The sequence below is a fragment of the Lynx rufus genome, unplaced genomic scaffold, assembly GCF_022079265.1.
Source record: "Lynx rufus isolate CCGP_SWC_20201006 ecotype Redwood Valley unplaced genomic scaffold, mLynRuf1.p SCAF_8, whole genome shotgun sequence".
NCBI lineage: Eukaryota > Metazoa > Chordata > Mammalia > Carnivora > Felidae > Lynx > Lynx rufus.
Genome location: NW_025814896.1, coordinates 43,976,629 through 45,120,580, shown reverse-complemented (window position 1 = coordinate 45,120,580; position 1,143,952 = coordinate 43,976,629). Strand labels below are relative to the sequence as shown.

Genomic DNA, 1,143,952 nt, shown 5'->3' with positions numbered 1-1,143,952 from the left:
TCTCCTTTCCCAGACTTTCCCACACCCTTTCTGAGAAAAATTTCTAATGACACCAACATTGGAGAGTTTAATGTTCCAGAGGGACACTTTGGGGAATGCTGCTGACAGGAACAGCAGGCCACAAACTGATTCTCTTAACGTCTCAATATGTGTGTGTGTGTGTGTGTGTGTGTGTGTGTGTGTGTGTGTGTCTATTTCCTTCCTCCTTCTGTCTGTCCCTCCGTTCCTTCCTTTCTCCTCCTTTCTTTTCTCCTAGGGAAAATAATTTTATTAGATACTGGCCAGTATGCTCAAAACAGGCACATTAATTTTCACCCTAGGACCCTAGGAACAATATAGAGCACTCCCAACACCTCACGGCAGCCCCCATTTCACTCGCCCCTCTAAAGGTAACCATAATTCGGACTTCGATCACATAGATGATCTTGGCCAATTGTTGCACATCACATAAGTGGGATTACATAGTGTGTATGGTTTTCTTTCAAAACACAATGTTACATTGTGTGGCTTTTTGTTATTGCTGTTGTTTAGAGATGTCCTTGCAGTTTTCAATGTGCCAAGGTACCAAAGAACTTGAGCACTGCAGGGGTCTGAGACAGCTCCTCCTTCGTCAGATGAGGGAACTGAGGCCCATGAAGTGAAGTGACTTGCCTCAGGACACGTATGTTTGGTCAGAAACAGAACCTTTGGCATGTGCTTCTAGTCCAACTCCCTGACATTCCCCCTGTTTAAGTAGCTTGCAGGCTGTCTCTGTGGGTGAAGGTCCCCCTGCCCTCACGGTCCACTGGTGTTCACATTAACTGCAGTTTGACTGCTCTTAACCATCAACACTCAGATGGGTAAGGGTGCAAGGTGTGGGGTCATGCAAGGGAACTTAGAAAGATAGCAGGTGGCAGCCAAGAATCCTTACCCAGTGGCTTTCTCCTTGGTGAATTCATACCACCCTCAACTTGCAGGGGCCTCCATTAGCCCCCACAAAGCAAACCCAGATGCCCTACATTGTCCAAGCTCACTGAAACTGAAAAGAGTCCAAAATGCCAATTTATTCATTTACAATGGGAAAGTCAACAGCCAAGCAGTCTAGATGTTTCTGCAGCCCAGACAGTTAACAAACAAGTCATGTAAGCTAAATACAAGTCTGATTTCCTCTCCTTTGAGAGAACAAGGTGTGCTATCTGGCCACTTTCTTGCAGCCTTGGTATCAGGGTGGCTGAGATGAACTGGGGGCACATGTACTCTCAGCTCCAGCCTTGTGAAAATGTGAGCTCAGAATGGCAGATCTTCACATTTGCAAGGGAAGAAAACCTTGATATTTATATAACATGTCCAAAATCAGAAAGATTGGCTCAAAATTTTCTTCATACTCTGAAGATAGAAATAAATAAACATTTCTTTAAGCTGGTTTAGCCTCCACCTGTGCCATGGCAAGGCCATCCATGCACTCTGTCCTCACAGACCACCACATGGAAAGCCCAGTTATTGGAAGGTGGTTTACATGGGGCTAAGGCCAAGAACACAGTCTGTGGAATCAGAGTACCAGGGATGAGACCCAGTTTCTATCGCCTATTAGCTGTGTAACCTTGAGCCAGTTACTAAAACTCTCTGTGCCTCGGTTTTCTTATCTGTAAATCAGAGATACTATACATACTGTAAAGAGTTTTATAAATGAGTTATTATATACAAAACACTGAAAGTAGTGTTTGACATGTAGTTAAGTGCTTGGTAAATATTAGCCATATCATCATTATTACTATTGAGCATGGACATTCTCAGGATTCAAAATAGTGGACATCAAGAAGTCACTCAAAGCTCCTAAGGTCTGGGGGAACTTCATCTACTGCAGAGATTTAAAGCCAAGGAAACCAGAGATGGGTAATGCTTAGGTGGCATCTTCCCAGTTTGCCTGGGCATCTCTACATTGTTGACACCCACAGGACCAATTGATCCCCTTTGCAAAGACACATTCTTTCTTAGATAAATGAACACACCTTTAATAAAGTGGCAGCTAAATTTTAATGACCTGACAACATTTCCTTTCTAAGAGGGCTTTACATAGCCTAGCTGCTATTATGAGCTGATTTCATGTTCTTTTCTTTTTTTTTTTTTAATGTTTGAGAGAGACAGAGAAGAGTGTGAGCAGGGAGGGGCAGAAAGAGAGGGAGAGACAGAATCCAAAGCAGGCTCCAGGCTCCGAACTCAGCACAGAGCCCAATGCGTGGCTCAAACTCAGAAACTGCAAGATCATGACCTGAGCCGAAGTTGGATGCTTAACTGACTGAGCCACCCAGGTGCTCCTGACTTCATGTTCTAACTCTAATGTCAATCTTTCTTAACATTTAATTTTAAAAAATTATTTTGAAATACAGCAATGCATTCTTCATTATACCTTCTCAATGCATAATACCTTCTCACTATGAAAAACATTATATGCATATATACACATACACATACACACACACACACACACACACACATATATATACACACATATATAAAAATATGACTGAAATCATGATTGTTTTTATTGTGGCAAAATACACATAACCAAAAATTTGTCATTTTTGCCATTTTAAGTGTACCGTTCAGGGGCATGATGTAAGTTCACATTTTTGTGCAATCATCACCATTATCCATCTCCAGAACTTTTTCATCTGATATCCTGGTGTGAAATCCTTTTTTCCCAGCTGATGTCTCCTCTCTTTGGGGTTTGGCATGTGTATAATTTCAGATAGTACCTTCTACCTTAAGGGATCAAACACACACAGTACACATTGGATGGGCACCATAGACCAGTAGGAAGATAATCCATGGAGGGTGTCTCAACAGAAGGCCTTCTCACTCCAAATCTGGGAGAAGCATTACCAAGGAATAAAATGATGGTATTATCTCAAAGGAGGCAATCAGAACCTGACTGACTACCATGTGAGCAATTAAACACTCAGTAATATTTTCCACAGCCCCTGTGAATGTGAAATTAGGTGCCTCCTACAAAGACGTGACATTAGTAGAGACAACAGATTTTCATATTTGCAAATATCTTTTACCTACTTTGGGTGGAAACAGACCTTAATAATGTCTAGACTCTTGTAAAGCTAGCCATAAATGTTGTCATTCCTGGTTTTGGTTTGAACTTAAAAGCAAAACTGGAAAGAGACATCCTGTTTGTGAAACATGATGTCATAAGTTGATGCTACAAATATACAAAAAATTTGAATAAAATAAGAAAGTATAATTACAGAGCTGAGCTTTGGGGGAAAAGGAAACATGGAAAGAAGGAAGAGAGAGCAAAGGGAAATCCTCCACCCAGATGGCAATGACTTTGTGTGCAGTGGCTCAGGGAGCGATCAAATGTGATACAGGCCCTGGGGGCAAGAGTCTCAATTTCCCCCCATGGGGAGAGCAGGTGCCTCATTCAAAACTGAGAACTGAAAGTCAAACCATGTATACAACCTGGACTTTGGAGGGGCGGACCTCTCGGTAAATGAGAAGACTAAAAAAACGAACTTTACTAGCCTACGGAAGTGACAAAGAAGCTTTCTCTACTGATAGCTCTGGATAGAAAACAGAAGAAAACAAAAATGCTGTGAGGAATCCAACTCCTAGATCAAAGTAGGTGTGCACCCCAATCCACACTACCTGTGTGGTGTGCAAGTCCCCAAGAACTTCAGATAATAGACTGTGGAAGACACAATGAAATAAGTATCTTTACAATTATTAGAAATACATATAGAGAAAAGTCATGAGAACAGGTAATTATGAAAAAGAACAGAAACTTTAAAAATGGAAAATATGATCATTAAACTTTAAGCTAATTGGATGGGTTAAAAACATATTAGACAAGATTGAAGGAAATTAATGAACTGGAAGGCAGTTATGAAGAAATTATCTAGAACGAAGCACAGAGAAATAGAGAATATGGAAAGCAGTTAAGAGACATGTAAGACAGAAGAAAAAGATTATCTGTGTCTTAGAGGAATTCCATTAATGTCTTATAGGAATTCAAAAAATAAAGAAATAAAATATTGTTTGAAAATACTGGCTAATTTTTTTTTTTTTTTTTTTTTTAGAATTGATGAAAGACCTGAATCTTCAGTCTGAGCAGGAAAGTAAAAATAAATCCTGAATATATAGTAGTGGAATTACAAAACACTAAAAATAGAGAAAGCCTGAAAATGACTGGATAAAAGAGAAACTGCCTATGCAAGAATAATAATTAGACTAAGAGTATATTTCTCATCAGCAACAATAGGAGCCAGTAGTACATGGGTTGGCAAACTCCCTCTGCAAAAGGCCAGATGATATATATTTTAGGCTTCATGAGCCACATGTTCTTTGTGCAACTATGCAGCTCTGCTATTACAGCATGATAACAGCCAGAGACAATATGAACACAATATGAGCATGATTGTATTCCAATAAAATTCTACTCATGGACACTGCAGTTTGACTTTTCTATAATTTTAGTGTGTCCTAAAATATTCTTCTGGTTTTTTTCAATTGTTTAAAAATGTCTTTTAAAAAATTCTTAGCTTATGGGTCATACAAAATAGCCGATGGACTGAATTTGCCTTATGGGCTAGAGCTTCCCAACCACCAGAATAGTATCTTTAAAAAGGTAAAGATAAGCTGGGGAGCAGGGGAGAGCACCTGGATGGCTCAGTCAGTTGAGTGTCCAAGTTCAGCTCAGGTCATGATTTCATAGTTCGTGAGTTAAAGCGCCGCATCGGGCTCTCCGCTTTCAGTGCAGAGCCCACTTTGGATCTTCTGTCCCCCTACCTCTGCCCCTCCCCCACTTGCAGGCTCTCAAAAACAAACATTAAAAAAAACCCGTAAAGGTAAGGGTAGGGGCGCCTGGGTGGCTCAGCTCGTTAAGTGTCTGACTCTTGATTTCAGCTCAGGTCATCGTATCATGGTTCATGAGATGGAGCCCTGAGCTGGGCTCCATGCCGACAGCGTGGAGTATGCTTGGGATTCTCTCTCTCTCTCTGCCCCTCCTCTGGTCACACGTGTGTGCACACATGCGCATATGCACATGCAAGCAAAGGTAAAAACAGCTATTAACCTAGAATTCTATGCCTAGCTAAACAATCATTAAAAGATGGAGGTTAAAAAAAGAAAATCTACTACAGATAGAAAGAAATTACCAAAGAATCTGATTGGAAGAACTCCTATAAGATGTACTGGGAAGAATAAAATTAAAATCAGAGAGGAATGAAACGTAAGATAAAAGGCTGGAGAGAGAAAAGTAAACATGCAGGTGTATCTAAAGAATCATTGATGGCAACAAGAAAAGTAAAAATGATAAATTTTGCTTAAAAAACAAAAACTGCAGGGGCGCCCAGGGTGGCTCAGTCGGTTGGGCGTCCAACTTCTGCTCAGGTCATGATCTCGCAGTTCACGAGTCAGAGCCCTGCATCCGGCTCTGTGCTGACATCTCAGAGCCTGGAGCCTGCTTCCGATTCTGTGTCTCTCTCTCTCTGCCCACCCCACCTCCCCCACCCCCGTTCGTGCTCTGTCCCTCTGTCTCTAAATAAATAAATAAATAAATAAATAAATAAATAAATAAATAAAACATTAAAAAAAAATTAAAACAAAAAAACTGCGTTAAATTACCAGACAATAAAAACTTGTAGGATGGAAGGAGGGCAATCAGAAATAAAACATTCTAAGGTGTTTATGTCTCTGAGAGGAGGCTAGAGATGATTAACATTAAACTTTGTTAAATCAGTTATGCATAATTACAAATTGAAGGGAAATTACTTAAGGGAAACATCTTTTTGTCTTAAAAGCTATTTGTTTATTTTGTTAGGTGACTTTATTATAGTGATATAAAATCACATTCAGTTCATTTAGAATTTGAAAAGTGAGATTACTTATAAATATTTAAATAATAATGTAGGTAGTACAAAGCTATGGAAAATATTTTTATATTGGTTACAAATGACTTCAGTTTGGGAAATCAGCCTAGTTTTTTTTTTTTTTTCCAGAATCACTTCTTATAGAGGTAGACATGATTTTTCTAGATACATAAAATACACACACACATACACACACACACACACACACATATTTAAAAATATTTTTCCTAAACACCAAAGGAGACTTGCAACTGTCAAAATTTCTTAACCAATGAGTTTTTCACGCCATGAAATCACATAGAGTAATCCTAAATGCATACTACCAAGTGAAAGAAACCAATCTGGAAAGGCTACATTCTATACAACTCCAATGATATGACATTCTCGAAAAGGCAAAACTAAGGAGACAATTTTTAAAAAATCAGTGGTTGCAGGAGGCAAAGGGAGAGGGAGAGATAAATAGATGAAACACAAAAGATTTTTAGGATAGTGAAACTGTTCTTTACCATGCTATGATGGTAAATATAGGCCATTAAATCCCATAGAATCTACAACACCAAGGGTGAACCTTAATGTTAACTGTGAACTTTGGGTGATAATGATGTGTCAGTGCAGGTTCATCAGCTGTAACAAATGTACCACTCTGGTGGGGAATACTGACAGTGGGGGGAGGAGGGATGGCAGGCGTGAGAAATAGGATTCTCTGTACCTTCATCTAACTTTTCTGTGAACCTAAAACTACTGTAAAAGATAAAGTCTTTCTTTTTTTTTTTTAATTCTCAACCATTTTCTTGCATATAATTTTTCTGTTTTGAAGACAGGTCAAGAATTATACCACCTATCATTTACCGAGAACTTTACATAGATTTTGTCCTTAATGCTGATAAAATATATACTAGTATTTTAGTCTCATAGTTAAGGACATTGAGGCTAAGAGAATTTACGTAATTATGGCATTCACAGAAAATTTAAACATCTGTTTATCTGACCACAAGGATGGCTTATTTGTCAGTACTCTGATGATTCATTTTAATTTTTCCTATTATCTGGTTTTAAAATACCTTCAGTTATTTTTTATTACAAGCCTTAAAGTTTATTTGTGCACAACTGTCCAGAAAGGAAAAGGACTGGACCTCAGAGACTACAAAGCCTAGAAGGCAACGCGGCGCCGGGCTACCTAGGAACCCAGCAGCTCGCCCCCTTAGCATGCTGGTAATGGTAGTTTTCTGGCCGGCCTCTCTCCCTCCGCCCCCAAGCGTCCGGACCCGAGCTTTGTTCCCACTCCCCTTCCCTGGCGCCACGGTTCGACAGACCCACCCGTCCCGCACAGTCATCCCAGTCTCGGAGACTGATTTGGGGTGCGTCCCTGACGCCCTGAATCCCGATCCCGCTGGGTGGCCAGCGCTACCCATCTCACCTGCAACTCTGCGATGCGGTGCTCAGAGAAGGACGCTCAGCCTGGTTACCACAGAAACGAAGTTACAACTGCGTCACGACGCGTGCGGGAAGTCAAAGGTCATACCAGCTAGTTCCGCTTCCTGTTCCGGGATCCCGGTTGTTGTCAGAACGCTTTGGGGTTCCAGCCAGTCTTCCGGCCTATTTTTGGGGTCCAGGTTGGCCTGAGGTCTGCTGCTGCAGCCATGGCGGCCTCCACCGCAGCCGGGAAACAGAGGATTCCCAAAGTGGCCAAGGTAGGCGACCGCGAGGGGCTTTGTGGGAGGAGGCTCGGGAGAGGGGCTGTTCCAACCTCCGTGGGGCCTGCGGCGGGAGAGGGTGTGGTGCCAGGAGCAGGCCTACCCCGTGCGGGCCCAGGGGAAGGAGGAGGGTTCAGCCGGTGGTTGGGGGCAGGCTTTTGTCACTCCTGAGCATTCCCGAGCCGTCGTGGCCTTCGTTCTGGGAGGTGTTTTTGTTGGGGAAGGAGTGGGGTCATTTGGCAGAAATTAGTGCGCTAGGAGCTAGGAAGCTATGATCTAACGCGGGCGACGAGCAGTGCTCAAATAAGACACGAGTTAGTGTAAAATTGCAACCTTGCCAAATGCTCTGCTGCAGCGTAGAATATGCCATGGAATAGTTGTGTGAGGGGTCTGCAGAGTAAACTTTGCTGGGGAAGTGATATTTAAGCTGACACTTGATGGCTGACAAGGAGTTAGCCCAGCTGATTGTTGAAGGAAAGAGAGGGCATGCGTTGTGTAGCGGCATTAAGTTAATTAAACAATAAATTTGATGTTATCTGGTATTTCCATGGGTGGCTGATACTTAGTGCTTAATACGTGACAGGCTTTGTCCTGAGCCTTTGCAGATGCCCTCACTCTAGTCTGTTTCTCCAGCCCAGATGGCTCTCTTGAGCTTGTCCTTTACATACTCATTTAGACAATTCCCCGAGATAATGCGTATAAATCACATAGCACATTATCTGTGATTACATATGAGCTAGCATCATTTTGAGATTCTTCATGTGGCATTAAACAATTAATGTGTCTTATAATTCAATTCCATAAAATTTGATTCGTCACCAGTGGTCCAATAGAAGTATAATGTGAGCTACGTTTGTAATTTAACTTTTCCTACAGCTACACTAAACAGTTAAGGGGCACCTAGGTGGCTCAGTTGATTAAGCATCCGACTTAGCTCAGGTCATGATCTCATGGTCTATGAGTTCAAGACCCGCATTGGGCTCTGTGCTTAACAGCTCAGCTCAGAGCCTGCTTCAGATTCTGTGTCTCCCTCTCTCTGCTCCTCCCTTGCTCGCTCGCTCACTCTCTCTCAAAAATAAATAAATATTTTTAAAAAAGAAAAAAAACAGTCAAAACAGGTGACATTAACTGTGTATTATCTTTAACTCTGTATCTCCAAGATATTGCTGTTTCATGTAATCAATATGGAAAATTTACTTCGATAGTTTTGTTTTTTTTCATGCTAAGTCTTCAAAATCCAGTTTATATTTTACCCTCACAGCCCATCTCTGTTTGGACTCACTGCATTAGCTCATGGCTGTTGTGTTGGGCAGCTCTAAGACCTCAAGAAACTTACAGTCTAATGATGGGAAGTTACTGAATATTATCTTTGATTTGAAATGCCATGAAAAACCAAACGCAACTTGAGACATTATCGTTCACCTGGGGCATTAATAGAAAAATTTTTTAAATAGAGGTTGTAACACTAGATAAGATGTGGCACACATCTTGATAAAACCTCTAGTGAGAATTTTACCTAAGGAACCTCAAAGTTTATTATTATACTAATCTAAAAGGGGACACTTGGTATTCTTGCTATCTTTTCTCTTAAGACTTACCTATGGCTTTGTAATAGATCCCATGCATAAGAAAGAAAACATTGTGTTTACTTTCATAGAGAAATGAAAACATGTACAAAGAGAGCATCTGGTAATAATACTTAAAAAGTTCACACCCCCAAAAAATGTCTGTTTTCCTAACCTTGTGTGATGAGCATCTATTAAAAATGGAAACGTCTTCTGTCTTAAAAGGTGAAAAACAAAGCCCCGGCTGAGGTACAGATAACTGCCGAACAACTCTTAAGAGAAGCTAAAGAAAGAGAACTTGAGCTCCTTCCACCTCCACCTCAACAGAAGATCACAGATGAAGAAGAGTTAAATGATTACAAACTAAGGAAAAGGAAGGTCAGTCAAGGTGATACCTTCCAGTCTGTTAATAACATTGTCAGAGTTTGCAGAGTTCCTCATTGGTTAGAGAGGCAATAGCATAAGAATAGTTTATCGTTTCTAGCCCCATGAGTAGTGTGACTTCTGGTTACCAGATAATTGCATTTTGCTTAACTTTATAAAATATACCATGAATTATCTTTAAAAGTATAAAGAAATTAAATCCACCAGAGACATAATTTTTGGTAGTTTAACCAAAGAGGTGGTAGTTTAACAAGTGAAACATGTGACAGCTGTAAGGGGCTGGACTTAACCAAGGCCGCGTTGTGTACTCTACCACTTTCTGCAGTAGGATTTAAGACCTGGGAAAGAGCCATGAAAAAACTTGGGGATCTGACCTCCTTACCCTAGAATCCTCACTCTAGAGAGTAGTTTTAAACCACTAACCCTGTTGTATTTACTTACTAGTGATGTTTAAAGAGTGATGTATGAAATTTGGAGATGTTACTGAGAGGAGTGAAATAGTCAAAAACATTTTTATACTAGAAATAAGTATAGAGTATATTAAAGGATCAGTTAGTTATTATCAGTAATAAGAGAAGATATCAACAACTTTGCTAATAATTCTGTACATCTAAAGTTTTTCTCTTGGTTTGCATGTAAGACTTTAAAGAAACACTTGAGATTATAACCTTCATTATGAGTTTCTTATTTCCAAGGATTCCAGGATGTAATTTCTCCTAAATAACAACAAAATGAATAAATCTTTTTAGAATAGAATTAATGGAGTCGCCTGGGTGGCTCAGTCGATTAAGTGTCGGGCTCTTGATTTCGGCTCACGTCATGATCTCACAGTTTGTGGGATCAAGCCCCATGTCAGGCTCTCTGTTGACAGCATGGAGCCTGCTTGGGATTTTCTCTCTGTCCCCCTTCTTTCTCTCTCTCAAACAAATAAATAAACATTTTTAAAAAAGAACAGGATTAATGGACAAATGAAGATGTCATTTTTACTTATTTTTCCCTTCAATTTGACCCTTTTATCCCTTCCTCTAGACTTTTGAAGATAACATAAGAAAAAACAGAACTGTGATTAGTAACTGGATAAAATATGCACAATGGGAAGAGAGTCTAAAGGAGATTCAAAGGTAAAATTACTGAGTGTATTGTTTCATATATAAAGATGTAAGTTAAGAGACAGAAAAGAAATAGGAAAAGGTAAAGCATGAGTGAAAAAGAGTGTACCTCTGGTAGTAATTTTCTAAATTGTTCTGTGGAACCCTAGGGTCCTTTGAGGGGCCTCTGAGGCACTATGGTGGGAGAGTCCTGGGGGGACCACAGAGGAGATGCTGTAGGTGGGTGTCACCACCAGCACACACTCTACAGTCAGAGAAATGCAATTTCTTCTGCTTTCTCTGTATTCGGATTCTTTTAAATAAAAATCGTTCCTCCAAAAACTGCTGACCAACAAAATACAAGTCACCACCTGGCTCTTCCTATTGCCCAGCCTTTCTGCACTCTCCTGGCATGGCACACCCACTACCCCCGCCGTGCCTGTGTACTTGCCACTCCTGAGGACACAGTGTCTCTTTGCCCTACACTAGGCTCTTCTCTCTGCCTGGAACGAGCACCCCTCCTCGCCCACCTTGGCTTCTGGAGCTTTCCTCAACTTCTCAACTCTAGAGTTACCTATTATTTAGCCTTTTGCACTAGATATTTTTATTCTCTTTTGCTTCCTGATGTAAAGCTTGATTATAACATTTACTATATTGCATTGTAATTACATTCATGTCTGTCTTTCTCTAAGAGTCTGTAGCTTCCTGAAAACCTGTCTTTTCACTTTTATATGCCCAAAACCTGGCTCATGGTGGACACCTGATAAAATAGCAGGGCACCGCAGGTGGTTTGAAATAGTTGCCACATATGTTGTGTGTGCTACTTTGACATTCTCCAAATCTGGCTTCTTAAGGGCTCGATCCATATACGAACGTGCTTTAGATGTAGACTACCGAAATATTACACTCTGGCTGAAATATGCAGAAATGGAAATGAAGAATCGCCAGGTCAACCATGCCCGAAATATCTGGGACCGGGCCATAACAACTCTGCCTCGAGTCAACCAGTTCTGGTAGGTTTCTCATCTACTGAAGCAGCTTTTTGTAAGCTAGAAAAGTTCTGCCTTTCTGTGCATTTATTTTATTTCTGTAGTTGTAATCGTATGTATTTAGTTTACGTCCTACTTTTTCTTTAAACATTCTGTAAGTGCTTTTTCATGTCTGTAGTATGTAGTCATAATCACAATGTATAAAGCTTGTGTAATCAAAACTAAAATTTCGGTTGTAATCTTTTATATGTAAGAAATATCTTGTTGAACTAAGCAATTTTTTAAGAAAAAATTACCTTTTTTTCCTATGGTTCATCCTTGCAGATCTGTATTTTGATAAGAAACCATGTTCGATTTAGCTGTTGGGGAACATAAAGGCCTAAGTCTTCTTCACATTTAACAAAGTTAAAACTACAAATGCTGGAGATTATTTTCTTTCCCTAAGTCATTTTGACGATGACCCATATTTTTGGATGGTTTTATTAAAGGTACAAGTACACATACATGGAAGAGATGTTAGGGAACATTGCTGGCGCCCGGCAGGTATTTGAGCGCTGGATGGAGTGGCAGCCTGAGGAGCAAGCCTGGCACTCCTACATCAACTTTGAGCTACGATACAAAGAGGTGGATCGGGCCCGCACCATTTACGAGCGATATATCCTTCCAGCCAGTCCGAGTGGCGCTGTTACTGTCCTGGGTGCCACTCGTCCCATGGAGGTGCAGTCACGGTCTGGGCGCAGGGACAGTCGTTAATGTGGTCATGGTGTGGGCGCATGGACGGTCATTAACGTGGGCCGGGAATGAAAGATGCAAGTTCAGCCAGCTTCGTAAGCTACATATATATTTTCTAGAGACACAGGACAGTCAGAATAAAAGTTCGTAGTCTGGGTAATTGAGCTTTTTTCCAGTGAAACTTTGGGTTTGTTTATATTTTGGCGTTAATGCTGTGGTTCCTTGTGGAAAGTGACACACCAAGGCTCTGGCTCCTGTAGCCAGTCCTGTTTCTCCAGGGTTTTTTTCCTAGGTTTTTCTAGGGTGTTGGTCATTAGCAGCACTACCGGAGGCCCCGCCAAAGGATGGAGACCAGAGGGAAACAGAGTGTATTGCAAGAAGCTCTGCTCCGGGGCCAGCTGGATGGGTTCGAGTCCCTTCTCTGGCATGTGTTAGTGGGGCAGCCTCAGATGAGTCAGTTAACACTTCTGAACCTTGTTTTCTCTGAAACAAGAATGAAAATGAAATAGAATCTGCCAAGATTAGCTGTGTTTCAGGTTAAGATTATAATCTGTATAGGGTGGTGGGTAGCGTGTGTGCATGTGCCTGGTTTGTGTGTGGGTATGTGCATGCATGTGCGCCCGTGTACATATTTTGCTTAGGAACAGTGATTTGGTATTTGCAAATTAAGTGGTAAGAGTGACTTCGATGAACATAAATACCAGGATAAACAAAAATCTACTTTAATATATAATTTTAAGGTCTCCATTACCTCTGCACATTTTAATATCAGTTTAACGGAAGCTTTTATGACACTTGTTATGTGCCAGGCCTTGCTGGAAGCACTTTACAAATATCACCATTCAGTCCTCAGGACAGCCCTGAGCACAGGATCTACTTGAGTGTGCAGGATGGGAAATCCAGGCGGAAGTGGCTAAGCAGCGAGGTCAGGGTCTCGCAGGTGGTGGTAGAGGTGGGCTCAGAGCCCAGCCGCAGCTTCTGAGCCTTTGCTCTTAACATCATTGTCATATTTGAAGGTGTTACTACTTTGGAAGTCACGATTTCCTCAAGCAAGGTAGAAGAAAAATAGATACATCCTATTAAGAAATAAAATGGTAATTTAAAACTTTTTTAATGTCAACTACATTTCAGTTAAAAAATAAAGCAAAACCTTTCTCTTCTGACTCTAGTTAGCAGTTTTGTTTTTGTGCTTTTTTTTTCTTAATCATTAATTCAAACATTAACATTACTGAGCATATAATACAGTAGGTGCCATTCATTGAGCACATTCTTTTGGTCCAAATCTGCTAAGAGCTTTATACCCATTTCCTCCTTTAAGGCCAACAGTCATCTAGTGAGGTTGGTTGGTGGTCTTTTTCTCTATTTACAGATGATAATGCTTGAGTCTTGGACAATTTAATGACTTATTCAGGATGGCATTGATAAACAGGCTTCAGGTTTTTCACTTCTCCACACTCACTTGTACCCATTACTGAAGTACTGAATCAGCACTGGAGGAAGTCGGGTGAACAAGACACGGCCCACTCCTAGAGGTTACAGATTAGTGTTTCTTTGCCTTTGCCCATGTTTTATCAACCCTATCATTGTAGTTAGCATTGTTGGGGGTTGGGTTTGGTGGGTTTTTTTTTTTTAAGCCTCATTGTCTTGCGTGGTATTTCCTTAAGTCCCCTGAACTTGTTCTCGTGCACCCTGATGTTAAGAATTGGATCAAGTATGCCCGCTTTGAAGAAAAACATGGTTATTTTGCCCATGCACGGAAAGTGTACGAGAGAGCCGTTGAATTCTTTGGAGATGAACATATGGATGAACACCTTTATGTTGCCTTTGCCAAATTTGAAGAAAATCAGAAAGAAGTAAGTACACCTGAAGAACTCAATTACATTGCATAACAGCCTAGGAAAGATGACTTATTGTGCACGCTGAGTTCACATCCATCTTACCCTTGGAAAAAATGTTTTCAAATCTCTAAAAGAAAACAGTATATGTTTGTGGCTTAGCTGCAGATTGGGAGCCAAGCGATTATAAATCGTATTAAACTGTCCTAATTGTGTTGTGCTTTGCTTGAAAATTAAGCTTTTGTATCAATGATAATATTATGTGTAAACTGAGAATTCGTCATTTGGTCTCCACACTAAAGGGCTCTACAGGTAATAAACCTGGAAAACAAAAGCCCAGAGCGCTTAGAGAACAGAAGTTGAAGTGAAAACAAAGATTGCCCCACAAATAAGTCAGTTCTATTCTTATACATGGAAATAATTCTTTAAAGTAACTTAAATACTACAATCGAGCGAGATGCACTGAGGTCCAAATGCAGAGTCTTACACTTATTGTGATAAGGACTTCAGATCCTGTCCCAGGGTCAGTGGGAAGTGTGAAGGGTGTTAAGCAGAAGAGTGGTAGGACAGGATTTATATTCGAAGGAAAGTCTCTAGCTTATTTGTGGAGATCATATTGGGAAGAAGGTGGCAGAAGGGGAAGTGAGGAGGCTTTTGAAGTGGTCCAGGGAAGAAATGCAGATGGCTTGGGTGTAGGGAGGAAGCGAAGGGCTCTGTTGCAGAGACAGATGTGGCAGGGCTCGTTGAAGTAGTGAATGTGGGGAATGAGGAAAGGAGAAGAATCAAGGAGGACCCAGGAGGTTTGGGGCTTGAGCAAGTGCATGACCGTAGGTGTTGCTTACCAGGACTGGGAAGACAGAGGTATCCAGGTTTGGTGTGAGAAACAGGAGGTCAGTTTTGGACCTGTTTATTCTGAGATGCACGCTGACATCCGACCGACAACCTTAGGTAGACAGTATTAAATATGGAGCTCAAAGGAGAGTGCCAGTCTGTCCTGACTGAAATGAATACTCTCAACAAGAGGGAGAAGAAAAGTCTTTATTTTGGACACTTTGAGAACTCAGAATCTACCAAGCAATGTATTCTGTCATAATTACTTTCCACGTTGTGAGTAAAATGAGGATACTGTGTTGTAGAAATAATCATCCTGTCTGCTTTTAGTTTGAAAGGGTACGGGTCATCTACAAGTATGCCCTGGATAGGATTTCAAAGCAGGAGGCCCAAGAACTCTTTAAAAATTATACCATCTTCGAGAAGAAATTTGGTGATAGGCGGGGTATTGAAGACATCATTGTGAGCAAGCGAAGATTCCAGTATGAGGAAGAGGTGAAGGTGAGTGCTGGCGTGGACGCTGAACTATGTGGGTAACTATAGCAGCTACAGTAAAGCGAGGGCTAGCAAGGGAGAGCTTGCAGGAATCATGCCCTTGGTGATGTGTCCCCAGTAATTGGCAGCTGTTTCAATAGGAATAAGCAGGACTGATGGAAAAGGCCAGCAAGCACAACTCAGGTTTGCTCTGCCACTCACATGTTGATTGCTGGTTGTGCACTGTAGAACCTGAGCAGAAATTGAGAATCCATTTGGGGAGTCTGGGTGGCTCAGTTGGTTAAGCATCTGACTTCAGCTCAGGTCATGATCTCATAGTTCGTGGGTTTGTTCGAGCCCTGTGTCAGGCTCTGTGCTGACAGCTTGGAGCCTGGAGCCTGCTTTGGATTCTGTGTCTCCTTCTCTCTGCCCCTCGTCTGCTCACACCCTGACTCCCTTTCTCCCTCTCTCTCTCCTTCCCTCCCTCTCTCTCTCCCTCTTTCTCTCTCACTCACTCAAATTAAATAAACATTAAAATTGGGAATCCATTTGAACTCGTTTCTGAAGAAGGAAGACTCAGAGATTTAGCCAAACTCAGAGATTTGAGTTTTTGTACACTCCCTTTTAGCTTAACTGCTTGAACAAAAAATGTAGATAGATAAAGTTCCATTCTCATCTCTTCACATGTAATGTACTGTTTTGATTTGAATTCAAGATCGTAGCATTTTCCTTTACCGGTCTGCTGTATATCTAAAATATTTTGCTTAGTCAAATTAATTAGGATATGGCCAAACAAAAGGCTGAATCTGGTGTTAAATGAGGTCAGCAAGATATGTTCAAGATAAATGACTATTAACTGAAAAGAGCAGGTGTCACAATTGTGACCATGGTTATAATTCCACTGTAATTTTGGGACACCTGGGTGGCTCAGTCAGTTAAGCGTCCAACTCCAGGTTTCAGCTCAGGTCATGATCTCACAATCATGGGATCGAGCCCTCCTCGGGCTCCTCACTGAGAGCTCAGAGCCTGCTTGGGTTTCTGTCTCTCTTCTCTCTGCCCCTCCCTCACTCATGCTCACTCTCTCTCAAAATAAATAAATAAACTTTAATTCCCCTGTAATTTTAAATCTAGACATAATGTTATGCAGTCACATATGTAAACAAAAACATTTATAATAGGCATCTAATTATTGAATACTTACCTTGGGGCTGGTGTTTGTATATGAAAGCAACCTTGCTCTGAGACACCTGGCTAATAATCTCTCCTCTGTATTCCTTTTTCTTTTCTATTTATAAAATCTCAGTCATTTTTGTTTGTTTGTTTGTTTTAATGAGATAGGATGAGGAATCTAGAAAAACAGTTGCTAAAATATAAGAAGGCAATCTAGTGTCTTCTTTTACCCTCATGGAGTCCAGCAAGTGTAGCTCTTGGTTTGATTTTTGTTCATTAAACTTGGCATCTTTCTAGGCTAATCCACACAATTACGATGCGTGGTTTGACTACTTGCGCTTGGTGGAAAGTGATGCCGAAGCAGAAACTGTTCGAGAAGTGTATGAAAGAGCCATTGCCAATGTGCCACCCATTCAAGAGAAGCGGCACTGGAAGCGCTACATCTATCTGTGGGTCAACTATGCGCTCTATGAGGAATTGGAGGCAAAGGTAAAAAACGGAATCCCACATCAGCTGTTGATGGCTGTCTCAGCCCTGCGTGTACAGCTTGGCCACAGCTCAGCCACCGTGGGTGGTAACTGATATTTACAGTCCCAGAAACAGGAATTTAGTTTTAGGTTCTCAGCCATACAGTTACGTATTCTCTCTGTAACCTTTTAAACTCTGTATACCTGTTGTGGGCACAGGTAAGGTTTTTTTGTTGTTGTGCCGTCGTATTTTGTGTTTTAAACCTGAGGCACAAGAAGATTAGTACTTGGACTTGAAAGGGAACAATGACCCAGTCCTTAGCTTAATTTCATATCATACCCTGTATTGTCTCATCAGTAGGGATCACAGCTAGATTGCACATCTTTGTTTTTAGTAAAGATCAAGTGGGATTTTCAGAAATCAGTTGTGTAAATTAATTGGGAAAGATTAGCTTTCTACTGTGGAGACTATAAAACATCTTTGTTTCTTTGTGCTATCAGGCGAAAAGCCTTTCTACAGAGAAGCTCTCAGAGTTTGATGGCTATATTGTACTTTTGATCATAAATGATTAAATCAGAGTTTGAAAATAGCAACTTGCAAAAACATATTCAGTGTTGGGGGTATACATTTTTAATATCAGTAGAAAGTATTAGTAACAGACTTCAATATTTTGTGAAAATTTCTTATCCTAATACAGGATCCCGAGAGGACGAGACAGGTATATCAAGCTTCTTTGGAATTAATCCCTCATAAAAAGGTATGTTTGCTATAAGTGTTCTATTCCAAACTGTCAAAATCCTACTTCTGTTTCTCGCGAGTAATACTTACTGTTTGAATAGTTTGCTGTGCTAGGCTCAAGTGAGAACCGGGTATGCTCCTTGCCTCAGAAAACACCTTACAGTCTAGTTGAGAGAACAGCCTGTGTTAAGTGATGAATAATACAGATAATGTAGAAATTCATAGGAGGATGGAGGAAGATGCACATCCAGAGAGCACACAGCACGTGCAGGAAACAACAAACAGGTGTTTGTTGGCATCCGAGTGGACATAACGCATGCCTGGGTGAACACCTGGTGCATGTTTTGGAAATGGTTGAGACGTTATCTCTGCCCTACTTCCCAGCATGAGAAACAAGTAGAGATGTTGGCCGAGTTACCTTCTAGAATAGAGGTGGTGTGTTCTCTCTGCTCACCAGCATACGCACAAAACACCAGGGGCTGCAGGACCATGCAGTGCAATAAAGTACCTGGATTCCTGTTTGTAACTTTTATGAAATAAACATCCTATTTGCTTAAAAACAAGAAAACACGTCTGTCTTCGCTCTGAATATGTAGGGAAATCTAATCGCATGTGGCCTTTTATTAAATTTTTGACATACTTCAGTGTCATTGAAGTGACTCTCTTAGGTGTTTTGTGCTTTTGTTTTCTAGTTCACATTTGCCAAGATGTGGTTACTATACGCACAATTTGAAATAAGACAGAAAAATTTACCATTTGCCAGAAGAGCTTTGGTGAGTAAAGAAAGGATCGAGATGCATCATTGACTTCTATGAGAAGAAAATTAAATCTCAGTGCCTACAAGTTGGATAGTTCCTACTAAGAATGCCACAGAATTGTTCTGCCTTTATAGCCTGAGACATGTCAGAAAATGCATGGCCTTTGAAGAAGGATTGGGTGAAAATGTAAATTAATATTGGAAGCTTTATCTGTAGCTCCCAGTTACCAGCTCTTTACTCAGACTGGAAAGATCTGATCTTAGTTCACATTAGGTCTTAAATCAGCTCTTTAATAGACTGATGTGCAAAATTCAGGGGTGTTACATGCACCTTCCTCTTAACAGTTATTCTGAAGTGTCTTGATAGGATTAAATACTGTGTATAAATGCAGTTATCCTTCTACTAGCCACTCTTGCCCTGGCTGTGGGCAGCAAGGCAGATTTCATTCTATGATTACCATTTCACTTATGGGATGTTTTATCCATTTGACGTCCATATTCCCTACATGCTCCTGAGATACTAAGTAAAATCCAGAGTACTTGTGCAGACAGTTCTGAAACACTCTCTTGCTGAACAGGCCCCAATGGGCATAGGCCCTCTTGACTGGTGGGGGAAGTAGAGGGTTTCAGTTGGCCTTCTGTCAAGAACCAGTGTGGACATTGTGATACCACAGAGGGAAAGAGTGGCTTGTCATGTTCTTCTGCAACAGAGAACAGTTGTTGGGATAGGTTGGTGATGTCTGTGCACAGATTGAACCCACATATCCCAGTGATTTGGTCATTTTATTTTCCAGGGAACTTCCATAGGCAAATGCCCAAAGAACAAGTTATTTAAAGGTTACATAGAATTGGAGCTGCAGCTTCGAGAATTTGACAGATGCCGGAAGCTTTATGAGAAGTTCTTGGAATTTGGACCTGAAAATTGCACCTCTTGGATTAAGTTTGCAGAGTTAGAGACAATCCTTGGTGATATTGAGAGAGCCCGGGCAATCTATGAGTTAGCCATCAGTCAGCCACGCTTAGACATGCCGGAGGTGGGGATCTCAAGTTGAATATAATCTTGTTTTAGATACTTCTCCAGCATTGCTTTAGATAACCATCTAAATGTGTGTGCATTTCACATTATAAAGGTAAATTTACTTGTAGTCTTGTCTGCTCAGATTAGTTCTTTCTGTGTGGGAGATAGCAGAAGAAGGATGGGGGTGAGGGGACCCTCAAGTAGGATACCAGGGCCCAGAACCCCATTGTGACACCAGGATGAGTTGGGATATAATAGGGTTTGTGACTGGCTCTCTGCCTCCTTTCCTCAAACAGAAAGCTAACTAAAGGGATGGAAACAGGCAGCAGGCAGCCCCATCTGGAGAACTGGAAGTTGAGACTGCACATCCCCAGATTCTCCTAGCACAGTTTTGCCCAGATTGGGCCAGCAAAAGAAGCTGTATGTAAAGCAGGATATTCCTGGAATTACTACTGCCACTGTTCTGGCCTGCCACAGGACCTGAAATCATCCCTTCCGTATTTAAACTTGAGCCACGAGGTGGCGCCAAACCACAGCTAGCACCATGTGAATCTCCCAGGAGCCACTGAAATCACCCAGCCCTTTTATTAGTCTTGCCCTAATGTGACTCTGCATTTTATGGCTTGGGCTCCACCAGCCGCACTAGGTCAGGGCCTTATGTGTTATTGGTTCCATCGGTTGGCCTCAGCTCCCAGGCATCCAGGCCACATGTGACTACATCCTTGTTCCCTGACAGGCCGTACCTAGCAGGTGGGCTGCTGCTTACTGAATAGTTGTTGAAGTGAATTCAGACATATGAAGGAATTTACAGTGGAGGTAAGAATAGTATATCCTGGCCTAGGCATGTCCCTGGCAACGTCAGTTGTATGTGACAGGATCTTGGCAATGTCTGGGAGACTTGGCAAGTCTCTGAGCTTTTTGTGGTAAGTCCAGCATTTGAAAAACTCTGAAAGAGAATCCACAAATGAATCCAAAGCCTTTTATCTCATAATGTAGAATTGTAGCCAAATTTTGGCTTGTAAATGCCAGTATTTTTATTGTGTCCACATGCTGCCTAGTCTTTAATTGTTCATAGAAATCCTGGGTTTCTGGATGTCCTAGGTTGGAGTGGCAGTTAAGCTCAGCTTTGGCTAGGGACATGTTGCTCTTTAAATGTCAAGACTGACTAAGTTCTCTTTATTAGGTGCTTTGGAAATCATATATTGACTTTGAAATTGAGCAGGAAGAAACGGAGAGAACACGAAATCTTTACCGACGATTGCTTCAGCGAACACAGCATGTCAAGGTATCCTGCACTCTGTCGATGATCTTTGATTTTGCTTAAATCAGCAGTCCTGAAGGAGATATTTTATTTCTGTGTTTTAAGTGTTCTGTTTTGGTTTTGTTTTTAATGATTTCCTTGCTTTTAGAAGGTGCCCGTGAGTCTCAGAGGACTTTGCAATATAAAGCTTATACCAAGTCAGTATTTATACTGCATGGGAATAACTTCAGTATCACAGGATTTAATAAAAAGTTCAGCTCTTTTCAGGATTTTAAGACTCTTTCAAACTTACTCGGATATAGAAGCAGACAGCTTCAGCATTATTGAAGCATATAATCAGTGTGTTCTTTGGAATCCTATTAGTATGTTCAGATATCATTAACTAGAAATTCATGTTATTGTTACTACGTGAATGTTTTCTGGGTGACATGGTTATTAATTTGGTTCTATAATAATTTTTCATAAGGTATGGATCAGCTTTGCCCAGTTTGAGCTGTCTTCAGGGAAAGAAGGAAGTTTGACTAAATGCAGACAAATTTATGAAGAGGCTAACAAAACCATGAGAAACTGCGAAGAAAAGGAAGAGAGACTTATGTTGCTGGAATCATGGCGAAGCTTTGAAGATGAATTTGGAACAGTATCAGATAAGGAGAGAGTAGACAAACTCATGCCAGAGAAAGTCAAGAAAAGAAGAAAGGTCCAGGCTGATGATGGGGTAAGAACTGAGCCCTCGGAGCTGGTCATCTCATGTCAGATGAGCGAAAATGCATCTGACTTTGAATTTGTACTTTTATGTGCCATTTACAATGTGAGCATGGGAAGAGACAGCCTGGAGTAGAAGACAGTTGCAGTCTGGCTACCATGGAAGCAGAGAGCAGGGTGTATGGTCCACCCAAGGCTAGAGAATAGGAGACAGCTGGCAAAGACCTCTTGGAGGTGGTTGATTCCAGGAACTGCATGTAGTGTGGTATTTCTGGAACATTAAGCAGGAGGTCAGAGTGGAGGGAAATGAAATTCAACTTCTAAGTCGGACCCAATCCAGAGGCTTTGTAAACTGTAGGCAGACGCTTCTGCACAAAATGACATGCCCCAGTAGTTGGCATCTCCTGCAGGCATACTCGAGGAGCTTAGATTAGAGGAAATCTGTCGGGAGGCTGTTGTAAGCAAGTGATGGTACAGGCTGGAACTACAGTGACCTTTAGGAAGCCAAATCAGTGACTGACTGGAGATGGGCAGTAAGGACAGGGAGTCGGAATAGTGCACAGATTTATAGCTCTCACTACCAGGTAAACATGAAGTAAGTCTTTAAAAATTTAAAATCTTAGAAGACTGAAAGATGGAGGAGGAGACACAGAGTATCTTCTTGATTGACTACAGAGGAGCTGTGCTTTGATTTTTAGGATCTTCCACTGCTTTTTAGCTCTCCACGAGCTCCCCTTGCAGCAACACCAACCCCACAGCTACTCGTTCACTCCTGATCTTGCAGGCCCAGCCCTTGTTCTTGCTGTGATGGGCTTTGATGTTGTTTCATAAGATGAACATGAGATGAATTTGAACTCTGGGTTTGGCAGTGAAAATTCTCCACTTTAAAGTAACTGCAGTTGAGTATTTCAGCCATGTGTTGGCTTATCTTTTCATTGTTTTACTTTTTGTCTGTAGTCTGATGCAGGCTGGGAAGAGTACTATGATTACATCTTTCCCGAAGATGCTGCGAACCAACCCAACCTCAAGCTCCTGGCCATGGCCAAACTTTGGAAGAAACAGCAACAGGAAAAGGAGGCTGCTGAGCAAGACCCAGATAAGGACATTGATGAGAGTGAATCCTGATGTTCTTGTTCATATTGAGAAGTGTGTTACTATTTTTATAAATTAATAGTTTGGAACTGTTGTGACTCCTGTAAGTTTTTGTATATTTCACCAGTAATGAATTGATTGGAATCTTTGATAGCTACTTTTTGAATAATTTTTAAAATGCTCTTGGCTTAGGAGTTGCAAGTAATTTTTGTAACTGCTGGATTTATCAGTCCAAACATTTGTCTACATCATGCATTAGAAAATCTAATTGAGGTAATGCTTAGCATCTATTTTAGATGGACCTGCAGACTTTTGAAAGTCTTTTTCTAGTTTTCAAGTTATGTTCTACAGTAACTTGTAAGGTATGGTTTTTTCATGCTTGTCTTCATAAATATATTTCACGCACTCATCTGAAACCTGTAACTTTTTCCTGTCTTCAGAGTTACACAGACTTGAGTTCCATTCCCAGCTCTGCCACTTAGTGATAAATAACTGAACCTTTATTTTTAGTTTCTTTACTCATAAAATGAGCTTCTGCCACTCATTTTGAAGATTAAATTAGAAAAGGAATATACCTGGTACATAGTGTTAAGTGTTCATTCCAAGCCACTTTCCTAAATCCCTTCCTTCTGTCCTTGTAGAATTGAATGTGCTTGAATTTAACATCTAAACACCCTTAGCTTAACAGTGGCCATTTTTGCTACCTGCTTTTGAAAACACTAGTTGGGAAATAATTTATAGTTAGTGTATTTCTGAACAAGGGCTCTTTACCAAGAACGTTTTAGTCAGATTTCAGTTAAACTGTAATCTGTTTTCCCAAACTGGTTGAGCTCTGTATTGGCTTAAGGAACAGTAAAACGTGCTGTGAAAAAGTGTCCCCTGCTCCAATAAATTTGGGAAATCCTAGATTAAGGGTTAGGTCTTATTAATCAAATCTTTTTGTAGTTCAGCTTCCCAGAGCCTTGTAAATACTATACCTTTTGAATCCCCAGTAGCAATGCTGGCATGTTCCCCAACCTTACTGGACAAGGCAATCACGTCTGCCTAGAATACCACAATTTCTAGTATGCTATTATAGAAAGTAGCTACTGTAAAACCTGATGCATGTGATTTACCCTTGGTTTAGAACATGTGAGAAACAAGGTAGATAACCAACTATGATTCTAAAAAAGAAAAAGCAGAGATGGTAACATATTTGCGGACACATTGCTCATATCCTCAAGCAAATATGTGCCTTAATTAACTGATCTTATTTTCTTTAATCTGGCCTGATTTCTCAAGCCTGCTTTTTGTCTTGTTCAGTGCCTGAGCTATTTGACTAGAATTGTTATCTTCAAGAATATTTTGTCACCGGTAAAGGCAATTGGCAAACTTATTTACTTGTTGAATTGGGTAAACCTATTAAATTTGCAAAAATTTCACCCAAAGGAATAAAAAAAGCTAGTCTGTATATTACTAAATTTTATCTTGAAAATAAGCTAGTGTTTGAAGGGAGAGTGTAGGATTGTCAGGGTAAAAGACAAACTTGTGTTCAGCCTCACTGCTTCAGTCACTGCACCAGTGTCACCGCAGCTGCTGGGTATCAGATGGATTCTGACTATGGAGTCCTGAGGTCTACTTGGTGAGGAGGAACATTTGTGATTTTAATACCTTTGGCTAAGTGCAGAGTCAAGGGGTAAGATGAAAGCAGGTCAAAATGCTAATATAAGTGACTAGAGTCTTCCTACAATTCTTTCCTGTTTATGCTGCATGCTGTTCTTATGCTTACATAAGCTGTTAGAACATACGCTGTTCTTATGCTTCCTGTTCTTATGCTACATAAGAACAAAAATTGGTCATGTTTCCAACGTCAGCTCATAATACCACTTTCTGATTAGTGTCATGCATGAAGGAAAAAGTTACCTTCTCATGGGAGAAACATAAAAGATTCATTTCTCTTACTCTCAACTCCACCAGAGTAAGTCCTTTCAGAGGGAAAAACTGTTTAGCAATCATTTCTGTGGGGTTTTCTTTACTTCTGTTCACTGGATATTTTCAGATATTACAGCTGAAGAAAACTATACCTGGAGGTAAGTGGTTGGCCCATTACATAGTTTCATGGCCTTTAAGAATTAGAAACTGTGATGTCATTTTATATTTTGAAAAGGCAGGATTTAAGCAAAGTAGTGTGAGAGGAGACAAAAGATGTGGGGCTAACACTATCAAGTATCTGGGAAGAATTTACTATGCAATAAGAAGGATGCGTACGTACACTGGGCAGGGATTTTCACGTTTGCTTTTAAAAATATCCGACTTCAGCTCTGGTCATGATCTTGCAGTCCGTGAGTTTAAGCCCCATGTCAGGCTCTATGCTGACAGCTCAGAGCCTGGAGCCTGCTTCAGATTCTGTGTCTCCCTCTCTCTCTGCCCCTCTCCTCCTCATGCTCTGTCTCTCTCAAAAATAAACATTAAAAAAATTTTTTTAATAAAATTTTTAAAAAATAAGGCTTTATATGGAACAAAAGAAACATCATGTCCTAAATGATGGCCTTTCTCAATCCAGACTGAATTTTATAAATGACCAAGTTTCCAGAACACATTCATAGGGTCAACAATGCGTTTTATTATACATTTTAGATTTATACATTTCATATATGCTTTTAAAGCTTCAATTGACAGATAATACAAAATAAAAAATATGTATGCAGCAGTGGTTCTCAGGCACAGAATTTAGGAGGAGACTGGAGCAAGTTTTTCCCCTTAACATATAGTGAATATTATGAACCAAAATACTAAAATGTTTCCATCTGACCTAGCTGCCTTTTTGACTGAATTTTATTACAGTGAACAGCTTTAATAGTTATGATACTGCTAACTGGAAACAATAAGACTCAAATTTATAACCTGTATTTTCTTGAAATCTGCAAGACCTAAATAATTACTTTTCTCCTAATAGCGCTCCGGGATCATCTAATGAAAACAATATTGTCCATAAAATTTCTGGAGCATCAGCCTAAGAACCACTGCCCATGGTTATTCAATGTCTTCAGGCCTCACAGGATGAGGTAATGGTATGATGGATTTCTTCTCAGTGTCTCTGGAAAGTGCTTTCCTCATATCTGTTAGGAAGCAAAATTTAATGTAAATACCCAAATATCAAAATATATGAAATCTGAAGGGTATACATATGTAAAGTTCCCATAAAAGGTTTGTCCCCTAGACCCTGAGAGAAATGTATTTAAATGAGACTCTTAGTCACAAGTACTCAGCTCTTCAAACGAATGTTCTTTTGTGAGAATCTCAGTAAAATTAACATACCTGTAACAATTGATAGTAATTAATCATTGGTTAGTCAATGTAAGCTAACCAGTGATAGGTTCATAAAGGAGTTAAGGGAGATTTAAATATTAGATAATGCTCAAATTTAAAATATTAAGTCCAACAAATATTCTTTTAAATTTACTAAAATAATTATTTCAGTCTGTAGAATGAATGTAAATGTTCTGGTGGCTTCTTGGGGATACTGCCACGGAAGGGAGCTCACCATAAGCGTCCTCGTCAGGCTCCCCATTGCTGGCTGAATAGTACTCTATGACTGTCCTGTATACGCTGTAGCCCAGCTGCTTGTACATGTTGACTGCAACCTGGTTAGATACTCTTACAAAGAGATCAACAAAAAATCCACCCTTTCTTTAATTTAAAAAAAAAAAGAAAAAAAGGAAAATGTTAGAATGTGAGAAATTCTAGAAAATACTTATTTTTAAAAACAACACTTGTTTTTAGTTTGCTTTGACTACCATTCATAGAATGGTAGTAATAGAACCTTGCAGCTGATTACCTCATACCAATTTTTACTTCTGAGGATTTATGACAATTATCTCGCAGTACAAAGAGATGAGTTTCTTTTGCATACTGACATTTTAAAACCTAGATTTTCTTAAAAGACAAACTTAAAAAGCATTTTTAAGCCACAATTCTGTCTTAAATTACTGTGTATTTTATATCATAGTAATTGACATGCTCATTTTATCAACTAGCGATACAATACTTTCACCCATACGTGCAAATTAAAGATATTGAACAACAAGCACCCATGTGGCCATGGCCCAAGTGTAAATACGGGACACTGGTTGCCTGACAATGGCAGCCATGAAGCCCTCAGTTTTCTCTGTTAGTGACAGCCACCTCCTTTACCCAGAGGTTCTGACTCTTGTGCTCATTAGCTCCTTGGTTTTTGCTGTAGATTCACCACCTACTAGAGCTTTTCCTATTTTGAACTTTTATCCTTTGGTGATTTGCCTCTCAGTAAGTGGGAGTCAGCCTTGGTGTAGCTGGGATCTTATTTATCTTCCCTTTGTTTAGCATCCCATTGCATGGATGGATATATACTACAGGTTGCCCATTCCCCACAAATAATCCGGTTTTTACTATTACAAACTATGCTGCTGTATTTTTATTGTATGTCTCATGGTATAGTACAGTCTACAACTAGGGGTGTGGTCACTGGCTCATGGGGGCATCTTCAGTTGCTTTAGTTAATGCCCATTTCCCAGTCAGCTTATACTCCCAGAGGAGGGGAAGACTCCATTCCCACAGTACCAAGGCTTGGTTTATCAGACACTTTTATTTTTGAAAATCTCTTAAGTATCGCGGGGCAATTTTAATTGGCATTTCTCATTACTAATAAGGCTAACTGTATTTTTGTAGGCCATTTAGATTTCTCATTTCATACTGTCCTTACTGGTCTTTCACACATTTTTTCTCTCCCCGCCCAGCTGTAGTTCTCCATGTATTCTGAATAGTTGACATTGTATAAATGATTACTGCAAAATTTTTCCCAATTTGTGGCCTGACTTATTATATATCTTTTGATGAACAAAGTTCTTTCACTTCAATGAAGTTGCAATATGAACCTCCTTTACAGTTAGCCTTTTTATGGTTTAAGTTCTTTTTACCCTGAGGTCATGGATGAACTCTCCTCTATTATCTTAAAATGGGTAATAGTTTGCTTTTCAAATCTAGGTTTTCAATAAATCTGCAATTGTGTATTGTAAGGCAGTAGTAATCTGGGAAGATTTTTTCCCATGTGGCTATCTAATTGTGCCACCATCTTTACTGAAGTGTATCCCTTCGTTGCTGATCTTCAGTTGCCTCCTCTGAGGTATGTCAATCCATACATTCCTGCATCTGTCTGCCAGTTCTTTACACTAGTCTAAACTAGTACTCCAGCACTAACACACAGCTTACTCATTACAGCTTGATACCTGGAGGGGCAAACCCGCCCATTTTGTTGCTCAAGCAATCTTGACTCCTTCCATTCCCCTGGTAAGTTTCAGAATCAACAAGTCCCACAAAAAGGACTTGAGGTTTTGATTGCCGTTACATTGGCTCTGTGGATCAATACCAGTTTAGCCTTCCATGTTACTACAGGTGGTTCTCTCTCCACTTAGGTCATCTTTACGGTCTCTTGGTAACGTGTTAGAAAGTTCAGAGACCTCTAACAGAGCTTTTGTTAGATTCTTCCAAAGGGCTTAATGTATTGATGCCATTATAACTGGCATCTTTTCCTAAATTTTACTGTTTTTATAGAAATGAAATTGAATTTTATACTGACTATCCAACAACTTTAACTTTTATTCTAAACATTTATTTGTAGCTTCTTGTGGTTTTCTGTTTGTACAATCTTAGATGTATAAAAATAAGAGTTTTGGTTTTTCTCAGTTCTCATATATTTTTCTTGCTTTACTGTGTTGCCTAGGATTTCCAGTAAATTACCAAAAAGGGGGTAACTATAGGCATCCTTCCTTGTCCCAAATTTCAAAGAGAAAGCATTCAATGCATCATTGCTAATATTTACTACAGGTTTTTGGTAGATACTCTTTTTTTAGGTTATGAAAGTTCTCCCCTTCTATACTAACAGTTTTTAATCAATTGGATTTTATCAAAGCATTTTCTGCATTTACTGAAATAACAAATGTTCTTAATATAGTCCAACAGATTTTCACATGTTAAAAACAACCTTCCCCTGATATATCATCCTTTTTTATGAATTGCTGAATCCATTTTGCTAAGATTTTTCTGGGATTTTTGCATCTATAATGAGTGATTTTTTTTCAAATTTTCCTTCCCCATATTTGTCAGGTTTTATCATCATGGTTATTTCTAGTCTTAAAAAAAAAACCCAACACTGAAGAACGTTCCTTCTTTGTGTAAAACTGAAGTTATTTCTTAAATAGTTGGTAAAATTTACTAGAGAAGCCTAACATTCTGCAAAGATTTTTAGGTACTGATTGTAATCTGTTAAGGAAGGGGGTCTGCTTGCAACCTATTTTGGTAGACTTCTCAAACTAAGAACAGTTTTTAAAATTTTCAAAGAGTGTTTAATACATACACATACACACACATGCGATTATTAGCTGGCCTATAAAGTCTAGGTATCTATCTGGCTCAGAAAAAGTGCTGACACTTACTCTATACCCTTAATTTCTAATCATTCTAGCAGAAAGCATGTTTCAAATTTCTCATTATAGTAATGATTTGCTTCATATTCTTTCTCCTTGTACTTTTATCAATTTTCTCATTTTTACCTTGTCACCATGTACATAAAATTCGTAATTATTACATCTTCCTGATACATGAAATTTTTTACCTGTTATCCAATGACCCTTTTTTTCTCCGTTAATTATTGAAGTATGTGACTATTGTTAATTTAAGTACACCAACTGTCTTTTGGTTAGAATTTTACATGACAATTTAAAAAATTTCTTTCAATCTTCCTGTATGTTTTTTACACATATTTCCTGTAAATAGAATATAGTTCTGACAGTCTTTGTCTTTTCAATTTTATTTGGTTTTACTGTTGTAAGACGACTTTAACATGAAGTTTTCCCTTAATAAGTTTTAAATGTACATTTTTTACTATAGGTAAATGTTGTACAACAGATTACAGAGTTTATTCATCCTCTTTAGCTACAACTTTATGCTTACTGATTTTCCCCCCTGCCCCCCAGTCTCTGGCTACCACCATTCCACTCTTTGATTCTCTGAATTTACCTGTATTAAATATCTCATATAGGTGGAATCACACAGTACTTGTCTTTCTGTGACTGGCTTTACTTAGCATGTCTTCCTTTGTCTTTTAACTAATTAGTCCATTTAGTGTTGTATTTACTGATTACATCTGGATTCATAGCTACCATCTTATTTCATGCTTTTTGTTTTACCACTTTAATCTCCTTTTTCTCTCCTTATGGACTGATTTTTCTCATTCCACTTTTTCTGTTTGGAAATTATAGTTTCTGTTTTAATGTATATATTTAAAAATACATGTATGCATGTATGTGTGTATGTAGCTAGGTACACACACATACACGCACAAATCTGAACTATTCCAAAGTAATGAAGATTTAGAACCTGGAAAAGAAGGGAGCTTGGTGGTTTTCTACTCTGAGAGAGATTCTATCCCATAAATACATTAATCATATGCATAGAGTGGATAGCTAATTAGAACCCATTTCTTAACTCCTTATCTACCATACAATAATGCCAAATACTTTAACCCCATTAACAAATGTGTGTAAACTAAAAATTTTCTCTTCTTCCTTGTTCAGTCCAGGGAGAATTCTTTAACTTAAGGACTACAATTAACTTCTTTTTCAGCTAATGCTATCTCTTCCCTGAATGATCTCAAGTTCCTCTTGCCCCAAACTTGGCCCAGAGCATTTTCAGGCCATGGTTATTCCTTTAAAACTTCCCTTTATTAAGTCCATTAAGTGGAAAGCCTCAAGAGCCTTTCTCAGCAAATGTTCCCTTCCCTATATTTCCCTATATATTTCTAGGCATTAAGAGAAAAAAATAAATGGCAGCTTGACAACTGATTAAACTCGTATATACATCTTTTACCTCTTTTTTTACAATGGGAGCTGGTAGGAGTCTTTTAATTACATTACTTTTATCTCACATAATGAAGGTGTTTCACATACACAACAGGTCTTTTTTTTAAAAAGCCCTAATGCTGGCAGTCCCCAAACTGTGCTCTAAGGTGGCCCAAACTCTTAGAGGTGCTGTAGGATATTTCAGATGTTTGGGGAAAACACAGACAAATCTTTCATGTTAGACACTGGCAAACTAAACTACTAGTTTGCTATAACTCACAAATGCAGCATTACATGGTGTTACATTCCTTTTGGTGACAACGTATCTTTATGAAGCCAGGTTTTAGCAGTTCCTATGATTAAAAGAACCCAATAAAACCAGAAAATCAGTATGAAAGAAGAATGCAGGTGGTTGTGTCAAATCGGTTTCCAAGGTATGAGAAGTCCTTCAATGCTCAAAAGGCTATAGATAACCAGTTATTTAACAATGAAATAAAAATATTTTTTCTTTCAATTTGTTTATTTTTTTCCAAATAGCTACTAGGTTATCAGGCCATAAATACTTACTAAGCAGTTAGGACATATCTTAAAATTAAACTAGAGGATTTTTTTGGCCTTAGGGGCACTGTGGAAAAAAATAACTGAGACACCAAGGATGATGTTAACCGAATTCAGGAACATCTGCCACATTCTGCCACTAAAAGAAATCTTGAGAGCTAGTCTTTGCACCAATTGCCAAGCATATAAGCCTATGGTAGGTCACTCACTTTGCCTGAATCTTCCTCAGTGGCAAAACAGGGACTGTACTACTACTATGAATATTTGACTACTGAAGACTGAAAATGAAAATCCTGTGAAGTACAATATTCAGCCTGAATGGAAAAAATCTTATAAATGTTCACTATGAGAAAAATAGTCAAATTATTAAAAACCAAGATCTCACCGTTCTGAAATCTCCTCTAATAATTCCATAAGTTTTGCAGCCAAACCAAGGCGTCGAAATTCTGGGGCAACAGAGAGAGCTGTGACATGTCCATGCCATTCTTCCCTAGCTACAGAGCCTTCTGCTTTACCCATAACTGCCAACAAAAGATTGCATTCAGTAATTAAACACATGGATTTACACAAAAATACAGAATGATTGTTGGTACATTATTATTATAAAGGAAACTAATGACAAACTTTAGTTTTTAAGTAACATTGAAAGTCATCTAGCTAATGGTTATTGGTGCTTTTATCTAAATCTCACTTATAAATATAATGCTGAATCTAGTTGTAGAATGAGAATTAGAAAAAGGTTTTTTCTTCTTTAAAAAGAATAACACTAAAAACACAACTAACTGAACATACATTTTAAAAATATCTGCATTTCAGAATCGGAACATATATTTTTAAAATATCTACATTTTACGTAGGTGGGTAGGTTATGTATACACCAATAGATAATGCACAGCTCAAATTTTCACTAGTAACCTAATTCAATGAAGATGCTACCATTCCTATATTATGTACCAAACCATGTAGAAATGTAACATAAACATAGATCTAAAAAGCCTGAGACCATGTCTGTCTGGTTCAGGGCTGTATCCCCCTGGGGCCTACCTAGCACAATGCTTCAAACATAGAAGGCATCACCAAGCTGTCAAATGGTTGAAAAATAGAATTCTAGGCATCATGATTATACTTGCAATTCTGCAATCAATCTAAATCAGTTGAAACCTATACTAAAATCTCAACTGCCTATCCAAAAATGTTCTAGTGGTTGGTATTATACTTACTATAACCCATTAACTCTCCACCAGGTGCCTCTGCAACAATGAAATACTCTGGCCAGTGGGCGAGGTACTGTAAATAAAAAGGAATCCCATACTAGAGTCTTGTTAAGGAGTGTGGAAAGTAATTGACAGTAAGAAGTATTCTTAATAAAAGGAGTGTTATGAAGAAAGTTTCCTTTAAAAAATATATTATTACTTTATCCCCAGTCCTATATATGTGTAATTTTGATAACCATAACCATGTCAGTACATTAAATATTTAGGTTAGCACTAATAATTTATAACAAAATTGACTGAATATGTAACTTCAAATGTGAATGGAGACAACACCATGTAATACGAAGCAGAGAACCTGGACTCCCAAGTTCTTCTGTGTCCATACAGATCACACTGTATCTAAATCTCTGCACAGCACTTACCATCACCTGGTATTTGTTACTCTCTCCCTTTTGAATATGAATGTCATGTTCATTCCATCCCTGGTGCTTGGCACAAAGTAGATACTCAATACATTTACTTTTCCATAATTGCACTAGAAAATTAGGGATTAGTTCCTATTTTAGCTTCAGCTGTGTGACTGTGAAAATAACTTTAAAAGTTAATCATTTCTAGAGTCAACTTAACAGTTACCCTGTAGTGTTTCCCCTCCATTGACTCAAATTCTCATTTTCTGGTACTACAAATAAAAGCTGACCTAAGAGTGAATGCCTGAATAATTTGCTCATTATGTAACTCTTCAACCCTGGCGTCCTTACTGATAAGTGCTCATTCTTATATTTCTTCTTAGTGTAAGCTTGCTGATGCAATTCTGAGGGGCCACCACCAATCACATTTTTAAGTTCCCATAAAACCTGTTCAGCAATATATTCTTCAAACTTCTCTGAAGGACAGCTGTTATTTTCAGCACTCTTCAAACATAACCCTTAACACAGCAGGCCAGCCAGTCTTCTCACCATGCAGCCACTGACTCACACCATAACTGCCTCTCCTCCTGCTAGGGGAGGAGCCCAGATGCTGTTCATCAATCATGAAGACCTGGCAGATTATTTCCAAACATGGCCTCACCTGGATAATGGGACTTTTACTGTAAATTTTAGGCGTAACTAGACACATACCATGCAAGTTGATTCGCATCCTAATACTTTACCTTACTATACAGTGGAAGTTTTTCGGCCATTCAAAACAAAAAAGTTTTTTTAAACACGGAGAGGGTCTTTATTTTTTTAAACTTATTTATTTGAGAGAAAGTGCATGCAGGGGAGGAGCAGAGAAAGTGGGAAAGAGAGAATCCCAAGCAGGCTCCGAACTTCATGGAGCATGATTCAGGGCTCAATCTCATGAACACTGAAATCATGACCTAAGCCGAAATCCAGAGTTGGACACTTACCTGACTGAGCCACCCAGGCACCTCCGGAGGGGTCTTTAAAAGGTCATAATTTTTGAAATACAAATGAAATTCTTGATATTTTTGCTTTTTCACTCAACTTTGTTTCTGATATGTAGCTTTGTTGTTGCCTATACCTATAGTTAATTGTTAATAGCTGTATAGTGCTGTATAGTGTATAAGTGCTGTATAGCACTCCGCTGTGTGAACAATTTAAATATCCTCTCTTGAAAGAGACATCTGGGTTACTTTCAGTTTCTCAAAAAATCTTTTTAAATTCCTTCATGAATATAGTATAATTCATTTAACCATTTCCTCATTGTTATGTATGAATGTTATTGCAAATTTTTAATATTATAATTCTGTAACACATAACTCAGGGGTTAACAAACATTTTCTATAAAGGGAGAGATAGTTAAATATTCAAGGCCGTGTGGACCATATGCTCTCTGTTGCATCTACTCAAACTGGACAGTCTCGACAAAGCTACAGACAGGTTGTAAATTATTTGGCATGGCTGTGTCCAATAAAATTTTATTTACAAAAATAAAAATAGGCAGTGGACCACATCTGGCCTATGCACCTAGTTTGTCAATTCCTGACATAATTGACTCTACTATTATTTTCAGCTTCCGGGAAATGGAATTACTGTGTATTAATTACACTGCCAAAGCGCCTTCCAGAAAGACCGCAGCAAGCAGTTTATACTGTCACTAGCAATTTATAAAAATGTTGCTCTTACCCTCATCAGCACTGAGTTTTATCATTTCTTTAAATCCTTGATAATTTGATAGATGAAACATGGCATTAGAGGTACCTGGGTGGCTCAGATGGTTGAGCGTCCGACTTAAGCTCAGGTCATGATGTCACAGTTGGTGAGTTCCAGCCCCGCGTGAGGCTTGCTGCTGTCAGCGCAAAGCCCACTCTTCAGATCCTCTGTCCCATCCCCCTCTCTGTGCCCCTTACCTGCTCATGCATGCTCTCTCTCTCTCAGAAATGAATAAACGTTACACAGAGGACTGAGATTTAAACAACAAAACATGGCATCTCATTTTGGTTTTAATTTCCATGTCTTTTGACTGAACTGTGAGCCTGAACTGTGCCCTCTTTTGTTAAATTATCAGTCAATATTACCCTCCTACCCTGCAATGGATATGGAGTATAAGCTAGAAATCCAACTTTGTTTTAAGCCACTGAGAATGTGGGGTTGTCTGCTAATGAGACATAACCCAGAGCACCCCAACTTCACACATCTTTGCCCATTCTTCTATTGGGGAACATGGTAGATATTGCTAATTATTACCCCAGATCTTTTCTTTGTTTTAGTAACAAGCCCTAATGTAAAGCTGGGCTCATTCCCAGACTGTTACAGCTAGTAAGTGTGGCATGAAGCAAGTTCTAGTCAATGGGATACAGAAAGTCCTGTGTGGTACTTCCCAAAGGTACTCCTGAAAGGGAAGGTCTCTCTCACCTTCCCCTCTGTTGATCCTCCTGCCAGGAACATGGATGTGATGCCATTTGCTCTGGCAGCTGAGACAGGAATGCCAAGGCCACCCTGGGAGTGGTACAGTGGTTAAAATGCACAGCTGGGTCACTGGTGACTTCATGAAACCACCACAGACCACTCATCACCTCCAGACTTCATTCACATCAGAAAGTAATAACCCATCTTGCTGAAGTCACTGCTTTCTGTTGCATGGAGCCATACTTCCTACCCAGGGGCAAGGTAGGCAGTGTTGCTGCACTGCTGAAGATTTAGGAGGTCATTATACTAGCAGCTTGTCAGGCAGATTTAAGACAACTCTTGTTCCCAGTTTGTTTTTTTTAAGTGCTTTCACTATTGCTTATGTTTCCAGGACTACAAGTTTTAAAGTTTTTCTATACTCAAGCCTATTTTTTCCTTTGTTCCTCCATGTTCCTTACTCCTAGTAAGCCTTCATTTAACTTTTTTTTTTTAAAAAGGATACAGTTTCTGTAAGTGGATCCAAGTTACTAAAAGAAACAAAAGAAATGTCAATAGTAAGCAGTGTTGACAAAACCAGTTTAAATAAGACACTGAAACTGAAAACATGCACAAGGAACACAAAACATGCCAAATCCACAACTTTAAAACCAAATTTAGGGGTAAGGAGGATGGTGTAAGCTACCTAATGGCCAAACTGAGCCATCACAGCCACTATAAAGATACCTATACGTTTTCATTTAACTGTTTCTTCCTTTACAAATTACTTTCTATTTAATACATCTGATCAAAACCTTCCATTTTCTAAATGACAATAAATCATTAATGGAACTGGAGCCCAACCAGACATGTAAATCACAAACAGAAGGTAAAACCAGCTCCTGCAGCATCTGGCAGGGGTCCCTCCAGCCAGTCTCTAGGCCTTCCCTGACAACTCCTTTCTCCTTTATTCCATCCACTCAGTGTGGGCCTCTCACCACTAGGTGTTTGCTCCCCTCTCTTCTACATTCTCACCTCCTCTTCCCACCACCCCATCCCTAAACTTTTGGAGGGAGACTCCTGGATCTGACTCTGGTGCGCTCAGCACTTGTTTCTCTAGCATATCAGATCACAACAGTCCCAAATCAGCAGTTCTTACAATGTACCTATGGTCTGTCTACAAAGAGCTCTGCCCCTCACTTTCCTATTCAGTTAATGGAACCACTATTTTGCCAGACTCAAAACCAGCCACCTGAAAATCTACCTCTTGTATACCCAGTCAGATTCTTTCTTGGGACCCTTACCAATGCACTTCTCTAGGCCAGCAGTTCTCAAGCTTTTCGGTTTCAGAACCAATTTACACTCAAAAACTAATAAGGACCCCCAAAGAACTTCTGTTTATGTGGATTATATCTATGGATATTTAAATTTTTAATATTCATTTTAAAATAATAAATCAATTACATGTTAATAAAACCTTTTTTTTTTTTTTTTTTTTAACTGAAAAGTCATCCTACTTTCAAGAACAAAATTTAGGGGCACCTGGGTGGCTCAGTCGGTTAAGCATCCAACTTCGGCTCAGGTCATGATCTTGGGGTTCGTGAATTTGAGCCCCAGGTGTGCTGTGCCCACTCTGTGCTGACAGCTGGGAGCCTGAAGCAAGCCTGCTACCGGACTGTGTGTCTCCCTCTGTCTCCACCCCTCCCCCACTCATGCTCTCTCAAAAATAAACACTTAAAAAAAAATTTTTTTTAAGTACAAAATTTAGCGACAAGAGTGGCATGGTTTTAACAATTCTACAGATCTTCTTAATGTCTAGCTTAAGAGAAGGCAGATGGATTCTCACATCTGTGTCTGTATTGCTTGGTACTGCAAGTCACACAACTGGAAACTCCACTGTGCACTTGTGAGACAATGAAAAAGGCAAAAAACCCATCTTAGTGTTATCCCGAAAATCACTTTGACCCTGCAGAAGCTTGAAAAGCCCCAGCCACAGCTGATCACTGCTCCATACAGTGTGGGAATACACTCTCCCACACCTCTCAACGACTACTTTATAAGCCTCTCATCTTGCCTCAACTCTCCAAGGCCACCCCTTTCCAATCTCGGCTGCTTCCTGTTTCACACAGAGAATACACAACAGCAGGCAGAAAGCTTCACCAAGATCCCACCACCAAACCCACCCACCTGTACCTCAAGCGTCTGTGCCCCTCTCTACTCGCTCTCCTGTGACCATGCCTGGACTGCTGGTGAGCAGATCCACCTCCTCAGTGCCCAGGTTCCTGCTCCCACAGTTCTCCTCTAATCGTACACACACACTGCACATTTAGCCATCAGCAGCTCTTTACATGGCTCCTCACTCCCTCCACTTGAAATGCTCTCCTTGCTCAGCTTCTCAGACCCACTACTGGCTTTTTCTCCCAACTCACCGGGCCACCAGGTCTCCTTCGACACTTGACACCTAAGGCACCGTCCTGGAGCCTCTTTTTTCCTATCCACAGTCATTCCACCACTGATGTCACCTATCCTCTCAGTTTTTGTTTTCTGTTTTAACATTTATTTATTTAAGTCATCCCTACACCCAGCGTGGGGCTTGAACTCACAACCCCGACATCAAGAGTCACACGCTCTTCTGACTGGGCCAGTCAGGCGCCCCTAACCTCCTGGTTTTAATACCATCTACATAATGTTGCCTCCCTCCACCCAAATTTCTATGTTTAGCCCAAACTTCCCCACCTGGGTATCTCAATGCACTTTGCAGAGGAGCCCAACTCCTAGGAGAGCCTCTCCAAGATCTAGCCCAGTGACTCTGACCTCATGCTCCCACTCTCACTCTGTTCCAGCCACCCCGGCTGCCTCCTCCAGTCAGAAACAGGTACCTATGCACTTACCAATCCCTCTGCCTGGAAGTTCTCCTGCCCCCAATATCCACCGGACTCACTCCCTCATCTCCCTAGGTCTTTCTGCAGTGACACCTACCCTAAACACTTACCTAAAGCTGAATCCCCACTCACTCCCTATTTCCCTTCCCTGTTTTCATGTTTTTCTTTGGACTGAATAATAAGTTCCACAGTCGTACTTCCTTCCCCACCCCCTCCAAAATGTAAATTCCATAAAGGTAACATTGTTTTGCTTTGTTCATTGCTGTGTCTCTAGCACTAATGCACAGTAGGCATGAAGATATCTATCCAAAAATGAGTAAAACACCTGTTGAGTTAACCGCAGTGCTTCTACATCCACGGCATCTTCACTTCCTACTGCAGCACCCTCATCCAGTGATTCTCAGTGTTCTCTATGAAAGTGCCCTAATCAAAGTGTGAAGTTGGAGGACATGGGAAGAGGAGTTCCCAATGGCATATTCTGAAGGGGCCTTAACAAGCTAGACAATTCTTTGACATCTAAAGTTTTATTGTGTTTGTGCTTATTTTCTTTCTTCTATATTCATTTTCATATAAAATTAGGGCTAAGCCTCCCCAGATCTACAGTTAAAACAAGGTTTTGCCCTGTACACTCTTGAAACTTCAAGGCGCCTTGCCCCTCCCCCCAACGGCACCTCCCAGACCCAAACCTCTGCCAAGTCATCATCTCTGGGCCCTTGCCAGGACATCCTGAGTGGCTCACCTGCCTGGTATACCTCCTCTAATCGCCTCACATTCCACACAGCTCTGTGGTGAAGAGGTAGGGCTCCAGAGCACTGGCCCTTAAACAGCCAACGATTTGCATTTTCCAAGGGTTCCCTGGTGGTTGGGGACCACTCTGAAAGAACCACTGTTCTACAGCCAATCTCCTGGATTAGATTCCCTGCTTCACCCACTCCCACCACAGGGCTCTACCACCTGGGGCAACTGACTTGAACTCTCAGTACCTTAGTTGACTCATACAAAAAACGGGGATACTGAGAGCACCTTCTTCAGAGAACTGTGAGGATTACATGGGTTATTACAAGTGCCAGCACCCATCAGGCACAGCAGGAGCTCAACACAACTCACCTGAGTTACACTGCTTTGTGGGAGAGGCTCATTAGAAAATTCTTCCCAACAAACAAACAAGTCTGAACCCTCCAGCGACGGAGCAAAAGTCCAGTTTCACCAGTTCCTCTGACCGCTCAGAGAAACCCCCTACCACAGTTACACTTGTCTCTCAGTTGTCTGGCCACACTCTAGGTTTTCTCACCTTCACACCTGCTTCCTTCTCCAGAACTTCCTCATCACTGCCAATATTTTATCCATCCTTCAAGGCTCACTCCCTCTTTGAAAGGTTTCTAGCCAACTCCTCTTAACTTCTTGCCATTCTCTTGACACTTGAATCTGACCCACCCAGCTGTCTTGAAAGTGGATCTGGGATTGGTTGGTAGGTAGGTAGGTAGGTGGGTGGGTAGGTGGGCGGATGGACAGATAGATATATGAGAAAGTCAACATTAACAAAACGCTTAACTGTAGAATCCAGCAGATGTGTCTTTAGATGTTCAGGGTAAAATTCTGTCGACGTTTTAAATGTTCAGAAACTTCCACAATAAAATCTTTTCTTAAAAAAAAAAAAAATGTGCCTGCAAGTCACAGGTCCTGCCTTAACACGGACTAAAAGAAAGTACACACAGCGGGTCTCCACCAGCATGTGCCCTATGCCCCGACTCCTCACAACACAAAGTTTTCCAGGCTGGATGCGCCGCTTTGGTAACAAAACGCACAAAAACCAACCCGGACCAAGAAAGGAACGGCGGCGGTCGGTGCCATCATCACAAGTTTCACTCGGGTACTGATTAACCATCACCAGGTGGGCTGCACAACGTCCGTATTCCCAAAAAAACACTTAGCTGTTGACCTCGCAACGACCTCCGCGGCGGGCGCCTCGGTGCTGTCCGCTGCACAGAAGACGAAGCCGAGTCAGCTGGCCGGACGTTGGCTGCACACGGCAGAACCAGAGCTGGGCTCGGGCCGCTCCCCCACCTCCTACCACTCGCGCGGGAGCATCGGAACAGCCATCGCGACAGGACGCCCGCGCACTGCCCCGGCCCCAACGAGCACGCAAGGATGCAGGATGAAGTCTCAGCACCTCAGCCAAGGTCAGCGGGGAGCTCCGCACGTCCGTCCCCGCCCCGGCTCTGACCCCGCGGCCCCTAGGGAGGCGCCAATGGCGGCCGGCGGGGGTGGCTCCCGCGGGCCGCGGGCCCCGGCCCGGGAAAGGGGATGCAGCCACCAGCGTCAGCCCCGGGGGCCTCACTCACATGTTGTTGAAGCGGAACAGGTCATCGCACGTGAAAGCCCGGAGCGTGGTCATCGCGCCGCAGCCGCCGCCGAGGCCGGCTTGCCGCGAGCCCCGCCCGCCCTGCCGGTAGTCGCTTTGCGCGGGTCACCGCGGGGCGGGGCAGGGAATTGCTTCCGGGCCACGAGTTGCTTGGCAACCAAGGTGGCAACACCACTCCCTCTGGCGGCCAGCGTCTGGAATTGCAGTGTCATTCTTGTAAAGTCGCCGGGTTCTCACCTTTCGGAACCTCAAAACTACTCTGCGGGAGTGACTGAAAGAAATAGGTAGTGTGATCTCCTAGGAAGGAAACGAAAAGCTGACCGGGGCTAGGAAGCCACCACTGAAAAGCGGGGTTCAGGACCACTTGGGTGCCCGGTAATAAATGAGAAAGGAAGTGGAGCCAAATGGGAGAATTCATGCATGGTTCAGCGCTGCCTGTCCCAGTGATGTGTAATCTCAAATCTTCTACTACCACGTTTAGGAACATAAAGAGAAAGGTGAAATGAGTTGTAATAGTAGATGTTATTTTACCCAGCATATAAAAAATATTATCATTTTACATGTAATTAATAAAAAAATTATTAATGGAATGCTTTACTTTTTTGTTGTTGTTGGACTAAGTCTTTGAAATCTGGTGTGTATTTTACATTTGCAGTATATTTCAATCTGGGAGCTGAACTGAAATCGGAAATACTTGTTCTGTGTTTAGATTTCATCAAATGTATACATAAAATGTATGGTTAAAAAGCAGATTCTCATACTCAAACTGTGCCAATCATACTAAGTTTTCAAATAACCTAAAGGAATAATCAGTTTTCAAATTTAAATTTACGTTAAAGTTAAACGAAGTTAAACATTTCATTCTTCAGTAGCATAAGCTACATTTCTAGCACTCAGTAGCCTCATAGGTAGTGGCTGCCACCATATTGGATAGTACAGGTCCAAAGGCTAAGAAATGTCCTGCCTACTTATGGAGGTTCTCACCCCTCTCTCCTTTGTTAAGCAATTACTGAGTTGGTCTTGAGGGACATATTGCAGAGGTCAAACTAACCCATACCACTCCTCAATAAGTCTGAATTCCTAGGTCTTCACATCTAACTGCCCTGGAGTCCAAGGCTCCACAGGGATGCTCAGCAGCCCGCTGCCCAGACTTGTGGGCCAGGCATGGAAGGAGGAGAGCAGATGGCTGAGGAAGTAGGTAAGCCCATAAGAATGATCTCCCAGGGCACGTGGGTGGCTCAGTCCATTGAGTATCAGACTCTTGGTTTCCACTCAGGTCATGATGTCACCATTCTTTGGGCTCCATGCTGACAGCACAGAGCCTGCTTGGGATTCTCTCTCTCCCTCTCTCTCTGCCCTTACCCCATTCACACTCTCTCTCAAAATAAACAAATAAACTTAAAAAAAAAAAAAAAAAGAAAAAGAAGGGTTTCTTTCCCTAGGTCCAAGCTTATCTCCAGGCATTGTTTCCAAAAACCTCAACAATACAGGTGAGTGTAAACACACATGCAATAGTTCCTGGAGCATGCAAACTCATATCCACAGGTTCTATAAATGCACTAGGAGGGCAGAATATGAGCTCATGATCTCAGCTACTGCCTGCCAGGCATTTAAACGGGGCCATATTTTAGAGACAATTTCTTATCAGGAAAACCTAATGCACCATTTTAAATGACTGTTAAAGGATCATTTTTAGGAAAGGTAAAATTTGATTTTCAAATAAATGTAAGATGAGCACATGACAAAGATTTTAATTCACTAATTAATGAAAGAAACAGTAAGTTGTTACAACCACTTCAAAGGAGAATTTAAAGTGCACAAGGCAATCAGGAAGATGTAAAACTGGTTGATACCCACAGAGTGGTAGCCTACTGCATCTTCTGGACACACATAGTGCACTTCTGTTTCTGTGGACTAGAGTCATTGTCTTTACTATCAGTTTTCTGCAGCTTACAGAGTTAACCTTGGAAGGGTGTACCAAACACCTAGTCATCTTGTGTGTGTGTGTGTGTGTGTGTGTGTGTGTGTGTGTGTGTGATTTAACACTGCATTGAAACTAAAGAGATGACAGACTACTGTAGAAATATGGGTACTTAAAGGTTTCCTTTAAAGCTTAAGACTTTGTAAACATCGTTACTTCATTGTTTTCTGGTGTTTAAAGTTTCTGGGGGAAAAGAGTAGGCCAGCATGATTTTTGTTTTCCCTTTTGTGGGTGACTTAGTTTATGTTGGAGTGTCATTAGTCATAACACTTCCAGAAATAAAACATTCTCTTTTTTTTTTTAATATTTTTATTTATTTTTGAGACAGAGAGAACAGAGCATGAGCAGGGGAGGGGCAGAGAGAGAGGGAGACACAGAATTTGAAGCAGGCTCCAGGCTCTGATCTGTCAGCACAGAGCCCAACATGGGGCTCAAACTCACGGACTGTGAGATCATGACCTGAGCTGAAGTCAGACGCTTAACCAACTGAGCCACCCAGGCGCCCCCAGAAATAAAACATTCTTAACGGCACATACATTTTAAACCTAGTGAATCTCTGTAGCGCATGTCCTAATGCATTTCAGCAGTTTAAACGCTGAAATTTACAACAACCACCAAAAAAATCAAAGCTGGATCACTCCCACATAGCCAGTGGGAATGTAAAATGGTGCAGCCTCTCTGGAAAACAGTTTGGTGATTTCTTTAAAACCTAAATATGCAACTACCATTTAACCTGGCAATTGCACTCCTGGGTATTTATCCCAGAGAGATGAAAACTTATATTCACAAAAAAACCTGTATACAATTGTTGAAGCCAGAGTCAAAATTCTGTGTGATTCCATTTATGCGACATTCTGGAAAAGGCAGAATTATAGAAACAGAAAACAGGTCAGTGGTTGCCAGGGGCTGGGGTTGGGGGAGCAGAAGGGAATTATGGGAGAGTTTCATGGGATTGATCATTACTGAGTGTTTCTGTCAAAATTCATAGAACATACACTAAAGAGAGTGAAAATTTACTGTATGTAAGTTATATCTTAATAAACATGACTTTAAAAAAATAAAATTGATAGTTCTTACGTTATTGTCCCCACCATTTCAATAAAAAGCATGAACTACTTTAAACCCTCTCAAGTCTTACAGTTTTGGGGGGGGCTTCTAGAACATGCTGTTATTGATTTCTGCTTCAATTTTATTTTTAACATGCAGGAAAAACACTGTTTCTCCCCACATTAAAGATGACTCATAGACCTTTTTATTTATTATTTTACATTGTGTAATTCCTTTTACTGCTTAGTTAGAAAAAAAAAAAAAACTACAAGCTTTTACCACATTTTATCACAAAACATTTTCCTGCTCATTGAAACAAAACACCATGTGCTCTTCTGTAAACAGTGCTGACCCAGGTTCACATCCACCATGGCAGAATTCCACATTTAAACAAGCAAACGGCCTGGTGTTTCATCTGTTGTTGTTCCGTTTCTTTTCCTTCAGATCATGTGAAAAGGACAAAAAGCACAGTACATATATATATTTTGACAAATCCTAGGCAATGTGCTTGACAATAAAGGAACTTGGGTGGGTGGTTGCCTTCAGATAACAAATTTATTTTTTATAAAATAACTGAGCAGGGTAGATGCATTGACTCTGACCATCAGTGTAATTATGTTCGGTTTTGCTAAGCAAGTTTTACAGGTGCGCTCACCGTTCATACTAAGAGGTGACTGCAGGGTTCCATTTAAGCAAGGGACACTGCATACATCTACTCCTTACCAATACCTCACTAAAAGAAGAATTAAAAAAAATTTTTTTTCAAGATATACATCCATAAGAACAAAGAGAACGAAGGAAGAGACAATAGCCAGCGAGAACTGGCAACAAAATTATGGATGCTAATAAACTAATTTAGCAGATAGAATAAAGCCAAAAGGTCAGTGACTGCAGGAGGAAAGGCCAAGAGGCAAGGCAATTAATTCATGGGGCAGAATCTGGGGAAGCTTGGGGAAATAGACAAGTCAGGTATGAGAAAGGGAGAAGATGAGACCCTTACTCCCTGGAGAGGCACAAGAAGTTGTGTGCCTGAGTTCAGAACACAAGCATGAAGGGTGAGGGCAAGATATCCTACTGACAGTGAGGATTATTTGAAAGCTGGCATCCTGAATAATGACCCCCTGCAAACCCTTTGCCTGCTTTTCCCCCCAAATGCTGGGAGCTAAATTGACCCCAGTCGGACATTAGGGAATTTTTTTTTTGTGGGAAAACTGCCTGACCCAGGAGAAAAGTCCCAAAGATATTCACGTTTTCTCAGTCCTCTGACAAAAGGAACAGACTGCCACATAGGTACTCTAGGCCACCAATTCACAAACTCTGCCCCATATACATGATTTCCAACAAGCTTTGTGGTGCTTTATATTTAATTATGAATAGCTAAAAATCACTGAGCATTTGAAGAGAGCCTCTAACCCAAAAGACAGAGATCAAAACAATCAAACAAAAATAGAACTGGATGAACAGAAAAACACTAAACCAGATCATCTTATAATATCCACAGAGAGGTAAGAAGATACTGCATCCACAGAAAGAAAGAACAAATTGTTATAAAAATTACATCCCAAGACAAAAAAAATTCTGGGGAATTGCAAATATGTTATTATAAATAAAAAATCAATAATTGAAGCAATGCCCCCAAGTGTAAGAAATATAGACAAAGAGACAGAAAGTAAGGATCAAAGGTAAAGAAAAAGAGAGAGAGAGAGAGGCAGCTCAATCTAATAGGTCCAATATCCAAATAATAGGAATTCAAGAAAGTGAAAAAGAAAATGGAGAGGAAGAAATGGTCATTTTAAAAATATAAGAAATGTCTTCAGAATTTAAAAATATGAATTTCCAGAGTGAAAGAGACCATGGAGTTTCTTCCAATTGATTAAAAAAAACCCACAGCAAGGTACATCACTGACAATTCCAAACAGTATGGATAAAGATACAATTCTAAAAGTTTCTAAAAATATCTGGAAAGTGTAAGGAAGGTGTATTAGTTCACTTTCGCTAATTAGCGAACCACTCAAACTTAGTGACTTAAAATAATTTGTGGGTTGGTTGGGTACTTGTTCAGGTCTGAACTGGATGCATGGCCTTAGACCGCCTCACTCACATGTCTGAGACTTCCTGGAATGGTGATCTCTTGTTTTCCAGAAAACCAGTCTGTATTTGTTCACAAGGGTGATGAGAGGACTCTCAGCAGCAAGACAGGGCTAGCCCAATGCACTTTTCAAACATTTACTTGCCTCGTGTTTTTGACCAAGGTAGGTCATATGGCTGGGCCCTTGGTCAAAGTGGAAAGAGATTATCCAATGTTATAGATAAAGTGAAATACGATTCTTTGGGGGCCATTATGTCAACTATGTAAGATACACACAAGGTATACGTTGATAGAAGCAAGGATTAGAAATCAAATGGTATCAGACTTCTCAACGGCATCTCTGAAAGCCAGAAGTCAAATGAAGGAAAATGATTTCTAACCTGCAAAATTCTAAGAGACCATTTCTAACATAGAATTCTCTATCCAGCCAAACTATCAAGCACCAGTAAGGATAGAAAAGTCAGAAGAATATGTAAGGCCTCAAATATTTCACCTTTAATTCTTCCTAATTGGTGTGCTTCAAGAAGACAAAGAGGTAAGTGAAGAAACTAAGCAAAAAAAGGTGGCGGGCACACAGGCTATAGGAAATAGGATATTTAACTCTGTAGAATGGTAAGGAGAATTCCCAGGATGACATTTCACCTCAAATATTTCACCTTCAATTCTTCTGATCCTTTCCCTCGGCAATCGGCTGGCAAGGCCAAGGGAGCCCACTCTCTTCCATTTTGAACAATTCACTCCTTGGTCACCAAAAACACTTAAATATATCTTCCACGTTTTTCAAAATTGATGAGTAAGATGGCCCTCTGATGAATGCATCCTCAGGGAAGAAAATGTCTTTAAAAGAATGTTGTCTGTCCTTTCAGATAATAAAAAAGCTCATGAACTTCCTACATCATGTGCAGTGTGACTAATTAATTCTCCAGACTACATGATGATGTCTGCGTGCACACACACACACACACACACACACACAAACACACACGTCTGTGAGCAGCTGACCCAGACAGAAAGAAACCTTTCCAGTTTTTGTTCACTCTCACACAGTAAGAGGTAAAAGAAGACAACACCCAACAAAACGAGCAAAACCCACCTCATTTCCAGGCTTTCCCCACACCCTTCAGGTCTCCTCTCTTTCCTACAGAAGCAAGAACATAACATAAAACCTTGAGGTAAATCCTTATTTCCCGATCCCTGTATTTTAAACCTTCTGTGATAATGCAGGTGGTTTTAAGTGAGGTTATCCACCCCCCTTTTTTTAAGTAAGCCTCGCAGCCATTTTCTTCTCCTTTCTCCAGTCTTATAACAGCAGCACACCTACATTTGTGTAACTGTATTGGCTGCACAAATGCCATTACCCCACGTATGTCTGAAACTGATACTTCTCAATCAAAGTGCAACAGATAATCTGCAGATTCTGCCAAAATGCAGGCTCTGATTCAGCAGGTCTGGGAGGGGCTCAAGATTCACACCAAGGAGATGTAACTCTTGGCCCGGGGACTGTATTTTGCAGCCGAATGTCCAACTATCTGTGTAATGAGATTTTGCAGTTTGCCAGGTATCATGCTGGTGAAAAACCAACCTTTCCAATGTCCTAGCAAGTTCACATATATATTTACTTTTGATTGGTTAAAGAGTCTTTGTCACTTTATTGCTCTTGGCAGGTTTTCATCTTTCTGTTCAGGGTAGATGCATGTCTACTGACCGCAAAGGTGAAAGCAAGTGAGGAAGATAAAATTAACTCAGAGTGCAATCTGATAAATGAGTCCATTTTCTCATAATCTGTAGAACTGGCAAGACATGAGAATTGTGGCCAGCAGAGATAAAGAAGATCACATCAAACACCTTTTTCTTTTGGGTAAAGCATCATGCTTTTCAGCGCAATCCTGTTAAATAATTATGCGTGCTTCTATAAATATCTATATCTAAATACACAAGGGAATATAATAAACACAATAAAAAGTGGAAAAGCTGTTGAAACAATTGCTGACCAGAGTTACACTTCTACTTAAGTAATAATTTCTTTCTGGGAAGGTTTACAGCAGACTCCATGGTTGCAGAGATGGTTCCTCTCAGGATCTCACTCAGACCATGGTTGGGGAGCAGACAAAACTTGTCCTTGCAACCTCCCTTCCTCCCCTTCTCCCTTCTTGGCAAAAGTCCCCACTGGCTATGGGCCCTGTCGATACTCTTGGCCTGTAGGGAACACTGAGAAAATACTGCCAATTCATACACAGACACACACGGCCACCACCACCACACTCATCAGCAAAGACAAAGTTACAGGATGGCATTCACTCTAGTTTTAATCCTCCCACACTGGGCATCCCACCCCAGTATATTTTGCTTAAACCTTCAATACCTGTTACTGCCTTTCTTCTATTTCATAAGAAACTTGCCAGTGGGTAATAACAGAAGCAGATAAGTATGAATAAACAGTAGTGGAAAAATTTCGAAGAAGTTGCTTATCTAATGATAATAGCAACTAATATTTAATATGCTTGTGGGGTGCTGGACACTGTTCTGACTTTGCGCAGATAAATTCCTGCAGGCCCAGTGGCACTCTTGTGAGCCAAAATGCTGTTATGACCTCAGCCAGTGAGAAGTATGTGTTTGACAGTGTGTATATGTGTTTTTTAATGGATGTAAGTGGTGGATGCTTTTTAAATTTTATATACACATATAGTCATTTTTAGCTTTCTAAATTATTCTCAGTTAATATGCTAGGACTGCACTGTCCAACAGGGTAGCCACTAGCCACGTGTAGCTTTTGAACATTTGTGAAATGAACTGTGAACTGTAGAATGAGTGCAAAAGACACACAAGAGTTTGAAGACAGTGTAAAAATAAAATGCATCTTTAATATTGAAGTTAATTGTTGAGGTATGATACTTGGGATATCATGAGCTAAAATATATCACAAATCTGTTACTTAAATAAATTAGGAGTATGGTCATATATTACTATTAATTTTACCTATTTCTTTTTCCTTTTTTTTATGTGGCTACTAGAAAATTTAACATTACCTATGTGGTTTGCTTCATATTTCTATAGGATGACGCCATACTAGAAGTACCCTGTTCCATGGTCTTCTGCCGGCCGAAGAAGATCGAGAACCTGCACTTGGTTAGATGTTAGTGGCTGTAGACAAGGTCTTCATTCTCCTGGGTGTGTTTGTATCTTCAGACCTGTGTCTTGACCTAAACTGGTGTTTATCAGGCCCAACTTCACAGTACAGTCACCTTGGAAGTTTTAGTGAGAATGGCTGTCTGGGCCCCATCTGCAGAGACTCATGGTCTGGGAAGCCAGGGCATTAAGAGTTTTAAAGGCCTGCAGGTGATTTGAAGAAGCGGCCAAAGCTGGGAACCTGATCCAAATAGGACCAGTGGACCCTGAGTCCCAGTGACAGACGGGGTGGGAGGACAGCGTTTGCACTGGGGCCTCCTTCACACTCTGAGTCTCTGGTAGGAATAGGGAAGAAGCTGAGGAAAGGACATGCCCAGTCAGAGCCCGCCTGTTGGCAAAGAGCCTTGTAAATGGCTCTCATTGAAACCTACTGGAGAGAAGCCCCGCCTTCCAGAGCCGTGGTGGGGGCGGTGGGAGGAAAGGATAGGAACAGAGCTAAATGAGAGGAATTGCCTTCACTTGTGGGAGGTGAAGCTTCCCAGGGAGCTGATTACAGAGGTATAGGCCCTCCTCATCTCCATTGTACACCCCTGAGGAAAACCGTAGCCCTGAGCAGAGTCTGGCTCAGGCTCGACCACCCTGGGCTGTGGGCTCTGGACTCCTTCCCCTCCAGACTGGCGAGAGAGAGAGGGGGGCTGTGTTTGGTCAAGGGAAATTCTCAGATTCATTTCTGTAATGCAATTATAAAGGTCTGTTATGTGGAGTGTCTCAGAATTCGGGCATATTCCACTGTGGAAGAGTTTCTTACAATCCAGACAAGAAGCTGCCCCCATTCCCTGCTCAACTGCCTCACTTCTATCAAACCTGATTTTCCTGCTGGGTTGGGGGTTTGAGGGCAGACCTCGGGTACCGCTCCATTAACTCTCTAACAGATCTTTCTGAATCATTTTAAAACTTCCCGTGTCCATCTTCCTGGAAAAGCCAGTGTTTGTGTGGGAAAAGTTTGGGCCATCAGCCACCCATCCTTTGAGACAAATAGATCTTTTTCAAATAAATCCTGTTATCTGACACAACTACCAGATATTGGCCTCCTCCCTCCCACCACCTCTTCCGTTTTTCTTTCTTGTCTGCTTATGAATCTGCAATGTTATATAAATTTTTCACATCTCCAACTTGATTTGGGTTAAATAACCAATAACACTTTTGGTTTGAAATTCACCATCACAAACATGGTCTGAAAAATGATTTTTGGGAGTTTACTATCAGATATGGCCAGGTGATTAAAATAACCGTGGCCCATGTACTGTGCCATTTCTCTCTGACTTTTGAGGGGTAACCAGGCAGTGCTGTTAACAACCAGGATGCTCTCATTTCTAGTCTCTTTAAGAAGATGAAGGTAAGAGATGCCCAATGGACGCAAAGCCACATTTATGAATGAACGCATTCATGGTTAGGGTTCCTGCCTTTTGTTTTCTTATGCATCTAAAGTTGTAACTTCCACATGATACTGAACTACTTTATTAAGTTTCTATTTCTATTCTGTGTCCCTGAGGGGGGAATATTTGGCAGTGCCTACAACATTAAAAAAAAAAAGAAATCTTTTCCTCTGGCCAGCATTCAACTTTTATAACATAATTTTAGATTTGGAAATACATTATCTTCTCCCTCCACCCATCATGTATATTTTTACTCTCCCCTTATTCCTTCCAAACTTCGCCAAAATCTGTTTCCTGGCAATTTGAGAAGTGAGAATGTCTGCGTGGGGGGAAAAAAGTCAAGACACATGTTATGTTGTAATTTTAGCAGGGAAACATTGCCCAATGACAAAACCAGGGGCTGTCTTGTGATGTTTTCTTCTGCTCACACGGAACTTTTCCTGTTTTGATCTCTCTCTCATCTCACTGAAGGCTGCCTCCCATTCAGACGTTAGGGCTTGCTTTAAATCACTGTGTACTGACTTCTAAGGACAAGGAAGATGATGACCTGAATTTGGAGGGTGAGGAGGAGGGCTATATGGATTGAACTGGCCCCATGTTTAGTTCATTGTGAATATAAAAAGCAGGCAGCTCATCTAGCTGTGTAGTTCTGATCCTTAAGTATCCATCTTACTGATGGGTTAGAAAGTTCATTCGGTCAACAAGGACTGGTCAAGGACTTGCTATCTGCCAGGCACAGCTCCAAGCACCAGGAATATGGACGCAAAAAAGAGTGCCTGCCCTGTTGGTTTTGAAAGAGTGTTCAACTTTCGGACAGGGCACTTCAGAGGTCACAGAAGAATGGTGGGAGGTGTCTTCAGGGCCCTTCTGATTAACAGTGATTTTTCTCTATGTTCAACAAAGTCATGTTCTCTCCTAGATAACACTGGAAATCCTTTCAGATCGGAACACTATCTTTTCCTTCTACTCCTGGATTTTTGCCTCTTATGTGTATAGGGTTTTCTGAAAAAATGCAAACTTTGCCATTTCCTCTCCATGGATTATCTAACCACAAACACTGGTGTGCATTTCAGATTTGCATAACGTGGTGTGGTGCATAATTGTACTCTGCTCCTTGAAGAAAAAAAGGACAACTCGATATTTCAAAACTCTTCACACATGATTATCATACAGTATTACAATGTATTATGTGCAAAATTCCATTTAAAAAATCATTTACAAAAGGAAGTACAACACAGTATGTGATGAGGGTTCTAGATGGACAGCAAAAGCTAAAAAAAGGTACAAGGTACAAAGCCAACCAAATTAGATGACTACGCATCTCTACACAGTACAATCACATGTTCTGGTAACTACCTGTGTCACGTGGATACAAGACCCTCATACTTTGTGCACCCCCAAAAAAGGTTTCATAAAACATGAAGTTAACTTCACCATACATTCTTATAACACAGAAGGGCTTTTTGGTGGCATTGCAAACTCTTTTCCAAACAGCATCTTATTTAACTCAACGAAAGTCACATTACACATACATGGTTTCTGCCCACAAATAATTTGATGCTCTTAGTTTTGATTTATGTGGAAAGGGGGTAGTATTATCCTTATTTTTTTTCTCCTCATGGGGGTTTCCAAAATTATTTCCAAAAGCAAATAACATTGGATATATTTTTGCCTAATGTCACTGCGTATTTACAGTATTTTCAGCGTAAGTGGATCCTTCCATTCCCTTTTACCACTTCCTTCAAGGAGTCTGAACCAGCAGACTACATTCCTTAGTCCTTTGTCAGAGTCTGTTTTTCTCTCTCGACCTCTCTCTACATTCATTTCTCTCCTGATCCTCAGCATCACTTGGTTAAAACACAAAAGAGCACAATACCACTAAGCATGAACAAGGTAACAACAGTACATCAGATTTCCAAGGCATTCTGTGGCCAGTGTCAATAATGCATCACTTTAAGAACTCCAGCAGTCTTTCCCCACAAAAGTTGCCGAAACATCCAGTTATAGAAGAGAGACATTTTAAAAGTGAGATACTCTCAAATCCAGCAAGAGATTTCTTTTTGAAAATATTAAACGTTAAAATCACATGCATAATTATAGAATATTTTAAAGTTACAAAAATATTTTAAAAACCAATCCTGACAGTTTACCTGCAACTGCTATAAAAATTTCTATGAAATATATAAAAACACAAAGGCTCTGTGAAAGAAAGAAACAAAGGGAGAGAGAGAGAAAGGGAGAAAGAGGGAACAAAAGAGAGAAAAGGAAAGGATGGAGCCATCCACAGAACGGAGAAGCACCTGACGCACTGCATCGGACAGTCTTGTCAAATACCTGCTGTCGAATTCAAGAGAAGAGCTTATACCCTAAATGTTTATTCAGGACATATACGTACATGTGAGCCAACCTAGAACCTGGCTGGGGGTAGGTAGCAAACAAACAGTCTCAGGACACCTAAACTATCAGATGAAATTCTCCCATCTCTGAAGGAGAATCCTACCGTTTCATGAACCTCAGCTACCTTGCTTGGGCAATGTGGCTGAAGATGCCCTTGCCCAAGTCAGCCTGTGGATGGCTTAGTCACTGAACCGAGGGGTCCCCAAGGAGGTGACTGCTTTTCAAGCACAAGCACGTGGAAGCCAGAAGGCAAGGTTCCTAAACCCCCCTTTGGATGCACCACTGGGAAGTCTCACGTCTTCTATGAGGTGGTAAGATCTTCTTCCCCATTCTGGAAAATGACACCATAAGGATCATTCTTGATGCGCTTGTAGACAAAGTGGAAGATGTGGGGTTGTGGCCGGCTGTGCAGCTCAGCCTTGATTTTTTGAGGGTAAGTGTCCTCTGCCAGCTGCTGCCATGTTTCATCAACAAAGAGGAAGAGGCTGTACTCCTCAGGGTCCCCCACCTTAAACTTCTCGGCACAGAGCTGGCACACATCCTCGGTGGTGACGTAAGGTCTCACGAGGAGGGTCTTTCCCGTGCAGCCACTGTTGACCTCCTGGAATGCAACTCGGAGGTAATTCTGCAGGTGGGAAAGAGAGATGATGGAGACAAATCAGAAGAGGAAACAAGACAGAGCAATAAGCAAGCACAGTAATACTAAGGAGAGGTCTAACCTGTGAGCCGTTCTAGGCACTGGCCCATCAGGATGGTGCTGTCAGGACCTGAGGCCTCAAGTGTGAGGAGAGAGGCTGATCTGAATTTGGACAGTGGAGAGAACAACTATATGGACCGATGCACCACAAGTACAAGAAGCAGGAGGTCCAGTCAGCCCTGCTCTGATCTTTCAGTGTCCCTCATGAAGCCTGGTTAAGGAATCCCCGCTGGGTTTATTCCCAGCTTAAAGAGTAAACCAAACAGCAGAAGAGGCTGCACCAGGAGTTGGCAGGAAGAGACATTTAAAATATGTAGACACAAGAGCAGGTACTGTACTCACTTTGGACTACTTTAAAAAAATTTTTTTAAGGATTTTTTTTAAGTTTAATTTTTAGAGAAAGAGAGGGAGAGAGAGAGAGAGAGTGCGCATGAGCAGGACAGGGGCAGAGAGAGAGGAGACAGAGAATCCCAAGCAGGCTCCTCCGCACTTGCACTGTCAGTGCAGAGCCTGATGCAGGCCTTGAGCTCACGAACCTCGAAATCATGAGCCAAAATCAAGAGTCAAACGCTTAACCGACTGAGCCACCCAGGTGTCCCTGGACTACTTTTAATGAAGCCTAAGCAAAGGCAAGAATGTTACAAGGGACCACAAGATACTGCTGATGTTTAACCATTTTGCACGTCCCCAAGTGACAGTTAATTTCATGTGGTTCAACCTGATCAGAGGTTCCCAGCGGCTCCGAGAACAATGTGGAAAGGGTCAGCAGGAGGAGAATGTTCATTCTGCCACAAGGCCTTGAGGATGGCGCTGGTTAAGTGCAGGGTGCGGTTTCAGGGAAATAGAAGGGCATGCTTGCAGGCTTGGGTCTGCGAATGGCGCCAGGCACATGCCATCGTGAAGTACAGTAAACCTGTGACCTCACACAAAGCCCAGACAGGCTGTAGAGACTCCCGTGCTCATATCAGGCTCTTTGGGATCTTTCTTCAATTTTCCACTTCAGCAGGAATGAGGTTACCAGATAAAACAGAGCATGCCCAGATGGAAAACAAATGTTTCCCTTTTCTAAATCTGGCACCCCTGCTCAGGAGCAAAGGGAAGTGGGCTCTCAGCCCAGGGCCCCACATGGCTACCTTGAGGGCTTACTGGGCTGATGGAAGGAAAGGCCCTTGGGAAGGACAGGAGCTCTGCATATGGAAGATAAGTCTTGAATGTGAATACCTGAGACAACACACATGTTCCATTTTACCAACCCTCTCCTCTCCCATCCTACTGCCAACACTTGGCTCACACTCTTGGTATGCATTAACCCATGACTCCTGAAGAGAACATTTTTTTTGAAGTTTATTTATTTTTGAGAGACACAGAGACTGTGCAAGTGGGGGAGGGGCAGAGAGAGAGGAGAGAAAGAGAATCCCAAGCAGGCCCTGCAGTCAGCACAGAGACTGATGTGGGGCTCGAATTCACAACCTCAGGATCATGACCTGAGCTGAAACCAAGAGTTGGAGGCTTAGCTGACTGAGGACCCACGTGCCCCTGATGAGAACTATGTAAGGAAGTCTACACCATGCCCACTGGACCAGTGAAGAAACTGAAGCACAGAAACGCTAAGTAACTTGCCTAAGGCCACACAGCTTGTGAGTGGGAGAGCCAGTGTTCTAGCACCTTCACCACTGTGGTGTGCCATCTCTCCAATGTGAGGAGACCATTGTGTGTGTTTGTGACCCCTGATTTAGGAGTTCCAAGTGGAGCTTTGCTTCTGAGCTTTCACTTTTACCACCAAGCCAAGCACTGACAATTCCTCTCTTGGATTGTATTCTAAGAAGGTGTGCTTCTCCAAGATAAGAGAGGCCAGTGGGGAAGGGCTCTGCAGAATCTGGGGATCTCCGGGTTAGAAGCTTCAGATGGAGGGAGGAGCTGGTGGCAGGCAGGGAGATGGAAACATGAGCTTTTCTCATTTCCTCTGTTCTCCTCTTCAGAGGCTGTAGGACTGACCTTTGGAATCCTCTCAGCACCCAGCCAATATCACAGTATCCAAGAGCCTGCGTATGCTAAATCACTTAACACTAGATAGTTCTTCAACAACCCAAAGGAGTCGGGGAAGGGGACATAGTAGGCATTCTTGTTTTTTTTAGATTTGTGCACTTGGGAACCTATTTCTGAGAATATTGCTATCTTGAAGAAAAACTTGCTGATCTTGCCTTTCCACAATGGGCTGACTTTGAACCAGACATACCTCTGAGTATTTTCAGAGCATCGAAAAGACAAAAAGGCAGGAAAGGTGAATCTGGACACAGAGACTAATATACCCTGCTTGGAAATTCACCATGTGACACACAGAAACAAAACACAGGTTTTAGAATTCGGTTTGAAACTTTGAAAATACTACTCAGGGGCGCCTGGGTGGCTCAGTCGGTTGAGCGTCCAACTTCAGCTCAGGTCATGATCTCACAGTCTGTGAGTTCGAGCCCCGTGTCGGGCTCTGTGCTGACAGCTCAGAGACTGGGGCCTGTTTCAGATTCTGTGTCTTCCTCTCTCTCTGACCCTCCCCCGTTCATGCTCTGTCTCTCTCTGTCTCAAAAATAAAATAAAACGTTAAAAAAAATTAAAAAAAAAAAAGAAAATACTACTCAAAGACGGTTGCAGACTTATTCATGTCATGGACTGTGAGCAAATCAAGAGGTGTTGTATTGGGTAAAGATGTCTACAGCCTTAAGCTGCCTTTCCTCCCTGAGAAACCAGCAATTTGGGAACCCCACACTTCTGGACACCCGCTCATGGCCACAGAAAACTCTGGATGGGGATCTGGGCAGGATTGGATTCAGATGCTGACTCTGAAACTCTGGCCCCGACCGGCTGCCAATGAGGCTGTGGTGTCTTCTGTTTTCAGGTGGTGGGGAGAGAAAAAGAAAGGAGAGTGGGGAAGACATCACTGCACCTCTCCCTCTTCTCAGGGACACCAGGTCAACCGTAGTGCCTAACACCACTACTCCCAGTAGGCCAGTCTCCAGATGAAATACAGTACCCACTGCCCGTGCCAAGAGGCACAGGTCCTGTCTGCTCAGGTGCTCCACATCCATGCTGAATATTCTTGGAGAATTCTCCACTTTATCTGACTTTGTTTTCTAAAGGGCAGCAAAGCTTGGGCCAAACCCATATATAATTATTATATATATATATAATTATAATTGTATATATATATAACAATTATATATTATATATGTATATTTTTTTAATTCAAAGAAAACAGAGAAGCGAAACAACAAGGTCAGACGGTGGTTTAAAATATCCCTTTTCCACTGGATGACCTGACAAAGGGGGGAACCTCAGGCACCCCAAGCTGTGTGGGCAGTGTGAGCCAGCGCTGCCTCCCTGGAGGGCAAAGCAGCACATGGCCCCAAGTCGCCACGGCCAGCCACATACCTGAAAGTCATCCACCGAGGGGACGGACCGGTTGGCGGTTCTCCGTTTGTGCCACTGCCTCAGGGTGTCCCTGGTCTCTGAGCTGAGCAGTCTTGCGGCTTGTTCTTCTTGGAAATTCTTGATCAGAGAAAGTGCCCCATAGGCGCTTGTCAAGTAATAACCTCCTGGAAAGGGGCAGAAAGAATGAGTTCTCCAGGGGTTTATTCTCTAGTGATAACAAGTGGGGACAATGGAATCAGAGGTCATGCTTCCTATTTTCTCCATAGGCATTTCCTTGTGGGACCAGAAGCTCGCGTCCAAGAACTGCACTGAGTGACCCCGGCCTGTGCCGGCGCTAGGGGGCGCCGTCGGGCCAGGCTGACAGCGCCCCGGTTTCATTGATGGAATTTCCATTCTAATGGGTGAAACGTATAAAATCTCTAAATTATTTCAGTGCAATTGTGAAACTGCTTTGCTGGGAAAGGTCAGGGCACTGAGTCCTGATGGAGGCAGGGAGACATATGAGGGTTAGTGGGGTCGACCACTCCCAGCCAGAATCATTTACTTCACGACCAGGGGTCCACACATCTCTTGGGAATACTTACTTTTAGGCTTTTCTTTTAGGAATTAGTATTCTCTAAATTTTGAGTAAACTACACACTTTGAAAGAACTGCACAGTCTACACGTATGTTCACGATAACACGGATTCTTCACAGTAACTTTTTCTTTCCTCATTCCCCTTTTTACTTTTACTTGGGGACTAATGTAACACGACACTTAGGAAGAAATAACTCACAAGGAAAAAAGCAAGTGATGTCTCTTTAATGGTGCATTTACGAACGATTTCTTACATTTGAGGATTGTTAAAAGACTTGCAACACCGTGAGATGCCTAGAAGTGGGTTCATAGCTTTGTCCTAAACTAGAATTAGATGCTTTTGGTGGAACTTGTAAGCTCCTTGCTAGCAGACCACTAGTGGGTGCCCCATATGTGTATAAAAATTCCGTAATTAGGGATGGGTAATAAGGAGGGCACTTGTGATGAGCACTGGGTGATGCATATCAGTGATGAATCACTAAATCCCATACTTGAAGCTAATATCACACTGTATGTTAACTAACTGGAATTTAAATAAAAACTGGGAAGAAAAAGAAATAAAAATTCCCTAGCTGGGCATAGCATTAAAAAAAAATTTTTTTTTAACGTTTATTCATTATTGAGGGAGAGAGAGAGACAGAGCATGAGCAGGGGAAGGGCAGAGAGAGGGGGAGACACAGAATCTGAAGCAGGCTCCAGGCTCTGAGCTGTCAGCACAGAGCCCGACGCAGGGCTCGAATTCACAAACCGTGAGATCATGACCTGAGCCGAAGTTGGATGCCCAACCAACTGAACCACCCAGGTGTCCCTGGGCACAGCATATTTTAACTTGAGAGATAGTCTTGTCAAAATACCTATTGAATTTCTACTGTGAGCCCAAGGAGGTATATAGCAGGGGCTAGATTTGTAAGAAATGATATCTGAGTCCCTGCTTTATAGAAGTTTATGAATTTATTAAAGAAAACAGGTATTGGCAGGTTTATTCATGCAGGACTAGAAGTTAGTTGTGGTCAAATGAGTTTTGTTCATGGTCCAAAGTCAGGGTGTCTGAAGAACTCTAATGCAAGACTCTGAAGAACTCTCTCTCTGGTCAACAAGTGACAACATTCGAAATGGCAGCTGGTCCACCATCTGAGAAAGGAGCACAGTCCCCTGAAAACTGCGTTGGACATGTAACTTACAAAGAAACACACCTTTGTGGTTTTCAGGTCACTGACCGAGATATGGGGAGTTATGTTTCACTGTAGCATCATCTAGCCCCCTCTGGGTAATACAGGTCCTATGCACACAACAGGATTTTTGCTTAGGGCCCCACCACCTGAGTTTAAACTCCCTATGGAATCTCCCACATGTTGGTACAGAGTTCTGAGTAGCTGATTTTTACTAAACATTTTCCCCATGAACAAATCAGCACATGGCTGCGTGTGAAACTCGGTGGTACAGAATTCAAATGCCGCACAGAGGATTTCAACAGCAATCAGCAGGGACTTAAGCATTCGAGAAAGGCTGTGTGGAGGTGTCAGTACTGGAGCTGGGACTTGGAGGCACAGTTTTAGGCAAATTTGGGAGGGCGGGGTTTTCCTTTGGATGTCATATTTTAGACTCCGCAGCTCTGAAATGTTCAGGGCACTGAGGAGAAAAGTCAAAATGCTGGAAGCACCAAGTTGACCACACTTTGAAACATGTGGATGCAATTAGAGAAAGGGTTACATTTCAGCAAAACTCTAACTTTGCCACAAGAGCTGTGCACTCAAGAGGGATTCTAATGACGCCTTTTCTGTAAATGAAACTACCTGCTTAAACAGCAGAAAAGAGTTGTGGGATGCTGCCCCCAAAACCAAAGAGGGCTTTGGGCAGGCCACAGAGGGCTGGATTGGTAAGGTATGTCTTCCCCTCAGTCTGCAAAGCTTCAGCTCCCTGATGTGTAGGCCTGGTCTGTACCCACAGCCAACCCGACTGGGCCAGCCTGCTTTCCCCAGGAAAGAAGCCAACAAGCCCGAGACAGCTAACCAGAGGCAGGCTCTAGTTTAAGTACAAGCTCACCAGTTGCCCTATACTTTATCTGGATCCTTGGCTTTCTCTGACATATGATTCCTGGAGGTGAGGATAGCCACCTGCCCATCTGTCACCAACACGGTGCCCAGGGCAGTGCCTTGCTCTGGGGAAACACTGGGAAAGGTGGCAGGAAGTGGCTGTCTCAATCCCCAGGCCACACGATGTAAGCATATGTTTGTCCTAAGTATACACTGTCAGCAACAGAATGGTAATTTTCTGAGAGGGACTGACATGCCCTTTCCCTAAAAGCCCCAAGAGTCTGACATAGTCATTTCTAGAATTAAGCAGGATTAGAGCTCAAAACAACTAAAACTAGAAGAAAGCTCAGATATCTATGAAATTATAATGATAATGCAGAGAAGAAAAGAAAGCAGGGTATGGAGACTAATGTGTGCTCCTGTTGGTCCTCAGACAAAACCACACACTTTCCCCTCTCCCGTTAAATCCAAGGGCAGAGCAAATGAGGAAAGTTTCAGGCGGGATCTTGGTGGCTCATCATGGGATGTCTGGTTGCAGGGTAGTGAATACTAGTGGGGGGGGGGTAAATGAGGGAGAGGTTGAAAGGGATGAAAGGAGGGGCGCCTGGGTGGCTCAGTCGGTTAGGCGGCCGACTTCGGCTCAGGTCACGATCTTGCAGTCCGTGAGTTCGAGCCCCGCGTCGGGCTCTGTGTTGACTGCTCAGAGCCTGGAGCCTATTTCAGATTCTGTGTCTCCCTCTCTCTCTGACCCTCCCCCGTTCATGCTCTGTCTCTCTCTGTCTCAAAAATAAATAAATGTTAAAAAAAAAAATTTGAAAGGAGTGAAAGGGGCTCATTCATACCTCTCTGGGGTGCAGGGGCAGGATGAAAAGATATCCATCACTAATCCTGAGTCAGCACTATCCCTCGAGGGGGTGGGAAAGTGTACCCCGAGGTATGAGGTACACCTTGGCTTTCTTTTCAGGGAGGACAGACGCTCTGCAAATGCCAGTATGACACATTCCCTGCAGAATCCTATCAGCACATGGACCTTCCTACTGAAGGCCAGACTAAAACTCAGTGGAGAAAAGACTTAAAAAAATTCTGTGCAACAATTCACTACTCAGGGTCTATCTGGACTCTCACCGGGACACATGGAAATGGATTAATGGGATTCACAATGCACAGGCCCTGATTTATTCTCCTTTAAAAAAACGAATTCACATAAGAGTCCCAGTTATTTCTGCCCTTCAAGCCTGGGCACCACAATGACAAACATCCCAATTATTTCCAGGATAAAATACCTAACTGATGTGTAAGGAGAAGGAATTTCTGCGAAGACATGTTGGGGTCGGGCAGTCGCAAGAAAGAGACTGAACTGACAAGGTATGTTGAAAGCAAACTGCCCAGTTTTACTCCACTGCATTTTATGCTAACAGTGTGCCAATATAATTTGTTATAGAGAAAATAAAATCAATGCTGTTTTCATCTTGAGAACAAAATTTTTTAAAAAGATGAAAAACAAAAGGCCAGCCTTCATCCGTCTTACTGATAGAACAGCAGGATATTTTTCTGGTGGTGAAAATATTCCCTGACAAAAGTTTATACCTTCCTTCTTCCTCAAGGAAACCACTTCTTTTTAAAAATGGCATCTTTTCCTATTGAATGATATTTTTTTTAATTGCAATTAACCAATCTCGGCAAAGTATAATTATGGCCAGGTTACATTTTTAGTGGTTTTCTGACTTTTCCATATTTTCTACAATGAATATGCATTACTTTTCTAATCAGGAAAAAGTTAGCACATTCTTTTAAATCAACAAAGAAATTAAAACTATACTTAACCCTTAAGAATGCAAAAAAGCTCTCACGTGACTGCCAAGTGTGTATGGGGTTTTATCTTGGGGTGATAAAAAAACGTTTGGGGCTAAATAGTGGTGGTAGATGGCACAAGACTGTGAAGATACTAAATGCTGATGAACCATTCACAAAACAGCTAATCTGTGGCACCTGGGTGGCTCAATCAGTTAAGAATCCAACTTTGGCTCAGGTCATGATCTCGAGGTTCATGGGTTCAAGCCCCAAGGCAGGCACTGTGTTGACACCTTGGAGCCTGGAGCCCGGATCCTGCTTGGGACTCTGTGTCTCCCTCTCTCTCTGCCCCTCCCCTGCTCTCTCTCTCTCTCTCTCTCTCACTCAAAAAAAAAAAAAAAAAAACATTAAAAAATTTTAAAACAGCTAATCTAATGTTATGTGATTTTCACCTCAAGAAAAACATGAAAACAAAACTGAAAAAAGACACCCCATTTCCTCCCACATCTTCAAGCAATTGTTACCTTCTCCATGTAACAGTGATGGGTCTAAGAGCTCCATCATGTACTCAATTTCAGTGTCCAGTTCCAACATGTCACACTGAGCTATGACGTAGGTCAGGACTGGCAAAAAGTCATCAGCTCCATACATCCTCCCTGGAATCAGAAGAAAGGGGAAGATGGGAATATTTTTACCAACACTTCTTTCTTTCATATCCTACGCAGACTGCTTTTTTTAGATAGCCAAGAGTCATCTGGGGAAATGTGCTATTCATAAACAGAGGTGGGTGTTTCTGGAATCCTGTGCAGCCTGTGACCCTCCTGGCTGCTCATGTTAGAGACCAATCCTAACGCACAATTTCAGAATGAAATATCTATGAGTCAAGGAACACAAGAAAGATTTCCTCCATGCTTTCATGATATGCATCAGGTTATACAATAGAACAGAGTACCTGTAAACAGTTTAACTTTCAGCAAGTAATGTTATAAAACATTTACTAAGTATCTACTCTGTTTAATCCTTTGTGAATTCTACTGTGTTCCCTGTTATTTTCTGTGCAAATCAATCATCAACATAATGACAGGACCAAACTCGGACCAGGAACAAGCTTTGCTCTGCATTCAACATAAGCACACAGTTAATTTATTTAAATGTAAAAATTCAGTATATGTTGAATAGATACATATGATTAATATATAGCAAAAAAAAAAATGCAGTCCTTATTGCTACTTTTCATTACAAAAGTGAGTCTCAACTCAGGGTGATTGTGCCGACACCACCCAGGGGGACTTGGCATTGTCTGGAGACATTCTTCATTGTCATGAATAGAGGGTGGGGTGCAAATGACATCCGGGATGCTGAAGAACTCCATACAGGAAGCAGCCCCCACAACAGAGAATTATCCATTTTAAATGTCATTAGTGCTAAGGTTGAGACACTGTGCTTTGGAAGAACATAATCCTGTGAAGACACTATTTTTGAACTTACATAAGTGATTGTCTGAACTACAGAAAATATACTTCCTGTATGTGAACTATGTTTGCAAATTTCAGAGGTCATGTTCATATCCTATCATGACCAGCTCAGGGGCTCACATTTTAATGCCTCTGCCCAACAATGTGCAAAGCACACACACATTCCTATCTACCCAAGCAGTGGTTAATACATCCTGTGTGTTCTCTCTGCTGCTTCTCCATGAAACAATTTTACTTAGAGGAAAAGTTGATAATCATCCATGGAATTACAACAAGCTCACTGAAGCCCTGGAACTATGCACGGTCCAGTCACTAGCCATGAATATGGCTACTTCTGCATCTCGAAGAAGTAAACTGAGGAAATCTGAGGGCTTACTTTCGAACTATGTAATTCTTTTGTGAATTCAATTACATTATGTCAACTTGTAGCAAAGAAGGAAGAACCAATGAAACAGCTGTAATGAAACCACATGGTTACTGAATACTCTATGTTTGACACATGCTGGATGTAGATCATGGACACAAACCCTCATTGGCCTAAATGTAGTAATGATAAATAATTGCTAATATTTCCATCATGCTTGGGGCTACATGTGCATTGCCTCATCTAACCCCCATCTTATGAAGGACAGGGTCATATTCAGTGACAGGTATAGAAACTGCATCTTAGAAGTAGATTAAGGTAGCCAAAGCCCATAGTTAATTAACTCATTCACAGAGTGAGGACGTGAATCTGCATCCACTGCCTTGAACTAAACCTTTAACAAATTGGTATCACACAAGAATCTTGTCTCCTCAACCGCTTACTTTTCTTGGTGTTACCAATCTATTGCAAGTGACCAATTTGCCAGATACCAGCCTAATACTGTGGGCTGTTTGGTGAAATCAAGAGGTTGAAAGAAAGAGAAATTGGGAATCAGAAAGCCTGATGTGTCACTGGCCACATCGCCAGCCATGTCACTGGCCGTGGTGGGGAGTACAAGAAGCCTGGACTTCGGGTAGCCTCACCTGAGTTGTTCTCCATGACAGTGTAAATAAGCTTGCAGACCCTCAACAGCAGCATGACTTTCTTTTCCGGCGAATACATCTTCTGCATAGTCATGAATTTGACTTTGATTTTCTCCACATCCACAAAATCAGGGGTTGGGGCGAACACCCCCAGCTCCTGTGGGTTCCTCTGCCGCACAAGCTGCAGATTCTCCTTGAGCTGTTTCCACGAGCCGTCGGCCATATGGAAGTCCCTCAGCATGGCCTCCACATGCCCCTTCAGGGGCTTTAAGATGCACTTGTGCATGGCTTTTTCCAGCACCACATCTGCCAAAGAAAGTGCAGCTACTGTAACCATTGTCTGAAGGAAGAAGAAATGCAAGGTCTGCTTTCTCGGAATGGACACCTGGAACTCTGCATTGGTTATAGGGCAGACAAGTTATAACTTCATACCCACCCACCAACAAAGCTTAGCAGTGCTACTGCCCCCCACACTCCAACGTGTTTTCTGTAAAGCCAGGGAAAGCGAATCTTCCCTAATAAAGTCTTACAGTTCCTTTTGCAGGCAGTCAATACAACAAAACATATTTGTTTTAACCACTTTTACACTCCTCCTCCATGAGCACAGGTGAATATTCAAGAAGACATTCTTTTGACCCAGTCCTCCACTGATAATCCAGTTGACAGGTTAGTAAATACGTTATTTTAAAGGACAGATTTGCTAATAGGGAAGATTCAAGGGGTGCTTGAGTGGCTCAGTTGGTTGAGTGTCTGACTCTTGATTTTGGCTCAGGTCATGATCCCAGGATCGTGGGATTGAGCCCCACATCAGGTTCCATGCTGAACATGGAACCTGCTTAAGATTCTCTCTCGTTCCTTCTGCCCCTCTCCCCCACTTGCTCTCTCTCGCAAATAAAAGTAAAATAAAATAAAATAAAAATACAATACAATACAATACAATACAATACAATACAATACAATAAAAGGAAAGATTCAAGATTTCTCAAAATATTTCCTGAGGAAATAAATTCACCTAAATACATGTGTAATCTTAGATTGAATTCTGGACCAAAAATTCTTTAAATTATTTTCAGTGTTTATCTTTATTTTTGAGACAGAGAGAGACAGAGCATGAGCGGGGGAGAGGCAGGGAGACACAGAATCAGAAGTAGGCTCCAGGCTCTGAGCTGTCAGCACAGAGCCCGACTCGGGGCTCTAACTCGTCAACTGCAAGATCATGACCTCGAGCCGAAGTCGGACGCTCAGCCAACTGAGCCACCCAGGCGCCCCTGGACCAAAAATTCTTTGTCTGCTATAAAGAGCATTGGTGGGACACCAGATGAGATCTGAATAAAATCTGCAGGTTAGGTAATACTGTGAACACTCAATCTGTGTTAATTTTACTGTATTTTTGTAACAAGATGTCTCTGCTTTTAGGAAATATGCACTGAGCATTCAGGGGCAAAGGGACACCATGTCTGCAACTAACTCTGAAATGGTTCAGCGGGGGAAGGGAGGGTGTATGTGTGTGCCTGCATGTGCGTGTAAGCAAAGAGAAAGGAGAGCAAGCATGTGACAAGGCGCTAACGTGCAGGGTATTAGAGTAAAGGGTAGACATGATTTCTTTGCATTATTTTTGCAACTTTTCTGTATGTCTGACATGATTTCAAAATAAAAATTTTAAAAACGCTGAAATGTGTTTCTGGTCAGAGTTTGGAAATACCATTAGGTGTGGAAGGCGTTATTTTCCCCCTCTTTGAATGGTTGCCCAATGAAGTCGCTTTCTTGGCTGACAGTAAAATGACCATAAATCTGGAGATCCAGCCTAAAGATGATTTATACAGTAATAATCTCTCTGCTTTTGCAACATCAGTTTTCCAATCTCAAATGTTTGTACATTCTCATCAAAGCCACCTGGGTAGCCAGACTTCATTTATGAGACTTTAAGGTGATTCCATTTTGGAAGCCCAATTTCCTTATGAAATTGGAAACCATTATCTCTCTGGCATTGGGGATTCCTGACACTGGATCAAATCACACTGCATCCAAATTATCACCTATTATTAGAAATCTAGGCTGGATGCACAAACACCAAAAACAATTTTCCCATACAGAATTAGAGCTCATGATAAAGTTAATGAGCTGCTTTCCCGAGCCCAAGTTAGTTGTTGTTGTTGTTCCTCCAAGTCCATATCCTATCCAGGAGATCTTTGTTTATTTTATTTTTTTTTAAGTTTATTTATTTTGAGAGAGAGAGAGAGAGAGAGAGCACAAGCAGGGGAGGGACAGAGAGAGGGAGAGAGAATCTCAAACAGGCTCCGCACTGTCAGTGCACAGCCTGATGTGGGGCTCAAACTCACAAACTGTGAGATCATGACCTGAGCTCAGATCAAGAGTCGGATGCTTAACCAACTGCACCACCCAGGCGCCCCAGGAGATCTTTGTTTAAATGTAGAGCTTTATATATCTATAGGAATCAAGATTGAAACAAAAGAGTTTATAAAGTAAGAAGAAAAACAGAACGTTTTTACTTGACATCTGGCATTGAAACAAATTACTTGGTCTTCATTGGTTATTCTGTGTTAATAAACTTGTGTGACCTAATAGCATCTTTGACTTTACCCTAAATGACCATTACGTTGAAAAGCCGATAATAGCAATTCACACCAAGCATTCAGTTGGGCTAGGCTCTAAGTGCTTTATTTTATTAGCTCATCTAATTCTTACAACAACTCTCTTATTTTTGCATAATACTAATGTTATTTTACAAATGAGGAAGCAGAGATTTGGAGATGTCTAATGGCTTGCTTGAGGCTGCACAACTGTTTTCAACAATCACATTGCTTTCCAAAGTAAATGGCCTCTTAATTCTAAAGTTCAAGGTGCTTTATAAACATTCACCAGTTTAATCCTCTCTGTCTAAAGGTTACACAAGCCCCATTCATGGTTATAAGTGACCACCACTTTGTTAGAATGAGGTCACCAATGGGGGCAGAAGTCCTGCCAATCATTAATTGGGACGGTACATGAATATGGATAGAGGTATGATTCATAACAGCCTCAAACTGGAGACCATCCAAAGGCCCATCCCAACGGAATGGAGACCAGGATATATTCATACAGTGGAATCCAGAAAATGGAATTCAGAAACGGGAGATTTCAATCCATGAAAAAGAGCACACTGCAGCTCCAGACGCAACTGGATGAATCTCATAGATACGATGCTGTGTGAAAGAAGCCAGGCATAAAACAGTATCTCCTTTAGCATTTCACTTATATAAATTTCAAAAGCAGGCACAATGCATCTATGATGACAGAAGTCAGGATGGCAATTACTCCTAGGAATAAATGAAGCTGTGGGGGGGACCCTCTAGGGGAATGGAAATGTTCTGTTTCTGGATCTGGGTGGAGACTACATGTATGAGCTCATACGTAAAAATCTGTTGAGCTGAGCATGTAAAACTTACACATTTTATGAATGTAAGTTACAGTAACCATGTTTAAGTCAAGCCAATGGAAAACAACTGGTGACCAGCCTGAGATTTTCACCTTGAACCCCAAGGGCAACTTCTAACTTCAGGGTGAGCCTGGTCATCTCTGAGGCAGAGCATTAACACGAATCATCTACACAAGATTCTGTGCTGTTCCTGGGGGACAACAGCAGAAATACCATTACCAGTGAGTGAGAGGGACCCTTATGCAACTCATCTTTGCCACCAAGGAAGAGACACTGGTCTTTGTGCCACAGACTCCCACCCTTAGGAATAAATGGTGCTGCAGAAATCTTTTGTTAGGAGGCTTGAAACCTGGGATTCATTGCCGAGTGCCCATTCTCTTAAAATCCAAAATGAAAAGATAAAAAAAAAAAAGACCAATGTTAGTATTTTTTTAAGTACATTTTTTAGCGGCCATAGTTTAGAAATCAGACTGGTCTCTTTGCATTCTTTTCCAGGACTTTACTCCTAACTCCCACCATCCTGAAATCCTTAACAAGCATAAAGAATAGAAAAAATAAAGTCCAAATGAGACTTGGAACCCACTGGCGTCCAACGGGGAACAGGTTCTGTTCACAAAACAAGAGGGAAAAATGATTTGGGAAAACAAAAGGAACAGAAAATCTTATAGAATATGGTTAGCTCAAAAATAAAAAAAATTTAAAAAAGGAAAGAACAGATTGGTAACATCTCTCATAAATTACTACTATCTGTTGTTTTCTACTGTCTGTGGTTGTTTAAGATCCAAGAAAACAAAATCTCTTAAACCATAAGAACAAATGATACTATTCTAGATACCTCATATGCACTGTCTTTTCAAATGTTCAAACAAACCTCATGGAGGCAGGACTATTATTTGTTCATTATATATATCAGGAAACAAACCCAAAGAGCTCAATCCCACATAGCTAGCAAGAAAGGGAGCCAAGATTTGAACCCAAGGGATCTGGTTATGTCAATTGCATGTATCCACAAGCGAAGAAACGAGCATATAAACAACAATACTAGAGAACTGTTTGAGCTACAATGTTTTGAATATTCAAAACCAATTGTTAGGTGAATGATCAAAACTGGAAGCAAATTTTTGGAAAATATTTATAGACAGATCCTTTCAATTGTTCCCAAAGTTCAGGCACAAGCAGGAAATAGTAAAGAGAATGGCAGGGGCTTAGATACTCCTTGCCTTAGGGTGAGCTGATGCAGTCATTTATAGGAAGCATTCAATGTGTTAGCCTCTAGTGCTGTGAAGTGATCACTCCTCTATTAGGAATGGAAGACAGAAGCCCTGTCTCTGTTGCTTCACTCTGACCAACAGCACAGATTCCAGAGAAGGCCAGAGATCAGACAGGGAACCATCACAAGACTGGCTCATGCATCAGCTTGGTTTGAGTACTTTCTGCTTACCCACTGCTGCCTAAGGGGAAGTGAGAGTCTGGGAGGTTAAGGTAAAGTCCAGAGAAGGCACATGTCTTAGAAAGAACACTAGGAACATGAAGCCTGGCAGCCAGCCCGGCTCTATCTTTCTAAGCAACTTTGGCCAAATTGGTTCACCTCTCTGCCATTGACTCGAACTTCTGAATTGCCATCCAAATCACTGCCCATGGGAGGCAAGACAGAACTAGCACCCTGAGTGATGGCCAAAACAAAACAAAATAATAACTGACATTCTCCGGGGGATTCTAACAGTACCCAGAATCTAAACAAAATAGGTTGCAACCTATAGTTAGTTGACAAAGATAGAAGATGAGGTCACATGGCCTCTTGGTTTACTTGGTTTCTAGCATTCTGATTATTTCTTTCTTTTTTTTTTTTTTTCAACGTTTATTTATTTTTGGGACAGAGAGAGACAGAGCATGAACGGGGGAGGGGCAGAGAGAGAGGGAGACACAGAATCGGAAACAGGCTCCAGGCTCTGAGCCATCAGCCCAGAGCCCGACGCGGGGCTCGAACTCACGGACCGCGAGATCGTGACCTGGCTGAAGTCGGACGCTTAACCGACTGCGCCAGCCAGGCGCCCCCTGATTATTTATTTCTTTAAAAGGAAAGTGACAGAAAGAGAAGCTAATGTTTGAAATCTCAAATTGTGAAGTTACATATACATAATTGCCAAAGTGTGCCGAGTTTCCTCTGTGCTGTTCTTACTCCCAGGGGGCTCTATGTGTGTCCCTGTTGTAATGTTAACCCCCATCCCAGCCCCAAGAATCAGGAGCCAGTGACACCCTCATCGTGCAGATGCACAGGTGGCTTAGAAGTCAAATGACTCTCCCAGAGTCGTGGGGATGAAATGCAAGCCTGTCGCTGTTGCCAACAAGCCAGGTGGCACAACGGGCCTCCCTCCATCGAGAACGGCAAGACGAGTTTGATATTTTCTTTATGTGCTAACATATCTTCCTTTGACTGTTTAATTGGATTAAAGATTAGAGCTGACATTGACCAGGTGCTGGAGTGTTCCAAGCACTGTTACGCACTTCCTATGGATTTAAACAACTGTTTGGCTTAAATGAGTATAGAATCCGTATTTGTTTTAGCTTGGGTTCTCCCAGAAGCCAACCTTGAGACAAGGACTCAAGTATGAGTGGTTCATCTGGGAGGTGAGCCCAGGAAGCACTGGCAGCAGACAAGGGGAATGAGATGGGAGAGGAGGCAGCCAACATTATGTGCTTTATTAGTAATTGTAATCCAGTTATTACTGGGGGCAGCTGGAGCTCCACCAGCTCAACCCTGCTGGAAGTCCAAGGCATGGTGTAGAGCAAGCCTCAGGGCTGTCCCACCAGAGGGGAGGCAGCTGGGGTATTTATACACCTGTTCCTATCAGGCTCCTGGACAGCAGAGAGGGCATTAATTTCCCAGTCTTTCCAACTGCCCTGGACAAGGGCTCTGGTGGCATGAGAAAGTGTCAGGCAAAATGTCACAGGCACCAGGAGTTGGAAATCAAACAGGTAAGTGAGTGTCAGTGGGGCAGGCAGAGTGATGTCTGGTTCATGTTACATATGAAGAAACAGAGGCACAGAGATGTTAAGACATATGATCAAGTATGCACAGCTCAGCAGCAGCAGAGCTGGGACTTCAAACCCAATAGTCCAGCCTGAGCATGTGCTCTGAACCACCACATGCCTTCTGCCTTTCAGCTGAGAAATTTATCCATCCTGTCTTAGCAGAGCTGGGATGTGATGCCCCATAGCCACAAGAGAACTTGGCTAATCCTCTGTACAAACTACTCATAAAAAGCAGACCACCTGGTGTTCAAGTGTCTCTTGGGTTACATGTGAAGTCCAAATGAGCCATTTCTACTTTGTGACCTTGAGAGAAGAAGGTGACCTTTCAGGTCCTCAGCTTCCTCATCTGCAAAATGGGATCACTCACAGCCTCCCAGTGGGATTGTTGTGAGGATAAAGTGAGATCCCACTCGGTGAGCATTTCATATGCACCTGTCACCTCATAAATGGGCAAGAATCATTGGCTCCCTCTTTCCTTTTGAATGTGGCCTTGGAATAGGGACACCAGGTTTAGCGATTCATGCCCATTTGGGTTTGTTTTCTTCTGTGTTAACTGTGGTTTACTTGGTTTGAAATGAGAACCAAAAGTGCTTTGATAAATTAATTGAGAAGCTGCCTGGTTTCCTGTACATCTTTCTCTCTCTTGTGCCTTCTTACTTTTCCTCAGACCCTCCCACCCATAGGTACAAAGGCAGAAGATCTGAAGCCCCTGGGTTTTCCTGCCCTGAATTTGCTGGTGTTTTGTCACAGCCCCACTGTGTCCCCACCTAACAGCTCAAACTCACAGATAAGCTGAACATCTTGGGCAGTGGTATGTCTTTCGGAGCAAGAGGAAGTGAGAGGTGGAGAGCCCCTACAGCCCCATTTCAGATGAGGAATCATGAGGGATGAAGGGTGGATTCGGTTCATTGCTGACAGGTTCTGGTCTACTAATTGTGAAGGCCTGTGTCACACTGCTGTCCCTACTCTGCGTCTGTCTATCCAGGTCTCTGACATCCAAGCTTGTCACACTGGCCTACAGGTGTTTATGGACAGGTCTGATTTGATTGGTTGGTACTTGGGCTCCAGAGATTGTTAAAGAGTTTGACTCTTACCCTGCTTGGGATGAGTTTTCTAAAATGCTTTTCACCACCTTAAAGACTCAGGCAGCTTCCGTGGGAGCGCCCCTGCTTTGCCCTCCCTTCTTCGTTCCACGTTCTCACTGAAGACAACAGTATTGCAGCCCTCTGTGCCTCTGTGCCTCTCCACATGCTGTTCCCTGTGGCCGGTGGGCTCCTCGCCTTTCCCAACATGGATGGATTCCCGTGCAGCCTTGCCTGTCCACCTCCTCCCCACACCCTGGGTCCTTGGAGTTCTCTGTTGCCTCTACTGTGGCATAGAGCAAACTAGACCTCTCTCCTGTGAACACCAGACCTGACGGTTGGTTGTCAGGTGAGCCAGCTGCAGTCCCTAGCTAGAGGCCCACAGGTAGCAGGTACTCCAAAAGTGACTTCTGAATTGAATTGAATTCACTGAATTGAATTGAATTCACCCTTCCTTTGGGTGGCTACATGAAAATTATGCTTCTTTTCTCTTTACCCCTGCAGAATATAGGAAGCGTGACTCTGGCAATGAAGCCATCCCCCAGGTGTGGGGCAGCCAGCCCCATCCCTGCAGGGGTCTCCTGTTGCCCTGCAGGGGTGTTCTCTAATCTGGGTTTGCTTTACATATGTGAGCAATGCATGCTTCAGCCCATAAACAATAAATAATAAAGGATGTTTTATCATTTACAGGAAGGTCCCCCCAGCCCAGCAGAGATGGCACCAAAATAAAGATGGCAAGCTGTGGGGTGGTGATTCCCTTAGGTTTTTGTTCATTTTTAAAAAAAAATTTTTTTTCTTTATTTATTCTTGAGAGAGAGCAGGGTGTGAGCAGGGGAGGAGCATAGAGAGGAGACACAGAATCCGAAGCAGGCTCCAGGCTCTGAGCTGTCAGCACAGAGACGGATGTGGGGCTCAAACTCACGAACCACGAGATCATGACCTGAGCCGAAGTTGGACGCTCAACCGACTGAGCCACCCAGGTGCCCCAGGTGTTTGTTCATTTTGATGGGCTTCAAGGAAAGGCATTATGCAAAAATATAGGTAATGGTTTATGCATAGAATCTGTCCGACTGATTTCGGTACCTTCTAGTAAAGGGCCAGCAAAAACAAAAGCAGTGGAGAAGAGCCCAATCTTCCTTACTAAAAAATTCTAAATAATTGATGCAGCTCCTCTGGCCTTGGGGAGGTAGAGCTGAATTCTAACCTCATCCCTTGGGTGTGGACAGTGCTTAGTGTCCTGCTCCTGCAGAACAGAGTATGGAGGGAAGGGGAAGGGCTGGCATTTAATTTTACAGAGCAGAACTTGATCTAGGGTAAGTCTTGTGGAGAGCAGGCACCCCCTGGTAGGGTGACTTCACCACTGTGGTCTTCTTCTCTCCTCATAAAATGGCCCCAAAAGGCTGTGTAGCCACCCTGGGTGGTGTGAAAAGCTCTCCAGATGAGTTGGTTCACTCCCACTTGTACCCCCGCTTGACCTTGCTAAGCTTTTGTTTCCTCATCTCTAAAAATGAGGTTAATAAATGGGACCCCAAGGCATTAAGGGGATTTAAGGGGATTCTCTGCATAAAAGTGCTCCATAAACCCTCAAGAACCACACACCGGCGAGGGATTAGGGGGACTTTCACTTGCTTCTATTAAAAACACAGTATGCATTTAACACATACTCTTGGCCTTGACAAAAGGAGGCAGGCTATGAGTTCTGGTTTCTAAAAGGAAGCCCTGGGGCTTGGACGGTAAGTAAGAGTCTCCAAAGTGGACACCGTCCTCTGAGAGGTAAGGTGGAGCGTGCTACTGTACTGGCCTGTTCCCTGTAGACAGACTGGGTAAGCGAGGCCAGCCTGGGGGTGGGTCCCCGGATGGTGAGGGCTCAGTCTACATAGTAAGACAGCCAACCAGGGCATCCTGTTGGTGGGAGTGGAGTAGTGGAAGACATGTCCAAGCCTCAAAGATTCTGATGCCTCCATTTCAATCAATGTAGCCTCTCAAGTGTCCCCTTGTTCATGCACTCAATTACTGTAAGATTCTTTTGCCTGGTGATGTTTCCTGCCTGGGAAGTACTGATCTCTCTCTGGAAGATTCTCAAGACATAGTCAGAAAACACTCCAGCACAGACATCTCCATGAACCTTATTTTGTGATGCCATCTCAGTTCCCATGTTGCTAACGGTGGGAATTACTGAGCTATCAGTACCCCTGCACAGAGTATTATGGAGTTGGAGACTCCTGACACAGATCCTTAACTCCAGAGTTGTGACCCTTCTCTTAGTTGATATAATTAACCCAATTTTCGATGCCCTAAGGTAAAAATGTACAACAAAATATGCCCCATGGAAAAAAAGAGGTACTTCCTGCTGGGGTCTTACATTTAAACTAATTTTCAAAACTAATACAGACATTCTTTTTACATGTTGCAAGAGGTCAATCTTTCTCCTTTCTCTCTACCCTTTGCTAACTGTGTAAGGACATTCACTCCATGCAGGAGATATGGTCACATGTTCTAGATCAGAAGTCAGACTTGAGGTTCTAATCAACTTGGCATCAATATGCCACTCTGGTGGCTCTTCAACTGAAAAAGAGGGGCACCTGGGTGGCTCCATCAGTTGAGCATCTGGTTCTTGATTTTGACTCAGGTCATGATCCCAGGGTCGTGGGATTGAGCATCACATCTGGCTCCATAATAAGGGGGAGCCTGCTTAGGATTCTCTCTCTCTTCCTTTGCCCCTCTCCCTCACTTGTGCTTTCCCTCTCTAAAATAAAAGCATAAGAATTAAAATTAAAAAATTAAAAAGAGCAGATAATAACTCAAGGGCTTGAACCAAACTGTGAATTAAAAATTAAAAAAACAAGAGGCACCTGGGTGGCTCAGTTGGTTCAGCATCCAACTCTTGGTTTCAGCTCAGGTCATAACCTCATGGTTCATGAGTTCAAGTCTCACATCAGGCTCTGCACTGACAGTGTGGAGCCTGCTTGGGATTCTCTCTCTCTCTCTCTCTCTCTCTCTCTCTCTCTCTCTCTCTGCCCCTCCCCATTCACTATCTCTGTCTCTCTCAAAATAAATAATTAAACAAAATAAAAATTAAAAAACAAATCACACTAGATATTGAAGCTTGAGGGGCGCCTGGGTGGCGCAGTCGGTTAAGCGTCCGACTTCAGCCAGGTCACGATCTCGCGGTCCGTGAGTTCGAGCCCCGCATCAGGCTCTGGGCTGATGGCTTGGAGCCTGGAGCCTGTTTCCGATTCTGTGTCTCCCTCTCTCTCTGCCCCTCCCCCGTTCATGCTCTGTCTCTCTCTGTCCCAAAAATAAATAAAAAACGTTGAAAAAAAAATTTAAAAAAAAGAAGCTTGAGACAGATTCATGAAGCAAAGTAGTTGTAATTGTTTAACTCCTAGAGAGTTACTTCAAACCCCCTTTCTTATTCTGCTATGCTCACTTTTCAGTATTGTTTCTCTATTTAAAAAAAATCACATGAATATAAATTGAATTTAAAGATACTTTTTCTTCAAACAATTAAAATGCTCTTTAGAGAAAATACATGTTTTACTATATAGCAATTAAATAAAGCATAACCGTTATTGTCCTGGTTTTTTTTTTTTTTTTTTTTGTTATTGACTTAGGAATACAAACATCTGGGGTGTTTTTGTTGTTGACAGTTGGTGGTGGGTTGTTTGAATGAAATAACAAATTTGGGATTACTGAGATTTTTGGAGTTGGACACACTTTGTTTTTCTTGACACAAAACTTGAAAACAGAGGGCTTTCCCAAGATTAACGTCAAATCAGATATAAAATTTCTTTTACTTGAATAAAATCAAAATGCTAACCACAAAAATGCACCAAGTTCTGCAGAGTGGAGATTTCACGATCAGAAATTCTGAACTAATCTCTCCCATTGGTTGAAAACGACTGAAGCAAGAGTGGTACCATGTGGGAGCTCACCAATGAGGAACACATGTTGGAGTAATGAGTAATGTCATACCCTATCTACACTTGACACACCAGTAATGAGTATATCTCACTGTCAATGAAGTTACTGATCCCAGGGCTTTCTAGTAAGACCTGAAACTATGTGCACTTTTTGTTAAAGCATCTGTTTGTCCTTTCATGTACCGCTTTGTGGGGGTGGGGGAGTGAGGGTGAGTGGAGAGCTATCCAGAAGGGAAACCATATGTGGCCCTGGAATGAACAGAGACCTGACTTCCCTGGGAGCCCACCACGTCTTCCCCTCATTGGCTTCGTTCTCCAACCAGGAGAGCGAAGCTGATGTCAATCAAACAATATTTATCAAAGAACCTCTAAAAGTCAGGGCTTTTGGGTGAGAGTACTTTAAAGAGTAGTCTAAACAGGATGCAACTTTTCCATAATAGGACACAAGCATTTAGAGTGGCAGGTTGTGTGTGTGTGTGTGTGTGTGTGTGTGTGTGTGTGTTTTGAGACTGACTTATTTATCATTTTATCCTTATCTAGAAAGTGCCGACTTAAAGGGTTGGGACAAGAATATATGGATAAAGTGGCACTGGGTGAGAGCTACTTAGTGTCTTCCTTGGCTTTTCTCTAGGCAACTGAAGAACCACTCTCTGAAGAAGAGAGATTAGCAACATCTCCATATACTACGTGTATACATGCATGCATTCGTATGGTCATTTTTCACATATGAACGACAGCTCTAATTCTACATGGGTTAAGCCAGTGAAATGCCTCCTCCAGCTTCCTTGATTCTGGGATGGTCATTCTGTAAATGCAGGTTTTAAATGTAAATTCTCACCTCCTAGTTCAGAGCTATCATCTTCAGAAGTTGTGGGAAAGGAGGACAGGACCAGACTGGCATTCTTGAAAAGCCTTAGGAGTGTTAGTAGACACCTGTTCGGAACCATCTTGAGGCTTGGTATTCCAGAGATGGCATTCAAAGTGAATCCATTTGGAGTGAATACATTAAAAGTGAATTACTTTCCTCCAGTAAGTGAGATATGGTGGGAATAAGCAAACAATGGAGGAAAGATCTGGGTTGAATCCAAGCTACCCTACTTACCAGCAGTCACTACAAGTCACTTTTTACATCATGGCCTCTGCTCTTGAATTTGCAAAACATGAACAATATCTACATAAATGTACGAACCTTGATTTGGTTACAAGGCTCAAAGGAGTGATTATATTAACAAGTCTATAGTAAACCAATGAGCACTTCATTTATGACTATGTAAAACAGACAATTAGATAAGTCCATTTTTTTGTCAGAGTCCTAAACTAGTAACTTACATATTTAAAGGGATCAGTTTTCTGATCCTTAGGGTCACCTCTTTCTCTGCATTTGAACTAGTGTTGAGTTTCTCAGGTTAACCTCTGCTCTGGTTTACCTTTCTCTTAATCTTAAAAGCCCAACAACACATTTATTGTACTTTCAAAACTGAATGATGCTTTCATTGGGGAAGCAACATGTGATGAAGTTCCTGCTTTACTGCAAAAGTTTAAAAAACCAAAACAAACAAGCCAATAAAAAAGTGGGGCGGGGCGCCTGGGTGGCGCAGTCGGTTAAGCGTCCGACTTCAGCCAGGTCACGATCTTGCGGTCTGTGAGTTCGAGCCCCGCGTCGGGCTCTGGGCTGATGGCTCAGAGCCTGGAGCCTGTTTCCGATTCTGTGTCTCCCTCTCTCTCTGCCCCTCGCCCATTCATGCTCTGTCTCTCTCTGTCGCAAAAATAAATAAACGTTGAAAAAAAAAATTAAAAAAAAAAAAAGTGGGGCAATGCTTAGTTGGCCACACCCACACCTCCATACAAAATTTTAGTCTGAGCTGCCTCAACAAAGGGCTAGCCTACTCTTCCAAATGCTGCACCTGCTGGTTACTAGCTGGTGTGGCCCCTGGGACAAAGGGCTCCACCTGGCAAAGTCCTGCATTCTCCACTCCACAGGGGATGCTGGTGCCTGTTTCACCAGGGCGAGGTCAGGACACGCTTACATCACTTGGACAGAATCCTGGCTCCTATTAGAGCCTCCATAGATGTCAACATCCCTTCTTGTCATGACTTTAGATTTTAAATTAAACGCTGCATCTGTCCAGAGCAGCAAAGTGTATGTTTGTTTTTGGAGAAAATGAACGCTTGTGCTCTGGGAGCAAATATCATATCCGAACTTCACTTCAAAAGAAGCCACTGGGGACCAGTACTTTGGTTGGTGCTTACAATCTCAGCGGGAAGGAAAGAGAGGAAGGGAAGGAAGGGATGACCCTTGTTCCCTGGGGAGCCTTGTCTCTGTGGGCTGGTTGGCGCTGGGGCCACATAACTCAGGGCTGACATCAGCGCCTGCCTGGCTCCCCCCACCGGACACCCCCAGAGGAAGCTTCTCATGAAGGTTCAGAGTCCCTGTTAATATTGCATCTGAACTGGTCCCCTGAGAGGTGGGCTCTGGTGGGATGGGACAGGATGGCCTGGGTGCCTATTCTGCCTTCCCCTAGAAACCTTTTTCAGTTCCAAGCACACCACAAGGGCACATTCCTTCCAGACTCTCTCCTCAGCAACACCCAGCTCTAACCCCGCCCCATCAACCAGGCTCAAACCCCGAGAAAACAAACAAGGCTTTGATTCCTTTGTGAGAAAATCAAAGAGCTGCTGAAACTCACTTAAAGGAGAAAGAGACAGAGACAGAGACAGAGACAGAGACAGAGAGAGAGTCCACTCTCTACCACATACTGTTTACTACTTTCAACAAACAGACCCAATCAGAAAGAAGAAATCTGGGTTTAGCTTTATGAACTGCCTGGAAATAATTTGGTAGCTCTTTCGGCTGTGGCTGCCCAGTGAACGAGCCACACTGAAATTAGCCCTTTAGAAAGAATCTTCTGAAATTAATAAAGAAAAAAAAATCCTTGCAACACTCTTACCCTGGAAAAAAGATGCCTTGCCAAATTCAAATTTTTCTTGGCCAAAGTAACTATTAACAATTCAGCCCTTCGATGAGGTTATAAAGAAAATATTTCCCCTTGACTTTGGAGAAAACACCTTTCATGTGACCTCCAAATATGTTACTTATTTGAAAGGTACACAAACTTGTCTTTTTTTTTTTTTTTTCAAGTTACTCCCAAACCGTGCCACTTAAGGAATTCGCTGGCATCAGAAAGAAGCCAGCAAGGCGGTTACCCTTTTGGGAGAAGGGTGACAGGGTGGTGGTCCCAGGGGGGCTTCTGGTTGTGGGTTCTGTCGTGCTTACTGAGCTCTCACTTGTCACAAGGTGTGTTCACTGCGGACACTCCTCCAGCTGCACACCCGTGATGTCTGCACTCTTCTGAACATACACTGTACCTCAATGAAAAGTGTACTTCCCAAACAAAGCAGAAGAAAACACTCTGTCAGAAGACAGCACACATACCTTTCCAGGCATGCACTGCCTGCAGGATGCCCTTTCAGGAAACACTCAGCACACACAGCACAAGACCAGGTGGGCAATTGGACCCTCGGAAGGCAAATTCTACCCCTGAGCAGAACCGCTCTGAGGTTCCCATCAGGGGCTCCTTGAAAACTAGCCCGGCAGGTAGCAGGCAGGTAGCAGGAGTCAGGTATAAGGTGAGGTCTGCTTTGAGAAGCTCAGGTCCCATTCAAATGGGTGGAGGGGGTGGAGTGTGTTGTTTTGAACTCCAGAGAAAACTTCATCCAAGATCACTGCCATCGGACACAGTGTCCTGTGAGGTTACAGTAGTTTTATGTTTAAAAAGAAAAAAAAAGGCAAAGTGGGGACTTACCGATTTGGTCTTCGGGGATCAGCGACTCGATGGGGGGGTCCAGCTCTGAGCTCTGAGACAGATAGTTCTTCACCTGGGTCATGAACTGCCGGATGGTCTGCAGCATGTCCGTGCTGGACACGTGGCACTCCTTGTTCTCCTGCAGAAAGCTCACGTAGTCCTGCACCAGGCAGCCGAAATAGGTGCACTTGTCCCGGGACAGCTCGGCGATCCTCCTGACCATGCGCTTCTCGGGGGTCATGAAGGAGCTGAACACCCCGCTCATCTTGCGCAGCTGGGACTTGACGAGCTTGGGCAGCACGAAGGAGCTGTTCCTCTTCTTTTTGGACTTGACAGGGGGGGCCATGGTCTCCTGGTCGCTCTCCTCTTCGCAGTCCTCCAGGCTGCTGTTGGTGTCCGCCTCGTAGCCAAACAGGGGCATGCTGCGGTCGAACTCCAGCGAGTCGGAGGAGGAAGTGGAAATGCTCATGTCGCTCAGCCTCTGTCTGCCTCCATGCCACGGGGGCCGTGATTCAGGGCCGGCGGCCCTTGTGCAATCCTCCGGAGGCTCCGCAGGCGGGGCCCCACCTGGCCCGCCAGCTGTGCCCGGCCCCGGCTCCTCCGGCTCCCGCTCTTGGCCGGGACGAGGCCGGCCGCCGGTCAAGGTCTTTGCGCTGCCTTCTGCCTCGAGAAAAGAAGCCTGCTTCTTCAGCCGGGGTGGAGGGATGGGGGTTGGTTTCGTTCCAAGCAGAGCTACGTTCCCATGTTTGTTATGGTTGACTGTTTCTGGCATGCTCGCCTGGGTTTCAGTCCTGGACAGCTGAGGGCTTGTGTGGAGACTATTAATAGCGGGTGGCGGGGGCCTGGGTGGGGGGGACCGAGGCCTCTCGGTGCCATTCGCGTTGGGAGTCCTTGTGCAGGGCCGTTTCAGGCCTCCACTGAGGTCCTGGCTGTGCACTTTCAAGAAAAGAGGATTAATAAAACACAGGGCTCCGTTGGTCTGGCTGCACTCCAGCTCCGAAGGCGTCCTGGTTTTTATAGAATGCACTCCATTTATAAGGCAGAGCTGACGAGAGGCAGGACAAACACCGTCTGAGGAGAGAGGCCTATGGGGAGGTGGAGGGTTTGGGGGTTTGTTGTCAGCTGGAGAGCTCCAAAAATCTGAAAGTCATTATCAGTGAACACAAGAATGTAAATACAGTACTCTTGGGCCATTCCTTCACAAATTAAAAAAAGCACACTTGCATGACAACACACGTCTTTCAAGGGGGAGGTGCCACACTTGAGTGTTTTTTTTCTTTTTCTTTTTTGCTTGGACTGCATTCCCTTTACTGGAAAGGGTGGAAATGCTGCCAGGCCCAGCTGTGGGCTCACAGGAAGGCTCAAGGGGCTTTTCACCTTCAAAGCCCTTGAGAAATGGCTTGGCCAACATACAAAGCCAGCCCAGCCTTTGCACAGGTAAGGAAAGAAAGAATTGGAATTGTTACAGTGTAAGCCTGGAAAGGACCACGGAGCTCCCGGACACGCTTAACAAAAACTGAGTCTCCTCGCAAAGCAAGCCACCCTTCCCAATCTACTTCTCCTGGAGGTGCCCTCCGTGGAGGACCTGGCAGTTCCCCTTTAATGGGCAGGACCAGCAGCTGGGCCTGGGGGATGTTACACAATCTGCTTAGGGTTTTACACGTTCAGCATTAAAACCCCAAACAGAGGAAAAATACACTCATGGAACCCATCAGCAGAAAAAAAAAGGACAGCAGGCCGATGCAAATGCTAAGTGCAAGTTCAACCGTTTATCTTAGCGGTTAGCTGCCCGTACTCTGCAAATCCTAGCCCTTCTCACCGTGGCTTACACACCCAACACTCTTTGGCACAGTGCACATGGCTTACTGCAGCTGTCTGTATAGCCCATGTCACCTACACATGGGGCTCAGTTTTCCGCACGAATCCAGGGAGGCAGTGGTGGTGATAAATGTTACCTGCTGCTAATTTCCATTTGGAACAGGTTTATTCTCTGTCTATAGCTCTGCCTTGTGGTGTTTGCCTAAAATGTATTTTTTTTCCCCTATGGGCCCAGAATGGGTGATCATGGCAGACAGCGAGGAGGCTGACGTTGGGAGCCCTTGCCCTGCCCTCTCTGTTATAAACATACTTGATATTGTGGCCCAGTCACCTGCTCTTCCTCTCCTCTTTGTTCTGTGTCGTCCAACACAAGAGACAATGGTCACCTGTGGCTAATGAGCCAACGCAACAGAGGGCTTCAATTTTAAATCACGTCAGTCCATTTAAGTTTAAAAACAGACATGCAATTCAATCACTGGAAAACTGTTCAATCGTTTTGGAACTTGGGTATGTGAATGCAGTTTCTCAACTATAAATTTAATCAGCTCTAAATACAGATTGTGTGTTTCTGATGAAAATTTAATGCTCCAAAAGAGATAAGGATAACACAGGCTAGATTCAAACATTTAGTATGAAAAAAAGGAATGTAAAATATCTCATTAATACTTGTAAAGTATATTGATTCTATGTTGAAGTGACATTTCATATATATTACATTAACTAAAATAAATTATAAAAATTAATTTTCACCTGTGTCTTTTTCATTGTCTTTAACAGAGCTACTAGAAATTTTTAAATTACTCATTGGCTCACCTTATATGCACTTCTATTGCCCAGTTTGGGTCTTGGTGGAATGGTTTCCACCACCTTTGGGTCCTTCTTAGGCTTCTACTGACACCACTGGTAGACTTTATAAGGCATAGTACACTTAGCTTCCACATGGACTATAAACCTGGGTAGTGGGGGAGGGCAGCTATGGACATTATTAACCTTTGACCCCTCAGTGTGGAGCCTGGACTGCCACATAGCAGATCCTCCAGAAACATTTGTTGGAAAAACAAATAAATGAGGCACAGAGTTTTACAAAGTGCTGTCTCTTCCCAAAATGAATAACGTATACATTGGCCGTTACGAATTGAGTATATATTAATTGGACATCATTTGCTTCTATGGTCAGTGGCCATGGAACAAGGTGTTCTTAAATTTGTCTGTGCAGAAAGCTGACCAGGATACTTCAGTCCTTCAGGCCTGCCACAAAGTATACTCTGCACACTGACCACAGCACCAGGAGTTAAGTGGGTGGAGGTCACCAGCGAAAACTGACACCTGGTACAGGTCTTCAAGAGGCTTACAGTCTAGCTGGTTATATTAACTGAAATTCGGGAAAAGTTTTAAACCCTCTCCAAAAGGTGTGTGAAATACCATTGCAAGAGATGGCGTAACTTTTCAGAAGGGACACATCAGACAGGCCTCAGACACATGTAGCAATTCTTTCAAAAGAATCTAAGTTTGAGAAGGGAATCTGAATCTCCCTCCAGGCTTCTCATAGGCTCCAGGAGTCCCAGGAGTTGCATTTCGGAATCTCAAATTTCCATTCAAATATTATGGCCTGGTTGTCAATCTTTTGGAAGACTGAAGCCCTAAAATCTTAAGAGAATTTCCCCTTCCAATCTAGGGGGGAAACTTTTTTTTTTTTGGCAAAAGTTAAACCCACACAAATTCCTCATGGCAATGGGACGAGGAAGTGAAACTGGGTGAACTGTACATCCTGATCCATCATCAACCACTGTCCAGAAGCACGGTATTGTGTTCAGGGGCATTGGCAAAGGGGCAGGAGGGGGAAGCAAGTGTCCAGCTGGCCAGGGCAAGGATGCATGGCAGGATAAGGGACATGGCCCAGAACACCAGGACCAAAATTGAACAAGAGAGGAAGTGAGACAGATGTTAGTCTAGATGTCTGCACGGTCAAATTCCTCAAAGCACAGACGGGCCGTCAATGCCCGTGTGTTTCTCCGGAACAAAACTCATGCACGTGAGGTGTACTGTGCTATTTCCTTTTCTGTCAAGCACAGCCTTTCCCCAGCAAGATGCCACAGAAAGGAAAGACATGACCCATTTGAGAAGTTTATGTTCCATTAGGACCGGGACACTTAGGGTAGCTGAAACTCATTGATGGGAGCTGCTGGGGAGGTGTGGGGGTTACCCAGATAAACTGAGCGCTCCCCTCTGAGAGTCAGTAAAATGTCTGACTTAGAAAAAAGAATCTCAGCAGGTGTGATTCAGGGCCAAGTTTTGCCATGGAGATAGGGATTATTTTTCAACAATGTATCATCAGCCAGCCTAACACTGACTGTGTTCCATAGATTCATTCCAAGAGAGACCTGGGCAGGGGGACCCACTTACTTAGTCCCAGTTGGGCTAGTTCTTCAAGTTGAGCCTCCGTCTTGGCTGTTGAAATGGCATAAGGCAACTTCAAGGTGAACGGCAAAACGTCCCTGGTTTTTCAAAAAGAGAGTATTTGTAATTACATGTCTGCTTTCTATCTCTAGCATTTCCATCCTAGAGATGTTTTGGCTTAGACTGAAACGTCCTAAGTAGACGCTACATCATACCTCATACCTAACCAGAACTTGTCTTTACTGGTGACAGGACTGCAAGATGACTATTCTTTCCTGTAGTAACACAGTCAGGACAGGCTGAGAGATAAGGCTGCCTGGTTTCAGAATCTGTAGCGAGGACCAAATTTCCTTCCTGGGTGGCTGAAATGTATCTAGTGTTAATATCAGAATCGCTACACTGGTGGATCTTACATACATACATGTAAAACATTATACACTAACTTGTTACATGTTCTGAATACTGGGCCCCAATTCATTGGGCAGGAATGTGTCATCCTAAACCATGATTTATTATTCCAAGTCCTTACACAGGGCAGGTTTTCAACCACCGTTGGTTGGTTTTACTTTGACATCTTCTAGCTAGAGTCCATGCAACCTGCTTTCTGTGCTGAAGACAAAACTTCCTCTTGTGTTTTAAGGTAGTGCTTCCCTATCTGTAACGTGCACACGTGAATCCCTCGGAGTCTCGTTTGACTGCACACTCTGATTCAGGAGGTCTGGGTGAGGCCAGAAGTTCGGCATTTCCGCCATGCTCCCAGGTGATGTTGCTGCTGCTGCCCCGCACCAAGCGTTGAGTAGGGAAGCAAATCTAAAGGACTTCATGGAACAACCCTGCCCTCAAGCAGCACGGCACCGTGTGTAGACCACGCATTCAACATCACAGACTAACAGGCCCAACAGGAAGGAGCTGAAAGAACTTTCCAGGCCCTGGGAGAGGGTCTGGCATGCATGAAGAATAGCAAGGAGGCCATGATGCCTAGGGTGGAGTAAGTGAGGGACAAAACCTGGAGCTTCTGCCTGTATTTTGTCTACTCAAGATGTTGTGAAAATCTCCATTGAAGAGAATAACTATCCCAAACAACAAGTTGTTTACCGTAAGATTAGGCAACATTCTAACTGAATCAGATTAAATCTGGATGACTTGAGAATTTTGGAAACCCCTGAAGCTGTTGACAATGAATAACAAATTAGTAAGGTCAATGAAAAGAGCAAAATATGAATAGAATGTGATTCTTGGCATGGGCTGTAATATACTGCTCACATAAATACTAGTAATTGGCAGTCAGGAGGCTGCTCTTTCCCGAGGTGTCAAGGATGGGTCACCCCCTGCTTCCAAGGACCCTACCGTCTGCCTCCAAATGTTGTGAGTACCTTCTTCTACTTGTTCACTTGCATCTGTCGTGGATGAAGCAGGCGGAGCCTCAGGGGATGGCAGTGTTTGTTATAGCTGCTACCTGACCCCGGAGAGGTGATGACTCAGATTATAATCTTAAATGAAGATTAATGGGAAGCAGAACTTTGTAATGTCAAAGCAGCATATAAATATATGTTTCTACAGCTATACAAACTTATTAAAATCTTCTTTCTTGAGACAATTTAGAGAAAGACACATATGACGAAACCAACCTATGTTTACCTTAAGCATTTCACCTTACCCAATCCAGTACCTGGAGCCTAAACATCACATGGCTGGTTTTGGTTTTTCTTAATGGCATCTATGACAGGAAGCCACACCTGTCATTGCCTAATGGGTAGTCTTAGACTTTGATCTCCTGGAAAATTAGAGCCCTCTTCCACTGCACCAGCTAAGGGTATAACATAGCATCTCACTACCATCCCCCCTCCCCACAGGGTCACTTCCCTCTCATTAAGGAAAGGAACCCTAATTCTAAAACTTGTATAACAGAGAAAATAAAGCCATCTTAGGTATAAATGTTTCACCCAAGAGTTTTAGTACACACGTAATCTACTTTTGACCTTTGCTCTATATGTTGTATTTCTAAACGGCAGGAGACTAACTTTATTGAGCACCTCCAGTGCACCAAGCACTGTAACGCATGTGGGACCCACACAGGCCATTGGAAGAAGCTCTGATATCCCCCATTCCATGGATCAGGAGCACAGGAGAGCACAGAGGGGGAGGTCCCTGCACCCACTCACAGAGCTAATGTGGAATTAAGCAACCCGGGTGCACTGGATCCCAAAGTCTGTGGAGCTGTGCCATACAGTGGCAAAATATGGGCTCTGGCATCGAGGCAGGCCTGGGTTCAAATCCAATATTTGCTACATATTTATTGAATGACTGATTGTAGACAAGTATCTCACTCTCTGAGCCATGGTGTCTTCATGATCCTAATTTCAGGGTTGCCATGAGGATTAGAAATAATGTATATATGGTCCCTAGCACAGATATAGAAAGCCCCTGAAATTATAATCGTACTTAATAAGTAATAATTAATCATTATTATTTCCTCTAGCTCTTTGCTACTCAAAATGCAGTTGTAGGACCAGCAGCATTGGTCTCACCACCTAGAGACAGTTGGAAACACAGACCATCAGGTGCTGCCCCAGACCCCCCAAATCAGAGTCTGCATTCTAACAAGATTCCAGGTGATTCCAGTGTGCATGAAAGTTTACAAGGAAGTGCTCTCCACGACACTGATTATGACAAACTGACAGGGAGCTACTAGACATTGGTGACCAAGGTTTGCTCTCATTTATATCCGCAGCTCTAGTCTTCAGTGTGTCCCTCTGATGTGGCAAACCACATGCTGATTGATTCATGAATTCTCTAGTCTAGTGCACCTGTGCAGATGCATTCCGGGTGAATACCAGGGCTGACAATCCAACCACTTTCTCTACACATTTCAAAAACATTTGGTTAAGACTGGCTCAAATCAATTACTGATTACTAAGAACATTGACTTGGGTAAACCGAGTAACATAGAACATTAAAAGAGAAACAGAAACACCAAGAACCTTTGCATTTTGAGGGAAAAAAATAGAGAAATGAATCTCAGGTCACCCTGATCATAAAATGTCAATGTTGGGATTTTTCCATAAGCACCTTATATCGGTATCATGCTTTGTAGATTAAAGAAGGTTTTCATGTGCTTTATCTCCTTCAACCATCAAATGGCCCTGGACAGCAGGTACTCCAGCCTATTATGAACACTGAGAAGACAGATGGTATCTTTTGTGTGCTGATGCCAAATACTGTTTTATAGGTGTAATGATCTTTCATGACAGGAAAATCAACAAGCTAACTATGAAGAGTAAGCATTGGCCAACTTCACCTCTGACTAACATGTTAGTGTTGAAATTCACTTTCGGGAACTAGATGGCCTCAAACCAGTTCAGGTGTGGGTCCCTGGGGAAGGTGGGGACATCTGCACCATCCTTTTCTTTGGGCAGCAGATCTCCATCCTTGCACAGGCCAAGGGCTGTTGGTGGTGTCCCCTCATAGAGCTGTGTCCAATTCTAGATGAAATCCCCTGGTTTCTTCCTCCTGGTAATAAACCCCTGAAAGTGCTTCCCCACCTCAGGCCATTAATTATGTGGTGTTGCCAACCTGGTGACTTCTAGGGGTCAATAGCTCAGTGCCTTCCCCCGGGAGGGTCTAGTCCAACACGTACAATAAATGTCTCACATGAGAAATAACTTTACCCTTAAATTAACATAAAGGAAATGAACCCCAAATAAGCCTCTCAGTCTCAAAGTGTGATGGCTGTAAGACATGATCTTTAGAAACAACCTAGTCATGCATGCCTGTCTGTGCTCTATTGGCTGCAACAGACATACACAGAAGGCATAGAGGCCAACTGAGCTCCACTGCCTACATGGGGGCAGTGTCAATCTCTGCAGATGAAGAGTATGGATTCTTAATCACCAAAAGAATACTCAATTTGAGGACACCTGGTTGGCTCAGTCAGTTAAGTGTCAGACTCTTGATTTCAGCTCAGGTCATGATCTCACAGTTCGTAAGTGTCCATGCTGACAGCAAAGAGCCTGCTTAGGATTCTCTCTCTCCCCCTCTCTCTGCCCCTCCCCCATTCATGTGTGCATGCATATACCTTCTCTCAAAATTAAATAAATAACCGTTAAAAAGAAAAGAATAGTCAGTTTGAAAAACTATTATGGCTAGGAAGAAAAAAGAGAGAAAGACTTCAACAACTCACACACCCCCCACACTTATTAACATGGTGATTTTGGGCTTAATTACTTGTAGTCTAACACAGTTGCTTTAGTTATGAAAAGGACATGAGCACCAAATGGGCCTGTAGGACAGTGATGCAAGGTTTATGGGCTGGTTTAAGGAGCCCGTATTTCTAGAATGAACTACATCCCTTGAGGGTTTTCAGAAACAGTATCAGGGACATTTATTTATTTTTATTTTTTTCAGAGAGAGAGAGAGAAGAGGGCACGAGTGGAGACAGACAGAGAGAATCCCATGAGGGGCAGAGTCAGGGCGGGGGGAGGGAGAGAAAGACAGAGAGAAGCAGGGCTCACCTGATGCAGGGCTCGTGCTCACCCGATGCAGGACTGGAACTCATGAACTGTGAGCTCATGACCTGAGCCAAAGATGTTTAACTGACTGAACCACCCAGGCACCACACATTATCAGGGACCAGGTTTGCACCGTGGGTCCCTTTCTGTGTGTGCATGTTTGCATGTATGTACATGTATGTGTATGTGTGTTTGTTTCCCCTGCTTGCTGGGTCGAGGTGAAACGAACCATAGGGACAGTTTAAAGACACAGACATATTAATTTGGAGGGACTGGCGTAGTTATTTTGATCAGTAACTAATCCTTCCAGGGACATCTAGTCAGCGGCAAGCCTCCCAGACCCCTCCACCCTGCTTTAATCTAGAAACCCCAGGGCTGTTTATATTGCACACACCAAGCAGGCACTTGAACTCCTAAGAGGAAAGGAGGCCTTACCTGCTGATGCAGTAGAAAGCAATGAGCCGGAATAAATCTGCAAAACTGATTCCTGAGCCTTCCAGGGAAAAGGCTGGAAAAGAGAGAGTTTGGAAACCAGCTGAGTGTCCTGGAGCACTGTTCTGGGAAAGGAAAGGCCCTCTGGTGTTATCTGCTGCGTGCATAGGACCATCTCTGAGCTCTCAAACCAACTACCGTGTGGCTTATCAGATCCAGCTGTGAGGAGGATGTGTGTCAGCCAGAAACAGGCCAGTAGAGTCCACGGCCTAGAAGTTCAGCCCCTGACTCACTGGGAGCACGTGCTCCAGTGCTTGGTAAACAGACCGGCGCAGGCTCAAAGTGTACAACTATCTTTTTTTCTTTTTTAAATTCAAACACAAAGTTGGTCAGTGGGCAGGGGCCAGGGAGGCTGGAGGGAGAGGCCATTGGCACACAACAGAGCTTGGTAAACACCCAAGCCCCCACCACCCTTGACCTTCCTAGGTTGGCCCTCCTGGGACACACTCCTCTTTGCCAAAACAGGCCACCTCTGGTTAAGACACAAGGCAGCCTGGAGGAAAACAGAAGGTTCCAGCAAATTAGTTTTTAAATTCAATGTGAAAGTTTCAAAAACTCACTTACTTAGAATGCCCCCACCCACTACCACTGTCACCACCAAGGGCACAAGCCTCCTAGGGAAGATGTTCTGGCAAGATGGTGTACCATATTGCACATCTTCCAAATGGCAGGGAAGTGAGTGGATAACTTCAAATACTTGTGTATTTGCCAACCACTCCTCATGCCAGGCTGGCTGAAATGCCATTCAGACAGTCTTTCAGAAATATTCCAAACATCCTCAGCTTTGTGAAGATTTCCTCATTTCCTCAATCAGATGAGTTTTTCTCCCAATTGCCACACTTCATGTCCTCATTTATGTTGCTTGCTATTTGCTTATGTTGTATTATTTTGATTGTTTAGTATTTCTACAGCACCCCCAAAATATACCTATGCCTCTACACACATACCATGACATAGACAGAAACAAAAAAATACACACATGTGCACCACAATTTAGCAAGTTAAGTAGGAAGAAACCGATTTGGGGTGGGTTAACTTCTCTGAGCCTTGGTTTTCTCCTCTGTACAGTGGACAATAATAGTACTTTCCCTGTCTCCCCAAAGAGTAGGAGTGGAAAGGGAAATTTAAAAAATGGAGTAATTCATGTGAAAGCAGTCTATACAAATATGAGCTGGTATTTATTATTAAACCATATTGTCCAGATGTTATGACAAAATATCTATGTTTTCAGAGCAAGTCCTTCCTTTCTCAATCTACCTCCGTTCATAGAGAAGCAAGGCCCTGGCCAGGAAGGGGCCATCATGGTGAGACCAAGACCTGTGGTAATTAGTTATAGTCAGGTTAATGCTTTGCTCAGACCAGCTCTTTCAACCACTTTAAGTCCCCCAGATAGGAGTAGGGAATTGATCCGAGTCTTGACACAATAGAGAAGAAAAATCTTCAGCCAGGAGGAATCTAAGATGAACACCCAGAAAGCGGGAAAGTATAAACATTAACTGTACTTACTGTAGGGGAACAAAGAAGGGGCTTCCAGGCTAACTTATCATGCTTCACTTTGGATATTAGAAGGGATTTAAAAACCAGTTAGATCTGGGACGCCTGAGTGGCTCAGTTGGTTAAGCATTTGACCCTTGGTTTCTGCTCAGGTCATGATTTCACGGATCATGAGTTTGAGCCCTGTATTGGGATGTGTGCTGACAGTGCAGAGCCTACTTGGAATTCTCTCTCTCTCTGCCCCTATCTCGCTTGCACACACACACACTCTCTCTCTCTCAAAATAAATAAACTTAAAAAAAAATTAAAGGGCCCCTGGGTGGCTCAGTTGGTTAAGTGTCCGACTTTGGCTCAGGTCATGATCTCCCGGTTTGTGGGTTTGAGCCCCGCGTCAGGCTCTGTGCTGACAGTTTAGAGCCTGGAGCCTGCTTCAGATTCTGTGTCTCCCTCTCTTTCTGCCCCTCCCCTGCTCACGCTTTGTCTCTCTCTCAAAAAAAAATTAATAAACATTAAAAAAGATTTTTTTAATTAAAAAAAAACAGATCTATCACTTGTTGGCAAGCTGACTTGCAAAAGCCACCTCAGCATGGCATTTCTTTACTTAATATTTAATCGTCTTTAAAATGGAGGGCTTGAAATCTATCTTGTGATTACCTCCTAATGCAAATAAACTGGTATGAACTATGCACAGGTCACTGACTGTGGAAGTCTTTCGTGGCATCAGTGCCCTTGTGAAGCCTGGAGGAAAGACATTACCAGGCCCAGGTTTACAGAAGAACCTGAGGTTGACCACAAAGAGGCTGACAGGTTTCACTTCTGCTAGAAATGTGTCCTCTAGACTTCCATTAAGGCCATTTGGCTCAGTGAGACTATGAACTCCAGGTTGAGTATAATCCCTTATTTGCCCTTAAAATGACCTCAGTACCTTTGGTTTTTCAAATGCAGAGACTGAGGCTTGCTTAGGTGTAAATCAAGAAGCAAGCAAAAATCCTAGTCTCAGTCTTAACGTTTATTTATTTTTGAGAGAGAGACAGAAAATGAGTGGGAGAGGGACAGAGAGAGAGACACACACACAGAATCTGATGCAGGCTTCAGAGCCTGAGCTGACAGCACAGAGCCCGAAGCAGGGCTTGAACCCATGAGCCGTGAGATCATGACCTGAGCCAAAGTCAGGAGACTTAACCAACTGAGCCACCCAGGCACCACCACCCTGTCACCCCCAAACCATTTTCAGTCTAACTATTGAGAGAGTCAACAGGCTTCCAAACTTATTTCTCCTGGCCTTCACTCCTCAACTTGCTAACCTGTGATTTCAATGAAACCTTCCCCTTTGGAGCACAGATTCACTATGGATCCTTCCTTGGAAGTTGGCAATACATCAGCATTGTGTGTTCCCTTTTATATTTAACATGTGTCCAGGGGCACCTGGGTGGCTCAGTTGGTTAAGTGTCTGACTTCAGCTCAGGTCATGATCTCACAGTTTATGGGTTCAAGCCCTGTGTCAGGCTCTGTGCCGACAGTGTGAAGCCTGCTTGGAATTCTCTTTCTCCCTCTGTCTCTCTGCCACTACCCACCCCCTCCCGACTTGTGCTTTCTCTCTTTCTCAGGATTAAATAAATAAATAAATAAATAAATAAATAAAGTGAAACGTGTCTTCCCAAGACTTCACATTTTCAATGATTGCAGAATAGCAAAAAGAAAACCAATTCTATTGAACACCACTCTCCCTTCAAAACTTCTGCCAGTTGATTTTTTCAGAGGGCTGGATTCTGCCTCTGATTAGCTGCATTTCATAGACGACTGAACAGTGATCGTCTGGAGGGAACACATCCACTCAAGGATTATTCACAAGATGTGCAGACACGTGCTGTAGCATGAGAACCCATAAAAAGGCCGAATCGCTGCAGCCTGTCCTACAGGTTAATCATCAGCAAACCTAGGAATCAAATCCATGCTCTACTTAACTGGAAGGGGGGCAAGAAAGACAACCTGCCATATGCCAACCAGTAGGCTGCATAATTTGTACATAGGTTGTTTAATTAAACTGTTAATAGCTCTCTGATGTTATGATCACCCCAATATACTGATAAGAAAACCAAGGCTCCTAAGGTAGGCTACCTGCCCAGTCATCGAGTGAGTAAGTAACAGCACCAGGATGCAGACTCATGTCTGTCTGTCTCAAAGGGTAATCTCCTTCCACTTCCACTTGTTGGGGAGACCTGAGGCCCTCCCATCAAGCAGGACTTAGCCATCAGGTGACTACTCACTGTATGTGCTTTCCTTTATGGCAAATTCCTTGAGTGGGGCTCCAAATTCACAGGGCAGGCGAAGTGAGAGGACTTTCTTCTGCATTTTGGTAGATTTACGAACCAGGAAGATCTAGCAGAGGGAAAAGAAATTCAAGCTTAGGAAATATCTGGAAGGTCAGAACCTGGACATATGATTTCCTGCACACCTAATGTCCATGACTAGAATGACCTTCATAACGAACATGTCCTGCAAGATTCAACCCAGAATGCTCTACTGACAGCAAAAGGGACTATCAAAGAGCATACCCTAGATGACTTCCTTTGATAACTGGCTTCAAAAGAATCCTACTTTCCCTTTGACAGAACCTTCTCCATGAGGCTATGAGCCCCCTTGGTCTACAGAAGCATTTTCAGTTTGGTGATTGTTTTATAGCGCATGTTAAGTGTTCTCTAGCCCGTGTCTTATTTGGGCATCATGGTTGATGACACCCAGATTCTAAACACAGGTAACATGACTAAACCACAGGTGGTGAACTGGGAGTTCACTGACTAATTTGGCTCGTGGGTGTGTTCGTGATAGAAAATTAAATTTGTTTCTAAGAGTGAAAAAGCAGTTTTGGTTGTTTTTCACATTAAGACCAGAATTTCTAGCTTCTCTTGGAAAACAGGATGATATGGCAAGGCCAGGTATGGTGACAATTGCTGGAGATTAAAACGGCTGCCCCATTAGGGAGCAGGAAGGTGTGCTCGAGCGTCACTACAGCCAACACTGGAGCTGCAGGCCTGTTTACTCCTGACTCACCCCATTTTGTGACAGTCTCGCTCCTGGTTCTAATACTGCCTTCGGATGCATGCTTTATTTTATTTATTTATTTTAATATAATTTATTGTCAAATTGGCTAACATACAATGTGTACAGTGTGCTCTTGGTTTTGGTGGTAGATTCCCGTGATTCATCACTTACATACAACACCCAGTGCTCATCCCAACAAGTGTCCTCCTCAATGCCCATCATCCATTTCCACCCCCCCCATCAACCCTCAGTTTGTTCTCTGTATTCAAGAGTCTTTTATGGTTTGCCTCCCTCCCTCTCTGTAACTATTTTTTCCCCTTTCCTCCCCCCCATGGTTTTCTGTTAAGTTTCTCAAGTTCCATATATGAGTGAAAACATGATATCTGTCTTTCTCTGACTTATTTCACTTAGCATAATACCCGCCAGTTCCATCCACGTTGCTGCAAATGGCATGATTTCGTTCTTTCTGATTGCCAAGTAGTATTCTATTGTGTATATGAACCACATCTTCTTTATCCATTCATCAGTTGATGGACATTTAGGCTCTTTCCATAATTTGGCCATTGTTGAAACTACTGCTATAAACATTGGGGTACAAGTGCCCCTGTACATCAGCACTGCTCTATCCCTTGCGTAAATTCCTAGCAGTGCTATTGCTGGGTCATAGGGTAGATCTATTTTTAATTTTTTGAAGCACCTCCACACTGTTTTCCAGAGTGGCTGCACCAGTTAGCATTCCCACCAACAGTTTCAGATGCGTGCTTTAAACCAGCCCAAATCCCAGTGCTGATCTCGGGCCACCATCTTGGCTTCCAACACTGCAGAGGCAAGTACGCCATGTACTTCTATGCACTGCACAACTCCAGGGGGCACTGATTACCTAGGCTACAAATCAAATAGTGCTCCCTGGAGCATGCAGTGGGGCAGCCGGCTGAGTTCTGGTTCCCTTCTGTAGTACACGGTCCTTCTCCAAGGATTCTATCCTGTCTTATTTCTTTAGCCACTTCTTCCTCTGCATTTGGACACCATGGTCTCTGCTCCCTGACTACTACTACTACTATTATTATTATTATTATTATTATTATTGTTATTATTATTATTATTTAACCTTATCTTCGCTTCCTTCTGTATATCTAGTCAATAGCTCCTAAGAAACTTTATCTGGGTGGGGGGTGGGGGTTGAGAGGGTGGCTATGGGGATTGGGTGTCTTTTAAGGAGGGAGTTGGGAAGACCTTTGAGTTCTCTCTGGTCCCCCAGCACCCATGGGGAGGCAGTCATAGAATAGAATACATGTAATAGTCACTTCTGGGACTCAATGTTTCTGGGACACCCTAAAACTGAAACAGACATTTCCTAAACATTAGGGGGATTAAAAAAAGCCCAAAGCATGGCTGGGAGGGCGCTGATCATTGGTGGAATCGAAGTATTATTCTCTTGTGCAGCTGGGAATCTCCTTGAGCCTTGGGGTTCAGGGAGAGTACAACCTTATTTCCTGAATATCTGCAGCTTTAGAGCAGGGGTTGGTAAAGTTGGCTGTAGACCCAATCTATCCTGCCACCTGTTTTTGTAGATAAAGTTTTATTGAAACAAAATCCCAGTCATTCATTTATATGCTGTCGATGGGTGTGTCTGCACTACAAGGCAGGGGTTGCGAGAGATTGTGAGAGGTTGTGACAGACAGTATGGTCCACAAAGCCAAAAATATTTATACTCTGGCCCTTTACAGAAACTTTGCTAATTTCTATCATAGGAATAAGGGTGGCAGCACCCTAAGGACCCATGCCTCCATGGACAGACTTTCAAATGTCCTTTCCTCTCACACCTGCTTTTCCTTCTCTTCAGCATTCTTGCTCCTGGTGCACTGTGGCCTCTCCTAATCTGTGTTTCTCCTGTCCTCAGCCTGTCATCAGCCTGCCCCATCTCATCAGGCAGGTCCTGTCCAGGGATCAAGTAGGTGGACAGATAGAACATCCTGCCTGACTTGTTCCCCACAAAGTCTCAGCAGGAATGGACGTGCCCAACACTGGGAGGGAAGCTGGGCAGGGTAGAGAATTGTTGCCTAACAACAGGGCAACCTCCCTCTCCAGAATTTCTGTGCAGAAATGCAGGAGCAGACAACTCAACCTCCAAAAGAGGGGGCCCCACAGACGTAGGTCTGATCATACAGACCCAGATTACAGGCAACAACCTGGTGTGCTGGCCAAGGAATTTTCCACAAAGATGATCAACTATTGCGCCTAGTCACCCTGAGCATGTTCCAACAGTCCCGTCTGTTTCTGTCTGTTGAAAGAAAGACTCACTTAGAGGTCAGAAAATGGTAACAGACAGGCTCTTGCTGATAGGAAACTCAAAAGTTTGTTTTTGTGCTCAATTGCTACAATATTGTCAACCAGCTACCATGGAGTTTCTTTTTCTTGCTTCTCCATATATTTCTTAGTTTCTATCTCTTGTCATGAGTTGTTCCAAGTCTTACTTTATCTGTGACTTATTGTATTTACCTTTTTTTGGGAAGTAGACATTGTACACAGGTGACCTCCAATATAATCTCTGTGATGGTAGAAACATCCTATATTCTGCACCATCCTATATGGTAGCTTCCAGCCATCTGTGGCTAGTGAGCACTTAAAATGTGGCTAGTGCAACTGAGCAACTGAGTTTTTAAATTTAATTTAATTTTATTAATGTAAAGTTAAACAGCCACACAGGGCAAGTGGCAACCACATTGAACAGCACCAGATACACCAATCACCAAGTGACATTTTGGGGGGAACCACTATAGAGTCATGGAGTGGTCTTGATTAAGAGATTGGTATTGGGTAGGAAGTAGCAGAAGAAACATAATTGGACAGTGAGCCCCATGAGAAGCCACTGAGGAAGCCCAAAGAGAAAGAGAATTACACATCAGCAGCCAGAGTAGGCAAGTCTACGGACACAGAACTTTTGAACTTTGGGTCCCAAGTTGGATGGCTAGGTCCTGGCAGGGTTCCCAGGCTCAGAATGAAAACAGCAGGGGCAACTGAAGACCCTATAACCAGGCTCATTCTCAGTGTTGAGGCCCAAGAAGTCAGCCCAGATGCCCTGTTATCCTGCTGAGTCCTAGACCTCCCTGGGTAACTGAGCTGATGAAGACAGAAAGACAAACCATGAAGGGGCTCTTTTCCTTGGAGCTGCCTCCATACTTTCCACAATCTCCTTGCATTGCAACCCAGGTATGCACCAGACACCATGCTCCATAAAGCCTGGGAAAGAACTTTCTGGAACTCCAAGTCTTTCTCTTTAAGAAAGCAGCAGCCCTCCTTGTCTCAAACTGTTTCCTTGAGATTCTGAGTCTTACCCCTGGAGGTTGGGACCGAAGGACTTCGGCTGCCCCCTCCTCACTCAGACTCAGCTGCAGCCATATTGGGTGGGTGTGGAGAAGCCGGTCCAAAATGCTGAGTCTGTTGGAGAGGCTGTCATAGCCAGAGTCCCAGGGACAAGTCTTCACATCCTTTTCTTCAGAATAGCCATCGTCCTTGTGTCTTACCATGCTAGGAGAAAGAGAATTGGCAGGTGTCAAATGGCTGCTGCCCTGTTTCTCTGCCAAGGAGACCATTGTGCAGTCTCTAGGCTACGCCTGTCGCAGCACATACCCCATCTTTTCATCTCCACCTCACGTGTCTTCCTTCCAGCCTGAAAGCTTTCTGAGGGCAGATGCCATATTAGCTTTCACTCCGTATCTACAGTATTAAACAGAATACTCAACAGATCCAACAGACCTTCTATTTCTAACACAGTTTTCAAAAGCTTCTAAACATCCTGAATGCTGTTGGGTCTGTCTTCTGGCATAAACCATTTCACAATTTGAGCACAGAACCCTCAATGCTAAATTTCATATGGTAGCATGAGGTCCTAAAGCCCCAAAAGATTTATCATAAGCACAAGCATGACATGCTCTAAAAGCACAGACAAAAATGGGGTGCCTGGGCAGCTCAGTTGATTAAGCATCCAACTTTGGTTCAGATCATGATCTCATGGTTTGTGAGTTTGAGTCCCTCATTGGGCTCTGTGCTGACACCTTGGAGCCTGGAGCCTGCTTTGAATTCTGTGTATCCCTCTCTCTCTGCCCCTCCCCTGTTTGTGCGCTCTCTCTCTCTCTCTCTTTCTCTCTCTCAAAAATAAATAAACATTAAAAAAATTTAAAAGCAAAGATAAAACATTCACACTCACTCATGCACACTCATTTTCCACCCGAATGAATTGGATTTCATTTCTTTTCACACATCTAGGCATTTTTATTACTAATATTATTTGTAATAAAACTTCACAGTTGACGAATGCTGTGCTATTCATAAAATTATTCATACTAACATTATTCATAATTGCCATAAAGTGGAAATGGACCAAATTTCCATCAACTAATGAATGGAGAAATAAAATGTGGTATATCCATACAATGGAACTTTATTCAGCCATAATATTCATTCTTTTTTATGAATGGAGTACTGATCCGCGCTCCAAAATGGAATGAACTGTGAAGACTTCATGCTAAGTGAAAGAAGCTAGACACAAATACGGTACGATTCCATTTATACAAAATATCTAGACTAGACAAAAATAGAGAAACGGAAAGATTAGTGTTGCCTGGGATTGGGGGAAGGGATGGGATGGGTAGTGATTGCTAATAGGTATGGAGTTTCTTTTTGAAGTAAAGAAAATGTTCTGGACCAAGATGTATGGATGACTGTACAACTTTGTGAATATGCTGAAAACCACCGAATTATACACTTTAAAGTATGATATGTGAATGAAATCTCAATAAAAAGATGTCATATTGATTTCCATAGTTGCCTTGAGCCCCAACACTAATCCTGTGACTGAGTGTTTAATCCCCATGTTATGAATGAGAAAACAGAGGCTCATCCAAGAAGGTATTGGGCTGTCCAGAGTTATAAACTGCCATGAAATGGCAGAGCCAGAAATTCAAGAGGTCTGGTGTTCCTCCAACTTTGCAGGTAACAAGTAAGATCATGAACACAGGAGAGCTTTATCTATGTGGTTTCTACTGTCTGCCATCCCTTTACAAAAATTCTCTCATTTCCTGTAAAACAGCCCCAAAAGGCAGGTACCAGGAATCCAGTGTTTTTAAATAAAGGGGACAGGGAAGCCCAGACAGCTTGAGTAACTTGTACAAGGCAAGGATATGCCTCTGAGAGTGAGAAGGTAGAAATTCCAATCCAAGGGTGCTTGGCTCTGGGCTCTCTTTCCCTCTATCACGCCCTGCCTCTCAATGAGCTGGTCATCAACACCAGTCTAGGAGTGGCCAGTGGAAAATATCAGAGCTGATCACTCACATTTTAAGGGCCAAATTCAGGTTGGGGTTCAAATGGTCTTCAAACATCTAAACCCCAAGAAACCTAAATGTGTGGCCTGAATGAAGTCTTCAACATTGCGAATGATGGAGATAAAGCCACATTGTAGGCAAGAGTGAAAAAATGTGCTTTTTTGGGCATACCACTCCTAAGAGGCAGGATTGAATATAGAAGAAGCCAACCTAAGGCAATCATTTTGGGGTGAGCAGGCTCAGTAACATACCCACAAGGACAGCATGTGGGCTGGCCAGAGACTGCCATCCTAATGTCTTCTCTGCACATTCTTGACTTTGTACAGATCTAAAGAATATCATACTTCCATTCAAGATTTACATTTTGTTTCCCCAGAAAGTTTTCCTATACCTTTGCTACAACTTTCCAGATGGGAGAGTATGGGCCAAAAAAGAGCAATTTCCCATTCTGCAAATGCCATTTCAGGGCCTCCAGGTATTTTGAAGTGAATCTTTGCAGCTATAAGAACACCCTCTTCAAAATGAAGCTGGTGTTAAAATTCCTTTCACATGAGGTAAATGAGGCCACTTTAGAGCAGAGATTCTCAACGCTGGCTGAATATTAAAATCGCCTGGGGAGCTTCAACATGTTTTGATGGCCAGACTGCACCCCAGATCAAATAAATCAGACCTTTTGGGGTGGAACCCAGGAATCACAATTTAAAAAATTTCCCCAGGCAAACCCAACTTGCAGGCAAGTTTACAACCATGGCATTGGATTGGCACTGGAGCCTAAGAGAGAAATCTCCTAGGGTTTGTAAAGCTACAGATTCCTGGTTCCAGCCCCAGAGGGTCTGATTCTGTAGCTTGGGGGCTGGAGCTCTGCATTTCTAACAAGTTCCAGGAGACACTGATGCTGCAGTCTGAGGAACACTTGCTTGAGACCTAAGAGCAAAATGTGCACTTGAACCCAGATCCAATTAGGTGGGGTGGGTTTTTGGGGGAAGGGGGACTGGGGTTTGGAGGAGGGTGGTAACATGCCACTGAAAGAATTCTCCAATCCCAAATAAACCCTACATCCCTGCCATCTCGGGTTGGCAATATTTTACCAAGAGCAAATTTCTACAGTCTCTAGCACGGCAATCCTAACGCTCACATGTGCTGTGAGTAAATATGTTGGTGCTTCTATCTTCCTTAGAAGAGCACATCCTGTGATACCTCAGCTGTTCAAGAAGCTAGAGTCTTTGTTTTGACAACCAACCTCAGCCTAAAAATCTAGGGCCCAGTCAGGAAGACAGTGAATAAGATTCATGGGGCTTCATAAAGGAGCAACCATTAATTAGATCTTGTCTTTGCCTATGACTAAGCTAACACTTTTCTTTAACAGCCTTTTGAGATTTATAGTATATTATTATAAAACAGGTTGAAAGAGGGGCGCCTGGGTGGCTCAGTTGGTTAAGTGTCCAACCCCTGATTTCATCTTACGGTTCATGGGTTCAAGCCCCACGTTGGGTTCTACATTGACAGCACAGAGCCTGCTTGGAATGTTCTCTCTGCCCCTCCCCTGCTCTCTTTCTCTCTCAAAATAAAAATAAGTAAACTTAAAAAAATAAGAGAGATTAAAAGAAAGAAAGAAAAAAAGACATTAGCTTTTATCAGAGACAACATTTAGGGAAGAACTAATGTGGGAAATGTTGAATCTGCACTGCACGCTGTTGGTGTCCTGCCCAGTCCCCCTTTACAAGACCAGGTACCCATGTCCCTGCTGCCATGAGCACTGGCTGCTGAAAGCTCACAGCTTTCTCCCTTCTTCTGGGCATACCCAGAAAGTCACTTCCTCCTCAGGGAGAGACGCTCTGCTAATGACATGCTGATGCAGGTCATAGAGGAATGGCCTTCTTGCCTGTAGGCGGGACAACTCTGGGGTTGCTATTCATGTTGCAGAACTCCCTGTGGGATCAGGCTGAGGCTAGACTCCAGCTACCCCCCTATCTTTGCCTGGTTTCCTGCTCGTCCCAGACTGCACCCCTCACTCCTTCACAGGCTGCTCCTGAAACCCTGTCTCAATAAATCACAACACAAGAATCTGCATCTCAGGCTCTGCTTTTAGGGAATTCAGTCTGAAACAGAAACTGAAGATATGAATAGAAACTACTGATTCCTAAAACAGATGTCTGCCTGCATGTATCAGGGGTGGGGGTAGGGGTAAGGGGTGGGTGGGGAGGTGGCAAAGAATGAGCGGTTTATAAAAGATAAACCAGTATGATATAATCCAGGAGATTCTCATATGGCATGGTCACGGTGGGATGGCCAGCAAACAAAGACCCATCTCCTCTTTTGAGCTTTGTCTTTCTAATCTGCAAGTGGTAAATAACCTCTCCATCACAGTATAGGTATAAAACTGATGCTAACATCAGTAAGTGAAAGATTATTAGGGGACAGAACATTCACAGTCCTAAAATATTACCCCACAGATTACTTATCATGAAGAGGAAAGGTACTCTGACAATAGAGAAATCTGGGAGACACTATCTTTAAAAAAATTTTTTTTTAACTTTTATTTATTTTTTGAGACACACAGAGAGACAGAGCATGAGCTGGGGAGGAGCAGAGAGAGAGGGAGTCACAGAATCTGATGCAGGCTCCAGGCTCTGAGTTGTTAGCACAGAGCCTGATGTGGGGCTCAAATTCACGGACCACAAGATCATGACCTGAGCCGAAGTTGGACGCTTAACCGACTGAGTCACCCAGGCACCCCTGGGAGACACCATCTTAATCAAGTGATCAGCATGAACACCTCCAACAATGAGACACCTGACATCATGTGCCTCAGATGTGATACTCTGAGAAGGTACAGTACCCCCTGGGTCATCTCCCTGCCCCCAAATGTGTTCAGAATCTACACAAGAGAAAACTATCAGGCAAATCCAAAGTCAGGGATTTTCTTCAAAACCACTGACCTAAACTCCTCAAAATATCAATGTCACAAAAAAAATTTTTTTAAAGACTGTGGGATTATTATAAATAAAAGGAGAATAAAGGGACATGATAACTATTGAGTACACAGAATTGATCACATATGGCATCAATAAAAAACAGCTATAAAGAACAACTGGAGATATTTGAATAAGGGTATATAACAGATAATATTGTATTAATGTCTAATTTCCTGACTGTGGTAATTTTATTTATGTAGGAAAATGTTCTTGCTCTTAAGAGATGCAAACTGCAGAATTTAGGGTCAAAGCATGAAAATTTTGGAAAGTAAGTGTCAAATGGTCAGCACCCCATTCCCCTCCAAAAAAGGGGGGGATATAGAAATAAGGAAATTGTGGCAAAATTTCAATAATTGGTGCATTCAGGTGAACAATACTATTCTTGCCTATAATGTTTGAAATTTCTCAAAATAATAGATTAGGGAAAATATCTACCATCTCCCTGGGATTTTGAGTATAAAATTCATGTATTCAACTCTTACTACTATTTCCAAGCATCTAGGCTTGCTTTCACGGGGAGAGAGATCTCAGGTATGGATTCAGTGAGACCCACAGCCACGTGTGAAAATACTGGGCAAACCCCAGAATGCCCCACAAATGTAAGGTGCCTCTGGCAGCAGAGAACAAACTCTGGGAAACTCCTATACTATATCTTCCCTCAATCCAACTGACTGGGACCTCATGGTTCTGAAGCAGCCCAGTGGATATTACACCCACTTGGGAGACAGGACTCTCCAGCACTAGCTACATTGTGGTCACACCCAATTTAAAGCTCTTCTGAGTGTGGGATGAGAGTGCCTTTCTACTTGGCTATATTCCCTTCATTCCCAGGGCCAAGTGTTAGTAACCTAGACAGGAGCAAGAATAAATGACTCCAGAAAGCACATTCTAATGTAGGACAGGCAGAAAGACACTACGTGTAGTTTTATTAAGTTGCACAGATCTCAGATTCACCTAAGGGAAACCAATAATTTGCAGCAGAATTTCCAAATGATGTCCTTTCCTGTCTCAATCCAGAACTCCAGAGGGTGGCATAACCTATCAATGCAGCTTCTAATGACCAGGCTCCCAACCATCACATAGGAGTTGTGTTTACTTTGACTTTACAGTCCAGTCTCTTTTCAAGTAAATGACATAGAGAACAAAGCAATATATAAAGTACATAAGATTTTGATGTAGGTTGTCTCTGTGGAAAAAAATACTGGTGCAGTAAATATAGTCAACAACCTTCTATACATAAGAATCCTAATTCAGCTGTTGAATAGCAAAAATGAAGCCTAAAGGGACTAGGTACGAGGCATAATGTCAAGTTATTACTATCAACAAGGTGGTACATTTCATTTGACTAGAGGGTCTCAGCACAGGTGCAGTGTCCTCCTGGATGGCTCTGTCCTCAGGATATGGGGACAAAACAAGTATACACAAAAACCAAAAAGCTGGGGTGCCTGGGTGGCTCAGTTGTTTAAGCATCCGACTTCAGCTCAGGTCATGATCTTACAGTTTGTGAGTTCGAGCCCCGCATCAGGCTCTGTGCTGACAGCTCAGAGCCTGGAGCCTGCTTCGGATTCTGTGTCTCATTCTCTCTCTGCCCCTCCCCAACTTGTGCTCTGTCTCTCAAAGATAAATAAAAATGTAAAAAAAAAAAAAAGAAAAGCCAAACCCCCTCTGTGTGCGTTGAAAACACACCTTCATTAAGCTAAACAATTATATTTGTGAAATGGACAATTTACATCAACATCTGTTGTAAGCTATCCTTGATTATTTTTTAAAGACAAAAGCTGTTACAATTAAATACTTAAAAATGTGCTATGAATTTTTCTTTCTAAAGCAGACCGGTAGATCATAATTCAACTAAAAAGGGGATGGCTTTAGTGAATTAACAACTTCTAAAAACATCTCATAGAATCAATGGCAAGTCCTCTAGAATTAAGTAAAGCAGGCAGTGACTCTAATCGAGCAAGGCTCTCATACACCACTTCTTATGGTTCTCTCTGGCTCCCTTCTGCATTTTTGCATGTGTGAGAATGTATGCCTCTGCACAAACACTGTCCCGTCTGCCATGGAATTTGGTACGGGTGAGATCTACCTGCGTGGAAAAGCCACTCTTATATTTTGTCTAGGTACTCTGTTTTGCTTCCACTTACAGAATTAATGGGCCCTGTAAACTGGGACATCTGGAGGCATTAGATGACCAAGTCAGCAGGAGAGGTTGAAGGAAGGACTATCAGGACCTTCTAAAATACAGCTTGGCCTTTGGCTTTTGCCTGCTTCTTCTCTACTCCCCAATTCCTGGACCCAGATTCCACCCCTGGTCTCCTATATCAGGCTTTACAAGGGTATGGAAGGTGATTCTCTCTTGGCAGGGGACTCACTGCTTGCTTCCATGCCAATCCTGGTCATGCACTTAGAGCTAAGTAACCCACAAGGGCCACCTCAGGTTTGGATCTGAAGTGGTGAGTGGCAGGCTCCATCCAGGTCTTACCTGGATTTCCAGCAAAGTGCTCCCTGATAACTCAAACTTTAGGAAGACTCAATGCTCTTTCTGAAGCCTGAGCTTTGGTGGACCTTCCCAGCTTTTAAGAAAACTAATAGTTTTTCCTTGTTTACATGATGTCTAATAAACAGTCATAGAATGAATCATGACAAGTCGATGGACTTAATTATAATAACAGGATGCTGATCCCATCAATAAAACACAAGAAAATGAAAATAAACAGCAAAAGCAGAGCCTTGGCTTCCAAAGATGCTTTTGTCCAGGACTTAATTATGGCTTAAGAGTCATACTGCCTGTTTCCCTAACAAAGAGCTGTAGTCCTGCTACAAAGCAAAGAACTCAAAAACAAAACAAAACCATACTTGATGGGATAGTGTAGATTAATTCTGATACTTTACAAATTCTCTATGGCTTATTAAAATCGACAACATTTCCCAAAGAATGTTGGGTATACCAAGGCAGTCCATGGAGGCATAATTTTGAATGCCCGGTTCTTATTTTAATAGCTACATCTAGGGGCGCCTGGGTGGCGCAGTCGGTTAAGCGTCCGACTTCAGCCAGGTCACGATCTCGCGGTCCGGGAGTTCGAGCCCCGCGTCGGGCTCTGGGCTGATGGCTCAGAGCCTGGAGCCTGTTTCTGATTCTGTGTCTCCCTCTCTCTCTGCCCCTCCCCCGTTCATGCTCTGTCTCTCTCTGTCCCAAAAATAAATAAACGTTGAAAAAAAAATAGCTACATCTATTTAGTGTAGTTCCCAATTATGGCAGAGATATTAAGTTTACTTTTTTCCCCCCAATTCTTCTTATTGTGGTAAAATATACACAGCATAAAATTCACCATCTTAACCATTTTTAAATGTACAGTTCAATGGTGTTATGTAAATCCATATTGTACAACCATCACTACCATCCATCTCCAGAACTCTTTTCCTCTTGCAAAACTGAAATCTATCCCTAGTATAAAGTAACTCCCCTGACCCTGGGAAACCACCATTCTACTTTCTGTCTCTATGATTTTGGCTCCTCTAAGTACCTTACGTAAGTGGAATCATACACTATTTGTCTTTTCATGACTGGCTTACTAAGTTTACTTTTTAAAATATATGTAAAAGATCAGTAAATTTAAAGAAAAAGTGTTAGGTAAATCAAGAATAGGCAAGATAGTGCAAGAATAAGAGAAAAAAAAAATGTGGCCGCAGCAGGTGGGATTTGGGCTGAGACAATATGGACTAAAACATAAGGATATTTCCCCCATATTAATGTTTATACACCTTGCTCTTGGACTCAAGGGAAAATATGATCCCCAAAAAAGCATCTATTTGCCATTACTCAGCTCTCTCCTTGCCTGGGATCAAGCTACTCTGGAGTGCCCATTGGACACTGGCTCCAACCCCCATGTCAAAACCAAGGTCACATCCTGTCCCTTCCCCTACATCCTGCAGCTGCAAGTAATCTTTCAGCACACTCAATTCCTTAGCCCACTGTGTATGCATCTCTGGGGCACTTAGCCCATTTGACTCTGCATTATACTTATTTCTCTTACTAGCCTAGCTCTACCCCAGGCAGGCATTGACCTCATGCCTGCTGTACGCATGATGGGGGAATGGGTAGGAGGTCATCTGCAAACAACATGTCTAATCCTTGTGAGTGAGGAAGAGGAAAAGCTCAGTGGGCAACAAGAAACATCATAGACACTGGGGTCTCTCCATTAGCTTCTTTCTGGGTCCTCCATGTGTAACCTCTGATCCAGGCCTTTCCTCAGCCAGGCCCAACAATAGAATCTGGCTGCTTAGCTCCAGTTTAGGAGACAAAAGGTTCTTGTCTCTGTGTTTATCAGGAAATGGGTGGCAAAAATCACCACAGCTACCAAGATCCCTCTGGCCTTTGGCCATCTTAAGGCCTGGGTAAGAAAAGGAAGCAGCCCAAATTCTTCCAGAACAACAAATCCAAAGTGTTAGCAGCTCCTTCCTCACTGCTCATGAATTTCCTTCATTGGACAGCCCCTCCAACCTCCCACCAGCTGGCAAGGGGTGGGCTTTGGATATAAAAGCCAACACTGAGTTTTAGCTGACACCCACTGATGCAGGGCATTAGTGATACATGCTCCATTCAAGGTTCTCAAATACAGAAAGCCTTATTCCAACATGGGGAATGAGATTTAATTCCAACAAAAGAGGTTGACATGTACTAGCTGTTTGAGCACAGCTCAACAGATGGTCCCTGGCAGGTCCTCGTGGCTGGAATGTTCTCCATCGACCATTAGGGCCTAGTCCCAACCTGGACTCTGGTGCTTGCCATCCTCCACTTACAGATAGGAAAAAGAAAGGATGAAAAGCTTCTGCTCTTGACATTTCTGTATTGGCCTTTCCGTGTGTATGCTGTCTCTCAAGGGTCCTCCCTTCCTCATTCTGCCCATGTGAAGACTTCAGCCTTAACAAAGCCTCTTAACATGATGTTGCTTCAATGGGCCTCAATGGCAAGAAATGTGCAACCCGGGGCATGGCACTGCCCAAAGGCTCAGGCTTCTAGCTACATGAGGCCAATGCAGGAATCATCTGAAGAATCAAGGACCATGGGGGCACCTGGGTGGCTCAGGTGGTAGAGCATCTGACTCTTGGTTATGGCTTAGATCATGATTTCATGCTCGTGAGATCAAGCCCCACACTCTGAGTATGGAGCCTGTTTGGGATTCTCTCTCTCCCTCTCTCTCTCTCTGCTCCTCTCCCTGCTTGTGCTCTCTCTCTCTCTTTCTCTCTCTCTCAAAATAAATAAATAAACATTAAAAAAAAAAAGAGTTAAGGACCAGACTGAAGTCAGAGTCCTGCATCTACATGGTCTTTCTCTTGGAGCATTAGATCCTTGTGTATATATCAAAAGGGAAGCAAATACACCCCAAAAGCCACACCATGGCCAACATGCCAAGCTTGGTGGGAACTGAATCAAGGGCTTCCTTAATCTTTGGTGAAGAGAAGTGAGGAGTCTGTCATCAATGGTTTCTGAAAATATATTAGTAGAAGAGAGGCCTCTTATGTGGAGAGACAGAAAAAACAATTGCTTGTACTAAAAAGATCCATCTGATAAAACTTGTTGGCACAGGAACCAATTTCCGTTATACACACAGATACACACACACATATATATATACACACACATACATATACACACACATACACACACACATATATACACACACAACCCACATAGAGCAAATGAAAAATTCCCAGAAAAATCTATTTCAAAAATACCTAGTAGTTGATGTCCAATGATATCTTACTTTCAATCATTTGAAATCTAAAACATTTCTTTAGAGTCTGTGAAGCTGAATTAAACCCCTCCTCTGTAATATTTAAATCTGGAGAGAAAGGGAGGTTCAAATTGATTCTGGTTCCACACAGGGCCCTGGCTAATCTCTCAGTTGATAGAAAAATTGCCAGGGGAGCTGAGGAAATTTTACCCACCATTCAAGATGGTAAAAGTATGGGGGAGGCCTGGAGGAAGGGATATTCCTGTAAGGATCACTGTGTGTTTACCTGAGTCCAAGGGGTATTGGAGACTGTCTAGCTTAGCTCCCCACTTGAGGGAAAACACTAGAAACTGATAGAACTGGGTCCAGCTCTCTGAATCATGCCATCTCCCTAAGCATACAAGTTGATATTTTAATTCCTCGAGTCCTCTTTTTGTCCCCTAAAACTCCAAAAGGAAAAAGGCTAATATATTTTGGGTTCTGGGTTTTGTTCCCTCACACGAAGAAGGGCTGCTGCTCTCTGAGTGAGGGGGCCTGAGCTTCCTCAAAAGGATTTCTAAAAGCACATCCACAGAGGATTTTTGTGAAAAACTTCCAGGGCCTTCGGTGATTTTTCCACTCTATCTACTGAGGACTAGGAGGAAAGAATGAACAAGGCAGAAACGGGAACAAAAACACACATCTGCCTCCAGGGAGGAGGAGGGATTGCCATTTTCATAGAGGAGAAAGATCTGGTGACTTCTGTGGCCTACGAACTTCCTGTCATTGAGTCTCCAACTAGAGATGAAAAGGGCAGATATGGAGACAATACTGGCAGGGGCCTTTATTGAGTCCTGTAAAACTTAGAAACAGAAACAAAGAAACTGTTGTCCTGGCTGCTCTTGGAGTTGAAAACAGGAGAAGGAGCCAGGCGGGCTCTAAGTCTTGGCCCACTGACCTTTGACCCTGAGCAGTAGCATGCACGAGTCTTCACAGAAAGGCAAGCATTTCACGGATTTGCTGTTCTTAGTGTTTAAGTGCTTTTGGTTACACTAGTGCTATTTCATGGACTAAATCACAATTGCATTGTGACTAATAAGATATTTTGTGGTCGAATCAACTATTACCAATGTAATAGTGAGGCAAGGTCTGTAAAGGGTAAAGCATATCTAACTCTAGAGTATGCTGTTGATAAAATTATGTGCCCAAGGGTACCGTGGATTGGGAAGCCAGCCACTAAATTGGAAGGCACTGTCCCTCAACAAAAATGGAATCAATATCTAGGACACACTGTGCATTTTCAGGATGATCAGAAACCCCTTGTAAGTCTGTGAAAATCATACATGATCTGCCATTTAAATGCACAGAAAAACATTGGAGGGATACATACCAAGGAAAAGAAATACACTAGTCAACAAACAATCAAAACCAGTTCTATCTCTAGGAGTGGGTTCATGGTAATATTTTTATATTTTTCATTGTGTTTTTTTCCACAACGTACATCAAAAAAATAACTCTTACATGTTTTTTTTAAAAAACCTTCCTCAATATAATAGATATCACCAGTGTAAACAGAGTAAACAGCTGTTTGGGGAATTTCTGATCTGGAGGCTTAGCTAATTTTTTAAGGTTAATGTGGGAGCTCATCTTTCCTAAAACCACATCCTACCTGGAGTTACCTGCTTCCTCCTTCAGGTCCTGGAACATCTAGTATACTCCACTATTATATTCTCATTCCATTATATGATACTCGTTTATAATTCGTGCTCCTTGCAGGCTCTACTGTCCACGTATTTCAAATAAATAAATTATTTCAATAATAAATTTCAAGAAATTGTCTTGAAGTTGGACTTAAGTGTTGCTACACCGATAACAGTACAAGTAAAGAGTTGGTCAATCCTCATAGAATTCCTTGAAACCATATTCCAAAGACCTGGAAGTGGCTTCAAATCAAGAAACAGTTTAAGGGATTAGCAGAGGAAATGAATCAAGCTAGTCATAGCAGAATGTCTTCAATGGGCATGATAGGAAAATGTCTTACTGCAAAAACTGTTATCACTATGTGATCTCCTCTAACTATGAACAAAGCCATGACCCCAAAGCACTCCACCTGGCCTGCCTCCACTGAAGGAAAGAGTAGCTATGTCTATGGTATCACTTGGGAGTTTCAGATGAAAGGATTCTTGACTTTCAGAATGCAATCTAAACTCAAGTCAAAGAGCTTCTCTTTCCTATCTCCCATCAGATATTCTTAATGCTTATTTATTTTTAAGAGAGAGACTGAGCGCGAGTGGGAGAGGGGCAGAGAGAGAGGGACACACCGAATCCGAAGCAGGCTCCAGGCTCTGAGCTGTCAACACAGAGCCCAACATAGGGCTTGAACTCACAAACCATGAGATCATGACCTGAGCCAAAGTTAGATGCTCAACTGACTAAGCCACCTAGGCACCCCTGCCATCAGATATTCTTTAAGAATGTGAAAGGTAGGGGCACCTGGGTAGATCAGTCAGGTAAGCATCTGACTGATGCTTCATTTCTGGTCAGGTCAGTTCATGAGATGGAGACACATGTCAGGCTCCATACTGACAGTGCAGAACCTGCTTGGGATTCTCTCTCCCTCTCTCTTTGACCCTCCCCGGCTTGTGCACATGTGTACATGCATACTCTCTCTCTCAAAAAAAAAAAAAAACATTAAAAAAGAAAAGAATGTGAAAGGTAGGCACTGAAATATCCAAGAGTTAGTGGAAATGTGTGTTTACAATCCTTAGAAATAGATAATGTGTGAGAAGAAACCATAAACTTTTAAAAAATATTTATGTATGTAAGAATGTATGTTTGTAATCTCTACACCCAACATGGGACTCAAACTCATGACCTCAAGATCAAGATTCACACGTTCTTCAGACTAAGCCAGCCAGGCAACCCAAAGAATTTGATAACACCAAACACTCTTTTCATGGTACCTAAGATACTGTAAGATATACCCAATATTCTGTAGCCAAAGATTATTGTGAGCTTCCCATGTTCTGCTGAACCAGACAGGAGCTCACGGGAAAGGAGGAAAACCAACCTTTGTGACACATGTGTTCTAGAAGAGTGGCCTGTTCTCAGATGCTGTGGAACCTAAAGATGAGCCCCCAACCCTGAACTAATGGCCTATGGTACAAGGAGCATTCTAATATGGCAAAGGAGGAAATATTTATTTTGCTGGATAACAGTGCCTATGACACAGACACTGTGTGAGAAGACAAAATACAAACTAATTTCTGCATCCGATGACTTAAACTTTTTTCCTGACAACCTTGTGAATACACTCTCTGACATCTTCAGAAGAAAGCGGGTATAAATTAACGAAGAATGATCACTTTGTATGTGACTTTTCAAGAGGAAAAGATGGAAAGGAATAATATGGACTGATATCAAATTCCATGTCTGAATTCACTGTAGTTGAAAACATATATTTAAAAAGAAAAGAAAACAACGTACATTTTTTTAAAATATGGAAAATTGCATTGGATGCAGATGTAAGAATTAAAACTCCAAGTATAGTATAGCTGTATTAGATTTATGCACATACATTTTTAGTTTTATGACGCAGCAGCTAATGGTCTTGACCAAAACAATTCATGAGATGCTGAATATATCTACATGTAGGTACTGAACAAAGTAAAGCATAAAGCAAAAGAATCCGAGACACAGGGAGAAATTCATTGGCAGTTTTTTTCTGCTACAGGTTTATGATCTAAGATTATATGCAAAAATATAAATAATAAAATGTACGTACATATTTACACTTTTCTCATAATTTCTGGATTGTCTTCTGTTTTTATCTCCTTCCCCCAAATAATCCTTTCCATAGATATCATCCAATGAACTCACTGTGGGCTCAGAATGCCCCATGACTTTACCCTTGAGCTTAAACCTGTAAGAATTATAAAATGATGCCCTGCTAAAACTAAGGAGTTCCCATTCCTGACTCCCACAGAATTAACATCAGTACTTGAGTCACAGCACACAGGTATCCTTACCTGTCTTCATCCATCATGTTTCCAGAAGCTCTAAATCCACACACCCATCCAAATGGCTAAAATAAAAAAGCACTCAATACCAAGTGTAGACCAGGAGAATAGAGAATTCAGAAATCTCATATACTGTTGGTGGAAGTGTGAATGAATAGGAGGACTGGAAAATTTGGGGGCACCACTTACTGGTTTTGAATTATTTAACCATCCTACAACCCAACAATTCCACTCCTATAATCCTAACTGAGGCATGTCCCCAAAAAACATGCACAAGAATGTATAGCAGCATTATTCAAAATAGCCCCAAACTGGAAACAACTCAAATATCCATCAACAGTAGAATTGATAAGCCAATTGTGTTGGGTTCGTGCAATGGAATACTATACAAAATGTCGAACGAAAGAAGTCAGGGTTAAAAGAGCATATGCTGTATGATTCCAGTTATATGAATTTCAAAAACAGGCAAAGCTAATCTATGGCAACAGATGTCAAGAGAGTAGTTATCCTCAGGGTGCACAGCACTTCGGGGGTGCTGAGAATGTTCTGTTTCTTGATCTGGGTGCTCCTATGTAGTATGTTTACCACTGAAAATTCATCTAGCTGTGTTCTTATTTCTTTTTCTTAATCATGTTTTATTTCAGTGGAAAGGTTTTTTGATAAAGCAGCACTGAGCGAAAATGGGTTGCTCCGGATGGCCACAGAGCAGCTAGCTATGGTCACTGTTGTCAGGGGAGTTAATGCAGTGAAACGTTGGGCATGTCTTCCCCACCCTGTAAGCCACCGAGCTTCTCTTCTGACCTCGTGTTCTAACATTGGTCAAGTGGAAAAAGTGAAGGGTTGTACCAGTTACTGGCAGTCTGAACTTCTTTTGGTTTTGGTATCAATGCCACTGCATAGCGCTGGGAAGCTCAGAACTTCCTGGGGCACTTAGCCCCTTCCAGAAGAAGTCAGTGGAGGTGACCAACTGCTACACTACAATATTGGGCAGAGCTGGCCAAGGAATTTTTGAGTTCTGTGTGTTTGGTTCTGGGGTGGGGTGGGGTTGGGGGTAGAGTTTCAAGACCCAGTGATCCCCAGTGATCCATTTAGTCTGGAGTGTACCTGCAAGGTGACAATAGGAGTGAGGGAGGGAAAGGAGAGGAAGAGAGAAAACAAAGGCAACAACTGCCTTCAATGACCTGGTCCAGCCAGAACCCTCGGTATCCTGCAAAGCCAGCCTGAGCCTCATCTCATAAAGTTGCTTTGTTTGATCCCTTTATTCTACTTGAAGACAAAGGAAACTTTAGAGACTTATCTTAGCCTAGAGGTGATGGGTCCAGATGGCAATGAGGGTGGAGCACTGGCCTACATCAGGCCTGATGTACTTGCCCCCAACTGAAAATGGACTGTGAACTCATAGGGAAGGGAGAGGAAAGTACAAGGCCTTCATTTCCCCACACTCTGGTCTCTGGGCAATGAAGTGGAGAAAAAGAGGAAATAAGAAATAGCATTTAGAGAGTGCAGGAACAAGAAATCCTTGATCTCTTTCCTGGCTTCCTAGCTTCTTTTTTGGTAAAAAGCTAGCAGAGGGCACAGAGTTGATTTAATCAGATGCTCCTCTACTGGCAGACATTTACAACAGCCCATAACCCAGATATGATGGAGGAAGCATGGCTGGCACATCGTGGGAAGGTGCCCTGGTCCCTCTTCTTTGCTAGGGAGCAAGCTTAAGGCTCATCACACATTTTCAACTTCGTATTTTTTTATGCACCAGCTGGGGTCCGCTAACTGCTTTACAGGGTAATGTCTTGTTTCTGCAAGAGGCTTCTGATACTTTAATACCTATAGAATATCCAAAGGCCTGGCATTTTTCATTCATTCATTCAAATGTTTACTGAGTGTATGCTACATGCCAGACACTATTCTAGGGCACTGGAAAAAAAAAACAAAAAAAAAAACAAAAAAAACCAAAAAAAAACAAAAAAAAAAAAAACAAAAAAAAACAATGAACACAGACCAAACCTCTGCTCTCAATGAGCTTCCCTCCTCATACTGGGAGGCACAATTTAAGCAAGTGGACATATATGTCAAGTCTGTACAAGTACTATGAAAAAAAAAATAAAGTCAGCTAAGGTGACAGAAGAAATGAGGGTCCAAAGGTGAATGCTTCCTGGAGGAAGGGCATTCTCCAGGCAGAGGGAATAGTAAGTGCAAAGGCCAAGAGGTAGGAACCTTCTAGGCAAGGAGCTGGTGGGTCTGGAGCAGAGGGATGAAGAGGGCAGAGGTCGTAAGAGAAGACGGTGAGGGGATGTGAGGAGTCAGAGCCTGGAGCATCTCAAAAGACATGGCGATGATTTTGGTTTTAAATGAAAAATACTGGGGGCACCTGGGTGGCTCAGTTGGTTAAGCATCAGACTCTTGGTTTTGGCTTAGGCCGTGATCTCATGGTTTGTGACTTCGAGTCCCACATTGGGCTCTGCACTGAGCAGAGCCTGCTTGGGATTCTCTCTCTCATCCCTCTCTCTCTGCCCCTCCTGCATGCTCTTTTTCTCTTTCAAAAATAAATAAATAAACTTTAAATGAAAAATACTGAAGGGCTTTGAACAGAAGTGACATGACTTGGATCTAGGTTGACAAAAGTCAGATCCTTCTCTATGCTGCTTAGAAAACAGCCCAGGGAAGGCAGGACAGATAAAAGCCGAGGCACCGGGAAGGTGTGTCCTGCAGCGGTGCTAAGAACAAGTAGTCGGATTGGGATTCTTACAGGTAGGGCTGCCAGGGTTTGGAGACGGATGGGAGCACAGAGATGAGACGGACAGGCATGAGGGATGGCTGTGAGGCCCAAGCACCTGCAGGCATGGTCACTGGGATGGGGGAGACCAGGGAGGAAGCAGATTTATGAAAGGAAACCAAGGGCTCAGTGTTGGTCTTTGTGAGTCTGAGATGCCAGAAGTTGGGCTGAATGGACAGCTGGATGCAAATATCTGGATTTAAAAGAAGACCAATCTAGGGATCTAGGCTGGGAATCATCAGTATATGCAGGGCATCAAAGCTACAAAACTGAATGGGATTAACTATGAAATTACACTAGAGATCTCTTTTTAATAAATAAACAACATATAGTGTTCACCTGCTGCTGACATGGTACAAAGTCCTTTTGCAGCTATTAACTCACTAAATCTTTCCAGCCACCCTGAAGTCAATCTCTATTATTATCCTCATTTCACTGATGTGCACACCAAGGCACAGTGACTTTTTTTAAAAAATATTTTTAATGTTTATTCTTGTGAGAGAGAGAGAGACAGAGACAGAGAGACAGAGCATGAACAGGGGAGGGGCAGAGAGAGAGGGAGACACAGAATCCAAAGCAGTCTCCAGGCTCTGAGCTGTCAGCAGAGCCCAATGTAGGGCATGAACTCATGAACCATGAGATCGTGACCTGAGCTGAAGTCAGACACTTAACTGACTGAGCCACCCAGGTGCTCCAAGGTGCAGAGATTTTTAAGCATCTTGCTCAAGGTTAGTGGGAAAGAGAAGGGGGTGGGGAGGAGAAGAGAGGCTGAAGGCTTGAGCTCTGGGTGCTCTGGAGTTAGGAGGTGAGGGAGATGAGGAGAAACCAGCTAGGCGAACAGAAGCAGCAGCAGGCAAGATGAGAGGAAATGAGGGAGTATGGTGTCCCCAAAGCCAAGCTAAGCAAGTGTCCCTGGAAGGGAAGATAGATCAACCATGTCAGATGATGCTGATAGGTCAGGAGGTGAGAACATACCACTGGATAGGAAAATGACATCTTTACTTTCACTAACCTGGTTTTGAAATTAACCTCCTCCCATTTTGAATGCAGGCAACAAATGCCAGTGGTTCCCACAGTAGCTGAGACTCTGTCACCAACAGAAACCCCGAAACATTTTCATTGCTGGTACCTAAGTACTATTTCTGCTTATCTTGGCTTCTAGATGAAAGTAGTTCCTAGACCTTGCTATTTATTTTTATTTACTTTTTTAATGTTTAGTTATTTTTAAGAGAGAGAGAGAGAGACATAAAACAAGCAGGGGAGCGGCAGAGAGAGAGGGAGACACAGAATCTGAAGCAGGCTCCAGGCTCTGAGCTGTCAGCATAGAGGTCGACATGGGGCTCGAACCCGTGAGCCGTGAGATCATGATCTGAGCTGAAGTCAGATGCTTAACTGACTGAGCCACCCAGGTGCCCGATAGACCTTGTTATTTAATGTGTTAATAAAGAAGTACCTGTGCTATGAAAGCATGCATTTTAAGAATTCTGATCATTCTACTGCGATAGAATTGTTTTCCCTATGTCATCCTACATATTTTATTTTATTTTGTGCATTTAAAATATGATTCTGAGAAGGGGATCCATGACACACAAAAAAGTTAAAGATTTCAAGCTCACTTCAATATTAACCACAAAGAAGCAACCAAAAGCCAACACAAGTAGAGGAACAGCATTCCTCACCTAGCGCACCAGCTTGGCACTTAACCCGCCATCCAACAAACTAAGAGACCATAGACACTTCATGGTGATTGTGGCTGGGGTGGATGAGGCTATTATCACAGCTCACACTCACCGAGGATGCCACAGAGGAAGGTGACTTCAGTACATCTGTGTAGCCACTAGGATGTGCCCAGTCAAGGCCCCTGGGGTGGGGGGTGATGCTTCTTCTCTCTACAGGGTTTTCACTTGAGGTAAGGTCCTCTTTGCCCTACCTCTCTGATATCTGACCACCTTAACATCATTGGGCAAAATAGAGGAACTAACAGCAAAGTCACCACTCCACACTTCTACAAGATCTGGGAAAGACCCCAGCGCAGAAGCCACAGCCTCATTAGTCTGGCTTTTTTCCAGATCACACAGGTCACACGTTAGTAGAATGAGGGCCATACTGGAGCTTTACCTCGTAGGGTAGTTAAGAGATTCAATGAGCCGGCAGCTGTGACGCACTTACAACAGTGGCTGGCACATGGTAAACACCGTAGGCATTGTTCACCAAAGACAATCTTGCCTTTTCTCTTTCTTTCTCACTAAAAAAAGCACCAATAATAAAATGCCTCTGAAATTTCACAAATTCAGTGTTAACCAACACAGCATTCAAGAGTAAGTGACATTAATTTGTAAAACATAGCTTTTGTGGAATGCTTACAGTCATTCTCAAACTTGAAAAGAAAAACATAGAGATGTTAAAGAGTAAATGGCAGCCCAGCTCTCCCACCCCGATACCTACTGCAGTCAGACATCAAGATTCTGATGGCACCTGACATACTGTCATGTCTTCTAGCTAACCTAACATCCCTGTGCCTTACACACACGGAGGGCTGGTTTCTGCCGTTGGTGTCTGTCATCTGCAGAGTTTGGGACTATCTTGCAGTACTGCGTTTCCTGGATGTAGGACAAGTCAGCTCCTCAACCTCTCTTCTTTGCCTTTCTGTCACCAACCTGGACTTCCAATTTAATTTTTGCTCAATAATGCAAAGGGTAAAGAGAAATCCCTGGCTAAAGTTCCACAGAGTTTGGCACTATTCTGACTGTGAGGTGGAGAGTTTAAATAAAAGTCACTGTGCTTAGTTTATGTGTTTAGTTTATGGGGGAAAAAATTAGCCACCAAGGTCAAGGGAAATCATGGAATGCCAGGGTGCTGCGCAAGTAGCTTGGGCAAGTAGCTGTGGTCTACTCCCCACATTTTGTAGAGAAGGAAAGGAAATGGAGGGCATGTAGCATTTCCACAGCTATGAGGGAATACAGTTCCTCCAGAGACACAGGAGAGTTAAACCCTTCCAGCTGCAAAGTGCCTCTTTGCAAATTGCCTGCTCTCCCTGCAGTCTATGGCAGGGAACAAGTTGGGCTGGTTTGAAACTTGCCTGGGCAACCAGCACCACCTGGTTCGCCTGCAGTTGCAGGATTCCTGCCTGTCTCATGACTTGTAAGTAAAGCCTACCCCGGGGAATCTCACCCCTACACTACACCAGGCTGCCTCAACCCATTTCCTGGGAAAGAGGGGAAACCTAATAGTCTGGGCTCCAAGGCACCAAGTGTCTGTGTCATTTTGTAGTGATTATATTCTGTTACCTTTGCTAGCAATGAATGACAGCATCCAAGAGCTAAGATGAGGTTTTAGTGACCTCCTCCAACCTGCCACTGCAACCCTGGCCTCTGTACTCCCATTCTCCTGATAAAGACCACTCCCTTACAAATTACTCAGATCAGGTGCGATACGTGCACAACACATCACGATTAACCAGCATAGCAAAATGCCCCCCCTTTCCTTAATCATTTACAACCACATCCGCACTACAGTACACTGGGTCACATTTTAGGTTAATAGCTATGACAAGTGCTAGGGTTTTTTTTTTCTGACCTGAGAACGCAAAACGAGTCCATCCTCTTTAGGGCTCCCCTTTAAACCTTCTGGAGACTGACACCGGCTACACTGAATTCTATTTTGCACGCGGAGGATCCTGCTGCGTTATTGTTTCCATCACTGTGAGTAGGTGGATAGGGCAGCTAGAACTTTAGGTTTCCGGGTTCTGGTGCCAGCAGGCATTGAGAGGTTGTAAAGTTCAAGTGCCTTCGAAGTGATTAAAATAAATACACAAGTGGTTCCTAGGCCACTCCCACCTCCTACAGAGAGCTTCATCTGGAGAGGCCACCACACTCCCAGTTCCCAAACTTCTGACGAGCCGAGATGGCAGTCCTCCTAGCCGCTAGGGTTCGCTTAGCCCCCATCTGATGCCCGGCACCTGATCGTCTTGGTCACCTGTGGGCTTCGCTGGGTTCCAGGCCATTTTCCAGGCTGACATCTGTCTGCACCATCTCCTGTTTCAGTTCTCCGATCTCCGAGGCGATTGTGTCAATGAGCTATTCAAAGACAAAAATAGTGTGACGTCAACAGTGGAAGAGGCGTGCCCAGAGCCAGAGGAGCCTCTGCCACTTCAATAGCACAGAGACCACCTTTTTTTTTTTTTTTTTTTTTTTAAATCCTGGCTGTGTGAATTTCCTCTAGCCAGAGGAAAAAAATAAAGAGGGTGGGAGCAGATTTTTCTAAAATAAAAAAAAGAGGAAGAACTTAGGTTTCGGTACAGCCCTAAGAAAAAGGATATGACACCCAGTTTGGTTTCTCAACATGAATACAAAAAGGAATAAACAAATCCTGTAAAACCAGGCTTCCACATTCATTTTGTCAAAGTCAAAACTCAAGAGGAATTCCCTGCATTAAAATTTATAGAATCATGGTTCTGATTACAGAAATAAGCATATTTAAAGGACCTGTATAGTTTGTAATCAATTTCCAGACCTTAAGTTTACTACTCATCCTATTCTTTGCTTTTTATTTATTCTTTTTAATAAAGTAGACTGGGAAAAAGGAAGAGAGAGAGCTGCATGGAAAGCGCAGCGGGGGACTGGAGAGGGAAAAGTACCTTCTTCTTGCAGAAGGCTTATGTGGGCTTAGATCCTCTACCCATACACCTGGGAAGAGGCTCCAGCTGAACCTGAAGGCTGGTCTAAACTCTTGAGGCCACCTAATCAGTTATCTAACAGAATCCTTCCTGGTGCTAACTAGGCATTAAATGTGTGAGCAGCTGTTCTCACTTATTTTTAAAAATATATAGTTGTTTTTTATATAAACATTATTTATGTCATAATAGATTTATCCTTGTTTTGAAATAAGTATTTTAAAAATGTCTCCATTTTAACTCCTAATACAGCAAGTATCTGTACATATAATCCACATGAACACTAGTTCTTTGGGGTTCTCCATAATTTTTAATAGTATAAAGGGATCTAAGGACTAAAAAGTTTGACAATTGCTGTTATAGCCAAAGACAGGTATTGTCTTGCCTCAAGCAGTTTTTATCCCACCCAGACTCTGGGAGAAACTTCTTTTGAGTTTATAGGCTGTTCTAAAATGTTGACCTCATCTGTTCATTCATTAATTCAACAAACTTTTATGGGCACCCACTTCATGCCAGGTTATACAAGCACAGAATAAGGTTGGCAGTTCTGATGGAGATGATACTCTGCTGGAGCACAGACCACAGCCCTGAGCACTGAGAAGTTCCAGGATGAAAATGGAACAGGGTGATGCCATAGGGGGCAGCTAAGTGGCCACTACTCTAGCTAGGGTGGGATGGTGAGGGTAGATCTTGAGGAAGTGATGGAGACCTGAATGAGATGGGAACCATGAAAAGATCATAGGAAGACCCCTCCATACAAAGAAAGTCCCAGAGGCTTGTGGCATGTGGCATGTGGGGAGGCATGTGGCAGAGAGGCAGGCAGGGACCAGGTCTACTGGCATTCTAGATCATGTATCCATAAATTTGAGATTTCTACACTAAGAACCATCAAAGGGCTTTAGGATGGAAAGACATTTTCTTTGTTTTATGTTCTAAAAAGATCACTTTGGCTGCTGGCTAAAGATGGTTTGTAAGGACAAGAGGAGAAGCAGCAAGACCAGTTTTGAGGCAACTACAGTGATCCAGGCAAGAGTGGTCCAGCTGGCTTACAGCAAGGTGCTAGCAGTGGAATTAGAAACAAGGTGGGTGGGGGGGAACAATTTAATACAGCAATTGATAGAAGTTGACGGACTCAATGTAGGAGGGGTAAGAAGAGAAGAATCAAGGACAACTCCTATGTTTTTGGCTTGAAGAATCAGACAGATGGCAGTGCCCTTGACTGACATGGGGAAGGGTTAGGTTTGAGGAAAAAATCGAGTTGGATATTGGGTAGGTTAAGCCTTATTTGATTTTCTTATTGGCCATCAACAAATTTGGTAAGTGGCTTTTGACTGTCAGTATGGAGAGATTTACACATTTGGAAGTCATTGGCATATGTGTTAGCATTCTAAAGCCCTGTGACAGGGAAAGATTACCTGAGGGGAAAGTAGAGATAGAGAAGGGGTCCCTGCAAATAGGGACACTCTGTACACTCCCAGTATCTGGCGGTCAGAAGAAGGGAGCCAGCCAGGTCCTCCATGCTTGATCCATCCCTATTGTGTGTTCTGGGATGCAAGCGGTAGGTGAACATTCTAGAAGCACTGGGGACTTGGGAGAGAAAATGACTAGGAGATCCCTTTTACACATATCCCAGTGGCAAAAATTTAAAAGTCTGACAATCCCGGGGCACCTGGGTGGCTCAGTCAGTTAAGTGTCTGAATTCAGCTCAGGTCATGATCTCATGGTTCGTGGGTTCAAGCCCCACGTTGGGCTCTGTGCTGACAGCTCAGAGCTTGGAGCCCACTTCAGATTCTGCCTCTCTCTCTCTCTCTCTCTCTCTCTCTCTCTCTCTCTGCCCTTCCCCCAGTCACACTCTTTCAAAAATAAGTAAACATTAAAATAAATACAAGTCTGACAATCCCAAATATTTGAGAATGTGGGAAAACAGTAATTCCCCAAATGCTGCTAGAGGAGTGGGATTTGTAGAGCCACTTTGAAGAGCAATTTGGGAATGTCTGGTAGAGTCAAAGACACCCAGATTCCTAGGTATGTGCTCTAGAGAAATTCATGCCCATGGGTGCAAGGAGACCTTTATAAAAATATTTGCTGCATCATTATTTGTAAGAATACCAAATTACAAGGACTTCAGTGTCCATTAATAAGAGAATGGGTAGAATGAGGTATAGAATACTACATAGCAGTTAACGTTAATGAACCAGAGTTATCAGTATTAACACATATACAAACACAAATGCTCAAATTTTTTTCATAAAAGCAAGAAAAAAAAGTTGAAAAGGGTTATATCCAGTATAAAAAGTTTAAAACCATTCAAAACTGTACTATACTATAGTGTTTATAAATACACACATAGATAGACTACTCCAATGTGTAATATGGGGGTTATGATCTTAATCCAGGATAGTGGTCACCTCTGGAAGAGAAATGGATGGAGATGTTCACAGGTCAGGGTTTCAACCATCTGTGAGATTTTCTTTCTTTCCTTCCCCCCCACCCCCCACCCAGAGAGAGTAAGCGGGGGAAGGGGGCAGAGGGAGAGAGGGAATCTTAATCAGGCTCCATGCTCAGCTTGGAACCAGATGCAGGGCTGGATCCCACAACCCTGGGATCATGACCTGAGCCAAAATCAAGAGGCAGATGCTCAACCCATGAGCCACCCAGGTGCCCCGAGATTTTATTTCTTAAAATGAAATGGCAAAATGGTAAGATTGACAGAGCTGAATGATATGTGTTCAGCAGGATGTGTGATTTTCAGTGTGTTTATTCATAATCAAAATTATTAGGAAAATAAAAAGGGTGGATGTGTATGAAAATGGAGGGAGATGGAAGATCAGAGAAGGTGGGAGTGAGTGGGGTGATGAAGGCAGTCTGAGTGTCTGTCCTGAAGCTCCTCAATCTGGGCTGGGTCAGTGTCCCATTCTGGGCCATGGCTATGGTCCTGGACAAGAGAGTCACACACAGGAGGGTCACCCACAGTCTCAGGCAAACCTAGGAGACAGTGGTAAGTGTCCCATCCCTAGCAAAGAGGCAGGCCACTAGGCACAACCACTGTCTCCACCCTCAGTCACCTTCACAGCCACCATATTAATTTGAACGTAAAAATAGCCTTCCCCAGGAGAAGCCCTTGATCTTCTCCGACCAGATTGTTCCTCCTGATACTGGTCTTGCTGACACCTTTGGTAGCATCTCCAGACCTCCACATGCCACACTTGTTTCCTTCTCTGTCCCTGACCAAACACAAAGAACCTAGAATTTGTGGTTCTCACTTAGTAGCACTCAGATTTATCTGTAATGCAGAAGTGCAGTGACCCTAAGACACAAAGGTGGACAAGGACATAGGGTGCACTTGGCTGGGTGGCTATGGTACCCTTCCCAGCTGCATGAGGGTTTTCTCAGCCTCCACCTCTCCCCTCACCCTCGTTTCTGCCCTAGCTCATGCATCTGATGTCACAGGGGGTTGTACCTGACAAAGGGACCAGAGTTTAGCATTCCAGAGTCAAGCCAGACTCATTGAATGATCTATTTTTACACCCACCACACCCCTCCCCCAGCCAAAGTCATCCCCATTCATCTGCTCCTCCCTGAGGTCTGTCCTGGTGTCAACGATTGGATTTGAGAGCTTCCCCACATTGTTCCCAGATACGTGTGTGTGTGTGTGTGTGTGTGTGTGTGTGTGTTTAATTCCTGTAGATGCTTGATCTTATCTCATCTCTTCCCAATTTAATTCTTTGAGGACAAACACAGATAACCTGCCACCCACAAAAGGGGGGCAGTTTTCAGCTAACCTTTCCCAGGTTACAGACAATAGCAGTTTCAGCTTAAGTGCTTTATCAAAGTTGGTGTTGCTAATCAAAATTTCTGCATATCCACTTATGCAACCCAAGACCCCACCACATCTCTGTAACTGTCCAGAATTCCTACAAGATGGGGAAGGGGCTGCTTAAGCATCTGCCAAGCAAGCACTGCTCTTCACAACCCTATTTGTCTGCCCAGGATGTGTGTGGATACCCGGGAAGGTGGCCACAGAGCCAAGTGGCTACTATTCAGTGCAGTCAGAGAGGAAGACAGGACACTAGGTTCCAGGGCACGAAGCTAGGGAGACAGTGGTTCTACCAAAAATACAGCATCTGTCTCATTTCTAGAAAGCTTCAAGTTGTGAGGAAGGACCCAAACCCAAGAGACAGACACCAAAAAGCACTGGGCATCACAGAGCCTAACCTGATAAAGCCAGGGCATTGCCTGTGTTTGTTATCTACCGCAGGGAAAAAGAAAGTGTGGTGTGCCTACCTTCCCATACAGGGAGAGAGGGGGCTGCTGTAAAAGACAGAAGAGAGGAAGTCAAGCCAGGGCTTCTGTCTCTGGGTTCCTCCCTCATTCTACTCAGAACCCAAGGTACTCATATCTTCACACATGAGCATTCATGCATAACAAAGCACGGAAAGCCTAAACTGTTCACCTGGGTGATTTTCATGCTAACTGGCATTCAGGCCAAGGAGAAGAATTCAGGAAGGTCCAGGTTCTTTCCCTATGAGATCATACCCAGGGCTCTGCCGGGACTAGGCTGGGCCTGTAGCACCCCAGTTTAGAGCAGGAGCCTACACTAATTTGTACTATTCTGTAATCACTCTGGTAATCTCTCCGCAGGCAGGGACCTCATTTGAGAAGGCACACTTCAAGCAGCAGCTCTGTCCAGTTTCAAGGATGTCTAGTTGTGACAACTACCTGGTAATATGGCAGCATGGACCAGTGGTAAGTGCACCAGCTTTGGGCTCAGAAAGACCTGCCTTCAAATCCCATACTGCCCCCCTGTTGGCTATGTCCTGAACCTGTCTGAGCACACAGTTGGATCCCTGATGCTAAAGGCTTGTGCTACTGAGGGGAAGCTCTCTTGGAGGGTTAAAAACAGACAATGAGATTAAAACACTGCAACAAGCATCTAAATGCTTCCCATTTCTCGTCCTATTTAAATTCTCTCTTTTTATTAACTGTGAGCATTACCATGAAGCAGAGTGATACTAAAAAACACTTCAAATAGGCATATACACCTTCTGGCCTGGAAAGAGGCCATTTCATTACCAGAGGCAGACCTGGATCTACAAAAGAACAGTGTTTGTGGAGTCCAATCTTCCTTTGACGGCTGCCCAGAAGTCTCTAATCTCAAGATCTGCCCACTAGACGCCTATTTTCCCCGACTGGGGACAGAAGTCTTGATGCCATCCTTGCTCACACATGGGAGGCTGGGGGTGGGGGGAGGGAAAAGGGAGGGACTCCAAATCTTGTGTTCTTTCTTTTAGGGTTAGATAAAAGGAGAAAAAAAATCTGTTGAAGGCCAAGCGGAATTAAAAGGAGAAAGTGTTTATAAAGCAAGTTCTGATACAGCGCTCTTCAAATGGCAAGTAGAACTCAGGAATGTTATCGTGGTTTGAAAAGGGATGTGTTACTGATATGGAGAAGACTTGAAACCTAGGGTGTGGGAAAAGTCAAGTGTTTAGCTCTCAGCTATGGAATTTCTATTTGCCCAGTGCATCAACTTGGCCTTGGGGTGTGATGGGCCTTTACAGTCCCATCAGCCCTGTGGGATGAGACCTACCTCCAGGTCATGAAAAACCACATGACCCCAATAATCTTTCTCCTGTCTGTTTCTGCCAAGCTGGGGGAGCCTCATGGTCTGGTGGGTACATCCCATGTTGGGGCTCTTTTAGAGTAGTCTGGGGGTACCTGAGTGGCTCAGCCAGTTGAGCGTCAGACTTCGGCTCAGGTCATGATCTCACAGTTCACGAGTTCAAGCCCTGCATCGGGCTCTGTGTTGACAGCTCAGAGCCTGAAGCCTGCTTCGGATTCTGTGTCTCCATCTCTCTCTGCCCTGTCCAGGCTCATGCTCTCTCTCTCTCAAAAGTAAATAAACGTTAAAGAAAAAATTAAAAAATAAGAAATAAATAAAGTAGTCTGGAAATGGGTTCCTTATCAGCTTTCAGATGATCTTTGCCCCCAGGATCTGTCACTGTGGAAACAAACAAAATAATGAAGGGTTCTTCCTTCCATTTGCAGAGGAGTATCTAGAAAATGATGATGGAGCATCTCAAAACCCTGTCCTTTGTTTGTTTGTTTGTTTTTGTTTTCTAAACTTTATGTGTTACATCTCTCAAGGGTGTTTGCATTTATATTTTTGAAATTTAATTATAATTGCAGACATAATACATAAATAGATTCTCATTGAACAAATTATTGTAGTTAAATCTAATCTTCCCTGACCTTTAATCCTTCATCCATAATCCTTTTCACCTACCCAAAGGTAACCACTTTTATCAGTTTCTTATGTACCATTCTTGAATGGTGTCATTCTGTGCTTTTTCTATCAAATGGAATTATACCGATGTATTGTCCTATAATTCCCTTATTTCCCACAATGAAATGTAAGATTTATCCACATTGATACATGAAGCCCTAGTTCATTCGTTTTAAGTGGCAATGGTTTTCCACCCTAGGGATATACCACATGGAGATAATACATAGGATACACCCTGTAGCCATTCTATTTTGACAGACACTTGGGTCATTTCCAGTGTTTTGTGGCATAAACAGTACTCTGTTAAACATCCTTGTGTACTGTGTGAAACCGCACAGAAAATGCTGGGCTCCATTCACATACGAAGTTCTGAGATGGTGCTACATTGCTCTTCAGGTGGCTGTGCCCAGCTGTACTCCCTCTGCCATCTTTGAAAGTCTCCCCCTCACTTGTCATTGTTTCATTTTATCAAACTTTTAAACTTTGGCCAATCTGATGAATAGAAGTGACTTTTAATTGTCTCAATGTGCTTTGCTCGGGTTATATGTTTGTTGTCCATTTGTATTTCTTCCTTTGAGGAATTGCCTGTTCATTTATCTGTTGCCTATCTTGGGATTTCTTGGTTTTTCTTATTAAATTGTATGAGTTGTGAATATGCATCTCTTGTCTCAAATATTTAAAAGATTTTTCTCTCATGCTTTTTTTTGTCTTTTAATTTCCCCAAGCTTTTAATGTTGAAAGTTTTCATTATAGCTCTTGTTTATTGACCCTTGTCTAGGAAGACATTCCTTATCTTGAGGTTATAAACAGTTTCCTCTATTTTCTGCTGAGACTTACACATAGTGTTGCCAATTTCCATATAATGTACTTTTTTATTAGTAGTCCTTTCATTCATTCACACAAAATTTTATGTGTGGTATGAAATCAGGACAAGGAGGGGAGGGATAACTCTAATATGGCCGAAGCTAGGTTCCCCAAACCCCTATACCCTACACTCTGGGATGGCTATATCTGCCCCAAGGCTATATCTGCCTGCCTTCTGCAGGCCAAGGAATGTACCAGAGGGCCACCATTTAAAAATATGCCCAAAGGCTGGGGGTGGCCTATGAGGCAGGAGGTAGAACTCTGCCCTTGATTTTTTTTTATTCCAAATGGGGAGCAAATGAACTCAACAGCATTTTTGCAATGGCCCATCTTAGCCCTGCTGATTCAAAACATCCTCTAATAATAGCCAGAACCTTACCGTTTACTAAAATACAACATTTACTGTATTTTTATTCCATTTTCTATTTTGGAGTGGAAAGAAAAAAAAAATCTCCACACCACACACATGGAGAAAAAGGTAATAAGCAACCTGCCCCTGTACCCTCTTTTGAGTAAAGTGAAATGAATGATTTGATGTGTGAATAACTTTCTGTCTTTACCTCAAAGTGGAAAAGAATGGTGTCAAAAATAGAAATAATAGGTCCCAAAAAGAATCACTTGTGCAAACCCCCATGTTGGCAAACTAGGACTTAATGCCTAACCTAATTGCAGTTCCAGCCTCTCATAGGAGTGGCATTTTCAACCAGTCTGCAATTTCCTAATCAACACTAGTAATATAAACTGCAGGACAGACCTGGGCCCTTCCCCCAGAGGAAGGTGACCCAGTCTAACACAAATCTTTCTTTCATTTATGACTTCTTGTCCTCGCTCCCTTCTGCCTATGCAGGTCTTCCATTTTGTAACTGCTCCTTGGAGCTCCGTTTTACTTGCTGGACAAGACGCTGCCCCATTCATGAATCGCTGGCCAAGTAGACCTTCAAGTTTACTGAGCTGAATTGTGCCTCCTAAATATCAGTATTTAGAGGAAACCAACACAAGTGAACAGATCTAATATTTAAGAGCAGAATTTGGCTAAATGACCAACTTGGAATTCCTTTGGCTATGCAGCTTCAACAGTGCGTCCTTGAGTAAATGATGTGATTCCTTAAATTTCCTCATCTGTGGACTGAAGATACGCTAAGGTCTGCTTCTTGGAGCTGCATAAGGTTCCACTTTAAGTGAATGCAGGCAAAGCCTACAGCAGATGTACACTTTTAGTATTTGCTGGTGGGGAGCGTGCCCACCAATTTACATCACCTATCCATAACAAAAAAGTCAGAGGTCTGGTTCAGAGGGTGCTAGAAGTGTGGGGTGGGATTAAGATAGCAGGATACGTTGGCTAATTATATCTGTTGGGGGACATGGGTCTTTGTAACAATGCACCTGAGAGAGACTTCCACATGCTATGTCCCTATAGGGACTTGAATTCCATGGGGCTTCTTGGGGCCCAGAAAGCATGAGTGTCCTTAAAGTGGATAGAAACATTTGAAATCAGGAGATTCCCAGAAAACCCAGGACCTGGTGTCCTCTGTGTGCATCAGTACTTTTTGGGTACACCTCAAGATGCTGATGGACCAGGATTTCATAGCTCTTAGCCTCTTGGACCTTCCTCAGATCTGAAAACCCCTGCAAACATCAGGCAGCACAGTGGCCTCCCCTGAGACCAGTCCTTCCACCAGACGGGGCCTCTAATGCTTCCCAAAGTGGCCAGGAGAAGAGAACCTGGTCATACACAGCCATCCCCAACGTCCTTGTCAAAGCACAGCTTTCAAGTAGCTAGAACCAGCTTTGTCTGGTGCACCAAGGCCCAGAAGCACTCTCAGGGTCTATTCCTGGCCAATGCCAGATGGGTACTGAGGTATAAATGCCCCAGCTCCCTTTTCTCTGGTAAAGACAACTCAGAAGCAAGATCTACACTGTCCCCGAGTTCCCTTTGAGATGGAGCCAAAGTTTCTTCAAGGGACTTTGCTTGAAACTGGACTCTTGTCTGACCTCCTTCCCTGTCCCACTATGAGTTTCTCTTGAGAGCACTTCCTGAAAAGCCACTTCCATAAAAGTCTTTAGCTCTGGACCTGTTTCTGGAGAACATAAGACAGCCCCCAACCTTCATTCTTGGCTCCCCTCTTTCACCATTTGAGGTTGATGGTCCTGCCTGTGGGTTATTCCTGGAGCCAGAGGCTCTCTCAAATGCCCAGACCTGGATATAAATTCCACAGGGTAGGAACTATGTTTTTTTACTCACTACCATATCTTCAGAGCTCAGGCTGTCCCTGGCGCACATGAATTGTTGAATGAACAAGTGCTCTTCCTCCTCTGCCTTCCTCTTGGTAACTTCCCTGTTCATTTTCCTCCTAGATCAGGGCTAAATCAGGACATGGAGGAGGTGGAGCTCCAACCAGTCCATGCTCAGCTGGACATAGTGGGGCAGTGACTGACACAGTGGTAGCCACTAAAAGGCACTGCTCGAGATTTGTCAACTATTTACCACCAACAACCATTCATGTGGTTGCACATCCAGAACACATGGTTAGGTTGTCATGGAGCAGAAGCCATTGGCTTTAAGACATGATCCCTTCAATGACTAAGTTGTAAACTACTTCTACTAAAAAGTAACAGAGGTCCAAGTAGGCTCTACCTTGCCAGAAAATCAACAGCAAGTATGTTCAGGCTGTGAGGGCCTGGGGGGACCAGGATGGCTAGGGGCTACCAGTTCCGTGCAACTTCTAGAAAGCAAGCCCAGAGTTTTTTGGGTTTTGTTTTTCACTATATTTGAAATGATTCTACAAACACTGATATAACTTCAAATTTAGTGTATCCTTGGGGTACAGAAATTTTTCAGATATACACGGTGTCTGTAGTTCAATATGTGCAATGTGGAAACAACTTGTGGGGCTGCATCTTAAAACAGTCATTCTGCTGAGGTCCCAATTTACTTGGTCAGTTGTCTGAGGCCAGTATTGTGCTCAATTCTTCAATGACCTCAGAAGTCACACATTACTACTTGTGGCTTTGCGTTTTAAGGTTAAGTAACAAGCTAAATGGTAGAAGGGCCACAAAGAACAGAGTTTCTCTTTCCAACAGTTGGCACTGATATCTTCTGCAGCCCTGGTTAGTTTCAGCATTTGTGCTTTAAATCTGATATTGCATTTGTTTCTTTATATTTTTAAGAAATGTTTATAAAGTATGTACTAAGCATCAGGCTCTGGGTCTGCAATAGGGAAGAAAAACACAAACACAGTGAGCTCCATCAGATTTTTGATACTATAATTATAAGGCACACTCTTATTTTATATGCCACCAAAAAAAAGAGCTACCAATTAAAATTATAACACACCACTGACTATAGGATACAAATGATTTCAGACATGATAAATTTTTGAAATCAGTAAATCTTGGAATTGAAATGCACTGATCTACATCTTCATGGAGCTCAAGTTGGAGAGGCCAAAGGTTGCATGGATCAAGAAGCCTGAGGTTGTTGGTGGCTTGTTTTGCTGTCTGGTCAGTGGCAAATCTGCTGCGTGAGGACTAGCATCCTGGAGTTTGTAAAACAGGGAGTGGCGAGATGACCAGCAGGCTTGGTGTTGGGCTTCACCTGGCACCCTCACTAGGTGTGATGGCTCTCATGGAAAGCATTCTACCTTGACCATGACTGGAAGCCTGGCAAGAACAGATTCCTGCACCCTGAGCAGGTACTTTGGCCCCAGGTCCCTGGGAAACATGAAACCTGAAGCCCACTGCCATAGGAAATATGCACTAAGACCTGAGTATGGTGCCCTTCTGGCCTTCGAGCATTCAGAGGAATGCTAAGGCCAATGGAGCTTTGGTAGATTCACCACTGAGATCAACCTTCTCCATCCATCGATCAGTTCAACCACAAGTGGTTTATTCCTACAGTTAACAAAACTATGCAAAGCTTGATGCAAAAAAAAGTTGCCTTTCAAATCATAGTTGAACACTGTATACCAAGCCTACCTAAGGGTTGTCTGGAATGTCATTTTGTTTGACTCTTGTCCTTTGATTAAAGCCCAGAGTGTATAAAGTCAGATGCAGAACATGTAGAAAACTGGTAAATGGCAAATGATACTTGTTTGGCAGAAAAGATTAGGAAAAAAAAAAAAAAAAGTTTTAATTTTTTTGCCCTGGACATCTTCATCCACTTTTGTATTAGGTTTAACCATATGAAATTGCAATTGTTTGAAGGTCAAAACATTATTGAATATTAGCAGTATCAAGCTTATATCTAACCTTTCAAAGTTAGACACACAAAGCTGGCTAACAGTGGGTGTTATCACTGGTTCAACATGGGATTCTTTTGTCCAGTGACTATTAGCCAGTCTCTGACATCCAGAATTGGTTTTAACATCCTGTTGCTTTTCTCTTTAATGAGTGAAATCAATCTTTGACACACACTCACTAAGTACTTATATGAGAACTGTACAGTGGTTTTCGTTTTTGAAAATTATCTCTGAGGTTTAGGGCCATCCATCCTAAGATACTCGCCGACTGTGGGTCCCAGGACTTGTGCATGTATATGTATGTGGGTATGTTGGGCAGGGGGTCCTTAACCTCTTTGGACTTCAGTTTTCTCAAGCATTAAATAGATCAATGGATTTCTAATGCCTCTTCTGGCTCCAACTCTTGTTGATTCCTAGCTGTCCTTCTGTGCCTTTCAGAATGTAGTGGCATGAATGTTGTTGTCACATTCACTTCCCTTTTACCACTTCCACCTTCCTACTTAGCTTTACTGGGCTTTCTACAAGCACTGGAGGAGAAAGAATGACTCACCCTTTCTGGAAGCCAAGCTGAATGTATACCATCAATTTACATATGAAAACTATTGAATTCAGCACTTCTAATTCTAGGAACTGCCCCAAAGAAATAATTAGATATATATCAAAGAATGTTCTTGGCTGCATCGTTTATGATAATGAACAAGAAGTAAATGTCTAATAACAGTGGACTGGTTAAAATATGGTACAGCAATATACTGGACTACTACACGGCCATGAAAATAGTGATTATGTTACTCTTAAAACACAGAAAACAAACTGATGGTTGTCAGAGGGGAGGTGGGCGGGGAGATGGGTGGCACAGGGGAAGAGGGTTAAGAGGTACAAACTTTCAGTTGTAAAATAAAGAGGTCCTGAAGATAAAAGCACAGCATAGGAAATACAGTCAATAATATTTAATAATGTGATATATGAAGAGATGGTAACTACACTTATTGTGGTAGGCACTGAGTACTGTATAGAATTGTCAAATCACTATGCTGTACACCTGAAATAACATAACATTGTTTGTCAACTATATCTCAATAATAAATTTTAAAACAGTAATCCTGTTATATATCAATTGATATGTGCAACATACATCAATATATCAATATAGTGATAAATTAGTGAAAGAAAAGATGCAAAATGGCATGTATTCTCTGAGCCCATTTGTGCAATATATTTATCTGTGGATTTATGTACTATAAAGGAAAAACAGCAAAATTCTGGATGCCTTTGCATGTAGATACTCACAGGGCCCATTTCCAGATGGAGCATTTAGTGGTGGTAAAATATAGGTAATATTCTCTTCCTTCTTTGCATTTTGAAATTTTTCTGCAATAAGCATATTTTTTTCCATAGGAAATATAGCTATCTTAATTTTGGGAAAAATAGAAGGGAAAGAGTAATTTGAAGGGTGGAATTCACATAGAGCCTGGAGTTAACAGCACAGCAATTAGACAAGTTTTTTCTTTAACTGTTTTTAATGTTTATTATTATTTTTTTTTTTTTGAGAGAGAGACAGAATGAGAGCAGGAAGAGGCAGAGAGAGGCAGATAAAGAATCTGAAGCAGGCTCCAGGCTCCAAGCTGTCAGCACAGAGCCTAATGTGGGGCTCGAATCCAAGAACCATGAGATCATGAACTGAGCCGAAGTGGGACGCTTAACCAACTGAGCCACACAGGTGCCCCATGTTTTCTTGAGAGCACATGGACTCTGTGGTATACTACTCTGCCAATAGGTGCTGATATTTGCTAAACCTAAGTGCCCATGATATATCACCTGGCTGGTGCAAGTCTTGATAAAACAAAGGAAATAAGATGGCCTGACATTTGCCATGGTGGAGCTGTGGAATGAGGTTCCTCACTCCCTGAAGTCAGGACCTTGCCAAGTACAAGTGGCACCTCACCTATACAGTGCACCTTTTTTTTTGACAGATCTACTCAGCTACATGCCAGGCATTGACCTCAATATGGAACAGAAGGCATTCCTCATTCCAAACCATCAGTTATATATAGGGAAGTGTTCTCTCTTTCCTTCTAGTTATAAAAAATGAAGTAAGCTCTGAGCTGTAATTTTCCTATGCACCACTGCTTCTACTGAACCCACTCCAGGTACCTACTGAGTTCAAATGCACAAGCTGGGAGATGTGTTCAAATTAGCATTTCCCCAAATGTTTTTTGCCCAACAACAGCAATGTAAGATGTGAGCAGGTGGGATTTCCAAACAGGGTTACTGTCCCAGTAACACTGGAAACAGTTGATGACACTGGAATAAACATTCAATCAAACAAAGCCATCGTGTGCTCCTCAGAACCTTTAAGATGCTGGTGTGCGGGGTCGGTCCCCAGGATGATAACAGGGTGCACAGGATTCCACTACTGCCCTACGACTCTTCGCTGATGACCATTTCAGCAAAGCGGCATTCTGGAGAAACTCAAAGAAATGCTGACCTAAGGGGACACTGACATGGCCTCTGGGGACAACAACTGCTGCATGTAGAATCTCTGTCTTAATTAAAACAAAAACAAAACCAAGAAAAACCCACCAGATATGAACAGAGTATAGATCAAAGGAAACAAACTGAAGAGGAAGCATGAATCTACAACTTGCAACATGAAAGCAAGAATTTTGAAACAGACCATTAAAATCTTATTTTCTGTAAGTTGAGTATGATAATGTCTTCTGAGCACATATATTTAGTTTAGGGAAGGAAGAAGGCAGAGGGATTATGAAAAGGGAATTTGGATTTTAAGAAAATGTGAACGTCGGTCATTTCAGTCTTGTGAAGACGATTAGTAACTCTGAGGGGATGAATCACTGAGGCTTTGAAACTTGTTAAAATGCAAAGGGTTTGCTCCTGATCAGGAACTGAATCTCTGATGCACGAGTCTTCAGAGGCACCCTGACCTCATGATTTCATATAGGATATGCGTAATATGTGTAGCAGGTGTGGGTAGTGCCTTGCCCCTAACCCATGGAGGCCACCGCACCCGTAGGCTGTAATGGCTTTCTACTGCAAGCACCTAGAAGTCTCCCCCCAAGGCTTGTGGATGCTCAGAAGAGCTCAGAGCAGGATGAGACCTGGTGCATTAATACCCCAGCTTCCTCCCCATTGGAGGGACAACATGGACACTCAGTACTCAGTCTCCCAGGACCAAGAGGCTGCCTTCCCTACTTTGTCTCACTCCCCTACTCTGGTACCTGAGCCCCCTGTTGATCACCTATCAAACAGACTTCTGGCATTCACATCCTGTCTCTGAATCTGCTACTGGGGAACAGAACCAATGTTTTTCTTTTTTGCTATAAATTCAGAGCAAGACCTCACAGGCTATCTCCTCCAGCTCAAGCATTTAGGTGCCTTCAATACCCCTTACAGCCTTTGCTCCTCCCTAGTGTTCCCAGGTAATGGGTATATGGGGGAATCTTAGAGTATTCTCGAAACTCTGCTTTGGTTTAGGTCATGTGACCAGAATTGGACACAGTGTTTCAGTGCTAGCCTGGCCTCATTTCCTCTACACACACACACACACACACACACACACACACACACACACTGTGATAAAGACGCTTACAACTCTGGGGTGCCTGGGTGGCTCTGTCAGTTAAGCATCTGACTTTGGCTCAGGTCACGATCTCTCCATCCCTGAGTTTAAGCCCCGCATCGGGCTCTGTGCTGACAGCTCAGAGAGCCTAGAGCCTGTTTCAGATTCTGTGTCTCCCTTTTGCTCTCTGCCCCTCCCCTGCTCATGCTCTGGCTCTCTCTCTCAAAAATAATAAACATTAAAAAAATATTTTTTTAAAAAAAAGATGCTTTCAACTCTTATTATCATTAAGAATAAAACTAACAGAATAATATCCACCAGACTAATGTTTCTCAAACTGGAATGTGCCCACGCACCACCTGGGGAGCTTGTTAAAACGCAGGTTCTGACTCCTAGGTCTGGGGTAGGGCCTGAGATTCTGCATTTCTAACAAATTCCTCGGCTGATTGACAGCCCACACGTGGAGCAAGGTTCTAGTGGCCTGTAAGAGCCCAGAGGACAGGATCAATGCTTTTGATGTCAGTATATTCAGTATCTTACCCAACTGGCCACATAGTGGATGCCTAATATATATTGTTGAAGTAAACTCTTGCAATTGTTTTATTAATAATTCAGTTCATTAATTAAAAATTAAAAATTCAGCTGCCCAGCAGACAAGAAAACAACAACTGTTTAGTGCAAATTCGCAAAGAAAAATCTTTCTCATGGTGGGAAATTACATGCTGGGACACCAGTGATGTCAATGCACAGTATGGGTAGGTAGGTAAGTAAACTTGGAATGAGAGTCACTGTCAACTCATTTATTGGAGACCTGTTCCTATTAGAGTGCTGAGCTAAATGGAAACCAAAAGAGGTGTAAGACATTGTCCCTGGCCTAGAAAAGGCTTACAATGTGATTGGAAAGGTAAGACAGGGATAAGTAACAAGGAACACATGTCTGGTGAGTGCTCACAGACAGAAGTAATACCGACAACTTGTATTTGCTCAACATAACTCACCTGACTCTCAGTAAAGCCATTTGGATCACTAAATAGGTAGCACTGTTGTCTATGGCTAGACTTCTGTTTGGGTCCAGTTAATGAGTGTGTGGGGAAGACTTCTGGAGTTGAGTCTGGAATTTCAGAATCTGCTTTTAATGTTCAGCTTAATTTAATCATCAAGACACAATGAGTGGATGCCGGGGGCCACAGATATCCAAAGGGTGAGGAAGGAAGAGCCAAAGAGAGAGCCCTGTGGGTCCTTTGATCAATGCCACTGCCAGCCCACATCACCTGCCCCATGGCTGTAGCTGGCTGCACATCCATGCACTGGGTTCACATGCTGAGAATTATCTATTCTGATAACCAAGGGACTGATGTTTTTGACATCATATATAAACCACCAATTAGAATGAGTATCAACTAGGTTGACTGTGTGAGAATTCATCAAGCTGGATACTGATGAGAGCACCTTCTGTATTGATGTTACACTTTAATAAAAAGTTAAACATAAAATAATAAAACAAATAAAATGGTGCCATTTGAAGATTCAACAATCATGACCTCTGAAATGCAGAAGTGAGCCTGGGTTGGATCTAGAATGAGGGGAGAAGAAATTACAAAAGGTCATAACTTGGAGTGATTACCAAACATTGAAGATGGACTGTGGGCTACAGCAGTGTCATAGCCATGTTCAATTTCTTGACTTTTGTCATTTACTGTGACTATGTAGGAGGATATCCTTGCTTCTAGGAAATACACACAGAAGGGTCTAAATGGGTCTGATTTCTCCACTGCATTCTCAAATATATAAGAAAATATATGCAATTGCATATAAAGAGGCAAAATTTATATATTTATGGAATAGTTACAGATTTATACAATTGCTTGTGTATGTGTGTGCGCAGAAAGAAAGAGAGCCATCAGGCAAATGGGGCAAAGTATAAACAGCTAAGGAATCTGGAAACGGGGCAATGGGTATAGACAATTATTCTTGCAACTTCTATGGAAATTTAAAATTATATAGTACATATATATACATGAAAGCCTATTATACATACATACATGAGAGTCTGTAATATGAAGAATCTCTCGTGCTACTATTCTTGCAACTCTTCTGTAAAGTATATCAATAACCTCCCTCCTCTACCCCCAGCCCCAAGGGGAAAAAAGTTAAAACGATGCACACAAGAATGAAAACCCAGCTGCCAGGAACCACTTCCCTAATTTCTGTCAGCACATCTCCAAAGCTCACTATCACATTTTTACTGTTGGGAAATCTCTTTGGAAAGCTCAGTAAGCGATGTTCCTTGTCCTCAAACTCTGTGTTGATGTGCCCTTGGAACACAAGCCAAAGGAAGTGCTGGCTGAGGCAGTTGGCACCTCTTCCCCCCAAAGGCTGCTGGGCTGTGACACCTGGCTGAGCCATGGCCGCTGCACCTGCTGGCCGCACCCAGCAGAGCCCCCAGCACAGCCAGCACTCAGTGGCCCACCGTGGGCTGTAGTAGGCCCACTGAGCTTACTGATGAGCCCTGGAACCACATAAGCCTGGTTGGAAGGCCAGCTTGGGATCCTCCCTCCTGCAAGGGGCCCAGACTGTATTTCCTCATTTGTAAAAGGGGTAGGGGTAACTTGGTGGGAGGATGGTGGGGAAATAGCATAAAGAAGGTGCCGTGGGCATTAGAGCTCCAACCACAATCAGCCCACACCAGCAGTGCATGGGGCTGCCGCACATGTTCTTTGGTACCCACACCTGGCAGCACACACGTACACAAAAATGCTCATCTTTGATGGACCCACCCAGCACTTGGCTGTCACATTTCCAGAAAGAAAACAATCTATTTTTATTTATTTTTTAAAATATTTTCTTTATTTTTTGAGAAAGAGAGCATGAGCAGGGGACAGGCAGAGAGAGAGGGAGAGACAGAGGATCCGAAGAGGGCTCTTTGCTGACAGGCTGACAGCGGCGAGCCCCATGTGGGGTTTGAACTCATGAACCGGGAGATCATGACCTGAGCCAAAGTCAGACATTCAGCGAACTGAGCCACGCAGGTGCCCGAGAAAGGAAACAATTTAAATTTTGTCAGAGTTAACTTATGTGTCACTTGGGAAAAATAAAAAATTATTTTTAATTATGTATAAATGGTGGTGGATCAAAACTTTTCAGTATTTAGGAAACTCTAAGTGCATTTAATATGGTCTTGGGGGTCAGGCAGGAAAGGACTGTGGGGTGAGTGGAAGGGTTAGAGGAGACAGTGAAGGGGGCCCAGAGGAGATTACTGAATGGGCTGCTCTGGTGACAGGTGTATTTGTTTTATGTCCTTTGGCAGATTCCTAGCAAAAACGTGACAGCAGGCATGATGTTCCCTGTGTGTATTTTTTTCTGTCTCCCAGGCCCTAAGTCCAGCTCCTTCAAATACACTTGACCCTTGAACAACACAAGGGTGGGTGCACTGACCCCCCTGAACAATTGAAAATCCAAGTATAACTTTGGACTCCCCCAAAACTTAAACTAATTGCCTATTGTTGAGCAGAAGCCTTAACATAAACAGTCAACACATATTTTGTATTATATACTATATTCTTACAATACAGTAAGCTAGAGAAAAGAAATGTTATGAAAATCATAAGGAAGAGCAAATACATTTACAGCACTATACTATATTTTTCAAAAAACATCCACATGTAAGTGGACCCATACAGTTCAAAACTGTGTTATTCAAGGGTCAACTGTAGTAGGTACTCACAAATGACTACAAATCTCTCCAAATGGAAGATGTGGTATAAATATACAATGGAGTATTACTCAGCCATTAAAAAGAATAAAATCTTGCCATTTACAACAACATAAATTGAGCTAGAATGTATTATACTAAATGAAATAAGTCAGTCAGAGAAAGACAAATACCATATGATTTCACTCATATGTCAAATTTAAGAAACAAAATAGATGAACACATGAAAGGGGAGGAAAAAAAGAGAAAAGGAAACAAACTATAAGATGCTCTTTTTTTTTTAAGTTTATTCACTTACTTTGAGAGAGAGTGTGTGAGGGAGGGAGGGGCAGAGAGAGAGAGGGAGAGAGAGCTCACAGCATGGAGCCTGACTTGGGGCTCAATCTCAGCAACCATGAGATCACAACCTGAGCTGAAGTCAAGAGTCTAACACTTAACCGACTGAGCCACCCAGGCGCCCCACCATAAAAGACTCTTAGAGAGCAAAGTGAGGGTTGATGGGGGGAAGTGAGTGAGGAATGGGCTAGATGGGTGATGGTATTAAGGAGGGCACTTGTTATGATGAGCATTGGGTATGGTATGTAAGCGATGAATCACTGAATTCTACTCCTGAAACCAAATACTGCACTGTATGTTAACTAACTAGAATTTAAATAAAAATTTGAGAAGAAAAAAAAATACACTTTGTTAGCTTTAGCTAATGATAGCTATCACATAACCAGTGGCCTTCTTTGCAGCAAGTAGGTTCCCTCATACCATTTAATCCTCACATTGTCCTGGTGCAACAGGCAGGGACTTTTAGTGACCCCATTTTGCAGATGAAGAAACTGAAGCTCTGAGAGTTTTTTCCATGTCAAGTAGCTGGTAATGGTTGCAGGGAGGGATTGGCAGCTGGGATTCTCAGACTTACAAACCCATGACCTTTCCACAGTATTTCCCTCACTTTTTTTTTTAAGTTTTTATTTTAATCACTGGGTGCTTATCATAGTAAGTGCATTCCTATTTCACCCATCCCCCCTCACCTTCCCTCTGTTTTTTTCTCTATAGTTAAGACTCCATTTCTTTTTGTCCTTCCTTCTGTCCTTCCTTCCTCCCCTCCTTCCTTCCTTCAAAAAAAATTTTTTTACATTTATGTATTTTTGAGAAACAGAGTGAGACAAAGTGTGAGCGGGGGAGGGGCAGAGAGAGAAGGAGACACAGAATCTGAAGCAGACTCCAGGATCTGAGCAAGTGGTCAGCATGAAGCCCAATGAAGGGCTTGAACCCACGAACTGTGAGATCATGACCTGAGCCAAAGTCGGATGCTCAACTGACTGAGCCACCCAGGTGCCCCCCTCCTTCCATTAATGTAAGCTCTACACCCAACGTGGGGCTTGAACTGATGACCCTGAGATCAAGAGTGGCATGCTCTGCTGACTGAGTCAGCCATGTGCCTCAAGAGTCTGTTTCTTGGTTTGTCTCTCTCTCTTTTTCCCCATTTGTTCATTTGTTTTGTTTCTTAAATTCCATATATGAGTGAAACCACATGGTTGTCTTTCTCTGACTTACATCTCTTAGCATAATATACTGTAGATCCACCCATGTTTCTGCAAATGGCAAGATTTTATTCTTTTTGTGGCTGAATAATATTCCATTGTATATACATATAACACACCTTTATCCATTCGTCAATCAATGGACACTTGGGCTGCTCCCATATCTTGACTATTATAAGAAATGCTGCTATAAATACCCAGGAGTGCAATTGCTGGATCATAAGGCAGTTCTATTTTTAAATTTTTCATGAACTTCCATACTGTTTTCCACAGTGGCTGCACCAGTTTGCATTCCCATCAAGAGTGCAAGAGGGTTCCTTTTTCTCCACATTCTCACCAACACCCTTTGTTTCTTGTGTTTTTGATTTTAGCCTCTCTAAAACGCATGAGGTGACATCTCATTGTAGTTTTGATTTGCATTTAGGGGGCACATATCTTTGATGTACTAAAGGTAAAATTGGGCTTTATTACATCTGAAAAGGTTGACATGTGCATCCCTGGAAAGCCTCTGCTGGCTGTACCCGGGATGAACTTAGCAGCTTCCTCTCAGATCCTGGGGTTCTCCTAAAACCCGCCCCCCTCCTCTGAGAATTCAGCATTCCTGTATCTCTGTATCCTCTCTGATTCCTGGGCACTTCCTTCTCTCTGCAGATAAGTGGAGTCTGAGGCTGCTTAGTGTCCAGTTGAAGGCTTAACTGGTATGAGCTTTTCCTTGGTGAGGGCACAGGAAAACTCCTTGCTGCCTCATTGAGAGCTGCAAAGAAGCTCTGATGGTCATATCCAATGTCAGATATCAGCAGTCCCTGGTGGCCTCTGGACACACTCAGTTATGTTTTGTCCAGCTTGCTTTACCTCGGCCTGTCCTATCTTTATGGTTAAAATAGTTCCAACACTTAAACATAAAGTGTATTTCGAGCAAAAATCAGGAGATTTACAAAAAAACCCAAGTTTTGAAGTTCAAAGGTTTTTAGCTTCTTGGAAATTAGAAAAAAACTGTGTCATCCTGGTGATGTTGCCTTCTCCCATATAAGGGGAACCTAGGTGATTCAGTCGGTTGAGCGTCCACTCTTTCTTGATTTTAGCTCAGGTCATGATCTCACGGTTAGTGAGTTTGAGCCCCCCATGGGCTCTGTGTGGACAGCACAGAGTCTTCCTGGAATTCTCTCTCTTTCTCTCTCTCTCAAAATAAATTTTAAAAAAATTAAATGGGACATCTGCTCCTCAGTTCATGACAGTCTCCACCATTCCCTATTTCTTCCCAGTACTATGGTCAAATATTGTTGCTATTTATCAACTTCCGCCTGGGTTGGCTTTCCTAGTCTGCATGATCCACCTGGCCCCTGTAGGTCTCTGAGGTTGAGACCTTTGCTGTATTCATTCTAGCTGTTTCTGATGACCTATATGAGGCAGATAGTGTGATTCAGGAAAGAGAATGGGCTCTGCCCTCAGAGACCCAGCTCTTACTGGCAGTGGCGTATGTTTGTTCATTTGTAAAGTAAGTAGAGACATGGCTACCCACCCTTATGATTGCCTTTGAAGATGCAGTGACAAAATGCAATTATTTTCCAAGTCAGCAATCACCAAACTTTTTCTATAGAGAGCCAGAAAGTAAATATTTTATGATTTGCAGGCAACTCTCTCTATAGCAACTCAGCTTCCCTGTTGTGGACGGAAACAGCCATAGACAATACATAGATGGATAGGCATGGCTGTGTCCCAATTACAAAAACAGGTGCCCGACAGGTCATGGTTTGTGGACTTTGTTCTAAGTGATTGTCTCCTTCTCTCTGCTGGTCTTCTCCAGCACCCACCACAGATTTCAGGTACAGGGGTTATTTCCAAAAACATGGGGCAGGCCTAACAACAAATAGATAATAAGAGTTTGCAATCTTCCTTCCTCTCTCAGCTTCTAAGTGGGGAGTCAGCTCTATCCCAGTGTTCGCTGTGTGGTTTTGAACTAAGGGACAGAGAAGGAAAACATAAAGCTCAGGACTCCTGACAGACCAAACACTGTGCAGGATAAAGATGAAAAGGTGGGGGTGAGGCACAGAAACCTGAAGGGGACCACGAGACTCACTGAGGAGTTTTGAGAGAGTGATGTGGGGAGAGAGCTCCTGGACATATGGACAAGTGCAGGGAAGGGCTAACAAGCTGGCCATAAGTGGACTGGGTGGGAGGAGGCTTTGGGTCCTTTGAGGGAACCCAGGCAGGATCCGAGCTGCACTTCAGTTTTCTTGGTTGATGGAATGTAGACAGGGAGTTAAGACCAAGTGAGGTTTCTGAGGGTTGCATATATGTTGGATCATGGTGCTCCCTTCTTCAAAACCCATCATGGGGTCCAACAGCACTAAGAATGGAATGCCAACTCCTCACCCAGCCAGCACTCCAGTCCTCCCCGATCATCCACACAGGCAGCCCTGCCCCTCCTCCGCATCCTTCAAGCTCAGATTTCTCTAAGTATTATCTTGTTTCCCCCATCACCACACACATAGTGCCCAGGACTGGCCCTGCCACTGTAGGTGCTGGAACAATACAGGTTGAATAAATGAACAATACATGTATAATACACACATATATGCATTACATGTTTTTTTTTCATGCAGTCAGCATGTTTACTGAACACATACTATTAAACACCAGGCACTGAACTAGTCCCACATGATACCAGTTCAGGACAGCAGGTGCTAAACACACACACACACACACACACACACACACTTTTCTTGCTTTTATTTCCTTTATTTCCTTTATTTTATTTCCTTTAGTTCTGGAAGGCATGCCCCAGAGATAGTTAGGAAAACCTCAGAAATGGGTTATTTCCTAATTTACATTGCACACCACGTTTTCTCAGCCTCCACACGATGGCAATTTGGGATCAGATCATTCTTTGTTGTGGCAGCAGCCTGTGCATTGTAGGAAGCCAGCCAGTCACACCTCCAGCCACATGGTGTAACAACCAAAAATATTTCCAGAGAACCAGTGGCCTAGACTGAACTGGCTGTCCTGGACCAGAACCCCAAGTGACCTGCATCTTTGAGACATTAGCATCTCGAGAGACTCTGAAACAAGCCCAGAATCTGGAAGTGGAATGTGAAAGTAAGCAATGCTCCTGGCTGGTTCCCAAGTGAGCATCAATAAGGTACACAGAATGTCAACAAATGGATTCAACAAGGCCACTGGCCACCAGGTCTGGAACAAGGCAGAACACAGGGTGCCCAAACCACAAAAATGACTAAACGGCCCCCTCTTCCGACACTGAGTGTCAGCTGCTTTACCACAGCTACCCTGGGCTCTCTTTCTTCCTCCTGCCTTCTAGATAAAAATTATTTAGCTACTCGGTCCCCAAATTGCCCTAGCTTCCTGAAAACACTCAAATTCTCCTCAGGGTGGCCAGATAAAACACAGAGTGTCCAGTTAAATTTCAATTTTAGATAAACAATGAATAATTTTTAGCATAAGTATGTCCCCAATATTGCATCGAAAGCATTATATATTTATGCTATATCTGAAATTCAAATTCAGCTGCATGTCCTGTATTTTTCTTCCCTAAATCTGCAACCCTTCCTTCTTTAGAATTAGCCAGCACAAGCCCAAATCCTATAAGTCCCTCCCAAGTCCCTCTTACTGAGACATCCTCCACCCCCCCCCCCGGCCCCATGCTCCTTCTGGTGTGTTCTCTCTGGCTTCAGCAAGTTAGTAAACCCAATTCCGATGAAGTATGTATTCGGGGTCATCTTTGAAAAGAACAAGGCCCACTTTCTGAGTCAGGAAATCTGACTGGCGGCTATTTGAAAGGGACAGCTATGGGTGTGGAGCAGGGAAAGTCGGGTGAGCCTCACATCTCCATGAATAAGCGTCAAACACAGGGACAATGACATGGAAAGTAGGGGAAGGAGGGGAACCCGTTTCTCATTTCAGAGGTGGCCAAGGCACAGACTCAGAATTTTAAAGCCCCAAGGGTGATAGGTCCCATCTCTATGAAATGCCTTCCAAGTTAAAGCACAATCACCATGGAACCACTACAGAATCCACAAACTGTGTGACCCTGGGCAAGTTTCATAAGCTCTCCATGTCTCAGTTTTCTCCTCTGTAAAATGGGCATAATGATAACATGAGGATTAAATAAGTAAACGGGTTTAAAGTGCTTAGAACAATGCCTGGAATACTGTTTCTGAAATTAAACATAAAATCTAAAAAGTCATTGAGTAAGCAGAAAGGTTGGGTTGTGCCTATGGAGTGGCACCAAAACAGTAGTTTTCACCAAAATGCTGGGCATTTAGTAAAGGACATGTTGCTTCTGCTTGTTCTTCTGTTCCTCTGGTAAATGGCAGTGCATACCAACAGTAGAGTCTGAATTCATTTCTCCCAAGCTTTTGCTGAGGACGGGAGGGGCCCACATCTCTGATCCTTAGCACAGAGAAAATTTGAGCACCTGAGGGTAAGTGGCAACATTAGGTGTTGCAACAACCAGGGGCTCAATGGGGCAATTTTGCTTCTGTCCATTACAAAGCTCTGAGCAGCTGAGTCATCCTGCCTCTGAGGGTCTCCACTAGTGTGTCTGTGTGCAGCTGCTCTTGAGAGAGAAAATGAAACGTGGAGGTGTCTTGAGGAAGCAACAGAAAACAAAATAGAACATCGTATCAGACAGGGGCAATCATACCCACACCTGTAAAGGGGGTAATGACTGAAAGAATCAAAATACTACCTCTGAACAGATTGATGCTCACAACCCAGCTGGGAAGGTGATAGAATCCATTTTCCAGACAAGAACATGAAATCAGCTCTAGAACGCAGACATTTCCATGCTTTTTGTACCATCCTGTCTATTCATTCAAATAGAGTATGGCAGTTCCCAAACATGAATCCCCTGGCGGTCTTATTAAAACACAGATGGCTGGACACCCCTGTGTGTGAATCATGAGGTATGGGGTGGAATCCAACAATCTACATTTCTAAGAAGTTTCCAGGTGAGGCCAATGTTGGAAGCTGACACCACACCTCAAGAACTAGTAGTCGAGACTGCCTTGCTAACAAACTCTGGGCCATGCCAATGCTGCCGGTCCAGGGACCACATTTAGAGTATCAACTGCTCCCTAACCTAATACACATGCTATTAAAATAAAAACCACAGGTCCAAAATGGAGTCATTTATGTTAAGGGCCCACATCAGTAAAACCAAGACTTAATACCTAAGTTCAGTTTCAGCGACCTGTACCCCCACCCCTGGTGGATTGTAACCTTCAACTAGTCAACATGGAATTTTTCCTGGTCGGCACTAAGAAATTCACTGATGGATCCCCTGTGTTCCCCTTGGGAGGGCAACCTTGCCTGAAAAAATGGATTCTTTGCTAATAATTTCCCTTTTCCCTCCCTCTACCTTTCAAAACCTTTCCTTTGCTGCAGCTCTACAGGACCCCTTTCTATTTGCTACAATGGGATGCTGCCCAATTCATGAATCATTCAATACAACCAATTTGGTCTTTTAGATTACTCAGCTGAATTTTTATTGCTTAACAGATTTGGTGACAGATACAGGATCCGAAGGGAATGCCCTGTGGACAATGATAAACATGTTGTGGTAGCCTTGATCTTTCAGTTCATGGTGTCTCTCATGACTTCTGAAGAAGACCATGAGTAAGTTCCTCCTCTCTTTTTGTGTGGAGCTCCCGGTCCAGTACAAGGCAGATCAGTTTGAACTGGTGAAAGCTTCTGCCCAGAGCCAAGCCCCTAGCTTTTCAGACCGCCATTCCCAGGTTTTAGAGTGGAAAGCCCCAGCCCTTTCCACTTTGGGAACTGGTGGTGGTTACCAACAGGGCTTGAACTGGGTCTAATTTAAAAACCGAACTGGGTCCAGGATCTGACTGGTTCTGATCTGAGCTGGACTGGGTCCAGCAGAAGGCATGAGGTCAATAAAATTTGCTTACATGAGATCCTTTAAAATCCAAAGAGTTATGTGTCCCACCTTCCAGCACACCTGCTGACTTTATATCTAAGAACTATAGCCCTGGAAGCTATAAATACCTATAAAAATGGTAAAATCTTACTAAGCTTGTTCTGTGTCCTAATGAACTTGGATTGGTAACTGTCAGGTTGGGAACCCCAAAATAAGACTGGACAGAAGTGTGAGTTGCACCCCCATTTGAGGTTAGATTTAGCTGGACAGAAATGTGAATTAAATCCCATTTGTGGCTAGGGTCCTACCAAACTGCTGCCAGCCCTCAGGGGAATTACAACCTAGAATTACAGTGGCCATAATGGGAAACATTCCAATTAGACTAGATCATTTAAGAAGTGCACTTAGGGGCGCCTGGGTGGCGCAGTCGGTTAAGCGTCCGACTTCGGCCAGGTCACGATCTCGCGGTCCGTGAGTTCGAGCCCCGCGTCGGGCTCTGGGCTGATGGCTCAGAGCCTGGAGCCTGTTTCCGATTCTGTGTCTCCCTCTCTCTCTGCCCCTCGCCCGTTCATGCTCTGTCTCTCTCTGTCCCAAAAATAAAAATAAAAAAGAAATTAAAAAAAAAAAAAAAAAGAAGTGCACTTAAAGCAAAAGCTTCAAAATTCCAAAACTAGCTTCACTGAGTTGTTGCAAAATGCTGATAAAAAATTAAAAAGACACAAAAATTACCTAACACAAAAAGACTATAAGACTAGCTTAATTCTTACTACTTCCCTATATCCTCCTTTATTTGAGTACTCATTCTAGCTATCCTCTGTCTGAATTGCCTTTACAGGATCATAAACAAAAGTCCACCAAGGTAATGACCTTATAGATACCCCATATCTACCTTTGAAGGAGGGCCCTCTGTGAGCCCCTCCCAGAATTGATATGACTCAGATTTACTGAGGAACAGCTACATTTTCCCCATAAATAGCTAAGAGAAACCAAAACCAAAACCAAAACCACAACAATAAAACATTCCAACATAGGTGGATAGGTATCACAGTCCTTAATGTCCAAGCTACAACCCAGTTCTCTGAGAAATTAAAAGCAACTGTCCTTCTCTTACAAATCTTTACAAAACTAGAAATGTAGCTTTAGGTAATTCAAGGTTCACCTATTCCTTTTACCAATTCCAAAACCTCTCCCTTTTTTTTTTAAATCTCAAAATGTTTGTAAATTATTGGCCTTAGGAAACCAAGGTTCTTCTTGGAGGAACCTGCATCTTCCCTCTGACTTTGAGATGAAAATATTAAAAGCATAACCCTCAGTGAAGTAATTCTTATCAGAGGTTAAACAAAATGGGGAAAGATCATTTAAAATTTAGATGAATGAAAAATCCTATATCTTGTCCATAAATATTAGCAAAAAAACAAAAAACAAAAATTAGTCATCTGAGCAGGTAACCTTAGCTTATTCCATTGACCAGAAGACAGTTTGGATCCAACTTTCCTTTTTAAACTAGTGAGTTTTTAATACCATACCTGTTTCATGTCTAAACACTTTAAAACAATCACTATAAAGTCTCCCTTTATATGTTTAGGTGTGTCTATTGCAGATGTGAGACATTTTTTTACCCCTGAATGGCATTGTTAAAATTAATTTGTAAATGACTCTTTAATTGACTTAAACACAAACGCTCATAAATAAAGCATTTCTAAATCTCAGAAATACAATAGAAACTAACACAAATGTTTTTCAAGTTCATGTGATCTAGGATGATTTTCGGTAAATAAAAGCTAGTTTAACTTTGTTAATTAATAAAGACATGTCTTAGAGTTATCGACGTTGAATATAAGGCTTTTATCTCACCTTAGGTTTCCTAAGTTTGTGTTATCCCGTTACAAAATTTGCCAGCAAAAAATAACTTGAAATAATGTTTCATGAAACATTTGTCTGATGTTTCATGAAAGGTTTTGTGGGTAATCTAAACACAATTGTTAAGAATAAGTAAATTGGATAGATGTAAATAAGATGAAGTTTTTAGGTAAACTTTTAAAATAGTTACCCCAAATCTTTCTGGTAACATGGAATCTTAGTTTTGCTATGTTAAGTGATGAGTTAAGTTAAATTCATTCAATATCTACATCATTTCCAAGTAAGATAAAATAATGAAACACTAAATACCAAACAGAAGTTTATCTACTTTTGGCTTCCTTAATAGAGAGAAACTAAAAGATAAATTTGGATTCATTAGTAAACATGTTTCATGCTTTTTTTAAAAAAAATGTACTATAAAAAGCACATATTTCGGGGCACCTCAGTGGCTCAGTTGGTTAAACATCCAACTTCAGCTCAGGTCACGGTCTCACAGTCTGTGAGTTCAAGCCCCGCATTGGGCCCTGTGCTGATAGCTCAGAACCTGGAGCCTGCTTCAGATTCTGTGTCTCCTCTATCTCTGCCCCTCCCCTGCTCATGCTCTGTCTCTCTCTGTCTCAAAAATAAATTTAAAAAAATTAAAAAAAAAAAGCACATATTTCTAAAAATCATAAAAAGTATGCATTAATTTGCCAATTTATAGAATGCTAGTTTAAAAGACAGTTCACAACCATTTACTTCTTAGTTCAGGCTCCTAAGGGTTAAGAATTCTAATTGATAGATTCAGTTAAAGCTACTAAAAATAAAGGAAACATGTCTATATGCAAGAAAAGTAGGAGGTTTGCTGTCAGTAAAAGAAAGTACAAGGAAAAAACAATCTGATTGAAAATGGGCAGACATTTCTCCAAAGACAGACAGATGGCCAACAGATACATGAAAAGATGCTCAAAATCACTCATCATCAGGAAAATGCAAATCAAAACCACAATGAGATATCACCTCACACCTATCAGAATGGCTAAAATCAAAAAGACTAGAAATAACAAGTGTTGGCAAGGATGTGGCGAAAAAGGAACCCTTTAGTTCACTGTTGGTGGGAATGTGAATTGGTGCAACCACTGTGGAAAAAAGTATGGAGGTTCCCCCCCCAAAAAAAATAGAAATGCCAGATGAGGCAGTAATTCCACCATTGGGTATTTACCCGCCCCCCCCCAAGAAAAAATCCTCTAATTTAAGAAAGATAATATTCACCTTTATGTTTATTGCAGCATTATTTACAATAACCAAGATATAGAAGTAACCCAAGTGTCCATCCACAAGTGTGTGTGTGTGTGTGTATGTGTATATATATGTGTGTGTGTGTGCATATATATATGTATATGTAATGGACTATTACTCAGCCATAAAAAAGAATGAGAGCTTACTATTTGCAGCAATGTGGATGGACCTAAAGGGGTATTATGCTAAGTGAAATAAGTCAGGCAGAGAAATACAAATGTTGTATGATTTCACTTATGTGTGAAATCTAAAACAAACAAACAAACAAATAGCAGAAACAGGCCCAGCAGAAACAGCAGAGGACAAACTGATAGCTGCCAGAAAGGAGCAGGACTGGAAAAAAAAAAAAAAAAAGAAGAAGAAGATGATGAATAAGAAGGAGAAGAAGGAGGAGGAGGGGGGAGGAGGTATGAGGAATGGAAATACATTTTTGTTGAGGGAAAAAAAAGTAATTTTGTCCTAAAGTGAGGCTGGTTATTTACATAGGGAAAACTTAGGACAACATCTGAATACAGAAAAAAATGTTATAGGAGTTTTGTGGAAAGGGGCGCCTGGGTGGCTCAGTCGGTTAAACATCTGACTTCGGCTCAGGTCATGATCTCATGGTTTGTGGATTCGAGCCCTGCGTCGGGCTCTGTGCTGACAGGTCAGAGCCTGGAGCCTGCTTCGGATTCTGTGTCTTCCTCTCTCTGCTTCTCCCCATCTAGTGCTCTGTCTCTCAAAAATAAATAAAAATTTAAAAAATACTTAAAAAAGTTTTGTGGAAAAGGAATCTTTAAAAAGGAATTTTTAAATGTGATCAAGCTGGCTAAGATGAAAATATATCTAACAATGAGCTTTAATACCAAAAGTACTCTGGTACAAAATTAGAATTTGGTCTTTCTCTCTGTTAAAGGGACACAGTTTTCTTAGATTGTTGCTCTGCTTTTAATAAGGAATCGTAAACAAAGGTTTTCTTTACCTTTAACATAATTTGCTAGAAAAACAAAGATTCTGTTGTGTCTTTATCAGGTCTTTGATTACTTTGAAAAAAAAAACACCCTGAGTCTTTTCAATATTAAAAAAAAGTTAAGGCTTTTTATGACTATTTAACTCTCTGTATTTGCCTGTGAAGTCTTTGTCATTTTGGTTAAATGGATAACTATGTATTGTTTCATGGCGACCTATGATCCTATTTGGCCAATTGTCCAAACCTTTTAATATTTTTGACAAACTTCTCTAAAGTCAAATTCTAAATGAAGTCTTCTTGACCTTGAATTCACTTTGAAAATTTCCATAGAACAACTAGAATATTTCAAAGGATTTGTTCTCTCTCCTTACAAAAAGAGATGTTAAGCTAATTAGGTTTATTTCATGTGTTAAAATACAAGGGAAGCATTGTCAAATAAGTAATGATAAACCTTCTTAGGTCACATTGTGTGGGTAAATGTTATTAATACGAATGTTCCAAAACTCTGATATGTCCTCATATGATATCACTTGTCATTTATTATTTCAAGATGTGGTATGTCACAGAAGTAATCAAATTTCCTTGTCAATTCCATTATAATGAATTCTCATCAAATATTTAATAATGGGCATGTTTAAGTTTTTGTCATTTACAGTTATTGCTATAGTCAGAGGCTTTTACAAAATTCCTGCAAATGTGTTTCATCTTCAGAGAAATTCCATGGAAAGGAATCTGACTTATACCCTAGAATACAAGATAACTTTCAGATCATACAACTAAACTGGGTAAGAATTTCCAGAATGCATGGAAATAATTCAAGCAGAACAAGAAATAAACTGAGGATTCTGATTATGTTTTTATGATTTCTTGTTTAAAATATCACTGGTTTTCTATTGTGTTGCTCTTCCAGATTTTAGGAAATCCCTTTCTCTTTTCTCTCAAGTTATTAACAATTTCTTGAGATATACCTTTGTGAAGAAAGATGAAACATATACTTTCTCCCTACCTGATGCCTCCAGAATTCAAAAACTCGAGTGTTTTTTTTGTGACAAAATAATTATTTATGTAAGTTCAATGAGAACCTGTTCTTATAAAAGGACACAGTTGGAAATATTGGCTATATTACCAAGGCTCTGACTGGATTGTCACATTTGAGACAGATGTAAAAATCTTCCTGGTAACATATTTGCAAGGTTCCAGCAAAGCAGTCTTTAAAAAAACTTTCTCAATCACTATTCTCTGCTACACTTATATAAATAATCAGGCAAAGTTGAATGCAACAAGTTAGTTTTACTATTAAAAATGCGGGTAATTGCAGAGAAAATAAATTATGTTTACATTGTTATCTATATTAGATTCCAAGCTTGTTAATTTTCTTGAGGCTCTGTTATAGACCTATAATTTGGACTGGATCCTGATTTCTTCTAGTTTACTCGAAAATCCGGTTACAACTCTCCAAACTAATGTCTCCAATTTACTCCCACTCTTCTGATTTGGAATCAGTAAAAACAGAGACTGCCCTTGAATCTCCTTGGAAGGAACTAAACCAGGCCCCCCTTACTACTCAGATGGCAGCCAAACTTCAGGAACTTAAACCTTGGATATGCATCTTATAGCTAAAGAAGCCTCCACCCGACATCTGGTCCTGCACAGATGATGCAAATCTCCAATTCAAACTGACAAGGAAGAGAAGAAGCTGGCATTGAGGTAGACTCTTCCTCCCAAGACCTCAGAGCAAGACCTCATATTTTAACTAAACATAAAGCCCTTTGTTCTTCACTTTCTTCCCTTTACTCTGACACTGGCTTGGGAAGATAATGTCAGCATCTGTATCTCCCAGGACATTGCTAATGGGGTTGTGCTTTGCCTTTCAGACTGGCTGGATTTGTCATCAAAAACTCCCATCTGTCCATTAACGGTGCCACCTGAAGGGGAATGGTTTGTGCTTATAGGGTTTGTCTTTGTGATGGTTCTCATTCTCCTTGGGCCTCCTGACACATAGCTCTAAAACCCTTGGAATTTCCTAAATGATAGAAGTAATAGGAGCATCTTTTGTTATTCACTGCAAGACCCCTTGGTTCATACCTGGGTTTATAGTAATGAGATGACTGGTGGCAGGTAGCCCCTGGATAGCTTTAGAATGGGGGCTCATAGCCAGGGTAACCAACCCTGTGATTACAGAGCTGGAATTTTCAGCCCCACCCCTGACCCCACCACTGGGGAAGAAAGTGGGGCTGGGGATGGAGCTAATCACTAATGGCCTATGATTGAATCAACTGTGCCTACATAATGAGTCTCCATAAAAACTCTGAATGCAGGGGTTTGAAGAGCTTCTGATTGGTGAAGCCAAGAGAGGCACATCCCAAACTCTATGGGGACAAAAGCTCCTGTGCTCAAGACCCTTCCAGAACCTCCTCTATGTATCTCTTCATCTAGTTATTCACCTGTATCCTTTATAAGACACTGGTAATAGTAGGTGATTCGTTTCCCTGAGTTCTGGGAGCCATTCTAGGGAATTACTGTACCTAAAGAGGGGTTGTGGGAGCCACTGATTTATAGTCAGGTTGGACAGAAGTGGGGATAATCTGGGAACTCACTGCTTGTGATTGGTATCTGAAGTGGGAGCAGTCTTCTGGGAATGAGCCCTTAACCTGTGACGTCTAGACTAACTCTGTTTATTTAATGTCAGACTTGAATGCCCAGCTAGTGTCCACAGAGAATTGGGGAATAAATTGTTTGGTGTGGGAAAAGCTCACACATTTTGTGTCAGTGTGCTGTGAATGGAGACACTTTTCTTTTGGTGGTAAAAGATGTGTCCTAAATAAAGGGCCCATGTAGAACCACTCAGCCTCCAGGTTCAGGGCAATGGTGTTTGGAGACTATCCAAAAGATATGATTATCTGTATCTCAACCTATTACTTCCTGACATCCTCTCCACTCTGGGTGACTGGTGCCCATGCTGCCTGGCCCACCCACAGTGGGTCCCTGAGGTCCATCCTTCCCCTCAGGAATCCCGATTTGCCTTATTCTATCCCCTTCTCCTCAATGCACATGAACTCAAATTTCTTCTCTAAGCTGATCTCAGCTAGTGGTTCATAAAGCCCTACTTTATACTAAGTTGTGAATGACTAATGTTATCACCTGACATTCTGCCAGTTAAGTGCTACTTATTAACTCAAAATGGAATTACAGGAAGGAAGGAAGGAGAGATATTTTTGGCAAGCCATTCTCCTTTTTATAAGATAAGACAAAGCAGAAAGAAGACTCTGTATCCCAAACTAGCTCCTCCCTTGACACCTTTAACATCTGGGATAGTAGGCTCTTGGTGCCCCGTCAGCTAAACATGAGAAGCTGCTCTTGATGGTGGGAGGAGGAGTTTCTACAACTTATGATCCCTACAGACCCTGGTGACCATGGGCTGATCCAAGGCACTGTCAAGGCCTGGAGAAACTTGCTGCCTCTTTGCCTAAGTTTCCCTCAGTCCATCCATGGATGATCCTCTGTATCTCAGGGTTCAGTCAGAACTCACAGGCTCTGTCACTGCTGGATGTGAGGTCCCCAAGAGAAATAGCCGCTGGGGCCTCTGCATCCTTTGCACAACCCCCGAGCCTCCTGGGGGGTCAGGAGTGTTAGGAGACTGAACTTTCCACATTCCTGATCTTTCTTCCAGCTAACTAAGTAGGAGTTCAAACTGATAGACCCCAGATCAGAGCCTGTCCTCAGAAGCATTTTCTTCCATCCTCACTGTACTTTTAAAGGTTCTTGGGACACCTGGCTGGCTCAGTCATAGAGCATGTGACTCTTGATCTCAGGGTTGTGAATTTGAGCCCCATGTTGAGTGTAGAGATTACTTTAAAAAAATAAAATCTTTAAAATTTGAAACAAATTGGGTTTCTCTTACATAAAAATCTAGATTTCTGGCCTCTCTTGAAAAACATCAGAGGACCCAGATTCATTCTCTTGTGACAGCATCTGGCTGGAACTGAGTTAGCAGCATCCCCCTCCTGGTAGGGTCTGGTGCCCTCCCGCCAGTTGTGTTCCCACCAAAACTACCTGCCCAACACCAGACAGGCCCACTTATTCATTTCACTCCCATCATTCTGTCTGGCCCTGTAGGTTTTTGACTTTGTAACTAAACTATTTGCCTATGTCTTTGTCTCTAAGATGGCTGGCAAACTCAAGACATCCTTGTAGTCACACCTTTGAGTGATGCCCCCTTGAGTTAGGGCTGGATTACCTGACTGGCTTCTAACAAACAGAACACGGCAGAAGTAATGGGGCATCACTCTCAAGATCAGGTTATAAACAGACTCTAGCTTTTGTCTCTCTTGTTTTCTCCTATATGGCTCACCTTGGGGGGAAGCCATCTGCCTTGTCCTGAGGCCAGCCCTGTGGAGAGGGATAGACACCTGCCAAGTGAGTTTGAAGTAGGCTCTCCGTTTGATTCACCTGATGAGAATACAGCCCAGACAACAACTCGGCAGTGATCTCGTAGTGACCCAGCACCAGAGGCACTCCATTAAACAAGCCTAGGTTTCTGACCTCCAGAAACAGTGAGGTACAGACACTTGTTTTAAGTCACTAAGGTGTGGGGGCAATTAGTTATATAGCAATAGATAATAGAGCTTCAAATTTGTTGTGAAAATAGTTTTTGCTTACCATGTAAAGATGTTTGAAAGAAAATCTGTCCTGGGAAATTAGGCTCCACATACATTGGCACCTCAGTCCGTAAAACTTACACGCAAGGATTTTATCAGCCTCTGGTATTTGACTTTAGGTATCAGAGCAATATCCAAAATATCATTGTGAGGCTTTTCCATTATGAAAAAGAGTCCAGAAATTAATGCTATTAATATATCTTTGATTCCCCAGTGAACAGGAAGTTTCTCCTCTAAGGAGAAATCACCTCTAAATCAAAGTCAGAGCAAGCTTTCCCATGGTTCTATGACCTCACTGAAGAAATACACTCTTTAAAGGCACAATCCCTGGTTGGAGAAAGATGGGGACGAGGAAAGGGGAGGGTCATAGAAGAGGCAGGGAATAAGCCATTTCAGTGTTAATAAAGAACACTATTTAAAACTTGAAAATAAGGCCAAAAGGTGGGTGGGACATGTCTTTTTTGACATGTTTAATGCTATGAATTTTCCTCTGACCTCTGCTTTAAATATATGACATGGATTCTAACAGGTAGTGTTTTAATTACTTTTTAGAAATTATGTAATTCCATTTTGCCATAGTGTTCTGATTATTTTTTAGAAATTCTGTAATTCTATTTTGCATTTCCCCTTTTGCCCAAGAGTTGTTTATTAGAAGGTTTTAAAGTTTCCAGGCAGAAGAGCCCTTTTGTTTTTGAGCACTGTGCTTGAGCATTATTTAACAAAATCACCTAAAGATTATTTAATTACCTACGGGGATGTACCTATGTTTGACTTTGCTATGTGGAACTAATGAACAGCTTGGGTACTGGATGGTTACATGTCAGCCTGGAGATTTCTGTTCAAAAAAAAAAAAAAAGATTATCCCAAAGATTAGAGTTTTATTGCCTGTAGGACTTTAACCAGTTTTGATTTTTAACTTGGTAAACTTATTACAGAAGGACTTTTTAACAGGTATACACTACAGATATGACACTTGTCAAAGTGTTCTTTGAACCAGATTTATGCTGGTTTCCTGGTTTCATGCATGGGATGAATAAAGCTTTGACAGATGTTCGTTCCATATTGTATGAGAGTTATGTTTTAACTTTCTGACAATTGTATGTTGACATAATAGTCCTTTAATACTCCTTCAAATCTACATCTCCCTCCTTGGTATCCCACTGATAATGAAAACTCAGAGTTATACGTAATCCTGGAGAAATATGTGGTTGAGGGGAACCAAGGAAATCTATTTTACTTCTGATTTTGTTTTTTTTTTAAAAAAGTTCCTTAAAGCAAGTGAGAATGTGTTGCAGCCCAAAATGTAATATTTAATATCAGAAATGAATGGCCAGGGACAACTGGGTGGTTCAGTTGAGCGTCCAGCTTCAGCTCAGGTCATGATCTCATGATCTCATGGTTCATGAGCCCTGCATTGGGCTCACTGTCAGCACAGAGCCTGCTACTAATCTTCTGTCCCCCACCTCTGCCCCTCCCCCACTCACATGTCTGTGTGCGCTCTCTCTCTCTCTCTCAAAAAAATAAACATTTAAAGAAATCTTAAAAAAAAAGAAGAAGAAAGAAATGAATGGCCAAAATGTGCTAGAAAAGCTATCCAATAAAACCATGAAATCCATCGCTTTTTGAAAACACAACTGGGAACTGCTGTCTAATAATTTGATGGCATTCCTAGAAAGTCATGCCCTGGGGGACTGATATGTGTCCTGGAGGGATCTGGAGCAGATGGTGAGAGACAAGCATGTGCATCCAAAAAAGCCAATCTCTCTTCCAAAGAGACATCACTGTCCTCATGACCTCTCTGGATGGAGTTTCCTGGGAAATCCCACTGGAAGAAGGGGAAAGGGATCAGAGTGGACCCCTTGGGTGGGCTACATAGGGTAGGGTGCCTCAGGAAAAAGTCAGGTCCAGTTCCCATCAGTCCTATAGATGAACCAGTCCTGGCACTTCAGTTTACCCTGGACCTCAGTTTACCCATCTGTAACAGGAGGTGGTTTAGACAACATAAAATGTAGCCCTCCAACTGTCCAAAACGGCAGCCACCAGCCACATGTGGCAACCGAGCACTTGAAATGTGGCTAGTCTGAATTGAGATGTGCTCAGTGTAAAGTACAAACCAGATTTCAAAGTCATGGTACAAAAAAAAAAGTATATAGAATATCTGATTCATACTTTCATATCGATTACACATTTACATGACAATATTTTAGATATACTAAGTTAAATAAAACATATTATTAAAATCAATTTCACTTTTTTTTTTAAATGTGGCTACTAGAACATTTAAAATGACCCCTGTAGCTGACTTCATATTTCCAAGGGACAGCACCTCTCTAAGCCCTCTCCAGGTTTAAGCATCTGGGAAGAATTTATTTATGGAAAACAAAAGATACACCAAATACTGACGTCAGCTATGCTTTGCAACATTATTATGAATAATTATCAATATGTCATCTGCTCTGACCAAATCTCTAATCTCTATTTTGTTCTCACTGCAGGGTGTTTAGTCCTTTCTTGAGTATAGACTGGTACATGGTGCCTCCCTGGCTGTCTGGCATGTGAGGTGATGTCCATTCACTGTCCAGGGGGCATGCTAAAAGATTAAGGGTGTGGCGCTCATACCTTTGGCTTTTAAGTGTCCACAGAGCCACGTAAGGATTTGTCCAATGAAATTACTGACTAAAATGTGATTTTGGTTCCATTCATTACTTTTCAAGCCCCTGCCATCTCTGTCCACGGTCACACAATAGTGAATTGCTGTACTGGACTGTGCCTGAAAGAAATGACTCTCCACACCAAGAATAGTCTGGAAGTTTGAATGCTGGGAATCACCCAAGGTGTGCAATTGCACCACTTCTGGATGATTGAAAATCTGCCCGCAGACAGAATTTTTGAAAACAGAATAACATTTCAAATGCTGAGGAAAGACTGATAGTTAAGGGAAGGCAGTCAGGGTGAAGTGAATCATCACCTCTGGTTTATCTATTTTGTACAGTCACATTTTAGCAATCAGGTTTCTTCAAAACTAGTCACACTCTATTCTTTATGGTGCCAGAGAGCTCTCTTCTATGGCTTCTCTGAAAGGTCTGAAACATGATGCACCTGTTATCCAAACCATTCAAAATGACCAAAAAAGGATTTCTCAAACTTAGCCTCTGCTGCTGAACTGTGCCCTCAAACTTCCCAGCTGGTTTGTGAGCCCAGGCTCAGAGCATGTCCCCGCAGAAGGGAGCGGTTGGGAAACACAGGAGGGCAGGATCCCTGGAGTCCAAACGTATTTTTTTCCTGGTCATTTAAGACCAACTGTTCTCCTGTCCTGGGGGCAAAGGAGGCTGGGAAGCAGTCACTGAGAAACAGAGAACTCTACCAACTTGTACATGGCACAGGGCAGGCTCACCCAGGCACTCCTGGAAGAAATTGGATTGTTAAGTGGGCAATACACACTGGTCCTCTTCTGGAATTGTTCTCTGCCATAAGAGGCTGCCCCCTCGGGGACAAGGAAACAGCAACAAAAGGACAGAGGAAATCACTCAAGGCAGAGCTAAAGTTATGTATGAATTGAAGTTTACTTCCTGGTACCATGCTGGAGCCATAGCTAGGCCATCTACCACAATTTTATCTTCAGACAAAAATAAAGGTAGATATCAGCTCAGACCATGTGAGTTCCTTTGTCAATGGATACAGTGTGTCTATGTCAGCCTGGAAGGGTAGTTAGGAGCCTGGTGGGGAGAGGTGGAAGGTGAGGGGGAGGAGGAGGGATGGGCCAAGCCTGGAATCTGGGCACCTGCAGGTTTGGACCACAGCAGCAGACCCAAGAGGGCACAGTGGTAGGACCAGTGGAGGAAGAAGCAGGGAAAGGAGAGCCAGAAGACCTCAACTGTCAAGGTAAAGAATACAGACCAGTCCTGGGCCCAGCATAAAGCCAGAGTCTGCAAGCAGGCAAAATGGATGATGGGATGGTTTGGAAATAAACACGCCTGGTGGTAGTGCAGACACATTAAAGGCATCATCTGTAGTGCCCAGAAATGAAAGAATGAGAACAGAAATGGGAAAGTGTCTGTAGAGGAAGGAGGATGGTGGGGAGTTTGGTGACTTGAGAGGAATCTGCCAGAACTGGGCCTCTGGATGGGGGAGGGGTGTGGGTGGCTTGGAGGAAGCTTTGCTATTCAGGAAAGGAGGGATCAAAGCTAACTTTGAGTTTGTCTGCTAGTGCAGAACCACCTAGAGCTTTTCTAGCCTAGATGATGTCTTTCTTACACAAGCTCTTTCACACAATACATCCTGAAATGTATAGTAACAGGTGTTCACTTCTATATTGACGTGCAGATAACTCTGGTTGCTTTGTCCAGGGCATCACCTGCTTCCCCGTATATGTTTTAATGGACACCTTGTAGACCAGGAAGATGCATTTCTGAAAAAATTCACGATGGTGCTTCATGATGGGAAGGACTGTGGAAAATGTGTTTGTCCAGGATAGGATTTCTGTGGCCAGGCTTCCAGGATGTGATTCCACATGAATAATAACCATGGGGCACTGTCAACCACCCCAGAATGCTCAGACAATCTTCAGTAGCCAATCAAATATTCACAATACTAAACACATTACAAGTCATAAAAGAAAATAATGTTTCATGTGAGAAGTAAATGGGGCTCTGAGAATATATACCCCAATGTGGTGTTCCTGAAAAATCTTTCCTGAAGAAGTGGACTTTGAGACCTGAGGTTGACTCCATATACCTAGGGAGGTGGGGGGAGGGCTAAATTTTGGAATGACTCTTACTGCCATGCTGTGCTTCCCAAACATCAGTGATGCCCTATAACCAGACAGGACAATTTCATGAAGTGTAAGAATACTTGGTTACATTCTTGGCTCACAGATGAATTCCATACACATTTCTCAGCTATTAGGGCTCATGTGATTTTGTGTAAAGTGTAGATAATTGAAAGACAATCACCAGGCCTCTTTTTCATCATTATCTTCCCTTATTCAATTTGTATTTTCAAAATCAGAATTGCTAACCAACTGGTAAGCTTCGGTTTGTGGTTTTCTATCTATCCTGGCTCATGGAAATGACTCAGATAAGTTGCAAGACACAAAGGTGCCTTAACCCACCTGACCTGTGTCCAAAGGGCAGTTGACTTCATCCTTGCGGATAACTACATGCCTAAATTGTGAAATCATTAATAATAACTAACAATCATATTTATTTACTTAATATTATAATAACTAATACTACTCCATCATTAATTATGGAATAGTCATCATAAAGAATAATATTATCTATGAAGAAGAGAAAAGAAAGAAAAGAAGTATAAAATGTACCATTACCTTGGAGTATGTAACTTAAACAATTTAAGCTCTGGGGAAGAAAAGAAGAAGAAAAAAAAGAAAGACGATACCAAGTTAAACAGTGCAGACCTCTTGGCCAACATTTTCTTCCAGGACATGTGACGCAGGAGAGATGAGCAAGACTTGTCTTCATTGGGGTCAGGCAGGCCTCTCGCTTCTTGCCTGATTGATTCTTTCATAGGACATAGCCCAGAAATACAAGTTATCTGCTTTACCTGCTGTCCAACTGAAAAAAAATTTTTTTTCTCCCCAGGACTTCAGGACACACTGGCTACCATGAAATCAACAGGTGGTATTGAGTCCAATATGGACCCTCCCTCAGGAATTTTCAAAGGCAATTTTGACCATACTTGATTTTCTTCTTTTGCTTTGACTATAAAGTCTAACTGCTATGTAAGATTCCACCCCCCTCCCCGCCCCATATTTCCTGAGCATAAGGTGGTAATTACAGACTAACCAATAGTTAGGCTGATGTAGGCAGCGTCTTGGGTTAAGGAGGGGGGTGGGTTTGTCCCCTATACCAGGATGAAGTAAGTATCTCCACATAACACAGGATCCAGGAACTGGAGATGAGTCAGGAGCCTGGTGGGTTAGTGCCTGGTGTATAAGAGACTTGAAAAGTCCCTCGTCTGCCTCAAGTGGGTGGATGTTGTACAGCTTTATTCCAAGTTGAGTAAACGAATGAAGAACAGAGCTGGCTACATCCACATCACATAACTATGAGGACGGAGAATCGAGACCATCTGTGTCAACATAACTATTTCTTCCAGGATATTCGTACCCAGGATGTTAAGGCTTTAAACCAACAAATCACTTTGCTATTTGCTGCAGGAAATTCCTACAAGACAATTTGTCCTGGCAAACAGTTTGCTCACCTGGGAAAAGCTTGCTCATCAAACAATAGTTAACTTGCCAAGATTCTATTCAAGACCATTGTCTTGCTGAATCCACCAATCCGGAACTATTATGCCACATACTCTGCTGAAATCCGATCAATTCTCTGCTTTGGAAAATACAGCTTAAGGGACCCAAGCCCAGACCTCTGAACCCTATGAAGATGTCTCCCGTCCTCCCACTTGCACACCAGTGGGACTGTGTCCTGATGATGTCCTTCCTTACTGTGGTTGGCTTGTTGAATTTAGCTTTGCTGTATCAACAAGGCTCTTCTGATAGATTTTTATGGAGTCCAAAATTGACATAGTAAATCAGTTTAGTCTTTTGCAAATGGGAAGCATATACATGCAAGTTAATACACACTTGCAACCCATCAAGATGGGAGAATTAGTAAACATTGTCCATTTTCCTCGGTAATTAGGAGGCTCCTGTGTTATTCCTCCTTTGAGGAAAAAGATAGGATGTTTGAACACTTTCCTATGACAGATTTCAAATGCACATTTTACCTCCATTTTTTTACTCCTTTACATGATCTTGTTTTTTATACAAAGCAAAAGCCATAAGAAGGAAATGAATTCCCAAGTGCAAATTTGAAATGACCGCCAAGTCTTAATTTACAACATACACACAGAGTATATAAAATACCCATTTAGAATCTCATTAAACTAGCAAGGTAATTTCAACCCATTAACATCTATATGCATATGGAGAGTGGCACAGTTTTAATCATGCCTTGGTTCTCTCTTGCCTGATCATAAGAGGCCTCTAAGTATTTGATAAAATACACCAGCAAATAACAATCAGTCTAGGGTGAGACCCAGGAATCTGTTTTTTGTTGTTGTTGTTGTTGTTGTTCTTTAAAGAGGACCTACGTGATTCATACAGTCAAGTAAAGTGCAAAACACACTTGCCTACAGCATCGGTTGACTGGAATGCAAAATCCAGCTTCTATCATAAAACCATCCAGTTGAAAAAGGAACAGATAAAGATTGCCTCAACTGTTTTATACAGGGTTGCATCTCGCAGGCCCTAGATCCCGGGCCTGTCTGGAATCACTAGGTCACAAAAACTCCAACCTACTGTAAACCCAGTAACAGCTCGCAGCTGGGTTCAGGCAAGCTTCCCCCCACCCCCCCACCCCTCCAGAGCTGGCTCAGAACAGGCTTCACTCTGCAGCTCCTCAAGCAGCCCAGCAAAGTGAGAAAGCCTGCCCATTAGAAATCCCAATCAAGGCTTCCTTTTACCTTAAAGAAACTTCCTCGCTTGTCCAGACCGCGGGCACCCATGGTCCAAGCTGACATCTCCCCCAGCGATGCTCTATTGCACGCCCGGGACTCCTGAAGGTAGAGATATTTTTAATGGTTAGTCCAGCCTGTAGGAAATTCCTTTCTAAGCCACAGAACACTCACAACAACAGTCCTGCCAAGATCTTTTTCCGTCAACAACACAGTGCCATTTATTTCCCACCAAAGCCCTTCCATCCCCTTTCAGGCTGATTTCCTGCTCCAGACAGCTCAGTTCCTAGTCTGTGCCCCACCTCACTGCCCCACCTCCTGTTTCTCCAGCTGACGCAGAAGGTCTCTGGGACTGCGGAAAGTATAATGATTGCTTTGTATGTTTGCTTGACCTCATGCTCGAGTCCTAAAGGGACCGATATTAGATGTCACCGTAATCTGCTCTGAAGCTTATGGACTTAATGTGGCCGAACACAGAGGGACAGCAGAAGAATGAGGCCCTGCATGTCCCAGGAAATCCTGCCGGAATGAGATGAGGTCATCATCAGCTCTGCTAGCCCTCTCCCCCAGGCAAGGTCAACACAAGGGCACTGGGAATAAATCCCTTTATTTTCTCCTTAGAAATCAAAGATTGAGATGAAATCCTACGTCCCTGTTTACAGAGATAAGTTTGTATAAGAAACAACACGGAAACAGCTCCATGATAACCCAAGGGGAGGGGGGCAGTGCATTTTGGAATGCAGAGAAAAATTTAAAGGCATGATATGATTCTGAATCATAACTGTGGTCATTTCAGCTTGGAATTTCCCTCACTTGAGCATCAAAACTCGATAATCTTCCCTCTTGGCTACAAAGCCTTCAGTGTCCACTCCTAAGTAAAACACACGCACACCCAGGCAGCTGGCCTTACCCCAGCCAGCGTGCAGTGCAGACCTGGAGAGGGGGGCATCCCTAAACCTTCCTTACCCAGGGAGGCTGGGCCAGGAGCAAGTATAAAACTGTTCTCCTGCTCACAATCTCTTCTGTTTGCCATAACACGCTCAAGACAAAGCTCGTCCTGACCATCACCAACATGGTATAAGGACAATAAAGTGAAAACAGGTCACGCCACATTAAGGAATATTAAAGGGGGTTGAGCTGCAGGGGTGGGGTCGGGAGGCACCAAAGCCAAAGCCACAGTAGCTGCTGCCAATTTGCAAAAGCAATTTCATTATTGCCGGGGGGGGGGGGGGGAGGTGGGTGGGTGGGTGGGGGGGGCAGAGAGCCAATAGCACCAAAGGGACATTTCAACAAGTGGAAAAGCATAATTACTTAGCAGAGAGCTACATGTGCATTAGCAAAGAATACTTTTTGGCAAGAGGCTCATTTTGGCCTCAAGATTTGCCCCTATGTTCACATTCATAGGGGACTCTGTTGATCTGTAGAATCTCATCTATAGGAAGACAGTAACGCAGTGCTACCCATCCCTCCTTCGGGAACCCTCGCCAATTTAGTCCTCCCTCCATGGCTCCCTCTCTGTAAAGGTTCAGAGGTGCCTTCCCTGTGTTGCTTTCCACTTGCTGGGATGGAGGCGAGCATTCCAAAACCTCCTGAGAAGACGGGAGCTCTCCTTTGCAATTCTGCTGACTCTGGATCTTCAGGTTGTCAGGCTCAGCAGCTGAACGGAACCCCAGCTCCAAGGCCTTTGAAGTTCATCACTTACTAGCAAAGTCCACAGATTGGAGCGACTCCAGAATGAAAACACAGGGCTGTGTTCGGAACTAAGAGGAGACAGGGAGCCACACCGTAACCTGAGGGAGCACATGATTAACTGTTTCCATGCAGAAGCACACACGTAAAGAAAGAACACTTCCTGAAACCAAGCCTAATGTGCAATTCTTTTCCTTTCAGACGTTTTCTAGGCGAGGGATTTGACATCACGCAGCAGTTAAGGAGCTGCTGGCAAGAGCCAAGACTTCCTTCCTCATGCAGATCGAAGTCTCTTTGTTCTGTTCCTAAAATTTCCATAGACAAACCCCTTCTGATGAGCCACGACAGGCAGGGCATTTCGCCTATAGCCAGGGAGCAGTCTGGATTCCAGAAGTTTACTAGTTTAATTAGCTGCCTGAAAATTGCATGCATGCACTTCAACCTCAAGCGGTCCTCAGGGAACCATCCAGTGTAGATTCCGTGCGTGCCAGGCAGGCAGACCTATCACATTTCTTCAGGAAAATGCAGGTTGCCTCTCTCCTTCTTCAAAAAGCTCCTCCAGGAGGAAGATGACAGCAGGTGATAAGAGCAGGCTGCCAAGCAAGACCACAGGTCCTTCCAGTTGAATGAAATCCAAGCGGACAGCAGCACATCATAGATTATTCTCATTAAAAAAAAAAAAAACCATATATATATATATATATAGTTCTTAAGATCCCCCCCAAAAGTTCTGGTTTAAGTTCCTTACCATTGTAACAAGTTTCCTTCCCAAACCATAACCTCTAAGACTTTAACTCAATAAGGACAGATTGTAATACAATTTAAAATGGATAACTTCTTTCCATTCATGGCTCCTCACCCCTCCCTACCCCAAGGGGTTACACTAGCAGTTCCGTCCTAAAACCATTCCAGTAACATGCTGGACTGAAACAAAAAAGGTGCAGTAGTTTGAGAGGTTGTAAAATTCCTCCACATTTATACATTGAGAGCTTGCTCCTTTCCTGATTTCCCTGAAGGTAAAGCGGATTCTTGAAAAATGAGCCCATCGCATCCAGTGGATCTTTCCAGATGCTAGCTAAAAGCTAGAAAAAAATAAATTAAAAAAAAAAAAGATAGTGGGGGGTGGGGTGGGGTGGGGAAAAGCCCTAGTGGGACATTTGGGAGCTGCCAAGGCTTTTCAATAACACCACTAGAGGAATGTAAACGAAGCCGGCTGCTCCAGTCAGCTAAGGGACAAAGGCAGGAAGTGAGTATTCCTCTCTCACACAAACACCAGGCTCTGCCACTGGAGAGTAAACCTAGCCGTGGCTTCTCAGGTGGCCCCAAGAGCCACTGCTGAGGTGAAGGTCTGTTCTGAATTTTCAGCGTAAAGGACTCACTGAGTGGTCAGTCCAGGCTCCAGGCTCACTGTCCAGCTCGTTCAACTGAGAGCCACTGAGGACAGGCACTGAGGCACCACCACCCGGACCCTGGCTGAAGACTGGCTGCAGGGAGAGAGACACCGAGTGCCCAGCTTCCAGGCCACTGATCAGTGGGGCTCGGTTGAGCCACTGGCACTCTCGCAGCTTTTGCTCTACTTGGCCACAGGCCAGATCTTGGCAAGATGGAGGGTCCGACCGAGATGGAGGCTCCTTCCTCCCCTTCCCGCCATTTATTTAGTCAAACTACCCTTCCTATTTGTTTGCTTCAGGTCACAAGTGCAGACCCACAGGAGAAGCAGAGGGACACTTACACAGGCACCCACTACTCACAAGTCCAATTTACAAGAGACTTCTCTTATTCAAGGCATGGGTTCTCAACACCGAGCTGCTACGACAGTTAGCCACAAAAGCCTTCTAATCACTACCTCTCTTCCTCTCCTTTCTGGCAGCTGAATGAGACAAGGCGAAGTGGACTTCAGCTCTTAGTAAACAAGATCTCATTATTATAATTATTTTACAGCCAAACTGACTGAAGAAGGAGAAAATGACTCACCCCTGGGGACCTGTCAGGTCAAGGCCAATCCTGAGAAATGCACGTCACCTTTTTGCTGGTTCTTTAAGTGGCTCCAATGACGGCAGGTCTGTCTTTTGAATGCTTTTCCTCTTTACTAAGAGGTAAAAGCCAGTGGGGCGGCTCTGTGTCTGGATCCAGGGAAAGTCTCTGAATATTTCCATAATTATCTTTGTATTACCAGGGATTTTACAAGCTGGACAGAAAAACTCGATTCCAGGCTCTGGCTTGACAATTCAAATTACATGAATTTTTAAAATTTTTTTCTTTAAGCATTTTGTATCACTGTCCAGCACTGATTTTCCCTCAGTTGATAGTGAACCTTTTTTTTTTCTCTTAAGTTTTAAGATTATGCAATTTTTTCATTGAAAAGAGAAACTAGTTCATTGGAAGAAATGAGAAGCAAAGAACTGTATTCCCAGCCCTCTTACTAATAAGTGTATTTTTAAATAGAATTGGAAACAACATTCAGTACCTCAATTTTCCCAGGACTAATTTCCCAGGACTATCAAATAATTTTTTTTTTTTTTTTTTTTAATCAAGGAGCATTTCTCCACTCCTAGGACTGGCCCGACAATGGGGTTAATTGCACTGGAGGTCCACCCCTTGCATCCTTGGAAAACTGGTGCCTCCCAGAGACTCTCGCCATATCCACGCTGCATTAGCTTTGCTGGTGTGAGAGATAAGCCTAGGAATCCCCCGGGCTTACACCAATGGGTTAACAAAGCATAAAGAAATACAAAGCCATAAAATGCTCACACCCAAGTTTGGGTAAACCAGACTGGCACCCCAAGAATAGGGGGGTGCAAAGACACCCCAAGAATAGGGAGGTGCAAAGGCACTCCAAAATAGAGAGGGGGTGCAGAGCCCCCAGAATAGAGAGAGAGAGGCAAAGGCCTAAAATAGGAACAGGCGCAAAGGTGCCCAATACATAGGTATATGAAATAAACAAGATTAGATATTCAGGGGGAAGCACCCCCAATTTAGTACTGTAGCAGAAAAGCTGCTTTCACGGGAGGATAGGGCCAGGTTAGGTAAACTGGTGAATTGGACTATGGATGGCTGCGTTGCAGGCAAAACAGCCCAGAGCGGAGATGGTTAAAAAAAGAAAAGGTGCCTTGTCAACCCTCAGGTTATTTCCCCTGTCTGTCTGGTCCCTAGGCTAGCTAAGATAAACAGAGGTGCTGCCTCATGTCCGCTGTAAACAACTCTCCTCCCGACTGCCTGGCGCCCAGATTTCCTTTTGTATTAACCCAAACCCCTAACCCCGAATATCCTCAAGACCCCCTTTCCCTCAGATCCACAGTTAATGTTCACAAATTCATTGTCCCTTTGTGCACGTCCATGGCCATGTTTGTAAGCCTTCTGATCCTAATAAAAATGGGGCAAGGACCCTTATTTGGGGCTCTTGTCTTTTCCCAGACATTAGCCATCTCTCGCTTTCAATCCTGCATCCCGCTCTTTTGCTAGACAAGAGAGAACGTTAGACCCAGAGTCTACGACATGCTGGTGCCCCCATGGTGAAGGTGTGAACACTTCCACCAAGGGCAATGCACGCCACCTTGGGCAACAGGCGGGAAGCTCAGCTGTCAAGAAACTCCTCCTTTACTTGGATGGGAAACTGTCTCTGTCACCTCCCACCCATCACCCTCATTTTACTCCTTGGGCCATTCAAGGATTAGCTTCCTGCTTCTCCAGCTTGCATTTCCCTACAGACATCCCTATTTTTTCCCTAGGTAACCACTTCTCTTAAGCATGGCTCAGTCCTCAAGGCTGGTGCACTCTGCCCATCTGGAAACATGGCTGTGAAGGGAGAGAGGGTGGCTACCTCCCAGGCCAGTCTCTTTTGACATTTCAAAAGTATGTGTCTTGGGGCACCTGGGTGGCTCAGCCAGTTAAGCAACCAACTTCAGCTCAGGTCATGATCTCAAGGTTCATGGGTTCAAGCCCCACATCTGGCTCTGTGTTGACAGTTCAGCGCCTGGAGCCTGCTTCAGATTCTATGTCTCCCTCTCTCTCTATCCCTCTCCCCTCTCCCCTTGTGCTCTCTCTCTCTCTCTCAAAAATAAACTTGAAAAAAAAATTTTTTTTAAAAAAGTATGTGTCTTCTCAGGCTCCTTACTTGAAAAGCTCCACATGTTAAGTGGTAACACCCTGCAGTGATTTCACACCTACAATGAGGAAGCCTTGTAAGCCACATTAGCTCCTAAGCCAAAGGAGGCCATGGACAGGGAGCCACACACGCCAGGTCTTCCTCAGGGTTTACCTGTCAACCTGTGAGCACCTGAGCTTAGACCTTTCTTTTGTAAGCCTCTCTGGCCATGATGCTAAAAAGTATATGATGGTGAATTTTGTGTAGGTGGGTAATTTTAATTTAATAAGCTGACAGCTCTTGAGTTGAGTCAACACTGCAGATACAATAGATTAAGTGATACACTTTTTAAAAAATTTTGAATTAACTCTCTCCAGAGATGCTGAGTCAAGAATCTATGGCCATGTCGTTTATTAAAGGTGCCTTTAAGAAACACTGGTTGGGGAGGGGAAGTGATATGGGGAAGAAGGGCAGCCAATACAAAGTGCATGACCAACTACTGGGCAACTGGACTTCAACTCTTCTGGGGAGCTCTGGAAGTCAGTATAGACCATGCCCCAGAGTAGTTCCAACAGAAGCACAAGGGAGCTGAGGAAATGTCCAACTGCCCGCAGGAAGCCTTAATTCACCAGCATTTCCATCATGCCACTAGTGTGTGTAGAATGGGCTCCAGTGGCCAAAGAGAGCCTTAGGCAAAGTTGGCAGTGGAAAATCAGGCCAGCACCCATGGAAATGTTAAGTACCCAAGGGATTTGGGAAGGGCTTGACAGTGTCTGCTACAACTGGCAACTTTTTAAAAATCAGGACATTTTGCATAAAATGTAGATATGTAGCTTCTCTGGTCACACTGAGCTATCATTCCAGCATAACCCAAACTGGTTGACTCTGAGTGTTCTCTTTAGATGAGATATAATCTCTTCCAGTTCACCAGTGCCCATGGATCTGCTCACGTCATTCAGATACCCTGCTTGAGCCACCCACACCCCTTGTAGAACACCTGCCCTGCCCACATTGTGCCTGATATGCAACGTGAGTGATTCTGCCCATGTCATCCCCTCAGCTGATTGGACCAGCAAAGTTAAAATTGACCGTTCTAAGACGAAGTAGAATCCTCTACTTCAAGATTTTGAGCTGAGAGTCACAAGGTAGGTGCTCATGCCTGAGAGCTGGTTTTGGAGCCATATGGGAAACTTGATAGAAATAATGAAAATAATTTATGGGAAACATACATCCTGAGTGAGCAGATACGAGGGGCTACTGGTCCACAGTGGGCCAGGAGGGGTGAATGCACATGTGTAAAGGAGCATCTTGAGTCTTGGCCTCAGACCGCTGGCCTTATAGCTTCCACCAGGCCAAGGTTCAACTCATCTTGTATCCTGACAATAAATATTCCTTTTTTTTTTTTAGTAGTTCGGGTGGATTTATGTTCCTTTCCATCAAATATGTTTTGACCAGAATGTTTCAGAAAGACAATCATGAGTTCTCAGAAGCAAGTATAGTTTTAAAATATTTTTTAGCATCTTACCAAATGTTTAATTCAAAGATCTTAGAATAAAGCACACACCGATAAAGACAAACTCCTGTCAAACCACAGCAGAACTTAATGATGTCACATCTGATGGGGATTGATTTTTTTTAATGTTTATTTTTTTTTATTTTTTGAGAGAGAGAGAGAGAGAGAGAGAGAGAGAGAGAGAGAGAGAGAGAGACAGAGCACGAGTGGGGCAGGGGCAGAGAGAGAGGGAGACACAGAATCCAGAGCAGGCTCCAGGCTCTGAGCTGTCAGCACAGAGCCTGACGTGGGGTTCAAACCCACGAACCGCGAGATCATGATCTGAGCCAAAGTCGGACACTTAACCAACGGAGCTACCCAGGTGCCCCAATGGGGATTTTTTCGATGAATATAGGAGAGGGACACCTTTGGCCATCTAAAGGAAGATGCTTCAATTTCAGGGTGAAAAGGACAAACAAAAGGTACATTTCTACTTCTTTTATCAACACTGCAAAGTTGCATGGAAGCTTTGCTGGGTGTTTACCTCTATTTTTTTAAAATTTATGTTCCTCAGTTGAATAAAATGGAATGGATGCAGCTTTCTGCTCATGAAACAGAGTTGTGGATTGTTGTAAAGATGTTTTTACCCTGTTATTTTAATCCAGACTTTGTGTCTTCAAGGCGGTTTTAACTCAATGTTTAACACACACAAATATTTCCATTGGAATTATACCAATATTGATCATTTTCATGGAGAAAATATTTTCTGGAGCATACTTCATTAAACCATCTCAAGTCCTTGGTTAGTTTCTTACACAGTACAGTTAAACTGTTTTCAAACTTTCTTTAGTTCTTTTTAATTTTGTACCTTTTTTCTTTCTGGATATAAGAATTTAAAGCTAGTAAATATTATATGTTTTGTTCCAAAGATTTATCATCTTAGTTTTTATGCCTGGATCTATGACCCATCTCAAATTAATTTTTGTGTATGGCTTGAGGTAAGGTGTTAGGAGTCTTTATTTCTCCATACAGATACACATTTAATTTTAATTTTAAAGAAAATAGTTTTTAGAGATGAATTCTGCTCTTTGTAAACTTTACATCAAAGATGTGATTGAGCAAACAGAATTTTGTCTTCATGAAACACTACTGTGTAACATTCCTGCCCTGTAAGGTGGTGGTAATTGCTTTCATTATTTCTATCAAGTACTAAATTTTCTGTGTTAAATTTTGACTATACATTCTGCAAGATTATTCGATGAGTCTGCACATTTTTAGACAATAAAGTTTTCTTCTGCCAGTGCAATTTTTCTCAGACCAAGATTTTTTCTTTCCACTATCAAAAATTCCAAACAAATGCAATTCACCAGTCAGGTTTGGATCAATCACAAATGATGTTCAGTGAGGCTTCACCTATTTCATTATGAATTGGTTACAATACTGATATTTTGTATTTCTTAGATAATCAGTGAGAAAAGTGGAAGCAACAATCCTCAGGGACTCATAGAATACTCTGTTGCTCAGCAATCGACTACTGTCATTCCAAACTCAATGTTCTTTATTCTTCTAATTTGTTTTGTTTTGTTCACTAGCAGCTTCCGTGGTTAGGGGACCAAAGAGAAGAGCATACACACAGTCTAAATGGTTACATAATGTCCTCTTTAAGAAAGTAGTCTCGGGGGCACCTGGGTGGCTCAGTTGGTTAAGCTTCCGACTTCAGCTCAGGTCACGATCTCGCGGTTTGTGAGTTCGAAGCCTGCGTCAGGCTCTGTGCTGACAGCTCAGACCTGGAGCCTGCTTCAGATTCTGTGTCTCCCTCTCTCTCTGTCCCTCCCCAGCTCACACTCTGTCTCTCTCTCTCTGTCAAAAATAAATAAACATCATGAAAAGATGCTCAACGTCACTCCTCATCAGGGAAATACAAATCAAAACCACACTGAGATACCACCTTATGCCGGTCAGAGAAACTAAAATGAACAAATCAGAGATTGTAGATGCTGGAGAGGATGTGGAGAAATGGGAACCCTCTCGCACTGTTGGTGAAAATGCAAACTGGTGCAGCTGCTCTGGAAAACAGTGTGGAGGTTCCTCAAAAAATTAAAACTAGATCTACCCTATGACCTAGCAATAGCACTGCTAGGAATTTACGCAAGGGATACAGCAGTGTTGATGCACAGGGGCACTTGTACCCCAATGTTTATAGCAGCACTCTCAACAATAGCCAAATTATGGAAAGAGCCTAAATGTCCATCAACTGATGAATGGATAAAGAAATTGTGGTTTATATACACAATGGAATACTACTTGGCAATGAGAAAGAATGAAATCTGGCCTTTTGTAGCAACGTGGATGGAACTGGAGAGTGTGATGCTAAGTGAAATAAGTCATACAGAGAAAGACAGATGCCATATGTTTTCACTCTTATGTGGATCCTGAGAAACTTAAGACCATGGGGGAGGAGAAGGGAAAAAAAAAAGTTAGAGAGGGAGAGAACCAAACTATAAGAGATTCTTAAAAACTGAGAACAAACTGAGGGTTGATGGGAGTGGGGGAGAGGAGAAAGTGGGTGATGGGCATTGAGGAGGGCACCTGTTGGGAAGACCACTGGGTGTGGTATGGAAACGAATTTGACAATAAATTATATTTAATATAAAAAAATTTTTAAAGAAAGTAAGTCTCATGTTGTGTTCTTGTCACAATAAAATAAAATAGTCCTAGATTAAAACGTCATGACAACCACCTCTGAAGCACAAAAAGCAGGACACCATCCCTACAGAGATTAAACTAGCCCCTAGGGAATAATTGCCTAGAATTTCATGTACTAATTTGCTTCTTTTCTCTTCATTTTGATCCTGTATGTGTTGACATCTTTCCAAACTTTCCACTTCACCATTAGGATATCTACCTTCCCTTTAAACAGGGATGTGCTAGAAAATGCTGAACAACTGGCTTTCTGGGGAATAAAAGCCCCAAATTTTAGCAGTTGCCTATTTTATGGGATAAATACTCTCATCATGAATAATTTCAGGCTACCAACAGGACATCAACAAATTTGCAAAACTGATGAAAATCTAACTATCAGCTCTACTGAGTGAGGGTAGGGGTGACTCCAGTTCATGACTCATTTAATCTACCCATTCGAAACCCCAACATCTCTGAAGAGGTTGCTTTGATTTGATTCTTTTTACACTGAGGTAATACAAGATAGCAAAGTAAGAAACTAGATCTCTAGACTGAAAGCAATGCTTTAGCCATGAAACCACATTATTTGTTCCTAGTAAGACCTGAAATATGTTTGACTATCATCTCAACCAAGTTGAGTGATCCCATCAGGAAAACCTGAAGGAAGCCATATGTTCAGTCTATTATTTGAGACTCCGTAGGTTCTATTTCTTTACAGGTTGAAGAGGAGGAGAAGAAAAGATCTTCCTTTTGCCCATCAGACATTGGGGATCCCATCTGCCTTATTCAGAGGAGTAGCTCCAATACTCAACACAGTGCCTGGCACATCTGTGCTCAATAAGTGTCTCTGGGATAAGTAAGTGCATGAGATTTTACAGAGAAGGCATCAAGGCTGAAAGGAAGGGCTTTTAAGGAATGGCTTCATCAAAAGTGTAAGATAACAGGAAGAACTATAACTTCGAGAATGACAAAATAAGATATAAACTTCAAGAATGACAAGAACTGTAACTTTGAGAATGACAAGATAGCTTGCTGTCAATCCACATAACATGCTGGAAAAAAACATTCTTTATACCACTTTGAAACACAAGGACGTTTAATCCACATGTTCTTTCTGTTGTTGGATTTCTCCTATAGGGTCTATGATCTGGAGGCCTTTCCTCTCTATCATATAGAGACTCACTTTGTTCTCTGCAATTACCTAGCCAATCATGTTTCTTGGCTCTTTCATTTTTGCACAAATCAGAATTCTAGAGGTCTCCAGGTGTGTGTCCACACCATTGTATCTTCATTGGAGACCACAAAACAAACAAAAAATCCACCAGAACAGATGCAAAACTCCCAATGAAATATAACTGGCTGAGCAAATGGACTTCTCTGTGTTTGTGCATGTACCTACATCCATGTGTTATGGGCATTAGAGTCTGAAAATTCCCATCCTTGCTTTTAAGTGCATTGGAGAACAGTTGAGCCTCCTCTGGAGAATATTATCCTTCTATGCTTGCAGATTCCATGTGGGATGGTCAGCAGAAGCACAACATCCAATATCAAAATAAAAAAAAATACCACAACACCTCTATACATTGTGAATGCCCAATTACCATGTATGAATACCATCTTACAGCCAGTATCCAGAAATTATCAAGGATAATGCATAAAGAAACAGCTGCTCTCCAAAATAGTTAATATTTTATGTGTCTACAAAAGAGTTGTGGAAACTCACATAAGCTCTCATAGTAAGGCTGTCAATGATATCTGTTGCCATCACCAATGAGGTGGTTTGTGTCAGAAACAGTGCCTTTGCAGTTCAGGCATGTTTTAGTCTCTCTTGGTTGACCAACGGCATTCATGTCTTTTGCTGGGAGAGACAAGTACATATGACTGGGGCATTTTACAAATCCAATCTCATATTACTACCAAACTACCAAGTAGTTTCCGTTAGGCTCTGCAGGCTCCCTTTGAAACACAGGGTTTTCCTCACTATGGTCTACCCAAATCCTATCCTCTTGTGCAGGTGTCTGACCCATGTTTATGGCAGCCATGGTTATTATGGGGGCCAAGAGGGAAAGGGAAGCAGTTGGATTGCCCCTTTTCCATTGGGAGTATTTGAGGGTAGCACAAACACACATCTGAGGGAGACTGCTTTGGGTCATAATAATGATGATCTTGGAGTCAGACTTCTAGAAAAAGAAGATCAAAGGATGCAGGGTCAAATAAGTCTGTGGATCCACCTTAGCGGATAGTGGAGGCACTGAGCCATTGACCTTGTCTGGACTCTCATGGCTCCCAAGGGGATGCTAGGTAGGCATGAATACTTTCAGGGCCTGGGGCAAGAAGACAAATGGAGGCTGACATTATTTATGTCCGAATTTTTTTTAATTATAAATCAAGATTACAAACTGTGTTCTATTCTCTTACCAAGACAAACTGTGTTCTATTCTCTTTCCAAGGACTTGGAAGGTCGGGTTTCCATTTAAAATTTTCACTCTTGGGCCACCTGCGTGGCTCAGTCAGTTAAGCATCCGACTTCAGCTCAGGTCTTGATCTCATGGTCTGTGGGCTCGAGCCCCGCATCAGGCCCTGTGCAGACAGCTCAGAGCCTGGAACCTGCTTAGGATTCTGTGTCTCCCTCTCTCTCTGCCTCTCCCCTGCTCTTTCTCTGTCTCTCTTTCATTCCCTTTCTCTCTCTTTTTAAAGTGTTTATTTATTTTGAGAGAGAGAGAGAGTATGTGCATGCACAAGTGGAGGAGGGGCAGAGAGAGAGGGAGAGAGGAATCCCCTCTCACTCTGTCAAAAATAAATAAACATTTAAAAAATGTCTAAATATTCAGACTCTTCAGTGTTCTGTGCTGAACGGGGCACATGGGGCATCCAGAACCTACCCCATGTCACTCTTCTCTTCTCTCTTGACAGCTCTGTGGACACCCCAGCCTTCCTGTCCAACTGTCACCTCGGATTCCATCCACAAAACTTCCAGCCTGTGTGGGCTATGCCACCAGGCCTGGGGCATGCGGGCAGGGATTCCAGAGTGCTGTGCATCTGGAACAATAAGGGAAGAGAAATGCAGGGTCCAGAATGGCATAACCCCTGCCTCCATGGACCTCTTCTTCCATGGGGAGTGATGAGGCTGAGTGGGATGAAGTACATAGCCCAGGGCAGTGGCCTCTCTTGCCTAGGTCTTAGGGCAGGTTGGATCATCTTAGGGCCCATGAGAGAATAGACAAAGGTTCCACTACTGGTTTGGTTTTCTCCCATCCTCACCTGGACTTGGTTTGCAGAAGTGTAAGGTTCAGTCCCAAGTGGCCCTAGTTATACCCTGGTGGTACTGGGGAAGAGAGACAGGCTTGGATCCAACAGCCCTAAGACATCCTAATTCCTCTCGAGCTCTTAATTCCAGTTCAAGAGGCCATGCTGTCTCCTTAAAAGCATTCTGGCTATTGTACTCCTTCCTCCACCTTCTTTCCTCCTTTGGCTCTTCTAAAACACTACAGCCCCTCACTCTGGGTCTGCCATCTTGGACTCCTCCTCCAATCCTATCTCAATCCTAAACCAGCTGCCTTTCCCCTGCCAGCATCATCATCTTAGAGGTCAAAACACACTGAGTAAGCACTGAAAAACACTTCAGCCCTGTGTGTGAGATCAAGCCCCCAAATGCATGCTTGTTTTAGGTTTGAGGATGTATTATGACCTTCTCCAATCAGCTTCTACTGACCTCAAGTTACTGCAGATAATAGGAAACTGCATAACATGCCTTAGAATCACCCCAAAGCTGATTATCTTGGCAAAACAAGGTCTCCATCTTTTGGGTATCTGTAATAGGTCTCCAGCAAAAAAAGGAGACTAGAGGTTAATGCTTTTATCTCCCCGAAGACCTTACCCTCTTGCTTATTACCCTTGAAGACTAAAAAGTATTTTTGTAAAAGTCAGGAAAGATAGTTTATATCTGCTTTAATGCTGGGCCAAACCATCCTTCTCATAGTCTCCATTGGCCTAACCCAAATGGTAGGGTCTGGATATAACAGAGCTAATGCCCCATGATCATGGAGATAGTGACCCAGTTGGCATATGGCACTTTGATTTTCAAAGGGCTTTTACTTGTATATCCCTATTTTCTTTGCCTGTTAGAGCATCTTATGTTACATGGCATTTTTTTGAAGTATTTATTTATTTATTATTTATTTTTGAAGGAGAGAGAGAGCAGGGGAGGGACAGAGAGAGAATCCCAAGCAGGCTCCACACTGTCAGTATAGAGCCAGATACAGGGCTCGAACTCACATACCATGAGACCATGACCTGAGCAGAAAAGAAGAGTCAGATGCTTAAGTGACTGAGCTACCCAGGCACCCCAAATGGCACTTCTATGTACAAATGTGAGGCTCCCCTACAGCTGGAAGGTTCTATTTTTTTAATGTTTATTTATTTTTGAGAGAGAAAGCTAGAGAGCAAGCAGGGGATGGGCAGAGAAAAAGGGAGACAGAGAATCCCAAGCAGGCTCCGTGCTGCCAGCACAGAACCTAATGTGGGGCTTGAACTCAAAAACCATGACATCATGACCTGAGCTGAAACCAAGAGAAGGATGCTTAAATGACTGAGCCACCCAGGTACCCCACTTCTATTTTTTTTAAGTTTATTTATTTTGAGAGAGAAAGGGAAAGAGAGGGTGAGGAGCAGAGAGAGAGAGAGAGAGAGAGAGAGAATCCCAAGCAAACACCGCACCAGGTCTCAAATCCACGAATCGTGAGATCATGACCTGAGCCAAAACCAAAGCTTTCTCCAGGAACCAAAGGCTTTGTTTTCTCATTTAGGGCTTGAGTGTTTCCTTTTCTTTCCTGCTCCCTGTTTCTGATTAATTTCTATCCCCTTTATTAGTTCAGGGAGGTGTACAAAGAGAGTAGACAGAAGTCAAATCATTCAGTTGGCAGACTTGTGCATGATTTCTGGATTGCAGCTATGCATTTCATATGGTTCCAATTTAGAAACAAAACAAAGCAAAACAAAACCCAATCTTGAGTCTTCTTCCTGCTTTCCTACCTGTTTTTCTGAATTCCGAAATACTTGTCTACAAAAAAGTAAAGAAAGAATCACTCATTCTTGGTTTCTTCCTCTGAAATGCAGCTCTGAATATTGAATGCTGACTTTCCACTTAACATTCCTTTCCTCTGAAGTCCCGCTCCCCTCTGCTAATGAGGGCACCAGGCTTGAAAACTTGCTTGACTCGGCCCATCAATCACTGCACAGTTTTGCAGAGTCTTCTGGCCGAAATGGCTGTCATCTCCCTTCCCATTCTCCACAACCACTCAGACCTTGGGCGGCGGCCGCCTTAATGGTTTCAGCAGCTCCCTAATGTCTGTGCGCCCCCGCTGTCTGCGTCTGCTCCAATTCACGCGGCCCAAACATGCCACACCAAAGGGACCGTCCTTTCCCAGCTTCCTGCTTCCCTGCTCGCAGCACAGTTTTTAGAATTGAATATCCATATTCCTGGTTAGGTATTCAAGGTCCCTTTTTGATCTGTTTCCAATCCAATTTTCCAATCTCAGCAGTGACGTGTGTAGGTTGGCACTGCCCCCTCCAGAGCACAGATCTCAGAGATCCCACCCGAGTGGAGACAGAGAACATTCCTGACTAGCTTCGGCCTACCTTGGGTGAGTATTTTTCCAGGCATTCTGTCACTGCCCGCCACACTGCCCAACCTAGACCAGCGAGCTGAAAGTGGCCTAAATTGGCAATCCCAGGTAGGTAAGATTCTGAAGCCACATCATGCACGGTGCACCGATACTCACCAGCAATAGTGACTTGCCTCACTTTGACCCTGCTCCCTTATCTGTCAGGTGGGAGAACTCCCAGGTGCCCGCTCTACACTGTTTCCCAGGACTATCTCATGAGATTGGGCTTCAGGTGCTCCAGTGGGGGCTGGCTTATCAGTTAGTGGCTGCCTTTTCTTCTCACTTCCAAACTTGCCAACAGCATCCCCCTTACCTCCCAAAAAACTATTTGCACTTGAAGCCTTATCTCAGGGTCTGGGTACACACACCTAGTGTGGACAGCAGGATAATCATGGACAATCATGGATGGATGCAAACATGAACACACACACACACACACACACACACACACACACACACACACACCACGCAGATGAAAAACATGCACACATTTGCTAAATAACACACTTTAAGGACTGCTTTCCCTCCCCTCTCTCCTGTCCCTACTTTTCTACTGGCATTCCCTGAGATCATCTCCCAATAAATGGTATGGAATTTCTATTTCTGAGCCTGGTTCACTGCTTGTCTAAAGAATCCTGCTCAACTAGTACTGAATTTATAATTAATGGGAACATTTTTGTCAATATAAAATCCAGGAAAAAATGCATAAACATATTTTGAATAAATGTTGTGTGTCCCTGTAAACAACCACTATCCTTTGTGAACATAACTAACATTATCCAGTTAAGAGTAATGAAAAAAAGGGGCACCTGGGTGGCTCAGTTGGTTAAGTGACCAACTTTTCAGCTCAGGTCATGAGCTCACAGTTCATGAGATTGAGCCTGCATTGGGCTCCGTGCTGATAGCATGGAGCCTGCTTGGGATTCTCTCTCTCTCTCTGCCCTTCTCCTGCTCATTCATTCTCATTCTCTTCTCATTCTCTCTCTCTCTCTCTCTCTCTCTCAAAATAAATAAATAGAACTTTAAAAAGAGTAATAAAAAAATGAAAGACTTATTTTTAAATTGTTGCAAATTTCCAACAATTGAAAGACTTGTTACAGAGGGTGTGATTTTTATCGACACAAAAATCTTTCTTTCTTTTTTTTTTTCCAAAATACATTCAAAGACTAAGAAGTGTCACCAAATGATTTATCCTCTCGAGATCCCCATGCACTTTGGTCTGGCTCTGCTACCACCTGACCACAATTAAAACTTTTAAGAAACTCCTATTTTTCTCATCCTAATCCCTTGCTTGTTTCCCCGTGGTCACCAGCAATTAACCCAGCAATATAAATGGGCTCTTGAATCAGTGAGGAGCTTTCATGTTATAAATAACAGAAAATCCAATTCAAATTGATTTAAAAATAAACAGTAATGTCTCCTTACAGATTGTTCATTAACTGCGTAAGAAATGATAGTAACTGTACAGTGGAGAAACTACATAAGACCTTGACCGGATGATCAAAGTTCAGATCCCCAGTGCAGGTAGACAGATGCTACATTCGTCCTGACCTGATGCCCCAGGGATACAATGTCAGTTATAGCGTATTCCAACAGAAGGTGTGGAACCTGAATCCAGTCATAAGGAAACATCACACACTCCCCACCAACTGAGGGACACTACATAAAAAACCCAGATTCTGCACAAATATCAATGTCATGCAAGACAAAGAAAGGCTAAAAAGTGTTCCAGGTTAAAAAGACCTGAACCTCTAAAAAAACACATGATCTTTGATTGGAGAAAGAAACAAGCTATATATAGTGGCCATTATTGGGAACATTTAAAAATTAGTATCTTAGCCTGGGTGGCTCAGTCAGCTAAGTGTCCAACTTCGGCTCTGGTCATGATCTTATGGTTTGTGGATTTGAGTCCTATGTTGGGCTCCATGCTAAGTGTAGAGCCTGCTTGGGATTCTCTCTCTCCCCCTCTTTCTCTGCCTCTCCCCACTCACACTTTCTCTTTATCTTTCTCTCTCTCTCTCAAATAAGTAAAAAATTAGTATCTGTAATTTCGATCAATGACTAAGCCTCAGTCTTGGCTGATAGGACTGTGGGAACGAAGAGAACACCCCTGTTCTTAAAAACGGCATACAGAAGTAGTAAGTGGTAAAGGTGTGTGATGTATACAACCTGATCTCAGGTACTGATACAGCCAAAGGGGTGAAAAGGTACAAATTGGTGAATCTGCATGAATGGTAAACACGAGTCCTCTGAACTCTCCTTGCAATTTTTAGGAAGTTTGGCCCATTTCAAAATAAAAACTTAAAAATCACTAGGCAGTACAAGTGATTAAGGGAGGTACTGAAGTCCCACTTCATGAGGCACAGGCCAGTCCCGTGGCCCCATGATTTTGACAAGGCCCTGTTTCCCTGGCTTTCTTCTGCTTCCGGGTTCTAGCTTCCTGGGGTCAGTGCTGTCCACGCTCAGTGTGCCCCGTGGTGGAAAGACAGCAGCAGCTCCTGTCTTCACAGCCCCACACCCACATATCCAGAGATAGGTCAAGCTCCCTCGGAAGAGTGAATGAGGGTCTTCTTTCCCAGAAATGCTTCCCTCAAGATTGAGAAGCCCTTCTTGCTCTGACGCACAAAATCTAATTGGGATGAGACACCAACCCTGACATATAGGACGTGAAGTCCAAGCTCTTTGATGTAACATATACTACACAGTCTTCCCCAACCTGACTCAAACCTTTATTCCCATTTCTGGCCCCTCCCACAAACCCACTCTCATCTGCCACACCTTTGTATGTCTGTAACAGTCTCTGTTTAAAACACTCTCTACCACTCAAGACTCAGCCCAAAGATCACCTCCTCTTGTGCCACCTTCTCTGGCCCCCACCATTAAGCCTTCCCTTCTCTGGGTGCCACAGGGAACAGGCTCCCATGACATTCTAATTCCATGTTTCTATTTGTCACCCAGAGGGCCCTGCATGTTCCCTAACATTTAGAGTGTGCCCAGTATATCTATAAAACACAGACAAGCACATAACATCTGCCCTGCTAACACCATGCTTCCTTGGCCTACTGAAAATCTATGGAAAATGTATCTGTGATAGAACTTAAAATGGCACTAGACACTAAAAAGAAGTCACTACAATAAAATGTTATTCAATAAAATACATCTTAATTAGAATATTTTACTCTGTGAAAGAAAATTACCCTGTTATTCAAGCCACATGGAACCACTGAGAAGCTCATAATTTAGCCAGTACGTGGAAAGTGCATATGTTCTAATTTCCTGTTTTTCTGTGAGAGGCCACTGTTCCAGCCTGGGTCAGGCAATGCATGGTTTGTGGCCTGGCACTTCAGCAGCCCTGGCTCAGAGAAAAGACTGGCTTTATCTTGCACGGGTAAGTGGGGAAAACTCAGAAAACCCACACTGCACAAATATTACATCACCAAACAGGGGAACAACCACACTCAGCAACCATCCTGGAGGCCAAGCTTGGTGTAGGTTCCTGTCGCAGAACTTAGTTCAGCTCTTTGAGCACCAGGGTGCCTCATGCCAGACATGCAGACACTTCAGGCTGCTGATGCTGCCCTTTCCTGGGGCCACAAAAATGCTTTGCAGCTTAGAAAGCAGGCTGGCTCACCCAGCTGGCTGACATTTTCGGAGCAAACTCTGGAGCTATGGCCCAGGAAGGTCTCAATAAGCCCCCCTGGATTCATCCCTCATTTTTAGCCAAATCATGGCTCTGAAAAATCTCCCACTGCAGAGAAACCTGGATGACACCGACATAACCAGCCAGCAGAGTTACCTGCCACGTGTGCCTCCTGATATCAGGCACTGGGGAGGACACATTACTTCTGTAGCATTCCCACCAAAAGCACATAACCTGAATCCATCTGTGAGGAACATCAGACATGCCAGACTGAGGGTCACTCTACAAAAACAATAGGCCTGAAATCTTCAAAAATGTCAAGGTCTTGAAAGACAAAGAAAGGCAGAGGATCCATTTCAGATTGAAAGACTCAAAAAAGAAATGACAGCTAAATGCAACGCACGATCCTGGACTGGATGCTGAGTCCAAAAAATAAAAAGTAAACTTGCTACAAATGGCATTCTTGAGATGACTGGGGAAACTGGAATATGGACTGTAGATTAAAGTATTATTAAATGTCCTGAATTTGACAACTGTACTGTGGTGACATAAGAATATGTCCTTGTTTTAAGAAGTAAACACTGAAGTATTGAGGTACCTGCGTGGCTCAGTTGGTTAAGTGTCCAATTCTTGATCTCAGGTCAGGTCTTGATCTCATGGACATGAGTTCAAGCCCCACACTGGGCTCCATGCTGGGCATGAAGCCTACTGAAAAACAAACAAAAAACACTGAAGCACTAAGAGACATGATCCATGCAACTTCTTCTCAAACCATTTAGAAAAAGGTGTGTGTGTGTGCATGTGTGTGTGTGTGTGTGTGTGTGTGTGTGTGTGTGTGTGTATGTGTGTGTGTGTAGGGGAGAGAGAGAGAATGATAAAGTAAATGTAATAATATGTTAACAATTTACTAATCTGTATAAATGAATGGCATACTTTTGAACTATTTGCAACATTTTTTTTAAGTTTATTTATTTTCAGAGACACAGAGACAATGTGAGTGGGGAGGGGCAGAGAAAGAGGGAGACAGAGAATGCCAACAGGCTCTGCATGGAGCCTGATGTGGGGCTCAAACCCACAAAACCGTGACCTGATCTGAATCATGACCTGAGCTGAAACCAAGAGTCACATGCTTAACCGACTGAGCCACCCAGGTGCCCCTGCAACATTTATTAAGTATGGAATTGCTTCAAATTTTAAAAAGAGATTCCATTGTCTCATTATACAAAATAAAATAAAACAAGATTCTCAGCGACAGTTTAATGTTTTTGCACATTAAAACTCCCCATGAGGGCGCCTGGGTGGCGCAGTCGGTTAAGCGTCCGACTTCAGCCAGGTCATGATCTCGCGGTCCACGAGTTCGAGCCCCGCGTCGGGCTCTGGGCTGATGGCTCAGAGCCTGGAGCCTGTTTCCCATTCTGTGTCTCCCTCTCTCTCTGCCCCTCCCCCGTTCATGCTCTGTCTCTCTCTGTCCCAAAAATAAATAAACGTTGAAAAAAAAAAAAATTTTTTAAAACTCCCCATGAAACATTGGGAAATGTGTAATTACACAGAGAAGACAAGAGAAAACTTTATTCCATCACTTGTACAAAATAAGTTTAGTCTGGCAGCAAATTTGACATTAGCATTTTTTAGAGGTTTGAAATTTGATATAAAATGTATTTGTGGGTGTATGTCTTGTTAATCTGTTACGCAGTATTTAAGATCTACAACAAAGTTTAAAGATAGTATGGCACACCTCTGTACTCACAACCCCTTTAAATTCCTCACCCACCATAGCCTCTTTTCTATCTCAGGAGTCACAAAAACTCTACACTCAGTGTTCATCAGTCCCACATACCTCTCTATATGTTTGCTACATGTGTATTCTTTCATTGTATTTTTTAAAATGTAACTTTGAAAAAGAAATGTATTTATTTATTTTTTAGAGAGGGAGAGAAAGCATGTGTGAGCAGAAGGGAAGGGCAGAGGGAAAAAAGAGAGAGAATCTTAAGCAGGCTCCATGCTCAGTGGAGTGCAGCTCAGTGCAGAGCCTGGGGTTCCATCCCACGACTCTGGGATCATGACCTCAGCTGAAACCAAGAGCTGAACGCTCAACCGAGCCACCCAAATGGCCCTAGAAAAGAAAATTGAATTAAAGTTTGTGTAACCTGTGAAGCACCCTCAAGGAATATCAGGGCTCCAGGGATTATAGTTTCAGCTGATCTTTCAAGCCCTTCAGAGATACTTAGTGACCACAATTCTACATTCTTAGCATGTAATTTGAACATCATGACCACAATCCATAAAAGGTAGCAGCACACACTCAATGATGTTCTGGAACTAGAGAATACTGGCTCACAATAATGACTATATGCTTCTTCTCAACTCCACCTTCAATGACATTGCATCGGTAGATGGAAATTCATGACAGCTGGAGCATTTACACCACGTAAATAAGCAGATGTCTAGGCGTATAAAGGTGTTGTAAACACAGAAAACTGTTGCATGCACCTAGCTCCCAGGTATCTTTGATGTAAAAGGGACAAGTTAATTCAAGTTCTTCAGGTAGCCTTTCAGATACTCGAAAGGAAAGTAGAACTAAAGCTTGTTAAGATTTCATAGACCATACAGAGTGATATAGTAAACGTCAAGGTGAATCTAGATGATAATTTTTTAAAAAAACTCCCCAAATACTCAGATAGAATCATGCAAATATAATTCAGAAATTACATTCTCCCAGCAGAGAACAACTCCAAAGATTATGGCTTGATTGCCCTGTACAGTGGTGACTAGTTTTGTACCTAAATTAGGTGAGCGTATTTCAGCAGTCTTGCTTTGAACTGATCATAAATCCATATTTGTCTCCTGTAGCCTACTTTGAACTAGCCTGACCATCCTTCTGATGCCTTCCTAATGAATGAAAATAAATCTTTAAGCCAGGCTCATTATACGCCTGCAGGAGAGCTATATTTTTAAAACCCTTTAATAATAATACTTTGGCAAAAGAAACGTGGGTGGGAACGAAGGAATTTGGTCCTTTTTTCTTCTTGCCAAATTCAGTGCTGTCAGCCAAGAGGAGAAGCTTTGGAGAAGTCAGAAGGAAAGATTCAAAGCACACCATGTTGGGTGAACCGGTCGTCTTGTTTCTGAGAGCCAAGCCTCATGGTTCTCAAAATGTAACCAAGTCTGGTTGTAATAAGAACCAGGAAAATCTTAACCACAAACAGATGAATGTTTTGCCAAAAAGCCTGGTGCCTCCCTGGGCAAACCGAACTAAACAACTTTATTCAAGTTCAACTGCTAAATCCCCATTCCAGAAAAGAGGACATGAACCCAGCACACTAAACAGTGCCACCCAGGATGGTCCAAAGCCAGGGTAATGTCAATAGTAACTTTTTTGCCTATTATAAACCAGCGGGGTTCTTGCTCCTCTCCCAGGAGGTTTTTCCACATTTTTTTCTTAATGACCCCCTCCATTCAATTTTAATATTATAAATATACAGTATATTTATGTATAGGTCACAGACATCTGTAATTTGAACAGGAAGATTAAGATTTGTTGTCATTCCCCAGCACCTGACCCCAAAGCAATTTTTGCTTCCTTGGGGCCATGAGAGCCCCCAATGAGAATGCGTGTTATAAACTGACCATCATTAACTGGGCTCTCACAGGCTCATGATGGCCACACAGGGCCTCTCTTTGCAGCGTGAAGAAGACTGCTTTCCCACCCAGGAGCATCTTTGCTTTCTACCAGTTAAAAAAAACTTAACTAATGGCAGAAATGACAGTTCTGAGCATTTGCTAGATGCTAGGCACTAAATCAAGCAACAAAAATTTGCTACTCACAGTTCTGGAGGCTGGAAGTGCTAGATCAGGCTGCCAGCTAGGTTGGGAAAGGGACCTCTCCTGGTTGCAGACTTCCTGTTGTATCCTCACATAGACAACAAGGTTAGGGAGCTCTGTGGGGTTTCTTTTATAAGAGCACTAATCCCAATTGTGAGGGCTCCACTCTCATGACCTAAGCAATTCCTGAAGGCCCCATCTCCTAACACCATCACCTTAAGCAACAGGATTTCAACATACGATTTTTGAGGGGACACATCCATACCATAGCACACTGTCATAGCTTGGGTTCCCCCAGAAACAAATCCTGAGACAGGGATTCCAGAGCAGGTAATTTCTAGGAGAGATGATGCCAGGAAATGCTGGTAGGTGAATGGGGAGTGACACACAGAAGGACAGGATAGATTTCAAGCCAATTTCACTGGAGTTTAATTTCATAGGGAAACTCTTGCAAACAGCATCAAACACAAACCTTAGAGTAATCCCATCTGAAAGGTGAGGGAGCTGGGGTATTTATACACCAACACTCATCAGTCATTGATTGAGGGCTGCTCCTGCTCTCTTTTGTCAGAGATGCAAGTGCTGGGAGCCAGAAGTAAGGCTGGTAAGAACTGAACAGATAAGGCCCAAGGTACCAAACTGGGCACCACATATACAGATTCATATAATTGTCACAGCATCCAGGAGAGGTTGCCATTTGAATCAGCCTGAAATGGGGTACAAAAATGTAAAATAATGTTCTCCAAGTCAACAAGGAGTAAGTGGTAGAGATAACAGAGGACTCCAAAGGCTACATGCCTAAACCATGCTATATTTTGTACTACCCTCTCCTGGGACATCCAGGTTGCTCTTCTTGGTTTTTCCTATTCAAACAGATTCAGAAAATTGGTAAGACTCATATGAGATACAGCTCCTCCTATATGAATCCACAAGTTAGCAAGAAATGGAAGGATTTAGGGAAAAGATAATGAGTTGGATTTTGGAATTGTTGAGTTTGAGTTGCCAGGACATTCAGGAGGAAAGATCAGGATAGTATAGTATAGTAGAAGTATGGTATAGGCAGGTACATCAATGGATCTGGCTTTTAAGGATGGGTAGGAACATGCTAGAGAAACAAGTGTGGGAGTTGTCAGCACACCCATGTGTTATGGACTGAATTTTGTCCCTCAGAATTCATATATTAAAGCCCTAACCCCCAAACCTCAGAATGTGACTGTGTTTAAGAGATAGTGCCTTTAAAGAGGCTTAAACTAAGGCTGTTAGGTTGGGCCCTAATCCATCTGGTCTGATAAGAAGGTCCCTTGGGGCGCCTGGGTGGCTCAGTCAGTTGAACATCCGACTTCGGCTCAGGTCATGATCTCACAGTTTGTGAGTTTGAGCCCCACGTCAGGCTCTGTGCTGACAGCTCAGAGCCTGGAGCCTGCTTCAGATTCTGTGTCTCCCTCTCTCTCTTCCCCTTCCCTGCTCATACTCTGTCTCTCTCTGTCTCTCAAAAATGAATAAACGTTAAAAAAAAATTAAAAAAAAAAGAAGGTCCTTATAGGAAGAAGAGATTAGAGCATACAGGGAGAGACAGCAGGGATGCACGCACACAGAGGAAAGACTAAGTGAAGAGGGAGCAAGAGGACGGCCATCTGCAAACCCAGGAGAGAGGCTTCAGAAGAATCCAATCTTGCCAGAATCCTGAACTTGGACTTTCAGCTTCCAGAACTGTGAGAAGATAAATTTATGTTGTTTAAACCACCCAGTCTGTGGTGTCATGTTATTGCAGGCCTAGCAGATTTATACAACATGGTAACTGTTGTCATGGAATAGGGGGGGTCTAACTGGGAGCCAAAGGAAGGTTTTGTTTCAAAATATTGTGACTGTTCAATTGGGCCAGTGCTGCAAAGTGGGCAAGAAAGACAAGGACGGAAAGCTATCCCCTGGGTGGAGCATAGGGAAGAAATAGGAGGAAAATGGGAAAATTCGCATTTTATACATTTTTATACAACCCTATTTGATCTTCTTATTGATCTCAGGATGCAGGTATCATCTTGCCTAGTGTCCTACAGTTAATAGGTCATAGAGCCAGTATTAGAACCAGGTATGTCTGAGTCCCAAGAGTCCTCTTTTTCTACTATACCGTGCATACCTACTCTGTTCTTCAGAGGGCACGGCCGAGGGCATCTCTGCAGCCTCACCCAGCTCACCTTCTTGGATGTTGAGTGGCTACTCCCATCTTGTTCCTGCCAATTACGGTCATTTAGGAAATTCAGCTCCATTTCTGTTGTCCCAACATTTCAAGGATAAAAGACTTGGAATAGCCTGGCAGGGAGGTACATTCGCAGTATACAGCTATTCTCCCTTCCCAGGAAAACCACACAGACCCATGGCCTCCAGAGCTCATCTCCTGAGCCGTCGGGTCTCAGCTCAGCTGCTGCTACATGATCCCAATCCTACTTTGTTTGGGACATAGATTTCCGTCTCTCACAGAGTTTACAGCTGCCCACCTTCCTTCTGCATGTCCTATGCTTCCTGCTAACTCCCACTTGGCACCGGTCCCCTCTGCCTGGGCAGTGCTGTCCAGGACCTGCCAGGGTCTCATTATGACAAGAAAACCCAAACATTTACCCAGGACTGTAGGAAAACAGATGAGATCACGGAATTATTGACATTGATCTTTTTTTAGGAAAACTTATAAAAAATGGGGGGAGAGTGAGAGGATTTTGGATGGATAAATGTTATTCTAAGTGGAGGTTTTACTCCCTGAATATGGCCAAAAAAGGATTATTAAGATAATGGGTTTTGAGCACTTAGAAGAAAAATGATGGCCACCAGACATTAACATGATGTCCCTAAAACAGAAATTTGTCAACTTTTCAGTGTTTCTGGACAATAAATTAGAAGCTGTGAACATCAAAGAGTTTAATTTTAGGAAGGAGTCTGACAAGATTCTCAAAATACTCTTAGAGATACAATGTGGGCTGGAAAGCAATATAATTAATTATCTGCTCACCCAACCACAAAGTCTCTAGAATTCCTCTTTCCTTGGACCAAAAACCTAACTGTGTCGGGCCTCTTTCTGCTTCAATCTATTCTGCACATCTGCTGATTTCACCTTCCTAACTTAACCTCTGGCACATTTTGGGCTTCACCCAGATTTAGCCTGGACTGATTTCTATTCTCCCTATTCAAGAAAATACATTGACTCTGGCATGCAGCTGAACTGGCCTGAGAAACAGGTTATCAGACCAGGGGACTAAGGGATAGGCAAAGATTTCTTTAAATAGGACATAAAAAGCAAGAACCATCTCAACAATGACAACAAGAACATTTTAAAAGGATATACCATGCAAAAAAGACAAATCAGACTTCATTAACATTAAAAACTATTCAAGAAAACACATCATTAAAAAGTGAATGGACAAGTCATAGAATGGGATAAGATATTCTAAATACATACATCCAACAAAGAACCTATGGTCAGAATATATATTTTTTAAGCCTGAAAAACAATAAGAAAAAGACAAAAGAAATGTTTAAAAGGAGCAAAAGACATGAATGAGCTCTTCACTGAAGAGAAAATACACGTCTAAAGCATATGAAAAGGTGTTCAATATTGCTGTTCATCAGGAAAATGTCAACTAAAACCATAATGAGATATATCTACGTAACCAGTTGAACAGATAAAATTTCAAAGACTGTCCACATCAGGTGTTGGCAAGGATGTGGGGCAACTGGAACTCTCACACACTGCCAGTGGGAGTATAATTTGGTCCAGCTACTTCTGCAAACTGGAATATTTACTGATATCTATGCCTACCCTGTCACAAGGAATGCTACTTCACGATAAATGAGTGCATGTGTCTACAAAAAGACATAAGTACAAGAATATTCATGACAATTTAGTTCCACAATAGCTCAAACTAGAAACAACTTAAATATCCATTAACAGGAAAATGGATTAAAAAATTGTGCACATTCATAGAATGGGTAAGTACCCAGGAATTAAAAGGAACAATATTGATATTGATATATATCATAACATGAGTGAATTGCAAAAACACGTTGAGCAAAAGGAGCCAGTCACAAAAGTGTATGTATTTTATGGCATAGATCAGCCGAAGTGAATTGATGATGTCAGAATAATGGCTATTCTCGTTTGGGAGTGTTATTGACAAAGAAACTACCTGGGGTGATACAGATGCTTTCTACCTTGATCTGAGTGTTAGTTACAGTGGTGGTCTGCTACAGAGCTCTGTCTGCATAAAGTCTATGGAGATGTACATCTAAGATTTTATGTTTGCTGTATGAAAATTATATGTTAACATTTTTTTTTAAATGAGGGTGGATAGAGACTAAAATACCCCACTGTACATAAAGGCTTTAAAAAGCCAAAGAGTGGTTTCTCTTCCTGTTTCTTCATTACTAGCCACCCTGCAAATCTAGAGTTACTCCATTCATAATTCTAGTTCCATTTTTGATGACCAGTCGATAGAATGCTCTAGTGGAAAAATACTAAATTTGACAGCATCTAAGTCACCAATGATAGTAAAAGCACCATTATTTTACATACCATCTAGTAGGACAAGCATTGCCAATTAGGGGCACCTGGGTGGCACAGTCAGTTGAGCATCTGACTCTTGATCTCGGCTCGGGTCATGATCTCAGCTCAGGTCATGATCTCATAGTTTGTGAGTTCGAGCCCCACATCACGCTTTATGCTGATGGCTTGGCTCGGAGCCTGCTTGGGATTCTGTGTCTCCTTCTCTCTGCCCCTCCCCCAAATTCTCCCTCCCCCTCTCCATCTCTCTCTTTCAAAATAAGTAAACTTAAAAAAAAAGGCAGGTCACCTGGGTAGCTCACGTGGCTGAGTGTCCCACTTCGGCTCAGGTCATGATCTCACAGCTCATGAGCCCAAGCCCCACATGGAGGCTCTCTGCTGACAGCCCAGAGTATGCTTTGGTTCTTGTCTCCCTCTGTCTTTGACCCTCCTCAGCTCCTGCTTTTTCTCTGTCTCAAAAGTAAATAAAACATCAAAAAAAAAAAAAAAAGAACTGCTTGTAACTGGACATACAGCACATGAGGCACATGTTGGATGATAAAACGTAGGTGGCAATTCCACTGATTTCAGGGTTCCCAGACCTCCTTTTGTAGCCTAAGCTGTTCTTTGCAGCTCCACTTATTTTTTTTTTTTTTTTTTTTTTTTTTTTTTTTTTTTTCTTTTTTTTTTTCAACGTTTATTTTTGGGACAGAGAGAGACAGAGCATGAACGGGGGAGGGGCAGAGAGAGAGGGAGACACAGAATCAGAAACAGGCTCCAGGCTCCGAGCCATCAGCCCAGAGCCCGACGCGGGGCTCGAACTCACGGACCGCGAGATCGCGACCTGGCTGAAGTCGGACGCTTAACCGACTGCGCCACCCAGGCGCCCCAAGCAGCTCCACTTATTTACGGGACTGCCACAAACAGAAAGTAAGGTGACCACCAAGGCCAACTGGTTTCCGAGAACTCTAGATCACATCTCCCCGGAAGTGATTTATAATGTCGGCTTATGTCCCCTGTCTAGCATCCAGCCAGAGTCCACACCAATAGTGAGGGGGACACACACTATTTCTCTTCACAAATGATCACTCTGAGGAGAGACGACAACTTCCACCAAGCCACACCTGATGCACTGAGACAGTGAGCAAACCCACCCCCTCGTCTCCCAGGGTCCTCACTGTATCACTCTTTGGGTGAAAAAGAGGGATGTGCAGGTGGGAAAGAAGTTGATCATACAGGATTAACCAAATATTAATGGCCTTTGTCCTCAAAGCACATTTTTGTAGAGCTTCTGGGCTGAAAACTCATCAGGCACGAGGCTATGAACACAGCATGGACTTTTTCAGAGTACTCTGAAATTTACTTTAAAGAGAACAGTCAGCTTGTATAAAACCAAAAATAAAGGTAGGAGAAGGTTCAGGAGCAAAGAACTTGCTTCTTTCCAATAAATCACAAGGAAAAAAGAGGGAAACTTTCGATCTTTAAAACTGTATTTTCTAGCTTCGTATATTAAGCTGCACATTTTCTAGAGGCTGCTGTTTTTGAGCCATTAAGAGACTTGTATTTTAATATAAAACACAAACCCTTGCTTTTTTCTGTGCTGTGCCATTATCTGACTCTTGGCAGACTTAAAATTCTTCCTTTTAAAACTATTTCCTTTTGGAGGTCAGCTGAAGGCCTAGTTCAAGCACCACATTGATAAAACTGAACACAGGACCACTCTTAAAAGCCAGCCATTATGGGTCCCAGTAGAAAAACACTCCGTGGTGCCAGGCTTCCGAGACATCATGCCTCAAACGTGGCTTTGTGTCAACGCAGCTGTATCCACAGGCGAAAAGTTAAAAGATTTATTTAAAAATGTTTCCACTTCTGGAAGCTCTCTCTCTGTGACTTCGATGAAGCAAGGAGCAAAGCGCTAGGGGTAGAAAGACATTGTCTCAGCTACTGAACCTGTATGGAGCTCCTGTGCCCAGGCCTCAGCCCCCATCTTTTCGGCTCTCTCCTTAGATCTGAGCAGGCATGCACAAGAGCCTTGATCATTGGTCAGCATCGAGGTCCAGAAGGAAAAGTCATACTTTGCTGACTGCCTATATTTAAATGACAAAATATTAAACCCATTTATTCATTCTGCAGACAGGATGAGCTCATAGGGAAACAGAAGTTTTTGGTTTTTTGTTGTTTTTTTTTAATTGGCGAAATCTGGTGGCTTAAGCGTATGCAGCTCTAAAAGCTTAAGCTTTTGCAATCCAGTGAATTCTGTTCCCTTATGCCTCCCCAAATGGCCAGGGGCTTGACTATTGTCCCTATACAATTCTCCCAAAGGTAGCGACCGTGGTACAGAAGGAATGTTACAGTAAGACAGGAGTTACAGATGCTTGGGGGAAAAGCCAATTGTGTGGGACAACTTAATGGTTGACTACCAGTGGAAAACAGGAAAAATAGCATTGCTCTTAAAGTGGGAACAGGACTGTCACTGATTGACAAGAGCAGATACACATCTCTGGCTTTTTTAAAGTCAGCTTTTTATTGAAGCATTATATGTGCATATGGAAGAATAAACACATGACACAGAAACAGCTTGATGAACTTTCAAAAAGTTAGCATACCCATTTAACCAGCACCCAGATATGGTTTCAAGTGGGGTTCAGAGCTGATGGCCAAGAAAGAATTCTTGGGACAATCTGGTGCAAAAAGGTGATTTTATTAAAACACGGGCATAGGGGCTATGGGCAGAAAGAGCTGTACTGGGGTTGTGAAGAGTGACTGATAATATACCTTCAGGTTGGGAGGGAGTTAGGGACAGCATAAGTCTCTAAGGCATTTTGGAAACAAGGTTTCCAAGACCTTGAAGGGCTGCTGTTAGGAAAAGGTCATTTATTACTGTTTAGTAAAAACTTAGTCACAAGACACTTCAGATGTATATCCGGGGGCCATAAGCTTGGAGTATGAATGCCAACATACATCTTGGAGGAGTAGAGATAAAGGAAGTTTCCAAAGGAATTTTTATATGTTAAAGAAGACTTACAGGATCCTGGAGGTCAGGATAATGTGAAACTAAGATTGCCTTTTGCCCTTAGCAAAATGTCATCATCCAGGTAGCTGAGTTCCTAGAGGAATGTCACTCTGCCTGTCTCAAGGACTTATCAATGGGCTGTAAGTTATAAGGAAATTTAATTTTTTTCTCTGCCTTTGTTTCCCACATCAAGACCAACAAGCAGAATGCCACTAGACCCTCAGAAGCAACCCCATCTCCTCCTTCCCACTGGTCTTTATCTTCTCATCAAGCAGGAGTCAGCAAATCTATACAACTGCCTCTGCCTATTTTGGTAAATTACAATTTATTGCAACACAGCCACATGTATTCATGTACACACTGTGGTTGCTTCTGCACTAGAATGGCAGAGTGGGCGGTTACAAGAGAGACCTTATGGCCTGACGGACCTAAAATATTTACTACCTGGGCCTTTGCAGAAAAGGTTTGCAGACCCCTGTTCTAGGGTACCACTACCCACTAGAATACAATGAGGGTCACCGATGTCATTTACAAGATTCTAGCAGCCAGAATAAAAAATAAAAATAAAGAAGTAAAATTAATTTTAATATTCTATTTGCCTAATATATCTAGAATATTATCATGTTAACATGTAACCAATATAAAGAATGAGATATGTTCTCTTTTGTTCATACTGCTTCCAAATACAGTGTGCATTTTACACTTACAACACATCTCAATTTGTGCAAGCCACACTCCAGGTGCTCAACAGTCCCATGTAGACAAGGGTTACAGTGTGGGACAGCACAGTTCTAGAACACCCTCAGGCTCTCCAAAGCTGGAGCTCCAGCAACTTTACCCCTTGCTGATCCTGCCGCTAGCCTGGGTTCCTCTCCCTCAAATGCAAAGGTATTTTTCTACATCAGCTTCCCTGATTCTTTAACATGTGAAATGAAAAATTGCATTCAGAAATCGTGCAACTGTTGCTTGTAACTTATCCCTAGGACAGAAAGCACAGAAGAAATTACCTAAACTCACAGCTTCACGAGATAGAGCAGAATAAGTTGGAAGGACTCTCTGGACTTTTGTGAGGGGGGGAAAGTGATACTAACAAACAAGCTAAAAAACAAATGGCAAACAACACTTTAGATGAAGGAGGAAAGAAAAAAAAGAGGAATTGATGAGAATTGCCTTCAGAATATCTTGGGCAACTCAGCAATGTCATTATTCTAGTTAGCAAGAAAAGAAGATTGGCTGCAGGTCCAAATACTAATTCTGGTCTGCCCAGTGATACAAAAACAAAGAAACAAAAGAAAAACGGAATCGTTGCCAATATCGACAAATCCGAATTTCTGGTAACTTCTGAAAAATTACAAGGGCTGGGAACAGAGGTCCTACACCCCCCAAGTGACAAACAGTCCGCTGGATGGAACAGTAGACATCCCCTCCCCCACAGAAGGGGATGGATGTTCCCAGTTGGCCAGTCTCTGCCATTCCCAGTTGTCATACACCAGTTGTATACCTGTTTACATGCCTACCTGGGTTTGGAGCCTGTGCCGCCTGCAGTAGACATAACGTTAAGTCACCAAGACAACTGCAGAATTGTGACAGGCTAATGTTGAATGTCATAGTTACACACCATTGGCAATAGAAAAAGAATTTAGCAGAAGTAAAACCGATTACGTTTCAGCTTGTGTTCTAGTGTTTTCAGTTCACCATTGACAGGCTTTGATCCTTTAGTGTATATCTTGGTAGAATAGTTGACCCCAGATTCAGAGGCAAGCAATGTTTTTTATCCTTTAAATATCTGGGATGATGAAGTGTTTAATGGGTAGCTCCCAAGAGCACAGGACTGCAATTACAAACTGTTTCCAGTCTTACCAGCCAAACTGGAAAAATACTCCATCGACATCACTTCTGGAGTTATTCTCTCTTAAATTATTGTGGCTTTGGAACCTGACATACTTGAGGATTTAACTCTGATTGACAATCAGGAAACTAAGTTTATTCTTTCAGCATCCCCATTTAAGCTATCTGTACCCTGAATCTTGTTAATTTACCTGAACCATGTCGTACGGAAAATTATAAATGAGCCATGACACTCCATTGCAATGTTTTATGGCCCTAAAAAATGTATTCTTTATAAAGTCAACACCTTGGGGCACCTGGGTGGCTCAGGCAGTTGAGCATCTGACTTCGGCTCAGGTCATGATCTCATAGTATGTGGGCTTGAGCCCTGCATCAGGCTCTGTGCTGACAGCTCGGAGCCTGCTTCAGATTCCGTGTCTTCCTCTCTCTGCCCCTCCCCCACTCGCGCTCTGCTCTCTCTCAAAAATAAACATTAAAAAAATTTTTTATGAAGTCAACACCTTGTGTTTGAAAACATTTTGAAAACTGAAAGTGATTTTGTCAGAATAACTTTCTACTTCTAAGAAGACTAGTTCTTCTCAAAAGAAACTCAAAGAAAGTGATTCTCTTCTTTAATATTGCTTACCATTTCATTTTTTAACATGCCGGTGGGGTGTGGTAGTATGAGATTCTTGGATCAGTTGTAAGAGAAGCTGTCTTTGACTAGCTGGACAGCATAGAAGCTCTGTTAATCGAGAAGCTGTGTTGGGTTCGCTGTATAATCTAGGAAGGAGTTGCTTCCTTCCTCTGAACCTCAGTTTCCCTATATTTAAGCTATGATGAGTAGGCTGGCTTGGTGAAATCCAACTTTTTCAGTTGCAGCTCATCTCTTTTTTCAAGTGAAATTCTATGTGGAAGTTCACCAGATATGGGCAAAGCTGTCTTGGCTGAAGGGGGTGAGTGTGAGGCGCTCAGCTGGAATACCCCCTTGATCCACTCACAAGGCAGCCCTGACTGGTCTGAACACAACTGGCCAAGTGACACACTCAATCCTTTTCCAGGTGGCAGAGTATCTGAAGCAATCATTAAACTTACACTAGGGTATCCTGAAATGCCTTCCAGAACGATACAGACCGTGCTCACTCTCCTCACAAAAATGCTCCATATACCTCTGATGGGAGCCTCCACAGCCTTCGACTATGCTTTGTGCCACTCTCCCCAACTGCTTTCTGCTTTTTTGAACCTCGCTCAGTCAAGAGCCTTCTCCAGCCCTGCCTCCCTCCAGAAAGCTTTCCCAAACACTGTGCCATCCGATCCTATGTCTCCCTGGTACCCTTCTCCATTGCCAGCACTTACATCACAAGGGCCTTATTAGCAAATCGACAAACACTCCTGACAGGACCCTCCCTCGGTGGAGGGACAGAGGAGCTCCTGACAAACACCAGCTGAGTTCCATGGCCTCCTGTCATTCTGAGACCCTCGCTTTCCACATGAGGCGCAGGGTGTCCCCAAGATTTTCCAGTGTGGGAGGCTCCCAAATGTTCTGATCTTTCAATAGGTCATCTTCATCACACGATAAGCCACTTCACAATGAGGACAACTCGATCGTCTTCCAAAATAAATATGAACACTTACTGGTAGAGAAAAAGAAACTTCACCTTTATGGTTCAAATAATCATTTCATTTTTATTCCAGATGTCAGCAAAACCTATGGGCCAGCACCTGTGCCCCCAGATCCAGGTGAAGGGATGGAGTCAATTCATTTCAACAGAACTGAAAGAACAAAAGTCAACTCATGTTCAAGGTGGCAATGCCAAAAAACCTATTAAAGTCCTTTTGAAAAAGTCCTTGCCTGGTATGCATGAAAGCTTCAATATGGCCCATATGACCAAATGCCCCCAAAGAACAAAACTCTTAGGGAATGGGTGGAGCCAGAGAAGAAGAAAGTGGTACAAAATCCCATGTTGGAGATGATGGGAACTCTTTGGAATCTGACTTATGTGTCAACTCTCAACAACAAAAATACCGTAACCACATTTTAAGACTTTAAATCTGTAGGTTTCTAGAAAAAAAAGGCATCTGCTGATGGGTTACTTTGGAAAAGCCCAAGCACGGTAAGGCACCCAAGGGGACCTTGAGAAACCTGCATGGAAGGGGCTGTCTGTTGGGCCCAGGGAATGCAATTGTATGGGTTTGAGGCTTGACCACCTGCTAGCCATTCCAGATGGAGACTCTCTCCCAGCAATTCAGGGTGTGACCAGATATGTAAAAACATCTCCTTAATTTTCATAAATATTTTTGGGTTGGACTAAGGAGCACAGCAACTTAGCCTTGAAAGGAACCTATGAATGGGCTGCGTCAACAATTTTAAAACATTCCTGGAAACTGTAGGGAACGGAAGGATGGAAAGGGAATGATGATGTGTCTTTGTATATTAAAAACCTAACAAATCAGGAGTACTTATTTGCTTCATTTTGTGTCTTCCCAGACATTGCCTGCTCCCTGTTACATAGGGGAAACCCAGGCACCTTATGAAGGATGGAGAAACAACCAACTGAAAACTCATGCTCAGGTAAGCACTGCCAAGCCTGATTGCTCTCTTACAGGGGCACGGCACTAGAGGAAGAGCCATGGGGACAAAAGCCATGAGATCTGGACTCGGTCAGTTCTACTGGTAACATATCGTGTGACTTTGGACCAGGCATGTTCTCTGAGTTTCAGTGCCTTCGTTTATGAAATTTGAGGTCTTGAAATTGATGGTCTTGAAATATTATATTAGCTTGTGGTATTTTTCCCCTCCCTTGATTATAGAAATAATACACATTCATTGTAACAACACGATTCATTCAGAGGATGAATGGCAAAGGGGAAGTCCCATCACACCAGGAGAAGTGGGAGGCATGGGAGAGATGGGTGTCTGAAGCATGAAATGAAAGGCCTAGGAGAGAAGTCAGGTGTGAGGGTTGAACTAGATCCTCCAGCAGCTGACTGGAAGGATGAGACAGAATAGTGTCTCTTCAAACAATTCCTTATGGCACAGCAGACTCTGAGAAGGTTGACCAGAGGAAGAGCATTAGGCCAAGAGCCAGGAGACATGTCCTACTCCATCGCTGAACTGGTTTTGTGACTTTGAGCAGGTGACTGAACTTCCCTGAGTTTCCATTTCTTCATCTGTAACAGGTAAACAAAGCAGGGTTGGGACAGTAAAAGGGATCATGAAAGCTGTAGGCAAGCTCGAAAGCATGTGTAAGGGCCATTATTGTCAATGTCATGAGAAAGGAGGCCCCTCCCTATCCTTGCCTTTATTGTATTTCCTTCATAAGTATTAGGGCAGTTATATACTGACAAAAGGGACTCTGCACATAGCAGCTTTCCTCACCTGTTATCTTGTTCCTCCCTTGAAAATCACATGGTGGTAAGGCATAGGTTAAAGCAGACAAGGGCATAAGAACAAATGTCAGGTACATCATGAGGTGATGGGTGTAGGCACGTGCACTCAATCAGAATTGGGTCCATCCCACTGGGAAAACAATCTCATCCAACAGTTCCTGCTGGAATCCTGCTCTTAATAAACAGGTTTGTCCCACTCATGTTTAGATCAAAACTGATGGCAGAGGCCTCACAGGCCCACCAAGTTGACCAGCTTGTGTTGTCAGGTCACTGAGTGGAGTTACAGGACAAAAGGAGAAGGCTTGGGTGAGATTCCCAGGGACCTAGTTTATGGAGTGGGTGGGGTGACACCCCCAGCATCAGCCTTGAACCCAGAGCCATACCCCACCTTGGAAAAACGGATGCTGGAATGTGGGTGTGCCAAAACATGCTGGGCTATACAATCCCCCAGGCCACAGTGTCAAACCTGTCTGCAATGGACTTATCCAGGCCATCACTCTACATTTTTCCATGTTTGGGAGTGTGATTTCCCCTAGTCATAAGGGGAAAGAGACTTAATGGAAACAGCCAGCTCCAGGCCCCCGGATGATGCCCAGTGGGGAAGGGAGTGGCTACAACCACAGTCCTCCCCAAAGTCCTGTGAAATTTCCCTGCTCTTCACAACACCCACTGCCCCAAAGACCCCCATTCCCTCTTCATATTCTCCCAGCACCAAATTGCCCATTAAACGCATTCCTTCCCCCAGCACTTATTTATTCATTTAATATTTTTTTCAAAACAGAAATCCCTTTAATCTAATACACAATCATTGCAGGAAAAATTTTTTTCCGAACAGATACACATAGTAACATTCTCCATCCTGTTTCCACCCATAATTCTGCTTTTCCTGCCCCCTCACTATTTATAGTTTGGAATATATCTTTCCAAAATTATTTTTTCCCTGAATTTGGGGGATTGATGTGACACATATGCACAGGTCTTAAGTGAACAGCTCTCTATAAATTTGTAAACATGTTTACGCCTGCACACCAAGATTTAATAACTCCCTGCCTCCCAGAAGCCTCTATCTTGTCTTTTCCCAGTTACACCACCAAAGAGAACCACTATCCTGACTTCTATCCTCATATTTAGTTTTACCTGTTTGAATTGCATTTAATGCAACCATATGGTATGTACTCTTTGGGTGCCCAACTTTTCTTTTCTTTTCCTTTCCTTCTCCTTCTTTCTTTCCTTCTCTGTCTTTCTCCCTCTTCATTTTTTTTCTTTCTTAAATATACTTAAAGAGGTAGACATTATCCTTTCTATTAATTTATCCCTCTTTGCAGCATCCTTAATATATAAAATTCTCTCTCTCTCTTTCTCTCTTTCCCTCCCTCCCTGCCTCATATTTTCCCCCTAGTAGACTTGCAAGCTCTTCCATGACTCAGGGAGCCTCAGGTATCTAATGTTTAAGAGCAGCCCCAGACTCTTGTCGCTACTAGGGAACATGCCCTTTCTCTGTGAAAGGTGAAGAAGTGAAAAGTAGCAAGCTCTGCTACCTCCTATCTTGTCTGTTGACCTGGATATATGATCTCATCAGAAGCCATGCAGGTCAGAAGGCAGGGGGATAACATATTCAAAGTTCCAAAAGAAAAGCTCTGTCATCCAAGAATTCTATATCCAATAACACTGTCTTTCAAGAATTAAGGAAAAGTCAAAATACTTCCAGATAGATGAAAACTGAGAGAACTTTTGCTACCAGAACTGCCCTACAAAAACTACTAAGGGAGTCCTCTGGCTGAAATGAAAGGACACTAGATGGCCACTTGAATCCACATGAAGAAGTAATGAGCACCAGGAGAAGTAACTACATAGAAAAATGTAAAGAGCCATACAAATGTCTTTTTGTTTGAAATAGCTTTTTTCTCCTGATTTAGAAGACAATTGCATAAAACACTAATTGTAAAACTGTGTCAGTGGGTTTACAGCATAAGGATGTAATATGTCTGACAATATTAACACAGAGAAAACAGAGCTATATAGAAGCAGTTTTTACATATTACTAAAATTAAGTTGGCATTAATCCAAACTAGACTATTATAAATTAATATGTTCATTGTAATTCCCAGGACAAACATTAAGAATATAACTAAAAGAGAGAACCAAGAAGGGAGTTAAACTGGTACACTAGAAAATATCTGTTTAGGGGGTGCCTGGGTGGCTCAGTCAGTTAAGCGTCTGAATTCAGCACAGGTCATAATCTCACGGTTTGTGAGTTCAAGCCCCACATCGGGCTCTGTGCTGACAGCTCAGTGCCTAGAGCCTGCTTCAGATTCTGTGTCTCCCTCTCTCTCTCTGCCCTCCCTTGCTTGCGCTCTCCTTCTATCAAAAAATAAATAAATAATGAGCACTGGGTGTTGTATGGAAACCAATTTGACAAAAAATTTCATATAAAAAATAATTAAATAAATACATAAACATTAAAAAAATTAGAAAATATCTATTTAACACAAAGGAAGTGATGGAGGAAGAGAGAAACAAAAAGGCATAAGACATGTAGAAAACAAATAGCAAAATGACAGATGTAAATCCGACCTTACCAGTAATTACTTTAAATGTAAATGGACTAACTCCAATAAAATAGAGTGGCAGAAGAAATTCACAAATCCAAGTACAGTTGACCCTTGAACAGCACAGCTTTGGACTGTGTTGATCCATTTACACACAAATTTAAAAAAAAATAAATACAGTACAGTTCTGTAAATGTATTTTCCCTTCCTTATGATTTTCTTAATAACATTTTCTTTTCTCTAGCTTACTTTATTGTAAGAATGCAGTATCTAATACACATACAAAATATGTGTTAATTGACTATTTATGTTATCATTAAGGTCAACAGTAGTCTATTAGCAGTTAAGTTTTTGGAGAGTCAAAAGTTACAAGCAGATTATTAACTAGATGAGGGGTCAGCCCCCAACCCTCATTTTGTTTAAAGATCAATATATATGTTCTCTGTAATGACTAATTTTGTATGAAACTTGAGTGGGCAAATAAGTGCTCAGATAGCTGGCAAAGTATTATTTCTGGATGTGTCTATGTGTATACCTCCAGAAGAGATTAGTATTGGAACCAGAAGACTGAATAAAGAAGATCACCTTCACCAATGTGGGTGGGCATCAATCAATCCACTGAGGGCTTTAATAGAACAAAAAAGTGAAGGAAGAACAAATATGCTCTTCCAGTTTAAATCAAGACATTCATCGTCTCCTGCACTTAGACACTGGTACTTCTGATTCTTGGGCCTCCAGACTCAGACTTGGATTTAAACTGTTACCCCTACTCCTAGCGCCCCAGTTCTAAGGCCTTTGGACTTGGATTTACATCATTGGCTCCCCTGGTTTTCAGGCCTTCAGACTGAGACTAAATTGCACCCAGTTTTTCTGGTTTTCTACCTTGTATAGAGAAGACTATGAGACTTCTAAGCTTCTAAAATTACATGAGCCTATTCCTAAAATAATATGTGTCTATGTCTGTCTATCTATCTATCTATCTATCTATCTATCTATGTATCCCTTATTATTTCTGTTTCTCTCTGGAGAACCCTGACTAATATGCTCTCTATAAGACATGCCCTTTAGATTAAAAGACACAAATAACTTGAAAGTAAAAAAATGGAAAAAAATTGTACTATGCAAGCAGTGCCCAAAAGAAAGCTGGAGGAGCTATACTGATATTAGACAAAGTGGAATTTAAGACAAAAATTACTGCTAGAAGCAAAGAAAATTTTATAAAGATAATATGGTCAGTCCATCAAGAAGACATACAATATGCACCAAACGACAGAGCCCCAAAATACAAGTAGCAAAAAAACAGTTGCAGATTTCAATACCTACTTTTAATAAGTAGAAGAATTGGAAGATAAAAAAATAGAAGACTTGAACAACACCATGAACCAAGCAGACCTAACAGATAGCTATAGAACACTCCATCCAACAATAGCAGAATACACATTCTTCTTAAGTGCACAGTGAACATTCTCCAAGACAGATGATATCCTAGGCCATAAAAGAAGCCTCAACAAATTCAAAATTATTAAAATCGTACAAATATCTGTCCATAATAGATAAGTTAGAAATCAATTGCAGAAAGAGAATTGGGAAATTCCTATATATTAAATTGACAATTTAATTAAACAATTAAATTAAACAATACACTCAACTAACCAATGGATCAAAGAAGACATCATAAAGCAAATTAGAAAATACTTTGAGATGAATGAAAAAAACCCACAACATAATAAAACTTGTGAGATGCAGCTAAGGCAGTGCTTAGCAAGACATTTATAGCTATAAAATGGCTATATTAAAATAGATAAAAGATTTCAAATCCTAAACATAATACCTCACCTTAAGCATTTTTCTTTGAAGAGAGAGTGAGAGCACACATAAGTGGGGATGTGGCAGAGGGAGAGGGAGAAAGACAACCTTAAGCAGGCTCCATGCCAAGCACAGAGCCAGATGCAGGGCTTGATCTCCTGACCATGAGATCATGAGCGGAGCTGAAAGTTGGACGCCTAATGAAATGAGCCACACGGGCACCCCAAGAATTTTTTTAATAGCAAACTAAACCCAAAACAAGTGGAAGGAAAGAAAGAAAGATTAGAATGGAAATAAATGAATTAGAGAATAGAAAAATTGAGAACAATCAACAAAAACAAAAGTTGTTTAAGAAGATAAGTAAAATTGACAAATCTTTAGTTAGACTAAACTAGGAAAACGAAAGAAGTCTCAAATTACTAACATCAGGAATGAAAGAGGAGACTTCACCATTTACTTTACAGAAATAAAAAGAATTACAAGAGAATACTATGAACATTTACCAACAAATTAGATAACATAGCTGGAAGGACAAATTCCCAGGAAGATACAAACTACCGAAACTGACTCAAGAAGAAATAGAAAATCTGAATAGACCTATAACAAAAAGACACTGAATTAGTAAAAACAAACAACAACCCAAAACTATACACAATATAAAGCCTAGGACTTGATGACTTCGCTGATGAATTCTACTAACTTTTTAAAGAAGAATTAACACCAATCCTTCACAAACTTTTCCAAAAATAGAGGAGGAACACTCTCTAACTCATTCTAGGAGGTTGCATTATGTGATACCAATACCAGACAAAGTTATCACAAGAAAACTACAGGTCAATATCCTTTATGAATATAGCTGTAAAAATCCTCAACAAAGTAATAGCAACTATAAAACCATTTTATATTTAAAATTTTATATTTAAATATAGCAACACATAAAAGGGTTTAAATACCATGACCAAGGGGCATTCATCTCCAAAATGCAAGGTTAGTTCAACATACAAAAATCAATCAATGTACAAGTGTTGACAAGGATGTGGGAGAAAAGGGAACCCTTGTGCATTGTTGATGGCAATGTAAATTGATGCAGTCACTATGGAAAAAACTATGGATGTTCTTCAAAAAAGTGAAAAACAGAACTACCACATTATCCAGCAATCCAACTTATGGGTATATATCCAAAGGAAATGAAAACAGGATATTAAAGAGATATCTGTACTCATTGCAGAATTATTCACAATAGCCAACATAGAAACAACCTAAGTTCCATCAGTGGATGAATGGATAAAGAAGATTTTGTATGTTTATGAAAAGAAATATTAGTCATGGAAAACAGGAAATTCTGCCACTTGCAACAGCACAGACAGACCTTGAGGACATTACACTAAGTGAGATGAATGAGAAAAGGACAAATACTACATGATATCACTTATATGTGATTTCTTTAAAAAAAAAAAAAGGCCAAAGTCATAGAAACAGAGAGTACAAAAGTGGTTGCCAGAGACTGGGGATTGGAGAAATTAGGGGGAAATTTGGTAAGAGAGTATAAACTTTCAGCTATAAGATGAGTAGGATCTGAGGATCTAATATATAACACGATGACTGTGGTTGATAACACTGTATTGATAACTGAAATTTGCTAAGAGACAGAACTTAAATGTTCTCACCTCAAAAAAGAAAAAAAGATAAAATTAAGGTGATGGATGTGTTAATTAAATAGGAGGAATCCTTTCAGAATGTATACATATATCCAATCATATATGTATACTTTAAATATCTTACAGTTCTACTTATCAATTATATGACAAAAATATATGATCATCTCAAGAGATGTAGAAAAAGCAACCAACAAAATTTAATCCATGATAAAAATACTCAACAAACTCAGAATAAAAGGGGATTTCCTCAACCTCATTAAGAGCATCCATAAAAAATCCACAGCTAACAGCATACTTAATAGTGGAAGACTAAAAGTTTTCCCCTTAAGACCAAAAACAAGACAAGGATGTCTGTTCTTGCAACTTCTATCCAACATTGTAGAGGAGGTTCTAGCAAGGACAATTAGGCAATAAAAGGAAATAAAAAGCATGCAGACTGGAAAGAAAGATGTAAAACTATATTCACAGAGAACATCTTGTATATAAAAAAATCCTAAGGAATCTATAAAACAGATCAGAACCAATAAAGAAGTTTAGCAAGGTTGCAGGATAGAGTATCAATATACAGAAAGTAACTGTATTTCTATATATTAACAATTGAAATGAAGAAAACAAATCCATTTAGAATAGCATCAAAGAGAATAAACTACTTAGGAATAAACTGAACAAAAGAAGTGTAAGATTCATATGGTGAAAACTGCATAACATCCTTGAAGCAAATTTAGGAAGATGGAAACAAAAGGAAAGACAGTCCATGTTCATGGGTTGTAAGACAGTAAGATGGCCCCTACACTCTAAATTGATCTACATATTCAACACAATCCCTTTCAAAACGCTTTTTGTAGAAATCACCAAAATGCAAGGGATGCAGAATAGCCAAAACAATCTTGAAAAAGAACAAATTTGGAGGACTCAACTTTGAATTTGAAACTTCCTGGTTATGCAAAGCTACAATACAAAGTACATCTCTGATTACAGGCATATATCCAGAATTTATTTAAAAGTTTGCACAACTCTAACAATAAAAGGACAAATAAACCAATTTAAAAATGGGGAAAGGATCTGAATAAACTTTTCTCCAAAGAAGATATACAAATAGTTAATAGGCACATGAAAAGATGTTCAGTATCATTAGTCATTAGGGAAATGAAAATCCATGCCACAATGAGATACTACTTCACACCCACCAGGATGGCCACAATAAAAATGAGGTATGATAAGTGTTGCTGAGGATCTGGAGAAACTGGAACCCTCACACATTTCTGGCGGGATCGTAAAATGGTGCAAATGTTAACCAGTTTGGTAATTCCTCAAAAAATTATGCATAAAGTTCCCCTATTAATCCATCAATTCCACTCTGAGGTACATACCCAAGAGAACTGAAAACACATGGCCACACAGAAGCTGGCACAGGAATGTTGATACCAACATTATTCATAATAGCCAAAAAGAGGAAATAATCTGAATATCCATCAGTCGATGAGCGGATAAATAAAATGGGGTACAGCATCCTCCCCTCCCCCCCCATCCTTGGTTAACTTTCTGCGGTTTCAACTAACTTAAGTCTACCATGGTCTAGAAGCAGATGATCCTCCTTGTGACTTATCATCAGGTCAACAGCAGCTTAATGCTATGACACAATGCCTATGTCATTCGCCTCATTCAGCTCATCACAAAGGCATATTATCATCTCACAACATCACAAGAAGAGTGAGTACAGTACTATAAGATATTTTAAGAGAGAGACCACATTCACATAACTTTTATTACAGTACATTTCTAGAACTGTTCAATTTTATTATTGATTATTGTCACTAATCTCTTACTGTGCCTAATTTATAAATTAAACTTTATCATAGGTATGTATGTATAGAGAAAACGTAGTACATATAAAGTTCAGAACTATCCACAGTTTTAGGCATCCACTGGGAGTCTTGGAATGTATCACACATAGATAAGAGAGGACTACTGTATATTCATACAATGAAATATTATTTAGCTATAAAGAAGAATGAAGCAATAATATATGCTACAATATAGATGAACCTTCAAAAAACATTACGCAAAAGAGGACAGATACCAAAAGCCACATATTATATGATTCCATTTATATAAAGTGTCCAGAATAGGTGAATCCACAGGGGAAAATAGTAGATTAATGGTTTCCAGTGGCTGGGAGAAAAGAGGAATAGGAAGTGACTGCTATGGTTATGGGGGTTCTTTCTGGGGTGATGGAAATGTTCTGTGATTAGACAGTGGTAATGTTGCAAAACTTTGTGTATATACTGAAAACCACTAAATTGTATGCTTTCAAAAGGTGAATTTTATGACATGAGGATCATATCTCAATTTTTTGAAAGGAAAAAAAAAGTTATGGTCTTATTAAGGTCACTGGATTTGATTGAGGAAATGACTTACCCTTGACTGAGTAAATTAGGTAAGTAATCATAGCATCTATTCCCCCAGGGAATCCCTCTATTCTTCAAGACATAGAGCAAAGGCAGCTCCCTGTAGTATGATAAGACTAAGACTGACCATGCAGAATCTGGTATTTTAAAAATAAGTTAGAAGGTAGCTAGCAAAAGTTACTTCATATTAAAAGAAGAACAAAATAGCCTCCCAATGAGAGAAGGTGTGATTTTCTTCTTCTTTTTTTTAATGTTTATTTATTTTTGAGAGAGAGAGAGACAGACCATGAGGAGGGGGGGAGGGGCAGAGAAAGAGGAAGACACAGAATCTGAAGCAGGTAGGCTCCAGGCTTTGAGCTGTCAGCACAGAGCCTGACGCAAGGCTCGAATTCAAGAACCATGAGATCATGACCTGAGCCAAAGTTGGACGCTTAACCAACTGAGCCACCCAGGCGCCTCGTTGTGTGATTTTATTTTCAAAAATCTCTGAAGGTTTTTTGGCAAAACAAAGCCAAACCAAAACTTGATTTTTTGTAACGCTATTGTTTCAGTCTGCTGAATAAAGCCTTTCTTTTTCTTCCCCCAGTCCAACTCGATATACATTTCAGGTATTACAGAATTAAATATATAAATAATTAAACCAGATGAAAATATAGGCATATATCTCTCTCATCTCTGAATAGGAAAGATTGCTGTCAGCATACACTCCCTTCCATGCAAAAAAAAAAAAAAAAAAAGAATCAAAAGGAAAAGGTTGATAAATTTAATTACACTGAAAAATTAAGTATTCGTACATCAACGCACATATAAACACAATTAAAAGGCAAAGTAAAAGGATGGTTTAACATTTGTTAGGAGTTTGACAAAATACAATTAATTTATAATTAATTCAGATAAATCAATAAAAAATTCTAAAATCCCAACAGTGAAATCTGCAGAAGTTATGAACAGGAACACACACACACACAGACACACACACACACACACGTCACAGGATAGAAAAGATACGTGGTTAATTTGAAGCTGTTGAAATTTCCTACTAATAAAAATGCAAATTGAACTGACAGTGAAAAGCTGTTTCTCACTTACGAAATTAACAAAGGTTAGGGAAGAGATAATGCTAAAATTTGTTGATATCTCAGTGCCTCTATTTTCCCCTGAGGCATTTTAATTTTCTTTGAACAGTTCCTCATGGTTTTTGAGTTAAATTCATTCTCAAGCATTTCCTTTTTTGCTGCTGTTACATGTAAAGGCTTTGGACTCAGCAACCCCAGCTGGTTAAAACTCCAGCTCTGTAATTTACCGTTTGTGCACATATGTTTGTGTGCATGTTTGTATGTATATGTGTGCACGCGTAGGGTTTATGTTCAGTATTAACTTCTCTAAGGCTCAGTTTCCACATCTGTAAAATGGGGACAAATAAAGCTTTAAGAAAAATATCTGCATATGACAAGCAACAAATGGTAATAATAATGGTGGGGCGGCCATGATGCCCAATCTCTTTCCATTCCTCTAAAATGAATATCTATTGTTTGCATCTCAGGTAGACAGCAAGACCCTGAAGCAGAGTTCCAGTGAGGAGGACCCATACTTTTAGTGGGTATGTGATGTGGGTGGAGATATTAGCACCTACCATAAGGATGTGTGGATTAAATTGGCTGAAGTATGCAATGTACCATGCCTGCACTAATAACATGCAAGAGTTGTCATTATTATTATTATTATTATTATTATTATTAATTGTAAACCCTAGAGACTGCCTGCCCAACTCAGAATATTCAAGACCTGCCCTAGAGTATCCTCTTCTTAGAAATAAATTACCAGAGACACAGGTCAGCATTCCACCTCAGCTGTGTGACCCTGTGCAAGTTACTTCCTTGTGTCTCAGTTTCTGCACCTGCAAAATGGAGATGATAATAGTACTGCTCTTAGGACAGTATTGTGTTAGTCCGGGGCCTTTGAGATGTAGACACCAAGACAGGAGCAATTGTGTGAAGATTTTATTAGGGGATATGCCCGCGGGGGAGATCGGAAGGGAGTCTGGGGAGGCTGGGAGAGGCAAGGGGAAGGGTGGAGCATCCTTGACCACCGTGCAGTCTGAGGAGGTCGCCAGAGAATCATGGAGGAAGCGACAGCTGTCATAGGAGTTATGTGTCTCTTAGGAATGGGCCGGTCTTAATATCCCTGTGGGGCATGGTCCCTAGCTGGGAAATTCAGGGATGGATTACAAAGTACAGCAGTTGGCTCTTTGGCCAATCATTCCCCCTTTAGTTGGAACTCTGCCACACAAGTATAAGGATGAAATGTATCAAAACATATGAAGCCCCTGGAACATGGCCAGGAACAAAGTGAGCACAATGTAAGTGGCTGCTATTATTATTGTTATTAATTGCTTGAAACATAACCAATTAAAACCAATTAGAACCATTAGAACCAATAAGTACATTTTAAAAGTCTATGTTAAGAGTAATGTGATATAAACTATTATTATTTAACATTTTGTATGTATTTGTTTTAGCTACTGTAACAAAATTGCAGAATAAACCTTTTATATTCCTTTATCTTTCCTGGAACATCTACTGTATACACATTCTCATAGTACATGCTCAATAAATGTCTGTTGAATAAATGATGGATTCAGTTATCAGGGAAATTACACTGATAGGATCTTCAATAGTAGATAGGCTTATCCTTACTTTGGAAATAAATTCACAAAAGGTTGCCAGTCTACCCTTCCTAGGAAAACCATACCAAGTTGTTTTTCCAATACTCTATAATAAAAATTTCAAACAGAGCAAAATAGATTTTTTTTCAGTGAATACCCACAGACACACCACCTAGATTCTACCATTAACATTTTACAATGCTTGTTTTATCACCTATTTGTCCATCTATCCATCTCTCTACTCAGTCATCCATCCATCTGATTTTGGGTGCATTACAAAGAAAACTACAGACAACTATTCTTTTCCCTAAATATTTTATCATGTGTATCATTAACTAGAGCTCAAAAATTTTCCAGGTTATTTTTTCTTTTAATGTAAAATTTACACTGAGTTTTTGAATGAGTGTAACCAGTTCTGAGCACCAGGACGTCACCTGGTTGAGAGCAGTTGGCAGCTGCATACTTCTCTGGGGAATTGAATGCCCTTGGTGGATGGAGCATTTGCTTGGCACATGGCACGTTATGTGCTTCTCGCAGATGCTAACTATTGTACATTAGGGCCCCCAGGAAACAGACTCAGAGACACATTGTGCAGGTTTATTAAGGAGCACCCATGAGATAGACGCCTGTGGAATGGAAGTGGAGGAAGCAGGAGAGGCAGAGGGAGAAGTGGAGTTGAGGGACAGATGCAGCCAGCCCCACAGGGAGCTAGAATACCGGTCAGAGTTGTCCTGAGTTGGGCTGAGGTAGCTGGGTTTTGTATTCTCCCTGCCATCAGTCACTGGATGTGGGTCCCTCCAAGAATGACAATGACCTTGGACCAGGCAGGCAGCTCTCTGCAGCTGAAGCACCAAAGGGCCGACATTTAAGGCTGCCTTAAGGCTGCCTTCAGAGACACATCATACGGCAACTGCACATGCTTTATTCCACAGGAATAGGAAATTCCATCCAAACCATGTTTAGGGTCCTGGAGACTGAATTAGTGGCCTGAATAGGTTGTGATAAACATTTGTTTGTATGTTACAGCCAAAGGGAAACAATATTGCAAAGGGCTGGGATTGATGACTGATTGTTATATTATGAGGGTATTCCTCATGTGACACAGGAGAGCTCTGTATCTTGGGTAGCAGAGGGTCCTCACCAAACTGCGCAAGGATGACACGTGAGAGAGGGCGCCTGGTTGGCTCAGTTGGTTAAGCGTCATTTTGGCTCAGGTCATGATCTCACAGTCTGTGAGATAGAACCCCGGGTCAGGCTCTGCGCTGACAGTACAGAGCCTGCTTGGGAATCTCTCTCTTCCTTCCTCCTTGTTTCTGAGGCTCTCCCACAAAATAAATATATAAACTTAACAAAACAAAACAAAACAAAAAAAAGAATGACGAGTTAGAAAGGGTCCAGGAAAGGATTCCAGGGTTTTGCCATATAAGGATGAAAGGACTTGTGACCTGGCATAAAAGTTAAGGAACTAACTTGCGTTCCGAAAACCTGGTAAAATAAAATGTGAGGCTAACTAAAGACACCAGTGGTCACAGACCTTATACACAGTCATCAGGATTGGCCTTGGCTGAAAAACCGAATGATTTCACCAAAATGATATTTTTAAATGAAAAATTCATCTCCTATGGTCTGAATATTTGTGTCCCCCTAAACTCATATATTGAAAACCTAATGCCCAAGGTGATGGTATTAGCAGGTGGGAGGTGATTAGATCATTAGAGTGGAGCCCTCATAAATGGGTTTAGTGTCCTTATAAAAGAGGCTTCACAGAACTCCCTTGTGCTTCCCACCATGTAAGGATACAACAGAAGTTGGCCACCCAGAAGAGGGCCTTACCCTACTACGCTGGCACCCGATCTCAGACTTTCAGCCTCCAGAACCGTGAGAAATGAATTTCCATTATTTATAATAACTGTGGTATTACATTACAGCAGTTTGAACAGACATCATTTTGTATGCTCTCCCTTAAAACAAAAGCAAAAACAAAAACAAAAAACTAGTGCCTTCTCAAAGTGGACACTTGTCATTTGGGTATGCCCCAAATCTTTTGACCATACTCCCCACACTTTGATAATGTCTTACAGGATAATTCCCTCTTTGTGTAACATAGAATGTGAAGATAAAGTAAAATCTTCATTTCCTGGCCTCCTTGTGGCTGGGACGCAGTCACGTGACTTAGCTTCTGCCAAGCAGAAGGGCTTTTCTGGGAACTGAGTGAGGCAGGGACAGAGGCGGGGCCAGTGGCTGTGGCAGAGCTAGTGTGGCTCTGAGACAGCTGGGGAGGGAATCTCCCGATTCACCAGCTGACTGACACTTGGCAGGCTGACTCTGTTGTGTCACTCTGCAAGTCATTTGGGAAGCTCAGCCTAGAGCCCTTTTCTTGAACCCTTTTATGATTCTGAGAACTCTGTTCCTCAATATCCCTTCCTTCATAAGCCAGTTAGAGGCGATTCAGTTGTATGTATCAAAATACCTTGAACAATCCATTCCTATCACCCACAACAGCGCTAATTGGAACTTTCTAAGCCACAGCACACTTTCATCAAATACAATATTCTGTAGAAGCCCAGTAGACAAAGTAGACTATGAATGGAGTTGTGCTAATATAAGTTGTGCTAATATAAGTTGGTCTTCTTGCTCCTCCCAATTCTAGATCTCTAGGGTTACAGTGAACTCAACTATAGGAGAAAGTACAAACTCCTTAGCAAGGTTATTCCAGAGGGTCCTTCATGCACTGAAACCAACATATTTTCTTCTGTTTCATCTCTCATGATTGATGCCTTCTGTTCTACAGTCCTACCTGATTGTTCCCCATTTTCTCCATAACCAATCATCTACTTGTTCCTCTTCTGAGCATGTCTGTCATGACTGCCAGGAAAACATCCATGTGCTCTTTAAGACCCAGATCAACCATAATCTCCATGAACCTCTCACCAATGCTTCTTTTCTTCCAGCAATTGGTCATTTCACTAGTCCTTACCATTCATGGGCCTACCATTTTCTGATGTAAGTAAGTATTCTCCAGTGATGACCCCAGGTGACAAGTGATTTTTGCTGCAGCACAAATCTGAATCACTAATACACCAAGGCTGGCAAATTGCCCTGGCTTTTCCCTTCTTTCCACCCATCAGGGCTTTACATTGGCTAAACCTGGTAGGAAGCCAGTTAACAAAGGGGGCCTGAGAAAGCGTAGCTGGGCCAGTCCAGGTACAATAGAGGGCAGAGTCAGGGAGAAGCAAAACTGGATCTAGAGGGAGAGGAGGAAATGGTCGGCTCAACAGAACCTCACAGGATCATGAGTGGGCCTCATTAGAACATAACAAATGAAAGACATACTTTGTCACATTTTGCTCATAAGAAGTGGATTTTGTTCATTTGTTTTGGAGAGTCAGTAAGCTAGCAAATCTATGCAGCCATGCATGAGTTTTCATGTTGGGAAATAATGGAGATGAATGAAAAAAAAAAAAAGAAGTGCTTCTGTAATGGCGGGATACCACAGCCCCTGGCAAACACAGGAAATGAGGGATTCATTTCTGTCACAGAAATCAGGAAGAAAGATGGAAGACCGAACTGATGGGAAATACAACTGTGCACCCACATTCTCACAGTATCGTTGTGATAGAAATTGCATATGACACACCCCTGACCTACCACGCTGGCAGACTCAACCCTAAGAAGATTGAGCAAGCAGTGAGAGGCGGTACTGTTCTCATCTTACTTCCAATCAAAAGGAGGAATTGGTTGGAGAAGGGGCAGTGATGAGCACCAAGAGCAAGAATTCTCACATCATCCTTACATTCGCATCTGTTCGGAGTGAGACACCTAGTCTGGCCAGGAATTTTGTAGTTATGAGCAGAGAGTTTTAAAATGTTTACAGGTGAGTTGGGGTTTATAAAAAATGTCTTCCTTCTCATCAAGCAGGGTGAGACATCCTTGGCAATGGGGTTCTGACACCACAAACACAACTACACAGCTAGAAGGAGAAGAAACACAACAAGCTGATATGTTGGCAGACAGCTCTATAGTGAGCTCACAGCCAGAAAGGACAAAATATGGGTACAGGTCCCAGAGGCCTGGTTGAGTCCCACACTGAGGTGGATCTATGTGAATACTCTCTAGAAGCCTTAAAACCCAGGAAGGGATGTCTTTCAAATAAAACACAGCTAAATAAAACCATAAAGGAACTTTTAAAAGGTATTTTTGGAACAAGGTAAGGTTGACTGGCAGCAGAATAAAAGAGGAGCAAACGTACTCAAATCCTTGTCCACTGGAGTATTTAATACCCATAATATGAACAAATAAAGAAAGAAGTAAGACTGTAAGCCTGGGGAGAGGAAGCCAGCATTAATATGCAGGACTGAATCCTCAAGGATCTGGATATTCCATAGGCATTTCCATTTCCCAATATGGTAGGATCACATGCCAGGCTACAGTTAAAAATAAAACACACGTGAGATTATTTGTGGTCATCTTCAAGCATTCATAGGAAATTGAAGAGGGGCTGGGTCAAGGCTGGTGAATAATTTTGACCCCTGGCTTCAAAAAACAGAGAAGGCAGTGGACTCTTCCAGCTATGCAGCTGTGGGCTGGAGGGCCACCTTACTCATGAATATAGTTGGGATTATTGGCAAAATGGTTTGGCAAAGAGTTTTCATCCCCAGGGGTCAGCTTGGGTTTTCAAAGGCAAGCTGCGTCAGCTTAACCACACTTGTTATGTTTTTGGCAGGGCTATTAGACTAGGAAATTAGTAAGAACCTGTTACCAATGGGGCTGAATTTCATAAAAGGAGCCAACAAATAATGACACCTTTTGAGTAAGATAGAAATTGTGCATAAGAGGAGGACAGTGTGATAGTTAAATGCCCACACACATTGAGCCCTACTTGATGGATTGCAACAAGTGGAGCAGGCCCCAAGTCTCTCTCCAGGCCTTTCCTGTTCCGGATGTTTATTAGTAAGTTGAACTAGGATAAGGGTTGAGTGAAGGTGAAGTTGACAAATGGGTTAAAGTACAGAGAAATGTCAAATCTTCTAAGCAGTGTTTCCTGAACATCAGTCATTCATGTACTGCCCTCACGGTTCCCATTACCATGTACCACATGGGCTTAAGGACTTTCTTTAAGTTGACTCATTTTTAACTTAAATTTATATTAAAAGAATCCACGTATTTGATGTGCTAATTATATTTTACAGTATAAATTAAGTTCATAAGAATTAAAAGAAACAATGAAATAAAAGTTTAGAAAATGCTCATTTGAGTACCATCTAAGAATCTTCTGGGTTACCTCTAGCAGCATTTGTAACATGCTTTGGAAAAATAGGACCTGATGACACATTTGGGATACAAAATACAATTCAAGTGGCTGAGATAGTAGGCTCACAAAATGAAATTTGGCAGAAATAAATGTGAAATCCTGTGAGTAGGAGTACAAAACACATTGCTACAGCACGTACCAGGGGAAGGTATGGTCTACCAAGAACACATGGGTAAGGGTCTCTGGATCAAAGTTGAATGTGAGTGCCATGATGGATGTTGACATCGCCTGAATCACTGATGCCTATCCTATGTGGGCCCACTGAAAGCAGTTTCTCCGCTGAGGGAAGCCCTGCTATGAGTCCTCAGCTCTCAGCGAGAACATGGCAGTTCAGTTCATAGGGCTCAGTTTTGGTGAGCACCAACACTGGTACTCTGCCATGCTGGACTACAGTGAGAAGGGAAGCCAGGAAGTGAGAGAAGAACAGAAACCTGCCCACAAAAGGATTAGCTGAATGGCCTGGTAAGGTTCAGAGTAAAGAAAATAATAGGAAGGGGAGCTGTCTTCATAAAACTAGGCTCAACCTGCTGGGCTCAGCCTTTGACACACCTATGATCAGAGTTGCCTACAACTGAGAAGGATGTCCTGGAAAGCACAGAGCCCCTGTTTGCTGGGTAGAGCCAAGCATAGGCTGCTCAAGCATTGGAGGGGTGGGTGAGGAAGGCTTAGTCCTAGATCAGACTCTCCAGATGCAGAGCCTGAAATGGGGATTCAGATGCACACAGCCTATTGGGAGTGTCTTGTCAGGGAGTGAGGAAAACAGAGACAGCAAGTCTGTGTGAACACAGGTAAAGTCTAGCCCTAGTCCGACTCCACGGGGAGCTGTGGTAGCATGAACTAAACCATACTTATCCCACTTGAGGCATAGGGCCTCCCTTTTACATCTGTGTATCAGCCAGTCAATGGCTTGGGCTGCCCTACTGGGTATATCTTCCTGGGTAAGGAGGTTCCTCTCAGCCGAGAGCAGGTCTCTGGAGAAGGAGGCTACTGAGATGTAATTAGACTTCAACACACATGGCCTCCTGGAGAGGGGTGTACTAGCCTGGTGATCCTTGGTGGATAGCTTCTAGCCAGTGGTTTAAGAGGCTGGCCTTTGAGTGTTCCTTCCTATCAGGAAATGATTGATGACACCTGAGCTCTTGTACTTTATGTCTTGAGGTTGTTGTTTAAAAACTGCTCAAGACCATTTTTCTTCTTGGCTCCTATTGTGTCTCTGACAGCCAGAACTTGCAAACAACAACAACAACAACAACAACAACAACAACAACAACAACAAAACTCTTCCTGAAATTCTAAGAAGCTCCTACAACCATTACAAAGTCCAGGTCATGCAGGGGTAGATCCAAGTTTCACGGGGCATGAAGTTTATTCTATTTTGGAAGCCCCCTTTATATGAAAGAATACAAAATTACTAATGCAAAATGCCTGCAGGCCCCTGGAAGGGCTCTGGGCACCGGGAGGGCCTTGAAGAACACTTGAGTGTAACTACATATACCATAAATCTAGGTCTGCCTGTATTAATTTTTGCCATATACATGTAATACTGTACTGTTATTTACTTTATTTTTTTTTTTTTTTGGGACAGAGAGAGACAGAGCATGAACGGCGGAGGGGCAGAGAGAGAGGGAGACACAGAATCGGAAACAGGCTCCAGGCTCCGAGCCATCAGCCTAGAGCCTGACGCGGGGCTCGAACTCACAGACCGCGAGATCGTGACCTGGCTGAAGTCGGACGCTTAACCGACTGCGCCACCCAGCCGCCCCTGTTATTTACTTTAAAAAATCAATTCATTTAAAGACAAATCTAACTCATCCCAAGTAATAATCATGGTGATATCATAATTGGATGTGGTAGTTAATATATTTTAAATAATTTTATAATGAATCCCTATGTTCAAAAAAGATTATTTATTTTTGGTCAGTCTAAAATCAAGTTACATTCAATCAAGGGCAGACGTTCCCCACCACCCCCACCTTGATAACTGGTGGTAGGAAAGAGTCCTGAAAGCTTCCTTCTCTGCCTTAGACCTCTTCCAGGAAGGGAAGTGTCATCTGGAAGGAGGCCTAGTTCAGGGTCCCAAAGTAGGATCTTACTCAGGACCAGCTTTTAAGGGACTTTAATAACTCTGCTAATGCTTAGACTAGTCTCCGGGTGGTTGTAGCAGGGAACAAAGAAGATGTTATTACCATTCTCTTACTTGTGTTCAGAGAAGGGCAAACAGCTACTAAATGGTGAAATCGAACTTAACTCAGCCTTCAGATTTCAGAGCATAAATATTTCCACTACCTTCTGCTTTCTTACCATGTTCATTATCAGTTAGCTTTGATTTTAAGGTAAGAAATCTCCTGGCAACATCTTCTTGCTATGGCTCTGTAACTGCTAAAACAGGGATTCACTAAGAGGGATACTTTGAGCAGTTGGTCCCCCATCCCTTAGTTTCCTCAACTGTAAAATGAGTATTCAATGTAAAAATCTATGGAAAAGCACTTCTTAGCACAATGCCTGGAATATAGTAAGTCTTTAATATATGCTAGCTTTCTAATGATTATTATGAACCACTAGAAATTATTTAAAAATTTTTTTTAAGTTTGGTTTACTAAGTTGCTAGGCCAAGATAAGACGTATTTATGAAAACAGCCACCTCCTTTTACAGGACAGATTATGAAGAAATAATATGTTAAATGCATGCAAAGCACTTTTCAATTATTAAATTGAATTATTTACTTGCTGTCAAGATTATATAACCATATTAATGTATATATTAGCATGAGCAATAAAGAGTGGCCATAAATAATTAAAAATTCATTATGCTCATCCAAATAGATGTATACAGTGCTTTAGCATTTGCGATTTATAATTGTGTGTATGTCTCTCTCTTTCTCTCTCTCATTAGTGAAATTCAGCAAGCACCTATTGTGCCTGGGAGAATAAGCATCATTAGCTGAGCCATTACTAGTGCTCTAAGTTAATGTAACTCTTTTTTTTTAGTCTTTATTTAAATTCCAGTTAGTTAACATACAGTGTAATATTAGTTTCAGCTGTACAATACAGGGATTCAGCAATTCCATACATCACCCTGTGCTCATCACAGTAAATTAATATAATTTTAACACCTGACAGAATACAGGTACTTAGTGAGGATCAGGATAGGAGTAAGGATAGGACCTGAACAATAGAGTTTGAAAGATGAAATTAGGGTATCAGTTTAGAATCTATTGGAGGCTTTTAGAGTTCCTTACTTCATACAGATATGGGCTCTTCCATTTATTCCACTGATCCAGCCCCTAAAAATTCTTCCCATTCTTTGGATTCATGATAGGAAATTTATCTAAAAGCTCTGATAAAATGCAAGAAGGAAAAATGAGTGTTGCCACTTCTACTGATCAGGTCTAGGCAGTTCTCATCCTCTTTGTCAGTCCTGGAGAACTGGTCTGCCTGTCCCACACCTGTCCTGCAGCATTTCTAGCCTGCAAAGCTTCCAGGAAGCTCAGACCTCTGGGCCACATAGGTATAAAATACACTTGGGTCCACCTTAAAGGATGAAACACAGACAAGAATGGACTTTGTGGGCCTGAAGGTTCTGGAGACCATGTTCCTGGGTAGTGCAGAAACATCCTCCAAAAACACATGGGAGAAGAATGCGCCAGCTCTAATCCTGATTTTCATCTTTCCAGGTCTCACTTTCCCACCCTAGGCACTGAGAATGGGTGTATGTTGGCCCACAAGTCATTCAACCATTCTATTTAACCAGCATGAGTGGGCATCTACAATGTACCAGGCAGATAGCAGATGTATTAAAATGCTGCCCTCTGCATCAAGACACTCACAAGACCACTGCTAAAATTGAGATTTGTGACCCATGCAATAGGAACATATGGTAAGAAGTGTAAGTTCTTCTGAGGGAGACCAGAAGAACTTTACGAGGAAGGCACTCTGAGCTGAGCCTGGAAGGAGAAGTAGGCAGTGGAACGGGTTCCAGGCAGAGAGAAAAGCATGAGAAATGCCATATAGAAGTGAGAGGTGATGTGCTTTGGAGAAACTGCAAATCCAGTACTGCTATTTCTAGAGAGGGAGTATCCTGGGGAAAAGGAAGTATCCTGGGGAAGGGAAATTGAGGTTGGACAGAACAGATTATCTTGTAGGCCATGCAAACAAATTTAGGTTTGACTCTATGGGTCATCTTGAGGTACCACTGAATATTTCTTAACAGGAGAGTGACAATGTGGTGGGCCAATCAGGTGGGGGGTGGGGCTAGTACATATGTGAGACAAATATAAAGGGTGGAAGATATATACATGTGAGATCTATTTAAAGGGTACAGGATTTGATACATGTATGAGGTAGGAAGAGGAAAAAGTATCTGAGACAACATTCAGATTTCAGCTATGGGAAACTTGGGTAGAGGTGGTAAAATTTACCAAAATACAGCATCTAGAAAAATAGCAGGTGTAGTAGGAGAAACAAAACAGCTCACCTTTGGACGATCTGAGTTTGAGAAGTGGGTCCCCAAAGCTGAGATGATCAAGAGAGAGTTAGAGATACAAGTTTGGAGCTCAGACACATAGTCAGGAAGTAGAGACACTGTAGTGAGTGTGCAGCATGGCCAATGGATGAAATGGATGAAATCTGAGGTATAAAGCCAGAAGATTCCTCTAGATGAGCACTGCCCATACCGCCTGCAGCAACATTCTGGGACCAGCTCACACCATGTCCAATTAGTCCCCGAAATTAAGTTCTATGAAATGTGTAAAATGTGAAATAAATAAAAGGCTAGAGAGAATAAACATTATTTGACTCACATGGAAACAAATTCTTCCTCATCGTAAGAGCCAGAAGGGACAAGACAATTAAAACTAAACACTGCAGCAGGAATGGAAACAGAAACAAGAAGGGTTTATGAATATCAGTTTATCAGAGCTGCCCTGGATTGCTTGGTTGTTGGTGGAGGGGACCTGTCAGGTCCCCACTACCTCCAACTGCAGAATAGTGATCCATGGGGATCACCACTGAAACCACTCAATATCTTTCTAGCTCTAGGCTCATCAAAGGCACCTTTTGAAAAAGTAGTGTATTTTCCTTGGCCTTCACATTCCAAAACAGCAGGGAGTATTCCAGTTTCCCCACCAGGCACCAGCTCCCAGGGTGGAGCAGTATCTGGGCACCGTGGTTTACAGGAAACCACGCTCTGAATCCAATTAGGAGAAACAACCTATGGCCTGGGCCTCCCCTTGTGGCTGAGTTTTTGTGCCTGTGAAAGATTTCTGAGCAACGTTCAGGCTAGCTAGTTTATCCATGACATTAGCAACAAATAGGCTCTCCGGACCAACAAATATGGCTCTCTGGACTTGTCGTAAGTCGCAACATCTCAGAGTGCTGTTAGTATGAGGGGGAAGTGAAGAAAGAGATCACTGTGTGGATGGCACATGGCAGACTTCCTCTCTCCCTGACATCACAGACACTGATGATCAGGTGTGGTGATATATCCCAATGGGGTACCTCAGAACCTTTTACAACGCAGCACCCCAAGCCTTCAGGTAGAGGTTACTCCAAACTGATTCTGTCAGTGAAAAAAGTGAGGCTTTTCAAAGGCTAAGTAACCTCTCCAAGGTCTTGCAGCTGGCCAGTGTCAGAGCTGGTGTTGAACATGGCTCTCCTTGACTGTCTCAACAGCATGTCAACACTCACCTTCTAATTCCAAGTTGGAAGGTCACTATGTTCTGTATTCTCCCAGAGCTTCCAGATGATCAACATGACAGAGAAGAGTGGAATATCCAAACAAGAACTCCGTTGTCTCAGTAAGATAAAACTGGCAATACTTTTTTATAGCAAAGGTTAAGGAGTTATAGTGCTCTGTGTTCATCTAATATTTGGTCAGGATTTTTGTTTGTGTGACCCAGTTCTGATTACAGGTCAACCATGTCTAACCCTTATGTGGGTGCACTGTTTTCTGCTGTATGTCCACTTCTACTTCTCCATACTAACAGACTTATAAGAAGCCTAAGTCCTAGCAAGGCAAAAGTAGTTTCCCAGTGCTACCCAGGGCTCAGCCCAGAAATTGACTTTCTGACACCTTGCTCAGCCTATCTACCTGGTTAACCATTTTCCCCTGCTCTTCAACTGGTCTAGTTCCTTAAACTTGAAGAGGCTACTCTGATTAAAAAAAGTTAAAGAGTTCTTCTGACTGCATAGATAGCAAGCTAAGCACCCTAAGGTTAGGTGGTATTCAGATGGAGGTAAGATCACAACTGTATTTTATGGATAGGTGATTACAAGCTGTCAATCAGCAATGCTAAATGCAGGTTGAAACCTAAAGACCATAATTGATATGATTAAGGTAGGACTTTAGAAATGTCTTTGTAAGTCTGACCTACGAAGAAAAATCTTTTGGCTTGAAACTTTCTGCCATTAGACCCAAGTGGGCTAGACAAGAATATATTTGAGATAAATGAATCGGTTCCAACTTTTTCAAAACTGCATGAATATATTAAGATTCAACCCATCCACAAACACTATATGTGTGCCACAGTGCAAGGGGCTGTGACCAACTCTTAATGGCTGTTTCCTGAGACAGAAGTGTGCCTGATAATTTTCTGAACCTAATGAGGCATCTGTCTTTTGTAATATCCAACTTGCTTGTATATTACATTGTAAAAATGAAACCACAGACCCGCAAACTGACGCCCTATTACTTCCCCAAAGGAAGATGCTACAGAAACTTTAATCTTCCTCCATATGACACAGTTGTTGGAGTAGATGCTGACCACGGGCACGCAAGGTGCCTTGCTCGATGGTGACTAATCAATTTCCCAGAGGACTCTGTGGGGTAGTGAGCTCCGGAGGAAATAGATGGCAATGAATCACAGTGCTCAGGAGTGGAAAATGTAATGTGATTCCCATTAACTAAAAGAAAAGGTTGAGGGAGAAAAAAACAACTAAAAATTAAAACCACACACACACTCACACATCAGCAAATACCACGCTGAGCATGTCAGTATAACTTCTGCTTTTTCAAAGTCCAAAGAAGGCAGAAGAGGGCACATTTTCAAAACAAAGCCCAATACATCTACTTGGGGAAAAACGGAACTAGTATAGTGCATAAAGTACTTACATGAAAATAAATGGATTATTTTTAGTGAAGTTGGTATTTGTTATAAGAAAAAAGGAGCCAATATGTTATTTTTTATTCCATCACAAATAGTCCTTTAGACACCTTCTTTATTTTTTGTTGAATACTATAAAACTCTAAAATGTTAACTTTTGCTTAGAGCATACTTTATCTCTGTAGATAAAATTCCTACCTCATTACTATAAGCATTCTCTGGAGTAGCATCATTCAATTTTTCAGTAATGAGTTACCTAGGAATACAAAATAAGGGAGTAGAAGTTGGGCTCCTTAAGAATCCAATCAATAAGCAAGTAAAAAAATAAACAAACAAAAAACAAGCCTTGAAGCTGTTGAAATCAATCACTTTGAAACAATGGAAATTATTAGAAACAATGAGTAGGGCCATAGAGCTTTGATTTAACATACAAGCCAATGACTAATCCATGCGGGCACAAATTTTGAGTTTCTTTGTCGGTGCTTAACTGGATAAGTATGCATCTGAATTGGTTAGTTACAAGAAAACATGACCAAGTTTACAAAACATAAAATGGAGATCATATTTGGATAAGATTTGGTTTATTCCAGCACCAGAGATGGCCAAATAGATTTTGAAATCAGTATGAGCCAGAAACTGAACAACTTGACAGTATGAGGCAGGAAGATTTGGGGTAAGGGTCTTGAGTGGGGGGGTTGTGTGACCCCACTAGTTATTTGTTATGATCTAAGTGGTGGTATTACGAAATAAAATGTCACCTCTTTCGGAAAGTGGCACCAATCAGTGAAAAGGAGCACTGAGGTGGGAGAAGGGCAGAGGGCAGGAAGGATCACCCCTCACATACCATACACACAGGCATCTGTTCTAGGGAGCTGGGCCTCCAGGAAATAGCCTGGGTCATGCCTTCAAATGCGTTATCGTTGTCTGAATTTTCCAAGTTTGGGAGTTTTCTTGGGCCAAGCTAACTAAGTGGCTGAAATCTCCACTTTATGTTTTGTTGTGTGAACTCCTAGAAACACCTTTGTGCTCCCTTTTGCCAGTAAAAACAAAACAAAACAAGGTCAGAAACAGCATTTTGGGCTCAGATGTTTTGGTCCCTGCATCTTTCCTTTAATGCTATCATTGTTTACTTTGATCTAACTAGTAGCAAAATTTACAATTTACCAAGACTCGAAGGGATTATTAATCATTTCAAATTACCAATCAGGAAAGCATTTTATAAACACTCCTGGTTTTTTGTAATTTGTTTATCTTGTATTTCCAAATATCAAAATTCCTAACATATTAAGAAACCACGCCCCCAGATAATAAAGACTATGTTTTATTTTCCAGTTGATTTTTTTCAATATTTTTGGTTAAAAACTAGGATACAACCAAGTGATCCGATTAACCAAGTAAACATTCAAATCTACTATTTTACTGTAAATTTAGAATAACTTTTTTATTACAAAAGCAATACAAGTTTGTTATAGGAAAATTTGAAAATAAATTCTAAAATGAATAAATAGATTTAAACAATTAGATCTATTAATCCTCTGTAGTCCATCCTTCCAGAATTTTCATGACTCCATCCGTCTCTACCTCCTCACTGTATTTTGTTTCATTTTGTAATGTTTAGTATAACCTGGAATATGTTGTGTATTTACTTGCTTATATATTGTCTAATTCTCCCAGGAGTGTGAGAATCTCAGAGCGGAGGACTTTGTCACACTGGTTCACTACCAACACCCACTGGCCTCACAAAGTGTCTGATGCATTGTAGGATTTCCTAAAGATTCGATGAATGAATGAAAGAATGAATAATTGGTACGCATTAAATATTTGAAAACCTGAAAGCCATTAAGTCAAGGAGATGGCAGGCGGACCGCAGCATCTCTGTTCCATCTCATTGTTCTTTATACTCCATCTGCTATTAGGTAACTAGCCTATTCATTTCTGCTTGAACTTTGTAAATTTAGCTACAGGCATATATTTAGTTCACTTTCGTTATATGAGAAAATGTAGAAGAAGTAGCAGATATGGCAGGAAGTGAAAGAGAGGCAACTCCACAGACCCGCTGGCTGTGCACAGTGTCAACGCGGAGAAGATGTGAATGGGGGCGCCACTGGGGAACACGCTGGCGCCCTGAAGCAAGTGCCTGTGCCCATGGGCGAACCAGCTCGGCTCACTCCTCTGCTCCCCAGGTCTGAATCTATCTACATTGGCAGTAGGACACACAGCAAGTGCCTGACCTTACCATATGCGGAGGGAAAAGGCTGAGGAAGATGACCTCTGCAGGGACTGAAAAAAGAAAGATTATAACGAGCCCTTTCATGTTTTGCTTTATCCAACATCTGGACATTTTTTAAATCACCAATTTCCCATTCACAGAGAAAGTAGTTGAGGAAGTATATTTTGATTTAATAAAGATCCACTGTGTCCTAGGGGCGCCTGGGTGGCTCAGTTGGTTAAGCATCGGACTTGGCCTAAGGTCATGATCTAGGGGTCCGTGAGTTCGAGCCCCGTGTCGGGCTGACAGCTCAGAGCCTGGAGCCTGTTTCAGATTCTGTGTCTCCCTCTCTCTGACCCTCCCCCGTTCATGCTCTGTCTCTCTCTGTCTCAAAAACATAAACATTTAAACAAATTTTCAAAAATAAAAAATAAAAAAAATAAAGATCCACTGTGTCCTTACCAGACAATGACACTTCTTGGCAAAAGATCAAAAATCTGATCTCGCCCTTCCTTTAATTTCTTTTACTGAGGATGTAACACCACGAGACAATTCCTGAGTGTACCATTCTGACGGGGCATGGGGACAATGATGGGGGCAGGGATTTTTTTTTTTTAACTTTCTCTTTGGAAATAATTTTGACCTTACAGCAAAAAATTACAACAGTCCAGAACCCTTCTTAATCGATAAGAAAACAAAGAAAAATGAGAAAAGATTTGAATAGACATTTCCCCAGAGAAGATATATGAATGGCAAATAAAGTATGGCAAATAAAGTTTCATTAGGAAACGATAAAACACCATTACACTTCTATCAGAATGACTAACCTCGGGGCACTTGGGTGGCTCAGTTGCTTAAGCATCTAACTTTGGCTCAGATCATGATCTCAGTTTGTGAGTCCCAGCCCCACATTGGGCTCTCTGCTGTCAGCACAGAACCTGCTTCAGATCCTCTGCCCTTCTGTCTGCCCCTCCCCCAGACTCTCTCTCTCTCTCTCATTCTCAAAAATAAATAAATATTACAATTTTTAATTAAAAAAAAAAAGAATGACTAACCTCAGAAAGATGGACAATACCAGTTGTTGGTAAGGATATAGAAAAACTGGATCCCTCATACATTGTGGGAATGCAATAAAATGATACAGTCTCTTTGGAAAACAGTTTGGCAGTTTCTTAAAAAACTAAACATATTCTTGGGGCGCCTGGGTGGCGCAGTCGGTTAAGCGTCCGACTTCAGCCAGGTCACGATCTCGCGGTCCGTGAGTTCGAGCCCCGCGTCAGGCTCTGGGCTGATGGCTCGGAGCCTGGAGCCTGTTTCCGATTCTGTGTCTCCCTCTCTCTCTGCCCCTCCCCCGTTCATGCTCTGTCTTTCTCTGTCCCAAAAATAAATAAAAACGTTGGAAAAAAAAAAAAAACTAAACATATTCTTACCATATAACCCAGAAATTTCACTGGTTAAGTACCTACCCAAGAGAAATTAAAATATATGTCCACATAAAGACTGCATGTGGATGTTCATTACTGCATTATTCGCAATAATAAAACAAAAAACAAACCAAATTTCTATCAACTGTAGAATGGATAAACAAAAAGGTGGTATATCCATACAATGGAATACTATTCCACAGTAAAAAAGGGAACAAACTATTGACATATGCTATGATGTAAATAATTTTAATAACATACGCTAAGTGAAAGTAGTCAGACACAAAGTCCAAATATTATATGGTTCCATTTACATGAAATTTCTAGAAAATTGTATGTATTTACCCAAACACTCATATTTGTAGACTTAAAATGGGTGAATTTTATGACATGTAAATTATAAACCAATGTTTTCATGAAAGCATATTCTAGGGGCACCTAGGTGGCTTAGTTGGTTAAGCATCCAACTCTTGATTTTGGTTCAGGTCATGATCTTGCAGTTGTGGGAACTGATCCCCATCTTGGGCTCCGTGCTGAGCATGGAGTCTGCTTTGGATTCTCTCTCTCTCCCTCTGCCCCTCTCCCCCACTCTAGCTTTCTCTCTCTGTCAAATTAAAAAACAAGAAAAGGTAGCATATTCTACACATATTGTTCTGCACTGTGCTTTTTTTCTAGCCAAAACTATAACTTGAATAGAGTTTCATGTCAGCACATTAACTCTCCCTCTTTTGGTAATGGTTGTATAGTGTTTCATTGTATGTCTGTGCCAAATGTAAATAAATTAAATAACCATCCAAACGAATGCTCACCATTCAGTCTAAAGGCCTTCACGGTATTTAGCCTCTGCTGTGCTCAGTTTCAAAAGCTACAAATTCCTTCCTTCCATTCCCCCAAATCTCTGGAGTGCCCTATAGCAGATGCTAATAGCACCTCACCATGTCCCCTCAGCACCTACCACTTCCACAGCTGTCTAGGGTTTTCACAGCAAGTACCAGTGGCACTCTTTCTGAAGACTGACAGCAGCAGGCTTGACTCACCCATGAGTGGACCAGAAGACCAGTGAGTCACTGGCCCTTGAAATGTTTCTCACCAGTGATGGATGGGAATTGGTGAATAAAATACCCCAGCAACCTCACTCCTTTGTGAAGCAACTCTGAGTTGAGGTCGAATACTCTCCCAGAGCTCGCCTGCAGGATGGAGCCCCACTTGCCCACAGTGGTAATCTGCCCACTAACACAACCGCTTTCCCTTCCCTGTCTCAATTACCCACCCCCACCATCCTTCCCACCAAGAAGTGACACTTAGTAATTGGCTCACACATCCGGCACTTTCTGCTCCACCCTTGTGCATTTATAAAAACAGAAACAAACCACTAAGTTCACAGGCATTTTGATTTAGTATTAATGAAGCATATGATTTCATGGGCTAATTAGAATGCTCTATTGGGACAAAGAAGGTGCCATCGTCAAGACGTTAGCATCAAGGTCTGTGCTCACTTGATTGCTCGGCTGCTACATGGACACAGTAAAAATAACTTATGAGCATTTGCAAAGACGTTTAATCGTTCAAGGCTTAGGTTTTTTTTTCAGCAGACCTCCTTTACAGGGCCAAGAACACAACAGTCAAGCCACCCTGAGCATATGCTTTACGACTTACAACTCACAAAAAGCATAAAACGGCAAGTCTTTTCCATGCTAACTTGGAAAAAGTCCTGCAAATTTATGGCTGCAAATTCCAACCAACATAAAAGCTCTGCCTCCTCTCCTTCCAGCCAAGCTGCAGTCGTGCCAGATGAGAGAGCCAAGGCACTGAGAAAAACAGAGAAATGAGATTTTTACAGGATTCAATCCTTCTCCTGAAATGCAGGAAAATACACCCATCAATATAATTGACAATTTATTCATTCCACTTGCTGCTCTTATCTCATTCTGACAAGCTTGAGCAACTGGCAGGGGCAGATGCCATTTAGGCAGCTGCCCAGGTGGTAACAAGTTGTCACGGTGGGATGGCAGAGCTCAACAGCTCCAGACACTTTGTGAGTCCACACTGAGACTTCATCGTAGGAGATAAGGCAACAATCTCCAGCTGAGGTCTGAGACAGCAAAGAGGTTTCTGGAACCTGAGGGTGTGCAGTTTTAAAGAACCATTTCATCTCCCATTAATTAGAAATTAGAATATTGTTAAAGATTTGGGACTTTGCCCAAAGTGATAACGAAAACTGGCATTGGTAAAACTTTTAAATTTCACATTGTATTTGCACAGTTTAGCAGCTGACAGAGGAAACACAGTAGAGTGCCTTACTGATTCTAAGCCACGGCCAGTAGCAGAAGTTTCTCCAGTAAAAGCAGAATATACCTCTCTGCCTCTGACCTTGGGTTTGGCTGTGTGACTTGCTTTAGTCAATAAGGTAATATAGAAAGGTCTATTAAGAGGCCTCTTGGGTTTCCACCTGCACCCCTATGCTTCTGTCACGGTCACACACAGAGTTTCCATTGAGTACCAGCTGCCCACAAGACTGACATAGAATATGCTCAGGTGCACCAGGCCTGAGCCTAGACCTCAGCCAAGAGAGGCCAAGCCCAGCTGGACCTATGCCAGAAGCAGAGCCACCCAGCTGAGCTCAACCCAGATCAGCCAAACCCCAGCCAACTTTCAGTTGTATGAGCTAAATAAATGCTTAGTATGAATTTTCCACTGAGTTTGGGGGCGGTATGCTGCACTGTGACTGGGACAGCTAATGCGGAGAACACAGGGGAAGTACAGGAAGCCAAAGGGAGTAATGCACAATAGCTTTTTCTGGTTTCTTTCCCTGGACAAATGGGTGGCAACACACAGGATAGAGTGATGAAGTTCACAACTACTTTAAAAAGATCCCCATGATTTCTCCAAGAATACCCCAGCTTCCATGTCCTTTGGTGGGATGATTCGAAGATCTATCCTACACTGTCTCCCACAGATCCCCAGCGGGATTGAGCCCCAGTTTCTCAGTGTCACCCACTCATGGTCCATCTTGATGGCCTTACCCCTTCTCAATTCCACCCCTCTCCTTCCCTGTCTGAGCATCAATGCCCATATAAATATTTGCACATGATTCTTTTTTATATATAATTTTTTAAATGTTTATTTTTGAGAGAGAAAGAGAGACAGTGTGAGCAGGGGAGGGGCGGGGGGTGGGGGAGAGAATCTGAATCAGGCTCCAGGCTCCCAGATGGCAGTACAGAGCCTGATGCGGGGTTTGAACTCACGAACCATGAGATCATGACCTGAGCCATGCTTAATGGACTGAGCCACCCAGGTGCCCCAGCACATGAATTCTTGACTCAAGATAAGACACGGCACATTTTTACAAATAAAAACTAACATTCATCGAGCACTTGAATGTCCCAGAGACCATGATACACAGATGACTTCACTGCTTTCAGTTTTCTCCTCTGTAAAGTGGGGACAAAAACAGTGCCTCTCTACCTCTCAGGACTGTGTGAGGAAAGAATGTGTTACGTGCCTGGAACAGGACATGACTCACAGCAAGCCATAAAGAAATGTTACTATTTTCAAGCAAGACTCACTTATCTTTATTACTACCGGGCTTCTAAGCTGCATCTGCATGTTGGAAAGAACCGGGAGGACTGAGGAAAATACCTAGGAAAAAAGAATGACAAGAAGAGATAAATTCTTCACAAACCACTTTAAATTTCTCAGCCAGCTGATGGCAGCATGAGCCTTTAAACGGTGAGCAGGGAGAGCAACAGAAAGAATGAAGCATTCTCCACTGATTATATGTAATTAGTGAGACTCTGTCACATGGAGGAGAAACCCAAGAATCAGAGAAGATACAAGAGTCCAGGGGAAGACACCAGTCAGGTTGTGCTCTTGGTGTGCATGGCTAAGGCATGGGAGGCATTTCCAGAGGAACTATTTAGGATGGGCCCAGTAGTAGACTGAGGATTTTGGTCTGGTGAGCAGAGACCTAGATTTGTTCTAGACCCTTCCAAAGCACCCTCTAGGTGCCATGAAATAGGGCACTCAAGCCCAGCCCCTAGGGCCTCAGGACTCAGCTGGGGGGGTGTGGGAGGGGGGGTGGAAGGAGATGGATCACCCGGTAGGATTGAAAATGACCCACTTCTGCTTACCCAGGGGAAGGCGGGGGTCATCCCAAAGATAGCTGCTTACTTGCTCCTTGACAAATTCTCCTCTGGTGATGCCATCCCACCAGCCCTGCCCTTCTGTAGCATGCTCCTCAGACCTGGATCCAAATGAAGGCCAGGCCAAGGGAAGAGAAGGGAGTAAGCCCCATGTTCTCTGATCACACCTGCATGGGGGCCACCATTCTGTCAAACCTTCAGGCCACATTGGCATCACAGGATTCAGCCAAGTGTGCTGGAGAAGCCATTGCACAGCCCGGATTTGAACCCAGCCTTTGCCACTGCTCAACTGTGATTAAGGGCAAGCTACTTGACCTCTTAGCACTCAGTATCCCAATCTGTAAAGCAAGGATAATAATGAGCCCACCCTTACAGGGCTATTATGATGATGAAATATGACAATAAATGTTGTGGTAGTTTCAAGGGGCCAAGTGTTCATAAGCTGAAGCCTTCCTGAAATCCCATGGGAACAAAGCGATTAGGCAGACAGATCATTTGACCCTTCTTCTTCCTCTGAGGAGCCCTGCTGGCTCCCCCAAGTTAGACGTAAGAGTCACACCTTCATCACCTGCCTTCTTCTTCCTCTGAGGAGCCCTGCTGGCTCCCCCAAGTTAGACGTAAGAGTCACACCTTCATCACCTGCCACCCCCAGCTGGCAATGGGGGAAAAGAGAACAGCAAAAAAAAAAAGAAAGTCTTTACTACCAACTATTCTCCCTGTGCTCTACTATGCCCGTCCCATCTCAATCCCCCTTTTACAGAGTTAGGCAGGAGGGGAACGGACAGAATGGCCCATGGCTCTTCTATTCTCTCCCCATCTCGGCTTCTTCTTGCTGTCCTCTCTTCTCAGCCTAGTTCCATTTTTCTCGTAAATTATCAAACATACACGTGGGTTCCTTTCTACCATTCTCTATCGTAATGCTGTTAATACCCGCAGTACAATATTAGCATTTCACGTGGTATTGTGGGTTGCAAAGACAGCCACAGTTCTCCACCCTTCCTATAGGCCTGCTCTTTGCAAGACAGCTTTGCAGTTCCTCCCACCAATGGCTACAGCCTAGTTCTCTCTTCTTGAACCTGGATTGGCCTGTGACCTGCTTTGGCCAAAAGAATCTGGCAGATGCACACTGTGTCATTTCAAGCCCCAGACTCAAGAAGCCACGCATGCTCACTCTCTCGGAGCCCTAACCTGTGGGAGGATGAGAGACATGCAGAGCAGAGGGGAGCCATCCCAGGGGAGGCCACCATCACCAACCTGGCAGCTGACTGAAGATGCTCATGTCAGCCCAGCTGAGCCAGCCAGACCAGCAGAACCCCACCTCAGCTGTCAACCTGCAGAGTCCCAAACTAAAAAAAAAAAAAGCTACTATTTTAAGCTACTACATCTTGGGGCTGTTTGTTAAACATTTTTAATGTTTATTTAGTTTTGAGAGAGAGCACATCATCTGGGAAGGAGCAGAGGGAGAGAGAGAAGAGGATCTGAAGCAGGCTCTGCACTGTCAGCACAGAGCCTGATGTGGGGCTTGAACCCATGAACCATAAGATCATGACCTGAGCTGAAACCAGGAGTCAGATGCTTAACCGACTGAGCCACTCAGGCGCCCCTCGGGGTGGTTTTTTCAGGCAGCAAAAGTTAACTGATGGATTAGGCAATAAAAAATACAATTAAAGAATTAAACTTGTCTAACATTTTACATGCATTTATTTATCCTTCATCATAATAAAAAAAAAACCCTCCTATTTTGGTCCTGCTGCTGCCTCCATTATTATTGGAGCTCTGCACCTACTAAGCGTAGGGTAAAATGGTGCACATTCTGGACACTGTAGAGATAAGATTTATTCTTAGTTGTCAAGCAGCTGCAGTGGTATGTGTATGACTAGATATAAGGTGAAAGACACAAGTGCCACCATATCAATGGGCTTCCTCACAAAATGGTGGCTGGTCTCAAAGCAAGCGTTCCTAGAGAATGAGTGAGCCAGGTGCAAGCCACGTCATCTTTGATGATCTGGCTTTGAAGTCACTCAGTGTCACTCCCACCACCCTCTCTCTGTCACTGAGTTCCATCCAGACTCCAGGAGAAGGAAAGTAGACTTCTGTGCCTGAGGGAGCATGGCAAGGTTCTAAGCAATATTGTTGTGGCCATTTTGGGGAAATACGATCTGCCAGTGACATATGCTGACATCTCTCTGATGCTAACTCTCTGTCATATGGAAACCTAAGATACTATGAAAAAAAAATAGATGAAAAGCAGGGATAGGAAGGGATAGGAAGGGATAGGAAGAGAGGTTGTGGGAAATGTATGAGAAAGGAAGATAGAGAGCAGAGTAAGGCTTTTATGCTGGGATGGAGCTCCACCATCGCGATGTACTCTCAGTGAGTAACCAGCTTCTTTGTGCTCCCTGGTGGCCCATTTCTAAAATGACAACAACTGTACCTGGCTTATGGTGGTATTGTGAGAATTAAAAGGATTAATCCATTAAAGTGCTTAGAGCCTTGCCTGGCATGTATTTTGTGCTCTCATAAAGTGAGTGGCTACAGTTTATGTTTTCCTCAACCACCTTGGTGTTGGTTTGGCCCTGTGGCCAATGCATCATACACCAAATCCCTAAGAAACCTGGAAACAGGTAAGCAGCTGCCCTTGTCAGAGAAGTCACACCCATACCAGCATATCAGAGCTAGAGCACACAACCTCTCCAACTGCATTGTAGAACCTCGGAAGCCAGAAAAATCCCTGGGGTGCCATGCACTGGGTTTTATAATCTCGATATTACATACCCTTCACATCAGCATGCCTCTGTCTTCCTCTTCAGTTCAACCCCAGCCTCCCCAACATCCCGAAGGGCTTGCACATTTTATCTCTTCCAGTAGAAGTTCAGAAGTCCGGATCTCTTATCTCCATCTACAACACACAGAACTGACCATTTAGAGGGTTGGAAGCATTAAAAAAATACCATGAAAAACTGCACAGAGGATTTGCCTCACTGGTTCTGGAAGGATGCACTCATAGCTGGGAGCCCAGAAAATGGCTTTTCCTTCCTTTTCTGACACTCAGTCCTACTCCTGGGCCTAAAGAAGGACTTTCTGGGGCACCTGGGTGGCTCAGTCAGTGAAGCATAGACTCTCAATTTCAGCTCAGGTCATGATCTCATGGTTCATAGAATCTGTGTCAGGATCTGTGCTGACAGTGCAGAGCCTGCTTGGGATTCTCTCTCTCCCTCTATTTCTGCCCCTCTCCTGCTCACATTCTCTCTCTCCCCGGTCTCTAAATAAACATAAAAAAAAGGACTTTACCAGAATGTTCTTTAAATCCCTATGCCAATGCTAGAACTCCAAAATACTCTCACTTTAAAAAATGGAGCTAATTACCAACCAAGCTGTCTTCTCTTTCAGTTAAGTGTCATTTTGTTTTCTATTATCCCTTGCATCATATCAGCTTATACAGAGTCATGCAATCTTCCAGTCTGAGACTTTGAAGATGGGACCAGCCTGAATATGAAATTCCAAATTATCTCCATATCTCATTTTTTGTATCAATGCCTTAATCTTTCCAAAATCACCCAAGCACACAAATGTAGTCAAACTGCTCACAAACAAACAGAAACAAAACACAAATATTAGATCAAAGCTCAAGTCCCTTTGACCATCACCACTAACAACTGGAGCCCACATCCTCAACAGGGGTAGACACTGTTATAGTTTGGGATTAAATCTTTCCAGATCACTACTGTGCATTCAAAGATTTAATCTCTCTCTCTCTCTCTCTCTTTCTCTCTCTCTCCCACACACATACGTACACATATATATTTCTTTTCTAAATAAATGTTCATTGTGTGTCATCCTACATCCACTTATTCCATGCTCCAGATGTCCTATAAAACCCCCTACATCAGTATAAGAAGACTCTTTCTCTCTCTTTTTGTTTTTTACACTTTGATAATATTTCATAGTTTCAGCTTCTCCATCAGGCTGTGTAACTGGACAGACTCCCTTGCCAGCACGTCCTCCAGGACACTCCTGTGCAGATGCCACATGCATGTCTTCGTTCTCTGGATGTGAGTTAGGCTCTAGCCCGGAACATCCTCCCTGACCCTCTTCTCACACTTGAGAAGTTTCAGCTCTCAGGCCTCAGGGCAACACATTTGATCTTGAATCCCAGCTGTGTTTCTCAGGCAATTCACTTAACTTGGGTTCCTTCTATGTAAAGTGGGGTGACTGGAATAGCACCTACTTCAAAGGGGTGTGCTTGTAAAGTAATCCATGGAAAGCACTGGCCCATTGCAGGTTACTTAGTGAATGCTCAATAAATGTTTGCTGCTACCATTACCAATATCAATGGTCATCATCATGTTTTTTGGGTAACAATTTAAATCTCACTTTCTTTTTTAATTCAGGTTTTCCCCTGACTCTTATTTCACACTTAGATAAGATTATTGATAAATAGTCCCAATAAGTTTTAAGGGCCATTCACATCACATCACAATGTCTCCTAATCTTTGCTAATAGATATACAAGAAATAGGGAGTTAATTTACTGGCCCACTGTACTCACAGTGAGCCACACAGTCACACACAGCAAAGGAAGCCAGTGAGTTAAAAAAGGTTATCCTTATAAGGGACAGAAATTCAAGTGCTTCCTCCATTATATTATTTATATTATAATATTAAGTATGTAAACATAAAATAACTAGGTATAAATACCTGATTATCATGATCCTACATAATTATAAAACCCATATACAATTATAAGTCATGCAAGAACAAGAATGTAAACCAATACAATTAAAAGTAACAAGATTAATTTAATGTTAATTTGATGATGTCGTTTTGCTAAAACTCACTCTTTCTAACATGAATACAGCAGAGATTCATCTTCTGCTAACATAAGACTAACATAAGAGAATAAATTAACTTGCCTTAAAATTTTAAAAGAAAAATTGTAATAAGAGACAAAGAAGGATACTATAGAATCATAAAAGGAACAATCCAACAAGAAGATATAGCAGTTGTAAACATACACCCAACATGGAAGCTCTCAAATATAGAAAACAGTTAATAACAAACTAACAAAATAACAAAGGAAGTAATTAATAGTAATACAATAATAGTAAGGGACTTTAACACCCCACTTACATCAATGGATAGATCATCCAAACAGAAAATCAACAAGGAAACAGTGGCTTTGAATGACACATTGGACCAAATGGATTTAACAGATATATTCAGAACATTCAATCCTACAACAGTAGTATATACACATTTTTTTCAAGTAGGCATGGAACATTCTCCAGGATAAATCATATATTAAGCCACAAAATAAGTCTTAAAAAATTTAAAAAGATCAAAGTCATACTATGCATCGTTTCTGACCACAATGCTATGAAACTAGAAATTTCATATGAAACTATGAGAGAAAAAATCAAAAAAGAGCACAAATACATGGAGTTTAAATTGCAGGCTACTAACCAATGAATGAATGAATGGGTCAACCAAGAAATCACAGAAGACACAAAAATATTCATGGAGACAAATGAAAACAAAATAATCCAAAATCTTTGGGGTTCAGCAAGAGCTCTTTGAACAGGGAAATTTACAGCAATACAGGTCTACCTCAAGAAGCAAGAGAAGTCAACCCAACCTTAAACCTAAAGGAGCTAGAAAAACAACAAACAAAACCTAAAACCAGCAGAAGGAAGGAAATAATAAAGATTAGAGCAGAGATACATGAAACAGAAACAAACAAACAAACAAAATCAATGAAACCAGAAGCTGGCTCTTTGAAAAGATCAGCAAAATTGAAACAAAATTGAAAAATCTTTAGCCTCATTTATAAAAACAGAGAGACAGAGAGAGAGGGGGGGGGATTCAAATAAATAAGGACTCAAATAAATAAAATTAGAAATGAAAAAGAGAAAGAACAACCAACACCACAGAAATGCAAAGGATTATAAGAGAATATTATAAAAAATTATATGCCAACAAATTGGACAACCTGGAAGAAATGGATAAATTCCTAGAAACATATAACCTCCCAAAACTGAATCAGGAAGAAATATAAAATTTTAACAGACTGATTACCAGCAATGATGTTAAATCAGTAATCAAGAAACTCACAACAAATCAAAGTCCAGGACCAGATGGTTTCAAAAGGGAACCCAACATTTAAAGAAGAGTTAATACCTATCCTTCTCAAACTATTCCAAAAAATAGAAAAGAAAGGAAAGCTTCCACATTTATTCTATGAGGCCAGCATTACCCTGATATCAAAACCAGATGAAGACACCACTAAAAAAGAAAACTACAAGTCAATATCCCTGATGAACATAGATGCAAAAATTCTCAATAAAATACTAGCAAACTGAATCCAACACTATGTTAAAAAAAATCATTCACCACAATCAAGTGGGATTTATTCCCAGTTGCAAAGATGGTTCAGTATTTGGAAATCAATCAAGGTGATACATTGCATCATTAAGAGAAAAAATAAAAGCCATTTGATCATTTCAATAGGTGCAGAGAAAGCATTTGACAAAGTATAACATCCATTCATGATAAAGACCCTCAACACTCAACAAAGTAGGTTTAGAGGTAACACACCTCAACATAATAAAGGTCATTTATGAGAAACCCACAGCTAACATCATAGTTGATGGTGAAAAACTGAGAGCTTTTCCCCAATAGTCAGGAACAAGATGTCCACTCCCACCGCTGTTATTCAACATAGTATTGAAAGTCCTAGCCACAGCAATCAGACGAGAAGAAGGAATAAAAGGCATCCAAATTGGTAAGGAAGAAGTAAAGTTTTCACTATTTTCAGATGACATGACACTATATATAGAAAAGTCTGAAGACTCCACCAAAAAACTACTAGAACTGATAAATGAATTCAGTAAGGTACAAAATCAATGCATAGAATCAATGTATAGAAATCCGTCACATTTCTATACACTAATAATGAAGCAACAGAAAGAGAAATTAAGAAAACAACCCCATTTACAATTACATCAAAAATAATAAAATACCTAGGACTAAACTTAATCAAGGAGGTACTTAATCAAGACTTGTACTCTGAAAACTATAAAAAAATGATGTAAGAAATTGAAGATGACACAAAGAAATAGAAAAATATTCCATGCTGATGGACTGGAAGAACAAATATTGTTAAAATGTCCATACTAGCCAAAACAATCTATAGATTTAATGCAATCTGTATCAAAATACCCACAACATTTTTTCACAGAACTGGAAAAAACAATCCTGAAATTTGTATGGAACCACAAAAGACACAAAATAGCCAAAGCAATCTTGAAAAAGAAAAATAAAGCTGGAGGTATCACAATTCTAGATTTCAAGCTATACTATAAAGCTGTAGTAATCAAAACAGTATGGTACTGGAGTGAAACCAGACACATAGATCCATGGAATAGGATAGAAATCCCAGAAATAAACCCATATATATATGGTCACTTAATCTCTGACAGAGGCAAGAATACGCAAAGGGAAAAAGTCACTTCAACAAATGGTGTTAGGAAAACTTGACAACTACATGCAAAAGAATGAAACTGGACCACTTTCTTACACTATACACAAAAATAAATTCAAAATGTATTAAAGACTTAAGTGTGAGACTTGAAACCATAAGTATCTTAGAAGAGAGCACACGCAGCAACTTCTCTGACATAGGCCATAGCAACTTTTTTTCTAGATAGGTCTCTTGAAGCCAGGGAAACAAAAGCAAACAAACATTTGGGACTACATCAAAATAAAAAGCTTCTGCACAATAAAGGAAACAATTAAGAAAACTAAAAATGAAATGGGAGAAGATATTTGCAAATGACATATTTGAGAAAGGGTTAGTACCCAAAATATATAAAGAACTTATAAAACTCAACAACCAAAAAGCAAATAATCCATTAAAAAATAGGCAGAAGACATGAACAGATATATTTCCAAAGAAGACATAGAGATGACCAAAGACACGTGAAAAGATGCTCAACATCACTGATCATCAGGGAAATGCAAATCAAAACTACAATGAGGTATTATCTCACACCTGTCAGAATGGCTAAAATAAAAAACACAAGAGATGAGGACTGAGTAATGTATAGAATTGTTGCATCACTATACTGTACACCTGAAAATAATACAACACTGTATGTTAGCTATACTGGAATTAAAATAAAATAAAAAATAAAAAGAGGGGTGCCTGGTTGGCTCAGTGGGTAGAACATGTGACTCTTGATCTCAGAGTCATGAGTTCAAGCCCCACACTGGGAATTGAACTTACTTCACCAAGAAATAAATAAAAAGTTAAAAAAGAAATTACCTTTAAATGCAGTTTGCTGTGTGGAGAGGCTCGCAGTAGTGAGAAGCGACCCATAAACAGACCACCTGGGGAAACAGCAGACTCTGGGGGCCCATATCATGCTGACTCCAGGCTGTTCACTCACAGAGTGGAATGGTAGGTGGAATGCTCACACAATTCAAATTTTTCCAGTCTCTTTTCCACTCTCTACATTCTCCCTCCACATTTCTGTGTTCTGAACTACTGTGAAGCTTTCCTTTTTTTTTTTTTTAACCCCACTAGACCGCCCTTGTCCTTCACTTGGGGCAGACGTTATCTACGTTGTAAGACCTCTCTGCTCCTTCACCGTACTCTGCCACAATTCCAATTTGTAGGACAACTTGGTCCCAAGGCAAATTAAATAAATGCAAACCCAAAGGCAGGCATTGGAATTATTTGACAGAACTTGGCTAGAAGTCTTGGCTCTTCCAAGGCTCTTGTCCCCAGCTACACATCTAAGAAGTCTCAAACATGCTTTGGTCACACCCCAAATCAATGACAGAATACCTGAGGATTGGACCTATGCAGCCCTATTTTCAAAGTTCACTGGGAAATTCCAATGGGCAGTGAAGGTTAAGGACCAGTGATCTAGCAATTAATGGCTTTCAAACTCTTTTGACTTCTGTCCATAGTAATAAATACATTTCACATCATGACTTATACCATACACATACATACAAAACAGAAGCAAACATTTTATGAAACAATACTTAGCTCTTACATTCTGATGTTTTCTATTCCACTCACTTGTATTTAAAACTTGTATTAAAACAAGGCTGGATGTGCCCCAACTTCCGACTTCACAATCCCTTAGATGATGCCTTAGATGATCCAGAATAGTTAACTAGTAAACGCTGTCCTCAGGATAAAGATATATTTCAGAATTTGCCAAAGAGGATGTGTGAAGCCCTAAGAATAAGTCCATATTTACAGATGTCCATTTTGAAAGTTATATTTCAAATTATAATTTTGGATTTTATAATCCAAATCTTTCATTTGACAAAACAGGAAAGGTCACACTCATATGTACATTCCCTCCAGTATGCACATATGCCTGTGTATTCAACTATTTGAAAAATCTTAAAACAGTTGCATTGTGGACCCCCAAATTTACAGTTCTTTGGGCTCAATTATTATGTTGCTTCAATGTGTGTAGCTCAGGGCTGCTGGTCTTTTTTTTTCAACGTTTATTTATTTTTGGGACAGAGAGAGACAGAGCATGAACGGGGGAGGGGCAGAGAGAGAGGGAGACACAGAATGGGAAACAGGCTCCAGGCTCTGAGCCATCAGCCCAGAGCCTGACGCAGGGCTCGAACTCACGGACCGTGAGATCGTGACCTGGCTGAAGTCGGACGCTTAACCGACTGCGCCACCCAGGCGCCCATGGGCTGCTGGTCTTAATTCTTCCTTTGCTCATGCACCACGGTGCATCACACAATATGGAGCTTGAAGTAGTATTTGCATTAATACTGTTGTTCTAGCATTCTGGCATCTATTTCTAATTTTGATTTAACAAAATAATACACCAGGGAGGCTGATAAACATATCTGGCCATCTGGAGAAGGGGATATGTCGTCACTACCGTATCTTAATAGTTACCGTGCTTCTTACATCAGACTAGAGTTTTAGGTGGCTGGTGCTCTTACTACATGGGCAAAATAGAATTAAATGTTGCTGCCAATATTCACTTTTCACTAATGTTGCTGCAGCAGCAGCCCTAAGTGCTTAAGATGTTTTTTGAGCCCCTGAGGGGAAAAAAACCCACCAGGCAAAATGCTATTAGCCAGCTTCCGAAGGGGTTTTGAACTTAGAAAAATACAATTAACTTACCAAGCCCAAATAAATCTTGGAAGTATAAATATTAAACTGAATGAACAGTGGACTTATATGACATGTTATAAAATCTTACATACAGAAACGTAAAACACTAGCTACATAAAGATCATTTTTATATAAGAAAAATGTAACTGCACATTAAAAAGAGCAGCAGGCTGACTCAGGCTTCCCATCAGTCGGAGCGAAGCAGCTGGAAGGATCTGGGAAGCTGTCCCAGCATTGCTGTGTTGGTTTTACAGAGTATGCACATAAGAGGCATTTCCTCAGCAAAGGGTATCTGTTTTCACTTGGTTATTGAACTTCAACATGGTGGTGTTCCTAAGACAAATGCAAATTCATTTCAAACTTGCATTGGTTGCCTAGCAAACCAGACTTTCTCGAGGGAATACTAAAGTGTTTCTCACCTTGACAACTTTAAATCATCTTAAATTTTTTTTAATCTCATTTCTTTGTGGAGAAAAGCTAAATTTGTGAGGAAGTGTCTTGATCACAACTATTTGTTAATTAAACAAATATAGATGAAGCATCTATTAGGTGTGATTGCACTGTGGGAAATACTCATCGGAAGCTCTAAAGCCCTTATAAAATATTTAAAAACTGAAACCCTCAAGGTAAAAGCAGATTGAAGAAAACAGGCTGCCAATCAATGTTACCAAAGTTAGTTAAGTGTTAAAAGAAAACATTGTTCCATAATCCTAATGAATTGGGAAATGTGGAGTTACACAAAGTAAAACAGGTTTCTTTGTTACAAGATTTCTAGAGCCTCTATGTGAATATGATCTGGAAGGGTTATGTTCCAGTATCTCCCAACATTCTTTAACATAAGTCAATATCTCAGGATTAGGCCAGCTGTGAAAGATGGTGACCTGGAGCATGTTTTCTCTCTCTTTTCCATTTCCTTTAAAGTAACTGTGTCAGAGAAAGGCACTGTCATCTATTTCTTTAGGGGGAAGGACAGAAAGAAAAAGCTCAAAGAAAACTGTGCTGCTATTATCAGAATAAGACCCTGTATGGCTGGGATGTCTAATACAGCTGCCAATAGCCCTACATGACTACTGATGGCTTGAAATGTGGGGAGTCTGAATTGAGTTGTGCTGTAAGTAGAAAATATACACCAGGTTTTGAAGACTTAGTTTAAAAAATGTAAATCACTTCATTAAAAAATCTTTACAGGGGCGCCTGGGTGGCGCAGTCGGTTAAGCGTCCGACTTCAGCCAGGTCACGATCTCGCGGTCCGTGGGTTCGAGCCCCGCGTCGGGCTCTGGGCTGATGGCTCGGAGCCTGGAGCCTGTTTCCGATTCTGTGTCTCCCTCTCTCTCTGCCCCTCCCCCGTTCGTGCTCTGTCTCTCTCTGTCCCAAAAATAAATAAAAAACGTTGACTTGTGCGGCACACAAGTTTAAAAAAAAAAAAATCTTTACATTGCTCACATGCTGAAATGGACATATTGAATTTATTACATTATTAAAATTAATTTTACCTCATTTTTAAGAGCATTTTAAAACAAAACTACTAGAAAACTTAAAATGACATATGTGGTTCACTACTGAACAGCATTTCCTTATGGAATAGCCCTCAAAGCCTTATGGGTCACCACACCACATGGATATCCCCTTCCCCGTGGCTGGTGTGCAACACACACACACACACACACACACACACACACACACACACAGTGGCTGCTCAGCCTAAACGCCTTACCCTCTACTGCCACCTCTTGGCTATAATCCTGCCCATCCTTTAAATCCATCTCGAACTATAGCAGGCAACTGTTGACATTTATTAAGAATTGATTACATGCAAGGCATCGTGTTAAGTACATTTCATGCGACTTTCTTAAGCCATTATAGCTGCTTTCTGAAATGGACAGCATTCGATTCTCATTTTATAGCTCGTGCTCATGGTGTGCACCATCAGCTTGTCCGTGGCAAAGCCCAGATTCATCTTTGCTTCATCAATCACCACTGCCCCACCTGGTGGTCCTTGCCATCATGCCCTAAGTCCGCTCTGAGTTCCTGAACATACGTATCCCTCACTCCCTGGAATCCTTACTGCCCTTAGCTAATGCATCTTAATTTATATACCTTTTTCAGTGCATGGATTACTGCATTGTATTATAACTATTATTAATGTGTGTGATCCACATGATTCTCACTGAAGACCAAGAAGAATTTTGCTCATTTAAATCTTCATGGCAAATAACACTTTGAAACCTGTCAATATTTGATTAATGTACAGCATATTATGTATTTAAACACATCGTACACTCCTCTCACGCCGTTTACAAATGTAAATCTTGCTGTTGACGTAAGAACTGGGTATATGGATGTGGATGGCCATTACTGACAGGTGGAATTTAAAAGCAAAACAAGGGGCGCCTGGGTGGCGCAGTCGGTTAAGCGTCCGACTTCAGCCAGGTCACGATCTCGCGGTCCGTGAGTTCGAGCCCCACGTCAGGCTCTGGGCTGATGGCTCAGAGCCTGGAGCCTGTTTCCGATTCTGTGTCTCCCTCTCTCTCTGCCCCTCCCCCGTTCATGCTCTGTCTCTCTCTGTCCCAAAAATAAATAAAAAACGTTGAAAAAAATAAAAAAAAATAAAAGCAAAACAAGAGACTAGCTGGAAGTCTGGTCTCCCCTCTGGTGGGGTAAACCTCTGAAGACCTTCTCAGGGCGGTTCCTCTACAAACAGTAGTTGCTCTCTCTTTCAGCTCATACTGTCAAGCTGACCCTGTCCTCTGCTCTGGTCTCGTTCTAAAAGAGACACTCCCTCCACCTACCCCCACCATAGAACAGTGCCTGAGAAAAAAACTGATAGGGGTGGGAAAGAAGGAATTACTATAGTAATTAGGGGTAATTCCAAAACTTCAACATTTCTAGTAAGTTTAGAAGACTTCTCATCCCTTCCCCATTTGTTGTCTGAAAAGGGCACAATAAAAGCAGACTAAAGACCCCTAATTGTACTGATAAGTCATTCCAAATGCTGGTATTTGCATGAAAATAGTAACATTTCCCAACAAAACATCTCCTGGTAACAGTTCTAGGAACATCAATATTCAAAGAAATATTTTTTTGGTAATAGAAAATATAGTACCTATGAAAAACAAGGATTCAATTTGATTTATTTTTCATTCTCCTCACAAAGATTTTTGTGTTATGGAGAAAATTTAGGTTACCTCACATCACTTCAAAATGGACATACTGGTTAATTTTCCTTAACCAATAATCTGGATTTTTCCCTCAGAAGCCAGGTTGCCGGGTCCTTATGAAGTTTTCCTCACTTCAGTGTACTCACATCCAAGTGTGAGGCATGCCTTCTCTCCAGTTTGACCATTTTTTTCTCTGCAATGTTTTCTTTCAAAGGACAAGCTACAGAATTTATTGACCTTCAACAATCTAAACCTTAGCACGGGATCTCCAAATTAAATTCTTTGACCTTTGTTTAAATACATTTGATTAGGAACTCCTGGGTGGCTCAGTCAGTTAAGACTTCAGCTCAGGTCATTCTCTCACATTTTGTGAGTTCGAGCCCACTTTGGGCTCTGTGCTGACAGCTCTGAGCCTGGAGCCTGCTTCAGATTCTGTGTCTCCCTCTCTCTCTCTCTCTGCCCCTCCCCCACCCCCGTTCACACTCTGTCTCTGTCTCTCTCTCAAAAAAAAAAAAATTAAAAAAATTTAAATACATTTGATTAGACAAACCATAAGAGACTCTTAAATACAGAGAACTGAGGGTTGATGGAGGGAGGTGGGTGGGCTAAATGGGTGATGGGCATTAAGGGGACACTTGTTGGGATGAGCACTGGGTGTCATATGTAAGAGATTAATCCCTGGGTTCTAATCCTGGAACCAATACTACACTGTACAGTAACTAACTTGGATTTAAATTTAAAAAAATAACAATATTGATGAACATAAAGTAGTACTAATATGAAAAATACATTTGATTAAATGAAATAAGATCCACAAGATTATTTTGAATAATTTTCTCATCAATATGTTCACTATTTTGGAAACCCCTTATTTTCAGAAATGACTAGTATTTCTAGGAACATATATCTACCTGTAGTGATTTTTCAACCACTTTCTATTTCTATTCTGCCAATTAAAGAAAGGGGTAAGTAATTCATGTGTTTATTCAATTTTACAAACATTTGCTGGATTTTGTTCCAGGTCTAAGATGGACACTGTAGAGACACAAACAGGGTCCTGTTTTTAGATGTAAGCATCTGAAGGGGAGGCAAAGATGGGTGCAGGTTCAACTAGGGGAGCACGAGACAAGGCATTTAGTTTAGACAGAACCACCTGGCTAAAAGCAGACGTGCCAAGGCAGAGGCATGAGAATACTGGCTGGCCTTGGAGGAGAAAGGCATGAACTCAGGGGAGGGCTGCCATTGTATGATGGGAGCCACTGAAATCTGTCTGGGGGAGGGGTGCTGGAGGTGGAAGGATAACTTAGGGAAGTTAATGAAGAGCTGAGCTAGGGAACTATAACCTTGCTCAGAAAGAAGATGTCAGACACAAGAGCTCTTACACCAGATACAAGGAGGAAGCATCCATTATGGACACCAAGAGAATGAGGAAGTCAGGAGAAGGGGCTGGTGCGGGCAGGTGGATGATTTTTTTTATGTTTGGATAAGTTGAGTCTAAGTGGAGAAGTCCAACACTAGTTGAAAAGTGAATAGGGCTAAATGCATAATCTCCATCAGGACAAACAGTCCCCTCCCCCAACCCACATATGCAAATACAGAATATAAGGAAGTGGTATGACAGCTGCCCTTGTGATTGATAAAGCCAAGGTCAAATTGCCTATGTGGGAAGGAAGCAACCTGACTTGCTGGGCTTATTAAGATAGAGGAATTGCTGCTGTGAGTAGGTGTATGATTATTTCATTTTTGGATGAGATGAGTCTGAGGTTCTGGGGAAGATCCTGATTAAGAAATCCAACAGGCAGTTATAGCACTAACACAGATAAGTGGATAACTCTATGTCCAGAAAAGAGTATCCACAATGAAGGAGGTAATGGTCTCTAGAAGCCAGGTCACGTTGAAGTCTTCTATTTAATTCGGGGTACCACACTTTGGTGACAAAATTGGGGCCTCTCCAGAAGGGGAGAGAAATGAAATGTGTGGCCATGGCTTGGGGGAAAAGCTTGAAGGAGCTTTGAATGTGTGACATGAAGAAAAGGAAAAGCAGGAAAGACTTCTTCAGTCATGTGAAAGAGGAATCAGATGTGACCAGCAACAGCAAAGAGGTAGATCTAGGAACCAAAGGACAGATACTAGGGGAAAGCACATTCTAAGTCAAGGTAAGGACTCCCTGGCCAGCACTTTGGGATGGGGTGATTTCCTCATCCTTAAGGAAACTAAAGCTTAGACTATACAACAGCTCCAGAGGATGCTAGTGAGGGGGCTGAACAATATGGTGGAGAGCCCGATAACAGATGTCCCCATCAGTCCTATGACCCCATAGGAAGAGGCAGATTGGAGCAACAGATGCATGGGTAAGGGTCACTTACAGAGAGCAGACAGGTGAAGCTACAAGTAGGATGCCCAAGACACAGATTGCAGCAAGAGAAAATAAGTGAACTGGGAAAGAATCTGGTACAGAATGAGAGAAAAGAAGCTAGTGCGGACAGAAACATCATAAAAGAGTAGGAAGAAATTCAAAGACTGTCACATAACAAAAGACAAGGAAGAGGAAACGTTATTGAGGCATAGCTTATATATAGTAAAGTGCACTACTGTTAAGGTTGATATTTTTCACACCATTCCAGAAGGTTCTCTCAAGCCTTCCCTATTCAATAAGCCCAAAGAATAATCACTGTTTTGACTTGTAGCATAGATTAGATTAGCCTGTTTTTGAACTTTATATAAACAGAAGCATGCAATATGTACTCTTTAAGTCAACATTATGTCCATGAGATTCATCCATGATGTTATGTGTGAGTAGCTCATCCTTTCCCATCATTATGTAGACAATGGAAATTTCCAGCTTTTGGCTATTATGAATAAAGCTGTTATAAACAGTCTTGTACATGTGGACATAAGCACTCATTTCTGTTGGGTAATCTGCACAGTGTAATCTCTGTGTCATAGGACATATATATATTTTGCTTTAATCAATACAGCCAAACATTTTTTTCCAAAATCTTGTGCCAATATATATTTTCTCCAGCAATGTAAGAGAGTTACAATTTCTCTACATCTTCATTAACACTTTGTATGCTGTCAGTCATTTTCATTTTAGCCATCTTGGTGGGGTGTATCACGATATACTATTGTGCTATTAATTTTAATTTCTCTGGTGAGAACAGCTTTTGCTAGAGATGAGGCCATCTATGGTTGAACATCATATTATCATGTATTTGGTAACCATGGTAATGCCCTCCTTTATAAAGTGTCTGCTCAAGTCTCTTGTCCATTCTTAAAGTGGATTGCCTGATATATACACACTTCTGAATGTGAGTCCTTGGTTGGATGCATATGCAAAAGATATTGCAAATATCTTTTCAAAGTTTGTGGCTTGCTTTTTTAATTCTTTTAAGAGCATCTTTGGATCAATAAAATTCTTAATTTTTATTCAGTAAAATTTATCTAGCTTTTTCATTTATTACCAGTTCTGTTTTTAAAACTTTTTGCATACTACAAGATCCCAAAGATATTCTTGTTTTCTTCTGGAATATTAATAGTTTTAGTTTTAACATTTAAGTCTATGGTTCATCTTGAAATAATTTTTGTGTATGACACGGGGATCAAGTTTAATTTTTTTTCCTTACAAATATACAACTGACCTAGTATCAGCTATGGAAAAGACTCTCCTCTCTTCCTCTTAATTGTAGGGTAGCCTTCCGTGTAAGTCAAGTGAGTGCATATCTATAGGTCTGTCTCTGGATTCTCATTCCTTATCCATTGATCTATTATTAGACTATCCTTTTTTCAATGCTAAAATATCAATTATTTAGCTTTAGAGCAAGTCTTAAAACTAGTATGAAACTTCCAGATTTGTTGTGATTCTTAAATATTGCCTTGGATATTATAATTAGTTTTCATTCCCATTTAAATTTTGTAATCAACTTGTCAACTTATACAGGACAAAACACTGGGACTCTAATTGGAATTTCAAAGAATCTATAAGTCGTTTAAGGGACAACTGACATCTTTAAAATATTGAGCATCCCAATCCATGAACAGGGTGCATGCTTCTATTTTTTAAGATCTTAATTAATTTCTCCCAATGTTTGGTACTTTTTGGTGTGGCATTCTTGCACACCTGCTGTTAATTTTTTCCTAGGTATTTTTTATGGTATTTTTATATGGTAAACCATATATATTTTTAAACTTTTCTAATTGTTACTAGTATATTAATCTCTGAATGAGACACTTTTAATTGTTATTTTCTAATTTTAATAATTTTCATTTCTTTTTCCTTGCCTTAATGTCTGGTAAAATAGCCAGGACAATGTGGAATAAGTGATAGGATGACACGTGATATAAGATGGGAGTGACTATGGGTAGGGCATCCTTGTCTTGTTCCTTATGCTAGAGTGAAAGCATCAGGATTCTACCATTAAATGTGGCTGGTACATAACAGATCAGACTAAGGCAGTTGCCTTTTAATCCTAGTTTGCTTTCAGTATTTTAAATTTAGATGTTAAATTCTACAAAGGAATCTTGATAACTTATTTTTTTTTAATTTTTTTTTCAACGTTTTTTATTTATTTTGGGGACAGAGAGAGACAGAGCATGAACGGGGGAGGGGCAGAGAGAGAGGGAGACACAGAATCGGAAACAGGCTCCAGGCTCCGAGCCATCAGCCCAGAGCCTGACGCGGGGCTTGAACTCACGGACCGCGAGATCGTGACCTGGCTGAAGTCGGACGCTTAACCGACTGCGCTACCCAGGCGCCCCATGGATCTTGATAACTTATTTGGACATTTCAGGAAGGGAGCATAGTACTCTGTTGACTGAAGAACTGTCCCCTCTCTATTTGGGAAAGACAATCACCTTGGACAGCCACTAACCACACATCTGAGTCAGACACTTTAATCTCTGGATGGTTCTTAGTTCCTGTGTTTTATCCTCCCTTTTACTAGATCTAGGTCTCTGGATCTTAAGCTTAAAAACCTGACAGCACTGAATAATCTCTACATGCTTGACATTGTATTAGGCCATTCCCAGGTATTATCACTCAATCTTGTGACAACTTTTGTAACAACAGATGAGGCAATGAGAGCATAGTGAAATGGATTTACTGATCCATGGTCACGCTCCCATTATGCAAGGGAGCCAGCAACCAAGGCAGGCAGTCTGACTCCATTACATAGCCACTATGCCATTAGGAATCAAATCTTCTTGCCCAACTCTTTGTTTGAGGTCACTTCTCTTAATTACGGCCTAGACCATTGGACACATTTCTTCACTATATAGCCAACAGGGAAGCTACTGAACTTCATGGACTTCCTCAGAAGGCCTTCAAAATAGCAGCCATGTTCTTAATTTCTGCGTTTTTAAAGCTTTGTCCCATTTAAGAACAAAGTAAACAGTTCTCCAGCATTCTGTCCCATCACTTACTTTTGCCAAAAGCAATAGGTAAAGCTCTGCAACTACGAAAGAAAATTACCCGAAAATAACTCAACTGTTTCCCAGTGGAAACGTTAGCTTATACGCTCAATCTAGAGAGGTACATAATTCTTCTCAAAAGAGACACATTCTGTTCTATCAACTGTTTCTTTAAAAATTATCCAAAACAAAACTACTGCAAAAGGTATTAGGCATACAAAGAATCCTCATTCCTTATATATTGAGGCTTCATTCATTCTAGTTATTTAACTACATCATAATAAATCACCACAAGACATAGTGACTTAAAACAATAATCATTTTATTATCTTTTTGGTTTCTGAGGGTCTGGAATTCAGGAAGGGTTTGGCTGGGTAGTTCTGGCTGAGAGTCCTGAATGTGGTTGCAGCCAGATGTTAGCTGGAGCTGGAACAAAGAGCCTGGGGGGTGGGAGGAGAGGAGGAGGAGGAGGATGCACAGCTGGCACATTTGGAGACTGGCAGGGGATCTTTCTCTAACTTCCTATAGTTCCAGACTATTCAGTCTCTTCTCACGGACTATTTTGGGCTTCCTCACAGCGTGGTGGCCTTGGACAGGTATAACTGCTTATATGGCAGCTCAGGGCTCCAACAAGAATGTTCCAGAAAGCAAAGTTGAAACTCTGTTACCTCTTCCAAATTATCCTCAGAAGTAAGGTAGTATTTTTTTCTGCCACATTCTATTGTTACAAGTGAGACACAAATGTATCCAGATACATAGGGAAGGGATTAGATTTCTCTCTTGATGGGGAGCTAACACATGAGTTTGGGCAATGATGTAGCCATCTTTGGAAAAATACAATCTGTCCCACAGTCCCAAGTTAGCCATGTACTGCAAATGTCACATATGAGGGAGCCCATGCCATTCTCATATTTCAGATATGTAAACCAAGGGAAAGCATTTCTAAGCCACTTCTGGTTACACAGAAGAGGGGAAGAAATTATCACATCTGTTTAAACATGCAACTTTAAAGATAAACATAATATATAGGAATTACTTTGTGAACTATAAAATATGGCTTATTTTATTGTGGTCATTCATTGCAACGTGCAAATATCTCTGAAAAGCCTGTTATCTCTGAAAATCTGACATTTTATCAAGGCAGAAGAAGCTCTCCTTGGAATGTTTTATCTACTTAACAAGTACCACTTGACTTGCCCTGGGAAAGTATTTGGGTATTTCCTAGAGTTGTATTTAATGGAGAACTTGAAAAGTTAAAACTCTCAACAAGACTGGCCTCACAAAATGTTTCCCATTGCAAAAGAGTACAGTTATGGGCAAGGAATACTTGCTTTGGCCTGGAGCTCAGGAAAAGAAAGAACCATGGATGGAAAAGGCAACTTGCAAAAGATGCCAGGTTATCAGCCAGTCTGCTGTCCAATTAGCATCTGCAAATTGAAATTCTTCATCTCCTCTCCCAAGTTCAGCCAACTCCCATGCCATATCTTCCAGGGTTTTGTCCATTTTAGTTCTGATTTTTGGAATTCTTGGTTTGGGGTGTATACATATACACCTATATACATGTAAATATATATTCGTATATGTATTGCATATGTATGTATGTATGTATGTGAAAATGCTTAATCTTAGTATAATTAACGTTGGAAAACTATTGTTTTTTCTTCTGCTTTGGGGCAGGGTGTGTGTGTGTGTGTGTGTGTGTGTGTGTGTTTGTGTTTGGGGGGTGGGGGTAAGAACATTCATCCCCTGGAATGTTTTGATTCTCAAACGGTTTTCTTCTGACCACAGCTTTGCTTGCAAGTTGTCTGCTGCTTTCTGCTCCTCCTACATATTTTCTTTTCTGGACCAGCAATGAGTTGATGCAGACAAGGGACTGGGCTTGGGGTGGCTAACTAGGTTTCTTGATTCAAACACACCCTCTGCTGTTGACTTAGTGAAGTGCACTCTCCTTGGTGAATAGTGCTGCTTTTCAGAGAGGGGACAAGAGGGTCTCCTTTGATTTTGTGATTCTTTTATCTCTGTAGGTTCTTAATTTTACCCCTTTCGCTTTTCTTTCTCCACATCTCCCGGTGTCCAAGGGGTAAGTGCCCTTCCAAGGTCGCTCCTTCTGTCCTGAAGCCTCATCATTCCCAAGACTATCACTGCAGGTCCTATAGGCATTCAAGTATTTCCAGTTGGGATGGGGCTTGACTTTCTAGGGGTGATGTTGCCTGGGCTGTGTCACCACAGGCCCTCCCATCTCCTGTCCTCTTCCCCACTTGTTCTCTGCTGTCTGCCCAGCACTCCTGACACAGGTGGGCTCCAGAGCAGCTTCGCTGGACCTGGGTGTTTGTTGCTCCTTACAGGGAACTTGAAGTTTGTAGAATGATGTCTCCCAGTAATATTGAATGCATGTGCTTTTTTTTGCTTTTATTTGCTCTGTTTATTGATTTGAGTGATTTGGGGAAGAAGTTATTCAAAGTGAATTGGATCTAGGCAATCACCATTATTCTACTGCAACTCAGAGCTCTATTTTTTTTTTAATTTTTTAATGTTCATTTATTTTTGAGAGAGAAAGAGAGAGAGAGAGAGAGTGCACACGCACAAGTGGGGGAGGGGTAGAGAGAGAGGAAGACACAGAATCCGAAGCAAGCTTCAGGCTCTGAGCTGTCAGCACAGAGCCTGATGCGGGGCTCGAACTTATGAACTGTGAGATCATGACCTGAGCCTTAGTCAATGCCCAACCGACTGAACCACCCAGGTGCCCCTATGTTTACATGATAATACCATTTACTGCATTAAATATATCCACTTTACCCAAACCTGATTACTCTTCACCATACAGGAATGTCTCAGCACAATGCTATATATAACTTTGTAAACAAGGAACTCTGTAATAACTAACAAGCAAGCAAAAAAATTAACACACACAAAACTGATTGTTTAAAATACTTTCTGATGACCTAATGCATACCCAAAGCTAATTCTTATTCTTATATATCAGCAGCCATCACCAAAACAGCCAAACTTGCCCCAACTATATTGGCAAAGGGTAGAGCTCTTGACAGCACCTGCCATCCAGAATGAAACTGTAGGTAGTATAAGTCACTAGAAAAGCTGTACTTGTGTTTTAAGTTGCCTTGAGACTTTCCCATTTGCGATGCAGGTAATTCGCTGAGTTCTAGCAGAGTTTTCCTGGCTCCAGGTGCCAGCTTCAATCAGATCCATCTGGCTTTTCATTGCAGGCCCCTGCGGTAGACAGTAGAGGCCACCTGTGCCTGCTCTGGCTGAAGATTGCTCTGGCTATGGGAGCAGGCTCTTCCTAGGAGCAGAGCAAGCCTGAAGTGCTGGGAATTAATCCCCCCACGCCCCAACAGCCCTCATCTATGACTTCTGAGAGCTAGCTAGGAAGATTCAGCCGCCTCCACCCCACCTAATGGGCAGGACAACTGAGTCAGAGTTCATGCTCTGGCAAGGTTATGTTCTTATCCACAGGGCTGATTTGATTGATAATGCACCCTGGATCAGCTGCCTCCCTCCCAACTCACCTCTCTACTCCCCTACCAGTGCTTCCCAGGGCCACCCCCCAAACAAACTACTTACATTTGAATCTTTGCTCAGGGCCTGCTTCTAGGGGAACCCAGACTGAGACGGCCCCCTAGCTTGGTTGTCTTCTCCAGGCTCTCAGAGCCTCCACATAAGATGGTTCAGAGCCAGGAAGACAGCCCCAGACCAGGTCGCTGATCCAAACAGAGTAAGGAGGAGAAGGGTCTTGGGTGTAAGAGTCCAGGGATGCACAGAAGAAGGTCCTAGTGGGAGTGTGCAGGGCACAGCCTGGAGTACTCCTCGTCCCCAGGACCATGGGGCCGAGGCCAATTATTTAAAGGGACAGTGGCCATGGCCAATTATTTAAAGGGACAGTGGTGAGGTGGCCCCTCTGCATTCCATGGCCAAACCTGTGTACATAATAACATCTATGTAAATATTTGTGGATGAATGAACGAGTTGGAATTCAGTTTGAGGAAACCACACTATTGTAAACCCTGTTAAACAGGAAGGAAGTGGGAAGGTTTAACTCTTACTCTGCTATAACTTGTTGTTTCATGATGTGATAAAGAAATAAGACCACCACAATAGTGGGGGATAAGTTCAGGAATTCCCCAGGCTTACACCAATGGGTTAACAAGGCATAAAGAAATACAAAGCCATAACATGCTCACACCTGAGTTTGGGTAAACCAGACTGGCATCCCAAGTATAGGGGGGTGCAAAGGCACCCCAAGAATAGGGAGGCACAATGGTGCCAGGAATAGGGAGGTGCAAAGGTACCCCAAAATAGAGAGGGGGTGCAGAGCCCCCAAAATAGAGAGGGAGAGGCAAAGGTCTAAAATAGGAATAGGCGCAAAGGTGCCCAATACATAGGTATATGAAATACACAAGATTAGATATTCAGGGGGAAGCACCCCCAATTTAGTACTGTAGCAGAAAAGCTGCTTTCACAGGAGGATAGGGCCAGGTTAGGTAAACTGGTGAATTGGACTATGGACTATACAGGCAAAGCAGCCCAGAGCAGAGGTGGTTAGCAAAAGAAAGGGTGCCTTGTCAACCCTCAGGTTATTCCCCGTCTCATCCCCTAGGCTAGCTAAGATAAACAGAGGTGCTGCCTCATGTCTGCTGTAAACAACCTTCTTCCTGACTGCCCAGTGCCCAGATTTCGTTTTGTATTAACCAAAACCTTTAACCCCGAATATCCTCAAGACCCCCTTTCCCTCCCATCCACAAGTTAATATTCACAGATTCATCGTCCCTTTGTGCACGTCCATTGCCATGTTTGTAAGCTTTCTGATCCTAATAAAAATGGGGCAAGGACCCTTATTCGGGGCTCTTGTCTTTTTGCGGACATTAGCCATCTCTTGCTTTCAATCCTGCATCCCGCTGTTTTGCTAGACAAGAGAGAACTTTAGACCCAGAGTCTATGATACAGGATGAGTTGAATTCTGTAAAATCCCATCCTCCTTTTGCTACCATGGGAGTTCTAGACTACTGAACACTGAAGCACTGCAGCCTCTTTGCTGTGATTTTTTTAAATTTATTATTGAGAGAGAGAGAGACCAAGAGAGTGACTAGGGGAGAGGCAGAGAGAAGGAGAGACAGAATCCCAAACAGGCTCCATGATGTCAGCACAGAACTCAATGCAGGGCTCAATCCCATGAACTGTGAGATCATGACCTGAGCAGAGATAAAGAGTTGGACACTTAAACAACTGAGCCACCCAGGTGACCTTTAGCTGTGAATTCATGGTGAGGTTGCACACAGAAGTAGTGGTCATACGTGGAGGGGTGGGAATGATTTAAGGTTATCTTCTCATCCCCTCACCTTGTCACAAAGCTAGGGGGGCATTCCAGGCTTCCCTCCTGTGACAGCCCTGGAAGCTTCCATCCCAGCAGCCATGCATGTGGCAGGTCTTATGAAATACTTGTTGAGTGGCCATGAAGGAAATGCACCTCTGCACCAGCTGGGGCCCACCTTAATGATTAAGACAAGAGTGGCCAACCTGGGTCATATTTTAGAAGAAGCCAGGCAAAGCTCATCCCTTCTACAAACCAGGGAAGTATTTAGGATGCAGGAGAAAAATATAAATATTTACAGTGGGATCATTGCTTTTTTGAATTCTTGGAGAGATCAGTTAACCAAATCAACAGCTATTTTTAAACTCCATTATTTTATAATAACCACCATTTTAAAATACACATTTCATGCCTGGCATTGGATTAGGTGCTGGGCCCATGGCAAGGAACAGGCAGGCTCCATCTGGACCCTTCCTCAAGATGTTTAGTGAGAAAGATGAGCCAATCTGGTGTGATGGGGTATTTTATGAATAATTCTCCTATAGATATCTATTTTGTCTTATGTGGGCCTATGGGTTCTGGTCACATGCAGAGGCCAAATAAAGAATGGCTAACCATTTAAGCATTAAAACCCCAAGAATCAAACAAGTTTTTTACAGGGCTTGCTATTTTATTTTATTTTATTTTATTTTATTTTATTTTATTTTATTTATTTATTTATTTATTTATTTATTTATTTATTTATTTATTTATTTATTTTTGAGAAAGAGGGAGAGAGAGAATCCCAAGAAGGCTCCACACCCAGTTTGGAGCCCAATGTAGGACTCGATCCCATGACCTTGAGACCATGACCCTTGAGCTGAAGAGAGAACGCTTAACTGACTGAACCTCCCAGGTACCCTAGGGCTTTATTTAAAATGTGTTCTATCGGGGCATCTGGGTGGCTCAGTCAGTTAAGCGTCTGACTGTTGGTTTCGGCTCAGGTCATGATCTCATGGTTCATGAGTTCAAGCCCCATGTTTGGTTCTGCACTAGTGGTGCAGAGCCTGCTTGGGATTCTCTCTCTCCCTCTCTCTCTCACTCAAAATAAATAAGCTTAAAAAAATGTGTTCTATCGCCCTACCTTAGAAACCAGCCTATCGGGAGAAACATAACCTGTCTTTGATGATCTGGGTCAGCAATAACCTTTAGTGAATATGTTTTAACTATAAGTAGCATTCTAAGTGTGAGCACAGAGTTAAGGAAGATTGGCTGTAGATGAGTACCTAGAAAAAACAAAACAAAACAAAACAAAACAGCACATCATCTTCTTCTGTAGTCATCTGCCTCTGCTAAAAGCACAGTGAAGGGTATGCAGATAGATGTAAGATGACCAGGGTGTTGCAACCTTACTGCTGTTTAAACAGATCCCAAGTGTACCTGGGTGGTTGAGTCGGTTAAGCATCCAACTTCGGGTCAGGTCATGATCTCGTGGTTCATGAGTTCGAGTCCCACATCAGGCTCTGTGCTGTCAGCTCAGAGCCTGGAGCCTGCTTCAGATCCTGTATCTCCCTCTGTCTCTGCCCCTCCCCCACTGGTGCCCTGTCTTTCAAAAACGAATAAATGTTAATTAAAAAAAAAAAAAACAGATCCCCAAAGCCAGGAGGCCACTTTTCCTAACCTCCAGAAAGTCACCTAATCAAAATCATGATCAATGTTCTCTCTTGGCAATGATATAATAAGCAATTTCTACATCACTACTTACAATATAGCAGTCCCTGTGGTAGAGGTCACCAAGCCTTCCTATGTGCCTTTTATTTTGGAGGTTCTTGCATTTGGGAAGCACCCATGTAACTGGGTTCTGTCCAGCTACATATGGGTGGAAAGCAATGTATTCCACCCTCCAACATGTCGTTTAAAACCACCCCCTGCCATCCCCGGCCCCCTCTCCCCTTTTGCAATGACCCTGTAAACTGTGCCTTCCAGATGACATGCTACAAGGTGGGAACAGGCTGGTTCCCTGCGTCACCACCTGGAGGAGAACCACCAGACCCACACTGGCTAGACATTTATTTTTGTGGTAAGGTCCTGAACGTTGGAGGTTTATTGGCTCATCTCTCATAAGAAATGCAACCATCTAACCACGTTGCAGCCACTCTTCCCTCTCTATCAGGAGCAAATGTAAAATAAAATGAACAAAGGCCCTGCCCTATTCAGGACCCCTATTATCATCCTTATTGCATGGGCAAGTCATGAGAACATGTCAATCAAAGTGAAGTCTGAAGTGCATAACTCTCTCGATACTCTCCTCTGTGGCGGGGGCTGTTCTTATCCCCACTTCACATGCAAAGAAACTGAGGCTCCGAGAAGTTAGTTAATTAATTTGCCTAGAGATCCCCAGCTGTTAACTGGAGGTACCACAACTCTAGAACACATGCTTAGTCACCACACCAAACTGTCTTTCCCACTGGCCTTTGGTTTCAGCACCTGCCACCCCCTGGAGCACTGCAAACCTCACCTAACAGCACATTGATTCGTGGTGGCCTCGTGGACAGCCCTCATTCACACTGGGTCTGCTCTGCTGTAATAGAGAGCACATGCAGAGCTCTGAGCACGGCAGGACATGTGACATCCCAGCAGAAAATGAAGCAGCATCTCCCCTTGTGAGAGTATTTTCAGGGAGGCAATGCTTCTTCAAAGCCACGAATTGATGACCATTATGGGAAGCAGTCTCCACCAGAGCCCTAGGTTAGGCCTGCGTCTGGGCTATTTTAATGCTTTCTTTTTAACAGAATTCTAGGCATAGGTAGCTTTAAAGTGATGTAGCCACCTGCGTGATGGATGACATTTCTCAAGAAACATCTTTCCTATTAACAATTCATACTCTGAATCACATTATACTCAGGCCCAGAGAATCAATCAATGAGCTTTGGTGTTTTGTCCTTTTGTTTTTGTATGTTTCTAAATCGTTCAAATTGTATACAAGTGGCTATTACCTTTATAATCAGAAACAAAAGGTGTTATCTACTAATGATACAATTACTAATACAGAAGCCATAACATTGCCTCTTTAGGACAAACACCCTGACTTCCACAGTGGGCTGGTTTTGTTATGCTTTAGCAGACTTCAGATTTGGTGCATTCTTTCCCTAGAGGTACCAATAAAAAACTAAATCAATCGCATTCACTTGAGTTCTGTCCAAAATTCACTTTTGAGAATATGGTGTCGCTGGATTATCTCGCCAGTGAAGACTTTATTTTAGAAAATCTCTAAATGTTTGGGTATGTAAAAATACTCATATTTCTCATGTTTGGGTCTGAGAACACTTCTCTGAGGCTCCCTGCTTGGCTACAGTTCTGACAAGTGTGGCCCACAATGAATGGTTTTCATCCTGGGAGGAAACATGGGTCCTGGAATTTGGGATTACATTCCTTACTCAAATCCTGGCTTCCAAGTCTTTTAATCCTGGGATCCTGAGCAAGTTAATTATACCGGTCTGAGGTTCAGTTCTACTGACCCATGAACTGTGGGCCAGGCTGTACTCAGAAACAAATCTGAAAAAACAAACTGGGAGTTTCCTTGAACACTGCTCTTCAGCATCTGATTTTGCGGACTGTTTTCTTTTTTCAAATCTATCACAATCCTTCACAGTATAATAAGAAAAGCCCTTAAATGCATGCCTGGTAATACTCTGTGTGTGGTAACACTCAATAAAGATTAACTCTTGTTACTATTATTATTACTATCACTATTATTCTTATTTCTATCTGCACTTTGGATGCCTGACACACAGGATGCGACATTTGTTGAGTAGGACTGAGTGAATTTCAGTGAGAATTAAGCCAGAAATAAGACTCTCCCATCCTTGCTATAATGTCCTCCTGGGCAAGACACTGTTTCTCTAGACCTGGAATTGCAAAAAAAAAAAAAAAAAAAAAAAAAAAAATATATATATATATATATATATATATATATATATATATATATATATATATATATCAATCACCAGGTCTCCTTTTACAGCTTGGCTGTGATCCAAGTGGAGGGATCCTCCAAAATATTCCCATTAGCACCCTCACCTGATCAGCTGCATGGCATGGTTTTCTCTTTTAAGTTACTTATAATTTTCTTTTGGCTGTTTCTACCTTCTGACTTTGTAATTTTCCCCCAATCCAAGATCCAGATTCTCCACTGCTGGTCTTTGGCTGTGAAGAGAGGAGAAGGGAAACCCCTAGGGTCACAGAAAAGTCAGGAGGCCTGAGACACAATCCCAGACACGAACAGGCAATGCCTGTGGCTTCTCTGAGCCTCAGTTTCCCTTGCATCTCAAGGGGTTCTCTGAGGTCCCAGCTCTCTGAATAGATGCCCTTCCTCTAAATGTCCACAGCACACACACTGCATTGCTTGGTGTGGCCCAAACACTGGCCTCCAGGCTGGGTATTTCCTGGGTCTCTGGTCTCCCTGCCCAGCATCTGCCACGTTTGGGATTTGTCCTGGAAAGTCCCTGATGAGCTTTACAATCTGCTGCTCCTGTATGCAATCCTGGCTCTGGCACCACTTACTAATTTTGCAACTTTGGATAAGTTCACTTAACTTTTCAGAGCCTTAGTTTACCTATCTACAAAATGGAGACCATGGCACTTAATTCACAAAACTGCACAGGGACCCCAAATGGAATAAAATGGATGAAGTTCTCAACACAGTGGGAACTTACATTTTCATGTTATTCTAATCAGAAAAGCTCTATTCAACTTAATTAGACAGTTTTAAAAAGCATATCACTCTTGGGCATAAAAAGAAACACATAAACAGAAACACATAGAAAGAAACATATAAGCCAAGTTAATTGTTTAATGTCTTTAAAAAACTTCCTCACATTCAGAATCCAACCCTTCTGGAGCATTCTCGTACTGGGAGTGGTTTATGGCCAGGTTTTATTCATATGAAATCATCCTCTGTGACATCAAGAGGAAAAAGAGCATAAATGATGGGGGTTTTTCTTAACTTAAATTTTTACTTGTTTAATTTGAAAAAATTAGAAAATCATCAGTTTAAAAGTAGAGCAGCTAACACACTGGGGGCAACAAATGTCTAAAAATAACTCAGTCATAAAAGTACAAGTATACTATACAGTATCACGTATCTCAGAACAATAAATAAAAACACAAAATGTATTTCCTTCTACATCAGACTGATTTCTCCTCAGAAAGAAAACAAAAGGCAACTAATGATCTGAGGTTAAAGTCAAACATACTGTTATTCACCTCAGCAACATCTAAATAAATGACCCACACAGCACAGTGTCAGCACATAGGTAACAGCCCCAAAATGTTATGTGTGCTAGTTACAAGATCTTGGATACATACTTTTAACTTTTCTAGGACTCCCCTTCTGGAAAGGTAGGTGGTAGGATTCAATGAGGTGTAGGATGTTTCTGCTATCTAAAGCTCTTTGTCTATATAGACGCTCATGCAACTTTAATTCACCATCTTGTTTGGTCACTGAATGCTGTCCCTTTTTTATAGCACCTGGCACTGAAGCACATGCATGTAGACAATTTGTAAATTTATAAACGTCCAGAGGTAATACCCTTTGCATTTCTGAAATTAATCTCTTCTATATCAGGAGACTTTATATTTCTTCCCCAATAAATGAAAATATATTCAGGTAGATCCCATATCAGAGACATGATTTTTTTTTCTATTGTAAATATAGCTTCTGTAGCATTATTTGCCGTTCTGAGAATTTCATTAGATTCAGAGGAAAATCACACCTTGTAGAACCGGATTGTAGCACATGTTGATTGTAATTGTAGGTCTCAAGTCTCCCAACATCCAATTAAGGTTTTGTTTCTAAAAGAGTGAGATTTTACTTTTAAAAAAAGCAAAATAAAAGCCCAAGGATGTCACCAAATAGACTGTACTCCACCTGAACTCACATGGAATGAAAACTGCACCAAAGAAATGAAAGATTTTACATGACCAGGAAAATCCTCCTTATGGTAAAGAAGGTCAGTTCTCAGTCAGAAACTAATAAAGTTAGAGAAGAATATTGGTGAATGTTTCTGCTGTGAGTGAAGACAGCTCCAGTTTACTTGAGGATTTGGTTTTAAACAGTCATTTCCTGGAACCTCTAGGCTATGTGGGGTCAGATCGAATCAACAATTTATAAAAGCCTTGGGACTTCCTGATTTCAAAACTTACTACAAAGCTACAGTAATCAAAACAGTGTCATACATTTGTCTGTCCTTTATAGACCCTCAAATAGAATAAAAAGCCCAGAAATGAACCCATGCATAAACAGTGAAATGATTTTCAACAAGTGTGCCAAGACTATTCAATGGGCAAAGGATAGTCTTTTCAACAAATGGTGTTAGGAAAACTGGATATCACATGCAAAAGAATGAGGTTGGTGCTTACCTTACACCACATAACAAAAATTAACTCCAAGTGGATCAAAGACCTAAGCATAAGAGCTAGAATCACAAAACTCTTCAAAGAAAATACAAGTTGGATCTAGCAGTGAGTTCTTGGATATAACACCAAAAGCACAGGCAACAAAAGAAAAAAAAATAATAAATTGGACTACATTAAAATTAAAAACATCTGTGCCTCAAAGGACACAAGCCATAGAGTGAAAAGGCAACCCAGAGAATGGAGAAAATATTTGCAAATCATATATCTGATAAAGGATTAATATCCAAAATACAGAGAGAATGCCTATAGCCCAACAACAAAAACAAACAACTGGATTTAAAAATGGGCAAAGAACTTGAATAAATATTTCTCCAAAGAAGATACACAAATGGCCAACACACAGATGAAAAGATGCTCAACATCACTAATCACTAAGGAAATTCAAATCAAAACCACAATGAGACACCACGTCACATCCATTAGGATGATTCCTATTAAAAAACCAAAGTGGCGTGCTAGGGTGGCTCAGTCAGCTATGTGTCTGACTTCAGGTCAGGTCATGATCTCATGGCTCATGGGATCGAGCCCCACATCAGGCTCTGTACTGACAGCATGGAGCCTGCTTGGAATTCTCTCTCACCCTCTTTCTCTGCCCCTCCTCTGCTCACTCTCTCCTCAAAATAAAATAAGTAAATAAAAACCAAAATAACGAGTGTTAGTGAGGACATGGAGAAAACTGAAACCCTTGTAAACTGTTGGTAGAAATGTAAAATTATGCAAGCTGCTGTAGAAAATGGCATGGCAGTCCTCCAAAAGATTAAAAACAGAATCACCATATGACCCAATAATTCCACTTCTGGGTATGCTCTCCAAAGAAGTGAAAACCACATCTCAAAAAGGTATTTGAATACTTAGGGTCACAGCAACATCATTTACAACAGCTGAAAAGTGAAAGCACCCCAAGTGCCCATCGACGGATGAATGGATAAATAAAATGTGGCAGACACAGATATAGATATAGATATAGATATAGATATAGATATAGACATATAGATATAGATATATTGGAATATTATACAGCCTTAAAAAGGATGGATATTTTAACACCCACTACAATATGGCTGAATCCTAAGGACATTATGCTAAGTGAAATAAGCCAGTCACAATGAGACAAATACTCTATGATTCCACTTAGATGAGGAACTTAGAGTAATCTAATTCATAGAGACAGAAAGTGGGATGGTGGTTTCAAGGAGCTGGGAGAGGAGGTGGAGAATTAAGTTTAAGGAGTACAGAGTTTCAGTTTTAGAAGGTGAAGAGAGTTCTATGGATGGATGGTGGTGATGGTTGTAAAGCAATTTGAATGTTCCTTTTTTTTTTAAAGATCCTTTTTTTTTTTTTTAAGTAATGTCTACATCCAACGTGGGGCTTGAATTCACAACCCTGAGATCAAGAGTCGCATGCTCCACAGACTAAGTCAGCCAGGTGCCCCAGCAGTATGAATGTTAATGCCACTGAACCATACACTCAAAAGTGGTTAAGATGGTAAATTTTGTTATATTTTACCACTATTAAAAATAATAAAAAAAGAAAAAAACTTTAACCAATCTTTTATTTGAAATTCTTTGTTAATAAAAGATGAGAATATGGTAGTCCACTAGCAATAGGACTTTACAAATAGGGGCATCTGGGGGGCTCAGTCAGTTGAGCCTCTGACTCTTGATTTTGGCTCAGGTCATGATCCCAGGGTAATGGGACCGAGCCCTGCATCAGGCTCTGCACTGAGCATGGAGCCTGCTTAAGATTCTCTTCCTCTCTCCCTCTACCAGTCTCCCCCACTCCTGCACGTGCATGCGTGCGCTCTCTCTAAAATAAAATTTACAAATAAAAGATTGCAGGGGGACATTCCCTCCCTGACCTTCCCCTAACACCTCTGTCTTCTTCCCACACCCCTTTTCCTATGTCACCAATTAACTGCAAAGAAATTACTGGTAGAATTTAGGATGCAGAAAGGAAGAGACTTGAGAATGCCTGGTAAAGTCTTTAATGAAATATAAACATCACAGAAATACTTACTACTTAGTATTTCTATTTTAGAGGGAAACTGTAAAGCCAGATTTCCCAAGTATTTCTCTACAGCTGGGGCAGGAGCAGAGCTGGAGGCTTGGAGAACATGCGGAGGATGGGCTCCTATGCACAGAGCTCCACACTCACCTAAACAATGGTGGGTCACGTGACACAGTCGCTGTATCTGATAGATGGCTGACTTGTCTAACAAAGTGCCACAAACTGAGTGGCTTGGAACAACAGAAATCAATTGCCTCATAGTTCCGGAGGCCAGAAGTGGAAAGCTAGATGTCTGTAGGGCCAAGCTCCCTCTGAAGGCACCAGGGAAGGAACTGTTCCTTCTTTGCCTTTCCCAGCTTCTGGTGGCCACGGGCACTGTTTGGCCTGCAGACCTAGGATTCCAGTCTCTGATCCTCACAGGGCCTTCCCCCCATCTGTTTTCAGGTCACCTTCCCTACCTGCATGTCTCTGTCCAGATCCCCCCCCCCCTTTTTAATGTTTATTTATTTTTCAGAGACAGAGAGAGACAGAGCATGAGCAGGGGAGAGGCAGAGAGAGAAGGAGACACAGAATCCGAAGCAGGCTCTAGGCTTTGAGCTGTCAGCATAGAGCCTAATGTGGGGCTCGAACCCATGAACCATGAGATCATGACCTGAGCTGAAGTCAGATGCTTAACTGACCAAGCCACCCAGGTGCCCCCAGATTACCCCTTTTTATAAGAACAGCAGTCATCGGATGAGAGACCCCCCCTCATGACTTCATCCTCTTGACTGAATCTGCACAGACCCCATTTCCAAATATGGGCACATCTGCAGTACTGGGGATTACGACTCCCATAGGTCTTTTTGGTGGGGTGGGAGGGGGGCATCATTCAACCCGTAACAGGGTGTAAAGAGACTGATCACGTATCCGGGAATTGTGACCAAGGCACACAATCAGAATGGGCATGTTCAGCAGTAAATCATTAAGTTCACGGCCAGAGTGCCTGACAGGAATGTCCTGTCTCCTGCTCTGTTGTGCCAGGGCATGGAGCCCTGAGCACCCTCTCAGGAGTGGGTGAATGCCAAGCATGGTCGCTGACGGCTTAAAGACACAGGCAGGCAGAGTGGGTGGTTCCTGACCATTGATTTGGAGAAGCTCTGTCCATTCAGCCTCTTCAGCTGGTTTCAGTGACCTCCTGTTGGCCCTGGGAGGTGCTGGGGCCTCTGGAGGGGGGGTGCTAAATGAACCACAGCTTTGCCCCCTGCTGGCCTGGGGTGTGCTAGAGGCCAGAGGACAGTATTTGGGAGATGAGTAATAGAACCTCAAAATTCCTAATGTTACCATGATTGTGATCACAGTCACGGTAAAAAATAACATCATGGAGTGGGTAAAAATAAAATAAAATGATTTTCTGGAGGCATTTTCAATTCCTTCACATGCCACAGAGGCAGAAGACAAGGTGGGAATCACAACTCTTCTTGACTGAATATTCCTCTCCCATCTTCTGCAATCCGTGGCTCTAGATGCCTCACTTCTTCTCTAGTTGCAAAAATACTGCTTTTATCACTTGCTGCTCCAAGAAAAATACAATGTGCCCAGCCCACATTCCTATCTGACTTCCTTTGGAAACAGAAGTCAGGGCTGGTTCCGCAGAGCACCGTGTGTTGCCCTATGGCCCTGTCCTCTCAAGGGACCCCCAGGCTCCCCTTCCTGCTTCGGTGAACTGTGCTGGGTGCTGGGCTCAGGAAGGGAGAACTGACACTTGAGTTGGCTTAGATGCATTATGGAACCTGAGTTCAGGAACTCAAGCTTTGTCTTTACCAATTCTCTGTGAAAAAACAGAGGGAACCTGTGAAGGTCTCCAAACCCTGCCTGTGTGTGAGAGGAGTTATTCCACAGACAGAACCTAGGGTTAGAACTAAGGAATCCCCAAGGCCATGGAGACAGGTGCTTGCTGTTCAGCAGAAAGCAAGGGCATGACTGTGAGTTTTACATAAAGCTAAATTTCTTCCTTTTTAATTATATTCATTATTATAGAATATATTTTATTAGTTTATTTTTACCCACCCCGTGACATTATTTTTTACAGTCACTGTGATCATAATCACCGTATCATTAGGAATTTTGTGTGCATTTGCTCACAATTCCAGTGTGACCCTTTTATCTAAAAGGGGAAATCTAGACAGAGACATGTGGGTGGGGAAAGCGACCTGAAGACATGTAGGGGGAAGGCCCTGTGAGGATCAGAGACTGGAGTCCTAGGTCTACAGGCCAAGCAATGCCCAAGGCCACCAGTAGCTAGGAGAGGCAAGGAAGGAACAGTTTCTTCCCTGGTACCTTCAGAGGGAGCTTGGCCCTGCAGACACCTAGCTTTCCACTTCTGGCCTCCAGAACTATGAGGCAATTAATTTCTGTTGTTCCAAGCCACTCAGTTTGTGGCACTTTGTTAGGGCAGCCCTAGGAAACTAATACACCTTCATATTTCTGCATGGGGATACCTAGAAAGATATCATAGGGTAGCTGCTAAGAGCTTAGATCCTGGTATTTGATAGACCTGGCTTGAACTGTGGCTCTTCCACTTCATGCTTTGTGACCACAGATTAGTTACTTAACCTGTCTGTGCCTCAGTTTCTACAATATGAAGAAAAGAGGAAAAATTAGAATATTTCATGGATACCAGGGTATGATGCATGAGGTGATCACCTCACAGGCTTGTTAAGATTCTGATAGGAGGTCAGCAAGTGTGAACTGAGCACAGGGCTGCCACATGGGGGCACTTGGTACCCTCAGCTGATGTGATTATTAACGGGGACTTGGACCCCCGTCAGTGGAAGCTTATGACTCATGCAACATGAGCTCTGCATGGCTCCAGGGCTGGCTCTAAGGGTGCATGACCCATGTAGCCACACGGGCCCTGCGTTCACAAGAGCTCCACCCTTAGTTTAATGCTCTGCTGACACCACCTTGAAATTATTAATCATTTTTTTTGAGAGAGAGATAAAGAGAGAGGGGGGGGCATGTGAGCAGGGGAGGGGCAGAGAGAGAGAGGGAGAGGGAGAGAGAATCCCAAGCAGGCTCCACACCACCAGCACAGACCCTGATGCAGGGCTCAATCCCATGAACAGAACAGAGAGATCATGACTTGAGCTGAAACCAAGAGTCAGATGCTCAACCGACTGAGCCACCCTGGCACCCCATTATTAATTTTTAAACAAGGGGCTCCCATTTTCATTTGCACTGAGCCCACAAATTATGTAGCTGGTCCTGCCTTGCTCCACCAGCCATGCACATGGGCTGAAAAATCTATCTGTCACCAGAATTTGCAAGAGCAATTTCTCTTCAGAAGTTAAGGGACTCTCAAGAGTCTAGCTTCTTTACTAGCTTCAGAGCATTACTGTCCCCCAGTGCCATCCGTCAGACGTGGGTTGCATTTAAATTTTCAAATTTGTCTCAGACTTAATTTGAATACGACAGGTACTTAAAAAAAAAAAAAAAAAAAGCTCCCTTGAAGGATTTTTCCCAGGGTTTGGAGAAAAGGATAAAGAGGAAGGACTTTCATAGCCCATTTCCATCCTGATTCTTCGGCGTGCACCCTGGGGCCTTGCATGGTGTACCTGAGTATGAAACGTGTCCCACTGGCACTTGTAAAGGCTCCCTCAGAACAAGGCACACTTTTATTTTTAGCCCAAAGGGAGATTTTGGCCTCTTTAGCCATGCTGCCCCAGCCTTCAGGCATCTCTCTCCTTAAATGTTGCATTCAACAAATATTTATTAATAAGCATTTATATGCCAGCGCTACTCCAGGTATTGGGGAGGCAACATGGAACAAAACAGACAAAATCTGAATTTCCTCATTTATATCAGGCAAAAATAAAAGCTTGATGAAAAATAAGGCAGGGAATGTAGATGCAGTGGGTCAGGAGGGTGGGACTGAGGTTTGCTATTTTATAGGGGGTGGTCAGGACCAGCTTCTCTCAGGACATTTCAGGGGAGACCAGAAGGAAAGGAAGGGAGGGTCATGTGGGTATGTGGAAGGAGCTTTCCAAGCCAAGGAAGAGCCAGTGTGGAGGCACAGGAGGGTTTAGGCCTATTTACTAAAGCAAGGATACTGGTGTGGCTGGACTGGTGAGAGGCAGACAGGTGAGTGTGGTAAGGAGAGCCCCTGGCTCAGGGGGACTGGCAGGTTGTGAAGAAAACTGTGGATTTTACTCTGAATGAGATGGAAATTGGAGGGAAAGGAAATGTCCTGATGGCTGTGAACTTGCTAACAAAACATGGACAGGAGGCAAGAACAAAGCAAGAGATCAGTTAGGTGGACAATGCAAGACTCCAGGTGGGAGATGACAGGGACCTGGAGGTGGCAGGAGTGGGATGGTGAGAGGTGGTCAGATAGGCATCTATTTTGAAGGCAGGACTGACAGCACTGCCGATGGTCTGGATGTGGGGTGTTGGCGGGGGGTTGAGGCAGTCCAAGGTGCTAAGCATGAACACCTGGAAGAATAGTGCCATTTCCTGATGGGGACACGATGGAGAGCAGGACAAGGAGCCTGTCTGAGACATGTTCAGTTTGTGATTGTTATGAGACCACCAAGTAGAGATATCAAGAAGGCCACTGGATATGCAGCAGAGGCTGCCATTCGGGGAGACCTTCTGCACACAGCAGGTACTTAAAGCAGTGGGACTGGATGAGGTCACCTAGCACAGGTATCAGTAGGGAAGAGAAGAGGCCTAGGGACAGAGTCAGGCACTCTGATGTTTAGGGATCGAGGAAATGAGAAGAGGCTAGCAAAGGAGGCCAAGAAGGAGACCCCAATGAAATAGGAGAAGCAAGAGAAGATGTGGTCTTCATAGTCAAGTATTTGTAAGAAGGAAGGACAGGTACCTGTGTCAAATGCTGCTGGAAAATCGAAGGAGATGGGGAAGAAAAATTGATCATTGGATCTGCCAACATGGAGGTCATGGGGGACCTTGACAAGATCAGTTCAGTGGGCAATGTCTTGACGGAGTGAATGTAGGAAAGAATGCAAGGCCCTATTGTAGGGCCAAGTTGTGGAGGCAGGAGCTGGTAGTGGATGTGGGATGAAGGTAGGTTCTCCAAAGATGGGCAGAATGCTTGTGCCTGAATGGAAATCACCCAAGACAGGGGAAGGGGGAGACTTGGTGATCCAGGACAGAGAGGGGGTGATTGCTGTGTCATAGATTCTAAGTCTAAAGTTCTCTTTTGGCCAGCAAAAGAGCAGATTCAGGATTGAAAGCAAGAGATGGTTAATGTCCAGGAAAAGACAAGAGCCCCGAGTAAGGGTCCTTGCCCCATATTTATTCAGATCAGAAGGCTTACAAATGTGATGGGCATGTACAAAGAGACAAAGAAACTAGGAACATTAACTTGGGGACATGAAGGAAAAGGGGGATTTTGAAGATATACAGTGTTTGGGCTTTAGGTCAATATAAAACAAAATCCTGGTGCCAGGCAGATGGGTAGATGCTTGTCAATGGCAGACAGGAGGCGCCATGCCTGTTTATCTTTGCTAGCCTAGGGGATAAGACAGAGAGAGGGAATAACCTCAGGGTTAATAAGGCACCTTTTCTTTTGTTAACCATCTCCACTCTGGGCAGTCCATAGTCCAATTCACCAGTTTACCTAGACTGGCCCTATCCTTCTGTGAAAACAGCTTTTCTGCTGTAGTACTAAATTGGGGGTGCTTCCCACCTGAATATCTAATCTTGTTTATTTCATATACCTATGTATTGGGCACCTTTGCGCCTGTTCCTACTCTAGGCCTTTGCCTCTCCCTCTCTATTCTGGGGGTTCTGTACGCCCTATTTTGGGGTGCCTTTGCACCTCCCTATTCCTGGCACCTTTGTGCCTCCTTATTCTTGGGGTGCCAATCTGGTTTACCCAAACTTGGGTGTAAGCATTTTATGACTTTGCATTTCTTTATGCCTTGTTAACCCATTGGTGTAAGCCTGGGGGATTCCTAAGCTTATCCCCCACACTGCTGGAGTAATGTCCTTGAGAATGTGAGAGAACTTGAAACCTACTGTACAAGCAGGGGGTGGACCCCCTAGAGGAGCACAGATGTTTTATGCTTTGTGGCAGAGGTGGGGTAGCGCATGTGGGCACAGGTACAGGTCTGGTGGCAGTTTTAAGCTGGGAGTGATGGAAGTTCTGATTAATTCTAGTTTCTCAGTGAAATAAGAAGTAAAATCATCAACTGAGAGTGAGGAGGGTGTGGGAGGTTTGAGAAGGGAGGAATCCGAGTGAAATAATAATCCAAGACATATTTTTTCAAAACCTATTAATAGGTTGTGAAATTGATTTTGAAGGTTGCCCTTGGCACATTTTAAGTAAATGAAACAGGACAGGATCAGAGAAAAAGGGAAACATCACAGTGTTAGTTCCCCAATCTTTATTTCATTCCTGTATATATGGATGTGATTTTTTTTTTTATTTTTAAGTTTGTCAAAGACTGATCAGAGCAAGAGAATGGACAAGTTAATAAAAATGGAGCACCCACATCCACATCCACCTGCCTGGTGCAGGCACAGACTAGGGAAGGTGTGGCTCAGGGTTGAGTTTAGTCATGGGAGTCACTTGAGAGAGGCAGGCAAGACAGTTATGCAAAGGAAGGGTTCTACTCCCAAACCATGGGATCCCCACTGGAAAGGAGGCAGATGTAGACATGAGGCAGAGGGACAGTGACCAGGGTGCATGGTTGGTGAATTGTAGAGCATGGTAGTGGCTGAGCCAAAGCAACTCTACAAAAAAACAAGATTTCCTAATTCCTCCTCAAGACTGAGGGCAAGGCAAATTGTGTTCCTTCACCAATGTTCATTTGCAGAGGTTTTCTGTTGAATGGCTTATCATAAAATGCTTTATCAGTCAGAGAGCACTCTCCTTGTGTCTGTGTTGGGCTTTGGTATGGTGTGTAAAAAATCTGAGGTCAAATGGTATCGTATTTTGGTCACTTTTCCCAGCATTCACCAACAGGAAATTTCTCTCAAAGGCAGTTTTGTTGAATTAAATAATACTTCACCATTCCATTGTAAGTTACTTTCAGTTCAATCAACCTTCAACAACTATTCTGCTATGTTCATCAGTTATTATTTCTATTTCTAGAATGATATTTATTTTAGAAAAGCATCATAATTCTTAAGAGCTATGAAGTCTTATGTGTTTTGGTTATGTTTTCTTTTCTTTCTCTCTCTCTCTCTCTCTCTCTCTCTTTCTTTCTTTCGAGAGAGAGAGGCAAAGGGAGAGACAGAATCCCAAGCAGGCTCCACACCCAGAACACAGCCTAATTCAGGGCTTGATCTCACAGCCATGAGATCATAACCTAAGCCAAAACCAAGAGTCAGATGCTCAACCGACTGAGCCACTCAGGCACTCCTGAAGTCTTGGTTCTTACACCAGACCCCTTTCCTCTCTGGAAGAATTGAATATAGCTTTCCCTAAAAGCCTTTCACACCTTCACTATATAGTCTTTCATGGGATGTGTTAAGAATCCCTCCATACTGAGGCACCTGGGTGGCTCAGTCGGTTGAGTGTCCAACTTTGGCTCAGGTCATGATCTCGCGGTTTGTGAGTTCGAGTCCCGCGTCGGGCTCTGTGCGGACAGCTCAGAGCCTGGGGCCTGCTTCAGATTCTGTGTCTCCTCCTCTCTCTGCCCCTCCCATGCTCATGCTCTGTCTCTCTGTCTCTCAATAATAAACAAATGTTAAGAAAAAAAAAACTTAAAAAAAAAATCCCTCCATACTAAAGACGAACTAAAAGCCACAAGTTTAAATGGATTCATGGTAAAAGAGTCACTACAATGTTACACTTTTGTGCCATTCATTTTCTTTCCTTCTTATAGCTGATCATATTTTTCCTCTTGCAATTACAATTTTAATGGTTTCTTGATTCTTACACTAAATGAAAAATGTCTTAGAGAAACTAAAAGAGGGACACCTGGGTGGCTCAGTCAGTTAAGCAACTGGCTCTAGGTCAAGATCTCATGGTCGTGCCATCTTGCCCCAGTCGGGCTCTGCACTGGGTGTGGAGCCTGCTTGGGATTTTCTCTGTTCATCTCTCTCTACCTTCTCCACTCAAGCTCTCTCTCTCTCAAACTAAATAAATACACTTAAAAAAAATAAAAAACCAAAAGAGATTGATTTCTACCTCATATCAGTCATCCAAATCAGACTTTGTCAAGGTATCTCTCTTGAGATCTTGAAACACAATGCTTAAAATCTCATCAAATTCCACATGGTCCTGCCTCTTATTCTGATTTCTCTGTCTCAACCATTATTCCAGGTGTTGTATGCTCAGAAGAGCAGATGCATAGAGTTCTTACTGGTGGGACATCACTGGTGGGATCCACGTTAGATTGCAACCCCCTGGTAACAGCTTACTCCCTCTGTGAGGCTGCCTGTGATTGGCTAGTTTGAAACAAATCACATATCCCACCATCTTGTGCTTCCATTGGGGGGGCCCTGCACCCACCAGAAACAGGAGGAGGGGATGATGGTGGTTATGGGGCAGAAATGATGGAGGCAAGAGGTGCATATGCTCTCAGATGCTTATATGTATTTATAGAGGAAGAATTTGACAAATGACTGGCCTGAACAGTCAGGGGTATAGACTGCCATTACCTGACATGATTAAGAAATTCTCCTTCAGATGTTCAAATGTTCTCTTGTCTCCTCGACCCATGGTTCTCGGTGTCCTCCATTCTACACCTCATCAGTCGTCAAGGAACCAAGAGCCAATGATCGATTATAGAAACAAAGAGCTAACTATGTCCAAGAAGGACATTTACACAGTTACAAGCATCCTGTGATTACCATGAATGCTTCCAATAAGGTCTGAAGGCATAAATGTCTGCGGTAAAACTGTGGGAAATAACACTGCTGGGAAACATCTGGGATGGTCTTTGGGGGGCCAGGGTGACTGCTCACAGGCATGAAGGCATAACCCTCCTGGCAGAGGGTTAGTGAGGAACTCTTGATCCTCATCCATCACAAGAAATGAAGGGGGGCTAATTCTTCCTGACCGTCTGCCCTGCCGGCTTCTGTGAGGCTGAGAACAAGCATTCCCCAGACCCAGGCAGATGCTACCAGTGGTCTGCCCATCTCCCCTCAGACTCCTCTACCATTTTCCTGGCCTAGGCCAGCACCTGTCTCTGTGGGAGGAGGGCTTCAGGCTGACAGGACCTGCTGTGCCTGCACACAGAGTCAGCAGAAGTGCTGGGGGCGGCCCTTGGCCAAAAGCTGACCCACGCAGGGGGAGAACTACTCCAGTCGGCTGGCCTCTGTTCTAGCCACTCTGGTGGGCCCTAGCCAGTCTCCAGAACTTTCCTGTGAAGACCTCCCCTTATTTCCTGGTAGACAAAGGAGGATGAGATTCTCCTTAAATCAGAAATAAGGCACAATCCCCCACAGAGCCTGAGCATGGCTTTGTGACAGGACTGTGCTGCCAGGGCAGTAGATGATAGGTTTCCCTCCCAGACTCTCCCCATCTCTCCAGTCTGATCTTTAGGACATGACACTGTCCTCCACAGGTCCCATACACTGATTCTCATTCTTTGCACCTGACATTCCTCTATCTGAAACCCAATGATTACTAGTCGTCCACCAAATAATCCACCTTTCAGAGCTAATCCCTTCCACTGTGAATCCTTTTCTGATGCCTGGGACAAGATAAAGTGCCCCTTCTATATGCAACCAATGGCACGCTTGAATAGAAAGAGGTCACTGTGCCCTGTCCTCACCCCTGCTCTTTGATATGACTCCACCCCTAGTAGGTACCAGAGTCCTGTGAAAATTCAGTATAAGAGAAGGGGCTGGCTCAAGCCAACATTACAATGTAGACTATCTATATCCTTTACAATACATTATGGCCTAAGGTCACCCTGTACACTGTTTAGGGAAAGACATTAGCTAAAAATATTAGGCATAATTGGGGTATGAGACAGGCCCACGGGAAAGCTATGTGTAATGCCAAGTATGTGTTAAGTATGTGTCAGGACAGGAATGCAGAGAGAATGGGTAGGAGGCCCCAAGGACAGATGGCCAGGAAAAGGGAGGGACAGGTTGCTGTGGAGTATGACTGCCACTTCATACATCAGACCTCACCCTACCAAGGGGTAGAAGCTTTGAGAAAAGAACCCTACATGGATATCTTCATCAACCTGGGTGGGGGGGCCTTCCTGTCTGCTCATCTCGTTGGCCCCTCCCTCTCCTCCTCCCTCCCTCCTTCCACTCCTTTTCTGAGAAGCCACTAAACTGTTGGGGGTGGAGTCTCCTTCCTTCAGGGTGTTGATCCAGAGAAGCCTCTGAAATACATCCCCACCACCCCTGTGTTTGATTAATAAAGAGAAGGCCTAATAAAAAAGAAAACATCTTCTTTAAAAAGACAGGGCCTCTGTCTTAGTTCCCATTCAGATCCCTAAACTGCCAGGGGGAGAAACTGCATGGGAAAATAATAAAGCACTTTAATTAGGAGTTTTTGGGTTCAAATTCAGCACAAGTCTGTCTCCGGAATCAAGCACTGACCACACTGCCCTGTCCTCAGCAGCATCTGTAAACACCCCCTGCTAAGCTGGGGGGCCCGAAGGACCAGCAATTACACAGACACACCTGCATCTGCACCAGTCAGATCTCAGATCTCAGATCTCAAAGGAACTCTGAAGTCCCTGAAGTCAGCCAGGATTCCACACCTCTCAGCAGCACAGAAACCAGACACCAGAGTGGCCTGAATATGCATAACCAAGGCCTGCGGGTTGCATTCAATTTGTACTTTACTAGAGGAAGATCAAAAATTTTCATCAAGTCTTAATGTATTAGTGTCCCGGCTTAATGCAATTCCAGACAAACCCCACAGAATGAAATTTGACTGGAAGAATTAATAGCATAACCAAAAGAATTTGGAAAAAAAAAAGAAAGATGAAAGTATGGCAGATGGAGTAGGACTTTCCTGCCAAACAGTACAGATTACAGAGCTGGGGAGAGGTTGATCCATTCACCAAACGATGCTCGGTAAACTAAGAGTTAAGCTGATTCTCTTTAAATCTGTAAAATGGACACCATCAAAGTTAGAAGGAAACATAAATGGTTAGTTGTTTGAGGATGCAGAAGGGCTTCCCAGGCACAAGAACCGTTAAGGAAATCCAAAGGAAAAGTACAAGCATTTGACTCTACAAAACGCCAAAGTGTTTGTAGGACAAAAAAAAAAGTCATGAACACTCAGCACTTAGACAAGAAAAGTCTGGATAGTGAGATGAGGGGTATTGTTTGGATGCCACCTCACTCTGGTGCCATGTGTCCAAGTGACAAACCCCGTGCCTTCCAAGACACAGCTGCTGGTTTCAGCCCTGCCTGCCGGTGTGGGATCTTGGCTCATTTCTGGGGACTCAAAAGTTCCTGTGCAGCCCGACCCATGAAGGTGCCTTTTGCTTACCACAAAGAAGAAATACCTGTCTTGATTCATTTTTTAAAATATTTATTTATTTTTGAGAGACAGAGCATGAGCAGAGGAGGAGCAGAGAGAGAGGGAAACAGAATCCAAAGCAGGATCCCTCCCGGCTCTGAGTTGTCAGCACAGAGCCTGACAAGGGGCTTGAACTCATGGACCATGAGATTGTGACCTGAGTTGAAGTCAGAAGCTTAAACGACTGAGCCACTCAGGTGCCCCGTCTTGATTCATTTTTAAGAAGTATTTTTGTAATCAAAGCACAGTTAAATGCAGTTGGACATTAGCTATTTGAGAAAAAAAATAAAAACACCTCTGGTGATTTCATAATAAAGAAAAAAATGTCTTATAAAGCAAATAAAGTTTATTTAGCTTCCTATTTAAACTAGTTAAGTGTTTTGATTTTTGTATTTAGTATTCCTGACCTAGAACATGCCATCATATATGTGAAAACCAAAGTGTTTGTTTATTTCATTTACTATGTTATCCTACTCAATTAAAATAGTTAATTCATTAAAAATTGTAAAATACAGGGGCCCTGAGTGGCTCAGTCAGTTAAGCATCCAACTTCGGCTCAGGTCATGATCTCGAGGTTCATGGGATCGAGCCCCATGTCGGGCTCTGTCCTGACAACTCAGAGCCTGGAGCCTGTTTCGGATTCTGTGTCTCCCTCTCCCTCTGCTCACACCCTGCTAGTGCTCTCTCAAAAATAAATAAACATTGAAAAAAGAATATTAAAAATACTTAATGACATGGGATAGCCTGGGCCCTGACCAATCACAACAGACGCTGGCCACAAACTAGCAGGTTGAAAACTCTGGACTATCCGCTCACCGGTTCTTCCTCTTCCTTCCCTGTGTCTGGCTTCACAATCTCCATCTCTGCTCCTGGATGTGGGCTTCCTGGTTCTGCTTTGACCCCTTCCTGCTTGGCCTGTGGTCTCTCCCTGTGTAAACCAGCTTCCCTGTTTTCAGTCCCCAGCGTGCCCCAATGACACCTTGTTTCCAGCTGCTTATTGAAAATTTCTATCTTGGTAACATCCAGAACTTTTGTAGGGGCCAAGGGCAGCCCACCCTAAGATGGGCCAAGATGCCATCTTCATGGCATGAAGATTATTTTGATTTCAAAGCAATCAAACCCAGCAGATTCGAGGAAAAGCTCTTTACCTCTCCCTCAACTGCCTGTCCGTACCAGGAAGAGAGCTACTACCAGAGATGTCTCTGTACCTAAGAAACTTATCTGCATAATAGGGCAAACTCAGACCCCTAACCCTCTCCTTATCCTCATGTTGCCTGACTGTCCTTGGAATCCCAAGTCTGTGTGGATTCCCTGTATGTCATTAAATTTGATTTTTTCCTGTTAATCTGGCTCACAAGAATCCCATTTATTCGATTCAAGTCCTTAGAAGGACCTTGAAGGGCAGAGGAAGTTCTTCCTCTGCAACACTTTTAAGTTCAAAATATTAAAAATTAAAAAAAAATCACACTATTTCCCTCCCACTTTCTTCCTTGGCCGCAAATGCAGGAGTGAATACACACACACACACACACACACACACACACACGCACACACTTGATAGGTCCATTTTTCTCAAAACACTAGTTTCCTTGACTTCTGTGATACCGTCCTATTCCATTCAAATCCCAGAGACTACTTCCTTTCCATGCTTTGGAAAAATCTCCGAAAAAAATCTGGAGATAAATTCCCTCAGCACTGGAGACCCAGAAATGCGAGTAGGCAGAAGTTACTGTCTGCTTGTGGCCACGCCCCCTCTGATGTCAGTATCACCTTTCCCAAGGCTCCTCCACTAGCCTGCCAGAGTCCTCTCAATCTCTGAAATTCAAACTCTGGCTTCCCCCATTGATCTCCTGTCTTAAATGCAAAAGAGGCTGAACAGCCAGGGTTACCCATCTGTGAAAAAAGCGCAGAATAGTTGGTTGCTGGCAAACTCTTTCTTAAAAACACCAGATTTCAAACAATGGATGCCTGTGAAGTGGCCCCTGCCATCAGCAGCCCTTTGTTCCAGATCCAGTAGCTACCTTTTCAGGAGTAAATGTAGCCCTTGACCCACTACAGAATCCACACTGCCAGCTCCCAGGGAGACAAGTGAAACCTCCGGGGTGCACCTTCTCACTCAGTGGAGGTGATCAAACAAGATGTGCGCCAGCCCAAGAACCCCTACCTTGCCATCCCACATACACAGCCGCATGGGAGGCACACTCAGCGAAGGCTGGTTGACATCTGCATGAAGACATGCTCCCTAGAGCCTGTTTGCATTGTTTACTCGACTCCTTTGGTTCCCTCAAATCTGACCGAGCCCTGGAGAATGACTCCTGTTAGTCTGGCCCACAACAGCTGCAAACAAACAATTTACAAGGGGGGATTACTGTGCCTTTTTAATGTCCAGAATTTAGATTTTTTGCTGTCCTAAGCACTAATGGTCCTTGGAAACTGCCCAGATGTCAGAGGTGAACTAAAAAAACATTTGGGTGAACTAAACAATCCCCAAAGTGGACTCCTTAGAACACTGGATCCTGAAGATGCTTCATGAGAAAGAGTGTTCTGTGGCCAAATGAAGTTGGCAAACAGTCCATATTATGGCATCACCCTAAAGAGACCCAGCACACACTATAATAATAAAGGCACTAAAAAGTCCTGCAGAGGAAACCCTGTTTAACATTAGCATTTGTCCTAATGCGTTCTACCACTGTAACTCTTTAGTAATTTTTTCTTTAGTAAAGTTGCACCCTAAAACACAGCTTGGTTAAATTCTGCTGCAGACACTGCCTGGGGTGTACCTCTGAGCACAGACACCTCTAGCAACTCAGCTGTGGTTCAGGGAGATGTGTATTGAGCCTGGAGCCCTGGTCCCAGCTTTGGTGCTTTGACCTCTCCAGGCCTCTAAGTGGAATTAACAGTACTTTGGTGAAAAACAACTGAGGTATTATCTGTAAAAGCATTTTGCAAAGTGCTATAAAAATAATGATTATCTGCTAACGATATACATCTATCTACTAAGGATATACCAAGGGATACTTTCGTTCATTCTTTTCAATGTCCTGTCCCTGGTGTTGGAGGTGAGTCAGGAAGAGCTATGATCTGGCTTTTGATTTTGTTCACAGACAGTGGGCAAGTGGGGTCCACACCTGTGGTGGCCCTGACGTCTCATCAGGGAAAGGAGGAGGGAGGTCAGGGGAACCTTCCCAGCTGAAACCACCAGAACTGTGAAAGACCATTAGGAGGGCTGGACATACATTGGGGGAGGGGGTGGGTAGTGAGACCTAATACCAAGATGACATAGCCTGGGGAGTATGTGAAGAATGGGTCCCATTAAGGCTGGCCTCCCAGGGCTGCACGCCCTTGCACGTAGAAATCAGTTCTCAGTCTCCTCTATGCAGAGGAAGCAGATTCAGTCCAGTAAAGAGGTTGATTCTGGAGAACCGAACTCCTCTTTTTTTTTTTTTAATTTTTTTTAACGTTTATTTATTTTTGAGACAGAGAGAGACAGAGCATGAACGGGGGAGGGTCAGAGAGAGGGAGACACAAACTCACGGACCGTGAGATCATGACCTGAGCTGAAGTCGGCCGCTTAACCGACTGAGCCACCCACGCGCCCCCCGAACTCCTCTTTGGAGTAGGTAGTGGCCCTTGACTTTGGTGAAGGGGAGGAAAGGCCTCAAGTGAGGACAGAAGGGCTGCTGGGAAGCTCTAGTGAACAAGCACATCCCAGAGCCCCAGAGGGAGTCAAGCTCCTCCCATCCACCCCTGCAAGGGCAGCAGGTGTGGGTCATTTTAGGTCTCCTTCTCTACCTAGCTAACCTTCTCTACCTGCAGAAAGTGGCCAGACAAAAGAGGTCCTGGTTGCTTTGCTCTCATGTCCTCAGTCTCCAACTACTGAGAGCAGAGTCTGTAAACCTCATAACTCCTGTCAACCACCAGCCTTCTTCTCTAGACCCAGATGCAAGGACCCCTCACTGTCCCAGGCCCCACCTGACCCCTGACACCCTCTATAGAACTACCCTAGTACCCCAGCACAGGGAATGCAGGGGTTCTCTAGAGACACACTGGAAGCTGAGGCCAAAAGGAAAATGCACACTTCTCTATACACCTATCAAAATATCCCCCCATATTTGAGCTGGGTAAAAAGTTAATAAGAGCTCCACCGTTAAAAAAAAAAAAAAAAAAAAAAGGACTATATATAAAGCCAGCATTGCCTAATCTGTTGCAGGCCACTGTCAACCCTCATAAATCTCCAGGTGGGGACCGGACAAACTGAGGGTGACTGGAAACCACTGTTCCCATTGCACAATAATGCAGGGGCCTAACAAAAGCTGTCTTTATGTTAAATGTTGGTATTTTGTTCATCGTTGATTTTTTAAACTTTATTTTTTAAAACACTGCCTTAAAATATCTTAATTACGGAGTACTGCCAGTGTTTATTTTTGCTCACTATTCACAAAGTCCTGTCGGTGGGAGAGTGCTCTGAGATTTCCTTATTGATGACAGCACGTTCCTAAGAACCCCCAATGTGCCCGAAACCCTCAGGCCTGCAACAAAGTGCGGCTCTACGATATGCAGCCTCCTCTGCTCAATTAGGAAAACCCAAAGGATTCGAGATCTTCGAGAAGAAAGGCGCCTCTTAGGGCCCAGGGGACCGGGTCTTGCCCTGTATTTCTTGGCAACAAATCACAGGCTTTAAAGCAGAATTCTGCAAACGCTGCCGTCCCCCGACCTTGCAGGGGCGCCCGGTGCCGGGTGGGCGGACGCTGCGCGGGTGGAAGCCCAGGCCAAGGGTGGAGGCCGAGCCCAGAAGGGGGCGGAGAGGCCTGAGGGTGGGAAAGTGGCCCCGTCCCTTCCCGGCAGGAACCCCGGGCTCCTCCTCCTCCCGCAGCGCAGCCATCAATCAGCGCGACAGCCCAGCGCCCCGGGGCCAGACTCACGGACCCTCCCACGGGGTCTTGTGCCCCCGGAGGAGGAAGCCTCGGAAGGGGGCGTCTGCCCGTGCACGGAATGGGCGCACAGACTGGAGCTGCGCTGGGCACCCGGGCTGTGCGACCCCCAGTCCCGCCCGCGCTCCCAGGCACCAGGCGCACTTGACACTCCGTAGGCGGCCCGGAAGGTAGAACTCAACAAAGGTGCCCCCCCCGCCCCCTCCTTCCGCGAGCACTCACACACACGGCACCTGGAGCCACCGCGCCCGCACCCTCCGGCTGTCCCTCACCCCACCCCCGCAGAGGTCGGCTAAGGATACACCAAGACACCAACTGGACCTGCAGTCGCCTCAGGGCCCCGGAAGGTCACCCTACGCGGGTCCCGGCGTCCCACTCCCTAGCACCTCCTCCCCCACCCGTTCCCACAACCCCTCGAGGACACTCGCTCGCTCTCTCTACCCCCAGGTCCCCTGCGGAGGGGAAGACAGTGCGAGCAGCAGCAGCACCGAGGGCCTCGAACCCCGCACAGCTCCCGCCGGCACCCCGGAGCCTCCCCGGGTGCTGGGTGCGGACACCGGGGGTGGGGTCTCCGCGGCCACCGCCCCTTACCTCGCGCAGGCCCTCCCCGCAGGTCTCGGAGGCGGGGGCGAGCGGTGGCCCGCGGACTAGCGCGGGGCTGGGTTTCCCCACTGGGGCGGAGCGGGAGGTGGAGGAGGAAGAGGAGTAGGGGAGCGGAGGGGAGGGGCAGGCTTTGTGTCTGCCTCCGGCCCTCCCACGGCTCCGGCGCTAGCCATCCCCCTCCCCCAGTCACCCTCCGGCGCCCGAGGAACGGACGGGGCGGGGGTGAGATGAGGGGGCGAGGACGGCGCCTGCGCGACCCCGGGTCCGGCCGCCCCCTCCCCTCGTGCAGCGCACCCTCCGCCTCTCGGGACTTGCAGTCTAGGCGCCTGCGGGTGACCTGGAACCCTAGCTGCAATCAGGCGAGCCGAGACCGAGAAAGTTGATCTAACCCGGAGCAAACTTGGCTGGATCAGCTCCCGACGCGCCTCGGCGCCCCCGCCCTGCTCCTCTGCACTCCCCGGGGAGGACCGGAGTTCTGTTCTCGGATATTCTTCTCTGTCTCCTTTCTTTGCGCTCACTGCTGAGCAGTTCAACCGCGCGCACACCTCTCCCCCAAGCCAGCCCCGCCAGCCCCGCCAGCCGGCTGCAGACCCCGGGATCAGCGGCGCGTGCTGGGAAGCCCCTGTCGGGGAGGCACGCGTGGGCTCCGGCCCTTTGTCCTGTGCCTGGACGCGCTGCGGGGGCCCGGGTGTTTCGTTGCATCCCCGCTGGGAAGCGGGCGACCAGGGGCAGTTCCTACGTGTGCAGAGCTGCCCAGCCCCGCCCCGGCCCCAGGGAGCCAGAGTCGCGGGGAGGCGGGATGTGGTTTAGCTCAGCTCTAAGCCACCCTCGTAACGCCTGGGGATAGCGAAGAGGGCTGACGGGGAGCTGGGAGCGGCCCTGCCAGAAATCTGCAATCGTCTTTTCTTGCGAGTCAGGCCCGTCCCTGGTGAGCGGCTGTGCTTTTCCACTTGCCTGCCAAGGAGAGCACCTTTGTGGGGAAATTGCTAACAGTGTTAGAGTTACCTAAGTAGCTGGTGTCGCAAAAGGAGCCTCAGGCACCTGTTTGGGACAGAAGCAGGAAAAGGAAACAAAGTCCTTATTTTTATTCAAGGTCTGCTTCAGACAAGTAGCCAAAGAGGAGAATAGCATTGGTGTTCGTTCTTGCGATTCCTGCTTTCTAAAGATTTGTTTCATAATCAGCTCAGCTCCCAGGAAATCATTACCCACTGCACTTCTCTTAATGTTCTAAGTCACCCATTCAATAAATTATTGAGCACCTGATATGCACCAGGCACTGAGCTAATAATGTTAGCTCAGTGTTCCCAGGGGAACAAAACAGATCTCCCTGCCCTGTTGGAGCTGACATTCTGGGAAGCAGGAGCGGGAGAAAGGGTAAATTGTGAACATCAGTAAGTCACTTACCTGGAATGTTAGAAGAAGTCAGCAATAGGGGAAAAAAGAAAAAGTAAAATAAGAAGGCCAAGGAGTGCTGGTGTCTGGTGTGGAGGGTAGAATTGAATAGTGGGGTGGTCAGAGTAGGCCTGGTTGGGAAGGTGGGATTTGAGCAAGGACCTGGAGGAGGTGCATTAAGGTCAAAGGCTCTGAGGTGGTAGGTGGACACCCATGAGGGTCTGAGCAGGCGGTGACAGGATCTGATCTATATTATTGGAAGACTTAGTTTGATGCTGTATGGAGAGCCAGCTGTGCGCACAAAGTTAATTGCAAGTTAGGAGCTATTGACATACTCTAGGCTGGAGAGAAACGTTACACAGAGCAGAGTTACAGAGTGCACACATAGAGAAGTACTTGGACTCTTATTTATTTTGAAGGTAGAACTGTCAGAAATTCCTAAGAGGTTGAATATGTTGGCAAAAGGGAGAGGTGGGCCAAGGCGCACCTGGCTTCATATCTCTCCCTCTTCAGTCCCTTCTGCCCCCAAAGGATTCAATTTTATATACAAAGCTCCCCAAGTAAATATTCTCCCCCTGTCTCTGTTTCACTCAACCTCTTGAAAAGTTTCTTCATCTTGTGTACATTACCCCATGGATGGCCCTACAGGCCCAATCTGTTTTAAAACTTGGAGCTCATTTGGCTCTGTCCTCCCTCAGGAAAACCTCTTTTACTGTAGAGATGGATTTGGAGATTATTCACTCAAAACTATCTACTGAGTAGCTACTATGTGCCAAGTTCTATTGTAGGCGGTGGGGCTAGAGCAGTAAACTGAACACACAAACTGCTGTGCTCTCATGGAACTCACATTCTAATGCGGAGACAGAGACAATAAACCAGACAAGGTTGATGATACCTGCCATGGTGAAAAATTAACTCAAAAAGAGAAAGAGGGTGGTGGGGAGGCTACAATTTAAAACAGGTGGTCAGGGGCACCTGAGTGGCTCAGTTGGTTAAGCATCCTAGTCTTGATCTCTGCTCAGGTCATGATCTCACGGTTCGTGGGATCGAGCCCCAGGTCTGGCTTTGCACTGACAGTGCGGAGCCTGCTTGGGATACTCTGTCTCTCTCTGCCTCCCCTTCCTCTCTCTCTCTCTCTCTCTCTCTCAAAATAAATAAATAAACATTAAAAAAAAGAAAATTTAAAAAAATAAAAGAGGTGGTCAGAGAAAACTCCAAGAAAAAAAAAATTAAGACAAAAACTTTGGACCCTCTCATGGACTTATCTCACATTTGGCAGATTTGATTTCCTACCCCAGGGTCCTTGGAGTCTGAAGTGACCACTCCAGTCAGCTGCAGAGATCACAAGTGCTCTGGGGCATTTTGGTCAGTAGAGGACCAGCTAGCCAAAAAAATGTCACTTGTAATGAAGTTATTTTCCCTCTAAAGTAAACCAAGCAGCATTGGTTCTGCAAGCATTGCCCGGAGCTGGCAACTCAGCAATTTCTGTTCTCTGTGGTAGAAGTAGAGGTGTCTTATGCACATAAAATGACTTGAAAAGAGTGTGTGTGTGGTTTTTTTTTGTTTTTTTGTTTTTTTTTTTTTGGTCTGGGTCTGAGCTGTAGAATAACCATCATAATAATTATGGCAATTCTTTATTCATTGGTGTGCATTGGAACTGGGTGACATTACTTCGGTCCATGCCCATAGCCACCCTGGGAGTCAAGTAGAGAGTATCCCTGGATAGTTAACTAATTTCTAGTGTTAGGAATTACATAGTAGTTAGATGGTAGTTAGAACTTCCCATCTCCGTCTCCAAAGATGCAGTGCATGTAGAGGGAGGTGGGTCCTCACAGAAGAGGGTATTTGACAGGGGTACATATTTTATTTATATTCTTACTTATATATTTGTTTACTTACATCTGAAAGAAAGTCAGTGATTATCCCTGGAGTGTGGGATTATTGGGACTTTAACTTTTCAAGTTGTAGGTCTGTAAACTGAATGTTTAAGATGGCATATTACTTTGTTAATCAAAATAGCATTAATATTATATATAAAATTATATACACAGTACAAGTGTAAAGGCAAACATACATAGAATTACCTAATATTTTAGTTTTTCCTTTGACCTTATTATTTAGACCAATAAAAAATTTCCAAGTGTTGAGGTTTGTTTTTGTTCTTTAAATTTTTGTTATTAATTTCCAGATTTATTGCATGTGGACAAAGAATGTAGTTTATATAATTTCTCCTCTTTGAAATTAATAGAGGCTCTGTTTGTGACCTAGTATATGATCTATTTTGAAAATATTTCTGTATCAGAAAAGAAGGCATGTTAAACACCCCCACAACCAGTTCTATAATTAGCATATAGTAGTTGTTGAAAACTGTTTATTGGTGAACCTGAACACCAACTAACTAAATGGTAATTCATCTTTTATATTTATTCTAATTCACGATGTCATTTATTTTTACTATCTCATTTGCCAGTCTCCTAATTTATATCCTGCTTTTTCCCTACTCCCCTTCTAGGATATAATAAACTTAGGGCAGATGTGTTAAGATCTTCCATTTCAGTTGGGGTTCTGATGTTTTTCTCAGAATTTACAATTCTGGGGTGCTTGGGTAGCTCAGTTTGGTTGAGTGTCCAACTCTTGATTTCAGCTCAGGTCATGATTCCAGGGTCGTGGAATTGAGCCCTGGGTTGGGCTCTGTGCTGAGCATGGAGTCTGCTTAGGATTCTCTCTCTCCCCCTGCCCCTCTCCCCTGCTTGCTCTCTCTTGCTCTCAAAAAAAAAAAAAAAGAAAAGAAAAGAAAAAGAGGAAGAAAAAGAATTTACAATTCTTTTTACATTTACAATACAATCTATTATAATTTACAATTATTTGTATTCTAGCACTTTCATGCTAGATCCACACTGTGGATCATGTAGCTATCAGTATAATAAACCTCCTTTGCCCCATTCAATGTGCCTTGATTCATTCAGAAATTCCAATCACGACCTCTATTTTCTTTGTGTTTGCAATCAACCAATGCATTTTTGTCTATCCTCTATTTTAGACATTTCTGCATCATTTTATTGTACATGAATCCTTTTGGAGCAACATATGCCATAATTGAATTTTATTTTAAACCCACCTGGTAAATTTGGTTTAATTTCTGTCACCTTGTTTTATGCTTTTTGGATTTTATAAAACTATGCCATTGCCTAAGTTCTATGCTTTTTTTGATTAAAATAACTAAACTCTATCTCTTTATATAGTCTCCTGTATTTGAAAAGTATACTTCTTGTTTTAACCATAGTGGTTCATTCTCTAATTATTCAACACATGAATCTTAGTTATTTACTGGGTGTCAGGCACTCTTCTAAACACTGTGACTATATGATAAGACAGATAAAATCTTTCTCTCAAGGTGCTTGCCATCTAATGGAGGGGGACAAACAATAAACATACGAACACATAAAAATGAAGTATACAGGGCATGATACGTGCCATAAAAACATGCCAAAGTAATGGGAGAGTTGCTCAAGGACTTACCTTGTTTGGGTGATCAGAGAAGACATCCCTGACAAGGCTATGTGTCAGCTGAGACTAATGACAAAAGAGGGACGAGTCAGGTGAATTTCTGGGAAGAAATGTTCCAGTCTAAGTAAGAAGGAACAGCCAGAACCAAGGTGCTAAGGTGAGCTTCAAGGAGCAGGGAGGAGGCTACCAGGCTGGAGTTAGGGGCTTAGGGACAGTTGGAGAGGGTTTCAGATGGAAATGGCTCAATCTGGTTTCCATTTGTAAGTGACCAGAAAGGCATCCATGCGAGAAAAGGATGGAAGAGGGGAGACAGCAACGAATGGGAGGAGACTAGCAAGGTAGCTTTGCAGTCACTGGGCGAGGGGCTGTGAACAATGTGGAGATGGTGATTAGACAGGGACTGAGACAGAGGTAAGCAGGTGGACTCCAGGTATGCTGTTGAAAAGGCTGAGATCATGTCATTCTAGGGGCATCTGGGTGGCTCAGCTGGTTAAGCACCTGATTCCTGATTTTGGCTCAGGTCATGATCTCACGGTTTCTAGATTGAGCCCCATGTCGGGCTCCACACTGAATGTATAGCCTGCTTGGGATTCTGTCTCTCTGCCCCTCCCCTGTTTGCACACCCTCTCTCTCTCAAAATGAATAAATAATCTTAGAAAAAGAGAACACATCACTCCAAAATAATCCATTTGACATACTAATTGGAGCTAAAGGCACTTGAAAGACAAAGGAACAAGAAGTATGCTCTGACCTCCCCCTTTTTTCCTGAAAGCAGGACAATGCAGAATTCCCATGTGAAAGCCACCCTCCAGGGACCAGGAGGAAAAGCACACTGTCATCATCAGAGATGGGGAGTTGAGGCCAAGAAGAATCTGTACAGACCACCTCGTGAAAACAGCCTTCTCTTCCTTTTCAACTCCCCCTATTTCACAATCACTGCTGTTTGTTCAACCTAAATGCATACGAACATTTAGACCTAACCACTTTGGGGGCATCATTTTCCTGTGAATGCTTTTTCGTAAGTGTAAAATAGAATGTGTATGCTTTTTTCTTGTTGATCTGTCTGATATTGACTTAATTCTTCGGCCCAGCCAGAGATTCTAACAGGATAGAGGATAAGTTTGCCTCCCCTATGCTATGAAGGTAGGGCCTACTGGGTATGCTCTGCTACATATTCCTCCTGTATTACATTTGGATACAATTAGGTTACATTTTCTTTTTTTTTTTTTTCAATATATGAAATTTATTGTCAAATTGGTTTCCATACAACACCCAGTGCTCATCCCAAAAGGTGCCCTCCTCAATACCCATCAACCACCCTCCCCTCCCTCCCACCCCCCATCAAACCTCAGTTTGTTCTCAGTTTTTAAGAGTCTCTTATGCTTTGGCTCTCTCCCATTCTAACCTCTTTTTTTTTTTCCTTCCCCTCCTCCATGGGTTTCTGTTAAGTTTCTCAGGATCCACATAAGAGTGAAAACATATGGTATCTGTCTTTCTCTGTATGGCTTATTTCACTTAGCATCACACTCTCCAGTTCCATCCACGTTGCTACAAAGGGCCATATTTCGTTCTTTCTCATTGCCATGTAGTACTCCATTGTGTATATAAACCACAATTTCTTTATCCATTCATCAGTTGATGGACATTTAGGCTCTTTCCATAATTTGGCTATTGTTGAGAGTGCTGCTATGAACATTGGGGTACAAGTGCCCGTATGCATCAGTACTCCTGTATCCCTTGGGTAAATTCCTAGCAGTGCTATTGCTGGGTCATAGGGTAGGTCTATTTTTAATTTTCTGAGGACCCTCCACAGTTTTCCAGAGTGGCTGCACCAATTTGCATTCCCACCGACAGTGCAAGAGGGTTCCCGTTTCTCCACATCCTCTCCAGCATCTATAGTCTCCTGATTTGTTCACTTTGGCCACTCTGACTGGCGTGAGGTGACATCTGAGTGTGGTTTTGATTTGTATTTCAATTAGGTTACATTTTCGTTGTTCCTCCACTGCCACCAACCTATGCCAAGCCACCATCATCACTACGCTAGGCAGGAAGCTTTCTGCCTGGAATCTGGCATCCACTCCTGCCCCCTACTGGTTATCCTACACATAGCAGGTAGAATGGTGTATTTAGAAGGGAAATTGGATCCTATCACTCTCCTGCTCACTCTTCTTGCTACCCACTATTCTTAGAAGAAATCCAAAAATCTTTCCCATGGCTTGCAGAGTCCTCCCACTCTGACCCCAGCCCTCTTTAACCCCATCTCCTGCCAGTTAACTTCCAGCTTTCCCTTTGTTCCCTGAACACACTGAACCTGATCCAGCGCCAGAACCTCTGCCCTAGCTGTTTTCCCTCTGGTCCTTTGCATATCTGCACCTCTAGTACAGAATACCCTTTTGGAGACTTTATATGCCTGAAGATATTTTTATTATGTCCTCACAGTTCAGCAACAGTCTGGCTAGTTATAAAGTTCTAAGTTCACAGTTCTATTTATTAACACCTCAAAAATATAATTCCATTGAGCTTAAGATTGGTGTTGAGAAGTCTGAGGTCAATTTAAGTCTTCCTCCGTTGCGAGCAAGAAGCAAGGAAGCAAAGGCAATCTGCTTTGGTAATCTGGAAGCTTAAAAATCATAGTTTTGCCTTCAGTGTTTCTAATTCTACTATAACGGAGGGATCCAAGAATTTTTTCTTGTCTACAGTATTCTTGGTGCCCTTTATATCTGCAGACTATCATCTTTTTTTAATTCTAGGGAATTCAAGGACATTATTTAAAGTCTTTTCTCCTCTCCTTGTGGCTCTCCTATGACCTGGCTCTGCATGTTGATTTCTGTCTTCCGTTCCTTTTAACTTCCTCATCTTCCTCAGCTGCCTTCTCAGAGAGGTCCTGGATCACCTCTTCCTACACATTGGTTCTTGGGCTATATCTGTCTGTTCTTTAACCCACCTATCATTTTCTATATTAAAATAGTCTCTCACATCTAATATCCCCACTTGTTTCCTTTTCGTGTGATCCTTGATTCTTTTTTCATATGGCTAATTTCTTCCCCCACGTTCTTAATATGTTGATCATGATTATTTAAAATTTTTGGCATGACCATTTCAGTAATTCTGCTTCAGGTGGTATATGTTGTTATACTTTTGCCCTTTTGTGGCAGTTGTACTCCTCAGGCACACAATATTTTGGCCTGAGAGCCCATGACATTCTGAGGGTACTGACTATTCTAACTGTTCTGTGTATTGGAGAAAGGTCAAAGGTTAGCTCCAGGCTTTATTGCTTCTCAGGAGTTTAAGGATATGTGTACTGTTTTTCTCTTACCACATAACAAATGACCACAAATATGCTAGCTTCAAACAGCATCCATTTATCATCATGCAGTTTCCATGGGTCAAGAGTCTGGGTACAGCTTGGCTGGGTTCTGTCCCCTAGGGTCTCACAAGGCTACAATTCAGGGATCGGCCAGGGCTGTGGCCTCAGCTGAGACCTTTGAACTCTTATCCGAGTTCACTTCTAAGCTCCTGTGGTTGTTGGCAGAATTCACTTCCTTGCAGCTGCGTGACTGGGCTCTCAGTTCTGCGGAAATAAATTAAGACCAACCAACCTCTACTTTTATTAAGTAGAGGCCATCCATTCAGAGCTTGCTAAAGAAAGGGAGTTGGCCACTATTATTTGTGTTCAGTGGAGACCCAGATGCAGGTAGAGGAGTTGGAAAGATTTGTAGTGGGAAAAGGGAAGGGGCTTCAGGTCAGGTGTGCCCTGTTTGCAGCCTGTTGGCCTGGGGAAGCTGGAGGTGAGCTAACTAGCAGCCAGCGTCCTATGTGACTGGTCAGGAGTGCATATTTGGCTATCTCTGATTGGTCCCAAGGTGGAAACTGGAACAAAATTAGGAAGCTGCCAGTTATGAATCAAGTTCTGGTCATTTCGGACCAATCATTACAGGAGTTATTGGATTACTGGACCAGTTGCTAGAGATGGTAATCTGACTTCTTACAAGTCTGCCTTATAAATAGTGGTTGGCTTACTGTAAATTCTGAGTTGGTTTCCTGGACCGGATGCTGCAGGCTGTGGGCCACAGTTTTATTTCTACACTCAGTCTGGCCATTGTCCATTTCTGTGTGTGTGTGTGTGTGTGTGTGTTGCCATCGTCCATTTGTATATTCAGTCTTCCTGGAGACTGTCTGCAGCTCCCTGGCACGTGGCCCTCTCCACAGACAATTCACAACATGGCACTTTGTGTCTTCAGGGTCAGCAGAGAGTGTCCCTCACTCTAATGCACTGTGGTAAGATATAGATGATATAGATATAGATGATATAGATAGATATAGATATAGATATAGATATATGTCACAGAAATAAGAACCTGTCATATTCTATTGGCTAGAAGCAAATCACAGGTCCTGCCCAAACTGAAAAGGAGAAGATTATAGGACATAACTCCAGTATGGAGATCATGGGACATTTTGCATCCCCCATGGAGTCTTCCTACCGCGGTAGGAAAGGATGAGCCCTGTGAACAGCTCCCCAGGCCCTGAAAAACAGCTGCTGGTCTCTACCGTCTACTGGCTTCCTCCCTGCTCAGGGTTTCACCTTTAAACCAGTAGGAGAAGCAACACTGGGAGAAAGCCATTTTCCCTTTGCTATGCTTCATGGCCCTGGAGTCTAGAAGAAATGCCCTAGGACCATTGGTCCCTGTGTCCCTCTTTACACTAACTCCTCACCTTAGCAGACTTTTGTGCTGCCCTGTTAATCTCTAAAACCTGTATCCAGGCTTTGTGGCTGATTTCTGTAAGGGGCTTCCACTGCTTCCTCTGTGGGCGGCACCCTTTAGCTCCAGCCCCTGCTACATCTCTCACCTAATCCTCTTTTGGCATTAATGCTGTGTTACATGCCCGGGCAAGTGGGTGTCAGCCCTGGCTGTACGTTACAATCACTGGAGAGTTTTATACAATCCTAATGCTCTGATCTCACCCCCTACCTATTAAATTAGGGTCTCTAGAGTGGAATGAGCCATGAGCAGCTTTTTAGCTACCAGGTGATTCTAATATGTAGCCCAGGTTCTAGAAGGGTCACTGTTCTAAAATCGGCAGCCTTTAACTCAGTTCTTAGCCTTGCTGCACATTGGAATCACTGGGAAGATTTTTTAAAAAAACAAACACCGATGCTCAGGCCCCCATCTCGAGAGATCTGATGTAATTAATGTGCAGTGTGGCCAGGGCTTTGGGACTTTTAAAAGCTTCCCAGGTGATGCCAGCACACAGCTGAGGATGAGGGCCACTGATTCTATGTCCAGATATCAAGCTGCTTGCAGGGAAAGGGGCTAGTTCCTCCCCTCCTCCTGGTAAGGAAAGGGGCAGGTGCCCAGTTTCAGTGTAATTAATAAAAGGTGATGGCCAGAGCAAAAGGATCCATATTGCTTTTGTTCCAAAAGTTGAAAATAATCAAGAATGTGAATCCAAAGATCGACCAGATTCCTTGCTTTTAGGAACGTTTTCCAAACGAACCATTGAAATTTCCCTTTGCTACCACATTTTGCATGTGTTTTGATTTTATAAGCAGTATGAAGAGGCCAGTCTTCAAATCCTCTGTCTGGTAAGTCAGTTAGAGGCTCTAAAGCAGTTCCCAATTGTACAGTGAGATCACTGTAGACTGGTGTTGCCAAAGGAGACAGCCCAGAAAAGTTGAAACGTGAGCTGGAGGCTGAGCGGAGACTCAGCTAGGCTGGAGCAGAGAGAGGGACACAAGGCCAAAGGTGTGGAGCAGGAATGGTGCGCACAGCATCTGGAGCAACAGACGACATAACTCAGCAGATGTAGGAGAGGAGGGGTTGCACAGAGGACAAACCTTTGCTGACTACCTCTGGGTTAGAACTTTTTCCTCCATTATCTCTATCAGATACATTTTTACTTTTCCTTGTGCATTCTGCTCTGTATTCATAATTCAGTCTTCCACACCTTGTTTACAGGTTGATTCTAAAGTCTGAACAACAATAAACCACATTAACATCACTATAACCAGGGTTTATTCTGCAGCCTCATAATGGGCTAAGATTTACTTTCCTTCTCCATGAACCAAACGTCACCTATGACATTTAAAGGAAGATGTTTCTAGCATCAAAGTCAAATGAATCTTCTTCTTGCCCCCCTTCCATTCCTGAAAATAATGATTATGCTATATTTCAGCTGACTTCATATTTGGACCTTTATTTCCTTACATGGTTCTTTCCCTCCCAAGGTTTCTAATTTTCCCTCCCTCCCTCCTTCCTTCCTCCCTCCCTTCTTCCTTCCCTCCCTTTCCTTTTTATTTTTTATTGTTTGTGTTGTCAACAGAGCACATTTACCATCACAGATCTTCAGAAATATCCAGACTTTCAATTACACCAACTGCTCCAGGGAATCCACTTTCTCTGTGAAAACATGCTTTCAGAGACTTCCGCAGTTCTGCTCTGGTCTGAGCTGATTATTTTCTAGATCTGTTGGGAACTACAGTTCCAAGTCTCTTTCTCTCTGTACTTCTCCAGTAGGTCCACTGTTTTCTAGATCTCAGGTCCTTCTTTGTTTTTTGCCCTCATTTTATCTCAGGAAGGGCTCCGGAAGGCTAACTTTCAGAATCTGTGTATGTCTGAAGACATATTTATTTTTCCCTAGTGATTAATTGATATTTTGATTAACAGTGACAATTTAGGCTCAAAATAGTTTCTCCTCTTCAAATGAAGGCATTTGTTCATTGTGTTCTACCATCTGGCATTGTCGAAAAGAGATCTAACCAATGCCATTAGTCTGAATCTCCTTCTCCTAAAAATTGATCTGGTTTTCTTTTCCTCCGCAAAATTTTCTTTATCTTCCAATTTGTGAAATTGTGGGAATATGTCTGGGCTGGATCTTTCATTCATTGCTTTGTTTTATCCATCATTATCCCTAATCTGCTTTTGTCTTCATTAAATTTATCATTGGCTCAAATTTTCTGATGAAGGTCATACAGATCCTCTTTGTTGTCATGGATTTAATTCCTTTTGCACCCCTTTACTTTCCTTTTAGGGGGATGTGGGGAGGGGAGGGACATAAATGTGCATGATTAGTCTGCCATGTGGGACTCTACCTTCAGAAATGTTATTTGGATATTATAGGAAAGGAGGACCCTGGAATACAGAAGGTCTTGGGGGTCCTTGACTTACATCATGGGGAAACTGGCTTTCATAGTGGTCATTGGTGGCCTGAAGAAGTAACATCAGGTGTCTTTCATGTATTCTGCTCTTAAGCAAGCTATGACACCACTTTTCTAGTGAATAGAAATTATTGGAAATATTTCAAAATCTTCTGGACTGTTTCCATCAGCCCATGTTTATTCGAAGTATTAAGTGAAGGATGGAAATAGTGATTGGACAAATCTATATGTTGTGCTGTGCTCACCACAAGGGTAGACCACCTGTCACCATACAATGCTATTATAATACCATTGACTATATTCCCTATGCTGTGCCTTTCATCCCTGTGCTTATTCATTCCATAATGGAAGCCTGTACCTCCCACTGGCCTTTGCCCATTTTGCCCATCCCCGCATCCCCTCCCCTCTGGTAACATCAGCTTGTTCTCTGTATTTATGGGTGTGCTTCTGCTTTTGTTTGTTTGTTTAGTTGCTATATGAGCTCTAAGTGTCCAGTACTTCTGGAATGATGCTGGTCAGTGGACACATCTGACAATTCTTATATTCCAGTGTGCTTTGTCTTTGGCACAAAAATGCACTCTGAACCTAAAGATGATGTTACTTATCTGAATGAAGAATCAATCCAGGATGGTTCTGATTGGGCATCATGTAAGTGTAAGCCTTCTGAAGGCAAGGTGTAAATGCCTTGCTCCCTGGTAAGTCCAGACTGTGATCAGGAGGAATCAAAGGTTCCCTATGATATAGGATGATGACACCCGAAAGTAGAAGGAACTCTGCATATTCTCTTCAACAAAGTGGGAAGAGTCCAGAGTCCTTTGCTCAACATGGTATGAGATGAAAAGAAATATCTATGAGGAGATAGAGGCCCATGGACCCAAGACAGATCCATGGGATTATCACACCTCCCAGATGGCAGCACAGACCTGCCTGAATCAATGGGGAAAAAAAAAGCAGAGACAAAGAGTACATCTCAGCAGATGCCAGAGTGAATAAAAATGCCACCCTGGGCTGGATGTCTCCAGAACATAACCCCAAGGCTGCTGATTGGGGCAGTGATGGCAGAGCCTGGGATTGACTACTGCTTCGTTTCCCTCACTGGTCTCCCATGAGGACAGGTCTGGCATGCTTGTGTCTCAGAGAATCACATCTGCCAGGCTCTTCTTTTGCTGATCTCCAAAAACATGGCTAATGAAGGCAAATCACTGCTGAGGACAATGGTTCTCTCAAGGTAAAAGCCCTGTTGGGTTGATGTTTGGTGCACAGCATAGTGATAAGAGGCCATTGCACACTCCAGTAGCCACATGGTCTGTGTCTGTACTAGCCTTCCGGATGTCTGAAGGCTGAGACTGTGACCATCCCATTCATCCTGAGGTTTTGGCTACCATCCCACTCTGGTCCCAGGTTCAGCCTCTGTCCCTTCCACAGGAGCTCTGGCTGTTTATCTCTCTTGGAGGTGATGTTTCATAGGGAGAACCCTCTTCTATCTTCTGCTCACCCTCTGGCTGGGGCTCTCAGCCCACCCACGTAAGCTGCAAATGGGAGCAGAAGCTGTACAAGTCTTTGTCTCTTATATGTACCTCATCCCCATTAGACAGTATCTCCCACCCCTACCCCCAGCATTTGGTGTCTAAGTCTCATCCCATAAACCCGTGGTCAACCACTACCTCTGGCAGAATCACGGACGCATCTGTTCCTATCTTCAGGACTTGGTGGGGAGGGTTGTATATGTAGGTGCTGGGCAATGATCTTGTGGCCTTGACATCTTTACATGCCACCTGGAATGGATGTCCCATAGCAACATTGTTTCAGAGGTGGCAAAATTGGAAGAGTCCTATTTGTCCTATTTGTACTATGGCCCCACCTGGGAAAGGACACAGAGAATTTAAACAGCTCTGTGCAATTTTCCCTCATTACCAATAATTACAACTTTTTTCTATAACTGGTCAAGATCCAATCAAAGAGACCTAGTGTGCTTACAAACTTGGTATTATTTTCATGTTGCTATCTGAATCATCATGGAATTGGCTTCCTAGGGCAGCCATAACAAATGACTACAAGCTGGGTGGCTGCAAGCAACAGTTATGTACTCTGGGGGCCAGTTATGGCTCTGGGGGCCAGAAGTCCAAAAGTAATCTGGGTTGGTTGCTTCTTGGGGGCTCAAGAGAGAATCCATTCCATGACAATCTCTCAGCTTCCTGGAGACTGTTGGTAGTCCTTGGCATTTCTTGGCTTGTGGCAACATAACTCCAGCTGTGGCTCTGTGGTCACATGGCATTCTCCCTGTGTGTCTGTGTCCAAATTTCCCTCTTATCAGGACACCAGTCATTGGATTAGGGCCCACGTGAATCCAATATGGTCTCATGTTAACTTGTTAATAACTGTGAAGATTCTCTCCAAATAAGCTCACATTCATAGGTAGGACTTGAACATAGGTTTTGGGGATGGGGGTGGGTGTGTGTGTGGGGGGGAGACACAGTTGAATCAATAATTGTCAAAGTAAATTGAAAGATAATTCAGATAGTAAAATGTGATGAATCTTGTTCTTAGTGTTGAGAAATTTCCTTAGGTTTACCAATAGCCACAAACTTTTTGAATACTGGAAGACTGGTTTATGAATATTTAGATTTCTAAAAAAAAATGGAAAAATACACGCTCCCACCTCTCCCAAGCTCCTAATTAATGCATCCAAGTGGAGAGAGAGTGATAAACACAATAGTCCTTTACAATAAATGGCAAAAACAAATATAGAGAAATCATATTCGCATAAAAATGAAAAATTAGTTTATCTCTTTTAAAAAGACAAACCACAGTTTGTCTCTTATTTCGGCTTACTTTTGAGTGAAAAATTTCTTTGAGAAGATAATAATATTTGAGAATAGACTTTTACTTTCATAATTCTTTGATTTCTTTCTTTTTTTAAAACTGTAGAGTCCCCCACAAATAAAAGTAACACTAAATCACATAAGCATTTCAATTTTACACTGTTTCATGCATGTATTACACTCAGAGAGAGAACTTTTTTTAACTTTTTTAAAAATTTATTTTGAGAGAGAGAGAGGGGGCATGCACACATGAGTGGGGAGGGGCAGAGAGAGAGAAAATCCCAAGCAGGTTCCATGCTGTCAGCACAGAGCCCAACGCAGGGCTCGAACCCATGAACTGTGGGATCATGACCTGAGCTGAAGTCAAGAGCCAGACACTTAAACGACTGTGCCACCTGGGTGCCCCAGAGAGAGAAGAACTTTTAATTCAACCCAGTACAACATTCCTGTTTCATTTCTCACTGGCCCATAGAACATGCGCAGCTGAGTGTTTCCTGCTATGCTTTCTCACCGCCTTGAATGAAATGTGGGCACTGCTGAGTAGGGAAAAAGACATGTGTGCAGGTGAGAGGAATCTAGCTAGTGTTTTAAGTTCCTTTGAATTAATACCATGTTTGGGGGAAGGACTAAGGAGCATTTTAGGAAGGGGAAAGGCAATGCTTTTAATGAAAATGCTAGGACACCAGAGGAATTTCAGGCCTGTTTAGCTGAATCACTTGTGAACAGGCATGTAAAAATGAGTGATTTCAATGGAAACCAACTGGCGTTCCATGAAATTATCCAGCACTTGGAAATAAGGCCAAGAGAGGGTTAGGGTTAAGGCTAGCTTGTCCTTTCAATGCCATACATACTGCAACATTGTTCAACACATCCACTCAGGAATTCATCATGGAGTAATAATTAAGGGAATGCACCTCTGTTCAACTATTATTGATTAAAGGCTCAGAATGTTAACTCATGGGTCTTGTTTGAGAGAGGTAAATAACTTCCCTCAGACAAAAAAGATCACCATAGGTTATGGTCTGGTTGCCCTGGCGCTCGTGAGCCAGTCTTGTATCTAGCACTTTGGGTATAGCTACAAGTCCCCAGATCTACTCCCACACTTAGGACCAGCTTTACCGTCTTACTGGGTCCTCTGTTAGTGAGTTAATACTTCTTCAACCTATATTTATTCCCTTATTTTATTTTTTCAGGAGAGTAATTTTGAAAAGCTTTTGGAATAGATACTTTGACACATGTTTGGACTTTTTACCTGTACCCTCATTTTTGGCGGTGGAATATAAGAAGTTATTTGTCAAATTGCCAGTGGTGAGTTTTCTCGCGCAAGGACATTGTAGGTCCTGGGAGGAGGCCACGGATCAAATCTCCTCAAATGCTTTGCTCTTGTATGTGGGCAGAATCACATCAAATGCCAGAATAAAATACCTCATTTGTTTTCATCTTGTGCTTATTTGCAAATGAAATTCTGTAATGATAGCTTTTAAAAAATAGCTTTTGTATAAAGAGGGGAGGAGGTGAGATGAATGTTAATATCAAATAATTGAATCTGATTTCTAGGGCACTTGGGATGGTCTGAAGAGCTGTGAGAGAGGCATTTAAAACCAATTCCCAGGTGTTTAGTTTCATATTTGGATTGGGGGTAGTGAGGAAACGAGTATGGGACAGGAGGTCCCACAGGCAAGGAAAATCCAACCCTAAGGAAAGTTTAGGGGCTGTTGGTGCTAAATATCCAGATTTTGGCCTGCATAACTGCAAGTAAATGACTCTCATGAGCTGCGGAAGGACCAATTTTATTCTCGTTTACACCATGAGGACTACAGGCCACCACCAACACAACAGATGACTGTTGGTGCTCCCCTGGGTGAAGCAATCATCCCAGCCTCCCGTGCCCTGTGGGCTGAGTCATCTGAGACTCCACTTCCTGGCTGTGCTGGCTCCTGGCTTCGAACCTTACCGCTATCCAGCTGGGGCCCAATTTTCATTTCAAAAATTACAGCCTAAATGTCCTTCCGGTGGGACCTGTCCCCACACTTATTACAGAAAATTGCTGTTACATAAACCACTCTCCTCCTTGTTCTATTTTCTGCCCCTTTTTGCTAAATGCAATGACTTTGTTAGTTGAGTTTTTTTTTTAATAGCTTCAAAGGAGAAATCTCTCCTCTTGCCAGTGAAGCAAATCTTGTGGGACTTCAGAAGGTAAAAAGTAGAATCAGTACCCAATTTCATTAGAGAAAGAAGACAGGCCTGTTTAGTCAATCAGTACAATGCAGGAATTTCCAATATTAACAAGATATCTGGCAGCACATCCACTGTGAGTCCCATACCTAAAGAGTAGGGTGAATTTTTTTAATGTTTATTTATTTTTGAGAGGCAGAGAGTGAGCAAGCAGGGAAGGGACAGAGAGAGAGGGAGACACAGAATCTGAAGCAGACTCCAGGTTCTGAGCTGTCATCCAAGAGCGGGGCTTGAACCCACGAACCATGAGATCATGACCTGAGTGGAAGTCAGATGCTCAACCAACTCAGCCACCCAGGTGCCCCAAAAGAGTAGGGTGAATTTAAAGATGACATGAGATACCCCCTGAGTTAGATCTTGGCTTTCCCATTGAATTCTCTGTAGTACTCCTTTACCTTTACTCACATCCTGCCCCTCACAGCTTACTGGAACTAAAACATAACTCTTGTCCTCCAAATTTACCAATTCATCCCCAACTGCAAATGTTTTGTTCTCTATATAATCTGTGCTTATCCCCAGTTGGCAATTCTTTTTTTCAATATATATATAGAGAGAGGGGCAGGGAAGGGCAGAGAGCTAGGGGGAGAGAGAGAATCCCAAGCAGGCTCCCTGCTGATGTGGGCTTGAACTCACAAACAATGAGATCATGGTCTGAGCTGAAATCAAGAGTTGGAGGCTTAACGGACTGAGCTGCCCAGGTGCCCCTCCCAGTTGACAATTCTTATAGCATACACGGATACCAGTGACAATATAGAGGGTATTTGTGCAAATGGCTATGAGTCTTCTGGAGGGCAGAGCAGATGTCTACATGCAGAGCATCTCAAACTCGTACTTACACTTCTCAATGTTTGTACAAATCACCTGGGACCTGTTTAAACGCAGGTTCTGATTCAGAAGGTCTGGGTGGGGCCAGAGATCCTACATCTCTAATCAGCCATCAATGCTGCTGCTCCTGCTGGCCCAGCAACCAGGCTTTGAGAATGGCTGCTCTAAGGCATACCTCCTGTTTCAGGACAGCGGGACTCACAACCAAGGGCAAAGCCGAAGAGGCACCTTCTCTATTATATGGAAGAAATCATGATCTTTGTCTGCCAAGTTGGCCCCTTAATAATTTCATACCTGCTCTGACCTATACTGCAACCACTAATTATATGTGGCTCTTACAATGCAAATTAATCAAACATTTTATTCCTGGTTGCACAAGCCACCTTTCAAGTGCTCAACAGCTACATGAGTCCAACAGCTACCCTATTGGATGGCAAAGATGTAGGCCATTTCTATCCCTACAGAAAAGTTCTATCTGACAATGCTATTCCATAAGAATTCTAAAAAACTCTTTCTAGTCAAAGATGCTAATTCAAGGTCCACCGACACTTTGAGTAGCAAAAACCTATGGAATACATAGCATTTCTTTTTGGATATGCACAGTGTCACAAATCGTCTGATTATACTTCCGTGGACCCTGGTTCTGAACCATGGACACATGTAGAAACACCTGACAGTCCAAAACATGTAACCAGATAACCCCAATCAGAATTATGGGAGATGGGGGTGGGCTAGGTATGGTAGTCTTAAATGCACCCCAGGGGATTCTAACGTGGACCACGGTGAGCAGTCTCTCTCTGCCTTAGGCCGGAGTTTGATGCCATTACCTGCACTGACACACACAGTGAGGAGGGTTAGGAAAAATGCGCAACTCTCCACACAGGGAGGGTTAGGGTGTAGGGGCTGCCTCTGAACAGCCAGCAGATTCTTTGGTTCCGTCTACTCACAGATTTTTATCAGTGCCACCATTTCAGGTGACGTCTCCAACAATCAAGACTAAAGCTTTAAAAATTACTATTATTTTAAAATTCTAATAGGGACTAAGAAGCCTGGGCATCTGGCCAGTGGAATTAAGACAGAGACTGTGAGAACAAGCCCCAAGTGAAATGTACTTGGGGCGCTTTCTGTTTGCTATTATTGTGAAACCACTTCTCTTACAGAGCAGAAGCAGGATGCGGCCCAATGTCTGTACAACCTGGACCTAAAGCTGAAGACCTCGGCTCCAAAAAACACCAATAAGCTGTCCGAGTTGCCTGCCAATATCGACCAATCAGGACGAGACCCTTCCAACCAATCAGAACAAACCACTTTTCCCCTTTTCCTTACTAGCACGTGTTCCCAACCTGGGAACCTGAGTGGGAATTTTCTGTTTATACGCAGGGCGTCAGCTTTGTCTGGAGAGACCAGCCTCTCTTAGCGCTGGCTCCTTTCACCTTTCAGAGATGAGATGCAGCCCCAATAAAGCCTTTGACTTTGGGGTTCGGTCTTGTTTCTGTCATTATCAGGTCCAAGAACTGGACTCCAGTAGCAGAGTTCTCATGCAAGAAGGGATGTTTTGCAGCCATTGAGGGTAGATTGAGCATCCTTTTGACATTTCTTTGCTTCCACGGGCCCCAAACTGACACCTGCCTCGTTTACAGAAGTAGAGTAGGGGAAGTATAGTTTGTTTATGTTAACACATTTCTTACACCCATCAGTATCCCTTTAAAGATACTCTCGTGTATCCGTTGCCCCATTAACATGCCTCTCACTGGGACACAGATGGTGCTGGGCTTGGGAGGCCCATGAAAATGGTGAAAACAGTCACAGTTAACCAGTTTCATCTTTAGTTGGATTTTTCTCTCCAACTGGTGTCTACCTGGATGTCAGGGATAAATTAGGGTTACTTGTAAGGTTTTCGATTCTCTATGCTAGATGCGTGAATTAAGAAAATACATGTTGTCAAGATTTGAAAGAAAAGTGTCCTGGTTTCTGTGTTATGTTCACATGACAACATTCAGATAAATGGACAGGGAGTGTGGAAAGAACTGTATAGGAACAGCACCAATTATGACAGAGAGAGAGAGAGAGAGAGAGTTAGGCCTTTCAAATGAACTGTCATGTGTCCTGCAATAATGACACAATGAGCTGAGTCTCACAACCATGTACCCCAACACATCTCTGGAGGATCCACTCCTTTAATATTTTGTCTGGAACCCCTTAAGTCCATTCCTTGGGCAGTTGGCCATCTGCTACCACAGGAATGATCTTTTATCGGTTGAAAATACCCTGGGGACTGGACCTATTCGTACCTGTGTAACCCAGGCTTATCAATTCAAAAATAAGGCCCAAGACATGTTGAGAGCCCCTGGTCATGTGTGCTTTCCACATGTGACCTCAGCAGACTATGTGAGGCTAGTCTTCTGAGTTGCAAATCTCCCTCAGCCATTTATACCCTGTCAAGCTGGGCCATCACAAACACATTTTATGGCCCACCTCCAAAAAAATGTCCAGAGATCTCCTTAGTAAGCTGCTGATATAATATTTACTAATAGATTGTACAAATATATATATATATTTGTATATATATATATATATATATATATTACCATATATGACCAAGGTTTTCTCTGGGGGAAAACTGCCAAAATTTAGTAAGTATTGAACCAAGCACTATTTTCCCCAACGGAAAGCATGCCGGGGGTGCAGAGATAGCTATTCCCCCAGTCTCAACCCCTCCCAGCCCTAATAAGCATGTGTGGCATTAAGCACTTTTGCCTTGTGATGCTACCCGATTTTGTCATTGTGCTACATCAAAAAATGAATTGTAAGTGTAAGCACAGACAAAAAAGTGACTCTGACCTTCTGATGGTCATAAGACCTATAAGAAAATGAATAACCTATAATCACAATGATTGCACTGTTTTCTTCATTCTACTTATTGTAACTATTTATTTAAAATAGGCACTGTCCCCAGATTGACTTACATGCACAAGGGAAGTCAACTATGTGAGGAGTTCTCCAACTCTGATGTGTGTTAAAATGACCTCATTAAAGATGCCTGGCCTCCTCTCCAGGCCAGCAGACTGAGGTTGGGCACATTCCACCACCCCTACTGGAAAGTTCTGATACATGTCATGTACTCAGAACCACTCATCATGGCTTGGCTTGGCTGCCATGGCTTCCTCTAGCCCAGCAGGTCCCTGCATCCTGTGGAACTCCTTGTTCTCACAGACGGTAAATGCTTGGGAATTTTTTTCGGAGGTCCAGAACTCACACTACATTTGATGCCCAGAAAGGATAAACGTATTTCCATCTGTTGCCACAAAAAGGAGAAATGCCATTGTTCCTTTAAAATGGATGTGTTTTTAGTCTCTGAAACCCTAAAAATTCTTTCTGGGCATGACAAGGGATGAGACTTTGTCAAAGACATTTGATTTTTCTAATAGGCGCTGTCCAAATTATATACATTTAAAAAAATTCCCAACAGTAAAGATGGAATTCTAATTACAGGGGAACTGCAGTATCCAGAATAACTTGAAAACTCTTTTATTTAAAAACTCATGCCTTGGGGCGCCTGGGTGGCGCAGTCGGTTAAGCGTCCGACTTCAGCCAGGTCACGATCTCGCGGTCCGTGGGTTCGAGCCCCGCGTCGGGCTCTGGGCTGATGGCTCAGAGCCTGGAGCCTGTTTCCGATTCTGTGTCTCCCTCTCTCTCTGCCCCTCCCCCGTTCATGCTCTGTCTCTCTCTGTCTTAAAAATAAATAAACGTTGGAAAAAAAAATTAAAAAAAAAAAAAAAACTCATGCCAAGCTTGCTGTCTTTCCATAACATATATATTGATTTCAACAGGGAAATCATATTTTCTCTGGTCTAAATTAATAGAATGTCTGAGGGGCGCCTGGGTGGCTCAGTTGGTTAAGTGTCCGACTTCGGCTCAGGTCACGATCTCACAGTCTGTGGGTTCGAGCCCCATGTCTGGCTCTGTGCTAACAGTTCAGAGCCTGGAGCCTACTTTGGATTCTGTGTGTCCCTCTCTCCCTGCCCCTCCTCCACTCATGCTCTGACTCTCTCTCTCTCTCTCTCTCTCTCAAAAATCAATAAAACATTAAAAAATTTTGAATTAATAGAACTTTTGAGCTGGCAGGGACCTCACTGACCATCCAATCATGCAATCACAGTCATTTGGGAGAAATTCAGATGTCCATGTGACGGGCCAGGCCAGGACTTCTGCCCTTGGGTCTAGACCTTGCTGGCTCCTCTGAATTATGGCTTTCACAGGAAGAAGGATACTATTATGGCCACCATGTCATTATCTAGAGTTTGAGAGTTGGGTTAGAAATGTTCCCTGTTTTTAGACATGGGGATACAATGCACAGCATATGGAATGTAGTTAATAATATGTAACAACTTTTTACGATGACAGATGACAGCTATTCTTATTGTGGTGATCATTTTGTAATGTATATATAATATGTATGTATGTGTGTATATATACATTATATATATATATATATATATAAAATCACTATGTTGCATGTCTGAAATTAATTTAATATAATTTGTATGTCAGCTACAATTCAATTTTTATTTTTTTATTATTATTATTTTTTAATGTTTACTTATTTTTGAGACAGAGAGAGACAGAGCATGAATGGGGGAGGGTCAGAGAGAGGGAGACACAAATTCTGAAGCAGGCTTCAGGCTTCAAGTTGTCAGCACAGAGTCCAACGCGGGGCTCGAACTCACAGACTATGAGATCATGATCTGAGCTGAAGTCGGATGCTTAACTGAGCCACCCAGGTGCCCCTACAATTCAATTTTTAAAAAAGGAAATGTTCCCAGTTTTTATTCCATGTATCACAGAGTCTGTGGTTATGCAGGTAAACATAACCTGTGGTTATGCTTTGACTTCCCCTCCCTGTTCTGGGGTCTTCTGCTGGTGTACATCACATCATTGCTCAGTTAGCAATGAGAACCTCTGAGAAGCCCATGTCTGGCTGCCTTCAAGCCAGCAGAAGGGAGAAGTGGGGCCAGACTGTGACGTGAAGAAATGTTAGATGGGAACAGTCAGGACCATTGACAGTTGGGAAGGCCAGGGTAAGAAAGAGGAACTAGGAAGTATTTGGGATGGGTCCTGATTATTTTCCAGACCATTGAGTCACAACTGGGAACTCTCAGAAGTAATGGTGATACATGACATTGATTCCCCTGATAAGGTACAGGGGAAAGCTTACCACTCACCCTAAAAGGCTATCTTGTTCCAGGATTCATATAAAGTGTGAAACTTTCTGTGTAGCCAGTCAACCCATGTTAAAGTACTAAAGGAACATAATTTCTTTCTGAAACAAACACTAAAATAGAGTTTGAAATTTGGAATTATATTAGATTTCTTTTGGGAATAATGTAAACAATTCTGTTACCATGTCCATCCAAAGCACATTAAAAACCAGTGCCTCTGATGGATTGTTTTGTTTCATTTATAACAGAGCTTTGCCTCATTTATAACAGATGAGTGAATTTCTTGGCATGGATCTCTTTTATAGATTCAAACTTCTTGTTTTTCCTCCTAAGACATGTTGTTAATATTTAGGTGGCAGATTAAATTCTGCCTAGATGTGTAAAGAGCTGCCTCCATTACTGAGGGGTCTTTGCATTCAGGAAATGGGAAACCTCACATTCAGCTGTAATACGACACGGGCTCTCGCATTAGCCATGCTACCCTCAGGAGCATGCTTCATGATTGGTGATGCCCCTCTAGGAAGACAGCCTGACTGTGGCTTCGTAGTGCACAGATTTAGGGAGTGAAATAGAACATCTCCTTGCTTTTGGGCAGACTGCCCCCCCCCCCCCGCAAGCTGGTATAGGCTAGGCATAAAATGTTTTCTTTCTGGAAAGGAAGACTGCCCTTCTCCTTCCTTCCCCTCCTGATTATGCATACCAATATCTAAACCCACTTCCTGACTCTGTGCAAAACTTTCAGGATAGAAAAATGTGGCTTTCACCATGCCATTTTAGAGTGCAGTGTGTCCCCTGAGGTTCTTGTAGATAAGCCAAAAGCCCATGTCTGAATTAAGGTCTGGCCATAGGCACACACTAAACCTGCACCTGTCCCTCACCTGGGAGTCACAGTCATTTCCCATGTGGATGCTGACTGGGGTCACAGCCTGTGCATGCAGGTTTCTGTGCCCCAGGCAGGAGGTGTGTGGCTGGGGATGTTCTCTGGTTTCTTAGGAAAGAGTGTGAAGTGGGGGTGTGGGATTGTTTGCAGGACGGGGGGCCTTGAAGGCCAACTTTGGTGTAAACTTTTTTTTTTTTCCTGCACCATGACATCTTTGTCGGATAGATTTGCATCAAAATAACCTTTTTAGATAAGAAAGTTAGCTGTACCTGGTTGTAATGTGTGAATTGGAATTCATGTAAAGGAAATTTCTCTTGTACTTACCATTAGTTTCTCTTGTTAAAGTATATAATTAAACCTTTTTCACCTTGAACGAATTGGTCATTGCCTGCGTCCATTTCTACTGAGCTAATAACTCCACCCAGAATCTTGGCTTTCCCTCATCTCATCTTAAATCATTAACTTTGGTCTGGTTTGGTTTTATATTAAAAAAAAATTTTAATGTTTACTCATTTTGAGAGAGAGAGCGAGAGAGTGAGTGAGCACAAGTCAGGGAGGGGCAGAAAGAGAGGGAGAGAGAGAATCCCAAGCAGGCTCTGTGCTGTCAGTACAGAGCCCAACACGGGTCTTGATCTCACAAACTGTGAGATGATGACCTGAACCAAAATCAAGAGTCAGACACAAGCAACTGAGCCACCCAGGTCCCCTGATCTGTTATCTTACAAAATTTTTTAATGTTTATTTTTGAGAGAGAGACAGAGTGGGGGGGGGCAGAGAGAGAGGGAGACACAGAATCCAAAGCAGGCTCCAGGCTCCGAGCTGTCAGCACAGAGTCCAACTGACCCACAGACCATGAGATCATGACCTGAGTCGAAGTAGGATGCTTAACTGACTGAGCCACCTAGGCGCCCCAGGTTTGGTTTTAACAGTTGTTTTTGGCTGGGAACAAACATAGTATAGGATGACAGAGAATGTAGATTATGAAGAGTTGACCAAACTTCTTTTTCTACTTTCAGCCATGTGTAGATCTCAGTGGAAATAGAAAGAAAAACGAATTTTGAAAGAATGAAAGAAATAGTACATCTGTGTGTGTGTGTGTGTGTGCACATGCATGTGTTTTCCATAAGCTATATACCAGTGATATCAGTAGGGGCTGGTATAGGCTTTCTGGACAAAGGACATTATTTACACCAGTGACTCTCAAAGTGGGACTCAGACCTAGCAGTGGTAGCATCTGGGGGTTGGTGAGAAATGCAAATTCTTTGACCTACTGAACCAGAAATGTGTATTTTAATAAGTCTCCAGGTAATTCTAATGTATGCTTACATTTGGGAGACCTGGATTTTAGACAATAAGTAAATGCAGGTAAATGCATTTTCTCACACATGAAGTTGAATAGAGTAACATTTAAGCAACTGGAGGGAACAATTCAACGTGAGAAGACAATAAATTTTTACCTATTCTGGAGCTGGTTTTTCGGAAACCTGGAAAAGTTGACAAAATAAATCCCCCTGAAACTGAAGCAGCGGGCATTTTGGTTCCAGTCCATTGGTGGTTAGAGAATTGATGATGGACGGAGCATCTGAATGTATCATCCTACATCAAGCATGGAAGGGACATGAAACACCTGATTTATGCAGCAAAAAGAAAGATACAAAACTGAGTAGAGTACATTTTTTTTCTGCAAAAATTTAAAAGTATTGGTTTTCTGCTGAAAGCATCTTTGTGCACAGGTGCATCTCTTTTTAGCAATGACCTGTGGGCATGGCTCCGAATTCTTCCAAACAACTGCCAGGATCCTAAAATTTCTTGTCACACTTCATTCCAAATTTTGTATGTTTTCTGGAAGCAGTTACTGTATTAATTGCCTCAACACACCAGAAGATGTGATATCACCAAATTCAGTGTTTGATAAGTAGGGTAAGTTTGAAGTTACATAAAGATGAAATGTGATGTATGTATATATGCATACATTTATGTAAGTTAATTGTAGCAGAAAAACCCTTACATGGCATATATACTAACACTGTCTTACTTTTTTATCTTTTTACTTTAGAGAGAGACCATGCAAGCAGCAGAGAGAGGCAGAGGAAGAGAGACAGAGAGAGAGAATCTGAAGCAGGCTCCAGATCAGCAGCACCCGACATGGGGCTCGCCCGATGTGTGGCTTGATCCCACAATCCTGCTCCATCATTGTCTTAAATCTTCCCTTCCCTCCTACCTGTTGCAAAAACAAAAACCAAAACCAAAATGAGTAGTAATAACAACTATTCACTACATTAAAAATCTCAGGCCGCCTGGTCAGTTAAGTGCCCCTCTTGGTTTCAGCTCAGGTCATGATCTCACGGTTCATGGGTTTGAGCCCCACGTAGGGCTTTACACTGGTAGGGCAGAGCCTGCTAGTGTTCTCTCTTCCTCTCTCTGCCCCTCTCCCACTCGCACTGTCTCTGTCTCTCTCAAAATAAACAAATAAACTTAAAAAAAATAAAATCTCTACAATTTGATAATAGTGTTTGCTAAATTGAAGTTCAGTAAAAAATTAACAGGACTACTAGCCACACTTTATTAAGGAAATACATGTTCTGAGTGCAGCAGGGAGCCATCTGAGAGATTTTGGTGTTTTACTACTCTGCCCTGTGTTTGAAAACTAAGCAGAAAGCTCAGTGTGAAACTACTTCCGGGGGATCACATAATTTATCTTATGCATGGTGCTGATCCTCTGCTTGTCCATTGCTTCACTGCCTTTTTCAGCATCTCTTAGCGACCCACATCTCTGGAGGATGATGCAATGGACACATGGCTTTTTATTTAGAGAAATGTTGGCTGAACCCACCCCATTCCTCCTTAAGTTGTATCATAACAGACAGCTGGATATTTGGAAATTTTTCAAAGATCCACTGGATTGTTTTCACACAGAGTTTTGGTGTCAGATAGATGGTGTGTGTGTGTGTGTGTGTGTTGAGAAGACATTGCAGAAAATATACAAGTAAACGAGACTCATAAATTAGTATGAGCCTACACAAAATTCAACATGAAAATGTTCCATCTACTTCAAAATAGCCGATTGAAACGGGTCAGAATAATTGGATAATTAGCCTGGACAGTTATACTATTTTGAAAAGGTGAAGATAAATAACTCTTAGAGCATAGCCACCATCAATTTTCCACTTCTAATTTCTCCCAACAACCTGAATACTTTCATGACCAGTTAGGTAAAGCTCTAAGACTACATTTTATTACATTTATTGCAAGTTGGATGTTATTCCTACTTTATGTACCACAATTGAAAACCGTCTGGACCTTATGATTTTACCACCCCTCCCATCTCCTTCCCCCCATTTTTAAACATTCAGGCTTTTCTTTGAAGCCTGTGTACCTAAAGTGAATTCAGATTTGCTGCCTGAGATCTAGAGTCTCCAATCTCCAGCATTTCAAATTTATGACTGTAATCTATAAGAGTCTTTAGCAACAGACTTAGGAAAACATAATCCACGGACTTCACCCACCTATCCTCCAGCCAGATCTTTTTGGAGGTAGACAACAAACAGACAGACATATGCCTAAAAAAGTGCACTACCCCTAAAAACATAGGGCTGGTACTTTGCTTCGGAAGGGGGAAGAAACCATCTGGAAACTCTCAGTGCATCCAATGCCACATAAAGGGTATGTGTGCTGGCAGTGCCCCCAGCAGGCCAGGGCATGGTTGGGAATATGCTTTCCAGAAAAAAAGAGGACGTTCTGGCAGTTCCTCCCTGTGGGATCAACTACGATGTGCTGAGGAAGAAGTACAAACCAGTATCTGCCTTCCCTTGTCCTCTTGTGCACAAGAACACAGCCTGGGGAGTTAACTGAAACGAGCACACTCCAGAAAACTGCTGAGAGGGTTCTCTGGTGTTACTATCAGGTATGAGATATTGAATAAAAGTTCTTCCCTCAAACCCACCCTAACCCCTCCCAAACAAATTCCAGAACAGTGGAAGCAGTGAAAATAGCAATATGGACAATTTTGCATCATTGGAGAAGCCAGCTCATTCAGAACCACATTCGTAGTCGACAATTCAAGAAACAATCATGCACGGCAGGGATCTGGGCAGAAATAGGCTAAATGCTCATTTCCTATAGGAAACCTTCCAGTTCCTAGGTTGGCAGTCATTACAAATGGGAACTTTACCCCATACCAGGATTTTCTCTTTGAGAAATTAAGCATGGAACTATGATTTCTAAAGATTTCATAGAAAGTATGCTTAAAAGAAAAAAAAATCAAGTTTCAGACCAAATGCTGTGCTTAAGACTAAAGCGAATTGAGACCAGTATAACAAAATATTTGAAGTGAAAGTATCTTATGCTTTGTAAGCACCAATCAGAATAATGACAATACTGTCTGTGCCCAGCGTGTATTTATTAAATGCACAAATACAGTGGTAAAGCATTTTTAGATGTCAACACTCAAAACAAAGCTAAGGACCTTTTCCCTCCAACCTGGGAACATATTTTCTTAAACAGTTAAATAAAACTTGGTGCTGTGCCTTATTGGCAATTTTTTTTCTGGTTCCTATAAATGAAGTCTGTTGCTTCAGGTGGACACCTGGCTTGTTCACTAACCTTGGTCTACTTTTAGATCTGGATAATTATTTCTTGGGAGTCATGCAGGTAAGAATGTGGTGTATTACAATGATGTGTTACCCTCTCTTTTAAGGAGTTGGCTTTGGGGAAGTCTGAGTTTTCCCGGATCGAAAACTAGTACAGACAGGATGGAGAACTTGAACTGCTGAACAACTGTCGGTCATGCTGGAATCTGTTCCTCCCACTTTAGCTGCAAGAAAGAATTCCTAACATAGTGCTGCACGTATTCTACAGGATGACAGATCCTAAGCCCCCTCAAGATTTAGAGAAGACCCATGATTTGCCACTTCATACCAGAAACCTGCCATTTTGCCAGCTTTCCAGGTTGAGTCCACCCAGAAAGAGCAGAAGCACCAATACCTGGCGGCTTCCTTCCAGGCATACTGGTCAGCATAGTTAAAACAGGCAACACTCCAGGGGAGGAAGTAACGTGCGTGCCACTCAAGGAAGGATATAGAACAGAGAAGTTTATTTTACACTATCCGTCCAAGAAAACAATCTCCATAAACCAGTGCAAAATGTGCAACAGAATCAATACGTGTGTCTTAGCTCTGAGAGCCCAAATTGGTGATTTCCTCTCCCGTTCCTTCTTCGGGCAGGTGCCTCGTCGGCTGGCTAACGCTGGCCTTGGTTTGCACCATTGACAGAAACATTCAACCAATTTGTAGCAGGTTATTTTTACAATTCATACCAGAATGTGTACAAGGGACGGGGGGGAAAACCATACTGAATGAATGATAAGTGATCAGTGCTTAAAGTAAATACAGGGGGCGGCACGGGCAGGAATCCACAGTTTCAATAAATACAAGTGTAACAAGCATGGGTGGGTCTCAACTCGGTGGAATTAGTCTGCATAATAATTCAGCATCATACAAAATCTAGCAGGGCTGTTGAGCAGTGATTGGCAGCAACGTTCACAATAACTTATGCCCTTGAGCGAGTCTGCATTGAACACATTCTGCGGTTCCCAAGGTGTCAGTTCTCTGTTTCCTCCTTCCCTCGCCATCCCTCCAGGATGGGAGGGGTGGAGCTGGGGCAGCTTGGTGGAGGCGTCCCACGAGGAAGGACGCTGGCCCAAAAGCCAGCTGTCAGGGTCCAGTGTACTCAATACCGAGTGGCAAATTGGGACTTTATTGACGACGTCTGTGCAAAGTGCGCTTCTCTCCATTTTCCAAGAAACCAGTGTCTGTAGCTCCTGCACAAAAAGCAGTGGTGGCCTCTGGGTCTCTCCCTGTCACCCCGAATACCAAGTGATGAGAGCGCATCTCAGGGACTCTTGGGCTGGGAAACTTCTGGCGCTGACTTCCCGGCACCTCCAGGACGGGTGGTGTAACCGGGGCCCCTCATCAAAGGCCTCAGGCAGGCTAGAACTATTGCTTGAAAGACTAGAAGGAACCTAGTGACAAAATGATTGTCCTAATGGATATGTGGGAAGCTGTCTTCTTCCTCGAAAGCCTTGTGCCCCCTGGATGACGCCTACAGGACTTCAGGGAGGCATCCTTGCGTATGAAACGTCATGCATCTGTTCCCCGTGGCCTCGCCCAGATGTTCCTCTACTAAGCACTAAATTCATGCATGTTCCACCATGCCTGGGACTTGATCCCAGAAGACATGGCGGGGACAACCTGTGGATCATCCACTAATCCAGAGCCCGGTGAAAGATGCGAGAGAAGTTCTCCATCTCTGGAAGAAAAGGAATAAAAAGGGGAGCCCCCCAAAGTGAAACAACCTCACCCAAACCCAGTAGTAACCTAGGTATCGCCTCAAAACATAACAAAATCCCAAACACTCCCTAGCATCAATATATCCTCTCCTCTCTATTCCTTCGACAGTCTCAGGTCATAAATTAGGTTTGTCTTCCATCCAATAACTTAAAAAAGGAGGAGGGATTGTAGTAAGTTTTGCCTGGCTTGGGCCAGTTAGCAGCCAGTTTTTCTAGAATCTCAGTCACTGTTCAAAAATGGAGCTTGAAAATTCACGCGGATGTCAGAGTCTTCACACGGAGGAGGCAGGAAGGGGTGGGTGAGAGAAACCCATGGAGGAGGGGGAGCAGGGAGGGGTGGGAACAGCCTGGGCCACCAAGGCAGGAGCAGAGGCCTGTGAACAGCGCGGGAGAGCCGGATGTGCCGGCTCTGGGGGCCCGCGTGACTCGGGGTGCGGCCGGGTCTTGTATTGCACAGTAAAGAAGGACTGAGGCTCGGTGGGTGGCCAGGCGGCTCAGTGGTCCCCGCACATGGGCAAGTTCACAAAGGTGAACACGTTGAACTCTGTCATGATGGAGAAGCACAGGAACACACCGTACAGGAAAAGGCACCCGCACCCGAGCTTCTTGTCCAGCTGCCACTTGTTCAGGTGAACGCCAAACACCTGCAACACACACAGCAGGGTCAGAGGGTGCGGGAAGAGGTAGCCTTGGGCCTTGGGGTGGCCATAGCTGGGGGTAGGGCTGCCAATGGCTGATCTCGTGGAGCACTGATGGTCTCTGAGCACCCCCAAACCCATCGTTCATGTGGGAAGTCAGAACTTGGGAGATAACTTTACAAAGTCATAATGATGGGACCAATCAACACGGGCATGGTGGCCGTCACTCCTCCGCACTATTCTGTGCTGGTGGCACCTGTTCTGCCTCTTCACCCTCTTGCCCCAGGCAGCCCCTGGCCCCTGCAGACACAGCCCTGGCAGTGGAGGCCACACCTCTTCCATTCCTGCACCTAGAGGCAAGAAGGCTGTACCCCTTGCTCTTCGCTGCTCCTTATGCACTCTTTATTTTTTTCTCCTCTCAAAAAACCTAAGCTTGGAATCTAAAGTCTTCCAGCAGTCATACTCCATCTCACTCGAAGTCAACACTGCAAAACCAGTCTCTTTCGTCCTTCCCCAGAGCCCGGAGTCCTACCCACTGCCACTCCTGTCTATAGCACCTTGTCGTCCTGCCCAGCAATTTCACCATCAACCGAGAGGATCTTCCCAACACCCGTCCTACACCCAGTCTCCTGCAGCCATGCCCCGCACCTGCACTGCACCCACTAGCCACAGGTGGCCCCCCAAATTTAAATGTATATCAAATAACATTAAAAACTCCATTCCTGGAGCGCCTTAGTGGGTCAGTTGGTTGAGCATCCGACTCTTGATTTCAGCTCAGGTCATGATCTCACAGTTGTGGGGTAGAGCCCAGGGCTGGGCTTGGTGCTGAGCCCACGTGGAGGCTGCATGGGGTTCTCCCTCTCCCTCTGCCCCTCTCCAGTTCATGCACTCTTTCCCGCCTTCTCTCAAAATAAATAGACTTAAAAACTCAGTTCCTCAGTTGTACTAGCCACATTTCACGTGCTTGACATCCACACGTGGCCAGTGGCTGCTGTCCAGTGCAGGTACAGGCCAGCGGACAAGTTCTGCTGGACAGCCCTGCAGCTGAGACCTGGTGATTAGCAAGAACAGAAAGGACTCCGTGCCAAACACCTCACTCTCTGACAGCCATCTCCTCTTTCCTGCTTACTCCATCTGGTCCCTGTACTCCTACAACTCTGCAGACTCCCAGGACCCAGAATTCATTGCCACCCCCACCATTTCACTGCCCATCACCCCTCTCTCACCTTACCCTGCTTAAATTCCACCAACAATCGTTAGAACCACCCCTAAGCGCTCTTCACTGTTTACTTGTATCTCTCTAGCACTTTTGTCCTTGTATGGCTAAAACCACAGCCTTTTGGTTCAAGCCCTGCTTCCAGCTATTCCATATTGCTTCCACGCAGCTGACCCAGGCTGGAGGAAAACGCCTGGCCATGCCGAAGGGTCTCACTTTTTACGTTTGTTTTTTTTTTTTGTTGCTGTTGTTTTGCTTTTTAAATTTATTTTCAGAGAGAGGGAGGGAGGGGCAGGGAGAGAGGGGAGAGAGAGAATCCCAAGCAGGCTCCATGCTGTCACCACAAGAGCCTAATGCAGGGCTGGAACTCACAATCTGTGAGATCATGACCTGAGCCGAAACCAAGAGCCGGACGCTCAAGGGACTGAGCCATCCAGGTGCACCCGAGGTTTCTCACTTTTGTTTGTTTTTAATTTTTTTGATGTTTTTATTTATTTTTGAGACAGAGAGACAGCACGGGCTGGGGAGGGACACAGAGAGAGGGAGACAGGAACCCAAGCAGGCTCTGCTCTGACAGCAGAGATCCTGATGTGGAGTTTCAATGCACAAGCCGTGAGATAATGACCTGAGCAGAAGTTGACGCTTAATTAACTGAGCCACGCAGGTGCCCCCCTGAAGGCTCTGACTTTTAATTCAAGCCCACAAACCTTGAGTGAGCCATTTATGGCAATCATTCCACATTTCCCTAAATTCACTGTCTCTCCCTTTCCTGGATGGCTGTTTCTGACCTCTCCCCTCTTCTGAGACCCCCAATACCTTCCTTTTCCACCCTCACTCTCAGTGCATGATGATGTTCCCGTCCACAGAACTCCCACCACCAGATCCATTTGCTCACCTTCTCTCCTGCCAGTGAGGACCCGTCGCCCACGACCCTGTCCATGGCCCACTCCCCCACATGTGCACACCATCCCACCTCCCCTTACTGCTCAAGAACATGGTCCCAGAAACTGCCCCTCTTTTATTTCCATCTCCCCATCACTCCCCGGGTTACTCCAACTGGAGTACAAGAATGCTGCTAGCTCCCTCATATTAAAAAACAACTACATTTTTTCTGGATTCCCATTTCTCTCCTTTATTCACAGCAAGATGACTTCAAAGAGTTGTAAACACCATTGCATCCAATTTCTCTCCTTCCTTCCCGTTACCTTGTTCTACTCAACCTTTGGCCTTATTGCCCCATGCAGCCACCCTCAAGAGGACTGATAACTTTGTATTTCTTTTTTTCTTTTAATTTTTTAAAAATCTTTATTTATTTTTGAGAGAGTTAGAGAGAGACAGAGTGAGAGCAGGGGAGGAACAGAGAGAGAGAGGGAGACACAGAATCCGAAGCAGGCTCCAGGCTCCGAGCTGTCAGCACAGAGCCCGACGCGAGGCTTGAACCCACAAACTGTGAGATCATGATCTGAGCCGAAGTCAGACGCTTAACCGACTGAGCCACCCAGGCGTCCCCTGATAACTTTATATTTCTAAACCAAATGGCCAACACTCAGGACTCCTTTCCCATAACAGAGCCAATCACTCCCTCCACCCCGAAACACCTTCTCCCCTTAGCTTCCAGATGCCATACTCTCCTGCTTTGCCTCCCACCTCTCTGATTGCTCATTCTCTGTTCCCTTTGGTGGTTTATTGTCATCATCCTGACCTCGAACTACCAGAGGGCACCAAGACTCAGATGCTGGGCCTCTTTTCTGTCCTCACTCACCCTCTTGCTGACTGATCCAACTGCAGGGCTTTAAATATCATTGTGCCTTCAGCTTGGACGCTTCTCCTGAACTCAGACTCCTCTTTCCAATGGCTTTCTTGACCTTTCCCCTTGGGTGTCAAATAGGCAAGATAGCTCAAGAGGTTTGAAACTACTCTTCCCCTGCCCCCCCACAAACCTACTTCTCTCCAGCATTCCAGCAGCCCCATTTCAACATCCCAGGTGGTGACCAGCCCCATCTCCTACAGGTGTATACATGTAGCTGTAAGCATGCGCTCTGGTGTCAGATGGCTTGCCCCTTCATTCATTTAGTGTCAACTACCCTAGAGGTCTCAGATGTTCATCTGTATAATGGGGCTAATATAGTGGCTACATGATGGGGGCGTGATGAGCTCCAAAGGGGAAAATGTATGGAAAGCACTGAGCACAATGTGTGGCTATGACAGGTCTCATAACCCTAAGTCATACCAGACTCAAAGAAACTCCTACGCTATGGAAGAAAAATTGCATAGGTTTCCACTTTTGCGTAAGACAGTGTTTGCTTTAGTAAATCTTTGAAATTTGACTCACAGTCTGATGCCATAAATGACCTCGCCAGCTTCCTGCCTGCTCTTCTAAATTCCCATTATCAACTATATGGACATTCACATGCCAGTATAATTCAATGATGATTTCCTTGAAGATTTCAGGAAAAACCACATTGCATCTCAATGTTTTTTTTATATTTAAAAAAATGTTTTTATTTATATTTGTGAGAGAGACAGAGCAAATGGGAGAAGGGCAGAGAAAGAGAGAGAGAGGGAGACACAGAATCTGAAGCAGGCTCCAGGCTCTGAGCTGTCAGCACAGAGCCTGATTCAGGGCTTGGACTCATGAACCATGAAATCATGACCTGAGCTGAAGTCAGATGCTCAACTGACTGAGCCATCCAGGTGTCCCTCAATGTTCACTAATGTGAAAATTTAACCACATACTTGTATATGAATGGATACTTCATGTGTTGGTATGAATCTGTTTCTACCAAACATGGCAGCTGAGTTGGAATATCGTACTATACAAATAGATATGATAGCCAAGACAGTGGAATGGCATGAAAGTATACTGTCAATGAAATAATGTATTCTTAGTCTCTGAGAATTGGTCAAATCCATGGATTTATAGAGGTGCTTATTAACTTGGAACAGACAATTAATTGGAATCTACCCTTTTCTTCACTAATCCTGCAGAAAAAGTGGATCTCCCCTTTGCTTTTGATAAAATGGCTTGTGCCTGACATAAGGCAGGGCCTTGCTTCTCAGAGGTGGGCTGGTTCCGTTCAGAAAGAGGGAATGTTTTCTAGTGAGTTGCTAGGATCCACTTATAGAAGAGACAGCCACGAATGAGATGGGACATCTGGAGGCTGACTGTCCCCATCCACCAGAAGGCCAAGCCCATCTGGTGTCCAAACAAACTCTGTGGCCAAAGAACCCAAGGGTGGGGGTGGGGAGAACACAGGAACTCGAGAGGGGAATAAGCTGAAGCCCTACCGTAACAAAGACGGAGGCCAGGAGTAAGCCCACGGAGTAGATCAGTCCTCTGCTGTTTAGCCGAATCTGTAAGAAAGGATGTGCAGTTAGGCTTCCAAAAAGGCATCTGCTCTGTGCAGGAGCTCAAGCAATTCTGAGTAGCAGTCAGTGCAAATCTCTCCTCTAGGATGGCAAAGGGCAGTTTGGACAGCCTTGCTCTGGGATTGGTAGTGGGAATATCTACTTCCCTAGGACAGCTAGGGGGTGCCCTTGTGTAGTCCACTCTCAGTCCAACCCCGTCCTTCCCTCCAGGGGCAGTGCCTACTGGGCTGCAGCATGGCACTCCAATTCTCTGACGTGTGGCCTGATTCTTATTGCTCACAATACTTCCCTGTGGACCTGACCTCCAGGGAGCATTTGCTTTCCTGGCATATAGCTTTTAGGTTTACCTTTTGAGTAAATTTCCTAACATGGGTGATGGGAGCAAAATTTTGAAAAATATTACTGAAATTTTCTCTCTCTCTCTCTCTCTCTCCCTCTCTCTTCTCTCTCTCTCTTTCTTGAGAGAGAGGGAGAGAGAGCAGGGCAAAAGGGACTGAGAGAGCGAGAGAGAGAGAGAGAGAGAGAGAGAGTGAGCGAGAGAATCTTAAGCAGGCTCCATGCTCAGTTCAGAACCCCACATGGGGCTCAATCCCAGGAGCCTGAGATCATGACCTGAGCCAAAATCAAGAGTTGGATGCTCAACCAACTGAGCCACCAGGCACCCCATAAAAACTTTTTTCTCTCTTTTGCATTAGTTTGTGACCTCTTCCCAAACTTGACAGGAAGAAGTGGATAAGGGTTGTTACTGTGAGCAAGCAAAGAAGAAGAAAGAGTTAACATTCCATTTGTGATATTCATAAAAGGATTTTTGTTTTGTTTGTTTTTCAGAGTAAGACAGTGGGGTTAGCAGCCAAACACTGAAAAGAGAGAAACAATTTTTGGAATTCTTATAAAATAGCTCTGTCCACTAGAACTTTCTGCAATGATGAAAATGTCCTGTATCTGTGCTGTCCCATATGGCAGCCATTAGGCACATGTGGGCTATTGAGCCCTTGAAAGGTGGCTCATCCAACTGAACAAAAACTTTAACCTTATCTTCAACCAATTCACATTTACATTCAAAGAGCCATATATGATCAGTGGCTGTAGTAGTGGGCAGAGCAGGTAGGGAATATTTAGAGGCCGACCCAGCCAACAAAGATCATAGAATTTTTTCCATAGTGCACAGAAGATGTCCCTTCTGCCCTGACCTCAGTCAAAGGGTCATGAGGTTGGCTACCCTGAGATAGGAGGTATGCCTTAGAGCAGCTGTACTCAAAGCGTTGTCCCTGGATAGGCTCGAGCAGCATCACGTGGGAGCTTGTTAGAAATGCAGGATCTCAGGCCTCACCCAGTCCTCCTGAATCAGAAACTTTGGGGATGGGCCCATCGAGCTGTATTTTAATAAACCTCCAGGTGGTTCTGATGCATGAGAAAGTATAAGAACCACTGACTTAGAGCAAGTACAGAGGTTAAACCCACTTCTGATCTCCACGGGTTCTGGGGCTTTGACTTTGACATCTCTTTTACACCAGTTCTCTTATAAAGTCTTATCTGCATGGAGGCTGGGGACCATAGAGCCTCACCAATGTACACTGTCTTGCCGGGAGTCAAAGGCTCACCTGTGTTTACAGAAAGGAAAAGCAAGGCAGGCTGATAAGTTCATTAGAGAACAGAGAGACAGGGGACCTTCTGACAAGGTTCAAGGCATCTCTTGGTGCCCCTTTACCAGTTTATCCCTGCAGTGTAGGTATGGAAACACATGGGTATCTCTGTAGGAGGATGTGTTTGGTTTACCTTTTGGTGACAGGAAACTGCTTTCCCCAAACAGACCCTTTGTGTGGGGACCCAGGAACATAACACATCTCCTTATGCAGGTTCTGTCCCAGAGGGAATACGCTGGACTTTCTCCCCTGCCTGCACAATCCATGTGAGCCAACCATCTGCCAAACCCCAGCTGGAAATTATTCCCAGCCAATAAATGCCTTCCTAAGAGTAAAGGACTCAAAGCATATCTCTGTGACACTAAAGCAGTGGGTTGACCTGGTTAAATCAGTGTAAAAAAAAATAATGAGGGATTGGATCCATCCCAGTCCAGCTGGTAGTTCACCTTCCTGCAGACCCTCCACCTGGCTATAGATCAATTTTCCTCCTTTGATCAGCTGTGTAGGTATAACGAGGCCAATGTCCATCACAAATGCCTTGTACTGAAAAAGATTCTCTGCCCCAAAGTATTCTGTCCATACTGAACCTATGATAATGCCACATGTACCCTGGCCAGAGTTTAAGGGGAAAGGCAGGGTTTCTCAGAGCAAGATGGTAGCCCCTGTTCAGAGTGAGTAAGAGCCTGCTGGGGCTATACTCATCACAGTCCTTGGGCTGACCCTGAAACTGTGAACACTCAGAAAACCTTTTGAGCTCTTAATTTTCAACATTACATGGATTCTTTTAAGAATGTGGCCAATGCATTTTAAGCCCAGCTCACCCTTTGAGTTCCAGGGTTGAATCCTTGTCAGCAGCAAGAGTTGAGTAAAGTGATTTCCTGCCCATAGGAAACCAAGAGCCAGTGAAAGCCAAGCTCCAAGCAGGAAAATTCTCTTTGGCCAAGGCTTTTGCCTTTTCCAAATGAATAATATTCAACTAGAGCACTGGAACTTCACTCTTCCTCATTGACATAAAGTCTCAAGGAGTGGTGCTTCTAAAATTCTAAATCTGGCTCCAAAGACTAAAGACAACCAACCTTGGTGAGGTTTCTGAGTAGTTTTTTTTTTTTTTTCACATTTTCACCTTTTTCTCTGCCACATGCACCCACAGGGGTTATTTTTGCTATTTCACTAGTTAGAGACCTGCGCTCTCAAAGACTGTATTGATTCCTTGCTAGCTGAACCCCCACTTCCACATGGACACGACTGTCAGGGATTAGGGTTCCTTCAGTTGCCTCTGGGTCCAACTTGAACACTTCCCAATTACTGGAGACTATGGATGGTTTGGGGCAGGAGTTAGTCAACTACGGGCCATCGGCCGAATCTGGCCCATCGCCTGATTTTGTAGATGAAGTGTTACTGGAGCTCAGCTCGTTCCTTAGCATGCCGTCTCTGTGTCTGCCTTCATGTAGAAGTGGAAGAGCTGATAAGTTTGATAGAGACCATACGGCCCACAAGGCTTAAAATATTTCTCTTCTGGCCCTTTCCGGAAAGTTTGCTAACCCTTGGTTTAGGGCATGGGCTCCAGACCCAGTTCACCAAACCTCTTCTGAATCCCTGCTTGGTCACCCTCTTGATATATAATCATGGCAAAGTGACTTAACCTCCCCAAGCCTCAGTTTCCTGAGAAGTAAAATGGGGATAATACAATTCCCACCTAATGAGGTGGTTGTGAGAATTAATGGAATTAATCTATGTTAAAGCTTGAACAGGACCCAGTGTATAATGGGTTCTCAGTGCATCTGGGCCATTATCCTCCACTCACTCATGAGCTGCCTAATCCCTTCCCTGGCATCCCTGGCTGCTGCTTTTATAAGCTCACCACCCAGCAGTCCCCTGATCAAAGCCTCAGTAGATGTCAAACACCATGAGGGCAGGAACCATGTCTGACCTTTTCCTCTGCCTGGCACAGGGCTAAGCACAGACCACATGCTTCAATATGTAACCAATGGATGGACAATGAATCCATTTCATTGCAAAAGTGAAATGGAGCAGAGTAGACTTGTCAGAGAGAGGCTGAGAGCAGAGAGACCCTGGATGCCACTTCCAGATGGGATTCCAGAAGCAATGCATCCTGCCCAACATTCCCTGTCCCCCTTCTCCACTTCATTTTTTATGAACGTATATAGCTTATTTTGTCTACCTAACATTTTATTATGAAAGTTTTCAAGCAGTCAGAAAAATTGGAAGAATTATACCATTTTCATAGTGTTTGATAATAGTTCACAGGTGTTTTGTTTCTGGATGCAATTTCTGTATGGTGAAATTTACAAATCCTAATTGCACTGCTCAGTGTGTTTTGAGAAACACCTACAAACCGCGTAACCTAAACTGTAGTCATGATATAGAGCACTTCCATCCTTCCCAGAAAGTTCTCTTGTTCCTTCATCAGTCTCACTTAGATCAATCACCGTGTCTAAGCTTGGCCTGTCTGAGAAATTTCATATAAATGAAACCCAATAATGTGCATTCTTTTACACCAGGATTCTTTTACTCAGCATAATTTTTTTAAGATTCCTTGGTATTTTTCATTGCATTACTAGCTCACTTCTTTCATTGCATTACTAGCTCACTTCTCTTTATAACAGCATAAATATTACACAGTTTATCTAATTATTCTCCTGCTTATAGGTATCTGGGTTGCTTCCAGTTTGGGGCTATTAGGGTGCATTGTTTTCGTAGCTCACAAACAACATGAAAAGAGATCTATAGTGGTCCCTCCCACCCAGAGGAGAAGAAGGAATGAAGATCATGAAGACCTCCAGGGGCTCTGCTGGGACCCCAAACACACACACACACACACACACACACACACACACACACCACCAGCATCCTCTCTCTGTAGTTGGGCACTGGGAGCCTCTCCAAATGGGGGAGATTCACCTTCCCCACCTTGGCACACTGCTGTCTCCCCTTCCGGACCTCAGTCGGGTCAGATGGGGTGCTCACATCCTTCCCACCTCACTTCTATTCTGCCCATTGCTCCTGAAGTCCCTTCGTCTTTTCCAAGTTCACTGAGCCCTTGCTGGTCTTATCCCCCCTTGTGATGCAGATCATATCCTGACCCTGCCTGGTCTCCTTCTTACCTCCCCAACTAGTCCTGATGCTCTGAGGGTAGATGCCTGTGTCTTCAGTTTTTCCTCCTTCCACATAGCACCTAGATCTCTACCTCTCTACACACACTGTATGTTTTTTAATTTTAAAGTTTATTTCTTTATGTATTTTGAGAGAGAACGAGAACAAGTGGGGGAGGAGCAGAGAGTGAAAGGGAGAGAGAGAGAGAGAGAGAATCCCCAGCAGGCTCGGTACCGATGTAGGGCTGAGCTGAAGTGGGACGCTTAACTGACTGAGCTACCCAGTCACCCCCACACTGTACATTTAAATAAGCATCTGCTGGTGATGCTGAGCACGTGTGCATCCTTGTGTACATGTGTATGTGCACGTGTGTGCACATGCGTGGGGTGCATGTGTGCATTGGAGGCAGTGAGGTGGGGTGGCTAGGGGCAAGAGTGCATATAGAGCTGGATGAGGAGACTGACGTGGGGGTGGTTTTAAGCTGATCTTTTTAAGTAACAAAGTGAGGGGGCACCAAAATGTTTTTTTTTTTAATTGGGGCATAATTTGCATACAGTAAAGGCACAGATCTCAAGTGTACTATTGGATAAGTTTTGACAAATGCATGTACCCATGTGTGTGACATCTCAACAAGATACAAAACATTTCCATCACCCCAGTAAGTTTCCTTGAGGGCAGCAAGTTTAACTTAACCCCCTTAAAAGTAGTTTCTTGGGGTGTGCTAAGCCGGACAATAGCACGGGCCCTCCTCATCTCTGGACCACCTTTGCATAAGCCTCTGGGCTGCAGCTGTGCAGTGTTGCTCTGAATGATGGTTTCGTGCTCCCTGAGTCACAGATGCAGGGCCCATTAAGTGCAAATGCAGAAAATCTCCATGGCAATGCCCACCAGAGAGCATCCTAGGCACAACTGCCCGACATTTAACACTGTTTTTATTTCTTGCCTTCAAAATACACAAATTCATTCTCTAATTCCCTCATGGTAAATAATTATTGCAGAGGAAACAGCAGGCTAGTTGGTTCCAAAGAAAACAGGAATTTGGCCCACAAATGTGGGCCCTCAAAATGTGCATTTGTTTTCATACGGATGCACACACAAAGACCCAGTCAGACCTAGTTTTAAGCATGCACGCGGTTCAGAAAACAGTTCCCTAAATCCTACACAGTTTGGAGAGCCAACATCCCTGGCCTCAAAGATTATAACTTCCCCATATTATAGTTTAAAATCTCTCTATGGTTTGAGGTCAGCTCCACACAACCGGCAAATTCTTTGAGGAAAAATAAGAAGCCCCTGGATTCTTGCTAATTTATTATAACCTGGAACACATGTTACATGTCACTTCGCATTTTCAGATTTGGGTAATTTGAACATTTGTGCGGGTGTAGGCTCCAAATGGAGTGTCTAGCTGTGGCTTGATGTTGTAAGCTATCACTGGGTGGGAATCTCTTTCCCTGACACAATTAAATGAGGTAAAACAATGAATAAGCCTTGAGAAAAAAGGCACTTCGATGGCTGAGTCCTGTCCTTCCCAGAGTGCTGTCATGAACACAGTTGCACAGTTGCTCTCCGGAGCAAGTAGGGTGGGTTTTGTTCTCCCTGTGTAAAGACGAGGCAGCTGGCACTCTGGGAAGTTCAGCACGTGGCCAAGGTAAGATTCTGCTCACCAACTCCAGTGTGTGTGTGGTGTGGGTTTTCCCCATGCATCCAAGCATTTCTGTGACCCCCATGGGTATCCTACAATTTAACTCAGTTCTGACACTATTCACCCAGTGACCCCATCAGACGGCCCAGGTGAAGGGCTCAGTCCTACAAGACTCTCCTTCCCCCACCCCAGACACCAGTCACAAGTCCAGGTGTCACCTGTGCTTCCGAGTGACTGGCTATAGATTGGAGATTCAAAGGACGCACTGCTTGCGTTTGATTAGCTTGTTGGAGTGGCTCACAGAGCTCAGGAACACACTTCATTGACTACGTAACCAGTGTGTCCTAAAAGGGTAGAACTCAGGAGAAGCCAATTGGAGAAGATAAACAGGGCAAGGTCTGGGGAAAGGGACAGAGCTCTCTCTGAGCGCACCACTCTGCCAACCTCCACACGTTCACTAATCCGGAAGCTCCCCGAATCCCCTCCTTCTGGGTTTTTATAGAGGCTTCACTGCATAGGCAATTGGTTAAGTCCTTGGCTATTGACAACCGATTCAACCTCTGGCCTGTCTCCTCTCCCTGGAGGTCAGAGGTGGGACTGAAAATGTCAACCTTTTAATCACATGGTTGGTTCCTCTGACAACTAGCTCTCATCCTTATGTGGGGTTGGAAAGTCATCTCATTCACCTAACAGAAGACACCTTATAGTTCTTATCATTTGGGAAATTTCAGAAGCTTTAAGAGCTCTGTGCTAGAAACAGGGATGAAGATCAAACATCTATTTCTTACTATAAATCACAGTATCACACAAGGCCAGGGAGCTGAGGAGGGATCAAGTAAACACTGAGCACTGGAATTCTGACAGTAAATTTTAGACTCTTCTTTGTAGCCAGCAGGGCACAGAGAAAAAGTCAGAGTTCTCTTCATCCACTAAGAACTCTCAAAAGTGGCACCTTGGCCTTTCTTGCCTACCATTTCTGAAACTACCTTGAATGAACCATAAGAACCACAAATGCCAGTGTGGCAGATGCTAATGGGACTCCACCCCAGTGCCCCTTCTTACCATTCTGGTGGGACCGGCTGCCTCCCCATGACCAGTACCAGTGTCTGTGCCTGAGGGCTTTCCCCCCAAACCATGGAAATGCCAAGCTGCCCTGCATCAATGACTCTTGGGGCAGGCACATGAACATGAAGCCCCCCTGCCCCTTGATATTTCCTCCTAAATATGTTCCCTACCCCCTGGCGGTCTTACACATCTCCATGAATGGCACCAGAAGTTACCTTCACTTTTTCTCTTCCTCAGCCCCTCCACGCATCCATGAGAAAACCTTATTAATTCTTCTGAAAACTTTTTCTCCCTTCCTATACTCACACCACCTTAGCCCCCATCGCTAGCATCTTGTCACCAGCTCCTGGACTAGTTTTCCTCTTCTTTGCCTTCTTGTCATACATTTCCAAACAGTATCAAATATGATCTTAAAGCATAAAGTGAACGATGCCTTTACTCTGCTTGAATCCTCAGTGGCCGTTGGAACACAATTCAAACTTTCCACAACAGCCAATAAAATCTTCAGATGACCAGGCCCCTGTCTTCTCCCAACTCACCTCCCCATTAACAGATGTTTAGAAGCTGATGAGAAATCAACCACCAGGTCCTGCTGATTCTTATTCTGCAGTTTCTTCTGGCACCTTCCATTATTCTCTCACTTCACTGCTACAACTGAGGCAGAGTGGATCACTGGTCTCAGTTCCCTTCCCTTGTATTCTGTGTCCACCCCCTTTCCACAGCCTCATGGTGGGCAGAGGCATTTTTCTGCTTCTTAGATTTGGGGTTGGCCATGTGATATGCTTTAGCCAATGGGATATTAGTGGATTTAACACAAACACAGGTTTGAAGTGTACTTCCATTATTGAGATGACCTTTTGTGCTCTTCATCCTGCAAAGAATGTGCCTCAGGAAGTCAGTGGTCCAAAGAGGATGACAGACACACGGAATAACCCTGTCTGAAGCTTGGAGCCAAACCTAGATCAGCCAAACACCAGTCACCTCACAGAAGCATGAATGGAAAGTGTATGATAATGTATGTTTGCTGCTGAATTTGGGGATGGTTTGTTACACAGTGTTATGGTAGCAATAGCTAACTGATACAAACTATCCTAATCCAGGTCACTGTATTTTCTTTCCCCTGCAAATGTATCATAACTGGTCTTATCTGGCTGGCTCCGATGCTTTCTCTATATGGTAGTCAGAATCTTCTTTCTAAAATGCACATGCAATCACACCTCTCCCTCCCTCATACACTTCATTTTCTGACTGCCATGGCTCTAGCTCATTGTGTCCTTTAGCATGTGACTCCTGTATCTGGTTTCATCCCAGCCATTCATCCCTCCACTTTTCCACTTCCTGTCCCCACCCTCTACTCCCAGCCTAGGCGCTACCCTCAGGTCCTTCGGTGTGTGAACCTTTCTTGGAGCTTGGTCTTCTACAAGCTATTCCTCTTACTGGATAATCATCTCACATTCTTTACCTGCTTGGCTCCAGATAATCTCACATTTTCAGAATAAGCATCACTTCCTTACAAGCATTGGAGGTCCTTAATCCCTGCCACATACCTTAAAAAAACATCACACTTTGGGCACACATCACACTTTCTTTTGGAATTACTTGCATAACTGTCTCCTTCCAGAGGCTGCAGCTCCAGGGGCACAGGACAGTGTCTGGCTTGCTCACCAAAGCATTCCCCAATGGTGGTTACCAGCTTAGCACACAGTAAGTGTTCAGTTAATGTGTGATCAGAAAAAGAATGAGCTGGGCAGAAAGTGTAGGATAAGAATGTTTCTGATCACCAGGGCGACTGGATGGCTCAGTTGGTTGAACATCTGACTCTTGGTTTCAGCTCAGGTCATGACCTTACAGTTGTGGGATTGAGCCCTGCACTGGGCTCCATGCTCTCTCTCTGTCTCTCTCTCTTAAAAGAAATAAACTTTAAAAAATGTATTAAGAAAAGGAAAGTTTCTGATCACCTCTTCTTTTTCCCTCTAAAGTTTCTGGAGTTAGGTGGACTCCTGCTTGGAAAATAAAACAGACTCTCCTCCTATTACTTTGTGGATTCATTTTGCATTTTTAAGCCCTAACTCGGAGATCTGAGTTTTGTCCTGGTTTCCTGGAGCCTGCCTGGTGACTTTCTTAATTCTGTTAGAGCATGTGGAACAGACATTCATTGCCAAAATGGGACAAGAGGTGCTCATTTTCCAAACTTTGACTTTTAGAAATATTTATTTCAGGCACTTAGGTAGCTAGCTGGCTTCCAAGCAAACCACAAGTGCTAAGAAATGTCAAAATTTGTAAAATTGCCTTTATTCCACACTATCAAATGCCTGAAACTATGCACAAAACAGCTGTCTTGATGGTAATTATCCAATAATTATGACTTGGAAACCCCAGCAACTTGAGATGGAAACATTGCTTCAGAATTGTCAGCAGGTCCATTGTGAGGGTGGGAGAGGCCATTAAAACTCACACGGGCTTCTTGGTTCTGATATGAGAGATGCAGAGAGATATCATGGGGTTACCACTATGCTAAATGAAAGGAGGCCCCTGAGTGTCCTTCCAGAAATGAAGCCTCTCTCTCAGGAAAAACTGGAAGTGGAGAAGAGGGAAGACAAAATGCTCATGGCAAATAAACCCTTAAGTTTGCGCTTTTTTCATGAGCCTGGAAATATTTTTCCAAGCGAGTTCTGTATTGTGGCGTGAGGTTATACAGAGCCCCCATATGTGGCTGGGCATTGGGGACTGCATAGAGGGGCCTGATGAAAGCCAGGTGGGGACCCAGGGACTGAATAAATGGGGATAATCCTCATGGAAGGATCCAGAATGTTTCCTCCAACCTTTAGTTGGGAAACCACTGTAGACATATAATGAACCATAGCCTAGGGAAGCGAGGATTTTAGCTGCCACAATCACTCTGGAATGTATAGAATAGGAATCTTGGGGTGAGGAGTGGTCTTTTTCCTCCAGGTCCTTCCTTCCTACTCTTCCTTCATTCTCTTTCTTCTCTTTCTTTCTTTCTTTCTTTCTTTCTTTCCTCCCTTCCTTCCTTCCTTCCTTCCTTCCTTTTCTTTTTTCTTTTCTTCTTCTTCTTTTTTTTTTTTTTTTTTACAGAGAGAGTGCAAGCATGGAAGGAACAGAAAGAGAGGGAGAGAGGGTCCCAAGCAGGCTCTGAGAGGTCAGTGCACAGAACCCGACATGGGTCTCAAACCCATGAAACCACGAGATCATGACCTGAGCCGAAATCAAGAGCTGGACGCTGAACTGACTGAACCACCCAGGCACCCCCAGGTCCTTCTTTCTTTACGTGAAGCTTGCAGAGCTCACTTTAGCCTTATAGGCAGACCCTATTCTCCCCTTTAGCAAAGATTCAAACTCAGGGATGGATCTGGTCTAAAATCCTACCCAGCAATGTCCCTCATACCTCTGTGCCCTCAGCTGCACATGGCAGCACTGTGGCACCGTTTGCTTTGGGCGATATTCTCCTCCCTGCTGCTTTGGTCTCTGGTATTTTGCAGAGAGAAAAAAGTCTCACTGTTTTCTCTCTGCCTATTACTGGCTGTGACAATCTCTCTGAACCTTGGTAGTTTGATCTCCAGAAGAGGACTTGGGACAGCAGTGCACTTAGAATGAAACCCATTACCCCTGTAAACCTCACCCCTGCATTTCTATTGCCTGGCTTCCCTTCTATTATCAAATACAGCATGCTTCAATGCCTTGGCATTTGCAGTCCCCTCTTTCTAAAATGCTCCCCCTGCCCTTCAGATACCCAGCTCTTTTTTTTATTATTCCCTCCTCGGCATGGAACCCACCTCCCGTCCAACAAATCCAAAGTGGCACGTGCTGCCCATTCTATGATATCATTGTCTTCATAAGGCTTTTGCTCTCCCAAGTTAGTGCACTCACTAATGGACTGTCTATCTCCCCCAACCCTGGTGCATGTTCTAACGGGGAGGGTCTATTCTACCCAGTTCGTTCTGTGTTTCCAGCACTTTGCCAAGTTCTTCACACATAGCAGCTGCACAATAAGTGCTGGCTGAAGAAATAATCCTTGCCTCATTTAGCTATAGTCAGGATTAGATGAGGCCATGTGGGCACGGTGTCCCTAGAGTGCCTGGCACATAGTAGGTCAATGAATGTTAAGCTATTCTTATTGTGGTTTTCTTCCCACCCCCACCCTCCATCCCTGCTCTCTTCTCAGGTCAGGCTTTTCCTTCATTCTGTTCTGCTCACATGTCTTTCATCACCCCAGGTGGTAAAGTTTAGGATCATCTATCCATCCATCCATGCATCCATGCAGCCATGCAGCCATGCAGCCATGCAGCCATTCATCCAACAAACACTTGTCGAGCAAATTCTAAGTACCAGGCACCACCACCAGGCATGGAGGAAACAACAAATGCACAAGACGGGTACAATCCTTGCCCTAAGGGAGAACATGTGTCTGGGGGAGACTCAGACAAAGGGAAAAAAGTAAGCTATGATGGGAACTGCTCAAAAATACAGGAATGACACCTGAACCAAGCTTGGGAGATTACAGTAAACATCTAAGCCAACACCTGAAAGATGAACTGGAGAAAGACCAGAGAAGCCTCTTGTAATGGCCCTTTTACCCCTTCTGTGAGGTGCTCTGGTTCTAGATGGCTATGTTCTGGGACTCCTAGATTCTAGGAAAACAAAAAGACACAGGTTGGTTGGGCAAAATCCTGGGCCACTATTTTGGTCTACCATGACTAGGCAAAGATGTATTCTGTACAAGTGAAGTCTCCCAGAAAATTGAAGTCCACCTCTCTATAGGCCAGCAACTGTTTTTGATGAAAATATTTCATCACTTTTTCTTGATGACTCAGAATCACCACCATGAATATAAATTTTTTACCTGAGGTGAAATATGGCAAAGCTCTCAGGACCTATTGATGTATATGGAGTTTCTTGCCCCTACCATTAAGAAAATAAAATTTATTCTCTATTTAAACAAGTAAAATGTCCCACTATGTGCATGATGGTAAAGGGTGCAGTGTGAATGGCAAACACAAAGTGGACATGGTCCTACACTCAGACTCTAGTAGCAGACAGATGATGTGGGTACCTAACCATCAGGTAGGAAACAGAATGGATCAACAGGGACATGGAGAAGAGATTATTACACAATTTGCAGCATGAGGCTGTATCTGGGCAGCAAATGGAAGGGCTAGAGACCTAGGTATGTCGTCGGGACTCAGAGTATTCTTTTGCTTACAGGATTTCCTCCTTGTTGGATGCCCTCTCAATCAAAGAGATCAAACTATCTGAGTAAAATACAAAAAAAAAAAAAAAAACCCCACAGCATTTTAAAGAAAGCCACTAGGCTCTGAGGATGGTTTTGTTACTCTGTCCCTCCTTAATTCAGCTCACCCGGCTGTCCTTCCCTGCTTCTTGACCATTTACCTTTTAGTTTCTGACATAGTTAGGCTCAAAAATTTTCCTGATAAGATTTTACTACTTATAAAATACAAGATTCTAGACTACACAGTCTTAATCATATATAATCATTGGCTTCCTAATAGCCCCTAAGTTGTGAATATTACTGAAAAAGAAGTAGACATCTTTCCAAAGACATGCAGATGGCCAATAGACACATGAAAAGATGTTCAACATCACCCATTATTAGGGAAGTGCAAATCAAAACAGTAATGAGGTATCACCTCACATCTGTAGGAATGGCTAAAATCAACAAGACAAGAAATGACAAGTATTAGCAAGGAGGTGGAGAAAACGGTATCCTTGTGCATGGTTGGTGCAGCCACTGTGGAAAACAGTATTGAAGCTCTTCAAAAAAATTAAAAAATCCAAATACCACATTATCTAGCAATTCTAATATTGGATATTTATACGGAGAAAACAAGCACACTAACTTAAAAAGATATATGCACCCCTATGTTTAATGTAGTATTATTTACAATAGCCAAGACATGGAAGTAACCTAAGTGTCCATCAATAGATGAATCAGTAAGGAAGATGTAGTGTGTATATGTGTATATATATATACATGGACTGAGTAAGCCACAGGAAAAAAAGGCAGAGCATAAGAAATACAGTCAATGATACTGTAATAGCAATGTAATGGGACAGATGGTGGCTACATTTGTGGTGAACAAGGCATTATGTATAAACTTGTCAAACCATTAAGTTGTACGCCTGAAACTAAGGTAATGTTGTATGTCAACTATACTCAAATAAAAAAATAAATAAATACAAGAGGGATTCCTGGGTGGCTCAGTTGGTTAAGCGTCCAACTCTTGGATTTAGCTTGGGTCATGATATCACTGTTCATGAGTTTGAGCCCACATGGGGCTCTGCACTAGCAGTGCAGAACCTGCTTGGGATTCTCTCTCTCTCTCCCTCTCTCTAATAAGTAAATTAAAAAAAAATTAATTAAAAAAATAAAAAATAAGTTAACAAATATTTTCCTTTGAATTTTAAAAGTTCAAAATGAAATCTTTTCAACATATGGTGCTGAAACAACCATATGTCCACATTCTAAAGAATGAAGCTGCACCCCTACCTCACACCATATACAAAAATTTTGATTTCCCTGCAATTCATAAACTTTATAGATTATATTGCTGATTTTGTGCTTTCAAAAGAGAGCACTACATTGGATGTCCGTATCCTGGAAATAAAATGAAGATCTCTCTGGGATGGAGTACAGAAATAGCAGCATTTGGAAGAAAATGCAACATGACACATCTTTCTCCAGTTTTCTGAGCAAACATTTCCCCCAGGAGCACTCTCTTGTGTGCCATGCCTGTTGATCACAGAAGTGGCCTGTTTCTTCTCCTGTCTTTTCCCCTTCACTTCAGTTAAGGGTGATCTTCAACCACAGGATTAGATGTGCACAATCCCAGCAGAATGACCAAAGTGACCCAATTATGTCATGTACAGATGGAAAACATGAATTTGGACTAAAAATCTAACAGGGCCTGAATTTCTGTCTTCATGATGTCACCCTGTCACTAAAGTCAGGAACCTGAAAAGCATATGTTTTCATGAGTGTGGGTGATACTGAATGAGAATTATGTTTAATTTTCTGTTCTTTGAAGACTGTTGGGAGAATTTCAGAAGGACAGGAAAGGCGGGCAGATCATCAGGGCTCATTTATGGCAGACAATGTGCCCTGCTAAGTTGGGATTTCAGGCCTGATATCCACGTTCAGTCAGGGAGATTTCAAAGCTGATGGGGAGGAACTGGTTCATTTACAGGACGAATTCTGAGTTGTTATTGTTGTTGGTTGAAAGGCTTTGCTTTCACATTATATGATTGCACCCTCTAACCACAGTAAAGAAAAAAAATAAGCACAATGGATCTTTGGTACACTGGAAGGATTTGCGTCTCCTGCTCCTGTCTGTCAATCCCTCCCTGGAGAGAGTCCATATGGTAAAAGTCTATTATATATGGATCAGTTTTCCAGGTTATTTAGAACACCATTTCTTTTCATCTCTTTGCTGCCTGCTTTTTTTTCAAAACTATTTTATTTATTTATTTTTTTTAAGAGAGAATGCCAATGCGGGGGTGGGGGGTGCAGAGAGAGAAGGGAACAGGGGATCCAAAGCAGGCTCCATGCTGACAGCAGTGAGCCTGATGTGGGGCTTGAACTCATGAACCATGAAATCATGACCTGAGCCAAAGTCAGTTGCTCAACTGCCTAAGCCACCCTGGTGCCCCCTGCTGCCCGCTCTTTAGCCACTATTCTCTGGTCTTCACCAGAGGAAACAAAAAGCAGTTGAAATTCACACAGGTCTGAATTTTACTTCTTTACAACTCTGACAAGTGGGGAAATGCAACAGGGGCACACACCAGGTGGATCTGCTGGTGAAGTCAACAGATCCACACCCAGTGCTCTGAGCTGGGTTAAGGTGCACAGAAACCAGGCAGAGATGGGGTGCTGATGAAGATAGGCTCTAAAGACGGACCAGGAAATGAGAGACAGAGCATTGCGTTTAGCAAAGCGAGAATCTCTGGAGGGAGGGAGACACCCAAGGCTGAGTGTGACTGAGTAACGATAGAGGGTCCGTAGTAGCACTTCAGAGGAAGTTATGTTGTGCTATTCACGTTATATTCAACACTGTTTTCATGGCTCAAGTATGTACATGCCCATACTATGTGCCGCAAGGAAGCTCGCCCTCATACAGCTTCCTCTGGTCAGAATGTCAGGGTAACGCCTGTTTTAAAAAAAAAAAAAAGGGGGGCGCCTGGGTGGCGCAGTCGGTTAAGCGTCCGACTTCAGCCAGGTCACGATCTCGCGGTCCGTGGGTTCGAGCCCCGCGTCGGGCTCTGGGCTGATGGCTCAGAGCCTGGAGCCTGTTTCCGATTCTGTGTCTCCCTCTCTCTCTGCCCCTCCCCCGTTCATGCTCTGTCTCTCTCTGTCCCAAAAATAAATAAACGTTGAAAAAAAAAATTAAAAAAAAAAAAAAAAAGAATGTGAGGGTGCCATGAAGCTGTCCTCCAAATCTCAGGAATGAAACAAGGACAAATGAAAATGTAAGGAATATTGCCATTTGCAAGAAATAATTAGGCACAAATAAAGAACTTCAAGGTGTTCATATTCTTTATAACAATTCCAGCTTTGGGAAAATAGCCTCAAATGTAAATACAGTTTTATGTAGAGTTTTTTTTTTTAGATGTCTAGAATCTATAAGAGTGATTTACAGAGATGTGTGTTGCATCATTATTTATAACTGAAAATCTTGAGGCAAGATGTGTCTAACAGCAGCACGGTTAAGGAAATTTTGGTATAAGTAAAGAATATGCGGTTGCCTTTATTTTTTTATTTTTTTAAATGTTTTATTTATTTTTGAGACAGAGAGAGACAGAGCATGAGCAGGGGAGGGGCAGAGAGAGAGGGAGACACAGAATCGGAAGCAGGCTCCAGGCTCCGAGCCATCAGCCCAGAGCCCGACGCGGGGCTCGAACTCACAGACCGCGAGATTGTGACCTGAGCTGAAGTCAGACGCCTAACCGACTGAGCCACCCAGGCGCCCCTGAGGTTGCCTTTAAAGATGATGTTTCTAGTGAGCTTTTAAGGAAATCTTGATATGATGTTTGATATAATGAGGAGTATAAAAAGCAATGCACATAACTGTAGAGTGGAGTGTCAGCTATATAAACCAGTATGGAAAGGAAAATATGCTGAAATATTGAGAACTGATAGTTACAGATCATATTATGCATGATTTTTATCTCGTCCTCTGAACCTGCAGTCTCATGGGCAGCCACAAGCCACATGTGGCTGTGTAAATTGAAATGAATTAAAATGAAAAGAAAAAACTCCAAGTCTGCCCTTGAACGAGCCACATTTCAAGTTCTTAAAAAGTCTCATGGAGCTAGTGGTTACTATATTTGACAGTAAAACATACAACAGCTCCATCATTACAGAAAGTTCTACTGGGCAGACACTGCTCCAGAGTTTTCTGGCATTGGTTTCTCTAGTTTTCGATGAAGACCATGTACTATTTTGATAATCAGAAAAAAGGAAAAACAAAGTCAAATTAAGGTGACTCGACTGTAGAAAAACCCAGGAGATTGTCTGAGGAATGGCAAAAGAGAAGCAAGGTGATTTGTGATTTAAGGAAGCAGCTACTTTAATGAGAGAGATTCAATATAATCAATAATATGTTCTCAACGTGGTTACAGGAAAGATGTATTAACTGGGAGGGGGAGGGTCCACATATGACTCAGAAAAAGGAGCTCAAAGAGGCAGGATTGGTCAGTGTGCCCCAGGATGGTTGTCATGACAGGGAGAGGAGCCCTATGATACGAGCTGATGCCTCAGACAATAGCAACTCAACGGCTCCCGTAAAAGGTTGTCCATTAAATCCTCTTTCTCGTTTGGCCCCCACTCACAACCAGACACTCCAGACTTTAGAGACTGCTAGTGTCCACTGACATCTTCATTGCCTCTCCTTCCTGGATGCACAGCTAAACAAGTGTCCTGGATCCTTCTTGCATCTAGGTGGGAATGTTTGACTTATCTACACAATGGGTGGGAGCAGAGAGGACATATACGACCTTCAGTCCTCATCACAAAACCATCTGCATAATATTCCATGCCCTTGCTTTCTCTGCTTCCTGTGTGTCTACTGGAGAAGGACTCCAGGAGGGTAGAACCACAGGATGAAATAAGCCCCAATCTGAGTCTCTGTCTGAAGAGCCATGGGAGCTGCCAGGATGGAAATATCTGCAGGGGATTTGGAGGAAGAAATAAACGTTTCTTGGGCTGCCCCAGTGAAATGTTGGGGTTGTTTATGATACATATAGTAGTAGCGATACTTACTCTAACACATAAATTCTCATTTGATCTTCTATGCAGAACGTGTTAATGCAGCAGGTCTGGTTCCTTAATCCTTGCATGCCTCTAGGGGAGCCTAGAATGATGACAGATCCTCAGCCAATCCCCAAGAATGCGGTCCTTGGAATGTTCTTTGTGTTACTGATGAATGATGTTGTTTTGTGCTCCAAAAGCAATGGGGCATGCTGTACCAGCTTGTCAGGATTGTTTAGCGAGCTTTATGATGTATATCTGGGGTCTATGCTGGAATTCTGAATTTTGCTATCATGGCTGTATACTGAGCAGGAATGTGTCTACCTGACCAGCACTCCATAAAAGTCTCAGATTCCAGTGGACTGCCCTGGATAGAGATATCTCACACATGTCCGTATAGGTTGCTGCTAGAGAGAAAGCATGTCTTATGTGACCTGGTGGGGCAGGAATTGGTGCGTGCATCTGACCTCTCTGGATTTTTCCTGATGCATTTCGCTTTTCTGCTGCTTTTACTCCATATCCTTTGCTATAATAATAAACCTTGGCCACGACTAAAATCTGCTACTAAGTCCTGTAAATACTCCTGGTGAGTCACTGAACTTGTGGGTAGTCATGGGGCTCCCTAAATGCCTCCCACCCATGGGCGGTACAGTCTCTAGTTATGGAATGAAGAAGTCATGGGGATGAAAAGTACAGCATAAGAGAATATAGTCAATGCTATTGTCATAGTATTGTATGGTCATTACACTTGTGGTGAGCATAGCATGATGTATAGATTTGTCAAATCACTACTTTGTACATCTGAAACTAATGTAACATTGTGTGTCAACTATACTTAAATTAAAAAAAAAAAAAGAAAGAAACAGGGGCACCTGGGTGGTTCAGTTGGTTAAACACTGGACTTCGGCTCAGGTCATGATTGCACAGTTCGTGGATTTGAGCCCTGCATTGGGCTCTGCGCTGGCAGCTCGGAGCCTGGAGCCTGCTTCAGTTTCTGTGTCTCCCTCTCTCTCTTCTCCTCCCCTGCTTGCCCTCTCTCTCTCTTTGAAAACTAAATACACATTAAAAAAAATTTAAAAAGAAACTGTAAACAGAGGGGCCTGGGTGACCCAGTCCAGTTAAGCATCTGACTTGATTTGGGTTCAGGTCATGATCTCACAGTTCATGAGATCAAGCTCTGTGCTGGGCTCTGTGCTGACAGCATGGAGCCTGCTTAACATTCTCTCTCCCTCTCTCTCTCTCTGCCCCTCACCTTCACATGCATGCACACGGGCTCACTCTCTCTCTCTCTCAAAATAGATAAAGAAGTCTAAGGAAAAAAAGAAACACACACAAACAAAACAAAACGAAAACCAAAAACCAAACTACCTCCTACATAAGGTCTTCACCTAGGAAAACAGAACACAAATTGTCCAGAATAAGTATGCTTTCTATCTTGCACTTATATATCTTACTACCATCTGTTGACATTCTAGCACATACATCAAACTCTTGTGAATCTGGTTGATGTGAGTCTCTTCATAAGTGCCTGACTGACAACAGTGTCACTCATAAAAATCTTAGAAAGATTGTCTGGAATCCTGTGACTATCCAATTTATGATGTCCTTTCAGGGGCCAACCTGGATGACATTTCTTCAGTGTCTCTTCTACATTCATCACTTAACATGTAATAAGATGAAGCCAAGTTCAAGGGCCATGAGTGAGATAAAAACAAAGGGTGTGCAGGGATCCCATTTAGTGGTGGGGTCCAGAAAGGAATCCTGAATGAAGGGGCAATAGAGACCCCTGGAAGAAGGGACATCATTTCAAATGGGACGAGTGACAAGGTATGTGCATCTGAGGCAGAGTAGTCTTGCAGGAGGGGAAATATAGGGCATTTTCAGGGACAGTGACTCTGAGGGGTGCTAGCTTGGCTCTAAACAATGTCAGAGGTGGCAGGTAGCTTGGGAAGTATGATGTTCAGGGTACACTGTTTGGGGGCTACTGAAGAATTGGCCTTTCTTGTGGATATGTATCTGTTTACATTACAATCAGTCAAGGCTTGGTGGTCCTTATTCCTGGGCTCAAGGCCAGGAATGATTTTGAATAAGCATGACAGTCTCCAACATGCCAAGTGCATCTCTGCCTCAGGGCCTTTGCACTGACTGTTCCTTTTGCCTGGAATGCCCTGCCCTGCCCATTTCCCCATGGCTGGTTCTCTCTAGTTATTTAGATTTCATCTCCAAAAACCAGCTTCCCCCCAAGGCAATGTGGCCTCTCTCACCACATCATTACCCAATTTCACTGACAAAATAGAAGAGATCTCCACTCCTTAGAACATATTCTGCTTCTTTCCATCCCCTTATGCTTATCTTTATTCTCTGATGAAATCTCTCAGTCAACAGGTAATTTCACATGAACCAAAAACACTTTCTGTATGAATTTTTATTTCATTGCAATTGGCTGGACACACCTTCCCTAGTTGAAACGGCCATTTGTCAAACAACTTTGACGACAACCCTTGTCTGAGCCGCAGCATTTTCTGCAGGATATACAATTACTGAACAAATTTTGCAGCTAAACTAAGGTAATGCTGAGTAACACACTGAGAGAGGCACTCAGCACTGGGTTGGGTGTAAACACTTTGGAGGCATGCTACCCTTTTCTTCCTGTGTCCAGGCAAAAATCTTGAATTGTAGTTTCTCCCTCAGTCCTCAGACAGTGTCGAGGACAGTGGTGCCATCAGCAGAGGGGGAACATTTTCAAAGAATGGGAAAGAGTGCCAGACCCTCCGGGTCGCTCACCTGCAAATCTACCTGAGGTCACAATTAGCTCAGGCTTGAGAAAGAGCATGGAGGCCATCGCCTCACAGTCTGACTGTCACCAGATCCCCGACAGAGAGGGTCTATTATGTTTTGTGTCCCTTCCTTCACGAATAAAATTATTTTGCCTGTAAAACAAATACACTAGACAGGGGTTGGCAGATGATGGCCCATGGGCCAAATCTGGCCCACCTCCTGTTTTTGCATAACCCATGAGTTAAGAATGATTTTTATGCTTTTCAGTAGTTGAAAAAAATGGAAAGAATCATAGATCATGTATCATGACATATAAAAATTATATGGAATTGAAATTTCTGTTTCTATACATAAAGTTTTATTTGCACAGCCATGCTCATTCATTTACACGTTGTCTCTGGCTGCTTTCAGGCTACACAGCAGTAGGGGTGGATGGTTGTGATAGAGACTGGCCCTCAAAGCCTGACGTATCACAATCTGGCCCTTTACAGAAAAGGTTTGCCAGTTCTGTTCTTGAGTCCTGAATGTGCCCACAAGCCTGACTTTGGAAGGACTTGGATAAGAAAGAGTTCGTTTACCCCTCGATATCAGTAATACCGCATCTCCTTTGCCCTGAAAACAGTGTCCGTGTAGCCCTAGATTTAAAGAGAAATCACGGAGAAAACCCACTTACATAGGATCCATAATCCACAGCCAGGGTCTGCAGGGCCCATGGGAGACCAAGGCCAATGAGGATATCAAACACGTTGCTCCCAATGGAGTTGGACACAGCCATGTCTCCCATGCCTGCGAGGATGAGAGGTCACTTGAGTTAGAAAGGAGATCTCAGGGTAGGACAGGGAACCCCAGAGGGACTCTCCCAACCCTTTGGTCTGATAGCCAGAGACTTAGCTGGTAGGTCTGCTAGCTCATTTGCTAGGTGATTCCCTTCCCAGGCCATCACCTGTATTTTCAACAGCATATGCATTTTTAGTAGAATGGAATGGAATATGACAAGAACAGAATAGAATGAGATGCACATTCTAGTGAGCTGTTGACCTTTACTTCAAACATGACCACTGGCTAAATGGGAATGATTCCAAACACCAAATAGAGTTCCAAAGATTCTGAAACACCCTTCTAGAAAGGAATAAACTTGATAGTTCTGTTAAACCTCTCATGAGCTCACCAACCCATATATTTTAGTACCATCTCCCAACTGCTCTACCCTGTTCTCAATTCTTCTAAATAATTGAGTACTATTAAGAAAAAATAATGTGGAGTGCCGAGGTGGCTCAGTGGGTTGAGCATCTAACTCCTGATTTCTGCTCAGGTCATGATCTCATGGTTTCATGAGTTCCAGCCCCACGTTGGACTCTGCCTGCTGACAGCGTGGAGCCTGCTTGGGATTCTCTGCCTTTCTCTCTCTCTGCCCCTCCCTCGCTCATGTTCTCTCTGTCTCTGTCTCTCTCTGAATGAATGAATGAATAAATGAATGAATGAATAAATGAATGAATGAATAAATGAAATCAGCAAAATTTAGTGAGTACATCTAGAGGATACTATGCTAAGTGTTACGGCTGCACATTGTGTTTGTTGAAAACAAATGCCGTCTAGCACAAATCAGGCATATAAATTAGAGTGGTGCTAGGGAAGGGCATGGCCATCTGGAAGGGGCGTCCACCTGTGAGCTTGGTTTTGAAGGAGCGGAGGGTGGGCCATACACTGACGACTGACCTGTGGCAACCATCACCGTCAAGGGTACTGCAGCTGGGCAGACCTTACTTAGGTCATGGAGTCTGTCTTCTCTAAGCCTCAGTTTCCCTAATCCATAAAATGGGCATATGATTTTCCCTACCCCATGGAGTTGTTTAAATTAAATAAGATAACAATACCTAAACTGCTTTGCTCAGTGTGTGGCACTCAGCAAAGGTTAGCTATATTACATTTATTACTATTTTTAATAATAGAAGAATGGTAATACAACCTTCAGAAGAGGTTCTGGGTGCTACCTAGAAAACATCTCTGCCTTTCTTAAGGGTAGATCTTCTGGCTTATTTCCCTGTTCTATTGATGCCAGTTAGCTTTTTTTTTTTTAATTTTTTTTAATGTTTATTTATTTTTGAGACAGAGAGAGACAGAGCATGAATGGGGGAGGGTCAGAGAGAGAGGGAGACACAGAATCAGAAGCAGGCTCCAGGCTCTGAGCTGTCAGCACAGAGCCCGACACGGGGCTCGAACTCACGGACCATGAGATCATGACCTGAGCCGAAGTCGGACGCTTAACCGACTGAGCCACCCAGGCGCCCTGATGCCAGTTAGCTTTTTGACCAACACAGCACTGAAGTCACCCATCACCCTGGTAACTGCCATGTGGATCCCCCAAAGCTCTTCCTGCCCATAGGGAGGCCTTCCTTCCTCCCCTATCCCTGCCCCCATCTAACTGGAGGCCTCACCTTGTCTGGCCACGATGAGGCTGGCCATGCAGTCAGGCACACTGGTTCCAGCTGCCAGGAAGGTGATCCCCATGATGACATCAGGAATCCCCAGCGTGTATCCAATGATTGTGACCTGGATGAGGCAGGAAGAGGTGGTGAGCAGGGAGCCGGTGCCAGCCCGACCCACTTGTGGATCCTCTGCCTAACAGAAAAGGTTGCAGTCTGGCTAGTCTGCCCAGGGAGCAATGCCCGCTCTCTGTATCGGTGCAGAGGGCCAAGAACATTTCATGGAGCAGACCAGGACTGCAGGTCAGGGGACCAGGGTGCGGTGATGAAGCCCAAGTTTTCCAACCAAAGACTGGTGTTTTATACATGTTCCTTTCAGGCGAGGCAGCCATCTCGAGATAGGAGAAACAGTTTCTGGGAAAAGGTGATATTGGGACAGAATATTTAACCTCAGACTGGTCCTGGGAAAGAAACCCAGAATGGATGACTGCCATCCTGTGCTGGGAATTTAGGTATCTGAGTTCCGAGCTGCACAACTGGAATTCACAAGAACTTAAAGCATGGGAACAACAGCCACACTATACTCGCTTATGTTGATTGATTTAGTACTCAGACACCGTGCTAAGTGATGTTCATGAGTTTTAACTTGTTAAAGTTTCACAACAACCCTACAGGGTAGGTGCTAGATTACCTCCACTCTTCAGATGGGAAGCAGAGGCAATGCTCAAGGAACGCTGGGGACAGCCAGGCTCATCTCCACAGGCAGCACCACCATTTGCATAGAAGGGGTTAAGCCAGAAGGCAGAAACAGGTGCTACCCAGGCAGTGCCTGCATTATGCAAATGTGCCCATTCTTGGCCCCTGATTTCCAGAGGGGGGGAGGGGAAATAGGCAGGCAGTTGGAGAGGCTAGCTGTTGAGGGGCCAGTGGTAAAATGGAGGCAACTGGAAAAAGAAAGCAATTCCCGTATGTTGACCTAAGGAGAGGTCCATCCACAGGAGCGGAGATGATTAGGTCATTTCACGATGCCACCTGAGCGCCTTCACTTTCCAGAAAATTAAGAGAAATGCAAACCATGTGTTGTAAGTAGCACGCTCTCTTTTCAGCTCTACCTGGCCTCTCAGCCCCACTGTAAGAGACACGTATCCCTGACTTGGCTCCAAAGGTCACAGTTGCTCCTTCCCCATCCAAAGGTTTGGGGGATGGTAAACCGCTGGGATACCTTCTTCCTCTCAAACCAGAAAATGCACTTGATGTCCATTCAGTGCAGGACTGATTTGGGGACAGCCTTGGGGCTCTCTGTCTCCCATTCTCCAGGGAGGAAAGTGAGATGCACTTGTTCCCAGGGACCTTTTGTGAAATGGAGCTGGCCAAGCTGTGTTTCTCCCTTCTTAACCCTCAGCTAGGTCCCTGCAGGGACCGGTTTGGCTCAGTGGCATTTGGCCTGGAACAGAGCTGGGGTTCCTGCTCTTGCTAGTGTCATTATTACCAGGTTTGCGGTTTTGTCTGGAGTTTGGGGAACCGATTCTCCAGGGAGCTGGGACCAAGTCTTGTATTTCTCCTTGTGTTCTCCCTTACTCTTGGCCATTTCTCAGAACTTCTGAGAACCTCCACCAGGGTGGAAGGAAGAAAACAGGAGGGGCAACTCCAGGTCGCTTGGTAGGCTTGCAGGTTGGTGGACCTGGGAAAACCAGCTAGCACCTGGAGGTTAGGAACACCAGAACTATTCCCCAAACTCGGAACAGAGACGGCACCCAATGAATATATCAAATAAAAACATCAATGAATCCTGCATGGGGGAGAAACCCTACAAGATGTGGGTTAGAAAAAAATTATCCGCAGGGGCGCCTGGGTGGCTCAGTCAGTTAAGCATCTGACTTCAGCTCAGGTCACGATCTCGCGGTTCGTGAGTTTGAGACCCACCTTGGGCTCTGTGCTAACAGCTCAGAGCCTGAAGCCTATTTCAGATTCTCTGTCTCCCTCTTTCTGCCCCTCTTGCCTGCTCACACTCTGTCTCTGTCTCCCTCTCTCAAAAGTAAATAAACAAAAAAAAAAAATTATCTGTTGATGTTGAAGGCAAGGGATAATTTGTGAGTTAACTGTGTCAGGTTTACAAATTTGCCATGATTTCCAAAATAATCTCTTCAGAACCTTTTTTTTTTAGCCCTTGGATTTAATGTTTATTTAGTTTTGAAAGAGAGACAGAGACAGAGTAAGCGGGGGGGGGGGGCAGAGAGAGAGGGAGACACAGAATCCAAAGCAGCTCCAGGCTCTCAGATGTCAGCCCAGAGCCCGACGTGGGGCTCAGACTCACGAAATGTGAGCTCATGACCCAAGTCGAAGTTGATGCCCAACCGGCTGAGACACCTAGGCGCCCCTAGATCTTGGGTTTAATTCTCCAGAATTTACATTACAGTTCTGTCTGATGTTTGAACCAGATTAATTTAGATTTGAGCAGTTTTGTCACAGCTTTTCATCTTTGCCTAACTCTGACTGGACTAGGTTTGCTCCCCAGTTAAAAAGCAGAGTTGTAAATGGGCAATGCACTCTGGATGGTTGTGTTGCCTTGAAATGGCTTTGGGGCAGAGGCTCTTTTGAGCCCTAGCCCCACAACCAATGCCAGTCCTTGAATCATTGTTTTAGCTTCAGAAAGGACCCTTGAGTGGTCTCCGGGTCTAATGACCTTATTTACTGGTTGACAGTAAACTGAGACTCAGTTAGGGGAAGTGACTGTGACAGAGGGAATTATTACTCCCTGATTCTTCATGCCTTTCCTTCACACCCTTTGCCTTGTGGCTCTGCTGTTCTTCTGGCTAGAGTAGGCAGAGTATATTTTCCCTACTCCCATTGATGTTGGGCACAAGTCACCAGCCAAGGCCCTAGGAGGCACCTCATGTTTCCACCAGTCCTCTAGCATTCCAATGATCCATCATGAGAAGAACATTCCCCGGGTAGCCACAGGGTCCAAGGAAAATGAGCAAGCCTATGGAGTAGACATGAAACCCACCCACAGCCTGAACCAAACATAATCATGCTGTAGCTGGAAGGAGAACTGCTCGGTCGGTCAGTGCCTGCTAAGATGACTCAAACCACAGTCAACCTGTAGATATGTGAGCAGGAGAATAAATTCTTGTGGTTCTAAACCACTGAGTTTAGGGATGGTTTGTTAGGCAGTTTCCTGAGTTAATGGCTGACTGATACAGTTACTGGGCTGAAACCCCACTCCCTATTCCCCTCTGACTGGAGCACATTTTTCCCTCTAAAGAGATCTAGCAATGCTGTGGGGTCCTGAGTCTACTCACCATCCACACCATCATGTAGGAGAAGGCTGCAATCCATAACGTGGAGGAAGCAAATGTCACCATGAACCACTTTTCCCAGCGTGGCTTGTTGCAGTTGGGTACCGTGAAGTATAAGACAAAACTCAGTGGCCAGGTGAATGCCCACTTCACTGTTTCCAGTTTTCCAGCTGGGAAAATAAAAAAGGCAGAAAGCACATTAGTTAGCTTCCTCTCTCTGTTTTACCAGCCCTCCATGCTGCTTGCCCCTGACATTTACAGCCTAATTGATGGCCTGGGAAATAAGCCTTATCACGTTGTTCTTTACATAAAAGACACAAATGGCTTTCCACCAGCCATGAAACCTGGTGTTCAAAACCCAGTAGAAAAAAAAAAGGTATCCACTGCTCACCTGCTAGTTAGGCACCCAAATGACAGATATGTCACTTCTGAGCACACAGGGCTGGGAGGATGGTTTGGCAAATGGGGCCAGGTGGGAAAGGATGAGGATGATTCTCAGACACAAAGGGAGAGGAGTGTGTGGGGGTGGGGGTGAAGGTGGGGGAGGGGAGCTAGGCAGACCACCAGTCTGCCTGGGGTCTCTTCTCCCCATGATTAGATAACACAATCTTACAAGATTATAAAGTGTCAGTGGTCACAGCGCCATCTAGTGGAATTGCTCAATATTGTCTGTCAACTCACTGAAATCTTGAAAGATGGTTTGAAAGCTCTCAAAGTTGTCAAAACACTGCCTGGGGGTATCTCAAGCTGATACGAATTTGCAAATTAGTCATTGATTTCTGGCTCTCTAAATACCTGCTTTCAGGGATGAGGTGATGGATTGGCCAGTGATGACCTGATCCTATCGTCTCTGTGTTGTCTGAGCTCTGTGTTTCAGGCATACCCATAAATGCTTATTTTGGTGACTCTATTTCCATGAGTTCCTTGTCGTCTCAGATTTGACAACCATATCAGGTCTCATTTGGCCTTTATTACAATCCTGCTTAAGGGGTAATACCTCTGGTAAGAAATGCATATACTCCCTGCTCCAATGGAGATAAAAGAACATTTCCACCTTCCAGAAAGTTCCCTGAGTCTCTTTCCAGTCAATCCTCCACCCTCTGCCACCATAGATTAGTTTTTCCTGTTGTCCACCTTCAAATAAAGAAAATCACATGGTGCATGATTTTAGTCAACTTTTTTTTGAGATTCATTCGTGTGTCAGGAATTCATTCCACTTAGATTGCTGTATAGTCTTATTATACACAACTTATTATCCATCCTCCTGTGGATGGGACTTTGGGGTTGTTGCCAGTTTTGAAGTATTACAACTAACGTGGCCATGAGCATTCCTGTATACTTTTTTTGGTGGGCATGTTTTTATCTCTCTTTGGTTGAAGACCCAGGAGTAGAACTGCTGAGTCACAGGGTGGGTGTTTTTTCTAACTTTGTTAAGAAACTGTTGAGAAGTCTTCCAAAAATGATCGTCCCATTTTATACTCCCACCAGAGTTAAGGAGGTATTTTTAAAATGACACTTTGAACAGTGATTAATAAACTGCTAAATGAAATTTATTTCGTAATTTTATAACGGTATCCAGCACTTTCCCAGTTCGCTGCTACGAGATGGGAACAAATGCCACAGACACCAGGGACTGTTTGGCTGGATTTCAAAGCAAGAAAGCTGTCGGGGGATTTTTGTGAACATTTTTACAAATGCTGTAGAATCCAGAACATAGTCAGACCCTTGGATCCCAAAGGCATCCTGGAGTCCTGCGTGCTGCTAAATCCTGTGATGTAGGGATGTCAGTTACGCATCTCGGGCTCTGGGGACCCCCTCACTGGCCTTCCAGTCTTCCTGAGGCCCCTGCACAGACAGACTTGGTCCAATTTAAATACACACACCCCATCAAAGTTATAAAGAAATACAGCAATGGGAAGGGGAATGACTGCCATCTGGCTCTTTGTCATCCTTCAGAAATTCTTCAGAAAATTAAACAAAAAAAGAAATCGGAACTTATGACTGCAGGAGCTTAGAAAATGATATTAAGTAAAGCTGGAAGCAGTACATGTTAGGACCAATGAATTTTGAGTTTTCTTCTCTCAGCTGCTTTAGAAAGTTCTGACTTGACTCTGGTTAGGGCCTTATATCTAGAAAAGAGTCTTCTGTTTCATGATATAGATGCTTTCTGCGAGTTATGGCTCCACTGCAACAACAAACATACAGCAGAAATTCAATCAGTATGGGGAACCTGGGTGGCTCAGTCGGTTAAGCATCCGACTTCTGCTCAGGTCATGATCTTGTGGTTTGTGAGTTCGAGCCCTGCATCGGGCTCTGTGCTGACAGCTCAGAGCCTGGAGCCTGCTTCGGATTCTGTGTCTCCCTCTCTCTCTGCCCCATCCACCGCTCACGTTCTCTCTCTGTCTCTCAAAAATGAATAAACATTAAAAAAATTTTTTAAAATTCAATCAGTATAATCTGGAATGTAATGTAACAAATACAGCTCCTTCAGCAAACCAAGTGATACAGAAATGTGCTTTTTAAGTGATTTTGAGGAACTGCAGCAGCAAATAAGGAACATTCCTATATTTTGGTGTGTTCTTTTTCCTGTGGAAGTGTGTTTACCTACATTCACATATAAACGTTTCTATTTCTGTTAGTCAATGGTAAGGCTTTCTTCATGCAAGGATAAGAATATATGTTCAACTTATACTCTGCATAGGTGTATATGATTTACATATATGCCATATGAATTTAACCTCTATGTATATTATATGCACATATAAACACAGTGATGCATGTGCATATTTTAGCTAGCTTAAGTTTCCATTTCTAAATAAAGAGGTAAAAATGGTTTCCTTTCCTCTCTGAGTCAACAGTATTTCTGGATATTTCCCCATCTTTTCTTCCATTGCTATGTGATCCAAAGAGAGTGCCCTGGGGACAGGTTTATTCCTTCATTTAACGAATATTCATTGAATGCTCCTCTGCCAGTGTGCACCAGGTGCTGCTTCAGGTTTTAAGGATACAGCCATGAATGAAGAAAACAAAACTCTCTGTGCATGAACCCGATGTACCAGTGATCATGTGATTTCTCGGAAGTCAGCCAGCAACTGAGAGATGAAGCCAGGGGACATGAAGCGGGGCCTCTGAGCATTACAGTATCCCTTTGAGTGTGACTTGCCTCTAAAAAGCAAAGGACCTGTTCTTAAGTTATACTCCTTATTGAGTTTTTAAAGAAGCTTAATTCTATTGAGAAGAAAAAGTCATTGCTCATTATCATAGGCCTAGATTAAATATATCAATTTGTTCTAACTATACAGGCAATAAAAATGTTTTAGAATGGAAAATCTAGAAAAATTTAAACAATAATTCCACCTAGGATAAACATACTCATATTTTGGCATACTTCTATTGAGTCTTTTTTTCTGTGGAAGTATGTTTGCCTATGTAAACATTTCTATTTCTGACAGTCAATAGTAAGAATTTCTTCATGCAACAGATATGAATATATGTGCAATTTACATGTATATATATGCACATACATATATACTGTGCATAGGTGTATATAAAAACATACATACGATATGAGCTTAGCCTATACACATATTATACACACATATAAAAACAGGTATGTTAATATCTGTGCATATATAAGCATAAAACAGTATACAGATTTATATAGTATATGAATAAACATGTTAGACGTATACATTATATCAACATGTGCACACTGCACATATATGCACATGCTTATATTCATGCATGCCCATGTATGTGCACATATATGCATACACAATGTATGTGTGCACATGTACATACATCATAGATATGCCTGTATTTACATACTTCTACATAATTTCTTATTATTTTTTTTTAAATGTTTACTTATTATTGAGAGACAGAGAGACATAGAACGTGAGCAGGGGAGGAGCAGAGAGAGGGGGAGACACAGAACCTAAAGCAAGCTCCAGGCTCTGAGCTGTCAGCACAGAGCCCGACATGGGGCTCGAACCCACAAACTGTGAGATCATGACCTGAGCCGAAGTCGGTTGTCTAACCAACTGAGCCACCCAGGTGCCCCTCTACATAATTTCTTAAATACTAATTATACTCATTATAATCAAATTCTGGAGAGAAGAAAGCCCTACAGCTGTGACAGGAACAAAGACAGCCCATGCCCCTGCAAGATTACTGTGAGAAGGAGAAATGTCCTCATTGTGTGGCCAGACCTTTTTCAGGCCAAAGGAACTTAGTGCAGAGGAACTGGATGTTCCTAGACTGAGTCCTCCCAGCTCCTCGAGTGGCCTCTGTTGGCCACTGCTTGAAGGGGTCTCCCTGCCCAAGGAAGGGCCTGCTGGACACTCAGATCAAAGTTCGTGAGTCCGGGAATGGGGTTTGGACTCAGTTGGTGGAAAGGGACAGAGGATCATAATTGGACGAACCCACTCTCCGTTTCAAAGTCAGAACCTGGCTCTGAATGAGGCTCCCCTAAGGCTCAGGGGAGCTGTAAAGATCAGCCATGTGAGGGTGCTACTCCCTCACTGGCTCAGGTGTGGCCCACAGACAAGCGGCACCAGTGTCACCTGGGGGCTTGTTATAAATGCAGAATCTTGGGCCTCCCACCAGACCTTCGGAATCAGAGCCATTTTATCAAGGATGCCCAAGGTGAAGACCTTGGATTCCATTTCATGTCTTGGTAGCTCGGGCAGGGGGTGGGGGGGAGAGGGGTGGGGGCGGTGAGTAGGAAGGCCCAGGAATGAAGCAGAGATCCTGAGGAGTGGCAGGACCACGCACAGCATCCTTTCTCCTCTCATGCCTGTGCTTCCAAAGGATGTGGAGGCCCCGAAGTGGGCTTCCCGAGCCCTTGTCTACAGCCACATCTCTTAATGTACGAGGAGACAAGATGGATGATGTAGCTGGAAGCCCCAGGCCTCCTCATCTGTAACAAACCTGAGATGAGAAGGGAAGGTGAGCAACAGTTACAAGGTACCTTGAAACCTCAAGGGTTGGCCTGGCATTTATCCCATTCAGGTTAGAAACACAAACAAGTGATCCGAAGGGGGCCCCTTTGTCCTACTAAGTAACGAGGCTCAGTTGCGGAAGCCACACGTCGGTGTCACACACGTATCTTTAGTGTGAGGTAGAGGGGTGTACTTGGGGCTTCTGGGAGGCCGACATGGCCCCTTACAGAGCATTAATCAGTGAAAGACTTTAGCAAAAGTTATTTTTAGAGCTTGGTTGTGGGCTGCCAGTGGTGAACTCTGAAAGCAAAGGCCAGGCTAGACAGAATTTGAGATGTAGGCCCCCAAGAGTCTATGCCCTGACTCTCAGAACCTGTGAAGGGGGGCTGAGCTACCAGTTCCATGACTATGCTATACTATGTAGCAGAGCTGACCTCCTCACGGGGAGGTTATATAGTTGGGCCTGATCTAGGCCCCTCAAAATCTGAAGGGGAGGGCCAAGATATTAGAAGCGTGAGAAGCACCCAAAGCACCATTGCTAATTTGAAGAACACAGGCCCTCAAGGGCAGTGGGCAACCCCCAGCTGACAGCCAGCAAGGAAAGAGGACAGCCTTACAACCACAAGGAACCAGATTTTGCCAACAGTCTGCATGTGTCTGGGAATGATTGTCCCCAGGGCTTCTGGGAAGGACTAAGTCCCGTCTGCACCTCTAATATGGCCTTCGGAGCCTCTGAAACCCAGCCACACTGTTTTAAGCCACTAAATTTGTGGTGATTTGTTATGCAGCAATAGAAAATGGACATAAAAGTTCATAAGGGAGAAATAGAGGGGACTGGTCACTTCATCCTTAAAATGCTTTTGTACTGGCTGATAGGGAAGAAGGTTGCCAAGAAATATAGCCAAAGGTGGCAAAATGGGTAATGAGCCAGTATACTTTTTTTCAGTCAAGATAACCTTCTAACAAGTAATGATTTAACTCTGGCTGGGCAGTTGGGGACTTTGGGATATAGGATCTGAGTGAACAGTGTCTAGTTAATTTTGGTAAACATTTGATGAGGCTGAGATCTGAGGAGCCTTGAGGGGGCACAGGAGGGCACCTCTGGTCCAAGTTCAACTTGATGTCCCCTCACATCTGAAAATAACACAGAACTCTGAGACTCCACACCCACATGCTACCATTAAATGGCCTTTCAAGTGGGTCAAGCAATCCTTCCAGAATTCAGTCCTCCTGGAAATTCAAACATCCTGGAGAAGTTGCACACATTAATTAAGCCTCACAGATTTGACCAGGGCACTCTTTCCTAAAGCAGCCAGAAGTTTCTGGAAGGTCTGGCAAATAGGTAGAATTCTTTGGGCTTGGTCCACCCATTCCAATAATGGGTGGGGTAGGAGGACAAGGTCTCTGGAATAGCCAAGTCATTGTTGGGTAGCAGTCAGGAGAGGACAACTGCCTTGGTGGCTGGGGTCCTGGAAACTATACATGCCTTGCTCCTCCCCTTCAAGGTACCAGGGAGATTCCCGCTACCAGTGTGACTGTATGAGATTCAGCTGGGGATGGGATGCTTTTGCTAGGTCTGTATCTTGGTGGTATTTTAGGTCATGGGAAAGGAGAAACCTGTAGGGGGGTGGGTGAGGGGTAGGAAGTGAGCAGAAGAACAAAAGCCAACTGGGAAGGCTGCACATGCTCCCCTAGACTGGCCTTGGCAGGACAGCTCCCCCAGCCAAATGTAACGGGATGGGTGAAGGTGGGTGAAGAGCTTCTTCCCTTGAGTACCAAGCTGTCTCCCCAACATGGGTTGTGAGAATTTCCTCCTTAGCACCAAAAGGTCCCACAGAGCAGCTAAGAGAAGATCTTTCTCCATGAAGTGTCGACAAATTTTACATTTTGTCAAAGAACCCACATTTCAGCTAATGATCATGTGTCACCATCTTGTTCATCTCTGAACCCTCTAAAACAGAGTCTTGCCCATGGTAGAAGTTAATATAAATATTTCTATATTCATGTATAGAGATAGTTCTTTGAATTGGATGGCAAAAAGATCATCAAAGTCAAGGACATGTACTCAGTGCCCAAAAATAGCTCCCGATCCCAGCCCACACATAGGTCCTCTTACAGGGGAGGTCGAATGGTGTGTATGGTCCTTCATCATCATCTTCATCCTCCTCTTCCTCTTCATCATTCTCGTTGTTGTCATTGTCCTCATTCTCATTCTCTGTCTCGTTACCAGCCTCAGCAACAACATCATCCCTCCGAGTCCCATTCACACCTCTGTCTGGGCCACTGCTGGGCCCTGTCCCATTCTCCACGGTGTGCTTAATTGGGATTTTGATGGCCACCTCAGATTCTCCATTGGCGTAGGCCCTACTGTTTATGAGTCTTTGCCTCTGGAAAGAGAAAGTCACATTCTTACCACAGTCAGAGGGAATGTAGATCCTTACAACTAGGACACCAGCTATTAGGACCTTTTTCAGGCTGTGACAGGGAGATGCTTCCAGAAGACTCTTCAGTGAAGTCTTCAGGGATTCTTCAAAGTAATAAGCAACTCAGACAACCTCCTTCTGGGAGGAAGGATTCACATGTTATGACCCACAGGAGTTTGCAAATCCCTTTAGAGAAAATCTCCTCTTTCTCCAATGTGCCCTTCATTTCTGTCAGCGTTCTCAATTCCCTGGGCACTGCACTATTATCTTTCTTCTTTGGACTGTAGGAATCACTTGGTCCATATATAAGAAAGCCACAAAAATGTGTCTGGACTAGTGTATCAATATGGCTGCCACTCCAGAGAAAGGGTTACACAGGAGAATTCAGGTCAGAGACTACATTACTTTAAAGTAACTAGGCAACCTTGATTTAGCAACTGCTTCTGTGCAAGTTCACATCAAAGGGTTTAACCCATATGAAAGATGAAAAGAAAAAGGTAGGTAGAGGGGATAAGAAAGTTTTTCTGTATGACTGGGAGCCTGATCATATCTTTCAACACGTGGACACGTGGAGAGAAGAGCAAGAAATAGGATGTACAGCTGGTTCCATCAGCAAAGATGTTGGGAAATATCTGAGGAATATTATTGTGTTCAATGTTGAGTTTGGTATTTCTGTTTTCAGAACAAGAAATGTCCTCCCCTTCCCAAAGTCTCCCACCCTGCTCAGTGGCTAATGCAGTGTTTCCCAGATACCTCATTGATCAACATGCGACTGGCCATGGAGAGTCGGGTCTTGGGGGGGAAGTGGCTGGTGATCATGATTCGAAGTCCAGCCTCAGAGAAAGAAAGCTGGTGAGGGTAGGCTGACAGCAGCTCATCTACCATGATCACTGACGCTTTGCGGTGGAAATTGGCTAGGGAAATTAAAAACACAAAGTAAAGAAAACATTGAGGCTAGGAGCAGGAAGGAGATATTTATTTAGACTTCTTTCCCTTCGTTTTCTCCCCTTTCCTCCCCTCCTCCTCCCTCCCTCCTATCTACTCACTTATACATCCATCCATCATCCATCCATCCATCCATCCTCTCATCCACCCCTCTATCATTCCTTCATCTACCCAATCGTCCATTTATCCATCCATCCATCTACCCACCTGCCCATCCTCCCATCTACCTTTCCTCCCTCCCTCCCTCCCTTCCTTCCTTTTTTCCTTCCTTGCATCCATCCAACCATCCAACCACCCGGCCATCTATCCAAGGAAGGCTGTAGTGGGCAAAATTTAGAGAAGAGTCAAACTCTTCTTTCCATAAGGCTCTTTGATATAGCTTATTTGAAATGTCTTGAAACAATTTAAGCATCATTCACTGGCACAGTAAGAATGAGTGATAACCTAAGAGAATTCTTTTGTGTCTTCAAAGGATTTTTCTCCCTGGGCACAGGAAAGATCCCAATAAGATTTAGTAACCCTTTCTGCCTTTCAAATGTCAACAATGTTCAATGTTCTGAGCTGTTAAAAGCTGCAGAACTGACTTTAATGTCCAGTGGAGGGCTTAGTGGAGGAACAAGAACACTGCTGTAGCCCAGCCTACGAGCAGGGCTGACAAACAGGCGTAGGTGGCTGAGCTGGCCACATTACAGAGGCCCAAGGTCCAGTGGGACCCAAATTGGTACACAAGATTTGCTGACAGGCCTGATAAAAAAGTTTCACCAAGGCCCAAGTTCCCTCTCCATGAATGTGCAATCCGAGCACACAGCTCACAGGTACCTGGACGTACACTCTCCTGGTCCTCACTCCTGTTTTCCAAGCCACTAAACCATCAAATGATCTCTTGAAACACTGACTAATAGGAGGTAGCTCTTTTTGGTTCCCTAAGAGTATTCCTTTTATGGTTAAAAACTCTCCGGAAGAGATTAAATTCTGATGTGGGATGGCACTGAATACTCTAAAGTCTTTGGTTAAACATAAGTAGAGAAGTGTGTCACATAATCGATTTTCAAATTCAAATAATTACCCACAGATTTCAAACTCAGACATATATTTGAAAATAACATAGATTTTCTAATTTCTTTTTTGTTTTTCCTACAAAGCAACCATATGGGACCAAGCAGAAATAAACCCACACATTTTTGGAGGAAGTTAAAAGAAATTAAGTGAAAAACAAAACACATTCTAAGGCAAATGTAAATGACAATTTTCTATGTTCCTCTAAGAAAGAATATTATTAGGGAGCACTATCTTAGTTCTTTTAGTATATCAACTGCTTAATGAGAATGAGAATCTATTGACTACAAGAATTACTTTGTAAAAAAAAGGGGAGGGAGTAATTTACCATGTCATTTTCAGCTTGGAAACTGAGGTAATGTGGACTGAAAGTGAATTTGGATATAGTAATACACTAACAACAATTATCGCAAATGGAATATTTTACATATTTTATCTCCTCTACTCGATAAAAGGTTATCCCCGTTTGGGAGAAGAGAAAATTGAGGCCCACTTGCTTCATGGTTATACAGCCAAATTGTGACAGTCAATACCTCAAACCACCCTCTCTCCCCAGTCTTCTCTCCTATATGGTCCTGTCCTAATTCTCCCTCCCCCTTGTCACTCCCAGCAAATGTTTTGCTCAAGAACTTCAGGAAACCTTCCCAGGCAGCTCATCACCAGGTATGACTGCCCCAGGATGTAGCCAAAGGGAGGCGGGGGGGGGGGGTGGTGGTGGGGGGACCAGACCCTTCTCTCCTTTGGTCTGCTCTGGGACAGGCAGCATCCGGCCAACCCAGCCATGGTGCCCCAGGCAGCCTCCCAGCGCTCCTTCCTTGGACCCAGGCTCCACGCGGTTACCTTTCTTGAGTAGCACCACAGTTGCGTCACAATTGCTGCTGTCATCGATTTCTGCATTGTTGGCTAAGCCGTTGACCATGTTTCCAGTACCTTTCGTTCTCCTTTCGAAGCACTGATGGATGCAAGCGTTATATCTGAACAAAGTAATGAGCAGAAGGAGTCTGTCAGCGTTTGCTGCTGCCCCATTTCCCATCCCCCATCCAGTGTTGTGCGCAGCTCCCAGTCTAGGTGTGTTATTGTCATTGTTATTATTTTGTCCTCCCGTTTTCCCTGCAGAAAATGCACCCTGTCCTATTTTCCAATTTAAGGATCTATGGTAAATGAAAATAAAACCAACATTACATAAATAAATAGAGACCCACTGCTTTCTTTGCAGCCTCTTCAAGGTCAATGGAGGCACCCCAGGATTGAGGTCCCCTGCTTGCAGTCTGTGTGTGGAAGGGTCGCCATGAGGCTCAGTGGGATGGGCAAGGTCTACCTTCTTTTGGCCGTGTCTCCAGGACCCACTGCTGCAGGGACCTGCTCAGTGGGGGGAAGGAGGAAGGAGCAGGTGTCACATCCACGCTGCTACCCAGTGTGTCACAGGCTGGCTGGCACTCTAGGTCTCTGTCTGTGTTTGGTTTTCTAAAATCACAGGTTGGGATCCTGTGAATCTCTTGTTAATGCTGTATTAGGGGGCCTGGGTGGCTCAGTCGGTTAAGCATCCGATTTTGGCTCAGGTCATAATCTCATGGTTTGTGAGTTTGAGCCCCGCCTTAGGCTCTGTGCTGACAGCTCAGAGCCTGGAGCCCGCTTCGGATTCTGTGTCTCCCTCTCTCACTTCCCCTCCCCCGCTCACTCTCTGTCCCCCCCCCTCAAAAATAAATAAACATAAAAAAAAAATTTAATGCTGTGCTATAATTCCAGGTCTGATGGGCTGCTGGCTTCATAGAAAAAATTCTGGGCTATGATCCTTAGAATGACTGAGTGAAAACATTGTGCAGTTCATCTTACATGTGTGTTAAAAAAGGAAGAAGCTTATTCAAATTCCTAGCACGTTTTTGGCAGGTAAATGTTCTGGTCCCTTTATCTTTAGTATTAGAAGACCTCACCCCCCTTACCAAAGAGGAATCCTAGAAAACTCTTGGGGAAAGGGAGGGGGCATTGTTCCCAGGGTGTTGTAGGCCACTGCTGCTTTTTGCCCCGCTCGAAGACCTAAAGGCCTTGGTGGCTTATTGACCATGGGACAACCCACTGAGGTGTCTCTCCAGCTTGATCTCTGGCCTCCCAGAGGAACTGCAGCCAGGCATGGCAACTCTAAATTGCCAGCTGGCAGGCCACTCAAGCTGTATTTCCTCACACAAGCTTCTCTTCCACGCCCTTTTTGCTGCTGCAGACAGGAGGCTCTGTGGAGTACTCTTCACTGAACCTATGCTTCAGTCAGAGCAGCACTGGGTGGCTGGGCCCACTGGGATATGAGAGCTATCGTGGAATAGATGGAGGGACCCTCTGTGGCTGGACAGCCCCTTCCTGTACTCCCTGGGAGTTGCGGTTCACCCTCCATTGTGTGAGGGAGAGAACATAAAACTAGTCAAAGGTAATGGTGGTTTCTGTGAAAAGGGAACCGGGCAGGCCAATCCTAGAGCACTCTTTATAAGAGGTGGAGAACAGAACCAGAACATCACTATTTTGCAAACCTAAAGAAATGATGGAGCCAGATCCTGAGCATCAGTGGCTGCCAAAACCACAGACAGGAGACATCAATGTGCCTGTTGATGGCAGAATTCACCACCACTTGGGACACAGTCTACCTTGAACTGGATTGATGGCTGGCATATAGGAAACACAGAGGTCAGAAGAACAGGATGCACCATAGCCCCGGATGTAACCAACAACTTCCAAACTACGGGAGACTATGTAGCTAATAATCCAACTTTGTCGAAGAATAAATTGCAAGGAAAAAAAAAAACAGATGGGGGATTTGTAGATTAAAAGTTGGAGCAACTCGGGGCACCTGGGTGGCTCAGTTGGTTAAGCACTTGATTTGGGCTCAGGTCATGATCTTGTGGTTTGTGAGTTTGAGCCCCGCATCAGGCTCTGTGCTGACAGCTCAGAGCCTGGAGCCTGCTTCAGATTCTGTGTCTCCCCCTCTCTCTGCCCCTCCCATGCTTATGCTCTGTCTCTCTCTGTCTCTAATAAATGAACATTAAAAAAAATTAAAAAGAAAAAAAGGGGCACGTGGGTGGCTCAGTTGATTGGGCGGCCGACTTCACCTCAGGTCATGATCTCACGATCTGTGAATTCGAGCCTTGTGTCTGGCTCTGTGCTGACAGCTCGGAGCCTGGAGCCTGCTTCAGATTCTGTGTCTCCCTCTCTCTCTGCCCCTCCCCTGTGCATACTCTATTTCTCTCTCTCTTTCTCTTTCTCTCTCTCTCTCAAAAAAAAAAATAAACATCAAAAAAAATTTTTTAAGTTGAAACAACCAATTATAACAAGTGACATTTATTTGGATTCTGATTTTAAAAAGATTTATGAGATTAAAAGAAAAATGTAAGAAATAACATTCATGAGATCATTAAAAGTTTGAACACAGATTTGGTATTAAATACACTAAAGAAGTAGCACACACTTTCGGGTCTGATAATGACACGGTGGTTGTGTGAAAAGTGAGTCCTTTTAGAGATGTGTACTGAAATTTTTATAGATGAACTGGTATGCTGTCTGGGGCTTCAAATCATGTGGAGGGAAGGAAGTGGATAGGGGTGTGGGCTGCTGGCCATCAGGGCTGGTGATGAGCATGGGGAGTTTGTTATACTATTCTGTTGGCTTTTGTAAATATTCAAATTCTTCTTAATGAAAAGGTCTTCCCACTTTATAAACTCAAGAAGAATATCTTGTCCTACTGATAGAGCTATGGGGGAGAGGCAGTATTTCTGTCATCTTGACTCAGAATCCATAGATATACCAACTTGCAGTGCAACTGTATGTTACACATTTATTTGGATTTGGATAACAAGGTAATAACACTACATGTAGTATTGTTACGAGAGCTTTCTTGAAACCAGATATCGGTTAATAACTTAACTATGCTGTCACATTTCATCCTTACAAACAACCTTTGTGGTAGGAGGCATTATGAATCCTGTTTTGGAAGAGAAGAAACAGATTCAAGATGGCTGAATGACTTGGCCGAGGTCTTACTGCTGTGACCAGACAGAGCTGAATGTGACACCCTTGTTCTCAACCACCAAACTACACTGCCTCACCTGGGGGCCAAATCCCAAGAAGGAACCCAGATATACAGAAATCAGTCCTCACTAAGGCCAAGTATGTCTCATGCTCCCTTAAGATCTTTGTCTACTTGGCCAAACTAAAATTGCTTTTTGACCTTCACACAGAATTTTTAAAGTCATCCACCCAGGAGGCAGCTGACAACTCTAATATATGCTGTTTTTAACTGATGCTACTCAGTTTTATATTTTTAATTGAATGTTTTAAATTTTGTGCCTGCACCCTGAAGCTATTTTATTGTGGAGCGTGCAATTTTATAAATCAGATTTTATAAAACCCAATGATTAAAGCCTCTGATTGCGGATGGGGATAGCTAAAGAGCAGAGATTTCAATTTAGAACTTGGGACCAGAATTTATGCAGAAAATTCTGTGAGCACAGTAGCTGCCATTCCCCATTTTATTTGCATCCTGCTGGTTTGAGCAGCTGGAAGGTTGGTAAAGTTGAGGCATCAGCAGAAACACACCTCATTAGCTTTCACATTGGGCATAGTTTGGGGGCGAGGAGAGAAATTGTTCACAGTGTTATCTTAATGTACACAAGCCCTGCCAGCAACTCATGGGCTTTACGATGGTTCAGTAGAGGGGTGCAGTGGTCACACTATGCATGCTAGCAAAATTCCTCAACCTTCCTTCCCTTTAGACCTGCTCTGCTGTGAGCCTTCCTTATTCTGTGAAGCCCCTAGTGAATGCACAATGGGACAAACTGTCATCTAAATTCAGATTCAAAACCCAAGATCAATGTTGGGCACAGAGTAGTAACTCAGTCAATTCTTCTGGAATAACTGACTGATTCACCTTTTCAAAGGGGAAGAAAAGGACGCTTGACTCTTTGGGAACTCGAACTTAGAGCCTCAAAAAGTTAAAAAAAAAAAAGGGAGTGAAATAACCAATTTAAAAAACACTGAAGAAGATGTGTGCATTATTGAGGCCTCCTCATAGTGTCCCTGATTCCCTAATGGTTTTGCTATTTAAGAGAAAGAGGAGCAAGATGCTTTCAAAGACTTTTCTTCTGAGGTCTAGAAACTCTGGAAGGCCTGTGGGCCAACTCTGGTTTTGGGGGGAGCCCATTTAATCGGTATTTTTAAATGGAAGGTGATGAGTCGTAAAAGCACCTGATTCTTTGTCAGTTACCCCATGGTAACTCCATACCAGGATACACTAGAAATATGCTCTTCTAGTAACAAGACCCGGGTATCAGGACAGCTCCAGAGGTGAAGGCTGGACGCCATATTGAGTGGACTGACAGCAGATCGCTTACAGCCCACACTGAACATCAGCTAAGCCTGTTCCTACCTTTACTCTTAATGTGACGTTTGCCAATGGCCAGACTGATTTCTCCAAACACATCTCTCAGACACTAGTGGCCAGAATTAATTTTTGTCAGACCTCAACAGGAAAGACAACTTGACATGTCAAATTCTAGACTGCTACCTGATGTGTCCAAACTGGAAATTTCTGAACGTGTTCTACTTTCATGCCCCCTGAGAAGTAGCCACATATGCTGGGGGAAGTATGGGTTAATTTAGAATGAAAGAAACAGTTCCCAGGGGGTCCAGCAGCTGCAGCATGAAGTGTCTCTGCATTATTTATAAACTCCTCATCTCAATGGTACTTGGCAAAAAGATGAACCAGCAGGTTCACAGCTTTACCTTAGAGTAAGGGAAACACCAGCAATTTAATTCTTGATACAAAGAGTAAGCCACCCAAACTCCAGGGGAAAAAGAACATATGAAGTGGTGGTTTTAAAATACATCTGCAAATTCTTTGACGCTCCTCCTTTTAAAAGGTGAAGCGGATCCCTTGAGTGTGGGCTAGACTTACTTCTAATAAATAGAATATGGCAGAAGTGACAGTGTATGACTAGTGAGACCAGATTATAAAAGGCACTGGGGCCCTTCTAGCTCTCTCTCTTGACTCACCTGTTCCCTTGTTGTGGAGACACTCAACCAACCCCAAGGAGAGGCCTATGTGTTGAGAAACTGAGGACTCTAGCCAACAGACAGTATCAGCTCGCCAACACTGCAAGTGCGCCATTTTGCATTCCCAGTTAAGTAGGTGATGGCCACCCCAGCCAACCTCTTAACTGCAATCTCAAGGAAAACCCTGATCTAGAACTCCCAAGTTAAGTGCTCCTGGACACCTAACTCAGAAGTTGTAATCAGATAACACATCCTTCTAGTTTTAAGCCACTACATTTTGGGGTCATTTATTACCCAGCAATAGATGACTAATACAATATGAATAATGGAGGTCTGTAGATTTTTGATCCATGGTTTTACTCATCTCTTAATTAGCTCTGGTCCCATCTTCATCACCCTATATAGAAGCATAACATAGTGAGTTTTACCTCCTTTCTTGTTATGAAAGGGAGTTTAAAGCATCCCAAAGAGCCAAAAGCTAGGTTGCCGGGTCTTAAAGAGGGTGCAAGGGTTTGTCAGATCTCTCAAGTTAAACACTAAAAGCTTTGATTCCGTCATCACATGTGGGTTGGAAGAATCTTTGCTATTGCTACTAATCAAAACTTCAGTGATTCACAGCAGGTTGCTGAGGGGACCAATGAGTTTGTGACAGACTGCATTGAAAGCTGGCCAGCTAACTGCCCTCCCCTCCGTTTCCCTTTCCGCATTATCCCATAATGCTAAATGTGGGAAACAGTTTTGGAAAAGAAAACCAAGAAGACATTTTACTTACTTCATGATGACAATGTAGACAAGATACATCAGCACAAGGACTAAAGACTCCCACCTGTGTAAAACCAAGAATGGCTTGTTAAAGGAAGTCACCACAGGTGACAACACACCAGCCTGTCTCTGAAAATCCATGTGATGTCAATGGCAGTTAAACCAGGTGAGCAGGGCAAGGATAAAGTGAATGTGTGGACTGGCTACAAATATTTCCTGGTCTGTAGACATTTCTCCATTGCATACAGCTTTCAATTCACTTTCTTTTCCTTCTCTACCTAAAAGGAAAATGCTGGGGCACCTGGGTGGCGCAGTCGGTTAAGCGTCCGACTTCAGCCAGGTCACGATCTCACGGTCCGTGAGTTCGAGCCCCGCGTCGGGCTCTGGGCTGATGGCTCAGAGCCTGGAGCCTCTTTCCGATTCTGTGTCTCCCTCTCTCTGCCCCTCCCCCGTTCATGTTCTGTCTCTCTTTGTCCCAAAAATAAATAAACGTTGAAAAAAAAAATTAAAAAAAAAAAGAAAAAAAAAAAAAAGGAAAATGCTTCTTCCCCTGTCATTCACTCACCCAGAAGAGTTCTGTGAGAGCAGCAAGTCTACCATAATATTGCTGAATATAGGCCTGTATTTATAAATCTGTGCACAGCTTAATCATTCACTAAAACTATTCAGACATATTTACAAAGAGCAAACTAAAGGAATTGATAGGGGGTGACAGAGGAATTGCTGGATACAGAGGAGTAAGGCAAACAGAGACAGAGAGAGAGATGGGATGGGGGAGAGGGAGGGGAGAGAGAGAGAGGGAGACTGGGGGAGATATAGTGGGAGAAGGAAGAGACAGGGGGAGGGAGAAAGAGAAGGGGGGAGAGAGGGAGAGGGAAAAGATAGAGGGAGGGGGAAGAGAGGGAGAAGGAGGGATAGGGGGCAGGAAAAGGGAAAGAGAAAAAACCTAGGCAGGGAAGATGTCAGCAGGAAGGATAAGAATGGACAAGTGGAAAATGGTCAAGAGAAAGAAAGAAAAAAATAATGAAACCTACTGGAATGTACCTTGAGCGACCGATAATTTGAATACTCCTATTTTCTTCATTTTAGTAACTTTCCATTAAAAAACTAGGGAATTTGATTTCTAGGTTCCCCTTTAGCTGTAGAATTGAGGGAGGAATTCTGTTTTCAAGAAGAGGTTACTGGAGAATGGTCTATGAAGAAATTCTAGGTCATGCCTTTTTTTTTTTTTTTTTTTTTAAATTTTTTTTTTTCAACGTTTATTTATTTTTGGGACAGAGAGAGACAGAGCATGAACGGGGGAGGGGCAGAGAGAGAGGGAGACACAGAATCAGAAACAGGCTCCAGGCTCTGAGCCATCAGCCCAGAGCCTGACGCGGGGCTCGAACTCACGGAGCGCGAGATCGTGACCTGGCTGAAGTCGGACGCTTAACCGACTGCGCCACCCAGGCGCCCCTAGGTCATGCCTTTCTTTCCAGTTTTTCTTTTCAAGCTCCATGTCTAAAAATTGACCTTCAGGGGTGCCTTGCTGGCATAGGAGGTTAAGCATACAACTCTTGGTTTCAGCTCAGGTCATGATCTCACAGTTTCATGAGATTGAGCCCTGCACTGGGCTCTGTGCTGGCAACATGGAGTCTGCTTGGGATTCTCTCTCTGCCCCTCCCTCACTCGTGCTGTCTCTCTTATAATAAATAAACAAAAACTTTAAAAAAATTGACCCTCAGGAAATATGTGGTCAAGTGTAAAAAGGATGCACACATAAGGGTCTTTGTTGCCGTGGTGTTTATAAACACGCAATGCAGGTAAGAAGCAAGACAGTTACAAGATGGGAGCCTGGGTACACATGTTAGGACACGTATATCCACAGGGTGGGCTCCCATGCTTTGGTTCAGGATGATAACGCAAACGTGTGTGTATGTGGTATAGAAAGTGCTTTTGATGCTAGTAAGAGAAGAAATCAAGGGGTCTACACCTCTCCATCTTCTGCCACATTTCTGGGCTTCACTCTTAGTAAACCATCTTAAAGAATGCATACACTTTACTGCAGCACTGCACTTTCCCTTGGCAAATCCCTCTAATGTCCACATTCATCCATCTGTTGAAACACTTGTCCACAGCACCAGCGACCTCCATGTGCATGACTCCAGGGATGGTTCTCTGTCATCCTGTTCAATTTCCCTGCAGCATCTGAAGGCTGGGCTCTTGCCCTCCTGCATACAGCACTCTCTTCTGACTTCCGAGAGGCCACGCTCCTGGTTTTCCTCCTGTCCCCTGAACTTCTCCTTCCCTCTGCCTCCTCCACTTCCCCAGCTGAACCTCTAAATAGGGGGCCCTCTTCTCTTTTTACCTACAGGATCTCCCTAGGTGATGTCATCTGGTCCTCCTGATGTAAACACCAGCCCACACACCCACTCCACTCCTCTTCCTGGGGCTGTGCTCATATATCACTGTCGATGTATGTCCCATGTGGTGTCTCAATGCACGTCGGAACAGAATTCTTAATTCCTGCTTCCTGGCTTTGTGCTTCCCCAGACCTTGCCATCTCAGCCAACTGTACCTCTCCCTGCCCAGTCAAGCTCCAAGTCTGGAAATCAGTCTGGAGCCCTCCATTACCTTTGCCTCACATCCATCACAACCCTACATCCCAAATATTTCCTGAATTGTTGGATTCCGTCCACCCTGCTGCTACTTGCTAGTCCACCTTAACTTCAGCCTCTGAACTGGTTTCTGCGAGGCTCCTGGGTCATGTCGTTCTTCTGTTTAAAGCTCTTCAACTTCTTCCCAACAAAGTTAAGAAGAAAAAAACAAAAGCTGCCTCCCCATTCCCACCCCGCAAAACCGGTTCTTTTGCTTTTTAAATTGTTTGTGCCCCATCACACTGTGTCTGTGTTCCATCACACTGGTCTCCCTTCATTTGCACACGCCAAGTTCTTTCCTTCTCTCCAGAGCCTTTGCACTTCCTGTTCCTTATGCCAGGAATACTTTTCCCTTTATTCCTTGGCTGGCCCCTTTGATCCTGCAAATGCCAGCTGAAATGCCACCTCCTCCAACAAGTCTTCCTGTCTACGCCTCCTTTGCTTTCTATCACATGACCTTGTGGATGTTTGCTTAACAGGTGACCAGTCTGTGATTTCCATGTTGATTTATTTATTCATTACCTATTTATATGTAATGCCTGTTTCTGGCAGTCACTTCATACCACTCCTCACATCTGACCCCCACCTCAGTTATCTGGTTTTTCATCTTCCAGAGACTTAGAGCCGACCCCCTGACAGCTGACTCCCCCAAGCACATACCCCTTCCCTCCCCGGCTGCCCACTATTCTCTTCTCAGCACACAGCAGTCCTCAGCTCATCTGTGCAGGGCGAGACTTCCTTTAAAACCCACTTTCAGTTGTAAAACACCTCCTGAACATGGTTCTTACCTCATTAAAACCAGTGTATTATGTGGCATAAAGTTAATTGGGAAGAATAAGATTTTATTCACAGCCTTCATTTTGAAGGAGGAGATACCTGAGATCAGAAGGGATGCCGTATAACAGCTTGGATGCATTTTAATAGACTCGGTGAGGGTCACCAGAAAACAGACCCATGTCAACGAAATATTTCAGCTAGGCTGAATGAAGTCCAATGCTTTGTAAACAGGTATATTTATACTCTAATTCCTTTAGGCCTTTTTTTTTTTCCCCTACTCAAAACAAGCCCTTCCATTGCAGTGTTCAAGTCAAGTTCTCTTCTGTTATGTATCAGGGATGCTTGTGAGATGGGGGTTCTCTGCTCCTGCTGACATTTCAGCTTGGGTTGGTCAGTGTCCAGACTCAGGGCTCACCCAGTGCCTCCTCCATATGAAATACACCAGGCTCTCTAAGGCCTCTATGACATCCATCTGCTGTCCTCTCTGCTTTGGGGCCTGATGAAGAGTTCATTCCAGTTTAATGCATTCTAGTTTAATGCTTTTCAGAGTCCCAAGGCTCCCCACCTCCTGCCCTTGCCCCCTATCTCCAATGACCCTGTGATGACATGTCAACTGTCTCCCTTCTCTCTAGCCCAAGTTCTGTCTAGCCCAAGTTCTATCTAGCCCAAGTTCTGTCTAGCCCAAGAGAGCCTCCAGGTCAGGGCTGAGTTTGGTTTTGTGTTCAATGTCTGGTTCTGGAACAGAACCTGGCATTCAGGAGGCGTTTAGGAAACAGTTGTGGAATTGGACAGAGTCCACATGCAGACCTCTAAGGTCACAAGGCTCTTGTCTCCCGGCTTCCCCCTGGGGACACTTCTCCATCTGCCTCTCCTGACTGCAGCCTATCCACTGTCCTCTGAGGACCTGGTCTTGTGGCATGATCTCGGTTTGTTTCTTCCTTTCCCACAAACTTCCAATTTGAACCGCCTTCAACTGGCCCCTGGTTCTCCTGCCAAAGATCATTCTTTCCTGTATTGGGAGGGTTATTCCCCGTTACTCCGTATTCTCACCCAGAGGGTGAGGCCCTGCTTTCTTATGGTCCAGAACAGAGAATGCTGGTCCCAAATGCTCCACATATAGATATGCTCCAAGTCATGTCCCCTGGCTCTCCTTTCTCTCCCAAAGTTACAGCTTGAGGTTCAAAGAAGAAACAAGAATATCAACCTGAATCCTTTTGCTTTCTTATCAGGACTTCAGACTCACTGAAGACATATTCCAAATTCCTTCTGGCAATATTGTGGGCCTCACTGAGCTGTCATTATGGATTCAGGTTGATACAATGCATCTTAACTGGTGGATCTCTGATACTTTCTATTTTAACTGTAATCTTTAGGGGTAGTTCTCTGAGAAGCACCAAACATATGAAGAGCACCCTGCCTCTGGCTTGCTAACAGAACTATAGAACCCTACGAGTTGAGACAGCAAGTGGGGACTACTGGATCTGAAGGAGGGTGGTCCTACCTCCAGGATAAATAATGATTGGTCTAGGGGAGCCTGGGTGGCTCAGTTGATTAAGCGTCTGACTCTTGATTTTGGTTCAGGTCATGATCTCATGGTTTGGTTCTTGTGAGATTGAGCCCCGAGTTGGGCTCTGTGCTGACAGCTTGGAGTCTCTCCCGCAGGCATGTGCATGCGTCTCTCTCTCTCAAAAATAAATAAATAAAACATTTTAAGAAGTAATAATGATTAGTCTAGAGTTGTAATTCTATCCTGCCTGGCCACTTGTTGGTCAAGGTAGACCCAGTTGGGACCGAAGAGATGTAAGGTGGAAAAGAGTCTTCCTTCTTCCTCCTTCTTGTTGTCAGTCCGACCTGATGCCCGGAACTGCAATAGCCTTCTTGACCATTAGGAAAGGCCGAGAGAAATGCGGAGCCATCTTGGACCACCACCATCTGGGGCGCTTGTTATGCAAGAAAAATAAATCACTATTTCTTCAACACGCTTTAGCTGGCTTTCTGCTACTAAAAACCTTCTGCTTGCTACTTCTTGTCTGATTGTGACCTGCTGCAGACACTGATCCAGGAGTGGGAAAGCCGTGTACAACAGGGAAGCCTTGCCTTTGTGTATTTGTATTTGACAAGGCTCATAAAGAGTACTCTTGTTTCAGGGAGCCTGAGTGGCTCAGTCGGTTAAGCGTCCGACTTCAGCTCAGGTCATGATCTCATGGTTCATGGCTCTGACCCCCGCATCAGGTTCTGTGCTGATAGCTCAGAGCCTGGAGCCTGCTTCGGATTCTATGTCTCCCTCTCTCTCTGCCCCTCCCCTGCTCATGCTCTGTCTCTCTCATCTCTCAAAAATGAATAAACGTTAAGAAAAATTTAACAAAAGGGTACTCTTGTTTCAAAATAAACACAACTGAAATGAGTTTCCTTTTGAGGATTTGGGATGAATTGGTTACCTCCCTTGAAATCGCTAGGACATGATGGAATGTTCTACAACAAGGAATGGAATTTATCATTTAGTAATACTGAAATATTATTGTGGTCTAATTTGTACAGGTTGAAGCAGCCGGCATTAATTGAGAAATCAGAAATCAGCTCCTAGACACACCTTTTCAGCAAAGCCAATGCTTGTGTTTGGCTGGGTATGAAAAATACCCAGTATTCTGGTGGATGGTGAAAAAACACCTTAAAGTTCAATATACTTTATATTTAAACCAGGAGCTGAGATCCCTGGAAGTCTAGAAGCAGTTACGGGTCCGTGGTGTAGACTTCAATTTCTCAGCCTCACTCGTATGAAAAATGTCCTCTGTCAGCCCATCCACATAATAGCAGTCATTATGTAACAGGCGGCAGTCTGGGAATGATGCTCTGATGCCATGAGCTTCCTTGTTCTTCCCTGCAACTACTCCTGTGCACGAGTTATGATTCTAACCCAGCCCCGGCTGGAACAAAGCATGCTGGGAAATTTGCACCTCATTCATCCATGGCCTTCCTATCTCTTTACTCATGTGGGAGCATTGGTGCTGAAGCTGGGGATCTGAGGACCTCAGAATCTGGCTCTTTGGAGCAGGCCCAGGGTTCTAACCTCCTAACATCTGTAGGAGATTTGACCTTTGAATGCAGAGGAAATGATCTCTCCCTTTCTTGCTCCATACCACCTGAAATATCCTAAAAGACACTTTAAAAAAGTGTTTATTTATTTTTGAGGGGAGGGGCAGAGAAAGAGGGAGAGATAGAGAATCCCAAGCAGGCTTCGTGCTGTCCATGCAGAGCCCAACACGGGGCTCGAACTCACAAATCACGAGATCATGACCTAAATGGAAATCAAGAGTTGAATGCTTAACTGACTGAGCCACCCAGGTACCCGTATCCTAGAAGACATTCTGAGGATAAGGACCGAAACTGGCTGGTCACAAAGCCTGCCTTTGCCAGCAAAACCAGGCAGGTGTAGAAAGAGAGCTCTACTTAAGAAAAACCAACAGTAAACCACCCATGGATATCCTTTCTTAAGGTTTCTGCACAGACAGAACACACACACACACACACACACACACACAAACACAAAACAGCAGAAAAATTGCTGAGATCAACTGTGATCATAACTTGTCTGTATAGAAGCATTGTTAGCTAAGAGCAGCAACACTGAGCAACTCTTAAGCACCTACTGTTTGCTAAGGCAAAGTGGTGGTCATGCTAAATGTGCCATCAGTTTGAGAATATTTTTGCAAGTTTTCTTGTTCTGCACTTAAGGACATGGGGGGAAGAGGTCACCACTCTACTTGGCCACTACATCCAGGTGGATCCCATGAGGCGGTTCTCCCTGGCTTCTGACCTCTGACCTGAGACATCTTAATCCCAGTTAGCCTGCTCATCACAGTTTCCCAAAGAAGACCTCCTTATTTTTTATGGGTTGATATAAAGATTACGTGTCTTAAAACAAGTTTTCCTAGATGTCTTTTCCTCGCCCCTCCTGAACAGATGAGAGGGAGAGTTGGCAAAAGTATACTTAAGACCCTGGCCTGATGAATAACATTTACCATCAATGAGACAAGTTCATCTGCAACGCCCAAATTCTGAATATCAGAGATAGCCTAAGACAAAGAAATGTCACTCTGACAAAGGGCCAGTTGAAGGCTCATTTTGCTGAAGGCTCATTCTTAGCTTTAAATAATATCATGAGGGGTGCCTGGGTGGCTCAGTCAGTTAAGCATCTGACTTTGGCTCAGGTCATGATCTCGTGATTCATGAGTTTGAGCCCCGCATCGGGCTCTGTGCTGACAGCTCAGAGCCTGGAGCCTGCTTTGGATTCTGTCTCTCTCTCTCTCTGTCTGTCTGTCTCAAATACTAATAAACTTAAAAAAATAGTATCAAGGAAATTGTTTACCTACCTTCCTACAGTGCCACACTTATCTATCCCTAAAATGCTATTTCACATTTCTCTGTATCTACAGATCAAATGTTTGAAAAACATAACAGGAATGCACAACATACCCAATTTCTATTTCTATTCCAAACATATTTGACTTGTTTAGAACCCACCTGAAAAATGGGGATTTGGATAGTTGGCCCAAATGCACATGTTCCCATATATTTAATTTGGTTTAAGTTTTATATCCATCAAAAAAAAATCACTGATTTTTCATCGGCCTAAGATCATCTTGAATGTCAGGCAGAACTTTAGTGGGTTAAGGATAATGGAAGTGACTCCATCTCCATTTCCTAAGATTTACATGGTATTTGAATATGCCAATGTGGTTTGGACGCAATTTGAAAAGATTAGTCAAATCTTAACCACGACCTAGCAAATGGCTAACTGCAGAAAGGCACAGCTAAGTCATGCCATCTAACCTGGCTGATAAAGACAGTGAAGTATTAGCATCCCCAATGGAAGGCCACCGTCCCAGCCCAAGGGAAAAGGTCTCTGCTCTGTCAGAGCTAATTTAGTTTCTTTGTTGCGGTCAAATGGGTCCCAAGAAATGCTAGTTGTTCTAAGCTGCCATGACATCCCCCTTTCTTTCCTAAACCCTGACTCTGGTCTTCAATATATTTGGCTCTGTAACACAGCAAGGAGAAATTGGAGGGGAAAAAGAGGTACTTACCAGGAAACTTGTTCGTCATAAATGAACTGTAAAAAAAAAAAAAAAGAAAGAAAGAAAAAGAAAAAAAGGACAATTAGACATACACACATATGCAATGTCTGCACGCATACGCGTGCTTTATGACTGCACGTCTTCCAACCATGTAGCTGGTTTGTTGGGAATCAGGCTGGGGCTGGCCTGGAATACGACGAATCTGCAGATAAGCTTCCCTCTGTGCTGGTTTCATGTGTGGCTAATGTTAGTGGCAGGAGGTGGTGTTGGCGGACGGGGGGGGCACATTGAGGAGGAGAGAAGCAGCAGACCATCCTGTCCCTCCTGGCAATTTCTGTCCAACAGTGCAGAGAGAGGAACACATGACCCCCTGCTATGCAGAGCAAGCCGCACTGTAGAATTTTAGATCCAGAAGGGGATGGGGAAGCCTGGCAGATGCTTGCAAGCATTAGCCACTTGTGGGCCACCTGTAAGACGTCTGCATGTGCCTGTGCACTCTGTAGTACCTTTAAGCTTTTAGGCAAGCATGCAGACTTCTATGTACTCAATATTTTTTTAAGTGGACCTATTTTGTCTGTCTGTTTGTTTGTTTCCCTAAAAGAATTTACTTTCAAAGGAAACTCTGCATCACAACCAGAAGTAGAGAACCAGCTTCACTTGCCACCAGTGTGCAGAGGGTGAAAAATAAATGTGCTGACAACAGTGACTGAAAGTCTCAGCAGGGCACTGTGGGCTGCCCATGCCCTGGGCCACGGGCCTGCCCTTTTGCTAAAGGAGATAAGCAGGAGTCAGAGGCAGCTGGAAGAAATACAAGAACCAAATGGAGATTTTGCCCCGATCAGATAGTATCCAAAAGGAATATACAACAAAAATTGAATTCATTTAACCCCTAGCTCATATATCATTCCAAATCACTTCTCACTTTAGGGGAAGAAGTGGTATAATTTTGGCCCTTTGATTCTATATGGGGAAACGGAGCCACAGAGAACACAAGGAATTTTCTTGAGGGTTCACAGAGTTTGTTTTAGAACTCGGGCCTGGCTCTTAAATCTTCTTTCCATGACACTTTTATGTGCCCAAACGGTGCACTGTTGAAAACAAGTGGGAACGCCTATATTTTAGTCAAGCAGGAAGCTGAGCGTTGCTTCATAGCTTGCACTTTCCACCTTCACCAGATACGATTGCTTCTGGGTATGATCATCTCTGAGCAGGTGGCCCTCTGGAGACTCTAAGGCAGAAGAAACATCTGGGTTCAAAGTGTCAGTACTGCACAGATTTGGTAAAGTCAACAAATGACACAGGCATCGCTTCGGTCCCCAGAGATCAGAATAACCATATGTTGCGAGAGAGAGGCAGAGACGAGCAGGGGAGGGACACAGACAAGCAGGTATGGCTCAGAAGGCACATGAAAAGACCTCTCTCCAATTATCCCAAAGGCGTAAAGACAAGAGGAAAAGAAAGGGTCCTCACTTATTTGTACTCACACTTCCTGACAAGACATTGACAAAGATGTTGTCTTCAGCAGCTTTGTGACTCTTGTTATGGGATTCAACAGGTTGACATTTGCATGGAAATATCAAACCAGAATGGGAAGAGAATTAAAGAAATAAAGGAAACCATCCCGTGATCTAGGCTGGATGGTATGCAATCCATCCCTTGGAAGGCTCCCAGACCCTTTTGTATAATCACCAGCTTAAAAAAATTATTGTTGAGAAATCATGGAACAGAACAAATGATTTAAGATGGAAAATGTTTCTATTAATTGAAGTTAATTCAGTATCAGTCTCGAGTAGCACGCTGGAGCAATCAATTCATCGTCACTTAAGAGAGCACGAGACACTGGTAAAGAGTTTATTAAAGTGCCAATTTAATTTTCGCGTATCAGGGAAGGCAGGCGATACTGTATAATATAAAAGCAGCTATAATATAAAAGAAGCCCTTATTCTATGCCATGTGACGGACAGGTGGGGGCATAGATCAGTATGCCTCTAGTGATTGATTATCTCAGTGATCATAACAATGGGGAAAAATCAGAATAGGCTGAATTGTACAAAATGAGAATGGAATTTACACAGGACACAATGAATCAGGGAATAGTGGGCTCTGAACTAGATACACAATTAAGGAGCATCATGAATCCAACGTTAAGGCAGTGGCTGTGGCCAGGGAAGTTGGGGGTGGGAATGTGCTTGAGGGAGGCAGGCCAGGAAAGCGAAATGTCCATGGCCTCCCTACAAATTCTGACAAATGGTGGTGACCTGGAAGACTTCAAATAACGGATGAGGGATATCCCATCACTGACCACTGACAGCCAGGAGCCCTTAGCTACCCTGTGGCTAATGAACAAACACAGTCTGGGTTTTAATCAACTTCTTTAAGAAGATTGGGTGGGAAAATGAGAGGACTAAAAAAAAAAAATAGCAAAATAGATAAAAGGAAATAAAAGTTAGGCCTTTAAGAAAACCTACGAGGAAACAGGAAAGGAGGCGGACGGCGAGTTATGTCTCTGAGCCTTGTTGGTGGCCTCTGGATGAGGTTGAGCCACTGATCATCACACACTGAGAGGGCTGAAAGCGAGGACACGGGCACTGTTCACAGAATGTTCCTGTGGGAGAGTATGGCACTGGACCACCCTGACTCAGTGCTGGAATCGCTCTGTCTGGAAACTTACAATGACAAGGACAGGCAACTCTCCCACTCGACATTGCTGATGGTTCCAGGGAATGGATTTGTTACTCCTAACGGTTTTATTTTATTTTATATTTTATTTTATTTTAGTCTATTCTATTTTTCTTAAGGCAAATGTTGAATATCCCTCTGTATTTCCACACTCTTTCCATGGCTAAAAGAAGACGAAACCACTGCCTTGGCCCCTTACAGCGGCATTACTAGGGTAGAAAAAACCCCCGAGATCATTTATATAGGTACCTGTCTGAAACAGGAAATCACACCCCCACTCCCACCCATTCACCACTAGGTGGTGCTCACGTCCTACCCTCTGCCTGTCCATTCTGCCAAGGCAGTGAGTGGGGTTGGAAGGAAGTCAGATCAAGTACATTTCAAGGCTCCATGAAACTTCCTGGTAGGAGGGTAAGCACCTCAAAACAGACGGCTTCCTAAAGGAATCTTCAGCCAACGTTGGGGAGGCAGGACACGTTCTGAGTTGGGGACAGGCAGGTCCCTCAAGCTCATACCACCACTCAAATCCCGTGTTGCAGTCGAGGGTCCTGCTGTGTGGCCTTTGGAACTGACTCACCTTTATCCTGGTCAGGTTTCTGAAAACAAGCCTTGCTTGGGGAAGCAGCTCTTTGTGCTTTTCTGGTTGTGTTTGTGCCAGACACTGTGGCCACCCCCAGTGACCACACACGGGTGGTGCTAAGTGGCACCTGAGCCCCAGGTTTGCTGCACACGGCTGGTCAGCAGACCTGCTCTCTGACCCCAATGTGATTCATCCAAAGCTACCTTTGGCTTCACCCTTAAGTTTTCCACGTGTTCCACAGACGAGCTAAATGTGAACACACACACGCAAGAGTGATTTTGAAGAAAAAAAAAACCTCTCTTTTCCTTCAGGCCTCAGAGAAACAGTTGGGTACCATGGAAACCAGCTTTCAGTCCTGGTATCTGCTCTAGAGTTCTTCTAAGAGAGATAGGCTTACAGCAGGCAGGTGAATCCCTGGATGACATCCCAGGGAACTGCTAAGGATGTGGCACCCTCAAGCAGGGAAAACACGGGCCAGGAATCGCCCAGGTGTGTGGACAGCAGACAGCCTGGCTGGCTTCTGAGCAGAGAGGCAGGTGGCTGTCCCCACACTGCATGTCAGTCCATGGACTGGCTTACTACAAGCTGTAGCCATGGAGCAGAAGCAGCCGCTCTGAAGAGCCTGAGATTTCCGTAGCTTGCGTTACAATCACTGGCACCATTAGGATGTTCAGCAGCACATGTAATAGGAGAAAATCAACACCACTGTTGTCTTTCAAGAGACTAAAACCTTGAAAAATCTTTCCTCCCTAGATGGAAACGGAAGCTGCCCCTGCCGCCCCGACTTGTCACTCAACAGAATGGAGACGCCCTCGGGAGATGTGCCCAAATGGAGTTTTGACTTCCTCAGCTCTGGGGACTTGGGGTGCAGATGGCTTAGGCGAGGCCATCTGAGGGAAGGCCTTCTGAGGGAAGGAATCTGATGGAATGCACTGGAAAGCTGCTGTTATACACTGATATGGTTTACACTTGAAGGTTAAACAGGAGTTTCGATGTCAGGATCTCTAGCAGGTGGACGACAGTGGTGGGAGCTGAAGGAGGGTAGGAAATAAAGACTATCTAAAGGCAGGGCTTGAGCAGAACTTGCACTATGAGCAGGGCTTGAAGTATGCAGAGGCAGGATACCAGGGGAAGGAAATGGATACAGGGACAGATTTAGGATACGGGGAGGATAGTTTGCTAAACCAAAAAGGTTGGTTTGCTGGGCAGTGCGAAACCAGAGACACGTTAACTACAACTTCCAAGTTGTCTTCCTTATGAAAGAGAAGGGGGTCCTCTCTGCATCCCACAGTCTGGCTGACCCACTTCCCTGCTCCTGGAGCAGACCCAAGGAAGACGCGGCTTCCTAGTGTACCCCGACATCATTTAGAGCAGGCCCCTCCTCCTCTCAGGGGCGGGGATAATGACACAGGCCACACTTTGTATGATCATCGTTGATTTGTTTAAAGAACTTAAAATTTCTCACATTCATTCCCTGGGAGAATCTTCCAGCTTCCGTGGTTATTTCTCACTTTGCTAGAAGGGGAGCAGAGATGTAACAGGGGTACCATGAGCATAAGAGCTTCAGTGTTGCTGAACTGGAGACAGAAGAGGCAGGGAGTGCCTTGCAAGAAGGGGGCCAGGAAGGAGAGGCCTTGAGCCAGAGGGGCAGGGCCCTGGAAGCCAGTGGAGGGGTAGGGGGAAAGGACAGGCATCAACATGACTCTGACATGTCTTTTCTCTCACAGATAGGGCAACATAAGAAGATTCTGGATCAATTACAGTCAGCTGTCTTAAGGAAGGAATTCCAGGAGAAGGAAGGCAGAAGCTATTCCCTTCAGTCTAAAAATAGGAAGAAAGCACAGCCAGCACATACTTACTCTCTAATGGTGGACTGCATGGTGGGTGAGGGAAAACAGGATGATTTCAAGATGAAAAGGCAGATTTGATTGGAGGGGAAATCCAAATTCTTTTCTAGGGAGGCACAGATGTACCATCTTAGACACTTCCTCTGGCAAACCTGAGCTATTGCTGCTCCCTGACCCTGGGCAAGTCCCTGAATTTCTGGAGCCTCAGTTTTGCCATCTGTAAAATGGGACCCATGTAATTCGCTGGCCTGCATAGTCGTGAGTACTGAACTAGAAATCCTTCATTGACAGACCCAGCACTCGGTCTTGCAGTATTGAGTCTATGCTTGTTAAAACTTAGGGAAGGGGGGGCCTGGGTGGCTCAGTTGGTCAAGTGTCCGACTCTTGGTTTTGGCTCAGGTCATGATTTTATGGTTCATGGGTTCAAGCCCTGCATTGGGCTCTGTGTTGATACTGCAGAGCCTGGTTGGGAATCGCTCTCTCCCTTGCTCTCTGACACTGCCCCACTCGCTCTGTCTCTCTCAAAATAATAAATAAACTTAGATTTAAAAAGAAAAAACTTAGGAATGCCTGTGAGAATGTGCATATATTTTCTATGGATGGATTTGCTTGCTACGACTGTGCTATCCGGTATGATAAGCACTAGCCACATGTGGCTACATACGTTTAAATAGATTGAAGTTAAAATTCAGTTCCTTGGTCTCCTTAATTGCAAACCAAGAGCTCAAGAACCACCTGTGGCCTGTGGCTACACTCCTGGACAGTGCTTCCCAGGCCATCTCTGGCGGCTGGGTCAGCTAAGTGGTCTCTCTGTGTCCCCACAAAATCCCCTTGGGACAGGGGATTGCAGTCAGAAGAGAGGGAAGCGTTACCTCGAATGGGCCTCACCCCACATGCCCATGCTCAGTTGCCCCAAGGGCCCCCCCAACTGCTGCCAAGTGCTTACCGGGCCCTTCTCCAGGTAGGTGGCCTCCTGAGTCTGGATTTGTGAGCCAATGAAGTGATCTAGAACCTGTCTCTGAGGCCTATCCGCTCTCCCAAGAGGTTTCCCTTCTCTTAATGCCCACAATCTGCAATCTCAAAGCAGAGACGAAGGGTAAAAATAAAGTATTCCTTTTTAGGGCAGCTGTTAGACGGAGGATGTAATGAATCATTTGCATTTATGTAAATTACACGATTATGTAAATTACAGTAACATTTCAATAAAAGGGATGGGTGGGGCCCGCTGGAACTGGGAGAAAGTAGGGCCAGGCAGAGCTGCGCTGCTGATGGACGTCGGTTGGGGGTGGGTCACCGGCCTGGGACAGATGCAGCAGGACGGTCTGTAAGAGTTTGCAGATGCACATAAGGACATGCGCCAAGAACCCAGAATGCTTTCAGAACCTAAGAGGGGACACTTCTCTTGCAGAGAGAGACTCAAGTCATGGGGTGAGCCTCTGGGCCTTGTGCGGCTTCCCCAGGGCCTGAGGCTTCTCTATGTGGAATGTCACCAGGGCTAGAGAGAGTTGCCTGATGGGGCGGGAAAGGCAGACAGACACACACTGAATGTTTCTGATACTATAACTGCCATTGACAGTAACACATTCTTAATTTCTTCTGCTTTCTCCCTTCAAGACAACAACAAGCCAAGCAGAAAATAGCACAGAGCCAAGGTAGATGGAACCCAAATATCCAAGTGAACCCAGTCCCTGGTCTCTAAGTTAACTTTTTTTTTTTCATGTTTATTTATTTTTGAGAGAAAAGGAGAGCAAGTGGGGAAGGGGCAGAGAGAGAGGGAGACACAGAACCTGAAGCAGGCTCCATCCTCTGAGCTGTCCGCACAGAGCCCAATGCGGGATTCAAACTCACTCACCGCGAGATTATGACCTGAGCTGAAGTCAGACGCTCAACCGACTGAGCCACCCAGGCGTCCCTCTTAGTTAACTGTCTTAAGCCCTGTTGGTTTCAGTGTGTACATGCTTGTCTTGTTCCTATGTGTTTGCTTGTTGGTCTTATCCATCTCTCAAGCCAGCTTCCATTTCAGCTGCTTCAGACCCAGGTAATCATGACTGTCTGCACTCTCCTGGTCCAGCAGCACAAACGTCCCTGTGGAAGCTGTCTCTCCTGCTGTCTGGATCCAGGGCCCCACAGTTTGTCCTTGGGGCGCCTCTGAACGGGGGTCTGTAAGGCCTCTCACTGGGATGTACATAGAAATAGCCATCTGGTCCCACTTAGTCCAGACTTGCCCTCTGGGTGAACGAGCTCTTTATTGCATCCCCCCAGGGGACCAGGAGTTCTGTCTTCTGAACATTTCAGAACCATAAAGAGTGGGTAGAAGGTTAAAAAAAAAACCCTAATAGTTAAAATAAATTGTTCGGATGGTTGGTAATTATTTGTGGATAGGAGGAAGGCTTTTAAATACAGGAATTTTAAATGTCCACTGCAGGGTCCCATAGGGAACCCCATATTATATAAGGAAGGCCAGAAGGAAAGTGATTTTGTTACCATGACATTGGGGGAAACATAGAAAAAGGAGAACAGGAAACCCTGATAAAAACAGCGGGTGTGAGCAGTAGCCTGGGGCTGGGCCATGGAATAGATTTGGGGACACTGAGAAACCCTTTCTGCTAAATGCCATGCTTCTATGTATGACTGTTCTACTCCTTACGCCAGTTTTAAGACTTATGTGAAAATGACCCCAAAAATGAACAGCAGTCAGAAATCTAGACAAGTGGGCTGCCACGATGTCTTGTGTTTGAGAATCTCAACATCTCCTCTGGAAGCAATCACTGCCAGGCAGCAGAGGACTTATCCCAAGGAAATGGTGTCCAACCGCATTTGAAGTTGAGTTTCTGAGGTGAGCATGCATCAGAATCACCTGAGGGGCAGAGAAGATTGTGACCAACATTCAACTTCCTGGGCTCTCCTCCAGAACCTACTGGATTGAAATCTCAGAGTTACACCTTTTAGATAAGAATATTGGGTGTTTCCAGGGTGCACTGAAGTTGGCAGGACACCAGTAAAAGTCAGAAGAGCCAAGACTAAACGCTGAGGACTCAAGCTTTATCTCTGCCATTACTTTCTAACAGTGGAGAAATGTAATTTTTCTCAAATCGGAAAACTCCAGCCTTGACATCTGGTCTGTAAACACACAGTATAGACCTTCAGGGAATAGCAGAGAATCACTGGCTTTTGCACCTTGCGGCCAGCCATCTGAGGAAAATACAGAGCTGCGGCAGCCTGGGTATTTCAGCTGGCTCAGCTCTGTGATTCACAGCCACGCATGAGGCAGATTACTGGTTGGCCCAAAGATCCTACTCGGGTGGGCATCACCCGCAGCCCAAAGAAGCAAAACCGCTTTACATCTTTACACATCATTAGCAACAATTATATTAAAAAAAAAAATCATGGGCATGTCCCGATAAATCTGACTGAAGACAAGTTACTTCCCATCGAGTCCAGGAGGTGTCTGTACTGAGAACAGAGAAAGAAGCCAGTGTGGGCAATTCACTGTAGGAGTGCACATGCCAAGTCTGTGCCCTGGGGAAATCTCAGCCTGTACTTTCTGCCTCATCACCTCGCCTTTCTGGGAATGGTCTTCTCTTTCTGAAATGCAGCAAAATACAGAGTTGCATTCATTTGCGCTATCTCCAAGCCATGTCTCTTGAAAACAGTAACTTTCAAAACCTGTCCTAAATTACCCTACCGGCAGGTTGAGCAAATGGCACACATGATCAATGTGGGTTCCTACGTTGCAGGACAAAGCTCAAAGCTCACTGCAACGAGTGTTTGAGAAGTCTGGGCTGTGTGAACAGCAGAATCTTCTAGATTTGGGGTGATCATACCTTTCTCACAGGTAATAACTGAGAATGAGAACACAGAATCCACACATGTCTTTAAGTCTACCAACTGAAAGTTCAACAGAAGAGGCATGTCTCTAATTCCAATGCGGTGTAAATGAACTCTCTACTCTTGGTCAGATCTTTACCCTCCCGACGGTTAACGGCCCTTGGAAAGAGGTTGTAAACCCAAGATCTTCACTGTCAGGAACTGCTGTTGGCTGAAATACCTGCTTGTTCCTTGTAGAAAGCCTTGTATTAAACATCACTTTTAGCTTAATTGTAGAGATATTTACAATTAAATAACCTACAGGGAAGTGCTTTGTAGACAGGTGAGTAAACCCTTCAGTGGATCTATTCCTGTTCTGTAGGTAAGAAAACTGAGACTTGAAGAGACTTTGATTTCTCCAAGGTTATTAGAGCTAGCAAGAAGGGAGAGGACCACAATTAGAAGTCAGATGTGCTAGCTTCCATTTCAGGTCTTTCTGATTTGCCCCCCTTTCTTCTGGATGACTCAAGCTAAGGGGTCTGGATTTGTCCCCACAGGTGACATGGAGTCACAAGGGACTGGCATGTACAGGCAGCTCTGAGGACTGCCTGGGGTGAAGGAGGGGGGCTGGCAGCGATGTTACTAGTTTTAAGACTGACCTGCGATGGGCTGTGTCAGTTCAGGCCAAAGACATAAAGAGCCTCAAGTAAAATGGGCTATGAAGGGACATACTGAGGACATTTTTACAAGATGAAAATCTACAATTAAGCCAAATGGGTATATGGTGGAATTGGGAGAAAGGTCAACTTAAAGTCATTCTCAGGTTGGGTGGCTAAGAGAGAAATAGGGGCTGAAATACTAGAAAGGGGGTCCTGTCTTGGGGAAGTCATCCTAAGTTTAGAGACATGTTGGGTTTGGGACAGAAGATGTCCAGTACAGAGTGGCTTATCCGTGACTGGACCTTTGAGAGATGCCATTGCCAAGAATATAGTGTGAAGGTGTCCGCACAAAGGTGGTAATGACCATGGGCACTGTCCTGGGAGAGCATACAGAGAGGCAGAAGTAAGGTCCAAACCCAGGGACACTGACGCTGAAGAGAGTTACAGAGGAGACCATGAGAAAGTGAGAGGCAGTGGTCAGGGGATCACAGGGAAACAGCAGAGGACTCTCATGGAACCAGATAACCAGAGTCAGTCAAATCTCTTGTTGTGAGCACCAAACTATCATGCTGGGGTTCTGGGTGATCAAAGTAGCTGGAAGAAAGAAAAGCCACCTCCATGCATAGACATCCATTCGTTCATTCATCACCAGAGACCTTGAACTTACTCCATGCGGAGGAGCTGCATATAACCCCGAGTGGTGAGAAGGACGAGGAAGAGAAACAGCAAGGGACTCAGGTGAGGTGTGCATCCCACACTTACCACGATGAGCGCGACCACAGACAGCGTGTAGTAAATCGAATCCCTCAGCAGGCACCACGAGGAAAGAGCCACAACCTGAAGGAAAGGGGGAAAAGACAGTAAGAAACAGGCTATTCCACAGCACAAAGGAGAAAGCCTGGCTCCTGGTGGCTCTGGCCAGTGATAAGCTGGAAATACAACCAAGTATTTCTGTCTCCCGTGCTGGTCCCAGTCAATCTGTCCGGTGATATGAATTTACTGAAGGCCTTTGGGCATATTAGTCTGGATCTTCTGAAAGGCAGATTTCAAGGTAGGATCAAACCTGCAACAATTCTGTGAGGGGGAGACACTCATGTGAGAAAACGGGGAGGGAATCAGGGCAAAGGTAGGAGTGACCCCTGTGAAGGAGAGAGGGAAGGTCGGGGGGACGTGTTCCAGGCTGCTGGGCAGCGTGGGGAAGGCTCGGCAAAGCTGACCCAAAGACCCGTGTCTCGGGGCGCCTGGGTGGCGCAGTTGGTTAAGCGTCCAACTTCAGCCAGGTCACGATCTCGCAGTCTGTCAGTTCGAGCCCCGCGTCAGGCTCTGGGCTGATGGCTCAGAGCCTGGAGCCTGTTTCCGATTCTGTGTCTCTCTCTCTCTCTGCCCCTCTCCCGTTCATGCTCTGTCTCTCTCTGTCCCAAAAGAAAATAAATAAACGTTGAAAAAAAAAATTAAAAAAAAAAAAAAAAGACCCGTGTCTCCCAGGAACCCACCAGCCTTAGCATCCCTTATGCCAAGGGGACGTTAGAGCAACCTACTCTGTGTCCTTGTCAATGCTCAAGTGTCTGCTGCAGCCCATGCTCCTGTATACAATGAGCCCCAGGCCTGGGCAGCGGGTGCCCTTCAGAAGGGGCCTGGAAAAGCCCAGTCTGCTACCCTCTTCTCTCACCTCTATTACATGCCTGTCCTTGTCGGCACCTGACTCCTGGTTTCATCAGAATTTTTAAAACATCGATTTGCATATTTATCTAGAGAAAACATTATTCTTGGCAGTTGGGCAATGTCCCTCTAAGGATACGATGGCTCTGCTGTGGGATGAGGCCAGGAGACACACTGCTGGGGGCTACGGCAGCCCTGACCTGCTGCTCCCAGACTTCCTGCAGGAGAAGAAAGCCCCTGGGTGAGACAAAGGAGGGCAATGGAGCCGCAGCTGGGCCATGCGGAGGAGCAGCTGCGGGCAAGGGGGGGGAGCTGCAGACGCTAGGTCAGGATCCCTGTCCCGGAGGAAAAGTCATTTCTCCTTGGTAAGCCCTTCCAAGTCTCTTTTTAAGGGATGCCTGCTATTTTCTCTTTGCTTTGTGGAGCAGGTCCATTTTGACTCTCACAAAGAACCTGGGACAGTCTGGAGAGATGCGTCGGACGTGCTTCCTGGGCTGTCATTCATAGCTCCCTCCTGCCTCCCTAGACAAGTGTCAGCCACCCCATGGCCACAGGACATGTCTAGCTGCCTTTGCCCTTGGCCTCGTACGTGAATAAGGACACAGCAAACGTCAGCTGTCAGCCGGGCCAGTGACAGGCACACGCTGCACCAAAGACAATAGAAAAAGGGATTCAGGGACAGGGCCACATTTGGAGCCTCCTCTCTCCCTGACTACTGTGTCAGTCTATAAAGAAAAGATCAGGCAAAGTCAAACCAGAAAAGGATTCAAATAACATGAAAGAATGACTTAAATAGAACCATAAATGAGTAATGAGGCCAGTCTCTTTCCATGAACACATTCTTTCACTTGTTATAGGGACACTTAGGTATTTTCTGGTGCTGATTTTGCCTTATTAGGCTTTGTATTTGCAGATCTAAGTTCCAGATGATGGGGTTGTCAAGAAAAGGACTCATGCCACAGAAATCACTTCAGAACAAATGTAAAGTATTCTTTACCCCTTTAAAAAGTTTTTTTAATGTTTATTTATTCTTGAGAGAAAGAGACAGACAGAGCACGAGCAAGGGAGGGGCAGAGAGAGAGGGAGACACAGAATCTGAAGGAGGCTGCAGGCTTTGAGCTGTCAGCACAGAGCCTGACGTGGGGCTCAAACCCATGAATCTCAAGATCACGACCTGAGCTGAAGTCAAATGCTTAACCGACTGAGCCACCCAGGCACCCCTTCTTTACCCTTTTATCATCCTCTCCCCTTGTACAGTGTACCCATTAGCATCTATGCTCATCTATGGAATGCCGTACAGGGGACTGGACTGTCCATTTTCCAGCAGGTCATAAAATGTTGTGAATATCGATTCAATGTATGATGATTAGGAAAATGAACTTAAAACATGTGGCAAATATCAATTCTGAATTTCTTTAAAAAAATCACTTGGGCTTTTAGTTATAGCTCACAGATTGTGGACACATACCATGACCTTTGCTCTTTCTTGTTATAGCAGGACAAGGTAATAGTAAAGGGCTTTTTTTTTTCTTTTTTTGCAAGATAGACCCCCAAGGGAAAGAGTATATAAGAGCTGATCAGAGCAACAAAATTTTGGATACTGGAAAGCAGAACAGTGGGCCACTCAGCTAGGCCATGTGCAGAGCTCTAGAAGTGGGAAGAAAGGAGGGTCTGAAAACAGGGACACTGAAAAGCTATTTAATCATTTAATCCATAAACTTCCTCACTCACTTCAAGCAGACCAGTAGTGAGGTGAGGTACCTCCTTCACCTTAATGGAAACAGGAAACCTGGCATGAAGAACATAAGTTCCAGAAAATAGAGGAGAGAGAAAATAATCAAATGAAGTAATTAAAGAAAAATTCCCAGAAGTTATGGATGGGCATTTTCTGAGTAAAACGGCCTCCTGAGTGTTCATCACAATGGACCAAAAAAAAAAAAAAAGAGAGAAAGAGAAAGAAAAACGATGTAGGCTGAGGCATATCATTATGAGTTTTCAGAGTGCTGGCACAGAGGAAAGGTCCTAGAAACCACTAGAAAGAGAGTAATGGGATTACATACAAAGGATCAAAACCAGAATGACATTTTATTTCTCAACAAAAGCACTGAAAACTAAAAGACAATGAGTGACGCCTTTTAAAATTAGAGAGGAAAATGATTTTAGCTTGAAATTCTATGCCCGACCAAACTATTCATTAAAAGCGAGAGAAGCATAAAAATAAAAAGCTAAATTGTCTCAGAAAATTTACTTCCTGTGTACCCTTTCTCAAAGGCTGCTGGAGGATATGCCCCACCAATCACTATGCTGCACATCTAATGTACATCATTTAAAACGCACAGTTGCCTTGGGGCACCTGGGTGACTCAGTTGGCTCAGCGTCCACCTCTTGACTTTGGCTAAGGTCATGATCCTATGGTTTATGAGTTCAAGCCCCACGCCTGGCTCTGTGCTGATGGCGCAGAGCCTGCTTGGGATTCTCTGTCTCCCCCTCTCTCTCCCTAAAAATAAATTAATAAACTTAAAAAAAAACCCAAAGCAAAACACAGTTGACTCAAAAAGGTGGGAAATTGGTGCTGGTGGGATTGGACGAGAGCTATCTTTCATAATAAGCTTTCTAGAATTGGTTGCCTCTTTCAGCTCTTTGTATATATGACTTCAATAAAAATTAAAACCTAAGAAAGTATGATACAAATTACCCACTTAGATGTGCTGCAAGAAATACATCTTGCATCAGGCCTAAATGCCAACTCTAGTTGAAAAGTGGTTCATTCATCCTCCAGAACAGCTTTCAATCACCAGACCACCATCAAATTTAGCTTCAGATTCAGAGCCCACACCTGAGCAAAACCAATTTTTTTTTCTATAGAAGGGATGACCAAAAGACAAGTAAGGAGTCAAACCAGAGAAGAATTTCTTTCCGTACCCTGGAGGGAATTAATAGAGCATCGTTGATGAGTCCGTGATGTCTGTATTGAGAGCTGTGACCATGACCTCCTGTCTACCTCTACCTTACCTTCCTGTGATCACCATTCATTACCATGGCAGATATTTACCTGACACTTCCTACAAATACAGGCATTGGGAATGGTTATGTCATCCAATCCTATAGTGACTGATAAGAAGGGTCACTGTCACCCTTGATGGCCAGCAATCTGGGCAAGATGGTGCAAGTAGCAGTGGGGAAGAGCTGCGATCTGAACCTAGGAAGCCTGGGTCTCAAGCCTCTGTCCCTGCACACTCCAGCACAAGGCCTCCCTGCAGGCAGCAATGAAAGCACACACTGATTCATTACTGCCTCCCACAGAGATCTTTTCTCCATGACTTTAAGTCATTAGGTAGGTGTTTTGGAGATGGTAGCCAAAGGAGGGAAGAGCTGAAGGTGGGAGACAAAAAAGCAGTGACCACAGCTCAATTAAAAAAACCATTCTGCTTTAGGGGCACCTGGGTGGCTTGGTCGGTTGTGTCAGACTTCAGCTCAGGTCATGATCTCACTGTTGGTGGGTTCGAGCCCCACGTCGGGCTTTGTGCTGACAGCTCAGAGCCTGGAGCCTGCTTCCGGTTCTGTATCTTTCTCTCTCTCTGCCCCTCCCCCACTCTCACTCTGTCTTTCTCTGTCTCTTGAAAATAAATAAATGTTAAAAAAAATTAAAAAAAACATTCTGCTTTAAAAAGATTCAGGGCAAGTAATCAAAGCAGAAAGGAGTTGCCATAAAGACTGTAGACATGGACACAGTATAGACATATTCCAGGAGCAAGAGAGTCCGTTAAACAAACCGGAAACTCCTCTGTTTAGCTAGTTTGGTTGGTTAAAACAAACAAACACCAACGCAGCTCATTGTTCTGTGTCTGAATGTTTCACTTTTCCACAGATTGGGGGACGTGGGGTCTAAGGGGTTCCCTTTGCTTCTCGGTGAAGGGTCTTTTTTCTTTACATGGGGGTCAGCAACCATCTGACTCAGATCCTGAACATATTTATTGATAGAGAGGGACATGTTAGCACTTCTGCATCAAACTGGGAGCCTCTCTTGTCATCTGTTGGCAGGTGTCTCCCAACTCAGAGCAGGGGAGGCACCGATGAGAAGACAATGCTTCCTTAGCGCTCTGCAAAATGGCTGCAAGGAAGACTAAGAAGTCACTTTGGCGAAGAGGCTAGAACAGGGCTCCTGGGAGAAAACCAACAGTGAGTAATCCTGCCCTTGACCTCGTTAATCAATGATACAGATGGTGCAGATTACAGAAGGCCATCGCTGGCACACTCCTCCACAAATTAAAGGCAGAGGCTCTATTTCCCCTAGCTCCAGGAATCCTTCACAATTGAAATTTCATCTTGGTATTTCTTGATCATCTTTTCTATTTCTGGAGTGCATTTCACACTTTTTCTATTGAATATGCAGCTTTAGTTTCCTTTTTATAATTTCATTTAGTTTCACAGTGGCATAATGCCAAAAGAAAAAAACCCCAAAACATCACACTTCCAAAACAGAGGAAAAAACACATTCTCCTTTATTCAAATGTTGAGTGATAATCTTCTTGAATTCTGGCTCCTTCAAGGAGGTTAAAAGTTAACTAACTGTTCACAATAAAATGATATATTTTTTGTAGATGATTACTGCAAATCTACATGCAGCTGTTTATATATAGGATAACATACACACATAAAATATTTGGAGATATATGGTATAAATGTATATAATGCAATGTAATATATATGATGATTTTTTTAATGTTTATTTTTGAGAGAGACAGAGAGAGAGACAGAGAGAGAGAGAGAGCAAGCACGAGTGGGGGAGGGGCAGGTAGAGAGGGAGACACAGAATCTGAAGCAGGCTCCAGGCTCTGAGCTGTCAGCACAGAGCCTGATTTGGGGCTCAAACCCACGAACTGTGAGATCATGACCTGCGCTAGTTGGACGCTCAACTGACTGAGCCACCCAGGCGCCCCATGATGAGTTTTCTCGATGAACAGTGGAATTTGACATTGTAGACACATTTTAAAAGGCACAAACACCCTGGGCTTGTAAGTGCTTTGCCTTTTTGAAAAACGATTGAAGCAGTCGGAACAGCGTAATAGTTACACGACACAAAACATACAACGATCCTCTCAGAGAAATGTTTGTTATTTCACACAGATTTCACGGAAAAAGGATTAGAAAAATCATAACATGAGTTTTGTTCCAAGCTTTTGAGCTGACACAATTTCTACAGCCAATTCTTATCTCAGGAAAGACAGCCATACGACGTGGGGCAAGGATGGGCCTCCGGGGTGTTCCCCAAACACTCTGGGAGCACATAAAATTCACAAGCGGTGTTCAGAACAGGTGAGGGCCTGACCCGGGTTTTCCTCCCATGGGGAAGTCTTGGCACTGCTGTCTGTTCATTATTTAACTACACTTTTTTTTAATGTTTATTTTTGAGAGAGAGAGAGAAAGAGAGAGAGAGAGAGAGAGTCTCTGTTGGCAGAGGAGGGGAAGGGCAGACAGAGAGGGAGACACAGAATTCGAAGCAGGCTCCAGGCTCTGAGCTGTCAGCACAGAGCCCAAAATGGGGCTCGAACCCACGAACCATGAGATCATGACCTGAGCGGAAGTCAGATATTCAACCAACTGAGCCACCAAGGCACCCTTTAAAAAATTTTTTTTAATGTTTATTTTTGAAAGAGAGAGAGAGAGAGAGAGACAGACAGAGCATGAGTAGGGGGAGGGGCGGACAGAGAGGGAGACACAGAATCCGAAGTAGGTTCCAGGCTCTGAGCTGTCGGCACACAGCCTGACACGGTGCTCGAACCCACGAGACGTGAGATCATGACCTGAGCTGAGGTTGGATGCTTAACCGACTGAGCCACCCTCGTGCCCCTCAACTACACTTTTTAAATATTTTGATCCTGGGAAAAACCCCTGATATATAAATGACTCCTGCTTTCTGGTTTATAGTCAGAAATGGACGGTAATAATCAGGTCATGTTAAAAGACAATACCATGCTTTTGCAGAATACAGTGAACTTTGGCTTATTAATCTTCACAAATTAAAATTCACAAAATGAATTTATATTTAAAAATTCTTTTTCTAGGAAATCTCATCTTGAGTTATACTTTTAGGTGAGGAAAACAAATGAGAAGTAAACAAGCTGCCACTGGAGATCTAGTTAAATAAACATGAGGCCACACCAGGACAGGGCAGACACACAGTAATGTCTTGAACGGTCTTCATTGATTGTACTGAACAATAACCACGGACGCTCATCATGACCCAGAGCACCCAGGACTCAGAAGTGCCTTCTCAATCATCCAAAACATTAGTGCAGGAGTTTTCATGTCAAATGTAAGCTGTTACCTGGTAGGTGTTCAAAATGTGGTAGCTTAGGCTGTTCTCATACACATCAAACTTCACAAAGAGTCAGCTTTGCCTTAAGGAAGAAAATCCCAGACTTGCCGGCTGTGCTCCTGGAGCCCTTTGTCCACTCTAGGACAGGGCGTAGAGCATACATTCACCATCAGGCATTGCTGTGCCAGGTGCCGGCACCAGGTACAAGTAAATGTAGGGTATGAGGGTAATTTCACCTAACGGGGATGTGATTCCACCCAGAAATAGAGCCCGAGGCAAGGATTTGAGTTCACCAAGGTTATTTGGGAGGTGGTGGTAGGAAACATTGCTAGGGTCTGGGGAAAGTGAGGTAGATGACAGAAAGAAGACAAGGGGCAAATTACAGTAGGGGGCAACTGGGGTGCAATCCTGATTCCTGGTGGGGAGTTCTGGGAGGCCCTGGAGAACACGCTTCTCCCCTTGTCTCGCCCCAGGGCAGAGGGAGCTGGAGTATTTATCCACCCACTCCCATTGGTCATGGTTGAGGGCTGCACCCAGGACTGTTAATACCTGGTACTCCCTGTCCAGGGGCAGTGACCAAGGAGAGCCGTCAGACAGAGAAATGCAGTCAGGCTGGTGGGAACTGAAATGGAGAGGATGAGGGATCACGGGTGGGGCACCAGCCGTGTCTGCCGTATCCAAAACACGGATTTACACAATAATAATCAGGGTAAGCATTCTCTCCATCTCTCTCCCCCCAACCCGCCCCCTCTCTCTCTCTCTCTCTCTCACACACACACACACATAGTACTGTAAACTTAAAAATGCAACCCAATCCTATTTACATAAGGTTTGAAAGCACAGCATACTAACTTATGCTGGTTTTTTTTTTTTTGTTTTAAGTTTGTTTATTTATTTTTAAGTAACCTCTACCTCCAATGTGGGACTCTAACTAGTGACCGTGAGATCAAGAGTCGCATGCTTTACTGACTGTGCCAGCCAGGTGCCCCCAAAACTATGCTGTTTAAGTCTGGAATGGTGTTCCCCTTGGGCCAGGGATAGAGTCTGAAAGGGCATTCTCCTTCTTGATCAGGGTGCTGGTTACTGGGTGTGCTTGGTTGGGAAAAGTCATTGAGATGTACTGATGATATGTGCACTTTCCTGAATGTTTGTGGTACTCCAATAAAAACGCTACCCACACAAAACAAAAATGCAATTACAGTGCTAGTTATTAATATTAATGACACATATTAACTTTAATAGTAACTACTCCATCACACTTGGAGTTGGCTTATTAGTGAAGTTTCCAGGTAAGATACAGGACACAGGATACAGTTAAATATGAATTTCAGGTAACAACAAGTAATTAAAAAAATAGAAGTAGAATTTCAAATATCACCTGGGAAATATATTAAAAATATATTTATTGCTTATCTGAAATTGCAATTTAATTGGGTGACTTCTATTTTTACTTGCTATATCTGGTAATCCTCCTTATGACATTTCAGGCATTGGTTAAGATAACTACTTTGCCTTTCCTTTAAATAAGTACAAAATTGGAGGTTTAGTGAGTTTGGAATGAATATTCTTAAGGCAAAGGGAAAGCTGAATTTTTTCTATATTGTCTATCTTCTGCTGGATATTGATTGCTGTTTTATTCTGGTTGTTGGGCCTGCTCAGAGTATCTTTTTCCCTTTGTTTCTTGTTAACTGCAGTAATTGCGAATGCCAAGATGTACATTATAGTATTTTGTGGTCGTAGGAGGGATTTCTACAACACCAAGACTTTTGGCTTCTCTCAGAAATATCTGAAGACCTGGCAACCTGGGGCATTCTCACATCACTGTGGAGCCATCAGGCATGCCTTCTTTAGATAGGACATACATTCATCAGCTTAACACTGTCCCCTTGATTCTACTGCCCCAACTCCAAAGTCAAGAGTCAGCTGCCATATATTACTTTCTTTCTGCTCTTGTTCTTAGACTGACCACTTCACTCATGTATTATATTCCTGGGCTCTGCAGGAATATACATTTGTGATTCCTGACCTAAAAGAATTATTTTAATTAGTGTTGACAATACTAAAGGCACCAGCTGCCATTTCTTCACAGTACAACATTGTGTTGGAGGTCTTCAACATTTTGTGTGATGCTTGCCTTCATACCTTATGGACCCCTTTTCAGAAGTGTGTATTGAAAGATATAAAATAAATAACAAAGAATTACAAAGAAGCAGATTTCTTGAAATCTGGTTATCAAAACATTGAGATATTAGTGATATATGTGTTTCTTTATTAACAAGAGCCAGTAAGCTTCCTTATTATAAGAAGAGTTAGCCATTTCAATGTAGTGATGAGTAAGAAGAGTGACCCAAGATAATCTGCAATCTCTGTAATGTAGCATGAAGGTATCTTGTATTTCTGCTGGAGATAAAATCAGGTACTGTGACTACTACTATAGCTTGGTGCCTCATGAATAATAAAGTAAAATGTTAAACATACGTGGTCAGTAAAAATAAATAAGGATGTAATGTTTTTCTCACTCAAGTTCACAGACTCCTCTAATCTAGTTTTTGGAAACAGAAGTCCTGAGGTTCTACTCCTTCTTGGCTCCTGGCTTTTCATTATTTCCTCAGTTGTCCCTTCTGCCAGAAAGGGTGTGGGAGATGAGGGGGCTCTCAGTCCCTTCTGGGTATGCAGATGAGAACTCAGATGGAGGGGTTTGATGCTAATGGCAAAAACACTATTTGCTCAAAACCACACTCAGATATCACCTCACACCAGTCAGAGTGGCCAAAATGAACAAATCAGGAGACTATAGATGCTGGAGAGGATGTGGAGAAATGGGAACCCTCTTGCACTGTTGGTGGGAATGCAAATTGGTGCAGCCACTCTGGAAAACAGTGTGGAGGTTCCTCAAAAAATTAAAAATAGATCTACCCTATGACCCAGCAATAGCACTGCTAGGAATTTACCCAAGGGATACAGGAGTACTGATGCATAGGGGCACTTGTACCCCAATGTTTACAGCAGCACTCTCAACAATAGCCAAATTATGGAAAGAGCCAAAATGTCCATCAACTGATGAATGGATAAAGAAATTGTGGCTTATATACACAATGGAGAACTACGTGGCAATGAGAAAGAATGAAATATGGCCCTCTGTAGCAACGTGGATGGAACTGGAGAGTGTTGTGCTAAGTGAAATAAGCCATACAGAGAAAGACAGATACCATATGGTTTCACTCTTATGTGGATCCTGAGAAACTTAACAGAAACCCATGGGGGAGGGGAAGGGAAAAAAAAAAAAGAGGTTAGAGTGGGAGAGAGCCAAAGCATAAGAGACTGTTAAAAACTGAGAACAAACTGAGGGTTGATGGGGGGTGGGAGGGAGGGGAGGGTGGGTGATGGGTATTGAGGAGGGCACCTTTTGGGATGAGCACTGGGTGTTGTATGGAAACCAATTTGACAATAAATTTCACATATTGAAAAAAAAAACACTATTTGGGGCGATCTGGTGATTTCAATTATGTGTGTTTCTGTTTCAGCCATTATTGTGGAGAGAAACTTGGCTATATTTATATCATTTTCCAAGAAGAATTGAAGTGGCTCACAAATATTCATTCTTCCACCTCATCCTAGTAAGTGCAGAATGGGTGTCAGTCCTCTGGGTGAAGAGATGCTCTCCCCACAGCTTGATGCATGCCTCCTATTTACCCCAAGTGTGGTCCAGAACAGCTGCTTTGAACTGCAGCTCTCAGGCCCTGAGCTAGACCTGCTGAATCAGAATCTGCATCTTAACAAGACCCCCAGATGACCCACATTCACATTACAGTGGGAGAAGTGCTGGACCAGAGGACACAGAATTTTTTGGGTCTGGATCACACCTGTGGAACTGAAATGAAAAGAGCAGGAGGCTGGTAGGGTGGCCCTTGGCCTTCACACTGGGCAGTGGGGCTGGACTCAATGCTGTGGGCATGAGTAGTTACTTAGGATCTTCACGCCAAAGAGCAACTGTATATGTCTGAGCTGTAGCTGCAAATTAGAAGCACCCTAATGCTTCTATATATGGAATTTCTTACTTCATCAGTTTCTAGCATCAACTTTGCTGAAGATGCTGGGAGATCACCCCTTTGTATTGTCCCTTTGTAGAACCATGCTAGAGAATTCCAGCTCCCTTGTGCGCTCTCCTATTCTATCTGCTGAATAGATGGGATAAAGAATCCAAAGAAGACTGGTGCTGAATTTATTTTTATTTTATTAAAATTATTTTTAATGTTTACCCACTTTTGAGAGAGAGAGACAAGAGAGAGAGAACATGAGCAGGGGAGGGGCAGAGAGAGAGGGAGACACAGAATCTGAAGCAGGCTCCAGGCTCTGAGCTGTCAGCACAGAGCCTACATGGGGCTCAAACCCACAAACCGCGAGATCATGACCTGAGCCAAAGTCAGACGGTCAACTGACTGAGCCCAGGCACCTTGAATTTATTTTTAAATTTATACTATTTGAGGTAGCAGCCAGATATATGTAGGAAGCAGGCATCTCCTCGTTTCATTGGTCATGAAACCTAGAAGGACAGTCTCAAGCTAAAGGATCATGTCAGTGTCCCAATCTGTGATGCATCATCATAGGTAGTAGGGTCCCCAAATGCTGTGGGGCTTCTCTTCATTTGGAGTACTGATGAAAAAGGAAGTTAATACATATCATTTGAGTTCCGACATGAGATAGCGAAGACCATGTATTTGAGTTAGGCTTATGGAAGTAAGACCCTGGCTTAAATTACACAATTACAATAGTGTTTGACGTCCATAATAGTGCTACATGCAGAAGCTGATGTCCTTGCTGTCGGAAACCTGGTAGTGGAATCATGAGGGACAGGACACACCACTTCCCTCTAAACATTAAAATATTCAAGACAAAAAGGACAGAAAAACAGTAGAGCCAGCTCCCCCCACCCCCACCCCAGCTCACAGACTTAGGTATGGATTTAGAAGTGTTCCTTTCATCCCTGGAAGGATCCATGTTTCTCTGGCTTCATCAAGTTATAGAGGAGAGGCAACATGGATTATATACTTTAAAAGTTAAGATGTCTACCCACTGTTTGACAAAGAATAGGACTTTAGCAATAGCAGGAGTTAGTCTGACTTATAACAGACTATGTGTTCAAAGGAAACGTGGGAGGCCACCACCTGTGGGGGCTTTAGGTTGGGAAGGAAGCACCTGTCCCCTACTCGTGAGTGGATGCAGGGCAGTGATATTTTCATACTAAAAAAATACTGGTTGCTACGTCTGTGTGGCTCATCCGGCTGCAGTTGATCTGTCAGGCAATCTATTTTAAGCAATTTCTGTGACTCAGGGCAGGGACAGCAGGTGACGTTCATGAATTGATTCTGCAGCCAGGGCAAATTGAACCAAGAACATTTCCTTAATGAGTGCTTGGAAGATATCCCCCCCCCCACATTAAGGAAATCAAGAATTAAAACATGGTGACACCAATAACACATCCTGGCTTTATCTGTGTTAGGCAATAAAACAGAGAGCTGAGGGAACGGAGTGATCAGGGCAGCCAGTAACACCAGCCAGCCAACCAAAACCTCCTTCCCCAGGAGCTGAATAGTTCTCAGCCAAAAACATGGCAAGAGGTTATCTAAGAAGTTAGGTTAATTTTTCACTTTGCAGATGACTGTGTTAGGTGGAAGGTAGTCAGCATCTTAGCTGTTGATGGAATAAGAAATGTAATCAAAATGCAGTATGGAAAGTACAATAGTAGGGATACGTGTTTACACTGTGCAGAGGAAGCCAAGACAAGGAGTGGGTTCCAGGTGACTCCCAGGAATGGAGATCCCTGTCCCTCTGTCCGCACTTCCCTCCTGGCATTCATTCTCTGCACTTTTCAGTTTCTCCCCAGGTTAACCATTAATGTGCTGTGTGATCAGGAGCATGGCCTATGCTCTTCCTTTTCTCAGTCCTCTACCTGGAATGATAATATTTACCCACACTAGACTCTCAGCAACGTGCAAGGATTTATTTAACAATGAGAAAATCCTATAATTTGGAAGTGAAAGGGATCTTGGGCATGTGTGCATTTGAAACAAAGAGCACTTGGCAAGTTGTGGCCTTATCTGGAGCACCCTATCTCATTTCTAGGCAGGAAAAGGCCTCTGTGAGCAATTTGGAACCTTCCGGGACCAGTAGTAGGGCTGTTTCCAAAGAGGCCCTGGTACGCAGTGAAGCCCCTTCCTATAACAGTCAACGCCTTAAAATTAGTTCTTCTGTGTCAAATATTATACTAAGCACCTTATATGCCTTTTTCCTTCCGATCTTTCAATACTTTCATTTTACAGATGAGTCAACTAAGACTTAGTGAGGTTACACAATTACCTACAGTTCACAGTTTGAAAGTGATTGAATCACATCTTGAACCAGGGGTGAATACCCACAGAGCCCCCATGGTCAGCTCCTTGCAGGTGACTGGCAAGAATTATCTGCTCATAAGAATGACCTGGGTGTGTTTGACAAATACAGATTCCTGAGCTCAATCCAGACCTTCTGAATCAGACTCTCTCAGGGAGGCCTGGTTCTCAGCCTTGGCTGCCCTTTGGAATTATCTGGAAGTTTTATGAAACACTCATGCTTGAGTCCCCCCTTCAGAGATGGTGAGTTAGCTGAGCTGGGCTGTGGTTTGGCTGCTGGAATTTTTCACTCGCAGGTGATTCTAACATCCAGCAGGGGTTGACACCACTGCCCCTTCCTGCTATGACCTGTTAGGGTCACAGATGTCCAGATAATAAGAAATGAGAAACTACCCTGTGCTCCCCAGTCGCACACAGCATGGAAGAAAACCCCATTCTCTGTGTATGAGGTTTTGAGAGATGGCAATGAATTTTATATCTTCCTTATGAATATTTCAGAGTCTACACACTAGGAGTGTTGCCATTCATCACTCTGCTTATAAAGTAAATCTGTTTTAAAATCTCTTCTGGATTTATAATAAAAATTCAATTTGAGAGTCACGTCAGTGTAAAACAAGAAGTGTAGAATTGTTGGACTTAACTTCATAGCTGAAAAGACGCAAAGGCTAGGGGCTGAAGTCATCGGACGGCTTGCACACTTGTAGGACTGGTGGCTCATGTGGGCCACAGACTGAGATCTCAGCTGGGGCCACTGACCAAACTCACACATGGCCTCTCCATGTGGCAGGAGCTTCCTCGCAGTAGGGCAGCCTCAGGGCGGTCAGACACTTAAGTGGGGGCTCAGGGCTCTGAACGCAAGCGTCCCAAAAGAATAAGCAAAAGCCGTATAGTGTTTTAGGACCTGGCCTCAGGGATCATATAGCTTCATTTTACTGTCACAAGACTGACAGTGTCTAATCATTATCTGGAGCTTTTAAATTGGATAGAAGTACTGGCAGGACAATTTTAATATATTTCCCTTCCAATGAAACAAACACTTAAAGTAATAAAATGTTTAAATCAAATTTCCAAAGGGTGCATTTGGTTGCATAAATCACACACATTTATACAAATGATCTCTGATCCTGGGAGACAGAAGAAACATAAACTGAGTTTTCAGAAATGTCTTCCTACTTCCATCTGATTTTAAAGGAAAAGTCCTCTGAAATTTGTAAGTTTTGTGTAAATAAACTTTAATTTTTTCAACGTTTATTCATTTTTTGAGAGACAGAGACAGAGTGTGAGTGGGGGAGGGACAAATAGAGAGGGAGACACAGAATCCAAAGCAAGCTTCAGGCTCCGAACTGACAGCACAGAGCCCAACGTGGGGCCCGAACCCACAAACCGCAAGATCATGACCTGAGCTGAAGTCGGACGCTCAACCGACTGAGCCGCCCAGGTGCCCTGTGTAAATAAACTTTAAAACATAGAATTGATGATTATGGTTAAAAAAAAAAAAGTCATGCTGGGTGATGGGTATTAAGGAGGGCGCGCTTGTGATGAGCACTGGGTGTTGTGGGTAAGTGATGAATTACTATATTCTACACCTGAAACTAATACTGCACTGTATGTTAACTGGAATTTAAATAAAAACTTGAAAAAGAAAAAAATATCAAGCCATAAACAGGGTATGAAGGGAAGTAAAAATCTTTGGTCTCCCTGTGCTTTCCACTTACCCCATACTCCTGTCACTCACCAGAGGTAACCCTTCTTAACATTTCTTCCTTTGGTTATTTTAGTTGTCACAAAGCTACCATGAAACAGTTTGCTTCTTCCTCTAGATCTTGGTCTCTCTCGACCTCTTATTAGGAAAGGTGAGGAAACAACATTCCCACAGGCGCCACAGGGTATATAGCAGAAAGGTGAAGAACAAGGACCCAGGGCCAGAATTACGGAGTTTGAATCCAGCTCCAACAGTCAGGGGGTGTATGGCCTTGGGCAAGCTATTATTTCAAGTCTCTGCTTCAGTTTCCTCGTCTTCAAAATGGAGATAATAATAGCACTCCCGTCAAGGGTTATTACCAGGGTTAAATGCACTGATACATGTAACAGGTTTAGGACTCTGCATGGCACAATATTAAAGTCTATATGATAAGAGATAGCTACTGTTGTTTCTCTTCTACCTTCCCCTCCCTCTCCCCTGATACTTGAGTTAGTTCTTCTGGGCATTACTTTAGTGAGTTTATACCCATATTAAGAAAATTAAATAGCACATATTTAAAAAAACTAAGTAGTACTTACAGGGTCTATTAATGAAAAACAGCTGTCCCCTGCCTCAACCGTCCCACCTCCCAGAAGTATACACTTATTAATATCATTTTCCTTTTTGGTTCTTCCAGTTCTTATTTCTGTAATGCCAAATAAAGGGATCATAATAATTCTTACTAGATTTATTCACTTAGACATCATTTATTGAAAAATGAAGATTTAACTCATTTATATTACTCCCTACATCTTATACACTCCTAATGTCTGAAAGTTTTATTATTATTATTATTATTATTATTATTGATAATAAATCTTTGAAGGTTTCCTCCTCTATTTCATATTCCATTAGCTTTGGAAGTACTTCTTGATTCCATATTAGGTAGGACAAGAGTGCTCACCTTCCTGCCTGGAGCCACCTTCTTATTCCACCCTCTACTTAAGTATAACTTGATTTTTACATCGTCAACATGAAATCATTTACATTCTAATCTATCACCATCTTTCAGCTGCCAAAATTTTATTTTTTAATCATTTTTTATTGTATACTTTTAAAAGTTTTATTTACATAAGTGGTCTCTACATTCAATGTGGGGCTCAAACTCACGACCCCAAGATCAAGAATTGGATCCTCTACCAACTAAGCCAGCTAGGCACCCTGGTTGTTCATGTTTTATTTAAGGGTTGAGTGTAAATGTAGAAAAACAATAAATAGTTATATTAGAACAACTGGTAAGTGAATATTCCTCACTGTAGAGCCAAACAGCATGCTAAAAATGTAATCTCTTCTTACAGGTTTGATGTCACCACCCACTTGCTATTCAAAAGATAATGTTCTTATGTCAAGACAATATAGTTCATCTTAAACATAATGTTAAACATCATCCTTAAACAAAAAGATTCCATATTTTAGTTTGCATTGTATATTCACAATACTTTTCTTGCATAGATTTTTGTCTTGGGGTTGGAAATGACATTTTTTTCCTTGTTGGGAGACTCAACATGGGGCTTCTTCCCCGTATTATCAACATGTGAAGACACATTTTTTAAAACATGACTTGAAATTATTTCTGTTCTTCTTCTCAGAGATCTTAGAACTTTCTTTCTTTGAAAATCCGAACCATTTTCTTTTTAGACCTGCTTGCTTAGCTTGCTTTTTGGGATTTCTTCTTCTTTTTAAAAATGTTTATTTACTTTTGAAAGAGGGAGAAAGCATGAGCAGAGGAGGGGCAGAGAGAGAGAGGGGCAGAGGATCTGAAGTGGGGCTCTGTGCTGACAGCAGAGAGAGCCTGACATGGGGCTTGAACTCACGGGCAGTGAGATCATGACCTGAGCCCACGCATAACCAACTGAACCACCCAGGTGCCCCCGGGATTTCTTCTTATTGGACTTCTGCGTTAATTTTGCCAATGTCTTTTTTAGGTTTTACCCTCACTTTTCTGGAGCACATTCTTTTATTTTTTTTAATTTTTTTTAACGTTTATTTATTTTTGAGACAGAGAGAAATAGAGCATGAACAGGGAAGGGTCAGAGAGAGGGAGACACAGAATCTGAAACAGGCTCCAGGCTCTGAGCAGTCAGCACAGAGCCCGACGAGGGGCTCAAACTCACGGACCACGAAATCATGACCTGAGCCAAAGTCGGCCGCTTAACCGACTGAGCCAGCCAGGTGCCCTGGAGCACATTCTTAAGTAGCTTACTAAAAAAGAGGTTATGTGAGAGGGTAAAATCCGTGAGCTTTATTGTGCTGAAATTCATTTTTATCTTACCTCCATTTGATGGCTATAGAATTCTGGGTCTAAATTAATTATCTTTCCCAATTGACTATATCTCTGCTGTCTTCTAGCATCCAGTGTTCTCAGTTAAAGTCTGAAGTTCATCTAATTCTATCCCTTTGTACATGACCTGTTTCCTTTCTGAAAATTTTAAGATCTCTAGCCTTGATGTTTCAACATTTCATGCAGATGTTTCTAGGTATAGATGTATTTTCATTCCCTTTGCCACTGTGTCAACTCTTTTAATATGTACACTTGTATTTTCCTTCTGCTTAGAGGACATTTTCTATTATTATATATTTGTTGACTTCTCTAATTTCTGTACTCTCTTCTGAAACTCCAGCTAAATTTCATATTGGAGCCCCTGATGATTTTCCATGTTTCTTAATTTTTTCCTTCATATTTTCCATCACTTATTCTTTCTGCTTTAAAATTCACTCTTCTTATGACTCTCAAGTCTTTGTTTTGGTCATTGCCATACCAATTCTATTATTTCTGTCCTTTTCATATTTTTTTTACATTTTGGAAGTCACATTACAAATTTTTAAAAACAATTTCTTTTTTTACTGATCATTTCCTCTTCACCTCCTGCCCCCCCCCTTAGCAGCCTGTTCTGGTTTTTATGGCTTTAATATCCATGTAAAAAATCTTGAGAATATGAATTAAAAATTTCAAGTTTATTTCTATCACCTCAATTATCTTTGGTTACTTGGTGGACAGCTCTTCTGTTTATCTATTTTGATCCTTCCTTTGGGAAGTTTTCTCAAATGCCTGACAGTCTTTGGAAGCACACTCATATATAGGAACTAGTGGCTGAGTAATATGGCAACCAGCATCAGTTTTCTTTGCAGGTGTATGGGCCTGCGTCCCCGAAGTCCTCTAAATGAGAGAGCCGATTGCTGACTCTTTGAAGGCACATGGGGTGTGTAGACAGGCAAGCTTCAGTTCAGGGTGTGTGGTCAGTGTTGTAGGGCCCCCAAATGGTAAAATAAAGAGGAGATATAATACTTGAGTGTGATTTACTCGCCAACTTTCCTGCTGAGTCCCTCTACAATATTAGACATTGTAAGGGTCCAGAGATAGTTTGGACTTTTATTTCTTAGCCATAAACTCCTATAGCAGAGGTTAAAAACCTGCCTAGACAGATACTCACTTGCTTTAAAAACCATTTTTCTGGTTCTTCCTTGGGAAAGACACTGGTCAACTGATAGAGATGAGAAAGAGCCAGCTGACTCACTTGTTCTAAAGTAGAGTGGTTTTCCAACATGGTCACAAATTCTTCCTGTCATCAAAAATTGGAGATCTATATCCCCTCCTCTTGAATCCAGGTGGGCTTGTCGATACAGTAAGACAGAAGTGGTATTATATGACTTTGGAGGATAGGTCATAAGAGGCCATACAATGTCTACCTTATTTTCTGGAACACTAACCCTGAGATCCTGGAGCTACCATGAAAGTCATCTGATACCCTGAGGCTGCCAGATTGAGGAGGTCAAAGGCACATGGAGAGGCCACGTTGTAGGTGCTCCAGATAATAGTCCCAGCTGAGCCCAGCCTCAAGTTGCCCCAGTCCAGGGTTAAATGTGAGTGAAGAATCCTCCAGATGATCCCAGCCTCAGCCAGTCAAGTCACCTCTAGCCAGTCCAGAATTTCCAATGACACTGTATTTTCTTAGCATTTTCTAATATTTCCAGTATATTCTTAGACACTGTGGAGCAGAGACAAATCATCCCTGCTGTGCTCTGTCCAAATTCCTGGAGCACAGATTTAAAAGGTTGTTGTTTTACACGACTAAGTTTGGGGTGACTACTTAGACAGCAATAGATGCCTGAAGCGCAAGGATAGTCATTTAATTAATTACCCTAATTATTCTTTCTTGACCAACCTCTGCACACACCACACCTCCTGATTCTGTACTCGAAGCTCTGGGAGCTCAAGTGGACCCAGTTCTACTTTAACTCTTTTTTACACGTGGTCCGGATTGAGACTTTCTCTGCTTTGGATCAGTACAATCACATCTAATTTCCATCCTCTAGAAATTCATGAGAGTGTCTAGACCACTCTTGACATGCCTTCCTGGTCTCTGGGAAATAATAATGGATTCATTACCTCTGTGTGTCACAACTGTTATTTCAATAAACTTGTAGATGGGGGTGGGGCAATAAATGTCCCTCCTGAGAACCAACCATGATGTGGTTCAGATGAAGAGACAGATGCTCCATTCAAAAATGGGCACATTTCATAGCCAGTAATGAATTAGAAACAGGCTGTGTCTATGAGAACAAAGGCACAAATATTAAAAATGTAGTCAGATGTCTTCTTTCTAATAGCACAGGTTTTGAAATTGACAACATTAATTTTCTTTTATCTTAGGTGGATTTTTAAAAATTTTTTAAATTAATTAATTAATTTTGGGAGGGACAGAGAAAGTGTGAGTGAGGGAAGGGCAGAGAGAGAGGGAGAGAGAGAGTCCCAAGCAGGCTCTGTGCTGTTAGTGCAGAGCCCAGTGTGGGGCTCAAACTCACGAAACTGAGACTATGACCTGAGCTGAAACCAAGAGTTGGATGCTTAACCGACTGAGCCACCCAGGCACCCCTATCTTGGTTGGATTTTTAAAATTTGTCCAATATGAATCAAATATTTATTATCATGTGCTATTTGGTCCAGTCTTCATGGGATGCATAGACTCAATAGGGAAAACTAGAAATATAATCAGACAATGATTTCAATACAATACATGCTCTAATTTGTAGTTCTTTAAGTTGTACAAATTTTATACTGTATAAATCACATTATATTGCATTTATTTATACTGTATAAATAAATAAATTGTATATTATATAAATTATGTACCAGACTCTCTTTCAAACATTATGGAAGTTCTTTCACTCCTTCCTACAAATTTCTGACTTAAGTCATATCGTAACCACACCCATTTTATAGCTGAGGAGAGTGAGAACATAACAAAATTAATTGCAAGGCCAGAAAACTAGTAACTGGGAGGACTGGATTTCAAACAAAACTTGCTTGGGGGTCCATGCCCTTAATCACTCCTTTATATTACTTCCTGTCAGAATGGAAGTTGGAAGGAATATGCACTGGAACCCAACTTATGGTTTTATACAGGGAAGGAAATGTAAGATTTCAGTTTTCACATTTTACCCCTCCCCCACCAGGTTTAAAGATTCTCCCTGGCAAGTAGACGCAGGGTATATAAGCCCAACCTTGGGCAATTATGTACTACACTTCCACAAACCATGTTCTCTGCCATTCTATTCAGAAAAATCACAGTTTGGTGATCGTGGAAGGACTCTTCTACATGATACAGCCTGTTTCCTCATTTACCAGAAGAGAAACTGGAATGTTACATGAATCTGGAAATAGCTCAGAAAATATAACTAACCATAATGAACTCTGAAAAAGAGAACAACAAAGAGGGAGAGAAGGGGAGAAGGAAAGAGAGAAGGGGAGGGATAGGGCTGTCAAAGGGATAGTCAAATGTGTCCTGATTGCATAGACTCAGGGAAGAGCTGGCTCTCATCCCCTTCTCCCAAGCACTCCTAAAAACTCAGAGTACCCCAAAGATGTTTCAGGTGTGGTACTGGCCCACTTGTTCACCTAGAACTGCCATGCAACTTGCACCTTGTTTTTCCTGTCTTTTTCCAGTTCCTACATCTGCTCTTTGCAAATCCTTTTAGAAAAAGAAGTTTACTGCCTTAAAAAGGTCACTGTGCCACATTTTCTTTAACCATTCATCCATCGATGGACATTTGGGCTCTTTCAATGAGCGGGGATGGACTAGATGGGTAAGGGGCACTAAGCAATCTACTCCTGAAATCATTGTTGCACTATACGCTAACTCATTTGGATGTAAATTTAAAAAAAAAAATTAAAAGGTCACTGTGCATGGCATCGTTTCTGTCTTTAGATTTAACAAAAGTGCTGAATGTCAGCATTTAGAGGTAGGGAAAAGGGTCTTCTTGATCCTGTGAAATTCTTTATCTCCTGGGACAGTCAGCTCTGCACATGCCCAGAGTTTCCATACTTTTAAGGATCACTCCCATTAGATTCTGCCTCTCAATTCCCTCTCTCCTTTGAGAACCAAAACCAACTCAAGGTGTGTGGCAGGTATCTAGGTCTTTCTTCCAATGGAACTCCTCTTTTCCTACTTTGTTACTGAACAAAGTCTTCCATGCAGATGAAGAGATAAAAACAATTCCTTTGGGGTGAAAGCAAGAATGGGGTGGGAATTCAGAGAATGTCTATTAATGGGAGAGAGAAAGAGGGTTCCAGTCCAAAATGGCTTGCTGTAAGAGTAAGTAGTAACAAATAGAGAAGAGATAAATCAGGAATTTTGTTGATGTTCAGGTAGACATTTATGGACCTACATGAAAGAAATGTGCCATAATACTATTATGATTCCCATCTTTTCTAGTTATTCCAACTTCTTATTTCTTCACCAAAACTCCATGAGACAGGCATAAGAAGGTAATATCTCCCATATACAGATGAGGACTTTAGATCCATTTGCTAGTCATATCATTTAAGGGCCCTTGGTAAATACATAGCAGATCTTGTATTACACAGTGACCAGTTTTTTCTGGATGTTGAACAGGGAACAGCAGAAGTTAATATTCTCTGTTGCACAGTGTCTCCCAGCAAATTGTAATGCTCACTTTCTAAAGTACCAAAACTCAGGCAGAACATTTGCTGATAATTTATAAGAATTCTTTCTTAAAAGACTCTGGACAGAATGTTAGTCAGCAAATAAATACGAAAACCTATTTTAGGCTCCAGGAATGAAATGAGGAATTTAGAGGGCTTTTGAGTTTGCTGAATTTTCACAGTGGATCAGCAGAAAGTTATTTGTTCCAGGCATCCTGGTTGCTTGTGCATTATTCCGATATGTAATGTTCCATGGAGCTCTGTTCAAGAGCTCCCAGCCTCACTTTCTCATCTCCAATCTGGCCCTTTGTGGGTAAAGTGCACAGGAATATGAGAGCCAAAAAAGGTCGGCTGGCCTCAGGGCTCTGTCAATATAAACTCAAATTCGAATTTGGAGAAGACGGCCTGGAGCAGGATGTTGGATTTTTTTTTACTGATTGGTTTTTAAATAAAATTTGAAAGCTTAATTTATAGGCAACTAAATGCATACATTTTAAATGTAGAGCTCAGTGAGTTATGAACAAATCTGTGTGTCCATGTAACCACCACCCCGGTGAAGATATAGAACATTTCCATCATCCATAAAAGTGTCCCCACTTCCTTCCCATCAATCACGCCATCTATTCCCACCTGGTCAACCACTCATCTGATTTCTATCACCACAGATTAGTTTTCATTGTTCTAGAAGCTTCACAGAAATGGAATCACACAGTAGGTTTACCTCTGCATCTGCTGCTTCTGGAGCTCATCTACATTGTTGTGTGTCAATAATTTGCTCCTTTCTATTGTTGAGCAGTGTTCCTTTTGTGACCCATTGACCTGTTGATGAATATTTGGGATGTCACTGGTTCTGAGGCACTGTGATTAAAGGTGCTCTCGCCATATTGGCACAAGTCTCTTAATGGACACTGGATGAATGTTCTAGACCCACATATTGTGAGGTCCTTCATTTCTTCCTTGGAGTAAAATTTCTCTGGCAGCATGCCTGGTGCCAGCTGGGTGACTGGGGTCCATAAATGAACAACTCATTTTCTCAGTTTTTCTATGAATGATAAAACTTTGGATTTACAGGGAATGAGGAGTTACAGGGAATGAGCGAATCAAATCAAAAGTGGTCAGTGAAAATCAAAGCCAGCATTGCTGTGCTGAGAAAGGTGGCTCAGGTATGTCTTGGTAATAAGCATTTCAAAGATAAGCAGCCTCCTTTAAATAGCATATAAATACCACCGCCATGGAGCAAAAGCCTGAAAATCATCTCTTTTCAGTGGCAATACTGTCTTAGTATTTAGGAATGGCCATGCATATAAAAATAAGTAGGAACCCAAAAGGAAATGGAAGGCACAGGAAGCTTTTAAAACAATTTATAAACATGTGAACTATTTTATAACAGTTATAGAAAGGGGTAGGAGGGAGTGTTGGCCAACTTCCTTTAAAAACAATAGCAGCGGCAGCAACAGTAGCATTTTGTGGAACCGTTATGAGTGCCAGGCACCATCCTAATGGCTTTTCTCTACATGCTTTAATTCATCATGTGCCTCATTGTGATGGATGTTCGTTATAGGCTGATTTGTGTCCCCCCCCCCCGCCCCAACCAAATCTGTATGTTACAGACTTAACTCCCAGAATCTCAAAATGCAACTGTATTTGGAGAGAGGCTGGTCATGAAAGTGGTAATTATGTTAAAAAATGAGGTCATCAGAGTGGGCTCCAATACACTATGACTGGAGTCTGTATGGAAGAGAAAATCTGGACACAAACAGAGGGAAGACATGTGAAGACACAGTGAGGGGATGGCCATCTACCAGCCAAAGAGAGAGCCTTAGAAGTAACCCGCTCTGCCAATGCCTCGATTTTGGACTTCCTGCCTCCAGAAGTGCAAGAAAATACATTTCTGCTGTTTAAGGCCCCCAGGCTGTGGTGTTTTGTTAGGGTAGCCCCAGCTGACTGATGCGGGGCTGCATAATGTTTCCATTTTACAGACATGGAAAGCCAAGGATCATCATAACTTCCTAACTTGCTAACAAGCTTTGTATACCCAGTAATGGAGCCAGCTGACTGACTCAAAAGCCCATGCTTGTAAGTATTAAAGAAAAGTAATGTAAGTAAAGAAGCAATTTTTTTCTCCAGAATAAAAATAAAATGGAAGGCAGGTCCCTATCTTGTAGGAACTTACAACTCATTGTGATGGCAAACTTCTGCAACAGGAGGCAGGCCACAGGGCCCAGCTGTCAAATCTTAATGACCCAAGGAGTTGCAGGATCAGGCTAAGCATTTTTGAAAAGACTAGTCTAGGAGTGCATGCCTAGATCTGATCTAACCCACAGCACAACTGCTCTTTACCCCTTGAGGTGGCCTCAGGGGTGACATAAAGGGGCAGTTTGATAGTTTCCTGAAGAGAACAGACACACAAACCAGATTGCCTGGTGTGGCTAGCTGAGTAATGGCTAGCAGAGATGTCTACATCCTGATCTCTGGACCCTAGGGATACCTTAGCTTACATGAGAAGAGGGACTTTGCAGATACGATTGAGCTATGGATCTTGAGATGGGGAGGTTATCCTGGATTCCTGGGTGAGCCCAATGTAATCACAAGGGTGTTTATAAGAGGGAGGAATGAGGGTCAGAGAGAGTAGTAAATCTGATGACGGGAATAAGAGTTAGGAGTGACCTGAGGAAGGGCCTAAATCCAGGAATGCAAGTGATTTCTAGAAGCTGAAAGGCAAGGAATCAGAATTTCCCTTGAAGCTTCCAGAAGCTTCCAGAAGCAACACAGCCCTATGGGCACTCTAACTTCTGACCCACAGAACTGAAAGAAAATCCATTTGTGTTGTTTTAAGCCACTAAGTTTGTGAGAGTGGCAGTAGGAAATGGATATACCTGTGTCCACATGCCAGGTTCTGCTGACCTCTACCAATCCCATGCTGGCAAGTGTTCGAATCAGAGTATGGTTCAAACTGTTTTCCTGACATAAAAAATATCTGGCTTTCCTTAGGCCAACGGAGGCCCCAAAGCCCTGCATGAGGCTTTGCATAGGGAGTGGAGGGTCTTTAATGAATCTGCCACAGCTTCCAACTCTTCCAATAATCCTGTGCAGGCCCATTTGGTCCCATTTTGCAGAGAGACAAATGGAGGCTTAGAACAATGGAGAGACTTGCCACAGCTGAGAGTGACAGGGTCAGGTCCAGATCCCCATTGGCCAGAGCCTGAAGCTCACATATTTTTTTTTCAACTTTTAAAAAAGTTCTAGTAAAATACACACAACGTAAGAGTTATCATCTTATCCATTTTTAAATGTACACTTCAGTGGCACGAAGGACATTCACACTGTTGTGCAACCATCACCACCACCCATGGTCAGAACATTGTCTTTCCAAACTGAAACTCTGCTCTGTACCCATCATCCCCCATTCCTCCCCCATAGCCCCTGACAACCACCATTCTACTCCTGTCTCTATGAATTTGGCTACTCTAGGTACTTCCCACAAATGGAATCATATGGTATTTGTCATTTTGTGTCTGGCCTATTTCACTCAGCATAATGGCAAGGTTCAGCCATGTTTGAAGTCCACACTTAAAAAAAAAATTTTAATGTTTATTTTTTGAGAGAGAAAGAGAGAGAGAGAGTGGGGAAGGGGCAAAGAGAGAGAGGGAGACAGAATCCAAAGCAGGCTCCAGGCTCTGAGCTGTCAACACAGAGCCTGATGCGGGGCTTGAACCCACAGACCATGAAATCATGACCTGAGCCGAAGTTGGACTCTCAACCAACTGAGCCACCCAGGCACCCCTGACATCCACACTTCTAACCTTTGCATCATTTCCTTCATCATTTCAAGCTACCTACAGGGAAGCTTTGGCATGGCTCAGGGTGGAGGCACCCACAGTTCAAATTTACAGAAGAATTTAGGACTCATTCTTGATTATACTGTAGTACTACGTTCTGTGCTTAATATTGTGGTCAAACAGTCCCTGCACTGCCCTCAGAGAGGCTTACTAATTACAAGAGGATGAAAGAGAACTACAAAATCCTTCAAGCTCATAATTTCCACCTACGCTCCTTCTATACAAACACAGATGCCACACAGAATGATGTCCCTACCACATTCATTTCCTTAGGTCCAAAACATGACAGAGGGAGAAGCAAGAGGCATTAGTACTCTATAGACTTAAAAATAATAATAAAAAAGGGAAGAGTTGGTATGTTTTGACTTTATGTTAATCATTCCAGGATGGATGGATACACGTGTTTATGTTATTTTGCAAACCAACACAGTATTTGGTTCATCACTCACAGTATTTTTTTATACAAAATACTTAAAAATAACATATTCCACACACATGCTGACATGGTCATGGTGACTATGTTTGACATAACTGTTAATGCAATTAGTCTTTACTTCTAAGCAGCAAACACATTCCATCCATACAGTTAATTAACTCTTGGAGGGCCAGCATCCAAAGTCCCATGAGGCCATTTTCAGAGCGTCATCCAGGAAGACCCATCCCTCCTTGCTTTTCTGGTTCTGCGACACGTTTTCACCCTGGGGTATACCCCTGGGCTGGTAAGTCTTTTTACACTGCCTGACTAGATACTATAAAAATGTTTTCGGTTTAATGGAGTTTGGCTTATGTCATAGATGTGAAAATGCAATTAAATAAGAAAATGAGGTTAAATATCGCTGAAGTGAAAGAAAAAGGAAAACTGCATCCTCTTGTAAAAAAAAACAAAAAAACATACAAACAAAAAAACCTTTTAGCCAGAGAACATTTCAGGACAGTTATATTTTGTTATTCTTCTGGGATTCTGTTTCAGAACCAGAATTGGGGTCATTTTCTTTCTCAAACGGTCTCTTTGATCCTAACCTGTTATTTATTTTCATCATCAGAGTCTCTTTCAAAACAGAGCCAGAGTTACCTAGTTGGCATAAAAAGCAAAGGACCTGAGGATTCTGGAAATTGAGCAAACTCACGTCATATATTACCAGTCAACCCAGATCATTCAAGTCAAACATGGGGTCCTCATGAGTATTCTGGTAGCTTCTTCTTGTCACAAAACCTACTGCTATTAATATTATTACTGAACAAATATACCTTCAAAATCACATGCTATCTTTTATTATTTGACTTTACCTAATGCTTTTACTTCTGACCGTTTCCCTCATCTCCAGCTGGAAAACTTTACTCAAAATAGAAACTTTTCCGAGTATAAATCAAAGAGGTCTTCCACAGAATCTCATGCACATGGAGCTTCTGATTATTTCTCTCTACTCATCTATCATTTATAGTCATTTTAATGCTTTTGTTCTTTAAATTCTATACCAGAAATTAAAAGTGATTATGCACCAACTTTAAAACACTACAAGATTCCATATTCGTCTATGGATTTATCTTTACCAAACCGCTATATATTTTCATTTGCTTTCATTTGCTATTAAGCACCCTTTCATTTCAACTTGAAGGACTCCTTTTACCATTTCTTATAGGGCAGGCCTACTGATGATGAACCCTCAGCTTTTGTTTATTTGAGAGTCTTGCTTTCTCTTTGACTTTTCTTTAAGTTTATTTAGTTTGAGAAGGGTGGGAGAAGGGGCAGAAAGAGAGGAGAGAGAGAATCCCAAACAAGCTCTGCACCATCAGCACATAGCTTGATGTGGGGCTCGAGTCCATGAACTGTGAGATCATGACCTGGGCAGAAATCAAGAGTCAGCCACTTAACTGACTGAGACACCCAGGCACTCCTCTCTTTCATTTTTGAAAATAGTTTTGATAGTATTCTTAGTTGGCCATTTTATTTACTTTTGTTTCAGAACTTTGAATATATTATTCCATTCACTTCTGGCCTGCAAAATTTCTGTGGATAATTTTATGAGAGCTCCATTGTACATAATGAGTTCATTTTCTCTTGTGGATTTTAAGACTCTCTCTGTGTCTTTGCCTTTCAGTAGTTTGATTATAATGCGTATTAGTGTATGTCTCTCTAGGTGAATCCTAGCTGGAATTCTTTAAGCTTCTTGAATTTGTATGTCTATTTCCCTCCTTGAATTTGGGAAGTTTTCAGCCATTATTTATTCAAATAGGCTTTCTGCCCACTCCAACACCACCCACTGCCCCTCTGTAATCTCTGAGACTCCCAGAATGCTTGTATGTCCGCTTAATGGTTTCCCATAAGCCCCTTAGACTCTCTTCATTTTCTTTCTTCTCGTTTTTGTTCTTGTTCTTCCTTTTCTCCTCTTTCCTTCTATGACTGGATCATTTCAAATGACTTGCCTTCAAGTTTTCTGTTTCTTCTTCTTGATAGTCAGTCTGCTGTTGAGCTCCTCTAGTGAATTTTCCAATTCAGTTACTGTACTCTTCAGCAGAATTTGTATGGTTCTTTTTTAGTTTCTCTCTCTTTGTTGATATTCTCATTTTGCTCATACAGCATTTACTTGATTTCATGTAGTTGTCTGTTGTGTTCTCTTTTAGCTCATTGAGCATATTTGTGATGGTTATTTTGAATTCTCTAGATAATTCCTAGATCTCTATTTCTTTAGGGTTTGTTTCCAGAGATATATTTTGGCCCCTTAATTTGGCCATGCTTTCTTGTTTCTTTGTATGCATTGTATGCATCTTTTGTTGAGATTTGGTTATCTGAAAAGAAGAGCCACTTCTTCCAGTCTTATGGATTATCTTCACGTAGGAGAAATCTTGACCAATCAGCTCAGCTGGAGATTCAATAGGTCTCTCAAACCTTTTCTGGGTTGAGTCTTCCTAGGTTTGTGCATGTAATTTCCCAGCTGAAGAAAGGTGCCTGTTTCTACCCACCGACTTCCCTTGGTGTCTTTCTGTGGCACTGCAATCTCTCTGATTGTTGTAGCAAGTCAAGAGGCTCATCTTTGTTCTCAGTGTCCCCAGGCATCCAAAGTATGCTACTGCCTTTCCTGTCAGTGCTCTGAGTCAGGCAAGACAGAAACCATTCTTTGGAAGCACCTTGAAAAGCCACAACACTTGACATGTGTTCCATCTTTCTTCTCCCTCATGAGGGACAGGGAGTGAGATGGGAGTTTTCTCCCAATCATGCTGCATATCCTGATAATGAGATGGAACTTGGTGGGTAAGTGCAATGGACTTTTCTACATGCTCAAACGCAGCTCATTTTGGCCTTGGACTCATCTCAGGTTGCTGTAACCTCTCAACTGGCTTTTGGTGTTCTCACAAAGGCAATTATATGGTTCATATATCTGGTCCATATCCATGGGGAGGGAGTGTCTAGGGCTTCCTATTCCACCATCTTGCTAATGTCACTCTCATGCTCTCTGTATTCATCAGTGATATGAACACTTGTATTTCTGCAGGTTTTTCATTAAGATATCTGTTCATCTTGACAGCTGATTAAAATTTTTCCTTAAAGTTACTTCAATGTGCTTCTACCTGTGCTACTACAGGTCTTCTTATGAAATCCTTGCCACTTAGCATTGCTCAGTGTTTATACTTTTTCAAAAAAAAGGGACAGTAAATATTTCACAAGCCACTCAATGGAACATTCTTCTTAAGGGAAGGTAACATGGTGTTCCTTTCTCTACTAATTAATATAGTGGAACAATTAAGATGATGTTGGTCAGGCATGATTTATTCTTTCCTTTCTTGAATTTACAACTTGTTGTTCCCTTATCTATTTTATCATAATCCCCTCTCCCCAAGAATATTTAATAGTTTTCCTTCTGTACCTTTTAATTCATCTTCAACCAATATGCCAAGTAAAACACAAGAATCAGGACTCTTTTATGTCCATAGAAGGTGTAAGTGGTTTAGAGGGTTGTAAAAACAGAATGCTCAAGCATCACGTTAGACTTATGAGTACTAAAACTAAGTAAAGGATTTCTCTCTTCTTCAGAAAGCCGAAATCTTTCATGGTAGAGATACCATGGTAACAATGGGAGAGATAGACAAGAAAGTAGAAAATCCAGACATAATGGAATAACAATAACAATATTTTTACCTGTAAAAATAGGGAGATAGTGACTGGAAAGAATGGATTGTGTGCAACTTTTCAGAAAGAACACAGGTAACTGCATCTTGGTAGTAGGCATATCCTCCAATAGAATGGATCACCAAATGAGTGCCTTCATTTCCACAGACCTTTCTTAAGTGCCTTTTGTACTCACACACTGACTCTGACACTGAACTGGTTCACCTTGCCTTGCAATGAACAAGGGCTCCAATGGGCTTCACTCCTGGTCAAATTGTAGATCTCCAGTAAGCCAGGCATTTTCTGGTTGTATAACCTTGTAAGAAGAGTCTTCAATTCCCAGGAATCAACTAGCTCTCCATGACAGTCCATATTCATGTTGAAAAGGTTGGGGGAGATGATCAAATAGGCACATTGCTAGTAACTGAAATACTCAAAGCCATCTCAGAATTGGGGGACTTAGTCCATGAAAATAAATATTTTACCTCTACATCAACATTGTTTATCATTATTCCTAATGCTTGATGGTTAGAATACTCATAGGGTGGAATAAAATTCCCAGAGTAATTTTATGTAAAGTTTTTAGGTTGTAGTGTATACAGAGTGCTGGAGTTAAGGAATAACCACTTACAATGAAGCGCTAATTACTTAGGTTTAATGTCTCTTATGTTTCCCTGGGAAGACCTCTCCGAACCTAGGAGGATAGAACAAAGGAATAATCACTTACTCTTGAAATAAGTTGCATCGTTACTCTAAAGATGGATTTGATTCTGTTCAATTAGACATCATTTCTTTTTGTCACCTACTATGGACAAGTACAAAAATAGATGTTTTGGGGAAAAACATTGGAATTTCTGACTTACTCTATGTATAACTTCTGTCACAGCTTTGTCATCAGGAAAAGCAACATGAATCATATTCTTACTTTTCTTGACTTTCATGCTAGGACTTAAGCCAAGTGCTTCACTGTTCTGAGCCTCAACTTTCTCAGCTGAAATGTGAAAATAATAATCTAGCCCTCACATGCGAGTTAGAAGGTGAACATGGGAGGATGAGCAGGATAATGGCAAGTCTTACTATGGAGCGTGTGATGCTCAATACATGTCAATTTCCCTTTCATTCTGATTCTTACTGGATTAAGCGACTAAGTTGAAATATTTTACAAATCTAAGTAATATTAAAAAATAATAACTATTTACTAAAACAAATTCACTAACACCTTAAAAAGCTATGGGTGGGTGAAATAAAATGATGGAATATGAACTATTCTCACAGATAAATGGGAAGAAAGATAGAACTCAGCAAAAATGGAGAAAGGGCAGTCCAAAAGAAATTTCAACCAGATGAATAGATTCACAAATGTCTGAAATAGGAAAGTGTTGCATTAAAACTCTTGGTGGGATGAAACGGAAAACTAGTACTTCATGGAAAAGTGACATATTTTAAGGATTTACTACTTGCATTTGCTCGTGGACAACTGTTCCTGAATAAATATACTGTTATAGGGATAAATGACACAACATACGCTTGTAGTCACTTTGGCTCCCAGAAAGAATGAAGTTACAGAGACTTGGGGTTTAGTGTTATTGTTACAGCTGTTGTTGACAGCTGCAATTCCATCTCTTAGAAAAAAGCCTGACAGGTGGTACTGGCTGAGGATGGACATCCACGGGGATTGTCTTGGTAAATTCAGACACAGGGAACTGTCGGTGTCATGTTGGATTAATAACTGGCTGCTATCATAATATATCTTATAATGTCAACATTCTTTTAACGTGGTCTCATCAAGTAAGACAAGACACGCAATGACACCCCACTGCAAAGGGAGATGTGGAGGAAAGGGACACAGCCTTCTCTGAATTCTACCTGCCCCTATACTTTTCCCTCCTCAGGATGCCTCTACATAGTAAATTTTGGATGTGGAGTAAGCCTCATATTTTTATTTCCAATCATGGAATATATATGCCGGATATGTCTAATGGACTGAAAAAACACCCCCAAATTATTTGAAGCTCCTCCCATCAAGAGGCAGAAACTATTACTTGTTCCTTCTTTGAACCTGGGCTTCTTTCTTTGAGCCGTAAGATGCAGCAGAAGTGGTGGGGTACCAGCTCCAGGCCTCAGTCTCTAGAGGCCTTGGGCTTATCTTTCAGTGGGAACTCTTCCACCATCATGTGAGCAAGCCTGGGCTAGCCTGCTGGAGAAAATGAGGTGCAGCCTTCCCAGCTGGTGACATTGAACAAACCCAGCCAGGAGCAGCCCAGACCAGAAGGATCATCTCACTGAACCGAGTTCTAATTGCTGACCTATGGAATGATCAACTATATAAAATGGTTGTTGTTTTAAGCCACTAAGTTTTTCCATAGTTTCTTACACAGCAATAGAGAACTGATACTATCCAGAAATCATCCACTGAGTTAGAACTCAATGAGTATGAGCTGCATGACTGATTAACCAGCTCATTTTCTCTTCTCAAGAGCTGGAGAAAGGTTCTAGCAACGCCTCAGACTGAATTATTGGCCCTGATTCTTCATTCTGGATCCACACTCTATTCCACATAACTGTGTACTTCTTCTTATAAAAGGTAGAATGTACTTTCTTTGGATGCTGGAGTGAGAGCAGAAGTGATGGTCCATCAGTTCTAAGCCTAGAATGAAGAGTTCTGGCATATTTTACTCGCTCTATTATATTTCTGCAATCACCACGAGAATACCTTCCCTTGAGTAGCTGCTCCTGTCTCAATCTGGGTCCCAGAATAAATACATATATGAGAAATAAATGCTTATTGTTTGGTATAACTGAGATTTAGGGTATGCTTGTTACACAGCAATAGCTGACTCAAACATACAGCTTCATTTTGACACAGAGAACATGTATGAACCTCGTTCCCAGGTAAGCGAGTGTCTCAGGCACTAATCTAGGCCTAGGCTCCAGGATTCTGGGCTAACTGCCTGCAGAACAGTCACTGAGAAACTTTGGAAAAATGATCTTCAGAGGTTACATCAAGATCAAACCAAGAAGAGAGTCCTATCCAAGCATCAGAAAGAAGGGACTGGGAATCAAGGCAGATGCTAGGTAAAGAGGCCTCAAAATAAGAGCTGGAGGAAAAGCAAGTAAGTTCTTGAAGAAAAGTAATAGGAGGTGAGACCTGAAGAGATTTCATGAAGGCCTTGGCTTTTCTGAGGGAGGTCTATGTCCCAACTCCTGACAAGAGAAAGAGTTGTTAAGTCAGTTCAAAAAAGGGGGGCTTTTGTGGAGAATAAAGTATGCTCTTCAACTCCTTTTCTTCCTGAGCCACAGGGATGCAGCTGGCCACCAGGTGTTTGCACCTGTTCACCTGTTGGTAGTTAGCTCAGCCCCCCTGGGGTGATACAGGTGTGATCTCTCTTCTTAGAGACACACATTTGCTCTTCTTCTCTGGATATTCTGCTCATATTCTGGCAGGCCCATTTCCCATCCACCACTGGGTATCAAGACAATGTGTACGCTTAGCTTCCAAAACAGCTGTCCAATAGAACTTTCTGTGATGATGGAAATGGTCTACAGTCTGCACCATCCAGTATGGTAACTATTATCACCTGTGGTTACCGAGAACTTGAAACTGGTGTGATGGAGAAACTGAATTTCAAACTTCTATTCAATTTTAATTAATTAAAATTACACTTACAATTTAACTTAATTCAATTTTAAATGCGGCTAGTGGCTGCTCAACTGGGCAGAGCAACTCTAGAGGGCAGTGTGCTGGCTGACCCCACTGCATTATGAAGCTTTAATAAATATTGCTCATTAAAAAGCAAAGCCTATTGAAAGTCTAAGTCTCTGCAACAAGGACCACAGGCTTACTGTCCCTCCTGTAGCTCCAGCTTCAGAACTGAGCAAACTTCAGAACTGAGGTGCTTGCAGTCAGCACATAAAGTGATAGAGGTTAACTTTTCAGGGCCAAGAACCACTCATTCTGAGGATGGTTTTATGGCAAAAGAGTTACCATCATCAAAATAAAATGGACCCTTCCAAAATGGGCCTGTGGGTTTTTCAAGCCTCTTGGAAGAGTTCTGGAGCATGCAGCAGCCACTGACGGGAACCCCCTTCTCTTGCTTGATTAGAGATTCAGAACTCAAGTCATGACATTTGGTAGCTCCTGTTGTTTAAAAACCCAAACCAAACCAGAATGAAAAGAAAAAAAAAAATCTAACTGAACTCATCTGAACTCCTCTTTATGCTCCAGGGTTGGAAAAGAATCCAGCATGGTTGGAATGTGAAGTTTGCTTTCAGATACGCTCTTCCCCAGTTTAGGTAAAGTGTGGTACGTTGTGAAAGGCCTTCTCAGCAGTCTACGCAGACTTCAAGGACGGGAGTGAAAATGTTCTGGACCATGCTCCCTGAAACAGATTTTTCATTTTTATGCTCTTTCTGATAAGAAACTCTTCCTCAATGGCTATAAATTGTGGCTGCTGGTTTGAGGACAAGGTAAGAACTACCTTTAAGCACTGGTACCAGATCACTCAGAGACTCTCTAGACATTACCCAGGCATTTTGCCTCAGTTTCCCTCATTTGTATTCCTTTAAACCTGTACTGACTTTCAGCTACCAACAAGTGAGGCTCTTAATGGTCCCAACCCATCCCTCCAATGAGTGAGCACTCGCTCTGGTCACCATCTTGGCACATCTCAGCATCCAGCCCCCACTCCCCATCCCGCATCGAGCTCCGAAGGCTCTTCCCAATTTCCTGAAGGTTGTGGCAACAGTGCAATCCCACACTTCAGTATTCATCTTATTTTCTCATCTGGTTCTCTTTCTGTGTCCTTGACTTTGTGAATGCACAGCAGGAATTTTGCGGGGGCTGCCTCAGAGAGCTCCTGGAAACCCATCACCTCCCTGCATCTTGCTTGATGTCAGCACAAGAAGGAGCTCAATGGATGCCTGACGTTGGATGGAAGGGCATTTGCAACTAGGGATCTGGCATTTCCAGGCTTCCATGCTTCATGGGGTAATGATCTGCCACAAGCAGACCAGCGGAGAGGATGAAGGAAAGGGGGTGGAACAGGTAGTTCTGGGCAGGGTGGTAAGAGCAGAAGACTGGATACTCCCTACAGCCTTGTTCTTTATTGTGGTTTGGGGTAGAGGAGCAGCAGCGTCACTTAGGAGCTGTTAGAAATGCCAAGTCTCAGGGTGCCTGGGTGGCTCAGTCAAACATCTGACTCCCGGTTTCAGCTCAGGTCATAATCTCACAGTTTGTGAATTCCAGCCGCGCATCAGGCTCTGTGCTGATAGTGGGGAGCCTGCTTGGGATTCTCGCTCTCCTTCTCTGTCTGCCTCTCCCCCACTCATGCTGTCTCTGTGTCTCTCAAAATAAATAAACTTTGGGGGGAGGGGAAGAAATGCTGTGTCTCAGATTCTGCCTCAGACCTTCTGAATCAGGATCTGCATTTTAACTAGATTCCCAGTGATCCATATGCACATTAAAATTTAAGAAATGCTGGTCTAGAAGCAAATAGACATACCTAAGGACATGACTAAGGGATGTGAGTCCTAGTAAAAAGGAATACTTCACTTCCCTGCATGTTTGAGAACTACATATTATTCCTGAAGGGACCAGAACCAACACACTCTGAGAAAGAGTGCCAAAATCCAGTTCTTTATGTGGGTGAACAATACTAAGTATCCTGAGTTTAAAAAAAAAAAAATAAGATAAAACCCTTTACTTATATATATGGTTAAGGAAGTTAGGTCTGAGTGCTAGAGGGCACTCCTGAGGGCGCAGGTAGGGATAACTATTCAAGGAGCTAAGGGATCTAGGGGAAAATGAGCCTATTTTGAGCCTATTGGTTAGGTAATGTTAATCTCTGCAAATCTACTCAAGAGTCCCTGAAGGCCTGCTACCAGAACGGAGGAAGGTACAACTGGGCAGATGCCAACCAAGAGGTGATCCTTAAAAACTAGAAGCTTGGTAGGGGTGCCTGGGTGGCTCAGTCGGTTAAGCATCTGACTTCAGCTCAGGTCATGATCTCACAGCTAGTGAATTTGAGCCCCGCATCGGGCTCTGTGCTGACAGCTCAGAGCCTGGAGTCTGCTTCAGATTCTGTGTCTCCTTCTCTCTCTGCCCCTACCCCGCTCATGCTCTGTCTCTGTCTCTCCCTCAAAAATAAACATTAAAAAATAATTTAAAAAAATAGGAAGCTTGGTGGATTTTCGTGGGTGGGGGGATACTTAGAAATTATGTTCTTTGTCTCCTTTTATTATCTCCAGATGGTGAGAGTGAAGAGTCTGGAAAATGAACTTTCAATTGGCCGCTAAAGAAAGAGAACAGAAAATCCTAGAGGCACCTTTCAAATCAAACCCATACCAGAAAAAGACCAGCAGCTCTTAAAGTTGTACTTTTCAGTTAAGAAACCTTTTCAGAGCCAATGAAACTGTCATTCTGCAGGACACTTAGGGTAGATCCTTTGAAAATGACTCTGGGCTTTACCAACATTTACTCTGGCAGGCGTTAGGAGAGCCGGGAAGCTCAACATTCTTTCTCTATGTAACGCAGACTCAGAATAAGCTGTGGCTTCTTCCAGCTCAACAAGCGTTCTCCCTTTAGATCTCTCACGCTAGGACAGAAGCTCACATCTCACTTTTCAGGTAAGGAACGAGTGATTTACCCATTCAGTTGCTCTGTACACACAAGACAGTAGACCCAGCAATGTCCCAACAGATGGGGCCCCAACTGATTTCCTTCACTGCTGTGCTGGGTGTCCCAGTGACATCAGATGACAGCTGGTATGGACTCTGCAGCTGCCTGCCCCCCAGATGAACCTCTGCCTTGCTGTCAAAGCTTCAATGTCAAGGTTCTGGTGATATCAAGTTCTTATTCTTCCCGTCTTTCTCTCAAGAATGCCTGATCTCTCACCACCTATATGGTTTCCCATGACAGAGCACTGCAGAATGTACTGATTTTGAAGAGCTTTGAACTTGAGACATTCAAGTGCAATCATTACCTCTTCAAGCCTCCCCCAAAGAAGACTGACAGCACACAGACTCTTAAGACTTCCCAATTCGTCATTTCTTTTATCCCAAAGGGAAAAGAATCACCATTTAATCTTATTTCTAACATGCTGGAAGCTGTCCTGATGATAAAAAGATCTGCTTAACTAGTCAAGGTGACGTGGGGAGGCTTTGCAGGATTATAGCTTGGATGCATCCAGAGATCCTCAGGCTAGGAAGATTTTGATGGGATTCCCAGTTGCTGAATTAACTTTGGGGATTATGGAGTGAGTCAACCAATGGAAAAAGCTGGTCAATTCCTCTGAAAATGCAAAGGAGAACCTTTGCAGAGTATGTGTGTGTGGGGGGGTGTGGGTAGCAGAGGGGTCTTTTTGGTGGGTGTTTTTATTTCCCTGCAGAACAAAGTGCCCTAAAACCATAGTTATCCCCCCACCTTCCAGCTCTTCCTTCTTGATCAACCTTCCTCTCAGTTAAGATTTTACTTTGCCATAATTTAATTTGCACCCATAATTTATCACTTGCAAAATTTACCACAAACCAGAACTGCTCTTCTTTTAAGATTCTCAACTGTCATTGGCAATAAACAGAAGTTCCTTCTGTCAATTTCCAATAACCTAAACCCAAACCCAAACAGGGCATAGATCTCCTTATCATAGATCTGTAATCTAATGCACCAAAGGGAGGGGCCATAGCCCAGAGAAGTACCCCACACAAAGGCTGCCCAAAGTGGTTGCCTGTTAGCTAAACTGCTGCTCCAGATACGTCAGTTGCCTAACAAGTTACCCCAAAATGTGGTGGCATAAATCAACTATTCCCATGCTCACAGATCCAGGGAGACAGCTCATCTGCTCTAGCTGGCATTGTTTGGGGTGGCTTGAGGAATGGGGACTGGAATCATATGAAGACTGCTTATTCTCATGTTTGGCTTCTGGGCTGGACACATTCAAATAGTTGGAGTAGGAAAGCTGGGGCTCTTTGGGCTTCTCTTTCTATCCTTGTACGGTCCTCTAGCATGGCAGCTCAGGATCGCTGGGCTTCTTTCATGGAGTCTCAGGGCTCCAAAAGTCCATACCCTGAGAAACTGAAGCCCTATTGCCTTTTATGACCCAGTCTGGAAATCCATGCAATGTCACTTTCTTCTATTTTCTGGAATGAAGCACTAGCCATCCCACAGTGAAGGAGAAGGTAACAAGACTGTTACTTTTCGATGAGAGAAAATATAAAGGAATTTGCTGCCATGTTTTAAGCCACCACAGTTGGGCAGGACTGGCATGGGGGAGATATTCGGGTGCCACGAAGCAGTGCTGGGGAGGTGGCTAGGAGCTCTGGTCTGCCCTCATGGTCCACCCTGCCATGGTTTTACATTTTGGTTTGTGGGAATCTGAACCACTCAGCACTCCCAAAGAGTAAAAATAGATGACCACGGACCCTTTCTGATTCTGAGGACAGAGCGGGGCATGCCTTGTCCTGACAGATCGCTAGAATGAAAAGGCGGTGTCTTGAGAATCTGTTTGGCTTCCCTCTGAAATAACAATTCCTGACACTGTTCTAACTCCTACTTAATCCATAAAGTATCTACCCAGTTAATCCTCACAACAGCTCCGTGAGGTAGCCATGATCACGGTGCCCATTTTTCAGATGAAGTAACAGAGGCGCATGAGGCATAAAAAAATTCTTACTTAAGATCACCTAGGTGGTACATGGTTGTTATGGGCTGAATTGTGTCGCCAAAATTTGTGTGTTTTAGTTGTAACCCCCAGTATCTCAGAATGTGAATGAATTTGGAGATAGGGCCTTTAAAGAGATGATTAGGGAAAAAGAGGTCATACGGGTGGGCCCTAATCCAATATGATTAGTGTCCCTGTAGGAAGAGATTAGGACACAGACATGCATCCAGGGAAGACTGCGTGAAGACACAACAAGAAGATAAATGGTGATCTACAAGCCAACCTCAGAAGAAATCAACCCTGCCGGCACCTTGACCTCAGACTTCCAGCCTCCACGAGTGTGGGCAAATCGAGTTCTGTCGGTTAAGCCCCTTAGTCTGTGGTACTTTGTTCGGCAGTCCTGGCAAACTAATACATGGTGACACAGGAATCTGAACCTACGTATCCTGACTCTGGTCTACGTTCCCTCCTATTCTACTCCTGGGTCTGGAAAGTGGGGGTCTCCATCAGTGATCCTCTTCCCCAATTTCCCCCATCATTAGTAATCAATGTGGCTTAAGACAGGCTGGCATCCTCTCCTGCTCCGTGGAAATGGTAGAAGGGCAATTCAAAGCGAGGGGAAAAAAAACCCACTTGAAATGAGATTATTTAAAATAGGATGAGGGGAGTTTTAAAGCTCACTGGGATGTGGCTTGGAAGTTGGAGATCAAAAAGAGCCCCTCAGAGCGTCCCTGACTTCATTACCCTGCGGTTATATAACATGCAGCCTTGGCTGAACCAGGCACCAGAAATTCCTGCTGGGACACCCCTGCTCTTTTTTTAAGGCTCTCTTTTTACAGTTGCTGCTGTGATAGACAAGAAGTATCTGGGGCTGGTAGTGGATGCTGAGAGTATGTGGAGGGACCTCAGAACTGCCCTCCTACATTCAAGTCTTGGTTTCACCACTGTTCATCCTCCCAGACATGCCCTGAAACAAATTTTGTGGTTGATGTCCCATGTGAGTCTTCTATGTGAGAAGAAAAGGCCCCCAATGCCAAGGTCAGCTTCATTGGACATCTCAAAGCCCTGCTGCTTCAAGCCTGGGAGGCTGCTTCTGTTCTTCACTGGCTGACGACAGAGGGTGGTGGTGGGAAGAAGGGCCTGGATATATGTCCATGGCTGCCACAGTCCTGGGTGCTTGTTGTCCAACATCTCTGGGTAACACTTCCAAGTGCTCGGGGGTGTATTTTCTGCTTAACTACTGGGGGTGGGGGGCATAAATGCCTTGGCACAGAACCCACCAGGCACTCTCCATGACCCAGTCTAGATTCTCACACCTCATCAGAGTCTGGAGTCCAGATGAAGGACTGCGTCAGCTCCAGATGAGCCTGATGAAGTCAGTTTCATTTGGAGCTTTGGACTATAAGCTCCGAAGGCTGGGGCCATGTCCATCTGACCTGGCATGCAATGCTCAGCATGGGGTCTGGCAGGCCGTACGTTCCACTCAAATGTAAGCCCATGAGGACACAGGCTTCACTGGCCTTATTTGTGATAAGTAGGCACCCAATCAATACTGAAGGAAAGAGTGAGTGACAGGCCCACAGATCTCCTGTCCAAGGGGGGAAAACTCGGGGCATCTGCAGAGGTGGTTTGCTTCTTTCCCTCTTCCCCCTCCTCGAAGAGGCTCTGGGGGGAGTTCTCAGCTGTATGAGCAGCACCTTGGACTGAGCCTGGCTTGGGCTCTTGGCTAAAGAGGACATCAAGAGGAGTGTGATGCCGGCAAGGAGTGGATATCCTTACAGATGTGGCTCAACATCAATTGATCACAATTCTTAAGTGACTCCTAGGCCTTCCAGTGCCCTATGGATAATCAGACACTCTCTGGGACCCACTTCCTTGGGGGTGATTTGAACACAGAAGTTTCCTTTCAATAGCTCAGATGTCCACTGTTTAGGTGGCCTTGGCATTGGTGGGCAGGTCTAGGCCAGCTGGCTGTCTCAGGATGGACAGAAGGCCTGGGAACTGGGAGGTCGGAGCACTTGCTAAAATGTGACGAAGAACTTACCCTACTTCTGCAACACACTGTCCCTGACCGGGTGCATGTGAATGCTCAGAGGTCCTGGACAGTTCTGCTGGAACACAGGTGGTAGGCATGGAGAGGTGACACTCAAGCCCCCGTCAGGGAGGGACTTGCTGCCCAGCTGCAGGGAAGTGGACACAGGGTGGCCTCCAGCTGTCAGCTCCCCGGGCTGGCTCCGCAGTTTGAAGGCACATGCCTTCTGGGTGGCACTCATCCACTGACCGAGAGAGGCAGTGGCACATAGGCTAGCAAGTTTTGGCCCAGTGTGGGCCGTATTTGTGTCAGAACTCTTGCCGAGGCCTTGGGGAGCCTGTGTCACAGCCTGATGTCAACTTCCTCCCTCTTCCCTTCACAGGTGTTAATCCCTAAAAACATCTTGCACACGAAACTCTGCTTCAGTGTCTGCTTGCAAAAAAACCCAATCGGTGGCAGCACGTAATTAATTCATTCAAAATGTCCAGGCTCTGATTGAATTGGCCCTGGTTTTAAAATAGGACAAAAATGAAACAGAAGCCAAACTGAACGAACAACAAGAAAACCGACTGGAAAAGGAATTAAACCATTTGGTGGGAATGATCTTCTATCCCATAAAGGTCTGTGTGGGATGAAGCTAAAGACTTCATAGTCAGTGAAATTAAAGCTTAAAAGATTACAGCTTTAAAAAGGGGATCATGGCTTGGATGATGAGCAAACACGAAAGATTCACTAATCAAAACACACACGTGTACACACACACACACACACACCACCACCACCACCACCACCACCAGCAAGTTTCAATTTGGGTTGTTAGATGCTAACCCAGTGGCTCATCTGATCTTTCCTGAACACTCCTGCTGACTCAGCCCCACTACTCATGATCAGTCTTTATGTTCTTAGCAAAGTTATCCAAGTCAGGGATCTATGTGGGTAAACCGAAGCAAGGTCACAGGCAGCCACAGAGTTGGTGGCATTTTAATCAGAATCCACATGTTATCCAGAGGGGCCTCAGAGCGTGACTGCACTTCTCTGATTCTACAGTTTGCACTGGGTCTTCGGTTAATAAGAGCCTGCTGTGTACTATGTACTGGATGGGGCCTGGAAGTATAAGCGATAATGCTTGCTCTCCCAGTGCCCACGGCCAGCCTGGTGATCCAGAATACCATATGCAAAGTGGGTAAGATTAGCAGAATGGGATCAAGAGCAAGGCTTTGTGGTAAATACCAACGTGTGCATGAAGGAGCATTGACAGGCCTTTAGTGCTGAGAGAAAGCTGCCCAGGAGAGGAAGGGCTTGGGCCAAGCCCTGCAGGAAGGGCCTTCTAGGAGAAAGATACTTCATGGGCAGAAGCATACTGGTAGGTCATTTTTACTGCATATTTACTATATACCTGGTGTCATTCTAGGTACTTTACATGTATTAGTTCATGCAACTATTACAACAACCCCACAAGGTAAAAGCTATTATTATTTTTTGTTTTTTGTTTTTTTTTTAAATTTTTTTTCAACGTTTATTTATTTTTGGGACAGAGAGAGACAGAGCATGAACGGGGGAGGGGCAGAGAGAGAGGGAGACACAGAATCGGAAACAGGCTCCAGGCTCTGAGCCATCAGCCCAGAGCCGGACGCGGGGCTCGAACTCACGGACCGCGAGATCGTGACCTGGCTGAAGTCGGACGGTTAACCGACTGCGCCACCCAGGCGCCCCAAAGCTATTATTATTAATCCACCTTACAGACAAGGAAGCTGAGGCACATCAAATTTGCTCAATGTCAGGGAGCAGGTGGTAGAAATGGATTCAGTCCCCACAGTGTGATTCCAAATTCCAAGCCTTTAATCATACTCTCAATCTTTTCAAGATGCCCACCCTTACAGTTCTACAGAAATGGCAAGGAATACAAAAGCCCATTTTGCTTGACTGCAGACCCCAGTGGGGGTTACTGGACTCAAGGATGCAGACAGTATGGGTTGTAGGAGTGTCTTACAGAGCAGTCTACATTCTGGATTTAAGTCTAAATCATAAGAGAGTTTGGCTGTTAGAGAGACCTCAAGTCAAAGTCACGAGCAGGAGGAGTCCCAGGTCTACCAGAATTACTTAGTATCCGGGGGAGAAGCCTGTGGGAAGCATTGCCCTTGCCTAAATGCAGTGATGGATTTCAGAACACAGCAGCCAGGGCAGTCAATCAATTACTTTCTTGCAGTTGGGAACCTGAGAGGCACATTCTCAAGGCTGTCACCAACCCAAAGATGATCAACACTCATGGTGGGCGGCGTTGGGCCACCTGCTCCAGCCCTGTTCTCATCAGCGTTCATATCTATGAGTTGGAGGAAGACCAATCTTCCCTGGAAACTTACCAGAAATGAATTGCCTCCACCCTCATCACACTATTGAAATTGCTTATCAGATCTGTGGACACACACACCTGGGAGACAGGGGAAGCGCTGCGAGAGAGAATCACAATTTAAAAAGATGTCAGTAGCCCATGCCAAGATAAACAAGGGTGGTGTGGGAGGAATGGATGTAAGGACTTTCATACCTAAATATAGGACAGGGTGGTGCATGGGAAAAATACCTAGAGCTCAAAAGTTCTCATGAGCCAAGAAAGACAGCCAACTCCCATACAGAGCAACATGGTCTCCAGCTACCTGAAGGGGCGTTTTACATGAGCAGGAAGTGATCTCTTCCTGTGCTCAGCACTGGCTACTACTTATTACACACTTAGTGAACAGCATCCCGCAGGTCTGGATCCACTCTGGGGTGGAGATGTTGACCATGGGTGAACATCCCGAGGAGGGGCAGGTATCTTGAGGCCAAGTTCCAGAAGAGCAGCTGGGAGAACTGAGAAAGACAGGGAGGAATTCCCATTCTGAACGGAAGCCTGAGGGTCCATCTGAGATCTGGCTTCCATTACCGACTAAGCAGGAAAGAGATCTATTTTGTTTCGGCAGATGAGGCAGAAATTGCACATTGCAGGGAGGGACATTTGAGCTTAATACCATAAGGAAGCAATCTTCCAAAAATTCATATAAGGAGCACTTTGCAAAATGGTAAACGCTGTATCACTGAATGACAAGTCATTGAGTATGTATGGACTCTTGATTGTGATGTCTGTTCTTCCGTCCACTGCCAAACAGATACCAAGCACTGTTTAGGCACTGCGGATATAGCAGGAAGCAACACTGACGAACCTGCCTGCCCCTGCGACACTTGCATCCCACGCAAGGAAGGTGTATAATAAGTAAATATACAGTAATAATATAGCATGTTAATGATGATATGAATTATGGAGAAAAATAAGGCAGAGAAAGGGGATTGAGAGTTCTGGGTGGGGACATGTGTGAACTTTTCAGCACGATGACCAAGTGAGATCTAATGACAGGTGACAATTGAATAATACATGAGGGATGTGGGAGAGTGAGTGCGTGGATGTCTGGGGCAGGGGTGTTCTTGAAGGGAGGAAGGGCAGGTGCAAGGGCAGGGGTGTGGGGTGTGTTTGTGAAACAGCGGGAAGGCCAGAGAGAACAGAGTGCGGGGCAAGTTCTAGGAGATGAGGTCAGAGGGCCCTGGAGGCTACTGTTTGGCTTTCATCCCATGTGACAAGACCCTAATGGAAGGCTTATGCTGAATGGTGATATGCTCCTCCTTAGACCTTCAAATGTCATTCTAGCTGCTCTGTGGGGCACAGAGCTGGAGGGAATGAGGAAAAAAACAAGGAGGCCACCCAAGGGCCTACCCAGCAATTCTGAGGAGGGACAATGGTAGCTCGCCCAGGATGGCAGCTGGGGTGGTGGTGGTAAGAGGTAGTCAGATTCTGGATGTATTCTGCAGGAACATCCAAGAGGACTTCCTATAGTCTGGACATGGGTTATGGGGTCTGGAGTCAACCAAGGATCACTCCTAGGTTTCTTTCAGCCTCTGCTAAGATGGAGACACCATTAATTTATAAGACTGTGGGAAGAGCAGATTTGCGGGAAATCACGAGTCCAAGTTTGAGCTGTCCCACAGGTGACTGGGGGTGGGGGCCTAGGATCATCAGCATGTGGATGGTATTTAAAGCCGCAAGCCTGGAAGTGAGGGTGGAGAGAAAAGAGAACTAGTCAGGCAATGGAGCGCTCCAGGTTTTTGTCCAGTGGGAAGAGGACAACAAATCAATCAAGGAGACAGAGGAGGATCAGCGGGGAGGTGAGCCAGGGCTGTGTGGAGTCCAGACACTGAGGAGAGAAAGTCTCTCCAGGAGTGAACGGCTTGCTGCTATTACAGCAAGTAAGAAGGTTGTGAATCAGCTTTAGATTTAGCTACTTGTAGGTCACTGTGACTTTGATGAAAGCAGTTACAGGGATGCGAAGGGGCACATGCCAGACTGAGGTGGAATCAAGAATCTATTCAAGGGATACTATATGGGGAGAAAATCTGGACTGAGAAATGTCCCCTTTGAACCCTTGGATTCTAAATTCTTATCATTTTCATTTTGGATGAAGTTTTGGTTTGTGGAGGGCGGCTGAAGAGGAGTGAACTACCCCAATTCCCAAAGGTCAAAAAAGCTTTTGTAGAAGGTATGGTGTTGACCAAAGACGCAGCAGCAGTCAGGTAAATTTCCCCATGTCACTCTGTTCCTCGAGTGGCTCTATGGCAACAATCATTTGTGTATTGGCCATTCTGCCCTGGGGGGTCCTGATGGAGATATCAGGAGTCCTAGGTGAGGCATCAGACTGATCACTGTTTTCAAAGAATCTCTGAACAGACTGCAACCACTTCCTTTCCTCTCTGTTCTAAGAACCGGGTCAGTGATGGATTTAACCATACCTTAAAGATGGAAGAACAGGCAGGGACACCTGGGTGGCTCAGTCAATTAAGTGTCTGACTTCAGCTCAGGTCATGATCTCACAGTTCGTGAGTTCAAGCCCCACTCTGTCAGCACAGAGCCCGCTTCAGATCCTCTGTCCTCCTCTCTCTCTGTCCCTCCCCTGCTTGTGCGCATGCTCTCTCTAAAAAATAAATAAATTAAAAAAAAAAAGATGGGGAAATACAGCAGTATAGAATCTTGCAGTGAAGACAGGCTGGCTAAGACTGGTCTTTTATCCTAAACTTGTCCACAAACCTATTGAATTTGTAGGGTTTCTGTGTGTTGACGAGACTGGCCCCAAAGGATTCCTTCTGAAAGGGAGCCACTTAAATTTAGAGCTGTCATATGTTCTAGTTCCCCCTTCCTCCTATCCGCCTTGAAAAAGGAATTTAGTATCTGTAACTAATTTCTTCCTCCCCGAGATCAGGAGAGAGGACCCAATCCTCTCTATGTTGTGTTTCTGTGATACGATGTGTGGAAGACACAGGTAATTTCCTGACTGTATCCCATCTACATCAACCATTTCCATGCACATAGGCTGGATTCCCAACTTCCAGCATCCATGACTCTGCCAGAATATTCTTTGCTCTGCCTTCACATGGGCCAGGCTGCAAGTGCTGGGGAGTCACACCCCCAAGGAACAGCCCTCCACCAGTGACTAATGGGAGTTGGTGTGTACATACCCCCACCCTCTCATTGTTGGGGAAGAGCCCTGATGGCCTGACTTGCATGTTCCCCACCATCACCCAGTTTCCCCATGGGACTGAGTCCCAGATGTCTAGGGCAGTAACCTGCTTGGCAGCACACCAGAGGGTGCTTCCTTGTCTCCTTTGTCTGTCTCCCACTCTCCCACTCTACCAGTAGGGTTTCCTGGGGTCCAGTCCCATATATGTTACTTGCTCTTGAATCTTTGTCTGAACATCTATTTCTAGGGAATACAAAACTGGATATGGGGAAAAGGTTCCAAGATCTGGTGTCCCCAGATTCTGTGTCATTCGCCCTCATCCAGGCGGCAAGGCGTGGCTTAGGGGATGTGGGTTAGAGCCATGAAAGAATGGTGTAGGTGCCCAATCCAGCTGTACCATTCTGTCTCTAGCCAGAGTCATCTCATCTTTAAAATGAGTGGGGTAGGCTAGCGCATCTCTAAGGTCATTTTCAGTATTCACGTTCCACATCTTGAAGAAGAGAGAGAGCAACTGGAAGATCCCAATGTATGTCTGCATAAATGAAATAATATCCGGTTAAAAAAATAGAACAAAAAACAAAAAGAAAAAAAAAAAGAAAGGGGGAAAGAGGAGGACAATGGAGAGGAGGAGGAGGAAGAAGAGGAAGGAGAGAAGAAAAAAGAAAGAAAGAATAAGAAAAAAGTACCAACTTCCAGGAAAAGCAACGGATTCCAGACAGCTCGTAAAGAAAACGAACAGTTTTTCACCTGAGTTCCCTGGTATGCAATACAACACAGGCGTATTGACTCAGATGGATTCACAGTTCAAACCAAGATGAACAAGAGCTTGCTCAGTTTAATGGCAAACACCACAAAGTTCAGTTACTGTTATCTCTCCCACCAACTCACCACAATACAGAAACCCCAAAACCAAATGTTTTCTGATCTCCAAGTCCTTTTCCAGAGATAGAAACTTCTCCCATTACTTAAACATAATAAACATGGGGGAAGCCAGAAGAGGAAAAGGATGACTTTGTGTAGACTACTTGAAATGAAAGTTGCAAAGTAAAAAGGCTACGCTGAGATTTTATCTTGCAAAAATAAAATGCAGAAACCTGATGTTTCCACTCAAGATTTACATTCCAAGAGCAACCATGCCCTGCTTGCTATAATGAACGAGGGAGGAATCGAGTGTTGATTATTCCTTGGTGTAATCTCCCCATAACACAGTGGAAGACCATGAGATAACAATGCTCTTCCATGTTTATTTCCCCATAATCACAGAGAGAGCATGGGGGAAATATTCAAGGCTTTCGTCTGGTTTTCCAAGCCTCTAATGCTAGTCCTTCACTATTGGAGTCATTTTCTTTGGAAGGATATAGCACGTGTGTCTCCATCCTTGTCTTATGTTCTTCCTAGTTGTGAGATCTTCATTTACTAATGCTTTTGTGTGTGGGGTGTAAGCAATTCTCCAGCACATCAACTTCATGAGATTTGCATTTTTGTGTGACTATACACTGTCTAACAAATAGCCATAAACTGGACAAAAAGACCAATATAACAAGTGGAAAAAGAGGCTACTATTGAGCAGGGAAGGGTTCATGAGGGAGGCTCGTTTTTTTCAAGTGCTCAATTGTGTGTTTTGACAGCTCTGCTTCCCTATGCAAACTGCTTAACAGCAGGGGCTCAGATAATGAATACTGTGCATAGATCAGTGAGGATCCCTGGTTCCATTATACATTATAGTTTCTTTGTCCACCTCAAGAATATCATTCTTTTTCTTTTTAAAAGCCTTATTGTTACATTGTGATTTTATAGAGACTATAAAAGCATTCCTGAAAAATAGAGCAAGTGTTGCTAATCTGCAAAGAAAAGTTACTTAGTTATGGTTCTTCATGGAAGCATGTGTGTGGACATGAGACACCAACAAACAGCACACAGATATCAAAGGACCAGCTTTAACTTGGGTTGTAGAATAATGTATTGGGATCTTGAAAACAGTACAGTTCATCTGGCAGCTAATCATGTTGCCTTAATGGTGTATTTAAACCTCACACTGCTAATTAATAGACACGAGTTTATGTATCCTCCCTACACCCTCACCACCATAATACCATCTTCAAAGAAAGCAAAGACCAGAAAAATCCGTTTGGACAGGAAGGTATAGGAGTCTACTTGGGCTTATCATCTGCACACTTTGATAACGAAACTGAAAGAGGGCTACAGTTCAAAGAAGAGAAGATATGTCCCCCTGATGAAACCAGGGAAGGCTTCTTGTAAGAGTGGCAGCCTTGAAGAACAAAAATGACTTGCACTTTCAGAATTGGGAGATGGTGTGGAGTGAACAGAGAGAAGAAAGGAAGTTCAGCCAGAAGGAACAACACATATGTACACACTTGCCTAGAGGTAAGAGAATGAGGGAAAGACACAACAAGCTACAAATGTGGATAGAGAGACAGTCAGGAATGGGAAATTGCCACCAGGATGTGACCACACAAGACAGGCCTAACAGGCAAAAGATGATGGAGATTCAGAAAGTTTAGCCGATGTGAAAATGGACTTGAGGAAGAGAGGCTGAAGGGCAGAAGGACAGGGATAAGGGAACTCTGGAAGTCCAGATGACCAAGAGTGAAGGTCTGCACTGGATGGTGTCAAGTGACTTGAAAGGAAGGGACAGATACAAGAAATGCTGTGATGGGGGAATCAATCAGATTTGACAACAGGCTGGATGTGGAGTGTCTGCCATCTGAGGCTTAAAGTGTGAGACAGAACAGAAAGGGTGTGTACTCAACGAACTTGAAGAACTCAGATGAGATGGTGGGATGGTGAATTTTCTGTACCAACTTGACTGGACCATGGGGGTACCCAGATATTTGGTTACACATTACTTCCAGGCATGTCTGCCAGGGTGTTTCTGGATGAGACTGCCCTCCCCAATGTGGGTGGGCCTCATACAATCTATTGAAGGCCTGAAGAGAATAAAGAAATGATTCTTTCTCTCTGCCTGTCTTTGGGCCAGGACACTTGTCTCCTGCCTTTCTACTTGGACTGGAACTTACACCAATGACTTTCATGGTTCTTAGGCCTTTGGACTCAGGGCTCCAGCTTGCTTTCCCACCCTGCAGATCTTGGGGCTTCTCAGCCTCCATAATCATGTGAATCTATTCCTTATAGTAAGTCACTTTATAGACATGTGACTGTGTGTGTGTGTGTGTGTGTGTGTGTGTGTGCGCGCGCATTGGGAAGTGGGGGTGGGATAAGGAGGTGAGTTGTATCTTATAGGTTCTCAAAGAGTACCTTTGAGTTGATTCATCTTTCTGCTGGCTCCCTATAACTGTCTGGACCCACTCAACTTGTCCATCCCTCCTTCATGCCCACATGTCCAATCATTAATTCATGAAAGGGCCTGAGGGGCTGCAGTGGGGCAGGACTGACAGGTGAACCAGGTACAAAGCACAGTTTAGTCACACACCACGCACATACACACTGGAATGGCCAAAAGAGGCTGGACTCAATGCACCACAATAGGGTTCAGTTCACAGTCTGACAGTTACTAGCTGTGTGTGTGGACAAGCCACACCTCCTTCTGAATATCAGCCCACCCATCTGCCCTGATCATTGTCCTGTGGTTCATGACCTTCCCTGGCGTTCTTCTCTCTACATCCCCAGTCCTGCATTCCCTATGTCCCTCCAATCTCCCTCTTACACATGAGGGACACACAGATGCTCTCTATTTATATTTATGGACAGAGAAGAGGTTAGTTAGCATACTTCCTTGGGCTTTAAAACTTCACTGCTCAAAGTCAGATGAATAGCATTTGCAAACTAATAGTTCAGAGTCACATTTACGGAGAGGTTTTAGAGCTTCATTGGAGCTTGAAATCCATTATAAGAAATGTGTTTCTGCATTTCAGTACCAACCAATTTTTAAACACTCTGAGCTACGGAATAAAAAATAAAATCAATACCAACTGCCATTAATTCCACGGGCACTGCCTGAACCATTCCCAACCAGAATCATCTCTGCTGTAAGAAGCTCTGTTAAGTGACAGAAGTCCCCCTCCCCCATGCTGGAAGCCCTAAGCACTCAGCAGGTAGTAATTAGAACAAGACAAGTCCACACACATCAGTGAGCAGCATGTTCACGTGGAACCTAAGCAGGCAGCACACCCTCATCTGCACCGCAGAATAACTCTCAAGGGAGGAGTCTGTTGAGCATGGAGCCCTGGGCATGATGTCAAGGGCCCACTTTATCTCAGGGACAGAAAGAAACGGGGGGGGGGGGCTGGCTAGTTAGGCCAGCTCTCCTTTGCTGGGCCATTCACCATGGCCAAAGAGCAAGGCCAGTTGGGGGCATCAGGAGGCCCAAACTAAGGATGATTTCAGGCTTCAGGGACAACTACTGCCAGGCTAGGAATTCAAGCTGGGTGACAGAATGGCTTCAGAAAGTGGTCATAGCTGTTCAGAGCAAGAACAGGTGAGGGACAGCCTCTTCCTTCCACATCCCACTCTCACTGCTGCTTCCAGCCACCATTCAATGGAAGAGCTCGGAAGAAAAGCAGCCTCATAGGTAGAACTTCCTTTTTCTTTCCATAGCTATTAGGTTGTACCAGTTTTATTTTGGTGTGGCCAAGTTCAGTAGACTAATTCATGGGAAAACTGCAGCTCTGACAATTTAGTGGTTGTGAGTTGCTGGAGAAAACGATGAAAAAATCAGGTCCCTAAACAGTCTCCACAGGTGGATGTGAGAAAGCTTGTGCTGTAAAGAATATCTTTTCAAAATGAAGACAGCACGTGTTATGGTTCTGGATGAGCAAATCTGGTGATAATTCGAACAGTAGTCTGTGGAATTGGACCTGCATCTCTTAATGGCAGTCAACATAAATTGCTAAAAAATCCTAAGAATCAGTTGACATCATTTTCAGAAACTCACATGTTACTATTTATTACATTGTAGCACCAAAGCTACATTTTACAGGAAGAAAGAAAGAAAGAAAGAAAGAAAGAAAGAAAGAAAGAAGAAGAAAAGCAAAACAAAAGAGGAAAGGAAAGGAAAGGAAAGGAAAGGAAAGGAAAGGAAAGGAAAGGAGGAAAAGGGAAGGAAGGAAGGAAGGAAGGAAAAAAGGAAGGAAAGGGGAAAGGGAGGAAGGGAAGGAAGTGAGGGAGGAAGGAAGAAGTAAAGAAATGAAAAAAAGAAAAGATCTTTTTGGTGGAGAAAGCTTAGTAAAAGTTCTAATTGGAAGCAGACTATTTAGGCAGTGAATTTAAGTGATTTAAAAAATTATAGAGAAAAAAATAGAAATCAACACAGTGTGAAAGTCTAAACATGATACAGATGTGGTTGAACAGGGTGAGTATGGAGGTTTAATTAAATCTGATCAGTGAAGTGCTTCATACAGATTGTGAAATTACCTCTTTGCTTGGTCTTTGACCATTCCACACTGCTTTGGGGCTCCCCAAATCTAGGACCACTGCAGGACTGAGATGAAGTCAATGCAGTCTGTTGCTTCTACCTGGTATTACTTGTCGGTCAAAAGTCAGATGCCACAGGCAGCTGTGCAGGGAGGCAGGAGCATAGACTATTCCATAGAACAGGTGTGGGCCTGAGTGCCTGTTCGGCCACCTCCTAGCAAGTCCCTGATATCTCTGAGCCTTTGTCATGGGTCAAATGGGGACAACTTTTACCGTATTAGTTAGCTACTGCTATGTAACAAACTTGCCCCAAACGAAGCAACTAAACATAATAAACAGTTATTACCTCACAGAGTTTTTGAGGGTTCAGAATTTGGAAATGGCTCAGCTGGGTCATTCTGGATCAAGGTCTCACTAGGTTGCAGGAGAGATGTTAGTTGGGGCCAGTGTCATCTGATGACTTACAGGAGTGGAAGGAGCTGCTTCTAAAGTAGCTTAGTCATGGAGCGGGTAGGTTGGTGCTGTTGGCAGGAAGCCTCAGTGTCTCTCTCTCAACAGGGCTGCTTGAGTGTCCTCACAACATGGCTGCCTCTTTCCACAGAGCAAGTGATCCATGAGAGAAAGTGAGGCAGAAGTTATGGTGCCTTTTCTGGCCAGCTTCAGAAGCCACACACATTGCCTTTTCCACAGTATACTATTGGCTACGTGGGTGATCCTTGTTCACTATGGGAGGGGAGCCCAGAGGCCTGAATACCAGGAAATGAGATGCCATCTTAGAGGCTTGCTACTGCATTTATCAAGTATCTTCATTTTTCAAATTAGGGTAACGACACCGTAATGCTATTATGAGGAATAAACAAGAAAATGCACGTGTAGTGCCTGGCTCTTAGTGAAGGCTGTCCCCTTTCACTAGGATTTAGGCCAACGATAGTCTGGGAGAGAATAATACTATGGGGTACACTCAGTTTAGGCACCACAGGGAGAGTCTAGGAAGTAGGGGAAACTGGGCCTGAGTAGAAATCTGACTAATTACAACCCAAAAGTAATACTTGAGAGTTGGCTCGTTTTAAACTGTGAGAGGCCGTGAACAAAAGGGCCTCTCTGAAGACAGTCCCAATTTCAAATATTTCGATCCATTGTTCATAATAAACCACCAGACTGCCTAAGTGAATGCCAATACTTCAGCACCCGGATAACTTTCCAGTTTAACTCTTGCACCTGGAAGTGGCATAAACCAAGTGTCCCAATATGGGCTTGGGAGGGAGGGGAAACGGGCCCCTGAGTGGGGGAGGCAAACATCAAGGCTTGGGACTAGCTAATCAAAACGGTTCACGCGAATTTGAAGGATAAAAGGATTGGGAATATGACAAAGAGGAGAAGGTGGCTAAGGCTAATGGGTTGCACACTCTTACAGGAACAGAACAAAAGCTGGTGAGAGCTGAGGGAGAGTAGGAGGGTCACTGGGGAAATTCCTCAGAGTCAGTGATTGGGGGTTTTGAGCCAGCATCCAAAGGCAGATGTCATGGGGACTCATACTTGGGTGGCTTTAGACATGCTGCCCATGTGGTATTAAGGTGGTTTTAGAACCATCTAACACCCTGACAGACCAAGATTAACATGAAGATTTCTGATCCTTTCCACCTTCTCTGACATCTCACCAGGGAAAATGCCCCCAAGGAATTCTCTACAACACTGTCCTGACTGCAACAAACCCCTCACCAGGGCCTTTAGGAGCCGGCCCTACCTCACTCCAGACTCTCCCCCACAGCTCCCTGATCTCCAGAAGCACTGGCTTCCTTTCTCCTCCCCCAACTTGCCCCTTTGCTCCCATCTCATGATCCTTGCATGGAAGTTCTCTGCCTGGAATGTTCTAGGTGTTTATATGGCTCCTCCTTTGTACCAATCTTGCCACAGCCCCAAAGAGTCCTTTGTTTCCTGCAGCCTATGTGATGGTCCCATCCCACCCCTCACTCCCTGCTAGTCACCAAGGTGACCCTATTTTATTATCCTTGGAGCACTCCTATCTCAAACTACCTTGTTGGTTGATCGTGTGCTTGTTTACCATTGGTCTCCCCTTGACTGGAATATAAGCAGCACAAGGGCAGAGGGGCCTGTCCTGCCTTGCAGTCACTTCCCTAAGCACTAGAACTATTGCTCAGTGAAAGATCACTGATGGAGTAAGTGACTGGACTGCACTGCACTGGTGCTGTCCAGGGCTGCCCTTTGAGGGATAACGCAACTGGAGTCTCAGGCCTTCCTTGGAAATCTTTGCACAGATCTGGAATGGTGGGCATCACGCAGACCCAGAAATGACAGAGAAGGAGGCTCAGATGCTTTCATGTGCACCAGGCTCAGTGGGAACAGGGCACCAAGAACAGCTGCAGTCGGTACCCCAGGAATTCACAGCATTTTCTTGGGTTATGCACATATGTGGCTCCAAGGCTGGTGACAACACACCTAATGTCAGGATGAACAAACAATTTCATGAACGACAACCAAAGAACTGAAGGCAAAATGTGTCTGGAAACTCTGAAAGTTCCGGGACCCTTCTTTCTTCTGATGGGGAGAGGACTTTCCTTTCTAACAGTGGCTAAGTGGTTTGACACCAGTCAGCACCACCAGGCAAATGGGTATTCAGACCCCCAAAGGATCTGGTCACAAAGACAAAGTCAAGGGGCACCTGAGTGGTGTGGTTGGTTAAGTGTCCATCTGACTCTTGATTTTTGACTCAGGCCATTATCTCCTGGTTCGTGAGTTTGAACCCCACATCGGTTCTACACTGAGAGCACAGAGCCTGCTTGGGATTCTCTCTCTCCCTCTCTCTCTGCCTCACCCCTATTCACACACACTATCTTTCTCTAAAAAGAAAAAAAAACTAAAAAAAAAACCCCATATACAAAGGCAATTCAAGACTATTTGTGGAGCTCGTTAATTTCCATCTCTGGTGGAGCTTGCTTGACACGAGCATTAAAAGCCCACAAACAACCTCAGAAATACCCACTATGGACCACCCCCTTTCACACTGCTCTTTTCTTTGTAAAAGGAGAGAAATTAGGGTACCAAAGTGGGAAACATAAAAAGCCAGTATGCATCACCACCCCCCACTGAGTGACCTGGCTCAACAGCTGGGGACCTTCAGAGGGCAGATGCTATAGCTTGGCCAGGAGGGCTCGGACCAAAACCACATAGAATGTAGGGCCAGGATTCAGTAGGACCAGTGAAATCAGCCCCAATTCTGGCAAAATCAGAGCCAGAGACTTGATTACTTGTAAGGATCCTTTTGCTTCTAAATCTCTCTTGGGGTTCCCAGGGGGAGATGGCAGGGTTTGGCAGTTGTGGCTAGAGGCAAGGGGAAGCCAAGACGGCCAGAAGACGAACCTATCACCTGGGTAAAAGTCAGAGGTTTTCTGCCTCAATTTGGTTCACAACTTTGTGCAGAGAACACTGAGGCTTCTCTCAGGAAGACTCCTGTGGGCCTTCAACCTGGGCCCTGGGCCTTCACAGGTGTTATAGGCAAATCCAAGCCATCCAATGGCTCCAAAACACCTGTGTTTCCAAAAAGGAAACCAGCATCTTCACCAGGAACATCCCTGTCCCTGAGCTTTGCCTCCCTGAGTCCAGTAAGAACCCACCTGGTGGACCCTCTCCACCTTTCCTCCTTTTTCCGAAATGCAGTGGACTCCCCTAAAAGAAAGACCATAGGCCAAGGGCAGATAGGGCTGGGCCAACCAGTCAGGGGCAACTCTCATCAATGTGGGACATTGGAAGGGCAAGCCTTCTGCTGTTCTGTGCTGTGGAAGGTCACGGCACTGTAGCCATGGCAATATAAAGGGCTCTGACATCCATTCCATGCCATGCCACGTTTCAATACCTGCCATAGTCAGAGCATGTACAAATGTAGCTCAGAAGAGTCTGTTTCTGAAGCAAGACATCATCTTGGTTTTCACTCACAGTCCTCTGAGGTTGTCCATCTCAGCACTTTCTATAAGAAGTTCTAAAACAGAAAGACTTCAAGGAAACCCCATTCATGTAGACACTTCTAGACCAGAGAGAAGAGCTATCTGACATTCTGGGAGGACCTCTCTCTTCAATCGTGAGACGTGTTTTTCTACGAGCTTCTACCATGAGAGACCTCCCTGCGTTGTTTTGCTCTGCTGGTTTTTGCTCTACTGTGATTAAGGATACAAATTCTAGAACAAGACTGCCTAGTTCTGAATCCCAACTCTGTTATTCCTGGATGTGTGTTCTGGGGCAAATTTCCCCACTTTCCTCTCTGGGCTCAATTTTCTCATCTGTAAAATGAGAAAAATAATAGCTATGCCATGGGGTTGATGGAAGGATTATCTGAGTTAATATAGACATAATTTTGTATTAATTCATATGAAGTCCCAGTAAACATTAGCTGTTCATACTAAAACTGTCTTTAATTGGAAATAAAAATAGAATGTAACTGGAAGCAGAAGAATGGTATATATTGTTAAAAAGCAAAAAAGGAAATGAGGCAAAGACACTATGGGGAGCCTAGAACCCATATTTTTAGCAGCTATGTGTCACAGTGATCAGAGACAGAGCAAGGGAGTGGGAAAAAGAAGATTTACTGTATGATGACCAAGATCTTGACATGATGAAGGCCAGGGGTCTCATGCTATCTAATAACTGATCTAGCCCTGAGTCCCCCCACTGGGGACGACTGCATTCAGCATCCTAAATCTAATTTTCCATGACCCAACTGCAGCCACAGTTTGACCTTGGGGAAAAAAATTCACAAACAAATAAAGCACACCCAAGCCATTTTCTTCCCCAATTTCCTGGAGAGTGGCTGCTCATGTATATCCACTATCAGGAAAGAGAGTTCCCCTCCCTGCTGTGTAAACAGAAGCTGCCCCTTGGTTGAGTCAGGGGGAGGGAAGCCCCAGGCCAACCTCTACTCCATCTTACTTTGCCTGTAAAAGACAGACATTTGGTACATGAGCTCTCCCGTTGCCCCAAATGGTCTGCACGCTATCTGGAAAGGTTAATGATATTTTTTTTATTTCTCACTTGAAGATTCAGGCTCAGGTCCAGTCTTAAGGTTTCCATTTAAATGCAGAGTGATATTTCCCTTGCAGGAAAGAGCAGATGGATCAGGAGGGCATAAATGTCTTACTTCACATAAATAAAAGGAGAGTGGTCTGGAATAGAAAAGGTTGGACTATAAAAGTGTTTTTCTATATTAAAAAAAAAGCAGAACAAAATCTACAGAATTTTCCTTGGTTGCTTCCCCATTTTCGAGTTGCAAACTGAGTCCTAGTGACTTCGCAAGTAATGACGGGGCTTGTCGGGAACTCAGAAAAGCTGGAATAAAGATGCCCCCACGGTACCGCAGCCTAGTATGATCTGATAAAATATCCCAGCTCTCTCTGGACCCAGGGAAGTTAGGGGAAAGGAAATGATAGAGAATATGGTAGGGATTTCAAAGGTCTTATCTGGCTTCACCACATGCAAGAGCATGACTACCAGCAGTCTATGGAGCTCCCAGGTGTCAGCTGTAAATGCACAAAGAGTGAGGTTGATATGAGATGGGCAATGCCATTCAGGACTCAGGTGTCACCGCATCTGAGGTCCTAGAAGGAGCTAATCAGGGCTTTCACCTCAAGTGACCCCAAGAGGAATGGTGTCTCTGTAAGACAGCTGGGCTGGGCTGCTCAGGCTGGTTGAGAACGGCTGTTAGTGGTGAAAGCTGCCCAGCAAAGTGGCTGGTGAATAACAGATGGCTGATCAGACTTCAAATTAAAAAAAAATAAAATAAAATCTAATAATGCATTTTGGCCTCCTTACCAGGTTTCTGGACCTGACACACCAGGGTAGACTTTAGAATATGTTAGAGGATAGGCTGGCTCTTCTCTGAAAACAAACCCTCCTCATTTCTCATGATTGATTTGGACCCATTTGTATCACCAGGACCTGTTTACATGGGTCACAGCAAAAGTCCCGAGTCTTCCATGATTTAGCTCATTCTGTCATCTCCATTTCCAATTTGTCAGCAAATCCTCTTGGTGCTGTCTCCAAAAATATTCTAAATCAAACAACCTCTTCTGATCATCATTACTGCCCCCAATTCAACTCACGCCTCACCACAGGCTGCTTAACTAGATTCCCTGCCACCATCTTGTCTCCACAGGGTGCCTTTTTACTCAGGGTAGTTGGACTAAATCTCCCAAATTACAAAATAGGTCATGTTACTCTATAGCTTACAATACTCCAATGGCTTCCCACCACAATCTGCTTCCACCAGAACTCTCACTCAGCCACACTCCGCCTTCATTAGGCTCCAAACAGGCCCTTTCTCTGACCCATGAACATGTCATGCTTTTTGCTGTCTGAACACCCACTACTCTTCCCCAGATTTCCATGGAGTTTGCCTTCATGATTTGGGGTGCTTTGACACGCTTTTCCTGACCGCCCGTCATCTCCTATTCCAATGTACTTCCTTTAAGAACTTCTTGTTTTGTGCTATAACTTGATCATTTATTGGTTTACATTCTCTTTGCCTGTGTTTCCCTACTGGCCTACGAGATCTAGAAAGGCAGGAACCTGTCCAATCTTGTCTACCTCTGTATGCCCTATGCCTGTACATAATAGGCAGTGAATGGAGCCAAGAATGGAAGTCCGCATAAAATCACTGATTAGATCTCACGACTTTGTCTGAAACCCTTCCCAGAGAGTTTCTGCTGTTCCAATCCACTTTGTCTTTGAGGTACTTGGTGGCAAGTTGTGACATTCATCCCTGCATCCGTCTATCCCCCGAACACCTGTCACAGAGTTCCTGAGCGTGTTTGTGCCAACTTATGTGACACATATACCCATACATCTGATCCATATATCCATCCTCCCCCTGCCCCATGTCCAGGGCGGTGTTATCAGTCCGTCACTTACCACAGATCGACTGAGTGCTTACCATATGCAGGGGGCACCCTCAGTACCTCAAATATAGTTGGAAATAGGTGTATCCAGGCTGGACCCTCAGGGAGCTCACACCACACACCATGATTCCCCACTGGCAGAAAAGTGCTTCCCTACGGTTCTGCAGCCTCTTCATGCATCTCATGGTTGCTGGGGATGGTGGTGGTCACTGCATACACCTTTCCTGTTGCCCTTGGCATTGGTGTTTTCTTATTCTACCTTGTGAGGTTAGCAGGCCAGCCTTTTACAGTGTCCCAGGGCAAGAGCTGTCCATCTGCTTGAATGGCATGTTCCTTCTGCTCAGAGAGACTCAAATGTTCAAAACAGTGCACAGAACCAGAATCTTCATTTCAGATGATGCCATTTTCTTCATGGAGTGGAACAGAGTAGTATTTTCTCACTCCATACAATTATCAACACTTACAAAGGTGCTTTCCCTAGAAACCCCTTTCTAAATCCTTCTCTTCTCCCACCTACTCTCTGTGACCCTGAATTTGCTTTATTTTTCTTCCTAGCATTGACCACCACCTGGCATCATATGTCATCTCCTCATTTCACTACCACACCACCTAGGTACCTCAAACTCTATCACTCTATCTGTTCTCTATCTCATCTATCAACCTATTATCTTTGTTGGGTATTTAACATCCCACAGCCCACTACTAGAATGTAATTTTTTCACTAGCATCTCTTCTGTGCCTAGACCAGTGCCTGGTACATACTAGGTACTCAGTAAACATTTGTTGCAACAATGAATGAAATTACTGCCCAAAGAAAGAATATAATAAATATTTCCTCCCAGAACACAATTGATGGATTACTACCCTGACTTCAAATTCACAGATGATAATACAAAGAGACAAAACACCTTTAATTAACGTCGTTGTGCAGACAAGCTTGGGATTTTAAGTACTGGGTATTCTTGGCATCTGGGACTGGCAATGGCTCATGCCATGGACACACTGGCCACAGCTCCCTGGAACCAAAGCATAAAATCTGTTCTGTTCTGTCATAGCTCATGCAATGCCCTCTGTATATGTGTGTGGGGGAGAGGAGGTGACAAGAGCTAAGACCAGGGAGGACTCCAATGGCCACCTGGCAGAAGGCCTTCTTTGCCCCGCTGCAGATATGCTTTCATGACTTGGTAACATTGTGTTTTCTTTTATCACGGGAAGCTTTCCAGCAACTTTCTGCCTGGGGTGGAATTAGAAGGCCATGATTAGAATTCCTCACCTCCCCTAGTGCTGTCTGCAGGCTCTGGCTATGAATAAAGGGCAAGTGTCTTTAAGGGGGTCTCTGTGCCAAGTGCCGGGGTGCCTGGGCCCCCCTGGAGCTTTCATGGAGCCCAAGTGTGGGTGTACAGACCCAAGATGCTGGAGTCTGCCAGAAGAATATAAGCTCAGCAGACACCACATACACATTACATGTGGGGGTGAGGGAGCATGTGAGGGTCCCTTGAGGGCTAGTGTGGATGGCTGTAATATGGAGGGAGGGTGAGGCTCAGGCTAAATCTGCTCTCTGAGCTGGGCCAGAGAGACAACTAGTCACTTCGGTGCTGCTGCCTGGACCCCTGCAGCCCTAAAAGCCTCTCAAATTACTGGTTCTGTGACGGACATTGCCTAGCCTCTCAGAGCCTCAGTTTCCTCTTTTCTAAAAACAGTGTCCTTGGGACAGGGCTGTTGTGAGGATGAAGGGTGTTACTATAGGCAAAGTGGTGAGAACAGTGCCTGACACAGAGTAAGGACTAAAGAGAAATACTACGTAAAACAAGCATCTGCCTGTCAGACTTTTGTCTTCCCTGAATTCATCCTGAGTCAACCCCAGGTTCAGCTGCTGGTTGGGAAAAGGACCTATAAACTGTCTGCTCACAGTTTGTATCTCTTTCTGTGATGTCACTAAGGGGTAGCCTGCTCTGGTTCAATGTGGCACCAGCCCACAGGGTAGATTCCTGCTAAGAGCCCCACGTGTCCACCCCACGAAGCAGTGTGGGGGACGTCGTATCCACCTGGGCATGAGCATGAAAAGAAATGTTATTTGTGCCTAAAAGATGGACTCTCTTCATGGGGTGGTACCCAGCTGTGATGGCTGTAAGGTTCTGGTCTCCTTGTAAGTTGAAAGTCTTTGCCAACACTGAGAACAGTCCTCCCAAGGATGTAACCGGCAACCTGAAACCCCATCCCCTTTGCTCACTTTCAAGGAGCTACGTGAGACTTAATTACATGAGAGGAATGTTCAGCCCCGGCTACCAGAGACTCCCGTTTTCCTCCTCACATTTCTGGAATGATGTGTCTCAGATCTCAGTGACTGCTATGCACAGTCAGGCTGGATGAAGAGAGGTGACCTCGGCATTTTTTGCCACACACCCAAGGAGTACTATTTCTGAGTACATCTCTTGTAAACCCACATGGAAGCAACAAAATAAAATATTGCCATGATCACTTTAAATCATGTCTAATGGCCTTACTCTCTGTTGATTTGGAAATGGAAATGAATTGGACAGAACGACTCAGAGGGGAAGTCGAATGAGATGGTTAGAGGGTCCAGTGACAGAAGTGACAGTGACAGAAGAGAACAAAAACTCCAATCAAAAAATTGGGCAAAGATTTGAACAAAGTCCCCATCAAAGAAGATACGGGATGGCAAGTAAGCATGTGAAAAGATGCCCAACACCGTGACTCATCAGGAAGATGCAAATTAAAGCCAACCACACTCACCAGAATGGCTAAAACTGAAATAAAGCAAAACCAGCAACACCAAGTGCTGGTGATGATAAGGAGCATTTGGAGTCTCACATACTGCGGGGAATACAAAATGGTGCAGTCACTCTGAAAAACTGCTGGCACTTTCTTGCAAACATACTCACCACACAACCCAGCAATCCCACAACTAAGTGATCTGCCCGAAAGGAATGTGTTCACACAAAGACCCGTGATGGTCTCTGTTCACAACACAGAGACCTGTGTTCACACACAAAGACCTGTGATGGGCCTGGGCATTTTATCATTTGTGCTACACCAGCCAAGGGAAAGCAACCATTGACACAGGCTTTGTGCAGGAGACATTTATCTGCTTTGTATGATAATCAGGGTCCAAAAGCTATGTATTTGGGGTGGAACTCATCACATTCTTAGCTCTGGGGAGAAGAATAAAATGGGTGTGTGGTTCTTGATTAACCTAAGCCAACTGGTTATTCTAGTTCCTTTGCCACAGTGGCTGGTTCAGGGATGCTCAGGTGACCCAAGATGGCCCAATCAGATTTTTGCTTGATCATGCCAGGTGGAGGATGAGAGGTAGGGTGGCGGGGGAGATGTTCTCTTTCTCTCCCTGTCAATGTGGTGTGTGTATGTGAGTTGTGAAACTGCTATAGTCCTCTGCCATGAAGGATAGTCTGATGAAGGAGTCAGAGAAGGTTAGTGATAAGAGAATCACAGAAAATGGGCTGGAGCCCTGAGACTACGATGCCTGATGTCCATTTTCCTCTGTATTTTTTAGAGACACCAATAAATTCCCTTCATTTAATAGAGCAGTTAGAGGTGCTTTGTTGTGGTTGTTGTTGTTACCTGAAACTGAAAGCCTCTTAACTCAGCTAAATGTGGGTCCAAGAATAGATCTGACTTCAGGAGGACATTGCAAGGAAGCAGAACAAGCCAGAGACAGGTGTTGTAAGCCCAAGTCAAAGCTAACAAAGAGATCTGGGTTGAGGATGCAGAGGCCATCCAGATGGAGCAGTGCAGAGCTGGGTGGGTAATATTAATGGAACTCTAGGTCAGGAACAAGTGTGTGTCAAGGGAAGATTATTACCCGGCCTTGAAGGGAAAGTGGGGAATGGCCAGGGAAAAGAAATGGCCAAGAGACAGTGAGGGCAGCCAGTTACAGGACTGGGGCATCAAGGGAGGGGGACAGTTCATGCCGCCTGGGCCAACTGCCCAGTGAAGGCTGCCTTTTGCCCAAGGCCAACCTCGGTCTGAGATGTGAGCTGAGCTGAGCCTGCAGGTGGGGCGCAAGCAGGCACATCTGTTCTTCTGATTTCAGTTGGTCTCAACTAGGGCTGAGGATGTCTTCTAGCAAGCTCTTCCTGAGGCAGGTGGCCAGCAGGTGTCACTGGAAGAAACTCCTATTTTACTGGAATGTGATAGATCCAGTGACTGCTCCAGACAGACCTGACCCTACTTGTGGTGACTCCCGCCCCACAAATTTTCCTCTCCTACTCACTGAATCAAATAGTAAAGCATCCTGCCTTCAGGTGAGGCCTTCACCAGCACCCTCGAGTACTCCATGGACTACTCATTCTCCCTCGTGCACTTTCATCTCCCTTTCTAGGGTAAATGACAGACCTCCAGCCCCTGTTTTCAGGAATGTGTGTGTGTGTGTGTAGGGGGGTTTCAGCCTCAGTCCCCCAGCCCTGAGTCCCTGTTCTCAGTCGCCCAGCCTCTTGGGGAATCAGAACTGGAACATGATAAGATGTGTCGGGTTTTGTCTAGAGAACAATAAGCTAAAAACTAAGGTGCCCAGGGTAAACCAGGGTGGTCTGTGGGCTTCTCACTGTGTTTATTAGCTAGAATCCTCTGTTTTGTGAAAGTGAAAGTCAGGTGGCAGATGATGCCATCTGATTATAAGAGAAGCTTCTAGCTGAGTACTGGTTGAGCTCACCCATCCCGGACCATCACCATTGTGCTGACAGGTCCATTCTTTGCATTGCCCCCAGCTCCTACACTCCACACTTCTAAAGAACACATAAATGCTAGAAATCATCATAATAATGCAATAACAACATCTGGGAGTTTTAAGTCCTAGGCTCCCCATGAAGAGAGAGAATGGATTTTATAGGCAGCAGATCTGGGCTCCAACCACACTTCACCACCTCAAGGTAGCCTCTCCTGTACCTGGGTACCTGCTTCCTTGCTGTAAATGAGGACAATACAGTCTTAAAATGTCACAGGTGTATTTCTACGAATATTTATAAGGCACATTGTAGTGCCTGCATGCTTAAAAAATGATGGCTGGGATTGGTTTCTTTTCTTTTTGATAAACAGTTTCGATCTGGGTTTTTAATTTTTTTTTCCGTTTCTCTGCTGAAATTACCCATCCATTCATTTATTTTTCCCATCTGTCCCCATTTAAGATAGATGTTTTAAATTCTTTTCTACTAATTCTTGTATCTGTATCATCTGCAGCTTGTTTCTGCTGCTGCTTTCCGTGGTTATGAGCCCTATTCCTGCCTCCTCACAGGCTTTGGATTTTATTATTGCATCCTGGAAATTATATACAGAAGAAGGGTGAGAACTGAAGAATACTACTGATGTTTCCCCTCCCAGAAATTTCATGTCTGCTCTCACTGGTAAGCTAAAGCAAGGAGGTGATTATTCAGATCTCATTTGATGGGGACTGAGCGGTGGGCCACCTGTGGTCTGCCCTACCTCCCACCCCCAGCTTCTGAAGGAAGGGCTAGTCTCCTAGTTCTCAGGGTTGGATTTGGGATTCCTTGATTTCGGGTATTGGGAGAATGTGAGAGACGGCGAAGATAGGATGGTTTCTTTCTGCTTCTCAGTCCTGCCTTCACTTCTGTTTTCCCAGAAAATTTGGGGTGGGGTGGAGAGGACCAGTGTCCTCCGTCGAGCAAATTATTATTGTTTGTGACAGTCTTCGTATGTGACAAACTCCAGGACATCCCAGCTGTCTCCGGCACTGCCAGTAGCTCAGTTGGCTTATCTCCACCTGGCAAAGTTCTGGATCTTCACAGCCGTCTGTCCTCCCTGCATCCAGACCTGCCAGGACTCAGCTCCCTTACAAAGGGCTCCTCTCTCTGGAAAACAGTTCATCAAGTCTCTCCTGCCTCCATTATTCTCTGATATCCTATATACAAGTATGATTTTTGTATTATCCAGACTGCTTTTTGGTGTTCCCATGGGAGCTAAGGCCTTCTGCGTCCTAACTGGAAGCAGCAAGTACCTAGAATGGTAGTTGTTATTTTTAACACTAGAGGAAATTCCCTAAATGCAGGATGTCCTGGCCTTGAACTCTTCTTAATAGTCAGCCTAATGCTAAAGCTTGTGTTTCATCCAGGGGAGCCGAGAATGAGACCCTGCAGGTGGTTTATTTTTAAAGGCTTAGTCAAGTTTGTAGCAAATGCTTTATGAGTTCACTCCTGTCTCCCTACTTTTACCATTTTGGGTCCTTCTAGGGCCCAGCCTCTAGGCCTCTTAGCTTGGGGGTTCTCCCTGGGCTCCAAAGTCCATCCTGCCCATGTCCAGCAGGAGCAGTCTTTACCAACGATTGGCGGAGGTTGGTGGATAAATGCCCCAGCTCCCTCCCCCTTGGGTTGGATACCTCAGGGACCTGTGTTCTATACAGTCGTCCATTCCCCCAGAAGTAAATCCCAGCTGCTCACAGTGGTAACTTACTTGGTAACACACTTTCCTTGGCTACTTTGTCTTCTTGGTCTCACTTCCTCCTGTCTGGCATGTCCTGGGATCCTCTTTCAGATAAACTACCTGCCTTTGAATCACTGCTCAGATTCTCCTGCAGAAACCCAACTGAAGGCAAGTGTCAAGTCAAATGTGCAACCTCTGGGTGCTGCTCGGGTTTGCGCGTAGGCGCCAGCATGGACAGGGCGTTACCAGAGAAAGGTGAAATCAGCGAAGGTTAGATGGACCTCGCCGGAGAACAGCACGCACACTTCGAGAATACAAGCAGGGCTGATGCTGGAATTCTTTATTATAAACCGGAGCCATGTGCCAGCCTGGAATAACCGGAATATGAGCGTCCTAATTTGGGATGCACTTAAACTGTTTACTCTCTGTGGTTTTGTCTTTAAAGCCTAACATGCTCCGGATGGTGGATTTAAATTCATAAGTACATTGTTTCACAAAACTGGCATGAAGTTCTTGCAACACAATATGCAAAATGCATTAGTATGTTGCATCCAGAGCTTAGTGTTCTCGCTCTTATTATGTTTTGTTTTTAAATAAAGAAAACTTGTAGGACCACAGCCCTGTAAATGTCTTGTGGGGATGCCAACAACCGCTCTATAAACCACTCTCGCAGAAGCAATTTTCCTCTTGTCCCACAAAACTCCCAAAAGCACCTTAGGCGAACACCAAAGCACTGGGTATGTTTGCAAACTGCAAATACGGCAGACATTTAATTACATCGAATTCATCAGAACCCTAATTGAGACAGGAACTCAAACCTTACTGCTTAATTACTTGGATTTCAGAGGAGTAACAGACTTGGTCATGAGCAGCCCTTCAGGCCGGAATACATTAGAGAGAGGCCCACGGGCACCGGCGGGGAGTTCTCCCAGCCAAATGAAAGTGTGGAGCCACATAAATAACCATGCTAAGTGAGACCCATGACTGGATTTATTAATCAGTTCAATCCCCAATATCCAGCCCTTGCTGTAATGTTCTGCTGCACTGGCTGCATCACCTGGGAATGTTTGTTTCTCAATATGTAAGGGAATGTTCATTTCTCACAGTTTTTCTTTCCCTCCCGCTGATCAGACAGCACAGAGATGAGGACCAGTCCTCTGTGATCGTTTTTTGATCAACATCTCTTCATTTTGGTTTTCGTGTAGAAGACCTTCTCCTTGACCTTCCCTTCCTTCCCTACCTGGTATCCCATGGCTGTTCCACTAGTTAGTTGATCCCATCAACTTCTCAGCCAAATTATCACAGTGACGTAAGGTGGGATTTGGAGGTGAGGACCTCATGGCTCTTCTGAGAGCTGATAATGGTGTCTTTTATTGAGCATTTACCATGTGGGCCGACTCCTGCTTAATGATGAACATGTTAACGTTTCATCCTTATGGTGATGCTAGGTGGTAGGTGGGCTTACACCCACCCGCTCCATAGATTTGAAAACAGGCTCAGAGGAGCGAGAAAGTCACTTCTCCAAGATTTCACAGCCAGCAAATGGCAGCGTCAGGATTCAAACCCTGGCCAGTCCTGTTCCTGGGCCCACGTTCTTTCTAAAACAGAATTCTTCTCCCTCTGCAAAGACTTCAGGGACTCCACAAACTCCTGAGGAAGAGAGGTGGATTGTCTCGGCAACCTCCAAGTGGGCAGGAGACAAGAAAAAGCAGAAGGAGGTGCCAGCACCGAGAATCATCATGTGGGCTACAAGGTTGTGGTGGGTTCTTCTCTCCATGATGGTGCAGGGTTGTGAGACGAGCTTGGCAAAGACCTTCCAGAGGGAGTAAAGCGACTGATACCAGCACATGTTAAAGTTCAGGAAGCAATCTGCCTTCTAAGCAGGCATCCTAACCAAGCCAGTGATTAACTGCATTGCTAATAAATTATGAATACAAGTGAATCCAAGCCACTTCATATGTAATTAGTTGCATGGCATTTACTAGATACTTCCTAGTCACTTGTTTCATTTCTTTACGTTGCTTCTTCCCCTTTGGGCTTGCCTTTCCATCAGGCGGCAGGTACAAATGACTAATGAACTAATGACAACACGAATAACGGCCAGCCTAATGATCATACTGCTAATGGTGACAATGCTAATTAAGAGAGTGTGAATGGCAACAGCTTCTTCTGCAGGATGTGACTATTCATCTCTGGAGGGCAACAAGAAGACGGCGGACACAGACGAGATCCAGGGAAGTGCAAACAGCACTGAAGGCGTGGATGGAGACTCGTTTTTTTTGTTTTGGGTGATTTTTTTTTTTTTGCACTAACTATATTTATAAGGGGTCTAAAAAGCATCATATTGTGGGTCCACAGAATCTAAGTCAGACATGATGGATCAAAAGGATGAGAAAAAAGAACATGTCAGTCTATCAAGTTGGGGAGAGCTCAATCACCACGTGTGGACACAGCTGTCCAGGAGCTCCAGAAGTACCCTTCACTTGAGGGCTCTGGAGCTAATTCCTGATGAGATTGACGTGTCCCTCTGCCTGTCACCCACAAGCAGCAAGCCCACTAGGCAACCTGGACAAATCATTGGCACGAAATGACAGCAGTTAGAAACAGGCAGTGGAGAATAGCAATGCTGTGCCATGGGCCTCCTGCAGAGGCTCTCCAGTCTGCATTAGAGACATGGGCAGGGTGGGAGCCCCTGGCCGTCTGACTAGACAACAGAAGGGCCTCAAAAAGGGTGTGAAAGAAGGTTCAAAGGAGTGTTCCTTAGCCCTTCAAAGCAGCCCACCACCTCCAGTAGAGCCTGTGGCCCCCACAGTGAGGCAGCTGGTTAGCATCACCAAGCTCCTCAATATTGCCAGCAGAGTGCCGTCAATGGGCTTCTCGAAGGTGCTTTTCCTAGAAGATGTTTAAAGTGTGTTTGGGCAGAGCTCAGGATCGTGCTGTTCCTGAACAAAATTCCTAGGAGGGAACTAGGACAGCGAAGCTGGCAGACCCTTGGGAGCTGTGGCACTGTCCCAACTGCCAGAGAGCCTCGCACTTGGCTGACTTCTTGGGTGTCTTCCCAAGGCTTTCCAAAACAGATACCAGACCCCATGACACTCCCTGGAGTGGAACAGTCTCCAAAGATAAAATGCAGGCATGCAAAGCCCCTTGTGACGCCAAAAGCAAGCTAAGTCAACATGTAAATAAACTGCTTGATGGCTATAGCAAAACTGTCCTATGCTGTGATGACAGCAAATGGTTTTAGCAGAAAAAAAAACTATCATTTCCCGTCTCTGTCTCTCTCTCTCCCTTCCCCCACTCTTATTTACTCTATTGCCATGGAGTCAAAGCCATATCTTAAATTGTTTTAGGTCATTCCAGTTCAGATCGTGACATTCAAAATGAGTTTGACACGTTCAGATTTGTAGCCTGCACCTTCAGGCTAGTTAATTACTTATGTGGATCTGGGTGCTCTCTACTCCATCAACATGGAGACCAAATAACGGTGCCTGACACTTTCCAGTTCAAGTTGGGCCAGCCTCCTGTCATGAGACCCAACGTTACTGCTGCCCGAGACCACTGGCCCCTGTGTTGGTGGTGCTCCAGCAAGACAGGCCCGTGCCTCGCCTCCGTGCTGTCCCCTCCAACCCCATGCCACCTTCTGCTGTCAGTCTTACCTGCCCAGCAAAGAGCCCGCAGACACCAATGATGCACAGGATATTGAACACTGCAGAGCCCACGATGGTCCCAACTCCCACGTCACCCTTGGTGATGAAGACCCCTGAAAGAGACCTGATGTCAGCCTGGCTGTTGTGGCTGGTTCAATTCTGATGTGGGTGTGGGAGAGTTTTCAGAAGTGCTAGACTGTTCTCAGGGTCCACAGAAAATAGCCAAGGGGGGGAGAGAGTTTTAAAATCTGCATTAGGGACTCTTCCACAGGCCCATTGCCACAGGATCTGGGACACCTTCATGCAAAGTGAAAGCATCACTTCAAAAAAATAACAGCAAACACAGTGGGTGGGAAGGGGGTGTTCTGTTCCTTGGGGTCTTGAGATTCTTATCTCTTATTAGCCAACCCACTGGAAGGCTGTCTGTCCCCACAGCCCTTGTCCTTAAGAGAAGGCAGGGCTGAGATGTCCCTGGGTCATCACCTACCTATGACGGATGTGAACAGCTCTGGGGCCGAACTCCCTGCTGCCATGAACGTGGCTCCAGCTACATCTTCACTGAGGTGCAGGCGCTACAGAGGAGCAAGGACAAAGCATAGATGAGTCGGGATTCCCCTGGGAACAGAGGCCACCGATGACTCCCAAGGTCTCAAGCTCAGGTCCTCCCATCCATCCTGAGCTTGGTCTTTCCTGCACATCCCCTGCTGGGCCACACCTCCTCTGGCCGTCCTCCTCAAGGGGACAGGATGAGGGAGGGGGCTGCATGTTTCTGTGAGTTAAAAGCTCTTGACAAGATCTAAGAATTTCTAACCTAGAAGCCCCCAGTTCTGTGCAAGTAACAGGGGGTATAGGGTGGGCTGATGTGAGGTATGGTGGGCATCTGCCTCCTTTCTAAAGGGTATGCCACCCACCTCCCACCATGTTGCCAAGTATCCTTATTGCTTAAGAGATGGCCAAATCCACATTTTTATGCAAAAAAATTGATTTGTTTCAATACCATGCCTCTCTCGGGCTAAAATGAGGCTCATGGCAATCAGCTTGCAAGTCTTGATTCTAGAAGGATACAGCAGCTTTGGGGGTGGAGGGGTCACCCTCCTGAAACCCATCCTTCATCATTAATGCAGTCTTGAAGCCCTGAGGTAGGGAGAATGCGGGGTGGCGTTGAGGCTGGGTGGGAAGAATGATACCCTGCCAAGATGTCCTATACAATCACTGTCTGTTAATCCAAAAAGTGATTTGCAAGAAGACAAGCAAAATATATATTAGAGGCTGGTTTAGCCTTTCTGCATTCCATCATGACCCAGAATGTTAGCGGCTGGCTGTCCGTAAATAGCCAGTTCTCTCTTGGGTCCCAGCTAGGAGATGCTAGTCAGTCCCTCTTCGCACCGGCACGGACAGCTGCACTTCCCTGCTCAGCCATGGAGGGGCAGCATGGGCTCGGCCTAGGCCACTGGCTCCACTGGCCAGCAACAGGCTGCAGTAGGGGCCCTAATGGAGCACTGTGATCTGGAATCCTGGGGATCCCTCGCTCAGGACTGAACAGCTCCGCCGCACATGGGGTTCTGAGAAGAGTATAAGATGGAGGTACTGATACCTCAAGCTGAAAGGTGTGGCTGTGAGGGGTGCAGGTGAGTCCCCAAGGCAGGGAGTTCCAGAAGGTAACCTAACACAGAGCTCACGCCACGTGGTGGTCTGCCAAGACTTGCCATGAGCCTGAGCCTGGTACTGCTGTGTCCATTCCAGCTCAGAGCCCCTGCTGGGGCATTAACTGTGGAGTCCACACCTTGAGCTCACCTCCGGTTCCTGTCTCTCTCATCCACTGAGTTTGCATCTTCCTCCAGGTCTCCTTCCATCTCCCCCTCTTTTATCCCTAATTCACCTGGGCCCTGGCAACATCTCTCTGGATGCTTAGAATCATCAGCTAGGGGTGCGAGATCTTCTGCCTCTGGATGCCTCTATCCATCAAAAGCCTTCCCAGCTCCCTCCTGAGCCCTGGTAACTATTGATGCCCCAGCCTCACATTCCTCAGGATTCCCCATGTGCCGATTCCAGCCCTGGGCTCTCCTCTCTTGGTCCTGGGGCTCAGACTCTTCTTTGCACAAATCCTTCCTTGAAAGGTGTTGCCTCCAAATGTGAAAAATCCCTCCAAGGGCTGCTCCAGTACTGCTCCCTGCACAAGCCCTTTCCTGACCCCCATGGCCCAATCAAGCTCCCCCTCCCCTTTCCTCTCTCTGTACTTTTCAACTTCCCAGCACTTCCTCCAGCACTCCCGGTTTGTATCACCCTGGAGCTGCTCTGCACCCCACAGCCCGTGGATGGCAAGGGCCATGCTGTATTTCATCTCATTTCCTTCCCCAGGGGGTGTGCTTGCCAGTGCTGTGGATTTCATCTCTCCTGAGTAGAAAACATTCTGACAAGAATATGTACATTTCTAGAACAGGCTCTTAAATCTGCTATAAAAAAAAAAAAGTCATGTGGGAAAGAGACTACTCTTCTGTGCATAATGAATAGAGCGCCAAGCGGTGGTATTTCAGAGATCACAAATGACCCCAGTTACAGGTGCGCTTCCTCTCCTGCTACATAAGGTGACCTGTATTCCGGTTACATCACTTTGGACAAAGGACTTCCACACGTGCCCTCTGTCCATCTAAGATGCAACCTTATCATTTCCTTCTACTTCCACCGAATAAAGGAACCACTCCCAGGGCCCCTCCAGGGTTCCTGTGGAAAGATTCTCTTTTATTTATTTATTTATTTTATTTTTTCAGTACAAAAACCAAAGAGACTTCCAGGATGTAGAAGAAGCTACTTAAGTTATTGGTCTCAAAGTGTGGTTTCTGGACCAACAGCCTCAGCATCCACCTGGGAACTTAACAGAAATGCAACTTGTGTCCTCTGCTGCCCCCCTCCCTCCCCCCCTCCAAGAACTAATGAATCAGACACACGGGCGGGAAGGGAAGGGGAAGGATGACAAAATCTGAGAACGACATGAAGAAACGAGTCCCAGATGGGAGGTGTGTCTGGGAGAGATCCTTTCTGAAAACAGGATTCTGAATTAAAAATAAAATAAAGTGGAAAGCTTCCAGATAAAGGAAACTACATTTCAGAACAGACAAGGAAATGAAAGAGGAGAGAGAATGAAAGTGTTCTAAATACGCTGAATATCTTCTGATGAACAGGATTTAACTTGGTCTTCAACCTGGTGTTCACTGGGCTGATTTCGAACAGAGTCCCTTTCCTTTTCTCTGTGGCCAGTTCTTTCATCTTCTCGCTTTTTGGGTCTCTGCTTGGAGCATTTCTGTACATGTGCAGAGAGGAAAGGTCATGGAGGGGTGTAGATGAAGATTTAGCACACTGTGAGGACCCCACAAGAGAGAGTCATGGGAGCAGAAGGAAACTGAGGAGAGGACGATGAGGGGCACAGAGAGAGAAAGGAGGAGCAGGATTTAAAAGAGGAAAAGAAGGGGCACCGGGGTGGCTCAGCTGGTTTAGCATCTGACTCTTGATTTCAGCTCAGGTCGTAATCTCACGGTTTGGGAGTTCAAGCCCTGTATCAGGCTCTGCTCTCTCTCTCTCTCTCTCTCTCTCCCTGCCTCTCCCATGCTTGCACTCTCTTTCTCTCTCAAAATAAATAAATATGCTTTAAAAAAGTGGAAAAGAAAACAGGCAAAGTCGAACACAAATAGCACCATGAGTTGCCTCTAAAAGGAGCAGGGAGTGCTGGTCGTTTGGGTTAAAGGCCAACTACGGGTCGGTACCCTGACATTTTAAGCAGGCTGTTGGAGCTTTTGGGCTAATACTGTTCATTGCTCAGAAGCATGCTGATGCCTGGTGTTCCCCCCTCCAGGGGCGGGGGTGCCAGGAGGGTTTCCCAGGACCTTGTTGAAGGAGGCTGGAGCAACACTGTTAGATGACCTACTCAGACATGCTCAGAATACAGGGCACGTACCTCACAGATCTTTTCCAAGGAGGGGACAAAGAAGTCATCACACACAATGGCCAGTGCGTAAAACATGTACATGGCCTGGAAGAGAGGAAAAAAGGGGTTAAAGTCAGAGTCAAAGCAGAGCCACGGGGTGAGGGTCTGGACACCCTCTACATCAATAACACTCTCTGACATCATGGACTCAACATCTTACTCAAAGTACAAAAACTGTAGTGCTTGGGAGGCCCTCCATGATATCACCGCTCCTCTCTGACCTCATCATCTACCACTCTCTTCCTTGTCCACCAAATGTACTATGGATGACTGCCTCAGGGCCTTTGCACCTGCTGTTCCCTCTCCCCAAACATACTTCCCTCAGATGACCTTGGCTCATTCCATCATGTCCTTCAAGTCCCTGGTTCAATGTCAACCTAAGCAAGAGGCCTAGGACTCCCCTCCCTCCCATTTCTCTCTATTCACCTTATCCTGATTTTTCATGACATATTATATGTTAAATTAATTTGTTTATTGTATGTCTCCCTCACTAGAAGTCCACAAGGATATGAACTTTATCTGTCTTATTTGTCCCTAATACAGGGCACAGGGCCTGGCGCATAGCAGGTGCTCAAAAAATATATGTGCAATGAAGGAATAAACACATGAATACTTCTAACTGAGGTCATTCACTCTGCTGTTTCCTACAGGACAGGCTCCACAATCTTGCTTCCTGTCAGCGAAAACCAGGGAACACCCTGGAATTCTAACCTCCTGGGCATAAATCACCCATTTAACCCCAAGTTTCCTCTCTAATTGATGAAATTTTATTTGGATTCCATCATTGGTTGACCACCTAGCATCCATCCTCCACTCCTTTCTAATGAGACCCCAATTTCATCCCAATATCCACCATAACCCATGGGAAGGTGACCCCACCCTTTCCTCTAGGAGTAGAACTGACTGGCCAGTCAGTGTGCAGTATTTCCCACTGATGGCTACTGGTTCAGGAGCGGACATGTGACCTGGGCTGATCCAATGAAATTGTAGGAAAGGTTTTATGGTCCTTGCCAGTGGCATCCATTTTTCACCCTCTGGCGCTGGTTATGGGCTGGGGGTCCTGGTTGCCCCCTGGCAGCCATATTGAGGGAAATGGGACTTGAAAGGAAGTTGACCCTGAGTCAACTTCATGGCATTACCAAGTTGTTGAGCATGTGGTACTAAAGCATACCTGCCTCCAGATTTTGTAATAGAGCATTTCGGCCAGTTTGATTTGGGAGTTTTCCTGTTACTTGCAGCCCAAAGCATCAAATGGGTATAGCTGCTCATCTTTCAAGTTCCAGCATCCTCAGCAGTGACATGCTTTCATGTTTTGATCTCTCAACATCTTTTCCTTTTGAGAATTGCTCCACTGCACAGACCTCAGTCACACATTCCCCATACCCGTCAGCACAGGGCACAGACACATGACCCAGGCTAGCCACCAGGACACCCCATTCTCTGTCATGCAGTAGTGGGTGAGCAAAAGGTCTGCAAGGGGGCCAATGAGGGACTGACAGAGAAGCTGGAAGAGGAGGGCTCTCTGCTTATGAGATACAAACACTGCCTGAGTCCGGAGGCAGCTGCCATACAGAGGGAGCTTGCTGGAGAATGTAGTTCATACAGTAAGAAGCCCAACCAAGAGATGGGACAGACAGACTGACACACACACACACACAGACACACACACACAGACACACGCACAAAATGGTGTTCAATGACACCCCATGAACTCTGGACCCAGCTCACCCCTGAAATCGAGGTGGACTTTCCAATTTCATGAACTAATAACATGCCTTTTACACTTATGATGACTTGAACGGGATTTCTGTCACTTACAGCTGTCCTTCATGAAGCTTTTTGTAGCAGCCCGAGCATGAAATGATCTCTCTGGCCTCTGACTCTTGGCTGTGGCACCAATTTAGCCATCCCTCCCCCTCTTTATGAACTCATTTTTCCTTTTCACACATAGGTGTTTGGGCTCTCCAACCAGACTGTAAGATTCTAAAAAACATCTTAACACTTGATTCTGTGGAATTATCAGATGAGTGAATGAAAACATATTCATTCCAAAGTGCTGCCTATAATAAATTATCAAAACCCAACACAATATACCACAGGAGATGGGTTATATAAACCATGGTTCATCAATCGATGAAATCCTGCTAAAAGAGATGATTTAAGTCCACAGTTAATGACAAGAAAAGGCATTTACTATACACTGCTAAATGAGAAATATTATAAAATAATGTGTACAATCTTTTTTGTTATTATGTATGCGTTAAGGCATACACACACGCACACGCACACACTTGTGCAAGTATATTTGCATATAAGAGTTTGTAAGACCACACATTAAAGTAGTTTTTCCCTCTGTTGGTATGACTCTGTTTTTATAATTCCTATCTATATTTTCTGATATGTCCACCTTGAATTTGTATTTCTTGTGTGAATTTTGCAGGTGGTGGAGATTTTAGAGCAAGGACTCTGTCTTATAGTTTTCTAATCTCCAAGGAGCCTGGGATGTCTGGCATGCAGAGACACCTTAAAAATAACTTTCATTGATTGGTCTATTCATAATCTGTACGAAATTATTTGTCTGTGGATTTGGGGGGAAGAAAATGTCAATTTTTACAAAGTTAATGCTTTATTTACATCTTGTGGATGAGTCAGAATATACACTCCCAAATTTCAGTGGACTCAAACCCTCTTTTGCTGTACGGCTTGGCTGATCCAATGATGCGCAGGCTTTATCATTATCTTTGAAAGAACAGCCAAATGTAGTAATTGGAATACAGAATTGTACATTTGTGAATTAACCAAGATCTAAATAAACTGTCTCTAGCTGCCATACTCAACTCACTGAAATAGCCAAGTCCATAAACCATCTTTCTAAGACTATGTTCCAATATTACGTATCGATCCTGTCGTGAGGCTAGAAACTTCATCTAACATATTGCAAATCAACACTTGGAATGGGTTGGGAAATGAATAGGTCTTCCAGGCTCTCTGTGATTTCAAGGGTGATGGTTACTGAAAGCCACATTAGTTCTCATGCACAAGGCAGTGTGAGGCCCCTGCCTCGATCAGGCACCCTGTGTGGCAAGGCACCTCTGGACATCTGGCCTGCCACTCTGCTTAAAAGAAATTCTGCTCTAATTCCTGCCATGTTACCCACTGGAAATCAGTTTCCCACTGGAAAAGCAAACAAAATAGAACAAGGTATTGGTGGGGGGAGGTTCTGTGCATGTAGCAGAGTAGGAAGGATAAGGAAATCAGTACCTTCTGCTCATTTTTGCTGTGAACCTAAAAATGCTCTAACAATGGGTCTTCTATTACTACTACTAATAAGTTTCAAAAACTAAACAGAACAAAGGAACAAAACAAATGTATGAAGTCAACTTTTAGATGCAGGAAGCCTACTGATATTGATGGTACTATCAGTACAACTGGCCTGAGTGTTTTAGAGTGAGGCATTTTTGTATTAATTTGGCCATTCCTGTATTTCCAAAGGATATAATACTATAATTGGGGATAGTGACTAATAATAATATTATTAATTTTTGCCACTATATGTTGGGCCAGGAACTCCAGGCACGCTCACTCCAGATACTTTACAGGGACTGTCTCACATAATTTCTCTAACTCCTGTGGGAGGCAGGGTGTTACTGGCCCCAGGTCCCAGATACCTCTGAGAGTACAGTAGCGAATCCAAGGACACACAGCTAGCAAATGGCAGGCCTTGGATGTGACCCCAGTACTCTCTGAGCCTTCCTGCCGAGGCCAGTTCCACACAGAGGGAGAGTTCCTGAACTGCTGTCCAATCGACACCTTCTATGTTCACTTGGCCTACTAATAAGTTCACTTCTCCAACCATACGAGAGAGAGGGACAGTTTCAGAATCCCAGCCAGCCACCTCTGGGGGTTGCCAGTCAGAGCCACTGATGTTCTTTGTTATTTATTTTTATTTTAGAAGTTCAATTCTGATTATATAAATATACCATTTACATAAATGTATCAATGTGATCAGCATGAACAGGAGTAAACCCTAGTTACCTCTTTATTTTTAGTGGCTTCCCATTTTCCTCTATAAATAAATGGACCATCAACACTGCTACAGTGAACACCTTTACTCATATATCCTTTTGCATTTCTAGGACAGACTTCCAGATGTGGAACTGCTGGGTGACGTTCTTTTTCAGTAGTATTATTTTTACAAGGTGCACTAAAAAATACAAGACAGACTTAACCCCTCAAAAATATTCAAGGTGATCCCTGGAATGGTGGATGTGTTGCGACACACCCAGAAATCTGAGCCTCCGGCCTGGCTACAACAATCAGAACAAGCAAATGTGGGATGCTTTCCGGAAATGATGAGTGAGGGGTGTCTGCAGAGGAGAGGAGAGGAGGGGTCTGTTTCAGTTTCAACTCCAAGCTCACAGCCACAGGGCCTTCACTTCCCTTGGAACTTATCAGGGCCCTCCCGTGGGAATCTGTACGTTGGCACTGATTATGTGCTGCCTGGACCGTGAGCCATGTTTTAAGTCCATGTACCTGGCTGCTCTTCTTTTTCAGGGCAGCAGCTATGCTCTTCCCACATTCATATCCACCCAGTCTCAGGGCGGGCTTGCACAGAATGAGGGAACTGGTTTATATGAAATGAATGAGTCCAAGCAGGAGGTACCCAGAGAGTAGCTGGTGTCCCCTTTAGAAAGAGAGGTAGCCTGGAGCCTTGAAGGAAGCCCAGGATGGAGTAAAGGACCTCGTGTCAAATCCCACACTTGACACTTCCAAGTTGTGGTGACCTTGAGTGACTCTCCTGACCTCACATAGCCTTCAACATGAGACCAATCACACCATCCGCTTGAGTTAACTTATGAGAGGGAGTACTGTGGGGGGGTACACGGACACAGAGGAGCAAAGGGGCTTGGGCGTGACCAAGCACCTCACGTGACAACAATAATGCTGTGAGACTGTGCCCCAGCGGGCCTGCTGGAGGAGGACAAGAGACATGCAGAGCAGGGTCAGGAGGACAAGGGGCATGTGGAGCAGAGCCAAGTCACCCTCGTCCTAGCAGAGGCTGCCAGATATCAGTTGACAAGCAGCTAACCCCAGACATGGGTCAACGGATCCCCAGTGTTCAGCTGAACCCAAAAGACCCAGAAGCTAAAGAAACGTGTACTGTTGTATGTCACCGAGGTTTTAATTGTTGTTTTTTAAGTAGGCTCCAGACCCAATGTGGGGCTTGAACTCATGACCCTGAGATCAAAAATCGCATGCTCTACCAACTGAGCCAGCCAGGGGCCCCTGTTGCTGAGGTTTTCGGGCCATTTGTTATACAGCATCATTAGGGCAACAGGCAACAGATACAGCCAAGATGATACAAACAGCCATGGTGAAAACAACAATAATGAGAAGTAACTTCCAAGTTCTGAGTGACAATATGCGCAGCTTTTCTAGTCTCCTTGGAACTAGCCATGATCCTATGACACAGCTTGGACCAATGAGAAGAAGGCACGGATGCAACAAAGTGACCCCTTTTTTTTCTAGCTCTCAACTTGGATGTAGTGTCTAGGGCAGCAGCAGCCATCATATGACCATGAGACAACAAGCAAGAAGATACACAGCAGCACAAACGGGATGGCAGAGCTCTGAGGATGCCATTCGCGGGCTGATCCAATGTCAAGAATCATCTTTCTCTGTGCCGCTTCTTGGGTGAGAAAATGAAAAATGAACCCCCATTTGCCTCTATGGCCATTAGTCAGGTTTCCCCCACTGGTGGCCACAAGCCTTCCTATCTGATTATGGGTGGAGATATTCATTCTGCCAGGCGAGGCTAGCAAAGGGGGCCAGAGAAGTCTTCACAGAGGAAGTGGCCACTAAACTGGGATTCTGGAAGATAAATACCATCTCATCAGGTGGTTTCAAAGGCTGACTGGGACTGATAAAACCAGAGAAACGCTGGCCATAGTAAACTGTGAAGCACCTAAGGTAACAGGAAATCACCGTGGCCTGTGGCTTAATGGAGGTGAACAGGCTCTAGCTGAAATGTCAATATACATAAGCGCTTCTGAATTGTGAGGGCAAATGTCTCTGAACAGTGCGACATTAACCCTGCTGCTTTATGTGGCATCTACAGTCAGCGGTTTTCACAGACAATTTCCTTTTACTACATCATCTGCTCTCACGTTGCTGTCTTTAATTTCAATGAAGGTGGTGCTGGACAATCAATTCCTAAGGAAGATCTATAGAACTCTGGCCTTGGTGGAAATTGTTCTAAACCTCCCGGGGAATATGGTTTGAGTATTAACCAAAAAAAGATTTCCTTTTCTTTTCCCGTCTCTGTATTTTTCATAGTTTCAAGTGCTAGTTTCTTCAAGTAAACTTGGAAAATACAACAACAACAATTGTATTTCTTTTAAAAATCACCCCCCTCCCCCATCACAGCTTGAATGTAATGGCCCCATGATGTCTTGGTGGGACTGACGTACATGGTCACTTCTGGGTTCTGTCACCACTACAGTTGTAATTCTCCTGGAAATACTCACTCTCCCTAGTGACTAGAGAGGGAGACTCTGAGCTTCCAGCCAGACTAGGGTTCTGTATAAGAGGATTTGGGGGGGGAGGGCATCAGGGAAGAGGAATGTAGCAGGTGACTATGTGCCCCCTGGTCCTATCATATTCTTTAGGCCTTATTAATTTAGAACACCCCATAGTGTCTTGAACATCAGAATCTGCGTCGATTTGTTCGAAGAGCATTGATTTACCCTTACACAAAGTGGTCAAGAAGTGCTAGGGCATTATCACGCCCTGGGCACCCTCTCGCAATGACTGATGGGAGCTGGTGTATCTGTACCCCAACTCCCCTGCCCCTGGAGTGGAGAAACCACTCTGTCTCCTTGGGCTCCCCAGGTGACTAAGCTTCAGGTGCCCACACTGTTGCAAGCTTGATGACCCATCTTTTATTAGTGATCCTCCCTTCTCTGCCCCACTTCCTACTGCACTACTGATGTTTCTCTTTGCCCCTGGATAACAACTTGCATTCCAACCCTGGTCTCAGAGTATGCTTCTGGCAGAGCCCGAATTAAACCAAGAATGAAGGGGGTTAAGGAAGATCATGAAAAGAATGAAATGCAGTTTGCAGTCAAGACGGGCCACTCATAGAAACAACTGTTTTCTAAAAATCCAGAGGGACTAGTGTAAAGGCATGCAATTCGAAGACATCTATCTCAAATAAACACATTGCCAGCTACACAACTAGATAAGGGGCCAGGCTGCCCCACCCATGAAGTTCCGACTTTAGAAAGCTCTGGATGACCTACACAACTTACTGCATGAGGGACTCTGCTTCTCTCTTCCCACATCCTAATTCCCGCTCTTATGCTTCGAATTCACCAATAGAGAGTAAGCCTGTGAAACTCTAGGCATCCCATCCTCAACTCCAATGAAGACAGAGCCCCAGGTGTGTGCTCCCTCACCATGCCCCTCACTGTGTGGCTCTGGTATACCATGGACCCTCCAGAACCTCTAAGTGATAAAATCTTAGTTTTCCAAAGTTCCCTGATGGTTGTTGCCATTCCTGAGGGATGTTTTACATTCATAATAAGACCCACAAGGGTCATAAGAGACTCTTAAATATGGATAACAAACAGAGGATTACTTGGAGGGGTTGTGGGAGGGGGGATGGGCTAAATGGGTAAGGGGCATTAAGGAATTTACTCCTGAAATCATTGTTGCACTAAATGCTAACTAACTAGGATGTAAATAAAAAAAATAATTAAATAAAAATTAAAAAGAAAAAAGGCCCACAAGGGCCAGTTAGGTCACGACACTGGCTCCCACTGGGGAAATGTCTGTGAGGGCTTCCCACAGGTATCTGGGGACCAGGTGCTGCCCCAGGCACCCCTAGAGGACAGAATCACTGTCTGTAGGTTGAGACCAACACAAAACAGGAACTCTATCTGAGTCCCAACCCCAGGGTCATTTTGTCAGTTGGCACCATGAAGGTCTTTGAAACCACTGTCAACTGAAAAGGGTGAAGGTCTTTGAAACCACTGCCAACTGAAAAGGTTTCTCTTGCAGGAACTCAAATGCTAAAGGAAATGCGAATGTTAATGTATCTGCTCCATTAGCATACATCCTATAATTATGTTAGTTGAATTTCATGATGGCCAAATAGCTGATCAGTGTTCTTGGAGGTCATCGCACTGGGGTGACTACTTTGGAGCTTTGGGAATGAGACATTTGCCATCTCAGGAGAAAGATTTCAGTGGGAAAAGAACCATTGTTTCCCTGTGTGTTCTTCTCTGTCTGTCTCTCCCCATCCCTGTTACCCCAGAAGCCTCTCCCACGGTATCCACTCTGAGAGACTGGTTCCTAGGTCCCTAAGGAAGTCACTTATTTCTTTTGGTTGTCAGTTTCTCAAAAAAGTGGGGGTAATAACTGCCATTTCCCCTCAATATTTGTTAAGGGAAACTTCTGGGGGCAGGTGTATGCCCCGGTGGGGGCATATGCACACGTGGGCCTTAGAGGACTCTCACTGGGTACCAGACACACATTCTTCAATGACCTCACAATGGTACAAGATGGGACGCTGGGTTTAATCCAGCATCACTGGTGGGAACCAAGTTCAGTAACTTGGGTCAGATTACACAGTTAGTAGGTGCCGGAGGCAGGATTTAAACCCAGGGACCTGCCTCCTGAGTCCGCGCTCCTAACCACCACGTCACATGGCATCTCAGGAAGAGAGGTCTCTTCATGTAAGGAACTCCCTGCCCTTTATATAAGGAACATTTACTCCTCTAACCTGTGCCAGGTCACAAATCCCCTTCTATGGAGACCTCCTGTGAGACAGGGGTTCTTAAACTGCGGTGTCTGAACCTCTCACCCCCCCGCCCCCAGACAGTACTCAGAACAACTCAGCAATTTGTTTATCTGGATGAGAACAAATCGCATCTTTGTGTTCACTAGTCTCTGAATGAAATTCAGCATTTCCTTCCACTAAGAATACAGGCAATAAGCCACAGCAGCACTGGCAAGACCTGGGAATATGGCCCTGGTGGAAATCACAGACCTTTCATATCACATCACCTGCACTGCAGAGACCACATACACGTTTGTCACTGCTTCAAAATAGATAGTTATCAGACCTGATGCTAGAATCTGTATTTAATATATTAACAAAGAATCACTCAGGTTTCTAAACTGCTGTGTGCTTTAAAGTGTACCAGTATCATCTGGGAAATGCATACAAAATGAGGTTCCCCCAGTCCCACATCCAGAAGATCCTCTTAGCAGGCCCCTGGGTTCGGGCCTAAGGACCTGCATTTCTAATCAGCACCTGAAACAGGTGGTCCAGGTGTCCCCTGGTCTGTTTCTATGGGCCCCTAGTTGGACGCCTTGAGAGTGAGTCCAGAATAGTGTCCAGAATAGTCTAGAATAGTGAGGAGGCTTTGTGCCTCTGTCAGGGTTTGAGCAGCAAACAGAAGGCCACTCAAAAGGGTTTAACCAGAGAGAACTCTTTTTTTAACTGCAGAGAGTCTGATGAAGGGTTTCCCTGTAGTAGTACAGGCAGGGCAAGGGAACCAACAGAGAACGTAATGCACCCAGAGCCTAGCAACTCGAGAAGCTGTTCCCTCGTGGTGGCCTGAAGGTACAAGAGGAGGGGACCGAGTTGCTGCAGCCTCGTGAGTGGGGATGAGGCTCCTCACAGGGTGGAGGAAAGCAGCACTAGCCAGAGCCTGGAAAGCCAGGAGGGAGCAGGAAGGAAATGCCCGGACCTCTCTCCTGTCCCTCCCCAAAGGCACGGAATCTGGGAGATAAGGTCCTTAGAGGCTGGTCTTCTGGAGTCCAGAGTGGGGTAGAGAGAAGTAGACAAAGAAAATGGGGGTGCAGACAGAGAGTGATCACCCAGGAAAAATGGGGAGGGATGGAAAGGAGAAAGGGGAGCAACAAAGGGAGAGGGCAGCCAGAGGAGAAGAAGGAAGTGAAAAGGGGACAAAAACACGTTCTCTTAAAGTCAACCGCACTTCATCCATGAAGACATCAGCCCTTTGTTGCTCCCTTCCCCTGCTGGGGATTTAGGAAGGCTCACAATAAAAACATGTACAATAAAATAATGGTACACACAAATAAGTAAAAGGCATCAGGACATAAGACAAATAAAAATACAAGTAAGAAATCATGATCAGGAAGAAAGAGAACACATATACAGTGCCATGAACTTTTTACCCCCCAGAGACACCCAGAATTGTAGGAGGACTGGAGGTCAGGCACATTCTAGCTGGCTAGGTCTGGACCCCCATGGGGGCTCCCTGACACACCCTTTTCTGGGGTCATAGGCTGAACTGTTCCCTCGGGCTTGGGGACCACTCCCATCTCTAAGTAAGCCTTTTTTTTTTTTCTTTTTCTCAACTAAGACAGAAGAGAGCAAACCTGATTGGGGGAGCAGAAGGGCCAACTTCTCTGAAAGGGGATGGATCATTCTTTCTCCTTCTCTATCTCTATAGATGTATAATACATATTACTTATATTTGATATTTAAAAATTTAATTTTAACTTTTTTATTGTGGTAAAATATACACAACACAATGTTTACCATTTTAACCATTTTCAAAGTGTATAGTTTAAAGCCATTAAGAATACATACACTCATGGGGTGCCTGGGTGGCTTAGTCGGTTGGCTCGGGTCATGATCTCATGGTTTGTGGGTTCAAGCCCCATGTCAGGCTCTGTGCTGACAGTGTAGAGCCTACCTGTATTCATTCTCTCTCTCTCTCTCTCTCTCAATAAATAAATAAACTTAAAAAAAGAATATTCACATTCAAATTCAGATTGTTGTACAACCATTACCACCATCCATTCGAGAAATTTTTTGTCTTCGCAAACTGAACTCTGTACCCGTTAAACAGTAACTCTTCATTTCCCACCCCCACCCCCAGGCCCTGGAAACCACCATTCTATTTTCTGTCTCTATCAATTTGACTACCGTAGGTACCTCATCTAAGTGGACTAAGTATTTGTCCTTTTGTGACTGGCCTATTTCATTCAGCATAATGTACTCAAAGTTCATCCATGTTGTAGCAGGTGTCAGAATTTCTTTCCTTAAGGGGTGCCTGGGTGGCTCAGTTGGTTGAGTGTCCAACTTTGGCTCAGATCATGATCTCATGGCTTATGAGTTGGAGACCCGCGTTGGGCTCTGCACTGACAGCTCAGAGCCTGAAGCCTGCTTCAGATTCTGTGTCTCCTCTCTCTCTGCCCCTCCCCTGCTTGTGTGCTCCCTCTCTCTCTCTCTAAAATAAATAAATATTAAAAAAAGAATTTCTTTCCTTAAAAGCTGAAGAATATTCCATTGTGTACGTACATACGTATGTATGTATGTATGTATGTCTATCTATCATATTTTGTTTATCCATCAGTGGACATTTAGGTTACTCCTACCTTTTGGCTATTGTGAGTGATGCTGCTACGAACACAGGTGTATAATTGTCTATTCAAGCCACAGCTTTCAGGTTTTTTTGGGTAAATACCCAGTAACAGAACTGCTGGATCATATGGTAATTCTCTGTTTAACTTTTTGAGGAACCTCCATATTTTCCACAGCACCTACACCATTTTACATTCCCACCAACACTGCACAAGGGATCCCATTTCTTTACATCCTCACCAGCACTTGTTATTTTCTGGGGTATTTTTTGTTTGTTTCATTTTGTTTTTTGACAGCAGCCATCTGAATGTGTGTGAGGTGGTATGCGCAAGACACAGTTTTGGGTTTTGTTCGTATGTTCATTTCTGGCGAAAAAGTAAATAAAATCTCCCTGGAGCCCTGCAGTCAGGACAGGAGGCAAGTGTGAACGGAAGATGACAAGTGTTTCCTTATTCCCTTGCAACCGTTTCCCCCAGCACACACACAAACTCCATAAAGCCCATTAGTTCTTTCCAAAGAAAGAGCCTCACTTGCACAGTCATGAAGGATAATTTCCCTACGTCTATATGGACTTCCTTTCCAAATACTTCCTTTTCAAAGTCTTACCCAGAAGTCTTTGTTTAGCTTAGACAAGAACAGGCATAAAGTCAGGGCTGAGGGAAATGGCAGTGAAGGAAGGGGCAGATGCAGTGAGTGATGACGAGTTTGAGCATCTTGGTGTTGTCAGAGGCTGCTGCCTGGCACCATGGCCTCAACTGCCCACAGGGGTCCACAAGATGTAGGAATAAGTAGATGAGGTAGGGTCTGTGGCTTGCTGGACAGTGGAGTCCTATCTGAGGTGGACAGCCTGTGCTCTGCCTTGGCTAATGCTCCTTGAGGATATGTGCTCAGTGTGGCCAGAGATTCCGATTTTCTAAGAGTGAAACTACGAATCTGGACTTTAGGTAAAAATATCCTGGTTTTGAGTAATGGAAACTAATGTAGTCACTCTGGCCTCACTGCCTACTCTCTCCCTTGCTGATTCTCTGCTCCAAGCATACTGGCCTTCTAGCCCTTGCATAAATAAACCTAGGCGGCTCTGAGTCAAGGCCCTTGCATTGGCTGGCCATTCTCTCCTCAGCCATTCACGTGACTCCTTCCCTCATTTCCTTCATTCTTTGCTCAGATATCACCCTCTTGGAACCCACCTTGACCCTACAGCATGCCTCTCCAGCACCTCCCCTCTTCACCCTCCAAACTCTGTTCCACTATTTCTTTTTCCATTGTATGGATTATCTTCTAGCATGCCAAACAATTTACTTATTATGTTTATTTTACTGCCTGCCTCCTTCCTTAGAATATAGGCTCCGTGAAGATAGGGGTCTCTGCCTGTCTCATCCTCTGATGTATTCTAAGTGCCTAGAATAGGGCTGGCACATAGTACATGCTCAATTAGGTACTGAACGAATGAATGATTGAATTCAACAATTGTAAAGCACTGAGCTGACCAAATTCAACTGACAATAGTGAGAATGGTGATCTCAGGTCAGGTCCAACTGTCCATTTCTTTGATCAGGAAAATAATGCCCTGGGCAGTTAAATAACTTTTCTGCAGTTGCCCCACCATGATGGTCTGGCTTGTTCTGAAACTCCTGGCACTGGCCCAGTGGTCCAGGGTTCTTCCCACAGCATCATGCTCAAACTCAAGGTTCCCATCAGGGCTCAGATGAGGATGTATGACTCTTGTCTCTTAGGTCTTTCCTCATGTGGAAATCTAAGATAATAGGCATCATCTTTCCACCTTCTTTCCAGTTTCTTCCAGTAGACAGAAACTAACTACCTGGTGGCTGAAAGAATGAACCCATATGTGAACTTTAAGAACCCCACACCAAGGTGCACCCCCCATACCTCCAGCCTAGAGTCTGTGCTGATGACAATACCAACAACATCCAGATGGCACACCAGGGCAGAGGTTTGGGACAGTTTTGTTCACTTTTGTATCCCCTCTCTTACATCAATGCCTGACACTCTTTCTGAGATGTTTCTTGGAGGAATGCATCAATGAATGAATGAGCTCTTTCTATGGGCCGACCCTAGGCTCAGTGTGTAAAATGCATTAGCTCATTTCACCCTCCCAATAACCCACATACAGAAGTTGGCCCTATAGTATTTCTATTTTATAGAAGAGAAAACTGGGGTCTGGAGGGAATAAGAAACACATCTTATTAGCAGAGACAGTAATCACTCAAATCTATTGCTGTGTGACATCAAAGCTCCTAATCTTCATCACATGGCCTCCACTCCCAGTGGACTCCAGGAAGTAAGGATGGAAAATTCCCTACCTGCCTGGTAGCCATTCTACCCATTTAAACATGAAACTTAGTATTAAAGAGCAATCTTCCCCCAGGTAGTATCAACCAGTCCAAAGGAAAGGGTTCCTGGATATTGGCTGTGTTCACCAAAAGAAGACCCTCAGGGGAGAATCCATATACAATGGGAGACTGATAAGGTAGTAGAGGATCCATGGACAAGGAAGGAGAAGAAACCAAGGGAAGGTGTGATGCCGGATGACACCTACTCTCAGCCTCATCCTGCACAGAACTCTGGAGTAGAGGCTGCCCCACAGACTTGGCCTTGCCTTAAAACAAAGGATCTGGGCATCCATACTACTGTACCAACCAGTCATTGTGGCTATTTGCCACCCCAGAGAATGCAACTTATCAGGCACTTGCTACTCAGCGCACCCTGGTGAAGTAGGCCTAGCAGCCCAAATTCTTAAAAGGTCACAGGGGTGAACCATGAGAAGCTCATGTGTGATCCATGAGACCCAAAGGCCACAAACTTATAAAGAGGACTCAGGTTGATCTGATGGGAGTACCACCATGTCTGCTAAATGTGTGAGCAAAGTATTTGGTATTAAAGCTAAACACAGAGCTATTCACTAGATTCTATCAGAGCTTAGAGCAAGGACACCTAACCTACATTTTAGAGAGTGAGGAGAAGGTTATGGGAAGACTCTCTGGAGGAGTTGACGGTTACATCATGTCCAAAAAGCCAAGCAAAGAAGTCAGGAAAGAAGTGGCTAGACAAGGGAACAGCATGAATAAAAGCATGGTGTCACAAATAAACACAGTTTGCTTTAAAAACGACAAATTATTATTGCTGGAGTGTAGATTCTGGGTGAGAAAGCAGATGAAGAGGCTATAGAAATAGGCAAAGGGCAGTTTGGGGAGGTTCTGGTACTCTGGGCTGATATTTGCATGCATAAATGCAGACTGTCTGCCTTAAACAGGAATCACTGTTGACTCCATTAGCTGAACACTATAATGATTAAAGTGGCTTTGATGATGGCGATGATAGTAATAACAGTGATTATGATGTGATCATGGCAGGGACAATAATAATTATGGTGATAATAGTGACTGTGATGATAATATTGATGGTCAGAGTGGTGGTGATGGTGGTGGTGATGGTGATGACGATGATATGGTGATGGTGTCTTGGAGAGGTAGTGATTTGATAATGTGATGATGATGACAGTGGTGGTACGGATAGTGACTGTGATACTGATGGTGATGGTAAGGATGATGATGGTGACAGTGGTGATGCTGGTGGTGGTGATAATGTTGATGATGGTGATGCTGCTGCTGCTGATGGTGGTGGTGGTCATGGTAATGATGATGAAGATGGTGATGATGATGTCAGTGATGGTGGTGGTGATGAATGATGATGATGGTGATAATGATGGTGATGGTAATGATGATAATAAAGACAATGATGGTGGTGGTGATGAATGATGGTGATGGTGGTGTGATGGTAATGATGATAATAAAGACAATGATGGTGGTGGTGATGAATGATGGTGATGGTGATAATGATGGTGATGGTGGTGGTGATGGTAATGATGATAATAAAGACAATGATGGTGATGGTGATAATGATGGTGATGGTGGTAGTGATGGTAATGATGATAATAAAGACAATGATGGTGGTGGTGATGAATGATGGTGATGGTGATCGTCATGGTGGTGATAATGATTTGACCATGTGATGATGATGATGACAGTGGTGGTGATGATAGTGACTGTGATATGATGATGACAGAGACAATGATGATGATGACGGTGATGAAGAGACAGACAATGATGATAATTATGACTGCTGACATTTATTGAAAATTGACCATGGGCCTAGAACTGCTTTAAAGCTTAATCTCTCAGCTACACCATGAAATGGAAACTATTGTCACCCCCACTTTTCAGACAAGAAAACTGAGGCAGAGAGAATATAAGCCCAAGATCACAAAGCCAGTCCATGACTGAAAATGGACTTCAGCTGCATTTGTAGGAGTCCAATCCTAGCTGGAACTCATGGCTGTAACTCCAATTGCTTTCAGCAGCAGGAGGAGTGGTCTGAAGGCTCAGAATGCCCACTGTCTTGAAGATTTCTCAAGATATTTCTTTCTTCCTTATTTCCTCCCTTTCTTCATTTCCCATTTCTCAGTGACACCCCCACCCCACCCCTCCCTACTAAACACTAGTGGTACACTCTGTGGGAGTTCTCCAATCTCATGCGGACGCTGGTTGACACCAGGCGTGTCTGCCGATAGTGGCCTCTTTCTCTTCAGGCTTGTTTGAGAAAATGAGGACAATGACTTCTCCCCTAGAGACGTACTGTAAATATTAGAGAATTCAACTTTTCTGGAGGACTTTGAAATTTCAAAAAATTTCCCAACTCTCTGCAAGATGGTGGAAATCTTCACTTCAAGGTTGGTGATAAACCTGCTCCTTGCCTCAAAGTTTTTGTAACCAGAGCCAAGCCTTTTTGAGGAAACCACAATAGGGTAGGGATTTTCATGCCAGAGTTAGAGCTGTTTTATTGCACAACACTTTATTGCAAGACACCAGGCTGGTTAAAGTTATCAAGATATTTGCATTCTTGCCTTTCTGTCATTTTTTTGTTATTCTCTCCCCAAACAGTCTCGGGAGCTGGTGGGCACCACAACTGCCAGATAACATCAAACAGTGGAATAGCAAGCCAATCATGGGCGAGCAACCAGCACTTCCAAACACAGGATCATCCTGAGACACAGGCCATCCAAGCAGGCTCATAATCTGGCGCCTCTTCAAACCCATGTTCTTTAAATATTTATTCAACATTTATTTAGTGGAGGAGGGAGAAGAAAACTAATCTTCTATTAATATATATGTATATGTATATAAATATACATATATATATATGTACATACATATATATAGAAATTAAGCCCCTTGCTAATCCATTTCCACTGGTGCAAGCATAGCCAATGTTCTGAAAAATATTCCCCCATTCTTCCATAATCGTTATCCTTTTTTGAGTTTCTTTTGTAAAAAGAACTACTCTGAAGTAGACAACTTCTTGATGGTGAATCAAAGTTTAATATTTAATATTTAGATGATGAAACACATTTTATTCAATGTTGGTAAATACTATGAACTGTCCAATTTTAAAATTTCAGCTGGTGGGACAGTATGAGCACTTACAAAGTACATATAACAGAAAGAGAACAGCAGTGGCAAAAAGCAGGAGGATCCTTTTTATTTACACTTTAGGTGGCTGTTTGCTACAGGTGGAGGGGTTCGATTCAATTGCCTTTAGTTGTGTTATGTGGAAGCCCGAGTTAAGTGGCGCCATCTTTCCCACTTACTATAGTGATGTTCTAGTGGTCTTGGTAGATCGGCACTCCAGAGAAGGTGCTTAGATGGCCGCCTGGGCACCCAGTTGAAAGCCATGGCAATATTCCCAGGTGGGGACCACTTCCTTAACTGTATGTCTTTACTCTGTCCTATTACCAGAACTGCCCCAGTATCACAGGATGTGCTCCCAGGGTGGAAGGCAATTTCCCATGAGTGGTGAAGGGCTACATGGGGTCATCCAGCATCCACAGCCTAAGCCTGCTCATGACTGGTATAGAGAGCTAATGGTTGGATGTCTGTGGGTAGGGGGCCAGTCTGGGACTGTCTGTATAAATGAACAAAGCCAACAGGCTTGTGTGGGGCTTAAACTCTGACCTTCATTTTATTGCTTAAGATCTAGTATAGTTAATGAAGCCAGACCAAAGCTTCATATTACAGTATTTCCAGCTTCACACTTCAATGACAATCCATTAAAATTACCAGATGATTACAATGGACTTTTAATTAGGAGGTTCAGAATCTCTCTTGCCAGACAATTAGCTTAGCTGGGCACATGCACTCCTCCCCCACAGCTGACATAGGCTGCCTAGATGTTTGGGGGGATGGGGATTCCAGGGAATCCTATGTACCTGGACAACATTACAAATGACTGCTATTCTTGGGATGTCCTTCTTGTATTCTCTCCACTTGGTGTGCCCTTATAAAGCAATCAGGGCTCAGGACAAAGATGCTCTCAGACCATTCTACTAAAAATCCTCTGTGTTGTTGGAAGACCAATGTCACTGATAATGAGAAGGTCTGACTCTTGCTGCAGTTTGTAGATGCTGACACAAACTTTATGAGCTGTGGCTTCTAGGCAGAGAGCTAAAATTTAATCATGTTTTCACTTAACCTCCCCCAAGGCTCAGAAAAAGCAAGAGGCAGAGTTACAACTAAGAATCCAGGAGATCATCTAAAGGCATGTGGGTAGAGCACACTGAATCACAAGAGAGATGCATTCCCTAGAGGTTGTAAAGAGACTGAAGAACACTGGTATCTGAGTTTCTGTAGGCTCTTCCGCAACTTACAAAACAGGAATGGGAGAAATTTGGCAGCCACTAACTTCTACTCTCCTCTAACGTAAGTAAGTTGGTGGATGCTGTGATGAACCATGGTTAAAAAGCACAATTGGAGAGCCTGGGTCCATATCCGAGTTGTGTGACCTGAAGTGAGTATTTCAACCTTGTTTTCCTCATTTCCCCATTTGCAAAATAGGAAAAATAATGGTACCTATCTCATATGGTTGTTTTGAAAGTAGATAATTGACACGAAATTTTTAGCATCATGGCTGGAATGTTACAAGCATTCAGTAAATGCTGAATAATGTTATTGTTGCCAGAGGTCATTATTATTTCAATCAACTTGTTAGAAAAGTGGGCCCAACTGAACCGAAGTGGAATCAAGGAAACACAAGAAAAGATTAGCATGCTTCTTCCTCTCTTCAACTACATCTGTGGTGGCCACTTCTACGGAAACAGGCACACAGAAGTGGTTTGCTGCAAAGCCTGGTTTCCTTTTCTTCTCCTGTCTCATAAGAGCTGTTGCCCATCGGAAGAAACCTAACCCAAGCTTCACATTCCAACAAACACATGATTTAGGATTCCCCGGCGGTCAAGGGGGACGGCCAACACCATGGTAAAATCCAACCCACCCCTGGATCCGATGTTAATTACAACTGAAAAGCAGATGGTGCCTCAATCTAGGCCCATCTGTTCCCCGTCTGTGGGAAGTTTCCCTGGCGGAGAAGACAGAGCCATAGCCAACTTCTTTTTGCCCCAAGAAAGACTGGACTTTTGCATTTAAGAAAACATCTTATTATTTGTCGTGATAAGATTTTCTCTGATCTATGTAGCCACAGAAATGTTAGGTCAGACATCCAACAAGGGAAGGTCAGTGGGATGACCTCAGGACCGCAGACAACTACTCAAACTCAAGATGCCACCAAAAGTGAGACAGTCTGGAGAAAATACTTGAATATGGCTTGTCCAGGGGTTTATAAGACAAGGCTTCCTCTCACATTCAGAATTCCAGTTATTAAGTGGCTTGGATGAGGAAATTATTTGATTGGATTCTATTACTCATACTTACCCATGTTTTTAAGAACTGACAAAGAAGTGATTTTCCCTCTCCCTTTCTATTTTTTTAAAAAAATTTATTTATTTATTTTGTGAGAGAGAAAGAGAGAGAGAGAAAGAGAGAGTAGGGGAGGGGCAGAGAGAGAGGAAGAGAGAGAGAATCCCAAGCAGGCTCTGAACCACCAGCACAGAGCCCCATGTGGGGCTCAAACTCACAAACCGCGAGATCATGACCTGAGTCAAAATAGAGAGTCAGATGCTTAACCAGCCACCCTGGCACCCCTCCTCTCTCCCTTTCTAAACAGACTATATCCATTGAACAGAAGGACTGAACTTGTGGCTGCCACAAGGAATGTCAATGTCAATGTCACCATTCTGGTGTTGACTTTAAATGTACTGATACGAGCCAGTAAAGAAAGCATTACCTAAGTTCACACTGGACAGGAGATTGTGCCCTTGACTGCAGACCTAATGGCAGGTGCTGTTGAGTAGTGTTAATTCAGTGTTTAGGAAAAGCATGTGGTACATCGAGCAGATGCTATGGATTTCCCGTCTCACTTCTGACAATGAGCAACTTCAGGCACATTGGCAGCTTCCTACCCAGAGCAGCTCCCCACCTCACTTGTGGCTCCCTGCAAAGTCACCAGTGCTGGAGAACTTTCCTCAGCCTGTGAGCACATCAGCCTGAAAAGTGCCCAGGCTTTAACAACCCAGGGACCATCATCAAAAGAGAAACAGAAGGAGTCTGAGAATCAGCAACCAGCCTGCTCACCCCTGACTGGGACAATTCTGAGTCGGGGTCTGTACCATCCTCTGAGAGCCCTCACTGGGATTGAACCCCAGCTGTTCATAGTGGTAACTAGCTCTTGAATGCCCTTTTGTTGGTTCCCCTCCTCTCCCTGTCTTGCTTCCTCCAGTCCCTCACTTCTGTATCCTAAGCAGCACCTCAAATAAACTGCCTGTACCTGGTGGTATGCTGGAGCAGGGTTGTATCAGCTCACAGGGCCAATAATTAAAATTTCAGGAAATCTGAAGGCTGCCAATGTACTGGTAACTTAAAATTGGTCATGGCATAGGTATTTACACGATGGATATTGGCAAATGTTATAACTCAGGGCATTCCCCCACACCCTCAAGGAGCCACTTGTTAAATATGGAGCAGCACCCCACTGTCTCCACCCTAGATTTGTCTCAGGGTTTATTCTGAGGAGCACCCAGACTAAGAGTGTGAGTAGAAGGTGCCTCAATGAAGCCAACACATGAGCATGGTAGCAAAAGAATCAAATTTGCCATCAGGATTATAAGCATTCCTTCACTATCCAAAGGATTTATGATTCTTAGTGCACTAAATGAGTGGAAAAGAATTTATTTCTAAATTTACAGTTAAGAGAGTAGGTACAAAAAATGAATGAAAAAAATGCTAGGAGCTATTGTTGCTTGAAACTCATTCCATGAGAAAACACAGGAGAAAATCTTTGTGAGGTTGGTTACACAAAGGTTTATCAGGTAAAATATAAAAAGAAAAACAAGACAGAAAATATATTCATAAAATGAAGCACATAAAAAATAAAACTCTGCTCGTCAAAAGACACTTAAGATGACAAGGCAGGCCACAAACGGAGAAATAATTGCAAAATATACATCTGATAAAATGCTTGTATTCCACATATATAAAGAACACTCACAACTCTAAAACAAGAAATAAACAATTAAAATGGGCAAAATATTTGAGCAGACACTTCATCAAAGAAGATAAATAAAGGGGGAAGACATTCCTGACAAGATTACTAGTCATTCAGGAAATGGAAATAAAAACCACACTGAGATACTTCTGCACAATTACTAGAATGGTTGAAGCAAAAAAGACTGACAACATCCGGTGTTAGTGAAAATATGGAGCAACTGGAGCTCCCATACTTTGCTGGCAGGAATGTAAAAAGGTACAGCTTCGTTGGAAGAAAGTTTGGCAACAAACCAGGGACCATCATCTTATAAAATCCAACAAATACTTACATAAACTCCCAGGCATTTACCCCAAAGAAATGAAAACATCTTTAGACACTAACACTTTCATATAAATACTCATAGTAGCTTTATTCATAATAACCCCAAACCAGAAACAGCCCAGACGTCTACCAACTGGTAAATGGACAGGCAAATGGTACACCTGTACAATGGAGTTCTACTAGGCAATTAAAAAAGAATAAACTCCTCATACATGTAACAGATACACACAACTACAGATATGGATCTCAAATGCATTGTGTTAAGTGATGATGGTTAATAATATCCGTAATAAGACGTATCAACATCATATCCTCCTTGTATGACATTATAAATTTTTTTTTCACATTTATTTATTTTTGAGAGACAGAGACAGAGCGTGAGCAGGGAAGGGGCAGAGAGAGAAAGAGACACAGAATCTGAAGCAGGCTCCAGGCTCCAAGCTGTTAGCACAGAGCCCGATGTGGGGCTGAAGCTCATGAGTAGTGAGATCATGACCTGAGCGGAAGTCAGACACTTAACTGACTGAGCCACCCAGGTGTCCCTTGGTATGACATTATAAAGAGAATACAACATCAGTGTGGTCTTCTGCTGAATATATATACCTCAGTCAAATCATGAGAAAACAGAACACAACCCTAAATTGGCCTGGACTCTTCGAAACTGTGAAGGTCATGGGAAATAAAGATCAAGGATCTGTCATGGATTAGAGCTACTAAATACAACTAATAACATCTAGCTAGCTAATACAACTAATAACATCTATATAACATATGGGATCCTAGGTTAGAATGGAAAAACAGATCAGTGGGAAAACTGATGAGACAGATTAGTTAATAGCACTGTGCCAGGGGTGTCTGGGTGGCTCAGTTGGTTAAGTGTCTAACTCTTGGTTTCAGCTCAGGTCATGATCTCATGGTTCATGAGTTTGAGCCCCACATCAGGCTCTGCACTGACAACGCGGAGCCTTCTTAGGATTCTCCCTCTCGCCCTTTCTCTCTGCCCGTCCCCTGCTCACACTCTCTCTCTAAAAATAAATAAATAAATAAACTTAAAAAAATAGTACTGTGCCAAAGTTAATTTCTTGGGTTTGATCTCACTATGGTCATGTAAGATGTCAACATTAGGGGAAACTAGTTGAAGGGCATATGGGAAATCTCTGAACTCTTTTTGCAGTTTTTTTCCTATGGGCCTAAAATTATTTCAAAATAAAAACATTTTTGACACGGTGATTTTTTTGCATGCAAATTATACCTCAATAAAGGTGATTTAAAAATAAGCAGGTCCAAATTTCTCAAACTGTGGCCTAGAGAGTCTGATATTTCTTTGAGGGGCCTGAGATAGGGAAGTGGTTAGCATGGGGAGCTCCATCCCCATTTCTCTTCCCCATCCCCTACCTTAGGTCATGCTTCAACTCAGACAACTCCATTTTTTTTTTCTGTTACATACACATACATATATACATACACACACAAACATACATACACACATATTTATTCTGCTTATGACCTTTATTCAAAAAGGGGGATATTAGATCTGAGCTGAAATTAAGAGTCAGATGTTTAATTGACTGAGCCACCCAGGTGCCCTGGATTATATTTTCAAACATTCAATATAGGTGTGTCTTTTTTTTTTTTTTTAGAAGAAACCAATATTTAAGGAAAATAGAAGTGGGCAGGTGGTTTTAGAGATGTTGAGTTTGAGGTGGTAATGGACCCAGTGGTGAGCTAGTAAATGTTTACTATCTGACATTCTGGGGAAAAGGCCATAACAGGTAGCACTTGTCAATTTCCATGGGGTAACTATTACCACCATGGCCAATCTTAGGCTACTCAGAGAAGCCTGGAAGAGATCTTGGCTCTCATGAGCTAGGGCAAGCTGTCTCCATGCACTCCTGGATATGGCTGGGGAAGAGGGCAGGACTCATTATATTGATAAATGGGACAGAGGATCTCACAAGCATTTGGAGATGGAAGAGGCCTCTTTGCCTGTCTGATAAAATCCATAGATGAATTAAGATGTCACCATCACAGAAGAGCAAAAGAGACTGGGAAGAGAAGAGCCACAGTTTGCCCTCAGATCGTGTGAGCTCCAGACTTCCAGGTAACCCAGGAACCTGAGCCACACATGGAAGACTAATGTGCCAGAGAAGAGTGCTGCTTGCACATGCTGGTCATTTCACTGGCAGCATGTGGCAGACGCCCAAGGGGCAGCCAGACCATGGAGACAGCCTTACTCCTTGGGTCACCAGGAATGAAGGGAAGATTTTTTTTAATGGATTTTAAGAAGCGTAGGGAATATTCAGCTCCCATAAGCCATCTGTAGATCTAATGACTGTCTTGTGTTTTCTAATTTTTGACTTCCTTCTTTATAACTTTGGGTTTTGAGGTAAGGATGTAGCACAGCCCCGTCCTTGCAGTAAGAAAGAAGATGCTACACAGAGGAAGAATTACATGAATCTAGTCACTTGGGAGTCTTGGGGAAAGGTGTCCCAACTTGGTGTCACAAACACCTGTTGTAGAAGGAGGTTACACATGCTTTCTTGAGCTGCCAAGCTGAATTTGTCTTGTCTTGTCTTTTTTTTCTTTTCTTTTCTTTTCTTTTCTTTTCTTTTCTTTTCTTTTCTTTAAACACACTGGCTACTACAGCAACATTTTTATACTCTGGCTAAAACAATGCCTCCTTCACAATGTGACATAATTATTTAGAGTTTGCCGGAAGAAAACCCACACTTATTAAGTGGCTTAACTCAATGGTGAAATTATTCGGCTGACTCTGAATTCTATACCAATTTGGGTGACAGAGGCGGGGGAGAGGACAATTTAATAAGACAAACCCATTATTAACACCATGACCAATTTTCCCACTAGAATGCTTTGCCAGTAAAGAAGTTTTATTGTGGATTTTCTTGATGCCTAAGGCACACAGTAAGGGTATGAGTAACAGGTAACTTTTGATGCCCACAGTGTATCTTGTTGTGTGTCTCTGGGACTGTCAGCATTTACTCAGCTTGGTTGCTGAAATTCTTATGGGGTATATGCCATATAGAGGAGAGGGGTCCTTTACAATGCAGAGCAGTTTACAATCCCACCAGTCATTTACAGGGCAACTTTGGGGGCCTTCTATTCCCCATGACAGAATAAAGGAACTGGCTTGATGATATCCTTTCATGTACTAGCAATCTTCATTTTATAAATGAGAAACTGAGGCCTACTGAAGACAGACAGGATGTTCCCAGGGGGGGTGGAGCATATTTCCAGTGCCACTGCAGGAGAAGTGGGTCTCCTGAAATCTTTCCAGACTGCTGGCTTTTAGAATACTTCGTGGAGCAACCTGGCAAGTATCTACTATCCTAGGTTATCCACGTGTCTATTGATCTTTCCCATTATTGGAACAAACAGAAGAAGAACCATGGTCACTCTTGAACCATGAACCCAATAGATTGGAACTGGATGACAGAATTTTTCATCTATGAAGGATCGTTGGTCTCACTTTCCTTCATTTAGGAAGTGTCAAATCATCATCAGGAGTCTCTGAAGTAATTCCCTTTTGCTCCCACCAAGCTTCACAGGGATCATGCGGCATTCACTGTTAGGTGATGTCCCTTTGATAGGTGGCTTATTTATAAGCAACAGGTACATGAGTTCTTCTCCTTGGGAACAGAACAATAAGCATAGGTTTTACAGTCTTTTTCAGGGATGCTAAATTCTATTTGGGGGATGTTACTGATGTTGTTGGTGGCTGAGGCTGTGGCCAACTCCAGGATGGCTACCCCAAACTGCAAAGAATTAGAAAATCACACTTCTTTATTGAAGAGGAACAAAGGTATCTGCTTAATCCAGGCATATCTGAGAGCAGCTTTCAGCAAAACTGGACAGTGCACCTCTACATCCTCCCTGCTAACCCTCAGAACCCTCTGTTGCTATCCCAGCCTCCTTCCAAATCGGGAGGATGGCTTTGTCATCATCATCTGGGTGCAGGCCATTCTTACCTCCTTTTGGTTTCTCCACTGGCGTTTCTACTCCTTTTTCATTTGCCCAGTCCACTGCAAATGAGGGCATTCAGAAAGTCAAGATACACATTCAGAATTTGCTAATGTCTATTTGAGTTCCACCTTGCTGCCTCTGGAGCTCTTTGTGTGTTACTCTGGCTGAAGAAAAGGGCAGAATGCAACTACTATTTGAGGCCCTCCTGCTTCATGTAAGGTATCCCATTAGAGACTCTGCATGGTTTCCTGTTTAGGTTTAAAGATCACTCCCTCAAACAGACATTATTGGCAAGCACCATTTTACAGATAAGGAAACTGAGGCTCAATGAGATTATGTTCCTTGCCCAATGATCTATAGCCAGGACGTGACTTCTAAATGATTTCTACTCTCACGACATTTTCTCTCCTCCACCCTTCCTCTCCTCCCTAAATTTTGCTAGAAGCGTATCTAGAGTAGAGTCGTCCAAGAGAAATATAATGTGAGCTACATAAACAGTTTATTTACTTGTATTTTTTCCAGGATTTTCTAATGTCTATAAACAAACATTTTGAGAGACAGAGAGTGTAAGCAGAGAGGGGCAGAGAAAGGGAGAGAGAATCCCAATTAGGCTCCATGCTGCCAGCACAGAGCCGGATGTGGGGCTTGAACTCCCAAACCATGAGATCATGACCTGAGCCAAATCAAGAGTCAGATGCTTAACCGACTGAGCCACCCAGGTGCCCCAATTTCTTCCAGGTTTTTTGAGATTATCCTTGCAATCTAAAATTTTCTGCTTTTGAAGTAAAATGCTCAGTTCAAAAAAAGTAAGAAGAAACAGGTGAAAAGAATGTTAGTATGTTGTATTTAACTGAATTTACCCTCATACAATTTCAGTATGTCATTTGAATACTGAACATATGTAATTTGAATATCAGCATAAAAATACTAATATGATATGTTACATTCTTCTTTTTTATCCTAAGTGCCTGCGAGCTGATGTGTGTTCTATACTTAACAGCACATCTCAGTTTGGACTCTCACTCCAGTACTCTAGATCTAGACCCATATGGCTGGTGACTGCCATGCTGGACGGTGCACAGAGAATGCCCTATTTCCCATCTCTGGCTTATTTCTTCTTATATTACACTACTGTTGGCCCCATTCCTCTTACTTTGCACTTGACATCTCAGATTCAATTCACTCTGTGTTTTCTGAATCACTTCCTTCCTTTCCTGCGCTCTGCCTACTGGCTACTGGCTGCCTTCTGCTATTCTCATGTTGTCCACCCACCTGCACAGTCTTCTACAAAGTCACCCAAACATGCACAGGCTTGTGTGGCTCCCTGAGTGCTCCCTCTTCTTTGTACCCGAGTATTTTATTATATTTCCAAGGTGTGCATCGCTAGAGGCCTTCTAAGGAAGACCTGTCCATTCCATGCATCCACTCATGCCTCAGTCTTAGAGGCTTCACAGCATCATTTACAGGACCTAAAGTTGCCATTTCACAGTCAGCATCACTGCTCATAAACAGCTTTATCAGCGTTAGTTTCACACACCCTATCAGTCATTCTGTTATTAAATATTTACTTAGTACCCACAATGTCAAAGACACATTCTGAGGGGCTGACAGAGAAGTAAGGATTATTCCCATCTGGACTCCAGCCTCTTGAAGTTTACACAGCTGTGTTATAGAGTGGCTGTTCTACCCTTTGATGCGCAAGATTTCACATTTTCTGAGCTGAATGTCTCCCTGTCACCATGAAAGTCACCTAACTTTCTTGTGATGCCATGAGTTACCTTACAGGAACTGTAATTTATGTACCATCCTCCCATAGCTTTTAAGGTGCTCTGTCTGTACCACCCAGCACACACACAGGTGTGTGCATGTGCACACAGGTGCACAATCAGGTATATGGGCTGCCTGTTTGCTTTAAATTGTGATTTGGCAGAATAACTCTATAGATATTAGAAGAAGGAAGGAAGGGAGAAGGGAGGGAAGGGAAGGAAGAAGGAAGAAGGTTAGGTAGATAGGTAAGGCAAGCCAGTATGGGACCTTTGCAAGCTTTGATATCGTACCCCTTGGCATTTGCCTACCGTACCTCACATGACAAATTCCTGCTTACTGGGATCTATGAACCTTGTCAGGAAGCAAGATGACAAGATGACACAGGTATAGGCTGTCATCTAATCCTGTCCATTCTTTTTTTTTATTTTTAGAGAGAGAGAGAGTGCAAGCAGGGAAGGGGGACAGAGAGAAAATCAAGCAGACCCCATACTCAGCACAGAGAGCAACACGGAGCTCTATCTCACAACTCTAGACAATGACCCACGCTGAAATCAAGAGTTGGACACTCAACCAACTGAGCCATCCAGGTGTCCTAATTCTGTCTATTCTTGCTTGCAGAAGCTGACACAGGGGAGCTGGGGAGAGGGTCTCCACATTGGTGAGAACTATAGGCCAGGGAAAGTGAAGGCAGCTGAGAAAATCAAAACTGGGAGTTTCAAGAGGGGGCAGAAAGAAGAAAACCTGATCTTTTGATATGTTTAACCTCAAAGTAAAAAGTAAATGGCATCAGCTGAAATCAGATGTTTCATAATAAAATTATATTCACCCCTCGCTGCAGCCCACAGATCCAGCTGGGAAGCAGTGAAGGAATGGTTCCTGTCAAGGAAGGAAATGTCATCACTGGAGGGAAGTAGAAACACAGCCTTGATTTTCCTAAACTTCTAAGGAAACCGCCACGGTGAGGAGCAGCTATTCTCCAAAGACCTGGATGATTTGGTGTTGGAGTAAAGTCCAAGTCAGTGGAATGCCACTGTCGGTCTCTCCCCCGGCTGGGAGGCAGGTGTGTAGATGGCAACACAACAGGGATGAGTTTTACTTTCCAGGCATCAAGAGGAGCTGGTCTGTGGATATTTGGGGACGTGGAAGAAAAGCTGTTCATGTCTGTCTTCTCCTCTACTGAAGGGAGAGGTTTAGAAGCACCAGATTACCCTTCTATTCCTGGATGAAGCCTGAGAACACACTGCCCAACTGGTTTTTTCATGGAGAGAGGAATAGTCCCAGAATGCAGTAACAATGAGACATTTGAAGAAAGAAAAAAAAAGTTTCCATTAAGGTAGATGGTGAAGGAAACAGACATTAGGTGAGAGGGAACTAAATTGAAAATCACTTCCAGGCAAATACAATAAACGAGTATAAGCAAGCAAAGAAGTGAGCAACTTCTTGCACAGTCAGCAGAATCAACCTTTGGGTTTTTGTTTTCATTTCATTTCATTTCATTTCATTTCATTTCATTTCATTTCATTTTTATATTTTGGCTTTGGGAGATTTTGATATAACCTGAGCCCCGAGAATGGATCAAGCAGCTGAGGTCAGGTTGTCTGGTCCTCTAGGGAGTGAAGGGAAGGAGGAAAGAAGGAAATGAAGCCATCTCTAGGAATCGATTCTAGGGCTCATTAGGAGGTAAGCAGAGAGTGTGTCCCACAGGGTGGATGATGAGCAGAACAGCCTTGCACTGGAGTGCTTTGGTCCCCAGGAGTCAAAGGAGCAGGGCATTCCCTGGCTAACCATCACCTGTTCCTCCAATACAGGACAGTATGTGGTCTTTCAAGGGGGCTGGGAGGACACAGCACATGAGGAATAAACAAGACTCATGGCATGTCATAGAAACTCCACCAAGGAATTTATTGTTCTATGCCCATCATAAAGGCAATGGAGGGTCATATAGATGTGGGGTGGGGAAGCAGGAATGATAATTAGTTTTAAAATAATGCCACTTCTGTTTTAATTTTTGGAGATTTCATTATACACACAGACAATGGTTTCAACACCCTCTAGGTTTCTTGAAATCTTCTTATCCAAAGGTCTTGTTTTCCATCCCACCTCAGACACTCACCTCTAATAATCATACCACAGTAGATCCTGTCATTATTAATACCCACAGTCCCTGCCTCAATATCAAATTCATGCCTTCCACTCTGATCACTGCCTCCTGCCTTTCCAGTGTATTCTGTCTGACATCCCACATCCATCAATTCTTTTCTTCCAAGTACAGTCTCCATCTTGAAACCATGGCAACCAAGAAGAAGCTATGCCAAGCAGAAAGATGGAAGGGTCCTGGCACATTAATGGCACTGCCAAGACACTGCACAAGCCCTTGAAATGACTCTTCTAAACTTTTTTCCCCTTGAGAAAAATAGGCACCTGTGAGTCTAAGACACTCTTAGTTGGGTTTTCTATTCCCTGCAGCTGAACACAACGAATGATGCAGAGCCCATTTGGTCTGTGCCTTATGTAATCCTTGCCCCTCCCCACCCTTCTCATTTGCTCTCAGACCTACCTCATTGCCAACTTGGGTCGAATTTACTTACCATTCCTATCTTTATTCTAATTTGCTCTTAATTACTGCCTCTTTTTAACTTGTTCAATACAGTTCCTAAATTGGTCACAACTTTGAAGGCACTTCCTCTCTCAACCACACTTAGCAATCACCTCTCTATGCAGGTACAATAGAAGGCCAAGGACTAAATCTCTTTGTGTAAAGACAAAAGGAAAATAATATTAGCCAAGAACCTGATTTTATTCTGACATCATGCTGCTAGTCTTTGACTTAAGTTCAAAATAAAAGGTAGAAATGCATTTTCCATCTTCCTTATGTATTACACACACACACACACACACACACACACACACACACACACACCAAATCCCATTTTTCTCTAGTAGTGACTGTATTGCTACACAAGAGGGTAGAATTCCTTTCAGTTGCCAGTTGTTCATTTGTTTCACTGCATGAACTTAGGAAAGTCTTTGGAAACTGCTGCTAGTGAGTCCCTCTTACAGATCTTTCTTTTCCCCTCCTCTTTACGAGAAATGTCAAGTCTTATAAGATACAACAGAACTTAGTTCAGTGATGCTATATGTGTTTGGGGAGGATTCTCAAGTGGCACATTAGTAGAACAAAGGTTTTCTCATCTAATTTTTTTTATTCTGTTACTTTTTAAAGAGCCAAAAGGACACACACACACACACACACACACACACACACACACACACACACGAAGTAGACAAGTTAAAAGTGAGGAATAAAAGGAGATTGCTATAATTCTTAAGTTCCATCTAGAATAGCATGACAGGGGCGCCTGGGTGGCTCAGTCGGTTAAGCGTCCGACTTCAACTCAGGTCACAATCTTGCGGTCCGTGAGTTCAAGCCCCGCGTTGGGCTCTGGGCTGATGGCTCAGAGCCTGGAGCCTGCTTCCAATTCTGTGTCTCCCTCTCTCTCTGCTCCTCCCCCGTTCATGCTCTGTCTCTCTCTGTCTCAAAAATAAATAAACTTTAAAAAAATTTAGAATAGCATGACAAAAGTAACTTTCAGAAATTTGTCAAGGCTAAATATAGTAAATGCTGTCCTGGCAACTCAAAGCTTTTATTCATATTTCTCTCAAACACACCTTCCCTGATAAGAAGGCCTGACACTAGTGATAAATTTCTAATGAATTACCCAAATTTTCCAAGGTCATTATTTATAGTGTTAGGGTATGTGAAAATAAAGAACTTACATTGGAGGCCAAGTTTTCTAATTGGTGGCAAATGTACTCCTTGTAAGCACAGGGAATGTTCTAGATATGCAACACCAGGTAAGGATGAGTGCAAAAAAATCAGACTAGTTGGTGTCCCAGTCAGAGCTGAGAAGGGCTGAATGTCAGTCTGACTTGTAGGCCAGGATCACATTCTTTCATGCACAGGGCCTGAATTCATCTGCATGGTAACTGAAAAAAACATGTCAATTCAGAGGAGAAAAGAATGGGGTCAGAAGAAGAATTTTACCATGACTAAAACTGGCTGGGCATTTTTGATAATCTGGGGGCAAAAATCCTTGACTGCACCACAGCTCCCAATACTTGGTTATCTTGCTAAACTTTGCAGTGCTAACTACAAAGATGTTCTGCTTTCTGGGCTGTGTCCAGAGGAGACTTGTCTAATTAGGGAGAGGACAGAGCTACAACCAGGGCTGACGGTTATTAGAAGTCATGAATCTTCTCTTGCCCTGGCTCTGGGACACCATCAAAGGAACTGCAATTTCAGCATCTGTATGTGAGCTCAGCTCAGGGCAAGGGGAGGGTGAGGGAGGGAGTTGTTTTTGGCCTGGTCGCTCACCCAGCTGCTGGCTGAGCTGAGCATGCACATCTCGAGTGGAAAAAGGAGAGAGGGGGGATATGGCGGCAGCCATGTCCATGCAGTCACCCGTGAGATCCCCATTCATCTCATTTCATTCATTTTTTTTAACAGCCTTGCTGCATTATAATTTACATACTATAAAATTCAGCCATTGTAACTGTACAGTTTGAGGATTTTTTAGCATATTTATGCAACCATGCAACCATCACCACTGTCCAGTTTTAGGACACTTCCACCCCTCCCAGAGAAGTCCCCCCATGTCCATCTGCAGCCATTCCTCACTTCCACCCCCATCTGCAGGCAACCAGTGATCTTCCTTCTACCTCCCTAGTTTCCCTTTTTTAGAAGCTTCCCACAACTGGAATCATACAGCATCTAACCCTTTGTACCAGCTCAATGCCTGTGGGACATCCATGACACATCCTGGGGATGGCATGAGGGGTGAAACTGACTTGGTCCCTGCCATGTGGAGACCAGAGACTAGCGGGGAGAGAAATGTTAACTGAACAATCCTGCAAATAAATGTATAATTGCACATCATGATAACAGCTGTCACAGGAAAGGTACAGAGTACTACTAGTTCACGCCAACAGAGGAGGTCATCTGATCCAGGTCAGAAGAGGCTACAGAGATGAGGTAACCACTCCACTGAGATCTTAGGAAGGCATGGTGGTTAACCTTCCAAAAGAGAGAACAGACGTCTGAAGAAATGGAAGAAGTTCAGGGTTGCTGGGACCACACCATGGGGTGCAGTGGGTGGCTGGTTAGGGAAGGACCCGGGGGGATGCTGGCCTCAGCCAGATCCCATGGAGGACTCTTCTATGGTATGAATGGCACTAGGGAGCTGTCCATCCTGGTGGCAAGGTGACTGCAGAGGTCTAGGCAAGAGCCTATGGGTTAACGGGCAGAAGAGATGCACGCAGACAGAGCTAAGTGCCACTGCTTCTCACACTAATGCTGAACGCAGATTCTGATTCAGTAGATGTGGGACATGGCCAGAGATTCTGAATTCTGCCCAGTGCCTAATACCCATACTGGTGGCCCACAGAGGAAGCTTTGAGCAAAGAGCCATGACGTAGGCCAGGTGGTGATTTCATCAAAGGAGACAGTACCAGCTTTCCAGGCTTGGCACAGTAGAAGGGGCAGCTCCACTTCTCAGAGAACAGAGAGGCTGCAAAGGGGCCGGTTTGGGAGGCAAGGCTGGGATTTACTCCCATGGGCAGATGGCTTGATGTACTGTGTGACTATGTGGAGAATCAGGATTTCCAAATTGGAAAAGACCATAAAAATCACTAGTCTGCCATCCGAGAAAATGAAGGCAAACTATGCTCTCTGGGTCTCAGTCTCCATGAAGCTGCCTTGTGGGGGGTAGGAGTGGGAGTGGGGTGAGGGGCAAGGAGTGATAGGATGTGGGGAGCAGGGCTTTGGTCCTTCCAGCCAATTCTGTGATGCAATTCTATTTTACACAGTGATGAGTTTGGTTTATAACCTATTGTTAAAATAAAATAAAATTAAAAAAAAATAAAATAAAATAAAGTAAGACGGGAGCAGCAGGGAAAGGGTTTGGCATCATGTGGTATCAAGAGAATGTGGCCTGGATCAGCCACAGAAAGCTCTTTTCTCAGCTCTGATAGTCTTGGTTCCAGGTTCCCGCACAAGATCAGGGGTATAGGGAGGGTGTGGTTAAGGGTTCCTCACCAGCCACAAAATGCTCCTCCCAGCCACATCTTGGGGAAGAGAGAGGATAAGAAAGCCAGCTACCTGTTTTACGGGTTTTAAAGAATGGGGTTTACTTATGAGGAAATGAAAGCATCCTACTCATCAATCAATTTATGTCAGTAAAAGAGAAGATAGTACTGATAGTACTTAACCAGTCCTTTGTCTCCTCCAGGAACCCAAAAAGGTGATGGCTCCGAACAGGTATTGCATTTTGCTCCAACACTGCAGAAATACTCCAGACATCCTCCAGTGGGGAGCAGGTGGCCTCGTGAAAACACGGAGGGATGTGGAGGTGACAAAGCATCTCCAGCCTTGTCTCAGGGGACCCGCTAATAACATCACCACCTTCCCAGGGCCAGGAAGTGTGGCTGACCTAGATGTTTGATTCCTTTTGACTCCACATGGGAGCAAGAGTCAGAAAAGAGAAGCCCTTTTATCTAGCCTTAATTAAACACAATCTGCATAGAGGGGACAGCTCTGTACAAGCATGGAAGTGAAGCCAGCTGACTCCAGAGGGACCGTCTCTGACAGCAGGAGCTGAGAATTCACACATGCCTGTCATCCACGGGGAAACTGGGAATTCTATTCTTCCAGATCTGGTCCACCCTTGCTGTCTGAACTGCTCACTAACTCATACGCGCTCTTACAAGCACTAGAATTTCAGGTGTCCCTTTTAAGGCTTATACTGTTTTGTTTTGTTTTTTCTTTCAAGCCCCCTCTTGATGCTACTGTCAAGCCTGGATGGCTGGAATCTCAGAACGAAGACAGAGAATGGGAAAACGTCCACCTTCCATGCTGTTCTAGCCTTATGTCTCCACAGGAAGACAGCATCATGTTCCCTGCATGTTCCCGGCATCCACAGCATCATGTTCCCTGGCTGGGTTTCTATGAGGGCAAGTGCGAACTGAGCACCTCTCAGGGACCCTTGAGGAAGTGGTTCTGTGATGTCACTACTGTCCTTTGGAACTGCTTTCAGAGCCTGCAGCTTGTCCTTTCTGATGACTTCAATGCGGCAAAAGAGGTCCTTAGAGAGTGGTTTAATTTTGGCCAAAAATCCTCTGGAGGTAAAATACGTGATAAGTGGATGACCAGGTAATCACACTTGTGGTTCAAATGAAGTATGAATGTAACGTCTGGACTTTGACTTTCTATGGGGACTCATAAACTCCCAAACTCTTCACCCAACAAAAAAGAGTTCCAAAAATACTCAGGACAAGAACAACGTCAGCAGAATAAATGTGTGGCCTCCCAGGTTACCATTCTGAAGAGGGTACAATTCACGTCAATGAGAACATTCTGGAATGTATGTGAAGATAAGCCTCCTTACTCACACAGCCATCAGTTGTGTCTGAGACAGTACCGGATTTTGATGCTCAAGATTCTTCTTGCAAAGAACAGCACAATAGACTGCCACTAGAAACCTAGTTTATTTATCAATTCAACCAACATTTACCAGTTGCCAGATACCCACCAAGCATGGTGACTGATTCTTCCTAGAACACAAATGCATAGTCTCATGGTCTGTGAGGACTTCCCACTGTGAGGGGGGACAGGGAGGTTGGACTCTTTCCCCAGTGCTCCTGCAGGGAGGCTGATCGCACAGCCTCCCTTGTATTCACCTTTGCATCCCCAGCACCAGCCACTGGCTTGGTGAACATATGGAGATTTGGAGAGAGTAAATAGGGTCCTTGGAGAGGCCACGGAAGCTCTGCTCCTTTTCCCCATACCTTGCCTCGTGCACCTCTTCTATCTGTTCCTAAGTTCTGCCCTTTTAGAATAGACCAGTGATCTAGTAAGTAAGATGTTTCTCTGAGTTCTGTGAGTTGCTGTAGCACATTAATTCAGCACAAGGAGGGGGGTCTTTGGAACCTCCAATGTGTAACTGGTTAATCGGAAGCATAGAAGACACCCTGGGCTTGCACATGGTGTCTGCAGTGGGGGAGGGGCAGTCTTGCAGGACTGAGCCCTTAATCTCTGGATTCGGATGCTGTCTTTGGGTAGACAGTGTCAGAACTGAGTCAAATTGAGTTGAATTCATGGATACCCTGCTGGTGTCTGAGAATTTCTGGATGGTGTGTGGGAGCCCCCATCCCCTGGCTTCTCCCCACTTGTTGGAATTAAGTCTAGGAACCTAATGTAGCCCCAAACTCAGATTTAACCCAATCTCTAACATTCACCTTGCAGTCACAAGGAACATCAACAACAGAAAAAGTCAAATCTTTGCAGCTTCGAAAAGAAAACAGGGGTGTTTTCACCTGGAAGTACCGGTCCTGGGTTCCAACAAGTTTACCATTCCTGATGCCGGAATCCTACCGACATTTACATTCTTGGTAAGAGGAAGCCTGAAAAAGCAGGAGGCATCGTTTGCAAAAAGATGCCCAGCAGCTCATCCTGATCCCAAACACAGTGACGACTCATTCACATGTTTGCAGTACCTAATAAATACATACGTGCACAATATCCCAACTTCACAAACTCTAGGATTTCAGCACAGACTGGAGTGCAGTTCTCACGTGGACCTCAACATTCAGCACCCAGCTCCAGTGGTCTCCTGGGGCACTGCCTCGGAACCCTGCCTTCACCTTCCCTGCTGATGCCACCTTCCAGCCTGGCTGCAGGTCCGCACAGTAGGGTTGATGCTTTGTGTATATGATCCCTTGGATTCTTATTGGAATTTCCATTGGCTGGGATCCCTACCAGACTGTAAACTCTTGGTGGGCAGGACCAGAAGCTTTCCCCTCCTTCTGTCTCTGCTCCCCACCCACCAAACCCCCTGCCTTCATGCAGGCCTGGTAGCCTGCCTGTACTAGGAGCATCATGATGCACGTTGACTATTTCATTGCAGTCATGCAATGGGGACCCATGTAGGACTGACTGCACACAGCTCCTGTCCCGCAAGCCTCCCTAGAAAAGCTAAGAAATGAGGCCATGCATCCTAAAACTAATCCTGAGCCTTTGATTCCATCTGGGGGAATGGGGGAGGTCCCACATCTCTGGATCATACATTTGAATCCTTTTCCTGCAGGGCGTGTCCTAACCTAGGGATAAGCACTTCGTGGTGCTTGTGCATGAAAGTTTTATCTTGACTGCAGGAAGGAAGTGAGAAAGATAAAGGAAGGAGAGAGCTGGGTGCAGCAGGACTCCCATTTCCCAGAGAACAAAATGTGTATGGGGGTGGAGGAGGATTAGGGCAGCACCAACGTCTTCTGGAGACGTGTCCCTGGTGCACTGCCATCATCGCCATTATTACTATGATTATCTTGCACACAAGCCGTTCTTTTCCGTCCAAAAGATTTCCATCATAGATTTAGCCAAAAAGGTTCATTGTGTTGAAAGGTTTAAGCAGAATATGTTATGTTCACTATAAAGAAAGAATAGAGTAAAAAGCTGCCGTAAAAGCAGGATGTGAGCTGTAGGTGTGGGCGTTTCTTCAAGCAGCTGGAGTTCAGGCCTTCAGTGTCTCAGGTTCTCACCAAGGATGGTTTTGTGGGATTTTCCCATAAGAAGCAGGGGCTGGGCACAGGGAGGATACCAGTACTAAATCATCTGGAATTTTAAAATTACTTCAACGTTTATACATTTCAAATACATTTGCAGTGGCAGTGTTATTCAGATAGATTTTCCTTTTGTGAACGCTTGTCATTAATCTCTGGTGATTGTAACAAATGAGCTAGGACCATGCTGTAAAAGGAAGGGAGATGGAAGATGTTTCTTTCCCCCTCAGCTTCCTTTTCCATTTGTGAAAATAATTTTGGAAATAAGGCCATTCCCGCAGCACTGATGTAGAAGCAGAATGTCAGGAAATCCGCTTCGCCAGTCTTCATGCAACATTAACCACCCACTCGTAACACATGTGATGTTTACTCCTCACTTTGGCGCTGGCTTCGTCCCTCCCATACTGTTTGGAATGTATGATGTGGAGGAGTTGGTGTTACCGGCCTCTGAGAACCTTCTGGTTTCATATTTGTGTAAAGTAACAGCTTTTGTGTCTTCAAGGCAGATTACAGAATTCGTTTGCATTGAAAATGGGCACTCGAGCAGAGACAACTGTGTGGAAGGATTCAGGCTGCTTTTGGGTTGTTCCGGTTGTGCCAGAGCAGGACTCTTGCTAGGAGCACGGACAGAGTCCCCTGCTGTCCTCTTCGGGGCAGAAGGGTTCTTCCGTTAGAAGGCAAGTTCTAGAGTCTGGGGGACCCTGGTTCCAGTTCTAGCTCTGCACTGAATGTATTCCCTGAATGATGCTGGACAGGCCATCTGTCCTCTTGGAGACTTGGTTCTTCATCTGTACCAATGAGACAGACCATATGGTATACGGTGAACACCACACTCCAGGTGGCTACCCAGAGCTGGGCCAGGCAGAGAGCGTCTCTGAGCTCTGGCGTGGCTACATCCCTCATTTTACCAGCGACTCAGGGGTTTTGATTTTATGTTTCCTTTCTTATTGAGATGGAAATATATAATTGAATAGCTCAATAGATTTTTATACAGTGAATACACTTATGGAGTCAGCAATCCGATCAAGAAACAACAGACCACACAACTAGCACCCCAAAAGCCCCCTTGCAGTCACTAACCCCTAAGGCCAACCATTATCTTGACTTCTGTTTCTGTTCTTTAAGTGGAATCATATAGTCCACACTCTTGCATCTGGCTCAATAATGAATTTGTGAGATTCAGCCGCATTATTGTGAGCAGTTATAGATCAGCATGGATCATTACCACTGCGTTGAAGTGTTCTGTTATGTGAACATAGCAGAGTTTATTGATCTCTTCCATTACTGACAGGCATTTGGGTAGCTTGCAGTGTTTGCCTATTACAAATAGTGTATCCACGGACATTCTAAGTATGTGTGCCACACACATACTGTACATTTCTGTTGACAACACAGGAGTGGGATAGCTGAGTCACAGAGCAACCCCGTGTTTCCGTTCAGCTTCATTAACACTGCCAAATAGTTTCACAAAGTGACTGCATCAGTTTACATTCCCATCAGTGGAATATGAGAGTTCCAGTGGCTCCACAACCTTGTTGACACTTGGGATTGTCAGTCTTTTGTTTCCACCTTGCCAGTCGATGTGGAGGGCACTGTATAATGGTTTTAATTTGCCTTTCCTTGATGAATGATGGAATGAGCCACTTTTCATATTTCTACTGGCCATGTGAATTTCCTCTTCTATGAAAGTGCTTGTTCAAGACTTTTGTGCCTTTCCCTCTGTGGGGTTCCTATCTTTTTCTTATTGATAAACAACAGATTTTTTTTTACATATTTTGGGTTTGTATCCCTTGACAGATGGAGAGATATAGACATAGATACAGATATAAAAATTGTTGTGATTTGAAAATACCTGTAGGCTTGGGAATGTGCCACTGGGTAAAGAGGTATAAAAGGGAAATAAGAGACAAGCCTGGGAAGGGACATTAATAGGGAAGACGGATGGGAAATGAGGTTGGAACTGGATCCCCTACTGTGAATTGAACTCCTGAGCCTGGAGGAGGGCATGAACATGTTGAGGAGTAAGAGCAGTGATAGTTTAAGAAGTCTCTTCAACAGACACAATTGGGGAATTTGGTATTTTTTTTTTTTTTGTCCATGGTTAATGAAATTCTTGCTCCTAAAGTAGACACGTAACAAGAAAAAAAAATCTTGAAAATGCCAGGCAAGAAGGGAAAGGACATAAAAGGAATTAGAAAAGTGAAGAGCTGCAGAGTCAGATGAGAAATTAGAAACCTAGAAAATCTGGTATGATCTGTAAAATACAGGTGTCCCCAATCTAGCCAGAAAATAGTAAACAGTTGTACAGAGCATATGTCACATTTCCTGAGTAGCCCTGTCTCTCAGGGACTGTCTGTAAGAATGCTCCGAAAATACGATTTAGGGCAAGGAACAAAGAAGGAGAAATGGCCTCCTTGTACAAAAGGTCCAATTTTTATGAGTCCACCTCATCATTATGGGGATGAAGAATTTGGAGTGCACTAACTAAAGACAGAGACCCAGTTTCAAAATTTACAATGCAAATGAAAATACCGTTAACTTCTAATTTTGCATTAATGGAGACGAACATTAACACAGACAATCCCGAATGCTCTCATATTTGGCTCTTGAATGTGTTTTGGTATTCGCACATGAACTCAGGTGTCCAAATGCTTCAAGAAAAATGATGATTTCGCCTGATACACTTCTGATTTTGCTCCTTGCTCCTGTTCTCTGTTTCCTGCTGAGGAAGACCAGGGTTATCTCTCTATTAGCAGCTATTCTCTATTAGTGAATTCCAGCACCATGCAGTGTTTCATAGCCATCTCCCCATTGTGACCTCATAACATAGGTATTACTCTTCTTATCTTAGAGGACAGAAAACTCATCTTAGGGAGGCCACATAACAGATGCACAGTTGCACCGCTGGCCTGTGGGGGTGTGGGGGGGAGTTCCAACACAGGCCTCTTTGATGTCGGAGCCCATACTCCTTATGCTGTGCAGTCCTATCCCTCCAACTGACACCAAGGTGTGGCCTGAAATGATGGACCCCCTTGCAGTAAAATGCATGGTCCACACTGGCCTCTGGCTGCAAGTGTAAGAGGCAGCGGCCACATTCCTGGTGGTCCTTATTCATAGTAGTTATGTTCTTGAACATCACTGTGAATGCTGAATTCATGAATACTGAACAATTCCTCATACATAAAATACAGGGTTAGGTTCCTGTGAGCCCGTCACACCATTTTCATCAAATGATTAACACATAACCTTGTTTTACATATGTTTCTGTTTAAAATCACCTATTTAATACCTGCTGTCAAGTCATTAACATTGGACTCACAGACAATAGCACTGTAACTCATGCCTGAATGAAGCTTACCTAACATGCGTGTTTTCTCCGTAAGGCACATCATAGCCTTCATATGTGCTTAGGAACACTAGACAGCACTTCAGCACTGTGCTCGGAGGCAGTTTTAAACAGCAAAACCGGCAACAAAAAGCACAAAAATGCAAAAAGCCTGGCACTAAGCACACTGTGAAGGGGATGCTTGTTGACAGTGTCGGCTGAGACAAGAAGGCAGAGCGTTGCCTTGTTTGACCTCAGCTGAGAACGTGCATGTGAAGTCACCCCTCTTCATATGTCTGTGAGTGTGAATATTGATTTGGGGGTTACAAAGAAAATTTAGCAGGTAGGTGAATATGAGTATGCAAATACAGAATCTGAATCATGGGAAGCAACCATATATTTGTTGACTGATGGATGTAGGCTAAAGTATCTTCTTTATTCCACATATGAGTGAAATCATATGATATCTGTCTTTCTCTGACTTATTTCACTTGGCATAATAAACTCTAGTTGCATCCACACTGTTGCAAATGACAAGAGTTCATTCTTTTTCACTCATATGTGGAACTTGAGAAACTCAACAGATGAACATAGGGGAAGGGAAGGAAAACTAAGATAACAACAGAGAGGGAGGCAAACCAAGAGACTCTTAAATACAGAGAACAAATTCAGGGTTGCTGGAGGGGCGATGGGAGGGAGGATGGGTTAAATGGGTGATGGACATTAAGGAAGGCACTTTTCAGGATGGGCACTGGGTGTCATATGTAAGACATGAGTCACTGGGTTATACTCCTGAAGCCAAGACTAACTGTATGTTAACTAACTTGAATTTAAATTAAAAAAAATCTTTATTAAGTGCTATGAGCTAGAACAAGCAATGACCTCGTGTAAAGTACTGAACTAATCAGAGTCATGGTCACACTCTTCAGACTGCTACAGATGATGAATATAAAACTTTCTTCCAAAGAATGAAGACTTCTGAGAACACCTTTGCTCTCTGTGCACTGCACAAGCCTTTCAGCTGAGGGGTGAGAGCTCCCAGCCTCCACTGTGTGGTTAACCATGCCCTGTTTAGGTTGTTTCACTAAAGAAGGGGTGCCATTTTATCACTGGATTTTTGTCATCCAAAGGTACCATATGTGCTAATGTGCTCTCAAAGCGCTCCCCACATGATTTTCTACAAACTTCTCTGAAAGTCTATGAGCTTGGTAAGGGCAGGCAGCCACCTACTGGTTTTACCACTGGCACTCAAATGGCTTCTCCAGAGATATTCCAAGAGTCGCTCTTCCGATCCATGCTGCTTTTGAGGCTAACAAAGCAAGGGCTCCTCTGAGCAATGGCTATCTATGTAGTATTTCTCTTAGTCAACAGGAAGTACCAGGGAAGGGCCAAGGTTACAACCAGCCAACTCAATTTGGGAGTTCACTCTGGAGGACTCCATGCCTCCAACATGATGAAGAAGCCCGGGGCCATGCAGTGCTGAGGCTAGTGCCTGGTAAAGTCTCTTACTGACCAACTTCCATCCTGGCCTGTGATAAAATAAAAATCCGGAGGTGCCTGGCTGGCTCAGTCAGTTAAGCATCCGACTTTGGCTTAGGTCATGATCTCTCAGTTCATGAGTTCGAGCCCTGAGTCAGTGCAGTGTTTGCTTGGGATTCTCTCTCTCCCTCTCTCTATGCCCCTCCCTAACTCTCACAGTCTCTCTCTCTCTCAAAACTAAATAAACATTTAAAAAATTTAAAAAAAAACCCTGCCACCAGCAACCAAATCACAATGATCCCAACAGAAAGTTCTGACATTTCCACACAGACTAGCAGATTCCAAGCAATGTGTCTGACAGCACATGGACAAAACTGAACCCCAAACCCCAAAAAACCACCATCCCACCTACTGGGATCCCTCCACCTCATCTTCCTCCATCCTTCGGAGTCACGTGGCCCACGGCTAACTTCCTCGTTCGAGAGATGTTCCCAGAGCTTCTCCGGGCATGCTCTCCCTTGCTGCAGCATGCTAAAGAATCTAACTTTGTACTCCAGTGACTACAGGGATATTCCTGGTCATTTCTGATTGGTGGGCTTTGATGCCTGAGAATCATATTGTACTGGGAGAGAGAAGTTTAGATTCACCTCCAGTGGCCACATGGAGGAGTGGACTGGAGGGTGGTTTTAATCCCGTGTAATCTTCATCAGCAGCCCTTCGCTCGCGAGCACCCCACATATACATGCGATCCAGGTCTGAAACTCTTTCTTTGTTATGTGATCACAGCTTCAACAACAACCCAGCCCTGTTCTCCCAAGAAAATTGCCTCTCCAAAGACCCCAGACATTTGGAAACCTTCATTTCTCATGCTCATTTCTCCTTGGCTTAGGATTCATGGGAGCTGACCTTGTGAATAGCTTTGAACAACAGAATGTGGCTGAGGTGACGCTGTGCCAGTGGTGAGCCTAGTGCAGCTTCTGATTGCTCTCTTGGAACCCTGTCCAGCTGCCATGTAAATAAACCCAGGGTAGCCTGATAGAGGTTGAAATGCCATGTGGCCCAACTGCTTCCACAGTGCCAGCTGACAGCCCGTCAATTGCCCAAGGCCAAGCTCTCTGGCTGCTGAGAGCTGATTACACACACACACACACACACACACACACACACACACACACACGAGGAAGGTCTGTCAAGCTCAAAAGAACCACCCAGCTGAGCTCAGCCCAAATTTCTGACCAACAGAACCATGAGCTGAATAAACAGCTGTTGGTTTAAGCTACTAAAATGTGGAGTCATTTGTTATACAGTAAAAGCTGATACAACTCCATTCCTTTGAGAGCTGAGCTGAGATCAATTAATGAGCCCTGAGAGCAGTTAGTCAAAGTAGGATGCTTTGCAAACTCCTATAAAATACTTTGTGAAAAGGAGAGTTCTTTGGTCCATTTTGAAATCCCTGCTACTATACTTCCCATATGGAAAGTCGTGACCCAAACTGGCATACCTAGAGCTTGTGAGAAACCCTGCCTTTAGAAATTACACAGACAATAACTTAGCATTTCTTAAACACTCAATTAAAGAATCCTTATTTTCCACATAATACCTATGATGACCTTCCCTTCAGTAGTGTCCTAAGAAAACCATGTGGGAGACACTGCTCTAGATCAGTAAATGAACCTTGGTTTCCAGTCTGTAGACCACAGGCTCCCTGAGATGCCTGACTTATTGGAAGGGTGGGCAGGCATCCGGGCATGGAAGGTTTGAGGAGTGCTCCAATGCACTTGCTGGCTGTCAAAAAGGAGTCTCCATACTCCAAAATAGATTGGGGATCACTGGTTTCAGACCGCCTGGTTGCTTCATGGGCTTGTGCCTGTTGACGCCACGAGACTAGCCACAGAGATGACGTGAAGTGTCCCCTGGAAAGAGCTGAAACAAGACATGTGCTGGCTCCAGAAGGTGGACGAGCTGCTTGGCAGTAATTGCCAAAATTCTATATTTACAGAAAACTGGCACTTCGTAAATACCAAGCTGTGCTATTTATGTAGCTGTTTCTCATCAATATATGTGGGAATTCTGTAATTATCATGCGTGCTATTCAAAGGCTTCCGGAATCTCAGACAAATGAGGGTAAAAGATAGAGCTGGCTGAGCCCAGCAAACACCATCGGCCCTGGGCTCCCACTCTCTCACAGAACCTAGCTGCTGAGATGAGAGCAAAGGGACAGGACAGGGCTCAGGCCTGAGCTGTGACCAGAATCTCACCCAGTGGCCCCTCTCCTTGGGGTGTGGATGAGGGAGTAGTGAAGACAGACCCTAGTTACCAGGGGTCTGGACATGGAGGGGTGTGAGGCCTGTCCAAGCATCCTAGCCCACTTGGTGCTGGTCTTGAGGCTGGCTACATTCCCCCGAGAGTGTGGCCACAGGCCCCATGTCCACTCTCCAGGAACCCTGGCTTCTCTGGCAGCTTATAGGAATCAGGAGGTTGTTTCTGGGGCCATATCTAGAATACAGACTGAAAACCCTGATCAGACAATGTGTCCACTAATCAAGCCTGGGGTCCCTTCCAAACTCATCATTCAAGTCACTGTCATGGGAAGAGGGCTCCCTCTACACAGTGGCCCCCGCTCTGGAGCCTTATGGCCTGGGATCAGACTCCAGCTCTCCTACTCCTGAGCTATGTGCCCTGGGCAAGTTGCTTAATTTCTTTGTGCCTTAGTTTCCTCACCTGTGAAATGGAAGAAGTCGTATCTACATCACAGGGAGAAAGTCATCTGACCTCTCAGGGCCTTAACCTTCCATCAGCAAGATGGGAAGAACAGCCAGGTGATAAGACAAACCAATGTACATGCCGCTTGCACCTTTCATTGCTGTGTACTGCTTCCCAGTTCATGTCTTACAAGATGTCAGACTCCTAGGAGGTGAGGACTGTGCTTACCTATCCCTCCCTGTCTCTGTTCTGCACTGCTCATTTACAGAGCTCTCAGTAAATATTTCTTCATTTGATTGAGCCCGAGTTATCTATGCATGCATTGGTCTAAACATGACATAAGCAATTTGTTCCCCTGAACTAGTAACTTCTCCAGGCCTTGCTTTCCTCAGTTATAAAATGGAGAGGTGACGGACACCTAGAGAGATCAGAGGAGAGGGTGTGAGAAGACCCCAGCACACCTCTCCCCACGCAGTAGACCCCAGCCAATGCTGTGCCCCTCCTCTTTCTCTTCTTGGCTTGGGAGCAAAATGACTGGATGGCTATATGTGTATATTATGTATTCACACATGTTACATTTCTCTTTCCCCCACTTTCCCTTGGGAGCATCTTAGTAGGAGATAAGAAATTCCAAATGACTTGGTTGATTTTTTTTTTTAACTTTGGGGAAACTAGTACACCAGGACAATGCTGGGCCTAGGACGATGCAGCTGAAAAATGAAATGGGGGCACCACTGGCCCGTAAACCTGGTGGCCAGCACACAGCAGAGGAGCAAAAAACATCAGTGCCCTTTCCACTCAGGTCTCATCCTGGTGCCTGCAGCCTGGCACAGAAGTGATGTGCGTGCAGTGCAGGGAGGAGCCGGGCCACTGGCAAACTAAGTCTGGCATCATCTGGCATCATCTGGCATCTTGCCTTTTGCCATTAATATTATTTGGGGGACAGTGGCTATGTTTCTCTACAGGAGTTCTATTCCTTATATAGAGCAGCGGTGGGCCTCTGTTCTGCTCATGCTGGTCATGTGGCTTGATCTAACCCCAGAGCCATGGAGATGCACCTGTTCACTCATGACAAGAAGGCACAGAGCCTCTGAGAGTGCGTAGTTATACCCCAGTGCTGAAACTCCCAATGACTACCTGGCGACTGTTAGCTGGGCAATATCAAGATTCCTGTACGTTTCCAGAAACTCCAGCCTTCTCAGAAGGGGGCTATATCTTGGGGGAAGTCACTCGGGAGCTTTATAGATCTCAGAGTCTTTTGGGGGTGAAGGGTGGATCTTGGACCTTGAGAACGTTTTTCTCATTTAAAGTTGAAGAAGCCAAGATCCCAAACGGCAAGTGACTTACTCAACGTCCCAGAGCTGGTTATTGGTGGCTCTGGACAGAAGCTCTCCCCACCCTTGAGCCATCATGGAAATCGACAAGCTTAAGATATTGACATCTTCACCTGACCACACCATCTCTCCTTTGGTGAACAGGTCTAGTGTCATCACCCAATTACTCAAAAAATAAACAGAGAGAGCCCCTCAGCACTCAATTGATTTAAAGACACTCACAGTAGCATGGCTATCCTGTTGATGCCCAGTGAGTATGATTTCTTTGCATTTTGTTATTAGAAATATCACAACCAAAGTCCTTCTATATCCTACAGTGCAGTACACCCACTTCCCTTCCCTCTTCGTGCCCCAACTCCATGCCAACACCATCACTAAATCAAGTTATGTTAATACACTCACAGAAGAGCTTTACCCTTCCTTTCCAACAGTTTTTTTTTTTTAAATTTTAATGAGGGCCAGCTAATTTGATAAGGGATGACAAGGTAAATTATCTCTTCGGTCATGCTGAGCTCTTTCTAGTTTGAACAGATTCCTCTCTGAGCTGACTTGTCTATTTACTATAAGAAGGGAGACAAGATGATCTGCTTTTTTTGCCATTTTTGGTATAGAAAATCGGGTTCCTTTGCCAGCAGAGCAAAAATTGGAGCAGAAGTTTTAGACAGCAGGTTGTTACTGAGTATTCACAGGCGAGCAAGGATTGAGATGTGAGTGAAAACCTGCATGAAACAGCAGTACAGAGAGGGTCTGAGTGCAATCAGAGGAAGGGGATATACCCAGTTACCTAAGGGGGGATGAGCTTGAAACATTTGAAGAATGGGGTGCAGGTCTGTGGGGTTGAAGTGTGGCATGCATGGCAGGTGAGGTGAGTTTGGAGAGGTCAGAAGGGCTAGAATGCACACTCCTTATCCTCACATATGTTTTAAAGGACACCTGGACCACTATATGGAATGTGCACCTGAAGGGGAGATCCTGGTCCAGATGAGGGATGATGGTAGCCTAAATGATGACCATGCCAGCAGAGGTGGAGATGGGATGGGATGGAGACATAGGTGGAATGGTCAGGACTTGTTGATGAGTGGGGTGCAAGGGGAGGAGTCAATGCTGATTCCAGTGTTCAGCCTCAGCAACTCAATGGATGGTGGTGACAACTGCTGAGGTGGCCAAACTAAGGGATAAATAAGTTATAAAGGAGAATAAAGGTCGCTGTCTTTTAAAAACTCATAGCTCTGTTTCAAACTATATTCTGACTCCGTGTCAACCCATGCTGAATTGCCAAGGCAAACATTACACACACACACACACACACACACACACACACACACACACACCTTTATTTCTCCAGAATCCCACTTTAAGTAGTTGTGTCTAATATGTTAAAAATTATTTCCCATTGTCTTTCTAAAATGGGTAATTGTATCCATAGATGTACACAGATGTATGTGGAATGTGTCTATTCTGATGTGTTATGTGCATAGGAGCCTGGGGATAAAATTACCCTCCAGGCCCTGCCCTTTTCAGAGGAGAGTAATGGGTCTTGCCTCAAGCAACTCTGTAAAACCAGAAATAGTGATACAGTCAAATGAACTTGGGCCTGTGTCCAGGAGAGGATGAGAGGGCCCAGCAAATGCCAAAACTGCTGGTCCCATCACAGCTCCAGATGCTGAAAAGCATTACGCTAACTGCCAAAAATACATGTCTGCCTTAATCCCTGTAGTACACAGCACAAAGGAAAAGACAGTTCTCACAAGTTCAGGAAGGGAAAAAATAGATCCTCAGGCCTCCCCCTCTGCACATAAGATGAGAACAGTCAGAGTGCCAATGAAGTAGCCTACAAGACAGATTCCACGATCACCTTTGGAATCTACTCATGGGCAAGGAGCTGAGGATATGTCAGGAGAATCAATGAAAAGCATCCCAACCAAAGGATCAAGAATGAGGGCCATATTTGCATACTTGCTTTGAGATTTATAGAGGAAAAAGCATGTCACCAGGAATTTATTTGCAAACAGCTTTAGAATTGATGGGAGAAAGGTGAAGAGAACCTCAGGAAATAAAACTCTTGAAGAGAGTGCCATAGGTTGTCAAGGACACATATCTTTCCATGGCTAAAGAGTTGAATACGCGTATACCATCTTGGGCCCAGAGGGAAGAGTTGATGGTTGACAGTTTATTCCAAATGTCCTCTGAATCAGCTCCTTGGGAACTGGCTCCAAATTCCCCAACGAAACAGCTGGTAAACAGTGAAAGGGCAAGTTATCTTTGGGGATCCTTGAGATTCCTAAAAGTATAAGAACAAGAGAACAACAGTTCTGGAAAATCTTCAGGGGCCTTTGAAGAGAGCAAGAAATTCCCCAGGATTTTAGGGAAAGGGAGGATCCCAGGAGAACCCTGGTATCTGGGACAAATAGGTATTTATCATTGGGTCCCCCAGGCTGAATGCAGGGTTTAGGAAACTGAAGCTGTGTTCCCAAAGCCCCACTTTTGCTCATCCTTAACTGAACACACTTGAGTGCCTTTCACATGTGGGCACTACTTTTGGTTGTGGAAAAAATACCTTAGTAGGTCGAGGCCAACCTTTCAGGGAAAGAATTTAGCTTAATGGAGTTAGAGAACATTGTGATTATCATTAATGATGTTGTTTGTTTAGCTGCTATGTCTTTGTACAAATATTCAGAAAGGATTTTGAGTAACTGTGAAATTGTGCAACACACACATCTCTGCAAGGGATGGTCTCCCCTGCCACTGGATCTTTGTAATGCCCACGCTACCTGGGCAGCACTGACATCATGGAGAGAAAGGCAGGTCACTGAAGTAGGAGGCCTCTGGGTTTTTGCCTTAACTCACTCATTCCTGCCTCAGATGCTGGGGTATCCTGAGCATTTAACTCAGTACACTTCTCTCAGTGAAGGTCTATCTCCAAAAGACCACCTCATTATACTCAGGATTGACGAACCCCCAGAACCTTATGAAAAGATCATATTATTTTTAGTGAACAGACCCTATACTCAACAGCCAAGATACTAAGCTCATTTCATTCATTCATTTACTTACATACTACACCTTTAGCGAGCAATTCCTGCTGGCAAGCTGCCATGCTGGTGTTATGGGAACATGAAGATGACTAAAGCATGGCCCCAACTCGGCAAGAGGGGGAGAGGTAAGACACAGGTTGTAACAGAGGGCAGTTTGCATGGAGTTCCTTGGAAGATGAACAAAGTGGTAATTTAGAATATGAGACAGATTTGAGCCAATGTGAAGTCCCACTTCTCCTTATGGGGAGTAAGAGAAAGCTTCAAGGAGGATATACCATCCAGCTGAAGCTTGCAGGAGAATTGCAAGGAGACTAAAAATAATGGGAAGCTGGTCAGGAAGCAGAAGCAGGAAGGCACCTGGGATTGCTTGGCAAGTGGTGAAGAATCCATTTTTGCTAGACTATGATATACAAGTATATAGAAGAAAAGAAGAAAGACTAGAAAACTGGTTGACATATGGATGGTGGGGACACTCTGAAATAACAATAAGGACAATGACTAACAATTATGAGCACTTCCAAAGTGCCAGGCTGTGCTCTAAGCACTAAGACAGCATCTCCAAAGCAGATACTACCAATATTCTCAAGCTACAGGAAAACTAAGGCACAGAGAATTAAGTTAACTTGCCCAACGCTATTAATGTACCTAAAGAGCAGTGAGGCTGGCATTTGAACCCAGGTGGTCTGATTCTGACATCCACTGCCCCCCCCCCTCACTTCCAAGCCTTGTCAGCCCTACTAGGAAGGGACATGAGCAGGGGAGAGTTCTGAGCGAAACATGACCAGGACATGTCCCTCAAGACTGGTATGATCTGGTTGATCTGGTATGAGTGGTGCTGAATTTTGATTGAAAGGGAACAGACTGAAGCTAGGAAGACAAGTTTGATGGCCATCATCCAGACAAGAGGCGACCAGAGACTGATCCAGGGTAGAACAATGAAAGTAATATAATAGCTAACCTTTTCTTGTTCCTGTGATGTCTGAGGCACATTACCAAGCATGCTACCCACTTTCTCTTACCTGGCAACAAAACTCCTGTGAAGCAGGTGCTAGCCTCGTTCTCATACACAGATGAGGAAACTGAGGTCCTGAGTAGTAAAGGTCATGGGGGCAGTCTGTGGCAGAGTCAGGGCTTACACTCTCTACCTTCACATGAATGCTGAGAAACAGTAGAACTAACAGAACTTGTCAAGTTCAAAGTTGGAGGCAGTGCTGGAGGGAAGACTGGGAAGGGAAAAAATGCTCGGGGCTAAGAAAAGATCCTTGTGGGGAAAGAGGGAAGACACTGCACACCCCTGGGGGAGCAGTGATAGGTCTTCTTTGTGGGGGTATCAGAACTGGGTAGCTGCACACCTCACACAGTTCCCTCAGTGAAAGGGTTAACAGCTTTTTCCGCCGCCCCCAACCCAAGCAGGTTCCGACAGACTGTGGAAAGCTACAGGACAGTCTGCCAACAACCAGCCTCAGGAGTCCCCAGCCGGGTAAACTCACACAGAGGACACTTGCTGGATTCGGACTCTGAGGGTGAAGCTGGGGAGAAGAGGCAGAGAAAAGTCACTGGCTAGCATCTTCAGAGCGAGCTCAAGGGATGGGCACAGGTGCAAGTCTGCTCCTATTTGGGGTGGCTTGGCGGGTCCATCTCATGGCAGACACCGTCAGTGCCCATCCTCATCCTTGGCACTCGTTCCTGGCACAACTTCCATCTATTGACCAGGGCTTTGGAGCGGCTCAGCTCCCATGGAAGTGCAGCCCTCGGTCAGTGACTGAGAGGAGGCTGTGGTTCCCTCGCACCTCAGTTAGGGTAATCAGGGGGGCGTGTTCTCCACTGTCTGCCGTTCCTTGTGCAGTGAAGCTCCAGCCACCCTGCCCACAGTGGGTAACTGGCCTCACCACACAGCCCTTATTGTCTGACTCCCTCCTCTGCCTCCCTCTTCAGGGTGCTTCCTGGCATCATCCCCCAAAGGGAGCATCGGCCCTGAACTCCTTGTCTCAGGGTCACCTTCTGGGGGAGCCCTGTCTGAGAAATGCTTCTTGGCCACAGGAGCTCCTCTGGTACAGATCCAAGAAGGAAACTGGCTCCTCAAACTGTGGAACAGGCTGCAGATCTGGGCCCCTGGATGCAGAAGCTTCTGGGCTTTAAGGTCAGGTTTTTTGTTAAACTTGAAACTCCTATCTGGAGTCTCTGTACTACACCAGAGGCAGGGTTAGGGTGGGGAGAATGATAGATAGAGGGAATATAAAAAACTTCCCTCTGGAGAGCACTTATTCTGATGTCTTGAGGCATGATAAACAGCAGGTCTTATATGGAGGTTCTCCAGGGAACAGAATTGCCAGGAAACTACTGACAAAGATCCAAACCACTGGGCACCAACACTTAAAATACATGGGGTATTTTGTGATAAATTAGAGTACTTAATTGACTATTTTATCCGGATTGATTTGTTGAATACGTGGTAAAGACTAGTTCTTTAAGCTAGGGCATGTGATAAATCCAAATAGCAGTACCTCATGGCTTACTACGTTTTTGAACTTCTACTTTTCACAGAAAAAAACTACTACAAAATTTCAAATAGTGAACACATAAGTACTGCATACAAATTGTGACCGCTGGCAAAACCATCTCAGAGGAACACATAAATAAAATTTATTTTCCATCTAACAAAATAAGTTAAAAAACATAGACAGTGGATGGAGTGAACCAAGTAATAGATAAGGAAGACAAAGAGGAGCATACAGCAGGCTACAGGTGTCTGTCCTCCATGGGTTAATGTTAGGAATGTAAGTCACGTGCATGCTCTCTGCCATCACTGTTTGGGGCTCTTCATAAGGCCAAATTTCCTACTGTTTGCTCCAAAGTTCATTCCCCAAGCTCCTTCCGTATTGCACTGGGTTCAGGATATGAGCCACAGAGACAGGAGATCAATGCATGTCACCTCTTGCTCTGTGGATGTCTATGAGGGACTGGAGTCTCTGAATTCTGCATCTTGAATTTTAGAAAGGGACCTAATTTGCATCATAATAATGGTAGGTTATATCTATTCAATCTGTGCCTCAGAAGCAGAACTGGATACCAGGATTCCAGTGTAAGCCCTTCAGCTGGAAGAGGAGGGGGGCAGGTCCCAAAAAGCACCAACAGACAAGCAGAAAAATGAGCTGGGGAAGAGGGGCAGCTGATCAAGGTGTCATCAAGCAGGGTCCTGGATAGGCACCTAGAGCTTATTCCTGCTCTGGCCAAGTCTTGGGAGAGGGTGGAACCTGTGCTTCATACAGCCCAACTGGGGCGTGAGGGAGCGGAGCTATTTACCAATCAACCCCACTCCATCTGAGGGCTACTTCTGGGCTGTCCTGCATTCTGGTAGAATGGGCTCAGAGTTGCGGGGACTGGGAGTTGGGAGGTGGGCAGGCACACAAGTTGCAAGTGTAAGGGGGTAGAGGTAGGGTATCATCTATGCAGTGCCAGACACTCTGCCAAGAGCTTGGCACACCTGCCTTCATGTATTCCTCAGAGCAAGCTGATGAGGCAGGCAGGTGCTGAATCTATCTCCAGGGACAGAGGAGGAAACTGAGGCAAGGCAAGGCAAAGCAACTTGCCTGTGGCTATGCAGCTAATCAGTGTAAGAGCCAGGACAGGAACTCATTTGGATTTCATTCCCAGAGCATGCTCTAACCCATGTTCATGCTATGTATCCAGCTCAGGGGTCCTGGGGAATTAATCTCCCAGCAAGGACCTAATGGTTAAACCTGGGCCTTCTGAAGGGAGTCCCAGGAGCAAGGAGGGGAGGGAATAACTTAGGATCTATTGAAACATAATAATTTACTCTCTTTGTGCTAATCCTCTCTGGACGCCAGTTTTAGCTCTGTGTTGACACTGACAAATTAAGGACATGCTCAGCACTTTTCCAAGAGTAAACAGCAAATTCCACAAGCTCTTCTAATCATTCTCCTCTTGCAGGGTGAAATCCCTTAACTAAACACGTCTGCCCAGCGAATGAACTGCTGCTGGGACCTTGCTGATCAGATCATGCAGGTTCCTTTAAATTTCAACCCCCCTCCCTCACAGTAGCCTGTCTCCCAGCGCCCTGGGCCTGGCCAAATGCCAGCTACACAGAGGCCTCCCTTATGTCCCGTCTGGCTGCTCACAGGGACGGCGCTGTCTCTGAATGGATCTGGCTCTGGTCCCATGACAGGTGTTTGTAACAGGTTAATCACAGGTGAGCTGCCCTTGGAGGGCTGTAGGATGGGGAGAAGGTGAAGATTAAAACCCTACCATTTACTGAGCACCTACTGTGCACTTCCACTGGACAGATATGGAAAGTGAGGCCAGACGTTCTGTGACTTGGTCCAAAGCAAAGCCTGTGGGTGACATACCAGTGTTCTCACTCCTAATCTCGGTGTCTTTCCTCCTCAGCGAACATCCCGTTCTCCCCTGGCAATGTCTTCCCTGCATCCTGTTTGAACTGCTAAATCCAGGCTAGCCCTGAAGAGGACAGAGTAAGGGAACATCACCCCTTTGCAGGTGACCTTTTTTCCTGACCATCTCTGCTTCTTGATTTCAAGCTGACAACATGGAAAAAAAAAAAAGGAAGAAAAGGTGCTGAATCAGAACCCATCTGAAGGCCTTCTAGGGCAGTCCCTTGTCACAAGTGGCTATTTAAATATATGTTCATTAACATGAAATAAAACAAAGAATAAGTCCCTCAGTCATGCTAACCACACTTTGAGTGCTCAACAACCACACACGGGTCAGCAGCTGCCCCTACTGGACCGCATAGACAGAGAACATTTCCACCAGCATGGAAAGTTCTATTAGATAGGGCTGGTCTGTAAAAGCTGACTTGAATTTCAGAGCCATAAAAGCAAGGAGACAGACTTGGAGAGACAAAAGTCACCCCTGGGGTGGAGGTAGACCGTGAGCTTTGACACACAAAGCCGCCTCTTCAGGGGCTGGCGTGATGTGTGGGTAGTGGAAAGGGCCTTCTCCACCTCCTGCTGGTACCCTGGCCCTTCTTCCCCCGAACAACTGGCCGTTGCATCAAATAGTTTATTCTCTGGCTCTTAACGAAAGCAGTCTGGGCCCCGGGGAGAGGAGCACATCAGAGGAACTATTCCAGATATTAAAATTAAATGGCAGAGAGAACTAGAAGCTCAAGCCACAAGGAAATGACATCCTTTGGAAAGGCTCCTTCCAGATGGCTTCCTCCTCCAAGACTGACAGGGGAACCAAAGTCTGAGAGGAGTAAGGGAGCCCTTTCCACCCGGGGTGTGGGCTCTCCCCAGAAAGGACCCCCACCCAGCCTTTCCAAGAACATATCCCAATTAGCCTTTGCTTACACTCTGGGTGGAGGGGGTTTCTTGGGGATTGGGGTCTGAGAGCACAGACTCCTCCTTTGGGAGCTGCCCCACCCTCTGTACCTCCAGAAGCTTGGTGTTTTAATCATGCTGGACTGGTTAGGACCTGACCCAGGAGAGGTCAACCCATAAGCCTGCTGGTAACCCATGGTCAGGCAGGAAAAAAATGAGGGACAAAGAGGCCAGTATGGGAACAGAGATGGTGTGGCAAGGGAGGGTGGGGTGGAGATATCTAGTCATACTGACACTCAAGTTGGCTGGGAGCACTGGGAATACAGCAACATCAAGGCAATATGGAACAGACCTAGAAAAACCACAATTCCAGAGGGAGGCTGGTATTTGAATAGTCCCCCCTTCCTCACATCCCATCACTTTTCAACACCTCTATCCCCAGGGCCTTGACCAATGCCAACTGGTTTCCTCTGCCACTTTGTGGAGAGCAATGATGTCTTAATAGAACCATGAGACAAAAATGAGCAAACTCTTGAGTTTAAAAAGCAGATTGATCTGGGAATAAGAATTTGGAGGCAGGCTCACAGAGCAGGTTCCCCTGAATTCCCAGACCAGATTTAAAAGTCCCTGGGCTACATGAGGAGGAAAGAAATATAATCAGGAGCTGGAGGCTTGGGAAGACCCCCACATTCAGGATCCAGCCCCAGACACCATCATACAAGGATGCCACAGGGATTGACATTAATGGTCCTCACTGCCAGTCCTGGAGAACCTCCACATTGTGGAAGCCCCGGCTTGATGACCCAGCACAAAAATACTGCCTGTACTTCTGAAATATCACATCCTGTGTACAGCCCACCTCTTCTGAATACACATGAGCCCCTAAAATAGGCACTGGATATTGGGGAGCAGTAAAGATGGAGATGTAGATGAGGGAGTCCCCACCACTGGACAAAGTGGGCCTCAGGCAAATGGCCAGGGGACCTCCCAGTGACCAATGCATTGGGTTTGCTGCCTTGGAAAGCTTCCTGTAGCCCAGATGGTGGTTGCCCGAACACTCCACAGAGAATGAAGTCCCTTCTGTGTGCACAGAGTTGACGCCCAAGTTTCCTGTGGGGCTTCTCCAAGCATATCCATGTTTCAGCATATGAAGATGGACATCAGAAACATTCTCACTGCTGTTTCTTTCCTGGGCTGGTCCATGAATGGGTCTGAGTTGCTGGACCAGTTAAAGAGCCCAACTGCCTGCCGGACTCACTTAGCAGGAATTTGCCTTCATAAGGGCTATTCCTTCATTTCCAGGAGTGCTATACTTTATACTACCTCACACACACGCATATAGAAATACCTGTCTGCCGGAAGAGAGAAATGACATTAAAAATGTGAAAAGAAGGCTTGAACTTAGGAAGACTACTTTTGAAAGCTGACAAGGTACATGGAGGGTATTTATTTCTGCAATGGAAGTTAACTTACTAAGGACAGATTTGTTTCGAGAAAGAATTTCAAATATTGATTATTTAAAGCTTCTTTTACTAGACAAGAAAATGTATACCTTGGCTTACAATCTCCAAGATTCAACTACCTACCAACAGGAGAATTAGCAAATTTTACAAGATATTTATAAATCACAAACAAACCATGATCCTAGAAAATTATTCACTGGCTTCTCTATTTAGGGCAGGCTCCATGAGTTTATAGGGTGCAACTTTCCTCACTGACAGAGAATCTTACTTTTAGTGTCTCAATACTAGAACAGATTGGCTACAAAAGCAGGTCCTAAGACAAGTGTGTTTTCGTGGGGATATTCACTGTTGACAAAGTTATTACACCAATAATGAATTTCCACACTGGTAAGGAACCCATACATGAAGAACAGTCAAAAGGAATAGAAATATTTCTTGTAGGGCAATCCCAGGATTTAGCGTTTTTGAAATCCACAAAACCAGAAAGATCCAAGGAAAAATTGAAGCTAAAGCATTTGGAAAATTTAATCAGAAATGGCTATCTGGGGGCACCTGGGTGGCTTCATTGGTTGAGCGTCCAACTCTTGATTTTGGTTCAGGTCATGGCCTCACGGTTGTGAGATGAAGCCCCGCATCGGGCTCTGAACTGGCTATGGAGCCTGCTTAAGATTCTCTCTCTCCCTCTCCCTCTACCCCTCTGCTCCCTTCTGTCTCTCTCTCAAAAAAAAAAAAAAAAAGGAAAACGGCTGTTTGATTTCCATGAAGCTCACACAAAAGAGGAAATTATCTGCATGAAAGAAAAGAAAAAGAGAAGCACGTTGTGATAGCTAAGATTTAAAAGATTGTTTTGGGGTGTCCTCAGAACCATCCATTTCCACAGACCAGGAACCAACTGTGGCTGAAGGCTATGGGCTTTATGGGGCCCCACACGTAAAGCAAACCCATGGGGCCCAAGTGGAATGGGGAAGTTTGAGTTTGAGCACAAATGCAAAGTTCAGTCAGGTTTCAGATTAAGATCTGAAAGGACTGGGCTCCCTGGTCTAAATCCAAAATGACAGTCAGTGAATCCCAATGAAAGGACGGGCCCATGGCCCTCAACCTGAGGTAGGCTGAAGTGACAGGGCACACCTCTGGGACCCTCACCTCACTGGATGGGCAGACATTGCTCTTCAGGTGCTTACAGGCATCTGAGTGATGTTCAGTCCCCCACAGCCCTTCTCGACCTTCCTCCCCAGGCCTTCAGTATTCTCGGGATACCTGGGACTCTGGGACCCCTGTCCAAATGGCCCTGAGCCTTTCTCTCTGGCCTGCCAGGGTCTTTGTCACCTGACTAGAGTGCAGACCACACTGGGTCCTCTCTGGCCGTGCCTAACCCTACTCCCTAGGCAAGGAGGGATGACGAGATCAGGAATCTGCTTCCCCCCACTTCCAACTCTGCAGCGGAGTCACCTCGTGGCGCCTCCAGGTGCTGCTCCCCCCACAACCTTCCCTGTCCTTCACTTCTGTTCACTCCAGACCCCCTGTACTCTTGAGTCTCTACATCTTTGATCACGGATTTCCCTTTCCTGCCTGGAGTCCCTTTTCTCCCTTCGTCGGAAAATGCCAACCTACTCCAGCTCAACTGAGCCTCCCGACACTGGACGTGGACTTCTCTGTGTTCCTAAAGCACGTGGCACAGAGCATGGGCAGCACTTAGCATGGCAGGGGTTGTCCATAACGGGGTCCCCCCACAAGACAATGGCTCTGTTCAGGGTGAAGCTGTATCTTGGGGTTCTGGAGGGGTCCAGCCCAGTGCTACTGCATACAGGGGCTCAGAAATGCTTTCCAGGTGGCTGAGAGCAGGAAATCTATACTCATGTAATCATCTGGCCACCAAAATACCACAGGTCGGCCCTGGTGGTGTTTCTCTTCATATCCAGTGATGTTCATCTAACAATTCCTGAGCATTTTAAGTGTACCAGGTACCATGGTACATGAAGGGGATAAAAAGAATCTTGCATTCCTGTGCTGAACTGTGCAATTTTGTTGTTCAATGCACCAGACACTGTACAAGAGGCTTCTTCATAAGGTTTACATCCTTATATTCTTGTGGGTAGGAAAACATAAAATTTGGCCCTTGACCTCAGGGAGGGCACCAGCAGGCCCGCCGTATCATGTGCCTCTGACGCATAGAAGAGGTCCTCCTCATCCAAGCCTGGCTCCACCCTGCATGACATGCATGTGTGTGTGGACACCCCCGGCAGCAAGTTCAAGCTTCTCTACCTGGGTCTCTTCCCTCCAAGTGGCAGATCTGAGGAGGAGGCCCACACAGGCTTCAGCAGCAGGCACAGGCCATTTGAGCAGAGAATGCTGAACATCCATGTGCCTAGAGCAGGGTCATGAAGGGGTGGATGCTGACCTTGGCCCCTGGACTCCTTGCCGCTGTGATTTCTACAATGCAGGGCCCAAGGCAGGAGCTAACTGTAGTATTAGATACGAAGGGTGACAAAGCGCTAACCTGCAGGCCTGTGTCCACTCTTGCAAGGGAGTGTGTAAGGGGGATTTATCTGTTTTTGTCCTGTTTTGTCTTCATGCCCTCCCTGAGAATTGTATGATCATGGAGACAGAGGCCTTATGGGTAACCCCTGGCTCATGAAGAACAAGGTAAATGCACTCTGCTCTGCCTTTAGTTGGATTCAGAGGACCTGCGGGGGGAGATGGGGAGAAGGACTCTGCCAGCTGCAGGCGATGACACTGACCTGGGAGGATGGACACTCGCACTGTTTGTGCCAAGAGTGGAAATCTCATGCCTCAGACTTTGAGGCATCTGGGTGTTAATGGCTACAGGGGAATTCTGCATCGAACTCAGTGACTGGGGATCCTCAGCCTTGAGACAGGGGAGCCTCCTCGGTGCCTAAGGAAGCACCTGGCATCCATTTTAATTGCTCTGTGCATTTGACTCTTCTGAAAGGTAGGGAGGATTAAAAGAGTCTACTTTCTCTGGTATTTTTAGAGAATGTCTTTGCTAAAAAAAGACTTCTCATGACTTTTCTTCAAGAAAAGGGTTCTGGGGGGGGTGCAAGTGGGGAAAGACCTGAAGAGTTGATTGCTTTCACCATAAAGGGAGTCAGGCTTAGGACAGCTTCTGGGTCCAGAGAGGCTAAATATCTTGTCAGAAGTCACACACAAAGCAAGGACAGCAGAGCTGGGCTCCAGTCTGACTCCAGAGTCCAGGGGGTGCCCACTAGCCTTCTCCAGGTGTGGACTGAAAAGTAAGGTCTTTGTTCCCTCCCCTTGAGTCACGGTGGGTTTGTAACTTGCAAGACAGTCTGGTGGAAATGGTGTGTGCGACTTCCAAGGCTAGGGCATTAAAGGCCATGGGGTTTCCTCCTTCTCCAAGCCCTGGGCCACACAGAGCCATGCTGGGGAGGCCACACAGAGGTGCTGTGGTCAACATCCCAGCTGAGCCAGTCCTTTGGCCACCCCAGCCTGGACACCAGACATGAGAATGGAGAAACCCTCTTGGGAAGGGTCCTCCAGCACCAGGGGCTCTGGCCCCAGCCAGAAGCGTGGCTGCCAGCCATCTGAATTACTCCATCTCAGGCCCAGATCCTGTGGTACGACATTCCCTCCATGCCCTTTCTGAACTACTGACTCACAGAACGCATGAGCAACTAGGACGGTTATTGAGTATGTCACTAAATTTGGAGAATTTGCTTCACAGCAGTAAATAAGCAAAATGGAATCAAGAGCATTCAGGGGGAGAATGCACAGGGACAGGAAAGCACGGTGACATACCTAGTCCAGAATTTGGCCTGTGTCTTTCTGATTCTGGGGCCACTCTTAGATAGATTTTCACACACACAGCCTCCCCAAACTCTCCAAGTGGGGACAAGGAAAACCGAAGGCCTTCAATCCACTGGGTCTACTGAGGAAGAATTAGGGCGGTGGTGTCCATCAAGAACCAGAACACACTTTTATAGATCACCTACTATACGCCAGATGCTACGCCAGTGCCATTATATCTAATCCATTACCATTAGTTTAACAACTACTTTGTCCCTACCAGGTGCCAGAAACAGATCTGAGAATGAAGCCACGTATAAAACAAAGTCGCAGTTCTCCTGGAGCTTACGTGTGAGTGAGGTTGATGGGCAATAAGCAAACAATAATGACATATTATGTCTGATAGTGATCAGTGGTATGGAGGAAAAAGAAAGCCTGGTAAGAGGAAAGACAATGGCCTTTTAGAAAGGCTGGATAGGAAAGGGTTCCCAAGAGGGTGACATTTGAGCAGAGAGAGAAGCAAGGTTAAATTGCAGACAGCAAGTCTGGTTGCCCTCAGAGCCCATGGTTTGGGCTCTGATATCAAGGAAAGAATACATACAGTGTCTTCCAGCTTCCGAATCTGTGGCCTCCTATAGAGGGCACATTTAGAGCCAGTCCTCCACAGGCCTCAGGGGACGTGCACCATGTATGCAACTTACTGTCCACCCACCACCAGCCAGGCCTCCCCTCTGGACCTCCAGGCAGAGCCCCAAGAGGGGTACTTACGCAGAGCACGTGGAGAACCACCGCCCCCTGTCTTCGATCCTCGTTGGTGAAGATGTCATTGGGGAATTCGTGCAGGGCTAAAGAATGGAGAGAGAAAACCAGCTCAGAACAGATGACAATGTTTTCAGTGCTGGAGTTCTGGGATGGCATCACCAGCCCTTGTTTTCATGTGGAATCCATGAACTTGGATGAAAAAAAAATTACATCTTTATGTTCACACATCTCTTATCTGGAATTGAGTGTTTCCTTCAGATAAGAAGGTAGGCAGCAAACCACAGGAATGTGAGAAGCACCGGGGACTCTGCCCCCAACAGATATTTTCATGATACATTATACTATTATAGTCAAAGAAGCTCTCACTCATCACTTCAACATCTGGGTAGTTTGTAGACGGCCCCTTGTGATTTAGAGGGTTAATGAGGAAATACAGCAGCTACCTTCATTCAAGTTTTATTTCCTAATACTCCAACAATTTCATTTCAGTATGATCAGTTTCCTTCTGTAAGCATATATATTTTATCGCATGCATTGAAAAATGTTTTCCTGAGCAGAGGTCTGTAGGTGTCACTGCATCGCCAAGGGGGTCCATGACACATAGAGCATTACAGCCCCTGCTCTAAATTGGTCCTCATTCCCCGCCATGACTGCCTTGGCTTGCCAGGGCCTTGGACAGGTTACAACACTCTCCCTGCTTTCTCATTCCCTTTTCAAACTTGACCCACATTTGCCACTGCTGAACTGGACCATCAAGCACAGAGTGGCTCATGCCCCTCTCCCTGCTTCCAAAACTTCCCTGCTAGGAGATAAAAGCCCCAGTCTGTACACTGGCAGTTCCAAGCTGGTCTTGGCTGCTTCCCATGTGAGCTTTCTTCTCTTCTCCCGCCTTCTTACCTTTTGAGTGAATGTACTCATTCACTCAAACAATGACTGTGCAGGTACTGCACGCCAGGCTGTGCACAACAATTCGACAGCCAGCTTTGTCACATGGGCTCTCATACTCCCACCAGACAGGATAGGCTGCTGTTCCTTGAGCACACCTTGCGTTTGCTTTCTTTTTCTATCTTTATCTGCACAGATGATACCATTAGTCCGGGCTATCCCCACCCCCAACTGCTCACCCTCTCTCCCTCCTCTCATAAAATCCAATCAGCATCATGGCCAGGGCCTTCATAAGCCTCTCCTCTCTGGAGGATGTTATCAGATCAGGCTCCGTGGGAAACTGTGCACACCACACTGCCCTCGGCATCATCTTCAGCAAATGCGGCTGGCTGATGCAAGTGACCTTTCTCTCAGAGCTCCACAAGCTCTCAGTCCTTCTCTAGCTCACAGGTAGAGAAATAATCACCAATCGATGGGAAAGATGTACAACGTGACACCTGCTTGCTGCTGGTCTTATTCTGGGTTTCCCAAAAAGTAGACTCTCAGTCAAGGGTTTGGGGGTGCATAGTTTGTTTGGAGGTGACTCCTGTACACGCTGTGAATGAGGAAGGTGATGAGACCAGGGAAGGAGGGAAGCCCAAAATGGTGACATTAATGAGCAAGTGGTGACTGCTCAGGACACCTGGGACCCAGTCCTGCTGTAGACCTGGCTTCTTGAGACTGTGGCTTGTTGGCCAGGGGGTTTGCCTAAGACACAAGCCTTTAACTATCCCTTGAAAAAGTTCTCTCTGCTTCTAGGGTAGCACTGGATAAGCACATCGTGCAACTCTTGGCCAGTTGTCCAATCCTTCATGTGATGAAATGGGGGAGGCGAGGAAAGACAGGGATGTCATGATCCCCCTAAGTGATTTTCTAAACTAAAGCTGTTCCAAACAGGCTGCACTGAGTCCTCCTGATCAATGAATGGGAAAATGAGAGCAAGCCTGGAGGATTTCACCTTGAAAACCAAATGACACTACAATCTGGAAATTACCATGAGGGGACAAGGGTTCACAGATTAAGCCTGAAGTTCATCCATCTGGCCCTGGGCATTGCAAAGCCTCTAGCCACTCTACTGAGAGGCCTCTGTTCTAGCATCTTCCCTCTACAGGCCTAATGCCCCTGGCTAGCATGCTCTTGTCCAGTGAGCAGAGCTGGAGGAAGCCCTCCAGCCTGATGAGAAATGCCTCTACTTCCTGAAACCTCTCTGCTGGCAACAGTGCCCACACAGGCTGGACCTGGAGAGACCTGGCTTTTGCAGTCCCAAGTCATTTTTTTTTAATGTTTACTTATTTATTTTGAGAGAGAGAGAGAGAGAGAGAGACAGAGACAGAGACAGAGAGATGGAGAGGAAGGGGCAGAGAGAGAGGGAAAGAGAATTCAAAGCAGGCTCTGCATGGTCAGTGTGGAACCCACGTGGAGTTTGATACCATGAACCCCGAGACCATGACCTGAGTTGAAATCAAGAGCCGGACACTTAACCAACAGAGTTGTCCAGGCATCCCAGCCCCCAGTCATTTCTTGTCTGTCCTTCCTTCCCCACCCTCTGGCTCTCCCTGTGCACACAGGATGTCTTACACTCTTAAGAGATGCTTTCTAATGCTTTTCTCTTTTGAACTGAACTTTCAATGCAAGTGAATAAATTATAGTCCAAATAACTATCCCAAGGCTTTCACATTTCCGTCCCCTCCCCATGTTGTTCAGTGTGGATTGGAAATCATGAGAAATGTCCTTTTCTGTCCACCTCCTAAACCTAGGAAATTGACAACTTCCACAGGCCACCACTGGTGGTTAGGGGCACAAAGTTAAAGAGGAAAGGCCCTGCAGGGCAGGCCTCTCCCACACCCCTCTCAGCACCCAGGGCCAGAGACTTTCCAGCACTGACTGATCCCCATGTTTACCTGGACTTGCCCAGACACTGTGTCCCAATCTCTGGTTCTGAAGAAACAACAACTACCTTCGCATCTGATGTTCCTTTGTTTTGTACAGACATTTAAGTGCCCTTGGGAGGTGGGGCTTGGGATGGACTGGCTGGTGATGGACTGAGATGGGCTGATGAAGGCTCTGGTGGGCAGTGGCCATGACAAACCTGGGCAGAATGACACATTCACTGAGCACCTGCTCCTGGCAAGACCTATGCCTTGTACTTTACACCCACTATCCATTTTTGTCCTCCCAGAAAGCTATTATTGCCATTTTATAGACAAGGAACCCAAGGGACAGAGGATTAGATTCCAACTCGAAGACCCACAGCTGGAAAGCTGCAGAGCAGGGCCACCCACACAGCAAATGCAGGCCTGCTGTTTCCAGCTACTGGCATCTATTTGCAATCTCACTCTGCTAGGTGGCCTCTTCCTTCATGGGACTTCCTCCAAGTAGGGGGTCTGACCAGATCCATATTCTGCCACCACACACCAGATGGAAAAGCTAGGCTGCTTTTTTTTCCTTTACATTTCTCTATGTAGTTGCAATGGGGCTTTTCCACACTGGCCAGTTCAGGGTTTAAATGTGCCATCCTATTGCCCTTCTGCCCCCAGAGGACGAGAGACAGGACTAGTATGTAAGTTACTGTATGGATCACAACAGCCATTACCCTTGAGAAACTTTAGCCACCTGTGATGGGTGCCTTGTAAAGCAATCATGCATAGGGACCACTTATCATCAGTGAGGAGTAGAGGTGGGTACAGACGTGGGACTGAGGGGTGTTCCATCACTGACATGTCGAAGCCAGCTACTTCTTTACTTCCTGCCCTTCAGGCTTCCTATATGAGGAGTAATGTGGTTTTGAGCAAAAATGGGGCTAAGGGCAGCATGTGAGGGAATGAAGGCACTGGAGAGTTCCCACCAGTCTGCATCTACAAGGTGTCCACACTTGTGCCGGCTCTGGCCTCCCTGCTTCTCTGCTGCTTTATCCATGAGCTAACCCAGGGCCCACGGTATGACTCGATCAAGGGTACCATGTCAGTAAGTGATACACTGTGTTTTGAGTCCTGGCATTTTCCTTGGCACTCAACAAACAGCAAGTAGATGTGTAATGACCATGAATGAATGGACCCACTAGGCTTCATGTTTTGGTTGGGGAAGGGTCTTGGCAGAAGTCTAGATGCCCAGTCAACCCTGGGACCTGGTTAGAGCTCTTGGAGAAGACCGCGCTGGACGCTGTGTCCTTGGATAAGGTGACCCACAGAGCCCAGTGCTGGTTCAGGAAGGTCTGAGGCGCTGTCCGAAGTCCTGGCCAAGCAGGCCACTGTCAGACTTCCTCATGAATCTGGATGTGGCTGGCTGGTCAGCGGCAGAAATAAGGATGGGTGTGATGAGAGGCAGTGGGAAAGGCAGAAAAGAGTCAATTCAAACAACAAACAACAAACAACAACAAAATTCTTAATTGGTGGTTCACAGCAATGTGGAAAAAATAACCAGGGTAAGTATTCTCCCAGGAAGCTTCTCCTGACATGGAACCCTCTCTGGCTATTTATTCACTATTGTGCATCCATGAAAACATGTACTGGGCTGGTAATGAGATATAATAGTGATTTCAAAGAGCTAGCACACATTTTTTTTTAAGTAGCAGTGATTTCAAAGAGCTAACACACACCCAACACAGCCCAACACAGGGCTTGAACTCAAAACTGTGAGATCAAGACCTGAGCTGAGATCAAGAGTCAGATGCTTAACTGACTGAGCCACCTAGGCACCCCAAGCTCGTGCACAATTTGCAAAGAATACATAGATTTTATTTTACTCTTATAGCTGCATTGTCTTTTGACAAAAGACACAAGAAAAGATTTCTTTGAAAATCTGGGCTGGAAGCACAGGATCTCCTCTTTACCTCCACGCAATGAGCCTTCCTTTATAGTCACATATGCCTATATCTGAGGCTGTCTCAGGAGCCGACCCTGAGACAAAGATCTGAATGCCAGCAGTTTATTTGGGAGGTGATCCCATGATGGGACAGGAGGGAGATAAGTCAGAGAAGGGGCTGATAAAGTAGGCTCAGACTTGCTGGGGCCCCTCTGAGAGATAGTGTAGAATATGCCTCAGCATTGTCCATGGATGGTCATCCATCACTGTTGAAGGCTGTCCTAAACACTTTAGGGCTGAACCTTAACTCTTCTCAGCTCTACGCTGGCCAAGTCAGTGTGTTCATGGTACCAGAGAAGGCCCTAGACAGAGTCACATGTGCATCAAGAAACCATCTGCATTTGTGGTGTGGTGATGCCCAGTGTCTGCTCCAGCCTGAACGTCCCATCCCTATGATCCTCCAAGCATCTCTTGTGTAGAAACTAGAAAAGAAGAGGGAGTCTGCAAGAGTAGGAATGAGAGACCATGACTTGCTCATGCGTCACTGGCATCAGCACACAGCAGTGGGGTGTCGGGTGGAGGTAGCAGAAGAGAGGCTCTGTGCAATAGGCATAAAGGCCCAGATAGACTATTCTGGGACTTGCATTCTGAATCCAGCATGGTAAGGCCCAAACGTTAAGATTTCAACTACAGTTACCTGCATTGTAACATGTTCTTGTATTAAGCATTGATTCCACCATGTTAGAGGCTTCTTTGTTTCATTTGCAAAGGACATTACCAGATGACCTTGCCTGTAGAGAACATGACTCAGGGACAGCCCTGTCACCAGACCCACTAAGGCAGCAGCTTTGTTTGAGGGAAGCTCTTAATGTTTACTAACAATCTCATCAGCCTCTACTTATGCACTATATACACACTGTTATTTCACGAAGTGTTGCTTGCTGTGGTTCTAAAGCAGTTTGGCATGACTATTTTAATGTTAATAAGGAAGGGGTCAGCCTGGGGACAAGGAAAGGATCCTCAGTTGGGCATTTGGAAATGAATGGCTCAGTCCTAGCACTCTTCACAGTGTGGCTTTTGGCGGTGTGTGTTTTAGTCTTTCTGGGCCTCGATTTGCCTATTGGCCATCTGAACAACGGCCTGCAATTCCTCTTCACTGCTCCCTCCATATTAAGCTCAGAGTATGGTTAGTGCACATAGAAGGTGTCTTAGTAAGTGTTAGCAGGATGAAGAATGCCAAAGAAAGCAGACCCTAGGCACTGACTGGGATGGAGCACATCAGCCTTGTCCAGCTGGCCCAATGGGTTAAGAAAAGAGCAGCCAGCAGCAGCTGAGCTGGCTTCCGTGAGGCTGAGCAAACTCCCCACCTGGCCGGCACAGACTCTGAGGCCCCAAACACACCTGAGAAATGGTATTTTCAGAACAGCTGAAGCTGTCCAAGACAAGACTATACAGAGACAGGGTGGCACAGTGGACTACAAGGCTCTGCCCAGTACTTCTTGGCCTCAGTTTCCTCATCTATAAAGCAAGGTGTGGCTGCTAGTGCCTCCTGCAGAGCTAATGGCAGTGCTGATGTCATCCCATCTGTCTTCCATTTGGGTGTATTTCCTCCCACCCAAATCCAAAGAACCAAGGGCATGTCTTAGTCAAGGCGGGAACTGGAGGGTCGGCCATCTTTGGGACTCTAACATTTTCCTTGGGCTGTTGGTTAGATTTTGCATAAGGGCCCAGGGTAGAGAATCAGATCTGGGTCTGGGTTCAGATCCCACCTACATCACTCACGGGTCATCCTTTCCTCTCTCAGAGCCCCATTTCCTTCATCTGTAAAATGGGTATTTAAATGCCAGTCCTGCAGGGTGGCTGGGAAACAGTGCAGGCAACATATATGACATACCTCTCACCATCTTCCTGGGCCACCTATCGCTGTTCTTCGCAATTGTAGCAGTGATGGGATGTTGGTCTGGCCTTGGGCCAAGGACACATTTTTCCCTGGTCTTAGTAGCAAAAACCATCTACTGCCAATTCCTGCCTGCTTTGTGCTGGCATCTGTTTCTCCAGGACAGTGTACAGTCCAAGGGAGCTTCATGAATGCATGTGCCTCTAGGTACATGCTTCCGTGTTGGGGCTCTGCTGGAGCCAAATGGCCCATGTGGTGTGCTGGGAATAGCTACGCATCCAGTGGAGGGTTCCTTCGAATACCTTCAAAATCCTCAAAGTCTCTTTCTGTTCCTCTCTTTCTCTCCCCCAGTTTTCCTTTCAGTACATCTTGCCAGCCTGGGGGAGCCAGCAAAGATAAGCAGTGCTGTTCCCATAGAAACCACAGAGCCCTGACCGGAGTAGATTCCCCTTACCAAGGCAACAGCAGTCAGCCGACCTGCTTCTCCTGGCTGCTTTCCTGAGGCCCGAGTTTGATGAGTCCAAATGGAGGTTTGCAAAGGATGGGGAGTATTCTCTGTTTCGTTTGGGGGAAAAGATGCAGCAGAAACATTCATGGCATCTGGAGACATACTGATATTATGTGGATCAAATGGAGCCACCAAAGAAGACGATCCAAAACCACAGCTACCTTAACACGTCGAGTGAAAGGAATCTGGGCCGCTGCAACCATCAGAACACTGGTCTCTCATCCCAGGGCTTTTTCATGACAAACTACCTATCTTGATTGGCCTCTCAAGGGATGCCTCAAGAATTTAGGGTCCTGACATCTCTCCGGGTGCTCCGTCCCATAAAGCCTATTCTGCTCCCTCTTCCCCTGGAACATTGGGAGAACACTGTCAGCCAGCTGTAGTAATAACTGGCTTCCCATGGAGCCTTCCAGACTCATTTTGTGGACCCCTTATCCTGTGCAAGTACCCAACAAGTGGTTTTCCAGCCAAACTGCAGTCACTTGCTGCCTGAGTGTACCTTTGATTCCTACACTGTGAGCTCCCTGTGGACAGGAACCCTGCATTTTTCTCTCTCTGGGACCAGCATCCACTGGGCCAGGGTCCACGAAAGAGAAAAATAAATACCAAGTGAAGACAAGTGTAAATAAAATTAAAGGGACATTTCTCCCGGGGGGATGGGTTTAGTATAAACACAAGACAGAATTACTAAGAAATGACATTGGAAGAAACTGTTCAGTAAACTCCCAGCAACTGGGAGTGGCCACTCAGGCTGTTCACAAATGCCCTGTCTCTCCTTGTTGGGGAGACCTGGAAGGAACATACTTCTAGGTTCCCTTTAAGGTAGGTGGGGCCATGCAGCTTTCTTTGGTCAATGAAATGGGAGCAAATGGCCACTGTCACACTTCCAGGCAGGCTTTAACAGCCAGTATCTGATTCCCCACTTTGCATTTTCTTGCACATAAGTCAGGATGCATCTTCTATCAGTTTGTGTCCCTGAGCGACTGATATCAGAATCCCACCTTACTGCTACTCACATTTATACATGTAGTGTGAGTAAAACAATAACATGTTTATTCTCTTAGCCACTGAGATGTGGGGCTATTTGTCACCCAGCATAGCCAAGCCTGCTCTGAGTAATACAATAGCTAATATGGTGCTCGGCATCCCCACTGCATTCTCTACGTGAGGGCTCGCCTCAGCAATTTTTGGTTTCTTTGGTCTTCTCCACTAGACTGGGGGTAGGCAATTGAGGTTGGGGGAAATTTATTCTTCTCTTCTCTGTAACCCCAGTGCCTAGCTAGGTGCCTGGCACAGATTACTCATTTAATTAAGAGTGTTTGTTGATTAAATGAACACACATGTCATAACTGAAGGCCCTGGGACAAAATTATCCACAAAAGAATGTGTGTGAAAATGGATATATTCTCAACTTAACTTTCTAAATATTTAGTCTCTGGAAAAGTTTCAGAGACATTTTGGTGCCTTCCTCTTGCACTCAGTGAGGTTCAGCGAGCCACAAAAGTACAGAGGGGGTGGGATGTATATGGCAATGGGAGGGTGCAAAGTGTCCCAGAGAACTGCAAGCTGCTTTGAGGTCATCTTCGGAATCTGTGTCTCAACAACACTGGAAAATGTATTAACAAATCAATCATGTGCAAATAAACACACACTTATTTAGCCCTTAGCATGCTCTGGGCCAGGTACCATACTCAACCCTAGTTATACAAAAGCACTGAGGAGTCCCAAGTTGAGTGGACCAAAGTGTAGGTTGGGGGTCAGGAAACACTCAGCTCTCTCTGCAGTCATCCCAATATTTAAGGATGGAACTAATCTTTATCAAATACTGTAAATACATATTTATCATTTTGCACAGTTTATACGATTGGAATCTTTATCCTCGATTTACAGATAAGTAAACCAAGACCAAAAGAAGGCAAGTAATCAGCTCAAGTTCACACAGACAGTACTAGAGGAATTGAGATCATGATTGGGGTCTGACTTTCTAGCATGTTGATTGTTCTGTGTTAGCAAGGGCAAATTGATCTTTTTTTTCCTTGACTTTCAAGGGCACAACTTATTCCCTTTGAAAGCCAGAAACAAAGTGTGGATTTAAAGGATTGATGCATGCATGGAAAGAAGACTGTGAACAGGTCATGGTAACCAAGAGCCTCCAAATGGGACCATCAAATTGTCAATCAAAAAGATGCTACCAAGCAAATTTGCTGAGAAAGATTGTTTCAGCCAAGGCCTATGTGGTGATATTTGTTTACTACAGGCAGACAGGGTTTTGTAAGAGCCTGAAGGCCTAGACCTGAAGCCCTCCTTCACCACTTATGAATCCTGTGGCCTTGGGGGAAGTTCCTTGGCTTTTTCAATCTTAATTTCTTAATGTGCAAAATGGCAGGATGAAAACAATACCAGTTTATGTAATTATTATGAGGATTAATTGTGATGCTATTTACAAAACATGTAGTGCCTAGAATCAGGCAAGTAATTATCACAAATGATAGCTCCATTTACCTTATTAAATAGCAGAGAGGGAGACATGGAAGGGGTTTTTCCTAAGACGGCAATGCCCTGCCTACACTCCAGGGGTCCTACAACTTTTATGCAAAGCAACTACTAACACTTGCATTTCTTGGCCTGAGGACTTTTTCCAAAGCTGAGATAGGGTTCTCTGCCCAGACACTACATGCTAAAGGATTAATACTGCTCTTTCCCCCAGGCAAACCCCTCACCAAAGTCTGATGACAGATAGGTGTATAAACACCCCAGCTCCCTCACCATCTGGGTAGGAGAACTCTCATGTGTGTCCTGCACCATTTGTTAGCATTCACAGCAGGATTAAACTCCAGTTGCTCACCGTGAAAACTGGCTTTATAACTCTCTTTTGATTGGCTGCCTTCCCTTCCCGTCTCACTTCTTGACTCTCCTCCCTGGATCATTTCCCAAATAAACTTGTACTCGAATCTGCCTAAGGACCTACTACTGATGAACCCAAATTTAGACAAGGGAAGCTAAGAATTTTGCACTTTTTCACCTCTCCATTTCAACAAGGGTTAGTTTTTCCAGCAGAGGGCTCATCCATATTCAAGTGAATTCCCACCCCCCCGCCCCCAATAATGGCAACAGTTATCAATGGTCTTATTTCTATGCATTTACATGGAAACGATGCATCCTGCTTTGTTGACAGCAGTGCAGAAACACCCAGCCCCCAAATGCAGGTTGGAAGACTGTCTGCCCCTTTTTGATGGTGCTGAAGTTGGTCCAACACACCCATGAGAAGCTCCTTGATTTCCACTTCAGAGGTCTTTTTCTCATATCCATATTGGCAGAAGATTTAAAAAAAATCATCCCACAAGCTTTTCTCCTGGAAGGGAACAGACATTCTTTGCAACTAAAGAACCCCAATCATTAGTTACCATAGACTTTTGGCCTGGCAAGGCACTGAAATGTAATTTGACGAACTGGAAACATATTTCTTTATCAATAATAAAAAGCCATGGCATCAGTGTCATTCATGTCTCCCAGCCAGTAGCTACTGTGGAAAACACAGTGATCCCATGACTAATGTAGTGTTCTCAGGCCACAAACATGGCAACACATAGGAGGAGGCCTATCTGTAGGGACAAGAGCCTACAACCTGTATTTGTTGCTCATGTGGGATTACCATGGCTGTGTCGGTAATGAATCCTCATTAGAAGATATGGGAAATTTATGGTAAATAGCCCTGTGGTGTTCATGCATTTCACGGACTGCTCTGTTCTTCGAAATGGCCCTTGGTGCCAATGTCAGAGAATGTGTGGATGGATGAACTGGGGTCTGACACAGGCGTTGAATGTCTCATGCTCTCATGTCTCTTTACTGATTCAGAGAAATTCACACCAACAAGCTGATGTGCACAGAAACCCACTAAATAGCTCCTTAAGAAGATGCACATTGTTCAAAGAAATGCCCATTCCTCCTCAGCACCTTTGGAGGGGATGAAGGTGGATGAAAAAATTTTACTAGGAAAAGTGCAATTAAAACAGTTCTTTTGGGATATAATAACTTCCCATAGGAACCTACATTAGAAATTTCAGACTTCATGCATTTATTTTACAGAAGAGACTGGAGACTCCAAAATCAGTGATGTTTTTGAAAAAAAATGTTACCCCATCAAATTGCAGAGCTAGAAGTAACCTTTAGTGTTCTATTGGTCTACAGATGGAAAGGTAATAACAGAAGGATTTGGTGAGAAGCACAGTTAAAGTTTTCCTTCTGTTTTCCCTTTCAATAGCTATTTTTTTCACTTCACCAAGATGATACTCCATGATCATCAATTTCAGGGACAGAAAATAGATCTCCTCTCATGTGTTCATCAGTTGACTAGTAATGGCTGACTATTAGGCTGAGTCTTAGATGGGGTTCAGTGTGGCAGAGGATCTTGATCTATTTACAATGTCTGTCATGGTTATGGGAACAGGAGTAGGGGCATGTATGCTTCTTATTTCCCTTCACTGAAACTTTGCTGACAAAGTCCTAAAATGAAAGAATAACTAGCACTCCTTGCTCCTAGTAAAAGTGATTACTGCCATAATTTCCTTTGTTCTGCACCTCTTTTTGAGTATCACCCATTTAAATTATGTTGGGGGAATTAGAAATATCTCTTTTTTTAAAGTTTGTTTTATTTATCTTGAAAGACAGAGAGAGAAAGAGAGAAAGAGAGAAAGAGAGAGAGAGAGAGAGAGAGAGAGAGAGAGCGTGCAAGTGGGAGGTGGGCAGAGAGAGAAAGAGAGACTCAATCTCAAGCAGGCTCCACACCATCAGCACGGAGCTGACATGGGGCTCAACCTACAAACAGTGATATCATAACCTGAGCCAAAATCAAGAGTCAGATACTCAATTGACTGAGACACCCAGGCACCCCTAGACTTCTCAATACACTCTCCCAAAAACATCAAATATATTCAAGCAGATGTATTAGGTTGTTACACACTTTTAATATAATAGCTTAAAATCTTGTCTATAATAATGAAATAAATGTCAAAAAAAACCCTCACAGTTAATTGCAGGAAGAGATGTAAATAAATAGAAAAACTACTGGCTAATTCAGCTGGTAAAATACAAGCTGTATTTACTCCTCATTTAGTACTTGGCAACTTCTACCTCTCCTTGGAAGAATAATTAAGATGTTACCTGGAAGAAATCATTCTCCCTTTTATGTTACCATATATTAAATATTAGATACCTATGGTTTTGGTTCAAAACACTCAAGAATCTTCTAATTACATCTGAAACTCTTTTAAGGGTAGGGATCACTACCCTTGTTCGATCACTAAGTTTGTATATCCAAAGTCTAGATTCCAAATATGATGTCTCCATCTGAATGAAATATAAGAGAAGAATGTAATTAGTCCAAGACTAGAAGTAGTTTTCTCATATCAATTTTTCCTTCATTTCTTTTGGCCCATCATTGGGCTGTGCTGATGGCACATTATAGTTCTGAATGAAACAGACTAAATTCCTTCTGTCTTCACAATGTGCTCTGTTCTCCAAACTAGGCTTTTAAGGGTATAGATCAAGAGTAGGAACAGGGCGGATATCTTAAGAAGGCCACTGTGCTGTCTTGCAGTTAGCAGAGCAAGACTGGTTACAGTTTAGAGCAGGCAAGATTAAAGCAAAAGAATTTAGAATCTACTTGATGTGTGTCTAGTCGTTTTTGATGATATATTTGATTTCACAGATGATGCACTGAGGAGACTCTGGATTCTGTTGTCTTCCCTGGAAGAGCTGAATTTGTTCTAGTAGGACAGAAGATTACTGGAAGGTAATCTCTACTGCTGGTTTTAGGCTTTTCTCTAACAAAAGTCTGTTCTGATTATGCTCTCAATCCTGGGATGTGGTCCCCATAGGATCTGAATGGAAAGTCTGAGCCATTTACCAAGCCCCTTAAAGCACTAAGGACTTCAACTCCAGAGTCTGTCTCTCCAGAGCTGGGTGGCTCTGAAATCTCTACTCAGAAATTCCACACTTTTAGCTGTTGTGGGCCCCCCTGCTGCTCGGTGTGCCCCCAAGCATAGATAGTTCAGGGGTAAGTCAAGAATATCAAGGGAATTTCTATGTATGTTTTAGGGCTCCCTCTCCATGAATCCTCCCTTTCTGGAATGCCCTCCAATTTCTAGCTCCTCCAGGATCTAATCTCAGATTCCTCAGCCCAATAACATCACTGCTTTCCATTCCAGCTCTATCCTCCATGCACACACTACGGAGTTTCACAGGGGGAAAGCTGACAGATGTGGTTTCCTTCTTTCAAATTTCATACTCCTTCCACACCTCGGGCAGAAAATTTACAGTAAACTCAATTTACATTAAAGATTCAAAAAACTTGCTATTAGCCACATTAAGTTCCCCATGGAACTAATGTAGCCTGAAGTAACCATGCGCCCCAGTGGTAAATAAGGACCTGGGGAAAGTGAAGGTCAGTGGTGTAGACTGGCAAGACTTGATAAAGGGCTAGGAGGTAATCTAACTGCACACTAACTTCTATCTATAAACCAAGGATTGGACAAAGAGGGTCCTCAATACAGTAGGAGCTTAGGAAGAGATACTGCAGCATTCCACAGCCCTCAACTACAAATATTTCAAGGTCAAGGCAACCTAAAAAAACATCTGTGGCAGTTCTGATGTCTCTGACAGGTGATACCCGAAGGCTCAGAGGCAAGAATGTGTGTAAGGGGACAAATGATATTGGAAACCAGTTACCGCCAAGGGAATGAAATCATGTTCTACTTCTTTCAGAGTCTGGAGGTTCTCTTACATGTTTCCCGTAAGTGTCAAATTTTGACATTCTACATGAGGTTGGCAAATTGAAATTCACAGCAACAGAAGGTAGGTGTTTAATAAGTGCCTTTCAAGTCCAGACAAATTTGTGAAGCTTCAGAAATAGGAAAGAAAGGTAGGCAGCAAATAAAACTTCTGACTAAATCTGGCCATTACATCAAGCACATAAACATATTAGTGTTTAACTTTCTTAAAAGGGAGAAAAGGAAAACCCTGCTAAATTCCTGAATTTGTCATGAACAAAATAATAAGTACTACAATTTCTGTTCAAAGGAAAGAGGAAAAGTATACACGGAGGAGGAGGGAGAGGTTCCACTTTGTTCTTGCCCCTGAACCCCATCATATTCCCTGTTACAAGCCAATGACCTTTCAGTCCCCTGTCAGAATTTAGGATTTTGTGTCATTGATGGCTAGCTTATGTCTTTCTAGGTGCTTGCATGTCATTGTAGGATTGTTGTACCTGAAAACACATTGAAAGAAATCCTTAGAGAAACCAGCATAATTATTTTCAGAATAAAAATAATGCAGAGGCAACACAAATCTTATGATGCATTAACCTTAGTCATCATATCACAGAAGCCAGATGCAAATGTACATATTTACTGCATAAACCAGGACAAATCTTAAGCTCGTTTGAGAAAAGGCCAGAGAAAATGAAGACCCCCTTGCCACTCTACCATCCAAAGACTGGTTTCATATGTACTCAAAGATGCTGGTGTGCACCTCACCTGATCTGCTTGGACAGTAAGTTCGTGCAATGGGTGAGTAAAAGAACTTAATGGATTTCCAAAGGCCAAAAGAGTTCACATCATTACTTCCTTCCATCTCTTCTCATGTAAGCCCTGAATTTCAGGGCATTTCATATAGATCTAAGGACAAAAACTATGAAAATAATTCTCTTAAACATGACCCTTTTGATGTTTGAGAAACATGGTTTTGTTGTTGTTTTCAGGGAGGTATATAAATAACTTTATTATTCTAGGAGAAACTCCAATGTTTAAGTTTTCTTGTCATAGCTCAAATAAGCAGGACCAGACTGTCATGGTTATCTGCATAAAAAAATCTCCAGTCTCCTAGGTAACAGTAAGATGGGGAAACAGGCAAAGGGGCTGTTTTTCAGTCTGAAGATGGAAGCTGCAGATTCCACAGGGGTCCTGGACTGAGGAAACAAGATCCTGCCTACTTGCCTCCAAGAGGTTGGCTGTCAAGTGCCCATAGGTACAAGGGCTGGCAACAGCAGTGTTCTCTTTCCCTGAATCTATGACACAAAAGAAAATTGACTGGCTTACTCTCAGAGATTTCCAGCAAATGGTTCTTTCCAAATATACAGGGTTCCTTTGAGAAAGATTCAAGTACCAAAGGGACTCTGATTTCTTTATGATCACAGTTGCGTCCTGTAAAGGATAGCATGCTTTTCAGGGACACAGATGTGCACACAGATGTTCCCTTGTCAATTTCATTCAAGGATGCACAGTGCAGTGGTTACATTTGCCAGGCTGCTCTAACTCTGGCAGAGGATAACCAAGAAGTATACAACATAGCCTTGCCCTCATGGAGTTTATAGACCCATTGAAGAAGCCAGATCTAGGTGCACAAAAACACAAATTGAAAGATAGTAAAAGGCAGGCTATACTCCCCCCCAAACACATATATATGTGCACACACATCTATCTCTATGTGTATATACAGTTACACACATAGGTATCATATACATACTTATTGCCACCTAGTGAGTATTCCAAAAAGTAGTGGCTTAAGGCAACAAAACTTTTTTTTACTATGTCTCACATTTCTGGAGGTAAATGGCCCTTACTTGGCTACTCACGAAACTGTAATGACTTGGAGTTTGGAACTGGAAACGTGATTCCTACTCACTGCCTTTCTGGCACCTGTGCTGGGGAGTGTCAAACACCTGGGGGGCTGGAACTGCTTGGGCTCTTTGGCCTCTCTTTCTGTTTCAATGTGGTTTCTCCACATGGTCTTTCCTTGAGGTCTCTCTGGCATGAGCACTTCTCACATGGTGGCTCAGAGCTACAAGGCACAAGTTTCAAGACAGAAAACCAGAGGAGGAAGTTGTATGGTCTTTTACAATCTAGCCTGGGAAGTCACACAGAGGGTAGTTACAAAGGTATGGCAGGCTTTAAGAGGAGAGGAACAAGATTCTGGAAGAGCACACGGTCCTGGAGTTTATCACTGTGACCATTTTGGAAGATGCAATCTGCCACTACTTACCTCTATCTGAAAATGAGAATTACGTATATGGCCATATTTACAACAAATATTTATCTATATTAATATGAATCAGACATTGAATGGTACTTGGGGACAGGAAGAAAAGTACCAGCATGAGCCAGGGCAGTGAAGGCTGCATGGGTGAGTCAGATGTGTGGAGCCTTACAGAAGGAAGGGCTTACATGCCTACAGAGGAGGCATTCCAAGTGTACAGGAAGCAGAGACAAAGGTATGGAGGTGGGAAGGAGCAGAGCCATTTCCTGTTCTAATGGGGTGGGTACTGTTCAATGTGTTTCTCCTTGAATGAACAGCCAAGTTCTCCAGGGGAAAGAGTAAGAGGTACTAATGTGTTAACGTACCACCATTTCCCTTACATGATCTTTCCTAATCCTCATGGCTATCCCCAGAGCTCTGCTTTGCAGAGGGGGAAATTGAGGTCTAGCTCACAAAGCAAGAACAATCCTGGGGCCAGATCTAAGTCAAGTGCCCTTTCTTCTACACCCCAGTAGCCATGTTTTCCCCCAGGCTCAGAGAAATCAAGCACGTTCGTAAGCAAATCTAGCTTTTTGTTTTGTTTTGTTTTTCCCAAAGGAAAAGTCTTCACCCAAAATCTAAGAAAGCACATGGGATTGCATTGAATTTCATGGTGCATTAGAACCCAGAATGGGACCCAAGACTAAAATTGGCCAGTTTTTCTGATTAGCCTTTTACTAAGCCTAGGGCTAGAGAACATAACTCTGGCACGCGTTGGGATTCTGCCCCCCTGCGGGCCTTGTGGTGGATAGCTTTCTCCATCTAGGGCTTCCTATTCAGACAAAACGGATTCCTACCCCTTCTACCAAAAAGGAACTGGTTCAGAGTTCTGCCTTATTTAAATGCTGGAAATGTCTACTTGCATCTTTTTTTATATATGAAATTTATTGTCAAATTGGTTTCCATACAACACCCAGTGCTCATCCCAACAGGTGCCCTCCTCAATGCCCATCGCCCACCCTCCCCACCCTCCCACCCCCTATCAACCCTCAGTTTATTCTCAGTTCATGTGTTATAGGCTGAAAATGAACTAGGAGTAAACTCACATTCTTCTGCTATCTAAGATACATCCTGATGGAAAGCATGTTGGCAACTTTTGCAGCAACTCTACCTGTGCCCTAGAGCCCCCACTTTATCATTTGCACATTTTAAGACCATGTGATGCTGGTACCCCAGTATCTGTTTGGTGTGCTGGGACCCACAGGGGTAAAGGCAGAAAAGAGTTGCTATCAGGGTTCCCGAGAGATCCCAACTTACAACAGAGTGAGGTTTACACTGGGGGAGAACTGAGGGTTCTTCCTCCTATAAACTCCTCTGGAAGTTGCTAGAAGGAAAGTGAAGCAGTGTTCGTGTTTTAAGCCCCTAGCTGCAGATCCCTTTGCTGTTTTCCTTCTGTCCCTCCCTGACATCTGACAAGACAGCACCTAGGGCTCCCTGGAGCTAAAGTGGCTGTTGTAAGTCTCTGCTTGACACTGCATCCTTCCCCTCTCTCCTCCTTCCTTGGTCCCACCGCTCACTTTCTACTGGTTTTTCCAGGGAGCACTTTCAAAATCACTTTCGCATGAATGCTCATGCCAGGCTCAGCTTCTGAGAACCTAGGCTAGCCCAGGAACCACACAAATGCTGCTTCTTCCACAAACATTCCCTTGATCATCCCAAAGGAATCCTGCACTAAATCACCACAGAGATTGGGATCCAGACCACATGAGTGGAGGTTGGATGGTGGGCAGTGGGCAGCAACTTGTTCCCCACACCCCTGGCTATGGGTACAGCAATGCACACTCTCCCTTCAAATGACAGGGCCCCAAACAAGCCACACACATCACTCATCAGCCTGTCAGTTCCTAGGAAGTCTATTTGAGCTCAGCAGACCAGCGGTTTTTTTCTACTGAGATTCCAGCATGCCTACAGGTCCTTGCTGCATGTAGATGAGTTGGCTGGCGTTTAGGACAAAATGATACTAGATGGGACTTGCTCTGGGAAATCACTCGCGAGAAGGGGAGCAGGCCAGGCGTGAGGGAGGGAATGGAGAGCCGCAGAAACAACTACCCACGGCCAAAGTTTCCATTCCCAGTGCCAGGTGTTGGGAGCCAGGGGGGTCCCAGGGGCACGTCTGACTTGTCTGAACCAAGAGGCGGCAGCAAGACTGTCTTCTTACAGGGTTTTCACTGGTCTTGAACACATTCCAGATGTTTCTGTCTTCTCCTGTCACATCATTTTTTAAAAATTGTTTTTACCAGAAAGCTCAGATCCAAATAGTCAAAAGAATAGAATCTGTGATTTTATCTTGGTCCACTGGAAGTGGACACAGACTCAGGTGACAAGAGAAGACCCAGCCCCAAATCTGAGGTGCTGTGGAGGAGCTGGGCATTAGAACCTCATGGTACGAAAGAAAGTGGCAGCTTGGGTTGGAGAGTGGAAAAGGCTGGAATTTTTTTGTGACCATTTCCAAATAACAGTAAGGCACAAGCTTGAGAAAAAGCGAGAAGCATAAGTAATGGTCAGGGGCAAGTCTAGGCATAGTCAAAGGAGGAAAGTCTTGAAAACATCTTCCACACAAAAGGTATGGACCACACACATGTTGGCCAACCTTGCCTTTCCTTGGGGGAACTAGACTGCCATAAAATGTATGAAATCAGCTCTTTTTATGCCCTCATTTTTAACAAGCCTGGCTGAATAGCTGAGTGGCTACGTCCATGGCTGGTGGTGCTGTATGCCGGGGAAGGCAATAATGTCTGACCAGCTATGCACTAACTTAGGCATCTACTCTCCTCCCCATCCCTCTATAAAACATGTCTAAAACCTGCTAAGGTATAATGTCTTGGAAAGGGAAGTGAATCTCGCAGACTGATGAATGGTGCTATCTTGTGAAGGTAACAAAAAGCTTGTGGTTTGATCACACCCAGTCTGTGTGAAGTCAAGCAGGACAACAGGGTGATTGTGTACCACCAAAGTGGACAATTTGACGCCCGCTCAGGATTTCCTTCACCCAGGCCGGTGCACCCAGCACCCAGTGCCGAGAATGCTGTTGGCTAATGGCTCCGTGTGCCTTCTCCAGAGAATCGCTCCGGGTGAATGCCTGCTACCTCACCCTAAGTGCCTGGAAGACTAAGTCCTCACGCCAAGAGTGAGGTGTGGCCAGTGTCCTGACTCAAGTTGGGACAGCTCCGTGCTGCTATTCATGTGCTATGGTCCTGTGGGATCAGGCTGAGGCCAGTCTGCGGCTGAGAACACAGCTTTGTTGACTTATCTTCCTGCCTAATCCTGCTTCTCTTGCCCCCCCCCCCCCCGCCCCGAGAACTCTCGAGCAATAAGTCCCCTGCACAAAGATCTCTGTCTTGGGTTATCTAAGATAAACCCTTGGGCTGGATTTTGCCGGTAAGACTCCAAGGGAATGGGGCATCTCACTGAAATGGAAGAGGTACACCAGCGGGGAGAGGGGAGTCCCTGTGCACTCAGGATGCCCTGAGCAAACTCTGCCTCTTTTAATCTCTCCAAATCACTGCAGCCCAGAACTGGACCAGGGGTTCTAGCTCCTTCTGTTCCAAGTTAAGGCCCTGGGCCTGAGAAAAGTTGCTGCTCAGGCGGTATGCCCTGGAAACTGACCCACAGCATGGAACCAGATTCAGATTTGGCACCACAAAAATGATTTTCCTTCCCTCCACCCCCCCCTGCAAACATCCATGGAACAGTTAAAATTGGGTAGGATTTCCTTCCCCCAAATCTCCCTTTGAAGTTTGCAGATGGATTCTGGGAAGGTTTTATATTTTAATAAGAAATTTATTTCCCAGATGATTCTGTCACTTGGAAGGTAATGAGTTTGGATGAAACCAGGAATCCTTGTTGAGATGCCCCAAAGATTCACGTTTACAAAGCTTTCCTCGGCTAAGTTTGTAGCTCTTGAAGACAGAGCCCTATCACCACAGGAGGGCTTCTCGACTGCAGGACTCCCACCTGGAGGAGGGTACTGCTCTCCTTGAAAGATGAAAAATGCTTACAATGTTTTCCACAAGCACAGTTGATTGAGTGGGAGGGACAGCGCTTGGGCAACACCGAGGTCTAGATATTCGGATAACAAGGGCCGCATCTCTGCTGTCAGGTGAAGGCCTGGTGGCAGAGGTCACGGGCACAGACAGATGCCCATCAAAAGGAAGATCAGCAGCCTAGAGTTTTCTCTCCCTTCATGCAGATCTATGCCCCAGGCCCTGGGGAGGCTGCTAGTTCCCACCCGGAAGGAGCGTGAGCTATTTTAACTTGGAATGCAGCAAGCCAGGCCAAAGGAGCCACAGCCAAGAGATACAGTATACGGCAAGCATTTTCCCCACAAACCGTGTCTCTTGTGAGGACCCAAAGAGGCCGGCAGCACAGTGGACTGCCTGTAGCCCGTCCCTAATCAGCCACATTTCAGTGTTTTGGGAATGGAAGGGCTGGAGTCGTGGGTGAGCAGGTGGTTGGCATGGCCAGTGTGCTCCCAACACTGACTCCTGACCCCTCCCGGTGTTCCCATTTTCTTACTGGTTCCCCTGCCCCAAGAAACTTCCCAAACCTCTCCCTCTTCCCTTCCCCTATGCTCCCCACCCTTACACTCCAACAACGCTTCCCATTTCCAGATTATTTTACTCTTTTACCCTCAACCTGGTCTGGAAGAGTGCAGAAAAGAGCAAATGTTGGTGAAGGAGTGGACGCCTATTACAAAGAATGGTTTTAGTACTTGGTTTATTCATTCAACAAAAATTTTGGAATTGCTACTTTGCTCCAGGCACTGTGTTCACTAAGTAAACAGGCAATGCTTTCCCTGTTTGCTCATCTTTCTTTTTAAAATTTTTTAAATTTCATTTTATTTTTTTATTAAATTAAAAAAAATTTAAGTTTATTTATTTTCAGAGAGAGAGAGAGAGAGAGAGAGAGAGAGTGCACGTGCGTGCACGCACGAGTGGCAGAGGGCCAGAGAGACGGAGACAGAGAATCCCAAGCAGGCTGTGCATTTGTCAGCACAGAGCCTGATGTGGGGCTCAAACTCACGAAATCATGAGATCATGACCTGAGCCAAAACCAAGAGTCAGATGTTTAACCCACTGAGCCACCAAGAGCCCCCCTCTTGTTGTTTTTGCAATATATCAGTGTATCATGTGCTGCTACTTTCCATGGTTTTCAGGTCCTCCCAACTGAGATGTCAGAGATGGGATCTGAGGTGGTGACTCGGTGTGACCCAATCAGGGGACCGGAAAGAGAGTGAGTGAGATGATGACAAAGAAATAACTCCCCCCCTGTAAAGTGTCTCCAACCAGCTGGTCATCTGGTCAACTGGTACTGATTCCTGTCACCATGATGATGAGGCCAGAACCAACCATTTAATTCTGAAAGCTACCCGCCAGCCCAACCAACAACCTCAGGGTCCAGAATAATTCTCTGCCTGGGGTCAGACACTGGCAATCAAAAGCATCACACGTTATCAGAAAGATTAGGAATACTGTACTCATAACTGCTCTGCAGGCTATAGGGCTGTTGAGGTCCATCGCTGTGGCTGGACAGCACCCTATGAACAAAGCGCATGCAGCAGGAGTGCCTGGTGTTTTTTGGGGAGATGAGATGATATCGGGCCATCCAAGAACAAATTATGTCAATAGTTATATAACACTTATTTTAATGTTATGATAAAAATATCTGTGTTCGTTTATGAGAGATATATAAGAGCACCTTTAAAAATAAATTCTTTAATTCTGCATTGATAGTGTGTCAAAACCTTTTTTTGTTTCCTATGAGCACTGAAATTTACCCAAAACTGCACTGTCAGAGTATTCCCAGGTGTCTGGGTGTATATGTTTAAGCAATAGTGTTTATTGTGCAATCTTGTTCTGCTGCTATAATTTAGGAATGGATTACGAAGAGCAGTGCACATACACGATTACTGTAAATGTATGTACAGGTGCTTGTCCATGACTGCTTTTCATCTTCTCACCACAAATGAATTTTCTTGTTTGTGCACTGGAATGATTCAGGAGCAAGTGACTGTAACTGGATATATCCACAGAAAGGGACAATTAACTATCTTACAGGGAATTTTAGCACACAAATAAACTTCTAACTCTATATACTTGGGGAATCTTGTTCTCTACAAAGCTGAGAAAATTGTCATTGTGATTTAGTAAAATAAAAACAAAATTCTTGTCGGGAGTAAAAAAAAATCATTCTGGAAGTTTAAAAAGTTCAAAGTTTTAAAAGTTGAAAAATTTAAGAAAAGTGTATAAAGGGGTGCCTAGGTGGCTCAGTCGGTTGAGTGTCCATTCAGCTCAGGTCATGATCTCGCAGTTGACGAGTTCGAGCCCTGCGTCGGGCTCCGTGCTGACAGCTCAGAGTCTACAGCTTGCTTCAGATTCTGTGTCTCTCTGTCTCTGCCCCTCCCCCACTCATGCTCTGTCTCTCTCTGTCTCAAAAATAAAATAAACATTAAAAAAAGAGAAAAGTATAAAGAAAATAATTGTCCATGGCCAACATGGGATGCAAGTGGCTACCTTGACCTCAGAATATAAGGGTCAGAGGTCCACAGTGAGTGAGGTTACTACTGTGGGCATGGAAGACAGTTGGCTTAGCCAATTTGGGAACGTGGCACATGAGACAGGTGCTGCTAGGGAAGGGAACACTGAAGAGGCGTGGGGGGTATGGGGGGGAGGCAGTTGGTGGTGGTATGCCTGGCATCCAAGTACCAGGCTGGCAGTGAGGACCCATCCTCCCTAAGGAACAGCAGGGCCAAGTACATGTGCTTTGAAGGAGGATTGACATAATGGAGTTATTAATGCATGGGAAGTGGGGAAAAGGTAAAACTGAATTTTATTGAAATTCCACATTTTAAAATAGGAAAAACACGCTTTCTGCTCATTGAAAAGATAAACAAAGACAATCCAAATTTTAAAACTGGCAGTGGCATGACTGCCACTAGAGAGCGGAGGAAAGAGAATCTTTTGTCCCAGAGCCAGTCATTTCCCTATGTAACATCCGTAGATGCACATTTCTAACACCTCTGAGGGAAGGCAATGAGCAAGGGGGAGGAGATTAAGTCCCCAAATCCCCCTGTGGCAGATCCCATATTGTTTTGTGCAAAGAGCCCATGCGATCTTGTTTCCTTCAGGAAAGGGGACATGGAAAGTGGGGTGTGGAAAAACCAAATCAAGAAACAATGCTCATTTTCAACACCACTGTCTTCTGTAAAATCTTCACCCTACCCTCTAGATCTTACAGCTCTGACCATGTTAATCACTGAAACATTGTCTTTTAGCAGACTTCCAGGCTTTCTCAGTGGTTTAAATACGGTGTTCTTGGGGCATGTGGGTGGCTCAGTTGGTTAAGCATCCAACTCTTGGTTTTGGCTCAGGTCATGATCTCATGGTTCATCAGTTCGAGCCCCACTTTGGGCTCTGAGCTGGCAGCATGGAGCCTGCTTGGGATTCTCTGTCTCCCTCTCTCTCTGCCTCTCTCCCTCTCTCTCTCTCTCTCAAAATAAACATTTTTAAAAATTAAATAAGTATGATTTTCTTGGACCTTTTTTTAAAAAGTAGTTAATTATGATAGTACCTAGATATCTCTTTCCTGAGAAAACCGGTAGTTCAGTAACAAAGTCAAGGACCCTCAGGCTGATTCGCCTCTCTCTTAGGCTCTGTGGATGGAGTGAGTGTCAGGAGACATTTTTAAACTGCCAGCTTTCTCATGAGTCTGAGAAGAGTTTCTGCCCTGGGGAAGCAGACCAGGATCCACTTTCTCAATTCCCAAATGGCCACGAACTGTGCATGGGGGAGGTGCTACTCTGGGCTCAAGATTGAGTTCCATCTCACTACCATCCATAGGGACAGATGGGAGGATAGGTGGCCTTTGAGATCAAGAGGACAGTCTGAGTGAACTGGCAACTGTTCATGTGGCCAGTCTGGGGCCACTGATGATCAGGTAATGTGGTTTCTATGATCCCTGGCAGTCCTTGGAAGTTTATAAAGTTAGAAAAAAATATAGAAATTCAGAATCACATGCATACACACAAATGACAGAAACTTTATTCCCAAAGACACTTCCTACCACCTTCTACCCAAAGGTTCCAAGAGCTACTGTTGGATTCAGAAAGAAAATGGGGCAACATTAAACTCTGTTACTCAGTATGGGAAAGGGAATGGCACATTCCAGAGAGAGAGCTACCTACCACGTGTTAACATATAGGCCATCTAATAAAAAGGCCACATGTTATAAAGCACTAACACTTTTCTGGACATAATTTGATTTTTATTCCATGCTCAAAAGATAGTTTAGGACCCACAGATCCTCAGGGCCAGTATTAAACTCAACAAGTTAAAACTTACTGACAAGCACCTTGGTGCCTTTGAATAGTGATTTCTGGCTGATAGAATCCTGGAACAACACCCCACTTCTACTTTGCTTCCAAAGACACTTGACCTCCTTTGAAAAAATTAGTTGGGGAAAAATTCACAAAAGAGCAAAATCTGTAAATGTTTAGAATGTAACTACCAAAATTCAGGTGTTTACTAAATGTAAATTACTAACTGAAAACAGAGGAATTGAGCCTGTGTAGAATATATTACTATGGGGTTTACTTAATTTTCTTGAGTCATGTACTATGTAATCATGTAGTCATGATTTCTCTGCAATCATAATTAAAACAATATAAAATAAAATGCAATACTTGCTATTAAAACCTATTTAATGTTTATTTTTAGTTTTGAAAGAGTCTGCACAGGGGGGTGGGCTTGGGGAGAGGGGGACAGAGGATCTGAAGTGGGCTCCGCATGGACAGCAGAGAGCCCAATGCGGAGTTCAAATTCATGAACTATGAAATCACGACCTGAGCCTGAGTCGGACACTTAATTGACTATGCCACACAGGTGCCCAAAACCTATAATCTTAACTAAGGATTCTGAAACATTCATGTTTATGTGAGTACATACATTGAGAAAATAAAAAAGCTCACAGAGTCAATGAGTCAATCCTGTAGAGAAAGGGACCTGTGTCTTTACTTATTAGTCCCTGTGAATGGGACTGTGAGTCTAATAATTCTTCATTGCATCACAGGATGATGCAGAATAGAACCCAATCCATGAAATTCTCTAACAAAATACTGTCCTGGTTTTATCCTCCTATTTTAAGACCCCTGTATAACTTCTCCGACTAGTCCTGGGAGTGCTCAAGGCAGGAAGGAGGAGGTCCAATCAATCCTCAGAGGTGAGCAAGGAACAGAGCTGAGATTAGGGGTCCAGCTCAATGCTCCAAAGCACTTGCCCTGTGACCTGTTTGGCCCAGAGGAGGGAACTAAGCACTGCCTGAGGCCCCATGATTGCAGCTGTATCTGTGGGACAGATGCCAGAGTAAATAGGAACAGTCACATTACTCAGAGCATGCTAATTTCTCTTGCTTAGTATACGAAAGTCTTCCTTGGTGATGCCTTCCCATCCCCGTCAGTCTCTGGAGAAGGGTGTATAAGGATATAAGGGTCTGTTTTGGGCTATGATGACAATAAACATGCAGAGAAGGTTATGGATACATCCCCCAATTAAGCCTAAATTTGAAGAAGGAAATAACCCACGTATCTAGCCTCATCGGTAAAACACAAACAAAATAAAACTCTGTAGGGAATTTGACAAAAAAAAAAAAAATTGAAGCAGCAGCTAACCACAAAGAAACATCATTCTGAGAGGCGTGGAACAGAGCTTTGTGACCTCAGGGTGGTATCAGCACCTTGGGGATCAGCAAGTATTTCCAGAATTCAGTAGCTTATCTCATCCTATAAATTCACTGGGAAGTTGGTGTGGTGTACAGATCTTCATCCTTCCTCTTTTCCACTCAGTGACTGACTAGGTTTAGTGGCTGTGACTGACTCAAAATGGAACTTTTTTTTTTCTCTTAAAGTTTATTTACTTATTTTGGGAGAGACAGAGAGAGTGTGAGTGGGGGCGGGACAGGAAAAGAGGGAGAATCTCAAGCAGGCTCTACTCTGTCAGCACAGAGCACATGCGGGGCTCTATCTCACGAACCATGAGATCATGACCCGAGCCAAAATCAAGAGTCGGACACTTAAGTGACTGAGCCACCCAGGCGTCCAAAGATGGAATTGCTTGATGTCTTCCAGTACTGATGCTCAATTGTGCCACCAGCTGGATTCAGTTCTCCAGAAAGCTATGGGTTCACCATGGTGAGTCATGGGTTTCCTCTGAGCCTCAGTTTCCTCATCTACCAAATCAGGCAAAAGACATTTTCTGATTTGGAAACTGTAAAGTGCTACTGTTGGCCTCGCTATTATTACTCAGAAGTACTGATTCTGGTGCAAGGAAAACCAATCAGGTTTAGTCAAAGGGCAGTGAGGAACAAAGGAATGTTGAAAATGAAAATAATGAACTAATAAAGGAAAAGACGGAATGAAGGCAGAGTGGACAGAACCCCCCTTGTGCCTCTGGGTGGACACTAGGAGGATTCCCAGTGGCAGTGACCTCCAGGCTCGGAGACCACTTATCACATTCCCAAGCATTTAATTCAATCCAAGAGGAATATTTCTGGTATCTCCTGTGTTCCGAGCACTTGGTTCTATGGGAGATGCCAAAGGAAGGTTGTAAGAAAATAGTTAATTCTCCACATTTACCTAATGGATCTTCCAAACTCTTCTATGAAGAATGTATCCTTACTATTTTCCTCACTTCATAGATGAATAAGACTGAGGTTTAGGCACTTAAATAACTGTATTCAAGGATCTGGAGCCAGAACTCAATCCCAGGTTTGACTGATCCCAGTGTCTATACCTTTAGCCACCATCCAAAGAGGCAGTGTCCATGGCAAAGACAAACCTTGACCATGGTTGCCTCTGAGTACCAACTCTGTAACACACCTAGTCACCGCCACCTTCAAACTCCTCTGCACCATTGCCCCAGTCCCTGCACCTGTCTACACTGGACTCCTTGCAGGCAACAGAGCCCATTATCCAAAGCCCTTGATGGCTCACCCACAGGAGCTAACCCCAAATGTGGAAGGCAGCCTAGTTTGGGGAAAACAGAATGAGACAAATGGTGCTTATTCTAGCCACCTGGATGACACTCTGTCTCTCTCCCTCACCTAGAGGGAACACACCTTCTGCAGCCAACCCTTAAGCACCTCTCGGGGCCTCAGTTTCCAGGAAGCCTCTCTCTTCAGTCTTTAAGCCCATCACTGAATCTGTCCCAAGCTCCCTACTATACTCTTGGGCTTTTGCCTTCCGAGGTGACCTCAGAATAAAGCCAGAACCAGCCCTAACAGTGTGGACCCAACCTGGCCTGGTAGTTTTAAGAGGCTGGGCTCTGAGCAGAGAAAACTCCTCCCAGAGCTCCTGACGCAGCAGCTGTGTGTGCTCAGGCCGCAGGGCACTTGGCGAGGCCCCCTGACCATGCTGACCCACAGACTTCTCTCCTGCTCACGGCTGCTGCGACTGTGCGCAAAAAGGAGGCGGCTCCTTAGGGCATTTGGAACGTCATTTAACCTCAGAGGCAAGACAAACAGCTGGCTGGTACAGCTAGTAAAAACGCTACCTACCCTTAAGATCTTGCCAAAAATACTCCAAACCCTACATTTAGGTTTGGTTAAACCATACACACAAAATCCCACAAGCCACCGAAATGTGATAGCCGAATTCTGTGTCCAGCATCCTAGGCTGGTTGCCTCTAGAATTTCTTTTCCTTTTGTTTCAACTGCAAATAACTCTTTTCCCTTTTCAGTCCCCTTTCCCACTGCTTTGGAAAGCCAGGCTCGGTCAAAAGTCTGCCAGGGAGCTTTTGCTTGTTAAATGTCAACTCCTGCTGCGAGGGTAGGAGGAGAATTATTGGTGACTGCATGCAGGTGCTTCCTGGAGTCCCTAGTCAGTGGGACAGTTTGATCAATGAATCAGGACCGATCACTGGCCCTGATTTGCCTGCCCTTAGTAGTCATTAATTACAAGCAAACAAGCGAATCATTAGTAGGTAACTTCTTGCTGCAGAGCCTTGATCCTTGCAGTGGAGACAAGACGGTGTGCTGACACGTGGGTTCAACCAGAAGGCCGGGCTGGCTCTGCCATGCTTCAGAGAGGGGACGACCCCAGCAATACCACAGTGCATTGCTGTAACCCAGCACACTTACCATCTGCTAAGTTGGTTTTCACACTGAATCATAAACTCTGTGTTTCCATTTGGTGCACAGAATTTCAGAGCCTTGCACTGGCTGAGCCATGTCCTCAAACTCTGCCCAAGGGTCCTTCCTGATCTCCAAGGTCAGGGGCCGGAGGAAATACCTCAGCAGAAGAGTTCTTATTGTCCAGAACATTTCAGCAAGGTATGGGTCTGTCCTCATGGAAGGTTAAGAACAACCTCTAAATGGAAGGGAAGAAAGACTGCCCCAGGCTTGCTTCATTCATTCATTCATTCATTCATTCAAGTAACATCTGTCAAACACCTGTTATGTGCCTGCCATCTGCCAGGCACTGAGGCACAGGGAGATTAGTAGCTGACAATTTAATTTCACTAAGGAATATAAAGTTCCAACTGTGATGAGCACAGGAAGATGCTCCCTGGGACTTGAAGTACCTGTGAAGGGAGGGAGGAAGTAGGAGGGAAACAGAAAATGAGTACAGGAAAAACTGGTAAGACAGAAAGCCCAGAAAAGCTGGGGTGGGAGTGAGGGGCCCACATGTGTTGGTGCAATTCAAGAAGGATAGTGAGGCTGGAGGGGACAAAAGTAGGGGTGTGCTGAGAGAGGTGAGGTGGAGAGGGAAGTGCCAGACCACACATACCAGATGGGCCAGGTTAGAAGTGCTTCCCTGGGGCACCTGGGTGGCTCAGTCGGTTATGCATCCAACTCTTGGTTTCGGCTCAGGTCATGATCTCACGGTTGGTGAGTTGGAGCCCCGTGTCGGGCTTTGTGCTTTGCGTGGAGCCTGCTTGGGATTCTCTCTCTCCCTCTCTTGCTACCCCTCCGCCACTCATGCTCTTTCTTTCTCAAAATAAGTAAATAAGCATTAAAAAACAAAGAAGTGTTGCCTTTTATCCTTGGAGCAATGGGAAGTTATTTATGCATGTTTCAAAAGGGAGGCATGATGACTTTCAACATGTAGAAGGATCATTCTGGCCATTGTGTGGAGAGAACTGGAGGGGACAGAAGCCATGAGGCCTACAGCACAGTCCAGGAGAGAGAAAGAAGTGCTTGGCAGTCCTGTGGAGGACGTGTGGCCAGATTTGAGAGCTCATGAGGAGATACAGCCCCAGCAACTGCTAGTGGATGACACGGGGTGTGAGGCACAGAGGCTTTAGGAGACATCCAAGTTTCTGTCTTCAGCAATGGGTGGGTGCACAGAGAGAGAGTGCACCTGCGGCCTGGTCTGGGAGGAGGACCCAGTCAGGGAACAGTCAAGGGGTCAGTTTGGACGTGTGGAGTGTAGCACACTCCCTTCCCAGGAGGGGGTGTTAGCCAGGTGTAGAACTCAGAGGAGAGCTGTGAGGGCAGGGGCAAATACAACAGGCCCTAGTGCCCCCTCCAGAGAAGAAGGTCATGTGGGAAGGTCAGCTAGTGAACGCACACTGGCCATCTCTGGATGAACCGAAATTCTGCCTTGACTTTCCAGACTTCTCCAGTGAGCCCCCTTGGACATTCACCCACTATCCCACCAACCCCACTTATCCTGACTCAGACCTGCTCTGTTCTCTCCCATCTCAGAGCTACCCAGTAGGCTCTCATCCTATATCCAGGGTGAACTGGCAGGGCTACCAAATCCCCTGGCACCCAACTGAAAAATCAGAGTTGGCTCAAATTTTCCTGACCCTTGATGCCCTCACCCCAGACCCAGCTTTCTCAGCCCCTCCTCTCCATCCCTACCAGGTTCTTCTCATATTCTTCTCATCCTACCAGGATGGATTTTCAGTAAGGTCTGAAGCCAGGTCTCCTGGATTCTCATTCTAACTCCACCTCTTACCAGCTGGGCAATGTTGGGCCTCAATTTCCTCATTTAAAATTGTGACTATTACCTCCCATACTTTATACAGTTGTGTGAAGCTAAACACTAACATATATAAAGTGCTAAAACTAGTGTCCAGCACATAGTAACTGCTCAATAAACCCTAGCTATCATTTTAATATCTCTTTTCCACATACTTTGTGCACATTGACAGACAAGACGTGGCCATGTAGTACCTTCTCTTCAGAGTGCCGCCTCAACTATCTGTTTCTTCCTCTGGATTGGCCACTCCTCACAGGCAGGAGCTATTTCTCATTCATATTTGACTCCTAAGCTCCTCTTACAAAGCCTGAACCTGCTCTGTAAATGACTGCTCTGTCAGTAAATATACAGCAACAAGAGATTTTACAAGTCTGGGCACACAGTAAGTAGTGGGAAAGGCAAGCATTTCAAACATTCCTGTCAAGAACCCAAAGTATTTTCAGAGGCTTTTTATTAAACAGGGTAGTCAATACACATTTGTTGAATTCTACTGGATTCTTCTTATATTACTTAACTCAGCTGTGCTGTTTCAAAGCCTTCCAGAAGAACACCAGAGCCCCAGTGCCAGGAAAGATAGGTCTTCCACGACACAAATGTTCCTAGACAATAAATGCAACTCTCAGATTGAGTCCACTGACCCAGGGAGCTCAGGTAAGTTGACATTTCCTCTTGGGAACTTTTCCTTCTCCAACACCCACACACAATTGTGAGGTCTACAGAATGTTCTGAACTCCTCTGTGAGCAGGGGCTCAGGAGCTAAGTGGACTAGCTTTCTGACAAAGGCAGAGAACCAAATCTAGAGCTAAGGACCCTACTACCTATCAGCTAGGCAACCTACCAGGCAGTCCCTAATGAGGTAGTATAATAATGCATCTCAAACTGGGTACCATATTTTTTTTCTTTTTGAAAAAAGCAGAATTCAGGCAGCTGTGCGTCCAATGATGTAAATATAATTCCCAAGGCAAACTTGCTAAGGTGTGTGAAAATGGGTTTGGGAGGCAGAAAGACCAGTGGGGAGTAAAGCGCAGCCTTCCATGAGTAACTGTTCCATAGACTCATCAGTGATTAGAACCCTCCTCTAGTCCAAAATTTCTGAATGAGAAAATGGGCCTGAATGAGAAAAGAGGGGAAATGACTTTCCTTAGCTCACTAATCTTAAGGCCAGGCACTCATGCTCCCCGTCTCCTAGTAACTGCAACTTCTTGAGGCATGTTTGTGCAGACACCTTATCACAGTGCACTGAGCAAATTTAAGTCTGAAACAATCAACAAAAGACAAGTACGGTAATGGCACCATTAATGGCTAAAATGTTCTTGAACTTCCTTAGCCAGAGAAAGCTCTTTTTATGCACTTCCTAGTTTTGGTAACCACCATATGAGTGTGTACCACAACTGTCCTTGTTTTTCTGAGGCAAGAATTGAATCCAACAGAGTTTGGGCTGTCCACCCAAGCAAGCAGGTACAGAAGCCAAAGCCCGTTAGAATTTTCTTTGAAGATCCTCAAAGCCTGAGTGCAGCTAGTACTCGTTAATATCCCAACTGTGCACCCTGAGCCCTTACAGTCCTCATGTAAGAGCCTGAGAATCTCCACTCCAAGGCTGTCTCCCATCATGCAGTTGGGACAGTGGAACAGACTAGAGAGCTAGGGGTTAATGCCTCAGGGACAGCCCCAGCCAATGACAGGTGGGAGCTGCAGGTTAAAAACCACCTCCCAGAGCTCCCCAGTGGGACTGAACCCCACCTGGTTGTTGACACACCTTCCCTTCCCTTCTCTTCCCTTCCCTTCCCTTCCCTTCCCTTCCCTTCCCTTCCTTTCCCTTCCCTTCTTTCTGATTTCCTTCCCTTCCCATCTCACTTCCCTACTGCCCACCAGGTTTCCTGGGGTCACCTCCCAGGTTAACCTCCTGCACTTGCATCTTAGCCCAGGGTCTGCTCCTTGGGGAACCCAGGCTAAAACTTGAATAGAAATAGGAACAGTCTCTCTCCATATCTGTGAGAACAGAGAGCCCAGAAGGCATCTGAAACACATAAAAGAGATGTCAGGAAAGCCAGTCAGGAGGGGTGGTCCACAAACATAGATGTGGAACAATTACGAAGCCAAGAAGAGCTGTGTGCAAAATGGACAAGAGTGAAAGACTCTGGCAATGAGCAGTTAATCTGAGGACCTGCCTGCAGCCAGTCATTCCTGAAGAAGGTGCTGAAACCCATCAGATGTCGGCAGGAAAGGAAGCCGCGTGTGCAGTACATTAGCTGTGGAATAATGAGGCAACCCAAGCTAAGACCCTCTCTGGGCTCTGATCTCTCCACGCAAGGGTAGCCAGTCAATGAACCCAGCCTGGGCCTGTGAGAAGCATGGGAGAATGCCACACCATCCTCAGAAACCTGCAACAGGCTCCAAGAGAGCAGAGTCCTCTTGTGAAGGAGGAAACAGACGGTTCTACAGCCAGGGCATCCACAGTGCTTTGCTCCCTAAGGACACTTGGTGCTGGCAACCGAGGCCACCTGTTCCCTCAATCAGCCAACAGGAGTTGATTGTGCCAGGCACGGGGCTATGTTTGGGGACACAGATGAACTGGATTTAGTTCTCATATTCAAGATACTCATGGTTTATAGTTCCTTGTCACACAATGGGAATGACCAGGTGAGCCTGAACTGATCCATGGACAGCTCTTACAGAGCATCAAAGCTCTGGAGTAACTCACTGCCCCACTGGTGGAAATGTTCACCCTTACCCCAGCTGGGCTCAGAAACGCGGCTGGTCACGCTGAGTGCAGTCACATTTGGGGCACACTGTAGCTTTCTGAGCCTGACTTCTCAAAAAAACACAGTGAATCAAGGGCTGTGGTCCCTTCACTTCCCTCCTAAAACATCTTTGAAATTAAGGTTCAGAAATGCTTTCCAAGGAAGAAGGGGGTGTACCTGAACCCCAAGGATATTCTCCACATCAGATATAAGAAAAAATCATGGCATAAAGGATTGTGCCAGGAAGAGAGGCAGCAATACATTTTGTCAGCTGATTTACAGACCTGAATCGGGTCAGAAGGCCACTTCTGAAATAAAAAATAGAGTCCTAAAGATGCATCTGTTGTTACGGAAAATCAATAAGGCCCTGAGCCTGTACTTCATTTCTCCCAGGAGTGGGAGGAGGGGTGTGTCATTTATCAAATGCAGGAAGGCTGGGACAGGACCAGAGGCAGCCATACAAGGTCATCCCCTGGCTCCCGATTCTGACGGACAATCTCTGGATTCAGATCACTAAATGAAACCTCTACAAATAATCAAGATGACAGATGGCAATAAACGAGAATGACTGAAGACTTCTTGCTGGCCCCATGGATGGGATTCCTGAAGGCCTTCCAAGGGAGGGAATTAATACCCAGAGACCTGGGCATTCTGTTTCTCTGTAGGGTTTTTTTTTTTTTTTTTAATCCCCGCTAAAGGCTCTCTTGTGAAAATACAATCACATTCTTTCATTTACTTCCAAAACTCTCAAAGTGCAATATTAGTAGTTCAATTTCTTTTGGCATCAAGTCTAAATGGCTTTATATTACACAGATTATATATAATATGCATACAATAGAGTGTATGCAGAGTTTATACTATCTTCATGTATTAGGCTGGCAAATGGGAGAAACTGTGGGAGAAGCAAGAACATAATCAAGCCATGTGCCTTGACCGTGATGTTACGAACACTTGATTTTTAGGCATGTGGCATGTGGTACTCTCCTGACAGGCAAGGCCACCTTGGTCAAGGGGAAGCTAACCTGTTGGCTGAAAACATTCTCTGATACAACAACTATGGCACCTGTATAATTCTTAACTCTGGGTTAAGCACTGCTTTTTCCCTGCAGAGTCCTTTTAGCACAAGCATATTCTGTAGAAGAGAAACTTTGTAACTCAAAAATACTTCCAGGTAATTAATTTATCTGCTATTAAAATTCCTTTCTGTGGATTTCGCTTGCCTTCAACTGAACTGGCAATCCACTCTCTGAAGGTCCTTCCAGTTGCAAACACCTGAGTCTTTCTCCTGCATTTGTCATTCTTGCCAAAGGCAGAGACACCCACACAGGTTCAGGACAGAAGGTCTGGAATCATTTGGCCTCCTCATGCTTGCCCCAACCCATATCCAGCCAGCTTCCAAATCAAGAGGCCCATTTCCTGCCAAATTTCTTCTTTCCATAGGGTCTCCTTTACCCCAGCACCACAGGGGGCGGATCCTTGGGAGGCCCACCTGGTTGTGCCATTACACACACATGTAATGTTTCTCCAGCCAGAAACCTTCCTTTTTCAATCTTCCCTGCTCACTTCTACCCAGAGAAGAACCCTGTCTCAGCTCAACTGCCAACCGAGTGGGGGCCACAGTGCTTACCACAGTGTTCTATATACTCCATGGCTGCGTGTCCCAGTCCATGCCCCAGCAGACACCCCAGGGGCTCATCCACAGGAAGGAAATGAGCCTTCACCTGGCACTGTCATTTCTGCCTCACTCAGTTCCTAAAAAATCCTGTAAGGTGCCCGGAAGAGTCAAACAGAGAAAAGGAGGATTAACTGCTGGCATCCCTCCTCCAGGAGCTGCCTTTGGAATTCTTTGTGCTCTGGATTCCCACAACTGGACGATTACACCCCTGGTTGCTCCTTTCTCCTTGCTGTGAAGGCCACACACTCTACTGTGTTTCCCTTCTCTTCTGAAGCTACGGTCCGCAAGCATTTCCCAAGCCTTCTCCAACAGTGTATTACAGAATTTTATGTATTTTGGATAACACCCCTTTATCATATCTGTGTTTCGCAAAGATTTTCTCCCAGTCTGTGGCTTGTCTTTTTATTCCCTTAATGATGTCTTTCAACGAGTCCAAGTTTTTCATTTTAATAAAGTCCAACTTACCATCTTCTTCTTTTCATGGATCGTGCTTTTGGAGTCCTATCTGAAAAGTTAGCGCCAAACCCAAAGCCACTTAGATTTTTTTCCCATGTTATCTTCTAGGAGTTAAAGTTTTGCATTTCACATTTAGGCTTCTGTTTCACATTGCACAGCAGGAAAAGCAAAGTCATTTGCTAAGTAGTAAGAACAGCAGGACTGCCTTTTTCTGTCTTTAATCAAGACTAGGATTTGCATCCGAGGCCAGCTCAGACTTATCATTATTAACCGCTAGCATCTTGGATTTATAGCAATTGTTCCTCAAAATGAGGCTCTGGGGGCATTCACGTAACCAGCTGCAATTCCAGCAAGAAAGAGCATGGAAGGGCAGATGGTTCATACTCGCCCATCTGTGAGGGGTTTGCTTGGGTCTCGGAAAGTTGTGGGAGAACAGGGAGGGTCTTATCTATCAGTGAGACGGGACTCCAACTTGAGTCTTCCCAAGTAAGTTACCAATTTCCCCACGCACTTTGCTAAAAATCCTTCCCTTCTGCCTTGGTCAAGCCTGTTCCCTTTGTTAGAGACTAGGTTCATGTCCTGATGGCAGTTTCTGGCTGTGTACTGTGTCACACCCGTCTGTCTGGTTTAATGCTGTAGTGCTAACAAAATGTAAAACACATCTCAGTATAGATGAGGGGAAAAAATGTTCCTTCATTGCTCCTCTTCAAAATATTTTTTAGGTCTTCAGGTAAATCCAAAAATAGATCCTATAGATTTTTAAGTTAAATAGGAAAGATGATTTAAAAATAAGTTCCCATGATCTATCCAAGAACATCTACTTTAAAAAATATTTTAATATATATTCAGGTACATGTTGAATTTTTCTATATAGAGGTGTGCACCGTCAAAATCAATACCAGTTAATACATTATATTACCACTCTTTTATTGTTATTTTCTGAATAAAAGATTTGGCGTGTCTTTTAACTGGTCACTGTCAATATTTGGGAAAGCTATTGATTTCTGCATATATACCTGTGTCTGACCACTTAAAACTTTCTTACTAATTTTAAGAGATTATTGATAAGTTCTTATGATTTTCCAGGTATGCAACTAAATTATCTGAAAATCATATGCATCATTCTACTGATAATAACTATTCACCAGGACTATTTATTTACTTATTTATTTATTTATTTCACCAGGACCTTCTAAAAAGCAAGTGTGTTAGGTCACCTGGATGGCTCAGTCAGTTAAGCGTCTGACTGTTGATTTCGGCTCAGGTCATGATCTCTCTCTCTCAAAATAAATAAATAAACAAAAGCAAGTATGTAAAAATAAAAATGGTCATGGTTATAGATGTGATTTTTATGGATCATGTATGTTTCATGGTCACCCCCGAGGACTGTTGGTGTCAGAGAGAGAGTGTGTATCTCTTTAAAACATTTTTTAAATGTTTACTTATGTTTATCTAAAAAAATTTTTTTTTCAACGTTTATTTATTTTTTGGGGGGACAGAGAGAGACAAAGCATGAACAGGGGAGGGGCAGAGAGAGAGGGAGACACAGAATCGGAAACAGGCTCCAGGCTCTGAGCCATCAGCCCAGAGCCCGATGCGGGGCTCGAACTCACGGACCGCGAGATCGTGACCTGGCTGAAGTCGGACGCTTAACCGACTGCGCCACCCAGGCGCCCCTAAATGTTTACTTATGTTTAAGAGAGAGAGAGCCGGCGGGGGTGGGGGAGGGCAGAGAGAGAGGGAGGCACAGAATCTGAAGCAGGCTCCAGGCTCTGAGCTGTCAGCACAGAGCCCGAAGTGGGGTTCAAACTCATGGAGCACGAGATCATGACCTGAGCTGAAGTTGGATGCTCACCTGACTGAGCCACCCAGGTGCCCTAAGAGTCTTTTTGACATCAGGGACACCCTTCCCTTCAACATCAAAAATTTTTTTCACATGATTTTTTTTCCATGGAGTCTCATCTCTACAAAATATGGCATCGGTAGATATTCTACTATTAATCAATATTAATCTTTGCACTAAGATTACTCCTACCTGCTCATGAGAAATACTTCTTTAATGTACTGCCAACCTTAGTTAGTATTTTCTTTGGCAGGTCTGAATTTTTAATAATTTTCTTTTCGGGGTATTCTCTGTTAGAGTCTAAGATCTGGGCTATGATGAAATTCTAAGCCACTGGGAAATAAACACTACACTCCACCATTCCTGGGCTACCCTACCTAGGGGCAGTGGGAGAATCCCCTGTGGACTTGGGGGCTTTCTCAATAATCTGAAATCATGTAGCAATAATGAATTTTGCTTCAGGTCAGTGCCACTGGAGGCCACACTGGGAAATTTAGAAGTAACTGACACCAAATCCACCCCAACTTCAAAGGAAAGCTCTACTTGAGTTGCCACTGTGGCTGACAGGCTTTCTGAAGCAAGCTCCTGGGCCTGTGTTGAGTAAGACAAGTAGAAAATCTCCTCAGACAGTTTAATTAAGTTGAGTGACTTTCACTGTTCTGGAAAATAAACCAAACCATTTTGTCTATTAGCAAATATGACAATTCAGCATTCAGGCAGACTGTTGAATTAATAAAAGTTCATTTAAAAAATCCATCTTTTAATTAGAAATCTCTGCAGACCCAACCACCGAATTACAGACTGATCTGATTGGAAAGGACAGGGAGAGGTTTTTGGGGCCAAGGCCTGCACCAACCTGGTCCCTCCTGCACCACCTTGAGGGCACTTCCCCAGGCATCCACAAAGGAGCTATCAGATCCCCTGTGGAAGTGCCAACAGTTCCCCTGGAAGGTCTTGTGCGGTCTTGTAGATATTCCAAGACCTACATGGAACTTACGAGAAGGCAGTTAGTAGGGCCAGGGAGAGCTGGTTTAGATTCTGGCTTCCCAGATCCCCAGCTGCCTGGCCATGGGTGAGTGACCCTGCTGCATGAGCCTGTAAAGGTGAATAACAATAGTCCTTATGTAGGTTATCGGTCATTGTGGGATGAAAGAAGGAAGGCCAGCTGTCAGTGACTATGACTGCCACTATGCTATTATTATTTCTCTTTGGCAGACTGGAGTAGATTGTGAGTTAGCAACCTAAGGCTCTTGCCTGAGCTAACTCCATAAACTCCACAGCTCGGTTTTCTCACCTTTGTAAAACAAATAAATAATATCTCTCTATCTTGTTCTACAGCGTTCTAAGGAGTAAATGTTTTAAGGTCCTGAAGATGAAGAGAGAAAAGAAAAAGAAATGATCCCATCAGTTCTGAGAAACAATTCACTGAAGAAAATATATTCCCCAAATAGCAACTATATTGAGAATGACATGATTCTATTCCTCAGAACATAGTTTGTTTATATACTAACCCTATGAAGGTGTAGTGTGCATTCATGATTTTTTAAAGAAAGCGTTGCTTCCCTAGAAAAGGAAATTAACGCACAGAGAACTGCAAAAATATCACCTATCAACCAGCCTAAGGATGCACCAGGAGCAAGGCAGGCAGAGGTTGGTTGACTGACAACACAGGACATTTACCAAGTTGTGGGGCAAGAGCTCCTATGCTAATCCATCTGCAAGGGGTACCCAGGAAAACCCCACAAACCTAGGAAGGAGCAAACAGCTATTATAAAGCAAAGTGTCTCAGTGTTAGTGAGTTTTCCACTTCCAGTCGGTGACTGACAAACTGAATTTAATCCCTCTCTGTAAATTATGACCGCTTGGACATATACAAAAAATTAAATAAAATCCTGAAAAGTCACATGGCTATGAGGCTTCACGTGCTGCTGAATGTGTAACTATAGCAAAAGCGTAAGTAAAACCCTGCCCCACCAAGTTCAGGAGCAACATCATTGGCTCTGAAAGTGGCAAAATTCAGCTTTGGGGGGTTAGAGATGTGCGGAGAGGCTGGAAGTCTAACTCTAGTGTCAAATGCAGGAGTCCTTCATGGCCGGGCAAGCCCTTCTCACCCCACCATCAATGCAGTGACCACGGAGTGCTCCATGAAATGGCCCAAAGGCCCCTTGTACCCTCCTCAGTCTTCTTGGGGTTCTGAGGAGTGCTCCCACTCCTGCTGACACCCAGGGCCTCTCCACATGTGTGCAAGCGAAGTTGATGGGGAGACACTGTGAGGGCCTTGGGCATGAACATGCGTGCTTGGGAGGGATGGTGCACCCCCCTGTGACTGGTGACAGATGGGGAGACGGCCAGCCACAATCCCCTCCCTCCAGCAGAAAATCCTTTCATCCTTGGGAGGGCCAGATGTAGAGGCCTTGGTTCCCCCACTTAACAAGGAGACGGAGATCAGCTTTTTGAGAGACCCCCACATGGTGATTACTATTGTCACGGAGGACTGTCCTCACAGTCCTGGTGCAAGGAGCATGTATAACACCCAGAGACTCAAGAGCAGAAACAGGCACAGTGGCCTCATGCATGAAGGGAGGCAATGAGCTCTGACTTCTGGCTTGGTTTTGTTTCCTTCCCCACATATGTAAGTTACGCTGAAGCGTCATCATTGTCACCGTCATCATTAAAAATCTGTTGCAGACCTTCCTCACAAAGCCCAGGTTTCACCTCCCATCCCAGGGCAAGTGCAGCGTCTCTAGCAGGAGAAGGGGGCCATTTACACAGACTGACTATGCACTGACTTTAAACGTGTCCTCAACTTGGAAGCACCTCGTAGTATCCCAGAGCTGACCACCCATGAATTTATGATGTGCATGACAGAGGGCCCCAAGGCACACGACAGGCCATCACCTTCTGAGGACTGAATATATTTTAGAATATGTTGAAAGCTGCACCAACTCCCTAAACGCTCACCCCAGTGGCTCCTTCCAGACATTCCTGGACCCCAAATTAAGAACAACTGCCTTATACAAGAGGAATTCGTAAAGACACAGTAAGCTAAATATTTGCAAAACTGAATAATTAAAAATCTCCAAGATTACCTGGTATTTAAAGAAGTACATGGCAACTTCCTTTGTAAAGCAATAATCTCTTTGTCATGCAGAAATTTGCAAACTATTATTTTCATGTGTTACATTTTCAGTTGTTGCTCTCTTTTAAAGGAGCACTTTGAAAGTTGGGTATAGGTAGATAAACCAGCTGTATCGCTCAGTTAAAAAAATTTGGGGGGGGGGGTGCCTGGGTGGCTCCGTCAATTAAGTATCCGACTTCGCCTCAGGTTCATGGGTTCAAGCCTGCATCGGGCTCTGTGCTGACAGCTCAGAGCCTAGAGCCTGCTTCGGATCGGGTGTCTCCCCTCTCTCTCTCTCTCTGCCCCTCCCCCGCTGTCCTGGACCAGCCCCTAGAACCATATATTAAATATGCAGAAATTTTACAAGCCAAGCTCTTATTAAATTTTACTACTGTGGCATTGGCCATTGTGTGGGTAGCTACACCAAAGAAATCAGCAAAGGCTACAAATCACAAACTGGGTCTTTGTTCCATCGCAGAGAACCAAGTTACCAGGACACCTATGCCTCACTTCCTAGTTATATATGTGCAGTCAAAACCCAGAAGTGTTCACAGAGATAGCACCTGGCTTCCTGGCTTCCAGAACAAAAGCGGAAATGCATTAGCAGTGAACCCTAAGGAAGAAATTGGTGCCAAACTTGATCTAAAGGGCATATTATTTAAGGTTGAAATCTGAAATAGTTTCTGTGAATGTTTCAAGACCATATTCATGGAGTGACTGAAACAGTAAAAGACCAGGCAAATCTGGGATCTCCCATCAAGAGGGCCTCATGCTGATGCCACAATTGCAGACACTGCCAGCCACATGGCCACGTGTGGCATCAGCACAGAGGCTTCTGCTTTACTGCTTCTCCCTCCAATTCCCCAAGGATACTTTGAACCAGAAACGTCACAATAGGCAGGAATCCCTGATGTGCCCTTCAAGGCCCTGACATCTACTCTGCTGGGCCCTTCTCCTTCCCCAGACCCTGCCTGCAGTAATCACAGGCAGCATCCTACCACCTCAACTCTGCAACCTTTGTAGAACCCTCCTTCTAGAAACCCTTTCTTCTAGGAGAAATTTATGCTGCTTTGAGCTCCCATGGTGTTTTGCTGACAGGTTACCACATGTCACTTACTACATTTGCATCATGGTGTGTGTGTGTGTGTGTGTGTGTGTGTGTGTGTGTGTTCACCTCCACTAGCCTGAACCTCCCTGAATGCCTGGGGCTATGTGGGTTTCATATCATTAACATGTGAATGAAGAGTAAACCAATCAATGAACAAACGTGTGCATCTATGATCTACCTACTTCAAGTCCTGTGCAAGGCACAGGAGATACACAGTGGGTCAGTCTTTCTTTGTGTCTAATTTCTGGGATATTGTGTTGTTAATGTCAGCATTAGCCAAGAGTGGTCTTGCGCATATGTGTGTGCATGTGTGCACATATACACGTATGTGTGTGCAGAGAAGAGAGAGGAGTTCAGAGTGTGCACTTAGCACTGTGTATCTGAGCCATCATCTCCAAGACTGTGTAGTGCTCCATGTTTTAGGGTCTGAGCAAGTGCTACTCAGGAGAGAGAAGAGCCCTCTCTTCACATCTGGGCAGTGCAGCCTGGCCTGCTACTTCCAATCCACTCCCTTCTCAGAGAAGGAAAGCCAACCCTAAAATCTCACACCTGCAGTCACTGAGCTAAGACCCCTGCTCTGGGACCCACCAGACCCCCTATCTTAAATCAAACCTGGCCACTGGCAACCTATGAGCCACAGGCCAATCCACTATCATCAGCAGGTCCACAGCAGAAAGGAAAGGGATGGTGTTTGGGTTAACCTCTGTGGACAGGACATAGGACCCTAGTTTGAGTCCCTGACTATGAGACAAGACAGGTAAAGCTGGACTCTCTAAGGAGCCAAGCAGGCATAGGGTGGTGGGGCCTCTCCACACACACGCATCCAACCCTAGACTGTGTGAGTAACCTAGCTTGCCTGGTGCTCCTCAAGCAAGCATCCCTGGCTTGACTTGACAGCACCTCCAAGGTTGCAGGGAGGACATCTGTGTGGACAGACATCCCTTAACAGTATGATAGGTGTCTCTTCTGCACAGGAATACCTTTAGATTTGAGGAGGTGAAGGTGGCAAGGTGACATGCTTGGATGGGCTTGGTTTGTCAATATTCACAAACTAATGGTGTCCTTTATCAATGTAAACAGCTTGAAGTGTGCTGGGTTTTCTCAAGGCTAATGAGAGAGGCCAGGTGCAGGATGAAAAATCATGGAGGGCTAGAGCAAAAATGGCTCTAGGTCAAGGAGTGAGTACATTTACTCTTCCACATTACTTGTGAGTAAACTGAGGTGGCATCACCTGTCCACAGTCACACACGGACATACTGGCAGAACTGAGCAGGTCTTTTGGTCCCCAGATATCCCCAGGTGAATGCACTATGTGACCATGGACTTGGCCATACAGCAGTGGATGCAGGCCACATGGTGCACTCCCTGCTCAGCACCGTGAGACAGTGGCATCTTTCCAGCACTGCACGTTGGCTGGAGCAGCTGGGAGTCCTCAAGCCTGGGATGTGTTGTTCTCCAAGAAGCTTCTACAGCACACAGTAAAACACTGGCTCCAAGCCTGAACAGTGAGAAAACTTAAGCATTCCAGATAGCTTTCATTTCCATCAAAGCTCCCCAACTGGGGTTTCCAAACCATGTCTCCTCTTCCTTCTTCAACTTCCGGGTTAGTCGCTGCTTCTCCATCCTTGCTCCTGTCATTATCACAGTGACATCAACATACATGGGGATAACCATCTAGAGCCCTGACCTCTCCCCTTCCTGACCTCATTATCCCCAAGGTTCTCATTCTTTGCCCCTGCTAAGCCTTGACTCTTGTTATCATAAATGACATCTCTACATCCGACATCCTGTTTTCAAGCATCCTTTCTGACCACGCCCACAAGCTGTGTAGGCCACTTACTCTAGAACCCCAACTGTCATAAGCCCTCTTCCACTATCCATCATTTTCTGTTCTTTACTTCCCTCATTGTCCAGTAAGTCCCACTGTCTCCTTCTCATTACTCCTTTTCAAATACCCTCACCTCCTTGCCCCTCATCTCTTGTGTGGCACTGTGATAGCAAAACTTCAGACTGTGGTTTAATGCAATGCTCCACTTGCTCTGGGCCACACCCGAGCAACTTACCTGGCCAGAGAAAATGACACACCTGGGTTGGCAGGCCTCACCTTACAAGGACCACTGAAACTCAAAGCATTGACTAGGGAGCCAGGCAATTGGGCTACATTTTCTATGTAAACTTGACCCTGCTCTTTGGGGTGCTCTTCAAAAGCATCCTCTCCATAAGCTCATCACTTTGCCTCATATTCAGAAAAAAGATAAGCAATCAGGCTCTTGTCTTCCTCCACCAGATCTCTGAGGCTCCCTGTATCTACACCTGTGTTCTCCCTCACCTGCTGTGAAAGCAGAGCATCCCTGTTGCTTCAGAAGGATTGGTGAGTGTGTGTTCTGGGTACCACCCCCTCCTGGATTTTTGATATTTTTACCCCTAAAGTTCTCCCCTCTGCTCTGAAACGTCAGCTCTCCCTTTCTACTCCATCATTTCCATCAACAAACAAAGATGCTGTAGAATCTCCATCCAAAGATACCTCTTAAAAACAAATCCTTTCCCTGTTCAGCATCCTATATCCAGCTGTTTCTAAGCTCAGTTTTCAAAGAAAAACTTGTGAAAGTATAAACTCGACTTGCTAATCTTCCTCCTTGACTCACTCTTCAACTCATTCAATTCATTTCACGCCCTCCAACCACCTTCTAGAGCCGCTCTTGTCATGGCTGCTTATAGGCTCCATGGTGCAGGACACCTCACTGAGCGTCTCTCTCACCTCATGTCCCCAGTGACCACCCCTCTTTCCCTCTCTTGGCTTCTAGGACAACATACTCTTTTTTCCTTCTTCTTCTTCACTGGCCACTCCGTGGTTTCCATCACCTGTACCTCTCCTATTGGATTCCAAATGGTAACAGATCAGAGGGCTCATTCTCTAACTGAACTGTCTTTCCAGATCAGTCCATAGCTTCAAACATGGCCTATAAGCTTAAGTCTCTAAAATGGATATCTCCAGGCTTAACCTCTTGCCAGAACTCTAGGCACATCTCCATTTATGATATACACACTAACATCATTCAGATGACAGTACACTTGATATTTGTCCGCAAACCTGCCCCTTCTACTCACATCTTGATCTTCCCTGGCGTGGGAAATGTTACAACAATCCACCAAGTTGCTGAGTTGCATATTTAGGAGTTTGTCTTGCTTTTTTTTTCTGCTATCCTGTCCAAATCACCAGCAAGTTCTCTCTCTTGCACTCTCAAATAGGCTGCAAATCTGCCCTTCCTTGCCACCTTCATCACCACCTCCTCCCTGGGCCACTGAAACAGCCTCTTAATTGGTGTCCTGGCTTTTATGTTTGTCCCCCTACAATCCATCTTCCCACCCAGCAGCCAGAGTGATCTTTCAAAATGCAAATCAGGTTGTGTCACTTCTGTGCTTAGAACATGTCACACCACCCCTCTTATTTCTCTCACAGCAATTGTCACAGCCCGTGACTACCTCAATGTTTTCTTGTCTATTGTCCATCTCCTCCAACTGGAATAGAAGTTCAGGGGCCAGGAGCCCTGTCTTACTCACCACTCTGCCCAGCACAGGCTTGACCAATCATGGATAATCATTGCCATATTTCTGGGGGGGAAGAGGTCTTATAATCTAATCTCAGGTCCAGGATAGTTTTTCGTGGTCAGCAGAATCTTTGTACATTAGAAAGACGAGATGTGCTTTAAATAGGCACCAGCCCTGGCAAAAGACAGGGCACTGGGAGAACTCCATCTCTGCAGAACCTTTTATCGCCCTCAGAAACTGAAAGCCCCTAAATATAGGCCAGCCATTAAAGATTCATGAGCTCCTGCCGTGATATATCAGAGCCGTGGAAATCGGAGACTTCCATCATGGTGGACACTTTGACATTTGTTCCTAATCAGAATTCGCATATATTTTATTACTTTTTAAGGGAAGGATGACCAGGGAAATATTCCAGAAGCATAAGAGGCTTCCCCCTCAAGCAGGGATTATGCTTTGCTCTCCAATGCAAACACAGAACACCCACGAGCCACTTCCACTGAATATAGGCTGAAAAGAGAGGTGATTCTGGCTGGAGTCCCTTCCCCATGTCTCTTCAGGCATCACAGATGCTCACTGTCCTCTTTTCTGTCGTGCATTTTACTTAATCCCTGTTTAGGAGAGGTTTGCAGTGTCTTTCCTGCGGCAATGAGACCTTTTGATCAAAAGAGCTATTGTAGGGAACAGCAGTAGAGGGGATCAGCCTGAAATAATGCCATCATTTGACATTTTACAGAAATTAGGCTCAGATTTACAGTTTGGGCTCCTATATTCAAGAAAACCCAAACTTCTATATACATGGTGAGAATAGGAGGTTATACTTTCTCTAATGAATAGGATAAGAAACTTTATTTAAGGTTTACCAGCCTACTTGTAAATGGACCTTGGGCAGGTTACAAGGAAATCAAATGCAAAACAAGGCAGCTGGGGCAATTCAAAGACCACCTCAAGCAGGGGTGCTCACTCTGGGGACACAGTACATGCTCTTGGGTAGCGTTCAAAAATGTCAGTTCTTAGGCACACCAGAGAGCCTAGTTTAATTGGCCTGGGGTGGAGTCTGGGCCTCAGTTATTTTTAAAGCTCTCTGGTGATTCTACCAGACTTCTAGTTGTAGATGCAGCAGCCCAGAGGAAGTAAGATTAGATTCTATTACATTCCAGAGATGAACTGTTGAGCACAACTGGGTGGGCACAGGGTAGGTTTTCTGACCTCCGTGACAAAAGGGAACCATGCTGTGCCACACCAATTTCATTTTCTGCTAAGGGGACACTGCAAGTTGGTCTTCAGAGACAGGAGTCCCTGTTTTCCTGGAAGATCCCAGAATCAAGCATGAATTTATCACATGAACTCTATTCTACAGAATCAGTGATACAACAGGCATACCATCAACTCTGTTTGTATTTTTTATGTTTATTTTTGAGAGAGAGCAACCATGTGCATGAGCAAGGGAGGGGCAGAGAAAGGGAGAGAGAGGATCCAATGCAGGCTCTGAGCTGAAATACAGGGCTCAAACTCACGAACATGAGATCATGACCTGAGCCAAGGTTGGACACTTAATTGATTGAGCCACCCTGGTGCCCCTCAACTCCAGTTTTGGTGGGAAGTATCTTAAACACATTTCATTGCTCATTTGCTGGATTGCAGCAAACAAACAGGCATCCTAAGGGCAAGCCATGTGAGCGACAATCTTGTATTTCTGTATTTGCCTGGGGGAAAAATATTCTCAAGTCCCTTATGGGAGAATGTGTTCCAAGTGGAAGTTCTCTCCAAGGACTGGACACTGCAGATGCTTCCACAACCATTAACTCCCAGGCACCAGCTCTCCACTCTCCTGCCTTGCCTCTATGAAGGGATCCCAGAAGAACGGGAGCCAAGGAGAGCCTACTATCCACTCTTTGAAATCTACCCTTTCCTTTACATGCTCCAGGTAGGTCCAATACAGGAGCCACAGACCACATGTACTGGGTGCTGCCATAGTGAGAAGCATAGGCATACAGTATTTCCATCTCTACAGAAAGTTCTACTGGACAGAACTGCTTTGTACCCACAGTATCCTTGTCAAAGTCACTGGAGAAACACTGACTGGGGGAGAGGGAGGGAAGTGAAGGAAAATCAAATGTCTAAGTATAATCCATGACCTCCTAGGAACAGGAGAAATTATGGTGTGTTTGTGGACCTTAGTTTCTTAATCTGTATAATGGGCACACCCTCTCCTTTCTGCACCCCTCCCACTTCAACATATTTAAACCTTGCTAAAAAGGCTTAAATTCCTGAGACAAATGTCCTGTGTATGTAGAATATGCAATTATTATTGTCAAATTTTAATAACAGTATGTACTAACAAACAGCCCTTCAGAAACCAGGCCCAGGAGGAAGAATTACTAGGAACAAATGAGCAAGCACACGAGTTTGCCACGTGGTGTTCTAAACAAGACAGAGCGTCAGAGGGTCACTCCTTTCCCAATGGATTTCATGTCTCTCTTTGCCCCTGTCTTTCCGGGCACACGCTTGAATGGGCTCACATTCATACATCCACTGACAGTGCATGTGTGTATCTGTGCACAGGTGTATGTGAAGGTGTGCACCTGTTGTGAATACGGGCTCAAGGGCTCGGTGATCACCCCCACTGGCAGTGCATACGTGTGCAGGTGTATGTGTGGTATGCACACATGCATGTGAACTCCAGGCTCGGGAGCTGGGTGATCACTGAAGAGGGTGGGTAGGTCATAGACAAAGTCACAGAGCAGCTCTGAGAAGGCAGGAAAGCCCACCTCCAGCAGCCAGAGTTGGCCAGGAGGCCGGGCAGGCCCTGACAGCCCGTGTGATGAAGAACCTTTCACTGTAGCAGCAGCTTTTTACAGTTTCTATTAACCTGTAAAAAGGTCAATAGAAAACCATTAACTTCCCGATGGCCTTGGTGACAGCATGTCGCGATTTCCTTCTTGGTGTTTCACGAGTCAGGAGTGAGCATCCAGGCCTGTGGATGCTGTGTGAACAGTAAGAGTGGTCAGAGAAAGTACCAGGGCCGCCTCCCACCCCACTGGGCTGTCTCCCGGCAATTTTGGGAGAGCCCCGATGAGGCTACTGCAGCCCACGCTGAGCCCCCTCCCGACCAGACCTCCATTCAGCCAGGATGAGCCCCTCACATCCCTTCCTGTGCTTTTCTCAGCCCTCCCTGCACCCGCAGGCCACCCTTACCAGATGGATTTCCTCCTGAATTTCTCACTCTGCATGTGCAGTAGGGGAGAGGGGTTCTGTTTATGCCTCCTAGCTTCTCAGCAGGGCACTCAGGGCTGTCAGGAAGGACTCCCTGCCCTTGTGGCCTGGCTGAGCCCACCCCCATGCCCACCATGTCTGATGGTCCACACCCCTCTTCTCTATCCCTCCCCTGTTCTAATGTCTAATTCATGCTCTGCGTTCACCCGGCAGCTGTCTCAGAACAAATCATAGAAAAGACGTAAAAAGCTCTCCTGTATCTTGATATGTGCTACTCAAAAACACAATGATGAAGGATCAGTGCTTTGGTGGAGGGATCCTGGGGGTTTCTCCACACAGATATGTGAACACGCACCTTCGATGTTATTTCATCAAGATTGAAATGTTAATAATGAAGGGACTGTGGTGAATGTGTGTGTCCCGGCAAAGGACCCATGTACACCACCTCACTCGGGAAATACTGGCATCACCAGACCTGGCAACTACACTCTATCTAGCAATCTGTTGTTAAGGCAAGGTGGGTGGACAGGGAGGCAGTGGTGCTTACAACCTGGAGACACTGGCAGTGAACCAAGTGCCTCACATGAGAAGCCTACACAAATAAACACGGAGCCCCCATGCAGGGAAAGGCCACACACTTAATAAAAGCCATGGATTACTTCTCTTTGCATGGACAAGGAAAGGCACTGATAACGTATTGTGAACTGAACAAAAACACGGAGACAGCAGCCCTTAGAGACCTGGAAGGTGGTCCATCAGGGAGGATGGATCCATTATTCTCACCACTGGGAACATCATCAGTGATGTCTCCCTAATTAACAATGGAATTCTTCAAACAGAATCCCAACTCTGTCCACTGATGCTTTCTTTCCAAGGTGACAGGAAGAGGTGCCTGCTTGAAAATTAACAAGAGGGACCTTTTCAGGGAGTTGGGCACTGCTAACAAACTTGGCCTGAAGAGCTTCTCCAAACATGTTTTGGGGAATACCTGGAGTGCCTACTAGGAGTCCAGATGCCGAGGAAGGCAGCAGAAGTCCCGGGTAGTCAGGAGGCAAGTTACTCTGGGAAAAACTTGGGTGGAGCAATAAATAAGTTTGGATTTGCATGACAGAGAGAAGACTGGGCTACCTGAGGGCAGGTAACCTTGAACCTAATGACTGTGTCACTTTGGGGTGTATGAGGTTACACTGCAGTGATACACAACTCGGGATCTCCGGGGTTCAACACAGCATTTCTCATTCATGCCACATGCCCCATGTAGTTCAGCAGGAGGCTGTGCTCCTGGAAATCACTCTGGGAGGCTTCACCTCAACCCCTGCTCCCACAATCAGCCAAACAGGGAAGGAGGATGTGATGAACCACCACTGGCTCTTACAACTCCACGTGGGACAACACACAGTGCTTCTGCTGGAAACACATCACATGACCATGCCTGGCTTCAAGGGCAGGGGGATGTCATCCAAGTGCCTGGAGGAGAGGAAGACTGAGCCTCTTTGAGGAGCAGCACTAACACTACTGCAGAGGCAGGGGGCTGTGGCGAGGGGAGTACCATCATCCGCCAAGACGCAGGCTCAGTTGTGTGCAATGGGACGGCTGCAAGAAGGAAGATCATTGGAGTCAAGTACACCCTTGGTGAGTGGGGCCAAAGTGAGAGACCACATGCAGGGGAGTGTGAGGCATACAGCCCAGATGTCAGGGCAGGGCCTGAAACATCTCGCCCTCCACCAGCATGGAGGCTCAGGTTCACCTCAGGATGCAGGGCATGTAGGGGGCCCATGACCTGCTGGCTCCTTGCTGGCTCCCTGCTGTTTGCACAACTCCTCCACCCCATAGTCTGGGAGGGAAGAGCTCCTCTCTTCCTCTCTGAAGTTCAGTTATGCTGGAGGCCCCAAGACTCCCCGGCCATCCCTGATGGTTGAAAACAGTCATTTTACTACTTTTCTCTGCTTCCCACCACCTACTCTCTAGCTGATCTAGCTTCCATCAGTGACCTTGTTGGGCTCTTAATGTGCCATTGGCATATTCAGATAAATACGGACCTGGATTTCTGTTGGATCACTCAGTAACTGCTAGCAAGAAAGTATGGAGAGAAAAGAGTAGGAGTGTGACAGGGCACAAGCCCTGGGGGGGGGGGGGTGGGTAGGGAGCTGATAGCTTCCAAGGGCTTGGGCTTTTCTTGGCCTTCAAGGTTCAACTGAGAGCTGTGTCTACACGCAGCTCCTCTCTTCCCTTGGAAATGGGAACAAAGGAAGGGGACAGTTGGCACTCTCTCTCTCTCTCCCCCAGGTTCTGGGGGGTGGGGCAGGACAGGCATGCACTTCACCACCAGGCATCTGTGCAGGTGTAGGGGATCATCCTAATGCCACCAGTGCCCATGAGAACTTGCTTTCTCTGCCAACAGAGCCTTCTCTGCCTGTGTGCATGGCCAGAGAATGAACTTCGCTCAGTGAATAATGGGAGTTGGTGCATAAATACCTCCGTTCCCTTACCCTCAGGTTGCATAATGTTGAGGCATATGTTCTGCTCTGTCTCCCAGAGCCGCCCAGTGGGATCGGGCTTCAGCTATCCAAAGAGATAGCTGGCTGGATAAAGCACACTGTATTGGCTGCCTTCCTTCCCTGTCTCACTTCTCCACTCATCTGCCAGTGATTCCTAGAGTTACCTCCCAAATAAATTACGTGCATTTTCAGGGAAAGAGCAAACTCTGCTTCTGGGGAAACCCAAACTCAGACATATGAGAACTACTGGCACAGTGGTTAAGACTCCAGGCATTCGAATTGGAGCATCTGGATTCAAATCCTTGATCAGCCATTTAATATTTGTTTAACCTTCAATACTTTACTTCACCTCTTGGGGGTAAGTGGAGAAGAGCATTGGTTTTTTCCTCTTAAGGCTGCCACTAGGAATATAGGACATAGTGCAGTAAAGTACTTGGCCAAGTATCTGGCAAATAAAAAAAGTTCAAGGCATGCATATTATATGCATACAATGTATATATGTGTGTCTATGTATAATATGTGTATGTATGCATGTATATTTCCATATATGTGTATATGTGTGTATGCATTTTTTTTCCTTTCCCGTTTTTCTCCTGGTGGAGGAAATAAGACCCAAATCTTTCCGCCACACTTTAGGCAGGGGACAAGGGACTTATCCAAGACCATCCAAAAAGAGCATGGAGCGAACTGAGACTAAGCATCCCAACCTTCTTCCCGGGAAATGAACACAGTGTGAGCAGAGAAGCAGCCTCTGGAAAAGCCGGGGATGCTGAGGGCATTCCCCATGTGTGGACATCATTAGCCTCACTTCCTCCTTTTCAGGGACCTGCAGGTCTGGGTGTGGGATGAGAGGAGGTTTGTCAGTCCCTCTGTGGGCTGAGAAATGAACTTTTAGCTTGAGAACAACCAAAGTCTGGTCTTCTCTGTCATGTGATCCCACCAGGAAATGTACATCCTGCCACCCACCCACTGGAACCATCCAGGAAAGCCCATGCTATGCAGCTGTCAGCTAACCACTCATCCTTCTTTTCTTTTCCTTTCAGATAATTGAATTTCACTGGAGAGTTAGAGACTTGCAAAGAGGAACATGTAGAGGCTTTGCAGTGATCCCTCACATGGCTAACACGTGGGAGAGAGTCTAATTACCCATGATAAGCACCTGGAGGGAAAAATATCAACATAAGATGGCTTGCACTGAGCATGCTCCATCAGTCTCGCTTCAGCTGAGCAAGTGGTTAAGACACAGCAAGTGTTCAAGTCACAGCCCTGTCACTGACTCACTCAGCATCCCCCCAGCTTGTTGCCACAGGGCGGGTGGGTGTGGGGGCATTGCACACATCACACCACGGAGCATTCAGGAGAAAATTTGCTCTTTTTAAAAGGTTGCACCCGTCAGGCAGTGAAAGGACAGACTGAGCTATGTGGGAGTCCTGCCCTGACCCGGTTAGGCAGTGGGTCAATTAGGTGGGCCTAGGTGGCTGTCCAAGGTCAGCTGAGGGAGCAAGAGAGACTGGGAATCTCTGGTCAAACTTTCCACTGCACTGGCCCATGGGGTAACTCAGGTTAGAGCAGCACATCATGTCCCCTATTCCCTGGACCAAAAGCTTCCTTTCTAGTGTGGGGTGAAGGAGGAACTTAGGGTGCAGCATGTAAGGAGTCCCCTGGGGTCGAGGCAGCCATGCACTAGCACGCCCAGAGAAGAAGAGCAGCCCTAAGTGCACTTACATAACACTGAAAGCCAGCGCCCCCTTGCATTTTGTGCCCCAGAGGGGTCCCTCACCTGACCAGAGCCCCCCACTCCTGTATATCCCTGTGTTCCCAGGAGCCCTCCTTATACAGAGCGGTGGGACCAGCAACATCAGCCTCATCTAGGCTGGTTAGAGATGCAGAACCTTAGTTCCACTCCAGCCCTTCTGACTCATAATCTGCATATTAACAAGATGCCTGATGATTCCGATGTGCAAAATTAACGTCTGAGAGCTGGCAGGGCTGAGGAATGGCAGAAATTACAGGCTTGTCTGTCATTTGCTATCTCTCAGCCTTGGTGGTGCTGGGGTCCCAGTGGGGGGGATGTTATCAGTGGGAGGAAGACACTCCCCAGGTTCCCCGCATCTCTCAACTACCGGAAGATCACAAATCTACATTCAACTTCCACAGAGACATCACATTGGTTATATTAAAAGAACTAGTTATGGACCATTTATTAAATATTTAACAAAGCTCACACATTATATTTGGATAGAAGAACAACTACTTTCTAAAGTTCCATCCAGGACTAAGAGTCTACTTAATATTGCATTATGTCAATACAGTCCATGCAATAAAAATCAATAAATATTTACATGGTGTCTCAAATGTATCCAGAACTTAAAAGAACAATATGTCAGGCACATGCCCACATTCCCACACCTTCCACAACTGAAAGATATGAAGAATGGCAATGAGCAGGTTATTAATATGAGGAAATCTTAAAAGAAATCCATTTGTACTTGGCTGTCTTACCTGATGGAGCCTTAAAGGGAATGATGTTAGGGAAACTCTAAATAGGAATCTTTAAGTTACTGGTAACTATAACAAGACCAGCCTCAATGTTCAGGTTTATGATCGGTATCTCTTTAAAATATATTGGAAAAGGGGCTCACTGCTATCAGCGCAGAGCCTGCTTCGGATCCTCAGCCCCCTGCGCCCCTCTCTCTGCCACTCCCCTGCTCACACTTGCTCACTCTCTCTCTCTCTCAAAAATAAAAAAAAACATTACAAAAATAAAATGCACTGGAATGTATATACTTTTCATTAAAAGCAACTCAACTCAGTAAACCATGTTCATCACTCAATCAAGTCCAATAAGATTGATCTATCACCCACCATGCTTGCATCCTGCACCCGTGTGCTCTAAAATCTAAGGATACTCCAATGACCCCGGGCTCACACCGGAGGGGAGAAGTGAGTTCTGAGCAAGGCTGACTATCACACTATTGTTTTAACCACTCTGATGAGTGAAGGCAAGTGTGTCCCAAGCTCCCCAGTGTCTACAGCTAACAATTTTCTAGCCCATCAAGTTAAGGGACTTGATAAAGCTCACACACAAAAACTCACCAATATTTTCCACTCTCCCCACAGAATTAAATATAATTCTTATATTTCCAATATGGATGGCCACAAGATATATATTAATAACATGAAATAGACTGCTCGCTCAATCAGCAGTGAAAAACACAGTCTGAGATAAAATGTGGTATATCCATACAATGGAATATTAATCAGCCTCAGAACTGAAGGAAATCTGTCACAGGCTACGACATGAATGAACCTTGAGGACTTTATGCTAAATGAAATAAACCAGTCACAGAAAGACAAAACATAGGATCCCTCTTCTATAATGTACTTAGAGTCATCAAATTCTTAGAAAGACAGAAAGAAGAATGGTGTTTGCCAGGGTCTGGGAGGAGGAGGGGAATGAGAAATTTGTTTAATGAGGACAGAACATCAGTTTCACATGATAAAAAGAATTCTGGAGATGGAAAGTGGTGACAGTTGTACAACCAACAAGAACGTGCTTAGTGCTAGTGAACTGTACATTTAAAAAAGGGTTAGGGGCGCCTGGGTGGCTCAGCCGGTTTTAAGTGTCTGACTCTTGACTTCAGCTCAGGTCATGATCTCACAGATTGTGAGTTCGAGCCCCACATCAGGCTTTGCACGGCCAGCATGGAGCCTGGTTAGAATTCTCTTTCTCTCTCTCTCTCTCTCTCTCTCTCTCTCTCTCTGCCCCCCTCCCTCTTGCACACACACACACACACACACACACACACACTCTCTCTCTCTCTCTCTCTCTCTCAAAATAAATAAGCAGTTATTTTTTAAAAAGGGTCAATATGGCACATTTTATATATAAAAAAAAAGGTCTATGGAAATTTTTAAAAAAACAGCCTGGACTCCTGCCAAATGTAAGGCTGGAGTTGGTTAGACATAACGTTTATGTAGCTACACTGAAAGGCTATGTAGGAAGCCTCCTCTGACTTTATTCAAGTGGGACCAAGAATGGAGAGGACACTGGCAGACACACATGGACACGGTGGTGTGTGCCTGTGCGCGTGCACGTGTGTGAGAGGCAGGCCTGAAGCCACCCTTGTTACAGGATGTAGAGTAAATGAGTCCAGAACACGTCCTGACTTAGGCGGCACTGCAGCTTCCGGCCAGCCCTACCAGCGCAGGTGTGCACAAGTCACACAGAAAAGGGTAATTATGTAACTGCAGAGTGTGTATGGTCTGGATTCGGGGGAGGAAAAATCTGGAGAACAAGTCCATCGCCGTCCCCTGGATTCTCTGAGACTCCCCCGGGGGCACCTAGTCCTGAGGCTTCGCCACCTCCCAGCCTCAGAGCTGGAGTCCCCATTCCTAATTATCGTGATCCGGAGGAGGTTCCTGGAGAAGCCCCGTGGGGTTCTTTCTCTGGGGACTGCCCCACTTGCTCTCCCAGCTGACGCCCTCACCCTCCTCCAGATGGGACAACAGCCGGCCAGTCACACGCCCAGAGAGTATTTGTCCTCAACGGGGACTTGGGTCCCATGATGAATGATCCGCAGCCATCGGGATGCACAAATGTGCCCGGCTTCATAAATAGCCCAAAGAGCCAGTTTTAGGGTAGAACACTAGGAAGCTTCCCCCACTGCACTACTTCTCGAATATACCTAGATATTAATATTTCCAAGGGTAAAATTTCTCTTTTTTTAATGAACACTTCTTTAATGTTTATTTATTTTTGAAAGAAAGAGAGCATGAATGGGGAAAGGGGGGAGAGAGAGAGAGAGACAGAGAGAAAGAGAGAGAGTGGGGCCGGATGGCAGTGGATCTGAAACAGGCTCAGCGCTGACAACAGTGAGACTGATGTGGGGCTTGAACTCACGAACCGTGAGATCATGACCTAAGCCGATGTCAGATGCTCAACCCACTGACCCACCCAGGAGCCCCACCACTGACATTTTCATGGATGTTCTTCTATTCAGTGGGAGTAAATCATCTAAATTGTTAGAATACACATTTTTTTCAAACAGAATTCAATAAAGCATTTTCATTTTGAGTAAAAAAAAAAAAAATAGAGACCGTAAGTAATTTATATTAATTATAGCCAGAATTTATAGCATGCAAAAAAAAAAAGGGGAGGGGTGATTGAAAATGACCCAGTTTCATTCCTTCATTTGAAAGTTAAAGCCCAGGGAGGGACACTGATTTGCCCCAGGTCACACAGCAAATGAGGCACCAGAACCCTGCCCTCCTGTGTACAGTCCCTCTGCCTCCACCAGGGACCCTGGTCATAAATGTGAGGCTCCAAGAAGATCTGGGATTGTGCCATGAGGCTTTCCCTTGACATCCCAAGCCACATGTTGGTAAATGCTACATTATTCATTTTTTTCTTGGGGTGAGATATTTTTCTGGATGCCCTTTGCAGCGTTTCTTTTTATAGCACCAGAGAGCTCATGCAGGAGCTGTATCTGGCACACGCCTCCCCTTATATTAATCCCAAGAGAAAGCTCAGCCTCTAATATTTAAGCTTCCAAGACATTAACGGGGAGGCTCTGCACAAAGTCTCAGTGTCGTCTTCTGCGTCTGTGAACACAACACGCCTGCCAGGGTATGAGGAGTGCTACATACTCAGGCTGGTGACCAGGCATGGCACAGACTCTCAGGTCAGAGCCCCCCACTCCACCCCAACCCCCACCAAGCAGAAGTCACTGCCCCAGCCAGTCCTTGCTCCCACCAGCCTGCCTTGCCCTGTGGCCAGCGTTTGGGGTTTGTAGGTTGACAGGATTTCTGAGCCACCGCTAGCTGCAGAGGGGCAGTTTGGGAGAGAGGGTGGTTACTAAAGTGCTGGCCATCAGAAAACAGCATGGCAGGGCTTGAAAAATGCAATGCAGGCCTGCTCCTCCAGGGAATGAACACCTACCTTCTCTTGCCATAGGACGTCCTCAACAGGCTTCCTAATTGTGGGCCCAAAGCAACAGCATCCTATCATCTCTTTTCCTTCAAGGCTAAGAAAAGGTTTTACGAATAAAGATGGAGAAGAGCAGAACACGAGTCTTGGGGGACACTCCCTGCCAGGCAGTGCAGAGCACTTCCGGGGTGGGATGTATGTACTTCACCTTCCCCAGTACACTACAAACTCACTCATCTGTGTAAAAATGTGCAACATAGAGTATAGTTCCTTGTATACAATAGATGCCTACTGGCTGTAGCTTAAGGAACTGATATGTGGTGACACACTTGTCATTTTCATCTCCCAACCAAATATGGTTGTAATAATTCAGCCTCTATCTTCATCTGGGTTCCCCCAGAAACTGACCTTCAAATAAGTACTTGATTTGGGGAGTGGTCCCAGGAAGCAGCAGTAATGGAGCGGGGAAGGAAGCCAATACAGGGTGTAGTCACAAGCTTGTAACCTCGCTGGGCAACCCCACCGAGGCCGCTCTGAGAGAAGATGTTGAATCACTTTGAATTGTTCCACAAAGAGGCAGGGTAGCTGACATTTATCTGCCAACTCCTGTACATCACTGGTGAAGTTTGCTCCTGGGGCACTGATTCCCAGGCATTTTCAGCTTGCTCTATGTTCAGGCTGAGCACACACCCATGACCAACGAACACCACAAGGGAGAAAAGATGAAGAAGCCGATAGTTAATTAATCGACCCACCAATGACCCAGTGCTGTAGCAGGCTTTCCGGAAAATAAAGAACTAGAGAACCTTAGAGTCGCTGACATTTTCAGCTGCTTGCCCAGCAGCCAGCTACCCCCTCCTTTCTGCCAGGATCCCGACTTTGCTCAGGGGATGGGTTCTCATAGCCAGTCATTCCGTGTGACCCATAATGGTTCCATTCTTCCTGCAAATACTGGGCTCAGGAATAGGCTTGAGATATGAGGAGGAAGTCTTCAAGGAGGCAATAAAAGTCTCCTTGTTGATAATGAAACACAGAACAAGTGACAGGGAGGGCAGGAAGAGAGGGGGGTCTGAGAGCAATGCTATCATCTGGGTTCTTTCTATTAATGCACATCCTCAGCCATATCGGGTCAAAGGGACGTGAACAAAACCAGAAGGTACAAGCACTCTACGGAAAGTGCTCTTCAGCCAGTGTTCACCATCCCGTACTTGCGTAGCTGGTTTTGGGGCGTCCGTGTAGGACTTTGCACTTATCCCAATTAAGTTTCGTCTCCTCCATCTGCAGGCTGTGGAGACAGCCCAGGATCTTGGCTCTTGGTCACACTTTGTGGTCACTACTACAACCCTCGGGTCTCTTGCAAATGTGATAATTATGCCTTTTATGTCTTCGCTGAAATTCTTTATGGCTTGACTTTTCTAATTTGCTATTATTTGTGAAAATGTTGAACTTGCTGGAGAGTCAAGTGCAGACATGCCGTGATAGAGGACCCCTCCCCATAAGAAGAACATTAATCACATTTTTGAAGCAGTCTGTCCACCAGCTACTAACATGCCAGCTGCACTCATGCCCAGTTATCTGTCTTGCCTCCAATGGAATCATAACAGATTCTTCAAATCTCATATTGAAATCAAGACACCCCCCCATATCTACCTCACAGTTGTGAATTACCTGGAAATCCTATTACAAAACAGGAAATATAGGACCAGTGCAAAAGATTCCCTCAGTGAGCCTTTAATCCATCATGAATCAGAGGGTCAGAGGTTGGGGATCACATAACATTGATGCGTCTCCCCTCCACTGACCTGGTCACAGTCGACTCCCTAGATGGTTGGGAAGTGTGCAAGGTGGCTGCTCGGCCTCTCCCCACACTGTGTGTCCATAAATATTCAATTACATCAGAACTGTCTCTAAATCCCTGGCTTTTAGCACACTTGGTAACCTCCAGTATCTCTGCCTTTTGAACTAGGAGATTGTAATGTCACCAAGGTGGTCAGATTTCTGGAAGGAGTGATTCATTAAAACTTGGAGACAGTGGCTTATAAAGTGGAAAATGGTCCTTTCAGTGGTGTTGGCAATCCTTCCAAATTCTTGCAGTAAGTGAAGCCTCTGGGTGTAATTTTAGTCTTTTTAAAGGCATACAGGGCAGTCTACGAACACTCTCAGCCCCTCAAAGCCCTCTCCTGGGCATCTGTTTTTGATGTCCCCATTGGACAAGGACAAAAGAGGGCCTGCAAATGAGCTGGGGAGAGGCAGCAGCTCAGATGGGAATGAGAACATGCAGGAGTCCTGCATAAAGGAAAGGGGGGGCTTGGGTACATGGAGGGCAAAGGCAAGCCAGGGAGACTGGGAGCATCTAAAACAAATGTTGCAAATATGCTTCAATCAGAACTTGAATGCTTGCCACCTGTCTCCAGGCTCCTCTCTTCCACCATCAACTACTGCCTCCAACCCCAACCACTCCTCGGGTCTCCTTAGACATTAGTTTTTCATTTAAGATCAGAATCTAAGGACCTCCAAAACTTGACCAGGCTCCCAAAAGAAATCTGGTGGTGGACAGCATGCTTCTGCTGCATCAGTGCATTCTCTCCCCCAAAGGGCTGGAGCAGGGTGTGTGATCCAAGGGATCTCCCCGCAGCCCTCAACAATGCCCTCCCTGTGGATGGGCAGAGTTAAGGTGCCTTGTGGGTCCTCTCACTAAGGGTCAACTGCTGTCCTCTGCTTATTTCCTAGCCCCCACCGAGTACCTCAGTTATTCCAGTTAAGCATCCAGAGTATCCTACCTGTCTCAACATCTTCCTTCATTCGTCTGTCCACCACTTCACCTCCCCCTCCAGACAGACAGACACACACACACACACACACACACACACACACACACACACACACACCACACACCCCTCAGGTCCTACATCAGCCACCTGCTTTCCATTTCATTTTTTTTAACTCTGCCACTGACAACAGTAAATACAATTAGGACAGAAATACCGCTGGGAGCCTGATGGCCAGATAGTGGGCTCTGATGTGAATCTCTGATAAATCGTAACCCCCCTTGGAAAATTCTAACCCTGTTCTTTAAAAAGTACACCATCTCTTCCCCTTGGCGTCTCAACTGTTGGTCTGTGGCTGAAATAAACTATTGCACTTGTGGGATAAGCCCCCAAGCGTCTTATCTCTCACACGCAATGCTTCCCCAGAGCAGAGCCAGGCTTCTTTGAATTATGTTCTTGTGCTATGACGAGATGTGGTCTGGGCTCCTGAAAATAGCCACACAGAGAATCCTGTCGTATGACATGTGCACAGACTGAGGATATCAAGAAAAGCAAATAAGGGTGGGGAGGGAGGCTCTTGGTAAGTCTTTACTTTACTGGGGCTGAAAACCCATTTGAGCATTGCTAAGAAGCAAAAAAAGAAAAAAAAAAAAAAAAAGCAAAAAAACCCCAGAGCCTAAGTGTGATTTCCTTTTGAGATCTAAGATTCCAGCTGCATGACAAAGACCGTGTAGTCCACTCTTGAGGCAGGTGTGCAGGGAAGAGGGACGAGGGAAACAGCACCAGAAAGGGATGGAGTCACTAAGAAACCAGTTGAAAGCTATTTATCAGCAGCTGAAAATGCAACCTCCCCAATGACCTTGAGAATCTCCCAGTCCTACACGCATTTGGAGCCATCATTCAAAATCTCTCATGCACAGGGAGCTGCCGGCCAACCTTGCATTTGCTCTTGCAAAAGAGGGACTAGCTCCAGTGACAAAATTCTCAGGGTCGCACAAGTGACCTCTCCGTGTGCCACACAGCTGAGCTGTCACTAGCAACGAAGGAGACAAAGAGCTGTCTCTGCTCAGAGGGTCACAGAGGCTCAACACAAATGATGAATAGATCAAGTAGACACCAATTAACAAGATGACCCACCGGAGGCCAGACACAGTTTCAGGAAGCCCTCCCTGAGACATAAGATATTGAGGAAGGTCAGGGAAGCCATGCACAGTTGTACAGGATGTGCAGTGCACAAAGCCCCTAGCTGAAGAAGCCAAGCCAAGTTGGAGGAAAGAGTGTTTTTAAATATATGTGTTCAGGGGTGCCTGGGTGGCACAGTCGGTTAAGCGTCCGACTTCAGCCAGGTCATGATCTCGCGGTCCGTGAGTTCGAGCCCCGCGTCAGGCTCTGGGCTGATGGCTCAGAGCCTGGAGCCTGCTTCCGATTCTGTGTCTCCCTCTCTCTCTGCCCCTCCCCTGTTCATGCTCTGTCTCTCTCTGTCCCAAAAATAAATAAACGTTGAAAAAAAAATTTTTTTTTAAAATAAATAAATATATATGTTCATATTCCTTTAATGTTTTTGTAAATGTCATTAAGCATTACGTAACTTAAGAAAAGTATATAAATCATATGTTGATGAATTTTCACAAACTGAACACACCCAAGTAATCAGCACTTGGGTCAAGAAACAGAATACTAGCACGAACCCCGGAAGTACACTCCAAAAGACCTATATGAACCAAGGTGCCATTTGCTCACTAGGCCCAGTGACCACAGACGGTGACCAGCACAAGGGGCACCTTTTTCCAGTCTGCATAGAAGTGTTCTGTGAGCTAGTGGTATCTCAAGAAAGGTGGTCACTGACTGCAAGGACTTACCATATGGTGGGGTGGGGTGAGCACATACAGAGATGGCAACCTTCTGATACAGAACGTGACAAGTGACCGTGCACAGAGGGAGGGCTTCCTTCCTCTGTGCACACTCCTCCTTCCTACTTCCCCTTCACCTTCTCCTCCTCCCCACAGAAAGACTGTTCATTGCTCACTACAGGGCTGAGGAGATGACATCAGAATGGGAAGCAGACTGGCAAAGAGAGCAGAGAAGACGGAATGAGCGTCACTGAGAGCTGCCTTGAGTCTAGATGTTGCTGGTTGACTATCATCTGAATGTTAAAGTGAGTCCAGTTTATCGCTTAGTGGAAGGATCTTCATCATGTCATCGGAAGTGTCTCATCTGATGTCTTGTGAGCCAGAGAAAAGGCATGTGCTGTGGTCACACTAACTCGTGGGGACACAGCGCCTCTGAACCACAATGCTCTCATTTGGCACAGGTGATGAATGCTCCATGTTGGTTCTTTTCAAAGTGACACACACCTTTGCCTCCTCTCCCCAGAATGTTTATGCCTTGAAGACTGAACCCTAGAGCTTTCTGTTCCTCGGGGAAAAGGGGATGCTCAAGAAATACTGAATGAATGAATGAATGAATGAATGAATGAATGAATATGAAGGTTATAAAAAAAGAAAGGTATTGCCTTTCCCCTTATTTTCTGCTTAATGTTTCTTTTCAATAAAGTTTCAACACAGAGAGTATCTGGAAAGCTCTGCCTGCCTGGCGATGCTTCCAGGGCCAGGGTTTGAACCTCTAGCCACAGAACAGTGGTAGGAGGGCGGGGCTCACAAGAGAGCCTACAGTAGTAACATATTCCTCCCCTTTCCCCAAATCTCCAAGGTTTGAGAACATGACCGGCCAGGAAGAGGTTCTCAAGCATCTCGTCTGCCAGGCACTTTTGAGCCAGTGGAATGTGCAAGCTTGAGGACAGGGTGAGAATCAACAGCATTGGGAGGGCTGCAAGAGTTCAGGGCACGAGCTCCAGGCCCGGGCTTCTGGCTGAGCTGGGTACTATGGCTGGGAAGACCTGAGAACCTTCCATTTCCTGACCGAGGGCAAGGCTTTTTCTCAGTTCCTGACTCAAGGCCCCAGCCTGGGGCACCATCAAGGTGAGCTTCCTGAAAAGGCAGGTCATGAGCCACTGCAGCCTGGGACCAGTGGACCCTGGGCCCTTTATTTCAGCTGTGGCTTTGGGGCACATCCCGCATCTCCAGGCAGAGCCCCACCTCCAGCACCAGCATCGGCTCTCAGCCTTCTGCCTCTGGGCTTTCCCGGGCCCTAGAAGTGCGGGGGAGTGGTCCTCAGCCCCTGGGGGTGGGGGCTGGAGGAGAAGCCTCCTTGCAGCCATCCCTGCAGAGAGACAACTTCGCAGGGTGATTTGCCCAGCCTGAGCGCCATGGAGCCGCATCAGCCCCAAGCACTGCACTCAGTACTGCTCCCCTGACTGGTGCCTCCTCCTTCCTGCCCGTACACCTGCCCCTCACTCCAATTTCCTGTCATCACTCTCCTCATGAACCACATGAGTCCTTATCTCGGGCTCTGCTTTCAGGGGATCCTGGATAATCAGGGCAGACTTCCTGAATGTACCAAGCCAGGGCTGCCCACAGGGGGTGCCCAGGGACCACCACTCCCCTGTGCATTCCCTGCCCAGGAAGTGTGGCTTTCCCTCTCCATTAAGGAACTGCTGAACACTATATCGTCCACCCAAATCTAAGATAACACCATATGTAACGACACTGGAATTAAAAAATTTTTAAGCAAAAAATAAGATAAAGATATTTATCTTAAACCTGAAAAAAAAAAAAGAGAGAAAAGATTACATGTGAGGAAATGACCTCCAGGCCTTCCACTCTTGCTCCCGTCCTAATAGTTTATGGAGCATTTATGAGGTGGCAGGACTGTGCTGCGTTGCTTTGTGTGGTTTACGTGTCCAAATCCTCGACAAGTGCCTGCATGATTAGCACAGGTGTCACTTCGGGATGCCATGCTGCTAAGTGGTGGGGCCTACACTGGACCCAAAAGTGGTCTGAATCCAGCCTCATACCCTTAACCATGACCGCAGGGGCCTCGTCCAATTACTCATGGGCACAAACACAACCTTGACCTGGGGAACCATTAAAAGCTGCTTCTGGGGAGAAAAGGGCAAATAATAACCTGTCTGACACTGTGATTTCAGAGAAGTTCAGAGAAGCTATGTGCCATCCTGCCGGGGAAACATGGTATTAGGGAGGACCGGGCTTGCATCCAGGATCAGCCACATATCTTCTCTGAAACCTAAGATTTTGTTTTCATGTTGGAAAATGTGGATTATAAAGACTATTTAAAAGAGGCTGTGCTAAGTAACCATCTGTTATTTGTGCATAATAAACATCCAATACATGGCAGCTATCAGTATTGACAATGTTAATTAGTAATGCTAAAATAATCTCAAAGCACTGAGCCTGGTGCTGTGTCTAGCAGTGAGGTGAGGGTTTGGAGACTAGGCCCATCCATCCTTTCCTGTGCAGGATTTGTGGTACCCCTGGATCCTACATTTTGGGAGAAGGTGGCTGGTGCTGTGGACCTCCCCCAGGACTCAGAACCAGCTACGGTAGGAGGAGCTAAATGCACTGGTTAGTGCTGGGAGGAGAAGGGCTCGTTCTGTGCATGGAAGCATGAAATCCTGGGGTTGGAAGGGACCCAAGAAATCATGTGTCCCTACCTCCCAAACCAACATGCATTCATTCATTGATAAGCCTTTATTAAGTCCCCACTCTGTGCCAACCACTGGAGATGTAAAGGTGCATTAAATCTACTGAAGAGATTAAGTTCACTAAGGTGTCCCAAGTGCAACAGGGCTCTTCCAAGGACATGGTTGAGGGAACAAAGGAGAAAGTGGACCATCTACCACTGGGGCATCCTGGAGCAGTATCACTGAGAAATGGCCATCACCCCCAAGGGGTGTCTGAATTCCTTCAAACACCACTAGCAAATCATGCTCAGCATTGGCCCAAATACTTCCAGTGATAGTGAACCTGCCATCTTCCTGTCTCTGTATTTAAAAAAAAAAGAAAAGAAAGAAAGAAAAAAAATGCTCTTTCTTATTCAGAACAGAATTTTGCCTCCCCAAACTGCACCTGTTCAGGGAACTGGTCATACTTCTCAGGGCTCTGAAAAATAGCCTACACAGGCTTTCATTCATTCAAGTAGATGGAGCGCCACCCCAAATGCCCTTTCTCCAGACCAAACAGCGTCAGGCATCCAGTCTCACCTGCAGGACAGGGCTTTGACATCATGCCTGCCCCTCACCACTGAGCTCACCCTTCCCCTTCTGCCAGAGTGTGGCACCAAGAACAACCATGAACATCCCAGGGTGTCTATCTAGCGTGGAGGACAGTAGGATTACTCCACTCTGGTTCAGAAATCCATTCCTTTAGAAAGACATGAAATCTGAACAAGGATGATACGGACCTGAATCTCATTTGCCCCAAGGGAGCTGTGTGACCTTGAGCAAATTAGCTGGTCTCCTTCCACTCTGGATTTTGATCTATAAAGTGAGGGTGATGAGAACATAAACGCAGAGGGAGGCCATGAAAATGAGATCATGCACGCAAATGCCCAGAACAGTGCCTGTCACACGGACTGGACATAGCACTTGGCAAACATTAGCTGTTCAGTATGTGCAGTGCAGACCCAAGGAAGCTTAGAGCCACTTACAGGTGTGATGCTCTTTTTTTTTTTTTAATTTTTTTTTCAACGTTTATTTATTTTTTGGGACAGAGAGAGACAGAGCATGAACGGGGGAGGGGCAGAGAGAGAGGGAGACACAGAATCGGAAACAGGCTCCAGGCTCCGAGCCATCAGCCCAGAGCCTGACGCGGGGCTCGAACTCACGGACCGCGAGATCGTGACCTGGCTGAAGTCGGATGCTTAACCGACTGCGCCACCCAGGCGCCCCTGGGTGTGATGCTCTTAAGTCACATCTTCTCCATCCCATGCTTCTGTAGACAGGCTTTCACCGAACTAAGAACCTGACTTTATATAATTAATCTCCACCAAATTTCATCTTTTAAGATACACCCTCTTATTAAAGGCTCTCAGACCTTTGTGAATCCTGCTTCTGCTCTCACATGATTGAAGCAGCGTTGGCTGTAACTCCAGCAAAACCCATGCCCATCCACCTCACTTGCAATGTGTGGCCACATATAGGAGTCCTGACCAAGAACACATGGGCAGAAATGACAGGCACCACTTCCAGGCCTGGCACTTTCAAATCTCCCTTGTGGTCTTCCATGCTTTCTCCTTCCTCATCTGCCAGGTGGAGGGGAACACCTGAGGTCCCAGCAGATGGTGAGTTGAAGACAGAGGTCCCTAAGTCCCTGGAGATCCCAGCAGATGGTGAGTTGAAGACAGAGGTCCCTGAGTCCCTGAGTCACTGTATGGAAGAGTGCCTGCTGGATACTGCACAGGACCCTGCAAGAGTAAGAAAGGATCTTCCGTGGTATTAAGCCGCTGAAATCTGGGGTCCTACCTATCACAGCAACTACATCTATCTGAAGTAAGTGAACAAGGTAATTTCTGCCCATCCTTCCAGCTTTATGGAGTCCACAAGTGGGTGTGCATGCTTTCAGTGTCCTCATCCAAGTCACAGGGAAGATGGTAGACAAGGGAGCCCTGTAGCGAGCCTCCAGGCTTGGCCTAAGTCATCAGTCATCAAGGCCCACTTAGTGACGCAAGGTGGTATGAGCTAGTGGCAGACACTGGCAGTAGACTCTCAGCACCGTGAGCGCACACGGGGCATCTGACGCAGGCTCCGTTCACGGATTCACCTGTTTGCCACGTCCTGTTAGAACTGAACAGGATGTTAAGTTTCTCAGGATCCACATAAGAGTGAAACCATATGGTATCTGTCTTTCTCTGTATGGCTTATTTCACTTAGCATCACACTCTCCAGTTCCATCCACGTTGCTACAAAAGGCCATATTTCATTTTTTCTCATTGCCACGTAGTATTCCATTGTGTATATAAACCACAATTTCTTTATCCATTCATCAGTTGATGGACATTTAGGCTCTTTCCATAATTTGGCTATTGTTGAGAGTGCTGCTATGAACATTGGGGTACAAGTGCCCCTATGCATCAGTACTCCTGTATCCCTTGGATAAATTCCTAGCAGTGCTATTGCTGGGTCATAGGGTTGATGGGGGGTGGGAGGGAGGAGAGGGTGGGTGATGGGTATTGAGGAGGGCACCTTTTGGGATGAGCACTGGGTGTTGTATGGAAACCAAATTGACAATAAATTTCATATATTAAAAAAATAAATAAATAAAAATTAAAAAAAAAAAAAAAGAACTGAACAGGATGGACTGAAAGTCACTAAGTCCACAGAGTTCTGTGGACGTGTCCAAAGTCTGACAGCCGGTTAGTGGCTAGACTGAAGTCCTCTTGTTTTTGGCTCAGGAGATTTCCCCGTAGGCAGACATTCTGGTAGAATGAGTCAAGGTCACATAAAGGCTATTCTCCCTTCAGTCACTTGCTGCTCAAATGACTCCTCCAAGTCACCTGAATGCAGAGAGTAAGAGTAACTCCATCCTTCCCGGAGTGCTGCACCGGGACACTTGCCTCCAACAGAATGCCCAAAGAAGTGTCCCCTGGCAACAGGCTGCAGGGAGCCATCAAATCCAAGACTTGTCTAAAGGCCAACTGTGAGCCGAGAATTAACATCTTTGTCCGTATTGCTAGGAAACGAGAACTCGGTAATTATATCAGCCCTAACAAGAGCCCTGCATTTCCAGAATTTTACATGTTTTTTAATCTGTAAATATTAGCCTTCCCATTGAAGCAGCTTACTTTCAATCTCCCGTGCTTTTTCAGTGTTTAATTAAAAGGCTCCCAGCACTCATTGTATGCTGCCCTCTAAAAGTTGGCTCGAAATAAGCTTCCTTTGACACCTTCCTGAATGTTCTCAGGGGTTACTGGAGCCACACTCTCTGACAGGCAGTGTAGGGTCCTGACAGGTGAGTCAAGAGTTCTGGTGCTGGCATCAGCCACTGCTGAGTGAAGTCTGGCCAGCCTCATTTTCCATATCTGGACAACAGGGATAAAGGTAACACCACCTTCTTCACAGGGTTCTTAGAAGGATGGAACGAGATCCCAGGACCTGGCACAGATTCTTCCTTTTTTAATTTGTACATAATTACTAAATAAGCTGAGCTTTTAGCAAAGAGGCATTTTATGAGAGGTTTAGCTGGTGCTCTCAGTGGGTAGTTCACATCCCCTCAAGTTGACAAATGCAGAGCACACATGCCTGATTTCTACCTGCTGCCACCTGCACCTCTGTGCCCTAGGGCTCCTTCTGGCTGCCAGAGCCAACTTTGTCCATGGCCAGGAATTCTAGGGGCCCAGTGGATGCAGGAGCTCCTCTCCGTCACTGGCTAAGGGAGGTTGTGGTGAACATCCCGCCTCCTCATCTGTCATGTGCGCTTTGCGCTGCCTTCCATGTCCCCAGAGGGCAGGGGCTCCATTCGTCACAGTTACAACTTCCCTGAGATGTGCCTTCCCCAGAGTTCTCCCCTTCCTTGTCTCACTTTCCTGCTCCACATGCTGCATGCCAAACAAAAGACTTGTCCTTGAATCGCTGGCCCTGGACCTGCTTCTAGAAGATCCCAAACTAGGGCGGATGAACCCTGCATGGATACACATCTGTGCATTTCAGACTAGATAACTATGCATCCTGCTTCTGCTATCTTCTGTACCGACTGCTCTCCTTTTCAGAACCATGAGGTCCACACTGTTGATGTAAAACAAATTGAGGTTGTCCCCTGAGTCAGTAGAAGTAACTGGATTGGAAAGAAACCTACCACCTTCATGACAGCAGTTGTTTCTGGGAATGGTGGGCGGGGGGAGTGATTAGGACTGGTGACAAGGACAGGACACTTATATCACATGTAGTGTTGTGCCGGCTTTTATTAAAAAGAGATAAACTAAAAGGTTATTGACAAAGTTAATTCTGGTTAGTGATTACCCTGAAATGTGTTAAATTATCTTGGTACTTAACAATGTTTTTTTTAATTTTTTTAAATTATTTTTTTAAATATGAAATTTATTGTCAAATTGGTTTCTATACAACACCCAGTGCTCATCCCAAGAGGTGCCCTCCTCAGTGAACTGGAGAGTGTTATGCTAAGTGAAATAAGTCACACAGAGAAAGACAGATACCATATGTTTTCACTCTTAATGTGGATCCTGAGAAACTTAACAGAAGACCATGGGGGAGGGGAAGGGGAAAAATGTTTTGTTTTTTTTTAATTTTTTAATGCTTATTTATTTTTGAGGCGGGGAGGTGCAGAGAGAGAGAAGGAGACACAGAATCTGAAGCAGGCTCCAGGTTCTGAGCTGTCAGCACAGAGCCTGACACAGGCTCAAACTCATAAGCTGTGAGATCATGACCTGAGCTGAAGTCAGACACTTAACTGACTGAGCCACTCAGGAGCCCCTAAATATGTTTTAAGTAAAATTACAATGAATCAAAAATGTATCAAGATTTGTCGGATATGAATCAAAAATGTATCAAGATTTGTCTGATATAACAATAGCAGTGCTTAGAGGGAATTTTATAGCACTGTATACATATATTAGAAAGAAGACTCAAAATCAATAATCCAAGCTTCCACTTTAGAAAACTAGAAAAAGAAAAATTAAATCAAAAGGAAGCAGAAGGAAAGAAATAATAAAATTAGAGCAGAAATAAATTGCAAAAAAGAAGAAGAAGAAGAAGAAGAAGAAGAAGAAGAAGAAGAAGAAGAAGAAGAAGAAGAAAACTGGGCAATAGTAGAGAAAACAACAAAACCAAAATCTGGTTCTTTGAAATGATCATTAAAATTGATCAATCTGTAGCTATGTTATAAGAAAAATAGGAGAAAAGACACAAATCACTAATATCAGAAATGAAAGAGGGGCCATCACCACTGATCTTATGGACATAAGAGAATAATGAAGGGAAATCGTGAATAACCATATGGCCAGAAGTTGACAACTGAGATAAAATGGATCAATTCCTTGAATGAAAAGGTCTACCAAAGCTCACATAAGGAGAAAGATACTATCTGAATAGGCCTGTATCTATTAAAGAAATTGAACCAGTAATTAGTAATCTTCTAAAAGACAAAGCATCAGGCCCAGTTTGGTTCACTGGTGAATTATATCAAATATTTTGGGAAGAAATTATACCAATTCTCTACAATCTCTTCCAGAAAATATAAGTACACGTAATACTTACTACCTCATTCTGTAAGGCCATCATTACCCTAATACTAAACCAGACAGAGAAATTACAAGAAGGGAGAACTATAGAATATCTCTCATGAATGTACATATAAAAATTCCCAACAGAGTATTAGCAAATCTAATCTTAAAATGTATAGAAAGAATTATACATCATGACCAAGTAGGATCTATTCTAGATATGGAGGCTGGTTCACCATTTAAAAATCAATTACTGTAATCCATAATATCAACAGGTCAAAGAAGAAAAATCATATGATCTTATTAATAAATGTAGAAAAAGCATTTGACAAAAGCTAACATCCATTCATGATGAAAAAAAAAAAAAGAACCCTTAGCAAATTAGGAATAGGGTAGAACTTCCTCAACCTGGTAAAGAACAACATCTATAGCTAACATCATACTTAACATGAGAAAGCAGGTGCTTTATTAACTCTCAGCATTCCTGGCCTTTCCTAAATATGGACTAAGTCGGCTCTGCAGCCAGAGATAGCCCTCCAACAAGGAAGAGTGGGTGGCAAGGGAATATGGCCAGAGCACCCACAACCCCATGTCACATGGAGGACTTAACAGTAAAAGTAATGATGAGAAAGTAGATGCTTTTCCCCTAACATCAGGAACAAGGCAAGGATGTCTCCTCACACCATTCCTATTTAACATCATACCGGAAGAGTCCAAGCCAATGCAGTAAGACAAGAAAAATAAAGCGACTATCTTTTTCCATTGGATACTCTTTCCTGCTTTGTCGAAGATTAGTTGGCCATACATTTGAGGGTCCGTTTGTTGGTTCTCTATTCTATTCTATTGGTCTGCATCTCTGTTTCTGTGCCAATACCATACTGTCTTGATGATTACAGCTTTGTAGTACAGGCTAAAGTCTGAGATTGTAATGCCTCCAGCTTTCGTTTTCTTTTTCAACATTACTTTGGCTATTTGGGGTTTTTTGTGATCCCACACAAATTTTAGGATCATCTGTTCTAGCTCTGTGAAGCCAAGACTATACTGTATACACTGTATGTTAACTAACTTGACAATAAATAAATAAATAAATAAATAAATAAATAAATAAATAAAGTCTGCCATTAAAAACAAAAGAAACAAAATGAAACAAAAGGCATACAGATTGGGAAGAAAGAAGTAAAACTGTCTTTTTTTCATGGATTAGATGATCATCTATGTAAGAAATCCCAAAGAATCAAAAAAACAAAACTCCAGGAACTAATAAATGATGATAGCACAGTTGCAGGGCACAAAGTTCATATACAAAACTCAATTGTTCTCCTTCATGCCAGCAATACACAATTGGAATGTAAATAAAAAATACAACACCATTTATAGTATAGCACCCAAAAAAGAGAACTAAACAGGTATAAATCTAATAAAATATGTGCAAGATCTTGATTAAGAAAACTAGAGAACTCTGATGAACGAAATCCAAGAACTAAATAAATGGAGAGATATTCCATATGATGCATGGGGAGATTCAATAGTGTTAAGATGTCAGTCCTTCCCAACTCAATCTGCAGACTCACTGCAACCCCAATCAGAATCCCAGCAAATAATTTTCTGAATATCAACAAATTGATTCCAAAGTTTATACAGAGAGACAAAAGACAGAATAGTCAAAATAATACTGGAGAAGAACAAAGACAGAAGGTGGATACTACCTGACTTCATCACTTAATATAAAGCTATACTGATCAAGAAAGTATGATACTGGTGGAAAAACATTAATGGAGCAGAAAAGAGAACAGAGAAATAGACCCATGCAAATACAGTCAACTGATTTTTGATACAGGAAAAAAAGGCACTTGAATGGAGAAAGACCAGCCTTTTCACCAAAGAGTGCTGAAACTAGATATCCAAATGCAAAAAAAAAAAAAAAAAAAAAAAAAGAATACAGACACTGACATTACACGTTTCACAAAAATTAACTCAAAATGGATCATGGGCCTAAACATAAAATACAATACTATAAAAAGTTTAGAAGGGGCACCTGGGTGGCTCAGTCGGTTGAGCGTCCAACATCAGCTCAGGTCGTGAGCTTGCGGTTCGTGGAGTTCAAACCTCGCATCGGGTTCTGTGCTGACAGCTCAGAGCCTGGATCCTGCTTTGGATTCTGTGTCTCCCACTCCCTCTGTTCCTCCCCTGCTTGCACTGTCTCTCAAAAATAAATACAAGTTTTTAAAAAATTTAAAAAAACATTTAGAAGACAATGTAAGGAAAAATCTAGGTGACCTTGGGTTGGGGGATGACTTCTTAGATACAATACCAAAAGTATGATCCATGAAAGAAATAACTGATATAATGGATTTCCTTAAAATTAAAACTTCTGTTGAACAAAAGATACTGTCAAGGGAATGAGAAGACAAGCCACAGACTTGGAGAAAATATTTGCAAAAGACTATCTGATAAAAGACTTCTGCAAAATATACAAAGAGCTCTTAAAACTCAACAATAAGAAAATGAACAACCCGATTAGAAGATGGACAGGGGTCCTGAGTAAATACCTCACAAAAGAAGGTATACAAATGGCACATAAGCATAAGAAAATATGCTCAATATCCTGTATACCTATTAGAATGGCCCAAATCCAAAACACTCACAACTCTAAATTCTGGTAAGGATGTGGGGCAACAGAAACCCATTCACCGCTGGTATGAATGTGAAACTATACAGCTACTTTCGAAACAGCTTGGCAGAAAATAAAACTAAACATGTTTTTACCATGTCATCAAGCAACTATACTTCTTGGTATTTACCTTGAATGAACTGAAAACTTAAATACCTGCACATAATTGTTCTTAGCAGCTTTATCCTTAATTGTCAAAACTTGGAAGCAACCAAGATGTCTTTTAGTCGGTGAATGGAGAAACAAACCGTGGTACATCCAGATGATGGAATATTACCCAGTGACAGAAATGAGCTATTGGCAACAAGACATGGAAGAACCTTAAACACGCATTGCTAAGTGAAAAAGGCTGATCTAAGAAGGCTCCTGTATGGTTCCAACTATATGACATTCTGGAAGAGAGAACTATGGAGACAATAAAAGGATCAGTGGTTCCCCAAGGTTAGGGGGAGGGAGGGATGAACAGGCAGGGCACAGAGGATTTTTAGGGCAGGGAAACTATTCTATAGGATACTGTAATGGTGGATACATGACGCTATGCATTTGATAAAACTCATGAACCTGTACATCATCAAGAGTGAACCCTAAGATAAACTATTCAGTTTAGTTAAAAGTGCTGTTTCACTTAGCATCACACTCTCCAGTTCCATCCACGTTGCTACAAAAGGCCATATTTCATTTTTTCTCATTGCCACATAGTATTCCATTGTGTATATATACCACAATTTCTTTATCCATTCATCAGTTGATGGACATTTAGGCTCTTTCCATAATTTGGCTATTGTTGAGAGTGCTGCTATAAACATTGGGGTACAAGTGCCCCTATGCATCAGTACTCCTGTATCCCTTGGGTAAATTCCTAGCAGTGCTATTGCTGGGTCATAGGGTAAGCCATACAGAGAAAGACAGATACCATATGGTTTCACTCTTATGTGGATCCTGAGAAACTTAACAGGAACCCATGGGGGAGGGGAAGGAAAAAAAAAAAAAGAGGTTAGAGTGGGAGAGAGCCAAAGCATAAGAGACTGTTAAAAAACTGAGAACAAACTGAGGGTTGATGGGGGGTGGGAGGGAGGGGAGGGTGGGTGATGGGTATTGAGGAGGGCACCTTTTGGGATGAGCACTGGGTGTTGTATGGAAACCAATTTGTCAATAAATTTCATATAAAAAAAAAAGAGTTTCTGGAAAAAAAAAAAGTGCTGTACCATTATCTGTTCATCAGTTGTAACAAATGAACCAGTGATGCAAGATGTTAGCAGAAAGGGAAACTGGGAGGTAGAGGTCAAGAGGTGTACAGTGTTTTTCACCACTTTCTAGAAACCTAAAGCTTTAAATTTAAAGTCTATTAACTTAAACTATCTTAAATAAACATGAAGTCTATATGCATATATACATGCATACACACTTTATATTTATAAATGTATTTCTATTTCCTGGCATTCTATTTCCTGGCATTCTATTCCCTGGCATTCTTAGAAGTACGGCCTGTTGGTGAGTGAACTGAGTGGGTCCACGCCAACGTCAGCCCTACCCTGGCGTTCACTCTTTTGGTTCTGGATGCACAGGGTCCCTCACCTGGAAATGAGAGCCGTGCATCCCTAGCAGGCCATGAGGTTCCTGTGCTCGGCTGTGAGTTACTGACCATCACCACTTCCAGCTCCCGGGTGGGGATGCCAGGGTCCCGTGAGGGTGAGAAAACCAAGATCACAGCTTGTCAGCATCTGAGCTGAGATGAGAAGAGGGCTCCTACTGTGTGAGGAAGGGACAGCCCAGAAAGAGGTAAGCCTGACTCTGGCTCAGTGGGCAGCAGGAAGACTAAGGCTTCCAATTTTGATTTCAAAACTGGCCTGACCCAGGCATTACTGCACGGTCTTGTCTGAAACAGTGCTACGGGTGTGTGACATGACATCCCGATGACTGCACAGTCTCGGGCTCCAGGCTGCTTCCTGCTCAGAGAGCCAATAGCTTTGCTTTTAATGCACCCACCTAACACGCCCATCAGCCACATTTGATCAAAGTCCTGTTTGAGTCCAATGCAGCCTGAGGCTGCCACTGCCCCAGTGCTGAGTCTGCAATAGCACCCTCTCCCCTGGGGGCCTCAGACTTCACCTTCCATCCACCGTCTTCAGACAACTGGCAGAGCCCTGCACACCATCACCATTGTCTCCTTCTACCTCTTCTGATACTGATTCTTGAACTTGTCTCTGGTTGTTGAAACTCCGTAACTTCTTTAAAGAGTAACTCCGCCAGGCCTCTCCTCTGGGAACTGTTTCTGGATTTCTTTCAAGTAAATAAATCTCTTCTGTTCAGCAAGTATGGGAATGGCAATTGTGGCTGCCATTTCTCTTTCTGACCTCATGGTTTAGAAGCCAAGTTAGTGGTGCTGAAGACAGTTTGCCCTTCCCTAGGGAACCCGCAGAGCTGGGTTATTATTTTCCTCATAGCTCTGAAGCCTATAACTTTGGAGGATTACCACAAACAGAGACGTTCTAGGTCTTTAGACCCTTATGCACTTGTCTCCTCGTTCCACCGGCTCCCTCCTAGATTATAGACAAGAGACTCATCACCTAACTGGCAAATAGGTGCTCCACAGAAGTGGCAAGAGGGCAGGAGAGCAGATGGCTCTAGTAAGCTGAAAGTAAAGTATGGGGTCTGGGCTTGCCCTTAAATTTATATTTGGTGTTTCTGAGCTTTGAAATAAGTGAAATGTGCCAAACAGGAAGAAAATATGAATTCCAGAGTGATGTCTGATTTCAACGGCCAAGGAGTCACATATATTTCAGCAAAGAATATTGTCAAAGTTAGGTCTGATTCTTTTCCCTATATTTGAAGGAGGTGAAATATAATAAATCCATTGGAATATGTACTTCTTCTTGAGTAGAAATAAAACCCCTGTATCCACCAATCAGAACCCAGCCACCAACATTACCCTGCTCCAACACACATCCACCCAAAGCTGGCTAAATGCAAAACCAATGCTCCTTCAACCTTTCCCCCCTTTTCTGTTCCCCAGAGGAAGTCACCCATATCCACACAGAAAGGTCTTGTTCTTTGTCAACTCAGACCCTCAGATCAGTGAGGCATTCTGTTTAATAAGCTCTGATTAATTCAGAGATCTCTGAATCTACCCACCACACAGATCAAACCCACCAGTTATTCTGATTCTATGTAGATATAATTTACGGACAAACAAATAGGAAGAATGTAAGAGGTCTGGAAGTCCTTGGAAGGAAATGAGTTCTGATTTGCTTGGTAAATTCTGGCTATGACTAATAATTACTCTTGTGGGATTCTAAGGGGTCACTTAACATATGCCAACAAAATTTGTACAGAATTACATGGGATACAAGTCATTTGTAAGTGTTTCAGAAATACATCTCTAGGAGAGAAATACAGCCAAATCTACCTGTTTGGGGGGCACTATGCTCTTCTCCCCATATACATCTTGGTTTTTGTGGGTTTTTCTATATGGAAGAAAAAAATTAAATAAATCCAAGCAACACTACAAAGACAAAAATTTGGTACTGTACTTCTCCAGGCCTTCAGAGTAAAAGAACATTGCTTGGAATGAGTTGAGGTTTGACCCTCACACCTGGGATGGCTGCCCAGTGGGATCACACACCTTGCCTGACACAGGACAGAGTCGCAGACCTAATGGAAGCCACAGTGTGCTAAGGGGGCATCAGGCCTGCCAGCGACAGTGGACACCATGGTGGACACGCAAACAGCAGCTGAACAGGAATGTCTGTAGAGTGGAAAGGAATCCCCACTTGGAGGCAAAAGGCCCAATTTTTCAAGAAAGATTCTTTGAATTCCAGAAAGCTACAAGCAAAGGGCATTTTCACCCTGGCCGTGCTCATCTCTGAGCATGAGGAAAGTGCTCTGATCAGCCACAGCAGCAAATCACTCTGTGGTGGGGGTATGTGGGGGCAGAGGCCAAATAGTGGCTTGCTGTCTAGACTAGCTATCACCCCCAAATAGGCAATGGGTCAGGGGGAATCCAACATTGAAGGTCTCCAAGATCAGCTTTCTATATCACTCAGACAGCCACTGTACAAACCTAGCCTCCCTGAAATGAAGGCCTCCTTTTTAAAAGTCCAATTTATCCCTCCTGAAAGTAGTAAAAAGCCACTTCTTCCAACTCTGTCAGATGCCTTTTGTATGCTCAAAGGCCAGCATTTTCCTTTCACAGTGGAGTGCATGGTGCCCAGACACTGGGGACTTGCCAAGCTCAACTGACTTCTTTTCCTCAATGATCATTTCATGTTTTGAAAACACGGGGCCACTGGGTTCAACCTTGAAGCGAGGAGACTGCTCGGGGCACCAATGCCAGAGCCTTTCAGGGGAAACTCCACTGGGTCGTCTGGGAGTTAGACACGTGCCCAGAATACTGCTCTGAAAATACAGCAGGTCCCTGCACTGGCCTCATTAATGTGACTTCACTGCTGTGTGGTGAAGTGGCAGCAAGGAATTTTCTGGAATCACAACGTGAGAGGTAAGCATGGCCAACAGCTGCACCCCAAGAGCAGTATGGAGAAGGCAGAGGAGAATGAAGACAGGAAACAGAACTCACACCATACAAAGCACCATGGCCCAGCTAGTGTCCGTCCGTCAGCTATTTGGAAACCCATCTCCCCTCAGACACACCAACCATGGAGTAGGGTCATACTGTGATAATCCAGATGCCCATCGTGGACATTCAGATAAACTTGCCTAGATAACCCCCCCCCCGCAAATGAAAAGTCTGAGACACCCAGAGATCTCTGAGGGCATTACATGGGCCCAGTCATTTCTTGCTTCCTTCTGACTTCTGACTCTCAGGCTCTCATGTCTTTCCTCTATGTATCCTCTGTCCTTTATCTCCTCTCCATACTGGCCCAGCACATTTGCTTCTGATCATGTCATACAAACAAAATTCATACAAGGACAGTATTCCTCCAACATTTATTGAGTGCCCCCTGATTGCCAAGCATTGGCAATACATAGGAGAACCAACACCCACAGTCCAGAGACAAGGAACAATTAAGAAACAATTCAATAAATGACTAAAATTCACTGTAAGTGCTCTGAAGCAAGGAGGGGTCTATGGAAGAGAAGTAAAAAAGAGGCACCTGACTCATCTCATGGGCTCAGGATCAGCCTCTCAGAGGAGAGATTTCTTACACTAGGATCTGAAGGATAAAAACAGAGGCAGCTACAGTTAGTATGAAAGTGTAAGCATTATGAAAGAGGAGACATCATGTGCAAAGGCCCCGTGGTGAGTAGGCTCAGCTGTGTTCCCCAATCTTCCCTCACATACACCTTTTACCCCTATTCTTCCTTCTGAAGCCCCCCAACATCCCAATGCCAAAACTTCCTGCTGCATATTGGCAGAGAGTTATATTCTCAGTTTGTCTCATTCTGAGACACCTCCTGAGGACTATTTTTCTATATTTGCTGCTCACGTTGTTATTCTATCTACCCATCTATCTGTTCTGTCTTTTGGAACTTGAGCTCCTTCTTTTCAGGGAGACATCTCATCCCCCACCCTTCCTCTAATCCTGTCAGCCAAAAAGGGGGATGTTATCTTCTGATGTGACCCCACTCTTCTGGCTACAGTGATTGGTCAAAGGTGGACATATGGCCTAGGCTGGGCCAAAAATAGTCCCTCTCTGCCCTGGCCACGGCAACTGATGTAGCCAATCAGCACCTTTCCTTGGGGTTTTCCTAACTGGAGCTGAGAAGAGGGTTCCTTTTTAAAGGCTGGAGATAGTTGCAGGAGAAAACAAGACCAATTACAATGAGAGATGCAGCCATGCAACCACCTAGTCCCTTTGCTGCAGCAGCTGGCCACTGGCCATGAGGTTGCTGACAGCAGCCAGCTAGAACCTGAAGAGAAGAGATCCTCTGGAGAGGCCCCTGTGAGTTACCAGGGTCTCTGATCCATGCACGCTGATTTTTTTCCCCACGGAGAGCAGGGATTCTTCCCGTACTCACGTGGGACATGTCAGAGACACAAGTACCAGATAGTCATGCTACGCAGTGTTAAGAGCACGAGATGAAATTCTCCTGGATCCTTTTGCTCAGCGTTTTGAAAGGAAATCAGAGGAGACTACTCATAACCTCTGAAGAATCAGTGGTCAAACAGAAGACCCGTCAGTAGCTCAGCACCAATCCACAACTACAAGCTTCCCTTCCCCCGCCGTGTAACTTGGGGGCAGACACTGAACTTCTCAGGGCCTCGGTCTCCTCATCTGGGCAAATATAAATACTACTGTCTCAGTGTATGATGTAATAATGGTCCTCACTTCATACAGAGCACGAGGGCTCAGTGAATGTGTATGTGTCACATTCTCAGAACCACATGTGGCACACATCGCAAGTACTCAAGAAACGTTAGTTCTTATTACCTCTTTCTTTGTATCCGAACAGAGGAAGCCCTCACACCTCTCCTTAACAAGCACAAGCCAGCGTGTGTAGGAGGGAGATCTGGTATCTGAGTATGTCACTTGCTACAGGGAGTTTTAGGGGATCAAACTTAACATCTAGGTCATGATACCATTCATTCCTGGAACCAGTATGGGCGACCACTACAATGTGGTAGAATAAAACTCTTCTCTCTGCTCTAGGTTTCTCCTACAACCATTGACTTCTCCAGACGGAAGACACCCTGAAGATAAAGAAAGCTGTTCTAGACACTCATGGGGTGCATGAGAATGCTGCAGTCACCTTCAGACATCGCCTGCCAGGAGTGGGGGCTCCAACTGGGTTACCCTGTGCCTGGCGAAACGGCTCTGTAAACCAGGAGTACATTAAGCACATACTAACTGCTAACTGCCCTGAAACACCCTCAAAATGGCCAGCACCCATCTGAGGACACAACATCTAGTCAAGCAGATCATCCTGGGTTCCTAACATTTTCAGTGGGCAGATGAATCTCCTCTCAAAAGATTCCACTTTGAAATAATACTTACTGCTATAGTATCAAATATGAAAGGTGAAAATAAGCATCTTTAAATTTTATTTTTGTTTTTTATTTTTGTGAGAGTGAGTGTGAATGGAGGAGGGACAGAGAGAAAGGGAGAGAGAAAATCCCAAGCAGGCTCCGTGCTGCCAGTGCAGAGCCTGATCGGGGCTCAGTCTCACGAACCTTGAACTCATGACGTGAGCCGAAACCAAGAGTCGGACATTCAACTGACTGAGCCACCCAGGCGCCCCAAATATCTTGTTTTATTAAAATACTTTTGTACGTTGTTTGGGGTATAAACGTAAAAAATAAGTCTACAACACGGCAAGGTTTTCACGAACAGTGTCATCTGACCTTCTGGTGAAGCTACGGGGTAGGTGCTGTGGTGTTCATTTTGCAGAGGAGGAAATTCAGGTTCAAGGATGTTGACTGATGGGCCCAAATTTGTCTAGCTGGTAAGTGACTCAGCCAGGATTTGGACCTGGGCTTGCCTGACTTAGAAGTCTGTCATCTCTATATTATAGACTGTCCTAAAATAGAGACGGCAGCATCTTGTAATCATTTTTGGCAAAAATCCATTGTCAGAGTAACTGGATTAGTTGATCAAAAAGCACCTGTTGAAAGATGTGCATGTATCCCAGAGCTAGCAGCAACACAAAGGCCAGGGGACTCCTGGTGCCAGCCAAGACAACTCCAGGTTGTTATGTAGCCTCCAAAACTAAGAAGTGGAATCCCTGTATGCTGTCGGCAAGAAGGGAAGGGGTTCCTATCCTTCGGGTGTGCAGTCAGCCTTTTCCCTTCCCTGCACACATGGCTCTCTAATTAGGTAGGAGATGAGTTCCATTTTTCCTAGGAAAGAAAGGAAAAAGGTAAGTTTCTCTTGTCCCTAGCTGAGAGACTATAACATTCCTTCATTCTGTAATTAGCTAAGAACCAATAAGCACCCAGAAGTGGCTGGGCAATCCGCTGAAGGCATGCAGAGAAAAGGGAGACCATGGTAGATACTGTTGCTACACTGTAGAAATTACCAACAGCTCACCTTCCCGGCTTTCTAAGCAAATGGCAAGTTCTCCAAAACAAGGTCATTCATCACCAGTGCCAACAGTACAGACTGGGGTTCTACAGTATTCTCTATCTTATCTACCAACGGAAATGTTATTCTTGCAGCATAAATTTTCCTGGGCTTAGGCCATCTGAAAAAAAATCATCTGATTTGTTCTCATCCTGCACTTCAACTCAGAGTTGTGCTGCCTTCTCTTCTGCGGCTTGCTTAGCTGCCTGCTTCTCTGTCCAGAGCCTTCCAGAGCCCCTCAAAACTTCGTGACCAGTGGAGGCTGGTGAACACCGGGCTTGTGGACTTCTGTGGGAGAATAGGCTCTGTGATTTCTTGGTTTTAATATCCGAGAAAATGTCCCTCATAGGAGGGTTTCTGTGAACAACAGATGTAGCCGTAAATCTTTACTTGTCTTGTTTGATAAACCACAGGATTTTCAGCTTGGAGATGTGCATGAATCATGTCTTCTATTTTCTAAATTCTAATGGTTTGACATCTGGGGCCCCCACTGACCCTGGAGAGACGGCCTCTCTCAGGGGAAGCCAATTGCTAAAGTAAACACATGAGTAATGAACAGTAAATAATGAGCACACTTTTCAATGCAAACCAATCAATCCAGAGCCCACCTTCTTCACTATGCCGTCACACTCAGGGACACTCTCCACCTGCCCCAATCTGGTTCCCCGGGGCCACCAAGCACCAGACAACTAGGGACAACCCCTATTCCCCAGAGTCTACTGAAATTATTCAAACTAGCAAATCCTAAGCCTGCTTACCCTGCCTCACCCATTCCTTCCCATGGAAACCAATGTGCCCTCACCCTCTGACTCCTGATTGACCCTGAGGTTTTCTTACATGACCCCACATGGTGTGGAATGCCCCCTTCTCTCAGGAACTGTGAGGAGCAAACTGTTTTCAATGGCAATCTGCTCCTGATCTCTATGCCCTATCCTATTTACCCATTAACACATTGTGTTTATTATTTTCTAAGTTTATTTATTTATTTTGAGAGAAAGAGAGAGAGAGAGAGAGAGAGAGCACCCACAAGCAGGGAAGGGTCAGAGAGGGAGGGAGAGAGAGACAGAGATAGAGAGAGAGAGAGAGAGAGAGAGAGACAGAGAGAGAGAGAATTCCAAGCAGATTCCATGCCATCAGCACGGAGCCCGATGTGGGGCTCAAACTCACAAACGGTGAGATCATGACCTGAGCTGAAATCAAGAGTCAGATGCTTGACTTGAGCCACCAAGGTGCCCCAACACATTATATTTTAATCCAAGAAGGGAATCTCTATTAAGTCACTCTCACCAAACTCCAAGCCTTCTTCCTACAAGACACTAGAACAATTTGAGTGGCCTCATCTTCCTTTTCAGAGTGGAAAACCCAAAGGTTGTGACTGAAAAAAAGAATCAAAAAAATCAAAGATATGCAGACTCAAGCTTAATACCCTGCATATCGGAGGAAATTTACCTAAAGTGACCTAAGTTTAGTCACTGCCTGATTGAAACAAAAAAACTCGGTGCATTTTCCCCCTGGAACATTCATTAAAACCACTGCAAGCATGATTTCTGAGGATCTGGATTTTGTAACCTCATTAGTTTGTGTAAGAGCTCACTGGGATTTGACCCAGTTTCAACTCCCAAACTCTGAAAATAAAATGTAAATGTTTTCTGTATGAGGATCTGGTCACATGTCATTAGTCTACTAATCAAATACGGGGCCAACCCGCCCCACACATAACCTGAAATGATCCACATGAAGCATCCCAAGGAAAGCACGTCTTCCATTAAATCCTGAGCAGGAGCACCTTCTAGAGAGTCAGCTACTCGCACTGGATAAAATATCTGTGTCTCCACTGGAACTACCTGAAGAATGGGACTATATTCCTTCTAAAACGATTGAAGATGGAGACAATGACAACCACCACCTTTCGTCACTGAAAACCTGGAACATTCACATGGATTTAAATGCTCATAATTTACAGCACTAAATCAATGTTTTAAGATGCTTTCATGAATGCACTTTAAATAATGCACCTGGCTACTAAGAGCTGGCAAATCATTCCACTTAGTAGCTGAGGCATCACAGCTGCGAGAGTCTCTGCAGCGTCACATTACACACTCTCTACCCAGGAAAACCAGAGACCCCAGCTCCCAGATAAAGACTTCCTTTCATGTTTGTTGCTGATTTTTGCTCCCCTTAGCTTATGGATGTCTTGGGGCTTGAGATATGTGTGTAGTGGTGGAATCAGACCTTAGCTTGGAATTCTCTGTGTGGTCATTTGCCACTACTTGAATTACTGCAGCCAAGGAAAGAAAGCTCTATGGTTACCTTCAAGATGGTCACAGAAAAAGAACAAGAAATATTCAGGCACTTTTTTTTGTCTTTTATGACTGATTGAGCTTTTTTTTTTTTTAACTCTGAAATTTTCCATTGTTTATCAGGACGATCTCTAAAATTACATATAAACCCGTTTGGTTTCATTAAAATGATGTCAGGTGACTACCAATCATCTCAGGACATCAGCTTTGGGGTTAGCTTTTGCTAAAGGCTGTGTTTATATGGACATACTCAGCATTTCCTTGTCCTCCATGTGACGACCTCTACCGCCTGTCACCCTACCAGTGCCTTTCACTGACCCCAAAATGAGGATAGCGAGATTTAGGTCATTGGGGAAGTGAGAATGACAAAGTATCTCCTCTCAGACAGGGTCACTCAACCTACCTTAAACCAATAAGGTTCAAACCTGATCTGTCAAGCCCCTAAAATGAAATGATTATTATGACCGTGTGAAATATCTAAAAAAATTTTTTTAATGTTTATTTTTGAGAGAGACAGAGCATGAGCAGGGGAAGAGCAGGCAGACAGGAAGACACAGAATCTGAAGCAGGCTCCAGGAGCTGAGCTGTCAGCACAGAGCCCGATGCGGGCTCAAATTCATGGACCGCAAGATCATGACTTAAGCTGAAGTTGGACGCGTAACCAACTGAGCCACCCAGACACCCCAACCCCGTGTAATATTTAAAGCTCCCCTCACATCCAGAAAGACCTCCTTATTTCCAAACCAGGAGTGCTCTTACATAGTTTAACGCCTACGTCCTTGGTGCTGATAACAAGGGTGCCTGCATGTTGGACGTAGAGAGAAAACCCCTTGAGTTCAGACACCTTGTTAGCAAATGATGATTGGACTGAATTTATCATTATTTTTAAAGTGAACCTATTTCTTGAGTGAATTGTTGATTTTATGTTTCAAATCAGTACAAATAAAGTGGGGTCGGGGCACCTGGGTGGCTCAGTTATTTAAGTGTCCAACTTTGGCTCAGGTCATGATCTCGCGGTCCGTGGGTTTGAGCCCTGTGTTGGGCTCTGTGATGACAGCTCAGAACCTGGGGCCTGCTTCACATTCTCTTTTTCCTCTTCCCCAACTTGTGCTCTGTCTCCCTCTCTCAAAAATAAATAAACATTAAAAACAGACGTGGGGCAAAGTTTCAAATTCTTTCTCTGTCTGCTCTGCAGCCATACACCTAAAACAACCCCCACACTGACCACAGGATGATGGGATCCACAGCCACGTGAGTGGGGATACCAACGAGGCCCATCCCCAGGAGATGTGAGACTCCCTTGAAGGTCAGAGATAGCTCAGTGATTCCCTGATGGCCCTGCAGAACCTTCTCGAGGCTGCACGGCCATCCTAGAGAACACTTCTGTACAACCTTCCCTCCCCTTTCCACCTTCCTTATGGGCATTTCCCTAGGAAAGTCCTTGCATGTTTCATCACATCCTGGCATCTGCTTCTTGGAAGCTCCCATGATGGCCTTTGGATGTCTGATGGAGGCTGAGTCAAGGGTACAACCCACGGCCTCACCAGACTCATGTCAATACTCTCTTCCCACTGGCTGGCTGGTTAGTTCAAACTTTCACGGGTGTATAAAGGCTGTTTTACCTGACTCCAAAGCCCAAGGTGTTCTTTGTTTGTATTTAGCAGCAGTAGAGACTGGCCCCGGGGTCCTGAAGGCAGGCAGAGGATAACAGGACATGACCCCATGGAGATCCTACCCCTGGATCAGGGGTGAAGACAACCACAGAGACCAAGACTCAAAACAGAAAGGATGGGGCAGGGTGTGATTGTGCCTGTGTGTGTGTGTGTGTGTGTGTGCATGTGATTGCATGTGTGCACGGGCAGGAGTGTGTGTGCATGCATACATGTCTGTGCGTGCCTGTGAATGTACATGTGTGTCCATGTAATGGTGTGCATGTTATCTCCGTGTGCATGTATCTGTACATGAGTGTCTCTGTGTATGTGTGCATGCTGCATGCATGTGTGTGATCATGTGTGCAAGTGTGGGTCTGTGTGTGTGCATGCCTGTGTATACCTGTCAGTGCACATGAATGCAGGTACGGGTGTACCCATGTGTGTGGCTGTGTGTGTGTGAGAATGTGTGTATGTCCGCATGTGTGCACATGTGCAGGTATACGTGTGTGGTCACAGGCTGGAGCAGGGGCATCTCGAGGGAGCAGGGCTGCTAACACGGATCAGCTGCGTTTTTCTGCACTATTTTCCCCATTAACTCTATCCCTGAAGGCTACAGAAGTCCTGCAGTACAGGTTCTGTTTTTAATTTCCACACAAATCAATTGCGAGAATGGCCTTTTCCTCCTCCTTTCTCTGCTCCCTCCACCCCTCCTTCTTCCCTTCCCTCCACCCTTCCTTCTTCCCTTCCCTCTCTCCCTGCTTTCCTCCTTCTCACCCAATTTCCCTCCCTTCTCTGTTTCCTTTCCTTTAGTTCCAGGCCCTTGGTCTGCCTGGAGACAGCACCTGCCTGAACAGAGAACCACAGGAGAACCCCCTTTAGATTTCCTGTCTTCTCTGCTCTAACTCTCCTTCTTCTCCTTGGTGATCTCAGAAAACAGAACAAGTGTGTCTGTGGCATGTCTCTATAAAACCCTGCCAGCAGCCATTACTGCTCCAGGACCTAAACCCAAAGATGGGCTTTACCCCAGCAGGAGCCACAAGGAATCTTAGCTCAAAGGAAACAGTCAGGGGGGTGGTGGGAGGGGAGGGAGGCTCTGAAGAGGTGAGGAGGGGAGGGAGTTGGAGAAGCTTAGGGAGGAGAGGGGTGGGGGTTGGGAAGGGGTGAAGTTTGGAGAACTAGAGAAGGAGATAGAGAAGGGAGGGGTGGAAGTGGGGTGGAGACTGGAGAGGGGTAGGGAAGGGGAGAGAGTGAGGTGAGGAGGAACAGGAAGGGGAGGGGGCTTAGGGAGGGTGAAAGAGACCAAACAGAGCCTCTCCCCACCCCAGCCTCTCTCCCCAGGGGCACCCCAGGAATGCCTTCAAGCAGACAGGAGCTGTAGACTGCCTTCCTATTATTTAATCCCAGGCCCAGGCCCCCCTTTCCTCTAAACTGGGCAGAGAGGCTTTCCCTGCTGAAGCTCTGGATTAAAAATGAGACTTACTGTGAGGCAATTCTCCCTACTTTAGGGTGACATAACTTCAAAGCAGATGACGGGCTCATAATCAGCAACATGGAGGATGCCTTTTATGGGTCAGCCAGAAATGAACATGGAGTAACCACCCTGCCGCTCTCCTGTGACAGCGTACTTATGAGCCCCTGGGACGCACTGTATATAGAGGTTCTGCCAGCCCAGCACATTATTTATTTAGGAGATCGGCAGTACTTCGAAGACAGCCCTCAGTGAACCTCCCTCCTGTCAAGTAAAGGGGGCAGTATATTAAAATGACACAGTAAATTCAAGTCCAATTTCCCATCGTCTTCCACACAAACATATGGCTTTATCCTGGCCTCAAAAAAGAAAGATACAATTACATATCTCTTGAATAGGGGGTGGGGGGCCCAGAAGAGAGTAAATTAAATGCTGGGTGTATTTATTACCTTTGCACCTATTTACATGGCATTCCTTGGGTTTATTTCCTAGATTTTTCACCGTAAACAATGAGAGGTTCAGCATTATGCTGCACCATTGATTGAATAACCCTGAACCATGCGTGTCATTCCCTTTCCCCAGAAATCATTAGGTTAAATCACTGGACACTGGCATTTCTGCATGTTAAAAGTGGTCAAATGCCAGCAGCCTCCTACCGGTCTGCTCTGCACATCAGGCCTGGATTCTTTTCTTGAGAATAATAGAGGTAAAGGTGAGGACAGTGGGGGACAGCTGAGCTGCTTCCTTTTGCCCACATGGTTGGTTCACACCCTTCCTACCTTGGGTAACCTTCAGAGAAATGAAACTCTGGCTGCCCACCAGGGGGGACATGACTTCAGACTTTTTAAAAACAGTATTATATTTTCTTTTAAAGTTCTTGGGGGCAGAGAGAGGTATAAAAATATCCCTAGAGGAGAAGAAGGGAACTTGAAGATGGAAAGATGGAAAGAAAACGTCCCACGTTTGCTGCAGCTGAGAAAAGTCACAATTAGAATGGCATAACTCGTCTATCCTACACTTAACATATCTCCAAAGTGCAGATAAGGCTGTCTTGTGTTTGCAGACCACACTGCTTGTATAAAGCCTTTCCACTGTTACCACCTGGGCAAGGCAGGTAATAGCTCCATTTGTAGGGAGGAGGCAGGAGGATAAGGACGTTCTAACCTGCCCAAACCCCTATGGTCCAGAAGTGACAGCATCTGGAGTGGATAAGAACTCAGAACCCCAATCTGCAGCATCTTCCCTTCTGCCCCCCACCCTGACTTAGACTAGAGCTTGCCCACGCCATCCCCATCCACTCAGAGGAGAGAGTTCATACCTGCAATCAAACCGGAAGCTTATTTAGGTCAGCTGCAGCATATGTTTGTCAGTTCGAGGAAAAGGAATACTTCCAGAAGCCACACTTTCTCCTCATCCTCACTCTCAATGGGAATCTCCCAGCCCTTGCTATGGTGCCATGAACCCTAGTCAGGCATTTATTTTCCAGAAGTCTCTCAGAGTCCCGTGACTCCTATTTAACACACAATATTTTAACACGATTACAGACCGGGTAGCTGTGTCCAATCCCACAGGATGTTCAAGGCAGCAAACACAGGAGAACGACTGGATTCTACTGGTGTGAAAAGAGCTGTCAGAAGAAAACCAGAAGGGAACAGAAGTGGCCACTGGCAGCCAACCTTGAAGAGAGCAAACAGAAACTACAATAATCACAACCAGGCCAGGCTAATACTCATATTAATTCTACCGAGTTATTAAGAAATAACTAAGTAATGGGCCCTAGACACAGTGTAGGGAGGCAGGAAAGCATATAAGAAAGACTGCACTGGAATAAATGAAAACCAAAGGGGGGTTGTATTTTACTGTTGCTTAACTGGTGCTTGAAGGAATTTTTCAATGATTTGAGTAATTCGAGCATAAGGAGCAGAGCAATGCCCGATCCCTGACATGTTACTGCAAATACGTTGGTTTGCTGTTACATGTGTGCAGCGAACAGAGTTTTTGATAAGCTTCTAAAACAGAGTTTTTGATAAGCTTCTGGGGCTCCTGCATGGCTCAGTCGGTTGAGCATCCAACTTTGGCTCAGGTCATGATCTCACGGTTCGTGAGTTTGGGCCCCGTATCAGGCTCTGTGCTGACAGCTCAGAGCCTGGAGCCTGCTTGAGATTCTGTATCCCCCTCTCTCTCTCTGCCTCTCCCCCGCTCATGCTCTGTCTCTCTCTCTCTCTGTCAAAAATAAACATTTTAAAAAAATTAAAAATAATAAAAAATAAAAAAATAAAAATGGCCATTTATCCACTGCTACTTAAGTTGCACACGAACACACAAGGCTATACCTTTAGCCAAACGTAAAGCACCCTCTAGAAATGAAGAGCATGTTTCCTGATGGAAGATAAGGACCCCCTTTCCAGGGAACCTTTGTGGATCCCACAGGAGCTTGTTGGTGAACTGATTCCCACTGCCTTCTAGTGCTCTGAGCCTCTGGCAAATAACTTTTTTCCAAGCGAGATCTTTATTGTGCCCGGGTCAGCTGAGGACAGGCCTGTTAGAGGATGAGGACAAGGACAGGTCTACAGCGGACAGAAGCACCACAGGAATTGCTCAGGATGTCCCAGCAGCTTCATAACAAAAGCCATCACGCCTCCAACTGGGGCCAACACGCATCCACCTACCCCTGAGGGGGGCTACTAAGGTGTGTGTGGGATCTGAGAGGTCGGGAAACATCAGATCCATTTTTTCAACAGTGGTCACATTTTTATGTAATGTGCTCACTGTACTTTTCCTCATCCTCCAGGGACTCTTTCAGGTGAGGACCACTAAATCTAAGGCAGCAGGTCTGCGTGTACATCTGAGAAAGGTAAAATCGATGTGCACCATTTTCCCTGTGTGTCCAGAGGCTGGGGACACTCAGGAGTGTAGGTCCTGATCTCAGCCATGGTCATGCTTTTTACTGCCCTCTTCATACCAATGGCTCATTGCCGCCCGCCCCGCCCCACTCTGTGCTCCAGGCCTCTGCATGTCTGTTTCCCAAATGCATTCACACATGTGTGCATGCACACCCAAAGACACACACACACACTCATTCACATGCACCCACATGCACTCTCGTACATACGCGTGCACATATACATGCACGTGCATGCACATACACACACAGACACACATCTTCTTCCTCCTCCTGTTTCCTGCCTTAGTGTGGACACTGAACTGCCTTCTTACCTTAGTCTAAACACTTGGGAGTCTTTTTATTCCCTTGCTCCCCACATCCAATCAGGAGCTAAGCCCTCAGCCAGCCCCCATCTCCTTCCCCAGTCTCACTGCTACTGGTTGAGGGACCGGCCACCGCTCATCTGGACGGCCACGGTGACGTCTTATTCCCGACCTCGTTTTCTCTCCACTCCATTTTCCAACAGAATCTACTGAAAGCTCAAATGCAGTCTGTACCAAAAGAAATGTGGCAACAATTCACAAAATGACACGTGCACTTGCCCTTTAATGCAGGAATGGCACTGGCAGGAATTTACCTGGAAGATACATGTCCACAAATCAAAATCATCTGCCATGGCATTATTTGTAATACTGCAAACAACCAAGCGCCCATCCCTAGGAGATTAGTTACATAAAAATTTCCAAAAAATACATTTCTAAAAAATGCATGAAAGGTGAAAAAACTAAATTGTATTCAAATGAAGCTAATCATATACATTGGTAATATAACTGCACACACAAGTAACAAATGCAGGTACTCTGATTACACACCCTCGTAAAATACGTTCTATAGAGGAAAATAACTGCAAAGAAATCTTGCATTTTATCCAGTGAGTCTGCTGTTAGTGGTGGTGTTACCAGTATAGTAATCCAGAATGACTGTGGAAATTGTACGATAGAGCAAATAAATACATGTGTTCATATATTTGGAGACCAATATGGGGATACCAAGTGGGGAAGAAAGGACCTTGTGATGAATTGGTGTTATTTGCATATACTTGTGGGTTTTAAAAAATGAACATTTCTGGGGTACCTGGGTGGCTCAGTTGGTTAAGCATCCAACTTCACCTCAGGTCACGATCTCACAGTCTGTGAGTTTGAGCCCCGCATCGGGCTCTGTGCTGACAGCTTGGAGCCTGCAGCCTGCTTCCGATTCTGGTCTCTCTCTCTCTCTGACCCTACCCCGCTCGTGCTCTGTCTCCCTCTCTCAAAAATTAAATAAACATTAAAAAAAATACACATTCCTAGCACTCCCTTCTCAAAGGGCCTAGAAACAATGATACTGCTATAGTGTGGAGCACAGCTGGCGCCCAGGCCATGGTTTCCAATGATTACTCCTCATCAAACCAGGGCTCCTCAGAGAAGTGGTCACTTCCAAGAGTGGAACACAAAAGTACCAAGCAAGGCAGGAAGCCCAAAAGTGCTCAAGGGTCAATGGCGACCCATCAAAGACACACGGGCTAGCTTGATGGGGCTCCTACTGGCCCAGTGTGGGACAATTTGAGCATGAACGAACATAATGGCAATTTCTAACACACTGAATCAAAAAATGAATCCCCTGAGCCTAAAGTGATGATTTGTTAATAGTGGGGTGTGGTGGGGAGCTTTTCTTGAGGTAACGCCAATCTATAAATGGAGAAGGAAAAGACAGAATTGCAAAATCATCCTTAGCTATAGAGAATAAGATGTTTGTGTACAATGGACAGACCGTGGTGACAGTTTAGCCCTGCCACACGAGGACAGGTGAGCTTCTGGAAATGATGCGATGGGAAGGAGTAGTGCTTTTGCCAAAAATGTTTAACCTTAATTTAATATGACTGAACCACCATACAGATCCAACTTGAGGGACGTTCTGCTAGGTGACTGGCCTGTATGCTCAACAAATGACAATATCAAGAAACACAAAATAACAAAAGGTGGGGGACATTCTACCTTCTAAGAGACTAAAGAGCCAGTGTCCCCAAAGGCAAGGTGTTCTTGATCAAACTCCAGATGAAGACTAGAAGAGCTATAAAGTTTATTTTGGGGAAAACAGAGGAAATTGAACTATGGACTGGATGCCAGGTAACACATTCAATGTATCGCCAATGTTCAGTCCTTGGGTGTGATAATGGCATTGTGGTTATATAGGAAAATGAATGTCCTTTCTTTCTTCTTCCTTTCTTATTTGGCTATGAGGTCAATAATCTACTTTCAAAGATTCTGCAAAAAAAAAAAAATACTAATAGAGGAGGGGAAGGTCAACATGTCAGATGTTAAACTTGAGAAGCCATGTGTAAGGTAAGGGTGTACAGTTATTTACTGTACTATTCTTTCAACTTTTCTCTAGGTTTGGAAGTTTCAAAATAAAAAGTTGGAGAGAAAGACTTTCCTCAGTCACTCACACAGAGTGAAGTGTAGTCTCTGACCTAGTAAATAGTCTGGGCTGTCTGGTTTCTGCTCAGTCTCCTGGCTACATCCCTCCTCACCCCCAACCCCCAGCCCTGGCACCTTTTGCTCCAGCCATGCCACTCTGTCTGCCGTTCCTCCTTCACACCGCGCTTTTCCTCCCAGCTCCACCATGGCTCATGTGGTTCCTTGACCATTAAGGATTTCTTCTTTCCTTTTCATACTATAACTGTTTTTCCTTTAAACTCATCCCAGACGAGGCTCCTCGCTGGGCAAACGCCTAGCTTTTCCCCACCTCTCCCTCCAGGCTCTGTGCCTACCTCCATCCAATCATACACCATGGAATATTGAAAAGAACTGCGGATGTACCTGGCATCCTTCACTAAATGGTATGCTCCCCAGATAGAACTGGCTTCAAAGCGTGATTGAGCCATTGGGACCTGGCACCCTCAAACGTCTACAGGACTAACCTACTGTGGAGCTGCGTAGGGATGTCTGTGAATAGGCTGCCCTCTAAATATCAGGATTCCTGCTTCCCTGGCTGCCTGTCTTTGCTCCAACTTGGAAAGATGCGGTGTTATTAATAACAACAAAAGGAGTTCTGGAAGACCAATACCGTTCAGTGCCCATACCAAAACAGAAATTGAACCCCTGGGAGCAGAGAAAACAATTCTGCAAACCCTCCTGCTGCTTAGGCCCATTAAAAACACCTCTGGGGGGCTCCTGCTTAGCTGTTTTTTGGGAGGGGAAGCATCCTGCAAAGTTGTAAATGGCCTGGCTACATTTTTTTCTGTCCTAATTACAGCCATCTCTTTCAGACTGCATGGAGATCTTTTATCACATCGCACTTGCCCTGCTATTGGCCTTCTGTGTTTGTGGTTGGGACTGAGCAGGGGGGGCAGCAGGAAAAGCTGGAGAAAGTGTGATCTCCCCTCCTGAGTCTGGGTCCCCAACTGTTTCCTTCACATGCCATCTGGCTGCCCCGTGTTGCAGAGAGGAACAAACGTCCCCTGCTCCACTAAAGCAGCTTCGCCATGACCCAGAACATGGAACCACCCTCAGCCTGTCCAACTGGCTATGCGGCAGGGGCTGCTGGTGTGTGACCTGAGCATGGTAGGCACACAGTGTATGTGAGTTTTCTTGGGCACACAGATCCCCATTTTATTTTTTTTTTAAATTTTTTTTTCAACGTTTATTTTTTTATTTTTGGGACAGAGAGAGACAGAGCATGAACGGGGGAGGGGCAGAGAGAGAGGGAGACACAGAATCGGAAACAGGCTCCAGGCTCTGAGCCATCAGCCCAGAGCCTGACGCGGGGCTCGAACTCACGGACCGCGAGATCGTGACCTGGCTGAAGTCGGACGCTTAACCGACTGCGCCACCCAGGCGCCCCTTTTTTTTTTTTTTAATTTTTTTTTCAACGTTTATTTTTTTATTTTTGGGACAGAGAGAGACAGAGCATGAACGGGGGAGGGGCAGAGAGAGAGGGAGACACAGAATCGGAAACAGGCTCCAGGCTCTGAGCCATCAGCCCAGAGCCTGACGCGGGGAGATCCCCATTTTAGAGATGAGGAAACTGAGGCTTGGGGAGTTGAAGAGGCACAGCTAGTAAACAGGCTTTTATGTAAACAGCAAACCTCTCCAAATTGCTTAGCAATCAGTCACTAATCAATGACACTCAGGAACTCTCTTAATCCATCAGAGACCTGCAGGCAAAAGGGACTTACTCACACACCCTTCTGTTGGGTCTCATTCTCCCCCCAGCTCAGTGGTTGGAGCTTCATAAAAAAGTGAGAAATTCCTTCCTGATTGCTAAAATAATACTTGCTTGCAATAGGGACTTCCTGCTTAAGCGTTTAGAATTTTGTTATAAGCTGTGGCTTCTCATTAGAAACACCTCGAGAGGTTTTTAAAGCTCCCTGTGCCAGCACTCACTGCAGACCAATTACTTCTGTCACTTTGGAGATGGGACAGAGGCATCCACTGTTTGAAAGGTCCCCAGGTGACTGTAATATGCAGCCAAGGTTGAGATCCACAGGAAGCATTTCCCCAAAGGTGCCAGGTGAGAAGCAGAATTAGCCCGAGGGGACGGCCGCGAAAGATGCTGCCTCTTGGAAGGACTGCCTGGGTCAGAAGCCAGGCCCCTGTCAGCATGCTGAGCAGAAAAGTGTCCCCGTTTCTTTCTGGGACACATCATGTCAGAGTCACCTGTGCACAGTAATAAGTGTCTGCTCCCCCAACACATGACTCCTGCTGGACTTAGGCAAGTCTAGCCATTGTCAGCCTGTCCTCCCTTCCCGAGTTCCAGGTCCGAACCTTAGTAAGGACCCCCAATACCTATTTAGAGCAGCAGTTAGCATCGCGGCCTTGGGGCCAGGGAGGTCTGGTTCTGCTGGACTCCATTCACCCCGAAGGTCACCTGCAGAAAGCTGCCCTACAGGTTGTCGGCTCCCCAAGTCTCTCTGTTTGGGGGGGTTCTCTGGCCAGAGAGCATGCTCAGTAGGACCGGCCAGAAGCGTCAGGGAGTGAGTACCCCTAGAGCAGCCTTCAGCCACTGGGTCATTCACTCCAAATGACTGGTGGAGGAATACTGCCTCTTCCTCGTCCCTTGATGGGACAATTCCTGGAGGTCCCCAGGGGGACCAGGTCCCAGCTGCCCATGGTGGCAGCTGGCTTCCAATGCATCTTGCAAGGGTGCACCTGTCTCGCTTTCTCACTCCCTCACCGTGCCTCCTGGGATCCCTCCTTCAGGCTTGGCTGTTGGGGGACATCATGAGACTCTGAGTTAGTGTCTCTGGGCCTGGCTTGCCTCTGCCTCTAAAACCTGTGAAAGCAAAAGACGGCACTGTGCATGAGCAGCTCACTCACTGCCTGCGGTGGGGAGAGGCAGAAAAGGTCAGCTGTTGTGACTTCCCAGCCTTGAGGCTGAGCCCTCCTTTCCTGTCTCCTCTTTGTCCCTCCCCGAGTGGGTTCCAGAGGGCCTGCAGCGCTGGCCCACCTGATGGATGGACTCTGAGTTAAACCTCCAACATTCCTTCTGGGCAGGGATTCAGGAACTTTCGCTTGGAGGCACTGGGTCGCTCATTAAATGATTAAGTCACTTACAAAAACCTTTATGCCAGATCCCCAGTCCCTATGCTCAGTATAAACTGAGCCTCAGCCTAAAATATTCTGTTCCGTTTTAAATAGCCAGGAAAACGAGAAATTGGCCTTTTACTGTCTGGTTTGTGGGAATTTGTCCATACCACCTTCCAGGTGCTACTCCCAGGTACTTCCATTTGGAGGCAAAATGTGTCTGGATGTCATTCTTCTTGTGATGTCAATGACCACCAAGGATCTTAGCTCAGATCCTTCATTTCATTGGGGAATGCAACACGGTGAAGTTGTCATTTTGTTCATTCCTTTCTTGTTTGTTAGCTGAAATAGTTTCATAAAAAGAAACATCTCTTGGGGCACCTGGGTGGCTCAGTCTATTAAGCGTCCAACTTCGGCTCAGGTCATGATCTCACCATTCGTGAGTTCCAGCCCCGCATCGGGCTCTGTGCTGACAGGCTGGAGCCTGCTTTGGATTCTGTGTCTCCTTCTTTCTCTGCCCTCCCCCACTCTCATTCTGTCTCTTTCTCTCAAAAATAAATAAACATTAAAAGAATATTAAAAAAAAGAAGCAACATGTCTCATCAACTATTTGGTTACCAGAGGTACAGTTTTACAAGAAAGACAAAATAAATGCTTGTTTTTTTGTTATTTATAAGCTTTCAAAATAGTGTGTTGGTTACCTGGCATCTTCTCAAGGTGACCAATGAGATCTCCTTTCAAGTATCATTATGGACTGTGGTTCAATGGATTGCAGGCTTCATTCTAAGTGAGGCTCAGAGCATCACATTTTTGGCCAATGGGAACCTCCCAAATTGGCTTCTGAGTCAGTCCTACTGACATGACCCAAGCTGACTTCAGTCACTGCTTTGCTCTCTGGTGTAAAACAACATTCCATCTATATTATGCCTCTTGTACATTTTCTGCCCCAGACCTAGAATCAAGCACTTCTGTGGTGCTGAGTGGCTCAGTCAGTTGAGTGTCTAACTTTTGGTTTCAGCTCAAGTCATGATCTCACAGTTCATGGGTTCGAGTCCCACATGAGGCTCTGCACTGACCATGTAGAACCTGCTTGGAATTCTCTCTCTCTCCCTCTCTTTCTGCCCCTCCCCTGCTCACTCTATCAAAATAAATAAATAAGTAAATAAATAACTTAAAAAAAGAATCAAGCACTTCTGTGATTCTTTTAATGGGTAATGGTATTTAGAGATGAGAGTCTTTTTAAATTTATTATAATGTATACTCAATGGGCCCTTTCAAAGTGGGTAACTCTTATTCATGAGTTGCACATTTTCTTATAGTTCCTCTTCAATAATTTATTTTCCTTTCCCATTTTCAGGGGTGGAGGTTGGTTGTTGTTTTTGTTTGTTTTGTCTCTATAACTCACTTACCTTGATTTTAGATTTCATAGACCAGTCCTCTAATTTTCTTATCCCCCTCCTCCTCTATTCCATTTATTTTCATTTTATTCTGTTTTCTGGGAGACTTCCTCAACTTTATGTTACCACTCTTTAATTGAACTTTTGGCTTTTGCTATTATGTTTTATTTCCAGGGGTTCTTCTGTGTTCTCTGAATGTTCCTTTTTTATAGCATGCTGTTCTTGTTCCACGGTGCAATAATATCCCTCACACCCAAGGCTACTGCTTATCATTTTCTGGCTGTTTCATACGTGTGCCACATGATTTCTGTGTCCTCCAAATTCCTTTTTGTGCAGCTCTTTCACTTTGGTCTGACTTCCCCCTTCAAATATCTGATGCCTCTCTGTTCACTCATTGTTGAGTAAGGTGCTGAAGTGCTAACTCTATTTCTGTGGAAGAAGAGATGGTCTCCTTCTGGGATTCAGAGTGATCAGGCAGAGATCTAGCGATTTCTCCAGGGACTTCCAATGTCAATATTATACCATAGGTCTTTTTCTTTTCTTTTCTTTTCTTTTTTTTTTTTTTTTTAGTTCATCGGTTTCCCAAAAAAGACTCCTTCACTCCTCCAATTTCCTGCCTGAAAAGTATAACTCTTAAAAAATGAGAACAAACTGAGGGTTGATGGGGGGTGGGAGGGAGGGGAGGAGGGGTGATGGGTATTGAGGAGGGCACCTTTTGGGATGAGCATTGGGTGTTGTATGGAAACCAATTTGACAATAAATTTCATATATTGGGGAAAAAAAAGAAAAGAAAAGTATAATTCTGGCTTCCATTTCTGGGCCCCAAGCAGGCATCTTGCCAGTCAGCATGCAGATTTTCACTTGCTCCTCTCATTGCAATATGGGGCCACAACTGGCACCCTCAGCTCTGTTGACACCAGAGTCAGAATAGCTCAGGGTCAACTCAGAGACTGTACCTTCAGTCCTCTGCTGGGGCTGGTACCCTGACTGGGTGGTGCAGGAAGAGAGGATATGTGCAAGTTTACTTAATTGTTCTAATAAAGAATGAATGGATTCTTCTGTTTCTAGCCCTTCCCCAAGTCTGCACCTGCAGGGGTACCTAGCACCTTGAAGCCCGAGCTGTTCGAGAGTTCTTCAGAGTGAATCACCTGCCTTCCAGTTGGCTTCTCTCCCATTCCCATGCTCCGGGGCGAGGGCGAGTGGGCGGGCAGCCCTCTCTAGCTAAGTCAGGCACTGGTCGTCCATCCCCTCAACTGCTGGTAGAGCTGTGTTGGCCTCTCTTATCTGTGGACCATCCTTCCTCTGTTCTCTTTGAACTTGTGGGTCAATGTCTTTTTAATCTGTGTTATTATCGTGTCCACAGGTTTTGTGAGGAAACAGAGATACATGCATACACTAAAGCCATATTTAGCCAAATGTCACATCCAATCTATTTGCTATACTACTGCCAGAGGAATTCTTTACAAAACGCAATCTGATCATGTTACTTCCTTTGGCCATTCTTGGCTGTCTTCAGGATAAGATCCAATTTGTTAGTATTTAAGGTCCTTCAATGGGTCTTTTTTCTTTTCTCCCCTCTCACTTATCTCTCCTGTCCACTGTACACAAAGTTACACGCGGTTCCCTAAACACCTGACATTCTCTCCTGCTTTGAGCCTTTGTGTGTGCTTCCTCTCCAGTCTTCGTTGCCTTTCCCAACTCTTCTCATTCATTTAATCCCTGCTTGCCCTAAAAAATTAAGCATCAATGTTGCCTACTCCATACTCTTGCGGGTTCAAGATTGATGGCCCTTGCTCTGTGTTCCCATCTTAATACAATTTGAACACCGTAATTTCTACGATATCCTTCACTGACATGTCTGGCGATGGTATTTTTTTAATAACAGCCTAGCATCTTAGCATCTGCATCAGCCTGGGAGGATGACTGTGGTTGCCTCTATAGAAACAAATGGAAATACCCTCAGCCTACTAGGGATGGGGAATTGTATTCGTTTCCTGGGGCTGCTGTAACAAAGCCCACAAGTTGGGAGGCTTAAAACAAGAGAAACTTATTCTCCCACAGTTCTGGAGGCCAGAAGTCCAAAATCAAGATGTCACCAGGGCCACACTCCCTCCAGAGGCTCCAGGAGAGAATACCTCCTTGTCTTTTCCAGCTTCCAATCTCTGTCCCTGTCCTCAAATGACCTTCTCTGTGTCGGTCCAGGTGCCCTGTCCCTCTTCTCTTATAGGGATACTTGGGATGACATTTGGGGCCCACCCAGATAAGCCAGGATAATCTCTTCCTTTCAGGACCCTTAACTTAATTACCTCGTTGGCCATTCAAGGTTAATACTCATTTGCCATATGAAGGTAATATTTATGGGTGCTGAGGATTAGGCAGCATATCTTGGAGAGGGGCATTTTTCTTTTACACCCTATCCCAGGTATAATCAAGTTTTTGTAACTCTCTTTAGAGAAATACTTAATGCAAATTTCCAATTTGCTAAAGCAATACTTGACTGGAGACCAGGACATTATTCAAGTTGCAGGGCAGGTGTTATAACATGTCCTTCCTTAATAATGACTTCCCCCCGGATGCCACTGTCAGAATTGGGGGTGAAAGGGCAATCATCACTTTACTTGCCCCACTTCACCTAATCCTCAGGGGAGTCCTCTGAGGTAGAGATGATCAGCCAAGGAGGGCAGTTAAGAACACAGGCACCAGGGCCCAGCTTCCTAATTGCAATCTAGGCCCTGCCACTTACAAGCCACGAGAGCTTCAGCAAGTAATTGTGCTCACTTGTGATTTGATTTCCTCCCTTGCCACGGAGTCCACATAATGCCCACCCCATGAAGTGGGAGAGCCGAGCCCTCAACACAGAGTAAATCCGCAGCACATTATACGTTATTTTTGTTTGCGTTTACAAATGGAGAAAGCGAGGCTCAGGGGAGTTAAGGGTCACTGCCCAATTCACAGAGCTGGAGAGCCGAAATTCAAAGGGTACAAAGTTCCACCTACACGGGATGAATAAATTCTAGAGCTCTGATGTACTTCTCAGTGACTAGAGTTAATTGTCACGTGTTGCAAGCTGGACACTTTCTAAGACAGTAGATGTCCGGTGTTGTCACCCCCAACACAACGGTAAGAATATGAGGAGATGGACATGTTAGTGAGCCTGACTGCAGTAATCATGTCACTGTGTAGATGTATAGCAAAACATCATGCTTTCTACTTTAAATATACACAATTTCTATTTGAAAAAACTCACAAAGCCTGGTCTGAGAGCCCACAAATCTGTGCTTGGCTATCCTGGGGGACCACCTTTTGCATCCAGAAGGAAAGGTACAAAAGATCCAAAAACACAACAGAGCTTTGGAGGGTTTTCCTTTTAATTTAATATATTAATTGGAAGCTGAAACCATATACTCCCTTTTTCCCTCCTGGCAGTGAAATATGATGACAGAATTCACTTGACGGAGCAAATTCTCTGAAATGCCTGCAGGTTTACAACACCTCGTGCCAAGAGAAAGAAGTCCCCAGACGGGGCTCCAGAGTTCGTTCTGGAAGGCTGTTTCAATCCTAACCTTTTTTCCCAAAGCGAATTCTGAATACTTTTTAAGTTCTTTTGTTTATTTCAGGAAAAATCAATGGTATGACTGAAGCATTTGTTTCTACCTTAACTTTTTTGCAGAGATATGTGGGGAATGGCCAGGAGTCTGTAATACAATTTTGCTGCACTATATAAACAAATATAGAATTCCTTCAAGAAGAAAAAAAGGCTGACAGTAGCCTTGTTAGGCCCATCACTCAGACCGCACCATGAACCAAAGGCACAATTAGGCACAGAGTCTATCTACACAGTTCTGAAGGAGCACATCAAGGATGTGGCTGTGGGTTAGGTATTTTGCTGAACAAGGAAGGTCTAGCAGTATTGTACGTGTGTGTGCTTGCACATGTAAGCAGGTGTATGTGTGCTCACACAGGTGTGCACGTTATGTGTGTTCTAGCATACCTTCAAGTGTGTATACTCCCAATACTGCTAGGATCTTTCCACAACTTTCCACGTGTCCCTCCTGCTGGAGGACACATTACAACCAAATGTGTCTACTGAAATTTAAGTAACATTTTGTGTCAATTATACTAAAAAAAAAAAATCCCAAATGTGTCTAGACTACTAAACAGAACACACACACACACACACACACACACACACACACACACACTCCAAAGGTATTCAATGCTTTTCATTAAGTCTAAAACCCCATAAACATGTTTGTATGTATTAATAAGGTAATTGCTAAGTATTTTTAAAATAACTTAAAGTGGTTTCTAATCAAAGATTCTCATTATAAAAATAAACTAAAAATATACAAAGTAATTTAAAAAGAGATGGGGAAAAGCAATGTATAGTCAAGACTGTTTATTTTGGTTGGGTATTCAATCTGATCTTAGCTTTAGGACAGGCAAGGCAGAAAGGCCAAGGTGATCGAACACACCCTGTACTTTATAGGTCAGTCGTCCACAGATGGAGCACGTGCTGTACAATACTTATGAGGGATCACTATTATTTGCCTCTTTCTGGGAAACCTGGGGGAGACATTTAAAAGGAGCATAATAGTTCTATAATATTATCACTTTGAGATAACTGGGGTGAGGATTTGGTACTTTCCTCCACTCTCTTCCCATTTAAAAAATACAGATGAGGGGGACCTGGGTGGCTCAGTCAGTTAAGAGTCCAACTTCGGCTCATGTCATGATCTCACAGTCTGTTGAGTTTGAGCCCCGGGTCAGGCTCTGTGCTGATGGCTCAAAGCCTGGAGCTTGCTTCGGAATCTGTGTCTCCCTCTCTCTCTGCCTCTCCTCCTCTCACACTCTGTCTCTCTCAAAAAGAAATGAATATTGGGGCACCTGGATGGCTCAGTCAGTTGAGCGTCCGACTTCAGCTCAGGTCATGATCTCACCACTTGTGGGTTCGAGTCCCGCATCGGGCTCTGTGCTGTCATCTCAGAGCCTGGAGCCTGCTTCGGGTTCTGTGTCTCCCTCTCTCTCTGTCCCTCCCCTGCTCATGCTTTGTCTCTCTCTGTCTCAAAAACAAATTAATAAAAACACAAAAAAAATTTAAAAAAAAGAAATGAATATTAAAAAATTTTTTTTAAAGATGAAAACATATGTAATGGTATTTTCCTATTTTTTCTAATAGTCCTCTATCTTGAGAGTTTTTCCATGCCATGAAAAACTTGTCTCACACCTCACATTTAAGGTGAAGGTGGCTTATAGTTGGCTCTATAGTTCTTGGAACAGATCAGCCTTATTTACTGAGCTATTCTCATCACTTGGTGGACTTTGGCTCTTTTTTTTAAAGTTTGCTTATTTATTTTGAGAGAGAGAGAGAGAGCACAAGCTGAGGAGGGGAAGAAAGTGAGAGAGAATCCACTGTGTGGAACCCGATGTGGGGCTCAAACTCACAAGAGATCATAACCTGAGCCGAAACCAAGAGTCAGATGCTTAACCAGCTGAACCACCCAGGCGCTCTTTTAAATAAGTATTTAAATAAACCAAATATCCGTTATGAATCCTTTGTACGTAAACAAGCATCCACATTTCTGATGACCTCTTTGACATACATTTCTAGAAGCTGACTTCTTGGGTCAAAGGCCGTCTGCATATTTTAAACCTCCTGAGAACTATGACCAATTGTTTTCCAGAAAGTTTGTTTTTTTCCTGAGTAGCATATACCATTCTATCTCACTGCACCTTTTTCTGGACCATCATTGTAAAATCTTTGCTAATTTGATAGGGGAAATGATGTCCCCTTGCTACTTCAATTTGCATTTTGTTAAAAACCAGCCAGGCTGGACGTTTTATCATATGTTGATTTGCCATTTGCATTTCCTCTTTGGAGATTTGTTTGTCCTTTACCTGGGTATCTATTTTGGGTCTTAATGTTTTTCTTATTGATTTGCATGAATTCTTTATATATTAGGAGTATTAATCTTTTAGTTCTGTCCTATTTGTTTCAAACATTTCCCAGGTTGGTGCTGGCCAGCTAATTCTGTTAATGAGACAGCATTACGGAGAGAAGTTTTGAAGTGTTATGCAGTCAAACCTACTGGTTGCTTCTGTTAGGCTTTCGTTCAGTGCATCCACATTCTGCAATTCCAGCAGCAATCTTTACTAAAATATTCCTGTCCGAGGGAACTGTGGTAGAATGTCACAGAGACTTTCTTCCTTCTGTTCACTTGCTTCAGAACAGGAAGTTGCAAATCAAAACATAATCATTAATCTGTGTGGCAAAGGTGGATTAAGGGTAAAGTAAAAGCTGATGATTATGTGTCAGAATCCTTAACAGAAACCAGAAACAGGAGCCAGAGGAAGCAATCAGTGTAGCTGGAACCTGAACCTTCAGGTATCTTCTTGGACAGAACTCTTAAAAGACTGGCCACACCACTGGACAGCTTAAGGGCCCGCCTAGAACTTGGTGATCCTCTCCTTGAAGAAGAATTTGGAGATTTTTCTTACCCTCGAGTATTTTCTCTAATCCTTCAGCACTTTTCCATTGTCACTGAGACCAGAGAGCTCAACGAATGGTACCATTTGTTTGTTTCTACAACAAACATACATCACATTTTGGCTTCGCCCAAGATACTCCATGAGGCATCATGAACCCGTGCTCTCATTTTCCCATTTTCGTCCTTTGTTTTCAGAAAAGGGTCTGACTTATCGATACATAGCTACTTGCAAGTCCAGGCCAACTCCCCCAGCCTTAGACTTCTGGGTTTGACCTTTCTCAGTGACTAAGTAGGTGGCCAAAGGCAAAGCAGCCGAACACTACTTCAGGAGCTAACAGACTGTGGGAGTGTCCCAGAAGCACAAGGGTAGATTTCTCTAATTAGATAACTCATACCAAATGACACAGTCCCAAGGCAAGTGTCAGGTGAGAAGGCTCTTCCTCATTTAAGCCACTGTTCCAATTCTGATTACCTTTTATTTTTATCCTGTAAACACTGCAGTGTGCTTAACAGAGATAGACTGAAAAGCAGGAAGCCTACCAAGTAACATGAATTGGCCGGTTACTGGGAGTTTCATTTAGAAGCTGATCAGGTAATGATTTGCAAACCGTTACTCCACATATGGGGAAGTACAGGAGATTCGGGCTATGAGCAAAAACCCATTTCCTCCTTTCTTGCAAGATACTAAGCCAAAGGGGCATCCAAAATAAGCTTCCTATACTGTGCTGTGAGAGATCATGAAATCATTTCATCAGGACAGACTGGCCATACTGTTGCCTTTGGGTGGTTTCCCTTCTCCTCCTTCTCTTCTCTCTTCTGCCCCCTCTCCTTTTCCTCCTTCTCTTCCTCTTCCTCCTCCTCCTTTCTTTTCCAATTTGGCATTTCACTCATGAGGGAAATTCAGTGGTCACAATTTTCTTCATGATTTTATCATCCCTGTCCTATAGGAAAGTCTTCTCCATGAGCTTTCTGGCTCTGTCTTACCAGCCTAAGCCAGAGTGTTTTTCTTTGTCTGGGTCACTCCTTCTCCCTGAATAATTTCATTAGGACTTAATTTCATTAGGCTTGAAACAAAGATGCATTGGATGAATGTGAGCAAAATCACAGGCCAAATGCTCCAAATTCCTAGTTACTGGGATTGAAATCTGCCTAGTGCTATACTCAATAAAACTGAAGTTTAATACCTTCAGAAGTTTTCCCCAGTTGTTGCAGAAGGAGAGGCTATGACCTTGTGCATACTCACAGTTAAAAATATGATCAGACACAAGCACAGGGAATGGCACAGGGGTAACTACCTTCTTTAGTTCACATTGTGAATTTCTCATACCCTGGTAGGTAGGTCCCGAGATAAACACAGAGTAAGTTAGCCAAATACATAAGAAACAAAATTCCACTATTTTGGAAAAGTGTTGAGGGAAATTTCATGTCCCTATACCCAAAGCTATACTGACTGAGGGCACTGAAGGCTGCTAAAGGGGAACATTTGGGTTTTTGCTTCTCAAAACCATAACCCACAACTACTCAAACCGATGGGAAGACTGCCAAACCTTTGTGGGGGGAAGCAAATGAGATGCTCCCCAAGGGACCTCCCATTGCTCCTATGTATTTTCCTTATGCCACCTCCCACCTCAAGCTTGCTGGACTCACTCATGCATCTAAACAACACTGTTCTGACAGCCAGAGCCTTCAGCTGCTTGAAAAACCCAACCTTCTCCTTGCTGCTGGATGCCCTTGAAATATGCAGACCCTAGAATCGGGCCAAAGCTACCATCAAGCTGCTCGGTGATGGCCAAGGCAGAGTCCAAAGATATAATGACATTTCCAAAATACTGACTTTATTTCTGTCAACTAACACGACACACCTGAGGATGCTGAAGACTCATGCTAGAGAAATAAAGTGGTGTCCACATACAGAGTCACTGTTGCCCATCTTTGCTCTGCTCGAGACACTGCCCTAAACAGCAGAGAGGGAGGTGTCAACAGGACTGGAAGGGAAGGGATTCAGGAACCAGATCCACAAATGCATGGCCATTCTAAGGTCCAAGGAATACAGAGGGGAGTATGAGGCTTCTTCCTAGACTCCATCCCTGAAGGGCAGAGATGTTTCCAGGAATATCATCAATCTCAGCTCCTTTTCACAACCTAGTATGGACACACTGATTCAGGCAAATTTATTATGAACTTGTTTCTATCTTGAAGATGGTACCTTGCACAGGAAAATGTTCAATAAATATTTGCAATAAGAAGGAGTGAATTTGTGATGGAGAGATTGAGTGTTAGCTCTTGAGGTACCTTCCCCTCATGGTTCACTGCATTCTTTTATCCCTTTCAGTGTCTACAGGGCACCTACTATGTGCCCTATGATGTTCTTGGTTGTGATGTAGAGCAAAAGTGGATGTGATTCTGCCTGCTTGGAATCCACAGACCTGACTGAAACAAGGATAAAGTGGCATGCTCCCTTAAGTTTCGCCATTTTATCACTGCACGATCGGATACATACTTACTGTCTTTCATACCAAATGTTTTTCATCTTTTATGTCTGCCTTGCAGTGACCATCTCTCCTCCCACGGCTCCAACCCCGATTCCTGACTCACAGAGGGCACTCCACCTCACTACCCCAACCACCCAGCAAGCGGTATGGCCACACCTTCTTGGGTTTGGAAATCAGACCTGGGCAAGTGGCCCACTCTGCGCCTTGGTTCCCGTACCTGGAGAGGCAGGTGCGCCTCATGGGGTCTAACTAAATATTAAAATAAAACCCCCAGAAGCCTCTTCTCCCACTCACCTGCATTTCCTCTGCCCTATCTTTCTTCTGGCACATTGGCCTAAGTCCCACCTAACAGCTCAGAACGAAGCACAGCGTTTTCTGTTTCTCTTCAAATATGTCTAAGATGCACAGCAATGCAGTGACTTCCTTTTTTTCCCCTCCATTCTCTTATTCTGGGGGAGCGGCGTGCACAACCACACCATGGGTCAGTTTCTTCAAAGACATTATCTAATGTCTTTTTTTCAAGGTGGTAGGTTTATTTTTGGCCCCTCTGGGTATCACATCTCTTTGCTTCTTTGTAAGTATTTTTTTCTAGGCCCTTAACGAGGTGTTTGATAAAGTCTCCCAGCTCCTTGTAAGGCACTTCCTTTGTTCTGTGCTTCCTTTGAACATCTTTCTAACTAATACCCCTATTCTTACTATGGCCGTTCTTCTCCTAGAACTGAATATCTATGCAGTGAATTTCATCTGAATTCTGGCATTCACAAAAGCATCTATATATCTTAGTTTTCAGATCAGAGATATAATGCCTATATCACGTTCTGGAAGATGCGGAAAATTATAAGGATTAAAAATTAAAGATAACCCTAATCCTACTACCCAACGACATCCACTATTAACACTTGAGACTACCCTGTTCATACACATTTTGTGCATGTATATATATTTTTACATAACCGTGCTACTATATATAGTTTTAGGTCTTTTTTTTTTAACTTAACATAGTATCATTAGCATTTTTCTATGCTCTTAAAATTTTTCACAGCCATGATTCTATATTGTAGCCTAATATTTTATATTATGGATCTACCATTATTTATTGCATCATTTCCCAAGCTTGACACTTGGGTTGTTTCCCCTTTTTTGCTATAATTGTATAAGGAAATACATGTATTTCCCTGAAACTCTTCTCCAAACATTTGAATTTAATTGGGCTGCAATCCTTCTGAGTCAGTGTCTTACCCACAAATGTGCCCTGAAACCTTTCCAGTTTACTGGTCAGAACAGGCACAGAATGTTCTCTTTCCTCCTAGGGCATGTGTCCTGGCCAAAAGTCGCACATCCCAGTCTTCACCTGATAGGGTACGGCCTGCCTCTGGATCCCTCAGTGTCAACATCTGTGCTCACATTTTTGCTTCCTTGACCCCACTGAGTCTGGCCCCCGCTGCCCCTCTAGTCCTGCCTCCGACCCCTACCCCCTCACCTTCACACAGAGGGCCCAGGCCTTTGCACCTGCTGCTCCTCTGCCTGGAAAGGGTAACTCTCAGATCTTTGCAAGATGTCTCTTTATAACTCCGGTCCCGGCCTGCGGGTCACCTTCTCAAAGGCCTCTCTGGATCCACAATCTAAAGAAGCTGTAGGTTCCCCTCCTTGTCAGTCATTCTCAAAGATACAACTTGAGACCACTGAGTTTCTCACTCAGCACTCTCTGAAAATATCTGGCTCTTTAATGTGTTCCTCGATTATCTTCTCCCTTCTGCTAAACCCAGTTGCTCTCGTTTATTATTATGACACTTTGCTCAGAACAGTGAAGATCTATAGCAGGAGCTCAATAAATGTTTCCTGATGGATGAATGAATGAATCAATGAAAACATGAAGGCCAATCTCATTTCCTTGGTGAAATACTCTATATATGTGCCACATTATATGGATGTATTTTATAACCCAGAGAATTTCTTAAATCTTGAAAATATCCATACACGTCTGGCCCATATTTTGCTTCAAGGAATCTCTCCTGATGACATGGAAAGGAACGGAGATGCCAATTTGGGGAAAGAATGGTCATCAGACAATTGTTCATAATATTAAAAACTGAAAGTCGGGGCGCCTGGGTGGCGCAGTCGGTTGAGCGTCCGACTTCAGCCAGGTCACGATCTCGCGGTCCGTGAGTTCGAGCCCCGCGTCGGGCTCTGGGCTGATGGCTCAGAGCCTGGAGCCTGTTTCCGACTCTGTGTCTCCCTCTCTCTCTGCCCCTCCCCCGTTCATGCTCTGTCTCTCTCTGTCCCAAAAATAAATAAACATTGAAAAAAAAATTTAAAAAAAAAAAAAAAATAAAATAAAATAAAAACTGAAAGTCAATCACTATGTTGTACACCTGAAACACCTGAACCATAATACTGTATGTTAATTATATTGGAATTAAAAAAACAAACAGAAAGCAACTCTAATATAAAGAACAAAGGAGACATCGTTGTACATGTGGATCTCATATGGAAATGGTGAAATATGATGCACCTGTTAAAAACCGTATTTATACAGAATTTTTAAGGACATGAAAATGACAACAAATGCACCAAGTGTTAGTAGTTAAATCTCTGAGTGATGAAATCAGGACGACAATTTCCTTTATCCTTTTGGTGTTTTACAAATTTTAGTCAATGAGGATATGTTCCTTTTACGGATAAAGTAACAAACTAAAAATCCCCCCACCCCATGTCTGAGTTTAAAGATATTTGCACTCAATATTATCCCCCCACTTCTCTTTTTGAGTTCTCCTCCTCCACTCCTGTTCTTACATGTGGTGTTTTGCAAATGGCAGATATTTTTTAAGTGTCACAGAAAGAATGTTCCAAGATGGAACCAGTTTCACAAGGTTAGTCCTATAAAACCACTAGGATCCCTTAGAACTGGAAGCAGTCCTTACCTTTGTCCTACCCTAACCCCCACTAACACAGAAAGAAGTGTGAGGACTTATTCCTATCTCACTGACACCTTCTACTAAATTATTTTCGGGTAGTTAGGTAGCTAGGGTGCAGACACCACAAGAGAAACACACTTTGCCACTATTTGCTTGCTGAGGTATAGAAGGTTGAGCAATCAATATGGTGGGGAAAGGGAAAATTGATAACATAAAACACAGGGGGTGAATTGACACATCTACACGGGATTACTCTCATTATTACTGTTGTAGGTTAGTTTTTTTCCTGTTTTTTTTCTTTCCTTGCCTGACATTAATCACCAGTAACCAGACTCCTAAAATAGACCTTTTTGTAATTCACTTATCCTCCTCGAAGATCTTTTCCTGCTCATCTTTCCTGCAGTTCTCTTCTAAAGCCAGGAAAACTTTGTTGTTATTTTCCCTTCTCTGTTTCTGACATGAAAGGCATCTCCACTTTGCCAGGTGGCCTCCCTCGATGCCTGAAGCAGCTGGAGTGTGCACCATCACAGCACAGCCCGCCCCTTTCTTCACTCCCAGGAGGAACACGGAAATTGGGACACAGCATCGGGACACAGAGAAACTAAAGATGACAAACATCTTCCATCTGAGGAGCATGTCCAACCTATCCCCAAATCTCTCTCCACCATCATTTCAATTGATCACCACAAATGACCCTATTACTATCTCTTTGTCTCGGATCTTCATAGGCAGACTGTCAGCACCACTGTCCAAATGCTCTCCCAGGGTGGCCACCCTCTGTCCATGGATGCAATGATAAGAAAGGGCTCTGGTCCTTGGGAGCTTCCACTGTCCCTGGGCCAAAATCAGAACAAAACAAACAACCAAACAAAAAAACCCCAAAACTCGGCTAGCTCCTACCTTCCTACTCAGTTTTCAGAAACAGACCCTCTAGTAATAGTCAACCCCACTGACTGGTAGAAAGTGCCTGGTTCACCATCTTGTCAGAGACCAACAGAAAAGAGTGCCATGATTGATTAGTGGTGACTATCTGTGAGGGTGACCCAGGAGTACCACATCTGCCAACCGCCATCTCTTACTGGGCCCATCCCCCTATTTCCCCTATCTTTTCCACCTCATTCACACCTTTAAATGGGGTGGGTGGTTTCTCCCAATAGAAAAAGGAACTGAATAACCTCACCCATGCCTTGGGATGCCCAGGCCACAGCACTGCCTCAGTGCCTCCTGGGGGACTGAGCTGGCCACTGAGGACATGGAGAAGGCCATGGATCCCTGCTGTGTCCAGACCCTCAAAGTTAATCCTTTCCCCTTTTGTGTTGCCTTTCCCTCTTCTTGTTATATTCCTATACTTATATCCCTCCTCTTCTTGCTCCATTGATCTGTCCATATTGTGATAAATCTGTCACATGTGCCTTTGTTCCCCACTAGGACTGTCAAGTCTGTTAAGGCAGGGATCAGTTTGTTCAGAGTGGACTGGCACAGAAAGGGCTCTCAGAGAACATTTCTGAATGGAATTGGACTGAATCTCTGGACGAAGATCTAAAAATCAATCCTCTTAGTCTCTGTATGGACATTAAAGGAAAAGAGAGGTAGAAAAGCTGTAAAATTGAGTTCCAAGCCCCACCATTTCTAAATCAACTGTGCCAATCCTCTGTAATTTCACAATTGTTCTCACATGTAACTACAAGGATACTCATGTGGAATTTCAAAGAAAATGGAATCTTCCAGATGGGGTATGATTTGGCACCAACATTCGAATCCTCCCCACCCCCAAACACACACACTAATCGTATATATTTAAAAACACTAGACATTCTGCTAAAATCCGGAGTACTTTAGGTTAGGCCACCCAAATATCATTGAAGGCCATTAAGCCTCTCAGATTGAGTTCTAAGAATTTTTCCAAAGCAATAAAATAAAGAAGAAAGACAGGCACAAGATTTTAGCGAATTCTATGAAGTAATTCAAAATCAGATTTTGAGTGGTTCCTTTTTGAAATTCCATTTGCCGACAGAGTATTTATTAATACAACCCTTCAGCACGGGAAACCATTCACTGAACAAACATGAATATATTCCAAATCCATGCGTTAAAACCATTCCATTATTTCACCCAAAGTCCCATCTATAAAAAAGGAAAAAAAAAAAAAACCACCTTCATTTTACACCATCCAGTCAGAACAGTCCCATCAGCCCAAGCACCTTTTGGTAATTTTCCTTAGCAGATATAAAATTTAAATTCTTCAAATACTTCAAAGTGTGGGGCTTTGTTTTAAACCAGTTGGAAACAATGCCGATGTCAATGTACTGCTAGAAATTAGGCTACTTATGTCAGGATGATTTTTGATGAAAATGTAGAGAAAATACCAACTGTGAAGGGGGATGCAGCTGAAATTATGTCTCCACCCTTGTGGACAAACCCAAGTTGCCACTCTGTCTTGTGTGTTTCGACGATGTGGCCAGGGTACCCATGGCATGTAGTGATATGTTTATGCCCTTGCCTCAAAATGAGAAGGAATGAGGCAGCTAGGAAGCCAAAGATAGAAGACTCCCCCAAGTTTTGTCTTCTCGAACATGAAACTATCTTCCTAGCTGTAAGCTTTACTTCACATAAGGAATGGGAAGATAGAATCAAGATAGATGCTCCAGTGGTCCTGGTGGGTCCTGGTTTTCTGGAAGAGCCTGAAGGAAGGAGGAAAGTTCAGAAACACTGAAGGGGGGCTGTCCCAAGGCCTGGTTTCAGTCATACCCACAGCTGGAGGGGATGCCAGGAATGGGCCCTCTCAGTGACATAGCGATCGGGGACTATGGAGAAATACACTAGACCTTGGAAGTAAGACTCCAGACAAGCCGGGGCATGGAGGAGTAAAGGGGATTCCTGACTTTCAGAGACAGCATGCCAGTAAGAGCTCACCCTAAGGCCAGAGGACCCTCACTGGGGAAGGACCCTTTTGGGGTGTGTCACTTTGTCTGCAATTTCTGTTCTTAGTACCCTGAGAGAGCCAGTGGAAAGAAACTGAGTGGGCTCTTAAAAATAAAGCCATGTTGGGGCACCTGGGTGTCTCAGTCAGTAAAGCGTCCGACTTTGGCTCAGGTTCGTGAGTTCGAGCCCGTGTTAGGCTCTGCACTGACAGCTCAGAGCCTGGAGCCTGCTTCGGATTCTGTCTCCCTCTCTCTCTGTCCTTCCCTTGCTCTCTCTCTCTCTCTCTCTCTCTCTCAAAAATAAATAAAACATAAAAAAAATTAAAGCCGTGTTGGGGCTCCTGGGTGGCTCGGTCAATTAAGCATCTGACTTTAGCTCAGGTCATGATCTCACGGTTTGTGAGTTCCAGCCCCACATCGGGCTCTGTGCTGACAGTCAGAGCCTGGAGCCTGCTTCGGATTCTGTGTCTCCTTCTCTCTCTCTGCCCCTCGCTGGCTTATGTTCTGTCTCCTTCTTTCTCTCAAAAATGAATAAACACTAAAATTTTTTTTGTATTAAAAACCAACCCTAATAGGTTTGAAAGAAACCAGGAGTGCAGGACCATCTGGCTTGGGAGTCAGGTGAAAGAAGCACAGCCCAGTGAGGGGGAAGCCCTACACTTCTCCCACTGCACTATCGTTCCTGTGAGGGGGTATATGCTGCAAGCCGACTGGTTCGTACCTGCAACAGACTGCAACTGACTAACATGTCTGACCCCAGGGCCCATCAGTGCCATGCTGTAACACACTGAGTCTGCATGGAACTGAATGAAAACTCATGCCCAAGTCATCTGCTTGGCAAACCATCAGCTTGGCCTGAGGCAAATTAACAAATGCATGAAGAGGTGGGGCCGGGGGGGGGGGGACGATGAAAGTACAGAGGAAGAACTGGGGTGAAACTGAGATCCCCTTTGGCCCCTGTTTCCTGGGAATGCCTATTACAAGCCTACTAGTGAAGGTACTAGGTACCTTGTATTCAGTGGCTTTCAGCGACCATTCACTCTTCCACATTTACCTACGTCCACCATGCCAAGTCAATAAAGGCATTTTTATTTGCCCACAGTGCTATGTCATAAGAACCTAAGGATTTTGACAAGAAGGACAGCCATCGGCTTACCCAGTCCAATATTTCATTGTCTGAGTACAAGCACATAAAAATTAAGTTCCACAAAGGACTGTGGCCTGTTTTGTTAACTACTATATTCTTAGCTCTACAAAGAGTAGCTGGCACATACGAGGGATGCTCAAAAATATTTGCTACATAGAACTGAGTTCTGAAAGAGCTCCCAAGGAATCCCCAGTGGTAGGCTCAAATTTTTCCTTTGCAGTAAAGCAGAAAGAACAAGTGATGGGGGGAGGAGTGGAGACAGAAGACCACAGTGCTGGTTTCCCTTGGCCCTTGACAAACTATGGGACTTTAATACAGTCATGCACTTGCCTTGATCCTCAGTTTCCTCATCAGTGAAAAGAAAAGGTTTAACTCCAGCAATGTTTTCCCACTGTGTTATGTCGAGCTCCAAAGATTAGCAGTGGTGCTTCTGTGCCTGAGTGGCACAAGACCCTTGCCTTCATCATTGACTAAAGGATTCCACTGATAATAATAATAAAAGACCCATTGCCTTCATCATTGACTAAAGGATTCCACTGATAATAAAAGGTTGTAAAAACCACTTGACTCTTTTGCCTCCTAAAAGCACTCCCACTCAACAATATTTATAATCCCTTGAATCTGGCTACACTGGCACCTTATGGCTCCTACAATTTCCCAAATTCCACACATTGTTCTTGCTATCTGGAATGTCTTTCTCTGGCCACTCATGGCTACATCTTTGCCAGACTAACTCCCTCTGTCCCCTGCTATCCTCAGATGAATCAAAATCCCGTTACTTGTCTCTTCCTATTTACTAATAACACTATCCATAGTTAAAATTAGTCAACGTGATCATTGGTCTGATGTCTGTTCCTCTTGCTAGATTATCATTTCCATGAGAATGAGGACAAAGACAGAGTCTGTTATATTCACCACCTTGTCCTTAAACCTGAACTCATACATCTTACTCAGTAACTACATTGGGAATAAATAAATGCATGCATGAATGAACGATAAATTTAACAGACATTAAGATGCTGCCTAAGAGCTACATAAAATTTTGTATCACAGTTAATTATCATGGGGGTAGATCTCACATACCTTAAGATGTTAGACAAGCAAGTCCAGGGTCACACTTCTCACAGAAAGGTAGAGAAGCGAGGCACCTGGGTGGCTCAGTCAGTTGAGCGTCTGACTTCAGTTCAGGTCATGATCTCAGAGTTTGTGAGTTCAAGTCCCGCATCAGGCTCTGTGCTGACAGCTCAGAGCCTGGAGCCTGCTTTAGATTCTGTGTCTCCCTCTCTCTCTGCTCCTCCTCCACTCACTCTTGGTCTCTCTCTCCTTTGAAAATAAATAAACATTAAAAAAAAAGAAAAAAGAAAAGCAACACTGGCCCTTCCCCAGTCCTCTGGCTCGTTCTCTGTCCTAAGTGATATCTCCAAGTGATGGGCTAGCAGCAACATGGGAACAGCTGTAATTACCCAGGAGTGCATACTCCAGACCCGGGCTAATATGGAGACACTAGTCACATGTAGTTATTTAAACTTACAGTGATTAAAATTAAATAAAATTAAAAATTCAGTTCTACAGCTGTTGAGCACTAGATACCTTTCAAGTGCTCAACAGCCCTGCATGGCTAGTGACTACTGTCCTGGATGGTGCGGATACAGACTGTTCCCGCCAGGCAGAAAGCTCTTTTGGACAGTACTAGCCTAAGCATCTGCTAAGCTCAACACATGTTGCATTTCTGGGTCATCTCAGACCACACTGTTCCCTGTCTGGGTTTTGCTTTCCTTCCTAACATCATAAGCCAAGACTAGCTATAGCCGGATGTTCACAGCAGCTCTTTTCTGAAAGGACAGAAGTGAGATTTTAAAAGCTTTCACCTGTCAAAGAAACTAACTTCTCTGATCTGTTCCTTCTGGCCGGTAGATTTTAAACGTTCTGTTTGTTTTCATTATTTTCACACCCTTTGCTGGCAACACTTCCTTTCAATGCTAACACTCTTGACATTGTGCTTGTGTGCTTGGCTGTCTCAGGATGCTCCTCTTTGAGGATCTGGCCTCATTCCCTATGTGCCCCAACTCTTTGGAGTCTGGGCTAAGTCCCTGGCTGATTTCTCAACATTTCTGTGCTTCTGGGATCCTGGTTCATTCGTTTCTGAAGAAAACTTCAGGCTGTTGAAGAATAACTCCAATGCTTGCATTCATGTTTCTCTTTGCATATCGCGGTTGGGAAAAACAGCTGCAGTGAAAATCTAAGCAAATCTGCCTTCCTGAGATGGAGTCTCTTCATTTTCTGGCTTATTCCTACGGAGAGCATTGTGGATTTGATTATCTTGTGATCATTTCCTCCCAGGCTTCTGTCTAATCTCTAGATTACAGCTTTAGAGCTTTAATTCCTTCTTTCCTCTTTCATAACATTACATTAAAAAGGGATTTCTGCCTCAGTTGCTCCTGCCCTTCCTCATGCTTGTAAATTGTCCTCATGTAGCCCCACCCCCAACCTCTGTTTGGGTTCTTCCAGAAGCTGACACTGACACAAAAACTCAAGGGCAAGTGATGCTTTGGGGAGGTGGTTCTCCTGCAGGAAACACCAGCTGGGGGTGCGGGAATAAGGCAGGGAAGTGATGGCATTCAATGAAAGATGTGTGATAAAAGTAGCTACCACTGTGGCCAACAGGACTGGACCTCCCTGGGGAGTTCCAGGAGGTGCTGTAACCCAAGTGCTTCTGAGGCAAGGGAGCTGAGGTATTTACACATCAACTCTCACAGTTGTTTATTGATTCCTTCAGTTTCCACTAGACAAGCAAAACATGATTCGCCAGCCAAAGAATGCCTTCTAACAAAGAGGTACAGGTGCTGGCAGTGAGAGGGAGTGGCTTTGGGAGGGTCCCAGGAGCTACTACCTCCAAACTGGCTCCTAACCATCTCTTTTGGGAGATCCTTTGGGACAAGTCGCATCACCTTCCTGTGCCTCAAAATTTTTATCAGCCCAAGGGAGGGTCCAAAGTAGATGATGCCCAAGGATCTGCGAGCTTCTGTAGATTCTTTCAGGCTCTGAACCACTTTCCTTAAAGATATCTGAGTGGATGCCTGTTACAAACCAAATGTTTTTGCAGGGTCCCCCACCAAAACCCCCATGTTGAAATCCTCACCCCACAATGTAACGGTATGAGGAGGCAGACCCTCATATGAGGGAGGGAGGGGCTGGGTATGAGGGAGGTGATGGGGTTATGGGGTGAAATTCTCCTGAATGAGATCTGTGCCCAAATAAAACAGACCCTGGAGAGCTCTCTTGATTTTCTTCCTATCATGTGAGGACACACCAACTCAATGGCTGTCCAGAAACCAAGAAGAAAGTCCTCACCAGAACCCGACCATGCTGCATGTTGACCTTGAACTGCTAGTCTCCAGAACTGTGAGAAATCCCATGTCTCTTATGCCATCTGGTCAATGGTATTTTTTGCTCTAGCAGTCTGAGCTGAGGCAAGGCCCCATGTCATACCCAAGCCTGACACAGACATCAGATGCCACAAGCCCTCTGGTCTCCAAATGTTTCAGAGTGACCTCCGCCACTTGAGAGCTGGCTGTTGCTTGAACCGTTAATGGGAGAAGACAGAACCGCATACCGTCACTATCAGCCCCCATCCATCTCTGTGGACTAGTTCTTCAGCTACTTTCTGACGTCAGGGGTTCTCCTTATATTGTAGGTGCCGTCTCAGGGGCCACTGTCCCTTCAAACCCCAGCCAGTCCCCCTCTCAGAACAGGAAGAGAGTTTATCATGTGGCAGGTGTAATCTAAGTGCTTCACACCAATCCCCTCCCACAACAGCCCCAAAGAACACGAGTGGAAGCTGAGAAAACCCAGGCACAGAGATCTCAGCATGTGTCCCAGATCAAGCTTCAGGTCAAGATTGAGTAACAGGGACTGGATGTATCCTCCTATCTGAAACAGCCAGGAAAATGTGCAAAATACATGAAGGAACGGTTTTCAAGACAATGCACATCAGGCATTGAAGGGCAGGGATCTTGAAAGATGGGAAACCAATGGCATGAGCCCTAGGAATGCCCCAGCTTGCTGCCCTGAGAGAGTTCCCAGGCTGCCAACACAGGGAGGGGGAACACAGAAGGAGACTGACAGACCCCCTGAACACAGGAGACAGAGCTGAGCCAGGGTACAGGGTACTGGAGAGAAGAGGGCTGCAAAGAATGAGCTCCCTGGAGGGCTGCAGAGGACCAGCCTCAAGCATTCAGCCAAGTACTGACCAGCACATGCTACCCAAAGCCAGAAGGAACCACTCTAAAGGATTAGAGGTCACAGTGCCCGGTGCTCACAAAGGGCTGGGAACAGTGCCTGTTCCCACCAGCCAGCTTGGAGCAGCTCAAGATTCATGGGGCAGTGGGTGGAGTACACAGTAGGGTCTCCCCTTAGCAGTGGGAAACAATTAACCCTACTGAGCACCGACTGCTACAATCTTGCCAAAAAAAAAAAAAAAAAAAAAAAGGCAAGATCCAAAAGGAGCAAACCGTTTCCAAGTAACTTAAACGAATCCCAGAACAAAACTCAAGAATATATACAGGAATACAAAAATACCCAGCACCTAACAAGGTAAAAATCACAGTGTCTGGACAGCCAGTCAAAGATTACCAGTAATGCAGAAGAACAGGAAAATAGGACCCATAATGAGGAGAAAAGGCAATCAGTCAAAACCAACGAAAAACTGACACAGATGTAGGACTTGGCAGACAAGGACATTAAAACAGTTGTTACAACTGCATTCCATAGTTCAAAAAGTTATGTAGCGACATGGGAGATATTAACAAGATTCAAACTGAGCATCTCTAGATGGAAACTACATCTGAGATGAAAACGTACCAAACAGGATTAATGGCATACTGGGCATCTGAAAGAAAACATTAGAGATGTTCAAGATATAGTAATAGAAACTAAAACAACACAAAGATATTTTAATGTCCCTCTCTCAATAATTAATGTAACAAGTAGACAGAAAGTAAGTCAGGACACAGTAGACTTAAACAATCCTATCAACCAACATGACCTAACTGACATTTGTGGAACACTCCACCCGGCAACAGCAGAAAGCATGTTCTTTGCAAGGACACATGGAACAATTTAGCAAAATAAACCATCTTCTGGGCCGTAAAAGTAATCTGAAAGGATTAAGTCATACAAAGTTTGTTACTCTCCACAATGGAATTAAACTCAACTAATCTGAACTGACTTCTAAATAATTAATTTCTAAATAATCCATATGTCAAAGAATGCAGACAGAAATTAGAAAGCATTTTGAACTGAATGAAAATAAAAACACCATATCAAAATTTGTATAATGCTACCAAGTATGGGGAAATACATAGTACTATATATCTATGTTGAGAAAAAAGAAAAGTCTCAAACCAATGACTTTGGTTAAAAAAAAAAAAAAAAACAGGAAAAGAGGAACCTCCATACTGGTTTCCATAGTGGCTGCACCATTTTACATTCCCACCAACAGTGCACAAGGGTTCCCTTTTCTCCACATCCTCGCTAATACCTGTGTGCGTGTGCTTTCTAATTCACAGTCATCCTAACAGGTGTGAGGTGAGGTCATTGTGGTTTTTATTTGCATTTTCTGATAATTAGTGACATTGAGCACCTGTTGGCCATTTGTATGTCATCTGCAGAGAAAAGTCTATTCAGTTCATTTGCCCATTTTTAAATTTGATTATTTATGCAGTTTTTGTTTTTGTCTTGTTGTTTGTTATTGAGTTCCCTATATATTTTGAACATTAAATGTCCTGCAGATATACACTTATCAAATATCTTCTGCCATATCATACACTGCCTTTTTCTTTCATTACTTATTTCCTTTGCTGTGCAGATGCATTTTGCTTTGTTATAGTTCCCAAAGAGAATTACTATATGATCTAGCAATCCTACCTCTAGGTATATGTCCAAAGGGACTAAGGATCCCAGAGAGATATCTGCACTCCTACCCCTATATTTATTGCAATATGATTCACAACAGCCAAAATAAGGAGGCAATAAAAATGTCCACTGACAGATGAATGGATAAAGAAAATGTGGCACATACATACAATGGAATATTATTCAGCCTTAACAAAGAAGGAAATCCTGCCATTTGAGACAACGTTAGTGAACTTAGAGAACACTATGCCAAGTGAAATAAGCAAGGCCCAGAAGTGCAAGTACTAGGTGATACGACTCATATAAGCTATGTAAAATAGTCAACTTCACAGAAGCAGACAGCAGAATAATGATTGCCAGGGACTATGGGGAGGAGGAAACAGGGAAGTATTAGTCAAAGCGTGTTAGCAAAGTTTTAGTTATGTGGGATGAGTAAGCCCTTGAGATCTATCATACAGCATAGAGTCTAAAGCTAAGAATACCATATGGTAGGGGTGCCTGGGTGGCTCAGTCAGTGAATCGTCTGACTCTTGATTTTGGCTCAGGTCACGATCTCATGTTTTGTGGGGTCAAGCCCTGCAATGTGCTCTACGCTGACAGCGTGGAGCCTGCTTGGGGTATTCTTTCTCTCTCTACCATTTCCCTGCTCATGTAAGCTCTCTCTCTCTCAAAATATATGAAGTTAAAAAAACAATACTATATTGTGTACTTTAAATTCTCCTAATACAGTGGGTCTTCTGTTAAGTGTTCTTATTACATAAAAATAATGATAAATAATTCAAGAGGGCAGGAGGAAACTTTTCCAGGTGATAGATATGTTTACGGCATAAATTGTGGGTGATGACTGATGAATGGATAAAAAAAAATTGTGGTTTATATACACAATGGAGTACTACGTGGCAATGAGAAAGAATGAAATATGGCCCTTTGTAGCAACATGGATGGAACTGGAGAGTGTTATGCTAAGTGAAATAAGCCATACAGAGAAAGACAGATACCAAATGTTTTCACTCTTATGTGGATCCTGAGAAACTTAACAGAAACCCATGGGGGAGGGGAAGGAAAAAAAAAAGAGGTTAGAGAGGAAGAGAGCCAAAGCGTAAGAGACTCTTAAAAACTGAGAACAAACTGAGGGTTGATGAGGGGTGGGAAGGAGGGAAGGGTGGGGGATGGGTATTGAGGAGGGCACCTTTTGGGATGAGCACTGGATGTTGTATGGAAACCAATTTGACAATAAACTTCATATATTGAAAAAAAATTGTGGGTGATGGTTTCATACATGTATACTTATCTCCAAACCTAACAAGTTGTATCCATTCAATATGTACAGCTTTTTGTATGTAAATCATACCTCAATAGAGTGGTTAGAGAAGAGGAAATTAAATTTGAAATAACTAGAATAGAGAAAATAATAGAAATCAGAGTGGGAATGAATGAAATAGAAAACAAAAAAGCAATGAACAAAATCGATGAAACCAAAAGTTGGTTGTAGAGATCATTAATAAAACTGACAATCCTCTATTCAGACAGATAAGGAATGAGAGAGGTAACATCAATAAGAGTGTGTGGGGGCACCTGGGTGGCTCAGTCAGTTGAGCGTCCAACCCGTGATTTCGGCTCAGGTCACGATTCCAGGCTATGGGATCAAGCCCCATGTACTGGGGCTTAAGATTCTCTATCCCTCTTCCCTTCCACCGCACATGCATACACTCTCTGTCTCTCTCTAAAATAAAACAAATAGTGTGTGTGTATATATGTGTACATATATATTTAAAAGATACTATATAAATATTATGAACAACTTTATGCCAATAAATTTGACAACTTAGATGAAATGAACAAATTCTATGACAAACACAAACCACTAAAGCTCATTCAAGAAGAAATAGATAATTTGAACAGCCAACTATTAAAGAAATTGAATTTGTAGTTAAAAACCTTATCATAAAACTTGAGGCCCAGATGGCTTCTCTGGCAAGTTGTATCAAATTCTTAAGAAAGAGATAATACCAATCCTATGCAAACTTTTCCAGCTCCCATGCAACTTATGAGGCTAGTATTATTCTGTTACTACCAAAACCAAACACCGACATTACAAAAAAAGAACTATTGACCAATATCCCTTATGAACATGGGTGCAAAATTATAAATAAAATTTTAGCAAACCCAATAAATATGTAAAAAGGATATTTAATGACCAAGTGAGATTTCCCAAGGAATCGAGATTGGTTTCACATTCAAAAATCAATTAATATAATTCACTATATTAACAAAAACAAGAACCACACTGTCATCTCAGCAGATACATAAAAAGCACTTGACAAAGTCCAGTATCTATTCTTGATTAAAACTCTCAGCATACTAGAAGTATGGGGAACTTCCTCACTTGATAAAGGAAAACTAGAAAAAGCTTACAATTTATATCATATTAAATTGGTGAAAGACTGGATGCTTTTCCCCTAATAAACAACAAGACAAGAATGTCTACTCTCTCCACTTCCGTTCATAGCCAGTGCAATAAGGCAAGAAAAAGTGATGCCTGGGTGGCTCAGTCAGTTAACATCCAACTCTTGCTATCGGCTAAGGTCATGATGTCATGGTTCATGAGTCTGAGCCTTGCATTGGGCTCAATGGTCAATACAGAGCCTGCTTGGGATATTCTCTCTCTCTCTCTCTCTCTCTCTCTCTCTTTCTCTGCCCCTTCCCCCACTTGCATGCTCACTCTCTCTCTCCCTCTCTCTCAAAATAAACTTAAAAAATAAGGCAAGAAAAAGAAATAAAAGGCACTTAGATTGAAAAGAAAAAGTCAGGGGCGCCTGGGTGGCGCAGTCGGTTAAGCGTCCGACTTCAGCCAGGTCACAATCTCGCGGTCCGTGAGTTCGAGCCCCGCGTCAGGCTCTGGGCTGATGGCTCAGAGCCTGGAGCCTGTTTCCGATTCTGTGTCTCCCTCTCTCTCTGCCCCTCCCCCATTCATGCTCTGTCTCTCTCTGTCCCAAAAATAAATAAACGTTGAAAAAAAAATTAAAAAAAAAAAGAAAAGAAAAAGTCAAACTGTATTTATTTGCAGACACCATCATCCTCTATGTAGAAAATCTAATGTAATATACAAAAGCTACTAGAACTAAATGCGAATTTAGCATGTTGCGGGATATAAAATCAGCATACAAAAATGTACCGTATTTTTATGTGCTAGCAATGAACAATCAAAACTTGACATTAAAACAGGTTTCTCACTTCCTATTAGGATCTTACTTCCTATTGGAATCTTACTTCCTGTTGCCAGATCCTAAGAGAGCAATTTAATTCCTCCTCCTTCTCCTCCTCCAGTCTCTCACAAGACTGCATCAGGAATTAAGAGCCCTTTTGTCATCACAAAAATAGTTCTAAATGGTGTTCTTTCTTGGGAACTTCCACCTTATAGAACAGATGCAGAAAGCCTCACTGTTCTCTCTAGCCTCAACTTTAGAGGCTTCACCTTGTCCCCCTTATCTGTTTAACAACCAAATTTTTAGAAGCACAATCTTGCCCTTTTTAACCATCCACATATTAAGAAGGTACAGTATTTTCAAGGTAAAAGGAAATAAGAGATAAAGAAAAAAACCAGTTCTTCTTTTAAAGACAACAAATGTCTCCTGTCTAATAAGTTGTTTTTAGGATTTTGTTTTCATTCAAAATTTCAAAACACTACTAAACTCCTGGGCCCAGGTCTTATTTTCTTTCCAACTGCTGTGGTTTCCAGCTAGTTTGTTATCTTGATTGGAGGACTGAGCTTCATGATATGCATCTCAAATGATTACTGCATATACCTTTGGCAAGATCTAACTGGTTATGATGAAAAACAAATCATTTGTATTTTGAGGGGAGAAAAACATATGGCTTGTGGAAGAAATTTTGCTAATGAGAAAAAGATAATGCATGATTTTAGAGTTCCAAATCTGTATGTTAAAAAAATGTAAGATGTGGAAAGAGGGAAAGTTTGAAAAGTGGGTAGGATGTGCTTACATGGAGACTGAAAACATTAATTCCATCGAGTTGGGCTGAAATGCACACATACATACAAACACACATCCCAGTGTCTAATACATCCTTGTGTGTTTGCTACCTCAAATATTCAGTGACACTAATGATCACTTTCGCATTTGCCCTTCAGGCCAAATTCTCTTCTAAATTCAATCCCACCCATACTAATACAGGCCATGTGTATGTGTCCTGAAGCAGAATTCAGTTCTGTTGGCTGGAATGAAAATGCAAAAGAACATCCGTATGCAAGGTTGGCAAGTGGAGGTGATAGAGTCTGCAATGCATACCCCTGACAAGTTTTTTTTTTTTTTTCTGGCACTAATTGCCATGATTTGACATGACTGCATATTTTTTAGACACCATATGATCTTGGCAAACGAGAGTGTCAGTGAAAATTATACTCCATCAGCTTAAACCTTCCTAAATGCCAGAGAAGTAATTTGATCTGTGCTGTGAGCAAAGTCTTTAAAAGGGGTGCTGATCCTCATCATGTTTTAGAGAATACATGGCTATTATGCATTTCTTTTAAACCACTGCATGTTCTAGACTTGCTCTTTCCCACACAGTAGTCACTAATGACATGTAGCTCGTCTGAATTGAGACGTGCTCTAAGTGTAAAATACACACCAGATTTCAAAGATCTGGGATGAAAAAGAGAATGCAAATACTTCATTAATAATTTTATATTGATTACATGTTGAAGTGATATCTCAACAATAAAATGGGTTAAATAAAATACATTATTAACGTTAATTTCACCTGTCCCTAACGTAACCAATAGAAAACTTTAAAGTACATATGTGTTTTGCACTATATCTTTATTAGACAGTGTCATTCTAGATAGACAGTAAAGATTAATAAATCCTTGGACTCACTGCTTGGTCTATTTTTAAGTACATATACAGATTTGAAAAGCCACAGAAAAAGCAGACCACCCTTTGTGTCAATCCCCACATACATTAAAACTTTAATCCTCTGGGAGCACCAAGATGTGTGTAATTTCCTCTTTCAGAGCAGTAAATGGTCATCTTCAAGGGTTATTTTGCAACTCCTGCAGTGACAACTGATTTGTGGTGATCATTTTAATGTCATGTTGCAGCCAAAATGTCAATCTCATTATTAAAAAACCAAACACACAAGCACACATCTCTGGGGCAGGGAGGGGTAACTCCTCCACCGGCCGACAGCTAGAACACTAAAGCTGCCAAATGGGTCCTTGAATCATCTCCTCTGGGTTCAGGCCCCACTATGGTCTCCCCCTCCCAATACTCCCACCACCTCTATAAACTTGTTCACTGATTTCTAAACTTGTCACTGCCTTTCACAACCCCATGCCTTTTCACATGCTGTCCCTGATCCTCTTTCTCTGCCTGTAAAACTCCTACTTTAAAATCCAACTAACTCAGATGCTCCTCCTTGACAAAATTATCCTGTTCTGCTCCCATAGTGCTCCAACATTCTTTGCATTTAATTACTAGAGCACAACTAGGTTTCACTGTAATTATTCAATTGCTCTCTGTTCTCCTTTCATTGGTACCTCTCCACTGACTACCACACTCTCAGGCCAACACAACAAATGGTGTGTTGGTGTATGTATGTGCATATATGCACATATACATTTTCAAACATACATGCACAGGAAAGAAATCTACAAAACCTAAGATAGTTACATATTAAAATGGGAACCTGGGTGGTTCATTTGGTTAAGTGTCCAACTCTTCATTTCAGCTCAGGTCATGATCTGTGGGCTTGAGCCCTGCATGGGGCTCTGAACTGACAATGGGGAGCCTGCTTGGTATTCTCTCTCTCTCTCTCTCTCTCTCTCTCTGTTCCCCTCACTCACTTGCTCTCTCTCTCAAAGAATAAACTTTATTAAATAAATTAAATAAATAAAATGTTAAGAGTAGTTAATTCTGGTGGTGGGATTATAGGTGAATTTTTTTTATTGTGGTAAAATGCATGTAACATTATAGGTGACTTTTTTTTTTAACTATGGTAAAATGCATATAACATACATTGTATCATCCTAACCATTTTTAAAAATGTTTATTTATTTTGAAAGAGAGAGAGAGAGAGAGAGAGAGAGAGAGAGAATCCCAAGCAGGCTCCCTGCTGTCAGCACAGAACCCAATGTAGGGCTTGATCCCATGAACACAAGACCATGACCTGAGCTGAAACCAAAAGTTGGACATTCAACTGACTGAGCCACCAAGGCATCCCATCATCTTAACCATGTTTAAGTGTAAAGTTCAATAGTGTTAAGTTTATTCACATCGTTGTACAGAAAATCTCCAGAACTTTTTCATCTTGCAAAACGCAAACTCTATTCCCATCCAATGACTCTTCTCCCCTCCCCCCAGGCCCTAGCAGCCACCATACTATTTTCTGTTTCTATGAGTTTGACTATTCTAGATACTCCATGTAAGTGAAATCATACGGTATTTATCTTTTTATGACTGGCTTATTTCACTTAGCATAATATCCTCAAGGTTCATCCATTTTTGTAGCATGTATCAGAATTTCCCTCCCTTTAAAAGTTGAATAATATTCCACTGTATGTATATAACACATTTTGTTTTCCATTCATTTGTTGCTGGACATTTAGGTTGCTTATAAATATAAGTGTACAAATCTCTTTTTGAGAGCCTACGTATAATTCTTTTGAATATACACCCAGCAGTGGGACTACTGGATCATGTAATTTTATTTTTAATTTTTCTGAAGAATTACCGTATCATTTTCCACAGCAGCTGCACCAGTTTGCATTCCCACCAACAGTGCACAAGAGTTACCAATTTCTCCACATCCTCAGCACTGTTTCTTAATAATATACTATTTTTTAATAATAGTCATTATATATATATATATACATATATATGTGTGTGTGTGTATATATATATACACACACATATATGTGTGTGTGTATATATATACATATGTGTGTGTGTATATATATATAACATATATATATATAACATATATATAACATATATATATATAACATATATATAACATATATATATATAACATATATATATAACATATATATATATATAACATATATATATATATAACATATATATATATAACATATATATATATATATATGGCAGTATCATTATGGTTTTGATTTGCATTTCCCTAATGCTTAGTAATATTGAGCATCTTTTCTATGCTTATTGGCTATTTCTATCTTCTTTGGAAAAATGTCCTTTGCTCATTTTCTAATTGAGTTGGGTTTTGTTTGTTTGTTTATTTGTTTTGGACTTGTAGAAGTTCTTTATATATTGTGAATAGTAACCCTTTACTAGATACATTATTTGCAAATAGTTTATTCCATTCTGTAGGCTGCCTTTTCACTCAACTGACTGTGTCCTTAGATGCACAGAAGTTTTCAATTTTGTCAAAGACCAATGTACCCATTTTTACTTTTGTTCCCTGGGCTTTTGGTGTCATATCCAAGAAATCATTGCCGAATCCAATGTTGTGAAGCTTTTACCATATGTTTCCTTCTAAGATTTTTATAGTTTTAGGTCTTACATTTAGCTCTTTGGTCCACTTTGAGTTATTTTTTTGTATATGGTATAAGCTACTGGTCCAACTTCATTCTTTTGCATGTGGATATCCAGTATTCCCAACACCATTTGTTGAAAAGATTGACCATTCCCCATTGTATGATCTTGGAGCCCTTGTCAAAATCATTTAACCATATATGTAAGGGTTGACTTCTTGGCTTTCTCTTCTATTCCAGTGGTCTATATGTCTGTCTTGGTGCCAGTACTACATTGTCTTGATTACTGTAGCTTTGTAATAAGTTTTGAAATCAGAAAGTGTGAGATCTCCAACTGTCTTCTTATATTTCCACATATATGTATATGTGTGTGTGTATGCCTATGTACATATATGCAATATATAATATATATATATATAATATATAATATATATGTATGTATATGTGTGTGTGTATGCCTATGTACATATATGCAATATATAATATATATATAATATATAATATATATATTATATATTGCATATATATTATATATTGCATATATGTACATAGGCATACACACACACATATATATGTAGAAATATATATATATATTTAGCTAATCAGAATTCCAGGGTCCCTTGAGATTCCATATGAATATTAGGATGGATTTTTCTTTTTTTTTTAAATTTTTTTTTAACGTTTATTTATTTTTGAGACAGAGAGAGACAGAGCATGAATGGGGGAGGGTCAGAGAGAGGGAGACACAGAATCTGAAACAGGCTTCAGGCTCCGAGCTGTCAGCACAGAGCCCGACGCGGGGCTCGAACTCACAGACCGTGAGATCATGACCTGAGCCGAAGTCGGCCGCCCAACCGACTGAGCCACCCAGGTGCCCCAGGATGGATTTTTCTATTTCTGCAAAAAATGTTTACCGGGATTTTGATAGAGACTGTATTAAATCTATAAATTATTTGAGGTGGTACTGACCCCTTAAGAGTGCTAAGTTTTCTAAATCATAAATATGAGATGTCTTTCCATTCATTCAGGTGTTTTAAAATTTCTTTCAGCAGAGTTTTGTAGTTTTCAATTCTTTTGCCTCCTTGGTTAAAACTGTTCCTAAGTATTTCATTTATTTTGATGCTACTGTAAATGGAATGGTTTTCTTTTTTTTTTTTTAATTTTTTTTTCAACGTTTATTTATTTTGGGGACAGAGAGAGACAGAGCATGAACGGGGGAGGGGCAGAGAGAGAGGGAGACACAGAATCGGAAACAGGCTCCAGGCTCTGAGCCATCAGCCCAGAGCCTGACGCGGGGCTCGAACTCACGGACCGCGAGATCGTGACCTGGCTGAAGTCAGACGCCCAACCGACTGCGCCACCCAGGCGCCCCTGGAATGGTTTTCTTAATTTCCTTTTTGGATTGTTCATTTTTAATGTATAGCACATGATTCACCTTTGTATGTTGATTTTATGTCCTGCAATTTTGCTCAATTCATTTATCAGTTCTAATAATTATTTTGTGAAATCTTCGTAAAGATCATATCATCAGTAGATAAGAAAAATTTACTTCTTCCTTTCCAACTTGGATGGCTTTTCTTTCTTTTTCTTGCCTAATTGCTCTGGCTAGGACTTCCAGTTTTCTGTTGAATACACATGGCAAAAGAAGGCACCCTTGTCTTGTTCCTCATTTTAGAGGAAGAACTTCCAATCTTTTGCCACTGAGTATGATGTTAGCTGTGGCTATGGGTGATTTTTATATTCTTCTCCTTTAATTAAGCTCTTTTTTTTTCCACTGAATAAAAATGTAGTGGGTACCTGTTATGTTTCAGACACTGTCCTAAGTAGGAAATTCAGCAAGCAACATAACAAATTCCTATTTCTCATAGAACTTATAGTAGGGGGCAGGGAAAACTAACATTTAAATATCTGATATTTGAGATGATGATACATCCCATGAAGCAATACAAACCAGAACTAGAAGGTGCCTGTAATGATGGGAACGACAATCTTGGATAAGGTAGTCAGGAAAGCCCCTGATTAGGTGAACTGAGCCACTGGCTATCTGGGGAAGGACAAACATTCGATTTAATGACTGTGTGTCAACCATGCTGCTGGCAGCAGGGGCAGAACATAGTTGGATTAGGATACTGTCCCAGACCCTGTGGAGGCTTTACATGTGGTCGTAGAGAAGGAAAGCAAAGACAAGGAACTAAAAAACTGAAAGGGCTCAGGTCACAAGCATAGGTGCAAAGGTCATAAACAACCTAAAGAAAGCTTTCAGCTCTGGGGTGCAAGCAGGTGGCAGGTAAAACAGGTCAAAGTGCAAACAGTTCTCAAGGCTTCTAATTGGCAGTCAGCAGGGACAATGAAGAGGTCATACAAATACCAGTTTCACCCCAATGAAGCCCCTAACCCAGTGAATCAAGAGAAACAGCCAAAATGACAACCCAAGACTCAGTAGGTCTACAGTATAAACACAAAACATCACAACATCCGTGGGAACCGATTATTACATGCACATTTAGCATGTGCTTATGTCATTTCACAGATCAACTTTTGTCCAGGTGGAAGAATAAAACTTCTACCCAAAAATGTTAAAGGAGAATGAGTTGATCCTCTAGCTTTTCTGGCAATTCGACTGAATGTTATCAAACCACCAGATTTCTCTTCTTGAAGTACAGGGTTAAACAAAAAATTCAAAACCAGCAATGGAATAGCAGCTGTCTGAAGTGATAATATCTATGGCAAATGGACTGGATTAGCCAAGCAGCATCCAGAGAAATATGTATATCATCATGATTACCTCCCATTTATAGTCCATCCTCTTGGGAGGGTGTTGATCAGGGCTGCCAAAAAAGATAAATCAATTCATTCCAATCGGACTTGGTGACTTTACCACTTGCACTCCGAGAATCAGGCTGGAATCACTTTGAAAAGAGATCATCTCTCTTCTCCTATTTAAACAGAAGCCTCTGTCAGAAACGGACGGAAAATATGTTTTGGCAGCTGAGTCAGTGGTAATTGCGAGAGTTGAATGCTTGCAATTTTGCAGGCTTTGCCATAGAGACGTAGGGCAGACACTTGAGTGAACGTATTAGAGCATTCGAACAAACGGCGGTCCCATCACCTGGACTGGCAGCAGCCAACAGCCTTCTGATTGATTCTCTTTGGGCCCCAATAATGCTGTTTGTTCACAAATTAATTTCTTTTTTTTTTTTAATATGAAGTTTATTGACAAATTGGTTTCCATACAACACCCAGTGCTCATCCCAAAAGGTGCCCTCCTCAATACCCATCACCCACCCGCCCCTCCCTCCCACCCCCCATCAAGGGAGCAGACAGAACAAGCCTTGGAGGGAATCTGGAATTAAACCCTCTTCTTCCTCTTCACATCTGGGGAGTCTGGCTATTTCATCTGGGTGCACTATGGAGGTTTGCATTTTACCCGACAAGGCTAGAGAAAGGGGTGCCATGTAGAGAGTCTCTGGTCACATCTATGCCTCAGACAGCTCCTGAACCAGGAGGGACACATGCATTCACATAACATGTCAGCCCACCGCCAGGCCCCAGCAGCAAAGACAAAAGCCTCTCCTGGTTCCCACCAAAATGGACGAGGAAGCTGCTTAATTTTAATCATTCTGACTCTTAGATATAAAAAAATAAACCTCACTTTATTTTCCTTTTAAACCTATATTCCCCCCTTCCTCCCACTGCAGTAAATTAGACTAATTCCTGAGTGGCTTTAATTAATCATATTATCACCATCAACAGTAATCGAGTTTCTGGAACTTTTCACAGACTCACATCGTTCATTGTGTAATCATCCTACTGGGGAGAACTTCTGTTTTTTGCATGTCCGCCCACAGATAAGAAGTGGCATTTTCTCCTACATTCGCATACCAATCGATCAGCCAAATCCATAGCACTTATTCACGTGTGGTGAATCACAGAGACTGTTGACATGTTTACCAAGATGCTGACACGCTGAAGAGTGCTTCCCAGCCCCAGCAGGGAACAGGCACATGGCAGACGTCTGCATACATGTTGGAAGGGCTGCCTGTGGCAGAGAACATCATCTACTGAATGCACGGCAGACATTTCGAATGTCAGTTGAGTGACTCCATTTCATCCAAAGATGTACTTCCTTCAATTTCTACTTCAGCATGTCAACTCTCACTGTTTATTTCTGTGTTCTACGTTTAACAGGACACCTGCCCCGCCAGTGACCATGTCGCCAGACAAATGGGGATTGTTGTCAATCTTGAAAATTGTCAGAAAGGAGATGAAATAATACTTCAACTTGCTAGACCTCTCAAAACATTTCTTCTGGGAACCTTTGCCTAGTATATGAATGGCTGTGAGTCTAACCTGTGCAGAAACGGCAAGAAGGGGGTGGAATCAGAGCCCCAAGGGACAAAAAAAGAAAACTGAAAGTAAGCACCAATCCCTTTTATCAGAGTTGCTTACTTCCTCCACCGAAAAGAGGAGCCCACTCCTGTTATTAGGCATTACTGATTACATAAGAACAGAAGCTTGGAGCACACATCGGAGAGCACTCCCCAAGCTGCACTAATCTCCTCCCTCCTTCTCAAATCCTGAAAGCACTTCCTGCCACAGGGCTATTGCACCTGCCCTTCAGTTTCCTTAGTCATTGGCAATCTACGTCCTCCACTCTGTTCTTGGCTCAGAGAGGCCTTCCTGGACTTAGCCATCACTCTCCAGCCTCTCTTCCTACCTTATTTTTCTCCTCAGCTCTTACTCTCATCAGCCAGGAAATGCATTTATTTATTTGGCTTTTATTTATTCACCTCCCTGAACCAGAATGTAAGCTTCATGGAGACTGGAATATAGTTTTGCTCACTGCTATGTCCCCAACACCTATAATAATGCCTGGTATAGTTGGTTCTCAATAGACATTTGTTAAAAGGATGAACTGGATGGATAACTGCATGGATGGATGGATGGATGGATGGATGGATGGATGGATGGATATTAAAAGGTGAGACAGTAATGCAGGACATTCCTGTTGGTAATAGTGACACTGATATTAATAATAGCCATATCATAATAGTTAACATCTATGTAGGACACTGAGTTAAGCACTTTTACACTTTTCCTCCCCTCAACCTAGTGTCTGGGTCACCCAGGTACCTTACCTATTTTAATCTTCGCCTGGCTCATTATTTCAAAGAGTCAGAAATCATTCCCCAATGCTCTATGGTTTAAGAGTTGCTGCCAAGGAAAACCTCTCACACTTCATTCTGGATGTCAAAGGAAAAACTGGCTTAAAACAGGAACTTACTCTTCATGGCCAAGATTTGGTGGATGGAATCATTTCATCAGTTTACCTGTTAGCACCATAATCCCCCCATTTAGCCCACTGCTGCTGGCATATGGTATTCCTAATCATTCCACAGCCCAAAGAATACATTTCTGGAATATTCCATCCCACCTCACTTTTATTAAATACCCTATGACCAGTCCTTCTGCTCGGAGACTGTCAGAGACTAAATCAGCCCAGGCACCCACATCCCAGAGGGAAAGTAAAAGAAGAAAAACAAGCCCACAGAAAGTCATCATTCCAGGCTGAGTCTTCCCCTCTGGTCCATACAAGCACTGCAGCCAGAGGGAGCTTTCCAAAATGCAAATCCAAATGTACATTTTCCAAATGTAAATCCACCTTGATTAAAGTACTACAGCAGCTTCTCACTGTTCTTGGATTCCAGTTTGCCTCCTTAATATAATACACAAGGACCTGCACTGCAAGGTCATTCCCAGTGTCTTCAGCCATGCTGTTTCTTCCACCCTGAAGCCTTGTCAGAGTTCCTCTTACGTGCCCTGTTCCTTTGGACCACAGGACCTCTGCACAACTTCCCTCAACCCTCACCTGGTCAAACTTCTTCCTGTAGATTCTAGCCCCAGTGCCACTTTCTTCTCTGTGAAATATCTTCTAACCCCCAGACCTACTGTGTGATCTCCTGATACTGAAGCTAGAGAGCTCTGAGTTCTCTGTGGACAAGAACTGGGCTATTTTTTTTTCCTCACTATTTACTCCCCGGTACTAAGCAAGGCTGCTGGCAGAAGGCAATGTGATATGTGAAAATGAATTAATGAATGGATGGATCAATGAATGAATGTATATACATACTACCTAGTCAATGTTTATATCACAGGGTTATTGTTAACACTCCTATAAGAATACTTACAAAGTAAATACTTTATAAAAAGTATAAAATATGATATTCTGCCTCCATCCCAAATCTGTATCTGAAGCTGAAAGGAAAAAAACACATCAGATTACAGAGTGTATGTGTGTGTGTGTGTTGTTGTTGTTGTTGTTGTTGTTGTTGTTGTTTTGCTGGTGCTGCTACTGTCATCGGCGGGCACAGCAGCCTGAAGGGAGGAGAGGAGGCCTTTATATACATTTAACTGTTTTTGACACTGCCACGCTGCGGAAGTAGTGGCCAGCTTAATTCTGCTGAGGTAGGTGTGTGCAGGTGAGCTCACACCCATGGCCCCTCACTTCTACCAGCATAAAACACAGCACCCTAAAGTGCCTGACATTCAGGAGGCCCTATGTCTATGAGGCTGACTACAGAACGAATCCTGCAGCACAGGCCACACGATCAAGTCAGGAATTCTCTGTTCTGTGGAACACCTCTCCAGGACTCACGATTCATCTGCTTGTTTCTAAAATCCTCTCAGTGAGCCAGCGATTTTCCAGTTCCGGTAATTCCGCCCCACCTGCGCGCAGCCCTCGTAATCTGGGGCCATGAAGGAACAGCCTAATGTAATTGCCCTGATTTTCTAAGTCCCCAATTACACAGACAGATCATTATTGTATTTATCATTTACATGTTCATCACAGATAGGTATCATTCACATATGTATGTGTCAAGCATCATTATCATACACACACACACACACACACATTTTTAAGAACAGAAATCTACTTCTTTTCATTAAAAAAGTTATTTATCCCTCATCCCCAAGACCTAGCTCTTTAATTCTGGTAACCACAGAGTAAGAAAATCGGACAGATGAGGGAAATAACCATTGCAAAATGAAAAAAGCTGAAGCTTCAAAACCCGTGTGCCACATTACCAGACCCTCGAGAGACGGTCTGCCTGGTCACAAGCATTAATCTTGGGAAGAAAGTAGAGAAGGGGGTGTAAACCTTTTTAAACAATGGTCTAAAAGACTATCTTCAACAAATCAACAGTATAAAGTGTATCTTCCACAAAATAACTCATTTAGCCCCGAATACAAACCCAAATTCTGACATTAGTTCACATGTTCAATTAGTTCCTTCATTTACTTAATCAACGCTGCCAATCACACTGATTAGGTCTCACCAGACCACACCTCCCTACTTTTATCAATATCAATTAGCTGACTTTCATTTTCCATGCAGGGATCATTTACAGCCACAGGCTTAGGGGTTTAAAACAGGAGTTTTGCTTTGGCCACGGAGAGTTTCCAGGCCTTACTTATTTCTCCCTCCCTAAAAGCAGCGACCCAGAAAACTTTTTTTAAAACTCTATATAGGCCAAGATGTACTCCACTGTACATCCATGGCACCATGCACACCTGGCAAAGTCCAAGGGATGAAAAACGACTTATCCCAACAGCAACCACAACTCAATAGCTATACCTGACCCCTCCCAGGACAGCATTCTCTGCCCAAAACCTCTGCCCACACAGAGTTGTAGTGAGAAGCTCCAAAAGAAACGGTCCTTTAGACCAAGTTGTCACAGACCTTTTCTGTAAAGGGACAGACAGTAAGTATTTCAGGCCTGTGGACCAGTGGTCTCTGCTGCAGCCACTCAGCTCTGTCACTGTGCCATGAAAGCAGCCACAAAGGACACGTAAATGAACAGGCGTGGCTGGGTTCCAATAGGATTGTATTTACAAAACTGCGGGTGAGCGGATTTGGCCCGAGGGCCACGGCACACTGTCCCTGCATTAGACTAGGCTTCCTTATAATGAGGGGCTTTTGTGAACAACTCTATGGACAAAGAAAGGCTGGGTGGTCAGGGTAGACTGTGAACATGAGATTAGGGACAAACCGAGTAGGGCTCAAAATCCACGGAAGGGCATAGCGCTGGAAGCCTTCTTATATTTCTTTCAACGGGGAACAATTTACATGCAATGAAATGCACCCATTTTAAGTGTACTTCCAATGTATTTGGAAAAATGCTCACATCATCTAACCCTTGGCCCAAGAAAGAAACAGAAAATTCCCCGATCACCTTATAAAGTTCCTTTGCTGAACCACAGACCTGCTATGCATCACCACAGCTCAGTTTAACCTGATCTAGAACTTCACCAACATGGAATCAGGCAGAAAGGACTCTGAGGTATGGCTTCTCTCCACTCAGTATACTAGAAACCTAGCTACACTACTGTTCCATGCTATCAGCATCCACCCCTCCTGACTGCTGTATTGTAAACCACTGTAAGAATATGCCACGACAGGGACACACTGCCCCAGGCCCCTAAACCCAAAGTCATTTTGAATCAGAGAATAAATACTTCTGGAAGTGCCGAGACCAGAAACACCATACTCCACCATGATCCTCACCACGCTCAAATTTCCATGTGGCTCAAACTTAACCCCCCACGCCACCCCACACACCAAATTCCCACCTTGGCTCAGTGTAAAATAGAAAAGATACACACACCCCAACTAATAAATAATCTTGCTTCACCAGAATCCCAAGTAGGCAGCCCTGGCAAATTCTCTAGAAATCATGAATGTGTCTCTCCCAAGCCTTTCAAGCTGCCATGTGACGGACTGGCCCATGGCATTTCCTCTGCTAACACTGGACTGTAAAGCTGGACTGCATAATTAACACCCACGGTTATTTTTCAATGCCTGCACCTGGCACTCTTAATTTAATTATCTCTCCGTTTCTACAATCCACTGCACACTGGTGACTGCTCCACCTGGCCATCCTTGCCCTGAATCTCCACTTGCCTGCAGGACTTTTCATCCAGAAATAATTAGGAACACAGGGTCCTCTGTCTCATGGCCAATTCAGCCTTGAATGCTACTGGACCAGGAGGAAAGTTTTATCTCAAATAAATAGAGTCAGCTTGTAGCAGCGGTTAAAGGCACAGGACCGACATCCAAGCATTTCTGCCATGCTGGGAGTTACCAAAAAAAAAAAAAATTTTTTTTTTTTAAAGTGGCAATGACCTTTCAGAAAACCTGGAACACTCTGGTTCTGGGAATAATCTTTTCCCTTGGCTTGCTCATGGCGGAGAGTGAAAGAATAAATTGGGAACAGCCTCCCAGGAAGGCTAGAATGACAGCCTGCCCACAATTATCCACGTTAAGGACACACAGAACGGGGAGCAAGCAATCCAGAGATGAATCCCGTGCCTCATTTCATAGGACTGCTTCAATTTACCCTTCCACCTATCCATTCTATACTGTTACTGACCAGAACAGCCAGCAAGTAGCAACCTTGAACACAGATAGTCTTCCACTCTTTCTTCCACTTTTTGGTTTCTTGCTGAAAATGGCACCTAGCACCTAAAACATTCCCACACTGGCAGTTTCATCAATAATAAGTAAAATTACACATAAAATACTATATTTTATATATTTATAAAATTACACATAAAATAATATTATAGGAACTACAAATCAGGGTACTCAGTGTATTTCAAGACATGTCCTTCTACACACTTTCCCTCACCTTCATAGATTTTCTCCCAAATGCCTGCCCTTACACACACATGCGCACACACACACATACGTACACACACTTCTCATATTGGGTTAGAACAAGCCAACTTTAATAATCAGTTTTAAACAGGGAAGCCAGGCTGTCCTCAGCATCTCTCTGTTTCAATCTCTTTTAAGATATTCAAGAGAAGCTTCTAGAAAGGGCTTCTAGAAAGGAATTCTGGAGATCTTGCTTTATTTAAAAAGCCCCTCCCCACTCACGTGGCAAATTCTAGTTCATCTTTGCCAAACACAGACAAAATTTCTCAGGAAACGTTGACATGCTTTCCTCAGCTTCTCTGATTCTCAAGGGTGTTCAAAGTTGCTGCAGAATCCCACCCCCACTGATGCCTTAGTAGCGCCCCCTCTCTTCACCAAGGCCAAACCCAGGGGAGCGAGGGCCCGGCAGCCTGGCCTCCTGGTCTGACAGATGGCTTCATTTCCATGCCACCCCACAGAGCTGGCCACAGCACACTTCCCATGATTTACAGCATCTGCCGTGGAGTCTGATGTGGTGCTTCCTCCCATCAAATAACATAAGCAATGTGCAGAACAAATGCACTAACTTGGTGAACTCTGTAACCTTGCTGGGCCCACTGTCTTCTACGGCCAGAAGCTCAGACAGTGGGGTTTTCTCCTGGGACCCTGCCTTCTCCATCTCCATTTCAGACAACTTCCCTCTGTGGATAAACAGTGCTGTTCTGGGGGTGGGCAGGGGGACGTACCAGGAGTGCCAGTCCATTTTCTTTCTCCTCAGAATAAAAGAAAGAAAAGCCACCAACTACAAGCTATGCACCACAGCAATGACAGGCTGTTCTTAGCCTCAGAACACAGCTTGATTCTCTCTCAGGAGCCTGGTGAGCCCTTCCACCCAGAAGGAAGAGAGAGAAACACTGCTGTCCAGATGGGAAAAGCCAGGACTTGGTGTCCAAAAATCTGGGTCCTAGTTTAGGTTCTCCTAGAAGCAGACTCTGAGACAAGGATTTGGGCACCAGTGACTAATCTGTGAGGTGGAGAAGAGCCAGCAGGGGAGTGGGGAAGTGATACTTGGAAGGGAAGGTTGCCAGTCGGCAAGCCAGTTATCACTGTGGTAACAGGCTTTTTAATCCCACTAGGGAAACTCTGAAGAAAATGCATAGATCAGGTACTTCAGCGTTATCTCCTCCTCCAAGGGGGTGAGGGATGTGGGGGTATACACCAGCTCCCAACTGTCATAGGCTCTGGGCTGCCCCAGGAAGTATGCATTCCTCTGACTTTTGGTCTACCACAACAATAGGCAAAACACACTAAGGTGGCCAGAGAAAGCCATCAGGCAAAGTCATCACCAAGTGCCCTGATGGGTATGCATGAAGAACATGGGCAGGGCCATGACAACCTCTGAATTCCTGTGTCCTGTCACTGATCAGGGCTGGCACTTGAGATACATCCCTTAACTTCTCTAGCGCCTAAGCAACTCCTCTAGAAAATGATGCCATTGTACCTACCCCCATGCTTATGGTGAGAATTAAGTCAGATGATTCTGTAAATAACTGTGCAATTTAGAAAGCCCTATGAAATTATTAACTCTCCCAAGCCTACATGGAGGGCTGGGAGCCCACCATGTGCCCAGAGCTCCAGGAGAGATAAGAGCAGAGCACAGGCTTTGTTTCTCTGTGCCTTACATGGAGCACCTATGGGGAACTTGACCCCTTGGTCAGGATCCTGCTTGTCGAAATGCATAGGGGAGCAGGCACTCTGCCTCAAACTTGCAGGAGTGTGAATCCAACCTGCTACACGAGCCTCTCAACTCAGGGGAAACATCTCATTTCAACAAGGTGAGGATTACTCATGCAAGACCAGAAAGAAAAGTCAATTTGAGCAGAGGGAGGGGCACACCCAGGTGACATCTGTGCAACATCCTGGGGTCAGGGGAGCAAAGAAACCAGGGGACTTCTGAAGCATGATCGGGGCTCCCTGCTTTCCCCTCTGACCATGAGATAAATAATCACTCCACACTTCTCCAACATGAAGCCCCTTCTCAAGCAAAGACATTGTGGCATCAAACTACTCCTCACACTACCTTAAAAAATGACGGTGTGAGAGCTGATGTTAGTAGCTAGGTGACAAGTACATGGATAAACAAATCCTTACAACCTAATCCAAGTATCCAGCCCATTCGAGAAAAACTCAAAACGGAAGCTCGGAGATGTGCATAGACACACATCCCTCCTCCCCACTCTACCCTCCCACCACTTCTAAATGTTTCACACAGTCTTGGCCTCAAATCAGGTCATCCCTCAGCAGACACCTTCAAACCCAGAAGCCCACCTACTTCCGAAAAATTATACAAAACAGCAGCTAAAGTTCTGCCTCCGCCCAGTTTTCCTCTTTACCAGATTCCTCTAGGCAAGGTCTTCTTAGCCTAGGACCCAGGCAGTAGTGGTCTACTGAGTGGGCTTGAAATGGCCCTCAAATTCCATGGAAAATCTAAATCAGAATTTCAAGCTGCTGTAACCAGATCCTCCAAGTAGGCAGTGTTCCTCAAGAATTAAGAACCACTATCCTTAGGGGCGCCTGGGTGGCTCAGTTGGTTAAGTGGCCAACTTCGGCTCAGGTCATGATCTCGCGGTCCGTGAGTTCAAGCCCCGCGTCGGGCTCTGTGCTGACAGCTCAGAGCCTGGAGCCTGTTTCGGATTCTGTGTCTCCCTCTCTCTGACCCTCCCCCATTCATGCTCTGTCTCTCTCTGTCTCAAAAATAAATAAACATTAAAAAAAATTAAAAAAAAAAAGAACCACTATCCTAGACAAACTGACACCTGGAAAGCCATGGAGCTGGATCACGCTCTACACTATTAAGTACTCAGGTACATAAGGACTGTTCTGATCTCAATACACTGATAAACGGGGTGGCTTCTCTAATGTACCACCAGGTATCCCTGTACAGAGGAACGAAGGACAGGTATGTGGGTGACTGGGCTCTTGTAGAAAGTGGTTTAAGGCAGGCATGGAATCCATTCCAAGTTCTTATTATCCAAGTACCTATCTTTAAAATTCAAGCACATTTTCCATGAACAGAGTAATATACCATTGTCTGTTTTGGCCTAAGAAATGGTTCTTCTTGCTCAAAACTTGCAGTAAATCTGATGCCTCAGGAGGCAGTCTGAGTTTATTGGCTTCATATAGTCAATGAAAGATAGGCAGATAACCTTGGAGACAGGGGTAGGAGAAGTTTTTATGGCATCAGTGGTGAACTTCAAAGGGTCCCCCAAGATGTCTCCAGCACTCAGGGAAGATGCAAGAGAGAGATCCACTGGGGTTCTGAGCAGTTAAGTGACCCATGCAAGGCTGGCAGCAGGTCTAGCCCATAGCCTCTGCCTGGGCCCCTGGCTTTTGCCCCTGTTCTCCCTGGTTTTCCTTTTGGAGGATAGAGGTCACATGGACCCATACTCTTATTATTTCAATAAGGGAACAAGGTCCAGAAATTTACAGTGATTTTCCAAAGCCATGTGGTAAGCTGAAGATGAAGTTCATGACCATGAGTCTCTACTAGAGCTTTTCTCACAGAGGCCTATCCTCTTCTCTGAGAAAACGTCTTCTTTTTCTTTTTCTCCTTCTTTTTTTGTTTTGTTTTGTGTATGTGGGTTTTTTTTTGTTTGTTTTTTGTTGTTGTTGTTGTTTTTTACTTCTATTCCTCTATGATGTTCTGAACTTTTGATGCCATAAACCAATATGGTGCACTGCTCTTCCCAGACTACCAGTCCCCCATCCAATTTCCCAGCGAGGTTCAAGAACAGCTCTGTCCATCCCAGGGCCCTGCCTTTGCAGAGGAGGTAACATTGTGGCTGATGCTGGCCAGGACAGATCAGGGATTCCCATAAGAGGTCTCTGCTTCTGACTTGATTTCCTTTGGGGTATGCTAAGGGAGAAATTAGCTTGTATAAGTCAGATCCTCTCTCAGGAACTAAACACCAGCAGCAAACAAAAACCAGACCAAAAAGCATCCGTTTGAAAAGACAAAGTGGGGCAAAGGCAGGGAGCCAACCCATAGGCCCCTGACCAGAGCTAACTGCCAGGATCTCCCTTCAGTGAAAAGGGACAAAAAAAAAAAAAAATCACAAAGCTAAAGGATTTATTTCTTTCCTTTTTGGTAACTAAGTCAGGCATGTTCCCTCTCTATGTAATTCATTTCCCTTGTGGTCCCAACCAGCCCCAGGCCACCACAGGAAATGGGGAGCAGAAGAACTTTCCATAGACAGGTCCAAATATTTGCCTCCTGATGCCACCTGATTAAATCTGTGGCCACCACAGAGAACAGCGGAAATTCACTGGTGGTTCCCCATGTCCTTTGCTCAATGGTGCTGAGCACGTGAAGTGAAAAAGGCTTACGTTCACTAATGTTTTCCTATTTCACCATGGAGACTCTTCTTTCCTGGTCTCAGTAACAGGGGACCACTGGGGGTCAGACGAGGGGACCCCAATTTTCTCACCGTGGTAGGACTCCACCGCTAGTGAACAGACAGGAAGCTCCTCCCAGGCGGAGCTGTCTGTCCGTTGGTTGATCTGTTTCTTTTTTTGTTTCGCCATTTTCATAATAAGCATACAAGGGAGAGAATTGGGTCTGCTGCCAGACAGTGCTAATGAGGCCAAGTTCATGGCCTTTCTTCCCACAGGATCCTTTGCTCTTGTTGCTGTTTGGCTTTGTTTTCAATGTGCTCTTTGGCCTCCCAGAGCCTCCCTCACTCTCATCAAGGGGGCCGCCATGGCTGGGTGAGACTGCGACATGACACTGAACAGGGTATCACTACATCACTAAAAAGCATGCTACCCAAAGGCTCTCCCATGTGAGGAGGTGTGGGGGGGATGTTGTCAGGGTTCCCACCCCACATTTTGGGGACAGCTGGGACTATTCCTCATGGAAGGCACTGAGTGGCATTCGCCCCTTTTAAGGAACTAACTGGAGAATCCTGTCCCTCCCTGCTTCTGCTGGTGGCCAGGGCAGAGTGAGCCTACTCCAAGATCTGGTCAGAGTCCAGCCTATAATGCCCTTTGTCCCTCAAAGCTCTCAAAGCCTATTCCACGTGGTCTGGTGATTGAAAGGCAGCCTTGCAGACACTGTGGGTACCTTCCCCATACCTCCTCAGTCTCTACCATTTCAGTCCCTGTCAGCTCCACCTGTACCTACCAGCACCAGCATCTCTCTGTCCAAATGTGTGATGGACAGAGTGATGTGCCAGGAATAAAGACACCCCCTTCCCAGCATCCCTCAACCACAAGTAATGGGAGCCAGGGTATATGTACCCCTGCTCCCTCCTCCTAGGGGTGCAAAAATGCTCCCAGCAGGCTCTCCACTGCTTTCCAGAATCCCCAGAAGGGCATATTACCGCCAGGGCTTCTTTTCTTCCCTGAGTCACCTCCCAAACAGATGACCTACACTTAAGTCTTTTGTTCAGGGTCTGCTTCCAGGGAGACCCCCCACCAAGACAGACTGTGGGTTATGCTGGAAAAGACCTTGGAGAAGAGGGAAGAAACTCCAGGTTCTAATGACTTGATATCTCTGAGCCTCAGTTTTGTCATCTGCAATAAGAGTCACAATGTTGTCTGGGTGACTCCAGGATATGATAAAGGTCAGAACCACCATGGTGATCTGCCAGGCTCCTTACAATATGTGTTAACCAGACTGAAGAGCTGGGGTTTCTTTTTCTGTGCAGCCAGAGCCAGGGTGAGATCCTCACTCTGCTTCCCACAATGAAATATTACTCAGCCATCAAAAAGAATGAAATTTTGCCATTTGCTATGCCATGATGGAGCTAGGGTGCATTCTGTTAAATAAGTCAGTCAAAGAAAGACAAATACCATGTGATTTCACTCATGTGGAATTTAAGAAACCAAACAGATGAACGTATGGGTGGGAAGGGGCAAGAGAAGAGAGGGAAACAAACCACAAGAGACTCTTAGTGATAGAAAACAAACTGAGGGCTGATGGAGGGCGGTGGGTGGGACATGGGTTAGACGGGTGATGGGTCTTAAAGGAAGGCACTTATAACACTGGGTGTTATAAGTAAGTGATAAATCACTGAATTCTGTGCCTGAAACCAGTTTTGCAGTGTATGTTAACTAATTAGAATTTAAATAAAATTTTTGAAAAAGAGAATGATCCTCATATGGCAACCATCATAATAATTTACTCAAGCAAAAATCATAAACTAGTACCCAGACTAGTGGCTAAATGCTTGGTAGGAAGGGTATTTACATTATCTTGGAGTATATCCCAACAGGATACTTATTAATGTCAAATAAAGTGGTAATGTTACAGTGGAGGGAAGTGGGTTGACTGACCCCACCCTAACCAGTTGGTGATGGCTGAGTAATATTTCATTGTGTGTGTGTGTGTGTATACATATGTGCATTTATCATTCGATGGACATTTGGGCTCTCTCCATAGTTTGACCTTTGTTGATAGTGATGCTGTGAACACTGGGGTGCATTTACTCCTTTGAATCCGTAGTTTTATATTCCTTTGGGTAAACAGTAGTGCAATTACCAGCAGTGCACCTAGCAGTGCAATTGCTAAATCATAAGGCAGTTCTATTTTTTTTTAACATTTATTTATTTTTGAGAGAGAAAGAGACAGAGCATGAGCAGGGGTAGGGGCAGAGAGAGAGAAAGAGAGAGAGTGAGAGACAGAATCTGAAGCAGGCTCTAGGCTCTGAGCTGTAAGCAGAGCCCAAGGTGGGGCTCGAACTCACAAACCATGAGATCATGACCTGAGCTGAAGTTGGACGCTTAACCAACTGAGCCACCCAGGGCAGTTCTATTTTTAACTTTTTGAGGAACCTCCACACTGTTCTCCAGAGTGGCTGCACCATTTGCAGTTGTCATATGGGGATTTTTCTAGTTCCATCATTTCTCTGACTCAAGGGAAGAGTTATTTCCATATCATTCATTCATTTGTTCATTCATTCATTCAAATGTGGACTCACAGATTCTTATTTAAGTCTATAGATTATATATAACCTGCTCCTGTCATTATTTATTTTGATGTTCAAATTGTCCCAGATTTGGCCAGTAAGAGCTCCTTCAAGCTGGCCACTGTGTCCTTTCAATATGTCAGGACTGAGAAGTTCTCCTGGATGCTGAGAAACTACGGGCCTCATTTTTGTTCCAGAATAGATTTAACTTTTGTTAAATGCTTTTCTTTCAATACAACATCATTTGGCTACACTGTTGGTCACTGGAGCCAATGGTCATCACAGCTGTTTGCCCCCAGGGAGAAAGGTGAAGCAGATGGGCTGGGGCTGCACAGGGGATGCGGTGGTGCCCACTGAGTGGGAAGGAGGGTCACTGACAGGACCTCAATTGAATGCAGTGGCCCACTGCTGGGGCTGCTAGCCAAGAGCGTGGACAGAGGGCACAAACCAGCCCAGAAGCCAGAGCCAAACTGGAGAGTGCTGCTAGGAGAGACACCAGCCAAAGGCATGTGCCAAGAAAGACCATGATGCGGAGCCAACATAAAGGGGAGGGACAGGCAAGTACGGGTGCCAGGTTCCCAGAGAAGTCTGTGGACCTTCCCTTTCTGCTTTTAACTCTGTCTGCCCATTTTCTCTCGGGCTCTACCCTGCCTGTTAAAGTGTCAGCATTCACTGTCACCACTTCTTTGACTATGCTCAGTAAAGAAACCAGCCAAGGTGGCTCCCGGTTTGAAAGGAACCCAACATTCCTCTAATAACAAAGTTTTTGTCCCACTTTCTGCCACCAATGTGTTACCTAAATTTTTACACACACACACACACACACACACACACACACACACACACACTTGTTCTTTACTGAAAAATTAATGCTTCCATAACCATCTTTTCTGCCATTTACTGCAAGGGTGCATATTTTACCTTTCCTCCTCTATGGCACTATAGGTTGTGGTAATAAATGATGCTTCTCCCAAAGCTCATAGCATGGAACATGGAGCCCATTACTCAGCACACATCCAGCAGTGGATGCTGGCTGCCCATTACTAAGGAACATTCCAAAACAGAACCAGTTTTCTCAGACAAAAACTGCCCAAACACCAATGCCAAATGGTACTGGGGACAGGACTACCTGAGATCTTCTAGGCATTGGGATGTTTCAGGCACCTTCCATCAGACTCCCTCCCAAAACTGCCCAACAAGACAAATCAGCTAGTTCTCCTTCCTCTCTTCTTCCCCCTTCCCAAAGTGTGGCTCAGCACATGGTAAAAGAGAAGCAGGCAGACCACCAGGTTCTGAGAACTGGGGCATCTAATTAGACAACTGTCTACTCCATCCTTTTCCTAGGCAAAACAAAACAAAACAAAACAAAATAAAACAAAACAAATCACGACTTTGCATTCTCACAGAGTTTTCTGCAATTCATCCCTGGCTGATGAAATGGGATTTTAAAAAGAAATTAAAAATGCATGGCTTCCTGTTTAGTCCTTTGCTTTTATCCCAAGCCTGCTTGTTAATAATGAAGGGAGGCTCTGCTTCACCTCAGTGAAAATTTCAAGCCTCAATTATCTCAATTTCTTTGTAAAATGACGATACTCTCCTTTCTCAGCTTCCAGATTTAATAATTTGGGAAGTCCTCTTTGGGGAACCAGTCTGGTCCTTGTTACCACTGTCCAGTGGAATTATCTGAAGCAGGCACTGCCCGGGCAACTTCATTTCCTTCCCACCAGCTCTGTGCTGCCCAGCATGGCAGCCATTAGCCACATGTGGCCATTTGAAAGAAAATTAAATAGAAATTAAATAAAATTCAAAATGTAGTTCATTAGTTGCCCTAGCCATATGTCAAGGTCTCAACAGACACAAGTGGCAAGTGACTTCCTTACTGAACAGTACACAGAACATTCTGGCACAAGGAGTTCCATTAGAGGGCATGACTAGCCAATGGACCTACCTATTTCAAAGGAGAGTGAGCCTGGGCTCAGAGCAGGTGCAAGGGATATACATCTGAGGGGTGGAGAGGCAGGGAATGGGAGGCATCTGAGCTTTCTCTTTCTTCTCCTAACCTTTTACCTTCCAAATACTTTCCACTCTTCATTTCTCCGTAAGCTGAAACATTCCCCTCAATATGGAGGCTGTTAGTCCCTATATTTTCCTTAATTTTTAATAAAGTTAATTTTGACCATACCAAACGTCTCTCTGTGACCAAAGACTCCCACTCAGTATTATAACTCAGGGTTTCATGAAGAGGAAGGCATAGTTTGGGGGCCCCTCCAGGGATGGAGAGTCAGTTTAGTACGACGATGTTTTCTGTAGGACAGAAAGAAGTCTTAGGACTCTGGTCATCAAGGTGGGTGGGGAGGCTATAGGGAAAGGGAGACTGGAACCCACAATCACTGGTCAAAAATCCATTAAAAGGAAGGAACTACAAGAAAAGTCAAGTCTCCAGAGCTTACCTCTCAGTATGAAAGTAATTCACTTTGGAGATCATTATCAGCTTAAATGTATGCCACGAGCATGCAGTATTGAAAAGTCACTCTTTAACATAGTCACAGCAACTTTTACTTCTAGATGCCTGGGATGACTTTCAGGAACAATTAGCTGGAGATGAACTCACTAAAGGCATGACTATTCATGAGGGCCCCATGATGACTGTTTTGCCTTTAAAGAAGTTAACCTTCCACACAGAAAATCAGGACCCTTGGCAATGAAAGGGAAAACAGGACCCCCACACCCCTGTGCACACACACACAAAATCACCCTGTCAACCTGAAGCTTGAAAAAGTAAGAGCAGATCACGGGGTGAGCTCATCACGAGGGTTGGGCAGGTAAAAAAAAAGATGGATTTCCTGTTTGAAGGAGAGCCTTGCCAAACCTGGAAGGGGTTCGCAAAGAGAGAGTTATTTTTAAGACTCGCAAAGTTTGACTTGGCTTAAATATAGTCCTTGCCCAGAGGCAGGGAGCAACACCAGATAATAAATAATACCTGGACCCACACGTCAGGGAAAAGTCAGAAAGAAAAAAAAAATGATCTTCATTTTCACAGGGCAGTGTTCTGGACAACACAGCAGGCAACCCCTGGTGCTGGATGTGTCCTTTACGGAGCCTCCAGGAGGAGCTGGGGGAGGGGCTCTAGCACTACCTCCCATAGACAAGGATTACTAACACTAGTCTTCTCCTTCTTACGTACAGCGTGAACAGAGGCAGCATTATAAAATCATTACTGCTCTTATTGACTTCTATCACTGAAGGATTAACCTTGTGCTCTTCTATATGGCAACTTCAAAAGAAATAATGCCCAGTGCCCTGTTCCAGGTAGATCACTCCCCCAAATCTTCCTGAAGTTCCTCCCATATAGAAACCCCACTAGAGTCCATGGAGAGAAATGAGAATGGGAAAACACCCTACAGGGGAACCCCCCTCCTCAGCCAGTTTCTGCAGGACCCAGCTGGGGTCCTCTACACCTGTGGATCCCGAACCAGGAGCACTAATCAGGCTCATCTGGAGGGCTCTGAAGCCCCAGATTCCCGGGCCCGCCCGTAGAGTGCCTGATTCAGTTGGTCTAGGAGGAGTGGGAGAATGTATAGTTCTCACCGGCTCCCAGGGGTAACTGATGCTGGTGGTCCAGGAACTGCTCTTTGAGACATGCTCCCTTCCTAAATGATTCCTGCTATTCCTGGAAGGAGAGCCAAGCTGAAGGGGTCAGTAGGGGAATATCCTTCTCCTCCTTGTTCATCACTGGTGTCAAATGCAAGGCTGCTCAGGAGAGCAATGTGTCAGCACCCCGTGTGGCTGCACGGAGGAGCCCTGTGGTTGGCGTCCTTCTCAGCAGACAATGAACACCAGCCCCGAGAAGCCTTCTCTGTGGTCTACAGGGGAGCTGCCCCACGCAGCCCTGGGTAGTCTGCAAGCTGGACTTTATCTTGCTACTTCCTTTTTCTCATTTCTCCTACTGCTTCTTCCCTATGCCTACTCCCCTGTAGCCCCAGACCTCACAGGTCTTCAGTCCTGCAGATGACCACACCATCTACAGAAAACCTGGGACCTGGGCGGCACCCTGACCATGCTGAGGCAATGTGTGGTTTCAAAGTCAGCTGGACACCAGGCCAGGCTACAGGACACCAGGCCAGTGTGGAACTCCCATCATCCTGTTCCCCATTAGGTTTTGGACCCAGCTTCTCTGGAGCCCATGTCCCTCATGGCCAGGGGCAAGGTCATTATTGCACCCGCAGCTCCCACTGAAGACCCAGCTGGGCCCTCACTAAAGACCGGAAACCTTCTGACATCAGCCCATCTGCCTGACCACATCTGTTTCCTCCCTGGACACTCCTTGCTTGGGAGAAAATGGCATCTTTGCAACTGGGCCCAACGGCCCCTCTCAAGTTGCAAACTACCCCTCGAGATGTTTTCATTCTCCAGGAACTATTTTTCCTGGCATCCATGTAACATACAAAGAAAAAAAATCCTTTGCTTTTTTAAAACATCCAATACAAAATAAGCGATTGTTAAGGCTCCAAACAGTCTGTTGTAATTCCCTCGCATGCTCTAAAAACAATAAGCCCCATGAGGGTGTGTGTTCTTTGGCCATGGCTGCTCCCCAGGGGTTGGTTTGACTGTACTTTGTTCCTTCCATGGATTCTATCATGCCATATAGCACCCCGAGTGGACATCCCCCACCAGACACACATGCTGGGCTCTAGGGCTCTCCCTTTCAGCACTGACGGAGCCCTGGAAGGCTGATAGTTATTTTAAAATGGGCACTTTTGTCTTCCTTTATGTTGCAATTAAGGCCAGTAGCCAATTCTGGATGACAGACCTAAAGAGATGGGCAAATCTTTGTTAAAGGCTGTCCAAGACAACCAGGTCTGGGGCAGATTCAATGTCTCAGGGGAATGGTTCGGTAAATAACCCAATTGTTCTTTGACGGAGATGTGCGGAAACTCCACAGTTTTGGCCAAAGGAAGGAAAGCAAAGGGGAGTGCGTTCGCAAAGGACCCAGGGCTCTTTGGAAGGCCACTGCTGCCCTACTGACACACCACCACTGGCTGAAATAAAAACAGCAATGGACTCACATATGTTGGTTTGAGTCCTCCATTTACTCTGGCTTACCCATACGGTTAGGGGTCTATAGGTCACTGCACTTCTACAAACACCAGCCATCTTCTCTGGGGAATGTACATAATATTCATTCTGCTGCACAGAAAGTCACAGGGACTCCATGAAAGGAACGAGGCTGAGAACTCCACCTGATTAAGAACCCGCTACGGGTCAGTCTCTTTGATGTGCTTTGCCTGCATGACAGGTATCCCTCACTTTTCGAAAGTTCACCTTAACTACCTCCCGTTTACTAAAGACCAACATTAGTAGCTGTTTTCACTGAAAGAAATCCAAAGAGGATTTTTCACTTTATGAAAAAAGGTGAAAAGTGAAAATAGCATTTAGCATTTGTATAGGGGCAGTGAGCACCTTGAGCAGTGATAACAGCATCGCCCAGCACCTCCCCAGGGAACTACACTCAGCATCTCAGCATCAAGCTGCCATAGCTTTGAACTGTGTCTGTGAGATCTGTGCTTTATCTCGATTTGTTTTGTGAATCTGTTAGCAAAATGTGTCCTAAGGTATCAGAAAAGCTGAAGAGAGGTTATTTCTTGGGTCTGGGAATGCTCAAATATTTTTTTCTGTACAAATAAATGGTAATTGCTTCTTCACTTTATGCCATTTTGGCTTACAAGAGGTTTCACAGGAATGCTCTACTTTCGGATGGGAAGCAAAACCCATATTTTATTTATGTCGTACAAGAAGCCTTTATTTTAGGTATCATCGTTCCCACTTGTCACATGAAAGCATCAAGCTCAGGGGCGCCTGCGTGGCTCAGTCAGTTAAGCGTTCGACTTTGGCTCCAATCATAATTTTACAGTTCGTGAGTTGAAGCCCCACATCAGGCTATCTGCTGTCAGTGCATAGCCCACTTCGAATCCTCTGTCCCCCCCCCGCCCCTCCCCTGCTCACGCTCTCTCAATAAATATATAAAACATAAAAAAAGAAAAGAAAAAAAAACTTTCTAAAAAAGCATCAAGCTCAGACAGATCAAGAAATGCCTCCATGGTCACACACTCAACAAATGGATGTACTAGACAGAACCTAAAGTCAAGTGATTCTAGTCTCCAAATCCTTTCCTTAAAACCCTGAGATAATACACATAAAAATGCCCTGAAAATTCTGAAGCCATGTCAAAGGTAAGATGATGTGATCATCCACTAACTAGAAACGCTTATTAAAATGACATCTCCAGGGGCACCTGGGTGGCTCAATTGGTTAAGCATCTGACTCTTGATCTTAGCTCAGGTCATGATCTTAAGGTTCATGAGATCGAGCCCCACATCAGGTCTGTGCTGACAGCATGCAGCTTGCTTGGGATATTCTCTCTCTCTCTCTCTCTCTCTCTCTCTCCCCCCTTTTCTCTCAAAATAAAAAAACAAATAAACTTAAATAAAATAAAATAAAAAGATATCTCATGTACCAGCATTGTCAGGGAATGTATGATCTCTCACAGGCAGGATTTTCCAGGTATCTTAACTTTACCCCTAATTAAGAATTGAGCTCTTTTTTCAATGCAAAAAATTTTCATGGAAAATTTCCAAAAGTAATTACATTCTTTTTTGGTGTCTTAAATACACATGGATCAGAATTTTAAGATTTCTAAAAATAATCCAGGACATTAATGAATATCAGGCATGAAAATGAGATACAATTGGGCAATGTTCTCAGAGTCTGTGATGTGGGTAAAGCAGCCCCAAATGGCCAGACTTGTTAGTTTTCCAAACCTACTTTCTTCCAGAATACCTTATTAGGAAAATGTTTAAATATGCAGAAATATTGAAAGAATGTGCCCACCACCTAGATTCTAATATAACACTGTAAAACACTTGTTTTATCACACCCATTTCCATCTATCCATTCCTCTATCTACCTATCCATCTGTCCTTTCAAAAATGCATTTAAAATACACTGCAGATATCAGCACACTTCTCTCTGAATAACTTCAGCATGTGTATCGTATCATTATTTGTTTATGGTAATTTTTCGGTTGAGATACATTTATAGACAATGAAATGCACAAACCCTAAGTGAACATTCACTGAGTTTTGTCAAATGAATACACCTGTGTAACAAAACCCTACCAAGATGCAGACCATGACTACTGCCTCAGAAAGTTCTCAAGCGCCCTGTCCTACTCAATTTCACTTGTACTTCTGGGGAGCCTACTTTCTATAGGTCTTCCTTTTCCTCCCCGTGCTGTCAAATGTCACTTTACAAATGTCAGAGGTTCTGTTTCTAATCTGTGACCTCATTTTACCTGCAATTACCTGGGTGGGATTGTGAGTGAAATTCTAAAGCCATTTCAGGAAAGTGCATGGGGCTTAGGGTTGTCTTTTCCTTGAGGCAGAGAGGCATTCCCCTCACCCTGCCCTGCAAGGATTTGGGAGTATCTGGCATTGCCAGCAGCCTGATTTCCATACAAATAGAGTGTTAGTGGGCTGTTATAAAGCTTCAGCAGCTATCTCTCCATCTGTAAGATGCAGTGCTGATCTGTAAAAGAACAGAATTACTACAGGAGTAAAAATTTCTATGTGCTAGTATTTCACCAGAATTCTGAGGGACTGACTTTAAGAGGAAAATACAGGCATGCCCATGTTTATAGAAGCATTATTTACAATAGGCAAGATATGGAAGCAGCCCAAGTATCCAACGATTGATGAATAGATAAAGATGTGATATCTATATACAATGGAATACTATTTGGCCATAAAAAGGAATGAAATCTTGCTACTTGCAAAGACATGGACGGAGCTAGAGAGTGTAATGCTAAGCGAAATAAGTCAGAGAAAGATAAATACTGTATGATTTCACTGCTATGTGGAATTTAAGAAACCATATCAATGAGCAAAGGGAGAAAAATGAGAGAGAGAAAGAGAGAGAGAGAAACCAAGAAACAGACTCTTAACTCTAGAGAACAAACTGATGGTTACTAGAGGAGAGGGGGATGGGTGGTGGGTGAAACAGGGGATGGGGATTAAGGAGTGAACCTGTCATGAGGAGCACTGGGTGATGTATGGAAGTGTTGAATTGCTACATTATACACCTGAAATTAATAGTGTATGTTAACTAACTAGAATTAAAATAAAAAATTTTTAAATAAATTAAAAACAAAAACACCAATTTTTTTTAAAGGAGGATACTGGCTCATTCACCTCTTTGGAGTTGTGGTGTTGTGATATTCACACGGTGTGATGTTGAGATATTCACATGTTCTGATGCGGACAGTCACATGTTGAGATGTCAAGGCACTTGCATGTTGAGATGGGAGAATCAGATTCACAGGTTGAGATATTCATATGTTAAGATGTGGATACACTCACAAGTTCATATGTCAAAATATCACATGTTGATATGCATGTTGAGACGTTGAGGTACCATTCACACGTTCAGTTTTGTGTCATTTGCATGTCGAAATGCTGAGACATTCACATATTGAAACATTAAAACGTTCACAGGTTCAGATGTTGTGACATTTGTATACTGAGATGCGGAGACATCCCCATGTTGAGATGTTGAAACATCTGCGCAATGAGGTGTTAAAATCTTTACAAGTTCCAATATTAAGACATTCACAGGTTGACATATTAAAACATTTGTGGATTCAAATGCTGAGCTTCTCACAAACTGGTAAGGACAGACATTCACATGTTGAGATGCTGAAACATTTATAGGTTGAGATGTTATCTTCTCATTCATATGTCTGACTTCAAATATAAGATGAGTTTAGCTGGGCCTAAGATACGGATACTTAGCGATATCTGATAAACTCTTCTTCTACATCCCTTTGCCCATAGCAAACAGTGTTGGCAACACTTGGAGGTCTCCATGGATGATTTGCATCCAATGGGCCTATGGCATCCTGCGTCTCTCTGCCTGAGGACATTCTCTGGCCCCAAGGGGGTGCTCAACTTCTATACGGGCAGACAAGAAATGCCAGGGAGTTTACAGCCCAGAAGTGACCCTCAACTATCACAGGATGAGATTTAGGAGGTAAATATTCCAGTTTCCTCACCTTTCAGTGGCTTAATACTATCTCCCAGAGGGTCCTGACTGCAACTGAGTCCAGTTGTTTTAGTGGTAATGTCTCCTATTGGTGTTTCTTGAGATCACCTCCCAAACAATATACTTGCACCCAAATCTGTGTTTCTGACTTTGATGGGAACCCAAACTAAGTGATCTGAAAAGCACCAGTCCTATCTCCAAATAGAAAGCAGAAGGTCAGGGGGCGCCTGGGTGGCGCAGTCGGTTAAGCGTCCGACTTCAGCCAGGTCACGATCTCACGGTCCGTGAGTTCGAGCCCCGCGTCAGGCTCTGGGCTGATGGCTCAGAGCCTGGAGCCTGTTTCCGATTCTGTGTCTCCCTCTCTCTCTCTGCCCCTCCCCCGTTCATGCTCTATCTCTCTCTGTCCCAAAAATAAATAAACGTTGAAAAAAAATTAAAAAAAAAAAAAGAAAGCAGAAGGTCAGTACATTCATACCTACTATAGAAGACATATCCTCTTCCATAGGTTTCCACGTTACTGGCTACTCACTAAGTTTGCTAAAACAGGTGGAGGTCAGGACCTGCTCCTTGAGGACTAAAGGACACCAGATAAGAGAAATCTGTGGAAGTACCTCATAGTCTCCCACCACGTGGCAATCTGGAAGGGTCCCTCCTCTCCCTCCAAATCCAGATGCCCATGTGAGTCAGTGGCACAGGGGTTGACTATTCTCTTTGAGGCGGATGCTCCCAGAATGGTTCCCTCAATGAGTAGAGAAGGTTCTGGAGCCCCGTATAGGCTGTTCAACACAAATTTCTCCTTGAATCACTGGGTAGGCATAAACGAAGGATGCTTGCGGAGACAAAAGAATCTTAGAACATGGGCAATATGAAAGAATAAGAATTTTTTTCCATGGAAAAACAATGCATCATGAAAGATACAAATGGTACAACCACTGTGAAAAACTGGCAGTTCCTCAGTTAGTTGACCATAGAGGCATTCAAACAAAAAACTGGACACTAATGTTCAAAGAAGCACTATTTACAGTAGGTATAAGGGGAAAACACCCAAATGTCACGTCCATCAACAGGTGAACAGATACACACAACGTGACACATCCACATGATGGAATATTATTCAGTTCAGCCACAGAGAGGAGTGAAGTATTGATACGTGATAATATGTACAGTTGACCCTTGAACAATGTGGGGGTTAGGGGTACTGACCCTGAGCAGTTGAAAACCTTTGTATAACTTTTGACTTCCCCCAAACTTAATGAGCAATAGCCTCCTGTTGACCAATAACATAAACAGTTGATTGACATACATTTTGTATGTTATAGGCATTATATACCATATTCTTACAATAAAGTCATCTAGAGAAAAACACAGCAGTAAGAAAATCATAAGTAAAAGAAAACATATTTACAGTACTAGACTGTAAAAAATATCCACATATAAGTGGACCTACATAGTTCAAACCCATGTTCTTTAATGCATATATGAAATAAATACATATACATACACACCTTGTAAACATTATGCTAAGTGAAACAGGCCGGACACAAAAGACCACATATTATGTAATTCCATTTATATGAACTATCCAGAATAGGCAGGTCCACAGATACAGAGCACAGACTAGGGTCTGCCAGGGGCTAGGGGCAGACGGGAGAAGGGAGTGGCTGCTAACGGATACAGGGCATCCTTTAGGGTGACGAAAATATTCTGGAACTAGAAAGAGGTGGCGGTTGTACCACATGGCAAATAAAATAAATGCCACTAAACTGTACAATTTAAAAAGGCTAAAATAGTAAATTTTAAGTGTATTTTACCACAATTTTTAAACAGGAAGACAGAAGTTTGTGAACATGGACACCTTTGGATTTCTGAAGTGCTATCAAGACACTTTGATGAGCTCAAATGCACCTTAAGAGATAAGTTGCCCTGTAATTTGATTTTAAAACTCAAGAAAGATGCAGAGTAGTTGATGACTTGGTTAAGGTTGCAAAGGGAATTAGGAGTCGTTTCATTTGATGGAGGTTCTACTTCTCTTTTTCCCAAAATCAGAACAAAGTTTACATGGTGGTGGTCTCTAACCATCCATCAGTGTGGTCCACAGCCCAAGTGTGGTAGACAGGGGGATGTGCCCAGGCGTTGGGGGCAGGTGGGAGGAATGTGCCCAGGTGTTGGAGGCAGGTGGGATGTGCCCAGGTGTGGTGGGCAATGGGATGCATGTGGCCAACACCAGATTTCAGGTGAGATCTACCTCCACGTGACCACCCCTTGAGGTTGTACCCCCACCTCCTCCTTCTTACATCACTTGCCTCATCCTGAAGGCATTCAAGGTCATGGCCCCTAGTCTGGATTATTGGCAGCAAAAAATGAAATGGAACTGTTACTACTGGAACTTCAGGCACTGCAGATAATAAGCAAAACGATGATACGGTTGGAGCACAAGGAAGGAAAGAAAGAGCAACTCCTTGCTGAGCAGAAGGGAAAATGTACCTTGCTTGGACCTATAGTGCTGGTAACTGAGAAGCAACAAATGACAAGGGATGATTAAACAGGGCAGGAATGGGGATGCCTGGTTGGCTCGGTCGGTATAGCACATGACTCCTGATCTCAGGGTCCTGAGTTGTAGCCCCACCTTGGGTGTGGAGCCCACTTAAAAACAAACAAACAAACGAACAAACAAAAAGGGCAGGAGTGGGTACAGCTATGAAGGCTGAACGTAAAAATAATGTGCATGGCCATCTGGAAAATCAAGGCAGGCCACACCCGTGTCCAGGCCAGCAGCCCCTGGTGGGCTCACTGGAATGCCTATGAGGCTTTGCTGGTTGTCTGAAGAGTGAAGTGCACTTTCCCAGCTGGGGTCTCTCACCAGAAAGAGGGCTTCTAAATAGCAGGAGGCATTTACAAGATAACATCAGGATATGTATACATCTCTGGCCCCAGGGTGGTAAAGGACTTTCTAAACAAGAAAAAAAAAAGATGATGCATTTGACCACCTTTAAGCGTAAAACTTCCGCGTATGAACAACCACCATCAAACAGAAGAACAAGCCATAAACAAAACCTAACACTAACAAAGAATTGATACCCAGAACTTGTAAAGCTCTCTTATAGTTACTAAGGGAAAAAAAAAAGGCAAGGTTTATGACTAAGCAATTCACAGAAGAAACCATACAAGTGCCCAATAAACTTGTGAATGGAAGCTGAACTTGACCAGTGCATTTGTGTCCTGGGGCTGCTGTAACAAATTACCAGACACTGGGGGCCTTTCACAGCTCTGGGGACCAGAAGGCCAAAGCAAGGTATCAGCAGGGCCACAGTGCTCTGGAGACTCTCAGGGAGAATCTGTTTCTTGCCTTGCTCAGCTTCTGGTACCTGCTGGCATTCTCCAACTCCTGGCCTCATTGCTCTAGTCTCTGCCTCTACCTTTGCCATCACCTCCTGCTCTGTGTACATCTGACCTCCCTTCGCCTCTCTTACACAGATACCTGTGATGGCATTTAGGGCCCGCTCTAATAATCCAAGGTAATCCCCCCATCTCAAGATCCTTAACTTAAATCATATCTGCAAAAACTTTTACCGCATAAGGAACAGTCACAGTTTCCAGGGGGTTAGGACCTGGTATCTTTGGAAGGCACCATTCATCTTACTGCAGTCAGAAACCAGGGAAATGCAAATTAAAGCCACACTGAGACGTATCATCAGATTGGCATTTATTAAAAAGTCTGACAATACCAAGTGTTTATAACAATGTAGAGCAATAGGGACTCACATCTCCTGCTATTGAGAGTGTAAATCTATCAGTACGACCAAGCTGGAGAACAGTTTGGCAGAGTCCCCTTTTGAAAAACTGAGGATGCATGTATCCTAGATCCAGACATTCCATTCCACAACTACAGAAATGCATCTCAGCAGAAGATACCCACAAGAGTGTTCAACGTGGCACAGTCATGCTGAAACCCTGGAAACAATCCAAATGTCCATCAACAGGTGGATAGCTAACTAAACCATGGTGTAGTCAGGCAATATACTATGCAGCTTTGAAAAGAAGCGAATGGAGTCTCATACATTGACATGGGTAAATCTGATCCATATAAGGTCAAGGGCGAAAAGCACATTGCAGGACTCAAACAGTGAGAAATGATTCACACCGAGTTAAAAAAAAAAAACATGCCACTGATACTTGATGTTGGTTATGGATATGTACATTTGTGGTGGAAGCCTAAAGATATATACGGGAACCACAAACACCCAATTCTAGACACAGGTTGCCCCTGGGAGGCAGGAAATGCAATGCAAATGTGATCAATGAGATGTCCAAAGGAGATTTCAAAATGTATTTACAATAGTTTCTTTCTCGGTTGGGTGATGGGTATATGGAGCTTCATTATATTATTCTCTATATGTTTTCATGTCTGAAATAGTCACTTTTTTTTCAATTTAAAAGGTGATCTATACTGCAGGCAGGAATGGTGACAGATGATTCATCTCAGCAGGAGGGCCTGGCGGGAGGGAGAGTGGCTTTGGTCACAAGGGTTCTTAACCAAGGTATCTATGGGTTGAATTGGAGGGCGGGGGGGGGGGACCTGTAAACCACAATGAGGAAATATATATTTTTTACCTACTTCTAACTGAAATGCAGCATTTCCTTCTAATATGAATGTAGGTAGAAAGCAAGCCACATGGTATTATAGCAATTTCTTTGACTTTATCACCCATAGCTGTCAGGTATTTTACAGCCCATTACAGTGTGGCAGATACCTCAGGATAGCATTTATGCTCATCAGCAATTCAAAATGACAGTGGTTATTAGACCCACCACCAGATCTTGCTATTGAATGCGAGAGTAAAGAAGCACATGGATTTTTACTCCATCGCCAGATTATTTATTCGCTATACTGATAACTGTATTTCAGTGTAGTTGAAATACTTTCTGTTGCCCTTTTGTATTTTATCCAATGTATTTAAAACAACATCCTTCCCCAGACTGCTGGGGGGATTCTGCAGCCCTGGAGGAGGAGAGGGACTAGGGGTTCCTGTGGAGTTGGGTCGGTGGCTATGGAAGGTCCCTGGGGGTCCCCACAGCTCCAGGCTGGAGAGGGCAGAGAGAGGAATCAGATCTCAATTTAAGGAAGAGAGGCAAGTTGCACTCGTTTATCTTAGCAGACGTGAAACACAGAGCCCAGCAGATAAGCTGAGCTATTTTCAAGCGTGCCATTCTTCTTACCCCATCTTTTCTGCCTTGTTTTACTGGATTTTCATCAGGGGCTAACCTGTGAAGCGTTCTGAAACCCAGATCAAAATGTGACACAAGAACTAAGCTACTGGATAAAGGCTCGGAGGAGGCCTCCAAAAGAACAGAAACCCAAGTCAAGGCTGAGTCTGTACTCGGTGACTGGAACCACATGTAGCCTCCTGCCTACGGGCCAGAAGGATGCCCGGCAGGGGAGCAGAGGCGTGAGGAGCCAGCTGGTTTCCTGACTCAGCCCGGCCTGAGGTGTAGCCAGGCCTCGGGAAGTCCAAATGGAGGCAAAAGATGCCAAGATGGAAAAGAGAACGCAATGGCTTTTGGCAGGAAGCAGCCCTGTCTGAGGAGGGGGGCTGGGTCAATGTTTCTGCCCTCCAGGGAAGGCCCTGGGGAGCCAGTGGTGGAAGTGAGGCTGGTGAGAAACACACACACACACACACACACACACACACACACACACACTCTTCATGAAGTCCATTCATCAAGCACTTGTGATGTGGCAGGCATGCTGTCAGATGTTTTTAAAAATCAACTTTATTGAAGTGTAATCTACTTGCAATAAATTGCAGCCACTTGAAGTGTACAATTCCATCACCCCCAAAGTTTCCTTGTGCCCTCTGTGGTGCATCTCTTCCACACCTGACCCCACGTAACCACTGATCTGCTTTCTAACTCTACAGATTCGTTTGTATTTTCCAGAATTTTATGCAACTGGAGTCATCTAGTACATATGCTTTCGCGTCTGGATTCTTTCATTTTGTGTGATGTTTTTGAGATCCATTCATGTATTTTCAGGGTTCATTCCTTTAAATGCTAAGTAGTATTCCATTACATGCATGAACCCCTATTTGTTTATCCATTTACCAGTTGATGGCTCTCTGAGTTTTTCCAGTTTGGGGCTATTGGGAGTAAAACTGCTATGAACATTCAGGCGTGTATCTTTTTACAACCAGGTGTTTCATTTCTTTTCGGTAAATAGCTAAGTGCGCAATAGCTGGGTCATATGCAGAGTGTATGCTTAACTTATATGAAACTCCAAACTGTTTTCCAAAGTGGCTGCACCATTTTATATTTCCATTAAGCATGTATTAGAGTTCCAGTTACTCCATATCGTTGGCAACACTCGGCATTGTCAGCTTTTAAATTTGAGCTATTCTGGTGAGCGTGCACTGGTATCTCATTGTAGTTTTACACTTTCCATCACCCTGATGACTAATGATGCTGAGCATCCTTTCAAGAGTTTATGGAGTCATATATTTTTATTACTCTGGGTAGGGTGATAAAGGACTCTGTTCAAGGAAGGCTCTTGCTCTTGTCTCTTGCTTCTGTTTTAAGTTTTTAATGATGCAAACCCCATATGGACAAAGAGCCTGTATCAATAGTCTTTCTATCTCTAGGACAGTACCTGACACATGGTAGGTACTCAATACAGGTCTGCTAAAAAATGAGCAAACAGGGGCACCTGGGTGGCTCAGCTGGTTGAATGTCCGACTTGGGCACAGGCCATGAGCTCACACATCATGGGTTCGACCCCATGTCAGGCTCTGTGCTGACAGCTCAGAGCCTGGAGCCTGCTTAGGATTCTCTGTCTCTCTCTCTCTGCCCCTCCCCTGTTTGTGCTCTCTCTCTCCCAAAATTAATTAAAAAAAAAATTAAAAAAAAGGAATTAAATGAGGGGGGCACCTGAGTGGCTCAGTCAGTTAAGCATCTGACCCTTGAGTTTGGCTCAGGTCATGATCTCACGGCATGTGAGTTTGGGCCCTGTGTCAGGCTCTGTGCTGACAGCACAGGGCCTGCTTGGGATTCTCTCTCGCTGTCTGCCCCTCCCCTACTCATTCCCATTCTCATTCTCTCTCTCTCTCTCTCTCTCTCTCTCTCTCTCTCTCTCAAAATAAATAAATAAACTTTAAAAAATACATGAGGAGATGGATGTGAAGGCTCCCCCCACACACCCACTCACAAGAGCCTTTCATTTAGTGTGAGCTTCCTTCTTCCTGTGTAACACTCAGGGTAACTGCCGCCCTTGGTGCCAGCCAAGATCTTCTACAGTAGCTAGTACTGTGTCTTCCCACTGCTGGGGCTAAAGGCGGGACTTTGTCCACAGAACTGCCCCCTGGAAGTCTAGGCACCCCCACTGTCCCTGGGGGTGTTCAATGAGTGACTGATACAAGGATAAAAGCTAAGGCCCCCTTGACTCAAGCAGGGACAATTATGGGTATGGTTGTGGCTACAGAACTAACCCTCTCCTACACTGGGTCAGGTCAAGGCTAAACCTGCCTTAGAAGACATCCTTTCTGGCCCCTTCCCCTGCCATGTCCTGCTTCTCTCCCTCTTTCATGGATTTCTCCTGAGAGCTCTCCCTCAGTACAATACCTGCTCATGGATCCCCATGTCAGGCTCTACTCCTAGGAACCACACTGAGGGACTCATGGGGCACCATTTTCTTCCCTTCCATTAATGACACAAAGCATAAGATTGTTTTGAAGCCAAACACCCTGGTCAATGGAGTATAAACAGTCACAGAAGAATTTTTCCATGAATTCTGTGCTGTCTCAAACCCACGGAGTCTCTGGAGGTTATGGCATTCAGCCTGTCCTAAACCAATCACCCGGGGCAACCAGGCACCCTAGCAATCGAACAAGAAGCACTTTCGGAAGCCTTGGGATGGTACAAAAGAGAGCTTCCCAAAGCCAAACCTCTACTCAGAGTGTCAGTGGCATAAAAGACACTGGCAAGTACCCCAGAGAAAGGAATTCTGGGGAGGCTGTGAGTGACAAACAGGACTACCCCTGCTGATACACACACGAGTGATGAGAAGCTTAATTACTGAGGTTGCACTGCACACCCTGGAGAAGCTCTCCAAGTTGTTTGTCAAGCTGGGACATGAGGACAAGTAAGCAGGAGAAGCCAGAAAGGGTCCTAGTAGCCAGAGAGTCAGAGTTAGAGAGAGAGAGAGAGAGAGAGAGAGAGAGAGAGAGAGATCCTGTTTAGTCACACATCCGGACTCGGAGAACACACAGCAGCTGAACCCCATGGGTTGGGCCATGATGCAGAGATAAGATAGAGAGGGAAAATAAAGAATGGCTTTGACTTAAGAAATGTAGGCAGGAGAAGAAGTGATCCCCACACATCTAAAGGAGTTAGCTCACCCCTATGGGTGGACTTGGCAGAGCAGCAATTCGAGATGTCCACGTCGCCAAGCCCAAGTTTCTGGGGAAGACTGATGAGGCATGAATGTGAGGAAAATTCTCTGCCTCCTTCGACAGACTCTATGAAGGCCAGCCCTGGACCTGAGTCCCTGAAGACCATCACAGAGCCAGCTAAACATCAAAGCATCCAAGGAGGGGTGTAGTCAATGACCAAGGGACCTAGAAGATAGTTTATGGGGAATGTCAGTGGCACGGAAATGTGCAAAATCAATGGGAGGAAAGAAAGGGCAAGAAGCCCATTTGTACATACCATGAAAGGTCTTTATTAAACTGCCACTGGGGTTCCGAAAGAGGTGAATGGAAAACTCAGCTTGTGGTACTTCTCTTTCTTGGGGCTCCCTCAAGCTAATGAAAACTTAGCAGAGGATTGTACCCAAGACTGATGTACAACCCACAGAACCCAAGGAGAAGCTGTCCTTGAACAGTCCTTTCTTTTGACTTCTAACAAAGGATGAATGAAAAGAGCAGGTGTATCAATTATCTGTCTAAACTGGTCTCCTCAATCTAATCATTCATATTAAATTATAAAATGTCATTTCCTATGCTAATACAAATCACTTGGCAATGGCTTCCACGAGCTCTGGATTGAGAAGGGCTCTGTGATTGATTATTGATGTCTGGCAAGAGCAGTGGTAGATGCACCATGCGTGCCACAAATCTGTCCTTTTTTTTTGTTTGTTTAGAAAATTATAATGAGTTCAAATGCTAAACAGATAAATCAAATTATCTGCATATGAATTTTTAAAAACACCTTAACATTGCCTAAATACAATAGCACAAATAACAATGATAAAAAGAGGAAGGAAGAAAGGGAGGAAAAGAATAAAAAGAGGACAGGGGAGTAGAAATTCAGATCGAAATAAGCCTATAAAAGAAACTTCCCAAAGTAACTTTGGTATCTTCCTATCTTCCACCAAATTCTTTGTTTTAGAGGGGGGGGGAGTGAGGGAGAGGGGGAGAGGGAGAGAGGGGGAGAGAGAGAGAGAGAGAGAGAGAAAGAGAGACAGCACAAGAATGCAAATGCAGGAGAGGGGCACAGAGAGACAGAGAAAGAGTAAGAGAGAGAGGGAGAATCGCAAGCAGGCTCCATGTTCAGCACAGAGCCCAGTGCAGGGCTCAATCCCACAACCCTGGGCTCATGACCTGAGCTGAAATCAAGAGTCACATGCTCAACTCCCTGAGCCACCCAGGTGCCTCATTCCACCAATTTATTCTAACTAAATGCTCTTTTTACCAACTACAAAACAACATTATATTTAGGGTTACAAAAGAATTTCCCATTTTTCATATGTAAACACCCTAGCTATGAATTCATTCCTTATAAATAGCAGAGCTGGTAACTCTCAGTAATCTCTGGCTTCAGATAGAGCTGCTATAGCCAAGAACATCTCTGCATCCTTTTCTCCAGAACTCCTGGAGACCCCCAATTGTGCCCACATTCTCAAGGCAATTTCTTCATCCTGCTGAGTCCCTGGATGAACATATTACTTATAAGGATTAGTCCTGTGACATAAGTAAGGCAGTCATTCCAGCTCAAATCTTAGGGGTGTTTGCCTGACAGGGTGACAAATTGTACAGACAAAACACGAACCAGAGCAAACTGAATAATGACAAAACCAAAGAAGCCAGAGTGTCAGCAATGAAGCCTATACTGCAGTCATTCGATCTTAATTTGGGTTCCCCAGAAGCAGGATCTGAGACAAAGATTCAAGGCTAGTTAATGGGAGGTAAAGGGAACCCAGATAGTGAGAAAGTGGAACAGGAAGGGAAGGCAGCGAACAAAGGGTTAAATTATCAAGCCAGTGACTCTGTGGGCAACTGAAGGCCATCCTCTAGAGAACCTCTGGGAAACCATCCAAAGAATGTACCTGAGAGCCTTCCCACCTGATGGAGTGGTAGCTGGGGCATTAATACACCACCTCTCAGCAATTCTTGGCTGAGAACCATTCCCAAGGATATTCATCCCCTGGAAACTTCTGGCTGACTCTCTGGAGCAGAGTAGTCTTCCTGGGCTTGGGGGAACCTCCAAAAACCCACAGGCAAAGAGATGCGGATTCAAGCCATGAGAAGCTTGGGCAGTACACACAAGTATTAAAGCCTGAGGGACACAAGCTGGGCATCAACAGTGGTACACGACACAATCCCTTTAGCGTGCAAAAGGGGGCACATGAGCAGTGTGTCTAAAAGTTGGTCCAGAGGCAGAGAGATCGGGGACTAAAGCAGAGATTCTGCAAAATCTCTCTACGTGGAGACAGTGTAAGTGTGCTAGCTTGCTCCCGCGGTAATTTAGAAAAGAACATGGAGGAGTGACTTTGGAGAATGTTTCCTGACAGGAGGGTTTTATAATTCACCAAATATGTATTGCTCAGCAAAGTACCAGGCTAGCATACACAGATTAAGAGGGTAGACGGCTTGTCCTTAAATGGGTGTATTTTCTGGGCGCCTGCGTGGCTCAGTCGGTTGAGCATCCGACTTTGGCTCAGGTCATGATCTCACAGTTCGTGAGTTCCAGCCCTACATTGGGTTCTGTGCAGACAGCTTGGAGCCTGGAACCTGCATCAGATTCTGCGTCTCCCTCTCTGCCCCTCCCCCACTCATGCTCACTCACTCTATCAAAATAAATAAACATTAAAAATTTTAAGGGGTATATTTCCAGGAGGAAGTGAGAATGGGCACTGCAGACAGATGATGAAGCAAGCTGTGCTGGGTATCACAAGGAAGGGAAACCTCAAGCATCTCCTTGAGGAAGAAATTGTCTCTGCTTAGGTGGGCATGCAGGATTTCTTTGAGCAGTGATATCTGAGGAGTGTGCCACACAGTAAAGAAGACTTTGACGAGGGCAGATGCAGAGGAAGGAGCTCACTCCAAGAGTAGAGAGTGAAATGACACCCAGCACTGAGGCATGGACAGGCTCCCAAAACACCAAGAGCCTGGTGCATACACACCACACACCCTGGGCACAGGCTGGGGAACAGGAGGAGATTAAAGCAGCACAGGCTAGCTGGTCTCCCAGTAAGAGCCTGAGGACCCAGCAGAGGACTTGCTTTGTCGTTTGAGAAGCCAGAGGTACAGCATTACACCAGACTTGCTAAAGGACAACTCTACTGGTATGTCAACATGGTTACAGGCATTGAGGGCCAGAACTGGAACAGCAAAGTACAGATGCATGCACCACATGAGGGGAAGCCAGTGAGAGAGACAGAATATTCCGTACCTGTGCTATGCAACAGAACTCTCTGAGATGATGGAAATAATCCATTATCTGCACTCTCTCATGCAGTGACAGCTGACCCCCTACTACCTACTGATCGCTCATCCAAGTTTGGCTATATACGCACATATAGGAGAATCTACTTGAGGTGCCAAAATGACACTGAACAGAACCTTACCATCAGCTGGGAATTCCCAACTCTCCTTGTAGAAAGCAAATCATCCTCAAGAGGCCCATGTGAAGCGTGAAACACCTTTGCCAGCCCATAAAGAATGTTTGGAGTGCCACAGTTTGAAACTGAAACCCCACACAGGGAGCCCTTGGCTTCTAGCAGAGCCTGAACAGATGTCTTAGGGGGTGGGGAAGCAAGGTCAATTACCACTCTGTTGCAACCTGCCCAAGTAGTTGTCTGTCATCAATTGGCAGCCTAGCCACAGAACATAAGCCAAAGATGGCACAACCCTTGATAGAATCAAAGTGAAACGTCTGTATAGCACTGTGAGAGAGGTCTGGAGGCAGGGTGAGACTGGAAGGAAACCGAGCTCCATGTACTGAGTTGTCCAACCACTTTACAGCCATTATCTCCCTTCACCTCCACAACACCACCACGGAGTAGGTCTTACTGTGCCCACCTTGCAGATGATGAATGCAAGGCTGAGTTACAATTCATCTCACTGCTGCTAAGAAACAGGCTGGCACGGGATTCAGGCAGGAGTGATTCCTGAGCCCATGGTCTCCTATTAAACTGTACACATGCCCAACACAGTGTCTGATTTCTATAGTTTCACCCTTTCATAGTCACATTGGAATCTTTGTTTTGTGGGAGAGATCTGGACTCTGTTCTAATTTATAAGTTAGTTACAAATATTAATATTTTTAAAACTCCAATCTACTTATTGGCTTGCTTTATTTTCATTTACTAATGGATTCTGTTTTTTAGAGAAATTTAGGTTTTCAAAAAAATTGAGTGGAAAGTACAATTCAGAGTTCCCATACATCCCCTCCCCACCCCAATTTCCTCTATTATTAACAGCTTACATTAATGTGGTACCTTTGTAACAACTGATGAACCAGTACTGATACATTATAATTATCTAAAGTCCATAGTTTAGATAAGGGGTCATCCTTCATGTTGTACAGTTCTGTGGGTTCTGACAAATAATGTCATGTATACACCATTACATACACCATTACATATCATACGGAATTAGTTTCACCACCCTAAAAAATCTTACATACATGGTTAAATGCTGCACCTGTTTATCCATCCCTGCCTCTATCCCCTGGACCCCCAGGAAACCACTGATCTTTTCACTTTCTAAGTTTGCCTTTTCCAGAATGTCATATACTTGGAATCATACAGTAGGCTACCCTTTCAAATTAGCTTCTTTCACTTAGCAATATGCTTTCAGGTTCCTCCGTGTCTTTTTGTGGCTTGACAGCTCATTTCTTATTACTGCTTAATAATGCTCCATTGCATGGATGTGCCACAGTTTGCTTATCCATATACATATTGAAAGATATCTTGGTTGCCTCCAATTTGGCAATTCTCCATTTTGTCCTATTGATCTATTCACCTATTCTTTTACCACTATCACACTTTAAAAAAAAAAACAATAAACACAAGCTTATTTATTATTTATTTATTTTCCAAATATATTGTGCTGCTTTCTGGAGAATATCACACTCTCTTTACAATAAGGGTGAAGTTGCCTGTCAACCCTCCAACCTTGTTCTTCTCTTTCAATGCTGAGTAGGCTATGCTGGGCCTTTTGCCTCTCCATGTAAATTTCAGAATCACTTGGCTGATATCCAAAAAATAACTTTCTGGGATTCTGCACTGAAGTTTGTCAGGATCAAGGTGGGAAAAACTGACATCTTACCATTATTGCATCTTCCTATCCATAAACAGGGAATAGTTCTTCACATACATGCATGTATTTAGTTCTTTGTTTCCTTTCAACAGAGTTTTCCAGATTTCCTCATATAGATCTTGTGCATGTTTTGTTAGATTTTATAGCTAAGTATTTCATCATTTTTGCTGTTAATGTAAATGCTATTTTTAATATGAAATTCCAATTATTCATTACTGGTATATACAGAAAAACACTTGATTTTTGTATCCTGCAACTCTGCTATAATCATTTACTAGTTCCATGAGGTTTTTTTAATCAGTTATTTAGGATTTTCTACATAGGCAATCACAACATCAGTGAACAAAAACAGTTTTATTTCTTCCTTCACAGTATGTATGCCTTTTATTTCCTTTTCTTATCTTATTGCATGGGCTACGACTTGCAGTGTGATGTTGAATAGAAATGGTGATAGGAGGCATCTTTGACTTATTTCTGATCTTAGGGGAAAGGCATCTAGTTTCTCAGCATCACTTTACTGTTAAACCTTCTATGTGACATGGAGTAATGGGTCCACTACACATATTCTCTTGGCATTCACCCTTCCTTGTCTGAGGGCTTTATCTGGCCACAGTGCATGTTTAGCCCATTATCTGGATAAGGCCAGGAGTGCTAGTGAGTTACTTCCTTCAACCAATGGTATATAGGAGTTAATTTAAATGCTCTGTGGTGGGTCCTCACAGCTTGAGGAGGTCAATCTTGTATGTACTCTCTGCAGGCTCCCAATGGTCCCCAGGAGGTGGAACCCCTATTGCCCCAAAAAGTCACTGACTTATTATTACCTCATTTGTTGGCTTCTATCCCTTGCCTATCTCACTTCCCACTTCTGTACCAGTGCTCCTTGGGTCATTTCCCAAATAAACTAGTTAAAAATCCTACTCTCAGAGTCTGATTTTTGGAAAACCCAACCCAAAATCAAACCATGTACATATGTACATAACTGTTTTCATTCCTTCTACAGGTGTAGAATTTAGGATTCAGAAAGCTTGTACACACTGTCAGATATGGGAGTGGTGATTCCACCTGAAACCTAGCCAGGTATAACTTTTAACCATATTATTAAGCTTCAAAAATAGTAAGGTAGTAAAAAATTAAATTAAAAAAAAATTAAAAGGCAAACAAAGTTTTAAAATGATGTAGCAATACACTTTACTATGGCCTCAACAAGTTCACTGCTCTCTCTTTTGACCGCTGTCCTGTTTATTCACTGGAGGAGTAGGTGTCCACAGATATTCAACTGCTTTCCCCAACCCAAAAACCAATGCTCAGAAGTAAAATCCACCATGATTCTTTCCAGGCTCAGAGACAAGGGCTTATTTCCATGCCTATGACAAAACACAAATCCAAAACACTTCCACATCAGTATTTGCGATAGGTGAGGTCCAGGACCCAATGGCTTTGGTAAAACATGGCATGGGCAAATCCCCTTATGCTCTAACACTTTTTACCAAGCACAGAACACCTATAAAATCACAGCATAATCCCCTTCCCTTTTATGTGTGAGAAATCTACCACCAAGCATATAAGGTCCTCCATAATGTAAACTTATCCAACATTGCTTCCCAATGCTCTCAAAGCCTTCTGTTTGTTCCAGCCAGACCATGGTACAAACCCTAACTGGCTGATGATCCTCTGTACGTGGTCCAGCCTGACCTGCTGACCATTTCCAGAATAGGTCATAAGCTTTTACCCTTCTTCACCTCCACAAATGCTAGTCCCATTTCTTAAGATGGCCTTTCTGCCTTTTCAAACTCCTACACATCCATTAAGACCCAAATCAAGTGTTACCTCTACTTTGAAACTACATTCATCAGACAGAATTAGCATTTCCTTGAAAAATGCCAGAACAGATACAAAAATGAAAATAAAAATATCTTTTTTTCTGCCACAAGAAACCCATTCTTAACGTTTTATATGTTTCCATATTATAATTTGCTTTTTGCACCTAAACATTTACCATAAATATATCCCTACCTCACTCAACATTCAACATCTGATTTTTAATGATTACCCAATATTCTAACATATTGTTGTTCTATAATTGGATATGATCATAAATCTTATCATCTAATCAATCCAAAGGTTAACATGGCCAACTCAGCATAAACTTATCATGATGGGTACCTAGGGCAGAGTACAGATGCCAGGGCTGTGTCCCAGGTTCCCACAGTGCCTAGTCAAGATATAAAGACCGCAGAATTAATGAATTTGCTTTGGCCAATGGCCCAGTCACTTTTGCCACTGCCAATATTTTATGTCTTGGATTTTAAGCTTCAGGAGGATAGAAAGCTAATCAGCTTAACTCATTATATAGTATAGTATAGTATAGTATAGTATAGTATAGTATAGTATAGTATAGTACTACATCGTTTGAAGTTTGGCAAAAGAAAACTAGACCCACAAATAGAAATTGGTACTTAACTGTTATTGCAGGTACAAACCAAAGATGGGTCCCACCTTGAGTTTCCATATCACCCTAATGCAGACGAACATTCCAATGATAGTAATAATAGTAAATAATATTGTATTAAGCTTTAAAGTGTTTTTGATGCTCACTATACTCCAAGATACTATTAGAGAAGTGAAAATGGAACCCCACAGAGCCTAATGAGTTTATCCAGTGCAGCTGAAGGGGTAGAGCTGGGACTTACACCTTAGGACCCCAAGCCCAAACGCTGTGCTCATTTCCACCACATCATGTTACCTTCCCACAGGGAACGATGAGCCACCCCAGGATAGAGGATCCCTGATACATGTAAGATGGCATGCACAGGTCTATAGGATGCAGAATCAGGTTGAGTGGACAACCTTCCAGAGAAGATCATATCATACACTCTACAGAACATTCTGAATAGAAACACTGACTGCCTCTGCCCTAAGCCACAAGGTGTGAAGCGTGTTCTTGTTGGGCAGATTCCCCCAAGTTCTAGCATAGCTCCTAGCCAAAAACAGCTTTCCTGTAACTCCTGAAGGAAGGCCTGATCCACAACAGGGATCTCTTGGAGATGTGGCCAGTGAATGGCAGCTAGATGGGTAAAGGGTCAGAAACACAGGGACAACGAGGAGAATGCCACAGCTCACATTAGAAGCCTCCAATCCTACACCCACCTTTCTTCGCAGGTATTACATGGGAGCCACACCCTCTATGATCTTCAGTTTCCTGCTCTGTAGAACAAAGATATCTGCCACATGATGTAAAAAAGGCTACATACTATGGCTTTCTTATGGAATGGAAAACTGCTTCCATTTATCAGACTTCCACAAAGCTGCAAAATTCCAAAGCAGGGTTCCTGGGTGAATGGGAGTTATACCCAGTTACTGAGTGAAGGAGTATTTACTCCATAGTTAAGTCCCAGGTGCTTTCTCATATGACACTATAACATTTACCTTTAGAATGTTTGAAGTGAACAGAAGGCCATGCTCCCTGGGTCACTATGTGAGATGTTAGGGCAAAGCCTTTCTGGGAAAACAGCAGAGCCCTTCATGGCCTAGAATTCTTTCTAGAACAAACTCTAGGACCCAAACCTGTATGATCCTTGAATGACCTTTGGAGCTTTCATAAAATACAGACTCTGGGACTCCACTCCTAGAAATTTGAATCTAGTGTGCCTGGGAGGGGCTCAAGAATCTGTATTCAAGGAAAAATTTCTCAAGTGATTCTCAGCAACCTCTATGAGAACTTTTCCACAAGCTAACTTAAAATTTTCAACATAAAATAATTTGTTGGTTTGCTATCCTGGTGTGTCTCAAGCTGAGAGATTTGAAAAACCCCCAAGCCAAAACCAACCACCCAGATCAATTACACTGGCCCCTTGGGGGGATCCAGGCATTAGTACCTTCAGAACTCTCCAGGTGACCAATAGTGCACTCATCCTACAAAACGGTGGAGAGATCCTCAACCCTGTAAGTTGGGGGTCCTAGACTAGAACTCTGGTCCTATCATTAACCTTGTGCAAAATCCCCTTACCCTCTGAAGCCTCAGGTTCCCCTCAAAAAAAAGGCCCATAAGACATTCATTCAGTGGAAGTAAAAACCAATTATGGCTTGCAGTGACATCTCTCTCAATGAATCACACTGTACTACTACATTTTTTATATTATCATTATTATTGCAAACATAAAATCTAGATGACAAGAGGAAGAAATCTGGACCTCATCATGTTATTTCTGGGTATTTATTAGAAATACACAAGTCTTGGGGAGCGTGGATAGCTCAGTTGGTTAAACATCCAACTCTTGGTTCCGGCTCGGCTCATGATCTCACGGTTCATGGGATCAAGCCCCACATCGGGCTCTGAGCTGATAGTGCAGAGCCTGCTTGGGATTCTCTGTCTCCCCCCTCTCTCTGCCTCTCTATCTTCCCCCACTTGTGTTGTCTTTCTTTGCAAATAAATAAACTCAAAAAAAATTTTAAATAAAAAAGAAATACACAAGTCTCAGTTGCCAAATGGTTCCCAGCCTCATTTGAGAGGACCTGGAAATACCTGGCCCCCAAGACCTTTCCCCACCACACATGTTCCCTGCGAAGGCTGTGGGAGTGGTATAAGCAGGACAGTGGGGGAACAGGTGAGAATATCCATGCCCTGTATCACCATGCCAGCTGTATTTGTTTGCTAGGGCTGCCTCAACAACATACCATAAGTTGGGTGGCTTAACCAATAAAAATTCATTGTGTCACAGTCCTAGAGGCTAGAAATCAACCCTCCCAAACCTAAAGATCTGTGACCATCCCCCCCTGGGTCATGCATGCACACGCCTCAAGTCCCACTGATAGGGATAGGCTGCAAAACACATGCATGAGTGTGAGGTCCTGGTTAGAATGTCACTCCATCAAAATCCCTTGCTTTACAAGAAAGTCCTGTGGAGATTATACAAAATTCACTCTTTTTCCACCTGAACTCCTCTGCCTGCCTCTACCCAATCTACTGGTGGCTAAAGGTGATTGATCAAACACTTAAAGTGTCACTAACTCAGAGTTGAAGCCAAGTGACCCGGCTCGTGGTCGGGACCTGACAAGGGCCATCCCCAGCTCAGCTCTGCCCTCTCCCCCTCCCTGGGCTCCTGGCCCTAAGCCCTCAGTGCTTGGCAAACTTCACAGCCCTGAGTTAAGAACACAGTTCAACACAGCAGGTAGGTCAGGGTGGGGTCTCTCTGAAACCCTACGTGGCAGCCAAGTGAAATGTGAACTCTAATATTTGTTTAACAATTTCTGCTTCTTCCAACACTTCCATACCTTAGGTTGTCTTCCTAACCTGCTCCTATCACTTTTCCTTATAAAACAGGAAATACCAGAATTTTTGAACAGTTAAATAAGTGAACTGACACTGTTTCCTCCTACAAATTGTTATATGGACTCAGAAGATAGTTTATGAATGAAGATTCTCATGGTACTCTTCATCAAGTGTATTTATTAACAAGCTCCCTTCTGTGGGGCAAACACCAACACTAATGCTGTGCAGGTAAAGAAAGATAAACAAAAACACATACCTGGAGACAAAAAATAACCGCTTTCCATTAACACATAGCCCACGCAATAGAAGTGAGGAGTGAGCACCGTTTTCCAAACCAGAGCTATGGCCCAATGAACTCCCTATGGAAATACAACAGGGAGGGCATAACATGAAGCTCTGGAAACATTCAAATTAATTACAAACAGGGTCTGGTTTGTTGGAAGCTCTGTATCCAAGAATACCTTTCCACGACTCAGCAAGTTTATAGCTCTTTCGAAGCTTGGCAAGTGTCCCCATGCTGAGGAGAAGCTATCCCCTTCAAAATGTGGAAAGTCCCTGTGCAAATCAAAAATGACATCGTCATGGCAACTCACGGATGTTTCCACTCAAATCGGGCCTTCCAGAGCCGGCTGAAGAAAGGCAGTGAAGACCCCTTCGACGAGGCAAAACTGGGCATGTAACTCAGACTCAAAAATCGCCAAGGGGCTCACACCACAGTGCAGTCAGGCCCCTAAAAATAATTTTGATAATAAGAGCTGTCGCCAAATGAGTGTTTATTCCACAAACTGAAGTCAGATGCCTTGCAAGCTTTGGCTTGTATCATCTTCACAGCCCCATATCCTAAGTGCCATGACACTTCCATCTTATTAACGTAACCTGAACCCCTCCAGGTCAGCATCTTGCCCAAGGTCACATCTGTACATGACGGAGCCAGGTTTCCACATTCTGTTCAGCTCCAAAGTCCAAGCTCTTGAATGACTCATGCTTTCAACAGTTAGCCAACCCCAAGCAGAAATTGAATAGCCAATGAGATCAAATTGCCAAGGCAGCCAGGATTGGCCTGATCCCAGAGGCCAAGACAGTGCACTGTCCAGCCACAATTGTCACTTCTCGAGTGGCCTCTGTGCAAATGTGCAGACACAGCCTCAGGGAATTCCATAAGTCTGAGAAGCAGGGGGTTTGATGGCTCCTTCATAAAAGAATCCAAGGGCTACAGTGCTTATAAGAATGTCAAAGAAATCTGATATTGACAAGCCAACAGGGCCTGAGGTTTGTCCTATTACATGACACACAAAACTGAGGTAGGAAAGCCCCAAATTAACATCTTGTCACTTTAAAGGCTCCACTATTCCGATTCTGTGTCTCCCTCTCTCTCCGCCCCTCCCCCGTTCATGCTCTGTCTCTCTCTGTCCCAAAAATAAATAAAAACGTTGGAAAAAAAAAATTTAAAGGCTCCACTAGCCAAGGTCTGTAGCAAAGACCATGTGTCAATAAAGATCTTGGGTTTGCCATGTTGGAACCTCTTAATCAAAAGCTTTGTTTCCTAGCTTCTATCAAAGATAAAAATTGTATATTCATTGTCTTCTTTATCAGGCTAAACAGTAGTAGCTGAAAATATGCCAAGACTTGACTTTAAAAATCCGTATGAATGAAAGTAACGACGTCTGCAATTTCTTGATTTATTTTTTATCATCTTGAAATAGCCAAAGTGAGAGGTCAATTGCAAAAGATTTCCCAGTTCTTCATTCATCCCTTTCCATGCCTCTTGCAATCATATTTTTCAGCTCATTCCACCTTTTGATGGAGCTGTCCTTTAAATGTGGGTGGTCCTTCTGACTTGACAGCCAAGAGAATGTGGTAGAAATGTGTAGAAGCTGTGCCATTTCTCAGCATAGGTGTCAAGATACATGAGGCCATCATAGTCCAGCAGCCCCCAACCCCACCCTAGCTGACCACCAATGATCACAGACACATGAATCAATTCAGCTGAGATCATTTGAGCCTGATCCAGCATAACTATGCAGCTGACCCACAGACTCATGAGTCATAGTAAATGCTTATTGTTTTAAACAACTGAGTTTTAGGGTGGCCTGTTACACAGCTATAGCTGACTGATACAACAGGGTTCCCCAAGTATGAATGGAGACTCCTTCCCAAGAATCTCATATGGCAGATAAGAGCTTGTTCTGAACAAGACCATTCTCCTAGTCCATCACCATATTTACTAAAACATGCTGCTTCACAAAGAGCTACCATTTCTGGACTTTTAACACGTATAAGACACTAGAATAAACATGTTTTAGTGATTTTCTTATTTAATCCTCACTGCAATGTTATCTCTACAGCCACAACAAGGGCTGTGATTTAATAGTATCATTTTAATGATGAGGGAACAGATACTCAGACCAACTCGACTTAGGCCACACACTAAGTGGCAGATCCAAAAATGTGACCCCAAGGCCAACTTATCCCAAGTACGCATCCTTACAGAGTGAACTTAAGAAGTTCTGTCTCTGTAATTAATTATGATGTGCTGGGATTAACAAGTTTGCACTGTGGCCACATATCAAGTTCACATATATTTTACAAATTGGAAGTTTCATGAGCAACCACCAAGTCCAGGACGGATGAGCACAGGCTAATCTAACTCTGTTTCCATGCCAAAAGGGAGGAGAGGTTTTCTCCCTGTACAAAAGTCAAAATAAGAGTCAAACAAAGTGTCACTTTTTCTATAAAGATAGTACATATTTTAGGCTTTGCAAGCCACACAGTCTCAAATGTACCACTGTACCAAAAAAGCAACAACAGACAACAGTTGGTGTGGCTGTGGTCAATAAAATCTTCTTTACAAAAACAGGTAGTCTGCTGATCCATGGCCTAAGGGATAGAGCCAGGGGAGGGGAAATAGATTATAATGTTATTACCTTATAACGTTAGTACCTTCAGTCCCGAGAGTCAGGAAAAAAACAATAACAGCAAGTATATTAAAAGTCTCTTATGTATAAATGATCTCTGAATCATGTCAGGTATGCCAGAAATGACTTATTGTTTCTTACTGAACATGCTAATCTTGGTTGACCTGCAGTATATGCCATCAGCACTGTGTTATGAAAGACCCAGAGGCTGTATTTCAGGTCCACAAAAAAAGAGCACTGTGATAGATGAGCCATGTCTGCCTTGGGCAAAGGAAGAGAGGAAAAATGCAGCAAGTCAGGTGTCCCACACGTTTGTCATGTATGCTGTTTCTTGTTTTCAATAAAAATGAATTGTTGATAATTCAGGCTGCTTTTCAGACACAGGTGTGAATAATCCTCTGAATGCCTTTACAGCACAATGATCTGATATCTTCAAACAAAGCAGCCCAAAAGGAAAAAGCTGGTCAATACAATGAAGCTAAAACAGACTGATCAAAATTGCCTAACCATTTTGTTTCAAATACAAGTATCAAACCAAACGACTCTGTTTCAGTTATAACCATCAAATCAAATAATTAACCCCCTTGCAATAATATTTACCTGAGCAGTCTTGACCTGGGCAGAGTCAAGCAGCCTTGCAGGCACGGATTCCTATCAATGAAGGTGCTAGCATGTTATTCACCCCTCTCTATGTTCAGAGCTAGGATGCAGAGACACAGAACTTACAGCAGGCACTGAAACATGTGAACTGTATTAATTGGCAATTATCTTTGGCCGAGCACACAGAGTCCTACCTGTCAGCTAAGAGCAGCTGAAAATCTGTTCAGCTAATGTGCAAAAGACCAAGTAACAGTCCATGAAAATACATCTTTAGATACCACTCATTTTATTCTCATCCTCTTGATACCTCATCTTGAGAATCTGGGACTATGAAGTTTATTTTACAATATTCTATTTAGACTTGGACTGCCCAGGATGGTAGCCACTGGCCATACTGGCCACTGCAGACACTGTGCCTTTCATCCATATGAATTATTAAAGTCAAGTTCGCAAAGATGTACAGCTACTGCTCTCTAGCTTTATAAAGAAGACAATAAATATACAGTCTTTATCCTTAATAGAAAGAGGCTAGGAAATGAAGTGAGGAAATGAAGCAAACCCAAGTCACATGAGTCATCTTCAAAGTATCTAGTGGCTATCTCACTATATAGTCCAGCTGACAGAACATGTCTGTCACTGAAGAAGATTCTTTTGAACAGCACCGATTTAGACTACAGTAGCAGATTCTACTAAAAACTCTAACTCTACCTGAGTGCCGTGTTTCTGCCTGGAAGAGCACACTCAGCCCAAGTCTAACAGTGCCAACAGACACCCCTAGAAGCAGAGCTCAACAAATGACACTTGGGACTTGGTGGACAAAGACCCCACCTTCCTCGCTTCCTGGCTTGGGCAACTCTGAGGCATTCTCCTTGCGACAGCAAGTCCCAGATGTCCACGGTGATCACCTGTTGTGAACACACCCCTCACTGGCTTGACTGGGTTGGTTTCTAGAAGAACGCAACCAAGACAACTCACTACAGTCATTCACACATCACAAGACAGTCACGTTTCCCTTGGCTTATAAGGATGGTGTTTGAAAACTAGCTGATTTCACTGGTGAAAAGGTGGTCATTTATGGAATCAATAAATGGGAGCTCTCAAAAGAAAATGTCTGTCACCTTACTTCATATCATTCTTTATTTATTTTTTAAATAATTTTTTAACATTTATTTATTTTTGAGACAGATAGAGCATGAGTGGGGGAGGGGCAGAGAGAGAGAGGGAGACACAGAGTCCAAAGCAGGCTCCAGGCTCTGAGCTGTATAGCGTTCTTTATTGTTTTTATTTTTACTGTGTTGTTATTTCTCAGCTTCATCATTTGCTTAATTGCTAAACTCACCTTTGAGTCATTTTAGCTGTTTCCAAAAATCAAACCGCCCTCCAAAGACATTTGACCCCATTGAGGATAGAGAAGGCAGTATGTCCCTGGTTCTGAAAACTTTCCCACGGTCCAGCTTAAGGACCTTTGGGCTCATATCAAATCATTAAAATAAATCACCCAAGTCCCATGGAGATGATCAGTGCCCATTTGTATGCTTTGTTTCCTGTATGACTTTTTAAAATTTGATTTCTTCAGAGTCAAACCTGTCTGCTTGTCTACTTCTCTTTGGCTATTTTTTCTAACAGCTTTATTCAGATATAATTAACATATCATACAGTTAACCCATTTGAAGTGTGTGGTTCAACATGCTTTTGTATGTTCAAAGGGTTGTACAACTATCTCTCCTGTGCTCTTCCTTCTCCAAAATGGTAACAGGCAGTCAGCAATCTCACACACATTATTCCTGTTCGACGACTCAATGGCTATATCCAAAATCAAAGTCATGTTCACTGAAGGATCATTTACTACCGCTGGGCATATAGAAAAGAATAAGCAATAGTTATTTTTTTTTAAAAAAAATTTACCATGTTCAATTATTGATTTATCTATTTACACTGCAAAAAAAAAAAATTTACCAAGACTGAACTCAGTAACATTTTGTTTGCTCAACAAAATGTAAATGCACACACAAAAATGTATTCTTTTTTAAAATTCCATTCCTCCCTAGTTCTCTGATTCTTATTGATGCCACAAACCACTTTGGTGAAATACTTCCCTCCTCTTCCCACACTGCTCTTTGCAGTAAGTCAAGTCTCCCACCTCCCCCTAGACACTTTGAATCTGTTTGGGACCATTTAAGCCCCTACCAGAATCTTCTCCCCAGACCCTAATTTTAGCTCCCTGGTTACAGGGGAAGAGTGCCTTAGGGCAGGTAAACACATCCAGAGGGAAGATATAAGGGTATCACTCTGTATAACCATCAAAAGATCCAACTAGAACTTTTGACATCACAGGTAAATGTCTTTCTAGGGACACCCACTGTCCCACTGTGCACTCACCCAGCCCCTAGACACACAAGCACACACACCCGCACACACGCGCGCGCACACACACACACACACACACACACACACAGCCTGAAGTTTAAAGGGTCTTACAAGGGTCTTAGAAAGAGTCTGTCCACTCTTTAAAGAATCAATCATCGCAATTAAGGGCCCTTTCTCTAAGTGTCACATTTCTGCTTTCTGGCACGATGGTGCCTCAACAAAACATCCACCTAAGAGTTACAAAAACCCTGTCACTGGGCCCCTTCAGCCTCCCAAAGAAAAACCTCACTTTATCTGACACCAGGAAGTGGAGAAGGGGCTATTTAGTGTCCTCCCTAGACTAAAGAATTCCAAATTCCAGAAAGGGTGGCTGGTGGCAGATGGCAGAAGCAGCAGTGGGAATCCATTAACAAGAAAAACTCTAGTCTTTGTTTCTTTTACAATATTCCATGTAGCACCATAATGTCCCCCTCGATACCTCCTCCCATTGTGGGTGCTCTGGTGAGACCCCAAATACCTCTCTGGAACCTCATGGTGGTTTTCTCCCTGTGGACCTGGGCCTCTTTAGTCATGTTCTGGGTTTCTATTTATTATTCCCCAACACTCAGGCCTGAAAGTAGCTCAAGAGAAAAAAAAATGGAGAGAGATACATTTTTGTCATTCTTGGCATGTGTCAAAGTAATGTTGGAAAAAGAAATCTGGTCAATTTTTAGAGTTGCTGAGAAGCGCTGAGTGACTGCACTAAAGATATGTTTTGGTATAAAAGACAAAAAGAGACAGTGTGCTCATATCACCACCCTGGACTCCCACAGACGTTCACACCAGTGGAGCCCCAGAGGGCAGTGGCCTCTCCTGGTGCCTGGTGGGGGCTTCCTCCCCCATCAGCATCCCCCTATAAGTAATACTCCCCTAGGTAGCCAGAGTGATCTTTGGAAACATGAATTCATTAATGTCACTTCCATTCTTCCAACCTTTCGCTGAATCCCTCTCCTATTCAGAATAAAATCTGAATTCCTTACTGTGGCCAGGAAGACCCCAGATGGTCTTGCCCTGTCCCAGGTTCCAATTCCTTGTCCCTGTTCCCTAATGCCCAGTCACAAAGTCCTTTTCTGTTCCTCAAGCATGCCATCTCTGTCCTGCCAAAGGGCCTCTGCAGTAGCTTGTCCCTTGGCCTGGAAAGTTTTTCCCATGGGAGGATACAGGACCAACTCCTTCCCTCAACAGGTTTCCATTCCCTCCACAGCCCTTGATATAAAGAGGAAGCCTACCACTGACCTTCATCACCACCTTAAGACCCTGTTTCCCTTCGTAACATTGATTACCATCTGACACTTCCCCGTGGCTCTCTGTGTATTCCTCTATCCTGTCGTCTCCCCTAGAGCAGAAGCTTCCTGAGAACCAGGGGTTTGTCCGTGGGACACTCACTGCATGGGAAACCCATGTTCAATAAATCCTCCATGAATGGGTGAATCAGCTGATCCTTCGACAAAAGATCTTTAACTTTTCTTTAGAAACAATTTCAAACTTACATAAAAATTGCACCAATACACTGAACTCCCATAAACCCTTCTCCTATTGTCAACATACTCTGTTCCACCTGCTTTATCATTCTATTTATCTATCTAATTTCTGTCTATCCTATCCATCCATCCATCCATCCATCCATCCATGCACGCATCCTTATTTCTGAACTATTCCAAAGTAAGTTGCAAACATTATACCTCTACACCCTGAAACAATTCAGTGCTTATTTTTCAACAAAAGGACACTCCTTTACAAGATCATGGCATACTCATGAACTTCTGTAAGTTTACCATCGATATAATTCTTTTGTCTGGTCTACTGTCTGTATTCAAACATCATCAGTTGACCCAGTAATGTCCATCAGGAGCTGGTCAAGATCTGTGCTTAGCTGTCCCATCTTTCCAGTCTCCTCTACTCTGGGACAGCTCCTCAGCCTTCCTGTCATTCATGACACCAACATTTTTGAAGAACGATTCCTTGTTTAAATGGGGTGTTCCTTGTTTGGGGTTTTCTGGGGCTTCCTCATAATTAGATTTGGGTTGTGTGCTCCCAGAAAGAACACCATGGAGGCATAAGTCACCCTTACTTCCAGGGCATCATTTCTGCAGGGCACCATGACCACCTGGTTTCATTGATGATGTTAACTTTGATCAAGGCGATTTCAGTCAGCACACTGTTGGATTTATCCATGGTCGTTACTATTGTTTATCTTGCTACTTATAAGCAATTTATAGGGAGATAGCTTAAGAACAGACAAATATCCTCTTCCTCATCAAAACTATCCCTGGATTTTGCACCTACTGATAACTTTTACCTGATTCAATCCTTACTTAGATGATGATGCAAAATTATGATTTTCCCAACCCAACAACTTCTGTAAATTTTACCAATCAGTACTCAATATTCGCATGCCTTCCCTCCTCCCGGATTTGTTTCTTTACTGGTTTAATCTATGTAAGTATAGGATCATGGATTCATATTTTTTTATACTTCATTTCTGTCCTTATTTGTTTTGGTACTCAAACTGTCCCAGATTGGTCCTGGCAGATCCCCTTCAAGCTGGGTCCCATGTTAAAGGAGCTTATTTTTAAATATATTCATTAGACTCTGGCTGGTTGAAAGGTGCCTTTTTTCCCTAAAGTTTGACTTAAGGGAAACATAAGAATTCCTCCATACTAGCCATTTGGGGCTGCTGTAACAAAATACCATAGACTGGATAGCTTAAAGAACAAATATTTAGGGGTGCCTGGGTGGCTCTCAGTCAGTTAAGCATCTCACTTCAGCTCAGGTCATGATCTCACGGTTCATGGATTCAAGCCCCACGGTTCATGGAGTCTACTTCGGATTCTGTATCTCCCTCTATTCTCTCTCTGCCCCTCCCCTGCTCACACTCTGTGTCTCTCTGTCTCAAAAATGAATAAACATTAAAAAAAATTTAAAAAATACAAATATTTATTTCTTGATAGAAACTAAATATTATTTAGTTCTTGAGGCTGGAGATCAAAGGTCAAAGTGCATCAAATTCAGTGTCTGTCTGGAGAGCTCTCTTCCTGGCCACCATCTCACTGTGAGGGAGGGCTCTGAGTTCTTCCTCCCATTATAAGGGCACTAAATCTATCATGGGGACTTCAACCCTATGACTTCATCTAAACCTAATTAGGGATTCAACATATGAACTTGGGGGAACATAAACATGCAGTCTGTTGCATCCCCCATGGAGGCTCTGGACAGCTGGGGGATATATAACTTCCCAGGCCACAGCTTTGTAAAATCCTTGCCTACCTCCTCAAGAGCAGAGAAACCAGATCCATAGGGTCTGAGGATGTTCAGACCCAGAGCCTGATAGACTTTCCTCAGCCAGTCCTGCCCAAAGGAATCTCTGGATGAGAGATACTGGCACTTTGTTCCTGCAAACAGCTAAAAACAATTCCTCACTAAGGCCTAAGTGTATTTAAATATTTAAGTGTGTGACCTGGTTATCCCAAGAACCACACTATAATGAACATGTATAAGATAGTTATGATGTGTATTAAGGAGTCCTTTTCAATTAAAATCATGCTTAAAGACTCTAGATTATTAAAACACTGATTGCAACCAGCTCAACTGGTGTCCAGTAATGTGACTGGGCTCCAAGGTGGAATAAGCAAGATCCCACATATGTCAGATCATAGTGAGTCCACACATGCTGCCAAGGTCAAATTCATGACCTTGAAACAACACAGGTAAAAGGATAGCACTCACTGTGTATTAAGTAGACAGGCTGAGCCAAATAGCAAACTCAGGGCTCATGAACATGTTTTCAACAACACATTAATTGACCTCAGCCATTTAGACCTGAACGGGAAGAATTATTCCTGGAGTGGAAAATCTAGAAGAGGTCTTATTTGTTCCCCAAGCAATGATTCTACACCTCCCAGTGCTCCGTAAACTAAATAACAAATTCAATAACAGTACATTCAAAACAGCCTTCATAGCTATACAGTGGAATACAACAATCAAACACTTTAATGAATAAAGTAATATAACAGGCTTATCGTTGAGCACTGCCATATGGTTTACATGTGCCCAATGAATGAACTAAACTGGAGTTCAAGGATGTCTTATTGTGTGTCTCATATAGAATAATGACTGTTTCAATCTACTGATGAGAGGGTAAGGCACACCCATGGAATGACGTAGTGGCATAAATGTATTAAGTAAAAAAAGTCTGTATGAAGTCAGTACATTCAGATGAACAAAGATCATCCCGTTACCACACAAATATATTCTTATTTATTTTCCAACCAGTAAAAATTATTCTCCTTCCCGCTTTTCCTATGAGATACTGTATTATTTCTCTTCACCCTTTTGTAGCAAAACTTCTCAAAAAAGGTGCCTATATGATCTGCCTCCAATTCTTGCCCTCCCTTCTTCTTTGAACCCATTCCAATCAGAGTATCATCCCCACCAGCACTGAGACTGCTCTTGTGCATATCATCAATGACCCTGGAGTCACCAGATGTGTTGGCAGCATTCACTTCCCTTACTCACTCCCTTCTCTCTGGGTGCTGGGCTTCTAAGACTGACCACATCTTCTACCCACCCCAACCCCCATGGCTGGCTGCTCCCTTCAGTGTCCTTTGCTGGCTCCTAGCGGGGCCCCTCTCTGTCCATGCTCACTCCGTGGGGGATCTCTTGAAACTCATGGTTGTAAATATAAGCTTCTACATGCTGCTGAATCCGCAGTTCAGATCTCCAGCCTTGACCTATCAAGTGAACTTCAGGTGCACACTTCAGACCCCTACTCATTAATTCTACTTGGATGCCAGGGGTGCCTGAGTGGCTCATTCAGTTGAGTGTCTGACTTCGGCTCAGATCATGATCTCACAGTTCGTGAGTTTGAGCCTCGTGTCAGGCTCTGACAACTCAGAGCCTAGAGCTTGCTTTGGATTCTGTGTCTCCCTCTGTCTCTGCCTCTAACCTACTTACTTTCTCTCTCTCTCAAAAATAAACATTAAAAAAAAACTTTAATTCTACTTGGATGCCTAGCATGCACCTCCAAATCAAATCTCCAAAACAGAACCCCTTATCATCTCCCCAACAAAGACTGCTGCACCACCTGCTTCACCCACTCTTGCCATTACTCAGCTCAAGAATCCTGGATTCTTATATTTCCATCTCATCCACATCTATTGCTTCAGGAAATCCTGTTGTTGTCTTTAAACTGTAGCCAGGATCTGATGCCACCTCATACCACCCGCCTTGTTCCCACCCTCTTCTGAGCCACAGCTATTTTAATAGTCCCCTAAGGCTTCACTTTCCACCCTTGCCCCCTATATTGTATTACCAACCCAACATTCTAGTTGGTCCTTTAAAAACATAAGCCTGGTCCCATCACTTCTCAGAGCAAGAAATGGCTCCCCAACCAGAGTAGAAGGCAAAGACCTCCATTGGCCTCCAAGGCCCTAAGTGATCGGACTCTGCCGACCCCTCTAACCTCCCTCCGGCTCCTCTCCTCCTCCCCCACTCTGCTCCAGCCACACTGACTCTGCATCATCCGGTGCACACGTCTAGCTTGCTTCCACCTCAGGGTCTTCGCGTTTGCTGTCCCTCTGCAATGCTCATCCTCAGACAGCTCCAAGGCTACCACCTGCACCTTCCTCAGAGACTACTGAAATATCATCTTCTCAAAGACTTCTACCTTGATTTAAATTTGCAACCCACCCTACACTCTCCCCACTCCTGGTCCCTCATTACCTTGTTCATTTCTTTCACACCACCTATCACTTTCTACCAAACTTGAAATTTATTTGTGTTTGTTTGCTGTTTGTCTTTACCATCCCCTCCCCCAGCCTGGATGGGAGCTCCATGAGGATGGGAATTTTGGCTTTCTTGTTCCATGTCTTCATGTCCCAGAACACATAGTGGCTGACACATAGTGGATGCCCAATAAAGACACACTGAATGAACATGTCCCTACAGAATCTTGTAGAAAAGTGGACAGAATAAGAAATACACATTTAAACAATTAAAGTACGGTGAGCCAAGAATGCAGCCTGAGCCTGGGGAGCAGACACATGCTCATCCGTAGCATCCCAATGATATGATGATGAAAAAGATAAGTGGGATAAATAGTTATCGAGGCAGAACAGCAGTCCCGAGGCAAGCTCCACCTGAGGGCAAGGCGTGGAGGACTCCACTGGTGTGTGAGGCAGTAGTAAACGGAGACTCTGAGCAGCATCTGGGTATAGCACACACACTGATGCTTCTCTTACTCATTCTGCAGAAGTCTGTGCAGGCAACAAATCCTGTGATTGCACATCCAGGTCACCTCAGAGGTTCCAATCTCAGAGGTTCTGTCCACTGGCATCTCTACCTGGAGGACTCTTGCATGGTAAATATGAAAGAAGGTCTTTCTCTTGGTGGCCAGTGTGCCTTGGCTTTCAGCAACAAAGCAACTGTAGCTCTCTGCTGCTGCCCATCCCTCTCCAGCCCAGCCATGAAATGGGAAGGCACAGGGAGTCAACAACAACCTCCTCAAAAGCTGGAAAAACTCAAGATATCTCCCTTAATCTTAATCACCTTAATAACTTAGGTGGCCTTTAGGTATCCAGAAGTCCTAAGTAGGAAGGCCTTTGGAAAGTCTCTTCCCATTGTGTAAGTCATAACAGAACAAAATGCTCCAATATTGGGTATAGTTAAATATTAACAGGATATTTTAAAAATAAAAGTAAAGAAATAGAGAAACGTTAATCAAAATACATGAAGGGAACAGTAAACCGTCATAAAATGGTCAGGCCACATCCCTCTCCCAGTGCAAAGCCTGGTTGTAATGAATCTCTAAACAGTACCTAATTATTGGCAGGATTTATTTTTCCTGGCTTTCCAAAGTATCCATTTCTGTAAAACAAAGGAAACAAGCTTTGTTCGGTATTAAAAAAAAAAAATGGAAAACTGAATGTGCTGGAAATTCTCTCTCTGTCCCTCCTGACCTACAACCCACAGGTCCCCCATTCTTGCTCTGGGCCCTAAACTGCCAGACCTGGCTCTCTGGGCCTTTGGCTTCTTGGTAGATTTGGCCAATGGCAGGAGATTAAAGATCTAGAGACCAGGACACTTATTTCCCACTTCTCCTCTTCTGACCCACAGCCTATCAAGACCCCCCTCCATAGCTCACAGCTCACAGTGTTGGGGTGTCCGTGCCCTCCATGTTCTCTTAGGCACAGAGGTGTTGACAGCTCTTCATTATGTCTACTCTCTGGAAGCTTTATCATCTCTTCATGTTTCCCCATCCTGCCCACTTGTTGGTAAAAATCTATTCCTCTTGAAACTACCTCTCATCACCCCTTTGGAGCATACCAGGTGCTGTCTCCCAGACCCCGGCTAAAGGGAAGATTCATGTTCCAAGGGGAAGACCACTTTTTGAGGGAAATACATCGCTACAGTTCTGGAAGCCATGCCTTGTCTCCCATGCAGCAGTAAGGAAGGTGCAGGGCTTGTGGACTGGCGGCCAATTCTGCAAGCAGGCAGGGTCTGTTCACCCAAGTCAGTGCTCAGACCTGAGGTCTGGGTTCCTTCTGTCTTTCTGAGGTAATGCCACTTTGACCTAAAGGCCACCTAAGTTATTTCAGGAATGCAACAGAATGATGAGCAGGAGTAAGAATGAGAAGATGTCATCTCATAAAAAAAAAAAAAAAAAAAAAAAAACAAGTCCCACCTTCCATTCACCTCCATGAGCTGTCACAACAGAGAAAGGCTGTACTTCTTGGAATGTCAGCTGCCTGGATGAAGATTGAAAAGTGAACACACCGGGAGGATTAAGTCACTGAACAAAAGTCTGAGACATTCCCCAGGACAGCATGTGTCACAATATTAATGCAATATCAGAATGTGTTAAAGTCTTCAGGAAAAATAAGATAATTGACTTTTTTTCCCATTTCCAGCTGCATAATTGGCATTCTATAGACACAACCTAAAGGCATCTCATTAAGAGCCAACAATTTGATTTTCTCTGATTATATGGATGGGTAAAGACATCAAACCATCATGGTGTGGAGTCAGGAAAGGGTGATGAGCAGTGCAGCCACCACCACAGAGCCTCGTGACCTCGAGGACTGGCAAACTTGGGGGGTTGTGGGATTGTAACACTTCTTGGTGTGAATCAGAGAGAACCATTTTCTTAAAAGCAGAACTTCCTACTTATCAATGAGAGTAGTGAAAACTCCCCCTAGCAAATGTCAATGGGTTTACAACTGATAATATGTTTCCAGCCCAATCTTGCTGCAGCTACAATCAGTACACAAGAAAAACATCAAAACTAAAAATGGTTTCAAACTGATCTGAGTGCAGTTTTAATACCAAGGAAAGCGGCATTCTGGCTAATTTCCCCTCCTCTAATGAGGAGAAAGGGCAGTCCTGTCTGCCCTCTGACATCCATTTGTAACTTATCCATTATAGCAGACAACCAGGAGATTTCCAATGACTGAAATAAGTGGAATTACTTAGTGACTGAGGAAAAGCATTTTTCATTCTGAAGTGTTCCAAGGCCAGATCATCACAGCTACCAAATATCAAAACCAATGTTTTCTGAGCTCTTACCCTACACCAGGCATTGTACTAGGAACTTTCTGTGCCTGATCTCACCCACCTCTCACCAACTTTGCGAGGCAGGTATTCTTCTTGTCTATGACATACTAGAAAGCAAACATTCTGAATTCAGTAGACTTGCCTGAAATGCTATTGATGGTGTTAATAACAGTAACATCAATTAAATGGTCTGCAAAGCAATAAAAAAATTGCTTCAAACTGAGCAGGGAAAGGAGCAATCTTCCAGCTAAAGCCAAATCTTCTGCCATCTTGGCAAATGAACCACATACTGTTAGTTTCTCATGCAGGCAAGCGTGATTTCCAGCATCTCTCTGGCAGAAGGTTCCAGAAAAGGTGTACATGGTAGCAAAAGACCCTCTTAGGACTCAACTTCCATATTAACCTCCTATGAACCCACTGGATATGGGGAGGATTCTCAGTGAAGAAGCGGACCAGAGAGGGCATTCCAGAGGACAGGCTGCAGCCGCAGCTGGCCCCATGGTCACATCAATGTGCAGGTCTAGTTCTATTGACTCCGCAGGGCCTGATCCCATTGCTTTTTGAGGTGTACTGACCTAAATGTAAAAGATGTGATCAACTCTGCCAGAAACAACAGCTCTAGATGACACCTGCTGGTCTCAGAAGTCTAGAGCATTTTCAGGCGGGGACACGCAAAAGCTTACGTCATAGACCTGCTTACGCTCTAACCATCAGTTAGCCCATTGACAGTCAAACTCTGCTCCAGGTCATTCTGTTTACAATACTCTTCTCAAACTTTTAAAAGCTTAAAGAATAAAGAAGATTGTATTTCTACTCAAAGAAAAATGCTGTTCACCCATAATAAGTTCCTTTATGTCCCCACGTCCCCAGGTTTTGTGTCTGTCATTTCATCAGCTCTAGGTGATAATGTGAATTAATTCAGACAAGCTCAGAGGAGGGCTTAGCTTGGGCTTGCTGACTTCCACCAGCTTATGGCTGTTGGGCCCAGGTCTGGCAGAGGGATGGCATCTCCTGTGTGTACCAAGCGGACACAAAAGAGTGCTGAATTTTTAAGACCAATGCTCCGAAATCATAAGAAAATTGTGACAGTCTAACTGGATTTCACAGAAGAGGTAAGTGCAGGCTAGAAAGAAACCCCAGGTTTTTGAAAGTCTGAAATACCCTGCAGGAAAGAACAAGGCGAGGGGAGTCTGGGAAGTCATTAGCGAACATGTCAGCTTGAATGGGCTCTCATGGCCAAAATTAGGACAATTTGAGCATAAAAAAAAAAAGATGATGATGAATTGTAAAACAAAGGGGGAGGATAAAAAAGAATCCATAGTGATACTAAATGGGGCAGAAAGTCTCTTTTTTTAGAGAGAATGCCACCTAATATAATGTGGAAGTGATTGAGGACCGCCTGGGTGGCTTAGTCAGTTAAGCGTCTGACTTCGGCTGGGGTCATGATCTCGCGGTTCGTGGGTTTGAGCCCCACATCAGGCTCTGTGCTGACGTCTCAGAGCCTGGAGCCTGCTTCAGATTCTCTGTCTCCCTCTCTCTATGCTCCTCCCCTGCTCGCACTATGTCTCTCTCCCTCTCTCAAAAATAAATTCAAAAAAAAATTTTTTTAAGTGATTGAATAGGAAAATCATCATTTTGCATATTGATCTAGATGAGGATGATCTATGGATGGTTGAAGCCACAGGGCAAAAGCAGGATAGTCACACAGACACAAAGCAGCAGTCTGGTGGATACACCATGACCAACTGGTCAAACTGAATTATGGACCATACTGGCATCACATGCCTCCCAATGCCATACTGAGAAGGACACCACATTCCTTATGCACAATTCTTGCCAGTAGTGTTCAACCGGCATCTGCACAGGGAGGGACAACGAGACAAAACCAGAAGCGTGGGGCACTCAAGTTAACAGGTCTGGATTTGTCAAAATGTCAACGGCAGGAAAGGAAAACAAAAAAAGCAAGAAAATGTTCTGAAACAAGGCAGATTAAAGGTATTCAACCAAACACCATGTGTGAACCTCATCTATATTCCAGATTTTCACACTTTTGGGGACAACTGGGAGAAATATCAATATGGACACATATATGCAATTGTTGATATTATCTTGGGAGCCAGAAATGGAACTGTATTTATTTAACATTAGAAGGGAACCATAGAGCAACCACTGTCCTTTGACATACACCTTTAGGGATTTTAAACACTTTTAAATGTAGCACATGTCTTAAAGACCCAAGGAATAAGACCGTCTTAACCCTTATGATGATCTGTCTTGATTCCTGGATATCTGAAAGCCTGGAAATAGAAGCGGCTTTTATTTTTCCAAGACTGAAGTCCTTTAGCATGAGATTCTTCAAATTTCTTTTTCTGCCCTTCACACGTTTCCAGTATATTCACCAATTCAGTCTTTCCTTCGCCCTTTGCTTCTTTGGTTCCAAGCCCAGTGATCAGTGCATACCAGTGACTTGGTAAATGTATGTTCAATAAATTACAAGTAACTTTGAATTCTTCTGATACTCACATCTCAGTTCAATCAAAACTGCATTTATATTGTTTCCGAAGTTTCCAACATGACTGTTCCATTTCTTCAGCAGTATTGTGTTTATGGAGGGGAATATAGTGCCTGTATTCTTAGGAGATCAGTCCCAAGTATTTAGAGGCAAAGGTTTGTGATGTCTGTCTACAACTTACTTTCAAGTGATCTTGCCAAAAAACACAAATAAGTTTTATACACACACACACACACACACACACACGTGTGTACATAAATAACAGCATGTCTAATGTAATATATTTGGTCTTTGTCCCTGGTTCCTAGCAAAAAGCTCCTAAAACTCTTGGAATTTCCCAAGGGAAAAGAATACCTTTTGTCACTTTTAAGAAGCCTCTTTTGGGGACATGTGGGTGGCTCAGTTGGTTGAGCTTCTCACTTCAGCTCAAGTCATAATCTCATGGTTCATGGGTTCAAGCCCCATATCAGGCTCTGCACTGACAGTGTGGAACCTGCTTCAGATTCTCTGTCTCCCTCTCTCTCTGCCCCTCCCCTGCTTGATTTGGCTCCCTAAGCCAAAATCAAAAGTCAGACACTTAACCAACTGAGCCACCCAGGCACCCTTCTATCAAAACTCTTAAACAACAACAGTCAATGAACTCTCAGATTGGTGAATGCAGTATGCCAGGAGGGTGTTGTACCCCAGTTCCATGGGGACAGAAGATCCTGAACACAAGACACATCTGGCTGTGGCCCTACATACCTCTCCATCTGGCTGTACCTTGACTTCAGCTCAGGTCATGATCTCATGGTTCTTGAGTCCAAACCCCTCATCAGACTCCACATTGACAGTGAGGTGCTTGCTTAGGATTCTCTTTTCCTCTCTCCCTCTCCCTCTCCCCTTCCTCTCTCAAAATAAATAAACTTTTAAAAAAGGTTTAAGGGGCGCCTGGGTGGCGCAGTCGGTTAAGCGTCCGACTTCAGCCAGGTCACGATCTCGCGGTCCGTGAGTTCGAGCCCCGCGTCGGGCTCTGGGCTGATGGCTCAGAGCCTGGAGCCTGTTTCCGATTCTGTGTCTCCCTCTCTCTCTGCCCCTCCCCCGTTCATGCTCTGTCTCTCTCTGTCCCAAAAATAAATAAACGTTGAAAAAAAAATTTAAAAAAAAAATAAATAAATAAAAAAGGTTTAAAAAAAAGAATGGGTTGGTGATATAGGAAAATACACACAGGAAACACACACATGCCTGAGTATGTACACATAGGGACAGAAAGAACACACAAATGTGATACCCCCTCCATAGGATATTGACACAGAGCCATAAGTGCACAGTGTCAGTAAGATCAGCTCACTCGAGGCAGAATAGCCACAGCATGAACCAAACAAGGGACAACATCCCTCCCAGAGAAATGAGCAGATGTCCAAACCCAAGAGCTCCAGAACAGCGATTCAGCAACAATCTCTTAAATGAGGTGGAAATAATCTTTTAAGTTCCACTCGGGCATCCCCTCATGTTAATTTCATAGCACGACCTTTACAGTGTTAGTAAATCACCATATTTTGATTGAAACAAAAAAACACACACATGCACTGCCTCTGCAAACGACAAGCCTGACTAGTCTGTGCCCCACAGAAAACAAAGCCAGGGAACGGCTGCAGCAAAGAACAGAGGCATCAGTGCTCCTCCGGCCCTGCTTTCATTCACACACACTTGGTTCCAGGTGCAGCCTTGACAAGCCAGCACATTTAAGCAAATGTAATTATAGGTGAGCAAGCTGGGTGGACCTGGCTTTTCCAGTCCATGCCTCCAGCTGCCCAGGCACAAGGCAGGCCCAGGAGGACTCCCCCTGGGAGTTTACAGGAGGGAGCTCTGGGAATCCCCCCTACCCCATCCCCCAGCTTGGGAGGAACCGCTGTCTTTTTCTGGCAAGCCCTGTGCGCCACCTCCTTAGGTGTGAGTGGCTCACGGCCCCACCATCAGGCACAGGCCAGCTGGTATCTGTCCATATACCAGTATGGACAGATGTAACAGTTGCTGAAATATCAGAATACTCTGTACCACCTGGAAAAGCACACCCCGTGTCTCCCACTCTTGACTTCACGTCTGGTACTAACAGCAGCTACGCTCAAGAAATGGGCCCGAGGGAGCTAACTTGGCTTTTCTGGAAAAGGCATGAGCATCAATACCAGTGGTGAGGAAACAGCATGTTCTCCCCAGGCAGAGGCACCAGTATGTTCCCCTGCTCAGGCCTTGCTCCAGGAAACTCTCGTGCTCACCATTTACTCCCTTCTTCCCAGTGTCCACCATCACCTACCTGCACAAAGGATGCAAGTAAATGTCTTGGTTTAAGATTCCACAGAACAGCACTCGGAAAAAAAGGTAATCAGTATAAGTATGATGAATGTGAACTTAAGATGCAGGAAAAAGGCAGCCAGTAAAGCTTGTTGTCACCAACCAGGTACCCACTGTGGGCATCTCAGCTAGGGGTGATGCACCAGCTGCCATCTGTCACTGGGTGAGAGCTGTTCCCAGGGGTCACCTACTCCTTGACCTTCCAGCCTTCCACTCAGCAGGGCAAAATGAACTCTGACACCAGGGAAAGCCTTTCGGCAAAGGAATGAAGAAGACAGGAAGAAAAAGAGCCAGGTACAGGGCACAGGCAACATATGCTTCCTGAAAGATCCAGAACCAGCTGCCACCGCACCAGCTAGGGTGCTTGAGGACACCCACACGTAAAAGGCTTTGCACTCCACAGAAGAGAGGTGTCCCATAACACAAGGCATGACCATTCACCCAGAAAAGCAATTCTATTTCCCTGACAAGAAGGGGAAAGCTTGTGGAGAACAAAAGGAACCCCCAAAGGAGCATGTCCCTGTCACAGCAACTCTGCAAAGAAAGGCAGTCCCCCGTGGTGGCTCTTTCTTGTCTGCTTGCTACAGAGAGGTGCTCAAGGCAAGTCTGAGGTGTGGCTGGGGATGCAAATCTGTTTTATCATTTGGGGGTCACAACAGCGAGGGTCAGCAGCCCATAGGCCTTGCATGGCTGCTCTGCCCTGATGGGCTATTTTCCCTTTAGCCTCTTTCCTATAAACACAGCAGGTCACAGGGGAGTCAGCATGGGAAGCAGAGTAGAAATGAAAGCATCACTTGGTGATGGAGGAGAAACAGAAAGAATACGATCCTGATACCCGTGAAGGAGGGCAGCCATGCTCACTCACTCGGAAAATCAAGGAGACTCCACGTTTAAAAATTCTGCTAAGAGCAGCGGGAGCACCTAAAGTCTCCTCAGCAAAGACCTTGAGGTCATTCCCACTGTCTCCTCTGCAAGGCCCATCTCAGGTCAGGTGATCTCCCCACCACATCCCTCTCCCACCCTCCAAGCCAACCTGGCCTCGACCCTCCTCTGTTCCTGCCCAGAGGAATCAGAGTGACTTAGCTTCCGGCTGATTTATGGCTCCCACTGGTATAACTTAATCCCAGAGTTTTTGAACCACTAGACGTTTTCAAGATTGGATTTTTTTTTATTTGACTGATTTATGAACCATAGCTCAGATTGAACAGGGAAACCCTGTCTTGGCAAATGGACCACCATATTTGCTTGTGTGAGGCACAAACACTGATGTTTTATAGCCCGCCGCCCCCGAGGTGGCTGCAGGCCAACTCCCTTCCTTGGCTGTTTTTGTAAACCTGGAGGACCTGCTTACCTCCTCTGGTTGTATCCGAGGCTTCATGTCATCCCTCTTCCGCTTGCTCTCCCTACCTCTCTTTCCCTCTCTCTCTCCAGCTACACAGAAAGTCTGTGGAAGTTGGACCTGGGCCCCATCTTTGCAAACGCCCTTTCCGCAAGCATTTCCGAGTATTTATGTGCATGAGTGACCAAAGAACTGTGAATGCTGATTACGGCATTAGAACTCTCAGAGTTCTAACAGAGTAGTGACCCTCCTACTAGCAGAGCCACTGGATCCCTACATATCATCAGAATCACCAGCGTGTGTGTTCTTGGTAAAATCTCAAGCATGGTACACCATCCTACATACGAGCCATGACAGGAGGAGAGAGAGTCCTCAGCCTTGCAAGGTAAAGGTTCTGCCCCCCACCATTCAACCTACTTAGGGTGGAACCATGACCCCACCTCTTTCGAGAACATTCCATTCATTCCTATTTGGTGCCTGATGGAAAATTCCTCAATGAATGCTTCCTGTTTTACACCTGAGTGGGAATCTCTGATGCCCAGCCCTGATGATGGGTCCTAAAAGTGTCATGCTCTGGAAAACCTGCACTAGGGACACAGCCAGGATACTTCCCAGAGACTCCTTTCTATTCCTCATTTAAAACAGTAGAAAAGAGGGAAAAACAGGTCTACTTGGCACACAGGAAACTGACCTATCATGAGTGAAAGTGCTAGAAACAGATAGCACCCTGGTGCCTCTGAGGGTGAAGGTGTGACACAGAGGACCTTTTCTTTTCAGGAAGCCAAAAACAAAACACATGACGTCCTTGAGCTGAGACAGAATGTGGGTGCCCCAGAAGCAAGTTACTTGATTGCCAGCACACTATCCCCATGACCCATAAAATCAAAGCAAATTTCTCCTTTAGTACATTTTATGCACAGCCTTCAACCAAACACCAAAGCACAACATTTGTGTTTTTAGACAATAGGGTGACACTATAATTCTGTGCACTGCACACACCACGTGTAAATCACACATCTGACACATCAGACCTCCTGCCTGCATCCAGACATACCAGCCGGCCACGGTCTGGTAAATGCCAAGGTGTATTATTATAAGCCTTAGTTGACTCTTGTTCTGGAAGACGGTGAGGAAAGGCAGCATGCCGGCGTGGCTGCCCACACAGCCAAGAACCTTCCACCGCAGCTCCCTACAACCTACAGAGGAGGAACATCCTCCCTCTTGAGTGACAACACACAAGAATCCAGAACACCAGTAAAGATGGTTTAGAACAGGACCAGGAGACAACTGTTCCTTTACTCCTACCTTCTTCGGGAAATACTGCCTCTGAAAGGACCCTGTCTGCAGCCTTTTGACCCTGCAATCAAAGCAGAGAAAACCTTGGGGCCAAAGAATCTTCAAGTCAAATGTTTTTTTCATCCATCAACACTGCCCCGCTCTACAAACGTGAGCTGGATAAATGACCAGACTGATTGGACTGTGAGACGTACCAGAAAATGCTCACAGAAGAATCTCCTTCCTGCACCCCCATATTTGAAATTCTATGGTTCATCCCACGTGCCCAGCATGGCTCCGTCCCTCTGCCCACCTTTTAAAATGTATCATCTCCTGGTGAGGGGTGGGGGGCAGACTGCACAAGTTTCTCAAGCCCCAGGGGGGTTAAACTAGTCATCAAGGCAGTTCCCTGCTACCAGCCTCAAAAGGGTGGAATACGAGGTTCAAGCACAAGACTCAAGCACAAAGCTCAAGCACAAGATGTCACAGGAATCCTCAGGACCTACTCTGAAAACAGAAGCTGCTATGTGTCCACCTGGAATTAGCAGCCATAATAGATTTAATGCCTCAGATTCTTAGTTAAATCTCAAAATCTGACTTTCCAGATCAACTAAGAAAAGAAAGGCCTCAGAGAGGCAAGTTTGGGCACCAGAGTTGAATGTGGCCCAGAACAGGGCTGGATTCCAGACTGGCTCAGGTTGCTGAGCCCATGCAGTATGACACAGGTGCAGAGCCCAGGGCATACCCCCTATTCTTCCTTGGTTGGCTCTGACTTTGTTCCACCATAGAGTGGAGAAGCAGCACCTGGAACACCCTGTTTCATGTTGTCTCTTCCCAGAGCACAGAGCAGGAATTAGGAAGCAAAGAGAAAGGGAGAAATAAGTGAAGACACCAGAGTTGGTGAAATCTCCTTGTGTTGGTCCTGACACTACAGTCATATAAAGTACTGGGGATACCTAGCAGGAGACTAACCGTGTGCGAGGGAGGTGGCCAGGAAACCCGCATGGCCAGGCTGTGCCAACTGGTGGAGATGCTGGGCAGTCACCACTGAGCACCAAAACCCACCCTGCTGTAGTATACATGCCACTGGCCACGGGAGCCCAAGACACTGAGCCGCCACGTGAGCATGTGGCAAGTCCCTACTTCACTCAAGTGCTGAAATAAAACCTGTCACGACCCCACGGTCCTCCCCATCACACATGTCAATGTGAAATCTAGACAAAGAGGTGTGCACAAAGCAAAATAAAAAGCATCAGGGGGGAAACAGTTTACCAAGTAGCAAAATAAGGGGTAAATAGCAAAACAGGGTATGAAATGTACCCCGTTTTTTTAACTAAAGTATAATTAGCACCATGTTATATTAGTTTCAGATATACAATATAATAATTTAACAATTCCATATATTTCTCAGTGCTCATCAAGATAACTGTATTTCTGATCCCCTTTATTGATTTCACCCACATCCCCTCTGGCAACCACCCAAACTGAGTTTGTTCTCTGTATTTAGGAGTCTTTTCTCGGGGGTGCCTGGTTGGCTCAATCGGTTAAGCATCTGACTTCAGCTTAGGTCACAATCTCCCAGGTCATGAGTTTGAGCCCCACATCGGGCTCTGTGCTCACAACTCAGAGCCTGGAGCCTGCTTCAGATTCTGTGTCTCCCTCTCTCTGTCTGTCTGTCTGTCTCTCTCTCTTTCTCTCTCTCAAACCTAAACATAGAGACTCTTAAATATGGAGAACACAGGGCTACTGGAGGGGTTGTGGGAGGGGGGATGGGCTAAATGGGTAAGGGGCATTAAAGAACCTACTTCTGAAATCATTGTTGCACTGTATGCTAACTAATTTGGATGTAAATTTAAAAAATAAAAGTAAAAGTAAAAAAACTAAAAAATAAACATTAAAAAATGGTCTGTTTCTTGGTTTGGTTCTTTTTTCTTTACTTCTTCATTTGTTTTCTTAAATGCTACATATGAGTGAAATTGTATGGTATTCGCCTTTCTCTGACATATTTCACTTAGCATTACACCCTCTAGATCCAGCCACGTTGTTGCAAATCACAAGATTTCATTCTTTTTTTATGGCTGAGCAATATTCCATTCTATCTATATTCATTATATATGTACATTGTACATCTCTCTCTCTCTCTCCCTCTCCCTCTCTCCCTCCCTCCATATATCACCTCTTTTTTATTCATTCATCTCTTCATCTTTAGAGGGATACTTGGGTTGCTTCCACATTTTGGCAAGTGTAAATAATGTTGCAATAAACATAAGGGTACGTGTATCTTTTTGAATCAGTGTTTTCATTTTCTTTGGGTAAATACGAGTAGTAAAATTACTGGATCACATGGTAATTCTGTTTTAAATTTTTTGAGGAGCCTCCACAGTTTCCCTACAGTGCCTGCACCAGTTTGCATTCCCACCAACAGTGCACCAGGTTCCCTTATCCCCACATCCTCACCAACACTTGTTATTTCTTGTGTTTTTCCACTCTTATGTCCAGCCCACTGAGGATTTTTATGAACATTACATTAAATTCTTTATTGGGCATATTGTTTATCTCCATTTCATTTAGTTTTCTCAGTTTTTTTCTTGTTCTTTCTTTCGGAGCATAGTCCTCTGTCTCCCCATTTTGCTTGACTTTCTGTGTTTGTTTCTATGGATTAGGTGGACCAGCTACTTCTAAACTTCAAGGAATGGTCTTGTGTGTGGTCAAGCCCTACGTAGACTGTGTGTGCCTGGTGACTTCTGCTTGCTGGCCGGTGTTTGGTTGGCATGGGCTAGAGGTTCTTGGGCTTTCCATGAATAAGGCTCCATGTCTCTGTCTCTCTTGCTCTTCTCTTCTGCTGTTCTCTGTTATTTGTTGTGCAGACTCTGTTTACTTGGCCCTCAGCTCTTCAGAAGGAATTTTTCTACAGATAGGTATAATTTGGTGTGTTCCATGAAGGGAGTGAGTTCAGGGTCCTCCCATATTACCATCTTGGACTAGAACCTATTTCTTTTGTTTTTGATTTTAGCTCTTCTGACAGGTGTGAAGTGATAGCTCACTGTGATTTTGATTTGCACTTCCCTGATGTTTAATGATGTTGAGCATCTTTCCATGTGTCTGTTGGCCATCTGTATACATTCTTTGGAAAAATGTCTACTGAGGTCCTCTGCCCATTTTTTAATTGGATTATTTGTGGGGTTTTTTTTGGTGTCAGATTCTTTATATATTTTGGATATTAACCATTTATGTTTTAATAATCTATATATGTGCACCTATGAGTAAATGAACAGAAGTCAGGAGGAATCCTGCCCTCCCAACCACCCTGTTCACAATGGCTATCTTCCTGGAACACAACTGGAAGAGGCCAGGTGTGGGAAAAGGAGGACTTTAACTTTTTCTCTATGTAGTTCAGCATATACAATTTGGATTATCTAAGCTAATAAGTATGTGTTCTTAAATGACTTATAATTTTAAAAACTCAAAAATATCAGGGGGGTGCCCTGGCGGAACTTTTGATTTCAATGCAGGTTCATGATCTCATAGTTCCTGGGTTCAAGCCCCTTGTTGTACTCTGTGCTGACAGTATGGAGCCTGCTCGGGATTCTGTCTCTATCTCTCTCTCTTACCCGCCCCAAGCTCAAAAAAGTAAATAAACTTTAAAAAAGTCAAAAATATCAATATAAAAACTATATACTTAAGCTGTCCTAAGCATCCATATTACTGGAGCTTTGGGTGGATTCAGGGAATGTCTTTCCCTATTTATGTCCACACATTGGACAGCCTGCTGGCATCACAGATACATTTCTTAGAAGAATGAAGTCCTTCACTATGGGGAAAACAGAGCCCTGTGCCTTACAGTGTCTTACGCTCCTAGAGAACTCTTCCAATAACTCTGACCTGGGCAACATCCATGGACACTTAAAAATAAACTCATCACTGACATAAATTAACCAAATACCATTTTGGTCCACATGGCAGTTTCACATCCAATTTTCCTTCCAGCTACCCCTGAATTTATTGTTCTTATATTATAGGCTCCCTTCCATTTGTGATTCTAGCATTTGGAACATGAATTAGAATGAGAGCAGGAAATGGGTGCACAATTACTCATCGCTCACAACAGATGAAATAAAGAGAATTTGCTGGGAAAAGTCCCCACGTAACAAACAGAGCACAAGCAGCCATGTTCTCACATGGGCCAAGGATTATATCAGGCAACTGCAGCCGTGTTTCTTTTGTGTGATCCTTTCGAGAGATGTATTCTAATGAGCGTGGGAAGCAAGTGCTGCAAAATGAATTCTCTGCTGACCACAGTGGACAGAAGGGGTTGTGTGTCACTGCTAATGTACAACAGGCTGTCCTGGTTTCATTGGCCCCATTCCCATTGTCCTCCTGGGTGGACATAATCTAGTCATTTCCCTTGGAGATATCTGTCATCTCAAACACTGCCTCCTCCTGGAAGCCCTTCCTTACCAGCACCCTCCCGTCCATCTGACCCTCTTCTGGGCCCCAACCGGGTCCAAAGTGCACACCTTTAGTGGGGTGTTCATCACTCCAGCTGGATTTCTCTCCCCCTACCTTCAGATTGGTATTCCTAAGGGCTGACACTGTGTCCTTTCTATCTCCCAAGTCTCCCTGCCACCAAGAGAGTGCCAGGACCAGCAGGAAAGCTCAGGGAGGCTGGGTCCTTGTTATCACCTCATCCTGATTTCCTGTGCGCAGTCCCAGGGTGATTCACCACATGGAGACAAACTACCATTGGACCCCAATGTCCCAAAGCTGCAAGTCTGGGGTTCTCTTCCAGCCCTGGGCCCTTGAATATTTAGGTTCATGCCCCAAATCTATATGGACTCAAGTCCACATGCACAGGGGAGCAATTGAAAGCAAGTCTCAAATGGTCCCAAACTATGCTTCTTCAGGAAGGAAGGAAAGTAACAGAGAGGAAAAAAAGTGTGTCAGAGACACCCCAAGAAAGCAAATAAACACAACCTAGAATGAGCTCAAAAAAAGCATTTTCCCAGATTTAAAAGCACCAGGCTATCCTAGGAGCTTGTCTTTGACCTTTCCCCAGAAAGGCTGCACATGGCTAAAGAAACAGGTAGTACAAGAAGTGGGGGGCATGTTGATACACAACATCTGGAAAGTATGACTCCCGAGCAAGGTTACGTAACAAAGCTGAACACAGCATCACGCTCTGTTTATACTCTCGCCGCCCAAAGGATTGCAACACAGACAATGGCTGTCTCTGGGCCAGGCCCCAGACAAGGAAGAACAGTGCCAGGAGCAGTGAGGCTCCTCCTCAGGTAGCCACAGGTCAGTCGTGGAGCAGCCCAGCCTTCCAGAGAGCTGGCTTGCACTAGAGAGGGAAGGGCCAGTTTTCATGAAATTTCTGCCCTGACCTCTTACTCCTCATTTCTGAAGCTCTCATGGGGAGCCTTATTGATTTTTATTTTATACACAATGTTTAACAGAAGAAGACAGAATTAATATTTACTAAGCATACATTGGCCTGGAACTTGTCAAACTCTACTATGCACATGAATCCTCTGGGAATGTTTGAAATTCACATTTAGATTCAGTGGGTCCAGGTGGACCTGAGCTTCCGGGTGACCAATGAGCTCCCAGACATGCCCATGCTTCTCCATTCTTGGACCACACACTGATTAGCAAGAGTTTAGAATACAGTGAAAGATGTTAGAAGGGGCACTATGAAAGCAAGGGTCCATCCATTCAAAAAACTTCATTGTCAGTGATTGGATGTCAGGTGTCCCGGTAAGGTAGCCGGATGTAGAACCAGCTCCCCCAGGAGGAAGCAAGGCCGGGTCCATCTCCAGGGGCTGCCTCTGACATTGAACCTGGCTCCACTTCAGGCGCTCGGGACCTGCTGGACTCCCCCACTGTGCAGGATCAGCACTTGGGTAGGTTGGATGCTGTAGCAGAGACAGTGATGCTCTGGCCTAGTATGATGGCCTGGAATCATTCCCAGGAGCATGTGGTGCATGGGACACATGTGGGAGCCCAGCTCTCCTGGGAGAAGGAGACATCCCTTGTCTTTATATCCCCCAATGGATGATTCTACATCTACTTGTGTATGGCTGAGAAATGAACAATAAAGGGCTATCTCACACTAACCCACCTACATGGAGAAGAATCAGAAAGAAGGTTCCACACTCCTTCAGTAGACCACTGTCATGACACTCAGGACCCGGCACTCTTCCAGAAAGCTGAAGGCTCTGACTACCTAAAGCTGGCTCACTGCTTTTTCTCCCAAATAGGAGAGAAAGGGGAAGCTTTGGCCTGGTGGTTCTCAATTCAATTTGCTGGTAAACACCTGGGGAGACTGTTAGCAGGTAGCTGCTAAGTCAGTCATCTGGGTGGGACGTGGCTCTGCATTTCCAGCCACTTCCCTGGAGGTGCTGAAGCTGCTGCACTGGTCCCTCACATTTGGAGAACCAAAGGCGGGAGAATGTGCTAGCCACCAGTTAGGCCCTTCATTTACATTAATATACAATGCCATCTGGTCAGGCACAGCCCTCCGCCTGACAGGAAGAAGTCAACCATCATCGAGATTAGAAAATCCCATCAAGTTCTGCAGCTAGAATATGGGTTCAGATTTTAAGTCTGGTCAGCATGACACCAAAGCTCACGTTCTTTCCTCAACAAAGTGACGGCCTAAATTTACCACAATAAAGTCCAATCCCCACTAGGAGCATTGTATCTTAGAGGCAAGAATGTACAGAGTTTACTTTAGAAAGATATCAATCAAATACTTACCACCTTTTCAAGTGGTCTGGAATTTGAAAGGATGTTTCCCTTAGTTCATTCAAGCAAACTGAACACTTGTTGACTTTCTAGATGTGCAAGGCTGTGCTATCAGCAGCAGCCGTTCAGGTGGAAGGATTTCTCAATGATACAGATAAATGAGATGCTTAGATCATAACACAGGATCCTTAATAAGGAACAAAGCCCCCACTGCAACCCAGTTTAGTTTCTCTCTTTCCCACATTCCAGATAACACAGCTGATTTCAGACATGAATCTTAAAAAAAACAGCTCAATAAAAGTTCACAAAGTGCATCACTTATCAAACCTATCCTGATAAACCCTCAGCTAATGAGGCAAATGGACAGAGGACTGGGTGTGACTTGGGTCTCCAACATCTGCTTTTAGAATATACCACAGATGTCACCTCCCACCAGCGAGAGTCTGGGGACTGCAAATAAAATCATCTTTAGTCTCTGGCCATTTGAAAATGAAGCCGCTCTCAGTCTAAGCAGGAGCTGTCTGCTTGCAAGGGCCATCTGAGCAAAACGTAATAGCCACGGAGTCAAAGAAACTAGACATCAAGGGGCTTTAGGTAACATCAAGTTGGGCCAACACACCTCGAAAGAGACTTTCTCCTTTCAAAGCATTCTGTTATTTGTCCAGTAGAAAATTTCACAGCATGGGAGTAAAATATGCTTAACAGGATACATCCTCAATGTAATTGATGGCGAAGCTAGAAGGGAAACAGGACCGACCGACTGCTCATGCACCTGCACCCCTTCTGTTTCCCAAGTCCCTTGTTATACTCCTGTTAGATCAAGTAAACCAAAGAGAGATGATATATCACTTTTAAATATTTTTTTAATGTTTATTTATTTTTTGAAGGAGAGAGACAGAGCATGAGTGGGGAAGGGGCAGAGAGAGAGGGAGACACAGAATCTGAAGCAGGCTCCAGGCTCCGAGCTGTCAGAGCGCTATGTGGGGCCCAAACTCACGAGTTGTGAGATCATGACCTGAGCTGAAGTCAGATACTCAACCGACTGAGCCACCAGACGCCCTAATGATATTTCACTTTTAAAACTTCTTTGTCTTTTCAATAGAATCAGGCACAGGAAAAATGCAAATATTCCCGTGCTGTGTTAAGTAAGCCAGCATCTGCTTGGTCACTACAGATGTATGACTAGTTTAGAGGTTTCCGGGGCACTAAAGATGCACCTCTAAAATTTTAACTGGTTGCCCAGCGTGAGACATTTCAGAGGGTCACTACCCGATTTTGAAAATAGTTGGAATTGAAGAACTTGAATAAAAAGCATGATTTGCAACATAATTCACATTCACCAGCATGGGCATTTCCCCAAATGGGCTTTCCCCAATCCTAGATTCCAAGCAAGTTAACAAGAATTACCAGAATGGGATTCCATTACCCAGTTGGTTTGGGAAACACGAGCTTAAACAAATGCAAACAAGTTTTTCTACAGTTCTCTGAAGCTTTGATGGGAATGTGTATTCGGTCTCTCCAAGAATATGCCGCCATGTTTCCTCAACTTAGGGGATCACGGAAGCTCATGCCCTTAGTTTTGTTTCCCAAACAGGCCAGACTATTGCGAAATGGGACACAATTTCAGTATGTGCCATGCAAGGGTTAACTGTGTTTTCTTTAAGTTAGATAAATGGATCCTAGAGCAGGAGAATGGACAACTAAAGCAAATTCCTCATCAACAGCCCTGCCCTCTACTGCAGCCAGCAATTTCTCCTTCCAGCTCTGGACCGCCGTGATGCTGGGGTCTCATGTGCTACAAAGACAGTCATGCTGTCCCTTCACTCATTCATCAAATATCCAACCACAGCCTACACTATGCCAAGGCCTGTTCTAGGCCCAGGGGGCAGAGCAGAAGCTGCTTGATCAAGGCCTGCCCCCAGGAGGTGTCTTGGGTGAATATTCTTGTGCAAAGTGCCTCACAAACAAGACTTTTGTTTTTTGTTTTGTTTTGTTTTGTTTTGTTTTGTTTTACTGAGGTACTATCTTTTCTCGTATCTAGAAGCTCTTCATCTACATGAGGACAAATTTTATGTCTCCTCACAATAAAATCATTCCATTTTAGCGGTAGGAGGAACTTTAAAGATCATCCAGTCTACTCCGTGTGTTTCATAGACAAAGAATCAGGAGCTCAAAGGAGAGTGACAAGTGACTGAGCATTTATTGTCCACGTGATATACCACAAAGAGTAGGTGCAATTACAAATATTATCTCATTTACTCTTTGTAACAACACAGTGATATAATTCATATCCCCATCTTGAGATAAGGAACTGAAATTCCCATCTATAATGAATGGAAAAACGGACCAAAATCTAGTTTATACTTACCAGTTGCTGTACTAAACCATCTTGTAAATCTTTCTCCACATTTTGTTCCAGAACCCCGTGGCCTTCCCCAAACCACCCCAACCAAAATCCTCACCAAGACAGAGAACAGCCAGAGCTTGAAGAAGGCTCAGGAGGCCTCCAGTCCTTGGAAGACCCAGATCTCTCTCTCTCTCTCTCTCTCTCTCTCTCTCTCTCTCACACACACACACACACACACACGCACACACACACACACACACACACACACACCAAAAAAGCTCAGTGAATGGTCAAGGAGAAATGCCTCTGCTGGCATAAATGCTACATGTGTTGCATGAGATCCTTTTTAACCCCACCAGTCAAACATAGACGTGCTGGGGCAAACAGCCAAGCAAGGCCAATGATGGAGGTCCAAGCAAGAGCAGCAGTGCCACCAAGTAAGGGCTTGGCACCCACTCTCAGCACATTGTGTAACTTTTGACAAATCCCTTACCCTCCCTGTGGTTCAGGTGCCTCCATCAGATACTCTGGCTACCCAGAATTCTGAAAATGAGTTCAAAGAGGTGAGAAACTGGAAGAAGACTCCATAAATGGCTTTCAGAATTATACCGGAAAAGCAACCACCTTTCATATCTTCTCATGAAAAAGGCAGTGTTCAGAACTTCCTAAGAAAAAAGGGGTGTAATGACAAGACTGAGTAACAGAATGCCAAGGAAACTAACCTTGGGGGGGCGGGGAGGGATGCGCGCACGCACGCACACACACACACACACACCCATATTTAGATCATGGCTGGGAAAAGGTGAATCCACGAGCCACTAACCCCATGGGCTGGTAAGGCCATCCCTCCCAGGCTTCATTCCCCAGCAACATGACAGCCCACAGCAGTCTCAAACCACCACACATACACACCCCACCCCCCGAGGGACAGCTGGTCTCATCCCACACAGGTCTTCTGTGAACAAATATTCCAAGAAGCCAAAACAGGAAGAGTTAAATTTAGAAACACAACCGTCATGTTGCATTCAAGAAGGAAAAAGCAAAGTAACTCAACAGGTCGTAAAATTCAGATGGGGTGCAAATATCCTGGTCTGAGTTTTCAGGGTGTGGAGGGTTTAAGATGCCAAGGCTTCAAGGATGCCTAAGACTAGGCTTTTCAGCACTCTGGCCTCTCCTTCAGCTTTTGTTTGGTGGATTAGCATTCTCTAAGAAGCATTTCCACCATCCACCCCATAAAATCACTTGCCACTGGCTTTTAGCTAAGGGATTTTCATATTCATGGTCTCTTGAGAAAAACTATATGGGAGAAAACGTGGAAGCTGATGGTCAACCTCTATGTCCCTGCCTGGCTGACAGCCCACCTTACCATGGGACATGGGGGTCAACCAGACCATTCAGGGGAGCCAGATGATGGAGATGACAAGGCAGAAAGCTCTTATGGCTTTAAAGGGATTTCTGTCTATTGTCTTTGTCACAGGCCAGCATAAGTGGCTACCTCTGGTCCTCCTCACACTGTCCTTAAAGATGAAGACACTAAAAAACCTGAACTCTGCAGAATTTGAGAACAGAATAACTAAAGCTGCTACTAATTGAGCCCCGACTCAGTTCCAGGCATGAGGTTACAGTCAAGGCACATGCTATTAATTAAATAATTACCCTAACAACAGCTAACAATTACCATGCACTAATTATACGATAGAGCATCCTTACAACCATCTTATGAGCAAGGAGGTGAATCCAGGGCACGTGGGGCTGAAGCTCACACAATTTGGTGGACCTCCTCATGGAAAATCAGACCAAATTATGAATAAAAATAAGATAGAAGGTCTTAGAAGGGCTCTTGCAAGTGAGGAGCCCTGAGGCTCCCACTTTCTGGGAAATCTGTTCTGGCGGTGAGGCAGTTATCAGCATGATCTGCTTTGAAAGATGAGGAAACTGAGAAGTTACACAAATTGCCTCAGAGGATCTCCACAGCCAGTCACTGAGCCAGGTGGCCTAAAGGCCATTATACCATTTCTGGAGAAGGGAAAAGAAGGTCTTTATTGTCTGAGAAACTTGACCATCTTTTGCTAAATTTGTAAAACTTGATTCATGTTTTCAAAGCCCTAATTTTTAAAGAGAAATGAAGACAGAAATATTGGTCTCTTTTTAGGTTAACTGGTTTTAAAACCTGCTCTACAGTGACACTATATTCACATGAAATGAAAAAAAAAAAAAAGAAGAAGTCAACCCCCAGGACAGAAGTGGTCCTGTACCCCAGGACCCTCTAACCTGGAGATAAAGCCACCCAGGCCCTCTTGATGCATTTGTGAAATTCGGGCCAGCTCTGAGGTTGTTTTAACACACATCCTGTCCTATTTGTCCAGGTGACTGACAATAGAGACAAGAACCAAGATCAGGGATGCCCCTCCTATCACACACAGGTCTTTTTTCTTCCTTGAAACATGGCAGGGGCTGGGGATGGTAACCTCCTTTTGCTGCAAACACTCATGCTAGTCTTTAAAAATGGTCATTTCCTTTCCTGGAGCTCATAGGAGAGAGAGCCCTCCCACATTCCCTTCAACCTATGATCTCCTTTCCCAAAGGGAGACAGCTGTGGGTACACTGAGAAAGACCACTGCCCGAGGTCAGAAGATATGGGCTCGTTCTCTGGTTCTACTACCTGTTAAAATATGACAGCCTGGATGGGTCATTTAACTGCTGACTCTAAGTTTCCTTGCCTGAAAACTCAGGGTGATGAGAATATTAATTAACCACAGCAAGGAACTGAAAACCAGCCACATATGTATTCCTAGGGAATGGCAACACAGCCTTAACAATGGAAAAAAAGACAGTAGTTAAAATGAATGGATCAGCACATGCATACACACAGATCTCAAAAATACAGGAGAGGGAAAAACACTGCAGAATATCATTATAGCCAAATAACACTCATGTGAATTTGAAATCACAAGAAAAAACAATGTTATTGTTTGCACACACAAATACATGAAGTGGAAACACTAACCACAGGCCAACCATGCCCAAAATAAGGATGATGATTGCTTCTGAAGGTAGAAGACCTGAGAAAGCATATAAAAAAGAATGTTGACTTGATCTGCAATGTTATATTCTTATAAAGAGAAAAAGAGTAGAAGCAAATAAAAATATCAACACTCATTAATTCAAACAGTAAATACACTGAAGTCTGTTATATTTTCCCTTACAGTTTTCTGTATTAATCTTTTGTTATTTCGAAGTAAACTGTTGGGAAAAAAAAACATTCATTCATTCATTCAATCAATCATTCATTCAACAAAGATTTAACATCAACAAATATTTGAGATGCAACTACCATGTTCTGGGTATTATGTAGACCCTGGGGATACAATAGTGAGCAGAACAGCCCCAGTGCCTGTCCACACAGGGTTTAGCTCCTGCAGGCAAAGACTATAACTTGTGGAAATCATGTGTCAACTTGACATTCATGCCTGACATTCGATGTAGAGGGGAGCGAGGTGCTGGGAAGGAACCCTTGGGTGTGGTTGGGTTTTAACTCCAACTCGGCAGCCATCCCTGGGTGCTCAAGGAACACCTGACTCACGAACATGTCCAAATTAAGAAAACTTGCAGGCAGAGCACTTAGCCCAGCCCTGACTCCAAGTAGACACTTGACCTCGTCTCTGGAAAGAACCTATGGATTTAAATCCTAGCTGAGGAATTAATGGGTTTACATCTGAAAATGGGTTTGCATTAGGTGAGTTTGCCTCTGAAATAATTATACTGTTATCTAATAGCTGAGCATGGATGGCAAAAGGTCCAATTCTTCATATGTTGTTCAAACACAGTGACACAAGACAGTTTTAAGAGTTGGTCCAGAAGGTAACCAGGATGGTGAGGAGGTCTCCAAACCATGTCATATGAAGAGGGGATGGGGAGAAGGAAGCTAAAAAAAACCTGAAGATATGGAAGTCTGAACAAGGAAGACCTTAATATTTGACCTTAAAGGGAAGCCATGGGGAAAAGGAATTGGATTTCTTTTATAGAAGTCAGAATGACTAGGGCTGCCTGGGTGGCTCAGTCAGTTAAGCATCTGACTCTTAATTTCAGCTTTGGTCATGATCTCACGGTCTGTGAGTTCAAGCCCCACATTAGGCTCTGCACTGGCAGTGTGGAGCCTGCTTGGGATTCTCTCTGCCCCTTCCTCCTGCTCACTCTCTCTCTCTCTCTCTCTCAAAATAAATAAATAAACATTTAAAAATTCTTTAAAAAATAATAAAAGAAGTCAGAATGACTAAAAGGAAGATCACTGGTTCAGCCCAAGGAAGACAATTTTAATAATTCCAGTTGCCCCAGGGAATAAAAGGCCTCTTATAAGGAGGTGGGGGAGAAGGTCCCTACCACTGAGGATATCCAAGGACACAAAAAAAGACCACTTTCAGGAGATGCCATAAAGAGAACCTGGGCATTATACCAGGTGCTGGGCCACATGGTTTTTTAGAGTCTCTGAGTGTCCAGAGCTTAGGACTCTCACTTATGGTGTTCTGAGAAGATAAGACAGCCACACAGGTGTGCTGCTCCTGCATGACCCAGTAATCATATGCAAATCCCGCAGTAGTACCTTCTGGTTTTGTAACACCTTTGCAGATTTTTCAAAGTTCTCTCATGTGCATTTTCACATTTCTCCGAAGAAGAAATGGTGGAGCCATTCCCAGGCCAAAGGAGGCGAAGTGCGGAGGAAAAGTGAGAAGAAAGAGCCCTGACTGGCCACCCAGGGACCAGCCCTCATGGGACCAAAACACTGGAGGAAACCCTGCGTCCTCACTGCCACGCCCCCCTGACCGGCTACCTCCCTAGGAAGAGGTCATGACAATGAAGCAAGTAAGGTGTGCCGAGTGAGCCACAGAAGCCCAGAGCTTCCCACTGCTGCTGCCCCTGCTGCTTGTAGCCAGACCTAAAGCAGGCCCTCAATCCCCAACCTGCTGAGGTTGAAGCGGCTGGAAACCTCATACCGCCTCCAGGCCGCCAAACTGGCAGCAAGCTGGAGACTCCTGAGAATCCGAGAAGCATGCCCACTCTTGTCTCTTCTCCCCAGATACCGATTTCCCGGGGAGCAAGAAGTGAGTCACCACACTGGATGAAAGATGTGAGTGAACACTGGAGATCCTCTACTCCCCCAGGACCTCTTTGGCAATGCAGCCACAAGTGTATGAGTGTACCAGTCACCATGGCTGCATAACAAACCAGCCCAAACTGGCAGCCCCAAACAGCAACGATCACTTATTGTTTTTGTCTATATGGTTCTGGGGGTGACTGGGCTCAGTTAGGCAGTTCTCACTCAGGATGCCATTTGGTTGCAGTCTGATGGTGGCCGGGACTGGACTCATGCAGAGAGTGTCTTCACTCACATGTCTGGGTGTTGATGCTGGCTATCAGCAATCAGACAGGACCCTGGCTGGGGCTGTTAGCAGAAGCACTTATAAGGGTCTCCATGAGGCCCATGCTTCCTCTCAGCACAGTGGCCCAGTTCCAAGAGCAACTATCCCAAGGGAGAAAGCTGAGTGGAAGCTGTATTGCCTTTTACGACCCAGTTCTGGAAGCCACACAACTTCTGCCATAGTCTATCTGTTAAAAGTGAGTCACGAAGGCAGCCAGACTTAGAGGAGGAGAATGAGAGCCTATCCCCTACCCAGATAAATACCAAAACACTTGTGGTAATGTTTTAAAACACTGTAAGGTACAATCCTTCCTCCTGGGCTAAAAACTACATCCCATAGCTTTCGAGGGATCTGAAAACGTCCAATTACAGGTGGGAATTACCTCCCAATGTGCCAGGCTTTGGGCTGAAGAATATTATTCAGTTGGATGTGTTTTTTTCTGGAAGCCTTTGTAAGTCCCACATTTGGGGGTGGGAGGTTCTGGAAATATGAAAGCATGTAGGACCTAAATACCAGGGCTACATAGTTCCCTACTTTAAAGATGTCGAGTCACTTTGAAAGATGATTTGGTGTGACATATAAACTCCATTTAACACAAGATAGAGCCCCTGAGGGATTAAAAAATTACCTGAGGATATGGATACCTTTTCTTTTGAGTCTGGAGCCAGAAAACCCAGTGTATTCCCCTAAAACAATACATGTGCTAGAGACTAAAGTATGGGCCACATGTTTGTAGTGACACCACGTTTCCCAATTTCTATTCAGGGTTTCAACTGAGTCTTGTCCAAAAATAATATAAAAGCAGGAAGGGGGACAAACTATAAAAGACTCTTAAATACAGAGAACAAACTGAGGGTTGCTGGAGGGATTTGAGGTGGGGGGGGATGGGCTAACTGGGCAAGGGGCATGAAGGAGGGCATTTGTTGGGATGAGCACTGGGTGTTATATATAGGAGATGAATCACTGGATTCTACTCCTGAAATCATCATCGCACTATATGTTAACTAACTTGTAAGTTTTAAAAAATTAATAAATGAAAAAACGAAAGAAAAAATAAACTGAGTCTTTTCTGTGGATTTACAGAAGTTCCAGGCCCCAGGCCCTAGCAACACTGGTAGAAATAACTCTTTTACTTTAATTGACTTCAAAATAAAAAGATCTGCCTGGTGGGCAAAAGCTCCGTTTTCTTGCAGAAGGAGCTCAGGCAGGATTTTCTTGGTGTTCCTCTTTTTTCGATTTTGACATGTTCTGAGCTTCCCTGGGGTCCCCGGAAGTCTAACACGTGCACGGAGGCAATCGAAGATGAATGAGGAAGGGAAGGCATGTTTCCTGGTTTTCGTGAGAGCCTTCTGCCCTTGGACCCTGGCCTGGAAAGCATTCTCGGTTCATCCAGCCTAAGCCTGCTGCTTGCAGCACCAGGGCTTGGTGAGTAGTTGGCACTTGTACAAACACATTATGACACAGTGAAAACCAATGGGGTGAGTCTGAGTGCCAGTGCCTAACAAGACAAACCCGTGCACGCAGAGGAAGTGCAAAGTGCCATCATGCGCCCTTCCTGGTTCAGGAGGAGCTTTCTAACTTGTTTTACAACATGAAACCGCTTAGTTGGAAAGAAGCAGTCAGTGTTTGGCAATCATAGCCAGCGCCCCACTCACCTTCCCTCTTCTTAGCACTTGGGTGCACAGAGGCCCAACTTTCAGCTGCCAGCACCTGCACCCCCCCTTCAACCAGGTACTGTCTCTAGTCATGGATGCCGCTCTGTCTGAATGAGGGGCAGGCTGGGAATGCTAGTGCATTCCCTGGGAGTGGCCCTCAACTGATGACTGCTGGGAACTGGTGTATACATAACCTGGCTCCCTCACCCCTGGGGGGGGGAGGGGTCAAAGGTATCTTCTATACCCTGTTGTCCGCAATGGTAACTGGCTGACATGTCAGACATCCTCCCTCTCTCTCTTCCCTACTCCCTACTGGTGTTTCCTGGGATCACCTCCCAGATAAATTCCATGGACCCAAACCCTTGTCTCAGCGTGTGCTTCCAAGAGAACCAGAACTGACTCAAGGTACTTGATGGCTACAACATGAAATTAATGATCACCAAGGATATTCTTCATTGTACAAGTTGCTTGTGTACCTCAACTACCTACTCCAAATCAACTTGTGTGTCAGGAACTGCAGACAAGCAGACACGGAACACAAACAAATGAAGACCTGTGCCAACAAAAGGTTCTGCTAGGAGAGAACTTGTTCGGGAAAATGAGGATCTCCTCCATTCCAAAGACATGACTCACTCGCACACGCGCGCGCGCACACACACACACACACACACACACACACACACACACAGTTCCCACTTTAATGCAAAGCTAGTCCTCTTCCCCAACTAGGCATCTAGTTCCCAGTGAGATGCTTGGAGAGAGAATGTCCTTTTCTCTCTGGTGCTGTTTGTGATGAGGAGCATGCCCAGCTCCAGCAGGAAAGAATGCCACACGGGCCTCCATGAAGCAGCTGCCACGCAGAATGCACATGGCTGTTTACGCAATGAATCAGACTGTTTTCTCCACCTTCACAGCTCTGCTTCTCCCACTTCTTTTTGTAACTGAATAACTGAATGTCCAGTACTGCATCCAGAGAGCTTATAAGGCCTTAAGGATGAGGGAGATCACCCCTTCCAACCCCTCCCCCTTCCCTTCCTACAATCAGAGCACTTCTGGCTCCAGTCCATGGTTCTGCTCTGGCGGGGGGGGGGGGGGGGGGAGTGAGAGGCAGCATTAGGGATGACTGGCCCTTGTCTATAACTAACCCCTGGTCAACCAAAGCTCTTACCAATTTGCCAGACATCACAAAGGTCTCTTTGAAAGTGGATCCAATTTCTTTTTTTTCATAATTGTTATTTTTTAAATTTTTTCTTTGATAGAGAGTGTGTGTGCATGAGTAGTGGAGAGGGGCAGAAGGCAGGAGAGAGAGAATCTTAAGCAGTCTCCATGCTCAGCATGGAGCCCGACACAGAGCTTGATCCCACAACCCTGGGATCAGGACCAGAGCTGAAATCAAGAGTCGTCCAGGATGCTCACTTGACTGAGCCACCCAGGTGCCCCTAAATAAGTTTCTAAAAGAAGTGACCAAAATCTGTAAGGCATTTCCTAGAGAGAAATATACCCAACATATTAAGATTTACATGGAAAGTTTGTCATGTGTATGTGTAATCTACATATATACATGTTTACCAACATGTGTATACGTGTGTGTGCCTGCATACAGTAAAGGATGTATCTATACACAAAAACATGAATGAATCTCAAAAACAGTGTGCTTTAACAAGGAAGTCTTACATCAAAGAGTACATATTTTATGATTCCTAGATATAAATTTCTAGAATAAGCATCAACTAATCTATAGTGACAGAAATCAAAAGAGTGGTTATGTGAGGGGTGGGCTGGGGGTTTCTAGAGAAGGGGCATGAAGGAACTTCCTGGGATGATGTATGCCCTAGATGTTGATAGAGATTGGGAGCACTACTGTATGCATATGTCAGAACTCACTGATGGGACACTTAAGACGCATGCACTTCGTTGTGTATAAACATTACCCAAAAAGAAGGATAAACAAACAACAAACTCTAGTTAATGATATGCATGCTAAACTATGGGAGAGGGAGTGTATTTATTTCTGCAAATTGTTTTGAAATCCACTAAATTAAACAGGAGAGGGGTGCCTGGGTGGCCCAGTCAGCTGAGCATCTGACTCTTAATTTCAGCTCAGGTCATAATCTCATGGCTGTCGGGTTCAAGCCCCATGTCGGCTTTGTGCCGAAGGTGAGGATCCTGCTTGGGATTCTCTCTTCCCCTCTCTCTCTCTCTCTGCCCCTCACTTGCACGCACCCACACATGCTTTCCCTCTCTCTCAATATAAATAAAAAAACATTTGAAACAGGGCAGATTGATAGATGGATACAGGGCTGGCTAGATGAACAAATCTGTGAGAAAGCCAGTCGAGTCAAATGTGAGTTACAGAACCTAGGTCCTGAGTCTAAGTTCACTGTAAAATCCCTTCAATTTTTCTGTATGTTTGCAAATTTTTATAATAAAATGCTGGAGTGAAAACAAAAGTACCTGAAAGTAGAACTCTTGAGCCTGGATGGGGGAGAGGGGATACAAATTCATAAATAAACAGCACATGAAATTGTGGCATTGAAAAGACAATAATTCTAGATTTACAATGAGTAGATTTACTACTGAGAGTCTGTGTACCCTCAGCAACCACCAAGCGCCATTCATCCTGGGCCCCAGGCAAGGGAACACCTTTTTTGTGAGCCACAAACACAAATGATTCCTGCAAAGGGGCCAATGTTCTGCATGAAACTAGCATCAATGGATAAAAACACTGGACAGAGGATGGGTACAGCTGTGTTGATTTTCCTTCCTTTAAATTCAGCATTAAACTATAATTTAACTTAATAAATTGGTCTAGTACTTGTGGTTAAAATGGCACAGGCAGGGGAGGAACTGTTTCTGGAATATGGAAGGATCACTGTCCATGGAACACAGGTCACCTCTTTTCAAATGACCTGACAAAGTTACCTCCAAAGGGCAGACGTGCAGGGTGAACATGGGCAAAATCGAGCACAGAACAATCCCAGCTTCTTTCCCACCTTCTCACTGCCCTTCACTGCCTCTTCTTTTATCTGTCGATATCCATTCTGGACAGCCAGCCTCGCACACTCCATCTACTAAGACCAAAATTCCCATTACTGGTGATTTTTCTATGGATTTTCCCAGGACATTTCAACAAGAATTCAGGTAAGTGTAATTCCCATTTCCCAAGAAAGACCCACTGGGGGGGCTGAGGTTGATGCTGACAGGCTGTTCATGTGCCAACATGTAAGGTTTGACAATTAAGCACATTTTTACTTTTGGGGAACCTGGGTGGCTCAGTTGGTTGAACGTCCAACTTCAGCTCAGGTCATGATTTCATAGCTCATGAGTTTGAGCCCCACAATCCAGTTCGGTGGTGACAGCTCAGAGCCTGGAGCCTGCTTTGAATTCTGTGTCTCCATTTCTCTCTGCCCCTCCCCCACTTGTTTCTCTCTCTCTCTCTCTCTCTCTCTCTCTCTCTCTCTCTCTCTCTTTCTCACACACACACACACACACACACACACACACACACGGATAAATGTTTAAAAAAATGTTTTTAAAGAATATTTTTACTTTCCACCTACATATTACAGGCATGTTTCAGAGATGTTGTGGGTTCAATTCCAGACCACTGGGATAAAGCAAATGTCTCAGTAAAGTGAGTCACATGAATGTTTTGGTTTCCCAGTGCATACAAAAGCTATGTTTACACTCTGTTGCAGTCTATTAAGTGTGCAATAGCATTATGCCAAAAAAAATGTGTGAAACTTAATTAAAAATACTTAAAATGTTAACCATCATCTGAGCTTTCAGTGAGCTGTAATCACCCATCACCACAATAAGTATAATAAGAATTCCAAAAGTTTGAAATAGTGTGAGAATTACCAAAATGTGACTGACAGACACAAAGTGAGTGAATGTCATTGGGAAAATGGTGCCTATAGATTTGCCCATCCTAGGATTGCCATAAACTTCCAATTTGTAAAAAGAAAATGCAGTATCTGTGAAGTAAGATAAACCAAAGTGCAGTAAAATCAGGTGTACCTGTGTAATATTAGTATGTCAGATCTGTTTACTTTCCTCCTATAGAAATCTCCATACCCTAATCAACACCCTAATCAATAACCACAATCTCTTGTGCATAACTAATTGAGGCTCTGCTTATGAAACCCCTTAGCACACAGTGGGTGCTCAAAATATGGGCATCCATTCACACATTGAACATCTGCTGTGTGCTACTCTACAATCTTTATTCCATTGATTCTTCATGGCAACCCTTTAGATTTGTACCATGAATTATCCCACTTCTCAGGGGAAGAAACCAAGGCTTTGAGAGTTTAAATGACTGGTCCATGATCCTACAGCCCATAGGTATCAAAACAGGACTCCTCTCCAGGTCTGTGGAACCCTGGTCCACATCCCTACCTCTGCCCAGAAGTACTTTATAAAACATGGCTACCCCTTATCTCTTTTTTCTCTCAATAGTCCAAGGCAGGGTGGGAACTCTGAGTGCCTATTTAGTGACTGAGGTAATAGTCGCTTAAGTGAGTCCAGCCTGACTACACAGACCCCAGTCCTATGCTCCTTCTAGAGTGGCCTGTCCCCAGTACTCTGCATCCTGTTTCTTCCCTTTCTCGGCCAAGCACCCCTAATCCCAACAGCATGGACACTGGGTGAGCTCTGAGGCTCCGTGCAGGCTCAGGGCTAGGGAGCCAGGCTGGGCTTTGTGCAGAAAGGCCTTGGCAGGGATGGACAAGCCACTGGGCTGGGCTCATGTCTATTTTGTCCTGAGTCCGCTTCTAAAAAAAGCTGCTAATCTTTAATTCAGGGATTTTATTGTTCTATTATAGAAATTTCAGCCAAACTAATGGCTTAAACTATATCAGGAACCTCAGAAGCGCCAATATGAAAATCCAGACATGTACTTATTTAACCTTACTCTCCAAGGTGGAATGTGAACTTTGTCATGGGCATAGATAGGGCCTAACCCAGTAAATTCAGACTGGGGGTGGCCATCAGCCCACAGGCCATGGGGAGCCCCCACGTAGGAGGAAGCAATAGGCTGGCTGCCTGATGCCCAAGTATGCAGTCTGTGGAAGGCACACTCAGTGCACTAACTCAGATATGCCCTCCCCATAGCCCTCAGCCACACTGCCTGATTACTCCACATAGCCTGTTTTTAAAAGTCTGAGGCCCAGAGGAGCTGCCATGAGCCTCTGAGGAGAGACACCCTGACTGGGTCTCATCCTACCCTAAAGCTCCCAGAGTCTACCCCAGGCCTGAGCATGTCCCAGTGAGGTCAGGATCAGAGTGCCCACTGAGATCATGATGGGAGAGACAAGTGCTCAGCAACCACCCAAGGTCTAAAACACAAGAGGAAATCCCCTGAAAAGCAAGGCAGGAACACTCCCCCTTGACCCTGATAGACACACATTTTAAAATACAGCTAGGTGAAACTCCATCCTGGTGTTTCCCAGGGGAAGAAGTCTTAGAAACAAAACCCAAGGACTGTCCCCCCATGATGGAGTCTGTATGGCTCACAAGGAATGCCAGTTCTCTTCCTCTGGACCAGCTTTCCAGAGCTGGCTGGTGCATGGAGGCAGGTGGCCTCAGGCCACGGTCTCAGCCCTGACTGCACCCTGGCATCACTGGGGAGCTCTCAAGCCATTGAAGCCTGGTTTCCAGCCAGAGACTTGAGTCGTCTTGGTGTGGAGTGGGGCCTGGATTGAAAATCTCCCCAGGGGACTCCAGGGAACTAAGCCAGGGCTCCTCGCATTCAAGTGCACCTAACAAGCCCCAGGAGTACTTGTGAAGACCCAGATGGCAGGGCCCACTTCCCAGAGGCTCTGGCGCAGCAGGCCTCAGGTGGGGCCCGGGAACAAGCATTTCTGACAAGCTCCCAGGGCTGCTGCCCGTCTGCTTCGCTTTGAGAACCATTAAGTTATCTGAGAGCACCTGTATGAGAACAGGGTAGTGTCCTCCTGCTGACCTCGATTTGCAGGTGTGATTTCAGGCAGACTCCACACACAAACAAGGTGAGGGGACATGGCCCAGCCCTGTGGCCAGAGGCAGGAAAAGTCGAGATGTGCAAGGACTAGTCCTTACTCTACTACCAACCAGAGGTGGATGCTGGACATGCCACCCTTCGTACCCCCTTTCATGCCCCTAGACCTCAGTCCCGGCTTCAACTGTACAATGAGGCTATCTGTGGCACAAGATCATTTTGGAATGTGTAATTCAAGAAAAAAGTCCACAGATCACCTGGGGTGTGCTGCAGCACCACCAAGGAATAGGTAGCAGGCAAGAATGAACTCCCATAGAGCTGGAGATGGGGCCAGGGCCACATTTGCTCCCTGGCCTCAAGGAAGAAGTGGATGCCACTGTCACTATCAAGAGGCCACATGGGTGCAGCCAAGGGGTACACTGGGGCCAGGAGGTGACTAACCCTTGAGCTGACCCCAAGGCAGGTAGGTGTTCCTGGCCACCCCATTCCAATGCCCGTGGCCTCTACACACAGGTGAGCTCACTTCTCACTGCTCTGGGGGTACCTGCAAGGTAAGTCCTGGGGATACCACACTCCCCAGCAACCAGCCCCTCATGGATACTTCATCCTCTGACCCAAAAGGGAAGCAATTCTAGGTGTAAGGAAGATTGCATTAGTCCACACCAGTGGTTTTCAAGCATTTTTATGGGAGTGAATATTACCTCTTCTACTTTAAACAGATCCCTACAATATGGACAAACAACATTAAAGGTTCTTGACTGTGTATCTATGTGTGGGAGAGAAAGCAGTAAAGTAAAACTCACAGACCCCTGCAGCCCAGGGGTGTCATGTTAAACATTAAAAATATTTAACATGACACTAGTTTTAATACGGCACAGGCACCATCTGGGGGAAGGGTCAGGGAGAGGGGGGATTTTTTCTTGTCTTAACCTCCCCTCCAGGCCACATCAGGTGCCAGTCCCAGGGCCTAGAGCAGGGTGTAGCAGCAAACATTCCTATGAAGGACCACAGAGTAAATACTTTAGGCTTTGCAGGACCTATGGTCTGTGTTGCAACTACTCAGCTCTGCCTTCATATAGCAAAGGCAGCCACAGACAACACATAGATGGATGTGTATGTCTGTGTTCTAATAAAACTTTATTTACAAAAACAGTCAACAGACCAGATTTGGCCAAGGGCCATGGTTTGCTGAGCCCTGGCTTGAGGAAAAATGTTTGGAATCAAGAATCCCTAAGCTTCTTTCCACATTTATGACTACGAATTCTCAATTCTTTAACTCAACTTGCCTTGCTCTCAGTCTAATTTATCTACAAACAATACAGTCATTCCTCACTTTCAAATATTTTTTGTTCCAAGATCCAAACATGTTCCAATAAGCTAGTGAATGTAAAACTGCTTTGAAGGTCTAAAGTCCTGTGCAAATAGGCAGGCCCACAAAAGCATCTAAGAGCAGAGCTTATCATCCTTCACCTGTGTTTTGGGAAGATTCTAGGTACCACTGACTGGATTAGTCTGCCCAGGCTGCTTTTAAAGAACAAGGCTGTTAAGAATGTCTCAAGAAATAAGTCCTAAAGGGATCATGTAGCTAGAAGAAATGAATAGCGTCTGGCCCTTTCCTCCCAGAGCTGGAGACTTCTAAGCCCTTCATTAGTGTGAAGTAGAAAATCCTGTACTCCTTATCTTATCCTATGTGTCTATACAGTGGCCTATGAGGCCAGAACATGGCATTAGTCAGAAGTCTCCTAGTTAATCTCTGGACATGTCTCCTTCGCACAGCTCTAAGAATGTTGCACTGTGGCCAAACTATACTCAATAAGCTATCCATCCTTAAAATAGTCTTCATGATCCCACCATGTCCTAATGTGCCTCAGAGAGGCAAAGTCCTTACAAATGACTGCCATCACTCTGCCTTCCACTGTATTTCTGGTAACAAAGACAATGGGGCCACAATTTAATGAACATGTACTGACTGAGGTTCCAGCTGTTCACATAGCTCACTTCACTGCATGATTACAACTCTGTAAAGTGGGTGTCTTGCATTTTGCAAATGGTGGAAATGAGGTTCAAAGAATTTAAGAAACTCACCTGGCATCTCACAGGCTGAAAGTGATGGATTTGAGATTTAGGGTTTATTCTGGAACTTAAACTCTTACATTATTGCCAATGATTCATGTATTAAATGTTCATCATTTTTCCTAGGGTTCTTGTATTTACAAAGAAGAAATGCAATTTGCAATTAGGCACAACTGGGACCATTCCTACCTGAATTGTGACCCTCCCAAGGTGAAGAGAGAGTTGAATTATGTCACCTTGAGCAAGTGAGAATCATGAAGGTTAAACCAAGAGCTAAGTTCACCTCAGAAGATGTCAGTCTAGGTTAGGATTTTGCTGTAGAGGGAGAATACTGCTCTTGTAAACAGATAAAAAGAAACAAGTTCGGGGGTGGGGGGGGGAAATAATGTAGCAGAGACTAGCTAGCTGTTCACCAGGTCTGCTGTCTCTTATTCAAGGGCATTCTGCTAGTATACAAATCCCAGCCTCCCTTGAAGTGAGAAGTTGTCCTGTGACTGAGCCTTGACCAATGGAATGTGAGCAGGAGTGAGGATCTCACACTCAGCTATGCACAAACCTCCATGCTTTTGCCTCTTAAAGCAAAGAAGCACAACCACCTTGGAAACCAAGTGTGAGGATGAGAAAGCTTCGAAATGGAAGGCTTCAGAGTCCATGGACCACCTCTTGAAACAGGGCCCCCAAAGACCAGAACCTTCCACAAGAAAGAAAGAAACTCCTTTTGTGTTAAACTCCCAAAGCTAGACTTCTTGTTACAGCAGCTACTATTACCCTGTCTAACTAATCCAGTAAAGAATCTGACACAAGTTAAAGAGCAGATCACAATAAGTGTCTAACTTGTGGCACTTAAGAATGTCAACAGCTATTTTTTGAACCATTATGAAAATTACAAATGCATAGGGAAGCTGGTGAAAGTTCAGTAAGCGAGTATAATAAAGTATAGATTTTAAGACTTTAAAAAAAAACCCTTAGCTCTTTCCTGGGTTCAATCCCAGGGATAAAACACTGGGACAACTGAAGTTTGTCATTTTTAGTACTGTGGATGTATTTGGTTAAATAAAACATATTATTAAAGTAAATTTCACCTGTTTCTGTTTACCTTTTTAATGTAGCCACTAGAAAATTTAAACCTCCATCTGTAGCTTGCATTCTAATTCCACAGGACAGTGCTACTCTAAATCATGCAAATGTCAGGCTTTCCACCTGATCACCAGTATGTTTGCAGTATCTATGTATGACAGTTGGGGGAGGGGCTCTCCTCTGCTTCTGACAAGTGCATTCACCCACTCACCCACTCTGGATATTTTTTTCTTCATGTAACAGATAAGAGATGTGGCCTTTCCACGCTTCATAGATTAGTCATGCCCAACCCTGTGTCCTGTGGTTTCAGACCAACTGGCCTTTTTCTTTTTTTTAAGTTTTTATTTAAATTCCAGTTAGTGAACATATAGTGTGTAATACTACTTTCAGGTGTACAATATAGTGATTCAACACTTCTATACAACACCTGGGGCCCATCATGACAAGTGCCCTCCTTAATCCCCATCCCCTACTTCACCCATCCCCCACCCACCTGCTTAGACCAACTGGCCTTGATGTTATGGTTTAAAGTCAAAAAACAGTAGGACCCTGGGGCACCTGGGTGGCTCAGTCAGGTAAGCATTCAACTTTGGCTCAGGTCATGATCTCACGACTCAGGAATTCAAGCCCCATGTCAGGCTCTGTGCTGACAGCTCAGAGCTTCAAGCCTGTTTCCCTCCCCTGCTCACACTGTCTCTCTCTCAAAAATAAACATTAAAAAAATTTTTAAAGGAAACAGTAGGACCCCAACACTTAACTTTGTCTGTGACCTGCAGCCTGAACTAGTCTGTGTTGCCTGCCAATCTGGGGCCATACTCACCCCTTGTATTTATCCCATATTGCTTCTCTTTTATGGACCTCTGACTTCCCTCCTCTATTACAATTCACATTTGGCTCTCAGATCATGTAGTTTCTGGCCATTTCAGTAGACCCCTGATTCAGTAAACCCTCCTGGCATGCCCCATAGGTACCTACAACACAGGCCTGGGGTGTCTTTCCCATCTTCAGGGACCTTAGACCCAATTAAGCCAGGCAGAGAGAGGGAGATGAGCCCTTTATCAAAAGAACATCCGGTGATCTCAGAACGAAGCCCATGCCAAAGGCTATCATTTTAAATAGCTTCTTTCTTCCAAAGTTTATTTGAAGAGGCACTCAGGAAAAGCTTATTTCCTTAAAACATCAAAGAACCAAAAACCAAAAGATGACAGATTCTTCTGGAGACAGACTGCAAAGTGTATAAATAAAAATTTGCAAAGTGCACAAATAAAGATGACAAAGAGTTCATTTCTGCCACAGTTGTCCACCACTCTCAATATTACATTTAGCTAACTTAATTTTCCATGGATAAAATTTATTCAAAGTTAAATTTCACTTAATAGGTCATCTGAGTAAACAGTTTCAAGTGGTATTTGCCAAAAAACAATATGTTTCCAGGCTCTAGATGAAATCGGCAGTGTCAGTGTTTAAGAAAACAACCTTAAAAATTCACAAAGGACTGGAATAATTGCAGAAAAATTGGAGCCAGAGCTTAGTCGTTTTCATGCAGTTCTGAAGGTAAAAACAAAATTACCAATTTCCACCAAAATCATGTCTTGGAGTAGCGTGGGGGGGGGTGGGGAAGATAATGCCATTTAAAAATAAATTCCAAAATATTGCAAAAAAATGTATCTTTAAAGTGGCAGCTGTCATATGAAGACTGTGCCATCTCTGTGCTGTCACACCAACCAAAGAGAGCACTGACACTGTAACGGGCACCCTGCCTCCTGGTCTTTCCCTGGGCAGTGTTCTGGGTACAGGGTTTCCAGAGGAAGGAAGAAGGAGAGGGACAGGGAGAGGGGGCAGGAGAGGGGTAGAGGAGAAGAAGAAAGGGGAATGAGGGTCAAAGGAGGAGGTATGACAAGCAATTCTGCAAATGCAAAGAAGTTATTCAAGGCAGTGGAGCAGGGCAGCTTGGGGTGGAAGTTTTCATGAATCTCTCGTCTTGAAATTTCATGCAATTATTGGATCTGTACAATGGAAGGGATAGAAAGGATAAACTAGTTGCAGATCTATTTCATAGATAAGGAAACTGACATCTGAGAAAGCAAACCAGCCCCATATCCTGAACAGAGAATATAAGGTCATTCCATCTCCAAACTCTGAACCTACTTACTCTAATGGCCCCTGAGGCCAAGGGTTCCAAGAACACAGCCTGAGAAGCCCAGTGACATCACAAATTCTGCTAGATGTACTTTATGACAAGAGCCAAATTAACTCCTGCCTGTGACCCTGGCACCATTACTCACTTGGCCATGGCAAATGCTGGCACCCCAAACACTCAGGTCCCCGAGTAAATAAGTGCCCCTCTGAGCACAGAGGGAACTCCAATGCATCATCTTTGGAAGTACATTCTCGCTCTGCTGACATCATAACAAAGAGGAAGGAAAGCTGGTCCAGAAACACAGGGCTCACTTCCTAGCCCTACATTTAAGGCTTTTGAGAGCAGGGTGCCTGGGTGGCTCAGCAGGTTAAGCGGCTGACTTTGACTCAGGTCATGAGCTCATGGTTTTTGAGTCCGAGCCCCACGTCGGGCTCTGTGCTGACAGCTCAGAGCCTGCTTTGGATTCTGTGTTTCCCTCTCTCTCTGTCCCTCCCCTGCTCATGTTCTCTCTCTCAAAAAAATAAACATTAAAAAAAATTTTTAAGACTCTTGAGAGCAGACACTAAGCATTCAACCAGTACATGCATTATTCTCTGCATACAGGGATACTCTGACCTCTTAAGGAAACCAGGGCAACTGGGCCTTGGCTCACTCTAACTCAGTCCTCCCCTCCCATAGTGAGTTAGAGACAGAGAAGATGAAAACTACTAAATTTTCCAAACCAGGATCTTATGAGTGCTTTAGCTCTCAACATTTTTGCTTGAAACACCTGTTCCATCAAGACTGAGAAGCAGACCTCCAACAGCATTCTGGAAAGAGCACCAAGGCTACCGGGGGGGGGGGGGGGCATGTGTGTCCGTGGTCATGGTTTGGCCACGTTCTTGTAGAAACAGAGCATTCCTCAGAGGCGCTGTGCTCATTACCATGGCAAGATCTTTCAAGCTTGTCTGTATTAGAAGATGGTGCTGGGACATCTCAGCCCCACTTAGCTGACTGCCCGGACTTGGGCCACCTGAGGCAACGGCCTGTTGACAGAACCAAATGGACCGTATGTGCCCATTCCTGTGAGGAGTGGCTGGAGAAGGTAGTTCCATGACCCACTTGTAATGGAGGGATGGTTGCCCCCAGCAGAGAGTGAGAAATACATGAGTGAGCTCCCACTACAGAACTACCACCACACACAGGGCACTAAGCTGTTCTTATTACTTCATTACCAATTCTCACAGCAGTCATGAAAGGTCAGAATGATTATCTCAATTTCTCAGAGAAGCAGACAGATGCTTAGAAAGCCTATTTCTCCCAAAGCCCAGAGCTTCTAAGCTGGGATTCAAATGCAGGTTGAGTAGGACTCCAAAACCCAGGAAGAGATGGAGCTCTCAAATCTACATGTCCACTTTATCTTCTTGAGGTGCTTCCAATTAAGCCCAGAAGATGAGGAGATGTTCAAAAACAAATGGAAGTTCTGGATCTGCCTGTCCAATAGAACTTTCTGTGGTGATGGAAATATGTTATGATCTGTGCTCTCCAATATGGTAGCCACAAGCCACACTCAGCTATTGGGTATTTGACATGTAGCTAGTGCAGCTGAGAATCTGAATTTTTAATGTATTTAATTTGAATTTAAGTCACCACTGAGTGTCCGTATTGGACAGCACAGTTAGAGACATTTTGTACCAGAAATATTCAGCAAACAGAATGGTCACAGCAGGCTTGGTGAAGAACAGAGGCTCCAGGCAGGCCCTTGATGTATCAGGACTTAAAAAGATCCCTCCTTGTTTCAGGAATGACCACTTTCCCTGTAGAATTTGGCTCGGAGTCAAGGGCTCCGGAAATCAAGCCCAGTTCCCATAGCACACAAATGAAGAAATCAAGAATATTCCTTTTGGGTCTTTATTCTTTCTGGACTGCCTCTAAGCAGCATTATGAGCTCTTGTTCAGTCCTCCTGCTGCCCTCTAGAAGCCCTTCCTTCTCTCTCCCCCTATGCCCTCCTTGCCAACACCAGCAGGTGCTGAGCTTGTGCTCTTTTTAAAAACCTGGACGTGTTTTCTACCTGGAACTGAGTCATTTCCTCTCTTGAAATGCCTTTTAATGTGTTTATTCTTCTACACATGCCACTCTGAGAAAGACACTTCTTGACACAGTGAGCATACTCTGTGCCACTCACAGAGACAACACCACCTCCCTCAACACACATCCCTCAACAGGGAACAGAAGCCCTCCATCACCACTGGCCCAGAGCATGGTGGCTGAACCCAACCTGGAGCCAGTCACTGTATTATGTGACTCCATTCTTTCCCATACCAAAGGTGACGACTGGCCTCCATAATGCTATATTTCCTGTCTTCTGACATCCCAATCACCATCAGCCTCTTAGCTCCAGAAAGATGTTGAAAAACACTTGGCTACAATGCCAGATCAGTAACCAGGGTTCTTGGCACATCTCTCTACAAACGGCTCTACAAAGGCTCTGTCTGCTGTGTGTGGCACTCGAACCCGTCACATCCATTTTCACTTCTAGCTCACATAGCAACTATGTGCTTCACTAACCTTCAAGAGTGTTCCTTCAGAGCATTTAATAATAGCCATGGTGACCCTTGAATTTTCCAGCTTGAGGAATATAGATTATGTAGTGCTGAGGGCTATTGTGGGGTTTTTTTTTTGGGGGGGAGAGGGGGTGGCTGGTAATCTATTTTTAATTCCTTCCTGCTCTGCTTGGAAAGTGACTGTTAAAATTCTCAGTATGGTGGTAAAGGACACCCCTACCCACCTTCCCAAAAAAGAGCAGGCACACAACTTCACAGAACACCTTCTGTTCTCAAAGGTCTAAGGTTCTTTGGGCTGCACTGAAGACTGTTTATATCTTTCCAGCATGACACTAAAAATAAGACTGGTTTTTGGATGTAGGATCAACATTTGGTTGAGCTCCTGAACCCTCAGACGGGGCACACATGGGGCCCATGTCCCCATCAAGCAAAGAAAAGAGGGTCCCAGAGAGTTGAGAAGTCCAAGTCAGGATTGGCAGAGTAGAGCTGCAGGCCTAATACATCCCCATGCCTGTTTTGTACAGTCTGCGAGCTAAGAATGGTTTTTAAATGTGTAAAGGGTTATAAAAGGGTATTTTAAAAAGCAAAAACTTAGACACGGTATATGGCCTACAAAGACTGAAATATTTACTGTCTGGCCATTTGTCAGACAAGTTTGCTGACCCCTGGTTGGAACTAGCAAGGACCTCAACCACCTAGAGGGTGCTTGCCATTTCCTGAGATTCGGTGAGCTAAGTTCTGACAATTCCAAGTCCCCCTCACTCACGTTGTGTTTGTTTTCCTTTTACATTCAGTAACACTGGAAATAGAATGTTCCATATCTTTCTGAGGAAAAACACAACAGGTATCAAATATAATAGCTTATAAATGAATATTCACTTCTTCCAAAAAGACCAACAACATAGGTAGGGATCTGGTTCAATCCCAGTGTCTTTATTGTGACACAAAGAAGGCTTCTGCTTAAAAACCAGCCAGAGAGAATTCCAGGGATCAAAGAAATGATGACCACAGAACATCCTCACTCATCCTGTTCCAGACTTAGTTTCCCACTTGAGAGCACCAGCGTCCACCTTTGATATCAGCATCACTGATGTTGACTTACCTTGTCGCCCATGCCCTAGAAAAAGAATACAGAGGTAGAATCACAGCTGAATGGTCCCGGGATCTCACCTTTCAGTTTCTTAGATGCCTGCTCTAAATGTCCCTAAGAACGTCTGGATTCGAACTCAAAGGGAAAAAAGCATGGCATCCAGCCCTTCCTCAGACACAACCAGAAAAAATGGCAGCCACTGCCCACAGCAAAGCTGTTACTATTACCTGGTTCAGTGCAGTTCTTGCTGCTCCGGAGTCCTGCATCTTCTGAAGTCAGAGTATCGTTCACCTGCATTAACTTCCTCCCCACCGTCCATTGTCTGTCTTCCCCTAGGAGGTCCATGAAGTCGAGGTCTGGAGAGAAAAAGGTTACCACACATCATTAACAGTTGGGTTTTAGCCTTTACCAATGCTGCATGTCCAGTGTCTTGATCAGCCATCATTTGCTCACTGATGAGCCTATACACCCCATCCTGGCCCTTATTGTACTTCATCCATGCTGCCTCTAACTGCCTGCGGGCTTCCTCTAGCGGCTGGATCCTGCTGGGCCCAAGAGAGGCAGCCCTCAGCCACTAACCAGTAGGGAGTGTATAACTAACTTTCTCACCGCTCCAATGGGATGACTATTAGGTATGTATTCTTTCTCCACTGGGAATATGCTCCTGTTGTCTACAGTGTAACTCTGCTGATAAAGCACAATTTATTAACTGCTGTCCTTCCTTGCCTTAATTCCTCACTCCCAGTAACATGCTGATAATGTTTAACAACCAACTCTCCAGGGAAAGAAAGGTCCTGTTTTATAGCCATTGGCCAATTTCCGTAGTGTAAATATTCTCATCATGGCCAATTTCAACACGACCAACATGACCTCACTGAACACAGATTTGAAAAGAGATGGGTACAATTCAGTTCTTAAGTCAGCATGACTGTCTCTATCCCACCAGCATCTACTCCCGTACCAGTATTTCCTTGAGCCACTCCTCAAATAAAGCTACTGCAACTGAACAGTTGCCCAGGATCTGCTTCTGGAGGGTTGTCCAAGATAGGGCACCATGTCGATGTCCCCAGGATCTAGGCCAGTGAATACACAGATGAAAGCACAGATGTGAAAACAGTGAACCACTGAATGCGTGATGGGATGAGCAGGCTAATAGTGCTGAGGCCTCCAGCCGACATGACTGTAGGGACCAGGGGAAAGAGCTAAGCAACAGAGAGCATCTAGAGAGTCATAAGCAAACAGGGAAGAGTATGAGACATGATGTCTGGGGCCTTCTGGAAGGGGGAGGGAAGAGGAGAGGAGAGGAGAGGAGAGGAGGGGAGGGGAGGGGAGGGGAGGGGAGGGGAGAGGAGAGGAGAGGAGAGGAGAGGAGAGGAGAGGAGAGGAGAGGAGAGAAGAAGTTGTGGAGAACTCAACATTGCTTCAGAGTGCAAGGAAAGTAAAAGAATTCAGCAATGAATCATGAAAGGAAAGAGGAAGGGGAATGGTATAAAGCAAGGTCAGCAGAAAGGGAATTTCAAGAGTGGCCAATGGCCTTGGCCACTATGGACAATTCAAGCAAGACAAAGGCAAAGACACAACAGAGCTGGACATCAGAGAGCCACTGGAAGGTGGAAACAGCAAGCAAAGATGGTCTTTCTGGTGGCTTAGCACTAAAGAAAGATGTGGCATGAGGCAATGGCCACCTCTTAATTGTCCAGAGTTGCTGTGGTCAGAAAATGGATCTAAGTAAAAGATGAGGATCATGGGTCAAGTGGTGTTCATGAAAGGCCACAGGGTACATCCCACCCAGCCACATCAGTATGGTGTTCTGAAATGATCAATGAAGAGCTAGGTCATCATACCCATTCCTCTATTTCCATGGTGATTTTAGTTTCCCAAATGATTTCACCTTCATTACTGAATTTGAACCTCACAACACCACTTAGGAAAGAAAGAGGGAGCAGGGATATTGTCCACTTTGTCCATTGTTGCCTCTCTAACACCCAATCACTCCTGGTTCTGAGGAGATGCTCGGTATATGTGTTGAAATAACCATTACCACTTTGAATATGGATAAAGTAAGACTCATGGAAGTTTCTGGAAATCGCAATGCTTGTAGGCATCTCACCTAAGCCACAGGACACACATAATACCAACAGCTCATGCACTGAGATCTTCCTCAAATGGAATCTGCTCTCAAATTTAAAATTATCAAGATATCTCATTATGACTTATGCATATTAGTCAGAACAGCCACTAGGCATATTCACATAAAAATGTACAATGTGGAACCAAACTAGAATAAACAATAAGTTTAGATTCTGAAATGCAAAAGCGTACATGGAGGCCACATATATTAGTTTAGTCAAAACTGAGAGAGCAATACCAAAGATAATTCAAGGTGAAAGCAAGACATTTGTGTACTCTGGTTAATCTCAACAGTTAATTCTTAGGATTAAGAATGGTGAGATGCAAAGAAAAATATTTTCAAAAACTCATAAAGAAACAACAAGGTCAGGGGCGCCTGGGTGGCGCAGTCGGTTAAGCGTCCGACTTCAGCCAGGTCACGATCTCGCGGTCCGTGAGTTCGAGCCCCGCGTCAGGCTCTGGGCTGATGGCTCAGAGCCTGGAGCCTGTTTCCGATTCTGTGTCTCCCTCTCTCTCTGCCCCTCCCCCGTTCATGCTCTCTCTCTGTCAAAAATAAACAAACGTTGAAAAAAAATTTAAAAAAAAAAAAAGAAACAACAAGGTCAGTGGTCTGAAAATCCAACAATCAACCTGAAATGTGAATATAGCACCATATTGTCACAAATGATCTAAAAGTGTGGAGAAAGACATCCCATTTGTCTCAGGCTGGGTTTCCACACAAGCAGCCCAAGACAAGGATTTGAACGCTCGTGTTTTCTCTGGGGGATGGAGATGATCCCAGGAAGCACCTGGGGGGAACAGGGACATAGGACAGGTAAGAGGAGCCAGCCAACAAAGGGTACGCTTCAAGCCAATTGCCAAAATGAGTAAACTAAAGCTTGGCTCCCCTGGAAAGCTCTGGGGGTCAGGGAAGACAGGTATCTAAGACACTCAAGGGGTGAGGAAGTTTAGGTATGTATCCACCCATTCCTGATCTGCCATTGGTTGAAGGCTATTTCCAGGGGACATGAATTCCCTGGCACTTCTAACCTGCCACATGGGTGTCCAAGGTGGGCTCTAGTGTCCAGAAGAAGACCTTAGACAATGAGAGGGAGATGCTGAAAGTTAAGCAGTGCCAGTGTGCACTGAAGAGGTAAGAACAAAGAGATATGGGCAGGGCAACAATGGCATCTTCCAGTCTGCATGAGATCCAAAGATAGAGTGGTGCTAGGGACCAACAGATTGGCCATTCTGCTGTTTCATAATCTGGGTCAAAGAAAAGTATTTTGTGGTACTACAATCCTAATGTTTAGGAAAACTCCAAAGATTTGCAAAGAAGCAAGTGTCCCTTCCAATGACTTCCAAAGTTATTTCTTAGGCCAAGTTTCCATGGTTCTGTAATTCTGAAAGAAAAGCTGATACCAATTAAGAGATATAAAAATAAAGCCAGCTATTGTAGCAGAAAATTAGAGGATTTTTTTTTTACATAATGATTCAATATCTTCAGGCATTAGAGACTATTAAGGCAGCACCTCTGGATTCCAAAACCTACAAATTTTTATCTCAACAAAAATATATTTGACCACTAACCACTGATCGACCAATGCAGACACGAGAGTCTGAGAAAATCAGAGAGACGAAAGTAAGCACTGCATTCACTCACTCCCCATGGAGAACCAAGTGTGACAATATTATACCCCATTCTATTTGTCCTCATGAAATCCTGGTGAGGTAGGAAAGGGCAGTTGGTGCTGGGGTCGACTTGCCTTGGGAGTAAATATGTCAGGGTAGAAGAGATTTTCCTAAAATTGGAACCAATCCATAGCCAGCCACATCAACTACAATTTAATTGTTATTATGGCTTCCACTTATTGAGGGTCTATTATGCACGAAGAACTTTCTATTCCATCCATGTTTCATCTTACTTAACAAGTCTTATTTTTAACTATTAGCTTGATTTGCAAATAAGGAAGCCAAAGCACAAAAAGCTTGAAAGACTCTCCCAGGGTCACAAGCAAGGAGGAGTCGAATGGGGATCTGAACCCAGGCCTAGTGACCCAATGGCCACATTCTTGGTAGATCCCTGGAGAGGATGAAATCCATCTGGTATTCAGCTACGGCAAGGTAGATCAACAATGCAGCCTGCACCTTATAAGAGGTTAGGGGTGAAAATAGTCTCACTAAACCGCCTTCCAGGAAGGTTGTTTCCTCAGAAACAATTAGGAACAGCAATGGGGCACACACAGCATGAAACGATCACAAACTGAAAATAGTTCCAAAAACCCTAGTGAACACATGATGCTCTGCCCAGTGTGTTTTTCTTACAGACTAAGCCGGTCCCATCGGTCATGACATGGAGGGCTATATTCTCGGATTTAGGAGGAGGGACAGAGGGTGGGCCACGGGGAGGGCACAGGGCATTGGGAGCAGCACCCACAGTTGGTTTCTCACTGCTCTCCCTTCACTCATCTCCGGCTTCCTTAGACTTCGCTGCTAGGGCAGAGGCTGCTCCACAAAGCTACACTTGAGCAATGTCAACAAAAACACTTGGCGCCTGTCCACAGCATTCTTGGCTCCTCATCTGCCAGGGCCTGGAAGTTGCATGTTGGCCTAATTAGTCAGGGGGTGGAGGGCGGGGGGCGTGTGAGGAGGGAGGCAGATGGCTCACATGACATATGTCACCAGCAGAGGCAGCATGTATGACTGCAGGCTCTGAGAAGGGGGGACAGGAGGGGGCCATGGAGATAGCGTGGGGTGCCTGCTGAAAGGGGAAGAAGTTCTCAATCCGAGGCTCAAGCCACATGCACTAAGGAAGGAAAGAAGTGGAGGCTGGGTGCCAAGTTTCCATTACAGAGCTGTGTGCTCACCCTCTCCTGCTCTCACCAACCCCCCTCTGTCTTTCTCTGTCTTCCCCCACCCCTTCTTCTTCCTGGGACTGGGGCTGGGAGAACCCAAGGTTTTCTGACACCAAGAATGGGTTTCCTTGGGTGCCCCAGATCCCGGCCTTCACTCTAAGATTAACACACTTTCTCTTGTGTGTCCCCTTGTCCCACAGGGTTTCCACCCTTCCCAAATACCGGCCCCAGGGTACTCAGAGGGGTGTGGCTGTCTGCTCTCTGAGACACAGGAACAAGCAGCAGATGGGCATGTCTGCTGCAACAGCATCATGGCCATCCTGCATGCCCCTTGCCTATGCACCAAGCCACTCCATGCTCTCACAGGGCATTTCCGCTGTCTTACTGCTGTTGCTGATGGGGCTAAGTGGCCAAGCCAGAATCAAGCCCAGATCTGACTCCAAAGCCCAGGTATGAGCATTCCACCTTTCCCAGAGCTCCAGGAGCCCAGGGGACTTGGCCTCCAGGGGTCAGCACATTCACTTTGAGAGGCCATATTAAGTCTCCCCTCCCCCAAAACTGGAATACTGCATTTCTTCTTGAAACTGGGATGGAGGGAGCCACCACTCTGAAACACCCAGAGGATCAGGGCAATAGCCCCTCATTTGCAGATGGGGAAACAGAGTCTCAGAATGCTTAATGCAACCATGAAGAAATAATATACAGAAAACTCACTTAAGAGAACAAGAGACGGAGCCGATGACCACAGGGACTGACTCTGGCTCTCTAGGCTGGCTCAGCGCTCCTCACCAAGGCTATAAATACCCCACCCTGAAGTTTACACAGCTGTCTCCACTCTCTGCGCCCCGGGTCTTCACCTCGGGGTCGGAGGTCAGGTTTGCATAAGCCCGCAGCCAGCAGACCGCCTTCTGCAGACTTGGTGAACAGGGGTGCATCTGCCCACCCCCAGCAGCACCCTCCACCCCTGGAGTCTCTCGAGAGTGAGCCTGGTGCTTCTCACCCTCTGTGAGTAAAGAGGCAGCAAGGGAGGCTCTGGCTTTCTGCACATGGATTTTCACATGGATTTTCCAGCTGAAAGAGAGTGTGTCTCTGCACTGTTCTTGGTCCTTGGAAAGGAACACACACTGTGGAGAGGTTGCAAGCTCTCCAAAACCACCAGGAGAGGAAGAAGCCAGAGGCTGAATGAGCTGTACACTGGGTCTTCTCCATTGCCTCAAAGCTTCCAGAAAAGACAGAGAAGGGCAGATCCAGAGACCTCGCTGCTGCGGGGAGGCCACACATTCTGCTTAAATGTCTCCTCTCTAGCTGCTCACGTGTGCTGTCCGGTGGGTGGGGGACTCTTAGAACCCAGGGGGCTGAGTCAAGTTCTCCCCTCTCCTGCGCTCCATCTACACACGGCATTCACAGACTGCTGCTTTCACACTGAATTTGAACCTTCTAGCACTGAGGCACGACACCTCTTCAAGAGGAAAGTTGAAAGTTGAAGGCTTTTGGTCCCTCCAAAAGGCCTCCCTTCCACTCCAAGGTCAAAGGTAACCCTGAACCACCTGCCCCACTGAGGCAGGCACTTCTGCTGATGCCCAGTCTCCTGATGGTCTCCCCTCCTTCACAGAGTGGTTGCTTAGCTGCAGCATGGGCACCGCCTGGGGGGCTAGCTGGAAACACAGATCTCAGGCCGAGGAGAGCTAGAAGCTCTCATGGGGCACACTGGAGCCTGAGCCACTGCTCCCATGTCCCGGAGGCAGTCCTCCCAGCACAACACACACAAGGGGGCTGCAGGGCACAGAGAGCTGGTCCCTGCCCACCCCTGCTAGACCGAGGCGTGCAGGAAAGCAAGAACCTTGGGTGGCAAAAAGAAGGCAGGGAGCACACAACTTGGTGGGGCTTCGGGCCATGCCATGGTGGTCAATCGTGTCCTGCATCAGAATGACTGGTCTCACTGCCCACCCACAGGAGGGAAAAAGGAGGGCCTAGCTATCTCTCTACTCTCCTACAAAGTCTCCGCTACTGCTGCACCTTGCCTTCCCTCACATCAACCCCTACACAGCCAGCCCCAGCCCACTCACTCCCCCCAGGCTCACAGAAGCTGGCTGAGCCCCTGCAAGAGTGGCCTTGGGGCAAGGGACTGCCTAAGGCCCTCAACCCAAAGGCATGAGCCAAGCGTCCAAACTGGCCCCAAATACAGACTCTGCCGTGGCAAAAGAAGGCAAGTCTGGTTGTGAGACTCTGAGCCTCTCACAGCTTCCAGAAGGAAGCCCTTCCTCCAGGCAGCCTTCCCTGACCTTCCAGGACCTCTTCCACCACAAGCTCCCAGAGAAGGAGCTTCTCCTCCTTTAGAGCATGTATCAAAGACAGAATCATAACCTGTCTTTATTGCTCCTTCCCACCCCCAACCCATATGCAAGCTCCAGGAATACCCAGCCTGTTTGTGTGTCTTCACTGTGTCTGCCTGGCCTGGAACTCAGAGGATGCTGGACAGCCACCGTGTCCTAGTGTTTCACTCAAGCCACCATATGGGTGGGCCTAGAGTATTCAGCAAATCCCCAGGAAAGATCCCCAGGTGATTCTATATCATCCCTCAGGGGACATGCCCCTCGACTAGGGGGTCATGTTTAAATGACAGGCTGGGAATCTTAGTGGCAAATCTGAACCAGAATTCAGGTTTTCCAGGTTCATGGACAAAACTGTTCGCGTTACAGCCTTGCCACTCAAAGTGGTCCTGGCACCAGCCACATCAGCATCACCTGGGAGCTTCTAGAAACGCAAGATCCAGGGCCCACCTCAGACCCACAATGCATGAGATGCTGCATTTAAACAGGTGGCTTGGGCCCCTGGGTAGCTCAGTCGGTTAAGCATCTGACTTCAGCTCGGGTCATGATCTCACGGTTTGTGGCTTTGAGCCCCACGTCAGGCTCTGCTCTGACAGCTCAGAGCCTGGAGCCCGCTTCGGATTCTGTATCTCCCTCTCTCTCTGCCCCCGACCTGCTTGTGCGTTCTCTCTTGCTCGCTCACTCTCTCTCTCTCAAATAAACATTTTAAAAATTAAATAAATAAAATAAACAGGTGGCTCACATGCACCATCTCCTCCTATTTTGTTCGCAAATGTTGTTGTATGCCTGTGCAACAGTACAGTTCCCACCTCTGAAGTCTGAGGTGCAGGGACCCCTCAACATCCTCAGAGACCGGAAAGGCCTCTCACAGAACACCTCATGAGCCCCGGCCAGAGATGGTGCTTTGGCCCCCACAGTGCTGTCCATCCAGCCTGAGACACTTGCTACCATGTCTGCCTCCCCAGATCCATTTTCCGATTCCTCTGAAAGGCTTGAAAGACCTGGCCCTGGGCGCCTGGTTTCAGAGCTTTCTCTTTTCAAAACAGCTCCATCTTCTTTCACTGCCGTACTAAATAAAGCAAGCGGGTTTATTCCAAGGACCCCAGGGCTTGTGGTCATAGGAATTCACTATCTAGGGCATTTGGTGACTTGGGATCCTAGCTCCAGCTCTGTAACTAGCTCGGGCTGCTGGAGAAGCTGAGTCACTTTATCTGAGTTGCTGCATCTGAGAATTGAAAGGCATGAATGATCCGACCTCTAAAGTCCCCTGAGCTTGGATATTTTTTTAAGATTTTATTTTTTAAGCAATCTCTACACCCAATGTGGGGCTTGAACTCACAACCCCGAGATCAAGAGCCACACAATTCCACTGAGTATGGAGCCAGCCAGGCACCCCAAGTTTAGATCTTTTTAAATCTAGGGTAGAGTCATCTGACCAAAGGTCAACAGAGTCCCATGGTACATCTATCTCCATCCTTCAAAGTCAAGCACTCCAGGAAGATGGGCCACATGACTTACTGAGGAGTGGGAAGAAAATATTAGAACCTCCACATCTTTATCACATGACAGTCCCCAAACTTCCCTGGCCTTTATCCTCACCATGCTTATGGGTGCACTGCCAAACAGAGGGCTCTTTCTTTTCTCTGCACAAATGTCTTTCATCCTGCCACAAACACAGAGCCTCCCAATGGCTTCTATGAACCAAACTAATAAAGCTATGAGAGCACCAGGCAATTGTATGGGAATTAAGATGGCTTCGGGGCATAAAGTGTTCAAGTATAGGCTGCAAGGGATGAAAGCTGGCCACTGATAGTGGAGAGAGAGAGAGTCTGTACACAGTCTCCAAATACCCTGCCAACCTGGGCCAGATGATGGCTAGACGTTGGCCCAATCAAACAAACAAAAGCTTCAAATGTCCAATGCTTTAGATGGTAATGCAGTGTCTACCATGTTGGGAGGTGCACTGGTTTGGGTTCTCCAAATGCTGAGTCTGAGACAAAGACTTGGGTGCAAGTAGTTTACTCTGAAGGTGATCCCAGGTAGGAGGAGTGAGGGAGAGTGGAACGCAAGACAAGGAAAGGGACACGAGATACATAATGACTCACTATGGAAGTTGCTTCTGTTGACAACTAGGGCACAAACCCCCTGGAAGCTCAAAGATGTATCCAGGATGCCTACCTGAATGAAGAGGGCCATGGTTCCTATAGCCCACTAGCTGAGGGTTGCCCAGGAGCATGAACCCCCCAAATTCTGGGCTGCACTTTTGAGTGTACCAAACCAGCTCCTACCTACTGGGAAAGACCCTGGGCTATGCTTGAGGGCCACTGCAACTTTTAAAAGTCTGAACTCACACCGAACTGCCCACCACGGCTGCAGCCAGAACCCCAGAAGAGCTGAGGGGTGTCTCAGGGGACATCAAATGATGTCAGCTACCAAAGGTAACCTTGGCCTCATCTTGGAAAGAATGCCTCTTAAAGCAAGTAGGAAGATAGAGCCACAGATGTGTATATTTTCCAATAAAGTTTTCCTTTTCTTCTCTCTTCTCTCACCAGGGAACCTGATGCCAGAACTAAAATATCCTCTTGATGTTTCACAATGAGAAGGACAGGGCCAAAGAGAGGACAGGCAGTGCAGTTTTCATTTAAGCACAAAGCCACTTAGTTCTTCTCACTTTTTCCTACTCTTTGGCCCACCACTTGCCACTTTCCAAGCTGGAAACTGAAGCCAGCCATCAGAGAGAAACAAGGTTGAGTGGAAAGAAAGATAGGATCCATTCCCTCTCAGGTTTCAGTCCCAAGTCCGAGATCCAGCACCAGGAAAGGGAAGATGGGAAGAAAGTACATGAATGGTCAGACCAGGATAAGTTGACATGTATAGGAGCTTTCAGGCCACCATCTGCTACCTGAGCAATGGGCAGGGCTGCTTCTCACCTTCCAGCCAGAGAGCAACATGTCCCTTGCTCCAGTGAAACCTGCCAAGGGTACTTCTATGGATTTGGTATTTACCTAAATGAGGCTTTGTTTATTTTCTAGAGTCCTGACAAAAGCAGGCTGTCAATAACTTCCCGTTGAGAAGAAACGCTGAAAACAACAACCAAGATTCAGTAATTAGGATCGGTCAAGTGACTCTTCATCATGCTCTGTGCAGTTTGCTCTATGCATGCCTGTCTATGCCCTTCCCTCCAGCCCATGGCTCTCTCTCCCAAAGCCACATTAGGCCCTTCCATCCCAAATGCTGAAAGAGACCCTGTCCATCACAGCTATGAGCAGCAGTCAAGGTCAGTAAGCCCTTTGACAGGGCACCAGAAAGAAATCAAGAAAAGAAAGGGCCTCTTCCATTGCTTCTGAAAGTGAAGGAAGTAGGAAACAAGAGGCAGGAGGGCAACAGGAGTGCAATAAAAGGATACACATACACGCACAGACTGAGAAGCAGCGATGGAATGAGGGACTCTGGGAACTGCAGGATGAGCCTGCCTATCACTCCTAGAATCACGTATGAGTCACTCCCTGGCAGAGGGATGAGTGGGCACTGAAATGGAGAAGAGTCACAGACACAGTGGATGGGGTTAGTACATGTCTCTTATGGTATATGTCATGGACATTGTGGTTCTTTTCTCAAGACCCCTCCACTCTTCCCCACTGTGTAGCAGCATCAAGTTTTGGAGAAGGCGTAGCTTGACCCCACCTCATCTCCAGGGCTGGGCCCATAGCCAAAAAAGATCGGTTCGGGAGTAGCAAGTGGCCCTATTCAGGTCAGTGAGATGTGAGGGAAGGTTTGCCAGCAGCTTCTGGGAAGGAAGGAGTCTTCCTCTCCAGAGAGAGAAGCTGATGTCGTATTTCTCTCTCCTTCTGAGTAAAGAATTCCTGGAACCTCTGCAGCCATTTTGCCACCATGAGAGAAGCTGGCCTTGGGATGAAGTTCACATAAGGAAGGGAGGAAAAGAGAGGGGGAAAAAGTGAGTCCCTACAACATCACTGGTCCACTGTCAGGCCCACCTACAGAAACCTACAGAAACACCGTCTGAAAAATGCCCAATGTGTTAGGTGTTTTGAATTTTTTGTATCTGACAGCATGAAGTGTCATGACTGATGTATCAGATTAATCCTTTCGTTAAGAAGATAATGAGTGCTGCCATGAGAAACATCAAACTTTGGTCCAAACCTCAGCTGTGCAACTTTCTAACCTACATGACCTTACCACTGCATGAACTTCTTGCTGGACGCTGGCCCTACACATAAGTGAATGTCCACACATTAGCCCACCTAGACACAAAGCTTCCTAATAAAAGCAGTGAAAGCTCATCACAAAGTCCCTCCTCCCTTCTCGGGGATCCATTATCCATCAGGTGAAACCACCATAGAGTAAATGGTAGCATCTGTCATTCCCTTGTCGCCCATCATGAGAATCTAACAGTCAGCAGAGTGGTCTCTCAGCTCGAAACAGCAGTAGACAGGAGGCTGGATAAAAGGATGAGGAGCCCCTGGAACAAATTCCCATTGCTCCAGAAGGATTCCTTGCCTCAGAAAAGTTCAGTGAAGCCATGAAAGGTGCTGTGAATGGTGTCATCTAATTTCTGAGGAGCCAGCAGCATGTGATGAGAGCCTCATGAGGGGTTGGGGGCTTCTGAAGTGCTGTAGAAAGCCTTTCCCTGCCATTGCCTGCTTGCAGGGCCACTCTGATTTGGTGCTCAATCAGGAACACACCACATCTGTGACTCGAGCTCATCCCATTCCCTCCGATGACAGGCGTGAGCTGCTGCTACCGCCAGATGACAAACAGGAAGTCACTGAGTAAGGGGAATGTGTCCATCCATGCCAGAGGTGGCCACCCCATGGGAGGGCAGAGCTCCAATAATCATGTCCTATACAGCGATGTTGCCCCTAAGCCTTCAAAGGGCCACAGGGGACAGTGCTCTTGCAGCTTCAATCTTTTATGAGAAGCAATAAACCAGAAAATTCTCATCTGCAGAAGCAAACATAAGGGCTCTTTCTACAGATGCATGCACAGGATGCTCCGGGTGTGAGCCGAGAAATTTTTTTCTCTCTGGCTCTTTTTGTCTTTGGTTCGGGTTTACTGAACTCTACGATAACTAGTGTTATTGTTACTGCTACGTTTCTAAATGCAATACCGCTGTCCCTTCAGCAGCAGAATGGACCCTCTGTGGCCACTAAATGCTGGACACCGTACAAAGGTATACGCGCATTTGTATTCATAATATGTGCAACCCTGAGCATGCCTACCTCAAGCCTGGCATTGCCTGGGGCATTTTGTAGCATCTCAAGATCCAACTTAATCTTATAAGAGCTTTGTAAAGTGGGTATTGTTATCCCCACTTCCAAAACAAGAAACCAATAGCTCAGAATCTAGGCCAACAATCTGCCAAAGGTCCCAGGCTACGTGTCTAGTTCCTGCCTTGGACTAGACTATAGGCAGCATGTAGTCCAAGGTCAGCATTAGGACTGTCCTGGTAGAATGAAGGTGATCTGCTTAGGTATGCAGAATTTTCAGCAGCAGAGCCTGGCTTGGAACCCCTCACCTTCAAGTTCCCACTCCAGGAATCTTTCCTTTACCTTGACCTGCCCTAATCTCAGGACATCTAGATTCTTGCCTCAGTTTCACTAAGATGCTCTTCTGCATTATATTCCCCTCCATGTTTCCATCTGAGACATGGGAGGAATACGGCCGGGGCTTCCTTTTTTTTTTTTTTAAAGGAACATATGATGGGAGAATCGTGAAGAGATTTTACCATAGCAAAAATAAAAATGTTGTAAATATAGCAAAAAGTTAATCACAGAGTCTAGATGGTGGGTATCTGAGTGTTCTTTCCATGTTACTATGTGGTTGACTATTTTCACAGAAAATGTCAGAAGGGAAATAATTATGAAGAAGGTCTCAGAGGTACATGAGTATCAATACCATCCCTCTTATCATATCTGGGAGTGAGGAAAAGGAAGATAATAGCAATGTGGCCAAGATCTGTGTGTTGTTCAAGGAAACCCTCCAGACCGGGCAGGGCAGTCACCACTGTGATCACAACAGCTTAGCTGGTTCCAAAACACGATGGGGTGCTGTCACCCAGCACTGCTCTGCCCCCCAAACTATAGCCACTATACCCAAAAGGCTTCAGGACCCACACCGTCACCACCAGACAGGCATGGCACCAACACAGTGGCCAAGTGCACTGCAAACACCTGTCATGGAGAAGACAGCGTCGTGGCAGTCCAGCAGGTGGAAGCTGTCCATTCTAGAGCCAACACTCCTAAGCGCCAGAGCCTTCACTCCTGAGACACCCAGGCATTGGAGGCAGGACATCCCAGCACGTCACTGCCTGGCTAGCTGCATGCTCGCTTCATTTCCTCTTCTGTAACCATAGTCTGACTTATCTTCTCATCAGAGGGCTTCAGAGGCCTTCCCTCAGTAGCAAAGCTATATCAGCAAAGTGTCCTCTCCTGGGAGATCCATGAAATAACTTAGCTCAGAGGCAGGTTATCTTGGAGCAGCTCCATTTTCAATCCCTCCTCTGGATATCACGGTTACCAGAAAACGCACCTGACTCTAATTTAATCGCGATGCGCTATCCCTGCACTAATATTAAAATGGAAATCTTCTGGTGACATGGCACGTTTCTCTGGTGCCTTACTGCCAGGGAGAGATAGGGCCTTGACATGCTTTGCTTTAGTGTCCTGGAAAACCACTCTGATTCTGTGGACACTGGCCTTTGTCGAATTTTCTGTCTCTTGTGCTTTATCCTCCTGTGCAAGCTCTGTGTCTGCTTATTCTTCTCTGGGGATTTCTGGAAAGCTCGCACTTAGTAGAAAAGCTATAGGAAAGCGTTCACTCTTATATCTTCCTTGCCATTACTGTTTCTATTACTATTTCTCTGTGACCACAATTATTTCAAAAGAAGCCCAGGAACGAAAGAAGTTTGCTTTTGCCTTGTTCCCTGGAGAAATGTCAAAACTGGTTTTACATAAAGCCCTTGCTTCCCCATGCCCTTGCCCAAATGCTGAAATGGTGCAGCAACACCCATCCAGATACATGGGACGACAGGGATGGGAACAGATGGGACAGGGGTGCCAGCCTCCTGCAACTGGGCCTCCACAAGGTTGTGAACACTTGCACTGGCCGTTTATGTGAAAACAGGTCCACAGAGAAGTAAAGGAGTTTAGGGATAGCATTCCAAACAGGGACCTATGCAAGAGCAAGTGCTGAAGAACACAGAAGATGACAAGGGTTCAGAGCCTCTAACAGCCTTCCAGGGGTTGGCTGAAGGAGCAAAGGGGAAAGACCACCTCACAGGGGAAAGACAAGCCACTCCCATGGGCTTTTTTTTTTCAATGCACTCAGATGCTTCCCTGCTCTTGCAGGAGTCAGGTATCTCCATAAAGCTGTACTACTTGGGAGTCTGCATTTCCCTATAGCACCCAGTAAAGCGCAGCCAAGTCACCTCTGTTGGGTGGAGCAGGATCCAGCAGCTCTAGAGGCGACAAACATGGAGCACAATGAGAAAGCCTAAAGTGGGGGGTACAGGCTCATCACTGAGCAAATGATGGACGGTTAAGGCACTGGACATCCAGCTTTTGGTGAATAACAACTACAGAAGAGATTAGAGTAAAAAGACACTTGCTGAGATCATCTTCAGCCCTCCTTGTAGATGAGCCTGGGCCAAGGTCTGTGTTCTGACATTGAGCTTTTGGGGAAATACAGACACTTCCATGGTCTCTGGCTGGGCCATAAGGAGGTGAGGAATCCAGGCACTGGCTCCCATTAAGCCCTATTGCCAACCAGGGATTTACTGCCTGTTCTCTGGGCAGCGGTAGCCCCGGAGTCAAGTTTTCAAGAGGAGGATTGATTGAGAAAACCGTTGTTCAGGCTCAGACTGGAAATGTTTTTATAACAGCCCTGTCCACACTTAGAGCTGGCTCTGGTGGCTCATGGGGACAGGAGAAATTGACAGTCTCAGCTCTCAGGCTCACCTTATGTGACTCTGTGCCTCCTTCCAGGATTTCTCTTCAAAAACCTATTTTTGCAAATGGTTTTTAAAAGAGACCCAAATGAACTTTCTTTCAAGTTGGGTTTTCGCCATGGTACCAGATGAGTCATCAGAAGTCCCAACCTGGGGATCATTGTATGGCAGAATATAATTTTGGAACCAGGAAGGTCCTTCGAGAATGTGCAGCACAGTGCAGTCCAAAAGAAATATACTGTGAGCCACATAGGCAGTTGTGCCTTTTCTCCCAGACGTGTTAAAAAAGTAAAATGCAACAGATGAAATTAATGTTCATATATTTTACTTAACCTGATATATCAAAAACATTATAGTTTCACCATATAATAACTATAAAAATGATTTTACCACCTTTTTTGAGACATACCTTAACCTACCATAAAACCTACCCATTCGAAGTGTACAATTAAGTGGTTTCTAGTTTCCAGTTGTGCGACCATCACCACGATGTAGTTTAGAATATTTTAAGCACCCTGAAAAGACATCCTCCACCCGTAAGCAGTCACTCTCCATCACCCCCATGCTTAACTCTAGACAATCATTATATACTTTCTGCCTCTGAAGACCTGCCTATTTGGGACATCTCATCTAAATGAAATTATACAGTAGGGGGTCTTTGGTGACTGCCTCCTTTGACTTCACATAATGTGTTCGAGGCACACTGTGCATCAGGCCTTCCTTGCTTTTAACTGCTGAATAATATTCTATTGTGTGGATAAGTTATTAGTGAACTATTTCACATTCAGGTTTTGTACTAAAAGCCTTCAAAGGCCATTGTGCATTTTACACACACGGCATGTCTCTAACAGATGAGCCACATTTCAGGTGCTCAGTGTCCTCTATAAGGACAGATCTAGACTCTGCTTTGCTTGGGGCGGGGGGGGGGGGGGCGGACTGTGGCTGGGTGCCCAGACGTTGTCCCACTGGGCCCACGCCATGGTTGAAAACAGAATGATGGCCAGCCAGGTTTGGAGTGTTGTTCAGAGAGAAAAGTGGCTGGCCTGCCGTGTTTCCATCTCTGCCCTCTCTATGGGGCCCAAAGCATCAGTGAGGATGAAGCATGGTGCCACTGGGTGGGCCTGGGAACACCTGGGTTTGAGATGCCTAGAGCTGGAACCTACCTTCTCCCTAAAGAAAGCACCTCTCCACCCTGCAGATGAGCTGACTCCCAAAAATGAGAGCGGTACAAGGCAACAAAGGTTACACTCACAGGTCACTGTGAGTAAGACACTCAATTTCCCTGAGACCCCTTGATGGAGGGATAGTACACACATCCTTGACTTTATGGGGTGCTCGGGAGAGGAGATGGAGACACACCTGAGGAGGACAGGTCTGTTGGGTTAACAAGAGTCAATGAACTTCTATCTCTTATAAATAATGTTGTCCTGTGGATCCCCACCCAGGAAATCGAAGGCATTTACTACTTATGAGCGAGGGCAGGTGCATGTTTCTATGTGGCACAGGTACAGGAATTAAAACAATAACAGCACATGCTTCTTGCACCAGAGAGTCTTCTAAGTGGTTCACATACAGCAGCTTCAATTCTTACAACTGTGTGTGGGAGGTAGCAGCAGCAGCATTGTTATTACTATTATTACTCACATTTAAAGATGAAGAAAGGTTGGCACACAGAGGTTAAGTAACTTACTCAAGGTCACAGAGCTAGGAACCAGAACAGCAGGCATCTGAACCCAGGCAGTCTGCCTCTGGAATCTAGGCTCTCTCACCACCACATGCCCTCAAGAGGCCTCGGACATCCAAGGACCCTAGGGCCCTCCCCATGGAGCCTTTTCCTCCTAGATGGACCCGCTCAGACCTCCCAGCCCGTGCAGCAGCACCATCTCTGGGTTCGCCCCTTCCAGCTCCGGAGGACATCTGTGGCCACCCTTGCTTAGATTACCCATGCTCTATAGATGCATGAGTCAGGAACAACAACAAAAAAAAATTCCTCCTTCTTCTTATGAGCTACTATTACTTGTCATCATGCCTGCTGTATGAGCCACCAAGGTCTAGATTTATTAAACTGGGAGGCAAGCTGCTGAGTTTGTTGCTAAGGAGTGACAGACCACAACACATGGATTCACTGCTTTTATCCCCAAAACCAGTCCCCACCCCCGGCTTGCTGAAATCCCAGTACAAGCCAGCAAGCAGCCCATTGAGTATGAGAAAGTCAGCTTCCCCACCGGGGAACTCTCCCCACCATATACTGATGAAGTTGGGATCCTATCACCTGCTTAGGAACCCCTGGAGGTGTGGGGTAGCCACACAAAGGCAGCCAGGCTCTGGTTCCAGTTGGGAACAGGGAAATACCAGGCTCATAGGCACTGTCACCCTATAGAAGGAGCACACTGTGATGGCAACAGCCAGAGTTACAGCCTAGCTGGAGGGCAGCACCGATAACGTTTCGTTCAGACAGTGTTAAAAAAGGTCCCTGATGTCACAGAAAAAGACTTCCAGCTTCTCTTGAAAAACTGGGAGACCTGGCAAAATAGGCCTGAGTTCCTGCCATGTGGATAGCCCCGAGAGCAACTACTCCCCTTTGGACAAGGAAAGCTCTCTGGCCCTCACCACAGTCCCACCCTCCCTACTCTCTCACCAGGCCTTCTATAGACATAGAGCATGCACACAAGATCTGGCCACACACAGAGGATAGTGAGGCCCCTGGTTCACCAAGCAGCATGTTCTCACCCATTATCCACATTCACACCCCACTTAGAGCTATGGTCAGCCTCCATCCCTCCTTTCCTGTGATACCTTCCCTCTCTGCCCTCAAGCCCCATTTCTTCACTCTCCCACTTTGAGGCTACTCTTGCTCACATTTAATTCTGGAATGTCATATCTTGTGTTTTTCTCACATATGAATGCCTCATTTCTCCATTCCAGAAGCTCTTTGAGGAAAGGAACATTCCATACTCTTCTCTTGGTTTCTTTGCTGCCAAACTGGGTTGAGCCCATGGTAGGTAGACAACAAGGGTGATGTGACATAAGGAGGAGACCCTGGGGTGATGAAGGACAGAGAGGCACGACTCCATGCAGCTACTCAGAAGACCATGAAGGATGTACAGACGTGGCTCCTACAAGTAAAGATGCTGATGACCCCAAATCAACAACCGTGAAACAATGAGGGAAGTGGATGCCAGACACCATGGCTGAAGGGTCTGGGAAGTCTAGAGGATTCCAACTTGACTGCTCAGAAGAGCTCAGGCCCTGTGGGTAAGGGTGAGACTGTGTGAGGGTGATGGCTTGGCAAGCATTCATTAGTATGTGCGCCACATTCGCTGTCATCAGACCCTAAGGTATGAAATTATTTCAAACCTCTCCCATAGTGAAAATGCTTTAGACACCAACAGTGGCAGGTCATTTACATTCAACATGTTGGTCACTGATTGAGATTTCTAGGACATAACCAGGGCCCTGGGACATCCAGAGGATGTGAAGTTGCAGGTCTATCCCTGCTTCCACCGTTCCTATAGGAAAAGACACGAGTCCACAGACCGCCAGAAAAATACAAGGATGCCTTCTGTAAATGATACCATTCTGTCCATTGCCTGGGGGCATATTAAGACCAGAACTATTGCCTAATCCCGTGGGAAGACCAAACATCCAGGAATTGCTCCAGATGTTTCCACATGACCTTGCTTCACTCCATGAGGCAAAGTACCCATTGCATAATTCTATAAATCTAAATGCACATACAGCTCCTACCACAAGATTGTGAAATCAATTACCACTTCTTCATTGTATCTCTTCAGAATTTAACACAGAGCTATCAACATAATCCTAATATATGCTTACCCTTCCCCCATATTAGAGGCTCTACTGGAGGATCCAAAGAAGTTTATCACGGATGCTCCATTGAAAAAAAAACTGTCCAACAGAGAATGTGAAATTGTCCTCTGCCTGGTACACATGATCCAGTGAGACAAAACCACACACAAAAGAAGGTAGCCCAGTGACTCAAGGGAAACTGTGGGGTGGGGGTGGGGGTCTTGAAAATGAACTCTGTTCTCATTTTAAGCTGGTTTTTCTTAAGCTAAAATAAGACAGCTAGAAGGGGGAAAAGAACAGTTTTTGCATATCCGCCTATTGGAAACGATGAAACTGAACCACTCTGTCAGCTAGCTGATTTCACCAGATGACAGCAATGATTAAAATCAGCCGTCTGGGTTAATTAGCGCCTATTACCGCAAATACATCGTTATCCTGTCACCACCACGGCTTCTTCTTTTCTTCCTCCAAGCTCTGGTGGCAGAGATTTTGCTACCTGCTACTCCAAGGGCCCCCCAGAGCTAAGGGTATTGTCAGGGCAAAGGTCATCTGAGTACACCCTGCCTTGGATCTGCCCTTCCACTGTTGAAAGACTGTTTGGCTCCATTTCAAAGCTAGTTATTCTGGCCCCAACACTCTGTGGTCTTCAATTCATGGTTGTCTGGGATAACATTCGCTCTGGCTGACACAGCCCACTGTGTCAAGAGGAACAATGCTTGCCGGAGATGGTTGTAAAAGATAACAAGGAATTTATTAGGAGCTACACACAGCACTCTGTGTTGTCTTTGATGGACTCAACCACCACCATAAATTTCAAATCCGCACTGCTGGGCTCTGCAACCACTCAGAACGCAGCCTGGCCACAGAGATAGGCAACTTGGGGCTCATCCATCCCATGACATTAGGCGTACAGAATATAAAGAATCTGGGGGATTTTCTAGAGTGACAGAAGTGGGATTAACTTCACTTATAGCCCAGCATGTGGGAACATTACCCAACAGATGTCAGCTAGAGCAGGCACTGGACAAGCCCTGCTCCAGGCCCCAAAGGTCCCCCTGTGAGTTTCCGGGTGCAGGGTCCGCTCACAACTTCCCCACTGAAGGACTGTACCTGCCAGCTTCCACCTGAGGGTTTTCCTGAGAAGTGTGGGAGACTTAATTCTGGCGGAGGGAAGGGTGTGTGTGAGCAGCCCTCCACCAGTAGGGGAGTGGATACGGGGAATAAACACCCCAGTTTCCTGTCTCTGAGGCATGTCCCACGCAGCCTCCCAGAGATCCAGGGTTGACCCCAGCTGCCCATAGCAGTATTCTGCTTAAGAAGGCCTCTTGTGTTGGCACTTCTCCCATTCTGTCTCACTTGCCTCACACCCTCTCTTGGAAGAAGTTCTGGATCACCTCCTTGTGCCCACGTCCTGGTGTGAGGGTCTGCTTTTTGGGAAATCCAAATCAAGACAGGATTTAAATTCATAATTATTTTTCTTCCTGTCTGTGACTATTCCACAGGGAACACGTTAGCTCTCAGAATCCCAAATATAGAAACAGTGAGCATGCTAGAAGGTGGGAGGGACACCTCTGGCCCTCAGAAGTGAGTGGCCAAACTGGTCTAAAAGCTCCAGACGTCCCTAAAATCTAACTTGTATGACCTTTCATTTAAGGGGTGAAAAAGATTTTCCATTCTGAGCATCATTTAGCATCTTTATGGGCAGTAGCACAGAATAAGGCAGGGAGAAAAAGTGGGTTATCAATTAGTGATGTCTGTACTGGGACCAGGATAGGTGAGTGATGGTGAGTATGCCAGGCATTTACAATCATTTCTATACAGAAAATGATAAGGACTCTGGAATCAGACAAACTCAAAATTCAACCCTAACACTTAACAGATGTTAAGTCTTGGGCATCTTTTTTTATTTTTTTTTTAATTTTTTTTTCCAACGTTTATTTATTTTTGGGACAGAGAGAGACAGAGCATGAACGGGGGAGGGGCAGAGAGAGAGGGAGACACAGAATCGGAAGCAGGCTCCAGGCTCTGAGCCATCAGCCCAGAGCCCGACGCGGGGCTCGAACTCACGGACCGCGAGATCGTGACCTGGCTGAAGTCGGACGTTTAACCGACTGCGCCACCCAGGCGCCCCAAGTCTTGGGCATCTTAATTTTCCTGCTCAGACCTCTGGTTCCTCAACTATATAAATGCAGATAAATGGTTCCTATCCTATAAGGCTATTATAAGGATTAAGTATGATGATATGGAAAAGCTCCTGGCACACTCCTAGCTCAATAAGTGTTTGGTTCCCTTCACCACTAGAAGCCAGAGAGCTGTTTTATAAAAGAAAGTGCTTTGGATTTCTTATGCAAATACATTATTTGCCAAAATTATTTAATGTATTTCATGGCAAAGAATCTCAAAAGGATTTTTTTTTAATTTAATGCTCTAAGATCATGAACCTCCCCTTCTAGCCACACCTCTCTTCCAGTTGAAGCAGTTTTTCAGGGGAATTTAACGCTCCAGGCAGAAACATTTGATTCTAAATAAACTATAGCACACTTTTTGGAGTATGGAGCCATAATTCCCAGGTGAATTAAAAACACTGAAGAAAGAAGATGCTGAGAAAGGAAACTGGCCTGGATGAAACATGCTTTGAATAATTAACCAGTGACTATGCAAGTTTAGACTGTATCCATTAGTTAATTGTTTTTAGAAAAGGGACTATCCCATCTGGCACGCCAAGATGCAGACCGTATCCCAATCTCAGGAACCTGATGCTCTGACAGCATATGTATCCCGGCGATCAAGACAGCGGGAACTTGTGCAAGGAGGAAGTCACTTTAAAACCTTGTGAAAATGGTATTAAGTGGTGGTTTGGAAAGTATGCTGGAGAGTTAGCTGCCAAAAACCAAAAATGAGAGCAATTTAAGGCACTTTCAGTTGCCAGCAAACATGCCAGAGCCTAGCACGGTGCCCAGCACAGGTGGACGCAGAGCACATAGCTGTCAAATGACTTAATGAACGCTGACCCCTGCACATTTCCCCCTGCACACTCGGCCTGCCCTCAAAGTAACATCTGAGAACTATGAATAGGAAAGGTGGCTTTTCGGATCAGAAAAGGGACGAAAGACAAAGATTGAGGGATTAGCGGGGCTCTCCCCTGAGGAATAACCTCTGAGCATGCCGAGAACAGGAGTCCTCATTTTGCCCAGTTACAAGAGAATTTGATCTCAGGTGCCACCACTCAGTTGAAAAATAGCAGTGCCCCAACAAAACGGTTCATGCTTCTGCAACCACAATATGCTAAACTATGAAGAACCGTTCAAAGTGCAAACTTCCCTGTTTGCTCTCCTGTCTGTGACCGCTATGTAAATATCACGCACACCATGATCACTGACCAACACGTCAATGTTTCTAAGACTCTGTCACGACCAGGTGCTGCATCGGTGATTCGTCCACCAAGAGACAGCAAATTGTGTGATTGTGACTGCCCTCCTTGCCTCCCAGTGACAAACCTGTGTGACATTCTGTAAGATGGACGACTGAAAGAAGGAAACCAGCCAACAAATGAAAATGAGGCATAGAAATGAGAAGTGGTAGCACTGGAAGGAAAACGTGGCCAGAGCATAAATGGCCTTCTAGAAGGAATAGCCTACTGCAGGGATGCTCAGCACTAGTGTGGCCCAGAGACTCAAGATGTGCGGCCAGACACTTGTACCCCAATATTTATAGCAGCACTCTCAACAATAGCCAAATTATGGAAAGAGCCTAAATGTCCATCAACTGATGAATGGATAAAGAAACTGTGGTTTACCTCTTGCACTGTTGGTGGGAATGCAAATTGGTGCAGCCGCTCTGGAAAGCAGTGTGGAGGTTCCTCAGAAAATTAAAAATAGACCTACCCTATGACCCAGCAATAGCACTGCTAGGAATTTATCCAAGGGATACAGGAGTACTGATGCATAGGGGCACTTGTACCCCAATGTTCATAGCAGCACTCTCAACAATAGCCAAATTATGGAAAGAGCCTAAATGTCCATCAACTGATGAATGGATAAAGAAATTGTGGTATATATACACAATGGAATACTACGTGGCAATGAGAAAAAATGAAATATGGCCTTTTGTAGCAACGTGGATGGAACTGGAGAGTGTGATGCTAAGTGAAATAAGCCATACAGAGAAAGACAGATACCATATGTTTTCACTCTTATGTGGATCCTGAGAAACTTAACAGAAACCCATGGGGGAGTGGAAGGAAAAAAAAAAAAAAAAGAGGTTAGAGTGGGAGAGAGCCAAAGCATAAGAGTCTTAAAAACTGAGAACAGGGTGCCTGGGTGGCTTAGTCGGTTAAGCGTCCGACTTCAGCTCAGGTCACCATCTCGCGGTCCGTGAGTTTGAGCCCCGCGTCGGGCTCTGGGCTGATGGCTCAGAGCCTGGAGCCTGTTTCAGATTCTGTGTCTCCCTCTCTCTGACCCTCCCCCGTTCATGCGCTGTCTCTCTCTGTCTCAAAAATAAATAAACGTTAAAAAAAATTTAAAAAAAATTAAAACAAACTGAGGGTTGATGGGGGGTGGGAGGGAGGGGAGGGTGGGTGATGGGTATTGAGGAGGGCACCTTTTGGGATGAGCACTGGGTGTTGTATGGAAACCAATTTGACAATAAATTTCATATATTGAAGAAAAAAAAAAAAGATGTGCGGCCAGAGGAACTCGGTGCAAACAAACTTATCAGCACAAATGAAGAAAGTGCTTGTGACCAAAAGATGAAGAGGTCTCTAAGAAGTGATGCTGGCAAAAACTTTCACGTTGAAGGAGCTCTTAGAGATACTTTGCAATGGTGAAAATTCAAAAGATCCCATGTTGTCCCTCTTAGTCCCCTTCGTCCATCGTCCAGTTATAAAATATGTGTCAGGGAGATGAAAAGTACAGCACAGGGAATAGAGTCGATAATACTGTAATAACACTGTATGGGGACAGATGGTGATGACATTCATCATGGCGAGCAGTGAGTGAGGCACCAACGATCATTATGCTGTGCTCCTGAAACTAACGTAACATTGTGCGTCAACTGTACTTCAGTTTAAAAACAAAAGATAAAATGTTGAGGGGCATCTGGGTGGCTCATTCAGTTAAGCATCTGACTCTTGATTTCAGCTAAGGCCATGATACCAGGGATCATGGGATCAAGCCCCACATTGGGCTCTGCACTGGGTGTGGAGCCTGCTTGGGATTCTCTCAGCTTTCTCTCTGCCCCTCCCCGACTCTTGTGCACATGCACATGTGCAAGTGTGCTTGCTCTCGCTCACTCTCTCTAAAAAAAAAAAAAAACAAAACACAGAATGTTGGAAGCTGATCCAAACTTAGAAAGTAGTAGGGTAACTTTCCAAGATCTAGAAAAGATGTTCAGTGATGCATCATAACCACTATTTAAACTACAATTGGTAAGGTTTTTTTTTACACAAGAAAATAAAGCACATTAATTATTGATATTTCTAAAAATGAATTGTGTACTAAATGCTAGTTCTATTATTTTTCACTTCACTGTACATGTATAACTGATAGTAAGACACATTTTAATGACATACCCAAAACTTCAAAGTTCACAAAACCATCATAATTTTTTTATTGAGTATTAAGATTGCTTTGCACAGCTTCTGCTTGCATGGTCATTTTTACCATTCTGCACAACCACAGCAGATTCAAAGGATGTCAGGCACACAGAATTCTCTCTAAAAGCAGAAGCCCATAAAGAAGACACATAGCAAAGTTTTGCCTAGAGGCTGGTCCTAATCCCTGGGGCTCCAATAAACAGGCAAGATGCCAGCAATGCGGTCAGTTTTCTCCAAGTCCTTTTGTTTTTATATTTCTGGAACTGTGCTGTGCTCTGGAAGAAAGATGGAGTGACAAACAAGACACAAAATCATCCAGTGTAGCTATAGAGCTTTGCCATTTATCAAATACTTCTTCAGAGAATGGGTTTCTCCACTGAATGTTCTCAACTATTCAAGGTACGTGAGGCATTTATCACCCCTATTTACAGAGGAGAAGACTGAGCCTCGGAGAAAATGAAGCACTAATCCCAAACCACACAATTAGGAATTAGAACCCTAGAACAGTGCTGAACAGCAGACATTAAATGTCTACCAAACACAAGCCACATATGTGACAGATTTTCTAGTATTCACATGAAGAATGTAAAAAACAGTAAATTTTAATAATTCATTTTAATGAACTCAATAAAGCAAAAGCATTTCAACACATAATCTATATAAAATCATTAATGAGATGTCCACATTCCTCTGAACGAGGTCTTCCCAATGTGGTGGGTGCTTCACATTTACAGTCCATTCCAAGTCTACATTCAAAGGCATGACTAGTTGCATGTGGCCCGTGGCTACAGTGTTGGATGGGATTAGGAACTGCCTTCTGCCTCCAGGAATGAAAGTTTCTAGCTGTGCGCCTCATATTTTCATCCATAAAATCGTTACCTTGGCAATTACACCTTTCCCTGTGAAGAATGTACTGAGAAGGTTGTAGATCTCTGTAAAGAGATGAAGACGTTTCAATAATTAGACTTAATTTTTTTTTTTTTAGTTTTGGGGTTTTTTTGTTTGTTTGCTTTTGTTTTTTTAGTCAGAAGACTATTAAGCCAAGCAACTGAGGAAGGAACCCTGGTAAAAGTGGGTAGGAGGCTGGGCATGCCAATGTACAAGGAATGGTTTCTGTATCTGAGTTATAAGATTGCCTGATCAGGGAAAGCTCCACAGACAGAGATGGTACCTGAGTGGGGTCATCCCTGGTTTTGCTTTCTAAGTGGTATACATTACTCTGTTTATATGTGACCAATGTAAAGATATGGAATTAATTTTTGTGTATTGATCCTATATCCAGCAATCTGAAAGAACTTTCTCATTAATCCTAATAACCTATAATAATCTTTTATTTATCAGAAAGTCACAATCTTTGTAAATGAATTTATTTTCTACACTGCAATGCCTCTACCACTTTCAATCTGTTTTTTGACTTATTACAACGAGCTACAAACTCTGATAAAATGTTGATCACAAAAGATAAAGCGAACTCCTGCTTATTGCTGACTTTAAAGAAAAGGCTTTTAGTGCTTCTTAATTAATGATCATATATTTATTTTCAGGTTTTGATACTCTTTACACCTGCCTGTTACTTCAGGTTTGAAGAATTTGAGAGAGAAACAGAGATGGAGGTAGACAGTAAGCGTGGATTTTTAAATATTTTCCTCCACCTGTTGAGATGATCACTTTTTATCTTTTTAAATCTGTCCATGAGGAAAATTACATTAATGCATCTAAATAGATGAATAAACATACTGATTAAATAATATTAAAAATTTGTTTTAATATTACAAATCTCTTCAGGTTTTCAATTTCTTCAGTCATGTTGTTACGTTATATTTTTCTTGAAGAATATCAATTTCATCTGCGTTTCCTACTACACTGAGAATCACTCTTTTCCATTTCTGCCATAGCTGTACCTATCCTCCTTTTCATGCCTACTAATATCCATTTATGCTGGCCAGACCTGTCATTGAGTCTGTATTTTATTGTTCTTTATAAATAACCAAAGTCTGATTTGGGTAATTCTATTGATTATAACTCGGTTTCCCATTTCATTCATTATTCTTATTTTTTATTTCTCTCCTTCTGACTTATTTGGGTATATTTATTGTTCTTTCCTCCTACCTCTTAAACTAAACAGTTAACTCATTTAATTCTTTTAAGTAAGCTTCACAGCCAATGCAGAGGCCAACATGGGTCTTGAACTCAAGAGTCAGATACAACCGACTGAGCCATCCAGGCACCCCACTCATTTAATTTTAATATTCCTTTATTCTGACACAATATAATAAACTGCAATGTATTATGATATAACATACTATATATTTAACAAGGTTGTGTCTCTCTGTGAGCAAAGAATTTAATCTGTGTGATATCAATTCTGTGATCTGTTTTGAGACTTCTGTTATGGCCTGGTATAAGGTGAATTTTTATATATGTTCCACTTTGTACATATTGAAAATAGTGTGTATTACTTATTGTTGACAGTAATATTCTACACGTCCATCAGATCAAACCTTTGTTCAAATCCTCTGTATCCTTAATGATTTTATCTGATATGTGGGTTACTAACAAAATTGTATTCATATCTCTCAGTATGATTATGTTTGTCCTTTTGTTCAGCTTCTTCCTGAAAAAACATCAGTTTTGCTGTATGTAATTTTGAGACTATGCTATTAAGTTCTTAGAAGCTTAGAATTGTCCTATCTTCACAGTTAACTGCATCATTTACCATTAAATACTGTCTCTTTATCCCAAATCATAAGCTATGCCTTTAAATCTACTTTATTGGGTAATGGTACCAATCTTATCCAACCCAATGGTATCTTCTGGTATTTGCCTTCATAATTTTCCAATCTTTTGATTTCAACCATCTGTGCCTTTATGTTGTAGATGTGCTGCCTGTAAACAGCATATAGATGAAATTCTTTTAACCCAATCTGGCAATCTGTCATGAATTTGGTCCATCTTCATTTATTATTATTCATACGTTTGCATTTACGTCTACCATCTAATTTTGTATCTTGTATTTATTCTTCTTCTCTCCTTTTATTGTTCTTTTTTCCCTTCTTTGAACTGACTGGGTTTTTTTTAATATGAAATTTATTGTCAAATTGGTTTCCATACAACACCCAGTGCTCATTCCATAAGGTGTCCCCCTCAATACCCATCACCCACCCTCCCCTCCCTCCCACCCCCCATCAACCCTCGAACTGACTGGGTTTTATACACCATTTTTCTCTTCTATTGGTTTGGAAATCATATATCCTATTTAGTATTTTGGTAGTTATCTATAACTTTTAACGTACATATTTAACTTCATAAAATTAAGTTGTAATCAATATATCCACTCTCTTCAGCAAAAATACAAAAAGTTAAAATGCTTTACTGATTTTTTTACTGACCTGCCCAAACAGGTCATATACTTACACAGTCAATATTGCTTTATACAATCTAAAATATATCCAAACTTCATATATATATATGAATGTATATTGAATATATGCATGGGTGTATATACCCATATGTCTCCATATAGACATTATCCATATATGTGTATCATATATGTGTACACATATCCACATATATTTATATTTTTATATATGTATATTTATATACTTTTTTTAGGAACACAATCATATGAAAATCTTTAGGGTTTAATTCTACTTAACGGTAGCAGAGAAAACTGTGATGCTTCTTCTAGGAATCCCAGGGTGATTACTAGCGCGGGATTCATTATTATGTTAATTTTTTGGCATGGGTTCCAGGACCATGAAAATAGTATAAAGAAGACTCCCAAGCACACTTGGGCACCATCCATTGTAAGATATCTTTGGAGAAGATTTGTCCCAGTCCCAACCAGAGCCCAGGTCAAAAGAGACAAACTTCCTAGCTTTTTCTTTTGTGGGGGGACAGACTTATTATATGGTCCCCCTTTTACTGATCAAAGGGTTCCTCTTTCATGCCAGGGTCTCAGATCGCTTCCCCAATCCATTTACATCCCTTGCTTTGTCTACTGGCCCTATGTAGTGATTGAAGACACATTCTTTGTTTACTGAAACTGACAAATGCCACCAGAGAAGATGATGCAATCAGAGCCAGCATGCTTCTTGAGTATTCAGCTTTCTGTTTATTTACAGCTCCAGTGATATCTCTAACTTTCTAGTAAGTGCAGCTCCACTATGATATTATCCAGCCATTTCCTTTTGCTCTGGATCAAGAGGATTTTCAGGTTATCTTGTCTCTGGACATCTCTGGATATCACACAGCAGTCATAATGACCTTTTGAAAAGGTTTATCTGGTCATGTCATTCCCCTCCTGCTTAAAGCCCTTCAAAGACTCCCCTTTGCTCTGAAGATAGACACCTAATTTTTCCCCGCTTTATTGAGATATAACTGACTTATAACATTGTAGAAGCTTAAAGGTAATGACTTAAGACTAGTATATATGGCAAAATGCTTCCCACAATAACATTAGTTAATACCTCCACCAATTCATATAATTACTTTTTATGTACATGTGTGGTAAGAACATATAAGATCTGCTCTCACAGCAACTTCCAAGTATATAATACAGGATTGCAAACTATAGTCACTGTGCTGTACATCAGATCCCCAAAGCTTACTTGTAACTGGAAGTCTGTATCTTCCATTTCCTCCTCCCCCAAAGCCACTGTTGACCAACATTCTACTCTCCGTTGGTAGGAGTTACAGCTTTTTTTAGATTCCACACATAAGTGAGATCATACAGTATTTGTCTTCCTCTTATTTCCCTTAGCAATAAAGCATTCAAGGTCCATCCATGTAGACACCTGAATTCATATGGCAACTTAGCATCAGCCTGCCGCAGCCTCCTCCCACCCCCAGCCCATCCCACATCGCTCTGCCTTCACTCACTTCACAGCAGCATGTGGGTCTTTCCCAGTCTCACTAATGTGCCAAGCCTCCAACCACCTCCAGGACCTGGGGAACACTACGTTCCTCTCCTGATAAAACTCACACCCTCCACGTTGCCTTCATGTATTTAGTGCCTGTTCATTCCTCAAGGTTCTCGGTGATCACTTCCTCCAAGGAGGCTTGTCTTGCCCTGAAGACTAATTCAGGGTTTCCCATTACAGGCTCTTACAGCACTTTCCTCCAGCAGCTTATAATCATACACTTAGTAGTGTGAGCATCTAATTGACATCTGTCTTCTCTGCAGACTGAGAAGCCTTAGACCCTTAATGGCTGCACTGGGGTCCAGCTCACGGTATCTACTCACAAGGCTCCAAAGGGACACTGACTGAATTCAGATTAACACAGAAGCTGCAGCAACAGCTCAGTGATGAAGGAATGAGGCCCGGGTTATGGCGCAACAACGGAAATGAAAGAAAAGTCCAATAAAAGAGATACGGAGAAGAAAGAACTGACAGTATTTGGTAAATGGACAGAAGAATAAGTTCAAAAAACAGCTATATTTCACTGGAAGGAATTTGATTACTTGCATTTGAAATATACTGACTGTTATTTGTAAAAATATTCAGGTGGAAATGTCCAGGCACAGGTGGCAATGCTGGTGTGGTGCTCTGGAGCAGAATGAAGATCATGACCATCTAAACCAAGGAGAGAGCGGATTCTCCAGATGAGGCTGCAGTGTCCGGCGGGTGCTGGGCAGGAGGTAGTGGCTGGAAAAGAGGAGTACAGCACCTAGAGTGGCATCCTAGGAACAAAGGGAAAGAAGGTAGAAGGGGGACCAGGGAAAGACACAGTGAATAACCCCAGTGATAGAAAACAGGGACTGTAGGGGGCCAAGCAAGGAAGGAACAGGTTTCCAACAGGACAGGTGGGTCAGAGCTACCAAAGGGTGATGAAGAAATATTTTCACTGGGGCGCCTGGGAGGCTCAGTCGGTTAAGCACCTGACTTCGGCTCAGGTCATGATCTCACAGTTTGTGGTTTCGAGCCCCTCATCAGGCTCTGTGCTGACAGCTCAGGACCTGGAGCCTGCTTTGGATTCTGTGTCTCCCTCTCTCTCTGCTCCTCCCCTGTTCACACTCTGTCTCTCTCCCTCTCTCAAAAATAAATAAATGTTAAAAAAATTTTTTTAAAAAGAAATATTTTCACAATAAACCAGAAGAGGTTAAGTTAAATCCCACCATAAATTCCCTAGTCCTTCCATTTTTCATAACATCTACGTATCTTTTCATGATAAACTTCAGAAAGGCAAATAAGACAGAAACATCTAGAATTTTAGAGCCTTCAGAGATGTGAAAAATATTCAATTACATTACATTAAAAGTTTTCAGAGATTGGGGCGCCTGAGTGGCTCAGTCGGTTGAGCGACCGAATTCAGCTCAGGTCATGATCTCGCGGTCTGTGAGTTCGAGCCCCGTGTCAGGCTCTGTGCTGACAGCTCAGAGCCTGGAGCTGTTTCGGATTCTGTGTCTCCCTCTCTTTCTGCCCCTTCCCCGCTCATGTTCTGTCTCTCTATCTCTCAAAAATGTATAAACGTTAAAAAAAATTTTTTTTAAGTTTTCAGAGATTAAAAGTTAATGCATGAAGAGATCCCCAAGTATTTTTTCAGAAACTATGTTCTAGTATTATCTAGATGTTTCTGCCAAGGGTCCTCTTCCCCTACCTCCTATCCCCCACCCTGCAACAGCTGTGCTTTGGAATATTCTATGTTGTTTGAGCCAATTCATTTCTGGTTCACAGATTCACTGTTCCCATGTTACTCATATACCCAAAGCCCTATAAATCATATACATAATTCCTATAAATCATACTTTCTACTCATTAATATAAGTCTGAGGAAACTACATAGGGTAAGGTCAGTAATTCTCTTCCAAAATTACTCTTGAAGTTATTTAGAAAGTAAGAGCTTAGCTAAGCTTTAGTACCATGAAAACAAACATAACACATTCAAAAATGAAAAAACAAGACACTTTTATCATTGCTACTTATACATTAAAAATTTGGAGAAAGAAAGGTGCTAAGAAGAGTACAGGGAAAAACCTGTGCTTCAACAGAAAACCAAGAACACACCTTTCTAGGTTGTCTCTTACTTTTCATGGCCCTTGAGCTATTTTACAATTCTGTAATTTGACAGTGATACATAGTAACTATTGTCTATACATGCAAATTGACTTCTCTCCCCTACTGAGGAAGAAACCAATGTTGCCTCTATTTGCATATTCATTTCAATATTCCTGATCTATAAATGTGTCTGCTCTGGTTCTCCTTTGAAATGTTTATCACATCTTACCAGTTTCCTCAACCATAAGTTAAATAAAACCTTTAGTATATGTTCATTTTATATCTGTCTGGGAGCTGAGGTTTACCATTGCTGAAAATTATTTAACAGTGACGGAACTTGCCCTGTGAATTTAGAGAGAAAACTAAAAACTGACCTGTCCTTTCAGAACATGGAAATGCGTCGAAAATGTCAGCTGTGATCCCAGCCACCTGCATTACAGTTCTGGGAAATGAATGAAGAATTGCTCCTTCCCACAACCCAGACCTCTATTGTCCAAACCCCAATCTATATGGGACATCTCAAACATGATACCAGCCAAACTGACCTCATCCCACACCCGTCTGTTGACTCAATGGATGAGGAACGAATGAATCAATCAATCAATGGATGAATGAATGAAGGTGAAACACCTACAAGAACTGGGGCTTTTATTTACTCCCTTAGGGGCCCATCACTCCTCCCTCCCAGTGTAAATTAATCTTCGTCTTGGCTCTGGGTCTCCAATACACCCATTCACAATCCTGCGGCCAACTCCTCTCCTCCCCCTTTTCCAGGAAATCCTCTGGGTTATTATTCTCAAAACCTACAACTCACTATTGAGATGAAAGTCTACACTGGGGAATCTGATAACATCGAGGCACAGAGAGATACGCTTAAGCCAACCAGTTTTTCCAAAGCACCAGTCTGGGGACCCTGAAGGTATAACTGGGTCAATCAGAGGGAGCCTTTCAGCCCTGGCTGCCTGATGGGATCAAGTTCACTTATTATTCAGCATTTCTACAGCCCTGAACATTCATTTTCTCAGCACCCTTTTGCCAGAGGGACAAAGGGCAGCCATTCTGCAGTAAAATGACCCCCATTGTCTGGGGATGTTGTTCTTCACAATTGCCCTGAATGGGAGCTAAGTGTGCCAAAAGCTCTGAATTTGGAGCCACCACAAGTCTGGAAGGAGCATCTTGGCCAAGAAGAGACAGAGCTCAACATGCCACCATGTCTCCACAAATGCCACTAACACAGACCAGTGGAAGTGCTAGTTTTAAATATTCACTCATCAATGAGGGCCCCAGGAAACCCCCTAGGTATGCTCAGTAAACCTACCTAGAAGCACATTTTCATTTTTTTGGAATCTGGACCTGACATGTTCGCCTCCACCCCAGTGAGAACAAGAGATATTTTCCTGACCAACAACCCCACCTCCAGAATGGAGAAATGGAGAAATGGAGTAGCCTAGAAAGGAGCCAGACCATCCTGAGAAAGTGGGGTCAGCACAGAGGTGGAAGGGACCCACAGCACAGAGCTGTGGGTCTGCTGAGACCTGAAAGAGCTTCTAAGCCCCACTTAGCATCTGCACAGATCCTGGTGTCCCAGAGTACATGGATGAGGCAAGAATGTATGGCTGGGCAAAAATACCAATAAAAAAAACATCTTTCACCAATCTCAAACAGGAGTACCTCCCCAAACATGTGGAGCCCTCCAAACCCTCTCTGATTCTCAAAGCCACATCTCTAAAGCCTGGCTGTGCCTGCTTACATGGTCTTGGATCCAGCTGTTTGCTTTTCTAAAACCTACTACAATGTCCTGGGCAGGGCCACACAGAGATGTCCAACTGGCATAATCCACAGTGGCAGGTGTAGAGGGAGCTTGTTCCCAGGGACAGGGCTGGGAGAGGTGGTGGCCCTGAGACAGTCAGGGACCTCGGGAACAAGTCCCATGCACCCGGGGCACTCCCTGCTTGCTGTTATCACTTTTCTTGCAAAGCAGAGCACAGACCAACGAGCAAGCCCAGACGGGTTCAAACTGATCCGAGACAGGATGGCCCTTTACCAACTTTTCCCCTCACTTTAATGCCAAAAGAACAAACAAACAAAAAAACACAAAACCCAACCACCCAGAGGTGGAGGTTTAACATGCAAATGAAATGTACAATGTATGTCAACTGTGCCTGAGTGCCCACCTTCCTGGGACTCCCTGCCCCTACATGCTTAGACATCACTCCTTTCCCACTTCAGCGCCTTTGAAACTCCCAGACTATTGTTCGGAGAGCCAGTCTGACACCGTTGTCATGACTGTGTCTCCCTTCAGCTGCAACTGTAGCCCAAACAGAGCCTTGCCTGTGCCTTCACATTCAGGGTCCAGCCTCATTTCTACTCTCACTGGGCCCAAGGACCTGAGTCCACTAACAGCCCATCACCATCCAGGCGCATGGGCAGTGTGGTACTTACTTGCTGGTGCCCATGCAGGTCCCCTGTACCTCACAGGCATCATCCCAGCTGCTATAAGCTCTGGCTGCTAATGGCTTTCACCTGCCCCCTTCTCCAAGGCAGCTGCCTTGCCCGGCAGGTCAACACCCCCATCCCAACCCTGTGCCAGGGGCAGCCAGTGGCCAGTGAATGACTGACTCTGCCCCAGACAGGATCAACTGTGGGATGTAGCTGTGCTCTGGGGCTCCCTGTGGGATTAGCTGACCCTAGGAGAGACTACATCCCAGCTTAGCCTTCACACCCAGTCTATCCTGCTTTATACGGCTTCCATCCGTCAATAACTCACTTGCCCAGGAACCTAGCTCTGCCCACCAGAGACAGTGGACACCCTGAAGAAGGAGGTCTGGGACTCCATATTCATTTATTCCTTCCCCAACAAGGATGAGTTACGGCAGGCAGCACCGATGTTGGCTTCTCTGGTCTCACCAGGCCTGACTGCACACCTGCAGGCACATAGTTCAGCCCATCCTGAACAGTGTTACTGCCCCCAGAGCTCCCAGCAACTCAGAATGGGGAAAGCACTGGAAACAGGCTGCTTTCACAATGCAAACTCACATCTCAGAGCCAGCCCTCATCTCTCAGTAGGATGATGTGGTACTGACGATCTGCATGCTTTTTCAGAATAACAGAACCCTTACATCTACTCCAATTAAGGCTATGATGGCTAATGGACATGCCACCAGCCTCTGCTTTAGCTGCAATTATATAAACTCAGGTGACAGCACCAGTTACAGCAGGGTGACCGAAAGCCCCCAAAAGTAGTCAGTCATATGGCTCTTCGATGATTTTCAGGGGAAATTGAACAGATTAATGCTTTATTAATATGGCTTTATGAGTCAACTAAGCTTCTAAGACATTGAACGAATGGAAGAAAATAGTAACAGGAGGTACTAACACCACCATTTTCACACCTTGCTAAAGGGACTGTCTCTATTTGTCCTCAGAGGGCAGAGAGAAGATGGAGATGAGATGGCCCCAAATCATTCTTCTTCCACACCAGGGCCCATGGTACCCTATGCTCTCCAAAGAGCAGGCCACAGAATGGAGAGGGACGGCTGCCTAGCCCTGGGCTTGCAGTGGTCAAGGAGAGAGGGCTGCACCTGGCCAGAGGTCAGGGAGGAGCCAGTGATGGCAACATACAACCCTACCAGGCCGACTTGGTCACTTGTCTTTGCTTAGTGTGTTCGCTCCCAGCCAAGCCAGCACCGCTCCCCAGGACAGCCCTTTGTGTCTAGGGCCACTGGACTAGTGCCACAGCTGCCTGCAAGCCCCCTGGGTTGTGTCCAGTCACCTTCCGTACACATGCCTTCACCGCACCAGCTCCCAGGAGGCACAGCCACCACGACAGAGGTTCTGGAGGTTCCCGGGCTGGCAGCAGGAGTCTCAGGTCTGGCCGAGAGCTGGGTCTCTGCAGAGGTCCGTGGGCACAGGACCCCACATATCAAAACAGTCACCCAAGATACAGTCTCCACTCTACTTCCCCAAACAGGTACCCTGAGGGGGGCAAGGGACAGGAGCCAGATAGGTGCCAGATCCTTGGCCCTTCACTCCAAGCCTTGGCGTCCGGGGCCAGACCCCAGCTGGGGAAGGAGCTGGCAGTACAATCCCCAGCACAGGAGGCACTGGCTAGAAAGACAATGCACTGTATAGAAACTATACCGCCTTGTTATTTTTATGTGTGCGTCTCTGGGTTGTTTCTGCTGGTTGGCTTGCTCACCATGGGCTTGGCATATCACAAACTCGCAAGGAAAGCACGAGAGCAAGAGCGGGACTGTCTAATACAGGCCTGGCCTCAGGCACAGCAACTGTGGAAGGACTTGCTCTTACTATTTTTTTGTCTTAAATAAGCTTTTCTCTGAAGAGCTCCAGTTACGGTGATCACACTTTCTCCAGTATAATTAACACTTTTCTCCACGCTGTGTTTCCCCTGACTGCATTACTACCTTAGGAGCTGGGCCTCCTACAGGCAAGGGATGTGTGTGCGTGAAAATATGGGGGAGGAGGGTCAGTGATAAGACTACAACTCCTCTTTGGAGGCATTCTGAGAGGAGAGAAGAAGAAAAGTCTACGAAGAAGAGGGGCAGGAAGGAGGAGGAGATGCAGCAAGGCATCAACAATGGTAATAAAATTACTGTTGCTTCAACTCAGAGAGGGCAAGACATGGGCCTGTCTGGCCACCTCTTGCCTGCTGCAGGGACCCAACGCCAAGCAGGGGTGAGGCTGCCACGGTAAAACTTCTCCATCCCAAAGGTTTGGACTCTCTTGGCTATGGCTTGCCCAAGAAACCTTTCAATCCAACCAAATGTGACCATGAAATTCAAATTCAATTACCTATTTTGCTTTAAAATCCAAGTTATACTTCACATAGATACATCCACTGTGGAAAACTATTCATTAGGATCTGGAAGAACCGAACGTAGGCACATTCCCAAGACCCAGTGACTCCACACTAGGGTACAGACCTAACCCAAATGTGCACACATGATCATGGAAAGGCATGTATGAGAATGCTCTGAACAGCAGGATTCATAACAGACAAACACTAAGAATTACTCAAATATCCAATAATTTCACAATAAAATATGAAACGGCAACAATAGTGAGGAATCTACAACTAGTTAAAATGATATAGATGGGGGGGTGGGGCACCTGGGTGGCTGAGTGGGTTGAACATCCGACTCTTGATTTCGGTTCAGATCATGATCCCAGCGTCGTGGGACCAAGCCCCACGTGGGGCTCCACACTCAGCATGAAGCCTGCTGAAGATTCTCTCTCTCTTTCTCTCTGCCCCTTCCCTGCTCACATTCTCTCCCTCTATTTAAAATTAAAAAAAAAAATTATGTAGATGGATCTCACATGCATATATTCAGAAAAAGAGTATGTACACGTGTTACACTGAAGTAACACACAACAACAGGCAAAACTAATCCATGCTGTCAGAAGTTGGGATAGTGGTCAATCTTGGAGACGGTAACTAGAAAGGACCACGAAGGGGCTTCAGAGGTGCAGGCCCTGCTCTGCTCTTGATCTGACAGGCGTTGTTTGTTTGTGAAAATTCATCGAGCTATGAACTGTGATACACTTGTGACAGATCCACTTTGTGTGTGTGTGTGTGTGTGTGTGTGTGTGTATGTACATGTATACATTAAACTTCCAAATGAGTTTTTAGAAGTAACAACATGAATCCTATCTCTCTGCACTGAAACCATCCCGGTCATTTCCTATTTGGGTTGAAAATAGAAAAGGCAGCAGGAAAACGTCACAGGGGCTCAGGCTCTGGAAGTCAATCAATACAAGCAAGATGCAGGCTCCCACTTACTTCAGAAGGCGGGGGTGGGGGGTGGGGGTGGGGAGGGAGGAGTGTCTGCGTGGCTCAGTTGGTTAAGTGTCCCACTCTTGATTTCAGCTCAGGTCATGATCTCACGATTCATGAGTTCAAGCCCTATGTCAGGCTCTATGCCGATAGCAAAGAACCTGCTTAGGATTCGCTCTCCCTCCCTCCCATCATCCCTCCCTCCCTCTCTCTCCCTCTCAAAATAAACATTTAGGGGGTGGGAGAGAGGGGAAAGTAGGTGGTAGACGCTGAGGAGGGCACTTGTCCGGATGAGCACTGGGTGTTGTATGGAAACCAATTTGGCAATAAATTACATTAAAAACATAAAGTAAAATAAAGTCATGAAAAAAAATTAATAAAAGAAAAAAAAGATGGCAAGGTGAGGCTGTGAGAGAACGTTGGGGGTGGTATTTAGTGAGAAGGGGACAAAATCAGAGTCCCGTGGGAGAGCTGTGTGACTCCCATCTCTCCACTCTACCAATTTTCCTCTCACCGGGAGCTAATCACAATCTGACTGAATCCGGCCACACACGGATGCTCAGGACGTCAACATCTCATTCAAACTACAATGCACGTGTACTGACACGACACGGGACCAGAGAGGTCAGGGTACCAAACAAGGAGGATGTGTGCAGGACCGAATCTGCGCCCTGAATTCCAGCCTGGCCCCACTGGTTTTCAGATGCCTCGCAGAGCCTGGAGCCAAGCTAAGCTTGTGCAGACACGAGCAGATACTGAATCCCAGAGAGCAAAGGTTCCCATGACTTTAAAGGGACCCCATGCCAGGCCTCCCCATAAGGTAGTTTCTCACGAACTCCTTTCCAGGATGACCCACAGACAGCAAAGTGGGCGAAGGCAGGAGAAGGGCAGACAGTGCTGCTGGGTAACCAAATCCTGAAACTCCGCACACCGCCAAACCCTAACCCACGATGCCAGGCTGGCGACAGAGGGCACTTCAGGTCCCAGCACCACACCATGTCCTCCCACTGCAGAACGAACTCTGTGTTGGGAAGAAAGGAAAACAAATGAGCAGCCGCAGCTCCTGAAGCCGGGAGGGTCTCTAAACTCACAATGTAAAGGATCCTCCTGAAAGGGAAGCACAATGTGATCCCTACCAAATGTGTTTATGAGGATGGAGTTCATCAAATGGTCATTGTATGGCCCTGACTCCTCATTACCATCATTTATAGGCCAAGCACTATAAAACAGAACTAATCTTATTTTTTTTTTTAAGTTAATTGCAGGATTTAAAAGTGTCTGAAGTCTGGGCAGTTCCCTGGGGAACGGCAGCCTGGGGAAGAAGAGGGGAAACTCTACCAGCTCAACTGTTAAAAAAGAAAAAACGTTTATAAACCCAAAGACAGTGAGCTATAAATGTCCACCATCCCCAAGGGACCCTCTCTCCCTCCTTTTCCACACACACATCCCTGTCTATGGGTCTTCTGTCACATCTGCTGGCCTTCCAATATGGCCCTTGATGCTCATTTTGAGGGTTTTTTTCTCATCTACAAACATTGTAGGGGTGAAGCAAAGAAACACAGGCCCACCTTCTGCCTCTCTAGGGAGCGATGTAGACCCCAAGCATCTGCGGGCATGAGCTGCTTGCTTCCCTCGAGTTATCCTGTCCTCCTAACCCACATAGCTCCTTATCAGCACCTACCCCCACCCTCAAAGTCACAACACTCTCCCAAGTCACAGCAGACACTGGGTTTCCTAAGCCCTGTCATAAGGAAACTGGGGACTTTTTTCTGTAGCACTCATTTCACACCAGCCACAACACTGCTCCTAGACATCCACGTTGGTCTGGAGCCTGGATCAGCCCCAAAATAACCTGTGCTCTGTAGCAGGTGAACAGGCCATAAACAGAGGCAAAAGGCCTGGAGGGTATTTCAGAAAGCAATGCTTTCTCCTAGAGCTACATACGGATATTCATTCATTCATTCATTCATTCAACAGTTAGTTAGTAAGCTCCCCTCTGCACAGCAAATTCACTCTGTACTGCAGGGACATGGAGAACACCTGAGATCCAGAGCGGACCCATACAGATTTCAATGTAAAAAGGTAAATAACTGATGTGATCCCAGGCACGGGAGCTGTGTATAAGAATGTTCAATTCCAGCACTCTCTGTGATGTGAAAAACAATGAAAACAACTCAAATGTCCAACACAGTGGGAAGAGCTAAAAAGCAAAATCATCTCTGATATATCCATGCGAATGACACAGTGAGGAAAACAAGCACATGGGTATTTCAAATGGAGAGGACATAGTACAGGGTAACACAGGCTGTATAGGTAACAACACAGTTAGCGGCTTCAAAGGGCTGGTGAGGCAACCCAGAGATTAGCAAAGGCAGGCAGTTGTCAGCATCCCTAGGATGGGAAGGGCAATGGGAAAGGGGGGTGTTACTAGAGCTTGGGAGCCAGGCCATGAAAAGGAGGGGCTTCCAGCATGAATGCAGCCACAGAGAGGCTGCCTGAAGCAGGGGGGAGGGGAAGAGAAGAGGAAGAAAGAGAAGGGGAAGGAGATGCCTTCTTTCTCTCCCCATCCTGTACTCCCTGTTGGCCAAACTGCCCGGAAGTCAGAGGGCAACGCAGCTGGGGAAAGTAACTCCCTGTGATAAAAGAAGGGCAGGGAAGGGGTAAGAAGTGCATCTGGGGGACACCTAGGTAGCTCAGTCAGTTAAGCGTCTGACTTTGACTCAGATCATGATCTCGCAGTTTTTGAGTTCGAGCTCCTGTGTTGGGCTCTGTGCTAACAGTTCAGAGCCCGGAGCCTGCTTCAGATACCTGTCTCCCTCTCTCTCTGACCCTCCCCTGCTCGCCCTCTCTGTCTCTCAAAAATAAATAAAAGCTAAAAAAATTTTTTTTGAAAAAAAAATAAAAGCAAGGGCATCTGAAGGTACACAGGATATCCTGGAATACCATTGAGACATTGAAAAGAATGAGGTGGATCAATCTCCAATATACATTGTTGAATAAGAATAAGCAGATAAGCCACACCAGTGGCTCCTGGACAGAGCTGTAAACATTGGGGATAGAGGCAGAATGCTCAAAGAGGACATTAGCATTATCTGTGATGTCTTAAATTTTCTCAAGAAGGAAGTAACCCATGGATTACTTGGGTAATAACAATGAATATAAAAAGGTGAATGCATGAGCCATGTTTGGTGTGTGCTGCATCCCAATCCTGCCAGCCAGAGCTGGTGTCCGCTTCCTCCCACAGCTCTTTTTAGGGCACCTCACATGTGAAGGTAAGCCTGGGGTAGGAAGGGGAATGGATGCCATCCCATAAGTAAAGGGCATCCTCCTTCCTACCCCAAAAGCGTCTGCATTTCCCTCTCAACATCCTCAGACTCTCAACAGAGCAACCCCAGCTTCTAGAAGGGACCCACAGAAGGGTCCCTATCTTGGCATTTCAAATAAAGCTCATCAGGTCTGTTGGAAGGACAGTCACTCAAGGAGCATACTTTGGAGTATGTTCACACACACAGGGCAAAACCAAAACACCTGTCTCCTGCCATGGCTTATAGATGCTTCTCAACCTTCTCTCACATGCAATAAGAGAACAAAGTTTCCTGGCTGCCATCCCCCAAGATTCTGATTCAGGAGGCAGGGGTGGGGCCCATGACAGTACATGTCTAGCAAGCTCACAGGAGGTGGCAGGCAATACTGATAACCAATCCAAGGATCTTGCTTTGATCACTACTGGCTTCTACTACAAGCAAAAATTTATGACATGCAGAAGAAATCCATCGAGCGGTACAATTTCAATGGCTCTGTGAAACCAACAGAAAATCACATTTATAAGAGTAATTCTATGAAATAAAAATGAATAATGATTCAGGGCATGCTCAGAAGCAAAACGATATTGCTCTGGCTGTAAATTAGCCTTAGAAGGAAGTGTATTTCTCACATATTCCAGGCTACCAATTTAAAATTCATGATAAAATGTGAGAGTTTTAGTGTTTTCCAATGTAAAGACAATGTAGCGCAAATACTCATAGTTTACAGACGAGGAAACTGAGAACAAACATGAACATGCAGGTTAGTTACAGAAGTGGAATTAGAACCCTGGGCTCCAGACTCACTGTCCAGTACTCCTGTTAGGGACAAGATGAGCTGAGTTTCATATCCATGAATGTCTTAATGGCAGAAACTATAAAGATACCGGATGGGATCGTGAAATTTTACTCTCCTTCATGGCGGAACAATACAGATCAGCCCTGCAAAATATCAACATAAAATATTTCATTCCTGGTGTCTCCTAAAATAAACCCTCATTCTGCACAGACAGTCAGAAGGTTCATCGGAAGACAGTGATCCCAAGCAAGCATTCCTCTTATCTCCCCTTCCTCCTACTTTCCTCCCTACCCTACTTCCCAACAGACTCAGAAGACACTGATAAAGCAAACACTGGGATGAAAGGGCTTTCAAGAGATACTATGGCACCCGGAAACCCCCAGGAGCATCCTTTCCCAGGCAGGACAAGATCTGCCCATTTATGGTGTCTTGGCTCGAGACTGAAAGATGATGTTCTTGCCATCTTAGGCAAAACAACTGTCCAGATCTGCCTCAGAGTGGACATCCTTCTCCTCCCAGGCTCAGAGCTGTTGTTTGTAATTCAGTTAATACTGCTGACTTGTATAACCAAAGGGAGTGTGAAGAGATCCCCTCCCCCACTCCTGGGTGTTCCACTGCTATTGTAAAACTGAGTCAATGGTTAACATTTTTTTTCCTCTTTTCCTTTTTATTTTGTTACCAGAAGAGCAATCAGCATGTAGGAAAACCAAAACAACTGTCAAGAAAAGAAGAGAGGAAAGAAAAAATATCTACTTAAGAAAGGGAAGGTCATCACAGGATATATTTTAAGGAAATGACTTTGCCTGATTCTCATAACTGTCTTGATGTGTTTTCCAAGCTGGTATTTCTTTGCCATCACTGTCGCATTAACACTCTGTTTGCCTCCAGTTGTTATAGAGGTTCTGGGGATTTCTGAGGAACAATTTCACATAGAAGTGCAATCTGAGGTTGATGAGATAAAGTGGGGACACTTGATACCAGGCAGAGACTGTCTCAGGATATGCCTTTAAAAATTTAAAACCTATTCAGTATACTCTAAGTTAGGGAACCTAGTGGACAGAGCTCTATACAGAAACATGTGGAAGCCTCATAACTCCACAGACATTGTCAAAAGCTCTACCGGACCTACTGGATTACTACAAACACAATAATGACTAGAGAGTACAGTGACAGACTGAGTAACAGACTCACGCATTAGGGTGTTTAATTAGTAGTAACCAAATATTTTAAATAACCCATAATATTTTAGATAACCAACAATAAACAAATATACATATACACATATATATGTATATATATTTATATATACATACACCTACACACATTAGGTATGCTTGGGTGGCTCAGTCGGTTGAATATCCGACTCTTCATTTCAGCTCAGGTCATGATCTCAGGGTTGTGGGATTGAGCCCCACACTGGACTCCAAGCTAAGCATGGAGCCTGCTTAAGATTCTCCCTTTCTATCTCTCTCTCTCTCCCCGCCCCCCGATCCCTCTCCCCCATTTGCACTCTCAATCTCTAAAATATACATGTATATTCTATACATTTAAATATATAGAATACATATATACACATATATATATTCTATACATTTAATGGAATAGCCTATATAGTCAGTGGAATGCCAATCAGCCTGTGAAACAGTAATTATTGAAAAAACTGAGTTATCATTATTTCAAATATGTTAAGTAACAAAAATGTAACACAGAACATCATAAGTCAAAAATGTAGGAGTGCCTGGGTGGCTCAGTTGGTTAAGCATCTGACTCTTGATTTCAGCTTAGGTCATGATCTCACAGTTCATGGGTCCCAGTCCCGTGTGGTGCTCTGTGCTGACAGCCACAGCCTGCTTGGGATTCTCTCTCTCAGTCTCTTTCTGCCCCTCCCCCACTCGCACGCACACTCTCTTGCTCTCAAAATAAATAAAACATTAAAAAATAAGTCAAAAATATAATATACAACACTGTATTTACTTTATGACCACCATCTATCTTATTTTATGAGAGGATCATATGAGAGTGTGTGAGTATTCGCTAACTCTAAAAAAAATTATGCATGTAACTAAACACTTGAAAAAACATGAAAAATTAATATTTGATCTTTGGGGATGGCATAATTTTAACTCGGTTTCTTCTTTTTATTTTTGTTATTACTTATAGAGTTGGCAGTATTCCATCAAGGACACATCTGAGACTCCATTCAGTTGGTACAGTGTCATCTGGGCAAAAAGGAATAATTTAACAAATATTTATTGAATTTTTCCTGCAAACCAGGCTCTGGGCATAAGGTGGAGAACACAACAGACGAAGCTCCTGCTCCAGGGAGCTGACATTCTCCTCAGGAGGGTAGCGGCAGCACAGTGAGAAAATAAATGTACGGTCTATCAAACGATGACATAGTAACTGCCCAGGTAAACATCTGTGTGATGGATCACTCCAGGACTTCCAGTTTCTGCTTCTTGGTGTCAGACCACAAAGTCTGATGCGTGAAGTGTATTAGTTTCCTAATGCTGCAGCAATAGAGTCCCACCATCCTAGTGGCTTTAAGACAGAATCTTATAGTTCTAGAAGTGAGAATTCCAATAGGGAGGGGTGCCAGTGGGCTAAATTCAAAGTGTCAGCAGGGCTGTGTTCCTTCTGGAGACTCCACAGGAGAATCCCATTCCTGGCCTTTCCCAGCTCCTAGCAACTGCCCATGTTCCTTGGCTCATTGGCCCCTTTCATCTTCAAAGCCAGTAAGTGTACCACCCCCATCTCTGCTTCTGTCCCCACTGTCCCTGACTCTGTCCCTCCTGCCTCCTTCTTTCACTTACTAGGACTCCTGTGATTACAAAGAGCCCACCTGGATTATCCAGGATACTCTCAAAGTCATCTGATTAACAAACTTAATTCCCCCATGTCATATAGTACCATGGATTCCCAGGATCCTGGGATTAGGAGATGGGCATCTTTGACAGGGAGGGGGACGTTATTCTGCCTACCACACTGGGATAGCTTCTGTTGAACTCCCTGACAGGAAATGTTCCTCAAAGATGCTTAGCACAGTGGAAACTACCACTGTCTACCTATGTGGCACTGAGCAAGTCACTTTAACCCAAAGAGGATAATAACATCTAATCCATCATTCTGTGGGATAATTGAGATAAAATACATGAAAGAGGTGTGAACGTGGAAAACACACTGATAAGCTGCTTAATATTAGATAGATGTAGCTGTTCTTGAATACCTCTATCCACGAATTAAATTTCTTCTTCTTTGTAACAAACTAAAAATTTCAAGCTGAAATCTGAACAGGCATTTTTGGGATACTAGGGTAATCAGTCAATAGTATGTGATTTACTCTTTCCTATATGCCCACTGAAAGAAATACAGAAACACATAAAAAAGATGCTGAGTATGGATGAGCCCCTGAAACATAATAATGGAGTGTGACAGGTGGGCAGCTGGAGAACACACTGATCCCCAGGTGTGAAACCCTATCTCAGAACCATGCTGCTGAAAGGAGCTGCTTTCAAGGGTTTCCCTACCCTATGAATGTCTCTCTATATCCATCCACACAGAAACCCCAGTTCCTGGAAATATAACTCAACCAGGGAAAGAGTGGGTAGATGGGGGAATACTGCCTTCTGCAAAATAACAAAAAAGAGAAGAGACAGAACCATGGACATATACAAATGAGGGTGTTGGATTTTAATGCACTGTCTCTAGATGGAAGAACTATCAATTGAGTGAAATTATATAAATAAAGCTCCATCTAAATATTCAAACTACCAGGAGATCTCCTCTCAAGCAAGCTGAGTCATCCTTAAAAAGTCAACATAAACAAAGAGAATCTGGCCAAGACCATGAACAAACAACAACCAGATCTTCAGCTGAAGATATGCTAACAGTAACCTAACACAATGTGACAAGGCGAATGCTTGGGAGAGACAGGAAAGTCCACTGACAGGCACACACAGGGCCTGGATCTTCTCCTTCAAAGGTGTGTAACAAAAAAAAACCCCTGAAAATTCTCTGCAACATAAAAAAAAAGAATACTACATTCTAAAAATAATTTATCAAAGGAAGTAGAAGTAAATTTCAGAGAGAATCTATTTTTTAATATCAAGGGCATGTAAAGAAATATGGGCTATATGACAGAAAATTAAAAATGAACAGAAAAGCTAATATTACAATAGAAGCTAGCTAATATGGAGATGCATGAGATATGAAATGGTTAAAAAGTCAGAAATGCACAAAAAAAACCTAAGTGGAATAAAAGACAGTCAAGCAGACCCAAAGTGCTAAAAATAAAACCATTCAGGAGAAAGAAAAAAAAAATTCAAGACTCTTGCAGAATGAAAAAAAAGACTCTTGCGGAATGAAGAGGAAATGACCAAAAGAGGGAAATGATGAAATGAGAAGATGACAGACATGAAAGACAGACAAATGGCTATCCAATTACGAACAGTTCATGTTCCAAGAAAAATGACCAAAACAAATGAAAAACCACACTCAAAGGTCATATTCTCTAGACAAACAAATAAAATTAGAATTTGGTATTTAAAAATATACACCTAGGAGCACCCGGGTGGCTCAGTCAGTTAAGCATCTGACTTTGGCTCAGGTCATGATCTCACAGCTTGTGGGTTTAAGCTCTGCATCGGGCTCTGGGCTGACAGCTCAGAGCCTGGAGCCTGTTTTGGATTCTGTGTCTCCATCTCCATCTCTCTGTCCTCCTTCACTTGTGTGCCTGCGCTCGCGCTCTCTCTCTCTCTCTCTCTCTCTCAAAAATAAACATTAAAAATAATAAAAATTTAAAAATAATAAAAATATACACCTAAAAATCATCCTGACAACTTGAAATTAAAAATCACTCTCCTAAATAACTGCAGGAAAAAAAAAACTACAATGACAAGACTATTTAAAAAGTACAATAATGACTACTTGACACTTTGGAACTTACAAGGCGAGTCTAAAGCTGCCCTCAAAGGCAAATGCACCATTAGCAAGAAGGAATAAAAATATATAAAGCAATTAACTCAAGATATTAGAATACAAAGGAATTAAGAGAAGACTATCAAGGAACTATTAAAGCCATAACTGATTCAGAAAACAGGGGGGAAAGGAAAATTGATAAAGATACACATGATATGGATCTTCCAAAAATAATAAACCAAATACAGTCAGATTTGATCAAGGAAAAGAGAAACACATACGTTAGTAATCAGAAAATGTTACATAATCACAATTACAAAACAAGTTAAAATTTTAAAATTCAATGCAGAATTTGGTTCAGTTTAAAAATAATGAAATAGAGAAAAGAAAACAAATTCTAAGAAAACAAATTACCTACATGGAAAGTAGCGGTGGCAGAAATTGAAAAGTGTCTCCAAAATTACTTTTAAGATTTGCTACAGGCCAGGTAAAGGCCAGGCAGTACTATATAAATGTCCTTTCAAATTTTAAACTTAACAGACCATCCCCATGCTTCATAAAATTCTCTAGAACATAGAAGAACATGGAAATCATCAACTTGTTTTGTAAAGTTAGTGTAATGCTAGCACCAAAACCTGGCAAAGAAGTTATAGGTCAATGTCTATCAAGAATACAAAAGCAGGGGGGCGCCTGGGTGGCTCAGTCGGTTAAGCATCCGACCTCAGCTCAGGTCACGATCTCGCGATCCCGCAGTCCGTGAGTTCCAGCCCTGCGTCGGGCTCTGGGCTGATGGCTCAGAGCCTGGAGCCTGCTTCCAGTTCTGTGTCTCCCTCTCTCTCTGCCCCTCCCCCGTTCATGCTCTGTCTCTCTCTGTCTCAAAAATAAATAAATGTTAAAAAAAATTTTTTTTATAAAAAAAAAAAGAATACAAAAGCAGGGGCGCTGGGGTGGCTCAGTCAGTTAAGCATCTGACTCTTGATTTGATTTCTGCTCAGGTCATGATCTTGCAGTTATGAGATGGAGCCCTTCATTGGCCTCTGTGCTGACAGGGCAGAGCCTACTTGGGATTCTCTCTCTCCCTTTCTCTCTGCCCCTTCCCCATTCATGCACAAACACATCTCTTTCCCTCTCTCAAAATAAATAAATGTTAAAAAAAAAAGAATACAAAAACAAAAATTCTATAAAGAGTATAGAAAAATTAGATCCAATATCCTATTAAAAAAGAAAAAAGAAAAATTGTCGTGGCTATCTGGGGTTTGCCTCAGGAGCAGCTTCATGTGGATATTTATTTACATCACATTATACTAAACGCTTCAATAAATGTTGATAAGGCATCTAACCACATACAACATCCATGGCTGATTTAAGAAAAAGAAACTTATTTGAAAATGAGAGAGATGAGGAAACATCCACAACATAATGAAAAGCAACTAACATAACCAAGAGCCAGCAGTAAATAACTACCCAACTACAGCATGAACCTAAAAATTCCCTCTACGGGGTGCCGAGGTGGCTCAGTCGTTTAAGCATCTGACCCTTGATTTCAGCTCCAGTCATGACATTCCCATTCCAAGAGAGACCCAGCACCCATCCCCCCCCACCCCCCCCCCCCCGCCGCACCGCCCCCTGCTATGTCAGGACAGCACAGAGCCTGCTTGGGATTCTCTCTCTCCCTCTCTCTCTCTCTCTGCCCCTCCCCTGCTTATATGCTCACTCGCTCTCAAAATAAGTAAGCATAAAAATAATTGCTAGTTTATAAATACATACATACATACATACATACATACATACATACACACATACATAAAATTCCCTCTAGGGGTGCCTAGCTGGCTCAGTTGGTGGAGCATGCAACTCTTGATATTACGGTCATGAGTTCGAGCCCCATGATGGGTATAGAGATTATAAATAAATAAACTTAAAAAAAAAAATCCTTCCAAGTGCACCTGTTGTGATGAGCACCAGGTGATGTATGGAAGTGTGGAATCACTGTATTTTACACCTAAAACTAATAACGCTGTATGTTAACTGGAATTAAAAACTTAACCAAAAAAGAAAAAATAAATAAACCTACTTTGTTGAGGGCTTTATCATAAAGAAACAAAATTAAATTAAAATTCCCTTTAACAGAAAAATATTGGAAAATATAAGGTATTATTTTGGTTATTAATTGTAATTAATAAACCAATGGTCATTAATAAACCAATTTGTGTTTATTAATACTTATGTAGTTTAAAACTTAAGAATGAAAAATAAAGAACAGAATTAATTACGAAGAGTAAATATTTTAAGAGAATATATAAAGAATGAAACAACAGCCACAATAAATAATAACAGAATAACTTTCACAAAGAAATGTAAGAAAGAGGGAAATAATTATGAATCTGGGCAGATTTGTTTTAAAGTCTTGATCAAATGAAGCACATTCTGAATGAAAATAATCAATGTTGTAAAATGCCATTTTTCCACAAATTATTTATAGATCTGTCAAAACCCAGAGGCATTTGAGCAAAATTCAACAGAGATTTTAAAGTTCACCTGGAAGGATAAACAAGTGATAATAGCAAATGATTTTTTTCCCCAAAACAAGAGGAGAGGAGTCTTGCCCTATCGTTAATAAATATGCTAATGAACTACAACAAGTAATTAATGAGTAAATAGAACAAAATACACATCACAAAAACTCTTCTGGTACATAAGAGAACAAGCATGGAAGAAAGGTCAGACCACAAATGTCTGGGTAAAGGAAAGATTATTCAATAAACAATTTAACTATTAAATCTGTTCATCAGTTTAAGTGAAATCTTCATCTTAGTTCTGATACCTTCCAAATGAAATAGAGTTAATTTTTTTAAAACTAAACCATAATATGAGGAAAAAGACATAAAGGATTATGTGGAATAAATACAGTAAAACCTTGGATTGGGAGTAACTTGTTCTGCGAGTGTTCTGAAAGACGAGCCAACATTTCTAATAAATTTTAACTTGCTAAAGGAGCGATGTCTTGCAATACGAGTAGTACGTGATGCTGAATGTCATATGATCACAACTGAGCCAATGGTTCTTGAAATTCGCTTTGATTTACAAGTGCTTTGAACTACAAGCATGTTTCCAGAACAAATTATGCTCACAAACCAAGGTTTTATGTACACACTTGAGATCCTGGATCGAAGAATAAAACAATGAAAAAAGACAAGAAAAAAAGAAATATAGTTTTAACTAGATAAAAATGAAAATCTTCTGTATGCCAAAAAAAAACACAAAAAAACAAAACTGACATAGGATTAAAAACGTATTTATGGAATATATAAAGAGTTTTACAAATCATTAAGAAAAATAGTTATCCCATTAGAAAAAAATGGAGAAGAGACATGAATAAGTTTTTCTCACAAGAAATAAAAAGTCAATAAACATTTTAAACATTCAGTTTCACCAGTATGAAGAAAACACAAAATAAAGCAGTAAGATACCATCTCTCTGCAAACTGAATTTAAAATATGTAAAATAATCATAATATTCCATTCTGGCAGAGAACACTGAATTGAGTACTCTCAAACACTGCTGTTGGAATTTTTAATTTCTTCAAATTCCTGGAAAATTACATAGCAGGATGTTAGCCTTTACAATAGGCATGCACTTTGACACTGACATGGCACTTACTTCTAGGAAACCAGCTTAAAGGAATTGCCATCAATTATCAAGGACTTGAGTACAAGAACAATGATCACAGTGAGGATATAGAAAATACCTAAATATCCCAAATGGAGGTATGAAAAAGTAAACTGTAATATAACCACAGGATAAAATGTAATAGTTAAGGCCATGGGGTCTGGAATCAGACAGCCTGAATTCATATACTACTTAGCCACATAGAAATTTTGGGCAAGTTATTTACACACTGTCTTATTTTCCTTTGCATGTAAAGTGGAGATCATAATGGTACCCACTCCATAGGATATCGTGCAGATTAAAGGATTCAATACAGGGAAAAGCACTTAAACAGTGCCTCAAGCATGCAAAGTGTTCAATAAACATCACTTGCTATAATACTAAGAAAATTTTTGTGATTTTTAATACTATGCTTATGCAGACAGTGAAAATAATATCTTAAGTTTGATGCTATAGAGAAATGTTTATGATAAGTTAAAGAGCAGAATCTACCAATTCTACACAATCTCTTCCAGGAAATGTAGGAAAGGGGAATAATGTTTCCTAATTCATTTCATGGGGCCAGCAAAACCAGACAAAGATAGTACAATAAACCTATGACCAACACTCTGGGTGATCACAGGTGTGAAAGTCCTCAATAAAACAGGACCAATTCAAATCCAGAAATATGAAAGAAAAAACACACCATGATCAAGTGGGGCTTCTCCAGGGAATATACATTTTTTGAATCTGTAGTCAAAAAATCAATCCATGTAATTCACCATATTAACTGTCTAAAGAATAAAAAACATAGCATCATATCACCTGATGCAGAAAAGCACCTGATAAACTTCAATACCCATCTCTGATAAGAATTCTCAACAAACTGTAACTAGAAGGGAACTTCCTTAACTTGACAAAGGACATGAAAGCCCTACAGTAAACATCATACTTCAAGGACTGAAGGCTTTCCCCTTAAGATCAGGGACAAGGCAAGGATGTCCACTCAAACTCAACATTGTACTGAAAGTCTCGGCCAGTATGATAAAGTGAGAAAAAGAAATAAAAAATTTTAAAAAAACCCACCCTGGGATCTGAACGTTTACAGCAGCTCTATTCATAATCACCAAAACTAAAAACAACCCAAATATCAACAGGTAAATGGATAAACAAGCTGTTGTACATCTGGTTTAATGGAACACTACTCAGCCATGAAAAGGAATGGACCTACCTACACACATGCAACAGTGTAGATGAATCTGAGAGGCATTCTGCTGAGTGAAAGAAGTCAGTGTCAAAATATTTCATCCTGTAGGATTCCATTTGTTTGACATTCTCAAAAAGACAAAACCAATGGTAACAGAGGTCAAACAACAGGGATGAAGAAGGGTATAACTGCAAAGGGTTGGTTTGACAAAGTTTTGGGGGACTGATGTTTTTGTTCTGCATCATGGCGATTTGAATGTATATTAATTTTTTAATTCAAAAGCGGTATCCAAGATATTATATATAGTATTCAATCGATTTTGTAATATATGAGGGAGGAAATATACCACAATGTTGGAAAATACTGGAATTGACCTGTCTTCATGTCCAGATTTATCGAAAGTAGGTGCAATAGGTTTTCTTTTTGCACTTAACCCAGCAAACATTTGTGATTTCAAATAACCACATTATGAAATCCTACTAAGAAGGTGATTATCATCGGGTTTTCAAAGCCTAGGGTGTTAAGGTCCTAGGAAACTTTGCTTTGTTTGGAAGTGGTGTTCAGATCACAGACTAGAATTGTAACACCAGGTATGAAAAAAGTTGAAATCTTGTAAACTCAAAAACCCCAACAGGAAAAAATTCATGGTTACTCATTTTTGAAACAACTAATCATTGCCATGGTTATAATGAGATGACTCCCCAGGTGGAAAGTAAACCAGCGATGTTAACTCTCTCCTGAAGCAAGTTAAGACTGTCCTAAGAGCCAGTATTTCCAAAAAAAAAAAAAAATCCCCCCCAAAATATTTTATTTGCTACAAGAAGTAGCCGCCCCCTCCCCCGACATTCCCTAATTTTCCCCATTTAGTGACTACACTAAATGCCAAATAATTCCCAACAAGATTCTAGCACTTCAGGAACATTTCAGATTTTGAAATAATTTCACTGAGTCCATCTACATTAAATCCATTTCTAGCCTTAATTTTCTGCTTTTTCCTTAAGTATTTACTAAGCAAAGAGTCAGAAAACCGGGCTCCTCCCCCAGCAGTAATTCTCAGATGTTAAGAGACAATAGCCCCCAAGATCTCTATCTCTAATACCCTAAGAAACAGATACTGGTGAAAATCTCATTGCAGAAAGCTTAGCCAAACTGCCTGAATGAACAAGCAACTTGAAAAAACTTTCCACAGAGAATTCATCCAGCAATGCTGTGCAAATGACAGGAAACATCATCCACCAGAGAAGCTGGTCACCAGCCACATGCAGCCTTCACCCAGCACTTAGATATGGCTGCCATCCCTGATTAGGAGTGAACCTGACGACTGAGAAAGGTCTCCATGCCCCCAGTATCCCAAATGTTGATGGACTTCACACTCCTCTCCCACCCCCACCTCACAAGCAGCTTTCGGTGCAGAGCGACACTGCTGGTGGTGGAATTTCCTTTAATTCTAGAAGCTACAATTTTTTTACCTTTATTTTTGGAGTAGGTGACAGAAGTTACTTACTTTGACTGTTGGTCTGAATAAAAAGATACATAGGCCGTGTGTGGTTAGGACAGGGCAACACAAGTTATCCTCATGATGGTGGATCTGTGCAATATTCTGATTGTGGTGGTTACAGCAACCAACACAAGTGAGAAAGCTGTATAAAACATACACACACCTCTAACACACACTACACACACACAATACTATACACACATGAACAAACACTACACGCACATACATGCACATACACACTACAGGCACACACATGCTGAATTCACTACATACACTACACATACATACGTGTACACACGACACACACATACTGAATGCACACACACACATACTGCACACATATGCTCTACACATACATATACACATACAAACACTACATACACTTAAACAGATACACATATACACATGCACGCACATGAGCACAAATGAAGCTCGGGAATCTGAATAAGGTTGGTGGCTTGTTATCAATGGTGCTTCTCTGGTTATGGTATTATACTAGAGTTTTGCAAAATGTTACCATTGAAGGAAACTGGGGGAAATGTACTAGGGATCTCTCTGCATTATTCCTTACAACTGCATATGAATCCACAACTATCTCAATAAAAATCTCAGTTAAAGGAAAGGAGATGATGAAGACTATGCCTTCTTTCCCCCTACCCTGAGCATAAGCCCCATCAGGGGGCAATAACTCTTACCAGTTTCATATATATGAGAGCTAAAGAGAGAAAGGAGGAAGGCAGGAAGGGAGGGAAGGAGGGCAGGAGGAAGGGAGCCTGAAATAAACTGCATTGCATCAAAATAAATTGTTCAGCTCCGTCATACTTATAACTGCCTCAGGACAACTCACTGAGTCTAGAAGAATGTTTCTGCTGAACAACACCCCCTAGCCCCCACTTCCTCTCCCACTGGATTCCTACTGGTTCTCCCTCCAGACAGGACATGGGGCAACCCCTCTCTGAGAAACCCAACCACCCCCTGATAAAGATCCAGAACTGGAGACATGGAGCACTGCCCGGTGACATGGCCCAGTTGGATCACCTTACAGAGAAACAGTCAACAGACCCTCCCTCCTCTTTGCAGTTTCCAATCATCATTTCAGTGGCCTCTCTTAAATATGAGCACACACAAAGGATCACTTAACTTTTAAAGAAAGTACATAATATGAAAAACAAAACGGAAAGACAACAGCAACCTGGAAAAAACCAAGTCCACATACAGAAAAGGAAATTCCAAAGACTACTTACTATTCACACACTTTAGGATATAAGCAATGATCCTGTATTGATGAAGCAGAACAGGATGTTACTAAAAATAACTCTCAGAGGAGGGAGAAAAAGAGCTCTTGGAACTAAAAATACGACAGCAGAAATGAAATCCTCAGTAGAACTAGAAGATGTGGTTCAGCAACCTATAGAAATTAGAGCAGGAGGATGAGGGAAAAATGGGAGAGAAGAGATCAGAAAATCAGAATATCAATCTTGGAAGTCAAACACCCCAGTAACAGACAATCCAGAGAGGGGAGAGAGCTTGGGTTGAATGCACACAAGTTCCCAGATCTGAAGGACATGAGCCTCCAGATGAAAAGAACCAGGTGAGTTCCCAGTACAATACATGAAAACAGAACCACCCCAGCCATTTAACTGATATGCCTGAACATTAGGAACAAAGAGCACCCATGCTTTTGGGGGAGACAGGAGGAAACAGGTAACATACAAAAGAACTAGAATAGCATCAGACTTCTCAGGGGTAACCCTTAGGAGCAATGCCTTCAAAACTGGGGAAACTGAGTTCCAACATAAATTCCCCTTCCAGCCAAACTATCTTCAAAGTGTGAGACTCGAATTAATGTATTTTCAAACCTATTTTCAAATCTACGATGTCTCAAACCTTTGTTTTCTTGTTTCCACACCCTGTCTTAGGAGGCACCTGGAGTGTGTGATCCCCAGAAACGTGTACCACAGATGAAGGGATAAACCAAGCAGGGCAGGAAATGCATACAGGTTCCTTGCAACACAGGGAGAGCTGGGGGTTGGGGGGGAAGTCATGGGCAGTATGAAGCTATAGGCAGATCTCAAGATGACAGCTGGACAGCAGATTTAACAAGCAACCTATCCAGACTAGAACAAGCTGGAACAATCTGAGAAGGACTTCTGAAAAAAGAGAACTGGATAGAATATCTAATGGCAGTGTACATAGGCAAAGAAGGTGAGGGCAACCGGAGGAAAGTTTGGGCTTCAATTAGTGGTGAAGGCTTAGAAAACTAAGCAAATATTCATTCACATTTAGGACAGAAAAATTAAGCCCAGCATGCTTCATAGCTCGGGTACAAAGAGCACTGACATGGCTGTGATAAATACTGACCACTGATCTATCCAGTGGTGTCTAGTCTTAGCTGCACACTAGAGCCATCTGCTTCCCTTAAAAAAAAAAAAAATCCCAATATCCAAGCTATACCCAGGAACATTATGTCAGAATCTCTGCAGGGGGGGGGGGGGAGGGTTAGACCCAGACATAAGTAAAGTTTAAAGTTGCCTCGTGATTACAAGGTGCAGAGAAGACGGAAACCCAGGAGCCAAGCAAAGATACAATTTTCACCCTCATGCATACTATTTCCCAGGTACTTATCTGTAGCAACTGCTTATGATCTTGACTTTTGACAATCAGCTATATTCCACCCAGATGTCCTACCAGTAATCAAAGTCAAAATGTCCAAAAGTGAATGTTCCTTCTTAAAGATGGTGCTATTGACTCAGCAACGTTAACCTTCAGCACTCCCTTTCTCCTGGTCACCCATGCTTCCCATCACCCACTTTGTTCTTACATCAAAACCCTACCCAAGAAATGTGCTTGTTACTTCCTGTTCCCTGTGGGTTCAGAGCGCACTGTTTGTCACTCAAGTGAAAATGACTTTTGCTGAGGTCAAACAATGCAGAAGCAGAGAGGGAGTCATGAAGAGAAAAACACAAAGTTGCAAATGTGAAATTCCTCTGAACTAGGTCAACAGAGAAGCAGACTTTAATTGTTCTCATTCTCCTAGAAATGAAGAGTGATGGACAAGGAATAATGGCTAGATTTCATGATTTAGATAAGCAATTTGTATTGGTTTGAATACCTCCAGAAATATCAAAGGCCTATTCCCCGTACCTTCCAATGTTTGAAGTCTAGAGTTCAAAGGGTCATGACTGCTCCTCGATCACAGAGGTGTCCAGAAAAAGTCGAGTTTGTTTGTTTGTTTTTTTAATGTTTATTTTTGGAGAGAGAGAGAGAGAGAGAGAGAAAGTGAGCATGTGAGCAAGGGAGGGAAAGAGAGAGAAGAGAGAATCCCAAGCAGGCTCTGTGCAGAGCCCAAAGTGGGACTCAAACCCACAAACCGTGAGATCATGACCTGAGCCTAAATCAAGAGGTGGATGCTTAACCACCTGAGCCCACCCAGTTCCCCTTGGGAAAGCTGAGCTTCTATCCAAGTGTCAAATGTCTATGCACTGCCATTCAAATTCACAATTCCCCATATATACATCTCATTGAAAGTTAGGCAAGGTTGGGGAACCAGGGGTGCTGTCGATTAAGCATCTGACTTCAGCTCAGGTCATGATCTCACGGTTTATGGGTTCAAGTCCTGTATCAGGCTCTGTGTTGACAGCTCAGAGCCTGGAGCCTGCTTCAGATTCTGTGTCTCCCTCTCTCTCTTTTACTCCCCCACCTGTGCTCTGTCTCTCAAAAATAAACAAACAGTAAAAAAAAAAAATTTTTGTTAGCCAAGGTTTCATTTGGAGTCTGTGCCTAAAACCTTATCACCTTGCAGTTCCCCACCATGTTTGGGGACCCAATTTATACCCTCACCTGCAGTAAATGAGAGAAGCTATCTATCTCTCCTGCACCTGTGTTAATACTTGACATTATCCTGCATTTTCATTTTTGCCAACCTGATATTTAAAAATGTATTTCATCATTTTTAAAATGAGATTTCCCTGATTATTATTGAGGTTGAGGATTTTTACTGGTATCTACTGGTCATTTGCAACTGCTCTGTCAACTGCCTGTCAGTATCTTTTACCCAATTTTTATACATTTGTTTTTTCTTCCCCATTCATTACCAACCTAATTCCTTCGATTTTCCGGGTTCCAGCTTCTCCTTACTACCAACACCTCCTTACGCCATGCTGTCTCTCTCATTCGCCTCTCCTATAATTATTGAAAATTAGCTGTTCGACGCCTCTCTTCCCACCAAAGTCTAAGCCACCATGAGGACAATATTCTGGGTATCCATCTCAGACACTGCTGTCACCCCAACAACTAGTAAAAAGCCTGCCAAATATTAACTGGATGAATGAATGGAGGTCCTTTGGTCTTATACCAGCGGGGTCCAGGCAGAAACTCATTCAAGAGGTGCCACTGAAGACTGTTTCACAAGGGACCACTTACAAAGGTGGGAGTGGGAAAACTGGTAAGGGAGGTGAAGCCCCCAGGGATGAGAATGAGGACAGGACTGGTGCACCTGTAGCCACAGGAGAGAGTCTAGAAGATATCTTCCATGTCTTAGAACTCACAACTCCGTGATTAAAACTGCCTGGATGGCAACCACCACGTTTCACTAGAGACAACCTTCTTCCACTGTATCCCTTAATACGTCAAATTCTCAAACCCTACAGGATAAAACCATGTTTCAAACTGTTGCAAAGACAAACAAAAGTCATTGCCAAACAAGCCCTCCAGAAACTGAGGGCAGGAAAAGAGCAGAAAAACTTGAATTACCTTCTGGAAGTACCACTCATTTGCTATGTGACTTCAAGGACATCTTATGAACTTTCTGTACCTCAGTCTCCCCAATACAAGAGTCACTGTACTATTATTCCCTCCAAAAACATATATTTAGCTCAAGGAAAAGTAAGCTCCTTGAGGAAGAAGACAGTTGCCAAAATCCTGTCCTATCAGCCAACTTCCACCAAGCCCTGGAATTCTCAGCAAATGGCTGGTTTTGCAATTCTTTTGGCTTTGCCAACCCTCCAGGGTAAAAAAATCTTCCCACAAGGATTCAAGGCTTGCAAGTAAAGGAAATCTTTGAGAAAAATCTGGGTTGATGAGCAGCTAAGAAAAGCCAGGAGAGACACATCTATATATGTTTAGGCAGAAAATAGAAAAGGTTGAAAAGCGATGTGTTTCTAAAATACTGCTTCTATGAAAGCAACCTTCTGTTACTCCTTTACTCTCCCCAGTCGACTGAAAAAGGCAGTGTGATTCCCATTTTCTATTCGTGTCCTCCTCAGCTGGAGCTAGGCAATGCAGGGGCATGCAGCTTGGATACAAGTGGGCTTGGGATCAAATCCTGCCACTTAATGAAGTGACACAAAGCAAGGTACTCACCTTGTGTGGCTCCGTGTTAGCCCATGAAAAATGGGTAACAACACTGACTTTGATGGATGGGGGAGGGGGGGGAAGAATTCAAAAACGTGAGATTAAAACGCATGCCAGTAACTGAGCTCCTGACATGCAGTCGCTAGTTTTTATCACAGATACTGTAGTTCAGAAATCAAAACAGCTTCTTTACTTAACAAGTGTCTTTTGAGCATCTACTAAGGGCAGTTGATGCAGATGACAAAGGTGAGCAAAGGTCAGAGGGTCCCTGACCTCCTGGAGTTTATTAGAATGTGGTGAGGAGGACAGGTTACTCAAATCACAACCAAACAAATACATAATTGCCAACTGTGATAAATGCTATGAAGAGAAAATAGCTCAAGGAGCAAAATGGGAGGACCCAGTCTGGTTGGGTAGACCTTAGGCCCGGAAGTGAAAGATGAACGAGCTGTGATTGGTAAATGTGGAACTGGCATGTGTGACAGGTCTGGGGCCAGAAGAAATGTCACCCTTTTGAGGAGCATTAGAAAGACCAGTGTAGTGAAGCATGGAAGGGGAGGGCAGGAAGGGAGGATATCCAGGCAGAAGAATCCAGCAAGGTGTCCCCGTAAACCACACGAGAGATCGAGAGGTCGTGGCCATTGTCCTCTGAGGAAGGGGAGGTCACAAAGCTAAAGATAGGCTCTCAGCTTGGCAACTGAAATGTGCAGTTCAAGTACCCACACAGCCCTCTTTTCAGATACCACCTGTGGACCCCACACCTAACTTAAGACGGGCTGCAATGTTTTCATGATTGGAAGGTATTTCAAATATGTGTATATTTATCATTCACCATTTACCTCCTTGGGAAATGTCTCTGTCTCTAAGTTATTATCCCTTGGATCCCTGGTTTTCCAAAGCGAGCCACAATATACATGCCCACCTGCTCTCCTTACAATATAACCTGACACTCCTCCACTGAGTAAGTGGTGACATCTATGTCCCCCCTTTTTGAACTTAGGATGACAACTGCCCATGCCTTGGCCAAAAGAAAACAGTGGAAGTCATACCACATGACTTCTGAGGCTAAGACATAAATGCTGTGTACGTCCACTTTATCCTCTTGGAATCCAGCTGCTGTGTTCTGAGGAAGTTCAAACTAAGTCACATGGAGAAGCCATATGGAGAGGCCATACATAGGTGTTCTGGGTAAATGCCCAGCTGAGAGTCCAGCCAACAGCTGGCCTCAACCCCAGACATGGGAGTGATGTTGCCTCCAGATGACTGCAGACCCAGCTGTCAAGTCACCCAGCCTTTCAATCTTTCCAGCTGAGCCCCAGACGTAGAGCAGAGATAAGCCATCCCAGAACACCCTGTCCAAACTCCTGACCCAAAGTATCCATGAGCAAAAATATAAAACAGTAGTTCTACACCACTACGTTTTGAGGAGATCCATTATTAGAAACAGTAACTGGGCCAGAATATATATGTAAACTTTGAGCTATATATATTACATATTTTTTTTCTTATTCATTACTCACCTACCTAGGAACTTTCTAGAGGGGATGTCTATCATCACTCCTAAGCTAGAACCTCTGGGCTTTATTCGTACCACTTCTGGAAAAAGATGACCAGGTTCCTCACTTCAGAGAAAAACTAAACATTTTCAGACCACTCAAAGCATACAAAAGTAATCCATTCTCACTGCAGAAACAAGAAAAAGAAAAGAAAACCCTCATTTAGCCAATCTAACACCTTACTTCAATTGGCTTTGAAAACAGATCAAAAATGCGATCTTTAAGATACAAAACAGATGAACATAAGGGAATGGAGGCAAAAATAATATAAAAACAGGGAGGGAGACAAAACAGAAGAGACTCTTAAATATGGAGAACAAATAGAGGGTTACCGGAGGGGTTGTGGTGGGAGGCGGGAGAGGGGATGGGCTAAATAGGTAAGGGGCATTAAGGAATCTACTCCTGAAATCATTAATCATTGTTGCGGTATAAGCTAACTAACTTGTATGTAAATTAAATAAATAAATTATTTTTTTAATTAAAAAAAAAAAAACGTGATCTTTATCAGCAACCATAGAGCCCTAGCTAGGACTGAAGAGCCCTTGTTTCCCTTCCTGAAGAGGAAGCCCTTGCTTCCTCTACCGCTGAAAGCTCAAGCGTCTGTGAAGATGGTGTGCAGCTACTGGATGAGGCAATGCACATAAAGCGTACTGAGCTCAGTGCTTGGCACGTACAAGCCCATCCACCAGTTGTTACTCCTGCTCTGGTTATTGTGAGGATTCAGATTTTTCTTGATTCCAGCAGTAACCCTTCCCCAACTTGTATTTAATAATGCTGGTGTCCCATCTCAGCAGAAAGGAGTCAATACTGGAGTTTGGTTAGATGTCAGGAAAGGGAGCTCAGGTTCCACACCATCAGAAGTGTTACACCACACTATATAACACAACTGCCACACATCCCTATTTTGGTTTGGTAAAAGAACAGTCCTTTTTATAACAAAAGAAAAATCGATATGTGTTAAGAAAACAGGCTTCTGAGAAGTTACATTTTAATCACGGTGTGGTTTTCAAGGTGAATTAAAAACTGTATTCTCCTTGGATCATTAGGAAGGTACCCCCCATGTGATTATATAAATATTACAAAGCTGCACCCAGATGGTGGCATGAATACCAGGAAACAGAGGTGGGATCAAAGAGTCAGGCCACCTTGGGTTGGGTCCTCCCTCTACTCCTCAATTGCTGTGTGACCTTAAGTGAATCACTCAGCCTCTCGCAGACACAGGGTCTTTGAAACAAGGCCAAACTCCAAACTTTTTATCCATACTGAAAAGACACTTAAGTAGAGTTAGTACCCAAGTTTCCAGGGTAAAAAGTCACTATTCTAAAGCTTAAGTATGCCAAAGGACAACCCCCCCCCCAGCTAAATAACCACTTGCAGATTCACACACATTAATATCTTAAATATGATCTAAAACACAGACACACACACACACACACACACACACACACACACACACACACACACACCACCTGGGCCTGGCTGTGAATCAGCAAGGTATCACGTAATGAAATCATGAGTATCTACTTGAAGAAAAGGTGATTCGAGACAGAATTACAACTGGCGTGCCATTTGGGGGCTGGATGGCATCCCGCTTCACACGGCTGGATTTTCACGGTGATCTTCAGTTGCTGAGGTGGGGGTCTTCTGAAAGCTTACATTTATGGAAGGAGAGAGAAAGAGAGAGAGAATATGGGAGGACAGAGATCAAGGGAAGAGACCAGGGAAAGGGCTGTGCTATGGAACAAAGTCGGAGTTGGTGGCACCTGAAAAGAAATGTCACTGCTAGGGAAACCATTTCAAAATGACATTCTAGTCACCAGGTTTCTAGTTTGCAGAGTGTCTTCCACCCCCTTCCTCCTGAACACCCCGGCTTTCCCAGAGCCCCAGGCGGCCCCCAGCCATCGATGGACTTAACTATATGGGCCACATTGGCCATCCAGAAAAATGCCCCTTACATCCTGGAAGTGATGGGCACTCTAGAACTCCGAGAGCCCCAGCATGCAGGAAACATGGCCGGCATGTAATCGACTTAGAAGAGCCCTTACCAAAGGTGGCATCAAGTACAGACTGGCTTTGCACTCACAAAAATCAGCAAGATTAAAAGGGGGTTAATGAAAACCCTCTTCGAGAGAATCAGTCAGTCACTGCTTTTGGCAGGTCCGACACTGCCCTTTAAGAGAAGTCCAGCTTCCCTCCCTGGCACACTCCCCTTCACCAGATAATCTGGGATTCAAGAGAAAAGGAGAGAGCTCTGGAGTCCCGACGGCTCCACTGAAGACCGGGACCGACTCCCTCATATTACCATATAAGATGAAGTCTGTCAAGAGGTCTGCTAAGACTTGAACCAAGAGGGACCACCTGCTTTCCCCAGGAAGCACGAGACCAGCCAATCTGGGGGACATCCCCTTTTTAACCGATGCCACCCTTCACCATCACTATCAAAGTGCTTTTGTGCTGCACTTCATAACGCCTTGTATTAGAGCTACATCTTTCTTAACACCAAGGCACATACTTGTAACGGCTTTTTCTTTTTCTCACAACCATTTTTACGGCTGTTTTCCCACGAACCATGCCACTTGAACTGCTGGGATATAAAACCGTTTTTACAACATTCTTTTTCTTCCAAGTCTTTCCCTCCGTTATTTAGACAGCTGCCCCCCAGGGTCCAAACTGTTTTCAGTGGACAACTGTTCTGAGCACATTTCTCCACAAGGTCTATTTCAGCTCAAGAAAGGCCAAGGACAAATAAGACAAAAGTTGTGGGGAAAGGGCAGACCCACTGCAGGGCACCATGAGAGCAGAATGCAGCGTGACGGGGCAGCACAATCTAAATCATTTCTTCCAGAGCTGCAAGTGCCCAGAAGGGATCAGTCTTCCCAGTGAGTGGTCAGTGAAAGAGAACAAGTCCATTCCTAAACCCTAGCCAGACGGCCAACACTTTTCCTCCCCGGAGTTCCCGGCACCTGTTCTAGAAAAGCGGGTACGGAGCTTTCTGCCTGGTCCAGACCGCCTGTTCCGTATGGGGAACACTGGGAAATTATGTGTTTCACCAGTCAACCAGCCCCCTTCGTGCCCCCAACAAGCCAAAGGTGTACAGGTGGTTACCTGCACAGGTACCAAATCGTACCGGGACAACTTCATTGCTGGCCTTGGGGGACTTCTTTAGGGGAACAGCCCCCACTCCCTCCGCCACCAGTCCCTCCTGCCGGTGGGTAAGAAGGACAGAGAGCCAAGAGGCACAGGTAAGGGTCCCCAGGGCCAGCCAGGCGCCCCCGCGTGCCGGCCGCGACTCCACTGCGCGGTCCTGGCCTCCAGGGCCCCCTCCTCCCGAGCCCCTCCGAGGGGCAGGGGGAGTCCTCGTGCCCGGCACCCCTTCCTGCCGGCCAGCCTGCTCGCCCCGCGCCCGGCCCGGGAGCCCCGAGCTGCCGGAGCCGCAGCGCCCACTCGGGGCGAACCGCGAGCACTCACCATTATGCTCTTGCATGCTCGACAGCGACCAGAGCAGCAGCGCCACCAAGGCCAGGAAGCAGAGCTGGCTCAGCAGAAGGTCCCTCCGGCGGCTCCGGCGACGCTCGCGGTCCTCGTCGTCGGGCGACGGCATCCTCGGGCGGCAAGGCAGCGGCCCCGGCGGGGGCCCCGGCTGGCGGCGGCCGCTCCTGTCGCGGGCGGCCGCGGCGGGGACGGCGGCGGGAGGCACCCCTGCGCGCTGCAGCCGCGCGTCCTCGCTGCGCTCCCGCCTGGCCGCCGCCGCCGCCTCCTCTTCCTCTTCCCTGCCGCTGCCGCTGCCGGGCTCGTCGTCTTCGTCCTCGTCGTCGCTGTCGCTCAGTCCCTCCTCGCCCTCCTCCTCCTCCTCCTCGCCGCTGGCCCGCGCCGCCGCCTCCCGGCGCTCGGGGTCCCTCTCCTCCTCGCGCGCCATGGCTCCCACGCTCGGCGTCCGCGCTCGGCCTCGGGCGGCGGCGCGGCGGGGGCGGCGGGGGCGGCCGGGAGGCGGGGGCGGCGGCGGCCGAGGAGGAGGAGCGGGGAAGGACCGGCGGGAGGAGGGCCCGCCGCTGGCCAACTCCGCGGGCTGGCGAGGCCACCCGGGCTGGCTCCGGCCTCGCCGGCTGCGGGAGCGCGTCGCGGGACCGCCCGCTCCCTCACTCCATGGTCCGCGCGCGGAGAGCGGGGAGCCGGGGCCGAGCGGGGCCGGAGCGCGCCGGGAGCACGGGCGGCGCAGCTCCCGCAGCCTGCGGCGGCGCGGCGGCTCAGGCTCGGAAGCGGGCGGGGGGCAGTGCCGGGGACGCAGCTCGCGCTGGCCGGCGCGGCGGAGAGGGGGCGCGTGGGGAGGAGACTGAGCTGGGGAGGGAGCCCCGTGCGCGATCCTTCGGCCGTGCGGTGCCAGGGGGAGGGAGGGGGCGGCGCAGAAGGCCCCCTCGTGGGGAGCACGCCGCCGGGAGGCGGGTCTCCGGGCAGAAGGAATCGCCCGAAACTTCGGAGAAACAGAGGGGGTCTCTTCAGCCCCCTCCCCACTGTCCGCCCGGAGCGGAGACGCCGCGAGTGCGCTCAAGCTGCGCGCGCCCAGCCGCTAGCCGCGCCTCCTCCCGCGGGCCTCCTGGGTTTCCCTCCGCCCCCTTGTGGGGATCCCCCGCGCGCCAGCCTCTGGACCTGGAACCGGACTCTCTGGAGGCACTTGGCTCACGAGGGTGTCCCGGCTCCCCGCGCTGGCTCGGCTCACACTTCACTCCCAATCGCGCTGGATCCAACCCAATGCTGTTGCTGAAGGGAGGGGGGGGAGGGGGGAGGGGCGACTGGCACTGTCCCTGAGTGAGGCAGCCTGAGGATCCCTAGCCAACCTCGGGAGGAAGACCCTGTCCTTCCGCAGGGAGCATCAGCCTGCCCCTACCCCCCATGAGGAGGAAGCCCTAGTTCCCCCATTTCCCTGCCCCCAGTTCTGCTCCCACCCTCACCTACTTAGGGTGGTATCTGTCCTGGAGTCTGGACCGGCCCACAGCCCTGCAAAAAGGTGCCCATTTAGAGAGAACACCTAGTGGTCTCAGAACCACCCACCCTTCCTGCGAGGGTTTCCAGGTGCCTCCCTAGGTCTGCGGGCAGGATGGCAGATAAATAGACCTGAGATACAGCCTTTGCGATGGGGCTGAAAACAAAAAAGGATCACCTGGACACCAGGGGTCTGTCTGGGTGACTGTCTCCATGGAATCTGGTCATGTTAAGGAACGTAGATGCAGACATCTAGGCAGGTGAGGAGGAAGGAAGTTTCTCCACTCCTCGGTCTGAGAGCACCCACAGAGTCCAAGTGTGTCACCAACCTTGGAGCCACGTGGGTGATCACCTAGCCCACAGTCTCTAAGATGAACCCAGACATCACATGGGGACAGCAGGGTCACAGCAAAGAACAAAGCAAGCCTTCAAAAGTGGCTGGCTTCCTTTCCACAGAGGGACCATTTCACTCAAGGAGACTGGAAGACTTTTCTGCTTCTTGGTCATGTCATTTACTCAGACCTGTTCTCAGCTCGACATATTCCCAGACACAGAGCACCTTCCCTATGATGCCGGTGTGGTTGTCCTTATGCTTTGGTTCCCAGGTACTGAGAAGGATTTAAAACTATGTAAGTTCATCCAGGCTGGAGTGTGTGTGGGGAATTCTCCAGTGGTGTTAACCTCCCTCAAACATTCAGAGACACAGGAATGGAACATTAGGAGCTGAGTACGTGCCTTCATTCAGCTAACTGGGGAAGATACTCAAATAGCTTTTTCTAGTGTAAATAGGAAAAATAAAAGTGAAAGAGAGAAGTTGGAACTAATTGAGCTAGGGAATGAACACTACACCAGCTCAGGGGGAGATTGCCACAGGCGCAAGGAATTGTGTAATCCGGTAAAGGGAGAGGTATCCGGGAGGGAGCAGGGAGGAGAAACCAGGAACTGGCAATTCCCTAGAAATTCTCCTAACACCTGCAGTGAGAGGAAGAAACAGGGCAGGGGAGAGAGACAGACCACTCCAGTGGCACATAGAAAGGACATTTTAGTTAATACTCATTTTTTTTTTCAACGTTTATTTATTTTTGCGACAGAGAGAGACAGAGCATGAACGGGGGAGGGGCAGAGAGAGAGGGAGACACAGCATCGGAAACAGGCTCCAGGCTCTGAGCCATCAGCCCAGAGCCCGACGCGGGGCTCGAACCCACGGACCGCGAGATCGTGACCTGGCTGAAGTCGGACGCTTAACCGACTGCGCCACCCAGGCGCCCCTAGTTAATACTCATTTTGACAGATTTCAGAGTAAAGAGGGTATTGAAGTAAAAACAAAGATCCCCAAGCAGCCAGTCACCACCCATGATGAAAAATGGGGAATTCTCTTCCCCAGCCTGATAGCACCTTTGCCCTGGTGGATCCCTCACCCCCACTCCCCAGGCGATGGCTTCTCTGCAAGAAGGAGAGGAAAGCTTCCTTCTTGGGTCAAGGAAGCCCCTCTTCTTCAAAAGGAACACTTTGGAGTTTGGCGGGGGGGGGGGGGGGGGGGGAGCAGACTGCTAAGTCCTGTGTCAGCACTGGGGGAGGAAGACAGACCCCAGTGGGCTCCTCTTCCAAGGAAAACAGTTATTTTTGTCCTATGTGTTGTCTCCTAGTCTTCAGAGGCACAACTGAATTTTGTTAGGAGCAGCAACTAAAATAGCTAATGTGCTACTTACCTTTCACCATCAGGATCATCATCAATCCTCAGGTAGCTTTTGCCTTTTATTTCTTAATCTGTTTGTATTCGATCTCACATTTTTGTTCAGGGAGCCATAGGGAGAAAATTCCAGGCCCTGATACTCAGTCTAAGGATTAGCTTGCTTAGAAAGAGAGGCATCGACCAAGGATGTGCTGAGGCCTTCACTCTTCCAGGAGTGAGCCAGGCGCCTCCTCACCCAGGGCTGGGTGCTGGGAATCACCACACACAGCCCCTGTTTTTACCTCCTTATCAACATTCCAGTTTCAGTGCTGTGCAAAGACTTTGGGCTGGATGCGGGGGCCCAGAAGTGATTCATCTGTCTCCCAGCTCTGCCTTTATAACAAAGAGTTAAAAGCCTCCCATGACCACATTCACTGATGCTCAGCCCAGGAGAGCTCTTAACATCAGCCAGGGAGCAGGGCCTTATCTGTGCCCAGACAGCCAGCAGCTTCTAGACCCTTCTGCCTTCTTTCTAGTTCTCCAGCCCTCCCCTCGCCCACAGCACCCAGCCTGATAAAGCAGTTTCCACAACAGAACAAGGTTGTAGCTTGTAACACGAAACAGTGCCAGTGTGTCAGACAAACCACCAGTTGAGAAGGAAGGAAAGGAAGAAATGAGAAAACCAGAAAAGCCACTTGCTGTGTGAGGTGCTCACCATGGCTGCACCATAACACAGGGAGATATGGCCCAAGAAAGAGGAAAGACCACTGGATGTTCACAGAAAACCTTTTTATGTCTTTTTTTTTTTTTTAAGTAAGCTCTACACCCAATGAGGGGCTTGAACTCATGATCCTGAGGTCAAGAGTCATATGTTCTACCAAATAAGCCAGGCAGATGCCCCTCACAGAAAACCTTTAAACACAATAAGGCCAAATGTTGGCAGATGAGGGAATGAAAGGAGGAAACTCTTCCATGGAATGTTTCTGGAATAGTCCTCAGGTATAGCACCCCCTCCATGTGTCTGGAGACAACCACCCAGGCTTCCTGTCACTGCCTAACCTTGGTAAACTACAGCATTGACCCGCTGCTCTTCACCTGTACACGTGTCACCCTGCATGCACGCAGCACCCAGATTTGGATGGAACCCCAACTTCATCCAGGAAAGCCTGACCACATGTTTCCCTCCCCATTCTTATTAGCCGTCTTTCTCAAAAAGCCAGTAAAACTCCTTTAGACTCTTCCTGTCAGCATTTTGAAGAACACAAAATAATCACTCGTGTGTGTGTGAGTCCACACTTCACATCCTGAGGCATTTGAGAACACCTTGTCTGCAAGGTGGGGCTTATGCTATGTTAAGTGTTCAGTTTACAACGAGAGTTAAAAGAAACTGCTTATTTTATTATAGTTTCCAATTTTTTATTTTCCTTTTGCACAACTGTTTGGTAATTTTGACTTGCTACATGGGTATAACTGTAGATTTTGTTTTCCTAGTGGAACACTGTCATATTCACAGCTATTTATTTTTCGAAAAAATATTTAGTGGGGTGTCTGGGTGGCTTAGTTGATTGAACTCGAGATCCCAGCTCAGGTGTTGATCCCAGGGTCGTGACTTCAAGCCCTGCGTTGGTCTCCATGGTGGACATGGAGCCTATTTAATAAATAAATAGGGGCCCCTGGGTGGCTCAGTCGGTTAGGCATCCAACTTAAGCTCAGGTCATGATCTTGCAGTTCGTGGGTTCGAGCCCCGCATTGGGCTCTGTGCTGACAGCTCAGAGCCTGGAGCCTGCTTCAGACTCTGTGTCTCCCTCTCTCTGCCCTTTCCCTACTCATGCTCTATCTCTGTCTCTCAAATAAATAAACATTAAAAATTGTTTTAAATAAATAAATAAAAGTAAAAAAATAAAAGTATTCAGGTATCATAATATACATACCATAAAATGCACACAGCTTAAGCATATACCCTACATGGGTTCCAGATCATGACTTAGAACATTTCCTGAACCCGCTCCCCCACCAAGGCTCCCTTGTGCCAATTCTCCCCCACAGGCAATAACCCTCTGAAAATAATCCCTCACAGGTCATCATTGCCTGTCCTTGAACTTCAGGTAAACGGATGCTTGTTCCTGTGGAATCCATCTGCACCGGTGTATAGAACTCTCTCTTTTTTTTTTTTTTCATGCTGCGTAGGTGTAGATTGTTTTTACCTGATGCTTCAGTTCCCTTCCAAGTTCAGTGTAAGCCAAGAATAACGAAACCACTGCCTCTGGATCAGAGACAAATGACCTCCCAGACTGGCTAGTTTTATAAGGAACTTCAGCTGAAATTGAAACAGTCACCGGCTGCTTCTCAAACCAGTTACACTACCCCAGGGTAACTGCAGGACGACAGGTCAACCGGTAAACTTCGGGGGTCAAGCCTTTAAAGACAGACCCAGAAGAATCCCTCAGATGTGCATAAGATTTGGACTCTGCTTTTAATGGAAAAATCACAAACCATTTCTTATGCATTCTTTCCACCCTTCTTTTCTTCTAAATGAGAAGAAAGTAGAATAGGTACCATCAGGAGAGATTCCCACCCAGTCTGTGGCAGAGCCATGGAGGAGCCTTTCAATCAAATGCCCGTGGGCTTAAAAAGTACAAGACAGCTTGTGAGAAATGTCCATCCCCAGCCCCATCCAGGGGAATGGGATTCAGGAAGCCTGGAAATCTGCATCCTTCACAAGCTCCCAGGGATTCTCTTGCGTTAAGGTTTGAGATCTGCTGTTTGAGAGAATACAGCTTGGTGTGTATTTTTGGTGGATCCTGGAGGGCAAATCTAAAAATGAAAAATATATTACCTAGCCCCTTTTTGTCAATATTTTTAAGCAATTTGTTTTGAGTGTTTGGAAGAAAGAAAGATAGGGCACACAAAAACACCTCACTCCTAAGGCTGTGTCTGTCTTCTGTTTCACACAAGTGCTATTAAAAATAAAAGAGACTCTGGGAGCCTGGGTGGCTCAGTAGGTTAAGTGTCTGACTTTGGCTCAGGTCATGATCTCACAGTTCGTGAGTTCGAGCCCCATGTTGGGCTCTGTGCTGACAGCTCAGAGCCTGGAGCCTACTTAGGATTCTGTGTCTCCCTCTCTCTCTACTTCTCACATTCTGTCTCTCTCTCTCTCTCTCTCTCTCAAAAATAAACATTATAAAAATAAAATAAAAGAGACTCCTATAAAAAACAATCCAGAGCCATGGAGATAATAGAGGGGTCAAAATTTTGAATCCTCAGAGGACAAAAATTGAGAATTCATAATTTGAACAAATTTCTCATTCTATCATAATCATTCAGAAAGAAAACACTTAGGCCCCCCCTAATTTCATTCTGTGGATGTAAACTTGGAACACAGGATGCTGAGTATGGCAGTGAGGGCCCTGGGAGCTTATTTCTGTAAAGATATAAATACTAGGCTTAGTAATCCCATGGTTTTAATAAAGAAAAAAAAAGATCTATAAGGGGCATCTAAGTGGCTCAGTCAGTTAAACGTCCAACTCTTGATTTCAGCTTGGGTTATGATCTCCCATTTCATGAGTTTGAGCCCCAAGTTGGGCTCTGTGCTGACCTCAAGGAGCCTGCTCAGGATTCTCCCTCTCTCTCTGCTTGTCCCCTGCTCACGCTCTCTGTCTCTCTCAAAATAAATCAATAAGTAAATAGACTTAAAAAAAAGAAAATAGATCTATAAAATGTCTTATTATTTTTTAATTTTGGGACCCCATCCTGATAGATATATCTTAAGTAGCAAAAGCAAACTGTGTAAAGAATCGTGCAACATCATTTTTGTAAAGTTAAGCAAAATCATGTATGTCTCTGGACAGGCAAATAGATGTCAAAATATATATAGGTATAAATACATATGGATATAAAATTTATAGATCTCTATACTTATTTATAGATATATAAATATATGTAATAATAAACATATATAGATATACTTGTATTATATAAAATTACACTTATGGGGCACTTGGGTAGCTCAGTTGGTTAAGCGTCCAACTCTTGATCTCAGCTTAGATCTTGATCTGAGGGTGGTGAGTTCAAGCCCCACACTGGGCTCGGCACTGGATATGAAGCCTACTTAATTAAAAAAATCACTTATATAATATAAAATATATATATTTTAAATATGGCTAGCAACAGTTACTTCTGGAGGTGGAATTACAGGATTTTGGATGGGGATTAGTGAATAAAGAGGGACTTCCACTTTTTATTTTATACTGTTTTATATTTTTGGAATTATTTTTCTGGCATCAGCATGTCCTACTTTTTTAGTTTAAAAAATAAAGAAAAAATTAAAAGAATCTGTTCATGTGTAAGTAGTTAAGACAGTTGACTTAAATGAGAGGAATTGGCATGATTTGACTTGGGCAGGACTGAGCAGAAGGCTAGGGCGGGGGGGCCCCAGGCCCGCCTCCCTTCGGGAGCCACTTTGCCCAACATTTCCCAGCCGCCCTGTGCCCTGAGGCTTCTCAGGAGCCCTAAGATGGGGGAGGATGGGGGGGAGCTCACCCAGGTGCTCAGCCTTGGCTGGCTAGAGCAGGAAGCTGGACTTCTGATTCTGATTTGGCCAAAGATCTAAGGTGCAGGCGTTCTCTCCCTGTTCCTCAGTTTCCTCACTGATAACTAGAGAGATGCTGCCAGCCCTTCCTCGGAAGGTTGTTTGTAGCAATGCAGCATTTTGAAAATACAAAACAGCCAAAAGAAAGAGATGCCAAAGTCTGTCACTCTTCACATTTAATAACCGCGTGTTATCTCTAATGAGGGTAATCAAGGCAAACCCTGCTTCTCCAACACCTGGAATCTAACTGCAGACCAAAACCCACTTCAAGCCTGGCTCGCTGGACTGCCAGGTGTAAACATCCTAAGAGTTGTAAACACATGACTCTTCACCGAGTCTCTGTCAACAGAGAGACCCGAGGTCAGGCTCTAAGACCCTGGGATGGTCCCACGTTGTGTCCCTTTCCTTATCTCGTTTCATCCCCCAGCCCACGGGCCTCCCCAAGGGGAGGTGACAGTCCTTACTGCCGACCTTGAAAAGCGGTGGGGGCGCGCCCCCTGGTGGCAGTGGTAGACATCCTCCTGGGGGGATTCCGGACCTCCTGGTAGAAGGGGCTCCTTCCTACCCAACCTGCCCGTGACTGGTTCAGCCTATTCTCAAACCGAATCCGGTCTCTATCCTTTCTGCTCAGGCAACATCTGACACTGAGGTGACTGCTGAGTCACCTGTTGCTCTCTTTGTCCCCAGAGTTTGAGTCATTGGGGAGATTTCCTCAAATTTTGATTATGGCCGCACTGCCTTCCGGCACTTAAGTACTTAAGTATTTCACTTGTTTAATTTTAAATCCCTTCCTTGAAATGTTATGCCTGAAGTAGATAGGATTCATCTGTTCCATTTCCCTTCCAAGCATTTAGGTCTTTGCTGCCCAAAATGTCATCCATGGACCAGCAACATGGCATCCTTGGAAGATGATTGGAGATGCAGAAATCAGGGCCCACTGCACACTTGCTGAATCAGAATTTGCTTTTTAACACAATCCACAATAGATTCCTATGTAGATAATAGCATGGGTTTGGTTGGTACTTCCTCTTGGACTTCGTAACTACCCATATTTATGGCTAACTACAAATTATAACACTTGAGATTATATATACCATTTTATTCTTTGCACTTGTAATGTCTCATTTGCTTTTCAACACTACTTAAATATGGAAAACCAACAAAACCAAATTCTGAATGTTTAGCATTTAAAGTAATCTACAAGCAATAGATTCGGAAGTCCCCAAGGAATAAGAATTTCAGCCACATCATTAAACAGTTAGATGTGAATAGTGAGTCCCTCCATTCCAGAAAATATTCAAAAGAAGAATTTCTGAGTTAAATCCCACACCTATCATAAACTATGTTAGTCCATAACACCACCAGAATTCATTGAAACACAAAACAGGGTATAAATTAAACTTTCAAAAAGCAGCATGAGAATTTGAGAATACAACTCTGGTTTGGTATAATATTTTTTATTTTCTTTCAAAACGTTTCCATCCATCATTTGCATTAGTCATAGTCTTGTTAGAACATTATGCCCAAAAATATCAAGGTTTTGAGTAGGATCATTAAAGGAATGGGAAAAAATAGCCCTTTGAGGTGTCAAAAAGTGAGTGCAACAAATTTTTTAACTTTTTATTTTGAGCTGATTTTTTTCCAATGGTTTGTTTTTAAATTAAGTTTTTAAATTTTAATTCCAGTATAGTTAACATACAGTGTTATAATAGTTTCAGGTACACAATCTAGTGATTCAACAATTCTACACATTACTCGATGCTCATCAGGATAAGTGCACTCCTTAATCACCATCACCTATTGCACCCATCCCCCATTACCTCCCCTGTGGTAACCATCAGTTTGTTCTCTAAATCTGTTTCGTGGTTTGTTTCTTTCTCTTTTTTACCCCTTTGTTCATTTCTTTCGAACTAATTTTAAACTTACAGGAAGTTACAAACATCATAAAAGAGTTCCTGTAGACCCCTCATGAACTTCACCTAATGTTATCATCTTAGATATCTAATACACTATGATAATCAGATCTATAAAATTAACACTGGTACAATGTTATTAAGTCAACTACAGACCTTGATCAAATTTTATCACTTTTTCTTCTAATGTTCTTTTTTCTGTTCCAGTATCCTATTCAGGATCCCACATGATATTTGGTAATTACTTCTTAGTTTCATCCAATCTATGACAATTTGTCAGTGTTTCCTTATCTTTCATGATTTTGACACTTGTGAAGAGTACTGATGGTTTATTTTGTAGAATGTTCCTCAATTTAAGTTTGCCTAATGTTTTCTCATGATTTGCATGAGGTTATACATTTTTGGCAAGACATGATAATCTATCAAGGGGTTTATGTCTTGTTACTGGTGATGTGAACCTTGATCACTTGGAGTTAATATCTGGGGTAGGTGGAGATACTTTGAAAGTATGCAAATTTTGTTTCACTTCAAATTTTCACTTACTAATTTTCACATCCACTGGTGGATCGTATCCACAGTAATTATTAGCATAGTGTTAAACCATTTTATCTAAAAGTTACTTACCATTTCTTCAAAGCCTTTAATAACTACTAAAGAAGACTTAAGTGTGTGAGAGTAAATGGGAATTTGAGAAGGGAGGTGAGCTGTGTTCAAACAATAAACAAGGAGGGGAGGAGAGAGGGAAACAGAAGGGCCCCTCCATAGGTTATGTTTCCATCCTATCTCAGTATCCCAGGGAGCTACTTATGTAGTGCAGCACCCAACTTCAAGACCTCCTATATAAGATTTCACAACCTATCTATAGAAATGAATCTACCAGTCAAGGAATTGAGGTTTATAATACAGAGTTGTGTTCTTTAAAAGAACAAGTGTAGGAGGGCACCTTTTGGGATGAGCACTGGGTGTTGTATGGAAACCAATTTGTCAATAAATTTCATATATATAAAAAAAAATAAAAGAACAAGTGTGCTTCATGGGGCACACGAGTGGCTCAGTCGGTTGGGCGTCCAACTTCAGCTCAGGTAATGATCTTGCGGTGCAGTCCGCGAGTTCCAGCCCTGCTTCGGGTCTGTGCTGACAGCTCAGAGCCTGGAGCCTGCTTCTGATTCTGTGTCTCCCTCTCTCTCTGCCTCTCCCTCTCTCTCAAAAATAAACAAACATTTTTTTTAATTTTAAAAGAATAAGTGTGCTTTAAAAACACAAGAAGGGAGGGCACCTGGGTGGCTCAATCAGTTAAGCATCCAACTCTTGATCTTGGCTCAGGTCATGATCTCCTCGTTGGTGAGTTCCAACCTGAATCTCAGGATTCTCCTTCTCTCTCTGACCCTCCCCTGTGCTCTCCTACACTCTGTCTCTCTCTCTCAAAATAAATAAGCTTTAAACAAACAAACAAACAAACAAACAAACAAACAAACACAAGAAGGGAGAAACCTAATAACTATCTATATGATCCCAGACCTAGTGTTAGTAAAGTACATAAATCAAGCTGAGTATTTATTTACAATCAAGTAGATTGTATTTTTTATTTTGTCATCAATATTTTATTAGTATTAACAAAGTATTTGATAATCACCATTTTGTCTTTGATTACTTTGAGTGGCTTTCATGAAGAAATCTTTGGTTAGACCTTTTGGATATTACGCTGTTTGTGTCCACCAACTTCAAAATGTCATGGTTCAAAGGTGTTCTGTTTTTTTGTTCCTAAAACATGCATTCTTCCCTCAGAGACCCTGAACTTATAACAAGGGTTCCTTTTTCTACACAGCAAATCACTTTTATTCCTTCCTAAGCAACAATCTCTGGTTCCAGAACTATAAATGAATTGAGCCCAAAGCCAGGACTCAAAGGAACCAGGAGCTATTTCTAGCTTTTCCACTTATATGAAGGATTAGGAGAATGTCACAACCCTCAAGTGCCTTAATTTCCTCATTTACAAAATCCCCAGGTTCTCTCCTCTCTCCAAGATAAAAAGCTATCACATCGTCACTCATAGTGGTAAACAGTTATCAGGGACTTCCAAGTTTCTGGTAGGAGAAATTGCTCACTGTCATCTGTTAGATCAATTGAGAATAAGAAAGATGAAAGTTTTTATTTTGCCTTAACTTATTCCTTTTCTGATGCTATTGCTTTACGTAGATCCAATTTATGACACGCACACACGTATATATGAAATGAATGACAGCAATAAACAATGATACATGGGATCAAGGGGTGGAGGAAAAGAATTAGGATTATTTTGTTATTATAAGGTATTTTCACCAACCATGTAGCATTGTTTGAAAATGAATTTGAATTAGTTATAAATGTATATTCCAACTCTAGAGCAACCAGGAAAAAAAAGTATAAGTGATATGCTAAGAAAGAAAAGAAAATGGAGTCATCTAAAGTGATAAATAAATAAAAACCACAAATGTCAGAAACAGAGTGGAGAACAAAAATAAGAAAAAAAAAACAAGGGCAATGAGTAGAAAACAATAACAAATATGGTAACAAATATGGTATGCTGTATCAGAAATCGCTTTAAACATCAGTGGTCTAAATACACCAATTAAAAGACAAAGATTGTCTTGAGAAATCAAGACTCAACTATACGTTGCCTCTAATAAACACAATTAAAATATGAAGATACATATAGTTTATAAATAAAGAGGTAGAGAAAGATATACCATGGCAACACTAATAAAAAGAAAATGGGAGTAGCTATATTAATTTCAGATAGATCAGACTTCAGAGTAAGGACAGGTATTAGGAATAAAGATGGACATTACATAATGATAAAGGGATCAATGCTCCAGGAAGACATAACAAGCCTTAATGTGTATGTGCCTAATAACAGAGTGTCACGATACGTGAGGCAAAAACTGATAGAATTGCAAGGAGAAAGAGATGAGTTCATTATTATAGTTGGAGACTTTACCATCTTTCTCTCAGAAATGAACAGATCCAGCAGGCAGAAAATCAGTAAAGACATAGCTGAACTCAACAGCACCATCAATCAACTGGATATAATTGACATCCATTGATTACTTTATCCAACAATAGCAGGAAACACATTCTTCTCAAGTCCGCATGGAACATTCACCAAGATAGACCACATTCTAGGCCATAATGCACACCTTAATAAATTTAAAAGAACAGAAATCATATAAAGTATACTTTTGGAATTAAACTAGAAATCAATAACAGAAAGCTGGAAAATCCCCAAATATTTGGAGATTAAACAGCACACTTCCAACCAACATATGGGTCAAGAAGAAATCTTAAAAATGTTTAAAGTATTTTGAATGAAATGAGAGTGAAAAAAAAGCAGTAGAGAAAATCAACAAAATAAAACACTAATCCTTCAAAAATAGTAAAATCAATAAGCCTCTAGCAAGACTGATTTTTTAAAAAGGAGAAGACAAATTACAAACATCAAAAACGAAATAGAGGCCATCACTACTAACCCCATTGATATTGAAAGAAGAATAAAGAAATATTATAAACAACTCTCTGCCCACACATTTAATAACCTAGGTAAAATGGACCAAATCCTTGAAATGTGCTAAAACTCACACAAGAAGAAATAGACAACTAGAATAGGCCTACATCTATCTATAAAATAAATTGAATCAGTAATTAATAACTTTCTAAAACAGAAATCACCAGACCTAGATGGGTTCACTGGTGAATTCTACCAAACATTTAAAGAAGAAATTATACCAGTTCTCTAAAATCTCTTCCAAAAGATAGAAAGAGAGAGAAAACTTTCTATCTCATTCTGAGTCCAGCATTGCTATGATAACAAAACCAGACAAAGATATTTCAAGAATAGAAAACTACAAACTAATATCTCTCATGAACATAGATGCAGAAATCCTCAAAAAGTATTAGTAAATCAAGCCCAAAAATGTGGAACAAGAATTATACACTGTGACCAAGTGGGATTTATTTCAAGTGTACCAGACTGGTTCAACATTCAAAAATCAATTAACGTAATCCTTCACATCAACAAGCTAAGAAAAAAAAAGTATCACATGATCATCTCAATAGATGCAGAAAAAACATCAGACAAAATCCAACACCTGATCTTGATAAAAATTCTGTCATCGAGGAATAGATGAAACTGCCTCAACTTGATAAAGAATATCTAGCAAAAACCCTATAGCTAACATTATACTCGATGGTGAGAAACTAGAAGCTTTCTCACAGTGATCAGAAAAAAGGTAAGTCTGTCCCCTCTCACCATTGTCACCACCTTTTTTTTTTTTTGAGAGAGAGAGAGAGAGAGAGAGAGAGAGAGAATCTTAAGCAGGCCCCACAGTGAGCATGGATCTATCCCACAAAACTGGAGTCATGACCTGAGCTGAAACCAGAGTCAGACGCTCAGTCGACTGAGCCACCTGGGCACCCCTCACCACTTTCAACATCACAGACATCCTAGTTAATGCAAAAATGAAAAAATAAAACAAAAAGAAACAGATTGGGAAGAAATAAAACTGTGTTTATGTTTTTGTTTTTTTGCAGATGACACAATGGTCTATGTAGAAAATCTGAAGGAATAGACCAAAAAAATCTCCTGGAGCTAATAAGCAATTATAGCAAGGTTGCAGAATGCAAAATTAATACACAAAAGTTTTCTATATAGCAGGAATAAATAAGTGGAGCCTGAAATTAAAAACATGATACGCTTACAACACTCAAAACAATTATATACTTAGGCATAAATCTAACTGAATAGGTATAAGAATTATATGAGCAAAACTTAAAACTCTGATGAAAGAAATCAAAGAACTATATAAATAAGTATTTCACATTCATCAATAGGGAACTCAATATTGTCAAGATACAAGCTCTTCCCAGTTTGATCTCTAGAGTCGATGCAGTCCCGATAAAAAATTTTAGCAAGTTATGTTGTGGATGTTGAAAAATTAATTCTGAAGTTTACATGGAGAGGTAAAAGACCAGAATATGCAACACAGTTTTAGAAGAGAACAAACCAGGAGGACTGAAGCCACCAGACGTCAAGACTTACTATAAAGTTATGATAATCCAGACAGTGAAGTACTTGCAAAAGAATAGACAAATGTATCAGTGGAAAAAAATAGAAAACTCAGAAATAGACCCACATAAGTAGTCAGCTGATCTTTGACAAAAGAGCAAAGACAATAAAGTAAACTAAAGATAGTCTTTTCAGCAAATGGCACTGGCAACAACTGGATACCCACATGCAAAAAGAAGAGAGAAGAAAGAAAGAACAAAAGAAAGAAAGAACGAAAGAAAGAAGGAAGGAAGGAAGGAAGGAAGGAAGGAAGGAAGGAAGGAAGGGGAGAGGAAGGAAGGAAGAAGAAAATGAAGGAAGGAACTTAGACACCAACCTCACACCCTTCACAAAAATTAGCTCAAAATTGATCCTTGACTTAAATATAAAAGGAAAAATTGTAAAATTCCTAAAAGATAAAATAAGGGAAAATCTAAGTGATCTTGGGCTTGGGTATGACTTTTTAGATACAATACCAAAGTCATTAGCTATGAAAAAAATACTTTATAAGCTGGACTTCATTAAAATTAAAAACTTCTGCTCTGCCAAAGACAGTCAAGAGAATGAGAAAACAAACCACAGACTGCGAGAAAATATTTGCAAAAGACTCGTGATAAAGGACTGTGGTGCAAATTACACATAAACTCTTAAAACTCAACAAGAGGTCTGTAATCTCTTGCATGTCTTGTAGTCTGCCTGTGATTAGACAGTGGACCTGGGCCACAATCTACCTCTGACTGGTAACTCTCTTACTTTACTCACTGTTTTATTACCTTTTGAACATGCAGCTGGAGGATGTGCACAGGACTTGGCATGCTTGTGAGCTCCTCATCCACTCCTGACCTAGGCCATGTATGATCCATCACAAGTTGCAGGGGTCTTTCCTTTACCAAATTTCCATTCTGTAAATAGTTCTTTAGCAGATTCATATGTTAACTAGTAGAAGCTAAGAACCTCTTAGTAAACCATTCACCATTGCTATCAAATGTAAGAAGGACCTGTGATCTTACATGTCCAGATGCCTGATGCAAGATACGGAGATGGCACATTAAGTAATAGTATCGCCCTTTTTGAGTACAGCGTTTTGTAATTCAGGAAAATATTTTCAAAACCCACTTTTAAAAGGAAATTTGCACAGAGGATCCACAGCTTTGTCTACTACTGAGAATGATTGCAATCTGAAACAATTACTTTGAACTATTTTTGTTTAAAACCTAAGCTCTGGGGCGCCTGGGTGGCTCAGTCGGTTAAGCGTCTGACTTCGGCTCAGGTCATGATCTCACGGTCCATGAGTTCGAGCCCCCACGAGCTTCGGGCTCTGTGCTGATAGCTCGGAGCCTGGAGCCTGCTTCAGATTCTGGGTCTCCCTCTCTCTCTGCCCCTCCCCTGTTCATGCTCTGTCTCTCTCTGTCTCAAAAATAAATAAACGTTAAAAAAAAATAAAAAATAAAACCTAAGCTCCTATTAACTCAAAACTATAAAAAAATTTCTTCTTAATGCACTTGGAATTCCATTATTTTGAATTTTTATTTACTCTTCAAATTATTCCTTTTCTTCATTCTCTCTCTCTTCTTAAATTACATTTGGATTGAAGATGTTTTATCTCAGGGTTTGGATTTTTTCTTCCTTGTGGAATCCTGAGGTGGTAAAGTTGAAGTTCCACTTTTAACTTGTCCTCATAAGATCTGAAGAAGTCCCACGTGAGACTTTTTCTTTTAGTTTATGTGGCATGAAATAAATAAAAATTAACATAGTTCACAAAGTTAATTTTATGTAATGCTATGGATGCTAGTATACCAAACACATTATTACTGTTTTACCTTATTATTATATTATTGTTATGGACTGAGTTGAGTTCCTCCAAATTCATATGTTGAAGCTCTACCCCCCAAAATGACTGTATTTGAAGATAGGATCTTTCAGAAGGTAATTATGGTTAAAATGAGGTCAAGAGTGAGACCCTAACCCAACAGCACCGATGTCCTTATAAGAACAGCAAGAGTCACCGGGAGCATGTGTGCAGAGGAAAGACCACGTGAGGCACAGTGAGCACGTGTCCATCTGTGAGAAGAGAGGGCTTACGAGAAACCGACCGTTCTAGCATTTTCATCTTGGACTTCCAGCCTCCAGAACTGTGAGACAATAAACCAGCGTCTGTTGTTTAAGCCACCCTGTCTTTAGTGTCTTGTTATGGCATCTCAAACAGACTAATACAATTATTATTCCAATTTTTAGACACATCTGTTTGCTTGTAAAGGATGAGATGGTTGGTCATATTAAAGTTATTTAGCTAGTACCCTCCCTTTCAAAAATGTATAATAATTATCAATCTCTTTCCCTGTTAAATATCTGAAAATACTAATTACTTTCATACATAAATTTAATGGCTCACAATTACCATTAATTAGTACAACACCATACTCTTATACTAATAAACATACACTTAAAACCTTAGCTAACTAACACAATTTCAAATTTTGGAGACTTTTCACTCTAAGTAACATCTAAAATGCTTGCCTATATTTGTAAATAAATATTCAAATATTAAAGATAAATCTAAAAGGCATGTGTCATTCCTATTACTGGCATTATTTCCAATTAGATATGAGTTCCCTATGCAATCACATGATTATTGATCAAACAGAAGATAAGGCTGCAAAAAAGCGGGAAATATTAGACTTCCAAAGATTGAGATCAGGCAAAGCCAAATAGCAGATTGCAGCCCAACAGTGAGGTCAAAGCTAAACTATGATGCGTCCTTATGCTTTATGCCAGTACTTCCTGCTAAACCCAGTTAAAAACAAAAATGCCCAAATGAGCACTAGCCTTCCAGAGGCTCAGATCTTTGGGGGAATGCAATGTCATTTTCAGAATATCTTAAATTCATGATCTGAAAAGTTTTACAGTTTTGTTGGGGTATTTATAGTAAAAAACAGACAGCATTTGAAAATATATTTTGTAATGTTTATTTTTGAGAGACAGAACATGAGTGGGGGAGGTGGGGGAGGGACAGAGGATCTGAAGCGGGCTCTGAGCTGACAGCAGAGAGCCGGATGCAGAGCTCTAACCCATGAACTGTGAGATTATGACCAGAGCGAAGTCAGATTTTTAACTGACTGAGCCATCCAGGAACCCCCTTTTTAAAAATATATATTTTAAATATTTATTTATTTTTGAGAGACACAGACATAACATGAGTGGGGGAGATCTTTTGAACGTTCTGTATGGAACAAGCTGTCTAGATGAATTCCTTCATTCTCCAAGAGCTTATCCTCTGAAGTTTTCAGCCACAGTGTGCCTGTCCCTAAGTCCCATCAAAGCCATCTGAATGCCCTTAGCTACCTCAGAGGGGGGGCTCATCACATCTGTGATTGAGTCAGATTCTAACATTGGGATTAGGTACAGTTTCATTGACATACTTGGCTGGATCAGTCGGGAGAGCATGCAACTCTTGATCTCCCTGTCATGGGCTCAAGCTCCACGTTGGACATAGAGATTACTAAAAAATAAATAGGTGAGGGGCGCTTGGGTGTCTCAGTCGGTTGAGCATCCAACTTCGGCTCAGATCATGATCTCACAGTCTGTGAGTTCGAGCCCCGCATCGGGCTCTGTGCTGACAGCTCGGAGCCTGGAGCCTGCTTCAGATTCTGTGTCTCCCTCTCTCTCTGCCCTTCCCCTGCTCATGCCCTGTCTCTCTCTGTCTCAAAAATAACTAAAAATATTAAAAAATAAAAAATAAATAGGTGATAGAGATGATAGATAGATAGATAGATAGATAGATATCTAATAGATAGATAGCAGGTAGTTAATAGATAGATAGGTGAGAGAGAGACAGAGAGAGAGATAAAGAAGTACCCTTTCTGGAAGAGCACAAGCAACTCTCTGGGAAGTATGTATTTTTGATAAGTTGTATTTTCTTTTTCATTTTGTTCAAAATATTTGTAAATTTCTCTTGAGACTTCTTCTTTGACCCATGTGTTATTAAGAACTTTCTAAAATTTTTTCAACTATTTTAGGATTTTCCAGTCGTCTTTTTGTTATTAATTTCTAGTTTAATTCCATTGTGGTCTGAGAACATACTTTGTATGATTTCTACTCTTTAAATTTGTTAAGGTGTGATTTATGGCACAGAATGCAGTCAGTCTTAGGGAAAGAGCCATGAGAGCTTGAGAAGAATGTGTATTCTGCTGTTGTTGGATTGAGTATTCTATAAACGTCAAGTTGATTGATAGCGCTATTCAGATCAACTACATTCTTACTGGTTTCTGCTTGCTTTATCAATTACTGAAAAAGGGATGTTGAAGTCACCAACTATTATAGTGGATGTGTCTGTTGTTCCTTGAAGCTCTATTAGTTTTTGCCTCACATATTTTGATGCTGTGTTTTTGGTGGCTACACACTCAGAATTGTTACGTCTTCTTGGGGAATTCAGCTCTTCATCATTTTGTAATGCCCCCCTTTATCGCTGATAATTTTCCTTGTTCTGAAGTCAGTGTTCTTTGAAATTAATGCAGTTACCAGTTTTCTTTATATTAGCATTAACATGGTATATCTTTCTCTATCCCTTTACTTTCAACCAATCTGATTTCTGTACTTAAAGAGGGTTTATGGTAGACGGGTATATTTGAGGGTTTTTTTTTTTTAAGTTTATTTATTTATTTTGAGAGACACAGAGACAGCACAAGTGAGGGAGGGGCAGAGAGAGAGGGAGAGAAAGAGAATCCCAAGTAAGCTCCACACTGTCAGTGCAGAGCCCAACGTAGGGCTCAAACCCACACAAAACCATGAGATTATGACCCGAGCCAAAACCAAGAGTCAGACACTCAACTGACTGCGCCAGCCAGGAACGCTGAGTTTTGTTTTTTGATCCACTCTGACAACCATTGCCTTTTCATTTGGGTTTTTAAATCATTCATATTGATTGATGATTAATATAGTTAGATTAATATCTACCATATTTGCAACAGTTTTCTGTTCATCATAACTGGTGTTTGTTTCTTGCTTCCTCTTTCCTGCTTTCTCTGGTTTAAATTAAACATTTTATTATTCCACTTTGTTTTATCTCTTAGCATACAAATTACACTTCATTAAAAACATTTAGGGGCACCTGGGTGGCTCAGTCGGTTAATTGTCTGACTTAGGCTCAGGTCATGATCTCATGGTTTGTGAGTTCAAGCCCCACATTGGGCTCTGTGCTGACAGCTCAGAGCCTGGAGCTGGCTTCAGATACTGTGTCTCCCTCTCTCTCTGCCCCTCCTCCGCTCACGCTCTGTCTCTCTTTCTCAAAAATAAACACTTAAAAAAATGAAAGAAAAATTTAGTGGTTGCCTTACAGTTTGCAATATACATTTACAACTAATCTAAGTTAACCTTCAAATAACGCTGTATCAAGTTCACATGTAGTGTAGCTATCTTATAACAACAGTATTCCCAGATCCTCCCTCTCATCCCTTACAGGAATGCTGTCATTCCTCTCATGTATCCATATGTTATAATCACCCAATACATTATTATTATTGTTACTATTATTATTATTACTTTAAACAGATATCTTTTAGCTCAGTTAAGAATAAGAAAACATTTTCTCAGGAAAAAGGAAGGAAGGAAGGAAGGAAGGAAGGAAGGAAGGAAGGAAGAAAGAGAGAAAAATAGGGACTATATAAAACTAAAAAGCCTCTTACAGCAAAGGAAAACATCAACAAAATAAAAATGCAACCCAAAGAATGAGAGAAAATATTTGCAAATCATATATCTGATAAGGGGTAAATGCCCACAATAAATAAAGAACTCATATAACTTAACAGAAAAAAATATGATTAAAAATGGGCAGAGGACCACCTCACACCTGTCAGAATGGCTAAAATTAACAACACAAGAAACAATAGGTGTTGGCAAGGATGTGGAGAAAGGGGAACCCTCTTGCACTGTTGGTGGGAATGCAAACTGGTACAGCCACTCCGGAGAATAGCATGGAGGTTCCACAAGAAACTAAAAATAGAAATACCTTTCAATCCAGCAATTGCACTATTAGGTATTTACCCAAAGGATTAAAAAATACAGATTTGAAGGGGTGTATTCACCCCAGCGTTTATAGCAGCACTACCAACAGTAGCCCAACTATGGAGAGAGCCCAAATGTCCATTGACTGATGAATGGATAAAGAAGATGTGGTGTATATATACAACAGAATATTACTCAGCTATCAGATAGAATGAACTCTTGCCATTTGCAATAATGCAGATAGAGCTAGAGTGTATTATGCTAAGCAAAATAAGTCAATCAGAGAAAGACAATATATGATTTCACCCCTATGTGGAATTTAAGAAACAAGACAGATAAACATATGGGAAGGGGTGGGGAGAGAAGAGAGGGAAACAAACCACAAGAGACTCTTACTGATAAAGAACAAACTATAGGTCAATGAAGGGAGGTGAATGGGAGATGGGCTAGATGGATGATAGATTCTAAGTAGGACACTTGTGATGAGCACTGGGTGTTGTATGTAAGCGATGAATCACTGAACCCTACTTCTCAAACCAATATTGCACTGTAGGTTAACTAAAATTTTAATTAAAAAGAAAGAGGGCCTAGACAAGCTGACCTCTAAACACTCTTTTATTCTAACATTCTATAATCCCATAATAAAATGTGAGATTACTGATACATGAAAAAAAAATGAGCAGAGGATTTGAATAGACATTTTTCCAAAGAAGACCTACACATGACCAACAGGTACATGAAAATGTGCTCAACATCACTAATCATCAGAGAAATGCATATCAAAACAACAATGAGATATCACTCCACCCTTGTTAGAATGGCTATTACCCAAAAGAAAAGAAAAGAAATAAAAAGTGTTGGCAAGGATATGGAGAAAAGGGAGGACCTGTGCACTGTTGGTGGGAATATAAACTGGTGCACCACTATGGAAAAAAGTATGGAAGGCACTCAAAATATTAAATATAAAACCAACATATGACCCAGTAATTCCACTTCCAGTATTTATCTGAAGGGAATGAAATTATTTTGAAAAGCTATCCACACTGCCATGTTCACTGCAGCATCATTTACAACAGTCAAGACATGGAAACAATCTAACCGTCCATTGACAGATGAATGAATAAAGAAGATGTGCCATGAGTATATATTATTCAGTCATAAAAAAGGAAGGAAATTTTAGAAAAATGACATTTGAGAAAAATGGATGGACCTAGAAGGTAGTATGCTAAGTGAAATAAGTCAGACAAAAAAAGACAAAGACTATGTGATCTCATGTATATGTGAACTCTAAAAAAGATAATTGAACTGGGGCACGTGGGTGGCTCAGTTGGTTAAGTGTCTGACTTTGGCTCAGGTCATGATCTTGTGTTTTGTGAGTTCAAACCCCTCATTGTGCTCTCTGCTTTCAGCACAGACCCCGCCTCAGATCCTCTGTCCCCTCTTTTTCTGCCGCTCACCTGCTGGTTTCCCCCCTCCTTCAAAATAAATAAATAAACTTTAAAAAATAAAAAATAATTGAACTTGTAGACACAGGTCACCAATTGGTAGTTGCCAGAGGTTAGAAGTAAGGGTGGGTGAAAAGGGTGGAGATGGAGAAAAAAGAATAAGAAATATGATTTTTTTTTTAATTTTACCTTCTTGGGACACCTGAGTGGCTCAGTTGGTTGAGTGTCTGACTGTTGATTTCAGCTCAGGTCATGATCTCAGGGTTGTGGGATGGACTCCACATAGGGCTCTGCACTGAGCGTGGAGTCTGCTTAAGATTCTCCCTCTCCCCTGCTCCCTCTCTCTCTCTCTCTCTAAAATTAAAAAAAAATATTACCTTCTTTTATTGCTTCTCTGATGGTCTTCCTTTCCTTATAAAAATCCAACTTTCTGACCTATATAACTTTCTTTCTCCATGAAGAACTTTTAATTTTTTTTTAAATATTTACTTATTTTGGGGAGACTGCAAGTGAGGGAGGGGCAGAAAGAGGATCCTAAGTGGGCTCTGTGCTGACAGGCTGACATCAGCGAGCCTGATGTGGGGCTCAAACTCACGAACCCTGAGATCATGATTTGAGCCAAAGTTGAACCAACCAACTGAACCAGCCAGTTGCCCCTCTCCACGAAGAACTTTTTAAACATTTCTTTCTGGACAGGTGTGCTGGCAGTGAGTTCCCTCAGTTTTTGTTTTACCGAGAAATCTTTATTTCCCCTTCACTTTGGAAAGATAATTTTGCTGGATATAGAATTATATAGTTTTTTTTCTTTCAACATTTTAAATATTTCACTCTACTCTCTGCTTGCTTACATGTCTTCTAATGAGAAGTCTTCTGTAATTCTTATCCTGGTTTTTCTATACACAAGACCCTTCTCATACCACCATCTATTTTCCAGACTTTATCATTGATTTTATGTAGTTTTAATATGAAATACCTAAGTATAGATTTTTTTGGTATTTATCTTAGTGTTCTCTGAGTTTCCTGCATCTCTGGTTTTGTCTGTCATTGTTACTTCAAATATTTCCCCTTCTTCGTCTTTCTTCTTTTGGTATTCTAACTTTGTAGATGCCATACCTTTTGAAACTTTCCCCCACAGTTCTAGAATATTTTGTTCTGCCTTCTTTTTTTTAAACTTTCAATTTGGGAACTTTCTATTGGCATATCTTTAATGCCTCTGCTTCTTTCCTTGGCTGTGGTGAGTATACTGATGAGTCCATCAAAGGCTTTCTTTGCTTTTGATTTGTAGGATTTCCTTTTGATTATTTGTTATAGTTTCCATCTCTCTGCTTACATTATCCATCTGTTCTTGTGTGTTGTCTACTTTTTCCATTACAGCCCTTAACATATTAATCACAGTTATTTTTAATTCCCTGTCTAACCGTTTTAAAATCTGTGTCATATCTGAGTCTGGTTCTAATGCTTCCTTTTCCTCTTTCTTGCCTTTTAGCGTGCCTTGTAATATTTTATTAAAAGCGAGGCATGATGTATTGAGTAATAAGAATTGAAGTAAGACCTTTAGTGTAAGGTTTTATGTTAATCTAAGAGTTGGGTTCTGTTTAATGTTTGTTGTAACTGTAGATGTCAGGGGCTTGAGATTTGTCTAATGTCTTTGTTTTTGTCTCTCTTGTTGCCTTTGGGCTCCTTAAATAAAGTCTGTGCCTTGGAGCTTTTTCAGCTATAATCCAGTGTTGTTATACTGGAGTCCTATTGATGTGGTGGTAAAGTGTTGGGGAGAGGAAGCATGCCGTAACTGCTTGATTAAATCTCAGGCTTTTAATAGGCCTATGTCCCTGGGCCCCCTCCTTCACAAGTGTTTCTTAGCTTCTCTTCCTCCCCTTAAATTCTGGCAAAATTCTTCCTGCTGGATTTCGAGAGTAAGCATTTGCTATGGAGGACTCTCTGGATATAGCTCACAATGGTAACTTCTCTCTGCTCCTGCCACAGCCATGAGGGGACTTTCCTATAAGAACAGGATCACTTCCAAGCCATTTCCATGTTGGAGCTGAAATCAGAAGTTCTGTATCTATATTTTTGGAGTAATGGAAAAATCTAAACCACATAGGCTTCAATGATGAAGGAATTTCTTCGCTTGTATAACTGGGAATTTCAGAGGTAGTTCGAGGTTTATGTTTGGTTAGATCTTATGGGTCAACAACACCAATAAGAACACAGGTTCCTTTCATTTCTCTATTCTATCTCCTTAGTATCATCTATAATCTGCCAAAAATTTCCAAGTCTACATGCTTTCTCAGAGAGAAAAAATAACTTTTCCCAACACTGGAGAAAGGTCTTAGGTTTCTATTTTGATTGAACATTTCAGGTCACATGTTTATTGTATCAGTTAGCTATTGCCACAAAGTGCAGTGTAACAACTACAGAATCTTGGTGTCATTTAACAAGAAGTATTACTCATGTGTCTGACAGTTGTCTAGAAGATCTGTTAATGTCATCTGGGCTCTCTGACATGCTTACAGGCTGGGTGGGGTGTGCTGATTTAGTGTGGGGTGGACTGGGTGGCTCTACTTCAAGTTAGGGAGGTTCTACTCCACTGTCCTTCATTTTCCTAGGATCTGAGGCTAGCTAAGTCTGCTATTGTTATAGAAATGACAGGACTTCAAGAGAGGAAGTGAAAACAGAAAGCATCTTAAGGCCTCTGCTCGAAACTGGCCTAGTGTTAATTCCACCCACAATGCTACTGGTCAAAAGAAGGCCAACATCAGGGGACAGGAAAGTACTTTCTTCCCACCATGAAGTCATAATAAGCATGTAAATAAAGATGGAAATTAAAGTCGAACACTCAAACTGTTGCTCTCACAAGTAAAGCAACCACTGCTTTCACAGGAATATGAATGCCTTGATTGATAAGAACCAGTTAAAACCCATCCTTGGAGCTACTGGTTGATTTGTACCCTATTAATTTGTTAGGGCAGCCATAACAAAGTACCTCAGGGAGGTGAGTTAAACAACAGAAATTTATTTTTTCTTTTTACTTTGTCCTGTAGATGGCCATCTTCTTCCTATGTCTTGACATGGTCTTCCTTCTGTGTATCTATGTCCTAATTTCCTCTTTTATAAGGACTCCAGTCCTATTGGATTAAAGCCCACCCTAAGAAAAGTCACCAAAAATGTCCACTGCATGGAAGACACTGGAGGAGCAGTATTGTGGTTAGCTATGCCCAGACCACAGAATATACCACCTAGGAACATGGCTGGGTCAGCCCTTATCACAAGATGTGAAAGCAGTACACTTCTTCCACACCAGGGGCATGCTGTGTTCTGCTGTGATAGGAAGTCCAAACTCCTTACCTTCTGAGGGCTGCTGGAAGTCCCTCTCTAGTGCAAAGAATTATTTTGTCATATATTTATGTAAGAAGATAGGAAAAGTCTACTCTGACTATTGGATCAAAATCAAAGAGTGGCAAATAACCTACTGAGAAATCTGGTGACCTCTCAACCATTTTCTTGAACAGGTCCCACTTCAAGCATGACTGGAGTTTTTTCTAGATGACAGCCTCACATTGGCATTTTTAAAAGAACAAAAGTTTGTAGGTGAGTGATTGATGCTTTTCTTGGCACACCTGAGCTTTTCTTTCCTGGTGAGTGAGCAGCAGTAATGCAATATTAAGTACAATCATGACTGTACTTAAGCTCAAGTTGAACAGGTCATGAAAAGGCATCGTTGTGAACACTTGTGACTGGACAGAGTGATATGCATGTGTAGCCTCTACTAGGAACCACCATTAGTCATTCCTGTGGAAAGAGCCCGTGTCAGTGGACTCACAGTATTAGTTTGCTGGGACTGCTGTAACAAAGTACCCACAAAGTGGGTGGCTTAAACAACAGAAATTTCTTGTGTCACAGCTCTGGAGGTCAGAAGTCTTAAATTAAATTATTGGCAGGGTTGCTTCTTATGGCTTTGAAGAAGAATCTGTCTTTTGTCTCTTGCCTAACGTCTTGTACTACTTAGCAGGCAATCTTTGGTGCCCTTTGGCTTGCAGATATATAACCCCAATTTCTGCCTCCATTTTTATATGTCTGTCATGCTCTGTGTATGTGTCTCTGTATCCAAATTTCACTTTTTTATAGGGACACTAGGCATATTGAATTAGGGCTCACCCAAATGACTTCAAATTAATTTAACTAGTTACATCTGCAACTACCTTATTTCCAAATTAGGTCACATTCTGAGGTACTGAGAATTAGAACTTCGACATATAAATTTGGGTTTGTATGGGTTGAGGGGGAACACAACTGAATCCATAACAATAAGCAAGGTACCCACTAACCACATGGATCTTATTTCTTATAACAAACATGAATCCCCAGCAGCTCCTGGGAGTGGGTTTTGACTGGTTCTTATCAATCAGGGTACTCATATTCCTGTGAATATATATATAGTGGTAGCATCAAATCAATGATAATCAAGTAAAATAATTATCAGGAGGTACCAGAATGATGCCATCTGGGACCTCACTTTCTTTAGTTATGGTTTAATCTAGGAGTAAGTATTTAGAACAACTGAAAGAGTAGAATCCTTTAAATCATCTTCACTGAATATCATTTTTCTAAACTGAACTATGATTTTGAGATTATACATTGTGACTAAGTCTTGGTTGACTACAGTCCCTTGGGTCTTAACAGTGAAGTAGAAAAGCCGCCCACCCAGACAGAAAGCCAGCCTATTTAGTCTCCGAAGAGAGTTGATGGAGTATCCAGAAAGCCCTTTAGGTTAGAAATAATAGGAACTACATTGAGATGCCTAAACAAGTAAATATGGGGATGTTTATACAGACCCAGGATGTCTCCCAAATCCTACAAACAGGAGTGCTGTAGTCCCAGGAACAAAGGTCTCTAGGACAATCAAGAAATTATCACTTCCCAGTTCTCTGATTCTTCTATGTTCTTCTCTGCTCTACTTTCTCTCTCTTTATATTTTTCTCTTTGTCCTCCCCTACTCCTCCTCCTTTTCATTTTTCTCCTCTTGTCATCCTTGTCTTTTTCCCTTTCTCCTCTATTCTCCAAGCTCTCTCCACACTGCCTTCTTCTGGCTCTCCAATTCCTATGCAGACAGACAATCTTCTTGGTATGGTATACCTAAAAATGCTAAGAAAAATACAGAAACATCTTTTAAGATACCAAACTGAGTTTGGAAAGCAAGAATATCCCTTTGAGTGTAGCTATTCTATGTTGTCTGTTGAATACACACCTGTTAGAATGGCCATGGCCAAAAGGACAGGAAATAACAAGTGTTGGCAAGGGTGTGGAGAAATGTACCCCACCCCTGCCCAGGGTCTATGGGAGAGTCCTGCACCTCACAAACACACTTGGCCGGCCAGCCAATATCAGAACAAAATGAACGCTTTTTAACAAGAAGAAAGGAAGGGTGACTGCTACATGAGTAAACAGTGGTGTCTTCCATACACACAGAGCATTCAGCACCATCCAGAACACATTCCCATCCTTTACTTTTCAAATAAAAGTTACTTATCTGACATTATCAAATTCTGGAGGAGGTCTCTAGACCAAATGCTTATTTCAACCCACTGGTCTCAGACATCCATTCCCCCTACCCATCCATGTCTCCTGGCTTCTAGATCCACCATGCATCTCTCTTTGGGTCTCTCAGATTTATTTCACTTAATCTTTACCCAAAACAAACAAACCTGGGAAATAAAAACTATTATAGATGTGGAACCAAGGTTCAGACAGATGGTAACTTGCCAAAGCCCCAAAGCTAGTGCGTGGTGGTCCAGGAATCCAAAGCCAAATATGCCTGACTTCAGAGCCCATGCATCTAATCACCAGGACAAACATGGTACCTACGGGTGGATTTTGTTCTAGCCCCTACACAGTGTCTCTTGAATAACAAGCACACAAAAAAAATGTCTTGACTGAGTGACTCTTCAGAACAAAATACTTCCAGCTGTTGTAAAATTTTGAAATAGCTCTAATTAGTATAGGCATACCTCTGAGGTCTAGAATCAGGAAGTCTGCTGCCCGTTAATAGCACCTGCATATGTGATATGCCACGTGGAAGGAGCTGCCACTGGGAATAAGCCTTCTGGCTACCGCCTTCAAAAAGACCACAGTTGAAAAGAACAGTTGGAACATCTGAAAAGAACAATAGATCCTGCTTTTGTAGGGCAACTTATGAACACAGACAAATGAAACTAAAAAATACATTTCCAAGGTGAGGCAGTGAAAAAAAATGTCGACTTTGCAAAAGCCTAGCGGACTTGGGTTTTGAAATGATTTCTGTCACAGCTACTCATAAAACATTTGAGAACATTTCTTAACCTCTCTGAGCTTTAGTTTTCTCATCCATTCGGTGCATAATGTTAATGTCTGCCTCATAAGACCCAAAGGAAATAGTGCATGAAAATGATCTGCAACAATGGGAACTGACTGCAACAATGGGAACTGCAACAATGGGAACTGATATCTTTTCTTGCTTTCTATGTATGTACTGTGACTTGGGGGCTTACACCTTGTAATGGAAAGTCTATGACCTTCATTTAGATGGTTTGGATTCATATCATCCTCTGATCCTGAGAAAGTTATCCTTTCTGATCCTCTTTGTATATCAGTCTGCTTCCTTTTTCCATTTGATAAATTCTTATTGAGTATCTACTATGTTTTGGGCACTAGACTAGACCAGGGGAGTCACGACCAACACAATTCACAGCCTCCTTGTAGGTGCTGAATGAAGGACAAGAAACATTGTGTGTAGTGCAATGGCTGGCACATAATAGTTTGGTCTGCATTGCAAACCCAGTCCATGAAAGATGAAAGGATGCTAAATAGAGGTATAGGAGTCTGGGTTACTCTCCTACTGGTGTTGTAACAAATGACCACGTAGTGGCTAAATGACACAAATTTATTATCCTCCAGTTGTGTAGGTCAGAGGTCTGACCTGGATCTGGGCTAAAAGCAAGATGTCAATAGGGCTGCCTTCCTTCCTGGAGGCCCTAGGGGGAGTGATAAATACTGAACTGTGTTCCCCCAAATTCATATATTGAAGCCCTAACCCCTCCAGTGTGACTGTGTTTGGAGATAGGACTTTAAGGAGGTAATTAAAGCTAAATGAGATCATAAGGGTGGGGTCCTAATCCAATAGGATTGGTGGCCTAATAAGAAGGGGAAGGGAGAGATCTCTCACCTCATGCACACGTACCAAGGAAAGGCCAAATGGGGACACAATGAGAAGACACCACCTACAAGCCAGGAAGAGGACCTTCATAGGAACCTACCTGGCAGTCACCTTGATCTTGGAATTCCAGCCTCCAGAATTGTGAGAAATAGATTTCTGTTGTTTAAGCCACTGGGTCTATGGTATTTTGTTATGGCAGCCTTAGCAGACTAATATGGGGAGAATTCTTTTTTGTTTGTTTTGTCTTGCTTTGCTTTGCTTTTTTCCAGATTCTAAGGGCTGCTTGCATTCCTTGGCTCATGGCTCTCCTCCTCCTCCAGCTTCAAAGCCAGCAATGTTGCATCTCTCTAACCACAGCTGGAAAAGGTGCTGTACTTTTAAGGGTTTGTATGATTTGATTGCGCCCATCTGGATAATCCAGGATAATCTCCCCTTGCCAAGATCCTCAACCCTAATCACATCTGCCAAGTCCCTTTGGCCAAGTAAAGTAATATTCAGTTCCTGGGGACTAGGTCATGGACATCTGTGAGGCCATTACTCCTTCTACCCAAGGGTCAAGAGGGTCAGTTTGGTGTAAGGATTCTGGTAGAACATCCAAGAAGTGCACAGAAAGAGAGATTCATGCCTTGTATTTGCAATGTGTGTGTGTAACAGCTTCTCTCCCACCACAAATATACTCAACCAAAGAGAGGGAACAGAGGTGGTCTGGCCAGATGTTTTCCCCTCTAGACATGGTTGTGTAGTACATGGCCCCATAACACTTTGAGTTAGCAACTCTGGTTTGCTAGTTTCTCTTCTATAGCATATACAGTAAAACCTTGGTTTGTGAACATAATTCATTTCAGAAACATGTTTATAATCTAAAGCACTTGCATATCAAAGCAAATTTCCCCTTAAGAAATAATGGAAACTCAGATGGTGTGTTGCACAACCCAAAAATATTCATATAAAAATGATTACAATGCTATAATATAATATAAAATAATAAAGAAAATATAAAGAAAAATAAACCAAATTAACTTGCACTTACCTTTGAAAACCTTCGTGGCTGGTGTGAGGGAGACAAGAGAGGAGGGTTATGGTGTAGGACAACTTGCCCTATCACTAACGGAATCACTGCTTCCATTGGCTCAATGGAATCTTTTCTGCATGGGTGACATTGTATATACTTGCATGGATGTTGACTACAATACAGTATTAATAAACTCTTGTCATATACTGTATTTAATGTAACTGGCAATGAGGCAGCAGAGGAAAGGGTCTCTATCAGCAGGCAGCCTGACCTAGAATGAAGCAAAGCGTTCCTAAGCTCACACTTGTATGGAAAAGCAAAGAACTGTCCATAGGTGCTTTGAAGTGACAAAAAAATACACTAGTGCCAGTCGTGGGCACCTTCTGACGTTCTGAAAAATCACTGATTTCTGCCAAACATCATGGCCTGAGACCGAGCATCCGAGCGTGGGAGTTGATCACCCATAATCCCACAGCAAGATAGAGAGAGAGAACCATTGGCTCAGTTGTGACCATGTGATGTTTAGCATCACATGCCACCCATACTGCGAGACATTGCTGTTTTATCAAGTTAAAATTCATTATAAATATTTGCTTATCTTGCAGAACACTTGCAGAACAAGTTACTTGCAATCCAAGGTTTACTGCACTTGATTCTGATATTGGCAAAAGGTCATAATACCATGATTTTCAGAAATCTACCTCTTCTTCTTTTAGCTCACTAACTAAAAAGCATTAGTTTTGTGTCTTAATGTCAAGGAATGTTCCAGGAGAAAGTGAACCCTAAGATTTTCTCCTGGTATTTTCCTGTGATCACCTGTCCCTCCACATTTCCCTCTACATTCCCCATTGAATCACCTGCCAAAGATAACTTCCAAATTTCTACCTTACTATTCAGAGCTCTACTTTTTAAACTTTAAACTTTTAAAACCACTTAAACTTTAAACAAGCAAACTAGCGAAACTCTTCCCAAGGGACATCTTCAAAAATCAAATACACTGTGTTAGTTTCCTAGGGCTGTGTAACAAAGTATCATAAACTGGGTCACTTAAAACAATAAAAATGTATTCTCTCACAGTTCTGGAGGCTAGAAGTCTTAAAATCAAGGTGTGAGCAGAGCCTTCTAGGCTCCAGTGAAGAATCCTTTCTTGCCTCTTCCAGTTTCTTTTCTTTTTATTATAATCAGATTTTATTTTATTTTTTGTCGTGAACATGATCTTTATTCTTTTTTTAAAATATATTTTATTGTCAAATTTGTTTCCATACAACACCCGGTGCTCATCCCAACAAATGCCCTCCTCAATGCCCATCACCCACGTTCCCCTCTCCCCCATCCCCCATCTACCCCTAGTTTGTGCTCAGTCCCAAAGCTGGTTTCCCAAACCCTGGATAACACCGTGCATCTGCATGCTGGTCTACTGTGTTCTAGAACAATTGCCTTGTGAGAGGCAGGCAGCAAACACACTTTAGCGAGTAAAGTGTTTATCTGAGGAGTTTTCATACTCGAAATCACTGGGAAGGAGTCTGTGTTGGATGGAATACATCACCTGGAAATATAGGTCTGGAATGAAAATAAAAATGTCTTCCCTAAGGCCATGTGGTTGTTGGTGCCCAGGCTGAGCAGGCGGAAAGGGCATCCCATTAGGTAAACGTGACCCAGCCCCTTAAGGTTGGCAGCAGATGAGGAGGAAGGTGGGGAACATCCATCAGGTATCCCCTTGTCAAAAATCCAGAGACAGAAAAATTAAAACCACCAAATCAATAAACAGTATTTAGTAAGAGTTAATCATGCATGTAAGAACAGTTTGTGAACTGGGAGCTTTCAAATTTAAAACTGATAGGAAGCTCAGGGCATGATTTTATAGGACAGCTTATTAAGTGAAAATGAGGAAGTTGTTTAATGTTTGCATGATTGGTTATTATAATAGGAGTTTCCAGATGGCAGGGAATTGGTTAAAAGTGGTCATCTTATACCATTTTTAGGAAGATGACTTAAGTTCTGTTTTGTTTGTTTGTTTTTTATGTAGTCACCACACCCAGTATGGAACCCAATGCAGCGCCTGAACCCGTGACCCTGAGATCATGACCTGAGCTGAGATCAAGAGCCAGATGCTTGACCGAGCCACCCAGGCACCGCTTAAGTTTCTTTTTAAAAAAAAAATTAATAATTTGGGGCACCTGGGTGGCTCAGTTTGTTAAGCAACTGACTTAGGCTCAGGTCATGAACTCATGCTTTGTGAGTTCAAGCCCCACATTGGGTTCTGTGCTGACAGCTCAGAGCCTGGAGCCTGCTTCAGATTCTGTGTCTCCCTCCCTCTCTGCCCCTCCCCTGTGCTCTCTCTCTCTCTCTCTCTCTCAATCTCTCTCTCTCTCAAAAATAAACAGATTTTAAAAAATAAAAATAATTAATAATTCATTTTATTTAAACAATATGACAAAACTATTTCAACATTTATTAATGACATTTTTCCATTTTTTCATAATAGATCTTTGCAATCCAGTGTGTATTTTATGCCTACAGCACATCTCAATTTTTTTTTTTAATTGAAATATAGTTGACACACCATGTTACATTAGTTTCAGGGGCAATATAGTGTTTTGACAAGTCTGTAGACTAAAGTTTGTTTTATTTACTTTTACAAGCATTTACAAGAAAAGGCCAAAAAAAAAAAAAAGAAAAAAAAAGAAAAGGCCAAGTTAAGTTTCGCTTGTTTTGCCAAATAAGTTAATTAAATTTCACTTATGGGGCTTAGATGGCTTTGTCTGCTCAAAGGATTCTAAAATCGAATCTCTATTCTGTATTTCACTTTAACACCCCTAAACCGTGAACCCACACTGGGGTGGGATGTCTCTAGGCATAGACACTCATAGAATTGTAATTATAAGCAATGCTGCATTGTTCATGGCTCCCTTACTTTGTTTTTGTTTTTTTAATGTTTATTTATTTTTGAGAGACAGACAGACAGCGCAAGCAGGAGAGGGGCAGAGAGAGAGGGAGATGCAGAATTTGAAGCAGGCTCCAGGCTCCAAGCTGTCAGCACAGAGCTCCATGCAGGACTCGAACTCACAAACTGTGAGATCATGACCTGAGCCAAAGTCGGATGCTCAACTGGCTGAGCCACCTAGGCACCCCATGGGTCCTTTACCTCTGAAAGCTCATCTTATCAACCGTGGTCCAGTCAGGAGACAGAAACTCAACTGGTTCACTTCATGAGGAGAACTTAGTATAGAGAATTGTTCACCAGGTATTGGAAAACAGAAAGTGCAAAAAGGGGTCATGGAGGTGTCGTGGAGGAACACTCACGGGAAGCAGCAAGCACCCCTAGCAGCAAGAGTCAGATGCTCAACTGACTGAGCCATGTAAGCACCCTGGCAGTCTTTGATTTTTTTCCTAAGGTAGTCTGGGGCTCTTGTGACCCTAGAACTTATAAGAGTTTCAAAACAATTCATAAAAGGACAACTATGAAAGGAAGTTATTCCCCAATGGCAAATAGTTTTTAAAATTATGTCTACATTTAATGCCTTAAAAATTCTAAAACATTGGCTGTTAAAGTGAGGCTGCAAACTGGCAACCTAAATGTTGCCATAGTCACTTCTGTTTGTGAGCACAATGTCTTGCTTTATTTTTAGAAATAAATCTGAATATCGTTGGACAAGACATGTGGCCTTTAGTTTGCCACAGTCACCCAAAGTCCCTAATGCCTCACTCTGGCCAATATACACTACTTGCCAGTTACCTGCACGCAGTTTTCAGCTTGCAATAGTTAAACTAATATTGAAGGTCAATTCTTTTTCAAGGCAGCATGCATGATCACCATAGACTCACTGAACCAAAGACATCTGGTCCACTCTCCTCCCTCCAAGCAGAGTTAATCTGTGATCATTGGCAAAGCTCAGGGCAAAGGGATCCTGTCCCCAGAAGTCCACATCAGAAACCTAGGCAGAGTTTTAAAGAGCATCTCAGTGGGTGCATCCTTTAGGCCAGTCGAGAGGACACATGAGGCTCATTTCTTGGTGTGGGTTTTGAACTCAGCTAAATAAAACATTATGTAAAGCCACAATTTAACACACTCTGTACTCAGGGCTAAGCTCCCTTATTAACAATGCAAGATTTAATCTCCCCAGGGAATGCTTGTCCCTACCCCTCAGAGTAAACTGGAACCAATCTGGATAATCAACAGTAATTTTCTCTTTGGTCTTAAGCAGACTTCTTTTAGTTTACAATAGCCTCTTTCAGATTAATGCTTGGGTCTTTCAAATTCTGCCCCTCCTCCTTCTCTTCCCTAATATGGCACCTAGGTACAAGGACATCCTTATCTTGTCATGGGGGAAAGCTGCAGTAGGAGGTCCTTGTGCTGCTCTTTGGAGTCCCCTTGCCTTGGGGTTGACAGTGTCCTCCACGGGATATCCCTTCTGAATCTGTCAAGGATTGATGAGTTTCTGTACTTACCATGCCCAGTCTGGGATCCCACTGGCACTATACATCCCCCTGAGGTTTGCCTGTGCAGACAAGGCAATGCTATGCATTCACTGAGCATGTCATTTACCTCCAGGGCATGCAGGAAGACTGCATTTCCCAGACTCCCTTGCAGCCAAGTCTGGCCATGTGACTAGTTCTAGCCAAAGGCATGTGGACAGAATGACCTATGCCGCTTCTGAGATTGGCATTCAGATACTGGGTCATTTTACTGTCACCACAGTGACCCCCATGGTAAGCTCATTGTCAGCAACTTCTTTCCACATCCTTCCACCAGGTGTGGAGCTAGTGAATAATGTCCTTGCCACAGGGAAGACAAAGAGTCTAGAAGCTGAATTCTGGCTCTCTTTCTGTCTAATCATGCCTTTGGATCTTTGCTATGTGGGTGCAGGAGCCCCCTGGGAAGCAGCCTCCTTCCATATTTCCAAAGGGCAATAAGGCGAATACCCTCAGTTTTCAGTGGTGCCCCCAACCCATTCAAGAATTCAACCCAGAGAGCAGGAATATTCACTTCTCACCACTTTCTTTCCCAAGCAGCAAGGCTACAAGTTCACATTCAAAGGAAAGGCAGCTTCCACATGACCCCACCACTCCATCCTACCAGGTCTGCGCTGTGTTAAATTTAGGCTAACTTGGTCCACTCAGCTTGAACCAAATCTGAAGTCTTTCAGTTAACTCGGTGTGTTTTGGATGAATGGGTAGCCCTCTCATTCTCTGTTCTTTCGAGGTGTTATGTGGGGTTGGAGGTGGGGGCTGAGGGAGGAGTGGGGGATCTGGTCCTGACACAGCTGTGGCTCCTCTGCCTTCCTTGGAGAGGCCCCTACTCTATCTGTTTCCTAAGCCCCCTGTTTGTACTGGAGGCTGGAATTGTAGTCCATGAACTCACAGTCCAGCTTCTGAGCCCCATCAGAGCCTGGTGTCCTCTCCCATTGATTGTTCGGCCAACTCAGCCCTCTCTGGTGTGGAAATTGTTTGGAACTCACAGTCAGTCGGTCTTGTCCACCAGTCACTGGTGCCACCAACACAGCAACTCCCCTGTCAGCCTCCTAAGGATTCATTTCTGATGCTCCACACTCGGAAGCCCAGGGGTCTGCCTGGATCTTTACCCTGCCACGGGGGAACCAAAGATTCCTAGAAGTGCAAACTCAAATTCTCTTCTTCCCCTTTGCTTACTCAGAGGACCCAACACTCCAAACGGCAAACATAGCCAATGTGGCTCTGCTTCTAAATAGCCACTTGACCTAGGGCAGGAAGAGGGTCAGGGTGTAGGTCTCACTATCTTCCCTGTCACCACCTCTTCTCCTTCCCATGATTCCCTGGGGGCTTCCACTTCTACTTCCTGTCAGCTAGGACATCCTTACATCAAAGCCTGCCTCCCAGAGGGGCAACTGCCCCTCCCCTTTCACCTGACTATTTTTGCCAAATGGCTGTTGGGTAAAAAAAGACAGGGATAGAGCTGAAACTCAGATTGGTTTCTTACTTTCAAAACATTATTCTCCCAGAAGCATACTGTTGACAATGAAGCTTGGACTGAAGACCTTGATTATTTTACCATGGAAAGAATGATTTATTCCCCTCAATATTTTTATTTTGATAAACACAGCCTTTCTCAGAACAAACACAAACACACTGACTGACTCCCTCAACCATAAAGTGCTACAGGAGAGCTGTAAGTCTGCAGACAATTCACGTGGTCTGCTACCAATAGCTGGCTGTCTTCACCTGCTCACACCTGCTCAGACACAGGGGCTCTGCTTACCATCAGGTGCTTTGCCTCCCCTCAGGACATGGCCACAAAGCCCGGTGGCAGTCAGGCCAGTCACATCCCCAGTGTGATGGCTAATCCCGATGTTGGAGGACCAGTAACCAGGAGAGATAGCAGTAGAGTATATTTCGATGTGTGAGTCCATTTTCCAGGTGTTCCTAAAGCCCAGAGCTTCTGGTGGTTCGGAAGATCAGCATGCTGTCAACACAGCTGAAACAGCCCGATGTTCCCCTGCACCATTTTTCATTTTGTCACTCGATGGCACAGAAAAGGATTTGCCACTCCTCGGTAACCCTGAATTTCCAGTTTTCAGTTTTTTCCAGTTTTCCCAGGCTACACATTTAAAAAATGTATCTTTCACCAGAGTCAACCTGAGTACAATGCTCACCCTCCCTCTGTCCTACCTGCTGCGTGTGCCTGCGGAAGCTTCACGGCTGTCACTCTGCCCTGCACCACTGTGCCTCCTCACATGGCTCACTCACCTTGAGAGGCGTCCCTTATGCTGTTCCAGGTTCAGTCATCTGTTTCATTTCACACCGGCCACCTGTGCCCTGAGCCTGCCTTTTAATTATACATAAAAAAAAACACCCACTATGTCAAAGATTCTGACCTGCAATCCCCTTCTCCTTAATTATAGATCTAAGGCTCATTACATAAAAGGTTGGAGCAAAAAGAGTGTAGACTTTGGGAAGAAACAAACCTGAGTTTAATTTTTTTTAATGTTTATTTATTTCTTGAGAAGGAGAGACAGACAGACAGACAAACAGAGTGTGAGTGGGGGAGGGCAGAGAGAGAGGGAGACACAGAATCTGAAGCAGGCTCGAGGCTCTGAGCTGTCAGCACAGACCCCAATGTGGGACTTGAACTCACCAACTGTGAGATCATGACCTGAGTCAAAGTTGGACATGTAACTGACTGAGCCACCCAGGTGCTCCTAAACAAACCTGAGTTTAAATTCTGGCTTCGCTATTTACCAGCTGTGTTACTTTGGGCAAGTCACTTAACCTCTCTCTGTCCAAAGTTTCTCAGCTATATACAGCAGCACTATGGTGAGCTATGCAGACCTCCACTCTTTCTGCCAGGGGGAAAGAAGCTCACTGAGATTGGAGCTATAGATTCCGTGTGGATAAGAGGGGACCACTGTGGCTGTTTGGATGCATGTACAATGTAAACCAGGCTCTGAAAAGAGTCGAATGATTCTTAGCCCAGTGATGCTGGGGATATTGGTAAGGAGAATGGAGCTCCTTTCTTTGTAAGAGACTAGACTTTGTTGGGTCTGGGTGAAAAAGAGTGCCCATCTTGGTGACTGAGCTTGCTTCCTAGGTAACCAGTGAGGAAATCTGCTGGAAGTATAAAACTGGTCACAAAGGTACCACCCTCCAGCCTGGCCCTGCCCACCTTCTCCCTTACAGAGTGGCCAGTGCTCAGGCACTGAGAAGCCACTTCTGTACATGATGGAACTTGAGTTTGCAAGTCATAGGAGGCCTTACATAGAGATGGGATTTCCCAAGGGAAAGAGATGGGACACAGGGCTGTAAGGCCTGACCAATGTGACTGCAGGGACAAGAGGAAAGTTGTCTGAGAGCCTCCTCTGAAGGCTCAGACTGTATGGCCCTTGTGCAGGGTGACCCCACTCTGGTCTCCTGTACTGCCCTGTTAGAGCGTCTTCATAGTCCCCCATATAAGAAGGTCACACATGCACACAGCCTGACCCAAGGTGCATTTCTCTGAGGAAGACAGGCAAAAGAATAAGTACCTGAGAAAGAAACAGCAAAGATGGAGGTCTGCAGGCCATTGCCCTACTGCCTTAAGGGTAACTGGATGGAGTCACCAACTCAGGAAAATTGAGGTGCCTGTGGACCAGCAAAGTGTCTCCCATGGAGTGAATGGATAAAACTGAATTCATTATTTTCTCCAATAAATTGGTAAGTGGCACCTTGGTGGGCAGAAACACAGGGCTCCTTCCACACCTGCGTTATAGGAACAAAAATATGAGGGTAGGAAGGAATGGCAAGATTTATTTGATCACTGATCCAACCCAGGGTTCACTGGGGCTGGTCCATTTCTCAACCCATGATGAACTAATGGCTCTAAACAGTGACCACCGGTGGCTACCAGTATCACAAAAACAGAGGTGCCCGATAGCAAGCCTATCACCATGTGTGAAGTCGTCTTGCCAAAAACAATCAAACTTGAGTCTAGTTGAGCCTCTAGATTCAACTGCCAATTTACAAGGAATACAGGAGACAAAGGAACACGTCAACTGATACCAGGAGGAGGCAGTCAGTGGAATCCACACTATACCAAATTCTACAGGGTGAACAACTAATTTCTTCAACAAATAAGTTGCAAGGAAAAAGTATGGAGGGAAAACTTGTAGAATAAGAGGCTTTAAATGCCTGTCAACAAGCATTTAGACCTTATTTCGATCCTAATTCAAACAAAAAAAAATTGTTAAAAATTATGATTCATTAAATAAAGGGAAATTTGAACACTGACTACATATTTGAGGATATTAAGAAATTATTAGACATTTTTTAGGTGTGATAATTGTACAGTTGTTATGTTTTTTAAATACGCTATATTTATTCAGGGGCACCTGGCTGGCTCAGTTGTTTAAGCATCTGACTCTTGATTTCAGCTCAGGTCATGATCCCATGATTTGTGAGATCAAGCCCCATGTTGGGCTCTGTGCTGACAGTGCAGAGCCTGCTTGGGATTCTGTCTCTCTGCCCCTCCCTTACTCTCTCACTCTCTCTCAAAATAAATAAATAACATTTTAAAAAGTTAATAAGTGGTATTTGTTCAGAGATATTGTGTAGTAAGGAATTTAACCTTGCCCTAAGAGAGATCTGGATTTTGTCCTCAGCTTCTGAAAGGTAATCTTTCAACCCTGGGAATGTCCTGCCTAACAGGAGGGTCTTTGTTTAGGGTTGGGGCTGGCCACACCAACAGAGCTCACAACATGAATTATAAAGGGGCCTTGAGGCATGCAGTATCAACTCAATCTCCTAAGTTGAGGAGATTGAGTTGACCAGGGACCCCAGTAAAGATTCTGGACTCCAAGGCTCAAATGAACTTCCCTGGATGCCAGCACTCTGTGCATATTGTCACACATCAATGCCAGGAAAATAAAGCTGTCTGTGACTCTATGGGGAAGATAATTGGAAGCTCCATGTTTGGAACTTTCCTGTGTCCTCATCTATGTAGTTCTACCTTTGGCTAATTTTAATTCTTCGCCTGTAATAATCCAGTACCCTCTCTAATTGTGCAATGGGTATCCAAAGTGAGGGTGGTCTTGGGTATACTGCGTGTCTCTTCAAATGTCACAGATATATACTGTATTATTTATAAACAAGATGATATGATGCCTGGGGTATATGGGTAAGGATATAGAAGGAGCAGACTTATGCACAGATTAAAGGACCTTGTGTGTTCAATATCCCCTCGCATTAAAAGCTTAAAGAATTTAGCTAGTCTGTTCAGGAAAATCTCCCCAGTTCAGGTAATAAAGATTTGCCTTCCCATCACCACCCCACTGCCAAATCTTGGATTTACAGGTGGAGAGGGATCCATGTAGGTGGCCTAAGACCAACCAAAGCCTAGTACACAGCAGTCATCAGTCCTGATCAGCAGGTACTTGGGGACCAGCTGGTGGTTGAGGAAAAGTCCTCACTGGACATCCAAGGACAGTTAACAAAAGCCCTGATGCAGGTCATGGTGGTGCCTGTTGAGTGAAGTCAGGCATGTGTGGCATATTCACAGCTCTGAGAGCTTTAACGAAGCCCAGCGGGGTAACTGTGCTGGGTGCCAGAGTGCCTTGCTCTGACAAGCATCTGCACCCCACATTCTGGCTAACCATCCATACTGTATGATAGTACTTGTCTCCTACCAGGTAAATTATAGAAGACCAGGTGCTCACTCTCTCTGGTAAGTGATGTGTGGACCCAACCTCAGAAAAGCCAGTCCTAAGGTCCAGAGATGGGGGCTCAATGAGGCAGGGATTCCTTAAGAGGCCATTCTAGCAGGTGCAAGGGTAGGATAATGTTCCATGTTATTCCAGTGCCAGTGGCAAGTTCAGATAAGAAAGCTCCAGCATCCCTAGTTCCAGGGTAGATGGCAGTGTCATAAGCTCCTGCATGGGTCCACATAGATGGCTAAGGTGGTGGTGTCAGCTCCAGCATTCAGGACCCACATCTCATCCTGTCCTGGCTGCTCCTTTGATATGGCCGTGGCTAAGGGTCTAGCCTCCTAAGTTCTATTAACTTCTTTCCATTTTCTGATGATGGTTCCATTGTTTTTCTCTTAATTTTATCCGCTACTCAATATGCACTCAAAAAGTCTTCTGCTGCTTAATTTAACCGAGCTCAATTTCTGTTTGTAACCAAGACTCTGGACCAATCCCATGGTCCTTTGATCTCATATTTTACACATTCCTGGCTGTGTGGCCCCACTGAGTCCTGTCTGCTTCTTCTGGGGTACGCTGACCATTGCACATCTCTGTCCCCTCCATCTTTCCTCACCACTCCTAGCCCAAGTGGGTCTTCCATAGTCTGGGTAGAATATCCTCTAGGCTGCAAATGTTTCAGGATGCTCCTTTGTAAGGGCATGCCCTTTTGAAATCACGTAAAGGAAACTTCTATCATTTAGAATTGTCAAAAAGTACCCCCAAGAACATATTGAAGTAGATGCTTAAAGAGGGTAGAGGAAGAAGGAAGAAAAACTATCTGGAAGAAAATAGCTTGTCTATAGAATACCTCGTATGTGAATGTTCATAATAGCTTTATTCATGATGGTCCAAAATGGAAACAACACAAACATCCAATAACAGAAGAATGGATAAACAAACTGTAGGGGGTTCAAACAATGGAATACTCAGCCATGGAAATGGTAGGATTATTGCTACACACGATGAGATGGATGAATCTTACAAACATAATGTTGAAAGAAAGAAAAATGACACACAGGAAAGAACATAACATACAACAGGCTAAATGAAATGATATTAATATGAATCAGAAAATGGTTGTCTGTGGTCTTAGAGAAGTGGGAAGGATGCAAAGAAAAGTTTGTGTTGAGGAAAATGTTCATTATCATGACGGTAGGGGGGACAGGTGAGAGCTTTGCAGGTGTCTGTATTTGTCAAAACCCATGACTTGCAGGCTGTGGTGAATATAGATTGTACCTCATTGCCTTAAAAGGCAAAGGGGAAGGTGGCAGAGACCTGATCTGAATTTGGCATCTCACTGCATTGGCTTCTTGTCAAATGTGCCCACTTATTGTTAGACTGCACAATAAAACACACTTCCCAAGAACTTCCAAGTCTCCACGTGCAGGCAGAGTGTATCCCAGCAGCCCGTGGGAAGTTCTCCAACAGAGACACAGGGGCTGGCTGAAGGAGGTGAATGGACACTGGGTGTGCATGACAGTGGTGAACAAACCCTATGGGTGGTGGGTGGAGCACTGACAGGAGCATCTGCCGTGGTCAATCCCTCAAATATCACTGCCACCAATGCCCACTGTGAAGGCTGTGTGAGGATTCCAACCACTGATGAAGTGTCTGTCACATGGCAGGTACTGTGTAAGTGATGATCGCTTTCAAGAGTCTCGTTGCCTCTTTGCATGCTTCCACCAAAACACAAACACCATTTGGAGACAAGTGCCACTTACATATGCACACGCATGCACGTGTGCATACATGCATACACACACAATCTTTCACTTATCTGGAAGCCTGGTTTAAAACTAGCTCAGCCTAGTTAAACCACCCCTGGTTACCTTCTTGCAAGCTCCAGTTTAGACCTTGCTGGGGCATCCGTGCACATGCACCAACTGAGGGAATCCAGATGGCAGGACGCTCTGGGGTTATTACTGTGAAAATTAATAAGGGGAAAGTTCACTAAAGTGCACCTGAGATGCTAGAGGGTGAGATTGGCAGGGGGAGCATCTTACTCTGTGTCAATTACAGGAAGAATTGCCCATTATAGAACCCTGAAAGGAGAATCTCAACAGGAAAGAATCATCAATTACAGGTCGAAGCGGGGAAGGATGTACATTGTATCTCTTATAAAAAAAATCAACCACCCCTGAACTCCTGCTCCTTTCCAGTGGACTTTTGTTCAAAACAACCCCTCCCAATCTCCTCCTCCTTCTCCATGAAATAATATTCCTCTCTTTTGTTTGCTAGAGGTTCCTGTGGTTTCACTCTATCTTGCTTGTCCTGGATTGCAATCCTTTGCTATTCTTGAATAAACTGATCTGCTGGTAAAATACCTGGAAGTTTTATTTTTTTAAAAAAATTTAATGTTTATTTATTTTTGAGACAGAGAGAGACAGAGCACAAGTGGGGAGGGGCAGAGAGAGAGAAAGACACAGAATCCGAAATAGGCTCCAGGCTCTGAGCTGTCAGCACAGAGCCCAATGCAGGGCTTGAACCCACTAACCATGAGATCTTGACCTGAACTGAAGTCAGACAGTTAACTGACTGAGCCACCCAGGGCCCCTGGAAGTTTTATTTTTAAGGTTAACATTACCATTAGTATTTAAGTGGGCAAGCTCTATTTTCAGAAGGAAGTGGAAAGAGCCTGTTCTGTATTTCAAATCATGAGGGTTTCCCGTGCACCCTACAGAGGGGGAGTTTTAGTGTTTGCCCAACGAAAGCTTTTAGCCATTCTTGGCTTGGCCAACTGTTAGTGATCTATTAATACTGCAAAGTAGGATGAGGACAGAGAGTGGAGTCCTCTTGTTAGCACAACTGTTAAGAAAACAGGACTTTTTACTCTCTCTGGAAGAGACGAAAGTTTCAATGTGATCAGGAAGGGAAAGTACATTAGATAACCTCCCAAACTTTTCCTACTATTTGAAATTTTTTTAAAATTTTTTTAACATTTATTCCTTTTTGCAAGAGCATGAGTGGGGGAGGGGCAGAGAGAAAGAGTGACACAGAATCCGAAACAGGCTCCAGGCTCTGAGCCATCAGCACAGAGCCCAGTGCAGGGCTCGAACACATGAACTACAAGATCATGACCTCAGCTGAAGTCTGGTGCTTAACTGACTGAGCCACCCCAGGCACCCTTTTTACTGTTTTTAAGTGAATGCCCTTTGAAGGTACAGTTCACAAAGCCCTACAGATAAGCCTAAGGTTTGCTTTTTTCTGAAGGTGTTTTTGTGCTTCAAAACACCCACATTTATAAGAATCTCCCATATATATTTTTAAGTTTATGTATTTATTTTGAGGGGGGAAGGGAGAGAGAACGCCAAGCAGGTTCTGCATTATCAGCGCAGAGCCCAATGTTGGGCTCGAACTCACAAACTGTGAGATCATGACCTGAGTCCAAACCAATAGTTGGACTCAATTGACTGAGCCACCCAGGTGCCCCAAGAATCTCATATTTTTGCGTGCCTTTCCTACAACCCCTCCTGTTGGGATCCCTGCTCCCAAGGCCGTGGTCTCGGGGCAGTAGACCCTTCCTCCTTACTGAGTCCTCCTCCTGAGTCAGTATATACACACAAGGGGGTGGGGCATGACCCATAGGATGGGAAAATCCTGAATGCCAGGCTAAGGCATGAGTATACGGATCACTTTCCTGGCTAAAAGATGGATTCAATTTGTCCCCAAACCAGCCCACTGCCTCCCCTGTGGTCCAACATCCCTTGTGTGATTATGTGAAATGGCAACCTGGCAAAAAAAAAGCAGAGCTGTCCTGGTGGGGGGAGTGGAGGGTTGAGGGGGTGGTAACTGATACATAGAACGGAGTGGGGTGGGAGAAAGTAACAATGTAACAGTATGCTGGCCTCTCTCCACCAGCTGAATGAGCTGTACCAGCAACCAGGATAATGTGGCAGGTCTAGTCTTCTACCTTCTGCCGGAGTTTGTTAAACACCGGGCAGGGCAGTCTGCACAAGGTCATCCGCATGCTGGCATGCTTACATCGACAAGAGACCACAGTCTCCGTGCCCTTAGCGAGCTTTGCCATCTCAAATAAACAACGCAAGAACAAAATGGTGTTACTTTAGCATTCCTGAACATGCCTTTGTCTTGGGCTGAAAAGCTTGTACAAACGGTCTGAAGCAAACAGAATTGTTCCAGAAAAGCATCTCCCATTGGCGTTCTCACTGGAAAACTCCGCACGAGTTTTCCTAACAGTAGACACTTCTGTGCACCGCGCAAATCGCCAGCGGGGCCATAGGAGGCCGGGCATCTGGCTGACTTGGGCATCTCATCGTTCTTCTCTGTCCCCAGGCCAGGCCCAGTGCACCTCTCGAAAGAACTCCGTTCTCCACGTTGCAAGTTCTGCCTCTCCTTCCAAAGAAGAGACCGGGCAGGCTGCAGTGAAAGAAAAAAGCGGGAAAGGGAGACTTTATTTTTTTCATAGTCCAAAAGGTGAAACATAGAATTCAAAGTGGGGAAATAAATGATAAAAAGGAAGCAATGGCAATGTGAGATGTTAACAATGAGAGGGAGGACAGGTGGTAAGAAGCCTGCTGGGACTTAGCTCTGATCTCTCTTCTGCACAAAGGTATTCCAAAATAAGAAGACTGTCGACAAATAAAACTAAAAGACAACAGGTCATCCCACCATGGCGATTAAAAGGTTTTGGAGTCTGGCATGCCTGGGTTTGAGCCCCTTTACCAATGTCCTGGACAGGTCAACTTGCCCCTCTGGGATCTGGGTGCACCGGGCACTCTCTGCATCGGGGTACAGGGCAGAAATACCAAGGTCAAATGCCTGGCACAGAGGAAGTGCTCAGAAAAAGCCAACTGGTACCATTACCAATAAGTAATAAACAGGGGCCACAAGGCCATGAGCCTCCGGAGGTCACACAGAGCGCCCACTTCTGATGCTGTTCTGTGGAGGCAGCCGAGCCCTTCCGCCCCCAAATTCCCTCCAGTCCTGGGAGAAGAGGCATCTAATGCCCTCACCCATGCCGAGGAATTAGATGATTTTTTTTTTGTCAAGTGCGGAACCATGACAGATATGTAATCTACAATGAATTTAGTAAACTGTAAATCTTTTTTTAGAGGAATCCTGTATATTGATAACTATAATTCCAAATCACATGCAAAATAAAGCTAAGTAAAACAATGTCTTAAGTAATATAGATCCCTACATATATGTCTCTGTTTTCAAACAGCTATTACCAGGCTTTGCATAAGGAAATGCGGCTTTGCTTTTCCTTACCAAAAAAAAAAAAAAAAAAACCTTTTTGATTTTCTGGGTTACCAGTGTCAAGAATTAAAATCCTTCCTTAGTCCTTTTCTTTGAATGTGAATCCTCTTTGCCCCTAGACACACTAACTGTCCAATCAGAGAGCAATTTCACTTAAAAATTAAAAATATGGGGGCGCCTGGGTGGCGCAGTCGGTTGGGCGTCCGACTTCAGCTCAGGTCACGATCTCGCGGTCTGTGAGTTCGAGCCCCACGTCGGGCTCTGGGCTGATGGCTCAGAGCCTGGAGCCTGCTTCCGATTCTGTGTCTCCTTCTCTCTCTGCCCCTACCCCCTTCATGCTCTGTCTCTCTCTGTCTCAAAAATAAATAAACGTTAAAAAAATTTTTTTAAAATTAAAAATATGAGCATAATAAATTATCTTACTACACTATATAATGTATATAATAATGTGCACAATATGGAATAATACTAGCTTTAATTAACTCTCTCTTCCAAAGTAAGTGTCCTAATGCATGTCAGTATGGCTCTTTTCCCCTGAAAGTCTTCTAGAATCTGTGAAATAAGGTGTAAAAAGCACTGAATATTTCTGGATAACAAAGCAAGAAGAAAGTTTGAAGTTGCTAGCTAGAGTGGGGCTGGGAATAGAAGATGAGGTAAATATCTGGAAACTGGACTGGACCCCACATGGAGAGAAACAGCCAGAGACCAGTGTAACAGAAGAGGAAAATTAGCCTTCCATTTAGGAGGGCATTTGTCTTTATGTTAGGATAGTGTTTGACTCAGGCTTAAACGGATGGAAATGTTTCTTTCCCTCTCTCTCTCTCTCTCTCCCTCTATCTCTCTCTCTCCAGTAAGTACAAACCTGACAATTCAATTCAGGGGCAGTCTGGCTGCTCTATAAATGTCCTCAAGAACAAAGAATCTTTCTGTCTTCCTTAGCATGTGCTTTCCATTTTTTAATGGCCACAAAGTGGCTGCTGTACCTCCAGCCATTACATTCACCTTCTAGGGAGGAAGATTATGGAAGAGCAATGGTGGAAGTCTTGCCCTGCTAGACAGAATTGTGTCACACCCCTAGCTACAAGGGAATCTGAGGAAGTGACTACTTTTAGTTGAGCATGTAACCACGATAAATAAAATTGGGGTTCTGTAATTAACAAAAAAAGAGGGAGTGGCTACTAGGAACTAAGCAGGTCTGCCACAGGGTTGTCACTGCCTGGGCCCCCTAAGCTCCCCTGAACCCTCAGTAAAGTCTGCATAGAAAGACCTTGCATGAGTGGTGGCATGGTGGTGACCAGATTGAGGGACTGAGCCCCATGGCTACATGGGTGCAGAGCAGATGAAGGAACAGCCATGAGACATGAGCTAAAACTTGGCTCAAAATTCTCTGGGAAGCAAGAGCACAGAGCAGTATGTGAAAAGGAAAACTCAGGGCCTCAGGGAGGAAATTAATAGGAAGTTGTGCCTGTTGATCATGACTTTGTCATTATTGTTGATATTGATAAGTGGTGATAGATATATTATACAGATAGATGGCAAATTATATAGTTAGATGATAGCTGGATATAGATGATAGGTTGTTTATTAATAGATAGATAGATGATTGATAGATAGATGATTGATAGATAATAGATAGGAAACATCTATTGAACACATACTACAATCTTAATACTGTTGTATGTGCTTTTTCTATCGTGTCCTAATTAATCCATCCAAGAAATAAAAGGCAAGGCAAATTATTTCAATTTCGCCAATGAATGCACAGAGGCTGAAAAAGGTTATTTTCTTAATTAATAACCTACAAGTTCTCAGCCCCGTTTGCACATGCACGGCCAATCTAGAATGTCCACCCATCTTGTCCTTATCCCGTGTTAGGCCTCTTTCTCTGTTGACCAGCCAGCAGGTGAGCCCTGACACATTGTACCTTGACTTCTAACATCATGCTTGAATCCTCAAAGAGACCAAGTCCCCTTTTTTCCTTTGAACATTTAATCTCTGATGAATTCAACCTGAGTCCAGTGTGGTTTCCTTACATATATTATTCAGTATATCCTCACAAGTGCCCCCACTGAGATGGAAAGAAGCCTGGGCCTGAATGTTAAATGTGTAGGGTTCCAGCCATCTCTCCTTTCTCTGCGTGTGCGTGTGTGTCCCCAACACTCCAAAATATTATACAAGGACCCCAGAACAACTTATTCTGGCTGATTGGAAATATTCTTAAAAAATGGGTCAGTTTTGGGGCGCCTGGGTGGCGCAGTCGGTTAAGCGTCCGACTTCAGCCAGGTCACGATCTCGCGGTCCGTGAGTTCGAGCCCCGCGTCGGGCTCTGGGCTGATGGCTCAGAGCCTGGAGCCTGTTTCTGATTCTGTGTCTCCCTCTCTCTCTGCCCCTCGCCCGTTCATGCTCTGTCTCTCTCTGTCCCAAAAATAAATAAACATTGAAAAAAAAATTTAAAAAAAAAAATAGGTCAGTTTTGGGGCACCTGGGTGGCTCAGTCGGCTGAGCTTCCGACTTTGGCTCAGGCCATGATCTTGTGGTCTGTGAGTTTGAGCCCCATGTCAGGCTCTGTGCTGACAGTTCAGAGCCTGGAGCCTGCTTGGGATTCCGTGTCTCCCACTCTCTCTGCCCCTCCCCCACTCATGCTCTGTCTCTCTCTGTCTCTCAAAAAATAAAGATGAAAAAAAGGGGGGGGGGTCAGTTTTTCCTGAAGGAGTCCAAGGAGGAGAACCTGAAAAACACCCGGGAAAGCCACAGAGAGTGACATCACAGCCAAAATCGCCCAGTGGTCAAGGAGAGGAAGACGCCATCAAAGTCCACCACTGGGGTCTGATGGGGTGGTGCACGTGAATTACGGAATTATATGGTCAGTACCATTTACCAGCCAGCCAGTATGTGCCACCTACCACCCCTCGCACCTGGGTTACGTCACAGGACGAGGTGGTGGAGTTTCTGTCCAGATCCACCTTATGCTAGGTGGGTGCCCTTATGCCTCAGTTTCCATAACCATAAAATGAAAAGTTTATGGCTCTAGCTCGAAGAGTTTATGTTCCTCCTAGAGCTTCTGATGTCAGAACTCTATTGCTACTCCCTTGGCCCCAATAAATAAATATTTGTCCCAGGACAGTGATGTTGCTAGCAAACAGTAGTCACAGGTCTCCAAGAAGTTAGCTACTCTACTTTTAGGAGGACAATCCCTAGCCGAGGTATCAAAAAGAAAGGACAAGTCACCAACCAATAATTCAGTCTGTGCTGTTCCTTAACACATCATAAAATGAATTGTGAAGGATTTTATAGATAGGGGTTGATGGAATCTGCCTTATACACAGAAGAGTTCAAACACATCATGAAAAATAAAAAGGCCCTTGCCAAACTTATAAGTAAACATGTCTAAGTTCTGATATCATGTTTTCATGGTGCATTCTTCAATTTCACTGGCCATAGCGGCTTCATGTTGAAATCTGGACTTCACAACTTTCGTTTTGAATATTCCCAACATCACCAGAGGGGGTCAGCTTTCCACATAAACACTGAAGCAGTTAGTGGGTGATAGGAGGGCAGCAAGCACATTCATGGGGTTTCCCTTGCAGACTTTCTACCTCTCAACCATTGGTGTTTGCCTCCTGCTGCAGCCCCGGGGCCTACCAGGACAGAAATGCAAGTAAGACCTAAGACCTGGTGGGGTGGTGCTCATCAAGAAAGGCTGAATGCCTTTGCAGCAGGTGTTAGCGGGACCCAGTCTACACGCCCTCCACGCTTAACCATTCTTGTATATGTCAACCCAATGCCTTCCAGCTGCTGGCACTGTGCGTCCCCCAAACCAAAGGACTTCCCTGGTCCTGGAGGCTTCCCTGCTCGGGCCTGTGGAGACTGGAAGTGCCAGAGGGCACACTCTGGCAGAGGCCTTAAACCAATAGCAGATGGAGTGGGAGGCAAATGTGTGAGCTCACTTGCTCCTCAGGAAGGGTGACTCTGAAGCATCTTTGTCCCTCTCAGAGGTCCCCAAGGGGATGGAACGCCCAGTGCTCACTTAACACACATGCTGCTGGTTTTCTTCCATTCTCTATTTTCCTCCTCTCCTACCAGTGCTTCCTGGGAATGCCTCTCAAATAAACTACTGCCTTCCAGGAAGCTCAGCCTAAGAAAGCCATTCAATGTAATGCGACAGGCAGTCACATCTTTTAATGCACATGCATTCAGGCATAGATGTGTACATGTTTATATACAACCTTTTCATGTAGGATTTAAAGGGACCCACATTTATTTATTACGATGGGATCTACAAACAAAACAAAACAAATTTATCCTTAAGGAAACTGCAGCCTTACATTACATTTTAGTTTCTTTTTAAATAACTATTATTTCTTTCTCTTATTCCCAAAGTGATACATGCTTACTGCAGAAAATTTAGAAATATACCTCACCAAATAAGATAAAATTTACATCATCAATAATCTCACTGCCCAGGTTGTATGGTGATATTTTGGTGAGCATCTTTCTAATTATGAGGATGAATGTGTTTGTGTGCCTGTGTGTGTGTGTGTGTGTGTGTGTGTGTGTGTGCACGTGCTCACAAATAAAATCATGAATGTATACTTCTGGAATTAATTTTTTCCATTTAACAATGTCTTAAAAATCTTGCCACATAAAAATTCTGCTACTACTATGTTTTGATGTTGGAATAACTTTCCATTGTACAGTCCTGATGTGGTTTATTTAATTGGTTGCTCTTCATTGGACACCCAGGCTGACATTTTATATTTAAAGCAGACACCAGTTCTATTGGTCCTCTCAACAGTACTGTGGATAATGTGGGTCAAATAGGGACTATTTGACAGATGGGCCAAAAGGAACCCTTCTCATAAAGGAGATAAGATTAAGACATATGAAGCATTACAAGGACCATTAAGTATTACAGTCTGTGAAATAGAACATAAGTTGTATTAAAGATGCCAATTTATCCCCCACTCCACAGATACTTCTTTAATGAAGCCTCCTTCCACCCGCCTAGATCAATGGGCATCACACCATGTCTTCTAATCTTTGGTGTCACAATTGATTGAGCCAGGGTGGACACCTGACCCAAGAGGAGTGAGCCGTTGGCTACCCAGACTTATGGTCTGTGGGCCCTGGTTCAAAAGGATGATCTGGATCAACCAAAGTCTTCTTGTCCCAAGAATTAGAATAAGAGATTCAGAGGTAAGTTCCTAATCAGTTGTAGGTGCCAATGGACATAGAGAGTTGAGGACAGGGGAGCCATCCAGGACCATTTGCACACCAAAGATATGAGAGAGTAAAGCTCAGAGGAAGAATATTGGGAAGGAAGGACTGGATAAAGATAACAGAGAAAAGCAAAGAAGGAGGGGATGAAGGAGGGAGAAAGAGTTGCAGAGGCAGTAGAGGCCAGCCCCATTCTCAGAACTGACCAGTTCACACCCATCCTGAAGCCTACGTATTCAGCCATTCCAATTCCTTTCTGTATTCATATGTAAATTTCCCACATACGACCTGTATTTTTTTACTAAACTCATCTGAGTGTCAGTCTGTTCTTTATAAATGAAATACTCATTTACTGAGTATTGGACCTAAGGCCACAGAAATGTATAGATGGGGGAGTCAGTATGTGCTAGAATAGTTGGGGAAATATTCATGGAGAAAGCAAGAAATACTCAGGCCTTAAAAGATGTGTGATATTGGATCATGAATGAGCAGGAAGATAATCAGTAATGATGGAACAAGCATGGCAGATCTGAGCAAAGGTCCTTGTGAGTTCCCACACTGGGTCCCTTTCTGAAGAAGAAGGGGTATTGACAGTTGAGGAGGAAGAGCCTCGATGAAGACCAAGAGAGACTTCTGTTTCATCATGGAACCCGTGAACCATAGAATGTGAAGTAGCCATAGAATGTGAAAAAACTAAATGCCTAGGGAAGAGCTCAACAGCACCTGACTGGGTGCTTTGACTGGGAGCTAATCCCTGGAGGATGCTGGTCCCTCTCAATGTGGGTAAGGAGTAGCTTAAAAAAGTGATTGGTGGGAAAAAGGAAAAGAGGTAGTGCATTACATCTGAGCATTCCATTACAAGGAACTCTGTTATGCAATAGTTTGCCCTTCTCCATTGCCTCAGTTTCCCCACCAATAGAATAAAGCTATTGTTATTTCTCTTCAACCATTTGCACATCCATTGGAGCCCCTCTACTAATTACATATCAACCCAGTTAAAACTTCATCCTGGTGCCAAGAAAAGACTTCTCAGGATTGCTATGGAATGCCAATCAAAGTGAGATCAAAGCACCACTTTGTCCTCCAGAACATTAGAAAGTCAAGGACTCAAACATATCTGAGTAGAAATAATGTTGCAATGGAAAATTTCCAGTATGCAGCCAAGGAAGTCTCTAATGCTTCTGAACAGATATTGGTAGCAAGAAACATGATTTCTTCAAATCCCTTCAGTGTACCATTAAATATTTAGGAACATAAGGCATTACTCCTCCCAGGAAATTGAAAACATGTGCCTCCATTCACACTTGCCAATCAACTAAAAATTAGACTTGGGGCACCTGGGTGGCTAAGTAAGTTGAGCAACTGGCTCTTGCTTTTGCCTTGGGTTGTGATCTCCTGGTTCAGGGGATTGAGCCCCTCCCCCACCCCCTCCAGCTCTGTGCTGGTGGCATGGACCCTGCTTGGGATTCCCTCTCTCCCTCTGTCTCTGCCCCTCCCCTGCTTGTGCGCTCTTCTCTCTCTCTCTCTCTCTCTCAAAAATAAAATAAATAAACATGAAAAAAAGTTAGACTTGGTTTCCAGTCCCAGCTTCCCCACTGTGAACATAGGTCAATCATTCCCCTCTCAGAGTAGGGGTGGGATGAGGTAATGGTGAAGATGCCATCCAGGACTAACGCCACGTGTCGCCTAGTCAGCCCTGCGCACTGGTCTAGGGCCAGGCGCATCCCGAAAGGAGGGAATTTAGGTTGGAAGAAACCTACTTTTTATCCGGCAGCTTCCCTGAGAGGGCATGCACTCATCTGCCCAAAGGGGGCAGAATTGGCGAGAACACATAGCCGGCCCATCTCTCCTTCCCCTCTACTGCTCCTTTCCAGTGCAGCTCAACCCTCAGGCGGCTGATGCTGTATGTAATCCTAAGGTTGTGTCCCATCCCAGCTGCTTCCTATGCAGTATGAGGCCCCACCTGATCCCACCCACACGGCTATCTCCCTCTTATTTATAAATGTCCATGCGGTCACCCTGCTCCTTAGATGCACGAAGCTCCTTTCTGCCCCTGGGACCTAGCACTTGATGCCCCAACGTCTTCACAGGATCTCATATAGTCCTTCTTGTACAGTCAGCTCTGCTACAACACAACCTGTGTGATCCTAAAAACCACCGTGTGTGCAAAACCATGCCATCAGAACCACCAGGCTTATGGTGGATATGGGGGTAGGAGCCCCCTAACTACAATATTCAAAAATGTCAGTGACACATTCAAAAGGACTGGAACTGAATAAAAATTTTAAGAGATTGGAACCCAATAAAAATGGTTAAGAAATAGGTAAATGTGACAATAAATGTGTCACTTAACCTTGAAAAAGGCCTGAAGTTTGCTAGGGAAGTGGACAGCAGAGGGGCTGGGTTATTGTGAATGGGATGAAGGAAGTTTTCTGAAACCAGACAGAAGTTGTACAGCTAGATGTGGACAGCATGGCTCCCAGTGCATGTGTTGAGCTGAGGAAGCTGGTGGATGTTTGGGGCCCATGTGGTTGCCTGTTGTGTATTCCTACCCTGCTCAGTTCAGCTGGGTGCGGTTTTCTGTACCTACCTAGCATCTTTACAGACGACATTGTGCATCAGCGAATTCAAAATTCCTTTCCTGCTACAGCAATCAGATTGGGGACAAATTCAAATTTTCAAAGCAAGTGTGATTGCAGGAATGACTTGTCGTTCAGCACTCAGTTGCTACGTCTTCAGACAGGCCTTCTTTCACAACCTAGTCAGAAGTGGCCTCCCCTCTACCACCTTGGGGCTCACCCAACCCTGTGGGACTTATCATTACCTACAAGTTTCATGTGTCCTGTATAAGTTACCACTATCTAAAATTATCTTGAATGGAGGGGCGCCTGGGCGGCTCAGTCGGTTAAGCATGAGACTTCAGCTCAGGTCATGATCTTGTGGTCTGTGGGTTCGAGCCCTGTGTCGAGCTCTGTGCTGACAGCATGGAGGCTGGAGCCTGCTTCAGATTCTGTGTCTCCCTCTCTCTTTGCTTCTCCCCTGCTCATGCTCTGTCTCTCTGCCTCAAAAATAAAGAGAAACATTAAATAAATAAATAAATAAACAAATAAATAAATAATAAATAGATAAATAGATAAATAGATAAATAAATAAATAAATAAATAAATAAAATTATCTTGAATGGGATATGTTCTGGATTTTCACAGTTCCTCCTCATTAACCTCTGAAACCCATGAGGGAGGATGATGTTATCCCCCACTGTCTAGCACCCTGCCTAGTGTCCAGCAGAGGGTAACTGTAAAAAATAAATATTTTAAAAACGAATTTAGCTCCTTGTATTTGTCACCACATATGAGAACTCCTTAGGAAGGGATTCTGGTCAGCAGTTCCCCCCACCCCCACCCAGCCTTTCAATAAATGTCAGCAAGAAATTCTGCATGTTTTTTTCTACCTTCACATTTACCCCAGTTACTATTACTGCATAACAGATTACCCCCAGCATAGAGAGTAAGACCATCCTTTTATTATGTTCTCCAACTCGTGGGTCAGGAGTTTGAACAAAGTGCAGGGGTGGTATCTTGCTTCTGCTCTTCTATATCTGGGGCCTCCACCAGGAAGACTTGAAGGCTGGAAGAGACTCACCAGCTGGGAACTAGAGTCACCTGAGGCCAGTTCCCTCACAGGTTTGGGGCCTGGCCTGGGCTGCTGCATAATTTAGGACTGCCAACCAGAGTGCCTACCTGTGACACTGCATATGGCTGGGTTTCCTCACAGCATGGTGGCCTGGGGGTAGTTGATGTCTTACATGGTGCTCCAGGGCTCCAAGGAGTAGTATTCCAATGCACAAGGAGGACACCTGGACCATCTCTCCTGACCTAGCCTCAGATGGTGTACAGAGCATTTCTGCCCTACTCTATCAGTCAAATTGCCACAAGCTGTGGTACAACTTCTAAAATGACACCCCAGAAATATTCTGCCCTGATCCACGGAACCAGTGACAATGATGAGGTGTCCCCCCGTGACTCTGTAATATTATATGACACAGCTGACCATAAGATAGGGAGATTATCCGGATAGCTGATCCAATCACATGCCCCCTTCAAAACTAGAAAGACTTCTCTGGCTGATGGAAAAAGAGGAAGTCACAAAGCATAAATGTGGAGGGAAGAACTTCCAAACCAAGTAAAGGAGTTTAAAAAAGGGGGTGAAAAAAAAATAAAAAATAAAAAAGGGGGTGAAGTGGGGTCAAGGAAAACAATCCAGAAAACAATAGAGAAAAAAAGAAAAATTGGACAAATAAAAACCATAAAATGTGACGGTAAATGGTATAGCCATCCAATGGAAAGTAATGCAAACAACTGGTCTGCAGCAACTCAACACAAAATGTAAGAATCTCAAAAACATAATGTCAAGGGGCAAAGCAAGTCCCAGAAGAATATGTACAGTGCAAATCAAATAGTAAAGTAAGCAAGCATGATACCTACATATGTAATAAAATCATAAATAAAAACAAAGTAGCCATAAACACCAAATTCAAGGTAGTGATCACCGCTGGGTAGGGGTGGGAGGTAAGTAGGATAAGGGAGGGTCCACAGGAACGTCAAAGAAATCGTTAATATTTCAATTCTTAAAGTGTATTTCTTTATTTTTGAGAAAGAGAGAGAGAGTACATGTGCACATGCATGTGTGAACACACACACACACACACATACACACACACACACACACACACACACACACACACACACAGGGGAGGGGCAGAGAAAGAGGGAGAGAGAGAGAATCCCAAGCAGGCACTGCACTGTCAGCACGGAGTCCAACATGGGTCTCGAGGCACAAACTGTGAGATCATGGCCTGAGCCAAAATCAAGAGTCAGATGCTCAACTGACTGAGCCACCAGGTGTCCCATTAATATTTCAATTATATTATTTTTAAATATTCAATTCTTTTTTTTTTTAATTTTTTTTTCAACGTTTATTTATTTTTGGGACAGAGAGAGACAGAGCATGAACGGGGGAGGGGCAGAGAGAGAGGGAGACACAGAATCGGAAACAGGCTCCAGGCTCTGAGCCATCAGCCCAGAGCCTGACGCGGGGCTCGAACTCACGGACCGCGAGATCGTGACCTGGCTGAAGTCGGACGCTTAACCGACTGCGCCACCCAGGCGCCCCAAAATATTCAATTCTTAAGCTGGGTAGCAAGTATAAGATCTTATGCTTGTGTCATTCCTATTATTACAAAAATTATTTTACATTTATTTACTTTTTTAAAGTTAAGACAGATTGAACAAAAGGTGCTCCCAAGTCCCTCCTCTTAACTTGGTTGGGAGGTCTAATGTGTTTTTCCCAAGGACACTAGGGAGTGAATCATCCTCACAACCAGAACTCAAGTACCCAGATTCCCAAAATATTATGTGATGATGCCACAGTACTCCCTGGCAGGTTCTAAGTGTTTGCGATGTGTCTGTGCAAGATCATGAAGCCAATTAAAATGGAAGTGTTTCAACTGGAGAGTATTTTTAATACCTAGAGCTTTATTACTTTTGAGTTAAAATAATTGGGATTCCATAGTCGTGTCTTCCAACACCTTCAAGTGGCAAAATTCTTCAAATAAATTTCAGCTGAACAATTTCGCTCCTTAAAATTAATGAGGGACCATGTGTGGTGTTGAGAAAGCAGAGGGTAGAATGGAAGCCTAGGTGTTTAATGGGGTGGGGAATGTTCTCTGAGTTCTACACACTGAGAGAGAGGAGAGCTCTAAGCACAACACACTGTCATGGAGATGCTGTCGGGGCCTCACAGAGTCAGCCTTCCAGGAGGATGGTGAGGACACGTTGGCACTAACATCTCACGTGACAGTGCCTCCACACCCACACTTGCCAGCTTTGCAGGATGTCTCATCTTCTCCCAGGATTATACACCTCTGAGAATGGCCCCCCATCATCCATCACCTGCTAGGGGTACAGAAATGAGGCCGTAGAAGATACCGTCAGCTGCCAGCACCCGCCCACGTCCCCTCTGCACTCCCCATTCCCATGGCCACCATGCACAAGATAGCAGGTGACCCTGCTCTCTCTGGCCCCCAGAGACTGATCAGCCCAAAAATGCTGCAGAAACAATGCTCCTGAGAACAGGGACCACACTAGATACTTTATCTCATGGATCATCTATTTAAACTTCCAACAACCCTGTGAGGCATGGTTATTCTCATGGTTTTCCCATTTGGAAAAACTGAGGCTCAGAAAGGTTAAGTACATTGCTTCAAGACACCCAGCCCAGAAGGGGCAATGCTAGAACTGTAACCCAGACCAGCTGAATCTGGAGGCCCAGCTCTTCAGGAGGCCAAAGAAAATATTCCAGATCTGAGTAGGTGAGTTTTTCTGTTTCCTTTTTTCCTTTCCTCCTCCCCACCCCCCCAATTCTGGCAATGTTCTAAGTGATTTTGTTTGTTTGTTCACCAAAAATATATATATATATTGTGGTAAGAACACTTAACATGAGATCTATCCTCTTAAATTTTAAGCGTGCAATACGTTACTGTTGACTATAGTTACAATGCTGTTCAGGAGATCTCTAGAGTCTGCTCATCTTATGTAACTGAAACTTTATGCCTATTGATTAACAACTTCCCATCACCCTCTTCCTCCAGCTCCTGGTAACCACCATTCCAGTCCTTGACCTTATGAATTTGACTATTTTAGATAACTCCTATAAATGGAATCATGCAGTATTTTTGTTTCTGTGACCGGCTTGTTTCACTTAGCAAGATGCTCTCAAGATCCATCCATGTTGTCGCATACTGCAGAATTTCCTTCCTTTTTTAAGGCCGAATGGTATCTCACTGTGTGTCTATGCCACCCTTTCTTTATCTGTGTATCTGTTTATGGACATGGACCTTGTTCCCATTGCTCAGCTATTGTGAATAGTGCTTCGATGAACATGGGAGGCTGACATTTTGTTTGAGATCCTGATTTCAATTCTTCTAGATAAATACTCAGAAGTGAGATTGCTGAATCATATGGTAGTACTATTTTTAATTTCTTGAGGAGACTCCCTACTGGTTTCCACAGCCGATGCACCATTTTGCATCTCTACCAATGGTATGTAAGGGTTCCAGTTTTCCACATCTTTGCCAATATTTGTTGTCTTTTGTTGTTTTGATAATACCCATCATTACAAGTGGGAGATGATATCTCATTGTGGTTCTAATTTGCATTTCCCTGATGATTAGTGATGCTAAGCATCTTTTCATGTACTTAGCCACTTGTCAGCTGGAGCAGTGGTAGAATTCTCACCTGACATATACTTGGCCATTTGTAGGTCCTACGAAGAAATGTCTATTTATCTTTTTTTGTTCATATTTTAATTGGGTTATTAGGGGTTTTTTGTTGTTGTTATTGAGTTGTATGAGTTCTTTATGTATTTTGTATATTAACCCTTTATCATAAAGATGGTTTGCAAATATTTTCTCCCATTCCATAGGTTTTTTTCCCCACCATTGATTACTTGCTTTGCTGTGCAGAAGCTTTTAATTTGATATTTACTTCTGTTCTTGTTGCCTGTACCTTTGGCGTCATATCCATGAAGTCATTGCCAAGACCAGTATCATGAAGTTTTCCCACTATGTTTTCTTCTAGGAATTTTATAGTGTCAGGTCTTACAATTAAATATGTCATCAATTTTGAGTAGGTTTTTGTACATGGTATAAAATAAGGGGCTTTTTCAAGTGGCTCACTGAAGTGACAACAGCACTGTGGACATTGCAGAGTTTGAAATCACTTCTCCCTTTTCTCCAACTGCTGCTGAGAACAATTTTGTATACTAACATTCTTCTGACTAAACCATACGAAACTTGGTCCAGTCTTTTATATAAGAACACTCTGTCCTCCTTGTGCTCATGTTTTGATTCCAGCTCTGCCACATGCCACGTACCCTCAAATGGACAAGACATACAACCTGCCTAAAGCTTAGTTTCCCCACCTGTACAATGGGGTTGGAGGTACCTATGCAACAGGCTATTTTTGAGTGTGCAAATAATTAAATCAGGTGATGTAAATGATTAACAGTAAAGCACTATATGAATAATGGTGTATGGTAGTATTCCTTAAGAACCATTATGGAACGTGAAATTTAAAAATAAAAGCTTTAGGGGTGCCTGGGTAGCTCAGTCGGTTGACCGTCCGACTTTGGCTCAGGTCATGATTGCATGGTTCATGAGTTCAAGCCCTGCATCAGGCTCTGTGCTGACAGCTCAGAGCCTGGAACCTGCCTCGTATTCTGTGTCTCCCTCTCTCTCTGCCCCTCCCCCATTCGCACTCTGTCTCTCTCCCTCTCTCAAAAATAAATAAACATTAAAAACAAAATTAAAGAAAAATTACAAGCTTTTTAGTAAGATTGACAGCCCAGGGAGATTGTGTGAGATCTTGGGAAGGAATCTTCCCTCTGAGCCTGCATTTTCAGCTTAAGTAACTTTTTGCCCCTATTGAGATGATGTATGGAAAAGCATGTGGCACAGTTGACATGCAGCCTGGGAAGAAAAAAGGTAGTTTTAGTAGCAGTAGGATTTATGGTCTCGGTGTGACTCTGTGGCTTTACACACAAATTTGATGACTGGAATTTAGAGGCATTATATACACATAATTTCTGGCAGCCAGAAACTCAGAGTGACACTCCGGGGAAATGATAAAAGCCAACTTACTCCCGCCCATGTTCAGAGGCTGCAGTACTGGGACCCTGAGCTCCCAACCTGAGTGGCCATGTCCATCCTGCCATCCAGCCTGATGGTCAGCACACTAACATCATCATCGCGAGTCTCAGTAAATGCTTTTAAATAAGTGCCATGGAGAAATAATAATTCCGTCCAGCTTGTCCATGACTCTGAATCCAGAGGCATAGCAACCTGGGTCCAGCTACCTGACCCAGACTGACCTCCACATCTGAACGTATATAGACACCTGCATCTTGCATATATATATTTCCATTAGCTGTGGACATTGCATGTTGTTCTATCCCTCCCCTTTAATGATGCTGCATCTCAGATGGGTTGTGAATAAATCTGGCTTTTTACATGGTCCAGGTGAATTACTTTAAAGGGCATCTACTGATAACATACACCTAATCTACCATGTTTTATAATGTGCGAGGAGACATGCAATCTCAAATTACTCATATGTAAATTTTAGTCTATCATACCGAGGTACAGAGAGTATGTGAAAATTATTTATGCACAACCCTGCAGGCTTTAACAACTGAGTCAGGTTAATACCCAGTACTGCATACTGCATAGCCAGCATGCTGATCAACAGGCACCTGAATACGGGGGCAACAGTCTCTGACCACCACCTTGGCCTCTCCAGACTTTCACCTCCATCTCTTCAACTCAGGAAGTCCATCAGGTTCTGTCTCTCTCCAACCCCACTGACCAGTCCCCTCCTCTGTTTCACTGCCTTCACCCAGCAAGCTGCGTAATCGTGTTTCCTGTCTCTTTCTCACGATCCTTTCTGATATGCAATGAACCATTTTTCACATATTCTGTCCATTTTTGTTGTTGTTTTAGGTGGAAGGATAAATCTGGCCCCTGTTCTAAACATGAAAGCTGCTCTCATTGATTTGTGTCTAACTCCTGTATCTGTAGCCAACCTATAGTAGCAACTGACAAATGAGTGAAGTTCTATTATGAATGCCGGTTGATATTTTTGTTCACAGTAATGAGTAAGACAAAAGTGGTACAAAGCTGTATGCTGGAATGCCACTTTGTTTATCAATGATGTGAGCAACTTATTTCCTGAAATGAATAATAGGTTTCAACTATTGGGAAAAAAAGTCTTTTTAAGCTTTGTGCTATTTATAATGTAGCAATTATAGATGTGGCATGCTTTTAAGTTTAATCTGCCTTACTAATATTTTCTCCATCACTTTTTCTTTTTTTAATTTTTTAAAAAGTTTACTTATTTATTTTGAGAGAGACAGAGAAAAAGAGCAAGCAAGCATGAGTGTGACAGAGGACAGAGAGAGAGGGAGAGAGAGAGAATCCCAAGCAGGCTCTGGGCTGTCAGCGCAGAGATGGACATGGGGCTTAAACCCACAAATGGTGAAATCGTGACCTGAGCCAAAACCAAGAGTCAGAGGCTTAACTGACTCATCCACCCAGGCACCCCTTAAATATTTAAAAACAGGCTTCACATCCAGCGCATAGCCCAATGAAGGGCTTGAACTCACCACCCTGAGATCAAGACCTGAGCTGAGATCAAGAGTCGCCATCCAGGCACCCCTTCATCACTTTTGAAAGCCTAGCCTATCAACAAAACAGCAAACCAAACCCTGTTTTCCAGCATTTTCTCATTTCCATTGTATACAAATGATTTCAAGATACCAATGTGATGTCACTGAATGTGGAATCAGGAAGAGATGCGCAGTAGCCACCACAAGATGGGTTTTTCCACTATGTGGATACAATAGACACAAATGGCCCCAACAGCATAGATTATAGTAAAATAATTAAGAAGTGATGAGTCATGAGTATTTGTTCCCTTTACTTTTAACATAGTATATTTCATCATAAGCTTATATAATTTGAGTTTTAGTAATGGCTTGCAGAATTCCTGGTGATTTACCAAATGGCTCTTGTAAGCTAGCTAGGATGAGCCCAGCTTGCCCAGCACTGGATGTAGCCTGGGGATTCGGCTTCAGATATGAGTCATAGCACAGGCAGGCAGACGCACACTCATCCTTGGAGAAGATAATTCTTGTTCCTGCGTTTTGCAGGGAAGTATTCATTTGCTAAATGGAGAAAGTGGACAAAGGCAACTGGTTGAAGGGAGCAAGCAGGAGCTAACAGTCCCAACCTGAAGCTGTCCCTTGGTTCTGAGATGGTGTCAGGAGAGCTTCAGGACCAAACAAGGGCTCTGAGTTGGAATCTCAGTCTCTACTTACTTAGTGTGGCCTGGGGCATGTCATTTAACAATTGGTGCCTCAGGGGAGGCTGGGTTGCTCAGTGGGTTAAGCCTCTGACTTAGGCTCAGGTCGTGATCTCACAGTCCGTGGATTTGAGCCCCGCTTCGAGCTCTGTGCTGACAGCTTGGAGCCTGGAACCTGCTTCAGATTCTGTCTTCCTCTCTCTCTCTGCCCTTCCCCCACTCACGCTCTCTCTCTCTCTCTCTCTCTCTCAAAAATAAATAAACATTAAAAAATTTAAAAAAATTGGTGCCTCAGATTCTCCAATAGAGTTGTGGCAATAAGTAATAGTGCTGATGCATGCCAAGTAATGAGAAAAGTTCCAGGCCTGTAGGCACCAGAAAAAGAAGTAGCCAGTGTTACTGTTATTTTTTATAGCCCTATCCCAGACAAAGCCCTTTTGTCAGCACTCTGGATTCATCCTGATCAATTCAGTGCTGGTGTTAACTTCTAAGAAACTTAGAACACAACTTGGGACACAAACACCACCTCCTCTCTCTCTAGGAACACCCAGAAAACAAACCCATTTTTCTATCTCAACAGCACAGCTGTGCAGGCAGCAGGGTGGCAGAGTGGACCCATTCAGGTGCATCACTTCTCAAGGCCATGTTCAGGGACATCACCGTGTGAGCAGCTTGAAATCAGCCATCATGGGAGTGTTTATACCATAGAAATTGACAAATACTACAAATCAGGGCTTTTTCGTCCAGAGAGCTGGTTGTCAAGCATTTATGAGCACACCACTGCTCCTTCTTACAGCCTTTCTGACCGAAGCAGTTTAATTTGTCTAATGGAAAGGATGCCTTGTACCTCACTTCGAGAAAATCAATCTCTCTCCAGCAAGACATTAAAGACAATAATGTAGCCTGTCCAATCCCATTACCAGATCATAGTTCTACCAAAGGAATGAGCAAAACTAGCCTGATTCAGACAGTTTCTCAGGGTGGTTTTGGAAAGAAGTACACAAATTCAAGATAACCTCATACCCAATACATTGCCATTAACATTGGCTTCTCTGGAACTCAGTGATTTACAGGAACTTGGAATCATGCAGAGCTCTACTTCCAGGGAGCTCATGATCAGAGGATATCATGAAGGCACCAGTGACAGCTTTCTGGGCCCTTTCACAGACAGATGCTCCCCATTCGATGACAGTGAGGCCCAGAAAGGAGAGAGTCCTAGCAAGACCTCTAAGTTCATCTGAGGAGCATCCGCAAAGCAGATGTAGAAGCCATCGTTAAGTATGCAATTCTCCCTTATGTTAAGCTAGAGTGGATTTCTAAGAGGCAGATCTAAGGCCAATGAATGAGTGTGGTTGATTGCATTATTGGCCCCAATTCTTTACCCCTCTATACATGTCTTTTGTTATATGTCTTTGCAATCTTTCCCACTAAAAGGGTACATTATTTCCCTGCCCCTCACCTTGACTTTAGGCTTGTCCATGTGACTTGTGTTTGCCAACAGAACAAGGTGAAAGTGAGCCTATGGCTTAGAAGGCCTCAGCTATCACCATAAGAAGAATATGTCTGACTAGACTATTGGTTTAAGGAGCATGAGAAATGTGTAGAATAGTCCCCACCTCCAGTCATTGTAGCTTGATTCTGAGACATTCCCATTGTTCAAAAAGAAGAGCTTCCCAGTGAAGCCCAGTCTGGATCAGCCAGCCCCCAGTCAACCTCAGACATAAGGGTGAGCCAAACTGGGGTCCTCAGGGCCACCCTGGCCCACGTGCAGGTTGCTATTGTGTGTCACCAAGATTCTATGGTTTGTTGTTGTTGTTTTGTGATGTGGCACTATTATCAGAATAGCTAAGTAAAACAAGCAGTAAGAAGAAAATCATCTTTCCCTCATTAATTACAAGAAAAAAATTTTTAGACATTTAAAAGAGCTTAAACCATGAAATCTTTTAAGGTTTAAGCTTTCATATTCATTTTGTAATCTCCAAAGCATACTCCAGTGCCTGGTACACAGTTGGTAAACAATAAACTTTTCCATATGCTTGTGTGTTAGGGAGATTGGCTACATAAGAGCCATCTTTGTAAAATGCTTCATTGGGTAGAGAGCTTTCTATCATTGAAGATAAAGCTACATCAGTTGTGTCTCATTTCTAGAATATAGTAAGAGGCATTTTTTATTAAGTGGTCAAATTAGTCAGGACTCGTTCACATGGAAATGACAAAAAAGGTGACTCATACTGACTTATTTTCTGGCTCGCAAAGTTAAAATGTCAAGGGGTAGATCAGGTTTGGACCACATTGTCAAGACTCAGACTGTCTGCCCCTGGCTCTGGATTGTTCTGTGTTGTGACCAAAGGCTGGCAAGCACCTAAATCTGTATTTCCTCCAGGAGCAGTGGTTTAGTATTGGCTTCAGTGCTCATGGTGACTTTATAGAACATAACCACCAACACAAATAACAAGAAGTGACTGTGGGTGGGTGTGTGTGTGCATACCCAATTTGGTTTTTGATTTCTTGCCTATGGCAGTTTGGAAACCACAAATTAGAAGGCACCAACAAGAGCAAAAAGTAATCAAAAAACTTACAGCAACACAATTAGGGAAGCCACAAAAAGCTCTATACACCAACTCAAAGACCCAGAACCAACAGGATCAGAACCTACACATTGTTGACCTCTTACTTGTGTGCAAGACACTCAGCTTGGCTCCCTAAGAGATGTGGAGGAGTGTATGCAAACATCTGTCCCTGAGGAGCTTACTGTTTAACAGGAAAGGTAAGGGGCCAGCACAGATACAGAGAAGGCTAGGAAGAGAGAGATCAGCACCACAGGAATTACATCAACCTCAAATTAAGTACTTCCAAGGGACAGAGAGAGGGAGAAGGAAACCACTTTGCTATTTCATTGTGTGAACCTAGACAAGTCAGGTTATATCTCTGGACTTCATTCATCCATTCATTCAACAATTATTTTTTTTAATTTTTTAATTATTTTTTAAAAATATAATTTATTGTCAAATTGGTTTCCATACAACACCCAGTGCTCATCCCAACAAGTACCCTCCTCCATGACCATCACCCACTTTCCCCTCTCCCCCACCCCCCATCAGCCCTCAGTTGTTCTCAGTATTTAAGAGTCTTTTACGGTTTGCCTCCCTCCCTCTTTCTAACTTTTTTTCCCCTTCCCCTCCCCCATGCTCTTCTGTTACATTTCTCAAGATCCACATATGAGTGAAAACATATCATATCTGTCTTTCTCTGCCTGACTTATTTCACTTAGCATAATACCCTCCAGTTCCATCCACATTGCTACAAATGGCCAGATTTCATTATTTCTCATTGCGAAATAGTATTCCATTGTATATATAAATGACAGATTCTTTATACATTCATCAGTTGATAAACATTTAGACTCTTTCCATAATTTGGCTATTGTTGAAAGTGCTGCTATAAACATTGGGGTACAAGTGCCCCTATGCATCAGCACTCCTGTATCCCTTGGGTAAATTCCTAGCAGTGCTATTGCTGGGTCATAGGGTAGTTCTATTTTTAATTTTTTGAGGAACCTCCACACTGTTTTCCAGAGTGGCTGCCCCAGTTTGCATTCCCACCAACAGTGCAAGAGGGTTTCCGTTTCTCCACATCCTCACCAGCATCTATAGTCTCCTGATTTGTTCATTTTAGCCACTCTGTGGTATCTCAGTGTGGTTTTGATTTGTATTTCTCTGATGATGAGTGACATTGAGCATCTTTCATGTGTCTGTTGGCCATGTGGATGTCTGCTTTGGAAAAGTGTCTATTCATGTCTTCTGCCCATTTCTTCACTGGATTATTTGTTTTTTGGATGTGGAGTTTGGTGAGTTCTTTATAGATTTTAGGCACTAACCCTTCATCCAATATGTTATTTGCAAATATCTTTTCCCATTCTATCAGTTGCCTTTTAGTTTTGTTGATTGTTTCCTTTGCAGTGCAGAAGCGTTTTATCTTGATCAGGCCCCAATAGTTCATTTTTGCTTTTAATTCCCTTGCCTTTGGAGATGTGTTGAGTAAGAAACTGCTGCAGCTGAGGTCAGAGAGGTTTTTTTCTGCTTTCTCCTCTAGGGTTTTGATGGTTTCCCGTCTCACATTCAGGTCCTTTATCCATTTTGAGTTTATTTTTGTGAATGGTGTAAGAAAGTGGTCTGATTTCATTCTTATGCATGTTGCTGTCCAGTTCTCCCAACACCATTTGTTAAAGAGACTGTCTTTTCTCCATTGGATACTCTTTCCTGCTTTGTCAAAGATTAGTTGGCCATACATTTGTGGGTCCAATTCTGGGGTCTCTATTCTATTCCATTTTGAGTACCTGCTGTGTGTCACCCAGTCCATGTGCTTGGCACTGTGATTTAAAAATCTGGATTCATGATAAAAATTTGAATTAGAATTGCATGGCAAAATCTCCAAGGCTCAAGTCTAGGAGCCAAGTTTGCAGATGGTGACCTGAGGTCTGAGCTCTTCAGGGCTCAAGATGGCCCCTTGGAACTGTCCAGTGGAGTGGTCTCAACTAGATGCCCACTCAAGGTCAACAATGACCTCTCTGACAGGAAGCACCACAATCAATTGGATTCTTACTCTGAGAAGTTTGAAATATACCCAGATCTGGTCTCTGGTCCCACTGAAGATACTGGATATACACAAAAGACTTAAGTGCCTTTTATTGGGAATAGATAGAGTGGGGAGTGGTGATTAAGCTATAAATCATTTTTGTGCTTCTGAAAAAGAGTGCTGTGCTCCTCCTGAAGAACACATCTCCCATGTGCCCCATGGGATAATTCAGAAATCAGTTTTGTGTCAATCCACCATTAATAAAGTGGTCATTGGATTCCATCACAGCAACTTCCCTTGGATACTGTTTTTTCAAAAGCCTTGTAGGCATATAGAGGATTCTGGTAGAAGGACCCTGGTATTTCTTGTGCTGTTGATTATCTCAGGTCTCAGAAACTTCAGCCTTCACTCAATGCATCAGGGAGCCAGTGGGTTAATGGGGAGGACACAGTACTAAAAAAGAAGCACTGGATTTCAGGGCCAAAGGTCCTTCCCCTGACTTTTGGGCAAAATCACTCTTGCTTTCTGCCTAAATCCCACTCCTACCACCACTCTCTGGGCAAATGTGCATGTAAGAGAAATTGCTGGAAAAACGACAGTCTCCCAGGTGAACAGGAAAAGGAAAGGAGAATGATGTGAATATCACCCCTAGGGCGCTGCATTCTTCTGAGACCTCTAACAAACCCACTCAGTCCTGTGAGGTTGTGGTGGTAAGTCATCTCCAAAGATGGCTCCCCAATGAACACCATACGTGGTATTCATACCCTTGTGCAGCCCCCATCCCTTAAATCTGGGCTGGCCCCATAACTTACTTTTTGACTAGTAGACTGTGGTGGAAGTGACACTATGCAGATTCTATGACTACGTTACAAAGAACCTCACAGCTTCCAACTGGGTTTCTTAGGACACACACTGTGGAGGAAGCCAGCCAAGATGGTAAAATTCTGACTACCCTGACACCACGGTGCTTGAGGAAGCCCAAGCCAGCTGTGTGGAGAGAGACAGAGATCCAGCCAGTCATCAGCTCCTCCAGGCATCTACCTGAAGCACCAGGCATGACAGTGAGGAAGCAGATCTCACCATGGGATGTTAAGGCATGCCTCCAAAATTATGTCAGCATCAGAGCTGGCTGCAAAGTTTAAATCCCCGGGAAAGCCTGGGACCTGGAGAGAGTGTAAGAGGGATGTCCAGCTCATAATAAGTCATTCCCCTACCTTCTGGGAAGCTCTGGGTACTGAGTATCAGCAACAGTTGGGCTGATGGGCTCTGTTGGGCTCTGTTGACAGTGCAGAGCTGCTTGGAATTCTTTCTCTCCATCTCTCTCTGCCCCTACCTTGCTTTCTCTGTCTCTCTTTCTCAAAATAAATAAATGCCCAAATATCTTAAAATTCCTAGCAATGACCACCCCCCAGACCACTCAAATCACAAACTCTGAGGGTGGGGTCCAGGGGACCCCAGTGTGCAGCCTGATGTAGGAACCATGGACTGGGCCATGAGAAGACTTGTAGGAAATTCATACTTTCTGAGCCTGTAAGTCTACCATTCAGAGATGAACATTAAGGTTTATGTGTAAGGATGATCATTGCAGCAATATTTATACTAGTAAATATCTAGAAGCAACATAAGTGACCAATGGAAGGTTGGTTTAGTAAATTATGGTTTATCCTAATTCAAAATATTATGCAGTATGTCAGACATGTACTTAAAGAATATTTTAGGGCATGAGACAATTCTCTGGAGATATAATGGATAACCTTAACTTTGTAAACGATATACACACAATTATATAAGTTTAAGCATGTTAATAGGGACTACAGTACTATTTCTGGGTCTTAGAATTTTGTGGGATTTCCTTCGTACCCTTCTTTGTACCTGTTGAGCTTTTTCAGGAACATGGTCATGTTGGTCAGTAGGAGGTGGGGTAGGGGAGAAAGGGTATTAAAAGATGTACAAGCAAGTAAAGAGGATAGAAAAGGGTTTCAGCCTCCCCATAGCCAGGCCTCAGCAGACTGATGGGACATGCAGGATTGAGGCCATTCAGGGTAAAACAAGTTCAAGCAATGTAATGCTGGTCCCATGACTCCCTGAGTCACTAGTCTAATGCTTCACCATTTTGGTAAGGCAACTGCTCACCATCGCTGCTTCTGATTTTCCTAGGGTTGCCAACTAACTGTGCGTCTCCTATTTGAATTGAACAAGAGTGGATATGAAGGGGGGTAACGAGTTGACATCAAGGACCAGTACCATTAGACAGACCTCTTCAGTCATTCTATTGACTGGCCGCTTTGGATCAGACTCTCATCCTTGCTCCAACTGCATGTGGCTAGAACATTTAAGTCTTATATTCTTATTCTTGCATTGGAAAGCTTCTCATGGCAACGATCCATGGATTCATGTGAAAGTGATTTGCTAAGGAGACTTCCTGGAAAACCTAATAAGGGAATGGAAAAATGGGAGCAGTGTGCAGCATTCAGCAAAGTTCCATGGGGGGATTTTGCCTCATTCCCACAGGGGAGTTTAGGAGATGCGTCAGGGTGGTTGGAATTGTGGGTGTGGGGAGGGCAAGATAAGAGCGCTAGAGAATCTTATACCTTCACACTCACTGTCATTGGTCAAGAACAGCCACTGCACTTGTGAGTTCCCAATTGCCCTTGTCTTGGGGTAGAAGGGTCTACCAGGGAAGAGACACAGGTACTAGCTGCTGGGAGTGAAGCCCACCAGGATGAGAGGGGGTGTGAGGGCAGCACTACATCATATGCTCCCATGGGCCCAGCCTGCCCAACTGAACTTGAGGTGGACACAAAGGCCACAGTGGAGACTTCCACAGAATTGGCCTCAATCCTTTGCTAAAAGACTCTAGATGTTCTCTGAGTTTGTCTCATTATGTCAGGGCTGTTTTCTCCTGATGGTTGATGGAGGGGTATTCAGGACACCAGTGGTAGTTTGGAGGGGGAAATAATGGCATAAGTCATCTCTGATGAGGTGGACAAGGGAGATCGTTATGCTCCAAGCAATTCTCCTGAAGTCTCACTCATTCTTCACCTAAAGATGTTCAAGTACCACACTTCATGCCTCCTCCTTAAATCCTCCTCCTCAACTTTTGTTTCTGTTGGAACAACATCATTCACCAACACCCAGGTGGGTGTTCACTGAACCTTTTCTTCCATTTTCTGTTCCAAGCACAGATAATTATGCACGTCAAGTTAACATGCGGAGGTAAATATTGTAATTTAGCTTCAGGGATATTACACATAATGTGGTTTTTGTTTCCTCTGCCTCAGCAGTGACACAAAGAGCATTGTGTCTCCTCCTGGAGGGGCTTGGAATATTCTGGAGGACACATAAATAAGGTTTTTAATTTTAAAAATCACTTCTGAACCCTGTCGATAGCATCCCTCCTCTTTTGAATAGCAGCATTATTTGTGGCATCCGGTGGTGGGCAACTCAGCCTGTGAATCATGCACCAACAAGACGTATGCTCCAATGGCATTAGGAAATGACAAGCAACCCCACAATCAAACACAGAACCTTTACTTGCAGATTAAATGGGAAGCTTTTTCCAGAGGCTCCTCAATCAACATGGCCAATGGTCATTGCCAATTCACATTTATGCTCGAAAAATGCTAGGAATCATTTACGTGTGAATTCTCACCTGGCTCCAGGAGGTGAGAAAGGGGGTCACAACAAGCTGACTTCTCCCTAGGCTGGAGGACAACATTCAGACTGAGAAAATGAATGGGGTTGCCTAATATAACCTGGCAACTGACTTGGACAGATAGAATTTGAACTGGGAGCTGTGCTTCACAAACACCTCCTGAATGATGATCTATATGAAGTATGGTTGAGCACAGATAGGGCTCCTGTACAGGCTCTAGAATGCAACATGGAAGTGTCCCCCACTAGTACTCCTAAAGTAACCTCGAATAGAACCCTAAAACTATGAATAATTTAAAAAATTGGCTTCCATTCCCTACAAACCTGCCAGGGAACTGGGGCAAGGGTAACTGAGCAGCCTGGGGCCATGAATGAATTTTATGATTAATAAATATTCATTCACGAGAACATGTGCTGACTGGCCAGGAGCTGTGTGTGCACATGGCTAATCCACCCTTGGGTGGCTGGAAATAGGAAACCAGGAGTGGACCCCTTCCTCTCTACATTGAAGATTAGCTTCTGGGTGGGGGGAGGTAGCAGTGAGAGGATCCCAGGTGGGGGTGTGGGTTCCAGTGTGTCCTTAGCATGGCCAGGCTGTGTTCCTTGAACAAATGACCTCTCATTCAATTTCCAAAGTCCTGCCCTTAGTCAGGAAGCTGAGTGTGCCTTTCTCTGGGAACTGACTCTATAAAGAGAAGGGAATGTTTACACTGGAGTTTAAGGGACGCTCTGATTTGAAAAGAAAAATTAGTCGGGGCACCTGGGAGGAGAAAGGAACACATTATTTTCAAGTTAATTAAATATGTTTTATTTAGTACCTGCCAGGTGCAATGAGGGAAGGGAATATAAAGTTTAAGAAATCCCCACTTTCAGGGGGTTTGTGATCCCAGAGGGTAAAGAAGTTTGCAAGTGAGTTGATAGAAGGCTGCATAGGAGAGGGGGACTTAGACACAGCCTCCTGGTACAGAGCCTGGAGAAGGCAGTCCCCACTGTGGGATGGAACCCACATTTGAGCAAGACCGTCCAACAGGAAGAACAGATGCTTGTACAGCCTTTCCCATGTGCCCAGCGCCCTTATAAGGACCTCACCTCTGCTCACCCATGAAATCTTCACATCAACACCATAAAGAGGGCGCTGCTGTTAATCTCACTTCACAGAGGATTAAAGTGAGGCAAAATACCCTCACATCCTGCCTGGAGGTGACTTCTCAGCTCTTTTTAGTCTCTTCATTTCTCTTCCTGTTACGGACTCAACCTCAGACTTGGGCTGCACACTGCAATTCAACTCAGCAAGTACTCCTCAGATTTCAAGTGTGTACCAGACAGGTCCAGCATGGGGTCGGGAAGGATAAAGGCTGGGCGCCCACTGTCAAGGAGTCTACAGTCCAGCAATGGAGATGAATCTGGGTATAGGCTTAGCTCTGAGTCAGGTGGAAAGTCCCATGTGCTGCGACTAGGGAAGGACAGCTGAATTATCAGGATAAATTCAAAATAATGAACAGAGGCTGTGCTTCATTTTCCCTATCATTTTTTTAAGAGAGAGAGAGAGAGAGAGAGAGAAAGAGAGAGAGAGAGAGACTGAGTAGGGAGAGTGGCAGAGGGAGGGGGAGGGAGGGAGGGAGGGAGAGAGAGAGAGAGAGAGAGAGAGAGAGAGAGAGAGAATCTTAAGCAGGTTCCACGCTCAGGGCAGAGACCAACACAGGGCTCGATTCCAAGACTCTGGGATCATGACCTGAAATAAAGAGTCAGATTCTCAACAAACTGAGCCACACAGGCACCCCCTTTTTTCCTATCTTTAAACAAATAATAATGACTTTGAAAGTAGGAGCTCATTGGAAGATACAGGGAGGATAAAAAAGAAAATTAAAATTATTCAGTCTCATCATCCAGAGAAAAACATTATTATATGTTGATATATTTCATTCCAATCTCTTTTATCTGCACATTGAGGCTTTTTAGGAAAAGAAAAACATTAGAATTATATCATTTATATAATTTTGTGTCATTATATCATGGGCATTTTCCATTATCACTAAAAATTGTTTGAAAAAAAACCATAATTTTTAAAGGCTACCTAACATGCTTATGCATGGACATACCATAATTCATCCATCCATTTTACTGCTGCTTGATATTTACATTTTGCAAAGTTTTACTACTAAAAACAATGCTGTGATATCTACTGCTGTGCATTCTTTTTCTCAAATCTTGCATGGAGTCTGCCTTTTGTGAAAACATCCAACCAGTTGTAACAGAGTTTAAAGTTTCTAATTATATCATATTCATTCTTGTGATTTTGACATTGCTGCTCTAAGAAACCTTCTAGACCACGGAAACTCGCACCCCAGTCTCGCAGCTACTACTTGTGCCTGGGAGAAGCAGCCTTCTTGTCCCATGCACCATCTTGTTTCGTCCATTGGCCACGGGGCAGATGCAGGGCCATCTCTACAGTTCCACCCAGCACCATCTTGCCATAGATTAGTCAAGTGGCCATCTGTAGCTCCCACAATCAGCAATCCAATTGAAAAATAAGTTTTCCTTTCCTATCAGTCCCCACCAAAGTCCTAGAAGTAAGTCTCATTGGTCCACTTCGGTTCATGTATCATGTGTGGGACCTTGACCAATTATGAAGACCAAGGAGCTAGTCAGCCTGACCTGTATCTTAAATTCTTTCTTTACTTCATGGTTGTGTCCTTTGTACTATTCACAAATAGGCAGACCTAACTCAAGGGCTTCTAGCTACACCACTTTTTTTAATGTTTATTTAGAAAGAGAGAAATACATGTTTATTTATTTATTTTGAGAGACAGAGAGAGAGAGAGAGAGAGAGAGCTGAGGAGGAGCAGAGAGAGGGAAAGAGAGAATCCCAAGCAGGCTCCACACTGTCAGCACTAGCCTGATGCTAGACTCGAACTCACAGACCATGAGATCATGACCTGAGCCGAAAATCAAGAGTCTTCCCCTTAATAAACTGAGCTACCCAGATGCCCCAGCTACACCACTTTTTAAATATTAAGTAATGGTAAAAAGGGTCAAGCTGGAGCAGATCCAACCACCAGTCTTTTGGGATAACCTTGCCAGCAGCTGAAATTCAATATGCCCCAAATCAAATCTACCTTCCTCACCAAAGCACATGATTCCTCCCATGTCCCTAGAAGCCATTACAATATGTGGCAGACCCCGTAGCTTAGCTCATCCAGATTCTTCTCACAACCTCCTCTCCTTTTCTTGCCTGTACAATGGAACCTATTAAAGCTAAAAACTTGATCTCCTAGGCTCTCTCACTGCTAGGAGGCTCATGCAAACATTTCTGGCCAATGACAGATAAGTAGGTGATAGCTGGAGCCAATGCAGCCATTTTGCAATTGTGACTCTAGTCTGCCACCCAATAAAGAGGGAATAGCATATAAAGGACCCTTGGTCAATGATGATATCTCACTTTGCTGAACTGGTCTGGGCTGCCCACCTCTAGACTTCCTGTTACATGAGACAGACATGCCTCTACTTTTCAAATCCACCATTACTCATAGCCAAATTCCTAACAGATGTACCAGCTTTCCGGTCAGCTAAAGAGCCTCAGCATTTCTTCATCATTTGCCACAGTCTTACTCTCCATCGCTGATTGATCGCCATGCACTATTGATTTTACTCATCTAGGGAAAAAACTAGAAGCAATAGGAGGCCAGATTTCCAGTGGAATGTGCACAGTGAAAACTGTCTAGGCATGTCAGCTATGCATGGAGGAGTTCTCTGATAGGTGAAAAACGTCCTTGGTGGGAAGTTATAAGACAACAAATATAGAACTCAGAAGGGTAATTAATTACATTACAGTTGCGAGAAAATCTTGAGGTCTCTTCCATCTCTGAAATGCTAAAATCATTCCATCATTCCATTAGAATCACCAGACAGCACTCCTGGTCATGTAAAACAGAGCAAAATACTGTTACTTGAAACGCAAACTGCCTTATAAAGAGAAGAGATCCCATTAGGGGAAGCTCTTTGTCTGCCCTGGACGTGGAAGCAGTTGGTTATGCTTGTTTAGGAGCAGGAGCTGAAGGTGGCTGGGTGACCCCACCTAACAGATGGGGAGGATTTGGAGAGAAAGGGGGGCGAGGGGTCAGTGAAGCTGCAGGAAAGGTGGGTCACTGAGGAGCCCTAGGTGGCTGAGTGTCTGGAAGGGGCTCTGGAGAAAAGACATTAGGGGGTGAAGGAGTGCAGTGTTTGTTGTGTCATCCATTAGGCCATCTCCCCTGGCTCTTCAGTAACATCTTACAATTCCGTGTGAAGATAACTTTTAAACTGAAGCAAGGACTGAGTTTCTCGGCTGGACACTCACAAGGAGGAACAATATTTCATGCAACACAACAATTACCCCAGAGCAAGGAGGCCATCAGAGTGTGAGCACAGGCTGGAACTCAGACACTTTGCGGGGGGTGGGCATCTTGGGATGCAATAGGCCATGGATTGGGGGTTCAAGGCTATTTTACGTAAGTTTCAAGGGCTAGGTGGGTCCAGCTGACATAAAGTCTTCCTGGGATAGAGAAAGGACCATTTTCTTGAATAACATTCATCCCACAGAAGACATTATAGGTGAGCAGATAAGCCATGTTGCAGACTACAAAATGTTTCTATTTACTGTCTTCTTTTCTTTATCAGATTCTCTGTAGCCAAAACAGTGAGCTGAAAGACACAACCAGATGGAAAATACAAGACAAATGTTGGGATCCTTACAGGATACATGCCATGAAGGAAATGACTGATATATATATATATATATATATGTGTGTGTGTGTGTGTGTGTGTACTTAGATTAAAATCTCAAAAATAATGCAAAGCAAACTTAACTGGATGTACCTCTGGGAAAGGGGGAGGATGATATGAAAAGGATCTTCACTATTTTTATTATTTATTCTGCTGAATTGTTTTGAATTTCAATTAGGATGCCCTACTCTATTATACTTGGAGGTTTTATTAATATGAAAAACACATCATAGAAAAACATATCATAAAAATAGACTTCTATTTGCAAAGTAACAGATAATGAACTGCGTACTTTATATACTTTATCATTCATTCACTTATTCCATACATATTAATTGGGCACCTCCTATATGCCAGGCATTATTTTGGGCACTAAGAATACAGCCATGAACAAAACAGGCAAAACTTCCTGCCCTCGTGGTATTTTACACTCTCATGAGTAGATAGACAATACAAATAATTGATAATTATAATAATAACAATAGCCAACACTTATATATCACTATATGTATACTAACTCCACTGTGAGGTCAACATTACTAGAATCTCCATTTTACAGATGAGGAAATAGAGGCACAGATTAACCAATTTTCCCAAGGTTACCCAGCTACTATATAATGAAATCAAGCTGTGCGGACCCCTGGTCTGTCTCCAGGGTTCATGCTGTTAACCATTTTGCTCTGGGCTACAGTATGTCAGATAAATATGTCTCATAGACAAAAAAAAAGCAGGGAAGGGGGAAGAAGTGTAGGTAATGAGGAGGATGGGGCCAGGGGCTGAACTGGACATTGGATGAAAGGCAAGTCCCTACTGAGAAGGCGCCAGTGAAAGAGAGGGAGTGAGCCACGTGAATACTGGGGAAGCACGCTCCAGAAACAAGGAACAGTAGGAGCAAATGTCCTGAGGCCAGCTGTGCCTGACATGCTCCAGGAACAGCAAAGAGTTTAGGGTGGTCAGGGTGGAGTTGGCCAGGGAAAGGAGACCAGAAGATGAAGTCAGGGAGCAATAGGGCCAGATCATGCAGGGCCTTGAGGCCATAGTTAAGGATTCTGGAGGTTGTGTGAGTGAGATGAGAGCAATCAGAGGGTTTTATGCAGGAAATGGGCATATTTAAAATGGATCATTTTATGCAGGAAATGGGCATATTTAAAATGGATCATTCTGGCTACTGGGCAGAGATGGGAGGAGGGGGTGGGGACGAGAGCAAGGGTAGAAGCAACGAGATTAGTTATGAAGCTACTGAAACTTCCAGGTGAGTGAGAAAGGCAGCTCAGACCCCGTTGGTAAGTGGACGTTTTGAGACATGACTGGATTCCCAATTTATTCTGTTGTCTATGAGAAAAGTGACCAAGGAACTCAATATTGACTCCAAGGTTTGGGCATGAGCCAATGGAGGAATGCGGTTGCTATTTACTGAGTTAGGGAAGGCCACAGGAGGAGAACTTTGGGAGTAGGGGAGACCAGGAGGTTGATGTTGGATATGTTCCCTCTGAGATGCCTATTCAGCCCTCAAGTGGAGATATGAAGCAGACATTTGGATGTAGAGTCACTTTCAGCAAGCAGTCCAGGGGTCTCAGGGGTCCATTTCAGGTATAGGAGTGCATGTGAGCAGATAACCTAAAGCTTCTCTCTGTTACCTCATGGGCTTCAGCTAGTCAGGGTTTCTGTCCCTGGATCTCAAGTAACAAAGCGTTACTGCAGCCAGCTTACAATTAGCTATGAAGCCTACGGTTCATTTCTGAAGGCTGTATTCAAGAGTCCGGGCCATCACTCCTTCCTCCAGGTTATCCCTAGGGCCCGAGTGGATATGGGTTCATCTGCCTTCTTTGTCCTACAGAGGCACAGTGGAGACACTGACAAGCATGGCAGTGGCCAGAAGGCTAGTTGGGAGCCACGCAGGGTCACATGTAGTGTTCACAAGAGAGGGGAGAGCACCAAAGTCTGACCACACCCTCACACCAAGATACCCCTGCCTGATGGCCATAAATGACCATCCTGCTGTCCGTTCTCTGTTCCTGTGGGATGTAAGGTCTAGGCGTGAGGCCTCAGAAGCAACTCTTCACCACCCCAAACAAGGACCTAGACCCTCCAAGGAAATTTCCCCCAGAGTAGTTGTGTGATATTTGTCATTGACACCTGGGTAATTTTTTTTTGTCAGGACCACATACATGTCTTCAAATAAACAAACATACTCCTCTGGCGGGAAAAATCAGTGCTGTGAAGAGGCAGCCAAGGAAAGACAGGTGCACTTTGCAGTTTATGAAGGTAAGATGCATCATCACCACATTCAGTACAAAACCTTAAACAGCACAGAGATGTGCTCATGTGACATGCTTGCGTAGAGGACATAGGAGAGCTGGACACCCCAGCAGCAACACAGAACCCCAGCTGCTGTCCTTGCAAGGAGTGGGCCTATGAAAGTGCATGGCAAGCCACTAGAAATAATTATGGTGAAGAATGTATCCAAATTCTTCTCTCCTGTTCAAATGGGAAAAGGCTTTAATCGGCCCCCTAACATCCAGCGTCCTTCTGATGTCCCAAGGCTTGTAAATGATAAGAGTAACATTTTAATACTAACAGTTATTAAAATATTAAAACCCATAAAATGATTAGTTCATACTGGGAATGGTGATGATCACTGAGTGCTTGCATGGGCCAGGCCCTGTCCCAGGTGAACCACCTGGTTCAGTCCTCAGGTACCCTGTGGCCACTTCTCACCTCCTTCCCTCCTGCCCCATCAGTACCTGACACAGGATCACTCCTTTCTCCTCCACAAAGCTTTTAGGATGGCACCCTCTCTTGGCTGCTTTTTCTAAGTTGTTTTAATTGGCTCCTCCTTCCCTTCTTAATTCACTGAACATTGGGGTCCCGCCCTCTCATCACTTCTGAGATGACCTATGGTAGTCCCAGGGCTTTACACACAGCGTATAACTGCCAACTAAGATCTTACCTCCATTCCAGAGCTCGCCCTGCTGGGGTGGCTATTAGGCACTTCACACCAAGCATGTTCAACAGACCTTGTGATTTGTTTTCCTACACCTGCTCCTCCCCATTATTCTAGTATTCCCCTGATATGTCAATGGCACCTTCATCCTTCCAGAAGCAAGGCTAGAGGTCTGATAGGTGGTCATCCTCGACCAGTCACCTGTCTCTGTCCCACACACACACACACACACACTCCAGCAGCAAATCCAGCTGGATGCACCTTAATTTTACCATTTCTACCACCTCCACCCTTAGTATCTGGTCTAAGCCACCTTCACCACTCTGGTCACTCTTGGGCTGTTGCAAGGGACATCTGTTTCTGCCCTTGACCTCTCCCCTCACGTAGACATGTGTCTGTCTTCAACACAGCAGCCAGAGTGATCCTGCTAAAACATTTCAGAGCATGTCCTTCCTCTGCTCCAATCTCAGCCCCCAACGAGTTCCCACCTCCCTCAGAGTAGGATTCAAAGTCTCCCCTGTGCTGGCAAGGATCTGCCCCCTGGCCCAGCCCTGCTTGCATAACTGTATCTCCCACCTCTCTTTCCCCTGACCCAGGTCCGACCACGTGGGCCTCTTTGTGATCTGCAGGATGCTTTCCTCTAGGGCTTGGCTTCCTGCAGCCTCGGCCTGGACCTCTGTCCACCTGGATGTCTGTGTGGCCCACAGGTCACTTCTTCAGACAGGCCTTCTCTTTTCTGATCATCCATCAGAAACTGGACAACCACCCATCCCTCTCTGTCCTCCTTAACCCTTTTTTATTAGTGCATTATCACTCTTGACATATGATAGCACTATTCATTTACTTTTTACAGTCTATCTTCTCTCTACTCCCCAGAACATAAGTTCCTTGAGCTCAGGGGCCCTTATTTGTTCATTTCTCTGGCCTCAGTGTCAGGAGTGGTGCCTTATACATCCTTGTGCTCAGTAAATGTTTGTTGAATGACTCACAGTGGCTGAGGGAGAAAGTAAAGTGTCAGGAACAGGGCAGCGGAGCACTCTGCCCCAGGTGCACAAAATTAAGAAGCTGCATTGTCAGGAGAGAATGTTAGAGCGGAAATAACACCAACCAGAGGTTCACCTCCTTTTTAATCATTACCGTGAACCAGCCATTGGTCTAGGTCTGAAATAATTGCCACTGAGTTTTAATATTACACATGTAAGCTTCAAATTAGCATATTTTCATTACTTCTCCTTTAATAAACATTGTTTTCTATATGGAAGTAATTTGGAGAATTCCCAGTGTCAGAGCTGGCCTCTGACACGTGCAGCCTCAGCCGTGTGCATTCGCTTTGAGAGTAAATTCATAACCACCGGGAATTCTTGGTGCTTGGGGCTCAGTTTGTGTCTTTGACTCCTGAGGTCCTGCAAGTGTCTGCATGTAGCCAGAAGATTCTAGTGAAACAAGGATAGCACAGTGACTGTGAAGATACAGAACGTGAGTCACTTCAATTCTGTGTGACCAGATGGGGCTTTTATTTGTGACTAAAGCTTACAACAGCGAAACTGAGTGCAGCATTTCGGACACGCTAGTTCCGTTTGATAAGTGACAATGTTAGTTCGTCCATGAACTAGTTCATCAAATTTGAACAATAACTTTAAAACTCAATTTTAAAACCTGAAGAACAAATTAAGGAATGAATGATTATTGTTGATTACAACATGGCTGATACTGGGAACTATTTTGTCATCTAGAGGAGGGAGTGTTAAAACAATCTTCCCTGGGTCAAATAGACACACTGCTGTTGGTAAGTAGCTAGTGTTATCGTTATCAGCCTTTTACAGATGAGGAAACTGAGGCACAGAGGACTGAAGTAAACTTAAGTGGGCTTAAGTGGAGGAGCAAAGGTTCAAGGCCAGGCAGTCTGTGATCACTTTTCCTCAATGGTAATGAACTTCCATTTATACTTGCAGTTGATTGAAACTGGGACACTCGTGTTTTATTTATAGCTAAAAGTTACTCGTGCCAACTCACATATGCTTAAGTTAACTGAACTAAAATCAATTCTTAAATCTATGGCCAAGCGATTCCACTCTTAGTATGTCCCCAAAAGAAAGTGTGTCTGTGCCCAGCAAAAGACATACATAAGAGCGTTCAAATCAGCTTTATCAATAGGAGAACAGATACTTTGGGGTATATTCATATAACAAAATACTACACAGCAATAAAAACGAATCAACTATGAACACACACAATGATATAGATGCATCTTATAGATATAATGTTGAGGGAAAGGAGCCAGGCACAAAAATTCATATATGGTGTGATGTCATTTTGATGGAGACAGAGGTGCAGTAGTTACTAGTAGGGATGACTGACCAGGAGGGGAACTAGGGAAACTTCCGTGTAGCTAGGAGGGTTCTGAATCTTGATTTGAGTTCTGGTTACACAGGCATATACACATGTGCTTGAATTGAATTGAGTTCCCCCCAAAATTCATACCTTGAAGCCCTACCCGTAATGTGAATGTGTTGGAGATAGGGCCTTTTTGAAGCAATTAGGATTAAATGGGGTCAGGCGAATGGGGCACTGATCCAATAAGATTAGTATTCCTATGAGATGCCAAATGCCTCACTCTCTCTCTCTGTCCATGTGAGGACACAGTGAGAAGGTGGCCATCTGCAACCCAAGGAGAGAGCCACACTAGACACTGACCTTGCTTGGCATCTTGATTTTGGACTTCTAGACTTCAGAACTGTGGGAAAATAAATTCTTGCTGTTTAAGCCACCAAGTCTGTGGTACTCTGTTATGGCAGCCCAAGGTGATGATAGAGAATACAACAGATAAAGTTTTATAGAGCTATACACTCTTTTAAAAATTTTTTTAATGTTTATTTATTTTTGAGAGAGAGACAGAGCATGAGTGGAGGAGGGGCAGAGAGAGAGGGGGAGACACAGAATCCGAAGCAGGCTCCGGGCTCTGAGCTGTCAGCACAGAACATGAAATGGGGCTCGAACTCACAAACCGTGAGATCATGACATGAGTAGAAGTCAGATACTCAACTGACTGAGCCCCCCAGGCACCCCTAGGGCTATATACTCTTAAATGAACTTTAGGTATATCATGTATGTTATATCTTAATGGAAAATATAAAGAATAATACAAAAGAATCCCTCCAGGCATCATCAGGGTGAATTGCCTGAACCAAGTTAACAGCCTTTAGTGCCTCTAGTTTCTAATGCCTCTCCTGTACCTAGACTGTGTGCCAGATAAGCAAACTCCCATGTAACATGGCACCCACCAGCATGGATCTCTCTCCAACCACCCAGAAGGTTGCTGGTGCCTGCACAGGGATGGAATCCCATTGCTAAGGGCCAGCCCTCCCTTCCATTTCCCTCAGGTGATGGAGGATGGATAAAGTGGCCAGGTTTGATGGGCAGGGCAAGAGATTGCCTCTGCACACCTGCCCTTGCCAGTCATGGCTGAGCAGCCAATGACACCTCCCCTGGTCCCCAGCCTGAATGAAGATGGGCATTGCCTGGAAAGGAAGTATGTGCCAGCAGCTGCTAAGAAGGGCCATTTTGGGGCAGGCCAGGGCTGCCAGTCACTGCACAACCCTGAAGGCAGAGCTGACAGCAGACACCAAGGCCTGACCAAATGCTTCGGAGCTGGGCAAATACAAGAGGGAACAGAATGCATCATGCAAGGCAGAGTTAACACAAAGAACAAAATGATTAAAACAGGACATTTACAACACCCCATCTTTCCTGTTCTCCTCTCTGCAGAATCTTGGTATAATTCCTTTTTCTTGCCCCAACCTGACCACATAACACCATTTCTACTCAAAATTGCTTCCCAGAACTTCTTTAGCGATTATATTAAAATGTTATGTCTACTCTTTCTGCATACATTCTCACTTATTCTAAAAATATGAAATGATTCCCAACCGGGATATACATTTCTGACTGCAGACATAAATTTAGGCTTTGCTCAAATATCCCTGTATTTGGGTGTGCTCTGCACTAAATTTAAAGAACAAATTTACTTGTTCGTTTAGATCATCTTTATTAAGTGTTTGTAATACAGAAGGTTCCAAAACTACAAAAGTTATCTATAGTGAACGATCATTTATTTAATGATTCCCTGCTTGGTTTCTTTGTGTAGTTAGCAGTTTACTGATTATTTAGCTAATGGATTAAAACATTAGGCTGACAAAAGATAGCAAACAATCAATTCATACGGATTGGTATCAAGTAAGATGAAAGAAATACTGATAATGTAAACCAATGAGAAAGTGAGATGCTCTTTTCAAAAGTTTGATTTATACGAATCCTCAGAACTCATTTTTGTGAAAAGTAAGGCACAACTAGGTACATAAAAGTAAGCCATCCCCATCCATCAAATGAAAAGTCCTTGATACTCTTACATTAAAGGGAAAAACAGCTCCATTTTATTATCTTAGCAATCACTGAATTTAGTTACATGACTTCATATTAATCATCATTGGGAGGCAATAGTATAAAACTATAAAAATCACATAAGTTAAAATAGGAAACTTAAAGAATTCTACTTTCTTTACTATCCCAACAATCAATATCAAATTCCTGTAATATAGCTCCAATTGATGCTGTGAAGGTCAGAGGCTGTGAGACTAAGTATTAATACTCAAAATCATCATTTCTATAAATTTGTTCTTAATAATGCTAGTGAGAGAAAGGAGAAGACGTGTCTAGGGTGGAACGAGTTTGGTTAAACCACGTTAAAGTGGTTGTTTTATCACAGGACTTGTCAAAACCCTAATGTGCTGATGTGTGTGGGAAATTTCAAGATGGGAGTGTTTTGTGTGATACCGTCTAAGCTGACTCTCCCCCACATTCTTCACAGAGCACCTTGGGGGCTAGCGGTCTATTAGAACACACTTTGAGGAACACTTTTTGATCTCAAGAGGTCTGGGGAGACAAGTTGCCGTAAAATGAATGCCCTTCCACCTTGGGCTAGCTCTGCCATGCAAGGCCACCATGTTTTGTGAATTGTAAGATAGAGTATAGAAGGCTGCCTCTTCTGGGACAGACTGGTTTCCAATTCAGAGGCTGTAAGGCATAAGGTGGGGTATGTCCATTGGTGTTTCCATGACACTACCCAGCTCTGACCTCTGTCCTTTGGGTATCACATCTGTGACCTAGATGTCTGCCTGGCTTACAGAGATGGGGTAGGACAAGAGACCCAGGATGCTCATAGCAGTGAGAAATGGAGGCAAGTGTAGAGAGAGGGAGAAGCAGCAGAGGAAGTGGACTGAGGGTAGTAGTTGGACAGGGATGGGGGCAACAGGGACCCCTGGAGGAAGAGTGCTCAGCAGATAGGCAGAGGTCAGGAGAATAAGAATGGCCATTATAGCTAGTGTCAGCTAGGGTTCTGCTGTGACAACAAAGCTTAAAATCTCAATGGTTTAGCATAACAACATTTTACTTCTCACACCATAGTGTGATAAAAGTCAACAGCTCTCTTGAGCAGTTCCCCTCCATGGGGTGACTCAGGATACAGAATCCTTCACCCTGTGGTGAGGGTCACTAAGGAGAGGGGACAGAGATGAAATAAATTGTGCAAGGTCAGCTTCAAACTGGAAGTAGTGTGGGGAAGATTCATAATCATGTGATCTAACTCCATGGCCCTGTATTCCTTTTGTTTTCTTTAAAAATACATTATATCTAAATGTCTGTCAACTGACGAATGTATAAAGAAGTTGTGGTTTATATACGCAATGAAATACTACTTGGCAATGAGAAAGAATGAAATACGGCCTTTTGTAGCAACGTGGATGGAACTGGAGAGTGTTATGCTAAGTGAAATAAGTCATACAGAGAAAGACAGATACCATATGTTTTCACTCTTATGTGGATCCTGAGAAACTTAACAGAAGACCATGGGGGAGGGGAAAGAGGGGGGAAAAGTTACAGAGAGGGAAGGAGGCAAACCATAAGAGACTCTTCAAAACTGAGAATAAAGTGAGGGTTGATGGGGGGTGGGAGGGAAGGGAAAGTGGGTGATGGGCATTGAGGAGGGCACCTGTTGGAATGAGTGCTGGGTGTTGACAATAAATTTCATATTTTAAAAAACAAAACAAAATGGCAGATTCTGGAAATGTAAAAAAACTAAAATAAAAATCAATTACATGTTATCTGTATATTATACATAGATAATTCCAGTACAGTTAACATACAGTGTTATATTAGTTTCAGGGGTACAATATAGTGATTCAGCAATTCTGTATTCAGTGCTCATCATAAGTGTACTCTTAATCCCCTTCACCTATTTCACCCATACCCCACCCACATCCCCTCTGGTTACCATCAGTTTGTTCTCAATGGTTAAGAGTCTGTTTTTTGGTTTGGACCTTTTTCTTTGTTTGCTTATTTTGTTACTTAAATTCCACATATGAGTGAAATCAGATGATATTTGTCTTTCTCTGACTGATTTATTTCACTTAGCATTATACCTTCTAGATCCATCCATGTTTTTGCAAATGGCAAGATTCCATTCTTTTTTATGGGTGAGAAATACTCTATTGGAGATGTATATATATATATATATGCCATCTTCTCTATCCATTCATCTATCAATGGACACTTGAGCTACTTCCATATTTTGGCTATTGTAAATAATTCTGCAATAAACAAACCTAAGGGTACTTATATCTTTTGAGTTAGTGTTTTTGTATTCTTAGGGTAAATACCCATAGTGGAACTACTGGGATCACATGGTAATTCTATTCTTAATTTTTCGAGGATTCTTTACACTGTTTTCCACAGTGGCTGCACAAGTCTGTGTTCCCACCAACAGTGGCTGAGGGTTCCTTTTCCTCCACATCTTCACCAACATGTATTGTTTCCTGTGTTTTTGATTTTAGCATGGCCCATAATCTTAGCCAATCTGCCTTCTACTTTTCCCAGTATCCAGATATTGACCAGCACTTAACAGATGCTCAATAAAGTCTTGTTGACTGAAATGTCAATGATTGGAGGTAAGTGGTTTTCCATTAAATGTATTGATTGTGATGTTTTCCTCAAACATTTAGGATATAAATCCAAAATAATGTAACCAGTCACTCATAGCAGGCAATTCCATGGTAAACTTAAAAAAAAAATTTTAATGTTTTATTTATTCTTGAGAGAGAGAGAGAGAGAGAGAGAGAGACAGAGCATGAGCAGGGGAGGGGCAGAGTGAGAGAGGGACACAGAATCAGAAGCAGGTTCCAGGCTCTAAGCTGTCAGCACAGAGCCCAACGCAGGGCTTTAACTCACAAGCCGTGAGATCATGACCCAAGCTGAAGTCAGATGCTTTACTAACTGAGCCACCCAGGCGCCCCTCCATGGGAAACTTAACTAACTGTGTGGCCTCACATAAATAAGACTATAGGATTGTTAACTCTGTCTCTGACTCTTTTGGAGCCCATACCCACAAGCTTCAGAGCTCCACTTGCTCCTGGTCCAAACGCTAACAACCGCCCTACATTGTGCAGATACTCCAGCATCTCTGCCAGTTAGTCCCTGGTGGCAAAGTTGGGGTCATCTCACCACAGGTGTGAAAAACTGCAAGCAACAAAACAGGGTAAAGAAAGACTCACGATTTTCCCATTCATTGTAAAGCAACCAAGTTCAGAAGTTAATAACTAAAAGGTTGAGAAAATTGACAAGGAGATAAAGGAGTGTGGCTATTTCTTGACACCCAGAGCTCTTTAATCCTCTATTGAGCCACAATTGCCTAAGGACTGAGGAACTGATACAATCTGCGGCTCTGGCTCATATATTGAGTAGATTTCCCCCATCGCCATCAGCTGGGGAAAATCTGATCATTTCATAATTACTCTAGACCAAGGTGGGTGGGGAGCATGAGGGAGGCAGAAAACTACCCGTGGGAAAGAGCCTATTCAATTTTCTTGGGAACCCTCTGGTGCATTCTTATGCTAGCAAAAGATGTTCATTATTGCAAAAGAAGGCATTTTGCAACTTAAAAGGCAGTGTTCCCCAGAGCACAGGCACTGCAGTAATTTGACAGAGGTCTCACGCTGTCACCATTAGCATGACTGAGTGATTTTCCAATTTGCAGAGTGCCTTGGGAAGAAAGAAAAAACAAAACCCAACCCCAAGCACACCACTCAGAAATAATCACAAAGTAGACTGTCCCCATCTCTGCCTCCGTCTTAGATCTTAGGTGGTGTCCTGAGCCTGGCCCCTCAGATTCCTGGCAGTGCCACCAGGGAGGGCATAGTGTCCTGCAAAAGGGCCTCCTCTTCTGGCCTCTAGTGGTCGAGACAGATTAGTGCATAAGCCCCACTGGGTATACTCCCAAGGGTTATCTGTTAGACTGCATTGATGGAAAGGCTCCTCGCGGCAAATATTCATTGCTGAATCCCCAGCGTGTGGCATGGTGCCTGGAGCAGAGTATGATCTCAATAAATATTTGTTGAATCAAATTTAAAAATCAAGTATTCGATGACCACACACAGGGTAATCTGTGTGTGAGAAAGATAACTGAAATTTGGGCCTCCAAGGTGTTTACAAACTAGCTGGGGAGATGAAGATAAACACGGGGCATCCATCATTTCACTAAACCACAGCAATCTGGTAGCACAGTCCAGGGCTGTGGATTTGGGTGATAAAACGGTCACTGACTTAGCCTTCATAACAAATCACTGAAACTAATTTCTACTTCCCCCTACTATGCCAAGAGGGCTGTGTCCGGCCTCCAGGAGACAACAGCTGCCTCCACTCTCCCATCATTTGTGATGCAGCCCTCAGGCCACTAGGTGCCCAGCCCCACCCCTGGCTGTGCTGAAATCTGTCTTCCTGTCCTCAGCCATTCCAGTGGTCATCCCGTATGTCCCCTAGCCTGTTTCAGAGCCCCTAACTGAGGGAACCGGTCTGTTACTTGACCAGGTATTTTGGCTCATTCCAGTTCCCCCTTCCAAATGGTTTGCATCCCATTTGTCTAGACTGGAAAACTAATCTGCATCACTCTTAAAATCTACCCTTCCCTCCTTGCCAGCCCTTCTAGGGCCCTGGGCTAAGCTTGAACATTTCAACACCTCTTTAGCAGGGGAATGCCCAACCCATGGCTACAAATCAAATAGTACTAAATGGTTTTTATTGAAAACCCTAAATTCACATGACTGGAGGTCAGCTCAACAGCTCATTGGTGCCTCCTCTATGGTGTCTCTGATCTTCTTCTGGTCCTAAGAGAATGGACACAGTCTCAGGGAATGTGACCTCATACAGCTTTTTTCAAAAGAGAAGAGGCTGGCAGACCTTTATACTCACATATTTCTCTTTTATTAGAAAAGAAGAATATTTCGCAGGGCCCTCCAGAAGACTTTTCTTAACAGCCTGCTGTTCAGGATAATTTATATGCCTCCCACTACCGCCCCACTGCCCCCACCAGCAAAGAGGCTAAGAGAATCTCCTCCCAAATAAATAAAATTGTGATTCTTTTAGCAAGGAATGTGGGTGAATACTTCCACATAAATAGTAGTGTCTGCCACAATCAACTGAGGTACGTAGATTATCTCATATAACAGGAAATTCATGAGTGGGCAGCTCACAGCTGGTCCATTCACATCAAGGCTCCAGTGTGGCTTTTCTGATTCTCTCAGCTTTACCTTCTTGGATACCAGAGAGCTGACTTTGCATCCTCACATATATAGTCCAGTGTGGGCAGAGGGGTGTTTCCTCCTCTGTGCTACTCTTTGAATACAGAGGAAAATCCTTCTCTCAAGCCCTTAGCTGACTGCTCTTCTGGTTCCATTGGCCAAGATTGGGTCAATGTCCATGTCTTAGTGAAAAGGTGTCTGGGAAAGTGAGTATCTGACCTTTTTCAGAGTAGATGGTATGCCTCTGCTGGCAAGGAAAAAAGGCAGGAGATGGCTGTTGGCTAGGCATATAGCAGTTATTAACCTACTATGAGAATTATAAATATTTAGAGCAAAGAGTTCTCCATGAAGGCTGTGCTAGTCACAGACAGGTTCATAGAAGAGCAAGTCTGTGGTTATTCAATCCCTTAGAAAGGACACAAACCAATCCTCTTGGTACATTATTAAACTCTGTGGGTGATGCACAAAGAAATTGTTCAATTCCAACCATTGCAAGCCATTGGCTCATATTCCTTGTGAACACCAGCTTTTTGCCTTTGCTCTCCACCTTGGCCTGTTTTCTTTCTGGAGGAGGCAGGCCCATGTCCTAGCTGGATGCCTATGATAGCAAATCATGAAACAATCCCCCCTTCAGATGGATTAAGAACCACAAGTACAGTGGATATGCATGGCTGAGCTTGGAAAGCAGATGAGTAAACCCAAGCAGTGGGTGGTTTTGACCTCAGCCCTGGAAGCTTTATTAAATTTATTTAATAATTTTAATTTGATGAGTAATTTTAATTTAATTTAATTTAATTTAATGATTTTATTAAATCATTGCTCAGGGGCGCCTGGGGGGCTCAGTCAGTTAAGTATCTGACTTCAGCTCAGGTCATCATTTCGCGATCCGTGAGTTCGAGCCCCGCATTGGGCTCTGTGCTGACAGCTTGGAGCCTGGAGCCTGCTTCAGATTCTGTATCTCTCTCCCTCTCTACTCATACCCTGCTCACACTCTGTCTCTCTTTTTCACAAAAATAAATAAACATTAAAAAAAAGAGAGAATCATTGCTCAGAGTCCCTGCCATGACATTAAGACTAGTCGTATCATCCTGACAATAAGGAATCACATCTTTGCAGATTGATATGGTGGGCTTCACTGGCAAAAAGCCACAGCTTTACCTAACACCTCTGTTTTTTATGTTTGGTTTCCTCTTGGGAGGCTGAGACTCTGAGACCCCTTAATGAGACATACAACTATCAACTCTGCAGCTTGACAAGGGCCAGCGATGATATAGAGGTGACTGGAGGGGTCTGCTGCATCACAGGGCAGTGCGTGGGACTGAAGGAACACGTTGACATCCACTGGAAACAGTGTGATAGACCTGCATGATTGTATTTAACTTCTTAATAATCCTGGGGGGAGTCAGTCTAAATTGTTCCTAATTTACAGAGGAAGAAATGACTCTTCCCAAGGGTTTGTAACTTGCCCAAAGTTATACCTTCTAGGACTTGGTAGAGCCTGGCTTTGAATCCAGGATTTCCAGACTTTAGCACCATGCTCTTCTTCCTCAGCTCATCTTATGGAAGTTTTCTGAGAATTGTTGCAAATCAGGTTTTCCTCAAATTTCTCTGTGAATCCCTGTGGGGTTTCCACATCCACCCAGGAGGCAAGCCAGCTACCCTAGGTGTCCTTTCCAAGAGTCAAGAAGTCAAATCAAATAATGATCTCTGCTCCCACAGGTCCAACTTTGTGGTCATAGAGGAATGAGCCATGCTTGACACAATAGCACTTTATTTTTTTTTCTATTTTATTTTATTTTATTTTATTTTATATATATATGAAATTTATTGACAAATTGGTTTCCATACAACACCCAGTGCTCATCCCAAAAAGTGCCCTCCTCAATACCCATCACCCACCCTCCCCTCCCTCCCACCCCCCATCAACCCTCAGTTTGTTCTCAGTTTTTAACAGTCTCTTATGCTTTGGCTCTCTCCCACTCTAACCTCTTTTTTTTTTTTTTCCTTCCCCTCCCCCATGGGTTCCTGTTAAGTTTCTCAGGATCCACATAAGAGTGAAACCATATGGTATCTGTCTTTCTCTGTATGGCTTATTTCACTTAGCATTACACTCTCCAGTTCCATCCACGTTGCTACAAAAGGCCATATTTCATTTTTTCTCATTGCCACGTAGTATTCCATTGTGTATATATACCACAATTTCTTTATCCATTCATCAGTTGATGGACATTTAGGCTCTTTCCATAATTTGACTATTGTTGAGAGTGCTGCTATGAACATTGGGGTACAAGTGCCCCTATGCATCAGTACTCCTGTATCCCTTGGATAAATTCCTAGCAGTGCTATTGCTGGGTCATAGGGTAGGTCTATTTTTAATTTTCTGAGGAACCTCCACACTGCTTTCCAGAGCGGCTGCACCAATTTGCATTCCCACCAACAGTGCAAGAGGGTTCCCGTTTCTCCACATCCTCTCCAGCATCTATAGTCTCCTGATGTGTTCATTTTGGCCACTCTGACTGGCGTGAGGTGATACCTGAGTGTGGTTTTGATTTGTATTTCCCTGATAAGGAGCGACGCTGAACATCTTTTCATGTGCCTGTTGGCCATCTGGATGTCTTCTTTAGAGAAGTGTCTATTCATGTTTTCTGCCCATTTCTTCACTGGGTTATTTGTTTTTCGGGTGTGGAGTTTGGTGAGCTCTTTATAGATTTTAGATATTAGTCCTTTGTCCGATATGTCCACAATAGCACTTTAAACAGTAGTGTTAAAATGCAAACACTCCTGGAAAGGGCATGGGGCACCTTGCTTTCCTACCAAGAAGGAAAGACCATAAGGAGGACTCCACTGTGACAGAAGGAGAGGAGTGGGGAAGTGTAAAAACATCACAGAATAATTAGGAAGTCTCAGAGTAGGGGCCTTAGATGGGGGCCTCATGAACCCACGTATGACTCTCCAACCTCACCAAATGGCTCTCCCTAGAAAGTGGCATGTGTGGACAGCATCAATGACCTCCTTAACTCTCTGGCTTCCATTTGGCTTTAGCCAATGCTAAATATGGTAACAGTCAGCTACCCGGGTGGCAAGTTGACTGCATTGGACCTTCCTATCATGGTGGGAGCAGTGTTTTGCCCTCATTGATATACACACATAGCTCAGACAGGGGTTTGCCATCACTGCCAAATACCAGGAAGCAGAATGCAACTGCACGATCTAGGCTCTGGTGTCAGGCTTCTCTGCCAAAATTCTGGCACATTTACCCCAGTCCAGACCATAGAGATGGCTGTAGGGATCAAAGGGGTTGCTCATGTGTGTGTTCATTACTATTTCCAAGGCATTTTCTACCATTTTGCAGGCACATGCCTGTTGACTTCTCACAGATCTATACCATAGGTATTATTATCCCCATTTTATGGATGAGAACGTTGAGACTTTGGTGAAGAAATTGAGTTAAGAATTAATCACAACCTGTCTGTGATTAGCCTCCATGCAAGACAGTCTCTCCAGACTGCATACTCATACACACCATGCCAAGTACTCGGAAATATATTGCATCATTTAATGACATGCCCGCAGTATATAAATATGAACATGGGTCTGGACATAACTATATGTGTGAGTATGTTGTGTGTGTTTAAAGAACAGCCATTCCAGTTGACATCAGGCAACAAACAGGGCCTAGTGCTACCAAGTGAGTGTAAACAACTTTTGCAGAATGTAAATAATATTCAGACAAAGACACTGAGTGAAACAAGACAGAAACAAGACCTCTCTATAGTCTTATCTAAACCTCATTAAAGATAAGGACATGCTGCAACCACAAAAATAACTAATAATTAACTCATGTTCCTTTACCAGTGACAACTTCAGCCCCATTTTAATCCTTTTGCCTCCTACATAAAAATTACCAAGGGGCGCCTGGGTGGCGCAGTCGGTTAAGCGTCCGACTTCAGCCAGGTCACGATCTCGCGGTCCGTGGGTTCGAGCCCCGCGTCAGGCTCTGGGCTGATGGCTCAGAGCCTGGAGCCTGTTTCCGATGCTGTGTCTCCCTCTCTCTCTGCCCCTCCCCCGTTCATGCTCTGTCTCTCTCTGTCCCAAAAATAAATAAACGTTGAAAAAAAAATTAAAAAAAAAATTACCAAGACACTCATCAATGGGGTTGTTCCTACATCCTAAAAACACCCTGCTTAGAAGCAGCCTCCACTTATGTAAACCATCTTTAGAATCACCCAACAAGCCCCTGGTCTCATGAACAGCCCCTCTCAATGTCCTCTTACGGCCATACCCCCAATTCCCCCAAGGTGGGCTTTCCCCTTCCCCTGATGTAGAAAGTTAAATGAACCTGACTTTGTTCTTCCAGGAGTGTTCCTGGAGTCTTTGGCTGGTGGGGCTTTGACAACACACACACACACACACACACACACACACTTTTTTTAATGTTTATTTTTGAGAGAGAGAGAGAGAGAGACATACAGAGTGCAAGCAGGGGAGGGGCAGAGACAGAGGGAGACACAGAATCTGAAGCAGGCTCCAGGCTCTAAGCTGTCAGCACAGAGATGATTCAGGGCTCAAACTCATGAACCGTGAGATCATGACCTCAGTCAAAGTCAGATGCTTAACCAACTGAGCCACTCAGGCGCCCCCTCCCACACTTTAAAGGGTTAAAAAGTGTATTCAAAGATGAAACTCATTGTGCATCAATTTCATCCACCCCATGCAAGTAATTCAGAAGATGGAGGGCTGGATCACTCTCCCAGATTCCAAGTTTCCTTGATCTTTCCCCTATCTATGCAGAACCTACTCCAGGATCTCTGAACTATGAAGCAAATGCTCAGGTTTCCTTGAGGAAAGCCCTAATTTCCCAGCATCTGGCTCTAGCAGGAAACTCATACTCCTAAAACAGAGGTTACAAACATCTGAGGAGGATCCAAGCTTTAAGAAGTCAAACCTGAAACACGGAAGGAGATGCCAATTGCAGACGTTGAGGCAAGACAGGAAACCAGAACCCCTCCCATGCCAGAGAGGTGTCAGAGTCCTGGTTTGGGAGGGGGATTCTTGACCCAGCTCAGTCATTTTGGCCAGAGAGACCTTGATCACTTCACTCATGAGGTTGTAAAATGAAAAGATTGGACAAGATACCTGATGTTCTAATCTGAGCTCCTCAGAGCCCCCATACTGACCTGAACACCTGGACCCCTGAGAGGGGTCAATAACTCCACCTTAATCTGTTTTAAGTGTTCATGCTTCTACTTCAGACATCATTTGAATAAATACTGTGACAGATAAAAAAGCAGTTTGAAAATCTAGGTAAATCTTTGGTACCCACAATTTATGTCAAGAAAGGACAGAATATGATTATTAAACACAAGAGGGAAAGAAAATGTTCAGCCCACTCTTCAAAACTTTAAAGTCCAACATCTGATGACTACACCCAAAGAAGTGTTGGCTGAAGATCCTCTAGCTCACAGGGCACTTTAAGGAAAGTCTGATTAATGGGTGCATTATCATGTAGTAGAGGTATGCCACTTCCATTTTCACATTTAAATAGGAATGTTCAATGCCATCATCCAAAACAGTTAAATGACACGGGGGTTTGAGATAGCACAGGATTATGGAGAGATAGAGAGAGCTATGTTTCTGCTTCCAGGCCCTCAACATGCACCAATAGTTATGGCTGCGTCAGGCCTGCCCTGTTAAGGTCCCAAACTGCAGGGGGCAGCGGTTAGGGCAATGGATCCAGAGCCTTGGGATCCTGGTAGAGAAGGAAATTTGGGGGAGAGGCTGATGGACATCTGTAATGTAGATTACACGGAAGGGGGAAATGTGAGTTTGGGGTGGAGGGCTGGGTAATGAGCCAGCACCACTGGCTAGAGGATCTTGCCGAGTACAGAGAGCGAGTGAGGTACTTGCCAGCCACTCCTCTCTCTGCAGACAGCTAATTTGGAGGGGGGTGTCATGGTGGGGGGAGAAACAACACATACATAAACTCTGTCTTCATGGACTTTATATTTTGGCTTTTCATATCTTTTAAAATCATGGAAGTAAGACATATATACACAGGAAAGTTCACAAATGACCAGTGTGTGGCTAAATGAACCCACATGGACTGAACACACAAATGGAACCAGCTCCCAGATCAAGAAATAGAGCATTGCCAGTTCTGCCCCCAAGCCTCCTTCTGCCCCTTCCAGACTCAGACCACTCCGTATCTGCCTGCTAACACCATACATTAATGTTTCTTGTTTCCAAATTTTACATAACTGGACTCAACACAAAAATACGCACTCTTTTGTGTCTGGATTCTTATTCTGAACAATACATTGGTGTGATTCATTCACATTATTGCAAATAGTTGTATTTTGTTTATTCTCATTGCTGTCGTAGGACACTGTGTACATATCGCACAAATCAGTCATCGATTTCTACTGATGATGAGCAGTTGTGTTATTTCCAGTTTGGGGCTCTTATGAATAACACTGCTAGGAACATTCTAGTACATGTCTCGTGATGCACAAATGTATGCATTCCTATTGGGTTTGTTCCGAGGAGTAGAATTTCTGGACCATATTATATATAAAAACTAAAAAGACCATGGACTCTCACACATTGCTGGTGCTACATTATTAGATGTAATTAAACAGTGTACCCAAGTGGTCATACAAAATGCACCTACACCAGCAGTGCATGAGAGCCAGTGGGCTTTTTAGTTTTTAACCTAGGAGTCACTGAAAAAGGAAAAGGAGGTGGAAGAGAGAAAGCAGGAAAAAGAGGGGGAGGAGGAAGAAAAGGGAGGGAGGAAGAGGAAGAGGAGGAGCAGAAGGATCAGGAGAAGGAGGAGGAGGCAGAGGAATAACTAATAGCAGAGACTCTATAAAAATGTAAAAACACTTCTCTTCCTTCTTCAGGCCACTGGAGGATGTGAGTGCTTTGGTCTTTCTCAAAGGCTATAAGGGAAAAGCACATGCAGTTTCTTGCTATAGGGGCCTGGCTTCTGGGATTGGGGGGATATTGATAGTTATTGAATTATCTGACTCTCCTAGGAACATGCCACTCCAGCAAGTGACAATGCCCCTGGAGCCCAAGGCAGCATGCACTTCTGCCCTGAGGGATGCCAATGATTCCTCCTGAGGCATGGTTTAGGCAGAAGCACAAATGCACCAATGGTGTGGTTCACAGCCTAAGAAGGGTTGACTTTGATCAACCTCCAAGCCACTCCAAGCACCAATGGGAGCTGGGGTGACTGTGTCATGCATGCTCCAAAGACCAAAGAAGGAGGATGGAAGGGACCAGCAGAAGACAAGAGACCAACAGAAAATAAGGTTGTACTTTTGATTTCTACCCCCTGTAAACTGGTCATGAAATAGTTACCCCAAGTGGAGTCAGCAAATGGAACTGAATCAGCAGCCCAGGCAAATGATGACTTGGTAACTTGGCTGGGCCCAGAGTCTACAAAGCAGGAAAACCTTAGCAATTATTCCCGTCAACAGGGCTCTGATGATGATGGAGATTCATAGCTAAGCCTTGGTAGCTGCTACCATACGTGGAGGCGGTGGAAGCCAGAGCCAAGGTAAAACATTTCAGTTTGCTGGGTGTGTATACATTCTGTTTCCTTCTCAGGATTAAACACGCTCTCTCCCCAAGCGCCTCTGCTGACAGCCTTCTGGGTGTAAATGGTATGAGATGTCTGTATTCAATGTCCGTTTCAAGTTGAAAGGAGAGTAAAAATAAGATCATATTTTTAGAAGCTGGGAGAGACAGACTGGACGGGTTCAGAGTGAAAGCAAATTCCAGAAACCAAGCTAACAGATGCTTCTCTTAAATGCAAATACTCTATCAAATCACATGTGCCGTTTGAGAACGGACCACAACTAAGGATGTTCAGTCCCATCTCGGTTCCTTTCTCTGTATTCCTGAGCAAATTCAGGAGAGACAGTGAGAATTTTTAAACAAATTAATTAATTCAATGAAAGATGGTCTTACATCTAGCTGGAATGGAGCCCTGCCTAGAGTCCAGGAGACAAACCAGATACATGCCTCTCAAGAAAATGTCTTTGGGGAGTGAGGCAAGAATTCATGTTTCAAAATACACATACCCTAAATGGCAGGAAGGAAGCATTGTGTTCAGTGGTGAGTATGATTATCCACCTTCTCATCCACATATTTGGCTTTCTGTTTCCAGATTAAACACTCTAACTGAAACATACTTACTGAATTCAGGGGGTGCCTGGGTGGCTCAGTCGGTTAAGCATCCGACTTGGGCTCAGGTCATGATCTCGCAGTTCGTGAGTTAGAGCCCTGCGTTGGGCTGTGTGCTGACAGCTCAGAGCCTGGAGCCTGCTTCAGATCCTGTGTCTCCTCTCTCTCTGCCCCTCCCCTGCTCTCTCTCTGTGTGTGTCTCTCTCTCAAAATAAATAAATAAACATTCGAAAAAAATGTTTAAAAAAAAGAAAAATACTTACTGAATTCCTAATATGAAAAGATGCAATACTGAAATATACAAAAATGCCAATTAATTGAAGAACCAAAGATAAGAGAGATCCCCCTCTCCAATGAACCTGGAGTCCAGCAGAGGAGACACATATGACCCAAGACAATGCCATGTAGCAAGGAGGAAGTCCCACGGACTTTGGAGCTTCCATCCTGTCTTGGTCTTAGCATCTGAGTACCTGGAAGAACTGCTACTCCTCCATGCTATTACAAGAACTAAACAGACTCAGGTACATAAAGCCCCGAGTTGGTAGTTGGCATAGAGAAAACACAACAAACATCAGTCTTTCTGCTGAACTCTCTGTGGTCTACTGGCACCACCAGGAGTCCCACCTAAGATTGGCAGCCACATTTCTTAGCACTCTGTTCCCTGAGAGGCTCCCGGTTTGAATGAGAAAATCTCGTTACCAGTGAGAAGAGCTGCATGAGAATGCAGAAGTAAATACAGTGGTAATATTTCTTAGGAAGTCATGTTGTCAAACTCAGTTTTGTTGAACATGGCTACTCCTCATCTCAAGTCTACACTTTGGCAGCCAGACATGGTGGCTTCTCAGACATCTCTGAGAATTCCAGTGCTTCCAGCTGTGAGTTACAAGTGACTGTCTCTCTCATCCTTCCCCTGCAGCTGTTGTTGCCTCAGCTACTCCCACATTCATGTAGGTCCCAATTCCTATTTCTTATAACATAGTCAGTGAGTCTGTTTACTGACCAAATGCACCATGACACATTTTTCATCCCAAAGGAATGAATAATGAGAAATGATAAGATGTTTTTGGGGACTGGCTCATAGTCTGACATGGTTGCCAGAAATATATTTTGAACTCAAGTCATAACCAGCTAATTCTGAAAATTGCTCAGAGGATGTATATATGCATCTGAGTGTTGTATGTTAATAAGTCTTCCTGGAACTTAGGGTAGAAGAGTGCAAGAATCCTGGAGGTTGAAATCAATGCTGAGCACACTCACACACTCACATTCAGGTGTTTACTTGCCATTGTTTTGCTGTGATACTACTTGTGGATCTGCAGGCCAGCAGGGCTCAGCTCCAGGTGGCAGGTTGGGTTTGATCCCCCTGTGTGCTTTTCATTCTGTTACCTGAATAAAGGAGCTACAGCTAATTTACAGGGGCATCCTCTCCTGAATTAGTGCTGTACAACAAATAGAACACAGATTCCTGGGATTCTGTGTCTACGTAGCTTTTGCTATTGCTATTATGTAAATTATACTGCATAATCACCCCCCTCACCTTCACAATTTCCAATTCTCAATGAAAACTGGCATGGTGACTCAAAAAAGATTAAACAAAACAAAACAGTGATATTTGTGTTCCTAAACCATTTATCTCCAAAATGAAACACTTCTTTGGGGGTATGAGAATAAAATATCTAATTTAATACTTAAACCTATATTTACTTTTTTATCAAAAACACAGAAAAGATCTTAGCCTTCTACTCATCAATGTATGGAATGACATGGGGTCTTCAATAGATCCATATGACAGTCATGTCCTTACGAATCCAAAAAGAAGGATGGGAATTCTATAATGCAGAAAGGTTAGCAGTGATTCTTATTTAGCTTAAATAAGCCTTTTTAAAATAAACATTTATAGCTACTATTATGGATGATGGATATAACCCTAAATTCTATTTTGTCTTGAGATTTTTGCAATACTTCTCAGTTGGAGTTCCGAGGAAGTAAGTCTTATGGCCCTAACACATCCCTATGCATCTAGAGTGGTACTAACTAGCTCTGTGCCTTCCTTGGAGGAGTTCAGAAAAATCACTCAAATCATCGTCTGTGGGGCTTAATTAAGTGGAGAATGGCTGAATGAAGCCATCACATTTAGCAAGACTTTTTTAACAGCATCAAAACTGAGAGGACAAATATTAATATTTTTTCATTGATGTTTAAAGTCCCTGTCCAGTACTATACAAAATTTCAAAACTCTTTTTATTTATTAGTGATGGACAAAAAGTCACTTAGCTTTGGGAGAACATTTGTCTTCCTACAACAATAAAAAATGACTACAGAAAACAATATGGTAACAAACTACAGTGCATCCTTCCATCAGAAAACACCATTGGAATCCTCACAGAAAATGCCATGGAAGAAACAAGCATTTAAACAAGCATGCAGAGCAGGAGGTTGACAACAGATCAAGTACAGATGTTTCTAACAAATTTTGGCTTATGGGATTTGACAGATTGGCTTCAATAATGAAATCCACAAAAAGTACTGTTGGTGAGTCACTATAGTAAAGATGAGCAAGGAAAGATATAATCTCAACAATTGAATTTTTTATTAAATGTAAGGGCTTATGAGATTAAGAAAGAATTCTGGTGTAAGGCTGCCAAGATAATACTACATGTGAGACACATTCACTCATTGCCTCATTCATAGGCAAACTCTTGTAGCAAATATGTCACAGCCAGAAGTATGCCAAGTACTATAGAATATCAAGGATGTTGGTGAATTTATAAAATTAAGACCTTTAATATCAAGTAGAATTTTTACAATACTTTATAATAGAAGGGGGCTGTGAAGGACTGAAAGTACTCCCTCCAAATTCATATGTTGAAGTGCTAACCTTCAGTGTGATGTTTGGAGGTATGGCCTTCTTGGGGAGATTATTAGGTTTAGATGAGGTCATGAGGGTGGGGCCCCTATGATGGGATTAGTGCTCTTGTAAGGAAAGCAAGAGACAGAAGACGTCTCTCTCTCTTTCTTTCTCTCTCTTTTCTCTGTCTCTCTCTCTTTCTTTCTGCATGAGCACACATTGAGGAAAGGCCAGGAAAGAACACAGCAAGATGGCGGCCATCTACCAGGCAGCAAGTAGACGCTCACCAGACACTCAGTCTGCCAGCATCTTGATCTTGGACTTCCCAACCTCCTATAACTGTAAGAAACAAATTTATGTTGTTTAAGCCACCCTGTCCATAGTATCTTGTTATAACAGCCTGAGCAGACTAAGGGACTGACTTTGAAACTTTTTTGTGCCACATACAGATTGTATATTATGTCACAGCAAAGTACTTAAAAGATGTGACAGACTTAAAAATGAGTTATATACTTTCCTTTTACAAAAAGACAGGTGTTTCAAATTTGCTGCCCTTTCCTGAGATGACAAGTGACTGTCATTGTCCTGCTATCTAACAAGTATTTCTTTTTAAAAGAAGTGCCATATCTGTCCATTCAGGTAAAGATGATATTTAAACAAAGAGTGTAAAGAAACTGCTGTTTTAAAGAAATGTGTCATTTCATAAAAGATTTTTGGATACCTTCTCAACATTATGTGATCTTTTTAAAATCATGTGTATTATCTATAAAAAGTCTTTCCACACTCTAAAAACTTGGAAACATTTTATAACCCATTAAATGGTCTTCCAAATGAAGCATGTCAGCACCTTAGAAACAATTTGTTCAAAATATACAAGCACAATACCTTCTGATTAGTTTGCAAGAACAACTGAAGGTCATCAAGGACAAATGCAATTTGCTAGAAACATTCACAAATCTTTGCATTTAAAAATCTTTGTAAAGCTGGTGGACAGGTTGAAAGTTGTAGATTGTGATTTGGTAGGTATTTACTCAATTTAATTTAATTTTGCATGCAATTGCCACCATTAAACTTGCTTTTGACTTTATATGTATGGTTTGACCATATATATATATATATATATTTGTGTGGCATCTAGTGGTCTAGAGCCTCATGGCTTTCCTGAGACAGAGACTTGGGCCCCACAACCCATCCATCATCCACCTCCACTCAGGTAAATTAGGAGCTAGGGGTAGTAAATAGAACTCCAGGGAGCCGAGAACCTTGTGCCCCACTTCCTAATGGACCCAGGAACTGCACAGACTTATTCCATGCTTCCAGGGCTTAAGACAGAGGAGATAGTTGTGATAGCATTTTGAAGGGGAGCCTTTGGAAGCTTAACAGGTTTAGATAAGGTAATGACATTGGGACACTAACAGGATTGATGCTATTGGGACACAGAGCTCTTGAGTATCTAAGTAGGTGGGCCAAGACAACCTCAAAGACCCCTTGCACAATGATAGGAAGATTAAATGTTTCTGTATGACAGAGAGAGACAGACAGAGATCCAGCAGTTGTGTTGAATGAGGATGCAGAGATGGAATGGGAGGAGGGAAAAAAGGGAATGAGAAGGCAATGACCTGCATCAATCAGTGATCAGATTGGATGAAGTAAATGGCAGAGAAACGAGAACAAAAGAGAATGAGATGTGCCTCTAAAAACGGGAAAACTCAGCGTTCCACCAAGGCAGGCAAAAAGCCCAGTTCTTCCCTACTGAGTGTTTCTTTCCTGGGTCTCTCTTTCACTAGTCACACAAAACACTTCACTTCTGGTCACCAAATGTGTGATTTCTCCTCACATCAGGCAATTCTCTGCAAAACCAGCTGGGTGTCCTACAATTTAACTCAGTTCTAATACCATCTACCTGGAGACAATGTCATATCCCACAGGTTAAGGGTTCAGTCTGAAAAGGCTGTCCCCCCCTTACTTCATTTGCCAATTTCAAGGAGTATGTCCCCACATTATCGTCAGCTTCTTTATTATCTGGCTACAAATCAGAGGTTCCCATAACTCGTTCCTCAAGTTCAGTTAATTTGCTACAGTAGCTTACAGAAGTCAGAGAAACACTTACATTTACCAGTTTAGTAAAGGATATGATAAAGGGTACAGGTAAACAACCAGATGAAGTGATTTAAAAAAAAAAAAAAAGGCATGGTGTGGGAGGGTCCTGAGTGTAGGAGCTTCTGTCCCCCTGGAAATCAGGTATGTTGCCCTCCAGGTCCATACCTGCATTTGCCAACCTAGAAGCTCTCCAAACCTATACTATTGGGATGTCAGGGAAGCTTCCTCACATAGTTGTGATTGATCATTAATTCCATTTCCAGCCCTTCTCCCTTCTCAAGAGAATGGCGGGTGAGGCTGAAAATTCCAAGCTTCTAATTGTGGCTTGGTCTTTCTAGTGACTGGCCCCTATTCAGGAGCCATCTGGGAGCATACCCAGAGTCACCTCAATAGGACAAAAGACAGTCCTGTCACCCAGGAAATTACAAATGTATCAGGAACAGAAACCAAGGTCAAATACCAAATGTTAGAAAAAGAGATGTTTCTAGTGCCCTTATCATTTAGGAAGTTACAAGGGTTCCTGTGTCAGGAACAAGGAGCAAAAACCAATATGTGTATTCCTTATTATAAATCACAAGATCACAGCCTCCCTTCCCCCCTCACGTCTGGACATCGGGCTCTCTGCAGCTTCCCAGAACTTAGATGCAATCCTAAAGTAAAAAGGAGGAGAATCCTGAAATGACCAATATAAAGGTTCTACCACTGAGCCAAATGCAAAAGAGATATTAATTCAGTTAAATACAAGTAGGCAAAGTTGCATTTCTTGCTCATTTGATGGTGTGGCTTGAGACTGCGAAGGCCCCTCCTCCTAATGGAGGTGTTACATCCACCATCTTGAACAAGAATCCCCTGGGAGCACAGATTGAGAGGACAACTACACGAAGAGCTTTTACAAGACACCTTTGGCTTGGAATCAAGGAAAAGAAATGTGATTCTGAAGCAGAGGTGGGTGGATGGGTCCTTATTTTTTCAGGTACAACAGCTTTATCATAAGTGCCTCAAAGCTATCAATTGTCTTCTCTTACCCCTATCTGAGCCTTCAAATTTTTCAAAACGAATGCAGCTTTTTATTAGAACAGACAGCTTTCTAGAGCTAAAACATCAGGATCGTGGGGCAACCATAGATCGTCCCCTCTTTCCTGGCAATATTTCCACTGGGGAGAGACCAGAACAAAAGCAGCCGTAATCAGAAGTATTGATTCTAGTGCTGAAAACATTGTTCATCGGTGTCTGAAATTATATTGTCAAGCAAGGAAGGCAAATAGAACAAGCTTTCTTGTTGATTGCAGCTATAAAAATGAATGAGGTGTTATGGACCATGGATTTTCAGGGAACTCACTTCCGTCTATCTTCCTCTAGATACCCACTTTTCATGTTCAAAAACTCAGTGGCATGGCTCATCTGCTTTGTGAGCTCCACAGCTGAACACACATGCCCTAGTGCAAAGATTTTTCAAGTAATTTCTGGGACAGTTCCTGATTTTTTTAGGGGCTTCCTGGTGAATAGGTACATGTGCTAGCTGGCAGCTACCTTGCTTGGCCATCTTGTAGGTGACTCAATAATTAGAACTGAGTCACATGATGGAGAAACAATGATAACTAAGATGAAATCCTTGCTTTTGTTGACTTACAGTCTACCAGGGAATACAAATGCATAGGCAAGCTTCTGCAACAGCACAGAAGGAGGACTGGGGTAGCAGGAATCATTGCATGTTAGAAAAGCACAAGGAGTCTTGCAGGGATGTGAAAGACTTCCCAGAGGACGCAGCATCTAATCCAAATCATAAAGGTTAAATGGGAATTTCTTGGCAGAGCAAATAGAATGGACAAAGGCTGAGAGGCTTTGAGCATTTTGGAGATCTGAAAAATGACTAGTACTATGGAAGAGGTACATGAAATTTTTTTCTAAGAGGGTTTACTGAGGTACAATGCTTATGCAATAAAATATTTATTTTTAGTGCACAGTACTAGGTGTTTTAACAGATACATATAATGATGTAACTGCCACAACAATTAAGATATAGAAGAGTTTCATCACCCCTAATTTCCCTCCAGTGCCTTTGTAGACAATCACCTCCTGTGACTCTTAGCCCCTGGCAACCAGTGATCTGTTTTCTGTCCTTATGGTTTGCCTTTGTCTTTTCCAGAATCATAGGAATGAAATTATACAGTGTGTATACCTGTGCGTCTGTCTTCTTTCACTTAGCATAATGCATTTGAGATTCATCCACGTTGTTGTATATATATACATGAGATTTTTTTATGAACCCAATTTAATGATATGGACATTTGACATTTACACTAATCATCTGATCTTAAAAATCTAAATTGTGATAAAGTTTTAATCACCAAGAATCTCAGAGGGGATTTTGGCAAAATGGCTGCTTACTGCATGGCTATTCACCTCCCTTCCATCTCTCCATCTAGAATGACACAACTAGCAAGGTACAATAAAAAATTATCTTTATTTTGTTTTAATTTTTTAAATGTTTATTTATTTTTGAGAGAGAGAGAGACAGAGTGCGAGTGGGGGAGGGGCTGAGAGAGAGGGAAACACAGAATCTGAAACAGGCTGCAGGCTCTCCTCCCATTTTTCGGCAGAGTGAACATGTTTCCAGGTTCTTCACCATTACCTCACAAGAGAAAAAAGTGCTCATTGAGACACCAATGCTATAACCTCTACAAATTGTAAGGGAATATCTACTCATAAATAGGTAAATAAAATGAGAATTATTTAAGACTGTAGTGCTTACTCCTGGCTGCTACATTAAATCACCTGAGGATCTTTAAAAAGCTACCTACTGATGCCTGAATCCCATTCCCAGAGATCCTTCATTAATTGGTTTCTCTGCATTCTGGGCACTGGGATTTTAAAAACCTTCCTAGAGTGATTCTCATGTTGGCCAAGGTCAAGAACCACTGAATTAAGGAAATTCAGCAACCTGAGGGAGAAGACTAAGTTTAACAAGGAGAACACAGGACTACTATTAAAATAGAGCTAATGGAAAAAACAGATGAACTTAAACAAAAGGCAAATGAGAACTCCCAAGAGCATTCAATTTAACACAGAACAAAAAAACTGTCTAGAACTAAAATACTTACATCAAATTCAATAGACAAATGGAGAAGAGAATATTCTTTGTTGGAACCAAATTGCTATTTTGGAAGTTCAAATGTTAGAAGTGTTTTATAAATGATGAGGAATTCTAAGGAATTAAGAAAAGAGACTTGGAAGACAGACCAGGATATGTGAATGTGAATAATAAAAGTTTACTAGAAGGGGAAAAGGGAACATATGAGGAATTAATACATAAAGAAATCATAAAAGAAAATCTGAGTAGGAAAAAGCTTGAGTCCTCAGGTTAAAGGAGTGATAGAGTCCCAAGTAGAATTAATTATAATTAAAAAAAAAAAAGAAATCCAGACCTCCAGTGACATTTCCTGATTAAATTCCTGAATTCCAATTATAGAAAAGAAAATATTACATGCTTATAGAACGAAATGACAGATTACTTTCAAAGGAAAAAAGATAGGCTGGCTTCAGCCTCCCTATCTGCAATACTGGAGGTAAGACTGTGGGAAAATGTTTCAAGATGACCAAATAAGGACAGTATTCCAAAAATCCTATACCCAGCCACGAAATGAATCACCTGTCAAGGGAAGATATTTGTAGATATGCAGAGACTCAGAAAGTCTTTTAAAAATATATATAATTCCTATATTAAACTATTCCAAATTATAGAAAAAGATGAAAAATTTCCAAATCCATTCAATGAAGCTACCTCAGCCATATTGACAAAACCTTATATGGGATGTACAAAACAAAGAAACTCTACGCTAAGTCAACTTTATTTATGAATGTAAAGGCAAAAAAATTATAAATGAAATATTGACAAATTGAATTCATCAGTATATTAAAAAATTTTTAATGTTTATTTTTGAGAGAGAGAGAGGAGTGGAGGGGCAGATAGAGAGAGGGAGACAGAATCTGAAGCCGCTTCCAGGTTCTGAGCTGTCAGCACAGAGCCTAACACGGGGCTTGAACTCACAAACTATGAGATCATGACCTGAGTCAAAGTCAGATGCCTAACCGACAGAGCCACCCAGGTACCCCAAATCCATCAGTAGATTAAAAGGATGATAAACCATGATAACAGAAGACTTATTCCAGGAATTATGATTCAGCTTCCAGAATAATTTTTTTTTGGTGGATAAATTGAAGTTATATGGAATTTAGGCAATATAAATCACAATCACAATGGAATGTCTGATAGATATAGACAAGCTGATTCCAAAATATATATGGAAAGGCAAAGGAACTAGAATGGCCAAGCTATTTTTTAAAAGAATAAGTTAGAGGAATCACACTACTTGACTTTAAGACTTACATTTAATAAAGCTATGGTAATTAAGGCAGTAGAACAAAAGGGGAGTCCAAAACGAGACTCACCAAAATGGCAAGTGAATTTTGAGAAACTGGAGGAGTGAAACTGAACTGCAAAAGCAATCCAATGGAGGAAGGACAGTCTTCAAAAAATGGAGATGTGACATCTACATGCGAAGAATTGAATACCAACCTAAGCCACACACCTTACACAAAAATTAACTCAAAATGGATCATAATTCTAAGTGTAAAATATGAACTATAAAACTTTGAGAAGAACCTATAGAAGAAAATCTTTATGACCTGGGATTAAGCATAGAGTTCACAGACATGGCACAAAAGATGAAAATGGGGGAGGGAGGGAAGGAGGTAAGGAGGACTCTCAAGGATATTCAAATTAACATAATAATCCTTGAACTAAATTCATTAAATTTGATACATTAATATTGTTATGGTACAGAGACATTTTAATTTTTTGTTTTTGTTTTTGTTTGTGTTGTTAATTTTATTTTTTTATTTTTTAAAATTTACATCCAAATTAGTTAGCCTATAGTGAAGCAATGATTTCAGGAGTAGATTCCTTAATGCCCCTTACCCATTTAGCCCATCTCCTCTCCCACAACCCCTCCAGCAAGCCTCAGTTTGTTCTCCATATTTATCAGTCTCTTCTGTTTTGTCTCCCTCCCTGTTTTTATATTATTTTTATTTCCCTTCCCTTATGTTCATCTGTTTTGTCTCTTAAAGTCCCCATATGAATGAAGTCTCACAACTCTAAGATCTAGAGTCACATGCTCTTCTGACTGAGCCAGCCAAGCCCCCTGAAAATCCATTCCTTTTCTTTTCATTTCTTTTCTCTTTTCTTCTTTTCAAGTAAGCTCTACACCTAACATGGGGCTCGAAGTTATGACCCTGAGATCAAGAGTCACATGCTCTACTAACGAGCCAGCCAGATACCCTGGTATGAAGACATTTTAAATGACTATTTTGAACATACTTTTGTAGTGGGGTACACAATAGGATGTTTGTTAGTTTGGTGAAAATATAATTTTTTCTACCCTCCTATTCTAATTGTGCTTTTATAAGGATTGAATGTGAAATTTTATATGATACCTTTTTAGCATTTGCTAAATGTGATTTACTATAATCATATTTTTTCTCCTTTAATTATCAATATAATAAATTATGTTAAGGATTCTGGAATAGAAAATTTTTGTCTTATATCACTATTGTTATTCAACATTATTTTAGAGGTTTTTTCCTAATGCTATAAGACAAAATACTCAGGACTAATATTAATCGGGCAAAATTAATTTCACTTGACGATTGTATGCTTACATACTTAGAAACACCACCTCCCCAAAAATCTCTACTAAAATTAATAAGGATTTAATAAAGTGGTAATATAAAAATACATGTTACTGGTGGAGGTGTTGGTTTTCTTTTTAACATGCTGGGTGAAGTACAAATATGAAGGGTGTTTTTATTTTTATTTAATTATAGGCTTCAACAATATTCTGTTGAAACTTCCTTTCCTATCCCTTTCATTTGGGTAGCATCCATAGTTTTAGGTCTCTTTCAAAAAAAAGCTTAATCTGGTCCAGTTAAGTGTTAAAATTACACAGCAATAGATACCTGATTCATTTTTGTATGCTTCTACATAATATTCATTTTAAATGACTACATTCCATAACCTACTATTTATGTACCATAATTTAATGAACTATTCCCTAGTTTGGGTATATTGGGGTTATTTCTAATGCCTGGCTATTAGAGATAATTCTTAATTAAGTACCTTCTTAGTATATAGCTTCATTTGTAGAGTTATTTCTTTGGGATAAATTCCCAAGTATGTATAAATGCTTTAACATTTTTTGGTTTTATTCCAAATTCCTTTCTAAGAAGGCTGTACCAATTACACTGTTATTAATTTTAAAAGTATTGGTTGAGTATTTCTCTTCTATCATTCTGATCATGCAGGTTATTTCAACTCTATCCTGTCATAATCTTTTTCTTGTTCGTATTATCTATATAAAGAAATGGTAGGGGCACCTCAGTCAGTTAAGCGTCTGACTTCAGCCTAAGTCATGATCTTGCCATCCATGAGCTCAAGCCCCACATCGGGCTCTGTGCTGACAGCTCAGAGCCTGGAGCCTGATTCGGATTCTGTGTCTCCCTCTCTCCTTGCCCCTCCCACACTTGTGCCCTGTCTCTCCCTCTCTCAAAAATAAATAAACATTTTTTTAAAAAATGATAAATATGGTCAACAAGGCTTCCACCTTTATTATTATTTTTTTTACTATTTAAAAACAATTTTTTTTAGAGAGAGCAAGCGTGAGCAGGGGAGAGGAACAGAGGGAGAGAGAAACAGAAACTTCTCTTACGCAGGGGCTCGATTCCATGACCCCAGGATCATGACCTGAACTGAAATCAAGAGTCAGATGCTCAACCAACTGAGCCATGCACCCCAAGGCCTCCACTTTTAGTATTATGCCAATGATGTAATTCTTGCTCAGAAAATGTTTGAGTTAGGACCTGGCTAACCAACAATCACAGGGGAAGGGTCTGGATCTTCTGTTCCATTGTGAGCAGCAGAGTTTCTACTGCTGATGATACTTTCAGTTGAGCTTACCCACAGATTTTTGTCCCGGAATCCAACAGTTGTTGGAGGATGCCTTAGGAGTAAAGTAGCAATAAAAGAGGAAGAGGGTCACAAGAGTACTTCTCAGTGATTAGGGAGGTTTGGGAGTGACCCCCAAAAGCCAAAAAAAAAAAAAAGACCCAGAGGAGTTCCAGTTTGGTATAAGATAGGGGAGGTCTATTCCAGCATGTTGCTCTCACTGAATGCAGCTATAATCTGTACAGATACATGGAGCAGCTATTTGAGGACCCTGAAAAATAAACACTAGCAAGCATATTGGGAAAGAAGACCGGAATTCAAGTGTCATTGAACTAGCAGTGATGTTTCATTTTATTTCCCTCCAGTACTCTTTGGCGTAGACTTAAGTTACAGCCTAAAACCTGGATGTGGGTATGGGTATGGACAAAACAGCTCTAGAAGAAGCCTCTAGTTTTGACTTATAAAGTAGAAAAGGGCTATCCTAACTGTCAGAGAGAGCATGGAAACTCTCCCTTTTTGTTCTTTTTTCCATTCTCTCGCACTCCAACTTCAAATGATCTGGTGCCAATGGTGGTACCAGCACAAACATCAATGAGGCCCCCAACTGTGAGGGAGAGAATTTCTTCTCACCTATCGGAGGAACTGTGATCCCAAGTAGGAGGGGTGAACCCCCATTTCTTTCTTTGCTCTCTGTGCTCCTGCCACCTGACCCCAGACAAGGGTGTACTTGGGGGAAGGATGTGGCCAAGTGGGATAAAGTGCCAGGTTTCTGTCTTGAAGACTGAAATGGGGGAGCCCCTAGGAGAACAGAAAGTATTCAGGAGGTTAAAGACAAGGTAGAGCTCAGGAAAGTGACCACATAGCTTGGTTATGATTCTTGAGCTCAGCCACAAGCTGTACATGCATGAATCTGACCGTAAAAATATATCATAGACTTTGAGAATTGAACTAACTATGACATTTCTCTCAAGCATTTTCAATGTATGTAGATGTAATACATAAGATAACTACCACATAAAGAGGAGAATCTATATAGTACTAAGGAGTTCTGTATTTCACCAGAAGTGGTAGAATATTGATTCTAAGTCAACTGTGAAGAATTAAGTATGTATACTGCAATCCTAGAGTACCCTCTAGAATATCTAAGCAAAGATACTGAGTCAAAAAATAGATAAATTAAAATGGTGTATTAAATAATGTTCAAATAACCCAAAAGAAGGCAATAAATTAGGAAAAGAGGAATGATAAGACAGAAAGAATGAGCAAAAAATAATAATAAATTGAGAGACCTAAATCCAACATTCCAATAATGATATAGAATGTAAATGGTCTAAACACACCAATTAAAAGTGAGAGATATTGTCAGAATAGATAGGAAAAGCAAACAAACATGTACATAGCTATATGTTATCTTCTAGAAACTCCCTTCAAATATAATGGTATAGGTAGGTTATAAATAAAAAGATGGAATAAGATATTTCACGTAAACATTAAAAGAAAGAAGGAATGTCTCTATTAATATCAAAGTAGACTTTAGAACAAAGAACTTATTAAGGACAAAGAAGGACATTATATAATGATCAAATGTAGATTCATCAGGAAGATGTAATAATTCCAAATAATTCCACAGCAAGTAACAGCATCAAAATACCAGTCATCAAAAACAGAACAGAAAGGACCAATAGACGCAAGTGTAGTTGTAGACCCCACTACTTCTCTCTGTCACTGATAAAAACTAGTAGAACAAAAATCACCAAGGTTGGAGAAGAATTGAAAAACATCATTGGGGCACCTGAGTGGCTCAGTTGGTTAAGCGCCCAACTTCAGCTCAGGTCATGATCTCACATTTTGTGGGTTCAAGCCCCATATCTGGTTCTGTGCTAACAGCTCAGAGCGTGGAGCCTGCATCAGATTCTGTGTCTCCCTCTCTGTCTACCCCTCCCCCACTCGTGCTCTGTCTCTCTCTTTCAAAAATAAACATTAAAAAAAGGAAAAAAACAACAACTGGGTCTAATAAATATTTATAGAACACGCCCATACAACATTCTTTTCTAGTGCACAAAGAACATTCAGAAAGATCCACCAAATCCTGAGTTATTCAACAAACCTAACAAATGTTAAGAACGAATTGAAATCATACAAAACTGGTGTCACTCTAGGGTGACTGTGGGATTCCCCAAGGATGTGTTCCCAAGAAGCACCATCTGAGGTCTCACACTGTAGCAAGGTGGCAGAGAAAGAGAGGGAAATAGACTTCACTAAAATAATCCAGCCAGTCATTAAATAGGTAAGCAAGCTTATGATGATAGCAAGCCCCAGAGAAGGGAGACCAATATCCAGAATTGCAACAATATATTATCTAAAATGTCCATTTTCCAACAAAAAATATAAAACATTCAAAGAAATGAGAACATACATCCCACACACCAGAAAGAATAAAAAACAACAACAGTCATTAGAAACTGCCTCAGAGAAACCAGAAGTCAGATTTAAGAGAATAAGACTTCACATTAGCCATTATATTCAAGAAATAAAGGAGGCTATGATTAAAGAAGTAAAGGAATGTATTATGACAATGTTGTATCCAATAAAAAATGTCAATTGAGAGATAGAAATTATAATAAAAACCAAATGGCAATTCCATAACTGAAGGGTATAATAATTGAAATGAAAACCTCACCAGAGGGACTTGACAGTACCTTTGAACTGGCAGAAGAAAGAATTAGCAAACTGGAAGATAGATTGATAGAGATTGTGCAATCTAAAGAAGAACAAGAAAAGAAAAATGAAGAAAAATAAATGTCTCAGAGAAAGGTGGGATACCAACATACATGTAATGGAAGGACCAGAAGTAAAAGAGACAGGGAAAGGGGTAGAAAAAACATTCAAAGAAATAATTTTGAAAAACATCAGATTTACTCACTTTTTAATCTGAACTTGAAATTTATTGAAAAAAATTGATCTACACACCAAGGATCTTCACAAACTCCAAGTAGGATAAATATAAAGAGATCCACAAACAGACAAATCAGAGTAAAAATGCTGAAAGCTTAAAGACAAGGAGGAAACTGTAAAAGCAGCAAGAAAAAAAGAATTCATTACTTACAAGGGAACCAATAAGATTAATAGTTGACTTCACATTAGAAACATGGAAGTCAGAAGGCAGTAAGATAACACAAAGTGCTAAAAACAAAACAAAACAAAACAAAACAAACAAACTAAAAGCAGTCAACCAAGAATCCTAAGACGGCAAACCTTTCTTTCCAAAATAAGGGAAGAACAAGGCAAAATGAAGGCATTGTCAGATTAAAAAGTGAGTAAATCTGTTGTTAGTAGATCACCTTACAAAAAATACTTATGATAGATCTTCATGCCAAATGCAAGTGACCACAGACACAGTAATTTTTATCCAAACAAACAAAAAACACTCATTAAGGATAGTATATAATTGTAAAAGATAGCATAACTGAACAAATTAAAGGAGGCCTAAATAAGTGGAAAGAAATCCTATGTTCATGGATTGGAAGATGTAATGGCAATACTTCCTAAAGTGATCTACAGATTCAATGCCATCCCCAACAAAATTCCAAGGAGTGTTTTTGCAGATATGGAAAATCTGATTCTAAAATTCATATGGAATTTCAAGGCACCCAGGATAGCCAAAATGATCTTGGGTGGAAAGAAAGAATTTTGAGAACTCTCATTTTCTGATTTAAAAACTTACTACAAATCAACAGTAATGAAAACACTGTGTGGTACTGGCATAGAGACATATTGATCAACAGAAAAAAATGAGTCTAGAAATAAACCCATACATCTATGGTCAACTGATTTCCAACAAGGGGGCCAAATACCATTTAATAAGGAAAAAACAGAGTCTTCAAAATGTTTCTGGGACAACTGGATATCCACATGCAAAAGAATGAAGTTAGATCCTTCACACCATATATGAAATGGATCAAAGACCTAAATTTAAGAAGTCTAGTAGAAAACATAGGGGCAAATCTGCATGACCTGGCAGTGGTTTCTTAAATATGATGCCAAAAGCACAGGCAACCAAAGAAAAATAGATAAATCAGACCTCATCAAAATAAAAAACTCTTGTGCAGCAAAGGTCATTTTCAAGAGAATGAAAAAATAACTCACAGGATGGGGGAAAATATTTCCAAATCATATATCTGATGAGGAACTTGTATCCAGAATATATAAGAATGTTTACAACCCAACAACCAAAAGAGAAAACAACCTAACTTTAAAAATAAGCAAAAGGGGTGCCTGTCTGGCTCAGTTAGTGGGGCCTGCGACTCTTGATCTTGGGGTTGTAGGTTCAAGCCCCACATTGGGTGTAGAGATTACTTAAAAATAAAATCTTAAATATAAAATAAAAGTAAATAAAAATAAGCAAGAATCTTGAGCAGGCATCTCTCTAAGTGGGTGATGGGCGTTGAGGAGGGCACCGTTGGGATGAGCACTGGGTGTTGTATGGAAACCAATTTGACAATAAATTATATTTTAAAAAAAGAGGATGTGCACATGGTTAGCAAGCACGTGAAAATATACTCAACATCATTAGTCATTAAAGAAATGCAAACCCAAACTGCAATGAGATACCATTTCACACTCACTTGCTTAGGATGGCTATAATAAAAAAAAAAAAGTCAGACAATAAGTATTGACAAGGATGTGAAGAATCAGAACTCTCTTTTATCGATGAAGGGAATGTAAGATAGTGCAGCCACTTTGAAAACCAGTCTGGCAGTTCCTCAAAGGATTAAACACAGAATTACCATATGATCTGACAATCTCACTCTTAGGTATATACCCAAGAGAAATGAAAACATTATAGCCACACAAACACTTGAATGTTCACAGCAGCATTATTCACAACTGCAAAAAATCTGGATACAACCCAAATCCCAATCAACCAAGGAAAGGAAAGGTGCATTTGGAAAAATGATAGTCTAACATTGTAAACACAGGATTTTGACAGGCTTATGTTGGATATGGAGCCTATCACCTGCTGGAAGCTTCCCAAGGCAGTGACTATGGGCTTTAAAAAAAAAAAAAAAAGCCCTACAATTACAGGAATTAGCCAATATGACTCACTCAAGAGCTATTTAATCACCTGCATTATGCCATATATAACAGCGACAGGAAGCGATTTTTAGGACTTTACATGGCATAGTAACTGAGACAATTTGAAGTAACATTAGGAACTTCCTCTCAAGATAATCCCCTCTTAGTGCCTTTTGCATTTAATGCTTTTCTCTCTCTAGATGAATCCTGCATATTATCATTATCCCCATCTCTTATATTTGTACAGCGTGTTAACAATCATATAATACTCTTCCGTGTATGCCTTCTCATCTTTGAAACGCATTGCTCTCTACCCCTTGGATGGAGTCTGTAGAAACCGTCAGAAGTGGGAATGCTAAGTGAGTGATGGATGGGTTTCAAGAGACCTAAAGAGGTGGGAACATTCAGGTCCAGAATTCAGACACCAGTGCAACACTTTTTCCACAACCATGTAACTTAGTCACTACTTTTTACCCCCATTCCTCCTGCTGGGGGTGAGGAACTTAATTTATCTCTATGACAGTAAACTTGGTCATCTCAGATTGAAGCTGAATTTTTCCCTCTCCTTCCTTTTCTCTGGGGGGCTTATAAAACCAGTGACTGAGGAGGTGAGGAGGTAGGCACTCCTGGCACCGAGGTATCAGCAGGAGCCTCGAGGTTATGGTCAGCATGTGCCCATTCCGGTGTCTTTGGAGCTACATGCCCCCCGCCTGGTTCTCAGCCATTGCCATGTTCCCAGCAGGCTTGGGTTGACGGTCCACATGCTCCTTGTTCTCCCCACTGGGGACACCATCAAATCTGCATGTACCTCAGGAGCCCAGAAGAGTTCCAGGAGACTTGGAGGGACACCTCAGAACCGTTCCATATGTCTACCTGACTGCCGACGAGACTCGCTAGTACCTTACCTGTGGGTAGCCTTCCCTGGGATTCCCAACCTCCTGGTGGGGCTTCACAAGTTCATGTAGAAACTCTAAGCCTGAACATTGACTGCTATTATTCTCCACATTCTTGCCATGGTAGCCTTTCCCTAGGGGGTGGGTGTATGTGTGTATATGTGTGTGTGTATGCGCACGCGTGTGTGTGTGTGTGTGCACATGCATGCATGTGTGTGCCAGGAAGGGGTACACCCTCTTGGTCTTCTCCTACCCCAAAGTCATACTTGTCCTCAGAATTGGCATTCCCTATGCTCAGGGAGTTTCCTCAGCACACGAAACCCTTTCCAGGAACAAAATGCTGTTTATTAAGCACTTTGCCAACCACTGAGTTAAATTCTTTCCACATGATAGTTCCTTTCATCCTCACAATGAAAATAAATGCCAAGAGTATCTCCATTTTACAGTCAAGAAAACTGAGTCACAGAGAGACTGTGTAGCTTTCCTCAGGCCCCACAGCTAATGAGTAGTAAGACTGATTGAAGCCCAAGTACTCTCAGGCCTCAATTCATGGCCATACCGGCTCTGCTCCCTCATGAGACACAGCCCCTCAGGCTGGCCTGGAATGGGCTTGGCTCACTGGCATGTGACTGCAGTGGGTGCTCTGTGTTCACTCGGATCCCTCCATCAGGTCAGGCCACGTGCTCACGTAGCCTCCAGAGAGCTGGCTGGCAGATCCCCGCCCTCTCCGTGCACCTCTCCTCACCCAGGTTCACATGCTTCCCAAATTTGGCAATGGTGGGAGTACACATACATAAAAAGCCCCCGTGCTTTTATCCAGACTGGCTCAAAGCCCCCATGGGACTGGCTGAGGACTTTGTTGATGGCATGGAAGGCCAATTGTCCCCATGCCCACACCACTACCCCCAGGGTCTGTACCTAAGAGGACGCCTCCAGCTCAGGGCCAGAGTCCCAGATGTCACCCAAAGACAGTGATCCTGCGAGCAGATGATGTCTCGTTGAGGGTGTTGGAAAGCAGGCCATCTGCCTCTGGTGCCTGAACAGACTGGTCCTGGATGTGGGGAGAGTACCCATCAGCTAGCTCAGCCAGGAGCCTAAGGGGCAGTCTGGGCTTCTCCCCTTCCCGCTCAGGAGGGAGAGATGGCTGATGGCTGATGGGTGCCATGCCTCTTGGGATGGGACTCTACTCATACCTTAGATAGTAGGCAGGGACTTCCTGTCATTCAGCAGTTAATCACCCAACCTTCAATCTGGAATCAGTCCCCAAGGGTGGCAGGCTCACAGCCTGTGAGGGGGGAACACAGCCCCTAAAACACAGTGCAGGGCGGGACAATGAGCCCGCTCGGCCAGAGATTTATATTTGAGACCTGGGGCTGTCACGGGTGAGCGGTGTGAACTTGGGCAACGGTTCACCCTCCCTCACAGCCACCCTTTCTCACCGGATGAGGGGCTGTGAAGGTTACATGTGCTCTGGGAGGCTTCCTACAAGGGAAGGGGACATTCCAGGTCATTCTCCTCCCCCTCCCCCTCAATTAGGCCTCAATTAGGAGGGAAAAACCAGAAACAAGTGATCTGTCCCAGGGACTCGGGTCCAGACAGTCATAGATAAGCTGAGAAACATGACCCCCAGGAGCCCCGAAGGACTTCTAAGTAAAGTCTGCTCCACATGACGGAAAATATTATTCAGCTGAGACTTTAAATAGCTGGTGCATCTGGGGCTGGAAGGTGGCCTGCGGAGGCAGCCAGAACAGCCAGCCCCCAAACATGGGGGCCTAATAAGGTTGCTGAATCACCCCACAGTCTCCCGTCATCACAGGGTCCTAGGAGCCTCCTTCAGGAACAACTGGTTTTGCACAAGCCTTCCCAAGAAGACACAGCCGGGCCCCCCTACCCCATATACATCCTCAGGGCAGTGGTTGGGTTACAAACAAGATTTGTGCTGCCTCCGTATCCTGCAAGTCAGGGTGTATTGGAGTAGCACGGATCGCAGTCAGACCACAGATTGCCAGGTTTCACCCCGGCTCCCTGACTCAGTGAATCTGGGTGGGGTCTGAGAATTCCCCTTTCTCCCAAGCTCCTAGGAGACCCCACTCCTTCTGCACTGGTTCTACACTGGAGAATCCCTGCTCAAGGCCAGTGGTTCTTAGCCTCAGCGTCAAGTCAGACCCGCAGGGGAGAATTAACAATCCCAGTGGGCAGGCAAAACCCTAGATGAAGCAAACCAGATTTTATGGGGGTGGGACCCAGGCATCCACATTTTTTAAATCTCGAAAGATGATTCTAGTGTGCAGCCAAAGTTGAGAACCACTGCTCCCACCGAGAGCCAAGAGAGCACCTTGGAGAAAACCAGGGAACAGCACCAAGCAGTGTAACATTGTTACACATTGGCCACACTTACATCTCCTGAAGCCACTGAAATCCCAACTAGAAGTAGCCCTGCTGAGTTCCAGAAGGTTCCTTGGCAAAGCCTGATGGCAGTGGGCTGCTAAAGCAGACCACATTTGTGCTCCTTACTCCTTAAAATGGGGCCAGCAGCAGCACTGGGGGTTTTGAGAAATGCAGGATCTCAGACCCCACCCCAGAGCTATCAAATCCAAATCTGTGCTTGAACAACATCCCCAGGTGATTCATGTGCACATTAAAGTTTGAGAACCACTGACCTGTGTTGGGACCTCAGTAGGGGCTGGGAGGCTAAACCAGCCCAAACCTAAGGTTGTTTCCAGGGACCATAACATCAGCTCCCCAAATACCAGAGGGACCTGGAAAGCTGGGGTGCTCCTGTTTTATACATAAATCAACTGGGAAGCTATGTGGGGTTTTTAAAGCTTATTTGTTTATTAGGGGGGAGGGGCAGAGAGAGGGGGAGAGAGAATCTCAAGCAGACTCTGCACTGTCTGCACGGAGTCTGGCTTGAACTCACAAACTGTGAGACCTAGACCTGAGCCAAAATCAAGAGTCAGACACGTAACCACTGAGTCACCCAGGCGCCTCTGTAGCTGTGTACTTTATACATAAATCACCCAAGAAAACCCCCAACTTTCCCTCTCCCCATCCAATGACCTGGCTGAACCCTCAAACCTAAGACCATCATGTTCACCGTGCTTGTGTGGAGTTATAGCCTGGTCCTAGTCAGAGTTTAGCACAGAGATCTTGAGCATGGCCCACACATGATCCAGGTAGCTTTAAAATCTCTTTGCTGCCCAGGGCACACACACCCAGACCAATTACATCGGAAAGCTCTGGGGTAGGGTCCAGGCGTCAGGACTTTAAAACTCCCCAGCAATTCTAGTTGGAACCAGGAAGAGCCCTACAGGAATCTGTTTTCTCTCCCCTGACCTCCCTCCCACAGCCCTCGGCTCCTTGCCTGTCCGTCCTTCACCTCTGCCACTAAGTTGAACACCGGATTCTCCTATTGGAAAGATACTGTGAGCTTCCTGCCAGAGAGGGAATGGCATTCTGCACACAAAGCAAATTTGGTTATCTTTGCTGAGCTTGCAATATTGTGAACAGGCTACAACCCTCAGATTGTTTCAGTCTTGTCTAATTTTTCAGCAAAACACCCATAGTTCAGGCAGCTGCTGCTGTCAAAGCATGGCTGTGACACCAACAGAGGCTGCCGGGCCAGCGACACCCAGGAGACCAAGGTCAGAACAAATTCCCCTTGCACCATCCCATATTTCAGTGGTGACAGGCATGGAAGCAAGCATCCTGGTAGTCAGTGAAAGAACTCACTTTCATGTTGCATCTTGCATTCTTCTAGAAGTCACTAAGAACAAAGATTTGAAGGGAATTGTTCAGTTTCAATGCATATCCTTTTGCAAATGTTCTTGGATCTTGCCAACAATTTTGTGCAATGAGCTAGGCCATATTATGATTTCCATCTGTTGTGAGCTGAATGGTGACCTCAGCTCTTACTTCCAACTCCTAATCCCTGCAACCTGCAGTTATGACCTTATGTGTCCAATGGTGTGATTAAATTAGGGATATTGACAGGAATTGCCTAATCTGGATTATCCTGGTGGGTCTTAAAATGCAATCATATGTATCTTTATAAGAGAGAAAAAGGCAGTGTGGAGATGGGGGTAGATATTGTAGAGATAAGGCTCTGACACCAGCAGCCATCGGAAGCTGGAAGAGGCAAAGAGCATGTTGGAGGTCCTCAGAGAGAGTGTGGCCTTACCAGTACCTTAGCCCTGTGAAACTGTGGACTTCTGGACCCCCAAAATGTGAGACAATAAATTTATTTTGTTTAAAACCATCTAGTTTGTGGTAATTTGTTACAGCAGAACAAGTACAAGCTACAGAAAGCTAATATAGCCTCTTGTCTCCAAATTCATGATGTACTCCACCGACACTCACAGGATGCCAGGCATGGATAAAATCACTGGGATCCAGGAGGGAATAGCCAGACACGGTTCCCCTTCTGTGGAGTGCTCATCCCGGGGAGGCAGACAGCAGTAAGCATTCTCACAAAGGTGGAAGTAAAGGCAGAGGGTGGCACGTGCCAGGAAGGAAATAAACGAAAGGACTGAAGAGAGGGTGCCTGAGGCCAGGGCAGTGCAAGGGGCAGAGGAAGGAAGGCAGGTGACACTGTGTGTGGTCATGAGATGTGATTATCTCTGCGGAGATGATGTGTGAGCTCAGACCCAAATAGGACGAAGAATCCAGGCATGGAGGGATGAGCACAGAATGACCCAGGCAGATGTAACAGCACCGTGGAGCCCCGAGGTGGGCAGGAGCCTGCATGGAGGAGAAATGGCAGCAGGCACATCAGCTATGACCTAGTGGGAAGGTGAGGGCAGGAGGTGAGCTGGACACTGAGTAGGAGCCGCCTTTTATTCTAACGGTGCCATGTCAAGCAACTGGTGAGCCCCAGGTGCCCTGCAATACTTAATGTCCTGAATTTATTCCCCACAATAAACAGAGCAGTGGGGACACAAAAAGGAGTCTGAGGGACACTTGCTCTTAGGCGCTAGCTCCAAAATGTTTGGAGCCACAGAGCATCATATCTTAATAGCAGGGAGGTGTGCAGAGGTGTGGTTGCTGGGGGAATAGAATATGATTGCTGCCCGGCCAGGAGGGCTGGTTTGAGCGGAGCCTCTCCCAAGCTCTGCCGGCTCAGAGACAGCCAGCTCTCCAGTGCTGACCACAGGGGTCTGGGGAGCAGCCATGACAAGCCAAGGTCCAAGACCTGCTCTTCCCAGAAAAGAAGAAGAAGTGAGAACGTGGGGTCAGACCCCAGGGCAGTGCCAGGGTCCTCAGCACAGAAGCCAGCTGTTTCCATACGTCTGACCCTGCCCATCTCCTGACTTGCGTTACTGCAGCTTGTCATCTGGCAAGTATGGGAAACGTGCCGGCTCACCTATACTCTCTCCAAACCCTTCCCTCCCTCCCTCCCTCCTTCCAGCAGGCCATCAGCAGGCCAGAGCTCCAAGACCCAGAGCAAGACGATACACTCATTTCCCCAGATCTTGCCCCACAGAGCACCAAGGCCACAGGGGCCCACCCCCGGCCCCGCCATCAGAGTCCCTGCCACCACCGGGACGAGGGGTAGTCCCACTCCTTGAGACCTCTGAAGAGAAGTGCCACAATACCATGGCCTCAGGGCCAGTGGGCGGTTGTAGAAAAGACAGTTTGTGAGAAATGTCCCAAGTTGCCTCTGTTTTGCCTGCAGCAAGCAATGGGTCCACAGAGGTCAGGTTTCTCTGAGTGCCCAAACTGCCCACAGAGTTGGTCACTTCTTTCTGGTAGTCCCTCAACTTTTTGTTTTTTAAATTTAAAAGACCCAGCAGGCCCTACAAAAGGCCAAAACCGGTGAGCACAGACTTCGGGAAGGGTAGGGGACTGTGAAATAGTGAACAGGGGCCTCTGAAGGGAATTAATTCTAGGCTCCTGGAGCAAGTGATGCCAGGGAGAAGAGAAGAGAATTTTCATCCCAATTCTTCCACAATCTGGTCCTAAAATCAGTCTTGCCATGTTGCTTTTAGTGCTTGGTTTGCCTGGCTATATAATGGGCACAGCAATTGCAATGAATCTGAGGAGACAAAACGTATTGATGGTTGGCTTTTTCAGCTCCTATCTCAATGCTGAGACACAGCAGATGGGGAATTCTGGACCTCTGCCCTCAAGGAGCTTAGAATATGGTTGTGGAGAAGAGTGATCCATTCAAAGGAAGCAAAGCGTAAAAGTGTCTGTCGGGCCATTTTAAAGAAAGCACCAGAATGCTCTGGAGGGTTTGTGGAAGCAGACTGCTGGGCCCAGGGTTCCTGATGCAGTGGGTCTTGGAAGGGACCTGAGAATGTGTGTTTTTCTAATGCGCTCCCACGTCTTGCTGACTCCGCTGGCGGGCAGGCCATACTATGAGAGCCGTTGGGACAACAGGATCTCAGAGAAGGAAGGGCTGGCGTGGGAACCAGCTGGAATGCTGGGGGACTGAATGTCTCACCGCTTCCTAAGTATGAAACCAGGGGTGTGTGGTGGCCGGGAGGTTCCCAGGAGCAGCTCTCTTGCTGTCCGTGCACAGCCCATAGTTCCTAGCGCACTGCTGCTTCTCTGCAATGGTTTTGCTTTATTTCATTTCCAGCCCATTGTGAACTAATACTTTTGTCAAGTACAAAGTCACAGGAATGGATGCTGCAGCAGTGTTGAAGTGCCATGAAAGTTCTTAAATGCTTATCTTGTCACCCACTGGTACCAAAGAGCTGATGGCCTGGCACCAGCTCATGGGCCACTTTGAGCTGTCCCACTAATAGCCTCTGTGTCCCCAAGAGGTCTTCACATGTCCACCCTGAATACAGCCCGGCATCTGGCACTAGCCGGGCACCAGGGAGGGGCCGGGAGACATTTTCTCCAGGGCTGCCCTCCGTGTCCACTCACATAAAAGCAGGGGGTGGAGGGCAGGGCAGATCCCTAAGCCCAGACCTTGGGGCATTGTTCCTCATGGTGAGGACAGATGCCTCTGGAGGCAGCAGCAGGCACCAGGGTTGAGACAGGAACCCCTGAGAGGAACTAAAGCCACATCTGTAACGCTGCATCCTCAAGTTATGCCTATGTCCCAGAGCAGGGTCAGGCCTCCTGGCCAGGAGCTGCTGCCTGCTCTGCCCTCCCCCTCTCCCCAATCAACCTAGGACCTGAGAATGCTCCTCTTCTGGACTTCTCTCACCTGTTCCTTCTCAAGGCCACCTTGGGGCACTTCAGGGAGTTCTGAGGCTCCAGTCCTGGCATTGTTGGAAATGACAGGTGAGCCACAGGCCCCCGGAGAAGCACAGAGATGCTGTGGAGAGTCACAGGAAGCCAAGCTGAGCACCTTGCAGGGAGACCCCTGAAGCCATTTACCGCTCACTGATCACTGCTCAGAGTGACAGAGCTGTGTCGGAGGCTGGGACCACGAAGAAAGCACTGAGCAGGGAGAAGCGGAAGGCAGAGTCAGCGGAGGCCAGCAGGATAATGACTGCTCCTCCAGGGAAGGAGGGAGCCTTGTCTGTTTTGCTTTGATTTTTACTGAATATATGTCCAAACAATAAATCACTTCCTGACTTTAATTGGCCTGGAAAACACTGTGATTTTTCACTTGGGCCTTTCCCTGACATTCAGCATTTCTCCAATATTCTCTGAATCCCAACTTAAATGCTAAGCATGTAGGGGTTATAAACCAACATAGGTCCTACTCTCAAGGCACTTAGGTCCTGTGGGTTGTATCAGTTAGCTACAACTGCATAACAAATCGCTCCAAGCTTACTGGCTTACAAACCGCAACCATTTGGCTTAAAAAAAAAAAAAAAAAAAAAAAAACACCACAAACTCATGATGTTGTGGTTAAGGAAATCAGGCAAGGCTCTGTGGGGACAGCTCATCCCTGCTCTGTGTGGTGTTGCTGGAGCAGCTGGCCTGGGGCTGGTCAGGCTCACTCGCGTGTCTGAACCCTCAGCTGGAATGGATCATGTTCTCCTCCCTGTGGCCTCTCTTTTGACATTGTTCTCTCATCCTTCTGGGGCCTTTTCTCCAGCCAGATAGTGTGGACTTCTTCCCATGTGGCTGTATTCCAAGTGAGGATAAGCAGAAATCTTTTTAAATGCTTATTTACCTTTTTTTTAATTTAAAAAAATGTTTTATTTATTTTTGAGACAGAGAGAAAGAGTACGAGCAGGGGAGGGGCAGAGAGAAAGGGAGACACAGAATCTGAGGCAAGCTCCAGGTCTGAGCTGTCAGCACAGAGCCTGATGGAGGGCTCGAACTTGTGAACCACAAGATTATGACCTGAACTGAAGTTGGGTGCTTAACTGACTAAGCCACCCAGGTGCCCCGAAATGTTTATTTATTTTTGAGAGAGAGAGAGAGAGAGCACATGTAAGCAGAGGAGGAGCAGAGAGAGAGGGAGACAGAGGATCCAAAGCAGTCTCTATGCTGACAGCAGAGAGTCTGATGCTGGGCTCAAACACACAAACCATTAGATCATGACCTGAGCTAAAATCGGATGCTTAACTGACTAAGCCACCCAGGTGCCCCAGAAGCAGAAGTGTTAAAAAATGACTGAGGCTAGGTCCCATTTCCAGATGTTCTGCTTTAATTAGTGTGGAGTGTAGCCTAGGCATTGGGCATTTCAGTCTCTCCAGCTACTTCTGTGCTGACTGGCCAAGGCTGAGGACCCCAGCTCTGGCCCCTCGTGCTTCAAGTGTGGTTCACGCACCAGCAGCAAAGGTTGCTGGAAGTTTGTTGGAAATGTGGAATCTCAAGCCCCGCACAGCAGAGGTAGTGCTTTGATGTGACTGGAACCAGGACTTGTGGCTAAGTGTGACAAATACAGCCAGAAAGAGCAATGCTGGAGCCGTGGCTTGTGTGCTTCTATTTACCACAGGTGTTCTGGAAGAGGTGCCTCCAGGTGACCCCACAAAAATCTGTTCCCAATATAACAGTGGGCCATTGGGAGAAATAAAAATGGGAAGAAACAGGCACATTCACTGGAAGTTGAGGGAGATAAGAGGGCAGAGGAAGGTGAACCATTTGTGCTGGGGGTGGGGGTAGCACAGGTGGCAAGGAGATTCGAGGTACTTCTGGCTGCCTCTTGGTGTCAAATCAGCGCCTTTATTTCTGTGAAGTAGACATGATGTCCTCCAAAGTCCTGGCCCTCTACTTCTGTCCCAGGCGACTGGGGATTTCTGCAGAAAAGTCACATAACCTTGCAAATGAGAGCCTCCTGGATTCTTCCTTCAACTTCACTCCAATCCGATCCATCCGAGTTCAGTCTTCGGTCTCACTGCTGCACACCCATGCTCCCACCCACCCTGTACCCCAGCCTCACCCCTCAACATTTCTTTCCTGCTCGTGAGGGAGTTCCCTCCCCACTCTCAGTCTTGGCCCCTCCAACCCAGCTTGCTTGGAGCCGCCTGAGTTGTCCACTGAAAAGTAAGTCCTGGACAATCACAATGAAGCTCGGCCTCCTTGGGGTGGCACATGAGACCTGCCATAACCTCTCTGCCTCCTCCCCAAACTAACCTCTACCATCCCCCTCCTCCCCATGGCAGGTACTTGCAGTTCCCTCAACAGGTGGCCGCGCTGGGGGATCTGTGCCCTCACCTATGATCATTCCCTCTGCAGGCACACCCTTCCCCCCCACTTCTCTGCCTGGCTAACCCCCAGGGTCACTGAGACTCCCGGGAACACTGTGTGGAGAAGGGTACCCCTGGAGTTTAAACTTGGTAGTGTGGCATTTGTGTTCTTGAAGTCCAGCTCTAGAGGCACTTTGCCCTTGAAGCCGACTGACCAGGGAGCTTCTCAGGAGTGCCCGGCCCCACCTCCGCAAAACCCTATGGTGCCTCTAGAACTACACTGTTCAGTATGAATGCCATGGCCACAAGTGACTGCCGAGCATCTGCAAGGCAGCAAGTCCCACTTGGGATGCGCTGTTAAGGGTGAAATGCACATCAAATTTCAATGATTCTGTGGGAAAAAAAGAAAGAATAATTAGCTCATTAAAAATATATAGATTACAGATTACATGTTGAGATGATAATATTTTTGACATATCGGGTTAAATAATAGTGAAATTGATTTCACCTGTTCTCTCTACTTTTTTTTTTTACTTTTTTAAATGTTTTATTATTTTTTGAGAGCAAGAGAGACAGAGCATGAGTGGGGGAGGGGCAAAAAAAGAGAGAGAAAGAGATACAGAATCGGAAGCAGCTACAGGCTGCAAGCTGTCAGCACAGAGCCTGATGCAGAGCTTGAACCCACAAACCATGAGATCATGACCTGAGCCAAAGTCAGACGCTCAACCGACTGAGCCACCCAGGCAACCCATCTCTACTATTTTTAATGTGGCTAGTAGAATACTTAAAATTGCTTACGTAGTTCACTTTATTCCAATGGCCTTCACCGGTGTCATGGGTAATTCTCCCAGAACCCCTCTGTACTAGTTGTAAGCTAAGGCAAATTATTCAACTTCTCAGAAACTCAACTTCCTTCTGTATAAAATGTAGACAGTATGATTCCTCTCTTTAAGGGTGAGAAAAGAAGATCATTCATTCACCCAGCATATTATCTGACCTCTATCAGTATCACATCAGTTGTATTAAATAGAATTAACAGTTACAGTAACCTTGGTGGTCTCAAGGATCATATTCACTTAGGACACCTAGAGTCTCACACAGTGCTTGACACATGGTAGGTGCTCCATGGAGGACATGAGTCACAAACTAGAGGCTGATTCATTTGCAAGAGCCCCATTCTGGGAGATGCACTATCAGGGCAGCCTTTCCTCCCTCCCTCCTGCGTAGCAGACTATGTCTGGCACTATGCCACCTCCGGCATCCACCTGTCTGACCAGCACCTGCAACCTTCAGTACCCCCAAAACCTTTTCTCCTAACATCCCTATCTAAATCTCCTTCCATCTAGTCCACAGCCTGTCACAGATACTCTGGCCCTGGCAAATGCTCCTGGAAAAGTGCTGCCCAGGTTTGGCCCTGCAGGGAGCCGTCTTCCCCAGGAGCCATGAATCATTCTGCCTGCTTCCATCATTGTCCAAAGGTGAGCAACCCAACAGATGATTTTCTCCAGCTATTTCTGGGCCCTTTTCAGAAACATCCTTGTCTCCAAATATGAACTTCTAAACGAGCAACAAATCATTCTGGATAAATGTTAGTCAATTTGATTCCTGGGAAAGAAAAACCCAGGGTTTTCTGCAGAAAATTAAACATCACTGTTGTGAAACTTGAGTGTGTATAGCAGGGATGGCCACAAGCCCCAAAAGCCAGGGTCCTGGCCTCTGGTATTGCCAAAACCCAGCGCCTCAGGGGGAATCCTGAACTTGCCCTGGAACACGATCGGGATATGACTGAGTTTAACTTGAGTTTGCAACATGGCACTGATGCCCAGCGAGGCCTTCTCCCACCCTGAGGAAGGTCAAAGGGATTCTTGGTCGGGGAGTGCCCATGCATGGCTTAGTCCACTCTGACATCTCTACACGCCACACCTTCTGGGAAAAGTAGACCCTGAAACCCTTTTTATGGAAGTCAGCTCCTTGGCAGAGAACAAGAGTCAGAGGCCGGAAAAGTGGGTAGACACAGCAATCAGAAAGCAGGGCCAATTGCTGCCCAACCAGGGACACAGTGAGGATTCAGGACCACAGCATCTCAGGCCATTGGGGGCCATAGCAACCATTAGCTTGATTACCTACTCTACCCATGAAGAACTACAGCCCAGAGATGGGGAGAAAGTTTTCCAAAGGCAACCTGAAAGTTCTCAAGCCCACTCCAGGTGTCCTGACTCCCAGACCAGTGCCCTAATGGGCTCCTTGCAGGAGAAACATCTTTGGCCCCAGCTCCTGTTTATGAACATACAGATGACAATAAACAGAGCCCCCAAATACCGTTCACACTGCCTACATCATTAAACACTCACTGGTCTGAGTAAACATAGTCCCGGGTCAGCCTGCAAATATCTCAACGGAAGTACTAATTTTCAGAGATTTACATTTTTAAGGCAGTGCCTTCCAGGAAGCTGAGAGCCTGAACCAAAGGGATGGCAGTGTTCACAGGGAGCATGGTGTGGAGGGAGACAGAGGGAGAGTCATCATGGGCATGGGTCTCCATCTGAGTCTGAGGAGAAGTGTTAGGGGAGCCTCTTGGCAGCCAGAGGCCCGAAAGCCAAGGCACTAAGTTGGAAGAAGGAGAGTGGGTTCCTAAGCCATGGATGAAGCAATTGCCTCCAGTTCTGTGTTCCTCTCTGTATCCCTGGCCCTGGCCTTATGACTTGCAGTGCTTCCCACTAAGGCAGAGGGGACTTTCTGCCTCTGATTGGTTCAGTCACAGCCTTGCTTTGGTCAGTGGGATGTGGGCCGAAGTGACAGTGTGTCTGTCCACAGCCTCCTGTACTTCTGGCATCACTGTGAGAACAGCACCGCTCCAATGATGGCTGCTGTCCCCCATCCTGGCACGTAGAACAAAGCCAGAGGGAGCAGCACCTGAGCCGCACTGGCAGCCTGGAGCCCGGTGCAGCTGGTCAGGCAACGTGGAGCAGAGCCAGCTGCCAGCTGATGACACACAGGGCTGGTGCTGGTCAGAGCCCAGGAGAGCCTCACCTTCCGGAGGGATGGTGACATTCCAGGGAAAGGAAGCAGCCAAATGAAGGGGCAGCCCAGGCAGGAGGAAGGCCATGATCAAAGGCATGGGGGTGGGAAAGGACAGTAAACATTTAATGAATGAATAACTCAGAGTGTTGGGAGCAGTGCTGTCTAAAATTCTTCGATAACAGAAATGCCCAGTATCCATGCCAAGCAATGTAGGAGCCCCTAGCTATGTGGGGCTCTTGAAAGGCAGCTAGTCTGCTGAGGAATTGAATCTTTTATTTAATTTTAAATAACTGCTTTTTAAAAAGACACAGGTGTCTACTGCGTAGACAGTACAGATCTGGACAGTTGGGTCCAGGGAGGGCTCAAATAGAGCGAGGCTGGAGATCCGTTTCTCTCAGTAGAGTACCTGAGCTCAAGGGGTCTGGTAAGTGCTGATAAGCACTGAAACTTCCTGGCATCCTTGTATGTAGTACATGTTAGATGAGGAGACTGAAGCACAGGGATGGGAAGTGCTGTGCGGAGCCCCTTGAGGAGCAGAGCTGGGCTGGAAGCCAGAAAGACCCCAGTGCCTCTGCATTCACTGCCTCCCCATATCCACATCAGCCGACACAGCTGTGTCCAAAGGCTACAGAGTCCCCTTCTGGGAGTTTTCCTCTTTGGGGCCTGCCTCCCCACCACCCTCAAAAAGTAACACCTGAGTTAAGGGCTCACAGGCAAGAAGTTGTTTTTGTTGTTTGGTTTGTTTGTTGTTTGCAGAAGCCAGGCAGTTAGCTCGTGGAACAGGATTTGGCAGTGCTGAGGGAAAGAATGTCAACCCAACGATGTTTTATTGCCTTATTGAGCTGGTCGCTGCTGTGGGCAACCAGGTACCTCTGAATTGTCCACCTGAGACGTGAAGGAGGGGAGCATCCTCCCCCAGGCCCTGTTCCTCAACACCAGGAGAGCTGAGTGGCTCCCAGCATCCCTTGTGGGGACCCTCCTGCAGCTGAGGGAAGATTCCATCAGATCACCCTTGATATGAGCTCACTGTCACCCCAACAGCAGGAACAAGAAAGTGGCTGACACATATTGTATGATCCCGCTTACATGAAATGTCCAGAACTAGCAAAAAAGAAAAAAAGAGTCAGAAAGTAGATTAGTGTTTGACAGGGACTAGGGGAGGGGAGTGAGCGCTAATGGGTACAGGATCCTCCATGGGCTGAGGGAAATGTTCTGGAACTAGACAGTGGTGATGGCTGGTGGTGAATTTCATGCTATGTGAATTTTACCTCAATTTTCTAAAAAGTGGGCTGAGAGGAATATAGTGACAGAAAAAAAGTGTGACCCATCCTCCAGGCTCTGCCCTCGACTGAGGGCCCCGCCCCGGGGCAGGCCCTAGTTGCTACCCCAGCTACAGCAAAACCCCGCTGGGCCTGCTTTCCATCTTCCACCTGGTATGGAGCAGCTCTGCTCTGCCCCCAGGGGTCCAGCATCACCAATCAGCAAGGCCACTTTCAGTCTGGCCCCCTACATGGGGCTGCATCTAGCAAAGAGGACAGTGTGTATGTGGCAGGGGTGGCCAGAGCTGAGACGAAGGAGGATCACACGACAAGCCATAGAGAACTTTTCCAACTGCCAGAATCTGGGCCCTCCACCCCAAAAGAAATCGCATGCACCAAAATACTTCTAAGTAGATGGGAAAAGATTTCACAGGATTTGACAAGGTCATATGATGTCATTTCACTGAAGCTGTTCCAGAGATGACAAAACAAAAGTGTCCAGGGAGGCTGGCTTTGCCCTGGAGACCTTGGGGAACTTAACATTTGCAATGGGAGGAGAGGGGGATGGGACAGGAGAGGAGGTGCGACTGCAGACACCAAGCTCTGCCTGCATGGGGTGGCTCCGGCGACACTGTCCCCTAGGTTGTCTCATCGTCTTAACAAACAGAGACCGTGTGTCACGTCTAAATATAGCCAAGAGGATATTACACAGAATTATTCAACAGGAATGCAAAAAAACTGCTGCTCATCACAGTTGGGCCTAGCTTGATTTCACAATCAAATGAAGAGACTTTTCCACGTCCAAGAGGCCCGGACTATCAGTGCCAGCAGCGCTGAGAGAGGCACCGAGCTCGCCCCACACTCAATTTGGCACAGCAGTCTTCCCCTAGGGCTTCCTGGTAAAAAGAAGGCAAAGCCAGCAAATGAGATAAACCATTTCAAGGGAAAACCACCGACCCTAAGCCAGTCACTGATTTGGCTTGAGAAGTAAGGAAAGTCCATAATTACAGGTCTTTGCCTGCTCTCTTGTGTGCTGGGTTTCTTTCTTGAATTAGTTCCCCATCTACAAAAGTACATCAGAGAGACCTAGGTTCAAGCCCTGGCTTTGCCACACGATAGCTGTGTTGACTTTGAACAAATGACTTCACCTCTATGTGCCTCCATTTCTTATCTGTAAAATAGTGATAAGAACAATAGCTGTCTCAAATGGCAATAAGAAGATTAAATGGGGGGCGCCTGGGTGGTGCAGTCGGTTAAACGTCCGACTTCAGCCAGGTCACGATCTCGCGGTCAGTGAGTTCGAGCCCCGCGTCAGGCTCTGGGCTGATGGCTGGGAACCTGGAGCCTGTTTCCGATTCTGTGTCTCCCTCTCTCTCTGCCCCTCCCCCGCTCATGCTCTGTCTCTCTCTGTCCCAAAAATAAATAAAAAACGTTGAAAAAAAAATTTTTTTTAAAAAAGAAGATTAAATGAAATCATTCAGCATTCAACAACTACTATGTTTCAGACACTATTTTAGGTGCTTAGGATGCATCAGTGGGGAGCTGGTCTTCGTGGAGCTCATATTCAAGTGTGGATAGATTAACAACACGCAGAGAATCTAAAGAAAGTGAGGTAAAGGAAAAATGGCCACATACCCTTTGCTAGTCTTCCCAGTGAGAAGAGCAATCTAATTCTCACCTCCTGTATCAGAGCTTCCCTTAGTGGCTTGTTGATCAAGAGAACATGGCAAAGAATGACGTTCTGGGATTCCACGGAAAGGCAGGATCAGAAGACATTGCAGCTTCCTTCTGGATCTTTCAGAACATTCTCTCCGGGAGACCTGATCTACACACTGGTGGTGTGTACATGCTCTGGCCAACGATCCAACTTTCCAGCCATCCCACCAAGCCCCTAGATAAGGGATGAAACGATCTGGACCACCCAGACCAGCCCATCCACCCCCTGACAACAACCAAATGACCCGAATTGATGGGTGTGGTGCAGAATTGGTCAGCTGAGACTGGCCTGAGTTTCTGACCCACAAAATCATGAGATATAATAAAACTTACCTTTAAACTTTATAAAACTTATTTTAGTGGTTTTAAGCCACAAAGTTTTGGGATGCTCTGTTACATAACAAGAGAACAGGATGGTAAGTGGGGTTGGGGTTCATGCATATAAAACCCATAGGCAGCTGCCACAAAAGGGCATCGGATATTAGTATCCCCACTCGTATTTTTCTCTAGTCTTCTCTCCTTTCAACAGGAACTATTTCAAAGCTGGAGGTTTCTGTTAGGCACCATTCAAATGATGTTTGTGTTTTCATGCATGGGAAACTGATTCTGTTTCTTCTCTTGGAGATGATGTCCCAAGGAATAAATGGGCAGTTAGAGGCTCAGGCTTGAGAGCTCAAGCATGGTAGGATAAGGAAGGAGCTCCATAAAGCATAAAGGCATTTATGGGCAGACACTAATTTCTGTACTTGAACTTCAGCCCCCTCCCATACACACTTTCTCACACTGAAAATTTTTCAGACTGAATTTTGATGGGCAGGGAGGTTTTCCTGGTAATAACATTATTATACAACGCTTAGGAAAACCATTACAATTGTGTGTCTCATTAATCCACACAAGTTCTCGTGAGACCACTATGAAAAAACCCTTGGTTACACATATCTAAAGCTCTCTCTTTCTCTCTTTCCCCACCCCTCCACCCCTGCTTTCTCTGTATGCTCTGTTTTTCTCAGTTCCAAATATTAAAGAAGGAAAATAGCTTTCCAGTACAGAATGCCTACAGCTTTTCCACCTATATAAAGTCTGGAATTTTCTCGGAGAGAAACGAAAGGATATTACTGGATTGATTAAGCATTTATTCCAAAGGAAGCAGAATCTTAGTAAGTAATTCGTGCAGTTAAAAAAAAAAAGAGAGAGAGGAAAGGTAAATAAAAGGTAAATAAACTCAGATACGCATTCTAATAAAAATAAATAAATAAAGGACCATAGGATGACAAGAATTATTTAGAGGTGTGGATGGACTATAAATGAAGAAAAGTGTGAAAAGATGTAATTTAAAATACCGAATGCTACTGGGTGTTATATGTAAGTGATGAATTGTGGGAATTACCCCTGAAACTAAGAGCACATTGTATACACTGTATGTTAGCTAACTTGACAATAAATTATATTTAAAAAATAAAAATAGAGGTGCCTGGGTGGCTCAGTTGGTTAAGTGTCCGACTTTGGCTGGCGGTCTGTGAGTTCAAGCCCTGCATCAGGCTCTGTGCTGACAGTTCAGAGTCTGGAGCCTGATTCAGATTCCATCTCTCTCTCTCTCTCTCTGCCTTTCCCCTGCTTGCACTGTCTCTCTCTCTCAAAAATAAATAAAACATTAAAAATTTAAAAATAAATAAATAAAATAAAATAATAAAATACCAAGTGCTAGGCAGGGGGGAAAAAGTAAACAGAAATCACAGGATATGCAGCTGATGATTAGCTAAATGTTTTACAATGTTTTGATAAAGGTTTTTTTTCCCCTATACCAGATCAAGTGCATAGCCATAATCAGTGCCTCCTGAGAGGCTGAATAACATCAATGGCATCCCACAGCACTATACTGCCACCTAATGGCAGCTATTCCAATTGCAGGCATAGTACTTGAGAGAATTTATTCCACTTGTGGGAGTACACATCTTGCAAATTAAACCCTATATGCTACTTTACATGGAAAACCCGACAGACTCCACCAAAAGTCTGATAGAACTGTTACATGAATTCAGGAAAGTCGCAGGGTACAAAATTAATGTACAGAAATAGGTTGTATTTTTATACACCAATAATGAAGCAACAAAAAGAGAAATAAAGAAACTGATCCCATTCACAATTGCACCAAGAACCATAAAATAGCTAAGAATAAACCTAACCAAAGATGTAAAAGATCTGTATGCTGAAAACTATAGAAATCTTATGAAGGAAATTGAAGAAGACACAAAGAAATGGAGAAACATTCCATGCTCATGGATTGGAAGAATAAACATTGTTAAAATGCCAATACTACACAAAACAGTCAACACATGCAATGCAATCCCAATAAAAATTGCACCAGAATTCTTCTCAAAGCTAGAACAAACAATCCTAAAATTTGTATGGAACCACAAAAGGCCCTGAATAGCCAAAGTAATTTTGAAGAACAAAACGAAAACCAGAGACATCACAATCCCAGACTTTAGCCTCTACAAAGCTGTAATCATCAAGATACTATGGTATTAGCACAAAAACAGACACATAGACCAATGGAATAGAGTAGAGACCCCAGAATTGGACCCACAAATGTATGGCCAACTAATCTTTGACGAAGCAGGAAAGAGTATCCAATGGAATAAAGACAGTCTCTTTAACGAATGGTGCTGGGAGAACTGGACAGCAATGTGCAGAAGAATGAAACTAGACCACTTTCTACACCACCAATGAAACTAGACCACCACTACACCATACACAAAAATAAACTCGAAATGGATGACGGACCTGAATGTGAGACAGGAAACCATCAAAACCCCAGAGGAGAAAGCAGAAAAAAACTCCCTGACCTCAGCTCCAGCAATTTCTTACTCGACACATCTCCAAAGGCAAGGGAACTAAAAGCAAAAATGAACTATTGGGACCTCATCAAGATAAAGAGCTTCTGCACTGTAAAGGAAACAATCAACAAAACTAAAAGGCAAGTGATGGAATGGGGAAAGATATTTGCAAATGACATATCGGATAAAGGGCTAATATCTAAAAATCTATAAAGAACTCACCAAACTCCACACCTGAAAAACAAATAATCCAGTGAGGGAGTGGGCAGAAGACATAAATAGACGCTTTTCCAAAGAAGACATCCAGATGGCCAACAGACATGAAAAGATGCTCAATGTCACTCATCATCAGGGAAATACAAATCAAAACCACACTGAGATGCCACCTTACGCCAGAGTGGCTAAAATGAACAAATCAGGAGACTATAGATTCTGGCGAGGATGTGGAGAAATGGGAACCCTCTTGCACTGTTGGTGGGAATGCAAACTGGTGCAGCCACTCTGGAAAACAGTGTGAAAGTTCCTCAAAAAATTAAAAATAGGACTACCCTATGATCCAGGAATAGCACTTCTAGGAATTTACCCAAGGGATACAGGAGTGCTGATGCATAGGGGCACTTGTACCCCAATGTTTATAGCAGCACTTTCAACAACAGCCAAATTATGGAAAGAGCCTAAATGTCCATCAACTGACAAATGGATAAAGAAGATGTGGTTTATATATACAATGGAATACTATTTGGCAATGAGAAAGAATGAAATTTGGCCATTTGCAGCAACGTGGATGGAACTGGAGGGTATTATGCTAAGTGAAATAAGTCAGGCAGAGAAAGACAGATACGATATGTTTTCACTCATATGTGGATCTTGAGAAATGTAACAGAAGACCATGGGGGAGGGGAAGGGGAAAAAAGTTACAGAGAGGGAGGGAGGCAAACCATAAAAGACTCTTAAATACTGAGAACAAACTGAGGGTTGATGGGGGTTCGGGGAGAGGGGAAAGTGGGTGATGGGCATGGAGGAGGGCATTTGTTGGGATGAGCACTGGGTGTTGTATGGAAACCAATTTGACAATAAATTTTATTTAAAAAAACAAAGATAACAACATATATATATATATATATATATATATATATATATATATATATGAGAGGGTTCTGTATTTATCAAATATATACGATGTTTCCAGCAAGATACTTTTAAACAATGGGGGAGTGAGGTTCGTATCTCAAAGAAACTTAGAAGCAATAAATACCTAGTAAACAATAATTACAAATATTATGCGTCATTGTCGTTTACAGGAAGGAAAATCATCCATAGCACACAACAGAATTCCCAGTTTACCATGACGAGAAAGAGAAGTAGGAATGAGTAAGCCAAATAGAAGCCCAAGTAGTTCTTGATCCCAGTTTCTTCTGCTGGACTTTTACATCAAGTTGGGGGAGGAAGGGACAAGTGGGGAAAGGAACCTATTGGTGTTGATGCCCAGTATGTGCTGGGAATTTGACAGCTATTATTTCATTTACTCTTCACAGTTACCCTACAAGGAAAGGTTACTGTCAAATATTGGAGATCATTAGAGGGTAAATATGCAGCCAAGATTCCTGACCATGGATTGTGGCGTAGATCTGAAAGAGTTGAAGTTTCCATGCCCTTTGCTCTCTAAAAAGTCACACTACTTTCATACACTGAACCTCTCCTCCAGTTCCAAAAACATTGTGATTTAAAAAAAATTTTTTTAATTTATTTTTGAGAGAGTGCAAGAAGGGGAGAGGCAGAGAGAGTAGGACAGAGGATCTGAAGCATGCTCTTTGTTGACAGCAGTGAGCCCAATGTGGGGCTTGAACTCATGAACCATGAGATCATGACCTGAGCCAAAGTCAGACGCTCAACTGACTGAGCCATGCCGGTGCCCCCAGAACACTGTGATTTTTGAGAGAGATGCATGTGAGTTGGTGCTATGTCAAGACAGGTCAGTTGTTACTCATGGAGCTATCCCATATGGTAAGAAGACATTCTCCTGCTCAAAGAGCTAATGAGTTAGAGGTGGAACTGAAGTTGACCCTGAGGAAGTACAGATGGTTCTCTGAGAGGGTCAGATCATTAGCAGCTTTCTATTGCAGCATGGCTAAATGTATCAGGATACATCTCAACCTCTGGAGGAACCCCCTTAAGTTGACAAATTCTGAACCCAGCCAGATAATTTGATCCAGCAGTTTGAAGTGGCAGCCAGGAAGCACTTGAGGGTTTGCATGCAAGTAGGCCATGGACCACCTGTTAGAAGTTCTGTTGTGGATGCTTCAGATACAGTATGTGAACATCTTCTTCTCAACAACGTTGGTCTCTGAACATCCTTTTCTCAACAAACTTGGTCTCTGCTTCCTTTCACACCATATGCACCACTCACAAGGGATGAGGGAATCTGCCACTTTATAGATGCTTGCCATTACATTTTGCTTTGTATAGGTCAGGGTCCCTTCAGGAAACAGAAACCAACCCAGACACTCCAAAAAGAGGGAATTTATTACAGGGAATTGGTTACATGGGTGATGGAACAGCTGAGAAGCCACATAAAGATTAATGACAGGTAGAGGCCACTCCACCCTCAGGGCTAGGATGACAAATACAGGAAATGGTGTTATGGAAGCTGCAGAAGTTCGACCCATGGCTGGCCTTAGCACTGAGTCCGGGTCAGTGGAAGGAGGAGGCATCCAGCAACCATAACAGCCATGTATGAAATGCTACTCAGAGAAGAGATGGGAAATCAGATGCTTTTCGTGTCACCACTGAGGAACCAAGGTGGGATTCTAGGACCCAATTAATATTAATATTTAGAAAGCATCCTTTCCCAGGGGGTGTCAAAGCTGGGTGAGCCTCAGAATTAGTTGGATCCCCACTGGAGATTCTGATGCAATGAGTCAGAGATAGGGCCTGCACAGGGGTAATTTGAGGTGACTGTAATGTGCATACAGGGTTGAGAACTGATGTTCTAGACCATAAGTTCCAAAATAGCAAGGATGTGTTTACCATTATATAGTCAGTAACACCACAGTGTCTGCCCCAACAGAGATGCTTACAACATATGTGTTGAATGAACAGCAATAACCCAGAGCCCTTGATGAACCAGATAGACCAGATGGATACCATCTCAGAGCAGAGGAACATGTAGAGAGCCAGTAGTCAGGAATAAGTCATTGCTAAAGAGATTAACATGGCTACCAAGGCTAATCACAAGTAAACTATCTTTTAGCCTAAAATGAATCAAATGCCAAGAAAGAAGCAGATTCCCAAAAGGAAATAGCTGACAGAGGTGAGCTATCCAACCACAGTCCATGTAGAACTGCCCTCCTCTGGGTTCATAATGGCACCAGCAATGACTGAATGACCATACTCTGGTTCTATTTCAGCCCTTTCCCTAAAAAGAAGAGTGCCCACATCTCTCCTTCCATTTTGCATCCCAACATCTAGGTATTGTATGCAGCATGCAAGAATCAAAGTACTTTCCACTGTGGTCAAGCTAATCAGTGGCACTGTAGGAGCTCTGCCAACCCCATGAGTTGGAGGAAATGGCAGATACCCATATCCTACCTGGATGCAGAAGAACAGCACCTGCCCTGCTAGTCACTGCCTGTGGAATCTGGAATAAGCTACCAGTGCCATTTGCCTCTCATTTTTCCTTTCCTCATGCTCCCTTTCCTTCATGTCTTTTTCCATCTCTCTCTCCATTTCATTCTTTCCACACCTCTCTTTCCTCTCATCACAGTCCTTCCTCTTCCCCCCTTCCTGGTTCTTCGTGCCCTGGGACCTCACCTCCACTTTGAGCAAAGCCTTCCTCAGTCCACACTTCTATTTTCTCCAGGATGAAATGGGACTAAATGCAGACATGTCCTTGAACATCTCATCAGGGAGGAGGGACACAGTTTTATAGAAGAAAGGAAAGCAGATTGCCTTGATTACTCCTCTGAGAAACTTTAGAACTTGGGACATTTCAAATGGCATTAAAGAACTGCAAGCAGGGTCACTTGCAGGTATTTAAGTCCAATAACCAGCCCTTTAACCAGATCTTCTGTCCCCATCGCAGGAAGCTCCCATCAGAGAACTCTGCCCTCTTCCCTGAATTGCAAGCATGAGGGCTGCTGTATCTCCCAGGTGCCAGCTGATTGCCCCACAGCCTTCAAGATGCCAGAATTGGCCATAGTGTCTCCTGATGTGCCTGACCTACAAATGAGACCAATATGCCCTAATGTGGCACAAATTCCCAAACCTGATTACATCTCAAAAAAACTAGGAAGCGTGTAAAAAACATTCAGATGCCAGGAACCACCCCAGGCATTCTGAATTAGACTATCCAGGAGTGGAGTCCAGGCAGCCAGGCCAATACCCTCCCACTAATCTCTGAGAACCACCGCCATGAAGGAATTTTGCATCTAGAAATGGCAGGGTGTTGATACCTAACTCCCAGAGAGGTCTCTGACCAATGCTTTCTAACTCCACTCACAGCCTCTACATAACAGGTGAGATATATATTTTTTAGCTCAGTGTGCCCATTTTAAGTAAGCAAAGCAAACCTACCATGACAAAGTACCATTCCTTCTATGCCTTATGAACCTGGACTTTTCGCTAAGCCCAATTCAAGCAGTGTGGTATATTTTTGTGACTTGTCTTCCCCTTCCTTGTTGTCCCTGATGATTGCTCTGACTTGGTTTTAGGTGAACAAGCATGCTGTGGAGACAGCATCATGAAGTTTTTCCCCCGGCTTCACCCAACAGGGGTAACTGGCTTGGTGTACGGCCATCATCAGGACCTGAGCCTTCTTGCCTGCTCCCTCAGAAAGAATGGTAGGATGTCCTGAAGATAAGGGCTCAACTTCCCAACTGCTCCCCCAAAGACATGCAATCCATCTCCTATGGCCGAAGGCAAACAAATACAGATCAGATACGTGAAGAGGAGAGTGCTGTTCACGCTTGCTTTGGGGAAAAGGTTTCACCCTCATTAAGGAGGGCTAGACCATAACCCACTGGCTTTGGAGCATTTTTAAGCAACAGAATCATGACTTTAAGTTTCTTATTTGGGATCCCACATCCTAAACAGGTAATGAAGAACTTTTCTGGTTGATGCCAGAGGCCTTCCTGTGGCCTCTACACCTTCCATGCTCACAGCAGTCCCTGTGCTTTGCATGGAGCTCTTGGCTTCCATGACACCAAATTCAAGCCACCATCCTGAATTTTGCTGCCCTCCTCTCTCATTCAGTGGCTTTTGTGGGTTTCGGGGATATGTTGGAGGCAGCAGAATGGAGGATCGAGTGATCCTCCAGTAAGGACTTTTGAGACAAGGACTTAGGTGCAGATCACTTCTTCAGAACAGTAAAGCTAGGAGTAAGACAGGAGAAGATGAAAGGTCAATGAGAGGGCATATACTGAAGTTGCTGCTGGGCATCAGGGGTTTGATCCCACTGGGAATCATGCACAGTGCCCTCCAAGAATCATCTGCCTGAAAGAAGGCAACTGGGCATTATCCACTGGCTTTAGACCCTCCACCAGAACGGAGGATCACAGCCATTTGCCAGAAAAGATTAAACAAACAAACAAAACCCATGTCCCCTAAGTTTGGGATTCTCTAGCCCTAAGGATCTTTGAGACAAGGACTTAGGTATAGATTACTTCTTTAGGACAGTAAAGCTAGGAGTAAGACAGGAGAAGATGAAAGGTCAATGAGAGGGCATATACTGAGGTTGCTGCTGGGCAATGGGGGTTCGATTCCACTGGGAATCATGCACAGTGTCCCCCAGAATCATCTGCCTCAAAGAAAGCAGCTAGGTGTTATCCACTTGCTTTAGACTCTCTGGAGTGAGAGTTGTCCTAGGGGCATTAACTACTCCCACACAAATGTGTGCACACTATACTCACACATGTTCATACGCACACACATGCATCTGGGATGCACCCATACCCCTGAAGCTTGGAAGGGCTGTCCTCCACAGCAGCAGCTGAAATCAGACATGAGCCTTTATGAACTCCTTCATGTTCTTAGGGATGCCATGGGCTCTCTTTCGAGGTAAGATGTCCCTCTTAAAATCACATATTTGGTTATTGAAAACTCCGTGGGAAGTGGAGATGTGACTCTTCCAACACTTTCTTCATGCAAAAACACTCATCCCGTGGATGCACTTTTAAAATCAGAGAAGGTAGTCCCCATACCCACGCCAGCCTGTCTAAGCCCTGACTCACACATCGGCACCGATAACTTCCCTCTTCCAGCTCCTCCAGGCTCCAAGATCGAGGGCTGAACTGTCCAGGCTGACCGTTGATGGGCTGTCAGCAAGATGAATCACAGGCCCTCGCTGTCCTCTGAGATGTAGCACCACTCATTGGCAGTGAGATTTCCAGCTTGAGCACTCCCAGCCAGCAGAGACAATGCTGTGCCTCATCTTGAAGATTTCTGAGCTCAGGTAAGCGTAACCAGACTAAGGCAAGCGTGGCTTTTCCAGAAGGAACTCTCAGACTCATTTCCCATCAATTCTCCTATTGGTTTAGAGAAAGCAAAACCTTTTTTCCCTACTACCACTGCCCTCATGTGAGATTTAACTTTTCAAAACTGGTCTGAACAAGGGTTTGGGAACACCACCATAGGATAATGGTAGGGTAAGCCAACAGAGTACAAAACTCTGTGTGTGCAGCACTATACCAACTCTTCTTTAAAAAGGAGACAGAGAAAAAGAATCACAAGATGTCATTTGATCAAGAGTCTATGCTTGACTCAGACCAACAGGTCTCCAAATGTGTTCCCTGGAACAGCAGCAGCAGCATCACCTAGAGACTTGTTAGAAGTGCAAATTCTCATCCCACCCTGGACTTACTGAATCAGAAGTTATGGCACGGGAGCCCAGCAATTTAGGAGATTCTTATACTTGCTAAAATTTGAGGACCACTCTCAGGCTAAAGAATGAGGCAGCCATCGCTCACCGAGCTGGGAGCTGGGAGGAGGCAGAGCTGCTGTCCTCCAGAAGCCATAGTGTGGCAAGGAGGGGGAGGCAAGTGCTTGCAGCAGCAAAATACTAGGAAGAACCCCACACAAAAGTAAGCGGTCACAGAAAGGTATGTTATAGAAGCATTCATAGAAAAGAAAAATCAAAGGAAAGTAGAAATTAAAGAGAAAAAGGGAGGCTGGCAGGGAGGAAAATCAAAACAGTACAGAAAAAAAGAAGGAAAAGGAAGAAAAGAGGTCCTGGTGGGGCCGGCCAGGAGGCCAGCTCCTTAAAGTTCGTGGTGGTTCACCAGCTCATTCCTTGAGTCTGGCCTGCTCTCCAACAAGGCCTAAGATCGTGGGCAGGTGGTAATTTGCAAGGCTGAGTTAGCAGGCAAGCGCCTGATTGGGGTGGGAAGTTGGAACCCCTTTGCATTCTTGGAAGTTTCCAGACAAATGGAAAGTTTAAAATCCAAACATTTCAGTGCAAGTCCTCTGCCAGTACCAGGTAGCAAACAGCTTCTCTGTTCTCCTGCACCATTAGTAGAAAGGGTTCGATGACCTGGATGCTACAGAGGTTTTAATTGCTATGAATGGCAAAGCTGTGAGTCAGATACAGGGGTTTTCCTAAGAAGACATTAATTAAAAACATTATGGACCTCTCCTGCTCCCTGTCCAATAGCACATTTTATCTGTGTTCATATATGGTGTTGTTTTTTAATCCTTTACACCAGGTTCCTCTCTGTGTTCCCACTTTAGTTGCATTAGTTGCCATGCATTAGTTGCCATGGAAATGGTGAGGCCCCAGTGCAAGGGGTGTAGCTTAACTGGCACAGAAAGTCATTTTGTGCAATGGTTGGATATTATGTACATATATTTTTAGTAATATTTATATAATAATAATTATATACACATCCATATATTATATTACAATAATTATAAAGATATAAATATATATTATTATGAAATCCAGGTCTTTAGGGAAACTCTGGTAACTTAAGGAACTTTACAAAGGAAACAGCACACATGCTGAAGTTAAAAATGCAAGGGGGGAGGTGCCTGGGTGGCTCAGTCAGTTAAGCATCCGACTCTTGGTTTTGGCTCAGGTCATGATCTCACCAGTTCATGAGGTCCAGCCCCAAGTTGGGCTCTGTGCTAACAGGGTGGAGCCTGCTTGCAATTATCTCTCCCCCTCTTTCTCTGCCCCTCCTCCACTCATTCTCTCTCTTTCAAAATAAATAAATAAAACTTTTTAAAAAATCTAGCAGGGGTGCCTGGGTAGCTCAGTCAGTTAAGTGGCCAACTCTTGGTTTTGACTTAGGTCATGATCTCACAGTTCATGAGATCAAGCCCTTCATGGGGCTCTGTGATGACAGCACAGAGCCTGCTTGGGGTTCTCTCTCTCTCTCTCTCTCTGCCCCCCCTTACAATAAATAAATAAACTTTAAAAATGCTAAGAATGTGATCACCAGCCCACACACTTACCTAGGCCACACATTATAACTTAGATATATAACAAGGGAATATTGGAGGAGGGACCAGCAGGCCAGAAAGGCAAGAGCACTGGACTCCCTTCCCAGGGTATTATCCCAAAGTCTGCACATATCTGTCTGGTTACCCAGGGCAAGTGATGTCAACTCTCCATGACCATGTCCTCACCACTTGAGAGAACTGAGTAAAGTCGTTGCTAGAGCTCCTTCCTGTGTGCATATCCTAAGATTCTAACTGTGCTAATCAATGGTCTCATCTATTCCTATGGAAGAGTATACCATCTTGTAGCAAGGAAGAATTCATTCATTCATTGATCCATTATTTATCCATCCAACAGTCATTTAATTGAAGCAGAGTCAGCCAGGCTCTAATGCTGGGTGAATTCTGCAGAAAGTGGAGGAGTGGAGACTTCTCTTGAACAGTAGTTATGGAAAAAAGAGGTCTCACAGCATGGAAACATGGCCTTATTTCTCACTGGTCAGCTGTCTTATCTCTTAGCCAGAAACACAAACTAGAATGGGTCCAAAGGAAAGCTCCACAACTCCACCAACCAGGAATTGAGCCCCAAATACTCCATTCTTTGTGTCCCCTTCAACAAATCCATTGAGGTGGTGGAAGTTATCTCCCAAAACTATGTAAGTTGCCTCTGCAACTCAATTATCCTTGCTTAAGAGACAGTCAGCAGCTCCTGCATGGTCATTCATGGTTTCTTTGGCCCTTACCCTATCCTCTCTCAGAGTTAAAAATGAAGTCAAAATGATACTCCAGATTCAAAGGCTATTTCCTGGCTGAAAATTTCCTTTTGTTTTCAAGTCAGGATTTCCCAGGACTTTCTCTCTGGATGGGTTTATCCCAAGGATTTAAAAAGAGTCTCTGCAAAAAACTTAACACTGGCCCAACCAGACATTAACTGCCTTGCTCACTCCTTTTGCTCTTGATAAAGATAAAGGCAAAGCAAAAGTAGTCGCCATTTATTAAGGGGACTATTCATTAATTGTTCAGTAATAGTTCATAGCAACCAGATAAACCATCTGGCAAGACAGGAATTATTTTCTCCATATTTCAGATGAAGAAAATAATGCTCGTAGAGATGAAGTACCGTGTGTCTTGTCACACAGCTAGTCCAAAGCAGGTCCATTTGTTTTCAGGGCACAGGGCTGTGTGTATAGCAATATATGAATTTTCAATTGCCATGATAATGCTTTGTAACAAAACACCCCAAAATTCAGTAGCTTAAAATAATATTAAATATTAAAATTATTTTAATATTTATGTATATCATGATTCTTACTCCTGATTCTGTGGGTCATCTGGGTCTTTCTGATAATCTTGACCTGCTCATGCATCTGGTCAGCTCTGGTTATGCTCAGCTGGGCTCCCATATGTGTCATGATGGCATTAGCTGGGATGAGGGAAGATGCAACTATATTTCATGTGTAATACTCCAGTAAACTAGCTCAGGTGTGTGTTCATGGTTAATTGCAAGAGAGCAAGCCCCCATGTATAAGCATTTTTCAAGCTTCTGCTATGTCATACATCACACATGCTAACATCCCACTGGCCAAATCAGGTCACATGGCTGAGCCAGAGGTTAAGGAGTGGGGTAAATGTCCTGTCCACAATGACAGGAGTGAAAAATTGAGAACATCAATGCAAGCAACCTACCACAGGTAAATCTCTCATTCTTAGCACCCTTTCCAGTCCATGGATGAAGGCAACATTGATGGTGGGACTTTTATTCTGTTTTTTTTCAGAGAAATATTGAACATCATTATTTTCATTTGTGAATAGCATTGAAAATAACATTATATTCTAAGGAAGATGAAAAATGAAAATCTCTCACTTAATATGTACATAAAGACCTAAATAGAATCTAGCTTTTTGAAAAAATCTATATAATCTTGAAAAAAATAATCTATTTTATTTTTGCTCTAGGGTAAATTCAGAATTTCCTTTGGACCAAGTTTTGTCTAAAAAAGCAGCCAGTATCTAAATTTGAATCCTCATAAAGTCAGGTATTTGTAATTTCTGAGAATCCCATCCAGCCACTGCAAATCAATGCATTTCAAAGCAACCTTGTTTTTAACCTTCTGGAGTGAGGATAAAAATACAAATTTGTCTAAGGAAGACAAGAAATGAGTTAAACCACAAAGCCTGGGTTATTTTCCCTGGATTACCTGATTAAAACCAAAGATCCCAATGGCTGGACCAGTCATGACTTATGACACTCACATGCTTTGATGGCACTCTGCCCTCCCAACACCAAACATCTGAATGTTTTGAGAGTTTTATAGACCAAACATTTGGATGCTTGACCACATTTTTCCATTTTCCATTTGGAAAAGAATGAACACAGTCTGAGGTCTGTCTCTCAGACTTCCTAAGAAGATGATGACCTTGGATGCCTTAGGAAAGGCAGCAAGTCAAACCAACACAGATCTCAATGATTGTCCTTACAACCACCTACCTGGAAGGTGTCCATGTTAGATGGTCCAGGGCACTGGGAAGGAAACTGAAGAAGTAAAGATGGAATTGAGAATTTATCATGTGCCCACTAAATGCTGGGTGCTTTTACATATATTACCTAGGATACCACTGGTCCTTCCTTTATACTTAAAGAAAATGAAGTTCCTTGTGGTCAAATAATTCACTCAGTCACACTTGCAGTCTTGGGAAGACTGGAAACGTGGTGTCTGCACACAGATGCCATCTTTCAAGTATCTAGACACACACAAAAATCAGGTTTGAAGATTTTTTTAAAAGAAACCATCCTGGTGTGTCTGGGGGGATGGTGTGTGTGCATGCCCCTCTTACACCCCAGCTTTGCTCTGCTCATGTAACAGCCCTCTAGGCAAGTCAGTGATGCCAGATGCAATCTCCCTCCCACAGCAACCAAGATCTGAGTGCTAACAGAAGAAAACCAAAGCCCTCTTTCCCCCAAACACCAAGCCTTATGCTTCACACCAGGGTAGGCACAGCTGCTATTTAGACTTTGAGATCTGGTTTACAACAAAGACCCCAAGAGCAAAATCTTGAACAAAGGAAAAACTGATCAACTTGAACTAATTCCCTTTTCCATTGCCACTGGCATCGCTGGGGAAAATGGAAAGGGGATCAAAGTGGTGGGGTTTGGGAGGATGGAATTCATGTTTGTGCTCAGCCAGACTAAGCTCCCTGCATTCCTTCAGCCCATGGGTTGACTAAGAAGCACAAGAATCTAGACCAAATGAAGAACCAGATCCACACCTTGAATCAAAGGATGTAAAAAAACAAAAACAAAACAAAACCACCCCAGCTTCTTCAGTTTGGTTTCACTTTCAACACGAGCGTTTGTTCATTTTATTTTCAACCTGATGCAGCAAATCTTGACTACTGTCTTTCCTCACAGGAACCTCTACCAATGTTGATAAGAGCATTTTTAGGTATTGGCTTCCTTTTCATACACAGTGTCTGGACTGAGCCACCACAACTTGTCTGGCTGACCTCAGTGGAGTTTCTTAAACATAGTTAGCCTCTGCTGGCTTAGTAGTGATGAGAATGGCTCCCACCTTCTCCAGGAATGTTACAAACACCCAAGCAACCAACAGAGTTCCTGAGATATAGGCAGCTCTGGCACTTTATCTCTGCTGATTGGTCAAAGGGTTGAGTTTGCCCAATGACTAAAAGTGACACGGCACACGTTCTCTCCTAGAGTCAGATGGACCACTAATAACTGTGAGATAGCAGGAATGTCACTTCACCTCCCCAAACTCCACTTTCTGGAACCGTAGAATGGAAAAAATACATAGAACTCAAAGCAGCATAAAGTGGATTAAACTCAAAAACTAACAAAATGTTATTTACTTTTTTTTTCCTTGAGTAGATGAGACCAGGGGTGACACTGAAGAGTGATGGTGGTGATTTAATCATAGTAACGGCCACCATTTTTGAGAGCCAACTCTGTGTCTGGCACTGTGCCAGATGCCTCCCATCCATCTTCTCCCTCAGTGTTCATAACACAGCATTTTAAGATTTTTTAAAATATTTATTTATTCTTGAAAGAGAGACAGAGCACAAGTTGGGGAGGGGGAGAGAGACAGAGAGACAGAGAGAGAACGCAAAGCAGTCGCCGGGCTCTGAGCTGTCGGCACAGAGCCCAACGTGGGGCTCAAACTCACAAGCTGTGAGATCATGACCTGAGCTGAAGTCAGATGCTTAACTGACTGAGCCACCCAGGCACCCCCATAACACAGCATTTTAAAGGAATATCCAAAAGGCAGCTTGATCTGTTACTGGAAGAAGATAAGGATTTATTCAGATTGGGTCTACTCCAAGAGAAACTTACCAACAGAGGTCTTTAGGATGGACTATGTATGAAGATTGGGACCCAACCCTCCATGGATTACAATCTATTTTAGGGGCAATAGACTTCTGGAACCAGGGACCTTTAAATGAACAATCTGATTTCTTAGATTGGAAGGAATTACTGACTCCTGGATGGCAGTTTAGTTGGACTGAGACAAACTTCCTTAGGGTATTTAGCACTAGGCACCTACCCTGTGCTTGGCAGCATACCAGACATTAGAAGACTTTAGACAAGTAGAAACTCTGACCTTGAGGAGTCTGAATTCATCCATCCATCCAACCAATTATTTATTTATTTGAACATATTTATTGAGTTCTTATTATGTGTTAAGATCCATACTACATAGAATCACAAAGCACTGTTGCCTTCTTGGAGCTTACATTCTAGCTGAATTAGCCTCAGGATATAGTTACAGAACAAAGGGAAGATAGTTTAGGATCAGTAGATCGGGAGTTATCCTCCCAATAAGAGAATAGTTAACCTTTCTATAAGACAGTCCAGTAATGGGTATTAAAAGCTATAATATTTTATATTCCCATTGGCTCAGCAAAGCTTCTCTAAGAAATGTATCCTATAGAAATTATCATATCTGTAAATCATCATATAAGTGCATGAAGATTAACTTATAAAGTTATTCATTACTATATTGCTTAGAATAGTAAAAGAAGAATTGGAAATAATCCAAGTGGCCAATGAGCAATGAGCTGAATAAATTATGGTGCATTCCCACAATGGAATATTATGTGGTCATTAAGGATTATGTTTTCTATACACACTGTTAAGTGAAAAGAGCAAGTTATAAAATAATATGCAGAATAAGACCTTACTTTGATTTTTTTTAATAATATGGGATTATATAGATGGATATAAATATCCCAAATAAAACTGGCTCAACTTCAGATCTTAAAATTACTCTATTATGAAGCCAAAATTGGAGGGGAATGTGTTTCTTTACTAAAGTTTTCCAGTGGTGTATGGTGACAAATATGTCTTTAAAAAATTTCTTTTACCATCCTTTCCTCAAAATTTTATTCAACACGACAGCTATTTGCACATCCCTCCTTCGTTTTTTGATCATATTCAGTGCCCCAAGCCCCAAACTCCCAGTCTGAGCCTTTCTTCATCATTCACCGCTCTGTCTTCTCCTCACTAACCTTTTCCTTCTCCCGTCTCCCCTTCTCTCCCCTGCCCTTCTCCGTCTTTGTCTCTCTCTCCCCCTGTCCCCTCCTCCTCCTCTTCCTCTACTACTTTCTCCTCCTTCTCCTTCTCTCACTTTCTCTCTCTCTCTCCTTCCAAATTCCTCCACATCTCTCATCTTTTACCCCTTAGGGTATCTCCATGCCCTTTCATATCTAGATCAGCTTGACCTCTGATAAGCTGAAGCTTGTCCAAATTTCTTTCTCCCCAGCCTCCCTACTCAGCATAATACAAGGCTTCCCCTCTCAGAAAAGGAGGGGAGAAATGCACTTGTAATTTACTATTTTAATGTCTTTTATTATATGATATATTATTTATTATACACTATTATATTGTTTATTATACTATAGTATAATACTATGTTAATATTGAACATATCTGAGTGTTAAGATTTGGGATGATTTTATTTTGTCTTAGATTGAAAGGAATTACTGACTCCTGGATGGCAGTTCGGTTGGACTGAGACAAACTTCTTTAGGGTATTCCTAAGACAAATTTTCCTCAGAGTTTCAAAAGTAAACATGTATTTTTCCAAATAAGGGGGAGGGAAGGCTTTTCTTAAATGATAAAATACATTGGACACTGTAGCATTTAGAAGTCTGATAACTGTCCTTGAAGAAATTACAAATTTCCCTGTGAATGTTGTTAACACTTCATGCCCTGAAATAGTGAGTGCCTTCCCGGTAGGTCCAGGACCTACATCCCCAGGATGTCTCCCACAGTGTCACACCTTCCTTTGTGAAACACTGAAGCCCTATGGTCTCTTTTCAGCTAAAAATTTGCATCTTGCTTTCTTTTACTGAGATTTGCCCACCAGTCCCAGAAATGACAGGCTTCTTAGTGAAGAAGCATGGAAGTAGCATGGAAGAAAGTTCTTCTGCATCAAAGCATATGGCTGAATGGCCAAAGTACAGTAAACATGTTGACCTTACCCACTCAATTTTTGACTTTCACTTTTTAGCCGTACATATGCACGCATACACATGCACGCGCATGTGCACATGCACACACTTGCACGTGCACACACAGGACTGCCACCACAATTCACTGTGCGTGGCTATGATATGACTGCCTCTTTACCATGCTATTCTCCTCCCCAAACAACCTGACTGTGAACACGAGGAGGGCACACTCGCATCAGTACCCGGCTCTTCCCAGTTCCAAGCCTATACCTAGTGATACAGGACACAGGTCCTCCCCCATCTCCTCCCATTCCAAGAATGTACCAAGAATGGTGTTTTACAGATGTAAAGGAACAAATTTCCCCATTCTTCTGCTCCACCCCTTGTCACGCTCTTCACAGTCAACTTCAACACAGTCAACACAGGACGTGTTGGAGATCCCAGTCCCTGGCCTTTGAAGCGCTCTGGCTAATGTCATGGGAGCAGAGATGTGCTGGCCCTATCAAACCCTCCCCAAACTGCAGATTTGGGAGCAAAAGAAATATTGTCATTGTTTTAAGCCACCAGGATGAAGGTGGTTTGTTTCACAGATAACACAGTCTGAAAAACCTGGGTTCTGAAATTCCAAGGACCCTGGGAGCCAAGGTTACCTTTTTCTTCTTGTTGGATGATAAAAGGTAAATCCTTAACTCCAGTGAAGATGGTCCACTGGCATGTGAGGGGAGAGTAGAGAGAAAGCACACGTGGCATGACAATAGGACTTCTTTCCTGGCCTCCATGATATGTCTGGATTTTTTTCTTAAAACTTTTTTAATGTTTGCTTATTTCTGAGAGACAGAGAGAGATAAAGTGTGAACAGGGGAGTAGCAGAGAGAGAAGGAGACTCAGAATCCGAAGCAGGCTCCAGGTTCTGAGTTGTCAGCACAGAGCCTGATGTGGGGCTCAAACCCACGAACCGTGAGATCATGACCTGAGCCCAAGTCAGACACTTAACTGACTGATCTACCCAGGAGCTCCATGAAGTGTCTGTTTTGACACTTTGAAGACCCACAGCCATTTGCCCATGTGGAAGCCATGAGTAGCAGTCTCTGGGAAAGTGGGACCTTGCACACTGGGATTTGAGTAACGATGTGTGGACAGGGTCTTCCATCTGGACTGTCTTCCTGGGTGATTCTCATACCCGCAGAGGCTTGAAGTCATTTCCTTAATGTGGAATCCCAGAAGCTGGCCCTAATATGAGGGCTTGAAAGCCAGTGCTTTATTTGGAAGATTATCCCAGAAAACATGGAGGACAGTAGGCAAGTGAGGCAGGGAAGGGAAGGCGGCAAATAACACTTGTGTTTTCTTTTTCTAATGTTTATTTATCTTTGAGAGAGAGAGAGGGGGCGAGAGAGAGAGCTGGAGCAGTGCAGGGGGCAGAGAGAGAGGGAGATACAGAATCTGAAGCAGGCTCCAGGCTCTGAGCTGTCAGCACAGAGCCTGACGCGGGGCTCAAACTCACAAACTGCGAGGTCATGACCTGAGCCTAAGTCAGACACTTAACCAACTGAGCCTCTCAGGTGCCCCACGCTGTGTTATCAAGTCAGATACTACTGTGGGCAACCAGGGCTCTCTCACTGGGGCCCTCTGGAAGACCATGTCTAACATGCCCCAGTGTTGTCCCATCCAGAGATGAGGAACCTGGAGTACTTTCCATATCCCAACTGGCCTGTCCCACAGAAGCCTTGAGCATAGCACCTGGAATGGGAGGTACCCCCACTAGGAAGCCATCAACCTACATTAGAAAGTGAGTACAGGGGGTGGGATATGGACAGGCACTAACTACAGTGTCTGCCTCAGCCACTGAGATTGGACAAGGTCCCAGGGCATCGACCATAGCAGATCTGGTAGGAGCCACCATCCAACTGCTCTGAGTCAATTGGCTCAATGGAAAGTATGTAGCAAGCACAAAGGTCCTGAGGCAGGGACTTGGGAAACAGGTTGGAGAGGAGATCAGACAGGGGGTGGTGGGTGAGAGTATGCAGGACCAGAGTCAGGAGTTTGGATTTTCCTCTGATTAGAAGGAAAAACCATGGGAGGCACCTGAATGGCTCAGTCAGTTAAGTGTCCGACTCTTGCTTTCGGCTCAGGTCATGATCTCACGGTTCCTGGGATCAAGCCCCACATCAGCCCCATACACTGACAGCATGGAGCCTGCTTAGAATTCTCTCTGTGTCCTTCTCTCACTCATGAATGCAATCTTTCTCTCTCTCTCCCTTTCTCTCTCTCTAGATAAATAAATAAACTTTAAAAAAGAAAGAAGAACAAAAAGGAAAAGCCATGAATGGTTTAGAGCAGAATGGCCCAGTCTGACCTATGTTTTTAAGATAATCACTCTGCTTGCTGAGGAAAGGTGGTAATACATGGCTGAGCAGTTAGGAGACTGCCACAATACTACAGACAGAGGCAACAATGGCTCAGACCAGGGTGGTGGCGATAGGGGCCATAAACATGGGCAGACTCTGTTATATTTTTAAGGTCCAGCCACCACATTTGCTGATGTGTTGTGTGTACACTGTGAACAAAGAGTCAAGAATGACTGAAAGATGTTCTACCCAGACTCCTTGCCCCTGATTGAGACAGGAAAGACAGGGAGGGTCCGGTGTGGATGGTAAGGGTTAGGAACTTGTCTTGGATGTGTCAAATGTGAGATGCCAAGCAGGCAGTTGGACAGACATACCTGGAATTCAGGGCCATGGTCTGGCTGCACGTACAAATTTGAGGGTAAAAATGGGAAATAACCCCATGAAGCTGGCAGGTACTTCCACCTCCTTTGATAATCATCACTGGGCTCAAACAGTTGTTTTTGAAGTTGACAGTGAATCCTACTGGCAACCCTGTAGTATTTTCTTGCTGTTAGGACAATGAAGTAGACTTCCTTTAGTAGGGAAGCATTTCCAACTGCTGCTTAGCTCCCAAATTCTTGAGTATAGGGCTGAGCTTTCACTCATACCACTGTTTCTCCATGGCTCACCCCTATGAGTCTCTTGTCCCCAGCCCCACCTCTTAAAAGCTGCCCCCAGATGGCTGACACCTCTGAAAAGCACCTATAAATGGCCACTTTGTCACCCATCAACTAGCAGAATCAGCATCTTGCTGGCCTCGGGCACCAGCCTTAAAAGCCAGGGACACTTGGGAAGGTGAGTTGAGCAAACGTTCTCCTTGTGCAATATAGGCTGATTGGGTTACATTGTGGAATGCTCTGGCAGGGATGGCCCTGCCTCCTCCCTTCCTGCCAGATCCCCAGGAAAAAGACAGGAGCAGAAAGGGACACCCATTATCCCACAGATGAAGCACAGAGCATCTCCTCTGAACAGGCGTCATTTGGGTCCAGCTCCAGTTAGTGACACCACTCACCACACCTGGATGGACTAGGGAAGGCCCCCACAGGCCCATCCCCTGGCATCATAAAGCAATGTGCTTTTCCCAGGGGGCCATATGGACACACTTGGAGGCATATCAGAAAAGGACCTGGATCTTCAATTCCTCTGATACTTGGAACTGCCAGGTTTTCATGTTTTATGTGAGATGTTCTCATCCAAGAAGTCCTGCATTTCTGAATGGGAACACGGTGCATCTGCCTTGAACATTTGGCCCCTGAGAATGTGCCGTATCTCCAGCCTATAAACCATGATCTAAAACAGCCTGGACTGCTCCTTCCTGCTTCCAGAGAGATGCAAACCCAGGCAGTTGTGTAAGCAATAACAGAGAGCCAGATGTGTGCTACAGGGGATTCACCTCAAACACCCCACAGGAGCTCTGACACCGCATTTCATTCCCCTTCTGAGAAGACTGGGTCTTACCATACTCTCCTGCTCTCCTGTATTTTATTTTATTTTTTTTAATTTTTATTTATTTTTAAGAGAGAGAGAGAGAGAGAGTAAGCTGGGGAGAGGCAGAGAGAGGGAGATACAGAATCCAAAGCAGGCTCTAGGCTCTGAGCTGTGAGCACAGAGCCGGATGCAGGGCTCGAACCCGTGAACCATGAGATCATGATCTGAGCTGAATTCAACTGACTAAGCCACCCAGGCGCCCCTCTTCTGTATTTTAAACAGACTCATCAAAAGCCCATTTGTGGTGGGGGGGGGTGGTGCAGTGAGGTTCTGTTTCCCTCTTGAACAATGTGAACCTCAGCCTCCTGGGAGTTTCTGTTTATAAAACGCTTACATCCTTGCCTCCTTTTCTAAAAGCATTTTTGGGCCCATGTACATTGTTTACTTCAGGGGAAGTCAAGCTGGAATTTGGTTTGGTAAGGAAAAATCTGGTTTGCTCGCCCCTTTAGGATAAGAGGGGGTGGGGTGGTGTGGTGGGCATTCAACGGGGTGGGAAATGGAAAGGTGGGGTCTCAAATCAGCTCTGGGACCCTGGGCAGATTTGTAACACCTCTAAAGCTCTACTTCCTCATCTGTAAGATCTGGAGAGGCAAATCCAAATGCCGCCCAGGTAACTAAGGGGCCCCATGATGCCCTGAGAAGCATACCCAATGCTGGCCACACACACACACACACACACACACACACACACACCTCCCCACCCCAATTCTCTCATAGATACGTCCTTATAGTCCTATGGTCTGCATTCTAAAGACTAGGTGGTACAGCATTATGCTGTAGCCAAGACATGAAAACCACCTAAGTGTCTGTTGGGGGATGAATCAGTAAAGACAAGGTACATATACACAGGAAAATACTATTCAACCCAAGAAAGAACTCCTGCCTTTGCAACAACAGGAACAGACTTTGAGGGAATTATGCTAAGTTAAATCAGCCAGACAGGGAAACACAAATACTGCATGACATTACTTATATGTAGAACCTAAAAAAAAAAAATCAGACTCATAAAACAGTAGAAAAGTGGTTGCCTCTGCTAGAGGGATGAAAGGGTAAGTAGGAAGAGGGTAGTACAAACTCAGCTACAAGATGGTGCTTTGCTATATAATATGGTGACTACAGTTGTCATTTGTTGAGAGTTGGACTTGAATATTCTCACCATAATAACAACAACAATAGTACATGCTGGGCACCTAAAGCAAAGGCCTCCAAGCACCTGCTCACTGCCAGGTCTTGCGGGCCCTCCTGCCCTCCTGGCTCCCCCTCCAGATGAGATCTAGCTCAAACAGAATGAGGAGATTTCATTCATCTCCAAGAATCCTCAAAAGAAAATTCATACAGTGTTAATGCTTTGGTGGGAAGAAGGGCATATGTGGGAGGAATCTATCCCTTCAACATGCTGCATTCCACAGAGCAAGCACACAGAACAGGGAGAGATGCTTGAGGCCAGGCTGGCACTGTCCCTGAGGACGGACCTGGAGCAGCAAAGAGGAAGAATCAAAATTTAAAATGAAGGCAAGGGTGCGCCTGGGTGGCTCAGTCAGTTAAGCGTCTGACTTCGGCTCAGGACATGATCTCAAGGTTCGTGGGTTCAAGCCCCACATCAGGCTCTGTGCCGATAGCTTGGAGCCTGGAGCCTGTTTCAGATTCTGTGTCTCCTTCTCTCTCTACCCCTCTCCTGCTGCGCTCTGTGTGTGTTTGTCTCTCTCTCTGTCTCTCAAAAAAATAAATACACATTTACAAAAATAATAAAATGGCACCTGGGTGGCTCCCTCAGTTAAGCATCCGACTTTGGCTCAGGTCATGATCTCTCGGTTCGTGAGTTCAAGCCCCACATTGAACTCTGTGCTGACAGCTTAGAGCCTGGAGCCTGCTTCAGATTTTGTGTCTTCCTCTCTCTCTGTTCCTACCCCATTCATACTCTGTCTCGATGTCTCTCTCTCAAAAATAAATGAAGAATTTAAAAAAAGTTTAAAAAATAATAATAAAATAAAAATGACAGTGTAGGAGTTCCATTCATCAAAGACATATTCATTAAGTGCCTGCCCAGTGGCAGGCCCTGAGGGTCCGGAAGTGGACAAAACAGGCAGGAATCCCTGGAGCTTATGTTCCCGTGGGAGAGAGAGGGCCAGAAACCCATAAACAGAGGAAACATATCATCTGGTGAGAAGTGCTGGAAGGGGAAATAAAGTGGAAGACGGTCAGGGAAGATTTCATTGGGAGGGTGAGCTTGAGTCCAGGACGGGAGGGAGGGAGGCCTCCTGAGTGCCAGCTGTCCTGTGTCAGTACCCATGGTATGATGCAAGCAGTGGGCTTTGTGGAGTGATGCAGGGCCCCTCCTTCCGGGGCCACCTGTCTTTCTAAACAGTTTGGGAAGTCATCATAATAAAACAGGGCCACCGGCTTAACAGCCATATGCCACCTTGACCTAAGTGGCTTGGCCTGGTCACTTTGTTAAGAAAGCTACATTTGAATTCCTTCCATTTGGGGACTATCCAGTTTGCCCAGACTGAGCGTCTCCTGTTGCTCTACACCTGTGACATCAAACATTTATTTCACTCACCTGGCCTCTGCAGGCTTCTGAATTAACAACCCATCATTGTGTTCAGTGGTCTCCAAATGACTTCTGTGGGGGACCTGTGTGAGAATTACCCAGGGCACCAGTTAAAACTAAGGGATTCCTGGGGCCATCCTCCAAAATCAGTAAGGCTGTGGTAGATGTTTGTAGTAATGCCCCCAATTTGTTCACACCTCTCATATCCACACCCTGGAGCATCCCGTCCCACAGAGACTCTGGATTTGTCATGTGACTAGTTTTAGCAACAGGACATGAGCAAGTGTTACACAAAGAGAGACTTAAATGGAGCCTGGGCTGGGGCGCGTGGGTGGCTCAGTTGGTCAAGTGTTCGACTTCAGCTCCTGTCATGGTCTCATAGTTTGTAGGTTTGAGTCCTGCATCGGGCTCTGTGCTGACAGCTCAGAGCCTGGAGCCTGCTTCAGATTCTGTGTCTCCTCCTCTCTCTGCCCCTCCCCGACTTATACTCTGTCTCTCTCTCAAAAATAAATAAACGTTAAAAAAAAAAAGGAGCCTGTGCTTCAAGGCTCACCATATGGCCACTCCTGGATTCTGTGGCTTCATGTGAATGAGCCTGAGCTGGCCTGCTAAATGCTGAGAGATTTGTGGTCCAGCTGCCTTGGACGACCCAGCAAATGTAAGGGAGGCCTTACTAGATAAGCCAGGCCTCAGCCAACCTGTCAGTGGACCATGGTGCCTAAGGGAATCCCACCAAGGTCAGATGAGCAAGCAGAGACCAGAGGAACACCCCACCCCACAGAACCATGAGCTAAATAAGTGGCTGATGCTTTAACAAGTCATTAAGTTTTGAAGCAGTTTTTACATAGCAAAAGCTAACTGATTTAAGACCCAAGATTCTGTATTTTTGTAAGTCCTGCAGGTGTATCTGGTGGTAGGATCAGGTCTGGAAACCAATGATGTACTTACCTTCATCACCACTGCCCCCTGCTGCGTTTTGATGCAGATGTCATTGTGGGCACCCCTGTGGCCTCGGTGAGGGAGTTGGGCATGGTGCAGGAGGTCTCCAGTGAGGTCCCTGCACCGATACCCACTTGCTCTTAGTTCCCAGAGAGAAAGAGCCCTGGTCTGGAAACCTTGGTCTGGCCCAGTGAATGACAGAAAGATTTGGCATTTTTCAGGTTAATATCAGAGACAGACAACACTGGGGAACAGTCAGGATGAATAACCTCAGAATAGTACCATGTCAGATGTGGACAACTAGAAGGTACAGAAACGGGACACTCAGGTTTTCTGTTTCTTGGAAACTGGAGACTGAGGGAGGACGAATCTGACAGAACAAGATACAACATCCCAGGGTCATGGAGGAGAGGGCTGGGAGTCAAGTGAGGACCTGGGCTCTCCCAGGCCAACAGCAGAGATGTGGAAGAGGGAAGGACAGGCAACCAGAGAGTGACTGTGACCCTGTTCCTTCCCTCCAGTGACCCAGCTGGGAAATATTTCACTCTCATTTTTTAAAATTGGAAAATGACATGCATCCAAAACTCTGGGGAAGAAAAACGTCTTTCCAACAGCAGTCAAAATCATTTTCCTGGACAATGCCTTAAACATAGGACTTGAGAACCCAGGGAATCAGGCAGAGCAGGCCTCCTGAGAACACTGTCAAGCTGATCCCACCTCAGGGTTAGCTACAGACACTGAAGGGCAGGGCTGCCTCAGTCACCCTCCGCCTTCTTTCCGAAGGCCCAGCCCTTGGTCCAACCAAGAAGCTCTTTCTAACAGCCACAGGATTCTTGCCAAAAATTAGCCTTTTCTCCTAAAATAAACATTTCATGACAATTCTATAAGGCATCCACTTACCCACACATACAAAATATTCACCTGGGAAAATGCAACCTAGAAAATGGGTCACATAAGCAAAATTGTTTTAGAAAATGCCTTTCTGTCAGCAGAAGAGGCAGTGTGGGGGAATGGATGCAGCTTTGGTCTTAGAATCCTGGGGCAGAGGCAGGGGGACTCTACACTTAGCTGGGGGAACCTTGGAGCAAGTATTTCCCCTTGCTGTAAAAATGAAGGCTGGGCTCCATGAGCTCTTGAGTCTGGGAGACTTTGCTCTCCAAAGTATGTGGATCCTTCTATTAGCTCATCCGGCATGACCAGTCCTGAGTTTTGGATAAGCTGCCAATTCACAGGAAGAGATAAGATGAGGTCAGTGTCCCATATTGACCTCATGTCAAAGAAGAGAGGTTTGAGACAAACTGCATCCATAGGCTTTCAAGTTTTCCTCCTCTGTTCAATGCAGATGATACTAGTACCTACCTCCAAAGGCACTGGTGACTAAATGAGAGAAATTTTGTAAGGGCTGGAGCACAGTTCCTGGCAGATAGAAAGCCCTCTGTGAATGTCAGCTACTGCTGACTATGGGGGCTCAAGTGATGTAGGCCTCCACCTGGGAATACCTGTCACTGATGGTGCCCTCAGGATATTTGGGCAATCACTCAGTCTTCTGTCCTCTCTGACACTCTCAAGATGGATTTTAGTTCTGTTCAACCAAAAGCTCTTCAGGGTCTTCTATACAGCAGGCCTGGTAGACAAAGGAGAGCAGAAGAATCAAGATAGAATGTCTCTGCTCCAGGGATTCAGTCCAGTGGGAATGCCGGCAGATTCCACCACACCCAATTCAACAGGGCCCAGGGGAGTGTCAGCAGCCAGCTCAAGTATACTTGTAGGCACACTACTCACAGCTGCTCAAAACTGGCCAAGGGACAAGTCTTCACACTGAAGCCTTGTAGCAGGTGTAATGGCGCATCCCAGTGCTCAGGCCTTATCAATTCAGTGCCCACGGGCCCAAAACTCACTGCCAGTACTGCACCTCTTTTTTTGGAGGCTTTCTCTGGTGGTCACTTCACCCTACCCATGAAGGAGAAGAAAAGTCCTAGAAGAGCAGTCATTAACCAGTGAGATAGGAATGCCACGCTCTGGAGGCAGGATGGTTCTGGGGCATGGTCCACACTGGCTCCCAGAGTGCCCAGCAAGGTGGAGCTTCAGGTGCCCACTCATTTCACAACACCTGATTGACTTATTCCCCTACCCTGCCTCACCCCCTACTCTCTCATCACTGTTTGCTTCTACTTCCCAAATAAAGCGCTTGCCCTAGATCCTTGTCTCCAGGTCTGCTTCTGGCGGGACCTAGCCTAATAAATGCCTTGCTATTTTTTCTCTCCAGCTCTACCTGGACCCTGAAGCCCACTGAACCATATCTTCTCCCACTGTAAGCTCTGGCTCCTGCACCACACACCCCCAGCCCTGGATAAGCCCTGCCAGGAGTTGGACATGCCTGGTGTCCAGCATTTCTTACTCTGCCTCACATGATTGAGTTTTTGGAGCTTCCATGTTACAGCCTGTTCTGGAGACCCAGCACCCCTTAACATGAGTTTCTAGAACAAGCTTAGGGTCCTAAATGCCTAGTACTTGGCCCTTGGCCCATTTCAGCACCTCAAAACCCCTGCCTGACCCCCTTGTTCTCAGCCAGAAAGCAGGGAATGAGCGAAGACACCCTGGAATGGTTCACAGTCAGCATCCAGAACTCCAGCCACTGGGAACTCATCCCAAGGCTGGTCCTCACATCCTCAGCTCCTGACCTCCTGCCTCTCCTGACTATGCCATGCTGAGCCACCTGGTTTGATGATTACTCTAGTTTTTCTGACCCCGATGCTCTGGGGTTCTTCTCTTTGAGTGTGTGTGCTTTCAGCTATTCCAGAGGTCACTTCACCTCCATTCAGCCTCATCCCAAGCACAGTGCTGGGCTGTGAAGACAGTAATAAAGATGTTATTTCTGATCTAGTGGATGACTCAGGTGAATGCATGAGCAATTACAACCCATGTGACAAGTTCTATGATGGGAGAGTCCAGTGCTGTGACAGCACGAGAAGGCACAAAGAGTGATGTCCAACTGAGAATTCACCAGGGGAAGGGTAGGAGGGAGGTGCATGTATCTGGCTCAGGAAGCAACATGTACAGAGCAGAGGGGACAAAAGGCTCTCCTATGGACCCTGTGTTATAGAGTAGGGAATTAACACCAGAGCCTGACAATATGTCCTGGCACATTCTCCTCTCAGCTGAAACGTGGATTTAAATATTTTCAACTTGTGGTGGTTGGTTCACTAGTGAGCTTTGTTTTCTTATGGAATCCTACCTCTGAGAACCTCCCTCTGCATCATTCCATCTCTGCAGGGGGTGGACACCTTTATCCACAGAATCACTTAGAAGATAGCCCGAGATGCAAACAGTCTGACACAGCCCTCCATGTGGGCTGCAGCAAACCTGAGTTCCAGGAGGTTGTGGGGCTTTACTGCTGAGCTGTTTGCTTCCGATAAAAGGCTGCACATTTCAGTTAATAGATCATAAAACCAGTGGCAAAAACCTGCACTGACTACCAGCTCTGACAGCTACCAGCCTCAGGCACAGGTAGAAAGTTCTGGAAAGGAAGGCACGGAGCCTTGCCTCATCTACCTGCTCTACTGATTCCACACCTCTCTTCATGGGGTTGCCTGCCCAAGCCATGACATAAGCTCCATCACTCAGGCCTGGAACCTGGAAGACACTTGGTCGGGGGAGTTAGGGCACCCTTTTGGGAAACTGGGTCTTGAACTTCAGTGAATTCTTCTTCTTTATTGTCCTGGGTTCTGTCAGACCATTGTGGCTGAGAAAGAAGTGGGGAGTGTGCCTGCTGGAGGGAAATGGAAGGTGGGCTGGGGTCATCTGGAGAGGTGGACAATAAGAAGCAGGGGATGTAGGGAGAGGAAGATTGTAGCACTGGGCCAGTCCACATTTAGTGGATTGACAGAATTTGAGAGGGCACTGGGATCTGGGAGAGTGTTTTCTATGTGAGCTTGGCATTTTGAAAAGGGACAGTTTCTCTGCCCCCTCCCACTATTAACACACACACACACACACACACACACACACATATTCCCTCTTTGCCCCTCCCTGTTATCTCCTCATCCAACACACAAAATGGTTGCCGTTGTACCAGTAAGGAACATTACATAGTCCCCTAAGGCAGCCACCTCCTAGACAGTGCCTCCAGGGTCACGAGAAAAAGAGACTGTAAGGATGCCTTACCCAAAAATGGTAAAGAGTAGATTGGATGTCAATTGTCACAGTGAATCTGAATGCAGTCTTACTGGAAGGACAGGAAATAGCCATGCCAAATTCTATCTAGGATTTGGGTTTTATGAAAAACTGATTTAATCTGAGTCTCTTTTTATTGTCACCCATTCCATTAATTCTGCATTCTTTAGTTGTCTCAGGGAACAACACAGGGTAGGTATTTCCCCCAAATCAGCCTTGCCTATATCTCATTTTCACCCCATCTTTAGGAAGATGAAATCAAACCCTTTGATCTTCTCTAATGTCTGTTTTTTTCCAGATTTCTGCCCATTTCTGTGATTCTGCCTTCTACTGTTCCTCCAAACACCTCATACAATTTGTCCTTGAGATAACTGGAGAGACCCTGCCCAATGCACATACCACATTCACTGTAAGAGAGTCATAGGATGTGTGGAAGATTATACCCTTGAGTTCCTGCAACTACAAACAGCCGTGAAAACAGAAGCATCACTTCCATGTGTCCACTCACCAGAGAAAGGGGCACACCACCAGTGAGGGGGCACAGAAGCAGGAGACACCTTGGAGGTGGAAAATGGAGGCACTCTCTTTTGCTTCTGAAAACCAAGGGCAACAAGGGCATTTGTAGGAAATGGGATACCATTTCCCCCAGGGCTTTCCTAAATCAGAAGTGTGCATGTGTCCAACAACCTAGCTTCTTACTGTGTGTGTGTGTGTGTGTGTGTGATCAACATGTGTATTAATTTATCTATTAATTAGTAAATGCATACTAGAATGAGAAAATTGTCTAGAACTGAAAGAGTCTACAGAGATCAGCAAACTACAGTGCATGAACCAACTCTTACCAGTCACTGCTTTTTCACAGTTTATGAGCTAAGAATCATTTTTACTTTTTCTACTAGCTACATTTTATTTTTTTTTCTATTGGCTACATTTTAAATGGTTATATAAATACCTACAACATATTCTCAATTTTACGTACTAGCCAGCAACTCCTGAAGTATTTACTCTCTGGCCCTTTAACAAAACATTTGCCAACATCTGTTCTAGAACAGTGACTCTCAATAGTCAAGGTAATGGAAGGGAAAAACGTGAACATCAGGAATTTTGGGTGGGATTTGTGATGCACTATGTAGCTGGAAAAGCAACTAGTCCCATAACCAAGGAAGTCCAGTTATAGGTGTAACCTTGAGAAACTTTCTGCATGTAAAAGGAAGACCATGGCTGCACTGTTCCTAACAATAACAGCAAAAAAAAGGAAAATTATAACCTAAGTTGTGGTATATTATTATAATGGAAATCTTCACAACAGTAAGAGAAATTACCTAGACCTAGATACATGTCATTATGAGTAGGTCTGAAAAATATAATGTTGGGTGTGCCAGCGTGACTCAGTCGGTCAAGCACCAACTCTTAATTTCAGCTCAGGTCATGATCTCACAGCTCATGAGATCGAGCCCCATGTTGGGCTCTGCACTGACAGCACAGAGACTGCTTGGGATTCTCTCTCTCCCTCTCTCTCTGCCCCTTCCTCTCCCTCTCAAAATGCATAAATAAATTTTTTAAAATAACCATAAGAGACTCTTAAATACAGAGAACAAACTGGGGGTTGCTACAGAGGAGGTGAGTGGTGTGGTGGGCTAAATGGGTGGAGGGCATTAAGAAGGGCACTTGTTGGGAGGAGCATTGGGTGTTCTGTGTAAGTGATGAATCATCGGGTCCTACTTCTGAAACCAATTCTACACTGTATGTTAACTAACTTGAATTTAAATAAAACAAACACACAAACAATCATTTAAAAAACCCATAATGTTGGGCCTCCTGTGTGGCTCACCTGGTTAAGTATCTGTCTTTGGTTCAGGTCATAATCTCACTGAATCGTGGGTTTGAGTCCCACAGTGGGGATCTCGGCTGACAGCATAGAGACTGCTTTGGATCATCTCTCTCCCTCTCTCTCTGCCCCTCCCCTACTCACACGTGCACTCTCTCTCTCTCTCTCTCTCTCTCAAAAATAAATATTTTTTAAAATGTTGATTGAAAAAAGCAAATTGCAGAATGATCTATACATACTGAAACTAAATGCATAAATTTACAAATAAAGGCTCAAACAATACTATGTGTGGCTATTAGGAATATATATGCATGTGAAAAAAATGTCAAGAAGCAGACTGGAAGCATGTCCACCAAACTTTTGTACTACTGTCTCCAGGAAGAAAGGGAGCAAAGACAAGAACAGAGGTCAGAAGTGAGATAAGGATGAAATGGCTGTAGCCAAGGAAACTTGGCTGTATCAATAATATGTATTTCTTACATACACACATGTACACACACAGACACTTGTACACATAAAATGAAGTAAAAAGAATAAAATGCAAATACAAATTCTGAGTAGTTAGAAGCCAGGTTACCTATCTTATTAGTCTTACCTCCAAATTAACAGAGCATGTTCTAAAATTACCATTGTTTTTATTTGCTCTTTTCCCTTAAAATTAACTTATTTTGAAATTCTAGTAACTAAAGAAGAGTGTAAGGGTTTTAGTCTAATCAAAAGGAGTATGGACATTTTAAAATCTGAAAATCACTAATCTGAAGCAGTAGCTTTCAAATATTAAATCAACTGTGTTGAAATACAACTTACATATAACACATTTCACTCATTTTCTTTTTTTAACTGTGTTTTTAAAATTATTATTAAGTAAGCTCTACACCCAACATGGGGCTTGAACTCACAACCCTGAGATCAAGAGTCATGTGCTCTACTGACTGAACCAGCCAGGCTCCCTACATTTTTCACCCATTTTAATAAACAGCCAAATGAGGCTTGCTAAATACACACAACGGGCCTAGGTAACAATCACCACAAGTGAGACACAAGACATTTCCATCTCTCAAAAAGTTCTTACCTCCTTCCCTTGAACCCTGGCCCCTAAGAAACCACTGATTTACCCAAGAAATAAGCTACGTGAAGTCTGAGATGTCCTGGATGAAATGGTGGGGGACAGGAGTCCAAACCCTGCTTGAAAACCACAGAAGCTCAGCAGTGGTTTCCTCCTTCCCAAATCTGAACACTACTTTTAACACGGAGGGTTTCTCATAACCTTACATGATAGCTGTTGCCCTTTTATTACCTCTTGACTGGGAAAATGCATATGTGCATACAGATCCCAAAACTCCAGGAATCACTGGTCCACCAAGGTCTGGAGAGCATCCATTCTAAGAGAATTTGGTCCAACCTCTAATGTTACAAACAAGAGGACTTGAGGAGATATGCTTGAACTCACACAACTGGAGAGTATGAATCAGCACCCAAGTGAAGGGACATCTGGTCAACACTTTCATGGAGTTAGAAGTTCTGACAACATACCTGGTCTCCCTCCTTCTACTCTGCCACACTATGCTTAGATAACAAAATAGATGTGTCCTCTGTCCCCTCCCAGGCAAGTGGTGCTGGGCCAGGGCCAGGGTGGTATCCCAGAATGTTGGATACAGAACTGGGGTGGGGACTTGCTATCTCAAAGACTGTGATGTTTAAAGTTGAGGGAGAAACTTGGAAAGTGGCTTTTCCACATATCAAAAAGTTGTCCATCAAGGGGGATATGTCAAAAGGGACAAGTCATGGCACAAAGTCAACAAACAGACCGTGGCCCATTTTCCTGCATATAATAGACATTCAAATAATAGCTGCCCCACTTCCACAAAGGATATAGCAAGTCACAGGAGAACACTTCTTCCTACTCTAACAATGAGGAAAAGCTAGAAAATCTACAAAAACATAACTCTTTTGAGTCCATCAGAGTTAAGGTCACAAGGCAAGCAAGTAAACTAAATTCCAAAGGATGAAAAGCCTCTCCGAGGAGAGAGGGATCACACAAACTGTTTCACCTTTGTCAGCTCACAACAGCCTGACAAAGGAGGCCATCACAAAAGTAAGTAAGAAGAAATCAGCTAAAATTTTAGTGAATTCTGAAAAGTCAAGTGTGGGCCAACATATCAGTTTAGAATTACTGGAAGTCCCAGACACAAAGAGAATTTCAAGTTCCTCACAGAGATTCTTTGTGATGGGGCCTTCACCAGGAGCACATAGAAAGACTGGTGCAAGAGAGGATACTGGAATGCATGCCCCAAGGTCGTGCAGGTGTGCAGGTGGTGATCTTCTGCCACTGTGGTGTAGGCACAACACCTTACAGACTTCCCAGACGTTCCTTCAGATGAAGCAGTGGCCTTAAGCTGCGGGGGTATTGGAGAAAAAATGCTTTTGAGCCCCAAATTCTTCACCAATACAAAAAAGAGGTTTGCTACCACTGGGAAGGGGCAGAAAAGTCTCTCTTAACCAAGATCCAACACAGATAAACTCTGAAGAGTTTGGTTTCCATGGGGGTGGAAGGTATGCTTATAAATACATTTCACTGAGATTCAGATTCATAGTCCCTGCCTAAGCCTGAGGCTAGACCAGGAAATGTGAGACACTCCCCATCCCTAACCTCTATCATGAGCACCAAGTAACAAGCAAAAAAGTCTATTATCTGGGAGTGTCAAGATCTTGGGAAAACTGACCACACAGTTACTGCTGAAAGCTGAGTATGAGGAGTACGGAGACAATCCCCACCCCCCAAGCACTCCAATCCCCACATTAAGTACAAGATAACAGCAGCCCACCAGTAGAGAAATCTGAAGTCTGTGGTGTACTGAAGAAAATGATAGCAGAAACAAAATAAAAACCCAGCACAATTCCTAAGTAGACTGACACAACCACTCATGCTAATGGCCTAAAAGAAGAGAAACATCCTTTTCTGGGTACAAATACTATTTAGTTCAGTCTCTGTTTTTCTACAACCAATATCTAGCATTCAATAAAAAAAATTGTGAGATACACAAAAAAAGGCAAGGAAGAACAAACAAATGTAGAGAGATAAAATAACCAACAGAACCAGACTCACATGACTCAGATATTAGCACTGTCAGACATAGACTTTAAAATAACTGATTACTATGTTAAGAAATCTAATAGAAACATTGAACATGAATCTGATGAACTTAACGGGAACGTGAACTAATAGGGAATTTCAGCAGTGAATCAAACAGAAATGCTGGAAATATATAAAATGCAATTTCAGAGATTAATTCTTCCTCTGGCTTTATCAGCAGGCTGCACACAGCTGAGCAAGAAGTCAATGAATTTAAAGATAGGTCAATACTCAAGCCCCAGAAGAAAAAAGAGTGAAAAATAGAAAAAGTTTGCAAAAGCTGTGGGACAATATCAAGCAGTCTAACATACATATAATTGAAGTCCCAAGAGGAGAAAAGAAGACAGAGAATGGAACAGAAGAAATGCCTTTATTTTTATTCTTTTTAATATGATATTTCTTTTTTCTCTGGCTGCCTTCAAGTTTTTATCTTTGGATTTCTGCAGTTTGACTATGGTGTGCACATGTGTTCCCACACGCACACATGTGTATGTTTTACACTTATCCCAATCTGGGTACACAGAGCCTCTTGCTTATGGTCTTTCATTAATTTAAGACAATCTTTGGCCATTATCTCTTCAAATATTTCAAATATTTGGATTGTCTTAAAGGAATGAAGTGGAAAATGGTAAAATTGAAGGTAAATATGAAGCACATGTTTCTAATAGAATATTTTTGGTCTCAGATGAGAAAATACCTCAAGTTGGTAAAAGTAGAGCCAGGAATAGACAATAGTGGTGGGTCTTCTTTTTTTTTAAGTTTACTTATTTATTTTTGAGAGAGAGAGAGAGAGAGAGAGAGAGAGAATGAAGGAGGGGCATAGATAGAGGGAGAGAGAGAATCCCAAGCAGAGATAGAGTGAGAGAGAGAATCTGTGCTGTCAGCATAGAGCCTGATGCAAAGCTCAATCTCACAAACCATGAGATCATACCTGAGCCGAAATCAAGAGTCAGATACTTAACTGACTGAGGTTCCCAGGCACCCTAATAGTGGTGGATCTTCTAACTAGCAACAATTCTATTTTAAAGATTGCAAAATTAGTCAAGCCTACCACCTAGCCTATTTCTCCTATTCTTTCTCAATGAGTAAGTCCTAAGGGCCCATTACTCCTTATGGTTCAAGACATCATCAGAGGTTGTCCCTACTAAAAGTAGAAAATGTCCTACACCATGTCTGCTTCAACTCACCTTTGATTCTAGCCTTCTTAGTGGGCATTTCCTTGAGATCACAGACTCACTTCTTACTGACAAGCACATCCCACCTGTGTTTCCACTTTCTTTCCCAAGAGCCTTCTAAAACACTGCAGGATCTTTCTAGGTCCAGTGCAAGAGCAGCCAAAATGGCAGGGACATCAACACCCCAAGGGCTACTCATAACAAACGGGGGAATGAGGGGCCAGTGGACAGGTGCCCAGCCTCTCATCCTTCAGGGGGATATTCTCTATGCTTCTCAGAGGTCTCAGCAAAATAGAGCCCTGATTCTCACAGTAATACACACTCATTTTGATTTTTTCTTTTCCCTGTCTCATCTTCCTTGGTTCCTCCCTCCTGCCTCCTGAGATCACCTCCTAGAAAACTACCTGCACCCAAGCCCTCGTTTCAGACTCCACTCTTGGCAGGAAACTCAAACCAAGACAGATTCCATTACTGAAGGCTCAGGACCTCAGTAATATCTGGCTTCATCAGTTCAGAGAGATTCACTCTTGCTGCCCCAAGTCCTTACTAGGGAACAGCCACACATACGAGGAAGAACCCTTTAACCTGGTCATTCTTAAGAGATAAACCAACCACTAATTTGAGGGAGAGGGAAATGGCAGGGTGAATGATGCCCTTACAGGGACCAATTATTGTTTTTTTTTCATTTTTTCCACTAACATTAACACCCAGAGGGGCCAAATAAATGTGGTTAAACAGCCAACTGTCCTTGAGTTATCTAATTTCCAGGCCTCCATCAGACACATACAAATATACATACTCAGTGTGGTGCCTGAAAAAGGAAATTGAATCATGACAAATTTATGGCAGGTTTTGGATCTGGATTATTCTCAACCCATCTTTCTATGCTGCTAAGAGTTGAGAGGGCCATGTGCAATGGAACCTAATGACCCCAGTGACTAAAAGCAGAAAAGAAGCATGACAAGCCCAGGCTTGGATTGGTCCCTCAAGCAGCATGCCAGCCAAGACCTCCTCCCCTCCCTGTCCACCCTGATCCCTGTGGTGAGTCACCTCTCTTCACCCTAGCCCAGTCACTAATCCACCAAAAATGGAAATGCAGCCCTCTTCCTTTTAAGTGCAAAACATTTTCTTCAAAGCACTGATTTCAAGGCCATTCAGAGGCTTATGAAGGGATTCCTAAGGAAACAGTCATTAAGACAGCTTGGAGCTTTTGAGTTCATCCAACCCAGGTATAAATGTCATTGAGTGCCTCTTGTGAGCAAATAGGGCACCAAGGGGACACAAAGATGAAAAAAAACTCATTTCCTACCTTCAGTGAGATTTCAGTCTAATGGGGCAAATGACAACAGCATAAGAAGATGATGCTCTTGGGCTTTTTCAAAAAGGGCGTCAGTTAGTAAGTATCTTCTTTTAAAGTTCATGATACACCAGATGATGGAATGTGAAAAGTGCTATAGGCTGTACCTGTGGATTCAGTTTTCAAGTGGAAAACTGAGTTAACAAATATCAAAAGTCCAGAAACAGCAAAATTTAACCCACCATATCAATAAATACTATTTAGTAAGAGTTTTAATTAGGGCATATAAGAAAGTTCATGAACCGGGAGCTTTCAAATTTAAAACTGATATGACGCTCAGGGGCATGACATTACAAGATGGTTTATAAAGTGAAAATGAGGAAGTTGTTAATCTTTACAATAATTGGTTATGATAATGGGGTTTCCAGATACTGGAGGATTGGTTAAACGTGATTATCTCATACTAGTTTCAGGAAGATGACTTAAGTTTCTTTCTTTTATGATTATCAGAGGCATTTACAAAAAATAACCTAAGTTTCACTTAAGTTGATAAAATAAGCTAGATTTAGTTTTTGCCTATGGGTGTGCTCAAGGAATTGTTAAGCCTGGTCTCCATTTTGTACTTAATTTTAACAAGATATTAAGAGACATCAGGACCAGTTAGAAATTTAACAAAGATCCAAAGTTTGTTTTTCTGTGGAAAAAGACTCTCACCAAGTTCTGCCTAAGCTCCTAGGAAGCCTCAATCTAAGAAAGCACCTACGTCTATCAGGTCAGGCCAAGCCTGGATCTCTGTCTTCTGCTATAGACACCCAGACTGGCCTGTGAACACCCAGGGAACAATTTATTCAACGTATATTTGTTTGCTAAGGCTGTGGGACCCACACCAAACTATGATCATGACATTACTTTTAAATCCCATGGAACTCTTCAAGCAAACAAACAAACAAACAGCTGAATCTGAACCTCAGATTTTCTGATTAAAGATGGGATGAAATCAAATAAAAGGCATCCAAATCAGCAAGGAAGAAGTCAAACTTTCACCCTGCTCACATAACATGATAGTCTATGTGGAAAACCCAAAGGCTCCACCAAAAAACTACTAGAACTGATACATAAATTCAGAAAAATCACAGAATATATAATCAATGTACAGAAATCAGTTGCATTTCTATACAATAATGAAGCAGCAGAAAGAGAAATCAAGGAATCTATCCCATTTATAATTGCACCAAAAACCATAAAATACCTAGAAATAAACCTAACCAAAGAGGTGAAAGATCTTTACACTGAAAACTGTAGAATGCTTATGAAAGAAATTGAAGAAGACACAAAGAAATGGAAAAACATTCCATTCTCATGGATTGTAAGAACAAATATTGTTAAAATGGCCATACTACCCAAAGCAATCTACACATCCAATGAAATCCCTATCAAAATAACACCAGAATTCTTCACAGAGCTAAAACAAACAATCTTAAGACTTGTATGGAACCAGAAAAGACCCCAAATAGCCCAAGTAATGTTGAAAAGGAAAACCAAAGCTGGAGGCATCACAATCCTGGACTTTAAGCTATATTATATTACAAAGTTGTAATCATCAAGACAGTATGGTACTGGCACAAAAAAAGACACACAGATAAATGGAATGGAATAGGGAACCCAGAAATGGACCCACAAATGTATGGCCAACTAATCTTTGACAAAGCAGGAAAGAATATCCAACGGAAAAAGACAGTCTCTTCAGCAAATGGTGCTGGAAAAACTGGACAGCAACATGCAGAAGAATGAAACTAGACCACTTTATTAAACCTTACACAAAAATAAACTCAAAATGGATGAAACACCTAAACATAAGACATGAAAGCATCAAAATTGTAGAGGAGAAAACAGGCAAAAACCTCTTTGACCTCGACCACAGCGACTTCTTACTTGATATGTTTACAGAGGCAAGGGAAACAAAAGCAAAAATGAACTATTGGGACCTCATAAAGATAAAAAGCTTCTGCACAGTGAAGGAAATAATCAGCAAAACTAAAAGGCAACCAACAGGATGGGAAAAATATATTTGCAAATGACGTGTTGGATAAAGGGTTAGTATCCAAAATCTAAAAAGAATCTACCAAACTCAACACCCAAAAAACAAATAATCCAGTGAAAAATGGGCAGAAGACATGAACAGACACGTTTCCAAAGAATACATCCAGATGGCTAAAAAACACATGAAAAGATGCTTGGGGCGCCTGGGTGGCGCAGTCGGTTGAGCGTCCGACTTCAGCCAGGTCACGATCTCGCGGTCCGGGAGTTCGAGCCCCGCATCAGGCTGATGGCTCAGAGCCTGGAGCATGTTTCCGATTCTGTGTCTCCCTCTCTCTCTGCCCCTCCCCCGTTCATGCTCTGTCTCTCTCTGTCCCAAAAATAAATAAACGTTGAAAAAAAAAATTAAAAAAAAAAAAAGATGCTCAACATCACTCTTCATCAGGGAAATGCAAATCAAAACCACAATGAGGTATCACCTCATACCTGTCAGAATGGTTAAAATTAACAACTCAGGAAACAACAGATGTTGGCGAGGATGTGGAGAAAGGGGAACCCTTTTGCACTGCTGGTGGGAATGCAAACTGGGGCAGCTACTCTGGAAAAAAGTAGGGGGGTGCTTCAAAAAGTTAAAAATATAACTACCCTTTGACCCAGCAATTGCACTACTAGGTATTTAACCAAAAGATACAAAAATGCTGAATCGAAGGGGCACATGTTTACAATGTGTGGCCCAATGTTTACGGCAGCACCATCGACAATAGCCAAAGTATGGAAAGAGCCCAAATGTCCATTGACTGATGAATGGATAAAAAAGATATGGCATCTATATACAATGGCATATTACTTGGTAATCAAAAAGAATGAAATCTTGCCATTTGCAACAATGTGGATGGAACTAGAGTGTACTATGCTAAGCAAAATAAGTCATCAGATAAAGACAAATATCACATGATTTTCACTCATATGTGGAATTTAAGAAACAAAACAGATGAATAAAGATGAAGGGAAGCAAAAATAAGATAAAAACAGAGAGGAAGACAAACCATTAAGAGACTCTTTAAAAATGTTTTTAATGTTTATTTATTTTTGAGAGAGAGAGAGAGACAGAGAGAGACAGAGTGTGAGTGGGGAGAGGTGGAGGGAGAAGGAGACACAGAATCCAAAGCGGGCTCCAGGCCCCGAGCTGTCAGCACAAAGCTCAATGCGGGGCTCAAACTCACAAGCCGTGAGATCATGACCTGAGCTGAAGTTGGATGCTTAACAGACTGAGCGACCTAGGCACCCCTAGAGACTATTAAATACAGAGAAAAAACTGAGGGTCTGCTGGTGGGGTGGCAGTTGAGGGGATGGGCTAAATGGCAAGAGCCATTAAGGAGGGCACTTGTTGGGATGAGCACTGGGTGTTATATGTAAGTGATGGATCACTAAATTCTATTCCTGAAATCATTATTACACTGTATGTTAACTAACTTGGATTTAAATAAAAAATAAAAATAAATAAAAATTTAAAAATAAAATATTTTTTTTTTAAGTTGGGATGAAATCTAGAGTCTCTCCCTTCTCAGCCTGAGGATAGCCCCGAAGTCATCCCAAAATGTCTAGCCACAATCACCATATTCATTATCAGGTCTTAAAAGATTTTCCAATTCCAAGATCCTTCACTTCATCATATTCTCATGCTGAGATGAACTGAATAGGGCTATACATTCTTCATCAGTCCTCCCATGGAGAAAGGTGTCTGTGCCCTGCCCCTTAAATCTAGACTGGCCTTAGTGACTTGCTTATCCAAAAGAATGTGGCAAAAATGATGTTCTGAGAATCTGAGTCTTAGTCATAAGAAGTGTTGTAGCTTATGCCTGTGGCACTAGGAAATTTCACTCTTGGGATGCTCCTACTAAGAATCCAGCCACCATACTGTGAGAAGCCCATGACACATGAACAGGCTACACAATGCTCCAGTGACAGCCCAACTCACAACTCATCCATGTGGATGAGGCATCTTGGCTGTCCAGCCCAGTTAAGCCCCCAGATAACTGCAGCCCCAGCCACCATCTGACTACAACTGCAGAAGGAATCTCAAGCAAAATCTTCCCAGACAAACCAAGCCAACCCATAAAAACATGAGAAATAATAATAAATTATTCTTTAAGCTACTCTGTTTTCATGTCAGTTTTATCTGGAATATGGATAACAAGAATATATACACAAGGAAAATTGGTGAGAATCAAGTTCCCTGCCCACAATGAGGCGTGCTTCCCCTAATCCAGCTGCCCCATCCTTCATGGCTTTTTATATCTCCTTGGGACCTGGGGGCTTCTGTAGAGACCCAAACCATATATCAGAATCAGGGGTTCCTAGGGAGACTCTCATATCCAAGAGCCTCATTGTATAAAGAACCTGAAGCTCAGTGAGAAATGGGGAGAAGTTGGTGACAGAGCCAGGGCTGCAAACTGGCTCTCTTATCCCATGATCCAACTATAGCATTATGCTGCCTCCCCATCTGTTCTGAAACAGAGCAGGCAGAATCTTTAACAGATTCTGCCAAGCATAACTCCTTTCCTGGCAGAGTTACTCTGGGAACCGCAGGAATGCTGCTCGCATGAGACCTCTGAATTAATCTCCTCTCCACAGCTCCTCACATTGCCTAGGAGGGCAGACTGCCAAATGATGCCCCTTAAAATTTACTCATTACACCTTTTTTAAGTATCTACTTTATGGCAGAAAATGAGTTAGGCATAGATATAAGGGACAGAAGTATGAATAAAATAAAGTCACTTCCCTAAAGCTATCAGCATAGGTCAGGTCATAGACACAATCTGCCACAGGGCCATGAAATGAGTATTCTAATAGTAATACCTATTAAATACCATGAAGTCATAAATGGGACACTTCTGAGTGGTGGCATTTGAGCTGGCTTTGAAGAATAAGTAGGAATTGACAAATTAGGTATGTGATAAAAGTCCAAGCAGAAGGAAAGACAAAACAAAGGTATAAAGGAGTCAAAGTTAAAAGCATGCTTTAAACCTTCAAGTGTTTTTGGATGGGAAATGAGTCAGGGTCATGGTAGAGTGAGATGGAAATTAGAAGCTGAGATTGGGCAATGCAGGGATTACATGGTAGAATAAACATTTGGAATTTTATCCTGTAGGAAAAAATCAGACACTGTATACAAATAACAAGATAGATCTATGTTTCACAATGGAGACTTGGCACTAGGGAGAATAGATAAAAACTGTGTATTAGGCAGCCTTTGCTAAATAATAAATACTCCAAACTCACAGTGCCATACCTTAATACGCATTTACTTCTCAGTCTTGCTTCTGTTTTTTGGCTAAGTATGGCTGACCTTAACTGGGACTGGCTGGGCTTAGCTCCAGACTATGAGTGGGGTCCAGGTCTGCTTCATGTATCTCTTTCTCATCCTCCTTGGATCAAAAGCTGCCCAGAGCATTTTCTTCTCATGGTGATAGCGGAAGTGCAAAAAGGCAAGTCCAAATGCACAAGCACATTTCAAGCTTCTGCTCACATCACCCTTGTGAACATCCCAGTGGTCAAAGCAAGTCCATGACCAAGCTACAATTCAAAGGCCATCTACCATGAAGACAGTAGTCATGTACCTACCATGGTAGAGAGTCATGGCAAAAGGATTGGTGAATGATTCCATTACAGAGAAGTGAAGAATTGGGACCAATGATTCAATCAACCACAAGCCAGGAGAAGCAGCAAGAAAAGAGACCCAATGGGAAGAATATTGCAAAGGTCCAGGCAGGAGGTGATTAGTATCAGAACAGAGCCAGTGGCAGGAGGAAGGATAACAGGAAGAAGAATCTCCAGATGTAGAAGAAAGAGTAGGCAGAAACCCCAAGTTACCTTCCAGCTAAGCAACCAGATAATAGGTGATCTAGTGGGTGAGGTCAAGAATCCAAGCAAAGGTCAGACTTGGGATGGAGTTAGTAAGGAATTCTAGATGGAACTTGTTTGATCATTGAAGTCAGGCAATGTTCAGTAGCCAGATGAAAATGAATCTGGAGGCTCAAGGAAGAGAGTTGGGTTGGAGGCAGCAATGTGGGAGTTAAATCTAGATGTGCCCTTTACAATATGGTAATCACTAGCCACATGTGACTATTTACATTAATTAAAATTCAATAAAATTCAAAATTCAGCTCCCTAGTTGCATTAGCTACATTTCCAGGGCTCAGTAGCCACATGTGGCTACTGGCTGTCATGCTGGACAGCATGGATATAGAACATTTATATCATCAGAGAAAGTTCTATTGGACACTGCTGCATAGTGACTGAAGCCACAAGTACTTAACACAGAGGAGTAAGAGATTGGGTGGCTTATACGAGGAGTGATAAGATCTGAGTCAGAAGACAAGTTGGTTTGGGTAATGAGAATGTCTACAGAAGGTTATCAGAACTCTGGATAACCAGGTGACTGTCCCTTGCCAGGAGGTTCCTCCTTCAAGCAACCGTAAAATAGAATTCTAGCCATTAAAACCCATGTTAAATTCACATCCAATACTACATTTAGCTACACTAAGTCTGACACCGCACTCTCATTCACTTAACATTAGATGACCACCTTGTTTGTACTGGAAGCCCTTACTACACAGAAAAATAAAGCAGGAACTCTGCTCTCAGAAAGCTTACAATTTGAGTAAAAATATAAAATAAACAAGAAAATATGATTGCTACCAGAGTTAGCAAACTATGAGATCTTGGCTGGGGTCCAAACTCTGGCTGCCCTAGCCTCTTGGATAAATTCCCAAAATTCACTATGCCAGTGTTTCCTCACCTGGGTAAATCAAGAATGTTGGTCCCCATCTATGGGAAAAGTACACCATTGTGGTTTCAGCAAACAGACTTCAGAGATATATGTTTGATATTCAAACCCTGATCTCACCATTTACTAGCTCTATGTTCTTCAGCAACTTTCTTAAGTTTCCCGTACCCAATTTATCCACGTGTAAAATAAGGGTTGTACAGGGCATAGATGAAATGATGCACCTAAAAACCTCTGGGTCCATGGTAAATACTCAATACATATTACCATCATTGTGAAGCTCAGCCCTTTTTGCTTGCTTTTCCATATTGGGGAATGCTGTTGGTTAACTGGGGAAAGACCTTCTTGGAATCAAAAGTATGCATGTGTTCCTTTGAAACAGCACACCTGTATCCCATGGACAAATGCCTAGTAGTGCAATTGCTGAGTTGTAGGGTAGTTCTATTTTTAGTTTTTTGATGTGTGCTATTTCGAAGGGACACATGCACCCCCATGTTTATAGCAGCACTATCAACAATAGCCAAAGTATGTAAAGAGCCCAAATGTCCATTGATGGATGAATGGATAAAGAAAATGTGATACACACATACACACACACACACACACACACACACACACACACACACACACAATGGAGTATTACTTGGCAATCAAAAAGAATGAAATCTTGCCATTTGCAACTACGTGGGTGCAACTAGAGGGTATTATGCTAAGTGAAATTAGTGAGTCAGAGAAAGACAAAAATCATAGGACTTCACTCATTTGAGGACTTTAAGAGACAAAACAGATGAACATAAGGGAAGGGAAACAAAAATAATATAAAAACCAACAGGGGGACAAAACAGAAGAGACTCATAAATATGGAGAACAAACTGAGGGTTACTGGAGGGGTTGTGGGAGGGGGGATGGGCTGAATGGGTAAGGGGCACTAAGGAATCTACTCCTGAAATCATTGTTGCACTACATGCTAACTAATTAGGGTGTAAATTTTTAAAAATTTAAATTTAAATTAAAAAAAAGTATGCAGGTGCCTATCTGCATTGGCCAAGTACAGCTTTTTAAAATCCACTTCCCATCTGTCCCTTAAACAAGCCAAAGGAAATCAACTGAGGATTGCACTCTCCTTGGGAACCACTTCCCCTTTGATTCTCCCTACAAAGTCTGCCCCTTTCAGATGCATCCCATTCACACTGAGTGAAGTCTCTCTCCTTTCTCTCTGTCACAGCCCTTCATTCATCCTGGAGCTTCTGGCAAGTTCACAACTCACACTTGACTAGTAGTTGGGAGCAGCCCAGCCTCCTAGGCTCTGATCCCTGAAGAGCCACCCATAACTCAGTCCACCTCACCTGAGGAAGTTTATAATCTCCCACTTATGAAGTTATGAGCAAGACCATAATAACTACTACCAAACCCACCATTTGAGGGTACACATCTCTACCTTTCTGATGTGTTATCCAGGCCACAGGCAAATATTGTGGACCTAGCCAATTTCTGGGGATATTCAAGGGAATGGGCTAGGCCTGGAAAAAGTCTGTATCTACTAAAGTTGAAACACCAGGGAGAGTGGAAGACAGGCAAATCCAGAATTGGCACTTCCTGAAAATCTAAGATCCTAAAAATTCCTCTCATGACTTCTTTCATAGTTAGCCCCCCAACCTTCACTCCTATATTTTCCCATCAGCAGAATTTGAAATTGTCTGTATTGATTTCTACATTTACACCTTCTACTTCCACACTCAACTTCAGGGTTTGACATGCCCAACAAATGTTGTGAGACAACACAGCATAATAATTTATACCCTTGCTACTCAAAGTGTGGTCCCTGGAGCTGCATTGTTTAGAGCTATGTAGAAATACATCATCTCAAGCCTCACTTCTGAATTAGAATTTGCATTTTAGTTCCCAGGTGATTTGTGTGCACATTAGCATTGATTTGAGTATAGGCATTGACTTCAGTCTGTCTAAGTTCAAACCCTGACTCTGATACTTGCTACTTGTGTGAACCTGAGAAAATTATTACATTTCTGTTTTTTCATCTGCAAAATTGGGATAATGATAGTACCTACTGCTTACATTTATTATGAGGATTCAATTAGTTCATGCATGCAAAGTATTCCGCAAACCACGTTAGTTTTTGGTATATTTTAATGGCTGCTGTTATTTTTATTGACATGTCTAGACTCTGCAGAAATATGAGAAGACCCTAACTCTTACTCTTCCTGTGGCACCCTTTCTCTGAGCTGGATAGCTAAGGAGCTTAACTGTAACAATTTTGGCAGCAAGGGAACAATACAACTGTCCAGAAAGCCAGGTCTGGCATGGAAAAGTCTACTTTCCAACCGACCAACAAGTATCATTAAGCACTCTTTCAGACACTGATGGTTGTCAACTGTGATAGGCATAATTCTAAGATGGACTGCAAGTTTCCCACGCATGGTATACACAGCTTGTATGATCTCGCCTCCTTCAGTATGAATATGATGGGGCAACCACTCTCTTTATTAGGTTAGACTATATAAGATTCCATAATAGTAGACTGAAGAGAGATTAGAAGTCATAGACTTGCTCCAGCTGCCCTGGAAGAAAGCAAGCATCTATGTTGCAAACTACCTATGGCAGCTACATGGCAAAGAGCTGAAAGTGGGTTCTAGTTGATAAGAGTGGTCTTTGACTGATAGGGACTTCAGTCTTACAACATAAGGAAATTAATTCTGCCAACAACCAACGAGCCTGGAAGAGGACTCCAACCAAGCCTTAGATGAGACTGTAGCCCCAGCCAACACCCTGATTTCAGTCTGGCAAGAGGCTAAGCAAAGCTAAACTATACCTGGACTCTTGACCCACAGAAACTGTAATATAATAAACTTGTATTGTTCTAAGCTTCTACATTTGTGGTAATATGCTATATAGCAAGGAAAAACTATTACAGACCCTAATCCCAGAGATTGGTAGTCTACAGTGGGTATAACAGATGTGGTATAAAATTATTGAGGACATAGTTTCCTTGGCTCTTTCTGTTACACCTTCCTTACCACATAACTTCCATCTTCACACATAGCTTATCCACATGGTCCAAGATGATGGTTTAATCTCCAGCCGTGTTATCTACATTCCAGACATAGGAAAAAGGAATGAGAAAAAGGCCAAAAATGCATTTACTAGCCATCTTTCCTCAATTCTAGAAGTCTTACCTTACAGCTTCTGCCTCTTTCTCAATAGCCAGAACTTACTCATATGGTCACACCTAGCTGGAATGAGGTTGGGAAATGTAGCTGGACACAACTGCTGTTCTTAGAATCATTCATGCTGAAAAATAACCCTCTCATCAAACTAGGAATACAGGGGATGTTCTTCAACTTGATAAAGAATATCTGCAAAACACCCACAGCTAACATCATACTTAATGGTTGAGAAACTCAAAACTTTCCACTAAGATAGGGATAAGGCAAAGATAGCCCCTCTCACCACTTCTTTTCAGTATCATATTGAAAGTTCTATCTAATGCAATAGGGCAAGAAAATGAAATAAAATGTATGCATATTGGGAAGGAAGAAAAGGTACTCTTTTTGTTCACAGATATGATTATTTATGTAAAAAAATCTTAAAGAATCAACAACAACAACAACAAAAACCCTCCTGAAACTAATAAGCAATTATAGCAAGATCAGAGGATACAATGATACAAGGTTAATATGTAAGAGTCCATTTCTTTCCTATATTTCAACAATGAATAAGTGGAATTTGAAATTAAAAACACAATACTATTTATATTAGCACCCTCCCCAATTAAATAGGTATAAGTCTAAGGAAATATGTACAAGATCTATATGAAAAACTAACTACAAATCTCTGATGAAATAAATCAAAGAAGAATGAAAGCAATGGAGAAATATTCCATGTCCATAGATAGGAAGACTCAAAACTGTCAAAATGTCAATTCTTCCCAGCTTGAGCTATAAATTCAATGCAATCCCAATAAAAATCCTTGCAAGTTAGAAACTGATTCTAAAGCTTATATGGAGAAGCAAAAAATTCAGAGCAGCCAACACAACATTGAAGGAAAAGAACAAAGTTGGAAAACTGACACTACCAAACTTTATGACTTAGTACAAAGCAACAGTAATCAAGACAGTGTGAGATTTGTGAAACAATATACAAATAGATCAATGGAACAGAATATAAAGCCCAGAAATAGATCCACATAAATATAATCAACTTCTCCTGTGAAAGCAGTACAATGGAGCAAAGATAGTCTCTTCAACAAACGGTGCTGGAAAAACTGGACAAAACATGCAAAAAATTAAAATGCTTTTAGATACAGACCATGTACCTGTCACAAGAATTGACTCAAAATGGATCACAGACCTAAAGGTAAAATACAAAACTATAAAACTCCTTAAAGATAACAGACAAAACCTAGATGACCTAGGGTATGGTAATGACTTTTTTTTTAAACATGAAATTTATTGTCAAGTTGGTTTCCGTACAACATCCAGTGCTCATCCCAAAAGGTGCCCTCCTTAATACCCATCACCCACCCTCTCCTCCCTCCCACCCCCCATCAACCCTCAGTTTGTTCTCAGTTTTTAACAGTCTCTTATGCTTTGGCTCTCTCCCTCTCTAACCTCTTTTTTTTTTTCTTCCCTTCCCCCATAGACTTCTGTTAAGTTTCTCGGGATCCACATAAGAGTGAAAACATATGGTATCTGTCTTTCTCTGCATGACTTATTTCACTTAACATAACACTCTCCAGTTCCATCCACATTGCTACAAAGGGCCACATTTAATTCTTTCTCATTGCCACGTAGTATTCCATTGTGTATATAAACCACAATTTCTTTATCCATTCATCAGTTGATGGACATTTAGGCTCTTTCCATAATTTGGTTATTGTTGAGAGTGCTGCTATAAACATTGGGGTACAAGTGCCCCTATGCATCAGCACTCCTGTATGCCTTGGGTAAATTCCTAGCAGTGCTATTGCTGGGTCATAGGGTAGGTCTATTTTTAATTTTCTGAGGAACCTCCACACTTCTTTCCAGAGCGGCTGCACCAATTTGCATTCCCACCAACAGTGCAAGAGGGTTCCCGTTTCTCCACATCCTCTCCAGCATCTATAGTCTCCTGATTTGTTCATTTTGGCCACTCTGACTGGCGTGAGGTGATACCTGAGTGTGGTTTTGATTTGTATTTCCCTGATAGGAGCGACGCTGAACATCTTTTCATGTGCCTGTTGGCCATCTGGATGTCTTCTTTAGAGAAGTGTCTATTCATGTTTTCTGCCCATTTCTTCACTGGGTTATTTGTTTTTCGGGTGTGGAGTTTGGTGAGCTCTTTATAGATTTTAGATACTAGCCCTTTGTCCGATATGTCATTTGCAAATATCTTTTCCCATTCCGTTGGTTGCCTTTTAGTTTTGTTGGTTGTTTCCTTTGCTGTGCAGAAGCTTTTTATCTTCATAAGGTCCCAGTAATTCACTTTTGCTTTTAATTCCCTTGCCTTTGGGGATGTGTCGAGTAAGAGATTGCTACGGCTGAGGTCAGAGAGGTCTTTTCCTGCTTTCTCCTCTAAGGTTCTGATGGTTTCCTGTCTCACATTTAGGTCCTTTATCCATTTTGAGTTTATTTTTGTAAATGGTGTGAGAAAGTGGTCTAGTTTCAACCTTCTGCATGTTGCTGTCCAGTTCTCCCAGCACCATTTGTTAAAGAGGCTGTCTTTTTTCCATTGGATGTTCTTTCCTGCTTTGTCAAAGATGAGTTGGCCATATGTTTGTGGGTCTAGTTCTGGGGTTTCTATTCTATTCCATTGGTCTGTGTGTCTGTTTTTGTGCCAATACCATGCTGTCTTGATGATGACAGCTTTGTAGTAGAGGCTGAAGTCTGGGATTGTGATGCCTCCTGCTTTGGTCTTCTTCTTCAAAATTCCTTTGGCTATTCGGGGCCTTTTGTGGTTCCATATGAATTTTAGGATTGCTTGTTCTAGTTTCGAGAAGAATGCTGGTGCAATTTTGATTGGGATTGCATTGAATGTGTAGATAGCTTTGGGTAGTATTGACATTTTGACAATATTTATTTTTCCAATCCATGAGCAGGGAATGTCTTTCCATTTCTTTATATCTTCTTCAATTTCCTTCATAAGCTTTCTATAGTTTTCAGCATACAGATCTTTTACATCTTTGGTTAGATTTATCCCTAGGTATTTTATGCTTCTTGGTGCAATTGTGAATGGGATCAGTTTCTTTATTTGTCTTTCTGTTGCTTCGTTGTTAGTGTATAAGAATGCAACTGATTTTTGTACATTGATTTTGTATCCTGCGATTTTGCTAAATTCTTGTATCAGTTCTAGCAGACTTTTGGTGGAGTCTATCAGATTTTCCATATATAATATCATGTCATCTGCAAAAAGTGAAAGCTTAACTTCATCTTTGCCAATTTTGATGCCTTTGATTTCCTTTTGTTGTCTGATTGCTGATGCTAGAACTTCCAACACTATGTTAAACAACAGCAGTGAGAGTGGACATCCTTGTCGTGTTCCTGATCTCAGGGAAAAAGCTCTCAGTTTTTCCCCATTGAGGATGATATTAGCTGTGGGCTTTTCATAAATGGCTTTTATGATGTTTAAGTATGTTCCTTCTATCCCGACTTTCTCAAGGGTTTTTATTAAGAAAGGATGCTGAATTTTGTCAAATGCTTTTTCTGCATTGATTGACAGGATCATATGGTTCTTATCTTTTCTTTTATTAATGTGATGTATCACGTTGATTGATTTGCAACTGTTGAAGCAGCCCTGCATCCCAAGAATGAATCCCACTTGATCATGGTGAATAATTCTTTTTATATGCTGTTGAATTCGATTTGCTACTATCTTATTGAGAATTTTTGCATCCATATTCATCAGGGATATTGGCCTGTAGTTCTCTTTTTTTACTGGGTCTCTGTCTGGTTTAGGAATCAAAGTAATGCTGGCTTCATAGAATGAGTCTGGAAGTTTTCCTTCCCTTTCTATTTTTTGCAACAGCTTGAGAAGGATAGGTATTATTTCTGTTTTAAATGTCTGGTAGAATTCCCCTGGGAAGCCATCTGGTCCTGGACTCTTATTTTTTGGGAGATTTTTGATAACTGATTCAATTTCTTTGCTGGTTATGGGTCTGTTCAAGCTTTCTATGTCCTCCTGATTGAGTTTTGGAAGCGTGTGGGTGTTTAGGAATTTGTCCATTTCTTCCAGGTTGTCCAGTTTGTGGGCATATAATTTTTCATAGTATTATATAATTTTTCATAATTGCTTATATTTCCGAGGGGATTGGTTGTAATAATTCCATTTTCATTCATGATTTTATCTATTTGGGTCATCTCCCTTTTCTTTTTGCGAAGCCTGGCTAGAGGTTTGTCAATTTTGTTTATTTTTTCAAAAAACCAACTCTTGGTTTCGTTGATCTGCTCTACAGTTTTTAAGATTCTATATTGCTTATTTCTTCTCTGATTTTATTATTTCTCTTCTTCTGCCAGGTTTGGGGTGTCTTTGCTGTTCTGCTTCTATTTCCTTTAGGTGTGCTGTTAGATTTTGTATTTGGGATTTTTCTTATTTCTTGAGATAGGCCTGGATTGCAATGTATTTTCCTCTCAGGACTGCCTTCGCTGCATCCCAAAGCATTTAGATTGTTGTATTTTCATTTTCCTTTGTTTCCATATATTTCTTAATTTATTCTCTAATTCCCTGACTGACCCATTCATTCTTTAGTAGGGTTTTCTTTAACCTCCATGCTTTTGGAGGTTTTCCAGACTTTTTCCTGTGGTTGATTTCAAGCTTCATAGCATTGTGGTCTGAAAGTATGCATGGTATGATCTCAATTCTTATATACTTATGAAGGGCTGTTTTGTGACCCAGTATGTAATCTATCTTGGAGAATGTTCCATGTGCACTCTAGAAGAAAGTATATTCTGCGGCTTTGGGATGCAGAGTTCTAAATATATGTCAAGTCCTTCTGATCCAATGTATCATTCAGGGCCCTTGTTTCTTTATTGGTCCTGTGTCTAGATTATGTATCCATTGTTGTAAGTGGAGTATTAAAGTCCCCTGCAATTACCACATTCTTATCAGTAAGGTTGTTTATGTTTGTGAGTAATTGTTTTATATATTTGGGGGCTCCCGTATTTGGCACATGGACATTTATAATTGTTAGCTCTTCCTGATGGATAGACCCTATGATTATTATATAATGCCCCTCTTCATCTCTTGTTACAGCCTTTAATTTAAAGTCTAGTTTGTCTGATATAAGTATGGCTACTCCAGCTTTCTTTTGACTTCCAGTAGCATGATAGATAGTTCTTCATCCCCTCACTTCCAATCTGAAGGTGTCCTCAGGTCTAAAATGAGTCTCTTGTAGACATCAAATAGATGGGTCTTGTTTTTTTATCCATTCTGATACCCTATGTCTTTTGGTTGGAGTATTTAGTCCATTTACATTCAGTGTTATTATAGAAAGATATGGGTTTAGAGTCATTGTGATGTCTGTAGGTTTCATGCTTGTAGCGATGTCTCTGATACTTTGTCTCACAGGATTCCCCTTAGGATCTCTTGTAGGGCTGGTTTAGTGGTGACGAATTCCTTCAGTTTTTGTTTGCTTGGGAAGACCTTTATCTCTCCTTCTATTCTAAATGACAGACTTGCTGGATAAAGGATTCTCGACTGCATATTTTTTTCTGTTCATCACATTGAAGATTTCCTGCCATTCCTTTCTGGCCTGCGAAGTTTCTGTACATAAATCCATCACGAGTCTTACCAGTCTCCCTTTATATGTTAGAGCATGTTTATCCCTAGCTACTTTCAGAATTTTCTCTTTATCCTTGTATTTTGCCAGTTTCACTATGATATGTCGTGCAGAAGATCGATTCAAGTTACATCTGAAGGGAGTTCTCTGTGCCTCTTGGATTTCAACGCCTTTTTCCTTCCCCAGATCAGGGAAGTTCTCAGCTATGATTTCTTCAAGTACACCTTCAGCACCTTTCCCTCTCTCTTCCTCCTCTGGAATACCAATTATGCGTATATTATTTCTCTTTAGTGCATCACTTAGTTCTCTAATTTTCCCCTCATACTCCTGGATTTTTTAATCTCTCTTTTTCTCATCTTCTTCTTTTTCCATAATTTTATCTTCTAGTTCACTTATTCTCTCCTCTGCCTCTTCAATCCGAGCCGTGGTCGTCTCCATTTTATTTTGCAGCTCATTAATAGCATTTTTTTTAGCTCCTGCTGGCTGTTCCTTAGTCCCTTGATCTCTGTAGCAATAGATTCTCTGCTGTCCTTTATACTGTTTTCAAGCCCAGTGATTATTTTATGACTATTATTCTAATTTCACGTTCTGTTATATTGTTTAAATTGTTTTTGATCAGTTCGTTAGCTGTTGTTATTTCCTGGACGTTTTTTTGAAGGGAATTCTTCTGTTTTGTCATTTTGGATAGTCCCTGGAGTGGTGCGGGACTGCAGGGCACTTCCCCTGTGCTGTCTTGAATAACTTGCTTTGGTGGGCGGGGCAGCAGTCAGACCGGATGTCTGCCCCCAGCCCACTGCTGGGGCCACAGTCAGACTGGTGTGTGCCTTCTCTTTCTCTCTCCTAGGGGCGGGATTCACTGTGGGGTGGTGTGGCCCATCTGGGCTACTTGCACACTGCCAGGCTTGTGGTGCTGGGGTTCTGGTGTATTAGCTGGGATGGATCAGCAAGGTGCACAGGGGTGGGAGAGGCAGGCTCAACTCACTTTTCCTTTGAGATCCATTTTGGGAGGGGCCCTGCAGCACCAGGAGGGAGTCAGACCTGCTGGAGGGATGGATCCGCAGAAGCACAGCATTGGGTGTTTGCCCGGTGCAAGCAAGTTCCCTGGCAGGAACTGGTTCCCTTTGGTATTTTGGCTGGGGGATGGGCGAGGGAGATGGTGCTGGTGAGTGCCTTTGTTCCCCGCCAAGCTGAGCTCTGTCATCTGGGGCTCAACAACTCTCCCTCCCGTTGTCTTCCAGCCCTCCCGTTCTCCAAGCAGAGCTGTTAGCTTATAACCTTCCAGATGTTAAGTCCCGCTTGCTGCCAGAACACACTCCGTCTGTCCCCTCTGCTTTTGCAAGCCAGACTCGGGGGGCTCTGCTTTGCAGGTGGGATGCCCCTCTTCCCCGGCTCCCTCCAGCCAGTCCGTGTAGTGTGCACCACCTCGCCGCCCTTCCTACCCTCTTCTGTGGGTCTCTTGTCTGCACTTGACTCCAGAGACTCTGTTCTGCTAGTCTTCTGGCGGTTTTCTGGGTTATTTAGGCAGGTGTAGGTGGAATCTAAGTGATCAGCAGGACGCGGTGAGCCCAGCAACCTTCTATGCCGCCATCTTCCCCAGGTCCCCACTGATTTTTTTTTAAAGGATTTTTCTTCAACGTTTATTTATTTTTGGGACAGAGAGAGACAGAGAATGAGCGGGGGAGGGGCAGAGAGAGAGGGAGACACAGAATCGGAAACAGGCTCCAGGCTCTGAGCCATCAGCCCAGAGCCTGACGCAGGGCTCGAACTCACGGACCGTGAGATCATGACCTGGCTTAAGTCGGACGCTTAACTGACTGTGCCACCCAGGCGCCCCAACCCACTAATTTTTAAAGTACTCAGAATTAAGCCCTGATGGCTTTCAAAGTCAAATATCATGGGACTTATCCCTTGTCTGGGGTGCCTTGTGTGGTCTGCTCCTCTCCCTTCTCTGTGCTTGTGTTGTTCCTCCTATTTGTCATTAGTCTCACTGGGAGTTTGGTTGCCAACCTGCTTAAATCATTTTGATCAGTTCGTTAGCTGTCGCTACTTCCTGGAGTTTCTTTTGAGGAGAATTCTTCCATTTTGTCATTTTGGGTAGTCCCTGGAATGGTGCAGAACTGCAGGGCTCTTCCTCTGTGCTGTCTGGAGTAACTTGCGTTGGTGGGCGGGCCGCAGTCAGACCTGATGTCTGCCCCCAGCCCACTGCTGGGGCCACAGTCAGACTGGTGTGTACCTTATCTTCCACTCTTCCAGGGGCAGGACTCACTGTGGAGTGGTGTGGCCCCTGTCTGGGCTACTTGCACACTGCCAAGTTTGTGGTGCTGCTTACATGGGATCTGGTGTATTCACCGGGGTGGATCTGCAAGGTGCACAGAGGCACGAGGGGCAGACTCAGCTCGCTTTGCCTTCAGTGGTCTGCTGCGGGAGGGGCCCTGTGGCACCGGGAGGGAGGCAGACCCATTGGAGGGATGGACCCGCAAAAGCACAGCATTGGGTGTTTGAGTGGTGCAAGCAAGTTATGTGAGGGAAACTGGTTCCGTTTGGGATTTTGGCTGGATGATAGGTGAGGGAGATGGCGCTGGTGAGTGCCTTTGTTCCCTGCCAAGCTGAGCTCTGTCCTCCAGGGCTCAACCACTCTCTCTCCCATTGTCCTCTAGCCCTCCCACTCTCGGAGCAGAGCTGGTGACTTATATCATTCCAGATGTTAAGTCCCACTGGCTGTCAGAACACACTCCGTCCAGCCCCTCTGCTTTTGCAAGCCAGATTCGGGTCTCTGCCTTGCTGGATGGGCTGCCCCTCCACTGCCCCAGCTCCCTCCCACCAGTCCATGTAGCACACACCGCCTCTCTGCCCTTCCTACCCTCTTCTATGGGCCTCTCATCTACGCTTGGCTCCGGAGAGTCCATTCTGCTAGTCTTCTGGCGGTTTTCTGGGTTATTTAGGCAGATGTGGGTGGAATCGAAGTGGTCAGCAGGACACGGTGAGCCCAGTGTCCTCCTATGCCACCATCTTCTCTCCTCGGTAATGACTTTTTAGATACAACACCAATGGCACCATCCATGAAAGAAATCACTGATAAGCTGGAATTAATTAAACATAAAATTTCTGCTTTGTGAAAGACACTGTCAAGAGAATGAGGAAACAAGACAAGGACTGGGAAAAAATATTTGCAAAAGACATATCTAGTAAAGGACTGTTATCCAAAATATACAAAGAATTCTTAAAACTCAACAATAAGAAAAAGAACAACCTGATTAAAAAATGAACTAGGGGGAGTTTCCGGAAGATGGCGGCGTAGGAGGACGCTGGGCTCACCGCGCGTCCTGCTGATCACTTAGATTCCACCCACACCTGCCTAAATAACCCAGAAAACCGCCAGAGGATTAGCTGAACGGAGTCGCCAGACCCAAGCGCAGACGAGAGGCCCACGGAAGAGGGTAGGAAGGGAGGCCAGGTGGTGCGCGCTCCACGGATTGGCGGGAGGGAGCCGGGGCGGAGGGGCGGCTCGCCGGCCAAGCAGAGTCCCTGAGTCTGGCTTGCAAAAGCGGAGGGGCCTGACGGACTGTGTTCCGACAGCAAGCGCGACTTAGCGTCTGGGAGGTCATAAGTTAACAGCTCTGCTCGGAAGCGGGAAGGCTGAAGGACAAAGGGAGGGAGAGCTGCTGAGCCCCCAGAAGACAGAGCTCAGTTTGGTGGGGAACAAAGGCGCTCGCCAGTGCCATCTTCCCCGCCCATCCCCAGCCAAAATCCCAAAGAGAACCAGTTCCTGCCTGGGAACTTGCTCGCTCCGCGCAAACACCCAACTCTGCGCTTCTGTGGAGCCAAACCTCCGGCAGCGGATCTGACTCCCTCCTGCTGCCACAGGGCCCCTCCTGAAGTGGATCACCTAAGAAGAAGCGAGCTAAGCCTGCCCCTCCTGCCCCTGTGCACCTTGCCGACCCACCCCAGCTAATACGCCAGATCCCCTGCATCACAAGCCTGGCAGTGTGCAAGTAGCCCAGACAGGCCACGCCACCCCACAGTGAATCCCGCCCCTAGGAGAGGGGAAGAGAAGGCACACACCAGTCTGTGGCCCCAGCGGTAGGCTGGGAGCAGACATCAGGTCTGACTGCGGCTCCACCCACCAACTCCAGTTATACACCACAGCACAGGGGAAGTGCCCTGCAGGTCCTCACGACGCCAGGGACTATCCAAAATGACCAAGCGGAAGAATTCCCCTCAGAAGAATCTCCAGGAAATAACAACAGCTAATGAGCTGATCAAAAAGGATTTAAATAATATAACAGAAAGTGAATTTAGAATAATAGTCATAAAATTAATCGCTGGGCTTGAAAACAGTATACAGGACAACAGAGAATCTCTTGCTACAGAGATCAAGGGACTAAGGAGCAGTCACGAGGAGCTGAAAAACGCTTTAAACGAAATGCAAAACAAAATGGAAACCACCACGGCTCGGATTGAAGAGGCAGAGGAGAGAATAGGTGAACTAGAAGATAAAGTTATGGAAAAAGAGGAAGCTGAGAAAAAGAGAGATAAAAAAATCCAGGAGTATGAGGGGAAAATTAGAGAACTAAGTGATACACTAAAAAGAAATAATATACGCATAATTGGTATCCCAGAGGAAGAGAGAGGGAAGGGTGCTGAAGGAGTACTTGAAGAAATAATAGCTGAGAACTTCCCTGAACTGGGGAAGGAAAAAGGCATTGAAATCCAAGAGGCACAGAGAACTCCCTTCAGACGTAACTTGAATCGATCTTCTGCACGACATATCATAGTGAAACTGGCAAAATACAAGGATAAAGAGAAAATTCTGAAAGCAGCAAGGGGTAAACGTGCCCTCACATATAAAGGGAGACCTATAAGACTCGTGACTGATCTCTCTTTTGAAACTTGGCAGGCCAGAAAGAATTGGCACGAGATTTTCAGTGTGCTAGACAGCAAAAATATGCAGCCGAGAATCCTTTATCCAGCAAGTCTGTCATTTAGAATAGAAGGAGAGATAAAGGTTTTCCCAAACAAACAAAAACTGAAGGAATTTGTCACCACTAAACCAGCCCTACAAGAGATCCTAAGGGGGACCCTGTGAGACAAAGTACCAGAGACATCACTACAAGCATAAAACATACAGACATCACGATGACTCTAAACCCATATCTTTCTATAATAACACTGAATGTAAATGGATTAAATGCGCCAACCAAAAGACATAGGGTATCAGAATGGATAAAAAAACAAGACCCATCTATTTGCTGTCTACAAGAGACTCATTTTAGACCTGAGGACACCTTTAGATTGAGAGTGAGGGGATGGAGAACTATTTATCATGCTACTGGAAGCCAGAAGAAAGCTGGAGTAGCCATACTTATATCAGACAAACTAGACTTTAAATTAAAGACGGTAACAAGAGATGAAGAAGGACATTATATAATAGTTACAGGGTCTATCCATCAGGAAGAGCTAACAATTATAAATGTCTATGCGCCGAATACCGGAGCCCCCAAATATATAAAACAATTACTCATAAACAGAAGCAACCTTATTGATAAGAATGTGGTAATTGCTGGGGACTTTAACACCCCACTTACAGAAATGGATAGATCATCTAGACACACGGTCAATAAAGAAACAAGGGCCCTGAATGAGACATTGGATTAGATGGACTTGACAGATATATTTAGAACTCTGCATCCCAAAGCTGCAGAATATACTTTCTTCTTGAGTGCACATGGAACATTCTCCAAGATAGATCATATACTGGGTCACAAAACAGCCCTTCATAAGTTTACAAGAATTGAAATTATACCATGCACACTTTCAGACCACAATGCTATGAAGCTTGAAATCAACCACAGGAAAAAGTCTGGAAAACCTCCAAAAGCATGGAGGTTAAAGAACACCCTACTAACGAATGAGTGGGTCAATCAGGCAATTAGAGGAGAAATTAAACAATATATGGAAACAAACGAAAACGAAAATACAACAATCCAAACGCTTTGGGACGCAGCGAAGGCAGTCCTGAGAGGAAAATACATTGCAATCCAGGCCTATCTCAAGAAACAAGAAAAATCCCAAATACAAAATCTAACAGCACACCTAAAGGAAATAGAAGCAGAACAGCAAAGGCAGCCTAAACCCAGCAGAAGAAGAGAAATAATAAAGAGCAGAGCAGAAATAAACAATATAGAATCTAAAAAAACTGTAGAGCAGATCAACGAAACCAAGAGTTGGTTTTTTGAAAAAATAAACAAAATTGACAAACCTCTAGCCAGGCTTCTCAAAAAGAAAAGGGAGATGACCCAAATAGATAAAATCATGAATGAAAATGGAATTATTACAACCAATCCCTCAGAGATACAAACAATTATCAGGGAATACTATGAAAAATTATATGCCAACAAATTGGACAACCTGGAAGAAATGGACAAATTCCTGAACACCCACACTCTTCCAAAACTCAATCAGGAGGAAAGAGAAAGCTTGAACAGACCCATAACCAGAGAAGAAATTGAATCGGTTATCAAAAATCTCCCAACAAATAAGAGTCCAGGACCAGATGGCTTCCCAGGGGAGTTCTACCAGACGTTTAAAGCAGAGATAATACCTATCCTTCTCAAGCTATTCCAAGAAATAGAAAGGGAAGGAAAACTTCCAGACTCATTCTATGAAGCCAGTATTACTTTGATTCCTAAACCAGACAGAGACCCGTAAAAAAAGAGAACTACAGGCCAATATCCCTGATGAATATGGATGCAAAAATTCTCAATAAGATACTAGCAAATCGAATTCAACGGCATATAAAAAGAATTATTCACCATGATCAAGTGGGATTCATTCCTGGGATGCAGGGCTGGTTCAACATTCGCAAATCAATCAATGTGATACATCACATTAACAAAAAAAAAGAGAAGAACCATATGATCCTGTCAATCGATGCAGAAAAGGCCTTTGACAAAATCCAGCACCCTTTCTTAATAAAAACCCTTGAGAAAGTCGGGATAGAAGGAACATACTTAAAGATCATAAAAGCCATTTATGAAGAGCCCACAGCTAACATCATCCTCAACGGGGAAAAACTGAGAGCTTTTTCCCTGAGATCAGGAACACGACAGGGATGCCCACTCTCACCGCTGTTGTTTAACATAGTGCTGGAAGTTCTAGCATCAGCAATCAGACAACAAAAGGAAATCAAAGGCATCGAAATTGGCAAAGATGAAGTCAAGCTTTCACTTTTTGCAGATGACATGATATTATATATGGAAAATCCGATAGACTCCACCAAAAGTCTGCTAGAACTGATACATGAATTCAGCAAAGTTGCAGGATACAAAATCAATGTACAGAAATCAGTTGCATTCCTATACACTAATAACGAAGCAACAGAAAGACAAATAAAGAAACTGATCCCATTCACAATTGCACCAAGAAGCATAAAATACCTAGGAATAAATCTAACCAAAGATGTAAAGGATCTGTATGATGAAAACTATAGAAAGCTTATGAAGGTAATTGAAGAAGATTTAAAGAAATGGAAAGACATTCCCTGCTCATGGATTAGAAGAATAAATATTGTCAAAATGTCAATATTACCCAAAGCTATCTACACATTCAATGCAATCCCAATCAAAATTGCACCAGTATTCTTCTCGAAACTAGAACAAGCAATCCTAAAATTCATATGGAACCACAAAAGGCCCCGAATAGCCAAAGGAATTTTGAAGAAGAAGACCAAAGCAGGAGGCATCACAATCCCAGACTTTAGCCTCTACTACAAAGCTATAATCATCAAGACAGCATGGTATTGGCACAAAAACAGACACATAGACAATGGAATAGAATAGAAACCCCAGAACTAGACCCATAAACGTATGGCCAACTCATCTTTGACAAAGCAGGAAAGAACATCCAATGGAAAAAAGACAGTCTCTTTAACAAATGGTGCTGGGAGAACTGGACAGCAACATGCAGAAGGTTGAAACTAGACCACTTTCTCACACCATTTACAAAAATAAACTCAAAATGGATAAAGGACCTGAATGTGAGACAGGAAACCATCAAAATCTTAGAGGAGAAAGCAGGAAAAGACCTCTCTGACCTCAGCCGTAGCAATCTCTTACTCGACACATCCCCAAAGGCAAAGGAATTAAAAGCAAAAGTGAATTACTGGGACCTTATGAAGATAAAAAGCTTCTGCACAGCAAAGGAAACAACCAACAAAACTAAAAGGCAACCAACGGAATGGGAAAAGATATTTGCAAATGACATATCGGACAAAGGGCTAGTATCTAAAATCTATAAAGAGCTCACCAAACTCCACACCCGAAAAACAAATAACCCAGTGAAGAAATGGGCAGAAAACATGAATAGACACTTCTCTAAAGAAGACATCCAGATGGCCAACAGGCACATGAAAAGATGTTCAGCGTCGCTCCTTATCAGGGAAATACAAATCAAAACCACACTCAGGTATCACCTCCCGCCAGTCAGAGTGGCTAAAATGAAAAAATCAGGAGACTATAGATGCTGGAGAGGAGGTGGAAAAAAGGGAACCCTCTTGCACTGTTGGTGGGAATGCAAATTGGTGCAGCCGCTCTGGAAAGCATTGTGGAGGTTCCTCAGAAAATTAAAAATAGACCTACCCTATGACCCAGCAATAGCACTGCTAGGAATTTATCCAAGGGATACAGGAGTACTGATGCATAGGGGCACTTGTACCCCAATGTTCATAGCAGCACTCTCAACAATAGCTAAATTATGGAAAGAGCCTAAATGTCCATCAACTGATGAATGGATAAAGAAATTGTGGTTTATATACACAACGGAATAATACGTGGCAATGAGAAAAAATGAAATATGGCCTTTTGTAGCAACGTGGATGGAACTGGAGAGTGTGATGCTATGTGAAATAAGCCATACAGAGAAAGACAGATACCATATGTGTTCACTCTTATGTGGATCCTGAGAAACTTAACAGGAACCCATGGGGGAGGGGAAGGAAAAAAAAAAAAAAAAAAGGACGTTAGAGTGGGAGAGAGCCAAAGCATAAGAGACTGTTAAAAACTGAGAACAAACTGAGGGTTGATGGGGGGTGGGAGGGAGGGGCGGGTGGGTGATGGGTATTGAGGAGGGCACCTTTTGGGATGAGCACTGGGTGTTGTATGGAAACCAATTTGACAATAAATTTCATATATTAAAAAAAAAAATGAACTAAAGACCTGAACAGACACCTCACCAAAGAAGATTCACAGATAAAAAATAAATATATGGAACGACTTTCAACATCATATGTCATCAGATAAATGCAAATTAAAACAACAAGATACACCTATTACAATGGCCAAACCCCAGAACACTGACAACACCAAATTCTGATGAGTATATGGGACACAGGAACTCTTATTCATTCATTGCTGGTGGAAATGTAAAATGTACAGCCACCTAGGAAGACATTTTGGCAGTGGTTTCTTACTAAATTAAATATATTCTTACCATACAACCCGTTAATCACACGTCCTGGTATTTACCCAAAGGAGTTATGTCCACACAAAAACCTGCACACGGATGCTCATAGCAGATGTATTCATAATTGTCAAAACTGGAAGCAACCAAGATGCCCTGCAGTAGGTGAATGGATAAACTGGGGTACTTCCAGCTGATAGAATATTATTCATCACTGAAAAAAAATGAGATATCAAACTATTAAAAGGCATGGAGGAAATTTAAATACATATTACTAAGTGAAAGAAGCCCATCTGAAAAGGCTACATACTATATAATTTCAACTATATGATATTATGGAAAAGGCAAAATTATGAACACAGTAAAAAATCAGTGGTTGCCAGGGGTTGGAGAGTGGGGAGGACAAACAGGCAGAACACATAGGATTTTTAGGGAGTGAAAATACTCCGTATGATACCATAATGATGGATATGTGTCATTATATGTTTATCCAAACCCATAGAATGTACGACGTTAGAATCAACTATGATGTAAACTATGGGCTTTGGGTAATTATGATGTCAGTGTAGGTTCACCAGTTGTAACAAATGTACCACTCTGGTGGGGCATAACGGAGGAGGCTATGCATACACGGCAGGGAGGCAGGGAGTATATAGGAAATTTCTGTATCTTCCCCTCAATTTTGCTGCGAACATTAAACTACTCTAAACAAAAGAGTATTTTAAAAATAAAAACAAGGTAATTTTGACAAAGACAGGAAACATGGATATTGGGTAGGTGTATAAGTTTTCTACTGTTATAAAACTAATTACCACAAACATAATCACTGGGTGGGGTTTCTGCTGGAATAACATTAAAAAAAATAACAGTGGGTTTCCCACGTATACCATGAGGGTTGACTCCATTAGACAAGAGATTCTTCTATAGATCTTCCCTGGATAATTCCATCTCTATTTTTGGCTTCTGTTGAGATGACTGAGGGGATCCATGATTCACAAAACTAACCTTCTCAGAGATCCCTATATGTGACTAAACACTGTACTCTTTTCTTCCTCTGAAACACTAGCAAAGGTTTTTCTAGCTACACCTTGACTTCTTTCCATAGTATACATTCCCAACAGTGGGTCTTCTAATTTTGGTGTCTTTACAATCTGGATAGGCTAAGAATTCCCCAAATTTCAAGTCCTTTGTCCCTTTTGTTTAAAAATTCTTTCTTCAATTTATCTCCTTCTTCTCAGCAAGAAGGAATTAGGCTGCACTTTCAATACTTTGCTTGGAAATCTCTTTAGCTAGATATTAAGTTCATTTATAAGTTCTGCTTCCCACCCAACTGTAGAACAAAATTTAGCTAAGTTTTCTGTCACTATATAACAAGGATCTCCTTTTCTCCAGTTTCCCATACCATGTTCCTCATTTCCTTCTGATCCTTCATCAGAAATATCTTTTTGTAAGTTTATTTATTTATTTTTAGAGAGGAGGAAGGGCCAGAGAAAGAGGGAGAGAGAATCCCAAGCAGGCTCTGCACTGTTAGCGAGGAGCCTGGCATGGGGCTTGAACTCACAAACTGGGAGATCATGACCTGAGCTGAAACCAAGAGCTGGACGCTTAACCCACTAAGCCACCCATCAGAAGCACCTTTAATGTTCATATTTTTATGTCCTGTTTATGACAATATAGGTATTCTCTAAGACAATACAGGCTTTCTCTATCATGTTCCTTGCTTCCTTCTGAGCCTTCACAAGCAAAGTCTTTAATATCCATATTTGTCTGTTCAAGGCAGCCTTGATCTCTTCTATCATGGTCCTCACAAAATTTCCAGCTTTTATCCATTACCCAATTCCAAAGCCACTTCCACATTTTTAGGAATTCGTTACAGCAGCACCCCATTCCAGATATCAAAATCAATATTAATTTCCCATTGCTACTGCAATTAATTACTAAAAATTTAGTAGCTTAAAACACAGATTTACTCTCTTACTAAGTTCTGGGAGTGAAAAATCTAAAATCGACAGGTCAAAATAGCTGCATTCCTTCTGGGGGCTTCAGGGTAGAGTCCATTCCTAGCCTTTTTCAGCTTCTTAGGTCTGCCTGCATTCCTTGGACCATGACTTCCTTCCTCACATCATTCTTACTTCTTGCATCTATCATATTTCCAACTACCAACTCTGCCTCCCTCTTATAAGAACCTTTGTGACTATATTGGGCTCATCCAGATAACCCAGAGTAATCTCCCAATCTCAAGATTCTTAATCACATATGTAAAATTTCTTTTACCACATAAAGTAGTATGCTCATAGGTTCCAGGCATTAGGATGTGGACATCCTTGATGGGTCATTATTCAGATGATCACAATGCTTTCATGGTGAATATGTGACACTATGTATTTGCCAAAACCCATTAAACTTTACAGCACAGACATAAACTTAAATGTATGCAAATTTTTAAAAATTACTTAGACTGTCAAGACATCCCAGGACAGAGTGCAGAATGGGATAAAACAATCTGTGTTACAAATGTATGAAGCAACCTCACTAAAGGGGGTAGAGGACAAAGGTGTTTATCTAAGTAGCTTTGGAATTAAAAAGGGAACCCGGGGTCCTTGGAAAAAAAAATGGCTGATTCTAGGACTGGGTTAGAAAAAAATACAAGAGAACCTGAGCATCTTTGTACCATAAAAAAGTAATGAAATGCTTTAAAAAATTCCCACAATGATAAGGGTATGTGAAAGGGACACAGGAGTTCCCTGAAAGAGCTTCTAATGGTCAAAACTGAAACAATTTGAAGAACAAAATAAATTAGCATTGGATAACCAAAAATATGAAATAAAATATTCATGAGTCCATACTGATACAAATAAATGATTGCATAAATTAAAATAAAAGGAGAATAGACAAATCACTGTGCAGAAGAATTCTGAATAATTTTTGTAGACAGTCTGCCCTCAAGGAAATGGAGCCTAACTGCCCGCTCCTTGAGTGAGGGTCACACACAGTGACTTCTTTCCAAAGAGGGAAATGGGGAAAGAGGAACTTCACAGTGGAGAGACCTGACAAACACCCCCTCAGCCAGGAGATCAAGGTTCAAATCAACAGTGACAGGCAATTTTGATAGTATGTAGCCTTGACGTGAGAAAAATGGCACTTCACCTCTGTGGTCTTCCTCCCAAGACATATCACCCTAGGCTAATTCTGAGGGGGAACAATCAGACATATCCCAATAGAGGGGCATCCTACAAAATACCTTATCAGCACCTCTCAAAACTGTCATATCAAAAACAAGGAAAATCTGACAAGCTACCACAGTCAAGAGAAGCCTAAGGAGACATGAGGACTAAATGTAATATGGCATCGAATCCTAGAATAGAAAAAGGACACTAGGTTAAAAGTAAGGAAATCTGAGTAAAGTATGGACTTTGGTTAAAAATAATGTGTATACAGGGACGCCTGGGTGGCTCAGTCAGTTAAGCGTCCAACTTTGGGTCAGGTCATGATTTCATGGCTCATGGGTTCAAACCCCGTGTTAGGTTCTGTGCTGACAGCTCAGAGCCTGGAGTCTGCTTCAGATTCTGTGTATCCTTCTCTCTCTGCTCCTCCCTCCTTCACACTCTTTCCCTCTCAAAAATAAACACTTTTAAAAAATTAAAAAAATAATGTATATACATTGGTTCATTATTGTAACAAATGTACTACATTCCCAGTAAATATTAACATTATAGGAAACTATAGGAAATAATAGGGTTTGGAGTATATGGGAATTTTGTACCGTTGTGATTTCCCTGTAAATTTAAAACCATTTATTTAGAAACATAAAAGGGAGCCATTAAAGCATTTAGATTGGGGAAAGTACCATGATAATCCTGAATCTTTGGGGAAATAGTGTGGTTGGATTGGAATAAAAAATGGCTAGAGTCCAAGAAATCATCTGAAAGCCATTGCGGTCAGCTAGGTCAGCTAAAATGGTGATGGCCTTGACCGGTGTCCTTCAGAACAGTCAAGAGATTATGAATCCCTGAATTTTACCCCAGCACCAACAAGTATCATTATGAAGTCCATGGGACTGCACTTCACTGTGGATACCAGGCTCCTTGCTTAGATGGATTAAAATGGCTCTGAGATTCAAGCTCAAAACAAATATCACGGTAAACAGTCAAAAGACAAGCTCCAATCACTCAGAGGTCTGTGGTTTTATGAACTTAGAAACTTGGTCTCAACAGATACTGCAAAAGAAGACCACGAGTCTTCTTGAATAGCTAAAAGCTTCAGATAGATAACCTGAGATTTCACCCACCTTGAAAACCATCTTGCTGTGACTCTGGCTTGTACCATTGTTCTTAAATAATATTCTTCATTTCTCTCATAAAACATGTCCGAGGCTGTTTCTGAAAGAGACTTTAAAAAACCAGCAAAGCAAGTTTTGGTCAAATCCATTTGGCTTTAGTGTTCAGCTCCCCAGCAGAAATCCAGGTCAGTCAATCAGAATGCAATTTGTTGAAAGCCTGCCTTTTGGACACAAGTGTCAGCCAACACAGAGAGAGAGAGGAAAGACATACGAGGCATGATGGTGGCGCCTTGCATTTATAGAATGGAGCAGCCAGACACTTGGCTGAGATAGGGTATTTTGAAGTAAACACATGAAATTGAGCAGTTTCCTGGTTTCTGTCAACTGAAGATTAGGAGCCAGAAGTTAAATGCAGGCATTTTTTTTTCCCTCCACAAATGAAATGCGGTGTTCCGAAAGCTCTTTGTAAAGCATTTGCTGGATGGTTGTGATTTATGGACAGCATTCACTACACCTAGAAAACAGATCTGTTATTGGGCAAAAAGTGCTAATAATCTCCAGCTCAAAAAATCCACAAGTCCCTCCCCCAACAAACAAACAAACAAACAAATATTCATGTAAGAGAAAAGAGATCAGTAATGAAATGAATGTGCATACATAGTAGGGGTGAGAGGAGAAGGGCTGGTGGGCTGGTGGCTGTTTTGTGGTTTTTTGTTTGGTTGGTTGTTTTATTGTTCTATTTTGGTTTTGTCTTGTTTAATTCCTCCTGTTTGTCTAACCAAACTGTAAGCCCCTTGAGGGATAGCCCAATAGATCTTATGCATCATCACCCCAGACAAAGCACTGGATCTTACCAGAGAGGCACTCCACAAACTTGTCAGTAATGACAGAAAAGGCTCAATTTGCCCATTTACAGGACACAAAGACTTTGTCAACAGCCTCCCCTGCAGGACAAGTGAAGTGCCTGTCCCTTGGTGAAGAAACAAGGAACAAAGGAAAGTCTTTAAACCATGGATTTCTCTTCAAGTAACAGCCAACAGCCCCAGGCAGCCTTGTTCCTTCCCCCATCCAGGAAAGCACACTTAGCCCAAGCCCAGATGGCCTCATCATGTTCAACCCACGTGTGCTCTGTTTGTAGTTCATGGAGCCAATTACCACAGAAATACAGAGGAAGGGGACGAAGCTATTTCAGTTTGATGTGACACAGACTGTGACAAACTTTGACCTTTCTCTTTAAAGACAGAGAAAAAAAAGATTACCTGCATCTGTGTATAAACAGTTACAAAATAATCATATGTTTCCCCAAAGGAAGGGAAGAATACAGCAGGCAAAATGTAGACAATTTCCTGGTTTATCTCTCTTCCATTTTGGTTCAAAAAATGGCGCTGAACCTTCCCAGCTACACTTCCAGTATCTGGCCTGTCAGAAGAAATTTTTCTCTGAGCTGCCTGCGTTTTTTACTGATAGAGGCTTAACTATTGCTGAAGTTAAGGATATCCATCAGTGTACTGGAAAGAGCCTTCTGTTTGCCAAAGTCTAGGGACTGGAAGAAAGACACCACTTATGTTTCCATGTAAATGACTGTATCAAATGCTTTCTGCCACAAATTCTGGAGCGAGGCAGTTCTTACACATCATAGCAGGGTAATGGGACCTCTAGAAGATTCCATGATGTAACCTCCCCTAGGAGCCAGGTTCTCTTTAGTGCACAAACCAGTTCTAAAAAAACCTGTGTGCATTGCAGCTGTGATTGTTTGACCCAAAGCTGCCCAGCAGCAACCATTCATGACTGCCCAACTCCAGGTCATGGTTGTCCAACTCAAGGCTGGGAGAGGAGAGCATGGGCCCAGCATCGGAACAGAGGTCTCACTGGTATTATTTTACGTACTGGGAGTTCCTGGTCTCCTCCAGTCAATTTTTTTCCTTTGGCTTCTGCTTGAATGACCCAGGAGGCATCTTTCTTTGTCATCCTGAGGACTCCTCTTTATTCTTCAGTTTACACGAACCAGGAACAATGATAAAAGGTTTTTGTTTTGTTTTTTTTTTGGTATGGATTAATAATACACAAATGTGGGTGGGTCACATATAGTACACACCAATAGGAAAAACATAGGCATAGCTTCTGGAAACTTCTGTTTTCAGCAACAGCAGACTAGCTAATTTAGACAAAATCTCCCAAATAAAAACTATCTTCTTAAAAGCACCAATCTGCTAACAAGAAACAGTGAAGGGTGTTCAAGCAAACTTGTTTGCTTGGACTCTTGCTCTGGGTGCCATTGGTAGGTGTTAATGACATAAAGCCCTCAAAAGAGGGCCCAGTTCTCCAGAGAGTAAGAGAGTGAAGGAATTTACACAACAGTCAGCTTCATGGGGTGTGGAGTCACTGCGTCACTGCAGTATAGTATGAAGGAGTGACTGGTGGTCATAATGGGTGAATGTGAGTTATCAAGGGAAGTTAAATCATGTAGGCACTCTGCTTACGAGGCTCACTTGCTTTAGCAAGCCCTCTCTTTAAAATACTCGAAATGTTCATGACATAAAAGTTGCCTTGACATATAAAGGCATATATATGAAAAATGCATTTACATGAAATGCCATATTCTCAGAGAATTCTAGGTAAATGAAGTGTTACAGTAGTCATGGGGTGCCTGGGTGGCTCATGTGGTTAAGCATCTGACTTTGGCTCAAGTCATGATCTTGCAGTTGGTGAGTTCAAGCCCCATGTCGGGCTCTGTGCTGATAGCCTGGAGCCTGTTTCAGATTTTGTGTCTCCCTCTTTCTCTGCCCCTCTCCCCTCATGCTCTCTCTCTCTCTCAAAAATAATAAACACTTAAAAAAATAAGGTAGTTGTGGTTTTCTTAAATCAGTGAATACAAATCATACGTTGAAAAATTTACAGAATGTGCACCATAGTAATGACCTGAGCATTAGATTGAGAATCCCTGTGACTCTCCCATTGACAGCTCCTGTTCCGTATATATCAAAGGACATTTATCCATCAACCACAGGACAAGCAACCTGCAGGACAGAATCCTTTGGGGAGTTAGCCTCCAAGCTCACCGCTGGCAAAATGCACACATGAACCTGGCCAGGTTGTATGGGGAAGGTGAAGTTTCCCAGACCGATGCAGGGTGCTTGCCCACCCAATTCAAGCAGGGTAGGGATTTTACAAATGCACAGTGGTTAACAGCTGCTCCCACCTGTACACAGACACAAGGAGTTGTTGGGGTGATCTCCATTCTTAACTTCTGCTTGGCCCTTATCGACCTAAGCTCATTAGAATGGACTCAGGATTGTACTTAGTCTCCACGTAGTGTCTTCTGATTCACGCCTCTTCAGTTGCCCACCCAGTTCAGAGGCCATCACCATCTTAAGACACTGTGCCATGATTCTGTAAAGAAGGTAGAAACTGATAGATGGACCAAAATGGGTAAGAGATTAGCAGGCATCAACACAAAGAATTCTAGTCCACTTTGCTTAAACATGGTAAGGTTAATAGTCCATTTTATTCTTATAAAGAATTTGTCACAACCTCTTGGCCAGTCCAATCTGCTGCTCCCCTGTAATACCCTGTAATCCCAAACCTGACCACTTCCATTCCAAGCCATGTTATCTGCTCCCTAGATTCTTTCAACAGTCTCCCGATGCAGTTCCCTCCTTCCACTTTTGCTTCTCACAGCCCATTCTCCACTCAGAATTCAGTACTCTTTTTAAAGCAGAAATTAGGCCAATCATTCCTCTGCTTTAAGCAGGGGCTTCCCATCACTTAGAACGAAATCCAGGGTCACCTGGGTGGTCCAGTTGGTTAAGTATATGACTTCAGCTCAGGCCATGATCTCATGGTTCATGGGTTCAAGCCTTCCATCAGGCTCTGTGCTGACAGCTCAGAGTCTGGAGCCTGCTTTGGATTCTGTGTCTGCCTCTCTTTCTGTGCCTCCCTGCTTGCGCTCTGTCTCTCAAAAATGAATAAATGTTTTTAAAAATGTAAAAAATAAACGTTAAAGAAAATAATGAAATCCAAAACTTTTGCTGTGGCCTAAAAGACCCTACCTGATATGACCCTGCCTGGCTGCCTTTTGACACATCTCCTACAATTCTCTACTCATTCACACTGTTCCAGCCAGTCATCCTCCTTGCCAGGCCGGCCTTGGATACACCAAACCTCTTCTCACCTCAAGACCTTTACAACTGTCATCCCCTCTGCCTGGTTGCTCTTCATCCAGGTAGTTCCATAGTTGGATTCTTTCCATCATTCAGTTCTTCACTGAATTGTCACCTCCTCAAAGAAACCTTCCATAACCACTCTAGGCAAAAAATAGTACCTTCTCACATATCACCCTCTACAACATAATCTTCTTCTGTTTACTCTGTAGCACGAGATAGTTCCAGTAATTATCTTGCTTATCTGGTTTTTACTTGTTTTGTTTGTTTGTTTGTTTACTCTCTTCCTCCTAGAATATAAACTCCTTGATATCAGGGCCCTTGTCTATCTTGTTTAGTGCTCTGCATCACTAACATCCAGAACAGTGCTTGGCATATCATAGATACTTAATAAATATTTATTGAATAAATCAACCATTTCTTTAAGACTCCAGAAGGCAGATCATTTGAGCAGTTGCATTGGCTGCCATTTTGTTTCAAGAGGATAAACTGAGCCATAATTTGATCTAAGGTTTATTTGGCTATCTATTAATAGTTTACCAAACTGGGCCAAATCTGGGAAAAAGAAATCAAAGATTCAAACTCAAAGCCTTTTCTCATTCCCCTCTTCTCCTGTAGACATACTTCCTCCCAAAATGTGAACTTGTTTAAACATTTAAGGGAAACATTTGGTTGGCCAGACCCAAACAGGTGTCACTAGGTTAATTGTAGCTAAATGCATTTCTTGTCCTCAGCATCTGCTTACCCAGTGGTTCTCAAAATTTAGCATCATCACTAAGTGAAAAAAAAATCAGTCAGAGAAAGACAAATACCATATGATTTCACTCATTATGTGGAATTTAAGAAACAAAACAAATAAAGAGAAAAAAAGAAAAAAACCCAGACTCTTAACTACAGAGAACAAACTGGTGGTTGCCAGAGGGGAGGGGTGTACGAATAGGTGAAATAGGTGAAGGGAGTTAAGAGTATACTTATTGTGATGAACACTAAGTAATGTATAAAATTGTTGAATCACTATACTGTACATCTGAAACACTGTATGTTAATTATGCTTGAATTTTTAAAAAGAGAAAAATAAAAGACTTTGGCATCATCAGAATTACCTGGAGGGCTTGCTGAAACACACGTAATTGGGCCCAATGGTTTACTGGATTGATTCATAACAGCTCATGACAGCTGATTGTTACATTTTCAAGAATATTGCAAGCCAGTCATGAAACACAGCTGTCATTCTAAATAAATCATAAAAATGTATAACTAAAATTTATGTCTTAGGGGGAGTCTGGGTGGCTCAGCTGATTGAGTGTCTGACTCTTGGTTTTGGCTCAGGTCATGATCTCATGGTTTTTGAGATTGTGCCCCATGTCAGGATCTGTGCTGGCAGCACAAAGCCTGCTTGGGTCTCTCTCTCTCTCTCTCTCTCTCTCTCTCTATCTCTATCTTTCAAAAAATAAATGTATTAAAATACTACATGAAAAGCATTTCCTAAGTATTTTACTACAAGTTTCTATTATGTCTGCCCTGGAGGACATCTATGACTACTGTCTGTCTCTGTAGGAAGGAAATGGGGAACATGGAGTGCTGCTGTGCACCTCTCTTCCTAGCTCCTGGTTAGTGGTGTCATATGGCTTGAAACTGGCCATGGTAGAAATATTTACACCACAGCAATGGGCAAATGCTGCATCTGGACTTAGGTTATTATTTCACTGATTGTCTCAACTTCAGAAAGTCATGGAGAAAAGCTTAATAATACAGAGTTAAACAGATTAAACTTAGATGTATGTCAGCCTATAGCTATTACATTGTGAACAGCAAAATATACATATTTTTTCCAGTATTTGAAAACTATAACCTGATTCAGCAAGGAAGTTGCTCATGTCCTTGCCCCAAAAAATGACATAAAATTGTCAAAAAATTTTGACATAACATCCATCTTCCTTTGGTTCTCTTTGAACATATCCCTTATTGTAAACAAAACTATCAACCAACACTCATGTTGGAGCTACACTCACTCATCAATTGCAACCATAAGTTGTCTCTGTTACAAAAGTTTGTCAAAGGCCAATGAAAGTATTCTGTGCAAATCAATTTCCTATATGAAAGTTATAATAAGGAATATTGAATATTTTATTATTATTATTTGTAAATTTTGTGCTAAATAGTATATATACCAATAAAATTTATATTAAACTTGTGTACATAAATATATGCATTTTTTCCCCAGAGACCCAGTTGTTAAACATTTGCCAGCACACCACCAGCTGGACCTCACCCCTGGAGCTCCAGATTCAGCAGGACTAAGGACAAGCCCAAGAATTTGCATTTCTAAAAAATTCTCCAGGAATGTTAGGCTAGTCCTGCTGTTTCAGAGACCACTCTCAAAGAACAGAGAACTTCTGACTTGAAAGGAAGCTTAAAATCACAATGAGGTATCTCCTCACACCTTTCAGAATGATTCACACCAAAAAGACAAAAGATAACAAGTGTTGGTGAGGATGTGGAGAGAAGGGAACATTTGTGCACTGTTGGTAATGTAAATTGGTACAGCCATTGTGGACAACAGTATGGAGATGTCCCCCCACCCCCACCCCACTGCAAATTAAAAATAGAACTATCATATGATCCACAAATTCCACTTCTGGGTATATATCTGAAGGAGTATCTCAAAGACATATCTTCACTCCCATGTTCATTGCAGCATTATTCACAATAGCCAAGACATGAAAACAACCGAAGTGTCTATCAACAGATGAATGGATTAAAAATGTGATTAAAAAGTGTGTGTGTGTGTATTTAGTGCGTGTGTGTGATTTAGTATTACTCAGCCATATAGAAGAAGGAAATCCTGCCATTTGCAACAACATGGATGGACCTCGAAGGCATTATGTTAAGTGAAATAAGTCAGACAGAGAAAGATAAATACTACATGATCTCACATGTAGAATTGAGAGGAGAGAGAGACAGGCAGAGAGAGAGAGAGAGAAAGCTGATTTCTTAGAAACAGAAAATAGAATGGTGGTTGCCAGGGGCTACGTGAAGGAGGAAATGGGTGATGTAGGTCAAAGGGTACAAACTTTTGGTTATAACAAGAATGAATTCTGAGTACTTAATGCACAGCATGGAGACTATAGTTAATCATACAGTGCTGGGTACTTGAAAGTTGCTGAGTGTAGATCTTAAGTATTCTTACCACATACATGCAAACAGTTAACTGTGTGTATTGATGGGTGTGTTAATCATCTTGATCTTAGTAATCATTCCACAACGTATGTGGTATAGCAAATCATCACATTATGTACATTAAATATATGCAATTATATTTGTCAATTATTCCTCAATAAAGTGAAAAGAAATTGTGATGCGTTGTGATATAAAAGTATATGATACACATTGAATTTGAAAGATTTAGTTCAAAAATATAAAATATCTCAGTAATTTTTATACTGGTTTCATGTTGCAATGGTATTTTGTATATAATGAATTAAAATGTATTATTAATATAAAGAAAAGAAAAGAAAAAAACGAAAAGAAAAGAAAAGGAGGTTTCCACCATGGGTCTTCCAGATATGTTATCAAACAAATATGGATTTCTGTTGCCAGAGACATTACAAGTTAATTCAAGAAGTCAATATTTGCTCAGTAGATGATAAATCTTGAGGCAAAACAAAGAGAAGCCCTAACTCCATCTAGCTGTTGGTCAGCTCAGCACTGGGACATGAAGGGAGCTCCAAGAGTCAATCAATAGATTGCCCCATTAGCTTGCCATGTCACCAAAATTCAGACTATTAGAATCAATCCAGAAAGGCCCTGTAGCATGCAAACACATTGCCTGGGAAGGTGGATATAGTAACAAACTGAAAAACTGTACTATACAAAACCATTTGCTTCGTACACACACTAAAGCCAGGCATCCCTCCTTCCCTGTACATTTACACTGGCATCATGTAGAAACTGGTTCCTTCAGTTAACTTGTTCACCTTTCTTTACAGACCTTGGGTTCACACAAGTACATTAATCACACAACTCTGGGGATGCATAGCCTGGCTTAGAATTCCAGCTCAGCCTTGTGATGTTGGGCTAGTTACTTGACTTCTCTATACCTCAGTTTCTTCATGGAAATGGAAATAATAATACTATCTACTGTATAGGGTTGTTTTGAGAATTCAGTGAGTTAAATATTATCAACTACTTATAAAGTGCTTAGAACAATATCGAGTGTATGAATAAGTGTTAACCAGGTCAATGAACATTTTTGTAATTGGTCTGGTGCATTTTAATTTATACCATTATAATTTACATTATTTCATAAAAGAATATAATTCAAAGGTGTGAATACACCATGAACACAGGACCCAAAATATTGACAATAATTTACATCTACTCACGTGCTTCTCCCCCATCTTATTCCCTACTTCTCCACAATTGTTGTAACCACAGATTTCACATCTACTTCATTTTGGTTATGGTTTTAACACGTATATATTTCTAAAAGTATGTTGTTTCATTTCAGTTGTTTTCAATTTGATTAAAGCGTGTCATGGTGTACACAATTTCTGAGACTTTTTGAAACTCAATATTGCATTGTTGTGTATACCTATATTTTTAATTAACCATTTTGTACAGTTTGGAGTGGGTTCTACCATTCTAAATCAATGCTCTACAAATTCCTAAGTTTGAAAAGGCATCCAAATTGGGTGGACTCAACTAGTAATCAGTCAAGATTCTGGTGTTTGTGCACCTACAGAATAGAACAGCTTGGATGGGACAGACCCATGAGGCCCTCAGCTCAGTTGTCTTCTACATCTTACTTTTCCACTTGGATCTGCAAAGGAAGTCCACGCCAGGGGCTGTCACCCATGGAGTGGCTCCAGGGCAAAACGATCCTCAGCCCTGACCCTGGCAGTCTTCGGGCTCCTCATCCTCACATCAGGTCCTCTGCTCAGCTCTGCTCCTGGCACAGACATGGTTTCACTGAGGCTGTCCCAGGGAGGGACTGAGGCCAGTGAGGGCTGGGGTGGGGGCAGGGAGGGTGGAAGCATGCTCAGGGAGGTCAGGAGACAGCTTGCCAGTGCACAGGGGAATCTCTGAACAGCATCCAAAAGCCCCTTGGTCCCTGAGAAGAATGAGGCATGGGGAGGAATGTTGGGATGGTGTAAGGACAAACTCAGCATCCATCACACATTGCCTCAAAACAAACCAGGGAAGAAAAAGCAGTGATTAGATCTATTCTGACAACATCCTAAAATGTATTTGGAACATCTTTCATAACCCCTTTAGAATCAAAAACTACCTAAAATTACTCTCTTCTTTCAAGCCAAGCCGATGTGAGAAATTCACAGAGAATACATTTTGGTCCTCTATAGGGTCTTTGGTGCAGATACCAAATAATCTCTGGGACTCCTTGGGGCCAGGAAAACAGCTCTGAATCCTAGATGCCTCCTTGGAAGCTCATCATCTGCCATGCCCACAAGGTGATTTCACCAAGGAAATTGACCAGTCCTGAGGACACAGTGATCACTGTCAGGCTAGGGAACAAGACAAGCACTGGCTCCTTCCTGCATTACATTGGGCTTTCGAAGCATTGATCTGTTAATATTTTTAAATGTTCTTTGAGCCTCCATCAGGAGTCCCTCCAGAGGCAAATATTAGCATCCCTGGACAGCAAAGGACAGGATCTCTAAATGCCAAAATGGTAGGTGAAAGTGGAGAGGGGCAGGGGGGCAGGAGAGAAGGTCAAGCTGGACCCTAAGTAAAGGAAGGACAACAGAGCTTCCAGAGGAAAGGCCTCCTCCAGGACTGTACCTTCACCTTCAAGCTTACCACGTCTGCTGAATTCTACCCAAATTCAGTGCCTGCAAGAAGAGAGGAGGCAGGAGAGCTCCACCAATGACTCTGCGACCTCAAGCGGCTCAGTGAAGCACTGGAGTCTCTGCTGTCATTGGTAAAATGACAAGTTGAACCTGCTGGCTTATAGTGTCTGTATCAACTCTCTTCATGATTTTGTGTTTAAAGTCAAATTCATAGTGTGCCTGGGTGGCTCAGCTGTTTAAGCATCTGACTCTTGATTTCCACTCAGGTGGAAGCGTCTGGCGGTTTGTGAGTTCGAGCTGCACATCGGGCTCTGCACTGACAGTGCAGAGCCTGCTTGGGATTCTCTCTCTGTCCCTCCCTGCTTGTGCACTCTCTCTCAAAATAAATAATCTTAAAAAATAATAAAGCCAAATTCATTACTTACCTGTGTGCACACACACACACATCAGATTCTCTACTGCTAGTCACAGCAAACACTCACTGAACTTCTGGACTCTCAAGTTCTGTTGTTCTATTTCTCTACTAACTTCAGCATCTATAGCACTGACTAAATTCCAGTAATAATGATGATGGTGATGATAATAATTATTGCTTTTATAGTAACAGTACATGCAGTGTGTCTCTAATAGCAATATACGCAATTATATAGTATTCTATGTATAATATTTATTATTATATATATCATACACAATATATACTATAATGATAACATTTTATTTTAAATGATTATTTTATGATGGTAGTTTCTATTATAATAATTACATACATTGCATGTATAATTATTATTTATATATATTATGTATACACACTATATGTACTGCTTAATATTCACCTTATATTCTATATACTATATATATACTCTATACATCCCATGCATGATATAATAAGAGCAGTTTTGACATAGCACTTACTATGTATTATGTCATAACATACACTTATTGACACATTTTACCCTCACCACAACCCTACTTCTACTGCAATTTTACAGATGAGGAAGCTGAGGCACAACTAGGATTTGCTCAAAGTCACATAGCCAGCAAGTGGCAGAGCTGGGACCTGAACTCAGTGAGATTTTAGCATCCTGGACCCCTACCTCAGGGGTTGGCCCACCAGGGCGCCTCTTCTCTAGTCCACGTTCAGACATTGAAGCCGCCCCTGCTCCATCTTCCTCCCAGACAACTCTTACCATGGCCAGACTGAGTCCTGGCTCTGACCCTGTCCTTCCTCTGGGCATTGAAGTTTCTCTGCATGCTGAACCAACAGCCCCTCCAGCATTATGGTGCCCCCTCTCCACTCCTCCTCACTGCCCCCCACCCAGCTGCCACCCTTCTCACTTGCCCTGCAGTGGGCGGCTCTTCTTCCACCCATTCCTGGACTGCTGGTGTCCCCAGGGTCCTCTCCTGCACACAACACTCCTCATGGCTCCTCCAGACTCCTTGTCAGGCTCAACAACAGCAGCAGCTCCTTTGTCCCGTGTCCAGCCTGACCCCAGCTGGGCTTTCTTTCTTTTAAGTTTTTACTTAAATTCCAGTTGGTTGGCATACAGTGTAATATTAGTTTCAGGTGCACAATTTAGTGATTCAACACTTACATATGACACCTGGTGCTCATCACAAGTACCCTCCTTAATCCGCATCATCTATTTCACCCATCCACCCACCCACCTCCCCTCTGGTAACTATGAGCTTGTTCTCTATAATTAAGAGTCTGTTTCTTGGTTTGCCTCTCTTTCTTTCTTTCTTTCTTTCTTTCTTTCTTTCTTTCTTTCTTTTCTTTCTTTTTATTTTAGAGAGACAGAAAGACTGTGGGAGTTGGGGGGTAGGGGCAGAGGGAGAGAAATCATGACCTTGGGATCATAATGTGAGTCAAAATCAAGAGTGAGTCACTCAACAGTCTGATCCACCCAGGTGCCCCACCTCTCTCCTTTTTCCCTATGCTTGTACTCTGTCCCCTGCTAGACTCTGTACCTGATATTTCCTCACCTTTGCCAACATGGCCAAAAGCAAACCCACATTTCCCTGCACAGCTGGACCTGCTCTGTTTTCCCTGTCTCTCACTGGAAATCCCACTGTCCACCTGTGCTCCTGACTAGAAACCTGAGAATCAACCCTGACACTTCCCACTCTCCCACTTTCCAAGCCCTGAGAGTCTGTCCCCCAAATTACCTCTTTGTGATGTTCTATGCTCCTCCGCTCCCCCCTCTCCCATGCCCACATGTCCCTGGATGGCTGTGCATACAGTACAAGTCTAGCTATGCCCATTTCTTGGAAACCCTCCAAAAGTCCCCTGCAGGCCACAGTCTGAACTGCTTAGCAGACTGACAAGACTTTCTCTGTAAGCTTGGTTCTCTGGGCCTCTCCCACCACTCCTTTGTTTATACTTTATGCTCAAATAATACTTTCCCCTGAACATCTCCACCTTCCTACTTTAACTCAGACCATTCCCTTCACCTGGAAAAGCCCCCAATTCCCCAGTTAATGTCATACATCCATCTTGCCTCCATGTTACCCTCCTCCTTGACCTCCACTAGACCTTCTTCTGCCTTCTTAAATCACCCCATGCATACTTCCTAAATTACCCTGTCTATGCCTCAAGAGTGTCCTTGCCTTGTTGCAGTTAATGTCTAGTTCACATGAGGTGTTAGAGGGCATCTCCTGTGACATGCACCTTGGTGAACTTTGTTCAAGCACACTGTGGCCCCATACCTTCCTGACAGTCCTCCCTGCTCCAAAGACCATGGTTCTGGGATTCTAAGGCAACTTGAGAGTTCCCCCATCTCTTCTCCTCACTCATACCCTCTCTCCCTTTCTCTATCACAGTATTCTTCAAGGAACATCCCCAATGCCACCCTTTCAGAGAGTATCTTGGTTGTTCACTATCAGGTGCAAACCTCTCACTTCTCTTATTTTATTTATTTTTAATTTTTTAATGTTTATTTATTTTTGAGAGAGAGAGAAACAGAGCTGGAGTGGGGGAGGGGCAGACAGAGAGGGAGACAAAGAATCTGAAGTAGGCTCCAGGCTCTGAGCTGTCAGCACAGAGCCCAACGCAGGGCTCGAACCCACGAACCACGAGATCATGACCTGAGCTGAAGTCGGCACTTAACCGACTAAGCCACCCAGGCACCCCTCACTTCTTTTAATAAGAAGGAAGGACATAGAGTCACAGCATTGGAGGGACAGGGGAGGGAACAGAGGAAGAAAGGACAAGAGAGCTTGCATGAAAGGGGGACCAGGAGAATAATCACAGGGTAAGAGACAATGACAGAGGAGCAAGGATGGAATTTCTAAAAAGTGATGTAGGTTAAGAATTAGATCTCCTTTAACATTCTTTGACAGATACTTGCAAAGATTGGGATTATATATTATTTTATTACTTTTGTTTGTTAGACTGTGTTTCTGTGAATGTGACAAAGTACTGAGACTGGGCCATCAAAGGTCTGAAATCTTATATGGGCTACATAATAAAATAAAAATTACCTGCATGTTGTCACGTATACCACCTGTCTCTCTGTCTGTATATATATATATGTGTGCATGTGAGCATGTGTGTATGCAGCTGTTGTGTGTATGTGTATGCATGCACTGAGCTTTGGGGACTCCATTCTACCCCTCAGTGCTTTTGGTGGGGAGTGTGGAGGGATGATATGAAAGTCAGGTAATCAGCTGTGCATCTGGACTATGGGTTGTCCGCTGTTGGTTAATCTGCACCTAGGCTCCATAAAGAATGACTACTGCTTGTCAGATTCCCAAGCATCAGGCTGCTACTCTTCCTTGAACAACCTACTCTGCCACAAACCAAACAAACACTGAATTTTAATGGAAATCTACGTTTGTTTTCTTCAGAATTAGGGCAAGTGTCCCAAAGCAGCACTGGTAGGAATATAAATAGTGCAAAACTCGGTCCCATGTGTCTTCCACAAAACTCTTCTTACCTGTCTTCCACAGGTAATCCAATAACACCAAGTGTGTTTTAATGAACATATGTGGAGCCACAAGGGAGGAGAATGACAAATAGAAGGAGCTTTCTTTTTGTTGGCTCTCTCTCCATATCCTTCCTCTCAGAATTTCTACCTTCTAGAGACCCATGTGTGGCCTCCATGCCATATGACATCCCCTAGGACATCTAGTCCAGTCTTTTTATCCCCATCCTTACAACTGTCATGCTGTCTCTGCTTTAAAATGAGATTATACTATACACAGCCCTGCAAAAAATATTAAAGGACTCTCTTTGAGTGGGAAAGAAAGAACAAAAATGACAAAGACTAGAAAGGAAGAGAGAAAATCTCCAGAAATAATGACAAAACAAGTAATAAAATGGCACTAAATTCATGTCTATCAATAATTACTCTGAATATAAATAGACTAAATGCTCCAATCAAAAGATGAAGGGTGTCAGAATGGATAAAAAAACCACAAGACCCATCTATATGCTGCCTACAAGAGACTCATTTTAGACCTAAAGACACCACAGACACCAAAGTGAGTGGATGGAGAACAATTTATCATTCAGATGGACATCAAAAGAAAGCCAGACTAGCAATATCTCTATCAGACAAATTAGATTTTAAACTGAAGACTGTAACAAGAGCTGAAGAAGGGCACTATATCATAATAAAGAGGTCTATCCAACAAGAAGATCCAATAATTATAAATACTTATGTCCCCAATTTGGAATAACCCAAATATATCAATCAATTAATAACAAACATAAATAAACTCATTCAGGGGCACCTGGGTGGCTCAGTTGGTTGAGTATCTGACCTCAGCTCAGGTCACAATCTCACAGTTCATGAGTTCAAACCCCATGTTGGGCTCTGTGCTGACAGCTCAGAGCCTGGATCCTGCTTCAGATTCTGTGTCTTCTTCTTTCTCTGCCCCTCCTCTGCTCGTGTTCTCTCTTTCTAAGAATAAATAAAAATTTAAAAATTTAAAAAAAGAAACTCATTCATAATACAGTAATAAGAGGGGACTTTAACACCCCACTTTAAGTAATGGATAGATCATCAAAGCAAGAAGTCAACAAGGAAACAATGGCTTTGAATGACACACTGGACCAATCGATGTAACAGATATATTCAGAACATTTCATCCTACAGCAGCAGAATGCACATTCTTTTTGAGTGCACATGGACATTCTCCAGAATAGATCACATACTGGGTCACAAATCAGGCCTCAACAAGTATAAAAGGTTAAGATCATGACATGCATATTTTCTGACCACAACGTTACAAAACTTGAAGTCAATCACAAGAAAAAATTTGGAAAGACCACAAATACATGGAGGTTAAAGAACATCCTACTAATGAATGAATGGGTTAGCCAGGAAATTAAAGGGGTGCTGGAGAGGTGTTGGGTGGGGGGGGGATGGGCTAAATTAGTGATGGGCATTAAGGAGGGCACTTGTTGGGATGAGCACTGGGTGTTACACATAAGTGATAAATCACTAAATTCTACTGCTGAAGCCATTATTACATTATATGCTACCTAACCTGGACTTTAAAACAATTTTTAAAAATTTAAAAATGAAAAAAGAGGAAGAAGTTAAAAATACATGGAAACAAATGAAAAAGAAGATACAATGGTCCAAAATATTTGAGATGCAGCAAAAGTGATCCTAAGAGGGAAGTATACAGTAATACAGGTTTACCTCAAGAAGCAAGAAAACTCTCAAATAAACAACCGACACTTACACCTAAAGGGGCTAAAAAAAGAAAAAAAAATGAAGCCTAAATACAGCAGAAGAAGGAAAAAATAAAGATTAGAGCAGAAATAAATAATATGGAAACAAACAAACAAAAAACCTGAATAGAACAGATCAATGAAACCAGGAGCTGGTCCTTTGAAAAAATTAATAAAATTGATAACCCCCGAGCCAGACTTATCAAAAAGAAAAAAGAACAGACACAAATAAAAAAACACAAACAACAGAGGAGAGATCACAACCAACATCACAGAAATACAAAAATTATAAGAGAATATTGTGAAAAATTATATACCAACAAATTGGGCAATTTGGAAGAAATGGATAAACTTCTAGAAACATATAAACTACCAAAACTGAAAACAGGAAGAAATAGAAAACTTGAAGAGACCAATAACAAGCAAAGAAATGGAATCAGTAACCAAAAATCTCCCAACAAACAAAAGTCCAGGGCCAGATGGATTCTCAGGGGATTCTATCAAACATTTAAAGAATTAATACCTAGTTTTCTCAAACTATTCCAAAAAATAGAAATGGAAGGAAAACTTTCAAACTCCTTCTACAAGGCCAGCATTCCCTTGATTCTAAAACCAAAGAACCCACTAAAAAAGAGAATTACAGGCCAATATCTCTGATGAACATGGATGCAAAAATTCTCAACAAGATACTAGCAAATCAAATTCAACAGTACATAAAAAGAATTATTCACCACGATCAAGTGGGATTAATTCCTGGGTTGCAAGAGTGGTTCAACATTCACAAATCAATCAACATGATACACCACATTAGGAAAAGAAAGGATAAGAACCACATGATCCTCTCAAAATATGCAGAAAAAGCATTTGACAAAGTGTAACATCCATTCTTGATAAAAACCCTCAACAAAGTAGGGACAGATGGAAAACACCTCAATATCATAAAGGCCATATACAAAAGACCCACAGCTAACATCATCCTCAATGGAAAAAAACTGAAAGGTTTTCCTCTATGATCAGGAATAAGACAGGATGTCCACTTACTAACATTTTTTAACACAGTACTGAAAGTCCTAGCCTCAGCAATCAGACAACAAAGAGAAATAAAAGACATCCAAATTGGCAAATTAGAAGCCAAATATTCACTCTTAGCAGATGACATGATACTGTATGTAGAATACCCAAAAGACTCCACCAAAAAATTGCTAGAACCAATACATGAATTCATTAAAGTCACAGGTTATAAAATCAATGTACAGAAATCTGTTTCACGTTCTATGCACAAATAATAAAGTAGCAGAAAGAGAAATCAAGGAATCTATCCCATTTACAATTGCACCAAAAACCTTAAGATACCTAGGAATAAACCTAACCAAAGAGGTAAAACATCTGTACTCTGAAAATTATAGAACACTTATGAAAGAAATTGAAGAGAACACAAAGAAATGGAAAAACATTCCACACTCATGGATAGAAGTACAAATATTATTCAAATGTCTACTACCCAAAACCACCTACATATTTAATGCAATGCCTATCAAAATACCACCAGTATATTTCACAGAGCTAGAACAAATAATCCTAAAATTTGTATGGAACTACAAAAGACTCTGAATAGCCAAACCAGTCTGGAAAAAGAAAAGCAAAGCTGGAGGCATCACAATTCCAGACTTTGAGTTATATAACAAAGCTGTAGTGACCAAGACAGTATGGTACTGGCACAAGAAAGTACACATAGATTGATGCAACTGAACAGAAAATCCAGAAATGGACCCACAACAATACAGTCAACAAAGCAGGAAAGACTATCCAATGGAAAAAAAGGACCATCTCTTCAACAAATGGTGTTGGGAAACTGGACAGCAACATACAGAAAAATGAAACTGGACCACTTTCTTACACCATACACAAAAATAAATTCAAAATGGATGAAAGAGATAGGAAACCATCAAAATCCTAGAGGAGAACACAGGCAGGAACCTCTTTCACATCGGCCATAGCAACTTCTTACTAGACATATCTCTGGAGACAAGGGAAACAAAAGCAAAAATGAACTATTGGGACCTCATCAAGATAAAAGCCTTCTGCACAGTAAGGAAACAATCAATAAAACTAAAAGACAACCAACAGAATGGGAGAATATATTTGCAAATGACAGATAGAGGGTTACTTTGCAAAATCTATAAAGAACTTATCAAACTCAACACCCAAAAAACAAATAATCCAGTGAAGATACAGGCAGAAGACATGAGTAGACATTTTTCCAAAGAAGACAGCCAGATGGCCAACAGACACATGAAAAATGATGCTCAACATTACGCATCATCAGGAAAATACAAATCAAAACCACAATGAGATACCACCTCACACCTGTCAGAATAACCAAAATTAACAACACAGGAAACAAGATGTTGCCAACAGATGTTGGCAAGGATGTGGGAAAAGGGGAACCCTTTAGCACTGTTGGTGGGAATGCAAACTGGTGCAGCCACTCTGGAAAACATATGGAGGTTCCTCAAAAAGTTAAAAATAGAACTACCCTATGATCCAGCAATTGCACTACTATTGGATATTTACCCAAATGACACAAAAATACTAATTTGAAGGGAAACATGCAACCTGATATTTATAGCAGCATTATCAATAAGAGCCAAATTATGGAAAGAGCCTAAAAGTCCATCAACTGATGAATGGATAATGAAGATGTGGTATATACATACAGTGGAATATTACTCAGCCACAAAAAAGAATGAAATCTTGCCATTTACAATGATGTGTGTGGAGCTAGAGTATATTACGTTAAGCAAAATAAGTCAGTCAGAGAAAAACAAATACCATATGATTTCACTCATATGTGGAATTTAAGAAATGAAACAGATGAGCATAGGGAGGGGGAAAGAGAAGGAAGCAAACCATAAGAGACTCTTAACTATAAGAGAACAAACTGAGGGTTGGTGGAGAGGTGAAAGGAGATGAGTTACATGGTAGATGAGTATTAAGGAGGGCATTTGTGATGAGCACAGGGTGCTGTATGTAAGTGATGAATCACTGAATTCTATCCCTGAAAATAATTTACACTGTATGTTAACTAACTGGAATTTAAGTAAAAACTTGAAACTACAAAAAAAAATAGTAATAAAATAAGGTTACACTGTACATACTGCTCAGTAAACTGCTTTTTCATTACTATATCATATATATCTTTCCAAACCAACAAACACACTTTTATAACATGTTTTCAATAATTGCAGACTACCCCACTGTGTATGAATATGCCAGAATTAATTTGCCTATTCCATTTTGTGCTACATTTTAATTATTTCCTGCATTTATAAAACATTTCCTTGGAACTAAATCTTTAAACAGATCATTATAATTTTCTTAGGATAAGGTTCTGGACAAATAAAGACTAGGAAACAAAGAGTTTTTTTTTTTTAAGCTGTTAAAGCTTTTAGTATTCATTGCTTCACTGAGTTCCAAAAATGAATATACCATTTTTGTTACAATTGATAGAAATGTCTGGTGGGCCTGCATTCCGACTAACATTATGTATTATTCAAATATATTTCTGAAATGTCTGCCTCTGTTAAATGCTGTTAATTTTTAAGTATGGGTTCTACATATTATTTGCTGCCATTGTGAGTGAACTCACTTTCATATGTTTTATAACTGATGATTACTGGTATAGAGGAGAATTACAGATTTTCCCCTTCTGTTTGATTTCCAGCCATACTTGTCAATTCTCTTACAATAGTTTTCTGGTTGCTTATTTTAAGTTTTTCAAGTGGAAAATAGTCTGATCTGTAAATGATAATGATATCATCTGTAAGTCTCCCTTTCCAAAATTCTTTCTCCATAATCTGTTGTACTTCGTTGGCTAATTCAGTGTAAAACAGCATTGAGTTATAGAAAGGGCAGGGGCAATCTTTTCTTATTTCTAACTTTAATGAGACTGTCTCTAAAGTTTCTCCATGAAATGTGATGTTTCTTCTTAAGATCGATGTTTAATCAATTTGCAATTTCAGCTGTTTTCAGTAACAGAAGAGTAAATTCAAATTGGCCTATGAAATAAATGAGAAGTCGCACAGCAAGTTCAGGCCAGTCTTGTTCTAGCCAATTGTCCCTCTTCTCAGTGAAGACTGCTTCCTGTTTTGGTCCCAAGATGTCTGCCAGAGGCTTCTGAGGACTACATGTTTCCTTGTTCACACATAACAGAAAGAGAACATCCCTCCACATAGCTACTTTCCCAGGAGCCAGAAGAAATATCTTTACATCACATCAGTCCAATGGACAGTCCCTTACTAATTCTTAAAAACAAGTCACTATGGCCAAGAGGACAGGTAGGTTATGCTAGTTGGCTTGCGTCAATTAGAAAATAGACATGAAGTGACCCAAAGCAGTATAAGTGTCCCCTGTAATCATCTTTATTAAATTAAGGATCCACCATGGGGCGCCTGGGTGGCGCGGTCGGTTAAGCGTCCGACTTCAGCCAGGTCACGATCTCGCGGTCCGTGAGTTCGAGCCCCGCGTCAGGCTCTGGGCTGATGGCTCGGAGCCTGGAGCCTGTTTCCGATTCTGTGTCTCCCTCTCTCTCTGCCCCTCCCCCGTTCATGCTCTGTCTCTCTCTGTCCCAAAAATAAATTTAAAAAAACGTTGAAAAAAAATTAAAAAAAAAAAATTAAGGATCCATCTTTCTTGTCCTAGTTCAAAGACTTTTATCAGAAACAGATACTGACATTCATCAAATGCCTGTTCAACATTTATTTTCCTTTTCCTTACATCTTTCTTAAGATACTTATAATTGTTTCTACACTTCAAGATTCTTAGAATGATTTTTTTTACATAAATATCAGTAAATAATGCAAAAATTTCAAAAGACAGTCCAGCTTGGATATGGCCTTTTGGGAGCCTCCTGACCATTGTGGTCTCCAACAGCCCAAAAGCTCTCCATGAGTCAATAGGCCACCATGTTAGCTTTAAAAAAGTCCATGTTGTCCCAGCTTGTGACGACAAAAACATCATGAATAGGCCCTGAGTCCAATCTACCCTTTCAACTTGGTTTCCAACCAAGCTGAGCTTAGAGTTTCCTGTGCAATATCCTGTGGAAATTCTGGTAATTTCTACCACTGTATCATGACTCTTGCTCTTCCCTCCTCCTCAAATACCCCTACCCATATCACTACATATCCTGATTATTTATGAACTCATCTTCCCTTTAAATTCATTTAGGATAGGCTTTCTGCATCTGATTTGCATTTATGTCAAGCTTAGCATAATACTTGTATTTGACAATAGTATGTATCACAAATTATTTTACTCAGAAATATTTTTAAATATCACCTTTCTGGCCATGAATTTCTAGGTCGCTGGCTGGGCCTAAGCAAAACATTCAATACATGAGGGATAAAGTGACTGAGCTTTACTTTCATCTGGATGTCTCCTTATTGCTCTATTCTCAGCTCTCCTTGGCCCCATTGGGAAATAGTCTTAAATGGTGCCTTCTGTTGGATCACAGTCTTAATGGGGTCACTGTAAATGTCACCTATCAAACAAACATTTCTGAAACTCAAACCTGAGTTTGAGTGGGGACACTCAAACCTGAGCAGGTGGGGGACACTCAGCTTTGCCAAATCACCACCGGTTTTGCAAACAAGAAGTTATCAAGAAAGAACTGAGAGAAACATGTGTATCACTGGCAAGACTGTGTGGAAGCTGACTGATGTCTTCAAGATCACTCTCCTGGTCCATTCATTACTTAAGCCCTGATATAGAGCTATTAGAGAGACAATATTTCCCTTGCTTCATACCTTTTGCCTTGTCTCTGAGGGCAGACACTGAGTAAATCTGAGTCCTCCTGGGAAATATAAGCCCATGTTTATTTCATAGTTATCCAGTGTTTGTTATTTCAGACCACTGTCATGAGTAAAGGAGAGAATGCACTGGGGCAAATAGATGATGGTGGAAGTGAAAATCTTGCCCTAATAAACAACTGTGCTTAAGCCTCTTTCTTATTTCTGTAAATCAGCTCAAGTCTGCTTGCCTTCATGCCAAAGATAGGTGGGAAATTATATAATTATTAGATAAATTTTGGACTGTCCACTTGATCATCCCAGATAGTGAAATAAGATCATCAGTGTCCCAATATATTTCAATTCAACCACTGTCTGAAACTTGTTTTAGCACAACCCAAACCCACAGTACTGGTGCCCTGTCCCTGGCTCCTTTCACCCATACTTAATGTCATGTATTGCCTCCAAGGCTTTTCAGAACCACTCAGACTTATACAGTCAATAGACTTATGGAGGTCAGAGCTGCACTGGATTTCAGAGAGCCTGTTTCTACAGATGAGAACCCAGGTGAGCATCCAGACAGCCTTAGTAACTCACCTAAGTTTACACCCCTTGTTGGTACACAGTGCAGCACCATAACTCTGACCTCTCCAGCCAAAGAGTGGCATTCTTTCCATGGGAACTCAAAGCTATTATTTTACTTTGCAAGGACCCTATTGGTTGCTATCAACATTTGATCAGTCAAGTTCAGAACCAGTGGTTTTGCCACTGATCTCCTACTAGCCCAATGTGGGTTCTTTGGAAAAGTATCTGTGTAATTTTGCCAATTATGCATGAAGCCACATTTTCTGACAGAGACAATAAGCCATTCATTGGGGGAATTAAACTAATGTATCATTTTATATTCATAGCTATCCCCGGGACTATATGTGGTATTTTGTCCACAATATTAATTGCTCTAACCTTCAGAGAACATAAAACAGATTAAAGTTTTAAAACATCTATAAAAACAAAATTTGCTAAACATTCTAAAAACCAATTCAATTGAAGTCCAGGAAGAAAAAGATGTGAGGGATTTAAACAATTTTTTTCTGTTTTCACTGCATAAAACAAGAAATTTGGGGTTGTATGGACCTTGTTGAGAGCCAGGAAGAGGCTGGCTGTATAATATACATGATCCCAAATGCTAAGGTACCATTTCTATTGAAGTTGTGTTTTGCATTGATTATTAGTGTGGTTTGGTCCCCCTTGAAAGACATGATCATTTTATGGGCCAATCACTCAAAGAAGGAAACTAGAGAGAGGATCTACCCACTGTCTCCTGCTTTTAATCTCTTGGCTTTGAGGATACATCCAGGTGTGTGGAACTCAGTTATAGGAGCTAAGATGGTAGTTACCATTTAGGGATACAAAGGCATCTTTGGGAATCTCATGAAAGTTGTGGACTCTATTCCCAGAAAAAATTCTTAGGCACACAAACAAATATTCAATTGCAATTTCAAAGCACTGATAGCCCTTGCTGAAATTCATCCATGGACTTCTCAACGTCCACTCAGGATCTGAGGTAGCAGAAAGCTGGGGCCTAAGAGGAATGTATCCCCTGCATTGCAAGAATCAAACAAAACAAAACAAGAAAACGCTGTACTTTATAGCCATATTATTTAACCTGTGGTTCCTTTCAGTGTATAGTTCCATTCTGTAATCCACAAAACTTTAGGGAAGTTCTGTTGAGTGTCAGACTTTTTCAATTATATGACTAAGGAGAAGAGCTGTGTCCCTACTCAGGCCAGAACATGAGTAAGAAATCTTCAAGAAGGTGACATTTGAAAGAACAAGATCTGGACTATGTGATCCAGTTACCCCACACATGAAGGATATTCTCCCTGTATAATGTGGGTTTCAATTTTCTATATAGGAACAGGCACATGTTTTACAGTTGACTATGAAACCCCACGATGCTGGTGAAGATATTTTGACAGTACAACCCAATCATCAGAGGCTGCAAGGTCATCCTTGTAGTTTGTTCTTGCCTTCCTGAATGATCTGCTTGTCATGCAGGGAGATCTACCTTTGCTTCAGGATCTGGTTTCAGTCTTGATCAAACAGAGTAAAAAGAAGCTAATGTTAAGCTAGAAAAAGACAAATACTGAACAGTATCACTTATATGTGGAATATAAAAAGAAAAAAAAAGTTGAACTCATTGAAGCAGAGAGTAGAAAGGTGGTTATCAGAACATTGGGAGTGGAGGAAATGGGGAGATGTTGGCCAAAGAGTATAAAATTTCAATTATGAGTTGCATATGTTCTGGGGATCTAACATACAGCAGAGTAGCTACAGTAATAATAATGTACTGTGTACTGAAAATTGGTTAAAAGGGTAGGTTTTAAATATCTCACCACAAAAAAAGATAATTATGTGAAGTGATGGGTGTGTCAATTAACTTGATTGTGGTAATCATTTCACAATGTTTACATGTATCAAACCATCACATTATATACTTTCAATATATAAAATTTTGCAATTATACTTCAGTAAACCTGGGGGTAAGAAGCTGATGTCATTGAGAAAGCCTCCCCACCTCAGAAAGTCCACTCTTCATCTTGATCTAGCTTCTGAGTAGCAGCATCCTGAATTAGTTACTCTCATCTCTTGGATCTGAGGGGTGGAACTGAGTCACCTGAAAAGCTTCTACTCAAGGAGGAAGTATCTTCCTGCAGTTTGTTCTCAGGGTAGGTGCAGTATGCTGAATATCAGAAAAGTATATGAAAGCTGGGGACCCAGAGTGATCTAACAGAGGTGACAACCAGTCCATGGGCACCCCCACCAGGACGGATGGGAGGTGGTGAGATTTAGAAGTGGTTGGCACCAGAAGGGCCTAGACTTGGGTTCAAAGGAAGGCTATAATATCTGGCAGGGATCCTGTAAAAGCAGAGCTGGTTTCTAGGACTTAGAGGGTGCAAGGGTACAAGCTAGGTCACCATGCAAGGACTCCAGGACAGGAGACATGGCAGGACCTATCATAAGAACTCATGTGCACAGAGGCTCTGGGTTACAAACAAGAAGGGCAGACACAAGGGAAATTTGAGAACAAGCCCAGAAATGTAAAAGGAGTTGGTGAATCCCTCATGGGGACAAAGGAAGAGAGAGACAAAGCAAAGAGGCAGGAACCACATCATGAGAGAGACAAGGAAATGAAACTCTTATCAGTGCAAGTAAACTGTGGGTGGCTGAGTCCCAAAACTAGACTATCCCATGTATAACATCATCGTTAACAAATACTCCTGCTTCCAGAAAAGTTCAAGACCACATGATAGTCTTAACACAAGCCTTACCTGATATATGAACCAACATCAGACATTAGTCACAAAAATCAGAGGGCAATAAAGTGTGTTCAACCTCAAGATCCCATTCAAGTGTGGATGTCTCTGAGATTCCTGGGATCAGTAAGCATCATTGCATTTACTAAGTCTACCCTCCAATCAAAACCCAAATTTTGAGTTTTGAAGCAATTTCTAATAAAAGAAATCTATATTTGACTCACCTTCCCACCAGAAAAAATAGAGTGAACATCTGTAGGGTCCCAGGTGTCAAGAACTCTGCAAGGCCTTATGAAATACTGACACTCAGAATAAATAATATCCTTGCCTTTGTATCTGATATTACACCTCAGACTCTATTGGCCTCTGCTCAGAAGTCACTCCACATGTGACTTAATCTCCTAGAGACCTTTGGGGGAACACAGAGTTCCCCAAATGGGGGAACTCATTTGTCTATGAGGTAGACAAATGGATCCTGGAAATGTCGAATATGGACACTCTACTTCTGATGATGGAAATCACACCTATAGGTTGTTTCATTGGCTATCCTCCATGCCAACTCCCCAAAAGGACATTCAGTCTCCACTCACATGGAACTCCCCTGAGCCTTTCTCACAGGGATTATCAAGTTTTAAAGGAAATCGAATCTGTTTGCATCCTCAGCAAACCTGTCCTCTCTAAATTGACCTGATTTTTCATGGAGGTTAATCTCCACAGGCTACAGCTATAATTGGATCCACGTTAATACTTCCTTTTCCTCTTAATCTTCTTTGTGAAAGATACACTTGCCATTATGGAAAACATTTGATTGTGCTTTCTGACCCATGCCTGAAGGTGGAAATTCAATATGAGAACCCCTTACTTCTCAGTTCCTTTGAAGATCTGCTCAGCAGATGAAGGCTTTGTGAGTGGCTGGCTCCAGCTTTTACATATTTGGCATTGAATTTCACCTAGTGCTAATGGCACCAATGACTATATAAGCATTTATAAGAAAAAGCAAATGAAACTGTAAACAAATGAGACAAATGGATTCAAAATAGGGAACGTCCATTCGAGAGGAATTTGCAGAATTTTAAACTTAACTCAGTGTTTTACTTTATTTTTTCTAATCTTGCTCCATGTAGAAACTTTTAAAAGTACTACAGAAAAGTGTGTGGTGGGGGAAGAGAATGCACCAAAAAAAAGGAGTTTCTCATAATTCTACCATCCAGAATCAATACAGTTCCTTTTGACCTATGTCTTCCTCCATCATGTTTTCATGCATTTTGAACCCAGTAGAGATGAAATTCTATATAGCATTCACCATCTTGGAATATTTATGTAATAAGCCATTTCCTACATAATTAAAAGTAAAACTTAAACATTATTCTTAAGGAATCCCATAATATTCTACTGCAGGAATGTTCCATGATCTACTTAATCATTACTTTAATGACACATGTTTACATTTTCAACTTCTCACTTTTGTAAATAACCCTGCAGCAGCCATTTTTGGATCTTTGGCCATAAATCCGGGCTGTGCTTAGGATTATCCCTTCAGGAAAGATTCTTAGGAAGAAACATATATGGTCAAAGGAAATGGACTTTTTTCCAGGCCCTGACACATGTTGTGAAACTGCTGAGCTGTTTGCTTTGGAAATAAACAGTTAAAGCAAGCAGCCTAAGTACCTCAAATATAATAGGTTCATTCAGCTGTCTGTTATACAAGCAGGAAGACAGGATCCTACTGCCCATCCCATGAGGTGAATCAGTTAGACACAGAAATTACTCAATAACAGAAGCTATAATTATACCTTCCTGTATTTTCCAAGTTTTATACAGAAAATTTATAAACCATAAAATGGTTGTGAATTTTTAGAGTTGCACAGTAAGGCTGTTGCCCACTGCTTCTCAGGCAATAGTAGGAGAAGCATCATTGCTCATCTCTTTATAGTATACAGTTTGTGCAGTTTATAAAGCCCTCTCCAGAGCATTTCTTTAAGCGATCCTCTCCAAAGTGCTTAAGCTAGGCAGCTCAGGTGTTATCATCCCCATTGTACAGATGAAAAAACTGGGCTTCCCCAAATTTAAGTACCTTACTGAAGAAGTGGACAAGAAAGCCTTGTGGACAACCAAAGCTAAAAGAGTTGACATTATTTGTTTTCAACTCCTTTTACTTAACCTTTCTCTTGCTCTTGTTTATATGAAGTTTATATGCTGCTATGGAAACAGAGCCTGGGTAGCCACGAGCATAGTACAAAACTGAAGACAGAAAGAACAAGTGCATATCTGCTTAATGTCCCACTTGAGTGTTGCCTGGTGAGGAACCAGCTACATTCCTGATATTTCTTTCTTTGAGTCTGAATAACATGTGAGTGAGCTGCTTTGTATAATATATTGTTTGTTCAGGGAGAAGCAGTTGGTATTAGGGCAATCGTTGCCAGTACTTAGATATAAGATGGCCTGGGGCAGGGGCAATGGTTTATTGTTGTCCATTATCCACGGGGATCCCAGAATTATGGTGTAAAGTGTCTATCATCTCAGGTACTTTAAACATCATGATACTTAAAACGTGTACAGTCCTCTCAACTACTTCAGAGATAACTTGTTACATTTTGGTCCTCACAGCTACCTAAGGTTGTTGTTATTATCTTCATCCACAGAGAGCAAATTGAGGCATTATGTATCAGAAACTAGCTAGATCCTCTCCCTGAGTGCTCAAGAAGACTATCTTTCCCAGACTCCTTTGCAGTTAGGATGGGGCCATATGTTTGGGTCTTGGCCAGGGGATTGTGGGCAGAAGTAATAGAACTTACTGAAGGCCAAACTATGCAATTTCCTTTGTGATCCTCTACACTCTCTTTCTTCATAGGCCAGTTAAATGAAGAGGATACAGTAAAGGATTCCAAGAAGGCTCTTGAAGGCAGAAGAGCCATCATAGGAAAGGAAACTGGATCCCTGAATCATGATGTGGAGGAAAGCCACCAGCTCCTCCTTGAACTGTAATACAAGTGAGAAACAAACACTGATGATGTAAAGTTGTAAGATGTGAAATTTGTTTGCTTTTGCTGCTTTGCCTAACCTAGCATACTCATACAAAATGACTGACTCAAGAATACCTACAAATGACACTCAGGTTATAGCATTCTCCTGTAACTTCTGTTGTGTTGCCCTTAAATAGAATCAGGAAATTTTGTCTCCAATTTTTTTGCAACTCATCTCTGCTTTGTGCTGGAGTGGCCTAAAGCTGGAGGCTGGAATACTCTTTCAGTCTCACACATTTCTGGAAGTTGATGCTAGATGTTGGCCCAGACTAGGCCTATAGGCCAGAAAACCTAAACATGGCTTCTCCATGTGGTCTCTCTTGGTGACTGCTCCATGAGTGAGCATCACAAAGGACAAGATGGGAGTTGTATCACTTTTTCTTTTTAAAGAGAGAGGGGGTTTCAGAGAGAGAGGGAGTGATAGAATCCCAAGAAGACTCTGCACAGTCAGCACAGATCCTGATGAAGGGCTTGAACTCACAAATTGTGAGATCACAACCTGAGCCAAAATCAAGAGTCGAATGCTTAACCAACTGAGCCACCCAGGTGCCCTGAAGTTGTATCACTTTTAATGATCTAACCTTGATTGTGACTTAGTGTCACTCCCAACATAGTCACAAACCCACCCAGATTCAAAGTAACATATCATAAATCCCACCTCTCAGTGGGAGGTATATCAGGGGCATCTAAGGGTTGCAGCCATCTTAGAAAATACAACAGGCATTATGTAGCTAACCAAGATACACACTGGTAAGGAAAGGCCTGGCACAAAGTGTTTGGTCATACCCCCCCCAACCATTTTTAATGTTTATTTATTTTGAGAGAGAGAGAGAGAAAGCTGAGGAGGGGCAGAGAGAGAGAGACAGAGAGAATCCCAAGCAGGCTCCATGCTGTCAGCACAGAGCGCGATTCGGGGCTTAATATCACAAACCACAAGATCATGATCTGAGCCAAAATCAAGAGTCAGATGCTTAAACAAGAGCCACCCAGGTGCCCCACATTTCTCCGTCTGTGTGTGTGTGTATGTGTGTGTGTGTGTTTAAAAAGTTTCTGTAAATATTCACAAGAAACAGTTGACAATAATTTCCTCCAAGGAATGAGACTGGAAATCCGGGATGGAAGAGCCTGATTTTCTTTGCATACCTTTTTACTGTTTGAATTATTTACCATGTGCTTGTGTTATTTTCATAATACTAAACAGAATTTTAAAGGGATGAATGGGTATATTCGGAGTTGATTATACACAGTTTGCTTTTTTCTCTGTTGAAATCATTAGATTCTTTTGGAGGCCAACCAAATGATGCAAATGAGGAAAAGAGAATTTTTTTATATTCAATCAAGACGTCAATTTTCATTCTGTACTCACTAGATGACAATTTGGCAAAATCAGAATCACATCTGTACATGCAAGGAATTCTTCATTTCTCTACATCAGTGGTTACCCATTCTGGCTGCTGCACATTCCAGTCACCTGGTGAGATTTATAAAACAAGATTCTGAGGCACCTGGGTGGCTCAGTGGGTTAAGCATCTGACCCTTGATTTCAGCTCAGGTCATGATCTCACAGTGGTGAGACTGAACATCCTGTTGGGCTTCGTGCTGGGCTTGGAGGCTGTTTAAGATACTCTCTCTCCTCTGCCCCTCCCCCACACATGTGCACACTCTCTCAAAACAAAAACAAAAACAAAAACAAACCCACAAAACAACAACAAGATTCCAAGGCCCTACTTCTGACATACTAACTCACAGCCTCTGAGGTAGGCACCCAGGAATTTAGCGGAAAGATCTCCTACATGATTCTGATATCATCAATCCAGCCCTGGGAGTTTGAACTTGGCTTTGGAAAGAAAACAATTGGTGGCTCTGCTTGTAGGTGGAGATCCACAGGGATGCCAGCCTGGCTATTCCAGATGTGGACCACCTGAGCTTGTTAGGGATACAGATTCTCAGGTCCTATCCCAAAGCTACCAAATTAGAATCTACATTTTAGAAAGATCCCTAGGTGATTCCTGGGCATGTGAAAGTTTGTGCAGTACTGTTCAAAAGGATATAATCCCAAGAACAGGGAACAAAACAGACAAAAAGCGCCAACTTCATGAAGTTTATTTCACTTGTGGATTTTTTTTTCAACAAATACAACACAGTATTGTAAATGCATTTTCTCTTCCTTATGCTTTTTAAAGATATCCAGTTCTTCTTGAAATATAATTGACATATAACAGTGTATTAGTTTTAAATATAAAATATAATGACTTTATATATATCCTTATGATTTTCTTCTTTTTTCCAGCTTCCTTTATTCTAAGAATACCATATAATACATACAACATACAAAATATGTGTTAATTGACTACTGATGTTACCAGTAAGGCTTTGGGTCAATAGTAAGTTATTAGGTTTCTCGGGAGTCTAAAGTTATACACAGATTTTCAACTGCATAGCAGGTTGCTCACCCCTGTGTTGTTCAACAGTAAATTGTGATTATATATATGAAAAATGGATAATTTTCAAAGCCAGTAACCAGTAGATTGTTTGCCTTAAATTTAAAAACAGCATGTTAAATGTTGATCAGTGCCAGGGAAGAGGAAGGGGGAGTGTGGGGGATAAATTTGAACCTTCAGAGCAGAAAAGACCTCACTGAAATAAAATCCTGAAGGAAGGAAAGAGAATTCCCAGCAGAGGGAACAGCCAGTGCAAAGTCTCTTCCAGGGAGAGTGAGCTAGGAAAGGGGGCAGAGAAGTAACTGAGGAGTTGTAAAGACTGTCTTTTATCCAGACTGGGATGGGGAGCCTGGGGAGGCTTTGAGGAGCAGTGACATGATCTAACCTACATTGTGAAAGGATCCCTCTGGCTGCTGATTTGAAAATACACTGTGGGGGCAGCCATAGAAAGAGGTAGCCCAGTCACAAAGCTATTGCAATAATCTAGGGGAGAGAAGATGGCCCAGAGCAGGGGGCAGCAGAGGGGTTTGTGAGTATACATCAAATGTCCACATCCTGCTCTAAACTGGCCATTTGTGACAGCCCTCTTTCCTACCTCCAGGAGTTCAGAACAAAGCTGATGTTATCTATGTCATAGGGGAAAAGCTATACAAAGTAGTAGTCTTGCAGGTAAGCTAAAGTTGTGTCTCATTTGCCCATGTTTGCAACAGAGCCTGCTGCTTATGCAGGTACTGTCCGACTGTGTCATTCAAAAAGATTAATGTGCCATGTTGTTTCATTGTTCTATAAAAAGCACTGTAATGGTCACCAATGGGGGGAAATTAGAGTCCCTGCAAAGCATGGAAGTCATTAAAAACACAGCTTAGTTTCCAGCAAGGTTTGGAAGAAGACACTGGGTGAATCACATGCAATTTCTCTTTTCACTCATTCACAAACTGAATGATTACTATTCATCTTTATCAGCAAGGATAATTAAGTAGTATAATTCCAGTGGGGAGCAGGCCTGGAGGAGAAAGTAGAAGGAAGAAGAGAATGGAGGAAGCATCTCCATTAAGTTCTACCTACCATTACATAGAGCATCTCGCTGCCCACACAAAGTCATTAAAAAACCATTCCTGTCAGGTTCACCTTAGTCCAGACTCTAAATATTCCAATCACCACAGTACATCCTGGTAATCACTAGTCTGCTATTTCTGAGCACTCTGAAGTTGGTGCAATGAGTCAACAGGAAGAGCTCTTCCAGAGAGACCACAGGAATAAACAGATGCCAAAGAGCCAGCCACCATTTTGAAGGAATGGGAAGGCATGTCCGTTTGCCAAAGTGACATGGAGTGAGGCTGCCCACGACAAGGGGAAAGCACAGACCTCATTTCACAACAACCTTAATTTCATAGATTCATAGATGCTTACAAATGGACCGATTTTACTCATTCACTTTACCCATTGATAAAGAAAGTAAAACCTTGGGCACGTTGAGTGACTTATTCAAGGTTACACAACAGAGTGGTATCTGAATAGCAAATTAAACACAGAGCCACCTGCCTCACAGCACAAAGTTGATCTTGTGTCTTAACAGTCAGAGCTAGCTTCATTAGGTGCTAATTAGGAGCTCCCTACTCTATTATCTGTCAAAATCAGTGCTTCCCTGGGGAATCATAAATACTAATCCCAATACCTAATGTTACAGCTTTAGTTTCTATCAAGAAGTATTATGAGAAAATTGTTTATGATATCCAGGTTCCCATCCTTTTTCTCTGACACAGTCTTCCCTTCTTCCCTTAGGGCAAGCAGAGTTTGTCTTCTGTTCAGCTTGCTTTACCTTCCTCAAGAGCACTGGCTTACTCGGATTCTATTATCCTTGTTCTTCCATTTCTCTGCTTTCCAATTCTGCTGGTGAGGGCTCATGTGACAAGAGGTGAAAGGAGGAGCTAGGGTCTATCCTAAATAAATATTCCATTTGTCCCCACTGCACTGACAAAGTCTCTCCTTGACAAAACTTCAGTCAGGCTCCTCTGAGCCCTCTTCTGAATTAGGTCTCAACATTGGCCCCTGTCCTTACCTGGGCCTTCATAGCCTAGTCTTAGCAAGAATCCTGATATCAGATCACCCTGTCCTGTCTTCAGTGAGAATTGCCCTGCCCTTGACTTTTCCTTTTAGTAATTCTCCACCTATTGACCCCTCTCATTCTACTCATTGGTGATAAACTGCCACCTGTCCTTGCTGTATTCAGAGTTAAGTCCAATCTCTGTCCACTATTGCCTCCTTGGCAACAGCCTTGTCACCTACTACAAAATCCAAGTAAAGTCTTCTTTACCATTTAAAAACAAGTGTCAGAATAACTTTTTATTTTAATGTTTTATTTATTTTTGAGACAGATGGAGACAGAGCGTGAGCAGGGGAGGGGCAGAGAGAGAGGGAGACACAGAATCTGAAGCAGGCTCCAGGCTCTGAGCTGTCAGCACAGAGCCCGACATGGGGCTCGAACTCACAGACCACAAGATCATAACCTGAGCTGAAGTCAGACGCTCAACCGACTGAGCCACCCAGGCACCCCTAACTTTTTTCTTTAACAGCATATGCATGAGGGGGAGGTTGAAAGTAAATACAACAAATTTTGAATAATGATTATCTCTGAGTGATACCTGACTTTATGCTTTTTGGAACCTTCAAAATTTATTGTACATGAGTACAACAAATTGTTTCTTGAAATAAAAAAAATGAGATGGGAGCATTATCATGTACAGTTTGAGAAAGCCAATGGCCATAGCTGTCAAATATTTTTAAGATTATATTTAGCTTCAGCAGAAAGAGAAATCAAGGAATCAATCCCATTTACAATTGCACCAAAAAAAATAAGATACCTAGGAATAAACTAACCAAAGAGGTAAAATATCTGTACACTGAAAACTATAGAATGTTTATGAAAGAAATTGAAGAAGACACAAAGAAATGGAAAAACACTCCATGCCCATAAATTGGAAGAACAAACATTGTTAAAATGTCTGTACTACCCAAAGCACTCTACACATTCAATGCACTCCCTATCAAAATACCACCAGCATTTTTCACAGAGCTAGAACAAACAATCCTAAAATGTGTATGGAACCAGAAAAGACCTCAAATAGCCAAAATAATGTTGAAAAAGAAAACCAAAGCAGGAGGCATCACAATTATGGACTTTAAGCTGTATTATAAAGCAGTAATCAAGATAGTATGGTACTGGAACAAAAACAGACATATAGATGAATACAACAGAATAGGGAACCCAGAGATGGACCCACAAATGTATGGGCAACTAATCTTTGGCAAAGCAGGAAAGAATATCCAATGGAAAAAAGGCAGTCTCTTTACCAAATTGTATTGGGAAAACTGGACACCAACATGCAGAAGAATGAACCTGGACCACTTTCTTACACCATACACAAAAATAAATTTGAAATGGATGAAAGACCTAAACATAAGACAGGAAACCATCAAATCCCAGAGGAGAAAACAGGCAACAACCTCTTTGATCTCAGCCACACCAACTTCTTACTAGACATGCCTCCAGAGGCAAGAGAAACAAAAGCAAAAATGAACTATTGGGACCTCATCAAGAGAAAAGACTTCTACACAGTGAAGGGAACAATCAACAAAACTAAAAGGCAACTAATGGAATGGGAGAAGATATTTGCAAATGACATATCAGATACAGGATTAGTATGCAAAAGCTATAAAGAATTTGTCAAACTCAACACCCATAAAATCAAATAATCCAGCAAAAAATGTGTATAAGACATAAACACTTTTCCAAAGAATGCATCCAGATGGCTAACAGATACATGAAAAGATGTTCTATGTTGTTCATCATCTGGGAAATACAAATCAAAACCACAATGAGATACCACCTACACCTGTCAGAATGGCTAAAATTAACAACTCAGGAAACAACAGACGTTAGTGAGTATGCAGAGAAAGGGGAAGCCCTTTGCACTGCTGGTGGGAATGCAAACTGGTGCAGCCACTTGAATACAGTAAGGAGGTTCCTCAAAAAATCAAAAGTAGAACTACCTATGATTCAGCAATTGCACAACTAGGTATTTATTCAAAGGATACAAAACTGCTGATTCGAAGGGACACATGGACCCCCAGTGTTTATAGCAGTGCTATCAACAATAGCCAAGTTATGGAGAGAGCCCACATGTCCATAAACTGATGAATGGATAAAGAAGATGTGGTATCTATATAGAGTGGAATATTATAAGGCGATCAAAAGAATGAAATCTTGCCATTTGCAACAGTGTGGATGGAACTAGAGTGTATTATGCTAAGCAAAAGAAGTCAGAGAAAGACAAATATCATACGATTTCACTCATATATGGAATTTAAGAAATAAAATTCTTAAACAGAGTGGGGGGAGGGAAAATAAAATAAGATAAAAATAGAGGGAGGCAAACCATAAGAGATTCTTAAATACAGAGAAAAAAACTGAGGGTTGCTGGAGGGGAGGTGGGTGGAGGAGGGGCTAAATGGGTGATAGGCATTAAGGAGGGCACTTGCTGGGTTGAGAACTGGGTGTTACATGTAAGTGATAAGTCACTAAATTCTATTCCTGAAACCAATACTACACTATATGTTAACTAACTTGAATTTAAATTTTTTAAAAAAGATTATTTTTAGCTTCTTAAAATAAATGCTATTTTTTTAATAGAGCAAGTAATGCCCTGCCTGCATAAACCTTGCTCTAAGTATACGGGCTTCCTTGCTATTTCTCAGACATGCCAAGCCCACTCCTAGCTCTGGGTCTTTGCCCTTTGTTCCCCCAGATACCTGTGCAACTCCTTCCCTCACCCCCAAGGCCTTCTCAGATCTCACCTTCTCAGTGAGGCTCACCGCAGTGACCTTATTTAATTTTGAAGCCTGTTCCTCACTTTCACCCCTGCTGTCAGTACTTCTGATTCTCCTAATGAGATTCAGGGCACCCTACGCCATAATATGGCACCTTCACATCTTGAATATTTTAAGCTAATGTAGTTTAAGGAAACATAGAAGCAGGAAGGTCACCCTGAATTTCTCCCCACCCTTCTCCACTGAAACGGATAATAAACTCTCACTTGAGAGGTGCCCTCCCTACAACCCAGAGGAATAGCATTCTTTTTTTTTAAATATAATTTATTGTCAAATTGGCTTCCATACAACACCCAGTGCAGAGGAAAGAGCAAACTTATCTCCAAAGACAAAGGGTTGGCAAGAAGCATCTGAATTTAGCAATGTTTCCCCCAGTTTACTATGCTTAGCTCATACTCCTTAACCTCCCATATTCCTCCATGACCATCCACTCTTCATCAAACCAAGCATAAAAATACATAGGTCTGTTTCTTTGGGTTTTCATTTCCTCATGAAGTTTCCCATGTCACATAAAACTTATTTTTAGTGAATGTGTACGCTTTTCTCCTGTTAATCTTTGTCAGTTTAATGTTCAGACCCAGCCCGGGACCCTAAGAGGGTCAAGGAAAACTTTTTCCTCCCTTTCCCCCCCTTATATTATCTTCTGAAATACTAGAGAATTTACATATTCCTTACATTAATTGCTTACTGTCCATCTACCCCCATAAGGATACAAATTCATTCAGGGCAGGGATCTTTGCTTGGTTTTCTCACTGATTTATCTCAAGCATCTCTGAGCTTGGCATAGAATAAGTACTTTATGAACATTTGGTACGTGAATGAATGGTCCTACTGTGAATGTTTCTCTAGGAAATATATCTACACACAAGATTACTGGTAAACATGCACACATTTAAATTTTCAGTAGACATTTCCAAACTACACTCAAAAAATGTAATCAATTTATACTTCCAACATCAATAAATGGAAGTTTTTGCTGCTCCATCCTGGGTATTGAGTGATGAAAATTCTTATTTATTTATTTATTTATTTAGGATTTTCTGTGCATATGCTGGTGACTTGAACATCATATGAAATTCTTGTACTAATTGGCCATTTGCATTTCCTCTTCTTTGAGCTTATTATCCTCTAGTATTTTTAACAGGTTAAATTTTTTTTTTGAGAATATTATACTTTTATAGGAAAAATTGACCAAGATTTGGGAATGAGCAAGAGATCCCTGGGAATCATCTCAGTGGCTACTGGAGCATGGTTAGGGGGCCTTCCAGGGATTATCTAATTCCATAAAGGAGTGGTCCTCTGCTTAACTTTCCATTGGTTAGGCTGTTTTACATGCCTGTAAGGATAGCAATGAAACTGAAGACAAGTAGTAGCAATGTAAATCGTTCCCGTCCATAACAATGTAAATGGATTTTGTCCCAGAGAGGATATAAATTTCTGCAACTCAAATTCTGATTTGAACCTGTTTTAACAACTGACTGACTCCTTTGATAATTAATGAGCTAAATAAAACCTTTGGCACATGTTCACTTTATATTTGTATAAGGGTCTTGTTTCACACTTCTTAAAAATTGCACCTTAGCAGAATTTCCCTAGTGAGCATGAGGAATTCAGCTGCACTTGGGGATAGGGACTCCAGGGAGGGATTTTAGAATTATCTACAACAGTGATACCCAGATTTAGTATTCAGATTCCAATATTGAACATCAGGTTGGAGTTCATAGCAAGATGATGGGTTCTAAACCTAGGCTTTGGGGAGAGAGAGATTTTCTTAATTCCTTTACCTCCCTCCTTTAACTTATCAAGAGCTTGGAGGACCTAAGGGAAGAGAGTACAGACCTGAGAGAGAGGGGAAAAAGAGAGGCCAGTACCCTGCCAAGAGAGGCTTGTGTCTAGTTCAGCTGCTCTGGGTGAAGGAGTGGAGACATGTGTATAAATTGCGGGGAAAGCAAAAGCAACAGAACCTCAACCTCCCTTCTCTTCCAGGCTGTGGAACGAGATGGTTTCACGCTCAACCCCAGACCCAGCAAGGATAGGTACAAGCAACTCAACCCAGTGTGCAAGGTGACAGAAGAAGTGCAATGTGGTGGAAGATGTGCCAGACAGAAGGGAGGGCTTGAGCTAAACCTTTTCAAGCAGCCCTTGGTTTCCACATGGCTAGTGTTGACAGATCTAGCAAATAAAAATAAAGTCTGCCCAGTTAAATTTAAATATAAGATAAACAATGAATAATTTCTTAGTGTAACTATGCACCATATAATATTTGAGAAATGCAATACTTGGGACATACTTATACTAAAACATTAAACTTATACTGTTCATGTGAAATTCAAATTTAACTGGAAAGCCTATATTTTATCTGGCAATCCTCTCTGTGGCACTGATGGAATGCAGAACTTCTTGTAGCCTCTCCGGGTGCCAAGGAAGCTGGGTGGCTAGCTGCAGAGCATGCCAAAGTGGGAGGAGGACGGATGAGGAAAGTGGTTCATTCATAGGTAAGAGCTACAGGATGGGCCGCATGTCTTGGGGACATAGGTAGACCTCAGGGAGACCACAGTGAAGGCAGCAGTGGAAACTGGTCAGCCAAAACAGGCCACTGGTGTAGACCCAGCTGGGAGAGAGCCAGAATCCAAGACATGGATGCAGACTTCAGCCACAGATTCCAATGGAAATGGAAGACTTGGGCATAGGACAGGTGGCACCTGGATGGTCACAATCCATGGACCCAGGTGACATGAGGGAGGATCCAGAAGTCAACATATGAATCCTCCACTTGATCTTACCATCACAAGGTCAGAAAACCTGGAAGTCAGAAAACCTAGGTATCTCATCCAAATGAGACTGACACTGGGTCCCTAGGTGGCTCAGTCAGTTAAGCAGTTAAGTCTCCAACTTCAGCTCAGGTCATGACCTCATGATTTGTGAGTTTGAACCCCATGTCGGGCTCTGTGCTGACAGCTCAGAGCCTGGAGCCTGCTTCAGATTCTGTGTCTCCCTCTCCCTCTGCCCCTCCCCTGCTTGCACTCTGCCTCTCTCAAAAATAAATAAACATTAAAAAAAATTCAAATGAGACTGACATCTACCTAAAGAAAATGCTTAATGTATTAGTTCACAGTAAGCTTACTAGAGTGCACAAAATTATGGTATCCTAATAGAAGAGACAAGATCAAGCATAGAGAAATAAAGTAGAATACATTTTGTCTGCACTTCTTTTTTTTTAATTTATTTATTTATTCTTGAGGAGGCTGGGCAGAGAGAGTGACAGAGAGAGAATCCCAAGCAGGCTCTGTATTGCCCGCAGAGCCCAATGCAGGGCTGGAACTCATGAACAGTGAGAACATGACCTGAGCCAAAATCAAGAGTTGGACATTTAACTGATTGTGCCATCCAGGTGCCCCATTGTCTACACTTCTAAGTGTATGGTAATTTTGTGATTCAGACACACTCATTTTTATATACCATTGTTTTATCTTTTTTCTGATTGCTTTTTGGAGTGCTTTATGTAGTCTGGATATTAATCATTTAACTGCCATATGTTACAAATATTTTCTTGTTATTATACTATTATAATTAAATAGTTTTATGCTACCACTTGTTACATAGGAACTTTAATTTTGATGTAATCTATTAAAATCTATCAGTTATGCTCCCTGCATTTTGTGTATTTCTAAAGAAAATTTATCTATCCTAAGATTATTAACAAATGTTCCTGTATTTTCTTTTAATGCTTTCATAGTTATAACTTGTACATTTGGCTTTTAATGTGTTGTATATATGTAATAAATACCATGATATATTTTTAGAGTGGATAAGGCAAGAATCTATAGTGTACTCCATATTATGTTTTTAAAAAATCCTTTTTGTGTTTTATGAATTAATTTAGTGAGAATTGACAAATAGTGTAGAAATACGGCATGACTCTTCACTTACTCAGATTCCTACTGGTGATATTTCATAAGAATTTGAATTTTTTTCCAGGTAGATCTTACACATTTGTTGTTACAGTTATTACTAGATATTTTCTAATTTTGTGGTTATAGAATCTTAGTTTATATTACATGTTCTAATTTATTATTGCTAATGTTTAAGAAATCTTTGATTTTTATGCGAATCTTAAATCAGACCACTTTATAGAAATCTAACTAGTTCTAACAACCTGTCATTCAATTTTCTTTGATTTTCTAAGTAATTATATCATCTCCAAATATCTCACTATTACCCCTTATTGCATTGGCCTCTGGCATAATGTTTAATAATAGTGATGATTGTGCTGTCTTTGTCTTGTTCACAAATTTGATGGATATGCTACAGTTGTTTGGGAGATACTTTATATCAAGATGTTATGTGTCAGTAGCTTGTCAACTCCTGATAGCAGCAACTATCTACTACACTGTCCTCTTTCCCAATTACCTGTGCTTACTGCTCCCACTTGCCTGCTGCTGCTCGACAAAGGTATGTGGCAACCCATCTGGCTGCTCTAGCAATGCCCTGTCACCTGGACAGGAGACCCCAAGGACTCCTCTCTCTTTGCCTAATATCCTCAAGCTCAGAGCTCTCTGGAGCCCTCATGAAACATCCCTGGACTGCTGTCACCTCTTACAGAATCCTCACCCTGCATGTATTTTGATTGGTGAACTTCACTTTCAGTCTGATCTCATCTCCTTACTGGCTTTTATGCATTCTCATAATTTCAGGTCCATCAAAGGCAATATGTGACATTTTACAGAGGCATAATGGATGCGTTTTATGTAACTGCTAGAGATCTATCACCGAAGAGGGCATGGTTTGCAGTTGTACTCATTCTGGTGCCTTGATCCAATTGCCCTCCTCTCCCAGATAAGTCATTGCAATCTTTTAGCAAAGGTTCCCACCACTCCAAGGGGAAACTCCTTTATCTTCTTAGCCTGTTATCAATAACTTCTGGTGCTGGACACATTATGTGACTCTAGAGGGGTCTCTGGGATGAAAAAGGCTGCCCAAACCCCCTTGACCCATCATGAAAGCTAATTATATATGGATGGATGGGTTACTTATGTCACTGCTAACTTTGTCCTCAAAATCACCCTCTCAATAAGCATAGGTCCAGAGAGAATGTAAAAAGAAGTAAGATTTCATGATGATGGCTGTGGTCACAAAGGCCCATTTCAGATGCTCAGACAGGCTGAGACTGGAACCCACCTGAGACTTCAGAGAAAATTTTCAAAATATTACTGGGAATGAAAATTGCCCAAGAAAAATGTTCTCATGTGCTTTTTAGCAATGGACTTTGTTACCTAAAGGACAATACTACTAATATAATACTCTCAATTATTTAAAATCACTTTTTGATCTTCAAAATTAATAATTATATCTCTCCTAATTTTTAATGCACATTTGGTGTTATATAGGCTCTCTGGTTTGGTCTAATTTGCTTACTTGGGGGTCAGTCACCAGATCAGTTCAGTTATCAGTCCCATTGACTTCCCTTTCTAAGGAGCCACAGAAAAGTCAGGCTCAGAAAGAGGAACTAAGAAAAGTCAGTGGGAGTTAACCCATTACTCTTATTCACATACAATAAAAAGTATCAGCCTCAGATGCACAGACAGGTGGATTTGTGATATTTAAGCGTCCTCCCTAATTCACTTTTATTGGAACCATCTCTTTCTTGGCTTTAAATTTTCAAACTTGACCACATAAACGGTTTCAGAAACAATATGACCACAGAGGGTGCTGAGTTCAAGGATGGATATGTCAGCTTGTTTGAAAACAGTCATGACTAAAAAAAAAATGTCAAACCCCTGGAATGGTGAGTCTGAAATTCATCTCCAACACAAGGAAAAGAGGTTGTTAAGTTCCAATGAATATGACCAAGACTTTGCTGCCACCTACCCTCCATCCCTAGATCTGGCCTTCCTTCCAAATGCCACACAGCCCCCATGCACTCTCTTCCATCTGCAGAGTTAACAAATGGTGTAAAGCTGATTCTCACAGACTGTCCCTATATGTCCTCTTGATTGAAAGAAATCTGAAGATACTACAACACTCAAAGTGAAGGTGTGGCCTAGAGCAAGCATGGTACTTGGGGGACATCCCACAGCAAGCCACCAGTAACTTCTCTATATTGGAGAAGGTGACCCAGAGAGCCCCTACCCCAGAAGTGCTAAGAATTAAAGCTCATGGTCTTATAATCAGTGATTCCAATTTCCTTTCTGCTAAAGGAGAATGTCTAGATGCAGAATACCAGTTATCTAGTTTTGATTGATTTGTCTTAGGTTGGAATCCCTAAAAAAAGGCCTTGAAATGAGAATTTGAGAGCAAGTAGTTTATTTGGGACGTGGTCCCAGGAAGTACCACTAGAGGAATAGGGAGTTGAGGCAGGAAAGAGAAGCCAGCCAACAAAGGATGTGAGATACATCAGGACATCACTGTGGTCAACTGAGGATCAATCAAAATGTTGTAGAACATGGCACACCCTTGGGACAGTGGTGTCGAAGTTGGAGTATGAAATTATCAAATACCACCATGGTTTGCCGAGGGCTATTTCCAGGGGTATTAACTTCAGCCTATCCATCTTTGGCTAAGCATACCAGAGAATGCCCTCAGGTGGAGAGCTGGAGGTACTTGCAGTAAAAAGCCCTCAGTATGCACTGAACAGTGAACACAGACACAGATGGGGTACTGATACTGTGAGATCAGCCAACTTTGACAGTTGGGTTTTCTGAGCCCTGTGTACAATAAAACTACTCTTGTCTCCTCTCTTGGGTGAATACAGCTCAACATCATTGGACATTGTTGTAGCTTTGCTCAGGCCAGGTTCAATCACTATTCCACAGCCTCCTTATTCATACCCTCAGTCACTGGGATGTCTATAAATGTCTACAGATGTCTACTGGCATCTGTAGGGGAGGAAAACATTTTCCCCAACCCTATTAGCTCCCTGAATGGGTCCAAAAATTTAAATTGACAAAGACAGATTAACAGGAGAAAAGCATACAAATTTTGTTGAATTTTTAAATGTACATGGGAACCTTCATAAGAAAATGAAGACCCCAAGAAGTGACTGGAACAAGATGCTTTTATACCTCCTAGACAAAGAGATGATAAATCTATGAAGAATCGACATGACAAAGGAGTTTGGGCTAGGTAGTAAATGGTGAAGAAGTAACTAGAAAGATAAGGAGAAGTTTAACAAGGTTTGTTTGTAAAATTTCTTGGCTCCCCAAATGCCAGTCTCCAGTAATAAGAGCGTCTTTCTTCCTCCTGATACAGGGAGGGTATCTTTCACGTGAAAGTTTCATGATCTATTTCAGGGAAGAAGGACGAGGGGTGGGCAGGGTCAGGGATCACAGTGACCTTTCTATTGTTTTCTCAAACTCCTTCAGCTTGAGATATTCCAAATATGCCAAGGTGTCATATTTTGGAGTAGCATGCACTGAACTTCCTCATATCAAATAATAAAATCAGTTCCCTAGAAGAAAACCCTGCAGACTCAGGGGGCAAGGTGATTCCAGATTTTCAACTACAAATTTTTTGGTTAGGCCATTTAAATGTCTAACACTCATGGAAGTATCTAGCACTTCTCACCCTAGCTATGCCTATTACCTCCAAACAGGGCTCTGGCCTCTAGCACTCCACACATTTGTTAACTCCAAGAGGAATAAGCTCTATGGAGCCAAACTTTGTATGTGACACTCCTTATTCTGAAACTTGTCATGGCTTCCCATTCCCTACAAAGGGTCTCCACAATCCACACCTAGCCTGGCTTCCCAGGGCAGCATCCAGCCAATCTATCTGCTGAGATAGGGAGAGACTGTGTCACTTCCAACAACCTCCCCATTGGAACACCCTCCCTCCATCTCTCTGCAGAGCAAAAAAAAAAAAAAAAAAAAAATCTCTTATTTGAGGAATAAGACAAGACTTGCCTCCTCCATGAAGGCTTCCCAGATCACTCCAGTCCACTGGGCCCTCCCTCTTGAGTCCCACAGACAGGTCTCACCCACATCACCCATGCAGACTTTGAACACACCATTTTATGCTGAATCTCATTATTTTATATATGCCCATTGGGATGATGAGGCCCTGGAAGGAATGAGCAATGTCTCATACTTCCTTCTGTTTCTGCAAGCTTCTAGCAAAAGGAAGGCAGGCACATGCATTTTTGTTGACACTGCAAATGGAAGATAAGACCACACAGATGCACAGAGCAGAGACATGTGTCTTACACACACCTAGACTCCCTTGGCCTATGGCTCAGAGCCTGGAGCCTGCTTCCGATTCTGTGTCTCCCTCTCTTTCTGCCCCTCCCCCATTCATGTTCTGTCTCTCTCTGTCTCAAAAATAAATAAACATTAAACAAATTTTTTAAAAAAAGGGGGCGCCTGGCTGGCTCTGTCGGTTAAGCGCCCGACTTCAGCTCAGGTCACGATCTCACGGTCCGTGAGTTCGAGCCCCGCGTCGGGCTCTGGGCTGATGGCTCAGAGCCTGGAGCCTGCTTCCGATTCTGTGTCTCCCTCTCTCTGCCTCTCCCCCGTTCATGCTCTGTCTCTCTCTGTCTCAAAAATAAATAAACATTAAAAAAAAAATTAGACTCCTTTGGCCTAGTTAGTGTTGGGATATAGTAGGCACTTGTTTGGTGAATTAATTAATTTATTAATCAACCTCTGCCCTTAGCATTGATAGTACCATTATTTTCTTTTTTTTTAAGTTTTAATTTTAATTCCAGTTAACATACAGTGTTATATTAGTTTTAGGTGTACAGCACAGATATTCAACAATTCCATACAACACCCTGTGCTCATCACAAGTGTACTCCTTAATCCCCATCATCTATTTAACCCCTCCCCCCTCCTTCCTCCTCTCTGGTAAAGTGTTACTTGGGCTTCATGCACCAGTCTCAGAGTTTTAGTTACATATTTGTGTTTTTATTTGGGCCTCTTGGTCTACTCAAAAGGTCTCTATGTCCCCAAATCTACTTTACAAAACAGAACTCAGTGACTGTGTTATTTTTCCCTCAATATGAAAAATAAATAACCTTTGAAGGGAGACAACAAATTTGAGGGCCCTTTTTATTTTCTTCTTTGGAACCAAAAACATCAAAGTTTGGTACACTTGGGACCAGGCACCCATGGTTGCTATGGTACCTTGTCGTGTGAGGGATGGAGGATCTTCCCACAATGCAGTTCTCTGCAGACTCACAGGGACTGGGCAGATAGAGCACACAGCAGACGCTGGGCTCATCTCTGTCTCCCCTGAACCTAGCTGAGGGCTCTGCAAATATAGGCAAGTGTGGTCCCAGATCATGTCTTACAACCCATTTTGTATCTATAAATAAAGGAGAATGACCCTAGGGAAGCAGTTCTGTACACAACAATGTGGTGAAAAATAACAGAAATGGATATAAGTAACACAGGAGTCTCAGCATCAGGAATCAGGGCATCCTGAGCAAGAATGGCAGTCAGACCAGGAAGGGCTGAAACAGAGCCCTGGAGAATGCTGGCAGGATTCTCTCTTTGTCCACAGTCCCAGCTTGTCTCTGCACGTGACTACATTTGTCTCTTTGAATCCCCCTTCCCTGCTACCAGCAAAGACATAATCACAGTTTGAGCTCAACACCTCCCTATCCTCCCCACCTCAATTCAATCAGCTGTGCCCTGAGAGATGGGATCATACTTGGTGAATACAGTCCACCCCTGTGGGTGAGGGAGCATAAAGAATTCACTGTGAACTGTAAACACCCCCAAAATGCATCTACAACAGACCTCCTACAAATGAATGCCCAAGGATCAGTTTTATTTATTATTTATTTATTTTTAATATGAAATTTATTGCCAAATTTGTTTCCATATAACACCCAGTGCTCATCCCAACAGGTGCCCTCCTCAATGCCCATCACCCACTTTCCCCTCCCTCCCACCCCCCCATCAACCCTCAGTTTATTTTCAGTTTTTAAGAGTCTCTTATGGTTTGGCTCCCTCCCTCTCTAACTTTTTTTTTCTTTCCCCTCCCCCATAGTCTTCTGTTAAGTTTCTTAGGATCCACATAAGAGTGAAAACATATGCTATCTGTCTTTCTCTGTATGACTTACTTCACTTGGCATAACACTCTCCAGTTCCATCCATGTTGCTACAAAAGGCCATATTCCATTCGTTCTCATTGCCATGTAGTATTCCATCATGTGTATAAACCACAATTGCTTACATGGATGGAACTGGAGAGTGTGATGCTAAGTGAAATAAGCCATACAGAGAAAGACAGATACCATATGGTTTCACTCTTATGTGGATCCTGAGAAACTTAACAGGAACCCATGGGGGAGGGGAAGGTAAAAAAAAAAAAAAAGGACGTTAGAGTGGGAGAGAGCCAAAGCATAAGAGACTGTTAAAAACTGAGAACAAACTGAGGGTTGATGGGGGGTGGGAGGGAGGGGCGGATGGGTGATGGGTATTGAGGAGGGCACCTTTTGGGATGAGCACTGGGTGTTGTATGGAAACCAATTTGTCAATAAACTTCATATAAAAAAAAATAAATAAACCACAATTGCTTTATCCATTCATCGGTTGATGGACATTTACGCTCTTTCCATAATTTGGTTATTGTTGAAAGTGCTGCTATAAACATTGGGGTACAAGTGCCCCTATGCATCAGCACTCCTGTATCCCTTGGATAAATTCCTAGCAGTGCTATTGCTGGGTCATAGGGTAGATCTATTTTTAATTTTTTGAGGAAACTCCACACTGTTTTCCAGAGTGGCTGCACCAATTTGCATTCCCACCAACAGTGCAAGAGGGTTCCCATTTCTCCACATCCTCTCCAGCATCTATAGTTTCCTGATTTGTTCATTTTAGCCACTCTGACTGGTGTGAAGTGATATCTGAGTGTGGTTTTGATTTGTATTTCCCTGATGAGGAGTGATGTTGAGCATCTTTTCATGTGCCTGTTGGCCATCTGGATGTCCAAGGGTCAGTTTTAGAGCAAGGCACACTAGGATATGAAAAAGTATGCCCCAGGTCTCTGAATACTAGGAGGGGAAAAACCCATTACACAAGTCCATTTATAAGAGAAAAAACAGTCTATGCTAAATTATTTGCTCCTAGTGGGGACACTGGCAGATGGGATCTCCTTTAACGTTTTCTATGTAGTGTTGCACATTGTAGGGTGGTTATTTTGCCTTGTTTTTGTGATAAATGCATTTTCCACTTGTCTTTGAGTAAGGCAGTCCAAAAGCAAGTGGGAAATTACAAAATGTGTATGGTAATCAAGGTGATCCCTACCCATCCAGCTGTTATAGGACAGGTCTGTGTTTTCTCTCTCTTACCCTAAGTTTCCTGGGCCCTGACATATCCCAAGGCTTAGAGGCACAATTACATGAGCCTTGTCACATGAGTCCAGGCCCAGAAAAAAATTATCTTTCAGTTGAAATCTACCAGTTATGAACTGCTGCTTAGCAAAACATCCCAGAACTTGGTGATTTAAACAACCAGAGTCCATTTTTTGTTCACAAATCTGTAATTTGGGCAGGGTGTGGAGGGACAGCTCATCTCTGCTGCATGTCAGGAGTGGAGGGTCCACTGTAATGACTCCCCTCGTTCCCAGGTGGGATTGCCTGTCATCTGGGAGCTCAGCCACATGTGGCCGGGAGCCTTGGTTCCCTCCACGTGGCCTCTCCCAGGCCACGTGGGCTTCCTTCCAGCATGTGGATTCCAACAGGGACCACCCCAAGAGACAGGGAGAAGAAACTACCTGGGTTTTAAAACTGAAGTGAGAGAATCACATCAGCCATGTTCTGATCAAGCAGTCACAGAATCCATATTCAAGTGAAGGGAACACAGACCAATCTCTCCATGTGAGGAATATGAAAAATTTGGGGACCTTGTTTGAAAATGACCACAAGTACATATAGCAGATACAAATGTTGGAAATTAATCCTGGCAGGGTGAAAGCTTGGCTTTGTTATTTAGAAAATACACCTCAAGGTCAGAAAACCCTCTTCTTTCTGCCTCCACTGCCCTGGGGGTCTCATAGTTCCCACCCCCAGCCTAGCCCAGCCCAGGCCTTACCAGCAACACAGGGAGCTTAGTGGCTGGACATTCCCACTGAAGTCTGACCTAATACTAGGGAAAGGACTATAGGGAGAGGGATCACAAGGTGTAAGTTCAAGAATCATGAAGGGAGAAATGGGGAGGAGTGTTCTCAGCCATCCTTGAGTTAGTAGCTTAATGCAGAGTGTTCTAAGGATCCAAAACTAAAGCACCACACTTGTCGTAGGAGCTGAGACAAATTGAAGAGCAGAAAAGCCACACCTTCAGCACACAGTGAATTCTGTATAGCTTAGATTAGGGGTCAGCAAACATTTTCTGCAAAGGGCCAAAGAATAAATGTTTTAAGCTTTGCAGACTACTTACATTTCTGTCACATGTTCTTCTTTGTTCTTTCAAAACCCTTGAAAAACATAAAAAAAAACATTCTTAACCTATGGCCATACTGCTGGCAGGATTTGGCTCACAAAGCCATAAGGTTTCTGACCCTTGGTTTAGCCCCTCCTATTCAAAGTGTGGTCAATTGACAAGCAGAATCAGTATCACCTTGCAGTTTGTTAAAATACAGAATCTTGAGGTGCCTGGGTGGCTCAGTCAGTGAAGCATCCAAGTCTTGATCTCAGTTCCTGTCTTGATCTCAGGGTAGTGAGTTCAAGCCCTGTGGAGTCTACTTTTTAAAAAATGCAGAAGAATGAAATATGGCCCTTTGTAGCAACGTGGATGGAACTGGAGAGTGTTATGCTAAGTGAAATAAGCCATACAAAGACAGATACCATGTGTTTTCACTCTTATGTGGATCCTGAGAAACTTAACAGAAACCCATGGGGGAGGGGAAGGAAAAAAAAAAGAGAGAGAGAGGTTAGAGTGGGAGAGAGCCATAGCATAAGAGACTGTTAAAAACTGAGAACAAACTGAGGGCTGATGGGGGGTGGGAGGGAGGGGAGGTGGGTGATGGGTATTGAAGAAGGCATCTTTTGAGATGAGCACTGGGTATTGTATGGAAACCAATTTGACAATAAATTTTATATATTTAAAAAAAATTTTTAATAAAAAAATAAAAAATTAAAAAAATGCAGAATCTCAGGTCCACTCCAGACTTCAATAAGTCTTTGTGTAGACTATGTCCCCAACTGCCTTCTGTGTGCTGGGAGTGTGTCTAACTGGTTACTGGGAAGCCCTCTTGTGTGGCTGCACCCTGATTCCCTTCTGCTATCAGGAGCACACACCAGGATCTAACCAACAACCAACAGAGAGAAGAGTCTTCCTCTAAACATTATGATAAAAATGGATTCTCCACTGGCTCAAAACAACATCTAGTTGGCTTCTCCCAAGTTTCCACCAAAATATCCATGAAGGCACAGAAAATGTGAAAAATTCATGTGACACTTCTGCTATGGTTTGAGAACATGTCCGCAAACTGTTCAGCACTCCTCCCACAGAGGTGGGGTCTGCATCTCCTGTCCTTGAACCTGGCCCACTTCAGGGACACATTTGTTAACAGAATGCAGAAGAGGTGCTGAGTCAATTCCAGGCAGGGTGCGAAAAGTCCTGCAACTCCACAGGTCCTCTTCATGGGATGGGGGACAGCTACCATCTAAGTCAATTACCCTGAGACCACCACTCCAAAGAAGCCACCTGTGGGTACCCTGACCAACAACCCAGATCTGTTCCCAGCTGGCAGCCATGTGAGAAGCCATCTTGGATTCTGTCTGCCCAGAGAAGCCCCAGCCAATATCTGGGGAGGGAGAGGGGAGTGAAGTAGAAGAGGAAGAGTTTCTTTCAGGAGGAGACAAGCAAGTCTATGAAGAAAATGGCTATGGAGAGGTACAGGTGGTGGTCACACTCAAGAAGCCAAATGCATTGATCTCCAGCTGAACTGTAAACTAGAGACCACTGGAGATGTAATGGGCTACTGTGGGATGTAATGCAATTCCAATGAGAAGGTCTTCCTCTTCTTGGTCTAAAGAGAGTGACCAATCAGGGCTGAGGGAGTTTCTGGGATGTGGGACTTTATTTACAGTTTAAGAAGAAAGTTCCAATTCTTTAGGTAGATTGACCAATTCATCCTGTAAATTATTCCCATTTGATATTTGCTATGGCAAACAGGATTGAGGGAGAGAAGATGTCTCTGCTGAAATGACATATCTCTACCTACACCAGACAGAAGTCCCCATAAAGCATGTGCAAGAATGAGCATGTTGCTTATCACACAAGTTGCTTCTTTAAAGAGGAGGGCTAGGGGCGCCTGGGTGGCTTGGTCGATTTAGCGTCCGACTTCGGCTCAGGTCATGATCTCACCGTCCGTGAGTTCGAGCCCCGCGTCGGGTTCTGTGCTGACAGCTCAGAGCCTGGAGCCTGTTTCAGATTCTGTCTCTCTCTCTCTCTCTCTCTCTGCCCCTCCCCTGTTCATGCTCTGTCTCTCTCTGTCTCAAAAATAAATAAACGTTAAAAAAATTTTAAAGAGGAGGGCTAGTGCCAAGCCCCAGGCTGAGTGTGAACCATTCTGGTTTAAGGGAAAGGGATTTCTCAAGAGGTGTCCTTCGGGTTGCCTGTGAATGAACTGCTATCCCTCTCCCACACTGTGCAACCAGCTCACCCAATCACCAAGTCTCCTCCCATCTGCAGCCCCGGAAATCTGACCTCCAGTTACGTCCCAGCTCAAAGACATTGTGTAAGAGAAAAAAAAAAACACATTTCCAGCTTGACGACTCAGCAATCTGAATTAAGATAAACCTGTTTATAAATATTCAACCTGTCAGAAAAGCTTCATAAGCTCCTGTTTGCTTATGGAACAGCTTAATTCAGCGACTGTCTGGAGTGCCAGTTGGTGTCTCAGACTGGTGTAGGTACCATTAACCCCAGGAAAAACGTTGCATCCCCGATAGCCAGAAGCAAATTCCTAAATCTGATGGAGGGCAAAGAGGGAAAGCCATACATTCTTCTACACATAAAGAGAAACAGCATCCAATGAAAACTATGACTTCATACCCTGCTGAGTCTGGAGGTCTGGAAGATGAGCCCACTCTACCACAAAGATGGTAGACTTCCAGGGAGGCTTTTGGCATGCCCAGGGCCTCAGTTTCCTCCACCTGCAAAAGGAGACCATGGACTCAGCCCTTTCAGAGGTCCCTTCTGCTCTAATGAAGTGACACAGCCCTGCAGAAGACTAAAGACTGAGAACATGGTAATGGCCAACTGTACAGTCATGGGAAGGAACAGCTCTTGTGCAAGACTGGGGGGTTCTGCGAAAAGAATGAAATCTTGCCATTTGCAACTATGTAGATGGAACTAGTAGGTATTATGATAAGTGAAATCAGAGAAAGACAAATATCATTTGACTTCGCTCATATTATGAATTTAAGATACAAAACAGATGAATATAAGGGAAAGGAAGCAAAAACAATATAAAAACAAGGAGGGGACAAAACAAAAGAGACAAATACAGAGGACAAACTGAGGGTTGATGGAGAGGTTGTGGGTGGGGGGATGGGCTAAATGGGTAAGGGGCATTAAGAAAGACACTTGTTGGGATGAGCACTGGGTGATATACACAGAGGATGAATCACTGGAATGTACTCCTGAAATCATTATTGCACTATATGCTAACTAACTTGGATGTAATTTTAGAAAAAAAAGACTGGGGGATTCTGGTGATCACTAAAGAAGGTACAGTGAGGTGGTTACTGGCAGACACTGTTGGGACTTCACCCAGATGGCCTCAAATCCTTCTCGCCATTTATTATGGACCAAACTGTGCCACCCAAAGACCATAAGTTGAAGTCCTAACCCCTAATGTGACTATACTTAGGAGACAGGACTTTTAAAGAGGTAAATATGGTTAAATCAGGCCATTAGGGTGAGGCCCTAATCCAATAAGACTGGTGTCCTTATAAGAAGAGGGAGAGACACCAGGGGCATGTGGGAATGGAGGAAAGGCCAACTGAGAGTACCATAGGAAGATGTCTGCAAACCGAGGAGAGATCTCACCAGAAACCAACTGCTAGCACCTAGTAGGTCTTAGACTTCCAGCCTCCAGAACTGTGAGGAAATAGGTTTGTGTTGGTTAAGCCCCCCAGACTGTGGTGTTTTGCTGTGGTAGCCTGAGCTGACTAGGAGACCACTTCTGTGTGCCCATCTCCCACTTTGGTCCCTTCACCTCTATTACTCACACCTGCAAGCTACTTCAGTGCCCTTGTATGAATGGCACTGCTGCCCACACACAAAAAGCAAGAAGGGCCTTGGGCTTAATGTTCCCATCCTGGTATAGATGTGAAATCCCCACTCCTGGGCCTTGAGACAAGGCCAACTCTGTGCAATTCAGTCTGGAACCACCCACAGGATCAGGTTGAGGGTGCGAATAACCTGAAATTACACCTTTACTTCTTCTTCCCTCCCCAGCCTGCCTTCCCCTTTATCAATTTCTCTCCAGAATCCTGCCCAAATGAAACACTTATGCAGATTATCATTTCGGGGCCCACTTCCAGGGAGCCCCACCTAAGACAATGCCCCAAAGGACATGTGCACCTCCACATCAAAGCTTCAAGCCAAGCTGATATTCCACACTCCACTTACTACTTTCTCTTAAAGGGAATGTGAGGGCCACTCTGTTGGCCAGAGTAGTCTCAACTGGTCCCAGTTTCCCACTTGCTCATGTTCTCAAATGTGTGTCAATTTGACTCTACAATCATACCTAGACTCAGGTCAGCCCCATGGAACTTAGCAAGTGTATAAACTGCCCTGATTACCCTCCCAGTGCTCTCCTGAAACCTCAGCAGGCCCACAATAGTCTGCTTAAATCCCATTCCAGGAGCTGTGATTTTTTTTTTATTTTTTGGGACCCCGGTTTTTAAGGAACACTGAAAGGGGGTTGGTGAGGAAGGCTGGAATGGTAAGGGAACATAACCCTTCACAAGGAGTCTTATTTATTTGGATCCCCCGATGCAGACCCTAAGACAGGGATTCAAGTGTAAGTACTTTCTTTAGGAGATGATCCCTGGAAACAATGGGGGTGGTGATACAAGGAGGTGAAGGAAGTTACTGAGTAACTTAGTAAGTTACTGAGCGGGTCACTGCTCCGGCACCTGCAGCTTTATCCTGCTGGGGACGTCTGAGAAACAGGGCAGAACTCGCAACCCAGAGCTCTCCCCCTGATGGGCAGGGTCACTGAGAAATTTCTGCAGCAACCCCTGTACACTAAAGTGGTCAGTGACCAGTTGAGGGTGGCTCCCAGGGGTGCGTACTTCCAGTGGGCACAGGGAGGTACTTCCAGTGGGCACAGGGAGGCAGAGCAGGTGCTGGCAGCCACACAGAGCCCCGAGTGCTGATGTGTAAGGGTTGAGGGGTCATGGCCTGAGGTAGTGGCAGCATCTGCTTCATGGTTTGAGAAACTGACGGGCGCCTGGTTGGCTCAGTCGGTTAAGCATACGACTCTTGATTTCGGCTCAGGTCATGATATCATGGTTTGTGGGTTCGAGCCCCACATTGGGCTCTGTGCTGACCATGAAGCCTGTTTGAGATCTTCTCTCTCCTCTCTCTCTGCCCCTCCCCCACTCCCTCTCTATCTCTCTCTCAAATAAATAAACATTTTTTTAAAAAGAAACTGACAGTTAAGCTGGTAAAAGAGAAGATGAAGAAACATGATCTAGAGTCAGCAAATTCAAACTTGAGTTTTACTTGCTAATTTCACCAGCCAGATGAGTTGCCTGTTTCTCCAAACATCACTTTGAACATCTGTAAAGTGTGGACTACAGCTCCTTGCTGTCAGCACAAAGCCTGACATGGGGCTTGAACTCACAAACTGTGAAATCATGACCTGAGCTGAGATCAAGAGTCAGACACTAAGCCAAATGAGCCACAGGTGCCTCCATTGTAGCCTTTTCTATACTGGCCTATAGTTTTCCCAGCAGACTCAAGCCCCAGTTGCCCACAGGGGTGGCTGAGTTGATGAGACACTGTGTATTGATTGCTTTCCCTTCCTTGCATTACCTCTCGACTCCCCTTTTGTGGTTCCCTTCATTGCCCAAATAAAGGACTTGGCACAATTTTGGCAATTGTGAGCAAAGCTACTACAAAATCCGTGTTCAGGCTTTTGTATGGACCCAAGTTTTCAACTTCTTTAGGCAAATACCGAGGAGTGTGATTGCTGGATCCTATGGTAAGAGTACATATTGTTTTTTAAGAAACCACCAGGGGCGCCTGGGTGGCGCAGTCGGTTAAGTGTCCGACTTCAGCCAGGTCACGATCTCACGGTCCGTGAGTTTGAGCCCCGCGTCAGGCTCTGGGCTGATGGCTCAGAGCCTGGAGCCTGTTTCCGATTCTGTGTCTCCCTCTCTCTCTGCCCCTCCACCGTTCATGCTCTGTCTCTCTCTGTCCCAAAAATAAACGTTGAAAAAAAAAATTTAAGAAACCACCAAACTATGTTCCTAGGTGGTTGTACATTTTGCATTCTCACCAACAATGAATTAGAGTTACTCTTGTTCCACATCCTCACCAGCTCTTGGTCTTGTCAATATTCTGGATTTTGGCTAGTCTAACAGGTGTATAGTGATATCTCATTTTTGCTTCAATTTGCATTCCCCTGCTGACATATGATGTGATGCATCTTTCCACATGCTTATTTTTCCACCTGTATGTCTTCTTTGGTGAGGTGTCTGCTAAGGAATTTGGCTCATTTTTTAATTGGATTTTTCATTTTCTCATTGAGTTTTAAGATCTATTTGTACATTTTGGACAATAGTCTTTTATCAGACATGTCTTTTGCAAATATTTTCTCCTGGTCTTTGCCTATCTTCTCATTCTCTTGACAGTGTCTTTCACAGAGCAGAAGTTTTCAGTTTTAATGCATTCCTGCTTATCAATGATTCCTTTCATGTTTCATGTCTTTGTTGTATTTAAAAAGCCATCACTTATACCCAAGGTCATATAGGTTTTCTCATATGTTGTCTTTACAGTTTTGCATTTTATACCTAGGGCTATGATCCATTTGAGTTAATTTTTTGTGAAGGATGTTAAGTCTGCATCTAGATACACTTTTTGCATGTGGATGTTCAGTTTGTTCCAGCACCATTGGTTAAAGAGACTACCTTTGCTCCATTGTATTGCCTCTGCTCTTTTGTCAAAGATAAGTCGACTGTATTTATATGGGCCTATTTCTGGACCCTCTAGTCTGTTCTACTGATCTATTCATCTGTTATTTCACCAATACCACACTATCTTGGTAATTTGCTTTACAGTAAGTCTTGAAGTCCAGTAGTGTCAGACCTCCAACTTTGTTCTTTTCTTTTAATATTGTGTTGCCTATTCTGGGTCTTCTACTACTCCATATAAACTGAAGAATCAGTTTGTCGATATCCACAAAATAACTTGCTGGAACTAGGATTGAGATTGTCTTGAATCTAAAGATCAAGTTGGAAAGAAATTACATCTGACAATATTGAGTCTTCCTATCCATGAATATGTAATATTTCCCCATTTTCTTAATTCCTCTTTGATTTCTTTCATCAGAGCTTTATAGTTTTCTTCATATAGATCCTGTATATATTTTGTTAGATTTATATAAATTTAATACTTTGGGATGCTAATGTAAATGGTAACATGTTTTTAGTTTCAAATTCCACTTGTCCATAGCTGGTATAGAGGAAAGCAATTGAGTTTATATATTAACCTTATATCCTGTAAACCTTGATATAACTGCTTATTTGTTCAGGATATTTTTTGGTTTTTGTTATTTTTTTTGTCAAGTCTTGAATTTTCTACATAGATAATTATGTCATCTGTGAACAAAAACAATTTTATTTCTTCCTTCCCAATCTGTGTACTTTTTGTTTCATTTTCTTCTCTTACTGTACTAGTCAGGCCCTCTGGTATGCTGATGAAAAGAAGTAGTGAGAGGGGACATTACTGCCTTGTCCTAATTTGAATGGGAAAGCTTCTGGTTTCTGACCATTAAATATTATATTAGCTGTAGGGGTTTGTAGGTGTTCTTTCTCAAGTTAAGGAAGCTCCCCTCTATTCTTAGTTTGCTGAGATTGTTTAAATCATGAACAGGTGTTGGGTTTTGTCAAATGCTTCTTCTGCACCTATTGCTATGATCACGTGATTTTTTTAGCCTGTTGATGTGATGGATTAGAATAACTGATTTTCAAATGTTGAATCAACTTTGTATATTTGTGATATATCCCACTTGGTCATTGTGAATAATTCTTTTTATACATTGTTGGACTTGATTTGCCTTTTTTTTTTAATTTGAGAGAGAGAGATGGGGGGTGGGCAAAAGGAGGGAGAGAGAATCTTAAACAAGCTCTGTGCTGAGCACAGGGCTCAATCCCACAACACTGGGATCATGACCTAAGCTGAAATCAAAAGTTGAATGCTCAACTGACTAAGCCACCCAGGTGCCCCTGATTTGCCAATATTTTTGAGAATTTTTGCATGTATGTTCATTTTGATCTGTAGTTTTCTTGTAATGTCTTTGGTCTTGGTATAGCATAATGCCAGCCTCAGAGAATAAGTTAGGAAATATTCCCTCTGCTTCTATCTTCTGGAAGGGATTATAGAGAACTGGTATAATTTCTTAAACGTTTGATAGAATCCACCAGTTAATCCATCTGAGCCTGGTACTTTCTATTTTGGAAGGTTATTAATTATTGATTCAATTTGATAAATTGATTCAATAGATATAGAGCTATTCAGATTGTCTATTTCTTTTTGTGTGAGTTTGGGCAGATTATGTCTTTCAAGGAACTGGTCCATTTCATTTGGGCTATTGAATTTGTTGGCAGAGTTGTTTATTATATTCTTTTATTATCCTTTTAATGTCCATGCCATCTGTAGTGATGTCCTGTCTTTTATTTCTGATACTAGTAAATTGTGTCTTATTTTTTCCTAGTTAGGCTTATTGATTTTATTGATCTTTTCAAAGAATCAGCATTTGATTTCCTTCATTTTCTCCATTGAATTTCTGTTTTAAATTTCATTAATTTTTGCTCTCCTTTTTATTATTTCTTTTCTTCTGCTTACCTTGGATTTAACTTGTTTTCCTCTTTCTAGTTTCCTAAGGAGGAGGCTTAGATTATTCATTTTAGATCTTTCTTCTGTCCTAATATGTACATTTAATGCTATAAATTTCCCTCTAAGTACTACTTTCACTGAATCCCACAAAATCTGCAAAGTTGTGTTTTCATTTTCATTTAGTTAAAAGTATTTTTTAACTTCTCTTGATATTTTTTTCTTTCATTCATGCACTGTTTAGAAGTGTGTTGACTTTTTAAAATTTTTTCATGTTTATTTTTGAAGAAAAGAGAGAGACACAGCATGAGCAGGGGCGGGGTCAGAGACAGAGGGAGACACAGAATCTGAACGAAGCATACTCCAGGCTCTGAGCTATCAGCACAGAGCCCAACACGGGGCTCAAACTCACAAACTGTGAGATCATGACCTGAACCAAAGTCAGACTCTTAACCAACTGAGCCACCTAGGCGGCCCTAATCTTTTAAACTTCTTAAGGTGTGCTTTATGGCCCAGAATGTGGTCTATATATTGGTGAAATTTCCATGTGAACTTGGAAGAATGTATATTCTGCTGGTGTTGGATGAAATGATGTATAAGTGTCAATTATATCTAGTTAATTGATGGTGTTGTTTAGGTCAATGATACCCTTACTGCTTTTCTGCCTGATAGATCTGTCCATTTCTCATAGAGTGGTTTGAAGTCCCCAACTATAATAATGGATTCAAATAGTTCTCTTTGCAATTCTGTCAGTTTTTGCCTCATGTAGTTTGACATTCTTTTGTTACATGCATATATATGCACTAGGGATCCTCATGTCTCATTTATCACTATGTAATACACCTCTTTGTCTCTGAAATTTGCTTGCTTTGAAATTTACTCTGTCTGAAATTAATATAGCAACTCCAAGTTTCTTTTGATTAGTGTTAGCATGGTATATCTTTCTCCATCCCTTTGCTTTTGATCTATGTGTGTTTATATTTAAAGTGTGTTTCTTTCTCTCTTTTTCTGGCTTTATTTTTTTTTAATTAAAACAAAATAAAAACCTTGTATCCAAGCTGACCTTCAATAGATCTCAATGAAAGAGGTACTCTGCTTATCTATGAAACCCGGACCTAGAAGCAGGTCATCTATGAATGGTTTACCGCCAGGTTCCCCAGGAACCTGCATTGTGTGAGGGGCAAGGCAGTGGCCCCCTTTCTGTTCCCTCCCAGTTTCCAAGGACTAGGAGCTTTCCTCACTGGACTGGTCCCAATGCAGTGTGGGACACGTCATGCCAGATAGGGTGTGTTTCCTATACACAACATAAATTTGGGTCTTGTTTTTTGATCCATTCTGACAATCACCAACTGAAAGAGGTGTATTTTGATCATTGACATTTAAAGTAATTATTGACATTGATATAAATATTGCTATATGGATTAATACCTAACCATGTTTGTTACTGTTTTCAATTCATTGACTTTGTTCTTTGTTCCTTTTTTTGTCTTCCACATTTTTTGCCTTTGTGGTTTTAATTGAGTATTTTATATGATTCCATTTTCTCACCTTTCATAACATATTCATTACACTTCCCTTTTAATTTTTTTTTCTTTTTATTGGTTGCCCTGGAGTTTGCACTATACGTGTATAACTAATCCAAGTCTACTTCCAAATGACACTATGGTATGCTGTTTCACAGGTAGTGCAAGTACCTTATAATAACAAAACATTCTCAATTCCTTCTTCCAATCCCTCATATCATTGCTGTCATTCATTTCATTTGTATAATCATTGTCTATGAACTTCGTAATTGCTTCTCAACTTTTCTCCACCCCTTTACATGGTATAGGATGGTTAAAAGGGCCCGAAGTTGGATATTTCCCTTTTTCCAGATTGGTTAGGTTCTAATAAGACCCCAATAGGCTCTGGTAAAATATCTTCTGTTGAGTGCAAACGGTGTTGAGAAGAACAGAATGCTCTTGGGTTTTCAAAATGACTCTTCCGGTGGGAAGCCTGAGAGGATTTTTTTCCTTCTTCACCATGAGAACTTGTAGAGCTCCTAGATGTAAAACGTGCAAAAACTTGGGGACTCTCAAATGAGCAGGTCTTCCTGAAGTTTTATGTCTCAGACTTGTCTACGTTAAGCCTCCAGAAAATCATCAATAATAGTTCAGGTTTTCCTACCACAGAACTGGTTTCCATGGAGGATTTTGCTTGGGGGTTTCTATACCAGTAAATTATGATTCTCTGTATCCACCTATCTCTCCAATTTTGGGGGTACCAGTTTGCCCTGGTACCTCAATTCTCTGATGAATATAAGAAGAGTTTTTGATTTTTCATCTTGATTAGATTTTTGCTGGTTTTTTAGATGGAGTAAAGACTTCTAAACTCCTATGTACAAACCAGAAACCAGAAAGATAATTTTTTCAAAGGTAAAATTATTATTCTTATACAGTTATAAAATGACTACACATCAAAAATTTACTTAACTCATCAATTAATGAGGGAACTAGTGAGATGTTATAATCAGCTCAAAAGAGAATTTAAAAAACACCCACATATATAAACAATCAAAAATGCTGAAATGAATCTATAAGCAGATGCAAAACTGGCCAATACCCACTGAGCAATAATTAATTGCATGGACAGCTGCATGAAATGAAATTAATTGACACTATTTATATTTCTATGGACAAAAATAATTTGAATTACTATAGTTTTGCTATAATGTATAGAGCTGTAAGATAGTTTGAAAGAAATGAAAGGCTAAAATAGCCTGGAAGAGTGCCCTAGACAGCATATCCAATGATCTTCTTCACCAATTCCAAAATCTTCCACAAATTTTCCTGGCACAAGTGAGCCAGACCAACTGTTGCTATTTTCCTGTCACTAGTCTTAATTTCTATTTCAAGTACCCAGTCAGCCTAGATAGCAGAAACTTTATCTCAGTCAACTTGTGGTTACTTTCCAGGGATGGCAATTAAGTTCTGGGGGAACCAAGGTTGGTGACTTTACTGGGAAAGGTCCATCTGGTCTTCAGTGTCATTCCTCCACACTGAAGAGTCCTAAGGTAGACATCAGTCCATATACATTGCCATGGAGATATCCCTTGTTCCCATCAGTGGCTCCTTCATGTCTAGAAATTCTTGATGCTATTTCAGTGCCCATTAGGAGTACAGAAAAATTCATCCTCTGGGACTGTGCCATGTTGAAGTGTACGAAACTCTATAAAGGGCATTTAAAGCTTTGCCTGCCCAGAAACTAGCATTGCCATTTTTACCCTGGGACTTGCCATCCTTCTGAGCCCCACTCTGGCGTTAGAGTCCAAGGCCACCCTGTTTATGTAGTCTACACAACCATCAGAGGGTGGGGGTATCTATCAGCTTCCTAGGACATGGCTTAGAAAACAGGACCAAGAATCCTCACTCTCTGTGAGCCTTCTCTCCTCTCCTATCCTGGAAATCCCTTTCTAGTCTAAGAGTGGGAACAACTTGCTCCTCTCATGAAGTATTCTAAATATTTTACCCATTGGGGGAGTCCTTCCCATTCTCTAAAATATTAAATCTTCAAAATTCAAGAGACAAAAAGAGAGATTTCTTAATTTTTTTATTTTTTGCTACCCCAGTTCTTGCATGAGTGCATAGAGCTAGCTCCAGAAGGGAAGATAAATACACAGGAGGAGAGATATTGGTTATTATTTCAAACATATTACCCCATCATCCATGTATGACTTTCAGAGTACAGAAACTATATCTGAGGTACTTATGATTCCCATAGCACCTAACACAGTGTCTACCCAGAGTAGTCACTTGATATGAGTCAATGAATGTGGTGTTTAGCACAGAGGCTTTTAACTAATGTCCATTTTCCAAAAGGAAATCAATGGACATTATGGTTTAGAGAACTAGCTGTGGAGTTGGACAGATGGGGGTTCAAAAATTTTATTTCCTAGTTGTGAGAATGTAAACAAGCTATATACCTTTGCTAAATCTCAACCCCCTTACTTTAAAATGAGGAAAACAGACCATAATTCACAGGGATATTATGAAGACTAAATGAGATGCTAAATGTTATACACACTTAGCACAATTCCTGGCATATAGTAGGTGTTCAATAAATGCTGGTTATTTTTAGTTATCATCATTACTTAGACTCTAGTTCTTTTACCCAGGATCTTCCCTGCTCAGATAGTCTGTAATAGTGGGTTCCTATAGCAAAGTGGTGGCTACTGCTGTGGAAAGCAGGGATGGCATCATTATATTCACTGTCACCTTATCCAGATGAGACAAGCTTTTGGCGGGCTCCCACAGGTGAAAAAGTGCAACAGCTGCTGTGGCGTGGCAGCATTGGAGACAAGAAAGTCTGTACATCAATCTCACCATGGGTCACAGACACAGACAATCTTGCCACCTGACTGGTCAGAGGTCCCACGCAATAGCAAACTGCAGTGGGTGCAGCCACCAAAACCCATGAAATGTTCTTGAAGCATCCACCTGTTCCTAGAAAAATGGCCAGTTCTTTCTTTTTTTAATGTTTATTTATTCTTGAGAGAGAGCAAGGAAGGGAGGGGTAGAGAGAGAGGGAGACACAGAATCTGAAGCAGGATCCAGGCTCTGAGCTGTCAGCACAGAGCTCAACACAGGGCTCAAACTCATGAACCACAAGATCATGACCTGAGCTGAAATCAGACACTCAATCGAATGAGCCACCCAGGCACCCCAAGAAATGGCCAATTCTTGAGATTAAAATTGGGGCCCTAGCCAACATGAGTTACAAAGGGACCTAAATAATGAATTATTTAGTTCCAATTTGAGGGGAAAAATTAGGCTTAGCTCTCAGATATTTTTTTTTTAGTTTAGTTATTTATTTTGAGATAGAAAGAGCATTAGAGAGGAAGGGGAAGAGAGAGAGAATCCCAAGCATGCTCTGTGCCACTGGCACAGAGCCTGATGCAGGGCTCAAACCCAAGAACCACGAGATCATGACCTGAGCCAAAACCAAGAGCCAACTCCTTGACCGACTGAGCCACCCAGGCACCCCTCTCAGATATTTCTTGCTAGCAAAATCCAACCACTGAGATATGACTATGGTAAAATTAACCCTTTCTTAGATCAACTAGGTAAGATAGAAAGCTGAAACCAGAGCAATGGTCCTTAAGCTTCAGCATGCATACAAATCACTGGAAAGACTCTCCAAAATACATTTTGTTGGGCCCCACCCCTAGAGTTTTGGATTCCATAGGTCTGTGACATAGGGCCACTAAATTTGCTAGTAAAAATATATGACTCCCAGTTAGATTTGAATTCCAGTTAAACAGTCCCAAATATTACAACTATTCAATCCTAAATACTGCATGGAACATGCTTATACAAAAAAAAAAATCATTGCTTTTTATCTGAACAAATCATTGTTTATCTGAAGTTCTCACTTAACTGGGCAACCTGTATGTTATCTAGCAACCGTACTGGGGTGGCCTGAACCTGTGCATATCTAACAAGTTCCCAGGTGATACTGTTGTTGCAGTCTGGGAACCATACTTTGAGAACTGCTAGACAACTCAGACGTGCCTTCAGAACTTTCCAATTCAACCCTGAATACTAATGGTTAGGGCTTCCCACTCTGGAGGTACATAGATACCTTCAGGTGGTACCAAAAGCCTAGGTAAAGAAAGTACCTTCATCAGCTCTTGGTTGTCTTGGTGAATGAGAAGTGGATCTTACTATCTAGCCATTTAACCCGAGTGGTTATAACAATTTCAACGACAAAGCTAATACTCTTGAGATGATGGAAGTTTGATATTTCTCAGCTTAGTTTGTGCAGACTGCCATGGAAATTGGCACTGCTGGCTTTGACAGGAAATACTGAATTCCTAATAACACAGAGTTGTTCCTTTGCACTTGGAAATCAATCCTTACCTTAGCTTCCTGTTGCAGCAACTTTCTGATTGCTACATGGCCTCTTTGTTCTCCCTTTGCTCAAGATTACAGGTGCTGAGAGAGGTACATGTGCCTGGTAAGTAATTATTTCTGATGGTCAAGCAGTTGTTTGCTCTTTATAATCAGGTCCAAGCCCGTGAGTTAGACCTGCAACTTGCTATGGGGATAATTCTTATCATTTATCTTCCAGGCAAGTGATTGGTTTTTCTCATTAATTGTGTTTTTAAATGTACAAACCATATGTAGAGAGTGAAACACTTAATGGAAAGAACCAAAAAGAATACATTCAAGTGAAAATAACAAGTATTCATCTAGTAACAGTTATATATACAGGTTGTGTTCCATGTTGTGACAATCCTGTCTTCTCTCCTTGTATTTCTATCAGTGAAGGTCACTGGCTTTAAGACCACCAGCTCTGGGTTATCCAGCCAGAGATGCCAATGTAATTGGCCTACATGTGGCCTGACCAAGGGGAGCTTTAAAAGCTCCTCAGATGAGGGAGGAGCCAAGATGACAGAACAGCATGGAAATTTTTTGTGTCTTGCGTCCATGAAATACAGCCAGACCAACACTAAACTATCCTACACACCTAGAAAACCCATTGGAGGATTAACACAACAATGTGCACAACCTGAACCACAGAATTCAGCAGGTACATGGTACATGGTGGACTTGGGGAGAGAGAAGCCGGCAGTAGGCAGAGAGCTGCCTTTGCAGGTGGAAAGAGGAGACTGGAGCAGGGGAGAATACAGGAAAGGCACCCCTCCCCAAAAGCAGCTGGAGAAAAAGTGGAAAATTGAAAACAGCTGCAGGGACTAAACCAAAAAGGGAGAAAGGAGAAAGGAGAAAGGGGAGGGTTTAAATTCCATTAAGGCTGTAAACAAGTGGAGCAAAGTCTGCAACTCCGCAGCTCAATACCTGGTGGTGCTCTGGTGGGAAGGGCGAATCCCCAGTAACAGAGTGGGGTCCGGGAGGTTCTCAGGCCACACAGGGAAAAGTGGTTCCACTGCTGGAAGGACATTTGGTAGAGACTGTTGAAGCTACCTGGTCCCAGCAGACCCTAGAAAATGGCCACATTCACTGGTACTGGAACAAGGTCATTAAAGGTGAAGCCTGGTACCAGATGTGTGTTGTGGTTTTCCATAATCCCTGAAAAGCTGCTGCTACACTATCTCGCAAACTTTTTCTGGGGCAGGCTGGTACCTGGCTGCAGTCTCAGGGCACCGGCAGCAGCAAGGTTCAGCAGGCATTCCTGGGTGCAGCCGGCATTCAGCTGTTGCTTGGTGAGATCCTCCTGCAGAGGGGCGGAATGGGTCAAAGCCGCAGTCCTTCAGAAGTAAGGGGCCGGGGAAAACAGTCTCATCTGAGACAAAACTCAGGAGAGAGGTACTGCCTGGGGCTTGGTCACAGACAGTGAAGAAGCGGGCAGTGGATGAAAGCTGAAGACAGAGGACGGGTGCATGATTGGTGATCGGAGAGAACAGAGTTCCTATACTAGAGACTGGGTACCTGGGTGACACCATTTTCACCACTCCCACCCATGCACATATGCACCTATGAGTGGTGCGACAATCCATCCCAGTAGGCTAGCAGCACCATCTAATGGAGAACGGAGCTGTTATGAGCCCCGCCCAACTGGGCCAACTTCCCTCTTCAAGAACACAAGTCTCACCGCCTGCTTAGATTATGGACTATAAAGTGCTACATAGACTGACTTCTAGGGGAAAGTGAAGTAATTTCACTCCTATCTCAATCTGTTAGCAGGTCCATCTATTCAATTTTCTTTCTTTTCTTTTCCTTTTTTCCCCTCTTTTATAGTATTCTTTTTCTTGAATACAGAGAGAGAAAAAATTCATTTTTATTTTCAATTCTTATTAAAAATATTTTTCTTTAACTTTTTTTACTATATTTTTTACTTTTGTGTAAACTTTTTCGAATTCTATCTTACTTCCATCATTCTATTTTAATCTACTTTGGTGTATTCACCTTTTCAAAATTTCAAATGATTTCCTTGTTTTCTTTTTTCTTTTTTTTCTATTTTTCATTTCTTTTCTTTTTCTTGAATGCAGAAAGTGAAAAATATTATTACTTTCAATTTCTATTAAAATATTTTTCTTTAATTTTTTTACTATATTTTTTGCTTTTATGTAAATTTTTTCAAATTCTATTTTACTTCCATCATTTTATTTTAGTCTACTTCAGTGTACTCAGTTTTTCAAATTCTCAAACAATTTCCTCCCCCCTCCCTTTTTTTCCCTCTAATCTGTCAAACCACTTTCAATACGCAGACCAAAACACACCTAGGATCTAGCATCATTTATTAGATTTTGTTTGTGTTTGTGTGTGTGTTTAGTTTTTTAATTTTAATTTTTTTATTTTAATTTTTCTACCTCATTAACTCCGTTTCTCCCTTCAAAATGACAAAGTGAAGGAATTCACCCCAAAAGAAAGAGCATGAAGAAACGACAGCCAGGGGTTTAACCAACACAGATACAAGCAAGATGTCTGAACCAGAATTTAGAATCACGATAATGAGAATACTAGTTGGAGTTGAAAATAGGTTAAAATCCCTTTCTGCAGAGATAAAAGAAGTAAAAAATAGAATGAAATTAAAAATGCTATAACTGAGCTGCATCATGGATGGATGCAGTGGCAGCAAGGATGGATGAGGCAGAACAGAGAATCAGTGATATAGAGGACAAACTTATAGAGAATAATGAAGTAGAAAAAAAGAGGAGGATTAAGGCAAAAGAGCATGATTTAAGAATTAGAGAAATCAGTGACTCATTAAAAAGGAACAACATCAGAATCATAGGGGTCCCAGGAGAGAAAGAGAGAGAATTAGGGGTAGAAGGGTTATCATAGCAGAAAATCATAGCAGAAAACTTTCCTAACCTGGGGAAAGACACAGACATCAAAATCCAGGAAGCACAGAGGACCCCCATTAGATTCAACAAAAGCCGACCATCAACAAGGCATATGATAGTCAAATTCACAAAATAGGCAAGGAGAGAATCACGAAAGCAGCAAGGGAAAAAAAGTCCCTAACCTACAAGTGAAGACAGATCAGGTTTGCAGCAGACCTATCCACAGAAACTTGGCAGGCCAGAAAAGGGTGGCAGGATAATTCAATGTGCTGAATCAGAAAAATATGTAGCCAAGAATTCTTTATCCAGCAAGGCTGTCATTCAAAATAGAAGGAGAGATAAAAGTTTCCCAAACAAAAATTAAAGGAGTTTGTAACCACTAAACCAGCCCTGCAAGAAATTTTAAGGGGGACTCTCTGAGGGGAGAAAAGATGAGGGGGAAAAAATATATATCTCAAAAGCAACAAAGACTAGAAAGGACGAGAGAACACTACCAGAAACTCCAGCTCTACAAGCATCATAATGGCAATAAATTCATATCTTTCAGTACCCACTCTAAACGTCAATGGACTCAATGCTCCAATCAAAAGACATAGGGTAACAGAATGGAAAAGAAATCAAGATCCATCTACATGCTGTTTACAAGAGACCCACTTTAGACCTAAAGACACCTTCAGATTGCAAATAAGGGGATGGAGAACCATCTATTATGCTTATGGTCAACAAAAGAAAGCTGGAGTAGCTATACTTATATCAGACAATCTAGACTTTAAAATAAAGACTGTATCAAGAGCTGCAGAAGAACATTATATCATAATCAAGGGGTATATTCACCAAGAAGACCTAACAATTGTAAACATTTATGTGCCAAATGTGGAAACACCCAAATATATAAATCAAATAATAACAAACATAAAGAAACTCATCGATAGTAACACCATAATAGTAGGAGACTTCAACACCTCACAGCAATGGACAGATCGTCTAATCAAAAAATCAACAAGGAAACAATGGCTTTGAATGACACACTGGACCAGATGGACTTAACAGATATATTCAGAACATTACATCCTAAAGCAGAAGAATGTACATTCTTCTTCAGTGCACATGGAACATCCTCCAGAATAGACCACATACTGGACACAAATCATCCCTAAGTAAGTACAAAAAGATTGAGATCATACCATGCATATTTTCAGACCACAACACTATGAAACTCAAAATCAACCACAAGAAAAAACTTGGAAAGATAACAAATACTTGGAGACTGAAGAACATCCTACTAAAGAATGAATGAGCTAACCAAGAAGTTAAAGAGGAAATTTAAAAGTATATGGAAGTCAATGAAAATGATAACACCACAACCCAAAACCTCTGGGACACAGCAAAGGCGGTCATAAGAGGAAAGTATATAGCAATCCAGGCCTTCCTAAAAGAAGGAAGAAAGAACTCAGATACACAACCTAACCTTATGCCTTAAGGAGCTGGAAAAAGAACAGCAAATAAAACCCCAAACCAGCAGAAGACAGGAAATAATAAAGATTAGAGCACAAATTAATGCTATCGAAACCAAAAAACAGTAGAACAGATCAATGAAATCAGAAGCTGGTTCTTTGAAAGAATTAACAAAATTGATAAACCACTAGCCAGTTTGATCAAAAAGAAAAAGGAAAGGACCAAATAAATAAAATCAAGAATGAAAGAGGAGAGATCACAACCAACACAAAAGAAATAAAAACAATAATAAGAGAATATTATGAGCAATTATATGCCAATAAAATGGGCAATCTGGAAGAAATGGACAAATTCCTAGAAACATATACACTACCAAAACTGAAACAGCAAGAAATAGAAAATTTGAACAGACCCGTAACCAGTAAGGAAATCGAATTAGTAATCAAAAATCTGCCAAAAAACAAGAGTCCAGGGACAGATGGCTTTCCAGGGGAATTCTACCAAACATTTAAGGAAGGGTTAACACCTATTCTCTTGAAGCTGTTCCAAAAAATAGAAAGGAAAGGAAAACTTCCAAACTCTTCCTATGAAGCCAGCATTACCTTGATTCCAAAACCAGACAGAGACCACACTAAAAAGGAGAACTTATAGACCAATTTCCCTGATGAACATGGATGCAAAAATCCTCATCAAGGTATTAGCCAACCGGATCCAACAATATATTAAAAAAAAATTATTCACCACAATCAAGTGGGATTTATACCTGGAATGCAGGCCTGGTTCAATATCCACAAAACAATTATCGTGATTCATCACATCAATAAAAGAAAGGACAAGAACCATATGATCCTCTCAATAGATGCAGAGAAAGCATTTCACAAAATACAGCATCCTTTCTTGATAAAAACCTTCAAGAAAGTATGGATAGAAGGAGCATACCTCAAAATCATAAAAGCCATATATGAACGACAACGTTAATATCATCCTCAATGGGGAAAAACTGAGAGCTTTCCCCCTAAGGTCAGGAACAAGATAGGGATGTCCACTCTTGCCACTGTTATTCAACATAGTATTGGCAGTATTAGCCTCTGCAATCAGATAACACAAAGAAATAAAAGGCATCCAAATTGGCCAGGAGGAGGTCACACTTTCACTCTTTGCAGATGACATGATACTCTATATGGAAAACCCAAAAGATTCCACCAAAAAACTGCTAGAATTGATTCATGAATTCAGCAAAGTTACAGGATATAAAACCAATGCACAGAAATCAGTGGCATTCCTATACACCAACAATTAAGTGACAGAAAGAGAAATCAAGGAATCAATCCCATTTACAGTTGCACAAAAAAACATAAATACCTAGGAATAAATCTAACCAAAGAGGTGAAAAATCTATATACTGAAAACGATAGAAAGCTTATGAAAGAAATTGAAGAAGATACAAATAATGGAAAAAGATTCCATGCTCATGGATTGGAAGAACAAATATTGTTAAAATGTTGATACTGCCCAAAGTAATCTACATATTCAATGCAATCCCTATCAAAGTAACACCAGCATTCTTCACAGAGCTAGAACAAATAATCCTAAAATTTGTACAGAACCAGAAAAGACCCTGAATAGCCAAAACGATCTCAAAAAACAAAACCAAAGCAGGAAGCATCACAATCCCAGACTTCAACCTATACTACAAAGCTGTAATCATCAAGACAGTATGGTACTTGCACAAGAACACTCAGATCAATGGAACAGAATAGAGAACCCAGAAATGGACCACAAACGTATGGCCAACTAATCTTTGACAAAGAAGGAAAGAATATCCAATGGAATAAAGACAGTCTCTTCAGCAAGTGGTGCTGTGAAAACTGAGCAGAGACATGCAGAAGAATGAACCTGGACCACTTTCTTACACTATACACAAAAATAAACTCAAAATGGATGAAAGACCTCAATGTAAGACAGGAAGCCATCAAAATCCTTGAGGAGAAAGCAGGCAAAAACCTCTTTGATCTTGGCTGCAGCAACTTCTTACTCAACGTGTCTCTGGAGGCAAGGAAAACCAAAGCAAAAATGAACTACTGGGACCTCATCAAAATAAAAAGCTTCTGCACAGTGAAGGAAACAATCAGCAAAACTGAAAGGCAACTGACAGAATGGGAGAAGATATTTGCAAATGACAAAATCTATAAACAACTTATCAAACTCAACACCCAAAAAACAAATAATCCAGTGAAGAAATGGGCAAAAGACATGAATAGACACTTCTCCAAAGAAGACATCCAGATGGCCAATCGACACATGAATAAATGCTTAACATCACTCATCATCAGGGAAATACACATCAAAACCACTGTGAGATACCACCTTACACCTGTCAGAATGGCTAACAGTAACAACTCAGGCAACAACAGATGTTGGCAAGGATGCGGAGAAAGATCTCTTTTGCAGTGTTGGTGGGAATGCAAGCTGGTGTAGCCACTCTGGAAAACAGTATGGAGGTTCCTCAAAAAACTAAAAATAGAACCACCCTATGACCCAGCAATTGCACTGCTAGGCATTTATCCACGGGATACAGGTGTGCTGTTTCGAAGGGACACATGCACCCCCATGTTTATAGCAGCACTATCAACAATAGCCAAAGTATGTAAAGAGCCCAAATGTCCATCAATGGATGAATGGGTAAAGAAAATGTGGTATATATATACAATGGGGTACTACTCAGCAATTAAAAAGAATGAAATCTTGCCATTTGCAACTACGTGAGTGAAAATGGAGGGTATTATTCTAAGTGAAATTAGTCAGAGAAAGACAAAAATCATATGACTTCACTCATATGAGGACTTGAAGACAAAACAGATGAACATAAGGGAAGGGAAACAAAAAGAATATAAAAGCAGGGAGGGGGACAAAACAGAAGAGACTCATAAATATGGGGAACAAACTGAGCATTGCTGGAGGGGTTGTGGGAGTGGGGAATGGGCTAAATGGGTAAGGGGCACTAAGGAATCTACTCCTGAAATCACTTTTGCACTATATGCTGACTATTTGGATGTAAATTTTAAAAAATAAAAAATAAAACAACTTAATAAAAAAAAAAAGCTCCTCAGATGATATAATCACTTTAGGAAACTATTGAACAGTGTTTATTAAAGTTGAACAGGGTCACCTGAGTGGCTCAGTTGGTTAAGCGGTAACTTCAGCTCAGGTCACGATCTTGCAGTTCATGAATCAAGCCCCGCATTGGGCTCTCTGCTGTCAGTGCAGAGCCTGCTTCGGATCCTCTGTCTCCCTCTCTCTCTGCCCCTCCCCCGCCTCACACATGGTCTCTCTTGCTCTCTCTCTCTCTCTCTCAAAAATAAACATTAAAAAATGTTTTTAAATGTTAAAGTTTGACATACAGTCAGTTCTTGTTTGGGGTAGTTATGTTCTATAAAGTCATGATGAACGCTGAATTAGTAAATACTGAACCACTGTTGTTGGGGGAATGAGCCTCTGGTCATAACATTTTTGTCAACCAATACATAACCTTTTTTTATGTGTGTTTCTGTTTAAAGAAAAATTATATATATTGTTGATTCATTAGCATTGAACTCATGGCCAATGGCACTATCACTCATGCCTGAATGAAACTTATCTAACACATATTTTTTTCATAAGGCACATCACAGCCTCTAGATCTTAGAAACACAGACAGCTCTTCAGCATTTGGCTTGGGGCCATTTTAAATATTGAAATTACCAACAAAAGCACAAAAATGCAAAAAAAAAACCCCACAAAAACAAACCCCAACCAAAAAACAATGTGACTCTAAATATCTAGTGAAAAGGACAGTGGTTTTCAGAATGAGATATGAAACAAGAAGGCAGAGAGTTTCCTTGTTTGATCTCAGCTGGGAAGAGCAACTCAAATTTTCTGCCGCTCTGCACATGCCCACAAATGACTGCCAAAGTGCATCGGTACTGACTTTAGGGCTACAAATATATTCTAGTAAATAGGCAAATTCATAATACAGAATCTATGAATATTGAGGATTGGCTATACCTCTGCCCTCAGACCCAGCAAACCACTCCACTCCTGGAGAAATGAGAGTGTATCTCCACCAGAAGGTAAGTACAGAATGCTCAGAGTAGCCCTCCTTACAACAGTGCAAACCTGGAAATAACTCAAACTCCCATCAACAGGAAAATGGATAATGCATGATATAATCATGCAACGGAATACTAATTGGCAATATAACCAAGCTAGTCACCAATGCACTCAGCAACATGGATTAATCTTAAAATCATTCAGATGAGCAAAAGACTACATACTTTATATAAAATACAAGATCGGGAGAAATTAATCTGTGGTATAGAAAATGGAATAGTGGCTACCGTTGGAATATTAATGCAAAGGGATATAAGATCTCTTCTGGTGTTGATTAGGATAGTGGTTACACAGATATATATGTATGGAAAAATCCATCAAGCTGCACACCTAAGATGTATGCACTTCACTGTATGTATGATAGACCTCTACCTCAATTAAAAAGCTAAAAAGCTGCCAAGATGACTCCAATGTGCAGCCAAACCAGGGAATCACTGCTGAGCCCCATCAGTGCCCTGGCCATCCCCAGTTACACTGCCAGTTCCACCCTTAGTATCATAACAGCTTGCAGGATGCTCTCCACACAGTCCCAACATTTTAAAACCAGAGGACAAAGGATAGCTGGAAGGGAACTCAGAATCCATCTACTGCCAGAATGGCTAATTCATTTCATCTTCAATGCTAACTAACTTAGTTCATTTGTTAATGGCTGCCTGGCATTCTGGATTCAGAAGATTCTGAGCCTGCATCCAAACACAGTGGGCGAGAAGTTGTACAATCAATTAGCAGTGTCTGGCTTGTGCCCGGGTGAGGAGAGATGCATACACTTACCATGTATTTGCCACCAATCTAGTCCAGTTCTCCCCTTTGTCACATGAAGATCCATAGAAATGATTTGTCCAGGCTCATGCTGGTAGTCAGAGGCAGAGACATGATTAAACCTAAGTGTTCTCTGAGCAGCCAATTAAGATATAGGTTTATCACCCTAAGAGATGCCAGGGGAGATGCTGGGAAGGATGAGCACGAAGAATGAAGAACCAGCGGGGCACCTGGGTAGCTCAGTCATTTGAGAGTCCACCTCTTGATTTTGGCTCAGGTCATGATCCCAGAGTCGTGGGGAGCCCCACATCGGGCTCCATGCTCAGTGTGGAGCCTGCTTAGGATTCTCTCTCCTCTCCTCTCCCCCTCTCCCCCAACTCATGCTTTCTCTCTCCCCCTTTCTGAAGAAAAAAAAAAGAAGACAAAAAAAAAAAAGAATGAAGAACCAAAGTATGATCTTAACTGCACTAAAGATGCAGGCCATCCATGGGCAAAGACCATGAAATTGCCTCCTGAATATTCAAGGAGTTTGAAAAGATACTAGTACAAACATCCAACTTCTGTTTCAAACCTTGTGCCCATTCACTTATTCATAACTCTTCAGTAAGCATTTTAATAGAAAGGGGATTGGTATGAATGTTCTTTGCAATCCATAATATGCTTTACAAATGTTGGCTTTTTTTTATATAAAAATGCTTTTTAACAGTCCTAATAAATACCCACCACTTACCCATTCTTGTGCTAGAAGTTGTGGGAAATGTGACAACAGCTGGAGACACAAGTAGTTGAGTAACAAAGTGTAATAGCAGGACCTAGATTAGTGACACCACTTAGCAATTAATGCTGTTGAACCATACCCCATCACCGAAGTCTGTTTTTCTAGCTGCTAAATGGGTTTTACATGAGTCCCCCACTTCACAGGATTGCAGGAGGGATTGAATGAATTGTGAAATCACTTTGTACATCAGAGTCATACTTTCATAGACAGAAGATTCCCAAGTCAAGCCATCAGGCCAAAATGATGTAGGGTCAAAACTGGCTAAAGGCTAGGGCACCTGGGTGGCTCAGGTCATGATCTCATGGTTTGTGGGTTCAGGCCCCACATTGGGCTCTGTGCTAACAGCTTGGAGCCTGGAGCCTGCTTCAGATTCTGTGTCTGCCTCTCTCTCTGCTCCTCCCTGGCTCTCTCTGTCTCTCAAATAAATAAATAAATAAATAAATGTTTAAAAAATGTTCAACTGGCTAAAGGCTGATAAATGTTAGTTACTGTTTAGCAATGCCTTAAGCAGTTGTCTTGCTCCTCTACCATGCTATGCTGGTCCCCTGGCTAACCAGATAGTCCAACTGTAGCTGGACTAGAGAGGGGTCCCAGTCCATGTGGGGCAGATTGCCTCTGAGCCCGCATAGCCTTAAAATTCTGGCTTGGAGAAAAATATAGTCTAGAGCAGTAGTTCTCCATCTTTAAACACTGGGACAGCTTTAAAAGGATTCATGTCTGGGTTCTAGCCAGCGTTTTTTAGTTTCCCAGGGGATAGCCACTGTGCAGTCAAAGCTGAGAACAACAGATACAGTGATCTTTAAGAAATTGTGAAGAAGCCTAACAGTATCAATTACACCGATGAAGGAAGGGGTATGCTCCATGCCAGGGGCAACAGAATGGTCAGGGAAGTTTCAGAGGTGGAGATCTGCAGGGCCAAAGGTGCCCTCGTGGTCTAGTAGACACCGACATGGCGAATGAGCCTGGAGAGGCACAAGGCATCCTGAGGGCCATTTTGGGGCCAAACTTAGGGAGAGTCAGGACTCAGGGAAGGATCAAGGTAAGAGTTTCAGTGGTTTCCCTGATAGGCCTTAGCATCAACCATCATTTCCAGCCCCAGCACTATAACACAGCCCAGTCCCTCTTCATGGGTGTATAGCCCAGGCTGATATCAAAGAGGGAATGCCAAGATATCCTCACATGAAGAACAGAATTCTTCACTGGATAAATGGCTTTCACACACAGAGGCCCATCCTTCCAATGACCCATTGAGGCAGCTGGGAAAGACATGATTATCCTTAGTTTACAGACAAGGAAATCAAGGCTCAGAGGTTATGAGATGTCCAAGGTCACAAAGTCAGGAAGGGGTTGAGTTGGGATTCAAACCCAGATTCCCTAACTCCCAGTGTGGGCTTTTTAAATTATTATTAACAACAACATATAGTATTTATTGGGCATTTATGTGTTCCAGGTGCATGCTACATTTTATATCAATTACATCATCTTATCCTCCGATTACTCTAAAAAGTATGTATTAGAATTATCATCTTATGAACGAATAAACTGAGATTTAAGGGTTTAAGTAACTTGTTCAAACTCAAGTCAGGACCAGAGCTGGGTGGAACAGAAAGTGCCTAAGGGACATAACATTACTGTCTCTACCCCATCTCTTCATTCCCCAGCTGCCTCTGAATCTAAGAGGCTAGGGATGAGAGCAGAATTCTTATCCTACACAGGCCCTGAGGCCAGAGCTTAGACTTGATATGTGGGCATATCTATCACCTTCCATGTGCATAGACCTGTCCTCAAGGCACAAATGAATAATCTGTGTGAGAGAATGTACAAAGGAGATCTGATTCCACCAGGCTATGGCACGTGAATCCTCATTCAATATAAAACACAGAGATCCTACTTGATGACTTCCTTTTAAATTCCTACTCTGCAAAATAATCAGTCCTAACATCACCAATGTGGAACTAACAGACATCATCTCCCTCTCGATAGGGAGCACTGAGAATGACATACATCAATTCTGGGGTGTTCCTCCCAAAAGCACACTCAACTAAATCTAATCATGAGAAACATCAGACAAACCCAAATTGAGGGACATTCTACAAAATAACTGGCTTCTCTTAAAAATGTCAAGGTCAGTGGGGCATCTGGGTGGCTCAGTCAGTTAAGCATGCAACTTCGGCTCAGGTCATGATCTCATGTCTGTGAGTTTGAGCCTCGCATCAGGCTCTGTGCTGACAGCTCAGAGCCTGGAGCCTGCTTCAGATTCTGTCTCCTTCTGTCTCTGCCCCTCCCTGGCTCATGCTCTATCTCTCTCTGTCTCTCAAAAATAAATAAACGTTTAAAAATTTTTTTTTAATGTCAAGGTCAAAAAAATACCAAGGTCATCTGTGAAAGTCAAAGAAAGATTGAAGAACTGTTCCAGATTAAAGGAGTCTAAAGATGCATGGCAGTTATATACCATACATTATCCTGGATGGAATCTGAATCAGAAAATGTTTCTTTTGATGTAAAGGATACTATTGAAATTTGAGAAATTTGAATAAGATCTGCATATTAGCCAACAGTATTGTATCCATGTTAACTTCCCTATTTGGAGAAATGTATCGTGGTTATGGAAGAGAATTTTCTTGCTTTTTTTTTTTTAATTTTTTTTTCAACGTTTATTTTTGGGACAGAGAGAGACAGAGCATAAACGGGGGAGGGACAGAGAGAGAGGGAGACACAGAATCGGAAACAGGCTCCAGGCTCTGAGCCATCAGCCCAGAGCCTGACGCGGGGCTCAAACTCCCGGACCACGAGATCGTGACCTGGCTGAAGTCGGACGCTTAACCGACTGCACCACCCAGGCGCCCCAAGAATTTTCTTGCTTTTTAGGAAATGTATACTGACAGGGCAGAGAGAGAGAGAGGAAGTCAGAAAGAGAGAAAGACAAAGCAAATGTATAAGACAAATGTTAACATTTGGGGTAAAAGGAGTTTTTTGTACTATTCTTGGGAGCATTGGGCCTTTATGAGTAAATATGGCAGAATCCTCAGTCCTTCTGGGGAACCTCTGAGACTCTGTGAACATGCGTGAAACTTGTATCATTGGCAGGGAAGGAAGCAGGGGTATTACCCACCAATATGTGCTCTTTTGTTAGAATTGTTTCTGGGCATTGACTTCCCAACACTTTCAGTCTGCCCTGTTTGTGGACAGACCACACACCTGTAACCAGAAGCCCTGAGGCAGACACAAGAAGCCATGATATGTACAAGAACTGCCCACAAGTGACCTCTGGGTGGGCTGAGAAGATATGGACAGGGTACCTACAGTGTCCATTAGAGTAACCCAACCTAACTCTTGCCCTTCATGCAGAAGATCCCCCACCCAGCCTTTTGTCACCTGTCACTGACTTTGCGTCAGGCACAGAACCCAAAAACACACGTAAGCATGAGTTTGAGTTGATATCCATGTTCTTCTGGAAAACAAAGACGCAGGTGCTACAGAACAAAGAAATGGGGGGCCCTGGATGGACACAGAGGAAGTGTTTTCAGTGTGGGTTTCCCCAAGCAAAGTTTGGGACTTTCCAGCTAGGGTAATTGGAACAAAGCTGTTCCAATACAGGATACCAGGTTCACTGCTTGAAGCTGGGGTGGGGCTTCTGAGGAGACTGCCCAAAAGAAAGTAGCCCGCTGCTGCCTGGGATTATGGCTTTTAGGGCTGAAGGAGGTAGAAAAATTTGAATCCGCCTTGATTCCAGGAACCAAATCAAACCACCTGCTTCCTTAAAAGCAGACAGTTCACCAAAGAGCATACATAGATGAAAGCAGATATTGAAAAGCATGTGATGAAAAGATGTTCAACACCATTAGCCATAAGAGAAATGCAAATCGAAACTGCCGTGAGATATCACTGCAAACCTAACAAAATGTCAAAAAAAAAAAAGAAAGAAAGAAAGAAAGAAAAAAGAGTGACAACATCAAATGTTGGCAATGATGTGGAGAAACTGGATCACATAGCTGGTAAGAATGTGAAATGGCATATCCATTCTGGAAAACAATTTGAAAGCCTCTTATAAAACTAAATATGAAATTACCATATAATCCAGAAAGTGTACCCTTGGGCATTTATCCCAGAGGAATGAAAATTTATGTTCATACAAAAATCTGTACATGAATGTTCACAGCAGCTTTATTCATAATAGCCAAGAGCTGGAAATGGCCCAGATGTACTTCGACATGAATACTTAAACTGTTCATGGAATGTATTCACAGTAAAGAAGGATGAACTACTGATACACACACCAACGTGGACAAGTTGGAGATACGTCTCCAGGAAATCATACTGAGTAAAAAAGTCTGACCTAACAGTTACATACTGTACAATTCCATTATGGCAATGGAGAACAGACTAGTGTTTGCCAGGAAGTGAAGACAGAGGTTTGGGGCCAGGGAACGGAAGGAAAATGGGTATTGCTGTAAAAGAGCAACATGAGAGATCTTTGTGGGGATGGAAATGCTCTGTATCATAACAGTAGTGGTGAATACACAAAACTACCCGTGATCAAATTACTTAGAACTAATTACACATACACAAATGAGCACAAGTAAAACTAGAAAAACCTAAACAAGATGGGTGAGTGGGTAGGTTGTATTGATATTAAAATCCTGATTGCAATAGTGTACCATAATTTCACAAGGCATTATCACTGCGGGAAACTGGATAAAGGGTTACACAAAATTTCTCTGCATTGTTTCTTACAATGGCATGTGAATCTACAATTACCTCAAAATTTTAATTTTAATTTTAAAAAAGATATGAAAAAAGAAAAGATGCATATAGAAAGACTGATTGAAAATCTTGTAAATAAAAAAGAAACAGTCATGGGGGAAAGCACACCGGTGGGATAACCTCAGCTGGTTATAACCTTGCACAGACTCATAAATGAGTGAAGTGAGATGACCAGGGACTATAGTGAGCAAGAGTGGACACGTCCTTTCTAAAGAGGCATTCACTATGCTCCTCCAAGACGTTTTTGCCAAGCAAGGGGGCAGGCCCAGGGCCACCAGATTTTTCCATTTTTCTAGAAAAGGTAAAATGTGAATTTTAATAAGAAATCTTCCCATGTTTAAATGTTGGGAACTAATTAAAAAGTTCCTAAATGCTGTTCAGGTGAAATAAAATATAACTGAATTGTAGTCACACTTCAAGCAACCAGTTTTTGATCTTTAGCCAATCCCCCCCTTCCCTCCACTTCATCTAAGTTCTACTCATTACCCAGGACGGAGTAAAGGCTCTATCTCCTCCTTGGCCCTTCTCTGAGTCCCACTCAGGGCTAAGTGCTCCTCTGTACCTATATAGCCCACCTCCACCTCCTCATCATTCTGTTTCCCTCTATCAGAACTATCCCACTGTATGGACATGCCTGATGACCCAAGAGCTCTGTACAGCTAACCATGGCCACCAATAGATAGCCAATAGGTCAGCTAGGAATGTGCTAATCTGGGCTAAGGGGCTTTGATGATCCTGGCTTGCCTTGCTTGTGTCCATGAGTTAACTGAGGGTCAGCTGATCAGGTTGGCCTCAGCTGGCATGGCTCTACTCTATATGTCTCTTATCCTCCTCCTGAAACCAGAGGGCTAGCCTAGGCATGTACTTATGACAACAGCAGAGGCAAGAAGGAAACATAGGCCTCTTAAGGCCTATGCTTAGAATTGGCATATTGTTATTTCTACCACATTCTATCATCCCAAGCAAGTCCCATAATCTAGCCAAAGTCAGTGGTTGAATAAATAGACTCCACCTCTTTAGTGGGAGGGGCTAAAAATCAAATGTGAAGGGGATAGATTAGATACAGGGTGGGATGAAGAATTAGGGCATTAATGCAATCTACCCAAGCGCCTGTGGTTAGGAGCCCTGTCTTCCTCATTTTGTATCCTCAGAGCTTATCATTGTGCCAGGTACACAGCATGTACTTAATAATTGTTTTTGAGTTCAAGAGAGGAAGAATGAATGAGTACACAAATAATGCTTTCTTTTATGGATGAGGAAACGCTTCCAGTGAGGTGGAACGACTTGCCCAAAGTCACACAGTTCATGGCAGATTCATGAATAGAATCCACATCTTTTTGGGGCACCTGGGTGTCTCAGTAGGGTAAGCGACTGACTCTTGATTTTGGGTCAGGTCATGATCTGGCAGTTTGTGACTTGGAACCTCACGTCAGGCTCTGCACTCTCAGCACAGAGCCTGCTTGGGATTCTCTCTCTCTCCCTCTCTGCACCTCCACTGCTCACTCTCTCTCAAAATAAATGAACATTAAAAATTTTTTTAAAAAAGAAAAGAATCCACATCATCTCTTTCCACCATCACAAGATGCTTGGTGATGAAACCATCATGACATGGCACTCACCCCTCTGTACACTGGGTCTGCCAAAAGCTGGTGTCTGAGGTGGACACATAGAGGCCAGCTCAGAGCCCTTACATAGCAGGGTCCTGTCGGTACAATTGCCGTAATGTGAATCCATCCAAGGTGTGCGTCTGCCTAGTTCCTGCTAACCTCTTGCATACAATGGGAAGAAGAGACACTTGCTCCAACAATAGATAGAACACAGAGCCAGATGTCTCCCGCATCACTGTCATCTCTCTGCCTTACACGCTAATCTCCCCATCGGGGGGTTGGAGGAGGCTGCTATTTCTGGGAAGTTTCCTGCAGTTTGATGCTTGTGTTTCTAATCGCTACTGCCACTTGCTGGCATCCCCTTTGGTATATTAACAGTTTATTTCATGGGAATTTCATGCATAGTTGCATCCTGAAGCTGCTTAAAGGGAAAGGTGGGGTTTTATTCCCCTGGAAAACTAGAGCCCTTTTCTCCCTTCAGAGGAACTGGAAGGAATGGCTTCATCAGTTGAGGAAGTGGATCTAAAACATTAAAAAAAAAAAAAAACTCCCCTTGGCAAAGAAGAAAGCTTTCAGCCAAATCTTTCACTGCCTATACATGAGGAGTAAGGAAGAGTGACCAGGGTATAAGAAGTGACCCAGCTCTGCAGAAGTTTTTCTTCGCTGCTGGTTAAGAAAATCAAGTTCTAGTAATTGGCTGTTTCAAGAGATGACTGTGTGACCTGAGAGAAGCTACCTGACCTCCCTGCAGGCGAGTTGCAATCTGTAGAACAAAGGAGGTGGCTAAATGTGTGCTTGTCAAAACCACACTTAAATCCCCAGAGGTACACCTCAGATCACCTGGCTGGGGCCTGGAAATCAAGCTCCAATACTTGTGCTTTCAAATACACATACACACACACACACACACACACACCCATATATGAGCATCTGGGTGGCTCAGTCAGTTGAACGTCCAACTTCAGCTCAGGTCATGATCTTGCAGTTCGCAGATTTGAGCCCCGTGTTGGGGTCTGTGTTCACAGCTTGGAACCTGGAGCCTGCATCAGATTCTGTCTCCCTCTCTCTCTGCCCCTCCCCCACTTGTGCTCTCTCTCTCTCTCTCTCTCTCAAAAAAATAAACATTATTTTATTTTATAAAATAAATAAATAAATAATATTTATTTTATTATTATCTCTCACAAAATGAATAAACATTAAAAAATGTTAATAAATATTTTTTAAAAAAATACAGATACACCATAAGTAGAACTCAAGTTTCCATGAATCTTTAGGATAAACCACAAGACTCACTGGTGCTCGGTGAGCTGTTTCAGGACACTCTCCCATTCCCAAATGTGACTTTCTCCTCTACTAACGTTAGAGGGTGCTTGACAGAAAAGTGCAAGAAACAACAAGATCACCATTTGTTCCAACGTTGAATCAAGCCTATGAATCAAGAGAAAATCAAATAGCCAAACTCTCACTCTGGGAAGGGTAAATAAATACAACCACTTTCAAATACCAAACACTGTTCAGCAGTTTCTTATAACTGCCTATAACCCACCAATTCCTCTCCTTGTTAGCCAAAGGAAATGAAAACATATGCCAACGCAAACACTTATACATGAATGTTTAAATAGCCAAAGGCTAGAAACAACGCAAATGTTCATCAGCAGGAAAATGGGCAAGCTACATTCCATCCCAATAATGGAATACTCCTCAGCAATAAAAAGATGTGAGTCATAATATGTGCAATAACTCGAATGCTATGAACTGAATGCTAGTGTCCCCTAAAAAATCCTATGTTGAAATCCTAATGCCCAATGTGATGGTATTTGGAAATGGGACACGTGAGAGGTAATTAGGTCCTGAGGGTAAAGCCCTCATAATGGGATTAGTGCCCTTGCTGGAAGAGACATGAGAGACAGCACTGCTTCCTCGGTCTCTGCCATAGAAGGACACAGCAAGAAGATGGTCAGCTACAAGCCAAGAAGATGATTCTCACTGGAACTCACCAGGCTGGTACCTTGATCTCAGGCTTCCTGTCTCCAGAAACATGTGAAATAAATCTCTGTTGTTTAAGCACCCTGTCTATGGTATTTTTGCATAGCAGCCTAAACTGAGTGAGACAAGGGATGAATCTCAAAATCATATTTTGAGTGAAAGAAACCAGATACAAAAGAGTACACGCTGTATGATTCCATTCATGTGAAATTGTGTGAGTGGCCTTTGGAAAAGGGGTGGTGAAGTTATTGACCAGAGGCACAAGAAAGGTCACAAGAAAATTTTGTTGAGTAAGGGAGATGTTTTGTATCATGATGGGGGTGTTGGTTACCCCGGCATAAACATTTGTGAAAACCCATTAAATTGCATTTAACTATAACACACAGCGCTCATCCCAAAAAGTGCCCTCCTTAATGCCAATCACCCATCTAACTCATCCCCTCACTCACCTCCCCTACAGCAACCCTGTTTATTCTCTTATGGTTTGCCTCCATATCTGTTTTTATCTTATTTTGCCTTCCTTCCCCTATGTTCATCTTTGTGTTTCTCAAATTCCACATATGAGTGAAATCATATATTTTTCTTTCTCTGGCTAACTTATTTCGCTTAGCATAATACCCTCTAGTTCCATCCACTTTGTTTCAAATGGCAAGATTTCATTCTTTTTCATCACCAAGTAGTAGTCCATTATATGTATAAACATCTTCTTTTTTTAAATTTTATTTCTTATTTTTTTAAACTTACATCCAAATTAGTCAGCATATAGTGCAACAATGATTTCGGGAGTAGATTCCTTCGTGCCCCTTACCCATTTAGCCCATTCCCCACTCCCACAATCCCTCCAGTAACCCTGAGTTTGTTCTCCATATTTATGAGTCTATTCTGTTTTGTCCCCCTCCCTGTTTTTATATTATTTTTGTTTCCCTTCCCTTATGTTCATCTGTTCTGTGTCTTAAAGTCCTCATATGAGTGAAGTCACATGATTTTTGTGTTTCTCTGACTAATTTCACTTAGCATAATACCCTCCAGTTCCATCCACGTAGTTGCAAATGGCAAGATTTCATTCTTTTTGATTGCCGAATAATACTCCATTGTATATATATACCACATTTTCTTTATCCATTCATCCATCAATGGACATTTGGGCTCTTTCCATACTTTGGTTATTGTTGATAGTGCTGTTATAAACATTGGGGTGTGTGTGTCCCTTCGAAACAGCACACCTGTATCCCGTGGATAAACACCTAGTAGTGCAATTGCTGGGTCATAGGATGGTTCTATTTTTAGTTTTTTGAGGAACCTCCATACTGTTTTCCAGAGTGGCTACACCAGCTTGCATTCCCAACAACGCTGCAAAAGAGATCCTCTTTCTCCACATCCTTGGCAACATCTGTTGCTGCCTGAGTTGTTAATGTTAGCCATTCTGACAGGTGTAAGGTGGTATCTCACAGTGCTTTTGATTTGTATTTCCTTGATGATGAGTGATGTTGAGCATTTATTCATGTGTCGATTGGCCATCTGGATGTCTTCTTTGGAGAAGTGTCTATTCATGTCTTTTGCCCATTTCTTCACTGGATTATTTGTTTTTGGGTGTTGAGTTTGATAAGGTGTTTATAGATTTTGGTAGCCCTTTATCTGATATGTCATTTGCAAATATCTTCTCCCATTCTGTCAGTTACCTTTTAGTTTTGCATCTACTTCTGAAGCTAAGACTATACTGTATATTAACTAGAATTTAAATTAAAAAAGTTATAATTGGAGTTGTTTCTTTACATATATTTCATGTATAACAAAATTCTAGAATAATAAGTGATGTTTACAAATCGACTTTAACAACATTAAGACAATAAACAATAAACACCCTTTTTAGTGTTGAAATAACACCCCAAACTCATCTTTTCCTTAAATAATAAAACAATGCAAGTTTTGGAATAAAAAAAAATAAAAGAAAATAAACTTTGTATTTAAAATCTGCATTTTACTGTATATGAGTTATACCTCAATTTAAAAAGAAACAAACTCTCTCCCTAACTGCAGACATGTCACTGGGAAATGTGCGCCAGCCCTTTCCCTGAAAATTTAAGAAGAGCAGTGTTCTAAACATCAGAGCCTTCTTGGAATTTCCCCTGGAGGAAGGCCGGTGAACAGAAAACTTTGAGCCTAGGACAAACCCAATTTGCAAAACGCGACAGAATGCCTCCCTAGCTGAGAGTTGCTGTTAATATATGATGTCATGGACAATGCCGCTGTTAAGGATTGGGTTTTCTGGAAGGCAGCCTCTGGAATGAAGATCAGCTTGCAGGAGGGTTTCTAAGGAGGGCTCTTGGGGGTCATTGTAGAAAGGAAAAGATGGAAGCAGGATGGGGCAGAAGGAAGAGCTGAGCTGTGATATAGTCTCAACAAAGGCCTCGGCTGATCCATGGGGAGCGTGGTGTTCAAGTGGTCCCAGTGCAGACTCCTCGGGGGCCAGTGGGCCAGGCCTTCATACCCCACATCGACCAATCACTGGACACAGGCTGGATCTGGAAGGAGGACTGACTTTGAACCAGCCAATCCCCAAAGGGGCTGACAGTTGAGGGCTGTCTTCCAGCAGTACTGCCAGAGGCTGGGAGAATTGGGCTTTCACAAGGAGGATGTGGACAGCCCATCATAGAACCCACCACAGTCTTCAAAATTCATTTATAACCAGAATTCCCTTATTTCCTGAGCATGAACCCAGCCCTACGCTCCTTGGCCTATATTCCTATTATGAATAGCAGTATTCACCCTGACATGAATGACCAATGTATACACACACATTGAAAATAAACAAAAAACAGGGCAATCATTAGGGAAATGAAAAATTTTTAAATTATTTTTTAAAATTTATTTATTTTTGAGAGAGAAAGAGAACACGAGTGGGGCAGGGCAGAGAGAGAGGGAGACACAGAATCTTAAGTAGGCTCCAGGCTCTGAGCTGTCATCACGGAGCCTGATGCGGGGCTGGAACTCATGAACCATGAGATCATGACCTGAGCTGAAGTCAGACGCTTAACTAAGCCACCCAGGCACCCCAGGGAAATGCAAAAAAAAAACAAAAAAAACAAAAAAACAAAAAAAAACACAATAAACAAAAAACAGAAAAAACACACAAAAAACACAAAACATAGTGAGATATTACCTCACACTTGTTGGAATGGCTGCCATCAAAAAGACAAGAAGCAACAAATGTCAGTGAGGATGTAAACAAAAGAGAACCATCCTGTACCATTGGTAGGAATGTAAATTGGTGCAGCCACTAGGGAAAACAGTATGTAGGTCCCTCAAAAAATTAAAGATAGAACTACCAGGGGCATCTGAGTGGCTCAGTCAGTTAAGCATCTGACTGATGCTTGATTTTGGCTCAGGTCATGATCTCATAGATCATGAATTCAAGTCCTGCATCAGGCTCCATGCTGAGGTGTGGAGCCTGCTTAGGATTCTCTCTCTCCCTCTTTCTCTCTGCCCTTCCCACACGTTCTCTCTCTCAAAAATAAATAAATAAACTTTAAAAAAACAGTGAAATCAGACAGAAAAAGACAAATACTGTATGATCTCATTTTATGTGGAATCTTTAAAAGAATGAATTAGGGGCGCCTGGGTGGCGCAGTCGGTTGAGCGTCTGACTTCAGCCAGGTCACGATCTCGCGGTCCGTGAGTTCGAGCCCCGCGTCAGGCTCTGGGCTGATGGCTCGGAGCCTGGAGCCTGTTTCCAATTCTGTGTCTCCCTCTCTCTCTGCCCCTCCCCCGTTCATGCTCTGTCTCTCTCTGTCCCCAAAATAAATAAAAAATAAAATAAAATAAAATAAAAGAATGAATTAATAGAAACAGACAACAGATTAGTGATCGCCAGAGGCAGGGGGGTGGGCAAAATAGGTGCAGGTGGTACCAATTTCTGGGGCACCTGGCTGGCTCAGTCAGGGGAGCATGCAACTCTTGATCTTGGGGTTGTGAGTTCAAGCCCCACATTGGGTGAGAGATTACTCAAATAAATAAAACTTTAAAAAAAAAAGTACCAACTTTCAGTTATGAGGTAAATAAATTCTGGGGATGTCATATACAGCATGTGACTATAGGTAACAATATGTATTGTATATGGTAAAGTTGCTAAAAAGTAGATCTTAAAAGTTGTCATCACAAGAAACAAATTTGTAGCCATGTGAGCTGATAGATGTTAACTAGATATACTGTGTCATTCTGCAATATACACATATATCAATTCATTATGAGGTATGCCTAAAACTAATATAATGTTATATGTCAATTACATTTCAATAAGATTAGGGGAAAAATTAATCCAGGGCAGCCCTAACTTTAACAGCACTTTGTAAATACCCTCCTTCATTCTGTAAATTACTCAAGGTCTTTACTGGAAAGGACTCATTTCAATTTCCATTCTCTAGAGAAAATGTTATTTGCCACCCCCACCCCCCCATTACATAGAGAGGATAGCCAATACTTGGCCTCAATCCAAGGCCATCCCATGGTCTCAAGGATGACTGGCCATGCGAATGAGGGTCTCTGAGAGGGGTGGGTGAGATCCTCATTGCAGCCAAAGCAAATGATGGCCTCGTTGTTCCCAGCAATGGGTGCTGCCTGTTTACTAATAAAATGTTACTTTTCTTAGTTTCTTCGTCCACTCAAATCACTTTGTGATGTAAGAAAACATCACTTAGGGGGCCTGGGTGGCTCAGTTGTTAAGCGTCCAACTTCAGCTCAGGTCATGATCTCGCAGTCCGTGGATTCGAGCCCCGCGTCAGGCTCTGTGCTGACAGCTCAGAGCCCAGAGCCTGTTTCAGATTCTGTGTCTCCCTCTCTCTCTGCCCCTTCCCCACTTGCACTCTGTCTCTCTGTCTCTCAAAAATGAATAAACATTAAAAACTGAAACAAAACATCACTTATTTTGTGAATAGCGTCAGCTTCTTCCTTCTTTGTGTTCAGTCAGAGGCACCAGTTCCTAAATTAATCCTGAACAAGGGTGTGTGTTTTTGAGCTGGAGACAAGGACTTGGGTGCAAGCAAGTTTATATGGGAAGTGATCTTAGGACACCAAAGTGAAGGAGTGGACAGAGTGGGGCATGGAAGAAGGGGAAGCATATAAAATGCATTTTATTGAGCTGATTATTGGTGTGGGAAACCACAGCCCAATCTTGTTGGGATCCCTCTGAGGAACCACCTAGAACACACCACAGAATTGTCCCTTCATGGATTGAGAGCTGCCCTCATAGTGTTAACTGACCCACGCCTGTGGGTGACAGCCAGGGGCAGGCTGTGTTACTCCCAGTGACTTCACAGAAGGTCCTGATCTGCAGCAAAGTGGGGGTGCATCGCTCAGATCCCCTTTAAGGTAGGACATGCCATGCAGGTACAAGCAGCATGGTAGGATACAGCCAGAGAGGGCTTCATGGATATGTGGCCCCTGTAGTTACACAGGATGTCATAGTTAGAAGGCCCCCACAGGCCCCACACCTGGCTTACTGCCATGCTTCCATCATCTTGACATTCTTAGTCGTTTTGGGGCAGGGGGCCCCATTTTCATTTTATACTAGGGGCCGCAAAATACGTCCCTGGTCCTGCTAACAGCCTGCAGCTTTAATTCCTCAGGGTCCACATTGACTATGAAGCCAAATTCACATTCTTCTTGGAGCAGTGCCCAGCCAATGACTGAGCAAGGCTGTGATACAAAAAAAGGGCCTAGAGATTTCCATCCAACACGGGACTCCTCTGATGGGTAGTCTTGGCTGCTACAGAGTTTGCCAGGTCTGTACTAGGGTCTAACAGCTCCCTTATTTTTTCTTTTCTTCCTTTCTTTTCTTTTCTCAGCTGTTACTCCCCAGTAAACCTTCTGCACTCCCCACTTAGACCCAGGATGTGCTTCCCAGAGAAGACAAACTGCCGCCACAATGGAAGACAAAGGTGGCATGGGGGTGTGATGTGAGACAACAAGAACGCTGCATAGGTCACTTCTGCTACCATCCAGCCCCTATGAAACTCTTGCCCCACCACCCAGCAAGGGGTTGGCGATTTGTTGTGGAACTGTAAGCCTGGAATGTGTCCTACTGGGGAAGCTGTCCACATCTCAATGTCCACCAACCTTCATCTTTACACATGGCTCAGACCAGACAACTGGGTTTTGCCTCAGTTTCTCTTTTAGTGACTCAATTCCTTTGACAAAATTACTGTGCCTTGTATGCCATTTCTCTGACCCACCACCCTGCCTAATTCTTGCCAATCTCCCTCCCTATGCTAGAGAGGGAGAATCAGTGAAAACCATTAAGCACACTGGGCAGAGGACTTTGATGCTTGGAAAAGCTACAGTCCAACACCTTTCTGCACTCACCTCTCCAAATAACACACAGATGACACCAGTACCTATCATTTCTTTATAGCAGCTCTCTTGTGTAACTAGGAACTTTCACCTTCTCTCTGCCTACATGTCCAACATTAGGCTGATGACTCCTTCTTGAGCCATTTTTCACAGAAAAATAAAATTTATGTCTCTCCACACAAATTCTAGCATGGGTGAGGAGGCAAAATGGTGTTATTACACAGCATGTGACTGGTCAGTCCATCAATGTGTACACTTTATAATGATGTCAATAAGCAAGCAACATAGGTATTCTCTCCACATCTAACTAGGCCCTTACCATAAATCTAATGAATATATGTATGCACACACTATATGCACCTCCATTTGCAAATATGTACAATGCCACTGAATTCTTAGTATGTGGGGCAGATTCTGTTGCTGTCCCACCCCAGAGCCTCTCGGTTAACCTCTTGAGTTCACCTGCAGCTATGGTGGACGGTTCCTGTGTGCACTGGTGGCATCCACCTGAGGAGGCACCTGTATCTTGCAGCTTCTGTCCCTGATAACCAGAGAAAGCACCAGGGGTCCTTGCTCAGACCATGCACAGGGCAACCCAGAGTGCTAAGGGGTCCAGGTTGGCCACCAAGCAACCTCAACCAGTAAGAGAACACAGCTGGTGGATGATGACTCCAGTTTCCCCACCCTTCAGCCTCTCCATGGGGCAATTCTGTGCCAGTGATTCTCAAACTTTAGCATATATCAGGATCACTGGAAGGCTTAAATAACATGGATTGCTGAGGACCACCACTAGGACCGATCAGTAGGTGTGGGGTGGGTACGTGGGAATCTGCATTTCTAACAAGCTCCCAGGTGATGCTGCTGGTCCAGGGATCGCACTGTGAGAAGTGGTTATTCCTGGGGTCTCCAGTGGCATGGAGTCCCTATTGCCCACAGAGGTAACCCTCCTGGTTAGCACATGCTTTTTTAGCTTCTCTCTCTTTTCAGTCTCATTTTCCCCATTCCCTTATTTGGACTTCTTGGACTCACCTCCCAAATAAAACCCCAACACCTCAAGTCCTTGTCTGGGAGTGTCTGCTTTTTGTGGGACAGAAGCAGGATGCCGTGGTTTTATATAATCTTTCCACAGAAAAGCGTAGTATGAGTGTGGGATTCCTGAGGAGGTCCTGACACCCAAAATATCAAAACCCATCGATTTAGATAAAGCTTTCACTTCACAGATGGTCCATAAAGGTTTTGGGTCTTAATAAGGAAGATTCAGACCAGAAACAGTATCTCTTGGACTTTGATTCTCTCACACTGCTTACTTAGAAAGTAATATTTTCCTGAGGCCACATGTTGAATCATGGCCATGAGTCTACCTGCATGATCAAAAGGGTCATGTGTGTGCACACATAGGAGTGATTTTGGTGGGGGCACGGAACAAGAGAGAGGGAGAACACCCACTAGGTCATCCTTTGTCAGTTCTCCAAGGATTTTCTTTATGCCCCAAATTGCAGTCTTGGAAGCTTTGCTTCCCACCCAAAGTATATACTTTTTAATTGAGATATAATGGATATTCAACATTATATCAGTTTCAAGTCACAACGTAATGATTTGATACATGTATATGCTGCAAAATGATCACAACAAATCTAGTTAGCATCCATCACAACACACACTTTTTTTTCATGGTAATGAGAACTTTTAAGATCTGCTCTGTTAGCAACTTTCAAATACACAGTACAGTACTGTTAACTAGAGTCACCATGCTGCACATGACATCGCCAGGACTTGCTTATTTTATAAATGGAAGTTGGTACCTTTGATCACCTCCACCCATTTTGCCCACCCTCCACCTCCCACTAATCTGTTCTCCATATCTATGAGGGTTTTTTTTAAGATTCCACAGAAAAGTGAAATCATACAGTATTTGCCTTTCTCTGACTTATTTCACTTAGCATGATGCCCTCAAGTTCCATCCATGTTGTCACAAATAGCAGGACTTCCTTCTTTTTGATGGCTGGGTAATACTCCACTGTATCTATATACCACATTTGCTCTATCCATCCTCCATCTATGGACACTTAGGTTGTTTCCGTGTGCTGGCTACTGTGAATGATGCTGCAATGAACATGGGAGTGCAGATATGTCCTCAATATAGTGATTTCATTTCCTTTAGATATATCCATGGGTGGAATTGCCCCATCATATGGTGGTTCTATTTTTTTTTTTAATTGAAGTGTAGTTGACACATAATGTTACATTAGTTTCAGGTGTACAACATAGTGATTCCACAAGTCTATATGTTTATGCTATTCTCACTCCAAGTGTGGTTACCCTCTGTTACCATACAATGCTATGACAATATCATTGACTACATTCCCTATGCTGAAACTTGCACCCCCATGACTTATTCATTCTTTACCCGGATGCCTGTACCTCTCACTCCCTTTCCCCATTTTGCCACCTCTCCGCCCCGCTCCCTCTGGCAACCACCAGTTTAGTTTGTTCTCCATATTTATGGATCTGTTTCTGGGATGGCTCTATTTTTAATCTTTGAGGAACCTCCATACTGTTTTCCATAGTGGTTGCACTTTCTATTTTTAATCTATCTGGGAAGGCTCTGGGCTTTCTCTGCCCCACTCTGCAACAGCAGATCCTCCAGAGTCTCCCCATTAAGGAAGAAGATCTGCATTGTCCCTCTTTGGCCATCCACTAAGCCTGTTTCTGCACACATTAAAGCATTGGTGGGGTGGAAGGACCCAGTCGTGCCAGCCCCCTCCAGTCTGCTGGCTGTAGACTAAGCAAAGACAGCTGTGAAATTCCCTCTGACATGGCTTATACAAAACCTCCTACATATTTGCAGACAGTGGAGCAAGTGGCGGAATGCAAGAAGAAAATGCTGGTGCTCTAAAGCTGGGAGAGAAAACCAATTAGTCAGGACCTCGGAAAACCCCACCAGCTGTGTTCCGGGAGAAGTAGCAAGTCTCTGCTGGTAGCTCCCAGGGCCTCCATCTGGCTGTTTACCTTCGGCTACCTACTATGATACTGTGCCCTGTTTTCCACTGCTCTCTCCATGACCTGTAACTTAGCTGACATTTGGGAATTTGTTTCTCATAAACACTCTTCTGCACATGTCACCCCATGGTGCCATCTGCTCACGTGCATGACCTCCACCTCCACCAATATCTCCACTGGATTTTAAAATGCTCTGCTCTTTAGGAGCTGCTAAGAGGCACTGTTTGGGGGCCTTGCTGCCTCCAATATCCCCCTCACAAATTAAGAAATGTACTGTCAAATTCAAAGACAACATCACTGTCCTGAGAGAAATGGTCTATTTGGAACCATTGGCCTTGAATGAATGTAGAATTCATTTTCCAAAAGGCTGATCAAATGACCCTGTGGTTGGCTGAATAATTACTTCCTAACATGTCCCTGTCCCAATCCCTGGGACCTGTGAATGTTACCTTACATGACAAAGGGGATTTAGCAGATGTGTGAAATGGGAAGACTATCCTAGAATGTCTGCATGGATGCAGGTGTAATCACAATGGTCCTTATAAGAGGGAGGCAGGAAGGTCAGAGTCCAAGAAGGTGATATGATGATGAAAGCAGAGACTGGAGTGATTTGCTCTGAAGATGAAAGAAGAGGGAGTACACCAAAGAAGACAGGCAGACGTAAGAAGCTGAAAAGTCACGGAAACAGATTCTCCCCTCAGAGCCTCAAGAAGGAACCAGCGCTGCTCACACCTTCCCATTAGCCTAGTGAGAGTGATTTCAGGCTTCTGACCTCCAGAAATATAAGAGAATCACATTGTGCTGTTTTAAGCCACTCTGGTTATGATGATGTGTCACAGCAGCCACAGGAAACCAATAAGACTCTTTGTTCTTTGTGGAGCCATTACCTCTTTATATGGTGCTGACTTTCCAATTATACCCCTTGAAGCAATAGGTAAGCCCTGAATAGTGTACCATAGGGCAGCAAAGCTAACATCTATATCTACTTCCACGGTCTGGTCAACTGACTAAAAACTATTGTCCTACTTCTCTTGATTCAATCAGAAAAGTGTTTAACTGCCCACAATGAAGTGACTGGCTCTCAAAGCAGGAGTCCTCAACTCAGCTGTAACTGGACTCCTTATGAGGCTATTTCCAATGAACTGATAGTTGTTTTGAGGTGAAGCTTCTTGGAGAGCTTTCTGACCCAAGGTGATCAAGTTCAGGACTCCCCCAAATACAGAAACTTCCCGAAAAGAGAACTCCTCACTGCCTGCCCCAATTGCACTTCTTTCTGTGGTGACCATGACTGCAGACTACAGTGGACTCCCCTGTTCCTCCCCCTTGGGGCTGACTTTGCTAGTTTGCTAGTTCACCAATCTGACAGACAACACGGGCACACTAACCTTACATCCAAACTAAGGACACCTGTGGACACAGGCTGTGGATTTCAAGGGCAGCCAAGTCCTCTGGGGGAGGAGATGGGGGTCAGTGTGCAGTCAGTCTGGGTTCACACCATCATTTCACTGAAGATCGTGGGCCAGGGGCACCCAGAGCACAGGGGGACGATGCCCCTGCAAGCTTACCCAGTCCTATGGCCGGGATCTAGTGCAAGGAAGCCAGCAGCAAGTATCTGATAAGCAAAACCAGCTTGGAAGCCTGGAGAAGAGGAATCTGTGGGGGAAGGATCAGCAAGACTGGGCTCTGGGCACCACCCGGGGCGTTCTCATTTCCCTCTATTCATTGCCTGCCATAGTTCCTGATTACAGTTTTTGCTCCCGTCCATCTCATATCCTTTGCGTTAATCCTCCCAATTTAAGCCAATTTTATCACATTGTGTTTGCTAATTTCCCATTTAGAGCTACAGGGAGGCAGGTTCCCACCACTTCCTGGATGGCTCAGAAGCCAGCTGAACAGTGAAGATGCGGGAGTTCTTTGCTTCTGGAGTCTGCCTTTTGTGCACTAGTGCAGCACTAGCTGTGAGATACAGACAGACCACAAGCAGGCAAGCAGCTGCTTCCACTGAAAAAGCAACAGAGGAGTCAGGACACAGGAAGCAGTGTTGAGAGAGGGAAGGTATCAGCTAAACTACTAATTTTGGCTCTCAGAGATACACACCCGAGGGAAGAAGCAACTGGTTTGCCACTTCACACTCCCTTATTAAGCTCAATAACAAAGATATTTTCTTCACCTCCTTGTAACAAGAAATGAGGTCAGCAATGGGTTGGCTTGTCAATAGTCTAACGTGGCCAAAGTGGCCACCCACCCACCTAGCCCTTGGAAGATTTTGCTGGGCCACCCAAAGGACACTGTATCAGTTCGCTATGGCTCTGCAACACATTTCTGTAAAATGATAACAACGTAGTTAGCTCACAATTCTGTGGGTCAGAAATTTAGGCCGGGTTCTGCTGGTTGGTTCTTCTAATCTCTGCTGGATGCCCTCATGCACCTGCAGCCAGCTGTAGAGGGGCTCTGCGGATCTTGTCTGGGTTCTCTCACATGTATGGGCCTCAACAGGGACAACGTGGCTCCAGATGCTGTAGGCCTCTCATCCCCCAGCACGACAGCCCTGGCCTACTAACACAGTAGAGTCAGGGATCTGAAGGAAGCAAGCAAAAGCTTGCACAGCCCCATGAGGCACAGGCCCCTCTCTACTCCATTCTATTGGCTAAAGCAAGTAAAATGGCTAGATTCAAGGGGTGTGGAAACAGACTCCCCTCTGGACAGGAGGGGCTGCAAAGTCATAGTGCAGGAGAGAAAGATATGGCAAAGAATGAACAAGTGTGGTCCTTTTTAGTCTTGGCAACTTTCCATAGCTTGCCACAGGATCTTTTGACCAGTTATCATAGAGTCCAGAAACTATGAAAACAGACTTAAAATATCCTTCATAGAGCAGCTTTGGTCCAAGAACACCCCAGGACTGTCCACTTTACATGGGCTTAAATTCAAGGCACTTTTTCATCATGCTTCCCATGGGACAGCTCTTCAATCTCAACATCATCAACTGGCAAAGTAGCAATTTTCCAAGACCCAAGTCTGGGTAGAGAAATTTCCTAAGAGTTCAGCAAAAACAGGGAACAGAACCCAACTCTGAGTAGTTTAAGAAACTGATTAAAGTGGGAGGGCTTAAGGAATAAAGATAGGGCAGATTAAAGCATGCAGAGACTAACCATGGGAGGAAGTCATTACCACCCCCGGCTTTAACTGGAGTCCAGTGAGCACTAGAACCTTGGAGGAGGAGCCATTGGACAGGAGCTACAGACATGGAAAGATATGGCCATTTGAAGAAACTTGGCCCAGGCAGGTAGGAAGGAGAGAAGAGACACCTTAACCTCTGTCTTCTTTCCTTGTGGTACCACCCAGTGACCAAACTGAACTGGAAGCCTGAAGGCAAGAGAGTCCAGTGATAAAGCCCGCAGAGGTCAGCCTCTCAGGACACCCATCAGGACAAAGAAGGGTGAAGAACAGGTTGGAGGGTGGGGGGAGGAAGCAACACAGTGCCAGTACTGCTGACTACTACTGGGCAGTGACACCAACCACAGTGGACACTGCTGTTGTAACCATTCTCACTGTGACCTCAGAGAATGGGGTAGCTCACATCACTGCTGCCCCACCCTTCCAGGGAAGACTGTACTCTGTTTCTGGCTTCTCTCCAGCACTAGATCCTGTGCCCAGGTCGAAAATGGATGCAGCAAGTCTGAGCTGGCAGGATCTGAGGCACACACCTGCACCCCGGCTACAAAGGAGTATGAAAAAAACACTAAGCATCCAGCATTTTGTAGCCACTATCTGGGGGTTAGGTCTTGTTTTCTGTCAAGATAAATAAGGTGGGACATTTTGTAAACCCATCAAGGAAGTGGTGCTAATGCTGGACAGCCAAGAAGAAGGACCTCCACAGAAGTCCCTTGGGCAGCTGCATGTCTGCTGTGTGCAGTAGGCCAGTCCCACTTCAACCTTGACTCTCACATGGACAGTGGAGCCTGGGATGGTGGCTTCTTGGTCAAGCCCATCTGTAGACATCCAGGTCCTTCTCTCCCAAATCCTTACCATCTAGAAGTCAGGTGCACTGGAGGGATTGGGGCTGCAGGCATACCAGGAGGGAGGTGCCCTTCAAAGGAAACACAGATAGTGTCTTGATAGGAAACCTAAGGAAATGAAAGCAATTATGCAACACTCTGCTAGAGTGAAACAGCCTCTACATCTTTTGCCTGATGTAGATATTCAGGAATCTGCTGCCTTCTGTCAACCAAATCCTGGCATGAAGACTTGCCTTCCTCTGCCTGTCAACTGCATTCAGTTCTCATTACAACCTCCCCATGATGAGCCATGTGTTCCCTGTCTCATTCTGACACGTGGCATTAGCAGCGAGGGCGGACTTTGAGGGGAAGGAGGACTAATTTAGAATTAGCCTAATTCTAATTTAGTCTAACCTGGAACAAATGGTTTTCAGCACTCACCTAACCAGGATGCCCTATGAATCTGGCCCTGACCTACCCTTCCATTGCAAATATAATAGCTGGTAAGTATTGAGTGTTATCTGTGTGCCCAAGATGTGATTAGGTTTCTTCCTACCTAACTACCTAACTAAATTAGCTTTCACACCAACTCTATGTAATAGACACTACTATTATTTCCCTTTTACAGGTAAGAAATGGAGGCTCAGGGGGTTAAGGGACCTATCCAACATCACAGCTGGTAAGCAGCAGAGCTGGGATTCAAACCCCAGCAGAACATAAGCTTCTGACAAATAGACTCTACTGCCCATGTGAATGGTAGTCCCAGCAATTCCCTTGGCATATGCAGGATTCTAAAGTTTATATGTCATTTAGTTTATATGTGTCTGCTTCAATCACATTTACCTAGTGACAGCCTATTTTGAAAAATTTTCATATATATGTGGTAGTATGGAAAAAATAGCCAGAATATTTTCTAGAAGAAAATACTTTTTTTAAGTTTATTTATTTATTTTGAGAGAGAGAGAGAGAGAGAGAGAGAGAAAGAGCAAGAGGGGAAGGGGAAGAGAGAGGGAGAGAGAGAATCCTAAGCAGGCTCCACATTATCAGTGCAGAGCCCGACACAGGGCTCAATTCTACCAACCATGAGATCATGACCTGAGCCAAAATAAAGAGTCAGATGCTCAACCAACTGAGCCACCCAGACGCTCTATGGAATCTGCTTAATCATAGAACACCAACAAGTAACTTCCTTGGACTGCATGGCAATAACAGTTTCCAAAGATGAGGCCAAATTTTGCTTTTGTGTGTCTTCACAGATATGTTAAAGGGAAGAGAAAGGAGGAATATCAAACAGAGCTACTAAAAAGTCACACGACACTAGAAGGCTCCCATTCTGCAAATCAATGTTGTTAAAATTTATGTTCCTTGCTAGCCTACCGGGCCTGGGGTTTCAGAGTGAATAAATCAGTCTTGATCTAGAGCCTTTTCTAGTGATGACAAGGATACCTCCGATTGGACCTCCCTTCCTATACTCAGTTCAGTCCATAAACAATCTCAGGAAATTGCTTTTAATATTTTGTTCAGAAAAAATATTAGTGAGCTTTTTGGCAGTAACCACTAAAGCAGAACATAGATACTCTATGACACAATAATTCCAACTCTAGGTACACACCCAACAGAAATACATACTATGTTTACCAAAAGATATGTACTAAGATGTCTGTCTTTTAATAGCCCCCAAACTAGAAACAACTTGTGTCTCACAACAGCACAATGAACACGTAAACTGTTTTGTATTCACATAATATCACATACTATAAAGCAATAAGAATGAACAATCTACATCTACATACAACAACTAAATGGAAGAATCTCACAGATATGATGTTGAATATAAGTAAACTATTCATGCTGTATGATGCCATCTGCATAAATCATGTTGTAGTTATGTCCTGCTGTGTAACAAATGATACCATAGTTGGTAGCTTTAAACAACAACATTTGCTCATGAATCTGAATTTGGGCTGGGCTCCATAGGGCAGCTCATCTCTGCTTCACTCTGAGGCAGAAGGGGACACTGGGAAGCTGAAACCTGTATCATCTGAAGGCTCCTTGCTCACACATGTGATGGTTGATGTCCTCTATCAGCTGGATCCTCAACTGGGACTGTGGTTGGAACATATACATGTAGTCTTGCAAGTGGCCAGGTTCCAAGGGTAAGAATCCCAAAAGGATGAGCAAATAGTCATACTGCCTTTTATAAATTAGCCCCAGAAGCCACGTGGTGTGATTTCCACCATAGTTAACAGGTCCACACATATTCAAAGGGAGAGAATGGAGATTCCACCCCTCAAAGGAGGAAGGTCAGCACCACATTTTCAGAAGAGGTAATATGGGTTACATTAGTACATTCACTTTTGAAAAACATACCTACCATAATATACAAAATAGGCAAAACCAATCTATGGTTTTAGAAGGACAGATAGTTATTACCATTAGGAAGAGGGCAGTGACTAGAAAGGAACATGAGAGGGGTTGTTGGGGTTCTCATAATGTTCTATTTTCTGAGCCAGGGCTGATTCGCTTTGTGAAAATTCATCAAGCTGCACTGATTTGTGCACTTTGTGAATGTATACTATAATTCAGTAAGAGATATTTTTTAAGAATGTTACGAATGGTATCTTGACAAAGCTTGGTGAATTCAGTGGGTCCAATCCAAAATTTCCTCAACAATAGCCCCAGTCACTTTCACTGGGATATATGATCATAAGGTAAATAAAAGCACTGTGGTAGGATGTTGGCCCTCTTACTGCTGACTTACAACTTGTTGGCATGGAACCAATGGGTTTCCTTTTCTCAGGGCCAGAGAAAGGTTAAAGTCCATAGTGATAGTTAATTTTATGTGTCAACTTGGCTGGGCCACAGTGCCCAGGCATATGGTCAAACATTATTCTGGACGTTTCTGTGAGAGTGTTTTTGGATAAGATTAACATTTAATCCAATTAACGTTTAAATTGGTGTACTTTGAGTAAAGCAGATTGGTTTTTTTATGTGGGTGGGCCTCATCCAATAAGTTGAAAGCCTGAACAGAACAAAAGACTGACATCCCCCAAGCAAGCAAGTGGGGATGTTGCCAGCAGATCATCTTTGGACATGAACTACAACATTAGCTCTTTCCTGAGTTTCCAGACTCCTGGCCCACTGCAGATTTTGGACTCACTAGGCTCCATAATCACATGAGCCAATTCCTTAATATTCTCTCTCTCTCTCTCTCTCTCTCTCTCTCTCTCTCTCTCTGTCTCCATACACATTTTGTTGGTTTTGTTTCTCAGGAGAACCCTAACTAATACATCCATATTTTTGGTGCCTGGCTTATGTTCCTTCTATGACGTAAACTAGATGTCAGCTGGGTGGTCTATGCCTCTCAAGAAGCTGATAAAACTTTCTCACCCCCAATTTCCATGTCTGTGTGAGGTTTCAAAGCTCTCCTTATGGCCTCTCTTCATCTAGAGGTTTCTTCTAAATGCTTCTTTCTCTCTTAATACTGTCTTGTAATTCATACACAAACCCAACCCCTCACTGGTTTCCATTAAAAAAAATTATCTTAAGCATTTCATGAGTTCATTGACTTTACTAAAATTTTGAGACAGTAAAAAACAGATACTTGGATTAGTCAGCTATTGCCACAAAGTGTTGTGTAACAAACATTCCCAAAACCCAGTGGCATACAATAAGAATTTATTCCCTAATCACATATCAATGGAATGGCTGGGGTTTGGCTGATTTAGTGTAGACTTTAAGTAGGCATGGCACACATTCTGGATTGGGTACAGGTGTGTTCCACATGACCCTCATTGCCCTTGGTCTTGCATATATCCAAGGCATGTTTTTACCATGGTGAAAATGAGAAATGCAACACAGCAAAATCCCTGCCCAAGAGCATTTTAAGCTTCCATTCATGTCATATCTGTTAACATCTCATCAAACAAATCAAGTTAAGTGGACAAACCTAAAGTCAAGAGGTGGGGCCAACACTCAGCCCCCCATCCATGAGACCACAGCAAAGGTGTGGCAATATAACACCAGAGGGGAGGGGAGAACTGAGATTAGCTATTCAAACTCCCACTGTGGGGTCTCCTGCCATCCCTCAGCCCCACACCACCCCCCTCTACTTTCCTCTTTTCACTTCACCTCCCTCCAGGGCTCCAGAAAAAAACCTCTTCTTCATCTCTGCAAGATGGTTTCCCTTTCATTCAGACCTGAAGCATTGTTTCCTTCTCCAAGCTCAGCACATCTCCTTAGTACAAATAGATCTCTCCCACCCATCTCCAAGAAGCTTGCTAAAAAATTAAATTTGCCTAAAATGTACATGTAGCTTAGGCAGAGCCCCTCAGTCTGTGGCTATTGATGCTGCTGAGCCATCCACTATGTCACTCTACAAAGAAAAATAAGCCATCACCGTCCACCCTCCAAACTCTTTCACTTGTGAGCTCTCAAGTCAGGGAGATGAACATGGAATTTCCAGACTCCCAAGCCATTCAAAATAAAGAGTCAGGTTCCCCTGGGGAATTGCATGAGTCTCTTTCTGAATGAACCTCTGTCCAAAAAACAAACAATACAAACTTCTTTCATAGGAGTCTCAGGGGCAACGCTTTCATGGAGCAAATCCATCTGCTAGCCCTAAAGCATATCCCCAGGCAAGCTGGGAAAATCAAACAGAAAATTAAGCCTGTGCTCCAGCTCCTCTCCCTGGCTGGCCCTCCATCCTCATCAGTGCAGAATGTGGCTCACCCTACTAGGAGGGCCGGTGTGTTGAAGGCCAGGAGTGGGAGTGGGAGGCAGCATCGCCCCAACCCTCCAGGGGCTGCTCTGATGCTGACTCTTTTCACAAAAAGATAATGAACACACCCACAGCTCCTCTGGGTCTGAGGGCTGACATCACCTTTCCATTTTGCTCCAGAAACGTCACTGAGCTGTGTTACTAGGCTTGTTTTGGAAGAGTGTGGGGAATGGAGCGACATCTATTGCAGACAATATCTTCAGGAGCCATAGAAAAGTCAAGTGTGCAGACACAGGCTGTGATCATGACAAGGCAGCAGACTTGTGGAAGGTCTGGGTCCTGGGAGTCGGGGAGCCAGCCTACAGGCAGCCATGGGGATATGGTGAGGCACTGATTCTAAGACAGACTTGGTTCCCCATCTGAACAGCCCTGAGCTGGGATGCATCTTATTATCAAAGGTTCCTGAAAAACACTTCCTCTAGGAAGTAGTCGTCTAGTAACTGTGGCCTACATGTGCTTGAATGTCAAGAGCACCAGTATCAAACCTGGCAGGGTGGTGGCAGCCAACAGCAGAGCACCCGATTGGTGGGGGTGGGAAGAAGGTGAAATATGGGTTCAGCAGCCCCCCATAGAGCAGGAATTGAAAGCAAGCTAGCTTTCCATGATGACAAAACCAGCTTATAAACCCAAAGCCAAGGGCTTTTAGTTCTTGTATGGATTACATCTAGAATTGCTACACCAACATATCTCTTGAGGACACTGAGGACAATACTTCTGGGGAGAGAGAGGGAACCAGTCAAAAGTGAGTCCGATTAGTCGGACTTAACAATTAAGTAAGTGTTAAGAAATCTAGAGTACGTTCACCAATTTGTTTTGCTTGTATTTTTTTTATGTTCACCAAAGAGGAATATATGATAAAACCTTCATGTAATTGAGTCTGAAAGAGTGCTTTCAATAAGTTAAGGATAAATTCTGAATGATAAGAAAGCAGGATGCCAAAGTATTCATGGCAATGCTTTTTCTTCATTGGTGAGACAGCAATAAAAGTGCACTTTAAGACCAGGTGGGGCTAAAGATGGCATTTTATACTGGGCTTCACCAGATCCCAGATCTAATCTCTCACCCCAATCACAGTGCTCAAAAGGGCGCCAGATGCAGGCAGAACCATGAGCCACATTGAGTTCCTAGTCCACATCCCCACCCTCACTTTATGTCACTTCCCTCTACCTTCCTTCTTAAATGAAAAACCTCTTCCCTCAGATATCAAGTACCACTGGATCCCTTGTCTGGGTCAATTCTCAGAAAAAGCTTTGTTCCTTTCTTCTCCCTGGGAGACAGAGGACATGGAAGGCTCAAGAGAACATGTGTTCCCTAGCATACTTGCATTTTAGCAGTGGCAAAGGGAAGAGCCTCTAAGAATGGGATTCAGGCACTGGCAGTCAGAAAGGAAGGTTGGGGGAGTGAGGAATGAGTTCTTACCCACCACTCCTTGAAATCTGGCAAAGTGAGCCAATGAAGACACATGGACAGCCTGGACAACCTGGGGGGAATGGATTTGAATTTACAAAAGAATGTGCCTTCTCACCTTCAGGTTCCAAGTAAATGTTGTAGGTGTTTCAGAAAATGTTAAATAATCTGCATGCCAGGGAGATAGACAGAAAGCAAATCCAGAAACTACCCACCAACAGTAGATTGGATAAACACATTGCAGTATATTCACAAAAGGAAATATGGTGCAACAAACAGGACAGGCAAGTCAAAGAATGTACAAGAAACTCATGAACGGCACAGATAGCACATTGAGCCAAAGAATCCAAAAGCATAAATCATAAAAAGTGCATGATTCTGTTTCTATAAGAAGCAAAAATAAAATTAAATAAATAAAAAGCAAAAGCTGGAGAAACTAAACAATGTTATTTTATGTTGCGATTGCTGTTTCCCTTGGTGGGAAGACCAGGAAGGGACTGGGAGGTGGCATAAGGATGCTCAGAATAGTCTGAGTGTGGTTACATGCATATGTTCACTTTATGAAAAGTCATTGTACACTTACAATGTATGGACTTTCTTCGTGTATGTATGCTTAAAGGGTTTCTTTTAAGTTTTAAAACTTAGTTTTAATAAAAAGTGTTTTAAAAGGGAAGATTCCTTTGGTCACTGAGACTAGAGAGAAACCCAAACAGGCTGCCTGTAGGATCTAGAGAAAGGAGGCAACCCTGACTCATTGGTTTCCACTTCCATCATCATGCCTGAAACTAAAGCATCACTCCAAGCTCATTATATATTGTATGTCACTACAACTTAATGAAACAAGGCTCAGCAAACAAAAAAGAACTCCCTTGACAGCCCTCAGAAATGCATTTCACACATGTGTCAATCAAGGCTTTGAAAGGCATCAGCTTCCTTCCCCGGGGCCCCATTTTTATTGAGCTGTTATTGACATATAACGTTGTATTAGTTTCAGGTGTACGTGATAATTTGAAGTATGTATATATTGCAAAACAATTACTACAATAAGTTCACTTGACACCCAGAACCTCACCTGGTTACAAAGTCTTTTCTTGTGATAAGAACTTTTAAGATCTACTCTTTTATAAGCTTCCTTTTTAAAGGAAGACTTCCAGCATATGCATGCACACACACGTGCACACATGATGCACTCAAAACCTCTGATAGCTGTAATTTGCAACTTAGGCTAAATCATAGCTCTGTTTCATTCATTCCATTTGTCTGTTTGGTGGCCCCCAATCTCTTTCCAGCCAGTTTTTACTTTCCCTTCCTCCAACATTCAATAAGCCAAATTTAACAGTGAGCAATTATTTATTCAGCCAACATTGACTAACACCTGCCATGGCATAGTCCTGTGCTAGGTGTTTGATATAATCTGACAACAATCATACGAGGCTGGAAACATGGCCATTTCACAGATGGAGAAACTGAGGCACAGAGGGCTCACAGGGCTTATCCAAGCACAGCAAGAAGGGGAGCTGTGATTCACCCAGAGTTCCATTCCTTGTTGGAAATTATAACCTTGATTTTCCAGTTATCTAATACTGCATAATGAGCCACCACAAAACAGCAGCTAAAACAGGAACTTGCTTTGCTCAGAGTATGAGGGCTAACTGGCTCAGCCGGGCAGTCCTCGCTCAGGGTCTCTGATGAGTTTTCAGAGAGATGTGGTATGACTGCGTTCATCTCCAAGGACCCTTGCTGGGGGTCTGGGGTCCTCAGGCAGGTCTCTCTGTATCCCCATGTGGCATCTCCATGCAGCGACCTCAGGGTGGCAGGACCTCTCACATGGGCTGAATGTGTCCATGAGACCCTGGCAGAAGCCTAGGAAGCCATGCAGCATCACTTCTGCCACTTTATAACCAACAGGGCCATCACAAGGGCCCCCCAGGTTCACAGGGAGGGGACCGAGATTCCACCTCTTCATGGGAGGAGTGTGTAAGAATTTGAGGCATGTTTTAAAACCACCACCACCTGTACATTATAACTGTGGATACTGACAACAATTATTGCCCCAATATTTCACTCTCTTCCCACACTTGTTTTATTTATTTATTACCATTTATTTATTTATTTTAATTTTTTTTTAATTTACATCCAAATTAGTTACCATATAGTGCAACAATGATTTCAGGAGTAGATTCCTTAATGCCCCTTACCCATTTAGCCCATCCCCCCTCCCACAACTCCTCCAGTAACTCTCTGTTTGTTCTCCACATTTAAGAGTCTCTTATGTTTTGTCCCCCTCCCTGTTTTTCTATTATTTTTGCTTCCTTTCCCTTGTGTTCATGTGAGAGAGAGAGAGAGACAGAGAGCAGGGGAAGGCAGAGAGAGAGGGAGATACAGAATCTGAAGCAGGCTCCAGGCTCTGAGCTGTCAGCACAGAGCCTGATGCAGGGTTCGAACCCACAAACTACCAGATCATGACCTGAGCCCAAGTGGGATGCTCAACCAACTGAGCCACCCAGGTGCCCCACCACCACCACTTCTAATTGCAAAATGCACTTCCCTACCTTCTGATTTTGGGTATGGCCATGTGACTTGCTCTGGCCAGTGGGATGTTAGTGCAGTGATGTGCCCATGAGATTGGAACAGGTTTGTGCAAGCAGGCTTGCCATCACCACGGGTGAAACACACCTGGTAGGGCCAGGCTGCTGGTTGGAGGAGGAGGAAAAGGGGTAGGGACCAAAGCAGCACAGTCAAGTCACCCCAGCCACACCTGGCCAAGATCAGAGGACCCTCAGCCAGCCTGCAGACCCAGGAGAATAATTCAGCATCGGTCAAGCCACAGAATGTTGACATAGCCTTTAACACAGGGCTTTTGTGGTTCTAAGTAAATGGTGCACCGCCACACAAAAATGACATGGGGCCCATTTCAGAAAGAATATTTAGGAAATGTGAGAAAGCCTTATGACTAATAGTGTGTGAGAGCTCTGGCTAAGATGAAGACATCGTAAATAGGAGACAAATTAATATGGCAGCCAAGCTGGTCAATGACATTCCAGAATGAAACTACAGGGTGGATTTGTCCAGAGAGTCCCATCAAAGCCACTGCCTGAGTCCTGCTCATACCTGGCTTCCTTGAACCAGCTCACTGATAACCTGCTCATCGTGATGCTTGAGTCCCAGAGGGTATGGGATACACAGGTATGTGCAAGTGGATTTTGTGCTGTGTGCGGAGTATGAAAATGGGACAGCATCTTTGGATGATTCTTTGTAATGACAAACAATTAAAATTCCACAGTCACTAGTCCATTGTCTTGAGCTCTGACGCTGGCTATTTCTTTAAATAAAAGGGAAAAAAAGAAAGAAAAATTTATTTGACCTTTATTAAATAAACTTCTCTCAGAAAAATGATCACCTATGCATTACTGATTCACCTACACAACCCCATCCCTTATGGGACCAGCCCCTTTTCACCACCACAATGTCTTTCCTAAGAGACAGGGGAAGTAGCTCAGCGAGAAGCATCTGGAATCAGAGTTAGAGAACTCTGGCGCTTGCAGGAATGTAGGAGTCCACCTAATCCAACTTATCTGATTCCCTGAGAAAGGCAAGGCTGGAGCTCATGGAGGGCAAGTTTCCTCCTGGTGGTCACACAAGTGAGGCTGGGAACCTGCTTGGAATAGAGCTCAGGTCCACCTTTAGAAGATTCCCAGGAAGATCAGTAAACCTCTGGGATTACAGCAACCATAGCCTTGCATTCTTCAGTCTTCTGGATTTAAGTTTATTCCACTCTGAAAGGTAAACCCAGGATTAGGTGAATTTCAAAGTCCTATCTAGCACTTTGATTTTTGTTTTTTAAACAATTCTATGGGAGGAGGTTAAGGACACTAAACCTCTCTCAATAAGGTGTTTGGAGTCAAACGTCCCATTTTCAAATCCTGTCCCCACCCTTATCTTGTGCCCTTGTCCAAGTCACTCAACTTATCTTCCCTAGATGACCCAGATGACCCAGCAGGCAGAGTGAGTCCCTAGCACGGCCACATGCAATTCAAAGGCACTTGGGGTTTCTCTGTTTCCCAAAAAATAATTTGCTATGTGGCAGTTGTATTTATTGGAAAGATGCTCTCCTGAAGACCTTGTGTAAATCCCAGCTCACATAAGGCAAGACCCTCACAAAAGTTGGTGGGTTTTCGCTTTACCAGCTCAAGCAGCCTGCTGCCACGGGCAGTATCTTAAACGCACCTTACAAACCATTCTTTCTTGACAGCTTTCAAATTTTGCAATTCCCAACCAACTTTAATGTAATGATACTCTATGTTTGTATCATGAAGTGAGACTTTGTTATAATTTTATATTAAATGATTTCAGAATCACGTCACTCAAATTCACATTAAAAATAACTAAAATTATATATAATAACATTTCAAAAGACATCAAACCAGTCATCATGGAGAAAAACCCAGACCTTGGTCTATCTTTGTGCTTGATTTATAGTTTAGCACATTTTTTTATTTCTAATCACATGTGTTAAGTGGGAGGAAGCGCCATCATCTTTTTGAGGCCTAGCCCTTGCCAGGTCTTCACCCTCCCAGTAGAAATGCAAATAATTTCAGGACCTCTCCCAGTGGAGATGACAAGGGACTAAGGTGACTGGCACCTAGACAAATGTGCCCAAGATGCCACCTCACTCTTTTCACTGACCTGACATCTCCTTTCCCAGGTAACTTTCAAATACTGACTCTCTTTTTTTTAAGAATTATAAATATCCAGGGGCGCCTGGGTGGCGCAGTCGGTTAAGCGTCCGACTTCAGCCAGGTCACGATCTCGCGGTCCGTGAGTTCGAGCCCCGCGTCAGGCTCTGGGCTGATGGCTCAGAACCTGGAGCCTGTTTCCGATTCTGTGTCTCCCTCTCTCTCTGCCCCTCCCCCGTTCATGCTCTGTCTCTCTCTGTCCCAAAAATAAATAAACGTTGAAAAAAAATTTTTTTTTAAAAAATAAAAAAAAAAGAATTATAAATATCCAAGGCAAATGGGGATCAGCTGGGGTTGTGTCTCCCGTCACAGGCTTGAAGAGAAACAGGCCCACTGGGGATGGAAGGATGGCATCGCACGTCTGGTTGGCCATAGAACCAGGATGCCATGGCGTTCTCTGACCCTCCTACAGCTTCCCACTGCCTCACGTCCCCAGCCTGCCTGCTGCACACCATGGCCTTGCCACAAATTCATGGCTTCAAGATTCCTTTAGACTTAGGAGAAAAGATAGTGCCATTGGGAATGGGCGGCTTTCTTTCTCCCCTTGGCTGGTTCTCTTCTTTTTTTAACATCTTATTTTTTATTTTTATTTTTGGAGAGTGGGAGAGGGACAGAGAGAGAGGGAGAGAGAGAATCCCAAGCAGGCTCCACAAAGGGCCTGATCCCACAACCCTGAGATCATGACCTGAGCTGAAATCACAAGTCAGACACTCAACAAACTAAGCCACCCAGGCGCCCCTGTTTCTCCTCTCGAGCCTATTTACTGACCCATTAGGCTGCAGCCTGGACAGGCACTGATACAAAACCCTCAGTTTCCTGGGGCAGAGTCTTATATTTAGGTCTTTGGTCACTGTCCCTTCAGTGATGTCACAGAACCTCCTTCATCATGAGGTTTACCAACAGAGCCTGGAGGAATCTGGGGTACCAAAAACTGTATCCTCTGGAAATCCCAGCTTTATGAGTCTTTGGACCCAATTTGGAGAGTAACATCCCCCATCTGAACCTACTCTTCCATTACACAGGGCCAGCCAACATTGTGTCCACATCTTTGCAGGAATTTCTCAGACTCAGATCCCCTGAGGAGGACAAGTCCTATCCCCAGACTAGAAGGCCATGCTCTGGCTGGCTCCCATGCCTGACCAGCCTTCTGACAATATCCATCATTGACCACTATGCTCCAGCCCCACAGGCCTGGTCTTCTGTTCCTGGAATTTATCTTGCTCTGCCAGCCACAGGGCATTTGTACATGCTGTTTCCTGTGCCTGGAATGGTCTCATCTCTGCCCCATCTGAAGTTACCTCCCACTCACTCCTCTGATCTCATTCCCCAGGAAGCCTGTCCTGACCCCCATGCAGTCTGCGAGAACCCCCTCAGCTTTTTCTTATGAGCTCTCACCACAATGTGTAGCCAGGGATCACACTGGAAGTTCCCTGAGGACAGGAGGGGTCCATGCACTGCTCACCACTGCATCCTTTACACTCAGTACAAGGCCGAACAGACACATTACATAGTAGGTGCTCAGTAATTATCACTGAATGCATGAATATATGCTTAGGGGTTGGCAACACCAGCAGTTTGTCCCTTTTCCTTATGCAAAGAGCAGGATTCCCAATGAAGGAGATAGTCAAAGGGAGAGGTGCCAGCCTTGAACTGTCTTCCTAACTCCCGACTTCTCATCAAACTCCCCCAGAGGCCCTTCTGAATCCCACCCCCCAAAACATTTGTGCTTTGGAAGCACTCCTGAAGACACCCATGTTTGAATGGAGTCCTCAAGCCTTCAGAGAAGTTTTGAGATCGCTTGCCTGTAACAGGTTCCAATCCTGCTTTGCAGGCCACCAGGGACTCAAATAAACTTGAAAAGCTAGGGGATCCTTTTGTCTAAAAAAGATGTCTTCAGCCATGCTCTTTTCTTTATCCACGAGGAGAGAGAAAGCACACACAGCTCCACCCCCTTATTGGTTAAAATCCTGATTAATATATGTAATTTCCTGGAAACAAGCACGAACATCTCCAGAAAAATCTACCAGTCCCCCACTTAGTACACTCAAGCTACAAAACAACGAAAAAGGTACTTAGGGATGAGGCACTTTCTGATCAGTTAAGGGAAAGCCTTCCTCGGCCGGAAATGTTCCAGAGGCTGCCAGACAGAACCATGGAGATAGTCATTACTCAGCTGCCCCAGTGAGCCAAGCGGCCCTCCATCATGGTATTTTCCTCGACTCCTCACCCCACCCCCATCTCCAGATCACTCCACACTCCTCCCCCCTCAAGCTGTGGGAGCATTCTCAGGGGCCTCCTTCTCATCTGGGTTCACTGGCCACCTGCAAATCTCGTCCTGGACTTCAGGAGCCCCCAGCTGTTTTTCAGAGTTGGCTAAACATGAACTTAAGTACACTGCTGGGCTATATAAATATTGTGCTCCACAGAATGGTATAAAGCAGATATTTTTAGGAGGTCACAGATGTTTCTTGTGATTAGCCAAGTCACAATTCTGGAAGAACTTTTTTTCCACAAAGCAAAGTTAAAAAGGATCTTCAGCAGCAGCTTGTGGGTACTCCATGAGGTAGGCCAGTGCAGGCACTGGGCAGAGTTCTTTCCAGCTAGAAGAGTTTCCCTTCAAAACCCAGCAAGTGGGGTCCAAAGTCCATGACCATGGAGCAGGTCAGACAACAAGTAAATCCCATGCCCAACCCCAACATGAGCTATTTCTCTACCTCTGGACTTGCCCCGCCTCTCAATTCATGCCACAAACATTCATGAAGCACCTACTTATGCAAGATGCTATGCCACGGCTGTCTTTGCAAACTCAGATACTAAGCGACAGAGAGGGACTTCTGGTCACATGTACCTACAAGAAGGCTCACAGCAGCACTATTCAAAATAGCCCTGGAATCAACTGGAAATAATCTGAATACAATGAAACACCACTCAACTGTGAAATGAACAACCGTAACTACACTGGACAGTATACGTGAGTCTCAGGCACAGAATGCTGGGTGGAAGAAGCCATTTATATATATACAAAAACAGGCAATACTAAAATCTACGATGTTAGAAGTCAAAATAGTGGGTACCCTCAAGGAGGAAGTAAGTAGGAGGCAGCATGAGAGGGGGGTACTGATCTGTCTTATTTCCCAAGCCAGGTGCTGGTTATGGGGGTTTATTCCATTTAGGAACGTCTGTTGAGCTGCACACCTAGGATTTGCAAGCTTTTCTCTACAAAAAGTGTATTTAAAAAAGTAAATGAATAGAAGCAATGTGCCCAAGGTGCCACAGCTAGGAAGTGGCAAGGGCAAGACCCAGCCCCAGGCAGTCTCATCCTAGAGTCCAAGCTCTTACCCCCAGCAAGTTAGAGTCCTGCTAGGGTGGCCAAACTCAGCACCTACTACGGTCCATTTTTGGGTCTCACTATCACTGTATACTCCAATTGATTTCCACCTGCCTGAAAGCTTTCTTAGGTGCCTGGAGCTCACTCTGCCTGGGAGCCAACAGCCCCTGGTCCAGGAGCAGCTATCCTCCAAAGGCTGATGGGAGTTGGTTTAAAAATTCCACAGCCTTTCCTTGGTGAGATGATTCTCTCTAAAGTGTATCTCCTTGAACATCCCCATGGGTTCAATTACAAACAGGAATCTCCTGCCTTCCTGTCCAGTCTCATAGTCCCCACTCCCTGACAGTTGTTTCCCAGGACTGCCTTCCAGGTAAGCTGCTGTCAGTCAAATCTTTGCCCTGTGGTCTGTTTCCAGGGCATCAAATTCAGGCAGCCCCTTCTCAGAGAGACCTTCCTTGACCACCCAGCTCCCCGTAGCTACATTACCACTTTTCTCCTTTTCAGTTATACAGTCAACCCTTCAACAACATGAGGGTTAGGGGCACTGACCCCCCCGCCATGTAGTAAAAAATCTACGTATAACTCTGACCCCCCTCAAAACTTAACTACTAATAGCCTACTGCTGACTGAAAGCCTTCCCAATAACATAAACAGTTGATTAACACATATTTTGTAGGTTATATGTATTATATCCTGTATTCTTACAATGAAATAGAGAAAAGAAAATGTTATTAAGAAAATCATAAGGAAAAGAAAATATATTCAAAGTACAGTACTGCATTTATCAAAAAAAAAAAAATCTACATATAAGTGGACCTGTGTCCACTGTGGGACAACTGTGCTCACCTTCTGAAATCATTTCGCTTGGTTATTTGTTTACTGTTTGTTTCCCCACCACCCACATATGGCCCCCAACCAACAATTCGTCCAACAATGAAAGCCTAGGAGAAGAGGAACCTCTGCTTGCTCAGCACTTGTCCCCTAGCACCTAGAACCAAGAGCGATTTCCAGAGTATTTAGTAACAAGTATGGTAAAGAAGAAACCCATCATAATGGCGTCTGACCAAAGGGAACGAATCCTGGTCTCATAAATCACTGGTGTAATACCAACATAATATCATTAGTGTCTAACAAATGATAAGTGCTCAGCAAATATTTATTAGATTACTGAATTAATCAGCCTATGAACAAATGAAATCTGGCAGCTCACTGCTAAAAGTCCAAAATCTGCCCTAACTTAAACTCTCCAGAGAGTTTAAGAGTTTTGCTCCTACTGCAAAACAGTAGGAGCCCTAACAGTTGCCACAGGTTCCAGAACCTCAGGCTGGACTATACCCCAGCATGGGTAATCAGAGAAACCTCCATGGGGGCCATGGGGGCCATGAGTCTTTTGCCTCATCCCTTCCAGGCCCAAAGTAGGCTAAGTCTTTTCTGAGCTGAAGGAGGTGGATCCCCAAGGAAGCTCTTTTAGCCCAAGCCCTGACCTAACTCCTTTCTCCAGCCAAATCTCAGCATACTTTAGCCTCTCTAAACCCAAGATTCCTGCCCTGAGGATTGTTTCCCAATGAAGAGGGGTCCATTTTGCAACCTTCGCCAGGAAAGCTGCCTATTGTCAGGTTTTCCCTAAAGAACACAAGGAAATGTGAGACAAGTTTCAGTTGGGTAAATCAAGTGGAACCTTTAACGCTTCAGGAGGGCACTCTTTGAAGAAGGGATCTATGTGTAACCGTTTAGAATAAGTTAAAATGCAGGATGGAGGGGGTCACCTGGGTGGCTCAGTTGGTTGAGCATTGACTTCAGCTCCAGTCATGATCTCACGGTTCGTGAGTTCAAGCCCCAACATAGGGCTCATGGCTGTTAGCACAGAGCCCACTTCAGATCCTCTGTCCCCCTCTCTCTGCCCCTCCTCCACTTGCACTCTCTCAAAAATAAATAAAACATTTTTTAAAATGCAAGGTGGAGAACAGTCTCTGTGGTCAGCTATTGTTCCTGTAAAAACAAAAAAGTGGAAATTGGCACATGTACATTAGGGTGATTTGTACCTATCTGGGAGAGCACACAAGAAACTGGTAACTCTGGTGCCTCTTGGCATAAAAAAAAAAAAGGAGTCAGGGAAAGTATGAAGAAGCAAATTTTCTTCACATATTCTTTTGCACTATTTGAATTCTTTTTCCATGTGCGTAGTTTTCAAAAAAAAATTAAGGAGTTTGTTCATTCTACAAACATTTAGGGAATGTACAGTGGGCACCAGGCATTGAAAGGATGAGACAAAGTGAAACCAGGCCCTGAGTGGTCCCTACCCTCAGCAGTATACCAGCACAGGGAGGTGTGCAGGCCAGCCACATCTCCCATCATCCACGCTGAGACCCTTCTGAAGGAGGCAGTGCCACAAACCGAACATCAAGCCAGAAATGTAAAATTAAACTGTGCTGAGCAACCCAAGGTGTCTGGATGGCCCAGACAGAAGGTCAGGCACCCACAGTACGTGGGCTGGAAAGAAGAGGGTCAGAAGCACTGCGGGAGAGGAAGCTGACAGTGGAGTTGGGGCAGCTTCCTGGAGGAAGGGTGGGTAGGGTTTAGATGGTAGATTTGGAGGGGTGGGGGGAGGTGAGCAGAATATGGCCCCAGGATGATTTTATGCCCTAGTCCCCAGGACTGTGGATGTGATGGCATGTCATGCCCATGAATATACTGCCTGTCAGCTCAAGCTGCCTTAACAAAAGTACTGTGGACTGGGTGTTTCTAACAACAGATAACAGATACTTATTCCTCCAGTCCTGGGGGCTGGAAGTCTGAGATCAGGCGCTAGCATGGTCAGGGGCAGGTGAACTCTCTCCTCCTGGCTTGTAGGTGACATCTTCTTGCTATATCCTCACATGGTAGAAAAGAGGGAGCTCAGATAAACTTGGGGGAAGGAGGCATAATCATTCAGTCCGTAGCATCACCTTACATGGCAAAAGGGAATCCATAGATGTAATTAAGGTGACTCATCAGTTGACACGAAAATAGGGAGATTATCCTGGATTTCTGGGTAGGCCCAACACAATCCCTCAAGTCCTTTAAAAGGAGGCAGAAGATGAAGGCAGAAGAGGTCAGAGAGGTATGGAGCCTAAGAAGGACCTCCCACACCACCATTGGCTTTGCAGATGGAGGAGCCATGTGACCAGGAATGTGGGGGACCTTCAGGAGCTGACAGAGCATCCTTGACTGACAATCAGCAGGGAAACACTGGCCTCAGTCCTACAACCACAAGGAACTGAATAAGGCCACACCCAGATGAGCTTGGAGCAGATTCTCCCCCCAAACCCCAGATGAGATCCCAGCCTGGCCAGCATCTTGACTTTAGCCCTTGTTAGATGACACCAGAGCAGAGAACACAGCTGAGCCCACCCACACTTCTGGCCCACAGAGACTGTGAGATAACAGATGGGCACTGTTTTAAGCTGCTAAATTATGGTAATCTGTCACACAGCAATAGAAAACTAACGCCAGGTATTTCCATTAGGGGGAAGAGTAAGACCATGTATTGTGGAGAGGTGCAGTCATGAAGGCAAACACCTCCAGGGGCCCCAGCAAAGTAGGCCCAGCTGGAGGAAATGACAGCCCAGGCTCAAGGGTAGAGGGCCACCAAAATTCATCTTGGGAGTCAAGAAGACAGTGTGGAGGGTGGGGCCCAGGCCTGTCCGGAGAGTCCACCCCATTCTCTGTTTCCTGAGCTGTTGTCTGGCAGGAGTTCAGGCTCAGTGTGACCAAATAATCCAAATTTTCAAGAGAATACAGAAATCTAATTTTTATATAAAATATCTTCATTCAATCTTTAAAAACACTGTACTAACCACACTTGTGCAGACCAAGCAACATACAGATGTGTGTTCTGAGCTAGATGTGACTTTCTGGGGCATCAACTGAGTGTAGGTGAAAAGGCAGAAAGAAAGTCTCCCAATATGGACTTTCTTGGGAGGCAGCAGGAAGCCAGGGAAAGTTCCCTCTTCCCTCTCATCCAGAAATAATGGAACTCACTTACGTAAGCATGGAAAACCCACCTGGGCCAGTGACTACACTGAGCATGACCTACTAGGAGCTACCCAACAACCTGATGTCATAAGACTTAGTGGCCTCATTTCTAGATGAGGCAGCTGAGGTACAGGGTGGTTCAGTAATTCCCTGTTATTACTTGGATGTGAAGTGGTAACCCAGAACCCAAAACCACGTTTCTCATTCTAAAATCTGAGTTGCTCCAGCTATTCCACATGGCATCCCAGCACTGTGCGATTTGAAAAGGGGTTTGCTGTTGTTTTTCCCAAGGTATGGATTCTTCTCTCAGGTGTGAACCAGATCACTCTTCTTATTCAAGGCTTTGGCTCTTCCAACTCCACCTAGTACCATGGTGGCTGCCCATCCCCCACAGAGCCTTCCTTACCTACCCCCAATACCCCACATCCCAGCCTTTCAGATGGATTCCATTCCCACTGCTCACCTGTAGCTCAGCCTTTCTGCTTCTCACTTCCAAATCCCTGAGAAAGGGATCTAATTGGCTTGGGACACATTTTGTCCCAAGCCATAATGGGTCGTAAGTCACTGTCCAGTCTATGTGATGAGCCTCCCTTTGGTCAGATGGCAGCCTAGACATGACCCTCTGCAACCCTTCCCTGCCTCTCACCCCTCTCCCCCTCCTACCTCATCTCTGAGCAACCCCATCTCAAGGCCAGCCACCAGAGGCTAGGACCAACTCAGAGTGTGAACAGAACCAACTCAGGGAATGAGCTTGAGCAAGCCATATCTGAACACAGCATCCCAAACACCTGCCTGGCTATGCCTGACAACTCCTAAATATGGCTGTAATGGAGGTGCTTGGACCAGGCAAGCTGAGTAGTTACAACAGCACTCAAAATCAGTCAGAAGCCTCTGAGATGCCCACTGCTCCCTTAGGCAGGGGCATTGGCAGGATCCCCACACACATCATCTACCTAATGACGAGGTGAGGAAAGAGACCAGGGAGTGCTCCACATCCCCACTCATAAACCCTGAACAGTCCCTTACCACGGAGCTGAACACGGACTAAACAAAGGGCCTCTTTGTTTCCCACTGAGAGAATGAGATTTTGTTAGCAACAAGCCCTCACTCTGCCTGTTTCTGACAAGGGGAACTTAGGAAGTCCTCTACAGAACCACCAAAATCAGTAATGGCTTGGAAAGGAAGGCACATGATGAGGTCAGAGGACTTGTGCTGAGAGAAAGGCAGAGCTTTAAATACTCTTTATAAAGCCTTCTCTTTGGATAAGGATGGCAGGTTGTCCAGTGTTGCTGAGTTTATACTGACACAAAATAAACTGCCTATGTGTATACAAAGTATACAATTTGATGTTTTACCTATATATGTACCTCTGAAACCATCATCACAATCTAGATAATGTACCTATCCATCATCCCCATGTTTCCTCATAGCCATTTACAATCGCCCCTCCCAAACCCCCCTGCTCCCCATCCCTGTCTCTTGGCAACCACTGATCTTCTGTCCTCACAGTTTGCATTTTCTAATATGTTACATAAATAGAACCACATAGTCCATACTTGGTTTTCTCTGGTTTCTTCTACTCAGCATATTCTGACATTCATCCATGTTGTTGTACATCCAAGTAGTATTCCAGGGTACAACATAGCACAATTTGTTCATCCATTCACCTATTGATGGACTTTTGGCTTATTTACAGTCTGGGACTATTGCAAATGCAGTTGCTGTGAACGCTCAAGTACACATTTTTGTGCCTGCACACATGCTTTCTTTCCTCCTGGGAAAATACCTAAGAACAGAATAGCTGGATCAGTTGGTAGGCATGTGTTTGAGCACGGCTGTTTTAAGGACCCTTTCGTGTGGGTTTCACAGTATAAAGGTATGCATGGTAAAGGTATACACAGATCACATGAGAATAAATGTCACCCATAGAGGTCACATCAGGCGGCAGCTGGCTCATTCCAGTCCTCCCAATGTATGGACAGGGCTCCCAGAGGGAAAATCTCCCAGGATGACCTTTGGTTTTGTAAAATGCTCAGTGCACAAGCTCCTGACACTTCAGAAATGGTCCGTGGGTGTGGGGAGATTCTAAGAGATCCTTTAAATAATGGCAACATCTCAATGGTCTAGAACATAGTGGTTTTGGTCAGTCCTGAAAGCTGCAGCACGAACTAAGGCAAAGGTTCTCCAGCGGTGGTCCCATCAGCATCACCTGGGAACCTGTTAGAAATGAACATTCTCCCCAGCCCAGACCTATGGCATTGAAACCCTGAGATGGACCCCAGCAGGCTGTCACCAGTCTTGCAAGTGGTGTGATATGGGCTCTAGTTTAAGATCCAGTAGCCTAGAACATCTTCCAAGCCCTTGGATTCTCTTGGAATTAAATGCATCCGAGGTCATGATACACCAAGACCTCTAGACCTTGCTCCACCCACACAGCTATGGAACCCACCCTCCCAGAGCTCTGCAAACTTAAAATTTCCTCCAAGAACCAAGTTACCAACTGGCATGCAAACCTACACAGTGATAGTTGGCACTTCTTTCCCCAAAGCATAAACAAACAAACAAACTTCTCAGGAACTCAATCGTGAAAGCATCTAAATCCAACTGTCAAAACCACCCATTTTTCTGTATGGCTTTCACCCTAGCACATTATAGCATACATGAGTCTAAAAAAAGAAAAAGACAAAGATTTTAGGTGATGTACTCCAACACTCTTTACTGCTCTAGAACCCTCACTAAAAATGAACACATCAGCATGAAAATTAATCAAACTTGAATAGGAAGCATTTGAGTAAAAATAATGGATATTTTTGCTTTAATCTTCAGTTCAAGCATGATTTCCGCTCAACATAATCGGAGAGAAGTTCTGATCATTTCCTTGTTATTTTACATGCTTAAAATAACCCTCTTTGAAAATCCTCTCCAGCTTCTGACCAAGCAGAACTTTGCCACTCACTTTGAACTTGCCAGCAAGGAAAGCCTTCTGAGGGTTCATTTTGCCCAAAACCAACTCCATAAAGATGGGTTCTGGGATTGTGAAGATAGTGTCTGCTGGGAGCCTGGCAGGTCCTAGATACATGTCCCCAGAACCATTCTTCAGATCGATGGTCCACTGCAGAATGGTCTTCCCAGCTTTGGTGATGTCCAGCTGAAAGATGGCATTGACTTTCTTTACCAGTTGGGCCCCCTCTTCTTTGATGTGATGGCTAATGTCTTCAAACACAGGAAAGCTCTGGAATTCTGACAGCTCTAGAGCGTGTGACATGGCAGGTTCCTGAGCTGCACCCAGTTCTTTGAGCTGGGCTGCCTGAGGTCCATCCCCTGCTTTGATTTTGGGTTGATGGTCAATTCTCTTCCACATCTTACTGTGCTGCTCCTCTTGACCTTGCTGTCTGGTTTGTGAGCAGCTGTGGCCAGATTAATATCTATAAGTCAGATTGTGACATCAAAGGTAAGGCCCAAGCAAGGAATGAGGCCGGTGTGTGTGCTGCAGTCTTATTGGTCAAACAGATACTAAAATGTGACATGGGGTGAAGTCTCAGATAGGTAATTGTGAGGCATATCCACACCACCACTCCCTCAAACCAGTCAGGGCTGTTAGTCTCACAAGTCTGGAAAGTTCTGGACCCCATGTTAGGAATAAGAGAAAGGGACCCCAGAAGGTTTTTCGGTGATGTGAGCTCTGTCTTTCCAATGCAGGCATCTCCGGTAGCAATCTTAACTCAGAGAGCAGTTATTTTGATTCCTTCAAAAGTGGATAATCCTTAATGCACAGATCCTGATGTTGGATTTGGCATTACCTGGCTGCTGACGGAAGGGGAAATGCTTTTAGAGAAAAATCGCTGGTTAGAGAAAGAATCAGCACCAGGACTTGCATCAGAAAGTTTCATAGGCACAGTGAGAGGGGGGGAGAAAGGAATATCCCTAAGATCAATAGAAGATGCTGCTGACCTCACACGATAATTGCATGTAATAATACAGCCCTTACTGTGTGAAGGCACTGTTGTAGGCATGGCACATGTACTAACATTTTTAATCTTCATTACAACCCTCTGAGGTAGGTACTATATTTATTCCCATTTTATAGATGGGGAAACTGAGGCAAGGAATGAAATGACTTGTCCAAAGTCAGACAACTAGTTAGTAGGGTAGCCAGGTTTAAACAGAGGTAGAATGACTCTACAACCCAAGTATATGTTTATTTGTAAATAATGTCAGACTTAGAAAAAGTTTCTAAAAACAGTACAGAATTCCTGTATCACCTGCATCCCATTTCCCCAAATATTAATCAAATGTTAATATTTTACATAGCACAGTACTGTGATCTAAACCAGGAAAGAAATGTAGATACAATACTATTAACTAATCTACAGACCATACTCAAATTTTGCCAATTGTCCCCCTAATATCTATTTTCTGGTCCACAATCCACCTTCTTGTCCAGGGTCCTGCACTGAATTTAGTTTTTATGCCTTCCTAGTGCCTTGCAGTCTGGGAGTTCTTCAGTCTTTGTCTATAATGACCTTGAGACTTTTGAATACTGGCCAGTTATTCTGTAAAATGTCCCTCATTGGGGTCTAATGTTTTTTAATGATCAGGTTGAGGTTATGTATTTTGGGCCAAAGTACCACAGAGATGATCTTGTGTCCTTCTCAGTGCATCATATCAGGAGCTACATGGTATTGCTGTGTCCCATTACTGGTGACACTGACCTTGATCACTTGGTCAAGGTGATGTCCACCAGTTTTCTCCATGGCAGTTACTATTTCTCCCTTGTAATAAGTAACTTATAAGGAGATACTAAGACTTTGCCAATATCCCGTTTCAAATCATACTTCAACCATCTCCTCTTTGCATCCATCAGTGGTCCATCAGTGTGATGTGTGCCAAATGGCCATTTTCCATCTCCATCACTCCCCTTGGATTTAACAATTGAAATTCTGCTGTAAGAATTGCTGCCCCATCTCCCCCATTTCTTTATTTGTTCAACTATATTTTTATCTCAGTATGGACTTGTAATATTTATTTTATTCTGTGGGTCATAATCTATTACTATCATTATTTATTTTCTTGCTCACACTGTCCCATGTTTGGCCATTGGGAGCTCCACCAAGTGGGTGTCTATGTCCTTTCCTAGCCATGCTGCTTTTATATGCAAGTGAAACTATAATATAAACTATATTAAATGGAGTTGCTGATAGCTTTGTTCTCTCTGGGAGGAATGCAGAAAATAAAAAAAAAAGGTTTGGTATATTTTCTTTGGTACATGATGGATGAGCTGGTATTATCAACATGGAGCAGTTAAATAAAACCCAGTGGCCTCCAAAACCAAGACTTCACCTTGAAGCCACCTGGAATGGACATTTGCATAGAGAATTTTAAATGAAGAGGTGAGCAATTCCTCAGTAATATTGCTGTGAGCAATCAACAGTGAACTGGCCCCATTGCCACCCACCCCATCCATAACTGCTTTTCCTCAGGACAGGGTTGTTCCTTCTGAATTATTCACACAGGTCCACTCCTGCCTCAGCATGTCAGAGGGGAACACAGTTCCAAGCCCATATCTGTCCCCTTCATGAGTTCCTATCTTTTACAACTAAGTATTTCTACCATTAAAGAAATTTCAGTATGCGGGCACCTGGGTGGCTCAGTCAGTTAAGTGTCTGACTCTTGGTTTTGGCTCATCTCATGGTTCATGGGGAGCTGCATGGGATTCTCTCTCCCTCTTACTCTGCCCCTCCCTAACTCGCTCTCTCTCTCTCTCTCTCTCGCTCTCTCTCTCAAGATAAAAAAAATAAACTTAAAAAAGGAATTCCAGTATGAATGGCCAATATACACATGGAAAGGTGCTCAACATCATGAGTCCCTGAGGACATGTAAATTAAAACTATAATGAGATATTTCTTCCCATCTACTAAAATCGCTAATATTGGAAAGACTGACAATGGCAAGTGTTGGCAAGGCTGTGGAGCAACTGGAGTTCCTGTGTATGGTGGGTGGGAGTGCACAAGGTTGCTGCAGTTGTGGAAGACTGCTTGGTAGGGTGGTCAAAGTCAAACATACACTCATCACACAACCCATAGGTTCTCCTCTTGGGTATTTATGCAGTAAAAATGAAAACGTGTCTACAAAAAGACACATAACAAATGTTCCCAAAAGCACTGTCCATAAAAGCAAAACAGAGGAGATAATCCAAATCTTTTCTTATGTCCTTCCTCTTGGATAAGAAAATTGGCATAATCATAGAATGGAATACTATTCAGCAACAAAAGGGAATGATCTCTTGATTCACTCTACAGCACACATGAACCTCAGAGGCCTTATGCTGAGAGAAAGAAGACAGATTCAAAGGATGACATACTATATCATTCTATTCATATGACTCTCTAAAATTGGCAAAACTGTAAAAACAAACAAAAAAACGAGTGGTGGGTTAGGGGTAAAAAGTGAATTTGTCTACAAGTGGACAGAGAGAATTTTTTTTTTTTTTTGGTGGGCGTGGAGTGCAGTGATGGAACTTTTCTTGATGGTGGTGGTAGCTACACAATTGTATGTATTTGTCAAAATGCAGAACTGTAGGGGCGCCTGGGTGGCTCAGTCAGTTAAGCGGCCGACTTCGGCTCAGGTCATGATCTCGCGGTCCGTGAGTTCGAGCCCCGCATCGGGCTCTGTGCTGACAGCTCAGAGCCTGGAGCCTGTTTCGGATTCTGTGTCTCCCTCTCTCTGACCCTCCCCCGTTCATGCTCTGTCTCTCTCTGTCTCAAAAATAAACGTTTAAAAATAAAATAAAATAAAATAAAATAAAATAAAATAAAATAAAATACAAAATGCAGAACTGTACACTAAAAGGGATACATTTAAATATGTAAACTATACTTCAATAAACCTGGCTTTAAAAACAAAAAGAAGCATGTTGCTACGGGTATGAGCTCTGTCTAAAGCAGAGGGCACAAGCCCTCTGGAACAGTGGATCCTTTTTTATTTAATTAGTTCCTATATCTATCAGTTGCTATTATTGCACTACGATGCATAATTTAAACTTTTTAATTAAGTCTTATATCAATTAACTCTTGCTATATTATGTGGCAAACAAACTCAGTATTTAACATTAAACAGCTACTTCTCACATGTCTTTTGGGTGGCTGGGGTGTGCTGCCCTCGGCTGAGGATGAGGTTGTTCTTCTAGGACACATGTGTCTCTCACCTCTCTGCAATCAATGGGCCAGCCAGGCATGTCCCTCCTGTGGTAATGGCAGAAATACAAGAGCTGCAAGCAGAAAGGCCCAGGCTCGGCCCTGGCTCAATGCCACTCCTGCCCTAGACTAGCAGCAAAAGCAACTCTCAGAGCCAGGAGCAAAGTCTAAGGTTGGGGGAGCACACCCTACCCATGAAGACACCATGATGGGGCAAGAGGCAGGGAGAGGAGAAAAGTTAGGACCAACAATGCAATCTGCCACAGCTACTGACATATAAAAAAAGAGAGAATCCACATTTTAAGATCCAGATTTGTGACTTTTTTCATATGCATGGAGAGATTCATAACCTTGGATCCACATCTTCATCTGGCAACAAATTAGTCAGCGTTGAAAAAGGAGAGGCATTGGGGCGCCTGGGTGGTTGAGTTGGTTAAACGTCCGACTTTGGCTCAGGTCATGATCGTGCAGTTCAGGGGTTCAAGCTCCGCATCCGGCTCTGTGCTGACAGCTCAGAGCCTGGAGTCTGCTTCAGTATCTGTGTCTCCCTCTCTCTCTGCCCCTCTCCCGCTTGTGCTTGGTCTCTCTCTCTCTCTCTCTCTCTCTCTCTCTCTCTCAGAAATAAACATTTAAAAAAATTTTTTAAAGAAAAAGGGGAGGCAGCTCACTTCAGGCAGGAAGGGCTCCCCACAACTCACTGTCATCATTATCATCAGGATGACCTCTTTGTAAAGGTCAGGTGTTCTGAGGAAATGTCCCAGAATTCCTGAGATCTTTTCTTCACTAAATTTCATCAAAATCCTACAAGAATTTGGATAATGTGAGTATTCAAGGATCCTAAAGTTTGCCATCATATCCATCCACTCAACATATTTGTTGAGCATCTACTATGGAAAGCACTGGGCTAGGCACTGTTAAGAATACACACAGATAGAAAACAAGTGTTGGTTAGGATATGGAGAAATCTGAACCCTTGTACACTGCTGGCTGGAATGAAGAATGGCGCAGCACTATAGAAAACAGCATGGTGGCTCCTCAGAAAATTAACCATAGAATTACTATATGATCGAGTATATCATATACTTCTGGGAACATACCCAAAATAAGTAAGGGCAGGCACCTGTACAGATATTGGTACATCCATGTTCATAGAAGCATTTTTCACAACAGCCAAGAGCTATCCAACTACCTATCAGCCCCACTCCTGGGAGGCTAATGCCTGGGGATTATAGTGAGGGGCCTACCAAGGGAAAGTTCTGGATGTGGAGGAGCTTAGTTTTTACTTCCCAGGTTTAACACCCAAAAAGAATCATCCCAAACATCATGAGAACAACCCTCAACAAAGCAGTTTTACAGGGAACATACCTCAACATAATAAAGGCCTTATATGAAAAACCTACAGTGAACATTATACTCAATGGGGAAAAACTGAGAGCTTTCCCCCTAAGGTCAGGAACAAGACAAGGATGTCCACTCCCACACCACCACTTCTATTCAACATAGCACTGAAAGTCCTAGCCATATCAATCAGACAACAAAAAGAAATAAAAGGTATCCACATTGGTAAGAAAGGAATAAAACTTTCACTACTTACAGATGACATGATACTATATATAGAAAACCTGAAAGATTCCACACACAAAAAAATGGCTAAAACTGATCAGTGAATTTGGTAGTTGCAGGATACAAAATCAATATACAGAAATCTGTTGAATTTCTATACAATAATACTGAAGCAGCAGAAAGAGAAATTAAGAAAACAATCCCATTTACACTGGCACGCAAAATAACAGAATACCTAGGAATAAAATTAATGAAAGAGATGAAAAACCTGTACTCTGAAAACTATAAAACACTGATTTAAAAAAAACAAGATGATAAAAAGAAGTGGAAAGACATTCCATGCCCATGGATTGGAAGAACAAATATTTTTTAAATGTCTATACTACCTAAAGCAACTACACATTTAATGCAATCACTACCAAAATATCAACAGCATTTTTCACAGAACTGGAACAAACAATCCTAAAATTTGTATGCATCCACAAAAGATGGAATATCCAAAGCAAACTTAAAAAAGAAAAGCAAAGCTGGAGGCATCACAATTCCAGACTTCAAGTTATATTACAAAGATGTAGTAATCAAAACAGTATGGTACTGTCACAAAAATAGACTCATAAATTAATGGAACAGAATAGAAAACCTGGAAACAAACCCACAATTATATGGTCAATTACTCTTCAACAAAGCAAGAAAGAATATCCAATGGTAAAATATAGTCTCTTCAACAAATGGTGTTTGGAAAACTGGAGAGATACATGCAAAATAATGAAACTGGACCACTTTCTTACATCAAATGCAAAAATAAACTCAAAATGGATTAAAGACCTAAATGTGAGACTTGAAACCACAAGTACTATAAAATAGAGCAGCAGTCTCTCTAACATTGGCTGTAGCAACACTTTCCTAGATATGTTCTTGAGGCAAGGGAAATAAAAGCATAAATAAACTATTGGGACTTCATCAAAATTAAAAGCTTCTACCACAGCGAAGGAAACTATCAACAAACCATCAACTATAAAAGGCAACCTACTGAATGGGAGAAGGTATTTGCAAATGACATATCTGATAAGGGGTTAGTGTCTAAAATATATAAAGAACTGAAACAACTCAACACCCAAAAAATGAACAATCCAATTTAAAAATGGGCAGAAGATATGAACAGACATTTTCCAAAGAACACATACAGATGGCCAACAGATACATGAAAAGATGCTCAATATCGCTCATCGTCAGGGACATGCAAATCAAAACCATGATGAGATACCACCTCACACCTGTCAGAAGGGCTAAAATAAAAAAAAAAAACACTAGAAACAACAAGTATTGGTAGGATGTGGAGAAAAAGTAATCCTCGTGCATTGTTGGTGGGAATGCTAACTGGTACAGCCACTATGGAAAACAATATGGATTTTCCTCAAAAAGTTAAAAATAGAACTACTCTATGATCTAGTAAGCATTCTACTGGATACTTACCCTCAAAATATAAAAACATTAATTCAAAGGTACATACGCACCCCTATGCTTAAGGCAGCATTATTTATAATAGCCAAATTATGGAAGTAACCCAAGTGTCCATTAATAGGTGAATGGATAAAGAAGTTGTGGAAGATATATATATATATATATATATATATATATATATATATATATATATATATACACACACACACAAAGGTATATTATTCACCCATAAAAAAATGAAATCTTGCTGTTCGCAAAACATGGTTGGAATTGGAGAATGCTAAGTGAAATAAGTCAATCAGAGAAAGACAAATACCATATGATTTCACCCATATGTGCAATTTAAGAAACAAAACAGATGAGAAAGGAGAGAAAGAAAGACAAACCAAGAAACAGACTCTTAACTATAGAGAACAAACTGACGGTTAGCAGAGGGGAGGTGGTGAGGGGATGGGGGAAATAGGTAATGAGGAATAAAGAGCACACTTACCATGATGAGCACTGAGTAAGATATAGAACTGTTGAATCACTATATTATACACCTGAAACTAATATAACCCCATATGATAACTATACTGGAATTAAAATTAAAAATATTAAAACAATAATTCAGGAAATGAGAACACTTGCAAATTTTCTATAATTGAGATTGTTTCAAAATAAAAATAAAATAAAACCAAGTTAAAAAAAAAAGTCCTCTCATTCAAGTGAGTAAAAGGGTGAAGAGAGGCCAGAAGTGATCCAGGGAGAAGTTGCTTTGGAGGGGACGGGGGCATCTGGGTGGCTCAGTTGGTTAAGCATCTGACTCAGGTCATGATCTCGTGAACCGTGAGATCAAGCCCTGCATCAGGCTCTGCCACTGCCAGCGCGGAGCCTTCCTGCATGGGATTCTCTCTCTCCTCTCTCTCTACCCTTCCCCCACTTGCATGGGCATGTGCACGTGAGCGCACGCACACACACCCACACACATACACACACTCTCTCTCTCTCTCTCTCTCAAAAAAATAAACATTAAAAAAAGTTGTTTTGGGAGGAAATCCCTTCTTGAGGAAAGCAGAGAGTAGAGACCAGCTGTGGGCTGTGTCCTCTAGCAAAGCTAGCTCAGCTGCAGTGGGTGTGGGGAGGGCAAGTTCAGGGACACCTGACCAATGCAACACAATTTTGCCCAATAGTCTCTCTTTGTGCTTCATTTTCTTCTTTAAAAAAAAAAATTTTAATATTTAGTTTTGAGAGAGAGAGAGAGAGAGAGAGAGAGAGAGAGAGCAGGGGAGGGGCAGAGAAAGACACACACACACAGAGAATCCAAAGCAGGCTCCAGGCCCCAAGCTGTCAGCACGGAGTCTGACACAGGATTCAAACTCACTAACCACGAGCTTGAGACCTGAGCCAAAGTCGGATGCTCAACCCACTGAAACACTCAGGCACCCCACACTCAATTTCTTCTCTTTACCCTTCAAGTTTTGTCAGGGATTTTACAACTCAAACTGAGGGATTCTCTCAGCTGCCCTCACTACCCTCGCCAAGTCTCACTGCATGGATACTCCTTCTGTCAGTTAGTTTTGTAACCTGTAAACTAAGAGAACATTTACCGTTGTAAATGTCAAAACAGGCTAGCTTCAGTTTTATCAAATATCTAGAAAACAATAATTCATTTTTCCCAAAGGGTACAGATTGAGGGGCTGTCAGAATCAAGCAGTCAGCAGAAACTAGAAGCTTAGACAGAAAAGATGTTGTAAATAAGAAATGTGAACAGAAGCACTGAGACCGCACTTGCCCAATAAAATTTTCTGAGATAATGAAAATGTTCTGTATCTGTGCTCTCCAAAGCGGTAGCCGCTATCCATCTGTGGCTGTTGAGCACTTGATATATGGCCAGTATTACTGAAGAACCAGATTAATTTTATTTAGTTACAATGAATTCAAATTTAAATAGTCAAATATAATTTTGCATCAGCACTCTAGGAAACAAACCCAATACTGTCTTAACCACCATAAGGAAATTAGTGGATGCTGTCCCTGAATTTAATTGCTGAATTACACCAGACTCATATAAAAATCCCCAATAACTCCCTTGAGACTATTATACATGTGGAACAGAGACCAGCTCCCATTAGTGGGATCTGGTCCATGTGAAGGCATCCCATTTTTGGACAAAGCTAAAGATAGATCTTTAAAGACCTAAAGATAGATCTATATCTATATAGATATAGATACCAGATATAGATATAGATCTATACTTAAAATGGTACTGTTTTTTTTAATGGTACTGTTATATTTATCTTTGAATAGAACATAAGCACGCCCAAGTGAGTAATTACTGGGCAACTTCTGAGTTAAATTCTACAAGGTATGACTGTCTGTAAAGCCAACACATTCAGCTCCTCCAAACTGTCCCTGATGGATAAAAGATGGCTTTAGTTATCCATTACTGCAATAAAGCTGTGTAATAAAACACCCCCAAACTCACTGGCTTAAAGCAATAACCATTTCTTTCGCTCATGAGTTAATTAATGGACCAGCAATTTAGGCTGGGCTCAGCTAGGTGATTCTTCTGTCTCCTCTGGGCTCACTCACATTTGGCAGTTTGTCTTTCACTTGGTGTGGTCATGCCATGTGACACTCGTTCCCTAACAGGCTAACCTAGGCACATTGTCATACTGGAGGCAGTGCATGAACAATCCCAACTATGTGAGTACTTTTCCAGCCTCTGCTGGCACCTATTGGACAAAGAACAACACCAGGGCAAACCCAGTCACAGTGGGAGGGCACAGGCTACATGGCAAAGGGTGTTATTATGGACTCAATGTTTGTGTACCCCAAGAATTCATAAAATCAAATTTTACCACCATAATTTGTTAGTATTAAGAAGCAGTGAGGATTAGATGAGGCATGAGGGTGGGCCCTCATAAACGGGATTAGTGTACCTTATCATTAGTCACAAGAAAGCTTGCTTAGCTTGCTTCCTTCTCTGCTCTCCACCATATGAGGCTACAATGAGAAGTTGGCAGTCTGCAACACAGAAGAGGGCTCTTATCAGAACCCCTCCATGCTGGCATCCTGGTCTTGGGACCTCTAGCCTCCAGAACAGTGAAAAATAAATTCCTGTTAGGTATAAGCCATCCAATATGGTATTTTTGTTACAGCAGCCCATGCTAGGACAGGTGTAGACACAGGAAAGGGTAAAGACCAATGATGCAATTGATCTTCCACACCCACAGGAGGACAGTGTCAAGCCCTAGAAGCCTTTATTTCTGGGGGGAAAAAATCAACTAAACGACACCAAACTCACCTACAAATATATTCTTAAAGTCCCAGTAACTTATTTAAGAATTTTATTTTATTTTATTTTATTTTATTTCATTGTATTAGGACTTCAAATTCTCTTTTATTTAAGTGTAGTTGATGTGCAAGGTCATGTTAGTTTCAGGTATACAACATAGTGCTTCAACAATTCTGCATGTTATGCAGGGCTTACCATGGTAAGGGTAATTGCCACCTGTCACCATACAAAGTTACTATAGTATTATTATGTTCTGTACCCTGTGCTTTTCATCCCAAGGTGTTATTTTATAACTGAAAGTTTGTTATCCCTTTTTTTATATGTAATTTACTGTCAAATTGGTTTCCATACAACAGCCAGTGCTCCTCCCAACAGGTCCCTCCTCAATGCCCATCACCCACTTTCCCCTCTCCCCCACCCCCCATCAACCCTCAATTTGTTCTCAGTATTTAAGAGTCTCTTATAGTTTGCCTCCTTCCCTCTCTATAACGTTTATTCCCCCCTTCCCCTCCCCACTGGTCTTCTGTTAAGTTTCTCAGGATCCACATATGAATGAAAACATATGGTACCTGTCTTTCTCTGACTGACTTATTTCACTTAGCATAACACTCTCCAGTTCCATCCACGTTGCTACAAATGGCCAGATTTCATTCTTTCTCATTGCCAAGTAGTATTCCATTGTATATACAAACCACATCTTCTTTATCCATTCATCAGTTGATGGACATTTAGGCTCTTTCCATAATTTGGCTATTGTTGAAAGTGCTGCTATAACTTATTTAAGAATTTTAATCATAAAGAACAGAGATCACCCCCTCCCTCCCTACCCAAAAGGCATCACTTCATTGGCTTTAAGGGCACTCCTGTTTTAAGAGGAAGCTACATAAAAGACCAAAGACATGTAAATACCTAAAATAGAAGTTATATTTATCTTGTAATATATCATAGGCATGTCCAAATGGTAATTTTTTTCTAATTAGGTAAAATGTATTAAGTTATGCCTGCCCATAAATTAGTAACACTGATTTTGAATAAATGAAATTGACACACAAGTAGTGTCTAAGATCAGTGGCGCTTTTCTAATGATGTTGCCTTTACACAAAACAGGGTTTACAGTGTCTCTTTTATAACTGCTCTCAGAAACAAAAGGCACATTCTTTTACTGCCCTGTAACCGTTCAGAACGCTTCCAGCTACACGCACCAAAAACAGCCACAACTCACAGGGCTTAATCAGTAAAGGAAATTATTATCTCACATTGAAGTCTTGAGGCAGGGGGAGAGTGATCCCCATGGCGCATACTCAGGACTGAAGGGCTTCTTGGGACACGGGACCTCCAGCGCTGAACCTGGGAAAGCCCCAGACAACTGGGGATAAGCTGGCTATTTCAGGTTTGGTTTCTTGAGCAGCTCAATGAGCTTTCAAGGGCCAACGTCCTTCCTTCCATCTTCCCATAGCATGTGCCTTGTGGAAGCAACACTTTGGGGCAACATCTAGTAGAACAACACAAAGCCATTTCCTCCCATATTTCTCTCTTTTATCCAAATGGCTTATTCTCTAGAAGTCCTTCAGTGACTTCTCCCCCGTCCCGCAGGCTAGGACTGGGTCCATTACCCTTAGCAACACTGGCTTAGGTTCACCAAGTCACCTCTGAAGCTGCGCTCATCCAGCTTTCCCTGAATCTCCTAGCTGCGTGGAGGAGTGTGAAATCCTGGAACCAAACCTGGGTGTTAGGGAGGAAAAGAGAGAACTAGCAGTGAACGCTGCACATGCTCTGTGGCGGGAAATCACTCGGGATTCAATCAGGGAGGCAGGAGCGTCAAGAGTAACACAGAATACGGGCCGTGTGGTACATTTGTGGGAGGGAGTTGGCTGCACCGCTTAGGCACAGCTGTTGCTTCGGTGGCGCCGGGCCGGCCGCGCAGCAGGCAGCCTGGCCCACAAGTCAGGGAAGCTGATGGCAGTTGCTGCTGGCCTACCGCCGCTCAGCTGTCGAAAGGGCTGCAGGAACGCGGCGACTGCCCGCTGTCCCCCGCCCACCGGTGAGCCAGGGATCTAATCCAATCCCAAGACCGGCTACAGCACCCGAGCCGCACCAGCACCAGCCTTTCAAAGACTTAAAGACCCCAGCGTTGCGTCACTTCCGTCTTCCCAAGCTCTCGAAGTCGCAAAGCCGTCCGCGCTAATCCCGGAAGTCTGCAGGGAATGGAATTCTGGGAAACGTAGTTCCAGCTTAGCTAAATTGACCGGAACAAAGCCAGGAGCCCGCCACACTGAGTGTGGCTTAAATTTTTAGTTAAATTAGTTAAATCCTCAAGCCAAGTCTGAGGGATAAAGCACTGGCTTTTAGCTACTGTGGAAGAAGATTGTCACTTTATTCTTATTTTCTTTCATTTTTTTACCACTCACTTCCATGGATTCTGGTTGCCCAACCAGAGCCGAGCAAAGTAAGAAAGACAACTTGCCAAGTCTTTCAATCATTCCCACTAACCCACAGTTTGGACACACTGTTGTGAGTCCTGCGAAGGATAAACTGCTGATGACCCCTTAGGGAAAAGTCAGATGCAATTAATCCAAAGAGTCAGCCCCTACATTTTACTCAACTCAGTAAATCAAAAGCACTGTGCCCGTGGGACAAATCTCAATAAATTCCCTCCGCAGTTTTGAAAGATTTATCAACCCTAAAGAGAGGTGGGTGGGGAGAGAGAGTGAAACCAAAAGACTAGATCTGGAACAGACAAGCAGGAGAGATGTCTGTTTCAGAAGGATGTTTGGTTCAAGTGTATCACTCAACAGTGGTTACTATAATTGTACAGACATCACAGAAGCCCAAAACCTTAAGGTAAAGAGAGCCCTCAAAGATCTTGTCTAATTATTCATTTAAAAAAATTTTTAACGTTTTTTATTTATTTTTGAGACAGGGAGAGACAGAGCATGAACAGGGGAGGGTCAGAGAAAGGGAGACACAGAATCCAAAACAGGCTCCAGGCTCTGAGCTGTCAGCACAGAGCCCGACGCAGGGCTCGAACTCACGCACGGAAAGATCATGACCTGAGCCGAAGTCAGCAGCTTAACTGACTGAGCCACCCAGGCGCCCCTAATTATTCATTTTAAAATGAGGACCCTTACTGATACAACAACACGCCAAATAGAAGCTGGACACAAAAGACTACATAGTGTATAATTCCATTTATACACTAAACCAAGGTAACACTTATCTATAATAGAAAAAAGTCAAAATCAGAATAGTCTTTCAGTGGTGATGGATATATGCCTTTGTCAAAATTCACCATCAGGGTGATGTATACTGATATCTGCAACTTATTTCAAAATGCATCAAAAAATAAGATGGATTGACAGAGGGAAAGAAGGTGTGGGACCCAAGGAATTTAACAAAAATCCCCTACCCCTGGACAAGCAGAGCAAGACTAACTCCATTTTGTGCTACATCCACTGTCTCATGTGTAACCCCCACATGACCTACTTATTGCTTAAGACACTCCCCCACCCTAGTCAAGCCGCTGAGCACACCCTTACTGGAAACCGGCTCATACAGGAACGTGGAACCCCTAACCGCCAAAGAATGTAAACCCCGCCTTTTGCCCGCCAAACTTGCGTGCCAATTCTTAAACCCGCCTTTTGCCCGCCAAACTTGCACGCCAATTCTGACCAGAGTGATAGGCTAGTTCAAACAGTTACTATAGGGTAAATTGTAATTCAATTGGCCACCTGCGTGTGGACTGACATGACTATGCAACTTTCTGTGTGTGTTACAATCTCATTGGCCACTGGCCCCTATAAAACTGCTACGCCTCTTAACCTAGGGGTCCAAGTCCCTGCTCTGCTGTGTCGGGTATACCTGGGCCCAAGCTCGAGCTTGCAAATAAACCCTCGTGTGTTTGCATCAGTATCAGCTCCTTGGTGGTCTCTCGGATTTGAAATTGGGGGCATTACAAAGGATGGACAGACAGACATGCAACAAAGCAAATACTGCAAAATGCTAATTGTAGAATCTAAGTGGTGATTACATAGGTATTCATGGTTCAGCTCAAGATTGAGTCATAAGGAGATGTCAACATACTGACTGGGGAAGAGATGGGAATGAAGCCATTAGAGAAGGATTTATAAAAGTTACAATTAAGAGGAAAATATCAACAGGCAGGCCTGCCATTCAGAGCACAGTGTGGTTCACTCCATTCTTCCTCAGACATATGAAATACAGTCACCGCACTGAATTCAGCTCCTCTCACAGTTATGAGGTGCTTGCTGTAATGACTACCCCAAGCTGAGCACTTTTGCAAATTGTGTCCACAGCCCACTAAGAATCTCTCTCTCCCTATCCCCCTTTCAATGGGCCTGTATCAGTCAGCTATAACATAATGCACCACATAACAAAACACCACAAAATTCAGGGGCTCACAACAATAAGCAATTGTCTCTTGCTTACATGTTTGCAGAGAGGCTAGAGATTGGCTGGTCTAGCTGGGCTCAGTTGGACTAGGCTCCAGGCTCCATATGTCTCTCATCCTCTTTGACCAGCAAGCTCCCTGAGGCATGTTCTTCTCATGATGATGATGACAGAAATACAAGAAGGCAAGACTTCCTGTAGAAGTACATTTTAAGACTTTGCTCACATGATCTCTGCCAAAACTTCACTAGGTTAGAGCAAGTAACACAATTAATCTAAACAATCCTGGGCCCCCATACACCCACATATGGAAATGAAGGGTTCACCTCCAGCTCTTTACTTATCACTGCAAGAGATTCTGGGGCTTCTTTGGTCCCAAGGGCTAGGCGACATGAGCTAGAACCCTCTTCCTGAAACCTCCATCTGCTTGGATGGGGTTTCCGTCCATGCAGTAAAAACAAACCTTGAGAGTGTAACTCTATTAATTCAAGTGAACTGTTGTATTTTGCCTCTTCAGCTTCCCTCAAGGTAGAATCCCAAGGGGACAATTACAAACATCTGGCCACGAGAAGGAATACAGGGCACTTGTTTTTCTGTTTTAAGAGAAGTCAATTACAGTTTCAATTTCCACTGTTAAATGTCACCTTTTTACAACATCCTGGAGGGAGATTTGGCAGCCCTGTCATTGGGGGAATAAAAGCTCTTTCAAGGAAAGGCTTATTGTCTAAAAAGACACGGAAGAGTCCAGAGATTAAAGGACGCTCTCAGGCTGCCTGAGTTTCCCAGAGCTCTCAGTTTCTATTTTGAGCTGAACATTTGGCTTCCCTTGTAGCCTCCAGTGAGCCTTTTTAGCCTCCCTGCACCACTTTTCTACGTTTGCAAAAAGGAATAATAAGACTTGCCGCTGGGTAATGCATATAAAGTACGCTGAGGAGCTTGGAAGGAAGGTAGGCTTCTCGAGGGGAAAGCTGTCAGCCTGTTTTCTCCTGATCTCTGGATATTTTCTGTGTCTGCTACCCCTCATTAGAGCATCAGGCCCTTTCTCAGAGAAGTTAGACGAAAGCCAGAATAAGTGGAGCGCAGAGGATTCCTTCTTTTGCCTCTGCTGCAAAGGAGATATGTCAAGTTGAGTGATGAATGATTACTATTCTTCACTTGCTAACACTTTGTACCCTATTTTCGAATTAAGGAGCACACTGTTGGCACGCCTGAAAGGTTAAACACTCCCACTTCATGGCTGCAGTCACTAATTGGTGTTTTATCACAATTTCTGTGGAGGGAACATTTTGTCTGCAAACCCTTCCTCCACAGAGCTGGGTGAGACTTTGAGAGCATTTCGAGTGTCTAAAGTTAGATCACAAATCACTCTCTTGCTTATAGGGGGGTGTTTGGCACCTAAAAAGACCCCATCTGTTAATTGTCTGCAACTTAGTTTGAAATGCATCAAAAAATAAGATGGATTGACACATTTTTAAAATTCTTTGTAAAATTCTTCACCTTTCATTCTTCTTTTATAGGTGGGCTCATTTCCTCCCTATCCTGGTATTTCACCTTCATGTATAGAACAGGAACTTCTGTCTTTTCCACAGTATAAGGAGGCAAGGAGGGGGGCAACCGGAACTCTCATAATGTTGCCAGCGGGGGTACCAAACAGTTCCACTTTGGAAAACAGTTTCAGTTTCTAAAACTGCTAGGCATTTTTGTTGACTGTAACTCTAGAAGTAGAATCACTGGGCCCCAGGGGATATTTCTAGGGATACATCAACCTGAAATAACTGCATATTTTCACAAAAGGCATATATTAGAACGTTTCAAATCAGCCAAAGCTGGCAACTACACATATGCCCATCAACAGTAGAAGGGAAGTAATTACACGGTATTCACAGAGTAGGATATTACACAGCAATGAAAATTAACAATATAAATCTATACACAACATGGTGAAGCTCACAATCATAATTGTGAGCAAAACAAGCCAGAACAAAAAAGACTCCAATAGAGCTTCTAGGGAGCTGGTAATTTTCTTTTTCTTTTCTTTTCTTTTTTTTTTTTTTTAGAGAGAGACAGAGAGAGCATGACGGGGGGGGGGAAGGGCAGGGGGGAGGGAGGGAGAGAGAGAAGAGAGAGAGAGAAGAGAGAGAGAGACAGAGACAGAGAGAGAATCTTAAGCAGGCTCCATACCCAACACAGAGCCCAGAATGGGGCTCGATCCCACAACCCTGGGATCATGACCTGAGACGAAATCAAGAGTCAGACGCCCAACTGACTGAGCCACCCACATGCCAGAAGGGAGCTGGTAATTTTCTGAGTCTTGATATGGGTGCTGGTTACATGAGTGTTTTCAATTTGTGAAAACGTATTGAGCCACACACTTATGATGTGTGCTCTTCTCTATATGTACATTATGCTTCAAAAAGAAGTTTAAGAAATATACGCATTGAGAAAATTGCAAAAAAGTCAAAATGGAAAGTATCGGGGAAAGCTTCCACCTAACCTTCTGTCTGCTCCCAACTGCTGGTGAGGAGGGAGGAGGAGCCATAGCCACCCACAGCTTGGGTGGCCCTTTATCTCCCCGTTCCTGAGTCCTGCTCTGATCCTTCTGTCTTGACTGTCATGACCTGAAAGTGAGAGGCAACAATTCTCCTTTTGTCTGGCCAGGCCGGTGGATTGCTCTGCAGACCCAGGCTCCCCTCCATGGACAGCCCAGTTCTGTCCTGAAGGGAAGAAGCAGGAAGGCCTGTCTGGCCGTAGTCCCAACCACATTCTCTGGTCCAGCACTGCCGGCAAAGAGGTGCCATTCTGACCTCCAATTCCCATGCTTGCATCTATTTCTCAACTGATTCCAAAGATGGAAGGGGAAGAGGCATGATTAATTATCAGCCCTTAAACCTCAGCAACCTCTTTCTCGGCAGTTAAGAAATGAAGACAAGAATAAATGTGTTGCTTTTCTTGTACGGGACATTAGGACCAGAGGCTGTGAGTTCTTAATGCTAGGGTCTGAGGAAATGATCACTGCCCCTTTGGAATAATACCAACTGGGTAATGAGAAAAGAAGAATGAGATTACCTAATATCTTTTCTATAATATTTCCCCGCATAACTGCTTTTCTGGGTGCCCCCCTGGGGTGGGGATTGAGAGTGGTTTAAAGGAACGTCAGAGATTATCCCTTTGCTGAGTTAGACATCACGTTCACCAACTGCTGTGAATGGGAAAGTGTGGTCACAATAGTTTCCTCCTCTAAGCAAGAAGTGGAGTTTATTTCTCCATCTCTACAGTCTGGACCTGGCCATGTGACCTGTTTTAAACAATGGGATGTACCAAACATAAGTAGAGCCTTCAAAAGTGTTGCACAATTGGACACGCCCTCTCTTGCTGTTAGAATGCTTTCCGCCATGTGAAGAAGGCTGGGATAGCCTGCTGGAGGATGAGAAACCACATGGAACAAGGTCCCCCCACCATTCTGGCCAAGGCCCCAGAAGTAAAAGTGAGAACACCCTAGACTGTCCAGTCCCAGCTGAGCTGCCATCTGAGAAAAGCCACCTAGACAACCCACAGAATCTATGTGGGGCACCTGGGTGGCTCATTGGGTTAAGCGTCCAACTTCGACTCAGGTCATTATCTTGTTGTTTGTAAGTTTGAGCCCCGCATCGGGCTCTGTGCTGACTGCTCAGAGCCTGGAGCCTGCCTCAGATTCTGTGTCTCCCTCTCTCTCTGCCCCTCCTCCAGTCACGCTCTCTCTTCCTCTCTCAAAAGTAAATAAACATTTTAAAAAATTAAAAATATGTGTCACCACTACACACTTAATAAAATGACCAAAATCCCAAACACTGACAACACCAAATGCTGGCAACGATGTGGAGGAACGGGAACTCTCATCATTGATAGTGGAAATGCAAAATAGTATAGCTACTTTGGATGAAAGTTTGGCAGTTTCTTTCAAAACTTACCATATGATCCAGCAGTCATGCTCCTTGGTATTCATTCATCATTATGTCCACACAAAAACCTACACATGGATGTTTATAGCAGCTTTATTCATAATTTTAAAACTTGGAAGCAACCAAGATGTCCTTCAGTAGGTGAGTGGACAAATAAACTGGTACATTAGACAATAAAATACTACTCAGGGATAAAAAGAAATGAGCTATCAAGCCATGAAAAGGTATCAAGGGAATTTAAAATTCATATTACTAAGTGAAAGAAGCCAACCTGAAAAGGTGAAATGTATGATCCTAACTATGTGGCATTCTGAAAAAGGTAAAACTATGGACACAGTGAAAAAACCAGCAGTCGACAGGGGTGAGGGGGTGCAAGGGAGGGATGAATAGATGGAATGTGGAATTTTAAGGCAGTGAAACTACTCTGTATGATATTATAATGGTGAACACATGTCAATATACATTTTTCCAAACTCTCAGAATGTACACCCAGAGTAAACTCTAAGGTAAATTATAGTCTTTAAATGGTAATGACGTCTCAGTGTAGGTTTATCAATTGCAACAAATGTACCACTTTGGTGGGGGATATTGACACTGGGGGAGGCTGTGCATGAGGGGGTGGGTAGGAGTGCATGAAAAATCTTTGTGCCTTCCATGTAATTTTTCTGTGAACCTACAGCTGCTCTAAAAAATACAGTCTATTAAAATATGTGTTATTCGATGCCACTAAGTTTTGGGGTGGCTTGTTACATAGCAAAAGCTAACTGATACACTGGGTCAGATCTTGGGTGGGGAGGGGAATCAAAGAGAAATCAAATCTGTCACCTCAGAATCACATACATACATGAAAAAACAGACAATAATACAGCAGTCATGGAATTCAGGAATGAGTTATAGACATACCTACAGTGTGGCATGTTAGTTAAAACCAGACAAAAGGTTGGGTCTGATATTTTACAAGAACACCACACTTTACAGGCCCCACTGTGTGCTGTTTTAGTTTCTTTCTTATTGTGAAGGGAAGGGATTCCCTGCACTGAGGACTGACAGCAAAATTCCTATTTCTGGAAGTTTCAAAAGTGGAGCACAAGATAAGGAATGCAATTCCTGTATCTACTTTCAAAGGGGCAAAGGGTATGAGATGCTTCAACCTGAGCAAGTTCACCACATGCCTGTCCTTCTTCGGTCACTGGATCCCAAAGAGTCCAGTCGTCAGCACCAAGGAGGAAAGAAAAGGCAACAGGAAAATTTGAACTGATGGACTATGCAGAAATAATTTATTTGGTTCTCTGTAATGGGTGAACTCACCACCCCTCTGCCACCTCCCTCTCCACCCACCTTGCTCTCTATCTTCCCCCCAACACATACACCCATCAACACAACACAACACGGTGCCCTAGTCTCTCCATAAAAAAGAGCCTGACACTAATAGGCAAGGATTTCTCTGGATGTCAAGGATCATGTGTTTGAACATTGCCTTGGAAGGTGAAATGAGAAAATCCCCCTCAGATGAAAAACTAAAGTTGGGGTCCTGTGGTCAGATTCCAACTTCAGCAAGATTTGGGTCATGGTTGGCATGCAGGTGGAAATCCTCTTACCCAGCTCTGCAACAGACTTTAGGAATCAGGGAGGAAGCTTGGGGAAGGGGTGGGGGGAACAGAACAGAATTAACAGAGGAAGCCAGCATTAGTTTCAAATGAGCACAGCCTCCTGAAATGCTAAGAATTCTATCAAGGCCACTGATTAGCCACTAACCATATGCCTCTTGTCTTTAAATGTGCCTCCCAATTCAACATGAAAATAATGGCTAAAAGCATAAGAGACTCTTAAAAACTGAGAACAAACTGAGGGTTGGTGGGGGTGGGAGGGAGGGGAGGGTGGGTGATGGGTATTGAGGAGGGCACCTTTTGGGATGAGCACTGGGTGTTGTATGGAAACCAATTTGACAATAAACTTCATATATTGAAAAAAAAAAAGAGAATAATGGCTAAATTACAGACTGGTCCAGACACTCAACTTCTGTACCTGAGTCATTTTATTCATAGTTTCCTCCCCCATTCAAAGGACAAATTCAGGGGGTGCCTGGGTGGTTCAGTTGGTTGGGCATCCAACCCTTGATCTCTGCTCAGGTCATGATCTTATGCTTTGTGGGTTCAAGCCCCACATCAGGCTCAGCACTTAGAGTGCAGAGCCTGCTTGGGATTCTCTCTCTCTCTCTCTCTCTCTCTCTGCCCCTCCTGTGTGCTCTCTCTCTCAAAATTAATAAAGTTAAAAAAAAAAAAAAAGGACAATTCAGGGTGTGAAGAAACGTGCCCTGCACTGATGATGAGGCAGCTCTGTCCCCAGGCCATCCACCCACCTGGAGAGAAGACAGGAACAGTTAGGGAAGCTATGTTTACAAATTCAGACAGGTATTTCTAGTTTAAGTCAAACAATAGCTTGCAGATTTGCCGAAATTCTTGATCTGTACTATATAGGCTGATAAAAGAAAGAAGTTATATTCACAAGACCCAGTCAGTGTTAATAAGAGACATGCTTTTTTTTTTTTTTACTGTAATGTAAGGTGTGTGTGTGTGTGTGTGTGTGTGTGTGTGTGTGTGTGTGTGATCTTACCTCCTATTCAAAGTCATATTATGATATTGGAACATTTTTAAAAATTACACAGTTTCTTTTACCAACATCAATCAAGTGCTGACAAAAGCAGGTGCTGGCAAGGAGAAAGAGCAGCTGAGACACTCACACACTGCTGGTGGAAGTGCAAATTTTCCCCCAAAGAGCCTGTTGTTCAATGTCTATTAACATAGAACAGCGCTGAGGGAGACAGGGAGTGTTTCTATCAGGCAGGGGTCTTAGTTGCAGACAACAGAATCCACTCTAACAAGCAGAAAAGGCTTAGTCCATTAGGTATCACACATTTCCAATGCCAAGCACCAAGTGACATATAGCCAGGAGATGCATACAAACTTCCCTAGCAGAAACCCTGATGCTGCCACCACCCACAGAAGAAGCTCCCGTGCTGCCCTAGAAGAACCAAATGCCTCGGACACAAGATGTGGCACCCACATGGCCACGCATTCAGATTCCATAGAGCCCCATCACTCACATCACCCACTTATGCCTCCCATGCCTCACGCGGAAGGGCCTGTTGGTGGAAGCCAATCAAACATGGCTCCCTAGCTGCACGGGAGTTTGAGAAATGTCATTTTTATCTTTCCAGACTCTCCAGTACAGGGAGGCATGCATAAAGGGATTGAAGTGGGTGCTGAGCAAGCCACCGTGTGATATCTGTCATAGCATATTCTGGAGGGAGAGCAGGCTAAGGCCAATGGATTTGGGTGGAGGATTCCCACAGGAAATTGAACATGGGAAGTAGCGACGACTTAATGGGAGATCAAGGAGTCGCCTGCAGGGAGATGGGGAGTAAAACAGTTCAGAAAGGACACTGAGAACAAAGGAGAGTGAACGATAGAACATTGGGGAACACTTGCGTTTAAGAAGTTAGGTCCAGTGGGACAAAAGTTAATCTAAGATTACATTTTGCATGGAGAAGGAAAAAAAGTTTAACTTTTCATTCTTGGGGGAAGGATGGGGAGGGGGAAGAAGAGGCATTGAGACAGAATGATATTGCTCATAGAGAAGTGACTGTCAGGCCCAATAGATCCAAATAAGCACCCACAGGAACTGGTCAGGAATCAATAGGCAGCTGACACTTCTGCCTGCCTAGGCCCTCTCCCACTTTTCACAGTTCCTGGCTGTTCTGCTGGGACACCCACCTCCCCCATTCCAGGTGATCCAATCCATCAACTTGCCCAGCTACAACTACCCACCCAAGCAGTGTGAACATGTCCCGAGTCAGCTCCCCAAGGAATCTGAATCTTGAGCCAAACGACACAAAGACCAGAAAAAAAAAAATCAGCTGGAACTAAGTTATTCCAGTGGTGGTTCCCTACAAAGGCTGTCCATCAATCCCTGCTTCAGAGACTGCCCCTCCACCTCCCCAGAGCTGCTCTCTTCCTCTCACTTTTGAGGTCTCATTGTAAAACTCTTCAGTTGAGTCTGGGAGACTCCTGATGGCTTCTTACTACATGACTGTTCTGTTTAAGTTAACTAGAGTCTGTTTCTCTTCTTTGCCACCAAAGAACCCTAGCTGCTGATAGGCAAGTGCAGTAGCAGAGAGAGGCTTGCTTTTTTCCTGTTAGGGGCATGTTTTAGTTAATCCTTATTTAGCAGATCATGGAGTGTAGTTGATCATTATGATAATGGTCTCCAGTGAGTCTGTGCCCCTTTGCAATGGGATACTGCTGCCCCTCCCATCAAGACTCCATCCTTGGGGTCTATTGCTCTATCCCTCTGGAACTAGGGCTGTTTTTATGACTTGTTTTGATCAATATCACTTGGTGGATGTGAAGTTGCGTAGATTCATGAGGCTGGGCCTTACAGGGCCTCACAGCTTCCACTTTCACCTTCTTGGAACCCTGAGACCACCATGTTGTGAGGAAGCCCAGACCAGCCTACTGAAGGATTACAGGCCACTTGGAGGAGAACCAAAGTGTCCTGCTAACCTCCAGAGAGTGAGGGTATCTCAGGCTCTTGAGGCCTGGCCTTGTCATCAGATGATCTCTGCCACATACATGAGCCCAAGTGAGATCAGCAGAAGAACTGCCCAGACTGATGACCCACAGAAAGGTGAGAAATAATAAATGGTATTAAGTCACCAGGGTTTCAAGTGGTTTATTACACAGCAGTAGACAACTGATCAATGCGGAAAGAAAAGGAGCACAGGGCCCTGCAGCTTTTGAAACACTCTGGTAACTATAACAGAAACATCATGTACCAGGCTAAAAGTGGGTGTATGTATGTGTAGGGAAGGAAGACTGAAGTTGAAATGGACTCTAACTATATAAGAAGCAGTCAGACGTTACTGCTCGCATGTGTTCCTGGAAGAGGGGGCCGGCCAGCTGACAAAACAACTGATCTCCTGGCTCAGCATGGGAGGTGATGGGGCAGAGGCCAGAGGCCCTGGCAATACCAGGAGGCATGAGACTTGGATTTTAGTCCTGGCCCTGCTGCCGCCTGGCTTGGAGAAGCCAACTCCAGTGTCTTCATCCCCCAAATGGGCCTAATAATACCTTCTTTGCCTACTTTACAAACTTTAAAGAGTAGATGAGATAATGAATGCAAAAGCCCTAAACAAACTTAAGGGCCAGTTAATCATGCAACATCAAGAAGCCACTGGGTCCTAATATTCTCAGAATATTAGCATATGTGCAAACAATTGCCAATCACACCATTATAAGGGCTTCTGCCAGTGTATGGGAGGCCAATTCTCCTGGGGATGTTCCATGGCAAAAGCATGACCTTATTGGTATATATTTATAATGAACTTCCTCCATTAGAGTACCTGGAAAATGTCTAATGTCCATGCTGGTCACATGGTCAGCCTTGAAATTTCTATTTTGCTTCCTCCAAACCAAGAGCAACACCTCAGCCCCACTGTTCATGAGACTGTACTGAGGGTCTCTAAATCTCTTCCTCACATGACTGTTAGCCATGCCCTCCATTAAATTCATTCCTCTTCCTTCCTGCCCCCAAAGGCAAAGTTTCCCTTTATAACTACTTACTAGCTATTGATAGATCTGGATTTCTCTTCCAATCCATTCTAAGTTCTCTTTAGCCTCCTTTGACCACTGTCTTTTCCTGCTCCTGGCTTCATGGTCTGCTCAGCCTGATAGCAGCCCCATCTCTTTTAGAAACCAGAAAATGGCCACACCTTATTCAGAACCTTGTCCTTCCTTAGCTCATCCTTCTACTCTACCCCAACAGGGCAGTTATATGATTTCCTAAGTTTCTCCTGTCAGGGTTGCAATGGATCTCAAATGTTAGGAGAGAAAGAAGGCACAGAAATGGCCAACCCACAGTTCTTTATTAACACTCCACTGCATCACCACCCTCACTGCCACACATCCATTATTTGGAGTTTAAAGTTCTGGCCTCTGCAGTCCAGTTAAAAAATTCACTCAACCTGGCCTGTACAGGTATCTGCATGGGGTTTCTCCAATCTCCCAATGAGAAAATGCTACATTTAACTTTATGTCTCTTTCCACTGAAACTGCTCCCTCATTTGCAAATGAAACTGCTCCCCCATTTGCAAACACAGCAGTTTTAAAACATGGCTCTAAAATTTATGATTCTCCCTTCATGGAGAGAGAGTAGGAGAGTATTTCTCCTTCCTTTGAGTCTAGATGGGCTTGTGACTGCTTGGAGCAATAAAGAAAAGCAGAAATGATGTTGTGTGACTTCCAAGACTGGATCCCAAAAAAGGCCATGCAGCTTCTGCCTTGTGCACTGGAACACCAGCACTGGACTTCAGCCCTGCCCTGAAGAAGCTCAACCATGTCAAGCCACCATTTTGTGAGGAAGCCCAGCCACATGGAGAAGCTGCGGTGAATGCTCCAGTCCTAAACTTTAAGTCTTTCCATCTCAGGCACCAGACATGAGAGCAAAGGAGCCTTTGGATGATTCCAACCCCCACCACCAGCACTGAAATCTTACCAGGTAAGACCTTAGACATTGTGGAGCAGAGCCGAGTCATCCCTGGCAGGCTCTGCCTGAATTCATTAAGTATAATAAAATGGTTGTTTCAACGGCTAATTTTGTGGGTAATTTGTTAAACAGCAATTGTAACTGGTGTGGCAAGTTATAGTACAAAAAAGCATGTATATAACAGAGTGGTATTCTGAAATTCCTCTTGTGATACAGGCAGAGTCCCTGGGGGCATCTTAGGGGAAGGAATCTAGCCTCTCAGCTAAACATCTGAACTGTGGTGGGGGGTTGAACTTGAGTGTCAGCGCCTAAAAAGGAAGATGGCTATCTCGCTCTAGCATGCACTCCCTGGTAAGACCACTGATACCCCCAAAATAAGATTCAGCTTGGCAATGTTTTCAAATTATGAGGTGAGATCACTTTGAGGGTTTGGGTTTGACCCACTTGGGAGGGCAATGAGAGGAGACCCTGTATGCTTCTGTTTTTCAAGGCCTCTTTTAGTTTGACCCAGCAAACATAAAATTCAAAAATCTCTACAGAAGAGACTACTTTGTACTTGGGAAAGAGTTTGAACATTGTGAGCCTCTCTTAGGGTGAAAAATGCCACAAGAACTCACAGGTTTCCCTTTAATTACAGATAATACTCATGGCTTAAAAAAATCTGGTAAAACAAGAAAACTAAAACATGGTTTGGGCATATGTGGTAAGATAGAAAAATCAGTTTATCAGTGACAAATCAAGTAAAGAGGCAATAACTGTACAGACCAATGAGGCCACAAACTACTCTGCTCAATTACCCAGTAGACTTACAGCAAAGAGGGATCCCAGAGGCTGTGTCCTCTGGGTAACTGTTCCAGCCAGTTCAAATTGGGTCTGAATTCTTGGGAGTAGTTTGAACCATAATTGCTTGATCCTAATGTATCAGTAGGATACAAGGGTACCAAATAGCATCTGGTAAAACCACTTCCTTCCTCTTCTCCTAGAGATCTGCAGGAAGTAATCCCACTGTCACAGGTTTCTGGGTGCCCCAATATCCTGTGTTTCTCTCTTGACCCTCTCTCACCTCTGTAGTAAGTCCTTTCATTAAAGCCTCTTACATCAGTTAAGATGGATTCTAATTCCTGACTGATGCTAAACCTTTGGTCGATGTAGAGTTTAGATAGCCAGATAGTCTTTCTGACAAGATTCTCCATGAGCTTCCACATCATTGAGCCTCCTGGTTCTTTAAAAAGAAATGTCCTGCAGATTGGACAATTTATCACTTAGGTATTATCTTCAGCTGCTGGAGAGAAGAAAGAAAAAGAAGCAACAGCTTAAAGGATTGGCAAACTTTTTCTCAAAGGGCCAGAAAAATAGTAAATCTTTCAGTCTATGGGACAGAGTCTCTGTCACAAGTACTCATCTCTGCCATTGCGATGTAAAAGCAGTCATGGACAATACATTTTTAAAAATGCATGTGGCTGTGTTCCCATAAGACTACTTACAAAAACAGGCAGCCAGCCCATGGGCTGTAGTTTCCAACACTTGGCTTAGACAAATTAGTTTGTCTGTTTGTTTGTTTGTTTCATGTAATAAGAAGGTATGAGGTGTGTGGTTCTGGTGACACTTCAGCAAGTTGCTAGCTGATGCTGCAGTCATCTGAAGGCTCCACTGGGAGTAGAAGGATCTACTTCCAAAGTGGTTCCTTCACATGACTGGCAAGTTAGTGTCAGAGTCAATTCCTCTCCTTGTCGGGATCTCCATGGGCTGCTTGAGTGTCCTTGTAACATGGTGCCTGGATTCCTCCAAAGCAAGCAATCTAAGAAAACAAGGTTGGAGCTGCCAGGCCTTTTCTGACCTACCCCTGTAGCCCCTATCATTAATTTTGCTGTGTTCTACTGCTCACAGGGGTCAATTCTGATTCAATGAAAGAGGGGACTACACAAGAGCCTGGAAGCCAGGAGGTGATGATACTGGAGGGCCATCACTGAAGCTCACTACCACACCAATTGAAAGGCTGCGTTGCTACAGTGAATGCCTCACACCTGGACAGCAAACGAAAGGAAAGGCAGACAGGGCTCCAACATCTCTGGAGGGGAGGACCTTCTGTGTGCCAGACTCCCCTTGAGATAGTTTCTAACCACAATTAAGCCCCAAGCCTGGAGTCTCTTGACATCTCTGATGAAAGCTGGAAAAACCCAGAAGGAAGGTCCCTCTACCTTGTGGAGTTGACCAAGATTAAGATGCTCTGACGGCCCAAGACTAAGTGAAGTAACAGCTTTGAGAGGCATCTTTGGCCACAGACTGCTAATGCCTGTGTGGCCTCTGGCCTCTGCCATGAACCAGACTGACCCTGGAAGGCCTGGCTCCTCAGACTTTCCCCACTTTGAACAGAACAACCTTGACTCCATTTCCAGAACCATCATTAGGCAACAAACAACTATTAGACCCATGAGACCAGTAGTTCTCAATCCCACCTGCCATTCCAAACACCTTGAGAGCTTTTAAACATTCTCAGTCCAGACCTATTGAGTCAGCATCTGTGGAAGTAGGGCCCAGGCATCCACAATTTTTAAATGATTCTGATGTGCTGTCCAACTTAAGAGCCTCCAGCACAAACACCACATCCCTTTCAGTGCAGCTAGAGACAGAACCAGATGTTTTGGCAGCTACATCGCACTTCCAACCCATTGGTAGCTTGTGGTTTGCTAAGCCCCAAATTCATTTTCACAAAAACTGTTCTTCACTCAGGTCCTGCCTACTCTATATTTTGCAAGTTTTCTTTTACCCAAATATCATGTAATTGTATTTAACTCAAAGTGAGCTCTACATGTTGGCATCACTTGAGGCTCTCCTTTCAACTCTGTGGAATCTGCCATTTGATGAGCTTGACTTCATCCAAGACATTGATAAATGTACTGTTTGGAGCCCAGCTTTATGGCATTCAGCAGACAAATTCTTATGGAGAATTTATCCACCACAAACCTCCCGGAGCATTCCTACCCTCCATGAGTTCTCAAACATTAATAACAGCTTCCCTAGGGTCATAACTCATCTGTACACCCCATGATGGCATCTTCAGTCTCCCCTTATATACTTGACATATTCCTGGTCTACCTACATAAATTGTTCTAGAAGACCGGTCATTGTTCTTCTGGAGCAGACAGACACAGAACAGGAACTGAGTGGTTCTGCCTCTTCTGGAACCAGGCTGCCTCATTCAAATCCTCTCTCCTCCTCTTAGTAGCCATGTGTCCTTGGGCAAGTTACTAACTGGCTCCTATGCCTCAGTTGTCTCATCTGTGAAATGGGGATTCCTCATAGGACTTACCCTCCTCCTAGGGTTATTGTAAGTATTAAATGTGTGAGTATATGAGAACTGCTTAGAAGAGCAGCTGGTACATCATCACTGTTGATGCCATTGTTATTATTATTATCACACTTATTCCTCCAGTCTAGTAACTTTGGGGGCGAGGGGCTGAATAGATATTTAATTTCTTTCCTTCCACTTGCCTTAGTTTTTAATTACTCTTCCTTCTTTACTTTCTTAGGATGGAAGCTTAGGTCATTAATTTCAGCTCTTTCTTCTATTCTATTATATGAATTTTAATGCTATAAATTTCCCTCTAAGCACTGCTTTTGCTTCATCCCACAAATTTTAAGAAGCTGTATGTTCATTTTCATTTAATTAAAAACATTTTTAAACTTCTGTTAAGACTCTTCTTTGACCAATGAATTCTTTAGAAGTATGTAGTTTAGGGGCACCTGGGTGGCTCAGTCAGCTGGGTGTCTGACTTCAGCCCAGGTCATAATCTCACAGTCAGTGAGTTAGAGCACTGCATAGGTTCAGAGCCTGGAGCCTGCTTCAGATTCTGTGTCTCCCTCTCTTTCTGCTACCCCCCCCCCCACACACTCACACGCTCTCTCTCTCTCTCTCAACAATTGAATAAACATTTAAAAAATTTTTTTAAAGAAGTATGTAATTTAATATCCAAATATTTGGGGATTTCCTAAATATTTTTCTGTTACTGGTTTCTAGTCTAATGCCATTGTGGTCTGGCAAATGATTGTGTATGGTTGCTAATCTTTTAAAGTTGTTAGTGTTTCATGACCCAGAATGTGGTCTATCTTGGTGAGCTTAAGAAAAATGTGTACTCTGCTGTTGGTAGATGGAGTGTTCTATAAATGTCAATTAGATCAAGTTGATTGATAGTGCTGTTCAAGTCAACTCTATCCTTATTGATTTTCTGCCTGCTTGATCTATCAATTACAGACAGGGGGATATTGAAGTCCCCAACTACAATAGTGGATTTGTCTATTTCTCTTTTTAGCTCTATCAATTTTTGCCTGACATATTTTGATGATCTGTTGTTAGGTACATACATTGTTATGTCTTTCTGGAGAACTGACCCATTTATCATGATGTAGTATCCCTCTTTATCCTTGTTAATCATTTTCCTTGTTCTGATGCCTTCTCTGTCTGAAATTAATATAGCTGCTCTAGCTTTCTCTTGATTACTATTAGCATGGTCCATCCCTCTCTATCCCTTTATTTCTAACCTATCAGTCTTTATTTTGAAAATAGTTTTCTTACAGAAAACATATAGTAGTTGCCCTATAGGTTAAAATATACATTTTAGAGAGTTTTCTGACTGGTGAACTTGTGGCAGTGTGGGGGCCAGGGGGACATGAGAGCTCTGTGTCCTTTCTCCATGCCTGCCTGCCCTATGCACCTCTCCATGCCTGCCCCTAGGTTGTTTCTGAGTTATATCCTTTTATAACAAACCAGCAATCTAGTTAAGTAAGAAAGCAAGTAATAAAATGTACATTTTTACCAATCTAAGTTCACCGTCAAAAAACACTATTCTGTTCCTCTTGTAGTTCAGGTACGTTGTAACAGATTTTTCTCCCCCACCCTCGCCCACCCCCAAAATGCTTGGTGACATTGCTATTGTTCCTTTCACTTATCCATATGCTGTGATGACCAAATACATTGTTACCATTGTTACTTTAAACAGTTACCTTTGTGATCTCTTAGAGACCAGACTAGAACCTTTAGATTTGTTTCCAATGCCAGCAGTCCTGTTTTAAAGAGGGAGGAGACACAAATGCTCCCTCAAATAGAAAACTACTCCTAATCCTTCTGGAAAGAGGACTTCCATTAAACATCTAAAGAACACCTTATTATGTAGAACACTGTGCTGGGCACCCCAGGCCATCAGATAATCACAGAACTCAGATGTCAGCCACTCTGGCTCCCATATCTTACAGATGAGGAAACTATGCCACAGTGGGGTAGTGCTCTGCTAGTCTGGAAGAAAAAGAAGCTACAGAAAGGCAGCCTGATCCTAGACTGAATCCAGTACTGAAAGGTAAAATGTAGCAACAGAGGACATTAATGGGTCATTCAACAAAATTAGAATAAGTACATTAAAGAACATTAAACTGAGGTTGTGTATATGTATACGTATATATTTAGGTATATGTGTATATGTATTTGGGCAGGGAGAAATGATAAAGCAAATGGTGCAAAATGTTAGCAGTAAGCAAATTTGGATAAAGGATATATGGGTTCTTTGCACTATTCTTTGCACTATTCTTGCAACTTTTCCATAAGTTTAAATTATTTCCAAATAAAAGGCTTAAAAAGTAATCCTTTAAACCACATAATAAAATAATAGGTTGCAATTCTACATTCCTGGAAATCCGGGGATTTTTTTTCCTTCATATTTTTAGTCTCTCCATATCACTGGCCCCAAAATGCCAAAATATAGTGTATTTATTTTTTGTTAATATACACTGCTTTTCAGAGAGGTGATCTTACTAAAATGCATAACTGCTATCTTGGGAAGGAAGGGCATCTGGAATAAGGTATGTCAGGGGGGAACCAACCCCACTCTATTCAAAGGTGAATGGTTGCCAGGGTTGAACACAATTATGCCTGAGGCCTTGTTCTCAATCAAAGCACAGCTTGGTTTGGTTCTCTCTGGGACTACACCCTGGGCAGGGAGGGCCTCTTCTTTCCCTGTCCTTATTTGGATACATCCCATCTAGGATGTAGGGATGTAGGGATGTAGGAAGTAGGGAGAAACGTGAAAAGAACATTGCTTTGCTGTCAGTTATCAATGTGGAATTTCTGTTTTCCTTTTGAGCAGCAATACTTGCATCGATGTATGCCAAAAAGTAACCCAACAATTGAAGTCAGCAGGATGCCCGCAGAGACCCAGCAGGCTTCTCTTATGCCCTCTTGTTCCCTGATCTGATCCCAGCCCATAACTTTCAGAACCCAAGTCTAAGGCCCAGAGTTTGCAGGGAAAGCAGGCAAAAGCCCCCTACTCCCAACCCTGTCCTCTCTTCTGCTGCCAACCCAGCATCAGTGGAGCAGCTGCCATCTTGCTGTACCTGTCCCCTGGCATAACAGCCTTGAGTCTCACATGCAAGAGGCACAGCCACCTTACAGACAAGAAAGAGACTCAGAGGTAAAAAGGCTGAGAAACTGCATAGGATGAGAAGCCAGACTTGGGGCTTCTGACCAATGCATATTGTTCTTTCTGCTCAATCTGCTTCAAATGCCACCCCCTAGGCCACCAGTGGCTTTCCCCATATCCCATACAGAGCCTCTGGGGGGTGAGGAGCACCCATTCATTATACCACAAATAAGGCAAAGCCTGCCTCTGTGCCTGGCCCAAGAAGAGAAAAGACCCTGAGACCAAAGCCCATTTCTTCTCAATACCACACCAAACGGTTCAGAGCTTAGAGTGCTGGTGCTGCCCTCAGGATACCACCCAGACCACCAACCAACCTTCCCTGGAAATCCCCCTCAAATGTCACTTCCCCAGATGTTCTGGAATGCTTGCTCAGCCATCCTCAGAGGCCTTTGTTGCTCAATGTACTGAAGCACTCATCACCGTGCTCTGGTCTCCATCTGCCTGTCTGTCTTCTCAGCAGATTGTGCATCCTGGAGTCAGGGCTCAGTTACATTTGTCTGTATGTGCCCAGCAGCTAGTACAGTAGTTGACAGACTGCTGAGTGAATGAACAAATGAAAAAGTAATGAGTCCCAACAGGATCCCTAGGTTCAAGCCATGGCTGCATCACTATTTCTTTGCTCTCAAGCAAGTCAGTTTCCTCTTGGTGACCTCATTTACATAATAGTGATGATTCTTCTCTGGTTCTAGCACAGAACTGTTCAGCACAGGGGTCATGTCTGCAAAAGCATCAAAGAGATGTGGATCCTACTAACTACCTCACCCATAGGCCAATAGAAATGCTTCACCTGTAGATCCCCCCAGCTGGCCCACGGGCACCCCAATGCTCTGCACACCTCACTCACATAACCGCTCCTCCATGGACAGCTCCCTGTGTAGTTGCCAAGGGCAGCAACAAGTGCAAGCCTCTGTAGACAGCCAGGGGTCATGCACAGAAAGTTGGCCAACTCTGCAGGATCAGGAGATATCACACAAACCTGGTGTTCAGCACTGCCCTCAGAAGGCATATGGGAGGCTGTCAGCACCTGGCCAGGTTATGCAGTTTGCTGGGATGCAATTGTTCATAGTCATCTCTTACAATCCTTTGTATTTCTGTGGTATCAACTGCAAGGTCTCTCATTTCTGATTTTACTTATTTGAGTCCTCTTTTTTTTTGTTTTTTGTTTTGTTTAATTAATGATTTGTCAATATTGTTTATCTTTTCAAAAAAATAGCTTTTAGTTTCATTGATCTTTTCTATTGTTTTTCCAGTCTCTATTTCATTTATTTCTGCTCTGATCTTTGTTATTTCCTTTTTTTTTTCTGCTTTGAACTTAGTTTGTTCTTTTTCTACCCAGACTGAATCATGAAGAAATATAAAATTTGAATAAACCAATTACTAGTAAGGAGACTGAATCAGTAGTTAACAACCTCTGCAAAAATAAAGGCCAAGGACCTGATGGCTTTATGGGTGAACTCTACCAAACATTTTTAAAATGTTTTATTTATTTTTGAGAGAGTGCAAGTAGGGAGGGGCAGAGAGAGAGGAACAGAGGATCTGAAGCAGGCTCTGTGCTGACGGCATTAGCGAGCCCAGTGTGGGGTTTGAACTCACTAACTGCGAGATCATGACCTGAGCCAAAGTCAGACGCTTAATCAACTGAGCCACCCAGGTGCCCCTGTACTCTACCAAACATTTAAAGAAGATTTAACAATCCTTCTTGTACTCTTCCAAAAACTGAAGAGGAGGGAACACTTCCAAACTCATATTATGAGGCTAGCATTACCCTGATACCAGAGCCAGACAAGGACACTACAAGAAAAGAAAATTATAGGCCAATATCCCTGATGAATATAGACACAAAAATACTCAACGATATACTAGCAAACAGAATTCATCAACACATTACAAGGATAATACCCATGATCGAGTTGGATTTATCCCTGGGATTCAAGGATAGTTACAACATATGCAAATCAGTGATACATTAACAGAATGAGGGATAAAGTCATATAATCACCTCAATAGGTGTAGAGAAGAATTTGACAAAACTTAACATCCTTTCATGATAAAAACTCAATAAATCACGTAAAGAAGAAATGTACTTCAACATAATAAAGCCCAAATATACAAGATCATAGCTAAAATTAGACTCAATGGTCAAAACCAATCAGGAACAAGACAAACATGCCCACTATTCCCATTTCTATTCAACATAGTCCTTGAAGTCCTAGCCAGAAAAAAATAGGCAAGAAAAAGAAATAAAAGATATCCAAACTGGAAAGGAAGAGGTAAAATTATCTGTTTGCAGATGACATGATCTTATATATATATATATATATATATATATATATATATATATATATATGAAAACTCTACCAAGAAACTGTTAGAATAAACAAATTCAGTTAAGTTGCAGCATGCAAAATCAGTATATAAAAATAATTTGCATTTCTTTTTTTATTTTAGAGAGAGTGTGTGAGAAGGGGAAAGTGGCGGGGGGGGGGCGGAGAGAGAGATATTGACTGACTCTTAAGCAGTCTTCACGCTCAGCATGTAGAATGCAGGGCTCAATCCCACAGCCCTGGGATCATGGCCTGGGCCAAAATTAAGAGTTGGACACTCTACCAACTGAGCCACCCTGGCACCCCCATTTGTACTTCAATACACTAACAACAAATTATTTGAAAGAGAAATTAAGAAAATAACCCCATTTATAACAGCATAAAAAATAGAAAATACTTAGGAATAAATTTAACCTATACATGGAAAAGAAATTGAGGAAGAAATTGAGGAAGACACAAATAAATTAATAGATATTCCATGCTCATGGATTGGAGAAATTAATATTATTAAAATATCCATATTATTCAAATTGTTCTACAGATTTAATGCAATCTCTATCAAAATTTATTTGGCATTTTTCATAGAAATAGAAAAAACAATCCTAAAATTCATATGGAACCACCAAAAACCCCAAACAGCCAAATTAATCTGGAGAAAGAAAACAGCTGAAGCATCACACATCCTGATTTCAAACTGTATTACAAAGCTATGGTAATCAAAACAGTATGGTACTGGCATGAAAACAGACATGGAGATCAAAAGAACAGAAAGCCCAGATACAAACCTACATAAGTCAACTAATATTTGACAAGTGTGCCAAGAACACACAAAGGGAAAATGATAGTCTCTTCAATAAATGGTGCTAGGAAAACTGGACAGCCACAAGCCAAAGAATGAAATTGAACCCCTATCTTACACTACTCGCAAAAGTAACTCAAAGTGGAACGAAGATGTAAATCTAAGATCTGAGTCATAAAACTCCTAGCATAAGGGGCACCTGGGTAGATCAGTTGGTTGAGCATCTGACTTTGGCTCAGGTCATGATCTCACAGTTCATGAGTTTGAGCCCTACCTTGGGCTCTAAGCTGTCAGCACAGAGCCTGGAGCCTGCTTTGGACTGTGTGTCTCCCTCTTTCTCTCTGCCCCTCCCCCATTCATGCTCTGTCTCTTTCTCTCTCTCAAAAATAAACAAACATCAAAAAAAATTGAAAAGAAAAACAACTCCTAGCATAAAACATAGGAAAAAAACTTTCTTGACCTTGGTAATGATTTCTCCAAAATCACAAACAACAAAAACAAAAACAAGTGGGACTAAATCAGTGACTATAAAGATTCTGCACAGCAAAAGAAACAGTTACCAAAATGAAAAGGCAAACTTATAGAAGAAAATGTTTGTAAACTATATATGTGATAAGCAGTTAAATCCAAAACATAAAGAACTTTATACATGTCAAAAAAAAATAGCAAAAATGATGATGAGGATAATGATGATGATGATAACAATACTAACAACCTGATTTATGGGCAGGGGAGCTGAATGGATATTTATCTAAAGAAAATATACAAATGGCCAACAGGCACATGAAAAGAGGCTCAACATCGCTAGTCATCAGAGAAATGCAAATCAAAACTACAATGAGATATCACTGTGAGGGTAGCTAATATCAAAAAGACAAGAGATAGCAAGTGCTGGTGAGGATGTGGAGAAAAGGGAACGCTTGTTCACTGTCCATGGGGATGTAAATTGGTGCAGCCATTACAGAAAACAGTATGGAGGCTCCTCAAAACATTAAAAATAAAACTACCACATGATCCATCAATCATACTTCTGGGTATATAAGCGATGGAAACAAAATCAGTATCTTAAAGACACACCAACATTCCCATATTCATTGCAGCATAATTCACAACAGTTAAGATATGAAAACAAGCTACGTGTCTGTTGATGAACACATGGATAAATAAAATGTGGCATTTTTATTTTATTATATTTTTAATTTTAGAAAGAGAGAGAGCACGAGTGGGGCAGAGGGAGAGACAGAATCTTAAGCAGGCTCCACGCTCAGCAGAGAGCCCCACGTGGGACTGAGCCGAAATCAAGTCAGATGCTCAGACTGAGCCACCCAGACACCTCTAAATTTATTTAATTTTAATTAATTTAGTGATATGTAACTAGGTGGCTATTAAATTGGACAGTGCAAGTCTAAAAGTTCTGATATTTGGGTAGAAACCAAGAGACCTAGGGACACATGGGGTGTTACCATCTCTTCCTTTAAGTGAGTTGTAGGGGCACCTGGGTGGCTCAGTTGGTTAAGCATCTGACTTTGCTCAGGTAATGATTTCACAGTTCATGAGTTTTAGCCCCATGTTGAGCTCTGTGTTGACAGCTTGGAGCCTGGAGCCTGTTTTGGATTCTGTGTCTCCCTCTCTCTCTGCCCCTCACCCACTCACACTCTCTCTCTCTTAAAAATAAACATTAAAAAAAAATAAAAATAAGGTGAGTTTTAGAAGAGGAAGAAGGTCCAGGCCTTCTCTGGTCTGCAACACCAGGGCAGCGAACACTTGAAATGCAGGACCTTGACTGGGGACTTCAAAGCAAAAGGGGAAAGGGGGCTCAGGTAAAACCATTACACAATGTACGTGACATAGGAAGGGCTAGGAGAGAAAAATCCCCACAATTTTTCAAAGAAATTAACCCTGAGCTGGCAACAGCCCTGTGGCTTCAATTTCAGCACACAGGCACAGTTGAGGGGGCTGCACATTTCACAGAGAAGGAAACCCTGAGACAGGGCGGCTGGGCCACGGCAGCAGGCTGTGGCATGGGGAAGGCAGGGGGAGCTGTGGGAGATGGCTGCCTGGAAGGGTTGCGGCCTTGGCCTTCATGGAGGGAAGGAGCCAGGAAACCCACACCAAGCCTTCATTCTCTCAGTCCTCAGAGCATCTGCTGATGCCTCCCCTGGTCCGAACTTGACAGGAAGCTGGAAGTAAGCACACATGGTCAGCCTCAGGGAAGAGCAGAGAGGGGTTCTGGACACAGACATCGCGAAGTGACGCAGCATGGATGGAATGAGTGGTAAGGAAAGGAGGGATGAGAACGATGTCAGGTGATGAGAATGGCATGTGAGGAGGGCACCTTCATGTTGTCATGGCAGTGGCCGTCCATTGGGGCCTGCCAGCCTGGCTCTGAACCCTGACTCCACTACCTGCTAACTAACTGATCTGGGTTAGGTTCCTATGGGGTGACGACACTCATGGTCTCTGGTGTCTCTGTACATCTTGTGAGCACAGTATTGACTGTCTTTGCTTGACTATATTTCTGAGGATATTTAAGTAGCAAACAGCCTTGGAAGAGAGGGAGTGTATCTCTCTCCAGAGCAAAGGTCAGGCATCATAAAAGATTTGGGTTTTCTGGGTTCTTCTGTAGCATAACCCGCTGTGTGTGAGGCGTCACCTGGCCCTCCTCGGTGTCATCTATGGAAGCTGGGGTGCAGGGAGTTGGCACAAATGCTGACACGAGGTCCCACTAGTGCTGTGAGCAACAAAGCTCAGCCCTGTCTTGGACTGGGGCCTCCTGTGTGCTGCCAGCACCCAGGAGACTTTGTGTGGCAGGCCAGCTGGCTACTGTGTCAACAGGGCAAGATCTCAAGCCCTTCGCAGCTCTTGACAGCTCACTTCTCTAAGTCTCAGTTGCCTCAGCTGCAAAATGGGAACAACAAAAGGGCTGTGGGGATTTCAAGTGTTGATATACATAAAGGACTTAGAATAGCTTTCAGTCCCAAACACACGCTCAAGTTAAGGTAGTGATTTTATCTAGTACTGTATGGCAAATGTTTCAAACTTCAAAAAGGAAAAGAAATATCATAAAAGGGAACTTGAAGCCCATGGTGGGGGAAGAGACAGACTTACTAGGGTCTCTGAGTGAACTGAAGTTTCAGAAGTCCTGAAATAACCTACAGAATTGATCATGGAACAGACGTACTACTTGTAACTCTGAAAAATAGTCTTCTGAAAAGAAAAGAGGGGAGAGAAGACCAAAAATGTCAAAAATCCCAGTTTCAAAAGACAGATTCCAGGCACAGCACACAGGCCAGTGAGATGCAGATTCCTGAAAACATTCTAGAATCAATGATGAAGCAGATGGTCTGTGAGCCTGTGGTAAAGAACACAGGGAACGCTAGAAGCCAGCACGAGTTCACAAGTAACGTGCTGTATGGTACTAATATTTTTTCTGACAGGATTACTGGGTTAACCACCAAAATACTGTGAAAACAGTGTAGCATGATTTCCGCAGAAAAGGGTGACATGGGATGGAGGAACGGGGGTTGAATGGGAATATAAATAATGCAGCTACTGACCTGAAAGAAGGATTCTAATGAAGGGCCAACTCTATCCCGTGCATCGGGGTTAGCCTAGACTTGGACAAAAACACAGAAAATAGGTCTGAAGATAACACAAAGCTGGGAGAAATAGCCAGCATACCATTTGAAATATTTCCACAGCCTAGCCCAATAGGAACAGAATTCAGTTCTTCATGTGGGTTCCTCACAGGGCAGACAGTGGCTATGGGGATTTAGTTAAAAAAACAAAAGCAAAAACAAAAATTAAAAAAAAAAATGGGTTTGGGGCACCTGGGTGGTGCAGTTGATTAAGCATCCAACTCTTGATCTTGGCTTAGGTCATGATCTCACAGTTTGTGAGTTCAAGCCCCTCACTGGGCTCTGTGCTGATGGTGCAGAGCCTGCTTGGGATTCTGTCTCTCCTTCTCTCTGCCCCTCCCTCACTTGCGTGTGCTCTCTCTCTCTCTCTCAAAATAAATAAACTTAAAAAAATTTAAAAACAACAACAACAACAGCAAGATTTTAGTTACTTGAAGGCTTGGTGAGAGCCAGAGACGTGATGCAAGCCACTGAAAGAAAGCAGCTTCAGTCACAATGAGATGCATTATCACAGGGATGTGGCCCGGCATCCCAAGTGTGTGCCGCCATAAGGCACCATGCCCAACGCCTTGTGTACATCTTATTTAACCCTAACCATGCCCCAGACACACGGGAAGAGGATGAAGTTCAGAGAGCTGAAAGAACATGTACGCTGTGCCGAGATCATGGGGCACGTCCACTGCACAGCCAGGATGCAACTCCAAGTCTGGGCCACCCCTTGGCCTGTTGAGACCTCCACACTACTGTCCAGTGGCCTTGGTCACCCCACACCAGCAGAGCTGCACCCAGTCCTCCAGGCAGGTCACTGTCAAAGCTGTGCCATGTGAGAAACTGCAGAGGAACTAGAACAAGTCAGCCTGGAGAAAGAGGGAGACGGATGAAGCCTAAGTACATAATCACAACTTACCAGACCTCTGCGGGTCCTGTCCCTGCTCCCCACCTGTGTCTGTCCACGTCCCTCCACATGCCTCCTGTCTCCCTGAATCCAGCCCCACCGGCCTGCTTGAGCCCCCCTCCACTGCACCTGATGGTTTGCCCTCCTCCATGGCGTGCCCCTTTCAGTTGGCCAACTCCACCCCATCCCCCAGACCTCAGCTCCCTTTGGGAGATGGCCACCTTAGACCCAGGCCTGGTCTGAGCCCACCCCCTGCTATAGGACGACGGCGGAATCTCTTTCAACAGACACCTCAGCACGTTTCCTGCTTGATGACGGAGACTCTCATGCACCAAACCTTGGGGAAGATTCAAAAACAAGCAGAGTTATTTCAAGGGCCGCTACATATATGAACTATGTTATCAAAAATTGTTTAATAAATCTAAAATACCATCACTAATAGATACTTTGGTGATGGGAATTTAAGGTTTTGTTTTCCAGACCTCTACAAATTTAATGCACGCGTCGGCACCCCAGAAGAGGACAAAGACATTAGCAGCAGCAGCAGTGAGAGGCAGACCTGCCTCAAAATCGTGATTTCCCATCTTCTTCCTGCATATGATCAATGGGAGGCTCTACCTCTGATATTATTCCATGTCTTCTAAAATGAGGTTAACTCTACTCCTAAAAGAGCCAAATCAGTAATGAATTGCAAATCAAGAATTCTGTCAGTGCCTGGCTGAAAAAGGGCAAGAACTCTGATAAACCAGTTGGACAGAAAAGGTCACCTCCCTGGTTTGGGAGTGACTATAACGGCAGCATGTCAGAGGAAACAGTGTGTTTGCGGAATGTTTGTTCCCTATGATCAACTCAATGTAATAGCGCTTTCTCCATCTGCCAGTGTGCACCCATCTCTGCAGGATGCAACTTGGTAGAGAAAATGCCTTCCGAAGGACCACCAACCATGAGGGGATGCTATGTCCAGCCCCAGGACATGCCTTTCTTTGGTCTATGCTGTGTGTCTCCCAAGAGCTTGGTCTCCTATAAAGTAACCCATGAAAGGCAAGATGAAACAGACCCTGCTACCCAGTGTTATCAGACAGTGTTCTGTTTAAAGTACAGGCCTGCAGTCTGCCAAGCCTTCTCAGAGAAGCCATACAAGGGACGATTCTCCTCTCCCATCCCCATTCAAATGATGTGTTAATGGACCACAAAGAGCAAGCTTAAAAATAAGCAGAAAACAGGAGGAGATGTTAGGAGGGTGTAAAGACTGAGTTTTATACTCCACAAGAGGAACTGGACCCCAAATCTAATTTTAGCCATGAGTCCCACAGTAAGGGTTAGAAATGACCTTCAGAAACAGAGTGAAGGGGAGGGGGAAGGCAGAATTAACTTCTTTTTGGATGCAGCTGTGGGTTTCATGGGGATTCATCCTGAGCTTTCGGGTGTTTTTGTTGTTGTTGTTTTGCACAACCTTGGCCTGTGGTTAGACCCTATGGAGCCAGTCTTTAGTGTACATGCTGCTGCTTCTGTTTCTAGGAGCTTAAAGTGGACTTCAGGATGAGGGAAAAGCTTCCTCCAATCCAGTGCTACCTACAGGTTCTGACAATCACTACATACTATCAGGGAGGAAAGATTTTTTAATTAATTAAAATTCTCGCCACATGTAAGTAGGCTCAGAACTTCTGCCCAAATGCTGAATGGTCCTGACATTGCCATCTACTTTTAAATCATGTTGGAAAGCGTTACCTTGTATCAAGCCAGCATCTATGTTAATGCAACTTATACTTATTACTCCTATTTTGTTCCCGACCCAAGTATCTTGTTCGTATCTTTCAAATATTCAGAGTTTTGTTTCTCCCCTTCAGTCCTTCTTCCTTTATGGTTTTCAGCAAACGACCCACATGACTCTGTTTATGCCCCAATTTGTCTACGTCCCTTTAAAATGAGATCCAGGAACTGAACTGTGGGCTCCGAGGGTCTTTATCATTTTCCCACCGTCCAGACGTCAAGTACATTAGCTATTCTATGTCATCCTCATTCCCCATTAGCACAAGGACAGGTTGCAGCTGTTCAGCAAGCATTAATTGGTGGTGATAAAATGTTGTGGCAGAGAAATGTCTGACAAATGTGTTCAGCAAGTCCATGACCCTAAGCCAAGTTTACAAAACTGTAGTTTGGAGTAACTTTAAAGTGAATTTTAATTCATTCTGTAAAAGCCTATGTAGATAATTCAAACAGGAGAGCTTCTTGGACTTCACTGCCCATCCAACTGGGCATCCCATCCCTGACCAGGGATCTGCATCTGGAATGTAATGATTTCAAATCCAGAATTTATTGCTATCATGGATTATCCCAGACCACCTGTATTGGTTCGGAGAAAGGCAGTCTGGCAAACCCCTTTCCAATTCCATATCCTTGTACTTGAATGCATATTAGAGGTGTAATTTGAGCTTTCTTTTCCTAACTTTCATTTCCATTTTCTAACTATGTTTTTCTTTGAAGTAGACAACTGGGTCAGATTAGACAGGCTCAGTTATAAAGGTCACAGATAGAATTTCAGCATTACAAAAATGCCAAATAAAGATGTCTCCTTTACAGTTGGGCAAGAAGTATTTCAAAAGAGGATAACTCTGTATAAGCATTAAAATACTATAGATGTCATATAAATATATATTCCATATAATAATATATATGTAACTGCTAACATCATATAATGTCTAAAAACGACCAGTACAGCTGTGCCACTAATAACAGTAAAATTAGCTGAGAAACTCTTTGGCAGAAT

The 1,143,952-nt window shown here is 43.4% G+C and overlaps 5 protein-coding genes across 15 annotated transcripts; 1 reads left to right on the top strand and 4 right to left on the bottom strand.

Annotated features, from left to right (window-relative positions):
• Positions 1 to 7,420: 7,420 nt before the first annotated feature.
• CRNKL1 (crooked neck pre-mRNA splicing factor 1) lies at positions 7,421 to 23,237 on the top strand. Its single transcript, XM_047068560.1, has 14 exons — positions 7,421 to 7,549; positions 9,343 to 9,495; positions 10,531 to 10,622; positions 11,444 to 11,602; positions 12,067 to 12,233; positions 13,985 to 14,163; positions 15,307 to 15,477; positions 16,918 to 17,109; positions 17,786 to 17,845; positions 18,519 to 18,599; positions 19,378 to 19,617; positions 20,785 to 20,886; positions 21,329 to 21,577; positions 22,522 to 23,237. Exons 1-14 carry the CDS (start codon positions 7,499 to 7,501, stop codon positions 22,687 to 22,689), a joined length of 2,064 nt encoding a protein of 687 aa, XP_046924516.1. The 5' UTR covers positions 7,421 to 7,498; the 3' UTR covers positions 22,690 to 23,237.
• Positions 23,238 to 25,238: 2,001 nt separating this feature from the next.
• On the bottom strand, positions 25,239 to 40,450 carry NAA20 (N-alpha-acetyltransferase 20, NatB catalytic subunit). 5 transcript variants are annotated; one of them, XM_047068298.1, is made up of 6 exons: positions 40,334 to 40,450; positions 39,931 to 39,970; positions 32,288 to 32,354; positions 31,453 to 31,588; positions 26,180 to 26,325; positions 25,239 to 25,754 (listed from the first exon to the last, which is right to left on the bottom strand). In XM_047068298.1, the coding sequence occupies exons 1-6, from the start codon at positions 40,384 to 40,386 to the stop codon at positions 25,669 to 25,671; spliced, it is 528 nt and encodes a 175-aa protein (XP_046924254.1). In that variant the 5' UTR covers positions 40,387 to 40,450; the 3' UTR covers positions 25,239 to 25,668. The 5 variants fall into 5 exon arrangements, with proteins under 5 accessions (XP_046924254.1, XP_046924253.1, XP_046924255.1 ...); XM_047068297.1 differs by lacking the exon at positions 39,931 to 39,970 and adding an exon at positions 35,636 to 35,660 and having other exon boundaries at positions 32,288 to 32,378; XM_047068299.1 differs by lacking the exons at positions 39,931 to 39,970; positions 40,334 to 40,450 and adding an exon at positions 39,807 to 39,906.
• A 10,744-nt stretch (positions 40,451 to 51,194) lies between these two features.
• RIN2 (Ras and Rab interactor 2) lies at positions 51,195 to 276,925 on the bottom strand. Of its 6 annotated transcripts, XM_047068694.1 has the most exons (13): positions 276,852 to 276,925; positions 230,136 to 230,259; positions 160,271 to 160,363; positions 117,239 to 117,339; positions 95,797 to 95,989; positions 91,687 to 91,798; positions 87,869 to 87,941; positions 82,932 to 83,023; positions 78,711 to 79,850; positions 63,434 to 63,739; positions 61,475 to 61,606; positions 56,550 to 56,713; positions 51,195 to 53,054 (listed from the first exon to the last, which is right to left on the bottom strand). In XM_047068694.1, the coding sequence occupies exons 3-13, from the start codon at positions 160,325 to 160,327 to the stop codon at positions 52,731 to 52,733; spliced, it is 2,694 nt and encodes an 897-aa protein (XP_046924650.1). In that variant the 5' UTR covers positions 160,328 to 160,363; positions 230,136 to 230,259; positions 276,852 to 276,925; the 3' UTR covers positions 51,195 to 52,730. The 6 variants fall into 6 exon arrangements, with proteins under 6 accessions (XP_046924650.1, XP_046924651.1, XP_046924652.1 ...); XM_047068695.1 differs by lacking the exons at positions 160,271 to 160,363; positions 230,136 to 230,259; positions 276,852 to 276,925 and having other exon boundaries at positions 116,840 to 117,315; XM_047068696.1 differs by lacking the exons at positions 160,271 to 160,363; positions 230,136 to 230,259; positions 276,852 to 276,925 and having other exon boundaries at positions 117,222 to 117,310.
• Positions 276,926 to 305,972: 29,047 nt separating this feature from the next.
• On the bottom strand, positions 305,973 to 792,491 carry SLC24A3 (solute carrier family 24 member 3). Of its 2 annotated transcripts, XM_047069241.1 has the most exons (17): positions 791,473 to 792,177; positions 728,498 to 728,626; positions 506,189 to 506,265; positions 446,449 to 446,523; positions 442,987 to 443,071; positions 442,509 to 442,612; positions 373,696 to 373,770; positions 363,371 to 363,396; positions 354,887 to 354,940; positions 348,925 to 349,058; positions 346,837 to 346,997; positions 345,777 to 346,047; positions 338,721 to 338,887; positions 335,431 to 335,545; positions 333,669 to 333,781; positions 312,391 to 312,456; positions 305,973 to 307,892 (listed from the first exon to the last, which is right to left on the bottom strand). In XM_047069241.1, exons 1-17 carry the CDS (start codon positions 791,918 to 791,920, stop codon positions 307,743 to 307,745), a joined length of 2,250 nt encoding a protein of 749 aa, XP_046925197.1. In that variant the 5' UTR covers positions 791,921 to 792,177; the 3' UTR covers positions 305,973 to 307,742. The 2 variants fall into 2 exon arrangements, with proteins under 2 accessions (XP_046925197.1, XP_046925198.1); XM_047069242.1 differs by lacking the exon at positions 312,391 to 312,456 and having other exon boundaries at positions 791,473 to 792,491.
• A 309,067-nt stretch (positions 792,492 to 1,101,558) lies between these two features.
• Positions 1,101,559 to 1,102,038, bottom strand: SCP2D1 (SCP2 sterol binding domain containing 1). Its single transcript, XM_047069170.1, has one exon. It carries the CDS (start codon positions 1,102,036 to 1,102,038, stop codon positions 1,101,559 to 1,101,561), a length of 480 nt encoding a protein of 159 aa, XP_046925126.1.
• Positions 1,102,039 to 1,143,952: the final 41,914 nt, after the last annotated feature.

Bases quoted from the DNA above. Each gene is read 5' to 3' on its own strand.
- CRNKL1 (XM_047068560.1), top strand. From the start codon at position 7,499: ATGGCGGCCTCCACCGCAGCCGGGAAACAGAGGATTCCCAAAGTGGCC. The intron at 10,623-11,443 runs GTAAAATTACTG...TGGCTTCTTAAG, and splicing joins AGTCTAAAGGAGATTCAAAG to GGCTCGATCCATATACGAAC. The intron at 14,164-15,306 runs GTAAGTACACCT...GTCTGCTTTTAG, and splicing joins TTGAAGAAAATCAGAAAGAA to TTTGAAAGGGTACGGGTCAT.
- NAA20 (XM_047068297.1), bottom strand. From the start codon at position 40,386: ATGACCACGCTCCGGGCTTTCACGTGCGATGACCTGTTCCGCTTCAAC. The intron at 31,589-32,287 runs GTAAGTATAATA...TTTTGTTGGCAG, and splicing joins TGGAGAGTTAATGGGTTATA to TTATGGGTAAAGCAGAAGGC. The intron at 25,755-26,179 runs GTGAGCTCCCTT...GCTTCCTAACAG, and splicing joins GCCTGACGAGGACGCTTATG to ATATGAGGAAAGCACTTTCC.
- RIN2 (XM_047068694.1), bottom strand. From the start codon at position 160,327: ATGTCAGCTTGGACCATGGGTGCCCGCGGTCTGGACAAGCGAGGAAGT. The intron at 83,024-87,868 runs GTAAGGCCTCCT...TTGAAAAACCAG, and splicing joins GCTTTCTACTGCATCAGCAG to GGACGTTTTGCCGTTCACCT. The intron at 63,740-78,710 runs GTAAGTCCCCAC...TTTCTTTGGCAG, and splicing joins GATCCCCGAAGACCAAATCG to ATGTGGTGCTGGAAAAAGCC.
- SLC24A3 (XM_047069241.1), bottom strand. From the start codon at position 791,920: ATGGCGCGCGAGGAGGAGAGGGACCCCGAGCGCCGGGAGGCGGCGGCG. The intron at 446,524-506,188 runs GTAAGTACCCCT...CCTCTCTTCCAG, and splicing joins TGGTTCTCCACGTGCTCTGC to GCCATGTACATGTTTTACGC. The intron at 346,998-348,924 runs GTAACCGCGTGG...TAATTTCCCTAG, and splicing joins TGTGGTGCTACTCAAGAAAG to CCAATTTCCACCGCAAAGCG.
- SCP2D1 (XM_047069170.1), bottom strand. From the start codon at position 1,102,038: ATGTGGAAGAGAATTGACCATCAACCCAAAATCAAAGCAGGGGATGGA.